The sequence below is a fragment of the Trachypithecus francoisi genome, unplaced genomic scaffold (assembly GCF_009764315.1).
Source record: "Trachypithecus francoisi isolate TF-2019V2 unplaced genomic scaffold, Tfra_2.0 Lachesis_group2, whole genome shotgun sequence".
Lineage (NCBI taxonomy): Eukaryota > Metazoa > Chordata > Mammalia > Primates > Cercopithecidae > Trachypithecus > Trachypithecus francoisi.
Genome location: NW_022681465.1, coordinates 65539605 through 66693037, shown reverse-complemented (window position 1 = coordinate 66693037; position 1153433 = coordinate 65539605). Strand labels below are relative to the sequence as shown.

At 43.6% G+C, this 1153433-nt stretch overlaps 8 protein-coding genes, 2 long non-coding RNA genes, 5 other non-coding genes and 5 pseudogenes across 30 annotated transcripts; 10 read left to right on the top strand and 10 right to left on the bottom strand.

Moving 5' to 3' along the window:
• The first annotated feature begins 30370 nt into the window (after nucleotides 1-30370).
• ZFR (zinc finger RNA binding protein) lies at nucleotides 30371-121690 on the top strand. 3 transcript variants are annotated; one of them, XM_033179287.1, is made up of 21 exons: nucleotides 30616-30767; nucleotides 31059-31158; nucleotides 54465-54488; nucleotides 55983-56265; nucleotides 58276-58420; nucleotides 60574-60792; nucleotides 68771-69018; nucleotides 71695-71886; nucleotides 72398-72689; nucleotides 75652-75848; nucleotides 78195-78314; nucleotides 80498-80643; nucleotides 85396-85558; nucleotides 87147-87352; nucleotides 88148-88298; nucleotides 90479-90620; nucleotides 95967-96064; nucleotides 96923-97018; nucleotides 111806-111917; nucleotides 112035-112132; nucleotides 120088-121690. In XM_033179287.1, the coding sequence occupies exons 1-21, from the start codon at nucleotides 30731-30733 to the stop codon at nucleotides 120265-120267; spliced, it is 3249 nt and encodes a 1082-aa protein (XP_033035178.1). In that variant the 5' UTR covers nucleotides 30616-30730; the 3' UTR covers nucleotides 120268-121690. The 3 variants fall into 3 exon arrangements, with proteins under 3 accessions (XP_033035181.1, XP_033035178.1, XP_033035180.1); XM_033179289.1 differs by lacking the exon at nucleotides 54465-54488 and having other exon boundaries at nucleotides 120088-120799; XM_033179290.1 differs by lacking the exons at nucleotides 31059-31158; nucleotides 54465-54488 and having other exon boundaries at nucleotides 30371-30767.
• Nucleotides 121691-169662: 47972 nt separating this feature from the next.
• On the top strand, nucleotides 169663-258205 carry MTMR12 (myotubularin related protein 12). 2 transcript variants are annotated; one of them, XM_033179285.1, is made up of 16 exons: nucleotides 169663-169850; nucleotides 208331-208391; nucleotides 210935-211077; nucleotides 212829-212901; nucleotides 213792-213922; nucleotides 216209-216302; nucleotides 222079-222208; nucleotides 231237-231312; nucleotides 238340-238446; nucleotides 239091-239215; nucleotides 243957-244035; nucleotides 245426-245496; nucleotides 248371-248543; nucleotides 252453-252620; nucleotides 253955-254116; nucleotides 257497-258205. In XM_033179285.1, exons 1-16 carry the CDS (start codon nucleotides 169770-169772, stop codon nucleotides 258064-258066), a joined length of 2244 nt encoding a protein of 747 aa, XP_033035176.1. In that variant the 5' UTR covers nucleotides 169663-169769; the 3' UTR covers nucleotides 258067-258205. The 2 variants fall into 2 exon arrangements, with proteins under 2 accessions (XP_033035176.1, XP_033035177.1); XM_033179286.1 differs by having other exon boundaries at nucleotides 169770-169850; nucleotides 253955-254180; nucleotides 257497-257634.
• On the bottom strand, nucleotides 172804-172910 carry LOC117066158. Its single transcript, XR_004430158.1, has one exon. It is a non-coding gene; the product is annotated as a U6 spliceosomal RNA (small nuclear RNA).
• LOC117066177 lies at nucleotides 252699-252811 on the top strand (annotated as a pseudogene).
• A 7924-nt stretch (nucleotides 258206-266129) lies between the features above and the next one.
• Nucleotides 266130-266572, bottom strand: LOC117064456 (60S ribosomal protein L27-like). The gene has a single exon (XM_033178591.1). It carries the CDS (start codon nucleotides 266570-266572, stop codon nucleotides 266162-266164), a length of 411 nt encoding a protein of 136 aa, XP_033034482.1. The 3' UTR covers nucleotides 266130-266161.
• Nucleotides 266573-315166: 48594 nt separating this feature from the next.
• GOLPH3 (golgi phosphoprotein 3) lies at nucleotides 315167-382739 on the top strand. Of its 2 annotated transcripts, XM_033179283.1 has the most exons (4): nucleotides 315167-315707; nucleotides 364443-364574; nucleotides 370898-371012; nucleotides 380812-382739. In XM_033179283.1, exons 1-4 carry the CDS (start codon nucleotides 315483-315485, stop codon nucleotides 381234-381236), a joined length of 897 nt encoding a protein of 298 aa, XP_033035174.1. In that variant the 5' UTR covers nucleotides 315167-315482; the 3' UTR covers nucleotides 381237-382739. The 2 variants fall into 2 exon arrangements, with proteins under 2 accessions (XP_033035174.1, XP_033035175.1); XM_033179284.1 differs by lacking the exon at nucleotides 364443-364574 and having other exon boundaries at nucleotides 315173-315707.
• LOC117066331 lies at nucleotides 326241-326348 on the top strand. The gene has a single exon (XR_004430291.1). It is a non-coding gene; the product is annotated as a U6 spliceosomal RNA (small nuclear RNA).
• A 14212-nt stretch (nucleotides 382740-396951) lies between the features above and the next one.
• On the bottom strand, nucleotides 396952-890782 carry PDZD2 (PDZ domain containing 2). Of its 5 annotated transcripts, XM_033179276.1 has the most exons (25): nucleotides 890464-890782; nucleotides 727009-727844; nucleotides 525063-525564; nucleotides 513053-513195; nucleotides 507912-508044; nucleotides 497558-497710; nucleotides 470087-470198; nucleotides 461931-462076; nucleotides 457574-457693; nucleotides 456118-456232; nucleotides 451994-452067; nucleotides 451621-451846; nucleotides 450386-450503; nucleotides 448604-448736; nucleotides 439408-439489; nucleotides 437313-437347; nucleotides 436412-436568; nucleotides 434080-434888; nucleotides 431168-431312; nucleotides 417012-421059; nucleotides 415163-415280; nucleotides 411142-411243; nucleotides 409873-410140; nucleotides 407505-407639; nucleotides 396952-399764 (listed from the first exon to the last, which is right to left on the bottom strand). In XM_033179276.1, the coding sequence occupies exons 2-25, from the start codon at nucleotides 727482-727484 to the stop codon at nucleotides 399598-399600; spliced, it is 8517 nt and encodes a 2838-aa protein (XP_033035167.1). In that variant the 5' UTR covers nucleotides 727485-727844; nucleotides 890464-890782; the 3' UTR covers nucleotides 396952-399597. The 5 variants fall into 5 exon arrangements, with proteins under 5 accessions (XP_033035167.1, XP_033035170.1, XP_033035171.1 ...); XM_033179279.1 differs by lacking the exons at nucleotides 727009-727844; nucleotides 890464-890782 and adding an exon at nucleotides 662108-663297; XM_033179280.1 differs by lacking the exons at nucleotides 727009-727844; nucleotides 890464-890782 and adding an exon at nucleotides 662108-663296 and having other exon boundaries at nucleotides 513133-513195.
• LOC117064985 lies at nucleotides 540145-542137 on the bottom strand. Its single transcript, XR_004429777.1, has 2 exons — nucleotides 541644-542137; nucleotides 540145-540366 (listed from the first exon to the last, which is right to left on the bottom strand). It is a non-coding gene; the product is annotated as an uncharacterized LOC117064985 (long non-coding RNA).
• Nucleotides 574422-577775, top strand: LOC117064986. 2 transcript variants are annotated; one of them, XR_004429778.1, is made up of 2 exons: nucleotides 574422-575960; nucleotides 577544-577775. It is a non-coding gene; the product is annotated as an uncharacterized LOC117064986 (long non-coding RNA). The 2 variants fall into 2 exon arrangements; XR_004429779.1 differs by lacking the exon at nucleotides 574422-575960 and adding an exon at nucleotides 577137-577170.
• LOC117064983 lies at nucleotides 606449-607493 on the bottom strand (annotated as a pseudogene).
• On the bottom strand, nucleotides 691130-691201 carry LOC117066213 (annotated as a pseudogene).
• LOC117066274 lies at nucleotides 696241-696404 on the bottom strand. The gene has a single exon (XR_004430252.1). It is a non-coding gene; the product is annotated as a U1 spliceosomal RNA (small nuclear RNA).
• LOC117066278 lies at nucleotides 699459-699562 on the bottom strand. The gene has a single exon (XR_004430256.1). It is a non-coding gene; the product is annotated as a small nucleolar RNA U13 (small nucleolar RNA).
• LOC117064982 lies at nucleotides 700985-701696 on the top strand (annotated as a pseudogene).
• LOC117066191 lies at nucleotides 704335-704433 on the top strand (annotated as a pseudogene).
• On the bottom strand, nucleotides 734069-734558 carry LOC117064984 (10 kDa heat shock protein, mitochondrial). Its single transcript, XM_033179282.1, has one exon. It carries the CDS (start codon nucleotides 734507-734509, stop codon nucleotides 734201-734203), a length of 309 nt encoding a protein of 102 aa, XP_033035173.1. The 5' UTR covers nucleotides 734510-734558; the 3' UTR covers nucleotides 734069-734200.
• A 48507-nt stretch (nucleotides 890783-939289) lies between the features above and the next one.
• LOC117066156 lies at nucleotides 939290-939396 on the top strand. Its single transcript, XR_004430157.1, has one exon. It is a non-coding gene; the product is annotated as a U6 spliceosomal RNA (small nuclear RNA).
• Nucleotides 939397-986074: 46678 nt separating this feature from the next.
• On the bottom strand, nucleotides 986075-1011734 carry CUNH5orf22 (chromosome unknown C5orf22 homolog). Of its 2 annotated transcripts, XM_033179274.1 has the most exons (9): nucleotides 1011536-1011734; nucleotides 1009594-1009739; nucleotides 1008117-1008266; nucleotides 1005318-1005747; nucleotides 1002999-1003061; nucleotides 1002610-1002731; nucleotides 999112-999178; nucleotides 992221-992360; nucleotides 986075-988164 (listed from the first exon to the last, which is right to left on the bottom strand). In XM_033179274.1, exons 1-9 carry the CDS (start codon nucleotides 1011614-1011616, stop codon nucleotides 988035-988037), a joined length of 1329 nt encoding a protein of 442 aa, XP_033035165.1. In that variant the 5' UTR covers nucleotides 1011617-1011734; the 3' UTR covers nucleotides 986075-988034. The 2 variants fall into 2 exon arrangements, with proteins under 2 accessions (XP_033035165.1, XP_033035166.1); XM_033179275.1 differs by lacking the exon at nucleotides 1009594-1009739 and having other exon boundaries at nucleotides 1011536-1011674.
• Nucleotides 1011735-1011861: 127 nt separating this feature from the next.
• On the top strand, nucleotides 1011862-1151854 carry DROSHA (drosha ribonuclease III). 6 transcript variants are annotated; one of them, XM_033179268.1, is made up of 35 exons: nucleotides 1011862-1012010; nucleotides 1013356-1013482; nucleotides 1015130-1015195; nucleotides 1017639-1018472; nucleotides 1023303-1023395; nucleotides 1029293-1029403; nucleotides 1029946-1030177; nucleotides 1034633-1034774; nucleotides 1037053-1037207; nucleotides 1041506-1041586; nucleotides 1050835-1050921; nucleotides 1052973-1053059; nucleotides 1059961-1060032; nucleotides 1061562-1061643; nucleotides 1062577-1062651; nucleotides 1075935-1076104; nucleotides 1080379-1080503; nucleotides 1082478-1082577; nucleotides 1084748-1084855; nucleotides 1098000-1098107; nucleotides 1100218-1100356; nucleotides 1101020-1101080; nucleotides 1112376-1112435; nucleotides 1113804-1113903; nucleotides 1118047-1118149; nucleotides 1120168-1120238; nucleotides 1127827-1127871; nucleotides 1129364-1129521; nucleotides 1130997-1131102; nucleotides 1142012-1142153; nucleotides 1143577-1143659; nucleotides 1143750-1143853; nucleotides 1145959-1146051; nucleotides 1147172-1147218; nucleotides 1151444-1151854. In XM_033179268.1, exons 3-35 carry the CDS (start codon nucleotides 1015176-1015178, stop codon nucleotides 1151572-1151574), a joined length of 4125 nt encoding a protein of 1374 aa, XP_033035159.1. In that variant the 5' UTR covers nucleotides 1011862-1012010; nucleotides 1013356-1013482; nucleotides 1015130-1015175; the 3' UTR covers nucleotides 1151575-1151854. The 6 variants fall into 6 exon arrangements, 5 of the variants coding, with proteins under 5 accessions (XP_033035159.1, XP_033035160.1, XP_033035162.1 ...); XM_033179269.1 differs by having other exon boundaries at nucleotides 1080379-1080479; nucleotides 1151444-1151849; XR_004429776.1 differs by lacking the exon at nucleotides 1143577-1143659 and having other exon boundaries at nucleotides 1151444-1151703.
• The last annotated feature ends 1579 nt before the right edge of the window (nucleotides 1151855-1153433 follow it).

Sequence of the window (1153433 nt, the reverse complement as noted above, 5' to 3'; positions counted from 1 at the left end):
AGAAAAGAATCCCAGGTGGCCCAAGTGGAAATTCACATGAGCTCCATGGCATAAGCCTACACTCTGGGACTCTGCCTAAGGTAAGTGGCTGGTAAATGACACGTTCACCTTTCCATTCTCTAGAGAAGATAGGTCTGTATCAGGTGAGTCCCAGAATAGTTATTATTCATTCATCCAACAAATATTCAAATACGGTGCTAAGCACCAGAGACACAAAAGTGAAAGAGGCAAAGTCCTTGCCCTCATGAAGTTTATGTTCCTTGGAGGAGGGCAAGGAAACAGAACATAAAGAGACAGACATATAAAGACATCATTTTTAGTAGTGATAAGAGTTATTTTACCTGTAATCCCAGCACTTTGGGAGGCCGAGACGGGCGGATCACGAGGTCAGGAGATCGAGACCAACCTGGCTAACACAGTGAAACCCCTTCTCTACTAAAAATACAAAAAAAAAAAACTAGCCGGCGAGGTGGCGGGCGCCTGTAGTCCCAGCTACTCGGAGGCTGAGGCAGGAGAATGGCGTAAACCCGGGAGGCGGAGCTTGCAGTGAGCTGAGATCCGGCCACTGCACTCCAGTCCGGGCGACAGAGCGAGACTCCACCTCAAAAAAAAAAAAAAAAAAAAAAGAGTTATTTTAAAATGTAAGGTAGCTGGGCACAGTGGCTCACACCGGTAATCCCAGCACTTTGGGAGGCCTAGGCGGGAGGATCACGAGGTCAGGAGGTCAAGACCATGCTGGCCAACATGGTGAAACCCTGTCTCTACTAAAAATACAAAAATTAGCCAGGTGTGATGGTGGGCACCTGTAATCCCAGCTACTCAGAAGGCTGAGGCAGAAGAATCACTTGAAACCAGAAGGCGGAGGTTGCAGTGACCCCGGATTGCACACTCCAGCCTGGACAAAAGAGCAAAACTCCATCTCAAAAACCAAAACAAACAAAACAAACAAACAAAACAAGGAAAACAGTGGGAAAAGGGCCTCTTTTACATACAGCAGGAGGAGAATGTCTCTGAGAACCTACGTAGAACCCTAAGTAGACACCTGAATCCGAGGACCCCCCCATCCCCCCGATTAAGGGACAGAGCACACCATAATAAGTGTGAAAGAAGAACAAACACAAGGATCCTGAGACTGGAGTAAAATTCACAGACCGTCATGAAGGCCAGTGACTAGAGGAGAAGGAGCCAAGAAGGAAGCAGTGGGTGGCCAGGGTTCACGTAGGGGCCTATCCACTATGTAAGGAATTTTAGTTTTGTTTTGTTTTTATTTTATTTTATGAGACAGAGTGTCACTCTGTTACCCAGGCTGGAGTGCAGTGGTGTGATCTCGGCTCACTGCAACCTCCGCCTCCCAGGTTTATTATTTTTTATTTTTTATTTTTCATTTATTTATTTATTTTTTGAGAAGGAGTCTCACTCTGTCTCTCAGGCTGGAGTGCCGTGGCGCGATCTCCGCTCACCGCAAGCTCCGTCGCCTCCCGGGTTCACGCCATTCTCCTGCCTCAGCCTCCCGAGAAGCTGGGACTACAGGCGCCTGCCACCACGGCCGGCTAATTTTTTTGTATTTTTAGTAGAGACGGGGTTTCACCATGTTAGCCAGGATGGTCTCAATCTCCTGACCTCGTGATCCGCCCGCCTCGGCCTCCCAAAGTGCTGGGATTACAGGCGTAAACCACCACGCCCGGCCTTGCCTCCCAGGTTTAAACGATCCTCCCACCTCAGTCTCCCAAGTAGCTGGAATTACAGATGTGCGCCACCAAGCCTGGCTAATTTTTGTATTTTTAGTAAAGACAGGGTTTCACCATGTTGGCCAGGCTGGTCTTGAACTCCTGGCCTCAAGCAATCCACCAGTCTCTACCTCCCAAAGTGCTGGGATTACAGATGTAAGCCACTGCTCCTGGCCTTGTTTTGTTTTTAATCTTTCTCTTTCTTTCTTTTTTTTTTTTTTGAGACGGAGTCTTGCTCTGTCGCCCAGGCTGGAGTGCAGTGGCTGGATCTCAGCTCACTGCAAGCTCCGCCTCCCGGGTTTACACCATTCTCCTGCCTCAGCCTCCCGAGTAGCTAGGACTACAGGCGCCTGCCACCTCGCCCGGCTAATTTTTTGTATTTTTTTTTAGTAGAGACGGGGTTTCACCGTGTTAGCCAGGATGGTCTCGATCTCCTGACCTCGTGATCCGCACGTCTCGGCCTCCCAAAGTGCTGGGATTACAGGCTTGAGCCACCGCGCCCGGCCTTCTTTCTTTCTTTCTTTCTTTCTTTCTTTCTTTCTTTCTTTCTTCTTTCTTTCTTGCTTTTTTTTTTTTAAATAGAGTCTCACTCTCACACACCCAGGCTAGAGTGCAGTGGTGCCATCACAGCTCACTGCAGCCTCCAAATCCTGAGCTCAAGTAATTCTCTCACCTTGGCCTCCCAAGTAGCTGGGATTACAGGTGCGTGCCACCACACCCAGATAATTTTTCTGTTGAGACAAGGTCTCTTTTTTCTGTTTGTTTCTGGAGACAAAGTCTCACTCTGTCACCCAGGCTGGAGTACAGTGGCATGATCAAGCATCAAGGCTCACTGCAGCCTCAACCTTCCAGGCTCAAGCAATCCTCCCATTTCAGCTTCTTGAGTAGCTGGGACTACAGTCACACACTGCCACACCTGGATAATTTTTGTTTTTGTTTTTTTTTGGTTTTTTGTTTTTAGAGACAGGGTTTCATTATGTTGTCTAGGCTGGTCTTGAACTCCTGGCCTCAAATAGTCCTCCTACCTCATCCTCTCAAGTAGCTAAGATTACAGGCAGGAGCCACTGTGCCTGGCAGGAAACTGAGTTTTCTTAGAAAAGGCTTCTGATCTGATGAATATATTTAAAATCTAATCTACACTGATACAGGGGATGAAGGAGGAAGCAGCAAGACCAGTTAGAAGGTTACTGCAATAGGTCTGATGGAAGATACCAGTGGTTTGGATGAAGTGGTGGTGGTAGAGGTGGTAAGACATAGTCAGATTTGGGGTATAGTTTGAAGGTAGAGTCAACAGGACTTGCTGAGCAATTGGAGGTGATGAGTGAAGAAAAGAATCAAGAATAACTTCCTGGGATGGGCAGACTAAGGTGGGAGTGGCTCTGGCAATGATCCCCGCCTCCAGCCTGTTTCACATGGTAACACAGATTCCCTACTGTCATTTATATAAGAATGTTGTGAGGACAGCTGGATATTCCAATTGGTGGCAGTCAAGGGACAGTCCAGGCTGGCAGTATAAACCTGGGAATCATCAGCTTTTAGATCAATTTGAAGCTGTGAGCCAGGATGAATTCTCAAGGAAGAAAGTGTAGCAAGAGAAGAGAAGGAGCTGAGAACAGAGTCTGAGGCATTCCAGTGTGTTTAGAATCCTCCATCTAGAAGATGCCTTCAGACATGTGGGTGTCTTCAGACACCCCTTTGAATGTAACAGGGGACTCATATTCTTGGGAGCAGAGGCCTCCAGGGTCTTGGTGACCCCCTCCAGTTTTTGCATGGGCCCTGGGGTCTGGCCCCTGTTTCTGCAGCAAGGAGTCTCAACTGAGGCTTCAGCTCTAAAGGAACACAGCCAAGTCAAGGCTGAGTTACAGCCGGAGACTCCAAGTAAACTGACAATTTGCTTTGTGTTGTACGCGGTTTCACACAAGTTCTGTGGCCAGGATGTCACTTATGTTGTGTGGGAAGAGCAAAATTGGGATGAAGATTTGTTAGCATTTAAAGTTTTCAACTTATCTTTTAAGCGAACTACTAAGTTTTTAAATTAAGTCTTTCACGGTTGCTAGGGTAGATATGGTCACTTGCAAATCAAATTGTGCTGCCATATCTTAATTTTAAAAATCTTTCCAATTATGGGGAATGTATAACTTACACAAAAGTAGACCAAATGGTACAATAAGTCCCCCACCCCATATTCATTATCTAACCTGCAAGACCATCAATCCATCAATCCATGGGACAATCCTGCCCCAACCAAACCCTCACCCACTTCTTCTCCCAAACTATTTCGAAGTAAATTTCAGACATGGCATCATTTCATCCACGAATATGTGAGTATATTTCTCTAAAAGGCTAGGTATTTTTGGTTTTATTTGTTTGTTTTTAGAAGACCTGGCTATATTGTCCTGGCAGGTCTTGAACTCCTGGGCTCAAACAATCTTCCTGCCTCAGCTCCCAAGTAGCTGGGACTACAGGCATGCACCACCATGCCTGGCTAAGATTAGTTTTTAAAACGTAACCACATACAGGCCTCCCCTGGCCTCAATTCCACCACTTTTAACCCTTGTTTTGAACAGTAAAGAGTACATGCAGACCAGGCATGGTGGCTCATGCCCGTAATCCCAGCATTTTGGGAGGCTGAGACGGGTGGATCACCTGAGGTCAGGAGTTTGAGACTAGCCTGGCCAATATGGTGAAACCGCATCTCTACTAAAAATACAAAAATTAGCTGAGCATGGTGGCCGGCGGCTATAATCCCAGCTACTTGGGAGGCTCAGGCAAGAGAATCAATTAAACCCAGAAGATGGAGGTTGCAGTGTGCTGAGATCATGCCATTGCACTCCAGCCTGGGCAACAAGAGCAAGACTCCGTCTCAAAAGAAAAAGAAGAAGGATTTACTGTGCAAGTTCCTTGCGGGATTCTGAAGGAATCTATGATTCTCATTATCAACCTGGTGTTAGAAGTCCTACATGACACCTCCAAAAGGAAAGCTGAAGATAAATGAAGGGTGTACAAAATCATGTCTCCAAGTAATCATGTGCTCATACCCTGACTCTTTGACATGCCCTCCTACTCTCCACCCATACAATGCACCTGTATCTGTCTCTTTGACTTCTGTTGCCTTTTTGATTGTGAGCCCTCGCTCAAAGAGTCTGCTTCAGGGTCTGTGTTTATCTGTCTGGCTTATACGAGAGGTAATGCCAATCTTTAAATTGCCAACATTTAAATATCAGCTCTGTCTCTTTGAATTGCTGTGTTACTTGGGGCAAGTGCCTTAAACTTTCTGTGCGTTAGCTTCCTCATCTGTAAAATGAGATAGTAACTCCCATAATGGAGTTATTAGGAGGATTAAATAAGATGGCACATGTAAAGTGATTAGAACAGGCTTGGCACAACAGTAGTTGTCGTTTTTTTATTAAAATATATACAAAGTAAAAGTCTTTGTTTCCACTGCTCTATACTCTGTGGAGCTGTTGCAGTCATCAGTGGCCCTGAATTGCAGCCTCTTGGTCTTGTGGCTGTGCATTGCACATTTTCAGGTAGCTTTCCTTGGAGGACTGGATTTCCACACTGCTAAGTCCCCGGGCTGGTTCCTTATCCATTACACCCAGTTAGTTGGGCACCTTCACTGGGAGAAGAGATGCATGAACCCTTGCCTGTTCCCTGCTCAGCTGTGGGCCCTGAGGTCCTTTCTTAGCAGGCTAAGCTGACCTTGACCAAGAAGGGAGGTGCAATAGGCACACCTGAGGCACCACAGTGGGGATCTGGAATCAGTCAGGTTGCTGGGGGCGTAATGTCTGCTATGCTTGAACTTCTGAAAACCCTGAGCCACAGGAACGTGCCACCCTCCAAACCTCTAGGTTCTACTTCTGTTTCCCATTGCTGGTCTGGACCAGGAGTCCTCTGGTCCACAGGTCCGGTTTGTGTTTGTTATCTTGCCCTGCTCTCTCTGGCCCAAAGGGTCTCTGCTCAGTCTTCCTCTAAAGGCTTTATTGATTTTCCTTTCACATTTAAATCTGTGATCTACCTGAAATTGATCATGTCTCTAGTTTGAATATTCTGCAGAGAATTGAAGTGACAATGGTTGGCATTCGTTCATTAGGCAATGGTGTCTGTCCAGACTGTTCCTCCAGGTCCTGCTTTCTTACCCTGAAGAGCTGACTTTGTTCCTGCCCAATTCCAAGCCTGAGCCCCCAGCATTCCCACTAAGTCTAGGCTCTCTATGTTCTCCCCTAAAATCTTCTGTTTATCACATCAGCCAGAATTGGTTTCCATTCCTTGCAACCAAAGATCCCTAATTTTTATACCCCCAGAAAAATGGATGGCTCAGCTCTAGCTGTCTTGGGTGAAGGTGTTGGAAAGAAAGACCTATCAAAGGACATATCAAAGGAGTAAGTACATAAATTACTATTGGTAAAACTTAATTTGTCATATTTACTTCCTTTATGCAGGAGACTAGAAACACCCATCCTCAGGCTTTGCTTAGAAATTGGACAACATGGGTAGCCATGAAGTCGTTCATGCTGGAGACACTGGGCATAGGCAGACAAAGGTTGCATGCATGGGGTATTCAGGAATCTACCAATAGGCTCTTATGTATCTTCACAGATTCTAGATTATTTGAAATAAACCAAGTCTTGTTATGACAGAAGCAATGCCATACCCATGCTCAGCCTGCCCCATAATGTCTGAGATGATCAAGGACACCATTTGTGGACAGAGTCCATTAATCAGGAATCTCAAGCTCTGGAAATCTCTGAGTGAGAATGTGGAGGGGACCTTCTGGCTCTCAGGTCTGGGTGACTGTGACATGTGATTTCACCATTACTAAGATTATCATAAGCATATCTTTTGTGTCCCTTGCAACCAACATAATTCCCAGGCTGCTACCCAAGCTGAGACTACCCAATCACCCCACAAAGAGATGGCAGATGTTGTTTTATTGGCTACTTGGCAGCTGTTATGGACTGAATGTTTGTGTCTACAATTCATATATTGAAGCCCTAATCCCAGATATGATAATAATTGCAGATGGAACCTTTTAGATGTAATTAAGGATCCAGAGCCTTAACCAAAAATTGAACCCTGCCAGACCTTGATCTTGAACTTTTCAACCTCTAGAACTGTGAGAAAATAGATGCCTGTTGTTTAAGCCACTCCGTCTATGGGGCTTTGTTATGGCCAGCCCAAGCTAAGGCGCAGCCATCCCCTTTCTTTCCTAACAGCACCCTAATTTGGTAATGGTTGAAACCCCTGGCAACAGAACCCCAGGGATAAATAGTGATTTGTCTAAGGCAATCGTCATATTACCTCCCATTCCCCTTTTCCAGCAACAGGTTTAGGAGGAGGCATGTCAACCAGTCATAGCCAATGGAACCCAAAAGAAAGTTGGCTAGGGATAAAAAGTCATTAAAAGTCCTTTTTCCTCTGCTCCTTGCTCCTTCCTTTCTCTTGTGCAACTGGAACTGCAGCAGCCATCTCATGGCAAGGAAGTAACACATGAGAAGAAGAAAAGCTAATATCCTGATGATGGTGAGGCCAAGAGTGCTTAACAACATCAGTGACCCATTCAACCAACCTTGGGGCTGCACATCGAATATGCAATAAATGTTCTTATTGTTCAGACTTGCTAGTCAGCTTTCTATTGCTACTTGAAGCCGAATGCAACCTCACTGATAAAGGAATGCACCAGACTTCTCCTAGGCAGGCTGAATGCCAAAAGGCCTTTATCCAGTGTAAGGCTATACCATTTCTCTAGGCCCAAGATACAGCTTCTTGGCAAGTGTGTCCTTCTACATTGAAGGCAGAATGCCCTAATGGTTAAAAACTACAGTTTTGGAATCAGATGCCTCGGTTCAAATCTTGGCACTTTAGCTTATTAACTATGTGACCCTGATAATATTAGTTAACCGCTCTGTGCCTCAGTTTCTTCATGAAAACCTTTCCCCCCCGCCCCCGCCCCCCGAGACAGAGTTTTGCTTTTGTCGCCCAGGCTGGAGTGCAGTGGCATGATCTCGGCTCACTGCAACCTCCACATCCCAGGTTCAAGCGATTCTCTTGCCTCAGTCTCCCCAGTAGCTGGGATTACAGGAGCCCACCACCACACCTGGCTAATTTTTTGTATTTTTAGCAGAGATGGGGTTTCGCCATGTTGGCCAGGCTGGTCTCAAACTCCTGACCTCAGGTGATCCATCTACCTCGGCCTCCCAAAGTGCTGGAATTACAGGCATAAGCCATCGCACCTGGCCAAAACCTTGTAAACATCAAACGTGTATTTATCATGGTCTGAGCCTAGAATCCAAGTCAGCATTGACATAGAAACACAAAGTCTATTTGTCAAGTTTTAGGAATAATAATAGTACCTACCTTGTAAGGTTGTTCTGAGAATTAAATAACTCCTATAAAATGCATAGCACTGGGTTGGTATATAGCCTAGCATATAATAATCACTCAAATGTTAGCTATATCCCATGACAGAAGATGAGGTACAAGGTCTCCAGTATTTAGTGGACAATAATGTCCAGCATGGATTCCAACCCTTGATTGTACAAATTGAGAAATCAATGGAGCCTTCCACTCTAGAATATCTTTTTTTTTTTTTTCTTTTTGAGTTGGAGTTTCGCTCTTGTTGCCCAGGCTGGAGCGCAACGGCGCGATCTCGGCTCACCGCAACCTCCGTCTCCCAGGTTCAAGCGATTCTCCTGCCTCAGCCTCCCAAGTACTGGGATTACAGTCATGAGCCATCACGCCAGGCCACTTTTTTTTTTTTTTTTTAAGATGGAATCTAACTCACCTAGGCTGGAGTGCAGTAGTGCAATCTCAGCTCACTGCAACCTCCGCCTCCTGGGCTTATGTGATTCTCCTGCCTCAGCCCCACTAGTAGCTGACATTACAGGCACGCACCACCACGCCCAGCTAGTTTTTGTATTTTTAATAGAGATGGGGTTTCTCCAGTCTGGTCTCGAACTCCTGAGATTCTTCCGCCTTGGCCTCCCAAAGTGCTAGGATTACAGGTGTGAGCCACTGTGCCTGGCCCTGCTCTCAAACATCTGAGGAGTCTTATTTACAAAGGAAGTGAAAGCTCAAGGTAGAGATAGGAATACAGTTTGAAACATTCAGGCATAATTTCCACCTGTTTGTCCAGGAACATTACCCACCTCTTCTGATAGGTCAGTCACCAACCACAAATGTTCATTAAGCTGAGACTCCGGGGAGCCTAATTTGGAACAGATCTACAGTACAGTGAGTAGAGAGGCCTTGAAGACCTGAGAGAGTTGGCTCAAATTATCATGCCCATCAAATTACCTTGATGGCCATGGATCATCTAGGGTTTCATGAATGCAAACATAAATGGCTTATAGCCTGGAAGTTATCCCCTATATTGATGGTTCTTGACCAAAGTGACAGCACCTCCTAGAGGAGCGCTGGAAATTTGTGGTGTTATTTTTGGTTGTCACAGTGACACTATTAGCATTTGATGGTCAGGGGCCATGAGTATTAGACATCCTACAGTGCACAGACAGTCTTGTAAGACAACAGATTGTCCTACATCCCCCACGACTTTATAATATCAAAATGGACATTCATGTATAAGTAAGATATGTTTTTAACAATCTGAGCCTAGAATCTAAGTCTGCTTTGACATATAAACACAAAGTATTTTTACCCAGTTTTAACATACTCTAGGTTTAAAAGGGATGTCATTATTGTATAAATGGAAGGGTGATTGTACTGTACTCTGTTATCACTTTTAGCACATATTGTTTTACCACTTCAAAAAAATCACATCATCACTAGGTAATTAAGAGCCTTCAGCTGGGTGCAGTGGCTCACACCTGTAATCCCAGCATTTCGGGAGGCCAAGGCGGGCAGATCACCTGAGGTCAAAAGTTCAAGACCAGCCTAACCAACATGGAGAAACCCCGTCTCTACTAAAAATACAAAATTAGCCGGCGTGGTGGCTCATGCTTGTAATTCCAGCTACCCGGGAGGCTGAGGCAGGAGAATCACTTGAACCTGGGAGGCAGAGGTTGCGGTGAGCTGAGATCACACCATTGCACTCCAGCCTGGGCAACAAGAGCGAAACTCTGTCTCTGTCGAAAAGAAAAGAAAAGAAAAGCCTTTTTTTTTTTTTTGAGATGGAGCACTCCCAGGCTGGAGTGCAGTGGCGCAATCTTGGCTCACCACAACCTCCACCTCTCAGGTTCAAGCAATTCTCCTGACTCAGCCTCCCAAGTAGCTGGGATTATAGGTGCCCGCCACCATGCCTGGCTAATTTTTATATTTTTAGTAGAGATGTGAGTTTCACCATGTTGGCCAGGCTGGTCTTGAACTCCTGACCTCAGGTGATCCACCCGCCTCAGGCTCCCAAAGTGCTGGGATTACAGGCATAAGCCACCATGGCCGACCAGGGCTGTTTCTTTTTAAGTAAGCTTTAGGATGAAGTAAACATACATACAGAGAAATACACAAATCATGAGTGACCATTTAATGAATTTCCATAAATTACCCATTTCTTACCCAATTTAGACATTTATAAATTAAATGTTATAAGTTACCCATCTCCTCAGTTGGACCCTAATACTATCATCCCCTTTCCAGCCACTTCCCACCCACTATTTTGACTTAAAACAACAGAGGTTAATTTTGCTTAACTTTAGAACTTCATGTAAATAACCATCCATAATCTTTACTTATGTCTGGCTTTTTTTTTTTTTTAGCTGAACATTATATTTGCAAGAATCATCCATGCTATTGCATGTAACAGTAATTCATTCATTTTCATTGCCGATAATATTCTATTTTATGAAGAGAATAGCTTATTCATTTGACTATTGATGAATGTATTAAGCTGTTTTCACACTGCTGTAAAGATACTACCTGAGGCCAGGCCCGGTGGCTCATGCCTGTAATCTCAGCACTTTAGGAGGCCAAGGCTGGTGGGTCACTTGAGGTCGGAAATTCGAGACCAGCCTGGCCAACGTGGTGAAACCCTGTCTCTAATAAAAATACAAAAATTAGCCGGGTGTGGTGGTGCGCACCTGTAATCCCAGCTGCTCAGAGGCTGAGGCACGAGAATTGCCTAAATCTGGGAGGTGGAGGTGGAGGTTGCAGTGAGCCGAGATCGCGCCACTGCACTCCAGCCTGGACAACAGAGAGAGACTCCGTCTCAAAAAAAAAAAAAAAAAAAAAAAGAGAGACTACCTGAGACTGGGTAATTTATAAACAAAAGAGGTTTAATTGACTTACAGTTCCACATGGCTGGGGAAGTCTCAGGAAACTTACAATTATGGCAGAAGGCAACAGAAAGTAAGCACCTTCTTTACAAGGTGGCAGGAGAGAGAGTGCGCTCAGGGGGAAACTGCCACATTTAAAACCATCAGATCTGGTGAGAACTCCCTCACTCTCACAAGAATGGCATGGGGGAAACCACCCCATCATCCAATCACCTCCCACCAGGCAGCTCCCTCGACACATGGGGATTACAATTTGAGATGAGATTTGGTTGGGGACACAGAGCCAAACCGTGTCAATGAATATTTTGGTAGTTTCCAATTTTGAACTGATAGGAATGGTTGCTCCCATGAACATTTGTGTACTTATCCTTTGGTAAACATACATACACATTACTGAGATAGACCCGAGAATAGAATTGCTGGATCATAAGTATGCACTGCTGAGCTTCAACCAAAGAGTTTTCCAGTGGTTGAAACAATTGGCACTCCCACCCCAGTAATGATACTTCCACTTGCTCCACACTTTTGTATTTAGACATTTAAATGTTTTTTTTTTCTAACACCATGTCATAAAGAATCTTGTCTACATGACTTTGAGATGTTGCTGTGTGAAATTACGAAGGTGGGAGTATGGCCACCCCAGCATAGAGTTTCCTGTTCCACATCATGTATGAATGTACTTAAGGTTGGGTGCCACTTAGTGGAATTGGTGGCAAGTCCTAGGAGAAAGGCCTTGGCTGAGTCACAGCCAAGCCCAGCAGTCAGTTCTGGGGCTCTGTCTCATACAGAGGATGATTCACTCCATGCCCCTCCTGGTAGAAGGAGAAGTTGTTCAAGTGCTCCTTGCCTTCAGCCCTGTCAGGGCAGCTGGAGTAAGGCAGGGCTGAGTGTGCACAAGTGGAGGAGTCTGGAGTAGGCAGAGGAAAGGGAAATGAGGGGGCTGTCTGACAGCTAGAAAGCAGATTCAAGGTAGGTGGGAGTGGGGGAAGCTAGGGTACAATGACTATATTTCTAAGATGTATGCAAACCACACGTACTCAGAACTAGGTTTTTATTGAAAAATTGTTCATTATACAGGGAAAACATTTCCCTAACCATCACAAAAGGGCATATAATGAAAAAATAAAGTCTTTTTTACCTCTTAGATTCACAGTTCTCCGGGCTGTTTCCCCTAAGACAGGCACAGTCCCTCCAGAAGCAGTCTGTATTTACATGAGTGTAAACACAGGTATCTTCAATAAGTTATTCAACTTCTTTAAGTGTCTTAGTCCCTTTTGTACTGTTATAACAGAATATCACAAACTGGCTAATTTATTATCATAAGCAGTAATTTATTGGCTCACAGTTCTGAAGGCTGGGAAGTCCAAGATCAAGGTGCTGGCATCTGGGCTTCTTGCTGCACCATCAAATGGTGGAAGGCAGTGTGCAAAGAGAAACTGTGTCCTCACATGGTAGAAATGTGGAAGAGAGAGAATCCACTCCCACAGGCTTTTTATTTATAGTGGCATTAATCTATTTATGAGGGTGGAGCCCTCAGGTGGGCTTAAATACCTCCAATTAGGCCCTACCTCCCTATGCTGTTGCCTTGGGGATTAAGTTTCCAACACATGAGTTTTAGAAGGGACAAAAACTGGGCTTCAGCATCCTTATCCTTAGAATGATGAGGCTAGGCAGGACATTTCCCAAACTTACTTCCTGGTAAGAATCACTTGGGAGGACTTGTTTAACATGTGATTTCTCCAACCAAAGGCCCTGGGATTCTGATTTAGCGAAAATGCAGTGGGATTTAGGAATTTGTATAATTGGAAGAATCTCTACGTGATTGTTATTATCAGGAATTTGGAGACACACTGAATTTAGAGAGTCTCTAACAGTTAAAAATGTTCAAAAGCCTATAATATTCTGCCCTTTAGAAATCCTAATGTGATATTATGTTGTAGAAATCAGAACTAATGAAGAAAGAAGAAAGGTGCCTTTATGGGAGCATAGTAAAATGACTGAAAGCCATCATGTGGGCCCTTTTCCAATAACAGTGGGGAATGTTGGCCCCTCTCCTTGGTCTTGTTGCTTTTGCATGCGTGGAAGTTTGTAATGGTGATTTTAGTTTGCTCTAATGACATGGACTCAAGGAAAGGAGCATCTTTTCTGGGCAATTCAGTGAAGATTAGAGAGCCTGGATCAGTCCGGAGAGGAATGTACGGGACTTCTTCCATAAAAGCGGGGAAGTAAATGGAGATGGCTACAGACAACACAAGGCAGTTAAAGCCTTCCCCAGATGGCTATGACTGGGTTTTAATCCAAATCTCAGCTTGAATGGATAACATGACCCAAACACTTGGAACTTAGGACTAGAAATGTAGCCCACTACAAAAGGACTTCTTACAGCTGAAAAATCTCTCAAGTAGTGCAAACAATCTCTCAAGTAGATGCATTCATTTCCCTACATGGACTGTACCTTTTGTAGGGCCTTCCCTGGCTTGAGCGTGTTTGTGGGCACAGGCACACATGTGTGCATGTGCACATCTGCATGCATGTGTACGCAGGCTGTATTAGGCCATTCTTATGTTGCTATAAATAAATACCTAAGCCTAGGTTATTTACAAAGAAAAGAGGTTTAATTGGCTGATGGTTCTGCAGGCTGTACAAGAAGTGTGGTGCTGGCACCTGCTTCTTGTAAGGGCCTCAGGAAGCTTTCAATCATGGTGGAAGGCAAAGGGGGAGCAGGCATGTAACATGGCGAGGGCAGGAGCAAGAGAGGGAGCAGGGAGGTGCCACACACTTTTAAACAACCAGATTTTGTGATAACTCCCCATCATCAGGATAGCACTAAGCCACTCATGAAGGATTTGTCCCCATAACCCAAACACCTCCCACCAGGCTCCACCTCTGATATGGTTTGACTTTATGTCCCCACCCAAACCTGATCTTGAATTGTAATCCCTATGTGTCAGGGGAACCTGGTGGGAGGTGATTAAATCATGGGGCAGTTTCCCCCATGATGTTCTCCTGATAGTGAGGGAGTTATCATGAGATCTGATGATTTAAAAGTAGTTTCCCCTGCTGAAGGCAAGGAGCACTTGAACAACCTCTCCTTCTACCAGGAGGGGCATGGAGTGAATCATCCTCTGTATGAGACAGGTAGCTCTCTGTCCTGCTACCATGTAAGACGTGCCTTGCTTCCCCGTCACCTTCCGCCATGATTTTAAGTTTTCTGAGGCCTCTCCAGCCATGTGGAACTGTGAGTCAATTAAACCTCTTTCCTTTATAAATTACCCACTCTCAGACAGTTCTTTATAGCAGTATGAAAATGAACTAATATAGAAAATTGGTACTGGGATAGTGGGGTACTGCTATAAAGATAACCTGAAAATGTCGAAGTGACTTTGGAACTGGGTAAGAAAGAGGCAGAGGTTGGAACAGTTTGGAGGGCTTGGAAGAAGACAGGAAGATGCAGGAAAGTTTGGAATGTCCTAGAGACTTGTTGAATGGTTTTGACCAAAATACTGATAGTGATATGGAAGTCCAGGCTGAGGTGGTCTCAGATGGAGATGAGAAGAAATTTATTGGGAACTGGAGCAAAGGTCACTCTTGCTATGCTTTAGCAAAAAGACTGGTGGCATTTTGCCACTTCCCTAGAGATCTGTGGAACATTGTTTTTTGTTTGTTTGTTTGTTTTGTTTTGTTTTGTTTTGAGACAGTCTTGCTCTGTCACCCAGGCTGGAGTACAGTGGCCCAATCTCGGCAAACTGCACCCTCTGCTTCCCAGGTTCAAGCTATTCTCCTGCCTCAGTCTCCTGCTAGGATTACAGTCATGTACCACCACACCTGGCTAATTTTTTGTATTTTTAGTAGAGACAGGATTTTGCCATATTGGTCAGGCTGGTCTCAAACTCCCAGCCTCAAGTGATCCACCTGCCTAACCCTCCCAAATTGCTGGGTTTACAGGCATGAGCCACCACACCCAGTCAAGATCTGTGAAACTTTGAACTTAAGAGAGATGATTTAGGGTATCTGGCAGAAGAAATGTCTTTTTTTCTTTTTCTTTTTTTTTTTTTTTTTTTGAGACGGAGTTTCGCTCTTGTTGCCTGGGCTGAAGTGCAATGGTGTGATCTCAGCTCACTGCAACCTCTGCCTCCCGGGTTCAATCAATTCTCCTGTCTCAGCCTCCTCAGTAGCTGGAATTACAGGTGCCCACCACTCCACCTGGCTAATTTTTTGTATTTTTAGTAGAGACAGGGTTTCACCATGTTGGCCAGGCTGGTCTTGAACTCCTGACCTCAGGTGATCCACCCACCTCAGCCTCCCAAAGTTCTGGGATTACAGGCATGAGCCACCACTCCTGGACAATTTAGGGTATCTGGCAGAAGAATTTCTAAGCAGCAAAGCATTCAAGAGATAACCTGGCTGATTCTGAAAGCATTCAGTCATATGTGTTCACAGAGAGTTTATCTGAAACTGAAACTTATGTTTAAAAGGGAAGCAGAGCATAAATGTTTGGAAAATTTGCAGCCTGACCATGTGGTAGAAAAGAAAAACCTATTTTTCTGGGAAGAAATTCAAGCTGGCTGCAGAAACTTGCATAAGCAAGGAGGAGTCGAATGTTAACAGCCAAGACAATAGGGAAAATGTCTCCAGGGCATGTCAGAGACTTTCACAACAGTCCCTCCCATCACATGCCTGGAAGCTTAGGAGGGAAAAATGGTTTCCTGGGCCAGGGCTTGGCCCTGCTGCTCTGGGCAGACTCAGGACTTGGTACCCTGGGTCCTAGCTGCTCCAGCTCCAGCAGTGGCTAAAAGGGATCAAGGTACAGCTTGGGCTGTTGCTTCAGAGGGTACAAGCCCCAAGCCTTGGCAGCTTCCACATGGTATTGGGCCTGCAGGTGTGCAGAAATCAAGAGCTAAGGCTTGGCAGCCTCTGCCTAGATTTCAGAGGATTATGGAAATGCCTGGATGTCCAGGCCGAAGTCTGCTGCAGGGGCAAAGCCTTCATGGAGGACCTCTACTAGTGCAATGCAGAGGGAAAATGTGGGATTGGAACCTCCACATAGAGTCCCCAGTGGGGCACTGCCTACTGGAGCTGTGAGAAGACAGCTGCCGTCCTGCAGACCCCAGAATGGTAGATCCACCAAAGCTTGCACTGTGGGCCTGGAAAAGCTGTGGGCACACAATGCCAGCCCATGAAAGCAGCCACAGCCCATGAAAGCAGCCACAGGGGCTATACCCTGCAGAGCCACAGGGGTGAAGCTGCCCAAGGCCTTGGGGACCCACCCCTTGCATCGGGTGCCCTGGATGTGAGACAGGAAGCCAAAGGAGATCATTTCAGAGCTTTAAGATTTTATGACTGCCCCATCGGGTTTCCGAATTGTATGGGGCCTGTGGCCCCTTTGTTTTGGCCAATTTCCCTCATTTGGAACAGGAACATTTACCCAATGCCTGTGCCCCCATTGTATCTAGGAAGTAACTAACTTGTTTTTTGTTTTACTGGCTCATAGGTGGAAAGGACTTGCCTTGTCTTAGATGAGACTTTGGACTTTGACTTTTGGGTTAATGCTGGGTTAAGACTTTGGGGGACTGTTGGGAAGGTATGACTGGTTTTGAAATGTGAAAAGGACATGAGATTTGAGAGGGATCACAGGTGGAAAGATATGGTTTGGCTCTGTGTCCCCACTCAAACCTCATCTGCAGTTGTAATCCCCACATGTTGAGGGTGTTGAGGGAGGGACCTGGTGGAAGGTGATTGGATCATGGGAGTGGTTTCCCTCATGCCATTCTCATGATAGTGAGGGAGTTCTCAGAAGATCTGATGGTTTAAAAGTGGCATTTTCTCCTGCTGTCTCTCTCCTGTCACCATGTAAGATGTGCCTTGCTTCCCCTTCGCCTTCCACCATGATTGTAAGTTTCCTGAAGCCTCCCCAGCCATGCAGAACTGTGATTCAATTAAACCTCTTTCCTGTATAAATTACCTAGTCTCAGGCAGTTCTTTATAACAGTGTGAAAACAGACTAATACAACCTCCAACATTGGGGATTACATTTCCACATGAGAAATTTTTTTTTTTTTTTTAAGATGGAGTCTCACTCTGTTGCCCAGGCTAGAGTGCAGTGGCACAATCTCGGCTCACTGCAAGCTCTGCCTCCTGGGTTCATGCCATTCTCCTGCCTCAGCCTCCCGAGTAACTGGGACTACAGGCGCCCACCACCACACCCGACTAATTTTTTTGTATTTTTAGTAGAGACAGGGTTTCACTGTGTTAGCCAGGATGGTCTTGATCTCCTGACCTCGTGATCCGCCTGCCTCAACCTCCCAAAGTGCTGGGATTACAGGCATTAGCCAACGCGCCCAGCCCCACGAGATTTTGAGGAGACAAACATCCAAACTATTTCACAAGCTAATTTCCACAATCATTACTGAAAGATTCTTGTATTTTTACTTAGTTTTGGTGGTGTTGGGGGAAGGCAGGGTGCAGTCTCTAAAGAACCAGCATCTTTTTTTTCTGTTATTCCTGACATAAAGAGGAATAAGGGCACTGAATTTAAGTTTATTTTGCCAAGTTGGGAGTTGTTATTACTCACACTGATCATCAATAATAAATATATATGATGAAATGAAATGGCTTTGGACTGGAAATCAGATATGTCTTGATGTGGCACTGCCACTAAGGAGCTATGTGACCTTAAGCAAGTAACTTACATCTCTAGACCTGATTCTTTATGTAAATAATGAAAGTGTAGATTAGGTGGTACCTGATTTTGCTTATTCTAAGGTGTACTTTTTTCACATTTTAATATTTCTAAACTTGGGATGCATCTTATAATCAATGGGTGTCTCACAACAATTATTGGCAGACTTTTCTTCTTGGCTGCCTTTACAATCTGCAGCATATTAGATTCAATTAAATACTGTACTTAGCTCTATGAGTAGCTACATAATAAAACCTTACGTTTGCACATTAATATAATACTCAGCCGTCTTCCAATTATGTTCTAAATACTCATTCATGCATTTCTAGAGGACCCCAGATTGGTGGTTTTCAACTTTGGCTTCCCAGAGAAGAGGTGAGCTGATTCTTAGAAAGGAGGTGTCACTTACCTGGCAGGCAGAAAGGAATGAACAGAAGAGGCAAAAGGAGGAAATATGTGGGAAGTCACAAAGATGTAGAAAAACAAGACACATTTGGAAAATGTCAAGTGTCTTGTATGGCTGGACAACTGAGTACACATTGCTAGCTAGCAGATGAGGCTTTAGGAGGACACAGGAACCAGATTGCAAGGGTGCTGGGTAACATCCTAAAAAGCTTGCATTTTTATCCTCAGGGTTAAGGGTGCTGAAAGTTTATAAACAACGAGGAAATCTATCTGGATTCACATTTGAAGTTCAGGAAAATCACTCTGGTGGTATGGTAGATTGTCATTTAAAAGGGTGAGGGAGGCCAGGCGCGGTGGCTCACGCTTGCAATCCCAGCACTTTGGGAGGCTGAGGCGGGTGGATCACAAGGTCCGGAGATTGAGACCATCCTGGCTAACATGGTGAAACCCCGTCTCTACTAAAAATACTAAAAAATTAGCCAGGCATGGTGGTGGGCGCCTGTAGTACCAGCTACTTAGGAGGCTGAGGCAGGAGAATGCTGTGAACCCAGCCGAGATCGCGCCACTGCACTCCAGCCTGGGCAACAGAGCGAGACTCCGTCTCAAAAAAAAAAATGGTGAGGGAAGTAAGATGAGTTAAGAGGTTATTGACATATTCAGACAAGAAATGATGACAGCTTTAACTTCCAACTGGTAGGAAAATGAGGGAGAAGAAATGAAGCTGAAAGATATTCACAGAATGTTGACCAAAGAGATGCAGAATATGAGGGAGGGATTAAGGATGATTTCCAAGGCCAAGCATGGGGGCTCACGCCTGTAATCCCGTCACTTTTGGAGATTGAGGTAGGAGGATCACTTGAGCCCAGGAGTTTGAGACCAGCCTGGACAACCTAGGGAGACCCTGTCTCTGCAAAAAAATTAAAAAATTAGCCGAGCATGGTGGCTGCACCTGTGGTCCCAGCTACTTGGGAGACTGAGATGGGAGGATGGCTTGACTCTGGGAAGTCAAGGCTGCAGAAAGTCATGTTCACACCATCGCACTGCACTCCACTCCAGCCTGACTGACAAAGACGGACCCTGTCTCCACAAAAAAAAAAAAAGGAAAAAAGAAGTATAATTCCCAGGTTTCTGGAGTAGCTGCCTAAATGAACAACAGTGCCATATAAAGTTGGGGCCTTAAGAAGAGAAAAGGATTTGAAAGACCAGAGGAGTTGTGTTTTGCTTATGTTGATTTCAGGGTGCCTGAGAGAAATATGCAATTGAAGATGTACACAAAATAAGTGAAAAATAAGTCTAGGTCTCAAACAAGTTTAACTCTTATGACGTCTTTAGGTAAAAATACTTCTATTTATTTGCTCCTCAAAATCCACTTTCCATCATTCTCCACCCTTCTCTGTGTCCTGGGAGGCTGAATTGTATGGATTACAGAGGCTTCTTAAGGTTGACCAATTTGGAGCCCTGGCAGATCAGAGAGAGAGAGAGAAAGAGAGAGGAGAGTCAGCTTGAGGTATTTATTGTCTCCTGTCTCCCTCCCTTCCAGGTCAACAGCTCCTGTCTGGTGGCCTTCTCCACACAGCTCTCTCTCAAGAGTTCCTCAACTTATCCCTTCCCTTGATCGTTTAGGCCAAATTGCCCAATTTGAATATACTTTCTGTTTCCTTTGGGGGTCCTGGTTACTACAGTATAATGTACCAGGAGTGGCTAAGGGAGAAGAAATGGAAAAATAAATTGGTTTGCACACATATTTAAGAAGTGCATGGCACTTCACCTTACCCAGGGGAACACCAACATGAATAGTGCCAGTCATTCAATGGTATCACAGTTTCTCATATATGACTGGTGGGTGATATAAGATGAAGTGAAGGGGTAGGACAAGGCATTGGGAAATCAATTGACTCCAACTGAGAAAATACGTTGTCATTCAGAAATCTTCAATGGCAGTTGTGACGAAGTCCCCCATCTCCTATGAGGTCACAGGGAAAGAATGGCTGAAGGTCAACTTTAGGCCTAACAGTTAATGGTAAGAGTTGCAGAGTTTCAGCACTAATTAAAAGCTGAATGTTGACAAGTGTTTAACTAAGTCTAGGACACCAATGGGGAAAGAGTGGAACCTTGAGACACGGGATGGGATGGGACCTATGGGAAGAGATAATCAAGGCTAAGAATTCTGAACCCCAAGGCCCCCACACCACCCTTGGTTTCAGAGCCAGCCTTCCCTGCACAAAAGCCCTTTAATGCTGTATTTCGCGACAGCTGCCTTATGAGCCAATGCCTCTTCTGAGGACCCACATCCACACACCTTATTGCTTCAAGGCACAGGGCTTGGTGGACATCTTTGGATTTTTAAAAAAATCCTTCTGCCAGGCACAGTGGCTCATGCCTGTAATCCTAGCACTTTGGGAGGCTGAGGCTGGTGGATCATCTGAGGTCAGGAATTTGAGACCAGCCTGTCAACATGGCAAAACTTCATCTCTACCAAAACTATAAAAATAAGCTAGGCATGGTGGCACATGCCTGTAATCCCAACTACTTGGGAGGCTGAGGCTGAGGCAGGAGAATAGCTTGAACCTGGGAGATGGGGGTTGCAGTGAGCTGAAATCGCACCATTACACTCCAGCCTGGGCAACAAGAGCAAAACTCCATCTCAAAAAAAAAAAAATTTCGTCTCTCCCCTCCCTCTGATCTTTGGATTTTTGAGGTAATATGGACCACATTTGGGCATGCTGCTCTAATCCACTTAGTGGGCAACTCACAAGGCTACAGATTTTGAGTGTAGTCGGTTAAACAAAGACTCTGACGCAAGTCCAGGCTGTTATCCCAGCTTCCCTGTCACTGGGCTTTATAACCCAAGGATACAGTGGTCCTGGAAATTTCTGTGTCAGCCAAAAATACTATATGTAGATCCTAGCATGCCCCAACAGGAAAATCAAACACAAATCCCTAAGGTTTTGGAATTGGAGGACCATGTCTGCCAATGAATATTCTTCTACTTGAAAATAGCATTTAAAAGGCTCCTGAGCCCTTGTAGAGAGTTAACACCTGAATTTGGGACCCCGTGTGCCTATGAAAACTGCCCATCATGAACTGAGTATTCATGATGGGTAGTTAACTCACAATCCATCAAATCATATAATTAAACATGCACAGTAACATTCCAAATAGAAGTGATCATGTATGAGACCAGGCTGGAACAGCCCAGAAGGCACCATAAACTATCACAAGCAGGTGGCCCAGAAGCCCATGGTACCTGTTCCTTGTACCTTCCTCCAGCCATCCTTACACTTTCATGGGGAGTTCCCTGTGGCCAGTTAATGAAAGAGGCAGACAAGGAAGAATCAAGGGCCTGCATCATTGATCAATCTGCATGGCATGTTGGTACGAGCTGAAATTAGACAACAGCTACCTTACTGCTCCACTCAAGGGGGCCCTGAAATATAGCAGTAAAGGACAGGGTTGAGGGGAGGACACTTTATTATCTACTTCATTTGTAAATAAAGGTAGGCTGAGTATGGATCTGTACTTACAAATGGGGACTGGCTGCTGGGTTGTTAACTGATCAGGACCTAGGAAAGAATTAGTTGAAAATTGTGACAATAAGATCTGGAGGGTGGAAAGTACATGAATGGACCTTTCAGAATGGTCACAGAATGTGGAGCTATGTCTTATATATCTTAGGCCCTCAAACCTAAGAATATGTCATCTTACATGGCAGAAGGAACTTCGCAGATGTGATTAAGGATTTCAGACGTGAAGGGTATCCTGGATTATCCAGGTACACCCAAAGCAATTACAAGGATCCTTTCATTTGTTTTGTTTTGTTTTTCAAGACACAGTCTCCCTCTGTCATCCAGGCAGGAGTGCAGTTGATGCAATCACAGCTCACTACAGTCTCAAACTCCTAGGCTCAAGCAATCCTTCCACCTCAGTCTCCCACGTAGCTGGGACCACAAGCGCATGCCACCATGCCAGGCTAGTTTTTTATTTTTTGTAGAGGCAAGATCTCACTATGTTGCTCTAGCTGGTCTTGAACTCCTGGGTTTAAGTGATCGTCCTTCCTCAGCCTCCCAAAGTGCTAGGATTACAGGCATGAGCCACTGTGCCTGGCCACAAGGATCCTTATAAGAAGAAGACAGGATTGTCAGAATCAGAGAGAGATTTGAAGATGCTATACTGCTAGCTTTAAAGAAGGGTTCATAGCTGGGCACAGTGGCTCACACCTGTAATCCCAGCACTTTGGGAGGCCAAGGCAGGTGGATCACCCGAGGTCAGGAGTTCAAGACCAGTCTGACCAACATGGTGAAACCCTGTCTCTACTAAAAATACAAAAAATTAGCCGGGCTTGGTGGCAGGCACCTGTAATCCCAGCTACTCAAGAGGCAGAGGTAGGAGAATTGCTTGAACTTGGGAGACGGAAGTTGCAGTGAGTGGAGATTGCGCCACTGCACTCTAGCCTGGGCAATAGAGCAATAGTCCATCTCAAAAAAAAAAATAAATAAATAAATAAATAAGAGTTCATGAGCCAAGGAACGTAGGCAATCTCTATAAGCTAGAAAAACAGACAAACATGCATCCCTGGGGGCAATTTGTTTGTTTGTTTGTTTGTTTGTTTTTTGAGATGGAGTCTCACTGTGTTGTCCAGGCTAGAGTGCAGTGGCACAATCTCGGCTCACTGCAGCCTCCACTTCTCTGGTTCAAGCAGTTCTCCTTGCCTCAGCCTCCTGAGTAGTTGGGATTACAGGCACCCACCACCACACCTGGCCAATTTTTGTATTTTTAGTAGAGAGGGGGTTTCTTCATGTTGGTCAGGGCTGGTCTTGAACTCCTGACCTCAAGTGATCCATGCCCCCCGCCCCTCAGCTTCCCAAAGTGCTGGGATTACAGTGAGTCACCATGCCCAGCCCCTGTTGCCAATTTGATTTTAGCCCAGTGAGGCTTCTAAACTACAGAATTGTAAGATAATAAACGTGTGCAGTTTTAAGCCAGGAATTCTGTGGTGATCTTTCACAGCAGCGATACGAAACTCATATACCATGTAAATGCCCAACAGAGAGTGTCCCCAGTGGAGGAGGCACTCCATCAATCAGGTGGGCAGACGACTTGTTTTACAGATGGCAGTCAGCCTTCATTTTTTTCTCAATTAGCAATAATCACTCCTCCAATAAACCCCATTGTCTATGACACTGCCACTGCATAAAGCTAGCCTTTTTTTATTTTTTATTTTTATTTTTTTGAGACAGAGTCTCATTCTGTTGCCCAGGCTGGAGTGCAGTGGTGTAATCTCTGCTCATTGCAATCTCTGCCTCCTGGGTTCAAGCAATTCTCATGCCTCAGCCTCCCAAGTAGCTGGGATTACAGGCATGCACCACCATGCCTGGCAGATTTTTAGTATTTTTTTTAGAGATGGGGTTTCACCATATTGGTCAGGTTGGTCTCAAACTCCTGGCCTCAAGTGATCTGCCCACCTTGGCCTCGCAAAGTGCTAGGATTACAGGTGTGAGCCACCACGCCTGGCCGCAGTCAGCCTTTTAAAAACAATTTTATTTTAAATAGAGACAGGGTCTCACTCTGTTGCCCAGGCTGGTCTTGAACTCCTCGGCTCAAATGATCCACCCTCCTTGGCCTCCCGAAGCATTGGGATTACAGCTGAGCCACCATGCCTAGCAACAATCAGCCTTTTTCCCCAGCCACCTTAGTGCTAGCCTGATGGGTTCATGGAAAAAATATTTAGTTTTTAATCCTCATGTCAAATTATGAGGTTAGTACTATTATTATTTTTCCTGTTTTGTAGATGAGACCAGGGCATGAGAAGGTTAAGTAAATTGGCCAAAGTCATATTGTCAGTAAGTAGTAAAACCAGGATTTGAACATAAGTAATCTGACTCTAGTACTATATTATCCAATATGGTAGCTGCTAGCCATGTATGGGTTTTTAAAATTAAATTAAAATTTAGTTGCTGTCACACTAGCCCCATTTCAAGTGTTCAATAGCCACATATGGCCAGTGGTTACCATATTGCACAGCGCAGAGAGAGAACATTTCTATCTTTGAAGAAAGTTCTATTGGACAGTGTTGATCTAGAGTGTGGGCTTAAAACCAATATGTTCTTCAGCATCTCCCATTGATAATCATATCAAACTCTAAATCAGGTCACAGTGTGGCTGAGACTCTTCTCCAAGCTACTAAACAGCTACTCCTACGGCTGCCTTGAGTCCTGTAGGTTCTTCAGGTTCCTATGAATATGTTACTGACACAAAGAAACCCTTAAAACATTGGTGTTGGGGGTTCAAGCTTGGCAGCAAATAGCATGTGCTAGAATGTCAAGGGAGCTGCAAGGACTAAAATAGGTTGGCATCTGCATTTGTGCCTGGTACCATGTCAGATGGTACTTGGGGAAGGCAGAAGAAAGATATTAAAGACTTATATCATAAAACCGTTGCCCTCAAAATGTGGACACAAGACTAACTTCATTCATCCCCAAAATATTTATTAAGTGCATATTGTGTTCTAGGAATGGTTCTCTCTTTTTAATATTTTATTTTTTGAGATAGCATCTCACCCTGTCACTCAGGCTGGAGTGCGGTGGCATAATCTTGGCTCACTCCAACCTCCACCTCCCAGGTTCAAGGGATCCTCTCACCTCAGCCTCCTGTAGCTGGGACTACAGGTACATGCCATCATAATCAGCTAGTTTTTGTATTTTCTGTAGAGACAGGGTTTTGCTATGTTGTCCAGGCTGGTCTCAAACTCCTGAGCTCAAGTGATCTGCCCATCTTGGCTTCCCAAAGTGCTGGGATTGCAGGCATGAGCCACCATGCCCAGCCAGAATGGTTCTAGGCATTGGAAATTCACTGGCAGATAGAACAGACATTGTTCCTGACCCTGTGGAGTTTATGTCCTTTCCTGGGAGAAGAGAGATATTGAGTAAGAAATGACCAGTCTGATGAGTGTTACAAAATGGGAACTATAGGATGCCTTGGAATGAAATAATTGAAGAGTCCATAATGTAAGTGCTCTAGGAGTTCATAAATGAAAAATAGCCACGTGCACTAAAACTGGAAACACAAAGGTGACTCCAGTGACCCACCAGTAATAGGACGTGTTCTTACTTTAGGCAAGTGTGAATCTTCACAAGATTTTTAGCAGGGTAATGACATGTTCAGAAGTGTTTCAGGGAAGCAGTATGTCGCAGAGGTCAGGCATTCTGGAAACAGGTAGGTATAGTTTAAATCCTGCATTTGCCACTTATTACCCTTGTGAACTCACTTTCACTGTCTCTAAATGGGATAATCATAATAGTACCTACCTTGCAGGTTTTTGTAAAGAATAAATGAGACAATGCATTATAATGTACACTGTTATTACTACTACTTTTTTTGTTGTTGTTGTTACGGAGTCTCACTCTGTCGCCCAGGCTGGAGTGCAGTGGCACAATCTTGGCTCACTGCAACCTCTGCCTCCTGGGTGGAGCAATTCTCCTGCCTCAGCTTCCTGAGTAGCTGGGATTACAGGTATGCACCACCATGCCAGGTTAATTTTTGTGTTTTTAGTAGAGATGGGGTTTCACCATGTTGACCAGGCTGGTCTTGAACTCCTGACCTCAGGTGATCCACCCTCTTCGGCCTCACAGAGCGCTGGGATTACGGGCATGAGCCACCGCGCCCGGCCCTATTTATTTATTTTTTTAATCTTAGATCCTTGATCATTGTGTACAGGATAGATTTGAGAGGATTAGATTCTTGGGAAGAGAGATCAATTAGTGGGCTGTTGAAGTAGGCTTCGGCAAGAGATGAACTAGAGTGGTGGTTGTAGAGAGGAAAAGAATGTCAGATATTCAGAGAGTTTGGGGAAAAAAGGTATACCAGCAATTCCACTCCTAGGGATATAGTCAGGAGGACTGAAAACATCTGTCCACACAAAAACTTGCGCATCAATGTTCATAGTGACGTTATTCATAATAGCCCAATAATGGAAGCATCCCAAACATCCATCAACTTATGAATGAATAAATAAACTGTGGTATATCCAAACAATGGACAATGAAATTTGAAAACATTGAAAGAAGCCAGACACAAAAGGCCACATTATTGTATGATTCCATTTATATGTCCAGGATAGACAAATCCATAGAGACACAAAGTAATTTTGCAGTTGTTAAGCATTGGGAGGAGGTAGACATTGGGGAGTGAGGGCTAACAGGTACAGGATTTATTATGAGATGATGAAAATGTGCTTACAATGAGCCGGGCTCTGATCTCAGAGCTTTACATCTAGGAAGTCTTTAACTCCTACAAATGATCCCCTGATGAAGATACTACTTTTACATCTCTATTTACAGAGGAGGAAGAAAAATGAAGCAGAGAGATTGTGGCTGAGGTCACAGAGCAGAAAGTCACAGAGCGTGGATTTGAAGCCAGGTGTGTCCAGCTTTAGAGTCCTTGCTCTTATTCACCTCACTATACTCCTCTTGGTATAGAGTAGCTAGTATCATATCCTTTCTGGCTAATTTATCTGTATTTTATCAAGGTCTTTCAGGATACCACACCTTGACTCAAAGGTGTGACAGAAGACAACTATTATAGATTTATTTTTGGTGAGTTTAGGGGCTGGCTTTCTCAGGCTAGCTCTACCTTATAGCTAATTGACTGCCAATGACATTTCCTCGTTTACCTTCAGATCCTAATTGAGGTTCATAATTATGACTCTGAGGCACTACAGGTTCTTGAACTACCTTCTGAATCATGAAAGAAAGATTAAACTATGCGCAGTGTGGTTCATTCATTCCGTAAGTACTTATTGGGTGCCTACCACCAGGCATCCAATATTGGCAACCTGGCCTCATGAAGCTTATAGTTTGATGAGAGAGAGAAATATATATTAATCATATAATCACACAGTAAGTATAAGATTGCAACTGTGACAAGGACAACTAAGAAGAGATGTCTGCTGCTCTGAGAGCATAACAAGGGTTTGACCCATCAAGGTCACGAGGGGTTGTAATCCCCAAGAATGAGGGTAAACCAGGTAAAGGGAAGAAGGGAGAACACTGTAGGCAGGGAGAACATGCAAAGCCCCCTGGTGGGATGGAGCATGGTGAACAGGAGGCCAAGGTAGCTGGGATAGAGTGAACAAGGAGGAAGATGCTGAAAACACAGGTGAGCCAGGCCACAGAGTCTTGTGGGCCACACGGAAGAATTTGTTTATCCTGGGAGATGAAAGCACAGAGGATTTGATTAGATTTGCATACTGAACCAGTTCTGGACATGAAGGATGACAATCCCTATTATAATCGGTTGCCTCTGGTCAAGTATTTCATCCTTAATTGTTGACCCAGAAGACTATATATAGCCATGCTGCCTAGACCAGGTACTCGAGAACATAAACTCTTCCAGGGCAGAGCCACCTACTTGTGACTTGTAGGTGTCACTTGCACAGGGCATTCACTTACTAGAAGGTTGATTTTAAAAGACTGACAATTGGCCTGGCATGGTGGCTCACACCTGTACTCCCAGCACTTTGGGAGGCCAAGGTGGGTGGATCACTTGAGGTCAGGAGTTTGAGAACAGCCTGGCCAACATGATGAAACCCTTCTCTACTAAAAATACAAAAATTAGCTGGGTGTGGTGGCGCATGCCTGTAGTCTCAGCTACTTGGGAGGCTGAGACAGGAGAATTGCTTGATCTTGAGAGGGGGAGTTTGTAGAAAGCTGAGATCGCACCATTGCACTCCAGCCTGGGTGACAAAGCAAGACTCTATCTCAAATAAATAAATAAATAAATATATATATAAAGGACTGACAATCATCTAGCCTAGTTCTTTTTACATCAAAAAGCTAGGTGTTAGGCCAGGCATGGTGGCTCACTCTTACCAGTAATCCCAGCACATTGGGAGGCCGAGGTAAGCAGATCGCCTGAGCTCAGGAGCTGGAGACCAGCCTGGGAAATGTGGCGAAACTCCATCTCTACAAAAAATACAAAAATTAGCTGGGCATGGTGGCGTGTGCCTGTAGTCCTAGCTACTTGGGAGGCTGAGGTGGGAGGATTGCTTGAGCCCAGGAGGTTGAAGCTGCATTGAGCTGAGATCGCAACACTGCACTCACCCTGGGCGACAGAGTAAAACCCTATCTCAAAACAAAAAAGCTAGATGTCTTACATAAATGCGGCCTCATTTAAACCCCACCAGAGTCCCGTCAGGAAGATGTTATCGTTATTCTTGCTGTATGGGTTTAGATAGGTTAAATAACATGTTCAGGTTATTCCACTACTAGCTGCCCAGGAAAAATATTCAAGACCCCTCCAAAACTCCTTCCTTAAAGAAGCCCAAGTCAGGGGCAAGTAGGCACTGTACTGAAAGGCTGTTTCTACCGGCTGCATCTTTGAGAGTGCTATTGTAAATAATTTTCACTACTGCCACACCTACTTTGACCCCTAAGAACCAGGGGAGAGGCCCCATCTTCCTCTTTCTAGTTATGTGCTTGCTTATTGGGGTGTGCCAGCAGCACGCCGGCCTCCAAAGGCCTGCCAAGCAACCAAGCATAAAACTGGCCTACACAGACTCTTTTTAGGCAAGTAATTATCACCTGTCTTTTCTCCTCCAGTTTTATTCAAATAGCCTAGTAATAGAGCCGGTTCATCAAAGCAGTTACAGTCAGTGTCTTGAAGCTTGACTGCTCAATGAAGTTCAAGGCAAAGTACCTTTAAAATACAGTTCTAATGTCCTATGTGTAGTAGATATTTCTTCCTAGCAACATCCTTGGAGCACAAATAACTTTTGCCTGGGAAAACATCAATATTCTCAAAAATAATGACACTGACTTTTCTCCAAGGTTCTACATTTTCTCTTTTTGAAATGAATAACAGGACAAATCAGACAGGTTCTGAGAGCCTGTACTTTTGTAGGAGGCATGGGGAGCTAGGTTGGCACAAGAAAGAATTGAGGCATTGTTTCTGCTCTGGCACAAGAAAGTAGGACAAAGCCCTGAATTTCATGGGTAGGTTCTGATTCACCCTTTGCATTTCTTTTTTTTTTTTTTCTTTTCCTTCTTTTTTGGTTTTGGTTTTGGTTTTTTCTTTTGTTTTGTTTGTTTGTTTGTTTGTTTTGAGACGGAATCTCGCCCTGTCGCCCAGGATGGAGTGCAGTGGCGCGATCTTGGCTTACTGTAATTTCCACCTCCTGAGTTCAAGCGATTCTCCTGCCTCAGCCTTCTGAGTAGCTGGGGACTACAGGCGCGACTTTTTATTTTTTCTGAAACCGGGTTTCACCATGTTGGCCACTGACCTCACCTCGTGGTCCACCCGCTTCGGCCTCCCAAAGTGCTGGGATTACAGGCGTGAGCCACAGAGCCTGGCCAGCATTTATTTTTAACGTTCATATCCAACAACAAGGAGAGATGAGGAGGAGGGAGTCTGGGGGATGGGCATGGAGAAGGTAAGGAAGAGGTGAAATGTAGGCAGTAGGTATGCATTGATGGAAGACACGAAACAGATAAGGCCAGAGAAACTAGACCATCAGAAGAGGAACTGGAAGAGGAAAGAAAATGGTTGAAAACGAACTGAGAAACTAAAGGGAAGACAGCGAGAAAACAGAGGGAAAGAAGAAATGCTTACATGGGAGCAAGTACTGTTCTGTCCTTACCACGAAAGCTCTGGCACGTGATCTGGTCTCGCTCTCACTTGACTCCAGCCAGACTGATCTCCCTCTTGAACATTCCTGCATCTGGACCCTTCCAGTTGCCGCTCTTCCTGCAGGCATCTCCCAGGCCTGTCCTTCCTTCCTTCAAGTTGTGTCCTTAACCACACTCTACATGAAATAGCACCTCCCTTATCCTTATTTTCCTTACTCTGCTTTATTTATGCTTGAAGCTCCAGTCACCATCAGACAGACTTTCTGTGTTTTGGCTACTGGCTGTTGTCTGACATATACCCGCTCTTAGAAGGTAAACTCCACGGGAACAGAGACTTTGTTTTATTCCCTGCGGTGTCTCCAGCACCTACAACAGTGAATGACACCCTGTTGGGTGACCGATATACGCCGGATGGCTCAGGGCGTGGGTGCAGGTCGGGGAAAGTGTATAGCAAGAGGTGTGTCCGGGAGGGATGTTTGGGGTGTGCTTTTAGTCCAACAAAAAAGCACTTTCCATCCTTTTTCTATTTCTGTCCTCTCCTTCTCCCTCCCTCCGCACTTCAGAGGTTGGAGAAAAGCTGCGGGAAAGCAGGAAATAAGGAAAAATCCTAAATTGTCCAGCTCGAATTCCAATGAAAAAATCATGAGCGAGGAAGACAGGGAGACAGAATAAATGCACACGCAAAAGTGAAGGAAACCAGTGGAAAGTAAGGAAAAAGGCGACAGACGTCACTCTCTCTGGTCACGCTCCCCGACTCCCCCGAGGCCGGGCGAGGCGCTCCTGACACGCGCCCCCGTCGCCTGGCGGCCGCGCGGCTTCAGCACCATTTCAGAGAAGGCCAGGCCCCTCTTCCCCCGCGGGCTTCCCCGCACCCGCACCGCGGAGGCCCCAGCAGCACGCGCCCAGAGCAGCCGCGAAGGCGGCGGGGACTACAGCTCCCAGGATGCCGAGCACGGGCGCGCCTGCGCAGAGCGGCCGGAGGCGGCGGTCTGTTCTCCGCTGAGGAGGAGCGGGGCAGAGGAGGGAGGCAGCGGGTGAGAGTTCAGAGTTCAGCAGCAGCAGCCCGAGCCCATGATTCCCATATGCCCTGTAGTTTCTTTTACCTATGGTGAGTCTAATGTGGCCCGCGAGGCCTCTGCCCGGCCCCCTCCCTGGCCCCGGGCAGCGGGGAGGCGCGGGGGTTGGGGCAGGCTCCGGGGAGGAGGCGGCGGCCGCCACCCGGGCGTGCGAGTGAGTGAGGGAGTGCGAGGCGGGAGGGGGAGGCGGCGCGGCCGCGGCCCAGGCCCCGCCAGGGCTGCTCTCACGGCGCCTCTCTCTCTCTCCCTGCCCTCCCTCGGCGTCTCGGCTTCTCTGCGTCTCTCTTCCCGCCATGGGACCCGACTTTCCGTGCCCGCCGCAGTGCCCAGCCGGCTGGGGGAAGATGCCAAAATGGCGACCGGCAACTACTTTGGATTCACCCACAGCGGGGCGGCGGCGGCGGCGGCTGCGGCCCAATATAGGTAACGGCACCCTGCCTTCTCCCTGCTCGCCCCTTGCTCGCCCCTCGGCCCGGATCCGGTCGACGCGACGCCCCCGCGTCCGCCCCCAGCCAGCCCAGAGCTCCGGCCCGCTGTAGGCCTGGCCCGGCCCAGCCCCGCGGCCTCTCCCGCCCAGCCCCGCCTTGCCCGGCCCGCGACGGAGAGCGGCCCCCAGTAGGGGGGAGGTAGAGACGGCGGAGGTGTAGGGACGTGGAGGCCGCAGGGCCCTTCGGCAGCCCCTTAGCTAAAATGGCCTCCTGCGGCCGCCGAGCGGAGCCGCCACCGCCGCCCGGCAGGCCCCCCGGTCCCCGCCTCCGCGCGTCCAGCCCCCACCTCCCATCTTCTTCCCACTTGGAGAGTGGAGAGGGTGGCCGAAGGGACCTCACGGGGAGTGCCGTGTCGCAGGTCCACTGGCTTCTCCTGCGACGCCTTTCTGCGTCGTCGCCTGGTGCTTCAACCCCCGGAGCCCAGATAACGTGTCGTTGTCTCGGGTACCTTCTCCTCCGTCTTGGAGCTTCTTCCCCAGACGCTCCATTGCCAGCGAGTCCTGCTGACAAACCGGGTGTCACTGCGTTCATCGGGTTCCTTTAGTTTTTCCTGCAAGGAGAGAGGTTCACATACCAACCACCTGTACATTGTGTAGTTCTTAGACTGGAAAAGATGTGCGAAGTTTCTAGTGCTGATAAATGAGTGCACAGCCTTGTTTGAGCTGTGGAGTTTAGGCCCCAGGTGGGCCTGTCATTCTCTTTGCGGGGGTCTTTCCCCTGCGGGGAATGATGGGGAGGGAAGAAGATGAAAGTGAGATTGCACTGAGTCATTGTAATGCACCGGATGAAATCCCTACCTTAAGGGAAGCTCTCATTTCTGAAGTCTGTAGTTCATTGTACATCTTATCAAAGACAAACACATACACAACGCTGGATTTTTAAATTGTTACTTTTGAGTCAGTCTGAGACCTTTGGTTCAGGCCATAAGCGCATACGGCTCTTGCGTGATGTGCTTTTTATGTATATTAGATGTTGGTTAAACCCAGGCAGTTTTTTTCATCTGATTTTCTTCAGGAGGCACATTGTTTAATGGAAAGGGCATCATTGGGAGCCAGAAGACCCGAGTTCAGTCTCTTTTGCTCTTGATTTTTTGTTGTTGTTGTTGAATAAATTATTTTTCTTACAGAGAAAGGGTGTATTTGGAACTCTTGGGCTCAAGTCCTGCCTCGGTCTCCCAAAGTGCTAGGATTATAGGCATGAGCCACCACACCTGGCCTCTTTTGTTGTTGATTTTATGACGTTGGAAACATCATATAGTTGGGTTTTCATTTTCATCATCTGTAAAATGAGATGCTGGGCAAACTATCTTTTTGGCCTGAAACTTGGGGTTTTGAGAAACCAAGTTACTGTATTCCATGGCATCCTAAGATGCCATTTGTGGTAAAAGGTACCATTATTGTATGTAGTACTAAAAAAAAAAAAATGCTGCCACTTAAGATATTGCGTGAGACTCCATTAAGAGATGTCAAAATGTATAAATGTGTATCATATTGGTGAAACTAGCTTTCACTAATTGTTTAATGCTGTGTGGCATTTTACAAGTGTTTTTTCATGAGGTCTGCATTCCAGAAAAAGCACCGAGATGACAAATTATAGCAAACTCTTGGAGCATTTCAAGTATTAGCAAATCTTTTGCTTATAATTTTTGATAAATAACTGAAAAAGTTTCAGCTACTTTGATAAAACTTTTTAGGGCTTTTTAAAAATTCAACAGCTTTTGGGGTACAAGTGGTTTTTGGTTACATGGATGAATTATATAGTGGTGAATTCTGAGATTTTAGTAGGGCTAATAATTTTCAAGGAGAGAAAAAAACTATCTTTTTCTGAGAAGAGATAGCTAATCAGCATCTGTGCCATAAATCTGCTGGCAAGTACTAGTGTTCCACCTAGAAAATACTGTATTTAACCATTAAAATTTTACTTGTTTTACTCAGGTTTTTTGTTTTCCTAATATGGGCTGAGTGATAAGATTTGTTGGATTACTATATTTACGGTAAAGTGGTGGGTTCTTTGTGGCACTTCTGAAATATTTTTTTCCTAAATACAGACCTACAGATAGAAACGAAGGAAGGAAATGCTGATTTAAAGATAATAATTTTTTGATAAAATATGTGATTGTTTTATCCCAATATAGGGAACGGTGACAGAATTTGTTTCTAATAATTTTTTTTTTGGCCTTGAAACTCAAAAGTTTAAACTAACAACAATCCAGGTTACTAAATAGATTAAGTGTACATCTAATGAGAAAAGACTAGTCTTTTGACATTACTTATATTGCTAAAACTTAGGCACTCTTGTACATAAGGCCTTCTGTATAAACATAGTACATGAAAATATCGTTTGCATTTAATGGCAAGAAATCAGGCCCAATAATACTGGGAATTTTGGCAAGGAAGATGAATAAATAATAACAAAAGCACATGCACAAAGTATGGTGGTGAAGCTAATATTTCTTCCTGGCTGGAAGTAATTATAATGGAACTTTTAGAGATGGAGGTCCGAGGTCTACTGTACTAATATTTTTTCAAATTTGAAAGATCTCAAACTCAGGAAAACCTTGAGCACAGTTCACGCCTGAAAACATATGAAGATTTTTTTTTTTTCCAGTCAAATTTGGATAGAAAATAGAGTATTCATGAAGGGCCAACTTTTTGTATTCGCAGGTTCCACAGGGCCTACTGTGGGACTTTATGTATGGAGTTTTGTATACATAGCGGTCCTGGAACCAATCCCCTGCTTATATTGAGGGATGACTGTATTTATGTGTGAATGATGTGATTGAATTGCTTCACCTATCATTGAATACAGATAAAGTAAACATCGTACACCTAAATGTAATTCCAGAGGCCGGGCGCGGTGGCTCACGCTCATAATCCCAGCACATTGGGAGGCTAAGGCGGGTGGATCACCAGAGGTCAGGAGTACAAGACCAGCCTGACCAACATGGCGAAACCTGGTCTCTACTACTAAAAATATGAAAGTTAGCTGGGTATGGTGGCAGACGCCTGTAATCCCAGCTACTCCAGAGGTCGAGGCAGGAGAAACGCTTGAACCGAGGAGGTGGAGGTTGCAGTGAGCCGAGATTGCAGCCATTACACTCTGGCTGGGTGACAGAGACAGACTCTATCTCAAAATAAAATAAAGTAAAAGTAATTCCAGCTCTTAGTTTTCTTGATTACAGCTCTGTAAGGTATTTGATTACATTTATTTTAGATTTAGACTTTTTAGCTTGTTAGTATTTGAAATTCATAATAGCACACTACAGATCAGGTTCTTGAAGATGTTATAAAGAACTGTAATAGTGAATTTGTCAAGTATGGCTACTAGTAACTTATAGATTAGTTACCACGTTTTTCATTTGTGTTAATGCACATTAGACAATTTTGTGGTAAGCATTTCTCAGTCTTCGTGTTCTAAGTCCCATAAACTATGGAATTTTTTTTTTCCTATTCTGTATTTTTTGGGTTTTTTGTTTTTTTTTGAGACAGAGCCTCGCTCTGTCACCCAGGCTGGAGTGCAAGCACGATCTTGGCTCACCGCAACCTCTGCCTCTCAGGTTCAAGTGATTCTCCTGCCTCAGCCTCCTGAGTAGCTGAGACAGAGTTTTAGTAGAGACAGAGTTTCACCATGTTGGCCAGGCTGGTCTCAAACTCCCAACCTCAGGTGCTCTGCCTGCCTCGGCCTCTCAAAGTGCTGGTATTACAGGCATGAGCCACCGCGCCTAGCCTTGTTTTGTATTTTTTTAAGTCAAGTAAATATACCAGTTAAGTATTTTTATGTGTTTACATGTGTACCTGATAGTGTATTAATTTGAGGGTGCACAGGAGAAAGCAGATTTCAGACGTGAAAATGTAAGGATGGCTTCATGGCCAGAAGGGAACTTGGTAAGGTAGATAACCTGTTAGAGTAGAGTACCTTTTTTGTTTGAGGAAATGTACTTACATAAATGTAGTTTTGTTTTTAAATAAATTTTGGGGAAAGAACTATTATGACAGTTCTAAGGACTTTAGGGTAGCAAAGAATATGAGGAAAGATAATTCTCAGCAGAAAAAACTTCCTAATAATTTCATAGGATCAAAAATCATTTTTTGCAACTTCTTCATTGACGATGATAGAGAAGTTCTGATAGGAATTCTTCAGTTTTTGAGGAGAGTTTGTGGCATATACATTTATAAAAGCATATGTAATAAACATTATAAAATAATCCCATTATATCCCACAATTCATGGGACATTAACCCATTTCTTTGAGGGTGTTTTTTTTTTTTGTTTTTTTGTTTTTTTGTTTTTTTTTTTGAGGCGGAGTCTCGCTCTGTCGCCCGGACTGGAGTGCAGTTGCCAGATCTCAGCTCACTGCAAACTCCGCCTCCCGGGTTTACGCCATTCTCCTGCCTCAGCCTTCCGAGTAGCTGGGACTACAGGCGCCCGCCACCTCGCCCGGCTAGTTTTTGTATTTTTAGTAGAGACGGGGTTTCACCGTGTTAGCCAGGATGGTCTCGATCTCCTGACCTCGTGATCCACCCGTCTCGGCCTCCCAAAGTGCTGGGATTACAGGCTTGAGCCACCGCGCCCGGCCTTTTTTTTTTTTTTTTTTTTTTTTTTTTTTAAAGACATGGTCTTGCTCTCTCACCTAGGCTGCAGTGTAGTGGTGATAATAGCTCACTGCAGCTTGGAACCCTTGAGCTCAAATGATCCTCCTGTGATGGGCTTCCAAGGTGCTGGGATTAACAGGTGTGAGCCACTGTGCCCAGCCTCGTTGAGAGTTGTAAACAGCCACTTTTTCTTTACTTATACTTTAGAAAAACCTTGGACATTGGCCAGGCGCGGTGGCTCACGCCTGTAATCCCAGCACTTTGGGAGGCCGAGGTGGGCGGATCACGAGGTCAGGAGATCGAGACCATCCTGGCTAACACGGTGAAACCCCGTCTCTACTAAAAATACAAAAACTGAGCCGGGCGCGATGGCCGCGCCTGTGGTCCCAGCTCCTCGGGAGGCTGAGGCAGGAGAATGGCGGGAACCCAGGGGGCGGAGCTTGCAGTGAGCCAAGGTGGCGCCGCTCACTCCAGCCTGGGCCACAGAGCCAGACTCCGTCTCAAAAACAAAAAGAAAAACCTTGGACATAGCAGTAAGTAGATTTTGACTATTGCTGGACCTTAACCATTTGCCAGTCAAAAGAAGGCATCTCATCTAATGATTTTGAGATGTCTTAGGGACTTCTATTCCTAAAGGATATGATAACTTGGGTATGCTAACACTAGCTTGGATAGGCTGATAAGCTAATGAGTTTTCCTTTTTTCCTTTTTCTTTTTTACTTTTTATTTGAATGTAGTGTTAAGAATATTGTGTCTTGAATTTAGGAAAGAGTAAAAGTGACATTAGTAAGGCAGAAAAGGATTAAACACTGAGAAAGTAAAAAAACCAGGTGAACAGGTTTTTGAAACCAACCTTGATGATGGAAATTTACTGGCTTTACAAAAAAGAGAAATACTGCAACGGCTAATAACATCAATCCTTCTATTGTTGAATCAGAGACCTTAGGATGGATACTGCATGGATAAGCTAGAAATAAGATAATTTTCTTTCCAAAAGAATTGTTACTATTACACTGATGATATAATGGCTGTTACTCTTAATAGAGTAGGGTGAGCCAGAATATCCATGTATAGAATAGGTATCTGCTTGAGTATGCTTTTGTAAACTGCCTTATAGTACACTATGAACAAAAGGACATAACTTTGGAACTAGATAGTTTGAATCCCCAGCTCCATCCCTTCAGGCACCCTCAACTTCTCTAAGACTTGGTTTCCTCACCTAACTTGACTTAAGTTTAAATATAAAATTTTCTAGCCTAGTGCCTGATTATCAGTAGGCATTGCTACCAATACTGTTTCTGGTAGAGATTTAAGTAATAATATTTTAAGGGTTTTAGAAGGATTCCTTGGTTAATATGTATCATACATTTATATAGAGAGTTTCATAATCTCACAGTAAAATGTTTTAAAAGTAAAACATTTGGGCCGGGCATGGTGGCTCATCCCTGTAATCCCAGCACTTTGGGAGGCGAGGCCGGTAGATCACAAGGTCAGGAGATTGAGACCATCCTGGCTAACACGGTGAAAACCCATCTCTACTAAAAATACAAAAAAATTAGCCGGGTGTCGTGGTGGGCGCCTGTAGTCCCAGCTACTGGGGAGACTGAGGCGGGAGAATGGCATGAACCCAGGAGGCGGAGCTTGCAGTGAGCTGAGATCACGCCACTGCACTCCAGCCTGGGCGATAGAGCAAGACTCCGTCTCAAAAAAAAAAAAAAAGTGAAACATTTGGAGTCCTCATTACTAATAGAAAAAGAAGGAAAGTTTCTATTTACAGGTAACATGATTATTACACTTGTCAGGCAAAAATGTGAGAACTGATAAGAGTACAGCAAATTTTCTGGATCTAAGATTAGGCAAAGGCCAGGCGCAGTGGATCACTCCTGTAATCCCAGCACTTTGGGAGGCCGAGGTGGGCGGATCACCGGAGGTCGGGAGTTCAAGACCAGCCTGACCAACATGGAGAAACCCTGTTTCTACTAAAACCACAAACTTAGGCAGGTGTGGTGGTGCATGCCTGTAATCCCAGCTACTCGGGAGGCTGAGGCAGGAGGAGGCTGAGGCAGGAGAATCGCTTGAGAGCCAAGATCGCACTATTGCACTCCAGCCTGGGCGACAAGAGCGAAACTCCATCTCAAAAAGAAAAAAGAAAGAAAGAATCAGGTAAAGTCAGTAGCATTCTTGTTTCGTCAATATTGAATTAGATTATTAAATTTCAAATAAGTCCTGTTTATGTATAGCCACCAAACCTATTCAGTAAGCAGGAATAAAACAAATGACATATTCAAAACACTTTGAGGAGAAAATGCAGTAGGATAAAAAAGTCATAAAAGATGACAAAGATGCAATGCCATCAAATTACTATCTCCTAATCTATGTATATTTAGTGTTACTCCAATAAAAATCTCATAGGATTTTTGTTATAACTTGATAAAGGGATTTTAATGTATATAGTGAGGAGAGTGATCAGCTAAAAATATCATGAAGGTCTTGCAAAAATAAGGAAGGACTTGTAATATCAGATACCAAAATATTATTAGTAGAAAAATGTGATATTGGTACAGGGATAGACAAATAGATCATTGAATTAAAATAGACATCCCAGAGATAGACATGCTTATATAGGTAGTTGGATTAGAATATATATCTAATATATATTTGTTTAAATAGATGTGTATGTTAAAAAAAAAATCAGCTGCATTATTACTCAGAGACATAGATCATCAGGTTAATCAAAAGACCATTCAGGCTTATAAATGTTGTAATTGATGAAGTATGTTAGAATTATTTGGATGGGATCTTTAGTCTGCTTATTAAAAGTACTCGTCTATTAATTGTCCATGACACCACTCTGTCAGAATACAGGATTAGAGTGATTGTTCTGAGTGTATCATTTCTTAGTATTTCATGAAAGCCATGTACAGTACAGCTTTTATTCATACAGAGGTAAAATGAATGAAATAAACTTTGGGCTTTTTTGTTTTATTTGAATATTAGTCTTGTATATTAAAGTGCATTTGTAGGGAGTAATTCACTTATTTAGTGTTTTATGAGCATCTACAATATGCGTAGTCCCTGCTCTCAGGGAGTTTACAGTTCTGGGGTATGAGGGTGGAGACAAATGCATCTACAAAGAACTATGCCATTATAATAAAGTTTTAATGAAATACTAAAATGGGAAATTGGAGGATTTTGACTATGGAGTTTGAGGTAGACTTCGTGTTCTTTCATTCTGAGAATCAAGGGAATGTTGTTTTAGACAAAGGAAAAGTATTGAGCCAAGACAAATATCTGGATTGCATGATATAATAGAGACTGGTTTGGCTCTGAAGTCAGACTACCTAAGCTGAGTCTGGCTCCTCTTATTGCCTGCCATGTGACCTTGGGCAAACAGTCTCTTGTTAGTTTTTTTTATCTATGAGTTGAAGATAATAAATTTTCTTTGCCTCATAGGAAAACTGCACATGTAAGAGTTCAATGAAATGTCATAAACCCAATGTACCTGTGTAACTTGCACTTAAAAACAAAAACAGAACATTATCAGTATCCCAGCAGGTTTTTACATTCTCCATTGTATTGTTTTGAGGATTCAGTATTATTTGTAAAGTGGACCTGGCAGTGACTCACACCTGTAACCCTAGCACTTTGTTTGGTCTAGGCGGGAGAATTTTAATCCCAGGAGTTTGAGACTAGTGTGAACAGCAAAGTGAGACTCGGTCTCTATTATTAATAAAAGAAAGAAGAGAAGAAAACATTATTTGTGAAGTGTTCAGAACAGTATCTGGCATATATTATATCCCCACCATTATTCAGTAGGTGGCTGGTGAATATGGATGAAACCAGAGAAAGTACAGTGCCTGGCGTATATCAAGCATTCAGTAGACATGTTTTGAATTATTTATAGAAAAATAATGCAACTGTGGGGACTGGCACGGTGGTTCACGCCTGTAATACCAGCACTTTGGGAGGCTGAGGCAGGCAGATCACAAGGTCAGAAGATCGAGACCATCCTGGCTAACACAGTGAAACCACATCTCTACTAAAAATACAAAAAAAAACTTAGCTGGGTGTGGTGGGGGCTCCTGTAGTCCCAGCTACTCGGGAGGCTGAGGCAGGAGAATGGTGTGAACCGGGGAGGTGGAGCTTGCAGTGAACCGAGATCACACCACTGCACTCCAGCCTGGGCGACAGAGCGAGACTCCATCTCAAAAAAAAAAAAATACAATTGTGGTTACCAGCTTTAAGGTAGGACCAGGGAAAGAAATAAATACTTGGTGAACAGAGAGCCAGGAAAATTTAGGGTCATGAAAACCAAAAGATGATAGCGTGGTCGTCAGCTTTAGAGATGCTGGAATAGGGATTTAGTACAGTTACCAAATTACTGGTGTAATTTTAGTGAGTAGCCTTTATAGGGAAACTAGAATCTGATCACTTGGAGCTACAGAAAAAATAGCATAAAATTTTGCTTAAAATAAGTTTGTAGTGTAGTGTTCACATAGATACTTAAGAATTCCAGAGGTCACATGGGCTTAAAATACTGGGAAGCACTGTGGTTGAAATCAATCAAATGAAAATAAATTTTTGGAATTCATATTTCTGGGAAAAGCTATAGTATAAAATACACTACTAGTATGGTAGTCAGCATTAAATGGGCAAGGCATGTCTTTGAAAATATATTTGAAGAATTATGACACTTTTTTATGGGAAAAACAATAACACTGTTTAAACAGTAACCATATAGGGAAAAACAATAAAACTGTTTAAACAATAACCATGTAGATGAAAGCAAAGAGTGCTGTGATTTATGAAAGTGGCTTTATAGCTTCTCTTACTTCCCTAATCCTGCCCATTCCCAAACCGTTTTATGCTATAAGCATAATGGTCTCTATGAAATGTAAATTTAATGATAACACTCTTGTGTTTAAGTTACTATCAGAATATCTGGTTATCCTAGTTTTATAATTAGAAGTCTGTAGTGCTTCACCCACATTTATGAAATTCACACATGTCTGAAAATATTCGTAGTAAGCTTTTAAAATCTTGACAGTAAAAACTAAATTGACAGGTTAACTTTTTTCCCATCTCACTCAGTGTGAATATTCATACCTTTCCTTGAAGAAATGTTAATACTTTTGAGAAATGATGAAGGATTTGTTTTTCGTGAGTATAAAAAGTTACAGAGGTTGGATGTGGTGGTTCATGCCTGTAATCCCAGCATTTTGAGAGGCTGATGTGGGTGGATTGCTTGAGTCCAGGAATTGAAGACCAGCCTGACCTCAAGCAATCCACCCGCCTCTACAAAAGTTAGCCCCTTATGGTATACGCTTGTGGTCCCTGCTACTCGAGAGGCTGAGGCGGAGGATCACTGGAGCCTGGGGAGGTCGAGGCTGCAGTGAGCCTTGATCAAGCCACTGCACTGCAGCCTGGGTGACAGAGTGAAATCCTATCTTTAAAAAAGAAAGAAGGAAAGTTATAGAGCACTTCATTTTAATTAATTTATGGTATCCGTCAGGGTTTATTGTACCCAATCAATAGTTTCTTTTTTGAGTAGTTCTAGTTACAAGGATTGACATTCCATGACCTTTATTCTTTCTTAGAGGCCTTCCAAAGAGCAAAGAAAACATTCCCCTTCTTTTTCAAAATGGAATAAAATTCATCCTATCTAGCAAGATTTACATCATGGGATCTTAAACATTTTGCTGTTTTATCATTCTATGAATTATTTCCTCTATCACGTATTCCCAGCTATGTTAAAGACAAATATAATTGGAAAATGAAAGAATGTTGGAATCACCTACAAGGGTGGTACAGTAGTGAAATAACTGGATGATACTGCATTGCTCAAGTATCATATCTTCTTTCAAGAAGCTAAGAAGAAAGTAGAGACACTAATTTCATAGTTGGCTTTTAGTTTTCCTTCAACACAGTTGAGAATGCAGAATTGTTCATTCTCTGCCCATACCAGCAAAGGAGAAGAAAGTTGACACAGGAAAATGTTTCCCAGTTATCAGATATATCATAAGATGAATACAAAAAGCACCACTCTAGTCTAATGATAATGTTGAAATTGTGTAAGCAAAAAATCTCAGTCTGCAAGTCTTTAGCTGATAATGTCCTACATGAATTTTTCAAACTCAATCAATACATAATATATTTCTAAGGAATAAAAAAGAAATATGCCATTCTCATTCAGTTCGTCATTCACTAGAAGGGACTTCGTTATGTAATATAATTGTGACGAGAACCAGAACATCGTATTTTGCTAAGCAGATACTTGGCAGAATTCTTTCATCTTTTTGTTGTTGTTTTGAGACAAGGGTCTCGAACTCTAGCCCATGCTGGAGTGCAGTGGCACAATCTTGGCTCACTGCAAACCTCTGCCTCCCAGGCGCAAGTGATCCTCCCTCCTCAGTCTCCAGGCATGTGCCACCATGCCCAGCTTATTTTTGTAGAGATGGGGTTTTTGCCGTGTTGCCCAGGTTGGTCTCAAGCTCTTGGATTTAAGCAGTCCGCCTGCCTTGGCCTCCTGAAGTGCTGGGATTACAGGCCTGAACCACCATGCCTCGTGAATTCTTTCATCTTTTGTGAAGTTTGTGGACTAAAATATACTTGATACGGTTCATTAGTGGACAAGTGGTGAAAACAGATGCTTTATACAAAAGTGATTGGAAAAAAGTAGTTGGTGTAGAAATGAGTTATTAGATTAAACATTCCAAATCTAAAATTGAAAATGTTTTGCAGTTATGGAGTAAAGAAGATGGCCATCTCTTTAACAAAATATGAGCCATCAGACATTTCAGAAAAAATTTTTATGGATTGTATTTTGACCCTGCAAGTGCAGGAAGAAGAACCATAGGTAATTATGAACTAGAATAGAACATGTTAGAGATACATTTCAAATCTGGAGTCAGCATTTGTGAGATGGGTGTGTTCCAAGTTTGTGCATCAAAATTGAACAGTTAGCTGTGTTTAGAGAACATGGTCCATATACCTTTGAAATCAGGGCAATATGGAATAAAAATTTGGGCTTACTATAATTTTTTAACTACTGTAATTCTTATTTATAAAAGTTTCTAATAGTTCTTTTTCATTATCCTTTTTTTTTTTTTTTTTTTTGAGACAGAGTCTCGCTCTGTCTCCCGGGCTGGAGTGCGGTGGCCAGATCTCAGCTCACTGCAAGCTCTGCCTCCCGGGTTTACGCCATTCTCCTGCCTCAGCCTCCCGAGTAGCTGGGACTATAGGCACCCGCCACCTCGCCCGGCTAGTTTTTTGTATTTTTTAGTAGAGACGGGGTTTCACAGTGTTAGCCAGGATGATCTGGATCTCCTGACCTCGTGATCCGCCCGTCTCGGCCTCCCAAAGTGCTGGGATTACAGGCTTCAGCCACCGCACCCGGCCTCATTATCCTTTATTTTAATGGAAATTATTTGTTAAATGACTGTAATTAAAATAACTTGAAAGATCCAGTAGACGCAGATGGGAAATGGTGATAGCTGTCTTTCCTGGTGAGTTAAAGATTACAAGAAAATTAAGAACTTTCATACGACATTTAACCACCTCACTCTCCTGTGGTCTGCCATTCTCGTGAGTTGGTAGGAATTGTAGGATAAGCTATCTTATTCTAGTTTTTAAGAAGAAAGGAAGTGACGGGGCACAGTGGTTCGAATGTCTGTGATCCCAGGACTTTGGGAGGCTGAGATGAGAAGATTACTTGAAGCTCAGGAGTTTGAGACCAGCCTGGGCAGCTTAGCGAGACCTCATCTCTACAAAAAAAACAAAAAAAAATTAGCCAGGCATGGTGGAGTGCGCCTGTGGTCCCAGCTACTTAGAAGGCTGAGTTAGGAGGACCATTTGAGCTGGGGATGTTGAGGGTGCAATGAGCTGCGATTGCACCACTGCACTCCTTCCTGGGCAACAGAGTGAAAAAATAAAAAATAAAAAGAAGAACTGGAGCCTAAATTTAAATTTCTTCTAAAATTCTGTGGTAATAAAATTATAATAACATTGTAAAGATAATGGGAGCATGACATTACAACATCAAGAATAAGGAATAGCCAGGTGCTGTGGCTCACACCTGTAATCCCAACACTTTGGGAGACTGAAGGGAGAGGATTACTTGAGCTCAGGAGTTTGAGACCAGCAATATATAAAGAACTCTTAAAACTCAACAAAAGTCAAATAACCCAATTTAAAAATTGGCAAAAGACTTAAATAGAAACTTTACCAAAAATGACATACAGATGACCAAAAGGCATATGAAAAGACACTCAACATCACTAATTATCAGAGAAATGCAAATCAAAACCACAATGAACCATCATCTCACATTTAGTGAGCTGTCACCTACATTATAGTAAACCCAAATTTTTATTCTGTATTGCCCTGAAAGATACATGAACCATGTTCTCTAAATACAACTAACTGCTCAGCTTTGATGCACAAACTTGCAGTGGCGTAATCACAGCTCACTGCACTCTCAACATCCCCAGCTCAACATAGCGAGACCCCCATCTCTACAAAAAATTACCCGGGTTTGATGGCAGGTGCCTGTGGTCCCAGCTACTCAGGAGGCTGAGGTGGGTGGATCGCTTGAACCTGGGAGGTTGAGGCTGCAGTGAGCCACTTTTATACCACTGCACTCCAGCCCGAGTGACAAAGTGAGACCCTGTGTCAAAAAAAAAAAAAAAAAATAGCTGGGCATGGTGGCACACATGTGTAGTCCCAGCTGCTACTCGGGAGGTTGAGGTGGGAAGATCACCTGAGTCCAGTCTGCAGTGAGCCATGATCTTGCCACTGCAGTTACTGGGTAACAGTAAACCCTGTTGCATTAAAAAACAAACAAAAAAAGGAATAATTAAAATTGCTTTGTCTTTGGGGTGATTCTGTGAGGAAGTTTGTCTTTTTTTTTTTTCAATGGTACACCAAATTTAAAGACATATAAATGTCAGTAATTTCATAGGTACATAAAATGCCACAGTTTGACCTAGAAAAGTCCAACACTGTTGAGCATTAAACTTGGACTGAAGGGAAGGTCAGATTGTGTTTTGTGTGCCATGAAAGAGAAAGAAATGTTTTATCTATCAGTTACTTTGCTGTTTTACCCAAAATTGAAACACGCACACACACACAGTATGTTTTCTAAGGTACGAAAAGCACATCTAATGTGAATAACAGAAGCTGTCTATGTTTTCTTCAGATTTTTCCCACTTCATTCTTTATAACTGCAGAAATACAATATTCTGTTTCTGCCTGGTAGTGGTTCTTCTAGAAATTTAACATGACTATGTCACTTAGTCTAAAGTTAGTCATTAGTTTTATTCCTGTAACCAATAGACTTAAAATGCTTTAAACTTGATCAGTCCTCCTGATTTTGTGCTCTTGTTATATGATAGCTCAGATGTTTTTTTAACCCCATGACCAATTACTGTTGGACACAATTATTTGTTTTAAATAGTCAGTGATTGTTTAAGTTTACCTTTATATTTACCACTCTTTTTGCTCAACATTCATTCATTCTGAAATCATTTTTATTCTTAATTACATCTTTGAGAATTTCCATTAGCGTGGGTCTAAAAAACAGGTTTTTCTCTTTTTATCTTTTTTTGAGACAAGTCTCACTGTGTTTCCCAGGCTGGAGTACAATGGTGCAATTTCAGCTCACTGCAACTTCAACCTCCTAGACTCAAGCAATTCTCCCACCTCAGCCCCCTGAGTAGCTAGGATGATAGGCAAGCCACCATGCCTGGTTAATTTTTGTATTTTTTAGAGAGAGTTTCACTGTGATGCCCAGGCTGGTCTCAGACTTCCTGGACTCAAGAGATCTGCCTGCAATAGCCTCCCAAAGTGCTGGGATTACAGGTGTGAGACACCACAACCAGCCTGAGATTTTTTTTCTTAATCTTAAAATATCTTTGATTCTCCCTCCTTGAGTAGTCATCACTTAATCTCTGTAGGCAGTTTTTTCCCTCTGGCTGCTTATAAGAGTTTGTCTTTATCTTTCATGTTTATGGTTTCATTTAGATATATCTTAGTGTGAATTCTCGTTTGCTAGGGTTTCTTGGGCCTCCTGAATCTGAACATCGTTATCTTTCATTAATTTTAGGGAATCTCTGACATTGTTTTTCTATATTCTCTCCTAGTCTTTCTCTCCATTTGTGATTCCAGTTAGATGTACCACTCTTTATTTTATCTTGCAAGTATTTTAACCTCTTCAGTATTTTTCATCTCTTCCTCTCTCTGTGTGCATTCTGGATAATTTTTACAGATAATTTTCTCATTCACCAGTTTATTGCCAGCCATGTCTAATTAGTTATGCAATAACCTTTCTGAGTTCCTGACTATAATTTGTCAGTTGATTTAGTTTTAGAAGTTCATTTGGTTGTTTTTGACCCATCCATCTTGTTCCTTAGTCTGAGTTTTGACAATCTCTTATACTTCAAGTGTGCTTACATTTTGTATCCAATAATTCTAATGCCTATGGTCTTAAAATTTTTTTTTAAAATTCTGTAAATTTTTGCTTATAGTAGTGTATTTCCCTTGGGTTTTATTGTGATTTTTTTTCTTTTTTTTGAAATAGGGTCTCATTCTATCACCCAGGCTACATCCCAGTCAGCATCACTCAGGCTACACCACCCATGATTGCAGTGGTGCAGTCGTGGCTCACAGCAGCCTCAACCTCCTGGGCTCAAGCAGTCCTCCTGCGTCAGCCTTCAGGACCCACCATACCTGGCTAATTAAGACAAAAAAAAAAAATTTTTTTTTTTAAAGGCAGGGCCTTCCTTTATTGACTAGCCTAATGTCAAACTCCTGGCCTCAAGCAATTCTCCCCCTTTGACCTCCCAAAATGCCAGGGTTACAAGCATGAGCTACTGCGCCCGGCCTCTTAGGATTTTTTTGATTGAGGTTTCCTGTTTGTTGGGATATTATTTGCAGCATTTACAGAAGAATATGTATTTTGTGCCACCTGGAAGCACTGTTAGCCTAGAGTTACACAGGTTGAGTATTTTCGGGTTAGACTTGCTCAGTGGGTAAGTGTAATGCAAATATTCCAAAATCGGAAACGTCTGGTCCCATGCATTTCAGATAATAGATAGTCAGTCTGAATTAAACTAACTTCTTGGTTGGGAATTTGCCTGGTCAGATAATGTAAATTCTAGAGCCCAAACCTAGGGGAAGACTGTCTTGTACCTAAGAACTGTCAGGAAAGTCTTTTCTCTTCTTTGCCCATGCCTGGCTAATTTTTGTATTTTTTAGTAGAGACAGGGTTTTACCGTGTCTTGTGCCTAAGAACTGTCAGGAAAGTCTTTTCTGTTCTTTACCCAGAGCCAAGACTGAGCTAGGAAAAAGTTTCCTTACACTTCTCCCTTAAAGACGGAAGAAGAGCGCAATGGCTCAAGCCTGTAATCCCAGCACTTTGGGAGGCCGAAGCGGGCGGATCACGAGGTCAGGAGATTGAGACAGTCCTGGCTAACATGGTGAAACCCCATGTCTACTAAAAATACAAAAAAAATTAGCTGGGCATGGTGGGGGGGGTCCCAGCTACTCAGGAGGCTGAGGCAGGAGAATGGCGTGAACCCGGGAGGTGGAGCTTGCAGTGAGCTGAGATCATGCCACTGGACTCCAGCCTGGGTGACAGAGCAAGACTTCGTCTAACAAAAAAAAGATGGAAGAAGACTTTTTTCTAATTCACTTACTGTGGTGGTTCGTTTGGGAGCCCCAAAGTTCTGAACTGTTGCTTCCCAATTCTTCCATGTCTCTACTGAGACGGAAAGTGATATATGTATGGTAGCTTGCTGTACAAGCTGAGAGATTGGAGCCTTGGATAAGGGATATTGCAGCTGCAGACAACAGAATCGGGGCCTCCCTCAGGTCACTTATGCACTGTGCATTCTCCCTGAGAACTAACACCAACATCTGCTGGGAATCTCTGCTTTTGTACTACTTAGAGTGTGGTAGGCAGACTGGTGCTGCTCTGTGACTTCTCTTGTTACTGCCTCATAAAAGATATTTGTAGGATTATGTAAGTCAACCAACTGCTAAACATACTGTAATTGTTTGTTTTGAGACAGAGTCTCCCTCTTCACTCAGGTTGAAGTGTAGTGGTACAGTCACAGCTCACTGAAGTCTCGAACTCCTCCTAGGCTCGAGTGATCCTCCTGTCTCAGCCTCTTGAGTAGCTGGGACTATAGGCATGTACCTACATGCTAGGCTAATTTCTTTTTTTTTGAGACAGAATCTCGCTCTGTCGCCCAGGCTGGAGTGCAGTGGCGTGATCTTGGCTCACTGCAACCTTTGCCTCCTGGGTTCAAGCGATTCTCCTGCCTCAGCACCCTGAGTAGCTGGGACTACAGGCATGTGCCACCATGCCTGGCTAATTTTTGTATTTTTAGTGGGGACAGGGTTTCACCATGTTGTCCAGACTGGTCTCGAACTCCTGACTTCAGGTGATCTGCCCACCTCGGCCTCCCACAGTGCTGGGATTATAGGTATGAGCCACTGCACTTGGCCACACAGAGGTTTTTAATTTTGATGTCTCATTTGTCTATTTTTAATTTTTTACCTGTGCTTTTGGTGTCACATCCAATAAATCATTGCCAAATTTAATGTCATGAAGCTTTTTCCCCTGTGTTTTCTACTAAGAGTTGTATAGTTTTAGCTGTTACATTTAGATCTTTCATCCATTTTGAGTTAATTTTTGTGTATTTTGTGAGGTGAAGCTCCAGCTTTTTTCCTTTTCATGTGGATATCCAGTTTTCCTAACACCATTTGTTGAGAAGACAACCCATTGAATGGTCTTGGCATCCTTGTCAAAAATTATTTGACTGTATATGCAAGGCTGTATATCTGGGTCTTCTGTTGTATTTCATTGGTCTATTCCTGAGACCAATTTGGCTATTCCTGAGATTCCACAGGAATTTTAGGATAGATTTCTTTTCTGGCAAAAAAAAAATCACTGGGATTTTTATAGGAATTGCATTGAATCTTTAGATCACTTTGGATAGTATTAACATCTTAACAGTAGTTTGCCTTCTAATCCATAAACATGGGATGTCTTTCCATTTATTTGTGTCTTTAAATCTTTCAGCAGTGTTTTGTAGTTTTTAATATACACATTTTTCAACTCCTTGGCTAGGTTTATTCATAGGATTTTTTTGTTTTGTTTTGTTTTTTCGTTTTTCTTTTCCTTGTTTTTTTGTTTTGTTTTGTTTTTTTGTTTTTTTTGAGACAGAGTCTTGCTGTGTTGCCCAGACTGGCATGATTATGGCCACCTGCAGCCCTGACCTCCTGGGCTCAAGTCCTCCCATCTCAGCCACCCAAGTAGCTGGGACTACACGCACATGTCACCATGCCCTACTAATTTTTTTTTGTATTTTTTGTACAGATGAGGTCTCACTATATTGTCCTCCCACCGTAGCCTCCGAAAGTGCTAGGGTTACAGGCGTGAGCCAGCCACAGTGCCTGGCCCAAGTTTTTTATTCTTTTTGATGCTATTGTAAGTGGAATTGTTTTCTTAATTGTCTGTTTATTGTTAACATATAGGAATGCAACTGATTTTTGTATCCTATAACTTTGCTTATTTCGTTTATTAGTTCTAACAGTTTTTTGTGGAGTGTTTAGTGTTGTCCATGTATAAAATGATGTCATCTGTGAACAAATGGCTTGATCTTTTCAATTAGGATGCCCCTTTTTTTTTTGAAAGAGTGTTTCTTTGTTGTCCAAGCTGGAGTGCAGTGGCACAATCTCAGCTCACTGCAACCTCCGCCCCCTCAGTTTTTAAGCAATTCTCCTGCTTCAACCTTCCAAGTAGCTGGGGCTACAGGCACATGCCAGCATATGTGGCTAATTTATTGTATTTTTATTAGAGACGGGGTTTCATTGAGTTGGCCAGGCTGGTCTCGAACTCCTGGACTGAAGTGATCCACCTGCCTTGGCCTCCCAAAGTGCTGTGATTACAGGTGTGAGCCACCAGCACCTGGCCTAATTGGATGCCTTTTATCTTTCCTGCCTTGTTGCTTTGGCTGGAACTTAAGTACTATGTTGAATAGAAGCAGTAAAAGCATGCAGCTTTGTCTTCTTCCTGATCTTAGAGGAAAAGCTTTCAGTGTGTCATCATTGAGTGTGAGGTTAGCTATGGGCTTTTCATAGTTTTTATTATATTGAGGTTGTTTCCTTCAATTCCTAGTTGGTTGAAGTTTTTTTTGTTTGTTTTTAATTGTGAAAGGATGTTGACTCTTGTCAAATGCTATTGAGATGATACTTGGGTTTTGTCCTTCATTTTATTAATGGGTACTACATTGATTTATATGTTGAACTTGTCACCATATTTTAAACTGTTTAAGAAAACAAGTGTTGTGGAGAGTGGATGTGATGGATAAAAGCACATACACACTGGGGCCACACTGCTTAGGTTCTGGCTTTTGCTCTGCCACTTACTAGTGATTTCATGATATCTTGGGTTTAGATTAAATAATTTTCTGCTAGGTTTCTATTAATTATAAACCTTACTTTGCTGTAATCAGTAGTTTTTATCAATCAATTAAGCAATTTCATTTTCCTGTTGCACGATAGAAACTTTTTGTGTAAAGGGATAATAAATAGAGACCGAGAAAATGAGTGGTGAATAACCATTATAGACTCCAAGTTAATGGTCTGCATCATGGAATGAAGATTCTCAAACTTGTGAGTTTCAGGATTCCTATAGCAGTTCTAATTATTCAGAACCCCAGAGTTTTTGTTTATTTGGGTTATATTGATATTTACTATATTAGAAGTAGGCTTGGTGCAGTGGCTCACACCTGTAATCCCAGCACTTTGGGAAGCCGAGGCGGGTGGATCACCTGAGGTCAGGAATTTGAGACCAGCCTGGCCAACGTGGTGAAACCTGTCTCTACTAAAAATACAAAAATTAGCCAGAAGGTGGCAGCTGCCTGTAATCCCAGTTACTCAGGTGGCTGAGGCAGGGAGCACTGCTCGAACACAGGAGAGGCGAAGGTTGCAGTGAGCTGAGATTGTGCCACTGCACTCTAGCCTGGGCAACAGAGTGAGACTCTGACTCAGAAAGACAGAATAAAACTATTACACATTAAACAAAAATATGTTTATGAAAAATTAGTTTCAAAAACAGATGAGAGGCGTTGTTTTACATTTTTACAAATCTTTTTAATGTGTTAAATTAAGAATATTGATTCTAAAAAATTTGCTTTTGCATTCAGACTGTTGCAGTAAATTATTTGGATTAAAATATACGAAGGCAGCGTCGCGCAGTGTCGCTTCACACCAGTGTATAATTAAAAAGAGAACAACCTTGTGTGGACCTCCTGAAAGAGTCTCTCAGGAACCCTTAGGGGAGTCCCTGGATCACATTGAAAACCACTGTTGTATACAAGTTAAAAACTCTGACCTTCAAAGCATTCTGGTTTTATTTCTTTTGGTACTAACCTCCACATCACTGAATAGTATTCCTCTTTTGCTATTTTGAAATTTATCAACTTTATGCATATATTTTTATTTCCTACAATCACAGTTTAGGACTACATTGCATGTGCTCTCTTCTCATTTCTCCTCTTCCCAAATTCAGACTATTTCTGTTAATTTAGACAGTATACTCCATTTCTAGTTCCATCAAAGCTAGACAGTATATCAGTACTCTGTACTTTTTAAGAATTCTTGAAACTCTTGTGCTTCACTTCTCTTTCCCTACTTCACTCCCCAACTTAATGTATACTCTTATTTGTGATAATGTTTACATTATGTTCTATAATCATAGTTTATCTTCTCTAATTTAGATTGATTCTAAAACTTTACAGCAAAAACTTATATCACTAGTATTTATTGTGGAGCCTAGTACCATTCTATGATTATGATTTCTACTGTGTTCCATTTTACAATCCTATACCGCTTATTAGAAAATCTTCCTAGGCTCAAGTTCAAATGGATTTTTTCCTTTTTTTCATACCATACTGATTACTCAACTATAAAGGCTTTTATTGGGATCATGCCTTTCTTGAGCAGTTTGCATTTCCTGAATTCATTCATTACCTTTTTTTTCTTAATCATGTTGTCATTTATTAAAATTTGTCTAGGCTGCCTGTCTACTGGCTCTGTGCCCAGTCCCCTGTTTTTCTGGATATCTTTGAGAGGCTTCTGTCGTTCCTCTAATTCCAATCTATACTCACTGCTCTCTGGGCCTGCTGCCACAGCTGCTGACCTAGGCTTTCATCTTTTTGCAGGATCCCGTGTTTTCTTGGTTTACTTTTTGTTTTAGCTGGAATACATCTTCAGGTAGCTTCCTAAGAAAAGATGTTATAGTAAGTAAACTCCTTCCATCCTTGAATGGTTAAAAAAATCTTTATTCTGCCTCCATAGTTTGGCTGGGTACAAAATTCTACGTTGGTAATCATTTTCCCTTGATTTTTGAAGATAATACCTTGTCTTCTAGCTCTAGGGTTACCAGTAAAAAGTCTAATTTTCATTTAGTTGCTGGTGCCCAGTTTTTCCCTCTCTGGAGACAGGATATTTTTGTCTTGAAAAGTAAAATGCTATGTCTCTAGGTTTAGTTTATTCACTCTGTTTTGCTGTCTGTGAGCTTTTTGAATTTGAAAACATGGTTCCCCTCAGGAGTGGGAAATTTTATTTCTTAATTTTTTTGATCTGTTTTTTTCTTTTCTATCATTCCTTCAGGCTGGACATTGGGCCTCCTAGACTTATCCTTTTATATTTTTCATGTATTTATCTTGTCAATTTCCCAACTTCTCTTCTAGGTAGTATAAAGTTCTTGTTTTATAGATACAAATTGAATTTTTGAAAATTCTTATCTGTTGTCTTCATGTGTTCATTTCCCACATGGTCATTCTTGCTTGTTTTGCAGTTTATAATAGGCTTTCTTCAGATATGTGGTGATTTGTGTTGTCTGTTGATTTTTAAAAACTTTTTTTAAATTAAAAAAAATTTTTTGAGACAGAGGTCTCACTCTGTTGTCCAGGCTGGAGTGCAGTGTTGTGATCTCAGCTCACTGCAACCTCTGCCTCCTGGGCTTAAGTGATCCTCCTGCCTCAGCCACCCAAATACCTGGGACTACAGATGCATGCCACCACACGTGACTGATTTTTGTATTTTTTGTAGAGATGGAGTCTCACTGTGTTGCCAAGTCTGGTCTCAAACTCAAGATCCAGCCTTTTTGGCCTCCCAGAGTGCTGGGATTACAGGTATTCGTGGCCAACTTGACTGTTATTTTTTTAAGCAATAAGATTGCCTGGAAGTCTTGAAAGTTTTATCTTTTGTACTGTGTCCCTGGCTCATTTTTTTTTTTTTTTTTGTAAATAGGAGCTGGCCATTTCTTGAGTAAGAATGTAGGTTGTGTGTACTCTGTAATAATTGCTTACATACTTTGTTTTCCTGTTTCTCCTCAGGGAAAGTACTCTTCCATTTATGTCTGACGCTTGAAGTGTTTCTTGGCTTCTTTTTCTTTTTTTTTTTTTTTTTTTTTTTTTTTTTTGAGACAACTTTTACTCTGTCATCCAGGCTGGAGTGCAGTGGCATAATCATGGTTTACTGCAGCCTCAACCTCCTCTGCTCAAGCGATCCTCCTACCTCGGCCTTCTGACTAGCTGGAACTACAGGCACACATTACCATGTGTGGCTAATTTTTTAAAAATTTTCTGTAGAGATGGGGTCTTTCTACATTGCCCAGGCTGGTCTCAAACTCTTGACTTCAAGCAGTCCTCCTGCCTTGGCCTCCCAAAGTGCTGGGATTACAGGTGTCAGCCACCGTGCTCAGCCTTTCTCATGCTTTTGGTAGAAGATATGGTTCCAGTCCAGATGATGGGTAGGGACCTGGCTATACAGAGCAGAGTTAGACAATGCCAGAGATGTGTAAATAGCAATTGCTAAATCCACTGGCATCTTTTTCATATGGTTCCTGGGACTGGTAACTGTATAATTTATTGTTCAAACTGAGACACATAGGAGAGTGAAAAGTGCTGAAAGTAATAATTCCACCGGTATTATTAATGCAGTAATACTGTAATGCAGTAGGCATTAACCAGAACATACAGTCATTCCTTCTTGAGTCTATGGACATTTAGGGTGAGGATCAGAGGCAGTATAAGAAATTGCCTGCCTGGTTGACTCAACATTCGCATCCTATTCCCACCTGCTTTTTGTCTAATAGGACATGTTTTGAGGACAGATACTAGATAAGGAGCAGTGGGATGAATAGAAAGTCTTTTATATAACCGAAATTACTCTTGAGTGGTATAGTCTGGATGTATTTAATCTTATCCTATTAGTAAATGTTAAATACACGTTTCACAGACCTGTTATATTTTAAATTTTTTTTTTTTTTCAGTTCTAGGAATTTGAAAAAGTATGACATGTTACTGTCATTTTTGTACAGATACGGAGTTGTTCCTAGAAAATGTTATTCCCAAACAAGTTTTTCACTGTTTTAATGTAAACTTTTCTTTTCCTGTCATATTGACATATATGTAGAAAGTGTTAGTTTTATATCAAAATATGGAAACCTCATCCAAATAGAAATTATACAAGTTTCTTTGGACTCTGTTCTAAGTTTTTTTGTTTTTTGTTTTTTGTTTTCTTTTTCATATTGGACTGAAATCTGCCACCCTGTAACTTCCAACTATTGGTTCTAGTTCTGTTCTCTGGAGCAGCATGGAGTAAGTGTCTTCTATTAGAAGGCATCTATCACCTTTTCTAGACTGAATTTCTCCAGGTGTCCTCCCCTTTTTATATGAAGTTAAAACCCATATTTCTGACCTTCACATTGATTCCCTTTGGAATCTTCTAATCTAATATAAACATCCTAGTTTATCAGTGTTTTCCGTAATACAGTTAAAATATAGCCCCAAATTTTAATTCTATACTGTATTTCTATGGCAGTGTGCACACCAGTGCAGAATACCTTGCACTGTAGCCCATTAATCAGAGACTGAGTTAATTAGTGTAGCTTCAACTTTTTTTTTTTTCTTTTTCTTAGCTATTCTCAGTTGTCGGCTCATACTAAAATGTGGTCAGCTAAAACCTACCAGCTAAATAACTGTTGGGGCTGTACTTTTTCTAGTAGGTGTTTCTGCCTTAGTAATAGCTTTATCAAGTGGAATTGAGTGTATTATTCAGAAAACCTAGAACAAGAAATACACTTTTATATGTTAACATCTGTAGGCCTTTGGTTTTAGTGATACAGTCTTTCAATTTAAAAGTTAAAATAAACATATTGCTCTAAGAATTTTAGCTAGAAATTCATTTGATTGTTGTTTTGGAAAATGTTTTTGTCTTTGAGGTTTAAATGGTTTTAATTGCAAAGCATCTGACTTATGTCTTTTACAAAGCATGCTATTATATTTTTAGAAGTAACTTTGTATAATGAAATGCTCCCTGTAAGCTGGAACATGTATCTAAAATAATAGATACTCCATTGTAGGTTTTGTACCCTAGAACAGGACTTCTCAACCCTCAACACTATTGACATACTTTAAATAACTCTTTGTTATGCACGGCTGTCCTGTGCATTGTAGGATGTGTAACAGTATCCCTGGCCTCTATCCACTAGATGCCAGTAGCTCATATATCACCACCTCCTCTGCAGTTTGATCATCCAAAATATATGCAGATATGGCCGTATGTCCCCTGGGGGAAAAATTCCCCCAATTGAATATCACTGTCCTAAAGCAACAGAAGTTTTTTTTTAATCAGCTAGTCAGTAGTTTCTACCTTAAATTTCTTTCTGTAATTGGGCTAGAATAGAATATTTTTCTTCTGATTTCTTTGTAGAGATTTGTAAAACTACAACATAATAAAGAACTTTACATGTAACGAACACTGAAGTTCCTAATTTGGTCAGTTTTTTCTTTTCTTCCTATTACTGTTTTTTATTCTAGTTTTTAATTCCTGTTAATGTGATACAATCTATGATCTGAAACGTGTGACTACATAATGTTATTGAGATTAAAGAATGAAAATTACAGAACACTAATAAATATGATATTGAATAGGAAGTTTATTGAGTTCAAATGCTTGACCTTTTGTGGTCCAAGATTAAATTACTTAAAAATGTGCTTTTTATTTCAGTTGATAAATAGCTTTTAATTGAAGTTGATTAACTCCTGGATATTAAAATTGTATTATATTTATTCTTGTACTCCACAATGTAGCCAGCAGCCAGCTTCGGGTGTAGCCTATTCTCATCCAACTACAGTTGCTAGCTACACTGTCCATCAGGCTCCAGTAGCTGCTCACACAGTTACTGCCGCCTATGCACCAGCAGCCGCCACAGTTGCAGTTGCCAGGCCTGCTCCAGTAGCTGTTGCAGCTGCTGCAACAGCTGCTGCTTATGGAGGCTACCCCACTGCACACACAGCAACTGACTATGGTTATACTCAGAGACAACAAGAAGCACCACCACCACCACCCCCAGCTACTACACAAAACTACCAGGTAAGAAAACTACTGGTTTTGGTAGACTTACCGTGCAGATTTCTTTGTCCTCAGTGTATAATGTAATGCCCTAGCCATTGCTTCTCAAACTTGGGGCTTCCAAAATACGCATGTACTGATAGAGAAAAGTAAACGAGTATTCCTTGGTAGTTTGGGGACATACCAACCATTAAGATTCCTTGCTGACCGGGCGCGGTGGCTCACACCTGTAATCCCAGTACTTCGGGAGACTGAGGTGGGCGGATCATCTGAGGTCAAGAGTTCAAGACCAGCGTGTCCAGCCCCGTCTCTACTAAAAATACAAAAATTAGCCAGGTGCAGTGGTGCGCACCTGTAGTCCCAGCTACTCGGGAGACCACAGCACGAGAATCACTTGAATCCAGGAGGCAGAGATGCAGTGAGCCAAGATCATGCCATTGTATTCCAGCCTGGGTGACAGAGCGAGACCCTGTCTCAAGAAAAAAAAAAAAATATTCCTGGCAATGAGCTTTGTATTAATAATCCTTCTTCCCACCCCCTCTGTCTATTTGACTCTATTATTTATAGCTGTCTGTTAAAAACTTTTACATTAATTGCTAATTAAATATTTCATTGTTTACCCCAAGTTTGTTTGTTTGTTACTGTTTTAACTGAAGACATAGAAAAGACTTCCCTTGTTTATATTAGGGCATTATTCATCTGGAACACAGGTATGTCTCTTATTTTGAGAATATTTTGAGAACAGGACAAGCATATTACATGTTTTCTTCTTGAAACTTAGCAAAGGTGGAAATTCTGTCCCCTTTACATTTATCCTGTAAATGTAAACATCCTGTAAAGATGTTCTTTTTTAATACATATTATAACAAAAATTGATCATGCTCTTATTCATCCAGTTGCCTCTTATTCAGTCTTACAGGAATTCTACATTCTCTTTATTATGTTTGAAAACAGTACTAGATTACTACTTGCTTTAATCTGTTTTTTTGCTTGTTTGCTTTCGGGATCTGTTTTTTAAACTTTGATCTTTCTGAACTTTCCCTGGTTTTGCTATATTCTTTCTAAAGCATGGGAATTTATGCAGTAAAAAATTGAAATGTGAATCAAAAATATTAGTATTTGCTATTAATGAAATGAAATTCCTTTTGAGGTGTGATTGTTTATGCCCAGAGACAGAATATAATAAATTTTGTTGTTTTTAATAGTGTCTGTGAAACCCAGTGTTTTCTGGGCCCTTCCTGCTTCTTCAGCCATTTCACCTACATACCTTTCTACCCCTCTTTACTTCATGAACTGCCAGAATTCGCTCAGCTCACCTTGATCTTTCTTGAAAAAGAAGTACTGAAAAGAAAGCTGGAGCAATTACAAAGCTTAGTAACACAAGTGTTCTTTTGTAATATTGTGGGATCCATCTTTAAGGCAAAACTGCCATACATTTTTTAATAAAATTAATTTTTTCTTAAGTATTATTTTGAAATGTTTTGGTGATTGTTCTGATTGTAAAAGTTCAACGTGCTGCTTGAAATGCTTTTGATATTATTATTTTTTTCTTCTCTTTTTTTTGAGACAGAATCTTGCTCTGTTGCCTAGGCTGGAGTGCAGTGGCGTGATCTCAGCTCACTGCAAGCTCCATCTCCCGGGTTCCTACCTTTCTCCTACCTCAGCCTCCCAAGCAGCTGGGTCTACAGGCACCCGCCACCATGCCCTGCTAATTTTTTGTATTTTTAGTAGAGACAGAGTTTCACCGTGTTAGCCTGGATGGTCTTGATCTGCTGACCTCGTGATCCGACTGCTTCGGCCTCCCAAAGTGCTGGGATTACAGGCATGACCCACCGCGCCCGGCCTTGATACTATTTTAATGAAGTACAAACTGAATCTTCTGTGTATTTAATTTGATTATTTTATGTTTAGGTCCGTCATGAGACTACGTATTTAGTGTTTTGTTTTCCTTTATTGCACTTTTATACAGTAAGTATATTTTTTCCTTCCTCTAGTCTCATAGCAAGATTTTCTTTCATTCCTTTTCTTTAGGATTCATACTCATATGTAAGGTCCACAGCTCCTGCTGTAGCTTATGATAGTAAGCAATACTACCAACAACCAACAGCAACTGCTGCTGCTGTAGCTGCCGCTGCCCAACCTCAGCCTTCTGTTGCTGAAACTTACTATCAGACAGGTGGGTTTTCTTAACCTACATAGTTTCTTTGTAAACTATTGAAGTATATGACTTACTCTATTTTTTAATGAAGATAAGCTTTTGAGTACATCTAAATTCGTATCACATCATCTTAGGAGGCAGGTTCTAGACATGTCCTACTAAATGCCTTAGAGTCACAATTCATAATCATGCCTTTCTCTCCTGGAAATGTACTCCATTTCTGGACTTTCAGCCCACAATTCCGTTCCTGCTGAAATAAGGTGTACAAAAGAAGCTGTGATGATAACTTTTGAACACATTTTTATCTTTGCCAGAAATGCCCAGAATATATGATATTGCCAACAAACAGCCTTTGTAACCAGTGGAGACTCTTTAATGGGCCCATATTTTTAATTAATCTTCCTCTGATCTCTAATGACAGTTGGTTCTGTTATCAGCCACCAATCATGTTAAATACAATATCTAGAATGGTTCAAATCTAGGAAGCGTTTTGTTTGCAAAGAAACCTGTGTATTTATAGACTTTAAAAGATGGATTTTTTTGAGAGAGAGAGATTTGATAATTTTTAAAACAAAGCTTTTGAAAAGTGGGCAATTCCTTTAATTTTTTTTTTCAAGGCTGTGAGGGTCTGGGTGGAGCCTTGGATTGGAAGAGAGTAGAATTGGCTTCCAGTACTGGCTTTACTGCTAATGTGGGCAGGTGATTTTTTTTACTTCTCATATCTCTGTTATCTTATCTGTAAATGAGGTAGTTGACCCAAATTTCAGTAGGACCCCTTCTAGTTCTAAAATTTTATGAGTCCCTTAAAAGTGGTTTTAACATGTTTTGAATTATAGTGACTATCTGACTATTCCTGAGGTCTCTTTTTCTTTTGAGGTGGAGTTTTACTCTTGTCGCCCAGGCTGGAGTGCAATAGTGCGATCTTGGCTCGCCACAACCTTGGCCTCCTGGGCTCAAGCAGTTCTCCTGCCTCAGCCTCCTGAGTAGCTGGGATTACAGGCCTGAGCCACCGTGCCCGGCCTTGTGGTCTCTTCTCTATTGATTTCTGTGTATAAAGATCTGTAGTAAACTTCCTGTTGAATTACCAAGCTTAGGTTGTGCTTGAGTGCTGAATTATCTAAGAGAAGATCTTGATTTAGTCTAACTCTGGTATTGACTGTGACTTTTGTAAGTTATTTAGCTCTTGGATATTAGTGTCATCTCTATAAAGTATTATCTTTTTGTGTTACGTGGATCAAATTTCATAAGCAGGTAAGTTCTGCTTGAGATAAAAGTTCTATTTGGGAGGCTGAGGTGGGAGGATCGCTTGAGTCCAGGAGTTTGAGGTTGCAGTGAGCCATGATCACACCATCATAGTTCAGCCTGGGCAACAGAGTGGGACCTTGTCTCAAAAAAAAAAAAAGTTCTAAGGTACCTTTACTTAACTGAACATAAAATGAGCTTGGCCCGTTGATTTTGGGCCTTTTTCAGAGATAACATTTATGTCCTTTAGTGATCATTTACAAGTGATTATTTATTTAGTGATAAGCCTTCTAAGACTCTTTCAAAATACACATTGTTTTGAGTATGTCAGGCAGCAAAGAAGTTCAACAGATATCAGTGGCAGCCATTTAGGAATAGCTGCATTCAAGTTACTGACATTTGAAAAATTACGTAGTTCCTTGTTAGATTGTAGTTCACTATGGAAAAAATCAGTTAAAATGCAGTGAATGGAATATGAACAAATTTCATATGATTAAACATTGAAGTTTTTACTGTGAATTGAAATATTACGTTGTAACTCATTCTATCCTGTTTCCAGTATTAAACCTAACTGAAGTCGACTGTCTAGCGCGCGTGCGCGCACACACACACACACACACACACACACCCCTTTTTTTTCAGAAAACCTTGTTTACTGGTAACACTGCTGTTTCAGTTAGTTGTACATTTTGCCAAAATAATCATTTTGGAAATACATAGAAAGCATTTGGCAGAAGATAGTATATTAATTTATATATTCTGTTCGTATTGGTAATAAGAGTTTTATACCTTTTGCTAAGGAGAAATTGCTGGCCTAAAATTTATAGTTAATGATGTTTGTACCTATTCTTTCCAGCTTTTAAGGATACTAGTACAGTAACTATAGTGGCTTACTCTTCTAATTGTCTGATGTCTCTTTCCCACTTCAGCCCCTAAAGCAGGTTATAGCCAAGGTGCAACTCAGTATACTCAAGCCCAGCAAACTCGACAAGTGACAGCCATAAAACCAGCCACACCAAGTCCAGCTACCACTACTTTCTCTATCTATCCTGTATCCTCCACCGTACAGCCAGTAGCAGCTGCGGCTACTGTGGTGCCATCCTATACTCAGAGTGCTACTTACAGTACCACAGCAGTTACTTATTCTGGTAAGACTGATAAACTGTGTTTAAATGAGTAAACAAATTAGGAAGAGACCTAGTAGAAACTCTCTTGATTGTCTATGAAATTACCTTATTCCCAATAATAGAAATTAAATTAATTGATAAATGTAGGTACATAATATGACTGTACTGTAAATTGTATGCTTTTTTGGGGGGTGATGGTAAGAGAAGATCTTAGAATAATATAAAATGTTCTTGGGGAGTTTAAAGCTCATTATGAGTATGAGTCTTGGGCTTAGCATTGCAATTAAAGGAAGAGTAACACCCAGTTTTCTACAGGATTGTTTCCTGCTTTTCCAAATGAAATTGAAAACTCAAGGTTAATACCCAGAGAATACCACAGACAAATTATTTCTGTTTATTTTGGCCCTCGAAGAGCTATTTCTTTATTATCAGAAATAATTCATCATGGAAATGTTGGGTAGCCCTTTCTAATCATCCATAAGATGGTGGTTATGTAACACACCTCTCTTGGAAGAACAGAGTAGCTTTATTTTTCTTCAATAATTATATATTTCTCCCAGAGAGGTACAATGGCTAAAACCTTATTGTGTCCACTGCTGTTGCCAATTTCTAGCTGAGGAAGTTTGCATTATCACAGTGATTAAGATCACACATTGCCTTTTTTGTAGATACTCAGCTTTTGTATTCCTCCCAGAAGATATGCTGTGAATAACACTTTTTTATTTCTCAGAGATTTTTTATCTCTTACTCTAGGGTGCTAGGGATACAATGATGAATTAGGCATGCATGGAGTGTTTGGGAACTGCAGTTCATTGTGGCTGGAATACAGGATATTCATGGGGTAAATGTCAGTAGATGAGGCTAGAAGTGTCACTATGTAAAGCCATGTGTGCTCTGTTATGGTGTGTGTCTTTATCTTGTGGGCAGAAAGGGAGCTGCAGAGGCTATATTAAGAAATGGAGCGGTATGAGCAGGTTTGTAAGTTAACCGGACAACCACGTGAAAATGAATTGAATGAGGAGACAATATTGTCTGAGAACTCTGGCTGGAGTGGTGAATGATGAGGACCTGCTCATCATTCACCAGTATGAATGATGGTAGAAAGACATTTTATAATCTGTTAAAGGCATAGTACAGGAGATTCCTTATTTAGGAGAGAAATCTTTTGTTAAGATCTCAAGAAAATACTGAATTTATTATTCCTAGATCTGTCATTTCAGATTTCTCAGCCGGGCATGGTGGCTCACGCCTGTAATCCCAGCACTTTGGGAGGCTGGGACGGGTGGATCACAAGGTCAGGAGATTGAGACCATCCTGGCTAACACAGTGAAACCCCATCTCTACTAAAAAAAAAAAATAGAAAAAATTAGCCGGACGTGGTGGCGAGCGCCTGTAATCCCAGCTACTTGGGAGGCTGAGGCAGGAGAATGGCGTGAACCCAGGAGGCAGAGCTTACAGTGAGCCAAGGCTGCGCCACTGCACTCCAGCCTAGGCAACAGAGCAAGACTCTGTCTCAAAAAAAAAAAGATTTCTCAGATACAACTTGTCTGTCTCTCCCTTTTTGGTTGACTAATTATAATTGTAACTAGGATTATATTACTACAATGAAATCTGATTGGACACTTTTTTTTTTAAATGTCCGCGTTATCTTCAACAAAATAGGAAGTTCCAGAGTAGCCTTTCCTATTCATTGTTTCTCTCTTACATGTGCTTCCTTTCCTTTCTCTTTTCTCTCTCTAGTTGCTTATACAGTACGAAGATAATTTTTATTTACATAAGTAGTATATTATTATTTAAAAATTAGAAACTTTTTTTTAGAAAGAGAAAAAATGTTAAACCACTAGATTTCTACTTCTAGACACTAATTGTCATTAACGTTTTAGTGCATGTCTCTGTCTACTTCCATGGAATATACATGTATAAATACGGTTTATAAAAATGCATTTGTCTTTTTTTTTTTTTTTTTTTTTTGAGACAGAGTCTCACTCTGTCACCCAGGCTGGAGTGCAGTGGCCGGATCTCAGCTCACTGCAAGCTCCGCCTCCCGGGTTTACGCCATTCTCCTGCCTCAGCCTCCCGAGTAGCTGGGACTACAGGCGCCCGCCACCTCGCCCGGCTAGTTTTTTTTTTTTTTGTATTTTTTAGTAGAGACGGGGTTTCACCGTGTTAGGATGGTCTCGATCTCCTGACCTCGTGATCCGCCCATCTCGGCCTCCCAAAGTGCTGGGATTACAGGCTTGAGCCACCGCGCCCGGCCAAAAATGCATTTGTCTTATATGTGCTATTCTGTAAACTGCTTTATTGTTACTGTGATTGCCTTTCATGTCACTAAGTATAGATATATACCTTTGATTAATGTTTTTCCCCAACTTTTTATATCAGGTTTTTATTTTTATTTTTTAATTTTATTTTATTATTATTTTTTTGAGGTAGAGTCTCACTCTGTCGCCTAGGCTGGAGTGCAGTGGCGCGAGCTCGGCTCACTGCAACCTCTGCCTTTCGGATTTAAGTGATTCTCCTGCCTCAGCCTCCCAAGTAGCTGGGACTATAGGCGTGCGCCACCATGCCTGGCTAATTTTTGTATTTTTACTAGAGACAGGGTTTCACCATGTTGGCCAGGCTGGTCTGGAACTCCTAACCTCAAGTGATCCACCCTTCTTGGCCTCGCAGAGTGCTGGGATTACAGTACAGTCATGAGCCACCATGCCCGCCCCAGAAAATTTTAATTCTGCAGAAAAGTGGGAAAAAAAAGTTCCAAGAACTACTTTTTGTGCCATTCACCTAGGTTCACCAATTAATAATTTTTCAAATTTCCTTTATCTCTTCTTTCTCTTAAAGGCTATTTTCAAATGGCTCAGCAATATGTTTTATAAGCAATATGCTTTATAAATTGTAGATGACATGGTACTTTGCCCTGAACTCTTCAGAAGGTATTTCTCAAGAATAAGGACATTCTTTTTATGTAGCCACAATGGCAACATTATGAAAAGGAATTGAACATGGATACTATACTGTCTAATACATAAATTTATCCAGTTGTCCAGAAATGTATTTTATGGCTGGGCTTTGTATGTATTTGATGTATGTATGTTTGTGCTTGTGCTTTGTTTTGAAATTTAGAATCCAGTCAAGGATCATGGATTGTATTTGGTTGCCATTCTTTGTTAGTTTGCTTTAATGTAGAACAGTTCATTATTTTTATCTTGTCTCTCATGGTAGTGACATTTTTGAAGTGTTCAGGCCAGTTGTCTTGTAGAATATCCCATATCTGGATTTATCTGATGATTTATGTTTAGATTCAGGTAACATTTTAGACAAGAAAATTACTTGACCAGCCTTCCATTTCATCACATCAGAAGCATGTAATAAGTAATGTTCATTTATTCCTTATTGATGCTGGCTTTACTGGTTAAAGCTGTGCCTATCAGATCTCTCCGTTACAAAGATACCTTTTTCCTTTGTAATGAACAAGTAATCTGTGGGCCTGTTGCTCAGCTGTCTTTCACCCTGTGGTGGTAGATCCTTTGAAAACTGAATGAGTTTCTACAGTGGTAGTTGCAAAACCCTCTCACATTGATTCTTAGGCATTCTTCTCTAGAGTCCCCTCGTTCCACTTCTTTTTTTGTTGTTGCTGTGAACTTGCTCATTTTTATTCAGTGTACAGTCGTCCCTTATATCCATGGGAGATTGGTTCCAGAGCCCCGATTAATACCAAAATTTGTGGATCCTCAAGTCCCATATATAAAATGACATAATATTTACCTCTAACATACAGCCTCTTAAATATGTCAAATTATCTCTAGATTACTTGCAATACCTAATACCATGTAAGTGCTATGTAAATGGTTGTTAAGCTGTGGTGAGTTTTTGTATTATATTAATTTTATATTCCTCCCACCCCTAATTTTTTTTTTTTTTTTTTTGAGATAGTGTCTCACTCTGTTGCCCAGGCTGGGATGCGGTGGCACAATCTCAACTAACTGCAACCTCTGCCTCCCAGGTTCAAGCGATTCTTATACTTCAGCCTCCCAAGTAGCTGGGATTACAGGCATGTACCACCATACCTGGCTCGTTTTTGTATTTTTAGTAGAGACAGGGTTTTACCGTGGTGGCCAGACTGGTCTCAAACTCCTGACTTCAGGTGATACACCTACCTCGGCCTCTCATAGTGCTGGGATTACAGGGATGAGCCACCGTACCTGCCTCCGAATATTTTCAGTTCATGGTTGATTGAATCCATGGTCGCTGAACCGATGGATACAGAGAGCGACTATATTATAATCTGTTACTCTCATTGCTGTCTTTGAGGCTCACACAGTTTTAAAATTGCCCAGTGGGATCCGCTCAACCAGCTCCTGAGTCTTTTTGACATATTCTCATTCTTCTTTGAGCACATCTTTTCTTTTTGCCACTGAGGGTTGTTACAGATACACTTTGAGCTTTCCCTGCCCTAAAGTCACAGTCAGCCATGTCACAAAGGAGCCATGACTTCTTGTAAATGCCAGGGGTATTTAGAAACGATTCTGATGGTCACAAAATATTTTATTGTATGGATGTAATATATTTTAAAGTGCGTATTTGAGGACATTTAGTTGTATATGAGACAGAAACTGGAAACAGCACTAGGCAGAACATCCTTACATGTAAAGATTTGTACATTTGCCCACTTGTTTCCCTAGGATAAATTTCTAGTTGTGAAACTGTTAAAAGAGTATCTGCTTTTTAAAGACTATGTGATACACAGTCCAGAGTTGCCAAATCAGAGAAACCATTGTTAAGGCTTCTGAATTCTATATCTGCAATTTTTGGCAGCTACAATTTTGGTTAGCTATTCTCTTTATCTTAATGAGTTCTAGAATATTGCTCCCTACTAAATGATGACTTGTAGTGTGATGAATTTACTGCTGAAATGTTTTGTTTGTTTATTTGTTTCTGGTATTATACATTTAAAAGCTATATGCCAGCTATTCTAATATCATAGCTTACTACCTAATTTTTTTTTTTTTTTTTTTTTTTTTTTTTTTGAGACTAGGTCTCATTCCATCACCCAGGCTAGAGTGCAGTGACACCATCCAGCTCACTGCAACCTCCACCTCAAGCGATCCTCCCACCTCAGCCTCCCAGATAGCTGGGACTGCAGATGTGAGCCACCATGCCTGGTTAGTTTTTTATTTTTGTATTTTTTGTAGAGATGGAGTTTCGCCATATTGTGCAGGCTGGTCTTGAACTCCTGAGCTCAAACAGTCTGCCCACCTCAGCCTCTCAAAGTGTTGGGATTACAGGTGTGAGCCACCACGCCTGGCCTTGATAAACATTTTTAATGAAAGTACTTTTTTTTTTTTTTTTGGAGACAGTGTCGTGCTCTGTCACCCAGGCTTGGAGTAGAGTGGCACAATCCCAGCTCACTGCAACCTCCACCTCCTGCACTCAAATGATCCGTCCCGCCTCAGTGCACGCCACCACACCAGGCTAATTTTTTGTATTTTTAGTTGAGATGGGGTTTCACCACACTGCCTAGACTGGTCTTGAACTCCTGGGCTCAAGTGATCCACAAGCCTGGCCTAGTAAAAGTACTTTTTAAATGATACTACTTTAGTTTTCAAAAATTGTGCTTTTACTTAATTTATAGACACAGATTTCTTTTTTTTTTCTCTTTGAGACAGGGTCTCATTCTCTCACCTAGGCTGGAGTGCAGTGGCACTATCATGGTTTACCACAGCCTCAACCTCCTACCTCAGCCACCTGAGTAGCTGAGACTACAGACGCACAACCACGCCTGGCTAATTTTTGTATGTTTTTGTGGAGATGGGGTTTTGCCATGTTGCCCAGGCCAGACACAGCCTTATATTTGTTTTCCTACAATGCTTTTTACAGGAAACGTACATTTGTTTGCCAGTAGTTATAGGAGAATTTAAGATGCCCTTTAACAGAGTTCCAGAATCTTTAGCCCACCTTTCAGTCCATGCTTTGATTTATTTTTATAACTAAGTAGTAAGTTAAAATTAAACTTTACTTTTATTAGTTTTAAACTACTTATGTGCAAGTAGAGATTATTTTATGAATATTAAGCTTAACTTGGTGATTTTTATGGTTAAGTTAGCTCAGTGTTTAAAGGATCCTCCAATTTCTAAACCCGACTTTTCTCATATTTAAGGATAGTGATACTTGCCTTATAGATCTGTTCTAAAAACTACATTGTGTCTGGCACACTGCTTCCTGTATTGTGAACTCTTGATTAAAAAAAAAAAAAAAAAAAAACCAGAAGACCTATTCTTTCAGCACTTTTGGCCTCTATTGTCCTTATTCTGCTTCATGTTTTCTTAATACATAATCCATAAAGTTAACATTTCTGTGGCATTTGTATAGTTTCTATATAGAAGAACTGAAGTCATTTGGAAAATGTCTGTTATAAAGATTTTATGTAAAAATCATGATCCTACTTGGTAATAAATCTAAAAACATCTTTATTATTTGTAATTGAACAATTTTATGGTATTTCTCTATAGTAAAATTTAAACTATACATGTTTTTGCCTGTAAGCTTGAAAACATTTGGCTGTGAGCTTATGTTCTTTTATCACATTCATAACAGAGGACATTTGTAGGACTGCCCAGTAGAGTTTATTGGTTTATAGAAATTTTCTTTTAAGCAATTATGTCAATTGTTTTCTGAGTTTTATCTGATCATGTATATGCTTTATTGCTGATATATAGCTACCTGTTTTTATTTTCATTTCAGATGTTTTCTTGTCTATTATCACACTTTCTATCTTAAAACTTTATATACTGCAATTCTGGTTTTCCATGCATTTTAGCTCTTACCATTCCAATTTATTTTTCCTTCCCTATGTGTATAGACATATTGGAGTTGGGGAGTCCTAAGTCTTTCAGTATTGCAGTCTGCATTTGAGAGACCAAAAAGTTTAGTTCTCTGTAAGCAGTTCTTCTGTGCTATTCTGTCAACTAGGGATCTCTCTCAAGCTTTGTATCACTCTTTGCCCATCCATTACCACTTAAAGGAATAAGGAAACTTAACTGAAATATGATGAATAGGCAGTCTACCAAATTTCCAGAGATCTTAGTTTAGAAATGGTCAGTTTACCAGTTTTCAGATAGGCTTATAATGTAAAATCCACAGCTTTCAAATTTAAAACATTCACAGATTTAAAAATCTGTAAATCACTGAACATAAACAACATGTATGTATTACATAAATAGCTTGCATAATGTGCTTATTCAGTGGAGTCTCTGAACAATGGAGATGGGTAGAATTCATACATTTAACCAGAAAACACAGTGCTTTTTCATCTTTTGGAAGATGAGAACCAATGTGTTGGTCCCTAATTCCTAAATCTTTTAACAGTTCTATATTTTCATCTGAACTTCAGTTCCACATCACAAACTTCTGCTAAACTTTATTTACCTTGCCTCCCCAGACTAGCGTCTGACAGCTTCTTGGTTCTAGCAGCTGCACAACCCATCAGTTGATCGCTGGGGCTCCAGATTTTAGTGTCATATTTGTATGTTTTCCTCTTCTTTTGTCTCTTTTGTCCTCTTAGCTACCAAGCATGTTGAATCTTACTTTGATGAGTTTTTGTTTTTCCTATCTAGTATCCTACTTCAGATTCTTCCTCAAATCCAACACTTCCTAAATTTTGTTCACAGGATTTTATTCAGGGACATACTACCAGATTCTGTAAACAGACAAGTTTGTCAAACACACTATCACATCTCTCCAGTTAAATCTATAAGCTTCTTCAAGGCAGGGACCAAATTTGACACTGTCTTTATACCTCTATAACACCTGGCATGTGTTGAGTAAATACTAGTTGATGACTTTCTTAGAAGGAAAATAAGCTTTTTTCTGGTTCTGTGAGATATACGTTTGTTAATATGCACATGTAAATCTATCTGTATTGGCAGGATTAATTTAAATTTGTACATTTAACTTGTCCTCCTGTAAGTATGTAACATAATTTTTGTTTGATTTCATTTGTAAGGTACATCTTATTCAGGTTATGAAGCAGCAGTGTATTCAGCTGCATCCTCCTACTATCAACAGCAGCAGCAGCAACAGAAGCAGGCAGCAGCAGCAGCTGCTGCTGCTGCTGCAACAGCTGCCTGGACAGGGACCACCTTTACTAAAAAAGCACCATTCCAAAATAAACAACTGAAACCAAAACAGCCTCCCAAACCACCACAGATTCACTATTGTGATGTTTGTAAGATCAGCTGTGCTGGACCACAGGTACTTATGTTGTATGTTTTACCTTGAGTCTTCAGTGGTTATTAAGTGTAGTTGGTATTTTAACTCCTGAGCCTACAAAGAGGTTTACATTTTTCCCTGTTAGCTTTTAGCCAATGCATCTTTTAAAAGTTACTTGTATTGTGGCATGAGAATTTTCAGGGGAAAAAAAATGTAAAGATGATTGTGAATGTAAATGATTAAATAGGCAAATTGAGCTTTTTTTCCGGAAGGAGACTTTGCTCTTTAAAATTTAAATTTAGTTTAAAAGTTTTGTAGTCAGATTAATTGTGACTTGGGTAAGGTTGAATTTTTATTTCATTTCATTTTTAGCATCTATAACTTACTTGCCAGAGCTTTTATTCAAAATTCTTCAACTTAATATAATGGGTTACTGATAATCTGTAATTTTCAGTATTGCATTTCTAATGAGGCTGACTTTGATACATACTTTATGGGATATTACTTTTTTCTGTAGTCTCTTTCATAAGGAGAGTAGGAACTTCAGGAACAAGGAAGGTGTAAGGAAGTGTGTTTTTAAAAAATACCAACTAATGAGGCATGTAAATGTAAAACCCTTATTCCTTTTTCGGTATTATATTGTTTCTGGTTGCTAAACGTTAAAATGGATGATTATGACATGATTCTATTTATTAAGATTAATGGGTTCAACTCCCAGCCTTATTATTATGCTTAAGAGTGTTATTTTTATATTAAAATTTGGTACACAGCTTGGCAGATAAAAGGCATGTTATTTGGAAACAACTAATTTTGACTCTCTACTAGTTTCTCCCAAGTTATAGCCATCTCTCATTTGCCCTACCTATGTCACATGTTTTTAACTTTACTGGATTAATTTTCCCTACTTCTGAATTTTGGGGAGTATTTTCAGTTACTAACATTCCCTGAGCTATACCAAATTACAGAACATTTTAATATATGTGGCTAGATATATAAAACCCTCTTTTCCCCTGTTTTGAGTATGGCAGGAAATAGTTTTGTTGTGAATTGCATGGTTGGCAGGAGGTGATGGGAGGCAGATGTGGCACAGGTGGGAAATGTTTGCAGGGACCTGTAACATGAAACGGAACAAGAGTGGTGGGCGGTCTTAGTATTTAAGGAGCATTTCCTACTCTGTGTTGACTGTTCAGAGGGGTTAGTGTCATGAGTGCCAGATTGGACATAAGAAATTTATTGATTACCTGGCTTACATGAAAGTATACAACGTGACACTTGGGTGATAGGTTAACAGCAGCAGGTGGAATGAGTATATATGAGGCTGGCTGTTTTTGCTGTGCTGGATGAGTACAAAAAGAACAGGCCACAGGTATTTCTGCAAGTCGTCAGTGCCTTAAGGGGGTGGTTAATGAACCTCAGCGAAAAATATCATTGAGATTGAATTAGAGTTCTAGATGTATACGTAAGAAGGAAAAGAGTAAGTTGATTCAGCTTTTAGGGGCCAAGATTGCAGTCCTGGCTCTGCCACTAAGGATATAACCTTGGGCAATTTAGAGACCTGTTCTTCTTTGGGCTTTTTTTTCCTCGCTTTTCTGTAACAAGGACTTGCCTAAATAATTGAGGCTTAGACTGCTTGGTGGAGCTATTTCAGGCCACTGCAGATAATGAAAGGAAAGTCCCATCTAGCTCTGAAATTGTATGATGAACATATAATTTTATGCTAATTATTTGTCAGTTTACAACTGTCTTTTAAGAGGCAGTTTTTAAAAAGAGAGTTTGGGACGAGCCTGGGCAACATGGCAAAATCCCGTCTTTACCAAAAATATGAAAAATGAGCTAGGCATGGTGGCAGGCACCTGTGGTCCCAGCTACTCGGGAGTCTAAGGTGAGAGGATCACATGAGCCTGGGAGGCAGAGATTGCAGTGACCCAACATTGTGCCACTGCACTCAAGCCTGTGTAACAGAATGAGACACAGCTCAAAAAATAAATAAATAAATAAATAAAAGTATGAGAGAGGAACCATTTGGTCCTACTCACGAACTGTCCAGTTGTTCTTACTAATTTCCTCTCGTTTTAATTAACTGCCTTCCTCAATCATCTGCATTCACAATGATTTTTAATATATAATTTCACTATTTTATTGGCTAATATTACTATAATACTATTTTTGCTTGCAAGTGTGTACAATATTGGCCCTTATGTATTTTAAATAAGCTTTCTTTTAGGGGTCATGGATTCTAATACAGATTCTATGTCAAAACGTATTCTGAATTAGAAAAGTCAGTTTTATGAACATAGCTGTTTGTAAAGAATCTTGTTACCATACAGTAACTTTTCCTTTCTTCTAATGATACAGGCACATCTCCCCCGCCTCATCTTAACCCTGTAACTAAATATAATTTCTTTATGGAATGATGACTGTCTATTACCATTCTCTGTCCAACATTTATATAAGCAACAAAAGATAAATTTTTAAAACTGAAAACCGTTGCCTTATATTATGGCTATGTATGAAGGTACTTTGTAACTCAGTGTTAGATAATATTCTTGATAAACAAGATACAGAGAACCATAAATATGTCACATATATAAGGAATGCCACATGCCCTTTTTCAACTTAAATTTGTTTTGGTCTCATTTTTAAACGAGTATTGAATAATCTTAAATTATGTATAAAGAAAATTAGTGAAGCAAAATGTTTGCTTTTTATTTGAAACAGACTTATAAAGAACATTTAGAAGGACAGAAACATAAAAAAAAAGAAGCTGCATTGAAAGCCTCACAAAATACCAGCAGCAGCAACAATTCTACTCGTGGGACTCAAAATCAGCTACGTTGTGAGCTCTGCGATGTGTCTTGTACAGGAGCAGATGCATATGCTGCCCACATTCGTGGCGCTAAGCATCAGAAAGTAGGTGTTTTTTTCCCACACACCCTTATGTCTTGATTCTGTTATCTTCTACTTTTTCAAAGGGAGTTAGGTAAAGGTAACTTCAAATTTTGAAAACTTTTAAGTGCATTATAAGCCTTGCTTATGTGCTAATAATACCTAAAGGTGACATCAAATAATCATTGCTGAAAGAGGGAAAGACTGGAGACCTTTCTTTAAATTGAACTAAACCATTTATTTCGCTAACTGGGAATTGTCATGTGATTATTTTTAATGTAGCCAAGTCTGTTCATCTTTCTCTGCCTCCATTTCCTCACCTAATAGTAGATGGAATATGTATCCATATTTACTTCACAGAGATTAGCTTGAAAGTAATGAGTTTTGTATTTGTGTGTATATACGAAAACATATAGCAGAAAAAATACAACAAAGAAAAGCATGGTTTAAATTTTCATTTTATAATGTTCCAGGCAGACTTTTCAAAATCTACTGTTTGAGTTTCCTGACAAATAAGTGTGCTTTTGTTTTATAGGTGGTTAAGTTACACACAAAACTTGGTAAACCCATTCCGTCAACAGAACCAAACGTTGTTAGCCAAGCTGCTGCTTCAACAGCTGTATCTGCTTCAAAGCCGACTGCCTCTCCTTCAAGCATTGCAGCAAACAATTGTACTGTGAATACATCATCAATTGCAACGTCTTCAATGAAGGGTCTTACGACTACAGGAAACTCATCTCTTAATAGCACATCTAACACTAAAGTATCAGCAGTGCCTACAAATATGGCTGCCAAGAAAACATCTACCCCCAAAATAAATTTTGTTGGCAAGTACTGATATTCTCTGTCCCTGCTGACTCTGTCAAAGTGGTGTTTCTCCATTGCAGCACTAACGCTTCTGCCTGTGTTCTTGGACCTATCTCCTCCCTTCTCTCTGGGACCTTGTTTCTTCACATATCTGCCTTGTGTGTGTGTATTTTTAATATTTAGTCTATCGTCTTCTGGTTTCTTCCCTTCAGTCATACAGATACATCTGTGTCTTAATCTAGTCATTTAAAAAAAAAAAGATCTGCACAACAAAGAGCCTTTCCCATTTCTGTAATCTTCAAATAACCTGATTGGTTTTTTTGTTTGTTTGTTTGTTTAATTTTTGAGACAGAGCCCCACTCTGTCACCAAGGCTGGAGTGCAGTAGCATGATCTTGGCTCACTGCAGCCTCAATCTCCAGGGCTCAAGCGATCTGCCCACCTCAGTCTCCTGAGTAGCTGGGACTATAGGCGTGCAGCACCACACACAGCCTTTTTTTTTTTTTTTTTTTTTTTTTTTTTTTTTGGTAGAGAGGAGGTTTCACTATGTAGCCCAGACTGATCTCGAATTCTCCTGAGCTCAAGTGAGCTGCCTGCCTCAACTTCCAAAGTGCTTGGGTTATAAACATGTACCACAACCTATGGCCCTGATTTTTTGTCTACTTCTGTACTTCCTGCCCAATCCTCAGTCTGCTGTAGTGTTTCTACTCTACTTTTTTCTGAAGGTGCTTTCAGTAGTCACCAAAAACCTAATTGCCAATCCAGTGGCCAGTTTTCAGTTTCATCCTGTTGTCTCTTGTAATACTTGACACAGTTGACTGCTGTACCTTTAGGCTTAAGATACATCTCTGTCTCTCAATTATATGTCCACCCACCCCTTTCTCAGTTTTTGTTATTGGTTCTCCTGCCTATGTGTTCATTAAATGGTAGTGTTACTAAGATTATAACCCTGGCCCTCGTCTCACTGTCCGCCAGTCTTAATGGGTGATCTCATTCATTCCTGTGTGGGCAGTGACTTTTAAATCTTTCTGGTGAATTCAAAACCCCCACCTGAGTTGGACAGCCACATTTTAAATATTCCCTGATCATCTTCTGTATGGCTATGTAGATGCCTCCCAGTGTGTCTCATTCTAACCCATTAATTCATGAGAAGAGTACCATGAAATAATGTCATAAAGTTGTCGATTTCTCAAGTGGAAAATTCACTAACATTATTTCTTTGTATTTATTGCCTCCTCCTTCTGTTTACCTAGTCGTCTTGTTTCTATCTCTATAGTATTTCTACAAAACCTGTCTTCTTCATTGCCATTACCTTGTTTTTTAGGCCTTAAAAGTCTCCTTGGAGCTTTATTTCTTACTGTACCCAGTCTCAACATATTCTCCACACTCTTGTTATTTTATTAAAATATATATCTATTGTGTTAGTCTTCAGCTCAGCAGCCTTCCCCTGTGATAGGATAAAATCTGTAGTCCTTATTTGTCATGTAAGGCCCATCATTACCTGACCCGTGCCTACCTTTCCAGCCTCAACTCATCCCTTCTACCTATGTAGTAATTCATATTGAATTACTGGCTCTTCCTTGAGTTTACCATAGCCTTTTTCACACCATGTTGCTGTGCTTTTATGTACATGCTATTTTTTTCTTTTTAAACATCGTTCTTTTCTTTCTGACCAGTTCATGTTCATTCTTCTTCCCAGTTCAAGTGTCACACCCTTTGTGAAACCTTTCCTTACTGGATCATGTTAAAGGGTGGTGGCTCCTTTCTTCTAAATTTCCACAGTATTCAGTCCATACTTATTGGAGTGCTTATCATATTGTATTATCATTATTTGTATCGTCCCGTAAATTGGCCACTTGAAAGGCAGCTACATTGTCTTCTCTTTGCTATATTACCAGAACTTAGTGCAGTATCCAGATTGTCGTAGATACTTAAGAATATTTTTGAAAGAAAAGTTTAAAAGTAGGAGATTCACAATTAACATGGTATTCTGTTAGACAGTTACTTGAAGTGTTAAATTTAATTGATGATAAAAATGAAAACTGTCATTTATAGTCACTTCTACATCAGTTTCTGAGGTTCTTCCTACTTTCAGTTTAGAACAATAATAGAAAATCTTTTGTAAATAACTCTTAGTGTAAATTCATGTCTCATTTCAGTAGACAATAAGTTAGAGGAAATAAACAATGATAAAACCTAAATTGGTTATATTTCCTTCCCTAGTGGGAAACTTTATTTGGACTAAGTTTGCAAAGAGACCTAATCATTGAACTTACCTTTTCTTAATTTTTCTCAATTGTAGGGCATGACCTAGACATTACCCCCGACTTTTTTTGGAGACAGAGTCTGTCCAGGTCTGGAGTGCAGTGATGCGATCTCAGCTCACTGCATCCTCTGCCTCTTAGGCTCAAGCAGTCCTCCCCACCTTAGCCCCACAAGTAGCTAGGACTACAGGCGTGCACCATCGCATCCAGCTAATTTTTGTAGTGACCAGGTTTTGCCACGTTGTCCAGGCTGGTCTCAAACTTCTGGGCTCAAACTCCGGGGCTCAAGTGATCCTCCCACCTCTGCCTCCCACAGTGCTGGGATCATAGGGCATAAGTCACCACACCCAGCTGGAAGTTAGCATTTTTTAAAGGAATAAATACTACTCATTTCAGTCACTTGCCAAGGAACTCGGGCTACAAACATGAATTAGGCTTAGTCCTTACCATTTCAGGTACTTGCTATTCATTTTGAGGGGGGATGAGGAAGGTGTTGGGTGTTCCAAGATGGAAATGAGAAAAATTCAGAAACATATTTCACTAATAGGGTAAAAAAAAGCCAAGTAGTTTATGTAGTTCTTCAAAATTCTCATCTGTTGTATGTCAGATAGGAGTTTTGACTATTAGCAGAAAAGAACTTTATCTGAAGTTTTCGTCTTATCAGGTATATATGTTTATACGAAATTAAAATTTGTTTTAACTTTTTGATGCTTTTCTAGGTGGTAATAAGCTGCAGTCAACAGGAAATAAAACAGAAGACATAAAAGGAACTGAATGTGTTAAAAGTACTCCTGTCACTTCTGCTGTGCAGATTCCTGAAGTAAAGCAAGACACAGTGTCAGAACCAGTCACACCTGCATCTCTTGCTGCCTTACAGAGTGATGTGCAGCCAGTGGGCCATGATTATGTGGAGGAGGTAATTGATTTGAGAATACTATTGCTGTGAAATTGGAAAAAGGGAAGAAGTGCGTTACAAGCATATGTTACGTGTAAAAGTGAATATGCTTAATTGTATTTTAGATTTAGCTTACTTAATGAAAGGATAGTAAAGGAATCTTTGTTATAAGAAAGCATGTCCTTTAAGCCTGTCTACATGACATCACAATGACTTTTTTCCGCTAACTTTTGTATTATTTTCCCTGTATATTGTCACTGTGGTGAGTTAAGTAACTTTCTATTTACTAGCAAGCATTGTTGTAATACATCCTTCAACTATCATAAAAGTTTAAAAGTTCTGAGAAGCAAAAATGTTGTTGAAGAGAACCAATACATTTATTTTTGAATAGTTAGTTTTGTGATAAAATTAAGTTTGCTGATTTAACAGAATATATTCATTTGGTTTCTCAAGTGGAGTAGAAGACTGTTGCTGTTTTACAGGTAAAGTAAACTCAGTAAAATAAAGGAGTGAAGGGATATCAGAGCAGACTGGATAAATACCTGCTGTCAGCAGAAAGACATACAGTGGCATATGACTGCTATTTACTTTGACTTTAGAGCATATATATTTTTTGAGCTTCAGTGTCGATATCTATAAAATTGGAACATTCCTTAACAAAGTTGTGAAGGGTAGATGAAATAAAGTACCTTGCATGGTGTCTGGCATCTAGGAGGGGTTTTGTTTTTGTTTGTTTGTTTTGAGACTTGTCGCTCAGGCTGGAGTGCAGTGACAGTCATGGCTCACTGCACCACTACCTCCTGGGTTCAAGCAACTCGCCTGCCTCAGCCTCCCAAGTAGCTGGGATTACAGGTGCATGCCACCACCCCCAGCTGATTTTTGTGTTTTTTTTTAGTAGGTGGGGTTTCACTATGTTGGCCAGGCTGGTCTTGAACTCCTGACCTCATGATCCGCCCTCCCCAGCCTCCCAAAGTGCTGTGATTACAGGCGTGAGTCGCTGCACCTGGCCTAGTAGGTTTTAAATAAATATTTGTTCTTGCATCCTTTTTCCTATCAAGAAAAATTATATATTGATGGCCAGGCACTGTGGCTCTCACCTGTAATTGTAGCACTTTGGGAGGCCGAGGTGGATGGATCACTTGAGGCCAGGAGTTCAAGGCCAGTGGTTGTGCATGTCTGTAATCCTAACTACTCAGGAGGCTGAGGCACAAGAATCACTTGAACCTGGGAGGTGGAGGTTGCACTGAGCCGAGATCACACAACTGTACTCCAACCTGGGCAACAGAGTGAGACTCTGTATCACAAAAAAGAAAAGAAAACAAGAAAAAGAAAAATTGTATATTGAATTCTTTGTTTACAAGGTGGACAGCTGGGTTATGGAATTTATAAGTAGTTCAGAAATAATTCTGATTTTTAAGTTTCATCTCTTACAGGAGTAAGATTTGGTTATCTCAAAAAAGCTCTCAACCAAAACACCCTAATTTTTGATGATACTGTTTAATCCTAAACTTCAGGGAATTACACTCAGAACATTTCTTAAAGCTTGCACAATTTGAACTTAATATTCGTAATAGACTTCATAGTAAGACTCAAGTTTACTTGTCCTCCTATAACTGTTCGGTTAGAAAAAAATTCATCTTAATTTTCCATAAAGTTACTTATAAAACTCTGGGCTTTGAGAAACTTTGTATACCAAAATAATGCTATTAATCATCTTTGTCTTCATTTTCAAGAACAATACTTGGCCAGCAGCAAATATTCAGTAACTATTAGAAAATTTAAGGCATCTAGCTACATTTAAATGTAAATGCTTACATATAGACAAAAATATTAAATTGAAAGATAGTTACAAGAGCCAACATATGCTATCACATCTTGCATACTAAAATTCCAACTTTTCATTCCCATTTCTACAGTTTCTATCCTTTTAAAAAGTAATAGGCCAGGCGCAGTGGCTCATGCCTGTAATCCCAGCACTTTGGGAGGCCAAGGTGAGCGGATCACGAGGTCAGGAGTTTGAGACCAGCCTGGCCAACATAGTGAAACCCTGTCTCTACTAAAAATAAAAAAAAAATTAGCTGGGCATGGTGGTGCATGCCTGTAATCCCAGCTAGTCTGGTGGCTGAGGCGGGAGAATCGCTTGAACCCAGGAGGCTGAGGTTGCAGTGAGCTGAGATCAAACCACTGCACTCCAGCATGAGTGACAGAGCAAGACTCCGTCTTGGGGAAAAAAAAAAAGTAATAGACATTGCCACTTCTTTCTAACTGTGTACAGTTTCATGAAATAATATGTGGGGGTTTATGAATGATACCATCTTCAACTATGATGTTCCTGTTTTGATCCTTGAATTTTTTTTCCATGCCAAGGTACGAAACGATGAAGGAAAAGTAATTCGCTTCCATTGTAAATTATGTGAGTGCAGCTTTAATGATCCCAATGCTAAGGAGATGCACTTAAAAGGGCGAAGACACAGACTTCAATATAAAGTGAGTAAAATTTTACCTTCTTTAAAAAAAGAAAAAAAAGAGCATTTTATATGCAAAATAAAGCATCTAAACACAACTTGCCAAGTCCATGATGTCCCATTCTAAGATTAGCATGTCATGTTGACAGACTCAGATGGATGTTTGGTTTTTATTTATCCATTTTTATACTTAAATAAGAATAACATTCTCATCAGTTTTAGTAATTGTGGCAAAACTGAAGCATTGCCTGGACCAAGCAATCATGTAAAGATAATTCACATAAAATGTTTGAAAAAAGTCTCAACTCTTTATCCACCTTCTTCATCTTGGTAGAATTCCCACCAAAATGAACTTCGAGACGAGTTGATATGTTGGAAAATCCCTTCACTTACCTTAGCGTAGGAATTCTTCATTGAATATACTTCAAATGTCAAGATAAATCAGATACTGTATTTGAAGTTTTTTTTTTTATTTTGAGACGGAGTCTCGCTCTGTAGCCAAGGCTGGAGTGCAGTGGCGTGATCTCGGCTCACTGCAGCCTCTGCCTCCTGGGTCCCTGTTCAGGCAATTCTCCTGCTTCAGCCTCCCAAGTAGCTGGGATTACAGGCATGTGCCCCCAGGCCCAGCTAATTTTTGTATTTTTAGTGGAGATGGGGTTTCACCATGTTGACCAGTTTAGCTTGAACTCCTGACCTCATGATCCACCCTCCTTGGCCTCCCAAAGTGCTGGGATTACATGCATGAGCCACCGTGCCCGGCCTGTATTTGAAGTTTTTAACTAGGCTGGATTAATGTACTAGATCCATGTTTTCTGTTTTAAGCACAGAGGAGGTGAAAATTAAAACATTGTAAAAGGGTAGTGCTTAAATATGAAAAGAAACTTTTTAACCCCAACATAGACATTTAGAGTTATCTGTTTATAAACAGTTACAGTTGACCCTTGAACAACATGGAGGGCAGGGACCCCTCATGCAGTCAAAAATTTGCCTATAACTTTTTTTTTTTTTTTTGAGATGGGGCCTTGCTCTGTTGCCCAAGCTGGAGTACAGTGACATGAACGTGGCTTACTGCAACCTCCCGGGCTCCAGGGATCCTCCCACCACAACCTCCCAAGTAGCTGGGACTACAGGCACATGCCACCATGCCTGGCTAACTTTTGTATTTTTCTAGAGAGGAGGTTTCACCATGTTGGCCAGGCTAGTGTCAAACTCCTGGCCTCAATGATCTGCCTGCCTTGGCCTCCCAAAGTGCTGGGATTCCAGGCTGCTTATAACTTTTGACTCCCTAAAAATTTCTAAAAGCCTACTATTGACCTGAAGCCTTACTGATAAAGTTATTTTTATATTAATACATATTTGGTATGTCATGTGTATCTCATATGTACTGTGTTCTTAAAGTAAGCTAGAGAAAAGAAGATGTTAAGAAAATCAGTGAGAAAATATATTTACTATTCATTAACTGGAAGTGGGTCATCATATAAAGGTCTTCATCCGGCCGGGCGTGGTGGCTCAAGCCTGTAATCCCAGCACTTTGGGAGGCCGAGACGGGCGGATCACAAGGTCAGGAGATCGAGACCACCCTGGCTAATACGGTGAAACCCCGTCTCTACTAAAGAATACAAAAAACTAGCCGGGCGACGAGGCGGGCACCTGTAGTCCCAGCTACTCGGGAGGCTGAGGCAGGAGAATGGCGTAAACCCGGGAGGCGGAGCTTGCAGTGAGCTGAGGTCCGGCCACTGCACTCCAGCTTGGGCGACAGAGCAAGACTCCGTCTCAAAAAAAAATAAATAAATAAAGGTCTTCATCCTCATCATCTTCAAGTTGAGTAGGCTGAGGAAGAGGAGGAGGGGTTGGTCTTATTCTCTCAGGGGAGGCAGAGGCAGAAGAAACTCAGCAGCATAGATGTAAGTGTACTCATACACTTCAAACCCTTGTTGTTCAAGTGTTAAATGTAAAGTAAAATTAAATATCCATTAGTCTTTCTAAGGATTTCATGACCTTTTGTTGGTCAGCACTAAGTTACGTAATTTTTATTAATGTATTTTGAATCTTTGATTCACCTTAATTATATTGATTTTACTCTCTAGTGGGAAACCTGAAACTAAAAGCCTCCATGATTAAAGAATATATGTAATTTTATGATTAAAATTACATGTAGATTGTTTCGGGGCTGCTGTTTTTTTAATGTCTTATTTGTATTAATAGAAAAAAGTAAATCCAGATTTGCAAGTAGAAGTAAAGCCTAGTATTCGAGCAAGAAAGATTCAAGAAGAGAAAATGAGGAAGCAAATGCAGAAGGAGGAGTACTGGCGAAGGCGAGAAGAAGAGGAGCGTTGGAGAATGGAAATGAGGTAATATGTTTAACTTTTGATAGCCTGGTAAGTGGTTCAACCTTTCTTAAAAACTTAGCCATTCTGGGGATATGACTCCCATTCAAAGCAATCCAGATTTATTTACTTTCAATTTTCACTCAAGGAAGATCCTAAGTCTGGGAAAGACATACATTAAAATTGTTACTGGCTATAGTAATATTTTACTGTGATCTTGGTGTTAGAGTTATATGTTTAATTGGCATCTTTTATAAATTAAACATATGAAGAAATATTTCATTTTATAAATAAGTGCCTCGGTTTCAAACAAGCAAAATAGACATACGTTACCTGATAGAAATAGAAGATTTGATAGATTCTACACATTAATAATGTCCATTGAGAAACTTTAGTGGCTATAGGGAAGGAGAATTGAGAAAACATATTTCAAATATTTGCTTTATATATATATATATAAAAAGATATAAAATGAATGTTGTTTTATTGAAATATATCTTCTAAACTTATACAGTGACAGAGTTGTACAACAATCACCACAATCAATTTAAGACAGTTCATCACCCTCAAAAGAAATCACAAACCCATTAACAATAATTATCCATGTGTCCTCCATACCTAGTATCTCCCCCAGCCCCAGCCCTAGACAGCCTCTAACCTTTCTGTCTCTGTCGATTTGCCTATTCTGGAGATTTCATATAAATGGAGTCATATTAGGTTAATGCAAAAGTAATCGCGGTTTGTGCCAAATGGTGATTTGAATTAATAAATTCATTTGGTATAAACCGCGATTACTTTTGCATCAGCTTAAGTCTTTTGTGTCTGGCATCGTTCACTTAGCATGTTTTCATGGTTCATCCAGATCATGGCATGTATCAGTATTCCATTTTCTTTTATGACCAAATGATAATAATACATCCTTATGTACCACATTTTGTGTTTTCGTTCATTAGTTGGTGGACATGCAACTTGTTTCCACATTTTGGCTATTACGAATATTGCCACTGTGAATATTTTTGTACAACTTTTAAAATACAGTTTTAGCAGAAACATACCGTATACGTATTTTCATAATCCACTTTTTTCATTTACATATCTTCAACTTTAAAACTAAATTTGGATTTTGTATTTTGTGCATATGTAAAATTTTCTTCATAACCAATCCTTGTTGTTATTGTTTAGATATTTAGGTAGTTTCCAGTGTTTCCTTATTATAATTATTAATATATTGACCCTCCTTGAGGCAGTTTTTTTGTTTCTTTCACCAAGTGTGTGAACCTATTGAGGCAATATCAGTGCATACATTATTGTTAGTTGCTGCTAATAATAGAATATTGGAAATGGAAATGTTTGAAGGATACTCACCTGTCTGCCTATACTGGATAGCATAACCCAGTGGTTCTCAAACGTTTTGGTCTCAGGATCCTTTATCCTCAGTTATCAAGGACTCCAAAGAGTCCTTATGTGGGTTGTATCTGTCAAGACTTACTGTATTAAAAATTAAAACTGGCTGGGCACAGTTGCTCATGCCTGTAATCCCAACATTTTGGGAGGGTGTAGCGGGTGGATCACCTGAGGTCGGGAGTTCAAGACCAGCCTGACTAACATGGAGAAATTCCCGTCTCTACTAAAAATACAGAATTAGCCAGCCGTGGTGGTGCATGCCTGTAATCCCAGCTACTCAGGAAGCTGAGGCAGGAGACTCGCTTGAACCCAGGAGGAGGAGGTTGTGGTGAGGCGAGATCACACCATTGTACTCCAGCCTGGGCAACAAGAGCAAAACTCCATCTCAAAAAAACAAAATTTAAAACTAAGAAATTCAAATATTTATTCATTTTAAAATGACATTTTAATTATTTTTTGAAATATGGTTACATGTGTATTTGTTAAAATATATGAAATATATTTAATCAAGAAAATACAGTAAAAAAATAAATAACTATTTCTTCCACAGAATAGTGGGAAGAGTTATGCTGTTTTCTATTTTTATACATCTCTTTAATGTCTGGTTTTAGAGAAAGCAGCAAGATTCTCATGTTTGCTTTTGTGTTCATATGTGGTGAATAACACATGTTGCCTCTGGATAATTTCACTGTACACTTAGAATGAAAAAGCAAATATGTGTCTTAGTATTTATAATGAAAATATGAAAATAATTTTTTTTTTAAGAAAACAGTCCTACTCTTGCCCAGGCTGGAGTGCAATGGCACAATCTCGGCTCACTGCACCCTCTACCTCCTGGGTTTAAGCGATTCTCTTGCCTCAGCCTCCCAAGTAGTTGGGATTACAGGCACCTGCCACCACACCTGGCTGATTTTTGCATTTTTAGTAAGGATGGGGTTTCACCAGGTTGACCAGGCTGGTCTCAAACTCCTGGCCTCAAGTGATCTGCCCGCCTCGGTCTCCCAAAGTGCTGGAATTACATGTATGAGCCACCACGACTGGCCTTATTGTAAAAATAATTTCGATCCCATGGATCTCCTGAAAGGGTCTCAGGGACCACTGGAGTCCCTGGATCACACCTAGAGAACCCCTGCTACAGCTTAATAAAATCTCTACCAATTAAATGTGATAGCCATTTTGTTTCACTTTGAATTGTTTTCATGCTTGGCTTTTTATACTTCTTTTGTGGTAAATTGCTTGTTTTTTCTTACCTGTTGATTTGTACAGACATTTCTTGCATTGTTATTAATCCTTTTTTATGGGTTACCTTTAAATACTTTTTACTATCATGTATGTGTCAGTTTTGATTTTTATACATTTATCAGTTTTGTCCTTTATGAAGTTTCTGACTTGGTAACATATTGGAAATTCTCCTCTATAGCTAGATTATACAGTGTTTTCCTCTTTCACCGATAATATCAACTATTTATTAAGCATTCACAGTGTGCCAGGAACTGTATTAGGTGGTAAGCACAAATTGGTAAACAATGGATAAAGGTCCCTGCCTTCATTTGACTTAAACGTTGTTAGCAACAACAGTACACTATTAGAAACTGGAATGAACAGGATTTTCCAGAACCTTTAAGCTATTTTTATTCATTTTTTCCTCAAAACCTAAATAGCATAGATAGAAGAATGGTTTCTGTCAGTCCATAGTTGGTTGATCCTAAAAAGCGCTGCTGGCTGGGCACGGTGGCTCACTGCCTGTAATCCTAGCACTTCGGGAGGCCAAGGCAGGTAATCACTTGAGCCCAGAAGTTTGAGACTAGCCTAGGCAACATGACAAGACCCCATCTCTACAAAAAATAGGAAAATTAGCCGGGCATGGTGGTGCACGCCTGTATTCCCATCTGCTTGGGAGGCTGAGGTGGGAGGATCAGCTAATCGTGGGAGGTCAAGGCTATAGAGACCGGTAATCATGCCACCCACTGCACTGGGCACCAGAGTGGGACTCTGCCAATTTAAGAAAGAAAAAAAAAAGGCACTGCTTATTCCCAACCTGAGGAAATTGGTAGTTTCTTTAATGGTAGTCAGGAAGCACACTTGTTTCTTTTGTTTTAACAGATTACTTTAGTCAAACCTTAACCTAATTGTTAACAGAATTTGCTGTAGACACATGGTTTCCCTTGGGAATTATTGGTATCCTAGTTTGAAGTTGAAAGTGAGGAAAGAACTGGAAGGGCAGAGGGGAGGAGATTGTTTAAAAAAAAAAAAAAAAAAGAATAGATTGTACAAATGTTGATTAGTAAAGCAGAGGCTATACACTAGCTCCTCACATTCTGAGTTCAGCTCAGGGGTGTTATATTTGGTGTGCATAGTATTTTGTAATCTGAACCAGCAACCATGAAGTTTCACAAAAATCCTGGTGACCTCAGCAATACAGCCTGTACAGCAGGCCCCCCTTGTCCAAGGGGGTTACGTTCCAAGACCTCCAGTGGATACCGAAAATCGCAGGTTGTACCAAACCCTGTATATACTATATGTTTTCCATCTGATAACAGTGATAGCTACTAAAGAACTCATAGGCTAGTAGGGTGTATACTGTGTGGATATGCTGGACAAAGGGATGATTCACAGGTGGGATGGAGCCGGACAACGCAAGATTTCATCACACTGCTCAAAATGGCACAAGATTTAAAACCTATGAATCGTTTCTTTCTGGAACGTTCTGTTCAATATTTGTATACCGTGGTTGACCATAGGTAACTGAAACCACAGCGATGAGGATGGTGGGGACTATTGTATTCCCTTATGGCAACAATTAATAGGAGCTGAGTTGCAGCGGCTGTTATCTCTAGCCGGAACATGCTCTTTCTATTTTACCATAATTCCGAACACCCTTAATGTGTCCCCAACAGTGAGACTGACTATGATTTTTCATTTATTACTGCCTTGCACTGTTTTTCTTCATAGTAGAGACATAAGAAAGAGCATGTTTCTTTGAGGACATGAAGAAAATTCCCAAATGTGATATGTGCACTTCCGGTCATTTACTCACAGTGTTGGCCTGCCTCATTTAGGTGGCATTGGGTTTCCAGTTCATACTTAAAGCAGGAGAGAGACTGTAAGAAACTGAGGTTTCTGATGCCTGTTCTTTTTACTTTAACCTCAGGCTGAAATTTTCTTCGGCTTTTCTCTTTGTTCTCTCGTGCTCTCTTTTCTCTTTCATTTACTTTGCAATGAAAGCAAACATGGAAAATTAGATACATTTGGGAAGAAATTTTAGCTAGGCTGATGTGGGTGGGGTTTTTTATTGCTTTTTATTGTCACTGTTGATGCAAGTTCTTGTGCTGTATTTTTCCTCATATGCTTATAATGTCATTTATGTTTCAGACGTTATGAAGAGGACATGTACTGGAGAAGAATGGAGGAAGAACAGCATCATTGGGATGATCGCCGCCGAATGCCTGATGGAGGTTATCCTCATGGTCCTCCAGGCCCATTAGGACTTCTGGGAGTCCGACCAGGCATGCCTCCTCAGCCTCAGGGACCTGCAGTGAGTATCCACATTGGTGATATAAGGGGTGAAAGTTTGGTTCAGCATTAGAAGAAAACAATTTTGGAGGGGCTAATTTTTAGACTTAATAATCTTGTAATCTTGACAGTTTTTTGGAGACAGAGTCTTGCTGTGTCGCCCAGGCTGGAGTGCAGTGGTGTGATCTTGGCTCACTGCATGCAACCTGCACTTCCCAGGTTCAAGCAATTCTCCTGCCTCAGCCTCCCAAGTAACTGGGATTACGGCGCTCACCACCACACCTGGCTAATTTTTGTATTTTTAGTGGAGACAGAGTTTCACCATGTTGGCCAGGCTGGTCTTGAACTCCTGACCTCAGGAGATCTGTCCGCCTGGGCCTCCCAAAATGCTGGGATTACAGGCATGAGCCACTGCACCCAGCTTGATACAAGTTTTTAATGTGATTTAGGATCTTTCCTCCATTTTTTACAGGAAGGAAATATATGTTTCCTGTGTCTTCTGTATAAGGACCTCATAGAGTTTCTGGGAATCTTTCTTATTTTCAGTATATGCTAAATGGGAACAGAGCTTTTTATGCCAACTGTTCTTTCACATGAGACTCTCGCCTTTGGTTTTCCTTACATTAGCAGGAACAACAAATTTTTTTTCTTGTTTCTTTTCTTATTTTTCCTCTGGAGTGCAGTGGCATGACCATAGCTCACCGCAGCCTCAGCTTCCCGAGTAGCTGGGACATAGGCATGAGTCGCTATACCTGTCAGGAACAACTGATGTCAAAGGCAACTGCTTTGTCTTTAGATTTATTCTTACTGGTCTGGGTGCAGTGGCTCATGCCTATAACCCCAGTCTACTTTGGGAAGACCAAGGTGAAAGGATGGCTTGATGCCAGAAGTTCAAGACTAGCCTGGGCAACATGGTGAGACCCAGTGTCTATTTTTAATAAAAAGAAATTTATTCTTCTTTTTCCATTACCAGTGGCTTAGAATCTTTTTTTCCTTATTCCAGTTTTGACCATCTAAAACCTACTACTTCTAAATTGAGTGAAAGATAAGGGGTAGATAAAATGGTTTAAGATAAGCCCCAGAGTTGATGTTATTAAGACTATAGGAAAAATCTGCATCTTGAGAGTTTATGTTGTACAGAAGCTGGGTAAAAGGGACATCTTGTGTAGGTTCAGTCTACTGAAAACAAGATCTGTTTCTCTATAGAGCAGTTACAAGAAAAAAAATAGACTTCTCTTCTTTAACCTATTCTCTCATTTATCTTTGCTCAGAGGGTTGACAGTTGTAAGACTTGAATTACTGAAAGCAAAGTTTCAGAATCACTGGTTTTTAAAGTTAAGAGCATTTTCATAGCTTTAGGTTTATATGTATTATAATGTTATTTGTTTTGAGGCAAAGGCAAAGTGGGTATACAGGCATGCATGCATACATACATATAGTCTTGATGGTATAACTTTCCATAGTTTGCATTTTCGTTTTTACCGAAATGGAAAAAGAAGATAAAGCTATTCTTATTGAGAAGATACAACAAATATATATAGTTGAAAAATATCATTTGCTTTTGCTCAGGAAACATTTTTTTAAATTGAGCAACTTTTGTTTCTCTGCAGCCCTTACGTCGTCCTGACTCATCTGATGACCGTTATGTAATGACAAAACATGCCACCATTTATCCAACTGAAGAGGAGTTACAGGCAGTTCAGAAAATTGTTTCTATTACTGAACGTGCTTTAAAACTAGTTTCAGACAGTTTGTCTGAACATGAGAAGAACAAGAACAAAGAGGGAGATGATAAGAAAGAGGGAGGTAAAGACAGGTGTGTTTTGAAAGTTATTTACCATGTCTATAATTTTGGTTTTTCTTACATGGACTTCTTACATTTGAAATATAGCTTATGACTGATAACTCTGGTGTGAGTTCTATGTATTTTAACCATGCCTGTGTTAGATACTTCATGTATTCAGCTGCTGCTTGCAAAAATAGAAATACACAGTTCCACGGACACATGTGGTCTCTAACCTTGTAATTGTACTCATTTTAAGTTTAATTAAATGTTAAATGTAATTAAATTTAACTCAAATAAACTATTTTGAGTATTTCAAAGCAGCCATTATAGTTCTACAGTTGTATTCAGCTGCAGTTTTTCTCTTTTGATTTATTTGTTGCTTCTGCCCCACACTCAGTCTTTGTTTTAATAACTATTCCCTTAAAGCACTGACTGTAAAGCATGATTAAGCCTAAGCTTTAGCAATGTCTGTATATCAAGTTTGCATTATTAGCTGCAACTTTTTATTTTCCTTTTACCATTTGAAAATATTTTTGTATTACATTAAACATGACTCTTATTATTCTGACTTGTGAAATAAGAAACAGAAGTGTTAATGTCCATTGCTTTGCAGTTGTCTTTCTGTAAAGAACTTAGCTCTTTTTTTTTTTTTAATCCACATTGCTTAAATGAAGTATAGTTCTAAAAATGCTGGATATCTTTCTACTGCAGTTGATGGAAATTTTAATGGTATAAAAGTTATTTCACTTACTATTGTATGTTTACAGAATATTATGCTTCTGGTTAAGCAGAGAAATATCATAATATAATTTTATTTTACTGCAGAGCTTTGAAAGGAGTTTTGCGAGTGGGAGTATTGGCAAAAGGATTACTTCTCCGAGGAGATAGAAATGTCAACCTTGTTTTGCTGTGCTCAGAGAAACCTTCAAAGACATTATTAAGCCGTATTGCAGAAAACCTACCCAAACAGCTTGCTGTAAGTATTATGAAAATGTTAATTTTTACCCCTTGTCTGGTTTAGAAGTTTTTGGCAGGACTGACTGTGCTTCGGTTTAAACCTAAGCCAGCCTTTAAAATTTTGGCTTGACTCTCTGTATTGAGTTTTTTTGTTTGATTGTGCAAACTGATGAAACTATTTTTTTTTTTTTTGAGATGGAGTCTCGCTCTGTCACCCAGGCTGGAGAGCTGTGGCCGGATCTCAGCTCACTGCAAGCTCCGCCTCCCGGGTTCACGCCATTCTCCTGCCTCAGCCTCCCGAGTAGCTGGGACTACAGGCGCCCGCCACCTCGCCCGGCTAGTTTTTTGTAGTTTTTAGTAGAGACGGGGTTTCACCATGTTAGCCAGATGGTCTTGATCTCCTGACCTCGTGATCTGCCCGTCTCAGCCTCCCAAAGTGCTGGGATTACAGGGTTGAGCCACCGCGCCCGGCCAAACTATTTTCTACTTCATCTTTTTTAGGTTTTATAGTGATTGTATTTGGCATGAAGCCATCTTGCTGATGTATTTAAAAATGTAAAATTGCAGCAAATGCCTTCCTTTTCTTGTTCTTTTTCCAAGACTTGAATCATAAGAAGGCAGTTGTTAGGACAAAGTGATTTTAAAAATAAAATCCCATGTGTAGCAAGGTTAAATTTTTTAAATTCATGAACCTCTTGCCTATTTAGTTGAATGCTTTTAATAAAATATAGTAACTGAAGTAGTCTTTCTGATTTGAATTTCCCCAGTTATATTGTGAATATTTTCAGTTTTCTACATGTTTATAATGGTAGGAAATACTTATCTCCATCCAGCAAAACATGGCAATGCAAAACTAATAGAATATTTTATTTGGGTCCTACAAAAGCAAACTTTTTGTTAAGCTTAAGTTTACAAAAATTTTATATATTAGCTTATCAGAATGAGATTTAAAGTAGTGATTCCTTTAATAATTGAGGGTATAAAACTTGCAGTTTAATGAAGCATTCTAAATTCAAGGAATCAGATTTCATTGGTAATGTGTGTTCTGCAGTAGTGAATTAGAATGGTACCTTACTGTAACAGAGCAGCCGATGACAAAAGGGACAGTGAAGCACACTATTAAACTTAAAACTCTGACAACTCTGGCACTTGCTGTTGCTTGTTTTATATTATTATTCCAGATGGGAAATTTTTTATTGTAGATGAGTCTTTTTTTTAATTATCAGGAGCCAGCAGAATTGGCTTTGTTGTGTGTTACTTCATACTCCTGTTGAGGCTGCTAGGGCAATGAAGGGGGAAAAGAAAAGGTTTGGAGGCCTTGGAAGAATCATAGAATTTGTGATAAACATCTTGATCCTAATTGTGGTGCTTAGTAAAATTGCAAACCAGGGAATATATCATAATTAAATAGCTAACAGCCAGTTAAGCTAAAAGTAGAATACTCTTCAAGTGGATAAGCAAGTGAACTAAAATTAATTTATAGTTAATACTTACATAATACTATATTAAGTGCTTTATATAGTTGATTCATTTAATCTTCCAGCCACCCTATAGGTTAGGTACAATTATTTTCTCCATCTTACAGAAATAGATGCAGGGTAGTTAAATAATTTGTCTGTCATCATATCACTGGTAAACTATTAGAGCTGGGATTTAAACCTAGATACTATACTGTAAATACTGTATGTAGTTTTCGTAGAGTCTTCATTTGTTCATATAAAATGGGGCTTATGTGTCTACCAAATTACAGCAAATCCTAGTTTTTCTGGATATTGACTGAGACTTTCTGCTCCCTGATAAAATGAGGATTTCACAGAAAATGTGCAATATGGGAATAGTTAAATTGTAGCTCCTTTTAAGGTCAGGTAGCTATTTTAGCTTCATTCAAGTTATGCAAATATGCTATGAATATGGCAGTGTTTCTTTTATCCAAGAATTTATCATCTAAGACATACATATGTACAAATAACTCACAGTACAAACAATGGTAAATATTCAACACAGAATTCTGAAAGTTGAAAGTAAGACTAATAATACTGGCATGTATGGCAGGGCTTCCTAGAAGGAGCAGTATATGATCTAGTCCTCATATAGAATGGTTAGGGTAGTGAGAGAGTGAAAGAGCCATAATGAAACTGCTTTTGTTTGTTAATACAACAGATCCAATCCAGTTTGTTTCTTATAATCTTCATTACACAGGTTATAAGCCCTGAGAAGTATGACATAAAATGTGCTGTATCTGAAGCGGCAATAATTTTGAATTCATGTGTGGAACCCAAAATGCAAGTCACTATCACCCTGACTTCTCCAATTATTCGAGAAGAGAACATGAGGGAAGGAGGTTGGAAAGCCATTAAACTTTTTACTTTCTATTAACTTTTTTTAAAATTTATCTACTCTTTAAAATGGTATTAAGCCCTAGAAGGCAACATGCTGGCATTACATGTGAATTTGATAGATCTTACTTATTTAGCAACCGGTTTTGCCTAAGTTAATTTCCCACAGAGTAAATGCTCTTTTTAGTGATGTATTTTTATATAAAACACTATGGTATGATTGATTTTCTTGATTTCTTTCTTTTCTTGCTAACCTCAGATTTCTGGAAAAAAACTTCAAAATTATTTTTACTGGTATAGTCAATGCATGAAAAAATGGTTTTAAAATGTTGCTAGTGACTAGGGGGACACAACTTTAACTTGGCATTAAGAAGTTTTTGCTCTTGCCTTGTCTTACAAAAAAGACAAGAGTTTTCACAAAATTGGCTAAGTATTCGTAACACTTATATTTTTAAGAGGCATTTTTAGATATGTGATAGTGGATTTGGCTTGTCCTGTGGTAAATATTTCTAGTTCTCTGAGGTTGCTCTTTGGCTTGGAGCGCTTTCATAAATGCAGAACATCCTAATGCAGGAGGATTTGGACATTTGACCCTAATATCACACTTCAGATACTGAAAAATAAACTGTGTAAATGTAGATAGTGAGTCATAGCACAATTCAGGGTTTTTAAACTTAATTTACAACTATAGAATATGAAATCCTGCTGGTGCCAGCAATGTTGCTTTAGGGACTATTCTGTAACGTTTTCAGAGCTTCAAAAGCTTTTAAGCTGAAAAGCATGATCAGTGTCTGCAGTATGTTGGTTCTGTTGTTTTATGGGTCAGATAAAATTTACTTTGTTTCCTTTCATGTTTTTATACATCTTGTTGAGTATGAAGTAACAGTCTACACTAATATTTCTTTGTGATACAGGTTGAGGAGGAAGAGGGTACTACATACTTAATATTAAAATTAATTTGTATAAAATAGCATTAGTAGTCTCTCAATTACTGTTTCTTTAAATTTGTTTTCTTGGAGCAATTTTTTTAAGACACTGGGCTTTTCACAACCCAGGAAAAGAACATTTTACCAAAAATGCCATTGGGAGATGTCTAATTTTACATACTTTGCATGTATACCATAATCAGATGATATTTATATCTTAAGCTTTGCATCTTAAGAGTTTTGTGTAAAGGATTTTCTTATGTGAACATGAGTTTCTACTCAAGGTCTGGCCATGGGTGTTGCTGGAGAAACAGTTCCTGAGTCAATCTGGTCAGGTCATATACAGCATATGGGATTTGATAAAACTGATATGATATATTATAAATGTTGCTATATTTAGTGTAAAATTATAACCATTTAACTTTATTTCAGAATACATTTTGTTCAGTTATATTTATACTTTATTAAATTTGTACAGTATCAAGCCATTTTATGTTGTAAAAGTCTAAAGTGAATAGTATCATATTTGCAGTAAATTATTTGATAACCTATCCCTCCTAAAGGAAACAAAATTATATTTTTGTCTGACCCAGACTTGAGTTAGAATTATTGTTCTGAATTTCATAAATATGACGAGGAAAATGGTCAGTCCAAAATGGAGAGATTTTGCTTCAAGACACTGAGCTGAAAAGTTGGATGTGTCAAAGTGTAGAAACATTGATAGTGTTCCTTGCTGCAGATAACTGCAGTAAACCATGTCTTTAGCTTCATTATGAAGATTGCTTCTTTCTTGCTGCAGAATAACGGTATGTATTCTCTCTCACTGCAGCTCCCAATGCTCTGTGTCTTAAAATCATTTAAAGGCTATAGCTTGCTTTGGGGAGTTAGTACAGGGGTTAAGGAAGGCTTTGCCGGAAGAACAATTGTGAATCATGAGAGTTACTACTTGCGCATTGTGTGGTAGCCTCTTTAATGCATAATGGTCCTTTTTAATACCAAAAATTATTTAATAAAGGAAATGATTACATTGTCCAAATAACTGTTAAACGCATGACAGATCTGTTTTATGATACTGTGTTTGACAGTTAAACATTAAGTAAACATTTAATTGACTTTAAGCTTGAAATGTTCAGAATGCTCTAACCCTTGCTACAGAATCTTTTCTGCAGCAAGTTAAGTATTGTGTGTGTTTTTTCCCACCTGTAGCTTATCAGGCCCGGCCCAAAGCCTTCTAACAGAGGGGATTGATCCTGTCAGGGGTTGCTGCCAAGACATCGGAAGGATTTTTGACCAAGGTTTTCAAAAGCTCAGTGTCACATCTGCCATTTGATAAAGGAGGGATTTTGGATGCAGAGCCTGGCATTTATTGTCCTTTGTGTGACTGTTTTGTTTGTTTTGTCTTCGTCTCTTCTAGAATTGAGCAGTGTTCACACTAGTTTTTAAATGGTTGAGTGGGTTATATATTTTACATGACCATGTTAATTTGAATTAATATATTCCCATTAACGTTTAATCATAAAATAGTGTGGACACAGCATGTCTTCTAATTGGTGATTAACCCCTTAAAATCTGTGAAATACATTCATGTAGAACAAGAATTAGCATTTTGTTTTTATAAATTAACTGGTTTTTGTTTTGCTTTGTTAACTGGGTGTTAGGCAACAAGTATGATTTTAGCAGAATATATCTAAGGGGTTAATCTACTTGAAATAGAAAATGGGTACAAAAATCCACACTAAATTTAACAAAAATTTTCTACTTATAGCTGTAATTTGTTTTTAAATTGCAGTAGGTATTAGCTGGGCGTGGTGGCGGGCGCCTGTAATCCCAGCTACTCGGGAGGCTGAGGCAGGAGAATTGTTTGAACCTGGGAGGTGTAGGTTGCAGTGAGCCGAGATCATGCCATTGCACTCTGGCCTGGGCGACAAGAGTGAAACTCCATCTCAAAGAAAAAAAAAATTGCAATAGGTGTCTTGGCATCTTTGAATTTATATCATGGATTAAAATTTCCAAAGTTATGAATGCTTATGTGCAAAACAAAATTTTCTTGCATATTGGAGGAAATAAAATTGTGAATTAACATTAGAAATTTAGAAACATTTTAGAAAGAGATTGCACATTGTCACCTATTTGCATTCTAGCTTTAGCAAATGTAAGTAAATAAGGGACATAGAAAGAGGTCCTTTAGCATGTTTTACTACTGCTTTGGGGAAGTCAGCTTTTTCTTTTTTGTGTGTGAGGGATTTTGTTTTGTTTTGTTTTGTTTTGTTTTTGAGACAGTCGCTCTGTCACCCAGGCTGGAGTGCAGCAGCACAATCTCGGCTCACTGCAACCTCCACCCACTTCCCAGGTTCAAGCAATTCTCATGCCTCAGCCTCCCAAGTAGCTGAGTACCTGGGACCACAGGCACATGCCACCATGCCCAGCTAATTTTTGTATTTTTGAGTAGAGATGGAGTTTCACCATGTTGGCCAGGCTGGTCTCAAATTCCTGACCTCAGATGATCCACTTGCCTCAGCCTCCCAAAGTGCTAGGATTACAGGTGTGAGCCACTGCGCCTGGCCTTTTTTTCTTTTTTAAAACTTCATAGTTAGCTGTGCTTTCTTGTGTCCCTTTTCCTTATCTATTCCTAACAGAATAGTTCATTTCTTATGTTCAGGTTATTTCTAGGTTCATAGTTGGTCTTACAAGTTTTGAGAGTACTAATATTTTTGTCTTGATAGCTTCTTTTTAGCACCAAATTCCTCTTAGTGTTTATTCTCAAAATGCCACACAGTTTTCCTTGATTATCTGTAAGTCTTTCCTCTAAATATATCTTCTGAAAAATCTGTGGACACAGATTTTCATCTGATTACTTGAGGAGTAAAAAACTAAGAAAAAGAAACCTTAGAGAATGGAATTCTGTCAGTTTCAAAATATGTTTTTTATATGTCATCTACTCAAAATAAGAACAAGTTATCTTTTAAGATACCTGAATGCTTGTAATGAGATATGAGTAACCTGACCAGAACTGCAACTAGTACTCTTAAGATAATTCACTTTTTCTTACTTTTATCATGTATTTTTTCTTTTGTCCATATTCGTTTTATATACTCAATTATTAAACTATTCTAAATGCCTCATAATTTCCAAAGGACTATTATATTTAATAGATAATATAATTTTTCTATATTGAGAAAATATACTATTTAAATCACTGAAAGCTGTGAATTAGATTGGAATAATTGCCATTTGCTTATTAATAGCTTAATTAGCAGATCTGTTAATATACACATTTTACAGATGTTTAGATGGATATAAAGATAGCCCTTTGTCTACTTTTATGAATGATTTACTAATGTAAAGTTAACTTCTTGTCCTGGTTTAGTTTCATATATTCTCAACTTTTGTGTAGCTCATTTATGTTTTAATTAGCTTAAAGACCCTACACATCTATCGTCACAGGATGCTGTTTGTTGCATCTTTTCCACTCTTAATTCTGTTTAACCATGCTAGTTCCTATTCCCTGTTCTGCCTTGCCTATTGTTTCTCTTCTATCATTTTTTGAAATACTTTATGGGAACTTTAAATTTTAAAGGGCATTTCATACTCTGATAACTAAAATTTTCCTGTGGAAGGGAGAGCTTTAAACTTTTAGAAATGCCTGTTTTGGGCCGGGTGCAGTGCCTCACGCCTGTAATCCTAGCACTTTGGGAGGCCGAGGCTTGAGGTCAGGAGTTAAAAAACAGCCTGGCCAATATGGTGAAACCTCATCTCTACTAAAAATACAAAAAATTAGCCGGGCGTAGTGGTGCACACCTGTAATCCCAGCTACTTGGGAGGCTGAGACAGGAGAATCGCTTGAACCCAGGAGGCAGAGGTTGCAGTGATCCGAGATCGTGCACTCCAGCCTGGGCAACAGAGTGACACTCCATTTCAAAAAAAAAAAAAAAAAAAAAGAATGCCTGTTTTGGGTTCTTCATTTTTTTCTGTAACTACAACTATTAAGCATTCTATATTTATCATCAGTTCTTTGTTATATTAGCTCCAGAATAACTTAGGACCATTTAGAGTACTGAACAAACTCAGTAGTTTATTGTACATTCTCATTTATTAAGGTGGATTTTTGTGTTCCCTCTTGTCTTGTTGTCTTTGTGCTAGTGCACTGTGTCCAGTAATCTTTCCTTCAGATTTCGTTTTGGTGGGTAGGGCTTATATTTCCAGAAATTGTTTATTATATTACTAAATTAAGAGTTTAAGTTAACCTTTCTTTTGTTCCTCATATTGGATTATGTAAATTTGTTGAAAATATCTCCGTGGGTATATTAAAGTGCTGACAAGCTCTCAAATGGCTCATGTGACACTGATGCTACCTTAAGGAAGTGTCTTGCTCACCTGGTCAAACACCCATTCCTCACTGCATTTTGCCAATTCAATCCATTTTAGATGTAACCTCGGGTATGGTGAAAGACCCACCGGACGTCTTGGACAGGCAAAAATGCCTTGACGCTCTGGCTGCTCTACGCCACGCTAAGTGGTTCCAGGTTCGGAACATCATTTTACTTTTTTCTTGTAGCCTTATGAGAGAGTAGTTCAGTACAACATGTTTAACTGTGCTTAAACATTTCAAAAGACTGCCCAAGCAATACTATTTTAAATATCAGAAAATATGTTAACATAGAAAGCTGGGTATGATGATCTGCATATTGCAGTTATTATTAATTTGACAATGAACCTAGGTTTGGGAAATGTTTTGTAGTTGGGGTTTTTTTATTTTTTATTTTTAGTGGCTATATTTAAAGTTGACTTGTTTAGGAACATCACATGTTTGTGTATATATATTATATTCCATAAGGCTGCAGATTAACTTTGCTTTAAATAATGGAATATGTGTTTAAAGCTTTGTGTATAGTTTTAAGATTTTTTTCCCCCTCTTTCTCTAAGTTAATAAGTGTAGGGAGTGAAAGGTGAGGAAGCAGCTGTTTGGTTTAGTGACTTTGCAGTCATGCAAAGGCACAGAAGGGAAACCAAACAGATTTCCTTAACCTTTCAGTCCCTAGACAAACTTTTTAGCTCTTTACTTTTTCTTTTATTTCTCATGTAGGCAGACTTTTTTTTTTTAAGTTTACTGTTTTAAATGAACACAGGTCAAGGTTCACAGGGGATCAAGAAATATTATTCTTGTATAATCTGTTTACTTTGACCTAAATACCAGCTTTTAAATACTAACCCTGGCATAAAATACTGCTGTAAATGGCAGCTCATTGAACCCAATTTTAAGTGTGATTGTTTTTGTTTTTATCTGAGCTTCCATTGAACGGTGGTATTTTAACTTTTTTTCATCAAGGGATATATTCAGTATTTCTAAGATTAATTCAATTGGTTTTTGTGTTGCTCTCAAGGCTAGAGCTAATGGTCTGCAGTCCTGTGTGATTATCATACGCATTCTTCGAGACCTCTGTCAGCGAGTTCCAACTTGGTCTGATTTTCCAAGCTGGGTAAGTAGTATGTAACTGTATAGTATAAAAACATATAGGAAATAATTCTGCAGTTTTTATCCTCTCAGTTTACATATGATTATCAGCTTTATTTGCATTTACTAAATATAGTTTTTCTCTTCGGATGAAAAGTCCTGGGGGGGGGAGTCTTAGAATGTTTAATTTTCTCAAATGTGACTAATTAAAGATTTTCATTGATGTTTCTCTTTGTGTTTTTTTTTCTTTTTGTTGTTTTCACAGTATTTTTTAAAAATACTACAGCATTTATTGATTTTTACATATACAAATGTATAAAGAAGACTGAAAAACTGTTAATCTCCTTATGCAGGGACATTTTTTAAAATAATGTATGTGGTTGGGAACTGTAAAAATTCAGAAATATATATAATTCAAAAATAATACAAAAAAATAGGAAATTCAGTAACACAGAAAGCTACAAAATAACCAAAAACCTTATTTAAAGGCAGATTATGTTAGTCTCCTGTGATTTCTTCTAGGAGAAAAAAATTATACCTATTATAGTATATGTTTCTATCTTTATGTACATTACTGTTAGAAACTGATTCCTGAAGAGCAAGAATTCAGATAGGGATTCATTTAATTAAAAAAAAAAAAAAAACCTATTGACTCCATACTTGAATTAATGAGAGTGAATAGGCAAGATTACCTTAGTTCTCTCTCTCTTTTTTTTTTTAATCTCTTTTAACACAAGCATGGCCTTGCTATCACGATTTAAAACTGTAGTTTAAAACTTTTAACAAAGCTCATCTTAGAGTTCTTTGAAAAGGCAGTCACATCTACTACATTCTTTATATGGACATGCCATATTTTATTTAACTTATATTCATTTGATAGACATTTGGGTTTAAATCTTTTGCTATTAAATCCTTATTATACCTCATTGTATATATTGTCAAGCTTTTGAGGGCAAAATAAGTTGCTAGGGCTGAAATTTCAAGGTCAAAGAACATGTACTAATTCTTCACCAGAAGGTTAGGTCATTGAAAATTTCAAAAAACTATTTAGACTGATTATATTCTTTACACTCTCATAGTTCTGGGATATTATCACACTTCTTAGTTAACAATATGATAGGCAAAATAAGGTGTTCACAAGCACAGTGGCACACGCCTGTAATCCCAACACTTTGGGAGGCCGAGTCGGGTGGATAACTGAGGTCAGGAGTTCGAGACCAGCCTGACCAACATAGTGAAACCCCATCTCTACTAATAATACAATTAGCTGGGCATGGTGGCGGGTGCCTGTAATCCCAGCTATTCGGGAGGCTGAGGCAGGAGAATTGCTTGAACTCAAAGGGCAGAGGTTGCAGTGAGCCGAGGTTGCACCACTGCACTCCAGCCTGGGCGACAGAATGAGACTCTGTCTCAAAAAAAACTAATTTAAAAACTATGGATAGCTAGATCAAAGATTAACCAGTCATGGTCTAGTGACTTATGCTTGTAATCCCATTATTTGAGAGGCCCGAGGCAGGAGGGTCACTTGAGTCCGGGAGTTGGAGACCAGCCTGGGCAACAGGGTGAAACCGTTTCTCTAGAAAAGATACAAAAATTAGCCAGGCATGGTGGCATGTGCTTGTGGTTTCAGCTACTGGAGAGACTGAAGTGGGAAGATCTGTTGAGCCTAGGTCAAGTCTACAGTGAGCTGTGACTGTGCCAGGGCACTCCAGCCTGGATTACAGAATGAGATCTTATCTCTTTTTTTTTTTCTTTGAGACATATCTACAAATGATATTTTGCCTTTCCAGTACTTTTTTTCTATTTTAATTAAAAGATAATTCTACAGTAACAAATACGGAATAAAAGAAATACTACTTATGGTATGTTCCTGATTGTACTGAAAATGTTCTGGTCTATAAAGTATATTAAGCATAGCGGTATATAGCCTTTTATTTGAGATATTTACTTGTCATGTTGAATTATCAATCTTTTTCCAGTTTAAGTTTTGAATCAGTAAAGGAAGTTGAACTTTTATCACACAATTTTTCAAGTCTTATTAACATGAATGTATAGTTTTTCTCCTTCAACCTGGTAATACTGTGTAAATAGATTTCTTCATATTGAGCTACCTTTGCATTCTGGGAATGAGTCTTCATACATATGAGAAAAGTGTTTTAGTTTGTTTAGGAATTTCTCAGTGACATGAAATAAATTTTTTAGGTTTTGCCTCTGTGCTCTGTCAAATTTAGAAGCAGTGATCATTAACTCTGTAAAAATAATTTAGAAGCTTTTCTTTAAACTCTGAAGCAGTTTTAGTAGCATCAAAACTTTGTTTCTTGAAAGTTTATAAAAATTGATGTGACATCATCACTTTCCAGTTCCTTTTAAGGGAATAGTGTTTTCTCAATTTTTTCTATTATAATTAGTCTCTCTCTTGTGGTTAATTTTGGCAATTTATATTTCCCTTAAAAAATCAACCCATTCAATAGAGTTACACTATTTTAGGATTTTTAAAAATGTTTTTGTATCTTTATTCTTTCTCTCTCTCTGGTTTGTTTTTGGTTTTTTTGTTTGTTTGTTTTTTGCTTGCTTGTTTGCTTTTAATTCTTCTTTGTGTCATTGATTAGACTAGCCAGTAAAGCATTTGCCAGATGGGAGCAAAATTACAATGTGAGTGTTTCAGTATTTAGGTGTTTGGAATTTATTTGATTCTTAATAGATTTTAAATACAATAATTTGTAGGCATTGTATAGCTTCAAATTTATTTATTTATTTATTTATTTATTTTATTTTATTTTTGAAATGGAGTCTCTTGCTCTGTACCCCAGCCTGGAGTACAGCGGTGCTTTCTTGGGTCAATGGCAACCTCCACCTCCCGGGTTCAGGCGATTCTCCTGCCTCAGCCTCCCACATAGCTGGGATTACAGGCATGCACCACGACGCCTGGCTGATGGCATTTTTAGTAGAGACGAGGTTTCACCATGTTGGCCAGGGTAGTCTGGAACTCCGGACCTCGAGTGATCCGCCTGCCTTGGCCTCCCAAGGTGCTGGGATTACAGGCATGAGCCACCGCACCCGTCCCAAATTTTAAAAATGTGTGGAAATACAAGCATTGTACGTCATCATCCTGCTTCCTGCTTTCTTAGACTTTGGTTCCCTCTACCCACCCAGGGTGTCCTTGAAGCTATCTCTGTTTTTGTAAGTCCATGTTTTGTTACTTGTATGAATAGACTCTCAACACCACTGCGTCTGGGCCACTCTTGCAATCTGGATTTCCAGCACTGCAGATTGGTCCTACCCAGGCCTTCTTTGAGTCACCCATGCACTTCACAGGGTGTTTTCTTCTTTGAGGGTGGAAAGCCTTAAGAACTGAGAAGAAAAGAGAATGCACAGGTCAAAGGAATTGAAGGAGCATTGACTATGGCAGGGGAAATGATTGAAGAAAGTCAAAAGTGAAAAAAGCTGCTGGCTGATCTTTGAAATCATTTACATATAACAACAAATATATTAGTATTTTGGTACTTTTTAAAAACACCAAAATGTCAGTATTTTGACATTTAAAATTCGCTCCTAGTATTGTATTCTTTAGGCAGTGCTTTATCTGTTTTACTGCTTTTTTGTCTCCTCAAAATCAGCTCTATTGTAATCCTCATTAATAATTTATTACTTTACAAGTTTATCATTCTATATTTATTTTCCTCAGGATTTTCTGTTATTATTTTACAAACTTCTTGAGTTGGATACTTGATTCATTGATTTATTCTGTAGTTATAGAGGTTTTAAAGCTGCAGTTTAAAGATGAACACGAAGTTTTGGCTGTATAGGTAATGCTTTGTAATTTGTTTTCATACTATCTTTAAGCCAACAGTAGTTTTGAGGGAATTTTATTTTCCCACCCTCTCCCTGAGACAGAGTGTTGCTCTGTCTCCCATGCTGGAGTGCAGTGGCTCGATCTCAGCTCACTGCAGCCTCCACCTGCCGGGTTCAAGCAATTCTCCTGTCTCAGCATCCTGAGTAGCTGGGATTACAGGCATGCGCCACCACACCCGGCTAATTTTTGTATTTTTTAAGTAGAGACGGGGTTTCACCGTGTTGGCCAGGCTGATCTTGAACTCCTCACCTCATGATCTGCCTGCCTCAGCCTCCCAAAGTGCTGAGATTACAGGCGTGAGCCACGGCGCCCAGCCCAGGGAATTTTTATATTCTGCTTGGTTGAAGGAGGTTTGCTTTTGTTTTTGTAAATAATATCTAGTTTTTATGGCATTGTGATTCAAGAAATGTAGTCTGCTATTTGCAATTTTTTTAATTTAACGTGTTTTTTTGTTGCCTAATATATGTTCAATTTTTATAAACTATGGTTATTTAAAAGAAGAGATCTGCTCTCAACAAAATTAAGAGGTATAATGTATACTTCTTAATTTTTGAACTTCATCAGTCATTTTGTTCCTTTTTTTTTTTTTTTTGAAACCAAGTCTCGGCCGGGCGCGGTGGCTCAAGCCTGTAATCCCAGCACTTTGGGAGGCCGAGATGGGCGGATCACGAGGTCAGGAGATCGAGATCATCCCGGCTAACACGGTGAAACCCCGTCTCTACTAAAAAATACAAAAATCTAGCCGGGCGAGGTGGCGGGCGCCTGTAGTCCCAGCTACTCGGGAGGCTGAGGCAGGAGAATGGCGTAAACCCGGGAGGCGGAGCTTGCAGTGAGCTGAGATCCGGCCACAGCACTCCAGCCTGGGCGACAGAGCGAGACTCTGTCTCAAAAAAAAAAAAAAAAAAAAAAAAAAGAAACCAAGTCTCACTGTGTCACCCAGACTAGAGTACAGTGGTGCGATCTCAACTCACTGCAACCTCCACCTCCTGGGTTCAAGCGATTTTCCTGCCTCAGCCTTTCAAGTAGCTGGGATTACAAGGGCGCACCACCATGTCTGGATAATTTTTGTATTTTTAGTAGAGACGGGGTTTCACCATGTTGGCCAGGTTGGTCTCAAACTCTTGACTTCAAGTGATCTGCTCCCCTCGGCCTCCCAAAGTGCTTGGATTATAGGTGTGAGCCACTATGCCCAGCCCTCAACTTCTTACTGAATAGGCTGAGGATGAGGAAAGAAGGTTGTTATTGCTGTCTCCAGTGGCAGAGATGGAAGGTAACACCCATATAAGTGGATCTGTGCAGTTCAAACTCAAGGGTCACCAAATAGAGTCCCACATACCTCCTGCCATCACACATACAACAGCCTCCCCGACACTAAAGTAGTATGTTTGTTACACTTAATGAACCTACATTGACCTGTGACTATCACCCAGAGTCCCCACAGAATAGATTTTTATCTCTAGTTTTCATGCCACGTTCCACACAAGTACAAAGATGTCATGCAAATCTGTTCTCACCTTTTTTGATAACTCTTCTTTTCCTTCCCCTGTGAGAGATGATTGGATGATTGCTTATGAAAAGGAGGAGGATTTGGCTACCCGCAGCCTTGTTAGCAAATGCACTCTCCTGCGTCTTCATCAGATAATACTGTGGCACTCCAAATGTGATGGATTTTATTGCCACCCCTTCAGTTTCAGGTTTCAACCCAAGAATGGACTCCTAGAGCTTTTGTCTTTGCAGGATTTGCTCCATTTGTTTCCTGAACCTATTTTACCATTTCCTTTCACAATTTATATTCCCCTGAACCAAGAGAGCATTTGGGTATGTGAAGCTAATTTGGGGTTCTATGAAATTTTTTTTTTTTTTTCCTACCTCTTACTCCTTTGGAAGATCTTACCTTTATTTTTTCTTTAATCTGCATTTTAGCCAAATGCATTTATTATTGGAAATAATTACATGTGAATAATTACCATTTTTCTGCTCTTTCCTGATTTCTTCTGTTCTTTCCTGGTTTTCAAATTCTTCAGGATAGCAAATTCTAGTGTTTTTCTTTTCTCTGGTGAGAGAGAAGATGGTCAGATGGAGTTTTTACTTTTAGGAAAATTTCTTCTGAAACTGCTTATAATGTGATTCATTTTACCTTTCTCCAAATTGAAAGTTATTGGTGAAATTTTTGGGAGTTGTTGAATCAGCTGTCATCCCCACCCTCATCTCTCTGGAGAGCCAAGTTAGAAAGTTACCTAAGCAGGGTAAACACTCTGTTCTTCGAGAATGTTCTCTGTCACTGGCCTTTTCCTCTGTTTGATTCAAGCTGTTACATTTTTTTCTTGAAAGGCAGTAGTGTGTATATTGTATCATTTGTTTTTGAGACAGGTTCCCACTCTGTCACCTAAACTGGAGTGCAGTGGAGCAGCCCTGGCTCACTGCAGCTTTGAACTCCTGGGCTTAAGCATTCCTTCTGCCTGAACATTCCTAGTGCCTGTGACGACAGGCACATGCCACCACACCTGACTAATGTCTTTATTTTTAGTAGAGATGAGATCTCACTATGTTGCCCCATCTGGTCTCAAACTCCTGGGCGCAAGCGATCCTCTCACCACGGTCTTCCAAAGTGCTGGGATTATAGGCATGAGCCACCATGCCTGGCCCTAATACATTTCTTAATCATGTTTTGGAGGCAAGAGATCTTCAGGTTGGGTCTGTGCTATTGCCATAAACAGGAGTAACTTTTTTTCTTTTATCAAATAAATTTGAAATTCTTATGAACTGTATTATGTTTGATTTTATTTAGCATTCAGATTACTTACTTTGAGCAAATCCTTAAGTAACAATGCCTGCTTTTGTGGCCTTTCCTTTACCACTGCAATGAGGGTTGAAAATGGTGTTCTGCCTTCAAATTAGTAGTTCTTTTGTCATGAATCCATGGTGATGAAATAAAGAAAATATAGGTGGAGTTCTGTTGTAATGTTGGTCTGATGTCAGAATTGCTGTGTGCTATCTAAACCTTTACAATAGTATAATTGCAGTAACTTACAAAAGGCATGTAATTTTTTAAATGTTTATTACAGGCCTAGCACAATGGCTCCTACCTGTAATCCCAGCACTTTAGGAAGCTGAGGTGGGAAGGTCACCTGAGGCCAGGAGTTCAAAACCAGCCTTATTCGTATAGCAAGACCCTATGTCTACAAAAGACAAACCTAAAAATTAGCCGAATGAGGTGGCGCATACCTGTAGTCCCAGCTACTCAGGAGACTGAGGTCAGAGAATCACTTGAGCCCAGGAGTTTGAGGCTGCAGTGAACTATGATTGCACCACTGCACTTCAGCCTGGGTGGCAGGGCAAAACCATGTCTGTCTGTCTGTCTCTCTCTCTCTCCCTCTCCCCCCACCCCCTTCTGCCCCCCACCTCCTCTCTCCCTCTCCCTCCCCCTCCCTCTCTCACTCACACACAACACGCATGCGCGCGCACACACGCACACACACACACACACACACAATGTTTATTATATATTTCTAAACAGTGTCTTACGATGAGTGTTTCAGCAAAAAAATCTGTTATTGAGCTGGGCACAATGGCCCATGCCTGTAGTCCCAGGTACTCAAGAGACAGAGGCAAGAGGATCTTTTGAGGCCAACCTGGGCACATAGCGAGACCCTATCTCAAAAAAAAAAAAAAAAAATCCGCCACAGTATTGATGAACGTTGAAAACAGCATGCTAAGTGCAAGAATCCAGGCATGCAAAAGGTCACATGTGTGATTCCATTTATATGAAATATCAAGAATATATAAATCCATAGAGACACATTGCTTAATGGGTAAGGGGGTTTACTTTGGGGTAATGGAAATGTTTTGGCACTTGATATGCACAACATAGTATAATAATGCTGCTGAATTATTCACTTTAAAATGTTTAATGTTATCTTTTTTGAGACAGAGTCACTCTTGTCGCTCGGGCTGGAGTGCAGTGGCATGATCACGACTAACTGCACTCTCGACTTCCCAGGCTTAAGTGATCCTCCTAACTCAGCCTCCCACGTGCATAGGACTATAGGTGCATGCTACTGTGCCTGGTTAGATTTTTTTTAAAATTTTTTGTAGAGGTAAGGTCTCACTATGTTGCCCAGCCTGGTCTGAAACCCCTGGATCCAAGGGATCCTCCCAACTTGGCCTCCAGAAGTGTTGGGTTTATAGGTGTGAGCCACCATGCCTGACCAGTTTTTTTGTTTTTTGTTTTTTGTTTTGAGAATGATATATCAAATGTAAAGGAATCATTCTCAAAGAAAGGTGGAGAAAACTGCTGTAATTATTCTTCCTGCCCAAATACCAGTTGAAATACGTTGAAATACATTAACATTTCTTTTCACATATTTTACTGGCTTTCAGAGGTATTTGTAAGTAATACAGATTTTAGTGGTGGTGGTTTGTACTAATAGTTCTCCTGGCTGTTGCTGATAGAACCAACAAAGAGTTCTAAAATGATAGGACACTGACATCGCAGGACAAAGAACAAACAGTCTCAGCTTACAAAAAAATCAGCAAACAGGCCGGGTGCGGTGGCTCAAGCCTGTAATCCCAGCACTTTGGGAGGCCGAGACAGGCGGATCATGAGGTCAGGAGATCGAGACCATCCTGGCTAACACTGTGAAACCCCATCTCTACTAAAAATACAAAAAACTAGCCGGGCGAGGTGGCGGCGCCTGTAATCCCAGCTACTTGGGAGGCTGAGGCAGGAGAATGGCGTAAACCCGGGAGGCGGAGCTTACAGTGAGCTGAGATCTGGCCCCTGCACTCCAGCCTGGGTGACAGAGCGAGACTCCGTCTCAAAAAAAAATAAAATAAAATCAGCAAACCGTACATGAACTAACTCAGCATTTAGATAGCCCCTAACAAAAATCATCTATTTAACTTTATGCACACCCCCAAATCACTAAAAGCTGTAAGTAAACCTTTTCCCTGCAAGACATGACCATTTTTATTAAGACTTTCATACATTTCACCATATAAAATAAAGTGCTGTGAGTAAATATATTACAAAAATGCAACAACCTGCAAATGGGCTTACAAATCAAAGTCTTGTGCATGTATCAATGTCATTTGGACTATGTCAACTGGACTATGTAAGTGGCTTTTGTATATACAATTGCCCATTGTTACGGTATTCATAAAATCCTATTTTAAGAGCATAAACATCTTAATTTGTAAAATGGGAATGATAGTCATATCTACCTTCAGAATGTGATTATAATGATTAGAATTGGTTAATATTTGTGAAGACTTACAGCATCACTTAGCAAGGATAAGCACTCAGTAAGTGGTAGCTATAATGAACAGGATAACTGCTACTACTATTACTCAGCCAGAACTCGTAGTGCTAGTGATTGTTTCCAGTCTGTTACAATTTAAGAGCTGGGCAGAATATTTTTTTGTGCTTTCGTTGTGTAGTATAGCCCTATTATAAATCTTAGTACTGCCATTGCTGGGCTAATTAATGTGTATCTTTTAAAATGTTGTGACCGGGTGCAGTGGCTCACACCTGTAATCTTAGCACTTGGGGAGACTGAGGTGGGCAGATGACCTGAGATCAAGAGTTTGAGACCAGCCTGACCAACATGGAGAAACTCCTATTTCTACTAAAAATACAAAATTAGCCGGGCATGTGGTGGCTTATTCCTGTAATCCCAGCTACTTGGGAGGCGGAGGCAGGAGAATCGCTTGAACCCGGAAGGTGGAGGTTGCGGTGAGCTGAGATTGCGCCATTGCAGCCTGGACAACAAGAGTGAAACTCCGTTTCTTGTTGGGGGAAAAAAAAAGTTTTGGTACAGTTTGTCACTTGTGCTTTAAAGGAAAATTTTACTGGTTTACACTCCCACCAATGAAAGTGCCTGTGTTACTGAAATCTCATCAAGTGGCTTTGTTTGTTTTACATAGGTCTTTATCTCTACCAGAGCTGGAAACTTAATACTCATGGAAGCTAGTTAATGTTGTCTCTCTGCATCACCCATTGATGAAAGATACTTACTGAAACATAGTAGGAAAGAAAGCATAAGGGAAAGAAGAGAAAAAAAAAAAGCATCATTTTGATTCAGAAAGACCTGGGTTCACATCTCAGCTTTATTACCTAGCTACATGACACAAAACTATTTAGCTTCTTAAATTTATGGGGTTTTCTTTTCCATCTTGAATTAAATTATGCATGTAAGTGATCATTTAGCATGGTGCCTGCCACTTACTAAGAGTTACTCTTATTGTAACTGCAGATGGGAAGGGAAAAAATACACTTCATGAGTGTTTTTAAAAAGCAAATAAGGCTGGATGAAGTGGCTCACGCCTGTAATGTTATCACATTGGGACACCAAAGTGGAAAGATCACTTGAGTCCAGGAGTTCAAGACCAGCTCAGGCAACATAGCAAGACCTCATCTCTACTTAAAATAAAAATTAGCCGGCCGGGCACGGTGGCTCAAGCCTATAATCCCAGCACTTTGGGAGGCTGAGACGGGCGGATCACAAGGTCAGGAGATCGAGACCATCCTGGCTAACCTGGTGAAACCCCGTCTCTACTAAAAAATACAAAAACTAGCCGGGCGAGGTGGCGGGCGCCTGTAGTCCCAGCTACTGGGGAGGCTGAGGCAGGAGAATGGTGTAAACCCGGGAGGCGGAGCTTGCAGTGAGCTGAGATCCGGCCACTGCACTCCGGCTTGGGCGACAGAGCGAGATTCCGTCTCAAAAACAAACAAAAAAAAATTAGCCGAGCATGGTAGTGGGTCCTGTAGTACCATCTACTCAAGAGACTGAGGTCACAGGAGGTCAAGGCTACAGTGAGTGATTTATTTATTTATTTATTTATTTATTTTTGAGATGGAGTTTCACTCTTGTCGCCCAGGCTGGAGTGCAGTGGTGTGATCTCGGCTCACTGCAACCTCCACCTCCCGGGTTCAAGCAATTCTCCTGCCTCAGCCTCCCGAGTAGTGGAGATTACAGGCACCTGCTACCATACCCAGCTAATTTTTTGTGTTTTTAGTAGGGACAGGGTTTTGCCATGTTGGGCAGACTGGTCTCAAACTCCTGACCCCAGGTGATCTGCCTGCCTTGACCTCCCAGAGTGCTGGGATTACAGGCGTGAGCCACCACACCCAGCCAGCTACAGTGAGTTATAATCACACCGCTGCATTCCAGTCTAGGAAACAGAGTAAGACCCTGTCTCTCAAAAAATAAGTAAAAAGCAAATATTACAGTGGAGTGCAGTGGCGTTCACTTGTAGTCTCAGCTACTGGGGAAACCGAGGTAGGATTACTTGAGCCCAGGAGTTCAAGCTCAGCTGCAGTGTGCTATGATCGTGCCTGCAAATAACTACTACACTCCATCCTGGGCAACATAGCGAGAACGTGTCTGTAAAAAAAAAAAAATTAAAAAAATTTTTAAAGCAAATATTATAATCCTTCGTTTTTTGAATCATTTAATATAGGGATCTTTGTCTATCTCCAGTTATAATAACTCTTAATAAGTTACTATCTTATATAATTATAGCTACCAAGACCCTTTACATTACAACCTGAAGTGTTGTAATCCTTAATTTGATTCTATTTATTTTTGATATTATCTTTTTACTTTTGAATTATATTCTTCCGTTTTCATTGCTCTTTTAACTATAGACATCTGCTTGGAGAACAGCTATGTTCTTTAGAAAATTAGTATGTTTTAATTGCTTACTTCACAACAAATGGTGTCAGAGACAGGTAGTTTAGTTTTATTGTGTGTGTTTAAGTATATTGACTTTTGTGTTCCATAAATAATTCATTTCTTGACTTTTAATTAATTTCTGCTTTTACCTGCTGATATAAATCAGAAATGCCTCATTCTTTTTTGTTGTTTGTTTGTTTTGTTTTTTTTGTTTGTTTTTGTTTTTTGAGACGGATTCTCGCTCTGTCGCCCGGGCTGGAGTGCAGTGGCCGGATCTCAGCTCACTGCAAGCTCCGCCTCCCGGGTTTACCGCCATTCTCCTGCCTCAGCCTCCCGAGTAGCTGGGACTACAGGCGCCCGCCACCTCGCCCGGCTAGTTTTTTGTATTTTTTAGTAGAGACGGGGTTTCACCGGGTTAGCCAGGATGGTCTCGATCTCCTGACTCGTGATCCACCCGTCTCGGCCTCCCAAAGTGCTGGGATTACAGGCTTGAGCCACCGCACCCTCAAGGCAAATCAGAAATGCCTCATTCTTAAAAATCAGTCAATAAACAGATTTTGAAAAAGCTTTAAGTCACTTGAAATGACATACCTGAACTGTAGCTGATTATTTAATCTTCACTTTTCGCATAACATTTGCTAAAAGTACTCAGTAAAAATTTGAAGCATTTATTGAAAGTTGCGTATTTTATGACTTCAATTTTGTGTTTTAATCACAACATCAGTATTTTGCTAATTATTACTCTTGGTTTATTTTATCACTGAATTGTCAGGATTATTCTCACATTCTTTTCAAAATCATCCCATGTCATAATCATTTACTAAGTATTTACAAAATTCTGGCTACTTGTATTAGGCAGGTGGATTCAAGATGAGTAACACTGACTTTATCCTCAAGGGTCACAGTCCTTTTGCATCTTAAAATATTCCATACATAGGCCAGGCGTGGTGGCTCATGCCGGTAATCCCAGCACTTTGGGAGGCCGAAGCGGGTGGATCACGAGGTCAGGAGATTGAGATGGTCCTGGCTAACACGGTGAAACCCTGTCTCTACTGAAAATACAAAAAATTAGCCGGGCATGGTGGCGGGCGCCTGTAGTCCCAGCTACTTGGGAGGCTGAGGCAAGAGAATGGTGTGAACCCGGGAGGTGGAGCTTACAGTGAGCCAAGATGGCGCCACTGCACTCCAGCCTGGGTGACGGAGCGAGACTCCGTCTCAAAAAAAATATTGCATACACATGCATATTCCATACATATACATAGAGTTTTCTAGATGACTGAAGCTTGTCCCTTGAAATATTAAAACTTCACTTTAAAATGAAAATCCATAAAAAATGAAAAATGTCTTGAGGGGCTGTGTGCTGTGATGCCTGTAATCCCAAGACTTTGGGAGGCCAAGGCAGTTGGTTTACATGAGTCCAGGAATCCAAAACCAGCCTCCTGGCCAGCATAGTGGGACCCCATCTCTGCATAAATTAGGCATGGTGGCTGCGCCTATTGTCCCAGTCGTACAGTGGCACGACCACAGCTTCCTGCAACCTCGAGCTCTTGGGCTTAAGAGATCCTGATTTGAGGTGGGAGGATCACTTGAGCCCAAGAGCTTGAGGCTACAGTAAGCCATGGTCCTGTCACTTCATTCTAGCCTGGGTGACAGAACAAGACCCTTTCTCAAAACAAAAAAGAATCTTGAACATCTTCCTGCTTTCTTCAATGGAATAAACTGAACTGTCTTAGCTTTTTAAATTGTGACTTATGTTTATCATTATTAATATCCATTATTTTCAGGTTTTTTCCAGTCGTGCTGGAAGCTATCATTTATTTTTCATAACTGTTAATGTGCACTCTTTCTTCATGTTCTCATCTCTTGAAATGTAAAGAGTCTAAGGAATGGCCATGGAGTGAATAGGTTGACGTAGTTTTTACCTCTGATAAATAAGTCAATGAGCTTTTTTTTTTTTTTTTTTTTTTTTTTTTTTTTTTTGAGGCAGAGTCTCGCTCTGTCACCCGGACTGGAGTGCAGTGGCCGGATCTCAGCTCACTGCAAGCTCCGCCTCCCGGGTTTACACCATTCTCCTGCCTCAGCCTCCCGAGTAGCTGGGACTACAGGCGCCTGCCACCTCGCCCGGCTAGTTTTTGTATTTTTAGTAGAGACGGGGTTTCACTGTGTTAGCCAGGATGGTCTCGATCTCCTGACCTCGTGATCCGCCCGTCTCGGCCTCCCAAAGTGCTGGGATTACAGGCTTGAGCCACCGCGCCCGGCTGTCAATGAGCTTTTTTAATGTATAGCCAAAAGTGTGGATTCTCATTCTCACTAATGTCTTTTCAGCTTTCATTATCATCTTAAGGATTTCATAGTGGTTCCAAACTAGTTTCTTTGAATTGCTGTTAGTAGTCTTATTTAAACTTTAAGTAAAAGCTACAACATAGATAAACCTTAAATATTATGCTAAGTGAGAGAAGTCAAACACAAAGCCACGTATTACATGGTTCCACTTGTATAAAACGTCCAGAGTAGGCAAATCTGTAGAAACTGGAAGCGATTTAGGGGTTGCCAAGGGCTAGAAGAAAGGGAGAATGGAGAATGACTACTAGTGGGTATGTGGTTTCTTTTGGAGATCATGAAAATGTTCTGGAATTAGGTAATGGTGATTATTGAACAACTTTGTGAATATGCTGAAAACTACTGAATTGTACAGTTTAAAAGGGTGAATCTTATATGTGAATTATATCTCAATTTTTAAAAATCTAAATACAAATTTTTCCCATGAAACCCTTCAAAACACCACTCCCTGCATTGGGTTTTTGTTTTGTTTTTGTGTGTGTGAAGAGAGGTGGTCTCACTCCATCACTCAGGCTGCTAGAGTGCAATGGCGCAGTCTCAGCTTACTGCAGCCTCAACCACCCAGGCTCAAGCGATCCTCCCGCTTCAGTCCCCCAAGTAGCTGGGGCCACCGGCACGTGCCACCACATCCAGCTAATTTTTGGGTTTTTGTTTTTGTTTTTGTAGAGATGGGGTTTTGCCATCTTGCCCAGGCTGGTCTTTAACTCCTGAGCTCAGGCAGTCTGCCTCCCAAAGTGTTGGGATTACAGATATGAGCCACTGTGCCCTGCCTATTCCTTAATTTTGAATGTTTTTACATTATATGTGATATTTATTTTCTGTTTTTGTGACTTGTTCTATGTAGCTTTTTCAATCTTTAAAATTTTAGTTTGTCGTTCTAGTATTTGAAAATGAGTAATTCCTTTGGTAAGCTGTTAAACACATTTTTATGTTGTATTTTTAGGCTATGGAGTTGTTAGTAGAGAAAGCAATCAGCAGTGCTTCCAGCCCTCAGAGCCCTGGGGATGCACTGAGAAGAGTTTTTGAGTGCATTTCTTCAGGGATTATCCTTAAAGGTAACTTTTGCTTTATTTCTAATGAAGTAAAATGAAGTTTACTCATTTGCTGGTTGAGTAATTTTTTTATAAGTGGACAATGCAAATGATTTCCTCTCCCTGTGATGATTGCTATAGGTAGTCCTGGACTTCTGGATCCTTGTGAAAAGGATCCCTTTGATACCTTGGCAACAATGACTGACCAGCAGCGTGAAGACATCACATCCAGTGCACAGGTACTAGTATTCCTAAATCCAGAGCCCTATTGGGTTACTCCATTAAGGTTTTATTTTTCTGTTTTTGTCTTAATGAATATTATAAGTCACTATATAATATTCATTCTTTTTCTGTAGTAAGCAAACCCTTAGAGAGGGTATTAAAATAGCTTGCCCAAAACTAGATTTCACTAATAGAATTTAAAATTTTATCATTTAATTATATGGGCATTTCTAAGTGTATTATATATTATACAAATACAGCAATATTTTCAGTGTCTCATTAAATCTGGGTAATAGATTATGTGTCAAAATCAACAGAAATTCTTATGTCCTCTGGTTGTACAAAAGTAATTTGCTGTGATGTTTATGGTCATTATTGTTATAATTTAACCTTTCCTGCCACTGTCAAAGTAAATAAAAATGTTGGCTCTGGAGACAGACTCCCTGGATTTGACTACCAGCTCTGCCATCTCATCTATAATAAGGATATAAAAGCACTGTATGTCTCAAACAGGATTGTTGAGATTAAATGAGTTAATATGTGTAACCGTCTTGGCACCTGGTATATGGAAGGATATTAAATGTTAGCTAGTATTATCATCATCTTATTAACCCTATTGAATAATTATGAAAAAGAAAAAAACATTGACCCCAATGAATGAATGGAAAAAAATTTTCCTTTGTTGATTACAGAAATGTGCCGACTAGGGGAAAAAAACATACTAGCTATGAACAGTAATCCACTCTAAGATGCTTGGGAGTTGTTGGATTTAAGATCTTCATTGGTTATCTTGAATAATTTGGAATTTGAAAGATATCAGGATCAAAATAAATTGTTATGCCAGAAATGGTATTGGGGGAGAGAGATTAGTAATAGAACATTATGAATATCTTACAGACTCACAACATGACCAAATTCTTATGCATTCGATGTTTTTATTTCTTTCATTTTATATTCTAGGGAAGAAGATAGTTGCCTTAAGTGTCTGTTCTTTCTCCCTTTAGTACTTAAAGGAATTAGTTATGAATTTAAGGGAAAAGAAATTCAGGAGGAAACACTCGAAAACTAACAAAATTCATCATTAAGAAGAATGCTTACTTCTCTAAAAATGTGACCTTAAAGAAAGTGGTCTGGTTTTAGGAGGACGTTTAGGAGAACATTTAGAAATGTTCTTACTAAAAGTGAAGGAGTTACATAACATGTAATGCATTTATGTAGCACTCATGACATAATAGTTGCATGAGAAGGAAAACAATGTTTCCTACGAGTTAAGGATAGGAAGAAGGAATGGCGTGGCTCTACAGGGGGTCTTGTGGCAACAGAACAGTTAACCATCTTGATTGTGATGGTAGTTACATAAGGCGGCATGTGTGATAAAATTGCATTGAGCTAGTGTGCATGCACACATAAATTAGTGCATATATAACTGGTGAAATCTGAAGTACCAGTGTCAATTTCAGTTTGTTTTTTGGGGGCCTGTAGTGCCCATGTTAATGTCCCTCTTCCTTCCTTTGTCTCTGGAATGACTCCATATTTCCTTCCACAATGTCTACCTTTATTCTTGTATGCCACTGTATGTCTTTTCTCCAGTGATCCTTTTCAAGTTGCTTCCGCCAGATACAGCCTTTGTCATTTATTAAAATTCCTTCCTATAGGTAGGTATACATAGTTTAACATACCTTTAAAAGGGCAAAATTTATAGGGTTAATCATCCTTTCCCAAGAAGGAAATGGATTATAAAATAAACCTTTAATCCTCGATGATGATTAAAATTCCAAAATGTCTTTGTATGGGAATAATTTGTATCAATCTTCAAATTTAGTTTGCTGCTAAATAATTGCCAGTAATATGGTAGAATTTTCTCTTTGTCAGACTTTAGAAATACCTACAAACTACACGCAGAACAAGAGATTGTAGGGTGCTCACTCAAACCTCAAATGCTATGTTGGTTTTACTTCCTGGAGTATTCCTTCATTTAGAAACTCATAATATATTAGCATAGGCTGGGCTGGGTGCAGTGGCTTATGCCTGTAATCCCAGCACTTAAAGAGGTTGCGGTGGGCGAGCCACCTGAGGTCAGGAGTTCAAGACCAACATGGCAAAACCCTGTCTCTACTAAAAATACAAGAATTAGCCAGGCGTGGCGGCATGAGTGCCTGTAGTCCTAGCTACTTGGGAGGCTAAGGCACAAGAATCGCTTGAACCCAGGAGAGACAGGTTGCAGTGAGCCGAAATCACACCATTGCACTCCAGGCTGGGCAACAGAGTGAGACTCCATCTCAAAACTAATAATAGTTTTATTATATATTATTGTATATAATATTATAATAATGTATATTATTATAAACAATAATAATAGGCTGATGCTTAGTAAGTATCTCTGGTAAAAATGTGTAAATATTCATTATTATAGATGAGTTATCTTTGGATAATTTCTATTAATGTAGAAGAAAACCCTATTCTGTTATCTTTAGGAAGGACCTTTCGTAAGTCTCTCAATAAAGAATTAGTATATTATGATAAATAATAGTAAAGTATGATGATAAATATTTGTAGTTCTCAAGTAGAGAAACACTCAGTACTGGCAAAAGTCCCTAATAATTGTAGACTAAGTAGAATGCTGTATCAAGTCCTGACTGCAGATGACTTTGAGACTTTAAGGATTTTCCAAGCAGGTGTATGAGCCAGAATTCTTAGGAACTAGAATTATCTAACTTGGGGGAAAAGTTTTGGAGCAATAAATTCCCATGTAGATGACTACAACCAGTAACTATCCTTTATCTCAAAATCAGAGCAGGGATTTAAAATAGTGTGAACAGCAGTCACTTTGAAAAACAGGTTAGGGCCAGGCACAGTGGCTCACACCTGTAATCTCAACACATTGGGAGGCTGAGGCAAGAGGATTGGTTGAGCCCATGAGTTCAAGAAAGACCTGGCAACATAGCATAACCTTATCTCTATAAAAAAAAAAAAAATGTTTAATTAGCTCTGGGCATGGTGGCATGCACCTGTGATCCCAGCTACTCAGGAGGCTTGAAGTGGGAGGATCACTTAAGCCCAGGAAGTTGAAGGTTCAGTGAGCAACGGCTCATGCCTGTAATCCAAAACACTTTGCAAGGCTGAGGTGGGAGGATCTCTTGAGCCCAGGAGTGCATTATCAGCCTGAGCAACATAGCAAGACGTCATCACTTAAAAAAAGGAAAAGAAAAACAGGTTAGCAGCTCCTCAGTAAGTTAAACATGGATTGCTATATGCCTCAGCAACTCTTCGATATCTGGATATATACTCAACTGAAAAAAATATGTCCCCGCAAAAACTTGTACACAAATGTTCAAAACAGCATTATGTGTAATAGTCAAAAAGTAGCAACAACCTAAATGTCCATCAATTGATGAATTGGTGAATAAACAAATAGTCATACATTAGAATATTACTCAGCCAACCATTGAAAGAAATAAAGTACTGACACATGTTACGATGTGAATGAACCTTAAAAACTTTATCCTCATTATCTCATTTATATGAAATATTCATAATAGGCAATGGTAGTTCTTAGGACCTGAGGATAGAGGGGTTGGGGAGTAACTGTTGTTGGGCTTGGGGTTTCCATTTAGGGTAATGAAAATGTTCTAGGATAAGATAATAGTGATAGTTGAGTAACTTTGTAAGTATTCTGAAAACTTCTGAATTTTACATTTTAAAGGCGTACATTTTAAAGGTATGTGAATTTTACCAGAAAAAAAGTCCAGTTACATTGAAGGCTATAACTATGTAGAGAAAGTTGCTGTTTAATCAAGTGACTGTAAAATTTCCTTGAATTAGGTTAAGTGGGTATATCACTTGAAATGGAGGGATAGATTAAATCATGTCTCTGAAGTCCTGCTAGTTTCAAGATTTTAAGAAATCTTTTGAAATCTGTGCCAAAGTTATTCTTACATAGACATGGTCATGTAGTGAAAAATTATTTTTATTCATGAAGTAACAAGGAATTTCTTTTCTTTCTTTTTTTTTTTTTTCTTGAGACGGAGTCTCGCTCTGTCACCCAGGCTGGAGTGCAATGGCGCAATCTCAGCTCACCTCTGCCTCCTGAGTTCAAGCGGTTTTCCTGCCTCAGCCTCCTGAGTAGCTGGGATTACAGGCACGCGCCACCACCCCCCGGCTAATTTTTGTATTTTTAGTAGAGACAGGATTTCACAATGTTGGCCGGGCTGCTGTCAAACTCCTGACCTCGTGATCCACCCACCTTGATCTCCCAAAGTGCTGGAATTACAGGCGTGAGCTACCACACCCGGTCAAGGATTTTCTTTACTGATCATAGTGATTTCAGTCATACACAGTGTTTCTGTACTGATGTACATATTTTTTTGTGTTCTAAGGAAGGAATCTTTTGGCATTGGCTACTATTAGGGAGCAACTTAGACTCATTGAAAACCAGCTACAGTATCAGTACATTTTTAAGATTGCATAGTGAATGGCACATTCTTCTGGCTGAAAGTAAACAACCCATTAAATAGATGTTAGCATGTCTTTAAACTTTAGGGCAGGGGTATCCAGTCTTTTGGCTTCCCTGGGCCACATTGAAAGAAGAATTGTCTTGGGCCATGCATAAAGTACACTAACAATAGTAATAGTTGATGGGCTAAAAAGAAAAAAATCTCATAATGTTTTTAAAAAGTTTATGAATTTGTGTTGGGCCACATTCGATGCTGAGGGCCACAGATTGAACAAATTTGCTTTAGGGGTTTTTTGGTTTTGTTTTTGCTGTTTGTTGAGACAGTCTCACTCTGTCACACAGGCTGTAGTGTAGTGGCACCATCTGGGCCCACTACAGCCTCAACCTCCCTGTCTCACACCATCCTGCCTCAGCCTTGCAAGTAGTTGGAATCACAGGTATGTGACACCATGCCCAGCTAATTATTTGTAGAGACAGGATCTCCCTGTGTTTCCCAGGCTGGTCTCAAGTGATCTTCCCACCTCTACCTCCCGAAGTGCTTAGCCACCATGCCTGGCTAAGCTTTAGAATTTTAATAAATTTATTTTAATAAATTTTAATAAAAGAAAAAAGTAAAAACACAAGATAAGATGATATGAATCGGTGCTAAAGTTTGCCTTCTCTTCCCTTATCTTGGAAAACAATAGGCTCTTTTTGGATCTCAGTTCTGCTAATAGTTCAATCTGCCCTTCAGCCAAGAGCATTAATTAACATTTGATCTGAACTTTCCCCTCTCCCTTTTTTTTAATTTAAAAAACATTAATTAAAATTTCAGAGGGAGAAGAGGATAGAACTTTAAAAATTAATTAAAATTTTCTTTTTTTTTGAGGTGGAGTCTCGCTCTGTCCACCCAGGTTGGAGTGCAGCCGCCTCCCAAGTAGCTGGGACTACAGGTGCCCGCCACCACGCCCGGCGAGTTTTTTTGTATTTTTAGTAGAGACGGGGTTTCACCGTGTTAGCCAGGATGGCCTAGATCTCCTGACCTCGTGATCCCCCTGCCTCGGCCTCCCAAAGTGCTGGGATTACAGGCGTGAGCCACCGCGCCCGGCCTTAAATTTTCCTTTTTTTATTTTTTGGGACAGAGGCTCTCTCTGTCACCCAGGCTGGATTGCAGTGGCACAATTTTGACTTACTGCAACCTCTGCCTCCCAGGTTCAAGCAATACTCCTGCCTCAGCCTCCCGAGTAGCTGGGACTACAGGCACATGCCACCATACCCGACTAATTTTTGTATTTTTAGTAGAGATGGGGTTATACCATGTTGGCCAGGCTGGTCTCAAACTCCTGACTTAAGTGATCCGTCCACTGTGGCCTCCCAAAGTGCTGAGATTACAGGCATGAGCCTCCACATTCAGCCGTTTTAAGTTTCATTTGGAATTGGAAATACAAGAGAATTGCTAAGAAAAGTTCAACTCTACCAGATATCAAAACATCCTATAAAGCAACAGAAATTTAAACAATGTAGTTATGGCACAGAAGTAGACAGATAAACCTTTGGAATGGAAGAGCCTTGAAGTAGACCATTAGATATAAGGGAATTAATGTATGACAGACCTGATGCTTCAAATCAGTGGAAAAAGATGAATCATCAGCAAAGTGGTATTGAGATAACTGGCTAATCATCTAAGGAAAACATTGAACTATACATATATACAAGTAAATACCAAATGACTTAAGGAGCCACACATAAATTATCAAAGTATTAAGAAAAATAATTTTTACATAGGCAAGATCTTTTTAAGAAGTCCGTAAATACAGGAAGCCATGAAGGATATTACTGGAAATTTCATGTGGTATCTTTAAGCTTAAGCAAATGAGCCAGTAAAAATATGCTGCACCTCACTGATTGATTAAAAAATACAAGTTGGCTGGCCCCGGTGGCTCACACCTGTAATCCCAGCACTTTGGGAGGCCGAGGCAGGCAGATTTCCTGAGGTCAGGAGTTCAAGACCAGCATGGTCAACATGGTGAAACCCCGTCTCTACTAAAAATACAAAAGGTAGGCCGGGCGCGGTGGCTCAAGCCTGTAATCCCAGCACTTTGGGAGGCCGAGACGGGCGGATCACGAGGTCAGGAGATTGAGACCATCCTGGCTAACCCGGTGAAACCCCGTCTCTACTAAAAAAATACAAAAAAACTAGCCGGGTGATGTGGCGGGCGCCTGTGGTCCCAGTTACTCGGGAGGCTGAGGCAGGAGAATGGCGTAAACCCGGGAGGCGGAGCTTGCAGTGAGCTGAGATCCGGCCACTGCACTCCAGCCCGGGCAACAGAGCGAGACTCCGTCTCAAAAAAAAAAAAAAAAATACAAAAGGTAGCTTGGAGTGATGGCACACGCCTGTAATCCCAGCTACTTTGGAGGATGAAGCAGGAGAATCGCTTGAACCGGAGAGGTGGAGGTTGCAGTGAGCCGAGATTGTGCCACTGCACTCCAACCTGGGCAACAGAGCAAGACTCCATCTCAAAAATAAATAAAAAAATAAATACAAGTTATAGCCAGGCATGAAGGCATATGCCTGTAATCCTAGCAGGTGCGCAGAGTTTGAGACCAGCCTGGGCAACATGGCAAAAATACCCCGTCTCTATGGAAAATACAAAAATGAGCCAGGTGTGTTGATGTGAGCCTGTGTTCCTGGCTACTTGGGAGGCTGAGTGAGATCTGAGCCCAGGGAGGTCGAGGTTGCAGTGATCTGTGATGGCACCACTGCACTCCAGCCTGGGCGACAGAGTGAGACCCTGTCTCAAAAATGTTGTAAATAACAATTAGATACTGTTTTGCCCGTCATACTTGTGAGAATATTTTTCCGTTTATAGTATCCAGAAGGGGGAAGCAGACTTGCATACATATTACTAGTGGATATATTAATCAGTATAATTTTGGGGGAGCTTCATTGGTTAGTATTCACCTCTTTTATATCGCGGTCCCACTGATTAATAAAAAGTTCTTTCTCCAGGACTTGTCACATAAGTGCACAGAAACATCTTAAAACAGACATTCATTGTAATACAGTAATAAAAATACTGAAACCAGCCTAGCCTAGGGTTTACCAGTAGAAAATTAGGTAAATAAGTTTGGTACATCCACATGAGCATAATTACAGTTCTTAAATTGTATGCTGTCTACCAAATGCCTAGGAAGGCCATCAGCAACCATTCTGTTAAAGCAGGTAGCTGCCATTTTTCTTTGTTTTCAACATCCTGCTTGTTTCTTTGATGTCACTTCTCATAATTTTTGTAATTTTGTGTGTGTTAAAGATTTTTTTTTCTTTTAATGTTTAAGAAAACAAAATGGCATGCACACAGAAAAGCTAGGAAATAAAAACATGAGAACATACAGATTATTTCAGTTGTGTAAGTAATTCCTTTAAATGTCTCTTTCATTACACATGCTTTTTTATGTTGCATTTGGAGGGAGGTAAATGTAGTAAGTATTGCTACTTGGGGTTGTTCAGTTAACTCAAAATTCTGACTCTTCTTGTTGCAGTTTGCATTGAGACTCCTTGCATTCCGCCAGATACACAAAGTTCTAGGCATGGATCCATTACCGCAAATGAGCCAACGTTTTAACATCCACAACAACAGGAAACGAAGAAGGGATAGTGATGGAGTTGATGGATTTGAAGCTGAGGGGAAAAAAGACAAAAAAGATTATGATAACTTTTAAAAAGTGTCTGTAAATCTTCAGTGTTAAAAAAACAGGTGCCCATTCGTTGGCTGTTTTTCATTCATAATAATGTCTACATTGAAAAATTCATCAAGAATTTAAAGGATTTCATGGAAGAACCAAGTTTTTCTATGACATTAAAAAATGTACAGTGTTAGGTATTATTTGAATGGAAAGACACCCAAAAAAAAAAAAAAAAAGTGCTCCGACTAGGGGGAAAACAGTAGTTCTGATTTTTTTCCCATTATTTTGATTTTGTTTTCTGGTTGTCCTAGCTCCCCCCCTATTTTTGTGTCTTTTATTAACTAGTGCGTTGTCTTATTAAATCTTCACTGTATTTAATGCAGGATTTGTGCTTCAGTTGCTCTGTGTATTTTGATATTTTTATTTAGAGGTTTTGTTTGCTTTTTGACACTAGTTGTAAGTTACTTTGTGTTATAGATGATATCCTTTACCCCATCTTAATATTTTACAGCAGTACTTTTTTTGTAACGTGAGACTGCAGAGTTTGTTTTTCTATATGTGAAGGATTACAACACAAAAAGTTATCCTGCCATTCGAGTGCTCAGAACTGAATGTTTCTGCAGATCTTGTGGCATTTGTCTCTAATGTGATATATAAAGGTGTAATTAAGACAGATTTCTGTTAATCTAATCAAGTTTGCTGTTAGTTGTGCATTAGCAGTATAAAAGCTAATATATACTATATGGTCTTGCGACAGTTTTAAAGCCTCTGCATAATTAATAATAAAAATGCATGACATTTTTGTTTTTAATAGACTTTTAAAATTTTAATTTTAGGTTTAACACGTAGATCTTTGTACAGTTGACTTTTTGACATAGCAAGGCCAAAAATAACTTTCTGAATATTTTTTTCTTGTGTATAAGTGGAAAGGGCATTTTTCACATATAAGTGGGCTAACCAATATTTTCAAAAGAACTTTATCATTGTGCAACTAACAACAGTAACTAGCCCTTAATTATGGTGACAGTTCCTTATTGGTGTGTGTGAGATTACTCTAGCAACTATTACAGTATAACACAGATGATCTTCTCCACACACCCCATCACCCAGGTAATTTACAGTTCTGTTAACAGTGAGCTTGATAAAGTATTACTGATAAAAAATTAAAATTAAGATTAAGAAAAAAACAGAAAATTATTTGGTGCGGCCATCTTACATGCTTATGTCTCCTACACAAAGCTAAATATTCTAGCAGTGATGTAATGAAAAATTACATCTTACCATTGATGTATGTATGCTCTGGTACACAGATGTCATTTTGTTGTCACAGCACTACAGTGAAATACACAAAAAATGAAATTCATATAATGACTTAAATGTATTATATGTTAGAATTGACAACATAAACTACTTTTGCTTTCAAATGATGTATGCTTCAGTAAAATCATATTCAAATTTATTGAGTACTACATCTTGTTATTCCTGACAAATGTTTGTTGCCTAAGCACATAATTTTCAGAAAATTTTGTAATTCAATACTATATTGGCTTAATTTCTTTCTAGGGTCAGAATCTTCCCCCAAAGTCTTAGAGGGCCAGGAAACCATAGGAGACCACAGGGGAAACAGAACAGGAGACTCAGCCTTTTCTCCCGGATTTGTAACATATAGATTATCTAATCTAAAAATCTGAAAAGATCAAAATCTGAAACTTTTTGAGGGCCTACATGACGTTCAAAGGAAATACTCATTGGACCATTTCCAATTTTCAGATTAGGGATGCTAAACTGATATAAATATTCCAAAATCCAAAACAGTTCTGGTCCCAAGCATTTCAGCTAAGATATACTCAACCTATACTGTCTGTTTAACTTGGACAAAGCTTTTTTTCCCTTTTTAAATTTTTCTGGGTCTCATTTTACTCTTCTTTAGAGTTTTGTTTCTCACAGTTCTCTTGGAAGAATGCTGACCTGGCACGATGGCTCAAGCCTGTAATCCTAAAACTTTTGGAAGCCGAGGCAGGCAGATCTGCTTGAGCTCGAGTTTGAGACCAGCCTGGGCAACATGACAAAACCCCATCTCTACTGAAAGTACAAAAATACTGGCTGAGTGTGGTGGCACGTGCCTGTAGTCTCAGCTGCTCGGGAGGCTGAGGCAGAAGGATTGCTTGAGCCTGGGAGGTCAAGGCTGCAGTGAGATCATGCCACTGCACTCCAGCCTGAGGGACAGAGTGAGATCCTGTCTTGAAAAAAAAAGGAATGAGAACTGACCTTTACTACATGTTGATTCTAGACCTTTACTACATGTTGATTCTAGGCACCATGCTAGGTCTTTTTATGTATTTTCGCATTTAAATCCCATTTAAAACTATCATAAATAAATTGTAGGCAGTATATGTCGTAATTTTTTAGATGAGGAAACGCCCAGAATGGCTAAGTGAAGATTATACACCTAATGTCACTGTTTAAGTGACAGTTTCTTTTTTTTTTTTTTTTTTTTGAGGCGGAGTCTCGCTCTGTCGCCCGGACTGGAGTGCAGTGGCCGGATCTCGGCTCACTGCAAGCTCCGCCTCCCGGGTTTCCGCCATTCTCCTGCCTCAGCCTCCCGAGTAGCTGGGACTACAGGCGCCCGCCACCTCGCCCGGCTAGTTTTTGTATTTTTTAGTAGAGACGGGGTTTCACCGTATTAGCCAGGATGGTCTCGATCTCCTGACCTCGTGATCCGCCCGTCTCGGCCTCCCAAAGTGCTGGGATTACAGGCTTGAGCCACCGCGCCCGGCCAAGTGACAGTTTCAAAGTTCATGGTCGGCACTTTGCCAGGCTGCTTCCTTCACCCTCCAATTATGTACTAAAGATGTTTTCAGCCCATCTGGGACCAAAATTTTGCATTTGGTTTGAGTGTCTTCATCCAAAAATACAATTGGTACCATTTAAATTTTTTACTAAAATAATTATTTCTGTGTTTTTTACATAGCTTGTTTTCATAGCTGTCTCTAGACCCACATTAGTTATATGAAAGAGTAACTTGGATTGAATATTCCTTAGTATCCTCTGCTTTGACAGTTCTTTTGTTTGGTTGTTTTGTTTTTTGAGACAGGTCACGCTGTGTCCCCCAGGCTGGAATGCAGTAGCACGATCGTAGTTCACAGCAGCCTCGAACTCCTGGGCTCAAGCAATTCTCCTGCTTAAGCCTCCCAAGTAGCTAGGACTACAGGTGTGTGCCACTACACCCAGCTCTTTTATTGTAGAAATGGAGGCCTTGCTTCATTGCCCAGGCTGGTCTCGAACTTGTAGTCTTAAGCAGTCCTTACCCACCTTGGCCTCCCAAAGCACTGGGATTACAGGCATGAGCCAGCACACCTGGTCTGATTTTTTTGTTGTTGTTTGAGACAGTTTCACTCTTGTCACCCAGGTTGGAGTTGAGTAGTGCTATCTTGGCTCACTGCAACCTCCGCCTTTCAAGTTCAAGTGATTCTCGTGCCTCAGCCTCCTGAGTAGCTGGTATTACAGACGTGCACCACCACACCTGGCTGATTTTTGTATTTTTGGTAGTGACAGGGTTTTGCGGTGTTGGCCAGGCTGGTCTTGTGAACTCCTGGCCTCAAGTGATCCACCTGCCTTGTTCTTCCAAAGTGCTGGGATTACAGGCTGGCATGATTTTTTTTAAGTCAACAGTATTGTAAATAATTTTTCTGCTTTCTGAAAAAAGTAGAAGTCTTGTTTTTGCATGGTCATTACATTATTATGTGTTATGAATTTATAAGCAGTTCCTTTAGAGGAGCCACCATTTTTTGAATTTGACAAAGCCATTTTATTAAAAAAATTTTCCCAATAAAGGACAAATACTGGCCGGTTGCGGTGGCTCATGCCTGTAATCTGAGCACTCTAGGAGGCCAAGGTGGTCGGATCACATGAGGTCAGGAGCAACGCCAGCCTGGCCATGGTGAAACCCTGTCTGTACTAAAAATACAAAAATTAGATGGGCGTGGTGGTGTACATCTGTAATCCCAGCTACTTGGGAGGCTGAGGCAGGAGAATTGCTTGAACCCGGGAGGCGGAGGTTGCAGTGAGCCGAGATCATGCCACTGCACTCCAGCCTGGGCAACAAGAGTAAAATTCCGTCTCAAAAAAAAAAAAAAGCACAAAGGACAAATATTAATAGGGTCATACAAAGATGATAATGTTCATAGCAGTGGTCTGAAACTTGACTGTTCATGAGTCATCTGAGCAACATTCTAAAAGTTAAGATTTCCAGCCAGGTGTGGTGGATTTAGGATTACATGCCTGTAATCCTAACAGTTTGGGAGGCCAAGGCAGGCAGATTGCTTGAGCCAAGGAGTTCAAGACTAGCCTGGAAAACGTGCAAAACCCTGTTCTAAAAAGTTAAGAGTTCTAAACCCCAACTGCAGAGATTCTTACCAAGACAGGCCAGAAAAGCCTGAGAACCTGCCATTTAAGATGACTTTATATTAGGTAATTTATTTGAATGGGTGGTTCATACACATGATATTTAAAAAGTTGACAGGTATAAAGTGGTACATAGCATAAAGCAAGTAGTTTCGTTTACCTTACCTTCCAATTAGGTTATTTCCCTTCCAAGAGGGAGTGGTGGCTCTTTGTGTGTCCTTCCACAGATGTTCACTGTATGTGTTAGCGTGAATGGATGCATCGTGTTTGTTGTTTACAAAAATGATAGCATACTGTGTATGATCTACACCTTGCTGCTTTTTATTTAATGTATCTTGGAGTCTTGGAGGTTATTATGTATCAGTACACATAGAGAAACTGCATTTTTAACAATTACTATAGGATTGTTCCAAATTAGATTTTTTTTTTCTTAAATTTTATGTGGGAGACCACGCCATTACACTCCAGCCTGGGCGACAAGAGCAAATAATCCATCACAAAAAGAAAACAGAAAAAAAGAAAAGCCGGGCGAGGTGGCTCACGTCTATAATCTCAGCACTTTGGGAGGCTGAGGCGGGTGGATCTCCTGAGGTCAGGAGTTTGAGACCAGTGTGGTCGACATGGTGAAACCCCCTCTCTACTAAAGATAGAAAAATTAGCCAGACGTGGTCACGGTAGGCGCCTGTAATCCCAACTACTGAGGAGGCTGAGGCAGGAGAATGGCGTGAACCCAGGAAGCAGAGCTTGCAGTGAGCCAAGATCGTGCCACTGCACTCCAGCCTGGGTGACAGAGCAAGACTCCATCTCAAAAAAAAAAAAAAAAGGCCAGGCCACGGTGGCTCACACCTGAAATCTCAACACTTTGGGAGGCTGAGGCGGGCAGATCACAAGGTCAGGAGTTGGAGACCAGCCTGACCAACATGGTGAAACCCCGTCTCTACTAAAGATACAAAAATTAGCCGGCTGTGGTGGCACACACCAGTAATCCCAACTACTCAGAAGGCTGAGACAGGAGAAAGCTTGAACCCAGGAGGCGGAGGTTGCAGTGAGCCAAGATCACACCACTGCACTCCAGCCTGGGCGACAGGATGAGACTCCGTCTAAAAAAAATTTTTTTAAATGTACGTGGTTCTGATACAAATTGTGGATCATGCTTTAATAAATGCTGTATAGCAATGACCATAATGTACTCTACAGTGCAAAACTAAACTATATTTTAAATTTAGCATTAAGGGTATTTTGTCATCAGCCAAATCGTGTATATGTAGTTATCAATATGTTAATTGGAACATTAAGCAAATCGTAATATCCCCATTCCCTAAGGCATTTTATTGATTACCTGTAGTCTAGGTAATTTTAGTCTTCCTTTATCTTGCTTAGTGTAATAATATTGGGTGTAAAATAAAATCTGGAAATATGAAACAGTTATATTACTAACTTAAAGCCTGAATTTTTTTTTTTTTTTTTTTTTTTTTTTTTTGAGACAGAGTTTGCTCTGTCCCCCAAGCTGGAGTGCAGTGGTGCAATCATGGCTCACTGCAACCTCCACCTCCCAGGTTCAAGCCATTCTCCTGCTTCAGCCTCCCGAGTAGCTGGAGTTACAGGCAGGTGCCACCACGCCTGGCTGATTTTTGTATTTTTAGTAGAGACAGGGTTTCACCATGTTGTCCAGGCTGGTCTCCAGCTCCTGACCTCAAGTGATCCGCCGGCCTTGGCCTCCCAAAGTGCTGGGATTACAGGTGTGAACCACCGTGCCTGGCCTGAAACATATTTTTTAACATTAATTAAGCTGATTCTATGTTAAACACAAAGCTAATATATTCACCTCATTCTAATATAATCCCAAGTGAGACATGCTACTTAATATTAAAGAATTTGGGTCTTTAGTTTGGAAAGGACTATCCAGTTTAGCAACAAACCTAATGTGAAAGTCTTTTTCTAAAAAAAGGAAGCAACCTATTGAATAAAAGTATGAAAAGGTGATTAAATTGATTGTAGGAACTGATTACTCTAAAAATACATCAAGATTAAGAGTTCAGGCTGAATACACTGGCTCATGCCTGTAATCTCAACACTTCGGGAGGCCCAGCTGGGCAGATCACCTGAGGTCAGGAGTTCGAGAACAGCCTGGCCACCATGACAAAACCCTATCTCTACTAAAAATACAAAAATTAGCCAGTGTGGTGGCGCATGCCTGTAGGCCCAGCTACTCGGGACGCTGAGGGAAGAGACTCTCTTTAACCTAGGGGGTGGAGGTTGCAGTGAGCCAAGATCATGCCACTGCGCTCCAGCCTGGGCAACAGAGCAAGACTCCATCTCAAAAAAAGAAAAAGAAAAATGAGAAAACTTGACACAGGGCTTGTGTTTCTACATGGTAACAATTAGCTAAAGCTGAGAGTAGGGGCCACTCCCTTTAGAAGATAAATTTTAGACAAAACCTGTTCTCAACAGTTTACCACAGCCTCCATCACTTCCTATTTGTCTACCAGGTTAACCCTGTTGGCATTTGATTTTATTATATCTCAGACCCCAGACATTTTACCTATGTATTCTTCCAATTTTAACATGGAACCATATCTTTTAAGCTTGGGAACAATCTCTAGTTATTTTCAGTTCTAAATTTTTAAATTCTGTAATCAGGTATTTCCTATACATTAGGATATTTAATGCTCCTCCACTTAATGTAACAGACAGCCACAGAGAAACACTTGATGCGCTTTCTTCACCGATTTTTTTCAAAAGAAATAGGAAGAAGGCCTGAAATTTAAGCAAGCTACAACCTTAAGGAAATCCATCCTTTCATTGGAGAGACCAAATCCATTTACCTTTTGAAAATCTCAGTCACATTGGAGTAGCCTGAGTTTCATCCTGTCTGCTCTCTGGACTAAGAGAAAGAGGTAGAAGAAAGGGCACTGAGAATTGAAGAAAAAGAAAACAGATGAGCTAAAAGGAAAATAAGATGTTTCTAGATGACAAAATTTTTATTGTTACTGAAAAGGGGTCCCAATTTCTTCAATCTCACGCAAGAAAGAATTCGGGGCAAGTCCATAGAGTAAGGTAAAAACAAGTTTATTAGGAAAGTAAAGGAATAAAGAATGGCTAACTCCATAGGCAGAGCAGCAGCCTGGGCTGTTCAACTGCTTATACTTATTGTTACTTCTTGATTATATGCTAAACAAAGGGTGGATTATTCATGAGTCTTCTGGGAAAGGGGTGGGCAATTCCTGGAACTGGGGGTTTCTTCCCTTTTTAGACCATGTAGTGTAACTTCCTGACATTGCCATGGCATTTGTAAACTGTCATGGTGCTGGTAGCAGTGCCTTTTAGCATGCTAATGCATTATAATTGACGTATAATGAGCAGTGAGGATGACCAAAGGTCACTTTCATCGCCATCTTGGTTTTGGTAGGATTTGGCCAGCTTCTTTACTGCATGCTGTTTTGTCAGCAAAAAATTAGCCAGGCGTGGTGGCAGATGCCTGTAGTCCCAGCTACTCGGGAGGCTGAAGCAGGAGAATGACATGAACCCAGGAGGCAGAGCTTGCAGTGAGCGGAGATCGCACCATTGCACTTCAGCCTGGGCCTGGGTGACAGAGCAAGACTCCATCTCAAAAAATATGTGTGTGTGTATATATATATATATATATATATATATATACACATACATATATACACACACATATATATTTATTTTTTGTTTACCAAAACCACATTTCACTATTCTTACACACCTTGCATGTAAAACTGTTTTTACTTCCCGAAAATTACTTAAGTCATGTGAACTAAAAGACATAACACTTTTTACTTTTCTGACAAAATATTTGAATTCAGCTCTCATTTTACAAGCCAATTAATCAGAGCTCTTTATATATAAACATCACACACAACACATATAAATAAGCAGACAGAAGAAGATCCAGTAGTTATAAGATTTTTCATTTGCAAGTTTCTTTTTTTTTTTTTTTTTTTTTGAGACAGAGTCTTGCTCTGTCACCAGGCTGGAATGCAATGGCACAATCTTGGCTCGCTGCAACCTCCACCTCCGGGGTTCAAGCGATTCTCCTGCCTCAGCCTCTCAAGTAGCTGGGATTACAGGCACATGCCAACACGCCCAACTAATTCTTGTATTTTTAGATGGGTGAAACCATCTCTAAAAATACATTATAGAGATGGGTTTCACCATGTTGGCCAGGATGGTCTTGATCTTTTGACCTCATGATCTGCCCACCTTGGTCACCCAAAGTGCTGGGATTACAGGCGTGAGCCACTGTGCTCGACCTTTTTTTTGAGACAGAGTCTCGCTCTGTTCCCAGGCTGGAGTACAGTGGCACCATCTCGGCTCACTGCAACCTCTACCTCCCAACTTCAAGCAATTCTCATGCCCCAGCCTCCTGAGTAGCTGGAATTACAGGTACGCGCCACCATGCCTGGCTAATTTTTTTTTTTTTTCTTTGAGACAGAGTTCTGCTCTGTTGCCAGGCTGGAGAGCAGTAGTGCAATCTCAGCTCACTGCAACCTCCACCTCCCGGGTTCAAGCAATTCTCCAGCCTTAGCCTCCCAAGCAGCTAGGACTACAGAAATGTGCCACTACTCCCAGCTAATTTTTGTATTTTTAGTAGAGACATGGTTTCACCACGTTGGCCAGGCTGGTCTCAATCTCCTGACCTCATGATCTGCCTGCCTCAGCCTGCCAAAGTGCTGAGATTACAGGCATGAGCCACCGCGCCCGGCCGATATTTTGTATTTTTAGTAGAGACAAGGTTTCACCATGTTGGCCAGGCTGGTCTCAAACTCCTGGCCTTAAATGATCCACCTGCCTTGGCCTCCCAAAGTGCTAGGATTACTGGAATAAGCCACCTCGCCCAGCCTCATTTGCCAGTTTCTTAATTGGATTATGGGCTTCAGGGTAGAGCCCTTGGAGGGGAAGTCCAGGAAAGCATACAGTTTCTATGACATGCACAGCTGGAAGACAAAAACATATCCCCAAAATGAAGGGTCCCATTTTTATACTGAATCCTGGATCCCCAAAAGAGAAACGCAACAGAACAAGACAGTGCAAAGATTTTAGCATGCATTTCTTTGAGTCTCACTCTGTCGCCCAGGCTGGATTGCAGTGGCATGACTTCAGCTCACTGCAACCTCCACCTCCCAAGTTCAAGCAATTCTCATGCCTTAGTAACTGAGATTACAGGCATGCACCACCATGCCTGGCTAATTTTTGTATTTTTAGTAGAGATGGCATTTTACCGTGTTGGCCAGGCTGGTCTCCAACTCTTGACCTCAAGCAATCTGCCTGCCTTGGCTTCCCAAAGTGCTAGAATTAACAGGTGTGAGCCACCACGCTTGGCAACTTACATTTCATTGCAAAACAATCCAAAGCCAATTAGCCCATTCCCCATGGGAGTCTTATCTCTCAGTGTTGGGGTTGGGATATTGCCCTACCTTCCAGGTGGCCAAGAGCATGCTTCTCTAATCCAAATGTACAAAGAGCTGAATATCCTCCCATAACCACCATTAGCCATTCCCAAAGTAAATGTCCTACCTAGCTATTACACAGCAAAGCACTCTCGTAAAATAATTTCTGATACCTCCAAAAATAAAAAACGACAGATAATGCAATGCAAAGCAGAACAGAGCCTTAGATTTTGAAAAGGATCTATTCACTTCTAATTCCTGCGATTTCATGAGGAAAACATATGTTTTTCCCAAAGCAGGGTCCGTAGTGCCTCCTTTGTTTTTCCCAAGGAGTCCCAGACTGTTACAGCTTGAATAAGCTGACTTTTATCCATAGACCTCTTAAAAAAAAAAGAGAGAGAGAGAAAAAAAAGTCCTTTTAAATATCTTATTGCCCGAATTTAGCCAGGCTAACCTGCCAATATTTCTGGCTTTTGAATTTTACCAAAAGTAACCTCCCAGGTTACAGCATTGGGCAGTTTCCATTACTCTTTCCAGAAGGGGCTTAGAGCAACCAGTTTTGAGCTTGCAATGGCTTTTAACTGCTCAAGGTAATTTTTAGGCTTACTATGACATGAATTCCAAATTTGTGGTCCACTGAATGGCAGAGACCAAAAGAAAGTACTGCCATGTGATTACAAACTCAAGCCACTCAGAGTGGGGTGGAATGATCCTCTGACCAGGAATTTCAACATGTGGTCTCTGGGTAAGATCAAAGAGTGGACAGTTGCCCTGAGTAATAGGAAAAATAGAGAAAGGGGAAAAAAGCATTTCCTGCAGCAGGGTGGGGAAGGCAAGGTCAGAGAAACACCCACCCACTGTAGCAACACTGAATCAAGTCAGGCAGCCACTTGTCACTAGCAAAGAGATCTTCTGTAGCATCCCATTAGCTCTCAAGTTTCCCCCTTTGGGAAGAAAAAGGTTCTCTATGTCCCATGATCCTGAACATGCCTAGTCCCATCACCCATAGGTGTCACTTCCCTTTTTTGTCTATAAATCTTCCACCACTTGGCTGTGCTGGAGTCTCTCTGAATCTGCTGTGATTCTGGGGGCTGCCCGATCTGTGAATCATTCATTGCTCAAACTCCCTAAAATTTAATTTGTCTGAACTTTTTCTTTTAACAGATGGTACCAGAAGTGGGTAATTACTTGGCTTGGATCCAGTGAGAGGCCTCTTACATCTGATTGAATCAGAAAGAAACTGGTGGTAAATGGTAATATTACAGGGGGTGTAAGATTTGACTTTTAAAAATTCACGAGGATGTTTGTGTTCTACCCCTTTGTTTCGTTTTTCTTATATGCTTAGGTAGGAAAAGAAAAAGTCATTGACTAAGTTAATCAAGGGCACCTAGGAGTAAAGCCAATCTGTTAGGTAAAAATGGGATCCTTAATTTCTGGAAAATTGAGTTCCTTCGGACTTATACATTAAACACAGAAAATAGCATAGTCTTACAGAAATGATGAAATCTTACTAAAGGTAACTTACAGTGGAATGTTCTGAATGAACCACAACAGACTGAAGTACATTTAAAAATGAAGGCTCCCAAAAATTAAAATCTGCTAACCTTTTAATTTAGTTACTATTCCCACCTAAAGGAAATAGAGTACAGCACCAACAGACTGACTTTGAATAAGTAATGGGGTACATTTTACCTGAGTAAAGGATGGCATTGGATTAGAGGCCCTCCCCTCAGTAAAGTCCCTCTTGGTTAAAAATGGGTTAAAGATGGCAGAGCCCCACTGGGGGCAAGTTTGAGCCTTGCCAGTTTAATATTTGGTGCCTTGATGCAGCCAGTTGGGTGGCAACTTGCAAAATTGAGAGGCTTTTGCCTGTGGTTCCATGGACAGAAAAATATTATTTTCCTTTGTGTTGCAACTTGGCCCCCAGGGCTGTGGTACAGCCAGCGGGTCACTAGGGCCACTTGGGGAAAGGGAACCCGGAAGCCTGACATGTCAGCAAAAGAGTAAACATTTCTTACCAATCAGACTTCTGCCTCTCTCTCCCCCTACAAACTGGTTGAATGAATGACAAAAATCATTGTTTATCTCCTGTGAAGTTTTGATTAATGAAAAAAGGATTTATGAGGCTACTCTTGAACTATAGCCAATCTGGTAAGCTTTATGTTTCTTCCTATATCGTTCTGTCATAAAGAGGAGTTCTTTAGGATAGAAGGTAGGCTTAAAACCCCATAAGCCCGCTCGCTGTTCAAGATGGCCCAACAAACTGGTTAATAACAAACTTTACTGAAACAAACAAACAAGAAAACTGGATGAGGTCTCCATCTTGTTTTATATCCTCAGGAACCTGACCTTGTGACCACATGGTGGCACTTTCTTTTGGTCTCCACCTTCCAAGTAACAAGAATTTTAAAGTTCATATCATAGTTAACTCTAAAAATTACCTTAAGTAGTTAAAAGCTGTTACAAGCTCAAAATTAACTACTCTAGACTCCTTCTGGAAAGGGCAATATAAACCACCCAGTGCTGTAACTCAGTAATTAAGATTTTGTCCTTTCACAGTGACAGCCCAGGTTCAATTCCTGACTTAGAAAATGAGTCCTTTCTTGTTTAATATCTGCATAACCGTTACCGTTTGTTGATTGTCTTCCTCTCTTGTAACCATCTTGAATTTTCCTTTCTCAGAACACTTGTAAGGTTACTTGGTAAAGTTTAAAAGTCAGAAATATTGGTCATTTGACCAGCTAAAGTAGGGTAATTTAAAAGGACTTTTTAAAAAGAGCACTATTGTTAAAAGTCAGCTTAATTAAAAGCAGATATTCAAGCCCTAACAGCCTGAGACCCCTTGGGAAAAACAGGAGATGCTAGAGATCCCATTTTTGGAAAAACCTGTTTTCTTCATGAAATCCCCAAAATTGAAAGTGGATAGACTCCTTTCAAAACCTAAGTAAGTCTCTGTTCTGTTTTGTGTTGCATTATTTGACATTTTTTACTTTTGGGGGTATCAGAAACTACTTTACATTTTAAGAGAACTTTGGTATGTAATAACTAGGTAGAAAAAATATTTTTAGGGGTGTCTAATGACAGTTATGGGGAAACACTCAGCTCTACACATTTGGATCAGAGAAAAATACCCTTGGCCACCTAAGAATTATGGAAATGTCTCCACCCCCAGTGAGAAATGAGACTTTCATGAGAGATGGACTAATTACCAAATGGATTGATTGGCTTTAGGTTGCCATATAATGAAATACATAGTAGCAACATTACACTGTCTTCTCCAATAGCATTTCCGTTTGTCGGGGGGTCCAGGGTACAATATGGAAATGAGACCCTTGGCTGGCCACAGTGGCTCAAGCCTGTAATACCAGCACATTGGGAGACTGAGGTGGGAGAATCATGAGATCGGGAGTTCGAGACCAACCTGACCAACATGGTGAAACCCCGTCTCTACTAAAAATACCAAAAAAATTACCTGGGTGTAGTGGCGGGCACCTGTAATCCCACCTACTTGGGAGGCTGAGGCAGGAGAATTGCTTGAACTCAGGAAGCAGAGGTTGCAGTGAGCCAAGATTGTGCCACTGCACTCCAGTCCAGGCAACAGAGTGAGACTCCATCTCAAAATTAAAAAAAAAAAAAAAAAGAGACCCTTAATTTTGGGGATTTGTTTTTGCCCTCCATCTGTGCCTACTTATTAGGCCCTAGAAACGACATGCTTTCATAGCCTTTTCTTACAAGGACTCTACCCAAAAGCCAATAATCCAATTAAGAAATTTAAAAATTTAAATGAAAAATATTACAGCTACTTAATATTTTTCTGTCTGTGTAGTTATATATGTGTTGTGTGTATAATGTTTATATAAAAGAGCTCTAATTAATTGACTTAAAGAAAAATCAGTGCTTAAATCAAATATTTTGAAAAAATAAAAACTATAATGTCTTTTAGTTCACATACCTTTAGTGCTCTTTGGGAAATAAAAACAGCTTTAAAGATTATTGACAAGATAAAAACATTTGGTCTAAATTATACAGGTTGGATATTAGGTTTACTAAATGCTCTAAGGTCATAAACCTGCTTCCTTGACTTTTAAAAACTGTTCAATTTATTTTGGCATATTAGATTCTACATAAGGCCTGCAAACATGTGGAATTAACAATGCTCCTAACTATACAAAGAAAGTTATAAAGAAAAGAGATTTTATATAAGAAAGACCTTGTATAATAAATTCTTGTCCTAAAATAAAATAACTGGTTATTTAAAAAGAAAGATGTCCAGGACAAGTGAAAGTCCAAACATGCCATAGATAGTCTGTGTGAGTCGTGAAAGGATTCATGAAAGAAAATTTATGCACCAAATTAAAAGTTGTTAAGAGTTACCAATAAGACATGTAATTGAGACTACTGGAGAAATAGGCTTATGTACAAGGTGTGAGAAGAAAGTAAAATATGTTTTTGGTAAAAGATTATAAAAAGGCATGAGAATGTAAATTTTTGCCTAATTTAAAGGATGAATGGAGTTTTACATTAGATAACATAAATCTAAAAGTTGAAGCAAATTGTGGAAAAATTAATCTTGTAAAAAAAATTCTGTGTGTGGCCAGGCACAGTGGCTCATGCCTGTAATCCCAGCACTTTGGGAAGCCGAGACGGGCGGATCACGAGGTCAGGAGATCGAGATCATCTTGGCTAACATGGTGAAACCCTGTCTCTACTAAAAATACAAAAAAATAGCTGGGCGTGGTGGCAGGTGCCTGTAGTCCCAGCTACTCAGGAGGCTGAGGTAGGAAAATGGCGTGAATCCAGGAGGCAGAGCTTGCAGTGAGCCGAGATCATGCCACTGTGCTCCAGCCTGGGTGACAGAGCAAGACTCTGTCTCAAAAAAAAAAAAAAATTGTGTGTGTGAACATACTGACTAAATTTAAAGGGTTATTATTTGGTTTTCCATAAATTGAACATCGAAAAAAAAAAAAAACCACAACAGGGTTTTCTTAAAAACCTGATTTACTCAGCTGGGCATGATGGCTCACACCTGTAATCCCAGCACTTTGGGAGGCCAAGGTGGCAAGATCATCTGAGGTTAGGAGTTTGAGACCAGCCTGACCAACGTGGAGAAACCCATCTCTACTAAAAATACAAAATTAGCCAGGCACAGTGGTGCATGCTGTGATCCCAGCTACTTGGGAGGCTGAGGCAGGAGAATCACTTGAACCTGGGAGGCAGAGGTTGCGGTGAGCCCAGATTGTACCATTGCACTCCAGCCTGGGCAACAAAAGCGACACTCCATCTCAAAAAAATCTTTCACAAAATTTGTAAAGGGTTATAAAATGTTTAAAAATTTTCACCACTTTGGGAGGCCGAGACGGGCGGATCACGAGGTCAGGAGATCGAGACCATCCTGGCTAACACGGTGAAACCCCGTCTCTACTAAAAAATACAAAAAACTAGCCGGGGGAGGTGGCGGGCGCCTGTAGTCCCAGCTACTCGGGAGGCTGAGGCAGGAGAATGGCTTAAACCCGGGAGGCGGAGCTTGCAGTGAGCTGAGATCCGGCCACTGTACTCCAGCCTGGGCGACAGAGCGAGACTCCGTCTCAAAAAAAAAAAAAAAAAAAAAAAAAAATTTCACCTCATGGTCAAACTGGTTAAGCGTAGTATCAAGTGTTTTAAACCTTTAACATCTTTAACAGACTCCCTCAAATCAAATTTCAGCTTCAAAATTGTCTTATCTAACCTCTAACTTTGGGATACTACAGAGGGCCCCTGAGACATCCAAAAGAAAGGTAAACAAGATTATTTAACATATTAAGTTACATGGGAGACATTGTCAAAATAAAAATAATGTTTAACCTTCTTCAGGTTATATTTTAGTGACTGATATTAATATATGTTCCCATCCTGGCTAACACTGTGAAACCCCGTCTCTACTAAAAAATACAAAAAAAAAAAAACTAGCCGGGCGAGGTGGCGGGCGCCTGTAGTCCCAGCTACTCGGGAGGCTGAGGCGGGAGAATGGCGTGAACCCGGGAGGCGGAGCTTGCAGTGAGCTGAGATCCCGCCACTGCACTCCAGCCTGGGCGACAGAGCGAGACTCCGTCTCAAAAAAAAAAAAAAAAAAAAAAATATATATATATATATATATGTTCCAAAATTTTATGGGATTTCTAAAATTCTAATGTGTCTGAGTATATGCTCTCAATCATAATTATAGTTATTATGTTATCATATACCACAGAGATAACCAAATTTCCTTGTCAATTGTATCTTTAACTATTTAAAGTCATTTCCACAATTAATTGCTTAATACTGATGCAGTTTCAGAAACCTTCACAAACATACCAAATCCTAGAATATGGTGTCTTTTAGAAGATTCATGAAAAGATAAAAAGGACCCTAAAAAACAGTCTTAAATACAGGTTTCTAATAACTTTAGAATCATATCATTTAAACTGGGTAAGAATTCCCAGAACTTTAGGCTGGGCGCGGTGGCTCAAGCCTGTAATCCCAGCACTTTGGGAGGCCGAGAGGGGCGGATCACGAGGTCAGGAGATCAAGACCATCCTGGCTAACCCGGTGAAACCCCGTCTCTACTAAAAATACAAAAAAAAAAAAACTAGCCGGGCGAGGTGGCGGGTGCCTGTAGTCCCAGCTACTCGGGAGGCTGAGGCAGGAGAATGGTGTAAACCCGGGAGGCGGAGCTTGCAGTGAGCTGAGATCCGGCCACTGCACTCCAGCTTGGGCGACAGAGCGAGACTCCGTCTCAAAAACAAGAAAAAAAAAAAAAGAATTCCCAGAACTTTAATGAAAAGACTGATTGGTTTATAAAACTACTAACCTAAATAGACAAAAATTAATTGAATACCAAGAAAATACTTTGCCAGATTTTCATGGCAAATCAACTGATACTGAAATCATTTAAATATGCAGTTCAATAAACTCCATGGTCTAAGTCAAATTACCTATGATAACCCATCAGTTATCAGTACTATGTACCTAATTTAGAAAAACAACTGGTATTCAAGAAGACCTAAGTCTAATATTAATTAAACATGGACTTGTGGAGAACCAGGAAGCTCATGTTGCCTTTCCAGAGTTCTTAAAACTTTCGTTACTAAAAGTTATACATTCCATGGCTCATCATGGAAAAGAAAAATAATCCAAATTAAATATATTAGTGTGGTAACTTATAAATTGTTAAAATAGTTTATAACCAATGTTTAGTTTGTCAAACCCACATTCCTGTGAAGACAATCAAAACTTCAGGTACATTAAACTACCTGATGGGTTATTTAAACATTTATAAAGAGATTTCCTTCAATCGTCATTTTCAATACATGTTTTCTGGTTATATAAAAGCTTTCCCATACAAGAGGACCGATGTTATAACACTAAATTATTATGCCACAGTGTATTTTCACCAGGTAAAGAAAACTTTTTATGGTTCACTGAGGACAATCAACTCCTTCACAATCTAGAACCCAAAGATTGGTTCTTCTGAGAATATCAAAGAAAGACCCTCCTTGCCATTGAGGACTAAGCTCTGATTTTTTTTATCTTGCCCAAATTCTTATCCAAGGGGTCTGAGGAGTCATGCCCTACAAACCATAAATTCTCATCAGATGGGTTTTATTTAACCCTATATATCGTGACTTACTTTCCAACCTGACTCTGGCATTACAAGACAAACAAGAAAATCAAAATATTGTACCCCAAAACATGTTTATTTGCCATATCTTGAAATGGCCCTGAAAATGTGTCCTTTGTGGGGGAAAATTTGCATCTGTAAAGAATCTCTATTGGCCGGGCGCGGTGGCTCAAGCCTGTAATCCCAGCACTTTGGGAGGCCGAGACGGGCGGATCACGAGGTCAGGAGATCGAAACCATCCTGGCTAATATGGTGAAACCCTGTCTCTACTTAAAAATACAAAAAACTAGCCGGGCGACGAGGCGGGCGCCTGTAGTCCCAGCTACTGGGGAGGCTGAGGCAGGAGAATGGCGTAAACCCAGGAGGCGGAGCTTGCAGTGAGCTGAGATCCGGCCACTGCACTCCAGCCTGGGTGGCAGAGCAAGACTCCGTCTCAAAAAAAAAAAAAAAAAAAGAATCTCTATTAATATAGCTCAACTTTTTTCTTCTAGGCCCTCCCAATCCTAAAGAGATTAACTGAAAGTCTGGCACCTTTTAAAGATCTGAATAGGAAACACTTGTCATCTATTGTCTCTAAGGGCAGCCACTATAAGACTTCAAAAGAACCTTGGTCTTCACAATCTTTTATCTTAACCTGAACATTTCTTTTCTATTGATCCTAGGTCTTTAGACAAACTCAACCAATTGTTAACCAGAAAATGTTTAAATTTACCTATAGCCTGGAAGCCCCCCGCTTTGAGTTGTCCCACCTTTCTGGATCAAACCAACGTATTTCTTAAATGTATTTAATTGATGTCTCATGCCTCCCTAAAATGTATGAAACCAAGCTGCTCCCCGACCACCTTGGGCACATGTTCTCAGGACCTCCTGAAGGCTGTGCACAGGCCATGGTCACTCATATTTGGCTCAGAATAAATCTTGTCAAATATTTTAGAGAGTTAGACTCTTTTCATTGACACCATCCACACTGCAACAAAACTTCAAGACCTTGAACTTTGAATTTATAATCTCACAACTGAGAAGAGTTCCTCCACACTCTCAGAACTGTACACTCATTAGAACCCTGAAGGTAAAACTAACCAGGGAAATTTCTCCCCAGAAAAAGATGAAATCCTTGATGTAAACAACTTTTCCCAAGATCACAGATCAAGACTTCTACTATCATGAGACTCTTATCTTTGAATATTTTTTCCTTGTTTATGCCTCTGTGAACAATAGAAATGAAAAGGGGGTCTGTTTTGCACACTTACGGGATATACATTTATTTGTAAATGATTTTACAGCCAGCCTTATACACAGATAACCTTATACCTTGGTAGATAAAAGAAGACCCAAGGTAAGTGAAAAACTTTAATGGTACATATGTTGCCTCATTATCAGTCAGAAACAGAACATTGATTCACTCCTCTTAATCCATATCATGGGTTAAAGATAACACTGCCAAGAGGCCTCCACTCTTCTAAAAATACAACATTTGTTACATTCTTTTTCCATGGTTTAGAATAAAGGAAACAATGATTAGAAATCTATCCCTTATGATAGGCTCTATAACAAGTTCTACTGTAAAGAGTATAGTTACCCAACAGAGTTTAAACTCTCTTGTAAAAGTTATACTAAATTGTAGAACTGACTAAACAGGAAAGTATCTGTATGGCTACTGGCACTTGTGGACTATACAGAAATACATTAAATGTAAATTATCAAAATTCAGTTGTAGGGAATTAATGAAAAGACCACTTAGGTGAGTAGACTCTTCATGTAACTCATTCTTTGATCTATTTGATTTTAGCTGATTTCATTTATAGAGACCCTGAATAAAGAACATACTCCAAACTCTTGGTATTATCCTCCCAGCAGTCATAATAATAGTCTCCCTGGTACACTGTATTCTCTCAGTGGTTTTAAATGTTTACATACAGCCATCTCTAAAATGTCAAATAGTCTCTCTTCAACTGGAATGACAAAAACTGAAAGAAGTGACCATGAGGACACTGTAACCTATCAATGACATACTGAGATCAGAAATGCAAAATGGTAGTAACTGAGAGTGACACTGAGGCCCTAAATTGTGGTCACACCCTCATCTAAGTGAGAACCTGACCAAAAAGGGGGAATTTTTAAACAAAATTATGGGAGGCCATTGTTTTGGACTGAACTCATATACTAGTCCCCAAACAGACCAAACTAAACAAAAATGGAGTCACTCATGCTAGATGTGACATAATCAAACTAAAATTTTAAGCAAACACATAAACACTAAACCAGAACACACTAGGTTTTGTTTTTCTTCTAAAAACAGGAATTTCCAACATAAGGAGGTACCCTCTACTCAGTCCTTGCTCCTACCTTTGCAAAATTCACTGTTCTCTTTCCCAGTGGGTTTCAAAATAAAATAAATACATTTACGATAGTGATAGTGATGTAGCAGGACAAGCTGCAGACAAAACTCCTCAGACACCAGATTAAAGAAGGAAGAGGTGTTTTTTTTTTTTTTTTGAGACGGAGTCTCGCTCTGTCGCCCAAGCTGGAGTGCAGTGGCCGGATCTCAGCTCACTGCAAGCTCCGCCTTCCGGGTTCACGCCATTCTCCTGCCTCAGCCTCCCGAGTAGCTGGGACTACAGGCGCCCGCCACCTCGCCCGGCTAGTTTTTTGTACTTTTTAGTAGAGACGGGGTTTCACCGTGTTAGTCAGGATGGTCTCGATCTCCTGACCTTGTGATCCGCCCACCTCGGCCTCCCAAAGTGCTGGGATTACAGGCTTGAGCCACCGCGCCCGGCCGGAAGAGGTGTTTTTATTCGGCCGGGAGCATCGGCAGACTCACGTCTTAAGAGCCGAGCTCCCTGAGAAAGAAATATTTGGCCTTTTTAAAGGCTTACAACTTTAAGGGGTCCACGTGAAAGGGTCGTGATAAATCGAGCAAGCGTGGGAAACGTGACTGGGGGCAACATGCATCAGCTAACAGAACAAAAAGTTTTACAATGCTTTTTTTTCATACAGTGTCTGGAATTTACAGATAACACAAGTAGTTTAGGCCAGGGGTTGATGTTATTATTATTACTTTGTTTAACTCCTAGGGCTGGGTGGTGGTGCCAAGGTTGTCTGGCTATTTATCTTACTTTTGTTTCTCTCTCTCTTTTCTCCTGTCTTTGAACTAGGCAAGGTGGGGGGAGGAGGGCAGCAGGAGTAGTAGTGGTCTCCTCCCTTAGTGATATCAATGACTAAAGTTTTAGTCAATCTCTTAAAATTGAGAAAATGACCAAAAGGAGGGAATTGTTAAAGCAAACTAAATAGGCCTGAGAAGGACTCCGTTCTTCTATATTTGAGTCCTTGCGGACGTATTGTTACCTAGCTTAACAGGCAGACAAGATTGAAAATCTAATTCAGGAGCATGAGTGCTTGTTAACAATAGCTGAGTCTTGGCCAATTCCAGTGGCCACACTTCAACCCCTCATAGACTGCTGCATGTTCAAACTGTGTTCAAATAAGACAAACGCCAACCTGTAACCATTCCAGCTGCTGCTTTTTTTTTTTTTTTTTTTTTTTAGATAGAGTCTTGCTCTGTCACCCAGGCTGGAGTGCAGTGGCGCAATCTCTGCTCACTGCAAGCTCTGCCTCCCAGGTTCACATCATTCTCCTGCCTCAGCCTCCCGAGTAGCTGGGGCTACAGGTGCCCGCCACCATGACCAGCTAATTTTTTGTATATTTAGTAGAGACGGGGTTTCACCATCTTAGCCAGGATGGTCTCAATCTCCTGACCTTGTGATCCACCTGCCTTGGCCTCCCAAAGTGCTGGGATTACAGGATTACAGGCCTCCCAAAGTGCTGAGCCCCCGGGCCTGGCCCAGTCCAGCTGTTTCTGTACTTGACTTTCCATTCCTGTATATCATTTCCCTTTTATTGTCTATAAATCTTTTTCCACCACTTGGCTGTGCTGGAGTCTCTCTGAATCTACTGTAATTCTGGGAGCTGCCCAATTTGCAAATTGTTTTTTGCTCAATTAAACTATTTTAAATTTAATTCCACTGAAGTTTTTCTTTTAACAGTGTACAGAATTATACATTCCTATATATTTACTGAAGCATTATTGGCAAGTGTGCAGCATTAACAACAATTGAAATTGTCCCATAAGGACTTTAATGAAACACAGCCCAACCATCTAAATTAATATATAGACCAGTAAGTCAAAAGGGGAGTGCTGGCTGGGTGTGGTGGCTCACACCTGTAATCCCAGCACTTTGGGAGACTAAGGGAGGATCACTTGAGCCCAGGAGTTCAAGACCAGCCTGGGGACACAGTGAGATGTCATCTCTGCAAAAAAATTTTAAAAGTTATCTGGGCATGGTGGTATGAACATGTAGTCCTAATTACTGGGGGACTGAGGTGTGAGGCTCCCTTGAGCCTGAGAGGTCGGGGCTGCAGTGAGTCATGATTGTACCACTGCACTCCAGCCTGGGTGACAAGAGTGAGGCCCTGTATATGTATTAATTAATTAATTAAAGGGGAGTGTCTCATTTTTAAATATCACTCCTTTTTCAACCCCTGTTACTCATGAGAGGTGTCAACTCCTCAGGAACGTGAGGTCAGGAAAAGACAAAATAACCATGTAGGAGAAAAACACATGAAGAAATCTACTTTATAATGTTTGATGAAAAAAAAATGAGGTCATAAAACCAGGTATAGGCTGGGTGTGGTGGCTCACGCCTGTAATCCCAATCCTTTGGGAGGTCAAAGTGGGTGGATTGCTTGAGATCAGGAGTTTAAGACCAGCCTGGCCAACATGGCAAAACCCTGTCTCTATTAAAAATAAAAAAATTAGCCGGGCGTGGTGGCGTATGCCTGTAATTCCAGCTACTCAGGAGGCTGAGGCAGGAGAATTGCTTGAACCTGGGAGGCAGAGGTTTCAGTGAGCCAAGCTCGCACCACTGCACGCCAGGCTGGGTGACAGAGCCAGACTCCATCTCAAAACAAACAAACAAGCAGGTATAAATCATTATTCTTTTTTGTTTGAATAGATATGAATATACATATAGACCATTTTTCCCCAAAATGTTCTCGTGGTTACCCTGCGTAGTATGATTATGGCTTGTTTTGTTTGGGGTTTTGATTTCTATTTGATTAAAATTGCTAATTTCTAGTTTCTAGTATTTCTGTAATTATTTTTCCTATTTAATAGTGAATTAATTACTTAATAATTCTTAAATAATGACAACTTAATAATTCTCTTTTTTTTTTAAGCTGTAAGCTTGGCATGGTAGTGCATGCCTATAAGTCCCATCTACTCGGAAGGCTTAGGCAGGAGGATGGCTTGAGGCCAGGAGTTCGAGATCAGCCTGGGCAACATAGTGAGACATTGTCTCAAAATAAAATATAAAATAAAATTTAAATTTAAAAGGCGTAAAAAGTATCCTAAGGATAAATTGCAAACTTTTTAGCGTGGTATTCAAAACCCCATCAACTGTGGCTCCAACCTGTCCTTCTCGTCTTGTCTTTGACTTCTTCCTGTGTTATAACCAATAGTAATCTCCAGAGCAAAGTCCTTGCTCTCACCTCCCCATATATATGCATGTCCTGCTTTCTCTCCGAGTTCAGCCTCACAGACCTTTGTGAGATGCTTCTTCTCTGACCGAGTGTGACAGAGTCTTTCCTTTGGGATGGGGAAAGGTGTTGTCCTGGTGACATGAAGAGACCAGTAAAAAAGTAGAACAGAGCTTTCTAAAAATGAATGGATTACTTCTCCACCTTTATGTGGTTCCAAACTGAGTTTCTCTCATTATTTTCTTTTCGGTTGATGTCATCTCATGTGAGGTGAGAAAATAAATGGACTCCCCACCGCCCTGCCCCCTTGCTGGGCTCCCAGTTCAGCTAAGCCATAAAACTTCTTTTCAGACAACTTAAATGTGTGTAAGACATTTGCAGCATCTGAGGTTGCCTTGTTTGGTGCTGTACTTGGCTGCTCTCAAAACCCATTCCAGAGGCCAGGTGAATGAATGGTGAATAGACTCCAGTGTTCTGGAGGGAGGTAGGGGACAAGGAAATGGCTGATCACGAACAATGCCCGAGCAGAAAAGTTACTCTGTAAAATACGGAGATGTTTCTTTGCAGCTTAACACTTTCTATTCCTTATGTTCTCTTTTTTACCTTTGGACAAAAAGGATTTTCTAAAAATTGGTTTGATTACATTTTAACCCTGAGACAGATGACCTTTTCAAATATTAAACAGTGGGCCTTTCACAGCCTCTGGGTTCTTTTACAGCCACCTGAACAATAAGCCTTTCAGCTCTTCAGTGAGTAGGAACGGTTAGCCAACCTCAAAACAGGTCTGACTGCACTTTGAGCAAAGATCAAATATCCCAGCAGGGAGGCACGCCTGGCCTGTTTTTATTTGAGAAGGTTCTCCCAGCCCCTAAGTCAGCAACAGCTTCCTTCTTTCTAAGATCATTAGGCTCCAAACCCCAGCAGCCCTCCTCTGTGGAAAAGAGGTGTCCTCTCATTGTTCTTCCAGATTTTCAAACCCTATTCAGCCCTGAACAAAACTTGGAAGGAAGAGAAGATTGTCTCAGTGTCATCTTCCTTCAACTTGAAGAACAGACAGCCTGGTTGTTCTCACCTTTCCCTGATCAGCTTAGCCCAGCCAGAAATTCTCAGATCTAAACTTAATGCTTTGATCTCAGGTAAAATCCAGAAGGAAGAACAGATTATTTTTATTTGTGATGCACAGCCTTTCTTTGATTGAATGACATGTAAAGCATTTAATTGTGTCAATCTTAGTAATTTGAGACATCAACGAGCTTCTTCATTCTCCCCTCCTGGATGGAGATCATCCCTAAGTCAGATGCCTGTACTTGAACTCTATTATCCTGGAATGAGTCAAGAGAAATTTAAATAGGGAACACAACAGGTTTTTCTGGCTGCTACTTCCCTCGCCCACACCCCAACTCTCCTTCCCTCCCAACATGACCACGCACACATACACATACACGCGCCATGAGGGCTCTGAGCCAGGAGAGAAACAGGTCTGGAAAGAGCAGAGGGAGAAGGAGGTGGTGACGTTGCACTTACCGCCTCCCCACAGTTTGCCTATCATTTGGGGGATATGAGAGAAGAATGGGCCTGAGTCCTGCACCTCTGTCTGCGAGTTTTGTAGCTGGTGGACCTGCTGACCAACTCCCTCGACCCTGCCACATACACACACACACACATACTTGCATGCACACACACACACACACACACATGCACAGAAGCACATGCATGGTATAGAGTGGTTGAAATGGAGCCATGGCCTTTCCAGGTGCTGCAGAGCTTGTCTCTGTGTCTTCTGAGTTTTCCATGGCCCTCAAGTGAGACACAGCAAGTAATTAGGAGAGAGAGCCAAGGTGTGACTGGGAGGCCGCCCTGCAAAGGAAATGAGCACACCAGTTCAAGGGCATGGCATAAGCCAGCCAAAGGGGGAGAAAGGACTTAGCTGCATCTCTGAGGAATCACCGAGCCAGCGAGCTGCACAGGAGCAGGAAGGAGTGATGGCAGGCCCGAGTTAGCACCCTCTGAGCCAAGCACCTTCCCTGCCAAGGAACAGACAAGCCCAGCTCTGGGACCCAAGTCAGGGAGATGGGCAACCCCACCCATCCCACCTCAGATAGAGGCTCTGTGCACTCCTAGAGCCTTCAGTTCAGCCCAGAGGGGAGAGGAACACAGAGAGAGGAGAGGAGCTGGAAATGAACTGGTTCATAAGGCCTGGATCGACAAAGAAAAAGCTCAGAAATAACCGCATTCAGTTGCCTGCATCAGACCACTTGGCTTAGAATCAGAGTTCAGAAGTCACATGGTCAGAGTAAGTGTCAGGGTGGCACTGACCAGCACTGTGATCTTGGGCGAGTTGTTTTACTTCTCCAGGACCTGTGACTCAGCCTTCAAAATGAGTTTTCTCCCAGCCCTGGGAGTGTACAGTTCTATAGCTCCCAGGGTGGCCCGCAGCTGGCTCAGGCCAAGCTTCGACTCCATGCCTCGTGGCTGTGGGCCCAGAGGAGGCCTGGTGACAGAGGGCAGGGAAGGACTGGGCCCAGCCTCCTTTGTCATTTTCCTTTATCCTGTGCAGCTACATGGGAGAATTTCCGAGTCTGTGCTGAGAATACCTTCCTTGTCCCCACTTTTGAAATCGTCCTGTAGAGGGCACAGTGTCCTCATCCCGGCGGCTTCCATGGTTAGTCAAGTCCTGAAGGCTTTTCTGTTCATCTGCTGATCTACACAAAGCACTGAGGACGGCACTTTGGGAACAGGCATATCAGGGAGCACAGGAGGGGCCTTTGACTGTGAGGAGCTCACAGTAGCTCTCAAGAAGAAAAGACACGGACCTATTCCAGTCAACCAGAGACATATTCAGGTGGACAGGCTAAGATAGCAAATAGATTCTAGATGCATAAGAATTCAGAAGGAGGCCAAGCGTGGTGGCTCAGGCCTGTAATCCCAGCACTTTGGGAGGCCGAGGCCGGCGGATCACCTGAGGTCAGGAGTTCAAGACCAGCCTGGCCAACATGGTAAAACCCCATCTCTACAAAAATACAAAAATTAGTTGGGCATGATGGCAGGTGCCTGTAATCCCGGCTATTCAGGAGGCTGAGGCAGGAGAATCGCTTGAACCCGGGAGGCAGAGGTTGCCGTGAGCTGCGATCATGCCACTGCACTCCAGCCTGAGCGACAAGACTCTGTCTCAATTTAAAAAAAAAAAAAATTCGGAAAGAGGGCTGGACACGTTGGCTCACACCTGTAATCCCAGCACTTTGGGAGGCCAAGGTGGGTGAGTTGCTTGAGGCCAGGAGATCGAGACCAGCCTGGCCAACATGGTAAAATCCTGTGTCTGCTAAAAATACAAAAATTAGCCAGGTGTGGTGGTGCACATCTGTAATCCCAGCTACTTGGGAGGCTGAGGTGGGAGGATCACTTAACCTGGGAGGCGGAGGTTGCAGTGAGCCGAGATCATGCCACTGCACTCCAGCCTGGGCAACAGAGCAAGACTCCATCCTAAAAAAAAAAAAAAAAGAATTCAGAAAGAGTCTAACTCTAGAGCATTTCCAGCAGTCTCTAACGAAGATATTAAAAGAGCTGGTAGCACTGGGAGTAGACCTTTTGGATGGGATGACTTGGTGACCCACACCAAGACAGGCAGAAACAGAAAATGGTAAAGTTCTTGGTAAAGGCTCTTGTTTTTATGTTAAAATTTAGATTATTTTAATTCCTACTATAAAATGGCTAATATTATCTTACACGATTTTCACCTCAGTTTAAAAAAGCCACATTGAGGCCGGGCGCGGTGGCTCAAGCCTGTAATCCCAGCACTTTGGGAGGCCGAGACGGGCGGATCACGAGGTCAGGAGATCGCGACCATCCTGGCTAACCCGGTGAAACCCCGTCTCTACTAAAAATACAAAAAACTAGCCGGGCGAGGTGGCGGGCGCCTGTAGTCCCAGCTACTCAGAAGGCTGAGGCAGGAGAATGGCGTGAACCCAGGAGGCGGAGCTTGCAGTGAGCTGAGATCCGGCCACTGCACTCCAGCCTGGGTGACAGAGCTAGACTCCGTCTCAAAAAAAAAAAAAAAAAAAAAAGCCACATTGAGACAGCAAAAAAAGTTAATTTATTTATTGTTGGGGCTAGCTAATAATCCTCATGGCTCAAAATCCAAAAGTTAAAAAAGGGCATACATTTTCTTTTCCAATAATTTCTCCAAATATCCAGTTTCCTTTGTATGTTTGTTTATTTGTTTGTTTGTTTGTTTGTTTTTAGAGAGAGGCTCACTCTATCACCCAGGCTAGAGTGCAGTAGTGTGATCTAAGCTCATTGCAACCTCCACCTCCTGGGCTCAAGCAGTCCTCCCACCCCAGCCTCCCAAGTAGCTAGGACTACAAGCATGTGCCACCATGCCAGGCTAATTTTTGTATTTTTTGTAGAGACAGGGTTTCACAATGTTGGCCAGACTGGTCTTGAACTTCTTTTTTGTTTGTTTTTTTAGACGGAGTCTCACTCTGTCTCTCAGGCTGGAGTACAGTGGTGCAATCTCGGCTCTCTGCAACCTCTACCTTCCGGGTTCACACCATTCTCCTGTTTCAGCCTTCCAAGTAGCTGGGACTACAGGCGCCCACTACCACACCCAGCTAATGTTTTCTATTTTTAGTAGAGACGGGGTTTCACCGTGTTAGCCAGGATGGTCTCGATCTCCTGACCCTGTGTTCCACCTGCCTCGGCCTCCCAAAGTGCTGGGATTACAGGCGTGAGCCACCACGCCTGGCCTCGTCTTGAACTTCTGAGCTCAAGCAATCCACCCACCTCAGCCTCCCAAAGTGCTGGGACTACAGGTGTGAGCCACCGCGGCTGGCCCAGTTTCCCTTTCTAAAAGCAGTGAATGTCATAGTTCCCTTTGTATCTATCCAAAGATGTTCTATGCAAATATGAAGAGATAGGTACCACTGTGGGAGGTCGAGGTGGGAGGATCACCTGAGGTCAGGAGTTCGAGACTAGCCTGGCCAACATGGTGAAACCCCATCTCTACTGAAAAATACAAAAATTAGCCAGGCGTGGTAGTGTGTGCCTGTAATCCAAGCTACTTGGAAGGCTAAGACAGGAGAATCATTTGAACCTGGGAGGTGAAGGTTGCAGTGAGCCAAGATTGTGCCATTGCACTCCAACCTGGGCAACAGAGTGAGACTCTGTCTCAAAAACAAACAAACAAACAAAAAAGAGATAGACATGTAGTCTATAATATACCTGTTTTTACAAACGCATACTGCTCTGCACCTTGCTTTAATCACTCACTATATCTTGGCTCTCATATAATATAGGTCAACACTCTAAATACTTTATACTTATTAACTCATTCAATCCTGTGAGGTAGTTGCCGTTATCATCCTCACAACCATCATTTTTATAGGTGAGAAAATTGAGGTCCAAGAAGATAAATGCATCATTAAGGGTCACATATTTAGTAATTGGTGGAGGCAGGACTTGAACCTGGGCAATCTGAATCCAGAATATCTGCCCTCAACCATGAAACTTTACAACCTTTACACAGGTATATCTGTAGGCTAAACTTTCAGAAGCTGAAGCCCTGAGACGATTTATTTATTTATTTATTTTTGAGACAGAGTCTTGCTCTATCGCCCAGGCTGGAGTGCAGTGGCCCAATCTCAGCTCACTACTACCTCAGCCTCCTGGGTTCAAGCGATTCTCCTGCCTCAGCCTCCCAAATACCTGGGATTACAGGCACACAGCACCACACCTGGCTAATTTTTATGTTGTCCAGGCTGGTCTCAAACTCCTCACCTCAAGTGTTCCCCCCAACCTTGGCTTCCCAAAGTGCTGGTATTACAGACATGAGCCACTGCTCTGGGCCGTGAGACAACTTTTGATGGACATTGCAAAACTACCTTTCCTCTTGCCCCGTCAGTTGACACTCACACCCTAATGGATGAGAGTCCTCATTTCTCCAGTCCTCACTGAGGGCTCACTTAATATTTTAGTGTCAGTGGTTGGTTAGGTGCTCGTGATAAAGGAGACCATCCCTGCTCTTGAAAACTTCCAGTCTTATTAGGAGAGGCTAAGAGGTGAGTCACAGTGACCACTGGTAACCCCTACTTAATGAATAAACCAACCAGGTCATTAACTGGTGCTTTGAAGAAGGCAGAATACAAATCACAAAGAGTAGGCTCCTCAAGTCACCGACCATGTGACCAGCTTAGGTTGTGTGTTTTGTGAAACAGCAAAAAATAAAAACAAACAAAAATCAATAAATCACCACAAAGTCTTCCCAGCAGGCCCTCATATTACGACACCACAAGATTAAGAACAATCCAAATGCTTTTTCATCCAGGTCTGCTCCTCTCCATTTTCAGAGGAAGGCTGAAAGACCCTTTGTTGCAGTAAAAGGCTAAGAAATTTTCTAGTTCCAGTGAAAGAAGAGAGAAGTCTGCAGACACCAGACCATTTGCTAAAGGTGAATTTTGGCAAGAGGCATTTTAGTCCTTGAATATATATACAACTTATATATACATAAAAACAGGTCCTAGTTTGTATCCATTTAAAAGTGCAGGCAGGAGGTCCCGTGCAGTGGCTCACGCCTGTGATCTCTACACTTTGGGAAGCCAAGGCCAACAGATTGCTTGAGCCTAGGAGTTTGAGACCAGCCTGGCCAACATGCTGAAACCCTGTCTCTATAAAAATTAACAGAAAAGAAAACTGCAGGTCTAACCAGGGTGCTAGAGTTTTGGTTTCTGGTTTTTTTTTTTTTTTTTCTTTTCTTTTCTTTTTTTTTTTTTTGAGATGGAGTCTTGCTCTTGTTGCCCAGGCTGGAGTGCAATGGCACAATCTCGGTTCACCACAACCTCCACCTCCCAAGTTCAAGAGATTCTCCTGCCTCAGCCTCCTGAGTAGCTGGGATTACAGGCATGAGCCACCACGCCCAGCTAATTTTTGTATTTTTAGTAGAGACAGGGTTTCTCCATGTTAGTCAGGCTGGTCTTGAACTCCCGACCTCAGGTGATCCACCTGCTTCAGTCTCCCAAAGTGCTGGGATTACAGGCGTGAGCCACCGCACCCACCTAGAGTTTTAATTCTTGCTTCTGTGCTGAGTCAGTCACTGACCTCTCTGCTTTTCATCTAGTGAATGCCATTTCACTCACTCAGGTGAAAATATTTATTAAATTCCTGCTATGTGCTAGGCACCTGTTAGATACATATGAGTAAGACACACAAATAGGCTGCTTCAAGTGACTCCCAATAGTAGGAAATGCAACTGGCTCCGCTTCAACCATGTGTCACAGTACAATGCTCTCCCCCACAGCTGGGAGTGTGCTGTTGCCTGTCAGTTTTAGTTGTCCATGGGAAGAAATGGGGCTGCCTTTGGTCTGGCATACATTTCTACGTGAGCTAAGATTTGTTCCTATTTATAATTCTCCAAGAAAGCTTAGGGAACCATTAGGAGAAAGAAATGTTCATAAAGTATTTTGTGTAAAATAAAATATTTCAAAGTCTAGGGGCGTCCATCTGTGTTTATGAATAGATGGAAAATTATTTGACCTCAGCATACGGGAATTTGTCAATCAGTTTGGAGACTCTCCCAAGGAGATTTGACCTCATACCCTAAAGACCAAGTAAAAATATGCTGATAGTTGGAGAACCTTAAAAGCAAGATGGAAAATAAATAAATAAAATTTAAAAAGCAAGATGGAAGCAGATTTTAGCTTTCCTCTGTACTCATTCCCTTTCTGCTCTTTAAAGAAAGTGTGGGAGCCAGGCGCGGTGGCTCATGCCTGTAATCCTAGCACCTTGGGAGGCTGAAGCGGGTGGAATACCTGACATCAGGAGTTCAAGACCAGCCTGGACAATGTGGTGAAACCCCGTCTCTACTAAAAATACAAAAATTAGGGGGGCGTAGCGGCGCATGCCTGTAATCTCGGCTACTCAGGAGGCTGAGGCAGGGGAATGGCTTAAACTCGGGAGGCAGAGGTAGTAGTGAGCCCAGATTGAGATCGCGCTGCTGCACTCCAGCCTGGGTGACAGAGCAACTCTCCGTCTCAAAAAACAAAAACAAACAAACAGCAACAACCAAAAAAAAAGCATGGGTTTTCATTACTGCATCAAAACTCATTCTGGAAGTGAAATGGGAAAAGTTCCCTTGTCGCCCTCGAAGTGCATGCCATGGGAGTGTGGCTGGTCTCTTTAGTGCCCCACTGCTCAAACCCCTAGGGGTAGCATGCAGATGAGCAGGCTCTGGGGCTCCTACCCCACGACAGTGCCTAGGGGTGAATGCTTACCGCTCCTGAAGCCCTAGTGGGCATGTGTTACAGGGTGCTCCTTTAGTTTAGCCGTCCATAAGTGGCTTGTGCTAGTCAGCTCAGTTAGATCCCCTACAAGGACAGAGGGCTTTCTGTATCCCAGGGTTTCTTGCCTTGGTGTACCAGAAGAATCAGATCACACGTAGGCTTTGAGAATGGGCGCAAGGTTTTATTGAGTGGCAATAGCTCTCAGAAGATGGGGGAGCCAGAAGAGGATGGAGTGGGAAGGTGGTTTTCCCTGGAGTCTGGCCACTCAGTGGCCTGGGCTGTCCTCTGACCGCCCCTGTCAAACCCCGCGTCATGCCGGTTGGGCTTGCTGGCTTGCCGGCGTCTGTCGGTGTGCTCTTAGGCCCATGCGTTCCTCTCAGCGTCCAGCCACTTGTGTTTTCTTCCACTGGTGTGTTTCTCTCGATGTCCAGCCACCTTTTTTTTTTTTTTTAGACAAGAGTCTCGCTCTGTGGCCCAGGCTGGAGTGCAGTGGCCTGATCTCGGCTCACTGAAACCTCCGCCTTCGGCGTTCACACCATTCTCCTGCCTCAGCCTCCCGAGTAGCTGGAACTACAGGCGCCTGCCACCACGCCTGGCTAATTTTTTTGTATTTTTAGTAGAGCTGGGGTTTCACCACATTGGCCAGGCTGGTCGGATCTCCTGACCTTGTGATCCACCTGCCTCGGCTTCCCAAAGTGCTGGGATTAGGAGTGTGAGCCGCCAAGCCCAGCCGATGTCCATCCACTTACGTGCAAGCTCGCTAGGGTCTTGGGGCTTTTACAGGCACAGGACGTGTGCATGGCGGGCCAGGGTGGTCTTGGGAAATGCAACATTTGGGCACAAAAACAGAAATGCCTGTCCTCACCTACGTCCATGGGCACAGGCCCGGGGTGGAGCCCTCACAAGCATGCCTTAGTCCATTCCTACTGCTCTACCAAAATGCCTTCGACCGGGAATTTATAAATATTAGAAATTTATTGGCTGGGCGCTGTGGCTCATGCCTGTAATACCAGCACTTTGGGAGGCCTAGGTGGGTGGATTACTTGAGGTCAGGAGTTTGAGACCATCCTGGCCAACATGGTGAAACCCTGTCTCTACTAAAAATACAAAAATTAGCCGGGCGAGGTGGCGGGCGCCTGTAGTCCCAGCTACTCCGAAGGCTGAGGCAGGAGAATAGCTTGAACCCTGGAGGCGGAGGTTGCAGTGAGCTGAGATGGTGTCACTGCCCTCCAGCGCCTGGGACAGTGAGAGATTCTGTCTCAAAAAAAACAAAAAAACAAAAAAACCCAGAAATTTACTTCACCTTGTTCTGGAAGCTGAAACTCCAAGATCAAGGCGCCAGCAGATTTGGTGTCTGGTAAGGGATGCTCTGCTTCTGAAACTGGCCCACATGTCTTATAAAACTGATGTTTATGATTTCTTTGAATAAACATAGAAATTGATCTTCTCAGTCTTTTTTTGTTTTTTGTTTTTTTTTTTTTTGAGACAGGGGATCTCTCTGTTGCCCAGGCTGAAGGCTGAAGTGCTGAAGTGCAGTGGCAGGATCATGGCTGACTGCAGCCTTGATCTCCCAGGCTCAAGTGATCCTCCCACCTCAGCCTCCGGAGTAGCCGGGACTATAGGTGTGTGCCACCATGCCTGGCTATTTTTTGTATTTTTCTAGAGAAGGGGTTGTACCATGTTGTTTGGACTGGTCTTAAACTCCTGGGCTCAAGGGATCTGCCTGCCTTGGCCTCCCCAAGTGCTAGGATTATAGGCCTGAGCCACAGCATGGCCACATCCTCCCAGTCTTAAAACTTGAGAAAGTTACATTTGTCTTATCTGAGTTCTTTTCTCAGGAAACCAATCATCAGTCCTCCCAGATAGTAACAAGGAACCGAAACTTACCAGATCACCACATCTGAACAATGAGATGCCAAACTCCTCACCTATCATGATTGCCTAACTGACTACTTGCTTCCTCTTGACCAACTTCCCTTTCTTACCCCTCCCTAATTCCTATTTTCCCACAGGTGGTCACATTTTTTCCCCACTATGTAAGCCCCTAATTTTCGTTGGTCAGGGACATAGATTTGAGACTGATCTCCCTCTCCTCAGCTGCAGCACCTGAAAAAGTCTTCTTTTTTTTTTTTTTTGAGACGGAGTCTCGCTCTGTCACCCAGACTGGAGTGCTGTGGCCGGATCTCAGCTCACTGCAAGCTCCGCCTCCCGGGTTCACGCCATTCTCCTGCCTCAGCCTCCCGAGTGGCTGGGACTACAGGCGCCGCCACCTCGCCCGGCTAGTTTTTTGTAGTTTTTAGTAGAGACGGGGTTTCACCGTGTTAGCCAGGATGGTCTCGATCTCCTGACCTCGTGATCCGCCCGTCTCGGCCTCCCAAAGTGCTGGGATTACAGGCTTGAGCCACCGCGCCCGGCCTTGAAAAAGTCTTCTTACCTGGCAATACTCATTGTCTCAGTGATTGACTTTCTGTTCTCCAAGCAACAGAACCTAGAGCAAACCCTTGGCGTTTTGGTAACGCTTCAAACTGGTGCCTTCTTGCTGTGTCCTCACATGACTGAAGGCAAGGCAACCCTCTGGGTCCTCTTCTATAATGGCATGAATCCCATCCCTGAGGGCTCTGCTATCATGATTTAATCACCTCCTAAAGGCCCACCTCTTTTTTTTTTTTTTTTAATTGAGACAGAGTTTCACTCTTGTCCCCCAGGCTGGAGTGCAGTGGCACGATCTCAGCTCACTGCAACCTCCGCCTCCTGGGTTTAAGTGATTATCCTTCCTCAGCCTCCCAAGTAGCCGGGATTACAGATGCCTGCCACCATGCCCAGCTAACTTTTGTATTTTTGGGTTGGCCAGGCTGGTCTCAAACTCCTGACCTCAGGTAATCCACCTGCCTCAACCTCCCAAAGTGCTGGGATTACAAAGTACCTTCTTAAGGGCGGGGGAGACTATATCGTATCAGTTAGGGTGGGGCTGGAACAAATCACAGTGATGGAATGTCATCAGTTAAGGCTATTTTCACTTCTTTTGTGGGTCTTCAGTTGCTTCAGGCCATCTGGATGTAAATGTGCAGGTCACAGGGGATATGATGGCTTAGCTTGGGCTCAGAGGCCTGACAGGCGAGTCCCAGGTTCTTGTCCTGCATCCAGGAAGAATGAAGTACACAGAGAAGTGGAGGGTGAGCAAGACAAAGAGAAGCTTTATTGAGCAATAAAATAGCTCAATAAATACCACACCTGGCCAGAACCACCTCTTAATGCTATCATATTGGCAATTAAATTCCAGCATATCAATTTTGGGAAGGACACATTCAGACCACAGCAAAGTAGCTGGTCTTTCAGTCTTTAAAAACTTTCCTCACTTGTTAGTTATAGTTTTCTGGAAGTGTATGGATCCAGTAATAGTGTTGATGGCAGCAGCGGGCCATCTGGAGCAGCCGCTGCCATCACACCAGCTGGGACTGGGGGCAGTACAGGCAGTGGCGGCAGGAGTGGCTGTGAGAGTGGCAGTGGTGGCAGCAGGACCCCTGTGTCCCTGAGACAGCTGACTGCGCTCCCCTACCCTCATACAGCCAGGCAGAACCCACTCCCAGGCCCGGAGCCTCCACTGCTCTGGCCCCTGGCCCTGTATTGCCACTCTCACCTGCCACTACCATGGGGAGGGTGTGGGGAGGAGGCAGACAGCCCAGAGCCTGCCCCTAGGAGCACCCCCACCACGCCGAAGCCTGCTGCCCACTGGCCAGGGAGCAGCATGGTCAGGTATAGAGGGGCAGGCAGAGAGGGGCCCTAAGGCAGAGCTGGGCCTGGGGCGGTGCTGCACTCTAGGGAGCCAGAAGCAGGCAGGAGCCCCACCCTCCCAGGAGTGGCTGCAGCCACCCAGGTTGCAGCTGTGGACCCAGGCATCTCTGCACTTTTGGCGGCCCAGGAAGGCCCACCTTTCGCCTGCAGGTTTGGGGGTGTCTGCTCCTGCTTCCTGGCCTCTCCTTGTTGTTGGCACGCCCTCTGATCATGGGTGGAGTTGAGTATGAGCGTGGGCACTGTCACAGCCCAGCCAGGTGTGCACACTCTTGAAGCAGCACTGACACACCAACCCTTTGCCGCTTCGGCCCCCTCCAGACTTTGGGTACTAACAAGCATGGGAGAGAGTCCAAGAGGTTGCTGAGGAGAGCCCAGGACTGGCCTGCAGGCGCCCCTTGGCATGAACAGCCTGGGCACCATGAACAGCAGCAGGAGGCAGGCAGGTTGATGGACAGAAGGGGGCTGGTCCCTGGTGAAGCCCCACTTTCAAACCAGGGAGGGCCTGAAGTCTGGGGACCAGGCCACCAGGCCCCTGGACCAGAGGGGGAACTTGTGGTGCTTTTTCCTGGGCCCACCCATGGCCTACTACGGACCAGTCAGCATGCACTTCCTCTCCTCTGAGGCCCATAAAAACCCCCGGACTCAGCCAGACTGCAGCAGAGGATGGAGAAATGATGGGAAATCACAGGACGACCAGCTGCAGAGAGAAGCTTTTCTCTCTGCTGAGAGCTAGACGTTCATTGGATGACCTGCACAGCAAAGAGGAGCTGCCCTGTCTGCTGAGAGCTAAACACTCATGGGGAAACCCTGGCTATGGAGAGGAGCTGCCCACTAAGGATCTACTCTGAGCTATTTTATTGCTCAATAAAGCTTCTCTTTGTCTTGCTCACCCTCCACTTCTCTGTGTACCTCATTCTTCCTGGATGCAGGACAAGAACTTGGGACCCGCCTGTCAGGCCTCTGAGCCCAAGCTAAGCCATCATATCCCCTGTGACCTGCACGTATACATCCAGATGGCCTGAAGCAACTGAAGACCCACAAAAGAAGTGAAAATAGCCTTAACTGGTGACATTCCATCACTGTGATTTGTTCCAGCCCCACCCTAACTGATACGATATAGTCTTCCCCGCCCTTAAGAAGGTACTTTGTAATATTCTCCCCCACCCTTAAGAATGTACTTTGTACGCCTATCCCAAACCTATAAGAACTAATGATAATCCCACCATCCTTTGCTGACTGCTTTTTCAGACTCAGCCCGCCTGCACCCAGGTGAAATAAACACCTTGTTGCTCACACAAAGTCTGTTGGTGGTCTCTTCACGCAGATGCACATGACATTTGGTGCCGAAGACCCGGGACAGGAGGACTCCTTCGGGAGACCGGTCCCCTGTCCTCACCATCACTCTGTGAGGAGATCCACCTACAACCTCGGGTCCTCAGACCAACCAGCCCAAGGAATATCTCACCAATTTCAAATCAGGTAAGTGGTCTTTTCACTCTCTTCTCCAGCCTTTCTTGCTACCCTTCAATCTCCTTCTCTCACTTCTCTCACTACCATTCAATCTCCCTGTCCTTCCAATTCCAGTTCTTTTTCCTCTCTAGTAGAGACAAAGGAGACACATTTTATCCGTGGACCCAAAACTCCGGTGCCAGTCACAGGCTCGGGAAGACAGGCTTCCCTTGGTGTTTGATCACTGCAGGGACGCCTGCCTGATTATTCACCCACATTTCTTTGGTGTCTGATCACCCTGGGGACGCCTGCCTTGGTTGTTCACCCACATTCCCTTGGTGGCAAGTCAACTGTGGGGACGCCTGCTTTGGCTGCTCACCCACATTGCAGCCCAGGACTACACACCCACCCCTTTGTCCATTTCTCTACCTTTCTCTTTAAACTTACCTCCTTCACTATGAGCAACCTTCCGTCCTCCATTCCCCCTTCTCCTCCCTTAGCCTGTGTTCTCAAGAACTTAAAACCTCTTCAACTCACACCTGACCTAAAACTTAAATGCCTTATTTTCTTCTACAATACCACTTGGCCCCAATACAAACTTGACAGTAGCTCCAAGTGGCCAGAGAATAGCACTTTCGATTTGTCTATCCTACAAGATCTAGATAATGTTTGACGAAAAATGGGCAAAAGGCCTGAGGTGCCTGACGTCCAGGCATTCTTTTACACATTGGTCCCTCCCTAGTCTCTGCTCCCAATGCGACTCATCCCAAATCTTTCTTCTTTCTCTCCTGTCTGTTCCTTCAGTCTCCACCCCAAGCTCTGAGTCCTTTGAATCCTTCTTTTCTGCGGACTCATCTGACCTCTCCCCTTCTCCCCAGGCTGCTCCTCACCAGGCCAAGCCAGGTCCCGATTCTTTCTCAGCCTCTGCTCCCCGACCCTATAATCCTTCTATCACCTCCCCTCCCCACACCTGGTCTGGCTTACAGTTTCATTCCGTGACTAGCCCTCCCCTACCTGCCCAACAATTTCCTCTTAAAGAGGTGGCTGGAGCTGAAGGCATAGTCAAGGTTAATGTTCCTTTTTCTTCATCTGACCTCTCCCAAATCAGTTAGCGTTTAGGCTCTTTTTCATCAAATATAAAAACCCAGCCTAGTCCATGGCCCATTTAGCAACAACCCTGAGACATTTTACCGCCCTAGACCCAGAGGGGCCAGAAGGCCCTCTTATTCTCAATATGCATTTTATTAACCAATCCCCTCCCAACATTAGAAAAAGCTCCAAAAATTAGATTCCGGCCCTCAAACCCCACAACAGGACTTAATTAACCTCGCCTTCAAGGTGTACAATAATAGAGTAGAGGCAGCATATCTCTGAGTTGCAATTACTTGTCTCCACTGTGCAAGAAACCCCAGCCACATCTCCAGCACACAAGAACTTCAAAATGCCTGAACCACAGCAGCCAGGTGTTCCTCCAGGACTGCCTGCCCCAGGATCTTGCTTCAAGTGCCAGAAATCTGGCCACTGGGCCAAGGAATGGCTGCAGCCTGGGATTCCTCCTAAGCTGTGTCCCATCTGTGCGAGATCCCACTGGAAATCGGACTGTTCAACTCTCTTGGCAGCCACTCCCAGAGCCCCTGGAACTCTGGCCCAAGGCTCTCTGACTGACTCCTTCCCAGATCTTCTCAGCTTAGTGGCTGAAGACTCACACTGCCTGATTGCCTCGAAAGCTACAGGACCATCACAGACGCTTTGGGTAACTCTTACAGTGGAGGGTAAGTCCGTCCCCTTCTTAATCAACATGGAGACTACCCACTCCACATTACCTTCTTTTCAAGGGTGTGTTTCCCTTGCCTCCATAACTATTGTGGGTATTGATGGCCAGGCTTCTAAAACTCTTAAAACTCCCCAACTCTGGTGCCAACTTGGACAACATTCTTTTATGCACTCCTTTTTAGTTATCCTCACCTGCCTAGCTCCCTTATTAGGCTGAGACATTTTAACTAAATTATCCACTTCCCTGACTATTCCTAGGCTAGAGCCACACCTCATTGCCACCCTTTTCCTCAGTTCAAAGCCTCCTTCACATCCTCCCCTTGTATCTTCTCATCTTAATCCACAAGTATAGGACACCTCTACTCCTTCCTTGGCAACCAATCATATACCCCTTACCATCCCATTAAAACCTAATCACCCTTACCCTGCTCAACGCCAATATCCCATCCCACAGCATGCTTCGAAAGGATTAAAGCCTGTTATCACTTGCCTGTTACAGCATGGCCTTTTAAAACCTATAAACTCTCCTTACAATTCCCCCATTTTACCTGTCCAAAAACAAGACAAGACTTACAGGTTAGTTCAGGATCTGTGCCTTATCAGCAAAATTGTCTTGCCTGTCCACCCCGTGGGCCAAACCCATATACTCTCCTATCCTCAATACCTCCCTCCACAACCCATTATTCTGTTCTAGATAAACCTAGCTAACCCCATAAATCCTAAATACTTTCCCTACTCCCCTTTCCATTCCTTAAAAAACAGTCCTAAAAGCTCTCCCACACTAGCTCTCCCTAACTCATCCCAACCTTTTTCATTACATACAACCAAAGTGCAGGGCTGTGTGGTCAGAATTCTTACACAAGAGCCGGGACCGCGCCCCGTAGCCTTTCTGTCCAAATAACTTGACCTTACTCTTTTAGTCTAGTCCTCGTGTCTGCGTGTGGCAGCTGCTGCTGCTTTAATACTTTTAGAGGCCTTCAAAATCACAAACTATGCTCAATTCACTCTCTACAGTTCTCATAACTTCCAAAATCTATTTTCTTCCTCACACCTGACGCATATACTTCCTGCCCTCCGGCTCCTTCAGGTATACTCACTCTTTGTTGAGTCTCCCACAATTACCACTGTTCCTGGCCCGAACTTCAATCCGGCCTCCCACATTTTTCCTGATACTACACCTGACCCCCATGACTGTATCTTTCTGATCCACCTGGTATTCACTCCATTTCCCCATATTACCTTCTTTCCTGTTCCTCACCCTGGTCACACTTGGTTTATTGACGACAGTTCCACCAGGTCTAATCACCACTCACCAGCAAAGGCAGGCTATGCTATAGTATCTTCCACATCTATCATTGAGGCTACCACTCTGCCCCTCTTCACTACCTCTCAACAAGCTGAACTCATTGCTGTAATTCGGGCCCTCACTCTTGCAAAGGGACTATGCGTCAATATTTATACTGACTCTAAATATGCCTTCCATATCCTGCACCACCATGCTGTTATATGGGCAGAAAGAAATTTCCTCACTACACAAGAGTCCTCCATCATTAATGCCTCTTTAATAAAAACTCCTGTTAAAGCTGCTTTACTTCCAAAGGAAGCTGCAGTCGTTCACTGCAAGGGCCATCAAAAGGCATCAGATCCCATCGCTCAGGGCAATGCTTATGCTGATAAGGTAGCTAAAGATGCAGCTAGTGTTCCAACTTCTGTCCCTCATGGCCAGTTTTTCTCCTTCTCATTGGTTACTCCTATTTACTCTCCTACTGAAGTTTCCACATATCAATCCCTCTCCACTCAAGGCAGATGGTTCTTAGACCAAACAAAAAATATCTCCATCCAGCCTCACAGGCCCATTCTATTCTGTCGTCATTTCATAACCTTTTCCATGTAAGTTACAAGCCGTTAGCCCACCTCTTAAAACCTCTCATTTCCTTTCCATCGTGAAAATCTATCCCCCGTCCGCCACTCTTGACTCCCTCTTAGAGTGAATAGATGATTTTTGCTGACAGGACACACTCCAACACTTTCACCCTGATGAAGCCCTATTCTTTACTTTAATACTCACTCTTATTCTTGTTCCCGTTCTTATGCCACCCTATACCTCTCCCCAGCTATCTCCACCACACTATCGATCTCACTCACTCTCTCCTAGCTGTTTCTAATCCTTCTTTAACAAACAATTGCTGGCTTTGCATTTCTCTTTCTTCCAAAATTGCCGAGGACCTGACTCACTCACTGCTAAAAAAAGGGGACTATATTTTTAAATGAAGAGTGTTGTTTTTATCTAAATCAATCTGGCCTGGTATATGACAACATAAAAAAACTCAAGGATAGAGCCCAAAAACTCACCAGCCAAGCAAATAATTATGCTGAACCCCCTTGGACATTCTTTAACTGGATGTCCTGGATACTCCCAATTCTTAGTACTTTAATACCTATTTTTCCCCTTCTTTTATTCAGACCTTGTGTCTACCATTTAGTTTCTTTTTTTTTTTTTTGAGACGGAGTCTTGCTCTGTCGCCTGGGCTGGAGTGCAGTGGCCGGATCTCAGCTCACTGCAAGCTCCGCCTCCCGGGTTTACGCCATTCTCCTGCCTCAGCCTCCCGAGTAGCTGGGACTACAGGCGCCCGCCACCTCGCCCGGCTAGTTTTTTGTATGTTTTAGTAGAGACGGGGTTTCACTGGGTTAGCCAGGATGGTCTCGATCTCCTGACCTCGTGATCCGCCCGTCTCGGCCTCCCAAAGTGCTGGGATTACAGGCTTGAGCCACCACGCCCGGCCCCATTTAGTTTCTTAATTCATACAAAACTGCATCCAGGCCATCACCAATAATTCTATACGACAAATGCTCCTTCTAACAACCCCCACAATATTACCCCTTACCCCAAAATCTTTTTTCAGTTTAATCTCTCCCACCGTAGGTCCCATGCTGCCCCTAATCCCACTTGAAGCAGCCCTGAGAAACATCACCCATTATCTCTCCATACCACCCCCAAAAATTTTTGCCACCCCAACACTTCACCACTTTTTTTTTTGTTTTTCTTAATGTAAGAAGACAGGAATGTCAGGCTTCTGAGCCCAAGCTAAGCTGTCATATCCCCTGTGACCTGCATGTATACATCCAGATGGCCTGAAGCAAGTGAAGACCCATAAAAGAAGTGAAAATAGTCTTTTTTTTTTTTTTTTTTTTGAGACGGAGTCTCGCTCTGCCGCCCAGGCTGGAGTGCAGTGGCCGGGTCTCAGCTCACTGCAAGCTCCGCCTCCTGGGTTTACGCCATTCTCCTGCCTCAGCCTCCCAAGCAGCTGGGACTACAGGCGCCCGCCATGTCGCCCGGCTAGTTTTTTGTATTTTTTAGTAGAGACGGGGTTTCACCATGTTAGCCAGGATGGTCTCGATCTCCTGACCTCGTGATCCGCCCGTCTCGGCCTCCCAAAGTGCTGGGATTACAGGCTTGAGCCACCGCGCCCGGCCGGCGAAAATAGTCTTAACTGATGACATTCCACCACTGTGATTTGTTCCTGCCCCACGCTAACTGATACTATATAGTCTCCCCCCACCTTAAGAAGTTACTTTGTAATATTCTCCCCCACCCTTAAGAAGGCACTTTGTAATATTCCTCCCCCTCCATCTTAAGAATGTACATACGCCAATCAGAAACCTAGAACTAATGATAATCCCACCACCCTTTGCTGACTCCTTTTTCGGACTCAGCCCGCTTGCACCCAGGTGAAATAAACAGCCTTGTTGCTCACACAAAGCCTGTTTGATGGACTGTCTTCACACAGAGGCGTGTGACACTGCCAAATGGTGGTGCTAAAATGGCTGTAACACAAACAGGGCTGAAACATGCCCCTTACCATATTGTGGGCCACAGGGAGGAGAGAAGAGAGAAGGAGAGAAGAGCTGTGGCCCTTTAGGGAGCCTAGACCTGGGAGCTACCCAGGCCAGGACTGTGCTGTGACTCCTGCTTTGGGGCCCAGTGGTTCCTGGAGCCTCCAAGCTTCTGGGCACCACCGCATTCCCTGGTGCTAGCTATGGAAGCTGTTTGCGGTGCACCTGGTTCAGCTGCAGCCTCACAGTGAGCTGGCACCTGGAGCTGCCTGCCCCACTACAGCAGCCAGCATGCCTGACTGTGCACAGTGGCCGAATCCCGTGTTCACTCACTCACACACCCCTGGCCACTCTGCTCCAGTCTTTTTGAAGGCATGGGATCCAGGCTAGTAGCGCGAGCCTCAAACAGTCTGCCAAGATGAGTGGGCCCAGGGGGCCTGAACCAAACTCAGGCAAAGGTGCCACCAGCCACAGAGGCTTCTGGCCAGAAAAGCAACACGCCCAAGGATCTCATAATAGTGTCAAGTTATCAGAATCATGGCATTGCAAACTAACCTGACCACAAATGCATGCTGAAAGTCAGGATATACCACAGGATGATCTGAAAGATGGGAAATTTGGTGTGGTGAATTAGAAGTTTGAAATCTAGGACTGGGCATGGAGGCTTACACCTGTAATCCCAGCACTTTGGAAGGCAGAGGCAAGAGGATCACTTGAGTCAAGGAGTTTGAGACCAGCCTGGGCAACATAGTGAGACCTCATTTCTACAAAAAACAAAAAAAAAATTAGCTAGGCGTGGTGGCATGTGCCTATAGTCCCAGCTACTTGAGAGACTGAGACAGGAGGATCTTTACCTGAGCCCAGGAGGCTGGTGCTTCAGTGAGCCGTGATTGCACCACTGCACTTCAGCTGGGGCAATAGAGTAAGACCTTGTCTCAAAAACAAAAACAGGCTGGGCATAGGGACTCATGCCTGTAATCCCAGCACTTTGGGAGGCCAAGGCAGGTGGATCACAAGGTCAGGAGATTGAGACCATCCTGGCTTACACGGTGAAACCCTGTCTCTACTAAAAATACAAAAAATTAGCTGGGCGTGGTGGTGGGCGCCTGTAGTCCCAGCTACTCGAGAGCCTGGGGCAGGAGAATGGCATGAACCCAAGAGGCAGAGCTTGCAGTGAGCCGAGATTGTGCCACTGCACTCCAGCCTGGGCGACAGAGTGAGACTCCATCTCAAAAAACAACAAAAAAACAAAAGCAAACAAAACCATGAAATTAGATATCTAGTCCAATGTTTGGGCCAGAAGTTAAAAACAAAGACAAACAAACATCTTTCTTTAACAAAGTCCCATAGTTAATTAGCAGGGAGGAGTCACTTTGCTTTTCCTTCTATAATCCCTGAAACTGAGTAAGTTATGTTCTACTTGGTAAGATTGTACAGAGGATAGCCATCACCTATTTAGTTCTTGCTGTATACCAGACATCACCTGAATCAACTTGTTTAATCTTCCAAACAGTCCCTGTGGTGGTTAATACTGAGTGTCAACTTGATTGGACTGAAGGATACAAAGTATTGATCCTGGGTGTGTTTGTGAGGGTGTTGCCAAAGGAGATAACATTTGAGTCAGTGGACTGGGAACGGCAGACCCACCCTTAATCTGGATGGGTGAAATCTAGTTAGCTGCCAGCGCAGCTAGAATATAAGCAGGCGGAAAAATGTGAAAAGAGAGACTGGCCTAGCTTCCCAGCGTACATCCTTCTCCCGTGCTGGATGCTTCCTGCCCTCGAACATCGGATTCCAGGTTCTTCAGTTTTGGAGCTTGGACTGGCTCTCCTTGTTCCTCAGCTTGCAGACGGCCTATTGTGGGACCTCGTGATCGAGTGAGTTAATACTTAATAAACTGCTCTTTATATATATGTATCTATTGCATTAGTTCTGTCCCTCTAGAGAACCTGACTAATACAGTCCCCTAACCACTGTAAAGTAGTTATTATTGTTGTTGTCACCCTCATTTTAAGGTGAGGAAATAGAGGCACAGAGAGAGGAAGTACTTTACCCAAGGACATAGAGATAAGACAGAGAACAGGCTGCGCTGGCTGCATCATTTTCAGGGCCAAGCACAAAATGAGAATGTGGGGCTCTGGCCAGGTGGTGGGGAAGTCAACTCTCCTTCTTGTACTGGATGGGTGACCCCTAAGGGATGGTTGCTTCTGCCACCCAGGCCATATTTGGTACCTGGATGGGGGTGGGTGGAAGGCCCTGCCAGTCGCTGAGGCACTGCCAACCTAGGGCAGGGATAGCTGCCACCTTAACCTGGAGACACCAGAGAGGGTCAGGGAGCTATGCCTCACCCTGATCCTCTGCAAGACAGTGCCCAGGCACCCACTGGAAGGATGGATGGCGACGGCGGGACAGGAGACTCCACCCGCCCACACTCCTGGGCAATGAGACCCGGTTGCTGCCCTGGGTAGAAGTGGGCAGCAGTTGTGGAGTTGGCTAGGGAGAGCCACAGTGCAATGGGGTAGCAGGCACCCAAGAGGAGGGAGGAGGGGTGGGGAGGTGGGGCTGTGCATGAGCTGAGGCGCCAAGACCCGTTGTGTGTGCTCCATTGCTCATCAACCATTAATCTTCACTTAAAACACACACTCAAAGATAAAATTACTAAGAAGCTCAAGGCTGGCCAGGCATGGTGGCTCACGCCTGAAATCTCAGCGCTTTGGGACGCCAAGGTGGGTGGATCACGAGGTCAGCGGTTCAAGACCAGCCTGGCCGAGATGGTGCAACCCCGTCTCTACTAAAAATACAAAAATTAGCTGGGCACGGTGGCAGGCGCCTGTAATCCCAGCTACTCAGGAAGCTGAGGCAGGAGAATCACTTGAACCAGGGCGGCAGAGGTTGCAGTGAGCTGACACCACGCCACTGCACTCCAGCCTGGGCAACAGAGTGAGACTCTGTCCCCCAACCCCTAGAAAAAAAAAAAAAGAAGAAGAAGCTCAAGGCCAAAACTATAAAGGATTAAACTCCAAGGCCCCCCCCTTTTTTTGAGACAGGGTCTTGCTCTGTCACCCAGGCTGGAGTGAGTGGCACAATCATGGCTCACTGCTACCTCCAGAGCTTAGTGATCCTCCCACCTCAGCCACCCAAGTAGCTGAGACTGGGACTACAGGTGCATACCACCATGCCAGGCTAATTCTTTGTATTTTTTGTAGAGACCGAGTCTCCCTATGGTGCCCAGTCTGGCTTCAAACTCCTAGACTCAAGTGATCTGCCTGCCTTGAATTCTCAAAGTGCAGAGATTACAGGTGTGATCCCACTGCACTCGGCCTCTGAGCCTTCTTAAGTGTGAGATTCTGTGTGACTGCACTAGTTTCATGTCCAAAGAAGCCAGCCTTGGATATAGTCACATTTACTAACAACTATGGTGAAAGGTCATGGAAATTCAAAATACTTTGAAAAATGAGAAAGGAAACATTTGCTCAGTGTCTAAAAATCTGCCCTGCCATTCTACTTCGAAAAGTGAAGACTGCTGCAAAATATAGTGATATTAGTCTTGACAATGAAATGTATTCTTTAACACTCCCATGAGGAATATCTTTTTTTATGAAGTCTTACTTTGTAACCATAATAGGTTTGTTGCCCAATACACTGGACAAGTCAATACACCAAGACACCAGGTTACAGCAGTGAAAGATGTTTAATTGTAGGGTTGCTGGATGAGGAGACAGGAAGAAACCTCAAATTCATCTCCCTGAGGAGTCAAGGAGTTTGGGGCTACTTTTTTTTTTTTTTTTTTGAGACAAGATTTTGCTTTGTCACCTAGGCTGGAGTGCAGTGACATATCAGCTCACTGTAACCTCTAACTCCTGGGCTCAAGCAATCTTTCCACCTCAACCTCCTGAGTACCTTGGGCTATAAGCTTGCACCACCATGCCCGACTAATTTTTTAATGTTTCGTAGAGACAGGGCCTCACTATGTTGTCTGGGCTGGTCTTGAACTCCTGAACGCAAATGAGCCTCCTACTTTGGCCTTTGAAAGTGCTGAGATGACAGGTGTGAGCTACTGCACCCTGCCTGGGCTAGGGTATTTAAGGGTTTTGAAGTAGACCAAAGTATAGAGATCATTGATTGGTTGAAAAGTGCAGGGCGAAGTCATGAGACAGAGAGATGAAGAAATTGTATTCTCGGGCCGGGCGCGGTGGCTCAAGCCTGTAATCCAGCACTTTGGGAGGCCGAGACGGGCGGATCACGAGGTCAGGAGATCGAGACCATCCTGGCTAACACGGTGAAACCCCGTCTCTACTAAAAAAATACAAAAAAATTAGCCGGGCGAGGTGGCGGGCGCCTGTCTCCCGCTACTCGGGAGGCTGAGGCAGGAGAATGGCGTGAACCCGGGAGGCGGAGCTTGCAGTGAGCTGAGATCCGGCCACTGCACTCCAGCCTGGGCGGCAGAGCCAGACTCCGTCTCAAAAAAAAAAATAAAAAAATAAAAAAAAAAAAAAAGAAATGTATTCTCGGGCCGGGCGCGGTGGCTCAAGCCTGTAATCCAGCACTTTGGGAGGCCGAGACGGGCGGATCACGAGGTCAGGAGATCGAGACCATCCTGGCTAACACGGTGAAACCCCGTCTCTACTAAAAAAATACAAAAAAATTAGCCGGGCGAGGTGGCGGGCGCCGTGTCAGCTACTCGGGAGGCTGAGGCAGGAGAATGGCGTGAACCCGGGAGGCGGAGCTTGCAGTGAGCTGAGATCCGGCCACTGCACTCAGCCTGGGCGGCAGAGCCAGACTCCGTCTCAAAAAAAAAATAAAAAAATAAAAAAAAAAAAAAAGAAATGTATTCTCACACTGCTTCGGTTCGTGTGTGTGTGTGTGTGTGTGTGTTGGGGTGGGGGTGGTCTTTAAACTGGTTGATGTCGGCTGTTCTGCTGGAACTTAGGATCTGCCTAAGCAATTCTTAAATAAAACTCTTATGATTCCAGAACCAGAAATCCTACCTATTGAAACAATAGGCATGCAAATGATCAGTACCTAGTGTTATCTGAAGTCGAGTTATCAATACGAAGAAGCAGGCCAAACTGCAGCCTGACTAATGCTTACTTACAATTCTATTTCTGTGCAGAATTCTCAACTTTGTAAGAATGGCTTCAACTTGGTCTTCCCAAATAGAATTGACCACACTTTCATTGTGCTCCTTTCTAATTTGTGTAATTATAATGTTAAGAACTTGGGATTTCGAATGAGACAAACCTGGGTTGAAATCCCAGCTCTCTCGGTGACTAGTTGTGAGACCTGATCAAATCACTTGCATCTCTGTTTTGTCACCTGGAAACAGGGATAAGGAAACTCAGTGGCGGCTGCAGCACAGCTATACCAAATAGGCTTACAGGTGGCAATCTAGCTGGAAAGGGAGCTGCAGGACTTGTGTTGAAACTATGTTTGCAAAAGAAGGCACATTTTTCACTAAGATTTTATATTTATTTGAAGTGTATTTGGGAAGGGGGAGCACATGGAGATTAAGAGGGTAAAAATCAAGGTCACCAATGAGAGTACTTAGCACAGTGCCTGACACCTAAAAAATTAACTGCAAATTTTTATCAGTTTTTTTCCACTAGATTGAATTTCTTAAGAGCTGGATTCTATCTTATTTATCTGTAACTAACAACACTTGGCACCAAATGTAGAATTGAAATGAATTTTCTTTACAATCTTGACTAAAAAATGAGGGTTTTGTCAATAACTTCGTAGAGCAAAATAAGTTTCTTAAGGGCTCTTGATATTCTTCCTGTTGGAAACACAAAGAAGCTAAAAAGTTTGGAAAAATTAAGTTGACAAGGTCTTTTATTATCAAACACTCAAACTTATTCCTTACTGCCTTGTTAACACTTGATTTGACACTTTTTTTTTTTTCTGTTTGAGGCAGAGTCTTGCTCTACCGCCCAGGCTGGAGTGCAGTGGCGCGATCCTGGCTCACTGCAACCTTGGTTCAAGCGATTCTCGTGCCTCAGCCTCCTGAGTAGCTAGGATTACAGGCGCCCGCCACCACACCCGGCTAATTTTTGTATTTTTAGTAGAGATAGGGTTTCTCCATGTTGGCCAGGCTGGTCTCAACTCCTGGCCTCAATAAATCCACCGGCCTCGGCCTCCCAAAGTGCTGGGATTAGAGGCTTGAGTCACCATTTGTCTCATTTTTGTTTACATTTAAAATAATAAACCTTGAGGTCGGGCGCGGTGGCTCACGCCTGTAATTTCAGCACTTCAGAAGGCCGAAGCAGGTGGATCATCTGAAGTCAGGAGTTTGAGACCAGCCTGGCCAACATGGTGAAATCCCCGTCTCTAATAAAAATACAAAAATTAGCGGCCAGGCCTGGCTCACGCCTGTAATATCAACACTTTGGGAGGCCGAGGCGGGCGGATCACGAGGTTAGGGGTTTGAGACCAGCCTGGCAAACATGGTGAAACCCCGTCTCTACTAAAAATACAAAAATTAGCCGGGTGTGATGGCAGGCGCCTATAATCCCAGCTACTCGGGAGGCTGAGGTAGGAGAATCGCTTGAACCCGGGAGGCGGAGGTTGCAGCGAGCCTATACTACGCCATTGCACTCCAGCCTGGGCGACAGAACGACCAAAGAAAGAAAAAAATTAGCTGGATGTAGTGGCGGGAGCCTGTAATCCCAGCTACCCGGGAGGCTGAGGCAAGAGAATCGCTTGAACCTGGGAGGCGGAGGTTGCAATGAGCCGAGATCGCGCCATTGCACTCCAGCCTAGGCGAAAAGAGCAAAACTCCGTCTCAAAAGTAAATAATAATAAAATAAAATAAAAAACCTTGAACGTCATCGATGTAAGTTGGGAACTCCTATAGCAAGATTCCATACATCCCATTTTTGGACGTTTTATTCCAAAGACACAAGCAAAAGGAAGAAAACGACTGCCCTGAACCACTGCTAACGACAACTTGGTGACTGCACGATCATTGGACGACGGTTATATCCTCGCCATCCAATCGTCGGAAAGTCCGGAGAGAAACCTCTCTGGATTGGTTAGAGGAAACATCTCTCCAAACTCACTCAAGAAGGGGTTGGGCGAGGGGGGTTCGGCCGGCAACTCCTCTGGCCAGTCAGAGACAGCATGAGGGCGGGCTTTGCCGCAGGAAGGTGGTGAATCTCGGCGGGTCAGACCCTCCTGCGGGAGGGTGGGCGTGGCCTCCAGTAGCGGTCTCCTGGCTCTCGGGGCCAGAGCGCGGGGTGGGCGGGGCCCACGGGCCTGGGCGGGGCGAGCGGTGTCAGCGGCGGAGCCGGATGCGGGCGGCACCGCGGCGGTCGCGGCCTTGGGGATGGGCGGAGCCCCAGCCGCTAGTGCTGGTGGCCGCCGCTGCTGCCCCAGCTGGATCCCGAGCTGCCACCTCTGTGTCCGCGCGTCGCTGCTTCCCAGGGCGGCGGTATGCTGGGGAAAGGAGTAGTCGGCGGTGGCGGCGGCACCAAGGCCCCCAAGCCCTCCTTCGTGTCGTACGTACGCCCTGAGGTGAGGGGGCGCCGCGCAGGCGGGGCGTGTGGCAGGGGCGGCCCGGGAGAGGGGAGCGCCGCGGAGCGCTTCCTGCCCTTGTGCCGGGCGATGGGGCAGCCAGGCGAGCTGAGGCCGCAGGGGCGCGCTGGGGCCTCCGCGCGGGCCGCAGTGGGGACCCTGGCTCAGGCAGGCAGGTGTCCGAGCGCAGGGCCCGGCCGCTGGAGGCTGGTGGAGGGGCCCGAGCCGAGAAGGGATTGCGGCCCGGAACGCCCCTGGGGATTCTGGAGAGGACCTGGGGTTGTGGGCACTGCTGGGAGGGGTAGGACCGGGGGTCGGAGCCCCTAACGGGGCCTGCTCGGAGCCCGCGTGGGTCCGTCCTGCCTCTGGACTTTCTCAGTGAGCCCGGGAGCCCGCCGGCCTCCGCTGCCGGCCTCTGAGTGCCTCGAGTGCCGCTGGCGGGATGCCTTGCACTTACGTCCGCCTCCCGTCAGCGCTGCGGGGAGAAACGGGGGTCGGCCTGGCCTCGGCCAGTCTCTGCCTCTCCCTTGGGAATTCTCCTCTGTCGCTTCTTTCTCCTCATCCCCTCACCATCATCCTTTCCACCCACTTCTTACTGTTCTGAATCTTCAGGTCAAGAAGTTTGTTCATTCATTCAGAAAATACTTCTTGAGCTCCTACTATGTGTCAGGCACTAAGTGCTTGTGATAGACATCAGTGAACAAGACAGAGATCTCTGCTCTCCAGTAACTTATTTGAGGGGAGAGGAGAAACAGGGTGAATTATAGATATTTAAGTAAATTATACTGTGTAGTAGGAGGCGATAAATATCGTGGTAAAGGAAAGAAATCTTTTTCCTCCGCGCAAAGGTGGCATTTGATCCGAGACTTGAAGATGTGAGGGGTCTGAGAGAAGAGTCGTCCAGGTAGAGAGAACAGCCTCCGGGAAGGTCGTGAGGTGGGAGTGTGTCTGAAGGGTTGGCGGAGCGTCAAGGAAGCCAGCATGGCAGAGGCCCATGGACATGGGGGACAGTCGTAGGAGAGGAGGTTAGAGAGATCAGAACTTGTAGGCCTTGCTCAGGGCATCTTGAGTAATAGTTCTTAATCCAAATGCCCAATGAGATGCGTTCTCATTTTGGATCTGTGAAGGTTTTTTTCTGCCCTTCTCTCCTGCAGAAGTGCAGAAGCACCGCCAAAGTTGTTGCAGATGTCTTCCCACCTCTGTAACGCAGAAGTACGTGGGCTGTGGATGAGAGATCTGATCAGGCACTGCTTCTGTAAGACCACCTGGAGCCTGAGGCATTTGCATGTGTATCTTTAAATTCAAGATATGTGTGTTTTCTCCAGGGTAGAGTGCTCTTAAAGTGGGTCTTATTTTTAGTCCTAGTTGTCAAATACAAACCATTTCCTCTATTAGCAGTTGACGTGGAGTCAGGGTCATCTTACAGTTTCAGCAGGCTTCCCTTGTAGTATCACATGTAGGTAACATGGTCAATTTCTCTCTGTGTCTTTTTAAAGCATTTAAAATTTAAAAAAATTTTTGTGGGTATAGTAGGTGTATATATTTAATGGGATACATGAAATATTTGGGCTGGGCGTGGTGGCTGACTCCTGTAATCCCAGCACTTTGGATGGCTGAAGTGTGTGGATCACCTGAGGTCAGAAGTTGGAGACCAGCCTGGCCAACATGGTGAAACCCCGAAATTAGCCAGGCGTGGTGGTGCACACCTGTAATCCCAGCTACTCGGGAGGCTGAGGCAGGAGAATCGCTTGAACGCAGGAGGCGGAGGTTGCAGTGAGCCGAGATCACGCCACTGCACTACAGCTTGGGCGACAGAGCAAGACTCCATCTCAAAAAAAAAAAAAAAAGAAATCTTTGGATACGGGCATACAGTGCATGAATGGAGTATCCATCACTGCAAGTATTTATCCTTCCTTTGTGTTACACACTATCCAATTATACTCTTTATTATAAAATACACAATAAATTATTGTTGACTGTAGTCACCCTGTTGTGCTGTCACTTACTAGATCTTATTCTGTTTTTTTGTACCCGTTAAACATCCCCACTTTCCTTTCCCCTTCCTAGCTTTTGGTAACCATCGTTCTACTATCTCCGTGAGTTCAGTTGTTTTAATTTTTAGCTCCCACAAATAAGTGAGGACATGCAAAGTTTGTCTTTCTCTGCCTGAGGTAGTTCACTTAACATAATGACCTCCATTTCTATTCATTATTGCAAATGACAGGATCTTGTTCTTTTTTATGGCTGAATAGTACTCCCTTGTGTATATGTACCACATTTTCTTCATCTATTCATTTGTGGATGATGGACTCTTTGGTTGCTTCCAAATCTTGGCTATGGTGAATAGTGTTGTAATAAACATGGGAGTGCAGATTTCTCTTCCATATACTGATTTCCTTTCTTTCTTTTTTCCTTCCTTTTTTAGAGACGGGATCTTGCTTTGTTGCTTAGGTTGAAGTACAGTGACATGCTCACAGCTCACTGTAGCCTCCACCTCCTGTACTCAAGCAATTTTCCCAGGTAGCTGGGACTACAGGTGCATGCCAGAGCACCTGGCTAATTTTAAAATTTTTAGTAGAGGTAATGTCTTGCTGTCTTGCCCAGGCTGCTCTCAAACTCCTGGGCTCAAGCAATCCTTCTCTCTCAGCCTCCCAAAGTGCTGAGATTGTAGGTGTAAGCCACCGCGCCTGGCCCTGATTTCCTGTCTTTTGGGTGTATACCTAGCAGTGGGCTTGCCAGATCATATGGTAGCTGTATTTTTAGTTTTTGAGGAACCTCTGTACTGTTCTCCATAGTGATTGTATTGATTTACGTTCCTACCAACAGTGTATGAGGGTTCCCTTCTCTCCACATCCTTACTAGCTTTCGTTATTGTTTATCTTTTGGATATAAGCCATTTTAACTGGAATAAAATGATCTCATAATTTTTTTTTTTAACATTTAAAGATTTGTTAAAAATATGAAGCGCTTCATGAATTTGCATGTCATCCTTGCACAGGGACCATGCTAATCTTCTCCGTGTCCTTCCAATTTTAGTATATGTGATGCCGAAGCGAGTACTCATTGTCATTTTGATTTGCTTTTCTGTGGTGATCAATGATGTTAAGCATATTTTCATATACCTTTTTTTGCCATTTGTATATCTTCTTTTGAGAAATGTGTATTCAGATCTTTTGTCCATTTTTAAGTGGATTATTAGATTTTTTCCTATTGAGTTGTTTGAGCTTCTTACATATTCTTGTTATTAATCCCCTGTCAGATAGAAAGTTTGTAAATATTTTCTGCCATTCAGTGAGTTATCTCTTCATTTTGTTGATAGTTTCCTTTGCCGTGCAGAAGCTTTTTAACTTGATGTGATCCCATTTGTTCATTTTTGCTTTGGTTGCCTATCTATCCTTGTCGGGTATTCTTTGTGTCTTTTTTTGATAGAGCCCTGGTTGAAGTGCAACTGATCCTTAAACTTTTCTCTTCAGTGAAATTAAATTACAAGTGGAAAGTCTTCTGAAATGTGGCCAGAGTTCAAGAATGTTCAAATTCTTCATCCACCAAGTGCACATGTTGTAATTAGACATGTTTCCCTCTTTGCCCACAGTGCCTGATATATTTCCTTTGAGGGATAATTAGGGAAGGGGAGTGGTTCAGCTCCAAAATAAGCCTGAAGTGGTCACATTTTTCAGATCCTTATACTTGGCAGTTTTGTTTTCTTGCATTAAAATAATGCTGTGCATACACTATGTCTCTTTGTTGTAGTCTGACTCTAAACATGTTTTGTAATGGAGGATAAGGCTCTCTCCTAAATTGTGGATGGTTTTTTAAAAGATAAGGGTTAAGGGTAAGGCTGGGCGTGGTGGCTCACACCTGTAATCCCAGCACTTTGGGAGGCCCAGGTGGGTGGATCATGAGGCCAAGAGATCGAGATTATCCTGGCCAACATGGTGAAACCCCATCTCTACTAAAAATACAAAAATTAGCTGGGCGTGGTGGTGCGTGCCTGTAGTTAGTCCCAGCTACTCGGGAGGCTGAGGCAGGAGAATCGCTTGAACCAGAGGTTGCAGTGAGCCAAGATTGCACCACTGCATTTCAGCCTGGCGACAGAGTGAGACTCCATTTCAAAAAAAAAAAAAGATAAGAGTAGGAAGGGGTGAAAAGGCAATGTATTTTTAAGTATATAGATTTTGCCAGGTAATCGTATTATGGGAAATACAGGTGAGCAGCATCAAGGCATGGCTTATGTGCTTCTGAGAGCTCTGGGTCTGGTAACTTTCTCTTGGCTTACCCAGTGGGAGGAGTTCCTCAGGACACTTTTCTGAACTGTCCTCTCCTATTTCTACCCTGCTTTCCCTCATGTTGCCTTCCTCTGAACTGCCTTGGTGTATGTCATGCTGTTGCTTATTTCTTTTTTCTTTTTTGAGACAGTGCCTCGTTCTGTCACCCAGGCTGGAGTGTAGTGGCATGCTCTTGACTCACTGCAACCGCCGCTTTCCAGGTTCAGGCAATTCTCCTGCCTCAGCCTCCCGAGTAGCTGGGACTACAGGCGCATACCACCACACGCGGCTAATTTTTATATTTTTAGTAGAGATAGGGTTTCACCATATTGGCCAGGCTGATCTCGAATTCCTGACCTTGTGATAGGCCCGCCTCGGCCTCCCAGAGTGCTGGGATTACAGGCGTGAGCCACCCCGCCCAGCCAACTGTTGCTTATTTCTTTGTCTGGGTTTTGGTAGCTGGGAAATCTCAGTTTCTTAGACACCTAAACATTGTTGGTGGATGACTGAGCTGCCAGAACAACCTTTACACCTTATGATGTAATGATACCTGTACCTGGTGATAAGCTTGTTCTTGGCTGATCAGATAGGTTCAGCAGTGGTGACCTTCAGTATGCCAGAGAATCTGTCAAGAGTCAGCACTTTGTGTTAGAAACAAAAGTGCTTAACTGGATAAAGTATTTTAAGATTATGCTTTTAAACATGGTGAGCTTATTTTTTTTTCCTTGTGATCAGAAAGGACTGGCATTGGACAGCATAAAATGAGGACTGGTAGTTAACTCTGACTTTTAAAATTGGATTGCTGCCAGAGTAAAGTGCGTTCTTCTATCCTTGATTATTCTAAATCAGTGAGTGTGACAGTTAAAACCTTAAACCATAATTTAGGACCTTTGATTATGTTTTGAAAACTCTGCTCAGAGGGTTACAAATCGGCACAGCTAGTTAAGTGGGTAGCTGATGGCTCTGAAAGTTGAGATGAACAAGAGGGAGCAATCTGGGGCCATCTTGATGGTACCTGATGACTGATACCTGAAAACATCACGGCACCCCCACTCCAGCCCAGCTCCAGACACAGGGTGCAAAGGATGTCGGTGCCTCTGGGGGACCTGCTGGGTGCTGAGCTCTGCTCTAGGGAAGGATATGGTTATCGTTTGGGTACCAAATCCATCTTTCTTGTTAAATAAAACACCTGTTTGAATTATTTCAGAAGCCATAAGCATTCTTTATAGAAAAATAAGGTACAGATAAGCAAAAACATTTTTTAAAGAAAGATTATAAACATAAACAACTCGGAGTGTATTCTGTACACTTTAAGCAGATATATATGTAGGTATATATATGTATTTTAATCAAATTGGGATTAATATTGTTGATCATATTTTGTAATCTGCCTTTTTCACCAAAAATGTGTATTGTAAACATCTTTGCATGTCAGTTGCTATCCCACAATGTCATTTAAAATTAGACCTTTGAAACTGGCTAGGCAAAATTTAGCTTTCAGAGGGTGGCTGTACTTGTACCCATTTTGTGGGTATTCCAAATAGGGCTAAAATGTACTTTCTAAGAGTTTAGGTCAGTGTTTGGCCTGAATGAACTAATAATAGTTAATGGGCACTTATTTGTGGATTTTTAGCTTTGGAAGAGAATTTAAAGATAATATACTCTGCCTCCATTATACTTACCCTCCATTGTACAGATGTGGAAACTGAGGCCCTGTAAAGTTTAATATCTTGCCCACAGATACAGTGTTATTGCAGAACAGAGATAAAACTCTCTCCTAATAGCCAGCAGTGCCAGTACTAAACAAGGGTCGCAGGAGCTCAGGAAAGGTTTTATATAGATGTGGGAAGAAAAGAGAGATGAAGCTTGAGAAGAGTTAAAAAATATGTATATGGTGTTAATAGCTATTTTTTTATTTTTTCACTTATCCCTCAGGAAAAAATGCATTCTGTTGCCTAGTTCTTATTTAAGGCCATTTCTTTTGGTCAGGAGAAGTGAATATATGATCCTGTAGCCTTCCCAGAGATAAGACTGTGGGTATATACAAAATAAAAATGAATAATTACTAGTATTTATTAGGTACTTCTGGGTTCCAGGAACTCGCATATCTCATTTTCCCCTTTCAAGAAGTTTCATGAAGGGAATATTATTATTACCCATCTTTTTTGTTTTTAGATATGGAAACTGAGACTCAGAGAAGTTGAGTACCTTGTTTAAGGTCATGGAGTATGTGCCAGGATTTAAACTAGAGCAGTCTGACCTCGGGCCCCATTCTCTTATCCTTACATTTATGAACGTAAGGAATATTACTAGTGAAACATGCTTATATCATGATTAGCCTTTGCACACTAGAGTCATATCTTAGTAGTGTTCTCTAGTAGCAATTTCTTTTTTGGCTTTTGCTAGATTGTCAACCAGGTAACTGCCGAGCAGACACAGGGATCTCTTGGTTGTTTTCGTCTCTAGAGCTGGTGTTTTCAAAAGATATAATTGATTTAGTTCAGCACATACTTACTCAGCACTTGCGGTATCCCAGATTTTTTATTTTATTATTTTTTTTTGAGACGGAGTTTTGCTCTTGTTGCCCAGGCTGGAGTGCAGTGGTGCAATCTCGGCTCACCACAACCTCTGCCTCCCAGGTTCCAACAATTCTCCTGCCTCAGCCTCCTGAGTAGCTGGGATTAGAGCCATGTGCCACCACGCCCTGCTGATTTTGTATTTTAGTAGAGACAGGGTTTCTCCATCTTGGTCAGGCTGGTCTCGAACTCCCGACCTCAGATGATCCACCTGCCTTGGCCTCCCAAAGTGCTGGGATTACAGGTGTGAGCCACTGCGCCCGGCCGTGATATCGCAGATATTGTTGTAGGTATTGAGTGAGGATACATCAATTTACCGAACAGATGAAATTATTGGGATGATTTTTGTTGGACCACTAATTTTGATGTCTGGCAGATAGATGATAACAAGAAGAGATTGACTTGTCTTAAACAGATCTCCTGCCTTAGTCCTAGCAGGAAAAATAACTTCAAAAACAAAGTCTAGATCCTTTGCCTTCTTTTTTTAAGAACTCATAACCTGGCCGGGAGTGGTGACTCATGCGTAATCCCATCACTTTGGGAGGCCGAGTCGGGTGGATCACAAGGTCAGCAGTTTGAGACGAGCCTGGCCAATATGGTGAAACCCCGTCTCTACTAAAAATACAGAAATTAGCCAGGCGTGGTGGTGGACACCTGTAATCCCAGCTACTCAGGAGGCTGAGGCAGGAGAATCGCTTGAACCCAGGAGGCGGAGGGTGCAGTGAGCTGAGATCATGCCATTACATTCCAGCCTGGGCGACAGAGCAAGACTCCATCTCAGGAAAAAAAAAAAAAAGAATTCATAACCTTTTCTCCATTCTCAACCAATTTTTTTAAATCTTCCAGAACTCACCCAGCTAATTTCTTAATTGCAGAATTTTCTCCTTGAGCTTGGATGTCATTGGTAGGCTATCAGAAGACATTAAAAGTCCCTCCTGAAATGGTCACTTTCTTAGGTGTGGCTTTAGCCTGATGATCTGTCCAAAGCTTCCGCTTTTTCTCTCCTGCCTGTGCTTCCTGCAGCATCTCCCTGAGTCTTATCCTACACCACACAACTTCTGCAGATGGAGCCTCAGAAAGCATCATGAGGCTCTGTCAAGCAGCGCTTCCTGCAGCCTGATCAAACAGCTGCCACATGGACAGCCACTGTCTAAGAGCAGATACTTCTGCACCCTACTTCCAGCTCGAATTTTAAAGTTCTGGATCTTTCTCTAAACATCCTCAACAGGATGTTGGATGTTCTTCCATATTAAACCACCCTATGTGATGGTGTGCTTTAGAGAAAATTCCAGTGTCATAGGGGCTAAAAAACTTTCTATTGCTACAAAAAAATGTATACTTTATTATGATAAAGACAATATAGTAAAGTGCAGAGTTTGAAAGTTAGAAAAATGAAAGTGCCAATAATGGTACCTTAACCAAAGCAATGATTCCATTTTTAAGTATGTCTGTTCGTGAGTATGCACCTCATATGGCTGCATTTCTTTTCTTTCCTTTTTTTTTTTTGGAGACGGAGTCTCACTCTGTCGCCCAGGCTGGAGTGTAATGGTGCAATCTTGGCTCACTGCAATGTCTACCTCCTGGGTTCAAGCGATTCTCCTGCCTCAGCCTCCTGAGTAGCTGGGACTACAGGCATGCACCACCACATCTGGCTAATTTTTGCATTTTTGGTAGAGATGGGGTTTCACCGTCTTAGTCAGGATGGTCTTGATCTCCTGACCTCGTGATCCGCCCACCTCAACTCCCAAAGTGCTAGGATTACAGGCATGAGCTACTGCGCCCGGCCTATGGTTGCATTTGTAATTGTGTAAAAATTTATAGCTTACATGTGGTTGTCATGTGTGAAGATGTTATGCTTGATCCATATTGGTAGATTATATAGGTTAAGTTGTTTTTCCAGTAAATACCCACTCTCAGTTTCTTATCAGGTTGTGCTTGTGACTTCTGATATGTTTTTTTTTTCTTTGAGATGACAAAGAGGGCAGTGGGTTTGCAGCCATTGATAAGAGAACATGCAGGTTCTGAAAAGGGCTCAAGCTGAGATCTTGGCTTTGTTAGGATGATACCCATAGTTGCCACCTGTGGGGGCCTACATGAGGTTTATAAAAAAGCAGCAGTAGACATCCATGGTAGATGGAGTTTTTTTTTTTTTTTTTTTTTTTGAGACGGAGTCTCGCTGTCACCCAGGCTGGAGTGCAGTGGCCGGACCTCAGCTCACTGCAAGCTCCGCCTCCCGGGTTCACGCCAGTCTCCTGCCTCAGCCTCCCGAGTAGCTGGGACTACAGGCGCCGGCCACCACACCCAGCTAGTTTTTGTATTTTTTAGTAGAGACGGGGTTTCACTGTGTTAGCCAGGATGGTCTGGATCTCCTGACCTCGTGATCCGCCCGTCTCGGCCTCCCACAGTGCTGGGATTACAGGCTTGAGCCACCGCGCCCGGCCAGTAGATGGAGTTTTGATCAACTACAAATTCAGCAACATTGATAAGCCAAAGTTGTCTCAGCCTAGCACCCTGAGTTTATTCTCACTGAATCAAGTTTATGATGGATGAGTACTATGTAAAAATGTCTTGTAAGCTTTCAAAATGAATCATTTGAAGTAAACCTCTTGAGATTGGGAGGCAGGATTGAACTGAAATAATTCTTTTAACCTCTAATCCCCTGTTGGCTTTAGGAGGAAGAATAGGGGAGGTGGATATAGAGAGGGAGTCTGGGAGGGAGTACAGTGCTGGGAGAGGTGGAAAGGCACCAGGGCCTCACCCTTCCTTTATTCTCCTTTGCTTAGCTTCTGTATCGCAACTCTAAGGAAAGCAAGAGCTTGTCAGTAGCTCTTCATACTAGCTGTAATGCCAGTTCCTTTAAGCTTCATTATGTTTCTACCTCGAAAATGGGAATAATGATATGTCCATGTTATATAATAGACATATATGAACATTTATTAATATCAAATGCCATTATGCATGTAAAGCCCTTAGCACAGGATACTTAGCATGTAGTTAACCTTTAAGAGATGTGGGCCATTATTGTTGTTACTCAGAAGTGTCATCAGAGCCACTTGGATGGTTCAGAAAGTTCTTAATCATTAATCTTAAGAGTGCATAAATCTTTTCCAGCTAAGGTATTAATAAAAGGGGAGTATTTTGTTGTGATTGTTGCCATGTTGTCATGCCAGGAATTTTCTTAGAAAATTTTTCACTATCTCTCAAAGTTTCTTTTCCTTGTTCCTTTATACATTTGCAAAAGATTTGGTTATATTTAAAATTCCAACCTAATAAGAAGACTTAGTTGTTGACTTTTTTCATTATTAACATTTGGCCTTTGACATTTTGCTAGTTTCATTGTGTGGAGTTATTTTTCTTCCCTCTTCCCTAATTTTTTTTTTTTTTAGACGGAGTCTTGCTCTGTCGCCTGGGCTGGAGTGTGATGGCGCGATCTTGGCTCACTGCGACCTCCACCTCCCGGGTTCAAGTGATTCTCCTGCCTTAGCCTCCCGAGTAGCTGGGGTTACAGGCTCGTGCCACCATGCCCAGCTAATTTTTGTATTTTTAGTAGAGACAGGGTTTCACCATGTTGGTCAGGCTGGTCTCGAGCTTCTGACCTTGTGATTCACCCGCCTTGGCCTCCCAAAGTGCAGGGATTACAGGCGTGAGCCGCTGTACCCAGCCTCTCTTTCCTAACTTCTAATGGTCTCTCTTCAAAGGTTCAATTTTGTCCATTTATCACATCTCTTTAGTGGTTCATTTAAGATATGAGTAAATCCGGCCGGGCGCGGTGGCTCACGCCTGTAATCCCAGCACTTTGGGAGGCCGAGGCGGGTGGATCTCGAGGTCAGGAGATCAAGACCATCCTGGCTAACACAGTGAAACCCCGTCTCTACTAAAGAATACATAAAATTAGCCGGGCGTAGGGGCAAGCGCCTATAGTCCCAGCTACTCAGGAGACTGAGGCAGGAGAATGGCGTGAACCCCGGAGGCGGAGGTTGCAGTGAGCCAAGATTGTGCCACTATACTGCAGCCTGGGCAACAGAGTAAGACTGCGTCTCAAAAAAAAAAAAAAAGATATGAGTAAATCAAATCAAGTAAAATCATAACTAGCATAAATAAAGTCAAATTGTCTCTGAAACTAATACTCTTATGTATTTCAAAGGCAGTTGTAAAACCATGCTGTTTTGGCCGGGCGCGGTGGCTCAAGCCTGTAATCCCAACACTTTGGGAGGCCGAGACGGGCGGATCACGAGGTCAGGAGATCGAGACCATCTTGGCTAACACAGTGAAACCCCGTCTCTACTAAAAATACAAAAACTAGCCAGGCGAGGTGGCGGGTGCCTGTAGTCCCAGCTACTCGGAAGGCTGAGGCAGGAGAATGGCGTAAACCGGGAGGCGGAGCTTGCAGTGAGCTGAGATCTGGCCACTGCACTCCAGTCCGGGCGACAGAACGAGACTCCGCCTCAAAAAAAAAAAAAAAAAAAAAACAAAAAAAACCGTGCTGTTTTGATTTCACATTTAAATGCTTTTCCTAAAATAATAGCCATTGCTTTTCCCTCTCATGCCTTGTCCTTCATTTCCTGTAGACTTGGCTGGTGCACAGGCTTTCAGAGGTGGCATGTGAAACCTCAGCTGTTTTGGGAAGGGAGGGATTTCAGCCGTAAGATAGGGCTCATGTATGAGTGGGGGCACGGGAAGCCCTGGCCACAATGATGAAATGTGTTGAAGATGACCTTCGTCTTGTGACAGATTGCCAGCTTCTGTTTCAGACGATGTTTTTTGTTTTTGTTTTTGTTTGCTTTTGCTGAGAGTTTTGTTTTTGGTTTTTGTTTATTTTTTTGAGATGGAGTCTGCTCTGTCATCCAGGCTGGAGTGCTGTGGCACAGTCTCCACCTCCCAGTTGCAAGCGATTTTTGTGGTGTCTCAGCCTCCTGAGTAGCTAGGGTTACAGGCGTGCACCACCATGCCCGGCTAATTTTTGTATTTTTAGTGGAGACAGGGTTTCGCCATGTTGGCCAGACTGGTCTCAAACTCCTGATCCACCTACCTTGGCCTCCCAAAGTGCTGGGATTACAGGCATGAGCCACTGCGCCTGGCCTTTGCTAAGAGTATTGAAGTACTTGAAAATACTTGAAGTGAATGAGCCCTGTTTTTCAAATAAAAAAATCTGTGTTCCTCCAAACATAAAATTGAATCTCTTGAGATTAACTTCCCAATGTGTCCCTGTACTTGGGAGCAGTAATGATTCTCTTTCACTCTTGGTCTCCCCATGAATATTTGCCTCCTGTCTATGCAAACCACTGGGAATAGCACTTTCCCTAGCGGGTCAGTCAGTCTGTAGTATTGGGTATCTTGTTAGTTAAAGAGAGGAATCTGGGACCCAGATCCCAGGGATGAGTTGTTTGGCATCAGCAGGTATGCTGTTTTATCTCTGAGGGACTCCTGGGCTGGCCTCAGTGTTTATACTTTGTGCCTTCTCCTTTGATGCCTCAGTGTATTCTCTTGGCCCCTCTTTTTCTCACTCTTTACCTACCTACTTACCTGTCATCTGTCTGCAGCCCCCAACTTGCCTAGTTTAGCTTCAAGTTCACTTACCCTACAAATCTCTCTCTCTCTTTTTTTTTTTTGAGATGGAGTCTTGCTCTGTTACCCAGGCTGCAGTGCAGTGGTGAGATCTCAGCTCACTCTATCCTCCACCTCCCAGGCTCAAGCGATTCTCCTGCCTCAGCCTCTTGAGTAGCTGGGACTACAGGCGCACGCCACCACACCTGGCTAATTTTTGTATTTTTAATAGAAACGGGGTTTCACCATGTTAGCCAAGCTAATCTTGAACTTCTGACCTCAGGTGATCTGCCCGTCTCGGCCTCCCAAAGTGCCGGGACTACAGGTGTGAGCCACTGTGCCTGGCCCCTACAAATCTCTTTATGCAGCTTTACGTTCCGGAGAAGAGAAGTGGCTGCTTTTTCCCTTTTTGTTTTAATGGTCACTTTCTCCTGCCTGCTGAATAAAGATGATCCATGCTAAAAGGGTGACAGGAAGAACCTGGTGTACCTGTAAGTAGTGCCCGAGGAGTGCAATAAGTATGGCAGATGCAATCTGGGTGGCAGACAGAGAAGGGATACGGGAGCTCTGGGGTACATGAGAGAGGCCCTCAGTGTGGTGTGGTGTGGCTGTCCTGTCTGGTCCTGTTACAGAGGAGCAGCTAAGGAATAAACCAACCGCAGCAGGAGTTTTAGGATGGGAACAAGGTGTATTGTGGAAGAGACTTTGATTTTGGAAAGTTCTGATCTAGGCTTAGCCACTTGATGGTGACCTTAGACATGTAACTTTGCCTATCTGAGACTTCCTTTTCTTATCTGTAACATGTATAGGTGTCTTCCCTGCAGGCTTATTTTGAGGATGAGAAGAAATAAACCATATAAACCCAGCTAAGGACCTGACACATGGCAGATACTCAACAATGGCTAGATGCTCTTATTATTAATAACTTGAACTGGAAGATTTGTTATTTAAGCAACATTTTTATGTAGCTGCCATTTGCTAAGCACTATTAAAATTAGGAATGCAGAGAAACAGTCTGTGCACTCAGGAGCTTCATGTTCTGTTGGAGAGATGGCTGGTCACCAGGGTTCTCTGCACAGAAGTTGGAGCTGCCTACTTACAAGGGAGGCATGCCCAGGTGCTCTGGGGGCACAGAGCAAGACCCACTGCAGAACCTGAGGCAGCATCCGCTCTTGTGGAAAAGCTGTGTAGGTCTTGGCAAGGTTGACATTAAAGCGAGATTTGGTGTGCGGAGGAGGGGGATAATGTAGCAGGCAGGCAAGAGGGGTGTAAAAAGCTCGTAGCTGTGTTGGGACTGGGTGGCATCTTTCCCCATCCCTTGTGTAAGGTATGTGCACACGTGTGTGACAGTGAGAGAGAAGTCTTGAGGAATAGAATCCAAGGGGTGCTGCTAGGACCTGCAGGAGTATCTCCAAGATTCTATGAGAATTCCTTCTTTCTGTGACATGCTGCTGTACCATAGATCAGTCTGGCCCTTAGTGAGCCTGTGGGCACCTCTCATCTGTCTCTGGTTCCTCTTGCCTTCTTCCTGCTCCAAGCCTTTTAACTCTCAGCTCTTCCCCTAACTTAATGTTTATAGAGCAGTTTTGGAGGTGGTGGTAGTAGGGGAGGCACAGATGGCAATGCCATGTGTCTTTGCAGCTGCTGTCAGTCACATCCGTTAGCTTAAATCATAAAGCAGTGACAGCTCCATAACTGCCACCTGACACCTTTTTTCTGGCACTTGTGCATATCCCAGCACAACAGTCTTTACTGTCAGTATAATGTGGTAGTTAAGAGCATGGCGGCGGGCACGCCTGTAATCCCAGCACTCTGGGAGGCCAAGGCAGGCGGATCACAAGGTCAGGAGATCGAGACCATCCTGGCTAACACAGTGAAACCCCGTATCTACTAAAAAATACAAGAAATTAGCCGGGCATAGTGGTGGGTGCCTGTAGTCCCAGCTACTCGGGAGGCTGAGGCAGGAGAATGGTGTGAACCCGGGAGGCGGAGCTTGCAGTGAGCAGAGATAGTGCCACTGCACTCCAGCACTCCAGCCTGGGTGACAGAGCAAGACTCCGTCTCAAAAAAAAAAAAAAAAAAAAGCATGGCTTTAGTGTCACACAGAGCTTTTCTACTTGCTAATGGTGAATTTGGGCCAGGTGTTTAACTTCTCTGAGCCTCAGTTTTCTGATCTGTGAAATGGGAATAAAATAAAAGTATCTGGCCCATAAGGTTGCTGTTAGTCTTAAGTGATGCAATCTATGGAAAGCTGTTTACACAGTACCTGGCATGTAGTGAATATTTATTAAATGTTATTTAGTTGCTATTATTCCTCACCACCCCAGAAGCTGCAGCTGTGGGTGGGTGTGTGTGTGTGTGTGTGTGTGTGTGTGTTTTCACTTTCATGTGTGTGTTCTTTGGGCCACCAGTGCAGGTCCTGATTGTGGCAAGACTTAGCCTCATTTCCTTCCAGCATTGTTCTTCCCCAGCACTCTTAAGTGTGTGTCTGGAGCCAGGCATGCTGTCCCTCTTATAGGACTGTGCCGTACCCACCATGGGTACCTTTACGGTCTACCTAGAGGGCCTCCCTTCCTGCACAGTTTTCTTTTTCAGTGAGTTGTTTCATGGATTTCCTTTCTGTCCTGTAACAGTATCTTCGTCTGTCTTAAGGGCTTCTAGGAGGACTTGGGGTTTGGGCAGTATGTGAAGTCCAGAGCTTAATGCCTGCGGTTCAGCTTGGCTTCCCTCTCCTTTCAAGTGAGCCTTCCCAGCTTCTGCCAACAGCACCCTTCTTTCCCTAGTCACTCATACGCCAAACCAGTCACAGCCCCCACTGTGCCCTTTGTGGGGCCCTCTGTGGTGATCTGTCTGTATTTCCATGGCCACCTTCTGTCTAGCATTTCCTGGTGCCTGCAACCACCTACCACAAGAGCTTGACTGGCCGCTCCACTTCCCACTGCTCCCCGTCTGCACCACCCCTAGATGCCCACACACCACAGCCAGCCTTCTGCTGAATGCGGCCTTCATGGTGTCATCCCATTTAAGAGCCCTCCACGCTCCTTGCCCCTTCCACTGATCCAAATCCTAACCAGCTTTCAAGGCGCAGCCAAGATCTTGCCTGCTTCTGGTTCTGTTGAAGGAGCGTTAGCTTGGATTTGGGAGGCCCCTGGCTCTAGCCATTTCTTTTCTGTGTGACCTTTTGCTTCCTGAGGCAGGTCCTTATCCCATCAAGCTTGCCGACCCTCTCTGGGAATGGTTCACAGATAATAAGAGAACCAAACCAGTTAGCTGTTTGGTGAGATCAGGTCTGTGGGGTCTGAGGCTTATATTGGTGTTTGGGTCTTAACATTTATTTTCTAACGTTAGATTTATTTATTTATTTATTAGGGAGAGTTTAATGAGGTGTTGGGATTGTTTAAAGGCCTAGCAAATGCCTGGTGAGAGTGATCCTTGCTAAGAATCATAAATGAGTAATGCTTTCACTGTGCTTCAAGAAATGATGAGCTGTCAAAGCAGAGTGAAGAATTTAGTTTGCATCTTAATGAGCAGATACTCTCTTCCTTAAAACAAAAACAAAAACAAAAAACCCTGAGGTCAGGAAAAAAATCTGTGTCTAAATGTGAAGAAAATGATTTAGAATGGCCAAATGAATAAGTATTGCTTAGCTGTTGGGGGTAATGAATTGTCCAAGGTCATTGCTTGTTCCCCTGCCCTGGAGACTTGTTACAACTGAAAGGACATTTGTAGGTATTACTTTGTTTTTTTTTTTTTTTAATTTTATTTTATTTTATTTTATTTTATTTTATTTTATTTTTTTTTTATTATACTTTAAGTTCTAGGGTACATGTGCATGACGTTTATATCATGTATAACTCCCCAATGCAATCCCTCCCTCCTCCCCCCTCCCCATGATAGGCCCCAGTGTGTGATGTTCCCCTTCCCGAGTCCAAGTGATCTCATTGTTCAGTTCCCACCTATGAGTGAGAACATGCGGTGTTTGGTTTTCTCTTCTTGTGATAGTTTGAGGTATTACTTTGTAATAGGAAAAAAGTTGAAGATTTGTGGTTGCCTAGGGTTAGGGGTACAATGTAAACAGAGGGATTAAGTGGGGAATAACAGGTCAGCTTTGGTATGAGGTGCTTTGCCTTAGAATATTCCTTTCGGGATGATGAAAATGAGCTAAAATTGATTGTGGTGATGATTGTACAACTCTGAATATACTGAATACCATTTCAATACTTTATATTGTTAAACATTATATTAAAAACTTTGGTGAATTATATGGTTGGTAAATTACATCTTTTTTTTTTTTAAAGAGACAATGTTTCCCTCTGTCACCCAGGCTGGAGTGCAGTAACATGATCATAGCTCACTGCAACCTTCAACTCCTGGGCTCAAGGGATCCTCCCACCTCAGCCTCCTGAGTAGCTGAGTCTACAGGCACATGTCATTGTCCCTAAGTGTTTTTTTTTGGTAGGGACAGGGTTTCACTATGTTGCCCAGGCTAGTCTCAAACTCATGGCCTCGAGCAATCCCCACTCCTCCACCACCTCACCCTCCCAAAGTACTGGGATTGCAGGCAAGGTGTAAATCGCCATGCCCAGCCAATTATACCTTTTTTTTCCTTTCTTTTTTTGGAGACAAGATCTTGCTCCGTTGCCCAGACTGTAATGCAGTGGTATGATCTCAGCTCACTCCAGCCTCAACCTCCTGGACTGAAGCAACCTTCCTACCTTAGCCCTCCAAGTAGCTGGAACTACAGCTACACACACCACACCCAGGTAGTTTTGTTCATTTTTTGTAGAAACAAGGTCTCACTATGTTACCCAGGCTGATCTCGAACTCCTGGGCTCAAGAGATCCTCCTGCCCTCAGCCTCCCAAAATGTTGGGATTACAGACGTTAGCCACTGTGTCTGACCTCAATTATATCTTTTTTTTTTTTTTTTTTTTTTTTGAGGCGGAGTCTCGCTCTGTCGCCCAGGCTGGAGTGCAGTGGCCGGATCTCAGCTCACTGCAAGCTCCACCTCCCGGGTTTACGCCATTCTCCTGCCTCAGCCTCCCGAGTAGCTGGGACTACAGGCGCCCGCCACCTCGCCCAGCTAGTTTTTGTATTTTTAGTAGAGACGGGGTTTCACCATGTTAGCCAGGATGGTCTCGATCTCCTGACCTCGCGATCCGCCCGTCTCGGCCTCCCAAAGTGCTGGGATTACAGGCTTGAGCCACCGCGCCCGGCCTTCAATTATATCTTAATAACTTTTTTTTTTGAGACAGTCTTACCTCGTCGCCAAGGCTGGAGTGCAATGGCGTGATCTCAGCTAACTGCAATCTCCGCCTCCTGGGTTCAAGCAATTCTCCTGCCTCAGCCTCCCCAGTAGCTGGGATTACAAGCGTGTGCCACCATGCCCGGCTATTTTTTTTTTTTTTGTATTTTTAGTAGAGACGGGGTTTCACCATATTGGCCAGGCTGGTCTCGAACTCCAGACCTCAGGTGATCTTCCTGCCTTGGCCTCCCAAAATGCTGGGATTACAGGAATGAGCCACCATGCCTGTCCTTAATAAAACTTTTACAAAGACAGAGTTTAAAGTTCAAAAGTACTAAGCCTGGTGTCAGAACTGATACTGAGTTCTGGCTTTACCATCTATTTAGTTCTGTGAACCTGGGTTTATTATTTAAACCCTTAGCACTTCATTGGCTGTATCTGTAAAGTGGGGATGAAAATACCATACAGATTGTTGTCAAGATAAGTGACACAGGACATTGAAAGTGAACATAGTAAGCTCCAATGACATATTTTTATGTATTTAATTTAGGCATATATCATTGTGGATAATAGATGCTTAGTCTGAAGTGCTTTGTGGAGTTTCCAAGTAGCCCTCTGAAATGAATACAGGTTGAATATTTCTCATCTGAAAATCCAAAATCCCTTCCTTTTGAGTGTCATGTTTGGATTAAGAATATTCAACCTGTATGTTTTAGGGCTGAGAACTGATTTGCATAACGCGTAAACAGCAGAATGCTGAAAGACCAGGTACCTATTTGGGTTTGTGTATGTGGTTTGTTACCTTGAGACCAGACGTTGTGAGTTAGCCTCTTACTGCATGTCTGCCTTCCTGGCTTCAGATGCTGTTCTCTTGGTTTGTTGTCAGAGTAATTGTTGCTTGTAACTGCCAAAAGTACATAGCTAGTGGAATAGAGCTGTGGTCAGCAGCAAAGCTACCTCCTGTCATGCTTTCAGAAGCATGGGGAATGAGCCTGCTAGTCAGGCCTGCTTGGAGGGAGCCAAGCCCTCTGGCCAGGAGTGGGGTACCAGCAGCCCTGGGAATCAGCTTCAGGAAACAAATCCTGTTTTGGTTTTTAGCTTCCTACAGCTGGATAGTGGATGGATCCATTCAGCCTTTAGTCTGTATTCTCAGTGAGAAGGCTCCAAATTAAAAGTCTGACCTTGACTATGCCCCTACTCTTATTAGTGAGACCAGAATGTATTTCCGGAAGCCAGCTAAGGGAAGAATGTGACAATAGTTCAGGGATACTTGGCACTAATACACTTAGGTAGGAATTTTTAATAGAGCAATTTCTTTAATTTCACAAGAGCTGTGCATAGGATTGACGAATATTATCAGGATCAAGAATTATTGTCTGTTTATATGTTTTTATGTGTCCGTTCTTTCAGGAAACTTACTGACAATTTACTGTCTGTCAGGAATTATATGCTAGGAGTTGAGGCTAAAAATCCGTAAAGGTACAGCCTCAGCCCTCAGTTTGTATCATTGGTTGGCAAGACAGACAAGGCCAGAGACTCTTGCAGTTCAGTGTGAAAAGTGCTATGCTTGCCTGGATGTGGTGGCTCACGCCTGTACTCCCAGCACTTTGGGAGGCCGAGGAGGGCAGATTACTGGAGGTGAGGAGTTTGAGACCAGTCTAGCCAACATGGTGAAACCCCGTCTCTACTAAAAAAAAAAAAAAAGAAAAAGAAAAAAAAATTAACCAGATGTGATGGTGGGCACCTGTAATCCCAGCTACTAAGGAGGCTCAGGAATGAGAATCTCTTGAACCTGGGAGGCTGAAGTTGCAGTGAGCCGAGATCATGCCACCGAACTCCTGCATGGGTGACAGAGGGAGACTCTGTCTTTAAAAAAAAAAAAAAAAAAATGGATAAGTGCTGTTCTGGAGGCATATACAGAGTGTGGTTTGGGTATCTAGCAAAGGGGCACCTCAGTGTTCTGATGGAGAGAGTTTTGACCACAGAAAGCCTCACAGGACCTGAACTGTGTGGACAGTGGATTGGACAGTGAGTTGGATGGACAGGAGTGGAGACAGTGGGTTGGGTGGTCCCAGTGGATGCAGTAGGTGCCAGTTGGAGGCAGTGTGACTGGCAGTCGGGAGCATGCGAGCTAGGAAATGATGGTGGCTCAAAGTCAGAGTGACCACAGGGATAGATAGACATGGGTGATTTGGAGCTATTAAGAAAGCAGAGCACAGGGTGTGAGAGGTAGGGAGTAGGTAAGAGTGACTCCCAGGTTTCTGGTGTGGCCAGCTGGGTGGCTAGTCCTGAACCAGAGCTCAGAGGAGCAGATTTGGCAAGGGGTGGTTATGAGCTGATTTTGAAATGTCAATTTGAAGGATCTGAGGGACATATTCTGGTGCAGGTAGCCAGGAGGCTGTTGAGGTGTCCAGGCCTGGAGCTCTGAAGGCAGATCTGGAGTGAAATACCACTTAGGGGTCATCAGCCTATACTGTTGAAACACCTTTGAGTGGGAAAGCTCATCCAGGGAACACAGGGTTTGTAAGGAAGTAAGAGGACCCTGCCCAGAAAGGAGACTTGACCAAGAGGAGTCCAAGAAAGTGAATGTTGGCCTGTATTAGGATTCCCTAGAGGGACAGAACGAATAGGAGATATATATATCTCTCTCCTATATATATCTGGAGTTTATTAAGTATTAACTTACATGATCACAGGGTCCCACAATAGGCTGTCTGCACGTTTGAGGAGCAAGAAGAGCCAGTCAGAGTCTCAAAATTGAAGAACTTGGAGTCCGATGTTTCAGGGCATGAAGCATCCAGCATGGGAGAAAGATGTAGGCTGGGAGGATAGGCCAGTCTTGCCTTTTCACCTTTTTTGTGCCTGCTTTATATTCACTGGTAGCTAATTAGATTGTGCTCACCAGATTAAAAGTGGGTCTGCCTTTCCCAGCCCACTGACTCAAATGTTAATTTCCTTTGGCAACACCTTCACAACCACACCCAGGATCAATATTTTGTATCCTTCAATTCAATCAAGTTGACACTCAGTATTAACCATCACAAGTCCACCCCTTGTCAACTTGAACCCATACACATCTCCTGAGATCATACATAATCTTCAAATAAAGACAATAATAAGGTCATAATTACGCCTAACATAATACAACTATCCTTCATACAACTGGAAACTCACCAATCTCCAACCCAAATACCATTACATAAAGTTAACAATACTTAAATGCTGATATGAAGTCAGTAAATCTTATGTCACATGATAAAGGAAAAGGAAATAAAACAAATATATATATGCACAAACATGTTTTTAACAAAAGAAGGAGGAAATACTTGTGACAATTACCGTTCTCATTTCTGCAGTTGGTCACGTGGTCGTAGCTGGTATTGATGACTACCTTCTTCTACTACTTATTCTGTATTCCCTTTGCCTTCAGCAAACACCTCAGCAGGTCGTGGTTTTTTCTCTAGTGGAGTTAACCAAACCTTTATTCCTGAGTGGTCTGGACCGTTTGTAGTCCTGCCTCGATTGGGCTGTTGTAGTTTCCCATTGACCTTAATCGCAGGGCATGGTAATACTGAGAGACACCCTAATGGATCTCCTGTATTCCATACATACTCTTCCTTACCTCCATTATGGAGAGTAGACTGATTTCATTTTGATAGTCCAGGTCAGTCAGCCTGGCCAACGCTGTAACTCTCTTCTTAGCCTATTGACTTAAAGGTAGGAGGAGCCCAAAGTGTCCAGGTAGCAATCTCAACTTTCAGTTTAATGGAGTTGTTGTGTCTCCTGGTGGCAGTGTTCCTCCCTCTGGAACTAAGACCTCTAGACCAGCAGAACATAATGTTGTGGGAACAGGAAGCAAAAATTTTGCTAGTGGATCACTAGGGGTGATGGTGAATGGTGCCACTTCCACCTCCAACCTTTCATTCCTGGACCCGTGAATCCTGGCTATGGGATAAAGAATACCATATATTGAAAGCTGATTCAGAGCATACACAGCCTTCTAGAGAACTTTGCCCCAGCCCTGCAAATTATTGTTACCTAGTTGGCATTGTAATTGTGACTTCGAAAGACCATTACACCATTCTGTCAATCCAGCTGCTTCAGGATGATGGGGAACACGGTAAGACCAGTGAATTCCATGAGTATGAACCCACTGCTGCACTTCTTTAGCCGCAAAGTGAGTGCCTTGGTCAGAGGCAATGCTGTGTGGAATACCATGATGGTGGATAAGGCATACTGTGAGTCCATGAATGGTAGTCTTGGCAGAAGCATTGTGTGCAGGATAGGCAAACCCATATCCAGAGTGTATATTTCAGTGAAGACAAGCCTCTGCCCTTTCAGTGATAGAAGAGGCCCAATATAATCAACTGGCCACCAGGTAGCTGGCTGATCACCCTGAGGAATAGTGCCATATTGAGGGCTCAGTGTTGGTCTCTGCTGCTGGCAAATTGGGCCAGTGGCCGTAGCCAGGTCAGCCTTGGTGAGTGGAAGTCCATGTTGCTGAGCCCAGGCGTGACCTCCATCCCTGCCACCCTGGCCACTTTGTTTATGGACCCATTGGGTGATGACAGGGGTGGCTGGGAAAAGAGGCTGAGTGGTGTCCACAGAACAGGTCATCCTATCCACTTGATTATTAACATGCTCCTCTCCTGAGGTCACCCATTGGTGAGTACTCACATGAAGATACAAATATCTTCACAGTTTTTGACCACTCAGAGAGGACCATCCACATACCTCTTCCCCAAATTTCTTTGTCACCAATTTTCCCATCATGCTTCTTCCAAGTTCCTGAATATCCAGCCAGACCATTGGCTACAGCCTATGAATCAGTATATCATCGGACTTCTGGCCATTTCTCTTTCCATGCAAAGTGGACAACCAGGTGCACTGCTCAAAGTTCTGTCCAATGGGAAGGTTTCCCTTCACTGTTGTCCTTCAGGGATGTCCTAGAAAGGGTCTGTGGTGCTGCAGCCGTCCACTTGCGGTGGTGCCTGCATATCGTGCAGAACCATCTGTGAACCAGGCCCTAGTCTTCTCTTCCTGTCAGCTGATCTTAGGGAACTCTCCATGAGGTCATCGGTGCAGGCTGGGGAAAAGGCAGGGTGGCAGGAGTGGAGACCATGGGTTTTTGAGCCACTTCCTCATGTAACTTGTGCCTTCAGGACCTGCTCAAGCCCAATCACGTATATACCACTTCCATTTGATGATGGAATGCTGCTGTGCACAACCCACTTTATGGCTAGATGGGTCAGAAGGTGCCCAATTCATGATGGGCAGTTCAGGTCGCATGGTGACTTGACCCATAGTCAAACATTCAGTTTCTACCAAAGCCCAGTAACGGGCCAAGAGCTGTCTTTCAAAAGGAGAGTCGTTATCTGCAGAAGGTGGCAAGGCCTTGCTCCAAAGTCCTGGAGGCCTCCACTGTGATTCACCTATGGGGGCCTGCCAAAGGCTCCAAACAGCATCCCTATCTGCCACTGACACCTCAAGCACTATTGGATCAGCTGGGTTTTATGGCCCAAGCGGCAGAGCAGCTTGCACAGCAGCCTGGACTTGTTGCAGAGCCATCTCCTTTTCTGGACCCCACTCAAAACTTCCAGCCTTTTGGGTCACTCAGTAAATAGGCTGGAGTAACACACTCAAATGAGGAATATGTTTCCTCCAGAATCCAAATAGGCCCACTAGGCATTGTGCCTCTTTCTTGGTTGTAGGAGGGGCCAAATATAGCAGCTTACCCTTCATCTTAGAAGGACTATCTCGACAGGCCCCACACCTAAAAATTTTACTGAGGTAGAAGTTCCCTAAATTTTAGTTGGATTTATTTCCCATCCTCTGGCATGAAAATGGCTCACCAATAAGTCCAGTATGTTTGCTGCTTCTTGGATAATGTCATCAATGTAATGGACCAGTGTGATACCTTGCGGAAGCAAAAAGCGATCAAGGTCTCTTCGAATAAGATTATGACACAAAGCCGGAGAGTTGATATGTGCCTGAGGTAGGACAGTGAAGGTATATTGTTGGTCTTGCCAGCTGAAGGCAAGTTGCTTCTGGTGGGCCTTACGGACAGGAGTGGAGAAAAAGGCATTTGCCAAGTCAATGGCTGCATACCAGGGACCAGGAGATGTGTTAATTTGCTCAAGCAATGAAACCACATCTGGTACAGCAGCTGCAACTGGAGTCACCTCTTGGTTAGGCTTATGAGAATCCACTGTCATTCTCCAAGATCCATCTGTCTTCTGCACAGCCTAAATAGGAGGGTTGAATGGGGATGGGGGAATCACCACCCCTGCATCTTTCATGTCCTTGTTGGTGGCGTTAATCTCTGCAGTCCCTCCCGGGATGCAATATTGTTTTCGATTTACTATTTTTCTAGATAGAGGTAGCTCTAACGGCTTCCGTTAAGGCTTTCCCACCATAATAGACCTCACCCTACCAGTCAGGGAGCCAGTGTGGGGGTTCTGCCAGCTGCTAAGTATGTCTGTGCCAATTATACATTCTGGCACTGGGAAAATAACAGGATGATTCTGGGGACCCACTGGACCCACTGTAAGTCAGACCTGAACTAAAACTCCATTAATTTCCTGACCTCCATAAGCCTCTGCTTTAACTGGAAGACCACAGTGACACTTTGGGTACCCTGGAATCATCAGCTCAGAACCAGTGTCCATTAGTCCCTGAAATGTCTGATCATTTCCCTGTCCCTAGTGCACACTTACTCTGGTAAAGAGATCTGCTTGGGGAAGGATGAGAAAGTCACTGAGTTGGTAATGTAGTGGGGTCCTTCCTCAAGGGGACCCAGCCTCCCCTTCCTTCAAGGGGTTCTGGGTCTGTAAACTGGCTCAAGTCTGGAAATTGATTGAGGGGTCATGATTCTCTGTTTTTATAATTCAAACTAGTCATTTGTCCATTTGACCTGGAAGTTTTCTGTTTATATTAATTAAGTAGGAATGCAATAGACTTCCTATCAGTTTCACTTCTAGGAGCAGCATGGTTAATTAGCCAGTGCTAGAGCTCTACACGAGTCAGACTATTCTGATTGCTGCTTTGTCTCTGCTGTCCATTACAGTAGCTGCAGACACCTTGTCTTTGACAGTTGAGTGCTACCACTTGGCCCCTGCCACCTTGGCATCCAGTTATTCCCATTGTATTTAAATTTTGTAGTTGAGTGATTGCAGTTCCCACTGTTAGATCTGACATACAGAGAAGAGCAATTACAGGGCTCTTCAAAGATGCAGGTGCTGCCCTCACAAATCTGTTTTGCAAAGCATTGGTCAAGGATATATCTTCTGGACCCTCCCAGCTGGGATGAGTAGGTCTAAAGTGACTAATCCACTCCACCATCCCAATCTCCCCAAGCCTTTGGATCCTTTCCTCTACATTAAACCAAGGGAGATCAGGCATTTCCAGCTCACTCATAGTGGGCCATCTTTTAATCCATATTTCAGCTAACCAAGCACATAAACTATTAGAATCTTTTTTAACCTCCCGAGCTGCAACATTAAAAGCAGAGTCCCTGCTTAGTGGGCTCAAATCAATAAATTTAGCCTGATCCAAATCTATGTTCCTTCTACCATTATCCTATACCCTTAATATCCATTCCCATGCCTATTCTCCAGATTTCTGTTTATATAAATTAGAGAACTCAAGCAGTTATTTTCAAGTGTGCACCTCATCACGGTCACAGTCTCAACCTCACCTCACCCGCTGGGACTTTAGTTATAGGTCTAGAAACAAGTAAGGGTGTTGGGGGTGGGTCCTGAGGATAATCAACATTATCTTGCCTGGCAGCTGCCTTAGGGGAGGCCATCACTGTTGATTCAGGCAGCGCAGAGTTTATCTCAGACAAAGGTGGAAAGGCTGATGGCAGTATGGGTCAGGGAGGGGATGTTGCCACTACTGGGGATGGGAAGCTGTTCCTTCTGGCAAAAAAAGTTCGTCAGAGTTTACAAGCTCAGTGTCCCCAGCTTCATCAGGGTCCTCCCACACATCCTCATTCCAAGTTGCAGGATCCCATTCTTTTCCCATGAATGCCTTCACTTTAGCAGTAGACACCTGGCGAGGCTGTGCATGCACCTTTCGTTGCAGGTCAGCCACTCGCATGATAGGAGCTTGTGTCTGTTTTTCCACAATTTCAGCTTTTTCTCTGCCAGAGATGAGACTCTCACTCAGGACAGTCTTAGCAGATTTGAGGCTCAGTATCTGCTTCTGAAGCTGGGAGATAGAATCACTGAGTTCGTCATTTTCTTTCATCACTTTGTCCACTGAACTTGGGAGCAACCAACCAGCTTCATTATGTTCCTTGGTTCTCCACGTATGGTCAAAGGTATCATATATAGAGTCACTGAACTCCTTGTCTCTCATGAGCGATGAATCAGAAGTGTCAAATGCTTTTGTTTTGCGTAACTTTCTAAACAGTTCATGCCAAGGACTATCAGTGTTCTCTACTTCCATTAGCAGTAGAGTCCTTAGCATTTTGGGGTCTAATCATATTAAGCAGCCAACTCCAGAAACCCTACTACGAATGAAAGAACGTCATCCTTAATATTCTGTCTTCTAGAACCACTCCTGGTACCAAAACCTGTATTAGGGTTCCTAGATGGACAGAACTAACAGGATATATGTATGTATGTGTATATATATAAAGGGGAGTTTATTACGTATTAAATTACATGATCACAAGGTCCCACAATAGGCTATCTGCAAGCTTGAGGAGCAAGGAGAGCCAATCGAAGTCTCAAAACTGAAGAACGTGGAGTCTGATGTTTGAGGCCAGGAAACATCCAGCACAGGAGAAAGATGTAGACTGGGAAGGAAGGCCAGTTTCACCTTTTCATGTTTTTCTGCCTGCTGTATATTCACTAGTAGCTGATTAGATTGTGCCCATCAGATTAAGGCTGGGTCTGCCTTTCCCAGTCCACTGACTCAAATGTTTTGCAGGATCAATATTTTGCATCCTTTAATCAAGTTGACACTCAGTATTAACCATCACATGGCTATTCTGCCTGGAACTAATTTCTGCTCATTTTCAGGTCTCTATAAATGACACTTCCTGAGTGCAGCAGTCTTCTTTGACCCTTTCTGAATGTAGTTCAGTGTTTCAAAGTGTTCCCATTGTACCCTATATTTCCTCTAACATAGCATGTTTCTACCAAGGCTGTCAGACTCCTGTGTTCTCTGGGGACTTAGGTGCTGTGTGTTGTGTTCATTCCTGTGTTTGCTGTGTGTGGAAGAGACCAGGTGCCTAAGAGATGATCATTCAGTAAACAAAAGAGCATGTGAACTCAAGGAGAGGAGCAGTGCCCAGGAGGAGGAGGCATGGTCGGCCGCGGGAGGCAGGTTGTATTGTGGTTGAGAGTACAACTCTCATCAGATAAACCCTTGTCAAGTAAAGCCTTTTGGGTAAAGGCTTGAGATCTATTTCTCTTAACCTGGCTTAGTCTCATTTTCCCCATCTCTAAAATGAAACAGTAATACTAGTTAACTAAGCTCTGAGGAATAAATGAGATGATGTGTAGCGATAGAATATTTTGTAGGTTTCTAGTACTTACAGCACCCATTACTCAGTATTTACTCAGTATTCTAGTTATTTTTTGTCATCTTGTTTCATGAGGGCAAAAGTCAATCCTTTTTTTTTTTTTTTTTTTTTTTTTGAGATAGGGTCTCACTTTGTCGCCCAGGCTGGAGTACAGTGGCACAATCACAGCTCCCTGCAGCCTCAACTTTCAACCAATCCTTCCATGTCAGCCTCCTGAGTAGCTGGGATAAGTGTGTGCCACCATGCCTGGCTAATAAAAGTCAATTCTTATTCATCATCTTATTACTTATTTTTTGGAGACAGAGTCTTACTCTGTCACCCACACTGGAGTGCAGTGGCATAATCACAGCTCACTGCAGCCTCCACCTCCTCAGGTTCAAGGTGATCCTCCTACTTCAGCCTCCTGAGTAGCTGGGACTATAGGTGCATGCCACCATGCCCTGCTAATTTTTATATTTTTTATAGAAAGAAGGCTTCTTCATGTTGCCCAAACTGGTCTTGAACTCCTGGGCTCAAGTGAGCCACTTGGCCTTGGGCCTCCCAGAGTGCTGGGATTATAGACATGAGCCACTGTGCCTGGCCTTATTCATCATTTTATCCTTAGTGTTTGGTACTTAACATGTTCAGGAGCTATTTGTTGAAATGAATTGGTATATATTAGAGATGGGTCATTTTGCAACTCTGAGTAACCAGATACACAACTTAAGTATTGACTCAGGCCCACTGGAGCCCTGTGATGTTGGGCCACTCCTCAGAAACATAGTTCTGAGAAGAGATCAGGTTGGCAAGTTTTTTGATGCTGGACCAGCTGTGTGATACGGGTTCCAGTAGGTGTGTCTCCTTTGGGCCATAAGCTTGTTAAAGAATGGGTGGCAGTTCTGAAATTCTCATCTCTTGTCTGGCCTAGACATTGCCAGAATGGGAGTGCTTGTGGCTCAGCATGGGCGAGGTTCTTAGATGATGTGAGGGTAGTCGCAGCTGTGGATTCTGGGAATTGCTGATACTGACAGTGGGATCCAGAACAGATGTAGCCAGTTTCTTTTGATCTGTAGAGGAAAACTTGCAGAAACTGGAATACTTATTTTTCATGTCTTCATCTTTTTCAAAAAATTAAAATAAACAAATAAAAAGTAGCCATAACATTGGAGTAAATGTTGAAATAAGGACTTAACAGTGGCCGGGCAGGGTGGCTCACACCTGTAATCCCAGCACTTTGGGAGGCCAGGGCAGAAGGATCACTTGAGGCTGTCATGCTTCTGTTCTGTTGTTTTTTTTTTTTTTTGAAATAGAATCTCGCTCTGTCACCCAGGCTGAAGTGCAGTGGCATGCTCTTGGCTCACTACAACCTCCGTCTCCCAGGTTCAAGCAATTCTCCTGCCTCAGCCTCCCGAGTAGCTGGGATTACAGGTGTATGCCACCACACCCGTCTAAGTTTTGTAGTTTTAGTAGAGATGGGGTTTCACCATATTGGCCAGGCTGGTCTCGAACTTCTGACCTCAAGTAATCCACCTGCCTTGGCCTCCCAAAGTGCTGGGATTACAGGCATGAGCCACTGTGCCCAGCCCATGCTTCTGTTCTAATTGAATTTAAGCCCCACTGAGATATTCTAGTTTAGAAAACCTGGACGTTCTGTGATCCTGGTGCCAGCAGTTTTTACCTTTCCTTTGTGCCACAATGGCAAGCTTTGTTCAGATTCAAATGGAGTAGCAAGGGTGCTATACAAAGCACGTAGACCATTTTTAACTAATGCATTTGTTGAAAATTTGCATAATTTTCAGAGTTAGTTTTTTAAGAAAAGTCTGTCAGCCTAACCAGTAGAACCAGTTCTGCTTGAGTATTAAAGAACTATACCTTTTCTGCCTTTTTGCTCCACATTGAACATGATAGTTTATGGAATCAGTGAGGAATGTTACCTCATGTTTCACAGCTGCAGAAGTAAGGTTGTCAACATCTGCTAACTAGGCAGTTAGTAGGGAGTGTCAGAGGTAAAGGCACAGAGGCTTAAGGGCAACTCTGGGCCCTTCTCTAAAACTGATTTATGGTTTAAGAAGCTCCCACCACCCCAAAGAACGGGGATAGGACACAGGCATCTCTCACTGGATGCTGGTTGAATTGACTGTTAGATCCTGTCATGTGCTGGGCCTTTCCACAGCTCTCTCTGAACAGGCTTCACGAGTTATAGTCTTTCCATTAAGCGTTAGAGGAATCCTCCCTTTTCCAGTATATTGCAATATGAGTAGAGCGTTTGGTGATGCCATCCATATTAGTGGCTAAGCCTAGCTATTGTTTCTTTTCTATTCTTTTTTTTTTTTTTTTTTTTGAGACAGGATCTTGCTCTGTCACCCAGGCTGGAGCGCAGTGGTGCAATCATGGCTCACTGCAGCCTTGACCTCCCAGGCTGAGGTGATTCTCCCACCCCAGCCTTCTGAGTAGCTGGGACTACAGGCACCTGCCACCATGCCTGGCTAATTAAAAATAATAATAATAAAAATTTGTGGAAATGGGGTTTGGCCATGTTGCCCAGGCTGGTCTCGAATTCTTAAGCTCAAGTAATCAGGTCAATCCACCTCAGCCTCCAACAGTGCTAGGATTACAGCCATAAGCTACTGCACCTGGCCAAGATTATATACTCTTGAAAGGAAGCAAGAATTGCTCAGGCATACATACCAGTGTTATTCATGGTTAGAGCCTTTTCTGGAGTCCCATTGAACTCCCGAGTCAGTGGGATGAAAATTAGAGACTCATGCCTCAGAGGACCCAGTGGAGTGGTAAGTCTTTCAGTAGGCGTTGAGAGCCTCAAGGTTCTTCTCCATGCAGCTGGCCAGTGTCACTTAGGTTGGGTGTAGGTGTCTTTTGTTGTTCTTTTCCTGGTAGCTCCCTTTGGCCTCTCTATAACTCTCTTTCGAGACTTTCCCTGGTCACTTTGTGTTGCTCACTTTGACCTGGTTTCAGGTGGATCTAGCAGGTACTTCACTGATCATTCTGCCTTGTTCTTCCTTTTTCCTTTCATTCCTTCCTTCCACATGACAGTGTGGCATCGAATAAGAACGCAGACTGGGCCAGGATACCTGGGTTTGACTTTCACCTGTGCCACATACTAGCAGGGTGTCTTCATCTATAAAATGGAGACAATCATGAGTATTATAACTCTATTGCAGATGTTTGCTGTGAGGATCAAATGAGTTAATAAATATAAAGCTTTTTAGGCAGTAGCTGGCACTTACAGCCCGAGAAATGTTTGTTATTATTCACTTCTCAACCTCAGTAAGGGCTGGCCCAGTACCCACTTTGGAAAAAGGAACGGTAGACTTAGACATTCACAGATTGGACATCCGTGATTTCTACAGTACGCAAGTGACTCTTGGTCACAGTGTAGTTATTTGTAATGCTACTAGGGAAGAGATTATATTTACTCATTCAGTTATAAAGGTTGGACAGCCTTTAATCACTCGTCCAACAAATTTGCCAATGAAGACAACAGTTTATACACATTCAGAATACAGCATGGTTAGGAGTAGGATGCACATAGGGGAATTCAAGGGGAACCCACTCCAAGATCCACATGTAGGACTCAGCACATCCAGACGCAGGTGCTCCTGTACCTTGTTGGTATCCACCTCTCCTCTCCTTCATTCAACTATGTTCGTTCTCCTGGGATCAACAAGCAAAGAGTGGTACATCTGTTTTCTCCTAAGAATATTGAAATATATTAGCTCCATATTTGTCAGTTCTTTCTTTATTTTTCTTGTGGAGTTCAAAAAGCGATTGTGAAATATAGGGATGAAGAGACTATAGACATTGCCAGTGAATACTCTCTATTGCGTCCTTCCTTCCCACCCGAACAGGTAATTTCTGAAAACCAAATTCAAAGAAAAACTCCAATTAAATATATTTTTGAGGAGAGGATTTTTTTATGATTCTTATTTGTATACCCTGATTTTTTTGGAGTCCTCTAGGTTATTTCTTTTCTTGGGACTGGTATGGATTTTTGTTTGCAAGGGGAAGCAGTTGATAGTGGTGATGATGGTATTTGTTTTTTTCCTGAGTTGATTTATCTGTAAGAATTGCATAGTGTATATTTATAATTTTTTTGAAGTATTAACCAGAGAAGGATTAGATACTCGTGATGGTTTTTTTTTGTTGTTGAGATGGAGTCTCGCTCTGTCGCCCAGGCTGGAGTGCAGTTTCGTGATCTCGGCTCACTGCAGGCTCCGCCTCCCAGGTTCACGCCATTCTCCTGCTTCAGCCTCCAGAGTAACTCGGACTACAAGTGCCCGCCACCACACCTGGCTAATTTTTTGTATTTTTAGTAGAGACAGGGTTTATATACATTCAGAATACAGCATGGTTAGGAGTAGGATGCACATAGGGGAATTCAAGGGGAACCCACTCCAAGATCCACATGTAGGACTCAGGACATCCAGACGCAGGTGCTCCTGTACCTTGTTGGTATCCACCTCTCCTCTCCTTCATTCAACTATGTTCATTCTCCTGGGATCAACAGGATGAACAGGATGGTCTCGATCTCCTGACTTCGTAATCTGCCCGCCTCGCCCTCCCACAGTGCTGGGATTACAGGCGTGAGCCACCGCGCCTGGCCTGGTACTCTTGATGACTGAGTACAGTGTGGCACTTTAAATTCCAGTGCTCCAGTGCTTATATAGGTTTCTATTCTCAATTTGTTACCACCTTTTTGCAGCTTGATCTGCTGTCAACAGAATTAATAGCTGAGAAAGCTTTTTTGTGTGTGCGTGCCCAAGCAAGTCCTTCCTCGGATGTGGTCTCTTTTTTTTTGAGACAGAGTCTCACTCTGTCTCCCAGGTTGGAGTGCAGTGGTATGATCTTGGCTCACTGCAACCTCCACCTCCTGGGTTCAAGTGATTCTCCTGCCTCAGCCTCCTGAGTAGCTGGGATTACAGGCGTGCACCACCATGCCTGGCTAATTTTTATATTTTCAGTAGAGATGGAGTTTCAGCATGTTGGTCAAGCGGTCTCGAACTCCTCACCTTGTGATCCACCTGCCTCAGCCTCCCAAAGTGCTGGGATTACAGCCACCACGGCCGGCCCAGATGTGATTTTTTTAAGAACCATTATTTTACACTTTTGGTCTTGTAGAGGGTTCAAAGTGCCTTCTATTGTGAAAGATAAGATGCATAATGACCAGACATAAATCATGGTGTGCTGCTAGAAGATAAATCCTATTAATAGAAAAATACTATTTCCTTTTCCATGGCTTTAGATATTCCTAATGTAGTTAAAGTCTTACAGGTTGAGGGCCAACTTCAGCGTTGCTAATTTCAGGAATTCCTGATCCACAGAAAAAAGAATTGCGAGACCTCCTGAGTAGAGTCAATTTAGTTTAATATGGGAAACAAGATTGGGAGAAAAGTAGAAGTTATTGGTCTCATGTAACAATTTTTTTTTTTTTTAAATGATAGAGTCTCCTTCTGTTGCCCAGGCTGGAGTGTAGTGGCGCGATCTCAGCTCACTGCAGCCTCCACCTCCCAAGTTCAAGCTATTTTCGTGCTTCAGCCTCCTGAGTAGCTGGGATTACAGACATACGCCACCACACCTGGCCAATTTTTGTATTTTCAGTAGAGATGTGGCTTTACCCTGTTGGCCAGGCTGTTCTTAAACTCCTGGCCTCAAGTGATCACCTCGGTCTCCCAAAGTGACCCTGCCGACAGATTCTTGAATAATTCCCCTGCTCTTTGTTTAGTCATGAAAGGAAATCAAGCAGAAGCACAGATCCTGCTACCCTAGACAACTATAACAAATTACATTACCCAGTACCTGTGTCACGAAGTTGAAGTGATGTGTGCATCTCTTAAAGCTCTCATACTAGGTAGTATTGTTTCCATTTTATTATACCGGAGGAAAGTGAAACTGACGCTCAGTTAGTTTAAATGACTTGACCAGAGTCATATCTGTGGATGCCAGAGCCATGTTTGGACTGTGGCCCCAGGTCGGTATTCTGTTTTTAGCACATGCACAGAGAAAATATTGGAGAAACATACAGAAAGACAAAAACTTAAATTATTAGTACTATGCTGTATAAAAAATACAACTTTCTACTTTAAAAAATTTTGTTTTAAGATATACATGGATACCTACCTAATGTGTAGATGCAAATTCATTTTCTCCCTCAGATTCTCTACTTAGCTGGAAAAAATGAGTATTAAGTGTTCATTCTAGAAAAGTAGGGTAATTTTTAGGAAATGAAATGTCTGTGTTATGTCCTTTTAGCACTTTGGTGTCAAATGCAATGGAAATAAATTGTTTTGGAATTTTTAGAGATGTTGCTTCTTAGAATTTGTCCCTCTGGCTGGATAAAATTAATCTGAGAACAACAATTTCAGTTTTTGATTTAAAGCTGATAGGAGCATTTCTAAGTGTTTTGACCTATGAGAGCTTCATTGTACCCCCACACACCACACCCCAGTTCTTTTCTACCTCTCCTAAGGTGCCCCAGGATCATCACACATTTGAGATGATGTGTACTCTGAACGTGAACTTGGTAAGAATCCAAAGAATTGGCTTTTCAAGAACCAGTGAGGTAAAAACCACCAGGCTGCCTCTCAGCAAGTCCTCAGGAGTGGCAGTTGACTTTAACATCCATGTGCTTTTGTGCTGTATGTCCGCAACCCCCAGACTGTGGACTCGTACTAGTCTGTGGCAGCACTGCAGGAGGTGAATGTAGGAGTAGGGGGCAGCAGCATTACCTCCTGAGCTCTACCTCCTGTGAGATCGGTGGCAGCATTAGATTCTTATAGGAGCGTGAACTCTATTGTGAACTGCACATGAAAGGGACCTAGGTTGCACACTCCTTATGAGAATATAAGTAATGTCTAATGACCTGAGGTAGAACAGTTTCATCCCAAAATCATCCCCTGACCCCCTGCCAGCAACCCCAGGTCCGTGGAAAAATTGTCTTCTGCAAAACCAATCCCTAGCTCCAAAAAGGTTGGGGACTGCCGCTGTGTGTGGCAGATCCTTGAACGTGAAGTACAGTTCTCCTAACGGAATTTTTCCTTACTTGTTCTGATCAGTTTTGTAGTAAGAGTTTCCTTTACAAGCAATGGATGCTACACTGATTTTCTCTTTTGCAATGGGGAACTGGAGACCATGTTTGTTAGAATGGTACATAGCAGTGAAGAGTGTAGGCTGTGAGTTTAATGGGGCTTGCAGATCCTTGGTTAGTAACTTTTTTTGAGATAGGGTCTTGCTCTGTTTCCCAGGCTGGAATGCAGTGGTACAGTCATGGCTCACTGCAGCGTTGACCTCCTGGCCTCAAGTGATCTTTTCACCTCAGCCTCCCAGGTACCTGGGACTTCAGGCTTGTACTGCCATGCCTGGATGATATTTTAATTTTTTTGTTTGTTTTATAGAGACGAGTCTCACTGTATTTCCTAAGCCCGTCTCAAACTCCTGGGCTCAAGCAGTCCTCCCACCTCGGCCTCCCGAAGTGTTGGGATTATAGGTGTGAGTTGCTGTGCCCAGCCATAACTTACTTTTTTTTTTTTTTGAGACGGAGTTTCACTCTTGTTGCCCAGGCCGGAGTGCAATGGTGCAATCTCGGCTCACTGCAACCTCCGCCTCCCGGGTTCAAGCAATTCTCTTGCCTCAGCCTCCCAAGTAGCTGGGATTACAGACATGTACCACCACCCCAGCTAATTTTGTATTTTTAGTAGAGATGGGGTTTCTCCATGTTGGTCAGGCTGGTCTGGAACTCCTGACCTCAGGTGATCTTCCTGCCTCAGCCTTCCAGAGTGCTGGGATTACAGTCATGAGCCACCACGCCCAGCAAGCCTGGTCTCTACTAAAGATACAAAAATTAGCTGGGCGTGGTGGCAGGTGCCTGTAATCCCAGCTACTTGGGAGACTGAAGCAGGAAAATCACTTGAACCCAGGAGGCAGAGGTTGCAGTGAGCTGAGATCACACCACGCCAGCCTGGACAACAGAGCAAGACTGCGTCTCAAAAAACTAAAAATAAATAAAAATAAAATTGTGCTTTGCTGGCGGCGGTGGCTCACATCTGTAATCCCAGCACTTTGGGAGGCCAAGGTGGGCGGATCACCTGAGGTCAGGAGTTCGAGACCAGCCTGGCCAACATGGAGAAACCCCCATCTCTACTAAAACTACAAAATTAGCCGGGCATGGTGGTGCATGCCTGTAATCCCAGCTACTTGGGAGGCTGAGGCAGGGGAATCCCTTGAACCCAGAAGGCGGAGGTTGCAGTGAGCTGAGATTGCACCATTGCACTCCAGCCTGGGCAACAAGAGCGAAACTCCGTCTCAAAAAAAAAAAAAAAAAATTGTGCTTTAATTTAGTTCTTTGTCAATAACACGAGGAAAACTCTCAATGATATATATATATATATATTTTTTTTTGAGACCAGGTCTCGCTTTTGTCGCTCAGGCTGGAGTGCAGTGGCACGATCTTGGCTCACTGCAACCTCTGCCTCTGGGTTCAAGCAATTCTCCTGCTTCAGCCTCCCAAGCAGCTGGGATTACAGGTGCCCGCCACCACGCCCGGCTAATTTTTTTGTATTTTTAGTAGAGACAGGGTTTGCCATGTTGGCCATGCTGGTCTCAAACTCCTGACCTCAGGTAATCTGCCCACCTAGGCCTCCTAAAGTGCCGGGATTACAGGCATGAGCCACCACACCTGGCCAAGAATTTTTAAATTACCAAAACACTCATCGCTTTTAACATGCAACAACAGTTCCTCTTGCTTAAGCCCCAGACCAATACTTCAGAATCATCTGGGGAGCTTTTTACAAAATCAGAGGGCCAGCCTGCATCCCTGCCCTGTAAGTCCGCAGGCTTATGGATGCCAGAGAGTATTTAGATACAAGCTCCCCACGTGATCTGACCACACTGCCTCAGACGCACTTGGTTTATTGGCATCTTACCACCTCCAGTTTACACGATGCTCAAAAATGGGTTCTCAGGAAAAGCTATAACATTCTTCAACCTCAAGATAGGCTGTACCCAAGTTTCTTCTAATGCCATATTTCAGTCTGAATTAACAAATTCAGAAAACTTCCCACCCGGGGCCTTCTACCAAAAAAAAAAAAAATCTGATTTTATTTGTTGACAAAACTGGTTGTGTCTTGTAGAATTTTTCACAATCAGAATTTGACTGATTATATTACCACTATTATTTAATATGTTTCTCTGCCCCAGTGTTTCTGATAAATTGGCTGATTGCCATGGAAGTTCAAAGAGATTGAGGTTAGATATTTTGGCAAGAACGCTTCATGGATGGTGTGGTACACTTTATTAGGAGGCCTATGGTGCCTCTTTGTTAACAGCCGTATATGATCACTGCTTTGGTCTATTCATTCATTCATGTTTGTAATTAATTATCTTTGAATATCCAATAAATACTGAGCCCCAAATAGAGGCACTTGAATATATTTTTACTGAGAAGCAGTGACACAGAACCTGGCCTTGATTCTCTATTAGAAATGATTATATCTCTTGGCACTGTCTTGTGGTTTTAGGTAACTTTGAAGGGACAAAGGATGTTCCAGCTCTCTTTACTGAGCCCTGGTGTGCTATAGATTAGCTGGATCAATACTGACTCAATACATTCATGTTTTCCTATTTTTACCTTTGGGCCTTATTCATATGTCCATATTCTCTCAAGAACACATCATCTTTTGCTTTCAACCCTTGATCCTCACTGGGAGGAGAGGAGATCATGCTGTGGCATGTCGTCTCCTTTCTTTTCTTTTTTTTGAGACAGAGTCTCACTGTTACCCAGGCAGAGTACAGTGACATAATCTCGACTCACTACAACCTCTGCCCCCGGGATTCAAGCGTTTCTCCTACCCCAGCCTCCCAAGTAGCTGGGAGGCTGGGGTAGGCGCGGTGCCCACCACCATGCCTGGCTAATTTTTGTATTTTTAGTAGAGTCGAGGTTTTGCCATGTTGGCCAGGCTGGTTTCAAACTCCTGACCTCAAGTGATCTGCCCATTTCGGCCACCCAAAGTGCTGGGATTACAGGTGTGAGCCACCACGCTGGGCCGTCTCTTTTCTTTTCTTTCTTTCTTTTTTTTTTTTTGATGCAGTCTCACTCTGCCGCCCAGGCTGGAGTGCAGTGGCGCGATCTCGGCTCACTGCAAGCTCCACCTCCCGGGTTCACGCCATTCTCCTGCCTCAGCCTCCTGAGTAGCTGGGACTACAGGCGCCCTCCACCACCCCCGGCTAATTTTTTGTATTTTTGGTAGAGACGGGGTTTCACCGTGTTAGCCAGGATGGTCTTCATCTCCTGACCTGGTGATCCACCCGCCTCGGCCTCCCAAAATGCTGGGATTACAGGCGTGAGCCACCGCGCCTGGCCGTTGCCATCTCTTTTCTTTCTGATTCTGCGTTTGAGGATCCTTGCTTTGCTGTGTGACGCTTCAAGTTGTTCCTTAGATAAGGAGAGATAAGAAGCGCCCACCTTTCCACCTCTACTTGGGACAGCTACTAGTTATTGGTCCTAAATAATTAGTTTAATACATTAAATATCCATAACTTGGAGTTTTCTGTCTTCCTTTAGTTAAAAACGTTTTTAAAAAGTATTTAGCAGGCCGGGCGCGGTGGCTCAAGCCTGTAATCCAGCACTTTGGGAGGCCGAGACGGGCGGATCACGAGGTCAGGAGATCAAGACCATCCTGGCTAACATGGTGAAACCCCGTCTCTACTAAAAAATACAAAAAACTAGCCGGGCGAGGTAGCGGGCGCCTGTAGTCCCAGCTACTCGGGAGGCTGAGGCAGGAGAATGGCGTAAACCCGGGAGGCGGAGCTTGCAGTGAGCTGCACTGCACTCCAGCCCGGGGGACAGAGCGAGACTCCGTCTCCAAAAAAAAAAAAAAAGTATTTAGCTTGTGCCCAGCATGGTGGCTCACACCTGTAATCCCAGCACTTTGGGAGGCCGAGGCTGGCAGATCACAATGTCAAGAGATCAAGACCATCCTCTCCAACTAGGTGAAACCCTGTCTCTATTAAAAATACAAAAAGTTAGCTGGGCGTGGTGGCACACACCCGTAGTCCCAGCTACTCGGGAGGCTGAGACAGGAGAATCACTTGAACCTGGGAGGCAGATGTTGCAGTGAGCTGAGATTGCGCCACTGCACTGTAGCCTGGCGATGGAGTGAGACTCTGTCTCAAAAAAAAAGAAAAGAAAAAAAAAGTAGCTTGTAACATAAAGGAAAAGTTCCTGAGGATATGTGATATTTTAGTGTGTATTCTGAAAGCATGGCTTAATGTTATTCATTTTAAACCCTTAAACAAAGAAAAATATCCTTTGCTCTTCTCTTTTAGGAAATTCACACAAACGAAAAGGAAGTAACAGAGAAGGAAGTAACTCTTCACTTGTTGCCAGGTAACTGTCATGTTAGCATAGTAACTCCTATGCAAGGCAAAGCCAATGATAAATTACATCATCCCTAGCCTTGCTATATTTAAACTCCTTTGTTTTCATCCTCCCACATATAACAGTAATGAATTGAACAAACATATCAAGGTTTTTAGTTCAATAACTACACACCTGGGTCTGAGTGTTACAACATCTGCAAAGAATTTTTCTTGTTTCCTTTTCCCCCAAGCTGATGAAAATAAACCTGGGATATTCTCACTGCTTTCACAATCTAATGAGGCCTTTTTCAGGCCATTTTAATATGGCCTCTTCCAGTATGCTGATCCCCAATCTGTAGGAAATTGAGGAAAACAATTCAACTGCCATGGCCTCCCAAGGCAACCATTGGTGGGTGACTTTACCTGTTGGTCCATACCCACTTGTGCATGTGAGCATGTGTACTGGGGATGCTGGGGTTTACCAGCCCTGGGGCTGCCAGCACTTCACCCTGCAGTCATTGTGAAGGAGCCTGGATTGGTTGAATATTTTTGAGATAGAGGACAGTGACTTTAGCTTAAGTTAAGTTTTAATCATTTCCATGTTCAGGAATAGAAACTACTTGGTGGTGTATCCTCTCCATATATGGGATATTCTGTGATCCATGTATTTAATTCTTTTTCTACTTTCTTTTTCCTAATTCAAAATAGCTTTTTCAAAATAAGCTTTTTTAGGTACATTTCCCCAAAACAATACAGGCTTTATTCTGCTGCTTTTTATTTTATTCCAGTTTATTGAGGGGATATAAATCTGTGCAAGTTTCTGACTGATCTACCTTATTTGCTAAAAGAATTCTGTAACTTTTTTTGATGTTTTTAAATGTCAAAGACTTTTTTTCTATAATGATGACTTAAACCGTATCTCCTCTTGTTTTGCCTCTTCTTGGGGTTATAGATTTGGAAATTTTATTTTTAGCTTAGCATTATGCATATTCTCCCCTCTCCTGAATTACTTCACAATCTCATCTAGGTGTAGGTGTGCAGTGATGAGTTCAGAGTTAACTTCTCTGAGTCTAGTTTCATAAACTAGACAAAGATCATTTCTAGCTCCCAACTCTTATGCTTCTAGACTCTGTGATCTGGTATAAACCAGCTGATTATGGCACAGCATGCTATGTTTGCAGAGGGCCTCACCAGGAATGTTGTATTAGCTAGTGCATGCTAATTTCTGGTCTCTAGTACATGAGCATGAGATGGGACTGGCCTGGTCTTGGGGAGAGCCTCACCATTAAAAGGTGTTTCACGTTGGGAGTTGAAAGCACAGGAAACCTTGCTCACATGTCTTCTCCCATGGACTTGGCAGAGACACTTTTTCTGGGACTATTTTAAACCCTAATGAGGCCCTGTCTTCATTATTTCCTTCAAACTGTGATCTCTCGAGAGGCTGACCTAGTGACTGAGCCATCTTCCGGTGTTTCCTTAGTGTTTCAGCCTGAGGTAATTAACCCCTTGAAAGATGAGGGAACAGCACCATAATATATGTCCCTTCTGAGTGTCTGAAACTGTTCGTTTTCATTTTGAAAGATAGACTAAATAAATTTTGAGCCAAAAAGGAAATTTAAAGACCTTGAAGGAGCTATCAAGAGGGAGATTCCGAGGAGAAGATGGTTGTCTGTTGCGTGAGAAGAAAAATCTTTAGGTTTTTTTTGTTGTTGTTGTTGCAAAATATTTATACTTAGTTTTTCATTTCCCCCATAGTCTTCTCTTTGGCTCCTCTGCTTCCAGGTGGCAGAGAATACTGACCTATTCCCTAATCCTCATCTTTTTAACTGCAAGGAGGGATACTTTCTGTCTCCAGGGACTGCAGTTTCTCATATCAGCTGGGTGCTGCAGATGGAGCAGGAGAGGTGACGCATTGAAAGGAAATACGCTTAACTAAGAAAGAGAGGAAACACGTTTTTTCCCCACAAACCTTTGACCTCTGTTTTCCTCTCAGCGTGGAGCCAGAACAAGGGTGGTCATGCTGTGGAAGGCTGCAGCACCTCTTGGATCTATGGAAGCTGCCTGGAAGCCCCATGGCCAGGAAGGCACTGCCACTCTCTCTCAGCACTTCCAGTATTAGAAGCTGCCCCCTTTCACAGGAAAATGGGCTTGGGATCTGCGTTTTTTAGGGCAGACTAGGGCAAGGCCGTCTGTGTTCACTTAGGGTATTGCTTCTATGGAACATCTGCTTGGGTCAAAGTAATGAAAACACTAAGATTTCTGCATGAAAGTGCAGCTCAGATCATTAGTACCTATTTGGACATTTCCATTATTCCCAGTGAGAAGACAGAAATGTCCTGCATGGAGGTGTATCTGAGCCATTTCAATTTCACTTCTTGGTGGTTTCCACTCTGCCTCATCTTCTCTCCTATGTTTTTGAAGCTCCTGCCATGCTGAAAAGTGTAAAGTTCTGAAGCCCCGTGTTGTATTGTATGTTTGTCCATATGTAAAAAGGGCTGGAAAGCCTTCAGTGTTTACATATTGTGTGTTCCCTGAGAACTCTTAAGGAGGACCTGTTTTGGATTCCATCAGGTGAACAGCTGCTTTGTGAAGCCAGCACAGTACTGAAGTATGTCCAGGAAGATTCCTGTCAGCATGGCGTCTATGGGAGGCTTGTCTGCACAGACTTCAAGATTGCCTTCTTGGGCGATGATGAATCTGCATTGGATAATGATGTATGTATGGGCTGCATTTGGCAGAGTTTGCAGGCAACAGTGCAGTTGTGGTTCTGTTGTCTTTTTCTCCCAGCTTCTCAATTACTCTACTCCCTAACACACGTAAACACAAAGGACAGAAATCCTGCATGTATGAACTGCATCTGGTGAAGTTTGCGGGGAATAGTACAGTTGTAGCTCTGTTGTCTTTTTTCCCCCTAGCTACTCAGTTACTCCACTTCCCACCATCCACACCCTCCCCACTGCCCCACATAAATAAACACAAAGGACAGAGTCCTCCTCATCACTGGCCTACTCTCTGTCTTTCAGGATCTCCTTTCAGTGGCAGGACCGTTTAGAAATTTCTCACCTGTGCCTCATATCATACTGGCTTGCTTTTGACCTCGTGTGTTGACACTGTCAATTTTTAATTTTCTTCTGTGTTTCAGTGCAATATATACCACTCACTGGAATAACATCTTCCAAATATACTAGTTCCCCACGTTTTCTCTATACTAAGCTCTTCCTTAAACCTAGGAACTGAGTCAGTAATGAAACCGATGGTGAATGCAGCCTTTGAATTTAGGTTCACTCTGTTTTTGTTGTGTTTTTTAATTTTTTTTTTGAGACAGGGTCTCACTCTGTCACTCAGGTTGGAGTGCAGTGGCGCAGTCGTGGCTCCAATAATCCTCCCACTTCAGTCTCCTGAGTAGCTAGGACCATAGGCGTGTGTCATCACGCCTGGCTAATTTTGTTATTTTTGGTAGAGGCAGGGTTATGCCATGTTGCCTGTGCTGGTCTCGAAGTTCTGAGCTCAAGAAATCCACCTGCTTTGGCCTCCCAAAGTGCTAGGATTACAGGCATGAGCCACCTTACCCGGCTCACCTTATGTTAAATCTGAACCTGTAGCAGTGGCCTTGTGAAATTTGTTCCTACTCATGAAGAATGAGCAATTAAGTAAGGAGAGAACTGCCCATACCACTAGGAGAACACCATATGTTAGTGGAAACCCAGCCAAGGCACGTCCTGGCCCCAGTGTGCCAACTGTCCCAGATCACCCTTGGTTTTTAAAAAGCAGCACCAGTGCTGCCTCTTCCATCTGACCTTGGGCTTGGTTCATAGTCCTGTACAAAGAGCATTCACCAGAAACTTGAATCTCTTGTTCTTCCTGAGGCTGATTTCAGGTAGCTCTGTCAATCCCCTATTCACATTTGTGTGGAGAAATGTTAACCTGTACATAACTTCCCCACACTTCTCAAAGTGATTGTGTGTGGCATGGTGGGTTTGCCTAGGAGGAGCCCAGAAATGGCATGTTTTGGTCCAGGCGTGGTGGCTCTTGCCTATAATCTCAGCACTTTGGGAAGCTGAGGCAGGTGGATTGCTTGAGCTCAGGAGTTCGAGACCAGCCTGGGCAATATGCCGAAATCATGTCTCTAAAAAAACACAAATTAGCTGAGAGAGGTGGAGTGTGCCTGTAGTCCCAGCTACTCAGGAGGCTGAGGTGCAAAGTTAACTTGAGCCCGAGAAGTGGAGATTACAGTGAGCCAAGATTGCCCCACTGCACTCTAGCCTAGCCTGAGTGACAGAGCTAAACCCTGTCTCAGAATGAATCTCAGGAGCTTTTCTCACACACTTCATTGTCCCTTTTTTAGGAATGTCGCTGCATTTCCCCATTTTTCTTAATATCCAGGTAGAGAATGGTGATTTACTCTGCCTATAAATGTCTAACAGTGTGCAGAGGAGTCACAGTTGTTTCCTTTTGAATCTTCTAGGAAACTCAATTTAAGAATAAGGTTGTAGGAGAAAATGACATTACACTCCACTGTGTTGATCAGATTTATGGAGGTAAGTATCTGTTTTCCCTTGGGGTGTTGGCAACCTTTGAGAGTATAGCTGATAATGATGACAATATTTTTATGACCATTTATAATTAAAAAAATTTTTTTCACATATATCATCTTGTTTAAATCTGTTTTATAGATGCTAAAATTGAGATGTATAGTGGTTTATATAGGGTCACTTAGCTAGAGGAGCTTGGATTTGAACTTGGAACCTGTTCTTTCTAATACTTCACATGATGCCATTATATGCTAGATGTTGATCAGACTTTTTGATATCAGAGTTAGCTGTGTAGGTTTTCCTTTATAGGCTGCTGTGATTAAAAGGTCTGTTGTATTGCATTAGGATGTCTTTTCTGCTGACTAAACAAGCCTCTCCTGCCAAGCCTCTCTCTGTTCCACTTCTCTGTTTTTGTATTCGGGGCACCTTCAGAAATCGTTCAGTGATCAATTTATGATGTTCTCAAGACTACTAGGTGCTGAGTGGGCCCAAATTTTAGGACAGTGAGGGGGTCTTAGGGAGGGGTCCTAGCTGTAAACCCAGGAGTTGACTGTCATGAAAGCATGTCTCTAGTCATTTCCCTTTCATCTTTTATAAGATCAGCTTTCAGAGTGGGTTTTCTTTGGGCCATTGGATTCAGTTCTGCCAACAGTGGCCAGTCTGTTTGTTCTTGTGCTTACTCCAGAGGGTTGAAGCACCCTGACTGCTCTCAGAGAGCCAGGGCCCCTGCTGGAAGAGATTGGGCTTCCTTTGGCAGTCACTTAAAAGGCAGGCAGCACATTTCCTCTCATTCTTGGGAAGTATCCCTGGAAATTGATCATCGACTTCGTTTCTTTAGCATTCACTTATTGCTGTGTAACATAATTTCCCTTCCTGATTTCATTGCTGATCTTTAGTATTTGATGAGAAAAAGAAAACTCTCTTTGGACAACTGAAGAAATACCCTGAGAAGCTCATTATCCACTGCAAAGACCTTCGAGTGTTCCAGTTTTGTCTGAGGTACACAAAGGAAGAGGAAGTCAAAAGGGTAACTAGTTGCATGTGTTTTTAGGTTTTATTTCCCATCAGGTTTTCCCCACTAGCTCTAGTTTTTGCTTATGTTGCATGAAGGTTAAGGGGAGGCTTTCACTCTGTGAACTTGAAATTGGTTGTAATCCCATATTCTTTGATTAGAATGTGAAAGATGATTTGATAAAGCATGCCTGTGTATCATCTTGGCACATGCTACCTTTAATACTTCAATTCATAATGTTTTTATTCCTGGAGCCACTAAATGGTGGGAGGTGGTAAACCAGGTCAAGAGGCGGTAGGGGAAAATGAAGGAAGGATGAGACAGCTAAAAGTTATCCCTATTCTCCCACTTATGACAAGACAGCAGTGATGGAGAATTCCAACTTCTATGAGTAAATGAGTTTACCTGTGGGAGGTAGTGGTTGTACATGGAAAGGAGGAAGTATACAGGTCAGATGAGCAAAGCCAAATAATCAGATACGCTTTTGGAGACTAAGTAAACTTAATCTCCTGGTTGCCACAGCAAGTTGAGATATGCAACTGGGTGAACTCAGAAAGTAGTTGTATCAATTTGATATTTGTTGTAATTTCTAAGGTTTTTTTTTTTTTTTTTTTTTTGAGACTGAGTCTCACTCTATCACCCAGGCTGAAGTGCAGTGGTATCCAAGATTTCTCTTATTAAGATATTGATCTCAAACTTTTCCCTCTGATGGTATAAATACATCAGGGGAAACCTAGCAGGAGGCCTGTTCATGTATATTGTCTTGGCTACAGTGAGTTTGCACACTTAGTGGTAACTCCTTAATTTTCTTTAAGAGAGTGTGGTAGTTCAGTTAGAATAATAAACATGACTGGTATCTATTCTGAGCAAGAAAAGAATAGTATAGATACAGAAAATTTCCTGAGAAGACAGAAACTTCAGTTTGAACAATGGTTTTAGTCACTTTTCCAAATATACTTTAGTTTCACATGGTAGACAAACAGAAAGTGTGATAGATTGATTTCTTTCCCTTATCTTCCATAAAAGGTCCTAAAGTCCTCAACAATGCATCAGAACAGCTGTGTCTTGGTTATCATCCGATATCAGTTGTAAGTCTTTGACATGTCAGAGTTTTGGAGTATCTGACTTAATGTGGCACTTACCTTTTTTAGCACTTTGTTTTTGAGAAATTAGACTATGTTTTAAAATTTTCCCTAGAAATTAAGAGTTCTTAGAAAACCTGACAAACTGGGCTGGGCACGGTGGCCAATGCTTGCAATCCCAGCACTTTGGGACGCCAAGGTGGGTGGATCACCTGAGGTCGGGTGTTCGAGACCAGCCTGACCAACATGGCGAAACCCTGTCTCTACTAAAAATACAAAAAACTAGCCGGCATGGTAGCACATGCCTGTATTTGCAGCTACTCAAGAGGCTGAGGTAGAAGAATCGCTTGAACCCAGGAGGCGGAGGTTGCAATAAGCAACAAGAGTGAAACTCTGTCTCAAAAATAATAACAACAGTAATAGGCCAGGCAGGGTGGTTCACGCCTGTAATTCCAGCACTTTGGTAGGCTGAGGCAGGTAGATCAGTTGAGGTCAGGAGTTCGAGACCAGCCTGGCCAACATGGTGAAACCCCCCTCTCTACTAAAAATACAAAGATTAGTTGGGCATGATGATGCAGACCTGTAATCCCAGCTACTCTGGAGGCTGAGGCAGGAGAATCACTTGAACCCAGGAGGCGGAGGTTGCAATGAGCAACAAGAGTGAAACTCTGTCTCAAAAATAATAATAATAATAATAATGGGCCAGGCATGGTGGTTCATGCCTGTAATTCCAGCACTTTGGGAGGCTGAGGCAGGTAGATCACTTGAGGTCAGGAGTTCGAGACCAGCCTGGCCAACATGGCGGAGCCCCCATCTCTAAAAATACAAAGATTAGTCGGGCATGATGATGCAGGCCTGTAATCCCAGCTACTCTAGGTGAGGCAGGAGAATCGCTTGAACCCAGGAGGCGTAGGTTGCAGTGAGCCAAGATCATGCCACTGCACTCCAGCCTGGGCAGCAGAGTGAGACTCTCTCAGAAAAATGAAAAAAATAAATAATAAAAATTTTTAAAAAAGAAAACCTGACAAAATGGTAGCGTCCTGTTGATTTGGCATTATTCCAAAAACTAACGTCATAGATACAGAGCTCAAATGAGAATTAATGTGTGGTCCATTGGAACCCCTTTGGCATGACTGAGAACCTAGACACCTTGACTCTTGTCTCTTAGTGTTTATCTGTCAAAAGCATAACTATATCCATTGTTCGATTTTTTTTTTAGATTGTCAGTGGCATAATTCATCATACCCAGGCTCCTAAACTGCTTAAACGATTGTTTCTGTTTTCCTATGCGACTGCTGCACAAAACAATACAGGTAAATATCTTCTGGGTTCTAATTTGAGGGTAAGCAGAAGCCTTCTAATTCCCACCTGAAGCCAGTGGGGGAAAACCCATCTATGGGTTGTTTTATTTTTTCCTGTCTCCTCTACCAGTTGGTCACCCCTTGCTTGAGTGATTTATTCAGATATCTATATTTTCTTTCCTGTGATTTTCTTTTCTTTTTTTTTTTTTTTAAAGATGGCGTCTTGCTTTGTAGCCTAGGCTGGAGTGCAATGGCGTGATTTCAGCCCACTGCAATCTCCATCTCCCGGGTTCAAGCAGTTCTTATGCCTCAGCCTCCTGAATAACTGGGATTACAGACGCCCACCACCATGACTGACTAATTTTTATATTTTTAGTAGAGATGGGGTGTCTCCATGTTGGCCGGGCTGGTTCCAAACTCCTGACCTCAAGTGATCCATCCACCTTGGCCTCCCAAAGTACTGGGATTACAGGTGTGAACCACTGGGCCAGGCCTCCTGTGATCTTTGTTTACCTTCTTTTAGGTTTGTCTGCTTGCTTTTTGCAAGGGATTGTTTGATTGGTTGCATCTTATGAAAGATTAGATCAAGGTCTGGGTACAGTGGCTCACGCCTGTAATCCCAGCCCTTTGGGAAACTGAGGTGGGTGGATCATGAGGTCAGGAGATGAAGACCATCCTGGCCAACATGATGAAACCCTGTCTGTACTAAAAATACAAAAATCAACTGGGCATGGTGGCGTGTACTTGTAATCCCAGCTACTTGAGAGACTGAGGCAGGAGAATCGCTTGAACCTGGGAGATGGAGGTTGCAGTGTGCCAAGATTATACCACTGCACTCCAGCCTGGCAATAGAACGAGACTCTGTCTCAAAAAAAAAAAAAGAAAAATAAGATCAATATATTATAACTAGGAATATGAGACTATAGGGAAACAAAATTGAGAAACGTTTAAAATAACCATGTTTGTCCCTGGGTTCTTTTTTCTATTTAAATATACTTGATTTTATTTCATGAGACTAGAGAATTTCTTGCATTCTAGGAATTTTTTTTTTTTTTTTTTTTTTTGAGACGGAGTCTCGCTCTGTAGCCCAGGCTGGAGTGCAGTGGCCGGACCTCGGCTCACTGCAAGCTCCGCCTCCTGGGTTTACGCCATTCTCCTGCCTCAGCCTCCGAGTAGCTGGGACTACAGGCGCCCGCCACCTCGCCGGGCTAGTTTTTTGTATTTTTTAATAGAGACGGGGTTTCACCGTGTTTGCCAGGATGGTCTCGATCTCCGGACCTTGTGATCCGCCCGTCTCGGCCTCCCAAAGTGCTGGGATTACAGGCTTGAGCCACCGCGCCCGGCCCGCATTCTAGGAAGTTTTTAAACAACCAGAGCATACTTTATAGCAAATATTTTAGGGAAAATGGGACAGTTATACATAAGAAAAGCACATCCAGCAACTAATTTAGTAAGACAAAACTTAAAGTTCCCAGTGTTTTTCATTCAGTTTGGTGAAAAACAGAGCAATCTTTTAAGAACAAAACTCTGGTCATCTGAATTAGCCATTAACAATGCCTGGCATTGGATGTGTTTTCACAGATGTCTGTTTTCTTGTTCTTTCGCCTCAGTCTGTTCACTTGTTCTGTCCATTATTCTTTTTTTTTTTTTTTCTGAGATGGAGTCTCCCACTGTCGCCCAGGCTGGAGTACAGTGGCATGATCTTGGCTCACTGCAACCTCTGCCTTATGGGTTCAAGCACTTCTCCCACATCAGCCTCCCAAGGAGCTGGGATTACAAGAGCACACCACCACGCCCGGCTAATTTTTGTATTTTTAGTAGAGACAGGGTTTCACCTTGTTGGCCAGGATGGTCTTGAACTCCTTACCTCAGGTGATCCACCCGCCTCGGCCTCCCAAAGTGATGGGATTACAGGTTCAAGGACCCGTTCGTTACTCCTTTTTTTTTTCCTTTGAGACAGGGTCTTGCTCTGTCGCCCAGGCTGGAGTGTGCTGGCATGATCTTGGCTCACTACAACCTCTGCCTCCCAGGTTCAAGCAATTCTCCTGCCTCAGCCTCCTGAGTAGCTGGGATTACAGGTGTGTGACACCACACCCAGCTAAATTTTTTGTATTTTTAGTAGAGATGGGGTTTCATCATGTTGGCCAGGCTGGTCTCGAACTCCTGACTTTGTAATCCTCCCGCCTTGGCCCCCCAAAGTGCTGGGATTACAGGTGTGAGCCACCTCGCCCGGCTCCTTCCATTACTCTTAACATGAAGTTGATGTTGAGTGATCCTGAGTCCTGTGTACTTTTTGTCAGCGAAGTGGCAGTGTGTTTTTTGTTGTTGGGTTTTTTTTTTTTTTTTGAGACAAGTCTCACACTGTCACCCAGGCTGGAGTGCAGTGACGGGATCTCATCTCACTACAACCTCCACCTCGCAGGTTCAAGTGATTCTCCTGCCTCAGCCTCCCGAGTAGCTAGGATTATAGGCACATGCCACTACGCCTGGCTAATTTTTGTGTTTTTGGTAGAGACAGGGTTTCACTATGTTGGCCAGGCTGGTTTCGAACTCCTGACCTCAAGTGATCTGCCTGCCTTGGCCTCCCAAAGTGCTGGGATTACAGGCATGAGCCACTGTGCCCAGCCTAGCAGTTTCTTTTAAAAGCACACAAGGCTTTGTCATAAGGCTTTCTAGAAGGCAGAGTTGCTTTGTCACTATCCGTTCTTTTAGTAAATATGTATTGACTGCTTGCAGTTAGCCAAGCTCTGTGGGTATATGGAGATAAACAGGACTAAATCCCTGCCCTCAAGAAGTGTAAAGTCAAAAAAAAAAAAAGAAGCGTAAAGTCATATAGGAGAGGAAGCTGAGTGATGTGTCCTCTGTGGAGGCACCCACCCTCTGGGGGTGGGTGGACTATCGGGGGAGAAGCCTGGGCCTTAGTAGATAGTGGAGCATCTGGTAGGCTTAAAGGAGTATTTTGGGCAGAGGGATTGGTGTGTACAGAGATGTAGCTATCTCAGAGAGCATGCTGCATTTTGGGAACTATGGTGATTTCATAGCAAAGGTATAGATAGGTTTTGGTGTCCATTTGACCTGTGTTCACACCTGGCCTTGCTGCTTTCTGGCTGTGTGATCCTGTTGATGACACTTAACTCTGTTAAAATAAGAAAACCTCTGCTTTATTTTAAAAATAGTAGCATTAAGTCTTGTGAGAACTATAAATTGTTAATGGATGGCACATAAGGTGCATTCATTAATTGGGAGTTAATTGAGAGTAAAACTGCATATTGAGGACGGATTATGCTCAGAGAATTACACTGACATAAAATACACTTCCCAGTAGTTTTAGGTTGAACATAAAATTTGTCCCTTAATTCATTAAGTTTATCTTTGTGAATGGCAGATTTTTACTGTAGCTGTGTTTACAAGTGCTGATTAACTGGGCACTGACTTAGAGTTTGTGGCAGTATGACATATACAAAGATGACTTGTTGATTACTATAATTTATATAAACATTTATTGAGTGCACATTTGCAAAATCGTATTCTACTTTCAGGAATTCTGATTTTCCTTGTATCCTGATTTTTGTTCTGTACCCAGCATAGGACACTTTCTCAGCCTGCCAACGTATGTGGATCAGCATGCCAAAACCCTTACCTTGATCAACCTTGGCAGTTTCATTACCTTCTGGTGGCTTTTTGCGCCAGAGGCCCAGGATATGTATTAATAGCGTCTTTCATTCTGATTTAATTCCACTCTTCTTCTACTTCCTTCCAGCCCTCATTTTTTTTGAGAAGTAAAGGTTATAACTCATAGATGCTAATTGACCAAATAGCTTTTTCATTGAATAGGGGTTTGTAGAGGTGGGTGCTTTGCAATTTGATGCCTTTAATTATTCCCTGGCTTCCTAATTCACAAATGTGTTTTGGTTGGAAGGTCCTAAATGCTTATGACATGGCATTTTAGGGAAGGACTTGCCTGTATTGCCTAGAAGATGGCCTACTGTGGTAAATGGGAATGTGGTTACTACTTTATATCCATGGGGAATTTTTTTTTTTTTTTTTTTTGGTGGGATTTGGAGGGGCAGGATTAGAACTTTACAGAAATTTCTTTTATAGTTTCCTGGGTTTGAATCCCGGTTCCATTACTACCTAGCTTTGTGACATAGGCAAGTTACTTGACCTTTCTGCGCCTTATCTGTAAAATAGAGGAAATGATCATACCTGTCGTATTATCTATTCTATAGGGTTGTGAGGATTGAGTTAATAAAATGTAATATAGGCTGGGCACAGTGGCGCACGCCTGTAATCCCAGCACTTTGGGAGGGCCAGGTGGATGGATCATGAGATCAGGAGTTCAAGACCAGCCCTACCAAAATGGTGAAACCCCGCCTCTATTAAAAATACAAAAATTAGCCAGGCCTGTTGGTCGGTGCCTGTAATCCCAGCTACTCAGGGGGCTGAGGCAGGAGAATCACTTGAACCGGGGAGGCAGAGGTTGCAGTGAGCCGAGATCACGCCACTGCACTCCAGCCTGGGCGAAAGAGCGAGACTCTGTCTCAAAAGAAAAAAAATGGTGTTATGTTCAGAACAGTACCTAGTACCTAGTAAGTGCTATATAAGCACTAACTATTATCATCATCATCATTATTCTTATTTTTACTATGATCTGGTTTTATTAAAAGGAGCTGGGGTAATTTTTGTAAACCCTTTGTTTTTCCCAGAAGGCTTGGTTTTTTAGATGTGCAAAGACTTGAACTGTTTGTGATAAAAGTTGTGTATATACTCAAGACTATTGTACATGCGTAAATACCCGGCAAGCAGTGCTGTGGCTTGGGAGAAGACCAAGGACAATCTGCAAGTCTGCAAGAGCAGTGCTCCAGGGCATTTTGTCCTAGTAGGTAGTGGCAGGGCTGGGTTGGGGATAGAAGTACGTGCCCATAACCATGATTCAGCCCTTGGCTAGCAGGCCGTGATTCTCACCATGGCTATCATCTGTTTATGACCTTCAGGAACCAGTTGTCACACTAGACAAATCCTCTTACAAGCAGTGCATCTTCAAACTGAAGGAGGATTTACATTGAAGAGCCTGAGATACTATTCAAATTAGTTGGCCGTCTTATGCACACATTGGCAGGGCTAAAAATATTTTGTCACTTTAGCATTTGTGCCAAGCCTATATTTTAGTGCTTCACATGATCTTCTTGTGTTATATAAATTAACTCATGATCAGATGACTAGAAATGGAGCTATAAATTACTTTTCCAAGGAGTGGAACTCAGTTCCTACAATGTAAAAAGACTGAGCTGGCCAGGTGTGATGGCTCACTCCTGTAATCCCAGCACTTGGGGAGGCTGAGGCAGGTGGATCACTTGAGGTCGGGAGTTTAAGACCAACCTGGCCAACATGGTGAAACCCATCTCTACTAAAAATACAAAAATTAGCCATATGTGGTGGTACGTTCCTGTAGTCCCAGCTGCTCAGGAGGCTGAGGCAGGAGAATCACTTTAACCCAGGAGGAGGAGGTTGCAGTGAGCCAAGATGGCACCACTGGCCACTGCACTCCGGCAGGGGCAATAGAGCAAGACTCCATCTCAAAAAAAAAAGAAAAAGACAGAGACTCAGTCATAATTTTGGATTAATGACAAAAAATGGAACAAGGTTGGGATTAAGCAATCAATTTATTCTGCTCAGATAAAAATGGGCTTAGTGGAGGAAACCAAAACCTAAGGAGGGACTGTCACATAATGAAAATACCAGTGCTTCATGGAAGGATTTTATTGTCTTTTACATTTTGTTCTCTTAGTCACTGATCCCAAGAACCATACCGTAATGTTTGACACACTTAAGGACTGGTGTTGGGAACTGGAACGGACCAAAGGCAACATGAAGTACAAAGCAGTGAGTGTCAATGAAGGCTATAAAGTCTGTGAGAGGTAAGCTTTCCATGCTGGGCACATGCTGTACAATTCACCCATTGAAAGTGTTCAGTGTTTTTTAGTATATTCACAGAGTTGTGCAGCCATTACCACAGTCAGTTTAGAACATTTTCATCATCCCAAAAAGGAACTCCATACCCACTGACTGTCACTCCCCATTTTCCCTGAATGCCTCTCTGTACCTCCCTAACCCTAGACAACCATTAATCTACTTTCTGTCACTATAGACTTGCCTATTGTGAACATTTCATATAAGTGGAATCATATCATATGTGATCTTTTATGACTTGCTTCTTTCACTTAGCATGTTTTCGAAGTTTGTTTATTTTGCAGCTTGTATCAGAATTTCATTCTTTTTTTATTCCTAATATTCCATACTGTGGATATATTTAATCTATCCGTCTATTAGTTGATGGACAATTGGGTTATTTTCACTTTTTGCCTCTTTGAATAACGTTTTTTGGTTTTTTGTTTTTGTTTTTGTTTAAGACAGGGTCTCGCTCTGACACCCATGCTGCATCATGCTGGAGTGCTGTGGTGCCATTTCAGCTCGCTGGAACCTCTGCCTCGGCTCAAGTGATTCTCCCACCTCAGCCTCCTGAGTAGCTGGGACCATAGGCGTGCACCACCATGCCTGTCTAATTTTTCTATTTATTGTAGAGATGGGGTTTCACCATGTTCCCCAGGCTGGTTTTGAACTCCTGGGCTCAAGCAATCCTCTTACCTTGGCCTCCCAAACTTCTAGACTTACAGGCATGAGCCATCGTGCCTGGCCATGAATGATATTAATATGAACATTCAATTACAAATTTTTGTGTAGATGTATGTTTTTATTTTTCTTGATCCTGTGGAAATTTGTGTTTACCCTTTTGAGGAACTTACAGACTTTTTCACAGAGATGGTGCCATTTTACATTCCTACCAACAGTGTATGAGAGTTTATTTCTCCACATCAATACTAGCTTTTTATTACGTACTTATTTATTTATTCATTTTAAGACAGGGTCTTTCTCTGTCCCCCAGGCTGGAGTACAGTGGCGTGATCACAGCTCACTGCAGCCTCTACCTCCTGGTATCAAATGATCCTTGCACTTTAGCCCCCTGAGTATCTGGGACTACAGGTGTGCACTACTAAACCCGGGCTAATTTTTGTATTTTTTGCAGAGACTGGGATTTCGATATGTTGTCCAGGCTGGTCTCAAACCATCCTCCCACTCAGGCTCCCAAAGTGCTGGGATTACAGGCATGAGCTACTATGCCCAGCCATTCTAGGTTTTTAAAGAAAATCTTAAAGTGTCTCTTAAATACTCAAAAATGAATTTGTATATTTGTATCTTTTTATTGTTGTTGCCATTATTGTATCTCTAAGTGTAAAACTTTAAAAAAGCATGTCTGAATTTATATTGTATATTTTCTTCCCTGTTTTTTTTTTTGAGATGGAGTCTCGTTCTGTTACCCAGGCTGGAATGCAGTGGTGCGATCTCGGCTCCCTGCAAGCTCTGCCACCCGGGTTCACACCATTCTCCTGCCTCAGCCTCCCGAGTAGCTGGGACTACAGGCGCCCGCCACCACACCCGGCTACTTTTTTGTATTTTTAGTAGAGACGGGGTTTCACCGTGGTCTCGATCTCCTGATCTTGTGATCCACCCACCTCGGCCTTCCAAAGTGTCGAGATGACAGGCGTGAGCCACCGTGCCCTGCCTTTTTTTTTGTTTGTTTGTTTTTCGGAGATGGAGTCTTGCTCTGTCGCCCAGGCTGGGGTGCAGTGGCACAATCTCAGCCCACTGCAAGCTCTGTTTCCCGGGTTCACGCCATTCTCCTGCCTCAGCCTTCTGAGTAGCTGGGACTACAGGCGCCTGCCACCACGCCTGGCTAATTTTTTGTATTTTTGGTAGAGACAGGTTTTCACCCTATTAGCCAGGATGGTCTCGATCTCCTGACCTCATGATCCACCCTCCTCGGCCTCCCAAAGTGCCAGGATTACAGGCGTGAGCCATTGCACCCGGCCTTTTTCTTCCCTTTTATTGAGCACTTCTTTTATTCATTCAACAAAAATTTTTGAGTGCCTACCATGTGCTTGGCAGTGTCCTAGCTATTAGAGATGGCAGCGATCAACAGGGCATCTGAAAACCTCTGCCCTCCTGGAGCTATCATTCTGGAGGGAGGAAGATGATGGTAGAATAAAGAAGTAATTATAACATGTTAAAAGATAAGTGCTGTGGAGAAAAACAGATCCAGCACTTGGTTAGGGAGTGCTGGAGGTGATGATGGGAGGGTCAGTCGGGAAGGTTTTGCATGGTGGGAGTAAGGTTTTGTGTGGTAGCTTGTGAGCATAGGAAAGTGAAAGAAGTGAAAGGTTGAGTCAGAGGACACCCGAGGGAGGAGCATTCCAAGTGAAGGGAAGAATAAGGGCAAAGGCCTGTGTGAGGAACAGCAAGGCGCCCAGGGGTGGAAGAGGAGCAAGCAAAGGAGAGGAGTGGGAGATGATGGGTCCAGAGACTTTGTTGTGAGGACAGTGAGAGGGAGGCTGAGCAGAGGCAGATATAATCTGACCTACTTTTTTTTTTTTTTTTTTTTTTAAGACTAGAATCTCGCTCTGTCACCCGGGCTGAAGTGCAGTGGCACAATCTCGGCTCACTGCAACCGCTGCCTCCTGGGTTCAGGTGATTCTGCTGCCTCAGCCTCTTGAGTAGCTGGGATTACAGGCACCTGCCACCATGCCCCGTTAATTTTTGTATTTTTAGTAGAGACGGGGTTTCACCATGCTGGCCAGGCTGGTCTTGATCTCCTGACCTCAACTGATCTGCCTGCCTCGGCCTCCCAAAGTGCTGGGATTACACATGTGAGCCACCGTGCCTGGCTGACCTACATTTTTTTTTTTTTTTTTGAGACAGAGTCTCGCTCTGTCGCCCAGGCTGGAGTGCAGTGGCCGGATCTCAGCTCACTGCAAGCTCCGCCTCCCGGGTTTACGCCATTCTCCTGCCTCAGCCTCCCGAGTAGCTGGGACTACAGGCGCCCGCCACCTCGCCCGGCTAGTTTTTTTGTATTTTTTAGTAGAGACGGGGTTTCACCGTGTTAGCCAGGATGGTCTCGATCTCCTGACCGCGTGATCCGCCCGTCTGGGCCTCCCAAAGTGCTGGGATTACAGGCTTGAGCCACCGCGCCCGGCCCTGACCTACGTTTTTAAAGCATAACTGTATAATCTGTTTTCAGAAGCTTGAGTATTATCATTTTGGAACATACTCCCTAACACCCTATTAACAGATTCATACAACTTTGTATTTTTGTGGAGCTCTTTGTATCGTGGTTCTGATAGGCCTCTTCAGTAATCAGTTTTGATTTTGATCATTCTCAATATTTACAAGGTTGCTGCCACTGGACCCCTCGCCGCAGCCCTGCAGTCCCTTCACAGTGTGAGCTGTGGTGACAGTGGGGAAGGGCCTGCCAGGGTCCTGACCCCTACCAAGGACCTCATTATCAGCCACACCCTGTTCTTTTCTCTTTCCCGGTTTTAAAGCTTGAAAGGATAAAGCTGGCTCTTGCTCAGAAAGAAGTTAGAAACCCCTGCTCCTAGGAGATAATAGTTTGTAATTAGATGTTGATACTAACATAAGTTCCCAGAATTGTTTTTTAAAAAAAATCCTGCCACATACTAATTAGTTGGCATTTGCATAGGTGTTAGCATGTTAGAAATATACAGGAAAAGCTCTGTGGTTTGTTTCCCCCTGGACCACTGTAGTCTCTGCTCCATGGTGTCCCCCATCCACTGGTGCCCCAGCATCCATTCTCCATGTCGCATGCCAAGCAGGCTACTCCACACGCCTCTCATGGCACTTGTCCCCAGCTTCAGTGGCTTCCTGCTGTTCTTGGTATAGAACAGAGCCCTCAACAAGCACTCTAAAGGCCCCTCATGGTTTGACTGCAGCTTTGTGTCCCACCCCCCTGGCCATACTGACCTCCCTGCCACAGGTCTTGCCCGCAGGCTCCTGTCTGGAAGTCCTTTTTTTGCTTCTAGCTGCACAAGTATAATTAACTCCACTTCAGTTGGATCTTACCCCAGCTACTGCTTTTTTTTTTTTTTTTTTCAGACTGAGTCTCACTCTGTCACTCAGGCTGGAGTACAGTGGTATGATCTCAGCTCACTGCAGCCTCTGCCTCCCAGGTTCAAGCGATTCTCCTGCCTCAGCCTCCCGAGTATCTGGGATTAGAGGCGTGTGCCACCATGCCCAGCTAATTTTTGTATTTTTAGTAGAGATGGGGTTTCACCATGTTGGCCAGGCTGGTCTTGAACTCCTGACCTCAAGTGATCTGCCCGCCTCAGCCTCCCAAAGTGCTGGGATTACAGGTTTGAGCCACTGTGCCCAGCCCCAGGTACCACTTTCTTTGCGAGCTTTCCCAAGACTAAGTCAGATGTCCTTCTGAGTTTTCATTGCTCTGTCTGCCCCTCTTCACAGCACTCCCTGCAATGGCAAGTTTGTTGTTATTTTGTATCATTTGGTTAATGTGAGTTTCTGCAGCCTACAGCTCTGTGAAGTTAAAGGATGCTGTTTTTGTGCATTGTTATATCCTCAGTACCCAGCACGGTGGTTGGCTTCTTTTTTGTTTGTTTGTTTGTTTTTTTTGAGACGGAGTCTTGCTCTTTCGCCCGGGCTGGAGTGCAGTGGCCGGATCTCAGCTCACTGCAAGCTCCGCCTCCCGGGTTTTACGCCATTCTCCTGCCTCAGCCTCCGGAGTAGCTGGGACTACAGGCGCCCGCCACCTCGCCCGGCTAGTTTTTTGCATTTTTAGTAGAGACGGGGTTTCACCGTGTTAGCCAGGATGGTCTCGATCTCCTGACCTCGTGATCCGCCCGTCTCGGCCTCCCAAAGTGCTGGGATTACAGGCTTGAGCCACCGCGCCCGGCCTGGTGGTTGGCTTCTAAGAGGAGCTCAATAAATAGGAGAAAGAAGGGAAAGCCCTCTTTGTGTTAAAGGGGGACCTGCAGTCAGTTTGGGTAAGAACAAGGAACTAATCTACTTCACTTTCCCACAAGGTCAGAGCTGGCTAGTTCGGTGCTACAGGTGTCTTCTCTTTCTCATTCTTCTCCTAACCTTTCTCTCATCCCACTTCCCTGTAAACGCATAGGATGGTATGTGGCCTTGTGGAGTGTGTACCACACAGAGGGACCTAGGAAGTGTTGCAGGCACAGGAAGACATTGCTGTTCTGGGAGGTTGTGCCTGAGTAGATATACAACTTTCCATGAGTAAAGTCATCTTGTATTTGCAGGGACTGTTTACTTTGTGTTCTAAACTCATCTTAGTGACTGAAATGACTGCTTTCCAAGGAGGGAGGATTAATTGCTTTATCCAATGGGAATCTCACAGTGGGGACTCCGTGGAATCCACCTGGAATTAAGTAGTCAGGAGAGGACACCTTCCACACCCCTCACTGACTACAGGATTCTTTGTTTCTGTACAGCCTTCTCTGCTAGGTGATGGATGGGATATTTGCCAATACATTTTTTTTTGTTTGTTTGTTTGTTTTGGTGAAAGACTATCTGTAAGAAAACCAACCAGTGAACTAATAGTTTAAAATATTCAACCTCACTAGTTGGGGAAGACATGGAAATTTTTTTAAAACCATGGGGCCCCAGTCCAGCTTTGTAGCATGAGCCACTGAGGAAGGAGCTCAGGATCTGGTTTGAACAACTGCACAGGTGACTGTCCTGAAAAGGTTGAGAAACAGTGGCCTGTTTGTAAGTTACCATCTAGAGCAGTGCGTCTCCGTTTAATGTGTATCTAATCACTGGAGGCTCCTGTCTAATATTCAAAATCTGACTCAGTAGGTTCAGGGAGGCTGGAGCGTCTGCAGTCCTCATCAGCTTCCAGGTCATGCTACTGAAACTATGAGTAGCAGGATCTTCTGGAACAACAGTGTTCATCCCAGCTGCTTACCTGGACAGCTCTTAAGCTTCTGATTTAATAGTTCTTGGATGGAGCTTGGGCATTGGTAATCTTTTAATCTTCCCACTTGGTTTGAATGAGCAGTCTGCGTTTTAAGAGCAGTTGATCTATGGAGAGGTTTTTACTTCAGTGACTACACCTGAAAAAGGGATGCCTTACCAGTCACCCATTCAGGCAGACTTACAATAAATATTTCAGGAGTACTTCAGAACTTCAGAAGGCAAACATTCTTCACAGTTTTGATGGTTTGAAGTGTCTTAGTGACCATTAGTTCCCAAACCTGGTTTTCCATCACAATCTTATTGGAACTTTTTTCTTCATTAAATTACTTTTAAGATTTCTTGGTTTTGGATTTTTTTTTTGAGACAAGGTCTCGCTGTGTCACCCAGGCTAGAGTGTAGTGGCATAATCTCTGCTCACTATAACCTCTGCCCCCTGGGCTCAAGTGATTCTCCCGCCTCAGTCTCCTTAGTAGCTGGGACCATAGGTGCCTGCCACTATGCCCGGCTCAATTTTTTATATTTTATATGACTATAACAAATTTATATCTATATTTTATTTATATTTGTATTTTTATATTTTTAGTAGTAAGGGGGTTTTGCCATGTTGCCTAGGCTGGTCTTGAACTCCTCAGCTCAGGTGATCCACATTCTGGGATTACAATGTGAGCTACCATGCATGCCCAGCCCAAGGTTTTTTTTTTTTTTTTTGAGACAGAGTTTTGCTCTGTTGCCCAGGCTAGAGTGCAGTGGCATAATCTTGGCTCACTGCAACCTCCATCTCCTGGGTTCAAGCGATTCTTCTGCCTCAGCCTCTCAAATAGCTGGGATTACAGGCGCCCACCACCATGCCCGGCTAATTTTTGTATTTTTAGTAGAAACGAGGTTTCACCATCTTGGCCAGTCTGGTCACAAACTCCTCACCTCGTGATCCACCCACCTCAGCCTCCCAAAGTGCTGTGATTACAGGCGTGAGCCACCACACCCAGCCCATGTTTTTTTAAATGCAAAATTTCAAGCAGTATAAAAGGAAAGAAGATATGATGAATTCCCATTTACTCTAAAGTACCCAGACTCAACCGTTATCAACTGATGGCCAATTTTGTTTTCTCTATACCCCCACCTCCTTCACCTTCTCTTGGATTATCTTGTTTTAATTTTTTAAAGACAGGGTCACCCAGGCTTAAGTGCAGTGGCACAGTGATGGCTCATTGCAGCCTTGAATTCCTGGAGGCTCAAGTGATCCTCCCAAGTAGCTGAGACTACAGGTATGTGCCACCATGTCCAGCTAATTTTTTTTTTTTTTTTTTTTGTGGAGATGGGGTCTCACTATGTTGCCAAGGCTCGTCTCAAGCTCCTGGCCTCAAGCAGCCCTCCCACCTTGGCCCCCAAACTGTTGGGATTATAGGCGTGAGCCACCATGCCCAGCCAGGATTATTTTGAAATAAATTCCAAAGTTTGTGGCATTGCATTCACAAATATTTCAGTATATATTTCTAAGAATTAAGGACTCTTTATAAATGTAACCATAAGACCATTATCACGCCTTTCAAATGTCCCATTAATTTTTTAATATCCAGTTACTGTTCAGATTTTCCCCAGTGTCTTACAATTTTTTTTTTTTTTGAGACAGAGTCTTGCTCTGTTGCCCAGACTGGAGTGCAGTGGCACGATCTCAGCTCACTGTAAGCCACACCTCCCAGGTTCACACCATTTTCCTGCCTCAGCCTCCAGAGTAGCTGGGTCTACAGGTGCCTGCGGCCACCCCCAGCTAATTTTTTGTATTTTTAGTAGAGAGAGAGTTTCACCATGTTAGCCAGGATGGTCTCAATCTCCTGACCTCGTGATCTACCCGCCTCGGCCTCCCAAAGTGCTAGATTACAGTTGTGAGCCACGGCATTTGGCCGTGTCTTACAGATTTTTAAACCGTTTCTCTGTCATCTTTTTAATCTTTTTTAAAATTAATCAAGATTCAGTGAGATTGGTAGGTTTGTTAAATTGCTTCATCTGTAGATTTTCAAGCCATCATATTTTTCTTGCAATGTGTTGAAGAAACTTGACTGATAGTTTTCCACAGCTTGGGTTTTGATGATCACAGCCCCATGGTGATATTTATTTGTTGCTCCATCTCCTATGAACTGATCTACATCACACATGCAGCATGCATACAAATGCCATTGATTATTTTCCATTGTAACTTAACACCATAAGCACCTTACTTCTTGTGAGTCTTTATTTCAAGCTCTTTGGGGGAAAGATGCTTACAGATTCTTATAGATTCACAGTGATAGAAACTTAGGCAGTTTTCTTATTAACAGAAACCTGCATCTGCTGCCTAAGAGATGATGTCCCCATGTAACTTTGATCTTTCATTCTGCCATATCCTACTACTTAACAAGTTGGTTCTTTTTAGAGACTAAATTTTCTCCTATAGAAATTGAAGTCCCTCTGCTTTGGTTCAGGTCCCTGCTGCACTGTATGCTAACTAGTTGTGTAACCAGGGGAGAGTCTTAGCAGCATTGTGTCTCAGTTTCTTTATCTGTAAGATGGAAATAATATTACATATCTCAGAATTGTTGGGAGGATTAAATGGATAATGTTAAGTAATTAGAACAGTGGTTGGTACACAGTAGCACTTAAATGTTCTTGTCAGAGCACTTGATAAAATGGGCAGCAAACATCATAATTACTGTTTTTCCTATTAGTTTAACTGAAAACAACACAGATGCTTATTCGGCTACTATATGATGAGAACAATACTCCCAATTTCATAATTCTATGCTTTTAGGTATCGTATTTTCCTATCCCTTCATTTCTGAACAAGGAAACAGACCCAGAGAGGTAGAATAAATTACCTGGGGTTGTACAGAGTCACAGGCAGAGCCACAGTTTGAACTTAGATTCCCCACTGATTTGTCCAGAGTGCTTTATGCCACACCGAGAGCAGCAGTTCCTCTGAGCTAGAACAGGGAAATATGGTCCCGTCTGCTTAACGCTTTGCTTGTATTCATCATATTCATTGAAATTGAGAAATTTTGTGAATTAAGTGTTGTACTAAAACTTGATGACATTTCTTTCTTCTAGATTGCCAGCATACTTTGTTGTCCCCACCCCTCTTCCTGAAGAGAATGTGCAGCGCTTTCAGGGTCACGGCATACCAGTAAGTGTATCTGGGAACCCTAAGAGACGTGGGTCATGCATTGGTCTATCCTGGCAAAAATGATCCTACTGAAAGCCCTTGGCTTTGGTTCTAGAATTTGTTTTCAGTCCAAGAGCAATCCAAAAATATCTTAGGGACTCCCTAGAGGAGTCTCTTAAATGTGATTGGGACAGAGTTCTAAAGTTTTCACAAATGCACTTGAGTTTTTAGAAGAGACATTAATGGAGCTTTAAAAGGATCATAGATCTGTCTGGTGTTGAAAGCAAGCCTGGTTTAACACCTAAGTCATTTTGAACCTGAGCCAAACCACACCAAGGGTAGTAGGATTTAAGCTTCTTTTTGGCCCCCGCCGTTAATCTTTGTTCAGGCATGGTGGTGTTTTCTCCCAGAGAAAACATGGAGTGCTTCTTAGTTTTCACAGAGTAGAGTGGGATTGGAACCATATTTAATGTGTCACTGATCAAAGAAAGCAAGACTCTGGCAGTTACTCCAGTTTCTAATTGGTGGTTGGGAATTGCCAGACCTGCAAGGTATTTAGTAAGGAATGAGAATTATAAATAAATGCTGTGCTGTGTGCACAGCTGGTTCACCAAAAGGGTCACTCCCATATGGGTGGAGGTATGGTTAAGCAGGGTCACATGCCCAGAAGCCCTTGGAGCCCACGCAGGTAATGAGTATGACCTTGCAGTGAACCAGAGGCCCTCTGCCTGGTCTAGGGGGACATCTCTTCAGTGCCAGCCAGTATGTGCCACATGGGAATATGAGCCAAGTGTTGCCAGATGTCCTGATTTTTCAGGAGAAGCCGTAGATAACAGATTCTTTTTTTTTTTTTTAAACGAAGTTTCACTCCTGTTGCCCAGGCTGGAGTGCAGTGGCCCAATCTCTGCTCACTGCAGCCTCCGCCTCCCAAGTTCAAGCAATTCTCCTGCCTCAATTCTCCTGCTTAACACTCTGCTTGTATTCATCGTATTCATTGAAATTGAGCTTTCATATATTATGAATTAAGTGTTGTACTAAAACTTGATGACATTTCTTTCTTCTAGATTGTCAGCATACTTTGTTGCTGTAATCCCCGAGTAGCTGGAATTACTGGCGCCCACCACTAGGCCTGGCTAATTTTTTGTGTTTTTAGTAGAGACAGGGTTTCGCCATGTTGACCAGGCTGGTCTCGAACTCCGGGCCTCAGGTGATCTGCCTGCCTCAGCCTCCCGAAGTGCTGGGATTATAGGCGTGAGCCACCACGCCTTGCCTAGATACAGATTTTAATGTGAGTTTTCCTGATTTCTAAATATATGCCACTGATTCAGATGTTTAAAAGCATGTTTTTGGGCCAGAGTTGGTCACAATGAATAAAATTCATAATTTTTAGTTCTTTATTAAGGACATTCTCAAGTGAAACTTGTTTTCTGCTGGTGTGGCAGTAAAGAATACAGTGAGCATCAGTACAGTTGAGTGGCCCTGCCTTAATTGGTACTCTCACCAGCAATTTTACCACCACTGCTTTTGTACCATCAGTGCGAAAGTCACCACGGTACATATGACAAAATTATATCTTAGTATTATTATGAAAATATCTGTGGCCTCTCAGACCACCTGATAGGATCTTGAGACCTCCCAGGGTAGTGTATACTACATTTTGAAAACAAATGCGTTAGAGGAATGAAAATAAGAGTCTCTATCTTTCAGTCTTTCATAGAGGGATCTAGAAAAGACAGTTTGCTTGCTGGGCAAGGTGGCTCATGCCTGTAATCCCAGCACTTTGGGAGGTCAAGGCAGGCAGATCACGAGGTCAGGAGATTGAGACCATCCTGGCTAATACAGCGAAACCCCGTCTCTACTGAAAATATAAAAAAGCCGAGCGTGGTGGCGGGCATCTGTAGTCCCAGCTGCTCGGGAGGCTGAGGCAGGAGAATGGTGTGAACCCAGGAGCCGGAGGTTGCAGTGAGCCAAGATCACGCCACTGCACTCCAGCCTGGGCAACGGAGCGAGACTCCATCTCAAAAAGAAAGAAAAGAGGGTATGCTCTGTGGGAAGAAACAGAGGTGAACTGTTCACATATGTAGGAATAGGCTGCTTCTCTATCCCTGCAGTGTGTGAAATGTAGATGCTCTGCATTCTAGTGAGGCCTTGGGCCTGAGAAGTAGCAAGTGTTCTGATAAGATTTGAGTGAGGAGCCTGAGGCATTACTTTGATAGAAACTGTGGCACATACAGGGCACAGTGACTCACGCCTATAATCACAGCACTTTGGGAGGCCAAAGCAGGCAGATTGCTTGAACCCAGGAGTTTGAGACCAGCCTGGGTGACAGAGCGAGACTCCGTCTCAAACAAACAAACAAAAAATTAGTCTGGTAAGGTGTCACATGCCCATAGTCCCAGCTACTCTGGAGACTGAGGTGGGAGGATCCCTTGAGCCAGGAGTTCGAAGCTGCAGTGAACTGTGATCGTTCCACTGCACTCTAGCCTGGGCAACAGAGTAAGACTCTGTCTCGAAAAGAAAAGAAACTGTGAGAAGGTGTTCTGATTTCATTAGTTATTCCTATATTTATACGTCCCAAAAGTTACAGTGGAGTTTGTGCGAATGGACAGCAAAAAAGTATTACACAAGATGGAATTTATACATCTACCCGGGAAGCATAGAGCCCCCCAATCTGTCTCTCTCTTTCTCCCTCTCTTTTCTTTTAACATAAAATTTTCATTTGACTGGAACATTAAGATCACCAGAAATGGTCTTAAGCAAATTAAAAGGTAATTTATTTTATATTTGGAATGGGTGAAGTTACATATCTTAACCTAGAATACCCAATCCTTTTAAATGTACACAGTACTTCTTTAGCCTCTTGTTTTTAGTTTTGTTTAAGACAGGGTTTCTCAACCTAGGCACTATTGATACTTGAGGCCAGATAATTCTTTGTTGTGGGGGCCATTAAATTCTTTGTTGTGGGGGCCATTATTGTAGAATATATAGCATCAGTACTGCCAGTAGCATTTTCTGAGGTGCCAGTAGCACCCCTGCCCTGTGAGTTGTGACAACCAACAAATATGTTCAGACATTGCCAAATGTGCCCCCTTGTGGGTGGGGTGGGGGGCAAAAAATGCAGGTTGAAAACCCCTACTTTAGGTGATCTGGGCTGTTTTCTGTTTAGCATATGTCTCCTCTGACTCTTAAGAGACTTACAGAAAATGTGACAACTAGGTAATGTGAGTGACTGTAAGCCCCTCTTGGCTTCGTCTTTACCTGTTCTTCTTTCTGTTGTTCGTATTGAACCTACTGGTATTTACACTTATTCTCCATGCTTATTTTTGTTGTTAAGCAGATAAGAGCATCCAACTATTTTCTCTTAAACCATGTATTTAAGATATTTGCAAAAACACAAAACAATGCCGTTTATCTTCCTGTATGATTTTGGTTGGAAAATGTTATTTACAGTAACAGGTAACTGGTAATTACTGTTTTAAAATGAATTAGTATTTTAAAAGTTTCTCAGTTTTAATTTCTAATGTGGTAAATATCAATAGCTATAGCTTATGTAGACACAAGCTCTTCAGGGTCCTCAATAATTTTTAAGAACATAAAGGGGTGTAAGACCAAAAAGTTTGAGAACCACTGATCTGCAAGATTGCATGTCCATATATTTTCTCTAGGACCTGGCACATAAGCACTCAAATCAATAGTAACAGGTAATTTGCAGTAGGTGCATAGGAAGCTAAGATTGAAGAGATAGTTTGGGGCTAGATTATGAATGATCAGTCTTTCATTCACAGAATCTTTAAAAATTATGGTAAAATACACATAACATAAAATTTCCCATAGTGACATTTAGTATATTCTCAATGTTTTGCAACCATTACCACAGTCTGTTCCAGAACATTTCCACGTCTCCATGCTGTCTACCCTGGCTTTTCACCCAGTCTGTTCTTTCCTGCCTTCACTTCTTTTCAGGGAAGACCTGTATAATTTGTCAGTTTTTTCATGTCCTTGCTGCTATTCTAAAGGCTTTGGCTGCTGTTCTTCAACCCTGAGTATCTTTTTTTTCCTCTGGGGCAAATGAACATTGCTATGGATTATTCAGACCAAACAGCAAACTGTGCTTAACGGGACCCGTGAAAACCACTGGTGATGCTTTGTCCTGCCCAGCAGTATGCTATTTAACTGCTTTTGGTTCCTGTATCATTGTTCTCTGCGTGAACAGGTTTTCATCCTCTTTAAGTTTTTTGTATCATTCTTAACTCCCAGTGATGACCTTTTCCGTAGTCCAGCGGGATCCAGGACAGCGACAAGAACTCCCTCAGCTTCCTTCTATTCAGCCTCCTGTTGTTACTCTCTGGGCTTCCGTTTCCTTCATACAGAGTCTGGATCTCTGTCTGGGCTCTTGATTGCCTCATTTGGAGCCCAGTTCCATTGGCCTTCCCTCTTCCATGGTTGCCTTTCCCAGTCTGTTCTGCTGTGTCTGTTCTTGAAGACATCCTTCTGTCTCCGTTAACCTGAGGCACTTCAGTAGTAATCAAGGGGCTGTCTTGTTCTGCCTGTACTGCCACGCATATTTAAAGAGTCTATACTTGTTTTCGCTACCATTTTGTCTTGCAGCATGACTTCTACTCCCCACACACGGTGGACTTTTCCCTCCCAGAAGTCCTTATGCAGTGTGCAGCCCCAGTTCCCCACATGACTGCAGTGTTTGACTCCGATGACATTGTCTTTTACTATCCTGCCCTGGCTTTGGAAACACTATACTCCCTTGGCCTGCCGACCTCCTTCATGGTCCTTTACTGCTTACTTCCACTGCCTTCTGCCTCAGATTGTAGATGTCCTCTTAAAGCTCTGTTTTTGACTCTATTAAGAGAGGGACCTTAAAATGTACCAAATAATGAGTATTCCTTTTTTTATAAAAACAAATAAGATTAACAAACTGTGATTCTTGCCTGTGAAGTTACTCATACTAAGAATTCTGGCCCTCACTGTTATCAGAGAGAAATTGCAGCAATAGAAGATTTTTTGCTAAATTTCTGTGAGAAGGCTCTCTGACCAGGAACTTTGCTTGTTTCTATTTACTGTTTCACGCAGATAATAGTAAGGGAGTTGGCCCTTCACGCCTCAGATGAGATGAGATAGTTATGATTGGAAGTTATTACATGTGCCCCAGATGGAAAATGAGTTATAGTTGGATATCACCAAGGGACTATGCTTTCTGCCCTTTCTGCTCCAGAAAAGGAGATAAAAAGGGTTAAGAACACTTAGTTTCTTAGGACTCACCATCCAGTCATGGCTAAGAGTATCTCCCCCTGTATCCAAGTGAGCTGAGCCAACTAAGGGGGGCACAATTGCCTGGGCACCAGAATTTCACCACCTTAGGCAGAGAGCTGAAAACTGTGTGGTGGTTTCTGCATATCACTTAGCATGGAATTGAGAAAGGGAATACAAGAGCAGCAAAGGGCCCTTTGATTATCTTAGTGTTCTAACACTTCCGCCTCATCATGAATCTTCAAGTATGGCTTGGCCCCAAGAGGGGAGTTGCTGCTGTTTTCAGTAGTTCCTAAAGCAGTTCTGTGTCGTTCTGTCCTTGCTCTCTGGGTGGACTCATCATCACCCCCACTGCAGCAGGCCATCAGCTCCGTCTAGAGCTCTAGGCCTGTTTTCCTCTCATTTTAGGGGCCTCCTGAATATCTACACATGGAGGTCCCGTTGGTACTAGACACCCAATATGTGCTGATTCCATCACCTTCCCCAGAAATCCCAAACCAGTTTCCCTTTGTGATTTTCTAAGTGTTGTGCACAATATCACCTGGATTGTTTTGCTGATCTCTAACTCTTGGTCTAGGCCACTGCTAGCATATCCAATGCATGGTTTATACCTGGCAGATGAATGGCAAAAAGGTGTCGCCTTTGGGCAGCTGAATTATAAAATGTCTTTCTTTCCTCCAGGTTTACCTTTGAGCCCAGGCCAGTGGCTTGGTCAGCAAAGCAAGGGCTGGACCTTAGCCACCCTCAAGCACTTAGCCAGGCCTTTATGCAGGACTCAAAGTCTACAACTGTACTCACCTGTCCAACCAGTCTGTCTGGCTTCTCCAAGCTAGGCTCCACTGGCAGATTACTTTGCCCCAAGATCTGTTCTAATCTCCTTTTGTTCCTGAAAAACAAACAAAACCCCCCCACCGTATCCTGAAAAAAGCCTGAACACCTTAACCTGTTGCCAAAGCAGAAGAAAGCCTAAACGGCCTCACCTGCCACTCTTGGTCACTCATGTGACTTCTTCCTCCTTGCCTTGTTTGTGTTGTTCCTTGAAATTTCTTTCTTCTGTTATATAATACATCCTACCTTCTTTTTTATTCCTAAGCTTATTTCCCTTTGGAAACTAAGCTCTGAAGGAAGACACAGTATCTTAGTATCTTTGTGCCCTCTCGCAACCTAATGTAGTGCCTTGCATGTCGCAAGTCTTGAATTCAGTTATGTCAAATAGCCAACATTCATTCCATTCTTCCTCGTGTGGATTTTCTCTAATGAGAGTTGCCCCCTTTTTGCCATCCGTATACAACACAGCCTTTAGAGTCACACTGTGGCTACTTTCTGTACAACTTGGGAAAGTCCTTCCATCTCTCCAAGCCTCAGTTTCTTGCTATTAAGGGGGATAAATAATTATACATATCATGGAGAGTTACCATAACAATTAAATGAGTTAATTCATGTAAAATACCTGCCATGTAATGAGCTGCACTTGAATGATAGCTACTATCCTAATAATAATAATAATGTTGTTGTTGTCATCATCTGGGTTACCAGCTGATGATAAGTCAAAAGGTATATGTTAGACCATAAGTCTGTGTCTGACTACCTAGACCTGTTTATTTTTTAAAACTAAATCATTCTTTTTCGTTGTGACTAAATACTCCCAGGCTTAATAAAGTTGAGTATGTCCAGCCATTTCATACTGAAGTTACAAATTTCCATGTATGCATTTAAATGCTAAGCTTAAGTGTCTCTTGTTGGGTTGTGTTTGTTATATCTGGTAAATCTTTATTTGTTTCTACAGATATGGTGTTGGTCCTGCCACAATGGAAGTGCCCTCTTGAAAATGTCAGCACTGCCCAAAGAACAGGATGATGGCATTTTACAAATCCAAAAGAGCTTCTTAGATGGGTCAGTACTAGTTCTACATTTTGTTCTTGTTCGGTTCTTGTTTTCCAAGAAGCAGGCAACAGCTCTTAGTAGTATGTCTATTTCTGCTTACCTACTGGTAGCTTCGTGCTAGGGGAATACAACTTAGAGTGATCGTTTTGAGTTAATTTGAAAGGAGTCAGTATAACATAATGGTTAAGAATGTCACCTGCGTTGTTTTTAGAGGTGCACGCTAAAGTCTTCAGCAGGGAGGTGACATGATGTCTGTAATGTTAACAATTGTCAAATTTAGGTCATGGTACATGTCACTATACTATTCTACTTTCTACATGTTTCAAATTAAAAACAAAAAAAGACAAAAAACCCAAAGTAGATGAATTTAAAAAAAAAAAAAGAAGGAATAGACTCAGAGTTACATTGCCTTGGTCCAGATCATGGCTCTATCAGTTTATAAATTGGATAATCTTGGTCTGGGCAGTTTTACTCTATGCACCTCCATTTCCACACCTATTGACTGGGAACAGGAGTCCTGCAGCAATTGCCTGTTAGGTGAAGATTAAATGGGAGAATGCCTACTGAGCCCTTAACACAGATTGTGGCACATAGTAAGTCCTGAGGCAAAATCTGCTTGCTCTTCTAATCTCATATTCCTTTTTGATTCCTAGAGTTTACAAGACCATCCACAGGCCACCCTATGAAATTGTTAAAACGGAAGACCTGTCAAGCAACTTCCTATCCCTGCAGGAAATCCAGACTGCATACTCTAAATTTAAACAGCTATTTCTGATAGGTGAGAAGAATACTGAGCAAAAACTTTTGTGTCATATGGGGAAAGACATGCCAGGCAGATCAGGTGAAAGTTGGTGCCTTTTCCCTGGGTTCCTTGAGGTAGTATGCAGAGCCCAGGGCTGCAATGTCATGGAGCCAGGGGTCTGGCTGCCATTACCACGCTCCCTCCTCATCTCTCTCCAGGCTTTCCCCCATTGCCTCCTTATTGTGGCAGTGATAACACGGCCACCCTCCTCTTCTCCCCTTCCTCAGTGTACCAGTTGCCCAGTGTTGAGCATTTTGGTTTCTTCCTTTAAAAAGTTTTTTTTATCTATGTAGCATTTGTATTTGTTGACTTGCAGTGATTTATAAAGTGAATAATGTTCATTTTCCTGGGTAGACTTTTTCCCAAAGTGGAAATGCTTTAATTTTTTCCCCCGATTGGGAATATACAATTTCTAACAATATTAAAAGTTTTATCAGAAATGTACAAAATAGAAAATGAAATATGCCCATCCCAGCTACCCCCATTTTCCTGCCCAGGCTGCCTACTGGTGCCTCATATTTAACACTGCTCAGTCACTCATTGATTCTCTTCATTCTAGAATGAGACTTTACGCTCTGAGATTTGTCATGCCTATAGGTAACTTTTCCTAACTTGGACATTTTTTTTTTTTTTTCGAGACAGGGTCTCACCTCTGTCATCCAGACTGGAGTGCAATGGCATGATCACAGCTCACTGCAACCTTAAAACTCCCAAGCTCAAGTGATCCTCCCACCTCTACCTCCCAAGTAGATGGGATTACAGGCACACGCCTCCTCACCTGGCTAATTTTTGTATTTTTTGTAGAGACAGAGTCCCATAATGTTGCCCAGACTGATGTTGAACTCCAGGGCTCAAGCGATCCTCCACTTTGGCCTCACAAAGTGCTGGGATTATAGGCATGAGCCACTGCCTGGACTAACTTGGACTTTTTAGCCTAGCAAATGCTTAACTATTTTGGGATTCATTCCGTGACATTTTTTGAGTTTCCATTGAACAAGGGGTGTTCAAAAAGTTCATGGAAAATGTATATTATGAAAAAACTATGCATGAATTCCCAAACTTTTTTACCCCAAAATAACTCTACTAACTTATTATAATATGCCTGAGCAGGATCTGGTCTGATGAGCTAAGAAGGGTAAGAAATTAGTTTGAAAACAGCCCCTATTAGAGCAACATGAATTCTGCTGAAATTGAAGCAAAAACAAATATTGAATTTATGGTGAAGCTTGGGTGGAAGAATGATAGAATTATTGATGCTTTACGGAAAGTTTACAGGGACAATGCCCCAAAGAAATCAGCAGTTTACAAATGGACGACTCATTTTTAAGAAGGGGCAGATAATGTTGAAGATGAAGCCTGCAGCGGCAAACTGTCCACATCAATTTGCAAGGAAAAAATTAATCTTGTTTCTGCCCTAATTGAAGAGGACCGACAGTAGAAGAAACAGTAGTCAATTCTATAGACATCTCAGTTGGTTCAGCCTACACAATTCTGACTGAAAAGTTAAAGTTGATCAAACCTACTCACTGGGCGCAGTGGATGATGCCTGTAATCCAGCACTTTGGGAGGCTGAGACGGGCAGATCACTTGAGTTCAGGAGTTTGAGACCAGCCTGGCCAACATGGCGAAACCCCATCTCTGCTAAAAATACAAAAAGTAGCCGGGTGTACTGGCAGGTGCCTGTAATCCCAGCTACTTGGAGGGGCTGAGGCAGGAAAATGAACCCAGGAGGCAGAGGTTGCAGTGAGCCAAGATCATGCTATTGCTCTCCAGCCTGGGTAATAGAGTAAGACTCCATCTCAAACAAACAACAAACCTTCTACTCAATAGGTACCAAAACCATTGTGCCCAGATTAGCTTCAGATGAGAGCAGAGCTTTCAACAGAAATTTTAAACAAGTGGGATCAAAATCCTGAAGCATTTCTTTGAAGAATTGTTAACAGGAGAAGAAATATGGCTTTACCAGTATGATCCTGAAGACAAAGTACAATCAAAGCAATGGCTACTGAGAGGTGGAAGTGGTCCAGCCAGGGCAAAAGCAGATGGGTCAAGAGCAAAGGTCATGGCAACAGTTTTTCGTGATGCTCCAGCCATTTTGCTTGTTGACTTTCTGACCAAACCTCTGCTTATTAGGAGAGGTTTTTGTTTTTTTTGAGACAGATTCTCACTCTGTCACCCAGGCTGGAGTGCAATGGTGTGATCTTGGCTCACTGCAACCTCTGCCTTCTCACTGCAATCTCCTGGGTTCAAGTGATTCTTATGCCTCAGCCTCCTGAGTAGCTGTAATTACAGGGGTGCACCACCACACCCAGATAATATTTGTATTTTTAGTAGAGGCAGGGTTTCACTATGTTGTCCAGACTGGTCTTCAACTCCTTACCTCAAGTGACCTGCCCTCCTCAGCCTCCCAAAGTGCTGGGATTATAGGCATGAGCCACCGTGCCCAGTTTTAAGAAAGTTGGCCAAAGCTTTAGTAGAAAAATGCCCAGGAGGCCGGGCGTGGTGGCTCAAGCCTGTAATCCCAGCACTTTGGGAGACTGAGACGGGTGGATCACGAGGTCAGGAGATCGAGACCATCCTGGCCAACACGGTGAAACCCTGTCTCTACTAAAAAATACAAAAATCTAGGGGCGAGGTGGCAGGCGCCTGTAGTCCCAGCTACTCCGGAGGCTGAGGCAGGAGAATGGTGTGAACCCAGGAGGCGGAGCTTGCAGTGAGCTGAGATCCGGCCACTGCACTCCAGGCCCGGCGACAGAGCGAGACTCTGTCTCAAAAAAAAAAAAAAAAAAAAAAAAGCCCAGGAAAACTTTGTCAGAGGGTCCTTGTGTACTGCTCATTCCTCCTATCAAACAAGGGCAATTTTGCAAGAGTTTTGATGGGAATTCATTAGGGATCTACCTTAAAAGTCTGATTTGGCTCCCTCTGACTTCATTTTCTAATCTTAAAAAATCCTTAAAGGGGGCTGGGTGTAGTAGCTCACGTGTATAATTGCAGCACTTTTGGGAGGCCAAGGTGTACGGACCACCAGAGGTCAGGAGTTCGAGACCAGCTTAACCAACATGGTGAAACCCCATCTCTACTAAAAATACAAGAATTAGCCAGGCATGGTGGCGGGCGCCTGTAATCCCAGCTACTCGGGAGGCTGAGGCAGAAGAATCGCTTGAACCCGGGAGACAGAGGTTGCAGCGAGCCGAGATTGTGTCATTGCAATCCAGCCTGGGTGACGAGCAAAACTCCATCTCAAAAAAAAAAAAAAAAATCCTTAAAGGGAACCAATTTTTTTTTTTTTAGTTAATAGTATAAAATAGACTACAATAACGTGGTTAAATTCCCAGGACCCTCAGTTCTTTAGGGGTGAACTAAATGGCTGGTATCATCTCTTATGAGAGTGTCTTAAACTTGATGGAGCTTATGTTGAGAAATACAGTTTATATTTTTTATTTTCATCTTTTAATTCCATGTTTTCACACACTTTTTGAAGTCCCCTTGTATATGCTAACTATGCTAGGTGTTGGTGATAAAGAGAAATATAACACCAGGAACATACACTCTTGCAAGGGAAACAGCAATGTATGACTCTAACTCAAACGAAAACATTGCAATACATGTTTACTATTTAATCAAGGACATTCATTCTAGTTTTATTTCAATCACTCAGGACTTTCAGAGATATCTGTCTTTTATTGATTTGAGTTTGCAACTTTTTTTTTCTTTTTTTTTTTGGAGATGGAGTTTTGCTCTTGTTGCCCCGTCTGGAGTGCAATGGTGTGATCTCAGCTCACCGCAACCTCCATCACCCCGGTTCAAGCGATTCTCCTGCCTCAGCTTGCCAAGTAGCTGGGATTACAGGCATGCGCCAGCACCCCCAGCTAATTTTTTTTGTATTTTAGTAGAGAGGAGGTTTCTCCATATTGGTCAGGCTGGTCTCGAACTTCTGACCTCAGATGATCCACCCGCCTCAGCCTCCCAAAGTGTAGGGATTACAGGCATGAGCAACTGTGCCCAGACTTTTTTTTTGTTTTTTGTTTTATTTTTTAGAAACAGGGTCTTACTCTGTTGCCAAGGCTGGGGTGCAGTTGGCGCCATCATAGCTCACTGCAGCCTCAAACTCCTGGCCTCAAGTGATCTTCCTGCTTCTGGGATTATACTGCTGGGATTATAGGCATGAGCCACAGCACCCAGCCTGAGTTTGCAACTTTTAAATATATTGGATTTCTGTAAGACTTAAGGTTCTCTGTTTTATAAGGCATGTAGGGGGAGTCATGTCATGCTATGCTGGGTGCACAAACTTGTGCATTGAGATTCTAATGAAAGTCAAGTCTGACCCTTAGGCTTCTGTAGCATCAGGATGGATCCAGTTGCATTTTCCACTTTTAGAATTAGCAGCCTAGATGTCAACAATTTCTGTCTAAAGCATGTTAGTCTCTGTCGACTTACAGGATGAACCATGGCTTTGTGTGTGCATTGTAGGAATTTCTTATTTCAGCAATAAAGATCTCTTTTTGACCACCAAAACCTTCTAGGGGCCTACAGCTCAGAAACCGTTTCAGCTGAAGTTTTGAAATGACCCTTACTCGTAATAGAGTCCTGTGCCTGGATTCTGCAGTTTGAGTCAGGACTGTTAATCTGAATGACACAGTTGAGGAGCACAGGATTTTTGTGGCAAGTATGTCAGTGAACAATGACCTGACGTCTTTACTCCTTTTTCTTTTTTCAGATAACAGTACTGAATTTTGGGACACAGATATAAAATGGTTTTCTCTGTTGGAAAGTAGCAGCTGGCTTGACATAATCAGGTATTTCAAACCATTGTTTTACTCTTGAATTTTATAATTGTCTAACTCAGGGTAGGAGATCAAACTGACAAATAATTTAACTGTTTGGTATTTCACAGTTAAATATTCTTAGATCACATGTTCTACAGCTAGATTTTATATTTGCTACTTATTTCTGGGCACATTTGATAGGAATTTATGAACATGCCACCTGCTTACAAGGAGGTGTACTCTACAGACAAGGCATTGAAAAACCACAGAAAGAGAGTGACAACCCAGAATTATTATTGAGGCAGCAGTGCTGGCCTGCAGGGAGGAAATTGAGAGTGAGAACAGGAGTGATACTGACTTTTCACTGAATACCTCTTTTAATCTTGTGTCTTTTGCGTATATTATCTGTGTTTTTAAAAACCATGATTAATGTCAGTTATTTTTGGTTTGGGAGTTAGGTTGAGAGTTCCAGAGAACAGTTATATTGCCTTTCCTACTTTCTATATCGAATAGCTCTTCTCTGTTGCCATTAAATAGAGGATATGGCAGAGAAAGGTGCAAAACAGAAGTGATGATCAGGGTGAGAGAGTAGGTCTAATGCTAGGCTACATTTCAGGAGGGAGAGCAATGCTTCCTGCTGCCTCACACACATTCGCCCTCCTGAAGTGAGTACTGTGGAAAGGAGCCTTGACCCTCCAGACACTGAACTGTGCTTCAGACATCCTGCTACACATCTCATAATTTAAATATATAATGGCAGACAGGGATAAATGTTATAAAAGCAAATAACCCTTCTTTGTGTGGGGTGGGCAGAGAAGGGTGAGCATCTCTAGCCAGATGAAGGGTCGGGGTGTGGGAAGGGAGGGTGGCTGGGGGATAGGAGAGGACACCTCTGCAAGCAGAAGACAACATATGTGAAGGCCCCCAGTTATACAAGTCCAAGCTGGGAATAATGGCAACAGTTGCAAAGGGAATAATGTGTAGAGAGAGACAAAAAGGATTTCTGAGCATATTGGAGCTTTTTAGCTACTCTGATACATTCAGCAGGTCACCTTAAGTAAAGTAATCTGGACATGTCTCGCATTCTCCAGGTATGTTTGATTTTTATGAATCTTGCTCAGCAGCAGACTCAAGCATGAGTTTTTAATAAGAATGTCTAGTTTAGAAATTACCTAGGAGCATTTTCACATCAATTTTAGGATTCCCTTCTGAAAATTTTCAGTTTCTAATGGGCAGGAATATATCCCAGTATCTAAATAATGTAAATGGAATTTAGTTTCTTTTCTGGAGGATTTTAACATGGAAAAAAAAAATAAGAGAGAATACTGAAGATCAAGTCAGACTATCTCTAAACTACTTAATGTTTTTGTTACCAAGCTCATGAACTAATGCCCCTTTTTCTTGTCTCTTTCCTATTTAGACGTTGCCTGAAAAAAGCAATAGAGATTACAGAATGTATGGAAGCACAAAACATGAATGTTCTTCTTTTAGGTAATATATAGGAAGCTCAAAGGATGATTTCCATTTTCCTTCACTTGAGATTCAATTTTTATATATATAGCTTAGTGTATTTGGAAACAAAGGGAGTGAGTTAGTGTAGAAATCCTTCCTATTCCTTCCTCCCTAACCTTGGAATCCTTTGCCTTGGATTTCAGTGTTAGAGTTTAAAACAAAATTATTTCACTTCGAACTTGGCAGATCTATTCACCATCCATGAAGGAATTTTTTGGTATCTTTACCAAAGCTCACATTTCTTAATGTTTTGGATTTTGTTTTATATTAACTGAGCTTGGTTAAAGTTAAAATCTTTTTAGAATCCTTATATAAAGAGATCCATGGATGACTTGGTTGTTATTTTTATATCTTTGTGGTTGACAACTTTATACAGTTACCATAGAAACTTGTGGCCTGTGAGTTCCTTTTCCTCAGTGGGCTTAACTTGCTGTACATGATGCAAACATTCAGAATGTGCGAAAGCAAGTGTAAACCACCATGCAGCAAAGACTGGTGCTGTAACTAGTTACATATGAACTCAAACATTACCTGCTGTTTAGAAATATTAAGTTTCGTATAGCCCCACACTACAAATTAAGTAGATTGTCTCATGCTTATACCCCCAAGCTTTTATCATTCTCTGAAACTCTCTGTAACTGTTGGCCCTAGGTTCTAAGGGCAGCCTGGAAAATGTGTCTTTCTGTGGCTCTGTCCATCTGACATTGGCTGACCGACTTAGATTTGAATACATTTATTGAGCCCCTGCCATGTGCAGTGCTCTGTTCTGCCTTCTAGAAGTTTGCAACCTAATGAGAGAGTTGCCTTAAGTGTGCTATTGAAAAAGACCCAACCAGCCATGACAGAACAGAGTATTATTTAAGTGCTGAGCAACTAGTGAAAAGGAGGAGGGATAAAGATTGGAGGTCTAAGAAATGGAAGGATTCAGGGCCAGAACACATTAATCACAGAGCTGCATAAAGTGAAATCTGAATCTTTGACTGATGGAACTGAGACGTCCTTCACTCCTGGATGGACTGCTGAATTGTCTCACCTCTGAAATCTCTTTTAGTCCCTCATTCCATTACCCACAGGAGTATCATTAACACCCTTCAGATCCAAGAAGAAAGAGTTCCTTAAAAATGAAACTTGTGGCTGGACACGGTGGCTCACACCTATAATCCCGAATTTTGGGAGGCCAAGGCAGGCAGATCACTCGGGGCCAGGAGTTGGAGACCAGCCTGGCCAACATGACGAAACCCTGTCTCTACTAATAATATAAAAATTAGCCGGTCATGATGCTGTGTGCGTGTAGTCCTGGCTACTCGGGAGGCTGAGGCACAAGAATTGCTTTAATCTGGGAGACAGAGGTTGCAGTGAGCTGAGATTGTGCCGCTGCACTCCAGCCTGAGTGACAGAGTGAGACTCTCTCCAAAAAAAGAAACTTGTTTTGAAAACCGATAGCACTAGAAGACAAAAACAAAAGTTTGTTTCTCTGTAACCCATGTCATCTCATAGTTGAGGCTTATTTCCTGGAGGGAGAAGTGTAAGCTTGGACCTATAGTGCTCTGTGATTATAGCGGTCAAGATGAAAGAGTTGTCACAGTACGAGCACCTCCCTAGTTACAATTCTTTTTTTTTTTCTTTTTTTTTAAGACGGAGTCTCCCTCTGTCTCCCAGGTTGGAGTGCAATGGCTCGATCTCAACTCACTGCAACCTCTGCCTCCCAGGTTCAAGCGATTCTCCTGCCTCAGCCTCCCGAGTAGCTGGGATTACAGGTGTGCGCCACCACACCTGGCTAATTTTTGTATTTTTAGCAGAGAAGGGGTTTCACCATGTTGATCAGACTGGTCTTGAACTCCTGACATCGTGATCCACCTGCCTTGGCCTACCAAAGTGCTGGGATTACAGGCGTGAGCCACCACGCCCAGCCTACAATTCAGTCTTAAGTTTCTCTAACGCCAGTGATACTAGCACCATCCTCCTCATGGACATTTTTTAAAAACAACTTGAGTTGCACCTGTTTTTGTGAAAGGGAAACTATGGGGCTGTAGACCCTGACTTTTAGGATCTTAAAACTCTAAGACAAATGCACAGATAAAGATGTGTGGTTTTTTGCTCTAAGTCATGAATGTTAAACAAGTATGTGAGTGAACTTTTCATCAAATGAGTTTTGGAAAGTGCAGCAGGTGGGCATGTGGAAGTAGACCAAAAAGGGTTTGTCTCCTAGGCTAGGCAGGAGAAGCAGGCACCTCCATGCTCCTCAAACAGAAAAGGACAGAGCCTCAGAGCTGAAAATAGAAATAATTTTGCTACAGTCAAGAAATATTAAACTTTCTCCAAAGTAGAGTTATTGGAGGACTTAGGAGTGGAGGAAGGGATGTCTGAGGTGAATTTGAGAAGCAGCTGAGCCGTGAAACAGTGAGTTTGGTGATGAAGGCTTCCACACCCCAGAAGGAGTTCAGTGACGGAGGCTTCCACACCCCAGGAGGGAAGAGCTTTAGTCTTGGCCTGCGGAGCCTGGCAGGTCATCATGATGTGGGCGATTCTGTTGTCTCTGTGTGGCACACCTAGACCCCCACATGCTGAAAGTAGCTTTGCAATGCTGCATTCATTTATTCAGTATGCAAATCCATATTTAGTACCAGCCTGTGCCAGAACCTGTACTAGACATGCTAGAGCAGTTCATCTCTCAGTCTGAAAGTATAACCCTTTGTTATTGGCCCTTGCCTTTAGGGAATAAGAGCATGACCGTTAATAGTAGACCTTGGTGTTGGAAAACCTACTTTTAACTGTTTAAGTGAGAGCATTCGGAAACTTTTTAACATTTTATGCCCTCCTTCCTCCTTGCACTGCTACTGGGGCCTCTCCTAGAGGAGAATGCATCCGACCTCTGCTGTCTCATTTCCTCTCTGGTGCAACTGATGATGGACCCCCACTGCCGAACCAGAATTGGTTTCCAGAGCCTCATCCAAAAGGAGTGGGTCATGGGTGGCCACTGTTTCTTGGATCGCTGCAACCATCTCCGCCAGAACGACAAAGAGGAGGTGAGTTCCCTCACTGCAGACTGTTTCCATCATGACTGAATCTCTTATTTAATACCTGTCATCAGATGTAGGGTGGCTGCTTGCAAAGTGTAAGCCAAACAGGTTTGTTAAGAAAACTAGGATCATTTCATTGTGTGATGACTTTGGATACTTTAAATAATAGTGAAACCTTTCCCAGAGGAAAGAGATTAACAGGTATGTTCAGAGTTTTCTAAATTATGTACACCAAGGATGTATACATATTTCATAGTGGGAATAATATTTATTAATGAGACTTAAATATAGAGTAACTCAGTGAGGGAGACTCCTACCCTTTCTATAAAATTAGTCTTTGCAATAAATAGATAATGCAGGGTGCAGGTTTCCTACAAAAAATATAGGTTGAACATCCCTTATCTGAAAGTCATGGTACCAGAAGTGTTTCAGATTTCAAATTGTTTTGGACTTTGGAATAATTGCACTCCACTCAATTACTGGTTGAACATCTTTAATCTGAAAATTGGAGGCCAGGCGTGATGGTTTGTGCCTGTAATCCCAGCACTTTGGGAGAACAGGAGTTTGAAACCAGCCTGGGCAACATAGAGAGACCTCATCTCTACCACAAATAAAAATAAAATAAAATAAACTGGGCATGGTGGTGCCTGACTATAGTCCCAGCTACGAGGGAGGGTGAGGTGAGAGGATTGCTTGAGCCCGGGAGGTCAAAGCTGCAGTGAGCCATGATTGTGCCACTGTACTCCAGCCTGAGTGACAGTGAGACCCTATCTCACAATAAATAAAGTTTTAGATTTTGGAACTGAATGATTTCAGATTTTCAGAGTCAATTTTTTTTTTTTTTGAGACAGTGTCTTGCTCTGTTGCACAGGCTAGAGTGCAGTGGTGCAGTCTCAGCTCACTGCAGCCTCCGCCTCCTGGGTTTAAGCTTATCTCCTGCCTCAGCCCCCTGAGTAATTGGCATTACAGGTGTGCGCCACCATGCCCAGCTAATTTTTTGTGTTTTTAGTAGAGATGGTATTTCACCATGTTGGCCAGGCTGGTTTTGAACTCCTGACCGCAAGTGACCCACCTGCCTCAGCCTCCCAAAGTGCTGGGATTACAGGCCTGAGCCACCGCACCCAGCCATTCAGAGTCAATTTTCCTTACACATAAACCTTTTTGAAATAAAGCACAGGGCCAGGCACGGTGGCTCATACCTGTAATCCCAGCACTTTAGGAGGCCAAGGCAGGCAGATCACAAGGTCACGAGGTAGAGACCATCCTGGCTAACATGGTGAAACCCCATGTCTACTAAAAATACAAAAAATTAGCTGGGCATGGTGGCACATGCTTGTAGTCCCAGCTACTTGGGAGGCTGAGGCAGGAGAATCACTTGAACCCAGGAGGCAGAGGTTGCAGTGAGCCGAGATCGTGCCACTGCATTCCAACCTGGGTGACAGAGTGAGACTCTGTCTCAAAAAAAAAAAAAAAAATGAAATAAAGCACAGGGTTATGTTAATGCCATCTATTACCAGGGCCTTAGTGGTAGCCTGGGTGGGACTGTGCCCACAGCCTCTTCTGCTTGTGTCTGGATTAATTGCTTCAGGCCTGGGCCTCCAAGTTCAGGCACAGGAGAGTTAGCATTTTAGGTCACTTGGTGAAAATGAGTCCCCCAAATTGTGGTGTACATGTCTAGGTGACAGCTGTACACACTCCATTGGCTGCCTTATTGATGATTGGTGAAAGGAAAAATGAAAACACACAAACTTTCTTTAATCAACTCATCTGTAGAGCTGACGTGTGCTAGCAGTGTGACTTGTGGTTTTTCATACTCCGGGTAGTCAGCATGTCTGTCTGTGGTGCGAAACAGCTTGACACAGAATGCTGTGGGTACACAGAGCCATGGCTCCTGATCGTAAGGGCTTGACAGGTTCCTGGGGTGATCCAGGTCTCTCTCACTGAGCAGGATGGTTTCTTTCAGGCCTGACCTGTACTCATCTGTATCCCATTGAGCTGAATAGAAATCACATCTTTCAGTCCTGGAAGGGACTTTAAGGAATTAATTTGAAAGGGTGACGGCATTTACATAACATGGTAGGCAGAAAGAGCTGATACTTTGTGGAGATAAGTATGGTTGTTTTTTTCTTTTTCTTTTTTTTTCTTGTTTTTTTTTTTGGAGGAGTTTCGCTCTTGTTGGCCAGGCTGGAGTGCAATGGCACGATCTTGGCTCACTGCAACCTCATCCTTCCGGGTTCAAGTGATTCTCCTACCTCGGCCTCTTTAAGTAGCTGGGATTACAGGCATGCCCCTCCATTCTCGGCTAATTTTGTATTTTCATTAGAGACAGGGTTTCACCATGTTGGTCACGCTAGTATCGAACTCCTGACCTCAGGTGATCCACCCACTTCAGCCTCCCAAAGTGTTGGGATTACAGGCGTGAACCACAGTGCCCGGCCTTGTTTTGTTTTTGAGACATGGTCTCTCTCTGTTGCCCAGTCTGGAATACAGTTGCACAGTCATGGCTTACTGAAGTTTCAACCCCCTGGGCTCAAGCAATCCTCCTGCCTCAGCCTCCTGAGTAGCTGGGACTATAGGCGTGCACTACCATGTCTAGCTAATTTTTGTATTTTTTGTAGAGATGGGTTTTGCCATGTTGCCCAGGTTGGTCTCAAACTCCCGGGCTCAGGCAATCCATCTGCCTCAGCCTCCCAAAGTGCTGGAAATACAAGCATGAGCCACAGCACCTAGCCATATGTTTTTGTATATCTTGAGAAAAGTGGGGACTGGCAGACACCATGTCTAATGGGGAAAGAGTCTAAGAAGAGACCTGATCTGCTGTTCACCCAGCCCTTGGAGAGGTCACCCGTATTTTCTGAGCCTATTGCCCTGCCTATACAGTGCAGTTCAAATATTTTCCACTCTATTTAATGATATTATGCATAAAATGAGGTGTGAAATAAAGTTGCTGTACAGATGTTTCTTAGCATCTCAATGTGGACACATTGGAATTTTGAAGGAAAATTGGGTGGTCAAATTTGTGATAAGATTGAGGCGGCACTGCGCTTTAAGAGCTGCATTGCCACGCATCTCTCTCTCTCATGAGCCCTGCGTGAGACCCTGGGGGCCGGCCTCCGGGCATCTCCAATCTTCCGTTTTCTCCTCTGTAAGGGAGAAACTAATATAGCTTGTCTTAGCCCCCTGGCAGGATCACTGGGGAATCAGGGAGGATAAGCGCTCTCTAAATGATAAAGCATACTAGAAACTACTCTCTCTGCTCATCAAGGGCTCACCTCTGGGAGCTAATAAATGATACTTGTGGATTTGTAAAGATACATTTTGAAAACATTTTGAAACTCACTTTCACTGCTTCTCCCTTGTCTCCCATCCCCGTTGTCTTGCGGGCCCTCACTGTGGGGTGGGCAGGAGGCTTCTCCTTACAGGTTGGTCTTCAGAATCAAACCCTGTCAGTGTGTGGGCAGGTGGGGAATGAAAGTTCCCTCCCATCCCCCGTAACTTTGTATTGACAAAATTCAAAGTAGCACTCATAATTAAGTACATTTTTTGGTAATATAGTATTACTAGTGGAAGAATGGAATTTTTTTGGAGGAGATAACATTTTGCCTAATTGAGGTTCTAAGTTAGTGTTTTCTATTATCAGAATCCATTGCAGATGCTCATCTGTAACACTGATCCATAATGAGGTTTTTACACATTTCATCTTTGAAATGTCTTTGACACAGGTACATAAATCGCAAGCATGTGATTTCAGTTGAGCATATTTCTCACTTGGGATGGAATGGAGTATTCTGTGTTTCCCAGAGAATGAAGTCCCCAGAAGTGCTTATTTCACAGCTGTTGAGGTGCTGTCCCCTGAACTCAGGATGGCTTGCACTGGGCTCTGCCCACCAAGTAACGTATCTTGTTTTCATGCAGGTTCCTGTGTTCCTGCTTTTCCTAGATTGTGTCTGGCAGCTGGTGCACCAGCATCCCCCGGCATTTGAATTCACAGAGACTTACCTGACTGTTTTGTCAGACAGCCTGTACATACCTATTTTTAGCACCTTCTTCTTCAATTCACCTCATCAAAAAGATACTAACATGGTAAGAGTCCCTCTTAGGAACCTGTGTATTAAAGAGGCTTCCTCTCACAAGTAGGATGCAGTAATACTGATGCTAAAAGTGGTCTTCACTTGACAGCACATACACTAAAGAAAGTTGGAATGATACAGAGAAGATTAGCATGGCCCCTGCGAGAGGATGACATGCAAACTCATGAGACATTTCGTATTTTAAAAAAGATACTGGGCCGGGTGCGGTGCCTCAAGCCTGTAATCCCAGCACTTTGGGAGGCCGAGACGGGCGGATCATGAGATCAGGAGATCGAGACCTTCCTGGCTAACACAGTGAAACCCCGTCTCTACTAAAAAAATAAACTAGCCGGGCAAGGTGGCAAGTGCCTATAGTCCCAGCTACTCAGGAGATGGAGGCAGGAGAATTGGCGTGAACCCGGCAGGCGGAGCTTGCAGTGAGCTGAGATCTGGCCACTGCACTCCAGCCTGGGCGGCAGAGCAAGACTCTGTCTCAAAAAAAAAAAAAAAAAAAAAAAAAAGGTGTGGAACACTATATACGAAACATTGTTCTAAGAGTTTCTTAGGTATTAATCCTTACAGCACCCTATGGCGTATGCATTTTTATTATCCTGGAGAAAGCTGAGGCTAAAAAAGGATCAGTAACTCACCTGTGGTCACGTGGTAAATATTGCAGCTGGAAGCAAGTGTTGAAGCTGGGGAATTAAGCAAAATTCAAAGCTGTCTGTTTTAAAGACAGTCAGACCAGATGTCCTGTCATCCGTTTGCCTGATGCCTGGAATTCCTCTGTAAAGAGAATGGGGGCCAGCAGAGCAGGGAAGCTAGGCGTTTCCTTCCATCTTAACCCTTTTGGCCCCTCCTGGGCTCTGCCCCCAATTAGATAATCTCGGTGCTTCTGAGCAGCCTCCTGAGGGGTACAGGGTTTCCTTGAGCTGGGAAGATTACCAAATCCCCCGGTGAAGTAGGAGCAACAGCCCTGCTTTCAGAGCCTAGCCTTGTGACTCACCAGCTTCATGACCTTGGGCAGTTCAGTTTTCTGAGCCTTGGTTTCCTCAAATGTAAAACTGGAAAAGCACCAGTTACCTCACGAGGCTGTGGAAGCACCCAGCACAGCGGCTGATGTGTAGACTGCTGGAAAGGAAGTGTCCTTGTTCTTGCACTCCTCCCCCAACAAAAGCTTGTAGCGAATAATCACAGGTAGCCTCAGCCTTTAAAAATGAAGTGCCCACGATTATTCATTCTCAGGGCAGGGCAGGAGCACACTTCCTGGTGCCTGTGTCCAGAAGTATGTGTTTGCCTTCCTCAGCCCTCCCTGGAAGACAGCGTGACCTGTGCTTGTTTTGGCAGGGTAGAGAAGGCCAGGATACACAAAGCAAGCCTTTGAATCTGCTCACCGTGTGGGATTGGTCGGTGCAGTTTGAACCCAAAGCCCAGACGTTGCTCAAAAACCCTCTTTATGTGGAAAAGCCAAAACTGGACAAAGGCCAACGGAAAGGAATGCGCTTCAAAGTAAGATGTCCACATGTCTAAACCCCGTTCAGCTGCCCAGACCCCATGCATGTCATGATAAAAGGTACTTACAGATTCTGTCTGCCAGCATGTTCTACCCCTCGAAGCAGTCTGCAGAGTCGAAACTTGTGATGGTCAAATTGTCAAGGACCATTAGAATCCTTTGCTTTCAGCAAATCACCTTTGCCCTGGTGCAACAGGGCCATTTGTCAAATGTCACAGTGGATGCTGCTGCCCTGGTCATACTCCATGGAATTGTGCCTCTTGTCCTGCCTCTGTGTGTGTGTTAGTAGAGTAAAAGGAACACTGAATGTGTGGGTTTTACTTGGCCAGTACTGGTTCATTTATTATAATAAATAGTAGACTTTTCTTAATGAGCTGTGCCTGTAAACCACGGGTTGCACAACTCTTTCTGTCAAGGGCTGCGAAGTCTCTATCACAAGTACCCCTCTACTGTTGTAGTACAAAAGAAGCCTTAGGCTGCTCTGCCCATGGACTAGCCATTCTTTATGCCTTTACTTAAAAAAAAAAAAAAAAGAAGGAGCCTTAGTAGGCGAACAAGTAGGCATAGCTGTGTTCCAGTGTTCACGAGAACAGGCACCCGTCCAGATTTGGCCTGAGGGGTGGCCAGTTTGCTGACCTATGCTATGAACCACAAATGTCAGAAACTCATTTTAGTTGATAGTCCCAAAGTTGCCTAACTGATGAATTATTTAACTGACATTCCCTAGCTCTGTCTTCAGACCCAGAATTTCTCCCTCACAGAGTCCACAAAAGAGAGAGCAGTGATGGTAAGTCCAAGTCGATGCATGTCACTGCCTTCTCCATGCCATCCTTATCCTACCTGATCTGGAGGGGCTTCAGAAAGCCTGGCCCTTTCTGGTGTCAGAGTTGGTTCCATTCTAAAGAGGACTGGGGACCTGGGTGAGCCACGGCCAGCAGAGACGATGTTGGCTGGTGAACGACTCAGAACGGCCACTCTGCCCTTTTAGGGGCCGCAGGCCCAGGGTGGAGCTTCCCCTTTCTGACTGAGCGTTTCCTGCTAGTTTGACCAGAATTGCCCTGAGCCCCAGAACAGCTTGGCCAGAAATCGGTTTTTCTTCAGTGTGTTGTGCCCCCTGGTGGCTGCATGCACATTCTCATGAGAGCCGGATTGACACCACAGAAACTGCCTTGTGCCAGAGTGGCAGGGGACCTCAGAGACAGCAAGGACAACCCCTTGTTTTACAGGGGAGAACCTAAGGCTCTCCCTTCCAATAATGGATTTCATGTCTCTCCTCAGACCCAGCTTTTCTAATCATCTCTTTTCCTTGGGAGATAGAGACAGACAGCCTAAGCTCCAGGAGTTGGCAGGTGGGAAAGGACTGAGCTGAAGGGGTGGAGAATTTCAGGTCGAAATAGCTAAATCACAGTTGGGACGGGGGCGAAAAGTAGCCTTGAAGCCTTTGGGTAAGAAGACCAGATATCAGGTGGGGCGACGTGTTAAGCAGCCTGGTGGCCTGGGGGAAGTTCTGCAGAGACTCCGAGGAAGCAGGGGCTGAGCAGCATGTGGTGCTGCCATGCGAATGCCACACGGGGAGGGACCCATTTCAGTGTGCAGCCTTGGTGTCAGCCGCAGGCCCAGGCCAGGCTTTGGCCTGCGGAGCTGCTGGCATGTCAGCTGGTCTTGAGTGCTCCTTTCGCTTAGGAGATAGAAGGGGGCCTTCCATAACCAAGGAGAGCTCAGTAGAGAGCCCACGCTCTGGAGCCAGACTATTTGAACTATCACCTTTGGCACTGAGCAGCAGTGCCTTCGGCAGATTGCTTACTCCTGTGCCTTAGTTTCCTCGCTTGTAAAATGGGGCAATAATGGTGACTTGGAGAATGAGGTGCTCAGTGAATGTGAGTACTGAGCACAGAACCAAGCAGGCAGGAAGCACTGGGTGACGGTTCAGTGTAGTCCCTGCCCTGCCTGGCACATCTTCACAATGGAGAAAAGAGAGGCCACTGAATCCTGGCCTTCATCTCTCCTGAGCCTGGATGGAAAGTCAAATCCTGGTCACCTCCAAGTTGTGGTCTTCTGGAAGGTTTTGCTTTCTTTTTAATATTTTTATTTTTATTCCATATTTCATAATAAGGAAATAATTTTCTTTACAATAAAGAATTTTTTTTACAAGGAAGAAACACTGATGGAAATATGTTAGAGTTAGAGCAAGCCTGAAAGTTAAGTTGTTATCTCTTCTTCAGATGAATAGGAGCAAAAGAGCTGGACAAACAGCTTCTCTCCACATTTTTTTACTTCTCCTTTGGGCACTGGGGAACCCTCATGACCTTCTGACCACATCCATCTTTCATAACCCTTTCTTTCTTTTTTTTTTTTTTGAGTCAGAGTTTCACTCATTGCCCAGGCTGGAGTGCAATGGCATGATCTCGGCTCACTGCAGCCTCTGCCTCCTGGATTCAAGCAGTTCTCCCTCAGCTTCACGTGCCCACCACCACACCCTGCTAATTTTCTTGTATTTTTAGTGGAGATGGGGTTTTGCCATTTTGGCCAGGTTGGTCTTGAACTCCTGGCCTCAGGTGATCTACCTGCCTCGGTCTCCCAAAGTGCTAGGATTACAGGCATGAGCTACTGCACCCAGCCCCACAACCCTTTCCAGTGCACCCCCAAATATAATACTCTGCTCTGGCCACAGAGATAATTACCAAGGGGGGAAATAGGAAAATGTGAAAATGTTCTCACATTTTCTACTTCTTGCAGGTTGCCAGACAAATCTGGTCAACTTAGCTGGCTCATCAAATTTCTTTGCTCTCACCTGCCTGTTTTCTTTATCTAAAAGAATCTTTATGACTTAGACTTAAACTCCCACTGGATGTCTGATAAGCTGCTATTTCACCCATGCGATACCATCTTCTGGTAGTCAGCAGTGCCTGCTTGCAGTTGTTGAGAAGATTGTAGTGGTTAACAGCCTTAAAGTTCTCAAAGAGGAAACATCTTTTTCCCTTTGGAACACAAATAGGCCTGAGCCACAAGTTCCTCTCAATCATTAAACTATCTCCAGTTCAACAGCTTTTTCAGAAGTACTTTGTGTCCTGTGGAGCTCCTGTGACAGAGGAGGAGGGCACCGAAAGCTCCTTTCTCTGTCCCAGCATGCCTTTCTGCATAGCTGCCACATACACCTGCTTTCCCATTGGTTTCTGGTACAGTGTGCACCATGAGAATACACAGGAACACTCCACCTCTGGATGTCACCATGTGTTAATGAGTGTGCATTCACATGGCAACGCTGATGTCTCTTGGAACTTGTTAAAGCAGGGTTACGCTCTGTTTTTTATGGTAACATCTGTTAACTGTGCCTGTGATGTTAACCAGTGATTTTTATTTGTGTTTCCTCTCAAAGCATCAGCGACAACTTTCTTTGCCACTTACGCAATCTAAGTCATCTCCCAAAAGAGGATTTTTCAGGGAAGAAACAGATCATTTGATTAAAAACCTTCTGGGCAAGAGAATTAGCAAACTTATTAATTCTTCTGATGAGCTCCAAGACAACTTTCGAGAGTTCTATGACAGCTGGCATAGCAAGCCCACTGACTACCATGGTTTGTTGTTACCGCATATTGAGGGGCCTGAAATCAAAGTCTGGGCCCAGCGCTACCTGCGCTGGATTCCAGAAGCCCAAATCCTAGGTGGTGGCCGAGTGGCCACTATGAGCAAACTCTTGGAAATGATGGAGGAAGTCCAGAGTTTACAAGAGAAGATCGACGAGAGACACCACAGCCAGCAGGCCCCCCAGGCTGAGGCCCCCTGCCTGCTGAGGAACTCTGCCCGCCTGTCCTCTTTGTTTCCTTTCGCTCTGCTCCAGCGACATTCCTCTAAGCCGGTCTTACCCACCAGTGGCTGGAAAGCTTTGGGAGATGAAGACGATTTGGCCAAACGAGAAGATGAGTTCGTGGACCTAGGGGACGTGTGACCTGTTTGTTGAGTGACTGTGGAAGAGGAATGTGGGAGATTGGGACAGCTGATCCCCGGATTCGTGTCACTCTACAGCTAATGCTGGCCGGGTCCTTAGCCTGGCACTCCATGGGAGTAAAGCTGGGCCTCCGGGAAAAGAGGTGGCTCTCATTATTGTTTCATGGTTCTAAAAGACTATGCAATTGAAACTGCATCTGTAGTATTATTAATTGGAAGGAATTATTACTTGACCAGTAATAGGGTTGTGACCGTTTTCTGATGCCTAAGTATTATACAGAGCCTGCAATGGCCAGTTTACTACCAGAAAGGGCTTCAGGAAGATATTCTTGGACTTGATACTTTCTTCAGACCCTCTTTGTGCCAAGATAATTTATCCAGTCATTGGAAATAGTAAGTTTCCGTGTAACCCATCTCAATTATAGAAGCAAGTTCAGCTTTACGTATTTGTATGGCGAGTTGAAGATTCAGATAGAGGTATTAAGATGTGTGGCATTTACTTAAACCATCACAGTTTTTCTTTCTATGCCCCCTTGCCTGTAAAACACCTGGGAAGTTCCACTGGTGTCGTCCATCCTGATGCTTTGCCTGTGGGTGGGGGCTAGTCAGCCACCACCCTCTTTTCTGTGCTGCCAGCCCCAGGTCTTCTTCCGCCTGCTCCACCCACTCACCGCTGTCCCTCTGCACTCCCTGCCTTGGTGCGCATAGTCCCTGTGTCTCATTGCCAAACCTCTTGGTTATGCTGTGGGGATCTGTTTCTTTGCCTGACATCTTTCCTGAGGAGCTTCCATTCCTCTGAAGAGTCTCTCGTTGTTTGGAACAAATCGCTTCGCCTTTTTCTACTTGCCTGCTGAGGCTTTGGAGCACTTGTGATTGTGGTTTTCTGCCGCAACCCCTGAGCCGAGTTCCTCACATTCTTTCACCTTTATGGACTGATGGGATTGAGTCACTTTTGAATGTGGCTTTCATAGGAAAGCAGTTTAAACATAAGTATCAGAAGTGATGATTATCATATGATACCTCAGTGATTTTAAAAGCCATAGAAGAAACTTGACTATGCCTGGTCACCTTCTTGGATCTGCTGTCTAAATTATATATATATATACATATATACACACATATATTTTTTTTTCTTTTTAATGCAGGAAAGTGTACTTTGTATGTAAGGAGCAGTGTTTTTTGTTTTGTTTTGTTTTGTTGATTTTTTTGTTCTCAGTGGAACCCTGTCAAATCCCATAAAAGAGGAAAAAACCAAAACTCATTAGAATGTTTTAAATTGAATGTTTGCCTTTTTACATATATTTGCTTTTCAGTATGGATCCCAATTTGAATGTTACATGTTTAGAAAAACTTTTTTTTTTTTTTTTTGAGACGGAGTCTCGCTCTGTCGCCCAGGCTGGAGTGCAGTGGCGTGATCTCGGTTCACCGCAAGCTCCGCCTCCCAGGTTCACGCCATTCTCCTGCCTCAGCCTCCTGAGTAGCTAGGACTACAGGCGCCTGCCACCACGCCCAGCTAATTTTCTGTATTTTTAGTAGAGATGGGGTTTCACTGTGTTAGCCAGGATGGTCTCAATCTCCTGACCTTGTGATCCATCCGCCTCAGCTTCCCAAAGTGCTGGGATTACAGGCGTGAGCCACCGCGCCCGTCCAGAAAAGCTTTCAGTTGCTCAAGGGTAATAAGAAAATTTGAGGCCAGGCGTGGTGGCTCATGCCTGTAATCCTAGCACTTTGGGAGGTTGAGGCGGGCAAACTGCTTGAGCCCAGGTGTTCGAGACCAGCCTGGGCAACATGGCAAAACCCCATCTCTACTAAAAATACAAAAAGTAGCCGGGTGTGGTGGCGCATGCCTGTAGTCCCAGCTACTTGAGAGGCTGAGGTGGGAGGATCCCGTGAGTCGGGGAGGCAGAGCTAAGATCATGCCACTGCACTCCAGCCTGGGTGATGGAGCAAGACCTCGTCCCAAACAAAGAAAATTGGGAACTGTTGACTAGGAGGAGTTTCTAGGTTTGCACTGAATTGTCTTTTGTGCATACGGTGACTTGTTTTGCTGTTCTCCCCACTCCGTATTAGTGCAGGAGCCAGGTTGGTCTGTTAAGATGAACAAAGGTTGAGGGGAGGGGAGGATTCGTGCATCTGGGGGCCAAACACATGTTCCGTCTTGATTGCCTTAAGAGTTACTAGCGAGGTCAGTGTTAGGCTTGCAATAGGGATTTTAAAATACACTAACTAGTTCCTTAGCTACCTTCACATACATTCTATAGGCCTTCTTAAATTAGCACTAACCTCCACTTCCTTCTCTGCCCCATTGCCTCCCAAATATGCTATGGAGCTATTTTTGTTACCACATTATAACATGAATATTTATACAGTAGCCTCTTCAGGCTTCGTAATTTTCATTCCAAAAATGCCCGGTGTGATGCTTTACACTCTACGAAGTATGGTTTAAAGGCACAAGGTCATGGCCTTTGTCATAGCAGTTGAATGTGCATTGAAATATTTTTCTATGATTTTTTAAAATTACAATAGAAAAATAAGCTGTTGTAACGTGTCAGGTCATGACAATTTTTGTATTTATATTTGAAATCAGATTTCTATAACTTGTATTTGTGTACAGAATTCTCAGTGGGTTTATATATTGTGAAATTTTTATCCGAGATTGGGACGTGGATTATGCTTAACAGTGAAAGCTGAAATGAGACCATTTACTTTGTTTAAAATGCTGTACTGTGCAAGTTTGGAAATGTAAAATAATTTACTGTATATAATATCTTGAGTTTGTTTATACCTCCAGGTTTTTACACTGAAGATAAACTAATTAAATTCAAAACTTTTTTCTTTATAAGGGAATAAGCTGCTGAGCTAAACCTGTATCCATGTGCTTTGTATTTTCTGGATGCACAATGAAAGTTTATACTTGTATCTCACTGCGTCATATCTGATTGCAGAAATTAAAGCACAATTTATAAGCAATGCTGTACTTGGTGTGGTTGGTATAACACATGGAGTAATCCCTTTCATTCTTTCAGGAAATATTGAGCATGTACTGGGTATTTGGCAGGGCCAGTGGTGACAGCAGTGAAGAGTGGAGTTTGTGTTCTTGTGGGGCACAGGGCGTTTTGGTGGTGGGAACCAATAGCCAAACAAATATTTAAAATCTCAGGTAATTTGCAGTTACATGTATATCACAGCACTATTCACAATAGCAAAGACATGGAATCAACCCAGGTGCCCATCAGCGATGGATTGGATCAGGAAAATGTGGTACATATACACCATGGGATACTATACAGCCATAAAAAAGAATGGAATCATGTCCTTTGCAGCAACATGGATGCAGCTGGAGTCCATTATCCTAAGTGAATTCATGCAGAAACAGAAAACCAAATACTGAATGTTCTCCTAAGTGGGAACTAAACATTGGATATTGGACATAAAAATGAGAAGAACAGACACGGGACTCAAAATGGGGATGGAGTCAGGGAAGGGTTGAAAAACTACCTATTGGGTACTGTGTTCACCATTTGAATGATGGGTTCAATTGAAGCCCAAACTTCAGCATCACACAATATACCCGTGTAATAAATCTGCACATGTACCCTCTGAATCTAAAGTAAAAATAAAACATATAGCCAGGCACGGTGGCTCACGCCTGTAATCCCAGCACTTTGGGAGGCCAAGGCGAGCGGATCACCTGAAGTGTCGGGAGTTCAAGACCAGCCTGGCCAACATGGTGAAACCCTGTCTCTACTAAAAAAATAAAATTAGCTGGATGTGGTGGCACATGCCTATGATCCCAACTACTCAGGAGGATGAGGCAGGAGAATCACTTGAACCTGAGAGGCGGAGGTTGCAGTGAGCCAAGATCATGCCATTGTACTCCAGCCTGGGCAACAGAGAAGGGCTCTGTCTGGGGGAAAAAAAAAAAAAAAAAAAAAAAAAAAATCCTGGGTGATGATACAGTGCTGAAGAAAAAATAGGGTGGGGACAGGGTGATTAAAAGAAAAGAGTTTTTAAAAATCCTGAAGTATTATTACCTCTTTGCTTTTTGTGGGGGTCTGTAAAATTGGAATTCTGTTACTCCGGAATAAGAATTTCTGGAAGAGATCTGAATACATTTAACCCATCTCTGGTTTCATTTAAACCATGAAAGATAGAAAAAGGCTTTGTTTTTGCTTCCAGAGAGGATAAGTGAACGAGCACAGGGTGAGATGGCTTATGAGAGTAGGATTTGTTTCTAATTCGTTTTGCTTAATGCTTAACTAGATTGAGACATAGCACTTTGTATGTTCTGAGAAACAAGGTTCATATTTCTTTGACCTTTCCTACCTACAGAGGAGGCTTCCCACTCTGCTGCTTGTCCCCATCCCCCTTTCCTATCTGGCCAGGCCCACACTACTATGTCCGGAAAGCTAGCTCTGAGACATCCCTGGAATTTAATAAGCTTTCATGAATGCCACGTGCTTTTCAGATGTTTTGCTTCTTTGGTGCTTGTATTAAATTCCCAAGTAGTAGTTGTGACTGTAGAGTTTAGCAGCTTCTTGTCTTATTTTCCACATGTGTTTAGCTCTTGCACTTTTGGTGGACTCAACTGTCTCTCACTCTTGATTTTACTTGTTCCTTGATGTCCAGGTGAGGGCATGGAGGGACTTGGGGAGTAAAGAGTGGAATATTCTCCGTCCAATGTGAAATAGGGTGGGGAGTTGGTTCCTGTCGGGAATTAGCCCCTGTGGCTTCATGCCCCCTATCATTAAGGGAGTTGGGGGCAGAAGGGGTCCTGTCTAAAGCCTGTTTTCTGGCCAGTCGCGGTGGCTCACACCTGTAATCCAGCACTTTGGGAGGCCGAGGTGGGCGGATCACGAGGTCAGGACATCGAGACCATCCTGGCTAACACAGTGAAACCCCGTCTCTACTAAAAATACAAAAAGTTAGCCAGGCGAGGTGGCGGACACCTGTTGTCCCAGCTACTCGGGAGGCTGAGGCAGGAGAATGGTGTGAACCCGGGAGGCAGAGCTTGCAGTGAGCCCAGATCACACCACTGCACTCCAGCCTGGGCAACAGAGCAAGACTCCATCTCAAAAACAATAAAAGAATAAAAAATAAAAAAGCCTGTTTTCTGAGCTGGGCTTGTGTCCCACTGTGACTCTAGATTATTTATAAAGGCGTCCCTGGGGCAGGACAATTTGGGGCTGAGCATGCAGGATGCCCCTGCCCTGCTGCAGAGACAAGATCTATAGAGACGCATGGCCTTATTGGGTCCACCTTACACACACACACACACAACACCCTGAAAAGTACTAGCATGAGGGTGGGAGAGGCAAAACCCTGTTTGTACCGTGAGTTCCAGTGTAACCAGGGACGTGTCCAAGTGCCTACACTTGAGTTTGTTGATAGCCAGGCTAGCTGTGGGTAGTGCAAAATCAGTGTTTTAAATATCATATATTGAAAAGTAATTTGAGTGGTTTTATATTTAAAAACAGGCATCTCAGCTTGTTTTGTGGTTCAGACCCAGGTTCTTTTCTTTTTAAATCCCCAATTACACTGTCTGCCCTTAGCAATTAAAGGATATGAAGTGTGTCATCATATGAAAATATGCACAGTAAGCTTTTTTCAATATATAATCTGTAGGTTAACACACAGTAAGCTTTTTGGACTTGTTTTTTAAAAACTTTCATTTTGCTAGCCAGTTTCATAAAGGGCTGTCTGGACCTGATAGTTTTTATGAAATCCTGAAGGGAGGACTTTTCAAATTGTCTTCGCAGAAGTCTGAGGTGCAATGAATGTCGTGCTTACTCATCCCCAGCACCGAAAGGGCACAAGTGCATGCCATTCCTGGGAAAGAAAAGAAGGCAGACAGATGGCATTTCATCCTTGGACTGACCCTGAGGACTCTGCTTGGAATGCTGCTGCAGTAGCCTCCAGGAGAGGATAGAAAAGACCTCTCCTCTCTCCCCAGCTGATGGGGGTGGGGTGGGGTTGGGGGGAAACAGTAGAGATTGGTAGGGGAGGGGCAGGGGTGGACTGGGAAGGGGCACAAGGGAATGTTCTGGAGTGATGGTAGATAGTAGCATTGTATATCATTTTTTTTTTTTTTTTTTGAGATGGAGTCTTGCTCTGTCGCCCAGGCTGGAGTACAGTGGCGCAATCTTGGCTCACTGCAACCTCCGCCTCCCAGGTTCAAGCAATTCTCCCACCTCAGCCTCTCGAGTAGCTGGGATTACAGGCACGCACCACCACACCTGGCTAATGTTTTGGTGTGTATTTTTAGTAGAGATGGGGCTGTGCCTTGTTGACCAGGCTGGTCGTGAACTTCTGACTTCAAGTGATCCACCTGCCTTGGCCTCCCAAAGAGCTGGGATTACAGGCATAGGCCATCGCACCTGGCCAAGTCTTTCTATTTTTTTTTTTTTTTTTTTTTTTCTGAGACGGAGTCTTGCTCTGCCGCCCAGGCTGGAGTGCAGTGGCCGGATCTCAGCTCACTGCAAGCTCCGCCTCCCGGGTTTACGCCATTCTCCTGCCTCAGCCTCCCAAGTAGCTGGGACTACAGGCGCCCGCCACCTCGCCCGGCTAGTTTTTTTTTTTGTACTTTTTAGTAGAGACGGGGTTTCACTGTGTTAGCCAGGATGGTCTCGATCTCCTGACCTTGTGATCCGCCCGCCTCGGCCTCCCAAAGTGCTGGGATTACAGGCTTGAGCCACCACGCCCGGCCGCCCGGCTAATTTTTTAAAAAATATTTTTAGTAGAGATGGGGCTTCACCATGTCGTGACCCGCCCGCCTCTGCCTCCCAAAGTGCTGGAATTACAGGCGTGAGCCACCACGCCCGGCCAAAAAAAAAACAAACATTTTTTTGAGACAGGATCTTGTTCTGTTTCCGAGGCTGGTGTGCATTGGTGTGACGACAGCTCACTACAGCCTTGACCTCCATCTTGTACAAATGGAGTCTCACTATGTTGCCCAGGCCGGTCTTGAACTTCTGAGCTTGAGTTATCCTCCTGCCTTGTCCTCCAAGAGTGGTGGGTTTGGAGGTATGAGCCACCGTGCCCAGTTCTGGCTCTCTGAAGCCAGACTGTCTGAGTCTGAACCCCTGCTTTGCAGCTTACAAACTGTAGGATAACATCCTTCCATCTCCTCAGTAAAATGGCACCATGCCCAGAACCCACTTCACTGGGGAGTTGGAGGGTTAAAGGTAAGTGTCTATTATAATGTAAATATTCAGTGCATGGAGCTATTATTGTGTGTTTGGTCATTTACATACATCATGTAAACAGAGGGTGTGTGTGTGTGTGTGTGTGTGTGTGTGTGTGTTTAAACTTAATCTCCACCCCAGGAACAATGAACATTTGAAGTATCCTAAACAGGAACCTAAGTTCCAAAGGTGGCTGCATAAGCACTTCAAATGTTTTCAAAATCTATCCCAGAAGGTTTGTTGAGCAGCACATGGAATGTTAAAAATCATCTTTCAAAGGTGCAGTGAGTGGGTACTTGAGGTATGTGGTTGGCTAGAAATATCAAAGAGGCATCACTCTCACACCTACAGCATATACAAATCCATCAGGCTCAGCAGTGTAAATGCACCAGAGCAGAGAATGAGGCCTAAAAACCCTCCACATCACCAGATGGACTGCAGGGTTAGCTGGTCCTGCTATCTCATTGCATCTTTTTGTTTTTGTTTTGAAACAGGGTCTTACTCTGTCACCCAGGCTGGAGTGCAGTGGCGCAATCATGGCCCATTGCAATCTCTGCCTCCCAGGCTCAAGTGATCCTCCCACCTCAACCTCCCTAGTAGCTGGGACTATAGGTTCGTGCTACTGTGCCTGGCTAATTTTTGTATTTTTAGTAGAGACAGGGTTTTGCCATATTGCCTAGGCTGGTCTCTAACTGCTGAGCTCAAGTGATCCACCTGCCTCAGCCTTCCAAAGTGCTAGAATTACAGGTATGAACCACCGCGCCCAGCCTGTATCTAACTTAAGAGTAAAACTTTCATGCAAGGTATTGTGTGGAGGCCTGAGGACAGAGAGTGGGAATCCTCCACAAAGTCTAAGACCAGGAAATATGACTATTTTTTTCTTTTGAATTTTTAATGACCAAAACAAAGCACCTAAAACCGCAGCTTCTGGAAGAACCACTTGTTCTTGCCTGTCTCATATCTCTCTTCAGACTTGACCTTGGCCTCTCGTCGGGCCTTGCGTTTAAGAGCAGGGTCTCTGAAGACATCCTTATTGACGACAGTTTTGTCTAAGAGGATATCCTCAGAGTACCTTGTGGACATTAGGTGATTGTAGTTATAAACTTTCACAAAAGACTTGATCTTTGACCTCTTGGCGATCTTCTTCTTGCCCATGGCAGCTGTCACTTTGTGGGGGTAGCAGTCAATTCCAGCCACCAGAGCATGGCTGTAGGGGCGATCTGAGGTGCCATCATCATTGCTCTTCACAGTGACGGCTTTGCGTCCAGAGTAGCGTCCAGCCAGGACAAGCACCACCTTCCCAGGTTTCATGAATTTGCCCATCTAAGCAGCAAGCACTCGGGCCTACAGCAAAAAGGCAGAAATTTGGGGCTGTTAACGAAAGTCCAAGGCACCCGCTGTCATTGTGAAACACCACTGCTGAGGAGGTGGTGGTGATGGAAGCAGGGAGCTATAACCCTGCCTGCCTCTAACTGCCAGAAGCTACTGACACCAGAGGATATCACCATTGCCGAATGGCCAAGTTGACTTAGGTCAATCTGTGACAGCCTACCAGATTTACTGGAAATTCTATCATAATTACATTATAGTTGATTTACTGGATATTCAATCATGGTTATATCTGGGGGCCTCCTTGCTCATTCCTTAGAGCTGTGTGGGAGCCCAGGGCATATGAATTCTGCCGGTGGCCTTCTGTCCACCATGGCTCCTGTCTAGGAGCTCTCTGCCTGAGGTCTATATGTCTTATTTTGGATTCCCCCAGAAGCAGGCTCTAGATCAAGGATTTGGGTGCAAGTGGTTTATCTGGGCAGTGTTCCAGGTACGACTGTGAAATGATGGGGAACAGAGAAAGGGAAAACAAAGAATAACAAATACAGTAATGAACGAGTGATTACTGTGGGCAACTGGGGCCAGCCCCCCGGGGACCCCCGAGAGACCCTGTGGAGCATGTTTGGAATAGTCCCACAGGAGAGTGAGGAAGCTGGGGTACTGACAGCTCCTCTTCCATTAGTTGAGGGCGGGTTGCTCCTGGGAATCTGTTGGTGTGTGCAGGGACTGCCAGAGATGTGGGCAAGGGACCACCTACTGCAGTCCATAGCATGGGCTGGGAGATGGACAGCCTTCCTGCCACAGCAAGTTTGGGGACAGCATCTCTGACAAAGCCCCCAAGCCAGGGCACTTGGCTGGCTTGGGCTTAGCCAAGCACACTGTGTAACAATCCCCCACCCAGGGGCCAGGCCTCTGCAACATGAGGTGATGCCCAAATATTTAGCTGCTCATCCAAGGGGGTGATACATCAAAATAAGAAAACAGCCAGGCGCGGTGGCTCACACCTGTAATCCCAGCACTTTGGGAGGCTGAGGCGGGCAGATCAACTGAGGACAGGAGTTCGAGACCAGCCTGGCCAACATGGTGAAACCCTGTATCCATGAAAAATAGAAAAATTAGCTGGGCATGGTGGGGGGTACCTGTAATCCTAGCTACTTGGGAGGCTGAGGCAGGAGAATCGCTTAAATCCGGGAGGTGGAGGTTGCAGTGAGCTAAGCTTGTGCCACTGCATTCCAGCCTGGGCAACTCCATCTCACACACACACACACACAAAATTATGGAAGGCCACTATTTCAGACTGAGCTCCTGCACTAGGCCCCAACAGAAATGGAGTCACTAACCAAAATGGAGTCACTTCTGCCAAGTGTCATGTAATTAAACTAAAACTTCAAGGAAGCAGGAAAATCCCCAAACAGACCTTTTCTTTTTTTAATCTAAACACAAGAGATTCACAGCAACCAATCTAACAGGGCCCAGTCAACCTGAGCTGCTATAATAAGGATGTCCCCTGTTTTTTACCCTTTACAAGGAAACTAGCCTGAAGTAACCTGACGTTAACCAATCTGACTTTTATAGTATTCTGTTCCTTTGTTCCTGCTCAAGCTACCTTATCAAACCTACTGTTCTGCCCTGCCCAGCAGAGCACCCTACTTTCTATAGATGGCGTGCTGCCTGATCATGGATCACTAAAAATTAGATATTTAAATGTGGTGAAATTTTGTCTTTTTTTTTTTTTTGAGACAGAGTCTTCCTCTGTCCCCCAGGCTGGAGTGCAGTGGTGTGATCTCTGCTCACTGCAAGCTCCGCTTCCCGGGTTCTCACCATTCTCCTGCCTTAGCCTCCAGAGTAGCTGGGACTACAGGCGCCCGTCACCACGCCCAGCTAATTTATTTATTTTATTTTTTGTATTTTTAGTAGAGATGGGGTTTCACCATGTTAGCCAGGATGGTCTCAATCTCCTGACCTCGTGATATGCCTGCCTCAGCCTCCCAAAGTGCTGGGATTACAGGCGTGAGCCACCGCGCCTAGCCTTGTCTCATTTGTTTGTTTGTTTGTTTGTTTGTTTTTAATATAGGGTCTCGCTCTGTCCCCCAGGATGGAGTGCAGTGGCATGATCACGGCTCACTGCAGCCTCTACCTCCCAGGCTCAAACAAACCTCCTACTTAAGCTTGCAGAGTAGCTGGGGGCTACTATCATGTCCAGCTAATTTTTAACAAGTTGTTGTAAAGATGAGATCTCATTCTGTTGCCCAGGCTGGTTCGATTTATTTATTTATTTATTTATTTATTTATTTATTTATTTATTTATTTTTTGAGATGGAGTCTTGCTCTGTCACCCAGGCTGGAGTGCAGTGGCCCGATCTCGGTTCACTGCAACTTCCGCCTCCTGGGTTCAAGTGATTCTCCTGCCTCACCCTCCTGAGTAACTGGAATTACAGGTGAGTGCCACCAAGCCCAGCCGATTTTTGTATTTTTAGTAGAGACAGCGTTTCACCATGTTGGTCAGGCTGGTCTTGAACTCCTGACCTCACGTACTGCCCGCCTTGGCCTCTCAAAGTGCTGGGATTACAGGCGTGAGCCACCGCACCCAGCCTTTTATTTTTTTGAGATAGGATCTCGCTCTGTCACCCAGGCTGGAGTGCAGTGGTGTAACCCATAGCTCACTATAGCCTCAAACTCCTGGGCTCAAGCCATCCTCCCACCTCAGCCTCTCGAGTATCTGAGACTACAGGTGCACATCACCAGGCTGGCTAATTTTTAAAATTTTTTTGTAGAGATGGGAGCCTTGCTACATTTTCCAGGCTGATCTCAAACTCCTGGACTCAAGCAGTCCTCAGAGTGCTGAGATGAGCCCCTGTGCCCGGCTGAAAATTTTTTTTTTCTTTTTTTCTTTTTTTTTTGAGACCAAGTTTTACTCTTGTTGCCCAGGCTGGAGTGCAATGGCATGGTCTTGGCCCACTGCAACCTCTGCCTCCTGGCATCAAGTGATTCTCTTGCTTCAGCCTCCCGAGTAGCTGGGATTACAGGTGCCTGCCACCACACCTGGCTAATTTCTGTATTTTTAGTAGAGACAGGTGTTTCACCATGTTGGTCAGGCTGGTCTGGAACTCCTGACCTCAGTTGATCTGCCCGCCTCGGCCTCCCCAAGTGCTGGGATTACAGGTGTGAGGCACCATGCCTGGGCAAAAGTTTGTCTTTCTTAGAGAGAAAAAGCTAAGACCATAGGTGTTGATGCTCTCTAAGAAGGTAACTTAGTTAAGTTACAAAAGAGTGAAATCATAGGTCGTAAGTTAATTATTTAAAAGTTGGCGGGTAAAATCAACCAGTATGACAAACATAATTTATAACTTTAAACTGTTTTCTACAACAAACATTTTAACAAATGACTTTCAACAAATCCAGTGGCTTCTCTGGGGTCGGGGAGAGGAGGGGTGTTGTTCTCCCTCCCTCCCTACTCCAGCGGATATGTGGCAACGTCCGGAGGCACTTTTGATTGTCACAACTTGTTGGGGGGGCGGGGTGCAACTGTCGTCCAAGGACCAGGGGCCTGGGAATGCTACTAAATAACCCATAATACCCAGGACAGCCCCCCATAGCAGAGAAATATCTGGTCCAAAATATCCACAGTGCTGTAGGTGAGAAACTACTGCTCTATTCATTCCGTTTTTGATCTCTAGGTTACAAGTCAGACCCTCCTTGGATCTTGTAAACTTTTCAGAATTACAGAAAGTAGTAATTCTGTAGTAAACAGACTTAGACCGGGACTTTTTTACAGTAAGTACAGATTTAGCCTAGATTTTACAACTGGTGTGCAAATCTAACGTTTTTTCCTTACCTGTTTATTTTAAAAGTATCATGGTGGGCCCAGCACGGTGGCTCACGCCTGTAATCCCAGCACTTTGGGAGGCCAAGGTGGGAGGATCACGAGGTCAGGAGTTCGAGACCAGTCTGGCCAACATGGTGAAACCCTGTCTCTACTAAAAATACAAAAAACAAAAATTAGCCGGGCGTGTTGGTGGGCACCTGTAATCCCAGCTACTCAGGAGGCTGAGGCAGGAGAATTGCTGGAAACCGGGAGATGGAGGTTGCAGTGAGCCGAGGTCACGCCACTGCACTCCAGCCTGGGCAAGAAGAGTTAGACTCCATCTCAAAAAAAAAAAAAAGTATCACGGCTAGTTCAGGGCCTTGTCTTTTTAAAGCAATTGTGTGAAAAGGCTATCATTTTTTTAGTCAAGGCAGAATTTTTAAATGTGGGGCTGATAATTTTCGGTTTCCACAAATTCTAAGTAATAATCTCCCTCTTCTTTTCTGAGGCAGCTACAGTTCCTTAACTGTTTATTTTTAAAGGGATTATAGTGGCTCATGCCTGGAATCCCAGCACTTTGGGAGGCCAAGGCAAGTGGATCACTTGAGGTTGGCAGTTTGAGACCAACCTGGCCAACATGGCAAAAACCCACCTCTACTAAAAAATACATGATGGGCGCGGTGGCTCACGCCTATAATGCCAGCACTTTGGGAGGCCTAGGCGGGCAGATCACGAGGTCAGGAGATCAAGACCATCCTGGTTAATACGGTGAAACCCCGTCTCTACTAAAAAATACAAAAAAATTAGCCAGGTGTGGTGGCAGGCGCCAGTTGTCCCAGTTACTCTGGAGGCTGAGGCAGGAGAATGGCATGAACCCGGGAGGTGGAGCTTGCAGTGAGCCGAGATCACACCACTGCACTCCAGCCTGGGCGACAGAGTGAGACTGTGTCTCAAAAAGAAAAAAAAATTAGCCAGGCGTGGTGGTGCATGCCTTCCTGTAGTCCCAGCTACACAGGAGGCTGCGGCAGGAGAATCCCTTGAGCCTGGGAGGCGGAGGTTGCAGTGAGCCGATAGAGTATCACTACACTCCAGCCTGAGTGACACAGTGAGACTCCGTTTCCAAAAAAAGTAGAATAAAATAAAATAAAAATATGTGTGTATATATATATTAGATTCCCAACATTTAACCATTTTGAACTAATACAACACTGCCAACATTTGACCACTCTTTACTACAAAAATGACATTTTCATGTGGTTCAAATTAAACATATGAATTTGAGGTGGGGCAGGGGTATTGTTTATACCACATGTCTTTATCTTGCTTTTCTCTGTCTGCATTGTCTCGTGGACATTGCTCTGAATTGAGGTGGAGTTCTAATACATTTATTTATTTATTTATTTATTTATTTATTTTATTTTTTGAGACAAGGTGTTGCTCTGTCACCTAGGCTGGATTGGAGTGGTAAAATCAGGGCTCACTGTAGCCTCAACTTCCCAGACTCCAGCGATCCTCCTACCTCGGCCTCCCAAGTAGCTGGGACTACAGGCACGCACCAGCACGCCTGGCTCATTTTAGTATTTTTGGTAGAGACGGGGTTTCACCATGTTGCCCAGGCTGGTCTTGAACTCCCGAGGTCAAGCAATACTCCCCTCCTCGGCCTCCCAGGGGCGTGAGACCCCCCGCCCAGCCTCTAGTGCATTTTCCATGCGGCTTCTCAAAGGGCATGTTCGGGGAATTGTGACAGGCTCATCTCAAGCGCATTCCTCACTGATGCTTTCAGCTCCGTCCTACCTCAACAGAAACTGCCTGATTTCTCCCCAGTCCTGCTTGTGGGCTGCCTGTGCCTCCCCTTTATGAAGGGGCATCATTTTTAGATTCCCAAAGCCTGGGGGCCATGTGTAAAATGCCCTTCCTATTTCCACCAGGGAATCGGGTTTCATCCCGTCTTGGCGGTTCCGGGTATGGGGCTGATTTCCCAGAACTCTTGAAGATTTGACCCACACTGCCCCTTGCTTCACAGGAAATGGCAAAACTAACTAGATGATTATGTGATTCAATCCTTAATGTGGAGCTGGAGTTTTTATAAAATTAAACAAAAACCCCGCACAATGCCTTGAATATACAAAGCACCTCTACATTCATCTCAGTTCAAGAAGTCCTGCCAAGCCTTTGCAGCACAGTAACATTCTCAAATGTGCACCACCACCCCCAAATCATTCCCACTACTGAACACTATTCAAGAAAGAAATGTTTTGTGAACTTTTTTTTAAAAAATGAGTGAAAAGCTAAGAAATTAAACAGCCTCTGTTTATAGTAGGTGGTAAGAAAAATGTAACGTAACATACCATTCCCTGCCTTTTGCATAACCAGTGTGATGTATAGTTCTACTGTGCGAGCAGATTCAAAACTTGCTGGTTTTCTTCGTAATAACATAGCACATGCCAGGGAATAAGGGCTCAGTGTGTTCTAGGCACAAGGAGAACTTATTCTGGACTGCCTCAAGCAGAAAGGAGCCAAATTGTCAAGACAAAGAGCAGCTTAGACGCATGAATTCCAGCGCGACAGCCATGGCTGCTCCGTTCAGAGACATAGTTCTGTGGTGAGGCCCCAACGGCTCACATTTTTGGGTACTCCTCTGCTTAAATCAGGTGGTTGAAGGTATTCGTGGCTCTCAGAAAGAACAGGCTGGGGAGAGGGAAGTTGCCCCGCAGCTGCAAGTTTCTTTAGGCCGCTCTTTCCATTTTGGCTGCTGGCCAAATATTCATTTTAACTGGAAACCTACTGTAGGACACAGAAGTGATTGCCCCGGCGTGGCAGCCCTGCGGTCTAATTTTCACTCAGTGAATACATGCCGAAGAAGCTAATTCAGGAGGGTGAATTTAAACCGTTAGGTTCGAGATTTGTTATATGATTATAAAAAATCATCTTTACTATTTGTGGATAGAGCCATCACCAGAGATAAAAAGGGCAGTTTGGGCCAGGCATGGTGGCTCATGCCTGTAATTCCAGCACTTTGAGAGGCTGAGGTGGGAGGATTGACTAAAGCCGGGAGTTCGAGACCAGCCTAGGCAACACAGCGAGACCCCATTGCTATAAAAACAAAAACAAAATAAGCTGGGCGTGGTGGTGCAGGCCTGTAGTCCCAGCTACTCGGGGAACTGTGAGGTGGGAGGACTGCTTGAGTGCAGGAGATCGAGGCTGCAGTGCACAGAGATCACACCGCTGCACTGCAGCCTGGGGGACAAAGCAAAACCCTGTCTCCCAAAATAAAAACAAATAAAAAATAGATAAAAGGGCAGTTTTATAAATAGAGAAGATAGGAAAGAAACTCCTCCTGAGCCCGGTGGATCTAACCGAGCACCATCAAAGGGCTATGGCTCCGGCTCCTCTCTCCGCACCAGTCCAGGCTCCATGGCCCATGGCCCACCATTCTCCCGCAGTCCTGCCTGTTCCAGGGGAAGTCTCAGCCTCCTTCTCCCCACACCCAGGCCCTGTTCCTGTGCCCGCCGCTCTCCCAGCTCCCCTCCATTATCCCTCAGGAACCTTTTGCTGTCTGTTATGTTCTGTCTCCCAGTTCTTTGGTCTCTACGGACCCTGCTGGTTCAATGTGCCCTGCTCTAGCCTATCTCAAAATAAAATGCATGCCTGGATTCTACCTTCCTCTTCAAGCTACACACCCCATCCCCATTCCCTGTCTTCACCAACCAGCCAAACTGATTATTTATTTATTTATTATAAGAATAATCTAGTCAGATGCAGTGTCTCATGCCTGTAATCCCAGCACTTTGGGAGGCGAAGGCTGGTGGATCACCTGAGGTCAGGAGTTTGAGACCAGCCTGGCCAACATGGTAAAACCCTGTCTCTACTAAAAATACAAAATTAGCTGAGTGTAGTGGTGCATGCCTATAATCTCGGCTACGTGGGGGGCTGAGGCAGGAGAACTGCTTGAACCTAGAGGGTGGAGGTTACAGTGAGCCAAGATTGTGTCACTGCACTCGAGCCTGGGCAACGAGAGTAAAACTCCATCTCAAAATAATAATAATAATAATATTTTTTATGTGTTTATTTTTAGAGATGGGGTCTTGCTATGTTGCCCAGGCTGTACTTGAACTCTTGGGCTCAAGGGATCTTCCCAGCCTCCTGAGTAGGTGGGACTACAGGCATGCACTATCGCGCCTGGCCAGCCAAACTCCTTAAAGCAGTGGTTCTCAACCTTTTAGGCACCACGGACTGATTTTGCAGAAGACAATATTTCCACAGGCCAAGGAGGAGCAGGAGTTGGGGGTGGATGGTCTCGGGATCAGACTGTTCCACCTCAGATCATGAGGCATTAGTTAAGATTCTCATAAGGAGCATGCAGCCTAGATCCCTCGTGTGCAGTTGACAACAGGGTTCCCGCTCCTGTGAGAATCGAATGCTGCTACTGATCTGACGGAAGGCGGAGCTCAAGCAGTAATGCTCCATCACCCGCTCCTCGCCTCCTGCTGCGCGGCCCGGTCCCTAATAGGCCACGGACTGGGGGTGCCTTGAAGAGTCACCTTCATTTGGGTTTTCACTGCCCCATGTCACACTCACTTGTCAGTCCACTCCAGGCCACCAAACCCAAAGGACAGTGTTCAGGACAAGTTCTCAGCTTGTCTATCAGTTAGAACTGAGTGTGGCAAACCAGGAAGGAGAGGATAGACACGGGAAGGCTCCTGTCGACGTCTGTCAGACCCAGCTTGGCTCCCTCCGTGGCCAGCTCTGTGGGCCACTGCCTTCTTGAACGGCTGTCTTCTCCTTGTCTCCATGATCTTTTACTTCCTGGTTTCCTTTCCGTCCCTCGGGCTGCTCCTTCTCCGCCTCCCTGGGAGAATGGTCTTTCTCCTGCCCTCCGTCCGTCTCTGTTCACTTTTTTTTGTTCTTTTTCTGAGACAGAGTTTCGCTCTTCTTGCCCAGGCTGGAGTGCAGTGGTGCCATCTCGGCTCACCACAACCTCTGCCTCCCAGATTCAAGTGATTCTCCTGCCTCAGCCTCCCAAGTAGCTGGGAATACAGGCATGTGCCACCATACCTGGCTAATTTTGTATTTTTAGTAGAGACAGGGTTTCTCCATGTTGGTCAGGTTGGTCTTGAACTCCCCCCAACCTCAGGCGATCCACCTCCCAAAACCTTGGCCTCCCAAAGTGCTGGGATTACAGATGTGAGCCACCGCGTCTGGCTGTGTTCACTCTTAACCCTCTTCCTGGGGGAGGTGGCCTTCATTACTTTGTGTGCACAAATGACCTCCAAATTCTTACCTCCTGCCTATACACAGATGACCAACAAATCTCATCTCCTGCTTCAACCCATATCACAAGATTCAAATGTCTAAAAGCACTGCAAACTCAACACATCCAAAATTAAACTCATTTTGTTCTCTCCACACTGGCTTCTCCTTCAGAACTCTGTGTCTTATAAAATATGTGTGCCATTCACTCAGTTGTCTAAGCTAGAGATCTGGAAACTGTTCTAGATGTCTTGTTTCCCCTCACTCCCTATCCCTAATTGACCCCCAAGGTCCACTGAGTCCACCTGCTGCCTGTCTTGAGTCCTTCCACTTCTCTCCATTCCACTGTCACCGCCCTGCACCCTGCCATCCTGTGCTGTCACCTGGACTCCTCTATCAACTTCTCTGATCACATCCTTCCTGTTTCTCTCCAATCTGAGCCCCACTTTGCAGCCAGACTCTTTCTAAAATGCCAACCAGATCATGCCACTTAAATACAATTCTTTAAGACCTCTAGTTGCCCTTAGGATAAATATGACTCCTCAGCGCCTCAGGTCCCAGCCTAATAGGACCCTTTATCACTTGGCCCCTGCCTGCTTCCACATAATAAAAGCAATGATTAGAAAAAGCTTGAGAAAGGAATCCAAGGATAGAAGCTACAGTGCATTGTTCAGCATCAGTTTTCAGGCAAGTAAAAGGGGTCTCATGGTAAAGCAATGTAATCAGACCTTGGCTTTGACCTTGTACTTTATCTCAACTTTTATATTAATATAATACTAGTTTTATTATAAATCTTATATCTAGTTTATTGCAGCACTATTTATAATAGCAAAGACTTAGAACTAACCCAAATGCCTATTAATGATAGACTGGATAGAGAAAATGTGGTACATATACACCATGGAATACTATGGAGCCATAAAAAAGAATGAGATCATTTCCTTTGGAGGGACTTGGAATGAAGCTCGAAACCATCATTCTCAGCAAACTAACACAGGAACAGAAAAACCAAACACTGCATGTTCTCACTCATAAGTGGGAGTTGAACAGTGAGAACACATGGACACAGGAAGGGGAACATCACACACTGGAGCCTGTTGGAGGTTGGGGGCAACAGCATTGGGGTTGGGAGGAAGAGCATTTGGACAAATACCTAATACATGCGGGGCTTAAAACCTAGGTGATGGATTGATGGGTGCAGCAAACTACCATGGCACATGTATAACTATGTAACAAACCTGCACATTCTGCACATGTATCCCAGAACTTAAAGTAAAATAATAATAATAATAATAATAAACAAATAAAAGATGTGGGAACCAAAGAACTAACTGTTAGGACCTTCAGGATGCAGACATGTAATTTTCTTTTTTTTTTTTTTTTTTTTTTTGAGACGGAGTCTCGCTCTGTCGCCCAGGCTGGAGTGCAGTGGCCGGATCTCAGCTTCACTGCAAGCTCCGCCTCCCGGGTTTACGCCATTCTCCTGCCTCAGCCTCCTGAGTAGCTGGGACTACAGGCGCCCGCCACTGCGCCCAGCTAGTTTTTTGTATTTTTTTTTAGTAGAGACGGGGTTTCGCCATGTTAGCCAGGATGGTCTCGATCTCCTGACCTCGTGATCCGCCCGTCTCGGCCTCCCAAAGTGCTGGGATTACAGGCTTGAGCCACCGCGCCCAGACTAGACATGTAATTTTCTATGTGTCAATGAAGCATGCCTAAAAAGACAAAGATGAGACAGTGCATAGTATTACAGAAAATTGTCAATATGACGCAGCAAAATTCACAAAAAGAAAAGAGAGAAACTGATTATTTGGTTTGTACTGAAGTGAACTAATTGTGGGTTATTTATATAAACTGCCAGTCATGTCTAGTTACCCTATGGCAAAACAATGGTTATCATTCAACATTAAACCATTAATAATAAATAAATATTTTATCTATTGAGAACCCCTATTTTATTTATTTGTTTATTTATTATTTGTAGAGATAGGGTCTTGTGATGTTGGCCAGGCTGGATTCGAAGTCCTGGGCTCAAGCAACCCTCCCACCTTGGCCTCCTGAGTAGCTAGGTCTAGCTATGCACCTGGCCAGCAAAACTTATGTTGATGTCGTTTCTCTTGCAGTAAGTATCAAGAGGGGAATTTGAAATACCCATTTGTTGGCTAGATATTACATACAAATACTTGAGTATTTTAAAAAGTAGCTCATGAAAGGTGCATAGTACAATGCTGGTCATAGGAAGCGCTTAGTAAATGTTGCTTAGTAAATGTAAAAAAAAGAAAATATTATGGGCATTTTCTTATGTCAGTTAATATACTTCACAATATAATTTTTATGATTATGATGATTTGTGTTTATGAGATTTTTGTAAATGTAGTATGAGGGCAAAGAAAAATTCAGTTTGATTTGATCTGAGAATAAGATCTGTGATGTAATTAATAGGAAAGAAAAAATGGCTAACATGGAGGGGTGACACTGATTTCTACTAAATGAGATAAAGTCTTTGCATAATGTAATTTCCTTGGAAAACTGATCATTGATAAAAGCCACTCTTTCTCCTTCACCATTTATCCAAACACAAAGAAGTAGTTCTAGAAATAAAAAGTTTTTAGAAAAAACAATTAGCCAGACGTGGTGGTGGGTGCCTGTAGTCCCAGCTACTCAGGCAGCTGAGGCAGGAGAATCACTTGAACTTGAGAGGCGGAGGTTGCAGTGAGCCGAGATCATGCCACTGCACTCCAGCACTCCAGCCTGGGCCACAGAGTGAGACTGTCTCCAAAAAAAAGAAAAAAGAAAAAAGAAAAAAGAAAAAAATCAAAATTATAGTTTAATTTACATAAATGCACAGAAAAGTAGCAGGAAATCATTCCAAAATGTTAAGATAAGTTATCTCAAAGTGATGGATGCATTGGTATTTTTTCTTCTTTTTATATATTATTTTATTTTTATTGACACATTAGATGTTCATATATTTAGGGTTCTGTGTGTGTGTGTGTATATATATATGTATATATATGTGTGTGTATATATATATGTATATATATGTGTGTGTATATATGTATATATGTGTGTGTGTATATATATATACTGTGTATATATATATGTGTATATATGTGTGTGTGTGTATATATATATTTATTTATTTATTTTGAGTTGGAGTCTCGCTCTGTCATCCAGGCTGGAGTGCAGTGGCTTAATCTCAGTCCACTGCAACCTCTGCCTCCCGGGTTCAAGCTATTCTCCTGCTGCAGCCTCCTGAGTAGCTGGGATTACAGACACTTGCCACCACACCCAGCTAATTTTTGTATTTTTAGTAGAGATGGGGTTTCACCATGTTGGCCAGGCTGGTCTCAAACTCCTGACCTCAAATGATCCACTCCCTTCAGCCTCCCAAAGTGCTGGGATTACTGGCATGTGCCACCACACTCGGCCTCTTTATATATTTTTTAATTGAACTTTTTCCCTACAATGAACTTGTGAGTTAGCTATTGGTTTTTTTCCCTTTGGTTGCAAAAGAGAGAAACCCAAATTGATTATGCTTTACCCAAAGGGAGAAGTTGTCATAAGGATCCTGTTCTATCTCAGAAACTCAATGACAGGAAATAGCAGGGCCCCCCCAGTTACTGGAACCAGAAATGCAAATGCTGCCTATGGTCTTTCTCCATCTCAGAGGCTTCTCTCAGTTTGTTTACTCTGTTTCCTCCCCACTTTCTCTCTGGATCAGTTTTCTTTGGTCCAAGTGAGGGAAAATGTGCATCCTAAAGCCCCTGACTTAAAAATTTATAACCCTGGGACTTTCAGATCTAAATCTCCAGAGTAAGGATTGAGAGCGTCTCAGCTGGGACAAGTGCACCGTCCTGAGCCAGTCACCTGCAGATGGGCAGAATCATGGTGCACTGATATGGCAGCTTCCATGGTAATCATGTGTGGTGTGCACACATGTGTGTGTACTCTTCTGTACACACACATACATGTACTGTTCACACACACACATGTACCCCCCACACTATTTACAAAGCAATAGTCTTCACACCAACATGGAACTTCATTAAAATTAGAAAAACATTTAAAAATCTTATAAATTGTTTATGGTAACATTGTAAATCAGAATTTATTTCTACCTCTCATTTTCAAACACCTAAACTCATATTTTTTTTTTTTTTTGAGATGGAGTCTCTCTCTGTCACCTGGGCTGGAGTGCAGTGGCTCGATCTTGGCTCACTGCAACCTCTACCTCCCAGGTTCAAACGATCCTCCTGCTTTAGCCTCCTGAGTAGCTAGGATTACATGTGTGCACCACCACGCCTGGCTAATTTTTGTATTTTTAGTAGAGATAGGGTTTCATCATGTTGGCCAGGCTGGATAATATACTCATTCTTAATTAGTGGTTTCACTGATTCTCTCTACTAGTCACAAAGCGTGGAGAGTATCTTCTTCAACTGTGTTATTTTAGAGAGGATAAACTCAAGCCCAGAGGGGTGAAATGACTTGCCAAGCTCCCCCACCAGGGGTTTCACAGAATGTCCTCTCAGCAGCTTTTGTGCCAATTGCATTTCTTCTCCCCTATCCAAACCACCCATCCTTCATTCACCCTCTCCACACCCAGCTTGGGCCGCAAGACTACTCAGAACGAAGTCTTGGAAGCACAGCAGACCTGGTGGTCCCACCGCACTGCTGCTCTATTCAGCTGCATTTCCTAGACCTGGACACCCACTGGGTCTCTTCAGTCTCTTTTCATGCATGATTAACTCTAACTCACAGATCACAGTAGGGCAAAGGTATACTGGAGGAGGGTAGGCATGTTCCAAACAAAGGGAGCCTCCTACCTCCAAATGTTACAGATTGTTCATCTGGGAGTCCAAATACCTGAACACATAACTCCATGTATGTATTTTTAGTAGAGATGGGGTTTCTTTTTATTACAACATTTTATTACAACAGGATGGAGACCAGGTGTGGTGGCTCACAACTGTAATCCCAGAAGTTTCAGAGGTCAAGGGAGAAGGATCGCTTGACCCAGGAGTTTGAGACCAGTCTGGGCAACATAAAGAGATCCCATCTCTACAAAAAATTAAAAAACTAGCTGGGCAGAGTGGTGCATGCCTACAGAACCAGATAATCAGGAGGCTGAGGTAGGAGGATTGCTTGAGCCTGGGAGATCAAGGCTGCAGTGAGCTGTGATCACGCCCCTGCACTCCAGCTGGGTGACACAGCAAGACCCTGCATCAAAGAAAAAACAAACCAGGATGGCAAAAATGCTAATAAACGGGAAGAAAAAAATTACTCGGCAGGGCAGACAGCCTCTAACATGGCTCCCAGGGTTCATGGCTGTGTAATCTTCTCTATCTTCCCTCCTTGGGTATGGGTGAACCTAGTCACTTGCTTCTAACAAATAGGACATGGCGAAAGTGATTAGATCACAGAAGACTGTGACACCTCTCTCCCTTTTGTGGAGCCCTTGGTTTGAAAAAGGGAAGCTGCCATTTTGTAGAGCTGCCTTATGGAGAAGTCAATGTGGCATGAAAGTGATGCCTCCGACTGACAGCCATTGAGGACCTCAGGCCTCCCGATGGCCGCATGAATGAGCTCAGAAATGGATCCTCCCCGATTTGAACAGTGCGCCAGAAACCTGGTCTACAGCCCCACACCAAACCTTGATTGCCATTTTGTAAGAGATCTGGGGCCAGAGGATCTGGCTAGGCCATCCTGACCCACAAAAGCTGCCCCACAGAAATTGTGAGATCATAAAAATTGCTTGGTTGTTTCAAACTACTAAATTTGGGGGTAATTTGTTATGTAGAACAGTTGGCTAAAACAGTCAGCAGCTGCCTCAGGTTGAGAACGTGTCGTAAATTTCATGCACTAAGGTTGCTTCTTGCTGAGCTGGAGACTAAGCTGAAAGCCAAATTTGAAGTGGAAAGATCTTGCAAGAGCTCACAGATCTAGCAGAGCTGTGCCTACACATCTGGTGGTGGGTAATTTTGCCACAGTCCTTAGGAGATCACCAAGGATTTCTTAATACAAAATGTAATGTATTTTTATTTTATTTTTCATGATTCTTTTGGAAACATGGTTCTTTTTAAGGAAACGGGTGTGCATTGAAAATTATTTTTGTTTTGTCAACAGAATTATTAAATAAAATACGAGTCACTAGGCATGGTGGCTCATGCCTATAATCCCAGCACTTTGGGAGACAGAGGCGGGAGGATCACTGGAGTCTAGGAGTTCAAGATCATTCCGGCCAACATAGTGAGACCCGTCTGTACAAAAAAATAAAATATTAGCTCGGCATGCCGCCTCATGCCTGTAGTTATTTCCAGCTACTTGGGAGGCTTCAGCCCAGGGAGGTTGGGTTTGCAGTGAGGCATGATCACACCACTGCACTCAGCATGGGTGACAGAGTGAGACTCTGCCTAAAAAAGAAAAATAAAAAGAAAAAAAATTGTGAGCCTATATCTGTAATTGTGTAGAAAAAATGGATTTCCTCCATTTTCAGCTAACACAGATGTTTTTGATCATAGTAGCATATTGTAGTTATCAATAGCATAAACTCAGACCCCAGACTACCTAGGTTCCAATCCTGACTGTGACTTTCTAACTGTAACTCTGGGAAATTAATTAATCTCTCTTTACCTCAGTTTCTCCATCTAGAGAATGGGGATAATAGTGGTATGTACCTCATAGGGATTTTATGAAGATGACATGAATTAATACATTTAAAGTTAGCCTGGGCAACGTGGCAAAACCTTGGCTCTACAACAAGTACAAAAAATTAGCTGGGTGTAGTGGCACACGCCTATAATTCCAGCTACCCGGGAGGCGGAGGCTGCAATGAGCTGTGATCGCACCACTGCACTCCAGCCTGTGCAACAGAGTGAGACCCTGGATCCAAAAAAAAGCTCTAAACAAAATAGTGTGCAGCATATAGTTAGTGCTATGTGGTTAGCTGCATGTTAGGAGAAGGTCAGAGAGGCACACTGGGTGAACCAGTTTGCAGAATCTACCGTAGGAACACTGCACCCCCCGTGAAAGTTCGTGTGGCAAACACCCTCCCTTCCAAATGCTGGACAGACTAAGACCTAAAAGTTTACACAGAAGAGAAACCGTGCTTCCTCTGAGTCCAACTATTGGAAAAACTCGATCGTGAGTATTTTAAATAGTTAATGTGGCCAGGCACAGTGGCTCATGCCTGTAATCCTAGCACTTTGGGAGACCAAGGTGGGTAGATCACCTGAGGTCTGTTCAAGACCAGCCTGGCCAACATGGTGAAACCCCATCTCTACTAAAAATACAAAAAAAAAATTAGCCGGGCATGGTGGCAGGCACCTGTAATCCTAGCTACTTGGGAGGCTGAGGCAGGAGAATTGCTTGAACCTGGGAGGTGGAGATTGTAGTGAGTGGAGATCGTGCCATTGCACTCCAGCCTGGGCAACAAAGCAAGACTCTGTCTCAAAAAAAAAAAAAAAAAAGGTATATGGATGTGATTTCTTTCCCGTGTAATGCTTTTAATTTGTACACCGTCATAAAACATACTACAAGTATTTTTTGTTTTGTTTTGCTTTGTTTTGTTTTTAAGATGGAGTCTCACTCTGTTGCCCAGGCTGGAGTACAGTAGCATGATCTCGGCTCCACTGCAACCTCCGCCTCCTGGGTTCAAACCATCCCCCCACCTCAGCCTCCCAAGTAACTGGGACTATAGGTGTCCACCACACCTGGCTAATTTTTGTATTTTTAGTAGAGACGGGTTTTCCCCATGTTGGCCAGGCTGGTCTCGAACTCCTGACCTCAGGTGATCCGCCCGCCTTGGCCTCCCAAAGTGCTGGGATTACAGGCATGAGCCACCGTGCTCGACATAAGACACTACAAGTATTAAGAGCAGAGCAGGGCCCCGAAGGACTCCTTGTTCTCTTTCCCCCACCTCTCTTTACTGAAGCTCCTCTGGGAAGAAGAGTCTGGGGAGAGCAGGGCAGAGGCAGAGCCCCCTGCTCCCTGGGACTACTCCTGACTCCCCCGAATATGTGCAAAGGAATGTCAGCATTCCTGCCCTGCAACCCATAATGTTGACTTGGGAATCTGAGAGTGGAGGAGACCTATGTCTCACTCCCCATTGGTAGCCCCCAAAAAAGCACATTTTGTAGAATTCCCCACACACCATGGAAAAGGCTGGTAGGGTAGATGATGGGGTGGCAGGGCCGGGGGGCATATCGTAAGAGAAGTCTGAGGTGGTCTAGAGTGGCAGCGGAGAAGAACAAGATGGTTTCCATATCCCCAAGAGTGATCTGGAGGAGCAGAGAGAGGGTCAAGGAATCCAAAGGGTCTTGTGCAGGATGGGGGCATGCAGCCGCAAAGGCCAGGGGAGAGCCACCTTCTGCTTTTCTCTCATCTGGTCCTGAGGTCTCCCTCCAGAGAGTGGGTGTAAACTCTGGCCGAGCCCTGACGGGTCTTCAGGAGATTTGATCACAATGTTTATGATGTGCTTTTTGGGGGACTCCTCTCAATCTTAGCAGATGACCTGATGCCTGTGTCCAACTCTCTACCAACTGTCCCTGTCACAGGATAGCCTTGTGTATCCTGGCAGACACCTTTGCGGCTCTTGTCTGACCTTTGTCCAGTTTATTCCTGCCAAGACCGCCACTCCCTAGGAGAGCCTTGGCCGGGGAAGAAGCTGGGTTCTGCGTGGCAGTCAGGTGAGACGTGAAAGCGACATCTCAACAAAACACACGAAATGACTTACAGATCCCAGAGGGAAGCGGGTGACCGCCTCACATACAGGGCTAATGGAAGGATGGTGCCATCTGGAACGTGTGTGCGCCATTAATAAGTGGGGAGCAATAGACAGACAGAGCAACCTGTGGGCTTGGGCTCCCAGATGTTCCTCAGGTGAGTTTCCTGCAGGGAGTTCTACCTGGCGCGTTAACAGCAAGCAGGTGGCGGATCCCCGGAGTCACAGTGGGACTGCAGCACACCTACAAAGTGCAGTGCGGGGATTGGTGGGGCCAATGAAGTGTCCCTGGAGGGAGTGGTCAGCAGGTAGTGGTTGCATAAGGCAGATATCTGGATTGATTGCATTGAGGAACTGGGCAGAGGCAGAAAATGGGAAACTGTGTTAAGGGTGACTAAACCTTGCCTCTGGTATGGGGAAGTTCACTTGTGTTCGAAATGAATGCAAAGTAAAATTATAGGAATTCACTACAAAGCTACTTTCTCATGCCACGTCTTAGTATGGTTTAAGATTATCTCCCCTTAAAGCCTAGATGGGACTCTAAAAAGAAGTGGGAAAACCCAGAAACGACTGAAAACATCCTGAATTGACAGTTTCACCCAAATTGACTAAGATTAAGTTTTCATACAGAAGCAGAATGAAGGCTTTAGATAGAAATTAAAGACTGGGCACAGTGGCTCATGCCTATAATCCCAGCACTTTGGGAGGCCGAGGCGGGTGGATCACTTGAGGTCGAGAGTTTGAGATCAGCCTGGCCAACATGGTGAAACCCCATCTCTACTAAAAATACGAAAAATTAGCTGAGCGTGGTGAAGTGTGCCTGTAGTCTCAACTGCTCTGGGGGCTGAGGTGGGAGAATTGCTTGAACCCAGGAGGCAGAGACTGCAGAGCCGAGATCTTGCCATTACACTCCAGCCTGGGTGACAGAGCCAGACTCCATCTCAAAAAAAGAAAAATAAATAAACAAATTAAGTCTAATTATAGACACATAAGATTATGTTTTTGCACACCTAACTTTGTATTCTGGGTAACAAACTGGCAGGCTCTACTAAGACATACAAGTTGAAATGTGGTTGGAAAAACCATAAATTATACCACAAAATGTTTATTATATAAGAGGTTAAAAAATTCAATTAGCACTTCTTTACTAGTTCTGTTTGGACCATGTGTGGACTTGGTGCAATGCTGGGTGGATATTTCCCTAAAGTATCATCAGCATTTCTAAACACGCTTTTCCACCCAACAACTGATCTCATCCGCTGGAATGATTTCTCTTGAACTAACATTGGTAATCATGAAATAAAACAAAAGGTCTTAGTCATAAGTGTAGCTGCTCCTTGGAGGGAAAAATCAAGTGGTTGTGTGCAAATAAAAATTAAATTTTAGGCCAGGCATGATTGTGAATAATTCCAAACGTTAAGAAAAGTTGCAAAATAACAGAGAACTCTCATATAGCCATGATTCAGATTAACCAATTATTTTTCTTTTCTTTTTTTTTTTTTTGAGGCGGAGTCTCACTCCATCGCCCAGGCTGGAGTGCAGTGGCACAATCTTGGCTCACTGCAAGCTCCGCCTCCCGGGTTCACGCCATTCTCTCGCCTCAGCATCCCGAGTAGCTGGGACTACAGGCACCCACCACCACGCCGGGCTAATTTTGTTTTTGTATTTTTAGTAGAGGTGGGGTTTCACTGTGTTAGCCAGGATGGCCTCAATCTCCTGACCTCGTGATCTGCCCGCCTCGGCCTCCCAAAGTGCTGGGATTACAGGCGTGAGCCACCACGCCCGGCCCAGATTAACCAACTTTTTAACATTTTGCCACATTTGTTTAATTATTCTCTCTTCTTCTCTCCCTCTGTATTTATTTTTTCCAAATCATTTGAGGTTGTAAAGATCATGCCTTTATTATACTCTTAAATACTTCAGTATGTAGTTCCTAAGAACAAATATAGTTTCTTACATAATCCAAATGCAATTATCCAATCAGAAAATTTAACCTTGACACATACTTTCACCTACTCGATAATCCATATTCCAATTCTGTCAATTATACCAGTAAAGTTCTTTACAGCATCCCCCCACTCCAAGTTTCAACCAAGGATCACATATGCGTGAAGGGATCATGTTTCTCTAATCTTCTTTAATCTGGAACGGTTCTTCAGAATTTCTTTCTCTTTCATGGCATTGATATATTTAAAGAACACAAATCAGTTGTTTTATAGAATGTTCTTCAGTTGGGCTTGCCTAGTGTTTCCTCGTGACTTAATTCAGGTTTTGGGTCCCCTGCCAAAATATGAAAAAAGTGGTATTATATTCTTTTCAGGGTACCTGGAGGCTCGCTGTGTCAATCTGTCCCTGGGTTAATTTTAGTCACCTGATCCCAGTATTGTCCACTTTCTTCACTGATGAGTTACTATTTTTCTTTTGCAACTAATAAGTAATCTGTGGAGAGCCACGCACGTTAGGACTGACTAAATATCCTGTCTTTCATCAAACTTTATCCCCCTAGATTTAGCAATCAATGCTATTCCTTGCCCATTTTTTTTGCTTTGATGGTAGCAAAACAGTGATTTTTCAACTCTATCCCTCCTTCCACATGTATCAATCTAATGTACATTTCACTGTAAGGAAAAGCCTTCCCTTACTACCTCCATCTATTTATTTACTTACTTATTAGCAGCCTGAATTGATGATTAATGTTTTATTCAATAAGTTGTAATCCTTTACTGTTCTGATTTATTTTTAGGTCAAAATTATCCCAGACTTGGCCAGGGGGCTCTCCTTCAAACTAGCTCTTGTCCTTTTGACATGACCCCATATATTTTCATCTTCCTTCCCTCCTTCCCTCCCTCTCTCCTATCTTTCCTTTTGCCTTGCCTTGCCTTGCCTTGCCTTGTCTTGCCCTGCCTTGCCCTGCCTTGCCTTGCCTTGCCCTGCCTTGCCCTGCCTTGCCCTGCCTTGCCCTGCCTTGCCCTGCCTTGCCTTGCTTTGCCCTGCCTTGCCCTGCCCTGCCCTGCCCTGCTTTGCCTTGCCTTCCTCCCCTCCCCTTCCTTCCTTCTCACTTTCTTACTTTCTGGCATATCAGGATGTTCCTGTGTTCCTGACTAACTTTTGCTTTTCCCGCCCCAGCCCCATATCCAGCCGTTCTTCCAAGGAGTCCCAATTTTTTTAAAGACAGAATAGGACTTAGAAAGACATGGGTGCACCTCTTACATTTTAAATGAGGAACTCATTGGCCCCCAAAAAACATTGCTCATGATTGAATTGTTGGTATTCTGTCAGGTTGAGATTGTATTTTTTGTTTGTTCCAAAATAAAATAGAAGTATCCCTTGCCATTTCTTCTGAATATAAAAGCAACATATATTCACTGCGAAAAATTCAGAAAATAAAAGCTAAGAACATATTAAAAATCACTTGTTGGTCTATTACTTAGAGTTAACCACCATGAGATATTAATGGTGGTGCTTATCGTTAGGTAACTGTAACACTTCCCAGTATGAACGCACCAAAAATAATACATTTCCCCAAAATACAATTGTAGGATATTCCCAATTTCTGTGTCTGCGTGTGTGTGTGTGTGTGTGTGTGTGTGTGTGTGTGTATTTCTTCTGGATAAAGTCCCAGAAATGTAATTGCTGTGTTAAAAATGTATGCATATTTATCAGCAAAGAAAGTGTGCCCAACATTATTAATCATCAAGGAAATGAAAATTAAAACCACAATGAGATAGTACCTTCATGTTTCCATGAAGCATGCTCATAACACTCCACATATTTTACATATTTACACAAATATGTAAAACATGTTAAGCCAGCAATACCAGTTGTTGGCAAGAATGGGGAGCAAAGGCTGGGCGCGGTGGCTCATGCCTGTAATCTCAGCACTTTGGGAGGCCGAGGCGGGCAGATCACCTGAGGTCAGGAGTTCCAGACCAGCTTGGCCAAAAAGGCGAAACCCCATCTCTACTAAATATACAAAAATTAGCCGGGCCTGGTGGTGCGTGCCTGTAATCCCAGCTACTTGGGAGGCTGAGGAAGGAGAATCGCTTGAACCCGGGAGGCGGAGGTTGCAGTGAGCCGAGATGGTGCTGCTGCACTCCAGCCTGGCGACAGAGCAAGATTCCGTCTCAAAAAAAAAAAAAAGAAAGAAAAAAAAAGAAAAAATGGGGGCAACTAGAACTCTCTATACCACTGGTAGAATTGTAAGTCGTAATAACCACCTGTAAATACACACACGCACACTCGTAACTGGGCTGCTTCCATGGAAATAATTTACCTGGGGTAGGAGAAAACCAAAAGTGATAATTGTGGAGTGTTGTGAGCGTGTTTCATGGAAGGGGACAGGGAGGGAAGTAAAGGATGGTAATAAGTTTCAGAAATGAAAGACAGAGGGCCCTCCTTGCTTCCAGCACACCACTTTGTTACTCTCCCTGCTTTACTCCTGATGAAATAGCACAGTGGAGAGACCACAGGGGCTGGACACTGGTACTTCATCTTGTCTATTTCAGTCATTTAAAACTCATCAGCCAAAGAACTGATCTCTTCAATCTCTTCTTTCTAGATCTTAATTTCATATCATTCCTGTCGCAATGTTCAACTCTTAGTTCAAATTCTAATGGCCTTTATAGGCTTATTTTTCTATTGCAAACCAAAAACATTCCTTTATTTTTGAAGTGAGGCAATCTGAAAGATGCCTGTCAATGAACAAACAAACCACCATTGAAAAGAAACTTTTTGGCTGGGCGTGGTGGCTCATGCCTATAATCCTAGCATTTTGGGAGGCCGAGATAGGAGAATTGCTTGAACCTGGGAGGCGGAGGTTGCAGTGAGCCGAGTTCACATCACTCTATCCTGGGTGACAGAATGAGACTCTATCTCCAAACAAAAAAAAAAAAAAGAAAGAAAGAAAGGAAAAGCAACTTTTCCCATGAGGAACAAGTGGGAGATGTCAGATCAGTGGTAACTGGAATAGAATTATCACCCCTGCCCCTTAAGAGCTTGGTTAAGGATGGGAGCACATCTCAGAATGATGGGTGTGTCTTTGATGTAGCTGGAAGAATTGCCATTGTTTTACTAACGTGTCAGGTGCAATACAGTTCAGTGTGTAAGGCCCACCTGACAAGGGTTTATTTATGTTTCTCTTTGCCCAGTGGTCTGGCCTTTGCAGAAAGCAACCCTACTCATTTCTCCCCTTTCCCCTTTTACTGAGACAAATCAATAAATAAAAATAAAACTGGGCCGGGCGCGGTGGCTCAAGCCTGTAATCCCAGCACTTTGGGAGGCCGAGATGGGCGGATCACGAGGTCAGGAGATCGAGACCATCCTGGCTAACACAGTGAAACCCCGTCTCTACTAAAAATACAAAAACTAGCCGGGCGAGGCGGCGGGCGCCTGTAGTCCCAGCTACTCGGGAGGCTGAGGCAGGAGAATGGCGTAAACCCGGGAGGCGGAGCTTGCAGTGAGCTGAGATCCGGCCACTGCACTCCAGTCCGGGCGACAGAGCGAGACTCCGCCTCAAAAAAAAAAAAAAAAAAAAAAAAAAAAAAACAAAAAAAAAAACTGGTAGGATAGACCAAAAGGCTGAATAAAGCTGTGATTTCAGACTTAGCGAAGGCTGTATTACCTCAAAGTGGGTAATGACCTTTGGAAGAGATATTAAAGTTTCCAGGTCATGAGGCACCCATTAGTACCATCAGGCAAATGTATTAGAAGAGGCTAACAGGATAAAAGAATCAATGATGGGCTGGGCGTGGTGGCTCACACCTGTAATCCCAGCACTTTTGGAGGCCAAGGCAGGTGATCACCTGAGGTCAGGAGTTCAAGACCATGGCTGGGCGCGGTGGCTCAAGCCTGTAATCCCAGCACTTTGGGAGGCCGAGACGGGCGGATCACGAGGTCAGGAGATCGAGACCATCCTGGCTAACACAGTGAAACCCCGTCTCTACTAAAAATACAAAAACTAGCCGGGCGAGGTGGCGGGCGCCTGTAGTCCCAGCTACTCGGGAGGCTGAGGCAGGAGAATGGCGTAAACCCGGGAGGCGGAGCTTGCAGTGAGCTGAGATCCGGCCACTGCACTCCAGTCCGGGCGACAGAGCGAGACTCCGCCTCAAAAAAAAAAAAAAAAAAAAAAAAAGGAGTTCAAGACCAGCCTGGCCAACATGGTGAAACCCCGTCTCTACTAAAAGTACAAAAATTAACCGGGCATGGTGGCATGCACCTGTAAACCCAGCTACTCAGGAGGCTGAGGCAGAGGAATTGCTTGAATCTGGGAGGTGGAGGTTGTAGTGAGCTGGGATCACATCACTGCACTCCAGCCTAGGCTACAACAGCAAAACTTCGTTTCAAAAAAAAAAAGAATGATGCTCCCAAAGGTAAGTGCTATTGTCTCCAGGGTGGCTGACTACAGTGAGAGATGACTAATTCTAACGAAAACTTTCTACATTTGTGTTATAAGCCTTCCTTTCTTTCATTTATTTTATTTATTTATTTATTTTTGAGACGGAGTCTTGCTCTGTCGCCCAGGCTGGAGTGCAGTGGCACCATCTCAGCTCACTGCAGCCTCTGTCTCCCTGGTTCAAGCAATTCTCCTGCCTCAGCCTCCCGAGCAGCTGGGATAACAGGAGCCTGCCACCACACGCATCTAATTTTTGTATTTTTAGTAGAGGCGGGGTTTCACCGTGTTGGCTAGGCTGGTCTCGGACTTGTGACCTCAGGTGATAAGCCCGCCTCAGGCTCCCAAAGTGCTGGGGTTACAGGCGTGAGCCACCGCGTCCGGCCTTCTTTTATTTTAAAAGCCTATAATATAACTGAGTATTAACTTTACCCAAGGAACTAAAAATAGTGGAGTTACCAAGAATGGTAAACCTATTTCAAGGCCACTTTCATTAAGAAACTCTTTGGGAGAGTGAAATTGCTTTCCAATTGCTCATCTCAAACGCTAGGTCTTACTTAATATCAGCTTCAGAATCTCAATTTTCCTGCCACTAGGGTATTCTGTTTCCTTAGTGAGTAGCCATTCTAAAGTTCCTTGGGAGAGGTCACTAAAGAAACAGTTAAGGGAGGCCGGGCACGGTGGCTCATGCCTGTAATCCCAGTACTTTGGGGGCCAAGGCGGGCGGATCACCTGAGGTCAGGAGTTTGAGACCAGCCTGACCAACATGGCGAAACCCTGTCTCTACTAAAAATACCAAAAAATCAGCTGGACGTGGTGGCAGGCGCCTGTAATCCCAACTACTCGGGAAGCTAAGGCAGGAGAATCGCTTGAACCCAGGAGGAGGAGGTTGCAGTGAGCCGAGACAGTGCCATTGCACTCCTGCCTGGGAGACAGAGCGAGACTCCATTTCCAAAAAAAAAAAAGGGGAAAGAAAGAAAGAAAAAGAAACTGTTAAAGGCAAAGAAAAAAAGGATGTCAGAGAGTATGTTTCATATCAGTTGGGGAAATCAAGACATAAACTGTGGCTGAGTGCAGTGGCTCACACCTGTAATCCCCACACTTTAAGTGGCCAAGGCAGGTGAATCGCTTGAGTCCAGAAGTTCGAGACCAGCCTGGGCAACATGGGGAAACTACATCTCTACAAAAAAATGCAAAGATGAGCCAGGGATGGTGGTGCATGCCTGTAGTCCCTGCTACTCGGGAGGATGAAGCAGGAGGATCGTTTGAACCCAGGAGGCGGAGGTTGCTGTGAGAGCCAAGATTACGCCATTGTACTCCAACCTGGGCAACAGAGCGAGACCCTGTCTCAAAACAAACAAACAAACAAAATACAACATAAGCTGCTTTGTTCATCAATTCATATTCAATTAATGGCATGGAATCTATCTTATAGAAACACTCAGCATGCAGTTGTTTGTAAAAGGAGTTTATGGCAGCTCCATTGGAACAGTGAATTTAGACATAAGTTAAATATCCATCGCAACAGAACTGATGAAATTGTTTATCTATAATGTGGTATACATTTCAGCCATTAAAAGTAGTGAGGTATATGCCTTATATCCAGAATTGTATTTGTACTCCTTACATTTATACCAAAAAAGGCTGATGTAGAGGTAAATGAACTGATAGGAGGAGATCCCCAATACATAGTTAAGTGGAAAAATCAACTTGCAGAACAATGTATATGGCATGATCATTTTACATTAAAAATCTCTATGATATATGTGCAGGTGTACGCATGTAAATGTGCAGTACGGAGGTGGGAAGACTAGGCACCAAACTCCAGTCCTGGTTACTGTGGGGGAAGGAGTGGACATGGCAGTGAGGATAAAAGGTGATATATATTTTGCTCTCTAGAATTCATTCTTTTTTTTTTTTTTTTTTTTTTTGAGATGAAGTCTCACTCTTTTACCCAGGCTGAAGTGCAGTGGCATGATCTCAGCTCACTGTGACCTCCACCTCCTGAGTTGAAGTGATTCTCCTGCCTCAGCCTCCCAAGTAGCTGGGATTACAGGCATGCACCACCATGTCTGGCTAATTTTTGCATTTTTAGTAGAGACACGGTTTCATCATGTTGGCCAGGCTGACCTCAGGTGATCCACCCACCTTGGCCTCCCAAAGTGCTGGAATTGCAGATGTGAGCCACGGCGCCCGGCCTAGAATTGATTCTTGATGCAACGTTTTATAAGACTGTGCTCACGTTTCTTGAGTAACTTTTTAAATGCACCTCAGTCTCTGAGCTTGTATACTTGAGTAGTTTTTGAGAGATCATTTGATGCATTCAATCCCTCTTGAAGACAAGAAGACTGAATTTATGATGATTTGCTGAACTCCTTGTGTGAATAGCTCCTTGGCATCTGACTCCATCCCATCCTCCTTCAAGAGCTGAGAAACCAAGAGATGATTTCCGTGACAAATCCTCAAATTCACACTTAGGTCACTTAACTAGTTTGACTTTTCTTTCCCCTAACCTGACAGTAGGAGGGCCCTCTCCCTGGCTCTTAAGAGGATATACTGTCTGCTCTTCATTACTGCTGTGTTAACCTGATTATTTTTCTTAGCCTGACTGCTCCTGGCCCTTGTATCCATTGGTGACTTAATTCTTCCTAAAGTCTGCAGCCTGTGGCCGCGTGTGGTGGCTCATGCCTGTAATCCCAGCACTTTGGCAGCCCGAATGGGCAGATCACTTCAGTCCAGAAGTTCAAGACCAGCCTGGCTAACATGGCAAAACCCCATCTGAGCCCAAACTATGAAAATTAGTAGGGCATGGTGGTGGGTGCCTGTAATTCCAGCTACTCGGGAGGCTGAGGCAGGAGAATCACTTGAAGCAGGAGGTGGAGTTTGCAGTGAGCCGAGATGGTGCCACTGCACTCCAGCCTGGGTGACAGAACGAGACTCCATCTCAAAAAATAAAGAAACGTTAAAAATTTAAAAATTATAAAGTCTGCAGCCTGTAAAATGAATATAGGGTCAGCTCTCACTAAATTACCCATTTGGGTAAAGGATCCTGATGAAAAGTTCAGAGTCCTGTTGGCAATTAATAACAATTCTTCTTCATTACTGACTTGGTTGATTTACTTCAAGAAGAGGGAAATCTTTTGAACCTAAATATTACCAGACCCTTCTAGAGAAGCTTGAGCCAAGTAAAGTCTTCTTACCCTGTGTTTTATTATCTAATTCTCATGACTATTTCAGTTTTCTACTTCTTACGAGTGACTGGCTCATATCTGCTTCACATGGCATCAGCTGGGTTAACACAATTGGAAGCTGAAAGATTCACTGTCAAGATCCCTCACTTACATGCTTGGCAAATTGGTGCTGACTGTCAACTGGGAGCTGAGCCAGGGCTATGGGCCAGGAGCCCCAGTTCCTTCTGTGTGGGCCTTTCCACAGGATGCTTGGGCCTCCTCACAACCTGGTGACTGGGTTCCAAAAGTAAGCATCCCAGAAGAACAAAGCAGACATGCATGATATTTTTATGACCTAGCCTCAGGAGTTACCTAGTGTTAATTCTACCATACCCAATTTGTTGAGACAGTCTCAAGGCCAACTATGGTTCAAAAGGAGGGGATATAGTCTCTACCTCTGGATTGGGCACAGGGTGGTGATGGTGGTGGGTGGTGGGTGGTGGGGTGGCAAGATTCTAAAAGAACAGGTAGCCACACCATGGTTTTGAGAGATAACATAGACAAAATTGGTTATTGGATCTGAAGTAGAGTACTTCAGCATTTAAGCAAACACTTCAGTAGTTGAGCAAATAGAAAGACTGAGAAACTTGGCCGGCACAGTGGCTCACACCTGTAATCCCCACATTTTGGGAGGCCAAGGCGGGTGGATCACCTGACGTTGGGAGTTCGAGACCAGCCTGACCAACATGGAGAAACCCTGTCTCTACTAAAAGTACAAAATTAGCCGGCGGTGGTGGTGCCTGCCTGTAATCCCAGGTACTCAGGAGGATAAGGTAGGAGAATCACTTGAACCCGGGAGGCGGAGGTTGCAGTGAGCTGAGATTACGCCATTGCACTCCAGCCTGGGCAACAAGAGTGAAATTCCGCCTCGAAAAAACAAAACAAAAAAAACAACAAAAAAGGAAAGACTGAGAAACTTAAATTTCCAGCTTTTCATCAATCAGATCTTCTATAGTTTGGTTGAAAATGAATTTTCCGAAACCCAGAAATACTTGCCTTCAAAAGTAAATGCAAAAAGCAGCAACAACAAGTTTTTAGCCTAACTAATCAAGAAGAAACTCTTCAAAAAACCAACCCAATTCAATGTCAAGTTAAGGTTACTTATTATTTATTTGACATTTTGACTTATTTAAACCTTCTCTTTCATAAGAGAGAGAAAGAGATAGTTAATTATATCCCACAATCCTATTTATTTATTAGGTGGTGCAAGGAAAAATTTTACTGGGATTTTGAGTAAAATAAGATATTGTAGTAATTATGATTATTATGTGCATAACTATGTCATCTATTAGTGTAACTTTGCTGCATCCTCATCTTATCCTATTGGTAGGAAGAAAAAGTCAGTTGAAATCACATTTTATATTTTTAGCAAATTGTATTTTGGTAAAACCCTGCTGCTTTTTCTTATGGTTTAAATATACTCTGTTCAGAAGAGCTCTCACTATTCAGTTAAAAATGTGTTTGGAATACTTTCTGAATTTTCTTAGCGAATTGATGGGGAAAGGTGTTGACACTGAGAAGGTGACAGTGGGAACAAGCATGGAAGGAGGACTGTCGTGGCAACCCTTAGGAGAGTGTTGTAAAAAGTGCCACTGGGGGCTGAAGAGCTTCCAGAAAGGGGGCTATATAAATGCAAAGTAATAAAACGATTCTATCTTTTAAAGGTGAGCAGGAGATGAGAGGAGACCAGAAAGTCTGCTGTCCCAGTGATATACCTTGAGAGGTGCTCCTCCGCCCTGTGGCAGGTAAAGCAGAGGCAGAGAGTGAGTCGTGCTGGCTTCTTTAAGAGCAGAAAAGTGCTTAGGAGATTGCATGGTGGTTAGGGACAGAGGCCACGGGCAGCTGGCAGACAGCCACTCATTACTGACGTAGAGCATTTATGGGAACAAAGCTAAATAAAGTATGGTGACAGCTGGAGTGGGAGATGTTTGGATTGGCACCGGGGCAAAGTGAGCAGAGGTGGTGGTAAATGAGGAAATAGATTAAATGTGTGCATGGGGAAGAAAAGAGGAACCCACACCCACAGAGCAGGCAAACAGGCAAATCTACAGAGACAGAAAGTAGATTAATGTTTGCCTGCTGCTGGAGGACTGAGGTGAGGGGCAATGGGAGATGAATGCCAGTGGGTAGGCATTTTTGGGGAGGAAATGATGAAAATGTTCTAAAATCGATTATGGTGATGGTTGCACAAGTTTGTGAGTATACTAAATACTATCTGTACAATTTAAATAGGTAAACTGTATGGTATGTGAATTAAATAGCAACAGCTGATACTTCGAAAAAGTAAATTTAAGGCTGGGCACGGTGGCTTATGCCTGTAATCCCAGCACTTTGGGAGGCCGAGGCGGGAGGATCATGAGCTCAAGAGATCCAGACCATCCTGGCCAAAATGGTGAAACCCTGTCTCTACCAAAAATACAAAAATTAGCTGGGCACAGTGGCAGGTACCTGAAGTCCCAGCTACTCAGGAGGCTGAGGCAGGAGAATCGCTTGAACTCGAGAGGTAGAGATTGCAGTGACCTGAGATCACGCCACTGCACTCCAGTCTGGCAACAGAGCGAGACTCCGTCTAAAAACCAAAAACAAAAATAAAACCCAAAAAACCAAACAACCAAAAAAGTAAATTTAAATTTGAATATAAATAAAAATACATAGATGTGTAGATTTTTAAAAATTCATGCTGCATGGAACAAAGTAATACACCTTCTACATGTCCATTACTGCGTCCCTATTCTTACACTCAAATCTTGTAGTTCCTTTTGCTAGTTTCTTTTGTCTTTCCAGGGTTTTAAAAAAATGTATATATAGGCCGGACGTGGTGGTTCACGCCTGTAATCCCAGCACTTTGGGAGGTCGAGGTGGGTGGATCACAAGGTCAGGAGTTAGAGACTAGCCTGGCCAATATGGTGAAAACTCGTCTCTACTGAAAATACAAAAAAATTAGCCGGGCATGGTGGCACATGCCTGTAATCCCAGCTACCTGGGAGGCTGAGGCAGGAGAATTGCTTGAATCCGGGAGGCAGAGGTTGCAGTGAGCCAAGTTTGCGCCACTGCACTCCAACCTGGGTGACAGAGCGAGTGAGACTCCGTCTCAAAAAAAAAAAGAAAACAGTATATATAAACAAATGTGAATATGTACTCTTTTGTTCCTCTCATTCTTTTTTTTTTTCTTTCAGACAGAGTCTCACTCTGTCCCCCAGGCTGGAGTGCAGTGGCGCGATCTCGGCTCACTGCAAGCTCCACCTCCCAGGATCATGCCATTCTCCTGCCTCAGCCTCCTGAGTAGCTGGGACTACAGGCACCCGCCACCGCGCCCGGCTAATTTTTTTTTTTTTTTTTTTTTTGTATTTTTAGTAGAGACGAGGTTTCACCGTGGTCTTGATCTCCTGACCTTGTGATCCGCACGCCTCGGCCTCCCAAAGTGCTGGGATTGCAGGCGTGAGCCACCGCACCCGGTGTTCTTCTCATTCTTACACAAAAGGCAGCACATTACAGAAAATGTTCTGCTTTTTGTCTTTTTCTATGCAATATATGCTAGAGATCGTTCCACATTAGCCCAGAGAAAGCTTTCTCATTCATTTTCAGAGTTCATGGTCTTCCATTGTGTGGATGCTCTACAGTGTATTTAACCAGTCTTCTATGGATGAACCTTTGGGTTATTTTCAATCTTTTATGTCTACAAACAATGCTACAATAACAACCACGTTCATATGTCATCTCATACGCTTCTGGATCAGTCTGGAAGATAAACTCAGAGAAGTGAGACTGTTAGTTCAAAAGGTAAAAGGATTCATAATTTTGGTAGATATTATCAAATTGCTCTCCATTTTGCACTTCTACCAGCAATATGTAACAGTTCTGATTTATCCATACTTTTGCCTACATGGTGTAGTCAAAACTTGCAAAACATGCTATGAGCCAAACTTGTCAATCTAATTGCAGAAATGGGCCAGGCACGGTGGCTCACGCCCGTAATCCCAGCACTTTGGGAGGCTGAGGCAGGTGGATCACCTGAGGTCAGGAGTTAGAGACCAGCCTGGCCAACATGGCCAAAACCCATCTCTACTAAAAATACAAAAATTAGCTGGGCATGGTGGCGCACGCCTGTAATCCCAGCTCCTCAGGAGGCTGAGGCACAAGAATCACTTGAACCCAGGAGGCGGAAGTTGCAGTGAGACAAGATCACACCACTCCTGCTGGGGTGACAGAGCAACACTCTGTCTCCAAAAAAAAAAAAAAAAAAAAGAATAAATCTAGCAATATTTAACACTAATAGGCAAAGACATCCATAGATAACGGGTGGTTGTACATAAGCAAAGATCCATGAACTACTTTTAACAATGATAAACATATTAAATGCCATTATATTTCTAAGCAGTTAATATGTCATTTTGTATATGAGGAATAATACTTTGTAATAGTTATCAGGTAAATCAAAATGTTCGCAGGTTTGAACTTTGCATAATTCTAGAAAGGAAAAGAGATGGAGTCTATTTGTCCACTCACTGAGTCTGGGGATACCTTGGGCTTACTTTGACCAATAGAATGTGGCACAAGTAATACTGTATCACTTCTGAACCCTGCATCTTCTCTTCCTCTTGGAAGCCAGATGCCATTTGAAAAAGACTGGGCCATCCTGCTGAAGACATGTGGCATAGATTATAGCCAACACCAATTCCTATGTCTGTGAGTGAGGCCACATTAAACCAACTAGCTCAAGTCAAGCTGCAGTTTGACTATAGTCATATGAGTGACCCCATGAGAGACCAGAGGAATAAGCGCAGCCAAATTGCTGAACCACAGCCTAAGAAGCAAATAAAATAGTTACTGTTTTATTTTGGGGGATTGTTTGTTATACGGCAATAAATAATTATAACACTGTTTTGGGGAGGAGCTATGAATAGAGGAAAAGATAATGTAAAATAATGAAGGCCCAGTATGGTGGCTCATGCTTATAATCCCAGTACTTTGAGAGGCCGAGGTGGGCAGGTCATTTGAGATCAGGAGTTTAAGACAGGCCTGGCCAACATGGTGAAACCTGGTCTCTACTAAAAATAAAAAAGTTAGGTCGGCTGCAGTGGCTCACGCCTGTAATCCCAGGACTTTGGGAGGCTGAAGCGAGCGGACCACGAGGTCAGGAGATCGAGACCATCCTTGCTAACATGGTGAAACTCCATCTCCACTAAAAATACAAAAACTTAGCCAGGCGTGGTGGCGGGCACCTGTAGTCCCAGCTACTCAGGAGGCTGAGGCAGGAGAATGGCGTGAACCCAGGAGGCGGCGCTTGCAGTGAGCTGAGATGGCGCCACTGCACTCCAGCCTGGGTGACAGAGGGAGACTCTGTCTCAAAAATAACAATAATAATAAAAATACAAAAGTTAGCCAGGCGTGGTGGCACATGCCTGTAATCCCAGCTACTCAGGAGGCTAAGGCAGGAGAATCGCTTGAACCTGGGAGGCAGAGGTTGCAGTGAGCCGAGATCGCACCACTCCACTCCAGCCTGAGTGACAGGGCAAGACTCTGTCTCAAAAAAAAAACAACATAAAATAAATAATGAAAGATAGGTCTGCTTTTGTTTGTTAATTTGTTTAATCACGTACTCTCCATCTCCATGCAGAAATGATTAAAGGCTGCTCTAGTGGGTAGACCCTAGAGTGACCCCTGTCAATGATACCTGCCTTCTGGTGTTCACTCTTCTTGAGTATGGGATGACAGATTTCTAATCGACAGAATATGGCAACAGTGATGAGCTGTCATTCCTGTGATTTTGTTGCATTATCTAAAACTCCATTGTGCCAGCAGATTCACACTAGGGATTCTTCTTGCTGGCTTGAGTGAGTCGGCGGTCAGGTTGAAGAAGCCCACATGGCAAAACACAATGGGCAGCCTCTAGAAGCTGAGTGAGGCCTCCAACCAACAGTCAGGAAGAAACAACCCCTCCACAAGGAAATGAATTCTGCCAATCCAAAGCAAACTTGGAAGCCAGCTCTCTCCCAGTGGAGCCTTCAAATGAGGTACAACTCAGCTGACACCTGATCTGTAGCCTCCTGACTTGCACAGCTGACGGTCCAGCTATGCTGTGCCTGGACTCCTGGCCCACAGGCACAGCGCGATCAGAAATATATGCTATTTGTTACACAACATAGAAAACTAATATAGCTGCTTGGGATGCTTCAGCATTCAATCCTTTTACAGGAAAGCAACCTTTATTCCTAGAAGAAAAATGTGTGCTTTGTGAAAAGACAAAAACATTCTTTTATTTTTTATTTTATTTTATTTTTGTTTTGAGACAGAGTGTTGCTCTGTTGCCCAGGCTGGAGTGCAGTGGCACAATCTCAGCTCACTGCAAGCTCCGCCTCTGGGTTCACCATTCTCCTGCCTCAGCCTCCCAAGTAGCTGGGACTATAGGCGCCCGCCACCACGCCTGGATAATTTTTTTTTTTTTTGTATTTTTAGTAGAGACAGAGTTTCACTGTGTTAGCCATTATGGTCTTGATCTCCTGACCTCGTGATCCACCTGCCTTGGCCTCCCAAAGTGCTGGGATTACAGGCGTGAGCCACTGCACCCAGCAAGACAAAGGCATTCTACAGCTTTAGAAGGTAATTCCTTTCTTATCACACCCTGATTTATTTAAAATTCAGGACAAGAGAGCATTTATTTTCATAGTTGACTCAAGGAACTGAGGATAATTTACTTAGAGAAGGTGAGGCAGAAAACAAATTAAATGTGTATACAGGGCGTGGTGGCTCACACCTGTAATCCCAGCACTTTGGGAGCCCGAGGTGGGTGGATCACCTGAGGTCAGGAGTTGGAAACCATCCTGGCCAACATGGCCAAAATAAAATATTTTATCCACTGAAAATACAAAAAATTAGCCAGGCGTGGTGGTGCGCACCTATAATCCTAGCTACTCGGGAGGCTGAGGTGGGAGGATTGCTTGAACCTGGGAGGCAGAGGTTGCAGTGAGCCAAGATACGCCACTGCACTCTAGTCTGGGCAACAGAATGAGACACTGTTTCAAATAAAATAAAATAAAATAAAATAAAATAAAATAAATAAATAAATAAATGTGTATAATAATATGGTAGGAGATTTTTCCAGATAACAATGAATAAGCGATTCCATTTCCATTTCAACTGAGCTGAGAAAAAGGGGTTGTCCAGTACAACAGAAGGTAGAGGATCATACATAAACCTGAATTAAACTTCTAGAAGATAGCTTTGGCTAAAACTTCTGGATCACAGGAGAGACCCTTACTAATAAGTTGGGAGATCCCTGATCTTTGGGTCAATTGCATTCCATATTCTGCATTATAGAGATTAATAATTAAGGATGTAGCTTAGAAGTTTAGAAGACTTTTCTTTTTTGATATGGAGTTTCACTCTGTCGCCCAGGCTGGAGTGCAATGGCATGGTCTCGGCTCACTGCAACCTCCGCCTCCCAGGTTCAAGTGATTCTCCTGCCTCAGCCTCCCAAGTAGCTGGGATTACAGGTGCCCACCACTATGCCTGGCTAATTTTTGTATTTGTAGTAGAGACGGGGTTTCACCATCTTGGCCAGGCTAGTCTCAAACTGCTGACCTCGTGATCCACCCACCACGGTCTCCCAAAGTGTTGGGATTACAGGCATGAGCCATTGTGCCCAGCCTAGAAGACTTCTTGATGATTGTGGTAGAAAGACTTAAAATTTACCTAGTAAAATCATGAAATCTTGTCTCTAGATTTCTAGGAATAATGAATAGGCAGTCAGAAAAGTTTCAGAGTTGTGAACTGTGTGATCTCTTGAGGGTTCCTTAAACTATATAATTCTGGAATTTGTGTGACAGACTGCTATGTAAACAAATAACTAAAATAATTTTTATAGTTTGTCTAGTCTGTGTATTCCTTTGATATTCATTTCCTCTCTATAATGCTGAGTGAAGGTAAATAAAAATGTCATGTTCTATATTTCTCTCAAATTTTAAATCATTGTACAAACTTATTGGTTAAAAAAAGTATAGTTTATTATTCTAAAATATGTCTGTATTTTTCCCCTCCCTATAAGCAAATCTTGTTCAAAACATTATAACCTAAAAATGAAAAGCACGTTACAGAAGGTATATTTTTAGTCCAAATCTTTTTTTCTCAATAATATATTATCTTGGGACATACTCCTAACCAAACCTAATCCAAAGATGCATAATTATGTTAATAGATTAAAATGTAATTTACATACCATGAGATTTACCTCTATAAAGTATAGGATTCAGTTCCTAAGTCTTTAATTCATTTTGAGTTGATTTTTGTATATGGTGTGAGATAAAGGTCTAATTTAATTTTTTTCCATGTGATTATCTAGTTTTTCCCAACAGCATTTATTGAAAATACCATCCTATCTCTATTGTGTGTTCTTGGCACCCTTGGTAAAGATCAGTTGACCATAAATGCACAGATTTATTTTTGGACTCTCTTACTTTGTTATTTGTTTATGTCTGTTTTTCTGTCAGTACCATACTGTAGCTTTGTAATATACTTGAAATCAGAAAGTGTGATACCTCCAGTTTTTTTCTTCATGTTCAAGATTGCTTTGGCTATTTGGGATTTTTTGAGAGGTACTTTTGGCTCCATATGGATTTTAGAATTTGTTTCTGGAAGTCAGGGAACCCAAATGGAGGGACCGGCTGAAGCCACAGCAGAAGAACATAAATTGTGAAGATTTCATGGACATTTGTTAGTTCCACAAATTAATACTTTTAAAATTTCTTGTGCCTGTCTTTACTGCACATAAACTGTGAAGATTTCATGGCCATTTATCACGTCCCCTATCAATACTCTTATAATTTCCTATGCCTGTCTTTACTTTAATCTCTTAATCCTGTCATCTTCGTAAGCTGAGGATGTATGATGCCTCAGGACCCTGTGATGATTGCATTATCTGCACAAATTGTTTGTAAAGCATATGTGTTTGAACAACATGAAATTTGGGCACCTTGAAAAGAACAGGATAACAGCAATTTTCAGGGAACAAGGGCGATAATCATAAAGTCTGACTGCCTGCAGGGCCAGGCAGAACAGAGTCATATCTCTTTTCTTGCAAAAGCGAATAGGAGAAATATCACTGAATTCTTTTTCTCAGCAAGGAATAGCCCTGGGAAAAGAATGCATTCCCCAGGGAGGCCTCTAAAATGGCTGCTCTGGGAGCGTCTGTCTTATGCAGTTGATGATAAGGGATAAAATACACCCTGGTCTCCTGCAGCAACCCCAGGCTTGCTAGGATTAGGAAATCCCAGCCTGGCAAATTCTAGTCAGACTGGTTCCCTGCTCTTGAGCCCTGTTTCCTGTTAAGATGTTTATCAGTGTCAATGTGTGCCCAGCAGGACATGGAACCTCATTATTAATTCTAATTTCATCCTGGCCTTGTGATCTTGCTCTGCCCCCATTTGTCTTGTGATATTTTATTGCCTTTGAAGCATGTGATCTCTGTGACCCACACTCTATTTGTACAGTCCCTCCACTCTGAAAATCACTAATAAAAACTTGCTGGTTTTGTGGCTCGGGGGCATCATGGAACCTGCGGACATGTGATGCTACCCCTGGAGACCCAGCTGTAAAATTTCTTTCTTTTGTACTCTTTCTCTTTATTTCTCAGACCGGCTGACACTTAGGGAAAATAGAAAAGAACCTATGTTGAAATATTGGGGGCTGGTTCCCCCGATAAGAGTTGTTTTTTCCGTTTCTGTAAACAATTATGTTGGGATTTGGATAAAGGTTGTATTGAATCTGTAGATCACTTTGGGTATTTTGGATACTTTAACAATATTAATTTTTCCAATCTATACACATCTAATGTCTTTCCATTAACTGTGTCTTTAATTTCATGCAACAGGGCCAGGCAGAGTGGCTCAGGTATGCAATCCCAGAACTTTGGGAGGCCCAGGCTGGCAGATTGCTTGAAGCCAGGAGTTTGAGACTAGCCTGGCCAACATGGCAAAAAACCTCTCTCTCCTAAAAATACACAAATTAGCCTGGTGTGGCAATGCATGCCTGTAATCCCATCTACTCAGGAGGCTGAGGCAGGAGAATTGCTTGAACCTGGGAGGTGAAAGTTGCAGTAAGCCAAGATCACGCCACTGCACTCCAGCCTGGGCAACAGAGCAAGACTACAACAACAACAACAACAAAAGGTGGCTGGGCATGGTGGCTCACACCTGTAATCCTAGCACTTTGGGAGGCTGAGGCAGGTGGATCACAAGGTCATGAGTTTGAGACCAGTCTGGCCAATATGGTGAAACCCTGTCTGTACTAAAAATACAAAAATTAGTGGGGGACATGGTGGTGCGCACCTGTAGTCCCAGCTACTCGGGAGGCTGAGGCAGAACTGCTTGAACTCTGGAAGTGGAGGTTGCAGTGAGCTGAGATCACGCCACTGCACTCCAGCCTGGGCAATAGAGTGAGACTCCATCTAAAAATAAATAAATAAATAATTAATTAATTCATTAATGTTTTATGACTTTCAGTGCCTACTTTTAAATTGAGTTGTGTTTGTATCATTGAATTGTGGGAGTTCTCTCTTTTTTTTTTGAGACAGGGACTTGGTCTCACTCTGTTGCCCAGGCTGGAATGCAGTGGCATTGGCTCACTGCAAACTCCACTTCCTGGGCTCTGGTGATCCTCCCACCTCAGCCTCCCAAGTAGCTGGGATTACAGGCACACACCACCATGTCCAGCTAATTTTTGTATTTTTTGTAGAGACAGGTTTCGCCATGTTGCCCAGATTGGTCTCGAACTCTTGGGCTCAAGTGATCCACCTGCCTCAGCCTCCCAAAGTGCTATGATTACAAGCGTGAGCCACTGCACCCCACTTCACCCCCCGCTTTTTTGATGGCTACCTGTTTTTAGGGGGAATGGATGCTGCCTGACTTCAAAGCCAGGGTGTTCACTGAAGGTGGTAGCTCTGGGTCTCCTGGAGAAGGCAGTAGCCCCCCAACCCTTCCTTTTTTTATTTTATTTAATTGACATTTGTTTCCTCTTTGTATTTTTTGCAGAGATGGGGTTTTGCTATGTTGCCCAGGCTGGTCTGGAACTCCCTGGGCTTAAGCAATCCTTCCCCCAGCCTCACAAAGTGTTGAGATTACAGGCACTTTACCCAGCCTGTGAGAGCTCTTTATATATTGCAGATACGAATCTGTATTAGGCCATATTTTGCATTGCTATAAAGAAATACCTAAAATACAGGCTGGGTGCAGTGGCTCATGCCTGTAATCCCAGCTACTCAGGAGGCTAAGGTGGGAGGATAGGTTTAGCCTAGGAGGTAGAGGCTGCAGTGGCCTGAGATTGTGCCTGCACACTCCAGCCTGGGCAAGAAAGCAAGACCCTATCTCAAACAAAACAAAACAAAACAAAAAGAAAAAGAAAAAAAGGAAATACCTGAGGTTGGGTAATTTATAAAGAAAAGAGGTTTTACTGGCTCACAGTTCTGCAGGCTGTACAAGCATGGCACCAGCATCTGCTGGACTTTTGGTGAGGACCTCAGGAAGCTTACAATCATGGTGGAAGGTGAAGTGGGTAGCCAGAGTATCACATGGTACAAGTGGGAGCAGGAGAGGGAGAAGGGGGAGGCCCCAGACTTTTTTAAACAACATATCTCTCATAAACTAACTGAGCAGGAACACACTTATCACCAAGGGAATGGTGCAAAACCATTTGTGAGGGATCGGTCCCCCGTGATCCAATGGCCTCCCACCTCCAACCCTCCAGCGCTGGGAATCAAATTTTAACATGGGATTTGGAGTGGACAAACATTCAAACCATAACAAAGTCCTTTATCAAACATCTGATTTATAAAGTTTCCTCCATTACATGGGCTGTCTTTTCATTTTCTTGAGGGTATCCTTTGACGTACATTTTCTTTCTTTTCTTTTCTTTTCTTTTTTTTTGTGAGACAGAGTCTTGCTCTGTCACCCAGGCTGGAGTTCAATGGCACAATCTCAGCTCACTGCAACCTCCACCTCCTGGGTTCAAGCGATTCTCCTGCCTTAGCCTCCTGAGTAGCTGGGATTACAGGCATGTACCACCACGCTCAGCTAGTTTTTGTATTTACAGTGGAGATGGGGTTTCACCATTTTGGCCAGGTTGGTCTCAAACCCCTGTCCTCGAGTGATCCGCTTGCCTTGGCCTCCCAAAGTGCTGGGATTATAAGCCACTGCACCTGGCCCTAAAGTACATTTTCTTGGAGTTCTTTTTTTTTTTTTTTTTTTCAAGACAGAGTCTCACTTTGTCGCCCAGACTGGAGTACAATGGCGTGATCTCAGCTCACTGCAACCTCTGCCTCCCTGGTTCAAGCAATTCTCTGCCTCAATCTCCCGAGTAGCTGGGATTACAGGCACCCACCACCATGCCTGGCTTATTTTTGTATTTTTGTAAAGACAGGGTTTCACCATCTTGGCCAAGCTGGTCTTGAACTCCTGACCTCATGATCCACCTGCCTCGGCCTCCCAAAGTGCTGGAATTACAGGCGTGAGCCACCACATCTGGCCTTGATGGAGTTCTTTTAATGATATCAGATTTATCTCTTTTTTTCTCCTATTGCTTGTGCTTTTAGTGTCATATCTAAGAAACCATAGCCAGGCCGGGAGCGGTGGCTCATATCTGTAATCCCAGCACTTTGGGAGGCCAAGGTGGGTGGATCACTTGAGGTCAGGAGTTTCAGACCAGCCTGGTCAACACAGTGAAACCCCCATCTCTACTAAAAATACAAAAATTAGCCAGGTATGGTGGCACGTGCCACCACACCTGGCTGGGAGAGGGAGGTTGCAGCAAGCCGAGATCGCATCACTGCACTCTAGCTTGGGTGGCAGAGCAAGGCTCTATCTCAACAACAACAAAAAAAAAAAAAAGAAAGAAAGAAAGAAAGAAAGAAAAGAAACCATAGCTAATGCAAGATCATGCAGATTTAAGCCTATATTTTCTTCTGTGTGTATATTTTTAACCCTTACATTTAGATCTTTGATCCATTTTGAGTCAATTTTTATATTTAGTGTGAGGTAGGTATTCAACTTCATTCTTTTGTATGTGGATAAATAGTTCTCCCTGACCTATCTGTTGCAAAGACTGTTCTTTCCCCCATTCAATTGTCTTGGTACCTTTGTTCAAAACCAATAAACCATAATGTGAGCATGTATTTCTCTTAACTAATTTTTGTTGTTTTAATGTCTATTTTGTTTGATATTAGTATAGTCACTCTTGGTATTTTGTGGCTGCTGTTTTTTTACCATCTTTTTATTTTCAACTTATTTGTATTTGTGGCATAACAAATTACTATAAGTTTAGTGACTTAAAACAACATATGTTTATGATCTCACTTCCACAGGACAGAGTTTGGCATGGCTTACTGTGTCCTCTGCTTAGGGTCTCACGAGGTTGTAATCAAGGTGTTGGCTGGGTTACATTCTCATCTTGACCTAAGGGTTTTCTTTCAAGCTTATCACGTGGTTGGCAGATTTTGGATGCTTGTGCTTGTAAGACGAGACTATCAGCTCTTAGAGGCCACCCTTCTCCGTAGGCAGTTCATACATGGCTGTTTTCTTCTTGAAAGCCATCAGCAGAATGTCTCAGCTGACTCAAGTCCCTTGTTAGGGAAGGGTTAGAGCCTCTTTTAAGGGTCCACCTGACTATGTCAGGCTCATTTAATATCTTCATTCATTTTGTGTTCCTAAAAGGGAACACCTGAGACTGGGTAATTTATAAAGAAAAAAGTTTATTTGGCTCATGACTGATTCTGTTGGCAGGAAGACTGCGCCTGATGAGAGCCTCAGGCTGCTTCCATTCATGGTGGAAGACAAAGAGGAGTTGGTGTCTGCAGAAATCACGTGGTGAGAGAGGAAGCAAGAGGGAGTGAGAGGGGTGGTGTCAGGATGTTTTTAACAACTAGCTCTCATGGGCACTAACAGAATGAGAACTCACTTGCTCTGCCCCCAACACAGAGGACCTTAGGCCCCACCTCTAACACTGAGGATCAAATTTCAAATTTCTTTTCTTTTTTCTTTTTTTTTTGAGATAGGGTCTCACTCTGTTGCCCAGGCTGGAGTGGGCTGCAGTGGAATGATTATGGCTCACTGTAACCTTGATGCCCTGAGCTTGGGTGATCCTCCCACCTCAGCCTCCCAAGTAGCTGGAACTACAGGCACACACCACCATGCTTCGCTAATTTTTCGATTTTTTGGTAGAGAGAGGGTTTCGCCATGTTGCCTAGGCTGGTCTTGAACTCCTGGGCTCAAGTGATCTGCCCACCTCAGCCTCCCAAATTGCTGGGATTATAGGCATGAGCCACCATGCCCAGTAAGAAATCAAATTTTTAGCATGAGACTTGGAGGGGACAAACATTCAAACTATAGCACCCAGGAGATTTTCTCTTTTGATGAACTCAATGTGAATTTATTTGGGGCCTTAATTACATCTGCAACATTCTTTCACCTTTTGTCACATTCTATTAGTTAAAAGCAAGACAGAAGTTCTGCCCACACTCAGGGAGAAGGGACTAGAGGAAAATGTGAATGCCGGGGATGAGAATCATGGGGCTATCTTAAAATTACGGCTACAATCAATGGACGTGGGCCAGCGTAGACCTTCTCTGTGTAGGCCTTTTATCTGTTTTGATTTTGAAGTATGTGAATTTATTACTTACTCAAAAATAAAATAAAATTTAGTCTTTGAAACTTTGTATTTGCCTCAGACTTTTATGTCTTTTATCACAAGGACCACACTGTGTAGTTGTTTTGGCCCGAAAATCATTGAGTTATTATCAAGTCCTGGTTAAGAACATGGACTCTGGAGCCAGACTGTATAACCCTGGGCAAAATCTTGAATCTTTCTGTGCCTGTTTCTTTTTGCATAAAATGGGCTAATTACAGTACTCCTAGCTTAGGTCCCTCTTCCCCTTACAAAGCCACCAATCCCAATCCCATGATAACCCATTAATCTGTAAATGAATTAATCCATTCATGAGGGCAGAACCATCATGCCCCAATCACCTCTTAGAAACTGTGCCTCTCGGTAACACTGCATTGGGGCTTACATTTCAACATGAGTTTTGGAGGCACAAATATTCAAACCATAGCAGCCTGTAAACATTCACAGCCTTCTCTGGACTATAGTACCTGCTTAATAAATCTTTGCTATCATTGCAGCAGATTTTTTTTAAAAAGAAGATTGTTGAAAGCCTCTGGAAGGTTTGTTAGTTAGTTCAATAATGCTGCTGTGTTTCAGAACAAAGCTAGTGTGGAAATGTAAAATGATGCAGCCACTCTGGAAAGCAATTTCCCAGTTTTCCTTTTTTTTCTCTCTCTGTTTTAGATCCAGAAACAGACTGGATCTCAGTTTCTTAAAACAAACAAACAAATTAAACACATACACTTACCATAGGATCCAATTGCACTCCTGGGTGTTTATCTCAGAGAAATGAAAACTACATCCAAATAAAAACATAAGCTGGCGTGGTGGCTCATGCCTGTAATCCCAGCACTTCGGGAGCCTGAGTTGGCAAGTCATTTGAGGTCAGGAGTTCGAGATCAGCCTGGTCAACATGGTGAAACCCTGTCTCTACTAAAAATACAAAAATTAGCCAGGCATGGTGGCGCACGCCTGTAATCCTAGCTACTCGGGAGGCTGAGGCAAGAGAATTGCTTGAACCCAGGAAGCGGATGTTGCAGTAAGCTGAGATCATGCCACTGCACTCCAGCCCGAGTGACAGAGCAAGACTCAGTCTCAAAACAACAACAACAACAACAAAAAACAAATAAAAACATGTACATGAACGTTCATAGCAGTTTTGTGATAGCCCCAAATTGGAAACAACCGGAAAGTCCTTCAATGGATCCATGGGTAAACAAATATGGTACCTGAGTACCATGAATTACCACTCAGCAATAAAAAGGAACAAACTATTGATATATGCAATTTGGATGGATCTCAAGGGAATTATGCAGAGTGAAGAAAGCAAATCTCAAAAGGCTTCATAATGTATGATTCCATTTATATAACATTCTCAAACGACAAAATTATAGATGGAGAACAAAGTAGTGGTTGCCAGGAGTCGGAGATAGAGTCGGGGGAGGGGCTGGAGCTGCCATGACTGTAAAGGGGCAACATGAGAGATCTCTGTGATGATGGAGCAATTTTATATCTGTTTTTATTTGTTTATTAATCTTTTTTCAGAGACAGAGTATCATTCTGTGGCCTAGGCTCGAGAGCAGTGGCACAATCAGAGCTCACTGTAGCCTCAAATTTCTGGGCTCAAGTGATCCTCCTGCCTCAGCCTTCCAAGTAGCTGGGACTACAGGAATCGCCACCATGCCTGGCTAATTTTTTTTAAAAAGTTTGTAGGGACGGGGTCTCCCTATGTTGACCAGGCTGGTCTCCAACTCCTGGGCTCAAGCAATCCTCCTGCTTCAGACTCCCAAAGTGCCAGAATTACAGTTGTGAGCTACCATGCCTGGCTTATTTTTATATCTTGATTGCAGTGGTATTTACACAAATCTACATGTGGTAAAATTGCATAGAATGACACACATATAAATGAATGCATATAAAACCCATGAAATCTGAATAATGTCTGTGGATTATACCAATATTAATTTCCTGGTTTTGATAGTGTGCTATAGTTACATGCTACTACTGAGGGAAATTAAGGGTACACAAGCTCTCTCTGCACTAATTTTCCATTTCCTGTTAATTTATTTCAAATTTTTAAAAATCAGATTTTGAGTCATGATAATAAAGGCTTCTTCTCTCCATTATTATAAAAGAATTTACCCATAGTTTTCTTCTGGTTCTTTTCATTTTCTAGGCATTTTGAAATTTTTATTGGGTTAAAACAGAAAGACTCTGGGCCAGGTGCGATGGCTCACACCTGTAATCCCAGCACTTTGGGAGGCCGAGGCAGGTGGATTACGAGGTCAAGTGATCGAGATCATCCTGGCCAACATGGTGAAACCCCATCTCTACTAAAAATACAAAAATTAGCTGGGCGTGGTGGCGCATGCCTGTAATCCCAGCTACTCAGGAGGCTGAGGCAGGAGAATCACTTGAACCTGGGAGGCAGAGGTTGCAGCAAGCCGAGATTGTGCCACTGCACTCCAGCCTGGCGGAAGAGCAAGACTCCATCTCAAAGCAAAACCAAAACCAAAAAACAACAACAAACCCAGAAAGCCTCTGTACATAGAACTACCTACACAACCAATTCTCTTGGAAGTGCTGTGTACTTCTTAAAAGCTCAACTGAGATAAACTCAGGCAAACCTGGTCATTGCCCAGCGATCCCTATATCATCCTCTCCTACACAAGTCAGAAGTGGGAGTAACCCTCAACAACTCCACTCCTTTATGTCCCAACACTCCATAGTCAGTCTTTCATTGGGTTGTGTCAATTTAACTTACTAAGTATCGCTTGAATATATTCACTCACCACCCTCTCTTCTTCCACTATAGTGGTCGAACTTACCATCAGGTTCTGCAGGACTACTGCAAAAATGAGCTGCTTCTGTATCCTATATCCATGCTTTGGGTATATCCTGCAAGCTTTTCAAAATGCGAATCTGATAACATCTCCCACCTGCCCATCCCCTTCTCCCCCACAGAGGGCATTTAAAAGTACCCTTGATAGCTTCCCATTGGGTTTCATTGGATAAAGACCAGATTTTGGCCGGGCACGATGGCTCACACCTGTAATCCCTGCACTTTGGGAGGCCAAGGGGGGGCGTATCGCTTGAGCCCAGGAGTTCAAGACCTGGGCAACATGGTGAAACCCTGTCTCTACAAAAAAAACAAAATACAAAAATCAGCAGGGTGTGGTGGCATGCACCTATAGTCTCAGCTACTTGGGAGGCTGAGGTGAGACAATCGCTTGAACCCAGGAGGCAGAGCCAAAATCGCGAGACTGCACTCCAGCCTGGGCAACAGAGTGAGACCCTGACTTTAAAAAAAAAAAGACCAAAATCTTAAAACAGCCTTAAAATGGACAGCACTGTATGATTTGGACCTTGTCTGTAACTATTGCTTTTGCCATCACTCCCTGCCTCAGCCCAGGTAAAAAACTCTTCTACTTGGTTCTCCTCCATCCCATGATCTGTCTTTTGCTACATGGCCTTTGCATATTTCTTCTCAGGAATGTCCTCTACCTCCAACTTGGTTAATTTCAGTTCATTCTTTGGCTTACGACTTCTTTAGAGCAGCTTTGAGTCCCAGATAAAAACTTAGGCTTCTTACATATATGACAGTACATGGTCTCATAGGACTGTATTCCTTCTTTCAAAGCATTTCTAAATTTATACATAATTAGCATCAGGATTTGGTTAATATCTGTGCCCTTCATTAAACTGTCAGTTTCATGAAAACTATGGCTATATCTCTTTTGACTTAGTATTGTATCTTTATTGCTTATTACAATGCCTGGCATGCAGCAAACATGTAGAAATACACTTGTTTGATGACTGAATTAAGGACCAGGGTTCTAATCCAGGTCTGCGATTTTCCAGATGTGTTAAGTTGGACAGATTACTTAACTGCTCTGAACTGGTTCTTCATAGATAAAATGGGCATCTCTGTTCCCTAGGAAGCAGGGCCTAAGACAAAAGGCTTTTGTGCTTTATTAGGGTGTGCAACAGCTGGGAGCAGGAGCAAGTGGAGGGGAGTGAGGAGTGAAGGGGTTGTTGAGCTTGCCAGAGCTAAATGCTACTGAGAATTTGTATAAATGATCTCAGAACAGTCTATGTGAGGAAAGAAAGGGGTCCTGTTATCCACCTGCTTGAAGTGCTTACTCCCCAACACTTGTAGGTGGCAATGGAGGTGCTGCCAGACTGCACTGCATGAGATGGTTGCAGTCCATGTGGAGTTGGTCAGCACAGCAGCAGCACCTAACGTGCAGGGTTCTGGTGGGGGTTACTGGAGACCGTGCCTGGCACATCTCAGCAGGCAATAAACAAACACTCATGGCTGGGCGCGGTGGCTCATGCCTGTAATCCCAGCACTTTGGGAGGCTGAGGCTGGTGGATTGCCTGAGGTCAGGAGTTCATGACCAGTCTGTCCAACATTGTGAAACTCCATCTCTACTAAAAGTACAAAAAAAAGTTAGCTGGGTGTGGTGGCGCGTGCCTGTAATTCCAGCTACTCGGGAGGCTGAGGCAGGGGAATTGCTTGAACCAAGAGGTGGAGGTTGCAGTGAGCCCAGATCACGCCACTGCACTCCAGCCTGGGCGACAGAGTGAGACTCTGTCTCAAAAATAAATAAATAAAAATAAAAAAAGAAACACTCACTGTTATAATTAGGAATATTCTCATTCCTAAAATTCCTTCTTTTTTCTTTCCTGTTCCTGAAATATCCGTTCTTCCTCTTCCTTCCTGTTTTTAAAATATCTTCTTCTTTCCTTCCTTCCTTCTTCTTCCCTCCTTCCCTCCCCAGCTGCCCTCCACCCCCACCCATCATTCACTCTAATTGAAAAAGAAGCTGCATAGACTTTTATGACCTAATCTGAGAAGTGACACACAGTCAGCCATGTTGGCCACGTTCTGTTCATTTCAAGACAGTCGCTAAGTCTGGCCCACACTCAAGGGGAGGAAAATTAGGCTTCATATTTTGAGGGGAGGAGTATCAGAGGATTTGCCAGCATTAAAACCTTGAGGAGAGAAAGGAGAACAACTGGGTGAACAGGGGCAGAGCTGGGAGGGAGATTTTCACTACACACGTCTTTGTACTCTTTGAACTACATACTTGACTATATTAGTCAAGTAGTTTTTTTTTTTTTTTTTTTGAGACAGGGTCTTGTTCTGTCTCCCAGGCTGGTATGCAGTGGCGCAATCACCCTCATGGCAGCCTCATATTCTGGGCTCAAGCGGTTCTCCTGCCTCAGCCTCCTGAGGACCTGGGATTGCAGATGTGGGCCACTATTCCTGGTTAACTTTTTTCAAATAATAAATTAATCACATTTATTTTACAAAGAAACATTTCAAGCTACAATATTTGGTAAAATCAGAAAAGAGATGTAGAAAAAAGTCAAAAGAGGGTGTGAATGGGAGAAACTGGTTGAGGTGAAATCGACCTTCGCCCAGACAGGTGGGAAAAAGGGAAGGTCTACTTGGTGCTCCCCTTGGACCCTCTCTTCCCCTCATTTAGCACTGTCACTTTACAGGGCATGGGATGGTAGGCAGCGGGAGTTCTGGATAATGGATTTGTGGAAACAGAAGAACCCATCTAAATCACTCTTTAGCCACAGCCCATGATCACTTTTTTTAAAAATTTTTATTTTTTGCTTTGCTGTTGTTCCACTCTGTCCATACATTGTTTAATACAGGATGGCACACAATGCCATTCCTGATTAATGTTTCACTTACAAGCGCCACCCTCTACTCCTCCAACTCCTGACTCAGGTTTGACAGCTATTTTTTAACGTAATTTGCGTACGCCAAGAGGATTTCACTTAGTAACCACACGGAGAGAGATCTGATGCGTACAAAGACGTGGCATGAAACCCTGCAGGTTTATTGTCTCTATAAAAAGATCGTTGAGGTCGAGCGTGCTAACGTGTGCGGCACTAACTGTACTCACTACGCCCTGGTCACTTTATAGCAGAAGTCCGAGGCAAGAAAATAAGTTTTACAAACCATACTGGTCAATTGTTCTATCATCTTACTCCTGGAAAACGCTACAGGTCCACTTTGAAAACCATTTGGACGCACTTGCTTCTTCTAAAAGGTTAGGGAGTCCCGGCAGAAAGCGCGCCCCTCCTCTCCCAGTAGCCGCGAGCAAAGTGCTTCCTGCCACTCCTGCGGACCTCTGAGTCCAAATGGGACCCCTTTCACATGGCCGCGGAGCCGCCTCCGAAGACGGCGGTGTCTGAGGCGCGGAGGGCAAGGCTGGAGGCTGAGTGGGGTCCACCTTCGAGTGGCCCAGACTCTTCCGATTCGTGGGGGGCCCCACCAGGTTCAGGCTCCAGCCCTGGGTAGTGAATGCAAAACAGGGAGCGGAAGGACGGAGGGCACGTCATGGGAGTGGGACTACAGGACCGCGGGTCAGGGGGCGCAGGAACTACAAGGAAAAGACAAGCACCAAGGGCCAGGAAGGGTGTAGGCGGCAGTGCCAGAGTATCCCCGCCCGCCGGGTCCGGCCGCCGGGTCCCCGCCCGCCGCTTCCGGCGTCTCCCGGCCCAGTTCTCTCGCGCCGACTCTGCCACATCCTCCGGTGACGTCAGCCGGGGCCGCCATATTGGAAAGGCGCCGCCGCCGCCTCCGTTTCGGAGCTCGGGCTGTCTCGGGGGCCGCGGCCACAGGCAGGAAGGCGCCCCTCTCCCGCTCCGCCGACGCCCGGCCAGCCCGCTTCGCCCTGACCTGTCTCCTCATGACTGCCCCCGACCCCGCTGCCGAGGGACGTCGCCCCGGCGTCCGGATTTAATACGGAAACCCGGGTCGGAGGCCGCGCGGGGAGGAGGAGGGCGAGCAGGTCGGTCCCGCGTCCCTCTCGGCCCGGCTCGGCGCCTCGGCGGGAGCCATGACTTCGCTGACCCAGCGCAGCTCGGGCCTGGTGCAGCGGCGCACCGAGGCCTCCCGCAACGCCGCCGACAAGGAGCGGGCGGCAGGCGGCGGCGCCGGCAGCAGCGAGGACGACGCGCAGAGCCGCCGCGACGAGCAGGACGACGACGACAAGGGCGACTCCAAGGAAACGCGGCTGACCCTGATGGAGGAGGTGCTCCTGCTGGGCCTCAAGGACCGCGAGGTGCGGACGCGGCGGGCAGGGCGGGGGGAGGCGGCGCGGGGCCCGGGCGCCAGGTGAGCCCCAGGTAGGTGCCAGGTGAGCGCCCGAGGCTTCCGGCCCGCGCACCTGCCCTCGCTCCGGAGCCCGCGCCCGGTGGCGCCCAGCTGACCCCGAGCAGTGTCGGAGTTTGTTGACCGCCTGCGCGGCCGGTGCTTTCCGGATCCTCCCAGTAGAGATGGCTTGGATTTTTCCTTACCCCTTTCACAGTCGCTCCTTTCATTTCGACACCCTGGCAGTTTGTGTTTCTTCGTCGCCTTTTTCCGCGTTTTTAACCTGTGTAGACCCCAGGGTGCAAATCCAACCCGGAGACTGCCCGGGAAACAAACAGCTGGAGCCACCAGCGCAACGAACTCTTGGGTTTTTGCAGGTTTTAGGACCTGGGAGGGGTGCCCGGATCTGCTTGCTGGGGATTTTCTTCTTCAGTTAAACCTTACTGTTGGGAATTAGGAAAAACGTAGGCGAAGTGGTAATAGAGGGAAAAGCTCTTTTACTTAGTAAAGTTAAGTCAAAATTCTCATGAAACCTCCTAGCAAATGACTTTCTAGGTGAATTTGACTTGGGTAAGAGATTATTTTTAGTATAGCTTTTATATTTTATCAGTTGATTAATCTCAAAGTCTTGCCGTCTTAAGAAAGGATTTTTTCATCGAATGCTTGAAATGTAGGTTTGTGAGTTGATGAAAGGCCTCGGATTTTCAGGTGGGTTGAAGTTGCAATAGATATTTCTTTGTATTCTGACTTTGAAAGCGTTTATTTTCACTTCAGTGTCCAAAATTTTCATACACAGAAAAGTTGAAGAAGTGATAGATACGTATGCGTATATACTCTTTCCTAGATTCTATAACGTTCTGCTGTATTTATTATATTTGCCTACAAAAATGATTATTTATTTATTTGGAGACGGAGTTTCGCTTTTATTGCCCAAGCTCCTGGAGTGCAATGCAGCGGTCCGAAACCTCCGCCTCCCCGGTTCAAGCGATTCTCCTGCCTCAGCCTCCTGAGTAACTGGGATTACAGGCATGCGCCACCATGCCAGGCTAATTTTGTATTTTTGTTTTGTTTTGTTTTAGAGACGGAGTCTCACTCTGTCGCCCAGGCTGGAGTGCAGTGGTGCAGTCTCCACTCACTGCAACCTCTGCCTACCGGATTCAAGCGATTCTCCTGCCTCAGCCTCCCAGCTGGGACTACAGGCATGCGACGCCACGCCCAGCTAATTTTCATACCTTTAGTAGAGATGGGGTTTCACCATGTCGGCCAGGATGGTCTTGATCTCTTGACCTAGTCATCCACCCGCCTCGGCCTCCCCCCGAAGTGCTGGGATTACAGGCTTGGGCCTCCACGCTCAGGCCTGATTTTAAGAAAGTTTTCCAAGTTTAGGAAGGCGGGCAAAAAAAAAAAAAAAAGTCTTACAAAACAACGTAATCTTTCTTGGTCACTGAAACTTATTAGATATAGGCAAGTTTTATATGGACTGTTTATGGACCCTTGTTATTTAGAAATCTAATGAACTAAAGGTTAGCTTGATAGGTACGTGTAGGGCATCTGTCGTATCTTGGTTTCCCATTTCTCAGGTTTTAATAACAGTAACCTTGAAAAAAGTTGATGTTCCTCTGGCTGTGAAAGGGTTGCTGTACCTGTTTATTGAGTTGCAATGATAAAGCAGGCTGTATGTGCAATTCCTTGTTCTTTGGATGAAAAAGTGAACTAGGTGTATAGTGTCCTGCTAATGTACTTTTTAGAAAATGAATTCAACTTTAGATTTCAAAATTTGGAATCTTGATTATAAACATTTCTCTTTTTTTTTTTCTTTCTTTTTTTAGACGGAATCTTGCTCTGTGGCCCAGACTGGAGTGCAGTGGCGCCGTCTGGGCTCACTGCAACCTCCCCCTCCCGGGTTCAAGCAATTCTCCTGCGCTCAGCCTCCCGAGTAGCTGGGATTACAGGCATGCACCACCATGCCCTGCTAATGTTTGTATTTTTAGTAGAGACGGGGTTTCACCATGTTTGTCAGGCTGCTGTTGAACTTCTGACCTCAAGTGATCCACTCGCCTCGGCCTCCCAAAGTGCTGAGATTACAGGTGTGAGCCACCACGCCCGGCCATAAAGATTTTTCTTTTTGGACAAAAATAACATAGACATTTTAGAAAATGCAAAAAAACAAAAACAAAAAACAAAATTAAAACATATTCCTGAGTGAACGCTTTGGTTTATAGTTTTTGAGACTTTTCTGTGTGGATAAAACTTGGTGGAAAACAAAAACCTAAAAAAAAAAAAAACTAAAAAATAAGCTTTTGGTGTTCTGAGTCACACTGAGAAATTATAGTGAGGAAGTACCTATTTGTTTTTTCAAGTACATGTTTCTCTAAATCAGGCTTGTCCAATCCGCGGGCCAAATGTGGCCCAGGATGGCTTTAAATATGGCCCAACATAAATTGGTAAACTTTCTTAAAACATGAGATTTTTTTGCAATTTTTTTTTTTTTTTTTAAAGCTCATCAGCTATTGCTAGTGTTAGTGTATTTTATGTGTGGCCCAGGGAAGCCAAAAGTTTGGACACCCTTGCTCTAAATGTTTAAGGTAAAGCATATTAACATGCTGTTTTTCGGTGATTGGTTCTGAAGAAGATAATCTAAATAATTTTTTGAAGTTTAACCGTACTCACATAATTTAAACAATTTAAAGTTCTTTGGCAGGTAATTGAAACCATGTGTTACGTTTATTTTGGTCAAGAGTCGCTCATTATACTTTGCTAGTCATGGCTAAGGTCCAGACGCTTGCTAGCTAATTGTGAGCATTTTTTCCTGATTTCAACAACTACATAGGGAAATTTTTTCTCTTTTTTTGTTGGCAAGTCCAGAGAGTTGAGGGGTGGGGTTGAGACAACTGGATTTTGTATTGCTTTAGGTTTTGGTTTTAGGGATTAGCCTATGTATTTTTTCCTTTCATCACATCTTAAAATTTTTTTTTTTTTAAGAGATGGAGGTCTCGAGATGTCGCCCAGGCTGCACTCAAACTCCTAGGCTCAAGCGATCCGCCCTGAGTAGCTGGGACTACAAGGTGCATGTCATCAAGCCAACTCCTCATGTGTTTACACTCTAATAACCAGCCCTGTCACTTTATTTATTCATATGTTTTTCCCTTAGGAGGCTCCCCACCATGTCTTTAACTTATAGTACTCTTTTTAGGGAGCAGGAATTGCTCTCTTACCCTGAGCCTAGGCGTTTATGCTAACTCATTGCCTTAACTGATTTTTACTTAGCATTCATCTTTTTAATGTCTGGATTCTCTTAAGACCTTTAAAAGCTAAACTTTACATTTAAGCAAGTCATTAATGTTGGAAATATTTTATATATGTGAGCTAATAACTTTATCCGAATATGCTTGTTAAACCAGTACCTAGAGCAAGAAACAGAAGCCCTAGCCCTCTACTTGAATTTCTTTCCAGTCACTACCCATTCCTCAGGTGTAACCACTGGCTTAATATTAGAATTCGGCATAGATTAATTTTGCCTAGTTTTTTGTACTTTGTGTCTGATTTTTGTTTTTTTGTTTTTTTGTTTTTTTTTTTTGAGACGGAGTCTTGCTCTGTCGCTGGGGCTGGAGTGCAGTGGCCGGATCTCAGCTCACTGCAAGCTCCGCCTCCCGGGTTCACGCCATTCTCCTACCTCAGCCTCCCGAGTAGCTGGGACTACAGACGCCCACCACCTCGCCCGGCTAGTTTTTTGTATTTTTTAGTAGAGACGGGGTTTCACAGTGTTCGCCAGGATGGTCTCGATCTCCTGACCTCGTGATCCGCCCGTCTCGGCCTCCCAAAGTGCTGGGATTACAGGCTTGAGCCACCGCGCCCGGCCTGTGTCTGATTTTTGTTCAACATGAGATTCATCCGTATCGTGTGAGGTTGTCCTTTGTTCTTATTGTCTTACCAATTTATTTTTTAACATATTTATAATCTATAATATTTAAAAAATTACTTTGACATATTCTGAGTCAAGTCTCCCTCTCCTTTTTACTGAACAGAAGGTTCAATTTTCGAATAAGCAGATGGTCTGGCTTCAGATTACCTATTGGGGTGAGTCTAGAGTCATTGTGGTTTATTTTTTTTTTCTTTAAGTACACATTTCAGATTTTTTTAACCAGTGATACTTCTTTTTTGCTTTTATAAAACAAGGATGCCTAGGCCCCTCAGAGGATTCTCATGCTCACTTGGGCAGAGACTCAGTGCATAGGTATTTAAGTGGCTCTTTAAAGGCCACAGTAAGGATGACAGATAGTTTACACCTAAATTCAACTGCCAAGTAATTAGCAGTATTTCTCTAATTGCCCCAGTGTTTGAGGGGAAGGGGCAGCAAAAGTGCCAGGTATTTTCCTTTCCCTGTGTGTGTTTATCCCATAGATGCTTTCCATAGAATATTTTCAGGATGCTTTGTTGAGAATTACCACAAATAACTGGTGTCATATACGTTTGAATGTCTTCATTGGTGGCAACTCTTAGTCTTTTAAGGTTAGATTTAATTATTTTTAGTGGCCAAGTATAATTTGGAGTATGCCTGTGAATAGCAGAAGCAGAGAGAGGCTCTATAGTCCTGTCCAAGGTGTATTATTTGGCTTTTACATATCATTTAAGCTTTCTGAGCTTCAGTGTTTTCGTGTATAATGGAAAAATAGTCATCCCACATGGTGGTTCTGATTGTACTGCTGTGGACATTTATTAACTCCTCCCCAGGTCTTTGCCCTGTTTTGTGTTACTTTAGGGTTTCCCCATAGTGTGTTGCTTTTTTTTCGAGACAAGGTCTTGCTCTGTTACCCAGGCTGGAGTGCAGTGGTGCGATCTCAGCTCACTGCAACCTCAACCTCGTGGGATAAAGTGCCTGCCTCAGCCTCCCGAGGAGCTAGGACCACAGGCACACACCACCATGCCCAGCTAATTAAAAAAAAAATCGTTTTTTATAAACAGGGATTTTGCCACATAGCTCAGGCTGGTCTTGAACTCCTGGGCTCAAGTGATCCTCCCCCTTCAGCCTCCCAAAGTGCTGGTATTAAAAGCGTGAGCCACCGAGCCTGTTTTTTAAGATGGATCGTGCTCTGCCCCTAGGCTGGAGTAAGATGGCGAAATCATAGCTCACAGCTCACTGCAGCCTCGAACTCCTGGCGTCAAGTGATCCTCCCCCGTCAGCCTCCCAAAGTGTTAGGATTACTGCGACCGGCTCTAGGATGCGCTCTTGAAGCATGTTATTCATCCCTGCTGTTTTGTCACGCGGCCAGACTTGTCCAATCAAATGTTTTCTTTCAGGGCTTTGGATTTTGAGAGAATAACGAGCTGTAGGGTTTTTTAGAGACCTTTCCAGAGTCATGTCAGCATGTGGATCAGACTGTTCTTTGGCATGATTCTTTGAGCTGCTTTCTCTGGTTTATTGGCACTGTTTTTTTCCAGCCTGATTTTCCAGTCATCTTTCAATGTTGTGAGTTTCAACAGCCTTCCAGTAAAGTTGCTTTTTAAAGATAGCCAGAGTCAGTTACTAATGTTTCTATGCTTGTAGACAAGAACTGTAATACAGTAACTTCTGTATCTTGAAAAATAAGTAGATACTTGAGGTAAATAATATATAATGGGGTAAAATACTTAAGATGAGCCAAAATGATGGAACTGACTTTTGTGTGACTTTTACACAGGCTCCAAAGATGTGTTCCATTTTTGGAATAAGGTTCCCAAGGTCACTACTTTGAAGTCTAATAGTGATGAAGATGTATAACTTAAGAAAAATTGTTTTCCTTTCTATACGTGTGGTGCTGCCCACTGTCTCTACATATCAAATCTGTAAATCAGAAATTCATTCAACAAGTATTCAGAATTTCCAGATGTGCTGAGTTTTAGTAATTTAAAATATAAAGGCTTCTGAGTTTTTAGTGAATTTTTGTTGTTTCTAATACAAATGATATTTCCTTCATATTTTTTAAAGGTTTGAAGTTTTATCTATTTTTTTCAGGCATTTAAACACAAGTATGAGATATACAGGATCTCAAAAATTACTTTTGAAGTTCATTAAACCATTTGATTGTACTTTTTTTCTTTTGAGACAGGGCCTAGCTTTGTTGTCCAGGCTGGAGTGTGGTGGTGTGATCATGGCTCATTGCAGCCTCAACCTCCTGATCTCAAGCAATCTTCCCTCCTCAGTCTCCTGAATAACTGGGACTGTAGGCGCATAGTATCATGCCCAGCTAATTACATTTTTTTTTTTTTTTTTTTTTTATAGAGACGTGGTCTCACTATGTCGCCCAGTCTCAAACTCCTGGCCTCAAGCAATCTTCCTGCCTTGGCCTCCCAAAGTGCTGGGATTATAGGTGTGAGCCACCACGCCTGGGCTGCTTATACCTTTTCAACAAGATTTTATACTGTTGAAATTACTTTTTATGCTTTGGGATTCTTTTACAATATGATCAAAATACTCACTAACTCATCTCATAAATTATACTAATATATGATATTTATTAATGTTGGACTCCCTGAGAGTTCTTCTATGGAGCATTTGAATTTACCTTTTATTTTGTTTTTTGAAGGCTGGGGCAGTGGCTCTTGCCTGTAATCCCAGTACTTTGGGAAGCCAAGCTTAATGGATCACCTGAGGTCAGGAGTTTGAGATAAACCTGGCCAACATGGTGAACCCCTAATCTCTACTAAAAATATAAAAATTAGCCAGTCATGGTGGTGAGCACCTGTAATCCCAGCTACTCGGGAGGCTGAGGCAGGAGAATCACTTGAACCTGAGAGGCAGAGGTTGCAGTGAGCCAAGGTTGCGCAACTGCACTCCAGCCTGGGTGACGAGAGTGAAACTCCGTCTCAAAAGACAAAACAAAACAAAAAAATTGTATTTTGAAGTTATTTTGATAGATTTTGAAATATTTGGGGGATTTTTCTGATATTTAAATAAATATACTTTTATAATATCATCTTACATGTAAATCTTAAAGCCCCTGGAAGCATCAGGCATTATGCTTGCTCTGTTATGTATGTCATGTTAAACTTGGCTGTACACTTTTTTATGTCTTTGCAAACTTCCCCCCCTTCTAACAGCATAACTTTTCTACTGCCATTAATCAGATTAAATAGTATAAAAATATGCTGTAGTTTTTGTTTAGAGGATTTATCTTCATGTTGTGAGTCTCCCTTTGAAGCAGCACAAAAAGACAGTGCTTGTCCTCCTCCTGCTTTTTTTATTTTTAGATGGAGTTTTGCTCGTCGCCCAGGCTGAAGTGCAGTGGCGCCATCTTGGCCCACTCCAACACCGTCTCCCTGGTTCAAGTGATTCTTCTGCCTCAGCCTCCCAAGTAACTGGCGTTACAGGCGCCTGCCACCACGCCCAGCTAATTTTTATATTTTTAGTAGAGATGGGGTTTCACCATGTTGGCCAGGCTGGTCTCGAACTTTTGACCTCAAGTGATCTGCCTGCCTTGCCTTCCCAAAGGGCTGGGTGTGAGCCGCCGTGCCGAGCCGTGCTGCTGCTTTTTAATAAGTGTCCTGACAAATGCCAAAAGTGGAAACCTGGCTTCATTTTGAAATTGATGTTTTTGACTTTAGGTTTCTCTTATCAAAGCCGGGAAGACTGCAACCTGTTTCAATAGCATTGTGCAGTATTACAATGTAATCTAGTACATTTTGAGGTTTTTGACTTAGGTATTACAAATATATTTAGAACATAGGCTATTTCTCTTCCTGTTTGGTAAACCGCTCATCTGCAAAAACACAACTAATATTAAAGTACAGTGTAATTGCCAAAAAGGATATTTCTGGTAACTTTTCAGAATAACATTTTAAAGAACAACAAAAAAATTAACTTATTTTTAAACTTAATGCATTGTATTTGGTTTACATATTCCTTTAATGGAGAAGTTCTTAAATTGGAGTCAACAGAGCTGAGAAACTCTGTGAATACTCTGCAGTTGTGTGTTTTCTTGGGGAAAGAGGACAGAGCTTTTATTAGATACTCAAAAGCATTTAGTGAATCAGGAAGGTTAAAAATTACCGAACAGTAACTGTCTGTTTTAGCTTAAGGTTTTCATCTTTTTTTTTTTTCCTTCCTGAAAATTAACTACAGAAAACTCCAGGTTTCCAGGGTTGTAGTGAATTGAATTTTAAGTGATTTGAGATATGAAGTCCACATTTCTGTGGCCTGTCTAGAGGTTCTCATCTTGCTAAATGACATTTAGAAGCAATTAGCTTCTAATCTAGGATTACCACACATCTAGGATTCTAACAGTTTCCATCCATTCATCAAATGTTTACTGAGCAAATGCTCTATGAGAGGCCCTTTACTAAGTACAGATTCACTGAAGGACGTGTCTGTCTTCAAGTTCATTCATTTTAGTTTTGTGTGTCAAAGCTCATATAAATTTAGTTCTGTGTATCAAAACTAAATTATGTTGCTGTTCTAGAATTTTTTTTTTTTCTCTTCTGAGACAGAGTCTCGCTCTGTTACCCAGGCTGGAGTGTAGTGGTGCGATCTATGCTCACTGCAACCTCCACCTCCTGGATTCACGCGATTCTTATGCCTCAACCTTCTGAGTAGCTGGGATTACAGGTGTTTGCCACCACACATGGGTACTTTTTGTATTTTTAGTAGAGACAGGGCTTCGCCATGTTGGCCAGGCTGGTCTCAAACTCGTGACCTCATTGATCCACCCACTTCGGCCTCCCAAAGTGCTGGGATTACAGGCATGAGCCACTCCGCCTGACCTGTTCTATAATGTTTTGATGTCATATATTTCAGCCTGGCATTTGGTAGTCAGTCAGTACAATGACATTACTCACATTAAGAATACATACGGCCGGGTGCAGTGGCTCAAGCCTGTAATCCCAGCACTTTGAGAGGCCGAGACAGGCGGATCACGAGGTCAGGAGATCGAGACCATCCTGGCTAACACGGTGAAACCCCGTCTCTACTAAAAAATACAAAAAACTAGCCAGGCAAGGTGGTGGGCGTCTGTAGTCCCAGCTACTCCGGAGGCTGAGGCAGGAGAATGGCGTGAACCCAGGAGGCGGAGCTTGCAGTGAGTTGAGATCCGGCCCACTGCACTCCAGTCTGGGTGACAGAGCGAGACTTTGTCTCAAAAAAAAAAAAAAAAAAAAGAATACATAATTTACCTAACCCTGGTGGGTGTGGTGGCTCACGTCTGTAATCCAAGCACTTTGGGAGGCTGAGATGAGGGGATTACCTGAAGCAAGGAGTTCGCCACCAACCTGGCCAACATGGTGAAACACCATCTCTACTAAAAATACCAAAATTAGTCAGGTGGGTGTGTATGCACCTGAAATCCCAGCTACTTAGGAGGCTGAGGCAGGAGAATCGCATGAACCCAGGAGGTGGTGGTTGCAGTAAGCCAGGATTGCGCCACTGCACTCCAGCCTGGGCAGCAGAGCAAGACTGACTCAAAAAAAAAAGAAAAAGTACATAATTTACTTTATTATAAAGTAAGTTAATATTATTGGTTAAAGTAAATTTACTTATTAAATAAATTTACTTAATATGTTTCCTTTATTATTAAGTAGATTACTATTAAGTAAATTATGTATTCCCAGTGTGGTAATGTCATTGCCAAGGGAGTGAAAACTGGTTCTGGGTGTGGTAGTGAAAGAATCTTACTCTTGGCCGGGCGCGGTGGCTCACGCCTGTAATCCCAGCACTTTGGGAGGCCAAAGCAGGCGGATCACGAGGTCAGGAGATCGAGACCATCCTGGCTAACATGGTGAAATCCAGTCTCTACTGAAAAAAATACAAAGAAATTAGCCCGGCGTGGTAGCGGGCTCCTGTAGTCCCAGCTACTCGGGAGGCTGAGGCAGGAGAATGACGTGAACCCGGGAGGTGGAGCTTGCAGTGAGCCGAGATTGCACCACTGCACTCCAGCCTAGGTGACAGAGCAAGACTCCTTCTCAAAAAAAAAAAAAAAAAATTTTTTTTTTTACTTCTTTTGTGTATAAAAAGGTACACTTAACAGTGTACAAACAAATATATAGTATATTCCATCATATTAAAATTTCATGGGGGAGAAGGTAATGAGGAAAAAATCTGAAAATACTTCTTAAGGGAACTGATGAAATATAAAGGGTGAGAAACATTGAAATAAGTCAGTATTGCAAATTCTAAGCTTGTGCTTAGTTGAGGTTTAGAAATCTTTTTCTCTGATAGGAATATTTATTGCATTAGAATTTGGCTTGTAGTTCAGTAGGAAGAGGAACAATTTTAGCATACTGAACTGCAGGTAGGAACTTATGAGTTAAAATTTTAAGGTAAAAGTTATTTTTATTGATAATACATAGGCAAACTTTGTATTCTTCCACCACTACCTTCTGGGACAGATTAGAAATTAAGAAAATGTATCTAAAAGTTGCTAATGGTTATTTTTACTTTGGTTTCATTTTCTAGTTCCAGTTTCTTAAATGGAAATGCTAAACAGTTTATACCATATTAACAAAATAACCTCAGAAATAACATTTAAGAACTTAAGTGCTCGCTTCGGCAGCACATATACTAAAATTGGAACGATACAGAGAAGATTAGCATGGCCCCTGCGCAATGGATGACACGCAAATTCGTGAAGCGTTCCATATTTTCGCCCCAGCTTTTTGGCCGGGCGCGGTGGCTCAAGCCTGTAATCCCAGCACTTTGGGAGGCCGAGACAGGCGGATCACGAGGTCAGGAGATCGAGACCATCCCGGCTAACACGGTGAAACCCCGTCTCTACTAAAAATACAAAAAAAACTACCCGGGCGAGGTGGCCGGCGCCTGTAGTCCCAGCTACTCGGGAGGCTGAGGCAGGAGAATGGCGTAAACCCGGGAGGCGGAGCTTGCAGTGAGCTGAGATCTGGCCACTGCACTCCAGTCCGGGCGACAGAGCGAGACTCTGCCTCAAAAAAAAAAAAAAGAACTTAAATTTCAGTTCAGTCACTGAATGGAGTTTATCACTTAATTTTTGTCTATACCATGTTAGCTAAAATGAAATCAGAGGTTATTTAGTATTTTTATGTTCCGTTTAATCCAAGTATTGAACACCTTCTCTGTGCCATTCCCTTTGCTAGATGCAGGGGTTACAAAGAAAAAAAAATTTTTTTTTTTTTTTTTTGAGACCATGTCTTGCTCTGTCACCCAGACTGGAGTGCAGTGGCATAATCTTGGCTCATGCAACCTCCTCCTTCTGGGTTCAAGCAATCCTTGTGTCTCAGCTTCCCAAGTAGCTGGGATTACAGGCACATGCCACCATGCCCAGCTAATTTTTGTATTTTTAGTAAAGACGGGGTTTCACCATGTTAGCCAAGCTGGTCTTGAACTCCTGGCCTCAAGTGATTTGCCCGCGTTGGCCTCCCAAAGTGCTGGGATCACAGGTGTAAGCCACTGTGCCCTGGGCCACAAAGAAAAATTTTTTGCTTTTAAGGAGCATTCATTCTGCATAGAAGACAGATTTGCAAATGATTTCAATAAAATGAATTACTAACTTTATCCTGTCCGCCTCTCCTGAATTACTAACTTTAGTGGGTGTATGTGTTAGGTGCAGTAAGGATGTACATAGGGAGGATGCTTTGGATCAGGACCTGCAGGACTGCTATGTTCTTGACTCCTAGCCTTGCCCTTGACTTGTTGAAAGAATTATAATAAATATTTCGAATTTTAGAACCTTAGTTTTCCCCTGGGCAAAATGGGCCTACTTTTGTGTTCTGTTCGAAAGCCTCTAAGTTGTAGGGATCCAATGTGTTGGTGTATGTGAGTGCTTTGAAAACAGCATGTTGCTGGACAAATGCAAATTGTTGATTACCTAGCTTAGAGAAGTAAATTCAGGTTTATAGTGGTCTTGACAAGTGTTTAATATTTCCATTATTTTTACTATTTCTTGATTCTCTTGCACTTTATATGTGGATTTACTGAATGTTTTACTCAAATTCAGATGCTCATCTATGCCTTTATTTAAAAAAAAATTTTAGCTTTTATGGGAACATAGTAGGTGTATTTATCTCTACCTTTGTTCTGAACCTCTGGTCAGTTATCTTTTTGTAATTCCTCCCGAACTGGTTTGGGAAATCTGGAAACCTGAAGTACCACTTGAATTCTGATTTTTAGGTCAAGCCCAGAGTCTTCCTTATAGAATCCTTGGGATTGATTCCATGATTCCTCTTTTCCAGATACTGCTTAGCCTCCAGAGATACCAGTAGCCTCCAAGCCAGTGACAATTAAATAAAATAGCACATGTAAAGTGCCTGATAGTTGGTCCACAATAAGTATTAAGTTTCATTAGGCCTTGACGCTCCAAATCAGAAAACTCAAAAGGCCTTGACCTCTTCCAGCCCTTGTGATCACCAGTTCTCTCCACCTTTCCATATTCTCACCTTTCTTTGTTTTGTTTTGTTTTTTCTGAGACAAGGTCTGTTCTGTCGCTCAGGCTGGAGTCCAGTGGTGTGATCTCTGCTCACTGCAGCCTCAAACTTGTGGAGCTCAGGTGATCCTCCCACCTCAGCCTTCCAAGTAGCAGGAACTACAGGCATGCGCCACCACACATGGCTAATTTTTGTATTTTTTGTAGAGATGGGGTTTTGCTTTGTTGCCCAAGTTGGTCTCAACCTCCTGGGCTCAAGTGATCCTCTTGCCTTGGCCTCCCAAAGTGCTGGGATTACAGATGTGAGCCACCGCGTCCAGCCTCACCTTTTGTCTTTTTGATGGCACCCTATTTTTAGCTGGAAGTGCCAGGACCTTCACTGAAGGTGGTAGGACTGGCTGGGTCTCTTGGAGAAGGCAGTAGCTCCTAACCCTTTCCTTTTTTATTTAATTGAAGTTTTTTTTCCTCTTGTCTGCCTTTTAATTTGATCATTTTTCATTTCCGTAGGGTTCTTTGATTGCTAAGGCCTCATCCCCAAGGGGCTTGAGAGTAGGGAAAGATGTGGGAACAATAATTAGCAAAATTGCACTGAACTGTAAGATTATACCTTGTGCAGAACTTTTTGTTAAATGGGTTTAGAAATAAAAAAGTAACATGAGAAGTCCTAGCCTCTTCAAGTTTACACAAAAATTGCGCTGAACTGTAGATTATACCTTGTGCAGAACTTTTTGTTAAATGGGTTTAGAAATAAAAAAGTAACATGAGAAGTCCTAGCCTCTTCAAGTTTACACAAAAATTGCGCTGAACTGTAAGATTATGCTTTATGCAGAACTTTTTGTTAAATGGGTTTAGAAATAAAAAAGTAACATGAGAAGTTACTTCAAGTTTACAGTCCAATAGTGGGGGGATGAGACGTGAGAATTAGAATTACAGTGTCCAGTAGTACTGTCTTAAGAGCTAGGTGGGGAGTAGAACTAAATGTTCAGTTCAGAGGAGATCGCAGTTTAGGCTGAGGCTGTTTCAGGGAGGGAAAGGAGCAGAGGGGAGTGGAGCTGGGCATTGCAAAATTTATTTAAGTGTGGGCATTCCATTCTAGGGGAGTAGGGGAGCCAGGGCTTGAAATAGAACCTGCCAGGGAATTCTAATCACAAAGCAGTTTTGAAGCTGACTGGAAATTAGTCTCAGGATTAACTTCTATTTGGTTATCACAAATACTCTTTTAAGGTGGCTTCTATGAAATTTTGAATTAGGAAAATTTTCACGTACATTTTAATGATTTTTCACAAGATACACTTAATATTTAGAAATTATTATTTGTAAAATGTGGACTTACAATGTTCTATTTATCCATTCACTCATCTATCCATTAATCTCTTCTTCATCTGCTTGTCCTCAGATAGTTGAGGGTCCTTTATGATCTGGGCATTTTCAGAGTGCTGGGCTAGAAACATTATACAAGTATGGTTCCCTTTTGCAGTTTCTGTAGTCTTAATCATGACTGGTACACATAAGAGAGTAGAAGGAAAGCTGTAAGTTTTTTAAAATTTTTTTTTTGAGACGGTCTCACTCGGTCACCCCAGGCTGGAGTGCAGCAGCGCGATCTCGACTCACTGCTTTCCGGGCTCAACTGGTCCTCCCACCTCAGCTTCTGAGTAGTGAGACTACAGGTGTGCACCACTATGCTTGGCCAATTTTTGTAGTTTTTCTGGAGATGGGGCCTTGTCATGTTGCCCAAGCTAGTCTGAAACTCCTGGGCTCAAACAGTCTGCCTGCCTTGGTCTCCCAAAGTGCTGGGATTACAGGCGTGAACCACTGCACCCTGGCTAGAAGACTATTTTGTGTATAGAAAGGATTGGTAGATGGAAAAACTGGAGACAGAAAGATTGTTAGTAGGCTTGAGGTTATTAGAACTTATGAAATTTGGTGCTCGGGTCTTAGAGCAAACAGGATTGATCAGAAGGATTTTTATAGAAGAATTCTTAGGATTTCACAATCATTAAAGCTTAGGAGAGAAGAATATCAGTTTGAGTTTGAGGAACCAGTAGGGTAGAAATACTGTCTTAATTATTAGCAAGCTATCAATGCTAATTGTAGAAAAAGATTGAGAAAATATAGATTGCAAAAAATTAAAATAAAACCCGTAGTTCTCCTTGTATTCGTTCAAAATTCTATTTTCATTCATTGTCTGCTATATGCTAGGGACTGTGCTGTGGAAGACAGATGCATATATAAACATAGATGTATGTATGTATTTGCATAATTACAAACTAATAGTTGTGAAGGAAAATTGGAAGATACTGTGTTAGAATGGGTGTGTGGGGAAGGGGACAGGGACAGTCTTTCTAAGGAAATGGTATTTAAGCAGAGACCCACAGGATGAGTAGGAACCAAGTCCAGTGAAGACAGACCTACTAGTACAGTAGGTCTCAAGTACAGTAGGTCTTGAATACTCAAGGTCCTGAAGTGAGAAAGAGCTTGTTTTTGTTTGAGGAACGGAAAGGTGGTCCATGTGGCAGGAGTGGGATGACCAGGCGAAAGGCATGAGATAGTAGGACTTACAAGTCAGGTGAAGGGTTTTATATTTTCTTTTTTTTTTTTTTTTTTCTGAGACGGAGTCTCGCTCTGTCGCCCAGGCTGGAGTGCAGTGGCCGGATCTCAGCTCACTGCAAGCTCCGCCTCCCGGGTTTACGCCATTCTCTCGCCTCAGCCTCCCGAGTAGCTGGGACTACAGGCGCCCGCCATCTTGCCCGGCTAGTTTTTTGTATTTTTTTAGTAGAGACGGGGTTTCACCGTGTTAGCCAGGATGGTCTCGATCTCCTGACCTCGTGATCCGCCTGTCTCGGCCTCCCAAAGTGCTGGGATTACAGGCTTGAGCCACCGCGCCCGGCCGGGTTTTATATTTTCATACTGAGTGCCATTGGGAAGCCATTGATGGATTTTTGGGGAGTGATATGCCCAGTCCTCATTTAAAAAAAAAAAAAAAGTAGCTAGATGTGGAGATGTGGTAGCTCATGCCTGTAATTCCAACACTTTGGGAGGCTGAGGTGGGAAGATGACTTCAAGACCAGCCTGGGTAACACACTGTCTTTACAAAAAAGTATGTAAAAGAAAAATGAGCTAAGTGTTGTGGTGCATCCCTTTAGTCCCAGGTACTTGGCAGGCTAAGGTGAGATGATCACTTGAGCGCAGGAGGTTGAGGCTGCAGTGAGCCATGATCACGCCACTCCACTCCAGCCTGGGTAACAGAGCGAGAATCTGTCTCAAACAACAACTCCTGGATGGATTGAAGAAAGGCAAGTGAAGGAAATTGAGAAGTAACGTCTTGGTGTATATTATTATTCCAGTCTTGGTTTTTTTCTTTTCTTTTTTTTTTTTTTTGAGACGGAGTCTCACTCTGTCGCCCAGGCTGGAGTGCAGTGGCACGATCTCAGCTCCCTGCAAACTCCGCCTCCTGGACTCATGCCGTTCTCCTGCCTCAGCCTCCTGAGTAGCTGGGACTACAGGCGCCTGCCACCACGCCCGGCTAATTTTTTTGTATTTTTAGTAGAAACAGGGTTTTACCATGTTAGCCAGGATGGTCTCGATCTCCTGACCTCATGATCCGCCTGCCTCAGCCTCCCAAAGTGCTGGGATTAAAGGCGTGAGCCACCGCACCTGGCCTCCAGTCTTGTTTTAAATGAGTTTGCCTTTCTTTTTACTTAAAAAAGAGGGAGGGGAAAGTATCTTAAGACTGCTTTGTAGGCCGGGAGCGGTGGCTCAAGCCTGTAATCCCAGCACTTTGGGAGGCCGAGACGGGCGGATCACGAGGTCAGGAGATCGAGACCATCCTGGCTAACACGGTGAAACCCCGTCTCTACTAAAAATACAAAAAACTAGCCGGGCGACGTGGCGGGCGCCTGTAGTCCCAGCTACTCCGGAGGCTGAGGCAGGAGAATGGCGTAAACCCGGGAGGCGGAGCTTGCAGTGAGCTGAGATCCGGCCACTGCACTCCAGCCCGGGTGACAGAGCAAGACTCCGTCTCAAAAAAAAAACAAAAACAAAAACAAAAACAAAACAAGACTGCTTTGTAACCCTTTTTCTCTTAATGACATATAGTGACCATAAATGTTGGGGAAACCTGCCCCACACCACCCAGCGGGTACCCCAACTCCGGCGGAGACAAAGGAGTTAGAGACAGAATAAGTGTTTAAAAAGGGTCCAGGGGACCGGAGGAGCATCAGAGGCTTGTTCACTGCCCAGAGCTCCACCTAATTTATTGGTTTACAAGCTCTTTGTTCTTAGGGCAGATGAGAGGGGGAGGAAGGGATGAGGAAAAGGATTAATCAGTGAAGGAGAACTCGAGAGTCATTCATTAAGATGTATAGCAGTGGCGGTTTCTGTGAATTTCCTTGAGCAAAGGCATGTGTCTAAACTACTTAAGGTCTTTAGCTTATTGGAACTGAAATGGGTGGGAGTGGGTTTCAGGAGGAGCCAAGATATTTGATTATACTCCATTGCTTCGAGGGAGTATCATCTCCCTGAGCAACCTGGGGAATACCACTGAGCGGTTACGGTTACGCTCTCAGGGCATAAAGACATGAAGGCGGGCCGGGCGCGGTGGCTCAAGCCTGTAATCCCAGCACTTTGGGAGGCCGAGACGGGCGGATCACGAGGTCAGGAGATCGAGACCATCCTGGCTAACACGGTGAAACCCCATCTCTACTAAAAATACAAAAACTAGCCGGGCGAAGTGGCGGGCGCCTGTAGTCCCAGCTACTCGGGAGGCTGAGGCAGGAGAATGGCGTGAACCCGGGAGGCGGAGCTTGCAGTGAGCTGAGATCCGGCCACTGCACTCCAGTCCGGGCGACAGAGCGAGACTCCGCCTCAAAAAAAAAAAAAAAAGACATGAAGGCAATAAGGAGACTTTTCTCCTCAGAGGCCGCCTATGGCTCCTCATGGGTGTCTCACACAGGGGAGACCAACTCAACTGGCACCCCAGAAACTCTTTCCCACATGTCCACCTTTTTTGTCTTTATTGATTTTTTTTTTTTTATTAACCACCATTGCTGTCATGGCTTGATCATGGTGTCTGGCTTCTCTCCCAAGGCGCCATCTGCATCTGTAGACTAAAAACAAACAGCGTAAACAGACACAAACTAAAATAAAATTTGCAATTGTTGATCCACCTATGGTTTTAATCCACTTTAAAGGATTGATATTAGAAAGGCCCTCATTGGCTCCAGCAAGAATATCAGCTCCAGGCAACAGAGTGAGATGAGCCTGAGATGCCTCAAAGACTTGTTTTTTCAGTTTAGCAATATCTAGTTTTAAATTATCTGCTTTTCCATGTAGGGGATGTCTAATCGTCTCCCAGTGGTGTTCAGTGGCATTATAAGAGCTAGGAGTAATACAAAAATCAGAAGTATTCCAGTCATGTTGCATTTGAATTCTATGCTCCAAACTCATAATCCAATTTTCCATCCACATTACTGTTTGATGGAGATCATTAATTTGATTTGCCAATTTTTGATCCATTTGGCTTTCTGAATTCCAAAGCTTAGAAGATTTTTTTCTGCCAACTTTCCACAAAGCCTGCAGTTTGAATAGAAGAGTGAAAGCAACACCAGCAGCAGCAGCAGTGGCTATGACAGCTATAAGGCCTATGATCACAGCTGTTAAAGTAAATATGAATCTCTTTGATCTATTAGTATGCCTTTTAGTACTTCAGTGATAATATGTATGGAGGGAGAGGCCTCCCAAGGTCTATTGAAGAAAATATAGGTATCCATACTCCTTCTCAGGCCCTAGCCAGTAAAATGGTATTATCTTTATTAAAGGTAGAATTAATGGAGGTAAAAAGACGACAGTTGAGGCATGATATGGTTTGAGAGTCAGGTAAGATATTAATTTTTCCCACTGCCAACATAAAAGGTTTAACGCAACTCTGCAATGGGACTGTCCAGTTAGAGGTCATGTATACAGCAAATCAAAGTTTTTTACTGTGGGTCTCTGTTTTATATTGTCCTTTCCAAATCTGAATTGGGGTTTGAGCCATCATTATTTTCCACCATTCTGGATGTTCTGGACTTACAATTGGATCAGTCATTTTTGGGCTTAGAGGAGCCATACCATTCTCCTCCTGCTTAATAGGGTATTTTGTTTCAATTCTTCTATATAATTTTGGTGCATTATCTGGGTAGTCGTTGGCAAAAGGAGTCTCTCTACAATCTTTGCGCTGTCCAGTACAATTTACTGCAAAGCGTCCCCTAGGGTCCCAGTCAATGACGATTCCATGGGAATTATTTTGCAGTACAGCAGCGCCGTTTGCAATACAATCTTACCAGGTTAGCACCTCTAGCTTTTCAGACCATTTAGTGGCCTGCCTAGGGCAGGGCTTCTTATTAGGTTTAAATTTATTAATCTGGCTATGTGTCATAACATAGCTGTGCTTCAAAGTATTTAATAGTGTCCAAAGATTGAAATGTTCTTCCACTGATTTTCTGAATAAAGGCTTTTGATCCATTATGTGCAGGGACATAAACCATCCAACTTTGTTTATCATAATTTAAACATCCTGTTGCTGGCCCCAGGCAGATGGGAGGAAAGCGATAACCATTGGAAACATTTATTAACATTCTTTCCTCCTCTGGATGGGTAAGATCTCGGTTATCTGTTGGTCCAGGCATCCAGACACTATCATTAACATAAACCTCCACCATGGTGGGGGTCTAACCATGTAACAGGCCTAATCAGTGGTGGGAATCGAATGTAGGCCCAATAAGTGTAATTTTGATCTGCCTCAGCTACAGGGAGACTCACCACCAGGGAGATTACCGCCATCATAGCTACCGTTAGATTACTGGTGGTCAGTGGCTTGTTCTGAGACCTCACTGTTCTCTTCTGCAATGTGAGCTAGACTCTTCATCTGCCCCCAGGTTGGTGGAGTTGCTTGGCGAGTTTTACTGGTTTCTATCTGCTCAACAGAGATGTTCATCTGAGCCATCTAACGAACGGGTTGCAGGGATATTCTGAGGTCTTTTCCTCTTCTTTGGATTCTGGCTAATGGCACAGCTTAAGATGTCTTGTGGGTACCCAGACAGGAAGCTGATTCTCTCCTGGTGAGATAACAAGCAAACCCTCGACCCCATGTAATAATTTTGCCCTTTTCCCAGGTTTTGATTCTAACGTCCTTCTACCACATGTTTTCCTTCATGAGGATTTATTTTTGTCCTGTCAAATGCTGCTCTGCTGCTGTTGTAACCTGATCTCTCTCTAGACAAATTTAAAAAATTTGAAGTGATAAGAGCCAAGTGTAGCTGCATTTGGGGAGTGGAGTATTCTGTTTCCCCCGTCTGTCTTTTGTTTTTGTAATTGAGATTTTAAGGTTCCATTAGCCCGTTCAACAATGGCTTGACCTTAATAATTATAGGGTATTCCAGTACTGTGCTCAGTGTGCCATTGTTGAAGGAACATTATAAAGAATTACTACGGTAGCCTGGGCCATTGCTGTTTTAATCTTTTGTGGGATGCCCATGGCAGCGAAACAGGAAAGTAAATGTCTTTTAATATGAGTAGCTGCTTCACCTATTTGGCAAGTTGCCCATACTAAAGTTATCTATAGTGACATGGACGTATGCAAATTTCCTGAATGAAGGTACATGGGTTACGTTCATTTGCCACAGCATATTGGGGGTTAACCCTTGGGTTAACACCATTCCCTTCATGTAGCAGTTGTAGTACCTGGCATTGGGGGCAATGTTGCACAATGTCCTTTGCCTGTCTCCAAGTAATTTGATATTTTTGTTTAAGTCGTGCTGCATTAACATGTGTTAGAGAGTGAAAATCTTGGGCATTAGTAAGCACAGTGGAAACTAGTAAATCAGCTTGATAGCCCTTACAAGGGACCCGGGGAGATTAGTGTGTGCTTGAATGTGTGTAATACAGAAAGGAAAACAGCGATCATGCGCTACCTTTTGTAAAGAAGAAAACAGCTGATGAGTTGTTCATTCACAAGATATTTAATGAGTGCAGTTTCTATGTATTGAGTAGCTTGAACAATATAAGCTGAATCAGAGACAATATTTGCAGGCTGCTTAAAGTCTTCTAACACAGCTTAGAAGATTGTGCCGATTGAAAGTCAGTTTGAATAATTCTGTTTTTAGGTCCCACATAAGCTGCTTTTCCATTGCTAGAGCCGTCTGTAAACACAGTCACTGCTTCTTCCAGTGGAGCACTGCGGGTAATTTTTGGAAGGACCCATGTTGTTAGCTTTATACACTGAAAAATTTTGTTTTTTGGATAATGACTGTCAAGAACTCCAGTGAAGCCAGCTAAATTTATTTGCCAATTGACTGAATTAACAAAGGCTTGCTGAATCTGATTTTTGTTCATTGGAACTATAATCTCATCTGGATCTGAGCCACAAGGTTTAACGACTCTAAGGCAAGCTTGCCCAATCAAGATTGCCATCTGATCCAAGTATACTGTGAGTGTTCTGACAGTATTGTGAGACAGAAAAGAACATTCAACTAAGTCCTCTCTCAGCTATAACCCCTGTAGGAGAATGGAGAGTAGGGAACACAATGAACTGTAGTGGTAAACTTGAGTTTATTCTTTTAACCTGGGCCTGTCACATTTTTTCTTCAATCATTTGTAATTCTTTGGCAGCCTCAGGAGTCAGTTCTCGTTTACTATTGAGAGCAGGGTCTCCTCTTAAAATAGAGAACAGATTAGATATAGCATAGGTAGGGATTCCCAAAGTAGGTCTAATCCAATTGATATTTCCTAATAATTTTTAAAAGTCTTTTGAAGTTTTCAGAGAGTCTTTTCAAATTTGAACCTTTTGGGGTTTAATTGTGCTTTCCTGAACCTGCATTCCCAAATATTGGGAAAGTGTGGCCGTTTGAATTTTATCTGGTCGTATGAGCAATCCAGCATTGGCTACCACCTCCTGTAAATATGAATAACACTGGATAAGTCGGTCTCAATTTTTGGCTACACACAATATGTCATCCATATAATGAATGATATATGAATCTGGAACTGATCTCTCACAGGTTGAATAGCCTTCCCCTCAAAAGTTTGGCAAATAGTAGGACTATGCAGCATACCCTGTGGCAGGACTTTCCAATGATATCTGGCTGCTGGTTCCTTGTTGTTCGTAGCAGGAATAGTAAAAGCAAATTTCTCAAAATCAGACTCTGCTAGACGAATATTAAAAAAGCAGTCCTTCAGATCTATAATTATTAATGGCCAGTCTCTAGGAATCATGGTGGGGGATGGAAGCCCCGGCTTCAGGGCGCCCGTTGGCTGGATGACTGCACTGTCCACTGGTAAGTCGGTTAGCATGCGCCATCTGCCAGATTTTTTCTTTATAACAAACACTGGCAAATTTCCATGGAGAAAATGTGGGCTCAATGTTTCCTTTGTTTAATTGTTCTTTGACTGATTCCTGTAAGGCCCCCAATTTTTCCTGAGAAAGCGGCCACTGCAAACAGGATTTTGGGTCTTCCATTTTAAAGGAATAGGACTTGGAGGCTCAACAGTGACCGCCCCTAAAAATGGTAACCTAATCCTTTTCGGTCATTTTTTACAGTAATCTGTATTGGTTCAATAGTGCCCATCTCCTGTTTTCCTAGGCCTTTCTTGGGAACATAGCCCATGTTTGACATTATTTTTTGACTAGCTTGACCGTACTGGGGAGAAGGGATTGAAATTTCTGTGCCCCGTTGCTGAAGCAGATCTCTCCCCCATAAGTTAACAGGAATGAGCGTAATTAGAGGTTGTATTGTGCCTTCCTGTTCTTCTGGACCAAGATATGGTAAGATAAAAGTACTTTGGAAAACTTCTGAAGCAGTTCTGACCCCAACAAGACCCACTGGGGCCTTTTGTTTGGGCCAGTTTTTTGGCCATTGATAAAGAGCTATGATCAACACTTCAGCTCCTGTGTCAACCAGACCCTCAAATTGTTTTCTTTAAATAGTGACCATACAAATAGGTCTATTGTCAGAGACTTGATTTACCCAATAGGCAGCCTTTCCTGCTGAATTTATGCTTCCAAATCCTCCTATTCTTTTTTCTGAGCTTTCTCCTAACTTAACATACGGTAAAAGCAACTGTTGAGCTGTTCTGTCACCTGGATTAGCACTCCAGGGAACAGTGGAGGAGATAACAATTTGAATTTCGCCCTGGCAATCAGAGTCCACTTGAATTCCCTTTAAGTCTAAGCTGGACCTTCCCAAGTCCCACCATGCCGTTTGGCAATGGACCGTAAACTCCTGTTCGGACCTTCCTAGGAGGCTTCCCAGGAAGGAGGGATATGACTTCGGTACAGCATAAATCTACTGCCCTGTTTTTAGCTGTGGAGGGGGACAATTGCTGTACATTTGTACAGGGATAGACTGGGCCGGGAATGTTGTGTTTGGAGTCAGGGATGTCCCGTCCTGAATTGGGAATGCCCTGTTTTGAATTGGGGCCCGGGGCAGGCCCCTCTGTCCATTTCCTGGCAAGGGCTGTCCACTGTTATCAAACTTTGAATAACATTAATTAGCCCAGTGTTTTCCTTTTTTACATGCAGGACAGGTACCTGGTTCTCTGCTTTTTCCTCCTGAGTTTTGCCTTTTTTGGCTCTTTGTACACTCTCTTTTTGTATGTCCTGCCTGTCCACAATTATAGCAAAATCCAGGGAACACTCGTGTTTTTTGTTACCCTTAGTCCAGCCGTTGCCTGAGCAAGGAGGCTGGCCTTATGTAAGTGCCCCCTAATGCCATTGCAGGCTTTAATGTATTTACTTAAAGTTTTTTCATCATTTAGATCTGCCTTTCCCTTAATAGGTCTAATTGCTGCCTGACATGCTGTATTAGCATTTTCATAAGCAAGCAGCTGAATGATCATTTTTTTGGCATGAGAATCTGAAATAGCATTTTGAGCTGCATCTTGCAAACGGGTGATAAAATCTGGATAAGGCTCTCTTGGACCCTGTCGAACTGAGTTTAAAAAAAGGATAAGTAGTACCAGGGTTGTGAATTTTTTCTCAGGCTCTTAGGCATATAGTTCTGAGCTGATCAACAGCCTCATCACCCATTACCATCTGTTGATTTAGAGTACCCCATGCCTGTCCGATTCCAAGCAGTTGATCAGATGTGATGTTAACGGGAGGTTGGGCTTGAGCATTTCTGCATGCCTGATTTGTTGCTTCATCATCCACCAGGTTTTAAATTGGAGAAATTCAGTGGGGGACAGGGTGGATCAGGCTAATGACTCCCAATCCATAGGTAGTAAGTGCCGGTTATAAGCCACAGATTGTAACAAGGAATGAACATAAGGAGAATTTGACCTATATTGTCCAATTGTTTGCTTTAAGTATTGTAATATTTTAAAAGGAAATGGCTCCCAGCATGCTTGAGCATGTTCTCTAGGCTCCTCAGCTGGTGAAATAATTTCCGGAAACTGCCAAGCATCCAAATTCCCCATTTCTCATGTCTGGTGAATGGATGCCTGGATTGTTCCTGCACCATAATTTGTATTTGGGCAGGCTCACAGCATTCCTCTACCATAATTAACAGGTGGACAAGCCTGGATCATTCCCTCACCATAACTGGCTGTTGGGCGAGCCTGAAGCTTCCCTTCACCATAGTTAATGGCGGGGCGTGCAACAGTGGGAGCGGCGAGCTGTGTCTCAGGCTCCCGTTCCAAAAATTCTTAAGGCTGAGGCGGGGTGGCTGTTCTGGACCTTCCCATAAAAGCACAGTAGGTGGCACTGTTTCTGCAGTAGGTAGAACTGTTTCATAAGTTTTTGGCAGTTAGAATATATAGTTTCCCGTTTCTCCCCCCTTTTTAAACTAGACTGTGATGGTTCACTTTGTGGACCATCAGACTCCTAATTACTAAACTTTTCTGTATCATCCTGAAACTCCTCCTCCTCCTCCTCAGTGGAAGGGCTCCAGTGCTGTTTTAATTGCCGACCACACAGACCAAGTGGAGAAGAGAATATCGTGGCCCTCTTGTTGAGCTCGTTTTAAGTCTGATCCCAACCTTGTGCCAGTCTTTTACATCCATGGTTCCATATTCTGGAAACCAAAGAGAATACTTTTCTATGAGATGGAACAAAGATGTGAGATTTTGGGTACTCACAATTACCCCCGCATGGCACAAGAACTGCTGCACCAGGCTTAAGTAATTAGTAAACTTACTTTCAGCCTGACCCATATTTTCCTGAGGTTACCCTGGAATTCTCCAAGCGCCCTACTTACCCGTAGAGCCTGAAGTGAAAATGTACTTGGGCATTCTTCATCAGTCATCCTCCATTTCCCATGCTCTGGCGTTTCTTTGCCGGATTATTTGTAGAGATTACCGGGGAGCCCCATGTTGGGCGCCATATGGGGAAACCAGCTCCACACCACCCAGCGGGTACCCCAAGTCCGGTGGAGACAAAGGGGTTAGAAAGAGACAGAATAAGTGTTTCAAAGGTGAGTCCAGGGAACCAGAGCATCAGAGGCTTGCTCACGGCCCAGAGCTCTTGGGCTCTGCCTAACTTATTGGTTTACAAGCTCTTTGTTCTTAGGGCAGTTGGGAGGGGGAGGAAGGGATGAGGAAAAGGATTAACCAGTGAAGGAGAACTCGTGAGTCATTCAATAAGATGTATAGCAGTGGCGGTTTCTGTGAATTTCCTTGAGCAAAGGCATGTGTCTAAACTACTTAAGGTCTTTAGCTTATTGGAACTGAAATGGGTGGGAGTGGGTTTCAGGAGGAGCCAAGATATTTGATTATACTCCATTGCTTCGAGGGAGTATCATCTCCCTGAGCAACCTGTGGAATACCACTGAGCGGTTACGCTCTCAGGGCATAAAGACATGAAGGCAATAAGGAGACTTTTCTCCTCAGAGGCCGCCCATGGCTCCCCATGGGTGTCTCACACAGGGGAGACCAACTCAACTGGCACCCCAGAATCTCTCTTTCCCACAGATAAATACAGATTTACATGGTATGTTCTCATGGAAAAAAATTCAAATGACACAGTCAGAAGAATGATGTCTCATTGTTTGTAGTGACTGCATTATAGAACATGTTATGTAATCTTATTAGACCTTTATTACAAAATATAGTCATATTGTGGGTCTTCATTACTTTCTTCTTTAATGGTCTGGAAATCACATGATTACTTTTTTTTTTTTTTTTTTTTTTGAGATGGAGTCTTGTTCTGTCACCCAGGCTGAAGTGCAGTAGTACGACCTTGGCTCACTGCAGCCTCCGCCTCCCGGGTTCACGCCATTCTCCTGCCTCAGCCTCCCGAGTAACTGGGACTACAGGCGTCTGCCACCACGCCTGGCTAATTTTTTGTATTTTTAGTGGAGACCAGGTTTCACTGTGTTAGCCAGGATGGTCTCAATCTCCTGACCTTGTGATCCGCCTGCCTTGGCCTCCCAAAGTGCTGGGATTACAGGCATGAGCCACCACGCCTGGCTCATGATTACTTTTTTGGTCTTTATGTTTGTGTTAGTGGATTCTTATATGTAAGGCTCTGCCTTTTTCTAGCTGGCAGCCAATACTCTTAGTTATTTCTTAATGCCTAGTCAGACTCTTCACCTTAATCTGACTTCTTAGTTGCTTTCACATCCTTTTTGCCTACCATTGTGTATCTAGTATCTAGCACAATGCCTAGTATTGCACAGGTGTTTGTCTTTAGAATGAATGAGGGAATGCCATTTTATTTATATCAGTATTATGATAATAACATTGGAATTGGAATTATTATTTCTTTTCATTCTGTGCCTTTATATCTTAGTCATCTTTATCACCTCTGTTTAGTAATGTCTTGGCACTCAATAGAGTTTATTGAGTTAAAATTATTCTTGAAATATATTACTTCCAGCCAGGTGTGGTGGCTCATGCCTGTAATCCCAGCACTTTGGGAGACCAAGGCAGGAGGATTGCCTGAGCCCAGGAGTTCGAGACCAGCCCTGGGCAACACAGCAATAACCTGTCTCTATTTTAATAATAAAAATGTATATTAAACAAATAGAAATTTATTACTTCCAATAATTTTTTTTCCCCCAGTCTCACTCTGTCACCCAGGCTAGAGTGCAGTTGTATAATCATAGCTTACTGCAGCCTTGAACTCCTAGGCTCAAGTGATCCTCCTACCTCAGTTTATTTTGAGAATTTAAAAAATTACGGTTTTTACTTTATGCAGCATTATGCCTCAGCCTCCCAAGTGGGAATGATTTTCTGCTTTTAGAAAATAATACAGAAGCCAGTATCTAATAAATGTTATAGTGACTTGATATAAAACTTACATAGGACTTGTCAAAATGTCCTCAACTTAAAATACTTAAAATACAGTGTGATGCAGTAGTAAAAGTGCTGTATCTAGAGGCACAGCTCTGGGGCTTGAGGTACCGCTGCTCTAGAGTGTGAATGTAGTCATATTTCTTAGTTTCTCTAAACCTCAGATTTTTCAAATGTAAAAAGGTGATAATACTGTACTAGGTAATTGTAGAACCTAGATGATAATTTATAAATGGCTTTGCAAACTAAAATGTTATTCTCTTGTATTAAATAAAACCTTCGTGTTTCTTATAGAAGAATAAAGGCTGTGGCTTATAGTTAGGTCTTACTAACAAGATGCTGTTAAATATACTTTAAAAAGCCACTAATGAAAGCCCTTAAAAATTCATTTGCTTGAGAGGGAGTGTCTGCTCACACTTTGTTTTGTGCTCTCTGCTATGAAGTGATCAGTGGCAAGTGTGGAAAGAAACAAGTGATAACCAGTCAAGCACCCCAGTCTGAAAATCTGAAATTTGAAATGGTTCTAAAATTTGAAACCTTTTCAGTGCTGACATGATACTACAAATGGAAGATTCCATACCTGGCACACTTTGTATCATGCTCAAAACTATTTAAAATATTGTATAAAATTACATTTGGCTATGTGTATAAGGTGTATGTGAAACACAAATGAATTTTGTATTTAGACTTAGGTCCCATCCCTAAGGTATCTCAATATCTATATGCAAATATTCCAAAATCTAGAATCTGAAACACTTCTCGTCCCAAGTACAGGGATACTCAACCTGTACCCTCTTCTGTTTTCAGAGGGCTGAAAGGAAGCACACTTAGATCATGCATTAAATAAACAGGTCTTGGAAGGCAGGACAGAAAAAGAGAGCCAGGGCTTTGGAGCTAGGTAGACCAATTTCATTTCCTGCTTTGCCTCAGTGCGTGGCAGGTCCTCTGAGCCGCAGTTCCATTATCTTGTGAAATTGGAAGAATAGTGCCTACTTTACAAGGTTTTCTAAGAATTAGAAAAAATGTACACTGAACGCTTAGCACGATTTTAACAGAGTAGATACTCAGTGTATGGTAGAGTGTGACTGTGTGCACTTTAAAAAAGGATTTGGAAGCATACATGCCAAATGTTAATGGAGATTATCTTGAAGAGGGAATGTGTGAGGGATGGAAGGGGAAGAGAAGGTAGAGACTTAATTTTCTGTCATGTATTTCTATTTGAATTTTTTTTTAAAACAAGTGAGAGTACCTGAGAAGTCCGTATAAGTGGCCAAGAGCACTCAGTTGAAGGAATAGGCGGCAGAAGAGTAACCTGACAGAGCCAGAGCAGAAGCTGCCAGAGCAAAGCCAGGAGAGGGGGGTTGTGGAGCCAACAGGAGGAGGAGGGAAGAGTAGTGGAGATGGACTTGCTGACGATGCCTTCAAAGAGTCTGCTGTGAATGGAAAGGAGATAGGGCAGGGTTGGTCCAGGTCTGTCTCTTGTGTGTGATGGTAAATGTGAGAATATTTGAAGGCCAATAGGCAGGTGCTAGTATACATGTTAGATTTTAAAGTATTTTAGGAGGGCAGGAGTTGTGAGCAAAGGTAAATGTGGAAGTAGGAGAGAATGGGTAGGATTAGCTTTAGGCAGACTGTGTACTGTAACCAGACAAAAGAGCGGGTATGTATGAAATTGAGTTTATTGAGTTGGTTTGATTTTGTGAAGTTATCTGCTGAAAATGAGCTGAGTTTAGAGGTTTGGGGAGAATCGGGTTTTGAAATACCTGATATGGAGAGTGGTAAGAGCTCTGAGTAGGGAAACTGATTTGCCTTGTGTGTGTGTGTGGGTGTGTGTTTTGAGTCGGTTTTTCTCTTGTTACCCAGGCTGGAGTGCAATGGCATGATCTCGGCTTACTACAACCTCCTCCTCCTGGGTTCAAGCGATTCTCCTGCTTCAGCTTCCCAAGTAGCTGGGATTACAGGCATGCACCACCATGCCTGGCTAATTTTGTATTTTTAGTAGCAATGGGGTTTCACCATATTGGTCAGGCTGGTCTTGATCTCCTGACCTCAAGTTATTCACCTGCCTTGGCCTCCCAAAGTGCTGGGATAACAGGCGTGAGCCACTGTGCCCAACCCCAGTATCATTAAAGGTTTAGTTTAAGTTGGAGATAGTACATGTACTGAGATTACAATTTTTTTTACATCAGTTCAGAAACACAGGTACAGATATGGAGAAAGTGACAGCTGAATTGATCCGAGGCTGGAATTTTGCTAGTTGAATGCAGTGGAAAACAATGGATGTGTTTAGAAAACTAGTAAGGGTGTAGTTGAAGGTAGTGTACTCTGGCCTTATTTGCCCATCTTTGAATTGAGATCAATACTAATAGCACTTAGTTCAGAAGGTTGTTGTGAAGGTTGAAATGAACTCCCACAGTACTTAGTACTCAGAAGAGTGCTTTGCACATGATATGTGTACAGTAACTTATTGTGCTGGGTGGGGATGAGGGAAAGAATGGAGGAGACTGGTGGGTAAAAAAGGAGGGAGGCTGAGGATTGGAATCCTCATAAGGATGATGAAAAGTTACTTGTGGATTGAATTTCCTAGTTGGATTTGGTTCTCATCGATAGGTAGTGGGTTCAGGGTTGCTGATGTCCAAGTTCCTAGGGAGTGACAGCTAAGATCCCTGGTTTTGAGTGAAGACCATGAGAATAGAGGCACTGGTGATCAGGGGCCTGGCTACTACTTCTGTGAAAAAACACATTGTGGGGGGCGGAGCAAGATGGCCGAATAGGAACAGCTCCAGTCTCCAACTCCCAGCGCGAGTAACACAGAAGACCGGTGATTTTTGCATTTTCAACTGAGGTACTGGGGTCATCTCTCTAGGGAGTGCCGGACAATCGGTGCTGGTCAGCTGCTGCAGCCTGACCAGCGTGAGCTGAAGCAGGGCGAGGCATCGCCTCCCCTGGAAGCGCAAGGGGGAAGGAAATCCGTTTTCCTAGCCAGGGGAACTGAGACACATAACACCTGGAAAATCGCGTAACTCCCACCCCAATACTGCGCTTTAAGGAAACAGGCACACCAGGAGAATATATCCCACACCTGGCCGGGAGGGTCCCACGCCCACGGAGCCTCCCTCACTGCTAACACAGCCGTCTGCGGCGATCTATCCGCAAGGTAGCAGCGAGGCTGGGGGAGGGGCGCCCGCCATTGCTGAGGCTTAAGTAGGTAAACAAAGCCGCTGGGAAGCTCGAACTGGGTGGAGCTCACAGCAGCTCAAGGAAACCTGCCTGTCTCTGTAGACTCCACCTCTGGGGACAGCCCACAGCTGAGGTCCAATAGGGAAAGCAGCGGGGGCGGTGCAGAGGCGAACGACTCTGTCTGACAGCTTTGGGGAGAGCCGTGGATCTCCCAACGCGGAGGTTGAGATCCGAGAACGGACAGACTGCCTGCTCAGGTGGGTCCCTGACCCCTGAGTAGCCTAGCTGGGAGACATCCCCCACTAGGGGCAGTCTGACACCCCACACCTCACAGGGTGGAGTCATCCCTGAGAGGAAACTTCCAAAGGAAGAATCAGACAGGTACACTCGCTGCTCAGCAATATTCTATCTTTGGCAACCTCTGCTGCTGATACCCAGGCAAACAGGGTCTGGAGTGGACCTCAAGCAATCTCCAACAGACCAACAGACAGTCCTTCTGACTGTCAGACGGAAAACTATCAAACAGGAAGGACACCTATACCAAAACCCCATCAGTACGTCACCATCATCAAAGACCAGAGACAGATAAAACCACAAAGATGGGGAAAAAGCAGGGCAGAAAAGCTGGAAATTCAAAAAATAAGAGCGCATCTCCCCCTGCAAAGGAGCGCAGCCCATCGCCAGCAACGGATCAAAGCTGGTCAGAGAATGACTTTGACGAGATGAGAGAAGAAGGCTTCAGTCCATCAAACTTCTCAGAGCTAAAGGAGGAATTACGTACCCAGCGCAAAGAAACTAAAAATCTTGAAAAAAAAGTGGAAGAATTGGCAGCTAGACTAATTAATGCAGAGAAGATCATAAACGAAATGACAGAGATGAAAACCATGACACGAGAAATACGTGACAAATGCACAAGCTTCAGTAACCGACTCGATCAACTGGAAGAAAGAGTATCAGCGATTGAGGATCAAATGAATGAAATGAAGCGAGAAGAGAAACCAAAAGAAAAAAGAAGAAAAAGAAATGAACAAAGCCTGCAAGAAGTATGGGATTATGTAAAAAGACCAAATCTACGTCTGATTGGGGTGCCTGAAAGTGAGGGGGAAAATGGAACCAAGTTGGAAAACACTCTTCAGGATATCATCCAGGAGAACTTCCCCAACCTAGTAGGGCAGGCCAACATTCAAATTCAGGAAATACAGAGAACGCCACAAAGATACTCCTCCAGAAGAGCAACTCCAAGACACATAATTGCCAGATTCACCAAAGTTGAAATGAAGGAAAAAATCTTAAGGGCAGCCAGAGAGAAAGGTCGGGTTACCCACAAAGGGAAGCCCATCAGACTAACAGCAGATCTCTCGGCAGAAACTCTACAAGCCAGAAGAGAGTGGGGGCCAATATTCAATGTTCTTAAAGAAAAGAATTTTCAACCAGAATTTCATATCCAGCCAAACTAAGTTTCATCAGTGAAGGAGAAATAAAATCCTTTACAGATAAGCAAATGCTTAGAGATTTTGTCACCACCAGGCCTGCCTTACAAGAGACCCTGAAGGAAGCCCTAAACATGGAAAGGAACAACCGGTACCAGCCATTGCAAAAACATGCCAAAATGTAAAGACCATCGAGGCTAGGAAGAAACTGCATCAACTAATGAGCAAAATAACCAGTTAATATCATAATGACAGGATCAAGTTCACACATAACAATATTAACCTTAAATGTAAATGGACTAAATGCTCCAATTAAAAGACACAGACTGGCAAACTGGATAAAGAGTCAAGACCCATCAGTCTGCTGTATTCAGGAGACCCATCTCACATGCAGAGACATACATAGGCTCAAAATAAAGGGATGGAGAAAGATCTACCAAGCAAATGGAGAACAAAAAAAAGCAGGGGTTGCAATCCTAGTCTCTGATAAAACAGACTTTAAACCATCAAAGATCAAAAGAGACAAAGAAGGCCATTACATAATGGTAAAGGGATCAATTCAACAGGAAGAGCTAACTCTCCTAAATATATATGCACCCAATACAGGAGCACCCAGATTCATAAAGCAAGTCCTTAGAGACCTACAAAGAGACTTAGACTCCCATACAATAATAATGGGAGACTTCAACACTCCACTGTCAACATTAGACAGATCAACGAGACAGAAAGTTAACAAGGATATCCAGGAATTGAACTCATCTCTGCACCAAGCGGACCTAATAGACATCTATAGAACTCTCCACCCCAAATCAACAGAATATACATTCTTCTCAGCACCACATCGCACTTATTCCAAAATTGACCACATAATTGGAAGTAAAGCACTCCTCAGCAAATGTACAAGAACAGAAATTATAACAAACTGTCTCTCAGACCACAGTGCAATCAAACTAGAACTCAGGACTAAGAAACTCAATCAAAACCGCTCAACTACATGGAAACTGAATAACCTGCTCCTGAATGACTACTGGGTACATAACGAAATGAAAGCAGAAATAAAGATGTTCTTTGAAACCAATGAGAACAAAGATACAACATACCAGAATCTCTGGGACACATTTAAAGCAGTGTGTAGAGGGAAATTTATAGCACTAAATGCCCACAAGAGAAAGCAGGAAAGATCTAAAATTGACACTTTAACATCACAATTAAAAGAACTAGAGAGGCAAGAGCAAACACATTCAAAAGCTAGCAGAAGGCAAGAAATAACTAAGATCAGAGCAGAACTGAAGGAGATAGAGTCACAAAAAACCCTCCAAAAAATCAATGAATCCAGGAGTTGGTTTTTTGAAAAGATCAACAAAATTGACAGACCGCTAGCAAGACTAATAAAGAAGAAAAGAGAGAGGAATCAAATAGACGCAATAAAAAATGATAAAGGGGATATCACCACCGACCCCACAGAAATACAAACAACCATTAGAGAATACTATAAATGCCTCTATGCAAATCGACTAGAAAATCTAGAAGAAATGGATAATTTCCTGGACACTTACACTCTCCCAAGACTGAACCAGGAAGAAGTTGAATCCCTGAATAGACCAATAACAGGCTCTGAAATTGAGGCAACAATTAATAGCCTACCCATGAAAAAAAGTCCAGGACCAGATGGATTCACAGCTGAATTCTACCAGAGGTACAAGGAGGAGCTGGTACCATTCCTTCTGAAACTATTCCAATCAATAGAAAAAGAGGGAATCCTCCCTAACTCATTTTATGAGGCCAACATCATCCTGATACCAAAGCCTGGCAGAGACACAACAAAAAAAGAGAATTTTAGACCAATATCCCTGATGAACATCGATGCAAAAATTCTCAATAAAATACTGGCAAACCGGATTCAGCAGCACATCAAAAAGCTTATCCACCATGATCAAGTGGGCTTCATCCCTGGAATGCAAGGCTGGTTCAACATTCGCAAATCAATAAACGTAATCCAGCATATAAACAGAACCAAAGACAAGAACCACATGATTATCTCAATAGATGCAGAAAAGGCTTTTGACAAAATTCAACAGCCCTTTATGCTAAAAACGCTCAATAAATTCGGTATTGATGGAACGTACCTCAAAATAATAAGAGCTATTTACGACAAACCCACAGCTAATATCATACTGAATGGGCAAAAACTGGAAAAATTCCCTTTGAAAACTGGCACAAGACAGGGATGCCCTCTCTCACCACTCCTATTCAACATAGTGTTGGAAGTTCTGGCTAGGGCAATCAGGCAAGAGAAAGAAATCAAGGGTATCCAGTTAGGAAAAGAAGAAGTCATATTGTCCCTGTTTGCAGATGACATGATTGTATATTTAGAAAACCCCATCGTCTCAGCCCAAAATCTCCTTAAGCTGATAAGCAACTTCAGCAAAGTCTCAGGATACAAAATTAATGTGCAAAAATCACAAGCATTCTTATACACCAGTAACAGACAAGCAGAGAGCCAAGTCAGGAATGAACTTCCATTCACAATTGCTTCAAAGAGAATAAAATACCTAGGAATCCAGCTTACAAGGGATGTAAAGGACCTCTTCAAGGAGAACTACAAACCACTGCTCAGTGAAATCAAAGAGGACACAAACAAATGGAAGAACATACCATGGTCATGGATAGGAAGAATCAATATCGTGAAAATGGCCATACTGCCCAAGGTTATTTATAGATTCAATGCCATCCCCATCAAGCTACCAATGAGTTTCTTCACAGAATTGGAAAAAACTGCTTTAAAGTTCATATGGAACCAAAAAAGAGCCCGCATTGCCAAGACAATCCTAGGTCAAAAGGACAAAGCTGGAGGCGTCACGCTACCTGACTTCAAACTATACTACAAGGCTACAGTAACCAAAACAGCATGGTACTGGTACCACAACAGAGAATAGACCAGTGGAACAGAACAGAGTCCTCAGAAATAATACCACACATCTACAGCCATCTGATCTTTGACAAACCTGACAAAAACAAGAAATGGGGAAAGGATTCCCTATTTAATAAATGGTGCTGGGAAAATTGGCTAGCCACAAGTAGAAAGCTGAAACTGGATCCTTTCCTTACCCCTTATACGAAAATTAATTCAAGATGGATTAGAGACTTAAATGTTAGACCTAATACCATAAAAACCCTAGAAGAAAATCTAGGTAGTACCATTCAGGACATAGGCATGGGCAAGGACTTCATGTCTAAAACACCAAAAGCAACGGCAGCAAAAGCCAAAATTGACAAATGGGATCTCATTAAACTAAAGAGCTTTTGCACAGCAAAAGAAACTACCATCAGAGTGAACAGGCAACCTACAGAATGGGAGAAAATTTTTGCAACCTACTCATCTGACAAAGGGCTAATATCCAGAATCTACCAAGAACTCAAACAAATATACAAGAAAAAAACAACCCCATCAAAAAGTGGGGAAAGGATATGAACAGACATTTCTCAAAAGAAGACATCCATACAGCCAACAGACACATGAAAAAATGCTCGTCATCACTCGCCATCAGAGAAATGCAAATCAAAACCACAATGAGATACCATCTCACACCAGTTAGAATGGCAATCATTAAGAAGTCAGGAAACAATAGATGTTGGAGAGGATGTGGAGAAATAGGAACACTTTTACACTGTTGGTGGGATTGTAAACTAGTTCAACCATTATGGAAAACAGTATGGCGATTCCTCAAGGATCTAGAACTAGATGTACCATATGACCCAGCCATCCCACTACTGGGTATATACCCAAAGGATTATAAATTACTCTACTACAAAGACACATGCACACGTATGTTTATTGCGGCACTATTCACAATAGCAAAGACTTGGAATCAACCCAAATGTCCATCTGTGACAGACTGGATTAAGAAAATGTGGCACATATACACCATGGAATACTATGCAGCCATAAAAAAGGATGAGTTTGCGTCCTTTGTAGGGACATGGATGCAGCTGGAAACCATCATTCTTAGCAAACTATCACAAGAAGAGAAACCAAACACCGCATGTTCTCACTCATAGGTGGGAACTGAACAATGAGATCACTTGGACTCGGGAAGGGGAACATCACACACTGGGGCCTATCATGGGGAGGGGGGAGGAGGGAGGGATTGCATTGGGGAGTTATACATAATATAAACGTTATGCACATGTACCCTAGAACTTAAAGTATAATAAAAAATAAAAAATAAAAAATAAAAAAAAAAAAAAAGCAAAGAAGCATCAGGCATAGCTGTTCCACTATTGACCTTCTTAAACTAAGATTCAGCCATGCTGAACAAGATTTAAGTTCCTAGACCATGATTCTTACATGAATAAGAAAGTTAATAAATATTTGTGAATTAAAAAAAAAAAAAAGAGAAAAAACACATTGTGTTACAAATTGCTGAAAAGGGAACTTTTCAAACATAATCATAACTTGGTTAACACCAGTAATTTACATATGTGGATGGGGCCCAAATCCAAGCATTATTTAGTTATTTACTGGTTTTGTTATCTGTCTCAGTTTATTTGGGCTGCATAACAGAATACCAGAGACCAGGGATCCCTAACATCTGGGCTGTGGGCGGGTACTGGTCTGTGTCCTGTTAGGAACTAGGTTGCACAGCAGAAGGTGAGGTGCTGGCGAGCTTTACTGCCTGAGCTCCGCCTCCTATCAAATCAGCAGTAGCATTAGATTCTCTTAGTGGGAACCCTGTTATGAACTGCGCATGTAAGGGATCTAAGGTAGGCGTTCCTTATGAGAATCTAACTAATGCCTGATGATCTGAGGTGGAACAATCTCATCCTGAAACCGTCCCCCTCCCTCCTCCAGTCCGTGGAAAAAATTGTCTTGCCTGAAACCAGTCCCGGGCACCAAAAAGGTTGGGGACTGCCACAGTAGACAGTATGGCTTATAAACAACAGAATTTTTTTTTTTTTTTTTTGAGACAGAATCTCACTTTGTCACCCCAGGCTGGAGTGCAGTGGTGCAATCTCCATTCACTTCTGCCTCCCTTCTCTTGATTCTCTTGCCTCAGCCTCCCAAGTAGCTGGGATTACAGGTACACACCACCACACCTGGCTTATTTTGTATTTTCACTAGAGACAGACTGAGACCACCAGGCTACTCTCAAACTCCTGACCTCAGGCGATCCGCCCACCTCAGCCTCCCAAAGTGCTGAGATTACAGGCATGAGCCACCGTGCCCAGCTAACAAAAGGAATTTGTTTCTTACAGTTCTGGAGTCTGGCAAGTTCAAGAACAAGAAATTGGTAAATGTGGTGTGTGGTGAGGGCCTACTTCCTGGTTGTCTTCTCATTGCATCCTCACATGGCAGAAGGGCATAGGGACTCTCTGGGGCCTCTTTTATAAGGGCACTAATTCCATTCATGAGGCTTCTGCCCTCATGACCTAATCACCTTCCAGAGACCCTGCCGGGGGGTTAGAATCTTTTGTTTTTTTTTTTTTTTTTTTTTGAGACGGTGTTTTGCTCTTGTTGCCCAGCTGGAGTGCAATGGTGCAATGTGATCTTGGTTCACTGCAACCTCTGCCACTCGGGTTCAAGCAATTCTCCTGCCTTAGCCTCCCAAGTAGCTGGGATTACAGGCACGTGCCACCACGTCCTGCTGATTTTGTATTTTTAGTAGAGACAGGGTTTCTCCATGTTGGTCAGGCTGGTCTCAAACTCCCAACCTCAGGTGATCTGCCTGCCTTGGCTCCCAAAGTTCTGAGGTTACAGGCGTGAGCCACTGTGCCTGGCTAGAATCTTTTTTTTTTTTTTTTTGGGACGGAGTCTCACTCTGTCGCCCAGGCTGGAGTGCAGTGGCTCAATCTTGTCTCACTGCAAGCTCTGCCTCCCGGGTTCATACCATTCTCCTGCCTCAGCCTCCTGAGTAGCTGGGACTACAGGCGCCCGCCACCAGGTCCGGCTAAATTTTTTGTTTGTATTTTTAGTAGAGACAGGGTTTCACCATATTAGCCAGGATGGTCTTGATCTCTTGACCTCGTGATCTGCCCGCCTCTGCCTCCCAAAGTGCTGGGATTACAGGTGTGAGCCACCGCACCTGGCCTAGAATCTTAACATAAGAGTTTAGGGGGGACACAAACATTCAGTCTGTAGCCTTATTCTTTTGCTAATTAAAAAAATCAGAAAGCTGAGGGCTTTCTTTAGTCATTTGAGATGCTTAAAGGGAGTTGTTGGCTTAGTTTTTTTGGTAACAGCTTTGTTGAGATTTAATTGACAATTCACTTATTTAAGTTGTACAACTCAGGAATACATGCCTGTAATCCTAGCACTTTGGAGGAAACCAAGGCAGGAGAATTACTTGAGGCCAGGAATTTGAGACTGGCCTGGGCAACTTAGTAAGATCCCATCGCTAAAAATAAAAATAAAAAGCCAGGTGTGCTGATGCTTCCTTGTCCCAGCTACTCAGGAGGCTGAGTTGGGTAGATCATTTCAGCCCAGGACTCAAGGTTGCAGTGAGCTATGATCAAGCCACTGCACTCTAGCCTGGGTGAAAGAATGAGACCTTGTCTTTAAAAAAAAAAAAAAAAAAAAAAAAAAAAGTCAAAGGTAACAATGAAGTGACTTCTAGTGTATTTAGAGTTGTGTATCCATCACCATAATACATTTTAGAGCTTTTTTTTTTTTTTTTTTGAGACAGAGTCTTGCTCTGTTGCCCAGGCTGGATTGCAGTGGCACAATCTTGGGTCACTGCAACCTCTGCCCACTGCAACCTTCGCCTCCTGGGTTCAAGTGATTCTCCTATCTCGGCCTCCCGAGTAGCTGGGATTACAGGTGCACGCCACCACGTCTGGCTAATTTTTGTATTTTTAGTAGTGACGGGGGGGTTTCACCCTGTTGGCCAGGCTGGTTTCCAACTCCTGACCTCGTGATCCGCCTGCCTTGGCCTCCCAAAGTGCTGGAATTACAGGCATGAGCCACTGCACCCAGCCAAGATGACTTCTTAGGTAATCCTGTGTGTTTTCATGCTAAGTTGCATCAGGAGTAATCCAATGTCTGGTTTTAGAATTTGAAGACCAGTGAGTTCGTTTGGTGACAGACCTATCTGCCCGTTGGAAATTTCCCCTACTTTTCATCTAATTTAGGGATTCTTAGCCTGGGGTCACTGGTAGAATTCAGGAAACACTTGAGAGGGGAAAAAATTAATTTATTTTTAGTGACCTATACCTGAAAGTTAACATCTGCATCAACTATAAGAAGTATTAACAGTATCTGTGAGTTTGTCACCACTAGAGAGACCAGAGATACTTTCATATTACATTACAGTTATTGCAGATTTCTCAAAATACTGCCTTTGCTCATTACTACATTGGAATTATAATAGTTATTAGATCTGCCACTAGAACTTGTTTAATAAAGCACATATATCACAAATTCATTTTTAACATTGTGATGACTGATTTGGTTTCCTTTATAATTGTGTGCATTTTGTGCACTTAAAAGACAGGATAAAATTAAAAGAATTAATTTTCTTTTAATTACTAAGTTTTGGGTTAGGAGTTTGTGCCTTAGCTACTTCCAGTGGTATCTAGTGAGGTATGGGCTCTTTTCTTTTTTAAAATTATGACTTGCGGTTTTATATATGTTCATTGTGTTTCATTCACTTATATTAATTACTCTTCTTGATGTTTAATTTGTCCCACTTTTAGCCTATGGGAGTTCTTTTCTCAGTTGGTTTCAGTGTTCTTTGTGATACAGCTTATTAACCTTTGATAACTTCTTTGCTTTTTGGCAAGGCCAACACAATGTCCTGGACTCATCTTCTTGTACATTTCCTGTTTCAGACTTAGAATCAGTCATTGCATCAAGGAATCCTGGTTTCCATCTGGTGGGGAATTGACCGTCACCACACTGGTATGAGTACACTGGGTGTACTCAGTGTTACTGAGTTGTTACTGCTTCTAGGACTCTTTCATATACAGAGATACGATATATTTTCCTCAAGGGACAGAGCTGGCAAACATATTTTAGAGGAAAAAAAATCTGTTTACATGGTTTTTTGGTTCAAGTTTAACATTACAGATTTTTATTTAAATTACAGGGTTTTATATTTATCTTTTTTCTTACTGAAAATTTTGGTTCCTCAAATACTTGCATTGGCTTACTGCTTGTATTAAAACAGTTTTCAAAATAAAAATGTCAGCATTACTACTAGTTGACTTGAGTTCGACTTAAAATTTCTTTGTAGTAGTTTTATTAAGAATGTGCAGTCAAAATACTGTATTCTGAAGTTAAAATAGCTTTTCTTTGTGGTTCTGTCACTAAGTGGTATACGGTTGTTTTCATTCTTCAGGAGTTTTTTTTTTTTTTTTTTCTCTTTTTAGTGCATATAATTATATTGCAAGTTGTATTCAGAAGTCTCATTTCCATCTTTTTCCTTCTACCTTATTCTTTTCTTCCCCCATTAGTAGTTCTTGAAAAGTTAGTTTGAAGTTTATCTTTCTGGTATTTTCTTAGCAAAACTATATATTCATATTCTTGCTCTTCTCCTTCATACACAAGGTAACGATCGACATACATTGTGCGTTTTTTACACACATCTTAAATTTTTTTGCTTGCTTTTTACATCTTATATTCTAAAGATTGTTCTCTATCACTCTTACGTAGAAATCTTTTGTGGTTCTATAGTATTCCATTATGTGGTAGGTATATCTTAGTATATTCATCCAGTCCCTTATTGATGGATTTATGAGTTGTTTCCAAACTTTTGCTCCTACAGATAATATCACAATAACCATATGCATATACTGTTTGATGTGTATGGGGCTGTTTCTTCAGAGTAGATTCCTTAGAAGTAGAATTGTCATGTTAAAGGGTAAATCTATGTGTGATTTTTCTAGGTCCCCAAATTTCCCTCAGTAAAAGTGGTGTCATTTTGACATTCCCATCATAGTGTATGAGAGTACCTATTTCCCTCATTTTTGCCAACTATGCTGTCAAGCTTTTGGATTTTTTTTTTTTTTTTTTTTTTGAGATTGAGTCTCACTCTTGCCCAGGCTGGAGTGCAGTGGTGTGATCTTGGTTCACTACAACCTTGGCATCCTGGGTTCAGGTGATTCTCCTACCTCAGCCTCCTTAATAGCTGGGATTACAGGCACGCGCAACCACGCCCAGCTAATTTTTATATTTTTAGTAGAGACAGGGTTTCACCATGTTGGCCAGGCTGGTCTTGAACTCCTGACTTCAAGTGATCTGCCCACCTTGCCTCCCAAAGTGCTGGGATTACAGGCATGAGCCACTGCACCTGGCCAAGCTTTTGGATTTTTGCCAGTCTGATATGTAAGCATGATATCATGTAGTTTAAAAAAAAAAAAAAGGGATGAGGGGCCAGACGTGGTGGCTCATGCCTGGGAGGCCAAGGCGGGCAGATCACGAGGTCAGGAGGTCGAGACCAGCTTGGCCAACATAGTGAAACCCCATCTGTACTAAAAATAGAAAAATCAGCCAGGCGTGGTGGCGCATGTCCATAGTCCCAGCTACTTGGGAGGCTGAGGCAGGAGAATCACTTGAACCCGGAAGGTTGAGGTTGCAATGAGCTGAGATAGTGCCACTGCACTCCAGCCTGGTAACAGAGCGAGACTCTGTCTCAATTGAAAAAAAAAAAAAAGTAAAATATGCGTAACATAAAATTTACCACTTAAAACATTTTTAAGTGTACAGTTTAGTGGCATTAAGTAGATTCACGCTGTGCCGTCATCACCACTGTCCCTCTCCAAAATTTCTGTATCATTTCTTTTTCTTTCCTTTTTTTTTTTGAGATGGAGTCTTGCTCTGTCACCAAGGCTGGAGTGCAGTGGCGCGAACTCAATTCACTGCAAGCTCTGCCTCTCAGGTTCATGCCACTCTCCTGTTTCAGCCTCCCGAGTAGCTGGAACTACAGGCGCCTGCCACCACACCCGGCTAGTTTTTGTACTTTTAGTAGAGACGGGGTTTCACCATGTTAGCCAGGATGGTCTCGATCTCCTGACCTTGTGATCTGCCCGCCTCGGCCTCCCAAAGTGCTAGGATTACAGGCAGGAGCCACTGCACCCGGCCACTTCTCTGTCATTTCATACCAAAACTCTACCCTTCTATCCACAGCCCCTGGGAACCACTGTCTCTGTGAATTTCACTATTCTAGGTACCTCATGTATGTGGAACCATAGAGTATTTTGTCTTTTCGTGACTGGCTAATTTCGCTTAGCATAATGTCTTCAGAGTTCATCCATGTTTTGTAGCTGTGTATCAGAATTTTACTTAGATCTGTGTATCAGAATTTAAATTTTTAAGGCTGAATAATGTTTTCTTGTATGCATATACTCTATTTTATTTATCCAAATTCATGGTTGATATATACATGTTTTGCCTTTTTTTTGAGTTAGATGAGAGTCTTCTTGCTATTAAGGTCTCATGTATTTTAAATGTGTATTTTTATTGTGAATGATAAAGCATCTTTTGGTATATTTTAGTAATTTCCATTCTTTTGTGAACTTCATCATCTGTTACCTTTTAAAAAATTGAATATTTCAAAATATATGTATTTTTTGAGACAGGATCTTGCTTTGTTACCCAGGTTAGAGTGCATTAGTGCAATTATAGCTCATTGCAGCCTCAACCTCCCAGGCTCAAGGCCTCCCGAGTAGCTGTCTACAGGCATGTCTACAGGCGTGTGCTATCACACCCAGCTAATTTTAAAACATTTTTTGTAGAGACGGCTCTCGCTATGTTACCAGGCTGGTCTGAAACTCCTGGCCCAGGTGATCCTCCTGCCTTAGCCTCCCAAAGTGCTAGGATTACAGGTGTAAGCCATTGTACCTGGCCTCAAAATATTTTTTTAAAAAAAGCTTTTCTTAGTTTTTAGTAACTAATAGTATACTAGACATTTATTTGTGATATAAGTGACTTTGCTATGATTTTTGCCCTGCAAACTTTACCAAAAAAATGTGTAGTCTCTTTTATTGCTCCTAGATTTTGAGAATAGCTGGGAAGTTTTTTCTTCCACTCCCAGATTATAAAGGTTTTCACTCCTATTTTGTCTTCTAGTGCTTACATTATTTCACTTTACATTTCAGCCTCTGATCCATGTGGAATTTATATTGATGTATAATGAGAAATTTGATCCAATTATGTTTTTCCTAATGGCTGTCCGGTTGTCCCAACAAATTTGATTAAAATGTTCATCTTTCCATGATACCTTGATTTGTGTGATTACATTTTTGTCATGTACAGATTGAGAATACTAAATTCAAAAATCTGAAATTGGAAATGCTCTGGTATCTAAAACTTTTTCAGCACCAGCGTGACAAAGAAAATCCTCACTGGAACCTTTCGGATTTCAGATTTTCGGATTTGGGTATAATGCAAATATTCCAAAATGTGAAAAAAAATCTTAACCCCATAACACTTCCAGTCACAAGCGTTTTGGATAAGGGATACTCAACCTGTATTTGATTTCAGTATGTTCTTGGGTCTATTTCTGGAATTTATTCTGTTGGTCTGTCTATTCATGTGCCAGTGTGATATCATTTTAATTTTAGAGACTTTTAAATCTGTTTTAGTATCAAGACAGCTTTCATTTCTGTTCCCTACATATTGATATCTCCCCAAGTTTTCCTGGCTATTTTTTTTTTTTCTTTAGAAACTTTCATTTTTAACTTGTGTAGCTCCAAGGAAAATCTGTTGCTATTTTTATTGGGATATTAAATTTATTAGTTAACTTAGGAAGAACTGATAATAATGCTGAGACTTTGTATATAAGAATGAAATATCTTTCTATTAATTCAAGTCTGTTTTTAAGTCTTTCAGGAGACTTTTAAACTTTTCTTCATATAGGTTTTGCTTTGATGTTTTTTGTTCTTTTTGTTTCTGTTGTAAAGGTCTTTTCAATTGTATTTTAACTTTTTAGTATTTTAACATGTGTATTTTGTTTGTATATGACCGCTGATGTTTAATTTTGTATAAGCTGGCTACTTTACAAAACTCGTATTTATAGTGGTTTTTCCATTTACTCTCATGAGTTTTCTAAATATCCAACAATATCACCAGCAAATGCAGTTTTACTACTACCTTTTTTTTTTTTTCTTGAGACAGAGTCTCACTTTGTTGCCTAGGCTTAAGGGCAGTGGCTCACTGCAGCCTCTGCCTCCTGGTTTCTAGCAATTCTCCTGCCTCAGCCTCTTGAGTAGCTGCTATTACAGGCATGTGCCACCACACCCAGCTAGTTTTTCTAGTTTTAGTAGAGATGGGGTTTTGCCGCCTTGGCCAGGCTGGTCTTGAACTCCAGACCTCAGGTGATCTGCTCGCCTCAGCCTCCCAAAGTGCTGAGATTACAGGCATGAGCCACAGTGCCCAGTCTTACTACTTCTTTAACAGTTCTTATATCTCTAGATACTTTTCCTTGTCTTTTTTTTTTTTTTGGAGATGTGGAGTCTTGCTCTGTTGCCCAGGCTGGAGCGCAGTGGCTGTCTCAGCCTCCAGAGTAGCTGGGACTACAGGCGCACGCCACTACATCTGGCTAATTTTTTTGTATTTTTAGTAGAGATGGTTTCACCGTGTTAGCCAGGATGGTCTTGATCTCCTGACCTTGTGATGTGCCCGCCTCGGGCGGCCTCCCAAAGTGCTGGGATTACAGGCGTGAGCCACCGTGCCCAGCCAATTGTCTGGTCTTTTTAATCTGCTTTTACCTGAAGTCACCTTCATTCTCTTGATTAGTTATTTTTATCAAGAACTTTTTGATTCTTATTGACATAATCCAAATTTCATGTAAGATTTCAGAAGTGACTTTATAAAATTTTTTTTGTTTTGTTTTGTTTTGTTTTGTTTTTTGAGGCGGAGTCTCGCTCTGTCGCCCGGACTGGAGTGCAGTGGCCAGATCTCAGCTCACTGCAAGCTCCGCCTCCCGGATTTACGCCATTCTCCTGCCTCAGCCTCCTGAGTAGCTGGGACTACAGGCGCCCGCCACCTCGCCCGGCTCGTTTTTGTATTTTTAGTAGAGATGGAGTTTCACCGTGTTAGCCAGGATGGTCTCGATCTCCTGACCTCGTGATCCGCCCATCTCGGCCTCCCAAAGTGCTGGGATTACAGGCTTGAGCCACCGCGCCCAGCCTATAAAATTTTTTTTGTGACAGCTCTGAGATATAATTCATATGCCATACAATTCAGTCATTTGAAGTGTACAATTCAAGGTTTTTAATATATTTACAGATTTGTACAACCGTCACCATAATCAGTTTTAGAATATTTTTATCACTTCCAAAAGAAAGCTCATACTCTTTAGCCATTACCTCCCCCTTTTCCCATTTTGCCAGCCCTGGGCACCCACTATGTTAATTATCTTACTGCATAACAAAACATAGCAGCTTAAAACAACAAACGTGCTATTCTGTGTGTGTGCCTGTCTGTCTGCCTCTTTGTATGTCTTGGTTTGCCTCACATTGCATCCTCTCTCATTTCTACTCTGCGTATGTCTTGTTTTCCTTTCTGTTACCTTCATTCTTTGCATTTGTACCCAATGGCCAGTAGCTTCTGAATCCACACAACCAGTACAGCTCCAGTGCATGCCCAAGTAACTGATTCAGTATGGCAAGTTCAGATACTCAGGAGGGAGACTTAATTTGTTCATCCTGGCCCAGTTAGATTTGGCAAGTACAATCACCTTTCTTTTTTTCATATTTTCATTTTTTTGAGATGCAGTTTCTCTCTTGTTGCCCAGGCTGGGGTGCAATGATGCGATCTCAGCTTACTGCAACCTCTGCCTCCTGGGTTCAGGCACTTCTCCTGCCTTAGCCTCCCTTGTAGCTGGGATTACAGGCATGCGCCACCACGCCGGGGTAATTTTGTATTTTGTTTTTTTGTTTTTGTTTTTTGAGACGGAGTCTTGCTCTGTCGCCCAGGCTGGAGTGCATTGGCACCATCTTGGCTCACTGCAAGCTCTGCCTCCGGCACCAGGATTTTTAAAACTGATTTTCATAGAATTGAAATATTCTGTAGGCTGTTAAAAGTATACTGTAAATTAAAATGCTTCAACGTCAGGAAAGTTTGGGAAACACTGAGTTTATTTCCTTTTTTTTTTTTTTTTTGCTTTTAGATTGTTTTTGTGTTTTTAGATTTTGTGTTTTGTTTTTAGATTGTGTTTGTGTTTTGTGATAATGATGTGATCAGTATATTTGTACATATATTTTTGTGCACAGTGTTTTCTAACTAAAGACCCATAAGAATTGTGTCAAAGGATATGAACATTTATAAGTTTTTGTAAATACAAACCTGTGATATACATATGTATTAGTTTTTATATAATTTCAAAATAAGATTACACTTTAGATCAAGCTTGTCGGCCACAGGTGGCCCACGACTTTGAATCTGGTCCAACACAAATTTGTAAACTTTCTTAAAACGTGAGTTTTTTTTTGTTGTTTTCTTTAGCTCATCAGCTGTCATTAGTGTTAGTATATTTTATGTGTGGGCCAAGATAATTCTTCTTCCAATATGGCCCAGGGAAGCCAAAAGTTTGGACATTTCTGCGTTAGATAATATAATTTTTTATCTGTTTCTTATGTAGAATATATATTGTGAGCATTTTCCCATGTTGTAAATGTTTTTAATAACATATAAGGAAGGTCTTATACTTCTGGTTATATCCCTCTTATGATCTTTTTACAAAATATTTTTATTACATTTCATTTTGGGTCGCCAAAATGAGTTCCTTCTTAACAAAAAGCTTCTGGATAAGTAGGTACTTAAGAGCAGAACAGTATCTTTTAACTTGAATGGTGAGAACTCTTCTCAGTATTTGCAGTTTTAGGGGACTTAATAAACAATACCCTTTTCTACCATTCAAATTGAGCCACTTAAAAGAATAAAGGGAGTCAGGAAGATGGAGATCTGGTAGTATATGGCCCAGTCCTACTTGGGATGTCTCTGTCCTCTCCCAACCTTATATTTTAGAACATAGGTACTAATTATGACTATAATCATAAGCTGTTTGATACTGCCAGTTACTAACCTTCCCCACATATTTTATCCTTTTTTTTTTTTGAGATAAGGTCTCACTCCTGTCACCCAGACTGGAGTGCAGTGTCATGATCGTGGCTCACTGCAGCCTCAACTTCCTGAGCTCTGAGCTCAGGTGATTCTCCCACCTCAGCCTTCCAAGTAGCTGGGACCACAGGCGGGTGCCACCATGCCCGACTAATTTTTGTATTTTTTGTAGAGACAGGGTTTCACCGTGTTGTCCAGGTTGGTCTGGAACTCCTGGGCTCAAGCAATCCACCTGCCTCTGCTTCCCAAAGTGCTGGGATTACAGGTGTATGTCACTGTGCCTGGCCACACTCTGGTTAATTTTTGATCCTGCTTTTACAGCGTGGATTTTAGCAGGAGGGTATCAACATACTGGACTTTTCTGTTGCTTGGTGTGTCTTTGTTGGCTTCATTTATCTTTGGAATATTGCTGACGAGTCCCAGAAGCTGTGGTACAGAACTGTCCATTCCCATTCTTCTACTTTCCCATGTGAATCCAATTCTGTTTAAGCCTGTGTCCTTCAGTGATGATGCCTAAAGCCATTCACTAAATTTAGATCTCTGAAGTCTGTTATTAAAGACCCCATTTTGCTAGTATCTCTGGGTATGCCATTAAAGGAGCATTTGAGATTGAGACATATTTTAGTTCTCTGCTATGAAATGTAAGTTTCCAGGTACTGTTCAGCTGGAGTTTGCAGGCTATAGGGCTGTTCACGTCCATTACTGCTTTATGAGGTGTTCTTTGTTGTTTACAGTTTGTAGAGGCTCACTTAGGAACTCTGTCTATATGTCCCGGCCAGTCAAAGCCAGATGTCTGTAACTTTAATTTCATGTGGAATTCATTCTCAGGCTTCGTAGGGCTTTAATTTCATGGACACAGAAGCCACGCATTTTACCTAACCTCTGTAAACTACTGGTATTATTAGCCACTTTGCTAAATCTCTGCTGATCTTCATTTGATCAGGCCCCAACACTAATTTTAAAATGATTCCCTAAAATCCAGCCAGTGTCTGCTTCTTCTACCTCACATTTAAATTGATCTCTTAACACTGATGTTTTTGTTTATCCCCTTGTGCCTCCTTTAATCTAAATTGTTATTTTCCCAAAGATCACATTCTCAGAAGTGGTGGCTTGGTGAGGCAAATTTAACTCCTTGTATCAAAAATGAAGTTTGATGGACCTCAGTGGTCAGTCATCTTCTGAAATACAAGCTCACTACTCTGGCCTGGCAAACTGCCAGGATTGACCTTGGGAAAGTGCCAGCGGTGAAGGGCCAGGCCTTCCTCATCCTGGGCCCTCCATTCTTCAGAGATTCAGTTGGCCTGTTCTACCAAAATTATGTTACCTGTTCTGAGCCTTAATGAGAATTATTTATAGCTTCTTCTGTCTCATGAGAACTGGGTATGTTAAATTGATAGCTGGCAACCCTGCTGCCAAGATTTGTGGCTTTATAATTTGAACAACTCCAGTTATTTGCTGTTACAGTGCCCTGACCTCATCTGGTGATGTCTGCTTGACCAGTATCCCAGATCTCTAGATGTCTATCAACCTCCTTATGTCTGGCTGTTCTTCCGCCATGGATGCTGCATACATTGTCTCTTGGGGCCAATCTGATTGTTATACTGTTTATTATTCAGAATTTTAGGCATATAGCCATCTGTTTGTTTGTGGGCGCATATGTGTTTTTCTAATATATTCTTACAAAATTAACAGTGGGTGTATTTAAGATACAATGTCTCACAGTTTTGCCCAGGCTGCAGTGTGTCGGTGTAATCATTGCTCACTGTAGCCTTGAACTCTTGGACACAGTGGTCCTCCTGCCTTAGCCTCCTTAGTAGCTGGGACTACAGGTGTGCACCACCATACCTAGCTAATTAATTTTTTTTTGATAGAAACAGGATCTCACTATGTTGTCCAGGCTGGTCTGAAACTCCTGGGCTCAAACCATTGTCTTGGCTCCGCCTCCTAAAGTGCTCCGATTAACCTTGTGGTTTTATCCTAAACAGCAATAAATGGATGGTATTCTAATTCTCTGTGAAGCTAAATTGCCTAGATTGCCTTTCCCTGAGCTTCTTAACTTGTCCACATATAATAAATCATTATAATCTGAGATTAACTGAGTATTCCTTGGAGTTTGCAGGGTTCTGAAAGAACCTAATAAACACACAGCTTAGTGAAATGTGAGTTATATTTCTAAACTTCTGACCTCTAAAGTTATTTGTTGTTTGTATATAAGAATAAGTGGTGGAAAGATAAGCCCCCCAAAATTATTGATTAATAATTTATGTTAATTGTATTTTTTCAGTATATTATTATAGAAATACAAGAAAGGTAAAAGGCACCAAATAGGACTTTGGCTGAGAATATTTGTTTTTGACTGTGAATTCAAGGTAAATTAGCTATTTTGTTTTATTTCTTCTTTTTTTTAATAGGGTTACACATCATTTTGGAATGACTGTATATCATCTGGATTACGTGGCTGTATGTTAATTGAATTAGCATTGAGAGGAAGGTTACAACTAGAGGCTTGTGGAATGAGACGTAAAAGTCTATTAACAAGAAAGGTAAGAGGAGTGCTGAGTAACTTCTTTTTAAAGAGGTTGTACTACTTAAAATGTATGCTTTTACTAATAGCTTTCAAAAATGAAAGTGGAAGTTGATATTAAAGTTGTCTTTATTCAATTGTATTTCCATATCTTTTTTGCATTCTTGGTTTTCTGGTTCTTTGTACCTACAATGAATAATGTAATTCATTGTTAAGGTAACTGGCCACTGGATCTTACATCTTCAGAAAGATTCTAGACTTCATTTGCTGCTTTTAAAAGCCATAATTTTGAAAGACTTGACATTAAAAACTCAAAAGTGTTACTTTGCAATTTATGCATAGGCTATTGATCTTTTCATCAGATTATGAGTACTTTTCAGATACCTGTCTGTGAAGGTCTGTGTAGGTGCTTCTCTGGTATAATAGAGGTAATTTAACTTAAACCTCAATCTCAAATATTCAAGACTGATTTTCTTCCGGTTTGTCATTGTGTTTCTTGAGCATGGTGTTTCAAAACTAGTTTTTTCTCAATCAGTGTCCTAATGAATCTAAAAGTTTTAGGTCAGAGCTGAACACTTCTTGATTGATAAGCTATAGAGAATAATAGTTCTGTAGGAAAGAACACCATTCATGCTTTTTTTTTTTTTTTTTTTTTTTTGAGACAGAGTCTCGCTCTGTCACCCAGGCTGGAGTGCAGTGGTGTAATCTCAGCTTACTGCAACCCCTGCTTCCCTGGTTCAAGTGATTTTCATGCCTCAGCCTCCCAAGTAGCTGGGACTACAGGCATCTGCTGCCACACCCAGCTAATTTTTGTAGGTTTTGGAGAGGGTTTCACCATGTTGCCTGGGCTGCTTTCAAATTCCTGGGCTCAAGTGATCCACTCGCCATGGGCCTCCCAAAGTACTAGGATTACAAGTGTGAGCTACCATACACAACCCATTGTTTTCTAGTATATAGAGTTGCTATTCGAATCTGGTGCCCTTCTGATTTTCTTTTCCCTTTTTTTTTTTGATACAGAGTCTCACACCATTTCCCGGGCTGGAGGGTGGTTGGTATGATCTTGGTTCACTGCAACCTCTACCTTCTAAGTAGCTGGGACTACATAGGTATGTGCCATCATGCCTGGCTAATTTTTTTTTTTTTTTGACACCAAGTGTCGCTCTGTCACCCAGGCCAGAGTGCAGTTGGTGCCATCTCAGCTCACTGCAATCTCCGCCTCCCAGATTCAAGCCATTCTCCTGCCCCAGCCTCCCTAGTAGCTGGGACTACAGGCATGCACCACCACACCCGGCTATTTTTTTTTTTTTTTTTTTGTATTTTTAGTAGAGATGGGGTTTCACCATATTGGTCAGGCTGGTCTCGAACTCTTGACCTCAAATGATCCACCTGCCTCCCAAAGTGCTTAGATTACAGGCATGAGCCACCGTGGCCAGCCTCCGGGCTAATTTTTTTAAAAACATTTTTGTTAGAGATAAGGTCTTACTTTATTGCCCAGGCTGGTCTTGAACGCTTGGGTTCAAGTGATCCTCATGCCTTGGCCTCCCAAAGAGCTGGAATTACGGGTGTGAGCCAGTGTGCCCGGTCTCCTTCTGATTTTTCAATCTTATTGTTATTTTTTTTCCTCTAGAAGCATTTGGGATCTTCTGTTATCCTTGTAGATGTTCTGAAATTGTACGGTATGCTTTAATGTGGGTGATTTTAAATTCATTATGCATTAATTTTTTCAGTCTGGAAATGTGTATATTTTGGTTTTGAAAACTTGTATTTCTCATGTCTTTTGCCCTCTATTTTTCTAGAACTCTAAATTGGATATGTACTTCTTGACTACTATTTTTTTTCTTTTTTGAGACGGAGTCTCACTCTGTAGCCCAGGCTGGAGTGCAATGGCACGATCTTGGCTCACTGCAAGCTCCTCCCAGGTTCACACCATTCTCCTGCCTCAGCCTCCCGAGTAGCTGGGACTACCTTGGCTACTCTTAAAGAGTTGTCTTCTAACCTTTCTGTTGAGATTTTATTGTGGCTCTTGTGTTTTTGATTTCCGTGAGCTTTCTTTTTAAAAATCGTAGTTTGTTTTATGGGTGTAATACCTTCTTTTAGACTTTATGGGGATATCACACCTTTTTTGAAAATTTCCTTCATCTGTATTATATCTGTTTCTTTAGAGTTCTTATTTTCTCTTTTTGGTCTCTTCTGTGTTGGAAGCTTTCTTTCACATGTTATCCTTGATTATCTATTTGTATTTAGGAATGTCTCCCGTCCCCCCAAAAAAAGAAGCTAAATAAAAATTACATGTTTGAATAGAACATGGTTGTTTGTGAACCACACATACTACTGAATTTTTAAAAGAAATTTAGAACTAACTCGAGTCGCTGACAAGTTGTAAGCAGAAGCAGTGGAATGCCATGGTAAGATTTCCCTGTTAGAAAGATCAGTGAGGAGAATGGATTGAAAAGGCTAAAACTAGTTTAGGGAAATTAGTTAAGAGGCTTATATTAATCTAAGTGAAAAACAACCTGATTAGGCAGACTAGAATATAGTTGTCCCTCAGTATCTGTGGGCGATTGGTTCTAGGACTCCCCTCAAATATCAAAATTGTGGATGCTCAAGTTTCTTATATAAAATGTTGTAGTGTGTGCATATAACCTATGCACATCCTCTCCTATACTTTATATCATCCCCAGATGACTTACAATACCTAATACAATGTAAATGCTGTGTAAACAATTGTTACACTGTGTTTTTAAATTTGTATTATTTTTCCTGAATATTTTGGATCCTCAGTTGGTAGTATCTATAGATACGGAAGGCTGACTATAATGGCAAGGTGATGGAGAAAAAGTGATACATTTGAGGAAGATTTAGGGGACAGAACTTCATAAGAAAAAGTGATTCACCTGTACCCAGGCTATGGTGTCCCTGACATAAGATCCGTTGCAAACGGATGTGCGTGGGCGAGCTCTGAGGCCAAATTGCAATAAATAAAAGGAATGAGTGGGATGTAAGAAGTGGTGGCGTGGCCACAATATTTAGATGTAACTTTTTCTCTTGAGGCTCTGCTTTATTTTCTTGTGCTTTCTCACCCTTTACTGAAAGCATGGTCTAGAATAGTACTCTTTGATGGAACTTTGATGATGAAAGTGGTCTGTATGTTCAATATGGTAGCTGCTAGCTACATACATCTATGAGCCAGACACTTAAGCACTTGAAATTTGACTACTGCACATTGACACATGGTGTTAATAAAAATATACACTGAATACACTGGATTTTTGGTCTTAGTATGGAAAAATATATTAAATACCTCAATTTAAAAATACTTATTATATGTTAATATTTTGGTTGTATTTGGTTAAATCAAAATATTGAAATTAATTTGCCTTTTTTTCTTCTAAAATATAACTACTAGAAAATTTAAGAATAGATTTGTGGCTTGTATTGTGTTTTTATATTTCGACTGGTCATGATGTCACAGAGGTAGATACTATATGTATATTTTTAATTTTTTATAAATTGACAAAGTAAAGGACACTTTGAGGACAAGTTTAAGAGAGGACTATCACATTTTAAAAGTAACGTTAAATTGGCTGCGCACGGTGCACTTTGGGAGGCCGAGGTGGGCAGATCACAAGGTCAGGAGTTCAAGACCAGCCTGGCCAACTTGATGAAACTCTCTACTAAATACAAAATATTACTAAAAATACAAAAATTGGCTGGGTGTGGTGGTGTGCACCTGTAATCCCAGCTATTTGGTAGTCTGAGGCAGGATAATTGCTTGAACCCAGGAGGTAGAGGTTGCAGTGAGCTGAGATCGCACCATTGCAGTCTAGACTGGGCAACTCCATCTCAAAAAAAAAAAAGTAATGTTAAATTTTATAACATTTAAAGATTTAACGTTATAAAATAATACAATGGATTTAATTTTAATATTGTAGAATTTCATCTAGAAATTTATAGCTTAGCCAACAACGTGAATGAAGGCTATAGGGATCTAATACTTGTCTAAAGCAGTGTAACATTTTTCCCTTCCATCCCTCCCTCTGGATTTTTCCACTTTTAAAATGGATTCTATATCTCAATGTAGCTTTTTTTTAGAAACAGAGTTTTGTTCTTGTCACCCAGGCTGGAGTGCAATGGTGCAATCTTGGCTCACTGCAACCTCCACCTCCCGGGTTCAAGCGATTCTCCTGCCTCAGCCTTGAGAGTAGCTGGGTTTATAGGTGTGCACCACCAAGCCTGGCTAATTTTTGTATTATTAGTAGAGACCAGGTTTCCCCATGTTGGCCAGGCTGGTCTCGAACTCCTGACCTCAGGTGATCCACCCACCTTGGCCTCCCAAAGTGCTGGGATTATAGAAGTGAACCCCGGCCTCAGTGTAGCCTTTTAAAAAAAAGTTGCAGTATTTAAAAAATTTATGTAATCAAAGCTATTGATAATTTCTTTAAGCTTTCTGCTAGTGGGGACAATTTTTAAAGAAACCTTTCAGGGCCAGGTGCAGTGGCTCACACCTGTAATCCCAACACTTTGGGCGGCTGAGGTAGGTGGATTACCTGAGGTTGGGAGTTCGAGACCAGCCTGACCAACTTGGAGAAATCCCGTCCCTACTAAAAATACAAAATTAGCCAGGTGTGGTGGTGCATGCCTATTATTCCAGCTACTCGGGAGGCTGAGGGAGGAGAATCGCCTGTATTGGGGAGGTGGAGGTTTGCAGTGAGCTGAGATTGCGCCACTGTACTCCAGCCTGTCACCCAGGCTGGAGTGCAGTTGCCAGATCTCAGCTCACTGCAAAGCTCCGCCTCCTGGGTTCACGCCATTCTCCTGCCTCAGCCTCCCGAGTAGCTGGGACTACAGGCGCCGCCACCTCGCCCGGCTAGTTTTTTGTATTTTTAGTAGAGACGGAGTTTCACCGTGTTAGCCAGGATGGTCTCGATCTCCTGACCTCGTGATCCGCCCGTCTCGGCCTCCCAAAGTGCTGGGATTACAGGCTTGAGCCACCGCGCCCGGCCACCTTTCTTACCTCTAAAATTATATTTCCTATTTAAATCTTTATCTTTTATTGCAATATAAGCTCAGAAGAGCCAAGTCTTAATTTTTGTTCCTAATTTGTGAGCCAGTTTTAATGACATTTATTTAAAAATTCGTTTCTTCTTACTGCCTTTATAATATAAGGTTGAATACCCTATATCTGAAATGCTTGAAAACAGAAATGTTTAAGATTTTGGAATTTTTTGGATTTTGGAATATTTATATTATACTTACGCATTCCTGACCTGAAAATTTAAAATCCAGAATGTTCCAATGGATGCATGTTGGTGCTCAAAAAGTTTCAGATTTTGAAGGAGTTTGGATTTTCAAATTAGGGATGTTCAGCCTGTACTGAATTCTTAATTATAATTTAGTCTTATTTTTGGAACTAATAATAATGCTTAAATGAATTTCTGGATCACATAGTCCAAGGTTCACTGATGAAAAGAGTCAGTGAGTATAAACTGTCCTAGCATGTTACTTTACTAATTATTGCACAGTAGTTTTTTTTTTTTTTTTTGGGGGGACGGAGTTTTGCTCTTGTTGCCCAGGCTAGAGTGCAGTGGCACGATCTCGGCCCACTGCAACCTCCACCTCATGGGTTCAAGCAATTCTCCTACCTCAACCTCCATAGTAGCTGGGATTAAGGCACCCGCCACCATGCCCAGCTAATTTTTTGTGTTTTTAGTAGAGATGGGGTTTCATCATTTTGGCCAGGCTGGTCTTGAACTCCTGACCTCAGGAGATCCACCCGCCTTGGCCTCCCAAAGTGCTTGGATTACAGGAGTGAGCCACCATGCCCAGCTAGTAGCTTTCTTTTCTTTTCCCTTTGAGACAGAGTCTCACTCTGTCATCCAGGCTGGAGTACAGTGGCGTGATCTTGGCTTACTGCAACCTCTGCCTCCTGGGTTCGAATGACTCTCCCACCTCAGCTACCCGAGTAGCTGGGATTACAGATGTGCACCACCACACCCGGCTAATTTTTGTGTTTTTAGTAGAGACAGGGTTTCACCATGTGGGGCCAGGCTGGTATTGAACTCCTGGCTTCAAGTGATCCACTTGCCTCAGCCTCCCCCTGGGATTCAGGCATGAGCTACTGAGTCCAGCCAATTTTCATTCATTATTATATCTAATCTGGTTAGGTTAAATATAGGATTTCCTTAACATAAAAGTACTTTAAAATCTGAACTTTGATATTACATGAACGCTTGAGGCTTTAAGCATAATGAATTATTTATATAATTGTTTGTTTTTCATTTAATGAGATCAAGTCAGAAAAGGCATCAGTGCATCTTTTCATTCTTTTTGCTTTCTTTTTAGGTAATCTGTAAGTCGGATGCTCCAACAGGGGATGTTCTTCTTGATGAAGCTCTGAAGCATGTTAAGGAAACTCAGCCTCCAGAAACGGTCCAGAACTGGATTGAATTACTTAGTGGTAAGCTTCTGTGAATAAACCAAAAACCAATTTCTGTTTAAAAGATTATGTAAAAGTTTAAATCCTTTAGAAAGGAACCTAAACAACATAGCCAGAAGCGTGTTTAGTTATTTAGGCACACTTGAAAGTTATCAGTCATAGAGTGAAGAAGTAATGGTTTTTATAAAATTTCATTCTCTTTAACAATACTGAATAGATACAGAATGTGAGAAGGTAATATTCTTAGAGCTCCTGTGTTCTGTATCAAAATTACCACATGCTACCTTAATCTGGATAGGCTAGGTTAAGCTGTGGTGGTAACAAACCCCAAAACCTCAGTTGCTTAAAACAACCGTTCGTTTCTCCTTCAGGCTGTAAGTCAGTCACAGGCTACCTCATCCTCACTCTGGCAGCCAGGCAGATGGAGCCACCACCACCTGGAGCAGCATCAGTCACTGTCATGAAAGGAGGAATAATATAGCACATCACTCTGGCTCTTAAGTTTCTGCTTAGAAATGACATGTGGTTCACATTTCATTGATCAGAGCAAATCACAGTCTCCCCTAACTTCAAGGAGACAGGGAAGTGCAAACTTAGGGAGGAGTATGTGAAAAGTTTAGTTGATAGCATGGAGGACTATGACATTTATATTAAAGTTATCTGTATATTAACATGATGTGAGTTTTCTTATAGATAAGCAGGATTTCTGAAAGTCCTATTATGGAGATACTCTTCTGTCAGTAAAAGAGTCTTTTTTAGGGATTGGGGGACTAGTCAAGTGAAGCAGTGTGATTGGGAAGGAACAAAGAAATCTAACTGTGATCAGTTAGCTGTAAATAACTGCTATACTTGGACCAGCTGATCTTGTTTATACATAAATATTTTTCTTTTTAAGAGACAGGGTCTCACTCTGTTGCCTAGGCTGGAGTGCAGTGGCATGATCCTAACAACTCACTGTAACCTTGAACTAACTCCTGGGCTCAAGTGATCTACAGCCTCTGCCTCAGCCTCTGGAGTAGCTAAGACTACAGGTGTGTGCCACCGTGCCTTGCTAGGTTTTTTCAAATTTTATTTTTTGGCTAGGCATGGTGGCTCGTGCCTGTAATCCCAGTACCTTGGGAGGCTGAGGTGGGTGAATCTCCTGAGCTCAGGAGTTCCAAGACCAGCCTGGGCAACGTGGTGAAACCCTGTTTTTAAAAAAATACAAAAAATTAGCCAGATGTAGTGGCACATGCCTGTGGTCCCAGCTACTTGGGAAGCTGAGGTGGGAGAATTGCTTGAGCCTAGGAGACAGAGGTTGCAGTGAGCCAAGGTAATGGCACTGCACTCCAGCCTGGGTGACAGAGTAAGACCCCATCTCAAGAAAAAAATTATTTTTTGTAGAGATAGGACCTTGCTGTGTTGCTCAGGGTTGTCTTGAGCTCCTGGCCTCAAGTGGTGCTCCGTCGAGGCTTCCCTGAGCACTGGGACTGTAAGCATGAGTCTCCATGCTCAGCCTATATTTGTTTATTTAAAAATTAAGTACATACACTCCATTTTTAGCTAACAGGGCAATAATGGGCACTTTACACTTAGGGTAAGTTTTTCTTATTGGTAGAGAACATAAACATATTCTTGATAAATTTGCATTTTTGTTGGATAACCCTCTTGTAGCTCTTATAATCTTCCTTTTTATCTCATTGAGTGAGAGTAACTCTGACTTACACTTCCCCCCCCATGCTTATTAGAGTTGTCTTCAGTTGTAATTTCTTTTGCAAGAATCTTTTAAAATTACTTTGCCCATTTGATGAGGGCTTGTTTGGTTAAAACTAGATTATATTACCAGCAGATTCACTTAATTATCACAAATACCCATCACATTGTCGGTGCTCTCTGAGTTAGCCTCTCATGTATGCCTGTTAGTGACATGCAGCCATCTAACAGTCTCAGGGCATTAATGTCAACTGTATATGTTAAATATTAGCAAACATAATGTTTTAAGATAGAAATAGAACTGTTATAATAATGTTTATACTGTGATGGATCATTTTGTACATTGTCTAGAGAGCATTGGCTTAACCAGTCTTTGGATCTTTCTCATGTTGTGCTGCCAGTATTGGCCCATGACTGCTTCTGGTGTTGCAAATTAGAATTTGTAATTTGGTCCCAACCGACCAAAAGAAGAGTTTCTCAAAGTTGTGGTGAATTTTTTTTGGCAGATGTGTTACAGTGCTAAAGATTCTTTTTGTGGAATGTAGAGTGGGTTTTGCCTTCACTTTCCTGTTCTGAAATCCGTCTTACTCTTACCTGTTTAGTAACATTTTGTAAATGAAGCTTATCAATATAAATCCTAATTGAACTTCGTTCTCACCTTTGGCTGCTATTGCACTGTCCCCACTTGATTAAGCAGTGAAAAGATGAGAAGTCTAAAAGCTTTTCTCACAAGTGTGTAAATACAGTTAGGATTTTACAAAACAGTGTCTATTTGGATTAGAAATTTGGGCAAAATGTGAGACTAATAGTTACCAAGCTTCTTTAAAAAACAATATCCTGTGAGTTTTAGCTTGGCTATTGATGCCAGAACATTGCCTGTAGCACTTGAGTTGCTTGCTCTTGGCATATATTGGGAATGCTGCCACTTCAGAATAAAGGAACAGAATCCAGAGTGGGAGAAGAAAAAAAAGGACTTTTTTTAAAGTCAAGAAAATAAGAAAATATCTCCTGGCAAATAACATGTAAAAAGAAGAAAAGAAAAAATATCTGCTACTCACCTAATTGAAAGTATCAAGATGCCAGCTTGCTGATTTTTTAATTGTAGTAAAATATATATAAGATAACTTTTACCGTTTTTACTATATTTAGGCATACAGTTCTTTGGCTAGCTTGCTGATTTTAGATTTTTAAAAATTTTCTGTTGCTTCAATATGCGGTGTGGTATCAAACACTAGTTACTGCACTAGTTATTGACATATGTGCTATGAAATTTAAAAGGTGCTCCCAGACTGAAAGAATCTTAAAATCCATTTGAGAAACAGTTTTATACATCTAATAATTTAACAGATGAGAGTTTGACAGTGTGGTTCTCTGAAAGTTCAGTAGTTCAGAGAAAAGAAAAATCCTTGGGAACTTTAGTAATTACAAGAGGAAGTGAAACTTAGATTAGGCCTTTGAAGGGTAAGAATGAAATGCAAAGAAAGAAAGTACTTGTTCAGAGGGATTCCTTGCCGAGAAGCCACGGAATGTTTTAATAAAGAACAGCTTATTTACCTGGCGTGGAGGATACCCAGGGGCTCATTTTATTATTATTTATACTGTACATGTATACATGTTAAAACTGTTGGCCAGGAGCGGTGGCTCACACCTGTGATCCCAGCACTTTGGGAGGCCGAGGTGGGTGGATCACGATGTCAGGAGATAGAGACCATCCTGGCTAACATGGTGAAGCCCCGTCTCTACTAAAAATACAAAAAATTAACCGAGCTTGGTGGTGGGCGCCTGTGGTCCCAGCTACTCGGGAAGCTGAGGCAGGAGAATGGCGTGAACCCAGGAGGTGGAGCTTGCAGTGAGCCGAGATCGCGCCACTGCACCCCAGCCTGGGTGACAGCGAGAGTCTGTCTCAAAACAAACAAAAAAAACTGTTGATAAATTTTAAACATTTTCTTTTTTTTGAGACAGAGTCTCCCTCAGTCGCCTAGGCTGGAGTGCAGTGGTGCGATCTCGGCTCACTGTAAGCTCTGCCTCCTGGGTTCACACTGTTCTCCTGCCTCAGCCTCCGGAGTAGCTGGGACTACAGGCGCCGCTACCTCGCCCTGCTAGTTTTTTGTATTTTTAGTAGAGACGGGGTTTCACCGTGTTAGCCAGGGTGGTCTCGATCTCCTGACCTCGTGATCCGCCTGCCTCGGCCTCCCAAAGTGCTGGGATTACAGGTGTGAATGAACCACCGTGCCCGGCCAACATTTAAAGTATACATATGTTTGACTTGACGCAAGTTGAGAGACTACTGTATTTTGTTTTGTTTTGTCTCTGAGATAAAGTCTCACCATCACCCAGGCTTTAGGGCAGTGGTGCAGTTACTGCAGTCTTGACCTCCCAGGCTCAGTTGATCCTCCTGCCTCAGCCTCCCAAGTAGCTGGGACTACAGGCATGTACCACCATGCCCAGCTAATTTTTGTATTTTTTTGGTAGAGATGGGGGTTTCATCATGTTGCCCAGGCTAAGCCTACTGCTTAAGAATATTTTTTAGCTTCTGAAATCTTAAGGCATGGTTGACCAGTTTGGTCACAAGGAATCACTACACTGCCAAATTTATGGCCAAAGCTGCTTTTAGTTTTGTGACACGATGTCAAGGAAGATAAGTGTTCTTTGCAGTGAAATGATTGAGGTACCTGTCAGCATGTCATTCTCCACTGAAGCGATTGTTGGGCAGTGGACATGAATAATCTTTGAATAACTTTTCCTCTCCATATTTACGTCTCACAATTTCCTTTACAAAAAAAGTAAATATGAATAGATTAATTACATTTTAAATTTGCTTGTATGACTTGTAAAGTCTTTTCACATATATGGTGAATAATTTAGGGGCTGAGGACTAACAGCTTGGATCACAGTAACATAAGTATTCACTATTTTAAAAATTGAAGCAGCGAAATCTGTAGAAGCTAGTCAGATTAAACTTTTATTGCATCTTCTCCTCAGAGATCCATCTATTTTCTTCCCATCCCACTTATACTGATGTCTTAATTATGCTCAACTCAGGTGTGACTTTGTTCTTTTGATTTAGCTTAATTTAATTCTTCGAAAAGGCAGAAATTCTGGAATACCGGGATACTTTGACCACTTGGTTATTACTTTGTGCCTTTTTTCTGTACCACAAATACTGTTAAACAACATTTGGGATCTTTCCTACACAGCTTTAGCCCTCTGGTCTTGAGATTTCTTCATTTTTTTCTAATACTTGAGGAGATCTAAATAATCCTCTTTGTTGGAGTGAGCACATGGGTTTACCCTCTTCCCAGGGAATTACTGCAAGATAAGATGGTGATTGGCTCCCTTTTTATTGCTTCCTTTGAGGCAGAAATGATTGCCAATAGGAAGGTCCAGTCATAAGTGGAATACTTTATTTGAAGGTAGGTCTGTGTTTAGGCTCTTCTCATTTTTACTGGAAACATTAAACTATAAGTTAGCATACTTTGGAATTGGGAAATTTCCACAGGAACTTCTGTAAAATTTACTAAGTGTAAATTTTCACTGGTTGCAATATGTAAGTTTTAACTAACGATAAGGTGAGGATAAACCTTAGCATAAGTTCAGTATAAGAGACAGTAGTCATAAACCATTAATCCCACTTACTTCCCATGAGAAAAAATATAGTATAGAGCAGCATTAGAGGGATGTGTGTGGGGGGGTAGGGGGTATTTTTTTTTAGGGGAGTGGAGAGCTGCAAAGAGAATTTTAACTGTAGATCTCTCAGAATAATTCATTTCTTGATTTCTTCCCCCCGTTGTTTGGCAGTAGATGTTGTTTGGCTAAGATGTCTCTGGAGCATAGAATTCCTTCCTATTTGACTTTGGAAGGTAAAATAAAAATGGATGGCTTGGGAGTCATTTATTATGCTATACTTTGGTTTTGTGACAACATAAACATATTAAGTCTGTGATACCAAATTAAAGTTGATAGGGGATAATACTTTGATAACTTAACAAATTATTCTTTACATAGTTAATCTTAGGATTGAACTGTAGTTTTTAAAGTAGGCTTTTATGTAAGTTTGGTTGTTTATTATTTTATGTTGCATTAGTTTAAATTTCCCTAAGTCATTTAACACAATAGTTACCCAATTCTAGCCTAGTGTCTTGGGCTGTCTAACACCTGCCATTGACGTTAGAAAACTAAAAGCAAAGCTCGTACTAGTGAAAGTACAGCAGTTATTTATTGTTGAGACATTGGGTTTACACAATTATAAAAAGATGGAAGTGGCCGGACGCAGTGGCTCACGCCTGTAACTCCAGCACTTTGGGAGGCTGAGGCGGGTGGATCACGATGTGTCAGGAGATCGAGACCATCCCGGCTAACACGACGAAACCCCATCTCTACTAAAAATACAAAAAACTAGCCGGGCGTGGTGGCGGGCACCTGTAGTCCCAGCTACTTGGGAGGCTGAGACAGGAGAATGACGTGAACCCAGGAGGCGGAGCTTGCAGTGAGCCGAGATCGCGCCACTGCACTCCAGCCTGGGCGACAGAGCGAGACTCTGTCTCAAAAAAAAAGAAGATGGAAGTTACACGCTGTTGAAGGATGTGTGCCTCTACTCCAGGGCTTATTCTATTCTGCTGCCTATGTACTTGGTTGTTTCTTTTGCCTGGAATTCAGGCTTCTCTCCCTTTCGTTAGGATATGGTGAATCCTGCTGGATTTCAAGATTTAGCTTGAAGATCCTTTATTTCTGTAACTTTCCTATGAAATACCCCATCACATTAAACCGTAGTCATTTCTTACCCTCTAGGCACTTTGTTCATATTGTTCTTATGGCCCTATTCCCATTTTCTTCTGGCCAGTATAGTTAGTTCTAATATGTAATATATTATGAATGTGACTTTCGCTTGATTTTAAATTCCTTCGAGGTTGGAGATACATCCTAATGTTTGTATTCTCAGTACCTAACAGGATTCTTAGAACATTATAAATACTTTAAATTCTGCCAGAATGTTGATTCTGCACAAATAGCTAACATTTACTGAGAGCTCACCATGTGTTAGACTTTGTTCTAAGAACTTGATATATCATTTTTTTTTTTTTTTTTTTTTGAGATGGAGTCTCGCTCTGTCACCCAGGCTGGAGTGCAGTGGCCAGATCTCAGCTCACTGCAAGCTCCGCCTCCCGGGTTCACGCCATTCTCCTGCCTCAGCCTCCCGAGTAGCTGGGACTACAGGTGCCGCCACCTCGCCCGGCTAGTTTTTTGTATTTTTAGTAGAGACGGGGTTTCACCGTGTTAGCCAGGATGGTTTCGATCTCCTGACCTCGTGATCTGCCCGTCTCGGCCTCCCAAAGTGCTGGGATTACAGGCTTGAGCCACCGCGCCCGACCAAGAACTTGATATATCATTTAATCCTCGTGATAGCCCTATGAGCTTGATAAATTTGTTACTTTCACCTTATAGATGAGTAAATGGAGAAGTAGATTAAGATAACTTGGACTAGTACACTAGCAGTTTTTGTTTTGTTTTGTTTTGTTGTGGGTTTTTGTTTTTGAGACAGAGTCATGTTCTTGTCACCCAGGCTTGAGTGCAGTAGCGCAATCTCGGCTCACTGCAACCTTTGCCTCACGAATTCAAGCGATTCTCCTGCCTTAGCCTCCCGAGTAGCTGGGATTACAGGCACCTGCTACCATGCCCAGCTAATTTTTGTATTTTTAGTAGAGATGGGGTTGCACCTTGTTGGCCAGGTTGGCCTTGAACTCCTAACCTCAAGTGATCTGCTCACCTTGGCCTCCCAAAGTGCTGGGATTACAAGCATACCCCCCTCAACGCCTGGCCCTGGCTAACTTTTGTATATTTTTGTAGAGACAGAGTTTCACCATGTTGCCTAGACTGGGACTGTTTCTGTTGACTTCCCCCTTACTCCTAGTTTTAGGTCACTGTTTTGCTGCTTTGCAAGTTTAGTGATTTTTTTTTTTTTGACTTGGATGCTGGACACTGTGAATGTTAAGTGATGAATTTTATGGTCTTTCTTTAAAGAGTGTTGAATTTTGTCTTGGTAAGCAGCTAAGTTACTTGTGGATCAGCTTGCTTTTATTCTTTTTGCTTTTGTTTTTAGATTTTGAGATGGAGTTTCACTCTTGTTGCCTAGGCTGGAGTGCAGTGGCACAATCTTGGCTCACTGCCACCTCTGCCTTCCAGGTTTAAGCGATTCTCGTGCCTCACCCATCCAAGTAGCTGAGATACAGGCACCTGCCACGATGCCTGGCTAATTTTTTGTAGTTTTAGAAGAGAGGGGGGTTTCACCATGTTGGCCAGGCTGGTCTCAAACTCCTGACCTCAGGTGGTCCACCTGTCTGGGCCACCCACAGTGCTGGGATTACAGGCTTGAGCTACCACGCCTGTTTACTTTTAATCTTTATTAGGGCAGGTCTAGGGTGGTCTATACTCTAGGACCGGTTTAGCCCTACAACTAAGGTGCGGATTTTCTAGTATTCCTTCTGAATGTCCTTGGTTTTTAGTGAGGCCTTTGTTCTCTGGCTAGTTGGCAATCACATTTTTCCCAGCTCTACTGAACTCTTGGAATCGTTCACTTTCTGATAGTTGTTCTTTGCCTAGCTTTGTGGAATTTCTCTCCCTAACACATGTAGCTTAGCTTTCAGCCAAAGACTCAAGGAACACCTTGCTGATTTCTAGACCTCTTTGTCTGCGTAGGTCCCCCTTCTCCAGTAGTCTGCTTTGCACATTGCAGCTGCCTTAGCTACCCTGAACTCTGATCTCTGCTACCTTAACGTGATATGACTGCTGTGCTCTGCTTGGGGTCTTCCTGCCTGCTCTGCTGCCTGGGACGTGCCTCTAGGTGGTAAGCTTAGGCGGTTTTCTGGCTCACATAGGCTGCACTCATGTGTCACAGTTCTGGGCTGCTTTTGACTAGTGTCTGAAAACAGTTTTTTCTTATGTTTTATCCAGATTTCTAATTACAGTGAGAGGGCAGTTTTAGGAATGATTACTTCGTCATAGGCCTGTGTTCTTTAGTGTTAAGTATAGGAAAATAATTGTGTCTGTGTCCAGTTGAATGGTAATATATTTTAAGATAGCAGCTTAAAATTTTAAGATAGTCTGCTAGAACTTTCTTTGATGATGAAAATGTTCTATTCCTGTGGTGTCTAGCCACTGGCCATGTGTCACTATTATATATGTGAAATGTGTCTAGTGCTGCTGAAGAGCTGAATTTTTAAATTAATTTAAATAGCTCTATGTGGGTAATGGCTCCTGTAATGGACAGTGTGGTTGAAGGTTTTCTCTCAGTATTACAAAATCTCGACCTTACAACATTTGCATTTAAAAAAGATGCCTGTGGTTGATCTTTAACATGTTCTAATTTAGAAAAATATTATAGTTTTTTAAAGTATAAAAATAGTTGCATGTTCATTGGAGATCATTTGGAAAATGCAGAAAGCACAAAAAAAGTTTAGCACACATAATCCCAAAGATAAGTAAGATTAATATTTTGATGTATTTCCTTCCAGTTTTCCATAAAGAAGAACCCACTTTAGTGAAAAATCGTTTGGTTTTATTTTAAATATTTCTCTCTCAAAAGGAAATGTGTATAGATGGCAAGGTTAAAATTGTGAAAATTTGTGTCCTTCCAGAATTAGCTTTATATTGTCATCAAATAATAGCATGGCCTAAACAGGCTTACCTCTATAGGCTGTATATATGTAGCATTTTCAGGAATAACAATCAGGAAGCTTTTTTGGGGGGGTCTGTTAGTTGCAGACTGGTGTTTAATAGAAAACTTCTTATTTGGCTGTTGGCTGCTTTTTGACAGCAGCTAGAAGGAAGCTCAGACATAATACTTGGCTGATTTCCACATAAGACTAAGGGTGACTGACTCTGGTCTGAAGACTGCTTGCAGTTTAGTCGTCTGAGTGACTCCTGTGGCTGAGGATGTGCTGGGTGCTTAGAATCCAAAGGTCTGGCTGGGCTTAAGGGATTCATGGTCTAGTTAGGGAGAAAAACATGGCAGATTTTCTTCTGTTTCTCTTGGGGCAAAATCAGATTTTACTGTTTATTTTAATAGTACAAAATTTTTGCAAAATTGGCAGATAATACTCATCATTTCTAACTTCTGAAATCTTTTGTTTAGGTGAGACATGGAATCCATTAAAATTGCATTATCAGTTAAGAAATGTACGGGAACGATTAGCTAAAAACCTGGTGGAAAAGGGTGTATTGACAACAGAGAAACAGAACTTCCTACTTTTTGACATGACAACACATCCCCTCACCAACAACAACATTAAGCAGCGCCTCATCAAGAAAGTACAGGAAGCTGTTCTCGACAAATGGGTGAATGACCCTCACCGCATGGACAGGCGCTTGCTGGCCCTCATTTACCTGGCTCATGCCTCGGACGTCCTGGAGAATGCTTTTGCTCCTCTTCTGGACGAGCAGTATGATTTGGCTACCAAGAGAGTGCGGCAGCTTCTTGACTTAGACCCCGAAGTGGAATGTCTGAAGGCCAACACCAATGAGGTTCTGTGGGCAGTGGTGGCAGCATTCACCAAGTAACTCTGCTCGGGTTGAACCATTCTCCTTTCTCTCAAGTAAACCAGTAGTTTTTCTTCTGTTGACTTCTGGTTTTCTGTAATTTGTACTTTCCCACACTATAATTGGCTTCTGTTTTACAAAATGGTGGGTGGCTTTTTCTTTTTTGTGTGTATACAGGATTCTGCTGGTACGAGAGGCCTTCCTCTTTCTGTTTTTAAAAAAAGTTTTACTGCCATATTGGCATTCCATTCCCTGTTGCCATCCTCACTGTTACCTGTTTTGGGTTTCTGGTCTACTTTGACTTTCAAAGTACCTCCAGCCTCCTCATATGCACAGCTTTTGGATGACCTCAGCTTGAGTTTCTCCATATGTGCATGTACATCTAGCATTCTGCCTACAGTTCAGACAGAAGTCACAAAAAGGCCTTCAACTCACCAAAGGTAAATATCTGTATCTATTAGGACGTTTTATACATAGACTTCAGTTGAGATGTATACTTAGCAAAATTATTTTTAAATTGAAACAGCACAGTAAATACTTAATATAAAATGCCCCTTGGATTTTGCTTCCCGTGTAAATCTATTGTATTATTACACTTGTTATAATTTTAACTATAAAGGTCCAGTTGTTTCACAGAGCCAGTTTGGGATGGGCTGCATTCCATTTATGCTGTACATAGTTTGAATTATATATAAATTGCCCCTTCTTCTGGCCACCCCTGCTCCCATCTTAGTATTTTGCAAGATTTAATCGGTTGTACACCTGGTGCCCCTCACTTGCTTCAGTCATGGTTATTTGATGGCGAAATTGACCTGTCATCACTGAAGGAGAGAGAAAAGATGTGTGTCTGATTGGTCCTGGGAATTTTTGAGCTGTGCCATTTATGGTACTCTTTGCCTATGCATCCCCTTTTTAGATTTTTTAAAAATTTTATCTTACTGTTTTTATAATTTCTACTGGGAAGAGGCTTGTGACCAGTACCAATCTTGAGTTTCTTTTTCTGTCTACAAGTAAATTAATGTCTGCTCTGAAATGTCATTTATCTACTCACACGTTCTTGGGGAAAAAAATGTCAGTCCTAGCAGATGTTGCATGTAAATTGGTAGCAAGTAATGATTACAGCCCAGAGGATTAAGAATTTTGTAACAGAAAGCTCTGCTATGTTTTAATTTTTTATATACAATTATGATAATTAGCATTGTCAGACTATAAACATTTGCTTTTTAAAATTTATTTTTACTATTTCTTTATCACTGTTTATTGTATCATCACCATTGATTTCATAATGTAAATACTATATATTGAACAAATTAAATGTCAGATTTTTTTATTACCATAGTCCATGTTAATAGTGGGGCTTTCAGGTGTTTAGAGATTTTTTTGTTGTTGTTGTTAACATTCATTGCAAAAGTACTAGATGGTGTATAACTCTAGAGTTGAATTTTAAGGGATTCCCTAATATGTATACTATCTTTTTATCTGAAGTAATAAATAAACTATGATCTTGAAAGTGCCTGAATCAGAGCAAGCATGTCATTTGTATTTTTGTGTTCTCATTTAGTTTTCTTAAAATTTTACTTACTATAGCATTGTAATATTTTAATGCAGGGGTTGGGTTTCTTAAAGGGCCAGATAGTAGATATTTTAGGCTTTGTGAGCCACCTGCTGTGTCAGTTGCAACTAGTGAACTTTACTGAATCAAAGCTGTTATAGATAATACAAATCAATTAGTTAGGCTGTGTTCCAATAAAACTGTATTTGCAAAAACAGGGGGCTGGTCAAGGCCCCAGTTTTAATGCATGGAAAAAAGACATTTTTCTATCCATTGAAATAACCTTCTTTACCTTCAGAAATGACACTGCTAGTGGTAACTACATGTAGGGATTATTAACTTAAAGTTTCTTCCCATAAAGTAGATATTGGGAAACTGATACCAGTTTACTGGAATTTCTTATCGAGTGAAAAGTTCCTGTTTTTCACTTGAGACGATGTTAGAGCTGAGGTAATAGATTTCTGAGGTATTCACTTCATCAGCAGCATCAGTATTCCCAAGCAAGGGGGAAAAGGGCCTCGCCTGAACTTCTGTCTGTGTTCTAGACCGGAGTGCACACTTAGCTCTACCTGTGTGTGGCCCCAACTTCAGTATGTTTCTGTATCCAGAGGGGAAGAAGTGTAGTAAAATCTGGGGGTGGTGGTAGTGGTGGTATCAAGAACTCTTTGTCCTGTGGAATATTGTTGCTTTCAGTCCTCTTGAAAGCAGGAATGATGTGACTCCCTGGAAGTAAATATTTTCTGTGTTAAGAGCAGTACTTCCATGGGTTTATGCCACTTTGATTAAAAGCCTTTACGTAGATACCTACTGTGCAGAGAATTAGTAGTTGCTCTTTCTTTTTTGGTGGCTTCATATGTTTTGTAATTGATTGAGTGTTCCTTAAAATAACCTGATTGGCACAGTGTGCTAACAGAAGCTTAATAAGTGCATGCTATTTTATATCTCATTTTGACCTCCCCAAATTCCAGTTACTATCTTCACTTTGTGAAGAACAAGCTCAGAGAGGAGAATTTGCTCATTGTCACATTATCTACTAACTGTTCGAGCTTTTAATCCTAAAGCGATTGAGGAACAGTGATGGCATTCAGCTACAATTGTTCCTTTCTTAACATGGGCACTGGGAGGGGGCTTCTTTTCCCTAACAGAGACAGAATAGGCATGCAAAATACTCTCATGGTGTTGCAAAATAAAAAGATTAAAGAACATCTCTATTCTAATATCGTGGTATAACTTACATAAATTATCTTTTGGGGATGAAAAAGTTGACTAATTGTGTATATTCTCAAAAGAAAGCAGAATTGTCTAATCACCAGGAAAGTCCCTGGCCTCCTGAAGCAAGGTCGATCGATGATCTCTGATTTGTTCCATCACTCAACCCTTCTTACTGTTCGTGAACAGATAAGTACAATACTCTTATCTGAATATAGTAAACCCTTGAATTTGGTCATCTCCCAAAAGAAAGAGAAAGGGGCTAGGGCCTGATTGGTTCAGTGGCACATGGGACCAGTAAGTAGTGACACCCGGTCTGATACTCTCAAGGGTCCATGGCTGCGAGGCCTGGCTACTCCCACCCAGCAGTCGCAAGTTTATGTGAGGTATTTATGAAGTTTAATTTCCAACTCTGTGGCTTCTCTATCTTTTATTAACTTATATATTGTGAGATAATACTGCTCCATTTCACTTTTGTCCAGATTAAGATGACCAACAAACTGACATAGTTCCAATTCATCTCATCCCGTTGGGTCCCAGGATGACATGCTTGACTGTTGTAAGTTCTGCACAAATGTCATACATTCTGTAACAGCATCAGTAAAGTGGTGGTATTAATGTTCATGACCTTGCAGGCTCTCCTTCAAAGGGGTATGGATGGTAACATGGTTTGGTTAAACTGGTGTTCATACTTTCTTAGCCCAATGTTAGAATTATACAGATATTTACTCCTGATAGAACAGTTGGTATAGTATGGTTCCCATTAGTATCATTATACACTGATGTGCATTTTACTTTTTGCGCTTACGTTGTGGAGAGATTTCAGGGTAAGTACACATCATTCTTTTGAATGGCTTTTTGTATAGCTTAGTTAAATCTTCCATTAATGGACATTTAGATGATTCTCATAAAGTATTGTAGCATACTTAGTTAAATCTCCCATTAATGGACATTTAGATGATTCTCCAAAAAAAAAGTATTGTAGCATACTTTTTTATGTCTTTATTTCTCATTTCTGTAGAAGGATTTAATAGAAATGGATTTGCTCAAATAATATACCTTGAAAATGTAAAAGATAAATAGCCAAATTGATTTCTAAGATTTATGGTAACTTAAGCTCTTGACAATAAGGTAAATGCTGGTTTTCCTATACCTTAGCCAGTACTGTAGAGCAGTGGTCCCCAACCTTTTTGGCACAAGGGACCAGTTTTGTGGCAATTTTTCCACAGACCGGGGGGTCGAGGTGATTTCAGGATGAAACTGCTCCACCTCAATCATCAAACATTAGTTAGATTTGGTGCACAATAGGGTTTGAGTTCCTATGAGAATCTAATGTGGCCGCTGATCTGACAGAAGGTGGAGCTCAGGTGGTAATGCTCGCTTGCCTGCTGCTCAGCTTCTGCTGTGTGACTTGGTTCTTACCAAGCCACCATTACTGGTCCATAGCCTGGGGATTGGGGACCTCTCTGTGGAGGGTATCATCACTCGTAGTCTGTTTTAATTATTGAGGGGTTATCATTTACTTCCTTTTGGTAATTTGTATTTTTTCTGTGAATTACCCGTTCGTGTTCTTTATTCATTTTTCTAAAGGACATTAATCATTTTATGTATTAATTCACGAGGACTTAAGCCTGTATCTATGATGCAGTTGGTTTTCCCAGTCTTTGGAGCTGGCAAATGGTAAGTTTTGCTTTTGCTTTCTTTAACATTCAGAAAAGTGTAAGGTGCAGTGCTTGAGCATGCAATTTGTGGAGATCCTTCTTCTAAAAAGAGATGTCTGGTGGTCAGATTTGATACATATTAACTTTGGGAGGGTATGATCAAATTTAAAAATGGAAAGTCAAATGTGTAGGTTAAGAATATATATGTATATAAGCATTTCATTAAAAGTTTTTATGATTAAAATATAAATGGAAAATCTCATAAACAAATGTTTACATTAATTAATTAAGGCACACATGTTTACAGCCATTACCCAGGTCAGGAGATAGAACCTTGCCAGCCATACCCAGAAGCTGTTCAGGTCTTTCTCCCAATTACAGTCTTTGTAAGAGTAAGTACTGTCCTGATCCAGTGTGCATCTTTAATTGTATTGTTTTGTTTCATTTGATATGTCTTTTAAGTTTTTTTTGAATCTGTAGGTTCTTCCCCCATCTTGCTCTTGTTTTCCCTTTGCAAAATATTTGTTGATGAAATTGCATCATTTGTCTACTGTAGATTTTTCAAAAGTTTGGATTTTGTTGATGGTTTCCACATGGTGTGATTTAAGGTGTTTCTTTGACTTATACACTGCATTTCCCAAGAATTGGTGGCTCCAGGGGCTTAGATTCAGCGTTGTTTGTGTAGGCAACACTATTTAATCAGTGGTGGTGTATGCTTCCACCAGGAGGCACGGCGTCTCATGTTCTCCTTTTGTGAGGTTAGCAGCCTTGCTGTTCAATTCTTAGATCCTGTGATTTATTGGGGTTGCAAAGCGATATTTTAATTATTATTATTTATTAGCTAGAATATTTCTATAAAGAGATGTCTGCATTACATTTTACTGTAATTCATAGAGGGAAGGTAGAATAATTCTTACAGTTTATTTACCTATTTTCAAAATACAGCCGGTTCCCTGGCATCCGCCAAAAATAACTTTAATTTTTAAAGTATTATTAACTTGTGGAAACACATTCTGTTTAAATTGACAAATAATAATTGTGTATATTTATATTATGACATAATTGTGTATATTGTATTGTGCATAATACAAATAATTATGACAAATAATTGTGTATAATGTAATGTTTTAGTCTTTGTACACATTTGAGATTCAGTCAAGCTTACTAAAATAACCATCACCTTATCAACTTACTTTTTTGTGGTAAGAATACTAAAAATAGTCCTTTTTAGCAATTTTGAAGCACACAATACATTATTATTAACTGTTGTCACCATGCAATGCAATAGATCACAAAACTTGATTCCTCCAGTCTGAGACTTTGTATCCTTTGAACAACATTTGTTTCCCTATCTCTCCCCTTTCCCTCAGTTTCTGGTAACCATTTTTCTACTCTTTTTCTATGAGATTGGCTTTTTTAGATTACATGTATAAGCGAGATCATACAATATTTGTCTTTTTTGTGCCTTATTTCACTTAGTGTAATAGAATAATCTTTTATGTGTTTTGATCTACTACAGTTATTAGCCCTAATAATACTCAAAATGTCCTATCTTTGACCAGCGGAACTCTCTTCAAGGATCTGGAGTCCTTTTGATAGTTTTAGTAGTCTTTGATAACCTCCTGGTATGGCAAGATGTTTCAGGTTCATTTTGTATATTTCCTACCCCGTATCTGGAATAATCTATTTTCCCAACAAGCCATGGTTTAAAAGAACGTGCTAAAAGAGCATGAAATGGTATTTCAAGACCATAATTTGGGCTTTCAGAATACCTGTTACTACTGCCTTGGTCATTGCTTCTGGGGGAAAGTTGTATGTGTGTTTGTGTGGTGTATGTATGTGTTTATAAAAAGTACCTCACAGAGTTTCAGTGCGGGAAGATAAAGTTGCAGGGATGGGGCTGGGTGCAGTGGCTCACGCCTACAATCCCAACACTTTGGGAGGTCGAGGTGGGTGGATCACCTGAGATCAGGAGTTTGAGATCAGTCTGACCAATGTGGTGAAACCCCATCTCTACTGAAAATACAAAAATTAGCTGGGTGTGGCGGCAGGTGCCTGTAATTCTAGCTACTCGGGAGGCTGAGGCAGGAGAATTGCTAGAACTCGGGAGGCAGAGGTTGCAGTGAACTGAGATCGCGCCATTGCACTCCAGCCTGGGCGATAGGGCGAGACTCCGTCTCAAACAAAAAGAAAAAAAAAAGTTGCAGGGATGGATGGTGATGATTACACAATGTCAGTAGACTTAATGTCACTCTACTGTGTGCTTAAAAAATGGTTAAGATGGGCCAGGCGCACTGGCTCACACCTGTAATCCCAGCACTTTGAGAGGCTGAGACAGGTAGATCACGAGATCAGGAGTTCAAGACCAGCCTGGCCAAGATGGTGAAACCCTGTGTCTACTAAAAATACAAAAATTGGTTGGGAATGGTGGTGGGTGCCTGTAATCTGTAATCCCAGCTACTCGGGAGACTGAGGCAGGAGAATCGCTTGAACCCAGGAGGTAGAGGTTGCAGTGAGCCGAGATTGCGCCACTGTACTCCAGCCTGGGTGACAGAGTGAGAGCCTGTCTTAAAAAAGTTACGATGGTAAACTTCATGTATATTTTGCCACAATAAAAAAATGAAAAAATAAGGTGCCTCATGATTCTACATTGATGATTCAGATGGAAATTTATTTATTTATTTTTTGAGAACAAGATCTCACTCTGTTGCCCAGGCTAGAGTGCAATGGCCTGATTTTTTGTAGAGATTGAGTTTCACTATATTGCCCAGGCTGGTCTTGAACTCTTGGCCTCAAGTGATCCTCCTGTCTTAGCTTCCCAAAGTGCTGGGATTTTAGGTGTGAGCCACCCTACTCAACCTTCAGATTCAAATTTAGAATTTGTAGGGTTTTTCTGTCTTCTGCTTTTCCATACCGAGAATGATGGAAATTACGATAAAATATCACATAGTTATTCATTTGCTTCCGCAGATGACATTCTCAAAGTAATAGTATCAGCACTATATCAGCAATATGATTACTTAAAAATGAGTTTTTAATAAGCCTTTTTTATATGCTTGCGTGGTTTGTCTCCGCCACCCCCCTTTTTGTAGTTGGGCTCCATCTACATTGTAAGAACATGTAGTCATTGAATACTTTAATCTTTTCCTTTTAACCCTTCCTTCAGTCTCAGCTCTTCATGTAAATACGTATTTAGTGCTCATCACCATTCCCAGTGTCATTACCTGTCCAGTCATTTTGATTGCCTTGCTCATTTGTTGTTAGATTCTTCAGAAAGGGCTTTTGAGCATAATAGTCCTGAATTTTTGTATGCTGATGGCAGTTTATCTGTAGCCTTTTACTTGAAAGTCAGTATGTCTGGATAAAATTCTTTTTTTTTTTTTTTTGAGATGGGAGACTCGCTCTGTCACCCAGGCTGGAGTGCAGTGGCGCGATCTCGGCTCACTGCGACCTCTGCCTCTCAGGTTCAAGCGATTCTCCTGCCTCAGCCTCTCAAGTAACTGGGATTACAGGTGCACGCTACCATGCCTGGCTAATTTTTGTATTTTTAGTAGAGACGGGGTTTCACCATGTTGACTAGGCTGGTCTTGAATGCCTAACTTTGTGATCTGCCAGCCTCGGCCTCCCAACATGCTGGGATTACAGGCGTGAGCCACTGTGCTCAGCCAATAAAATTCTTAAGTCACATTTTCTTTGGGTAAGTGTGTTCTTAGCATAAAGCATTGCTGTCAAACAATACTAGGATTATAATATGATAATGATTTTCTTTCTCTCATAATTGCCTTGTTGTTTTTGCCTGGATGCCCATGGGATATTTTCTCTCCGGTATTTTTCTAATGTTACTAGAGTGTGTTTTTGTCTTGGTTGTTCTCGGTCAGTATTCCCAAGTACGTGGTATGATCTTTCAACATGTAGTGTTGACCGTTTTTAAATTCTCAATTTCAGGAAAATTAAAATTTTTAGTCTTCTGGTCACTTGTTCAGGTTTTCCTTTTCGGGGACTCATCTTCCATCGTGCGTTTTGCTGGGGTTTTTTCCTCTGTGTCTTACTGATCTTTAGACAGTTGTCCCCTTTTTCCCTTTCTCTTAAGTCATTACTGTGGTTTATTCACTGGAAATGATGTTTCCACATGGCTCATCTTTTCTGAAATTATCTTAGATTTTCTTTCCTGAGTTTTAATACCTGATTTCTGAGTCTTTCTGGTTTCAGTTTATATTATTCATATTCCAGGTCATTTTCTTGATATATTTTATTTTAGCTCATTCTGAGGTATTGAGTTATAGTTCTCATTGGTTTTGTGGGCATAGCTTTCTGTTGTGCTTTTGTTGTCTGTAGGAATTATATTTGTTTCTTTTATATATATATATATATATATATTTTTTTTTTTTTTGAGATGGGGTCTCACTCTGTTGCCCAGGCTGGAGTGTAGTAGTGGCACGATCATGGCCCATTGCAGGCTTGACTTCCTGGGTTCCAGCGATCCTCCCACCTCAGCCTCTTGAGTAGTTGGGACCATAGGCATGCACCACCACGCCTGGCTAATTTTTTGGTATTTCTTGTAGAGAAAGGGTCTCGCCATGTTTCCCAGGCTGGTCTTGAACTCCTGGGCTTAAGCGATCCACCTGCCTCAGTCTCGCAAAGTGCTAGGATTACAGGTGTGAGCCATTGGACTCGGCCTCTTTTTTGTTATAACTACTTTGTATGGGATCTAACCCTCTGTTACTCCTTTTTACATGAAATTGCCTTTCGTGTTCTTTTAGAAGAGAGAGACTTGAGTTGGAGTAACTTTAGCTTCTCCCTCTTCTGTTTTGTGGAGTGAAAAGACCTGGATCTGCTCCCCTCATATTCTTTTAATTGAATCTTATTTTTCATCCCTGTTCTTATCCTGCTCAATTTGGATTCTATTTCCCATAGTTTCTCCTTAGCATGGAGTTTTCAGTTCATAGCCCGCCCTTTCCGCCTTCATCATGGAGTTCACACACTTGCCCACTAGGAGAAGATGAAAACTCTTCCATGCCCGGCTGCTGCTGTCCCGCTGGTCCTCTGAGTTTTCCTGGTGATTTTGCGAGGTCATGGGGCCATCACATGCTGTGTTGCTTCCTTCTACTTCTCTTGTACAGATGGTGATTTCAAATTGGTCTTGGTGGTGGTGGTGGTGGCATATCCCCACACACTTGTATATTTTGGAGTTTGTGGGGATACCTTTGTATCTAGTTTTGTTGTGGATGTCTACTGTGTTTTTCTGTATTAACTGTGTATGTGTGTGTGTGTGTGTGTGTGTGTGTGTGTGTGTGTGTGTTTCCTGGGTGTGTTAGCGGGGATATATGGAGAATAGAAAACTATGCCAGTGTTCCTTGCATCTTGCTCGAATCCACTGGGATAGCCCCCTGTAGTTTTTAGTTTGTATATAGTCTGGTTAAATCACAGTTTTGTGAGTCTGTGGCTTTATAGATTCTGAATTTAGCTTCATACTTAGAAGAGCTTATTCACTTCATGATTAAAGCAATATATTTAGGTTTTTTGGGATTATTTTTGTTTTTGTTTCCTTTCTTGCTTTTAAATCTTTGACCCCTCTGGAATTTTATTTTGATGTCAGGGATTTTGTTGCAAATGGACTAGCTTTTTCCTCTCTCCAAAATACCTAGCCAATTTTCTCAACACTTGAATAACTGGTGTGTGTATGCGTGGTGTTTTGTTTTTGTTTTGTTGCTGCTGATTTAAAATGCCCCTTTTTTTGTTGAATTTGGAATTACTGTGTATTTGGGTCTGTGTTCTAGTGGTTTGCCTGTTTAGTTCTATAGTAGAGGAGCCACCATTGTAATTATTACAGATTTCTGATAATATTTTAATACCAGTTCCCCTCTTACTCTGCCTTTTCAAATTTCTTCTGGCTCTTTTTACATGTTTATCCCACCAGATGGACTTCAGGATAAATTTGTCAGGTTAAAAAATTTGAGATGATGATTGGACTTATATTTATAAATTAGTTTGGGGAGAATTGAGATCTTTATAGTATTGAGTCATCCTGTCCAAGAAGCTATACATATATTTACCTCCCCTTTTTTAGTTATCTCTTATGTCCCTTAATAGAGTTTTATAATATTTTTAGGTCTTGCCAGTTCTTGCTAAGAATAAATTTATATTTTCAGTTGCTGGCATTCATAATGGAGTATTTCTACCATGGTATATTCTAACTGGTTATTATTTATAGAAAAGCTGTTATTGGCCAGGCGCGGTGGCTCATGCCTGTAATCCCAGCACTTTGGGAGGCCGAGGTGGGCAGATCACAAGGTCAGGAGATCGAGACCATCCTGGCCAACATGGTGAAACCCCATCTCTACTAAAAATACAAAAATTAGCTGGATGTGGTGGCATGTGCCTGTAGTCCCAGCTATTTGGGAGGCCGAGGCAGGAGAATGGTGTGAAACCGTAAGGTGGAGGTTGCAGTGAACTGAGATTGCGCCACTGCAATCCAGCCTGGCGACAGAGAGAGACTCCATCTTAAAAAAGAAAAGCTAGCCAGGTGCGTTGACTTACGCCTGTAATCCCAGCACTTTGGAAGGCCAAGGCGGGTGGATCATGAGGTCAGGAGATCAACACCATCCTGGCTAACACGGTGAAACCCCGTCTCTACTAAAAATACAAAAAATTAGCTGGGCATGGTGGCAGGCGCCTGTAGTCCCAGCTACTCGGGGGGCTGAGGCAGGAGAATGGTGTGAACCTGGGAGGTGGAGCTTGCAGTGAGCCAAGACCGGGCCACTGCACTCCAGCCTGGGCAACAGAGTGAGACTCCATCTCAAAAAAAAAAAAAAAAAAGCTGTTGTTTTGGTGAATGTTAATTTTTGTAGCCACCATACTGAATTCTACTATTTTAATAGATTTTCAATTAGAACTTTTGTGTTTACGTGTACCCAAGTTTTGTCATGTGCAAATCATAATACTTTTTGCTTTTGTTATTTATAGCTGTTTTTTAGAATTTTACATAATTGGGCCTGGTACAGTGGCTCACACCTGTAATCCCAGCACTTTGGGAGGCTGAGGTGGGAAGATCACTTGAGAGAAGTTCAAGACCAGCAACATAGAGAGGCCCTGTCTCTACAAAAAATAAATAAAATTTTACCTAATTGTATTGGCTTATACTTCCAGAACACTGCTTTTCTTTTTTTTTTCTTCTTCTTTTTTTTTTTTTGAGATGGAGTCTTGCTCTGTTGCCCAGACTGGAGTGCAGTGGTGTGATCTCGGCTCACTGCAAGCTCCACCTCCTGGGTTCACCTCCAGGCCATTCTCCTGCCTCAGCCGTCCGAGTTGCTGGGCCTACAGGTGCCTGTCACCATGCCTGGCTAATTTTTTGTATTTTTAGTAGAGACGGGGTTTCACCGTGTTAGCCAGGATAGTCTCGATCTCCTGACCTCGTGATCCACCCGCCTTGGCCTCCCCAAGTGCTGGGATTACAGGCGTGAGCCACTGCGACCAGCCCTTAGAATACTGCTTTTCAACGATCATACTTCTGAGCATCCTGCGCATGCGTATTCCTGATGAATGGGAATGTTTCTGAAGTTCCTCCATTAGAGCATGATGCAGGCTTTAATGTGCCTGTTGACATCATTCATTCATTCAGACGGAGTTTCGCTAGTCACCCAGGCTGCAATGCAGTTGGCACAATTTTGGCTCACTGCAACCTCCACCTCCCGGGTTCAAGCGATTCTCCTGCCTCAGCCTCCTGAGTAGCTGGGATTATAGGCGCCTGCCACCACGCCCTGCTGATTTTTGTATTTTTAGCAGAGACGGGGTTTCACCCTGTTGGCCAGGATGGTCTCAAACTCCTGATCTCAGGTGATCCACCCTCCTCAGCCTCTCAAAGTGCTGGGATTACAGGTGTGAGCCACTGCACCCAGCCTGTGGCCATCTTTCATGATGATTCTTTTTCTCTTTTGTCCTGTTAATGTAATGTACTACATCTATAGATTCTTAATTTCAAATTGTTCACATATGCCTGGAATTAACATCAGTTGTGCATGTTTTCTGTAATGTACTGTAGAATTCTATTAGCTAACCTTTAATCAGGATTTTTCAAGTTCATCTTCAGTGTCACTTAGATGTCTACAATTTAATTTGACTTGTTGCTTCTAATGTGGCTTTGGTTTGGTAAGGTGATTGCTTTAGTTTTAGTTCTACCAGATCTATATTAATCTCAAATTTTTTTTATTGTTCTTTTGATCTTGTGCTTCTTAGAAGCCACATTTACTTAAGTATATTGAGAATACAAGACAGTTTGTATTTAGAATTTTATTTTCCCGAGTCATATTCCAAATTATTCATTTACTTTTTTTTTTTTTTTTTGAGACGGAGGCTCGCTCTGTGACCAGGCTGGAGTGCAGTGGCTTGATCTCAGCTCACTGCAAGCTGTGCCTTCCGGGTTCAAGTGATTCTCCTGCCTCAGCCTCCTGAGTAGCTGGGACTACAGGTGCGTGCCACCATGCCCAGCTAATTTTTGTATTTTTAGTAGAGATGGGGTTTCACTATGTTGGCTAGGATGGTCTTGATCTCTTGACCTCATGATTTGCCCGCCTTGACCTCCCAAAGTGCTGGGATTACAGGCATCAGCCACTGCACCCGGCCTCCAAATTATGGTTTTTATCTGCCTTTTGCATAATTGTGTTTCACTCCCTGTCTTCTCCTCCCTTCTCTTCACCAGTTCTGAATTCATAAGTAGGACCCTTGCTGAATTTGATTGTTTAGTTGGGGGTAAGTGAATTTTACTAAGCTTGCCATTTGCCCAAGATTGGTCAGTAGTGGATCCCTTATAGCTCTCTGTATTTAAGCGTTGTTCAAATCGTCTCTTAGGACAAGAGAAGAAAGTTGGGGACTAGCTGATTTTAAGTCTTTGAGATACTTAGCTGTTTTGAAGGGGTCAGGAGGATGTGTGGAGTGATGGTGGCCATGGCATTTACAGGGCGAGGGTGAGCTGGGGCAGCTAATCTCTTTCTGAATCAGTTATTAATTGCAGGGTCCTATTTGGTGGGGTGGGGGCTCCCCTTAAATCTGGCCTGCCACTCCTGACCTCAAGTGATCCGCCTGCCTTGGCCTCCCAAAGTGTTGGGATTACAGGAGTGAACCACTGCACCCAGCCTGGTTTTAGATCTTCTACATGGTATGTAGTTTTCCATTTCATATAATGGGTTTGTGGCTACTTCCATTTTAAAACTACCAGAGTTTCTCTATTTGTTCATTTCATTGGGTTTTAAGGAAGGGAATTATGCAAATAAGCACTCTGTCTCCTGGGAATTAGGGAGGCTACTTCCTCGCCTGTTACTCCTCTGGCAGGTGTCTGGGAAAATGAAAATGATTCCTCTTCTTCAATCTCATCTTCCCAACATTCTGAGGCCTGAAGATGACTCCAGTTTCAGCCAGCTTTTTTTTTTTTTTTTTTTTTTGAGACAGAGTCTCACTCTGCCACCCAGGCTGGAGTGCAGTGGTGCAATCTCAGCTCACTGCAACCTCCACCTGCCGGGTTCAAGCAGTTCTCCTACTTCAGCCTCCCGAGTAGCTGGGATTACAGGTGTGTGCCACCCACGCCCAGCTAATTTTTGTATTTTTGGTAGAGATGGGGTTTTGCCATGTTGGCCAGGCTGGTCTTGAACTCCTGACCACAGGTGATCCACCCTCCTCGGCTTCCCGAAGTGCTGGTATTACAGGCGTGAGCCACCGCACCCGGCCTTTAGCCTGCTTCTTAAAGGGCTCAACTTCAGTAGTCCCCTTTCTCCAAGTTAAGGATTTTGGTGGTGGTCTTCAGAACTCTCTTTCATGCCACGTATGCTCTCTCAGTCGGGGAGAATTGTATTCCATTTCATTGTTCCCCTTCTGTTTGGTGTTAAGATTTTTCTTTTTTTTTTTTTTTTGGAAATGGAGTCTCGCTCTGTCACCCAGGCTGGAGTGCAGTGGCCCATTCTCCTGCCTCAGCCTCCTGAGTAGCTGGGATTGCAGGCACATGCCACCATGTCCGGCTAATTTTTTTTGTATTTTTAGTATAGATGAGGTTTCACCATGTTGGCCCGTCTGGTCTCAAAACTCCTGACCTCAAGTGATCTGCCTGCCTTGGCCTCCCAAAGTGCTGGGATTACAGGAGTGAGCCACCATGCCCGACCTGGTTTTAGATCTTATACATGGTATGTACTCTTCCATTTCATATAATGGGTTTGTGGCTATTTCCATTTTAAAACTACTAGAGTTTCCCTCTGTATTTGTTTATTTCATTGGGTTTTGAGGAGGGGAGTTATGCAAACAAGCCCTCTGTCTCCTAGGAAAAAGCTCTACCCAAGTAGGGGCAGGGAACCAATCAGAATTTCAGTTTTGGGATGTATATAGAAAATCAGGCAGGCAACAGCTTGTATGTCCAGAGAAACTCTGGTATTGAATGGGGCCAAAATGATGGCAAATGGCTTCCATAGATGTCTAGGTAAAGAACTGGTAAGGACTGGGGATTAGGATGCCGTGACCAGCAGAAACAGACCTGAAGTGGGGAGGGTGCTGGGTGAAGCAGAGTTCCTCCCGTCTGAGGCCAGGTCACATGCTGGGTCCTGTTCTGAAGATTTCTGCAAGATACCATCTTGCCTTTTTCCTTGGGCTACTGTAAGTTGGTATCTCCATCTAGGGCACCGAAATAGATGCTTTTTATTTAGCTCTGTGAGGTAGGATCCCAGTAGGAGGCAGAAGGTGATTGGGTAGGGTTTTTGAGAAAAAGAACATTATTGTGAAAAATGAGAGAAACAACTGACAAGGAAACAACTGCTGAGTGGCAGCAAGGGTCCAGTTAAGGCTGGAAACCGTGAATTTACAGCAGCAGCATTCTGTCTAGCTGTGGGATTTTTCTCTAGGAATAGGGTTACAGGAACCAAGATGCTGGCTATTTGGAAGGGTCCAGGATCACCTGGTAAGACAGAACAGTGGGGCAAGGGATCTAAGCCTGTGTGGGCTGGGCAGAGTTTGCTGTGCTATGTACGCTAGGGTTCTAGTGTGAGAAGAGAATGGAAGGGTGGAGTTCTGATAGGGAGAAAACTGTCAAGGGCTTGTTGGAAGTGAAGACACGGGAGGAAGTGACCAGGCCAGGAGCGTGTGGTAAAAGAATAGGATGTTCAATTTAAGATTTAGAGGTGGAAAAGTTTTGGATTGTGTCAAGATTGTGAGTGTGGCCTGGAAAAGGGTGGCTAATTTGAGTTCTGTTGCCTTTGTACTGCTGACTCATTGAGGTGACAATAAACATTTCTTATCTCAGTATTACTCTAAAACAGCCAAAATAGAAAAAAAAAAAAAAATCTAGTAGTAAGCAGAGTGTTTATTTTTTTAAAGTTACTTAAAAAAGGTTGTTTACAGAGATGTGGATTTATATAACTTGGTGACAACATTTTTAAAATGTACAGGCTATTTCATATTATTGCACTTACTCTTTAATATATAAGGCATTTTACTTTACATAAATAAAGGATAATGTATAATATCATACAAAGTTATGGTGCCAATTAAGTCAACCATCAAATTCAATGAGATATGTGTGGGAAGATGGAAGTGAAACCCAGCCTACTTTAATCTTCATGGTATATTCTTGCAACTACGATTTACTTGTTATAACACATATTTACCCTCATAGCTTATTGTGAATGACTGACCAGTTAAAAAAAAAAAGAAACAATGACAGTTTTAGTAGGACAATACCATTAGTGTTCACGTCAGGAAGTGTGGGAATTTATTAGGCTAATTAGAAATACTAGTCATGCCTTGAACACTGAAGACAAACAGTTTTCTATCTTAGGGTCAAAGACAGTTTAGCTTTTGCTTCTTCCCTTAAATTTCAACTGTCAGCGAGGGAAACCTTCTGGCAAGATGTAGTAGCAGTGGCTGATGGCTTTAGCATAGTGTATGTGGTAAGCCAGAGGTCTACCCTTGTACTCCAGATATGAGGCTTAAGGACTTGCGGAAGGAGACCATTGCATTTGCTCCACATTGCACAAGAAATTCCTGTCTGTTCACGTAGGGCTGTGCGTTTCTTATTATTAGGCACAGCTGTAACAGTGGAGGCAAAAAGCAGTTTTCAGTGTTGACTTTAAACAGTCTTTCATTTAGGCAAGAAAGCAGAAACCACAAAACTGACCCCAGAGACTGAAAAAACAATCAAGCATGCACCTCGCACTGACTTCCTACAGTATCCTACCTGTAACTGTAGTGAAAAGTAGAAGTAAAATCAATAAGACCTTTCAAACTAACTCGTGTACTATATTTTCCTTTGTATTGCCGGTTGATGAGAAATCTGGACTCAAACAAGCCAGCTATTTTTCTCTCACGTGTCCTCTAGGCCGACTTCGAAGATGTTTAAGTGGGATTGGTCATTCAGAAAAATGATGTACAAAGCTGATGGCTAAAGCCCCTGCATGAATCTGGGGGTCATAGCCATAGACCCAAGCTGTAGGTTATTTAAAGAAGTATCTCCAACATAAAATCTTAGTGTCATGCACACAGGTATGGCAAATGCACTCTCCACTCATATTCTCAGGACTCAACGGGTTGGTTTGTGCCACTGAAGACCTGGCTTGTAACTACATTTCTGCCCCTTTACCTTAACTCACCCTGTTTCTCCTCCTCTTTATGACCCGATGAGGATTTGGAATTTACCTAAGAAAATCAGGTACAGTATGAGGAGAGAACAGCCAACTATGTGACGACGAACGGAATATCCAGTGGGAACAGCTACTGGGAAGCAGCTCATGCCGCCAGAGGAGTGGCCAGAGTGAGTTTCCCGAGCAGCGTGAGTCACGACAGTCTTCTGTAGGAAAACATTTTTGGCAAAAGGAGGAAGTTGCAAAGCAGGAAAAGGAAAACAGCAAAAACTTAAGTCACTGCAGTTGTCATTATACTAGGTCAAGAAAAGAGATCCAATACTTAGAATGTTACATTTCTTAAACATGTTGGGAAAGAGGAAAGAAACCAACCAATCTCCTAAAAGGATTCCATTAAGCTCCTCTATTTGGATTGTAAATATATTGTCTATAAATCCAAGGACACTTAGAAAGATACTTGATTTCTAAAGATTAAATTCATGGTTGGAGTGCATAAAATACAGAAATGGAAACCCAGTGACTGTGATATTTTTGCCTGCTCTTGGTACTGACCAGTGTTGAATTCAAGCACTTATCAAGACAGGTTCAAAAACTAGTTGTAAGGTGCTTTTAGATGTTGACCTTTCTGCTCCCTCTAAGCAGTGAAGCTCATGGCTATTTAATACAGTTTATCAGAAGTGCTATTCTGTAAAACAGCCTTATGGCTTACACTTTTGAGATAGAAAATGATCAATACTTCATGGTGATCAACAACCTATTGAGTTGAACTCTGCATACGTACATTATACATTACACTCACTAAAAAATACTCTATTTTGCTTTTTCATTTTTGGACAATTCCTGAGCTCGGCCTAACAGGTCATAATTCATTTTTTAAGTCTCATTCTCTTTTCAGGGTAACATATACAGACCTACAGCTCCTCCTTCCACTGAATGTACCTAAAAGCATTCTGTCATTTACTTACAAAATCATATAAAATGATAGTCCTCTTAGGTGTGACATTTGTGTCCCCCTCAGACTTTTAGTTCCCTAATCACCAGGATTGGGTATGTTGGGAGAGCTGGCAAGAAGGAAGCAAAGGTCTAGCTAAGTGTTTCAAATAAAGAAGGGTGTGTCACATCTTGTATCCCCAGCAGTAAACATAAAGGTAGGGGACAGGCACTGGAACGAAGGAACCCTCCCAGCCTGGGTGATCCAGGTAGAAGGCTTCTGGAGTTAATTTCATTGCTGTTGCACATACAGTTAAGTCAGGCTTCATGTGTAAGCACAAGCTTGGAGATTTTTATAGTCCGTGTCTAAACCACAGTCTTGAAGACTGTGGTTTAAAGAAGTCACTCTGGTTTCTTAAAATTCATGATGAATTTCTATGCTTTCTAATTAATAACTGCACAGGTCCTTCTGGGACAGACTTCATAATATTCCAGGCATCAAAGTGCATGAGCCCAACCAGAGGTTTCCCATTAATAGCAAGAATTTCATCTCCAGCTTCTATTATTCCAGCTTGTTCAGCCGCACCACCTGCGAGAATAAACACAGAATAACAGAATAATAGCTTGGCAGTTTCACAGTATTCAAAAATCCCAAGTAAACTAAAAACTTTTAAATGATAAAAAATATCTAAATAATATATTATTGAATAGAGAAATATTTCTTAGAACACAAAAAACATTTATCCATAAAAATAAACAAGTCTACATAAAACAATTCAATTCTAGCCCTTCCCCCCGCCGCCCCCCAAACATAAGCAAGATAAAAATAATAAACTGACAAGGGGAAGATATTTTCTATGTATTTAATCAACAAATGGTTAATATCCAGACTAAAGAACTACAAGCCAACAAGAACAACACAAAATAAAGTTGGGCAAAGGAAATCAACAGCTGAAATCCATACAGCCAGTAAACACAGAAAAGCAGGCTCAACTTCTTTTTTTTTTTTTCTTTGAGACAGGGCCTTACTCTGTCACCCAGGCTGGAGTGCAGTGGTACAGTTTTGGCTCACTGCAGCCTCTGCCTCACTGGGCTCAAGCGATCCTCTCACCTCAGCCTTCAGAGCAACTGTGACCACAGGCATACACCACCATGCCCAGCTTTTTTTTTATATTTTTGGTAGAGATGGGGACTTGCCATGTTGCCCAGGCTATCAGCTTCTAATTGTTAACAGATACTGGCTGATACATGCAAGTTCTGAGAATCAGTGATTATGTGCTCATTAGTGACCATGGGGACTTACAGAGTTTAGCATGTTCACATTATAGCTCTGTCTAGCTTTGTATGAGCTCTGGAAAAAATGCAAGTGTAAACCCTCCATTTATGTTCTCACACAGACTTCTAAAGGTACACCAGCTATGGAGGCATCTTATGGGAAAAAATGGCATTGGAAGAAAAATTCCCAAGTGTGAAAATAAAAATTTTCTCAGAGATTTTGATTAGACTTCAAAAGGCTGAGCAGATGATATCGATTTCATCCTATATTACTGAAGGTCATTATTGAAATAAATGTCATAAAAATACAGCTTGGAAGAAATCCACCCAAGGACAAAAACATTTTCTGTGGTTAATGATAGAGGCAGTTACATTAGAAGAGAGACCTCACCAGGATCAGCCCTGTAGTGGGCCCCAGGAGAATGATTTGGTCCCCAGTCCTTGCTTTTCTTGAGATACATTTTTGGAAGGACCAAAGAACCAATTATGTTTGTGTTAACATAGTACCCAATGTTCTAGTCTAGCATATTAAATAAGGCCCTCTGGTTATGTGAAACAAAAGAATTTTGTGAGTGCTTGGGCCTCAGGACATGGGAGGTTCCAGGCAACCAGAACAGCACACTGATGGAGCAATCAGTCTGGGTTTGGTCTCAAATCTGTGACTTCAGCCAAGTTACAGATTTCTCTAAACTTCAGTTTTCTCATCTGCAAAATGGTGATGATATCTGTCTTGTTATCTTACTAGGTTGTCAGAAGGACTGAACGAGATGAAGTAGTCTTCTAGGACAGGGGTTCTCAACCCTCGGGCCGCAGAGTGGTGGCAGGAGGGCTGCACAGCAGGTGAGCAGTGGGTGAGTGAGTGAAGCTTCCCCTGTATTTACAGCCTCTCACCACCACTCACATTACCACCTGAGCTCTGCCTCCTGAGAGATCAGCAGCAGCATTAGATTATCACGTCAGCGTGAACCCTATTGTGAACTGCGTATGCAAGGGATCTAGGTTGCGTGTTCCTAGGTTGTGTGTTCCTTATGATAATCTAATGCCTGATGATCTGTCAGTGTCTCCCATCACCCCCAGATGGGATGCCTAGTTGCAAGAAAACAAGCTCAGGGCTCCCACAGATTCTACATGACGGTGAGTTGTATAATTATCTCATTATATATTAAAATGTGATAATAGAAATAAAGTACACAATAAATGTAATGCACCTGAATCATCCCGAAACCATCCCCCACCCAAACCTTCACCGTGGAAAAATTGTCTTCCACAAAACCAGTCCCTGGTGCCAAAAAGCTTGGAGACTGCTCCTTTAGGAAGCTTTCAGTGTTGTACAAAGAAGAGGTTTGCCAGCTTTTGGACTTTTTACACAAGAGAGAAATAAATTCTGTCGTTTAAAACACTGCTATTTTGGATTTCCTATTACATGAGGCCAAACTGAATCTTAACAGATTTGAGCAGGATATGTCTCTCTCTCCAGTTACACATAAATTTTTTTAAAATGTCTTTTTTCCCAAAAAGGTCTTGCATGGCTTTTAACACATTTTTAGGTTCCTTACGCTTATGATGAATTGGTGTCACACAGTGCACAATCTGCATTTGGCTTTTTTTTCATTCGACACTGTTTTTGAGCTGGTCCCAGTTAATATATAGAGATGTAATTTATTTTTTCAACTGCTATTTAGCTTTCCTTTATATGAATATATTTTATCATTCTGCCACAGACATTTAAATTGTTTCATAGCTTCCATTTTCGTAAGCACTGCTAAAATTTTCCTTAGAGATTAACCAGTAGATACTTGCGTGAGAAAAAAAATGAGTGTTTTCCTTTCTCCACATCCTTGCCAACACATTATCGTATGAGATTTTTTATTTTTGGCCAACTTGATAGATTAAAAGAATGATTTATAATATTTCTAATTTTCATCCAATACATTTAAGTTTGAGCATTTTCCTGTGTTTCTTGGCCACCTAGGTTTTAACTTCTGTCAATTTTCTATTGCTTTCTTTACCCAAATTTTCTCTCTTGTATTTTTCTTACTGAATTATATAGTTCTTCATATAGTCTGGAATTTCCTTTTTTTTTTTTTTTTTTTTTTTTTGGAGACAAGGTCTTCCTCTGTCCCCCAGGCTGGAATGCTGTGGCACAATCATGGCTCACTGCAGCCTTGACCTCCTGGGCTCAAATGATTCTCCCACCTGAGCCTCCTGAGTAGCTGGGACTATAGGTGCGTGCCACCACACCTGGGTAATTTCTGTATTTTTTGTACAGATGGAGTCTCGTCATGTGGCCCAGACTGGTCTTGAACTCCTGGGCTCAAGTGATCCACCCACCTTGGTCTCCAAAGTGCTGGGATTACAGGTGTGAGCCATGGTACCCTGCCTATTCTGGGTATCAACCCTTTGTTTATTAAATATATTGCAAATATCTTATAATAACTTATTTTTGAATATGCTTATAAATTTTGCCATATAACGAACATTTTATATGTTTCTTTTTATTTTAGATGGAGTCTTCTCTGACCCCAGGCTGGAGTGCAGTGGTGCGGTCCTAGGAGGCAGAGGTAGCTCACTGCAACCTCTGCCTCCTGGGTTCAAGTGATTCCCCTGCCTCAGCCTCCTGAGTAGCTGGGATTAAAGGCATGCCCCACAATGCCCAGCTAACTTTTATGTTTTTAGTAGAGACGGGGTTTCACCATGTTGGCCAGGCTGGTCTCTAACTCCTGACTTCAGGTGATGCACCCACTTCGGGCTCCCAGAGTGCTGGCATGAAATCCATGATCCATGAGCCACCGTCCTCGGCCCTGTATGTTTTTAAAATGTGTTTTTCTCTTATGTTTAAGAAATTCTTGTATGATATTTAAAAATAATGGTTATTACTGATACAAAGAAAATTCTATTGATCTCTGCATGTTTTATTTTTTATTTTTATTTTTTGAGTCAGAGTCTCACTCTGTCGCCCAGGCTGGAGTGCAGTGGCCGGATCTCAGCTCACTGCAAGCTCCGCCTCCCGGGTTCACGCCATTCTCCTGCCTCAGGCTCCCGAGTGGCTGGGACTACAGGCGCCCGCCACCTCGCCCGGCTAGTTTTTTGTATTTTTTAGTAGAGACGGGGTTTCACCAGGATGGTCTCGCCAGGATGGTCTCGATCTCCTGACCTCGTGATCTGCCCGTCTCAGCCTCCCAAAGTGCTGGGATTACAGGCTTGAGTCACCGCGCCCGGCCCGATCTCTGCATGTTAATTGTGAATTCATTCTTCTTTGCAAACTATTTATATTGGCTTGACATTTTCTTAGATTTTTTTCAATCAGAAAGAACATATAGGAAGACAATTTGTCATTATTGGCAAATAATATTTCTAATTTTTGTACTTCTTGGCTGATTTATTGCTGAGTTACTTGGTAAAATGATGAAAGAGGAACATTTTGGAGCAGCTTAAAATTGTACTAGTGACAGTGTACACTGCAGCTTCATATAGGAGCTTAAAAATAACTATTTTCTGATTTTTTTCATCCTGACCTTAAAGAAAGCTTTAGGGATATTGACATTTAGTTCCTTTATTATTCAGGCGGGGTAGCGGTGGCTCATGCCTGTAAATCACAGCACTTTGGGAGGCTGAGGTGGGTGGATTACTTGAGGCCGAGACTTTGAGACCAGCCTGGCCAACATGGTGAAACCCTGTCTCCATTAAAAATACAAAAAGTTAGCTGGGTGTGGTGGTGCAGGCCTGTAATCCCAGCTGCTTAGGAGGCTGAGGCACGAGACTCACTTGAATCTGGGAGGCAGAGATTGCAGTGAGCAGAGATTGTGGCACTGCATTCCAACCTGGGTGACAGAGCGAGACTCTGTTTAAAAAAAAACAAAAAAAACTTCTTTATGATTCAAATGCTTGTTCTGTAATAGCCTTACTCAAGAAATCAGTATTGCTATATTGTTTTCTAATGCTTGAGCTAAAAGACACAGGAAAACAAAATGAACAGAAAAACTGTACTCACGAAATTACTCTGTAAGTATGAAATACGAGGTAAGAAGATGAATCCTGGCCTGAAGTGATTCGCCTGCCGCAGCCTCACAAAGTGCTGGGATTACAGGCATGAGCCACCGTGCCCGGCCAGATAATGAAATCTTTAGACTCACTAGTGTCCAAAGGTGCAATCTGCTGTATAATATTCAGAAATACTTGAATGGCTTTCCCCAGGAACAAAACCATGGGCTTGCACATGAGAGCATCTAAAGCGCTAGTCTGTGGGACTGACACTTCTCTATCCATTTCCACAGCAGTTTTCACAGATTTGGGGCCAGATGCTAGAGACAAAGGCTGAGTTTGCCCAGGGCAAACTCAGGGGATGCCCAGGACATCATATTCTTGCTTTGCTGGAGACAGAGCAAAGCAAGAGACAAGAGATGTAGACAGACAGATACAGGATGTCATCTCTCCTGTGGCTTCTTCTAGTGTGGGGTCCACAAGCCTGGCCTCCCCAGCCGATGTGCTGCTTTAGTTGGCGTCTGCCCTGGTCCTTTGGTTCGCAGGCACACATGCTTTTTTGGGTTGTGTCCCCTTGGATTACAGAGGCTACATGTCCTGTGACCAAGCATGGAGGTGGCCACTCCTGCTCCCCTCAGGAGTGTCTTAAAATATCTCCACTTTAGCTACCCTATTGAATGACAGGTTAGCTGGGTGCTGTGTTTTCAGGTGATGGACATTTTCCCTCAGTCCTCTGAAGGTGTTGTTGGCTCCAGGCATTCATGCGGCCATTCTGATTGTTGTACACAGAAAGCAAACTAGAATTTTCTCTTGGCTTTTTAGATTTTCTTCTTTATATTCTGAAACTTTATTATATCAAGGTTTCCATTTTATTTTTTTTTGGAGACAGATTCCTACTCTGTCACTCAGGCTGGAATGCAATGGTGCAATCCTGTTCACTCAGCCTCCAAGTCGAGGGCTCAAGCGAGCCTTCTGCCTCAGCCTCCCAAGTAGCTGGGATCACAGGTGTGCACCACTCTGCCTGGCTAACAAGGCTTTTTTTTTTTTTTTTTTTTTTTAAATAAATTCAGACTGTTTTACCCTTGATGAGTTTTTCAGTCTGCATAGTCCTGTCATTTTTTCACTTCTGGAAAATTCTTAGTCATGATTTCTGCAAGTATTTCCTCTCATTCAATTTTTTCCTTTTGGAACTCTTTCTCTCATTGCCTTTTTGTAATCATCTCTTTATTTCCCTATACTGCATTTTTAATGGTTTCTTCTGTTCTATTTTTAACAAATTCTATCTTCACATGGATGATTTAGTCTACTTTTTACTTTTATTCATTAATTTAAAGATATATTTAACTCCATTTTCACTAATGAGGGTATATGTGCATGTAGTTTTTACTTTTAAAGAGGCAGGGTCTTGCTCTGCTGTTCAGGCTGGTATTGAACTCCTGGGGCTCAAGCAGTCCAAGGAGCTGAGGACTATAGGCATGCGCTAGCACGCCCAGCCTGAATTTTGTCTTTTTTTTTACATATTTGCTTGCTCCTTCTGAATACCCTCTTGGTCTTGTTTCATGGGTGACATTCCTGCCTCTGTCATGAATGGGGTGTCCTGTTTTTCGGGTCTGCTGGCAATGGGATGTTGCCCTGTACCCTTCGTCTGAGAGCTTTCTGTTGTGAGGGCTCTTACAGCCAAGTTGCCACATGCTTGCCTGAGCCTGGTTCTCCCTCCTTCTGCTGCTCTTTCAACTTGAACAATTAATGAGTCTAAGGTTTTCTCTTTACTCTGGTACCACAGGTTCACACGTAACAGAGACCCGACTCCTGATTTATGCGTGTCTTCTTTGCTTGCTCCAGGGGCTGCGAGCAGGCAGCCTGTCCTGGCTGCCACTCGAGTAAAGCAGACCTGTTGTGACCACAGTTCACTGGCAAAAGAGCAGGTCCCAGACCTCTGCATCACAAGATGCCTCGCTCCGGCTGCCCACAGGGGTGCTGAGCCCCTGCTCCTGGGTGGGCGCTGAGACCCCAGCCTCCAGTGCACATTTCTTTCTCATCCTCTGCTTCCTCTGGGCCCCAAGGATGCAGCCCTGCTTACCACAGAGGCTTCATTTCCACTTTTGATCCACAGAGGTTTTTCTAAGCGTAACTATAAATTTTTTTAAAGTTTTTTTTTCTATTAACACTACAGGTCAAGAGTTGGGAGAGGCTTTGGGATGACTATGCAATTGTAGAAATAGCTCAAGGTCATTAATTAGATGGTCATTTAAAGAAACAACAATCCTTAGCTAAGAAGAATTGATCTTGTTACTTGCTAACCTACTTACTGTGTTACATACTGTAACTTTAAATGGGTTTCTGATCTATTTGTAAGTATAATTACATATCGATATTGTTCATACAATCGTACTTAGTATTATTAGTACAATTATGAGTTGTTAATATAAGAGTTTGAAAAACTGCCCAAGACCAAAAAATGAATTATTCAAGTTGATGAAGAGATGTATATTTACCAAGCATTTCAATAATATCTACCCCCCATTTTTTTTTTCCCACAAAAGCTGTGCTTGGACTGTATTACTTTCTTGCAGTCTAGCATTTACAAGTCTAGTATTTTAAGTCAATGAGATCTTGGCCAGTATTAAGTACTCCTGACTGGCAAGTCTACTGGTGTTACTTAGTGTGGTGTGTTCACATCAGAGACAGGGGCCCAGAGTGAGGAATGGCTGCAGTATAAGGGTCAGGGACAGAGGCTCTGGGGCCAGACCGCCTGGGCTGGAGCCTGGTTCTGCCACTTACAGCTGTGTGAACCTAAGTGCCTCAGTTTCTCCTTTTGTAAAATGGGAATAATGATGACACCCACCCAGTAGGGTTGCCTTGTGGATGGCTTGAGATAATACGTGTCCATACAGAATAATAAACCTTTTATGTCACAAAGCATTAAAAACAAAAATTTTAGATTTTTAAACAAAAAAAAGTGTAGATTTTTAAAAACAAATCTCATTTCTAAATGGAAGGCATTTTTTTCATTGAGACATCCATGGAAAGATGACAGGTGAGAGAAGGCTGACTGAGTGCTCTAGGACATTACCTTTGTACACTCTTTTAATGACCAAGGGCCCATCTCCCATCACAGATGATTTTCCCCCATCCAGACTCAGTCCCAGCCCAGCCGAGGTCTTCAGCACTTCAACACACAGAGCATCGTGTACAGCCACACTTCTCCCTGCAGCAGCAGCGTGCATCAAGATAAAAATGACAGAGTTGTTCATCATGCCATCTGTCCAAGTCCCCGCGGATGCATTGCCTCCAGCCCCAGGTACTTCTGGCACCACTTCTGGCACCCTCAAGTCCCATCTACCCTGGGGTACTTATAACAGCACTTGAGCCCAGTAGCACTGTTGGCCTCCCGACTGTGGGGCTGCCCTCCTGGGCTGTGTTGCTGCTCTACTTGCATCCTTTGTTCTGTGTTTTCTGCAAGCATTGGCAAATGCTTTCATGCCCAAGCAGAAATCCCCAGAAGGCAAAGTGCTCTTGTTAAGCCCCCCACACCGGCTGTGCACTTCTCAGTGAGGACTGAAGTCACACTTTGGGACTCCAAATTTGATTTTCTGCCAACCCTGGCTGCTAATGGCAGCAGAACATCACCCTCTGGTACCAAGACTTGGCAGCACCAAAATGCCCAGCCTCATGTGAGACTGTTAGAATGGACTCCAAAGCCCCCAGGAACCCAGAGAGCTTCCTGCCTCCCCGCTCCTGCCACTCCTGCTCCTGCAAAGGGAAACCCTGTCCCTGGCTATGGCTGTCTTCACAGACACATTTGGGGTTGCCTCCACTGGCATCTGGCTCCACTGTGAGGAGATGCGTTTCCATGGTGATGCCGGCTCTGTGTGCTGGTTTTGGGAAGGTGGGCTGGGTTTGAATCAGGATTGTAAACTTGCCTCCTTGTACTTCCCTCCCTTGCCTATCAGCCAAGGACGTCAGAGTTGACTGCAAAGGCACACTTAGTTGATGGGGAGGCAGAGGAAGGACCACAACAGATGGACTAAACTGCCTGCTTCCTGTGGTCACTAGGTGTGAAGCCAAGCTAGCACTGTCTCCTTCGGACATAAAGGCCAGTCCACAGTCGTGGTTTAAAGAAGGCCACTCCACAGGGCCTGAAGGACGCTGTCAGTGTTATGGTAAGTAATAACCGCTTAGGACAAGGTAGACCTGGGTTAGGGAGACTAAAGAACAGGCAACTGAGCGAGGTTAAGCCCTCCAGGCGCTCAGCATTTGAGAGCTCTGCAGGCTCTGCTTCAAGGCCAGAGGCCCTGAAGTTGCTGCAGGAATACTGAGTGATTATAAATGACAGACGGACCATCCAGATCTGAGTTCACGAGGCTTAAAAACTGGCAGCTGTGAGGATGAAGTGGTTTCCTTTGACAGTTTACAAAGATCCCACTGAAAATCCGCCAAGCGGTCAAGACAGTTCTGGGGCAAAGGCAAGCATGACAAGATCTGATGACCAACGTGCTTCTCTGCATTGGGGAGGGCCTCAGCCCTCTGGAAGAGGGAAAGTGAAATGACACAGAAGGAAGACTGGGGACATGACCACGGAGGCGTCTGGACAAGAAGTGTTTCTCATTTGTTAAATGGAATCGGAGCCATTTTCAGCAAGGACTACAAACAGCTCTGGCCCACAAGAACGCCAAGTTGTAGAAAGGAATCCAGCTACCCTCATCAGGGAGAGATATGGACAAGGAACAAAAGGCCCCTCCCAGAAGGCAATGCCCAACCCATACCCTCTGCTTTGCCCTCTTGACTAAAAAAAGACGTTACCCCTGAATGCCAAGATGAACGGCACTCCAGACATCTGCAGTGCTTAACAGGGCATTAAACAGCCCGCACTGCAGAAACAGACGCTGTACGTGGTTCTGAGGCTCTGAATATGGATGGCACATAGAAAATCTGTTTCTAAACCTCTTCCAGTGAGTTATTCTTGGTTGACTAAGGCTGCAGTTTCTGTTTTCAGACACAAAACACTCTTGCCCCCTCATTTCCTTCTGTTCTTCTAAACCAGGAAAGAATACAACCTTGCTGTTTCCCAAGGATAAATCTTAGTTCTGGAATTTCTCCTTCAATGCTGATTGCCCCATCACAGTAGTTTCCTGTTTTCCTTACCAGTCCTAACAAGAGGGTGTGAATATAAAAGATTCCTTCTTAGGACACTTAGGGAAACTGTTACGCAGTTGTTTTAAATCTTCCACAGTATAGCCTGAACTACTGGGGGAATTTTTCTAATTTTTTCTAATTTATTTGTTACATTGCTTTTGTAAGAAGCATCCAAACACACTAGACTTCGCTACATTTAATTTTTCAGATCTAGAAGTTAGCTGTTACTTCCCTTCATGTTCAACCAGAATCTCATCCTTCTGCAGTAGCTCACACCCTGCTGGTTGTTGAAATGATCATCTTACCAATGGCAGCCTCCAGGGGGATGGTCTTTCTGGACAGCAAACCCTTCCCATTGGTGGGAGGCTCCTGCCGGGCAGAGGGCCTGGGCTGATCCATCCCTTTCTTGATGACCACGAGGGCATCTTTGTGCAGCTGTGCCTGGTGCAGAACCTTCAAGACATTCCCGTGGGCTAAGCCAGCCAATGAGGCGCCGTTGACTGACAGAAGGAAATCCCCTCGGTTCATAGTCCCTTCCTGAGAAGCCGCCCCCTGAGAAAACACCCTGTGGACCTGGGACGAGGAAAGGAAAAGGGAACAAAAACCAGATCCACTTACGATTTCTAGTAAAAGGGAGAAAGTAACTAACTGCATATCTGTAGTAAAGTAACCTTCTTTTTTTTATTTTTTGAGAGGGAGTCTCGCTCTGTCGCCCAGGCTGGAGTACAGTGGTGCAATCCCGGCCGCCCAGGTTCAAGTGATTCTCCTGCCTCAGCCTCCTGAGTAGCTGGGATTACAGGCATACACCACTATGCCTGGTTAATTTTTGTACTGTTAGTAGAGACGGGGTTTCACCATGTTGGCCGGGCTGGTCTCGAACTCCTGACCTCAGGTGATCCACCCGCCTCGACCTCCCCAAGTGCTGGGATTACAGGCATGAGCCACTGTGCTGGGTCTTGTAAGTAAAGGAACTTTCTAAGGACAATTTTTCTAAATCATATAGACACTTGCTTTATAAAAAAACATTCAGTGCGGGGGATGGATCACAAATGTCAATGCCAGTGTCTCCACACATTTTTTGTTTTTAACTCAACTTCTTGTTAGCGTCTGACATGGGCCTCGCATCCAGGAGGCAATGGGAATACGAAGATGAACGAGGCCTGGGCTCGTGCGGTGAAGGTGACCCTCTGGATGGTCCCGAAGGCTTTTGAATGATGTAAAATTTTCAGTGACTGTTTTTGAGAAAGAAGTAATTGTATAAACAAACACAAGTTTGGCCAGTTGATTCTAATGTTTTCTACTGCTTAAAATATTTAGGTAAATTATAAGGCAATAGCAAATTGTGTTTATAGGGACTGGAAATGGCCTACACATGTCAGCTCTTTGTTAAAAATGCTTGTCTTTGTCAACGAAAACCTTACATACTACTTCTCCCACTTCTCCCTTTTTATGTTGGTAGCTGGGAATGAAACCCAGCAATCTCTGAACCCGCTGATTGGAATTTGTGCCCTGATCACATTCTGAGGCTGCTTAAGGAGGGATTTTCCTGAGAGCCTAATGACTTTGTCACTTACCGTGATTGATTTTGGCTCCACATCTGTCCCTCCTGCCACGCTGAATCCCAGACCTGAGCCTTCTTTTCTATTCAAGACTACGAAGCAAACATCTTCTTTATTCTAGTGAAAACAAACAAAAATTATCCTTTGAGCTGGAGCTGCAAAAAATTAAGAAAGAAAGAAAAACATATCCCCTTGTACCAAGAGTAAGGAAGCTCTGATGTCAATCCTCTTGGAAGGGCTTTTCACTGCGGACCCGAAAGGTTCTTTGGCTCTCAGCCAGGCGTGGTAGCTCATGCCTGTAATCCCAACACTCTGGGAAGCCAAGGTGGGCAGATCTCAAGCCCAGGAGTTCGAGACCAGCCTGGGCAGTGTGGCAAAACCCTGTCTCTACAAAATTAGCCAGGTGTGATGATGCATGCTTGTAGTCCCAGCTACTCAGGAGGCTGAGGTGGGAGGATTACCTGAGCCTGGGAGGTCATGGCTGCAGTGAGCCATGATCACGCCACTGCACTTCAGCCTGGGCGACAGAATGAGACCTTGTCTCAAAAAAAAAAAAAAAATCATAGCACATAATTTGATCACGATCAGAATCCTTTATTCTATAATTCTTGAAGTCTACAATTTAGCAAAGCCAGTCCTGGCAACAGCAAAAAGATAAGGGTCAGTGGCAAGAGGCAGGATAACAGCATATCGAGGCCGTATGTTTTCTACATCTCCCTCCCCACGTTTAGGTCATTGGATTTCAGGTGCAATTAATTAATTGATGTCATAAAATAGAAAGGACAGCCAGGCGCAGTGGCTCAGGTCTGTAATTCCAGCACTCTGGGAGGCCAAAGCAGGCAGATCACCTGAGGTCAAGAGTTCGAGACCAGCCTAGTCAACATGACGAAATCCCATCTCTACTAAAAAATATAAAAATTAGCCGGGCATGGTGGCAGATACCTATAATCCCAGCTACTTGGGAGGCTGAGGCAGGAGAATTGCTTGAACCTGGCAGGCAGAGGTTGCAGTGAGTGGAGATCATGCCAGTGCACTCCAGCCTGGGTGATGGAGTGGGACTGTCTCAAAAATCCCCAAAGTTCACTCCAACCAAAACCTAGACTGTCCTGCAGAACTTTTGGGGCAGTTAGGAGGTTGACTGCTTGGGCACCTTCAACCCTATGTGTGCTCACACATGGATCGATGGGGAGAAAGGTTGACTAGGCTTTCCAAACCAAAATGGGAATATGGAGCCCAGTAAATGGTCTTTATCCAGCTTCTGGGAGGTAACATGATGCTGAAAATAGGAAAACTTCTCAGATATTTAAATGTTTTATTGGAGCTAAGAGACAATATTTGAAAATGAGGCCCTCCTGCATTCCAAGACAAGTCAAATCACCAACATTTCAATGTATTCACATTTTTTCCAGTGGTGTTTAAGGACACAGATATGCTAGAAGCTGATTGCTGAGCCAAATTTTGCCTCTGACAGCCTCAGCACAGTCTCAGGGCGGCAAGATCAGCCATCAAGAGCTCTCCAAGGTTTGGGTGTGTTGAAGTCAGGAGGCCAGAGTTTTCGGCCTCGAATCTCTCACAGCACTGCCAAGGACACAGAAAATAGTTTTGTGCAGTTCTATTTTTAGTACCTGCAAACCATACTCATTGGAAAAAGCAAGGCAGGAAGCTTCTAGACTGAGGATGGCAGAGTAAGGATAGCCCTGCTCACCGCTCCTCTCTGAAGACACTGAGAAAATAAGAAAGGGAAAAGAACGCTGTGTTCTGATGAATAGGAATGGTCTTCAAACCAAACCACAACCCTGCCTCGTGGTGAGCGTGAGTAGTAGCGGGTGAGGAAGGCCCTAGAAAAAGCCCCCCTTTGGCAGCACTCTGGCATGCTGGCCATACTGCTGTTTGAGGTCCCTGAAGATGTACACCTTGCTTGTGGTTGGCTGGATAGTCTGGTCTTCTCCTTTGACATTTCATCTAACACTAAAATGTATGGGGCAAAGGGGGCCTGGCAACGTGTGACCCCACCTATGCCCCCTTGACTGGTCTCAGAGTGCAACTTTCATACATGAAGTATTTCCTTATTGTAATAACAAGTGGGAGGAGGAAGAGAGATGAGGGGCTATTCCCTCCTCTTACTGAAAGTGAGAGTGCTTAGCATCTCAAGACATTTTGCTTTTCTTTTAGAGACTGGGTCTTGCTCTGTCACCCAGGCCAGAACACGGTGGCACGATCATAGCTCACTGAGCCTCAAACTCCTAGGTCCAACTGATTCTTCTGCTTGAGATTCCCACGTAGCTAGGGCTACAGGCATATGCCACCATGCCTGGCTAATTTTTTAAATTTAATCTTTTTTTTTTTTTTGAGAGATGGGGTGGTCTCACTATGTTGATGAGGCTGGTCTCGAACTGCTGGCCTCAAATGATCCTCCTGTCAAGGCATTTCTTAACTGCACAGACCCAAACCAGCAGCTGAGAATCAGAAGGGAGTGGAACCTGAAGGGACTGGTTCCTCTATCCCAACCTCTCGCCTCACATCCTGGCCAACTCCTCACTAGGCGCCAAGGCTGGTCCTTGGCTGAGAAACTGCACAGCTCCTCTCTGGGTAATATTTGAATTTCTGGAACCACACTCTTAGATGACTTCAGTGACCCAGGTATACTACCACTAAAGAAACATTCATATTTATTTCTCTAAATAGAAAATACTCATTCATTAGGGTTCAAATCTCTATGTCTAGCCCCAAGAAGTTGATCTTCAGATTAGTATCCTAGATGTGAACCTATGGTTTCTTCTGTCCATGTTTATTGTCCTAGCTGATTTACTGAAAGATTTTATCTGTAATTCCTTGTACTCCAGGGTTCAGATGCTCTTCTACAGGTGACCTTTGAACAACACGGGCTCAAACTGCACAGATCCACTCACACTCGGGGTTTCTTCTGCCTCCTTGAGACAGCAAGACCAGCCCCTCCCTCCTTCTCAGCCTGCTCAGTGTGAAGATGACAAGGATGAAGCCCTTTATGATGAGCCACTTCCACTTAATGAATAGTAAATACACTTCCTCTTATTATTATTAATTGAGATGAAGTCTTGCTCTGTCGCCCAGGCTGGAATGCAGTGGTGCAATCTTAGCTCATGGCAACCTCCGCCTCCCATGTTCATGTTCAAGCAATCCTCTCGCCTCAGCCTCCCGAGTAGCTGAGACTACAGGCACCCACCACCATGCCCAGCTAATTTTTGTATTTTTAGTAGAGACAGGGTTTCACCATAGTGGCCAGGCTGGTCTTGAACTCCTGACATCAAGTGATCTGCCCGCCTCGGCCTCCCAAAGTTCTGAGATTACAGGCATAAGCCACTGCACCTGGCCTCTTGGGATTTTCTTAATAACATTCTATTATCTCTAACTTACGTTGTTGTAAGAAGACAATATATAATACATATAACTGATGAAACTTGTATTAATTGACTGTTTATGTTATCAGTAAGGCTTCCAGTCAACAGTAGATTGTTAGTAGTTAAGTTTCTGGGGGAGTTAAGAGTTAAATGCGGATTTTCCACGGCATGAAGGTCAGCGCCCCAACCCTCGTGTTGTTCAAGGGTCCACCGTATTTCAGGGCAAGGGCGGGACTACACCGATGTAACTCTTCTCTCACCAGCAGGTGGCTCCCTTGACTAGTTTATGTCTACGGTTAGGTGGCCAAAGGTACTTGAGGTCATTCTGCATTATTTCCAAGATGCCTAGCTCTGCTTTGAGGACTCTCTGCAAACAAACTCCACACATAGAAGTCAGGAGGATGGTAACTAGTTGCTACTTGGGAGATGAAAACAGCAGTGACACCCATCTGGCACCTGAACATTCAAGACAAGGTCTAGCTTCTGAAGCTGGCTAGCAGCACATGAGGCCAAAGTCAGACTGAGCTGTGAAACTCTCAACCCAAGGCAGTCCTCCGTCTCCAGGACTCGGGACGGGCTCTCCTCGGCTGTCTGGGTGGGTGGCACATACCCGGGCACTCACACAGCCGCAGTTCATGTACCTGAACTGTTTCACTCACCTCTGATTGTGCTTTCGCTTCCTGAATGAGAGTTAAGATGGTAGATTTCGACCCCACTGACGATAAAACAGACTGTAATCTTTGCTGGTCCCCCGCTGAGACCAGAAGTTGATCCAAACTAAATAATATAAATATATTTGAAGAACATTAAAGAAAAAAGCAATTTCTTCATTTTATAAGAATGCATTTAAAATGATCTCCTTTCTACTATATTGTAAGTATTTTCTGTTCATCATGCTTTTTTGGTCACAACTTCCATCCCAAACTAATGGAAGAATAAATCCTGAGTGCTGAACAGAAATGTCATTCACTGCCAATGGCAAGGGGAATTGCTATGAATTCAGAGATCCCCTCAAGAAGTTATGGGACCAATGCTGGAGCTTAACAGGACATTTCTGACATATTTTAAAATATTCAATACATAGGTCCAAGTGAAATATTTTTATTTTTATTGTTTTTGAGATAGAGTCAGCTCTGTCACACAGGCTGGAGTGCAGTGGCACAATCTCAGTTCACTGCAACCTCTACCTCCTGGCTTCAAGCTGTTCTCGTGCCTCAGCTTCCCAAGTAGCTGGGACTACAGGCACCTGCCACCATGCCTGGCTAACTTTTTTAGTAGAGACAGAGTTTCACCATATTGGCCAGGCTGGTCTTGAACTCCTGACCTCAAATGATCTGCCTGCCTCAATCTCCCAAAGTGCTGGGATTATAGGCCTGAGCCACCGGGGTTTTTTTTTTTTTTTTTTTTTTTGACAGAGTTTCACCCTTGTTGCCCAGGCTGGAGTACAGTGACGTGATCTCAGCTCACTGCAACCTCCGCCTCCTGGGTTCAAGCGATTCTCCTGCCTCAGCCTCCTGAGTAGCTGGGATTACAGCCATACGCCACCACTCCCAGCTAATTTTTGTATTTTTAGTAGAGATGGGGTTTCACCATGTTGGCCAGGCTGGTCTCGAACTCCTCACCTCAAGTGATCCACCCGACTCGGCCTCCCAAAGTACTGGGATTACAGGCATGAGTCACCACACCTGGCCTCAAGTGAAATATTTTAAAATCTGTTAGAAATTCTCCGTTCAACTCCAGCCACCTCCAAAGGTCCAAACTCCCCACTGCGCTGCACTCTTTTCCCCTGCACACCCCTCTCAGGTTGCTTTTGTTTAAGTGCCATGTCCTCTAGAAGCCCCCCCTCAGAGCAACACGTTGGTAAACACGTTTCCCCGCAGGCACTTTTATTTTTCCAGCAGTGATATTAAAAACCACGGAGGCTAAAATGCAATGTGGATCCTGGATCCTGGAACAGAAAAACGGTATTAGCAGAATTTATTCAGCAAAATCTGAATGAAGTCTGTAGTTAATGGTATTGTTCCAACGTTCATTTCTTACTTTTGACAAATGGACTGTGGTTTTGAGAGATGTGAACATTAGGAAGAGTGGGTAAGAAGTAAGTGGGGGCTGGGCGCGGTGGCTCACGCCTGTAATCTCAGCACTTTGGGAGGCCAAGGCAGGCAGATCACAAGGTTAGGAGTTTGAGACCAGCCTGACCAACATGGTGAAACCTCGTCTCTATTAAAAACACAAAAATTAGCCAGGCGTGGTGGTGCACGCCTGTAATCTCAGCTACTCAGGAGGCTGACGCAGGAGAATCGCTTGAACCCGGGAGGCAGAGGTTGCAATGAGCGGAGATCGTGCCACTGCACTCCAGCCTGGGCGATGGAGCGAGACTCCATCTCAAAAAGAAAAAATAGAAAAAAAGTGGAAACTCTGCATTATCTTTTCAACTTTTCTATAAATCTAAAACTATTTCAAAATGAAATAAGTTTATCTGAAATAAAAGTGGGGACAGATACTTACGTAACTGACCAGCTTCTTCTAAAAGGCAGATCCTGGGCAGCTTCACCTACATCACTGGCTGAACTTGGTGTCTCAGCAGCACTGGTTTTAGGGCCACTTCCTCCTGGACAGGCCCTGTTCCCGGCCTTCTCAGGACACGAAACGCCTCCAGCAGGCCCGGGTGACCTCCTGGGGGTGATCTCCAGCTCAGTTTTGAAGAGCACGGCGCTCGGCCCTGCCGAGTAATCCTCGCTGCAGAGCTTGTCAAGGTCAGGCATGCTCAAGGCTCTCAGCTCCTGGAGCTTGGAGCGGGACACCAGCGAGGGCTGCGTGTGGCGCACTGAGGACTTGTTCCTCTTAACGGGAGAGGCCGGAGTCGTCGTTGGGGTGGGAATTCCCAAAGGACCAAGTGATTTCTTTAGTTCCGAATCAGAGCCCTTGCTACTGGTCTCCGGTGGGTTTTGCCGGGAGATGGTCAGTGTCATGCTTGAGGGAGACTTGGCCATCTGCGGGAGGAGGGCACCGGCTTCACTTTGGTTTTCGCTGCAGGAACTCAAGCTGCGTCTCAACGACCTTGCTGCTGCATCACCTGGATGGTCCAGGCTCCCTGAAACAATGCTGCCGGAAGACCGCCTCCCAATGGGAGGCTTGGAGCTCACCGACAAAAATGGGGAAACCCCGGACTTGGCTACAGGCCGGTCAGCATTGGCCAGGTTCTCAAAAGACTTGATCCGCTGCTTCACAGAGAAAAATGAGGTAGATTCATGGGGCCAGTTCTGTTCATAGCAGTAGTGTCGTCTGGTGACTTTGATTTTGTCTGTGACTAGGCCGCTCGTCTCCTGGACTGAAATGATATCCCCTTCATCTGTGGCTGGAAGATTCCTCGATGTTTCCAGCAGCGGCTTTACACTATATATGCCCTGTCCATTAGCCAGGCTGGGAAGACCACCTCTGGATGCCTTTGCCTCGGGGACAACACTGCTTGTCACAGGGACCTGGCTGTCACGAGGAGAGCGACCCAGACTGTGTGGGGGGTAACTCTCCCGTCCAAAATGGCTTGAGAACTGGGCTGGCATGGAGTAGGTCCTGGTTGCCGGCCTTGGGGTGAAGTAGAGATGGTCTTCCCCCAAGGGGCCCCCTGGAATGCCACTTCTGGGCACCCCTAGGGAGTTGGACATCAGGCTTGATTTTCTCTGGGAGGAATCTGCCTTTCTAATGGGCATTTGAGGGGAGGAGGAGGAGGACACCAGTTTCACTACGCCGAATGATCGTGACATTTCCTGCTCCGCCTGTGGGGCATGAGACGGGAGTGAGGACGGGTGACTTGTGGATGATTCTGTGACCTGGCGACAGAGCCTGATTTCACTCTTCTCCTGACAGTTGCCCTGGGCCAAGCACCCTCCCTGTCTGTCACTTTCAGCTGGTTTGTTACCACATACAGTCTTTGGCACTGTTTCAGCAGAAATCTCCACAATTTTCAGCTGGTTTGTTCTTTCAAGGCGATCGCTGGCCACTGTGCTGCCTCCTTTTTCGCCAGTTGGCCTGGGTTGGGCTGTGTCTGCTGCGGCGTCCACGTGGCTGGCCAGGTGCTTCTCATTCTGTCTGTTCCCTGCCATGGACACACCGTTCCTAGATGCTGTGGAACTCACCGGCCCAGAGTCAGCACGGGGCGCCCTGCCCTCTGCTCCACACTTAGGAGATTTAGGGGTGGCTGGGCAACCTCTGTCGGGTTCAGAGAGGACAGCCATGTGGAACCTGCTCCACACGCCTTGCTCAGGAGGAGGCTTGGGAGAGGTCAGGGGCGACACGAACATCCTGATGCTCGTGTCAGACACCGAGGGTTTCAGGGACGCAGAGGTGGCAAGAGGTGGCTTGCTCTCCAGCACACACTGCGGGGACCTGGGAGCGGCTGTGGTGTTTCTGTCAGGGTCCTCGCGGTCGGCTACATGGAGCCGCTGTGACACCACCTTAGAAAGTGTTTGGTGGGAGGTCTGGGGTGAGATCAAGGGTTTCCTGTGGTCCGTCCCCCCAGCCTTCCCGGCATCCGCAGCAGGGGCCTCGGAGCTGACTTTGGCCTTGCCCTTGAGGCTGAGCCTCTTCAGCTTCGGACCACACTTTGGCTTCTGACCGTTAGTCGGAAGCATTTCTGCCGGACTCTTCTTAGACAGGTCCTTATTTTCCAGATTTGTTTTCGGCTGAGGAGGGCTATGAGACACAGCAACGCCCTTTTTTTGGCTTGAACTCACCATCTGAATCTTGGAGTCAGGACTTCTGGCAGCCATCAGAGGTTGTTCCTTCTCGGTTTTGCTCTTCAAATGTGTGCCTTGGTTATGTTTATTTATTTCTTTAAACCAGGCCATGATGGGCCTCCTACCCATCATCTTGGGTTTCTGTAGCAAGTCATCCAGGTCTTGACTTTCAGAGATGTGGAGGTTTTCCAAAACAGATTCTCCATTCTTAGGGACATCCACACTGAAGGACAGACTGGCAGCTGCATTAATGCTTGTTTGGTACTGATTCAGGGTTTCATCATCTAGCATGTCACGTGCCAAGCCATTTACTATGTTGGGGGAGCTGAGAATGATGGGCGGACTGTGAAAATGCCTGGCTACTTTAGACAGCTGACTGTTTTCCACGGCTGAGCTAGCGCTGGTGACTTCCGTGGTTTCTTCTGCACACGAGGGCCTGTCGTTCTGTGAAGTGCTTATGTTCGCATGGGTTTCATGCTCCTGAGAGCTCACCTCCAAGAGTGAAGATGGCTGGGAAGAGTTTGGGCCTGAAGTGTATGAGCCTGGCAAGCAGGCAGCCTTCTCACGGGGACTGGCCACTGACTCTCTCGGAGTGCTGTATTTTAATGACAGAACTTTGGCTGAGGCAGGACAGATGGCAGCCTGGGTGGGAAGATGAGCAGGACTCGAGGGTGGATTGGGGCAGCCATTTGTGGAACAAATTTCAATCTGTTCCTCTTCTGACTCCGAAGGATCTTCCTTGTGCAAAGACACACGGGAACGAGGAGGGGACCAGCCATCCCTGGCGGAAGCTCGCGGGGCTTCGGTGAGTGACTCAGGGTCAGAAGAAGAATCCTCAGCATCGCCATACATGGATGACAGAGACGGCTCCGTGCTATCGCCCAGGCCTGATAGGGAGGTGCTGTCTTCATGAAAGCTGCTAAAATTTCTAGAGTAGTTGCTCAGAAAGTTTTTGTTCACAGTAAAATGTTTGTCGGGATTAACTGAATCTAAAACCGAAGGCTGGGAGGCCCACTGTGGGTGGGGGGGTGCACCAGCAGCCCAGGCCCTCCTTGGGGAGGAGGTCTGGCCCCCCGTGACTGGTTCGGCACGGCAGGAGCTCCCACCTCCAGCCCCGGGTGGTGGGCGGCCCTGAGCACTGCCCTCCTGACAGCCACTGTCCCCCATCTGGGAAGACGGAGACCTCGCTGCAGAAACATCCAACTCCTTGATGAAGCTGTCAATGTCCGTCACAGGGCTCTCTCTACTCCCCGCCGGGCAACAGTGCCCCGAGACACGGCCACATGCTTCTTTGGTGTTGTCAGTGGATGGCAGAAGGGAGAGGCTGGCCTGCGGTGCCTTTGAGGACACAGAATCTGCTCCCTCCAACAGGGAAGGCTCCTGGGAACTTTCAGGTGCATGGGTTCCTGTCATTTCCAGAGCCTTACTGTGGTTACCTGGAGCTCCCTGTCTCTGCTCCTGGGATGTGAGGGGGTCTCCTGGCAGGACAGCCCCAGCTGGTGTCACTCCCTCTGCCCCAGGTCCCGCTCCCCTGAGGGAAGCCGCCCTTCTGGTTTTGTGGGGTGTGCTGGTTTCCGAAGCTGATCGAGTCTTGCTGCAGTCGGGGGGAGCCACTGCTTTCTCCCCCAGGGAGGGGCTGCCCTCATGGGGGAGCCTGACTGGAGACCTGGCCTTGCACTCGGCGACCCTGGGCGATGCAGACTGACTGGGATTCTCCAGCCGACTGACTCGCCCTGTGTCTACAGAAGTCTTGCTGGGGTCAGGATAAGCGGCCCCCTTCTTTCCTGGGGAAGAGATGAGGTCTGAGGAGCTGTCCAGTCCTATGTGGAGAATGTAAACAGAAGGTATATACTCAAGAGAGGTTGTAGGGGAGATAAAAGGGAAAATATGAGAAAGCAGCCTCTCAATTATTAAAAACTGGAAAATTTTAAACAATCTCAAATATTTTTTTCTTTTTCAGAAAGTCGGGCATGGTGGCTCACGCCTGTAATCCCAGCACTTTGGGAGGCCGAGGCGGGTGGATCACCTGAAGTCAGGAGTTTGAGACCAGCCTGGCCAACATGGTGAAACCCCATCTCTACTTAAAACACACACACACACACACACACACACACACACACACACACACACACAAATTAGCCGGGCATGGTGGTGGGCACCTGTAATCCCAGCTACTTGGGAGGCTGAAGCAGGAGAATCGCCTGAACCCAGGAGGCGGAGGTTGCAGTGAGACAAGAACGTGCCATTGCCCTGCAGCCTGGGCAAAAAGAGCGAAACTCTGTCTCAAAAAAAAAAAAAAAAAAAAAAAAAAAAGGCATTCTGTGGCCTAAATGGAGGCCCTTTCTGTCTTTCTGCTTTTCTCTCTAAAATTATAGAGTACCCACATCTAACAAATACCACCCTGCTTTAGACACTCTAAGAGAATTCAGACTAGCCGGCAGAAGAAACATTTGCATCTGCCCGTTTTTCTCTCTTTTGGTATTTCTATGATGAAGGATGTTCCTACCACAAAGAAATGATACATTTGATGTGATGGATATGCTAATTACCCTGATTTAATCACTGCACACTTGGGTCTTTTTATGCCATTCACCCTCCGAGGGCAAAGCCGCAGGGGTCAGGCTGTTGTTCTATTTGGTTCCCTACTTCTGCGTGGATGCAGCAGGGCCCTCATGGCCCTCTCAGTCCCAGCATCTGGCCAGTCGTGTATGGGGTTGGCTCACACTGGGGGATGTGAATGATGTACTTCCGTGTAAAACAGTCTAAGTGCCAAACTCAGGAGGCTTCCTTTTTAGTGCAGGGGCTGGGCTAACTGGGAAAACATACAGAATACGAAAGCCGGGATACAGGTTTACACCGAGCTCTGGCTGTCTTGACGAATTCAGAGGAGTGGGAGAGTGAGAAGCCAGATTATCCCGGGAAGTCTGGACAGAGGAGGTGGGGACTTGAGTGGGGCTGACAAGGGGAGTTTGGCCAGAGAGTGAGGAGGAAGAAGGTGAGGAAGACAATGGAAGAGTACCGTTAAAATGTCCATGCTACCCAAAGTCATCTATAGATTCAGTAACATTCCTACCAAAATTCCAATGATATTCTTTACAGAAATAGGGAAAAAAAACCAGTTGTAAAATGTGCATGGAACCACAAAGAACTCTGAATAGCCAAGGCAGTTTGAGTTAAAAACAAAACACAACAAAAAACAAACAGACAAAACAGGGCTGCGCATGGTGGCTCACACCTATAATCCCAGCACTTTGGGAGGCCAAGGAGGGTGGATCACCTGAGGTCAAGCGTTCAAGACCAGTCTGGCCAACATGGTGAAATTCCCGACTCTACTAAAAATACAAAAATTAGCCAAGCATGGTGGCATATGCCTGTAATCCTAGCTACTTGGAAGGCTGAGGCAGGAGAATCGCTTGAACCTGTGAGACAGAGATTGCAGTGAGCCAAGATTGTGCCATTGTACTCCAGCCTGAGCAACAGAGCAAGACTCCATCTCAGAAAAAATAAAAATAAAAAAATAAGGTATTGCATTTATTGAAATAGCTAGAAGAGAGAATTTGGGATGTTCCTACCCCAAAGACATGATACATTTGATGTGATGGATATGCTAATTACCCTGATTTAATCATTGCACAATGTATACATGTATTGAAGTATCACTTTGTGCTCCATAAGCATGTACAATTATGTGCCAATTAAAAAAAAAAAAAAAAAAGGTGGTCAGGCATGGTGGGTCACGCCTGTAATCCCAGCACTTTGGGAGGCCAAGGCAGGCAGATCACTTGAGGTCAGGAGTTCGAGACCAGCTTGGCCAACATGGTGAAACCCTATCTCTACTAAAAATACAAAAATTAGCCAGGCATGGTGGCGCGTACTTGTAATCTCAGCTACTTGGGAGACTGAGGCACAAGAATCACTTGAACCTGGGAGGTAGAGGGCAGTGAGCTGAGACTGCACTACTGCATTCAAGCCTGGGCGACAGAGCGAGACTCCAAAAAAAAAAAAAAAGCAACAGAATGAAAACAGAGAAGCAAGAAAAAGCCTGAAATCTCGGAGGTGGCAGGGCAAGGGGATGTGTGCCAGTGGACAGTGGGAAGCCATCTAGGAGGGGGGTTCCAACAGCCACTCACTCCTGAAAGTGCCTCTTTGTAAGGCCCTGCATAGTAGTCTTGGGCTAATCTTCCAGCTCAGAAACACAGCATCTTGCAACAGGGAAAAAAAACCTAGCATCAAAAAGAACAAAGCTATTTTCTTAGGAACTATGGGTCTGAGGTTGGAGTGAAAAATGAAGTTCCATGAAAGCTCTTGGTTTGAGAAGTCAGTCAAACCAACTTTACCCCAAATATTATGTTCGTTCCACAGCTCTCACATAAAATCATCTTAATTGCATTTTTGTAACCTCCTGACACTGCTATGTGAATAATTAAGAACTAATTGGCCGGGGGCGGTGGCTCAAGCCTGTAATCCCAGCACTTTGGGAGGCCGAGACGGGCGGATCACGAGGTCAGGAGATCGAGACCATCCTGGCTAACACGGTGAAACCCTGTCTCTACTAAAAAAAATACAAAAAACTAGCCAGGCGAGGTGGCGGGCGCCTGTAGTCCCAGCTACTCGGGAGGCTGAGGCAGGAGAATGGCGTAAACCCGGGAGGCGGAGCTTGCAGTGAGCTGAGATCCAGCCACTGCACTCCAGTCCGGGCGACAGAGCGAGACTCCGTCTCAAAAAAAAAAGAACTAATTATCAGGACTCAGCACTGTGCTAAGAGGTTTTCCAATAATTAAGGAGTTAACACTGTCCTAAAAGTTTTGCATATGTTTAATTTTTCCTTCTAACACTGAGGTATGTCCTGTGACCATCTGCATTGGAAGGATGAGGACAGAGTGGTTAAGTGATGTTTCTGAGGTCACAGAGTTCACAGGTGGCAGAGCCAGCGGCTGCCCCAGGAAGCTGGCTCCATAGCCCATGCTACTGCCTAAACCCTGACCATGTGGCCTCTGCGTGGAGAGCCCTTGGCAATAATAAGGTTGGATCGTCGAGACCCCCATGGAGACTAGCTTTCCAGGCCCACTGTGGAAGGCCAGGAGCCTGCCAAGACTCAGAGCCACATGCTCTTTTCCTTCTCTGCTAAACCTTTTTTGAACTCCCCCTTAAATGTAACATTCCTGCTTCTGGTAACGGCAAATATGGGTGGTAGTGAGGGTGGTGGGGGGGAGTAGCAATGACACAAACGGAGGGGATTTAAAGTCTGTTTTTAAATTTCATATTCAGGCCATGGGTGGTGGCTCATGCCTGTAATCCCAGCACTTTGGGATGCTGAGGCAGGCAGATCACTTGAGGTCAGGAGTTCGAAACCAGCCTGGCCAACATAGTGAAATAGGTTGGAGTGCAGTGGCCGGATCTCAGCTCACTGCAAGCTCCGCCTCCCGGGTTTACGCCATTCTCCTGCCTCAGCCTCCCGAGTAGCTGGGACTACAGGTGCCTGCCACCTCGCCCGGCTAGTTTTTTGTATTTTTTAGTAGAGACGGGTTTCACCGGGTTAGCCAGGATGGTCTCGATCTCTTGACCTTGTGATCCGCCCGCCTCGGCCTCCAAAAGTGCTGAGATTACAGGCGTGAGCCACCGTGCCGGGCCTTAATTTTTCTATTTTTAGTAGAGACGGGGTTTCACCATATTGGCCAGGCTGGTCTCGAACTCCTGATCTCGTGATCTGCCCGCCTCAGCCTCAAAATACAAAAATTAGCTGGGTGTGGTGGCACACGTCTGTAATCCCAGCCACTCAGGAGGCTGAGGCAGGAGAACTGCCTGAACCTGGGAGGCGGAGGTTACAGTGAGCCGAGATTGAGCCACTGCACTCCATCCAGCCTGAGTGACAGAGCCAGACTCCGTCTCAAAAATAAATACATTTCATATTTGCTCACTGAATAAACCTGAACAGGTCATTCATGTTAGCAATTTGACTTTATTGCAAATTCTGTAACTTAAAAGGTCTTCATTTGAGGGAGATGAGATTACACTAAGGCAGCCTTTGGTTGTCACCTTTCAAGACAACCTTTCCTCTGGAAACCAATCATGGGAGGAAGGTTGACTCCATTACAGCACATCTGTGGGGTGGAAGGTCCAGCAGCCTCTCCAGATGACATCAGGTATGGAAGGGCCTGCAGGCTAGCAGTGCGGTTTCCTAGAGTAGGCTATGGGTGTGAGGACACCAGGGTTGTTAGTGCAAGGGACAGCCTGCTGGTCAGGCCCATGGGCTCAGGAGCAGTCTTACTGACGCCAGGAGGCTGCTCAAGTATTATTTTCTGTGGATATATGAGGTTTAAAAAGGTTGTTAGGTACTGGTGACTACCACAGTGTTTTTTTTTTTTTTTGCAAAAAGACAAAAAAAGCACAGGACTATACATTTATTCACACCCATATACACACAAGACTCAAACGATACACACCAAAATATTAACAGAGGTTTTTCTCTTGGGCTTAGGTGATTTCTATGCTATCTTTCAAAACTTCCCTCTCAATTGTAATTTCTTAAGTTTCTAGAATAAACATGTATCCCGTTCATAACAGAGTTAAACAGTTAGTGACAAACAAGGGGCCTGGATCCCCCACACTGCTTCAGCTTCTCACAACAGCTCTGACAGCTTTTCCAACAGCTACCTCCTCCTCTTGTTCTGGTTTCCAAGAGCCGCCCTTTAACAGACAGAGTCAATTGCTGCCAGAAAGCTAAATGGCTCTCAAAATCAGACCTCACCATCAACGCATCTTGGCCGGCCGTTTGCTCCTGTGTTTCTAAAGTTTCTAAAACTTTCTTAAGAAAATCATGTGTGTAGGTATACACACACGTATATACACACACACGTATCTTATTGAATGTGTATTATATACTAGGCAGATCAATACATGCATATGTTTCTCTTAGGAAAATCACACACACACACATAATATAACTTATTCAACATATTAGGTACTAGATTGTGTTTCAAATGCTATACATGAAAATGTCATTGATTCTTCCTCAACAACCCCATAAGGTGTGTAACTTAGGACAACAGTGACTAATCCAGGTCCCTTCCCTGGTCAAATGTTGCGGCTCAGACCTAAGCCCTGGCAGCCTGCGTATGCACCCATGTGCTTAACCACCGTGCAGTGTACGGGTCATTTTGGAATATTAAGGAGGATTTTTTTTTTTTTTTTTTTTTGAGACGGAGTCTTGCTCTGCCACCCAGGCTGGAGTGCAGTGGCCTGATCTCAGCTCACTGCAAGCTCCGCCTCCGGGTTTACGCCATTCTCCTGCCTCAGCCTCCCGAGTAGCTGGGACTACAGGCGCCCGCCTCGTCGCCCGGCTAGTTTTTTGTATTTTTAAGTAGAGACAGGGTTTCACCGTATTAGCCAGGATGGTCTCGATCTCCTGACCTGTGATCCGCCCGTCTCGGCCTCCAAAGTGCTGGGATTACAGGCTTGAGCCACCGCGCCCGGCAAGGAGGATTTTTTTTTTAATGATAAGGTATTTTTCTTTGATCACTTATGCATTTTTGGATATTTCAGTTTAAAAAAAGGTATGTTTTGGCTAGGCGCAGCGGCTTATGCCTGCAATCCCAGCACTTTGGGAGGCTGAGGCAGGCAGATCACTTGAGATCAGGAGTTCGAGACCAGCCTGGCCAACACAGTGAAACCCTGTCTCTACTGAAAACACAAAAATTGGCTGAGCGTGGTGGTGGGCGCCTGTAATCCAAGCTACTCAGGTGGCTGAGGCAGGAGAATCGCTTGAACCCTGGAGGCAGAGGTTGCAGTGAGCCGAGATTGCGCCATTGCACTCCAGCCTGGGTGACAGAGGGAGACTCTGTCTCAAAAAAACAAAAACAAAAAAAAAAACAAAGAGATGTTTTGAAGAACATCGTTCTTACATATTGGAAAGCAGCTAAGCTATTTGTAGTAACACTGGAAGAAGAACTGCTACCAGCACTCAAGTACTCAGCAGGACCAACTGGTCACAGATATCCTTTTCATTGGGAAAGAGAGAGAAATATCTAACAAAAGGAGACAGAACCTCTAAAATCTTTTAGAGATCAGGTAATCGAATATTTCAGATACACCCCAAAAGCCCTCGAGGGTGCCAGTGTGTCACTGCAACTCGATCAATCCTGACAAGCATCCTAAAATAATTAAATGGTAACTAATATATTATGTTTCGACATGTTAATTAAAAACAGCACATATATTATTGCCTATTAAATATAATCAATTCCTGGTCTAGCATTCCTAGCTGCTCAGTGGGTGTAAGGGACACACAGCTGCACCTTTCTCAAGGTTCATTATCTGTGGGAAATTCAGAGAGGGCGAGGCAGAAAAGCATCCAAACACCTGCACCTGCCAGGGTCAGTACGGTCACAGAGGTGCACAGAGCTCCAGGGAGCATGGGGCTGGGAGATGAAATTCTTCCTACACTAACTATAACAGAAGAGCACTTGACATGCAGACACCCACTTACTTAAGGTACAAACCTGCAGTTTGTTTTTTAAGTTTTCAGATACATGTGCAGGATGTGCAGGTTTGTTACATAGGTAAATGTGTGCCATGGTGGTTTGCTGCACCTGTCAGCCCGTGGCCTAGGTATCAAGCCCCGCCTGTGTTAGGTATTGATCCTGATGCTTTCCCGCCCCCCCCCACCCCATCCCCAAAGGGCTCCAGTGTGTGTTGTTCCCCGCCCTGTGTCCATGTGCTCTCATTGTTCAGCGCCCACTTATAAGTAAGAATATGCGGTGTTTGGTTTTCTGTTCCTGTGTTAGTTTGCTGAGGATAATGGCTTCCAGCTCTATCCATGTCCCTGCCAAGGACATGATCTCATTCCTTTTTATGGCCGCCTAGTATTCCGTGGTATATATGTACCACATTTTCTATCACTGATGAAACCCTCAGTATTGACAAAAACTGGCCTACCTAGAGTAAGAAATTCCTCAGTGGCAGGAAAGCAAATGTTCTGCATGAAGTTGCAAGTAGGAAATGTTGGTTTAGTGAAAAAAAACCAGCCCTTTGCTAACCCTCTTCTATTCCAAAGCAACTCTGGATTCCAAGAAAACTTCCAGAGGACCATTATGTAGAACATGCACTCTTAAAATGTATGAAGATGGTGGCCTCAAATGAAGCCTTACTTTCAAAGGTGACATTGAAGGCTGCCTCAGTGTAACTTCATCTCCCTCAAATAGAAACCCCCCGTTTTTTTTTTTTTTATGAGACAGAGTCTTGCCCTGTGGCCCAGGCTGGAGTGCAGTGGCACGATCTCGACTCACTGCAGCCACCTCCTGGGTTCACACCATTCTCCTGCCTCAGCCTCCCGAGTAGCTGGGACTACAGGCACCCACCACTATGCCCGGCTAATTTTTTTGTATCTTTAGTAGAGATGGGGTTTCACCGTGTTAGCCAGGATGGTCTCGATCTCCTGACCTCATGATCCGCCCACCTCGGCCTCTCAAAGTGGTGGGATTACAGGTGTGAGCCAACGCGCCCAGCCAAATAGACCCTTTTTAACACACTTTGCAGTAAAGTCAAATTGCTAACAAAAAAATGCCTGTGTTTGTTCAGCAAGTAAATGTGAACCCAAAAGACAAACCAGAAACCACAGTAACAGCCTCATCACTAACAAAGGAACAAAGCCTCGGATCGCAGAACAAAGACCTCAGGGGTCTGTATTTTTTTCTGTGTTAGCCATCAGGGTATGGGGTAGATATTCTGAGGTTTCACTTTTTTTTTCTTTTTTGAGATGGAGTCTCATTCTTTTTGCCCAGGCTGGAGTACAGTGGCGCAATCTCGGCTCACTGCAACCTCTGCCTCCCGGGTTCAAACGATTCTCCTGCCTCAGCCTCCTGAGTAGCTGGGATTACAGGCACCCGCCACCATGCCCAGCTAATTTTGTTTTGTATTTTTAGTAGAGACTGGGTTTCACCATGTTGGCCAGGCTGGTCTCGAACTCCTGACCTCAGGGGAGCCACCTGCCTCAGCCTCCCAAAGGGCTGGGATTACAGGTGTGAGCCACCGTGCCCGGCCCATATTTTTATTTTATAGGATAGCCCTAACAAGTAAGGCTATCTTTTTTCTGTCTACCACCGTAGTTTGCTAACCAATCAGAAGGCAGGTGCTGAGACAGTAACAACCAGCTGAAAGCTGCGGAGGACTGCCGGGACTTCCACAGAGCTCGACAAGTGGGATCAGAGTCATCACCAGCCCCTGAGAAGAGTGTCCCCTACCCACAGAGTGCAAGTTTAGAATCCAAATTTCCTTTCTCTCTTTTTTTTTTTTGAGACAGAGTCTCACTCTGTCCCCCAGGCTGGAGTGCAGTGGCACAATCTCAGCTCACTGCAGCCTCTGCCTTCCGGGTTCAAGCAATTCTCGTGTCTCAGCCTCCTGATTAGCTGGGATTACAGGCGTGTGCCACCACACCCACTAATTTTTTTATGTTTAGTAGAGGCGAGGTTTCACTATGTTGGCCAGGCTGGTCTTGAACTCCTGACCTCAAGTGATCCGCCCACCTTGGCATCCTAAAGTGCTGGGATTACAGGCATGAGCCACTGCGCCCGGCCAGAATCCCAATTTTCAATAAAGGTCTCCACTAACAAGGAAGCAAAGTCACTTAATTCAGCTTGATTTTTAAAAATCGTGTTTTACAATATTATTTTGTGCAATTACTAGATAATGGATAGCCAAATTTTACACACACACACACCCCACACATACTTTTTTTTCCCCCCAGAGACTGGGTCTAGATCTGTCACCCAGGCTGGAATGTAGTGGCATGATCATAGCTCACTGTAGTCTCAAACTCCTAGGTTCATGTAACCCTCCTGTCTTAGCCTCCAAGTACAGCCACAGGCCACCACATCTAACTAATTTCCTTCTTTTTTTTTTTTTTGAGACAAGAGTTTTGCTGTGTAGCCCAGGCTGGAGTGCAATGGCATGATCTTGGCTCACTGCAACCTCCACCTCCCAGGTTCAAGCAATTCTACTGCCTCAGTCTCCTGAGTAGCTGGGATTACAAGTGCCTGCCACCAAGCATGGCTAATTTTTTTGTCTTTTTAGTAGAGACAGGGTTTCCATGTTGGCCAGGCTGGTCTTGAACTCCTGACCTTGTGATCCACTTGCCTCAGCTTCCCGAAGTGCTGGGATTACAGGCGTGAGCCACTGCGCCTGGCCCCTACATAAATACTGAGATGATTTCTGCCTCCATGATGTTACTTAATCTCTCATCAACACTTATATGTGGTTTTTCAGTATCATTTCACTTGTCCTTCGTGGAGGTTTTTGTTGCCATTTCTCAGTGCATTTGATTTCACATAGGCAGAGTGCTGAGATTTTGACAGGTGGGAAGTCTTTTTGGTTCATCTTATGTCTTCTTGGTGTCAGAAAAGGGTAAAAAGGGTCAATTGACTGAAATTGGATATATTCGACATGGCATGAAAACGATGAGTTCAGGCACAATGATCTAGTAAAGGTGCTAAATGCAGGCAGTATTTAAATGTTAATTTGTGTAAAAGATTTTTCTCCTTAATATTATCTACGTATAATGCTGCTTTTTTTTTTTTTTTTTTTTTGACGGAGTCTTGCTCTTGTCGCCTAGGATGGAGTGCAATGGTGCCATCTTAGCTCACTGTAACCTCCACCTACCCAGTTCAAGTGATTCTCTTGCCTCAGCCTCCCAAGTAGCTGGGATTACAGGTACACGCCACCATGCCCAGCTAATTTTTGTATTTTTAGTAGAGATGGGGTTTCACCATGTTGGCCAGGCTGGTCTCAAACTCCTGACCTCAAGTGACCCACCGCCTCGGCCTCCCAGAGTGCTGGGATTACAGCTGTGAGCCACTGCACCCGGTCTGTATAATGTTTTCATTACGGTATCTCCCCACCTATCTTTAAGTTTAACAAATGGGAAAATAATCTTACCAGTCATAGGTTGTTGCCCCAGCTCTGGTGTGGCTTTGGGCAGGTTCTCTGTGAGGTGGCTGGTATCCGGATGGGACAGAGCACTGGCTAGTTCACAGTTGGTAGGGACACAAGCATCTCCAGTGGTCAGCTCTCCCAGAGATTCCTGGCAAACAATGACAACCACAAGCCACTTGAAACAGCTTTCAGGCTTTCTGCACTGTGAGACCAAATATAGAGAGCAGAGCTAGTTTAGGAAAAGGCCAAGGGGCCCTGGACTAGGAGCCAGCAGATCCAGACTGTGGGAGCTTAAGGTCTGCTAGGAATTAAATAGTCTTATCATTCTTCCCAAAGCCTCCATTTTTTCAACTCTAAAATGGGGATAAAACATTCCCAGTCTTACTCATAGAGGTTAAAAGATGGTTAATAATTATAAAAACAGCACATATAAGGCTAGAGAGATGTAAGGTATTGTTTGTTATTATATTGCATAGAGATATCCAAGACTATAAAACGAACTCCTTAGTTTGGTAGTGAGGGAATGAATGAATCTGGATAAACAAAATTGACATTTCATATTTCAAGACTTCACTTTGGCTAAGTGTCCATTACTTTCTCTTCCTTTCTTCTACCTAACATCTAATGCAATAAAATTCTAAACTAACAGTTAAATCAGATTCATGTGAAACTTATCCATTGTGAGTCATAAAGTGGCCCAAAGGTGGCAGCAGAGCACAGACGAGAAAGGCATAATGTGTCTTTCAGCAGCTTTGGTAAGAAATAATTTCATAAAATGTCAGTTACCAGTGGAGGGAAACCTACATAGGGTTTAACTCAGTTAATTTTCTATGTATTAGTAACACAAATGTAACGTAAAAACAGTAGAGGAGTTTCAGAACTACACAGAGGTGGTGGGTCATATTGCATTGTGAATGTACTAAGTGCCACTGAATTGTGCATTTCAAAATGGTTAATTTCATGTTATATGAATTTCACTTCAATTTAAATCAAGTAGTAAATAAAAACAGAATATAACTCATTTACCAAAAGAAGAAGGTTTTTTCTTCCAATATTTGAGGGTATATACTTGATCGCAATTCATTCTATTTTCTTTCTCAGATATAAATAAAATCAAATTTTCTAACTAAAATTTTTACGAAAGAAATTAGTCTTGTGTACAAGTTTCAAATGCTGCTCCAAAGTTCTGAGAGTATGAATTTAGAATTACAAAAGCTCTTATTTTAATATAAATTATTATGAATAAACATCCTAATTTGCCTTTATACAGTTATCCAAAACTTGTGATTATTATTTATTTATTTATTTTTGATATGGAGTCTTGCTCTGTCGCCCAGGCTGGAGTGCAGTGGCACGATCTCAGCTCACTGCCACCTCCACCTCCCAGCTTCAAGTGATTCTCCTGCCTCAGACTCCCGTGTAGCTGGGATTACAGGTGCACACCACCACAGCTGACTGATTCTTGTATTTTTAGTAGAGACGGTTTTGCCATGTTGGCCAGGCTGGTCTCAAATTCCTGACCTCGGGTGATCCACCCGCCTCAGCATCCCAAAGTGCTGGGATTACAGGCGTGAGCCACTGTGCCCGGCCGATACTTTTTAAAAGAAGAAATTTACCCAATGGCCAAACATTATATTTTAAAACACAGGTAGTGGTTGCAGGTAAAATATGATATTTGAGGAGAAGGAAAAAAGATGTGCATTTCTATTAAAACAAAAATAAGGTTAAAAAAAGACTTTTGCCTGATATAGTTTTTATGACTTATCATTTTCCAGGTCTATTTACATATATGTTTATATAAACCACTTGAACACACATCTTTAATACTATGGCTTTATAAGTCATCTCAGGTTCTTTGTTCAGAGAGAGACCGAGAGAGGTTATTTATGTTAAGGAGATTCTAAACAACATTGATTTCTTGTACACTCTCCTTGATAAAGTAGAGGTATATTGAAAATTTCAAAAAATGAACAATTTGATAATTCTAACATACTTGTAACCAAGTAGTAACGTAATCAATACTAACTTGCATTTAATGTGGTGCATTATAAATTCCACTCAGCAAGGTTATGAGTGGCTATAATTACATATAACCAATGCAGAAATTTGGAAAAACGTAAGGATCACTCATAACCTTATCAGCTGGAGGGAATCACTGTTAACATATATTTGATGGTTCCTCCAGCTCTGTGAGATGACCAAGGCAGAGAGCACCAGCCCAGAGAACTAAGCTCAGAAATGTTCAATAATTTGTCCAAGTTGTCACTCGACCAGTGCCAACTCGTCAGCGGTGGAGCCCATGACAGGCCCAGGGTTTTACTTTCCCTGCACCACACTGCCTTTCCATCGTTGGCCACAGGCGCTGTGTACAGGTAAGACAGGGATGCTATAGTATCTTCGGGCCAAATGATCTCATGACTAACAACTGCTGATACATTAATAAACTCCCTTGGCCGGGCACGGTGGCTCAGGCTTGTAACCCCAGCACTTCAGGAGGCCAAGGAAGGTGGATCACCTGAGGCCAGGAGTTCAAGACCAGCCTGACCAATATGGTGAAACTCTGTCTCTACTAAAAAATACAAAAATTAGCCGGGTGTGGTGGTGTGCACCTATAGGCCCAGCTCCTCGGGAGGCTGAGACAGGAGAATCGCTTGAACCTGGGAGGCGGAGGTTGCAGTGAGCTGAGATTGTGCCACCGCACTCCAGGCTGGGTGACAGAGCGAAACTCCATCTCCAAAAAAAAAAAAAAGCTCCCAAGCAGTCCAGGTATTTAAGTGATTGACTCTGTTGAAAGATAATTCTCCAGCCATCATCCGTTCCCACTGGCAGCTTCCCCATGCTTTACAACAGACTCCATCTTCACTCACACATATTCATGCACTTCCGTTCCAAGTAACTAAGAGAAAGTCAGTTACCTTCTCCACAGCTCCACCTGGCCGAAAGCCAGCGACAGTCACTTTGACAGAAGTGGCCTGGACTCTCGAGTCCAGATGGCATGGATCATTGGCTCTGCCAGTCAGGTTCACTGTCTCTGAGCCACTGGGCCTGGCCTCAGCCTCAGATCTCTTGCAGTGGGGGCTGACCCTGGCCACTGGTCTGTGCCTGGAGCCCAGGCCTTCATTCTTCTGCTGGGGGGAACCGGGACTCCCAGTGTTCATTGGACTCTGGGTGTCTGTATGGACTGTGTATTCCAATTTGGGTGCAGAACTTGATCCTGTCAGTTCCTTCTTCCACCAGCTTCCAGGGCTCCCCTTGGGGGCCCCTGCAGAGGCCATGAGGTTGGCTGCATGGGAAGGAGTGTCCACCATGCCCTCTGGGATACTCTCCTCTAAGTCCACTGAGCTGCCAAGAAGAGGTGCCGAAATGGCCTTGCTGACCAGTGTTTTCTGGGGTCGTCCCTCTTGGTTGTGGACATCCATGCCCTTGGAAGAGGGAATTAAGACACACCTCGAGTCATCCTCTGCCAGAGGCCTGCTGGGAGCCGGGAGGGCCCCTGGGAGTGAAATGCAGTCCCCTTCTCCATCAAACTCTTCCTCATCACTGGCATCGGCATCATAGCAGCCTACCTTCCTCTGGCGGAGGAGAGGGTTTCGGAGGGCCTGTGGGCTTCCGGGAAGACTGGTCTGTCTGGCAACTGTCACCTGTTTGTGGAAGAGCCCAGAGGCCCGCTGGCTCCCGAGAGTCACGAGGCTGTTGGCTCTGGCTTTTCCAGGCTCCTTGTGAGCTGGCGGAGATGGGGAAAGAAAAGTCAAGTGAACTTCCCACTTGGCCCTGTCTTATCATCTGACCCCATCATTACACATAAGCATGTCCACATTCACTAACACCAGACACACAACCTCAGCCACTGGACACAAGGCCTGGGCAACATGGCTTCCTGGAAGCTACACGGAGTGGATAGCCTGGCTGGCTTCCTCTTTTCACTAGTGACCTACCCCCAACCCCTTTTCTTAAATCCCAACCTCTGGATTAACTCAAACATGTGTGCTGTCGAAAGACAGAAACTTAATTCTTTCACCCCCATGATATCTAACACATTGTTAGGGTTTAACCTAAATGCTGCTGAGAATTCCTCCACAGAAGGATACCCGGGGAATGATGATATGTCCCACACACCTGGGCTGCCTTCTTGGCCCCTTGAGGTCCTTCCTTCATCTGCAGAAAGGGAGGCTTGATTGACAGGCACGTGAGCACTTGCAGTGCGGTACAGCGAAGCCTGACCTATCCTATGTCTCAAAGATACTCTAGAATAATGCCAATCTGAATCTGCAATGATTTTTATATCTTGTCAAATGTAGTGAAAAATTACACGTTTGCACCTTGAAAGGTTTCTGTAAAAACAGAGCAAGCTCATCGACAGCTCTGAATGAGCCAGAGTGGTTGTCGCCTGCCTCTCCTAAAACAAGGGGATTTTCTTCTTCAGATGTTAGAAATTCAGAGGAAACCTCACCAGCAGAAAGAAGTCTGAAAAATCGGTATGGATCGTATCAGATTATCATCTCATATTATCTTGAATAGATATACCAATGAGATTAAAAAAAAAAAAACCTTTTGCTAATATGTCTCTTTTGAGTTCTTAATCTTTAATTTACAGCCTTCTACCAAAAATGGAAGCTAGGGCCTGGTGAGGGAAGGGACCTGGAATTTGGCTGAATTCCCTAAAATGTAAGGGCATCAGGTTGCCCACTCTGATTTGATGCCATAAAATTCAAGACTACATTATGTAAATGGCATTGGATGGACGTTTGGTTTAGCCACCACCCATCTGGCTATAGAATGTGCATCCAGCCTGTTTAGTGAGTAACTGAGTGGCCAGTCACTAACAGGGGCTGCATTTCCCAAGAGTAAACTCTCAGGGTACAGCATTGTCTAATGGCACGATCTCAGCTAACTGCAACCTTGGCCTCCCAGGTTCAAGCAATTCTCCCTCCTCAGCCTCCCGAGTAGCTAGGATTACTGGCACGTGCCACCACGCCCAGGTAATTTTTGTGTTTTTACTAGAGATGCGGTTTCACTATGTTGGCCAGACTGGTTTCAAACTCCTGACTTCAGGTGATCCCCTTGTCTCGGCCTCCCCAAATGCTAGGATTACAGGTGTGAGCCACTGTGCCTGGCCTGGTCTCCAGCTCTTTTCTCATTTTACAGCACCAGGGTAGTTAAACCATTGTAGCCGCCAGCATAGAGGTGGAAACCAGTCACTGCAGACTGGAATGCAGAGCCCAGGCCCTCTGGGGCGTCCCTGCTTACTGGAGGTGCTAGGAGGCAGGCTGCCCTCCTCCGATGTGCTGCAGCCACTTCCTGGGTGATCCTCGTCCTCAGAACCGGCCACCATGAAGTCGGACAAGGGGCCAGGGACATCGTGGGCAAAGTACTGGGAGAGTTCAGATTCAGAAATAAGGGAGTCCTGTTGAAGAAGAAAACGTCCGATGACTAAGAAAATGCAGCAGAAGCAGATTTTCAAGGGTTATTACGTCCTATCTTTCCAAGAACACTTTGTTCTAATCCATGGTCACTTGAAATAGCTGTGATAGTAAACACTAACCTCCATTTACTTCAGGATGGCCAAATTGACAACTAATGAACAAAAAGGTGACTGGTGCCAGACAATGGTTCTACAGACTTTTTGTTTTTAGCTGAATTTTTGGCAATAATCGGAAAAGCTGCAGCAGCAGCACATCAGCCATCCCAGGAAAAACACTGTGGGGGGATGTGATGGGAAAGCCAAATGGGATTCAAGCCAACCAGTCTAGTCAAGTGGTGAACAAAAACCAGGGGAGTCTGAATCCTGCATCCCGATGCACTGAGACTCAGCAAAAGCCTAGCTGAGGAAGATCCCACCGCCTCCTTAAAGCCCCGAGTCCCGACTCACGCTGCTTTATTATGGAGCAGTTGGAAAAGTTATTTTGCAAACTGTAGTTCAGTTCCTCTATTTTGTTGCTCTATTCTTTTCCTGGATAAGTGTTTAACAAAAGAAACACACATTTCTGCATCTGTTCTCAAATGAGCATTGTTGTGTTTTCCTGTATAAAGTGGCAAAAATGACTCATGGGCAGAAACAGGGACTGGGCCCTGCAGCTTGACTTGTGGGCTCCAGGAATTGGTTCGTAGTCCAGCTGAGGGAGGCAGGCAGCAGTTCACCTGGACTCACCTTTTTTGCAAGAGAGGGACTCTTCAAGGGGGTACCTGTTGGAGGGAAAAGTCACCATATTGTCAAAACAATAAAGCTCAAGTCACAAATAGGCTTACATCCTTAACTAGAAAAGGAGGTGGCAAACACAGCAAACAAAAGTCCCTTTGCTTGATGATGGGCTGCATGCACAGGGGTAGACGTGCATGCAGTCTACCTGGGTACCTGATCCTCATCCCCATCCCATCTGCCATGATGCTTCAAGCCCTAACTCAGATGCTACTACCTGTATGATGATCCCAGTTAGAAACAATTTCTTCTGAATTTCCTGTTTTATCCTACCCACACATCAACTTTCATATACATCATATAATGTATGAGTGGATGTGTCTTGTATCCCTCCTTAAATCTACAGAGCAGAAATGTTGACTGATCTGACCCCACGGAGATGGACATTTATTTATTGTGAGATGGAGTTGCACTCTTGCTGCCCAGGCTGGACTGCAATGGCATGATCTCGGTTCACTGCAACCTCTGCCTCCCGGGTTCAAGCAATTCTCCTGTCTCAGCCTCCTGAGTAGCCGGGATTACAGGCATGCGCCACCACACCTGGCTACTTTTGCATTTTTAGCAGAGATGGGGTTTCTCCATGTTGGTCAGGCTGGTCTCAAACTCCAGACCTCAGGTGATCCGCCCACCTTGGCCTCCCAAAGTGCCGCGATTATAGGCATGAGCCATGGCACCCGGCCGGAGCTGGACATTGTACTTCATATCTACTAAGTGCTGGGTGATAATTGCTGAATGGATTGAAGGATGAATTAACAAATGAACACCCAAGAAACTCATGAAAGAATTGAGGAGATGACTGAGTATCTATTTTGGTTTTTTTTTTTTTTTTTTGAGACGGAGTCTTGCTCTGTCCCCCAGGCTGGAGTGCAGTGGCGTGATCTTGGTTCACTGCAAGCTCTGCCTCCTGGGTTCATGCCATTCTCCTGCCTCAGTCTCTCAAGCAGCTGGGACTACAGGCACCCACCACCATGCTGGCTAATTTTTTTGTATTTTTAGTAGAGACGGGGTTTCACCATGTTAGCCAGGATGGTCTCGATCTCCTGACCTCATGATCCGCCCGCCTCGGCCTCCCAAAGTGCTGGGATTACAGGCTTGAGCCACCATGCCCGGTTCTATTTTAGTTTTTAACTGCAGTGTGAACAGGCTCAGGATTTAAACTATATGCCATGAAGCAAAAAGGACTTCGGGCACAAGGATTACGGCTTAATAAACTTTTATAAATGATCAAGTGGAAATGCTGGGATTATGAGAGCACAGCTCTCAGGCAGGTCGGGATGTTAAACTGGTGGAATAAAGAGCCTAAGATGGCTGTGTCTACTTCAAATATATTAATTACGAATGTAAACAATCAGGGTATTTCATGATTGCCAAAAAACCTTATGCTTTCCTTTTCCTCCGACAACTAATAACTTATGGCTCAATTCCTTTTCCTCCCAGGTAGCAATCTGAACATCAGTATAATCTCAAGCTCAGAAATGTGTGAAGAGTCCCTTTAGGCTTCTATGCTAAAGGAAACTTTATTTTTAAGACTTGATACAATGTTTCATTTTTAAATTCATACGATATTCCTACTATCTCAAGCCTTCTCTGCCTGAATTTTTCCACTTAAGAGAGAAATCATGATTTTTGCTACTTCTATTACCCTCTTTGAATGGAAACTTTTTAATTCTTGTAAAGAAATCGCAGGCTTTTTGGTAGATAATACTCTGCATCCACCAAACTACTGACATTCTGGTTATCACTTCCCTTTCATCTTTAGCATTTCAAATGAATCAAGCATAAATACATGAAATGCTTCTAACTTACCTTTGCAAATTACGTGAAAGTACTATAAGAAGCATGCATGATTAGATCTTTAATGAAGCACATTAAACAACTGCAGAAATCAAAAGTAGCAGCCAAGAGAAAGCATAGACTGTCTTTGATAGCTACTTTTGCCAAACCTGATAATTACAAAAATCCAATAATCCTGCACTGGGAGTGCCCCATGGGTGAACTTAATGAGAAACTCTTCTGAATGTTGAATGAAAATGTGTGATTACAGTACCTAAGCCAGGAGAGGAATTGGCCTCTTTGCTCTCCTGATAAGTGCTGCGTGCTATCACTTCATCCATTTCCTGCTCGGAAACCTGATTTTCAGCAGAAAGCAAAGATTAGATGGTTTTATTTATTTCTCCCAATAAAAGTACCTAGGACCAGAGTCAGAGTCAAGTGCAGACAAAGAGGCAAACCACAGGACCAAGGGTTATGACCATCTTCTGAAGCAGTAACTCAGAGCTTGTAAGAAGTCCAGCAACACACACATAACAAGACTTTCAACTGGTGCCCAAGTTCATTAAGCAAAGCATTCAGTGCTATGATTACCAATAACACGGCTGATATCTGCTTCTCTAGAAAACTCACTTCTAATTCTTTTTTTTTTTTTTTTTTGAGACAGAGTCTCTTGGTCACCCAGGCTGAAATGCAGTGGCTTGATCTTGGCTTTGCTGCAACCTTCAACTCTCAGGTTCAAGTGATTCTCCTGCCTCAGCCTCCCGAGTAGCTGGGACCACAGGCGCGCACCACCACGCCCAGCTAATTTTTGTATTTTTAGTAGAGACGGGGTTTCACTATATTGGTCAGGCTGGTCTTGAACTCCTGACCTTGTGGTTCACCCACCTCGGCCCCTCAAAGTGCTGGGATTACAGGTGTGAGCCACTGTGCTTGGCCTAATTCTTTTTAATTTTTAAACAATTTTAAACCTACATAAAACACGTATGAGTAGTGCAAGAGTAGTATACTTTTCACCTAGAATCACTAATTTTTAACATTTTGCCACATTTACATGCACGTCCTCCCTACATAAACACACACACATACACGCACAGAATTACAGCTTTTTGCTAAACCATTTGCGAGTAAGTTGCAGACACCATGACCCTTTACCCGTAAATATTTCAGCATGGGTCAAAGACATTATTTTAAATAACCATAATATTATTATCAAATTCAGGAAATGCAATGATGACTGTGTAACATACATTTCATATTCCAGTTTGACTAAACAATGAATACTGACAGTACTTTTCTAATACTGTCCTTTACAAGTATTACTCAAAGTGTGTCTGTAGTCTGGGACTAGCTCACAGAAAGTTTAATGCCAGCCTGTGATGAGATAAGAACTTAACTCTAGAATGCAAATTAGCCTACAGCTTCATCAACATCATCATGCTAAGAAAAAAATGTCAGCTGAACTATGTAATAGTGTGCACAGTGACATAATGTTTACATTTTGGTGCAAAGTACATCTTGCTATGGACCTGTAGCAGGCTGTCATGGATCAATTTCTTTGCATAGTGATGTTTTATAAAAAAAATTGTTTTTGGCAATCCAGGATCTAGTTGTTGTATGCCTTTAGTCTCCTTTAATCTGAAACAGCCCCTGGATCTTCCTTGGTCTTTCATGGCACTGATATCTTGGAAGAAACCAGACCAATCCAAACCTTCAATTAGGATCTGTCTGATAGTTTCCTCATGCTTAGATTCAGATTATGCATTTTTTTTTTTTTTTTGGCAGAAAAAATACAAAAATGATTTCCTTCTCAGTGCATTCAGAGGCACTAAGGGTCAATGTGTCTTATAATCCGTGATAACTTTGATCTCTTGATTAGGGATGGAATTTGCCAGATTTCTCCACTGGAATTTTTTTTAGTCATTAACGAGTAATCTGTGAAGAAATAGTTTGAGACTATGTAAATATCCCACTCTCCAATATATTTTTACCCCATGGTTTTAGCATCGACTATTATTGCTTAAATCAATTATGACTCTGAAGCTTTCAAAACAGTGCTTCTAAAAGCTTTCCATTCCTTCTGTATTTATTAGTATCATGGCAGATTCACGGATGTTTTTCTCAGTTGTTATCCATAACTGTCATTATTCATGGGAGGATTTTTTTAAAAAGTCTGACATATAATGAAATACATTGATTAAAATAATAAGAAAATGTGGAGATTCTTTTTTAAAGGTAGGAGTATTTAAAACTTAGAATGGTAATGTTATGTACTACAATAATATTTGACATAAGCAATGTTTGGATAAGCATAACAGGCCGGGCGCGGTGGCTCAAGCCTGTAATCCCAGCACTTTGGGAGGCCGAGACGGGCGGATCACGAAGTCAGGAGATCGAGACCATCCTGGCGAACACGGTGAAACCCCGTCTCTACTAAAAAATACAAAAAAACTAGCCGGGCGAGGTGGCAGGCGCCTGTAGTCCCAGCTACTCGGGAGGCTGAGGCAGGAGAATGGCGTGAACCCGGGAGGCGGAGCTTGCAGTGAGCTGAGATCCGGCCACTGCACTCCAGCCTGGGCGACAGAGCGAGATTCTGTCTCAAAAAAAAAAAAAAAAAAAAAGCATAACAATTTGTCTTAATAAATACTTCTATATAGAATTCAGCATTATATTTTATCATAACAGTTAAATTATAATGACACTGTGGCCTTTATGTAATGTTTTATGGTAGGCTTCACAGGAAATAAAATATGTACACATACATGCACTCAGGCATATATACTTAAACACACATCCCCCTCCACATAGTAAAGAATAATTTTATATAAATGAGTCAGGGAAAATATCAGCTTAAAGAGTGGTTGCTGTTTTTCTTAATGCTAGACTTTCAATATCTGCAATGGATTTTTTTTGAATAGGAGAAAAATGGACTTCTATTACTTTCTTCCACTTAATGTAAGCTAGAAGCTGCTATCCCAGCTAGTCTAAATCTCAGCCTGACTAGACCTGGAAGGCTTAAATAACCCAACTGGGCAGCCACTGCTCCAGACATTATGAGAAACAGAAGAAAATAAATCCTTGTGGTATTTATCTTGGAATAACAAGAAAACTAAGCAAGCACATACATTCAGTATCAAAATGTCCTACTGGTACGAAATGCTGGGCTAAGTGGTACAAAAATACATTCAACATAAAATGGAATCTTAACCAAAAGATAAATACAGCATGAGGTTACAACTAAGAACACCACGTTTACCTAGGAAGAAACGTGAAATCCAGTCAAACACACACTGGCATTTGGTTTTGCTGGACATATCTCCAACACTATCACAGACGACCATATTACTGTGGCTAGAAACATGGATGAACCTTCATGGTCAATGGCATGGCGGCCACCAGTCCACCAGGATTATGATGCTTTGCACTGAAATGCCATTTGGATGTTTGATTGTATTGGCAAAATAGGCAGGGGTTTTGGGGCCGAGATGAACTGGACCTCTGAACAAATCGTGACCCATGTTATGCTGTTATTTTGAAGTCAGACATGCCTTGAAGCCAATGACTGCAAACCACTGAAAACTCAGTTTTCTGTAACATTGCTGACGGATGTATTAGGGCAGCCACAGGTTATTGGACTGCTTCCTGAGGTGAAAGGAGGTGATGTGGGTGGTAGAATCCAATTGGAGATTCTGGGGGAAGGAGCTGAGAACTGCTTTAGATGGAACCATCAGGCAAAGAGAGTCAGCAGTGAAACAAAAGAGAACAGCAGTGAAACAAAAGAGAACAGATTTTAAGTGAAGGTGTCAGAACCACAGAATAGAAAGGAGAAAAATGGGAAGTGACAAGAAGGAAAAAACAGAAAAAGGTGGAAGCAGGACTTGGTTGGTTTGATTGGATTGACTGACTGACTGACTTCAGACAGAGTCTTGCTCTGTTGCCCAGGCTGAAGTGCAGTGGCATGATCTTAGCTTACTGCAACTTCCACCTCCCAGATTCAAGCGATTCTCCCGCCTCAGCCTCCCAAGTAGCTGGGATTACAGGCACATGCCACCCGGCAATTTTTTGTATCTTTAGTAGAGATGGGGTTTCATCATGTTGGTCTGGGTAGTCTCAAACTCCTGACCTCAAATGATCCACCTGCCTTGTCCTCCCAAAGTGCTGGGATTACACATGTGAGCTACTGCGCTCAGCTGGGACAGACGGACGGGCGGACGGACGGATGGATTTATTTATTTATTTATTATTTATTTAGACGAAGTCTCGCTCTTGTCCCCCAGGCTGGAGTGCGATGGCGCGATCTCTGCTCACTGCAACCTCCGCCTCCCGGGTTCAAGCAATTCTCTTGCCTCGGCCTCCTGAGTAGCTGGGATTACAGGTGCCTGCCACTAAGCCCAGCTACTCTTTATATTTTTAGTAGAGATGGGCTTTTACCTATGTTGGCCAGACTGGTCTATAACTCCTGACTGTAGGTGATCCACCTGCCTCGGCCTCCCAAAGTGCTGGGATTACAGGTGTGAGCCACGGCGCCTGGCCTGGTTTTACATTATTTATTCAAAAAACTTTGTCTGCAAGACCTTTCTGAGGATGCATATAGGGAACACAATCTGAAGAAAAGCAGAGTTGCCTGTGCATTCATCTAATGGCAATTTTGTCCCAGCGCTGTTGTTGACATCACATCCCCAGATCAAGACATAGAGCCACAGCATGATAGCACTAATTTGTCCTGGGGAGGACCAGGACCACAAATGAACATCACTAAGTGTCTAAATGGATGCCACCAAGAAACCTCAGATATGGCACGTAGAGGGACCCAAAAGGGCTCTTGGCATATACTTCTTACTCTTAAAGTGGTGTACCAGTCCATCAAGCACAGTAGCCTGGGAACATTCGGATGTAATTAAGCAACACTACAAGGAATACCAAGGTTTGCCCATAAGACAGGCATGGGTAAGATTTTTTTTTTTTTTTTTTTGGAGACAAAGTCTTGCTCTGTTGCCCAGGCTGGAGTGCAGTGGCACAGTCTTGGCTCACTGTAACCTCCACCTCGCAGGAACAAGTGATTCTCCTTCCTCAGCAATGGAGTAGCCGGGATTACAGGAACACACCACTACACTGGCTAATTTTTGTATTATTGGTAAAGACAGAGTTTCACCATGTTGGCCAGATTGGTCTCGAACTCCTGACCTCAAGTGATCCACCCACCTCGGCCTCCTAAAGTGCTGGGATTACAGGCATGACCCACTGCACCTGGCCAAGAGGTAATGTTCTTAATGAACACTTTGATTTTATTTTTTTACTTTTTTGAGACAAAGTCTTGCTCTGTTACCCAGGCTGGTGTATAGTGGTGCGATCCTGGCTCACTGCAACCTGCACCTCCTGGGTTCAAGTGATTCTCGTGCCACAGCCTCCTGAGTACCTGGGATTATAGGCAGCCACCAGTACACCAGGCTAATTTTTGTATTTCCAGTAGAGACATGGTTTTGCCATGTTGGTCAGGCTGGTCTCAAATCCTCAACCTCAAGTGATTTGCCCACCTTGGCCTCCCAAAGTGCTGGGACTACAGATGTGAGCCACCACACCTGCCCTTAGTGAACATTTTGAGTTGCTGAAAGGAAAAGCTAAATTTTGTTAAATACAACTTAATCACAACATTAGAGATAAGCTAATTTAAAAAGACTTTTACAACAATTACTCAAAAGAATAAAAAATAGTGTTAAAAGTGGATTGAGGCTGGGCGTGGTGGCTCATGCCTATAATCCCAGCATTTTGGGAGGCCAAGGCGGGTGGATCACTTGAGGTCAGGAGTTCAAGACCAGCCTGGCCAACATGGTGAAACCCCATCTTTACTAAAAATACCAAAGATCAGTTGAGCGTGGCAGCGCCCCCCCTATAATCCCAGGTACTCGGGAGGCTGAGGCAGGAGAATCACTTGAACCCGGGAGGTGGAGGTTGCTGTGAGTCGAGATTGCACCACTGCACTCCAGCCTGGGCAACCGAGAGAGACTCTGTCTAGAAAAGAAAAAAGAAAGTGAATTGAGTTGATTCCTTCTTTTCCTGTGCGTGTCAAAAAACAAACAATAAAAATTGGGTTGAATTGAACTTGCTGAAGTGTCCTATGGTTAGCTTCAAAAAGTTAAAGGCAACTGTACAAGTATAGAAGAGATATAACAAAATAACAGCCAAGTCCCCCAACAATGTAGGGACTATGATTATCTGCAAGTTCCATATGGGTCAAGAGTGTGACACTGATGCTGAGAAAAAAATGAGTAGGCTCCTAGGCCTTAACTATAGAAGTATTCTGCCCAGGTCAAGGTTGGCTTAGACAGAAGAGGAGCCACTCTTTAAATTGAGTCTTGTCTTTCATCAGTCTAACAACAGTAACGTCCTCACACCCAACAAAACGCTTAACATTCTTGGGGTCATGAATGACTGAGAATTTGAGAGAAGCTATTGATTCCATCCACAATTGCAAATAATATTCCCAAATTTGTGTAGTTCGTAATGTCCTGGTAAAGTTCCCGTGAACTTCAGGTTCAGAGCAGGCTGCAAATTTCTTGAGATACATTCTAATTCATTGTGCAGCCCTGACATGTTGACAGTGCCTGGCACCCGGTAGAAGCCCAATACATGTTTAGGTAATGAATTTGATTTAGGATGAGAACAGATGATCTGAATTCCCCTGGCTGGAGGGAGACAGGGAAGGATAGTCCTTCTGTTGATGCCTGGCAGCCTGCCTGCCTGCTTCACAACCTCCACATCCATCCCAATTCACCCCCAGGGCCTCCTTGGCACCTCTGCCTCCTGTTCAGTACCAGGTTCACATGGGCTGGTGCTACCCAGGCTAAGCAGCTAACATTAGACTTAAAAGATCTTCCCTCTTTCCTTCCAAGTAAAACTTGTAAGAAAAAGTCATTTAATAATTCATTCTCAGGCCGGGGATGCTGGACCTGTAATCCCATCATCCAGCGGGAGGACCACTTGAGGTCAGGAGTTTGAGACCAGCCCGGCCAACATGGTGAAACCCCGTCCCTACTAGAAATGCAAAAATTGGCTGGGCATCATGGTGCACACCTGTAATCCCAGCTACTCGGAAGGCTGAGGCAGGAGAATCACTTGAACCCAGGAGGCAGAGGTTGCAATGAGCCGAGATCACGCCACTGCACTTCAGCCTGGGCTACAGAGTGAGACTCCATCTCAAATAATAATAATAATAATTAATAATAATATTATTATTTCATTCTCAACAGAAGACAATATGGGTATCTTTACAATGATAAAATGTAAGGAGCTGCAGTGATATGCTATGTCCTGTTGGCTCAAGGCCCCATGTGGTTCCTCTTATCTCCCAAGGAGCCATCTGTATTAGATAAACCAAAGAACTCCCACTTTCAGAATGTGTCTTTAGCGGAACAAGCAAAACCAGTACTAGAAAATGTGAATGTACGTTAAATGTCATGGTCAGGAGAATTTCAATACATATTTATGCTATTTAGGTAGATTCTAGAACAACTGTGTGAGCAGTTAATGAAAAGGAACCTGGCATGAATTTAAAAATTTAGTCTTGGCCGGGCACCGTGGCTTGCACCTATAATCCCAACACTTTGTGGGGCCAAGGTGTGTGGATGCCTTAAGCTCAGGAGTTCGAGACCAGCCTGGGCAACATGGTGAAACCCCGTCTCTACCAAAAATATAAAAATTAGCTAGGTGTGTTGGCACATACCCATGGTCCCAGCTACTCTGGAGGCTGAGGTGGGAGGATTGCTGGAACCCGGGAAGTCGAGGTGCAGCGAGCCATGATTGTGCCACTGCACTCCAGCCAGGGTGACAGAGTGAGACCCTGTCTCAAAAAAAAAAAAAAAAAAAAAAAAATTCAGTCCTGAGGACTTGGTCTATCAGAAAAATAGTATCCTTCATAATTTTGAATAAACTTAACAAATAACTTTTCCATTATAGTTTATTTGAAATGCTGGGCTTTATTTTTTCCCCAACTTTGACGGAAGCAAAAATCTACAAAGTAACATTTGCAAATAAGCAATTAGTCTGCAAAGCCAGATTTCATCTTATTTTCATTTATTTAAATTTCAAGATAATCATTTGATAAGATAAACAGGTATTTTTCTGACTCAACAGTTAAAAGAACATTAAGAAGGAAATATTCCTCCACAAATCTGAAGACATTTATTTGTCCTTTAAAAGTATCTAACATGGGGCATATTGGCTCACAACTTTAATCCCAGCATTTTGGGAGTCAGAAGTGGATGGATTGCTTGAGCCTAGGAGTTTGGGAACAGCCTGCGCAGCAGAGCGAGACCCCAGTTCTATTTAAAAAAATTTTTTTAAAGGTAAACTGAAAAACTTTGTACTCTAGAAATTCTATAGAAATGCAGAAACAGTTTAAATGAATTAAGTACATTATCCAAGTTTAAGTTAAATTCTAAATAGTTATCTTTCCAACTATTATGAGCAATTTATTTTTATACTAGTGTTGACACTTTCTCATTTCTTTGTATTTTTTATTTAAAAAAAATAGAGACAAAGTCTCACTACGTTGTCCAGGCTGGTCTCGAACTTCTGAGCTCAAGTGATCCTCCTGCTTTGGCCTCCCAAAATGGTAGGAATACCGGTGTGAGCCACCACACCTGGCCCTCATTTCTTAATTGAAGAGAGTTTAAAATTCACTGAAATTGTTTTAAAAATAAATTAATTGGCCGGGAACGGTGGCTCACGCCTGTCACGCCTGTAATCCCAGCACTTTGGGAGGCCAAGGTGGGTGGATCACGAGGTCATGAGATCGAGACCATCCTGGCTAACATGGTGAAACCCCATCTCTACTAAAAATACAAAAAATTAGCTGGGCGAGGTGGTGAGTGCCTGTAGTCCCAGCTACTCGGGAGGCTGAGGGAGGAGAATGGCGTAAACCCGGGAGGCAGAGCTTGCAGTGAGCCGAGATCGCGCCACTGCACTCCAGCCTGGGCAACACAGCGAGACTCCATCTCAAAAAAATAAAAAAATAAATAAAATAAGAAATAAAATAAAAATAAATTAATTATTCAATATTAAACTTAAAGATGAGAGAATTCCCAACATATGGCCAAACAAAAGATGTGGTAAGAAAAGCCTTCTTATCTTGAAACTGACAGGGTCTCAGAGATCGTCCAGTTCAAGGCTCGCAGATTCTCTTGTTGCAAAAACACAAAGAGGTTAAGTATCTCACCAGAGCTCAAAAAGCCAGTACTCTGAACTCAGCATTCTTACCTCCCACCAGACAAGTTTCAGATTTACCAGATAACATTGTCAAAATGTTCTAGCAAAAGACTGTGAAGACAGTGCGGATTAAAGATGCATTTCCCACAGGAACCAGCCGCAGGTTGCCTGCCTATCCTCAGCTGGGAAAACCATCTCCCCAAGGAGCATACGATATCCTACGAAGGTGTACCATCTTCCCACGTTCAGAACAGGGTGAACCACCTCACCTTTGGATTAGGGTGCCGGCCGATGACAAGGCGAACGGGTCCTGGAGGGCATTTGCTCAAGATGGCGTGGACTTTGCTTAAAGCAGCGTGGCGGACATTGACAGAGTTCACTTCCAGGATTTGATCCCCGCGGCTAGGGAGGGCAACAGAATGCACACTCTGTGTTAGCAGCCAGCTTCTTAAAAGCTAAAACAGCTTTACTTCTGGGAGAGGTTTATAATATGAAATACTTTCTGCATACTTTAAAGAATCACATGATGTCTTTTCCCGTTGGCATACTTGTAAAAATACAACACATTCATAAAAACACATTCGATTTTAAGTGGGCAAAGGTCATAATGCGTATTTACTGGCATTTTCAGAAATAGCAAAGTCAAATGAAATTGGTAATAAGGACAATGGTGAAACCTACCATTTTTTGAGCATATACTATACTCCAGGCACTATACGAAGCATGCTGTATTACAAAGCTTTGAGTAAGTAAAATTATTCCCATTATGCAGATAGGAATACAGGCTCAGAGGGGTCACCCAGATGTCACACACTATTGAACTAATTCGGGTCTGTCTGACTCTCAACCATCACATGACAGAGCCCCTCGACCACCAGCAGTTCTCTCTTCCTACCATCTTGAAATGATTATTATAATATAACTTAAGGAGGAAATAGCTGAAGCTCAAAGGTTACCCAAGAATTTGTAAAAACGTTTCAAATTTGAACACATGAGAAATTGGGGACAAGTTGCCCATTTTGACTGGAAATTACAGGGAGAGAAGTCAGTAAGAGAGAACAAAGACTCTTTATATGAGATTTGAAGAATGGTCATTTGGCAGGCTCCAGACATATGGAACCATTCAAGAAAGAAACATCATCTTGGGATGTCATTAAAGGATTTTTTTCCTTGGGTTCTAAAAGTATATTTTCTTTAATGTACTTTGGATGATTTGCTAAATTTTTTTTCGTATGGAAATTTACTCTAATGATTAAGTAAAAACATAATATAAGCTATTAACAGGGCCCCAAAATGGCAACCTCAATGAATGCCATTTGGACAATCCCTTAACCACTAAAGGACTTGGAAGTTTACATGGGAGAAAGACGATACTGTTAGCAGAGGGTGCTTTGTGCAATACACGTACATTCTTGTGACGTTTAGGTGGGCACTGACTCACTGCAATTACTATATAATAGAACACCTAGATATTTCTTGTGTAAACGGAACGCCCATGTTACAACTGAACTATCTGGATTAAGAAATCAGACATTCAGTGATTTCAGAAAGTAGGCACCTAGACATGGCCATTCAACAAGGAAGGAAAATGATAGGAAAAGTTTGAGAGAACACTTAATAAGAAATGCCTCCTGTTCAAGGGCACAATTTCAGGACTTTTTGGCATCAAGTGATTCTGAACCATTTGAGCAGTTTCAGTATTTCATATGAATTTTACATATGTGAATATAAAATGAAAGAAAATATTGAGCTAATCATAGATATCTGTATAGAGTTGTATCTTGTCAAGTTTCTGAAACTGGACTTCTGAGACCAAATAGAACAAATCAAGTAGGGAAGTCAAGATCTAGAGTTCTCAAATTCAACCAAATTTCATTTATGTTAACATTTACATTTTTGGAGATGCTATTAATTGTAGTCTTGGCTATATTCTTGGAAAGAATTCAAAGCTTCAACATTCCTCAAAGGAAAGTAATAGAGCAAATATCACACATATATATTTCATATTTATGAACACTCCAGAACCTTACACTATCAGGCAAACAACAAACCTCAGGTTGCTCTCCATCTTGGCCACTGATCCTGGAGCAAGGCTGTGAATGTAGATGCCAGGAGGACTGTTTTCCAGAGCCAAGCAGCAGGCCCCAATGCCTAATCCAACTCTGGGCTCTGTGAGAGGCACCATTCAAAGAAAATAAAAACAAAAATTACACAATCACTAGAAAAAAAGGGTAACCGATTTGAAACAGAACTAATATCTATTCAGACCAATAACCATTTATTTCTGGTCCAGACTCAGAATGTAAATCCTGCTTTTCCTTGTCATCACCGGCACTGCTGTTAATAGAATGAGCCCATGGCTAACCTGGGAGCTAGTTACGGACTGGGACTGAATTATCCAACAGTCAACTCTGTGCTCAGTCTAACGAACCTCCTCACATCTGTTTTTAGAAAGAGGCAGGCTATAAGTAACATTTTTATTCTGGGTACACAAACTCAGGCTTTCTTTTGCTTTTCTTTTTAACAACTAATCTCTTGGTTGTTTAATCTTCCATCATGTTTCTGGAGTAGGTGGGGAGGAAAAAGAAACAGGGATGAAAAGAAGTAAGATTTGGTGATCATGGAATTCTAGTTACTAGTGTTAACTGTACACTTAACTATAATCTTTTGTTCTTTAAAATTTTATATTAGCCCTAGACTTAAGCTCATCAGTGATTTTTTTTTTTGAGATGGAGTTTTGCTCTTGTGTTCAGGTTAGAGTGCAGTGGCACAATCTCAGCTCACTGCAACCTCTGCCTCCCGGGTTCAAGAGATTCTCCTGCCTCAGCCTCCCAAGTACTGGGACTACAGGTGCCTGCCACCATGCCCAGATAATTTTTTTATTTTTAGTAGAAATGGGGGTTTGCCATGTTGGGGAGGCTGGTCTCAAACTCCTAACCTCAGGTGATCTACCTGCCTCGGCTTCCCAAAGTGCTAGGATTACAGGCGTGAGCCACTGTGCCTGGCCAGTGAAATTTTTTTTTTTTTTAAACTCAAGCCTCTGACACACAGTGATTCACGGGGAGAGCTTAGAGAGCTCCATGCTACTGGTAACTTCCCTTCACTTTGACTAAAGTGACTAACATCCCTCTACCTGACCTCACTGTGCATGTAGAGACCACCTGTTGTTGACAGAAGATTGTCCCAAAGGAATAATTCATAGAACAATGAGGAAAAATTAAGCTAACAATAGATTCCAAAATGTTATTCAAGAAATGCGACAAAGGTAAGGAATAGCTGCTATCACCTTTGTTGAGTGTTACTTCCATGACGATCCTGTCCTTGGGCCCTGGGGTCTTCCGACCCAGGGATGAAGAACTGCCTTCATCGGAGCCTCCCGCCGAGGCTCCCCCACTGGTATTGAAGCTCGGGGAGGCGGATCTGCTCATGTGTGTGGGTGTCGAGCAGGGTGTGAGGCTGGGGCTCACCAACTTTGTGCGTACCGTTAAGACAAATAATCCACTCCGGATTTGCTGAGAAAACGAGGAAAGGTGGGATGAAACATGTGGACTGTGCTCATATCAAAGGGTTTAAAAAAAACAAAAATCTCACCAAACCCAAGCCAGAAGGAAATAAAGGAAGGAAAATAGGACAAAGCAGATCAGTAAGAATGTTGTTACCTTAAAGGTATGAATCGCTTCTTGAAAAGTCAAGCCCTTTATCGGTATTCCATTTACATCTAGGATTTCATCCCCTAGTGATCAAATGTGAGAATTACATTAACATTAACCTTTAATTTCCTGGAATTTAACTGCTCAGTCAGACCTATTATGGGATACCATATGGTCCCTGATTTACTACCATCTAAAATGACTTTTATTGTTTAGCTTAGCTCCCAGGAATGTCACAAAATGGGACAATTAATGACAATATTCTTTTGCAGTAATTCTGTATTTCAATTTTCAATTAAAATAACTATGGGAAGCATGAAAATTTTTTTTAGCCATTGCCAAGTTTGACAACAGATGTCCTATGTTTAGAAATCAAACTGCAGAAATCTAGTTCAAAGGTGTTCCTCATAGTCATTATTTAAAAACTTAAACCCACTGGCAATGAGGCATGAACACACAGAACATTTGAGAAGCCACTCCTGTATTTGTAGAAAGACAAGTTTCCCGAGCCCAGAGAATCAGCATGGTGTATGGAAAATGGCTTTAATGATAACAAAAAACTTGCTAAGATATTACTGAGGAATGGCAGCCCAGAAATAGTCTGTTTTTAATTAAAAAACAAAGTTTTTGAAACAGAGTATTGCTTTGGCTCAGTCACCCAGGCTGGAGTGTGGTGGCGTAATCTCAGCTCACTACAACCTCTGCCTCCCACGTTCAAATTATTCTCATGCCTCAGCCTCCTGAATAGCTGGGAATACAGGTGCACGCCACCATACATGGCTAATTTTTTTTTTTGTATTTTTAGTAGAGACAGGGTTTCACCATGTTGGCCAGGCTGGTCTTGAACTCCTGGATCTGCCCGCCTTGGCTTCCCAAAGTGTGGGAATTACAGGTGTGAGCTACCCTCCCGGCCCAGAAATGGTGTCATGATGCAGTTCCAGGTTCTCTGTCAGTAAGCTGGCATGTTACTATAAGCTTCTATCTCAGAGATGACTGCGGGGTCATGTTAATTTGCCAGGCATGTGCAGAAACATGCTCGCTCACAGCCCCCTGCCCCAGCTCTCCTATTATTTTCAACTCTAAGAAGGCATAGTCAGGTCATTTTTCAAGCTGTTGACAGTGTCTGCTAGGAATATAAAAGAACTTGGACATCCTGTTGACTTATCAGAGCTTGTTTCTGGTTTGCACTCTTGTGACATGGCCTGTTTTTTTGGAATAACAGCTCATCAAAAACACTACAAAGATGCCCCAGAGAGTACAGATGAACTTTGCACAGCATTGCTGTAGAGAAGAGGGACACTGTACGCTTATAAGAAAGCGCAAAGCAGCATAAGAACACACATTGTCACCTCTCACAGACAGCCAATCCCAGGAGCACACTGTGTGCACGATTCAAGGAATCCTGTAGATGATTACAAAAATGTAGCTGTGCCCCATGCATTTGTTATGTGGCTTCCCCTTAATGCAATTACAGAAGCTATAAAATAAGTGAAGTAATCTCTGTTTAAAAAATCACCTGGCATAACCAATTACTCAATTAGGCGAGGAGGTGGATGTTTTTAGGTTGTTTCCATAGGGGAAAAGGAGCAAATATTAAAACGGTTACTCGCACTCTTAAAATGTATGCAAGGTTTTTTAAAGACATATCACTCAACAGGTTAAAATCCATTCCGATGACTTACATTTCTTATAAATGAACACATATGAAAAAACAGTATTTAGGAGAATCAAGTGCTATTAACCTTTCTTAACTATTGATTTTTTCCCCCCATTTTGCTCCATTTTACCAGCCTTGCAGGATGAATTTCAATTAAGTGAACACATGGCACATCCATTATAAAAACGCTCTGCTAGAATTTTATATTGTTCTAAAACTCAACACAAACACCACCTGGGAGTTAAGCCTTTCTCTAAGAGAGAGAAATAAATATTCCGCCGTGGGAGAATTAAGCCTGGTCACGTCTTATTGTTAGGCATATAGGATTCGATGGTTGCTCTCCCTAAAAAATCGGAGATTCCAATTCACTCTTATCGGTTCCAAAAAAAAAGAACCAGTATAACACAAAAGCACCTAAAGTTTAGGTCAACTGAACTGAAGAGTCACAGCATTTTTGAAGATAACTAAAAATATTCTACTTTAATTATTTCATGAAGGAAGTATAATAATAAGTGAGAGGAAAAAATCAGGATTCATGCTCTGGTGAAAGGTACTTAAAATATGTGCAGGCTAGGTGCTATAGCTTAGGCCTGTAATCCTAGCACTTTGGGAGGCAGAGGTGGGACAATCACTTGAGGCCAGGAGTTCGAGATCAGCCTGGGTAACATAGTGAGACTCCATCTCTTAAAAAAAAAATTAGCTGGGCATGGTGGTGCACATCTGTGGTCCGGGCTACTTGGGAGACTTAGGCAGGAGCATCCCTGGTGCCCAGGAGTTTGAGGCTGCAGTGAGAACTGTGATCACACCACTGCACTCCAGCCTGGATGACAGAGCAAGACCCTGCCTCTTAAAGTACAATAAAATAAATATATATATACCTGTGGGTGTGTTCAGAACTTTTGTGCAATTCTATTTTATAAAAAGTATATGATCTTAATCCAGATATATATTTCATAGAAAATATAAAGATATGTATATCTATTCTAGATATTCTATCAAAAGCAGCTACTGTGTCTGTACAGAAAGGAACTTTGGCCTATTTACGTTTTATTTTCTCAAGTAAGGTGGGAAAGTGAGTTGAACTTGGGATCACAAAGCTGGGTTTAAATTTCACTTCTGGGCCGGGCATGGTGGCTCACGCCTATAATCCCAGCACTTTGGGAGGCCGAGGCGGGCGGATCACAAGGTCAGGAGATCAAGACCACGGTGAAACCCCGTCTCTACTAAAAAATACAAAAAATTAGCTGGGCGCGGTGGCGGGCGCCTGTAGTCCCAGCTACTAGGGAGGCTGAGGCAGGAGAATGGCGTGAACCCAGGAGGCGGAGCTTGCAGTGAGCCGAGATCGCGCCACTGCACTCCAGCCTGGTGGACAGAGTGAGACTCCGTCTCAAAAATAAATAAATAAATAAATAAATAAATTTCACTTCTGCTGTTGACTAAGGATGGGACAAGTTTCTAGTCATTTAACATTTCTGAGTGTCACTTCTCTGTTTCTAAGATGGTCACTCCAAAATGCCAATTTGACAGGTTTGTAAGGCAGTTAGCGAAATAATTAAATATGTGGAATTGCTTTGTGTTTATAGCATTATAAAATGACATAAACATTTAAAAAATTATTTGCAAGGTAGAACTTGGCACCTCAGTATTACTTTAATTTGCATTCAGAAGCACTTGTCTAGTATAGTCACGTGTGGCAAAATGGTAGGTGCTATTGAGAATTTAAAGATGTTCATTTAGGGCCAGACACAGTCGCTCATGCCTGTAATCCTAGCACTTTGTGAGGCTGAGGCGGGCAGATCTCTTGAGTCCAGGTGTTTGAGACCAGCCTGGGCAACATGGCGAAACCTCATCTCTACAAAAATTAGCCGGGTATGATGGTGTGCGCCTATAGTCCCAGCTACTGGTGAAGCTGAGGTGGGAAGATCACTAGAGCCCAGGAGGTCGTGGCTGCAGTAAGCCATGATCATGTTACCGCACTCCAGCCTGGGTGACAGATTGAGACCCTGTCTCATTTAAAAAAAAAGGTTTGGTTTGTTTTGTTTAAAAAGATGTTCATTTAGGAACCAGACTATGTGGTGGTTGATTTCTGTAGCAAGATATTAAATATCCACTAATGACCAGGCACTCTGCTTCCACACCACCCCTGAGGTAAGAACTGATTCCAAACTCTCAAAATGTTCAAGGAAAGGAACATGATTAGACCAAGTGGACAAGACAGACACTAAAGACCCCAACAAAAATAGTAAGCCACTTTCCACATATTATCTCATGTAATCCTGACAACTACTCTTCAAGCAGGCATTAATATTCCAAGTTTACAGCTAGGGAAAGTGAAGCTCAGGTTCCACTGAGTGTGCCAGGCAGATTCTGCCCAGGTCTACTGGGTACTGTGGCATTCACTCACATCTTGTGAAGAAGCAGATTCTCATGGGATCAAAGTCACTGTCACTGAGGATACAAGAGGCTTTTCTCCTACCTTCTTTAAGTCTTCCATCCTCTGCAGCTGATCCATTTGGGAAGATGGTCTTGACAAAAATCCCCATCTGTCCACGAATGCAGTCTCGACCTCCAGCAATACTAAAGCCAAGGCCCTAGATCCGAAGCAGGTGAGAGTCCAGGTTGACAGTGTAGTATTTAACTGAGGGCATCTTTCCCATTGTAGTATTTAACTGAAGGCATCTGTCCCATTGTAGTATTTAACTGAAGTGCCCTCCCCAACCAGGCCTGGAGTTAAACTAAGCAACTAGCTGCAAACTCAAGTTTGTGTTCTCTTCCTTATTCCCCTCCTCAGATCTATTTACGTTGCACTAGCCATGCATTACATTAAGGGAAAAAGTTTTAGGCAGAAACATACCAAATTGCCAATATTTGACAATCTCTGACCTCCACAAATGGCAATGTCATATGGATCTACTAAACAGCTCATAAGAGTCATTTCCCACTATATGCAGGTGCCACATTTGTTTTCTTTTGTCTTTCCATTTTTTATAATATCAAAATGAATATTTTGATTTTTGTGTAATGTCAAGTTATTCGTATCATTTTCTTTATGATAATGGCAATGTCATTAAATTCATTCAAAAGGATAACCAAGGGTATTCCCTGAAGCTGCAGGCTCTGCTTTTCTTTCACTGGAGATAAAAGTTGAGGGTCATTCATTGCACCCTTGGTTCTGGCCCTAGCAGCCAAGTGCTGGTGACTCCTCACATCGTAGGCGTGAAGAGGGCATGGTCATCTCACATTGAGACCTACAGCACAGAATGCCAGGGAATCCACTTGAATCCATACAGAGGCCACTTTATCTGTCCTTCTTTATACCTGTTACTTTTCATTTCATGTAAAGACAAATAAAATAAAAAGTAACCATTTAAAGAATATGTGTGACTGGGTGCAGTGGTTCATGCCTATAATCTCAGTGCTTTGGGAAGCCAAAGTGGGAGCACTGCTTGAGCCCAGGAGTTTAAGGCTGCAGTGAGCCGTGATTGCACCACTGCACTCCAGCCTGGGCAACAGAGCAAGAACTTGTCTCTAAAAACAAAAACACACGGCCGGGCGCGGTGGCTCAAGCCTGTAATCCCAGCACTTTGGGAGGCCGAGACGGGCGGATCACAAGGTCAGGAGATCGAGACCATCCTGGCGAACACAGTGAAACCCCGTCTCTACTAAAAATACAAAAAACTAGCCGGGCGAGGTGGCGGGCGCCTGTAGTCCCAGCTACTTGGGAGGCTGAGGCAGGAGAATGGCGGGAACCCGGGAGGCGGAGCTTGCAGTGAGCTGAGATCCGGCCACTGTACTCCAGCCTGGGCGACAGAGCAAGACTCTGCCTCAAAAACAAAAACAAAAACAAAAACACAAAAACAAATAAAATAAAACAAAAAAATGTGTGCTAACATTCACCCAGAAGGCAGAACAGTCTGCAGAAAAGAGCTCACCTTGCCTTTTTCTTTGTATAACCCAATGATCGAGATGACGGATGGCCGGATGAGCCTCCAAGGAGATTCCACCTGAGTCGTGCTTAAGGAGCGGGTAGACTTCTTCACAATGTGGTATTCCTAAAAGTCAGCACACGGCAAGGTCAGATATTACTCTCATTTGTTCTATTGTGGTATCTGGCAGAAAGATACACTCAGACTTTGAAAATCTTAGATGTCTTCAGTACTAGACATTTCTCTCTGGTTCAGTGACTTAAAAAAAGGTTCCTATAAATACTATCACAGGTGCTGGGCACCATTGCTCACGCCTGTAATCCCAGCACTTTGGGAGGCCAAGGCAGGCGGGTCACCTGAGGTCAGGAGTTTGAGACCAGCCTAGCCAACACGGTGAAAGCCCGTCTCTAATAAAAATACAAAAATTAGCTGGGTGTGGTGGTGGGTGCCTGTAGTGCCAGCTACTCGGGAGGCTGAGGCAGGAGAATCACTTGAACCTGGGAGGTGGAGGTTGCAGTGAATGAAGACTGTGCCACTACACTCCAGCCTGGGTGACAGAGTGAGATTCCATCTCAAAAAAACCATCGGAGAAATAGCTCCTACTACAATAGACTGCCACGGCTTCTTCCCCCATATAAAGAACTGCTTGGGGACCTCAAGCACCTTGCGTTGCTCTTTCCTCGACCACCTTCCAGATTCTACATCTGGAATGGAGTCAGGAACCAGAAACAAGAGGCCTCAGTGATACAGGATAACCACCTGTGGTCGGGCTTTCCCTTGGTAGTCACCCCTGCCTCCATCCCAAGTTCACAATCATGGTTAGAAAGTATCTTGCCATTTTAAGCTTAATTCACTCGATCAAAAACTCAGCACGCCGTTGTTTCTTATAAAATCCAAACCACAAACCCAGACAACTGTTATTCCACATAAAACATCCCGCTGAGAGACGGCAGCAGCTTCAGTTCTCATCTCTCACATTTGGAAAATAAAGTATTTTCCCATAATGAGCCACACTTTCCCTTCCTGACACACAGCAGCTCCAATCTCACCCTTTTTTGTGTCCATCACCCATAATATACACGCGTGTAAGCAGGCTGCGCTCCTTAGAATATAAACAAGAGATCAAGTGACTCTATCACCAAAGCACTTCTCTAATCTTGCTCCTTGCTATTCTTCTTAGAATAATAAACTTCTTCACTGATGCAGATATTCTACCTAAGCCAAAAAAATCACTTCATGTTTAATATGAGAAAGGAGACATCGTGAAACAGTTTTATCCTGGGTCTCTGTGTATACTACATTCAAACATAAAAATTAGATGTCCCCAACGATATGTTTGTATTTTTGGCAGCTTAGAACAATTATATTTTTTCCAGTTTTACAAAATATCTGCCAACAATGTTGGCCTCCCAGACTTTCAATCATTAAAAAAAATGATGTGGGCTTGGCAAGGTTACTACCCTTTTAATGAAACCATTGCAGAGATGGCCAAACATAGTCTGGGTTTTTCAGTCCTTGAATACAGAAGTTTATGTGTGAACTCCTAAGGGAACGATTTCTCTGGTCACCAATCTTCAGCAGTACTTCACTCCATCTTTCTTTTGGGAACCAGAAGGAACCAAAGGCCTGTAGACTTCACCAGTCTCTCAGAGAGTTTCCAGGATCTCCTTGAACTTTCTAGACCTGTGCTGTCTAATATGGTAGCCACTTGCCACTTGTAGATACCTATATTTAAATTAAAATTAATTAAAATTAAAAGTACACTCCCCACTAGCCACTTTTCATGTGCTTAGTAGACAAATACAGCTACCATATTGGACAGTACAAATAAAAAACCTCTCCATCACTGCTGAAAGTTTTACTGGAAATCCAGGTCTAATCTAGCTAATATTTATTTTATTTTATTTATTTATTTAAGACAGAGTCTCTCACTCTATCACCCAGGCTGGAATGCAGTGGCGTGATCACAGCTCACTGCAGCTTTGACCTCCTGGGCTCAAGTGATCTTCCCGCTTCAGCCTCCCAAGTAACTGGGAACACAGGTATGCACCACCATGCCCAGCTAATTAAAAAAAAAATCTTTTTTTGTAAAGATAAGGTCTTGCCATGTTACCCAGGCTGGTCTCGAACTTGGGCTCAGGCAATTCTCCCACCTTGGCCTCCCAAAGTGCTGGGATTACGGGCATGAGCCCGGTTCTAGATAATACTTTACAGTGTACGGAGACAGACCAAGAAATAAGAAAGATGAATCCTGGGAGAAAAATAAAAGGGCAGAAAATAAAAAGAGGAGACAAGAGAAAGGAGAGTTTTCTTGAAAAGAGAGGGAAAACCTCTCCTTTCAAACTTTCTACCCTGGCCTCGGCTTCCTGATCCCTGGAAGTGTGGTTAGAGATGGATGTTTCTGGGCTACAAATGCCGTCAGGTTTCCTCAGCAGGTCAGTTAAGAAATTACCTCAATGCTCGATCTGTGGTCATGATGGCAGTAAACCTTCTCTCATCTTTCACACAGCCTGACAAGGCCGGGCGCAGTGGCTCCCGCCTGTAATCCCAGGACCTTGGGAGGCTGAGGCAAATGGATCCCTTGAGGTCAGGAGTTTGAGACCAGCCTGGCCAACATGGTGAAACCCCGTCTCTACTAAAAATACAAAAATGAGCTGGGCGTGGTGCCAAGTGTCTGTAATCCCAGCTACTTGGGAGGCTGAGGCAGGAGAATCGCTTGATCCCGGGAGGCGGAGATTGCAGTGAGCCGAGATTGCATCACTGAACTCTAGCCTGGGCAACAGAGTGAGACTCAGTTTCAAAAAATAAAAATAAAATGACTGACGGTTGGGCGATCTTCCAATGTTCTGATCTCCCCTGACTCTGTGGGTCCAACAGGACGATTCTGAGCAGGTCGCAGTCCTGGGCCTGGACAAGTTTGACTGGTCTCATGCCAGTTTCTTCTCTGCTTTTACTCAGTGCCCCAATGCCCCTCAAGTTGCCTTTGGGTGAATTCAACCCAAAATGGGCTGATCAGCCACTGTCCCTGAAACATGGGCACTTGTTATTCTCCTGGTCAGATAAAGGGCATCGGAACCAACGGACACACTTTATCCTGACACATAATTGACCCGATTCAAGCACCTTTTTTTTTTGAGACGGAGTCTGGCTCTGTCGCCCAGGCTGGAGTGCAGTGGCCGGATCTCAGCTCACTGCAAGCTCCGCCTCCCAGGTTTACGCCATTCTCCTGCCTCAGCCTCTGGGTAGCTGGGACTACAGGCGCCTGCCACCGCGCCCGGCTAGTTTTTTGTATTTTTTTTTAGTAGAGACGGGGGTTTCACCGTGTTAGCCAGGATGGTCTCGATCTCCTGACCTCATGATGCGCCCGTCTTGGCCTCCCAAAGTGCTGGGATTACAGGCTTGAACCACCGCGCCCGGCCCGATTCAAGCACCTTTAAAGGTTTACAGAGGTTCTGGCATATCACCTTGGACAAAATACGTAATCCCTTTGAGATTCAGTTGCTCCATCTGTAAAAGGGTCTTAACACACCAAAAGCACGGGCCTGCCTCAGATGCCCTGACCCAGGTCCTGTAGAACTCTACCCTCTACAGCTTTCCAAGCACGAGTGGATGTCATTGCTCCCACACCCACCCTGTTATCTCTGCTTCATCACAGGGCTTAGGACAAGCTGCTAATGGTTCCTCTTGAGCCCCTTGGTTAGTGGTGCCAGGGCTCAAAGAATACCCCACAGGTTTCTCAGGTACTGAGCCTGCCTTAGCCTTGGTTAGGAGACCACCTGCCCAGTTTCTACCAGGTTGGAGGATGCCGAGATAAAGGAGTGGCCCTCATGCAGAGCTCCGATGGGAGCAGGTTCTGGAACATTAACTTGAGCAGCTAGTGCAGCCCCCTCTACAGCCCCCCATGACCTTGGCTGCTTGAGTCATTACTGTGTAACAGGTAGGACTCCAGGTGAGCCATGGATGCATGTGCAGGCACACATGCACACTCCCTCTCTCATACATGTGCCCACACCCACCCGCACAGTTGGTACACTGACACAGGCTGCTCCTATTAATCAAGCAATGCTGGTTCACCACAGACTGTGAGACGCCATCGTCTCCTGGCAATTGGAAGCACCTCTCGGTTCCAAAACACACAATAGGAAGGAGATGAAGATTTTGAGATCCAATAAGGGATTTTCCCCCACTTTTTCAAATATTAGGCCGACTTCTTCGTAACCTCTCTGGGTAGACCTCACTTTGTCTACTGTCTCTTTCTATCCCATTTATCTAGCCCCAGACAATCCTGGCCTGCGTGGATGGGCATTTCTTCTTAACTTGGAAGCCCTTATGGTCTTTGAAAGATCTGCAGCCCTGGTCAGACCTGCGAGGCACTAGAAGAGTCCAGCAGCTGTGGGAGGGAGTGTTTCCGGCCATCTCGGGAGACCTCCAACATCCGGATCCGGGGGTCCCCATTCCGCACCATCAGCTCGTTATATTCTTCAACTGACTCGAGGCGGTGTACACCCCCTGGAGAAAAAAGAGGAGAAAACATGGTTTGATATGGGTCAAAAAGAATCATAAGCACATCCAGAGGCATAGACTCGTATTTACACCCACCTTCATGGTTTTGAGAAGGCCTACCTTCTAATACACTCAAAGCACAGAGCTTGGCCCATCCTAACAGCAACCTTTGCATAAGCTAGTTACGTGCTGAAGCCACTAGTGTCAGGCTATGAAAAAACTGCCAGTTTTTGAAATGACCAGATTGGATGAGGGGCAATGTAAATGTTTGTTCCAAATAAGATGTAGCTCTGGTGGATAAGGGAATAGTGAGAAGGCTATTAGTAGATGATTTCCTGATGATGGAGGAATATCATTTTGTGACTGGTATAGTTTCATTGTTGGTGCAGATGCTTTTTTTTCCAAGTATAGGCATGACTTTTAAAATAAACTTTTAATTAAAGTATAACAACTTATAGAAATGTGTACAAATCGTAAGTGTACAGTTCAATGAAATTTCATATACCCATAACCAAAACCTAGATCAAGCAGCAGAATATTAACCAGGACCTCAAAAGCATCCTCTGCGTTACAAACCATCCTTCACCCAAGGGTAACCATTATCCCGGCTTTTAACATTACAGATTACTTTTATCTGTTTTTTAATTTTACGTCAATGAACACACACGATACATACTTTTTGTCTGGCTCCTGTTTGTAGCATTTGTTTATGAGAGTCAGCCACGCTGTTGCATGCCAATAGCTTGTTCATCCCCATTCTGTAGGCTATTCCGTTGTCTAAACACATTGTCTAAACACACCACAATTTACTTATCCATTCTATTGTTGGTGGACATTTGGCTTGTCTCCACTTTTAGACCCAGAACAAGGGTCAGCAAAGATTTTTGGCAAAATTTTTTTATGTTCACTTTTTTTGGTAAAGAGTTGGCAAGCTTTTTGCCATATATTAGGCTTTGTGGGCCACAAATGGTCTTTGTTGCATATTATTTTTCTTCTTCTTTTTCTTAACAACCTACTAAAAATGTAGAAAGCATTTCTAGCTTGTGAGCCCTACAAATAGAGCCGTGGACCATAGCTTGATCTAGAATATCTCGTTAATAAATATTCTCTCACACGGCATTAGATGTCACCTAGGAGTGGAGTCTCTGGGCTACACTCTGAGCGTCTGTCCAGCTTCACCCATGCTGTTTCAGCAGCATGGGGAAGTTCTAGAATCTCCACATTGTTGTCACACTGGACAGTGTCAGTCTTTAATTTTGGCCATTCTGGAATATATGATGGTACTCATTTGTGTTTTTTAAATTGCATTTCACTGATGACTAACGAGATCAAGATTCCTTTCATACATTCATTGGCTGTGTTCCTTTTGTAAAGTTGTAAAGTGCCTGAACAAGTCTTTTGCCCATTTTAAAATTGGATGTCTTTTTTATTGATCTATATATATTTTTATTTATTTATTGGTGTTTTCTTTTTATTTTTTTGAGATGGAGTCTCACTCTGTTGCCCAGGCTAGAATGCAGTGGTGCAATCTGCTCACTGCAACCTCCACCTCCCAGGTTCAAGTGATTCTCCTGCCTCAGTTTCCCGAGTAGCTGGGATTACAGGTGTGCACCACCACACCTGGCTAATTTTTGTATTTTTAGTAGAGATGGGATTTCATCATGTTGGCCAGGCTGGTCTTGAACTCCTAACTTCAGGTGATCTACCTGCCGTGGCCTCCCAAAATGCTGGTATTACAGGTGTGAGCCACTGGGCCTGGCCCATTTTAAAAAATTTTTAATGTAACTTGAATAAGGGTCTTTTGTGGGATCTATGGATTATAAATATCTTCTCCGTGTCTACGCTTTGCCTTTTCACTGTCTCAACGTATATTTTGAAAAAACAGCTCATCATTTTAATGTAGTACAGTATGTCTTTTTAAAAACTTTATGGTTTGTAATTTTGTGTTCTTTTAAAGATACTTCTATAGTAACAATTTAGGCTGAGCACGGTGGCTCATGCCTGTAATCCCAGCACTTTGAGAGGCTGAGGCGGGCGGATCGCCTGAGTTCAGGAGCTCGAGACTACCCCAGGCAACAAAGTGAAACCCTATCTCTACTAAAACAGAAAAAATTAGCCAGGTGTGGTGGCGCGCATCTGTAGTCCCAGCTACTCAGGAGGCTGAGGCTAGAGAATTGCTTGAACCCAGGAGGTCGAGGTTGCAGTGAGATGAGATTGCACCACTGCACTTCAGCTTGGGTTACACAGTGAGAGACTCTCAAAAAACAAAACCAAAAACTTCTATAGTAACAATTTTAAAGAGTTTATCAATACCTAGTCTACGTTATTTTAAAATACAATAATTTAAGGGACTTTAATCTTAAATGATGTATCAATTACATATGAATATAGCTATAATCATATTATAGTGTTTATATGATATACAATACATACCTGTATGCATGTGTACATATGTTTTTGTGTGTATATACAGATTCTTCGTATATCAAATTCATCACCTAGACTAGGTAATGTTTCATCTGATTACCTAAAATTTCAATTTACCTAAATACTTCTCTGAAAGTTTTGCACTGAATAAAACAAGATTATTGTTTAAAAAATATCGATGAGTTCTTAAAGGTGATAGAAAGTTGGAAGAAAGCTGATACAGGCATATGACAATGAATGCCATTAAAGGTTTGTTGTTTTTAAAAGTTAAATATTTATTTTATGATATATGTTTCCAAACATATGAAATTGCTTTGCAATCAAGACAAATTTTGTTTTTAAAAAGATCACAAGCCAGACGTGGTGACTCACACCTGTAATCCTAGCACTTTGGGAGGCCGAGGTGGGTGGATCACGAGGTCAAGAGATGGAGACCATTCTAGCCAACATGGTGAAACCCTGTCTCTATTAAAAATACAAAAAAAATAGCTGGGCATGGTGGCGTGTGCCTGTAGTCCCAGCTACTCAGGAGGCTGAGGCATGAGAATCGCTTGAATCCGGGAGGGGGAGGTTGCAGTGAGCTGAGATCACGCCATTGCACTCCAGCCTGGGCAACAGAGCAAGACTCCATCTTTTTTGAGATGGAAAGAAAGATCACAAATCTAAGATCTTACCATAGATAAACTGAAAGCACCAAAATTAAAAGGAAACTCTGCTGACAAGAAAGGGATATGACGTAAGGAAAACCCAGGTTAGAACATCAGAAAAATGTTCCATGAAACGAGAGACGATGTTGCTTTAGTTATTTTGCAGCCAGTCTGGGCAAAACCTTAGTGGAAAGAGTTGGAACCTCTACAGAAGCTCTTCAATAATTCATGACTTAATACTAACTCAGAACCAGATTAATCTCTCTTGGCATGCTTACTCATCTGAAAAAGATTTATTAGTAGAAAATGCCTTTTGAGCTGACAGGGAGGCACTTGTCATCAACAGAAGAAAAACCACATACAGTAGCATCTATAGATAATATGCTGATATGTGGATCCCAGAGTGATTCATTTTAAGAAAACATGAAATATCCAAGTTTACAGGACAAATTAAGAGCTAATCACATTAAAAATCTGCATGTAAATACCTTTAGAATGAACGTATTTCACAGCACTGAATCAAAGCCCAATTCCTTAAGCCTCTTTAATGTGTCTCTAAATTACTTTTATAGACTTATCTTCCACTAGCCACTCTCAGAGTTTGCTGATCTATCCTGACGGTTGTTGAAGGAGAGATCTGTCCTCTTCTTTCTAAAACTATGGAGCATATAAATATTACGTGAAGTTTTACCCACTTTCCCTGCACCATCATCATCTCCCACCCAAAAATTCTGCTATGTCCACTTCCCTCTCTTGGATTGAAGCATTGTGACTGTCAGGTTCTCTTGGCTTTTTCAAGCGGCTGTGGAGGAAAAACAGCTGCCAAAAACTTATTGAATTAATTTTTTTCTCCAGTATCCCTAAACAACTCTCATTCATTTTGTCCCAAGTCTAGACCGCTGTCCCCCGCTTCCAGTCTACCAAATTCCCCCAGCATACTGCCCCTCCTCTATCTTGCATCCTTGAGACCCAGACAAACTTACCCACTCCCTGTACCTCTCGTGTGTGCCTCATGGTGCTCATCACTGTGTGTACGTGTGTGCTGTCTTGCACTGGGACTGTAAGTTCTTTAGAAGGCCTTCTGTGTTTTTTTTTTTTGAGACAGAGTTTTGTTCTTGCTGCCCAGGCTGGTGTGCAGTGGCACGATATCAGCTCACTGAAACCTCTGCTTCCTGGTTTCAAGCGATTCTCCTGCCTCAGCCTCGAGTAGCTGGGATTACAGGTGTCCGCCGCCATGCCCAGCTAATATTTGTATTTTTAGTAGAGACGGGGTTTCACCATGTTGGCCAGGGTGGTCTCGAACTCCTGACCTTAGGTGATCCTCCCACCTCAGTCTCCCAAAGTGCTGGGATTACAGGAGTGAGCCACCATGCCCAGCCTAGAAGGCCTTCCTGTCTGAACCCATTCAAACCCATTCTTCCTCTCTTGAGACGGAAGGAGAACACTAAGAATGAAAATGAAAATGACAACGAACATCATAATAATGATGAGAGTGGTTAGGTCGTGCAGGTAGCTCACATCTGATATCCCAGCACTTTGGGAGGCCGAGGCAGGTGGATTACTTGAGGTAAGGAGTTCGAGACCAGCCTGGCCAGCACGGTAAAACCCCATCTCTACTAAAAATACAACATTAGCCGGGCCAGGCATGGTGGCATGTGCCTGTAGTCTCAGCTACTCAAGAGGCTGAGGCACGAGAATCACTTGTACCTGGGAGGCAGAGGTTGTGATGAGCTGAGATCACACCATCACACTCCAGTCTGGGTGACAAGAACAAAATTCCATCTCAAAAAAAAAAAAAAAGAAAAGAAAAAGAAAATGACAGTGATAATAATAGTGGCAGCTGCCTCGTGGCAAGGGCTTTTTGCTGCCACACCATGGAGTAGCAGTGCCATATGCATTCTTCCAAAGCAACCTTTCAACAAGGCACAGCACCTAGAACGCACTCATGTTTATTGGCAAAATAAATATATAACATAACCCTCATTTTATGGATAAAGAAACTGAGATTCAAGAAAGTCACCTGACCAAGGTCATGTAACCAGAGGTGGTGGATGTGGGAACTGACCTAGTTCTGCTGGATTCATGCATGTGCTTCCTCCTCCATGCTACGTTTCCTTATTGTGGCCTTGAATGTCTCGGAAGGATACAGGAAGAGAAGGTGGCATCCATTTGTGGCAAACAGTGGCCAGCCCTGGAATAACTACTCAGCCAAATAGGCCACTTGTTCTGAATTAAGTAGTACGAGCAGACTCAGAGCATCACACATCTGGGAGGCCCTCCAGCTCCCCCTCCCCATATCTGTATCGATAAAGTCCCAGATCGGGGAACAGAATTCTTTTCAAGATTCCCCGGAACAGAATTCTTTTCAAGATTTCCCAGAAGCCAAAGGGCAGGGAAGGAGAATTCTGTCTGGGAGGCAGATCTTTTTCCCGGCATTGACTGATTAACCTTTGGGATCCTCTGAACTTCTCCGGTCTCATCCATAAAATGAGGAATGTGACCTCGCTGGTTTCAGAGGCCCCTGTATTTCCTCAGAGCTCTGGGCACCTGCCTGGGAACCCATTTATAAGGTCCTGAACAACTCTGCCAAGACGGCCAACAGGAAGGCCTCCTCTGTGCCCTGGTGACTCCCTCGCCCCAAACACAAAGGCCTTAAACGACTTTCTCTTTATTCTTCCTCAGGGCTGGAAGGGGCTGGTCACCGGCTCCCTTCAGACTCTTCTCCTTATCAGCCTCTGGCCATCAACACTCCTTTCGGTCCCCAATCCATGTTGTAATACTCGTTCAAGTGTAACACCGTCTAATTATTCTGAGTCATGAGCACAAAATAACTCATTCTGTCAATCAGATTCTTTTTTTTTTTTTTTTTAAAAAGATGGATTCTGGCTCTGTTGCCCAGGTTGGAGAGCAGTGGCGCAATCTTGGTTCACTGCAACCTCTGCCTCCTGGGTTCAAGTGATTCTCCTGCCTCAGGCTCCCGAGTAGCTGGGATTACAGGCCCATGCCACCACCATGCCCAGCTAATATTTTTTATTTTTTAGTTTTTTATTTTTTTTTGTATTTTTACTAGGGATGGGGTTTTGCCATGTTGACCAGGCTGGTCTCGGGCTCCCGATCTCAGGTGATCCACCTGCCTCGGCCTCCCAAAGTGCTGGGATTACAGGCGTGAGCCGCTGTGCCCGGCCAGATGTTTTTTTAAAAAGATGTATTTCACTGTCTTATACCTGCCATCTTCTCTGAGAATAAACTTGGAGTAGTGCGGGCATGCCCTCTCCACCAATCTGGGTGGTCGGAAGGGGACGCAAATGTTTTTTGAACATTAACATACTACACATTGTGCTAAATGCTTTAATGTACATTTCTTAAAGATCTGCTCAGCCTTTCAAAGTCAGGGTGTTCTCCTCTTTTTTCAGGTGAGGGAGTGGAAGTTCAGGGAGGTTAAATCATTAGTCTACGGTCACAAGGTAACTCAGCAGCTCAGGGCTAAACCTAGTTCTGCCAGGCTTCAAAACTCTTGCTTTTCCTGCTGTCCCAGATGACCACTGTAGGGGGAGCCAAGGCCGACTTTCCCACTAAGCCAGCACAGTGCTGAGGGGCCCCATGCCACCTTCAGGGATCCACAGAAGTATTTCCTTTTAAATATCTTTTTAAATAAGCACAAAAAAGTAAACACAATAGTAATGAATAGACACTAATGAATCCAGCTGTATCTTTTGTTTGTTTTAGTTTTTTGTTTTTTTGAGGAGTCTTGCTCTGTCACCAGGCTGGAATACACTGGTGTGATCTGGCCTCACCGAACCTCCGCCTCCTAGGTTCAAGTGATTCCCCTGCCTCAGCTTCCCAAGTAGCTGGAAATAGAGGCGCATGCCACCATGCCTGGCTAATTTTTTTTTATTATTGTTTTTTATTTTAGTAGAGACAGGGTTTCACCATGTTGGCCAGGATGGTCTTGATCTCCTGACCTCGTGATCTGCCTGTTTCAGCCTCCCAAAATGGGATTATAGGTGTGAGCCACTGCGCCCAGCCTCCAGCTGTATCTTTATACCAACACAGCCATACAATAAAATTTTTACTTTTTTTTTTTTTAACGGAGGAAAAGACCCATCATGTGCCTAAAAAAATGCCTTTCGCTGGGCGTGGTGGCTCACGCCTGTAATCCCAGCATTGGGAAGCCAAGGCGGGCAGATCACGAGCTCAGGAGTTCAAGACCAGCCTGGTCAACATGGTGAAACCTTGTCTCCACTAAAAATACAAAAAAATTAGCCGGGCACAGTGGCGGGTGCTTGTAATCCCAGCTACTCAGGAGGCTGAGGCAGGAGAATTGCTTGAACCTGGGAAGCGAAGGTTGCAGTGAGCCGAGATCGTGCCACTGCACTCCAGCCTGGGTGACAGAGCAAGACTCTATCTCAGAAAAAACAAAACAAAAAACAAAAAAAAAAACCTTTCATAATGATACACAAAAGTTCTAAGGTGCCTCCTGCACAGAGCCACTGCTTTCAATGCTGACTTTCTCTCTCTGGGCCCAGGCCAGCCGCCATAAGGAAATGCCCAGGAGATATAGAGTCGATTTGCTCTAAAAGCTGCAACTCCATCCTATCTTTTTCCTGCTTAGTTGAAATGCAGATTTGATATTAACACCACATTGAAAAGGATCATCTGAAATCTGATCGAAGTAAATGAACCAAACATAAGATAGTTATGTTTCAGGACACAGAGACACACAGAAATGTTGCCATGCACTTTGTTATGACTTAAAAAAAAAAATGTTCACATAGGCAGGAGGCTGAATGCAGTTATGCCTGGGGTATGTACCGTCTAAGAAACAAATGATTTTGAGGTTTTAAAGAAGACAAGAGCTCATACCAGCAATGGCTTCATCTTCCCGCTCCTGAGGCTGAAAGCTCATCTTAGGCAGGCTGCATCAGATAGAGCCCCCACCTACCTGAAAGGCGACTCTTGAGCTTGATTTTATTGCTGCCCTGTTTGGGACTTTCCAGGTTCCCCTTGGATTCCTCAGCACCGCACACATCTTGGGGTTCATCTGTCCCAGGCATCTGAAATGCAAAAAGCACAGAGCTGATGGGAGAGCCCAGCCCTGCGATGACTTATGCTGTCCCCCTCCACAATGTTATCTCAAGGCTCAAGGAGCAGGAATACATGTGTTATGTGAGAAGGATCACAGGATCAAAGCACCACCCTTCAGATAAGCTGCATTCACAATGCCTTGCATTGGCCAATTCCTCCTCAGCACGCGTCTCACCGCCCAGCATGGAACCACAGCCCCCAGTCCTCCCCAGCACGCGTCTCACCGCCCAGCATGGAGCCAGGGCCCCCAGTCCTCCCCAGCACGCGTCTCACCGCCCAGCATGGAGCCAGGGCCCCCAGTCCTCCCCAGCACGCGTCTCACCGCCCAGCATGGAGCCAGGGCCCCCAGTCCTCCCCAGCACGCGTCTCACCGCCCAGCATGGAGCCAGGGCCCCCAGTCCTCCCCAGCAGGCGTCTCACCGCCCAGCATGGAGCCAGGGCCCCCAGGGCCACTTTGTCTTCCATCCTACAGCTGAGGACACTTGTCGGTCAGTTACCCAGGTGGTCTCCCAGTGGTCAACTACAAAGCTACAATGCGAGCCCAGGTCTCTTGACCCGTGGGCCAGTGCTTTTTCCAACAATGCAAGTTGCAACAAATATTAAACCAGAAATTCAAATCAAATTCTAAGGTTTCTAAAATACAGTAAAAATTTGATTTTGTGGCAGCTATACATCTTAGTCAACCAAATGTTCTGTGTGCTATGCCCCTGACTATTGATCGACGGCTCCTGGAATCAAGCCCAGTCCAGGCACCCTGGAGGTGTCAACATGAGGTCAGCCCACATGTCCGGAAGCTGTGTGACCCCAGGAGGTGATGCAGAAAGTCTGATCCCAAGGCTCACTGGGTCCTCCATCCTAGACAAACCAGACATGCTAAAAACAAAATCGAGCCTCTATTTACTAGAGAAGAAAATGAGACGCATGCACTTTGAGAGTATTTATAAAAAACTGGGGGGTAAATTTACCCGTACAAGACCTTTGAGATACATCAAACAATAAACCTTCCCATTTGAAATTTTATTTTCCTTTGAGGTTCTAGAGGAAAAAAGTCTTACATTAAAATAGGTAATATTCTCACTAAGGAAGATATACATACTTAAAAAGGCATATGAGATATCAAGTAAAGAAAGGTTGATGAGGCTGGGCGTGGTGGCTCATGCCCAGAGGCAGAGGCGGGCAGATCACGAGGTCAGGAGATTGAGACCATCCTGGCTAATACAGCAAAATCCCGTCTCTACTAAAAATACAAAAAATTAGCTGGGCGTGGTGGTGGGTGCCTGTAGTCCCAGCTACCCGGGAGGCTGAGGCAGGAGAACTGACTGAACTCCTAAGGTGGAGGTTGCAGTAAGCCAAGATCCTGCCACTGCACTACAGCCTGGGTGACAGAGCGAGACTCCGTCTCTAAAGAAAAAAAAAAAAAAAAAAAAAAAAAAAGGCCGGGCGCGGTGGCTCATGCCTGTAATCTCAGCACTTTGGGAGGCCCAGGCAGGCAGATCACGAGGTCAGGAGATCGAGACCATCCTGGCTAACACGGTGAAACCCTGTCTCTACTAAAAATACAAAAAATCAGCCGGGTGTGGTGGCGGTCACCTATAGTCCCAGCTACTCAGCAGGCTGAGGCAGGGGAATGGTGTGAACCCAGGAGGTGGAGCTTGCAGTGAGCCAACCTGGCACCACTGCGCTCCAGCCTGGGCGACAGAGCGAGATTGCATCTCAAAAACAACAACAATAACAACAAAAGTTGATGATGAAGATTCCTGACTTCTCTTAAAGATGCCATTCAGCCTGACAGTTGTCTGGAGTTCATGACTACTAAGTTAAGCTCAGTTGGCAGGAACCTTCCTCCCAACTAGGGTTGGGAGAAATCAACCTGGTCCTACTTAAAAGTGCTTTTTGTATGTATTCAAAAGCTTCTTGATTTGCATTTTGTCTTACCAGTTATCAAAAGGTGATGTAATTATAGCGCCAATTAGAGTGCCACTCCTCACCATCAAGTTAACAGGTAATGAAAATTATATATTGTATATTAAATTCAGTATATAGCTGGGTACAGTGGCAGGTGCCTGTAGTCCCAGCTATTCAGGAGGCTGAGGCAGGAGGATCACTTGAGCCCAGGAGGTTAAGATCAGCAGCCTGGGCAACATAGCAAGGCCCTTCCTCTTAAAAAAAAATTCACCTGAGGTCAGGAGTTCAAGACCAGCCTAGCCAACATGGTGAAACCCTGTCTTTACTAAAAATACAAAAACTAGCCGGGTGTGGTAGCACACACCTGTAATCCCAGCTACTTGGGAGGCTGAGGCCGGAGAATCACTTGAACCTGGGAGGCGGAGGTTGCAGTGAGCCGAGATCACGCCACTGCACTCTATCCTAGGTGACAGAGCCAGACTCTGTCTCAAAAAAGAAAAAAAAAATTCAATATATAAAAAGGTATCAAGTAAGCAGTTAGAGTAATTCCACAGGTAATCTCTTTTAAGAAGTAATTGCTTATATACAAATTATGTATACAGTATGTGAAGTTTGGAAGATTCCCTCTTCCTTCTCAAGTTCAACTATCTTTCTGGGTTAGAAAGAGGAATAAGAAGGTCTGAGAATGAGGCAATGTAGGCAAAACTGAGAAAGGGGCATTGAGAAAACAAATTAATTCTGACAAATAAAACAAAGGTAATACATTTGTTGCATTCATATGACCTTATCAGGACTGGCAGGTTTCCAGGTTTAAATTATGAAGAAAAAGCAGGAACAGAATCTTGAGGGTGATTTTAGAGATTCCCTGGAGGGATGTCTTTCCCAACCCCAAATCCTGACATCAATACATACACAGAGAAGAAAGAGCCATCTCTGAGACAGGCCTGAGTTCTGGGCCACATACAAATAGAAGAACCCAGAGAAAAGCCTTAGAGCCTCCCCTTTGCTTGACTTAAAAACTTTATGCAAGGAACCTGTCTCCAGGTTCTTTCCGTAAGATCTCCAGACTGTGAACCACAATTACCAGAGAGTGAGTTAAATTCCTGGTTCCAATCGGGCTCGATGGCTCACACCTGTAATCCCAGTACTTTGGGAAGCGGAGACGGGCGGATCACTTGATATCAGGAGTTCAAGACCATCCTGGCCAACATGGTGAAATCCCATTTCTACTAAGGATACAAAAATTAGCTGTGCATGGTGGCACGTGCCTGTAATCCTAGCTACTCTGAAGGTTGAGGCATAAGAATCACTTGAGCCTGGGAGGCAGAGGTTCCAGTGGGCTGAGATTGCGCCACTGCACTCCAACCTGGGTGACTGAGCGAGACTTTGTGTCCAAAAAAAAAAATTCCTGGTTCCTTCTGATAATACCACCTGACCCAGGCTATGGACCTTCAGAGAAAGGGATTCCCTGGCTTGCAAGACATTACCTCCTCTGGTGCCTACTAAATGGGTAGCTTATTACACAGTGGCCAAGGCCCCAGACGTTGGAAAGTCTGTCTGAGATGCTCATGCCAAGCGAGGAAAACCATGCCAGCCTATTGTTTCTGGACTTAGGAAGTTTTCTCCATCTGTCTTCTCCTTTATTTTCCCAACACAGCCCCAGGTTTTCATAGGATCAGATACATTTTGGAGATGATACAAGCACTTATGAGCACCCGAGAAGGAAAGGAGCCTGCCTGAAAGGTTTCTCGTCACGACAGAGAGATTCAGTTTCTATGATCTACAAAATGCCAGTAAGGTTTTTTATGCCAAAGAAATCCTGTGCTAAAGATGGTATATGTGGGCCAGATGTGGTTCACACCTGTAATCCCAGCACTCTGGAAGGCCGAGGAGGGCAGATCTCTTGAGGCTAGGAGTTCAAGACCTGCCTGGTCAACATGGCGAAACCCCGTCTCTACTAAAATACAAAAATTAGCCAGATGTGGTGGTGAGCGCCTGTAGTCCAAGCTACTTGGGAGGCTGAGGAAGGAGAATTGCTTGAACTCAGGAGGCTGAGGTTGCAGTGGGCCGAGATCCCGCCACTGCATTCCAGCCTAGGCAAAAGAGCGAGACTCTGTCTCAAAAAAAAAAAAAAAAAAAGAGATGGTGTATGTGGCTACCTAATGCCTGTAGCTTGAACCAGTAAGAATGGACCTAGAGATATCTCAAAGAGTTGCCAGCAGAGACTGTTGAGCTCAAGGAAGGAGTGACATTTTATTTCAGAGCACACTGAAAGGGTTAGCAGTGGGGAATGAATTTAAATGGAACTGTTTCTTGTAACAAAAAACTTATTTTTCATTGAGTTTGTTGTGATATTAGATGACTTGTAACTCACTGAACAGGAAGTGGGTTGCTTAGACACATTCATTCCAGATTATGTCAGGAAGTAGTAATATAAAATGCAATTTTGATTACACTTTCGTGACTATTGTCTGAAAATGTCCACACTCTTAAGAGAGTCCCTTTTCTGTGTGTGGTTTTGTTCCCGATGCACAGAGCAAACTGTTCTGGAAATGATGTCATTTTAGTTGTTCTGAAATGAAATTTGCAAAATGTTCTCCTGGAAGGCCTTCAGTTCAGCGAATCAGTTGATAAAATCTATTATTCATGCGCAGTTTCTAATTCATGTGTTACAAAACAATGCCATTATTGCTTCTCGGCCTTTTGGCTAACATCAAGTGTAGTACAAAACAATCCCATTATATTAATGGAGTCTCATAGAATTTGCCAATTTCCATGGTAGAGCCTTCCTGTTTGCATCATTTTCCACACCTGTAACATACACAGCAGCGAGAAGAAGCATCTTTAGCATCTGATTTTGCAGAGAGGTGGTGGGACACAGTGGTTGAGTATCTGGCCAGCTACCTGGGCACAAATCCTGAGTATACCATTTTACTGCAATTTAGGCACATCAGTCAACCTCTTTGAGCATCAATGTCCTCATCTGAAAAATGGGCCTGCATTTGGGAATTAAATAACATAGGTTTCTGACTAAAGGTGGAAGATTCCTCCTGATTTCCTTTTGAGACCACACTAACATGACAGGGAAAATATTTTTTTACAAAAAGACAGACATAATTCACAAGGATAAAGAAAACAGAAGAAAAAAGCAACAAATTCTGGAAACCAGCAAGCTGACGATGATGTGGCAATGGATCTGACTTGAGAAAGTTGAATCCTAAGTGTGGATTAGAGAAGGCTGAACATTCACACAGAGTGCTCCCCCAGAGCCTAGGAGGTGCCGAAAGAGGACCTCTGGAAGTGGGCATGAAGGCGGAAGCGGTAGCCCAAGAAACGACCGAGAGAGTAAAAGTGACTGACGTGGCCACTGATTTACACAGGTCTGATTCCTCGGCAGATTCTCAGGGGCTGAGAATGGCCCAGGGAAACTTTGAGGTGCATCAGAATCAACAGGAAAGCTAACGAAGAACACAAGAGACCAGGTTCATGGAAGGGGAACAGGGCCTGGGTCTCTGGAATTCACCACTGCCCTGGGCCAACGGAACCACCCTCCAGTGAAACTTGGCACACAACTAAGCTGCGACTTCCCAGTTCTTTCTGCTCTCCCCCACGTTTACTTCAGAAATGAAGAAGGGAAGAAATGAAAGCTTCTCAGCTGCACCTGAGTAGCCCACTAGCCAACAAATAAGGGAGACTGTCATGTTGCTCCCTATTCAGAGTATACATATTTTAATCAGTGATTTATGGAAACTTGTTCTGCTCAATGTATAAACTACAATAAGCACAGGAGGTGGATACAGAGTATAATGCAATTTACATGTGCCATAGGCAGCAGCATGGATTGTGCCTATAACATATTGATGATTGATATCCAAGGCAGTTTTTTCATTATGTGAAATAGGAACAATCTTATTTATGTTTAAAGGGTTAAAATTACCTTGCAGTTGTCTTATAGGGTTATCATGAGGATTCAAAAGGAATTCATTGTAGAGTACCTAATGTGTATCATAAGACTATAGGTAAGGTTTAGTTGAAATTAAAAAAATTGGCCGAGCGCGGTGGCTCAAGCCTGTAATCCCAGCACTTTGGGAGGCCGAGACGGGCGGATCACAAGGTCAGGAGATTGAGACCATCCTGGCTAATAACCTGGCTAATAACGGTGAAACCCCGTCTCTACTAAAGAATACAAAAAAAAACTAGCCAGGCGAGGAGGCGGGCGCCTGTAGTCCCACCTACTTGGGAGGCGGAGGCAGGAGAATGGCGTAAACCTGGGAGGCGGAGCTTGCAGTGAGCTGAGATCCGGCCACCGCACTCCAGCCTGGGCGACAGAGCCAGACTCCGTCTCAAAAAAAAAAAATAAATAAATAAATAAAATAAAAAGGCCCAAGCTTTCTCCCCCCAGGTCTCAGTGAGGTGCCTCCAGATTTGATGATTACATAGACTGTAGCTCTAGACTGTAGAGATATACATCTCAACTTCATACCCATGGAGAGGTGGCAGATTTCATTAAAGAATAAAGAAAACCCAATGGAAATCCAAAGACATGCCATCTTCTTTGGAGACGGGGAAAAAAAAGCCCTTTAATAAAATTACTGCAAAACTCACAGCTAAAAAGGCATTTTAAAGGCATGTGTCTGAAATGCTCAGTTTTTAGAAATCAGGTTTGCGCACAAGAACAAGGAGGATCTGAAAACATGCTCTGGTCCTCTGATCAGAATAGGAGCAGTGGAAAATAGAAAATAAAGGAATACGTGATGACTAACTAGAGAAAAAAGGGATACTTCCTTAAAAGAGATGATCTTAGACAACAGGTTCCACAGTCTGATGAGTAACCTGGGATTGTGAAGTCCCAGAGCACAGTGATGTATGGAAAAGACCCTTGATGGTTCCTATCTTAAAGAGGGAGTCACGAAAGTAGGGAGATGCTTTGTTATTCCTAAATTAGTGGGGGTGACTGGCACCTGAAGAAGTCTACCTAAGACAGTCAAAACCACAGGGAAGAGAGTAGAATCCCAGGCCCAGAAAACATGAGAGAAACGATTTTAAGACTGCAGAGGAAGAGCTTCAGAAGGATGATCTGGGACAGCTCTCCCAAGAGAGATCGGCATACGTGGACACATTAAAAGGCAAAACCTCAAGGAAGACTGAGAAGAATGAAAAAAATCCTCAGTAAACTCTGAAGGAACACAGTTATCGCTCATTGCTCTGATGAAAGTGGGCTGAGAAATGCATGAAATGAAGCACTCTAAAGGGAGTAAATATGAGAAAAACCAAGGGGACGGGGCCTGGTGGGAGGAGAATAGGCCAGAACTTGATGCTGGTCTGATAGGAGAACATTTCCTAGGTGGAGTTCGCTAACGCAGAGCCAGTGGTGGTCAGCATGCATTTGAACAATGGATACTTCACTAAATAGAAGAGTCATTGATTGATTTCATCTCTTTCACAGTGACAGGCCCTGTATGTTATTATCTACATTAGTATGTTAGGAAAAAAAGGTCTGAGTCAGAATGTAAAGAGTAGAAATATTTTTTTAAAAAGCACCCAAATCTAGCAAGCAAGCCTGTAAAGAAGAAATGGAACTAATTTAAGCAGCAGGTAAAAAGGAAACTCAAGTGAGTCTTCCCCAAAGGGGAAGGATATGAATCACTACAGACATATCCAATTACTGCCCCAAAATATGTAGGAGAAAGCAATGCCATGTGACCCATGGGGCACTCAAAACCTGAGAAAAAACTAATCTCAAGGAGCAGGCAGCAGAGGTATTAGTCCTTACTAGCTCATTAGGGGCACAAGCTCTAGAATCATCAACAGAAGGTCTGGATCATGAATCTGCAGAGGGTGTTTTTCCAGCTGAACAAATGTGGAAGGAGAGATGAAGCTTTCTTCAGTCTAAGCACTTCCATGCCAAGAGGCAGTGGAAATGGAAAACGTGGCTCAGGACTGACTGAACATTCCTGCTTTTAAGAAGGTAGAGCTCCATCAGAGGCACCATCCACACCCAATATAGCATGCCACGAAGCCCTCTACTTTTATGTCAGAGTGAAAATGCAAACCAAGAAGCTATTGAATACACACAGAAAGCACTTGAAGTAGAACTGGGTTGATTTCCCTCCATCTCCAGTTGGGAGGAAGATTCCTGCCAATTGGGTTTAAGTTCAGGGTCGTGAACTCCAGACAACTGTCAGACTGACTGGTATCTTTAAGAGAAGCCAAGAATCTTTTCCTCATCAACCTGCCTTTACTTGGTATTATTGAGTCTCTCTGGTCTGCCCTATTGGGAGATAATTCTCCCTGGGTCTCTTGCATTTCTGCTTGGCTTGCAAACACAGACAGAGGCTGTTGTTACACGGAATTATCTGTCTTTCCAGGGATGTTTGTAAAGGGAACAGTCTTGAATGTTAGATAAGTGTCTCAGGAGGAAGGGACAGGTCCTTCCTCTGGTGCAAAGGTTGGTCAGGTCTGCTTCTAGCCCATCATAAAAGACTGAGGTTGCCTATGGTCAGGGATCCTCAGCTGTGATGCAAATCCACTGCATGTGCACACCCCTAAGCTTGTGTCACTGCCACAGGACTTGCGGGTGGAAGGGGAAATAATGTGAACATGGGCCAGGCGCGGTGGCTCAAGCCTGTAATCCCAGCACTTTGGGAGGCCGAGGCGGGCGGATCATGAGGTCAGGAGATCAAGACCATCCACATGGTGAAACCCCGTCTCTACTAAAAAAAATACAAAAAACTAGCCGGGCGAGGTGGTGGGCGCCTGTAGTCCCAGCTACTCGGGAGGCTGAGGCAGGAGAATGGCGTGAACCCGGGAGGCGGAGCTTGCAGTGAGCTGAGATCCGGCCACTGCACTCCAGCCCGGGCGACAGAGCGAGACTCCGTCTCAAAAAAAAAAAAAAAAAAATGTGAACATGAAGCCCTCAACTGAGATTCAATCCTAAACTGGGATTAAAGAAGCCAAAATCTAGCTGCTGTGCCATGAGTAATAAAGTCATTTGTCTCTGACTCGGAATCTCAAGTCTCCTGCCAGCATCCACGAAACTATTGTGGAAAAGCGCAGGTATTTTTCTTTCTTTCTTTTTACAGTTCTTGATCCCACCTTTGGCAAATTTAAACAAGGTCCCAAGAACAAAATCTTGCCTAGGACAACTGTCTAGGGACTGGGGTTTGGCTCAGTTTTCTAAATGTCAAGGGCGTGGGGACAATGTTTTGATACTATTGAGAGTCCACTTACTTTTATTTATTTGCATATCACTAAAAAGTAAAGCACATGAGAGACCTGCTGTTGAATGAATTCAGTTTTCTTGGAGCTGGAAAAAACTTTATTTGTTCCTGTGGAAAACAGCCCAGACTGCAGATGCTGAAAAACATAATCTTTTTCCAGCATCAAGCACCAAGGATCTCCTTAACTAAGAATGAGCAAAATAATGGCTGGGCGTGGTGGCTCATGCCTGTAATCCCAGCACTTTGGGAGGCCAAGGCCGGTGGATCACTTGAGGTCAGGAGTTCCAGATCAGCCTGGCCAACCTGGTGAAACCCCATCTCTACTAAAAATACAAAAAATCAGCTGGGTGTGGTGGTACATGTCTATAATCCCAGCTACCCTGGAGGCTGAGGCAGTAGAATTCCTTGAATCCAGGAGGCAAAGAGTGCTGCAGTGAGCCAAGGTTGTGCCACTGCACTCCAGTCTGGGCGACAAGAGCGAGACTCTGTCTCAAAAAAAAAAAAAAAAAAAAAGAGCAAAATAAGAAATAGGAGAGATCAAAGGAGGCCATTAAGGGCTTTGGTTTTTTTAAAAACACAAAAGTCAAGGAAATTTAAGTCAAGATGTTAATTACTTTAGATTTTAACATCTTTGGATTATGACTTACAAGGGCATTTAATTTATTTGAACATTATTATGATGCTGACATTTTATATCATTGCAGAACCTCTGAAAAGTTGCACTAGACGATGTGGCTGGAAATAATTTTGGATGAGAAATACCACGGGGACTGAGTTTTAGTTTCTGGCAAATTTCGCCTTCTAGGGGTGGAGGGCAAACCATCATTGCCCATGAGACAGGCCTCTTGGGTCCAAGCTAAAAGTCTAGTCCTTAGAAATGTCCTATACCTTGTTTCAAAGCATTTGTGAGCTCTCCTGGAACACGCCGTGACTAATATCATGTCGCAATCCTGAGTGTCCTCTGTCTTTCTCAGCTAGCTCTTGCAGCCTTACAAACAAACCATGGCTTTTATCTCCAGCCGTTTCCTTTGTGCAAGCATGCCTAGTCCCAAAGAAAACTTCAGGACTGGTTGCACCCAGTTCTCACCATGTTTTTATGGTTCCCAAGACTTGAAAAACAAGAAAAAATCTGCAGATGTGACAGAAGACATCTAAGCTCCAAATCCCCAGGAAGCTCTGTTGGCTCATCCCCCTGATCAGTATCCACAGGACAGTGGAACGCGGTGATTTCCCTTTCAGGCTTCAGTCACACTAAGATTATTTTTAGGTTGCCAAAGGAAGCTCATTTTCCAAGTCTCTGGGGCAGATGTTTGAGTGACCGAAGGAGAACCAGATGGTCATCAGAGAGGCCTGGGATGGGAATGAATAACCATTCAGAAAATGGGACTCAGGACAACAATAAATCAGCACAAAGTAGCAAGAAGCCTGCAAGTTACATGTAGAAATTAAAACAGGAATCTACTGCTACACTCAACCCACTGCTTTCCAACCAAGAGAGTAATTCAGAACTAAAGAGGAAAAACAGTAACACCAAAAAGTCAAACTCGTCAACCCTGGGCGTGCTCTGGTACACGCAGGGCATGTGTGCATAGATCAGAGGTTGTCAGATGCAGCTGGGAGTGGGGGGAGCTGCAGCTGATGTCCACTGTGACGCTCAGGCTGTGGCTCTGCAAATGAATTAATACTGCCCTTGTTCTAGCTAAGCCCATTTCCAGTTTCCTCCCATTCATCATCCCCAAACAATTTGAATGGGCTTAACACACATTGAGAGTGATTATTTTTATGCGTTCAAATTTAAAGAGATCTCTTGATTCCTTAGAAAGTTGAGGCAATACCTTTAAGGGCACAGGAATGTAATCAGTCATTAGCTCACAACTGACCCTCTTGCAGTGGGTTTGTACGTGTCACGTTCCCAAGAGAGGATAGTGTCCTACAGTAACTCTCAGCTCTTTGAAAGTAACAGGGGGGCCAGGCATGGTGGCTCACACCTGTAATCCCAGCACTTTGGGAGGCCAAGGTAGGTGGAGCACCTGAGGTCAGGAGTTCAAGACCAGCCTGGCCAACATGGTGAAATCCCATCTCTACTAAAAATACAAAAAATCAGCCGGGCATGGTGGCACACACCTGTAATCCCAGCTACTCAGGAGGCTGAGGCAGGAGAATTGCTTGAGCCCAGGAGGCAGAGATTGCAGTGAGAAGAGATCTTGCCACTGTACTCCAGTCTGGCCGACAGAGCGAGACTCTGTCTCAAAAAAAAAAAACAGGGGATGTGGATGTCAAGGAAGAGAATGCATGTGTTCATCCTTAGTACAGATTTCAAATTGAGGTAAGGTAGTAACAGGCATTCTCTGGGAAGTAGAACTCTCTCACTCTTGCCGCGGTCCCATGACCTAGTGGGTGAGAAAACTATGGAGTCTGCAGCTATTCTTTGGATTTGGGGGCTGGCTACTCAAGGTAGACCCTTGGGTCATTTCTTAGCAGGGTTGGCTACCAGGTTCATTGCATTGGACGTGTTTCTGGAAGTGGGACTATGATATGCTTTACCTTGAACACCAGAATGACAAAATCAGGGGTGTGTGTGTGCGTGCACGCATACACATGCATACAGGAAAACCTCAAGACATGTAAAAAGTAGAGGTGGGAAGGCTTTTAAAAAAAGAAAGGCATATAAAAGAGCCCTAAGAAGTAAACAGGGCTGGGCACAGTTGCTCACACCTGTCATCTCCGCACTTTGGAAGGCTGAGGCGGGCGGATTGCTTTGAGCCCAGGAGTTCAAGACCAGCCTGGGCAACACGACAAGACCTTGTCTCTACAAAAAATACAAAATCTAGCTGGGTGTGGTGGCATATGCCTGCAGTCTCAGCTACTCAGGAGGCTGAGGCGGGAGAATAGCTTGAGCCTGGAAGCCGAGATCGTCCCACTGCACTCCAGGCTGGGTGACAGAGCCAGACATTGTCGCCAAAAAAAAAAAAAAGAAAAAAAAAAGTAGTAAACAGGACAATTGGCAGGAAAGAAAGCAAGAGGTGAACTGTCAGAGGGGGCCCTGATACAGCAATGGAGTCAAATCCAATTCAGCAGCAACAGTAAACACGCCAGGCTCTTTTCTAGATAAACCTTTTAGAAAATGTGTCGTACTCTTACATGGATTATTGTAACAGAAAAAGATTGTTTTAACTGGGCATGCCATTTAGGCAGGTTTTAGATGAAGAGTAAGACATCAGGGGCTGGGCATGGTCGCTTGCATCTGTAATCCCAGCACTCTAGGAGACTGAGGCGAGTGGATCACTTGAGGTCAGGGGTTCAAGACCAGCCTGGGCAACACAGTGAAATCTTGTGTCTACTAAGAACACAAAAATTAGCCGGGCGTTGTGGAGGACACCTGTAATCCTAGCTACTAGGGAGGCTGAGGCAAGAGAATCACTTGAAATGGGAGGTGGAGGTTGCAGTGAGTTGAGATCGCGCCACTGCACTCCAGCCCGGGTGACAGAGTGAGACCCTGTTTCCAAAAAAAAAAAGCATCGTGGTTTACATTTGGGGCTCACTAGTTGTTGTTGTTACTGTTGTCTGAGACGGAGTTTCGCTCTTGTTGCCCAGGTTGGAGTGCAATGGTATGGTCTTGGCTCACCACAACCCCCACCTCCCGGGTCCAAGCAATTCTCCTGCCTCAGCCTCCTGAGTAGCTGTGATTACAAGCATGCGCCAGCACGCCCAGCTAATTTTGTATTTTTAGTAGAGACAGGGTTTCTCCATGTTGGTCAGGATGGTCTTGAACTCCTGACCTCAGGTGATCCGCTCTCAGCCTCCCAAAGGGCTGGGATTACAGGTGTGAGCCACTGCACCCGTCCAGGGCTCACTGTTAAGTTCCAGGCAGCACTCTCTGGCCTGCTGCTGCCTTCCCCAGATCGACATGAGCTCCTTGCTGCTTCCTTCCTTCCTTCCTTTCTTTATAGGAATAGTGTTGAGTTCATGGGTTTTGCTGACATGTATTTCTAAGGGCAGGTGCTTCTTGAAGATAATCTGTTGGGAAAGCCGAGACGCTGGTGAGCCCACAGGAAGGAATAAAAAGGCTGTTCCAGGCTCACAAATGATCACCCGCAGCAGGCTCAGCAAACTCATGCCTGGGGGCCAAATCGGGCCCAGCACTTGTTTTTGTCAGGTTTTACTGGAACGCAGTCATGCCTATTTATTTACTTATTGTTTATGGCTGCTTTCAAAGCACAAAGGCAGAGGTGAGCAGTTGCAACAAAGACTGTTTGGCTAGCAAAGCCTGAAATACTTATTATCTGGCCCTTCAGTTGTAACTCCTCATCTACAACAGTGCCCCCATCCATGGGGGGTATGTACCAAACCCCACGTTTCTTTCTTTTCTTTTTTGAGATGAAGTCTCACTCTGTCACCTAGGCTGGAGTTCAATAACGCAATCTTAGCTCACTGCAACCTCCACCTCCTGGGTTCAAGCGATTCTCCTGCCTCAGCCTCCTGAGTAGCTGGGATAACAGGAGTGCACCACCACGCCCGGCTAATTTTTGTATTTTTAGTAGAGGCGAGGTTTTGCCATGTTGGCCATATTGGTCTCAAACTCCTGACCTCAGGTAATCTGCCCGCCTCGGCCTCCCAAAGTACTGGGCTTATAGGGATGAGCCACCGCACCTGGCCCCATTAATCGGAACATGTTTCTGTTCACGTCTTCCACCCACAAATCTAATGCCTTTTCCATCTTAGCTAAGCACTTATGCACTGTGGCTGTAACTTTTGCGGCTTGAGGGGTGATGACAAAATTAGCATGAATTTCTTCTTCCTTCTTCACAGTTTCAAGGATAGAAGATTTGTTCTTACCACAGATCTTGCAACCTCAGCATATGACTTTTCCTTCCTTCCTCAAGAATCTTTCCACCGAAAGGAAGCCCTGTATGGCTTCTCTTTGGCGTATCTGCATTGCCAGCATCACCGCTTGCACTATGGGGCAATCATGAAGTAGAATACAATTGCTTGATCACAAGAACCGTGATACCCCAACAGTTGATCTGATCACGGGGCTGGCTACGTAGTGACTAACGGGCAGGGAGTGTAGACGGCGTGGATAAACTGAATGAAGGGGTGATTCATGTCCCAGGCGGGACAGAGCAGGACAGCGTGAGATTTCACCACTCTCGTCAGAATGGCACACAATTTAAAACTTACGAATTGTTTGTTTCTGGAGTTATATTTTCTGATAGAGGTTTACTGTGGATAAATGAAATTGCAAGAAGCAAAACTCTGGAGAAGGGGGGCTACTGTCTAGGAATAGTTCATACTCTAGCCCTACCCATCTCCCCACTGCCATCTGTACCCAGAATCATTATGAAGACTTGAGAATTTTCAGAAATATGACTTAGTAAGTGGAAGGGAAGGAAGTGACAGGGAGAGACATCTTAGGGAAGGAGCTAGCACGGTATTTCCTCTAAAAGCAACCTTGTCATCCAGGGTTCTGTGTAATTTTATCTTTAAATTTCATTTTTAAATGATACAGATAAACTCTTTAAAGTAACAAGGATTCTTTTAAAAATGTACATACTTTGCTAAGTGTCCCAGGATCATCTGCCACTGTTTAAATAGGTTTTAGGTCAGATCGCTTTCCTAACAAACACACTGCTTAGAAAAATGGAAGAGGTTGGTTTGGTTTTTGGTCTTTTGGGTTGTTGTTGGTGGTGAAATGAGAGAATGTGGCTTGGAGGAGGAGGAAGGAGAGGCTGTCTGGGAGGGGAGACAGTGGCGACCTCAGTGGAGAGTTCAGACCTGGATGAGGGCTCTAGGCTCCAGGGGGCCTGTCAAGACAGCCAGCATCCAGTGAGCAGGAGGGGATGGCACAAGGGTTCAAAGGCAAATAGAACCCCATTCAAAATACTGCATAAGGCCAGCCCGGCCTTCAGGAAAAAAGGGAAGGAAACTCTTTTCATCCTCTCCCTCCACGCCAAGAGGCCCTTGCTCCCAGAAGTCAGCACCCCGACTGGCAGGTGCTGTCACTCACATAGCTTCCCACCTCTCCATCCTCATGACCATCACGCCTGCAGCACAGGCTCTGGTTACCTCGCAGTGGGGTTAGGTAGAGCAAAGGCCTCCAAATCCATCTCTCCACCTCCATCCTGCCTTTCTTCAATCCCACTCCTCCTCTGCCCCGTGGCTTGAGTCATCTCAAAAACTCTGACCCTGTCACTCAACTGAAAAGCCATCTGTGAGTCACTTTCCTTGTAAAAGAAGTCAAAATTCCACAGTCTGAAACTAGAAGCATGGGCTTAATAGACTTTGTGGCTCTCTGGATGGACTTTGAAATTTCCTATTTGAGGAAATATTTTTTCTGTACATTATTTTTCTGTTCCAGAATGTCATCAGTTTCTGCAGGCATTCCTGTGGAAGTCCTATGGAATAGTCAAACGCCACCCATCCATTGACCCGCTGCTGATCCCCGGAAAGAATCAGATCTCTTCTCAAGGTCAGTACTGCACATGACTCCCTGAGGATTCATTATGCTGAAAAGGGGAATATGAAAAGTACAGAAATGGCCAGGTGTGGGGGCTCATGCCTATAATCCCAGCACTTTGGGAGGCCGAGGCAGGAGGATTGCCTGAGCTCAGGAGTTCGAGATCAGGCTGGGCAACACAGTGAAACCCCGTCTCTACTAAAATACAAAAAAAAAAAAAAAAATTAGCTGGACGCGGTGGCGTGTGCCTGTAGTCCCAGCTACTCGGGAGACTGAGGCAGGAGAATTGCTTGCACCTGGGAGGTGGAGGTTGCAGTGAGCCCAGATCGCACCACTGCACTCCAGCCTGCTCAGGAGTGAGACTCTGTCCTCCCCCCTCAAAAAAAAGAGAAGAAAAAAGAAAAAAGTACAGAAATAATCATAATTCATTATGGAATATAAAAAATGGCATGAGAGAAGAAACAAAACTGGGTCTGCCACCTCTGTGTCCCCGAAGCATCCAGCACAGTGCTCGGAGTGTGGACGGAGATGTCAGGCTGGCCGTCATCCAGCATTGATTCGTACAATGGCTTGGTTGTGGACACCTGCAGGGTCATGTTATGAACTACTGCGGTTGTATCTGGTATCAGCAGGAACAGTGCTAGGAAGAATTCCAGATGTCTGCCCCGAGAGCTAAAGAGGAGGGGTAGGTGGGTGACACGAAGGCCACCTTTTTGCTACTCATAGCTCAAAAGATAATTCCACAGATATTTACTGAGTAGATATATTTGTTTCAAGGGGAAATAAATTTGAATATCCAAACAAAAGCTTTACCAACAAATTTTGGAAAACACCTGCCCATTTACAAACCAGGAGCTGGCGTTCTAAGTGCTAAAATGTGAGAAACAGGTAAAACTGGCAATCAGAGAAAGGGGAGATGACTGAAGGCTTGGAGGAGTTAGAAAGTCTCTGTGAGGAGACCAGATGCGGTACCTCATGCCTATAATCCCAGCACTTTGGGAGGTCGAGGCAGGTGAATCACTTGAGGTCAGGAGTTCAAGACCAGCCTGGCCAACATGGTGAAAGCCCATCTCTACCAAAAAATATAAAAATTACCCAGGCATGGTGGCAGGCGCCTGTAATCCCAGCTACTCGGGAGGCTGAGGCACGAGAAGTGCTTGAACTCAGGAGGCTGAGACATGAGAATCGCTTGAACCCAGGAGGCAGAGGTTGCAGTGAGCCGAGATCATGCCACAGCACTCCAACCTGGGTGACAGAGCGAGACTCTGTCTCAACAACAACAACAACAAACAAACAAAAAACAAAAAACATCGAGGCAAGCAAACAGTAACAGTAGGGGGTGGGGTGAGGAGTTTGTCCTAAATCGCTCCATCTCTTTGTGAAATTTCTGCCCTGGATTTCACAGGGGAACTTCTGACCTCTTCTATTTTGCTTTGTTTTTATTTCTCAGGCTTTGTGCTACCATGTTGCATAAGATGTGGCTAAAAAGAGGAAAATGTAATAATAATAATAATTCCAAATCTTCCAGTGCACATGAAGTCTTTAAGTAAGGTGGGTCCCCCCCGCTACCCCATCAAAGATCATTTTGTTGGCCAGGTGCAGTGGCTCACTCCTGTAATCCCAGTACTTTGGGAGGCCGAGGTGGGCAGATCACTTGAGGTTAGGAGTTCGAGACCAGCCTGGCCAACATGGTGAAACACCGTTTCTACTAAAAATACAGAAAACTAGCCAGGCGTGCTGGCGTGCACCTATAGTTCTAGTTACTTGGGAGGCTGAGGCAAGAGAATCACTTGAACCTGGGAGGCAGAGGTTGTAGTGAGCCAAGATCATGCCACCGTCACCGTACTCCATCCAGCCTGGATGACAGTGAAGACTCTGTCTCCAAAAAAAAAAAAAAAAAAAAAGATCATTTTGTCATTTGCCTATAATCCAGCACAATAACTGAAATTGAAACTAAGAGAGGATCTCCATTTCCTCTTAAGAGCAAGATTCTGACAATGCAGCAACATTACCTACATTACAGTCTCAGAAGATACATCTCAAGGATTTTTGTTACCTTAAAGGCTCAGCGAAGCTCATAAACAGAGTTATCCTGAGATATATGGTGCAAAAATGAGCCACATTACCCTGTTCTCACCTCCTGTAGTTATTGCTATCGTTTTGTCTATGGCAGAAGAAATGTTTATTTCAGTTTCATTTCTGAACAGCCATCTTCCTTTGAGTCTTAATATATTATATTTTGGCTGGGCACGGTGACTCACGCCTGTAATCCCAGCACTTTGGGAGGCCGACGCAGGCGGAGCATGAGGTCAGGAGTTTGAGACCAGCTTGGCCAACATGGTGAAACCTCGTCTTCACTAAAAATACAAAAATTGGCCAGGCATGGAGGCAGAGGTTGCAGTGAGCTGACATTGTGCCACTGTACTCCAGCCTGGATGACAGACAATGACTCTGTCTCAAAAAAAAAAAAAAAAATATATATATATATATATAATGTGTGTATATTCTACTTTACATTTCAACGTGTGGACCACAGACATAAGCCCCTTAAAGATATATAAACCAAAATTAACTAAATAGCAGTGTTACAAATAAGAGGAAAATTTGGAATGGGGGTGAGAAGGCATCTTGGAACACTGTAATGAAATGCGCAAAGACAGGAAGCAACTTACCTCCCGTTAGAAAGTCATTACATGACTTCTACCTATTATGTTCATGAAAATTAACTTGAGGGCAAAGAAACTTTATTATATGCTCCAATGATTCATATTTTATTTTCACTGAAATCTGAAAAGAATTTTTCAAATTCAAAGAACGATAATAAAATTGACTGCATACTAAGTAAATTTTTTTAACTGTATTTCCTAATGCTCTGTGCTATGATGTCACTCTTTCTAAGCTGGGAAGCCATCAAGCACTCCTAACATGGATTCATAAATTCTAAACCTATACTACTATACTAATGTCTGCATGTACCATAAAACAAAACAATCTAAAACATGATAAGACCTACATATGTTCTAATATTTTCCTCCCACACCCCGAGAAATCATCTGGTTTCTCCTCTGGGTGTGCCTGTTCTATTATGGAGACCACTGCTCTTTGAGGATCTATGTAAAATACAATATTTGCTTTCCTGGCTGGGCAACGTGGCTCACGCCTGTAATCCCAGTACTTTAGGAGGCCGAAACGGGAGGATTGCTTGAGCCCAGGAGGTTGAGACCAACCTAGAAAACACAGGGAGACCCCATCTCTACAAAATATACAAAGACGAAATTAGCCAGGCATGGTGGCATGCAACTATAATCCTAGCTACTCAGGAGGCTGAGGTGGGAGGATCTCTTGAGCCCAGGAGGTCAAGGCTGCAGTGAGCCATAATTGTGCCACTGCACTCCAGCCTGGGCAACAGAGTGAGACCCTGTTGCCAAAAAAAAAAAAAAAAAAAAAAAAAGACTTTTCTATGCAAATGACATGAGCTGTTACCTCCTTGAGAACTGCAAACTGCTTAGATAAAAATGCAGCAAGGCCAGGTAGCCAGTTGGAACAGGCCCCTGAAAGTTTGCCACGGGAGTAAGCCTAATTCAAACGTCAGCAGTTTTCCAGGCAATTCATCTTGGCCAAATAATTACTCTTATCTCCTTTCTTCCTCCACCCACTTAAATAATCACTTCATCTTCTTAAATATAAAACCAAACCAAACAAAACCACTCCCAAATGTAAATCTTATTTTCTTAGACCAGCAATCATTGCCGTCTTGTCTTTCCTATCTTGCTCTGGCAATCCGACATAAGGCATTGAGTTTCAAGCAACCTTTTCTATGTCCTGTGCCAGCTGAAGTGTTGCTTAAAGAACATCTAAGTGAACTGAGACCTACTTGGGGAAGTCCCAGGCTAAGGCGGGGGAGAGAGAGAAGTTCACAGTTTGGAGCAGTGGGGAGAAAATGCACAACTCGGGGAGCTGTGGATCGCCATGTGTGGCCGCCTGCTGCGGGTGCCGAGAATGAGGCAGTTTCTGCATCAGCAGCTCCGGTCTATATAATAGGAACCGGTGTCTGGGAAGGCAACGAGAACAATGATGTGCAAGCCAGTCTGTGCTCATGAGGATCCGGGGCAGGCTGGGGGATCTGTGCTGCTAAGTTTCCCACGAGCACCACAAACACCTTGGCCTCACTGCCTCTGTCCCTGAACTGTGGAAAATAGGGAGACAGTTGGGGGCCTAAAACCTCCCCTTGTCTCAACGCCCTGCACACAGAGGTCCCTGGGCATCGCCCAGCTCCTAGCCAGAAGACTCTTAGAAGCCTTGCCACTTTCACTTTTTATAATCTCGCTGAGCATCAGAATCACCAGAAACACAGGCTCCTGGGCCCTACTCCACTCAGACGTGCCAAGGAGGCCTCTCCAGAGCTCACCAGCCGGATGCCAGAGTGTGGAAGCTCCCTGCGCCATTCATGCTTTTGCATAAACAGTGATCCTTCTGCATTTCAGTGATGTCTGTGAACTCTTTGCACTGCATTCATCTCTTTTTCCTGGTTCTTTTTTTTCCCCTCACAGCTGCCTTGAGCTATAATGTGACTTTTCCAGGGGAACAAGTTTGCTATCAGTGGAGCCCTGCGGTCTTCCTTCTCATTGTAGATCTCCAGCTTGTAAAATGCGAGGTTGGGACCAGTTACTCCCCAAGGTTCCCTGCAGTTCTGACACTTTATGGTTGTTTACCACAACCCACATCTCTGACACTCACAGTTCTGGGCTCTTTGCCCTGGTGCCTTTTTGGTCTTTTCATTTATATCCCACTTATTTCTTCACCAACTCCCCCTGGGATGTTTAATCCTTTGTTTTTGCTGCTGATTCATTAAAAACCAAGTCCTAAATTCCCTCTAGCTGCTTGCAAGTTTCTAACCTTAACCAAACAAAAAGGAAGAAATCTACTTATCTGTTAATGAGATGCTACTACAAATATCCTATTTTAAGGGAGGGGACACTGTGTTCTCCCAATGTTACACTTCAAAAAATGATGTCTAAATCACTGATACTCTTATCCCAGACAGAAATTCCCAGAAGGGAGGAGCAGAGAGACTTTCTCTCACCTGGGGACAGAAACAAATGTCTACTATGTGCCAAGGCCATTTTAAACTATTTATTATTTATTTATTTATTTATTTTGAGACAAGAGTCTGGCTCTGTCACCCAGACTGGAGTGCAGTGGCACCATCTCAGCTCACTGCCAACTCCGCCTCTGGGGTTCAAGCGATTATTGTGCCTCAGTCTCCCTAGCAGATGGGATTACAGGTGTGAGTCGTCACCACATCACGCTTTTTTTTTTTTTTTTTTTTTGTATTTTTAGTAGAGATGGGATTTTGGCCATATTGGCCAGGCTGGTCTCAAACTTCTGACCTCAAGTGATCCATCTGCCTAGGCCTCCCAAAGTGCTGGGGTTACAGGTATGAGCCACTGTGCCCAGCCCAGGCCATTTTAAATTCATGGTATGCTGGGAAAGACAGTGGAAGGCGACCAAACCTTACGATGAGAGGTATGCAGGGGGCATTAAGGGATGGTGAGAGGGCACACAACCATCTGCCCATCTGCACATCTGTCCATCCATCTATCTCATACACACACAGTGACAGTGAGGACCTGGGAGACGCAAGTGAGCAAACCTGACAGGGACCCTGCCCCCACGGAGCCTCCACTCATGGAGGATGACATTAACAGGCTCAGAGAGACTGTTAGGCTCAGCCCACGCTGCCCACAGAAGCAGCCTAAGTGGTGACCCTCTAACCTTAAGGCCTCAGGGGAAGAACATGCGCTCCCTTCAGATGCAGAGAGCTCCGTGCTGGTGTCTCTCAGCATGAACAGTTCTAGTCTCAAGATCTGCCTTGCAGTCAGACTCTGTGTCTTTCTGTTTTAATGCTAATCACAGGTTTACATCCTTGGTGTTCGTTGTTCTTTGTATTAGACTCTAAGTTCAATTTGCCAGAAAAAACCAGGTCAACCCCGAAACAAGAGAGAGTTTCCCATCTAGGACACTATGAATCAACCAAAAATGATACATTCAGATGCTGTAACAAAAGTCCTTACTGCCTGGACACATTTGGAAACATTTAGAGCAGACACTTGATCAATTATTCAGTCCAAATAAAACACAAGAGGTCCTCTCCTTTCTTTCCACAGGCCTCATATCTACACTCGAGGGCACTGGCTTTCAGGTTCCCATACCCCTGGCAGTTTCACCAACAAAGAATCAAACACCCCTATCAGACTCACAGAATCGGAAGGTCCTGCTTTGCTCTTCTTTCCTTGTAAGAAACAGGTCCTTTATTCCTTCTAAAACCTGAATCACCCAAAAGTTCTCCCAAGATTTTTCCAAACTTGTGATTCCAAAATGTTAGAACTGATTCGCTTGATGGAAAAGGAAGCCGGATACGGGTCTCCTGATTGATGTGCTAAACAATGAGCTGAGCTTTACAATTGCAAATTTGGCAAAGACAACCATTACTTCCATTTTTCTTCTTTGTTAAAAATATAAAAAGGGAGACAGGCTCCAATCACTTAATAAGTATCACCCATTTCACATCCTATTATACTGAAACTCGTCCTCTTCATTAAAGAGAACTTAAAAAAAAAAAAAAACTTTAAAAAAAGTTTCTCTCTCAGAAGGCTAGAACATAAGATTTTTCTTATGAAAAATCTCTTTTCTTTTCCAAAGAAATTACACTTGAGAAAGAACACATACTTTTTTTGAATAGCCAATAATCACAATGCATGTGCCACTCATTTTATTGGAGACCTTAAACATTTAAGTGACATGCCAGATTCTCATTTAAAATATTGTCACTGCGCATGGACAGGTGAGGTGGCTCACTTCTGTAATCCCAGCTATTTGGGAGGCCGAGGTGGGAGGATCGCTTGAGGCCAGGAGTTTGAAACCAGGCTGGGCAACATAGCAACGTCCCATCCCTACAAAAAACGTACTTAAAAAATTAGCAGGACGTGGTGGCGTGCACCTGTACTCCCAGCTATTCAGGAGACTGAGGTGGGAGGATTGCTTGAGCCCGGGAGTTTGAGGTTACAGTGAGCTATGATCACACCACTGCACTTCAGCCTGTGTACCGCCAGAGCAAGATCCTTTCTCTAGAAAAAAAAAGAAATTGTCGGGTCAGGTGCAGTGGCTACCGACTGCAATCCCAGCACTTTGGGAGGCTGAGGTGGGCAGATCACCTGAGGTCAGGAGTTCGAGACCAGCCTGGCCAACATGGTGAAACCCCATCTCTATTAAAAATATAAAAATTAGCCGGGCATGGTGGTGGGTGCCTGTAGTCCAGCTACTTGGGAGGCTGAGGCAGAAGAATTGCTTGAACCCAGGAGGCGAAGGTTGCAGTGAGCCGAGATTGCACCACTGCACTCCCGCCTGGGCGACAGAGTAAGACTCCATCTTAAAAAAAAAAGAAAAAGAAAAAGAAAAGAAAGAGATCGAGACCACACTGGCCAACATGGTGAAACCCCATCTCTACTAAAAATACAAAAATTAGCTGGGCATGGTGGCGCATGCCTATAGTCCCAGCTACTCAGGAGACTGAGGCAGAAAAATCACTTAAACCCGGGAGGTGGAGGTTGCAGTAAGCCAAGATTGTGCCACTGCACTCCAGCCTGGCGACAGAGTGAGACTCCATCTCAAAAAAAAAAAGAAAGAAAAAAAAAAATAAATTGTCATTGCAGAGCAGAAAATGGAGAGACTCAGGAAGGAACGGCCAATCAGGTAGAACAGGGCCACGGGTGGCGTGGGGGAAGGGCTAGACTTTGATATTTCTGAGACCAAACTGGCAGTCTTTAATCTTGGATGTGGTGGTGGTGACAGTGGGGGTGAGTGGCAGATAGTGAGCCCTGTCACTGAAGCCAGACCCCACTGAGATGACTGACAATTACGCAAATGATTGTTGGGTTTCGCCATCCTGTTCCCATTCTCTCTTTCACTGGCTTCTACTTCTCAAACTTGATATTCACCATATGGTTTTATTCTAAGCATGGATGGAGCTTTCTGAGAGGAAAATCTCATTGCTCTTTATTGCAGCCATTAAAAATAAATCGTAAGGGGACGCATGGCAGATCCTCAGCATTTGTATTACATTTGCTCAGCTTAAGTGCTCTGAGCACATCACGACATACAGGTGCAAAAACAGTCCATGTCTGGCTAGAATTTGGCAGCAGGTTTAATCATCATCATCTGTGAAATAAAAGGCTTTCTGTAACTCAGTTGATTAACACAGAACCACATTTCTTTAAGTGGTCCTTTCATTTTTAAAAATGCTGAAACGAAGAATCATGGATTGTGAACATATAACTAAAAAAGAAAGAACATTTTTTCAGTAGTTCAGCACTTTTAAAAGGCACAGCAGGGCTAACCCTGGTAGACTGTGAAGCCTGGAAAATGTCCTCTCCCAGCTGCCCACACTTCCTGCCCCATGCAGGGCTCTGTCTCAGGCCTGGTTCCCCTGGGCTGAAGCGAGAGCTCAAGAGATGGCTGAGAAATGATGGGTGTTCGGGCTTCGGTGATGGCCAGGCATGACGGCTGTTCCACCTCCTCTGTGAGTGCTTTGTGACGGGGTGAGGGGAGCGGAAGGGGAGGGAGGTGGAGGTGGTGTCCTGTCTGGTGCACAAGGAAGAGAGAATTGTCAAAGTAAGATCAGTGCTGGCTTCTCCACCGAAGATAATGGGCTTAGGATCAGTGTATTAAGAGCTTCTGGTGACATGACAGAGAAACCCAGAAATAGAGCCAGGACAACAGGTACACTGGCAGCGAAACACTGCCGAAAGGCTTAGCTTCCCCTTAAAGGCAACACAGAGCTTCCCAAATCCAGTGTGTTATGACAAAATGCATTGAATTCCCTTGAAAAAACTACAGTAATAAACTCATAAAACAATGTGTGATTAATTGGTAAACTTTTCTAAAGATCATGTTTTTGTTGATGGTGGGAACTGGCCTATGCTACAAGTGTAAATTACTATAATCTCTCCAGAAAAAAACCTTTGACTAAACAATTTTACTGCTATAAGCCATGTAAGGAAATGTGGAAAAAAAACAAAAGAAAACAAAAACACAGAGAGATATAGAAGCAAAGATGTTCTTTTTTTTTTTTTTTTTTTTTTTTTGAGACGGAGTCTCGCTCTGTCACCCGGGCTGGAGTGCAGTGGCCGGATGTCAGCTCACTGCAAGCTCTGCCTCCCGGGTTTATGCCATTCTCCTGCCTCAGCCTCCCGAGTAGCTGGGACTACAGGTGCCCGTCACCTCGCCCGGCTAGTTTTTTGTATTTTTTAGTAGAGACGGGGGTTTCACCGTGTTAGCCAGGATGGTCTCGATCTCCTGACCTCGTGATCCGCCCGTCTCGGCCTCCCAAAGTGCTGGGATTACAGGCTTGAGCCACCGCGCCCGGCCAAAGCAAAGATGTTCTATACGAAATTACATTTTGAAAAAATTTGAATATAAAATGTGAAGTACATTGGTGAAACAGATTATGGCACTTTTATGTTAAGGAGTATTAGCCATTATAAATCATATTTCAGAAGACCCTTTAATAACATAGGGATATGTTCATGATTATGTCATTAAGACCATAGCAAGTTTCATAAGTATGTTAATATAAGGTCAATTAAAAATACAAATGTGTGGCCAGGTGCGGTGGCTCAAGCCTGTAATCCCAGCACTTTGAGAGGCCGAGACAGGCGGATCACGAGGTCAGGAGATCGAGACCATCCTGGCTAACATGGTGAAACCCCGTCTCTACTAAAAAATACAAAAAACTAGCTGGGCGATGTGGCGGGCGCCTGTAGTCCCAGCTACTCGGGAGGCTGAGGCGGGAGAATTGCTAGAACCTGGGAGGTGGAGCTTTCAGTGAGCCGAGATCGCGCCACTGCACTCCAGCCTGGGTGACAGAGTAAGACTCCGTCTCTAAAAAATAAAATAAAATAAAATAAAAAAATGTGTGTGCTTGTAAACTCTCTACAAAGAGCTGTTATGCTCCGTCAATGGCTTGGAGGCCCAGCAGAGGGGGTGCAGATGTGCTGCAGGGCTGTCCTTGCCGCAGACCCGGGACTTACTTAGCTTTCCACTGAAAGCTGGCTGAGATGTCTCCAGGCACAACTGCTGAGCAATGAGATCCTGCCCAGCAGGGACGAGCCCTCCAGACGCTGGGAACAGGAGGGGACGAGAGCAGTGAGGAACCCCCTGGGCTAGAGAACTGCTAGTGAAGGATATACAGTAAGAAAAGGTCGGAATGCTGGAGCCGTGCTGGAGCTGAAGTCTGCTGTTGCATCACCACATTATTTCCCTTCTTGTACCATGGAAAACAAGGAGCAGAGGGTAACTGCCGTGCCAGCACAGAGCACAGGGAGCCCCTACACTGCCATCCTTCAGAAAACGGTTATAATAAATCTAAAAGCTTGTTTATGATGTGAATGGTACACCCTTACAAGTGATACCTTTGTGCAGTCCACAACCTACACAACCATGCTTGGTAGCCCTAGGTTTCCAGGAACAAAAAAGAAGACAAAGAGCAACTTTTCCCCGTTTAAATGTAGCTTATTGTGGTAAATAAGATGCGTTTTTCATCTTCTAAGGCCCTACTGTAAGCAAAGCTGATTTTCTAGTGCTTACCTATGCTACCTAGGTTCAGGAGAGTGGGAAGGAGGAAGGGGCTCCAAGGGGCAGAGAGAGGCGCCTACCCCACAGCTGTTTAGATGGGGAACAAGGGCTAATAAGAGTTCACATGAAAAATGACACATCTTTCAGATTTGGGACACAAAGAAGATACCACAGAGTCTTATATTATTATTTTTTGAGACAGGGTCTTGTTCTGTAGCCCAGATTGGAGAGCAGTGGCATGATCACAGCTCACTGCAGGCTTGACCTCTCAGGCTCAAGTGATCCTCTTGCCTCAGCCTCCTGAGTAGCTGGGACTATAGGCACGCCCACCACACCTGGCTAATTTTTTTTTTTTTTTGGATTTTTTGTGAAGATGGGATCGTCATGTTGGCCAGGCTGGTCTCAGACTCCTGAGCTCAAGCAATCCACCCACCTTGGCCTCCCAAGGTTTTGGGATTACAGGCATGAGCCACAGCACCTGGCCTTTTTGGGTTATTTTAACATTCCACTTTGAACCAGATACCTCTCCATCCAAGTTTAAATTCACTAATAGTAGTTGTCAAACACACTAGCAAGGTATAACAGCAAAATCACTGTATATAGTATAAAGCATTCTGGAAATTAATATATGCACTGAACTCAATATCCAGTTGCTTTCTCTGCAACCTCTGCCTCCTGGGCTCAGATGATTCTCTTACCTCAGCCTCCTGAGTAGCTGGAATTATAGGCATGCACCACCATGCCCCTCTAATTTTTGTATTTTTAGTAAAGACTAGGTTTCATCATGTTGGCCAGGCTGATCTTGAACTCTTGACCTCAGGTGATCCACCTGCCTCAGCCTCCCAAAGTGCTGGCATTACAGGTGTGAGCCACTGTGCCCAGCCCCCTGGGTTGCTTATCTTGTTTACTATTTCATGTTTTTCCTTAAAGGAAAAATACCGCCCTTACAGATTTTTCTCAGAGATTCTGAGAAAAACACAGAAAGAATGCACTGGGGTCTTTTCCCATCATGGTCTCTATCATACTATCTCAAGCATTTATCCTCTAGTCCTGGCGCCCAGGACTTAAGAAAAACATAATTCCAACAGAAAGCCAGGAGCACAGAGCCACTTACTGCTCTCTGGACAGAAGAGCCGGTTCCTTCGTCCTCTTCCCCGTCTGCCTCCTGGTCTTCGTTATCAGTCCAGGAGGACACGTCTTCTACCGAGCTGGTCAGATCCGGCAAGCTCTTAGATGTTAACCTGAGGAGGTCCTCCGCAGAGTTTTCCTATGGGGACACAATTAAAGGCCCATCCATGAATTACTCCCCAGAACCAAGCAGTTCTTGAAGGCAACCTGGCAGAGTCAAGCTACGTGCTCCCAACACAAAGACTACATGGAGTAAATGTTCTGTGTCTGCAGGGTTACCTCAAAGGTCAGGGGTGTGGACCCAATTTAAACCCAAACCCATTTTTTCCCCCAGAGAATATGTGATTCTTAGCTGTTTTTCTTTTTCTTTTTTTTTTTTGAGACAGTCGTGCTCTGTTGCCCAGGCTGGAGTGCAATGGCGCGATCTCGGCTCACTGCAACTTCCGCCTCCCAGATTCAAGTGATTCTCCCACATCGGCCTCCCAAGTAGGTGGGAATACAGGCATGAGCTACCACACTTGGCATTGTATTTTTAGTAGTGACGGGGTTTCACCATGTTGGCCAGGCTGGTCTCAAACTCCTGACCTCAAGTGATCTACACCTGCCTCAGCCTCCCAAAGTGATGGGATTACAGGTGTGAGCCACCACACCCAGCCTTTAGCTCAGTGTTTCTATGGGCAATCCAAGCTCCCTGAATTTAAGATTCCTTTATAAAACAATTATTTTTTTTTAAATTGACAAGATCTCGTTCTGTCACCCAGGCTGAGTTCAGTGGTGCAATCACTGCAACCTCAAACCTCTGGGCTCAAGTGGTCCTCCTGTCTCAGCCTCCTGAGTAGCTGAACTAGAGGTATGCACCACCATGCCTGGCTAATTTAAAAAAATTTTTTGTAGAGACAAGGTCTCACTGTGTCACACAGGCTGGTCTCGAACTCCTGGGCTCAAGCCATTCTCCTGCCTTGGCTTACCAAAGTGCTGGGATTACAGGAGTGAGTCACCACACCTGGCCCAACATCCTCTGCTGGCATCCCCTGGGCTGCTTTCAGGATGCTGTCTAAAGAAGAGGTCAGCATCTTTCTTTTATTGATTTTTTTTTTTTTTTTTTTTGAGACAGAGTCTCGCTCTGTTGCCAAGGCTGGAGTGCAGTGGCACAGTCTCGGCTTACCACAACCTCCACCTCCCGGGTTCAAGCTATTCTCCTGCTTCAGCCTCCAAAGTAGCTCAGATTACAGGCGCACGCCACCATGCCTGGCTCATTTTTGTATTTTTAGTAGAGACGGGGGTTTCACTCTGTTGGCCAGGCTGGTCTCGAACTCCTGACCTCGTGATCTGTCCGCCTTGGCTTCCCGAAGTGCTGGGATTACAGGTGTGAGCCACCGAACCCGGCTAGATCAGCATCTTATAAAGCTGCTTCTGTCCAGCTCTCCAAACTCATCCCGCCTACCCCCCCCATCAACCCACTCTGATGCCACACTGCCTTCCAAACCCTTTGTACTCCTCCTTGCCCACTGCCTTTTCCGCCAGCAGCTCCCTCTGCTGGGACCACCCTTCCTTTCACGACTGAGGCCCACGCGGGCAAGGCTTGAACACCTCTCCTTCTGAAAGCCCACCTGGGTCATCTCAGGAGCCACTCCATTTGCCCCTCCTTTCTTCTCTCAAGTCTTTGACTACTGCTTTCATCCCCTTGCAGTGTGTCTACTAGTCTATCTCCCCTGTGTGTCTGAGAATTGCTCCCACCTAACACCATTTCCATTCACTGCTGTGTCCCCAGGCCTAGCCCAGAGCTCACATATCCATGATCTTCTCCTCTCTGCTCCTGTGCTCATTTCCCCAGCATATGGTCATTAGAAAGAGATTCGACTGGCCGGGTACAGTGGCTCATGCCTATAATCCTAGCACTTTGGGAGGCCGAGGTGGGTGGATCACCTGAGGTCAGGAGTTCAAGACCAGCCTGGGCAACATGGTGAAACCCCGTCTCTACTAAAAATACAAAACTTAGCCAGGCGTGGTGGGCAGGCACCTGTAATCTCAGCTACTTGGGGGACTGAGGCACAAGAATCCCTTGAAGCCAGAAGGTGGAGGCTGCAGTGAGCTGAGACTGCACCACTGCACTCCAGCCTGGGCAACAAGAGCGAAACTCCATCTCAAAAAAAAAAAAAAAAGAAATAAAAAGAGATTAGATTGTTGAATCAAAATGTCAGATAAGGTTTTTTCAATGAAGGCAGTCCTTGAACAACTTTTAAAGGTCAACAAAAATACATGGAATCAGACTCCATTTATTTATTTATTAATAATAATTATTATTTTATACAGATGTAGTTGCACTATGTTGACCAGGCTGGTCTTGAACTCCTGGCCTCAAGCAGTCCTCCCGTCTCAGCCTCCCAAAGTGCTGAGATTACAGGCATTAGGGACCGCACAGCGCACTCCATTTGGATAAGACTCTGAAGAGGGCATCGCCAACATACAGCCCTTTGATCTTATGTACAAGTAAGGCTAGAGTAGGCTGTAAGATGCAGGTGAAATCAATGAAGGCCTCGCTGCAAATGGGGACCACAGAGGAGCCAGAGCCTTCCTGGGAAATGCTGCAGCACAGGAGGGCCAGGGACCAGGGAGGGGGCTGGGGCTGTAGAGCGAATCCATGGCTCTAGAAAGAGAGCAAAAAGAGCTACCTGTTCTCTCCTCAGTCCTTCACGTCAGCCATTTCCACAAGGAAGAAAACACACAGAAAGTCTTAATCATATTTAACCACATTGCTTGAGGGTTGACAGAAAAGAGGACAAAAAAAAAAATGAATGAAACCCATCTTAAACAATGGATATTACTAAATATTAGCAAGCTGGCACCTAGTGACAGTGATGTTTGTTGCTAGTTTCATGTTGGTTCTACCTTCAAAGTACCTGAAGATAATTCATTTTGGATCAGTAATTGTGAATACTATATTGTTAGGCCTTATCTAAAGGAAGGGGAAAAAAAAGTGAGTTCAGTCCTCTTCTGTGATGTCAATTCTGCTTCTGCTAGATTAACCGAAAAGAGTTTTTGTTTTTTTTTTTAAATCCCAACTGACAAGTAAAGGCATAGCAGCTATAGGATAGACTACTCTGTGGCCATTAAAAATGGTGCTGAGGCTGGGTGTGGTGGCTCATACCTGTAATCCCAGCTCTTTGGGAGGCTGTGGCAGGTGGATCAGTTGAGGCCAAGAGTTCAAGACCAGCCTGGCACTAAAAATACAAAAATTAGTCAGATGCAGTGGTACGTGCCTATAGTCCCAGCTACTCAGGAGGCTGAGGCAGAAGAACAGCTTGCACCTAGGAGGTGGAGGTTGCAGTGAGCCAAGGTTGTACCACCGCACTCCAGCCTGGGTGACAGAACAAGACTCTGTCTCAGAAACAAACAAAACAAAAAAACGTGCTGGGCCCAGCAGTGGCTCATTCCTGTAATCCCAGTACCTTGGGAGGCCTAGGTAGGCAGATTGCTTGAGGGCGGAGTTCGAGATCAGCCTGAGCAACACAGAGACAGACAGCCTCTACAAAAAATTGTTTAAATCCGTCTCAAACAAACAGTAGCCATGTAGGGTGGCACATGTCTGCAGTCCCAGTTACTTGGAAGGCTAAGATGGAAGGATCACTTGAACCCCAGGGTTCCAGGCTGCAGTGAGCTATGACTGCACCACTCAATTCCATCCTGGGCAAAAAATGCAAGTCCCTGTCTCAAGAAAAAAAAAAAAAAAAAAATTGTACTTCCTAATGTGGATTCTTACTGTATGCTGTGAAAAAGCAAGGTTAAAGTAATATGTAATAACTATGATATTAATAATGTATATAATAAGCTAAAGGTAATAAAATGTGATAACCATAAGGCAAACATTTCTCCAGTTCTTGCTATAACCAGCTACACTGCTCAGGGCCCTTGATATCTCTTTTTTTTTTTTTTGAAACAGAGTCTCACTCTGTCACCCAGGCTGGAGTGCAGTGACATGATCTCAGCTCACTGCAACCTCTGCCTCTTGGGTTCAAGCGATTCTCCTGCCTCAGCCTCCCTAGTAGCTGGGACTACAGGTGCACACCACCATGCCTGGCTAATTTTTGTGTTTTTAGTACAGACAGGGTTTCACCATGTTGGCCAGGCTGGTCTCGAACTCCTAACCTCAAGAGATCCGCCCACCTTGGCCTCCCAAATTGGTAGGATTACAGGCATGAGCCACTGCGCCCGCCCCCTTGATATCTCATTTAATCCTGCTAACATCATCCTCATGAGGTAGTTACTGGTTCTCACTATACAGGGAAGAAAACGGAGAATTAGGTGAGGTAACAACTTGGACAGGACATGCAGCTTTTAAAGGGCTGTGCTGGATTTAAGTCCAGGCGGGACTGCCTCCAAGGTATATGATGTTTCCTTGTATTTGACTCCATTTTACAGAAAATGTGTATGTACATGTTACACACACATTCACATATTCCCAGCTGGAAGGACACTCCAGTTAATGGATAGTAAGTACTGTTGGTAGTATTACGAGAATTTCATCATCGTCTTCTTCTCTGTAATTTTTGGGGTTGTCTACATTTGATACAATACATATATATTACTTGTTAATAAAATCCAAGAGTGAAAAAAGCAAAAAAGCGAGCAAGAGATCTGTACTGTTATATGTTGCTTCCAGGAATATCAAAACTAACTTGTATATTCTGAGTTTATTCATTCAATAAAAACGTCCTAAGCTCCTACTACTATAAGCAAACAATCTATTTGTGTGAAACATGAGCCATCCTCTCCACAAGAAAGTAACTGCTGTATTTCCAAAACAATGCCTTAAAGCTTTGCAACAAGGTGACTATTATCCATAATAACAATAGTTTACATTTTAGTTATTCTTTATATTCAGCAAATCAAAAGCTTTCCCCTCCCTCTTCAAGTGTGAAGACAGCTAGGAAGCTTGTGGATTACTTGCTCTTGTTGGATAAAGGAGAGAAACATGTCAGAGGCACCTGAAGGCTGCCATCTTTTTTTTTTCCTATGTGGATGAGGAACTTGGATGGTGTAGATGAAGTTTAGGAGCAGCAGGCAGCTGCTGTAGCAGTTTATTGCCTAATTGTAAAATGGAGTGTATCGGAAGAAGAGAAACGCCTCACTCCTCTGAGGCCGGGTCAGTTTTAGGACCACAGCTTGGTGAAGATACCCAAGGGTCAATGGATTGACAACTTGGATAGACACCCATTCTTTGGCTCTGGACTGCTACTCAGCCCCATGAGGACGCAAGCAAGTGTCCCTAAAAGTCAAAGCCTCTAGCAGGAATGCATTATCTTTTTCTTATACCATTGGATCTAGTGTCCTTTATATTTTATTTGCATAAAAGCAGCTTGGTGCATGAGAAGCGGCACGAACTCTGAAGTCTGGTGGACTCAGGCTAAAACTCAATTCTGTGCTGTGTGACCTCAGGTCAAGGTAATTAACCACCGGGATTGGTTTGTTTTTGTTTTTTGAGACAGGGTCTTGCTCTGTCACCCAGGCTTGAGAGTAGTGGTGTGGCCATGGCTCACTGCAGTCTTGACCTCCTAAGCTCAAGCAATCTTCTTGCCTCAGCCTCCCACGTAGCATGGACTACAGGTGTGTGCTAACCATGCATGGCTAATTTTTAATTTTTATTTTTTGTAGAGAAGAGGTCTCACTATTTTGCCCAGGCTGGTTTTAAACTCCTAGGCTCAAGCAATCCTTCTCGGCCTCCCAAAGTGCTGGGATTACAGGCATGAGCCACCATGCCCAGTCCAACCACTCGGAACTTAACACCATTCACTGAATAAAAAGAACTAAAAGCACCTGGCACCCTGTGTACATGGTAGCGTGCTTTCTTCCCTTAAGTCACGTACATGGCACCTGGTACATGTAGCGTGCTTTTTTCCTTTAAGTCACGTACATGGCACCTGGTACATGTAGTGTGCTTTCTTCCTTTAAGTCATGTACATGGCACCTGGCACTACACGTAGCGTGCTTTCTTCCTTTCAGTCGGTGTGTCTCACAGGGAGCAGGCATCATTGAGGAACCAGTTTTTAAAGCCCCTTCATTATTTGCTTTACCCATGAGTGGCCCGCCACCTTTTTTTTAATCTTATGTTTTGTGTTTGTGGATAATGGCTTGACAAAGAAAAGCCATCCCCTTCTCCATTTTCCAAACTAGCAGGAGAGGCTGGATGTGGTTGCTCATGCCTGCAATTCCAGCACTTTGGGAGGCCAAAGCAGGTGGATCACCTGAGGTCAGGAGTTCCAGACCAGCCTGGCCAACATGGCGAAACCCTGTCTCTACTAAAAATACGAAAATTAGCCAGGCATGGTGGTGGGCACCTGTAATCCCAGCTACTTGGGAGGCTGAGGCAGGAGAATTGCTTGAACTCGGGAGGCAGAGGTTGCAGTGAGCCGAGATCATATCATTGCACTCCAGTCTGGGCAACAGGAGTGAGACCCCATCTCAAAAACAAAAACAAAACAAAAACGAAAACAAAAAAACTAACACGAGAAGGAAGTCAGCACAAGAAATGCAGGTTTAGTAGTACATGGTAGAATGCTCGTGCAGAAACCCATGCTCTTCAGCACACGATTTTGAGGAGGTGGGCTGCGCAAATGAAACACGCTTTCTCTGCAGACATATGCCTGTGTGTGTGTCTGTGGTGTGTGTGTGTGTGGTGTGTGTGTGTGTGTGTGTCTGTGGTGTGTGTGTGTGTGTCTGTGGTGTGTGTGTGTGTGTGTGTGTCTGTGTGTCTGTGGTGTGTGTGTGTGTGTGTGTGTGTCTGTGGTGTGTGTCTGTGGTGTGTGTGTGTGGTGTGTGTGTGTGTGTGTGGTGTGTGTGTGTGTGTGTGTGTGTGTGTGTGGTGTGTGTGTGTGTGGTGTGTGTGTGTGGTGGTGTGTGTGTCTGTGGTGTGTGTGTGTGTGTCTGTGGTGTGTGGTGTGTGTGTGTGTGTGTGTGTGTGTCTGTGTGTGTGTGTGGTGTGTGTGTGTGTGTGTGGTGTGTGTGGTGTGTGTGGTGTGTCTGTGGTGTGTGTGTGGTGTGTGTGTGTGTCTGTGGTGTGTTGTGTGTGTGTGGTGTCTGTGGTGTGTGTGGTTGTGTGTGTGTGTGTCTGTGGTGTGTGTGTGTGTGTGTGTCTGTGGTGTGTGGTGTGTGTGTGTGTCTGTGGTGTGTGTGTGTGTGTGTGTGTGTCTGTGGTGTGTGTGTGTGTGTGTGTGTCTGTGGTGGTGTGTGTGGTGTGTGTGTGTGTGTCTGTGGTGTGTGTGTGTGTGTGTGTGTGTCTGTGGTGTGTGTGTGTGTGTGTGTGTCTGTGGTGTGTGTGTGTGTGTGGTGTGTGTCTGTGGTGTTGTGTGTGTGTGTGTGTGTCTGTGGTGTGTGGTGTGTGTGTGTGTGTCTGTGGTTGTGTGTGGTGTGTGTGTGTGGTCTGTGGTGTGTGTGTGTGTGTGTGTCTGTGGTGTGTGTGTGTGTGTGTGTGTCTGTGGTGTGTGTGTGTGTGTGTGTGTGTGTGTCTGTGGTGGTGTGTTGTGTGTGGTGTGTGGTCTGTGGTGTGGTGTGTGTGTGTCTGTGGTGTGTGTGTGTGGTGTGTGGTGTCTGTGGTGTGTGTGTGTGTGTGTGTGTCTGTGGTGTGTGTGGTGTGTGTGTGTGTGTCTGTGGTGTGTGTGTGTGTGTGTGTGTCTGTGGTGTGTGTGTGTGTGTGTGTGTCTGTGGTGTGTGTGTGTGTGTGTGTGTGTGTGTGTGTCTGTGTGTGGTGTGTGTGTGTGTGTGTGTCTGTGGTGTGTGTGTGGTGTGTGTGGTGTGTGTGTGTGTGTGTGTGTGTCTGTGGTGTGTGTGTGTGTGTGTGTCTGGTGTGTGTGTGTGTGTGTGTGGTGTGTGTGTGTGTGGTGTGTGTCTGTGGTGTGTGTGTGTGTGTCTGTGGTGTGTGTGTGTGTGTGTGTGTCTGTGGTGTGTGTGTGTGTGTCTGTGGTGTGTGTGGTGTGTGTGTGTGTGTCTGTGGTGTGTGTGTGTGTGTGTGTGTGGTGTGTGTGTGTGGTGTGTGTGTCTGTGGTGTGTGTGTGTGTGTGTGTGTGTTTATAAGACCCAAAGATGCTTTCAGGCTCCCACTTCATCTGGCAAAATGAGGAACTTGTTTCTCCTTCTCTTGCAGCATTTCCCTCCTTGTGGAATTCACCAGCTGACAGAGAGAATCCCAGGGTTTTTTCTGCTGCCCCATTTCCAGTGAGGAGCTACAGACAGCCCACAGGCAGACGCTCTGGGTGAAGACATGCAGGGAGCGCGATGGACTCAAGAGAAGGCCCCAAGGTGTCCCTTGGTATCTCTGGAAGGGGAGAAAAGGACCTATGAATAAACAGTGGTCTCAACGCCTACCTCCAGGGTCTCAGATGCCCCCTCTTCCTGCCAAGTCTTCACCAGAGCTCTGTAGATAGATTGTCTTTGGAAGCCTGAGAGTCTAGGTCAAGGGTTTGGGGTAAAAGGTATAAAGAAAGGAAAACAGATTTTTTGGATAGCCCAAAATGTTCTTCTAATCTATTTGTTCAATCCTCTGAAAATCAGCAATCGATCTTGCAATTTAAAGGGGAAAATATAAAGAGACCTATGATGCCAGGTTTGAAAGAACAACAGAGACAATGGAAAAAGGATTCCCCATATTAGCGAGAGCGTCATGCTGCACGGGACTAAGAGGGTGTGGCGTCATCCCGTCCTTCCTGGCTGGAATTGGAATAAAGCATCATGGCTCCACTTTACCACCTCCTCGGCCACATAGACTCTGCTCTAGTCTCATCAACAGCACATCAGCCCACAGCTCAGACACACAAGAGGTCAATGCCTCCTCTTTCTCACCAGGCCACATAGACTCTGCCCTAGTCTCATCAACAGCACAATCGGCCCACAGCTCAGACACACCAGAGGTCAACGCCTCCTCTTTCTCACCACAGTTGTGAAGTCCCGCAGACTTTAGCCAGTGCTTTAAGAAGGAGATGCTGGGGCCCAGAACTGGACACTGTATTAATGCACTCTAGGGTGGGGGTAAAAGAAACTCTGGCCCGCCTGGGGCCTCAGGACCTGTGGAGGACCCATGGAGAAGAGGTGGCAGGGAGACAGGGGGCAGACACTGGGCTGGGCATTAGGGCCTGGGTCCTGGCGCTGCTGATGGCATTGTGGCCTCTGCAAGACGGTAGCGGCCACGGAAGCTCTGCCTCACTGTCTTCATTTGTAAATTGGCTGGGCAAACAGGATTCACAATGCTTCCTCCAGCTCCAACACTCAGAGGCCACAAGTGATGGCAGAAGCCACGGGCTGCCCTTGGCGGCCCCTGAGCCTCTCTTCCCTTTCCAGCTGCCAGGCTTCCAAATCTCCTCTCCAGCTCCTCCTGGAAGAGCTGCCAGTCTCTCCACATTGTCCTTCCTTCCATCTACCATTTTTTTCTCTCCTTTCCATCTGTTCTTTCCTTTCCATCCCCTAACACTGCAGTCTCCAACCTTTTTTAGCACCAGGGACCAGTTACATGGAAGACAATTTTTCCAAGGATGGTAGGGGCGAGGGGGATGGTTTTGGGATTAAACTGTCCCACCTCACACGATCATGCATTAGATTCTCATAAGGAGTGTGCAACCTAGATCCGCTCCATGAGCAGTTCACAATAGGGCTTGCGCTCCTATGAGGATCCAGTGCCGCCGCTGATCTGACAGGAGGCGGAGCTCTCAGGAGGTAATGCTCGCTCACAGGCCGCTCATCTACTGCTGCATAGCCCAACTCCTAAAAGGCCATGGACCAGTGCCCATCCACAGCCCAGGGGTTGGGAACACCTGCCCTAACATATACATACAAAAACTCTTAAAGGGCCAGTCATGGTGGCGCACGCCTATAATCACAGCACTTTGGGAGGCTGAGGTGGGTGGATCACCCGACGTCAGGAGTTTGAGTCCAGCCTGACCAACATGGAGAAACACCGTCTCTACTAAAATTATAAAACTTGCCGGGTGTGATGGCATGCGGCTATAATCCCAGCCACTTGGGAGGCTGAGGGAGGAGAATTGCTTGAACCTGGGAGGTGGAGGTTGCGGTGAGCCGAGATCACGCCATTGCACTCCAGACTAGGCAACAAGAGTGAAACTCCGTCTCAAACAAAAACAAAAACAAAAACTTCTTAAGGAAAGCCAAGTAACTGCACTTCAGCTAAGGGAATCCACATAGCGTTGCCCTGTGGATGCAAGGCTTTTTCAATGGCCCAAGGTAAATGTACAAGTGCACACGTGTGTGTTTGTGTATGTGTGTGGCATGGGAGGTGTGGCTCAACCCCAACTCACCACTGCCACCATTACAAGGACCAAAAAACAAACAGGACCTACCTTGCTGGCCACCACCAGCTGCACCATTCCTGTGGCGGAGCGAAGAATGGCCACTGCTTCCTCGTGGGAGAGCCCGACCAGTAAATGACCATTGATTACCAGCAGCTCGTCTCCTAAGGACAGCCTGCCATCCCTGAGGAAAGGGAGACGGGAAAAAAATCCCTTGTCAAGACATTCTGGGCCTGAGAAGGGCCACTTTCTGGAGCTAGGGAGGGTGGTGAGGAGGGACAGTCAAGATTGGGCTAAAGAGGACACCGTGATGGCCAGAGGCAGTTGGAGATGCGACTGCTTTATTCGTGGTGCCCAGATTCCCATCAGAGGATTCCCTCCATGATTTCAGGCAGTGGCTCAGTAATACGCACATTAAGGTCACCAGCCTACCCGGCATCAATGTCAGTGAAACTCCCATCCAGGTGGAGATGGTGATAGAGGAACCAAGACCCCAAGGTTTGAGGATAGTCGAGTCATTCTTTTCTTAATCCTCCCCGCCATCCTGCCCTGATGACTGAGTCACTGAGCTAAGCTCAGAAAAAGCAGAGGTATCCTAAGCCCACCTGCATTCCTTTCCTAACGCACTGCCCTCCTCCCTTCCCAGGTGACATGAACCTGACCAGATGTCCTCTGGGGCACCTGAGATTCACACACTACACTACATGGGTCTGTACCTCCCAACAGAGTTACAGGTCCCTGAGGGAAAAGTCTCTCACTCTCAGCACCTTGTTCTTTTTCTTCTTTTTTGTTTTTTTATGTATGTTTTTGTTTGTGTGTGTGTTTGTTTTTGAGACAGAGTCTTGCTCTGTCATGCAGGCTGGAGTGGAGTGGCACAATCCTGGCTCACTGCAGCCTGGAATTCCTGGGTTTAAGTGACCCTCCTGCCTCAGCCTCCTGAGTAGCTGGGACTACAAGTGTGTGCCACCAGGCCTGGCTTCAGCTCCTTTTTCATCCTTGCGTCTCTCCAGCCAAGCCTCATATGCAGAAGGATGAATAAAAAGAAAAGAAAGAAAGAAAGGAAAAGAACAAATAAACTGCCTAAACTGCTGTCGCTGCAGGTATCAGACCTGGGCTACAAACAGGGTGTATAAACACGGTGTTTCTTTCCTTTAAATTAAATTATGGCTGGCTCTGAGCTTTCTTCCCACTGGGCTGGCAGGAGACTCAGCTGTCACGGGGACTGCCTCCGCTCAGGTGGGTCAGGGCTTGGCGTGGCGCAGTGCCAGAGCACTGGGCAGACCCCTTGAATCATGGTGAATCAACAGTCCTGTGGATTCTACCAGAGCCTCCAGTGGTCTGATCTCCCAGGATCCCAAAGGAGCCAGAGGTGGCTGAATGTGGGATAGGAAAGCTGGTGAGGCAGAGAGACCTCGAGCCTCGGATCCCACTGCACCCTCTAGAGCAAGCTTGGCCAACCTGTGGCCTGCATGTGGCCCAGAATGACTTTGAACATGGTCCAACACAAATTTGTAAACTTTCTTAAAACATGATGATTTTTTTTGAGTGACTTTTTTTAAGCTCATCAGCTATTGTTTGTGTTAGTGTATTTTATGTGTAGCCCAAGACAATTCTTCTTCTTCCAATGTGGCCCAGGGAAGCCAAAAGATTAGACTTCCCTGTTCTAAAGGCTCACATCGGCACCCAGGGTGCTGCCATGAAACACAGGCACGTCTCCGACACGCCCAGAAGCCCCGTTTCTCTCCAGTTCCCTGGCTTTCTTTCAATGAATCAACTGACTTCTCTTCTTCCATCCTTCCCTCCCCTTTCCTTCCTTCAACAGCTTTTCTCTCACTTTCTGTCTCCTTCCTCTAGGGCATGCGCCATTGTCTTTTCTACGAATTTGGGCTTTAACAGAAGACAGGAGGCACCAGAGACTTCTGATACTCTCTGTTTCTGTCCTTCAAAAATTCCTGACGCAGAGAAATGCTACGGGCCCCACTAGTTGTTTGGAATGATGGGAGAAGAGGAATGGGAAAACCAAGAAGAAACAAGCTGGAATCTCAGGAGTTGTGTGGGTGGGCCACTCAGGAGCTGTTTCCTATGGGAGGAGAGGAATTTAGGAATCAAGAACGCAATGGTTCAGACCAGTGTCCTGGGCTTACTTATTTAGAATACCATCAAGACCATCCCTGTTCCTTGGGAGGCTGAGGTGGGTGGATCACGAGGTCAGGAGTTCAAGACCAGCCTGGCCAACATAGTGAAACTCCGTCTCTACTAAAAATACAAAAATTAGCTGGGTATGGTGGCAAGTGCCTGTAGTCCCAGCTACTTGGGAGGTGGAGACAGGAGAATCGCTTGAACCTGGGAGGCGGAGGTTGTGGTGAGCCAAGATCACGCCACTGCACTCCAGGGTAGGCAACAGAGTGAGACTCCATCTCAAAAAAAAAAAAAAAAAAAAAAAAAAAAAAGACCATCCCCATCCCTTTTCCTTTTCTTATTTCCGTCTTTCATTTCTTTCATCTCTTGTTATTAATTAAAATGCCCCGCTTGTGAATCATATACCCCAGAGGCTCAAAGAGACACACACACAACTCCAGGCTAAGAATGAAAGGAAAATGATGAGACCCAATAGAAATGGCTCAGATGGAAAATAGACAAGAACAGTTCTAAGTGTATCTCTGGGCACAGGAATTCCCTACTTGCCAACTTGCTAAAGGAAGACTAGAACTTAAGACCTATGATTAATAGGAAACTGTCTATCTGACAGGAGCTCCTCAAAGCATATGTCACTTTGGAAGTTTAATAATGCTCTTTGGAGTAAAAACCACCTAGGGTCTTAATCCTTCAATAATTACTACCACCCAGACAACTAACAATTGCAGTTAATCTTATCTCTACTTTAGTGATTAGCATCCTATTCTGTAATAAGAGAACTGATGAGCATAAAAGACTTCGCTGGGTTTTGCCCTGGTCCTCTTCTTAGCTTTCCATTCTTCAGACTAACTATCTCCAGCTCCTTCGACTGTACCTCATGTGATCCCCTTCTGCGTCCCCTCCCAAGCTTGGGTAGGCCAGCACCGGTCTGGTTTGCCACACCCCTCTTAGAATCAGGGTACCTGAGCTGAACACCAAGTTCCAGACTAGTTTATAAAAGATGATCAGCTCGTTCATCAGTGAAACTCTCCTTTTATATGCCTACTATATACTGTGGGCATACAATATATGTACACGCCCCACCAGGCCTTGCAAATAGTAAGACACCCTATGTGCGTGGAAGCAATTGGTTAGCAGTTAAGAGTCGGCCTGACATTTTGGGATAGCTACATCCTTCTTACTCAAAATAAACTGTTTTGCACATGCTCTAGCTAAACACCATTTCTCTTCCTACTTCAAATCATTGTTCAGATTAAGAAATAAGTGTGCCAGGCGCAGTGGCTCACGCCTGTAATCCCAGCACTTTGGAAGGCCGAGGTGGGCGGATCACAAGGCCAGGAGATCGGGGACCATCTGGCTAACACTGTGAAACCCCGTCTCTACTAAAAATACAAAAAATTAGCTAGCTGGGCGTGGTGGCGGGCGCCTGTAGTCCCAGCTGCTCAGGAGGCTGAGACAGGTGAATGGCCTGAACCCAGGAGGCGGAGCTTGCAGTGAGCCGAGATCGCGCCACCGCACTCCAGCCTGGGCGACAGAGCGAGACTACGTCTCAAACAAAAAAGTGTTTTTTTTTTTTTTTGAGACAGAATCTCTTGCTCTGTCGCCCAGGCTGGAGTACACTGGCACAGTGATGGCTCAATGCAGCTTCGATCTCCCGGGCTCAAGTGATCCTCCCACCTCAGCCTCCTGAGTAGCTAGGACTACAGGAGTGTGCCAACAAGAGTAGCTAGTTTATTATTTTATTTTATTTTATTTATTTATTTTTGAGATGGTCTCGCTCTGTCGCCCAGGCTGGAGTGCAATGGCGAGATCTCAGCTCACTGCAAGCTCCGCCTCCCGGGTTCACGCCATTCTCCTGCCTCAGCCTCCCGAGTAGCTGGGACTACAGGCGCCCGCCACCGGCTAACTTTTTGTAATTTTTTTTTAGTAGAGATGGGGTTTCACCGTGTTAGCCAGGATGGTCTCAATCTCCTGACCTCGTGATCCGCCTGCCTCGGCCTCCCAAAGTGCTGGGATTACAGGCGTGAGCCACCGCGCCCGGCCCATTTTATTTTATAATTGAGACAAAGGCTCACTCTGTTGCCCAGGCTGGAGTGCAGTGGTGCGATCTCGGTTCACTGCAACCTCCGCCACCCGGGTTCGACTGATTCTTGTGCCTCAGCCTCCCAAGTACCTGGGACTACAAGGACACAACACCACACCTGGCTCATTTCTTTGTAATTTTAGTAGAGACGGGGTTTCACCTGTTGGCCAGGCTGGTCTCGAACTCCTGATCTCAGGTGATCCGCCTCGGTCTCCCAGAGTGCTGGCATTATACGCGCGCCCGGCCACTATTTTTTAATTTTTACTTTTTGTAAACACCAGGTTTCACACCATGTTGCCCAGGCTAGTCTTACACTCCTGGGTTCAAGCAATCCTCCTGCTTTGGCCTCCCAAAGTGTTGGGATTACAGGTGTGAGCTACCCGCACCTGACCTACAAAAGAAGTTTTGAGGTATGAATTGTTTTCAAATCACAAGGAGAAAAATTCACATTTACTTAATTTTCCTTCCACATCTGTATGGCAGAGATACATATATCTAAGTATGCCTGAAATCCTGATAGACCTGACAAGTGAAGCCCCAGTGCTGTGGGCTTCTGTGGTCAAACTGAAAACCAATCACTTTCCCAGGTCATTAGTCAAGTATTACAGGAGTTAAGATCTTAGGAATGCGGTGTTCTACTCAGGAGCATATTCTCAGTAAGTAGCCTCATATCGTCTCAGCAAGTTAGGATACATAACATTCACTTGAAACTAAAACTGGACTACAAAGAAATCCAATCTCTTCTTGTTCTAGAAGATCCTGCAGTATCTTCTGCAATTAGCCATTTCCTGTGCTCAGAGGTGTGTTCAATTCGAACCACTCTTGCCTGGTTTCCTTCTGTGCTCCAGCATAATCTTTATGAACTGTAATCACCAGGGCTTTGAACAAGTGGAAGAGGGCCTGCACCAGCAGGGAGGGACAGGGAAGGACAGGAAGCGGAGGGACAGGGGAGGGGAGAGGGTTATCTAGTCACCTGTGAGCGGCACCTCCTTCCTTCACTTGAGTGACAACGATAGCGTGAGGTGAGCGCTTTGATCCTCGGCCTCCACTAACCTGAATTCCCAGCCCATCCGATTCTTTGAGCAGCTCCATCTTCCATATTCGGCCAACTTCCTCCTTGGAAGAAAAAGTGAGCACACCATGAAGGAGGTTGACAGACACACGGCATTGACACGGGAGAACGGAGCTGTCACGTCTGGCCGGATATCCATCACTTGTCAACAGATATCACAGATTATCACAGGAGAAAAGAATTCTGCCGATTGGACCCAAGTCTTTGGCTGGCAGTGCTGTCCAATAGAACTTTCTGTGATCATAGAAATGTTCTATATTTGAGCCATCCGATATGGAGCCACCAGCCACAGGTGACTATTGCATGCTTGCAATGTGCTAGTGGCAACTGGGGAACTGAATTTGTAACTGAATTGAATTCTAGTTAAATTTCAAGAGCCACCTGTGGCTAATGACCATCCTATGGGCAGCACAGCACAGTGATTATTACATTTCCTGAACAGGGTCCTGGTTAAGTGAAACTGCTTCTGCCTGAAACCTGGATGCCACTGTGCATATAAACACTGGCTGTTTCTGGGTTCCTCGGACTTCTGCACAGCTACTAATGAATACAGATGAAAGGAAGGCAAAGCTCAGGGCTTGGTGCCAGGAGACTTCAACTAGTTGGAACCCAGCTCTGCCATTTATAACTTATGAAAGCCACCTAACGCTTAAAAGTCTCAGTTTCCTTGCCTCTAAATTGGGAATTTAATATTTCCAAGTTTGTTCTTAGAATTAAATGAGATATTTGTGCAAATAGGTGGCAGTACAACACGCAGTAAATAAATGTTGATAGGTAACTATATTACTTATATATACACATATAAGCGTATTTATGTTAAAAACACCATATTGAGGGCCAGGCACTATGCCTCACGTCTGTAATCCCAGCACTTTGGGAGGCCGAGGCAGGCGGATAACCTGAGGTCAGGAGTTTAAGACCAGCCTGGCCAACATGGTGAAACCCCGTCTCTATCAAAAATACAACAAATTAGCTGGGCATCATGGCAAGCTCCTGTAATCCCAGCTACTCGGGAGGCTGAGGGAGGAGAATCACTTGAACCTAGGAGGTGGAGGTTGCAGTGGGCCGAGATGGCGCTACTGCACTTCAGCCTGGGTGACAAAGCAAGACTCCGTCACCAAACAAACAAGCAAACAGAAAAACAAAACACCATATTGAATTGAATCTCAAACTTCCTTAAAACATATAAATGAGATATTTGATACAGAAACCAAAACAAAAAATTAATTGATGAATTTGATACCCACTGCCACAGATGCTGTGCTACAGGTTCCCTAAATACATTTAAGAAATGCTTCAACCCCTATACAAATCTTCTTTAAAAAAAAACTAGGCCGGGTGTGGTGGCTCATGCCTATAATCCCAGCACTTTGGGGAGGCTGAGGCGGGCAGATCACCAGAGGTCAGGAGTTCAAGACCAGACTGTCCAACATGGTGAAACCCCATCTCTAAAAAAGATACAAAAAAAATTAGCCGGGCGTGGTGCTGGGCACCTGTAATCCCAGCTACTCAGGAGGCTGAGACAGGAGAATCGCTTGAACCCGGAAGGTGGAGGTGAAACCCCCCCCCCCGCCCCCCACACACACAAAAACAAAAATAATAAATAAATAAATAAACTAATCAATGTCTCTAAGCCATCTGATTGCTGATAGCCTTTCTACCTTGGTTTATCCTCCGCTTGTCTGCTTGCTTCACTCAAGGACATACACATATGCTCACTGCAAAACCGTTGACTCCCCCAAGTCCTTAGCTATTTAGAGAAACGAAAGCAAAACCTTCCAAAGTGATTTACTTTGGAGTCTCACTTCAGACTCACCCCTGTAGTTCCTTTTAGCCCTAGCTATATGGGCCTGGCTCACAAGACATATGAAACAAAAGCCATCTTCATATGAAACAAATGACATATGACATATGAAACAACATATGAAACAAAAGCCATCTGCTTTTAACATCCATCATGAAAAGTCCAATGGAACCATTAAGGTCCAACATGGACAAAGCCATCATCCCCCTAGAAATAGGCAACCTGCCTGTTCAAGCTGCTTGCAAAGGAGAAAGAATGTGTGGCATTTAGAAAATCTGAAATACACAGTCAGAAACTGAAATGAAACTTCACGCAACAGTAAAAAAACCAGATGTCGAGCAGTCATTGATGTGCAGCAATAGGAATGTCTGAGGAAATTATTAGCAGACAGAGACCTGTTGGATCCCACACTCCTTCGGGTACCGCACTGTTCGGTGGGGTTCCGCTATCCCAGGAACGGACACTGGTGCCAACTGTCTCCTCCATCCCCTGACCACAGTCAAATGAAGCCTGTCTGGCCAAATGTAACTTCAGAAGTCACTGGCTTACCACAGTAGTTCATGAACTTGTCAACGATCTCTATTTCATCCAATCACCTTACTTTGGACTCTACGGTTTTTGGTTTGCTGCCTCTGACCTCTGGAACACCTTTCCCTTCCCCATTCAGAAACATCTTCCCTGGCCTTCTAAGTCTCTTATTGCTCTACTACTTCCAAAAAGCCACTCTTGAGGATCAGTACAGCCGCCAAGATGGCAACTTTCAACACTTCCAATGGGGCCCTATGGCCTAGCAGATACCACTGAAAAGAACAGAATCAGGATGTGCTGACTGGATGTTGTCCTGGCTTTCTGGGCCTCCCATGCCAGCATAGGGAACAGCCCTGTGGCTGCCTCACAGCACACATGAGAGTAGGATGGTGGCTTTTTTTTTTTTTTTTCCCATGGAAGATATGTTCTGACTGCTGGGGTCTAGAAGATGAGTGTTTCTTCCCAGACAGAAAAGCTGTGGACTTGTTTCCCAAGAGCAACAGGGACCATTCTTAGAGTCCAGAAATAAGAAAATCTATTTGGGTTTTAGCACAAATTAATAAAAACCTATCCATTCCCCTTACTAGTTTACACCACCATTCTTTTCCCCTTTTCCCCTCCTCCTTGTCAAACAAAACATGTAAGTATGGTTAACAAAGGATGTGACAATACTAGGTACATTCTTTTCTAATTTTTAAAAGCTTTTAGAAGTAGGACTTGGGACAAGAAACATGCAAAACGATGTTCATGGGAATAGAATATCAGCCTGAATGTATATATACACTGACCTAAGAGTTCAAGACACTTTCTATCAAGAGCACCCACATATCCACTCCACTTGCCTGCCCCCAGCCGCCCCAAATCACAAAACTCGTTAAAAACAAAGTCATGCAAAACACGTAACAAATAAAATTGGCTTCAGAGGGCAGAAATCACCAGTCTGTAGTATAGCCCCCAACTACACTAGTCAAGAAACAGACCTCCTTTTTCACTTTTATCCAATAACGTAGTTTTTTTTTTTTTCCAAAATTGAAAGTACGAAATAGGAGGGGAGTGTCCCAAGAAATTAATGCAAGTTTCCTCACCTTGGAATTTCTGATCATTTAATGAAGGGAGTTCAGAGGACTAACAAAGGAAGACACAAGCAGCAAGAAGTAAATGTTAGCAGTTTTTTTTGTTTGTTTGTTTTTGTTTTTCTTTTGAGACAGGGTCTCATTCTGGAGTGAGTGCTGGAGTACAATGGTGCAATCTTGGCTCACTGCAACCTCCGCCTCTTGGGTTCAAGCGATTCTCCTGCCTCAGCCTCCCAAGTAGCTGGGATTACAGGTGCGCACCACCACATCCATTCAGCGAATGTTTGTATTATTAGCAGAGACAGGGTTTCACCATGTTAGCCAAGCTGGTCTCGAACTCCTGACCACTGGTGATCTGCCCACCTCGGCCTCCCAAAGTGCTGAGATGACAGGCGTGAGCCACCATACCTGGCCCACAATGGTCAGTTTTACATGTATTTGCCTACAGCAATGTTCAGTAAAAAATAAAACCAGTGTCTGACACTTACTAGGCTAAAACTTGTACTGGCCAAAAACTAACAGGCCAACTTAAATATAACGATATTAAGGATATTTCCAATTACCTCCTTTAACAATTCCACTTGGGTATCTGATATACACCTTAGTACAATCAAAACTGGACTTTTTCCTCTCTTGCTCCTGGCTTTCCCATCTCAATGGGAACAGCATTATCCTCTACTCATGCTAAAGATGATCCACAAGCCGAAAGTCCATGAACTATCTTTGATTCCTTCTGTTTTGCCTCCCACATCTGAACCACAAGTACCATTTGTAGAGTCTAGTTCCAACACAGATCCCACACCCACCGACTTCGGCTCATCTCCCCCGCCACCTCCCCCTTGTCAAAGTGACCAGCTCCAGTTTGGTCTCTCTTTTAACTTTTCACCTCCTACAATCCATGATCCTCCATCAAACATCCGAGGGGAATGTTTAAAAAACACAGGCTGTGATGCACTCAGCATAAGCCCTCCAACAACTTCCCACCGGACCAAGAATCAGGTTCAAACTACAAGGTGGCATATGCGAACCTTTGTAACCAGCCCTGACCACACCTCCTGAATCGTCTCCTAGTGCCCAGTGTCTTTTCTCCTGGAACACTCTATCGTTCCTGCCTGAGGGCAGATGCTTTTGCTGGTTCTTTCCTGGGAACATTCTGCCCCAGATTGTGCAGGGCTGCCCTTTTCTGACAATCCTCAGCTCAGACATTGCCTCTTTACTGAGATCTTCCTGATTTGATACTCAACATCAACCAGCCCCCTGCCCATGACACTGCCCAGCCAGCTTTCACTTCACCCTGTTTTATTTCATTGACTCGTCAGTTTCTGACACTGTGATTCCTGGATTTGCTTATTTATTGTTTGTGGTATGCTGTAAACGCTGTGAGGTAAGAACCTTGTCTGTCTTGCTTACCAACCAGTTCTCTAGCAATTAGAACAGTGTCTACCACATAATAATGATATCCCATAAATAGCACTGAAGGAACAAATATAGAATGTTTATCCACTGATCTAACAGTTCCATGACAGTCCTTGCGACTGAGGTTAAGAAGCTCACACAGATGGGAGATCTGTCTGTTTGCCAGTGTGTTCAATGTGTGAACCCTGGTCCAGTTGGAGAGACCGAGTTCTGCAACAGACCCTGTCTAGACAGATGGTTTGGGCATTTGTTTTCTTTTATATTAGCTAAAAGGGCAACAAGACTTTGTCAGTCTATTGAGAAAAAGCCAAACCCTGAAAAACTGGATGCTATGGACTCTTCTGCACTAATGTTGTTGGAGTGTTACCCTTTCCTGTAAACTGCCAATTACCGTGTGAGTTCACACATGCATCCCTTCACTGAAGCCCACGAAGGGATTTATTTACCAAAACAGGAGCATACGTTAAAGGAAGCTGTGTCACAGCATGTAAATGACCTCATTACTGCTGGAACCAAAAAGAAAACTTGACAACAGTAACTTTGCCCCATATGTGAGAAGACACAATCCAACCAGAATCTTGCTGCAGTAAGTGCTCCGGCTCTAGTTGCAAACCTTTTCTGAAACCGTTTGCTTACACCTTCTTCTTCAGAATGATCAGTAAGACATGGGTGAGCATAATGTCAGAGCTGGAAGTCCCTTAGTCATCAGACCAAAATGCTTAAGTTTATAGGTGAGAAAACAGAAGGCTAGAGAAAGGCCGCAGCAACCCGAAGGCCACAGTGCTGGGGATGGCAGAACTGAGGCAGGAACTCAGGGTCCCATCTCCCAGGACCAGTACTCTTGGGGCCTTCATAAATATCTACAAGGCACTGAGCTAAGATGGGAAACAAAGACAAAGAAGGCCCCGCCCTGCACTATTCACAATAGCAAAGATATAGAATCAACCTAAGTATCTATCAATGGCTGACTAGATAAAGAAAACGTGGTATACACCAGGCCAGGCGTGGTGGCTCATGCCTGTAATCCCGGCACTTTGGGAGGCTGAGGTGGGCGGATCACTAGAGGTCAGGAGTTCGAGGCCAGCCTGGCCAACATGGTGAAACCGCCCCCCCCCCCCGCACTAAAAATACAAAAAATTAGCTGGGCATGGTAGCAGGTACCTATAGTCCCAGGTATCTGGGAGGCTGAGGCAGGATAATCGCTTGAACCCGGGAGGCAGAGGTTGCAGTGAGCTGAGGTTGTACCACTGAACTCCAGCCTAGGGGACAGAGTGAGACTTCATCTCAAAAAAAAAAAAAGAAAAGAAAAGAAAAGGTGATATATACCATAGAATACTCCTCAGTCATAAAACAGAATGAAATCATGTCTTTTGCAGCAACACGGATGGAACCAAAGGCCATTACCTTCAGTGAAATAACTCAGGACACAAAGTCAAATACTCCATGTTCTCACTCCCAAGTGGGAGGTGAACAATGGGTGCCCATGCAGAGTGGAATAATAGACACTGGAGACTGGAAAGGGGGGAAGCGGGGTGAGAGCTGAAAAATTATCTACTGAGTACAATGTTCACTATTCAGGTGATGGGTAAGTTAAAGCCTGAACTTCATCACTATGTAATATATGCGTTGAAGAAATCTGCACCTCCATCCCCCAAATATATAAAACATTTTTAAAAAATCAAAGGCTCTGCTCTTAGTCTATTGGGGACACAACAAGCCAAATGGTAATTGGAATACGTGGGGCTCAGGCACGAATGAAGACCAGCAGAGGGTACCGCAGGAGACAGAGGAGGAGATGGCTAACCACAGAGCAGGTGGCAGGAATGTCACGGAGGCCTTCTAGAGGAGGGTGTCTTGAGGCTTGGTCTCCCAGGAAAGGTAGAAGCTAAGCGACACAGGAGAGGGGAGAAGAAACCGGGTAGTGAGTGCAGCACTCGCAAAGGCTCAGAGGTGACAGTAAGTATGGCTTTTGAAAAAGCTTGCAGTGAATTCACTCCAAATCAGGGAGGAAGAAAGCAGTAAGAAACTGGACATCAGCGATAGCTTCCAGATGGGGGTTAGTTACCAGAAAGGACAGGCCATGAGAAGCTTGCAACTTTCAGCCCTACCCCCATCTTCTGGAGTCAAGGGAGAAATGCTGGATTTTGAGTTAACAAATCATCATGCCTTCGGGATGAAGCCTTCACACAAACCCCTAGAGTATGGGGCTCAGAGAGCTTCCAGGTTGGTGAATACATCCACCTGCCAGGAGGGTGATGCACCCCCTCACCCCACCCTCCTTTACAGGGACAGAAGCTCCTGTGCTGGGAACCCTCTGGACCTCGCCTTATGCAGTTCTTCATCTGTATTCTTTATTATATAATAAACTGGTAAAAGAAAGCAGTGAGAGATGGACGCAGACAGTTCAGCAGGAATCAGATAATAAAGGGCCTCGAATGACTGACAATGTGTTCGGTAACAACCATGAAGGCAAAGTGGACCCACCAAACAGGTTTCAGCCAGTGTGTGTGTGTGCACACACATGTATGTTGTGCACCTATGTGTATGTGTGAGTAATGAAATGTGCTGTTTAGAAAGGTCCCTCTGGTGGCAGTTGGGACAGTGGATGAATGGGATAGGAATGGGGGCGATGTCCCAGGTAGTGGAGTACTATGATAGCCCAGAGGCGAAATGAAAGCAGCCTAGCCGAAAGCAGCCTGACCCGAAGTTATGGGAGTAAAGAGAGAGGGAGGCTGAGCTGCAGGATTTCAAAAGGAGCTACAGTTGATGGAACTTGGTGATTGACCGAACATGGCAGAAGGGAGCAGGAAGTGCTTCAGGTGACTCCAAGATGACCAGCTGTCCCGGTCTACCTAGGACGGAGGGTTTCCCAGGATTTTCAGTGAGAAACCAGGGGAAGTTCTAGACAAACCAGGATGGTTGGTCACTCCCATTGAATCTCATCAAACTTCCAGCTTGGGCAAACTTTGGGGACGGGGAGATCTGGAGCACTGGAGTGGGTTCAGTGCTATGGAAAGGGATGCGCTAAGTTTTAGGCATGATGTGAAATATCCAACATGGAGACATCCTGCAGGCAGTGGGCACAAAATTCAGGGGGCTCAGGAGAGAGCTGAGGGCTCAGACACAGACTTGGGAGATGTCACCAGGTAGGACAATGTAAGTTTGCCCAGTGGCCATCAGGGCTCACGAGAGAGCTGAGGGCTCACACACAGACTTGGGAGATATTACCATGTAGGACAATGTGAGTTCACACAGTGACCAAGGGGGCTTCCTGGAAAAGGACCATCCTCAGGCTGCCTCTGATGCAGACATGAGGGCTCATCAGGGAGATGTTCTGAGTGTGACGCTCCTTCTGAGTTTTCTACCTGTTTCTGCAGATGCAGATCCGGGCAGCCTGCATGAGGTCTCTGCTGAACCACTTACAGAGGAGGCATAGGAAAAGGGTCTGGTACTGTACAGGGTAGATTACGATTCCTAGGGAAATACTACAAATGTACCCATAGACATTCCCGTGCCAGTCATGAATAAACTGTCCTGCTTGGCAAGTGGTAGGATTCTTTTTTTGTTATGTGACTACATTTGGTTGTATTCATTTTCAACATGTAGCATTACAAAAATACATTACGTTCTATATAAGCAGATTCGCAAAACCTCTCATCTTAGAGGAGTAAAGATCTTTGCTAAGAAGATAATGAGGAACTCTGAATTCATGTGTAAAATAGTTTGTCTACGTCCTAGGAGAGTCTGTTTCAGAGGATAAATCCAACTTTGTCTTTTTAAATAGTAATCTGCTTATATATGTATTATTGTGAGTTAATGTTTTATAGAAAATACCATTTTTAAAAAAGAAAAATTTGTTTAAAGGAGATATATCTCCTGTTGCTCTATTAAGAGGGAACCGGATGGAAAAGGCAAGACTGAGGGTTTATTTTAATGGAACATTTTCTTAGAACAAGTAACAGTCTATGAAAAAGAAGTGCCTGACAAACAAAAATGGTCTGAATGCTTCTGAGCTTTTCTGTCATTTATTAAGTTTTTGCAGCTATATTAAATCATTATAAAGGCAGAAATGGAAAAATACATGTTTAATGTCCCATTATTCAAATGGAACAAAATATTCCCCCCTAAAGGCTTAAGAGGTAAATAGGCATTTTCTGTTTTTCTGGAAATTCCATTTTAGCATGACCTTGGTCTCTGTCCTGGAGTAAAAATAAAAATCCCAAGAACCTAAACAGTCTTGTGTGAAGGTCTATTGGTTCCAATTCGGGTGCCACCAGAATGTGGGGGAAAGCTGTGAAAATCTACTTTTTGCCAACCCTACTAATCCTGGGCAAGTGCACCTAATAAAGATAATTTTATGGTTGAACAGGGTGCTAAAATATTTGAGCCTGAGAAAACGTGTGGTCCATTCTGATTTACCAAGGCAAAAGGTATGACCTGGTGCCAAAACTCAGAATATGAATTATAAACAGTTACAAACAATGCAAATTCCAGATGGCAAGTCTCCCCTTTCTATAGGCATATGACTTTTTTTTTTTTTTTTTTTTTTGAGGCGGAGTCTCGCTCTGTCGCCCAGGCTGGAGTGCAGTGGCCGGATCTCAGCTCACTGCAAGCTCCGCCTCCTGGGTTTACGCCATTCTCCTGCCTCAGCCTCCCGAGTAGCTGGGACTACAGGCGCCCGCCACGTCGCCCGGCTAGTTTTTGTATTTTTAGTAGAGACCGGGTTTCACCGTGTTCGCCAGGATGGTCTCCATCTCCTGACCTCGTGATCCGCCCGTCTCGGCCTCCCAAAGTGCTGGGATTACAGGCTTGAGCCACCGCGCCCGGCCAGGCATATGACTTTTTAAAAAAATACCCTAAAGGCAATGGATCACAGTTTGGTTATTTTCACTCTTTCATGTATACCTCATAGGATGTTTGACCTTGAGCATAAAAACTAGGCAAAGGAACTCTGATATGTGTAGTCTTCAAATAGCGAATCCAGAAGTTCAATCATAATTAAATTTATTAATAGAATTATTATGCTTAATTAAGGTGAGCAGAGGATGAGTAATCTCTTAAAAGTTTAGGTTTTGTTTGTTTTTGAGACAGTCTCACTCTGTTGTCCAGGATGAAGGGTAGTGGTGCGATTCTTGGCTCACAGCAACCTCCGCCTCCCAGGTTCAAGTGAGTCTCATGCCTCAGCCTCAGCCTCCCGAGTAGCTAGGATTACAGGCATGTGCAACCATGCCCAGGTAAGTTTTGTATTTTTAGTATTTTTGGTTTTGCCACGTTGGCCAGACTGGTATGAACTGGCATCAAGGGATCCACTTGCCTCGGTCTCTCAAAGTTCTGGGATTATAGGACTGAGCCACTGTACCTGGCCCTTTGTTCGTTTTAAAATCATTCCAAATTATTTCCACTGTGTCCTAGGTCAAATGAAGGCCTATTCTTTGGACTGTATGTGAGATTCAACCTTCTTTGGTACTTTAAACCTTCAAATGATTAAGGGAACCAATACCCACTACCTTATTTTGCTCACATTAGGCCTTCTGTGTATGCACAATCTAATCATTAGGGAAGAAATCCTATCAAGATAGAGTACGCACTGATAAGTAACACATTATAATACTTTCACAGCCCTTAATTTGGAAGAGGTATATATTATAATCTTTTTTTTTTGCCCTTAATCCTTTTTGGGGAACTCATAAAATTGGTAGCAAATCATTGATGGAGACATCAATTTTTTTCTTATTCACACATTCTATTTACAAATAATGCCTTCTCTGTGTCCAACTTTATGAAGATCACCCCACTCCTCAAATGAAGGAACATAACCTCTTGAGACAGGGGTTACTGTAATGCTTTTCAACCCACTGTACATTTGGCTACAATGGCAGAAATCACACTTACTCCCAGGGCACCACTTCTCAGCAGACAAAACTCAACTTGATACTTTTTGGTTTGTTTTTTTGAGACAGGGTCTTGCTCTGTCACCCAGGATGAAATGCAGTGGTGCAATCTTGGCTGTAACCTCTGCCTCCCAGACTCAAGCGATCCTCCCACTCAGGTCCCCAGCCAATTTTTTCTATTTTTGGTACAGACAGGGTTTCACCATGTTGCCCAGGTTGGTCTCACACTCTTGAGCTCAAGCTATCCACCATCCTTAGCTTCCCAAGGTGCTGGGACTACAGTCACCAGCCGCCACGCCTGGCCTCAACGTGATACTCCTACACCCATTTTGATCTTTATAACTTTCTCTTTCATCTCTAAAGCTTGTCTTCTGAGTGAGAGAAGAAACCACTCAGCATACACATCAGCAATTTATCGTTTCAACTGCAGCCTGCAGGAATATCTAGGAGGATTCTTGGAATGAACATGTCTACCCTAAAGAAATGTAATTCTCATAAGACAGAATGTTGCTGCTAATGAGGGAGACCATTTGAGGCTAGAAGCTTACCCCTTATCATTCAGAATACACCTAAAGGCAAAGCGGGTGTGGTAACCAACCTTGACCCTCAGAGCTGGATTTCAGAGTATCAGAGATTTTTGTCAAGCTTCCAAACTTCCCTAGAATTCAGCAATGTAGTAACATGATCCCATGAAAATATCACTAATTTTGAACTGCTAAAAATAAAAGCAGATGCTTCCCAGTGTACTGAATACCCTTCCTGTGTAATACTGAGGCTTAGATGTTTGTGATGTCAACTGCCATCAGGAATTCTTGGCCTTGCAGCAGCAATTCCACCGGTGACAGCAGTGATAAATAATGATGCAGCTAAGTACTTTATCTGGACCTCACATGACTCAAATTTTAACACAGAAGGCTTGAGTTTTCCACTTAGGATCGCTTGACTAGCTCTTTATTTATGTAGGATAAAATGACTGGAGCTTTTTTGTCATTCTCCACCGATCACTTTTGTTAATGCATTTGTTGGCTTCTCAATGCGAGGTCACCTTAGATCTATTTTTTAAACCTTAAAAGCAACTTCAAACAATATTTCTTTTAAAATTCTGGTTCTGAGCCCAGCTTGTATTTCCCACATGGGGTGGGCTGCAAAAACAAACACAATACATAAAATTCTGGTTCCGTAATCAAACCAAACCTTACCCGTGCCAGGCAGTCACTCGACTGGAAGTCCGTCTTCCCACCTTTTGAGAGGCGGCGTCTGTCATTGCTTGTGGTCAGAGGAGCATCTGTCTTTGGAATTCTATGCTCTGTCCCTCTGTCCACTTCCGACCTCTCTAGATGGGGTCCAGCCACCTCCTTGAGAGAATCTGGGCCATTTTCTAGCTGAAAGACACGGCCATTTCCAAGTTCAGGGTCAGGGCCGTTCTCCAGCTCAGTGCTGGGGTCACTGGACACCTCACGGCCAATGCTGCCCTTGGATTCTTCAGGGGCCTTGTTGGCAGGAGGCCTGGAGATGACCCCAAACTTTCTGGCTCGTTTTCCCTTTTTCGCAGTTCGGTCACCCAGCTCCAAGGTAGGTGTTTCTCCTGGTTCAGAGCTGTTGCTACTGTTGCCATTATAAGTGGAGTGGGCTTTGTGCTTAAAGCGACGCAGCATGATCAGGTAGATAAAGCCGCCATTCCAGCACTGCTCAGCCAGGTAACTGCAACAGACAGAGAGGTGCCAGTTAGAACCCCACGCACCCTTCCTGGACAGCACAGCAGACAGAGACATTCAAGGGTCCACCCAAGTGACAACAAGTCGGCCGATGGACCGAGGTATTGAGCTTCCTAAAGAGATTCACCACCCGATTCACTCTTTTCATCTGTCATAATTGATGCAAACCATTACTCCCAAACTCCCAAAACAAACACAAAACCCCATGAACTAGAAATGACTAATTTAAGTACCACAGGATCAGGAGTTGGAGAAGGATTTTTCTAGGACCAGAGCCAATGCTAACATATCACTAAAAAATAATACACTTCTTCACTCCCACCATTTCTTGCATTGGAATTATGCTAGGCTCCCATCCATATAGTTCCAATGGAATGAAACTCTGAGTCCCCAGGGTAAAACATGGATAGAGTGGATTAGGGGAAGTACAAAGTTCTGCTCTTAGGAGCAAATAATCAACAGCACAACAACAGGAGCCTATGCCTCACTGAGTAGGGGTAACAGGCAGTGACTGGTATTAAAAGCCAACTGATGGATGGGTACAGTGGCTCACACCTGTAATCCCAGCACTTTGGGAGGCCCACTGGGCAGACTGCTTGAGCCCAGGGGTTTGAGACTAGCTTGGGTGACATAGCGAAACCCCGTCTCTACTAACAATGCAAAAATTAGTCCAGTGTGGTGGTCCGTGCCTCTGTAATCCCAGCTGCTCGGGAGGCTGAGGTGGGAGGATCACTTGGGCCTGGGAGACAGAGGCTGCAGTGAACCGAGATCACGCCACTGCATTCCAGCCTGGGTGACAGAGTGAGACCCTGTCTCCAAAAACACAAAACAAATAGGCAACTGGCTAAGTAGGCGCTGGTGGCAACCGTACACTGTGTTGAATGAGGATCGGGCTCATGTCGTAGTAACAGTCCTAGTTTGGGATGATCATAGCACACATGGAGTGTCATTTCCAGTCTGGACATCACATTAGGAGGAGCACTGACAATGTGGAAAACACATAGACAAAGGGGGACCAGGACAAAAGGCTGTTGGAGACCATGTCAACCAGGAACGGCTGGAGGAATAAGGGACACTCAGCATGGAGAAGACAAGGGTCAGGGTCAGTCGCTTTTTCATATTTGAGGGCTGGCAGATATTTAGAAGCAGGAAATAATATAAAAGGAGATACGGTATGTGAAGCGTGACACATGATAACTGCTCCAGATCTTAAAGAACGACAAGAAAATACAACATCAAATGAAATGAGTAATTAGGGGTATTCAGGACCAGATCATCAAAGCTTTGGCAAAGAAAACCCTTGCGCAAAGTCAGGAAACCAGGCTGGGCTGGACCCTCCACTTGTGCTACCTAAGATAAAGCAGCACAAATCCCTGATGAACCCAGGAAAACACCTTCCCCACTGGAATCTTGCCACATTCTACACGTCACTCATTCCTAAGCAAAAGTGTCAACAACCAAATCCTTCAGAAATCAGATCTGCTTCTGGATCTTATACACCCACGCAGTAAAAGCCTGGGACTACATGCAATGCTGCCTCTGAAGAAATGATGACTGCAGGTAAATAGACATTAACATGCCTTCTGTGATCTTGTCATCAGGAAAATCAGACCTGAGAGCTGGGGCAGCCATTACATTACATGGGAAGGAGGCCAGGTCATAAAGGCCTCCTCTCATCTCATAGTGAGCTTTCACTTAGGTAGCAGGCAAGGGAGTGGGAAGGAGAGGTGACCACATGTGCTTGAAATGCACTAAATTCTGGCTCAAAGGCATATATTCCCCATACCTAATGGTCACGTTAATTGAATGACAGTGACTGTCTAACTAAAGGAGAGAATAATTCTGAATTTTTGCCATGGAATAAAGTGAACAACAACAACAAAAAAGGGACTCATGACTCAAACACGAACCAAACTCAATAAAATCCTTCTTTGATCCCAGGCTAGAAACCATACATGTATAAAACCAGACAGATAAAAGATGCCAGGTCATCCTGTGAAATACGGAGGGACAAAGAGGCATTGAGACCATCCATAAGGCCAGGTGCCGTAGATCATGCCTGTAATCCTTGCACTTCGGGAGGCTGCGGCAGGAGGATAACCTGAGGTCAGGAGTTCCAGACCAGCCTGGCCAACATGGTGAAACCGTCTCTACTAAAAATACAAAAGTTAACCAGTCGCTGTGGTGCGTGGCTGTAGTCTCAGCTGCTCAGAAGACTGAGGCACGAGAATCACTTGAACCCGAAAGGCAGAGGTTGCAGTCAGTTGAGACTGTGCCACTGCACTCCAGCCTGGGTGTCAGAGCAAGACTCCATCTCAAAAAAAACAAACAAACAAAACACCATCCACTAGTCTCGAAAATAAAAATTAAACCTGTCTCTCAGCACAATTTTTCTTTTTCCTTTTTTTTTTTTTTTTTTGAGATGGAGTCTCACTCTGTCACCAGGCTGGAGTACAGTGGCACGATGTTGGCTCACTGCAACCTCTGCCTCCCGAGTTCAAGTGATTCTCCTGCCTCAGCCTCCCAAATAGCTGGGACTACAGGCATGTGCCAACACACCCAGCTAATTTTTGTATTTTTAGTAGAGACGGGTTTCACCATGTTGGCCATGATGGTCTCGATCTCTTGACCTTGTGATCCTCCTGCCTCAGCCTCCCAAAGTGCTGGGATTACAGGTGTGAGCCACCGTGCCCAGCACAATTTTTCCATAATGTATAGATTTCATTTCTTTGCATTGTAAACATTTTTTCCATAGTGGAAAAATCCATGGAAAGGTATAAAATCCTAAAAGTAGATAGCTAGGCTGTATTTAAAATTTAAAATACACGTGCGCTACTATTTAAAACACACATGCTCAGATGTCATGAAAAACAGTGCAGGGCATAAACACAAGACCAGATTGAAAGTGGGACACCCAAATCCTCATTCTGGCTTTGACCTAACCATTAAAACAATGGCAACTGTTTTCCATCACACCTGATAACTGGGTCTTCCATTTCCATCACTGATGAACAGATCAACAAATGTTGATATATCCATATAATAGAATATTATGTCAGTAAAAAGGAATAAATTATATGCCACAACATGGGTGAAGCCTGGAAACATTATGTAAAGTGAAAGAAATCAGACCACAAAAAGCTCTGTGTTGTATGATTCCATTATATGACATGTCCAGAACAGGCAAATCCATAGAGACAGAAAGATTAGTGCTTGCCAGGAGCTGGGGGAGAGGGGAATCGGGACTCACTGCTAATAGATCCAGGGTTTTGGAGGGTGAAGGAAATGTTCTGGAATTAGTGATGATTGCACAACCCAGCACTAAAACTCACTGAAATGTACACTTTAAAATGGTGAATTTTCTGTTATGGGAATTGTGTCTCAATTTTTTTTTTTTTTTTTTTTTTTTTTTTTTGAGACGGAGTCTTGCGCTGTCACCCAGGCTGGAGTGCTGTGGCCGGATCTCAGCTCACTGCAAGCTCCGCCTCCCGGGTTCACGCCATTCTCCTGCCTCAGCCTCCCGAGTAGCTGGGACTACAGGCGCCGCCACCTCGCCCGGCTAGTTTTTTGTAGTTTTAGTAGAGACGGGTTTCACCGTGTTAGTCAGGATGGTCTCGATCTCCTGACCTCGTGATCCGCCCGTCTCGGCCTCCCAAAGTGCTAGGATTACAGGCTTGAGCCACCGCGCCCGGCCGTGTGTCTCAATTTTCAAAAAACAGTGACTACAGTATTATTGGGCAAATTTTGAGTTCATAGTGAATAGTATTATTATGGGTAAATTTTGACTTCATCGTTTGAGTAGGTGCCTTATAGACACGATTTACCCAAGAACTATCTTAACAGAAGATGAAAGTGCAACTTGGAAATATTAATCAGCTTGCCCAAATTCACATCACTGCTGAGCAGCAGATCCAAACCTGCCTGATCCCAAAGCCCACACTCTTCCAACTCCCACTGTGCAATTCTCTTTACGTCACTGTCAACCCTGCACTTTAGTTTCCTGCACTTTAGACACCTCACACTGAGAAGTGTCTGAGGGTGTTAAAATGGATCATCTTGTTTGTTTTCACATTCTAATAATTGTGAATGCTAGTTTCCCAGGAAGAATTCTGGGAATAAGAGGAGCGAGCCATCCCAACAGTATTGATCTGGTACACAGCACAAAACATAAACCTGGAAAAAATAGATTTTTTTTTTTTTTTGAGACAGAGTCCCACTCTATTGCCCAGGCTGGAGTGCAGTGGCGTGATCTCAGCTCACTGCAACCTCCAACTCCTGGGTTCAAGGGGTTCTCCGACCTCACCCTGCCACGTATCTAGGATTACAGGTGACCACCACCACGCTCGGCTAATTTATTTGTATCTTAGTAGAGATGGGGTTTCACCATGCTGGCCAGGCCGGTCTGGAACTCCTGACCTCAGGTGATCCACCCACCTCAGGCTCCCAAAGTGCTGGAATTACAGGCGTGAGCTACCGCTCTTGGCCAGAAATACTCATTTTAGCTCCAAGCTGTCCTAGGCCTCCAAAACATTTACGATCATCCTGAAAAAGATTTAGCTTGGAGACAAAGTTCATTTAAAATTGCTTTTTGGGAATCGATTTTTTATTAAATATGTTAAATCTCTAAACAACATGAGGAGTGGTATGCAGAGACCTTTTCAGTATCAAAAAAGCTGGCCTATTGATTCAGAGTATAGGAACTTAAACATCTTTCTCCCCTGTGCTCTCATGGAAGTTCCAAGAACCTTGGAAGGTGTCTGAGACAGTATTTTACTTCTTCTGCAGGGTCCATTCTTGGCAAAATGACAAAGCCAAGAGGAGTTTATCTTGAGTTCAGCACCATCTCCCTGTCCTCTCCAGCTTCCTGGCAATAAATAAGACCCTGTCACCTTAAAGGAACTGTATGACAGGTTATTTTATTCCTTCCTGGACACTGAATTTTCTAAGGTCTTCCTGCAGACAAAGGACAATGAATGAATTATGGATGCTGCAGCAAGCTGGTGAGAAAGAGACTTTAAGTAGGGGGTACTTTTCTCAGAATTTTTTTTTTTTTTTTTTTGAGATGGAGTCTCGCTCTGTCGCCCAGGCTGGAGTGCAGTGGCGCGATCTCGGCTCACTGCAAGCTCTGCCTCCTGGGTTCACGCCATCCTCCTACCTCAGCCTCCCGAGTAGCTGGGACTATAGGCGCCCAACCACCATGCCCAATTAATTTTTTGTATTTTCAGTAGAGACAGGGTTTCACCATGTTAGCCAGGATGGTCTTGATCTTCTGACCTTATGATCCACCTGCCTCGGCCTCCCAAAGTGCTAGGATTACAGGCGTGAGCCATTGCGCCCGGCCCAGAATTCTTTAAACCACCTTCAACATAAGGCCTCCACATTCTCTGTCCATGTGTATTTAAATGATTTACCTAACTTTTCCAGCCCCTTCTGACTAATTAATACACTCAAGTCCCTTTTTCTGTTCAGTAGGATTCTTACCCAACATTAGAATCATTACACTAAACTCTGAAGTCAGTATTTGAGAAAGAAATGGAATATAATCACGTCCTCTAGAAAAATAGAAGGCTTCCCTCTCCATAAACAGGTATGATTAGTCTTTCAGACACTTCTCCTTCACATATTTTTTTAATTTGCAATTTTCCTTTGGTGTACAAAATTATTAATTAAGATTTATTTGACTTTGACCTTTGCAGGATGACTTTAAGACAAATGGAAAGACCAGGGTATCCAGAAATGACGTTCTGAGTTCTAGCCTAGAACCTTCCCTTTGAAATCTATTGTAGTTCTAAGAGACACAGTATTGCTCCGTTGCCCAGGATGGAGTGCAATGGTGTGATCTCAGCTCACTGCAGCCTCCGCCTCCCAGTTTCAAGTGATTCTCCTGCCTCAGCCTCCCAAGTAGCTTACAGATGCACACCACCATGCCTAATTTTTTGTATTTTTAGTAGAGATGGAGTTTTGCCATGTTGGCCAGGCTGGTCTCGAACTCCTGGCCTCAAGTGATCTGCCCACCTCAGTCTCCCAAAGTCCTGGGATTACAGGAGTGAGCCACTGCGTCTGGCCAGTTGTAGCTCTACCTCACCAGACCTCTTCTGGACACACCACTTCCTCCTCCTTTTCCTACAAAAGGTGCCTTATCTGAAAGAAAGTTTTGAGCGACTCCTCTGTTCCTTGACGCTCTATCATAATTCTGGAGTCTGGGCTTTCCAAGGGAGGGAGTCCTGGGAAGAGGTTGGCAGGTGAGGGTGGGGGCTTAGAAAAGACAGAGGAATAAAGCTGCCTGGAGTTTAAAGACCAATAAAGACAAGAAAATAGATGAGAGAGGGGCAAATACAGGGAGACGTCAGAAGGCTGAAGACATACATAATTTATCTGTGCCTGGACTCTATTAAAAGAGGGCTTGAGGCAGTTGTATAGTTTTGATATTTGACTGGTTTGCCAAAACCTTTGGAAAAAAACAATTTCCAGGTACCTCTGAAAATCATCTTGGGTGTTCAGCCATCGATTATTGATGCCTGGCACACCGTGTGAACCCATGGCAGGTGCTGCCAAGCTGAACCGTGGGTGCCTATATGTGCAATTCAAAGTAACTTGGGGCCAGATGCCGTGGCTCATACCTTCATACCTGTAATCTCAGAGCTTTTGGAGGCCATGGTAGAAGGGTCGCTTGAGCCCAGGGGTTCAAAACCAGCCTGGGCAACATGGCAGGAAGCAGTCTCTACTTTAAAAATATATATATATTGGCCAAGCGCATTGGCTCATGCCTGTAATTCCAGCACTTTGGGAGGCCAAGGCAGGTGGATCATGAGGTCAGGAGTTCGAGACCAGCCTGACCAACACGCTGAAACCCCGTCTCTACTAAAAATACAAAAATTAGCCTGGCGTAGTGGTGTGTGCCTGTAATCCCAGCTACTCAGGAGGCTGAGGCAGGATAATTGCTTGAACCCGGGAGTCAGAGGTTACAGTGAGCCGAGATGGCACCAGGGCACTCCGGCCTGGGCAACCGAGTGAGACTCTGTCAAAAAAAAAAAAAAGGAAGGAAGGGAAGGAAGGAAACTTGTATCACCACCACTGGGCACTGGCTTGTACTACAATGCCATAAACACAAGAGAATTCTGAAGACTTTTCACTGAAGCAGGCACTCTTATTTCACTGGAGTATGTCAGGTCCCTACACAGACAACAGGAGAATAAACATCCACAAGGGGATGTTTACAGATGAGTTATTACTACAGGATCTGAGTTTATAGGATGGTACTAGCCGCTAATAGTCACCTTGCTGGACACACAGGACAGACAGAGAGCCATTAATTGTTCGTGCCCAGGATTTTCCCTCCGTTAAGAAGTAATGGGAGGCTACAAAGCTGTTTGCGGTCTTTTGAAAACCTGCTAAGCCTAATTAGAGAACTGTCTGATGCTGTAAATCTACAGGTTCCCAGAGAACAACTGATTGAGAGGAAGTGTTAAATCTATATAGATTAATTTCCCAGGGAAGTCTTGGCTGAGAAATGGGGGCAAGTTTGGACAGTCCCATAAGAGGGATGGGACCCAGGTTGCCAAGGGCACTCTCTCGGGTGTTGCCTCCCCACTACATTCCACAAGCCTCCCTTGACAGAATCAAATTGTCCTTAGGGGACTCAAGCTGGAATTTTTTTGGCTGAATATGGTCTAGTAAGAGTGACTGACATCCTAGCCTGAGCAGCACAGTGAGACTCCATCTCTACAAAAAATGAACAGGTGTAGTGGTGCACACCTGTAGTCCCAGCTACTTGAGAGCCTGAGGCAGGAAGATCACTTGAGCCTAGGAGATCAAGGCTGCAGTTAGCCATGATTGTGCCACCGCACTCCGCCCTAGGTGACAGAGTAAGACCTTGTCTCAAAAAAAAAATGAGTGACTGATACCTTCGGTGTGCTCATAATACCTTCCCTGAAGATAATCGACTTCTTTGCTAGTACAGAAAGGGAGAGAGAGAGAGAGCCTTGTTCAGATGGAGGCAGACAGACAGGGCTTAGATACACGAGGCTTTGAAAATAGGTCAGAGTCTAGGCCTAGGAGTAGATGTGACTAGAACAGTGCATTCCAACTGCTCACTGAAGGAACAGACTGAGGAAACCACTTTCTACTACTTCTCACCTCCTCTACTCAGCATAAATGGCTGGGGCGGAGCACCACTTCCCTCCTCTCCCTTATCTGGAATCTAGAGCAGGGAATATGATATGGTTTGGCTGGGTGCCCACCCAAATCTCATCTTGAATTGTAGCTCCCATAATTGCACATGTCATGGGAGGGACCTGGTGGGAGATAATTGGATCACAGCAGTAGGTGTTTCCCGTGCTGTTCTCATGATAGTGAACAAGTCTCAAGAGATCCGATGGTTTTATAAAGGGGAATTCCCCTGCACATGCTCTCTTGCCTGCTGCCATGTAAGATGTGACTTTGCTCCTCATTCACCTTCTACCATGATTGTGAGGCCTCCCCAGCCACACGGAACTGTGAGTCCATTAAATCTCTTTCCTCTATAAATCACCCAGTCTTGGGTGTGTCTTTATTAGCAGCGTGAAAAACTAATACAGAATACAAATAAACAAAAATGTCTTCTTCATTACAAAATGTGTACATTTAATTATTTTTATCACAAAATTTAGATTGGAAGACACATGCTGAGTGAAGAAATAATTCGGGTAAATATTTGAGATTTTTTTTTTTTTTCTGACCAATGATACATTATCAGTCATTCACACCCCATTCAGATTATCAACTACCAAAACTTGTTACCATTACATAGTTTATTTTTTGTTTCTGAGACAGGGTCTCACTGTGTCTCTGGAATGCAGTAGCACCATCATGGCTCACTGCAGCCTCGACCTCCCAGGCTCAAGCAGTCCTCCTGCCTTGGTCTCCCAAAGTGCTGGCATTACGGGTGTGAGCCACCACACCCAGGCACCGCATAGTTTAGCAGTGGAATTTAAGTCACACTCATCTATCCACCAGGACAGAGATCCATATTGCCCTGAAGGAACTGGGGCTTGGGGAGCCAGTGCAAATATGCTGATACTCTGGATACTGCTATTTCAGTCAGTAATGAATGCTTTTCATCTTTGAGCCAGGAGTCTGTCTTCTGCCAACATCCATAAAACCCTGGTGCATTAGCTTGGTGGCTTACTAGTAAAATCATAGTTCTTGACGTATAATGGGAAAATACACAAAATAAGTCAGTTTATAATTGGTCTTTTCCCCAACATTAAGCCTGTAAAAGGAGCTCAATGACATTTTATTCTTGATACCAATGATTAATATAAACCAATATGCATCTTAAAAATCAAACCAATACTGAAAATAAATTTTTTTTTTTCTTTTTTGTGAGACAAAATCTCACTCTGTAACCCAGCCTGAAATGCAGTGCTGCAAGCATAACTGACTGCAGCCAGCCGGGTGCAGTGGCTCACGCCTGTAATCCCAGCACTTTTGGAGGCCGAGGTGGGCACATCACCTGAGGTCAGGAGTTAGAGACCAGCCTGGCCAACATAGTGAAACCTCATCTCTACTAAAAATACAAAAATTAGCTGGGCGTGGTGGTAGGTACCTGTAATCCCAGCTACTCAGGAGGCTGAAGCAGGAGAATTGCTTGAACCCAGGAGTGGAGGTTGCAGTGAGCCAAGATGGCACCACTACATTCTAGCCTGGGTGACCGAGTGAGATTCCGTCTCAAAACAAAATGACACAAAACAAACCTAACTGCAGCCTTGAACTCTTGGGTTCAAGTGATCCTCTTGCCTCAGCCTCCCAAGTGGCGCAGGCCACCACTCCCAGCTATTTTAATTTTTATGTAATAGAAATGGGGTCTTGCTATGTTGCCCAGGCTGGTCTCAAACTCCTAGCCTCAAGTGATTCTCCTGTCTCAGCCTCCCGAAGTTCTGGGATTACAGGCATGAGCCACTGAGTCCAGCTGAAAATAAATTTCTCTTTAAGACAGAACAGAGGTAGGATTATATTAAGAGGAGTAAGAAAGAGATATTTTACTCTATGGTTGCATAACACTAATTAAATTCAGGATACCAGCTTCTAAGGCAGCAGTTACATTTGTGTCAATCAGCATTACGTGTCCATCCTCCACCTTTCCCTGGTTAAATTCCACCTCTTGCACTCATTGGACCATTAGCTGCAATATCCCTCTGTGCTGAAGCAGAGCTAGTTCTTTTTCTGTTTACTGCTATGAGCTCCTAGATTTAAGGAGTACAAAGAGGGAGAACAACAGAAAACACCAGATAAAAAGCAGCTAAATGATATGATCAATGAAAAAAAATATTTTGACCTCTATGCAACAAAGTATCACCGACTTTCATATTGATCTTGAAAGTTCACATCTCAAACGATCACAAATGAGTTAAATTCACAACTCTTATAACGAAGTAACTCCACCATAGGATGTACTGCACATTTCAACTCTAATAAAGCATCACAGGAAGGGAATAACAGAGTGGCCTTCCTATCACGTCAGCTTACACGAAGATTTGGTTTCCTCAAAGGTTTTCATGTACCTCCTTTCTGCATGAATCAATAAAAGCTTTTTATAGCACCCATACACCTGTTGGAAATAGGAACTCAGAAGCTAAATGAAGCAGAAAATGCTTGATCAACGATCTGAACTGATTTTATAAAATGTACTGCAGAGATACTGGCCCTAAAGAGAGAATCTCTAGGCTTGTATTTGCCAGTGATTGCATTTCTTTATTAAATTATTGTGAGTGGATCAAGGTTTCTTATAATTCTCTAAGATTTACCTGCAGTCTATACACCATCAAATTAGAACTCTAGCCACACAGCTCTACCACACAACTTATCTTGATGAGGTTGGCCACATTTTCCCGGAGGGGTGGTACGACAGGGAGTGCTGGGAAAGTCAGTCTTTGCTGTACGTGATCGAGTCAGTCTCACCTCATCAGGGAACTGAGGAGCATCAGAACACGTACGTAGGAACTCATTTTTTCCTCTTGACATAATGCTATCTTTTCTGGTCAGAAAATTACTAGTTGTTCATTACAAATTCACTCACTCATTATTCATTCAAATAGATATTGAATACCTGCTACAAGCTAGGCACTGTTCTAGGCATTCGAGGACACAGAAGTGAACCAAGATTCCTGTCTTTGTGGAGCTTACAATCTAGTGGGGGCAAACAGACAAACAATACACCTATGAAAGTAAGCATCCAACTATAAGGTGTGTTAGAAAGTGAGATGGGCTATAAGAAATAGAAAACACAGAAAAGGCCGGGTGCTGTGGCTCACATCTGTAATCCCAGCACTTTGGGAGACTGAGGCGGGTGGATCATTTGAGCTCAGGAGTTCAAGATCAGCTTGGGCAACATGGTGAGACCCCCATCTCCATAAAATTAGGCAGGCGCAGTGGTGTGCACCTCTGCTCCTAGCTACTTGGGAGGCTGAGGCTGAAGAATCGCTTGATCCTGGGAGGCAGAGGCTGCAGTGAAGCAAGATCGCGCCATTGCACTCCAGCCTGGGCAATGGGAGTGAAACCCTAAACAAAACACTCAACAGGCTACAAAGGTTCCAGCATGCGAAGGGTTGGAAGTCAGGTTGAAATTTTAAATTCTGCAGTTAGAGTAGCCCCACTGGGAAGAATACATTGAAAAAAGACTTGAAGAAGTCAAAGAGTTGGCTGTGCAGCTACCTGGGAGAAGAGTGTTCCAGACAGAGGGAACGGCTGGCGCAGAAGTGGTCAACTGGAATCATACCTGCTGTGTTGGTGAAACACCAAGGAGGCCTTTGTAGCTGCGAAGTAGTGAGTGAGGAGTAATAGGAGGTAAGTTAGGAGAAGTAACAGAGACCCATTTATGCAAGGACTTGTAGTAGGCTGTTGTTAAAGACTTTTGTGCAAACTGGGGAGCTACTGAGTTTTGAGCAGAGGAATAATGTGAAATGCATTACATTTTAACACGACCTCTTTATTTCTGTGTTGAGAACAGACTATGATTGGGCAAGATTAGAAGCAGAGAGACCAGAGAGAATAACATCTACAGGAATTCCAGCGAGAGAAAAGGTGGCTCACTGTAGAATAGCGGTGAAAGTGGTATGAAATGGCCAGAATCATCATCAATGATGAAAGTGGTGACAACAGCTTTTGCTATTTGATTGGATACGGGATGTGGAGTCAAGACGGTACTATGGTTTTAGTGTATGTGTCCCTCCAAAATCCCAGTGTTGGAACTTAAATCCCAATGTGATAGCATTAAGAGGTGAGGTATTTAGGATGTAATTATACCATGGGGTCAGATGCCTTGTGAATGGGATTAGCTACCTAATAAAAGGACTGGAGGAACTAGCAAGGCCTCTTCTGTTCTTCCATTCTTCCTACTATAAGAGGACACAGCGTTTATCCCCTCTGGAGGATGCAGCAACAAGGTGCCATCTTGGAAGCAGAGACCACACCCTTACTAGACACCAAGCTTGCTAGTGCCTTGATCTTGGGCTTCCCAGACTCCAGAACTGTGAGAAACAAGTTTCTGTTTTTATGAATCACCCAATCTGTGGTATTTTTATTATAGCAGCATGAATGGACTGAGACAGGTGGTATCTAGGTGTCGGAGCACCTGAAAGGATGGAGTGAGCAGTCATCACCTGAAGCTGTAGAGCAGCTTTCTGGGGAAGGGTCTATCTGACCTATTCTGAATGCATAAATCTGTTCAGAAGTTCTGGACACCTTGAGTTTGAGATGCTCATGTGGTAGTTGTGAGGCAGCTGGATATCTGAATCCGGATTTGGGGGCAGCAGACTGGTCTGGAGATAAAAGTGTGGGAAGTGTCAGCATGTTGATGGTGAAGTCTCCTGAAGATAAATACCTTTAGGGGGATTTCCTAGGTCAAAGGTCTTACTGGGTCATAAGCACCTTCAAATTCTTTCATATGTACTGTCTTTCATATGTACTTTAGCAAGAGGGTGACAATTCAGAATCCCATCAGTGGTGTCTTAGAGAACCCATGTGTTCCTGAATATTGTCACTCTTTTTTTTAAATTAATTTTGAGGTGGAGTCTCACTCTGTCACCCAGGCTGGAGGGCCGTGGCGCGATGTTGGCTCACTGCATCCTCCACTTCCCAGGTTCAAGCGATTCTCCTGCCTCAGCCTCCCGAGGCTGGGATTACAGGTGCCCGCCATCATGCCCGGTTAATTTTTATGTTTTTAGTAGACAAGATTTCTTCATGTTGGTCAGGCTGGTCTCAAATTCCTGACCTCAAGTGACCCGCTCACCTCAGCCTCCCAAAGTGCTGGGATTACCAGCGTGAGCCACTGTGCTCTTATGACTCTTTATTATCTTGTCACTCTTGATGATCCTTGCCAGTCTAATCATCAAAAGTTACCTCACTTTACTTCAAATCCACAAGTCAGTGATGACTACTGAGGTCAAAATTCTTAGTAGTCATTTGTCTTGAGAATTGCCTATTTTTGCCCTTTGTAAAACTTTTTAGTCTGTGTACCTTCGTGCACCAGCATAGTGCACCACATAGTGGCATAGTGGCACCACAACAAATGCTGGTCCATGAAAAGATCCATTTAAAAAGAAAAAAAAAAAAGGCTATTTAAAAGATGACTTTACTCAAGCATATCTAATATCTAACATATATACTTCATCTGTTTCGAATGTATAATTCAATGATTTTTAGGAAATTTACCCAGTTGTGTGACCATGACCATAAATCAGTTTAGGACATTTTCATTACTCTAATAAAGATCCCTCATGCTCACTTCACAGTTAATGCCCATTCCAGTCCCAGCCACCACTTTCTATCTCTAGAGGTCTACCTTTTCTTGAGCCATTTAACCCCTACAAAAATCTCCATTTGTGAGAGTATGTCCTTTTTTGTTGTTGTTGTTGAGAGGGGGCCTTGCTCTGTCATCCAGCCTGGAGTGCAGTGGTGTAATCTCAGCTCACTGCAAGCTCCGCCTCCCAGGCGCAAGCCATTCTCCCACCTCAGCCTCCTAACTGGGACTACACTACAGGTGTGCACCACTATGCCGGGCTAATTTTTTGTATTTTTGGTAGAGACAGGGTTTCACCATGTTTCCCAGGCTGGTCTCGAATTCCTGAGCTCAAGCGATCTGCCCACCTCGGCCTCCCAAAGCACTGAGATTACAGGCATGAGCCATCGTGCCTGGGTGAACATGTCCTTTTGGTGGTATCTTTCTCACTTTCCTAACATGCCCCATTACCCTGAAGAGACAGACCTCATAGTCCTGCTAGCATCTCACACATCCTTTCCCCTCACATCAGTCCAGTGAGTATCTAATATTCCATCTAGTTTAGGCCATAAATCCCCTGGTGGCCCCTTCCACCTCCGAAGCTTGCTCATGTGACCCCACTTCAGTGGAGAAAGCATCCTCTCCACATTATTCCCACCGTGCCAACGTCACAAACCAACTCTACTTTGTCATCTTGCAACCAAGTCTTTCCTCGTTAACAGAAGTTCTAAACACTGCTAAAGTAATAGCATATAATATGTTTCGTTTTTATCTATCCGGGCTGCTATAACAAATTACCATAGACTGGGTGGCTGATAAACAAAGGAAATTTATTTCTCACAGTTCCGGAGGCTGAAAGTCCAAGATCAAGGTGCAGCAGACTTGATGTCTGGCGAGGGCCACTTCCCAGTTCACTGATGGTGCCTTCATGTTTTGTCTTCATGTGGTGCATGAAGTAAAGGTGCTCTCTGGAGTCTCGTTTTTTTGTTTTGTTTTGTTTTTGTTTTTGAGACGGAGTTTCCCTCTTGTTGCCTGGGTTAGAGTGCAACGGCACAATCTCAGCTCGCCCCAACCTCCGCCTCCTGGGTTCAAGCAATTTTCCTGCCTCAGCCTCCCTAGTAGCTGGGATTACAGGCATGTGCCACCATGTCTGGCTAATTTTGTATTTTTAGTAGAGACGGGGCTTCTCCATGTTGGTCAGGCTGCTCTCGAACTCCCAACCTCAGGTGATCTGCCCACCTTGGCCTCCCAAAGTGCTGGGATTATAGGCGTGAGCCACTGCACCTGGCTTGTTTTTTATTTTTGAGGCAGAGTCTCACCCTGTCGCTTAGGCTGGAGCGCAGTGGTGCGATCTCAGCTCACTGCAACCTCTGCCTCCCAGGTTCAAACCATTCTTCCACCTCAACCACCAGAGTAGATGGGATTACAGACATGCGCCACCACGCCTGGCTAATTTTCGTATTTTTAGTAGAGATGGTGTTTCACCATGTTGGCCAGGCTGGTCACAAACTGGAGTCTCTTTTGTAAGTGTACTAATCCCATTCACGAAGGCACCACCCTCATGATCTAATCACCTCCCCGAGGCCTCACCTCCAAATACTTTCACATGGGGGATTAGATTTCAACATGTGGATTCTGGGTAGAGAGAACATTCAGCAGTTGTATATGCTAATATATTCATGTTACCATGCAATCATATCAACTGCATTTTATTTACTTTCTCTATGTATTCGTGTCCAAATCTCTTCTCTACTTTCTTTGCCTGGCTCATGTGCTAATAAACTTCCAAACCTCCCCTGTACCCTGCTCCCTGGACCAGCCAAAAACATGTCTTTCATATCACAGTGGGCTTTGCTATGACTTGTCCTTCAGAGCTGAAGATTGGCCAGGGCTGAACAACAGAAAATCCAGGGCATCCTCCTCACTAAGTCTTCAGCCCTGCCAGGTGCATTGCCCGTAGCAATTTCTGCGCTTTCCTACACATAGCAGTGCCCTTAGCCTTGCCTTGGAAGAGGCTACTATCAACGCCCAGGGATAACTGAAGGCAGACCGTGTCTCAGAGATTATGTCTGATGTATCTTCTAACCTCAAGGCCACCACACCCTGAAAAGTGTGTCAAAGATGATCTAAGGGCTGAGTTGCACACTGCCCCTGCCACATCTCCCGTGTTCCTCCACTGTGAGAGCTGCTGGCACATTTGCTGTTTCTGCCTTTCTCCAAACCAGCCAAATCCAACAGGTCACCACCAGCCAGTAAGTAATCCTCAAACCCGCATAGTACAGCATCCAAAAGGCGGCCACTCTCCTTACCTTCCTCAGAGGTGACTCTAAAAGAAGGGAGATTCCCGTGGGTCCATGTATCTCGGAAGGCATTTGATCCTCCTCACACACAAATTCAAACATTGATGGCATGTCTGTACCCTCCAGTTCCCTCCGCTTTCAAGTGGATCCAGCTCCATCTTGAAACAATTTCCCCAGCTCGCCTCAATTCTTCCCAGCGTCCGCTCCATTGCCTGGGCCAGAGACTGCCTCCACCTTGTGCCAAGCCTGGTTTCATTTATGTCAAAACAGCTTCCATCAAAATAGTGGGCTTCTTTTCTGAATTTATTTCACAGTTTTGAAACCAGCAAAGATATTCAAGAAATTACAAAAATGACTATCCCCATCAACATGTTCTGGCTAAGGTCACACACTGTTCTCCTGAATCTCTTCTCTGCAGTGTATGGAGCATTTTTGAAGATCTGATTTTCTCTTTCTTTTCAGAGGCTCTGTGGCAGGCAGGCAGGCTGACTGGGCTGGCAAGTCCCCTAATCTATGATGGCTCATGCAGACTGGCTTGCTAAGTTCTGTGACCTTCCACCCCAAGCAAAGGACACACTCCTTAGAAGCCAAGCTTGTTGGATATTTTCCCTGTTGTTCATCTGTCTTCACGATCCTTTCAAATTTTTCCTCTTGGTTTATAGGACTTTGATTACAAGAAAACTAAACCAACAGAACGCTGGCCTAGAAAAACGGATAAGCCATGTCTTTACAGATGTTGACAGAGCAACTTTTAAGTCTTGGATTCTCATCAGTGCACTCTTCATGGGTCTGTTGACAGCTGGAACTGTGATGGGTTCAATCTCTCTGCAACCCCTGGTTCTCAGTTATATTCAGAAAGGAAAATGCAGAGGCATTTGAATTTATCTACTGGGATTTAATTTAAAAATAATAGTAAGTGAAGCATTAAGGAAACCCTAAATTGTTGGATGCACAAACACAAATGATGAAAATGCAAAGCTTGCTTTTAATGATATGTTTATTTTAGAACTTCCAAAAACGAATGTGGGTTTTATAAAAGACATGGGGGGAAGGTCCAATATTAACTATAGTAACTATACTCTGTGTACTGTGTTAACTGCACACACACATCAGCTCATTTCAATCTAAAACAACCCTACCAAGGTAGAATTTATAATCTGTCTTTTAAAGGTAAGAAAACTGAGGTTTAAAGAGATTAACTTGCCCAAGGTCAGAAAGCTGAAAACGGTAGAGCTGGGATTCAATTCTGCCTCTGTCTGATTCCCCAAAAAACCCTTACCATGACCTTAGGATTCCTTGTGGCAAAGTCCCATCCTAATGCTGCTCATCATGACCAGGTTTGGATAAGGAAAAGGGCTGCAGCTTCAAACAACCCAAGGAGGACTTGTCCCACTTTAACTTTTAACTTGCTAAAGGATTGCATTTTAAGTGTTTTGGTTTTTTTTTTTTGGAGATGGAGTTTCACTGTTGCCCAGGCTGGAGTGCAATGGCGGGATCCAGGCTCACTGCAACCTCTGCCTGCTTCCTGGGTTCAAGTGATTCTCCTGCCTCAGTCTCCCATGTAGCTGGGATTATAGGTGTGTGTGCCACCATGCCTGGCTCATTTTTTGTATTTTTAAATAGAGATGGGGTTTCGACATGTTGGTCAGACTGGTCTTGAACTCCTGACCTCAGGGGATCCACCTGCCCTGGCCTCCCAAAGTGCTAGGATTATAGGGGTGAGTCACTGTGCCTGGCCGAAGTTTCCATTTTTAAAGCAGCTCCAGAAAAGCCCCAGCTCTTACAGCTGGCAACCTTTGGTATGCAAATACAGGCCATTAGAAACTGGGTCCACCCAAACATGGCCATTCTCACTGTTGTCTTCTTGCCCTTGCTCCACATGTGCCTGGCAACATGGCCACCCCCACATATCCCCACGTGTGTAGAATATCACGGTGCCCTATATTTGCATATTAAAAGGATAGGGATAGGGTGGGAGGGCCAGTGTTTTTGCAGGTTAGGTAAATGACACGTCTGGTCAAACCAATCCCCTGTGTCCTATGCAAACCAGACACTGCCTCCTCCAGCCTCTACATATACCTGGCTGGTTTCCACCCCACTTGGGGGTCTCCTCTTTTGGCTTTGGAGCCCCACTCCCTCTCTGTATGTGGGGGAGCCTCTTCCTTCTGCCTTTTATTAAACTCTCCACCACGCCTTAAAACCACTCCACGTGTGTCCGTGTCTTTTTATCTAATTTGACTGGAGAGAAAGAACCTGGTGTTCCTCCACTCATCGGAGCCCTATCAGTATTGGGTTGGTGCCATTAAAATGGCAAAAACCGGCCGGGTGCGGTGGCTCACGCCTGTAATCCCAGCACTTTGGGAGGCTGAGGTGGGCGGATCACCAGGTCAGGAGATCCAGACCATCCTGGCTAACATGGTGAAACCCCGTCTCTACTACAAATACAAAAAGCTAGCAGGGCATGGTGGTGGGCGCCTGTAGTCCCAGCTACTCTGGAGGCTGAGGCAGGAGAATGGCGTGAACCTGGGAGGCGGAGCTTGCAGTGAGCGGAGATCTTGCCACTGCACTCCAGCCTGGGCGACAGAGCCAGACTCCGTCTCAAAAAAAAAGAGCAAAAACGGCAATTAGTGTTGTACCAACCAAATATTTCCCAAAACGGAGATGGTGGGAAATAACAGTCGTCAAAACAGGCTGATCAGGAATGGACAGGACTCAGCTAATCTGGATGTAAAAGAAGATGCTGGAGGCATATTTGGGAAGCCAGGTTGGATGAAAGGCATCCACGAAGATTTCTGTTCAATCTGTGGGCTGGTAGTGGGAAAAACAATAACAACAAAAAGGGCCCCTTCCAGTTAGGATTCTCTGTCCCGAATACCTAAAGAGCTTTGTCCAAATTCATCTGAATATTAACTATCTGGTGCAATATTATCCTTTGTTCAGGTCTCAGCGCTGCCATTTGGGCCCTTGGGCAAGCCACGCAATTTCAGAGATGAGTCCCTCAGGCTCATCACCTACAGGAGGCTTCAATGGGATAATGGACTCAGATGGCGGGTTTCCCACCTGCCACACATAAATACCAATTACCGTAAGTTCCTTTCTCCATCTGAAACGTTTTGAGTAATCATAGGTCAACTAGTGAAGCTTGTCTGCTGTGACCGTCCAGGCTGGAAGCCCTGAAAGGTGAACTCACACAGGGGGGTGGGTCCAAACAGATTCTGCGTTAGGAATGGGACAAAAGGAACCATAGGCATGTCTGGAAAAAAAAGGATCTCTGGAAAAATCAAGTTCACATGAACAGGCAGAGAGTCAGAAATGGACTCTAAAACTCAAGGGCTGGAAAGCTGGGGCAAATGTACCTTAGAGGCAGAGCCCCTGGTGGCCCCTTGAGGCAAAGAGTTATTGTGAGGGTTGGGTGGGCCTAAGTCATGGCACTGAGAAGGATGGGGGTGTGTGCGGGCATGCCTGGGTGCTGGACATTGGAGGATTGAGCTAGTGTAGACCCTAAGCATAGAGTGGGGCTAATTGCAAGCCACGCTCTTCTGCCAGAGAGAGATGAGACAGATGTTTTTCAAAATACAGACCAATGTTGGACTCTTGTTTTGCTTCCCGGTCCATCAGCCAGAGTCTGACTCTCAACTCCCAGGGCAAGTGAACGCCTTCTGGCCTGACCTGAACTCTGAGGATGATCCCAGAGGTCCTGGAACTGCCCCAAGACTCAAGGTGGAGTCTGGGAGGCTGCCCATCCCAGCGAGGCTGCGGGATCAGCTGGTCCCGAATATTCTGTAAAACATGCAGGCTAGGCTGCTCCCACAGACACAAGCAACTGCCACGAATAAATCAGATACATGTGTATGCGTGCACAGCCCCTGCCTCTCCCAGCACCTACCCTGTTCTGGCCTACAGGTCAGAACAGCTGCTTTCTTATCTTCCCTCCATTTGTCACAAATATTTGGGCAAAAGCCCTTCCTTTTGGCTCATCTGCCTCCTTTAAAAGGAAAAAATCAAGGTTTTCCCTTTCCTGAGGCAGGAGTTTCAAAAGCTCGGTTGTGGTAATATTAAATGTTTAAACGTACTATAATGCCATTAGTCAATATTGTGATGGTTTTTAAATGTTGAGAAGGTCTCTGTAGACATAAAACTCTGGCTCTGGGAGAAAATGCACACAGCATGAATAGCTGGGGCCTCTGCTCTTGTCTGGCCTAACTTCAGAGGTACGAGCAGGTATAGGCTTTTGAGCCACAAACGTGTTTTAGAGTACTAGGAACTCACTTCATTACCAAGTGTTCTCAGCAGGAAATAGGAGTCAGATGGCACACAGTAGACTTGGAACCTCCTATTTAGAGAAAACGGAAAGCATCCAAAAGCAAAATCAAAGCCAGAGGCTGCGTGGAAAAACAAACACCGAGAAAAATTATTTCTTGAACTTCACACCAGGAAGAGTGTGATCTGGAAGAATCTGGAAGGGGACAGAAACAAAAGCATTTGAACAGAGGAGTTCCTCAAATCTCTGGGTGAGGTAGGGAGGAAACTTTGGTAAGAGTTTTCCCTTGTGGCACTGTTCCCTTGAGACTCTCAGATACTTTTCACAGATACAGGGGCATCCCAACTTGTTCTAGCTCCCCAGGCTGGGGTGCAAACCACACTCCTTTTCCATGCAGATTGGAGCTTTAATGCGGGTGGCAGCAGTCCCGGTTCAGGACTTGAGATACACAATTCACCAGATGCTTAACGGGCTTAAAATAAGTTCCAGGGGAGGTCCAGGGCACTGCACTGCCAAGGACAGAGCACCACTCAACCATAGGGTTCTTGCTGTTGTTAACACTTCACACCCTGACTCTGCAGACATTTCCTCCTGAGACACTCGTTGCAGCTCTCTGAGACAAGCTCTTCTGGCCTGCTGAGAGTGTCAGGTGAGATTTATTTATTTTCCCTCCCTGTCCAACTTCTCCAAGGATTTACATGTTGGCACCACCTGTTCTCAAAAGGGATGGCCTCCAGGTACTCTGGCTTTGAGCAAAAAGAGAGGAGTTAAAAAAGACTGCTGAAAGTCAGAAATGACTTAAAGAGAAGATACACACGCAGATCTGTGGAAAATGTCAACACTGTTTCTTAGAGAAGAGCTGAAAAAGGGGGTTCTTTAAATCATCAGGCACAAAGTTGACAAAGTCCAATTTCATTGGGGACATCTTCAAAAAACAAATGTGTGACTAAGTCCAAAGGCCCCTTACAAGGCCCTTTCATATGGCTGAAGTTCCAAATCAAAGACTATTGATACCATGTCTAAAGAAAATTTGTTTTTAAAATTTAGATGACCCAATTCTCTCTCTACCTGGAGCCAGGGTGGTGGATAGACGGTGGGAGGGAAAGGGGAAAAAAGCAACTGAGACTAGGCTGGTGGTTCATGCCTGTAATCCCAGAGTCTGGGAGGCCAAGGTGGGCGCAGCCTGGCCAACACAGTGAAACCTCGCCTCTACTAAAAATACAAAAATTAGCTGGGCGTGGTGGTGTGTGCCTATAATCCCAGCTAGTCAGGAGGCTGAGGCAGGAGAATCCCTTGGACCCGGAGGCAGAGACAGGAGTGAGCCGAGATGGCGCCACCACACTCCAGCCTGGGCAACAGAGCAAGACACTGTCTCAAAAACAAACAAACAAAACAACCGAGAGGAAGAACAAATAAGAAAAGTGAGCTTCCTTAGGCCATTCTTTTCTTAAATCTCAATAGGATCAATGAATGAAGCTGTACTGTATTTTATTTTTTGAGACAGGACTTCACTCTGTTGCCCAGGTTGGAGTATATGGTGTGATCACAGCTCACTGCAGCCTCGACCTCCTGAGCTCAAGGGATCCTCTCACTTCAGCCTCCCTAGTAGCTGGGACTATAAGTGCACACCATCATACCTGGCTAATTTTTTGGGTTTTTTTTTTTTGTTTTTTTTTTTTGTAGAGATGGAGTTTCGCCATGTTTCCCCAGTTGACCTCCAACTCCTGGTCTCAAAGTGAACTGCCTGCCTCGGCCTCCCAAAGTGCTGGGATTACAGTTTGCGCAAAGGAGCTGTATTTTAAATGCCCTGCCTCAGATTCCAAGGCAATGTAGATATCCCTCAGACAACACAAAATCTAACCATAGATCTTTTCCCTGCTTTGTGCGACATGAAGGCTGAATAAAGAAAACACACAACTCCCCGAGCCTGCATCCCCAAAAGGGGAATTCCTGATGAGGCAGTCAATAGCAGACCCAGAAGGGGGTCAGTCTTGTGCTGAGGAACAGATTTCCTCTGAAAAATTAAAGTGATGTTATAAAGAGAATATGGTTCAAAACTTGAGTGATGTCATTGGGCTCAGTGCTGATACAAAGCAATGAATGAATCAGTTGGTCCCTATACCCTCACAGAGTTCACAGTCAATGTGTAATTTATTAAAAGAATTATACAAATCGTTAACTAAAGTATACTTTATATAAAGTATTACATAGCATAAAATATTACAGAAAATAGAATGTACAAAATATATAATATAAATTTACATTATGTAAATTTAAAAAACAACACTATATGAAGAATGCTTCAACAAAAGCACGGGTTACTTCAGAAACTTATAAAAGGGGGACTGGCTTGCTTTGGGGGTAGATGTGTATAGCGAGATTTTCCTTAGGAAGTGGCAGTGGTTCATGGTCCAATAGGAGTTAGCTAAGCTGGGAGGAGGTGGAGGCACAGGATCTGGGTGGAGGAGAGAGGAGAGAGGATGAGTGGGCTAGGACTATGAATTGTAACTCTGCCTCCAACTGGAAATGGAGGAGTAGAAAGCATCTAGGTTGACCGGGTGCAGTGGCTCATGCCTGTAATCCCAGCATTTTGGAAGGCCGAGGCAGCGGATCACCTGAGGTCAGGAGTTCGAGACCAGCCTGACCAACATGAAGAAATCCTATGTCTACTAAAAATACAAAATTAGCCGGGCGTGGTGGCGTATGCCTGAAATTCCAGCTACTCAAGAGGCTGAGCCAGAAGAATCTCTTGAACCTGGGGGGCGGAGGTTGGGGTGAGCCAAGATTGCACCATTGCACTCCAGCCTGGGCAACAAGAGCGAAACTTCATCAAAAAGAAAGAAAGAAGGAAAGAAAGGAAGGAAAGAAAAGAAAGTAAGCAACCATCTAAGTTGAATAGTATCCCTTCCCAAATTCCTGTCCACCTGGAACCTCAGAATGTAACCTTACGTGGAAACAGAATCTTTGCAAATATAATTAGTTAAGGATCAAGATAAGATCATCCTGGATTAGGGCAGCCCCTAAATCCACTGAGTGTGTGTTGGTAAGAGATAGAAAAAGACATGCAGAGATAGAAAAAGGTGATGTGAAGATGGAGGTAGAGACTGAGGGATGTGTCTACAAGCCGAGAAACGCCAGGAATGCCTCCAACCACTAGAAACTGAGAGGTATGGCCAAGTGGGTTTCTCCCTCAAAGCCTCCAGAAGGAACCAACCTTGCTGACCACTTGACTTCAAGTCTCTAGAACTGTCAGAGAAAACGTTGTTGGTTTAAGCCATCCAATTTGTGGTGGTTTGCTATGGCCATCCTAGAAAAGTAACACAGACTTCTTCCTCGCTTTAGATTTTTCCAAGCTTTGCTGACCTTTGAACTTTCACAACAGGCCAGGCACAGTGGCTCATGCCTGTAATCCCAGCACTTTGAGAGGCTGAGGTGGGAAGATCTCCTGAGGTCAGGAGTTCGTAGCCAACATGGTGAAACCCTGTCTCTACTAAAAATACAAAAATTAGTTGAGAGTGGTGGTGCATGCCTGTAATCCCAGGTACTTGGGAGGCTGAGGCAGGAGAATCACTTGAACCCGGGAGGAGGTTGCAGTGAGCGGAGATCATGCCACTGCCCTCCAGCCTGGGCAACAGAGTGAGACTCTGTCTCAAAAACAAACAAACTTTCATAATAAGTGGTCTTGTACAACCCTAAGACCTGTTAAAAATAACATATTACATGATTATATAACAAAGTCATTTTAAGTAAATATATTATTTTAGATACTCTATTAAAGTGCTTTGCTGGGAGCATTGGCTCATGCCTGTAATCCCAGCAATTTGGGAGGCTGAGGTGGGCAGATCACAAGGTCAGGAGTTCAAGATCAGCCTGGCCAATATGGTGAAACCCCCTATTGCTACTAAAAATACAAAAATTAGCCGGGCGTGGTGCCATACACTTGTAGTCCCAGTTACTGAGGAGACTAAGGCAGAAGAATCTCTTTAACCTGGGAGGCGGAAGTTGCAGAGCCAAGATCACGCCACTGCACTCCAGCCTGGGTGACAGTGAGACTCCGTCTCAATCAATCAATCAATCAATAAAGTGCTTTAAAGGCCAAGTGGCTCACCCCTGTAATCCCAGCATTTTGGGAGGCCAAGGCAGGAGGATTGCTTGAGGTCAGGAGTTTGAGAAGAGTCTGGGCTACAAAATGAGACCACCATCTATACCAAATATATTATTTTAAAAATTAGCTGGGTGCTGTGGCATCCACCTGCAGCACCAGCCACTCGGAAGGCTGAGGTGGCGAGGATTGCTTGAGTCTAGGAGGTCGAGGCTGCAGTGAACTGTGACTGCACCACTGCTCTCCAGCCTGGGTGAGAGAGCAAAATCCTGTAAGTGGGGGCGACAGAATACTCTAAAACTTGTCTTTAAAACCAATAATAAATAAAATGCAATACCGTCCTTAAAAATATCAAGATAAGCCAGGGTGGTGGCTCACACCTGTAATCCCGGCACTTTGGGGAGGCTGAGGCAGGTGGATCACTTGAGGTCAGGAGTTCGAGACCAGCCTGGCCAACATGATGAAACCCCATCTCTACTAAACATATAACAATTAGCTGGACGTGGTGGTGGGCACCTGTAATCCCAGCTACTCAGGAGGCTGAGACAGGAGAATCGCTTGAACCCAGGAGGCAGAGGTTGCAGTGAGCTGAGATGGCACCACCACTGTACTCCAGCCTGGGCAAAAGAGTGAGACTCCGTCTCAAAAAAAAAAAAAAAAAAAGCAAACAAAAATATCAAGATAATTTCCTCTATTTCACAAATGATATCTGCCACTTCATTTACTTCAGATTAATACACAAGACGAAAGATGAGTTGAGTTACTAAGATGTAAATGTACATCACTTAAACATATTAAATGTGTAAATTTTTAAAATTCAGAGAAAACTTACCTATGTGTTATGACATGAATAATACAGAAGCCCTACTGCTTTAATTCTTGGACATTTGTAAATTTTACATTTAAATGGTATAGAATTTCCAGGTTTGTTTTTAAAATTATGATGTTTAGTGTCTAGGTGGCAAGATGAAAGAGATTTCCAGCTGTGACTTATAATCACACCACCTCAATGTATATATTGCAAGGATGAATAGCGTTTACCTCAATAAACAGCAGTTAAATTGGACAGAACAACAAGACATCACTCCTGTATAAACATTTTGATTGGATGACTCTAACTTTAAGGTCTGGTGGAGGTCATCTTGATGAGAACACAGAGAATCATCACTGTTATGCTCATTAATCTGAACCATCAGTGTCCATGAAGCCTTTTGTCCTAACCAATGGTTCTCTTATGGGAATAATAAACCAAGAAGTTATGATACCAAGTTGGAGAAACCACTTAAGGCCATATAATGGGCAACCGCCTGGTCTCCAGAGGCTAGAGCTGATCACCTGAGGGATGAACTGGGTATCCAGGTCATAACATCCACTGTTCTCCCACTTAGTACCGGCTTCGGATTCTCAAACCTTTCTGTTTCAGAGGGAAAATGTTTAAGCAATTATTTTCTGATTTTCAGTAACGTGTGAAGTTGACTCGTTCATGTATGAATGTCACCCCGGTCAGCCCAGTAACACCCCAGGCACAGGTCTGTGGTGTGCAACCTCCTGCCCAAGGTGGGATCTTGTGCTAGATTAAATTCCTAGAGCTTGAACCACGGCATGATTGGCGATGTCCTCCTGGGGCAAGGAGCCAATAGGCATTAAGTGTGCTGTCATTTCAGTCAGTCTCCTCACTAAACACATTGCAGAGACTATTTTTCAAAAAGGTAAACAGAGCCAGGCATGGTGGCTCATGCCCATAGTTCCAACTACTCAGGAGGCTGAGGTGGAAGGAACCCTTGAGCTCAGGAGTTCCAGGCTGGTGAAGATCATCCTGAGAACATGGAGAATCAGAACTGTTACGCTCCTCATTAATTTGACTCATCAGTGTCCCTTATACCTTTTGTCTTAACCAGTGATCTCCTATAGGTACTGTAAATCAAGATGTTACAGGAGTTTGAGGCTACAGTGAGATATGATTGTGTCACTGCACTTTCGCCTGCATGACAGAGAAAGACTCCATCTCTAAAAAAAGAAATAAAAATAAAAGGCAAACCAACCCCATGGAGATGTCAAAGTCATCTATCCATGCTTCACGCAGGCTGCTAAAGGAACCTAAGCTTTGGGAGGAAATCAGTTTCCTCTTTGTCCTTTTTCTTTTGTGAGACGTAGAGTTGCTCTGTCACCCAGGCTGGAGTGCAGTGGCGCAATCTTGGCTCACTGCCACCTCCACCTCCCAGGTTCAAGCGATTCTTGTGCCTCAGCCTCCCGAATAGCTGGGACTACAGGTGTGCGCCACCACACCCGGCTAATTTTTGTATTTTTATATTTATTTATTTATTTATTTTTGTTTGTTTGTTTGTTTTATTTTTGAGACAAGAATCTCACTCTGTCGCCCAGGCTGGAGTGCAGTGGCGAGATCTCAGCTCACTACAAGCTCCACCTCCCGAGTTCACGCCATTCTCCTGCCTCAGCCTCCCGAGGAGCTAAGACTACAGGCACCCGCCACCACACCTGGCTAATTATTTGTATTTTTAGTAGAGATGGGGTTTCACCATGTTAGCCAGGATGGTCTTGATCTCCCAACTTCGTGATCTGCCCGCCTTGACCTCCCAAAGTGCTGGGATTACAGGCGTGAACCACTGCGCCAGGCCCTTTTGTATTTTTAGTAGACATGGGGTTTCACCATATTGGCCATGCTGGTCTTGAACTCCTGACCTCGTGATCCACCCGCCCCGGCCTCCCAAAGTGCTGGGATTACAGGCGTGAGCCAACATGCCCGGGCATGTCTTTGTACCTTATGAAAGTCACTATTGGGAATAGTGTCACCATCATAATCTGACCACTGTAAGATCGTGCAGTATGTAAGGCAGATGTGATCATTACCAGTGTTTAAGTGATAAAACTCAGGAGTGGAGATGAAGAAGTTTCACTGAGCCTATCCAGACTTCTAGCACAGGGCTCCTTCCTCCCCTTGTGGAGAGGGACAAGAGACAGCAAAGCTGCTGTTTTAGGAACTAGCTGGCCTCTGGCCAGAGGATCTTCCAGATTTCTCCCTGTGCCACAAGAAGAGCATGGTGTTCACTGGGGAGTGGGCTGGGCTAGGCCCAGCAGCATATCAGACAGAAGGCAGGTTTCGAAGCTTGGCAAACCTGGGTCTGAATCCATGTCCTGTCCCTTACCAGGGGAGTGATCTTAAGCAAATTATGTATTTTCTTCTTTTATGGTGTATGATTCATCGCATGTTATTTATTTCCCCAGCTTTATTAAGGGATAATTAATTTATAAAATGTATTTTTAAAAATTAAACATTTTCTTTTGTTTTAGAGATGGAGTCTTGCTGTGTCACCCAGGCTGGGGTGCACTGGCATGACCTCGGCTCACTGTAACCTCCGCCCCCCAGGTTCAAGCGATTCTCCTGCCTCAGCCTCCTGAGTAGCTGGGATTACAGGCACGCACCACCACACCCAGCTAATTTTTGTATTTTTAGTAGAGACAGGGTCTCACCATGTTGGTCAGGCTGGTCTCGAACTCCTGACCTCGTAATCCACCCATCTCAGGTGTTGGGATTACAGCCATGAGCCACCGCATCCGGCCTCGTTTTTTAAGTAGAGATGAGGTCTCAATATATTGGCCAGGTTGGTCTTGAATCTTTGGCCTCAAGCAATCCTCCTGCCTCTGCCTACCGAAGTGCTAGGATTACAAGCATGAGCCCCTGAGCCTGGCACAGGGATAACTGATGAAGACTGTATACATTACAGTGTACAATGTGATGTTTTGATGCACGTAAACACTGTGAAACGATTAAATCAAGCTAATTAACACATTCATCACTTCACATACTTCTAATTTTTTGAGAGAGAACATTTCAGACCTATTTTAATTGTCACGAATACAATACATTCTTAGCTGCAGTCATCATGCTATACTATCAATCTACAGAACTTAATCAACCTAACTGAAACTTTGTACTTTCTGACCAACATCTCCCCATGCCCCTCCACTCCCCATCCAGGCCCTGGCAACCTCCACTCTCCTCTCTGCTTCTATGAGTTCAGCTTTTTTAGATTCCACATATAAGTGTGCTTGTGTGGTATTTGCCCTTCTGTGTCTGGCTTATTTCACTTAGCATAATGTCATCTAGGTTCATCTATGTTACAAATGGCAGGATTTCGTTTTTTTTCTAAAGGCTGAATAGATTTTATTCCATTGTGCATATATATCACATTTTATTTATCCAGTCATCCACTGATGGACCATGTAGGTCAATATTGGCTATTGTGAATGCTGCTGCAATGAACATGGGAATGCAAGTATCTCTTCTACACATTGATTTTACTTTCAATTTGTTGGATTACAATTGTTTTAGTAGTCTATTATTCTTTGTATTTCTGTGATATCCGGTGTAATATCTACTCTTTCATTATAATTTTGAGTCTCCTCTCAATGTTTAGGTAGTCTGAACTTTATCTTTTCAAAAAAACTCAAATCTTAGTTTCACTGATCTTTTCTGTTGTTTTTCTATTGTTTTACTTCTATTGTTTTTCACCCAACATTGGTGCACCGAAACATATAAAGCAAATATTAACAGAAGAAAGAAATAAGCAGCAATATAGTAGGAGACTTCAATACCCCACTTTCAACAATGGACAGATCATTCTGACAAAATAGTAAGGAAACAGTGGACTTTAACAGTACTACAGAGCAATGGACCTAACAGACAAATATCCAGAACATTCCATCCAACAGCGGCAGAATACACAGTTTTTTCTTTTTCTTTTTCTTTCTTTTGAGACAGAGTCTCGCTCTATCGCCCGGGCTGGAGTGCAGTGGCCGGATCTCAGCTCACTGCAAGTTCCGCCTCCCGAGTTTACGCCATTCTCCTGCCTCAGCCTCCCGAGTAGCTGGGACTACAGGCACCCACCACTTCGCCCGGCTAGTTTTTTGTATTTTTTAGTAGAGACGGAGTTTCGCCATGTTAGCCAGGATGGTCGCGATCTTCTGACCTCGTGATTCGCCCGTCTCGGCCTCCCAAAGTGCTAGGATTACAGGCTTGAGCCACCGCGCCCGGCCAATACACAGTTTTTTCATGTGCACATCGGACATTTCCAGAATAGGTATGTTGGACTACAAAGGAAGTCTTAACCATTTATGAAGACTGAAGTCACATCAAGTATCTTTTCCAACCACAATGGCTTAAAACCACAAATAATAGGAAGAAAATGGGAAAACTCACAAATACGTGGAAATGAATACATTCCTGAACAATCGATGGGTCAAAGGAAGAATTAAAACGGAAATTGTTAAAATATCTTGAGAAAAATAAAAATGGAAACCCAACATACCCAAACTTAGACACAGCAAAAGCAGTTCTAAGAGGGAAGTTTATAGCAATATATGCCTACATTAAGAAAAAATAAAGATTGCAAATAAACAAAGGCCGGGCGCGGTGGCTCAAGCCTGTAATCCCAGCACTTTGGGAGGCCAAGACGGGCGGATCACGGGAGATCGAGACCATCCTGGCTAACATGGTGAAACCCCGTCTCTACTAAAAAATACAAAAGAAAAAACCAATCGGGCGAGGTGGCGGCGCCTGTAGTCCCAGCTACTCGGGAGGCTGAGGCAGGAGAATGGCATGAACCCGGGAGGCGGAGCTTGCAGTGAGCCGAGATCCGGCCACTGCACTCCAGCCTGGGCGACAGAGCGAGACTCCGTCTCAAAAAAAAAAAAAAAAAGATTGCAAATAAACCACCTAACTTTTGATCTGAAAGAACTGGGGGTGGGGAAAGAAAGAAATAAAAGAACAGAGCCCAAAATTAGCAGAAGAAAGAAAATCATAAAGATCAGGGAAAGATAAATGAGAGACTAGAAAACAACACAAAGTGCCGGGCACAGTGGCTGACACCTGTAATGGCAGCAATTTGGGAGGCCGAGGCGGGGCAGATCACCTGAGGTCGGGAGTTCAAGGCCAGCCTGGCCAGCATGGTAAAACCCCATCTCTACTAAAAATATAAAAATTAGCTGGGCATGGTGGTGCATGCCTGTAATCCCTGCTACCCAGGAGGCTGAGGCAGAAGAGTCGCTGAAATCTGGGAGGTGGAGGATGCAGTGAGCCGAGATCACGCCACTGCACTCCAGCCTGGGAGACAGCGCAAAACCAACTGCCATCCTCCTTTTCTTGCCAACCTTCTAATCTAGCATTCTAGAGGGTCACATGTGAATCATCCCAATGTCAGTGCGTAGGCTCGACTAGAAAGAAGCCTGTTTCAAAAAAGAAAGACGGGAAGTTTTCAAAAACATCTGTATCCCATTCTGGGCTCCTTGGTCCATTTCTTCCCAGCTCCTAGAGACACGTCCTCTCTAGAAGTTCCACAGGGCACGGGGCTTGGGGATCCTCCAGTGCCCAACCCCCCAGGCATATAATTACACTCAATTTGGCACTTGAGAGAAAACTTTCTCAAATTGTTCCCTAGTGGGTTTTTGTTTTTTTTGAGACGGAGCCTTTCCCTGTCGCTCAGGCTGGAGTGCAATGGCGCGATCGTGGCTCACTGCAACTTTTGCCTCCTGGATTCAAACGATTCTCCTGCCCCAGCTTCCCGAGTAGCTGGGATTACAGGTAAGGCACACACCACCATGCCCGGTTTTTTTTTTTGTTTGTTTTGTTTTGGTATTTTTAGTAGAGACAGGGTTTCACCATGTTAGCCAGGATGGTCTCGATCTCCTGACCTTGTGATCCGCCTGCCTCGGCCTCCCAAAGTGCTGGGATTACAGGTGTGAGCCACTGGGCCCGGTCCCCCTAGTGGCTTTTATGGGAACATAATGTCAAACAAGACTGGACACCTTGAAGAGGGTTCATAGTCCTTTTGTAACTTTGTGTCCCTGACTCTTCCAAAGCCAATGCATTTAATAATATAATTAAACCTTTTACTCTCTGCACTGAGCAGTAGTAATGAGGAATGGCAGAAAAATGCAGGGCATCAACCACAACAACAAATTGGCAATGCTATTCAAACCATAAGAAAATTTTACAAAAACACATTTAGACATGGAGACACGTTTTCTAAATATGAATCACTGTGAAAAAAGCAGTTTAAAAATAGTAATAGCTTCTATAATTTATCAGTGTTTACCATCGTTAATGTACTATGGCAAGAACATTGAAGAAATCATGCAATTTGTAAATACATTCTTGTAAAAAAAAAAAAATCATGGTGGAGAAGGAGACTGAGTAAAATGTCCAAGTTACTCCTTCACACCACTCGCAAAACCATTCCTGTCACTTTTTTTTTTTTTAAGAGACAGGGACAGTGTCTCACTCTGTCACCCAGGCTGGAAGGCAGTAGCACGATCAAATCGCACTATAATCTTGAACTCCTGAACTCAAGTGATCCTTCTGCCTTAGCCTCCAGAACAGCTAGGACTATAACATAGAGACACCATGCCTGGCTAATTTAAAAAAAATTTTTTTAGCCAAGGGCGGTGGCTCACACCTGTAATCCCAGCACTTTGGGAGGCCGACGTGGGTGGATCATGAGGTCAAGAGATTGAGACCACCCCCGCCAACATGGTGAAACCCGTCTCTACTAAAAATACAAAAATTAGCTGTATGTGGTGGCAGATGCCTGTAGTCCCAGTTACTCAGGAGGCTGAGGCAGGAGAATCACTTGAACCCAGGCAGCAGAGGTTGCGGTGAGCCGAGATTGTGCCACTGCACTCCAACCTGGCAACAGACTGAGACTCTCTCTCAAAAAAAAAATAAAATAAAACAAAAAAATTAATTTTTTTTTTTTTTTTAAAGAGACAGTGTGTTGCTATGTTGCCCAGGCTGATCTTGAACTCCTGGGTTCAAGCAATCCTCCCATCTTGGCCTCCTAAAGTGTTGGGATTACAAGTGAGAGCCACCATGCCAAGTCTCAACTTTTATTTTTTGTGATGTATTAGCATACATCGGTTTAGTTTATCTTTTCCTTTGTGACTTCCTGCACTGATAGTCTTACTTCAGGAGGTTTAACCACTCTAGATAATAAAAATATTGTTTTCTTCTAGTATTTTCACAGATTTTATGTTTAGCTATTTTTATCTGGAATTTTGTGTATAGGAGTTAACTTTATACTTTTTTCCTAAAGTTTTAGGCAATTATTTCAATAAAGTTTACTAAACAGATGTTTATCTTCTGCTTTTGAAATACTTCCTTTCCATATATAAAATTTCCTGTCCTATATGGGCCATTTTGGGATTCCCTATTCTGTTGCACTGGTCTATGTGTCAGTTCCTATGCCACACTATTTTAATTACTAGAACTTTAAAGTACAGTTTGCTGTCTGGTGAGAACCCCTCTTTATTCTTATTTTTATTTTTTATTTTTTTTGAGATGGAGTCTTACTCCATCTTGCTCATGCTGGAGTGCAATGGCATGATCTTGACTCACTGCAGCCTCTGCCTCCCAGGTTCAAGCGATTGTCCTGTCTCAGCCTCCCGAGGAGCTGAGACTACAGGCACCTGCCACCACGCCAGGCTAATTATTTGTATTTTCAGTAGAGATGGAGTTTCACCATGTTGGCCAGGCTGGTCTCGAACTCCTGACCTCAGGTGATCCACCTGCCTCGGCCTCCCAAAGTGCTGGGATTACAGGCATGAGCCACCGCAGCTGGGCTATTCTTCTTATTTTTCAAGTATTTCTTATTCACTCACTTTCCCCTCTTTTATATGAATTTTAGTTATCTCTTCAAGTTCCAAATAAATTCTTTTCAGATTTGATGGAAACTGTATTTATTTATAGATAGGAAAGGAAGACAGTAGAATCTGGTGTCCTTAAAAGAATGTCTGCAGCGTCCACTTATTAGTTACAGGAACTATGGTTGTAGACACATAATCTGAACTACTGTTCTTTACTGAAGGATGCCGTAAGTTCAGGTTGGCCCCATTAAAAAGCAAACAAATAATTCACTTAGCCAGCCCTAGTGGTCAGTTTTGAATCTTGAAAGTACATCTTTACGCTGTAATCAGCGTCCCACAAGTTTTCAATTGAGGTTCTGAAATCCAAGATTTTCTTTTAATGTTACTTTTACCAGATCATAAATCAAAGATATACAGAGATTACAAATTCAGACATCCCATCACATAATTATTTCAAATCACTCTCTGCTATGGTATCCCTTTCTCCACTCTAACCTGCATTTCAGAACACAGTGTTTATGATATATCTCTTGGCATGGATATCTCAAAATTATTACCACAGACAGTGGAACAAGTCCAATTTTAAACTGAAAACAGTACTTAAAAAGAGTTTAATTCTGGCATCCCTATTTATGTAATAATTACAATTTAATAAAGACATAAAATAGTGACAGATTTTCTTTAGAGATACTGACCGGCTCTTTCTTTAGACAGAACAAAACCCAAAAAGGTTTAAAACTTGCTTCAAAATGTAATGAGAGAGAGAAATAAGATCTGTCTTCAAAATAGACAAAAATCTACGACAAAAACAAAAAATAGACAAAAATCTAGTGCTGATGCTTGTGGGCAAAGAAAAAGAAAACATACATACTCCTTTTCAAATACCTGACTTTTCATACTTTTCCCAAAGCTTTAGGGGATGACAGTCTAGCATGATTGGAATGCAGTGACCACATACAAGAGCAAAAGTTTCTTTGTCCAATTCACTGTATTTTTCTGAGAGAAGGGGCACAAAACCTCTCTTTCATGAGATGCTACACCAACTTCTACCTGATGTAACAGCACCTTCTAAGAGCAAACAGATAAACCAACTGTGGCACATGTATACAAAGGAATACTATTTAGCAATGAAAAGGAATGGATTACTGAAACATCAAACAACATGGATGACTCAGTCCATTATGCTAAGTGAAAGAAGATTCAAACGGCTACAAACTGTATGATTCTGCTGTGACTCAATGTTTCTGTCTCCCCAAATTCTTATGTTGAAACGTAATCCCCAATGTGATAGTATTAAGAGGTCAAGCCTTTGAGAGTTCATTTGGCCATGAGGTTAGAAAACTTTGTGAATCAGAGTAGAACGCTTACATAGGAAGCCTGAAGGCCAGGTGCCCTGGCTCAACCCTGTAGATCCAGTATTTTGAGAGGCTGAGGCAGGAGGATCACTTGAGCCCAGGAGTTTGAGTTCATTCTGGGCAACAAAGTAAGACCTTGTTTCTTAAAAAAATTTAAAAACGGCCGGGCGCAGTGGCTCACGCCTGTAATCCCAGCACTTTGGGAGGCCAAGGTGGGCGGATCATGAGGTCAGGAGACGAAGACCAGCCTGTGAAACCCAGTCGCTACTAAAAATACAAAAAATTAGCCGGGCGTGGTGGCAGGCGCCTGTAGTGGGAGGCTGAGGCAGGAGAATGCTGTGAACCCGGGAGGCGGAGCTTGCAGTGAGCCGAGATCGCGCCACTGCACTCCAGCCTGGGCAACAGAGTCAGACTCTGTTTAAAAAAAAAAAAAAAAAAAACACCTCAGAATTAGTTGGGTGTGGTGCTGTACACGTGTAATCCCAGCTACCGGGGAGGCTGTGGGTGGGAGGATTGCTTGAGTACAGAAGGTTGAGACTGCAGTGAGCTGTGATTGCACCACTGCTCTCCAGCCTGGGAGACACCGTGAGATTGTGTCTCAAAAAAGAAAAGAGGGAGAGGGAGAGAGGGAGACAGAGAACAAGCTTGAGGGAGCTTATCTGCCCCTTCCACCATGTGCAGGTACAGCAAGAAGGTGCCATCTATGAGGAACAGGGCCCACACTAGACACTGAATCTGACCGTGCCTTGATCTTGACTTCCCAGCCTCCAGAACTGTGAGCAATAAATTTCTGTTGTTTATAAACAACCCAGTCTAAGGTATTTTTTAATAGACATCCAAGCGGACTACGATTCCATTTATATGACATCCTGAAAAAGGCAAAATAGGAAGACAGTGTGTATCAATGGTTGCCAGAGACTGGGGATTACGAAAAAGATGACTATGGGGGATATTTTCAAGGGTGAGGAAATGGTTCTCTGTCTTGAGTGTGGTGGTAATTCAGAAGACTTGTGTTTGCCAGAATTTACAGACTGGTACAACTAGAGAGGTCTTCCTTTAGCTTCTTATGTTAGTATAGTATCTCAATTTTGTACTGTGAGTGTACTCCATTTAATTTCTCCTAGAATTGGGGAAAATTTATGATGCTGAAGAGTAAACAAATTATATCTCAATAAACCTGACTTAATAATAATAAAAAGCTGGGTGAGGTGGCTCACACCTGTAATCCCAGCACTTTGGGAGGCCGAGGCGGGTGGATCACCTGAGGTCAGGAGTTCAAGACCAGCCTGACCAACATGGAGCAACCCCATCTCTACTAAAAATACAAAATTAGCCGAGGTGGTGGCACATGCTTGTAATCCCAGCTACTTGGGAGGCTGAGGCAGGAGAATCGCTTGAACCTGGGAGGTGGAGGTTGCAGTGAGCCGAGATCACGCCATTGCACTCCAGCCTGGGCAACTAGAGGGAAACTCCATCTCAAAATAATAATAATAACAACAATAAATACTCAATTCAAAATGCAAACCAATCCTCACCCTGTCTTCCCATACCATCTTCTGTCCATCAAGAGCATGTCACTTATTTGCTTAGGAATGAGGATCCGCTTAATGAAAATGAAGTATATAAAACCCAGTCTTCCTCATTGGTTAGAGCTTTTCACTTTTCTAGCAACCTACAACTCACCTTCTCAGTCCTTCCACAGGGCCATGGGGAGATTCTCTCAAGCAAACCAAGTTAACAGCATAGAATGCTAGTGGCAGGACCACGGTCCCAGGCTCGTGGATCAGAATCTGATCCCACAGGATATTTTGAACAAGTCCACATAATTTCAGGCACAACCTATGGGGTCTCATAGATGGTCAACTTAATTTCATGACAGAGCCAACTACAAAAGCACTGCAATCTTTGACTGCATTAAGGGAAGTCAACTGTCCACATCACTGGAGGAAGTAATTAGCCTCTTCTGGCTAAGACTGCATGTAGAGAATCTGATGCAGTTCTGGCATTAAAATTTAAAAATGGCAGCCAGGCGTGGTGGCTCATGCCTGTAATCCCAGCACTTTGGGAGGCCAAGGTGGGCAGATAACAAGGTCAGGAGTTTGAGACCAGCCTGGCCAACATGGTGAAAACCCATCTCTACTAAAAATACAAAAAAAAAGAAAAAGAAAAGAAAAAATTAGCCAGTGTGGTGGCACATACCTATAATCCCAGCTACTTGGGAAGCTGAGGCAGGAGAATTGCTTAAACCCAGGAGGCAGAGGTTGCAGTGAGCTGAGATCACACCACCACACTCCAGCCTGGGCGACAGAGCAAGACTCCGTCTCGGGGGGGGGGGGGAGTTAAAAATGGCAATGCTATCTTATGATGAACAGCTGAAGAGACTAAGGTGCTTACCCCGAAGAAAACAATCTGGGTATGGAATAGGATATGATGGTTTCATACAAAAAATACATGAACAAGAAGAATGGGGTAGACCACTTCAGGGTGCCACAGGTAACAGAACTAGTACCAACAAGAAAAAGATTAAAGGGCAGGAGATATTTGGCTTCATGAAACAAAATCTTTTAAACACCTAGGGCTGTCCCTTGATAGAATGGCTGCCTCCTGAGGCGGGGAGGCCACCAGGGATGGTGCAGTCAGGGTTTCTGACTTGGCTGGTGGAGGGGGCGCTGAGTGAAAGGACTAACAGGAAGAGAAATGACCAGACGGGCGCGGTGGCTCACGCCTATATTCCCAGCACTTTGGAAGGCTGAGGCAGGCGGATCACAAGGTCAAGAGATCAAGATCATCCTGGCCAACATGGTAAAACCCCATCTCCACTAAAAATACAAAAATTAGCTGGGAGTGGTGGTGCACGCCTATAGTCCCACCTACTAACTAGGGAGGCTGAGGCAGAAGAACTGCTTGAACACAGGAGGCGGAGGTTGCAGTGAGCTGAGATCGGCCACTGTACTCCAGCCTGGCAACAGAGCAAGACTGTCTCAAAAAAAAAAAAAAAAAAAAAAAAAAGAGAGAGAGAAATGACCAACAGTGAGCCAATTACACTGAGCTTGGTGGTCTATCAGCTGTGCCAGGCCTGAGAGGGTGGGCATCTGGGACAGGCACAGAAGGAAAGCGAGGCCAGGAAAGAGAAAGATGTGGACCGAAGAAAAGATGGCAGATAAAGGCGAGACAGATCTCTCCAAATCATTTTGCCCATGTAGTAGGGAAGATGAACAGTTTTGTGGCTATCCAGTACCTATCTAATCACCCTTTGGAGTTGGGTGAAACGCCCGTTATGAGACAGCTGATAGAGATGTCTATTCTCTCTTCCCACTCGCAGGCATGAGTAACAGGCATATGACATAGATTTGGCCCACTGGGAGACCTTGCCTGGCATTCTGGATCATACGGGAGGGATGTGAAGACACGGGGACAGATGAAGACTGGTACAGGAGTCTAGTAATGGTGGTAGTGTCCTAAGCAGATAGCTCCCGTGCTATGACCTTGGACCCGCCCCTGGTCACCTAGTCCCCCTTGGTTTTTGCCCATTCTCTTAAGCCCAGACCTTCACACTTCTGTTGGTATCTGTGAGTTTCCCAAAATTCTGTCACTAAATTTCTTTTCTGCTTAAATGAGCCAGAATTGTTTTCTGTTGCGTATCTCGATCTCCAGTTGTTAGAATTGCATGAATTTGGGGAACTGGGGTTTGAAGTGCTATTTTACATTGTCCTTGGGTCATACACGAGGATGAAGTTCTTAGAAAGTTGCATACTTCCTAACATTGTTTGCACCTGAAGAACTTAAAAAAAGTTTAAGAAGGAAGATTGTCTATCTTCCTTCTATTGCTTCCAAGAGTCTATAATAATAAATCTGGGAGTGGGGGTGAGAAGAAGCCAGTCAGGACTCTGTCTCAAAAAAAAAAAAGAAAAAAAAAAGAGTCTCAATCTGTCACCCAGGCTGGAGGGCAGTGGCGCCATCTCAGCTCAGTGCAACCTCCGCCTCCCAGGTTCAAGCAATTCTCCTGCCTCAGCCTCCGAGTAGCTGGGATTACAGGCACTTGCCACCACTCCCAGCTAATTTTTGTATTTTTAGTAAAGACGGGGTTTCACCATGTTGGCCAGGCTGGTCTTGAACTCCTGACCTCAGGTGATTCGCCTCCCAAAGTGCTGGGATTACAGGCATTAGCCACTGCGAACCTAAAACAATTTATATATATACATGGTTCTCTCACCTACTCCACCCAGCCATTCAAAGCTGAGGCTGTTACAGAATCACATGACCTCAGACCCAAAAGTACCCTCCAGGAAGCACACGCCATTTACATTGTATCGTTAAATCACATACTCCTTTTATTAGAATTTCTCGTATTTTATTTAAGTTTTCTCTTTTTATAACTTATGTCTGCAAGTCTGTATGTTTTCTTTGAGAAACTCTAGGGAGACTTCGTTGGTACTTAAGATCATTAAGGTTAATTATTATACCACAGACTGAGTTATGTTGTTCTCAAGCTCTATCATTTCCAGGGGAGGAAAATAAAGCTTTATCTGTTCTAGGGATATCTCTTTGCTGGAACAGTTGGAGAAACTCTTTACAGATATTAAAATCTGTCTGGTTCTTAATCTAGTCTGGAACACAAGGTCGAAAAGCCTGCCATTCTCAAAATGACAAATCTTGGAGCATTTGCACCATCTAGGGCAGCAGCAGAGGTATCAGAGACAGCCCTCGCCCCAAGCAGACAGAAAAACATCCTCTGACTTACATGTCCCAGCTTGCTCGCCCAACAACTCCAAACTCTGGAACATAGCTGGAAAGCCGCCACAAAAAAGGGCAGAAGGTGCGAAATGATTCACTAATGGGCCATTAGAGCTACTTCAGGAAATTCAGAAGTGATGTATTTCTATGGAAATCCTGATTCCTCCCAAGTAGCCTTTCATTGGGTTATAACAGAATAAAGTATTTCTTCCACCTGTACTGATTCTATTTGGAACCACACAGCAGACATATAAAGTCTCTGGAGGTGATATAATAATAGTGATGATGATAATGACACCACCTTTAAAGTTTATATAATGGCTTGGCACTTTCTTGCCCAAAGCCCTTCACATGCATTGTTCATTTGGCCTTCCTTCCCTCTCTCTCCCTCCCCCACTTCTTTCTTTCTCTCTCTCTCATTCTCCCCATCCACCCTCCCCACCCCCACCCCCCGCCAACAGATGCATAGACCAAGTCTCACTGTATCATCCAGGCTGGAATGCAGTGGTGCCATCTTGGCTCACTGCAACCTCCGCCTTCCAGGTTTAAGCAATTCTCCAGCCTCCACCTCCTGAGTAGCTGGGACCACAGGCTTGTGCCACCAGGTCCAGCTAATTTTTGTGTATTGTTTTCAATTTTTAAGCTAGTTTCAAATTCCTGGGTTCAAGCAATCTAACTGCCTTGGCCTCCCAAACTGCTGGGATTACAGGAATGAGCCACCACACCTGGCCTATGTTTCATTTGATTTTCATATCAACTTTGTAAGGGAGGTAGCACAGATAGATTTATCTTTATTTTATAGACAGGGAAGTTGAGGCACTGAAGGATGAAATGGTCTACTGAAGAGGTGGGGCATTCCAGGGGCCTGTCAGCTGTGGAAGCGTCAGGATGGTTGACGTCACTCAAGTTTTAGTCTAGAACTGAGAAAGGATGCTCGGGTTATATTTGTTTCTGTACCCTGCATATATGAGCATTTCATCATCGCCATTCTAATGCGACAGCCCAGAAACAAGGCCCCTGGGGCTCAGAATAGTGGATCTCCTCAAGAACCAGAGAGTACACATAGAACCTGGTCTCTGCAGACCCAGTAGTTTCCAATGTACCTTTGTATATTGTCCCTATAAACCGAGGGTCAGTCCTGGCACCCTTGATGCCAGTTAGCCCGTTCTTTCTCCAGGCCTTAGTTTCCTCATCCGTAAAATCAGGGCTCTGGGTCTGGGATGACAGAGTCTACAGTGGTGGTTTCCAAATGTGACTCATCAAAAGAACCATCCTGGCCGGACACGGTGGCCCATGCTTGTAATCCCAACACTTTGGGAGGGAGAAGCGGGAGGATCTCTTAAGCCAAGAGTTCAAAACCAGCCCAGGCAATGTAGTAAGACCCATGTCTCTACAAAAAATATTTTTAAGAATTAGCCGGTGGTGGTGTGTATCTGTACTCGCAGCTACTTGGGAAATCGAGGTGGGAGGATTGCTTGAGCCCAGAAGTTCAAGGTTACAGTGAGCTATGATTGCACCAGTGCACTCCAACCTGGGCAACAGAGCAATACCGTTTCTTAACAAAAAACAAAATAAAACAAAAATAATAATCTAGGGAGCCTTTTATTTGAAGAAAAAAAGTACTGCTTTGTAAAACGACAGTTGTTCAGTAAAGATTTAAGCAAAAACGTATAAATAAGGGACCTCCTAATCATCTATCACTCATTGGTGGTAGGACAGCCGTGCCATAAAAACATTCTGACATGGTGGGGGCACGATCCAAGGAATTCCTTTACTCCCAAGGAATATTTTACAAATATGACTCTAGACCCCACCCAGACCCGCCGGAGGGTCCAACAATCTGTATTTCCTGAAATGCCTCTTGGGATGCAGTCAGGTTCACACAATAGATTTTGGGAACTAAGAACATAGATAATTAATTGGGACTCTTCCTGCAGAGACTGGTATAAAACAGCATGCTTGGCGCGGTGGCTCAAGCCTGTAATCCCAGCACTTTGGGAGGCCGAGACGGGCGGATCACGAGGTCAGGAGATCGAGACCATCCTGACTAACACAGTGAAACCCCGTCTCTACTAAAAAATACAAAAAAACTAGACGGGCGAGGTGGCGGGCGCCTGTAGTCCCAGCTACTCGGGAGGCTGAGGCAGGAGAATGGCGTGAACCCGGGAGGCGGAGCTTGCAGTGAGCTGAGATCCGGCCACTGCACTCCAGCCTGGGCGACAGAGCGAGACTCCGTCTCAAAAAAAAAAAAAAAAAAAAAAACAGCATGCTTGGCTGGGCGCAGTGGCTCATGTCTGTAATCCCAGCACTTTGGAAGGCCGAGGCAGGCAGATCACTTGAGGTCAGGAGTTCGAGGCCAGCCTGGCCAACATGGTGAAACCCCATCTCTACTAAAAATGCAAGAATTAGCCATGCGTGGTGGTGCACGCCTGTAGTCCCAGCTACTCAAGAGGTTGAGACAGGAGAAATCACTTGACCCTGAGAGGCGGAGGTTGCAGTGAGCCGGGATCGTGCCACTGCACTCCAGCCTGGGTGACAGAGGGAGACTCCATCTCAAAAAGATAAATAAAAATAAAACAGCATGTTTGCCAGGGAGAATTCTTCCAGTCATGAGGTGCCACCTGTGCTTCCTCAAGGCTAAGATGAACACTCTTGGGGCTACAGAAAGTTTACCTCAAGAGTAGAAATAGAAAGAGGAAAAAAGAGAGTAGGAATAGCAGAAATAGTAAGGATCACCCTATAATGGCTATGCACCTGTCCCCATCCTCATGCCCATCTCCTTCAAGACTCTTCCTAGGGGAGGAGACCCAGGAAGCACCTGGATCCAATCCAGGGGAGAGGATGTGGTCTCAGGCAGGCAGAGTCTGAAACTAGGAAACCTGTGGCAGAACACCCTGGGGGGTTCCCGTAAGGAAGAGAACAAGGGGGAAAAACAGGGTTGGGGCGAGTTTCTCAAGGCAATCTAGTAAAGGCAAACCCAAAGACAGAATTTTGGTGTGGTTCTTCAGCCCTCTACATGAACGGGGACGCTATATCTAGAATCCTAGAACATTCCTTAAGACATATTCCACATGATGTTCTCATAGTCAACCACCTCTCTCCCCAGAAGATAGGACTGAGATAACAGAAACCAACAAGAGATGGCAGTAACATCTTTGCCCACTCGAAGAATCCCTTCTTCACTAGGAATCAATAACCTGGCTTTGGACTGCACAATGCCAGTCTCCTGGGAATTGGATTAGCATGAGTCAGTTTCCAGGCCGCTGATAACCTTTGATAAACACACAAAATTAGATTTCTGTTTATAAGCGCCACTCTATGAAGTCACCAGTTGGCCTGTGACATAAGTGGTTTGACCAAGGCCAAAGCACACCATTAGGGGACAGTCGGTCAGATCTCGGGGTTCTGGAGCTATTAAAGGAGCTGCTTGGGCTGCAGAGGTACAGGGACATTTTTACTCCCTGATACTCTGCCAAAGGACCTTTCTCTAACTTGCAAACGTCTATGAAAATCTTACGAAGATATACAACTTGCATCATCCAATGACACACTTAATAAATCTCCCTTCTGGAAAGAAGAAAGCCATATACACAATGCTCTGAGCGCAGAGCATCTGGTCCGCACACATGTATGGGATCAGATGGTAATCTGCCCTCTTCTGCACCCAGCAGGGCTGAGGTAATTGGCTACAGGCAAGCAGCTGCTGCGCACGGCTCAGCTCACAGCTCACCTGGTGCACACGGGCCATGAGCCCAGGAAGTGGCCCCTCCAAGGCGCAGCTGCAGCTGCTTCCCAGGGAACACACACCATGAGAGGGTCACCTGGGAACACACGTGCACATGCTGCCACGCCACCCTCCACCTTGGCAGCCTCTCCCAAAGCCTGAGCTTCCACCTAATTAACATCCCAACAGGGCAGTTACTCTGGGATCTAAAGGAGGCAACATATACACTTTGAAGCAGGTGAAGTCTGTCTTCTGGGATTTTCCCACATTTTCTCTCCTGGAACATCTCTTCCCACAACCACGTGTTGCAATACTACAACTAAGCTACCTACAACTGAGATTTATCAAAATTATAGGAAGTGAGTTTGGAATACAGAGGTTCTTATCTGAATTGCTGTAGGCTACAGCCTGGCTATTCTGAATTTGTTACAAAAGCAGAGATCTCAGGCCCCACCCCAGGCCTACAGCATTTTATCAAGATCCCCCAGTCACCTGGGAATAGGCTAGAAGATACCACGCTGTCCTGGGCTCTTCTTTTTTCCCTGGCAAATGAAGATCTAAGTAAATATCAAATGGTAGCTCTGAAGACAGGGTTCCTTTTCTTCCTTCTCACATTATTTTGTGCTGTAGATTCTCTGGCTACCTGGTAAAGTTTCAAAAATTGTATTTTAAATGCATGAAATGCATAGGATTACAAAGAAAATCAATTATCTGGAAAAACAATACCCTAAATATTTAAAGATTTGTAATGCAGTAACCTGTATGTGCTTCTTTGTTACACTGAATTTGAAGATCTAGCAACACAGTTGCTAAACAGATTAGCTGACATATTCTCAAAGTAGTAATGAGTATAGATGATATTGGGATTTATCTGCTACAAATAATGAGTATCATTTGTGCTGGTGACAAAGACATAAGGATTGCTAATACTACTGTCCTTTGTTGCCTAAATCTATTATTGAAGGAAATACTAAATTTGAGCTACAGTTTTCTTCTCTTCCAGGTTCATAGTCCCTCTGAAATCTATTAATAAAATCCAGGTTAAGATGGAGAGATGCTTCAAGATCCTGTGCAAAAGGAAAAAAGAGAGTGTTGTGCCCTATATCTGTCTGTCTCTCTGTCTGATTTAGCTTGAGCACAAGCTGGTCAAACCACTTCCTTCTCTGACAGTGACTGCATTTGCCTCGTCGGCTTCTTTTTGTCTTGTGGCTTCTACATAGCTAAGCACGCAAGTGTTTAATACATCCTTTGGATCAAACCCTCTAGGTTGGGTTCTAAATATTTCTGAAGCAGAAATATTACATTCCGAATATACATTCCATGTTACATTCTGAATACCATTACACAGGGTAACTAAAATAATCCCGCTTTTTAGGATGCGCCTTCTTCATCTGGGTGGGTCCTACCATACAAATGTGGATTTAATACAAACTACTGATGCTGAGTTCGAACAGTTCCCCCAGCTCTGCCAGAGTGCCTAGGGCAGGCTTCTGTCTCCTGGATTAACTAAAATAATCCCGCTTTTTAGGATGCGCCTTCTTCATCTGGGTGGGTCCTACCATACAAATGTGGATTTAATACAAACTACTGATGCTGAGTTCGAACAGTTCCCCCAGCTCTGCCAGAGTGCCTAGGGCAGGCTTCTGTCTCCTGGATCACAAGCACCTTTTCAGGGTAATTTTCTTGCCAAGAATAAGCAACACTTCCCACAGTCATGTCAACTGTGGTTCTCAAAATAAGATCCATTTTCAGGAAAAGCCAAAATCTATTTGTCTTTGATTTTTCTTTCTTTCTTTTTTTTTTTTTTTTTTGGGACACAGTCTCGCTCTGTCGCCCAGGCTGGAATGCAGTGGCACAGTCTCGACTCACTGCAACCTCCGCCTCCCGTGTCCAAGAGATTCTCCTGCCTCAGCCTCTGGAGTAGCTGGGATTACAGGCGCGTGCCACCATGCCCAGATGTTTGTATTTTTGGTAGAGACAGGATTTCACCATGTCGGCCAGGCTGGGCTCGAACTCCTGACCTCAGATCCACCCACCTGTGGCTCCCAAAGTGCTGGGATTACAGGCGTGAGTCACTATGCCCGGACTTGTCTCTCAATTTCAAAACTATACATCCAAAGCATCTTAGACTGTTCTGTAGGCTATTTCCCCCTCACGCCAACCCAAGTGCCATGAAGCAAAATGGAACCGAGCATATCAACCTTGGGGAGTTAACTGACACTGGTCTGAACTCTCACAGAAAAGTTGTTACGACACCACGAGGCATTTCTCTAACAAAAACAAACCATGTGAGTGTGTTTGGACCATGTTTACAAAAGAGAAGGCAGACCTACAAACTGAGACACAGTCTTACATAAAGAGTTTTGTTTGGCCGGGTGCAGTGGCTCACACCTGTAATCTCAGTACTTGGGGAAGCTGAGGTGGGAGGATTACTTGAGCCGAGGTGTTCAAGGTTACAGCAACCTAGGATCTAGGATCGAACCACTGCATGCCAGCTTGGGCAACAGAGTGAAACTCTGTCTCTTTAAAAAAAGTTTTGCTCAAAAAGAGCCATGTCTCCAGGTCCATGTGAGTGCCATGAAATAATTACATTTCTCCCTCCCTGACACACACACACATGCCCATACACACACATAGGATAGCACTCACACTTAGCTTCTCTTTATCTAGGTTTGGTCACCTAAAAATACATCTCTAAACCTTGCAGTCTGAACATCCTATGACTAGTCAGTTGCATTATCATCTTGACCTAGTTCTCCACCTATCCTGGTTCCAGGGCTAATCATGTAATATAGAGCAATAAAAAAGAAAATAGGTTGAAAGCAGAGGAAACCTCACAGATTTCCGAGTCAATCTGTGGATAACAAGAGTCTATCACAGTAAATCACATCAGACTAAAAACGATCTTAACAATCAGTGCTATATTATTCACTGTGATTTGGCCTAGAATAGTGACTAACTTACAAGGTTTGAGATCCTGGCTTCAAGACTGCTTAGGTTTTAGAGTGACCCAGAGGTTGTTTCTGGAGTAGATGAAGAACCCATATAATTAAAAAACAAAACACATACTAAAACTGAAAGCAGATTCTATCCCCATTTTGAAATCCCAGTGGCAACAAATGTAATGAATGAAGCCACCAGAAGACTATAGCGAAGACTGATGTTTCTTCCACTGAAATGGCTGAATCCGTTCACTTTTAAGATGAGAAGTTAAATTTCTATTACCCTAACAAACTTGTTATAAATGTCTAATTAGACACAGGTATAAGAACATCTAATGTCTCAGCAGTATGAAAACAGCAGGATTTTCATCACATAAAGTCGGGATGGGCCAGTGGGACCCCAATAATATCCTCAAACACCAAGTTGTCCCCAAGTACATACATTTCACAGCTTCAGCATTTCATTCTCTTTTAACATTCCTTGACTCACTTGAGGGATAAACTGAAGTCAAGCAAGTTCTAGCCTGTAAAACAGATTGTGCAAAGGACTTAGCTCTACAAATTCAAACTGCATCCTTTATTTTTTGCCACCTTCTTTCCTATAGCACTTAGATGTAATTTTCTGTTTCCCCTCCAGGTCTTTATTGCTCCCCTGCCAAAACTGTCTTGCATCTGTTACAATAAAACACCCGTGATGTTTTCCCAAGCCAGCAGCTTACTGCCAAAAGTCAAGCCTCTACCCCATGGGCAGTCGTCTGGGAACTGAAGTCAAAGTGTTGCAAACTCATGGCGAAGCAGATCCTCCCCTTGCTGGTGGAAGTGACCAGCAAGAGAAAATACGAACACTTTTGCCAAAAGGGCAGAAATGTTGGTGCAAAAGGCAAGAGTGAAAGGTTGCTATTCCATTAAGAGCACCATGATGAATTTTGGGATTCATGCTATTCAAATGAAGACCAGCTCTGCTACCCTTAAATCTCCTGCCATTCACCTCATGGCTTGTGGTCCTTCCATTTTTGTTATGATTTGTGTGGAAATCTAAATTGTTCACTGCAGAACCACTTTTTTGGGGGGGGGAGGGGGCGGAGCACGGGGATGAGGAGGAGAGTTTGTAAGAATTTTAAGTTTTTATTAAAAAGGGCAAGCCTTGGAAAAACACAATACATAAACAGAAGAACGTTTATCTGCCCTTCACTGGGAGTCACCTGCACTGATTCTGCCCCTGTGGTCTCAGGTGTCTCACTGAAATAGAGACTTTTTACCAAACGGATTCTCAAGGGCCACTTCACGCCTTCCTCAGATTCACCTTACTCTGCCAATTTCCAACTTGGTTTCCATCTTCTAATTTGGGAAGTGTTGAAATGAGAAAGGCAAAGAGATGGTCTGGGTGTTATTTGGCTTTGGGCTACCTGACAGCCTCCAAACCTCAAAATTACAAAAAATACAGACTATCAGGTGATCCATCTCTTCTACCAAATGAGTCACTTTTGGTCCCTTTAAGGACCGAGTTCCTCTGCTGCATGTCAAATATAGTTGGGTTGATTCTGCAGGAAGAGATCCTGAAAGAAAGGGAAGGCAGATCTAGAGTCCCAAGTCAACCACTGTCATGGCCTGACTCGTGGTGTAGGGACCTCGCGGTGCAGGGCTGATGACGTGCCCTGCTGAGGTCATCTGGGGAGTTACAGTGTGGCTATCCAGTGAGGTACACCTGCGCTTAATAAAGGCAATCTGGGCAGATGGGCCCACAAGGGACAGCAAAGACAACAGAAGAAGTCACAATGGGGCATGCTGTGCTACAAGGAAGAGTTGCCATGTCCATGGAGGGAGAATGTTGCTATCTTGTTCTCCGGTCACCAAGGAAAGGCAGGGCTCCAGTCGAGATCTCCATGGCATGAGGGACCTTGTGCTCCACCCCCAGTGCCCACTGCAGTTAACTTATAGAACTCGCATTTGGAAGTGAGAGACTGTATCACCTACAAAAGCTCTTCAGAGGGGCACAGCTTGTATGTAAACACAAAGCCACAGAAAGGGATCCCCTGCTGGCCACTGAGCCACGAAATTATTGATTCCCTTTTATAGACACAGTCACAAGTTTTCTTGAATTCAGAATCGTAACTTCTATTTTGCCTGGCTGTTCCTCTCCTCTAAGTTTACACGCTTTATGCATATATGTAGACGTCTGGCTTGGTCTTTGATCCTATTCACCATCAGGAAAAAAAGGATAAATAGATGTCAGATTCCAGCCCTGTTTCCATAGCCAAAGGGAGATGACAGATGCTCCAGCTTTGGGCTGGACACTCAGCCCTCACAACACTGTACAGATGAGTTGGCTTGTTAAGGGTTGCTCATGGCTTGCACACTAAAGTGATTCGACTTCAGTGGTTTCTGCCTCTTTAGGAGCCAGCTTGGTTGCATGGCTCAGAAGCAAAAAGGTGCCACGTGCTACCGTGTGGTACCAGGTAAGTTTCAGAATTCTGATACACGCTGCCTACCCATGCAGAGGAAGAGGTTACTCACCCTCCAGCCCGAGCCTTCTGGGAACCCAAAGCTGACCCTTCAACCCACAGCCCGCCTCACTGCATCTGGCCACACAGCACCACTCCCTCTTGGGCAAGCCTAATATATTCTCTCACGTGCTGATTCCTAACTGCCCCTTGGCCTGGGGAGTCCAGACTTTAGCCTGGTTGGTTTCCAGTTGAGTTTCAGCAGTTACGCAAATCGGGTTTCTGACTCTGTCTGAAATTCCAGTGCATACAGGAACAGCAGGTTGCTTAATCTCTAAATTCAGAGCCAACCCCTTTTCTAAATATAGAAGTGCTGCCCAGCTCCCATGGCAGACTAAAGGACCCACCCCTCCCAGCTGACAGCCTGGCTCATCAAGCGTACAGGCGCCATCTTGTTTTCCAGGCCTTCCTTCCTGCGGGGCGCCATACTTCTCATATTTTCATCCTTCCTCACTTGTTTTGTCAAACTGGGCCCCACCCCCATTCTTCTCTACTGACAACATCCAATTTCCAAATACAGGAGGAGAGATGGTTGAAATGTCCTGGTAGTAAACGACAATCTCCTGTGAGATGCTTTCCTGTGTTTCTGCAATGGACAAAAAGCTACTTACACAAGACGGCTCCATATCGAGGCCTGAAGTTTCGACACAAGTTAAACATGAACAAGGTCACCAGATTTTCCTCTTCCTTTATTAGAAATGACATTAACAATGAAATACTATGCTGGGTAGAGGAGAACTGCCTGTTCAGGGGTAAGGTTGGAGGGCCTACAGTAAGCTTTCTTAGCAATAAAGAAACATTGTTCTAAATATGAGAAAACATGGTATTCAGCTGTCTTTTTTTTTTTTTTTAATTACAAAAAACATCTTTTTTTTCAAAGTGGCAACACCAAACACTCTCAGATTGTGGAAGTCTAGCCAGCATTCAGTACGCAAAAGAGAAAGAAGTGAATGACTTGTATGTATTAGCTGAGTTTTGGTTCCCACTGGGTTCTTCCAGTAGGGCGCACAGTCAATACATGGCTGGCCTCATAGTTGTCTTCTCCAGCGGGTTCATAAACCAGGAAAGAGGGTGAAAATCCAACCACGGGCATACAGTTCATTTAGTATTTCTTTACTATTGTTGGGACCCTGCAGAAAAGCTTCAACTTCCTAAATCCTGAATTTACCCATTTGGAGGCGATAGCATTTAATACAGACTAAGAAACTAAAATCAGTTTCCCAAACAAAAGCCCGTTCAAATTGCTGAGGACTTAATTTGCTGCATCAACCCACTAATCACAGTATTCACCAATGATATTAAAAAATCAACAGGTCAAGGTGGGGTGCTGGGAGCAGTGGCTCATGCCTGTAATCCTAGTGCTTTGGGAGGCTGAGATGGGTGGATCACTTGAGGTCTTAAGTTTGACACCAACCTGGCCAACATGGTGAAACTCTGTCTCTAAGTGGGGCAGGGGAATCAACAGTCTGACCAGCAAACCAGCAAATTTACTGGTTTTCTAAACATCAGATAGGCTTTGTGGGTCACTATCTCTGTCCTATATTCTTTGTTTCTTCAACTCTTTAAAACATAAAACACATTCTTAGCTCCCAGGCCATATGAAAACAGGCTAGGGCAGGCTGGAGTTGCCTAAGGGCCATAACTTGCTGAACACCGCTTCCAGCAGGAACCCTGGGAAGGAGCCTGTCCCCAACTCAGCTTAAGTCACTGCAGATAGCACCTGGGACAGATCAGTCTGAAGGGTGGGAGACAAAGGGGTCACACACAACAGGGGGAAAGTAAGCAAGAAAGGGCAAGAATTGGGGTGGGGATGGCAGGAATATGGGGTGAAAAAGTTTCCTAAAAGACTACAGGAGGTGCTGTTCCTCCTCCCATAGAAGGCTAGCTGTGTAATGCTGAGAAATCACACCGAGAAAGAGACTAGCAATGGTGTGGGCTTGCTTGACTAAACACAGCCACCCCCCAGCCCTCCAGGACTAAAATGCAAAGCCACAAAACGTGGCCACCACGGCATGAGGATGACCACAGCATGAGGATGCCAGCCAGGCAGTAAGTAGCAACCCAAGCAGTCCCACTTTTGCCTTTTCAGACACACCCCTGTGGCTACGGGGCTGAAGCCCTCATTGAGGTTCTCCAAACCTCAATGCAAAAGAGTTCCAGGATTCAGGCTGGGCTATTCTGCCGAAACAAAGTTCTCTACCTACCTCTGACGTTCTTCTCAGGCTGATCACACGTGCCATTTCTATCCAGCCTACTCCATGTTAGCCCAATCCCCCAACACTCTGGCCACTTCATTCGTGGGGGAAAACACGTCAGATCATCCCATTGCCCAGGAGAAGCAAAGTCTAGAAATGATTCAGAACCTGGGGCTGGAGATGATCTTTATTCTGTTCTAATTCTCTTATCACAAGCCCCAAACCTTGACAACGGAAAGAACACCCTGAGACTCGGCTACAATCACGGGAATCAAAAATCCGTTTTAAAATTATCCTTGCATGTGGCTGCCACCCATGGTCCTCCCCATTTATTTTCTACTTCTGAGTATGAAACGTCACTGTGACAGTTTCCAACCCTCTGCACTCCCCCCACTCCATGACAAATATTCAGGATTCACACTTCACTTTCACACTGCTTTCCAATGCCTTGACTTAGAAGCCAAGCAGAGGCAGCCTGCCTTAATGGAGAAAACATTAGTGCATTCGGGCTTCACTCTGGATCCCAGTCAATTTCTGGATATTTCACAGCTGTTATACATCCACCTCCTTTCTTACAAAAGCCAGCAAAAATTAGTGAGCACCTCATTGGCTCTGAAATATGAAAATATAGCCACAGTCAAGCCTGAAAATCAATTTCTGGTTGACTCCCTTCAAAGTATTTGTTCTAAAACAGAGTGTCTGCAGTTCATTTATCATCTGCCAATTTTTAAGCGAGTTTTAGCTTCAATGCTGCATGCTTTTGTTTTTTTCTTAAAGCAACTCAGAATAAAACTGTCATTTGGTCATCAAACTAGTAACTGAGAAAACTCTTGCTTGGGCAGGTATCAACACAATTCAAGCTGAGTCTTTTATGTTACTATTACCTGCTCATCTCTCATGTAATTAAAAAATAATAAACCCTTGGAAGACCTGTAAGTTGTGTTCAGAGAGAAAATGTGATTCTCTTCACCGCTCAGGTCTCCCCTCCTACCTGCTTTATGAGCTGGTCAGGTGAGCGTGGTCTGCTATGCTTCAGCAGCCTCTGGAATGGGACAGACTCCAAAGTTGGTTGTGCTTCATTTCCCTTCTCCATTCAGGTCTCTAAAGTCCTGGGTTATTAACTATCAACAAAAATACAAGCTGCGCCATGCGTGCTCCAACTTCCTGCCAGCTCCCCATGCTCTGTGAAGCTGAGGAGCAGATTCTCTCTCTCTCCTCCCGGCTTCACCTCCTGAGCTCCAGAGCCCCACCCACCCACAGCACTCAGATCATTTTTCATTTATGAGTGCATCCAGCCACACTGTGTGTGTAAGAGAACGAGCCAGTCCTTGCCCTGCCAGTGTATTGGAACCAGGCTGCTATAAACGGTTCTAATTTTCCAGGAGTATGGGGGGAAATCATATCCCAGCAGACGTCATGCATGGCTTCCTCCTGCAGGTATCTGCAGATCAGCTCTTCCATCAGCAAAGGACGCACACCTGGCCACGGACCACAGCTGCTTCATTCTACAGACTGCCATGGAGGTGGACTGAAGATTTCAGGCAGGAGAAAACCAAAATATTATCAACATGTGTACTTCACATAACTAAAAATGTGAAGCTAGGATGATCAGGGAAGAAACTTTCCACCCAGTGACCTAATATTTCACAATAAATTTAATGTCTTGCACTTATTAAAGAGCCAGATTTTTTTTTAATTGCATTCAAATGCAAACAAAAATCAAGTTTAAATTATTTTATAAAGAAATCTATTGGGAAATAAAAGCCATTTGTCACAAAGACACCAAATTTACAACTTTTCTACTCCGACTAAGCTTCCAACTTCCATTGTAGACAAGTACCAGCAAAACCAGAAATTGTCAGTCAGCCCTTGAGTTGCTGAGAACATCCGCAATTTTTAAACACAATATGATTTTTCTAAGGTTTTATCAGGAAACAGAATGTTAAAAAAATAGGCTTCCCTAAACCAATACACATATATAATGGTTTCTATTATGTGTAAAATTTGCCTTGTTTTACAGCTGAAGCAAAAGGGGTCTTTCATGATCCAACAGCCAGAGACAAAGATTCTAAAAACCTGTGGTGCAGGTCTAAAAACTTACATGCGCAACTTAAATGGGAACAACATTTTATTATTCCAATACTCACAAGGTTCTTTGTTAGCTATGCTTGTAAGGAACAAAATAGGAGTAAACATCCTCTGTTTACTTCTTGCAGCCATTCTTTTTTTTTTTTTGAGACAGGGTCTGGCTCTGTTGCACAGGCAGGAGTGCAGTGGAGTAATCTCAGCTCAATGCAACCTCCATCTTCCGGGTTCAAGTGATTCTCCTGCCTCAGCCTCCCGAGTAGCTGGAATTATAGGTGCCTCCCACCACGCCTGGCTACTTTTTCTATTTTTTGTAGAGATGGGGTTTCACCATGTTGTTTGGGCTGGTCTCAAACTCCTGGTCCTAAGTGATCTGCCCACCTTGGCCTCCCGAAGTGCTGGGATTACAGGTGTGAGTCACCACCCCTGGCCAGATTTTTGGTGTTTTTTAGTATACTCATTTATTTTAGAGTTTTATCCAGTATAAATTTTTCCCCTAGGAGCCTTGTATTGTCATAACCTAGTTCCAGTCACAGTGAGAAATTTTTGAAAATTGCTTCTAAATTTTCCATATATTAAAAAACTGATGGTCTAGTATCTGGACTTGTCTTTTTTTTTTTTTAATTAGATGGTTAAAGTGTCTCCTAAAAAGAAAATGCTATACATTTTCACATGTGCTCCAAATGGGTTCTAGTCATCCCAATACCCTAACACATTCTTGAAAACAAAAACAGGATCCGCCTTTTACAGATGAGATAAAGAAGACACAAAGTCATTGGTAGATGTGATGGTTCCCTGGTGGTGCAGAGAAAGAACTAATGGGAGGATTAGTTCCTACTCTCCAAACAACAGCAGGGAGCCCCAGGCAAGTCCACAATTTTTATGTGCACTGGAGAGGCCTGAAAGTTGATCATGTGGTAACTTCCTGGAACTCACCTTCCTAGTTAAGGAAAGCGTGGACTCCTGCTCACAGTTCAAGCTAAGGAGAAGGAAGTCTGCGCTTTAGTTTTTTTTTCTTTTAAAAGAAGTGAGGAAAAAAGATTAAAATTTCCTTGGCCTGTGACCAAACTGCAGTCCTAACAACAGGTAAAATTTGCCTATAAAATATTCTTGACAGTATTAGTTGGTGACATCTGCCAAAAATCTATGGTAAAACCAGTTATCCCGCCTCTCTCTGTCCCATTCTCTCAACAGAGGGTGGATAATATATAACATACAGTTTTGCTTTAAGGGGAATTACTGCTACATTTACTCGCAAAACGAGCCAGGTAGCATGTGCCAGAATTCAGCAAGTACGCAAGCCATCTAACCGTCCCAGGTTTCCGGGAAGCTGAATCGCATTATCCATGGCAGGCATCTGGGGCTCTGCCTTCTTCGTGCCCACCTTGGTTCCTTGGTCACCGGGCTTAGGAGACTACTGTGCATTCACTGTCCATCACCTGGGAGGGACCCCGAAGATCACTGAGTTCTACTTTCCCATTGCGTTTGTGTGGAAACAGAGGCCCACAGGAAGACGAGCAAGCTTTGTAACATCACAAGGCACATTAGTGGAAGTACTGAGGTTAGAACGTCAATCTTCCTGATTCAAACCCTAGGATGGTGCCAGTGGACAAGGTGTGGATCTTTGTAGGCAGGGACTCAGTAATGGCTCTCCGACTGTTCACAAAACCCAGCCTAGGGACACACCTAAGATTCTCCCAGAAGCTAGAACAAAAAGGTAACAAAGAGAGCAGTCCCAGAAGTACCCAGCAGGAGTCAATCATACAGCAAAAGCCAAGGGACACCCCAGGTATAAACCCAAGAACTGAAAGCAGACACACAAATGGATATTCCCACCCCCGATATTTCACACAATAACCAAAAGGTGGAAGCAATCTAACCGTCCACTGATGGATGGATACAGAAAATGTGAAACATATGTACAATGGAATACTATTCAGCCATAAAAAGGAAGGAAATTCTGACACATGCTACTACTTGGATGAGTTTTGAAAAGACACTATGCTGGCCAGGCGCGATGGCTCATGCCTGTAGTCCCAGCACTTTGGGAGACCAAGGCAGGTGGATCACTTGAGGTCAGAGTTAGAGACCAGCCTGGCCAACATGGTGAAACCCCATCTCTACTAAAAATACAAACACTTGCCAGGCGTGGTGGCACACACCTGTAATCCCAGCTACTCGGGAGGATGAGGCATGAGAATCGCTTGAACCCGGGAGGCAGAGGCTGCAGTGAGCCGAGATTGCGCCATAGCACTCCAGCCTAGGCAACAAGAGTGAAAACTCTGTCTTTAAAAAAAAAAAGACACCATGCTAAGTGAAATAAGCCAGTTATAAAAGGACAAACCCTGTATGATTTTAATCATATGAGACACTCAGAATAGTAAAATTCACAGAGACAGAAAGTAGAATGGTGGTTGCCAGGGGCTAGGGAGAGGAAGAATGGGAAGTTACTGCTTAATGGATCCAGAGTTTCAGTTTTGCAAGATTAAAAGCCTTCTGGAGATGGATAGTGGTGATGGTTACACAACAGTGTGAATGTACTTAATGCCACAAAACTATATATTTAAAATTATTAAAATGGGAACTTTTATATTAAGTGTGTGAAGTCAATGGAGCCGGGATTTTCTCTTTCTTTCTTTTCTTTTTTTTTGAGACAGTCTCGCTCTGTCGCCCAGGCAGGCTGGAGTGCAGTGGCGCAATCTTGGCTCACTGCAGCCTCCACCTCCTGGGTTCCAGCGATTCTCTCGCCTCAGCCTCCCGGGTAGCTGGGATTACAGGCACACACCACCACGCCCAACTAATTTTTGTATTTTTAGTAGAGATGGAGTTTCACCATGTTGGCCAGGCTGGTCTCAAACTCCTGACCTCAGGTGATCTGCCTGCCTCGGCCTCCTAAAGTACAAGGATTACAAACATGAGCCACTGCACCCAGTTGGGTTTTCTTTACATTTTTCCATTGCCCAGTTCTATGGCTATCATGCTTCATATGCTTGATGTCACAAAATGAAAAGACCATAAAATGCAATTCATAAACAGTCTTGAAAACAACAGGAAGCACTAATATTTCCTTCTCCCCTTTTCCCATCCCCCAGTCAAAAATCACACACAGAAAGTTATGAAAGCAAACAAGGTTGGTTTTCCTGCCCCTTGATGGGAGATGATAATGTCTCCTGATGGGGAACACCCTGCCGATTGTGCAAGTGGGGAGGACCTGGGCCTGCAAATTTGGAGAAGCAGCTCCCTTCTAACTTCTGCCATCAATGGAAAGGGTTCAGAATCACACCCAAAAAAGCTCCATGTGGCTGTGGCCCACCCCTCCCCTCCCATCCAGCCCTCCTGGAGTTCACACACCCTCAACTCACACAATGCTGGCAGCAGCATACACTGACACCGTCATGCTCTGGGGCCTTCATCGTATATAGATCTGTTTCTTAACTGTCAAATCTGTCCCATTAGCCATAAGCCTCTGGTGGACAGAGCTGCCTCCAGCTCTCTGGCCCCCCCTTTTCAGTCTCCTTCCTCCCGCCAGGCCAGGATGGACCTTGGAGGGGCACCAGCTTCTTCCTTTGTTCCTCCCTCCTGTCACCTGGATCATCCCCTCTACTTCCATAGCTACAGCAACCAAGTAAGAGCCACCAGCTCCTCAATCTCCATCTCTCTTCTGAGCTCAGACCCTGACCTCCTGCCCAGCTGCAGCTGGGTGTCCTGCAGGGACCTCAAACTCAGCCTGCCCTAAAAAACCCACGATGCGGCCAGGCTCAGCGGCTCACGCCTATAATCCCAGTACTTTGGGAGGCCAAGGCAGGTGGATCACTTGATGTCAGGAGTTCAAAACCAGTCTGGCCAACACGGTGAAATGTGATTTCTACTAAAAATACAAAAATTAGCCAGGCACAGTGGTGTACGTCTGTCATCCCAGCTACTCAAGAGGCTGAGGCAGGTGGATCACTTGATGTCAGGAGTTCGAAACCACCCTGGCCAACACAGTGAAACACGATTTCTACTAAAAATACAAAAATTAGGCCAGGCACAGTGGCTCAAGCCTGTAATCCCAGCACTTTGGGAGGCCGAGACAGGCGGATCACGAGGTCAGGAGATCGAGACCATCCTGGCGAACACGGTGAAACCCCGTCTCTACTAAAAATACAAAAACTAGCCGGGCGAGGTGGCGGGCGCCTGTGGTCCCAGCTACTCAGGAGGCTGAGGCAGGAGAATGGCGTGAACCCGGGAGGTGGAGCTTGCAGTGAGCTGAGATCCGGCCACTGCACTCCAGTCCGGGCGACAGAGCGAGACTCCGCCTCAAAAAAAAAAAAAATACAAAAATTAGCCAGGCATAGCGGTGTACACCTGTCATCCCAGCTACTCAAGAGGCTGAGGCAGGTGGATCACTTGATGTCAGGAGTTCGAAACCAGTCTGGCCAACATGGCGAAACCGGATTTCTACTAAAAATACAATAATTAGCCAGGCATAGTGGTGTACGCCTGTCATCCCAGCTACTCAAGAGGCTGAGGCAGGTGGATCACAATGTCAGGAGTTTGAAACCATTCTGGCCAATATGGTGAAACCTCATCTCTACTAAAAATACAAAAATTAGCCAGGCATAGTGGTACATACCTGTAATCCCAGCTACTCAGGAGGCTGAGAGACAGGAGAATTGCTTGAACCCAGGAGGCAGAGGCTGCGGTGAGCTGAGATTGCGCCACTATACCCCAGTATGGGCAAAAGAGTGAGACCCTGTCTCAAACAAACAATGCCACTATGCTCTCCCTCAGACAGGTTCTTCCTCCTATATCTCCTCTTCCAACTTACGCCAATTCCCCGTCACTGTAGCATAACTGAGTCGCCCTTGGCTCCTCTCTCCCCTCCACCCTTTGCTGGTAGGTCCTGTCAACTCTACTCCTGACCTCAAGTGATCCACTAGCCTTGGCCTCCCAAAGTACTGGGATTACAAGCCTGAGCCACCGCGCCTGGCTGCATAGTGGGTTTTTTTAGGGCATACCAAGTTTGAGGTCCCCCTCTGCTGTACTGAGTCACACTTTAGGGCCTTGACTCTAGACTACTCTCACCTCCTCAGTTGTCTACCCCTCCAGTATATCCTGCACAGAGGTATCCAGTGGCAAATACCTAACATCTGCTTGAAATACTCAATTTCTCATTGTCCAAAGGATAAAACCTAAACACCCTGATGTGGTGTTTGAGACCATTCTTGATCTATGCCTATGTTATTCAGGCTTTTGTGTCGCTATAAAATACCTGAGACTGGGTAAAAAAAGAGGTTCTGCAGGCTATACAGGAAGTGAAGTGCTCACACCTGCCTGGCTTCTGGAGAGGCCTCAGCATGCTTTGACTCATGGCAGAAGGCAAAATGGGAGCCAAAGCAGGCACTTCACATGGCACGAGAAGAACTAGAGGGGAGAGGTCACAGACCTTTGAACAACCTCATCTCGCATTAACTGAGCAAGAACTCACTTATCACCAAGGTGAGGGTGCTCAGCCATTCATAGGGGATCCTCCCCCATGATCCAGTCACCTCCTATCAGGTATCAGGCCCCAGCCCCCAACGTTGGAAATCACATTTCCACAGGAGACTTGGAGGGGGCAAACACGCAAACAGTACCAATGCCCGCATCATGAAATCCATGGATAGTTATGCTAGTCGCTGCTCTTTTTTTCTTTTTCTTTGAGATGGAGTTTTGCTCTTGTTGCCCAGGCTGGAGTGCAGTGGCAAGATCTCAGCTCACTGCAACCTCCCAGAAATTCTCCTGCCTCAGCCTCCCGAGTAGCTGGGATTACAGATGTCCGGCACCATGCCTGGCTAATTTTTCTGTATTTTCTGTAGAGATGGGGTTTCAGCATGTTGGCCAGGCTGGTCTCAAACTTCTGACCCTCAGGTGATCCACCCGCCTCGGCCTCCCAAAGTGCTAGGATTACGGGCGTGAGTCATCGCGCCCAGCCTTCCACTGCTCTTTTTCTTGTATCTGTGCTTTCACATATGCCAGTGGTTCTCAACTGGGGAAGGTGTTGCCCCACAGGAGACATTTAGCACTGTCTGCAGATATTTTAAGCTGTCATAACCAGGATGGGTGGGGCATTGCTGCTGGCATCTAGTGGCAGAGGCCAGAGATGCAGCTAAACACGCGATGGTGGGCAAGACAGTCCTCCCACAAAGAATGATCTGCAGCACGCATAGTGACATGGGTTCTTAGAAGGTTATACTGCATTTATTATTACCGTGATTGCTTTCACTCTATGGGCTGCAAGCATAAATGCTGACAGGGTGCAGAAAATTAAATGAATCAGAGAAGCAGGTTAGACTAAATCAACAGGAGACGCTGAGTCTGGAGCCAACATGTCCTTCCTAAAGCATTCAGATTCAAAACCACAACACCGAGCTGAGCCATGCAGCAGGTGGATGGATGGGTCATAGCTTCTACGAGGCTCCCAAGCAAGGGTGGGGGACAGTTTGTCTCTGGTACTTATTTCATTGCAAGTATGGATCAATATTTATTGAAAGGTTCCCTCCTACATCTCCTTTCAGAGCCCAGCATACTCCTAAGTTCTAGTAAGTAAATGGAAAAATAAGGCAAAACTCTCAACTCAGATCCTTAATACAGTTTCCCTATCCTTCTGAATTTTCTTTTCAAGGGTTCTTTTCTTGGCTGGGCATGGTGGCTCAGGCCTGTAATCCCAACACTTTGGGAAGTTGAGGTGGGTGGATAATCTGGGCTCAGGAGTTCAAGACCAGCTTGGCTAACATGGCGAAATCCTACCTCTACTAAAAATACAAAAATTGGCTGGGCGTGGTGGCTCAAGCCTGTAATCCCAGCACTTTGGGAGGCCGAGACGGGCGGATCACAAGGTCAGGAGATTGAGATCATCCTGGCTAACACGGTGAAACCCGGTCTCTACTAAAAAATACAAAAAACTAGCCGGGCAAGGTGGCGGGCGCCTGTAGTCCCAGCTACTCGGGAGGCTGAGGCAGGAGAATGGCGGGAACCCAGGAGGCAGAGCTTGCAGTGAGCTGAGATCCAGCCACTTCACTCCAGCCTGGGCGACAGAGCGAGACTCCGTCTCAGAAAAAAAAATAATAATACAAAAATTAGCCAGGTATAGTGGCACATGCCTGTAATCCCGGCTACTTGGGAGGCTGAGGCAGGAGAATCCCTTGAACCTGGGAGGCAGAGGTTGCAGTGAGCCGAGATCAAGCCATTGCACTCCAGCCTGGGTGACAGAGCAAGACTCTGACTCAAAAAAAAAAAAAAAGTTTTCATTCTTTGTAATTTTTTTAATGTCATTAATCTAGTTTTTCCAAAAATACATTCCATGTTTTGGGAAGATGCTCTATGAAAGAATGCTTCTTAACTCTGTGGTCAAATGGTTTTGAGAAGTGTTTACCAGCACCTTGAGAGGCCAAGGCAAGTGGATCATCTGAGGTCAGGAGAAGCGTTTACTAGCTGTTCCTTTAACTGGTGTGACCAAATCTTACTTTATCAAATGGTTCCCAGCCCCATCTTTTTATAGCGAAATATTTTAATATTTAGGGAAGCAGCGCTTTGAAGACTTTGTGAAATACTCAAGCTCTCCTTAGCTGTTTGATTTGCACTCCCCTTCAGCATAGTCTCAATTTAAACTTCCATTTGTGTGCAGAAAAGTCCCAGCTCACCCTAACTCAGACCCCATCCCTCAGGCAGAGACCTGTTCTCTCCTTCTCACATATTCTCAGCCTCGTGTCTTGTCCCCTCATCTCAGTGAGGGTAGGCATACTGAAATGGCCTGGTTTTCTTCAGGAAGGAGCCATCTTGGGTGGAGACAGAGGAAGGAAATGAACCTGGGAGGCGGAGGTTGCAGTGAGCTGAGATCGAGCCATTGCCCTCCAGCCTGGGTAACAGAGCAAGACTCTGACCCCTGTGAAACGGGGGTACAGCTGGAGAGCAAGTGCAGGTCGGTGTGGCCCAGTGACTTCGGTCCTAGACAAGGGCACACGTCTCTTAGGTCCACGGGTCACCTCTGGCTAGTTTTTAAAATCAAGGTCCATTAATGAGTATTAGGTCCATGGAGAAAGATAAGCATAGAACTTCTGGAGCTAGATGGAAGGGCCAGTCACTTCAGGCAAGGAGAGTCTAACTTCAAAGTAGCAGGAGGCCAGGTGTGGTGGATCACACTTGTAATTCCAGCACTTTGGGAGGTGGAGGCAGGTGGACCACCTGAGGTCAGGAGTTCAAGACCAGCCTGGCCAACATGGTGAAACCCCCGTCTCTACTAAAAAATACAAAAATTAGCTGGGTGTGGTAGCAGGCACCTGTAATCCCAGCTACTTGGGAGGCTGAAGCAGGAGAATCACTTGAGCCTGGGAGGCAACGGTTGCAGTGAGCCAAAACAGTGCCATTGCACTCCAGCCCGAAAGTGAGACCCTGTCTCGAACAAACAAACAACACCCAAAAGACAAAGTAGCAGAAGGTTTTTATAAGTACCAAACAATCTGACACATTCTACCAGAAAGAGCTGGACCAGCCCATGCCCTCACTTTTTTTCTCCCCCATGATGCAACATGGTACTATGTTTTATTATTTTAGATTTAACTTTTTTAGAATTTCTACTTTTATTTTAGATCCAGGGGTATATATGCAGGTTGGTTACCTGGATATATCGTGTGATGCTGAGGTATAGAGTACAACTGATCCTATCACCCAGGTACTAAGCATGGTACATTTTTCAACCCTAGGCCCTGACCCCTCTAGTAGTCTCCAGCATCTACTGTTGCCATATTTATGTCCATGAATACCCAATGTTTAGCTCCCACCTGTAAGAATAATATGCAGTATTTAGTTTTCTGTTCCTGTATTAATTTGTTTAGGATAATGGCCTCCAGTTGCATCTACGTTGTTGCAGAAGACATGATTTCATTCTTTTTTATGGCTGTGTAGTATTTCATGGCATATATATACCACATTGTGTTTATCCAATCTAACATTAATGGGCACATAGGTTGATTCCATGTCTTTGCCATTGTGAATAGATAGTGCTGCGATGAACATAAAAGTGCCTATGTCTTTTTGACAGAATGATTTGTTTTCTTTCAGGTATATACCTAGTACAGAATTGCTGGGTTGAATGGTAGTTCTAAGTTCTTTGAGAAATCTCCAAACAGCTTTCCACAGTGGCCTAACTTACATTCACACCAACAGTGTATAAGCATTCACTTTTCTCCAAAGCCTCTCTAGCATCTGTTATTTTTTCAGAATTTACTGTTTTTTTTTTTTTTTTTTTTTTTGAGATGGAGTTTCTACCTTGTTGCCCAGGCTGGAGAGCAGTGGCACAATCTCAGCTCACTGCAACCTCTGCCTCCCGGGTTCAAGCAATTCTCCTGCCTTAGTCTCCGGAGTAGGTGGGAGTACAGGCACGCACCACTACACCCAGCTAATTTTGTATTTTTAGTAGAGACGGGGTTTCGCCACGTTGGCCAGGCTGGTCTCGAACTCCTGACCTCAGGTGATCCGCCCGCCTTGGTCTCCCAAAGTGCTGAGATTACAGGCGTAAGCCATCATGCCCAGCTTGGCTTTTCAATTTTTTTTTTTTTTTTTAAAGAGACAGGGTCTTACTCCGTTGCCCAGGCTGGGGCACAGTGGCACAATCATATAGCTCTCTTCAGCCTCAAACTCCTGGGCTCAAGGGATCCCCTGCCACAGCCTCCTAAGTAGCTGGATTATAGAAACATGCCACCATGCCTGGCTAATTTTTTTTTTACTTTCTGTTGAGACAGGGTCTTGCTATGCATTTCCTAGGCCGGTCTTGAACTCTTAGCCTCAAAAGATCCTCCCAGCTCAGTCTCCAAAAAATGCTAGGATTATAGGTGTGAGGCACTTAACTTCATAAATAACTGCCACTGGTGTAAGATGGCATCTCATGGTAGTTTTAATTTGCACTTTTCTGGTGATAAGCAATGTTGAGCTTTTTTTCATGTTTGCTGGCCACTTGTATGTCTTCCTTGAGAAATGTCTCTTCCCGTCTCTGTTCCACTTTGTAACTGGGTTATCTATTTTTTGCTTGTTGACTAGTTTAAGTTCCTTATAGATTCTAGATACTAGACCTTTGTTGGAAACAGAGTTTGCAAATATTTTATCCCATTCCATGGGTTGTCTGTTTACTCTGTGGATAATTTCTTTAGCTGTGCAGAAGCTCTTTTTTGTTTTTGAGACGGAGTCTGGCTCTGTTGCCCAGGCTGGAGTGCAGTGGCGCAATCTCGGCTCACTGCAAGCTGTGCCTCCCGGGTTCACGCCATTCTCCTGAGTAGAATGGGACTACAGGCACACCACCATGCCTCAGCCTCCTGAGTAGCTGGGACTACAGGCACCCACCACCACGCCCAGCTAATTTTTTGTATTTTTAGTAGAGACGGGGTTTCACTATGTTAGCCAGGATGGTCTCAATCTCCTGACCTTGTGATTCGCCTGCCTCAGCCTCCCAAAGTGTTGATTACAGGCGTGAGCCACCGCACCTGACTAGAAGCTCTTTAATTAGGTCTCACTTGTCAATTTTTGTTTTTGTTGTGACTGCTTTTGAGGACTTAGCCATAAATTCTTTTCCAAGGCCAATGTCCAGAATGATGTTTCCTAGATTTTCTTCTAGGATTGTTTGAGGTCTTACATTTAAATATTTAGTCCACGATGAGTTAATTTTTGAAGAGGGTAAAAGGTAGGGGTCCAGTTTCATTCTTCTGCATATGGCTAACCAGCTATCCCAGCACCATTTATTAAACAGACAGTACTTTCCTCATTGTTTCTGTTAACTTTGTGGAACATCAGATGGCTACAGATGTGTGGCATTATTTCTGGGTTCTCTATTCTGTTCCATTGGTTTGTGTGCCTGTTTTTGTACCAGTACCATGCTGTTTTAGTTATTACAGACTTACGTATAGTATGAAATCGGGTAATGTGATGCTTCTGGCTTTGTTCTTTTTGCTTAGGATGACTTTCCATGCCCTCACTTAAAGGCATTTGTGCCTCCTTGGCCCCTTACACCCTCCTGCCAGTCACTGAAGGACATACGTAACTGCTCAAGTCCTCTTTTTCCAGCCTGGCTTGTCAGCCCAATCAATCCTTTGAGTTTTCTTTCTTCACAGAAATGGAGACAATTTTGGTTCTGGAAACTCAATCCAGCTCCACCAGGACTTGAATTCATTCCCAGGAATCCTGCCACAGACATGAAGACCCCAGGGACAGGCTCCAAAAGTTGGTGACAACACACACTCTACTGGGCAGAGGGAATAAGGAATTTTCTGAGCCAATTATCACCAGCTAATTTCAGCTCAAGAATTCTGTCTAATGCCTCTCAAGGCTCCGGGAGCTCTAAGAAATCAATTTTTCTAAGAATCCCTAAAGACATTTCTTTAAAGCTTTGAGGTGTGATCCTGCTAGTGTCCAAGAGATCAGCTACCTCTCAAGACCAGAATCAGACAAATAATTAACAAGGGTCTCCTCTAAGCACATGCGCTACATCAACTTGCTGGGAAGATGAAGAGTATCCAGATGAAAAGATTCCCACCACTACAAGGCAACACACACCAAACATGAAGCAATGGATAAAGGCAGTGAGGACTCCAGAGTTTCCACAGGGACCTATCACCATGGGCTGGGGGAATCAAGAGCGATTTTTCAGAGGAAGTGGGTCTTCAGGAAAGCCTCAGAGCTGGTTTCTTGCTCTTGACATTGGCCCAAGTTCCAAGCTTCTCCCCATTGTGGACAAAAGAAAAGTGGGCTACTCCTCACAGTAGCCGTATCTGGAGACAACTGCATTCTAGCTCAGCCCAACTAACTGGCACCGCGCAGTGGGGAGAACAAGCCGAATGACAAGACTTGTGGAACAGGCATTCTGGGAAGGACTGCAAGCCAGGTGGCCTTGGGTTCAGACTGCTGCCCATGCTACTTGGAGCACATGAACTGGACTAGCCCATCAAAGGCCCATCGCAATTCCACTAAGACTGTGGGGAGAGCTTGGAACTGTGGGGAGAGTTTGGAAGCTCCAACTCTTTGTACTTTACTGCACTGAAATGTCATTGTCAGTGAAAGCATTGCCATTCATTTGATTTTCAGAAACTCAAGGTGATGTGGCTGTTTCCTCCCTAATGACTCCTCTGAGTGTGGTGCATCTTAACGCCAGGAGTGTGGAGGTGCACCCCAGGTGGGTCAGAAGGAGACAGGAATCTGGTGTTCTCCTCATTCAACAGGGGAATAAGCTTGAAGCTTGACTCTAGCCAGTGTGCTGAAGCAGTCAAGGGCAGTCACTGATGTTGTGCTTCTCCAGGCACCTGTCAGAGTGTACATTCAAACCACTACCCCCATGCAACTGTGACTCATCTGCAAGTGCATTTTATTTTTATTTTTATTTATTTATTTTTGAGACAGAGTTTCACTCTTGTTGCCCAGGCTGGAGTACAATGGTGTAATCTCAGCTCACTGCAACCTCTGCCTCCTGGGTTCAAGCAACTCTCCTGCCTCAGCCTCCTGAGTAGCTGGGATTACAGGTACCCACCACCAAGCCCGGCTAATTTCTTGTATTTTTTTTTTTTTTTTTTTTTGAGACGGAGTCTCGCTCTGTGGCCCAGGCTGGAGTGCAGTGGCCGGATCTCAGCTCACTGCAAGCTCCGCCTCCCAGGTTCACGCCATTCTCCTGCCTCAGCCTCCCGAGTAGCTGGGACTACAGGCGCCCGCCACCTCGCCCGGCTAGTTTTTTTTGTATTTTTTAGTAGAGACGGGGTTTCACGCTGTTAGCCAGGATGGTCTCGATCTCCTGACCTCGTGATCCGCCCGTCTCGGCCTCCCAAAGTGCTGGGATTACAGGCTTGAGCCACCGCGCCCGGCCTTCTTGTATTTTTAGTAGAGACGGGGTTTCACCATGTTGGCCAGGCTGGTCTTGAACTCCTGACCTCAGGTGATTCACCCACCTCGGCCTCCCGAAGTGCTGGGATTACAGGCATGAGCCACCACGCCTGGCCTGCAAGCACATTTTAGAAGGGCTAGTGAAGAGCTGGGAATGGTGGCTCACACCTGTAATCCCAACACTTTGGGAGGCCAAGGTGGGTGGATCACTAGAGGTTAGGAGTTCAAGACCAGCATGGCCAACATGGTGAAATCGCACCTCTACTAAAAATACAAAAATCAGCTGGGCCTGGAGGTGCATGCCTGTGGTCCCAGCTACTCAGGAGGCTGAGGCAGGAGAGTCGCTTGAGCCCAGGAGGCATAGGTTGCAGCAAGCCCAGATCAAGCCACTGCCCTCCAGCCTGGTAGACAGAGCAAGACTCCATCTCAACCAAAAAAATAAAAAATAAAAAGAGGCTGGGTGCGGTGGGGCTCAAGCCTGTAATCCCAGCACTTTGGGAGGCCGAGATGGGCGGATCACGAGGTCAGGAGATCGAGACCATCCCGGCTAACACGGTGAAACCCTGTCTCTACTAAAAAATACAAAAAACTAGCTGGGCGAGGTGGCGGGCGCCTGTAGTCCCAGCTACTCAGGAGGCTGAGGCAGGAGAATGGCGTGAACCCGGGAGGCGGAGCTTGCAGTGAGCTGAGATCCGGCCACTGTACTCCAGCCTGGGTGACAGAGCGAGACTCCGTCTCAGAAAAAAAAAAAAAAAAGAAAGAAAGAAAGAAAGAAAAAAAAAAAAAAAAAGCTAGTAAAGCTTCTTTGAACTGGAAAGGTGTGTCTTTCAAGAGTAGTTTCTGTGGCTAGTCAACCCCTTCCTTCCTCGTCTCCCTCTGCTCTTCTGTAAGCTTAAGAGTAGCAATGTTTAGTTCCCAGTGACGCTCAGTTTTAAAAATGTACTGCATTCAGGGTGTAATTTCCAGATCTCAAAATAATTCCCCTTAAAAACAAACAAAAACAAAAACCAGGCCCTTAAGCTTACTAAGTCTCCATTATGATTAAAATATACATATATATATATAATACACACATATATATATGTAAGTATTTCATTCAAGTGGGGAGGAGTGAGAGCAAAGCCTGTGGAGGAAGAAATCTATCAAAAACCACGTTATGCTCAATGACATGTCTGGGCTCAGAGCTGTACTTTCAAGGTATTTCTCATCTTTACCATGAAGAACCCTCTCTTGGAACCACGTCCGTTCTGTGGTAGTAGGAACTTGACTCACAAAACCACAGCTTTCCCAAACACTGGCAAGGAAGTTGGGTCATATATGGAAATTTCTTTCTATGACCCTCTAAACAATCAGTTATTTGTTTCCCCCTTTTTTCCCACAAGAAGAATTTTCTCTAAATAATTGGAGAAGATTTCCCATGGGAATCAGGCAATGGTGACTTCCAGGTCTTAAACTCTATCTAAAACAGCTCAAAAACAAAAGACACAAGAATGTGCCTGGCTGGCCTGTAACAATGCAAATTCTGGCAGTAAGAACAGAAGCCAAAGTGTGGAACTTCTAGTACTTCTAGTACCTCAGAGGAGGGCGGGCAGTAGGGCAAAGTCTCTCTGGTTTGTATTTAACTAAGAAAGTGTAATCCTCCCAGCACTGACCAACTAAAGCTTAAATTTTTTACGACCTATGAGAAAAAGTTTGCAAAAAGCCTACATAATCTAAGTAAGTAGCAAGAATATCAGACTCTGTAAGAAAAGATATTGGGCTCGCCGGGCGCGGTGGCTCAAGCCTGTAATCCCAGCACTTTGGGAGGCCGAGGCGGGCGGATCACAAGGTCAGGAGATCGAGACCATCCTGGCTAACACGGTGAAACCCCGTCTCTACTAAAAACTACAAAAAAAAACTAGCCGGGTGAGGTAGCGGCGCCTGTAGTCCCAGCTACCCGGGAGGCTGAGGCAGGAGAATGGCGTGAACCCGGGAGGTGGAGCTTGCAGTGAGCTGAGATCCGGCCACAGCACTCCAGCCCGGGTGACAGAGTGAGACTCCGTCTCAACAAAAAAAAAAAAAAAAAAAAAAAGAAAGAAAGAAAAGATACTGGGCTCAAGAGCTTCAAAAAAAAATTTTTTTTTTGAGATGGGGGTCTCACTCTGTCACCCAGATGGGAGTGCAGTGGCACAATCTCGGTTCACTGCAACTTCTGCCCCATGAGCTCAAGCGATCCTGCCTCAGCCTCCTGAGTACCCGGGACCGCAGGGGTGGGCCAGCACACCCAGCTAACTTTTTTTTTTTTTTTTTTTTGTACTTTTGGAAGAGACAAGGGTTTCACTATGCTGCCCAGGCTGCTCTCAAACTCCTGAGCTCAAGTGATCCACCTGCCTTGGCCTCCCAAAGTGCTGGGATTACAGGTGTGAGCCACTGCACCCAGGCCTCAAGAGCTTCAAAATTTTCTTTAGCTGTACAACCATTTGACCATAGTTCACACGTGAATTTCATCATGCCCACAGAAGGCTAAATGCTTCGTAGAGCACTGTACGTTAATGGCAGAGAATACTGAGGATTTTAATCACAGATGGAGGAGAGTTGGGATTCAAACTCCCAACCAAGTCAGGGCTGCCTGATAACAAATCCTATGTTCTTTCTTCTCTGGCACCAGGCTTTCACTGTGTCCCATTTGTCACAGAGGATCTAAGCGAGTCCTCCAAGAAACCTCTTGAGGGGGACAGAATGTTTTGTGAAAAGACAGTGAGCACATGGATGTTTACAGCAGCTTCATTCAGAACTGCCAAAACTTGGGCCGGGCGCGGTGGCTCAAGCCTGTAATCCCAGCACTTTGGGAGGCCAAGACGGGCGGATCACGAGGTCAGGAGATCGAGACCATCCTGGCTAACACGGTGAAACCCCGTCTCTACTAAAAAATACAAAAAACTAGCCGGGCGAGGTGGCAGGCGCCTATAGTCCCAGCCACTTGGGAGGCTGAGGCAGGAGAATGGCCTAAACCCGGGAGGCGGAGCTTGCAGTGAGCTGAGGTCCGGCCACTGCATTCCAGCCTGGGCGACAGAGCGAGACTCCGTCTCAAAAAAAAAAAAAGAACTGCCAAAACTTGGAAATGACCGAGATGTCCTTGAGGAGATGACTAGACAAATACACTGCGGCACATGCAGACATGGTGCTGAAAAGAAATGAGCTACCAAGGAATAAAGACATGAAGGAAACTTAAAGACTTGTTACTAAGTGAAAGCAGCCAAATCTGAAGGGGCTATCTGTGGTATGATTCCGACTATATGACATTCTGGAAAAGGCAAAATTACGGAGACAGTAAAAAGCACCATGGGTGCCAAGTGCTGGAGGAAAAACCAGAAAAATGGGCACAGAGAACTTTTAGGGCAGTGAAACTACACTGTATGATAATGATGGATACGTGTCATTATACATTTGGTGTGTCATTACACACACCAGCACACCTGGTTTGTTTTAAAAAAAAAAATTGTTTTTTAGAGACAGGTTTTACTATATTTCCCAGGCTGGTCTCAACCGCCCACAAGTGTAAACCGCCCAGATTACAGGTGTGAGCCACTGTGCCTGGCCTTTTTTTTTTTTTTTTTTTTTTAATGTGTAACACCAAGAGTGAACCCTAATGTACACTGTGGACACTGGGTGATTATAAGATGTCAACGGAGGTGCATCAGTTCTAACAACCACTCCAGTTGGGGATGCTGATCATGGGGGAGGCTGTACATGTGTGGGGAAAGGAGATATATAGGAAATCTCTATTTTTTGCTCAGAAAAAAATTTTTATTTATTTATATTTATTTATTTTTGAAACCGGGTCTCGCTCTGTCACCAAGGCTGGAATGCAGTGGTGCATCATAGCTCACTGTAGCCTCAACTTCCTGGGATCCAGCAATTCTCCCACCTCAGCCTCCCGAGTAGCAGGGATTGTAGGTGTGTGCCACTATGCCTGGCTAACTTTTGTATTTCTGGTAGAGACATGGTTTCGCCATGTTGCCCAGGCTGGTCTCGAACTCCTGAGCACAAGCAAGCTAACCACTTTAGCCTCCCAAAGCCCCTGACCTGAAAAAAACTTTTTTTAAGAGGCTTGGTCTTGTTCTGTCACCCAGTACAGAGTGCAGTGACACAATCATAGCAACTGCAGCCTCCAAGACCTTGGCTCAAGCAGTCCTCCTGCCTCATCCTCCCAGGCAGCCGAGACTATAGGCACACACCACAAGGCCTGGTTCATTAAAAAAAAGAAAAAAAAAAAAATGTTTTGTGAGCCACCGTGCCTCGCCTTTTTTTTTTTTTTTAAATCAATTTTGCTGTGAACTTAAAACTGCCCTAAAAAATATTAAGTCTTAAAAAAGAGAGAAAGATGGTCGGGCGCCGTGGCTCATGCCTGAATCCCAGCACTTTGAGAGGCCAAGGCGGGCAGATCACCTGTGGTCAGGAGTTTGAGACCAGCCTGGCCAACATGGTAAAACCCTATCTCTAGTAAAAATACAAAAATTAGCTGGGCATGGTGGTGTGTGCCTGTAATCCCAGCTACTAGGGAGGCTGAGGCAGGAGAATCGCTCGAACCTGGGAGGCAGAGGTTGCAGCGAGCCAAGATCACACCACTGCAGTCCAGCCTGGACGATACTCCGTCTCAAAAAGAGAAAAAATAAAACCAAAGACAAGACAATCAGCTTCAGTTAAACAACTATGGGGCTAAACTTAGCATTCCTGCTCACTAGCCATATGAATAATAACTAAATGTTTCTATGCCTCAGTTTCCTCACATGAAAATGTGCAATATAGCTGCAGAGGTTTTGCGAAAATCGAGAGACAGTGCTTTAGATCATCTCAGTGCCAGCCACACAGTGGGCATCTGTCAAGCTGTGGTTACAGTGATTTTCCAGTAAAACCTACTCACTCCTCCACCAGTTTCTTCACATTTCAATCTTTCTGCTGTTTTGGCTTATTTACATCACTAACCAAATTATACATAGTTTGTCCTGGTTTAATTGAAAGTGACAAAGGGGAAAGTGGGAAATGAAAACAGAGAGCTCAGTGCACAGCCGTGTTAAAAGACTCAGAAGTCAGCATTCAGCGGTTCCCAAAGGGGCTGCCAGCTCCAATCAGGCCACTAGTTACTTGACAAGAGGAGGAAGCCAGGAACCACATGCCACCCAGGATTCCCCTGGAAAAGCTACACAAAACACCCACTCTTGGAGTAGCACAGAAAGCCTCCTGGTCATCTTGCTGGCTAAGTTCCGATGCCACCAACGAGATATTGGGCTTCCACTCAGAAGGGAACTGAACTTTCCTCCTCTGGAGTGCTACAAGCTTCATCGCTTTTATTTTCCAAATTACTTCCTGGCTAGCGATGGGCCAAGTCTAATGCAAGAAAAAAGAATTGTAATGATTAAGGCTACCCTAAAAATCAGAAGAGAAGCTTAAACTAGCATGATTAGCCATACTCTTTAAAAAGAAAGGTTATCCCTGAGACAGTCAGAACCCCAGGCGTCTTTTTCTGTCCTTTCCATTTGCTGACTATAATAAACCTCAAGGGAGAATTCTGAAATGCCCAAAATGATGCCCATGAATGATTTCCAGATGGTTCTTTCTCTGTCTTCACTTTTCAATCCCAGGAACTCTGGTTCACCCTAGTTGGTTCTGTGTCATATGTAAGGAACTGACATCTCCAATGGAACATGCCAGTGACCTTTCACCCAGCTCAATGCCTTTCCTTCCCCAAGGGACTCCTCTTCAGTCTTGATATGGTTTGGATTTGTGTCCCCACCCAAATCTTATGTAAATTTTAATCCCCAGTGTTGGAGGAAGGACCTGGTGGGAGGTGACAGGATCATGGGGGTGGATGTCCCCCTTGCTGTTCTCATGATAGTGAGTTCTCATGAAATCTGGTTGTTATAAAAGAGTCAGGCACCTCTCCCTTTGCTCTCTGGCTCCTGTTCCGGCCATTTAAGATATGCCTGCTTCCCCTTCACCTTCTGCCATGACTGTAAGTTTCCTGAGGCCTCCCCAGAAGCAGAAGCCTGGCCAGGCACGGTGGCTCACCTGAGGTCACGAGTTTGAGGCCAGCCTGGCCAACATGGTGAAACTCCATCTCTACTAAAAATACAAAATTAGCTGGGTGTGGGGCACATGCCTGTAGTCCCATCTACTCGGGAGGCTGAGACAGAACTGCTTGAACCCGGGAGGTGGAGCTTGCAGTGAGCCGAGATCCCGCCATTGCACTCCAGCCTGGGCAACAGAGCAAGACTCCATCTCAAAAAAATTTTTAAAACAGTAAAAATAAATTAAAAAAAAAAAAAAAAAAAGCAGAAGTCTGTACAGCCTGCGGAACTGTGGGCCTATTAAACCTCTTTTCTTTAAAAATTACCCAGTTTCAGGTATGTCTTTAGAGCAGTGTGAGAACAGACTAATACAAGTCTCACAGGCACTTCTACTCTGAGCTCTTGGGAAATACTTCCAGAATTTCTTTATTTCTATACATCCTTCAGTGGAAAGGGATATTTAATGTTTATTTTTGAGAAAGGGTCTCACTCTTTCACACAAGCTGGAGTGCAGTGGTATGAACATGGCTCACTGCAGCCTCAACTTCCTGGGCTCAAGTGATGCTCCTGCCTCAGCCTCCTCAGTAGCTGGGACTGCAGGCACCCATGCCAGGATAGGTTTGGTATCTTTTGTAGCAACAGGGTTTTGCCCTGTTGCCCAGGCTGGCCTCAAGCAATCCTCCCACCTTGGCCTCCCAAAGTGCTGGGATTATAGACGTGAGCTTCTGCGCCCATCGAGATCTCACTTTTTATTTCCTTCTTAACTCTCCTTGGTCACAAATTTACAATATTCTCTACCTGACAAGTGTCAGATGCAATAATCGTCCCAATCCTGTGGCTCCCAAGGGTTTTCTGGATCCAGTGCAAACTCCTGATCGTGGCCACTAAACCCTTCAACCGGCTGACCCCGTTTTCCTTGCCAGCTCCATCTGGTTTCCTCCATTTTGTGTGGCAAGATACTGTGTCCTCGCCCTTGTTTAAGAGGTAGTGCCTGTCCCTCACTGGCCTCCTTCCACTCATGCCAGCCTAAGTTCCCCACATTTGCACATGGTTTTATGGAGTTTATAAACAGTTTCACACAAACTGGGCTTGTCATGATGACAGCACAGGGCTCTCACTAAAACCAGATGGATGCTGGTAAGAGGCTCACACTCACTCAAGTGAACTGTCCCATCAAGCCTGTAAGCCCCCTCCCTTCCCCAGGCATCTGGACACTAATTTTTATCTCTAGCGAGACAAGATGCCCTTGCTCAGGAACAGCTAAGCAATGGGTTTTTGCACTGGCTCTATGCAGAGCACAAGGCCTCCAAAGAGTTAGAATCAAGGAACACCCAGGGATCCATGAAGAAAACAGCTGAACACGTGCAAGGTCAGTCTTGCAAAAGTGACACTCGAGCCAGGGCAAGACCAATGTAAAAATAGATGCAGCTGAATTGGGACATCAGAAGGTACCAGAAGGCGCAAGAACACCACACCTAGCTCACCTGGCCTCACTTGCTGGGCTGGGACAGCCAGCGCTCCAGGTATGAAGCAACCAAAAGATCAACAGGCATTGTCATTCAACCCTTGCTCAAGGGCAATCGGGGACTCAGTGGGAGTAGAACCAGGCCTCTATACCTGACTTTGGGCACGCAAGTGTACCCTCCCCCGGAGTAGCTGAGCCTGCCCTATGCAAATGCAACTGAAGTAGGGAAGCTAACCCTTGGATACAGCCAACTGTCTCTGAATGACGCCGAGGGAAACGAACCTGCTCCGGGCAGGACAACCAAAGCCACCAACACAGACACCAATGCCTTACTCCAGGATGGACTAATGATGAAGGCTTTTTGTTTTGTAAACACAGTGTTCTGCAGCTAGAAAATGTCTGGGAGAAAAAACAAGATGGAAAAATAAATTCCAGCATTAAAAACAAAACAAAACAAAAAACAGTTGTTTACCTCCCACAGATTCAGTCTTTAGACTTCATGAGCACCTACAATCATCAGGAACACATATGGGCCCCTACCCAACATTCTCTCTCCCACCGTTCCCCCAACACACATACAAGCTGACACTTGGAGTCCCTGCCAAGCCAATCTCCAATAAATTCTTAAAAACAAAAGGCTCCAAATAAAGGATTTCAAAACAAAGCTCTGCTCTGAAGGTGCACTGTAAAAAGGAAGTTTTCCCCATGGACAGAATGAAATCAGGACTGGGCTCAGATAGAAAGGCCAAGTGGATATTAACCTATTTGCATACTACTGGTCCTTTCATCTGTTTTACAAAAACAGACCTGAAAAGAGGAGTATTTGTGTCTACGAAGAATGAGTGTTTGAAAAAAAATTAACACACACAAATCAGAATTCCCTTCTCTCACATCCTGGGCCCTGAGTCTTTGAAATTCTCTGGCCTGTATATAGAGCAAATGGTAAGCTTGCCAGCCTTTAGGGTGTTTTCTGCCAAACCCAGAAATGCCCTTCTCCTGGGGACACAGCAGGGCTTTTCTGGAGAGTTTACCTGCTTCTGGACAAAGATGGTTCTTTCAGTCAAGAGCCCAGAGGACAAGTAGCAAGGAATAGAGGAGACTCCTGGCCTCAGGGTTTGCCATCTCTGGAGAACACCCCCTAGCACAGAAGGTCTGTAACTGGTTAACTGGGGAATCAGCAGAATCTAGGGGCCACGAGGCTGAATCTGATAGGAAGGGCCAAGTGTAGATGCCACAGGTTCATCCTTTTTTTTCCTGGATGTCACAGTGGCAATCTAATAACATGTGGGGATTTCAAGTGACGGATGCTTCTCCAATTGGAATGTAGGCATCGGGAGGGTAGTGGTATCTGGTCTCAGTATTCCTTTGCAGCACTGCAGAGTTCTGGCAACACCCAACATACCCTGTTGTTTGGAAAGTAACGGTATCCAATGAAGACCCCTCACAGCTTCTAAAAATAGGAATTCAACTCTAAAACTTTGCCTCTTTCACAGGGACAACTAGGTACATTTTCACCACTTCAGGCTTTCCCTACCCCCTACATTTTGCTGAACTTAACCTCTGTACACACTAATCCCTGCCAGACTCACTGTAAATATTTCATGCTACCTCCACTCCTGTACGAGCACATGTCAGAATTACTGAGGTTGCTAAGCCTGAATTTAGGTTTGCTTCACCAGCTTTCTATGTCAATTCTGTGTTAAGGAGCGGTCCTGTACACAGCATAGCCTCAATTTCAATAGAACGCCACCTGGAACAAAAACAACCTTTGTCATTGAATTATTGTCTCCATTTCATCATCTAAGAAAATGGCATTAGCACTGGCACCAGATTTCACTGGGGTACCCTTTCCCACATTGACATTTGTCCTCCGAAAAGTTTCAAAGTTGTCCTCTGAGACATGTTCCATCTACTCCTAAACTTCTCCTTTTCAAAATGAGATCCCTGTGTTAGGATCAGAATCTTCTTTTTTTTTTCTTTGTGAGATGGAGTCTCACTCTGTCACCCAGGCTAGAGTGCAGCAGCGCAATCTCGGCAATCTTGGCTCACTGCAAACCTCCGCCTCTTGGGTTCAAACAATTCTCTGCCTCAGCCTCCCGAGTAGCTGGGATTAAGGTGTCCACCACCATGCCCGGCTGATTTTTGCATTTTTAGTAGAGACAGGGTTTCACCGTCTTGGCCAGGCTGGTCTTGAACTCCTGACGTTGTGATCTACCCGTCTAAGCCCCCCAAAGTACTGGGATGACGGGCGTGAGCCACCACGCCTGGCCAGGATCAGAAACTTGAGTATGACTTACTGGAATGACAATGCAATAAACTTTATTTTACTTAGTCATTTTAATTTTGGAAAAACCTCCAAGTTTTAATGTTTTGGAGTCATGTAGGCATGTGCCACTTGAGTGGAGAATTTCATGAGCTCTTTAATTCTGGGATCACGTGGCACTGGAGAAGTTCATTGGGACACACTGAGGTTGGGTTGGTAGCCACTGAAGAGTTACAGACACTGACATTCCTGTCACCCAGAGGCAGGGAGTGACATCTGGCTCTAGCTTTTAGCAGTAGAGAGAGTATGCTGGGGGTAGGGGAGAGGTTGGAGAATGACCCAATGAAAATGCAAATGTTCCCCCGCTGGCTGCTAAATGAACCTTGAAGGAAAATTAATACATAAATTGCAAGCCTCTGGCAAAATCAAGACTTCTAGATTACCAGAAAAATGCAAACTAAAATCCTTCATGACTCTATTTCTAATATTGTGTAAGCTCTAAACCCTAGCCATAGTGAACAATGGTGTTAAACAGATTTGGTTTTTCCCCCTTCAACTTTGACCTGCTTATCCACCTGATGACGTAAACTACCCATGTGATTACCAAACTAAGAAAGACAGAAACCCACGCTGGCAGCAAGAGCCATGGGAAATGGCCCCACCCAGTAGGATCACAGTTTCCAGAAATGCTCAAGAGGTTAACATTATAATAGTATGAATCAGACACTGCATCCAGAGTCTGTACGTTTCTTATAAGTAACTCTTAGGGTCTTAACCTTTGTATTTTTCAATTGTACGAACTAGATAACTAATCAGAAATATGGATTCAATTTGCCTTAAGTCCTCAGTCAGTAATGGAGACCGTGGGGGCTAAATCTTAGTTTCCTGTTTCTTTCCTTTTGATATTACTTTTTTTTCTTCGAAGGTTTCACTCTGTTGTCCAGGCTGGAGCGCAGTGGTGTGATCTCAGCTCACTACAACCTCTACCTCCCAGGTTCAAGCAATTGTTGTGCCTCAGCCTCCTGAGTGGCTAGGACTACAGGCATGTGCCACCATGCCCAAGGTTTTGCCATATTGGCTAGGCTGGTCTTGAACTCCTGACCTCAAGCAACCACCCGCCTCAGCCTTCCAAAGTGCTGGGATTATAAGCATGAGCCACTACATCTGGCCTGATACTATTCTTCTAATCAACATATTTTCTTCAAGTCTCCTTTATTTTCAGATCTTGGGCCTACATGTGATGCTTTTCTCAAAAGCAACTGAAAACCTGTACCCTAAAAGAAGGATGCAATGTTTTTCATATTAAAAAAAAAGACGCTAAACTTTTGTTCACTGGGTACATTTGTTATCCTTGCACTCAGCATGTGGGATCCAGCAGATGAAAGCCTGAACTTGAGAGAGAAACGTGGGAATGGAAGGTTACGTTCCTCACCCTATGAACTCCAAATAGTTTACCAGACTTCAGAATAAAGCCTTCCTCCACTAAAACAAAACGTAATTTCAGAAAGTACCATCATGCTAGAGAGCGACTTCCATGGAGTGGGTTTCCTTTGAGTGGCTGAGCAGTTTTTTCACTTTGGACCCTCATGTTAGTCCCACTGTTAGCCATGTCAGCTACAGGAGAAGAAATAGACCAAGTCGAACCTTCCCTAGCGTGTGAACTGGGGGGTTTGGTTACACTTAGACAAGCACAGAAACGTCAATCAATCAATTCAGTTTGTATCCACCAAAGCACTAGAGAATGAGGCACAAATGGGATACCCATCTGTTATGGTCTGAATCTTTGTGTTCCTCCAAAATTGGAGGAACCCCCTTGAGGGTTAGGATTTTAGCATACAAATTTTGGGAGGCCCACCTCGGCCTCCAAAGTATGATATTAGGAGGTGGGGCCCTTGGGAAGCGATAAGGTCATGAAGGAGGAGCGCTCCTGAGTGGGATTCGTCTCCTTATGAAAGAGACCCTAGAGAACTGCCTGGCCTCTTCCACCGTATGAAGACCCAGCAAGGCACCATCTACAAACCAGAAAGCAGACCTTCACCAGACACTGAATCAGCTAATGCCTGGATCTTGGACTTCCCAGGCTCTAGACTATGGGAAATAAATTTCTGTTACTTATAAGCCATCTCCTTTATGGTATTTGTTATAGTAGCACAAATGGACTAAGACACTGTCTGGTCATTGTGTAGTAGAGCCGAGGCTGGGGCTGGGGCCGGGACCAGGGTGGATTAAGTATGGCAGACGCTGTAGACTGATTCGCTCAGTCTCCATTTAGCAGAAAATGTGAAACCACCATATTCCATTGCAGCCAGAGCGCAGGCATGTGAGCTTATTTCCACCAATCAGAAGCATCCCAGTATAACCTGGATGTAGCATGAGTGACAGAGGCAGTAAGGTCACCCATTGTGATCCAGGCCTTCTGAGGAGCACAGCAGAAGAGAAGCGCAGTCCTGACGTTCATTCCCTCAGCTCCTGGGGACTCAGCAGCCAGCAGAGACAGCATGATTTTTCTGCTAGAACAGACCCATGGTGTGGTTTGGCTCTTTTCCTGGCTCCATCACATCCAAGCCTGATTCTTGGTTCTTCCCAGAACATCTGTGAACCACCTAACCAAGAGCCTTTAATACATCCCTTTCTGCTTAAACTGGCTACAGGAATTTCTGTTGTTTGCAGCCAAAAGTCCTGCCAGACTCCGCAAGAAAGCAGAGAAATGAAAGGAAGCGGGAAGGACTGCAGGAGCCAGCGGACAGGGGCTATCCAGTGGCCACGTGCTCCAAGTCAGGGGCTTCTGAACCCAGTTCTGTATGCCCAGTGAGGCCACATGGTGGCATCCACAGAGCAGAAGCTTTAGCGATGGCTACACAAAGGTTCAATCTCAACTCCACTGCCCCAGGCTCTATATTGTGCTAGACAAGTTTCTCACACTCTCTGAGCCTGAATTGATTCATCTACAAAACTAGAACAATGCTACTTTCCTTATAGAGTTTCAGAGAAAACAAAACTAGGTAATATGTCAACAGCCCAGTACAGTGCCTAGTGACCAGCAGTTGTTTCAGAAATAGTGCAACTATCCCATCAAATCGGCACAAATTGATTTGGCTTATATACCATATATGTCAAAATGTAAGGTTATATTTTCTCTAACATTCTTTTTTTTTCGTTTTTTTTGACACAGAGTCTCGCTTTGTCGTCCAGAATGGAGTGCAGTGGCGCGATCTCGGCTCACTGCAAGCTCCGCTTCCTGGGTTCACGCCATTCTCCTGCCTCTGCCTCCCGAGTAGCAGGGACTACAGGCGCCCGCCACCGCGCCTGGTTTTTTTTTTTTTTTTTTTTTTTGTATTTTTAGTAGAGACGGGGTTTCACTGTGTTACCCAGGATGGTCTCGATCTCCTCACCTCGTGATCCGCCCGCCTCCGCCTCCCAAAGTGCTGGGATTACAGGCATGAGCTACCGCGCCCGGCCATATTTTCTCTAACATTCTGATAAAAGAGGCAGTTATATATGAGTCTGTACAAATTATATTATGAACCTCTTTCAATTATGTTAATTTGGATGACAAATTACTATTTGGAGAAGACACAATTACCTCACACTTAATCAATGGGAATTTTAGATGCTTAAACAGAACTGGTTTAAAATAAAGGGGGGAAATCAACTTAATGTTAAATTTAACAATTATTCCTAGGGGAAATAATCTCACCATCTTAAGTGCTGCATTTTCTCATAGCAGAGTAGCACAGTGGTTAAAAGCAGGAACTGGCTGGACGCAGTGGCTCATGCCTGTAATCCTAGCACTTTGGGAGCCTGAGGCGGGTGGATAGCTTGAGGTCAGGAGATCCAGACCAGCCTGGCTAACACAGTAAAATCCTGTCTCTACTAAAAAAAAAAAAAAAAATTGGCCAGGTGTGGTAGCTTATCCCTGTAATCCCAGCACTTGCGGAGGCCGAGGTAGGTGAATCACGAGGTCAGGAGTTCGAGACTAGGTTGGCAAACATGGTGAAACCCCACATCTACTAAAAATACAAAAAAATTAGCTCGGCATAGTGGCGGGCACCTGTAATCCCAGCTACTCAGGAGGCTGAGGCAAGAGAATCACTTGAACCCAGGACGCGGAGGTACAAGTGAACGGAGATCGTGCAACTTGCACTCCAGCCTGGGTGACAGAGTGAGACTCTGTCTCAAAAAAAAAAAATTAGCCAGGCATAGTGGTGGGGCACCTGTAATCCCAGCTGCTTGGGAGGCTGAGTCATGAGAACCACCTGAATCTAGGAGGCAGAGGTTGCAGTAAGGTGAGGTCGCACCACTGCACTCCAGCCTGGGTGACAGAGCGACAGTAAGTCTCCAGAAAAAAAAAAAAAAAAAGGCAGGAACTCTGGAGCTCCACAGCTGGGTTTGAATCTTGGCTCTGCCTTTCATGAGTTATGTAACTTTGAGCAAGTTATTTGACCTTTCTGAACCTTAGTTCCCTGAATAAAGTGAAATAATGTTATCAATCTCTCAGATTTCTCTGCATAAATGAGTTAATACATGTAAGACACCTGTGGCAGTATTTGGCCCGTAGTAAACGCATCCATAAACGTAAGTTATTTTCTTTCTTTTTTTTTTTTTTTTTTTTTTTGAGGCAGAGTCTCGCTCTGTCGCCCAGGCTGGAGTGCAGTGGCCGGATCTCTGCTCACTGCAAGCTCCGCCTCCCGGGTTGATGCCATTCTCCTGCCTCAGCCTCCTGAGTAGCTGGGACTACAGGCGCCCGCCACCTCGCCCGGCTAGTTTTTTGTATTTTTTAGTAGAGACGGGGTTTCGCCGGGTTAGCCAGGATGGTCTCAATCTCCTGACGTCGTGATCCGCCCGTCTCGGCCTCCCAAAGTGCTGGGATTACAGGCTTGAGCCACCGCGCCCGGCCAGTTATTTTCAATTATAGGATGAAGGGATGGGGAAACTGTGGCAGGGTTATACGAATACTTGTGGCCTTGGATAAAATGTCCAGGGACAGCACCATACATGAATATTACAGTCTTTCAAATAATAAAGACGAAAAGCAATACATCCTGAAAACTGACTCAGCTGACTCAAAATGTGGCTCTGATTATTTGAATAAATTTGCTTCATAAACTATATAAGTGGGAAAAGGAACATTCAAAATTAATGTCATGTAAATTTTAAATGTGATTTTAATTATATATGTGAATATTAGAGCTATACATGACTTTCTCATGTATATCACTGTATTATTAGTAGTAAACTGAATTGTATCCTATTAGTATACTATAGTATTTCATGTATATTTATGTTGGCCAAAAACCTTTTTGTAGCTCTTGCTTATTATGTATGGAGCTTATATTCTACTATATAGGGTAAAAGAAAATGTTCTCTTTTTTTAATCAGCGTAGAAAATTCAAACTGTTATCAAAAAGCATCTTAACCACATGTCCCTGCTCCCCAAATTAATGCCCTTATGATCTCTTTTGCTTAGATTTTTTGAGTTTAAATGCATTTTATTTTTAGACAAGCTACATGACATGTTTTTCTTAAAACAATGCCTCCATTCCAAAGCATGGTCAAAATAAATAAAGAGCTCAAGATGACATCAGTCCCATTTTCTTAAGTCCTGTTGTGTGGATGACAAGCTACGATGACAGGTGATACATCCAAAGTAATTGCCAAATTTGTTAACATTTTCCGATTTCTAAACCATTCTTAAAGAAAATCACATATGGAGTCATGCCATCCTCACAGTAGTCCAGTTGAGCACCACCTGGATTCATGCTTTCCCCAGTACAGAACTGGTAGCTTTTTGTTTGCTTGTTTTGAGATGGAGTCTTGCTCTGTTACCCAGGCTGGAGTGCAGTGATCTCCGCTCACTGCAGCCTTCGCCTCCCGGGTTCAGCAGTTCTCCCACCTCAGCCTCCCGAGTAGCTGGGATTACAGGTGTGCACCAACCACAGCCAGCTAATTTTCTGCATTTTTGGTAGGGGCAGGGTCTCACTATGTTGCCAAGGCTGGTCTCAAACTCCTGAGCTCAAGTGATCCTCCCGCCTCGGCCTCCCAAAGTGCTGGGATTATAAGCATGAGCCACCACGCCCGGCCAGAACTGGTCATTTTTGAAATTACTAAGGATGTGCTTGATTTGTTCTGCAGCCCCTGTCATAAAAAGTTTTACTCTTTCTGGTCTCTGTTCTTCAAGTTTGCCTTTGATTGATTTTACTTAACCTTTGATGTATTTCTTGTAGTCTTTTCCTGCAAGTGATGGTTCCTGACAGTATCAACACGAGCCATTACTGTGCTTTCCACACCCTCACCCTCGGGGCCATCAACAGAGGCATTTCCACCAATGAGCGAGTCATCGGTGTTACCCTCTTTCCTACTGACCAGCTTCTCCCTCCACTTACAGGCACAGCCAGTCTGGGATTTCCCGGATCTGGTGAACACACCTCATGATGGCTGAGGAGGTCCCGGTAGATAATCATGATGGCGGCTGACAGAGGAGCCCAGAGCTCGCAGCTGCGCTCGTGGGGAGCCGGGGCGGGGAAACCTTGCTTAGATTTCAAACAAAGGAAGCATCAAACCAAAATAAAATAGAAGGGGCTGGGCGCGGTGGCTCACGCCTGTAATTCCAGCACTTTGGGAGGCGGAGGCAGGTGGATCATGAGGTCAGGAGATGGAGACCATCCTGGCTAACACAGTGAAACCCCGTCTCTACTAAAAATACAAAAAATTAGCCAGGCGCCTGCAGTCCCCGCTACTCGGGAGGCTGAGGCAGGAGAATGGTGTGAACCCAGGAGGCGGAGCTTGCAGTGAGCCTAGATCATGCCACTGCACTCCAGCCTGGGCGTCACAGCAAGACTCCGTCTGGGAAAAAAAAAAAAAAAATTAAATAGAAGGAAAGGTAGACTATCTTTGTGCATTTTAAATATACATAAAATCTTCAACATGGGCCGGGCGCGGTGGCTCAAGCCTGTAATCCCAGCACTTTTGGAGGCCGAGACGGGTGGATCACGAGGTCAGGAGATCCAGACCATCCTGGCTAACACGGTGAAACCCCGTCTCTACTAAAAAATACAAAAAAACTAGCCGGGCGAGGTGGCGGGCGCCTGTAGTCCCAGCTACTCGGGAAGCTGAGGCAGGAGAATGGCGTGAACCCGGGAGGCGGAGTCTGCAGTGAGCAGAGATCCGGCCACTGCACTCCAGCCTGGGCGACAGAGCGAAACTCCATCTCAAAAAAAAAAAAAAAAGATGTTATTCAATTCTACTTACCTGATCCTTTTACTTTTTTTTTTTTTTTTTTTTTTTTTGAGACGGAGTCTGGCTGTCACCCGGGCTAGAGTGCAGTGGCACGATCTCGGCTCACTGAAGCCTCGGCCTCCCAGGTTCAAGCAATTCTCCTGCCTGAGCCTCCTGAGTGCCTGGGATTACAGGCGTCCACCACCACGCCTGGCTAATTTTTATATTTTTAGTAGAGATGGGGTTTCACCACCATATTGGCCAGGCTGGTCTCGAACTCCTGACCTCATGATCTGCCTGCCTCGGCCTCCCAAAGTGCTGGGATTACAGGCATGAGCCATCGTGCCCGGGCACCTGATCCTTTTCTTATGCCTTCATTTAATTGGGAGAGCCTTTTTTAATGCCTTCCTTTAATTGGGAGATCCTTTTCTTATGCCTTCATGTAATTGGGAGTGGGGGTGGGGATTAACAAATAAAATCCAACTAAAACAGCAAGACTTTCTTCATAAGGCATGAAACATTAAACATACAAAATACTGTGTTTCACAGTGTCCTCTCTCATCTGTACTTCATGGGAAAGGGACAGATGAATTCGGCCTGATAATCCACTACATGTAGCTATTAGTGGGTTTCTTGAAGGAAAGGCACAATAACCCAGATGGGTGTATTAACCAGAGCCTTTCTGTCATTTACAACTAATACTATGAACTGTGTTCCCTCTCAAAATTCACAGGTTAGAGCCATAATCCCCCATGTGATAGTATTTGGAGATATGATCTTTGGGAGGTAATTAGGTTTTGGTGAGGTCAGGGAAGGGACCCCATGAAGGAATTAATGCCCTTATAAGAAGAGATGCCAGACAGCCTCTGCTTGCTTGCTTGCTTTCCCTGTCATGTGAAGACACAGCGAGAAGGCAGCCGTCTACAACCCAGAAGAGAGCCCTCACCAGAAGCCAACCATGCTGGTACTTTCGTCTTAGACTTTCCAACCTCCAGAACTGCGAGAAAATAAATGTCTATCATTTCAGCCATGCAGTACTTTGTTATGGCATCCTGTGCAAAGACAGGTAAGGAGCATGGCCACTTAAAACATTAAGAAGTCATCATAACCAAACTGTCAACAAAACAATCATCCACTGTAACAAGACAAATCTCTTTGTGTTGATCTTTTTCTTAGTTCTTGATTATAAACTTGGGCTAACCAAGCATTCCACCCAGAATTAGATGGATAGTACAACTTTCAATGTTTAGACATAACATTTAATCTAATTCTTACTGGATCTGAGCACATCCAAAGGTGGAAAATATGTTCAAATATTCTATTCTAGATATTGTATTTGTTTTTGTTTTTTGTTTTTTTGAGACAGATTCTTGCTGTGTTGCCCAGGCTGCAATGCAGTGGCACAATTTCGGCCCACTGTAACTTCTGCCTGCTGGGTTCCAGAGATTCTCCTGCCTCAAGCCTCCCAACCAGCTGGGACTACAGGCACGTGCCACCATGCCCAGCTAATTTTTGTATTTTTAGTAGAGACGGGGGTTTCACCACGTTGGCCAGCCTGGTCTCAAACTCCTGACCTCAGGTGATCCACCCGCCTCATCTTCCCAAAATGCAAGAATTACAGGCGTGAGTCACTGCACTCAGCTGTAAATAGTCTCTTAATAGATTTCCTAAATCATTGATAAAAACCAAACTAAGGCCATGAGTGGTGGCACACACCTGTAATCCTAGCACTTTGGGAGACTGAGATGGGCTGACTGCTTGAGCCCAGGAGTTCAAGACTAGCCTGGGTAACATGGCAAAAACCCATCTCTACCAAAAATACAAAAACTGAGGTGGGAGGAGCACCTGAGCCTGGGGAGGTCAAGGTTACCACTGCACGCCAGCCTCTGCAACAGGGTGAGACCCCATCGCAAAACAAAAAACAACAACAACAAAAAAAACCAACAACCATTTGGACATCAGTAACATGAAGTATATTTTACTTGTGTGGTATCTCAGTTAAAATTACTTCAATTTCAGGCCAGGTACAGTGGCTCACGCCTGTAATCCCAGCACTTTGGGAGGCCAAGGCGGGCGGTCACTTGAGTTCAGGAGTTTGAGACCAGCCTGGCCAACATAGTAAAACCCCGTTCTCTACTAAAAATACAAAAATTAGCTGGATGTGGTGGCACGCACCTGTAATCCCAGCTACTCGGGAGGCTGAGGCTGGAGAATCACTTGAACCTGGGAGGCAGAAGTTGCAGTGAGCCAAGAACACGCCACTCCACTCCAGCCTGGGTGACAGAGAGAGATTCCATCTCAAAAAAATAAAATAAGGCCAGGCGCAGTGGCTCACGCCTGTAATCCTAGCACTTTGGGAGGCTGAGGTGGGCGGATCACAAGGTCAGGAGATCGAGACCATCCTGACAAACACGATGAAACACTGTCTCTACTAAAAATACAAAAAAAATTAGCCGGGCATGGTGGCGGGCACCTGTAGTCCCAGCTACTCGGGAGGCTGAGGCAGGAGAATGGCATGAACCCGGGAGGCGGAGCTTGCAGTGAGCCAAGACTGTGCCACTGCACTCCAGTCTGGGCGACAGAGCGAGACTCTGTCTCAAAAAAAATAAAAATAAATAAAATAAATAAAATAAAATTACCTCAGTTTCACTCTTAGCAACACATACACACACTTAAAAACCAAGAACCACGATTGAAGTTAGGCAAGAATGGGGGAGGGGAGCTGATATAAAACAATGATGTGTAAGTGCGCTCTACCAAGGAAAGACGGTAACAATAAGCAAACTCCCTACCCGCCCAAAGTCCAATAACAAAAGTTATCAGCTTCTAGCACAGAGCCATGGCCTCCAGGCTCCGAATGGGCTGTTTCAAGCCTTTCAAAATGAAAAGTTATAAATCAGTGCTGCCAGAAATCCACATCCTCAGAAGGTACCCAATACCTGAATAAATCCACTCTTACTCTGGGAAGTTCTCAGCAGAAAGGTTAACTCTGTAGTGAGAATATACTTTCCTGACCAAGAAGATACACAGAGCTAGCATGAAGCTGTATTTAATGTTTGACCAGGGGTCTGCTAGGTGGGAAAATGCAAACATCTTCCAGTGGCAGACTGAACTCTACCCCAGAGGGGAAAAACACAGGCCAAGAACATGGAGGAAAATTCCACTAACTGGCTTAGAAGAGGAAGAAAAGCAACCCCAGCATCCTCAGGTTGCAGGTAGAGAAGGGGAAAAAGAGACTATCAAACCACTTCAGCTTAAACTAGAACACCTGCAAGGTAGTAGAAAGGTTTGCTATGCATTGCTTCAACCACTAAAAAAGAAGAAAGGGACACCGATCAAATTTGGCCAGGTGCAGTGGCTCATGCCTGTAATCCCAGCACTTTGGGAGGCTGAGGAGGGTGGGTGCATCACCTGAGGCCAGGAGTTTGAGACCAGCCTGCCCAACACAGCAAAACCCCGTCTCTACTAAGAAAGGTAAAAAAAAAAAGAAAAAAAAAAAAATTAGCCGGGCCTGGTGGTGGGTGCCTGTAATCCCAGCTACTCCGGAGGCTGAGGTAGGAGAATTGCTTGAACTTGGGAGACGAGGTTGCAGTGGGCTGAGACTGGGTCACTGCACTCCAGCCTGGGCAGCAGATCAAAACTCTGTCTAGAAAGAAATAAACAAACAAACAACAAAACAAAACAAACTCCCCCCCCCCGCACACACACACAAATTCACTCCCTCGGGTAAAAGCAGACTCACTTTCATAATTTTATAGGCAAATTTGAAATACAAGCAGCAACATTTAGACGTGCTGCTTCTTTACTCATGCTTAATTATAACGTCAGCCTTATTCGATGTAATTGTGCCTGGAATTCTGTATCTGTACCTTTCCAGTAATATTCACCATCTACTACTAATTTTTAAAAGACATATTGGCCAGGAGCGGTGGCTCACACCTGTAATCCCAACACTTTGGGAGGTCAACGCAGGCAGATCATGAGGTCAGGAGATAGAGACCATACTGGCTAACACGGTGAAACCCCGTTTCTGCGAAAAATAAAAAAAAAAAATTAGCCAGGCGTGGTAGCAGGCGCCTGTAGTCCCAGCTACTTGGGAGGCTGAGGCAAGAGAACGGAGTGAACCAGGGGGGTGGAGCTTGCAGTGCAGTGAGCCGAGATCGCCCCACTGCACTCCAACCTGGGCGACAGAGCAAGACTCCGTCTCAAAAAAATAAAGAAATAAGACATATTAACAAGTGTTGGTTTCCAGTGACTCACGTTTTCACATTTCAACCTCTAAGTTATGATGATAGCAATGTTAATTGTTTTCTCAGGCAATGTATTGGAACATTTATAAATACTGGTTCATTTAAAAGGCCCTGGGAAGATAAGAGATTTATTTTCTTGGCTTCAACCATGACCAGCCTTGCCCACAGCAAGTGCTCATTAAATGTTTGTTTATTGAATGACTGTTGACTAAATAAAACTTTTCCTTGATTTTTAACATTTGTGGCTGATTTCACTATGTTAACCTTCAGCAACTTGTAAGTTGTAGATGTAGTAAGTTCTTATTAATAATTGAGCTTATAAGAAGTGGCATAACTTAATATTGAATAAATCTTATGATAAAGACTTACTGGTTATTATTTTGCTGGTTTGGTTTTGTTTGTATTTTGGCTAATTGAAACACATACAGTTGAAAGAAATACACTGCTTTAAAATACTAAAAAAAAAAAAAAATGTGGCTGGGTGCAATGGCGTGTAATCCCAGCACTTTGGGAGGCTGACATGGGCAGATCACCTGAGGTCAGGAGTTAGAGACCAGCTTGGCCTACATGGTGAAACCCCGTCTCTACTAAAAATACAAAAATGTGCTGGGCATGGTGACAGGCACCTGTAATCCCAGCTACTCAGGAGCCTGAGGAAGAAGAATTGCATGAACCCAGGAGGCGGAGGTTGCAGTGAGCAGAGATCGGGCCATTACACTCCAGCCTGGGCAACAAAAAAACTCCCGTCTCAAAAAGAAAAAAACAAAAACAACAACAAAAAAATGTTTTTCACTAATTTACAATGACTTTTCCTTTCTTTTTTTTTTTTTTGAAACAGGGTCTCACTCTCGTTGCCCAGGCTAGAGTACAGTGACGTGATCTTGGCTCACTGCATCATCTCTCAGGCTCAGGTGATTCTCCCATCTGAGCTTCCTGGGTAGCTGGGGCTACAGACATGTGCCACCCTGCCCAGCTAATTTTTTGTATTTTTAGTAGAGACAGGGTCTCACTATGTTTCCCAGGCTGGTCTCAAACTCCTGGGCTCAAGCAATCTTCCCACCTTGGCCTCCCTAAGTGTTTGGATGATAGGCGTCAGCCACCATGCCCGGTCTTTCCTATTTTTTCTACCCCTAAATTACATAATAATATTTAATTTTTTAAATTTTTTTTTTGAGATAGAGTCTCACTTTGTTGCCTAGGCTGGAGTGCAGTGGTGCGATTTCGGCTCACTGGAACCTCTGCCTCCCAGGTTCAAGCGATTTTCCCGCCTCAGCCTCCTGAGTAGCCAGGATTACAGGCATGCGCCACCACGCCCAGCTAATTTTTTGTCTTTAGTAGAGACGGGGTTTCATCATGTTGGTCAGGCTGGTCTCAAACTCCTGACCTCAGGTGATCCACCCGCTTCAACCTCCCAAAGTGTAATTTTTACTTTCAAGTTGTTAAGAGTTGTCTTTTTTCCCTTCTGCATGCAAATCCCTTATCATATATATTATTTGCAGAAAACTGCTTCCCATCTTTTTCATAAATGGTGCTGGAATAATGAGAAATTGACATGCAAAGAAACAAAGCCCTTAATAAAATTTCAAGTTTTGGTTTTGTTTGTTTTTTTGAGACAGAGTCCCACTGTGTCATCCAGGCTGGAGTGCAGTGGCATGATCTGGCTCGCTGCAACCTCCGCCTCCTGGGTTAAAGCGATTCTCCTGTGTCAGCCTCCCGAGTAGCTGGGATTACAGGCACGTGCCACTGCTCCTGGCTAATTTTTCTATTTCTTTTTTTTTTTTTTTTTTTTTGAGGCGGAGTCTTGCTCTGTCGCCCGGACTGGAGTGCAGTGGCCAGATCTCAGCTCACTGCAAGCTCCGCCTCCCGGGTTCACGCCATTCTCCTGCCTCAGCCTCCCGAGTAGCTGGGACTACAGGCGCCCGCCACCTCGCCCAGCTAGTTTTTGTATTTTTAGTAGAGACGGGGTTTCACCGTGTTAGCCAGGATGGTCTCGATCTCCTGACCTCGTGATCTGCCCGTCTCGGCCTCCCAAAGTGCTGGGATTACAGGCTTGAGCCACCGTGCCCGGCCTAATTTTTCTATTTCTTAAAAATAGAATTAGTCAGGCAAGGTGATGCACGCCTGTAATCCCACCTACTTGGGAGGCTGAGGCTGGAGAATTGCTTGAACCTAGGAGGAGGAGGTTGCAGTGAGCTGAAATGGCACCCCTGCATTCCAGCCTGGGTGACAGAATGAGACTCTGGAAAAAAAAAAAAAGTATCCAAATCAAACCCTTTAACAATTCAATAATAAGCAGACAATCCAACTGAGTAACAGGCTAAAGATCTGAATAGATGTTTCTCCAAAGAAGATATACAAAAATTGACAACAAACCCAGGAAAAGATGTGCAACAGCATTAGTCATCAGGGAAATGCAAACCAAAACCACAGTGAGATACCACTTCATATACACTAGATTGGCTATACTTTTTTTAAAGGACATAATAACAAGTGTTGGTGAAGATGTGCAGAAACTGAAACCTTCATGCACTGTTGGTAGGAATGTAAAATTGTGCCATTACGTTGGAAAAGTTTAGCAGTTCTTCAAAATGTTAAACATGGAATTACCATATGACCCAGCAATTCCACTCTTAGGTATATACCCAAAAGAAATGAAAACATTATGTCCACACAAATCTTATACATGAATGTTTGTAGCAGCATTATTTACAATAGCCAAAATGTGGAAATAACCCCAATATCGATCATCTGGTGAATATGTAACACTGGACTACCATTTGGTAATAAAAAGAAATGAATTTCCAGTGACAGATGTCACGTGTGTATGAACACTGAAAATATGCTAAGTGAAAGAAGCCAGTCACAAAAGACCACACAGATTTCATTTACATGAAGTGTCCAGAAAAGGAAATTTATAGAGATAGCAAATCGATGAGTGGTTGCCAGGGGCTGGGGAGTTTGTGGGGAAAAGTGGGGAGTGACTGTTAACGGATTCAGGATTTCTTTTAGGGGTGATTAAAATGTTCTAAAAGTAGATAGCGTGATGTCTGCAGATCTGCTTCAATTTACTTAAAAACCACTTATTGTAAACTTTAAATGCATGAAATGTGTAATAATGTAATCTCAATAAGGGGAAGTATTCACTCTCCAATTTGAAACAGACAAAAATCAAGATTCACAAAAGCTAACTTCAAGTCACTTTTTTTTTTTTTTTTTTTTGGCGACAGAGTCTCGCTCTGTCCCCCAGGCTGGAGTGCAGTGGCATGATCTCGGCTCACTGCAACCTCCACCTCCCGGGTTTAAGCGATTCTTGTGCCTCAGCCTCCTGGGTAGGTGGGATTATAGGCACGTGCCACCACGCCTGGCTAATTTTTCTATTTTTAGTATAGACGGGGTTTTACCATGTTGTTCAGGCTGGTCTCAAACTCCTGACCTTAAGTGACCTGCCCTCCTCAGCCTCCCAAAGTGCTGGGATTATAGGCGTGAGTCACCGTCACCCAGCCAAAGTCACCTGTTTTTATAGTCGTTAGCCTAAATGTGTATTTAAAATGCTTGACAATAGAAAGTTCTTCGAAAGGTCAGCTCTTGCCTCCAACTCCCCTTCCCCTTTTCTAAACTGGCAACACACTAGTGTTCAAGGAAAACCAGAAAAATTAAGTCATTTTTAAATGAGTAGTAAGTATTTGTCTGGGAAGATTTAGGAAACTCACTTTTAGTAGAAAATTAATCAGCAAAATCCTTTAAGCATTGTTGATGGGGTTTTCCTCATCACACACGCCCACACAAACCTTGGGGCCTGGCAACAACTAACAAGCAAGCCTATTACACAGATAAACAAAAATTCAAGGAAGGAAAACTAGCTGTTCCTCGGGGTGATAATCTAGAGATGGCTTCAGGACTTCTGAAGGCTCACATATTTTTTTTTATCGTCAGCCTCCCAAGAAATAACTGAAGAGCATTTTACAAGAAATCACCTAATTATGGTCTCCAGGCTCATTGCCTCTCGCAGGGCCTTCCTTCCTCAGACAGATGCTCAACAACAGGACCCAAGTAGAGTGTGGGAAGGACTGGCCAGATCCTGCAGAAGCCTTTGAGATAACCCCTTCCCCTTAAGAAAACCTAGCCTCGGGCAGCCTGGAGCTGGTCCTCGTTCCAGGCCCGAAGTCCTTCACCTATCCCCTTCAGGTAGGAAGGCTGGCTGACTTTCATCAGCCATCAACAGTGAGCTCTTTACAATGTGGTCTACATGTAAATGGCTTTCTATATACTAAGGGTGAAAGTCAGCAAATCCGTAAACAGATTCAGCCAAGATCATACATATTTACAAGTGCAAATTACAAGTACAAATTCCTGACCGCCTGACACAACCCCAGGACTGTGGAAAGCTGGTACACAGGGCTATCTACACCTCCCTGGAATCTCCAACTGAGAGAAGGAACCAGAGGGGACACACGTGAGGATACACCCCCATCCACCCCAATGCTCGCCCTCTGCCATTCTCAAAATCCTGGTGACACTGTTCACTCCGTCATTTGCTGTGTGCTACCTGCCAGGCATTATGTCAGTGGCTCTATATGCATTCTTCCATTCTAGTCTGGCAACAAATCTGTTACTCTTCTCAATCGACAGAAAACCACCACCTTAGTCTGTTCAAGCTGCCGTAACACTATAATTTGGTGGCTTATAAATAACAGAAATTGGCCGGGCGCAGTGGCTCAAGCCTGTAATCCCAGCACTTTGGGAGGCCGAGACGGGCGGATCACGAGGTCAGGAGATCGAGACCATCCTGGCTAACACGGTGAAACCCCGTCTCTACTAAAAAATACAAAAAAATTAGCCGGGCGAGGTGGTGGGCGCCTGTAGTCCCAGCTACTCGGGAGGCTGAGGCAGGAGAATGGTGTGAACCCGGGAGGCGGAGCTTGCAGTGAGCTGAGATCCGGCCACAGCACTCCAGCCTGGGCGGCAGAGCAAGACTCCGTCTCAAATAAATAAATAAATAAATAACAGAAATTTATCTCTCACAGTTCTGGAGGCTGGCAAGTCCAAGATCAAGGCCCCAGCAGGTTCAGTGTCGACAGTCACTTTCCAGTTGACAGATGGTGGCTTCTAACTGTGTTCTTACATAGAAGGGGCAAATGAGCTCTCTTGGGCCTCTTATGAGGGCACTAATCCCATTCATGAGGGCTCTACTTTGATGACCTAATCGCCTCCCAAAAGGACCCACTTCCCAATACCACCACCTTGAAGTGGTGGTATTTCAACACATGAATTGGGGGTACATAAACATTTGACCATAGTAAACACGTTCAGTGAAAATAAATAACTTATCCAAGGCTACACAGCCAGCACACATGGCAGAACTATGATGGGACACCACATCCTTGAAGCCAAATCACAGAAGACAGGAGGTGCCAATCCTGAGACTGTACCGTCAGCAGGAAGCTCACCTTCCAGGACAATGCTAGAAGTCCAGAGCTTTCCCTTGTGAAAAGAGAGACTCCAGCCGCGTGTGGTGGCTCATGCCTGTAATCCCAGCACTCCGGGAGGCCGAGGTGGGCCGATCACTTGAGGTCAGGAGTTTGAGACCAGCCTGGTCAACATGGTGAAACCCCATCTCTACTAAAAATACAAAAAAAACTAGCTGGGCATGGTAACACATGCCTGTGATCCCAGCTACTCGGGAGGCTGAGGCAGGAGAATCACTTGAACCCGGGAGGCGGATGTTGCCATGAGCCAGGATCGTGCCACTGCACTGCAGCCTGGGTGGCAGAGCAAAACTCCATCTCAAAACAAAGAGGCCAGGCGCAGTGGTTCACGCCTGTAATCCCAGCACTTCGGGAGGCTGAGGCGAGCAGATCACAATGTCAGGAGATCGAGACCATCCTGGCTAACACAGTGAAACCCCATCTCTATGAAAAATACAAAAAAATTAGCCGGGTGTCATGGCAGGCGCCTGTAGTCCCAGCTACTCGGGAGCCTGAGGCAAGAGAATGGCGTGAACCCGCAGGTGGAGCATGCAGCGAGCTGAGATCTCGCCACTACACTCCAGCCTGGGCAACAGAGAGAGACTCTGTCTCAAAAAAAAAAAAAAAAAAAAGAAGAAGAGAGGCTCCATCTATCCTTAAGACGGATCCCCCCAAAGCCATTCTGGATGACCTGTCTAGTGAGTTCCCACACATTTGAAGGAAACTTCCCCCAGAGCTAGGAAAGGTTTGGCTGGAAAAGGGTTGGCTCAGGAAGCTCTCAGCATCCACACACTGTGTGTGCAAGCATCACTTTGCCATGTGACAGGGGAGCACAGTTCATACCAAATAATGCACACCAGTGGTACTGCGCCTCTAAGGACAGCCAAGTTCGGAGCTTACAGACAATCAAGGGTGGAAGCTGGGAAGCTGCCTTCAAAGGAAAAGGCAGTAGAGCAGCTCTCAGAAAAGCTCTCTGCACCAAACCCCTGAAGCACTCACCTTCACTCAACAGCTTCAACAGGAGTGCCCTGGGCATGTCAGCATTTTATTTAAGCCATCTCTTGTCCTTTGTCCCTCCCTGGCAACTGGCTGGAGGAGCCTAATTTCCCAGTGCTCCTTACTACTGTCCTGAAGCCTAGCTTTACAGCCGTATATCCACTTTTATCATTGGCCATTTATTATGTGCAGTTACCTGATAAACTGATAGAAGCAGATAATCCTACAGAGGCAAGAATGGTCTAACGGATTTGAAGCCAGCCAGCTCTGGATCCTACCATACTCTGTACTTTTGGTATAATTCATATGAGTTCATCACTAAACAAAATACCTGTAATATAGTTGGCTCCAGGGAGGATACAAATGATGACGAGTGTCCACCCTCTAGAGGTGGAGAGAAAAGATACACAAAATTGGTCCGGTATGGTGGTTCAGGCCTGTAACCCCAGCACTTTGGGAGGCCGAGGTGGGCAGATCACCTGAAGTCAGGAGTTTTGAGACCAGCCTGGCCAACATGGTGAAACCCTGCCGAAAAATAAAAATACAAAAAAATTAGCCGGATGTGGTGGCAGGCACCTGTAATCCCAGCTACTCAGGAGCCTGAGGCAGGAGAATCACTTGAACCTTGGAGGTAGAGGTTGCAGTGAGCTGAGATTTCGTCACTGCACCCCAGGCTGGGCAACAGAACAAGACTCCACCTCAAAAAAAAAAAAAAAAAAAGCCAACAGTCAAGCAAAATGAGACCTTGTATCATCTGCATGTTTCATGTTTCATATGCGTCTCTTCTGTACTTAACTAGACCGATTTGTTGGTTGTTGGAAACTTTCTGCATGCTGCTTCCTTTTCTGCCCCATCCCCAGAAAAAGAGAACATTTTCACATCAATAGGAGGCACTCAGTGATGCCGGGGGAACACAGAGATTCAACGCCAGTGACAGTTGGGATCTCAAGTGCAACTCCAGCCAGTGATTCTTCAGAACACATCACTTGCAACTTATATTTGAACATCCGACAACACGGGGAATAACAGAGGTGTGTGTATAACACTCTGAGGGCTGAGAGGACAAAGGGATCATACTGGCTGGCTAGGAAAGTTCCACAGAGAAGATGAAAACCAGTTCAGGCTGTCCACAAACTCTAGGAGCAGGAACACAATTTTCACACTGTAGTAAGAGATACTCGAGGTTTACTTTCCCAGGAATATCTTCTGCGTCAGCCTGACACAGTCCTGCTGCCCTAAATTTCAAGGTTTGAGTTAGTTCATTGATTTAGGTGCTAATTCAAAAAGTATTTTTAAATATAAATATGTTTCTGCAGCAGGAAAAAAAAATAGTTTAACCTTGTATTTTTCACGTAAGTGATGTATAGACCCATTTTAAAGAAAAAAACAAAAAGAAAAAACTCACCAGATCCCCACCCTGCATCCAGAGATCTCATTTGAGTAACATTTAAGAAAATAAAATGATTTTATTGTTCTTTCAGCTGTAAAGTATTGCTATAAAAGAAGTCTTCTTTGTAACTGGTTTTTAAGACAGGGTCTCTGTCACCTAGGCTGGAGTGCAATGGCACAATCATGGCTCACTGCAGCCTTCACCTCCCAGGCTCAAGCAATCCTCCCACCTCAGCCTCCCAAGTAGCTGGAACCACAGGTGCATGCCACCATGCCTGGCTAATTTTTAAATTTTTTGTAGAGACCGGGTCTCGTTATGCTGCCAGAGCTGGTCTCAAACTCCTGAGCTCAAGCGATATGCCCACCTTGGCCTCTGGAAGTGCTGTGATTACAGCCATGAGCCACTGCACTCAGCCAGTAAAGTAAGATTACTGTAACAAACACAATTTAAAAAATCTTATGCATCTCTAAAGACTCAGAAACCCTTGTTTGAGAAACAGAACTTTAACCTGTTTAACAGTCCCTCTGGATTTAATATCCGGCCCTTGGCGCAGGGCTTGGCACGTAGCAGCATTTCACTAAACTTTTTCTGAGCGGATGAATTCTATCTGCGGAAAGGAGCTGGGTAAAGTCCAAGGTTTAAAACACTGCTGAGGTAGGTGAGCCCAAGACCTAGGCACTGAACTGTGACCCTAGGTAGGTGGATATTTCACACACACACACACACACACACACACACACACACACACACGGGAGTTTCAAACAGGAATCTGATGAGACAATAAAGTCACTTAAGATGAACTAACTCTGCCAGCAGTTACCTCCAAGAAACCAGCTGACGTGGACTCTCAAGTCTCTACCCCACCTCATGGGTACATGCCTAGAGTAGTGTATTTATTTTTTACCTTTCCGTCACAGTACCTGGGAGGTGTCAGAGGGGGTCATGTGTAAGCATGGTCCAATGGAGAATACCAGGATCTGAAGTCTGCCAGCTCTGGATCCTGGTGTGCCTGAGTCTGTGTCCTTATGCACAATTCTTAAATTCCAACCTGCAGCCTCCACATGAGCAAAGCAGAACAAATCGCTATTGCAGTGTGGCTGCGCGGGGGGGGGTTACGGTGAGAATAGATGAAAAAGCCCTGGCACATCGCTGGAGCTTATTAAAGCCAGTTACCCAACAGAGGCTGGAACATGGCACCTATTACCCACAGCCATGAAGAAAGGACAGAGGCAGGGTGGGGACAAGGCTTCGCTGTTCAGGGATCAACGTAACAACACCGTCTTTTGAAAGAGGTGGGAGCAGACAGAGTGAGGAAGGAAAAGGTAGAGGCGCCTTCATGAGGGAAGTATGTGTATTTTGTGGCTCAGTGAAAAAACGAGGAAGGGGATTTACAATATGTTCATGTAAGGCTCTGGGCAGAATTTAAAGTCACTCTATCGGCTCAGCCAAATGAGAAGATCCTCTTTCTGACAAATCCCAACAGAAGACATGTCAGTGAGCTAAAAGTATCTTGGTATCTTCTTCCATCTGGGCTGCTATCACAAAATATCATAGTCTGGGTAGCTTATGAATAGTAGAAATGTATATCTCACAGTTCTGGGGCCAGGAAGGCCAAGACCAAGGTCCTGGCAGTACCTGGTGAGAGGCCATTCATAGACGGTGGTCTTCCGGCTGTGTCCTCACATGGCAGAGGGGATAAGGAGTCTTTCTCAGGCCTCGTTCATAATGGCACTCATCCCATTCATGAGAGCTCTACCCTCCAAGCTAAGTGCTTCCCAAAAGCCCCACTTCCTGATACCCTCTCAACCCTTCAGGGTTAGGATTTCAACAAATGGATTTTAGGGAGACAGAAACATTCAGTCCATTGCACTTGGCAAAAGAAAGAAAGGGCGGCTGGGCGTAGTGGTGCACACCTGTAATCCTAGCACTTTGGGAGGCCGAGGAGGGCAGATTACGAGGTCAGGAGTTTGAGACCAGCCTGGCCAACATGGTGAAATCCCGTCTCTACTAAAAATACAAAAATTAGGTGGGCATGGTGGCAGGTGCCTGTAATCCCAGCTACTCAGGAGACTGAGTCAGGAGAATCAGTTGAACCCAGGAGGCGGAGGTTGCAGCGAGCTGAAATCATGCTATTGCACTCCAGCCTGGGCGACAGGGTGAGACCCCATCAAAGAAAAAAGGAAAGAAGGAAGGAAAGAAAGAAAGAGAGAAAGAGAGGGAGGGAGGGAGGGAGGAGGGAAGGAGGAAGGAAGGAAGGAAGGAAGAAGGAAGGAAGGAAGGAGGGAGGGAGGGAAAGAAGGGAAGAAAAGGGAAGAAAGGAGGGAAGAAAGGAGGGAAGGAAGGAGGGAGGGAGGGAGGGAAGGAGGGAGGGAGGGAGGAGGGAGGGAGGAGGGAGGGAGGGAAGGAAGGAAGGAAGGAAGGAAGGAGGAAGGAAGGAAGGAAGGAAGGAAGGAAGGAAGGGCGGGCGGGCAAGACTGGGACAAGAGTGAGAAAATGAGGTAATGAACTCCATAATAACTGTCTAGCACTTGAGCAACCCTTTAGTTCCCCTTCTGGGGCATTTCCTTCATGCAGTATTGGGCTGAGGGTACAGCCATACTTATGACATTATCTTTCAACCCTTCAGGTCACACCAGCTCACCCCAAACTTAATTTTAGACTATAGAAAAACCAGAATAAAATGAAGTCAGGACACACCCTAATTATAACCGTGTTATTATAAGTGTCCATGCAGACAGGGGTCTGGAAGCTTGGAAAAGCAAAATATACTTGGTATGTACTGAGTGGTGGGACTGAGGAGAATTTTCCGTTTAAACATTTTTTTAAATAATTTTGATCTTATTAGTGCAATACATAAAAGCTGGGAAGGGAAAAAACATCAACAGCAGCCCTATCTCCTTGATGTCACTCATCCCACAGCAGGAAAATCTGGACTGAGACCACTGTTGAAATCCTACACCCCACCGTGCCAAGCTTCCAGTCCATTCAAGAGTAGGCCAGATGCAGCTGCAGCTGTGGCCAGAGCTTAGGGGAATGAAAAGCTGAATGAAGACTAAATTTATTTTAGTCAAAACTGCAGTGCAAATTCCACTCACACAGAGCACCCTTAAAATGCAACGTGCTGGCTGAGCGTGGTGGCTCACGCCTGTAACCCCACCGCTTTGGGAGGCTAAGGTGAGTGGATCACCTGTGGTCAGGAGTTCAAGACTAGCCTGGCCAACATGGCGAAAGCCTGTCTCTACTAAAAATACCGAAAATAAATAAATAAATAAGCCAGGCATGGTGGCGCATGCCTGTAATCCCAGCTACTCGGGAGGGTGAAGCAGGAGAATCGCTTGAACCCAGGAGGCGGAGGTTACAGTGAGCCAAGATTATACCATTGCACTCCAGCCTGGCGACAAGAGCAAAACTCCATCTCAAAATTAATTAATTAATTAAGTGCTGATTATCAGACTAAACCCAGGAATTTCTGTACAACTTCATGCTAACAAATGCCTAAGCCAATTTTTTTCTACCTAGTCTGAAATTTTTAGTAACTAGCACACGGACACATACACACACAATTCCTGCTGAGAAATTAAACAGTCCCCAGTATAAGAAAAATAGAATAAGAGCCTACACAAGGTGATTTATACTTTAAGACAGACTTAGACATAGCTGATCACTACATTTATTCCACTGGAAAATCTCGTTATACTCATGGAAATTTATTAGCCACCTATTAAGTTTTCTGTCTGTTTTGAGACAAAGTCTCGCCGTGTCACCCAGGCTGGAGTGCAATGGTGATCTCAGCTCACTGTAACCTCCGCCTCCTCAGGTTCATGTGATTCTCGTGCCTCAGCCCTCCTGAGTAGCTGGGACTACAAGTGTGCACCTCCATGTGTAGCTAATTTTTGTTTTTTGTAGAGACGGGGTTTCACCATGTTGCCCAGGCTGGTCTTGAACTCCTGGGGTCAAGCAATCCACCCACTTTGGCCTCCCAAAGTGCTGAGATTACAGGCATGAGCCTCTGCACCCAGCCAGGTTTTTGTGTTTTAATGCAAACCACGATCGATGGCGGGCTAAGCAGTAACGTGGGGACAGCATGGTCTCAAGGATTGCTGTTATCTATGGTCTTCACCAAGACATGACTCTGCCAAAGCCTACACAAACAACCCTCACAAGGGTAAAGGCGAAAGGTCCTGGTCAGGGGATACAAGTTTAATAGTTTCAAGACTATCTAAAAAAAAATTCTTTCTTGGAGAAATAAACCAAGACAGGAAAAAGAAAAGCTTAATTTTTATCTGCTTCCCTCTAGAAAAACCCTCCCTTGCCCTCTCCGTTGCTTCTCCCACACCACACTTTGTTCACACCAGTTTCAGCACCCACGCCGTAGCACTGCCTGGGTCTACACACCTGTCTCCACCGTCAGGCTGTGAGCTCCTTAAGATACTAGGTCCAGCTGGGCACCATGGCACACACCTGTAATCCCAGCACTGGGAGGCTGAGGCAGGAGGACTGCTGGAGCCCAGAAGTTCAAAACTAGCCTTAGCAACATAGTGAGACCCCCTTCTCTCTACAAAAAATTACAAAAAAATTAGCCAGGTGTGGTGGTGCACACCTGTGGACCTAGCTACTCGGGAGGATGAGGTGGGAGGATCACTTGAGTCCAGGATGTCGAGGCTGCAGTGAGCTGTGGTCTAGGTCCACTACACCTATGTACCCCAAACTCAGGCATAGCCTGGCACACAGTAGATGCCCTACCTGTCCTATTGTTCTTGGATCATCCTGGTTTAAACTGGTTATCCCAGTCTAATTATCAGTGCTCTCTTTCACTCTCAGAAGTGCCCTGTGTATACAATAAATCTTATGATCACCCTATCAGTAAACAGTAAATAAATCTTGCTCTTGGTTTATGAGTCTTGTTTTTAAGATCATGTCCCTCCCATGACCTGCTGTGGTTATTTGCTGGTCAGCAGAGCAATAGGTACATTAGGGAGATGGGTAGATAGACCCTGAGGAGAAGGTAATCCAGAAATTAGTTTTGTTAAGAGTTTGGGGCCAGGCACAGTGTCTCATACCTGTAATCCCAGCACTCTGGGACGCCGAGTGGGAGAAATGCTTGAGCCCCAGGAGTTCAAGGCCAGCCTGGGCAACATAACGAGACATCTCTACAAAAAATTAAAAAAAATTAGCCAGGCATGGTGGTGCACACCTGTGGTCACAGCTATTCAGGAGGCTGAGGCGGAAGGACTGTCAGAGCCTGGGAGGTTGAAGCTGCAGTGAGCTGTGATCGTACTACTACAGTCCAGTCTGGGCAACAAAGTGAGACCTTGTCAATAAAAAAAAAAAAAAAAAAAGAGGCCTGATCAGTAGGTAGGTAGCTTGGATTTGTCACAGCAGATTAGCAGATTTCCTAATTATCTCATTAACCCTTTGATAACAGTATCAGTCTTGCCTCTCCATGGCTCCACTGAGTACACTGGCATGGTCTGGGCACAGGGAGAGGCTGGCAATGGCTAGAATGTATGGGGAGCAGTGGGAAAAGCTCTGCTGGGATTGACAGTGTTGGTGAGTGTTCACCGTTCCAACCTGGACCTCCCTGCCTCAGTGGCTCAGTACTCTGCCCACAATGCCACCACCTCTCCAGTGCCCTTAGAAATGGAAAAACCGGCCAGGCGCGGTGGCTCACGCCTGTAATCCCAGCACTCTCGGAGGCAGAGGTGGGCGGATCACCTGAGATCAGGAGTTCAAGACCAGCTTGATCAACATGGAAAAACCCCGTCTCGACTAAAAATACAAAAGTAGCCGGGCATGTTGGCGCATGCCTGTAATACCAGCAATAAGGGAGGCTGAGGCAGGAGAACCACTTGAATCCAGGAGGCTGAGATGGCAGTAAGCCGAGATCGCACCATTGCACTCCAGCCTGGGCCACAGAGCGAGACCCCATCTCCAAAGAAAAAATAACTGGAAAAACCCCTGAGCTTTGCTTACAGTCCTCCAGGATGAGAGGAAGCAGCAAGAATGAGAGAAGGTGAGGATGGAGCTGGAGCCAATTAAGGCACTCAGCTCAGGGTTCTGGTTGATATGGTGCAGCAAGGGGCGTGTTAATACAGTTGCCAGATGCACTGACAGCATCGGAATTATCCAAGTGGATGCCATTTGTCCTGGGGTCTGGCCGTTTTACAGCATATTAAGGATAGGAGACTAGGACCACAAGTCTCCACAGGTCCTTCTGGCTTCTAATTGCCACAGACAGGGCTATGCAAAGGCGGCCAAGAGGGAGGGGAGTTACTGTTACTCCACCTGTCTGGCCTGTTTCCTCTGCTTCCAGAGAAACTCCTCCTTGGTTTTAGGGGCCCACAGGGACTTCCCAACTCTCGCCGCTCATTAAGCCCATTTGATTTAAAAGGATAAGATTAAATACACAGTCCACAGCCAAGATTCCAGATGTGAAGCCAGCCTTCCCTTTGTGGTTGGGGTCCCCTGCTAAGTAGTACTAGTAATTAACATCTAAAGCCGGGTTCTGAGGGGCTGGAAGGGGTGGGAATCAGGGAAGAAGGGGCCCTGGCTCTTGGCCCAGCTCGGCTGTTTTTATTAGTCCATGATCTGAGCCATTCATTTGGTTTTTTCATTTTTCCCTACCGGGAACTGACCCTCTACTAAACCTCTGTCCCTTGTGAGCAAGCTGTAAAAATCAAAGGGGGTTAATAGAGTTATTTTGCAAAAGCATTAAAAAGCCCCCACAGAACGGCGCTGTCCCATACCGTACACACTCGCCACATGCTGCTATTTAAACCTAATTAAAATGAAACATTCAATTATTGGGTCATGCGCGTCACATTTCGCACGTGGCTAGCGGCTGCCGTATTGGCCACCTCACAACAAGAACACTGCCATCACCCACTAAGTTCTATTGGACAGCGCTGCTCCACAGCTTCTCTTGGATTTCTCTCCACAAAAAAAACCACCCCAGCCTTGTCAATGCTCAGGAGGGCAATGTTTCTTATGTGTTTTTTGTTTGGTGGGGGGGGGGTTGCTTTTGTTTTTGGAGGGGGACAGTGTCTCACTCAGTCGCTCAGGCTGGACTACAGTGACATGATCTGGGTTCACTGCAACTTCTGCCTCCCGGGTTCAAGCGATTCTCCTGCCTCAATCTCCCGAGTAACTGAGATTACAAGGTGTGCACTACCACACCCGGCTAATTTTTGTATATTTAGTAGAGACGGGGTTTCACCATGTTGGCCAAGTTGGTCTCGAACTCCTGACCTCAAAAGATCTGCCCACCTCGGCCTCCCAAAGTGTTGGGATTACAAGCATGAGCCACTGCACCCGGCCCCCGTGCATCTTAATGCCTCCAAGAAGAGCAGTCCCTTACCCGGATACAGTAAGGCCACCACCAGGCCCTCTTCCAAATTCTAGAAGCAAAGTGGCACCATTTTTCTTCCCAACACTTAAACCAAGTGTTGGCGAATAAAGGGCTTTTCCCCCATGGCTCCCACTGCCTTTATACTCAGATGGCCCTTTCAGACCGAATCTATTATTTACACAGTCCTACTTTTAAGAGAATGCATTTCAAACATTTTCTCAACAGGAGTGTGGGGTCTGTGCAAAGCCAGGGTCTAGGACAACCAATCACTTCCCCCCGTTGGCCTGACAGGCCTTTCTGAACAGCACCAGAAAATGGCCAACTTGAACTATTTAACAAAACAAAAGGACACAGTCCTCCCCCGGCCAAGTGTTAAAAGCATTCCAAAAGAAAAGGCCGAAACAGAAGCTCCTCCCCTCCAATCTGTTCCTCATCTGTCCAAGGAGTTACTGGCTCTCGCACTAAATTAATCAATTGCCAAAAGAGAGCTAAAACCACGGCTCCAATGTAAATACTTCTTGGTAACAATCCCTCAGCGTGACACTTCAGATTTCAAGTGGCTGGGTGGCCTTCCAAACGCCTCATTAAATGGCAACTTTATAGCATTAAGAGGAAAAGGCTCTGGGATTTTCTGTACAAATGTATAAATCAATCTTTTCAAAGACAAACAATAGAACAACCCAAAAAATGTACGTGATAGGGGAGGGGGCTCAAGGAGGAGTGTCGAGAAACTGAGGAAGGAGAAACTGACGCCGACAGAGGTTGGTCTGAAGTTTTTCCTGGCTCTGGGCATGAGGGTATCTTGACTGGGAACATTTCAATTCCATCTAACATGCGTTTTACCATTATCGAACGGGACCATTCTCCCGATGGTGAGATCCCACGCCCTGTATCATCCCAGACTGACTTCCTATCCCTCACAGCATTTATCATGAAGATTTCCAACTCACAGGTAGTTAAAATCAGTCAAGCTTACGAACTTCTCTCAGGGAATGATTTAGTGTTAAGAAAAACTACATCCTCAATAGTTGGTTATTGATTACCCTCTGTGTTTAAGACATAGTAAGGGTTAGAAAAGCACATTCTCCTCTCTCCCTCAAATAATTTCACATGCCTTGTCGAGTATAAACCACCTAATTAACAGCTAAGCCTACAAAGACACCACTGCCTCACAAATCGAGTATATAGCCCCAACCAATCCAATCCCCTTTTCTTTTTAGAAAAGCTTCCATGGGGCCAGGTGCAGTGCCTCACACCTGTAATCCCAGCACTTTGGGAGGCCGAGGCAGGCAGATGACCTGAGGTCAAGGGTTTGAGACCAGCCTGGCCAATATGGTGAAACCCCATCTCTACTACAAATACAAAAATTAAGCCAAGCATGGTGGCGTGCCTGTAATCCCAGCTACTCAGGAGGCTGAGGCAAGAGAATTACTTGAACTCAGTAGGCGGAAGTTGCAATGAGCTGAGATCATAGCACTACACTCCGGTCTGGGCAACAGAAGGAGAGAAGGAGGGAGAGAAGGGAAGGAAAGGAAGGAGAAGAGAGAAGTGAATAGTGAAAGAAGAGAAAAGGAAAAAGAAAACAAGGAAGGAAGGAAGGAAGGGAGGGAGGGAGGGAGGAGGGAGGGAGGGAGGGAGGGAGGGAGGGAAGAAGGGAGGGCAGACGGCAGGTAGGCAGGCAGGCAAAGCTTCTATGGGTAATATCTGTGCCATTCAAATTCCACTGCTGTAAATGGCCCAAAACAGCTGCACCCCTGGAACCCAGGCTCGAAAAATAGGGTTGTATCCCTTTGATAACGCCCAAATGCCCACTGTGTGTTGGAAGTTAACAATGCTGAACAACTCCCACTCCCTCCCTGACTCTTGCCACTCTTCAACTAAGCAGCCTTTCAAAGCTATGTGTGACTGTCCCTCCCATAAACCAATCCATTTTATTTTTCCTTTAGAAAAAGTGTGGTTTTTTCCCCCCCACATAAAACCGATGACCGAAAGCAAAGCATAGGACAGTTTTGAGACACAGTGCATGCACAGGCAACCCTCAGCATTTGGGCATGTGTCATTCTTGACACTGTCCCCCCAACTGGCAGTTCTCAGTACAGCTATGCAAAATTTTGTCAGATTCCTATGGAAAAATCACCCCCATTGTTCCAACAGAACAACGGACAATTGATAATCAGGACAGTGAGAGGAGGGAAGCAGACTGCACATCTCAGGAATGGCACTTCTCTGCTGTAAAAATGGTTCCTATTGGAAAAGCTGCCACCCTCCTAGCCCTTCTCCATCCTCAATACTGCTCTCTCCATCTCAAAAAGCAAAATGAAACAAAATCAAGCCTGTGGATGAAAGTGCACACCGCTCTCAGGCTCCGAATGTGGTCTCTCCACTGACACCCGAAGCCCTTCCAGAGAGGGCGTCCCAGGATGCCGAAAGTGCTCCAGGCATTTCTGAAGCAAGAGTCACTTTCCTAACAAAATTCTCACTCTGTCACTGCCTTTCCATTCACACTACATATCGATTTTGTGTGTGTGTGTAAAATCTGCTTTTCCCCTAGAGCCTACCAAGTGTGTACTTAAAAATATCCACTACATTGTAGAATTTTCAGAACTCATCTAAGTGGTCAATACACAGAAATCGATGGTAAGAATGAGCCCAGCCCACAGCAAACACCAAGGAAGCAAGCACAGAAGGAATAGGCCAGTCCAAGTATGCACATGGCACAGCCTGGCACTGGTTCTTGCACCCAGGCGGCATTCAAGAGATAAGTACAGAGGCCGGGCATGGTGGATCATGCCTGCAATTCCAGCACTTCGTGAGGCTGAGGCGGGCTAATCACCTGAGGTCAGGACCAGCCTGGCCAAAGTGGTGAAACCCCATCTCTACTAAAAATACAAAAAATTAGCTGGGTGTGGTAGCGAGTGCCTGTAATCCCACCTACTCAGGAGGCTGAGGCACAAGAATTGCTTGAACCCGGGAGGCAGAGGTTGCAGTGAGTCGAGATCATGCCACTGCATTCCACCCTGGGCGACAGAGTAATAAGACTCAGTCTCAAAAAAAAAAAAAAAAAGAGAGAGAGAGACAAATGCAGAATCTACCTGATGCAGAAGTGCCTCTGGGCTCTACCTGTAACAGTCATTGGGTCCTCCCATAAGACCTCATTTCCACCCTGGGCCATGGCTGAGGGCCCACGCATCTCAGCAACCTCCACAAAAGCAGTTTCTGTCAGGGAGTTTCCTGGTCCTTGCCAACCCACAGTTCTCAGAAGGGTGGAAGGGCAAAGAGAGGAATTTCTCCAGTGGGCAGAACCTCATCAGAGAGGAGAGAGGAAGGGAGTCTGGGCAGCAAGCTCAGCAAGCTGGGAGGAAGGAGGAGTGGCAGGGAAGGAAGGGGTCCAGGGGAGGCACATAAACAACTTGGCACTAGAAAACTCAGCCAAAGCTTGGAGTCACTACCAGCCTGAGAGTTCACCAATGCAGCAACATGCTTTAAACAAATGCATTGTTAATTGCAGATGATATGCACTGATCTGTTTTTTCAGTGTGTTAATGAAACTATATGGATAATGGCTAAGCACGGTGGCTCATGCCTGTAACCCCAGCACTTTGGGAGGCCAACATGGGCGGATGACCTGAGGTCAGGAGTTACAGACCAGCCTGGCCAACATGGTAAAACCCCGTCTCTAGTAAAATTACAAAATTAGCCGGGTGTGGTGGTGGGTGCCTGTAATCCCAGCTACTTGGGAGGCCGAGGCAGGAGAATCACCTGAACCTAGGAGGCAGAGGCTGCAGTGAGTCACTGCACTCCAGCCTAGGAAAAAAGAGAAATTAAAAAAAAAAAAAAAAAAAAAAACTCAAAAACAACATACAAAGAAAAACAAAAACAAAAGCAAACTATACAGATAATGCTTAATCTCCTCCCTAATTCTACTCTCTTTTCCCAAGATAATTGCTGTTTTCTGGTTTTCATGTCAATCTTTTGGACACAGCATTTATCTACTGTTATATTCATATAGAAAAAAAAATCATCACTTGACTTAATGGCCACGTAGTGTACTTATGCTATACTGTGCTGCTCTTTCCTTAGTGATATGTTTTATTACTTTTCTTTTTTTACATTTGTGGCTGATTAGGGAGAGATATTTTAGAGATCATTACATCCATATAAAAAAATGCACTTCCTTCTTCAAAATTGCCATATAGTTATTCTGTAATGTGGACTTACATATTTTATTCATTCATTCTTTTGATAAATGTTTAGTTTTCATTTGTCCCCATTTCAAACACTTCTGGAGTGAATATGTGTTCAGATGCAAGTATTTCTTTAGAACACAATTCTAGAAGTGCAATTTCTGAGTCAAAGAATATGTACAATTTTAACAGATGACAAAACACCTGTGACATGTCTCACTCTCACTGACAGTATGCAAAGACCCAAACTCTACCCTGCTTGATTCCATCATTCTTAAGTTTTTACCTAAGCCTAACCTTAATCCTAACATTGTCTAAACTGGATGATAAAGATTTAAAAAAAAAAAATTCCCACTGCTTTGATTGGCATTTCTCTGATTACCTAACAGCTCAAGCATTTTTTTTTTCTTTTTTCTTTTTTTTGCCATTTACACTTTTTCTTCTGGGAGTTGCCATTTCATACACTCTATTTTTCTTCTGGGTATTTTACTCATTAATTTACACATTTTTACGTATTCACTTTTTTTTTTTTTTTTTTTACGTACACACTTTTACGTATTTCTCTTTATCAGTTTTTAAAAACTTTACTTACGGCATCGTCCCACAAACAATATGGTAGCTTCCTATTAACAATATAGTGGCGGGCCAGGCACAGTGGCTCACACCTATAATCCCAGCAGTTTGGGAGGCTGAGGCGGGTGGATCATTTGAGGCCAAGAGTTTGAGAACAGCCTGTTCAACATAGCAAAACCCTATCTCTACTAAAAATAAAAAATTAGCCGGGAGTGGTGGTGGATGGCAAAACCCCATCTATACTAAAAACACAAAAATTAGCCAGGAATGGTGGTGGGCACTTGTAGTCCCAGCTACTGGAGAGCCTGCGGCAGGACAATCACTTGAACCTGGGAGGTGGAGGTTGCAGTGAGCCGAGATTGCACCATTGCGCTCCAGCCTGGGTGACAGAGCGAGACTCCGCTTCAAAACAACAACAAAAAAAACACAATACAGTGGCATCCAAATTGTCAACAGTAGAATCCTTTCTGGAGTGCAGTGGAATCCCAAACAGCAGACAACAGCAGACCTGCCCTGGCTGAGGCTGAATGGGCATCCTAGGGTCTCACCAATTCTTCTATCTTGATTCCAAAGTGTTTCTCGGAGCTTCTAAGAACAGAATTTGAAACCACAGATTCAGTCCAACTCCCTCATGTAACAAATGAAGAAATCTAGGATAAAAGCCACCAGAGGGATAAGCCTAAAGCCTAACAGAAACAAGATCGGCCAGACCTAAGTTCTCTGTTCTGTATCTGAGAACCCAACCCAGGATGTATGTATGTATGTATGTATGCATGCATGCATGCAGTTATTTTTGAAACGGAATGCTGCTCTGTCACCCAGACTGGAGTGCAATGGAGCAATCTCAGCTCACTGCTACCTCAGCCTCCTGGGTTCAAGCGATTCTCTGGCCTCAGTCTCCTGAGCAGTTGGGATTACAGGCACCTGCTACCACACCCAGCTAATTTTTGTATTTTTAGTAGAGATGGGGTTTCACCATGTTGGCCAGGCTGGACTCAAGCTCCTGACCTCAGGTGATCCGCCCTCCTTGGCCTCCCAAAGTGCTGTGATTACAGGCGTGAGCCACCGTGCCCAGCCTTAACACAGGATTTAAATTATAGAGAACAGGGCCAGGTACTGCGGCTCACGCCTGTAATCTCAGCACTTTGGGAGGTGAGGCAGGCAGATCGGTTGAAGCCAGGAGTTCCAGACCATCCTGGCCAACACAATGAAACCTCACCTCTGCTAAAAATACAAAAATTAGCCCCACGTGGTGGCAGGCGCCTATAATCCCAGCTACTCAGGAGGCTGAGGAATGAGAGGAGGAAGTTGCAATAAGCCGAGATTGCGCCACTGCACTCCAGCCTGGGCAACAGAGTGAGAATCTGTCTCAAAATAAATAAATAAATAAATAAAAATAAATAAATAAAAATTTATAGAGGGTAGATTAATTCCAATTTGATCTGAAAACTTAATTCAGCAACTTAGCATCTGATTCATGTACTTTTCTTTCAAAGAAAAAGTAGCATGCTGGCCAGGCACGGTGGCTCATGCCTGTAGTCCCAGCACCCTGGGAGGCCGAGGCAGGCAGATCACCTGAGGTCAGGAGTATGAGAACAGCCTGTCCAACATGGTGAAACCCCATCTCTACTAAAAATACAAAAATTAAACCGGCCTGGTGGTACGCACCTGTAATCCCAGCTACTCAGGAGACTGAGGCAGGAGAATCGCTTGAACCCAAGAGGCAGAGGCTAAAGTGAGCTGAGATTGTGCCACTGCACTCCAGCCTGGGCAACAGAGCAAGACTCTGTCTCAAAAAAATAAAAAAAAAAAGAGAAAAGAAAAGCAAAGAAAAAAAAGTAGCATGCTGATAAACTCATAATTTCACTCAAAACTCATTTTAATGAATATTTATCATCACTAGTTATTAATGCATTAACTTCCTGTCTCTCCCCATCACAATATAAGCTCCCTGAGAGCAGGGAATTCTTATCTGTCCTTCTTTCTTATGCCCCCTGGGTCTTTTTTTTTTTTTTTTTTTGAGATGGAGTCTGACTCTGTCACCCACCTGTAATCCCAGCACTTTGGGAGGCCAAGGTGGGTAGATCACTTGAGGTCAGGAGTTCGAGACCAGCCTGGTCAACATGGAGAAACCCCGTCTCTACTAAAAAGTACCAAAGGAATTAGGCATGGTGGCTCATGCCTGAAGTCCCAGCTACTCGGGAGGCTGAGGCAGGAGAATCACTTAAACCCCGGAGGCGGAGGTTGCAGTGAGCTGAGATCGTGCCACTGCACTCCAGCCTGGGTGACAGAGTGAGACACCATCTCAAAAACAAAAACACAGATAGATAGATAGATAGATTTAGATAGATTATCGATAGATACATACATACATACATACACATATACATACACACATACATGCCCGGGCATGTTGGCTCGCGCCTGTAATTCCAGCACTCTGGGAGGCCGAGGTAGATGGATCGCCTAAGGTCAGGAGTTTGAGACCAGCCTGGCCAACATGGTGAAACCCCGTCTCTACTAAACACAATAAAATTAGCCAGGCATGGTAGCATGGGTCTGTAGTGCCAGCTACTTGGGAGGCTGAGGCAGGAGAATAGCTTGAATCCAAGAGGCAGAGGCTGCAGTGAGCTGAGATCGCACCATTGCACTCCAGCCTAGACAACAAGAGCGAAACTCCATCTCAAAAAAAATATATATATAGATATAGATACACACACACACACACACACACACACACACACACACATATGGAAATGGGATGAGACAAGTCAGTGTTATTAAAAATACATTCCTGGGAGACTAACTCTAATTTACAAAAAAGCAAGTCAAATCCAATCATAATGGCAACTATTAGATGTAGGTCTGAGAACTCCTAGACCACAGAGAAAAAGATTTATGAAGAGCTTTCAGTTAAATGCCAACCTGCTGATCAGAGATCCCAGTTCTAAACCATAGCCAGAAAGCTTCCTTTCGGCTGGGCGTGGTGGCACATGCCCGTAATCCCAGCACTTTGGAGGCCTAGGTGGGTGGATCATGAGGTCAGGAGTTCGAGACCAGCCTGGCCAACATGGTGAAACCCCATCTCTACTAAAAATATAAAAATTAGCCAGGCATGGTGGCAGGTGCCTGTAATCCCAGCTACTTGGGAGGCTGAGGCTGGGGAATCGCTTGAACCTGGGAGGTGGAGGTTGCAGTACACCAAGATTGTACCATTGTACTCCAGCCTGGGTGACGAGAGTGAGACTTTGTCTCAAAAAAAAAAAAAAAAAAAAAAAAAAAAAAAGCAAGCTACGTTTCTAATCTTGTGTCTGAGGTTATAAGAGCTCATATTTACCCGACTTGGCTGCCAGGATATTTACAGCTTCCATTTGGCCCCCTCGAAATCAAAAAGAATGTGTTCCGGCCCAGGCCCACCACTCCAGGGAACAATAACTATTTCATACATTGGTATTTAGTTACAGAGCTATGAATGCCCAATAGCCAATCAAAATAGAGTTCCTGCAGATCAGATTTTGATCTCTGAAAATGAGGATAAAAGTTAAAGCCAACTCTGGAAAAGCAAGAGAGAGAAAACATTCTGTTCACAGAATTTTGAACATGCCTACTTTTCTCCATTCATAGAGAGGGCTATTGAAGCAGTGATGGAATGTCGTATACACAGCAGAATGTTGAGACAGGGGCAGTCCACGTGGCATGGAATCTTGCTATGTTCTCAAAGATTTGAATAATAATTTAATCATCTGTGTCTTCAAATTAGCCAAATTTGAAAAATCTTAATGGATTTCCATATACAGCATAAACCAAAATGTCCATCATTGCTCTGGTCTTTTAAAGGCAAGTGTTGCTGAGAAAATTGTAAGTAGCTTAGCAGAGCCAAAATCAGATCTAAGTGATTACATCACAGATCAGTTCGGTCACTAAAGGCATTTTTTTTTTCAATTATAGAAATAAAACATTTTTTCCTTTATCTAACAAAGATCCTGAAGATAATGAGAGAAAACATTTCAAAATCTGCCTTGAAAGGGAAAAAATTTCTTCTAAGAAGAAAACATCTTAAAATCTGCCTTGGAAGGGAGAAAATTCTCCAATCCTTACACATCTCTGAAGGCTGCTTCACAGGAAAGAAAAAGGAAGGACAAGGCAATTGAAATGTAAGCATGAATCACCAACCAGTGGGCAAACTGAGTTTACCTCTTGCTGAAACCGATTTGACCCTTCATAAGAATGCTAGATGCTCTGCAAATCCTGCTAAGAGGAGACTCAGGAAACAGCTCTCAGAGTAACTTACAGTTATTCTCAATCTTAGCCTTTATTCTCTAAAAAAAAACAGAGTGTGTGACAACTTGCTGGGGTTATACTGAGAGAAATGTCCATTCTGAACATCCATTTAAGCATCCCACCACTGACAGTAATTAGAATATAAATGGGTGGCCGCCCCCAGTGAATGACCATATCCATGCCTGGTCCGACTGCTGATCCACCTACATTGTTGGACAGTGCCGTGTCCATACAGCTAGTCAGCTAATGGAGGAGGGAGCGTAGATAACAACAGATGTTTAAACACTGGGTTAGCCATTTTCTAACAAATTGCAAAATAAGTCGAGGTCATCTGACCACCAAGAAAAGAGAATGTGAGCATGTACGTGTCCGTGCTCTTCAAGTATCCTTCATTCGTGGTCCCTCTAAGCAACAGGCCCAGACACTTCACAGCAAGCTATGCCATTCATGGTCTTGGGACTGTCTATGTTCTTCTGAAGCTCAGAAAAAGAGAATAGTGCTTTTAAAGACACATTCTAGTAAAAATAGGCTGGTTGATGGGAGTACTGGGAAGGGATGGATCCAGTTGTTTGGGACCAAGAAAAAAGCCCCTGGGGAAGGCATGGAGCAGAGGGCATCTCCACTGGATGAAGTGGCCCAGGACAGTGCTCCCAGACTTGTTCTGCCATCTGTCACACATTTCAGTTACCACTAACCATAAGCAGTCTGAGCATGTGAGGTGCTAGGGTGCTTGTTGAGCTTATCAATTACAGTCATGGTATTTTTCTCCTTGTCTCAAAAAATAAAATGCAAACCACTTCAGATCTCTGCACTCTGATTTATCCCTCTATTAAAATACTAGTACTAGAGCTAATTAATATAGAGTTGTAAGATATCTTCACAAACAAAAATAGTCCAGGTGTGGTGGCTCATGCCTGTAATCCCAGCCCTTTGGGAGGCCGAGGTGGCTGGGTCACCTCAAGGCAGGAGTTTGAGACCAGCCTGGCCAATATGGTGAAACCCCATCTCTACTAAACATACAAAATTAGCTGGGTGTGATGGTGTGCACCTGTAATCCCAGCTACTTGGGAGGGTGAGGCAGAATCACTTGAACCCGGGAGGCAGAGGTTGCAGTGAGCCGAGATTGTGCCACTGCATTCCAGCCTGGGCAACAAGAGCAAAACTCCGTCTCAAAATACATACATACATACATACATACATGAATCTTTCAGCAAAGTTTCTCAAGCAAATTTCTGTGAGGCAATTTTCTTTTTGACCTGCATTAGGGATACCAGGCGCGACCTTACCAGACGTGATATGAGGACAATGAACAAAGCACAGATTTTAAAACAAATTATGGAAGAGGAAAGATTGACCTTCTGGGCCAGGCATGGTGGCTCATGCCTATAATCCTAGAACTCTGAGAGGCCGAGGGAGGCAGATAACTTAAGCTCAGGAGTTCAAGTCCAGCCTGGGCCATGTAGCGAGATCCCATCTCTACCAAAAATCAAAAAAAATAAAATATTAGCTCGGCATGGTGGTATGCGCCTGTGGTCTCAGCTGCTTGGGAGGATGAAGTGGGAGAATTGCTTGAGCCCGGTAGATCAACGTTGCAGTAAGCCGAGATTGCGTCGCTGCACTCTAGCCTGAGTGACAGAATGAGAACTCATCTCAAAAAAAAAAAAAAAATAGACTTTCTGATAAAGCACTAATGAATCTAAACTGTAAACTGTTAATAATCCTATGCTACTCAGAAGTTTTAACACAGCTGAAATTTAAAAATGCAGTAATGCTATCCTAGAGTAACAATCATCATTTATCAGAAGTTTAAACTAGGCCGGACACATGGAGTAAATCATTGAATCTTCACGACTTCCCATGAGTAGATATTACTAATATCACCATTTTATAGATAAATCTGAGGCACAGATAGTTTCCAAGGTCATGCAAATGTGAAAATGCTGGAACCTGGGCAGTCTCAGAACCCAGTGGTCGGACAAGCTGCACAGACACTGAAACTTTTTAAGAAGTGAATTTGAGGCCATACCTGGTCACCACCCAGAACTGGGGCTCCATTGCTTTCATCTTTATGTCCCTTGGCACATAGCTCCACTCCAGAGTCAATACCCTGTGTTACGTTATGCTCAGGGAAATTTGGGTAACTGTGGATGACAGTGTAGTTACAGAGTTTATAATTCAAAATAGTATTGAAGACCTGCAGACGGTGGATTACATTTAATTATTAAGACCAACCTCCAAACAATTAGAATAGGAGGATGCTGCAAGATCGCTGGAAACAAAAATCCAAATTCAGGCTCACGCCTGTAATCCCAGCACTTTGGGAGGCCGAGGCAGGTGGATCACTTGAGGTCAGGAGTTCGAGATCAGCCTGACCAACAAAGACACAGAAATTAGCCAGGCATGATGGCAAACGCCTGTAATACCAGGTACTCGAGAGGCTGAGGCAGGAGAGTCACTTGAACCCAGGAGGCAGAGGTTGCAATGAGCTGAAATCATGCCACTGCACTCCAACCTGGGCAACAGAGTGAGACTGTTGCCCAAAAAAAAAAAAAAAAAAAATTCAAATTCAAAGATCAATAGCATTCCTTTACACTAGCAATAACCAAATAGAGAATGCAATACTAAGAAAAAACACTGGCTGGTATAGTAACCAAAACTAGAAAGTACATAGGCACAAGTCTTAAGAGAAACTTTAGTAAGAAATCATAAAACTTTATTGAAGGATACAAAAGAAGATTTGGATTAATGAGGTGATAAACCTTATTTATGGAGAGGAGACGACAGTGTTTTAAGGATGTCAATATTTCCCAATTAATAACTTCAGTGAAATTCCAGTAAGTTTCTCAACAAGAATTTTTAGGAAACTTGAAAAATATTTTAATGTTTACATGGGAGGAACTGAGAATAAGACAACTGTGAAAAAGGAGTATGAAAAGGATGGACTCATTCTATCAAATATTAAAACACATCAGGTAACTATAGCAATTAACGTAACATTGATGCAGGAATAGACAGATTATCAGAAGGGAATAACCGTAACACTGACCTATATATTTTTAGGGACTATGTATGTGAGGCAAGACCATGTTCATCACTGCATTGGATTTTTAATCCATTTGGGTTGTGTGTGTGTGTGTGTGTATAATCCCAAATGGATTATATTATATTTAAATATATGTTAAATTTATATATTTATAAATATTTAAATATATATTAAATGTATACATAAACATATATATTTAAAATAGATGTGTGTATGCGTGTGTATATATATATTTTTTGAACAGGGTCTCACTCTGTCACCTAGGCTGGAGTGCAGTGGCGTGATCTCGGCTCACTGCAACCTCCGCCTCCCAGGTTCAAGTGATTCTCCCACCTCAGCCTCCTGACTAGCCAGGATTATAGGCATGAGCAACTATACCCACCTAATTTTTCTGTATTTTTTTAGTAAAGACAGGGTTTCAGCCGGGCGCGGTGGCTCAAGCCTGTAATCCCAGCACTTTGGGAGGCCGAGACGGGCGGATCACGTGGTCAGGAGATCGAGACCATCCTGGCTAACACAGTGAAACCCCGTCTCTACTAAAAAATACAAAAAACTAGCCGGGCGTGGTGGCGGGCGCCTATAGTCCCAGCTACTCGGGAGGCTGAGGCAGGAGAATGGCGTAAACCCGGGAGGCGGAGCTTGCAGTGAGCTGAGATCCGGCCACTGCACTCCAGCCTGGCGACAGAGCGAGACTCCGTCTCAAAAAAAAAAAAAAAAAAAAAAAAAAAGACAGGGTTTCACCATGTTGGCCCGGCTGGTCTCGAAATCCTGGCCTCAAGTAATCAGTCTGCCTTGGCCTCCCAAAGTGCTGGGATTACAGGCATGAGCCACCATGACCGGCCTTGAAATATATTTTTAATTCATCTTAAGTTTGTTTTTCCCTTCAGAGGGTAGATCTAATTATATATTTTCCACATGAAAGCCAAAAAAGCCTTAAATATGAAAAATTACTGGAAGAAAGATATAGAGGATACAGAGAATTTTCTTAAAACAAAACAGAAAAGGCAGTTAAAATCAATGACTCCATGGACATGGCCAGATCTCAAAAGGAAAAAACGAGGAGTATAAAAACAAGATATATTAATACTATTTATGTCAACTAAAATACACATAAAAATGCATATGCTTATCTATAAACAGTACATAGTATTTAAACATCAAAACCTAGACTGGAACGACATGCACTAAACTGGAATGGAATGGAGTTGGGGTTTCTCAGGATCAAAGGGGACTTTCATTATAATTTTTTTTGTGGTTGTTTAAACAAAGACTAAAAGCAAATATAGCAAAACATGAATGGCCATTAAATCTGAGTGGCAGACATATAGATGTTTGCTACATTATGTTTTGCTTTTTTTTTTTTTTTTAAGATAGAGTCTTACTCTGCTGCCCAGGCTGGATAGAGTGTAGTGGCATGATCTCAGCTCACTACAACCTCTGCCTCCTGGGTTCAAGCAATTCTGCTGCCTCAGCCTTCCAAGTAGCTGGGACTACAGGCATGCGCCACCACACCCAGCTAATTTTTGCATTTTTTTTTTTTTTTGAGACGGAGTCTCACTCTGTCGCCCAGGCTGGAGTACAGTGGCCAGATCTCAGCTCACTGCAAGCTCCGCCTCCCGGGTTTACGCCATTCTCCTGCCTCAGCCTCCCGAGTAGCTGGGACTACAGGAGCCCGCCACCTCGCCCGGCTAATTTTTTGTATTTTTTAGTAGAGACGGGGTTTCACTGTGTTAGCCAGGATGGTCTCGATCTCCTGACCTCGTGATCCGCCCGTCTCGGCCTCCCAAAGTGCTGGGATTACAGGCTTGAGCCACCGCGCCCGGCCTAATTTTTGCATTTTTAGTAGAGATGGGGTTTCACTACGTTAGCCAGGCTGGTCTTGAACTCCCAACCTCAGGTGATCCACCCGCCTCAGCCTCCCAAAGTGCTGGGATTACAGGTGTGAGCCACAGCACCCAGCCACATTTTCTCTATCTTTTAAGTTTTGAAAAGAATTCTAAAAATGCAAATGTTAAATCTAGTGTTTCTTCATCAACTTCCTTATCAATTCAGTATTTTCTTGATTATTTATAATCCCATCGTTGCTTCAAAACATGTAATTTTAACAGGGCAGACTAGTAAGTGGTTACTGATCTCACCTGTGATGATTGATTTTTATGTGCCAATGTGGCTAGGCTACAGTGCCCAGTTGTTTGGTCAAGCAGCAATCTAGATGTCGCTGTGAAAGTATTTTTTTAGGCCGGGCGCGGTGGCTCAAGCCTGTAATCCCAGCACTTTGGGAGGCCGAGACGGGTGGATCACGAGGTCAGGAGATCGAGACCATCCTGGCTAACACGGTGAAACCCCATCTCTACTAAAAATACAAAAAACTAGCCGGGCGAGGTGGCGGGCGCCTGTAGTCCCAGCTACTCCGGAGGCTGAGGCAGGAGAATGGCGTGAACCCGGGAGGCGGAGCTTGCAGTGAGCTGAGATCTGGCCACTGCACTCCAGCCCAGGCGACAGAGCAAGACTCCGTCTCAAAAAAAAAAAGTATTTTTTTAGCAGTGATTAATACTTAAACCAGTAAACTCTGAGTTCATAATGTGAATGGGCTTCATCCAGTTAGTTGAAGACCTTAAAAGATTGAGGTTTCCTGAAGGAGACAGAATTGCCCCCTCAAGACTAGCATGTAGAAATCCCGCCTGAGTATCCAGCCTGCCTGGCTTGCACCCAATTAAGACTTAAGACTGTGCCCAGGCACAGTGGTTCACGCCTGTAAATCACAGCATTCTGGGAAGCCGAGGTGGGCGGATCACCTGAGGTTGGGAGTTCAACCAGTCTGACCAACACGGAGAAACCCATGTCTACTAAAAATACAAAGTTAGCTGGGCGTGGTAGTGCACGCCTGTAATCCCAGCTACTCAGGAGGCTGAGGTAGGAGAATCGCTTGAACCTGGCAGGTGGAGGTTGCGGTGAGCCGAGGTCACACCATCGCATTCATGACTCACTGCAGCCTTCACCTCCTGGGTAATCCTCCTACCACAGCCTCCTGAGTAGCTGGGAGTACAGGCACATGCTACCATGCCCAGCGAATTTTTAAATTTTTTTGTAGAGATGAGGTCTCATTATGCTGCCCAGGCAGGTCTCAAACTCCTGGCTCAAGCAATTCTCCTGCCTCAGACTCCCAAAGTGCTAGGATATGTGAGCAAATTTCTTAAATCTCAATTGCTCTCAAGATCTCTCTCTATACATACATATATATAGGTATACATATATATGTATGTATACACATATATACATACAGTCAAGCATTGCTTAATGATAGGGATATGTTCTGAGAAATGTGTCGTTAGGTAATTGTCATTGTGTAAAAATCATGCAGTGTACTTACACAAAACTAGATGGGAAGATATATATTATTTATATTTTTTTCACATGGAAAACCAAATGTTTCAGCACCATTACTATCAATCATTTCCCCTACTAGTCCTGCAACCCCAGTATCAAGTGCCATTAGCAGGGTTTTTTTATATATGCTCCATTATAATCATATGGGCCCATTATCATATATGCAATCTGTCAGCGACTGAAACGTCATTCTTCAGTGCAAGACTGTACACACACACTCATACACACACGTATGCAGATATATGTGTGTGTGTGTGCATATATATCCTCTCAGTTCTGTTTCTCTGTAGAACCCTAATATGCCAATGTTTCAAGTTTGGGGGTTTCTCAACAACTAAATGGCTACAATAAACACAATGTTTGTAACACTGAAAAGGGCAGACAAGCCTGCCTTAGGGGAGGAAGGAGCAATGACAGGACAGTTAACATAGACACAGTGGGTCTAAACATTAGCCAGGTAGCCTCTTGTTGGATGTGTGTTTCCTAGTGGCAATCTCTCCGTCTGCCTGGGACTACTTATTGGCAAGATGCTTTCTAGGGGACACATGTCCACACTCCCATGGAGGGGGATAAAGAAGAGCTAGACAAGTGACCTGTGTCCTTCCTGTACCCATGATTTTTCCCCAGGGAAATTCTCCGTGTTTGCTTTACCAAAACCTCAAGTTGACCGGCCCTGAGATGGAGCACTCTCTAGACTGCGCTACTACCTTCTATGGCTAGGTTCTCTGCTTTGCCCACAAGTTGTCAGCGGCCCCAGGTGGGCACGTTTTACACACACACACACACCACTCACCTTAATCTGCTCAACACAACTCCAAATACCACACATGCCCTGATACGAAGTGACTCCCAAAGATAAGTTGGTACCCCTTTTCCTAGTGTAGAGCCCTTGATTTCAAAGAAAATATATTGGAGTCATTTTAATATTCTGCTTTTTTAGCGGGGCATGGTGGCTCACACCTGTAATCCCAACACTTTGGGAGGCCGAGGAGGGCTGATGACTTGAACCCAGGAGGTTGAGGCTGCCATGAGCTGTGTTCGCACCACTGCACTCCAGCCTGGGTGATAGAGCAAGACTCTTGTCTCCCAAAAAAAACCAAAAAAACAAAACTGTATTTATGTTCATTTTATTTTGGTTTGACTGTTGCAAATCAAGAAAGCTCAAGTATGGGCCAAGCACACTGGCTCACACCTGTACTTTGGGAGGCTGAGGCAGGTGGATCACTTGAGATCAGGAGTTCGAGACCAGCCTGGCCAAAATGGCGAAACCCAGTCTCTACTAAAAAATACAAAAATTAGCCAGGCGTGGTGGCACATGCCTGTAATCCCACTTACTCAGGAGGCTGAGGCAGGAGAATCGCTTAACGCAGGAGGCGGAGGTTGCAGTGAGCCGAGATCATGTCACCGCACTCCAGCCTGGGTGACAGAGCGAGACTGTCTCAAGAACAAAAAAAGAAAGCTCAAGCAAGACACAAGAATGAAGGTGTGGAAGCAATGATTCAAGATGACAATACATATTATTAAAATACTTCTTGACATGCACTTTCTATATAATTGCGACGAATTCAAGATTTCTCCATTAGATCATACGACTATTCCAAATACAGGTGATCCTCTACTATCCCAATTAGATGACAGCTGAAAATGTTTTGGGGGCAATTTGATTAGATAAATGTAAACGAATCTATATTATTAGATGCAAAATCCCATTTACAATATTAAAATATGATACACTTAAGACATCTTATGGTGTTAACAGAGTAACGCATATACACATGTATATATCATATACATGAATATGTAAACATTATATAAATTAATGCTAACTTAGAAAGATTTCTGCTTTCTTCCCAACTCTCTCTCACACTTTAGGAAAACATTTATTTAAAGTCTACAGTGGCACTGGCATTTTTACACCACTTCCTGTGATTACAGCTACATTTTGAGTTTTCCAGAACATATCTTCTTCACTTTGATCTAAGTTATTTGAGTAAGGTTCTTAACTTGTTCCTTTTTTTTTTTTTTCGAGACAGTCTCACTCTGTTGCACAGGCTAGAGCGCAGTGGTACGATTTCTACTCACTGCAACCTCCACCTCCTGGGTTCAAGCAACTCTCCTGCCTCAGCCTCCTGAGTAGCTGGGATTACAGGCGCCCACCACCATGCCCGGCTAATTTTTGTATTTTTAGTAGAAACGGGGTTTCACCATGTTGACCAGTCTGGTCTTGAACTCCTGACCTCAGGTGATCCACCCACCTCGCCCTCCCAAAGTGCTGGGATTATAGGCATGAGCAACTGCGCCTGGCCAACTTGTTCCATTTTTAAATGATCTTTAAAAAAGCCTTGTTTACAAAGAAACCTGACACTTGTTATGAGGTCAGATGCTCTGGAATATTACTAGATGTTTTAAACCACCCTCCCCCTTTTTAAAAACATGATTTCCTTAGCTGACCTCTAAAGCATCCAAAAACAGCACTGAGTAAGGTCATTTCAAGGTAATGTGTGTTCTCTAAATACTACTTTGTTCAAAATAAAATAATTGCAAGACCCTCCCACGGTGTGAGAGAATTTAGAGAGACTTAAATATATAAGGCCACTCTCTCATTTCTGGTAACTTTTTGTGGGGGCTGGGTGGACTCTCCACCTTACATTTGGGCATATTTGGGCATATGTGGTGAGCTGTATAACTTATTTTCCATATTTTCTCTCAAATGCCCTTTTCCATCAGCAGGTGGCTAGGACAATATGGTACTAAGTCTTAAGTAGAATTCCCCAAGCTAGAGTTGGGGGACTCCAGAGGAATCCAAAATGTTGAGTCCCAAGGACACAGAAACAGGTGCCTCTCCCACAGGACAGTATGGCTAACGTGAGGGCAGCTGGCAGGGTCAGTGGCTTTCTGTCTTCCCTTTCTCTTCTTTTTTAAAAAAATAATTAAGGCCGGGCGCGGTGGCTCAAGCCTGTAATCCCAGCACTTTGGGAGGCCGAGACGGGCGGATCACGAGGTCAGGAGATCGAGACCATCCTGGCGAACACTGTGAAACCCCGTCTCTACTAAAAAATACAAAAAACTAGCCGGGCGAGGTGGCGGGCGTCTGTAGTCCCAGCTACTCGGGAGGCTGAGGCAGGAGAATGGCGTGAACCCGGGAGGCGGAGCTTGCAGTGAGCTGAGATCCGGCCACTGCACTCCAGCCCCGGCGACAGAGCAAGACTCCGTCTCAAAAAAAAAAAAATAGTAATAATAATAATAATAATAATTTGCACACTTGTGGTATGATGCCTTTAAGGGTGGTGGGAGAGCATCATCGGGGAGGCTTCTGGGCAGCTGTGAGGGCACGAATCCTCCCAGACGCCATCACCACCTTCTGCAGGGGGTCAGACCCACCCTCTCCCTGCCCTCAGATGCCCGAGCCAACAGCAGGAATTAAGACTCTGAGCTCAGCTGCAGCACTGCTAGAAGGCACTGCCGATAGCAACAAGAGCCAGAGAGGGCTGTAAGAGACGGAGAATTTTCTGGAACATCCTGAAGAAAGGCGTAATACCTCGGGATCTTCAAGGGAGTCCCCGTCATTACCTATTTCAGTGACTGAAGTGCAAAGGACAATGGACAATATTCCAAGTTATAAAAGATGCTCATCGCAGCCAATACATTTCTTTTTTCTCTTTTGAGACAGAGTCTCACTCCGTCACCCAGGTTGGAGTGCAGCGGTGTGATCTCAGCTCACTGCAACCTCCGCCTCCCAGGTTCACGCCATTCTCCTGCCTCAGCCTCCTGAGTAGCTGGGACTACAGGCGCCCACCACCACACCCGGCTAATTTTTGTATGCAGTCAATACATTTCTGTTCCAAGGGGTGGGGGAGGCAGAAAAAAAGAGATGGACAGTGCTGATGAATATACGTCACAGGGACAATGAGTCAGGAAGGAGAGGAAGCCCAAGGGGTGAGGACTGAGAAGGGTGGCTGGAATTAACTACAGAGAGCACAGGTTCCTCCTGCACAACAGACCAAATCCAGCCTCTCACCAGTATACGTGAATGGATCTGTCCTGAAGGAAGATACAGATAGAGCATGTCTGGAACTTTGATAGTTACAACATGAAAGATGGGGATTTGCCTCTTTCTCTTTGGGATTTTCTCCATTAAGAAAACTGACCTTTGACTAGGCACAGTGGCTCATGTCTGTAATCCCAGAACTTTGGGAGGCTGAAGCAGGCAGATCATTTGAGGCCAGGAGTTCAAGACCAGCCGTCCAACATGGCAAAATCCCATCTCTGCTAAAAATAAAAAAATTAGCCAGGAGTGGTGGTACACACCTTAATTCCAGCTACTCTGGAGCCTGAGGCAGGAGAATCTGCTTGAACCCAGGAGGCGGTGGTTCCAGTGAGCTGACATCGTGCCACTGCACTCCAGCCTGGGTGACAGAGCAAGACTCTGTCTCAAAAACAAACAAAAAAAAACTCACCTTTAACACAAGCCTCATTTTATAAATGATCAAAGTAATTCAAGGATGTTAACAATTGGCTCCAAAGTGACAAAACCCATTAGAAAAAGCAGCAGCAGCAGACCCAGCACAAGGGGCTCAGGAGTTAAGTTTTATTAAGGGCATCCATGGTCGGCATAGTAATGAACACTATGCACAGTCCCTCACTCACTCCATCCTCACCATGAACCTATGAGGGAGTGACAAACTTTATCCCCACTTTACAGTTGAGAAAAGCAAGGCAGGGATGCTAACTAGCTTTTCCCAAACTGACACGGGACAGCTGCATTTATTTATTATTTGTTTATTTATTTATTTAGAGACAGTCTCACTCTGTCACCCAGGCTGGAGTGCAGGTGGTGCAATCTTGGCTCACTGCAACCTCTACCTCCCAGGCCCAAGCGATTCTCCTGCCTCAGCCTCCTGAGTAGCTGAGAATACAGGCACATGCCACCAGACCCAGCTAATTTTTGTAGTTTTAATAGAGACAGGGTTTCACCATGTTGGCCAGGCTGGTCTTGAACTGCTGACCTCGTGATCCACCCACCTCAGCCTCTCAAAGTGCTGGGATTACAGGCGTGAGCCACCACACCTGGCCAAGAGCTGCATTTAGAACAATATTCCTTCACTGAGATGGTTTGTGTGTGGGGGTCAGACAGAGGTGACTTTGTGACACACCACCTTACATTACCTGTGCAACACAGGGTATGTCAAGGCCCTTCTGAGCCTCAGGTCCAGATCTACAAAATAACCCTCTGCTATCTAGGTGTGAGATCCCCCAGTTAAAACTCCCAGCACAAATCCTGACAAATAGCGGGCACTCAGTAAAGGTTACCAGCTCCCCTTGCCCTGCCCTGCCCCACCCCTGCTGCCTTTCTTTCCCTAATCTTCCCAAACCTATGTCTCATAGGTATGGGTACGGATTTATCAGGACTCTGGCTGACACACATATGTAGAAGAACGTAACATGTGGAGGGCGGAACACTCCACAACTGGAAATCACCTCATCACATGCAGACCTAGGCTTGCTCAGGCAGTCTAATTGGCTTTGTGTCTCTTCATTAAGGAAAGGCTTTTTCTTGTCCATCTGAATCCAACTTGAAGCTGTAAATTTAGTGGAGTCAAAAGTTTTTGATTTTGTAGGGGACACCTGATACCCTGGTCATTGAAATAAATACAGACCCATGAAGGGCCAAACCAGAAGCAGCACCGATCCCCATGCGGCAGCAAAGGCCTCCCAGAAAAAGGCTTTGCCAGCAGCCCTCACCTGGCCTGAAGGAAACCACTTCTTCTGCAGATGAGGGCTGAGGCTCTGGCTCTAAAAACCACATAACTTATAACTAACTCACCCAACCCAATCCTAGCACCTCATACACCCACATAAAATGCTGCTCTGAAGTTTAGAGGAGGAGAGATGCTCCGAAGCAGTGGTGGGCTGGTCTGGATAGCCCCCAGCTGTATACATTGGGGCTGTGTTGAAGTCTAGGTTGGAATCTGCTGTCTGCATCCCATTAGGTTTTTTTATGAGCTCAGAGCATGACTATCTGGTTTGCATTTGCAGCCAGAGGGAAGCAATAAAGAACAGCAGAGAAGCTTTTTAAAGGATACCTGGTGGAGGTTAGCTGCACCAGAAAGCACCCAGGAAATGACCAGGTGGTGTAATCAGAGCAAAACGAGGAAAGAACTCCAGGCAGAGTCAAGGCATGGAGGTCTGGTACCATCCATGGCATTTACTGTGCTCCAGACAAAGCCCTGAACCTCTTGAGCTGAACTTCACCTTCAAAGGATGAAGCTGGATTAGACATGATCCGAGATCCCTTCTAGCAAGAAAATTCTATTATTTCAGTCCCTTAAGGAACCCCTGACTCTGAAAAACATGATAGCTAATTGCAGTGTGTTGCCTGTAACTGGCACTCAGTAATTGCTTACTGCATGAATGAACCGACACTGATAAGGACACAAATGAAAGTTATGAAAATTCGCTAATAGTCACAGATTATGATACCTGCATATGGACTAGAATCCAAAATGCTGGGTCCCAAGAACACAGAAACAGGTGCCTCTCCCACAGGACAGCATGGCCAACATCAGGTCAGCTGGCAGGGTCAGTGGCTTTCTGTCTTCCCTTTCTCTTCTTTTTTAAAAAATAATTTGCGGCCGGGCGCAGTGGCTCAAGCCTGTAATCCCAGCACTTTGGGAGGCCGAGACAGGCGGATCACGAGGTCAGGAGATCGAGACCATCCTGGCTAACACGGTGAAACCCCGTCTCTACTAAAAATACAAAAAAAAAAACTAGCCGGGCCAGGTGGCGGGCGCCTGTAGTCCCAGCTACTCGGGAGGCTGAGGCAGGAGAATGGCGTAAACCCGGGAGGCGGAGCTTGCAGTGAGCTGAGATCTGGCCACTGCACTCCAGTCCGGGCAATAGAGCGAGACTCCGCCTCAAAAAAAAAAAAAAATAATAATAATAATTTGCACACTTGTGGTATGATGCCTTTAAGGGTGGTGGGAGGGTATCGTTGGGGAGGCTCCTGAGCAGCTGTGAGGGCACGAATCCTCCCAGACGCCATCACCACCTTCTGCAGGGGGTCAGACCCACCCTCTCTCTGCCCTCAGATGCCCGAGCCGACAGCAGGAATTAAGACTCTGAGCTCAGCTGCAGCACTGCCAGAAGGCACTGCCAATAGCACTAACACTAAACACACACATGCACTTTAATATGTATGTTATTATTCTACTTCAAGAGCTGCCATCCTGAGGCTGGGTGCGGTGGCTCACGCCTGTAATCCCAACAATTTCAGAGGCTGAGGCAGCCCAATTGCTTGAGTTCAGGAGTTGGAGACCAGCCTGGACAACACGGCAAAACTCCATCTTCACAAAAAAGACAAAAATTAGCCAGGTGTGATGGCGCCCACCTGCAGTCCCAGCTCGTGAGGCTGAGGTGGGAGAATTGCTTGAGCCAGAGAGGCAGAGGTCGCAGTGAGCTGTGATTGCATCACTGTGCTCCAGCCTTGGCAACAGTGAGACCCTATCTCAAAAAAACCAAAACAAAAACAAGCGTTGCCATCCTGGTAAACCCAGGGGACCTTAAAAAAAAAAAAAAAAAAAAAGCTGAGGCAGGAGAATGGCGAACCTGGGAGGCGGAGCTTGCAGTGAGCCAAGATCGTGCCACTGCACTCCAGCCTGGGCGACAGAGCAAGACTTGGTCTCAAAAAAAAAAAAAAAAAAGTTGCCACTAGACACAGGTGGCTGACACCTGTAATCCCAGCACTTTGAAAACCTGAGGCAGGAGGATTGTTTGAGCCCAGGAGTTCACAACCAGCCTGGGCAACACAGGGAGACCCCATCTCTACAAAAAAATAAAAATGAGCTGAGGTGGTACACACCTGTGGTCCCAACTACTTGGGAGGTTCAGGTGGCAAGATCACTTGGGCCTAAGAGGTCAAGGCTGCAGTGAGCCGTGATAGCGCCACTGCACACCAGCCGGGGAGAAAGAGCAAGAACTTATCTCAAGAAAAGCCAAAAACAAAACAAAAACAACAAAAAAGAGTTGCCAATTCTTGTAACCTCTTATGTCAAACAGTGTAACACACTGTAGGGAGAAGGCTGAATCATCTTCCTCCTCCCGCAGGACTCATAATCTATTGGAAAGGACAGAATAGACACAAGATGACAAATCTCAGCCGGGCACAGTGGCTCACACCTGTAATCCCAACACTTTGGGAGGCTGAGGCGGGCAGATCACGAGGTCAGGAGATCCAGACCATCCTGGCTAACACAGTGAAACCCCGTCTCTACTAAAAATACAAAAATTAGCCAGATGTGGCGGGCGACTGTAGTCCCAGCTACTCGCAAGGCTGAGGCAAGGGAATGGCGTGAACCCAGGAGGCGGAGCTTGCAGTGAGCCGAGACTGCGCCACTGCACTCCAGCCTGGGCGACAGAGCAAGACTCTGTCTCAAAAAAAAAAAAAAGACAAATCTCACATAAGATACAATTCGGATGGGCACGGTGGCTCACGCCTGTAATCCCAGCACTCTGGGAGTCTGAGGTGAGATCACCTGAGGTCAGGAGTTGGAGACCAGCTTGGCCAATATGGTGAAACCCCGTCTCTACTAATACAAAAATTAGCCAGGTGTGGTGGTGCATGCCTGTAATCCCAGCTACTCAGTAGGCTGATGCAGGAGAATCACTTGAACCTGGGAGGCAGAGGTTGCAGTGAGCTGAGGCCCAGTGGGCCTGGGCGACAAGAGCGAAACTCCGTCTCCAAAAAGAAAAAAAAAAAAGGATACAATTCAAATTCAAATTCAGATGTAGTAAATGTAACTGGCACTTTAGAGCCAAGCATGACAATTAAGATTATATATGAGAAAAAAATGGACAAAGACTATCAGTCAGAGTCCAGCAGGAAACAGAAGGCACACTGAAAAGGTTTCAGTGGAGACTGTTTTAGGCAGGGACTGTTTACAGAGGTGCAGACAGGAGACAGGCAGAGTGCAGCACCCTGGGACTAGCAACAACAGCAGGGAAACTGCTAGGGCCTCTAGGTCTGCAGAGCATGGGGAGGAAGCAGTATTATCAGACTATGCAGGAACTGGAGCAAGGAAAGTGAGTTGCCTCAAGCGCTTCGAGGAAATCTGCCATCGTCAGAACCCCAGCAAGGTTAGGGGGACTGTGAGGGAGATAAATACCCAGATGCTCTTTCCTCCTCCTCTGATCCTCTGCCAGTGCCTTCCATTGGCTGAACCCAACCAGAAACAGAAAAAGCAAGGACCAGATGCTGCAGCTCACAGACACAACCCTCTTAGTACAGAGGAAGTCAGAGAATGAATTGGGGGCAGGGGAAGAAATGACAACACATACAGAACTGTACTTTACACTCACACATACATATATCTCTGATATGGATTTGGGACAAATGTCTTTTGACTTTTTTAAAAAAATTGTGTGTTCTACAAAAGGGCTTCATCATAGGATTAATCTAAATGGAAATATCAAGGTCTTATAGCATATCTCAAATGTAAGTTACAAAAACAGAAATTTAGGCCGGGCGCGGTGGCTCAAGCCTGTAATCCCAGCACTTTGGGAGGCCGAGACGGGCGGATCACGAGGTCAGGAGATCGAGACCATCCTGGCTAACATGGTGAAACCCTGTCTCTACTAAAAATACAAAAACTAGCCGGGCGAGGTAGCGGGCGCCTGTAGTCCCAGCTACTCGGGAGGCTGAGGCAGGAGAATGGCGTAAACCCGGGAGGCGGAGCTTGCAGTGAGCTGAGATCTGGCCACTGCACTCCAGTCCGGGCGACAGAGCAAGACTCCACCTCAAAAAAAAAAAAAAAAAAAAGAAATTTATGTGATTTCTTTATGTGTAAACTTCCACAGAATGCTTATATTGTTTAAGGAATGGTATATTTATTTACAGAGAGGCTGACAAGTGAAACTGCTAAGACAACAGCCCACTAACCAGACAAAATTGTCTTTTAACAGTTTTCCTTCATCGCCTATCCCTACAAGCTCACCCATTTCCAACTCCAAACTTTGCATCCTAATGCATTTTTCCACTTACATTTTCTATCAGTTGGCAATTAAAACAAGCATCTCAGAGGTCAGCCAAAAGTCCTAACAAATGAAAGAGCCAGATATATAATCTCTAGATTCAAAAGTGTAGTAAGACATGTGAGAAGAAACCACCTGGAAAACCACGCTAGGCAGGCACCACTTTAGGGATGCACATTTCAAGCGGCAATTCCCTGCCAACTAATGATTAACAGGAACCCCCAGGAAAAGTTATAAAAATCTCAGTGCTTCCAAAATGCCGTCTACTTTTGTGCTGAGTTCTGTTGCTGGCAATGGGAATCTGGAACTGGGATGATTGGGGCCTCTCTGAAAGTCAGAGGGGTCAGGAAGATGGAGAAGTAACAGAACAGTCAAAAAAAGGTCTCATGGCTGGGCAGTGGCTCATGGCACTGTGGGAGGTCAAGGCAGGCAGAATCACTTGCGGTCAGGAGTTTGAGACCAGCCTGACCAACATGGTGAAGCTCCATCTCTACTAAAAAATAAAAATAAAAATTGGCTAGGCACCATGGTTCATGCCTGTACTCCCAGCAGGCGCGGGATTGCCATGCCTTGGGAGGCTGAGGCAGGCAGATCACAAGGTCAGGAGTTTGAGACCAGCCTGGCCAACATGGTGAAACCGTCTCTACCAAAAATACAAAAAAATTAGCTGGGCATAGTGGCGCGCGCCTGTAATCCCAGCTACTTGGGAGGCAGGAGAACCACTGAACCCAGGAGGCAGAGGTTGCAATGAGCCGAGATCAGGCCACTGCACTCCAGCCTGGGGGAAAGAGCAACGCTTCATCTCGGAAAAAATAATAATAAAAATTAGCTGGGTCTGGGGGCATGTGCCTGTAATCCCAGTTACTAGGGAGGCTGAGGTAGGAGAATTGCTTGAACCTGGGAGGCAGAGGTTGCAGTGAGCCAAGATTGCACTACTGCACTCCAGCCTGGGGAACGAAACTCATTCTCAAAACAAAACAGTCTCATGGTTATCTCCCAATTAATGACCCCATGTCTCAGATATTCTAGCCCATACTACTTAAATGTCCAGTCCTGGGGATATAGATGTGCAAATTATGGTCCTTCAACTCAATGGGAAAATACGCTGCCATTAAAATTAGTGAGTCAGCCTGGCATGGTGGCTCACGCCTGTAATCCCAGCACTTTGGGAGGCCGAGACAGGTGGATCATCTGAGATCAGGAGTTTGAGACCAGCCTGGCCAACATGGCAAAACCTCTGTCTCTACTAAAAATACAAAAATTAGCCGGGTGTGGTGGAGCGCACCTGTAGTCCCAGCTACTTGGGAGGCTGAGGCAGGAGAATCGCTGGAACCCTGGGATGGATGTTGGGGTGAGCTGAGGTTGTGCCACTGCACTCCAGCCTGGGCAACAAAGTGAGACTCCTTCTCAAAAAATAAAATAAAATAAGAGTCTATTAACATGAGCAATCCTTGTGTTGTTCATTCACAATAATGTTTGAATACCAATTGTTTATCACAGATGGTGTAGGCTGTTCAGGATGTAATAATGAACTGTATAGTATAAGGCATACATATTATATAGTATAGAACAGGCTCTGAAGGCCTTCCATTCATAAAAATGACTCAAATCATTGCCACTTGAGTCAGACCGGAAAACACAGGAACGAACAGGGTACTTTCTCCGGCATTCTGGTCTTCCTGACAGCACCGAGCACTTCCAGAGCTTGTTTTATCTTCAAAACTTCCCAAAGTCTGGGAGGCACAAAGGGTGGAAGATGGGGGAAACCATACCAAGTCTGCAGGCAGACTTTTCAGCCTCCACAGTCCTAGGAGGGAGGGAGTGAAAACTAGTGCTTGGCTTTTCACAAGCAGGAGCACGAAGTGTCTTCAGTGCTGTGTCATTTAAAAGCAGTCCTCACTTCAGTGACAGCCCAGGATATTTGCTCCCTGGGTTCAGCCGGTAATCTCCAAAGCAAGGAACTCCCCCACTTTTCCCCAAATGTCTCAATAGTTATTCCTTCGTTTGAAGTTGGAAGAAAGAATAAAATTACTTTCATCTGCCTAGAAAATAGGCAGCGTAGAGAGGAATTCTACTTGGAATCAGAATGAGAATCAGAAGAGGAATCGGGGAGCTCAAATCTGAGTGAGCCCACGGTCTGCCTCAACTCTTTTTGGAGATGAGCGATGCATAAATAAATCTCCACCTGTATTACTTTAGCAGCAAATGATAGCAAACCCTGACTCAAAGTGGCTTAAACAGGGAGGAAATTCATCATTTCACATGCGAGGAAGTGCAGAAGAAGGGTGGGGCTCTGAGCTGTGCTTCTCTGGGACTCTTTGGGACCTGCTACTTACTCTCTCCTGCACGGTGGCTGCATCCTCAGGTTAGGGGCACCATGCCTATGCCAGTTTACACAGCAACACAGGGGGAAAGCAAAAGGGCCATGTATTTTGCGTCTTTTTCTTGGTAGTGGACACACCTTCCCTAGAAACTCCACCACAGACTTTCCTTTACTCTTTATTGCTTAGCCTTTGAGAGCGAGCTCTTTCCTATGCTTGTCTCTGGGGCATGGAATGGAGATATGTGACCTAAATGGACTAATCATCTCAGAGAATAACGCTTCCAAGTCCACCTGACCACACCACCACCCAATGGGCTGCTGGTGAGGGCCAAAAAAGGAAATGGACATGAATATATTTCAAAGTTAACGTGCTGCACAGTTATCCTCACAGACAGAGCCCTGATAAGCCATAGCATCAAATATGTTCAAAAATGCCTTCTGCCCAATACTCTGTACAGAAGCAGCAGCATAATGAATGATCTGAAGAAGACGACACTACCATGCCAACAGGAATGACCAACAGCCACCACTCTCTTCAGGGGCTGGGACATTTTAAATGACTACTGCTGAGACGAAAGTTCAATGTAGCCTATCTGAAATGTGGCCCCAAGTGGGCACCTGCAACAGAAAGAAGAACTGAGAAGAGGCTTCTGGGGCAAAGTTGGGGGCATCAGGCAGGGAGACTCATTTGCCAGTAAACACAATGGTCTGACATGAGTGAGGGTGAAGGGAGGGTTGCTAGCCTCTCGAAGATAGAGAGAACAGGAGAAACAATGATTGCAACACAATTTTGGAAGCTGGAATGTAGAAAAACTAGTGGTAACTGACTTAGCAGGTGGTAGAAAGCAAAAACCTAGCACAGCAGTGAGGAAAGCCATGTTGGAATTTATGCCCTGCAACGCCTGTGGAATTGGAGGCAACGTGCACTGAGGTGGAAGAGACCCTAAATCACCTTAGCCCTAGGTACCAAGTGAAGGCTGAAATTCTGCAACCTGTGTGCTCTGCTGTGTCTCGGCAACTCTGGACTCAGAGACACCAGGTGTAGCTGAGGGCAGGAGCTGAAAAAACAGGCAAACAAGACAAAGTCATCACACCAAATGGTTAGACTTCAAGTCTCCTCCTCATCTGGCTCCCAGAACACTGCAGCCAACCAATTCTCCTCAGTGTAGGGGATTTCTCTTCTACCCAATCCGTTTCCCCAGAGAACAAAGACAGGTTCCAAAGAACAAATTATCAGGTGTGAGTCCTCCAATGAAACCACCAGCGAGCTACTCCTACAGCAGAGGTCCTCTGTGCTAGCTGCATATTTCAATCACCTGAGAGCTTTTAATACTTGCAACTACCTGGGCCCCAGCAACAGTGTACGTCACTCAGTTACTCAGCAAACACTGTATGTATGGAAAGGTTCATGTGTGCCAGGCATTGTTCTAGATTCTGAGACATGTTCTACATCTCCTTCTTAGTAAGAAAGAACTATTCCTGGGTATATGTCATCTATGTAGATCTTCCAGTTATCTTTTTAGTGAGCGATCAGTCAAGGATCATCAGACATCTGAAGAAAGCCTTTAATGTGGAAGTGATTAAAAACCAAAAAGCAAACAAAAAAACTAAGAGGAAATCTGAGGAAACAAAGAGTGCAGGGAGTAAAGAAATGCTTCAAATAAGCTGTAATTGAGATCCACAGAGAATTGAGAAGCTTTTCATCCAAGAAACAGTAACAGGTTATAAAAAGAAAATTTCAGATATTTTTAAGGCTTTCTTGGGAATTAGAAATATGATGACAGACATAAAAACTGAACATATGGGTTGGAAGACAAAAATGAGGAAATTTCCCAGGAAGTAGAAATGTTTTTTAAAAGGAGATAGAAAGTATAAGAAAAAGGGTAATGTAACCACCCAACAGGTTCATTTTGCCTGCTGCCCAGATAGAGCCAATTTATCAAGACAGGGGAATTGCAATAGAGAAGTTTAATTGACACACAGCCAGCTGAACAAGAGAATGGGGTTTTATGACTCACATCAGTCTCTCTGAAAATTCGAAGGCTGTTTTTTTAAGACTAGATTGGGGGAGGGAGTGGCTAGGGAATGGGTGCTGCTGATTGGTTGGGGATTCAATCACAGGGGTGTGGAAAATGATCCTCATGCTGAGTCCACTTCTGGGTGGGGCCACGGGACCACTTGGCAGGTCTGGGTGAAGCCACTAGTTGTCAGAAATGCAAAAACCTTGGCTGGGCTCGGGGGCTCACACTGTAATCCCAGCACTTTGGGAGGCTGAGGCGGGTGGATCACTTCAGGTCAGGAGTTCAAGACCAGCCTGGGCAACATGGTGAGACCCTATCTCTACTAAAGATACAAAAATCAGCTGGGCAAGATGATGCATGCCTGTGGTCCCAGTTACTTGGGAGGCTGAGGCACGAGAATCACTTGAACCCAAGGAGGCAGAGGTTGCAGTGAGCTAAAATCATGCTACTGCACTCCAGCCTGGGCAACAGAGGGAGACTCCATCTCAAAAAAGAAAAAAAAAAAAAAAAAAGAAAAAAGAAATGCAGAAACCTGAAAAGACATCTCAAAATGCCAACCTCAGATTCTACAATAGTGATGCTTATCAAGCCGCAAATCTTGTGGCTACTTTGTCAGTCTTACCAAGGCAGTCTGGTCCCTAGGCAATAAGGAGATTTGTTTTGGGAAAGGGCTGCCATCATCTTTGTTTCAAAGTTAAACCATAAACTAAGTTCCTCCCTAAAGTTAGTTTGGCCTACATCCAGGAGGGAACCAGGACAACCTGGAGGTTAGAAGCAAGATGGAGTCAGATCACATCGATTTCACTATCATAGCTATTCTTTTTGCAAAGGAGATTTCAGTAAGAAAATTCGAGAGTCAATTCATGATGAGGGCCTCCTTCCAATTAGGAGAAGGATGGAATTTTTTTTTTCTTTTTTCCTCTAGGGAACTGGCTGGGTGCAGTGGCCCATACCTGTAATCCCAGCACTTTGGGAGGCCAAGACGGGCAGATCACCTGAAGTCAGGAGTTCGAGACCAGCCTGGTCAACATGGTGAAACCCAATCTCTACTGAAAACACAGACAAAAAAGGCCAGGTGCGGTGGCTCACATCTGTAATCCTAGCACCCTGGGAGGCCAAGGCGAGCAGATCACCTGAGGTGAGGAGTTTGAGACCAGCCTGGCCAACACATTGAAACCCCCTCTCTACTAAAAATACAAAAATTAGCTGGGTGTGGTGGTGCATGCCTGTAGTCCCAGTTACTCAGGGGCTGAGGCAGGAGAATCACTTGAATCCGGAGGCAGGGGTTGCAGTGAGCTGAGATCGCACTACTGCACTCCAGCCTGGGTGACAGTGAGACTCCATCTCCAAAATAAATAAATAAAAATTAAGGCCGGGCGCGGTGGCTCAAGCCTGTAATCCCAGCACTTTGGGAGGCCGAGACGGGCGGATCACGAGGTCAGGAGATCGAGACCATCCTGGCTAACACTGTGGAACCCCGTCTCTACTAAAAAATAGAAAAAACTAGCCAGGCGAGGTGGCGGGCGCCTGTAGTCCCAGCTACTCGGGAGGCTGAGGCAGGAGAATGGCGTAAACCCAGGAGGTGGAGCTTGCAGTGAGCTGAGATCCGGCCACTGCACTCCAGCCCGGGCGACAGAGCGAGACTCCGTCTCAAAAAAAAAAAAAAATTAAAAGACACACACACACACACACACACACACACACAACCAACAAAACTCCACGAAACTGTTCAGAATAGATCAGAGTTTCTAGATTGAGAAAGCCCACTGGAAGCCTGGTAAAATGGATGGGAAAAGACTCACACCAAGTCTTTTTTTTTTTTTTCCTTTGAGTTGGAGTCTCCCTCTGTCGCCCAGGCTGGAGTGCAGAGGCGCAATCCCGGCCCACTGCAAGCTCCGCCTCCTGGGTTCATGCCATTCTCCTGCCTCAGCCTCCTGAGTAGCTGGGACTACAGGCGCCCGCCACCACGCCCAGCTAATTTTTGGTATTTTTAGTAGAGACAGGAAATCAGTGTTAGGATGATTTGGATCTCCTGACCTCGTGATCCACCTGCCTTGGCCTCCCAAAGTGCTGGGATTACAGGCGTGAGCCACTGCGCCCGGCCCACACCAAGTCTTACAATGAAACTTCATGAGAACAGAGAGAATATTAGGGGACAAAGAGGAAATCCTAAGAACTTTCAGGAGGGGATATCCATTCAAAGCATCAGCCTTTAGAATGACACCAGACATCTCAATGGCAATTCTGAAATCTAGAAAAGCAATGCTTTCTAACTTCTGAGAGAAAGGGATTTCCAACCTATGTCAACCTTGAAGGATCTCAAAAAACTTGCCTCCCATGTCCTCTTTCTCAGGAACTTCTGGAAGGTGTGTTTTACCAGCAAAAGAACATAAAGAAAAAGGAAGACATGGGGTCTAAAACACAGGGGATGCTACAATGAAAAAGCAGCAAAATGAATTATAATGGTGAGAGGAGGCACCACAATGATGGATGTGCAACTGGCCTCAAGAGCGGCAGGTGGAGGACGACAGAGTTCTCATCAGGGAGGGACCCAGCAGGCAGTGTGTGCTTCCTAACTAGAAGTGCAAAGAGTTGAAAATGGTTGTCTTTTGGGCACAGAGGTGGAAGTTGAGGCTAAGCATGGTGACTCACACCTATAATCCCAGCACTTTGGGAGGCTGAGGCGGGAGGTTTGCTGAGGCAGCCCAAGAGTTTGAGACCAGCCAGGGCAACATAACAAGACCACGTCTCTAGAAAAGAGAAAGAAGTGAAAGTTGGTAAGAGGTAAGGTGAGTGAGTACTGTCCCTAGTTATAAGCCTTGTAGGCATATTTGACTTTTTAAATTTTTATATATAATATATATACACATATGTACACATACACATATATACATATACATATATACACATATATACATATATATACACATACATACATAATGGTTTTGATAAGGAGGGAAGCTCACGCTGTAAGTCTGATTCCAGAATGAGAACCCAGTAAAATCAGGAAGAACCCGCTCTCTGGAGGGCAGAGCAACAAGCACTTGGCCAAACCTCTGGGAAACAAGACTTGATGAAGAAGGCAAAAGGGAAGAGCAGGTAGCCACCTTGATGTCCCAGGAAACACGGTGCAATGGACTTGCCATTCTCTTCAATGACACCATCCCTAAGTGTGACCCACATGGAGCATACAGAGATTAGCAGGAACAGCGGCTCAAGGGAAGCTCCATTACGTGCCAGGTGTGCCGCTGGTAAATTTAAGGACGTGAGAAGGCAGAAAGGCAGTTTGGTGACTTTGCTGCTCTTAGACCATCTTCCTTTCACTCTAGATTAGAGGGAGGCCGACAATTACACCTAGCAATGCAGGCTCAGAGAGGCTGAGGGCCCAGATAAGCCTTAAATTCACTTCGGTTCCCGACCCCCATCACTTTTCCTTTCTTGTTTCTTTTGCTTGTGGCCCGCTCTGAGAACTAACTTTTTCTTCCTTAAGACCTGACACAGGCCACTTTCCCCAAAGGCCATCCTCCTGTCTGTGAGTCCCGCAGCTGCCCCCAGGGGCCTTGGGTTTGACTGAAGATCCTGAAGGATTAACTGTGGGCGGGTCCCGTATCCTCTCAACTCCATTAACATCTCAGCAAAAGGAGCCACCCAGGCCTACAGGTTAGTATTCAATGGCCAGATTAGCAGCTGGGAGGCAGATGAAGCCCTTGCAACTCGCCTGCAAAGCTGAATCGAGAGTTGCAAAACAGTAGGAGTGCAAAGTCTGAAAGTATTCTATTTTATTTGTATTAAATATATTTTAAAGATTTAAATTTTTGAAGATATTTAAATATATTTCTATATTAGAAATGTATGTAAAGATATTTCTATATTAGAGTTTATTATATCCCCTTACGATATCAAACTCAGCCTAGCCTATTTCTATGAAAAGCATTTGTTTACTGTTTACATTCAGTCTTTTTCTCCCAGATATGGTTCACAGGATGACAGCTGTAGTTACCTCCTTCTTTCCCTCCATCTCATGAGACAAGACTGACTTCATTTCACTTGTAGTGTTTATAAACTACCTAGTAGAGAGGAGCTACAGGACAGAAAATGTCACTCTCTTTTCAAACATCCTGTACCTTTAAATATCTTTGATTTGTGGATCCCATAATCAAAACACTTTGTGAATCAGTGGTGGGGCTGCTGTCCAAGCAGGCTGTTTAATAATTTGGGGGCAAAGATCTGTCCCCAAAGGCGATCACGACCTCGTGTGAGATCATCCACAATTGCCGCGGGTAAAGAAGGCAGCTTTGCTCCGCCTCATTCTCCTGCTAGCGAGGGATGGGGACAGTATGACAGATTCCCCGGGCTGCTGCCATGCCCCCCCGCTCCTACCGGGGCTTCAACGGCACAGCCCCCAAGGTTCTGAAACCGCCGTGGCTCTGGAGCCCCCTACTACCTGCCCCTCGGCGCAGCCCTTCCCTGTCCGTCACACACATCCCGGGGCGCCGCCTTCCGTCCAACCATTGACAAACCAGCGCCAAGTCACTTAGTCCTCCCGAGGAACACAAACCGTCTCGCAACACGCAAATCCCCCACTTTAAAAACAACACACCCCAGTGATACGGGAGACGAGAAGGACAGACGCTTAGGTGGCGGCTCCGTGCCTCCGAGGCTGTGGCTAAATCTCCCCATTTGTGGATTCAGCCCCAATCTGCACCCCAACCTGGATCAGACCGGGAAACATGAGGCTTTCGCCTGAGAAGCCGATTTCCTACCTCCACTTCTGAAGTCACCTTCGGAGGGTTCCTCTCCGACCCCCTCTCCGGAGCTCCTGGGAGTCTCCGCCGGCAGCAGCTGGGCGCCGGGTAATCCTCTCGCCGGGCCGGGCTCCGCGCCCCCGGGGCAGCTCATTAGCCTAATCACCTGCAGGCGGCCCGGGGGCCTGGGGCGGCTGCCAGCTGCCCTCCTGGAACGCAGCTCCTGCAGGACTTCCCGAGGGCTGCTCTCCGCCGGCTCCACGTCTGTGGGAGGACCCCCCTCCTCCCTCCGCGCCGCGGTGGAGGAGGTTAGGAAAAGCCTGTAATGCAATCCTCAACTCGGCTCGCCACTCCCTGGCTCACTTGTCAAAACCCCACAGCATTCCAGGATCCCCTCCCCGGTCACTCCCCTCGCCGGGAAAAGGAAACCGCCCTGGGAAGGATTTCAGGGAGTTTGGGGCTTCTCATCCAGACACCTTTGTTTACACCGAGGGCTCGGGAGCTTCCTGGGGCAAACCCGGAGCAGCTTAGAGGAAAAAGCGCCCTACCCTAGACCCTCGCTTGCACCAAAAGTTCCCCCTCCGAGCCACTGCAAGAAGCTCCACCTCCCCACATCAATTCACTTCATGACCACTCCATTTCATAATCGGCGGCAGCCTGGGTTCTTACGGGGGTGGAGCCCCCAGCGAAAATCACAACCATGGCACGGGGCAGGATGTCAGGGAACTTTCCAGAAATCCCTGGTCAGAGCTTTCCTACTTCAGTAACCAAAGTTACCACCACTGAATTACAATCGCCGGTGACTGCACGACTGAAGCATTTCCTTTATACCTTCTCCTGCTCCCCTACCCCTCCCACCTTCTGTGGGGTTCAGTCAACAAGCCCTCCCCCAGGAGGCCTGAGTGGGCCAGGGCCCTGCAGCCATCGCTCCAGCTGCAAACTGATGAGGAAGCCCGAACCACGAGGCCGAATTGTTTACATCACACCCACTGAGGCTTCCTGTCTTAAATTAATGGGAACACAAATAAGACAGGAAAAGAGTGTTTGCTTTTCTTAAAGCAGGGGACGGGGGCTGGCAGCGGGAGGGGGAGTCACCCCACATTTCATTGCTTTTTCAAAACTTCAGCTGTATTCTCTTCCATTTTTCCACTCCTGACACTTGTTGAAAAGTAAAAGCGTCGCTGGTGCCAAACCCCAAGCCCTTATGGAACGTCTGCTCAAAACATATTTCACCTGGCTTCAAAAGGCATCCAGGGTGGAGCTCCCAGGGACCTGAGCTAGAGGTATGGAGAGCTCCTGAGGTTGATGGCACCAATCTCAGTGCACACTAACTCAAGCCCTGGGCCTCCCTCCCAGGACTTGCACAGGCAGGCACACACTCCACTCCTTGGGGTTCATATTAGAGCCACACCCCAGTCCCACTCCACCCCTCTGTCTCTAAGCCCTCGTTGTGGGCATCCAGCAGCCCCTAAAAGTAAATGAGCTTTGCAACAGACAGATCTGGTGGAATTCGAAGCAATTAATTATAATGGAGGAGGCAAAAGAAAGCTTCAATTCCAGTACCATTACTGCCACTGGAATGGGTGATTAAAGCCTAGGAGGGGCCAACCCATGTCAAGCCTGGGCTGGAAATCTGCCCACTCTCAGAAGCAGCCCCAGAGCACACAGTAAATAATTATCATTACCAGTCCTGGAATTACCCCTAGTTGCTTCATTCAGGTCGGCACAACAGCCAACCCAGAAACAGGCAAGGAGTGTCAGGTCATGGTATTCCTCTTTTGGAAGAACCAAAAGGAAACAGAACCCCAGGATAAGGTTTATTTCAAGCAGGTTTGGGTACTGCAACCAACAATACCTCATGGAGTTTCGGAGAATACTACATGTGCCCAGTGAGAACAAGCTTTGTAGGCCAGTCCTCCAAACATCACAATTCCTGGGTCAAAGCAAATTAGGCTGATGATTTTAGAAAAGGCCAAAGGTATGAACGCTCTAACACAAAGTGTCTGGCTTACACATATTATAAGGGTCTCAATGAATGTTGGCTCCTCCCCCTTCCCTTTTCCCACTCTGCTGCCAAGAGGTGGTAGTCTTTTATTAGCATCCTATATGTTTTATGGGAATTAAGTTCAAACTGAATAATTTTCTAATAATAATTTGAGCAGTGCTCCTTTGCTTCCTTTCTGAGTGTTTTTTCCACAACAGTTTCCCAATGTTTTAACTTCTTTCTCCACTCCTTCGATCCAGATACATAATTAATGATGTGCACATCAATGCTGTTTAAGTAAATGTATGGGCCAGGCACAGTGGCTCACGCCTGTAATCCCAACACTTTGGGAGGTCAAGGTGGGTGGATCACTTGAGGTCAGGCATTCGAGACCAGCCTGACCAACATAGTGAAACCCCATCTTTGCTAAAAATACAAAAATCAGCTGAGTGCGGTGGCGGGCGCCTGTAATCCCAGCTACTAGGGAGGCTGAGGCAGGAGAATTGCTTGAACCTGGAACGCGGAGTTTGCAGTGAGCCAAGATCCCACCACTGCACTCCAGCCTGGGCTACAGAGTAAGACTCCAACTCAAAAAAATAAAATAAATACATAATACAGTCCAGGCGTGCGGTGGCTCATGCCTGTAATCCCAGCACTTTAGGAGGCCAAGGTGGGTGGATCACTTGAGGTCAGGAGTTTGAGAGCAGCCTGGCCAACATGGCAAAACCCCATCTCTATTAAAAATACAAAAATTAGGCCGGGCGCGGTGGCTCAAGCCTGTAATCCCAGCACTTTGGGAGGCCGAGGTGGGCGGATCACAAGGTCAGGAGATCGAGACCATCCTGGCTAACACGGTGAAACCCCGTCTCTACTAAAAAATACAAAAAACTAGCCAGGCGAGGTGGCGGGCACCTGTAGTCCCAGCTACTCGGGAGGCTGAGGCAGGAGAATGGCGTGAACCCGGGAGGCGGAGCTTGCAGTGAGCTGAGATCTGGCCAGTGCACTCCAGCTTGGGTGACAGAGCGAGACTCCGTCTCAAAAAAAAAAAAAAAACGAAAATTAGCCAGGCGTGGTGGCGGGCGCCTGTGGTCCCAGCTATTCTACTCGGGAAGCTGAGGAAGGAGAATCGCTTGAACCCGGGAGGTGGAGGTTGCAGTGAGCCGACATTGCACCACTGCACTCCAGTCTGGGGACAGAGCAATGCTCAGTCTCAAAAATAAAGAAAATAAATAAAAATAATAATAAAAATAAATGTATGGTTTTAAGTATAATACAAAGAAATATTCTGCCCCTGTCCTCATCTTTGTTGCCTAAGCTCAGTTTAGGGCGTGTAAGTGCTGGAAATTGAAAATGGGACCACACGCTGGACGCGGTGGCTCACGCCTATCATCCCAGCACTTTGGGAGGCCAAGGCGGGCAGATCACGAGGTCAGGAGCTCAAGACCAGCCTGCCCAACATGGTGAAACCCCTCTACTAAAAATATAAAAATTAGCCAGGTGTGGTGGTGGGTACCTATAATCTCAGCTACTCAGGAGGCTGAGGCACGAGAATCACTTCAACCTGGGAGGCGGAGGTTGCAGTGAGCCAAGAATATGCCACTACACTTCAGCCTGGGCAACAGAGCAAGACTCCATCTCAGGGGGAAAAAAAAATGTGACCACATCTGCATAATACCTTAATTTCAGGAAAGCTTTTGCATGCATATGCCATTCTCATCAGCAGGCCAGAAAGATATGATCTGGTACGTCTTTTCCCTAACCGGGGTTTCACGGCTGTCTGGAAAAGAGATCAATGGCCCAGTAAACAAAGGGATGCTTAGAATGTGGTCTACGATTTTGTCTTGGATCTGGTTTAAATAATACTTGAAATTGCTATATGCACACCCAGAGTCTACAAATAACGTTAATTTGAGTGGGAACTGCTGATACATTAAGAGAATCCAAAGTAGCTTCCACACATTAAGGAAATGGTTCATTAAAAACAGTTTCGAGTTCAGCATGATGGCTGATTTCAAAGTGGTGTCCTCAGGGGTGATGATCAAAATGACAGGCACAAATGGGGCTTAATGTCTAGATTCAAGCAAAACTGACAAAGTGGTGAGGATCACACCACATCATGCATTTAATAGGAATCTGCATGTTGCACTGATAAGAAATAGGCAATGCAGTGCTGGGGTGAATTTTTGTTGGTGGGAGTTTGACAGGAAAGGAAAGTGCCCCCCTTCTCTCTACCCCATAATAAAGAATTTGACAGCAGACAGACTCTTACTGGTGGGTGGGGGGGAATGTCCAATCTGATGCCTCTTATTGTAAGGAAGATGTGGAGACACTGGAAAGGTTCCAAAGGAGAACCTAAATGATTAAAGAGACAGAAAATAGAACCTACGAGGGGAGGTTAAAGGATGTGGAGTTGTTTAGTCTAGAGTGAAAAAAAGTACCTAAAGCAAACTTAACAGCCTTTTCCTACTTGAAGGGTTATTATAAAGAGGATACTGACCAGCTGTTCATCATCTCTACAGAGGACAAAAGAGGTAAGACACTCAAAATACAATGTTAGAATTTGGGAGGCCAGGCACAGTGGCTCACGCCTATAATCCCAGCACTTTGGGAGGCTGAGGCGGGCGGGTCACGAGGTCAGGAGATCGAGACCATCCTGGCTAACATGGTGAAACCCTGTCTCTACTAAAAATACAAAAAATTAGCCAGGCATGGTGGCAGGCGCCTGTAGTCCCAGCTACTCAGGAGGCTGAGGCAGAAGAATCACTTGAACCCAAGAGGCGGAGCTTGCAGTGAGCCGAGATGGCGCCACTGCACTCCAGCCTGAGCTACAGAGTGAGACTCCATCTCAAAAAAAAAATAGAATTTGGATACAATGTAAAGATGACTTGCTTAATCCTAATGGTAACTGACTTCACCTTAGGATAGTCTCATCTGGTGTCACTGTGCAATCTCCATGTATTGGACTCCATCCTAAGTGATAGTTTTGCATGTTTAAGCAGAAGTGAGGCTAGAAAACTCCTTCTATTCCCTTCTAGAACTACAGCGTTCCACTGTTATTCCATCATATGTGGGATTAAAGATCCTGAACCTCTATGTTCCCTAATTCACAAACAAGGTGCCATGAGAATGTAATATTCCCGCAAAACATCAGACCTTTGTTTTCTTTATTAGGATGGGCATCGCTAAGAATATGCCCAACTGTGGACACTGACTAGATGATAAGTGTGTATGTATGTGTATATATATATATATAGAGAGAGAGAGAGAGAGAGAGATGGAGTCTCGCTGTGTCACCCAGGTTGGAGTGCAATGGCACAATCTTGGCTCACTGCAACCTCCGCCTCCTGGGTTCAAGCAATTCTTCTGCCTCAGCCTCCAGAGTAGCTGGGACCACAAGCGCATACCACCACACCTGGCTAATTTTTGCATTTTTAGTAGAGACAGAGTTTCACCATGTTGGTCAGGCAGATCTCGAACTCCTGACCTCAAGTGATCCACCCACCTCGGCCTCCCAAACTGCTAGGATTACAGGCGTGAGCCACCGCGTCCAGCCTGATAAGTATATTTCATAGCTTCGCTCCTGTTCTGTGTACAAGACGTATTGCTTTTTAATGGGTCTAAATAATTAGTTCATGATGATGATAATGATAATAATAGTTATGACTTATTAAGCTCTTACTGTAATTATATTGGGCACTGTGCTAAGTACTTTATGTAGATTATCTCAGTTTTTTGGCAGTAGCCCTGTGAAGTGGGTATAATTATTAGTCTTATTCTAACACAAGGAAACTGAGTCACAAGGAGGTTAAGTAACAGGGCTAATAAATGTTGGAGTCCTGATTCAAACCCATTTGGTCTGACTCAAAAGGGTGTGCTTAATCATTACACCACTGCCTCTTATCATTAGGTATTTGTAGCTATTCAGAGGGAGGAAACATTGCAAAAAGAATTCATGGCGCAATCTCGGCTCACTGCAAGCTCCACCTCCCGGGTTCATGCCCTTCTCCTGCCTCAGCCTCCCAAATAGCTGGGACTATAGGCACCCACCACAATGCCCATTTAATTTTTTGTGTTTTTAGTAGAGACGGGGTTTCACCGAGTTAGCCAGGATGGTCTTGATCTCCTGAACTCGTGATCCGCCCACCTTGGCCTCCCAAAGTGCTGGGATTACAGGCGTGAGCCACGGCGCCCGGCCTTTTTTTGTTTTATGTTGATAGAGTCTTGCTCTGTTGCCCAGGCTGGAGTGCAAAGGCACTATCTTGGCTCTCTATGACCTCCACCTCCAGGGTTCAAGCGATTCTCCTGCCTCAGCCTCCCGAGTAGCTGGGATTACAGGTAGCTGCCACCACACCCAGCTGGTTTTTGTATTTTTAGTAGAGACGGGGTTTCACCATGTTGGCCAGACTGGTCTCAAACTCCTGATCTCAGGTGATCTGCCCATCTCAGTCTCCCAAAGTGCAGGGATTATAGCCTTGAGCCACTGCGCCTGGCCCTTTCTGATAGGAGGGGTGCATTGCTATCTCCTACAAAGCTGAAGAATTCAAATCAAGGTTCACCTTTATACATTTAGCTATTCAGTTATAATCTAACTTTGCATACAGTAGGTCTTCTGTGACTGTGGAATGAATGAATACAAATGCTTTATGATTGTGATGCCCTAAAACACATGAACTGAAATGAGGTTTCCAGCATGGTGGTCAAGGCTCTGGTCGGTCATTTCCTTTTTCTTTTTCTTCAGCTGCTTAGTCAATAAGTTGATTGCCTTTATCTGAAAAATCTTCATAGAAAATTGTTTGGTTTGGGTCTCAGCAGCCTGCTTCTGAGCTCTGAGGAAGCTTGCCTGCTTTTGAGCTACCTGATCTTTCTTCTGGGCAAGGGATATTCTGGGATAGTTCCACCTCTGCTTTTCAACTTCTTTCTTGGGCTTCTTCTCTTAGACTGGATTCTCTTGCATAGCAGCATGAGCCTTCTTATACATCCCCATCATGTCTGGAGTTACGCTGTTCTTTATGTATTGAGAGAACGGTTTCTGGTAAGCATCTTCATCTTCCATTAGGTAACGCATGTAATCGGCAACATTCTGACACATGATGCGCTTCCAATGCACTTCCGCATTAAATTCCTTGCTTTCAAACTCGTAACCAGGAAATCGTCTGATACTGCAAGGAATAGACAAGCCTCCATTCCCAGCTTCCTTCAGGGCCTCCAAAACTGTATTGTCAGCGGTAGTTCTGGCAAGGCCTGCATCCAAATAGCAGGTAAAGGCACCTGGCTGGCCATCAATGCTTTCCACATTGTATTCATCTCCAGTCACCTCCACTTGGCCTTCCTAGATCTTGCTCATGCCAAACCTACTGAGAAGCCTGCGGGCCAGAGGCAGGCCAGTACAATATGCTGCAGCAGAATTTGTCAGCCAACCTTCACACCAAATTTTGGCAGTTTGTGTGCATAAGCTGTGCAGACTATCATATCCCCTTCTACATGGGCAGAAGCAATCTGACAAATGATATCTCTGTTACGCGAACTCTCATCCTGTATTTGGGTGTGTTGTACTTATTTTTATCCTCTATCACCAAGCGTTTCTTAGCATAGTAATCAGTTTTACCCTCTTGTCATCTTCTAAATTTCACTTGGTATCTTTTAAAGTAGGCTTTATTCCTGACAGCTTTAACAAACCCCACCCTACAGAACAGAGACTCATGTCACAGCTCAACACAGACCTCTGGCTGGTCATTTCTGTGGGCTTCTTATCAGATGTCCCCAAAGAGCCTTACAATCCCATGTTTCCTTCAATTCAGTATCTATGAGACAGCATATGGATGGGTCACATATTTCCCCAATGTCAACTACTTTTAGATCAAGACAAGATTTTTAACGAGGTTTATTGAGTGCTGTTGTATATCAACAGTAGATGATTCATGAGTGAAACAGACAGCAAAATGATTTTTAGAAAGGCAAGAGAAGCAGACACAAACAAAAAATAAAAAGCCTTGATCCAAATTACTCTAAAGGACAGATATTTTCCCATTAGGACAATTTATCCTGAATCTGTAAACAGAGAGGGGCATAATTATACAAGTGTTTGCTAACAGATCTAAACCTTATACAGCTATAAACAGCTGTAGAGAGGAAGAAAGTGGAAATTCCCAGGAGAAGATCCCTGACCACATCCAGGGCCACAAGCTCTCCACAAACACAAAGCCCAGCAGTGGCACCAAGCAAAGCATGAGAAAAAACCTCAGGATTCTGACACAATCCACAAATATAACTTTGAATCGCTCTGAAACTAAACAATGACAATTCTATCCAATCAACTTTCGGCTGACACACAGGCGGGGTGGTGCCTTATTGGTGTTCCAGATGTAGTTAACGGAAACATGATGCCCAGAATTTAAAAGGTATTCAGTAAATGTTGAATGAATGGATGGATGAGTGAATGAAGTCTGAACAGATGCCCGTGTCTCTTTCCCTCTTTGCAGCTCTGTTGGGAAGATGTCCTCAATGCTTCAGACCCGGCCAGGCATGGTGGCTCACGCCTCTAATCCCAGCACTTTGGGAGGCCAAGGTGGGTGGATCACCAGAGGTCAGGAGTTTGAGACCAGCCTGGCCAACATGGTGAAACCTTGTCTCTACTAAAAATACAAAAAATTAGCCAGGTGCAGTGGTGCACGCCTGTAATCCCAGCTGCTTGGGAGGCTGAGGCAGGAGAATCACTTGAACCTGGGAGGCAGTGGTTGCAGTGAGGCGAGATTGCGCCACTGTACTCCAGCCTGGGCGACAGAGCAAGACTCCATCTAAAAAACAACAACAACAACAACAACAACAAAAAACCAACCAAACAAACAAAATGCTTCAAACCCAAAGCCACCACAGAGGGGCTGAATCATTTGACATAGATCTGTAGGAACAGAACAGTTCATGGAATCAGATGGAACCAGAGACTGGTTTCTGACCCAAAGATATACTAATTTGTGATCTTCCAGTGCACACAGGAAGGGAGATTGTGGTGCCTATGGAACATCTTTGCAGGCCTTGATTCAAAAGCTGCTATTATTTACAATATAGATTCTAAACTCTATTTGAAGTCCAACAGAACCAGGTACTAAGTAGCTAGCATCTATCGAACATAAACAGGATGCCAAGACCTGTTCTAAGTCTTTTATATATTAGGTCATTAAATCCTTATTACAATCTTAGAATATGTACTATTATTACAGCAACCCATTTTATAGGCAATGAAACTGATTACCTAAGTAGCTCATGGTCACACAACTAATAAGTAGAGGAGCTGGAACTCAGAGTCTATTTGGAACCAGTGTTTGCTCTTAACTGCTACCCAATGCTATCTGTCCGGATCTTACTTCCTGCCACTTCTCGGCACAAACTCACTGTTTGCCCACAAATATGCAAAGAACATTCTAATCTCTGCAGGACATGTTCCCTGACCTCCCTCCCACTGTTACCTCCCTCTTCTGAGTGCTCACATCACTCATTCTCCAGGGAACATACTGAAACTTACTTGGTTCACACCACACCTCTCCAAATAGCTCTGAAGTTCCTTCGGTGTTAGAACCGTGTGTTATATGGCAGTGTGGAGATGTAGTGGAATAAGACCTGGGTTTAAAGTCCAAATCCCATAATGATTATCCATGAGATTCTGGGTAGGTCATTTGACATTTCCTGTCCTTATATTTAAACCATCTGCCTTAAAGACTTGTTGAGGAGGAGAGGCTGAGTGTCTAGGATGATGCCTGATATTGTAAGCCAGTGATTCGCAATCAGGTGTTATTTTACACACCCTTACCCTACCCCCACAGGGACATTTGACAATATCTGGAGATATTTGATAATCTGATTGCTTACTGGCATCTGATGGAGAGAGAGAAAGAGAGAGAGAATTCTTCTTATCTCCCATTCTACTTACGTGGTAACAATATCTTCTTCCATTTCTACCTTTCACAGTCTTGAAAAGATGAATAATTTGTGTGCAGTTGTATATGAGAAAATGTAAAACTGAACTGTAGTGTCCAGTCATCTTGAAGCATCTCTGGGAGATGTCCTGAACTAAACCACCTGCCCAAGCTGTGCATAACAAGACAGGTTCTTTCTTACCTTGGGCCTCTGAACATACTGAAACTGAGGTTGTCCTTCCCACTGTAACCACTATCACTTGCCAATGCCTACTCACCTCTCAGGACTCAGTTTAGATAGCACTTTCTCCAGGGAGAAGGTGACCCCTTCCCTAGAACATATTCAGAGCCCTCCTTGGTGCCCAAGTAGCATCCCCACTGCCCATCCATCTGTCTGCTTACCCTTGTAGACATTAACAGGGAAAGGTGACATGGACCGACACTGTTTTATTCCCAGGCCCTAGAACTATGCCTAGCATATACAAGTGCCCAATAAATAATTGTCGAACAAATGAGTACAAATCAAGAGACTCAAATGCATTCGTTCCTGCAACTACATATTGAATGCCTACTATAAATTGGGTACAGAACTAGGCAATGGGAAAACAACTATTTGCACTCTAATATTAACAATAACAACAGTAAAAATAACCACAGTTAATGTTGATTGGACATTAACTACGTCTCAGGCATCATGCTTTTTTTTTTTTTTTTTTTTTGAGATGGAGTCTGGCTCTGTCACCCAGGCTAGAGTGCAATGGCGCCATCTCGGCTCACTGCAAGCTCCGCCTCCCGGGTTCACGCCATTCTCCTGCCTCAGCCTCCCTAGCAGCTGGGACTACAGGTGCCCACCACCACACCTGACTAATTCTTTGTATTTTTAGTAGAGACGGGGCTTCATCATGTTAGCCAGGATGGTCTCGATCTCCTGACCTCGTGATCCGCTAAATTTGCTTTTAATCCTCCCCCAAAAGCCCATGTGGCAGACACTATTATCCCCATTGTACAGATGAAGAAAGACATCAGTTCACTCACGCAGCCCTTAGTGAAAAAGAATCTCTGACTCTTAAGTTCCCAGACATCAATTTACATGGACTCAGCTCACACCAAGAAAAGACGACCTGTGAATTCACTCATGAACTTTTCTGATGGTCATCACCTTGCCTGGAATGTCCCTACTGATTCTTTGTTTTTTGAAACTTACTTTAAAATATTTTGGGCTGGGCACAGTGGCTGACGCCTGTGATCCAAGCACTTTGGGAAGCCAATGCGGGCAGATAGCTTGAGGTCAGGAGTACGAGACCAGCCTATCCAACACAGTGAAACCCTGTCTTTATCAAAAATACAAAAATTAGCTGGGCATGGTGGCAGGTGCCTGTAATCCCAGGTACTCAGGAGGCTGAGACAGGAGAATTGCTTGAACCCAGGAGGCGGAGATCACAGGGAGCTGAGATCACACCATTGCACTCCAGCCTGGGCAACAAGAGTGAAACTCCATCTCAAAAAAGAAGAGAGAGAGAGAGAGAAACTCCATCTCAAAATGGAGAGAGAGAGAGAGAAGAAAGAGAGAGAGGGGGGAGAGAGAGAGAGAGAGAGATTGAGATTACACTGAATTCAAGGAGGAGCGCATCCCAGAAGACCAGCTGGGCAGAGGTGGAAAGAGGGGTGAGGAAGCTGTCACGTGAATCCAGGCAGGAAAAGATAGTGCCTGGCCAAAGTGACTCGCTGTGGGCCAGCACTTCCCTTTTGTCAAATAAAACTCCAGAGTTGCTCTGTTTACAGGCTCTCTCCTTCTGCTAGATTGTCTATCCCTTGAGGGCAGATACTGGAATTCACTCATCTCTGGATCCTCAGAGGCAACAGGTGATAAAGCTCTCAGTAAAGGGTTGGCTGGTGCATGTTGAACAATAGAATTTCTTATGTACAAAAATAATTTCCTTTTGCTAGATTCCTCACCACTAGGCCCCCGTCCTCACCCCTTCCGCATCCTCTCTGCTGTTGCTGCCTGCAGCAATTTCTTTTCACCAATTACCGTACTCCTTTTACACTTGAGTTGCTCCAAGGTATAGAGTGCTGCTCGCTTCCTTTCATACAAAGCATAGACTTTGAATCTAGTCTTCACAGCCCCCTAAATATCTTACATTGCCCTTTCCTCCCACTGTCGCCCAGCTTATTCCACTATTTCAGCCAGTCAAGACCTGGGCTTGGCTTATAAGGGCCTCCTTCCCAAACATCTTGAAAGTTTTCCAGTGGTGATCTGACTTGTGTGGAGTGGTTACTCCCTCCCATCTGATATCCTGTTTACTTTATAGAAAACACAGTATTTTATTGTTTTACTTGAAAATAAAACAAAACAGGCCGGGTGCAGTGGCTCACGCCTGTAATCCCAGCACTTAGGCAGGCCAAGGTGGGCCAATCACCTGACATCGGGAGTTTGAGACCAGTCTGGCCAACATGGTCAAACCCCATCTCTACCAAAAATACAAAAATTAGCTGGGCGTGGTGGCACACACCTGTAATCCCAGCTACTCAGGAGGCTGAAGCAGGCGAATCGCTTGAAACTGGGAGGAAGAGGTTGCAGCGAGCTGAGATCATGCCACTGTACTTCAGCCTGGGTAACAGAGTAAGCCTATGTCTCAAAATAAAAAATAAAATAAAATAAAATAAAATAAAATAAAAAAGAGTCCTCCCATCTGCAAGAAGCATTCATGAACTCCTACTAACTGGATACAGAATCTTACCCAACCTTAATCCCATTAATACATATTCCTGTCAATTGCATAGGATAACGATTTTTCCATGGTTTCTCTTCCAAGGCATAAGACAAAAGCACCCTTGCCTGTACCTGCTCCATCTTCCCTGACATGGTTTGGCTGTGTCCCCATCCAAATCTCATCTCAAAATGTACTCCCCATGTGTCAGGGGAGGGAACCTGGTGGGAGGTGATTGGATCATGGGGGTGGTTTCCCCCATGCTCTTCTCATGATAGTGAGTGAGTTCTCATGAAATCTGATGGTTTTACAAGGGGCTCTTCCCCCTTCGCTCTTTTTCCTGGCTCCTTGTGAAGTGGGTACTTGCTTCTCCTTTGCCTTCCACCATGATTGTACATTTCCTGCACTCCCCCCACCAGCTATGCAGAACTGTGAATCAATTAAACCTCTCTCCTGTATAAATTACCCAGCCTCGGGTATTTATAGCAGTGTGAAAACGGACTAATACGTTCCCCTTGCCCTGTTTCTTGCACCAAAGAAACTTGTTCTCGCTCACAGAGGTCTTCTGCTTTGACCTATCCCTGAGAACTGGGCATTGGGCAACGTAAACTCAGAAGCATAAAATCAATTACACCCATTGCTCACCTCTAGGCCGGGCCCACACCCGGCCCTGTCAGATGGCTTTATAATAGTGAGTGCTGTGTTACCATGAAGGGCCTTCTATAAAGGAGAGTTAAAGCTGGATAGTATCCCAGAGGCTGTTCCTTTCCCCTGCAAACCTTCATTTAGCAGGGGCTGGTGCCTTTCCTTACACAGTTTATACTAACATTGCCAGATAAAATACAGGAGACCCAGTTAAATTTGAATCACAGATGAAAAATGAGTAATTATTTTACTCCAAGTAGATCCCAAAAATCACATGGAATTTTTCATTTACTAAAGCTGACAATCTTATTTTATAACAACCAAGTCCTTACTACTGGTCTTGACAAAAATCATTTCTATACTCAGTAAGAGGTAAATATATGGTAAACAAAATATATGCACATTGTTAAAAGTTGAGAAGCTTGAAGATATTCCTTTGTGGTCTCTGTTTCTCACTCTGATGGACATCTGCTTCCAAGAATAGGTTTCTAATCATTTTCTTTATAGCTAACTTGAAGTCCCTCACCTTTGCCTAACCTCTCTCTGTTTATAATTCTCTTTCTCATGATCGTTCTTTTTGCATCATTAAGTTCAACCACTTTGACCCTTCTTCCCTTCCCAAGCAATTACCATTCAATTGAGTGCTTCACCTTGACTTGCTCTCTTATAATGATATATCAAAATGTCTCCTCTTTACAAGTCAATGAACCACATTGAGGAAACACTGAATTGAGGGTAGGTAGCTCCCTCAATTCTTCCAAATTGACCTCAAGGATCAGATGCCCCTTTCTAATTATTCCATGTTCTCCAACTCTAGGAAATCCTCCAGAAAAGCAACTTTAGGACTCCAGCCTCAGTTCTGATCTTACCTGGTCCACCACTGCTCTCCATAAGCTGAAAAAGCTCCTAGTTGGGAAAAGCAAAGGACCAGATAGGACCTTGAATAATTTTCTCACAAATGAAAAACGTGGCTTCCTCTCCAGGCTTTAGGGGCCAGCTCAAAAGCCACACTGTTTATACATGGCACTGTACAAAGGGCCCACCTCACTTTAACCCCAAGGAGGGTGGAGTTTAGCCTATTTATAAATGCATGTCTGCGAGGGAAGGGTATGAAGGGGAGCTGTAACCCTGTTATGACTACTTTCCAGTTTACACATGGAGCACTGTGGGGGAGACTCAGAGAGGGAACCAGGGTAGCAAGGAAGATCTGGTGGAAACTCGGGCAGGCTGGTTAACATGGAATGAAGGACATGATAAGATCAAGAGAAAGTTGTTAACGGCTGGGCGCGGTGGCTCATGCCTGTAATCCCAGCACTTTGGGAGGCTAAGGCAGGCGGACACTTGAAGTCAGGAGTTTGAGACCAGCCTGGCCAACATGGTGAAACCCCATCTCTACTAAAAAATACAAAAATTAGCCGGGCATTGTGGTGGGCACCTATAATCCCAGCTACTTGAGAGGCTGAGGCAGGAGAGCTGCTTGAACCCAGGAGGTGGAGGTTGCAGTAAGCTGAGACTGTGCCACTGTACTCCAGCTTGGGTGACACAGCAAGACTCCATCTAAAAAAAAAAAAATGGTTGTTGTTAATATACCCAAGGTGAGAAAACACTTTGAATTACCAGAGTCATGAAGAATATCATTAAAAACAAGGGTGGTAGGCCGGGCACAGTGGCTCACACCTGTAATCCTAGCATTTTGGGAGGCCGAGGCGGGAGGATCACCTGAGTCAGGGTTCGAGACCAGCCTGACCAACATGGTGAAACCCTGTTTCTACTAAAAATACAAAATTAGCCGGGTGTGGTGGTGCATGCCTATAATCCCAGCTACTCTGGAGGCTGAGACAGGAGAATCACTTGAACCCAGGAGGCAGAGGTGGCAGTGAGCCAAGATCGCACCATTGCACTCCAGCCTGGGCAACAGAAGCAAAATTCTGTCTCAAAAAGAAAAAAGGAAAAAAAAAGGGGGGGGGTAGTAAAAAAACAAAAACTTTCATTATTATTGGTTCATAGTAACTAGTAATGAAAGTATTAGTAATTAGTCATAAAAGTATCAGTATATAGTCACGAAAGACTTCTATACCTTCTTAAACTCCTGTCATATTGTTAGTATTATCACTTTTATCTGGCTATCACTTCATCCCACAAGGAAGGAATGATCAATATTATTATTATTTTTATTTATTTATTTATTTTTTTGAGGCGGAGTCTCGCTCTGTCGCCCGGGCCGGAGTGCAGTGGCCGGATCTCGGCTCACTGCAAGCTCCGCCTCCCGGGTTTACGCCATTCTCCTGCCTCAGCCTCCCGAGTAGCTGGGACTACAGGCGCCCGCCACCTCGCCCGGCTAGTTTTTTGTATTTTTCAGTAGAGACGGGGTTTCACCGTGTTAACCAGGATGGTCTCGATCTCCTGACCTCGTGATCCGCCCGTCTCGGCCTCCCAAAGTGCTGGGATTACAGGCTTGAGCCATCGCGCCCGGCCAGATCGATATTATTATACCTACCCCGCAAGTGGTGAAACTGTGAGAAGGATGTGGGAACTTCCAGGAACCCAGGTTTCTTGATTTCTGGTCCAGGGGGCCTTCCCTGCCTAGCAGATAGCAGTTGCTCTATTAGGAGCCAGTCAGATTCGGGCCAGGAAACTGCTTTCAGACTTATCCCAGTGCCTTTGGAAGGCTGTGCTGTTGACTGGGGATGGGCTGTGTCAGAATGAGTGGCCAGGTAAGAAGAACAGAGGCTGTGGAGCCAGATGCCAGGATTTAGATCTCAGCCCTCCTTTACCAGCCTGGATTCTCTCCTTTAACTGGGGATAATGACAATTACGTCGCAGAGGTGTTGTGAGCTAGAATGAGCTGGCAAATAACTGTAAGTGTGCATAAACATTATATTAACAATGACTGTAATTGTAGGTTCAGGATTCTAACTTGTGTAGAAGAGTTCAAATATATATGCAAATCCCTGCTAAGACAGGGATGAAATGGAGGAGAACTGGTAGTTTTTCAAAGCTACCAAAAGGCTTATCAAGCTATGTTTTTTTAAAGTGACAAGAGAAAGTTACAAATTAACGGCTCACCTTCATTAAGTGTTCATGGCATGTCAGTCCCCGTGATAAGCCTTCACATGTAGATCCTCATTTCATCTCTCATCGCCTTAGGAGTTAGGTATTGTTCTTTTTTTTTTTTTTTTTTGAGATGGAGACTTTCTCTGTTACTCAGGCTGGAGTGCAATGGCACGATCTCGGCTCACTGCAACCTCTGCCTCCCGGGTTCAAGCAATTCTCCTGCCTCAGCCTCCTGAGTTGCTGGGACTACAGGCACGCACCACCACGCCTGTCTAATTTTTGTATTTTTAGTAGAGATGGGGGTTCACCATATTGGCCAGGCTGGTCTCGAACTCCTGACCTCATGATCTTCTTGCCTCAGCCTCCTAAAGTGCTGGGATTACAGGTGTGAGCCACTGCGCCTGGCCAGGTATTGTTCTTCTTTTTTTTTTTTTTTTTGAGACAAGTCTCACTCTGTTGCCAGGCTGGAGTGCAGTGGTGCAATCTTGGCTCACTGCAACCTCTGCCTCCTGAGTTCAAGTGATTCTCCTGCCTCCACCTCCCGAGCAGCTGGGATTACAGGTGCCCACCACCACGTCTGGCTAATTTTTATATTTTTAGTAGAGACGGAGTTTCACCATGTTAGCCAGGATGGTTTCGATCTCTTGACCTCGTGATCCGCCCACCTCGGCCTCCCAAAGTGCTGGGATTACAGGTGTGAGCCACTGCACCTGGCTGGGTATTGTTCTTAATTCCATTTTACAGTTAGGGAAAGCCTGGCTTAGTGGGGTTAAGAAATAACCCAAGGTCACACATTAGTTAAGTAGTAGAATCAGGACTCATTAACTTCATACCCACAGATGTGTGTAGCCCAAGCAAACCATTCTTGTAGATGTGTGTGTTTGTGTGTGTGTGCATGTGTACACGTGCGCATGGAGAAAGTTCAGGACAAAATAGACGAGATATTAGCGACATCCCACCACTGGATGCCTTACTGAATTGAGTAGATAGTGCTTTTATAATTTAAATGTTTTTCCTTTTGATAACATACTTTAAAACATAAATCAAAATGAGGCTTCAAAAACGTAATGAGTGGAACCGCCATCCTCCAGTCGCCAAAATGACTAACACAAAGGGAAAGAGGAGAGGTACCCGGTATGTTCTCCAGGCCTTTAAGAAAACATAGAGTTATTCCTTTGGCCATGTATATGCGAATCTATAAGAAAGGTGATATTGTAGGCATCAAGGCAGTGAGTAATGTTCAAAAAGGAACGCCCCACAGGTGTTACCATGGCAAAACTGGAAGAGTCTACAATGTTCCCCAGCATGCTGTTGGCACTGTCGTAAACAAACAAGTTAAGGGCGAGATTCTTGCCAAGAGAATTAATGTGCATATTGAGGACATTAAGCACTCTAAGAGTTGAGATAGCTTCCTGAAACGTGTGAGGAAAATGATCAGAAAAAGAAAGAAGCTAAAGAGAAAGGTAACTGGGTTCAACTGAAGCACCAGCCTGCTCCACTCAGAGAAGCACATTTTGTGAGAACCAGTGGGAAGTAGCCTGAGCTGCTGGAACTCGTTCCCTATGAATTCATGGCATAATAACTGTTAAAAAAAAAATAAAAGACCTCTGGACTATCTATCTATCTATCTACTATCTATCTATCTATCTATCTATATAATGAAAATGACTAATAAATAGCATTTGCAAGGCCCCTTGTAATTAAACTTTCAGGGTTTTTTTCCCCCAACCAAAGAAACCTTCGGAATAAAATGAGGTTTTTTTGTTTTGTTTTAAACATGGTCTCACCCAGGCTGGAGTGCATTGGCATGATTACGGCTCACTGCAGTCTCAACCTCCCTGCTTCCCTAGGCGCAGGTGATCCTCACACCTCAGCATTCTGAGTAGCTGGGAGTACAGGTGCATGCCACCATGCCTGGCTAATTTCTGTATTTTTTGGTACATACAGGGTGTACTAGTCCATTCTCATGCTGCTCTGAAGAACTGCCTGGGAATGGGTTATTTATAAAGGAAAGAGGTTTAATTGGCTCACAGTTCCACATGGCTGGGGGGGCCTCAGGAAACTTACAATCATTGCAGAAGGGGAAGCAAACATATCCTTCTTCACATGGTGGCAAGAAGTGCTGAGCAAAGAGGGAAAAACCCTTTGTAAAACCATCAGATCTTGGCTGGGCGCAGTGGCTCACGCCTGTAATCCCAGCACTTTGGGAGGCCAAGGCGGGAGGATCACAAAGTCAGGAGATCAAGACCATCCTGGCTAACACAGTGAAACCCCATCTCTACTAAAAATACAAAAATTAGCTGGGCATGGTGGTGGGCCCCTGTAGTCCCAGCTGCTCAGGAAGCTGAGGCAGGAGAATGGTGTGAACCCGGAGGGTGGAGCTTGCAGCGAGCCAAGATCATGCCACCGCACTCCAGCCTGGGCGACAGAGCAAGACTCTATCTCTAAATAAATAAATAAATAAATAAACATCAGATCTCGTGAGAGCTCACTGTCAGGAGAACAGCAGCAGGGGGTTAACTGCTCCCATTATTCAATTACCTCCCACCAGGTCTCTCCCACTCCACATGGGGATTATAGTAGGAACTGCAATTCAAGAGGAGATATGGGTGGGAACACAGCCAAACCATATCATAGGGTTTTGCCATGTTGCTCAGGCTGGTCTTGAACTTGTGATGCTCAAGCGATCAGCCCACCTCAGCCTCCCAAAGTGCTGGGATTACAGGCATGGGCCACCATGTCTGGCCTAAGTTTCTTGAAAATAACGATTATATTCCATCTCCCTTCTACCTAAAAGCTCAGGTTCCTGTCTCTTAGGCAGTAGATCTCAGTTCTAAACCTTAAATGCGCTCATGAACCAAATATTTGCCAGTTATTTACTCTATAGTAACACCAATGAGTTCTTAAAATCTGTTTTTTTTTTTTTTTTCTTTTACCACATTGTCCCTTGACATGATTATTTATAACTTATGTGCAAACTCCTTTCTCTTCTGTGGTCATTACAAAGGATAAAACGATAAAAGATCACTAAAGCAAACATTCGTCTTACTGTTTGCTTTGAACTCAGAAGTCCTCTTCAAAGAGTACTACAAAGATAAATTAAGATTTTGCACCCCCTGTCAACAGAACTCGTCTTCAAAGATGACCTCTTGAGGGGAGTAAAAGAATTGAAAGCAAACTGAAGGAACTCAAAAGTGACGACCTTTTCTTTTTTTTTTTTTTTTTGAGACGGAGTCTTGCTCTGTCACCCAGGCTGGAGTGCAGTGGCCAGATCTCAGCTCACTGCATGCTCTGCCTCCCGGGTTTACGCCATTCTCCTGCCTCAGCCTCCCGAGTAGCTGGGACTACAGGCGCCCGCCACCTCGCCCGGCTAGTTTTTTGTATTTTTTAGTAGAGACAGGGTTTCACCGTGTTAGCCAGGATGGTCTCGATCTCCTGACCTCGTGATCCACCCGTCTCGGCCTCCCAAAGTGCTGGGATTACAGGCGTGAGCCACCGCGCCGGGCCAAGACCTTTTCCTGTCTTTCTGCAGTTAACAACAATGCAGGGATGGCAGGAGAGGGCAACCTGTATGCAGAACAGGCACCCAAATCTCTTTCTGGTGAGAGCTTCTGGGGTCCCTGCAGGTCAGATGATCTGCAAGGCAGGAAGGACGCATGCTGAGAAGCCACATTGGAGGATGGGGGATGCAGAGGCTGAGCCCTCTCTCCCAACCCATTAGAGACTCTTAAGGATGATGAAGATGAAGAAACTCTCACAACAGAATTGATGTGGAGGTCAGCTAAGCCAGGTGTCCAGAATGTGTTCACAGACCTGGCCTCCTGGGAATGCCCCAGACCAGGAATTCTCTGTGGCTTGCCTAGATGCCCTGGCTGTGCTGTAACGTGAGAGTGGCAGGGAGGTGTTAATTAGAGTTACATTTATATCGACATTGGCCTACTCTGGTCAATGAAAAACTACCACTGAAAACCATGGCCTTCTGAATAAAATGATGACTTGTTTGCCCAGCCTTTGTTCTATTTAATTTATTTTCAGAGAACAATGCCTCCAGATCAGCTTTTGAAAACTCACCTGCAAATTGACCTGACTGTTTACTTGTTTGAATTTGGGCTTCTTTTTCAAAGTAGAAAAGGAGAGTTAATTATCAAAATCTTTAAACTGTGATTCCAGAGTTGAGAGGCTGTTTATGCTGCTGAGCCACGTGATTATACGGATCTCTTAGAGGAGCATTTCCAGCTCCATGGGTTTCTGAGGATTAAAATATACCTCAGCCCAGCACGGTGGTTCACGCCTGTAATACCAGCACTTTGGGAGGCTGAGGCAGGTGGATCACTTGAGGTCAGGAGTTCAAGACCAGCCTGGCCAACATGACGAAAACCCATCTCTAATAAAAATACAAAAATTAGCTGGTTGTGATGGTGGGTGCCTGTAATCCCAGCTACTTGGGAGGCTGAGGCAGGAGAATTGCTTGAACCCGGGAGGCGGAGGTTGCAGTGAGCCGGGATCATGCCACTGCACTCTAGCCTGGGCGACAGTGCCAGACTCCATCTCAAAAAAAATTAAAAAAAAAATATATATATATATATACCTGGGGTCCATAAAATATTAAAACACAGAATACAATTTTTTTTTTTTTTTTGCAATACTTTACATTTGTTAAGTGCCTACAGGGTGCTGGGTCTACATTTGAGTACATTCCATATCTTGTCTTTACCAATCTCTGAAAAATGATAGTAATTATTCCTAGTTTACAGAGGATTAAACTGAGCCTCAGGTATTTAAGTGACTTATCCAAAGCAAGTGTGTATGAGACCTGGAATTTAAGTCCGGATCTTACTGACTGATTTCTTGGGTCCCCCCAGATCTCTGAGTGTAAAATTCTATGAATAATATAACTGAAAAAAAAAAGTGTTATAGAAATCAAGAGCAGGAGACAGCACCCTATAGATTATCTACACTAACCAAAATTTTCTCTGTATAGTTAAGGAACTTTCCAGAGATCACACAGCTTACTCTGTGGTCAAGCGAGGACACAAGTGCCTATCATTTGCTGTTCACCTTTTCAAAACATTTTATTATAAAAAATTTTAACCGTACATAACAATAAAGCTAATACCATAATGAATGCCCTGTCACTCAATTTTATAATTACCTATACTCTTGTTGATGCCTTTTTTTTTTTTTTTGCTTGTTCTCTTGTAGCTCTTTTTTTTTTTTAATACTTTTAAGTTCTAGGGTATGTGTGCACAATGTGCAGGTTTGTTACATATGTACACATGTGCCATGTTGGTGTGCTGCACCCATTAACTCATCATTTACCTTAGGTGTATCTCCTAATGCTATCCCTCCCCCCTCCCCACACCCCATGACAGGCCCCGGTGTGTGATGTTCCCCATCCTGTAAAACACAGAATATAATTTTTAATATAATTTCATTTTTTACGGATTGAAGACCTCACAGAATTTTGTGTATTTTATCTGTTTCCAAACTTTACAAATACCATATGTATATATATTTTTTCTTGCTTTCTTTTTTAGCTGTTCATCTTAGTTTCTTTAGTCTTACTTCATTTACCTTTTGCTTTTTATTTTTGAGACAGGGTTTTACTGTGTTACTCACCCAGGCTAGAGTACAGTGGTGCAATCTCAGCTCACTGCAGCCTCTACCTACTGGGCTCAGGTGATCTCCCATCTCAGCCTCACAAGCAGCTGGGACTACAGGCACACACCATCATGCCTGGCCAATTTTTTTTTTTTTTTTTTTTTGAGACAGAGTCTCACTCTGTCACCCAGGCTGGAGTACAGTGGCCCGATCTCGGCTCATTGCAACCTCTGCCTCCCAAGTTTAAGCAGTTCTCCTGCCTCAGCCTCCCGAGTAGCTGGGACTACAGGTGTGGACCACCACGCCTGGCTAATTTTTTGTATTTTTAGTAGAAACATGGCTTCACCATGTTGGCCAGGCTGGTCTTAAACTCCTGACCTTAAGTGATCCGCCCACCTGGCCTCCCAAAGTGTTGGGATTACAGGTGCGAGCCACTGTGCTTGGCCTCATGTTCTTTATGATCTTTTTATCATTTTTTTTTTATTTTTATTTTTTACTTTTTTTGAGATGGAATTTCTATCTTTTTGCCCAGGCTGAAGTGCAATGGCACGATCTCAGCTCACTGCAACCTCTGCCTCCGGGGTTCAAGCAATTCTGCTTCAGCCTCCCAAGTAGCTGGGATTACAGGCGCCTGCCACCACTCCTGGCTAATTTTTTGTATTTTTAGTAGAGATAGGGTTTCATCATGTTGGCTAGGATGGTCTCAATCTCCTGACCTCATGATCCACCTGCCTCGGACTCCCAAAGTGCTGGGATTACAGGCGTGAGCCACCGCACCCCGCCCGTTTATTTATTTATTTTATTTATTTATTTATTTGAGACAAAGTCTCGCTCTTGTCCCCCAAGGCTGGAGTGCAATGGTGCGATCTCGGCTCACTGGAACCTCTGCTCCCGGGTTCAAGGGATTTTCCTGCCTCAGCCTCCCAAGTAGCTGGGATTACAGGCGCCTTCCACCACACCCAGCTCATTTTTGTACTTTTATTTATTTTATTTATTTATTTATTTTATTATACTTTAAGTTCTAGGGTGCATGTGCACAACATGCAGGTTTGTTACTATGTATACATGTGCCATGTTGGTTTGCTGCACCCATCAACTCGTCATTTACATTAGGTATATCTCTTAATGCTATCCCTCCCCCATCCCCCCAATTTTTGTATTTTCAATAGAGACGGGGTTTCACCATATTGGCCAGGCTAGTCTAGAAATCCTGGCCTCAGGTGATCTGCCCACCTCGGCCTCCCAAAGTGCTGGGATTACAGGCATGAGCCACCGTAACCAGCCCATGATTTTTTTTTTTTTTTTTTTTTTGAGACGGAATCTCCTTCCATCGAGTGCAGAGGGAGACTGCACTCCAGGCTGGAGTGCAGTGGCGCGATCTCGGCTTACTGCAAGCTCCGCCTCCCGGGATCACGCCATTCTCCTGCCTCAGCCTCCTGAGTAGCTGGGACTACAGGCGCCCGCCACCACGCCTGGCTAATTTTTTGTATTTTTAGTAGAGATGGGGTTTCACCGTGTTAGCCAGGATGGTCTCGATCTCCTGACCTCATGATCCACCCACCTCGACCTCCCAAAGTGCTGGGATTACAGGCATGAACCACCACGCCTGACCCATGATCTTTTAAAAATATAAAACCTTCATAGCTGGCAGGTGGGAGTTTGCTGTTCCCTGGCAAGAACGCTCCAGTCACTCCAGAGGCCTAGCTGCTTGTCCTGACTCTGCTCCTGATACCCAAAGGGAGTCTCTTCACCTACTGGGCTTGGAGCTTCTCGTCAGCAACGTGTGTGTATGAGACCATCAAGCATGCACTGCACAGGTGTGGACGGTCTGCATTTCGTGGGGAGGGATCCAGGCTTATATTCTCTTTGAGATTTCAATATAGAATCTTATTACACAACAGGAACTAACTGAAGTACACCTTTCCTCTTCTTCCAGAAGTGGATTAATCCACATGATTTATTAATTTTAATTTTAATTTTTAGACGGTTTCACTTAGTTGCCCAGGCTGGAGTGCAATGGCACAATCTTGGCTCACTGCAACCTCCGCCTCCTGGATTCAAACGATTCTCTCATCTCAGCCTCCAGAGTAGCTGGGATTACAGGCACCTGCCATCATGCCTGGCTAATTTTTGTATTTTTGTAGAGACCAGGTTTCACCATGTTGGCCAGGTTGCTCTTGAACTCCTGACCTCAAGTGATCCATCCGCCTGGGCCTTCCAAAGTGCTGGGACTACAGGCATGAGCCACCTTGCCCAGCCTACATGATTTATTTTACTAATCCTGAACAGATGAGGTACACTTTTCTAAACAAAATTTCTAGAGGGGATGATAAAAAATGTTTGCCTACCTCTCTGCTTTTGTCATTAGAGCACCATGTCTAGGAGAGGTTGTAAAAGAAAGGAGGATTTAGATCAAGTTGGGGACATTTGCAAAAATCATGGATTTTTCCCTTATATACAATGAAATTGGCCAGGCTCAGTGGCTCACACCTATAATCCTAGCACTTTGGGAGGCCGAGGCAGGTGGATCACTTGAGGTCATGAGTTCTAAACCAGCCTGGCCAACATGGCAAAACTCTGCCTTTACAATATAAAAATTAGCCAGGCGTGGTGGTGCACATCTATAATCCCAGCTACTTGGGAGGCTGAGGCAAGAGAATTGCCTGGACCCTGGAGATGGAGGGAGCCAAAATCATGCCATTGTGCTCCAGCCTGGGCCACAGATCAAGACTGTCTAAAAAAAAAAAAAGCCACTAAAATTACTATTGGTTTATAGAGAAAACATTGAAACAAGCTTACAAAAATACCACTACTGTGCTGTTTTTTAGTTAAGATACATTTTACTCTATTTCAAAACATCTAAGTCAGACTGGTAAATTAGGAGCACCAACGCAGAATTCTTTTTGCAAACATAGCAGATTTAAAAAACACTTAACACATAATACTTCTATTTATTTTTAGGTGGACAATCATGGACATTCCAAATTGAGACCCACAAGGGTTTATGACTACATTCTCAATGAATGATGCGCCTGCCGGAAATAATAGGACTGATTCAGGACCAGTGAAAGAAGATACACAAACCCAAGACTTGCATTTTCAGAAGGAAGGCTTATGTCACTCAACAAACATTTATTGAGTTTTCACTAGGTGTTAGGTGCTGTGCTAGTTAGAGATGCTGACCCAACCCCAGACACTGAAGCTCTCGTTTTCTCAGTGCAATTGACGAAAAGTTAAACATCAGCTCTAGAAATGGAGACTGAGAAGATGAGTTCATGTAACTGTCCCTAGATGAATCCTTATCTTCTGGTCAGTAAGGCAGGGTCCTTGAAGCTAAAAGATACCTTTTTTTTTTTTTTTGAGACGCAGTGTCACTCTTGTTGCCCAGGTTGGAGTGCAGTAGCACGATCTCGGCTCACTGCAATCTCTGCTTCCCAGGTTCAAGCGATTCTCCTGCCTCAGCCTCCTAAGTAGCTGGAATTACAGGTGCCCGCCACCAAACCTGGCTAATTTTGTATTTTTAGTAAAGACAGGTTTCACCATGTTGGCCAGGCTGGTCTCGAACTCCTGACCTCGAGTGATTCACCTGCGTCAGTCTCCCAAAGTGCTGGGATTACAGGTGAGTCACCGCTCACAGCCCTAAAAGATACACTTTTGGAAACAATAAATAGCACAGCACATAGAAGAAAGGTATGGAAGATATTCAAGAGATAATAACTTGCAGTGATCTCATCTCAATGATGCCCACACATCGGTGACCACCTTTCGGCTCCACTATCTTTGGATTATGTACACTGGAAGAAGTCAGTGCAGCAGTGATCTGAATCGTCTTCCTCTAACACATAGAATGTTCTTTCTTTGTCTCAGAAACATCTAAGAGTTGAATCCACTTCATGAGGCTATCCAAGTTTTGAAACACCAGCAGATATTTCTCAAAAGCAAATATTCCTGAAGAGTTCATGTTTCTTGCTTTTTGATCACTCCTTATTTAGACCAACTAATGATCAAATGAGATAAATCTTTAAAATATATATATATATATTTGTATTATACTTTACGTTCTAGGGTACATGTGTACAACGTGCAGGTTTGTTATATATGTATACATGTGCTACGTTGGTGTGCTGCACCTATCAACTCGTCATTTACATTAGGTATATCTCCCAATGCCATCCCTCCCCCATCACCCCACCCCACAACAGGCACCGGCGTGTGATGCTCCCCACCCTGTGTCCAAGTGTTCCAAATGAGATAAATCTCTTAAAGGTATGTTCCCTCATCACTGCTATTTTTTTCCTCCACAAGCTGAGGTCATCTACCACCTGTGGGGCTTGAAATATCAAAATGAAAAAACTTCCCCAGGAATGAGCACCACACACAATTTGCTGGGTAGCAGAAAGGTATGTGCAAAGGCTTTCACTATTAAGCAACAGTTTAGACCCTTTTCTCTGTCTTCTATTTCTGTTGCCTAGTTCAAATTTTGGGGGGAAGAGTGTTCATAAATTCAAGAAAATTTTTACCACTTCATCTTTAAGCTGATGTCTAGTTGTCATGAAATCAACCATATTAATTTCCAGGAACCCTCTTCAGGCAGAAGCTCTCATTAAAAAGGTTATTAGTCAAAAATGGAGAATATGGGCATATCCTGTTCCATATCTTCAAACCTGGAATTGGTGGTCAGCTAGCAGTGGAGGAGAGCAGGGCAGGTGAGCAGGTGCTCCAACTGGACACAGGCTTGTTGAGCCATGGGGTCCCTTGAAGAAGGAGTCAGAGGGTAGGGGAACCCTTTTCAGTTGTTTCCTCCTCTTGACAACAAAACCTGGCTTAGCTTCCAGTGCTTCTTGTTCTTGAAGTTCCTTTGTATTAAACAGAATTCATCATCCAAGAAAATGGCCCATAAATGTCCAGCCATTGCATCAAATTCTCCATCAGAGGAGGAAGAGTGGACATTCCATAGAACCTTCCTCCTCTGAGGCATCCCTCATCTCTGGCATGGTGGCATCCTGGTGGCTAACCTGGCCTCTCTCCACCCCACAGTGCCCAGCAGGCACAGAGTACAGGTTGATGGGCCAAGGAAGCCTCATGATGTCACCACGGCCACAGTCCCCACCAGGTGAGTCTGAGCTTAGGTCACTGCTGCTCTCAAGGTCCCTGTTGAGGTGGTCACCAGCTTATCTCAGCCTTCAGGAGAAATGGCAGAAAGCTCTGCCCTAAAGGTTTCACAGAGGTCTCTAGAGGGCCCAGGTAATTGAAATGGATTCACATTTCCATCTTTACCTTTGTTTTTTTTTTTTTTTTTTTTTTTTTTTTTTTTTTTTTTTTTTTTTTTGAGAGGGAGTCTCGCTCTGCCGCCCAGGCTGAAGTGCAGTGGCCGGATCTCAGCTCACTGCAAGCTCCGCCTCCTGGGTTTACGCCATTCTCCTGCCTCAGCCTCCAAGTAGCTGGGACTACAGGCGCCCGCCACCTCGCCCGGCTAGTTTTTTTGTATTTTTTAGTAGAGACGGGGTTTCACCGTGTTAGCAGGATGGTCTCGATCTCCTGACCTCGTGATCCACCCGTCTCGGCCTCCCAAAGTGCTGGGATTACAGGCTTGAGCCACCGCGCCCGGCCTCATCTTTACCTTTGTTTGTTTGCTTGTTTCCTTTTTTTTTTCTTTTTTTCTTGTTTTTGTTTTTGAGACAGGGTCTCATCTATTACCCAGGCTGGAGTGCAATGGCACAATCTCGGCTCACTACAACTGGCTCATGCCTGTAATCCCAGTACTTTGGGAGACCAACGTGAGTGGATCACGAGGTCAGGAGATCAAGACCATTTGTTTTTTTTTTGTTTGTTTGTTTGTTTTTTGAGACAGGGTCTCACTCTGTTGCCCAGGCTACAGTGCAGTGACATCATCTCAGTTCACTGCAACCTCTGCCTCCCAGACTCAAGTGATCCTCCTGCCTTAGCTTCCTCAGTAACTGGGACTACAGGCATGTGCCACTACATCTGGCTAATTTTTGTATTTTTTGTAGAGACGTGGTTTTGCCATGTCTCCTAGGCTTTCTCAAACTCCTGGACTCAAGCAATCTCCGACCTCAGCCTCTCAAAGCGCTGGGATTACAGGTGTGAGTCACCATACCCAGCCTCCACCTTTGTTTCTAGTGGTCACTTTTAAGATATTAGCAACAACTGTCTTAACCTTTTAATAATATTTGTCTCATTTTTCCAGAGTTTTGGAAGGAAGCTAAGTACTTCCTTATTAATCAACCAGGCACAGACAGTGGCTACTGACTGTACTAACTAACAGTGTTAATGACACTGTGGCAGTGGGTTGGTTAGGCCTGCTCATGGAACTTGTGGAACAAGGGAAAACCTCCTTAAAGACACCAATGGGTTCCCCAAGGCCTTGGTCACCTGTGACCCCAACCTTTTCCTCACACTAGATTTGTACTTAACTGCACATCTTTTTACTGTGGTAAAATATACATAAAATAAAATTGATCATTTTAATTTTTTTTTTTTTTGAGACAGAGTCTCGCTCTGTTTTCCAGGCTGGAGTGCAGCGGTGCAATTTTGGCTCACTTCAAGCTCCGCCTCCTGGGCTCAAGTGATTATCCTGCCTCAGCCTCCCGAGTAGCTGGGATTACAGGCACCCGCCACCGTGCCCAGCTTATTTTTGTATTTTCAGTAGAGATGGGGTATCACCATGTTGGCCAGCCTGGTCTCAAATTCCTCACCTCAAGTGATCTGCCTGCCTCAGCCCCCCAAAGTGCTGAGATTACAGACGTGAGCCACCACGCCCGACCCATTTTATTTTATTTTATTTTATTTATTTATTTATTTATTTATTTATTTTTGCAACAGAGTCTTGCTCTGTTGCCCAGGCTTGTAGTGGCGTGATCTCGGCTTACTGCAAGCTCAGCCTCCCCAGTTCACGCCATTCTCCTGCCTCAGCCTCCCGAGTAGCTGGGACTACAGGTGCCTGCCACCATGCCCGGCTAATTTTTTTGTATTTTTAGTAGAGACAGGGTTTCACCATGTTAGCCAGGATGGTCTGGATCTCCCGACCTCGTGACCCACCTGCCTAGGCCTCCCAAAGTGCTGGGATCACAGGCGTGAGCCACCGCGCCCGGCCATTTTAATTATTTTTAAAAAACCTTGAGCAGGAGCCATGTTCATCTTCTCTGTATTGTTCCAATTTTACTATATGTGACGCCGAAGCAAGCACCCTTTTTAATTATTTCAAGCAAGCACCCTTTTGAATGATTTTCAAGTGTACAGTTGAGTGTCAATAAATACATTCATGTTGTTGTGCAACCAGCACCACTAGCCATCTCCAGGGCTTTTTCATCACACCAGACTGAAACTTTGCATCTGCTAATAACTCTCCATTCGTCCCTTCTCTCAGCCTCTGGTAACTTCCATTTCATTTTCTGTTTCTATGAATTTGACTATTCTAGGACCCTTGTATAAATAGAATCATGCCAGGCTCATGCCTGTAATCCCAGAAGTTTGGGAGGCCAAGGTGGGAGGATCACTTGAGTCCAGAAGTTGGAAACTAGCATGGGCAACATAGTGAGATCCCATCTCTAAAACAAACAAAAAACAAAACAAAAACCCACTAAAAGTCAGAATTGATTTTGAATCATTTTAATTAGTTACTTTGAGTTCCTTATCTTTGCCCAAAATTTTCACTCCATTTATAGTTTTTCCCACCCCATGGTTATACTTTTTTTTTTTTTTTGAGGCAGTCTTGCTCTCTCACCCAAGCTGGAGTGCAGTGGCGCTGTCTTGGCTCACTGCAACCTCCACCTCCTGGGTTCAAGCGATTCTCCTGCCTCAGCCTCCCAACTAGCTGGGACTACAGGCACACACCACCACGCCCAGCTAATTTTTGTATTTTTTAGTAGAGATGGGTTTCACCATGTTAGCCAGGATGGTCTCGATATCTTGACCTCATGATCCACCCACCTCAGCCTCCCAGAGTGCTGGGATTACAGGCGTGAGCCACTGTGCCCGGCCAATTTTTGTATTTTTAGTAGAGATGGGTTTCACCATGTTGGCCAGGATGGTCTCAATCTCTTGACTTAGTGATCCACCGCCTCGGCCTCCCGAAGTGCTGGGATTACAGGCGTGAGCCACTGTGCCCGGCCAATTTTTGTATTTTTAGTAGAGATGGGTTTCACCATGTTGGCCAGGATGGTCTCGATCTCTTGACTTAGTGATCCACCGCCTCGGCCTCCCGAAGTGCTGGGATTACAGGCGTGAGCCACCACGCCTGGCCCCATGGCTATTCTTTGTATCATTAAGTTCAACCACTTTGACCTCTTTTCACTTTCCAAGCAATTACTTTCAAATGTCCGTATCACTGTGACTTACTATATCTAGCTTAATCCTCCATCAGAACATCTCCTTTTCTACCAGGTAATGATCTCTGATAAGGAAAAGCACTAACAGGGAGCTGGGTCTCCACACTTCGTAAATTGCCCAAGGAAGTGTTCCACCCCCGCTTGCTTTCCCACTGGGAGAATTCCTCAGAAGAAGCAACTTCAGAATGTCACTGCTTGCTGTCTGAGCTGTGCCTCAATGGCTCTGAATTAGCCTGAGAAGCCTTGGTCAGGAAAAGCAAAGAAATCAGAATTGCAGGATAAGGTGTCTCCCAAAAGACTCTCAAGAAGCATCCTTTCTATCTGTACAGATCAGAATGTTTGGACACTGTACAGAAGTCTCATGAAAAAACATGTAACTTTATCCTGAAGACATCTCAGCTTTTTATGTGGATGATCAAGGGTGTCTGCAAGTCTGGGAAAAAGGGATAGAGGAGAATTAACAGCCAGTACTCCAGGGCCTGGCTTACTGATAAGGGAAATGGTTGTGATGATATAGAAATCTGGGGAGGCAGGAAGAGCTTGACAGAAACAAATGGATGTCCCAAATAGGCTAGTTCACAATTTTTTTAAAGGTGAATATTAAAAAAATAAAATTCACAAGTTAAAAATGCCATCGGATTAAATGTATTAAGGCAGTGGTTTGGAAGGAAAATTTGAACAAGTAGAATGAAACAGTTGGAAAAAATCAGAATGGTATTAGACAAGGAAGTTTTTTGTTTTTTGGTTTTTTGAGATGGAGTCTCACTCTGTCACCCAGGCTAGAGGGCAGTGGCATGATCTTGGCTCACTGCAACCTCTGACTCCCAGGTTCAAGCGACCCTCTAGCCTCAGCCTCCCGAGCAGCTGGGATTACAGGCACCTACCACCACACTCGGCTAATTTTTTGTATTTTTAGTACAGACAGGGTTTCACCATGTTGGCCAGGTTGAACTCCTGACCTCAAGTGATCCACCCACCTTGGCCTCCCAAAGTGCTGGATTACAGGCATGAGCCACCATACCCAGCCATAGGCAGGAAAGTTCTTACAGCTATTAGATACCACTTTACTTTGGTAAAGGGGGGTTAGTAACTGCTAAGAGGTAAGAAGGAGAGCTCTGACGTACTAGTTAAGTTCTGTTTCTCAGTTTGGGTGATGGTTAATATAAAAATTCACTAAGCTGGGCTGGGTGTGGTGCCTCATGCCTATAATCCCAGCACTTTGGGAGGCCGAGGCGGGTGGATGACCTGAGGTCAGGAGTTTGAGACCAGCTATGCCAACATGGTGAAACCCCCTCTCTACTAAAAACACAAAAATTAGCCAGGTGTGATGGTGCATACCTGCAATCCCATCTACTCTGGAGGCTGAGACAGGAGAATAGCTTGAACCTGGGAGGTAGAGGTTGCAGTGAGCCAAGATTGTGCCACTGCACTCCAGCCTTGGCAACAGAGCAAGACTGTCTCAAAAGTAAAATAGAATAAAATAAAATAAAATAAAATAAAATAAAAATAATAAAATAAAATTCTGGGCGTGGTGGCTCATGCCTGTAATTCCAGCACTTTGGGGGCCAAGGTAGGCAGATCATGAGGTCAGGAGATTGAGACCATCCTGGCTGACACGGTGAAACTCCGTCTCTACTAAAAAATACAAAATAAATTAGCCGGGGGGTGATGGCGGGCACCTGTAGTCCCAGCTACTCGGGAGGCTGAGGCAGGAGAATGGTGTGAACATAGGAGACGGAGCTTGCAGTGAGCTGAGTTTGCGCCACTGCACTCCAGGCTGGGTGACAAAGCAAAACTCTATCTCAAAAAAAAAAAAAAAAAAAATTTACTAAGCTGAATACTTTTGATATGTGCCTTTATGTATACCATATTTCAAAGATAAGTTTATTGGAAAAAGCACTTCTGGAATGATAAAAATAAAGACCTCCAAAAATCCACCCCTTTATAAGAGTAACAAAAACACTGGAAAAAATGACCAAAATCAACTTTTTCAGAACTCTGGAAGTTAGCCAAAAGCTTGAAGCATCACTAGCAGCCACTGAGGCAGAACAAGTTTGGAGACCCCCAAAAATTCTATCTTCACAGAACTGTTATTACTTGACCTGTCTGACAGCTCTCTGAAAGGCTCCATTTTCAAGGTTTCTCTTTACTTGACTTGATTCAGAGCCAATGCTGCAAGAACAGCCTTATCCCTAGGTCATTTGTTGAAAACAATCCGTGGCAATTGTTTAATATGTGCAGCTGCCTGGGAAAATACCTGCAAATCATATATCTGTTAAGGAACTTGTATCTAGGCTATATAAAGAATTCTTACAACTCAATGTAAAAGTGGGTAAAGGATTTAAAAAGACATTTCTAGCTGGGCATGGTGGCTCATGCTTATAATCCTAGTTCTTTGGAAGGCTGAGGCATGAAGATCGCTTGAGGCCAGGAGTTTGAGACCAGTCTGGGAAACACAGCAAGACCCTGTCTCTACAAAAAAATTTTTACAAAATTAGCCAGGTGTAGTGGCATGTGCCTGTAGTCCTGGCTATTCAGGAGAATAAGGTGGGAGGATTGCTGGAGCCCAGGAGGTTGAGTCTACAGTGAGCCTCTGCACTGCACTCATGCCACTGTACTCCAGGCTGGGTGACAGAGCAAGACCCTGTCTTAAAAAATAAATAGACATCTCTCCAAAGATGTACAAAAGTTCAAAAATACATGAAAAGGTGTTCAACATGATTAATCATTAGAGAATACAAATCAAAGTCACAGTGAGATACAGTTTCACACCCACTAGGATGGCCAGTCTAATAAAGACAGGTCACAAGTGGTGGCAGGAATGTGGAGAAATTAAAGCCCTTATACACTGCTGGTGGGGATGTAAAAAGTCCTGAAAAACAATTTGGCAATTCCTCAAAAAGTTACACATAGAGTTACTATATCACCATCAATTCCATTCTTACGTATATATCCAGGAGAACTGAAAACATACTCACACAAAAGCTGGTACACCAATGTTCACAGCACGATTCATAATAGTCAAAAAGTGGAAATGACCCAAATGTCCACAAATGGATGGATGGTTAAACAAATGTGGTTAAAATATGGAATACTATTTGGCAATATAACGAAGTAAAGTTCTGAATCATACTGAAACATAGATGAGTACTGAAGTCATTACACATTCAGTAGAGAAGACCATGTACTGAAATATCTGGAATAGGTAAATCTATAGGAACAGAAAGTAGGTTGCCAGGGGCTTTGAGAAGTAGAGTATGGAGAATGCCTGTAATGGGTATTTGTCTTCTTTTTGGAAGGATAAAAATGTCCTAAAATTAGATATTGGTGATATTCAATGCTGTGAATATATAAAACCACACAATTGTACATTTTAAAGAATAAATTTTATAGTATGTGAACATCTCAGTAAAGCCATTTTTAAATTATTTTTATTTTTTACTTATTTTTTTTTGAGATGGAGTTTTGCTCTATCACCCAGGCTGGAGTGCAGTGGCATGATCTCAGCTCACTGCAACCTCTGCCTCCCAGTTGAAGCAATTCTCCTGCCTCAGCCTCCTGAGTAGCTGAGATTACAGGAGCATGCCACCATACCCAGCTAATTTTTGTATTTTTAGTAGAGACAGGGTTTTACCATGTTGGCCAGGCTGGTCTCGAACTCCCGATCTGAAGTGATCTACCCACCACAGTCTCCCAAGGTGCTGGGATTACAGGCGTGAGCCACCATGCCCAGCCTCAGGAAAGCTATTATAAAACAAGAAAGCTTACTTAAAAATTCCTTCATATCATTATTAATCACAATTACGCCTACAAGGATAAGTCAGTTTTCTTTTTCTTTTCTTTTTTTTTTTTTTTTTTAGCTTTTAGCATTTAGTTTATTCTTTAAACCACAAAAAGCCAGGGGAAAGCGCGAACGCAGTCCCCCACTACCACAAATTATGCAGTCGAGTTTCCCACATTTGGGGAAATCGCAGGGGTCAGCACATCCGGAGTGCAATGGATAAGCCTCGCCCTGGGAAAACCACCTTCGTGATCATGGTATCTCCCCTGCCAGGTAAGTATAGATAAGTCAGTTTTCTAAGGCATGGGTAAAAGCCCCAGAAAACCAGGGACTTTATATGGTTTATAGAAGAGTATTTCCCCAATATGCAGTTCCAGAGCTGAAACAGTAGGTGGTCAATAAATATCCTTAAATGAATAAATACAGATTGAGAAAGTGTTTGGAACCCAGATTTTCACCCCTCCACAATGGAGACGTGGTGAGGCAGTGACCTCATGAATAAGGAGCAAGGTGCCCTGGCCAGGATGTCACTTACAGAATTGTTGTTGCTTACTGGACGGCTACGTTCCTTCCTGGGGAATGGACGTGCTGTGCTCTCTAGAGGGACAGACACACTATTTAGCAGATGGGTAGCAACTGACAGAGTGTCCTAGCGAAAAAAGACTCAGGTCTTGGAGGCAGGTCACCCCGGCTCGATTCCAGGCTCTGTCTCTCAGAAATGGGTTTATCGGCCGGGCGCGGTGGCTCAAGCCTGTAATCTCAGCACTTTGGGAGGCCGAGACGGGCGGATCACGAGGTCAGGAGATCAAAAAAAAAAAAAAAAAAAAAATTTGTTTGAGACAGAGTCTCGCTCTGTCACCCAGGCTGGAGTGCAGTGGCACGATCCCGGCTCACTGCAAGCTCCGCCTCCCGGGTTCACGCCATTCTCCTACCTCAGCCTCCCGAGTAGCTGGGACTACAGGCGCCCGCCACCTCGCCTTGCTAGTTTTTTGTATTTTTTAGTAGAGATGGGACTTCACCGTGTTAGCCAGGATGGTCTCGATCTCCTGACCTCATGATCCGCCCGTCTCGGCCTCCCAAAGTGCTGGGATTACAGGCGTGAGCCACCGCGCCCCGCCCGTTTATCTAATCTTTCTAAGCCTATATTTCCTCATCTGTGAATGCAGGTAATAATACTTGCCTCTTACCTCATAGGAATGTTGTAAAAAGTAAATGAGCAGCATATACATAATGCATGTGGCTCATTTGAATAATATCTGATAACATTTTAATTTACATTGATAATATCGAATGAACAAATAGGTTTCAAATATCTTTTTTTTTTTTCTTTTTTGAGATGGATCCTTGTTCTGTCACCCAGGCTGGAGTGCAGTGGTGTGATCTTGGCTCACTGCAACCTCTGCCTTCCGAGTTCAAGTGATTCTCCTGCCTCAGCCTCCCAAGTAGCTGGCAATACAGGTGTGTGCTACCACACCTGGCTACTTTTTTTTTGTATTTTTAGTAGAGACAGGGTTTCACCATGTTGGTCAGGTTAGTCTCGAACTCCTGACCTCAAATGATCCGCCCACCTTGGCTTCCCAAAGTGCTGGGATTACAGACATGAGTCACCGCAGCTGGCCTCAAGTATCTTGTAAAAAATAAAAGGGAGACAGGTCAGTGGTTATTTTCAGACTTTGCAGGGAACTGTTACCTAAAAAGGTTGGGAGCCTCACTCCTACCCTCCCCACCACGGTGGCATTGAGCAAGTCAGAGAACAAAAACTCCTCCCTGCAGAGCAGCTCCCACTCCCTAGCAGCCCACAGCCTGGCATGAAACCAACACCATTATCTTGGGGGTGTGGATTACAGGCAGGAAACAGGAAACACTTTGCCTCACCTTGAGAGAGAAGAGGGACCCAGGTATTTATATCCCCGGAAACCAAATATCTTTTCCCCTCTGGGTCGCAATGGTGCTACATTTGTTGTTTTTCTAATTAAAAAGGAGTACATGGAGGGGCAACTGAACTTGAATTGGTTCTCATCAGGAGCTACTGTAAACTCAGTCTTCCTGTTCATTAAAAGAAAAAAAAAAGCTTTCCTTTTGCTTGACACCTGTTAATAGCATGCCTGTGGAAATAAGTAACCATGCTCGAAAATAATCTCCAATTGCAGGATGGAAACAGTTGTTGTGATTGTTTAAGATATAATATACCTAAAGCAAGCAGCACCGTGGTTAGCATGTTGTTGGTACTCAGGAAATGGTAACTATTATTTAAAACACCTTTTATGCTCTGTTGGTGTAGTGCTCACTACCGTGGAATAAACTTAACTGAATAGTGCCCTCCAGAGGCCACTGGGAATTCAACTGTGCTGACAGTTGAAAGAAAGTCTGGAAAAAGACCACAACTACCATTTAATTGTCTTTTACATTGATGCGGAGTCAGTACCACAGCCTGGTGTCCCAAGATGTATTAGAACATGACCGACTGTCTGATTTGTCAACCACAGTAGCCTTTCTTTGGCCAGGGCTTATTTGTTTGCAAGGGACACTTATGAAGACATGGAGATCTTGGGGAAACAAGTCCAGCTAGGCACCGTGGGAACTGGTGCTGGGAACTGCCAGCCCCAGGAAGGTACTGTCCCATACCTTTTTCTGGGGACACTGTCTCTCATCCCTGTCCTTTCCTGTATGTCCACTCTGTGTTCCTCTAAAGAAACCAGCTTCCTCTTGACGTCTGCCATTCTGTAACTATAGCACGGGCATGTGGTTCTGGCTCTTTCTAGACATGAATCCAGATGTGGTTCTGTTTGGTCTTCCAGCTCATCTCACACAGCAAAGCAGCTGGTCTCTCACTGGCTTGACTCCAGATTTTCAGGAGATTAAACTGGTTGTCAGTCAAGTCTAATGGCTGGATTTAGTCTGTCTATCCCTGGTGGCTGGCCAGGAGGTGGAGGTGGGGATGCGTGTGCGTGTGTAGGGAGACAGGCCAGTGTCATGTGATACTAAATAAATTTAGCACATATGGAACTGCAGGAAGGGCAAGTATGTCAAAGGGTCTGTTTTTCTACAAACATGGAGCTAGTATTTATATTTATAGTATTTATAGAGCTTTACCATGCGCCATGCACTGTCTTAAGAACTTTCTAAACATCATTTCATTTAATCCTAAAAGCCTCCTATGACATTTGATCCTGCAATCATTCCCTATGAAGTAACTGCTGATAACAATGTTTGTGTATCTTTCCATAATTTCCTAATGCATTTTATTCCCATTTTAAAGATGAGGGAACCAAACCTTAGAAAGTTTAAGCCAAGATTTAAGCCAAGGCAGTCTGATTTTTTTTCTTTTTTTTTCAGGTTAGACAGGTAATGTACTGACATTGTAACAAGGTTTGAGGGTGGCACATCTCACACACGTGTGTGAACACCCAGTCATCATACTCACAAACTACAAAAGGATCAAGGCAGGCTGATTCTAAAGCCAGGATGTTCAACACTCACCCCACCTTCCTCCTAGTGTAGCCCCAATGGCATGGTAGATAATTTTGCTATGCAGAAAAAACATCGAATTTGGTCTGGTTCTCAGGGAGGTTATAGTCTGGTTAAGGAAGGCAAGATTTATACAGGCAAAACCATGAGTAAATGACAGGAGAGGGATCAAGTACCAAATTGCATGTTGCCATTATATTTGTTTTCTATTGCTATGTAACAAATTACCACAAATGTAGATAGAAGCTTTAGAGCAATACCCATTTATTAGCTCACGGTTCTATAGGTAAGAATACAGCTATGGCATGGCTGGGCTTGCACTGACTGGAGCTGCCAACAATCTCATCTGGGGCTCAGGGACCTTTTTGAAGGGGTTAAAATATGCTATCCTGGAATACTGATTATTAAGTTAAAGGCACTTGAAAAACAGCAGGTGCAAAAAGATCGCTTTGACCTTCATGCTGTTTCTTAAAAGCAGAAGATTAAATTCCCATGTGAAAGACGCCCTCCCTATACTAGTAAGATGCAACATCCTTGCCATCAAGGACGAGAAAGTTGAGGTCAAGGAAATTCTGTACAAAGAAGCCTTTCTCTTCCTATTTTCCTACCCTATTAACTATCCTAGCGCAAGCCCCTTCGCCTTACACATGTTCACAGTTTTACTATTGTGTCCAATCCAGAATGGAAGACACTGACAATAATTGTTTCTTTGGGTCTTCAATATTTTAGGAGGGCTCCTGTAAAACATCTGTGAAGAAACATGTATGCTTTTTTCCTGTTAATCTATCCTATCTCAATTCTCAGGACCGTTAAGAGGATGGAGGTGGTTTTCCTGCTTCTATATCTTCCAAGATCACCGCTTGGTGGCAGAGTTCAATTCTTTGTGGTTGTAGGCCTGAGGTACCTTTTTCCTGTAAGTTGCCAATCAGGGACTGCTTTCGGCTCCTAGAAAGTTGCACTTCTCCATCTGCAGTTCACAGTGGGGGTTATTTGCTTTCCTCTAGGCCAGCTGGAGCATTTCTCTCTTACTTCTGTTACCAGCCAAACTCTCTGCTTTGTTTGTTTTGCTTGTTTGTTTTTTGAGACAGAGTCTCTGTCTACCAGGCTGGAGTGCAGTGGCGCGATCTTGGCTCACTGCAGCCTCTGCCTCCTGGGTTCAGGTGATTCTTGCCTCCCAAGTAATTGGGATTACAGGCGCATGCCACCATACCAAGCTAATTTTTTTCTATTTTTAGTAAAGACAGGTTTCACCATGCTGGCCCTGCTGGTCTCGATCTCCTTACCTTGTGATCCACCCACCTTGGCCTCCCAAAGTGCTGGAATTACAGGCGTGAACCACAAAAGATGCTTTTTTGTTTTTTTTGTTTTTTTTTGTGCCACATCTACTGCGAGAATGAAAACCATTCTCAGCAATCAGACTGTCAACATTCCAGAAAATGTCGATTATTACTCTAAAGGGATGCGCAATTATTGTGAACGGCCCCAGAAGAACCCTGCGGAGGGACTTCAATCACATCAATGTTGAACTCAGTCTTCTTAGAAAGAAAAAAAAGAGGCCCCAGGTTGACAAATGGTGGGGTAACAGAAAGGAGCTGGCTACCGTTTGGACCATCTGTAGTCATGTACAGAACATGATCAAGGGTGTTACACTGGACTTCTGTTACAAGATGAGGTCTGTGTATGTGCACTTCCCCATCAATGGCATTATCCAGGAGAATGGGTCTCTTGTTGAAATCCAAAATTTCTTGAGTGAAAAATACATCTGCAGGGTTTGAATGAAGCCAGGTATTCCTTGTTCAGTATCTCAAGCTCAGAAAGATGAATTAATCCTTGAAGGAAATGACATTGAGCTTGTTTCAAATTCAGCGGCTTTGATTCAGCAAGCCACAACGTTAAAAACAAGGATATCAGGAAATTTTTGGATGGTATCTATGTCTCTGAAAAAGGAACCATTCAGGAGGTTGATTAATAAGACCTCAGAGTTGTCCAGCTACAGAAACAAGATGGCAGATGCTTCCTAAGACCTATATGTGATATTTAAATGATGCAATAAAAGATCTATTGATTTGGGGGAAAGAAAAACAAACTACAAAAAAATTAGCTGGGTGTGGTGGTGTGTACCTGCAGTCCTAGCTACTTGGGGGGCCGAGGTGGGAGGATCATTTGAGCCCAAGAAGTTGCAGTGAGCTGAGATCATGCCACTGCACTCCAGCCTGGGTGACAAAGTGAGACCCTGTCTCAAAAAAAAAAGAGTGTGTGAAAAAAAGTGGGTATATGTACACATATAAATCATAATAAATCATCTCATTACTGGGTATATACCCAAAGGATTATAAATCATTCTATTATAAAGACACATGCACACGTATGTTTATTGCAGCACTATTTACAATAGCAATGACTTGGAACCAGCCCAAATGCCTATCAATGATAGATTGGATAAAGAAAATGTGGCATGTATACACCATGGAATAATATGCAGCCATAAAAAAGAATGAGTTCACGTCCTTTGCAGGGACATGGATGAAGCTGGAAACCATCATTCTCAGCAAACTAACACAGGAACAGAAAACCAAACACCACATGTTCTCATTCATTAGTAGGAGTTGAACAATGAGAACACATGGACACAGGGAACATCACACACTGGGGCCTATCAGGGGATAGGGGCCAAGGAGAGGGAGAGCATTAGGACAAACACCTAATGCATGTGGGGCTTAAAACCTAGATGATGGGTTGATGGGCGCGGCAAACCACCATGACACATGTATACCTATGTAACAAATCTGCACATTCTGCACCTGTATCCCAGAACTTAAAGTATAAAAAAAAAAAAAAAAAATCATGGCCGGGCATGGTGGCTCGCGCCTGTAATTCCAGCACTTTGGGAGGCCAAGGTGGGTGGATCACGAGGTCAAGAGATCAAGACCATCCTGGCCAATATGGTGAAACCCCGTCTCTACTAAAAATGAAAGAATTAGCTGAGTGTGGCCTGTAGTCCCAGCTACTTGGGAGGCTGAGGCAGGAGAATCACTTGAACCCAGGAGGCAGAGGTTGCAGTGAGCTGAGCTCTCGCCACTACACTCCAGCCTGGGTGATAGAGTGAGAGTCCGTCTCAAAAAAAAAAAACATAATAACTCAAACCTCACAAATTGAAGAAAATTAATGATTAATAAATGGTATTTAGATAATTAGACAGTAATTTAAAAAAATTATATTTATAATTTTCATCAAAATAAATGCCCATTAAATTAAAATTTAAATTTTAAAGATAAATTTAAAAATGTAATCACTAAAATTGGTAGAAGGGAGTTGTGGGTCTTTGGGAAAACGACATCATCCTAACTTCTGAAGAAGTGAAAAGATGATTATAAAAGAAAAAAACTGGCTGGGCGCGGTGGCTCAAGCCTGTAATCCCAGCACTTTGGGGGGCCGAGACGGGTGGATCACGAGGTCAGGAGATCGAGACCATCCTGGCTAACACGGTGAAACCCCGTCTCTACTAAAAATACAAAAAACAATTAGCCGGGCAAGGTGGCGGCGCCTGTAGTCCCAGCTACTCGGGAGGCTGAGGGAGGAGAATGGCGTGAACCCGGGAGGCAGAGCTTGCAGTGAGCCGAGATCGCGCCACTGCACTCCAGCCTGGGCGACAGAGCAAGACTCCGTCTCAAAAAAAAAAAACATAATAACTCAAACCTCACAAATTGAAGAAAATTAATGATTAATAAATGGTATTTAGATAATTAGACAGTAATTTAAAAAAATTATATTTATAATTTTCATCAAAATAAATGCCCATTAAATTAAAATTTAAATTTTAAAGATAAATTTAAAAATGTAATCACTAAAATTGGTAGAAGGGAGTTGTGGGTCTTTGGGAAAACGACATCATCCTAACTTCTGAAGAAGTGAAAAGATGATTATAAAAGAAAAAAAACTGGCTGGGCGCGGTGGCTCAAGCCTGTAATCCCAGCACTTTGGGGGGCCGAGACGGGTGGATCACGAGGTCAGGAGATCGAGACCATCCTGGCTAACACGGTGAAACCCCGTCTCTACTAAAAATACAAAAAACAATTAGCCGGGCAAGGTGGCGGCGCCTGTAGTCCCAGCTACTCGGGAGGCTGAGGGAGGAGAATGGCGTGAACCCGGGAGGCAGAGCTTGCAGTGAGCCGAGATCGCGCCACTGCACTCCAGCCTGGGCGACAGAGCAAGACTCCGTCTCAAAAAAAAAAAACAAAAGAAAAGAAAAAACCCAGACTTGCCTACAGAGACAGTTAAAACTTCCATATAGTAATAACAACATTTAAAAGATTAAGGAGAATTTTAACTATATGGGGTAAAAAGATTAAGATCTATAATATCTAAATGCATATCCAGTGCTGCAGATGAGGGCCCCAAGAGATAATGGACAAAGGACATGAATAGATTGTTTAGATGACAAGTAAAATAAAATAGAAAAAAAAAATTAGGGCAAAATGGCCAAACTTCCTGATCAAATAAGTGCAAATTAAAACTACAAAATGAGCCATATTTCACTTAAGAAAACATAAATTTAAATTATAATACCCAACCTGGAAATGCTTCTGGAACTCTGGCATTCATACATTATTGGTAGGGGTGTAATTTGGTAAAATCATTTGTATAAAACAATGTGGCAAAAATGTCCTTTGACGTAATACCTTCATTCCATGAAATTTGTCCTAAAAGGATGGTTCAAAAGGAAAAAAATAGTCATGGTCACAAGCATTTTAAGCAGCACATATACTAAAATTGGAACGATACAGAGAAGATTAGCATGGCCCTTACCCAAGGATGAAAAAATAAAAATTAAAAAAAAGTTGCCAGGCGCGGTGGCTCACACCTATAATCCCTATAATCCCAGCACTTTGGGAGGTCGAGGCGGGAGGATCACAAGGTCAGGAGATTAAGACCATCCTGGCTAACACGATGAAACCGTGTTTTTTTTTTGTATTAAAAATACAAAAAAAAAAAATTAGCCAGGTATGGTGGCGGGTGCCTGTAGTCCCAGCTACTCGGGAGGCTGAGGCAGGAGAATGGCGTGAACCCAGAAGGCCGAGCTTGCAGTGAGCCGAGATCTGGCCACTGCACTCCAGCCTGGGCGACAGAGCAAGACTTGGTCTCAAAAAAAAAAAAAAAGTTAAAAAAAATGAATGCCATGTTAAGTATAACACTGACAAACCGGCAAGGGCAGAAAGAACATGCTTACATAAGTTATCCGTGATGATTATACCTATCAAGACCACTTAATAAGGAGGAACGAGTTCGAGTTCAAATGTGTTAAGTGAAAAAGCGTAGCCACACCAGACCAACCTGGTTCCACTTTTATGTAAAAAGATCAAGAGCTGTTTTTCGTTTGCCATGGACCCTCAAGTCACATGAACTCAGCATGCCTAGATGAACCAAGCCTGCAACCACAGGAGGAACCTAAGTGCCTGGGCTGAGGAGTGGGACAGAATTAAGAAGTGGACACTGTACGGCAAGATCCAGAATCCAATCAGATTGAGCTCCGGCAACACCCCATGGTCAGATCCAGTCATATCATGTATCCCAGCATCACCTCATTGCAAGATCCAATCAGGTTACACCTCATTACCGGACCCAGCCCCCAGCTTGGGGAGGCAGTGCTTTGGGAGCTATCCCTGGTATTCTCCTTACTTGACTTGTTGCAAGGAATAAAATCCCTTGCCAAATCCTCCTTCATTGTCATCATTGGGCTGTCACCTGTCAAGTGACTGAACCTACCCATTGTGTGGGTAAGAAAAGGTTAACAGAGAATTCTGCATGTAGTATGATTCAAAGTAATTCTTATGGTGTTTGTGAAGCTGTGAGAAAAACAGCACTTTTGTATATTGTCAGTGGGGATACAAATTAGCATAATCTCTTAGGGAAAGCAATTTGCAACAGGAATAACAAATTTAAAATGTGATTTATTTGAGGATCCCACTTCTAGGAATTTATCCATTACATACACTCATACATATACACAAAGATATACGAACATAAAATTTATTGCAGTTTTTTGGTTTTTTTTGAGACGGAGTCTCACTCTTTTGCCCAGGCTGGAGTGCAGTGGCATGATCCTGGCTCACTGCAACCTCAGCCTCCCAGTTTCGAGCGATTCTCCTGTCTCAACTTCCCGAGTAACTGGGATTACAGGTGCATGTCACCACTTGCAGCTAATTTTTGTATTTTTAGTAGAGACAGGGTTTTACCATATTGGTCAGGCTGGTCTTGAACTCCTGACCTCAGGTGATCCACCCACCTTGGCCTCACAAAGTGCTGGGATTATAGGTGTGGGCTACCGCACCCAGCCCAGAATTCCGGACACAGCAAAAAAGACTATACAATAAAAACACCCACTAGTTGGTGACCGATCAAATAAATCACATGAGAAACCTCCAGTGGGATGCTATACAGCTGTTAAAAAGAACGAGAGACAAAGTGACATGTTCTGATTTGAAACAAGTGCTAAGATGGGTTTTTAAGATTTAAAGAAAAAAGGTTAAGATTCAGAATAGTGTGGATCGTGTGCCCCATTGTGTAAAAAGACGTTAGCACAGAATACTTGTAGATGCTTAGAGAATTCTTGGAAAGATACTGGTAATAGAGTGAGGCTTGGGGTATAGCTGGTGGTAGCGACAAGAGAATGGAGGTCTGAACTGAGAAAACTTTTCACTCACTGTCCTTCCATTCTATTGCATGCACATGGTAAAACTTTCTTTTCCAATGAAAATAATCAACAAAGGTAGTCTGAAAATAAATATATTGTAGATGAACATAGATTAGAAGGAAACAGAAAAATTGTATCTGTTGAGTTAGCATGATAGAGCTGTAGGCACATGGTCACAGATTAGATCTTAACATAGAAAAATTAAATTAATGGAGAATTAGTGTAGGCGAATCACAAGTTGTTCTTTTCTTTAAAGTGCTGTTTTAATGTTGCCATTGAAATAAATAAAAATTAGTGTGGGAGGAGAGATGGGGTACCCGAGGAATTAATATAATTATAAACATGTTGTTCTAAAATGAATAAACAGGAGAAGAATGAGCACAGAGAGCTTGCAAATGGTCCAGGGAGCAAGCACTTAGCAAGAGGTGCCAGTGCATCTGTGCCTGGTAGGGTAGTTGGCCAGGACACACTGACTCCTCTCCTTGGGAACTCAAGGGTCAGACCTAGAGAACAAGAGAAGAGAAACTGGGGTGGCGGAGTTAGAAGAAGGTCTGGTTTGCAGATCTCAAGGAAAATCAGTTCTCTGGAGAGGATGGATGGCAGGCACAGGGTAGATGAGAGACATCTAGATCCTGTAGATCTCAAAAGAGACACCTTCCTTAGGAGGGCAGGGCTAAACTCTCTACTTGTGAGATAGTCATCTTCTCAAATTTTGGTTTTTCATGACTGTCAGTAAAAAACGAAATTGACAGGCTGAGAGGCTGGGTGTGGTGGCTCACGCCTATAATCCCAACACTTTGGGCTGCTGAGGAAGGTGGATTGCTTGAGCCCAGGAGTTCAAGACCAACCTTGGCAACATAGCGAAATCCTGTCTCTAAAAAAAATACAAAAAATTAGCCAGGCCTGGTGACATACACCTGTAGACCCAGCTACTCGCGAGGCTGAGGTGGGAGGATCACCTGAGTACGAGAAGTTGAGGCTGCAGTGAGTCATGATCGTGCCATTGCACTCCAGCTTAGGTGACAGACAGAGACCTTGTCTCAAAAAAAAAAAAAAAAAAAAAAGCCGGGTGCGGTGGCTCACACTTATAATCCCAATACTTTGGAGGCCAAGGCAGGCAGATCACCTGAGATCATGAATTCAAGACCAGCCTTACGAACATGGTAAAATCCTGTTTCTACTAAAAATACAAAAATTAGCCAGACGTGGTGGCATGCGCCTGTAGTCCCAGCTACCTGAGAGGCTGAGGCAGGAGAACTGCTTGAACCTGGGAGGCCGAGGATGCAGTGAGTTGAGATCGTGCCAACGCACTCCAGCCCTAGCAACAGAGCTAGACTCCATCGCAAAAAAAAAAAAAAAAAAAAAAGGAAGAAAAGAAAATTGAGGCCGGGCGCGGTGGCTCAAGCCTGTAATCTCAGCACTTTGGGAGGCCGAGACGGGTGGATCACGAGGTCAGGAGCTCGAGACCATCGTGGCCTACACGGTGAAACCCCGTCTCTACTAAAAAATACAAAAAAAACTAGCTGGGCGAGATGGCGGGCGCCTGTAGTCCCAGCTACTCGGGAGGCTGAGACAGGAGAATGGCGTAAACCCGGGAGGAGGAGCTTGCAGTGAGCCGAGATCGCGCCACTGCGCTCCAGCCTGGGCGACAGACTCCGTCTCAAAAAAAAAAAAAAAAAGAAAAGAAAAGAAAATTGAACATGCATCCCCAATATATGTGTACTTATTTATTTATGCATACATATATTATTGTGTGAATATATTATACACATTATAAAACATGAAAAAGTTATTTTAAAAAGATAGTTTGGCTGAGTGCAGTGGCTCACGCTTATAATCCCAGCGCTTTGGAAGGCAGAGGCGAGTGGATCACTTGAGGTCAGGATGACTGGGTGACACAGTGAAACTCTGTCTCAAAAAAAAAAAAAAAATATATATATATATATAACCTAAAGTGCTTAATATTTTAAAAGCTATGTAGTTAAGTATACTTCAAGATTTTCAAAAACTTGGTTTAACATTTTGGGATGTGATAATCCAGAAGTATAGCTTCAAGTAATTTCATAACAAACAGGTGCTACTTTTTTTTTTTTTTGAGATGGAGTCTCCCTCTGTTGCCCAGGCTGGAATGCAGTGGTGCAGTCGCAGCTCACTGCAGCCTCTGCCTCTAGGTTCAAGGGATCCTCCCACCTCATTCTCTCTAGTAGCTGAAATTACAGGGATCCACCACCACAGCCGGCTAATTTTTGTATTTTTAGTAGAGACGGGGTTTCACCATGTTGGCCAGGCTGCTCTTGAACTCCTGACCTCAAGTAATCTGACCACCTCAGCCTCCCAAAGTGCTGGGATTACAGGTGTGAGCCACCACACCAGGCTGGATGTGGCTTTTTTTTTTTTTTTTTTTGTGAGATGGAGTCTGGTTCTGTCGCCCAGACTGGAGTGCAGTGGTGCTATCTTGGCTCACTGCAAGCTCCGCTTCTCGGGTCACACCATTCTCCTGCCTCAGCCTCCCGAGTGACTGGGACTACAGGTGTCTGCCAGCACGCCCGGCTAATTCTTTTTTTTTTTTTTTTGTATTTTTGGTAGAGACAGGGTTTCACTATCCTTGCTAGGATGGTCTTGATTTCCTAACCTCATGATCCCCCTGCCTCCGCCTCCCAAAGTGCTGGAGTTACAGGCATGAGCCACCGCTCCTGGCCTGGATGCTGTTTTTAACAGCTGCCATAGCTGAAGATACCTCACAAGGATACATAGATTCAAATGGAAGAAAATGTTAGTGGCATTAATTATGATTTAATCAATCATAATATCATTTTCCAACCCTATCCACCACCTGTGCTTTGGTTTTGGTTGAAATTGTGCATTGACTTTGTCAAGTTTTTCTTGCAAACTCTGAAGTTACTGTACTTTTAATAGTTTTTAACATATAGCTCCTCTAAAATTCTTTGGAAGGTTTAAAAATATAAAATTTTGCTCTCAAGATTTTAAAGATGCATCTGAAACTTTTTGTTGGCAAATGTTAACATTTTTGTAAAAAAAAAAAAAAGTCTTACCACTATGGAAACATTTCCTAATATCCATATGGAAATTGCCCTTTGCATAGCATGGCTTTCTTTCAAAAAGTAGCTATTTTCTTATTTATTGTTACAACATCATCTTTACTTTGGAGAGACATGTGTTTGTCCTTGCAAAAATAGCCTCCAGGAAGGAGGCCACTGGGAACTACTGTACTTGGCTTCAGAGATAAGGTCCTCAAATTTGAACCACTTGTCTTTTTCGTAGAAGAAAAATCCCAGTCATTTTTTTTTTTTTTTTTTGAGGTGGAGTCTCACTCTATCGCCCAGGCTGGAGTGCAGTGGCGCCATGTCGGCTCACTGCACGCTCTGCCTCCCGGGTTCATGCCGTTCTCCTGCCTCAGCCTCCCGAGTAGCTGGGACTACAGGTGCCCACCACCATGGTCAGCTAATTTTTTGTATTTTTCGTAGAGATGAGATTTCACCGTGTTAGCCAGGATGGTCCTGATATCCTGACCTTGTGATCCGCCCGCCTCAGCCTCCCAAAGTGCTGGGATTACAGGCGTGAGCCACCGTGCCCAGCCCAATCCCAGTCATCTTTAAGTTCTATTACTCTAATAAATGCTTTGTTTAGAAATAAACATCGAACCTCTTTAAATGCTTTGTTTAGAAATAAACATCAAACCTCTATGTAGTAAGATATTTTCATCATCATTCCCTGAAATAGGCCAAGAGGATGAAATGGCTGAATCAATTTCATGCTGTTGGCCTATTTTTGTAACCTCGCCTAAAATAAAAAAAAAAATTTATTTACACATTTAAGTTTTTAAAAAATTTTCAGGGTTCATATGATTGTTTAATACATTCGTATATAAACCAAAAATAAAATTCTAAGTCCTCCAACTGGCTAAATGGACCCTGCTTCTTGGCCAAGGGGATCCAAAGTAAACCTGAGAAACTGGTTCAGGCCATGATGGGCAAAAAGGCGTAGGACATGCCTCATTATATTTTCTTCCCTTTGGAATTCAGGCACAACAGACCAGCATTAACATTAAGATAAAGAGACTTCAAGACAGACAAAACAGACTCTTTGTAGCAGTAAGACACCAGATGCTGACCTGACTCTAGTATAGCATCACATGACAGACGGCAGGCGCTGAAAGAAATTGAAGCATTTTATTCCAAAATATATCTCTCTGACATATTTTGTAACAGACCCGCAAAGCTGTCTCTTGTGGGGAAAATCTACATTCTATAAAGGATCCCCTTCCTTTCCTAGGTCTTCTGCTGATCCCGGAGAGATTTAACTAAGAGTCTAGCGCCTTTTACAATCTGATAAGAGACATTTGCCACCTTTTTTTGTTGTTGTTGTTGAGACAGAGTTTTGCTCTTGTTGCGTAGGCTGGAGTGCAGTGGCACGATCTTAGCTCACTGAAACCTCTGCCTCCTGGGTTCAAGTGATTCTCTTGCCTCAGCCTCCTGAGTAGCTGGGATTACAGGTGTCTGCCACCATGTCCAGTTAATTTTTTTGTATTTTCAGTGAGACAGGGTTTCATCATGTTGGCCAGGCCTGTCTCAAACTCCTCATCTCGGGTGATGCACCCACTTTAGCCTCCCAAAGTGTAGGGATTACAGGGATGAGCCACCACCCCCGGCCTTGCTGTCTATTCTCTCTGAAGCCTGCTACCTGCAGGCTTCATCTACATAGGAAGAACTGTGGCCTCCATCACCCCCTATCTTGACCCATACACTCCTTTCTACTGATTCCAGGTCTTTTTTTGTTTCTTTTTCTGTTTTTTAGATGGAGTCTTGCTTTGTTACCCAGGCAGGAGTGCAGTAGCACAATCTTGGCTCACTGCGATCTCTGACTCCCAGGTTCAAGCGATTCTTGTGCCTCAGCCTCCCAAATTGCTGGGATTACAGGCACCCACCACCTTGCTTGACTGATTTTTTTTAGTGGAAACGAGGTTTCACCATGTTGGCCTGGCTGCTCTCGAACTCCTGACCTCAGGTGATCCACCTGCCTTGGCCTTCCAGAGTGCTGGGATTACACGTAAGCCACCACACCAGGCCTACTTCCAGGTCTTTTTTTTTTTTTTTTTTTTTTTTTTGAGGCGGAGTCTCGCTCTGTCGCCCAGGCTGGAGTGCAGTGGCTGGATCTCAGCTCACTGCAAGCTCCGCCTCCTGGGTTTACGCCATTCTCCTGCCTCAGCCTCCCGAGTAGCTGGGACTACAGGCGCCCGCCACCTTGCCCGGCCAGTTTTTTGTATTTTTTTTAGTAGAGACGGGGTTTCACCGTGTTAGCCAGGATGGTCTCGATCTCCTGACCTCGTGATCCGCCTGTCTCGGCCTCCCAAAGTGCTGGGATTACAGGCTTGAGCCACCGCGCCCGGCCCCAGGTCTTTAGATAATAACTCTTTCAACCAATTGTCAATCAGAAAATCTTTGAATCCACCTTTGACCTGGAAGGCTGTCCCCATATTGATTGATGTCTGCCTGTAACTTCTATCCCCTTAAAAGGTGTAAAATCAGGCTGTAACCTACCCACCTTGGACACACGTTTTCAGGACCTTTTGAGATTATGTCCCAGGCCTTGGTCGCTCATATTTGGCTCAGAATAAAACTCTAAATATTTTACAAAGTTTGACTCTTTTCATCAACATATAATTCGTAAAACTCAAATCAGTGTAACTGGGATATCCTAACTTCCTTTTTATTCAAGTTAAAGGTACTGTTATCTGATATAATTTTCCCATAAAGCATTGTTTTAACTAACAAAGTCATTGAATTTTGAAAACTACATCTTTTCTAGTGACCTCACAAATAAATAGGTCTATTTTATTATTGAAACAGAAACAAGCAAATATTCTTTTTTAAAAATCTTTTTTATTTAAAAAAGTTTCTACAAAAACAGGGATGCAGTTTCACCATGTTGCCTTGGCTGGTATCGAACTCTTGGGCTCAAGTGATCCACCCACCTCGGCCTCCCAAAGTGCTTGGATTATAGGTGTGAGCCACCGTGCCTGGCCAGAATCAAGCGAATATTCTTAATTGGAACATGTGCGAAACAGCAGTACTGAAGTCCAACTGCATAGCAGATCTCCTCCACTACACTCTTTCTTCAAAACTTCAGCAATATTTCTGTGCATCTTCCACATCTGTGGATCTGTGCATCAGAATTCGCTGACAAAACCGTGTGTTCTATTTTGTAGCTATATTGTTTTCCATGCATTATTTTAGCTATTTTTACCACATCAGGAAGACTGTTTTTCTACTGGTATGTAGTTTTTGCCTTAAGCAGTTATGTTTTTAAAAACCCTCAAAACAGGCTCTTAAATATTCAGTTTACTAAAATCCTGGACTAGATTTAGTAATGTGTAATTTTAAACACTGCTAAAACATTTTAAACTATTTGTATTCATGTTGTGAATATTTAGATTTTAAATATCTTGCTAATTATGATGGTCTCATATCATCAAGTATTACCATAAGGCACAATCTATGCTTAGGATCAGGTTTTTCTTTAATGCTAATGGTTGTAAGTTTGTATTTCACATAGTCTCCTGACGAATTTTATGTTTTTGTCTGACTTCTCAGTCTACATAGATTGTCACTGTTTTACTTCATAATTAGCACATGGTAGCAGGAAAAGAAGTGTTAACCCTGTCATATCTTATTATCTGCTTACACCTGCATTAATTGAATTATTTTTAGGCTGGGAGCAGTGGCTCACTCCAGTAACACCAGCACTTTGGGAGGCTGGGGTGGGAGGATCCCCTGAGGCCAAGAATTTGAGACCAGCCTGGACAACATAGTGGGACCCTCATCTCTGTATATTAAAAATAAGAAATTTCTTTAGTTTTTCTGCCCATTTGGTAAAGGTTAACTCAGTTAAAACAAAATAATTTAATCCATAAACCCACTTCATCAAGTGAGCGTATATAAACTCCAGTCCCTTGACATAAGCCTATAGTGGATTAAACGGGCCAAGCACCATGGTTCACACCTGTAGTCCCAGCTACTTGAGAGGCTGAGATAGGTGGATTGCTTGAGCACAGGAGTTCAAGGCTGCAGTGAGCTTTGATTTTTTCACTGCACTCCAGCCTGGGTGACAGAAAAAAAAAAAAGGAGTGGTGAATTACCGGTGAGGGGGCCTTTGTGGACCCTCCCCCCTTCCCTCAGGATATGTCATAGACTACACAGAAAATGGGGCTCTCTGACATTCAGATTGAATAAGGAAGCCAGTGTCAATCTATATCTAAATTATTGATCAAACTCAATTTTTTTTAAAGATAAAAAATATCTTGGGATGCTGATAATTTTTCCTCTTACCCATGGATCTTCTCAGGCTTCTCACCTTAGCAGCCACCATTCTAGAGCATGAACCATTTTCTGGTGACTTCTGTGTAAGTTCTTTCTGCCCATTCCACTGGTTCAGATGAGGACTTCACAGGAATGGATATCTGGACTAAATAAAACCCTTGAGTCAGGGAAAAACCCAGATTTGCCATGGCATTTAACAGAGACTGGTACTTAACAGAGCTTGAATATTTATTTATTTATTTATTTATTTAATTTTTTTTTTTTTTTTTGGAGATGGAGTATCACGCCCTGTCACCCAGGCTGGAGTGCAGCGGCCGGATCTCAGCTCACTGCAAGCTCCGCCTCCTGGGTTTACGCCATTCTCCTGCCTCAGCCTCCCGAGTAGCTGGGACTATGGGCACCTGCCACTTTGCCCGGCTAGTTTTTTGTATCTTTTTAGTAGAGACGGGGTTTCACCGTGTTTGCCAGGATGGTCTCGATCTCCTGACCTCGTGATCCGCCCGTCTCGGCCTCCCAAAGTGCTGGGATTACAGGCTTGAGCCACCGCGCCTGGCCTTAATTTTTTTTTTTTGGAGAGAGTCTCACTCTCTTGCCCAGACTGGAGTGCAGTGGCACAATCTCAGCTCACTGCAACTTCCACCTCCTGGGTTCAAGCAATTTTCCTGTCTCAGCCTCCCAAGTAGCTGGGACTACAGGCATGCACCACCATGTCCGGCTAAATTTTGTATTTTTAGTAGAGACGGGGTTTCACTGTGTTGGCCATGTTGGTCTCCAACTCCTGACCTCAAGTGATCCACCTACCTTGGCCTCCAAAAGTGCTGAGGTTACAGGCATGAGCCACCATGCCTGGCTGGAGCTTGAATTTTTAAGGCTATCCACTCCCTTCGCCCCCACAATAGTTCAGGCCTCCTTTCAGGGATATTTGTGAAGATACATCTGTGATTCCCAAAGTCAAAAGTTTCTTAATAAATTCCAGCCCCATTTAAACTGACCAACCTTACAGTCCAGCCTAAGGGCTGAGAAGACATGCACTTCAGCTACGGAACTAGCCCAGCCTTCCTCCCAAAAAGGAAATGGCTAAATTTTTTTTTTTTTTTTTTTGAGACGGAGTCTCGCTCTGTCGCTCAGGCTGGAGTGCAGTGGCCGGTTCTCAGCTCACTGCAAGCTCCGCCTCCCGGGTTTACGCCATTCTCCTGCCTCAGCCTCCCGAGTAGCTGGGACTACAGGCGCCCGTCACCTTGCCCGGCTAGTTTTTTTTTTTTGTATTTTTTAGTAGAGACGGGGTTTCACCGTGTTAGCCAGGATGGTCTTGATCTCCTGACCTTGTGATCCGCCCGTCTCGGCCTCCCAAAGTGCTGGGATTACAGGCTTGAGCCACCGCGCCCGGCCACGGAAATGGCTAAATTTAAGTCAAAGAGACATCGCAAATGATAGAATCATCTTTTCTTTGGTGAACAAAGAGCCCTGAATTAGGGACCTGAAGGATGAGTCAGCTATTATACCATCCCTGCAGCCCTGGCATAAGAGATCCATACAATTCAACATTGTTGCTCCATACAATTCAACATTGTTATTCCAAGTTATCAAAAAAGCCACTAGTAAGGCCAGGCCTGTAACACCAGCACTTTGGGAGGCCGAGGTGGGTGGATCACTTGAGGTCAGGGGCTCGAGACCAGCCTGGCCAACATGATGAAGCCGTGTCCCACTAAAAATACAAAACATTAGCCGGGCATGGTGTGCACCTGTAGTCCCAGCTACTTGGGAGCTAGAGGCAGAAGAATCGCTTGAACCCAGGAGGCAGAGGTTGCAGTGAGCCAACCAAGATTGTGCCATTGTGTTCTGTCCAGCCTAGGCGACAGAGCGAGACTTTGTCTCAAAAAAAAATAAATAAATAAAAAGGCCACTAGTATCAGAGCTTCAGAACATTTTAAACACAATATAACAAACTCTCATCCTCAAAATCTTTGGAGAAAGATCACATATCAAAGAATCCCATGAAGAAATCTATATAACTGTTTAAAAGCTTTGCTTCATTTTACATTGTACAAAAGAGTTATATATTTGGGTCCTTAAATAGCAGATATTGTTGTCCTCCAGCAAGAGGTCCCCTTTTGTTATTGGTGCCCTCCAACACCAAAAGATGCGGGCGCAAAAGTCTGTTCATTTCTGGCCGGGCGCGGTGGCTCAAGCCTGTAATCCCAGCACTTTGGGAGGCTGAGACGGGCGGATCACGAGGTCAGGAGATCGAGACCACCCTGGCTAACACGGTGAAACCCCGTCTCTACTAAAAATACAAAAAACTAGCCGGGTGAGGCGGCGGGCGCCTGTAGTCCCAGCTACTCGGGAGGCTGAGGCAGGAGAATGGCGTAAACCCGGGAGGCGGAGCTTGCAGTGAGCTGAGATCAGGCCACTGCACTCCCGCCCGGGCGACAGAGCAGGACTCTGTCTCAAAAAAAAAAAAAAAAGTCTGTTCATTTCTGTACTTTGCAAACCCAGGTGGAATGGGAGTGAAGTTCATTAGGAATGGCTCACCTACGCATTGCAGTTGGTTACCTGCCTCTGCTTCCACAGTAACTAAGAGAGGGCCAAGGGCCAAACAGGTGCCAAAGCTTGAAGTTCAAAAACCTTTGGAGGCAGAAGAAGAAGAAGAAAAAAAAAGCCCGAGAGTCATTTGAGGGCATTTGGTGCTCAAAACGAGAGAATAAAAATGTTCATAACTTACTTAGCACCTGGACACAAAAGATAAAGTAGAAGTCAGGATTGCTGAAAATGGCCCAGGGGGTGCCTATAAATAGAAGGGTATGAAGTTGGACCAGCGACACTATAACTACACTAAAATGCTTTTATCTTTCTTCTCTGTATGGTTTACAATTATCATTACAATTTCCAAAAGTAGTGCTAAGAGTTTAAGAGCGAGTGTCTTCGTGGGTATTTGGGTTTTCCATCTTCCATGGCTGCAGTTAATCACCCAGGGGCTGCGCTGCTCCCATTCATAAAGGTTGTGACCAGGGTACCAGAGGAGGAGCAGGTCACTGGGATAAAATTAAAGAGCATCTCTGGATCTGGCTCTGAAACCTCAACCCCCTTTAAATGATGGCAAGTCGCTCCTTTTATGGAATCTCTTCCCTCATAAAAACAAGTGGACCCTGAAAAGCAGCTGTGCATGTGGCTTTCAACAATGAGCTGTGGGCTGCGATGGAGGGTGTGGCCAAGCTTGCCAGTTTTCTGAAATAACTCACCCCACTGGCCATTGTAGTGTTGGAAATTGTCTTGCTGCTCACTCACTCTTTCCTTAAAAGGCTTCTGATTCCAGGCTAGAGTTAAAGAAACCGGGGACGAATAACTCCCCTCTGTTATCCATCAGGAAGAGCTTAGCACAGGCGGATTTCTCAGATGAGCTCCTCATTCATTAACGCGGTGCCTGAGGGCTGAGGCTGTTTGTGTGAAGGGACCACAGGAAAAAACACCAGTCACAGAGAGGAGAGGATAGCTCAGATGTTGCCATTCAAGAGAGAGTTCTGAAGGCCGAAAACATCAGCAGAACAGCACAGCGGTGAAACACACACAGCCGTGAAACACACACAGCCTGTGAATAATAAACTGAACTGGAGCTCCCAGCACTTTTCTCTTACTTTGCTCGATTTCAACCACAAGATGGCAGGCGACGGCCCTCAGATCCTCACAGCTTGTCAGATGTCACTCCCAAGAGGTGAGGAAAGCAAGCTCCCACCTTCCTCTCCAATGGCCATCACCACACTCTTAGGAGGCAGCTATAAGCTACACTCATAGATATTCTATGTTTTTATGTAAATAATAAACTGTTAAAAAACCATCCTAATTTCATTAGTTATTATTATTATTATTATTATTATTTGAGATGGAGTCTTGGTTTGTTGCCCAGCCTGGAGTGCAGTGGTGCAATCTCGGCTCACTGCAACCTCCACCTCCCGGTTCAAGCGATTCTCCTGCCTCAGCCTCCTGAGTAGCAGGGACTACAGGTGTGTGTGCCACCACGCCCAGCTAATTTTTTGTATTTTTAGTAGAGATGGGGTTTCACTGTGTTGGCCAGGCTGGTTTCGAACTCCTGACCTCAAGTGATCCACCCACCTCGACCTCCCAAACTGCTGGCATTACAGGCATTGAGCCACTGTGCCCGGCCTCATTAATTGTTATTTGTGATGTTAAAGAAAAAGTTCTAGAATTTGAGTCAGAGGGTATGAATTCTAGGCCTCGGACTTCTCTAAGATGATACTTGACCCCAGGAAACCACCTGCTGAAGCCTCAGTTTCCACTTTGGTACAATAAGAAAACAGGACTTGAATGAACCCTGGGATACCTTCCAGAAACCAAGTCTTGGAGTGAAACAGCACGTGCAGCAGCAGTCTGAAAGGAATGAAGCGGGTCAGGAATGAAGCGGGTCACAAACAAACAGTCCGTAATGCTTCATTTACACTTCATCCTTGGGGAATGGGCTGTTCCACATGGCAAGTTTCCCACATAATTGAATTTTAAATGCTGAAACTTGTTTTCCTGTTAACATGTAAGGGAAGTCTTTCTCAAGTGTATTACATGCTTCTCTGGCTTTTTAAACAGCAAGCTGAGTATAATTTCACCTTTCCTTAATGTCTCTAAGTTATCGTGATGATGACCTCTTACTGTATATCCAGTCCTGCATAGAGCATCAGGCACCTTTGGGCATATTCAGGTACGCAGGACCCTTATGCTAAATGTCCCCAGAGACTATAGTATCAAGCTATAATTGGCAATTCTTTCTCTCTACCATCTCCTACCTACATCACTACCTGCAGTCATTTCTCCAAGTAACATCTTCTAGCAGCCTCTTGACACTGTTTAAAATCTGCTATAATCCAGACAGAACTCAAGGTTGCCATGGGTAACCAGAGTCTAAGCTTGCAACAACCCTAAATTTAATTTTACATACAAGTTCAAGGAAGCGGGTACTGTGCTGAAGGTGACTTCTGACTAGGGCTGACATTCCACTGGTCCTCACAGCATGTCATACTTCTGTACCAATTGGTCTGTTGCCCTGAGCCCCCCAGCCCCCTCCTGCCAGCCCAGCATCCTGGCCCCTCTTCTGGGACCACACAGACTTCTCACACTCCAGGAACTCAAAGGTGCCGTCAGTCCCTGCAGGCTCCGGGACCCGGTTCTTGCATGTGCCAGCATCCCTTCCAAATGGTGGCTCCGCGTGCCACGCCACTCACTCAGTATTGGAATGAACCCCAGTGTCTGGACCAAAGATTATTCTTTGTCTTCCCTGTGGAGTGAAAGGGCAGAGTTTGAGGCTCTTCTCTCTCCCTCAAACTCAAAGGGATTTTCTCAGGTGTACGCTGTGCTCTGGGTCCAGGTTGCCTGAGGCTGACGGGGTGGGTGTTAAAAGTTATCTCTGGCTGAACATCTACCATATGCCAGATGCTGTATTCAGTACATTAGGTAAATCATCTGTCATCCACTCAACAATCCTTCTACAGAAATAGTAGCAACAGCCTGTGGCTGAGGTCAACTGCCCCCGTCACACAGTCAGTAAGTGGGTCCAGAAGCCAGACTCACCTCTCCGAGGCCCGCGTTCTTTGCGCTGTGCTGTGCTCACATTTATTAATGTACAAAGATGGCCAGGTGCGGTGGCTCATGCCTGTAATCCTAGCACTTCGGGAGGCTGAGGCACGTGGATCACCTGAGGTCAGAGGTTCAAGACCAGCCTGGCCAACATAGTGAAACTCTGTCTCTACTACAACTACAAAAAATTAGCAGGGCATGGTGGCAGACGCTTGTAATTCCAGCTACTCAGGAGGCTTAGGCAGCAGAATCACTTAAACCCAGGAGGCAGAGGTTGCAGTGAGTCGAGATCGTGCCATTGCACTCCAGCCTGGGCAACAAGAGTGAAACTCTGTCTTAAAAAAAAAAAAAATACAAAGACGCCCAAAGTTTACATTCTGCAAAAATGCATTTTAAGTGAAAAGACTTACTTTTCAGAAAAGACATTTGTTTCTGTTTTGGTGTGTGGGTTTTGTTTTAATTAATTCCATATTTTGCGACCAATTTGGAACAATCTGTCCTTAGGGAACAGATCTGGTTTACTTATAGAAAGCTAGGGAGTGACTGGAGTTACAAAGTATTCCTTTGTAGGAACGAATCTAGAAAACCTTCCCAGTTCTCCCAGCACCAAACAAGTAAGTAGAACATTCCAGAAAGTCCCCAGAGCAGATGTGATGGAGCTCACAAACAAAAACTTTCCTCCATGAGTTATCAGCTATGCCTTCAAGATGGGGCACGTGACATCAAACACCACGAATACCTCCCCTTCCCAGAAAGTTCTCTAGAAGTTCCCACCAGGAGGAAGCTGCTACCACTCAAAAGCATGAAGTCTTCCCAGGGTTACTAGGGATCAGGAGTGTCAGCCAGTGAGAAGGTAGGAATCAGGAATGGGGTCTGTAATTGGGAGGCAGTCACAGGTTTAGGCTCTAAACCGGGTCTGGGGTACAGAAGGTCTGTCAACCCATGGCCTTGAATTTTTTGTTCTTTCTCCAAGGATGGACATTCCAAATCGACCCTAAACTAACTTTTGAAATAAGCAAATCATGACCTCATCTTCCACATATTGTAGCTGCTCCTTTCGCACTTAACACACACATGGTTCTCAGAGTGTCCTCATCAAAAAAACATCCACAGTGCTCTAAAGTGTGCAGTGTCAGGGAGGAAATAATCCGAAAAATGGACTCCTATAAGATGACAGGGACAAAATGGCACCTCTACTAGTAGTTTTCTAGGGTGATCACAGGAGACTTAAGCAACAGGGATTTACTGTGTCACAGTTCTAAAGGTGAGACGCTGGAGCTCAAGGTGTCAGCAGGGCCAAGCTCCCCTAGTTTGGAGAGGCTAGGAGAGGGTCTGTACCAAGCCTCTCTCCTACCTTCTGGTCGTTCCTTGGCTTTCAGCAGCATAACTCCAATCACACATGGTGTTACTCCTGTGTGAGTCTGTGTCCGAATTTGCCCTTTTTATAAAGACAACAGTTATCCTGGAACACGAGCCAACCTACTCCGGTAGGACCTCATCTTAACTAATTATTCCTGCAATGACCCTATTTCTAAATAAGGTCATATTCTGGGGGCTAGGACTTCAACATATGAATTTTGGGGGGACATAATTCAACCCGTAACATCATCTAAGGTCATTTTGAATTCAAAATCAAACTCCAGACAGGGAGCAGAACAGACTGCAAGCGAGTGCCTCATATGACAAGCCGTACATGCTAGTATGGACCATTTATCGTGCTGGCAGGTAAGTTTGTGTGTTGACCCCTGAAAGCCACTGCTTACAAGTAAGAGTGAACAGGCACCCATCAACTGAGGAACCATTTGCTTGGGGGCAGAGAGGTACACTGGGGTCTCCACAGAACTCTTAATTTCTACTTACCACTTTTTAAGACAAAATTCACATAGGTAGGTGGGAGAATTTAGCATTGAAGGAAACAAAGAGTGACAAAGAACATTTTGAGAACATTTAAAATACTTTCAACTCCCTACCACCTACATTGCAAAGTGCTTCTAGTCCTGAAGCTCTGGCTAGAGCTAAGTTTGCCAAAAGGAGCCTATATTACAATTGGGCTTCCTTTTGTTTTATTTTATTTATTCTGAGATAGAGTCTTGCTCTGTTGCCCAGGCTGGAGTGCAATGGTGGTACAATCTTGGCTCACTGCAACATCCACCTCCTGGGTTCAAGTGATTCTCCTGCCTAAGCCTCCCGAGTAGCTGGGATTACAGATATGTGCCACCTGGCTAATTTTTTGTATTTTTAGTAGAGGCAGGGTTTTGCCATGTTGGCCAGGCTGGTCTCAAACTCCTGACTTCAGGTGACCAACCCGCCTCAGCCTCCCAAAGTGCTGGGATTATAGGCATGAGCCACCACATCTGGCCGGACTTGCTTGCATAAGATGAGGCAGGGGGCTTGTTTTCCTTGTCAGTTTGGGCAGGTAGAAAAGAAGCCTTATAGTTTGTTCTTCTTAAGTCATTTTCTTCCCTGGTGTCTTCGATTATACTGAGGAGGTATTTTATGAAGATCTAAACCATCCATGAAATTATGCACCAGATCGCACAAGGATCAAAGTACAGATCTGGTGCAGAAGTTGAGGTAGTACAACGCAGTGGTTAGGAATACAGACAATGGAGCCAGAAGGACTTGAGTTCAAATCTGCTTTTGCCTCTTACTTAGGTGACCGTGGGCAAGTCATATACAGCCAGGGTTTCTCATCAAAGGCTGTCCTTTATGGAATTGTGGTCGCTATTAAATGAGATAGTGCCTGGCAGACATCCTCTACCGTAGAAACTACTCAATAAATGGTAATTCTTGCAATTATTCAAGAGAACTAGGGAGTGAAAAATCAAGCTAGTCTGTCTTGTTAACTCCTTGATTGTTATGAGGCAAACGGAGCCCAGGATTTGAGGATTCCGTGCCTCATTACTTGATTCAATTTCAAGCTCTCTTTCATGAAGACCAAGCAATAGGTCTTGGCCTTCCCCCTTCTCCTACCACTACATCTCAGTGGCTTCAGGATACACCCTCTTTCACCTGGCTTTTCATCGTCTAGCACACACACGGCTGCATCAACACAGAAAGGAACTTCAAAGTCATGACTGTTGACCACTAAACGAGATTTTACTTCCTCAGCTGTGGAAGGTTTCCAGAAGCCCAGTGTTTTCATTATATGTTATTTTCTGTATCCTCTTTTTTTTTTTTTGGAGGCAGAGTCTTGCCGTGTTACCCAGGCTGGAGTACAGTGGTGCAAACATGGCTCACTGCAGCCTCGACCTCCTGGGATTAAGCAATCCTCCCACCTCAGCCTCTCGAGTAGCTGGGACTACAGGTGCGCACCACCATGCCCAGCTAATTAAATTTTTTTTTTTTTTTTTTAGAAATGGGGCCTTGCCATGTCGCCCAGGCTGATCTCGAACCCCTGGGCGCAAGCAATCTTCCCGGCTCGGGCTCCCGAAGTGCTGAAATTACAGGTGTGAGCTACCTTGCCCCTATTTTCTGTATTCTTGATGCTCTGACATTTGGAGTCTTGAAAGTGGACAGGCGGCCGGGCGCGGTGGCTCAAGCCTGTAATCCCAGCACTTTGGGAGGCCGAGACGGGCGGATCACGAGGTCAGGAGATCGAGACCATCCTGGCTAACACGGTGAAACCCCGTCTCTACTAAAAATACAAAAACTAGGCCGGGCGCGGTGGCTCAAGCCTGTAATCCCAGCACTTTGGGAGGCCGAGACGGGTGGATCACGAGGTCAGGAGATCGAGACCATCCTGGCTAACACGGTGAAACCCCGTCTCTACAAAAAATACAAAAACTAGCCGGGCGAGGTGGCGGGCGCCTGTAGTCCCAGCTACTCCGGAGGCTGAGGCGGGAGAATGGCGTGAACCCGGGAGGCGGAGCTTGCAGTGAGCTGAGATCCGGCCACTGCACTCCAGCCTGGGTGACAGAGCAAGACTCCGTCTCAAAAAAAAAAAAAAAAAAAAACTAGCCGGGCGAGGTGGCGGGCGCCTGTAGTCCCAGCTACTCGGGAGGCTGAGGCAGGAGAATGGCGTAAACCCGGGAGGCGGAGCTTGCAGTGAGCTAAGATCTGGCCACTGCACTCCAGTCCGGGCGACAGAGCGAGACTCCGCCTCAAAAAAAAAAAAAAAAAAAAAAAAGAAAGTGGACAGGCTGCTCCTCCCAAGGGTAGCTGATTCCTAGAGATAGCAAAGGACTCCCTTGTGAGTAGAGCTTTAACATACAAACCAACCAACCCAGAGCCATACCCAATTATCTCCTTTATCAAACTCACACACCAAGCCAATATTCTCCCTGCCTCAGATCACTCCAGGGCCAGACATCTGGACAACTAAGGACCACCCATATAGTCCGGAGCCTACTGAAATTATTCAAACTATCCAATCCTAAGCACACTCAGCCACCTACCCTGCCTCCTCTGTTCCTTCCCATGAAAACCTCCATAAAGCCTATGGAGGTGGGTGCAGTGGTTCACACCTGTAATCCTAACACTTTTGGAGGATGACGTGGGGGGATCACTTGAGGTCAGGAGTTTGAGACCAGCCTGGGCAACATAGTAAGGTACCATCTCTACAAAAAAAGAAAAAAAAGAAAAGCCAGATGCAGTGGTGCACACCTGTAGACATAGTTACTAGAGAGGCTAAGGTGGGAGGATCCTCTGAGCCCAGGAGTTCAAGGCTGCAGTGAGCTACGATTGTGGCTCTGCACTCCAGCCTGGGTGATAAGAGTTAAGATGCTGTCTGTAACAAAAAAATAAAAAATAAAATAAAGGCTCTGGGCCATGCTGTCCTCTCTCTTCTCTGCCTCCTCACTGACCCCTGCACTTCCCTGTGTAGCCCTGTGTGGTGTGGTATGCCTCCTGTTTCTACAGATCTCAGACTTCGTGACGGCCATTTCATGTCTGTGTCTCTTACCATACGTGATTAAAATGAATCTCAAGTATGTTATGGAACAGCCAGTTGCAACAATTATGAATCCCACTGATCTATTCCCTGACATTTTCTCCTATTCCTATTTCCTAAGCTCCTCAGCCTCAGCTATTTGAGTCCAGATACCAACAGGCCACACCCATCCAAGCATCTCTTTCGGAGTGCCCAGAAGTGGAGTGGCGCATCAAATCGGACATTCAGCTGGGAGTCAGAGACAGAGCCTGAGCCTCGGCTCTGACAGTTATCACTGTGGCATCACAGGAACACTGCTAAACCTCTATGGGCTTCTGGAACAACAATACTAGCCCAGATAGATAAAAAAGTGTTTCACAGATTCACCCCTAGTATTTCAGCATAGGCAGCCACAGTGAACCTCCCTCCCACCCCAATACCACCATCCCAACAAACTTACCCAGGGTCTCAAAGCTAGCTGCTAGAAGACCCTGGAGAGAACCTGGAATCCCAAAGCTAGTCCACTGCTCCCTCCGTCACAACACATGTGATCCTTCTTCAGAGCTTCAATAAAGATTCTAGTTCTACGTTCCACCTTCTGTCATGACCCTGGCCCGTCACCCTTCTATTCTTCTTAATCTTCTTTCTTTGCAAAACTGGGCATCATCCTATCACTCCCCTAACAAGTGAATGAAAACATCAAGGAATCTTCCATTGGTAGCTGGAAAGTCATCTCATCCCAGGGGTAGATAGGTTTTCAGAGGCTGGGAAAGAAAACTTTGCCTCCCAAAGGTTCCAGCAACTCCCAAACACTCTCCATTATGGTAGTAATGATGATATTAATACATAAAGAGTACTTAATAGACATAGTGCTAACCCCTTTATATGTTCTATTTCATCATTTAGTCATTGGCATCAATAGTCTTAAGAGTCCCACTTCACAGATGGGGAATCTGAGGCTAAGAGGTATAATTTTCCCAAGATCAACCAGCTAGTAAAGGGAACCCAAGGAGGCAGCCCCAGTTACCTCTTCTGGAGCTGGAGCTCCTGACTACTTCGTCCTCCTGCTGGATGGCCCCTCCTGATCTTCCTTCTACCTCTCTATCCAAATCAGCTTCTTTCCAACCAGATAGCTGCAAACGGTAGGGGTTCTTAGGGACCACTTTCAAAGGACTTTCTCCAGCTCCATGGCAATCCCCACTTCTAAGCCTGGACCCAGCCTCCAGGAACCTGAGTCACTCTGTCAACTCCTTGTAGCATCTTGAGCCTGGTGGTGGTCAGCCTTGCTTCTTTTCTGAGAACAATCTCTAATCCCAAATAAAATCATTTCATCCCTCCTTGAAAATGAGTAGCTCTTCCCAGTAACAGCCAGTCAGGCACCTAGCCATTGGCTAAAAGCATCTCTGCAGTTGAAGGGGCAAACCAAAGGAAATACTGGTGAGAATGTCTACTGCAAAATTCCTCACACCTGCCAGCCAGCTCTGTGCTATGTCCTTTCCATGTACTGGATCATTTGAATTTGGACCATGTTTTATGTGCCCAGTGACTTCTTGTTGACCCTCCACATCCAATCTCCATTCTTCTCTACCCTGCACTTTGCACCAGGGCACTGACACATATAGACAAATCAATGGACTCCCCTGTCCCTGGCTTCTGGCTGGTTTCCACTGATGGAAGGCTCTGACACTGGAGGGAGGATGAAGATTAAGGTCAAGGTATTTCTGCTCTGGTTCTCTCCTTGCAGAGTCGCCTTGGATGAGATGTCTCCATCATCCAAAGGTCACTATGTTTCTCAAGGTGGCCACTCTCTCCTTCTAGGACATAGGAGCCTTACTCCCAGGAGGCCCTGAAAGCTTGACAAAATTCATGGATCTCACTCAGAATATCCTCAAATTCTCTTTCCCATGTCTTTCCTATATACCTATCATGAAAACCCTGATGTGTAGTGAAGGGTTAACTCACCAGGGGTTGGGTATTGAGACCACGTGCATTCCAAAGAAAGGACTGGCTCCTGGGAGATAAGATCTAACCCCTTAGAATATCCTGCTTGACAAGAGTGTCTTTGTATACCTGGGGGTATTTGGCCTTGCCAGAGAATTTATGCTAAGAAAGTGACTTATGGTGGAAGACTTGGGTCATGTGGCATTAGTTTGACCTCTGGAGAGACTGGAGAGGAGTAGCTAAGGTCAACCACACAGGTACTCCATGCTTATATGACCCACTCCCAAGAAAAAACCTTGGACACCAAGATTTGAGTGAGCATCCCTGGTTGGCGTCAAACATCATTGCTGGGAGAACCAAGCACTGTCTGTACAACTCCACTGGGAGAGACAACTGGAAGCTTCTGCCTGGGCTCTTGGACTCTACTCTCTGTGTCTTTTACATTTGCTGATGTTTATCTGTGTCCTTTCAGTGTAATGAATTGGAACTAGAAACATGACTGCTTTTCTGAGTATGTGAGTCCTAGTTAATCACTGAACCTGAGAATGGTCTTGGGGCCCTTGGGGTCTTGTTCCCCGATTCACCTGGGAAACACCAAGACAGTCCAATAACCTAATATAGTGATGGGTGGCCAGAAATATGAAACAGAAAACAGAAATATGCTCAAGAGTATTCAACAAACATTCAGATAAGATCAAAGTGGATCTTCCAGGGTGGGGCTTCACGATTGTGAGTCTGGAAGCCTCATGGTTGCTGGGACTAAGGTGACATGGGACAGGCAGATGAAAACACATCCAAGACCCAGCCTTTGGTGCTCCGATTGAAGACGTGATGCTGTGTTGAATGGATGAGGAGGTTTAAATGAGACATTTTTTATGCCATCAGTTTCTTACTGGCAGGATTCATAAACCTCTGTAGCTGCAGATCTGCACATCAGGCATCCGGGAACCACCGGGTTCCTGTGTCCAGCCCCCGTGCCAGCAGGCATTCCCCCTACTTACCTGGCCCCACTGACATCAACTCCAACCATCAGCTGCCCATTCAGTGAGAGGATCTCATCCCGCAGTCGGACCTTCCCACTCTTCCCTGCTGGGCTGTTCTTCTTCAGCTCTGTCACCCAGATGCAGCCCACATCCAGCACAGGACTCTGGTGGGTTTTCCTCTTCTTGCCCCCTCTGCGCTTGTCACCATAGTCCCCGAAAACAGGGATGTTCCCAAAACTGAGGCCCACAGTCTCTGTGTCCCCCAGCTCCTTGGTGAGGTACACAGTACAGATCTCCATTTCGGGGGGGCTGTGATCAGGTGGGACCGTACTCTCATCCACAGCAAAGTTCAGTTGGATGTACTCCTGCAGCTTCTGGATGGCCGCCTGGCACAGCCGCTGCTCCGGCCCGTCCCCACCCTCCTGCAGGCTGTTCTGCAGCCACTGGTAGAGGAGGGGCAGGTGCAGCACGGCATTGTCCTGGGTGATGGGCATGGTGCTCACTCCCAGACACCAGCATCATGAGAGGTCCTGCTCCTGCGGGCCGGACCCCACAGGGCCCCATGTCCCCTGGGATCTCTGGCCATCATCAGCTTTGCCTGTGTTCATGTTCAGGCTGGCAGATGAGCCTAGGGACACCTACTCGAGACTATGCTGTTTGCCTTGGCAGGAGGAAGACAGGACCCAATTAGAACAACTGTGGAACAATGGCGCTGGAGTGCTCAATGAGGGAAGGAAGGAAGTGTCTAGCAAGTCCCTGCTGGGTTCATTTCACAGCAGGACCCATGCAAGTGACACGGGAATGGAGGATCCCTCCAGCAGTGGCCGTGTGTCCTTCCCTCGGCTCATTCACACCTGGGATAGGAAAAGGAAAAAACAAAAAGCTCCAGTTACAACAGTGAGCCTTCTCACCTAGAAAACATAGCCTCCTGTGTTACAGAAGGACCATGTGTACTTTTCAGGCACCAAGCACAAACCCTAACACCTAACAAAGAACCTAACGCCTCCTCATTCCCCCATGTGGCTCTCTCCCAGACAGACGTCTCTGGAACACTGGCCTTCTCCAGGAAGTTTCCCGGCTCAGCAGAGAAACCAGATGACTTGTGCCAAGACAACCCCCACCAGCATACCATCAAACTCACATCCAACCAGGAGGCTGTGTGACAAGACCCCATGGAAGGCTGTGGAAGGATCTGCATACATTTAAAATCTTACACTCCTAGAAAATGAAAATCTATACTGATTTGCCTTGGTCAGCCCAGCAGCATATACAGGAGGGCTCTCCATTCCAGAAATATGTTCTGACAACACTACCCAGAGAAGAAAGATCCGATCAACACCAGGGAGAGATCCCGCCTCCGTCCCAGGGCAACACCATTCCTAAACTTCACCATCACGTAGATTCAGAGGGAAGTTCGGCTATTTGCAGCCCAGGTTTTAGTCTCCTCTCTCCATTTCCTTTGGTAAATGGTTAAAACTGACTTATTTTCAGGCCAACCTAAAAGCCATCCCCTCCAGAGAAATGTTTCTCCAAACGCCTGGATGGGAAGACAGGTGCCTTCTTTGCCTTGCTCTTAAACACATTGAATAGAGTGGTGACACCAGTCAGCAGATAGCAGGGCCAGTGGCTCCCACCAGAGCTAGAGCCTCACACTCCCTCTGAATTCTGCACGGTGCCTGGCACACATTAGGTCCCCAGTGAAAGGTTAATTGAATTCTACTGCCAACTCGCCTTCTCCACCAAAGAAAAATTTCACCTCCATTGTCCATAAACATAGAAAAATGATCCCTTTCACGCTCTTCTCTGAACTTCACTTTCTCCCAGAGAAAGTCAATATAAACTGTGCCATCTAAGGTGGAAAACATTCTCCAGCCTTCTCAGGAAGTGACTTAACAAGGAATAATAATGTATGGGAGAGGTGTCAGAAGCCATGTCAATAATAAATGACCTTATTACTCAGTAACCAAAAAGAAATTTCCAATATAGCGTGTTTTGAGTTTCCAAAGAACTTGAGTGCCAGCTATTAATTAGTTCCAAATAAATCAAAAGCTTAGCAAATATCATCTATATAATCACATGGTTGTTAAAAAGAAATGCAAGGCTGGGTGCAGTGGCTCACTTCTGTAATCCTAGCACTTTGGGAGGGGGAGGCGGGAGGATCACAACGTCAGGAGTTGGAGACCAGTCTGGCCAACATGGTGAAACCCCATCTCTACTAAAAATACAAAACTAGCTGGATGTGGTGGCAGGCGCCTGTAATCCCAGGCACCTGTAATCCCAGACAGGGTTTCACCATGTTGACCAGGCTGGTCACCATCTTATCCATCAATATATTCACTATGCCAACATAGCACCTACCACATCACAGATTCCCAATAATTTATAAGACATTTTAAAAGATCCTTTACATTAAAATCTTAACAGCCTGTGATTCAAGATGTTAGTCACAGTTTAGATGGCTCCATACATATAAAAACAGTAAATATCAGGCCAGGTGCAGTGGCTCACGCCTGTAATCCCAGCACTTTGGGAGGCCGAGGCGGGAGGATCACAAGGTCAGGGGATCGAGACCATCCTGGCTAACACGGTGAAACCCCATCTCTACTAAAAATACCAAAAAAAAAAAAAAAAAAAAAAATTAGCTGGGCGTGGTGGCAGGTGCCTGTAGTCCCAGCTACTCGGGAGGCTGAGGCAGGAGAATGGAGTGAACCCGGGAGGCGGAGCTTGCAGTGAGCTGAGATCGGCCACTGCACTCCAGCCCGGGCGACAGAGCGAGACTCCGTCTCAAAAAAAAAAAGAAAAAAAAAAAAAAAAACAGTAAATATCTTGGGCAAAATGCTATTTAAATAAGTCTGATTAAGGAAAACCAAACTGAAGAGTAGTAGGAAATGTTTTCCTGGTGTCAATTTGCATTCATTTGATTTATTCAGCAAGTATTTATCGAACATATATCAAGTCCTTGAACTTGACACTGGTTATATACCAGCGATAAGGCAAATTCCTTGCCCTGAAGGAATTCATAGTCTAGTGGGGAGATACATATATGGAAATTAGTGTGTATTAGGTCTACGATAACACCACCCCCGCCTCCCCCTGCCTCCAGTTTCGTGGGGGACAGAGCCTGACATCTCACCCAAGCTGGAACAATCAGGGTTCTTCCCTGAGACCTCAGTACTGCGACTCTGAAAGAGTCCTAGTTTCTACCGTGTGGCAGGAGTCATAGTTTTTGAACTAACTAACTTTTTTTTTTTTTTTTTTTTTTTTTTTGAGACGGAGTCTTGCTCTGCCACCCAGGCTGGAGTGCAGTGGCCGGATCTCAGCTCACTGCAAGCTCCGCCTCCCGGGTTTACGCCATTCTCCTGCCTCAGCCTCCCGAGTAGCTGGGACTACAGGCGCCCGCCTCGTCGCCCGGCTAGTTTTTTGTATTTTTAAGTAGAGACGGGGTTTCACCGTATTAGCCAGGATGGTCTCGATCTCCTGACCTCGTGATCCGCCCGTCTCGGCCTCCCAAAGTGCTGGGATTACAGGCTTGAGCCACCGTGCCCGGCCTGAACTAACGAACTTTTGAATGATTCTATCTCCTGTGTGGATTGAGTTGCAAAGAAAGTCATCCTGCTAAGAAATAAAAGTTGACCGGTGGCGGGCAGAGGCGCAGGACCGGGAGAGAACGCCCCCCCGGGTTCCCCACAGCTTTCCCGTCCTCACTTTCCGCCATCCTGGACGGGGCTGCATTGCTGCCCTCGCCCTAACCTGAAAGAGAGCATCGATCCTTACAATAAATTACATTGTAAAATTTTGACGAATTTAAAATGAAAGAAAAAAGGTAAAGCGAAATCAAACTAAACAAAACTTTAAACAAAAATAAAATTTACCTTGACTTGTTTTCCACTCTCTGCAACTCCAGTTGTTAATTACTACATTGGAAGTGAGTGAAGCTGATTGGCTCAGCTCGAATCTGATGTCCAATCACTGTTGGCCAAGGGGATGGGGCCGCAAGATAGCAATAGGGCCACTGAAACCCACCCTCAGGCCCTAGAAGGTGGTAGGGGCAGGGGGACAGTTTTCAGAAGAGGAAAAGTTGTTGGAAATACACGGACACCCTCAAAGACACTTAGTCTTATTCTTTTTTTTTTTTTTTTTTTGAGATGGAGTTTCGCTGTATCGCCCAGGCTGGAGTGCAGTGGCGCGATCTCGGCTAACTGCAAGCTCCGCCTCCCGGGTTTACGCCATTCTCCCGCCTCAGCCTCCTAGTAGCTGGGACTACAGGCGCCCGCCACCTCGCCCGGCTAGTTTTCTGTATTTTTAGTAGAGACGGGGTTTCACCGTGTTAGCCAGGAGGGTCTCGATCTCCTGACCTCGTGATCCACCCGCCTCGGCCTCCCAAAGTGCTGGGATTACAGGCTTGAGCCACCGCGCCCGGCCTACTTAGTCTTATTCTTAGGTGTCCATGGGCTGGCTACACAGCCTTTCAATCCCATACCTATACTTGAGGGCTTTCCAGTAATCCTTCTAGTCCTTTATTCTATCAACCCATTCTCCTGGGATTTTTCTATAAACAAGGGAAATAGAAGCATCAATATCCACTTGCAATGCTTTGAGATGATTCAGGGCATAAGAAAAGACAGACGATGTTGCAATACTATGAAAAGTGTGGTTCTTCCACAACATCCAATAAAACACTTCAGTGAGCAAAACATTGGCTCTGAGAAGATACAGAACAGCAATCTGCAGTTACAAATACTGACCTCCCTGAATGGCTGGTCTGTGCAGAGGCCTACAAACTTCCCATCTTGAAGATCAATCCATCTCAACAGTGAGCACAATTTTTGGACATAGTGGTTCACTGCAGCAGCCCCGTCCACTTTTGTGTATCATAAATAATTCTCCAATTAGATTCCCATCTCAAGCAAATAGCTGTGATAATTTAAATTAATTTTGAGTCACTTGAAGCTGACAGCCTTAGCATTCAAAATAAATGCTTCTGTTACTGAGATAATTTACTGATATGGTGTTAAAATCTACCAATTTTCTTGTATACTGTCTCAGCTAAGCCACGCATTTTCAGTAGGTGACATTACTCACAAGGGGGTGAAAAGTAGATGAGGGAGGCAAAAAATCTAAGATTAAAAAAGTCTTAGATTCTGTAATGGTTAGCAGACCTCTCCTCCTCCTACCAAAGCTCAATCCTACCCGACAAAATCTTATTCCTTAGTATTTTCTCATGTTACAGAGAAGTTAAATTTAATTTTTCTCCAGGCAGGGATGTGAAGATGATAAAAGGGTTGAGAACCAATGAACTAACTGAAGCTAATCATCTCCTATAGGCCGAGGGTCACCCAAAATTCAGAGCCTAGATCCTTAATGTGGCTGGGGGTATAAAAGGATCCTCTGGTTTATCTAGACCTTGCCTTAAAATCAGATTCACACCGGGCTGTCATGTACTAGCTCTCCCTTCCACATGTCCTGGATTCTAGACGTTCTCCTATTCTGACCTCTGCTAAATTCCAAGTTCCTCGACCTTCACCTAATGTTCCTATGCTCTGGGCTGGGTTCCCCTTCTCACTTTTAGAAAATGCTATAATTTTAAAAGGAAACCAACTTTGTGTACACCTGCTATGTACACACAAAAATTAAAAATTAAAAAAAATTAAAAATAAACCAACCACGGGTCAGGCGTGATGGCTCACGCCTGTAATCCCAGCACTTTGGGAGGTCGAGGTGGGCAGATCACCTGAGGTTAGGAGATCGAGAGCAGCCTGGCCAACATGGTGAAACCCCGTCTCTACTAAACAAAATACAAAAAAGTGGCCAGGCATGGTTGCGGGCGCCTGTAGTCCCAGCTACTCGGGAGGTTGAGGCAGGAGAATGGCGTGAACCTGGGAGGCAGAGCTTGCAGTAAGCCAAGACTGCACCACTGCACTCCAGCCTGGGCGACAGAGAGAGACTCCTCAAAAAAAAAAAAAAAAGAAACCAACTATGATTAAATATCTACTATTAATTCATTCAACAAATATTCACTGAGTGTCTATCATGTGCTGGGTCCTGAACAAAACAATGTTCCTACAAAGTTTCAGGAAGCCCGTGTTCTGAAGATGGTGAGTTTTTTTTTTTTTTTTTTTTTTGAGACGGAGTCTCGCTCTGTCGCCCAGGCTGGAGTGCAGTGGCCGGATGTCAGCTCACTGCAAGCTCCCCCTCCCAGGTTTACGCCATTCTCCTGCCTCAGTCTCCCGAGTAGCTGGGACTACAGGCGCCCGCCACCTCGCCTGGCTAGTTTTTTGTATTTTTTAGTAGAGACGGGGTTTCACCGTGTTAGCCAGGATGGTCTCGATCTCCTGACCTCGTGATCCGCCCGTCTCGACCTCCCAAAGTGCTGGGATTACAGGCTTGAGCCACCGCGCCCGGCCAGATGGTGAATTATTAAACAAATGCAAAATACTATGATGTCAGATGGTGACAGAACTGTGATGGTAACTATGGTAATGTCACAGGATAGTGAGAAGGTGACATTTGAGAGACTGAAATTGTGCCCCAAAGAGTTAAAGAAACCAATAACAGATATTTTTGTGTTGGTAGGATGATAGATTTTTTTTAAAAAAGTAACTTGCTGAAACACTAAAAATCCCTGAACATGAGCTTTAAGAACTGGCTGAAATTGCTTCAAACTAATATGGCCACCTGGAGTTTGCATAGAATGAGCACGCTGAAATCACGGCCTGAATTTCCACCACATTTCATATTAACTCCACTCAAATTTGCACACGTAACCCATGAGTTAGCACGAAGAGACAACTGTACATGCCCAAGGGACTTTCCAGACCTCCTGTTTCCTTCAACTTCCAATATAAAGCTTTTTACATTTTTTTGAGACAGTCTTACTCTGTTGCCCAGGCTGGAGTGCAATGGCGCGATCTCGGCTCACTGCAACCTCCGCCTCCCAGGTTCGAGCGATTCTCATGCCTCAGTCTCCCGAGTAGCTGCACTTACAGGCGCAGGCCACCATATCCAGCCAAGTTTTTGTATTTTTAGTAGAGATGGGGTTTTGTCATGTTGGCCAGGCGGGTCTCGAACTCCTAATTTCTTTTTTTTTTTCATTAGTTATCATTAGTTTATTATAAAAGAGAAATATGGAAATTATTTACATGATGAAAGATTTCAGAACTTCAGTGGAATGGGCAGCTTCATGTTGACGCCATTTCAATAGTGACTTATTTCAGTCTACGTACTTTCCAAGTATGTCACCATCTCTAAATAGGAAATAATCCTTGTCATCTAGAACTACTTTGGTGCCTCCATACTCTGGCAGAAGAACTTTATCTCCAACTTTCACGCTAACCGGTTGAATCTCTCCACCCTTTCCTTTAGAACCCGATCCAACAGCGACTACTGTTGCTTGCAATACTTTTCCTTGAGATTTTTCTGGAAGCATAATGCCTCCTTTGGTTACAGTTTCAGCAGCACTCCTTTCAACCAATACTCGGTCAAAGAGTGGAAGAAACTTTCTAAACGCTTGTCCTGCCATGACTCCCTCCGCCTCAGACTCGTACTCTGCTCTTGTGTAGCGCCGATCGAACTCCTAATTTCAAGTGATCCACCTGCCTCAGCCTCCCAAAGTGCTGGGATTACAGGCATGAGCCACTGCACCTGGCCAATATAAAGCTTTTCTCGTGCATGGGGCAGTCAGCCTCTCTTGCTCGATAACAAGTCCGGAATGAAGTGAGACACTGAGCCACAAGAATATCTGTGGGAAGGTTGTTCTAGGCAGAGGGAACTGCAAGTGCAAAGGCCCTGAGGTGCAGACTTGCCTGGCTGCCCAAGGATGAAAGAGGACAGATGTAGCTACAGAAGAAATGAGGGGGAAGTGCTCCCACTGTGCTAGGAGCTTCCTTGTTTTCGTCTTCTCTCCCCTCAACCCCCACCCCACAATCCTCACAACCACCTTATAAAACAAGGGTATCTGGCTGTATTTTACCAACATTGGCTAATGCTTTCTGAGCATAACTGTGGGTGAGACACTGTTTTTTTTTTGTTTTTTGTTTTTTGTTTTGAGACGGAGTCTTGCTCTGTCGCCCAGGCTGGAGTGCAGTGGCCGGATCTCAGCTCACTGCAAGCTCCGCCTCCCGGGTTTACGCCATTCTCCTGCCTCAGCCTCCCAAGTGGCTGGGACTACAAGCGCCCGCCACCTCGCCCGGCTAGTTTTTTGTATTTTTTAGTAGAGACGGGGTTTCACCGTGTTAGCCAGGATGGTCTCGATCTCCTGACCTCGTGATCCGCCCGTCTCGGCCTCCCAAAGTGCTGGGATTACAGGCTTGAGCCACTGCGCCCGGCAAGACACTGTTCTAAATAAGCACCTTTGGCCAGCCCCGGTGGCTCACGCCTGTAATCCCAGAATTTTGTGAGGCCAAGGTGGGCGGATCACCTGAGGTCAGGAGTTCAAGAGCAGCCTGGCCAACATGGTGAAACCCCATCTCTACTAAAAATACAAAAGTAGCTGGCTGTGGTGGCGCACATCTGTAATCCCAGCTACTAGGGAGGCTGAGGCAGGAGAACTGCTTGAACCGGGGAGGCGGAGGCTGCAGTGAGCTGAGATCACACCACTGCACTCTCACCTGGGCGAGACAGAGTAAGACTGTCTCAAAATAATAATAATAAAATAAAATAAATAAGCACCTTCCACGGATTACCTTATTTAACTGCCACAGCGGTGCTGCAGGAGACACTGTTCTCCCTTTTATAGGCCAAGATAAATAACGGAATCAAAGGCTGGGCACAGTGGTTCACGCCTGTAATCCCAGCACTTTGGGAGGCTAAGGTGGGCAGATCACCTGAGGTCAGAAATTCGAGATCAGCCTGGGCAACACAGTGAAACCCTGTCTCTACTAAAAATATAAAATTAGCTGGGCATGGTGGTGTGCACCTGTAATCCCAGCTACTTGGGAGGCTGGGGCATGAGAATTGCTTGAACTCAGGAGGCGGAAGTTGCAGTGAACTGAGATTGTGCCACTGCACTCCAGCCTGGGCCACAGAGCGAGATTCTGTCTAAACAAAACAAAACAAAACAAAACAAAACAAAACAAAGAAGCCCATAATAATAGAATCAAAATGGCGAACTAAGGTCTCACAGTTCATAAGTAACAGAGCCAGGACTAGCACCCAGACCCACTGGACTTGGCTTTGCTCCTTGTACATCAGCCTGCTGCTTACCTGCTTCTGATGATCTTGCCCCCTGAACTATACCTGACTTACCCAGGCCAGCAACACAGCCTGGTGGTCCCTGCTCCTCAGCCATGCATGGGCCTCATATGATAAACATGTAGTTTGTGTCAGAAGCGTGTGGCTCTCTAGCTGATACTCATTCTCTCTTCCTTTATTTTGTTGGGAGTGGCAATGAATTAAACTAAAATGCAGTCTCTCTTGGAGGTATGGATAGCTATACAACATAATTCTGGCCAATGGGATGAAAGAGGAAATTGTGTTGGTAGGGTTACACCAACATTCCTTCAGGAAAGAGCAGAAATGAGAGGAAAAATAAACCCCTGTGTTGTTAAGTCACCATTATCTGGATTTTACCAATCCAACCAATTGTCTGAATTACACCCCAAACACAGAATTCAGAGAACCTATAATATGGAATTAGATGAGCAAGAGGGGTCAGGAAGCAGATGTTAAGGACTTGAAAGTTGCAGAATGGAAAGTGTTGACCTTAGCTGTTAAACGTGAAGTATCTGGTCAAATTGCCTACTGCTGGATGTTGCAAAGTCATTTACATGTTGACTGAGGTTGTGCAGTTAGGAAAAATGGTAAGAAAAATTTAGAATATTGGTAGGTGCTTTTTCTTTTTTAACCTTTTCTTTTTTTTTTTTTGAGACGGAGTTTCTCTTTTGTTGCCCAGGCTGGAGTGCAATGGGGCGATCTAGGTTCACCACAGCCTCCGCCTCTCGGGTTCAAGCAATTCTCTTGCCTTCGCCTCCCGAGTAGCTGGGATTACAGGCATGCGCCACCATGCTCGGCTAATTTTGTATTTTTAGTAGAGACGGGGTTTCTCCATATTGGTCAGGCTGGTCTCGAACTACTGACCTCAGGTGATCTGCCCACCTCGGCCTCCCAAAGTGCTGGGATTACAGGTGTGAGCCACCGTACCTGGCCAGTAGGTGCTTTTTCACTCTCAGCAAAGGCTACAGCTCCTCAACTCAGTAAGCAATCAGAGATAAAGAGAAATATCACTTTGCTTAGAAAGGCACTCTTGACATTGAGTCTGCAATCTAAATTGCCTAGGAAGCTCACATTATGAACCCTTGCAGGGTTACAAAAATCAGCTGTATCACAAGCGGACAAGTGGTATCCTACTAGCCGGAGCTTGTAAGTCTGTTGGCAAAAATGTGATTACCCACCAGAAACCATTGTTTCAACTGTCCTCAGCAGCATACATTAAGTAGTATATGTTAAGTTAAAATTTAGAGAGATGGGGGCGGATTCTAAGTTAAAAAGTAAAGGAGTCAAATCATAAGGAATTGACCAGAAACACACAGACTAGATACCTTTAAAAAAACTCCAACCCTGGTCACAACAGCCTGGGATGGTTAAATCTCTACAGCAACCTTGCAACTCTTCCTCTCCCTCTTTCTCACCAGCAATTAACATCAACGAGTAGACTTCAAAAAGTGTTCAGCCCCCAGAAAAGGTGTCCTTCCTGTGCCCATCACAAAAGTGGCCATGGTGGACAGTGAATGAGGAATGACCTCCCGGGGCTGGGCACAGTGGCTCACGCCTGTAATCTCAGCACTTTGGGAGGCCAAGGTGGGAGGATCACCTGAGGTCAAGAGATTGAGACCAGCCTGGCCAACATGGTGAAACCCCGTCTCTACTAAAAATACAAAATTAGCCAGGCGTGGTAGCGGGTGCCTGTAGTCCCAGCTACTTGGGAGGCTACTTGGGAGGCTGAGGCAGGAGAATCACTTGAACCCAGGAGGCGGAGGTTACAGTGAGCCGAGATTGCACTACTGCACTCCAGCCTGGCGACAGAGTGAGACCTCCCAGTAAGAGGCAAGGGCCATGGAAGGCCATAAACAAGGAGTTCCTTCCACCAGAGCAAGGGGTGGCCAGAGTGAGGACCCTTGCTATTCTTGGCCAGCAGGATTTGGTCATAGCTATGGACAGTGACCATGGTATTTTCCATCTCTCCTTTTATAAATGGATTTTTGTTGTTGTTGTTTGGAGGAGTTTTGTTCTTGTTGCCCAGGCTGGAATGCAGTGGTGCAATCTCAGCTCACTGCAACCTCCACTTCCCAGATTCAAGTGACTCTTTGCCTCAGCCTCCCAAGTAGCTGGCATTACAGGCGCCCACCACCACACCTGGCTAGTTTTGTATTTTTAGTAGAGACAGGGTTTCACCTTGTTGGCCAGGCTGGTCTCAAACTCCTGACCTCAGGTGATCCACTCGCCTCGGCCTCCCAAAGTGCTGGTACTACAGGCGTTGAGCCACTGCGCCCAGCCCGGAAGTTTTTATTGTAGTTATTTTATACCTTTTCCAGTATTGTATCTTGGGGATACCAAAGACTGCTCACAGGGAGCCCTATCTAGCGCTGATGGAGAAGACCACATAACACCCAGAGGTCTGGGGCTCTAGTCTGGAAATGCCACCTGGATGAGGCTTGGGTGCCACCTCCCTTGGCTTATGCCTTGAATGGAAAGAAGGGTATGTCTCAGTAACCAAAGAAGGGGACTGTGGCAGAGAATGCTAGCTCCCTACAGAGTGTCCTGCTGGCTTTTTCCTTATTAACAGAAACCTACCTGTGTTTGAGGAGCAAGTGCCCAGCCAGAAAGCAGTTTCAGAAAGGAGTGGACATAAGATACAGTCCTGGCCCATGAAGTTGTTGGGAGAGGCATCCAGGCAGGCTCCTTTTATATGGGGTCTCTTTTCCCTTTTTCTTGCTTAGAATGCATATGCGATGGCTGGAGCTTTAGCAATCATCTTGTGACCTTGAGCAGCCATACCAGCCCCAGATATTTCACCTCCAGACTTCTTATTACATGAGAGAAAAACAGGCACCTATCTTGTCTAAGCCCTGTTAATTAGATATTCTGTTATAGCTGGATAAAATCCTTAGTGAATATATTGCTTTCATTCACCTTTCACCCTCAGATTCAAGGCCCTGAACATAATCCTGAGTCCTTCAACTTCAGCCCTGCTACTTTCCCAATGTGCAGTTATGACTGAGTTCCTACCTCGATTTGAGGGTTGCCAAAAAATACAGAGCATGTGTCTGCCCCTTAAAAAAGTGAAAGCGGCCGGGTGCAGTGGCTCAAGCCTGTAATCCCAGCACTTTGGGAGGCCGAGACGGGCGGATCACGAGGTCAGGAGATCGAGACCATCCTGGCTAACATGGTGAAACCCCGTCTCTACTAAAAAATACAAAAAAAACTAGCCAGGCGAGGTGGCGGGCGCCTCTAGTCCCAGCTACTCGGGAGGCTGAGGCGGGAGAATGGCGTGAACCCAGGAGGTGGAGCTTGCAGTGAGCCGAGATCCAGTCACTCCACTCCAGCCTGGGCGACAGAGCGAGACTCTGTCTAAAAAAAAAAAAAAGAAAAAAGTGAAAGCATAGGCCAGGTGTGGTGGCTCACGCCTGTAATCCCAGCACTTCGGGAGGTTGAGGCGGGCAGATCATGAGGTCAGGAGATCAAGACCATCCTGGCTAACATGGTGAAACCCCGTCTCTACTAAAAATACAGAAAATTAGCCGGGCGTGGTGGTGGGCGCCTGTAGTCCTAGCTACTCAGGAGGCTGAGGCAGAAGAATGGCATGAACCCAGGAGACGGAGCTTGCAGTGAGCCGAGATCAGGCCACTGCATTCCAGCCTGGGCGACAGAGTGAGACTCTGTCTCAAAAAAAAAAAAAAAGATGAAAGCACACATAAACTCAACCAGTGATACATTAGCATTATTGTGCAGTCCCAGGTGTTTCACACAAACATACAACTGATTGAGAAACACTGCAAATACAAACAACTGGGACTCCCTTAAGTCAGCTTATGCTTCGGGAGAGCTAATTTTTTAATTTAATTTAATTAATTAATTAATTTATTTATTTATTTTAATCAGCTCATTGCAACCTCTGCCTCCTGGGTTCAATAAATTCTCCTGCCTCAGCCTCCTGAGTAGCTGGGATTACAGGCACCCACCACCATGCCCAGCTAATTTCTGTATTTTTAGTAGAGACAGGGTTTCACCATGTTGGCCAGGCTGGTCTCAAACTCCTGACCTCAGGTGATCCACCGGCCTCGGCCTCCCAAAGTGCTGGGATTATACGCGTGAGCCATGGCACCCAGCCTGGGAGAGCTAATTTTTATCTGCCTACATGGCTGACTCCATACTAGATGAAGGGCTATGCATATGAGGCAGAGAATTTGATCTAGCCTTTTATGGAACAAGGGTTGATTCTGCCAGGCACTGTGCTAGGTTAGAAAAGAAAAGATGAACAGCTTGTAGAGGCTGCGATCCACTGAAGAAAGAGACCGTAAAATAAACAGCAACAATAAAATGTGCAGAGACCCAAGGAAGGTGCACTTGGAGGCATAGGATGGATTCTGAGAAATGAGGCTTTCCAAGGTCAATGCTGAGGTTTTAGGGGATGAGAGAGGTGTTCCCATATATTAATAAATTATAGAAGGTAAGAACCTAGAAGGAACCTCAGGGATTACCTCCTCCAGCCTTCAATTTTATAGATGAGAGAAATGAATCTCAAGGCAGGCCCAAGATCCTTCAATTTCTGGGTTTGATGACCCTTGAAGAATATGAAAAAGAAAAAAAAATGAATGAAATGAAAAAGAACAACCTGGCAGCTATTTTGAGACTCTATTACCTGAAGATATTATATGTCCTATGGACTATCTGTCCAAATAAAAATGGGAATGAGTAGAAATTGCAGGTAGACTCATGAATATTGAAGGCCAAAAAACCCTAATGAATACTAGAAGTTATTTCTGTTCCCTACCTACTTCTAAAATATATTTGCTGTGGCTTCAAATGTGAGCTCTGCAGTTTAAGATTGTTTACTCAGGATGTCAGGATTTGGCCAGTTCTGGGTTAATAATATTTCTAGAGTTCAGATATCTCAATTCTAAAAGAGCATACTAATTGAGGAAAGAGGGCATTTATGAGGCAATGTGTATATTTGTACAATGGCAGTTCAATGCTTTGAAACAGTTGCTATCTACTGAATAGGTAGTTGAGAACAGTCAGGGCTTCTGTGTTAGCAGCAAGACAGCCATGAGGTACTGTGACTGCCCATTATCTTCTGACCATGCTGCCCATGTGGTATGGATCGGGCAGCCATGATACTACCAACCTGCTCGTCCACAACCCAGTAGATCACATCATCCACAACCCAGTAGATCACACCATCCACAACCCAGTAGATCACATCATCCACAACCCAGTAGATCACATCATCCACAACGCAGTAGATCACATCATCCACAACCCAGTAGATCACATCATCCACATATAGCATTATCACACGTTCTTTAATTACACCAGAGTGAGTTTTTTTTAAACAGGATAGTTATTTTACAAATCCTTTCATACCAAGTGTGCTGTTAGATGCTTCTGGTGTTTAGACTTTTGGGTACATAATCTATTTACTGTATTTAAATTCTTAGCATGTAACTACTCAGGATCTGACCTCATCATTAATTAACAATGATTCAAATATTTATAAGAGCCAGTAATACACTCTGCCACTAGCTAGCTGTAAGGCCCCAGGCAAGTCATGTAAAATCTTTCAGCCTCAGTTTTCTTACCTGCCAAATGAGGTGGTTTTACTAAGTTGCTTTCCAGCTCTGGCATTCCCGCTACACCTCCCCCAACCTTGCAGCTAAGTTAGCAAGGCAGGGATGAAGTAGCTGGTCACATTAGGAAGCATATACACAACCACGAAAGTTTTGAACTGCAGAGGAGATAGGCCAAATTGCTTTATCAGACTTTGAGTATCTGCCAAGACAAAGGAGGAGGGAAGCCCCAGGGGTGGTTTTACATTTATGTGCTTATAACCCTATCCCAGCTTTTCCAGAAGACAAGAAGAAATATATCCTACTGAATAAAAGCTCTTTGGAACAGCAATAGAACCAAGGTTTCAAGAAGTGGGGAAGAACTTGCCTGGGGCGTGGGGTACAATAGGAAATCTGGGGTTTCCACTGAGGCCCCACAGCCTCTTCAATTTGGCAAGAGCCTAAACTGTGTGGAGACTGACCTCCACCTTCTCCCTTCCCTGGACTGCTCGCCTGCTTGCTTGCAGGAGCTAGGGCTGGAGTGCCTGATGCAGTGAGTGAATTCTCAGAGGAAACCAAAAGATCACAGAGCACAAAGGTTCAACCTTGTGTCCTCTGAGAAGCTCCCCCATTTCCCAGGCCTTGCTGTGGGAAAGGTCTCAGACAATGAGAAGGAAAGTTAAAGTCCATGGGAGTGAGAGAAACAAGAATCCTCAGCTGACCTCTTTCAGTCAGGAACTCAGAATTCAGAAGGAAAGATTTCAGAGGAGGTAGGAGAATATACTAACCCTGAGTCCCTCCATGACCCCTTTGCTACTCATGTGCCATCATGGCCCTTAATAGGGTGGGAGAGGGCCGGGCGCGGTGGCTCAAGCCTGTAATCCCAGCACTTTGGGAGGCCGAGACGGGCGGATCACGAGGTCAGGAGATCGAGACCATCCTGGCTAACACAGTGAAACCCCGTCTCTACTAAAAATACAAAAACTAGCCGGGCGAGGTGGCGGGCGCCTGTAGTCCCAGCTACTCGGGAGGCTGAGGCAGGAGAATGGCGTAAACCCGGGAGGCGGAGCTTGCAGTGAGCTGAGATCCAGCCACTGCACTCCAGTCCGGGCGACAGAGCGAGACTCCGCTTCAAAAAAAATAGGGTGGGAGAGAAGTGATGTGGAGACACTATAAGAAGACTTGAGATAGCATAAATGGAGAGGAACTAGGCTGAAAACCATCGAACCTTGGGGTGAGGACTGGGGAAATGATGAGTTTGGATCCACTGTCGCTCTAGATCCTGCTGTGGTAGGGGCATGGGCACAGTTAAAAGACAGGGCTGGGCTGGGCGCAGTAGCTCATGCCTGTAATCCTAGCACTTTGGGAGGCTGAGGCAGGAGGACTGCTTGAGCCCAGGAATTCAAGAGCAGCCGGGGCTACATGGCAAGACCCTGTGTCTACAAAAGATTGAAAAATTAGCTGGGTCTGGTGGTGCACACTTGTGGTTCCAGCTACACGGGAGGCTGACATGGGAGGTCTCTTGAGCCCAGTAGTTCAACGCTGCAGTGAGCTATGCTCATACCACCACACTCCAGCCTGACTGACAGAGTGAGACCCTGTCTCAATACATTATTTATATATATATTATATATGGCTGGGAAAGGTCACTGCCAGGGAGGTGCCACAAGGTGACCCTGATCTTGGTGAACTTCCCACTATCCATGTCTTCAGGTTCTAAGGCTTGGAAATATGAATTCTGTCAGTACATTGCAAGGGCATCTATTTCTCATGTGTAAACATACAGTTATCAGCAAGAAAGCTCATTCATTCATTTTCAGTTGGAAAGACAATTACTAAAGTGGGCAGGATGTTTGCATCCACATAATCAATGCATGCTTACCCTGAAGGCAGTATGCAGCAAAGGCAAACTTGGAATAAGGAGACCCAGGTGAGCACAGGAAGGGCTCTAGCTCAGGTAGCTTCAGGCACTCCCTCTCCTACACTGTAGTTGAGGCTTTGCAAAGGAAATTGTCTACTTAGCCAAGACTCCCCACTACTAGAAAACATTAGAAAAGTCATCACTAACTTTTTCTTTTTTTGAGGCGGCATCTCACTCTGTCTCCCAGGCTGGAGTGCAGTGGTGCGATCTCGGCTCACTGCAACCTCCACCTCCCGGGTTCAAGCGATTCTTCTGCCTCAGCCTCCCGAGTAGCTGGGATTACAGGTGTGTGCCACCACGCCCGGCTAATTTTTGTATTTTTAATAGAGACAGGTTTTCACCATATTGGCCAGGCTGGTCTTGAACTCCTGACCTTGCGATCCACATGCCTTGGTCTCCCAAAGTGTTGGGATTACAGGCGTGAGCCACTGTGCCCAGCCTCAGGCATCACTAACTTCTTACTCTTAGAGTTTTTGTCCCTATTTTGCACTGACCACCCTGCTTCTATTCACACCCACTTTCTCCAAATTGCACGTTATGATATCAATAAGTAACGATTTCTCTTCTCTGAATTACAAGCACAATCCCATTTCAGTCCGTCCTCCGCAAGATCACTGTGATTTGACGTTTGTTTTCTACATGCTTTCAAAGACAATGTCTTACCTTGGAAACTTGGAGACTGGCTATCCAACCCTGTATGTTGTATTTACTAGTTGAATTCTCAAAATAAAAACTTGACTTCCTTATGTCTAAGTTCGGGGCTGTGCAGAAGGGATCTCACTACTGCCCCAGGTCCTGAGGACACCTCCGGATTTAGTGTAACTACAGGAGCTAGCAAAATGGCCACCTGGGGCACTTGCAGGCAGCTTTGATGTGCTCAGAATGCTGTCTGTGAATGCCTGCAGGAGGTGAGGATGGGAGGGACAGAACTAAAGTCACAAGCAAAGCAGGGAATTCATGTTCTTTTTTCCACTCTTGACCCAGAGCCCTACTAATAAGGAGCCTTATGCTCTGAATTTCCAGACAGCTCCTGCATTTCCCAGAGCCCTGTGGCCCTGTGGCAGCGTCCCAGTGCCACAGATGGGGGAACAGATTGAGACAGGACCGGAGACTCAGTGACAGTCAGAGCACTATGTGTCCATGATGTCACTCGGCAAAAACTCCCTGCAGATTGGAAGGCAGGTTCTCATCCATTAAGCAAAGCATTTCTCCAGGAAATTAGAAGGAAAAAAAAAAAAAACCTTCTCTGTTTTAGAGACAACATAGGCACAAGGGCACATCTCTACAGGGAAATGTAGGTGGTTGGGTACATTTAGGAAAGGAGTCTAATGTTTCCATTGCTGAGGCCTCAGAGGGAGGTGCTATGGGAAACAGACACTCTCAGGCACACTGCCGATCTGGGGAATTACCAAGATTAGCAAAATGGCCATTACCTGCCACCCACCAGGTTCCACTGAAGCATTTCCAACATACTTTAAGCACCCTGGTTGGACGACTCCAAGTTCAGTATCAATCCCTTTGTGATGCAGAGCACGTAGACTGTGCCAAGTCAGACGCTGAAGAAACTATGTGAAAATAACTGAAGACTTGTTCTCAACTTGAAATCTCAAGTCTTCTTGCCTGAGGTGATTAAAAACTTGGCCTCCTTCCCCGACGCGGATGCTCTAGCCCCCTGCCTGGCAGGCCCAGGTGCTCTCCTGCCCAGTCCTGTCCTCATCCTTCCTTCCCGTGTTCTCCAAGGCTCTCTCCATGACACCTTCCACCCAAGTCCTTTCCCACGAGTCTCAAGACCAGAAGAAAAAAAAAGGAAAGAAAGATGTGTGCCTGCTTCTGGTGTTCCTAAGTTCCACAAGATAAACACTGGTTAAACCAGTGAGGAAGCACTCCTCAGGCAAGAATCATTCATTCTTCCAGCAAGTATTTATTGAGTGCAATAAATCAAGCAACCTTTCTAAATAAAGTTTCAAGCAACTTTAAATAAAAGTCCTCACCTTTGGGAACTTAAAATCTAAAGTGGTGGCCAGGTATGGTGGCTCACACCTGTAATCCCAGCACTTTGGGGTGCTGAGGCGGGCAGATCACTTGAGGTCAGTAGTTCGAGAGCAGCCTGGCCTTGAAAATTACCCGGGTGTGGTGGCGGGCGCCTGTAATCCTAGCTACTCAGGAGGCTGAGGCAGGAGGGTCACTTGAACCTGGGAGGCAGAGATAGTGGTGAGCCGAGATCGTGCCACTTCACTCCAGCCTGGGTGATAGAGCAAGATTCTATCTCAAAAAAAAAAAAAAAAAAAAATCTAAAGTGGTCTTTCCAAGCCAGGTTGAACCTCAGAATCATCTGGGCTCCCTAAAGATAGGCCAGATCCAATCCTTAGGGATTCTGATTCCCAAAACCTGAGGGTGGTGGTGGCGAGCAGATACCTGCACTTGTAATGAGTGTTTTGGGTAACTGGTATAACAGGGCCCTGGAAACTATTGATCAATTAGAACAAGAGGTGCCGACTCCTGCATGACTGAGATTGGGACCACAGGAAGAAAGTCAATTTTAACATCCTAATGTCTCCGGAGACTCCTCATTTCCCACCCGTGTAGGGTTGTAAGATTCAGCAAATAAGAATGTTTAGCTTCCAGTTAAAAATGAATTTCTGAAAACAACAAATAATGTTTTAATATAAGTATGCTCCAAATATTGTGGTATATCTTAATGTAGGCATGTCCCATGTAATAGTGGGACATATTTATACTAAAATATTATTCATTGTTTGTCTGAAATTCAAATTTAACTGAGTGTCTGGTATTTTATGTGGCAACCCTACTCCCACCCCCTCCCAAAATGAAGCTCTCAGAGTCTGTGACCTGCGTGCCTGTCTGCCTTTGTGACATATGGAATCCCGGCCAGCACCTCCGCCCTGCCTCGACAGGCCTTTCACTTCTTCCTGGATGCAGATATCACCCATGGGCCAGGGTCCCCCCACTGTGCAGGCGGAGAGTGAATGAGTCAGCCCCAGGATCACAGGTCAGCCCCTGACTCTGAGGAACTTCTCTCTCTTCCTGGCTTCCTGTTATGTCAGGCTCTGGTCTCAAATGCCCAAATCTGTTCCTCACAGCCCAGCTGCCTTCCCTAAATGCCTCTATTTGCCCAAACCCTGTAAATACTAGTCCCCTCTGGCCAACTGACCTCCTGAAATAGGCACTGACAAAATGAGACGTCTATCTCACATTATACAACTGTGTCATAGGGATGAAAGATCAGGAACAGACAAAGAAGATCAGAAATAGAAAAATGTTTGAAGTAATCACAAGAAGTAATCCACTAGTGATTTTCAAACCATGATCCTAGGACTACGTAGAGCATTTCATAGGTTTTCAAACACAGCTGCGCTGATTCTATTAGTTTCATTTGCTTATGCTTCTGGGTAAGATTTTATTTGAATGAATTTAAGCAGCTAACACACTGAAGTATAGAGTTGGCCACTAATTCTAAGAGATGCTCACATTGGGCTGTGGAGAACACTGTGCACTGTCTACCCAGGACCTCCTCCCTTTTAACCCCCAACAGAAGCCTGGGTTTTTGTTTGTTGTTGTTGTTGTTGTTGTTGTTGTTTGAGACGAAGTCTGGCTCTGTCACCCAGGCTGGAGTGCAGTGGCACAATCTCAGCTCACTGCAACCTCCACCTCCTGGGTCCAAGCGATTCTCCTGCCTCAGCCTCATGAGTAACTGGGATTACAGAAGTGCGCCACCACACCTGGCTAATTTTTTTGTATTTTTAGTAGAGATGGGGTTTTACCACATTGGTCAGGCTGGCCTTGAACTCCTGACCTTAAGTGATCTGCCTGCCTCAGTCTCCCAAAGTGCTGGGATTAGAGGCGTGAGCCACCTCGCCCAGCCTGAATCCTGGTTTTTGTGCAAGGATTCAACCATCATCCTCCACACATCAGAGGCCTCAGCTTTAAAGAAGGGCCTAATTGATCAGTGGTATAAGGACATCCTTCCTTTGCAGCAGTGGTTTCAGGAACGAGCAGGTGACCCAACACTGGGCAATGAGACATGAGGTGACGGCTTCTGGGATCTTCTGGAGAACGTTGCCTTGCTCCTAAGACAAAGTGCTGAGATATGATAGTCTGTCTTCTTCCTCTGGATGTCATCAGCTCTCAGTGACACGCCTGGAACTGCTGCTGCTACCCTGCTCCAGCCTAAATGAAGCTCAATCCTGGGGATCACAGAGTGAGAGATAAAATGAGATCGGGACCCTGAGGACGCTACGGAAACACTGAATATCCTTCCTACTGAAGCCGGTTTGGGGTGGATTTTTATAACTAGCCTCTCGAAAACATCCTGTTATATGTGTGCTTCTGTGCTTGGAGCTGCATATTAAAAGGAAATGTCTAAGACAGAAATGCAAATTTAAACTTCTGAGATTCGCAGCAATAAAAGTGGATCTACCTGTCTTTATTTCTATCCCAGAGGGCAGAAATGTGCTCATCTTTATTTCTCTATAGACACTGGTTTTTGCTTTACTTTGACTTTGAATAAAAATAGCTCTACTACAATGTTTGTTGATGAAACATCAAAAATAAACTTACTCCTTCTGGCAAAACTTCCATATTTAAACAGCCTCAGAACCACAAGAAAAAGCACAAGGTGTTTGAACTGCCTTGTGAACTTTTCTTTGGAACACAGGCAAAGGCAGAGGCTGAAGCCCCCCCCCACCAGTATCCTTAAGGCGCAGAATCCCACAGCCCATGGAGAGACTCCTGTGCCGACTTCCCCCCACCCCAACCTCACTCTCACATGCTTGACTTTTCCTGCCACATTTCCCTCCAGTGACTATTGAGCTGGTCCCCAGGCTCCAAGGGCAGAACTCCCACTCTGCAAACTTTCTACCAATGCTGCTTCTCCCATTTCATGTAGTTCCATAGACCTATAAATCAACTCTTCAGAAGATGGCTGGAGGCTTAACTCTGGACTATTGACTCTGGAAAAGTGTGCTTGCTTCTCAGGGCTTCTAAGAGGTTCAGTAAAGCCACGGGAAACTGGCGACATCTTCCATCCTCTAGCAAAGACATAACTAAAGTAGTGAATGGCTCCAGTCCAGGAGTGCTTATTCCAGAACAGCAAGACAGAAACACAGCCAAAGTGGTCAAGAAAATATAATACAGATTAATCATGGACACTAATAAAAATCAACATGTGACACTGTCAAGGAGATGAGAACAGACATACCAAATTGAGGCCAATGCATTCCCTAAATATTTACTGAGTGCCCACTACCCCGTGCCAGGCATTACCACAAATTGCTAAAAATACAAACTGAACAAGTTCTGTTTTTGGCTTCAAGAGATTCCCAGTTTTCCTAGGGACAGCTACATAAATAACATTAAAGGATGGCAGAATTCACAGGGTGTAACTGGAGGTGATAGGAGTCGTTTACACAAGCCCAGTCCTATGGAATCCTGAGGGTAAACATGTGGGTGGTATGTTGACGCAACAGGCAAGAAGAGCTGGCGTGGAGGGTGTGCGCAGTGGTGGGGCCAGGAGTTAGTGTAAGGTGTAGTTTGGGGCAGAGTGCACGTGGATTTTGACCTTTGTCACATAGGTAATTGGTTTTGGTTGTTGGTGGTTTAATTTTTTTTAAGCAAGAGAGAGATATAACCAGATTTGTGACTTCATTTTAGAAAAGTATGTATATGAGAAAATGTTTGCCATAATATGTGAGGAGAAAGTGGGTTACAAAGTAGTTTTGATTGTTTTCATTTTTAAAAACGAAATTGATATGCAATGTCTTTGAAAGATATTCACTAAAATGACTGTTTCCATCTCAGGAAAGGAGGTCTATGAGTGGTTTTTCACCTTTAAATATCTAGATCTTCTAAATGCTTATGAACATATATTACTTTACTGATTTAAAAGTACAATGTAGCTAGGTGCGGTGGCTCACATCTATAATCCTAGCACTTTGGGAGGCCAAGGCAGGCAGATCTCCTGAGGCCAGGGGTTCAAGACCAGCCTGGCCAACATGGTGAAACCCTGTCTCTACCAAAAATACAAACAAACAAACAAAAAATTAACCAGGCAGGGTGGCATGCACCTGCAGTCCCAGCTACTGGGGAGGCTGAGGCAAGATAATAGCTTGAACCTAGAAGGTGGAGGTTGCAGTGGGCTGAGACTACACTACTGCACTCCAGCCTGGGCGAGACTCCGTCTCAAAAATAAATAAAATAAAATAAAATATAAATAATAAGGCCAGGCATGGTGGTTCACGCCTGTAATCTCAGCATTTTGGCAGGACGAAGCAGGCAGATCACGAGATCAGGAGTTCGAGACCAGCCTGGCCAACATAGTGAAACCCCGTCTCTACTAAAAATAAATAAATAAATAAAATAAAAACACAATGTGTGGGGAGTGGGGTAGGGATGCACTGGGATGTCTGTGCACTGAGTGAGACCACACAGCAGGGAGGCAGTTGGAGGACTGTTCCTCATAGCTCAGATGGGAACCAGTGACTGCCTGGATAGGGGAGTGGCAATGGGATGCTGGGGGAAGGGGCTGGCATCTTGGACAATTTCAGAGGCACAGTTGACTAGTCTTGGTGACCATTTGGAATGAGGTTAGTGGGGAAGGGGATAGAGAAGAGGAGGAGTCCACGATGACCTAGAGGACTGGAGAGACCTAGGGGCTCCGCCAATAAAGGCCCTTCATTCACACGGGCCTTGTCCTTTGCCTCTTACACGCCAGGAATCTGAGTTTGGCCCTCTTGTCAGGGCTCCAAACCAGACTTCTTGCCTTTCTCTGTTCCATTGGCTAGCTCCAGATCCAGTAGGAATGGCCAAGGCTTTCCTTCTTACTGTGACAGTGGACTGTCCCTCTCCCATGTCCACCTAACGCATGCTGGCCACACTCATGAAGCCTTAGTCCAAAACTCCCCATCTAAATCCACAGGGCCTGGGAGAGCCAGGTTTGTTACCAGAAGCTCACAAAGCTCAGCCTCTTTTAAAGTAATTAAAAGCCCAGTGTGGGAGACCTTTGGCACCAAGTTTTTCCACCTAGTAGGCTCTTGGCAGAGATCTAACAGTCCACCAGTGTTGGAAGGCCAATGCGTTACCCTGGAGCCAAGTGGGAGATGACTACACACACACACACACACACACACACACACACACACCCGCTCTGTGAGTGCAGCTCTCCACTCCCTCTTCCCCTTTCAATTTCCCAGAGCTCCCATTCAACAAGGAAAACATGGATCTGATTATGAGGTTTGACTTGGGCCAAACAGTTGCAGCCCTACTCTCATCAGACAGAATGGAGCAGGGGCCAATTTCCATCAGAAAAGCCAAGTGTAATGAGTGACAAGTATAGAACTGAGCTGACTGGGCCAAGGAGAAGGAGATGCAAAGGAGAAAATTGTCTCTATTACGTCAAATCCGTCCTCAGATAATGAACTGCCAAGCCGCCACATGCTTTCACAGCATCACATTAATCTTTTTTTTTAAAATTACGTCTGTATTACAGCCACCTAATAAAAAAGTGTGGGTCTACTTCCCACTCAGATAAGGATCTATGGAACATGAGAAACAGGCAAATTCTAACTATAGGACACTATTTACAATCAGCTCCAGATTCCCAAAGGAAAACAATTTTGACTCAAAAAAGTAATTTGAGAAAGACAACTTTCGAAAAGTTTAGGCATAAAGACGTTTGTACTATAGCATGAGGAAGAAAGGCAAATTAGAAAACAAAATGTAGTTGGCAGCATGCTGGAGTTGGCTCTAGCTGTTTCCCAAGAGCTGATTGTTAAAATTTCAGGAAGTTTGCAAGCTGGTTGACATCATGTTGATACTTTGAAACCAGCCATGGTGGGAGTGTTTACACCATGGAAATTGGCAAATGCTACAAATCAGGATGGCCCCTCCCTGTCAGCCATTTGTTAAACATTTAACAGCACACTAAGGAGTATGATCCCTTTCCATTTTTAAAGTTCTATTTATATACACATTGGTGTATGTGTAAAAAGTCAGGAAGTAAAATAGCTAAAACATTAAAACACTAACTGTTTTCATTCTGGGTGGTGAGACTAACAAGTAGTTTTTTGTTTTTTGCTTTTTTTTTTTTTTTTTTTTTTAGACAGTTTTGCTCTTGTTGCACAGGCTGGAGTGCAATGGTGATGTGATCTCAGCTCACTGCAACCTCCGTCTCCCAGGTTCAAGCAATTCTCCTACCTCAGCCTCCCAAGTAGCTGGAGTTACAGGCGTGTGCCACCACGCCCAGCTAAATTTTTTGTATTTTTAGTCAAGATGGGGTTTCACCGTGTTGGTCAGGCTGGTCTCGAACTCCTGACCTCACATGATCCGCCTGCCTCAGTCTTCCAAAGTGCTGTGATTACAGGTGTGAGCAACTGCACCCGGCCACTAACAAGTAGTTTTCATCTTCTTTGACTTGTTTTCTTTTTTCTACAGTGAACCTGTATTCTCTGCACAATAATCAACTTTTTGGCAAAGGGGGCAGTTTCTTTCCCTTCTGAGCTCTGATTCACACTTTTCCTCTTCTTCCTCTTCTTTAATATACTCCTGCCCTGGCCTCCCAGGTTTTCACCCTCTGTGTAGGGTGGTGGTCAAATCTGAACTACCCACCTATCCCCAGGTGAAGTGGAACTCCAGGAAATAAGAACAGGTGAGCAGATGCCAGGCTCCAGGAAGACGCAGCCCCAGCTCAGCCCACACCAGGCTTAGGGCTGGGGTGAGCTGGCTTCTGGACCTCTGTTCTGGGAATAAAGCTGTTATTGGTGATTTAACAAAGGAGGGGTGAACAGCTGGGGAGAACAGGAGTCTCTGCCAGGTCACCCTGGGACTCTGTGGCTGAAACACCATCCCTCTAAGATGCTGACATCAGCTTTCCCCAGCTGCATGCTAGCTATTCCTGATGTCTGTAGATCACTCTCAACACTCTTACATCTATGATCTCACTGTATCCTTGCCATAGTTGGGTGCTTTCCCAGTTTAACAAATATGTAAACACAGGCCCAGAGAGCCCAAGTGAGTTGTCCGAAGTCACACAGCCAGGAGCTGAGCTGGGACAATAATCCAGGTATGAATACTGAATTTCAGGGTTTTTTTTTTCCCACTAGACTTATCTCCCTCTCTCTCTCTCTCTTTCTAGGTAGATAAATCGATATATCTATATAAATATTTTTTGAGACAGTCTTGCTCCGTCACCTAGACTGCAGTGCTGTGGTGTGGCCTTGGTTCACTGCAACCTCTGCCTTCTGGGTTCAAGCGATTCTCCTGCCTCAGCCTCCCAAGTAGCTGGGACTACAGACGTGTACCACCATACTTGACTAATTTTTTTTGTATTTTTAGTAGAGACAGGGTTTTGCCATGTTGGCCAGGCTGCTCTCGGGCTCCTGACCTCAAGTGATCCGCTGGCCTTCGCCTCCCAAAGGGCTGGGATTACAGGCATGAGCCACCATGTCTGCCTTTCACGAGACTATACTGAATATATCATAAGACCCCAAATTTCCTGCTGAATAGTTAGAATGAAACTTGAGCTCCCATTGTCTCATGATTAAATAAGTCTAGGAGCTTTTCTGAGTAAAGGGAAGGGGCTACTAGCCCCAGTTTGACTTGGTTTTGGAACCAGTTTATGGTCTCTGCAGGAAAGTAAGTAAAATTTCATCGTGTTTTTTCCTACTTCTTACATGCTCCCTGTACCAGCAACTTTTTACTGTCGGGTGAATGTTGGTGTTACAGACACGTTGCTTCTCAATGGCTTTCACTTCCTAATCCCATAGAACTTCATGCTGCCTCCAAAGTCCCCTGTCTCACATGAACATGAGAAAGCCGGGACAAGAGGGGCTTCCTGACACTCCATGGAACCTTCTGAAGCACACAGTGAACAACACTTGTGTCCATACAATAGTCCAGCTTCAATCAATGGTCTCCTTGCTCCAGTTACTCAGTTGGCCTGCAGAAACTTCTGGTTGGTCTGTGATTGATGGAGAGGCCTGATTGTGTGCAGGTGTAATTCTTCTAAAAACAGGAGGTGCCCTCCAGGCAAAAATGTGTAGGAAACCATGAAAAAAAAGAGGCAGCACTGATTCCAAAGTCTTGTTGACCAAACTTTTAAGACAGAAATTTAAAGTTTATCCAATCTTGCATATTCTAATGTGCCTGGAAGGTCAAGGAATCACCTAGATCCGTAAGACAGGGGCCAAGTGGCTGGGGCTGAGGAACCAGTTAGAAATAAATGCTTGTTCCTTGGTGCCAAAAAGAACTAGCGCTCAGTCAAATAATTTTCTCAGCGAGGCAATTTTACTTCTATAGAAGGGTGCAACTCGCGGACGGGGCAATGGCGAGAGCACACCTGAACAAGGGAGGTGAAGGAATTCTTTTTTTTTTTTTTTTTTTTTTTGAGACGGAGTCTCGCTCTGCCACCCAGGCTGGAGTGCAGTGGCCGGATCTCAGCTCACTGCAAGCTCCACCTCCCGGGTTTACGCCATTCTCCTGCCTCAGCCTCCCGAGTAGCTGGGACCACAGGCGCCCGCCTCGTCGCCCGGCTAGTTTTTTTTTTTTTTGTATTTTTAAGTAGAGACAGGGTTTCACCGTATTAGACAGGATGGTCTCGATCTCCTGACCTCGTGATACGCCCGTCTCAGCCTCCCAAAGTGCTGGGATTACAGGCTTGAGCCACCGCGCCCGGCCGAGGTGAAGGAATTCTTATTTCTGATGCAGGTAGCCCCTACTGCTGTGTCATTCTCCTACTGGCTAGGGTTGGACCACACAGTCTAAGGTCATTCCAACTGGCTGTTTTAAAGAGAGCAAGGGTATGAGCTAGAGTGGTGGGGTGAGCAGTGTGGCAGGAAAGACGGTTATAGAACAGGTAACTAAAGGTGACTTAGGTCAGAGCAAGTGACCAGGATGAGTTAGGACAGAGCAGGTGACCTGGGGAACAGATGTGAACTACTGATTAAAACTGGTGGCAAAGGTTGTTTACTGAAGCTACGAGGAGTTAAACTTTAAAATGGAGGACAAAGAACTGAACATTCTGACATACCGGTTCTTTGAAGAGAAATTTAGAAGTCACTATATCCATCATGCCCAATCCCGTTCCTCCCCCCAGCCTTACGCCAACCAGATGGGGCATCACCACCTCCATTGATTTACACATTGGGATTCCGTATCAAAATCTTAGTTTAAGAAAGGGTTCCAGTGCCTAAAAAGTAGTATATTTGAAAATCGCTCATCTAATTATCTCATTTAATAGGTTAAAGAAATTGAGGCCTAAGAAGGGAAAAGTCACCCAGGCAGTGAGTGAAGGAGCCAGACCTGCCCACTACACCCAGTCACTCCTGCATCACCTGTCCTTTAACTTGCCAGGCAGTTGACCTTGGCCTCATGCAATCTTCCTGTCTTTCTGGTCTACCACACTGTTCTTGTTCTTGCTGATGAGGAGGTGATTGTTTTCAGTTTGGGTCTGGGCTCCGGTACCTACACTGGCCTCCTTTTTGACTTAGACCTCCTGTTCCTGGACCCTGGCCAATCCAACGGCAGACCTGCCAGACCTCATTTTAACTCCATCTCCTCTGTCTCCCCCAACCACACAAATCTACACAATACACACACAATGCAAATCTACATAGATTTTGGTGGCCTTGAGAACTTCCAAAACACCCCCATCAGCCCAGGATGTAATAGACTTTAATAAACCCAGTGCCCCATGCATAGCAGGCACTGACTCAGTGTTATTAATGGTGCTGATGATAAGCTTAGGGATGACAGGTAGCTATGCACAAGATAAATACCAAAATATACTGCAACATCCACACAGACTGAGATCTCCCCTAGCTCTGAATAGTTACATGAATATTAAAAGAGTCACAGACAGTCCCTGTATCACTCTCGATTTAGTGTTTTGTAAAACACAAAGTAGCAGAACTGTATCTGTTGTCATAGAGGTTCCCAATTTATAAACAGCAAATACATTAGACTCCCAGGGCAGTTTCATTAAATCCTGCTTATTTGCACATCCAAAGGATTTTCCCTTCGTAAATTGATCACGGCAGTGTTTCCATAAACAGCAAGCTTCCCTAATGATTCGACCATACATGCTTCTTTAGCAAAAAAAAAAACACACATTTTCAAGACCACAACTCCTGCAAAACCTGAGGGGCACTTAAATGAAAAATAGAAGGGGAAAAAAAGAGTGAAAAGACAGAAGATAAGACCTAGAGTTGAGGCCATTCATGGCATCCTGATTTTTTTTTCTAAATTTGAGGCTCTAAGTGAGCTGGAGGCACAACAGAGAAAGTGCCCTGGTTTGGTGCTTTGCACATAAAGCATCCCTCTGAACCTAAGTGTGTAGAGTTCTCCCAGCCACTGGGTTCCATTTATATCAGGCCATTCTGGGGTGGCCACAGCTTGCTAGTAGCATCTCCTTCCAGGAATCTAGCCTGGACCAAGAAATCTCACAACCCTAAAGGCCAATGGAATTAGAACATATTCTGGGTCCCCAGAGTATTATAGTTCTGTTAATAATTCCTGACCCTACTGACAGCCAATGGCAGCCAGTGAACTGGAAACTGGGGGTGACTCAGGGTCACCTCAGATGGCAGCTACTCAGGATGAATTCTGCAAACCCAGACAAGCCCTCCAGATACTCTCTTCCAATCCAAAAGCCTGCCATTCAGCTGCAAATGAAATTCTCTCTGAAGCACATACGGGGAATCCTATTCAATTGGTTCCATCAGTTCCCGTTGTCTGGCAGTATCTCCAGGCCCAGCTCTGGGAGATTTTCTTTAAACCTGTGGGAGACCTGAGCGTGCGAGGGTGGTGTCAGACCTCAAGCCTCTGACACCATCGGTTTGGCTTAAGAAGCTGTGATAGAACTAAATTATCTGACATTTTCTTTTTCATCCTCTTTTATTTTTCCTCCACAAACAGAACAAGCTCCAAATGTGACCTACTTTCCCTTTCTTTGTGATTATGCAGAACTCATAAAGCTTTTTCTTCAGCCTGACTAATATTTCCAGTGACATGCTTTTCATCTTTCGGAAAAGAAGAGTCTGCCTCAGGCTGCCCGAGAATCTAACTCTTGGTGAGACGATCTACGAGGACAGATGAGTTACAAAGACTTCACTTGAGGACTCATAAGACACTTGACCTCGTACAAGAAAAACAAAACAAAACAAAACAATAACAAAATCCAGATTCTGCCTCTTGAAAGTAATTAGCATTTAGTCTGAAAGTTTTCATCAACAAGAACACCATTAAGATGGTGCTGATGAGCTAAATGACTCCGAAGTTCCTCACCACAACCCAAGTCCTGTAACTCCAGACTCTGTGGCCTCGGCCTGGAATCCTGCCACCCTCCAAAAGCCACTCAGGCACTTCCAAATTCTGCATTTTGCATTAAAAATTAATTGACTTCTTCCAACTCTTCAGTGACTCAGAACACAACAGCGTTTCAAAGTATCAGGAGAAATGATTTAAAAATAAAAGCCAAGCACCTAGCTTAGGAGGAAACCTGGCTCTATTAGTCAAAATTAAGCTGGTATTGACTTTCCTCCACTGTTTTTACCTTGGAGGCTGTGCATTTTTTAAACGTCTGATCTGCTGTCCTTTTCCTGACATTGAAATTCCAAATTACAATTCGTAATCGGGAAACATTTGGTGGGTGACTTTGGAAATGTCCCTGCTGGCCAGAAATTCTGGCACTAGGATTTTTGAGCCAAAGCTTCTCTTTTATCCTCAGTGAGGTGAAACAGGTCCTGCTAAATGTTTTTTTGTTTTGTTTTGTTTTTTAAGACGGAGTCTCGCTCTGTCGCCCAGGCTGGAGTGCAGTGGCCGGATCTCAGTTCACTGCAAGCTCCGCCTCCCAGGTTTACGCCATTCTCCTGCCTCAGCCTCCCGAGTAGCTGGGACTACAGGCGCCCGCCACCTCGCCCGGCTAGTTTTTTGTATCTTTTTAGTAGAGACGGGGTTTCACCGTGTTAGCCAGGATGGTCTGGATCTCCTGACCTCGTGATCCACCCGTCTCGGCCTCCCAAAGTGCTAGGTTTACAGGCTTGAGCTACCGCGCCCGGCCCTGCTAAATGTTTACCAGACAAATTGTTCAAAACAAAAACAGACTTGCAGCCTTGGGATCCAACTGCATTTGCGTCGATCCAGGTTTGTTCAGCTTCAGGCCACCTTCGGGCTGTCTGGTCAGTACGGACCTACACACAAGCTGCACGGTTGGAGGGGTCTGGAAAAATCACTGTATCCCAATGGGGCTCTCTGGCTGCATCTGCCCTCAGCACTGCAGGGATGTGGATCTCCAGCGTCCGGAGCATCCTCTCCCCTGCTAACTGAATTCCATCCCCACTGCTGTTAAGTAGTTCAGTTCATTCACTCATTCATTCTGGAAGAATTTACTGACACCTGGGGGCAGCATAGGCAACATGATGGTGTTGGAAGCAGACATTGTCCCCACCTTCAGTGAATTTGTGAGGCTGGTGAGAAAGACAAGGACCCCCAGTATTACCATAGAGAAGTTGGAGCACTATTGGTTCTCAGCCTCTGCCTCTCCCTCTTCCTACCTATGATCCCCTTAGCCCTCCACTGCTGTCCCTGCTCCAGTGCCACCAGAAATCTCTGGTGCATCATGACATGAGGCAGGGATGACTGAAGAGCTGCTCAGTGTCATACCCTTCGACTAGGCATCAGTTCCCCTCATCACTGCTTAAGTCCTGATCTTGTGTCTCAGATTTTTTTTTTTTTTTTGAGACAGAGTCTTGCTCTGTTGCCCAGGCTGGAGTGCAGTGGCACAATCGTGGCTCACTGCAACCTCCGCCTTCTGGGTTCAAGCGATTCTCTTGCCTCAGCCTCCCAAGTAGCTGGGACTACAGGCACGTGCCACCATGCCCAGCTAATTTTTTGTGTTTTTAGTAGAGATGGGGTTTCACTATGTTGGCGAGGCTGGTCTCAAACTCCTGACCTTGTGATCTGCCCACCTCAGGCTCCCAAAGTGCTGGAATTACAGACATGAGCCACTGAGCCTGGCCTTGTGTCTCAGTTCTAATTCCCGAAGCCTCATCTATCTCTAGTTCCCATCGCAGCATCCAGAGTATCGCCCTGTCCTTTGGGCTGATGGCTGGAGTGTGTTGTCAGCTGCCTGCTCGCCTGCCTTTCATGGAGTTCCCAGCCTTTAGAGACTTTGGTGCCAACTGTTTGCCTGAACCACAGTGTGCTGTTGCTACACCCCTTTGACATGAGACTTTGCCTACCCCACCCTCACTGGAGAGACCTAACTCCAGGTCCCAGTTCTGTGCAGTTGGAGCCTCTCATCCTCTTGCCATTGGCTGGGCCAAGCCTCTAGATGTGGTGACAATCCTGGAAGGAAGAGCTGACCTCACAGGTGAAAAGCCTGGCTGGTAAAAAAGACACTGTTCCAAAGGAATGATCTGGTTGTTCCCAATTTATCACTTTGCTTTCAAGTATGTTACCAAAAAATATTTGGCAAGGAATAGGCCAATTCAAAATTGGACAAAGTGAACATGACTAAATAGCTTTTGGCAGAAGAGGCCTGAATAAATCCTTTCAAGAAGTATGGATCAAGGAGAGACTAGGGACAGGCCAGGAATCTTGTTCTCAGGCTCAAAGGAGGCTATGCATGGAAACTGAGGGGCCTGGGCAATTGCTTCAAGTCTCCAGGCCCCAGTGTCCTCATCAGTATTGCAGAGATCGCCATCTGAAAACTTTAAATAGTCTCCATCTTACTTTAAGCGGACAGACTAATCTTTTATAAAATGTGGTCAAAAATGGTCAATTACCTCAAAAAATTATCATGTAAAGGAGAAATGACTACAAGGCATGAGTCACCTGGTTTGAAACATCAACAGAAAAATGAAAGTCTTGGAAATGAGGAACAGGTATACAGCCGCAAAATATGTGATACCGAAAAACAGTTCCAAGAGCTGCCTTCCTGAAAAGGGTGACCATTGGCAGACACATCTGAGAACTGCCGTCAACTGCCATCTATCACATGGTCTTCTTCAAGTCATCGTTCCTGCTGAAGTCTCTGAGAAGTCCCTTACAGTCAAAAGCTGTTTAAGGGGCTGGGTGTGGTGGCTCACACCTGTAATCCCAGCACTTTGGGAGGCCAAGGTGGGCGCATCACCTGAGGTCAGGAGTTGGAGACCAGCCTGCCTAACATGATGAAACCCATTCTCTACTAAAAATACAAAAATTAGCTGGGTGTGGTCGTGGGCGCCTTTAATTGCAGCTACTCAGGAGGCTGAGGCAGGAGAATCACTTGAACCCAGGAGGCAGAGGTTGCAGTGAGCTGAGATGCACCATTGCACTCCAACCTGGAAGACAAGAGCGAAACTGTCTCAAAAAAAAAAAAAAAAAATGCTGTTTAATGTTTAAAAAAGAACTTATGAATCTTATGTAGGTTGGGTGCTATGGCTGACACCTGTAATCCCAGCACTTTGGGAGGCCGAGGTAGGCGGATCTCTTAAGCCCAAGAGTTGGAGGCCAGCCTAGGCAACATGATGAAACCCCGTCTCTACTAAAAATTCAAAAACATTATCCAGGGATGGTGGCATACACCTGTAGTCCCACCTACTTGGGGATGATGGGGCTGAGGTGGGAGGATCACCTGAGGCTGTAGAGGTTTAGGTTATAGCGAGTCATGATCGAACCACTGCACTCTAGCCTGGGCGACAGAGTGAGACCCCATCTCAAAAAATAAAATAAAATAAAATAAAATGAATACAATAATAAAAAAGAAACTTATTTGACCATGGACTTCTTTTTTCATATTAGCACCTCTCAAATATGGACATCTGAGTTTCACATTGTGGAAAACAATACTATAAAGGGAATATTTTTGTTTGTTTTTTCCAGACATAAAGCAGTGCCCAGCAAAAACCAAGCAGGCAGATCTTTTGTTTTGTTTTGTTTTGTTTTTTTGAGACAGTGTCTCACTCTGTTGCCTAGGCTGGAGTGCAATGCCCTGATCACTGCTCACTGCAGCCTCAGCCTCCTGGGCTCAGGTAATTCTTCCACCCCACCCCCCTGAGTAACTAGGATTACAGGCATGCACCACCATGTCCAGCTAATTTTTGTATTTCTTTTGTAGAGATAGGGTTTTGCCACATTGCCCAGGCTGGTCTTGAACTCTTGGGTTCAAGCAATCCACCTGCCTCAGTCTCCCAAAGTGCTAGGATTACAGGCATGAGCCACCACACCTGGTCTCGGAATCTTAATTTACCATTTTTAAATCTAAGCAACAGCTCACGACTAGCTACGTATTCAAAGATACATCTACCTTGGTCTTCTTTCTTACCTATTGACTCTTGGGGCCCTGGAGAGGTCCTGTCTAGCTAGACAAGTGCTGAACACTTTTCATCAGGCCCCAGGACACACAGCATGTTGTCAGCAAACCGACCAACACAGAACTAAATCACAGTGATGTCTTCTGGCCTCAGGGATGTGTCTCTGCTAGTTTGGAGATGGCTTGGGGACAACTAATTGCTTTTCAGCTCAGGCTACACAGCTTTCTCACTTCCATTATTCCCCGGAGCCATATTTTCCCAAGCTGCATTTTTCAGAGAATAGAGCTGGAGGAAGACGGGGAGAGAGAGAGAGAGAGAGAAGAGGGGTAGGCAGGAAATTGATTTTTATCTTCATTAAAAATTAGATTACCATCTTCAAAATCCTTCACTTAAAACAATAAGCAGTCCTTTCCCAATTGTAGCTTTTGGGCTTCAAGTTGAAGGCTGAGGCTGCAAACTAGAGGGAAGTGTGGCCACTGATGTTCTGGGAGGGAGGAAGAGCTTCCCCGATCGAGGAGTACGTGTAATTTCCTCTCCAGAGCTCTGATAATCTGGTTACAATCAGCAGAGGTGTTGAAGGAATGCCAGTGGTCCTCTGATGTGGCAGTGGATGAGGTCTGGGTTATAACTAGAGAGGGGGCTCCAGGAGAGAGTGCCATCAGCACTGGGCTGAGAACCCCAGTATAGTCTCTGTACTTTTCCTTTGGGTAATTCTTTTTTTTCTAGAGATGGAGTCTTGCTCTGTTGTCCAGACTGGAGTGCAATAGCGCGATCTTGGCTCACTGCCAACTCTGCCTCCCAGGTTCGAGCGATTCTTGTGCCTTAGCCTCTGGAGTAGCTGGGATTACAAGCATGCACCACCATGCCCAGCTAGTTTTTGTAGTTTTAGTAGAGACAGGATTTCTCTGTGTTGGCCAGTCTGGTCTCGAACTCCTGACCTCAAATGATCTGCCTGCCTCGGCCTCCCAAAGTGCTGGGATTACAGGCATGAGCCACTGTGCCCGGCCTCTTTGGGCAATTCTGAAGCAATGTTAACAACCTTGCCAAGGCGATTCAGGAAAAGTGGGCATTGCGGCATTTGCCAAAGGAACATATGATGAAAAACGGGAAGAGGAGGAAGACCCAGAACATGAGTCTGAGACAGCATGAAGTGGACATGGGAAAATACTGACATGGGAAAACTTTTTTTCAGGGAGGAGAGAATTTCTAGAAGAGAAAACAAAAGTCCTTTCTGCCATCAGATTTCCTGAATGCTCCTAAAGAAGATGAAGAAAGTTTTGTTAGTTGTTCAAATCTCTAATGTGTACAGGAGGGCAGGAGGGGCTTTGACTTGAGGTTGCCCTCCTTCTTAGAGGTAAATATTCCAGAAGTTCCAGGAGAGTTTCTGGACATCTGATCTACAGGCAAATCCTCTAAGGGTTTATTTTCTATTCCTGAGACCTGAAGGTTTGAGAGGAAAAGTAAAAATGAAGTGGGGTGAGGGACGAAAACAGGAAATTAGCACTCTGAATCCTTCTAGAAAAACTATCATCTGGAGCTTCCAAATTGTTTTCACATCTGAAGGAAGGAAAATTCCATCTCCTTTACTTTGAGGGGTCAGAATCATGCTTCACTTTATCATGAGAAATGATGGACGGATGCCCTGAAGGCAATGAGTGTGGATGGAAGCGTGTAAAAGCTGCAGGCTCCCTGAGTCCACGAGTTCCTCCTAAGTAGGAGTGGGTGAACATCCGTGATGGGCAGCAGGTGCCCTCTCCTGCAGTTCTGCAGCTTGCCTTCCAGAGTAATTCCATGGCCAGACCATCCCACTCGTATATAATAAATAACCTTCTGGGCTTAGCTATTTTGGTGCCTTTAGTCAAGTCAGAGCCTGAGCTCACTACTCTCAGAGATTAAAGGTCTACACTATGACTGTTTTTTTTTTTTTTTTTTTGAGACGGAGTCTCGTTCTGATGCCCAGGCTGGAATGCAGTGGCTGGATCTCAGCTCACTGCAAGCTCCGCCTCCTGGGTTCACGCCATTCTCCTGCCTCAGCCTCCCGAGTAGCTGGGACTACAGGCGCCCGCCACCTCGCCCGGCTAGTTTTTTGTAATTTTTTAGTAGAGACGGGGTTTCACCGTGTTAGCCAGGATGGTCTCGATCTCCTGACCTCGTGATCCGCCCGCCTCGGCCTCCCAAAGTGCTGGGATTACAGGCTTGAGCCACCGCGCCCAGCCCACTATGACTGTTTTTTTTTTTTTTTTTAAATCAGAGGGCTGCCTCCTCTCCTTTACTTTCAAATTCTTTGTATTTTCAGATCCTTGGAAGACTGCTTGCAGCTTTGATGAGGCTGGTGAAGCACTCACCAGAGGTAAAGGAGCCTCTGGTTTCTGGATTTTTCACAGAGAACTGGTCTGCATGGTGCTGAATCACTGTCTCCATGTCAGGAAGGAGGGTCTGGGGCTACCTCTTCTGCTTTCTTGATGACGTCACAACCTCTCAGTCTCTTCTTCTCAAATGTTCCATATTCTCAACTTCAAATTACATGTAAGAACACATACACATCATTCAAATTCCGGTGAAGAATTTGCTAAAGTGGTTCCTTCCGTCCAGTGTGGCTCGTCAACATTATTCTGTCCTTGCAGTAGGTTGTTATTTTGTTGAGGTTTGTGAGTTTCTTTCTTTCTTTTTGGTCTGCTCTAAACAAGAAACTGCACAGACAGAAGGACAGAGGCTCATCGCTGAGGTAGAGAGTGCGCCGCATGCTGGGGACTGGCTGGGGGAAAGGGTTTTCTTAGGATACTGTCATCCTGACCGCCTGATACCAGAGGCCCCAGGGACTGTGGCCCCTGGCAGGGAGGTGCTCCGTGGGCAGGAGCTGGGGGCCTGCTGATGCTGGGAAGGTTCACTGATGCTAAGAGCTCCTGAGGGCTAGACTCAGAGCCCTGCAGCTTCCAAAGACACAGATAATGACATCTCAGTCACTGCCCTCACAAACCGGTAAGTAACTCTTACTCAAATGAAAAAGGCATTTCTGATTTCCAATAACTCCCTAAAGTGCTTTAAAAAATCACATTCTTAATTACCCGCTCTACTGAGCACCACCTTGATTTCAAGTCCAGTGATTCCCAGTTTGCTCATTGCTGAGGGGAGGTGTGTGATGGAGGGTTGGGAGCAGAAGAGGGGGCCGAAAATGCCTATAAATGTCAGGCCAAGTTGAAAGACCGGAAGGCAGCACCCCGCAGGGGAAGGACACTAGAGACAGCAAACTGGATTACCTCTCAAATCCAACTCCCCGTTTACAATATCCTCCCTCCCTAGTCCTGAGATTACTTAATGGTTCCATCTAATGAGCTTTGATTTACGGCCAATTATTGCACTCAGCCCACTGTACTCAACAGCCACCATGACACATGGCTTCCATTGAAGTTGACGCACAGCTGTGAACTGCTTCAAGTGTCAAACAGTCACACTGAAGGGAAGGCAAGGCCTGTGCTGGCATAAGAAGCACCCACAGGGGCCGGGCATGGTAACTCACGCCTGTAATCCCAGCACTTTGGGAGGCTGAGGCAGGCGGATCACCTGAGGTCAGGAGTCCGAGACTAGCCTGGCCAACATGATGAAACCCCATCTCTACTAAAACTACAAAACTTAGCTGGGTGTGGTGGCTCATGCCTGTAATCCTAGCTACTTGGGAGGCTGAGGCAGGAGAATTGCTTGAACCCAGGAGGCGGAGGTTGCAGTGAGCTGAAATTGTGCCATTGCACTCCAGCCTGGGCTACAAGAGCAAAACTCGGTCTCAAAAAAAAAAAAAAAGAAGTGCCCATAGCCCTTCCTCAGCTGTGGTTTCTGAACTTTTGGAAGGTAAACTGATGATATGGTTTGGATCCGTATCCCCACCCAAATCTCATGTTGAATTATAATCCCCAGTGTTGGAGGTGGAGCCTGGTAGGAGGGGATTAGGCCCAAGAGGATGGAGTTCTCATGAATGGTTTAGCACCATTTCCTCCTTGGTAATGTAGAGTGAGTTCTCACCAGATCTGGTTGTTTAACAGTGTGTGGCACCTTCTCCACCCTTCCTCCTGCTTCAGCCATGTGACATGTGAAGTGCTGGCTTCTCCTTCACCCTCCACCATGATTGTAAGTTTTCTGCGGTCCCTCCCAGATGCCAGCATCATTCTTCCTGTACAGCCTGCAGAACCGTGAGCCAATTAGCCTTCTTTTTTTTTTTTTTTTTGAGACAGAGTTTTGCTCTGTCACCCAGGCTGGAGTGCAGCGGTGCGATCTTGGCTCACTGCAGCCTCCACCTCCTGGGTTCAAGCGATTCTCCTGTCTCAGCCTCTCGAGCAGCTGGGATTACAGGCGCCCACTACCATGCCCAGCTAATTTTTGTATTTTTAGTAGAGATGGGGTTTCACCATGTTGGCCAGGCTGGTCTTGAACTTCCAATCTCAGGAGATCTACCCACCCTGGCCTCCCGAAGTGCTGGGGTTATAGGTGTGAGCCACTGAGCCCGGCCTGACCCTCTTTTCTTTATAAATTACCCAGTCTCAGGTCTTTCTTCATAGCAATGTGAGACTGGACTATAACACATTCTCATTTTTTTTCTCCCAAGAATACAAACATTCTCCTTATTATTCAAATTCTTAGTGTTGTCTTTACTTTTAACTTTCTCCTTTTCCTTATCCCCAAGCCCTATGTCTTTGCTGTGGAACATTTCTCACGTATCTTTTTATTTCCCTACTCCCACTGCCACCAACCCATTTGGAAGAGTCTGGCTCTTCCCTTTCTCTCATCCTGCAATCAGTCACCAAACTAATATTCCAGACTAAAACGCTGCTGCCATTGTTATTTTTCCATTTGGGTGACTTTTCATTGTGGTTGCTTTTCCATGTTATCTCCCTAAATTAAGAACCTACAACATCACATTTGAATTTTCCATCCTGATATTCAAGACTCTTTACAGTTCAACCCTCACCTTTCCAACCTACAGCTCCTACACAGCACCACTCCCATCACCACCAATCCTACTGTGTCCCCCGCCCCACACGGAGTGAACACATTCCCACCCTACAGCGTCTGCCCGACTGTTGACTTCTAGAATGCTCTTCTTCCCTCCTCTGCTCTTTCACTCAACAAATATTTATTTATTTATTTTTTGAGACAGGGTCTCGCTCTCGTCACCTAGGCTGGAGTGCAATGGTGCGATCTCAGCTCACTGCAACCTCTGCCCCGCGGGTTCAAGTGATTCTCCCACCTCAGCCTCCCAAGTAACTGGGACTACAGGCATACGCCACCATACCTGGCTAATTTTGTATTTGTAGTAGAGATGGGGTTTCACTATGTTGGCTAGACTGCTCTTAACTCCTGGTTTCAAGTGATCTGCCTGACTTGGCCTCTCAAAGTGCTGGGATTACAGGTGTGAACCACCACGCCTGGCCTCTCACTCAACAAATATTTATTGCAGTGACTCTGTGCTGGGGACTAAGTGCTTAGGATACATGAGTCACAAAACAAAGTTCTCTCCCTGAGGGTGCTGCCTTTCTACTGCTCTACAATCCACATCCATCCCATTCTTTGAAATCTACCTCGAATCCTGCTTTCTCCCAAAGATCTTCATGATAACCGAGGCATGTCTAATTTCTTTCTGATTATTCCTCTAGGCTTGTTTCATGCAATTCCTGAAATTATTTCATGCCAGAAACTGTGTTTGGTTCATTGTTGTTCAAGCACCTAGCATGCTGTCAGCACATTTCCTGAGAATCATGCTGAATGCCCTGTAGATGCTCACTAAATATATGTTGTAATGCAGTTCTGCCTGAGTTCAACGTAAGAGCCACCAACGCAACAGCCACTTTATTAATCAACTCTCCTCCCGCTCTGGGTCTGCTTCCTTAAAGAGGTACCAGCAAACACTCCCCACTCCTCCCATCTGCTTAGCCGGGAGCAGGACCTGAAGCTGCACCCTTGAGCTGCTCTGCAAATGCAGAGTCCTGAGGGTGGAAGATGCTATGTAAACCATATCCCCTTTTGGAAATTCATAATACATGTATTCATTTTTGGTGGTCTTTTATTTGAAGGCATCAGAATGAATGACAAAGGAACAGTCTTTGCTCTCACCAAACACATCCTATTAAGCGTTTTGAGGCCGGGCGCAGTGGCTTCTGCCTGTAATCCCAGCACTTTGGGAGGCCGAGGCGGGAGGATTGCCTGAGGTCAGGAGTTAAAAACTAGCCTGACCAACATGGTGAAACCCTGTCTCTACCAAAAATACAAAAATTGGCCATGTCTGGTGGCATGTGCCTACAATCCCAGCTACTCGGGAGACTGAGGCAGAAGAATCGCTTGAACCTGGGAGGCGAAGGTTACGGTGAGCTGAGATCACGCCACTGCACTCCAGCCTGGGCAACAGTGTGAGACTCCGTCTCAAAAAAAAAAAAAAAAAAAAAGAGTTCTGAGAAGTCCCTTGGCAAAGAGGTTTTAGGTGTGTGTATCTGTGTTTTCCCAAACCATTCCCACCTCCCACTTTTGGAGAATCACCTAACAACGTTCCATGGGCCACAGAGTCCATTGGACCTGAGTCAATGTTGGACTCTGACGAGAAGGTCGGCAAATCAGGCTGAAGCAAAATCTAGAATGAAAGAATGGAAGAATAAAGAACTTATCTTTTAATTTCGTACTAGGAAACTTCACTCCCCCTGAAGCCTCGAAGAGCCTGGTGTGTGTGCACTACCAGCTGTTCAAATGCATCCTTTTAAAAACACTCTGTGGTTCTGAGCAGGTCACAATACACTTAAATCCTGCAGTAGCTAGTTCACGCTGTTCCTCCCCGGCTCCCAGAAATAACAACAATGGGAGGAGGCGGAGGAGGGGGTGGGCACAGCAAGGGGAGGTGGGGGCTGATGAGGAGAAGTGCTGGCGTGGGGGAGCTCACCACTCCTGGGTTCTAAGAGTCTTGTTCACGGGGTTTAAAGTGGGGCAGAGCTAATGGCTCATCCCGTGTGAGGACCTGTTGGAAATGGAGGTGGGAGAGGAGGAGGGAGTGGGAAACACAGCCAAGCAGGACCAGAACACAGTGTAGCGAGGGAACGCGTGCGGAGGCGGGTGCGGAACAGCAGGATGCTTTCTCTAACACTTCTTCTGCTCTACCATTTTGCTTTCAAAGCAGAGGCCATACACTTTCCATACTTTGGGAGGAAATGGGTAGATTCTGAAATGGACATATCTACCCACCTGGGGTGCTTTCTCCACCCTTCAGACTCTGGAGAATGAAGACGGAAGGGGCCAGGTTAAGATGAGGATGGAGAAAAGGGAGGGAGGAGGACTATTCCAAGGAACAATCTTGGAAAACTCAAAATCAGAGGCATTTCTAAGTCCCTTCCTGTTTGAAGGTAATGCGTGAGTAAGGGCTTGTACCAGGCAGGCCTGTGTAGGTCCTGAGCATGAGAGTAGAATCTTCTTGGGCCCATCGGCCGTTCACGTCTTTCCTCCCCTCTTTGTGCTTTCAGCCTAGAACCTGCACCTACACCACATGTGCTGTCTGTCCCCCAGGGTAGGGACTGGACATGCTCCTTCGTGGTCCATTTCCAGGCCCCACATGCATCGGCTGAGCTCTGGGGCGCCCTTCATGGAGGCACCTCCCTGGGCTGTAAGGCTGCCCAACCCTAACTCCATCTTCAGTGCCGTGCGAGGTCTTTCCAGCAGTCACTGGGCACGCCTTCCAAGGTGCTCTGAAGCATTAATGGACTGAACAAGATTTGTGGAGCCCCTGCTAAGTATCAGGCTCAGAGAAGACATAAAATACAAATGAGTCATGGTCCAGGCTCTTGAAAAGTTTAGAATCCAGTGAGGTCCAGAGCAGGAGGCATCCCCTGAGAGAGGCACCTGAAAAACCCCAGGAGCTCTTGGATGGAGCTGCCAGCGCCTGTCAGGCGAGATGTACAAAACAGATGAGCCCCGGCCTGGGCAGGGACTGCTGTGGGCAGAAGGCACCAGACATGTGGAATGAATTAGGGAGACAGACAAGAGCTGGAATTAACAGTGCAATAAAAACAAGAGTTCATTCACCCTCAGAAGCCAGAGCACTTTATAGGGCATGAGGCTGGGCTGGGCCCACAGAAAAACAACAGCCCAGCACAGCTGGTGGGCGGCTTCGCAGGGAGGGAAGGGGATAGAGTTGGTGTTGACCTCACAGGTGGCAAATCATAGCCTGGACAGGGAAAGTATCTCCAGTGTTTTGGCTTGGCCTGAGCCCATAAGAAAACCACCTGTGACCATTCTCTTTCACTTAAGACTGTCTTTAAAAATGTGCTGAGCTATTCGGGAGCGTCACTTCAGCCAATTAGCTGCACTAGTCATTGGGCACTTCCGTTCACATACTCTTTTGTTTTGTTTTTTGAGACGGAGTCTCGCTCTGTTGCCCAGGCTGGAGTTCAGTGGTGCGATCTCGGCTCACTGCAAGCTCTGCCTCCCGGGTTCACGCCATTCTCCTGCCTCAGCCTCCCGAGTAGCTGGGACTACAGGCACCCACCACCACACCCGGCTTTTTTTTTTCTTTTGTATTTTTAGTAGAGACGGGGTTTCACCATGTTAGCCAGGATAGTCTTGATCTCCTGACCTCGTGATCCACCCGCCTCGGCCTCCCAAAGTGCTGGGATTACAGGCATGAGCCACCGTGCCCGGCCTTTTATTTGTTTTAAATGAGAAGGGGACTCGTCTGTCATCCAGTTTGGAGTGCAGTAGTCCGGTCATAGCTCACTGCAGCCTTGAACTCCTGGGCTCAAGCAATCTTCCTGTCTCGGCCTCCTGAGTATAGGCATGCACCACCATGCCCAGCTAATTTTTAAAAATGTTTTGTAGAGACAGGGTCTTGCTACGTTGCTTAGACTGGTCTCAAACTCCTAGCCTCACATGATCCTCCCACTGCATCCTCCCAAAGTGCTGGGATTACAGGCATGAACCACCCCACCCAGCCACATACTCTTAATATGCTGTAACTACAGGCCCTGGCCAACTGTGGACACAAAATTAAATTCCAAAATATATACAGTGGCATTTTTACTTTGTTTCTTTATTCATATTTGTTCAATTAACTGGATTCCTCATAGCACTGTCTCTTCCAATGCCTGCTCTAGGGCACGTGTGTCTTGTGTGTGGACCCCAGCAGGGTCAGCTTAGAAGAAATGGGGCCTTCCCCACATGTAAGGCAGTGCAGGCGTCCAGAGGTGCCTGGCAGGGCCGTGGATACCGAGCCAGCACAGTGTCGCCCAGACCATCTCTGCCAGGGCCCCAGCTGTCACCCCCTGCCGCCACCTTTCCCCAGCTCCCATGTTCATCCCCCTGTTCACTCTGTGGGGTGCCCAGGATCCCTCCAATCCATTCTCTTTCTGCTCCGAGTATCCAGAGGAGGTCTAGTATCCACCAAGCACTAGAGTGTCCCCACAGCTCCCTCAGCCACAGGCCCGCAGTGGCCACAGGACTTCTTGTGGGCCCAAGGACAAGGCTGAGGGGCGCTGCTGGGAGGTCTTCCCAAGCTCCTCTATCCCTTCCTTTTATTTAATTACTCACCAAATATGAATGAATAGTAATATGCATTGGTAGTGCTGGGAATGTGGTGCTGAACAAACGGGAAGTGGTCCTTATCCTCAGAGAGAAGACAGCTTCTGGATCTTTCTCAGAGTGCACACTGGCGTTTAGAAAAAGTCTGACATTTTCTAAGCCACCTTCACTCCAGGCCACATCTGAAGGGTCTCTTAAGTTGGAGGTGAGTGCACGACCTGGAGCCAGGCACAGGTGCACGACCTGGAGCCAGGCACGGGTTCTGGAGGGGCCAGGGCTTCTGAGCTTCCCCATTCCATCCTCTCTGAGTGTTGTCTTTGCCTTCCTCATCATGACTGACTTTTGGATGTCCCATTTCTCTACAGGCCAGGCACTTCTGGAGGTCTAAATTGCAGCCCTTTACACATCAGTGATCAGCACATTTTCAAGCCTTTTAAAGACATCTGAAGGCATAGTTTTCTGTAGCAAATACCTAGACCCAATAACACTAGGAGTTGGAGTCAATGAGGGCAGTTGTCTATTGCCAAGGCCTTGTCTAACTCAAGAACAGTAAATACATAGCCTTTTACTCCGCTGCTTGGCCCCTGCTCCTCCTCTCTCCTGCCCGCTCATGACATAGCCGAGCCAGGCCACGTTCATCAGCTGTTAATAGCTGCCATTTAGAAGCTTTTATTCCATTTCACAGAGAGATGAGCAAACTTTGTTTCTGGAAAAGAGGGGCATGTTTTCCCTTATCAATGAATCTGTTACTTATGTTAGATTCAGTCCTTTTTAAGGATGTTTGCTTTGAGAAAACAAAAGCTGCAAAAAAAAAAAAAAAGACACACCACTTAAAGATTAAAAAAAAAAATTAAGTGATCTAGATAGCTAACGTTTACTGATGCGTGGACTTGGAGCCTCCAGGAACAAAGTGTGCTCATTCGAGACAGAGAAGCAGAATGCAGCCATCCGATTAGCTTCGTTGTAGGTGACATTTGTACAAAATGGGATATCCTACACCGACTACCTTCAAACTGTGCAAGCACCACCCCTCTGCAAAATGTCGGTTAAAATGGCCATTGCTGACTTCTAAGCCCAAAGAAACCTCTTCAGGCTTAATGTTTCCGTTTTTACCCCTACCGGTTCTTCCTATGTTATAATTTGCTCCCATCCATAACAAAAACAAAAAAACATCCAGGAACAGTGGTCAAAGCAAAGGCAGCTCAGAAACCAGCAGAAATAAGGAGCTGTTTGTCATCAGTGGGGAACCAGACCACGAGTTCTGAACATCTGCGGTTTGTCCAGAGGGTGGACCCTGGGAAACCTACACAAGGCGGCCATCAGTCGGCCACGGGTTGCTGCTGCCCTGTCATTGCCTCTGCTGTCTGTAATTTTCAAGCAGGATGCCCCACATCATCCTTCTCTGAGCTTTTTATAACATCAATGCTGAGTTTTCGCTGAACAAGCCCTCACTTGTCCAAGCCTCAGTTAGTCTGTTGTATAACATATGTAGATTGGTATTTTTATTGACTTTTGAAACACACCAAATGTTGTTCTAGGAGGAGTTTCATGTCCTTTCACAGAAACACTTAGGTTATCCATTGCAAGCACCGGAAGGGACTTTCGTGGTCCTGTAACTTACCCTACTCATCTACCCAGTGTGGAAATGAGGCCAGGAGAACTGAGTGAGTATCTGATCTAACTATACACAGATCTTTCCAGAAAGAGTTGCCATCAAAACTCAGGCTCTCTGACTTCTGAACCAGAGCTCTTTTTACTCAAGGAGACCAAAGAAAAGACTTCGTCTTTTAAAGGCATGCTCTACTGACTATAAGAAGAAAGGAGAGAAAATTACTTAAAATACAGAAAGAAGCTGGAAGCCTGATGATAGCCAATTAAGTTAATACACCCTCCTAATTAAACCTTCTCCACAGAAACCAAATTGTGGAATTTGAGTTCCTCGTGTCTCTTCCAATAGAATCCCTAATGAGCCGTGGGGAGACCCAAAGGTGAAGGAGAGGAAAAAGACAACCGAGAGCCTTGAAAATTCAGCCTCAGACCCTTCATGCCTGGGGCACAACGGGATGCCCATCGTCCGCCCTCTCCTCCAATGGCTATGGCCACAGAGGGCATCTGATCTCTCATCCCTGTGGTTCCATATCAGGATGGGTGGGGGGTGCACAGGTCCCTAGCAGCTGTCCCCTCCTGAAACGGGTGCGAGGATCGATGAGTGACTGGTTGCCAAAGGCTGCAGGCAGAGGCTGCAAGGCACCACGTTGAGCCCAACGTCATTATTATTAAACCTACAATTTAAACCCAATTATACTTTGCAGAAGGCTGCAGCCTCCATTTAAACCACTCCTGGAGGGAAAGAAAACGCCTGTGATACAGAGTTCAAGGCAAGCTAGAGAAGCACTTATGCCACATGAAACTGGGATTCGGGCTCACAATAATGATAGTAACCCTGGGGTTCTCACTCAGAGGGAAGCAGAACAATGGGATGCTAATGCTAGAGAATAAAAACAAGATGCAGACATCCTCCTTGTAGGAGAAGCATCTAGATGTCCTGGAGATTTCGAAATAAGTTTATTTATTTTCTTCAGCGGGAGAAGGCCTAACACCTCTGTGAGGTCTCAAACTGGTAACAGGGCCCTCCCAATGATGCTGCCTGAAAAAAAAATGGAATCACTTGCTAACTTCTAGAAATCAGGATTGTCCATGCAAAAAGTCTAAATTTGCAGCCTCTCTTGAAAAATCTATTATCCAGCGATACTATGGGTTATCTGGAGCCAAACTTGGCTGTCAACTTTATTTATTTATTTGAGACCAAGTCTCACTCTGTTGCCCAGGCTGGAGTGTAGGAGCGCAATCTCAGCTCACTGCAACCTCTACCTCCTGGGATTCAAGCTATTCTCGTGCCTCAGCCTCCTGAGTAGCTGAGACTACAGATGCGTGCCACCATGCCCAGCTAATTTTTGTATTTGTAGAGACAGAGGTTCGACATGTTGGCTAGGCTGGTCTTGAACTCCTGACCTAAAGTGATGCACCCTGCTGTCAACTTTAGATGAATGAACGGGGCACAGGCTCTCTTATTTACCCCAGTTTCCACCACTCCCTATTGCCTCCTGGCATAGAAAACCTGCATCCGTGCCCCTTATCATGCACGTATGCTTTTGTCTTGTCTTGTGCTTCTGCTTAAAGAGGGTTATGAAGAGAGTGAAATCTGTCTTATAATGGTACCTCTGTGAACATTTTTCTTATATTTATCTCACTTCATTTATTTATGTTATCCACCTCATACCTCATAGACATTTAATTGTTTGATTTCTAATCCAAATTTCCTTCAGGAGACAAGTGTCCTAGGCAGCTGCTGAAAATACCAATCATAAGGAAAGTCCATTTTAATTCAAATGATCATCATCAAGTGCCTACTGGGGTCAAGAGGCTGTGCTGGCCTTGGAGGAGGGGTTCAAGGACAACTAAGGCCCATGGCTTTCGCTGTGAGCATTTCAGCTCAGAAGACTGGGTATGACCGTTGAGAAGGTGCTGGCATTGAAAGGCACCAGCCACTATGGGGTTCATAGGAGACAGCAACCACATCTGGCTGAGACATCAGGAAAAACCATATCTAAGAAATAGTATTTGAAACAGGCTTCAAAGAAGGGGTGATATCTTGACAAGTAAATAAGAAAATCAAGAGAAACCTGCTCAAGGACAAGCATGGTGGCTTATGCCTGTAATCCCAGCACTTTGGAAGGCTGAGGTATGAGCATCGGTTGAACTCAGGAGTTTGAGACCAGCCTGAGCAACATAAGGAGACTCCATCTCTGGGAGAAAAAAAAAAAAAAAAACACCTTATTTTATTTTATTTACTTATTTATTTTTGAGGCAGTGTATCCCTGTGTTGCCCAGGCTGGAGTGCAGTGGCACGATCTCAGCTCACTGAAGCCTCTGCCTCCCAGGTTCAAGAGATTCTCCTGCCTCAGCCTCCCGAGTAGCTGCAACTACAGGCATCCACCACCACGCCTGGCTAATTTTTGTATTTTTAGTAGAGATGGGGTTTCACCATGCTGGCCAGGCTGGTCTTGAACTCTTGACCTCAGGCGATTCGCCTGCCCCGGCCTCCCAAAGTGCTGGGATTACAGGCATGAGCCATAGCGTCCAGCCTCGACAAAAAAAAATTTAAAAACTAGCCAGGCATGGTGGCACACACCTGTACTCCTGGCTACTTGGGAGGCTGAGGTAGGAGGATCACTTGAGTCCAGGAGGTCAAGGTTGAAGTGAGCTATGACTATACCACTGCACTCCAGCCTTAGATAAAGCAAGACCTTGTCTCAGAAAAAAAGACAAAAACAAAAACAAACAAAAAAACCCAATAAAACAAAAAATACAAAGAGAGAGAGAGAAATATGCTTGAGAGAAAATGAGGAGAGTATGTACAAAGGCAGAGAAGCATTGGGGTGCAGGGAACAGTGAAAAATCCTCCCTCAAAGATGGATAAACTTGGAAAGGGAGGAGTTAGGCAGTTGAACTTCTGGATTCTGTTCCCACCTCCTCCCCCAGCCCAGCTTCAAAGAGGCAGAGGCGGCATTTTAACTACCTGATGACAGCTGAGTGATGCAGAAGCACCACCCTCACAAAAATCTCATGCCTCAAGAGCACCCAAACCACCTCTCCCAGGATGCTGATGCCAAGGAACTGGGGGCAGGCTCAGTGTTACCGATCCACAGTCCTGGCTGCTCATGTCTCCGATATTTAATGCAGCACCAGCTGGGACCCAGGTTCCTGCTAGGGGTATGCCTCATTATGAGGTATGGATCCTGCTTTCATCCAAAGGGAACTTACAAGCAGGAAATTAGCAAACACATGGGCTTACCATCATCTTTCCACGCAATTGCTGATATAAAAGCCTTGGAGTTCAGACTTGGTTCCCCACCTTATCCAGCCTCAAAATCCAGTCTCTCTCCTTCAAAATGCATCATGGGCCCAGAGTCTTTTCATTGGCTTCATTGCTGTCATCATAGCACAATAGCACAAGCCCCCATCATTTCCCACCTAGACCTCTTAACTGCAAGGCCCCCTGCAAGGGCCTTTTAACTGGTCTCCTTGCTCCTGCTTTAACCTCCATCGCCTATTCTCCACACTGGAGAAACGGTCGATTTAATCGTGCCACTCTCTTTTTTTTTTTTTTTTTTTTTTTCTGGAGATGTAGTTTCCCTCTTGTTGCCCAGGCTGGGAGTGCAATGGTGTGATCTTGGCTCACTGCAACCTCCGCTGCCTGGGTTCAAACAGTTCTCCTGCTTCAGCCTCCGAGTAGCTGAGATTGCAGGTGTGCGCACCACAGTCAGCTAATTTTGTATTTTTAGTAAGAGACGGGTTTCACCATGTTGGCCAGGTTGGTCTCGAACTCCTGACTTCAGGTGATCCACCTGCCTTGGCCTCCCAAAGTGCTGTGATTACAGGCATGAGCCACTGTGCCTGGCCCATGCCACTCTTACTCAAAACCACCAAATGGCATCCCTTCATACCTAGCATGGAATCTGAAGTCTTCACTGTGGCTTTCAAAGTGCTGCATAACATTACCCCTGACTACCTCTTCCCTACAACTCACCCACTTACTCCACTCCAGCCACAGACAATCAGGTATTTACTGAGCGCCTGCCAAGTGCCCAGCAGCCCCTCTCACTGGTGGGAATGCACCAGCAACAGTGGCCCCTTGCTCTGTCTTGAATACAGGAAAAGTGCCCCTGCCTCAGGCCGGCCCTTTGCAGTTGCTGTTCCCTCTGTCTGAAACCATCCGTGGATCTCCCCGTCACAGCACCCACTTGGACCTTCCCAAATATCTTCCTTGGAGCAGCGCCCCTCAGGACCCCACTCTTCACCCTCCCGGCACCCATCCTTGGCGGACCCTCATGTTACACGTGCACTTTGGCGTTGTGTTCACGCTTTGTCTCCTTCACTAGAATGCAACAGGGACAGGGTTCCTGTTTGTTTTGTTCGCTGTCGCATTCCTGCATCTGGTGAGTGTTCGGTACATCACAACAGCTTGCTGTTTACTGCATGACTGAAATAAGAGCTAATCTGTAGGGCCCTGCCCAAAGGAGCTAGCAGAACTCAGAAAGGAGGATGTACAGGGGAGCTGAAGCAGGCAAGAGGGAGCTGGGGGACACGCTGGGCTCCAAAGGCCACTGGTGGTGGAGATCAAGGCAGACAAGAGTGAGGACTTTCTCAAGTGGAGAAAAGCCATGACTGAAGTGTAGGATTTGGCATGGCAGGCACTAGAGATGGCAAACTGGCCCTAAAGTCAGTTCCTGGGGATTCCTGGCAGATGATGACGAAGTTGGACAGGAAGGACAGGATAAGTTGCTGTGGGTTTCCAAGGGCTGATTGTTTCAAAAATCATCTGCATCTCCAGAGATCCTGATTCCACAGTCCTGGATGGCCCTAGGTGTCAGAGCCACTGTACCGAGGACCCTGCAAGTCCTAAGATAAACAACATCATAGTGGGATGCCAGTTTTCTAAGGAACACTGTCTTTCTCCTTATTCCCACTGTGAGCCTCACCGGGAAGGGGAAGCCGGGCGCAGCTCGCCCAGGGGAAGGAGTGGTCCTATGGGATGGGAAAAGCCTGCGGAGCAACCCAGGGACACCTGGGGAGAGCATAAGGGAGTGTAGCCAAGCACCAGGAAGGTGAAGACATTAGAATCACACCGTCACAGCCAGGTGCGGTGGCTCATGCCTGTAATCCCAGCATTTTGGGAGGCCCAGGCAGGTGGATCACAAGGTCAGGAGTTCGAGACCAGCCTGGCCAACATGGTGAAACCCTGTCTCTACTAAAAATACAAAAATTAGCTGGGCATGGTGGCAGGTGCCTGTAATCCCACCTACTCGGGAGGCTGAGGCAGGAGAATCACTTGAACCCGGAAGGCGGAGGTTGCAGTGAGCTGAGATCATGTCACTGCACTCTAGCCTGGGTGAAAAAGCAAAACTCCATCTCAAAAAAAAAAAAAAGAATCTACACAGTGACCCTCTGCACTCTTGAATCAGCTGGGCACAATGGAGAGATGTCTACCCCAGATTTACTGCCATGCTAATCACTTAACCCCTCTGAGCTTCATTTTCTCATTCACTCACCTGTACAAGTCATGGAAAACAAACAAGTATCTGTGGGGCTATGCTGTGTCACTGATCTAGGGCAAAAGATGCACGGGTGAAATATCCTTCCTGCCTCTCAAGGCATGTTCAGTGCTACCAGGAGACAGATAAGGAGGGAAACAACTTTAAAACATTAAGCCCTACCTCACAGTATTGGAAAATGTAGGAAGTGAATATAAATTAAGGCCCCCCTATGAAATAGAGAGTTAATGAAGTTCTTTCCTCTTGCTAGCTTAGGGCTGCTCCTAATTTTAGTGAGTGCTGACAAGGGACTGGAGAACTCCAAGGTCAGAGTTATTCCAGTGCTACTCCAGGCCTGGGAACCAGTGCTCCGGAGGACCAGTGCTAGGCAGAGACACAGAACTGGTCAATCCACCCACATCACACACTCCCAGGTGCAGCAAGCCCAGCCCCACTGGAATTGCAATGCCCAGATAACCTAAAATCTGTCATTGCAATGCAAAGATAACCTCACACCTGGAATTGCAATGCAAAGATAACCTAAAACCTTTTCTGAGTCTTTGGTTTCAACCTCCACCCCAACCAAGCGTGTGATCAGAGGTGCTGACAAGCAGAAAACTGGAGAGATTTAAATTTCATCTCCTTTTAATTTCCCACCCACCCCTTGCCAGGAATGCCTACGTGCAGGGAACAGCCTTCCCCAGAAGGACGGCCAGAAGGCAGGCAGCAGGAGAGAAACCCCACAGCTTCTGCTGCTGGGGGCGTCAGAAAGACCCATCCTGCCTTCTCTGAAGAGGAGCCTGAAGGTTCAATGAGAGCAGCTTGGGTTTGGGCTGTTGGAATTATGTGCTATGTTTCTGAAAAAGCTTGATGACCACCGATTTGGTTCCCCCAGCCGCTTTACAGATCAAGAATGGGGAGTGGCTAGGGAAATGACATGTCCATAGTCATACAAATAATTTGTGAGCAAGTCAGGTCTAGAATCCAAGTCTTCTGACTCCAGTACTCTCATCTCCTATTGGCAAATAGACACAACAACAACAGCAAAACAAAGAAATGAATATGTCATGGTAGGTCAAGGACATTATTTGTCTGATCAAATATCTTGTTGCTCAGTCTGGGAAATGGGGCTAGCGCTCTCGGGTGGCTTGTCTGAGCAAGGCCAACACATTTACCAGGAAGACAGCCAACTAGATGTTTCCAGAATATACCTCTGCTGGCAAGGGCCAACCACCCATGGCATCATTTTAAATTTGTGACTTCAGTTCCACATAGCCTGAGCTTTTTCATGGTAATCTAAGGAATGAGGATCTTCTCGGGAATACAAGTAGATCCAGAGTTTTAACAGAAAAGACAACCACATACCTGGGGATCCCAACTCTCACGCTGGGTCAGCAGGCCTATGGGCCATGCTTGAGCGCTCTGCCGTGTAGTAGAGAATGCTGGCTGGCAGGTTTCTGGGGCAGGATTATGGGGCTGCGGTACTGGGGCGCTAGCTCTCTGAGGTCCAGTGGCACAGCCATTCACACCACAGGGAGCGGGAAGGTGACCTGGGCATTTGGAAAACAACTCCATGAGCACGGTACAAGGATTGGATGGTTCTGCCACCAGGGGGAGCGGAAGTCAGTGTTGGACATGCCCCGGAAGCTGGCCAGAGCCCCCAAGCCATGGAACTCTTACTGTGAACTCCTTCACACAAACATGGAGGACAAAAGGAGATGTATGCTTGGGTCACTCATTGTCAGGTTAGCGAGTTGAGACTGATGGTATTCAGGACACGCTACCCCAAAACACAGCACCTTGGCACCTGAAAAAACAGCAGAAGCAGGGAGGCCACTCTTACCTTCTCCTTGCTGTCCCTACATTCAGATGAAAGGAGCATCCTATCACTGAAGACACAGGGACACAGAGAAGAATCTGAACAAACACGCCTTGCTAGGTTCCCTCCTCTCCATTTCCTATCATTAGATCATACTCCCTTTGTCCAATTCTATTTCTCCATGACTATCCATGCTTCACGAAAGCCAAGCACAAAAAACTCACACGTTTACTATTTCTTTGGGTCTTCATTTCCAAAGGCTCTCATGACCTGTAAAACTGTTTTAAAAATATTTATTTTGAGATGGAGTCTTACTCTGTCGCCCAGGCTGGAGTGCAATGGTGCAATCTTGGCTCACTGCAACCTCTGCCTCCTAGGTTCAAACGATTCTCCTGCCTCAGCCTCCCAAGTAGCTGGGATTACAGGCATCCACCACCACACCTGGCTAATTTTTGTATTTTCGGTAGAGACAGGATTTTACTATGTTGGTCAGGCTGGTCTCAAACTCCTGACCTCATGATCCCCAACGCCTCAGCTTCCCAAAATGTTGAGATTACAGGTGTGAGCCCCCATGCCCAGCGCACGACCTATAAAACTTATACGAAAAACAACTGTATGCTTTTCTCTTGTTAATCTGTCTTTCGTTACAGGGACTCCTGCCACGAACCTAGTGATGGGTAAGGAAATAAATCTTTCCTCCTCTTTGGGAAGAAATCAAAGGGTTCCCTGGAAAAAGTGCAGAGCACAGTGGAAAGGCCTTGCCCAAGTGGCCTCTGAAACTCGGGGTGAGGACACACAGAACACCTTTCCATCTGAGGATTATTTGCAATGAATCAAGTATCATAGATACTTGTTTGCTCCTGTTGTTCTTGGATAATAGCACCCCCTTTTTACTCTCAAGTATCCTAATTTTATGAAAAATCACTGGTCACAGTGCCCTTTGTAACATATTTTTCCCAGGGTGATGATTTAAAATACTATTTTTGAGCACAACCCCTTGTGTATACCAAGAATGACAAACAGTTGGCACACCAATCCACTCCCCCTTCTGCACCCACGACGGACATTGTTAATGGATCACAGCTCTGTTTCCTGCTGATCCTAGACAAAGCCATAGAATCCTCTCAAAACAAGTCAGACAGCCAAGAAAATGAGTCAATGCAAAAATTGATACTGATTTGCCCTCGCTGGTCTATACCTCATCTGTTCAGGAAGCTACTCAAAAAGACTTCAACTTCCTGAGGCCATGAAGGCAGAGCCAAAAAAATGCTGCCCTAGTTGAACCTGGGCATTTGTCTTGGCCAAAGCCAAGATTATTCTCTCATTTCTTTGGGGATTGGCAGTGACTTCTGCCCAGGATGCCCGGAATCCAACCAACAGTCTCTGACTTCCAATCAGACCAAACCAGCTAGAGTCCCACAGTTCTATTTAGAGCCCTATACTTGGTTGCTTATGTTGCTCTAAGAAACAATCTATGCAGTGGCTTGCTATAATGCTAGGCCCTCCACTTGGCTCTATGGATCAAGTTTCGCCAGGTTATTTTGTGCCCCTCTCAGATTCTGGCTATAGCAGGAGGCACAACTCAGAGCAATTCTGCTGAAATTAAACATTCTGCTTCCTAGACCTGACCAGACCAATTATTTCTTAACATTAGGGAAAAAAAATCATTTACATGAGTTAGGAAACACCTTACCACAAAATTATAAGATGATCACTGAACATGCACTAATATAGGACACGGTGACCTAATACAACTGGAAATAGAAGAAATTGACCTTAAAAAGAAGTCTTCATCTCCAAAGAGCGGGAGATGCTAAAACAGGAAGGCTAAAAGGCTAATGGAGTGCTTTTTGCAAAAATGGACGACTCTAATGAGCATGTTGGTATTGAAAGGTGAGAGGTAGTGTGAAAGCATGAGGGAAGGTGATTTGGGCTGCACGGTTAGTGAGACCTGGGCAAGGATGTGTCTCCAGGGCATGTGTGAGAGCTTCTTGGAGGACAAAGACTTCCCACATCCACTTGAATCCATTTATTTTTTTCAAAAAATACTTATCGAGCACCTACTGTATATCAGACCCTATTTTAGATGCTGAGGATAAAACAACGAACAAAATTAACAGAACTAAAACTCTCTACACACACGTACCCACACATACGAAGAGGTGTGACCAGTGTTTTTATCTGTATGGTGGTGTTATTAGTCTTTATCCCCCTTTGGGTCCATCCACGTAGTCTAATTTTTCTACAATAAACACAAATTTCTTTATTAATATGAAAAATATTGCTTAAAAACTAAACATTAAAAAGAAGGCACTGAGACACATGAGAGAAGACAGTGGGTATCTCAGGGACACTTGGTGTTTATTTTTTATTTTATTTATTTATTTATTTATTTGAGATGGAGTCTTGCTCTGTCACCCAGGCTGGAGTGCAGTGGCGCGATCTTGGCTCACTGCAAGCTCTGCCTCCCGGGTTCATGCCATTCTCCTGCCTCAGCCTCCCAAATAGCTGGGACTACAGGTGCCTGCCACCATGCCCAGCTAATTTTTTTTGTATTTTTAGTGGAGACAGGGTTTCACTGTGTTAGCCAGGATGGTCTTGATCTCCTGACCTCATGATCCGCCTGCCTCATCCTCCCAAAGTGCTGGGATTACAGGCATGAGCCACTGCGCCTGGCCACACAGGATAGAGCTTCCTATCCTAGCAGAGGAAGAATGTTTTTTTGGCATGATTAAGCTATTCAGTTCACTGAAACCCTCTGAAATAATCTGACTATATCTTTAGCCTCAATAATTATACATGCAAAAAAGGAGAAAGAGAATACAGTGTTTTTACAATGAGATTCTTTCCTGTTCAACCATGAAGGGGAAAAATCTTTCTTCTTTTTTTTCAGAATTCAAATCAAGATAATATTGGAGAATACATGTCAAAAAAAGATTATATAATTATTTCAAATGATATCAATATCAAAAGGCACTCTTTAAACAACTCGTTTTCTTTTTTCTTTCTTTTCCTTCTTTTTTTTTTTTTTTTTTTTTTTTTTTTGAGACGGAGTCTTGCTCTGTTGCCCAGGCTGGAGTGCAGTGGTGTGATCTCGGCTCATTGCAAGCTCCACCTTCCGGGTTCACGCCATTCTCCTGCCTCAGCCTCCTGAGTAGCTGGGACTACAGGTGCCCGCCACCACGCCTGGCTAATTTTTTCTATTTTTAATAGAGACGGGGTTTCACCATGTTAGCCAGGATGGTCTCGATCTCCTGACCTCATGATATGCCCGCCTCGGCCTCCCAAAGTGCTGGGATTACAGGCGTGAGCCACCGCACCCGGCCTCCTTCTTTTTTTTAAGTGAATTAAGACCCTCTCTTGGACACCAGCTGTGACAGAAGGGACTTTTTACCTAGTAAAGATAGGACAGACCTGCTCCAGACCCTCCTTTGTTAGTGGCCAGTAAACATGGGCAAGGCAAAGTCCTACCCTAGTTCTGAAAAAAGCCAAACTAACAACTGCCCAGTTTCCAGGAACCGATATAATTTTCAGTACATGAGTGTGATTTAGAAATGGAAACAACATCAGAGCAGGGTTAAGTCAACAACCAAGCCATAGACCTCAAAAGGACCAGACTTCATGGTTTGATGATGCCAAGGAAAAGATTCCACCTATAAACTCTTGAGAAAGTAACCACCTCAGAAAGTTCCAGACAAGCCAGTTCCACTTTGTAGACCAGCCCTGTATAAAACTCTTACCACATGAGTAAGAAGTGACTTGTGCTTCGGTTATCAAACAGGCACAATTAAAGGGAAGAAAAGGAAAGACTAGGACAGAAAAACTCTATATTTGATGTCGCCTGAGCCAATTAGCTGAGTCTAGAATTCTTTATTTTATTGTCTTACCTCCTAGCCTCTCAAAATGCAGAGTCATTGTCTGGATTAGCAAACTACACATCATGCATACCTGGTCTTTCAGTTTTTTCCATGGGGCATATTTCTTCCATTTCTTTCATATCTGAGGCTCCAATATCCTAGCTGAGAATCTGGCAGAGAGTGGGCACCCTCTCAATGGTTGCTGGGGATAGACAGATGAATGAATGGATGAACTGATGGATGAAGGAACAGGTGAAAGATTTGTCCTATAAGAACCTGGATGGCCTAGGCCTGCCTTCAGAAGAGCCATTCTCCTTTTTCTAGCAATGATTTTAACTATTCATTCCATGAGCAATTTATTTATTATTTTCAATATGCTAGGCATCATGCAAGATACAATAGCATAAAAATATGACAGACTTCCACTGTAGCTGAAAAGAAAATACAGGCAATGACCAGTAGTAGAATATAGGCCAGGCACAGTGGCTCATGCCTGTAGTCCCAGCACTTTGGGAGGCCAACACGGGTGGATCGCTTGAGCCCTGGGCAACATGGCAAAAACCTGTCTCTACAAAAAAATACAAAGATTAGCTAGGCATGGTGGTGCATGCCTGTAATCCCAGCTATTGGGGAGGCTGAGGCAGGAGGATCACCCGAGCCTGGGAAGGTTGAGGCTTCAGTGAGCTGTGATTGTGCCACTGCACTCCAGCCTGGGTGGCAGAGTAAGACCCTGTATCAAAAAAATAAAATAAAAAAATAAGAATATAACCAAATATGAACATACATGACATACTCAACACTAAAGAGATTCAGAATAGGTCAAAATCAATTTATGTATGGCAGAATTAAGCAGGGAAAAAGAGTACTAATGCCATTCCTATAACATCCTTCAAAGATGAAGATGGACTGGTTAATCGGAAAGACTATTTGGAAGAGTTTCTGAACTCACTTAGAAGCTGTTTTCTATCTAGGACTACCAAATAACAGAGAGCACAGAAAGTACTAGGTAGGCAAACAGAAGAAACAATAGTCTTCATTTAATTCACATCTTCCAGCAGTAGCTGGTAAGCCAAATGCTTTTAGAGACCAAGCAGGTAACTGATCAAAGCCCTTTGTGTACCAGGGCTTGTTCTAAGTGTATCACAAGCATTTTCCCTAGTCCATGCTACAGTCCTCTGGGAAGACGCGAATATTATTCCACCTTACAGAACAAGAAACAGAGGCCCTAGCAAGTTACGGCTCTGTAAGTTTACTAGGTTGGCCAAAGTCAAACAACCAATGCTAGAGCAGAGACTCAGGGCAGGAAGCTCTGAATCCACAGACCCAGCTGTTTGAGACCACCATCCCCTGGGGTAGAAACAGTTGCAGGGGGAATGGGGTTGGGGGAGGAGGTGGGGGGAGGGGGTTGCTGAGGGTTGGGTTCCCCTAATAGTGATGGGCTACAACTGGGCTCCAGCAGGTTAGAGCCATGCCAGAATGTCAGGACCAGGGGAAATGGAAAAAAATAAAATCCTCACTTTTTAAACATAGTATCTCTTAATTTTCAAATATTTACAACTATTTCAGTCTTTAATAAAAAATAAAAAGTAACCACTGTACAAACTCAACAAAACCATCTGTATCGAGCTCAGCCCACGTTGCTTCCAACAGGGAACTTTTACCTTATACTTTGCCAATATTTATTTCACCTGTGTTGTTTCACTTTTCACAATAACCCCGTGAAGAAAGTAGAGTGACTTCTTATGTGTGGCTACAGAATCCATGAAAGGATTAGAAGACTAGCGTAGTAGAAGACAGTAATGACATGGTTAAGTCCCATTTAGAAAGGATAATTGACTTTCCTATACCTATTCATAAGAAGAAGGCCTCAGTTCAAAGTCCTGGCCCAAAGCGGGGAAGCCATCAAAGCCGGACTTGAGTTCCACCACATTGGTCAGAGACCTCCACTATGCAATTTGCTGGAGGGAGAACTGCCCTTTGATTTACAGGTTGTTTCCTTTTCCCTAGAAAATGTAGCCATCTCTAGTCAGGGTCCTGGGTTAAGATTTCACTAGTCAATGCACCTTGTACTTAATGAGTATGTGTTTGAAGGAATGAACCAGATTCTTTCCAAAGAGCAGTTTTCAGTAGGAGAGAGTTGCAGGCAGCATGAGAGTGTGCACTAGGGGATTCGGGAGCCCTGTGTAGGGAGAACAAACACCAAGACAGAAGCAGAGGCACAAGTGTTTGTCTGCTTCACAGTTTTGCCTAGAACTGGCGCTGGTGGGTCCATTCCTCTTCCAAGAGACTTGGCAATGAGACGAACTCAGAGTACATAATGGTTTCCCCAAGGCTCTCAGCTAGTAAAGACAGGCAAGTTTGGATGAGAACTCTGGTATTCTGATTCCAAGTTCAGCTTTTTCTTGTATTTTACTAGAGTCCAGTCCCTTGTTTCTTGCACAGACTAGAACTCAGACCTGCTGTGATCTTGCAGGCTTCAGGTTCTAATTCACCATGGAGCTATGGATGCACATGTAACAAACTCCTAAAAAAAATTCTGGGAGGAGACTTTTTTCTTTAAAAAAAATCTTGGCTTTAAACTGAATCAATTTTCATTGCCAAAAATTGGGGGAAATAGAGACATGCATAAAGAGAATAGTCACCCACAATCTCACCAACCAGAGACCACCACAATTTTGAGTTATTTCTTCAATCTTTTTCTGAAGTGTGTGTGTGTGTAGACTATTGTACAAGATCTGACTATACGTGCAGTTACAAAGTTTGCACGAGGGGTCTTCAAAAAGCGCATGGGAAATGTATGTTATTAAAAATTATGATGGATTCCAAACAATTTTTTGCCCCCAAATAGACTTGTACTAGCGTGTTATAACATGTCTGAACAGGATGTAGTTTGAGGCACTAAGAAGGATAAGACATCACTTTGAAAAACCCTATTAGAAACACGAGTTCTGCTAAAGTTGAAACAAGAACAAACATCTAATTCATGGTAAAGCTTGAGTGGAAGAATGGTGAAATCGTTGATACTTTACAAAACGTTTATGGGGACAATGCCCCAAAGAAATGAGCAGTTTACAAATGGGTAACTCATTTTTAAGAAGGGATGAGACAATGCTGAAGATGAAGCCTGCAGTGGCAGACCATCCACACCAATTTGCAAGGGAAAAAATTCATCTTGTTCTTGCCCTAATTGAAGAGGACCAAGAGTTAATGCCACAAACAATAGCCAACATCATAGACATCTCAATTGGTTCAGCTTATACAACTCTGACTGAAAAATTAAAGTAAGCAAACTTTCCAGTCAGTGGGTACCCTTACGCCCAGGTCAGCTGCAGACAACAGCAGAACTTTCAATGGAAATTTTACACATGTAGGATCAAGATCCTGAAGCATTTCTTTGAAGGATTGCAACAGGAGAAGAAACATGGCTTTACCAGTACGATCCTGAAGACAAAGCACAATCAAAGCAATGGCTACCGAGAGGTGGAAGTGGTCCAGCCAAGAGAAAAGATCACGGGAACAGATTTTGGGGATGTTCCAGGCATTGGCTTGTTAACTTTCTGGAAAGCCAAAGAACAGTAACATCTGCTTACTATGAGAGTGTTTTGAGAAAGTTAGCCAAAGCTTTAGCACAAAACCACCCTGGAAAGCTTCACCAGAGTCCTTCATCACCACAATAATGTTCCTGTTCTTTCCTCTCATCAAAGAAGGACAATTTTGTGAGAGTTTCAATGGGAAATCATTAGGCATCCACCCTACAGTTCTAATTTGGCTCCTTCTGATTTCTTGTTTCCTAATCTTAAAAATACCTTTAGAGGGCATCCATGTTTCTTCATCTGATAATACACTGAGGGGCTCTGACATGGTTAAATATCCAAGACCCTCAGCTCTTTAGGGAGGAATTAAATGGCTGGTATCATGGCTTACAATAGTGTCTTGAACTTGATGAAGTTTCTGTTGGGAAATAAAGTTTATCTTTTTTTATTTTTATCTTTCAATTCCATTTTCAACTAACTTTTTGAAGTCTCCTCATATCTTCCCTTCTTTTATCTTAAACATTTTATCATATAATTATAATTCTTCAAAAACTGACATTTTAATAACTGTATAATACTACAACAAATGGATCACCATAATTTATTCTGCTAATTCTATCGTTGAGAATTTAGGTTACGGCCCTCTTTTTTTTTTTTTTTTTTGCTATCATAAATGATGCTCTGATGAATAAAAAAGTCTTTATTTCCTATTAGTTCTGCAGGATGTATTTAAAGACAAGGAATCATGCGTTGACAGGGCATGCATTTTGAGACTGCACATATTGCACGCATGCCTTCCAAAAAAGTAATAGCTACTTACATTAAAATTGTGCATATTTGGTCAGGTGTGGTGGCTCACGCCTGTAATCCCAGCATGTTAGGAGGCCAGGGTGGGCAGATCACTTGAGGTCAGGAGTTCAAGACCAGCCTGACCAACATGGTGAAACCCCATCACTACTAAAAATACAAAAATTAGCCAGGCATGGTGGCACACGCCTGTAGTCCCAGCTACTCAAGAGGCTGAGGCAGGAGAATTGCTTGAACCCAGGAGGTGGAGGTTGCAGTGAGCTCAGATGGTGCCAATGCACTCCAGCCTGAGCAACAGGGCAAGACTCTGTCTCAAAAAAAAAAAAAAAAGTGTATATATTTTAAAATCCTGTATTTTCCCCTTAGTCTTCCTTAACTTCAGAAACAACCACTTTTCTAAGAGATGGGGCTCCCTCTCCTTGTGTATCACTAAATGATACTTAGGCAATAACTGCAGCTGTGTTCTTCCCAATGAAGCTTTTATTTCATTTCATTTCATTTCATTTATTTTTGACTAGAAATAAACATGCAACCTTTTCTAAAAGAGGCAAAAACGCACTTGATTGTTTTCAAAGAGCCTCTGGTGAGTGGGCTGTTGTGAAGTCCCATGAAACGGCTGAATCTGTCCCCATCATATAAATCAAGATGAACAGGTTTGAAGGAGAAGCATTCCATTTGAAATGGCAGCAATAGTTTGGAACTGTGTGGCCAATGCCCATTAGTTGTTTGTCAGGAATATTTTTAGAAAGTGCAGAACAAGACTGTAAGGAGAACTGGCGCTATAGTGTCACCCTCTCCCCAGGAATCTGCCTGCAGCCTTCGGAAGCCGGCCTGGAACCAGCTGTGCTCTCTGCACTGACATACCCAGCACCCATACAACCCAGACAACCCTAAAAGCACAGCCAGGCAACGACACACAGCTGGCCGCCCAGAGGCCCCTCCGAGGATCATCAAGATTTCCACTCACTGCAGGTGAAGAATTTCCGTTATCAGACTGGGCAGTTGTGAGAAAGTCTGAGGTTAAAGCTGAGGATTCTATGTGTGGTGAGGTGCGCTATCATTTGCTTGGCGCTCTGGAACGTGACGATTCTGGGAAAATTTCCCGTGATCTGAATACATCATAGATTTCATATCTTGCGATCTCTCAAACATTCCAAAAATGTAATTTTCACTGCTGCCCTTCAGGTCTGCTGTCTTCCATGGTGGTTGAAGCTTGCACTTAGGCAGATCTGGAGGGCCCTGAGCACATTACTTCACGTCTCTGAGCCTCAGTTTCCTCATCAGAAAAGTAGGGCTAGTAACAATGTCTGTTTCATATGGTTCTTATGATAATTAATGAACTAATCCATATAAGCACTTTGCAGGATACCTGCTCTACAAAGAGCCCTGAGCAACTGCTTATTTCATTCTAAGTGGTCATGATATAGTTTAAAAGCAGATTTATCCAGCTAGAAATCATTGGCACATTTTCCTTCTGGACACCACTGCTCTCCAGCCTCCCCACCAGAGGAAGGAGAAGAAAGGAGATGAAACCTCAAGAGGACATCTGCATTATTTTAGCCACTCTGATAAGTCACATACAGAAGGAGGAATTTCTAACAAGAGCTAAAAATGAAGTTATTGAATGACCTATGGCTATTCTGGTCCCCATTTAGCATCTCTTGAGGATATGTACATTAATATGAACGCTGTACAGTAGCAGGACTGGCCTCAGATCCTATCCTCTACTTTTCCTGTAAGAAGAAGACTGCTCTAGGCCGGGCGCAGTGGCTCAAGCCTGTAATCCCAGCACTTTGGGAGGCCGAGACGGGCGGATCACAAGGTCAGGAGATCGAGACCATCCTGGCTAACACGGTGAAACCCCGTCTCTACTAAAAATACAAAAACTAGCCGGGCGAGGTGGCGGGCGCCTGTAGTCCCAGCTACTCGGGAGGCTGAGGCAGGAGAATGGCATAAACCCGGGAGGCGGAGCTTGCAGTGAGCTGAGATCTGGCCACTGCACTCCAGTCCCGGCGACAGAGCGAGACTCCGCCTCAAAAAAAAAAAAAAAAAAAAAAGAAGAAGACTGCTCTGACATTCCATAAAACAGCTGCGTCCATCCCAGTGCTAAGGTGTAAGTGGACATATTAGGCCATTCTTGCATTGCTATAAAGAAATACTGGAGTCTGGGTAATTTATAAAGAAAAGAAGTTTAATTGGCTCATGATTCTGCAGGCTGTATAGGAAGCACAGTGCTGGCATCTGCTTGTGGGGAGACCTCTGCTTCCTCAGGAAGCTTTTCCTCATGGTGAGAGGCCAAGCGGGAGCAGGCATGTCCCATGACGAAAAAGGGAGTAAGGGAGAGAGAGCTGGGGGGAGGGTGCTCCACACATTTCAACCATCAGATGTCAGATCCTGTGTGAACTCCGAGTGAGAGCTCACTTATCACCAAGAAGATGGCCCAAGTCATTCGTGAGGGATCTGCCCCCATGGTCCAAACACTTCCCACCTCCAACATTGGGGATTTGGGCAGGGACAAATATCCACATTATCAGTGGCCATACCGTCAGGTTAGGCAGCACCATAGAACTGAGGTCTAACCTTATTCTGCCACCGATTTGGCAAGTCACTTCCCCTTGCCAATCAAATAAGGCAATTAACCAGCGCTCATCTCTAAACTTTTCAGTATTATAAGAATATGTAGTTCTTTTTTTTTTTTTTTTTTTTTTTTTTGGTTGAGGCGGAGTCTCGCTCTATATCGCCCAGGCTGGAGTGCAGTGGCCAGATGTCGGCTCACTGCAAGCTCCGCCTCCTGGGTTTTATGCCATTCTCCTGCCTCAGCCTCCCGAGTAGCTGGGACTACAGGCGCCTGCCACCTCGCCTGGCTAGTTTTTTTTTGTATTTTTTAGTAGAGACGGGGTTTCACTGTGTTAGCCAGGATGGTCTCGATCTCCTGACCTCGTGATCCGCCCGTCGAATATGTAGTTCTATCTGCAAAAACAGTTTTAAGATCTAAAATATTTATTCCTGTGGATTTAGTAAAGTGTTTTCTTTGTTCACATTAGGGTGGGCAAATGGGTCAAAGAAGGTAGAATGATAAATTGAAACAAGATTATGGGCTGTTGGTAGACTTGTGGATTCCATGCAAAAAACCTGCATCAAAGTAGGTCAAGCCAACAGGTCCTTACCGAGTGGCTTTCACAGCCAAGCCTGTAACAGATCCTCATACACTGCTGTGGCACCCACCAGCCCTGTGCAGACTTCTAGGCAGAACATGAGCAGTGACAGGAAGATAAGCCAAAAATAAGAAAGTCTATTGATTATTTTACTTTTTATTTTTATTTATTTATTTTTTGAGACGGGGTCTTGCTGTGTCGCCCAGGCTGGAGTGCAGTGGCACGATCTCAGCTCATTGCAAGCTCCACCTCCTGGGTTCATGCCATTCTCCTGCCTCAGCCTCCCAAGTAGCTGGGACTACAGGTGTCCGCCACCACGCCTGGCTAATTTTTTCTATTTTTAGTAGAGACGGGGTTTCACCACATTGGCCAGAATGGTCTCGATCTCTTGACCTTGTGATCTGCCTGCCGTGGCCTCCCAATGTGCTGGGATTACAGGCATGAGCCACTGCGCCCGGGTGCATACCGGGCTAATTTTTGTATTTTTAGTAGAGATGGGGTTTCGCTACGTTTTCCAAGCTGGTCTCGAACTCCTGACCTGAGGTGATCCACCCACCCACCTCGGCCTCCCAAAGTGCTGGGATTACAGGTATGAGCCACTGCACCCAGCCTGGAATATTTTAAAAAACAGAGTTTACAAATGGGCCATGGAAGGTCAATATTGGGCTCTTCTTGGTTAGCTTCACCAGATGGTAAGCTCCCATCAAGCTATATACTCTCGTCTCTTACACTTCTATCTTACAGATTTTAAAAAAGCATCAAGATCCAACTACCAGGAGAATAGGAGGCAGCAGTGACCCAGTGACAGCATGAAGTGCCCACACCACCCCAAATAAACACACTAGGCAAAAATAGTGCATGAGCTATGCCAACACAATTTCAGAACTAGCCCCTTCAGTTCATCTTTCCAACCCACCAGGCTACTTCTGAAGCTCTCCCCTTCTCCTGCACTCTCCCACCAATCTGAGCTGCCATCACATCCACGCTCCACAGCTCATGGAGACACTGAGAGGTGCAGTGGAGGGTTCAGCGCTGGACAAGTATATTAGCAGTTCCAACTGACCTGACCAAGAAAAGAATCTCTTTATGTAGTCAGGACCTTGGAGCCAAGGGATAGCAACTATTCTGAAGAGCAGAAACAGACAAAGGAATTTATTGATGCATGTAAATGAAAAGTCCTTGAGGAATTGCGATATTGTCATTTATAATGAGAAATACATATTTGCTCTTCGTTTCTGGCATAGCTCCTAAAACGCTTTAAGTCTCTGAAATGATAAATGTTTTTTCCTATGCTAATGAGATGACTGGTGGCTAAGGGCTCCTGGATAGCTGCAGGATGGGGGCTGGTTTTCAGGGAAACCAACCTCGTGATTAGAGGGTGGGTACTTTCACAGCCCCATTTCCCAAACTCTGGGGAGGGGGAAGGGTTGAAGCTGGAGTTGGTCACCAATGGTCAATGAAGCCAAAGGTCAATCAACCTCGTAATGACGCCTCTATAAAAACCCAAAATGGGCTGGGCATGGTGGCTCACGTCTGTAATCCCAGCACTTTGGGAGGCTGAGGCAGGTGGATCACCTGAGGTCACGAGTTCGAGACCAGCCTGGTCAACATGGTGAAACCCTGTCCCTACTAAAAATACAAAAATTAGCCGGGTGTGGTGGTGGGTGCCTGAAATCCCAGCTACTTGGGAGGCTGAGGCAGGAGAATCGCTTGAACCCTGGAGGCAAAGGCTGCAGTAAGCTGAGATCACATCACTGCCCTCCAGCCTGGGAGACAGAGCGAGACTCCATCTCAAAAAACAAAACAAAACAACAACAACAAAAACAAATGACAGGGTTTGGAGTGCTTCCACATTGCTGAACATTCAGAGGTTTTCTTAGGAGGGTGGAACACCCCAAGAGGGTATGGAAGTCTTGTACCCTTTCCCCCATACCTCACCCTATGCATCTCTTCATCTGGCTATTCATCTGTATCCTTTATCCTGTCTTTTACTGGACAATCAACTGGTAAACATAAGTATTTCCCTGAGTTCTGTGAGCCATCGCAGCAAATTATGGAACCCAAGAAGGGGGTTTTGGAAACCCCGATTTTACAGCTGGCCAGTCACAAGCACTGGTGAAAACCTGGGACTTCATATGGGTGTCTGAAATGAGAGTAGTCTTGGGAGACTGTGCGCTTAACCCATGAGGTCTGATGCTAACTCCAGGTAGAGAGTGGCAGAATTGAATTAAATTGCAAGACACCCAGTTGGTGCCCACTGGAGAATTCATGTGTATGAAGAAATCCCCATATCTGGTTACAGAAGTGTTCTGTGTTGTGCTGAGTGACAGGATAGTATGAAAAAACAGTTTGGGTCTTCCTGCATTATAGGAACAGCGATAGCTCTCAACACAGCTGGACCTGCATATACTATCACCAGGAATCGCGACTTTTCTGAATGTACTGGCTTTGTTCCCAGTTGGCACTCTGCACATGGGAGTAAAGACGGCCACCAGAAGGCAAAGCTTCTATCGTACCAGCTTGGAAAACCCAGCTGAGAGCACGTGCCTCTTTCACACTGGTTGCAGAAAAAGTCCCAGAATAGACTCATTGTCTGACTTGGATCATGTGCCCGTCACTTAGCCAGTCCCTGAGTTTTGTGCCTGCTCCTGGGACCAGAGTGTAAGTCAGACCACACGCAGCACGTGGATTAAGAGTGAGAAAGAATGAGCTCCAAAGCAAGCGAACGGGGGAAAGATGCCAGAAAGACAGAAACCAAAGATATCCCCAAAGCACAAGCCTTAGCTGTCAACCATTTGAACCCCCAGGATTTTTTCATCCTCGGTTTGATGCATGCTAAATACTGTTTGAAATTCTGTTAAATCACAAAGTGTTGTTCCCATCAAGAATTGGAACATCACCAGCACCCCAGGGCAGCCCTTGTACTCCCTTTCAGGCACGATCCACTAGAAGGTAACCTATCCTGAATTCTAATAGCACAGGTAAGTTTGGCCTGTTCTGATACTTCACATAAATGGTATCATGGCTTATACTACATTGTAACTGTGCCCTTTTCTGTGTGCATATTATTATTCAATAAACAGTTTATTTAAAAAACTGTCCTGGCCAGATGCGGTGGCTCGTGCCTATAATCCTAGCACTGTGGGAGGCCAAGGCGGGAAGATCACCTGAGGTCAGAAGTTCAAGACCAGTCTGGCCAACATGGCGAAACCCTGTCTCTACTAAAAATACAAAAATTAGCCGAGCGTGGTGGCTCATGCCTGTAATTCCAGCTACTCAGGAGGTTAAGGCAGAAGAATTGCTTGAACCCAGGAGGCAGAGATTGCAGTGAGCTGAGATCACACCACTCCACTCCAGCCTGGGTGACAGAGTGAGGCTCTGTCTCAAAAAATAAAATAAAAATTAAAAGCTGCTCCTGATATTTTCCCTACTCTATCAACATCATAAATTATAGAACTTTCAAGGATCTTCTCAGCTCTCTTAGAAATGGCCTTCTCCAAGGAAACAATCTCTTAGATAGCAAATTCTTTCAAGCATCTGCAGTAAACCACAGGTGGTCAAGGTCACAGGCAGTGGGGCCCGTGTGACGGACTTGCCATGTTTTTTGGCCTCCCACCTCCTTCTGCTCAGCCTTCTGGCTTGGGCTCCATCCTCTTAGAGGTAGGCATTTGAGAAAACGTCTCACTGTGCTGGTCTTTGCATCTGAGGTCAAAGGTGAGCAGAGGACAACCATCAATCAAGCAACAGTTTGCTAGCAAACCTGCAAAAGTTCATGCTTAGGACAGAGAGATGACATCACTGAGTCACCTCACAATGTGGTTCAGGGACCCGTTAATAATGAAAGTTACAAACTCTTACCCCACCTCTCCATACTGAAGCTCATCTGCGGATAAGCCCTAAGAGTCCACAGATTCCAGGTTTAAAAAAACTTCTCTGTAGGGCAGAACTAGGGCAAGCCATCAGGTCAGGCTAGCTATAGACAGAATAGCCAGGCTTGGGAGGTAGGGCGCCCCTCCTCTGCTCCAGAATTATGCATGTAGAGGATGAGGGGCCTCTACAAGGTTTGCTCCAGACAGACTTCCTGTGATGGGTGAGAAGACAGATTAAATGATCTTTAAGGTTCTTTCTAATGCTCAGATTTCATGATCCTACCAAAGCTCCTCTAATGGCCCGAATGGCAGCCCAGGAGCTAAACCACTGAAACCAATGCTGAGCCCTTAAAAAGGTAAACACAGAATAACCGTATGACTGAGCAATTCCACTCTTAAATATATGCCCCAATGAACTGATAAGTTATTCAAACAAACACTCAACATGGATGTTCATAGTAACAAGACAGTGTTCACAGTACTCAAAAGGTAGAAACAGCCCAAATGTTCATCAACAGATAAATGGATACACAAAATGTGGTGCATCCACATGATAGAATACTATTTGGCCACATAAATAAATGAAGGTTGGATATGTGCTACAACACAGATGACAACATTATGCTAAGCGAAAGAAGCCACACACAGAAGGTCACAGAATACATATAAGTGGAATAATACACAGAAGGTTGTATTATGTCACTTATATAAACCATCCATAGAAAGAGTTAAATCCATAGAAACAGGGTTCAGCTTAGTGGTTGCCAGGAGCTGCAGAGAGAGGCCAATAGGGAGTGACTGCTTAATGGAGACAGGTTCTCTTTTGAAGGATGATGAAAATGTTTTGGAATTACACAGACAGTTGCACAACATTGCGGACATACTAAATGCCACTGAATCGTACACTTTAAAATGGTTAATTTTACCTCAACTTAAAAATATATAAATAAAACCAATCCTGAGTAAGCAGGCTCCGTGCTGCGCTGGGTACCATGGTTGCCTGGTAAATATGGAAGCCCTATCATTCTGGGGCCTCTTAACCAAGCATCCCCAACCCACAGCCGTTTCCTGGATTTGGACATTTAAAACAAAGCAAAAAAACATCAACAGAAACACCAGTCACCCTGAAAAGGCTCTTTAGCCTCTGAATACCCAAAGTGCAGGCTGGAAACAGGGGAGGCAGATATAAATTAACCACTTGCAAGTCAAAAGGCCAAGCAATTTAGGCTTGAAAATACCTTGGGAGCTCAAACAGAGGCACGAGAAGTATTTTTGCTTGAACTAGAAATTAAGCAAAGGAATTCATTTTAGACCAATTAAGACACACACAACCTTGAGAAGACACAATATTTAAAGGCCTCCAAATCAATCATTTCATTTAGGCAGATTCGGCAACTGGCTGGTGATATACTGTCACCCAAATATCCAACCTTTGGTTCCTTGAATCAAAGCTGCTTTTTCCTCTTAAACCAAGAATGTATCAAATGTTTTAACATGTAAATAATTTCACCATCCATCTCATGATAAAGCTGGTGACTTTCTCATTTTGAGACTCATTCCAAGACCCTCCTGAAAATACTGATCCCCTAGGTCTGTTGTGTGGGAGGATCCCATAGCTATTCACCTGGTAGAGATTTCTCCTCCACCCAAACTCCCTTACACATACAGACACACACACACGCGCGCACACACACACACACACACCCCTGGTGGCTTGGTTTCCTGGAGTAGTTATTTATTCCTTGGCTGACTTGACCTTATGGCGGAGTGGAGGGTGGAGGGCTGACTCTCTTCTGTGGCCCATCTTAAGAGAGATGCAATTCCTGGCAAAATCACGTGTACCCTGCTTCTCACAGGTAATACAGTTAGGTCCTGTGGAAACAGGAATTGATGTGTGCATGATGTGGCAATACTGACTCAAGTACTCTTTTAACAGCTGTTCCTCATGGGCTCTAAAATTAGAGGGCAACAAGAAATTATTCACCCCGGAGCTAACCTACCTATAAGACAGAATTTCCACCCCTTAAGAGGTGTGAAGAGTGTTTACTCCTCAAACACTAAATCTTGCTAGAAGTATATAGGAGCCAGAAAATTAAACAGCAAATAGTTATTAATAACTAACTCTGGGCTGGGCACGGTGGCTCACGCCTGTAATCCTAGCACTTTGGGAGGCCGAGTCAGGCAGATCACCTGAGGTCAGGAGTTAAAGACCAGCCTGGCCAACATGGCGAAACCCTATCTCTACTAAAAATACAAAAATTAGCTGGGCATGGTGGCGTGTGCCTGTAATCCCGGCTACTCGGAAGGCTGAGATAGGAGAATTGCTTGAACCCAGGAGACAGAGATTGCAGTTAGCCGAGATCGTACCACTGCACACCAGCCTGGCTGACAGAGCAAGATCCAGTCTCAAAAAACAAAAAAACAAAACACAAAACAAAGCAAAAAAACAACAGAATTGACTCTAGGTATGACTCCTGAGATACAAAGAATCACAAGATACACTCTCTGTCCTCTTGGAGTCTGTCAGTTCTTTGGGTAGAAAAGCCATGTTTCATAAACAGATATACTCATTTTGTAAAAACAACTCTCAGGTAAAGAGATTCCTCTGAAGTTGGTGGATGGACGAAAAAAGCTAAGGACGGTCCTCTGACTCCTAACCTCACATTCCTTCCAGGGTAGTAGAAAAAAGGCAGGTCTAGAAAGTAGAACACTCTTGAGTTCAAACACCATTCCCATCCTGTATAGGCAGTGTGACCCAAGCAAGATACTAAACCTTTCCAAATCTCACTTTTCCATCTGTAAAGTGGGCATAGTGCCACCTATTTTGCAGGGTGATTGTGAGGATCATGTAAGATTTCTATGTCTTGGCCGGGCGTGATGGCTCATGCCTGTAATCCCAGCACTTTGGGAGGCCAAGGTGGGTGGATCACCTGAGGTCAGGAGTTTGAGACTAGCCTAACCAACTTGGTGAAACCCCGTCGCTACTAAAAACACAAAAATTAGCTGGGTGTAGTGGCAGGTGCCTGTAATTCCAGCTACTCGGGAGGCTGAGGCAGGAGAATCGCTTGAACCCAGGAGGTGGAGGTTGCAGTTAGCTAAGATCACGCCACTGCACTCCAGCCTGGGCAACAAGAGTGAAACTCTGTCTCATAAAAAAAAAAGAAAAAAAAAAAGATCCCAGCACTTTGGGAGGCCGAGACGGGCGGATCACGAGGTCAGGAGATCGAGACCATCCTGGCTAATACGGTGAAACCCCGTCTCTACTAAAAATACAAAAACTAGCCGGGCGAGGTGGCGGGCGCCTGTAGTCCCAGCTACTTGGGAGGCTGAGGCAGGAGAATGGCGGAAACCCAGGAGGCGGAGCTTGCAGTGAGCTGAGATCTGGCCACTGCACTCCAGTCCGGGCGACAGAGCGAGACTCCGCCTCAAAAAAAAAAAAAAAAAGATTTCTATCTCTTTCATGTGAGGCTATGTATCTCATTTGATTAATATATATACTAATAGACCACAGAAGATGCACATTGCGGCCAGGTGCAGTGGCTCAGCCTATAATCCCAGCTACTCGAGTGGCTGAGGCACAAGAATCACTTGAACCTGGGAGGCACAGGTTGCAGAGAGTCCAGATTGTACCACCACACTCCGGCCTAGGCAACAGAGAGAGAGATTCTGTCTCAAAAATATAAAATAAAATGAAATAAACAAGATGCACATTGCTAATGGGTATAATAAAAATACCACAGAGAATAGAAAGTAATCATTAATAATGCATAAAATAGCTATGAATTGGAAGTCGAATATACTGCATACATCATTTCAATCCTCCCAACAACTCTATTAGTCATTTTATAAATGAAATATCATTTCATGGCCATTGCAACAAATGTCCATGGGCAAACAAATCTTTGCAACCAAGAAGCATATAACTCTCTGAATTTTTCTAGGTTAGATCAAAGCTATAAAGTAGCATCAGCTCACATGTGGTCACTATCATCTTTGCCCCACCACCATTAGAACTCGCAAGGAGCATCCAAAATTAACTGCCCTTCAACATCCAGACAACCAGATGACTTGCATAAGAGCATTTGTGTTTTGCATTCAGCTTAAAATACGCCACTCCTTCTCCTTTTTTCCTCTTCCAAATTCTTTATGTCCATCATCTTTATCGGGTCATTACTTTCCTTAGGGCAGCATTTCTCAAGGGGGGTGTGTGTGTGTGTGTGTGTGTGTGTGTGATTTTGCTCCCAGGGGACACTTGGCAATATCTGGAGACATATTTAGTGGCCGTGTGTGTCTGTTTACGGGGGATTGGGGGTTGCTGTGCTATTGGCATCTAGTGCATAGAGGCCAGAAGATGCTGCCAAGTCCCCCACCCCAGCCAAACAAAGAATCATCCCACCCAAAATGTCAATAATGCTGAGAAATCATGTTTAGAGTCAGAGAATAAATTTTCGACTTCTTTGCAACTATAGCACGTGCCCATAGGTGGTCAGCGACAGTCTTCTGCCTGATCTTTTTTTTTTTTTTTTGAGACAGAGTCTTGCTCTGTTGCCCAGGCTGGAGTGTGGTGGCGCAATCTTTGCTCATTGCAAGCTCCGCCTCGCGGGTTCACACCATTCTCCTGCCTCAGCCTCCCGAGTAGCTGGAACTACAGGAGCCTGCCACCGCTCCCGGCAAATTTTTTGAATTTTTAGTAGAGACGGGGTTCCATCGTGTTAGCCAGGATGGTCTCCATCTCCTGACCTCGTGATCCACCTGCCTCGGCCTCCCAAAGTGTTGGGTTTACAGACGTGAGCCACGGCGCCCGGCCTTATTTATTTATTTATTTATTTGAGACGGAGCTTTGCTCTTGTTGCCCAGGCTGGAGTGCAATGGCACAATCTCGGCTCACTGCAACCTCTGCCTCCCGGGCTGAAGCATTCTCCTGCCTCAGCCTCCCGCATAGCTGGGATTACAGGTGCCCGCCACCATGTCCAGCTAATTTTTTGTATTTTTAGTAGAGATGGGGTTTCACCATGTTGACCATGGCTGGTCTCAAACTCCTGACCTCAGGTGATCCACCTGCTCGGCCTCCCAAAGTGCTGGGATTACAGGTGTGAGCCACTGCGCCCGACTGCTGGACCTTAAAACAAGAGCCCCGCTTCATTGAATGCAGGCTGGTATATTTGCAGTGGGAGGTAGTATTGGAGGAAAGAAGAATTTCAACCAACCCCTCTCTCAACAAGTGGCCCCAAAGGCATCTCACCAAGATGAAGAAATACAGCCCAAGTCAAGCAGACATCAAGCTCATGCCTATTCTTGGCAAAGAATTTCTCACTTGGCTCTTCAGATAGCTTGGATATTTGTTCCTGCCCAAACCTCATACTAAAATGTAATCCCCAGCGCTGGAGGTGGGGCCTGGTGGGAGGTGTTTGGACCGTGGGGGTGGATGGCTCATGGCTTGGTGCTGTGTTCGTGATAGTGAGTGAGTTCTTCTTGCAAGATCTGGTCGTTTAAAATTGTGTGGCACCCCCACCCTTTCTCTTTCTCGCATGCGCCTGCCATGTTAAGTGCCTCCTTCCGCTTCACCGTCTGCCATGAGTAAAGGCCTCCCTGAGGCCCCCCAGAAGCTGAGCAGATGTCGGCACCATGCTTCCTGTAAAACCAGCAGAACTACAAGGCAATTAAACCTCTTTTCTTTATAATTTACCCAGTCTTAGGTATTTCTTTACAGCAATGGGACAAAGGCCTAATACAGCTCTTTATTATCCGAACGGTAGATATCTTTCTGGGCCAAACTTGTGCTCTAGACCAAGTGGAGTGTACAGGTCAAAGCCTCAAATAGGATGGTCATCCCCCAGGTCCAAGCCCCGGCCAGCCCTGCCCACCCTCTGTCCTCCCACAATCCTCCCAGATCTGCTGAGGGGTACAGAAACTTTGTCCAGGCAACTCTGTTTGATCTGGGTTTCTCATCTTCCAGTTGACCCTCCTCTTCCCAAATGAAACCTAGGCATGCTGGGTAATACACTGTTTTTTTTGGAGATGGAGTTTGGCTCTTTTCTCCCAGGCTGGAGTGCAATGGCACAATCTTGGCTCACTGCAACGTCCACTTCCTGGATTCAACTGATTCTCCTGCCTCAGCCTCCTGAGTAGCTGGGATTGCAGGCATGCATCACCATGCCCAGCTAATTTTTGTATTTTTAGGAGAGACGGGATTTCACCATGATGGCCAGGCTGGTCTCGAACTCCTGACCTCAGGTGATCCGCCTGCCTTGGCCTCCCAAAGTGCTGGGATTATAGGAGTGAGCCACAGCGCCTGGCCCATGCTAGGTAATATACTACTACTGTACACTTAAAGAGGTGGCAACAGCATGTGCAAGCATCACTCCATGGCCCTGGAAGATAACCCAGAGCAGGTACCTCTGCTCACAATCTACGGATGAGGAAAGGCAGGCTCAGGATGGAGTGAGTTTCCCCAAGTTACACAGCCAAGGGGAGGTAGTAGGGCTCCAGAGCTGTGCTCCTGCCTCCACGGTTCAGCACGCTTTCCACTCCATTACGCATCTGCAGGGAAGACCCAGGAGTACCCAAGAGTGCCTATTTCATCATCTGTTACTCATGCGGCAGAGTGGAGACCCAGGCAGCTGGAGGAACCATCCTGTGAGAAGAGATTGTATAGTCCTAGAAAAAGACCAACCGGAAGACCACAGTGTAGCAGAAACCATTCCGGCAATGACAGATTCACACACCAAAATGGGTATTTTTCAAGATCTAAATCCAATTCAAGATCATGGTCCAAGTCCCAGCCCAAGAAAGAAACGAAGGCTAAATCATGTTGTAGGCCTGCATCTCACACCAAAACTAGAAGCATCTCTAAAAACAGATTCCAAAGCACATTGTAAGTCTGGCTCAAGATATGAAAAGGAATCAAAGAAAAAAGGACCACCCAGATCCAAATCTCAGTGAAGATCACAGTCTAGATCTAGGTCAAAATCTAGATCAAGGTCTTGGACTAGTCCTAAGTCCAGTGCCCCTGGTAGTATAAACCACTGTTATTTTTAGACATGGATCATTCATTTACTCATAGTTCCGTTTACTTATCAGAAATACAATGTTGCAATGATGCTTAAAAAACACTTGTTAGTTTTACCTGTACCAGGCAATGGTTATAATTAAAAGAATATGCTGTTGAGAAGTCACTCTTTTTTTTGGTTTTGAGATGGAGTTTCGCTCTTGTCACCCAGGCTGCAGTGCAGTGGCATGCTCGGCTCACCACAACCTCTGCCTCTCGGGTTCAAGTGATTCTCTTGCCTCAGCCTCCCAAGTAGCTGGGATTACAGGCGTGTGCCACCATACCCGGCTAATTTCTTTTGTATTTTTAGTACAGATGGGGTTTCTCCATGTTGGTCAGGCTGGTGTCGAACTCTTGACCTCAGGTGATCCGTCTGCCTCGGCCTCCCGAAGTGCGGGGATTACAGGCGTGAGCCACCGGGCCTGACTGGGAAGCCACTCTTAGGAGTTCAGTTTGTTTAATGTTATGGACAGCTACCAATTTGTGGTGTCTCTATATACTTCTGTAAAAAGTCTAATTTTTTATGCTTGAGGTATTTGGTGAAAAGATGTTAGTTGACCATAATTTGCAACAGTCTTATTAAAAATAAACTTTCATATTCATATTTGGTAGAACTGTTAACCTAGAAATGTAGCTTGCTAATAAGATAGAATGATAAAAAAGTGAGGTGGTAGCCACAGTACAACACTGACTGGCCAGATGCATTTAGGTTCAGGGTGGACCTTTATTTCTTATCAAGATGTCTAGGCCCATGATCATTATTTATGATGCAGTGTGGATTTGTTCTTTTGTTAACCCCACTGTCTTGGGGAATGATGCCAATTAGGTTACCCAGTATTTTCAGGGAGATTTTTTTTCTTTTTTGAGATGGAGTTTCACTCTTGTTGCCCAGGCTGGAGTGCAATGGCGCGATCTCCGCTCACTGCAAACTCCGCCTCCCAGGTTTAAGCGACTCTTCTGTCTCAGCCTCCTGAGCAGCTGGGATTACAGGCATGCGCCACCATGTCCAGCCAATTTTTGTATTTTTGGTAGATATGGGGTTTCTCCATGTTGTTCAGGCTGGTCTCGAATCCCCAACCTCAGGTGATCCGCCCATCTCGGCTTCCCCAAGTGCTGGGATTACAGGCGTGGGCCACCGCGCCCGGCCTTTCAGGGAGACTGAGTCTTTTTCCGGTTCCCATGAAGATTTGGAGCATAGAAAACATCACAAAAGTTCACCTTAAAATCTGAGCAGGTGATGGTGGCCAAAATAATTTTAAGGCAAAAAGAATGTTCTTATGCAGTTATGCTAAAGTTTAAGGAGCATTGTTGACCATAATATTGCTTAGTTTTCTTATAGCTGTTAGAAACAAGTAAATTGTTTCAAAGTAGGTTCTGTGTGTGTGTGCACAGTGTAAAAGAACTGAAATTTGGATGTTTATACCACTTGGCCTATGCATTTATATCAAAATTTGCCTGCCTCTTTATGAGAGAGGCTTGCCTTTCACACCTCAATTTATCCAATAAGAGGCAAGCTGAGGGCCAGCCATGGTAGCTTGTACCTGTTAATCCCAGCACTTTGAGAGGTCGAGGTGGGTGGATCGCCTGAGGTCAGGAGTTCAAGACCAGCTTGGCCAACATGGTGAAACCCTGTCTCTACTAAAAATACAAAAATTAGCCAGGCATGGTGGTAGACGCGTGTAATCCCAGTTACTTGGAAGGCTGAAGCAGGAGAATCACTTGAACCGGGGAGGCGGAGGTTGCAGTGAGCCGAGATCGCACCATTGCACTCCAGCCTGGGTGACAAGAGTGAGACTTTGTCTCAAAAAATAATAATAATAAGAAGAATAATAATGATAAAATAAGAGGCAAGTTGAAAGCTAACACTCTCACTCTAGGTGATCCTATGGTGCCATGAAATTTAAAGTAATTTTGGAAAAAGTATCAGTCAGTTTTAAGCAAGAGTCACATCTTTTGACTTTTTGATTATCAGTGTAATACCTGACTAAAAATAAAGAAGTAATACCCTTAACCATTGATAATTTCTAGTATTTCTCTGAAAGATCATTTTGGGGACAAAAGTGACTTGACACGTCCAATCTCATTCCAGGAATAAAAAAAAAAAAGAACAAAAACTAGCATCTTTAAAAATCTCAGATTGCTTGCTTACGGAAATAAGTAAGAATTATCATAGAGAAATGATTCTTTTTAAAGGATGACTTTTTTCAATTTTGGTTTTAGTAATCTAGGCTTTGCCTGTAAAGAACAAAACAATGGTTTTTAAATATTGTTTGCAGAATGTGTTTAAAGCATTGATTCTAGAACCTTTGTATATTTGGGAGTATTTCTAACTTTCATTTCTTTACTGTTTGCAGTTAATGTTCATATTCTGCTATGCAATCATTTATATGCACGTTTCTTTAGATTTTCCTGGGTGTATAGTTTAAACAACAAAAAGTCTATTTAAAACTGTGGCAGCGGGCCAGGCACAGTGGCTCACGCCTGTAATCGCAGCCCTTTGGGAGGTCAAGGAGGGTGGATCACCTGAGGTCAGGAGTTCACGACCCGCCTGGACAACATGGTGAAATCCATCCCTACTAAAAATACAAAAATTAGCCGGGTGTGGTGGTGGGCACCTGTAATCTCAGCTACTTGGGCAGCTGAGCAGAAGAATCGCTTGAGTTCGGGAGGCAGAGGTTGCACTGAACTGAGATTGCGCCACTGCACTCCAGCCTGGGTAACAGAGTGAGATTCCGTCTCAAAACAAACAAACAAACAAACACAAACAAAAAACTGTAGCAGTAGTTTGCAGTTCTAGCAAACAGGAAAGTTGTGGGGTTAAACTTTGTATTTTCTTTCTTACAGAAGCTTCTAAAAAGGCATTTTTATACGTTCTTTTTAACAAATCTTGTGTACAACTTTTAAAACATCAAAGTTTGGATCAAAACAAGACCCAGCTTATTTTCTACTTGCTGTAAATTAAGCAAACATGCTATAATAAAAACAAAATGAAGGGGGAAAACATAAAAGATAAGCAGAAATCATCTGTACAGAGTGGAGAGGGTGGGAGGCCATAGAGGAGGGGGCAGGCTTTCCGTCCAGGCAGTGGGAGAGCTCCTGAGTCAGGAACCCAAGGGCATGCTTGAGGAATGGCTTGAAGGTTAGTGTGGCTGGCCAGCCAAGGTGAGAGGCAGGAGGAGAGTGTGTGGTGTGGTCAGGGGCTACCTCACACAAGGCCTTGAATTTTGTCTAAGAGCAATGGGAAATCAGCACTGGAAAGTTTTATGCAAAAGAGACATTTCTATTGTGAAATATTCAGCTACAGTGAGAACGGTCTAGAGAAGAGCAATGTGAGGTTGTCTAGGCTGGAGGAAGCAGCCTTGCTTGGGGATGGAAGCAGCGTACCTGGGGAGAAGAAGACATTCAAGATGATGTTGGGCTCGAGCAGACAGGGCTTGCTGATGGATGGCTCGTGGGGTGAGAGAGGGAGGAATGAAGGCTGGGCTATGTGTCTGAGTTAAGCCAATTACTAAGGGATGCAATTTATGGAGATGAGGAAATCCAGAGGAGAAACAGATTTAAGGGGAAGTAGATTCCCATAAACCAGCTCTGTAAACCAATCTCCGCCTTTAAAATATCCTCATTCTTAGCCTCCTCGTTATTAATAAATATTTATTGACCAAACACAACCGCAAGGCACTGCTAAGACTCATTTTTTTTTTTTTTTTGAGACAGCTAAGACTAATTTTTTAAGAAATCTAAGATAGGGAAGGCAGAAAAAAATTGCAAAGCATTAGGCATAATTTAATTGCCTTTGAGGTTGGTTTTCTTTTTTAAAGATAGCCCATAAATATATACATGCTAGTTACGGAGCGGCTTGTACATTTCACTTTATCCTTTGCTTTCCTTACTAGTTTCCTAATACTTTTTCTAAAAAAAAGAAAAAAAGAAAAAAGAAAAAAGAGCCAGTTATTTGGAATTAGGCTTTGTATTTCCAAAAAGCCCCTCTGAAAAGGCACTGTATATTTCCTACTGGAAGCCCTAACCTGTTAGGACATCTGAAGAAAACAGAGTTGGGAGGGAGAAGGATACAAGGAAAGGCAACTATGTGGACAGCCCTATGTGGGGAGGGCTGAGCACCTTCCAGGGAGTTCTCACATGGGTGTTCTCCAATCTATCTTTTCTTCTCTCTTCATCAGTTTCCATTTTTCTAATCTGGCATACTCACTATGGAGGCACCTTAGGTGAGGCAGACAGTGAGGGTCCTTGTTCTTATTTAACTCTAAGCTGCTCCTCTCTTGCTTCATCCATCAGAATGTACTCAGTCATCCATTACTTCCTCCAGGAAGCCTTCCCTGACCACGCCAGTCTGTTAACAGCTCCCTTTCTGGTCTTCACTGTTGGGGCTCAGAAAATAACCCAAAATGAAGGCATTAGAAGCAGCTCTCCCCAACCTCCTCCTGCCCTCTTGTCTCTGACTCCCTCATTCTCCCCACCAGCCCAAGGCCACCCACAGAAACTCGAATGCCTTTTCCCCAAGGCAGTTCAGAGAAACCAGAACCCCTATTCTCCAAAGCCAGCCATAAAACCTAAAAATATTACCCTAACTCCCACCTTCTCCCCAACCTTTGTGTAAAAACCGTCCATAAAGAAACGATCTGACCTATCTTGTTTGACTGTAGATCACAAGACTCCCATTCCAGAGAGGGTCCTGCCCCATCCCCAGGAGGAAAGGACACTGCACAGACAGGCCAAGCAGAAGCTACACAGATAGGACTTGCTAGGTTTCCCCACTCAGCCAATTCATGCTAGATCATACGCTTTTTGTCCAGTCATATTTCTACATGGCAGTCCAAACTTTGTTAAACCTAAGCATGAAAATGGACACTTTCCCCTGTATCTTTGGGTCTTCATTCTGAAGGCTCCCGTGTCACATAAAACTATGGTGAAATAAATTTGTATTCTTTTTCTCCTATTAATCTGTCCTTTGTCAGCTGATTTGCTGTGAACCTTCAGAGGCAAAGGGCAAATTTCCCTATATCATCATGCCATAAGCATACCTCGAGTATAGCTTCATTTTTCACTACGTTGTGAAGTTTCTGAACATATGTCTGTTTATTCCATTAGACTGGGAGCTTAGAATGGATACCTGCTATGCTTTTTGGCTACCCATTGCCTTTCCACATTCTATTTGCAGAAGCTCCCGTCTTCTGATTCTGCACATCTTTAAGGTAGACGGCAGAAACTTGCTTTCCCAGCTGCCCTTGTAGCTAAGATGTAGACATGTGATCTGGGCTCTGCCAATCAGAAGGGAGAGAGGTGAAGCAGCGACTGTCTTCTGGAAGCCATTTTGGCAAAGGCAGTTGCAGACACCCAACTTCAGGAGACAACAGCAGAGGAGGTTAAAGTAGTGTCTTGTACTCAGCATCCAGCATTGGTGCCAGGGCACTGATACGAGTGAAAGACCTCCACTGGGGCAGCGCATTGCCTGGACTGGCTGCTTTGCTTCCAGGCCAATTCTGCCTCTGCTGGAGCTGCTTTAATAAATAACCTCTTTGCTTAAACCAGCTAGAGCTGATTCTGTATTTTGCAACTAAAATTCTTAACTGGTAACTGAGATCCTCAAGGCAGAGATTGAGTTTCATTTACTTCTCTATCACTAGTCTCTAGCAAAATGTTATGCATATTCAAGGCACTCAATCAATTATTGTTGATTAAATGACTAAATGAAAAAAATGGATGGAGAAGCTAGACTGTAAATCATTAGCTTCTCAAGTCATCTTTCTTTCAGTAATCATTGAAAAGTACTATTTGTTCCCTAAATCTTCTAATTAGAGAAAACACAGGGATTTTGCTTCCCTTAATGATTCTCCAACTATGTTCCTTTGGAATACTAGTGATGTTTCTATTGCTAAAACTGAATAATAGTGAGTTTTTCCAAATATAAAGAGAAAATTTATTTAGTACAAGGAGTTTTGTCAGTTTCAAGTTGTCACCCAGAAACTTTAAAACTCTGGCACCTGCTACTGTTTTGTTGGCAAGTGCAGTGGATGAAAAAATAATTGTGAAAGTAAGCAAGTATTATAGCAAAAACTCAAAACCTCTAGTCTGCTTAGTTCAACAGTTTTCCGCTTTTCTGTGCCCATTCTGTTTGCTGGAATTTTACTTAGTAGATTGCACACTTCACACAGCATCCTATTTTCCGCTAGTAAATTTGCTCTTAGATCATATAGTGGAATCCAGTGACTCAAAATTTTATTGAATGGACACCATTGACTCACAAATTATTGGCCACCTGAATATTTGTGAGAACAGCAATTCAAAGGCCTTCCTAACACTGTGCTACCCGTTTGTTACAAGCTGAATTGTGACCTCTGCCACAAATTCATATGTTGAAACTAACTTCTAGTACCTCAGAATGTGATTGTATTTAGAGATAGGGTCTTTAAAGAGGTCACTGAGTTAAAATGAGGCTGTCGTGCAGGGCACTGCGGCTCACATCTGTCATCCCAGCACTTTGGGAGACTGAGGTGGGTGGATCATGAGGTCAGGAGATCGAGACCATCCTGGCCAACATGGTGAAACCCCGTCTCTACTAAAATACAAAAAAAGTAGCTGGGTGTGGTGGCATGCGCCTGTAATCCCAGCTACTGGGGAGGCTGAGGCAGGAGAATCACTTGAACCCGGGAGGCAGAGGTTGCAGTGAGCCAAGATCGCGCCACTGCACTCCAGCCTGGCGACAGAACAAGACTCCGTCTCAAAAAAAAAAAAAAAAAAAAAAAAAGGCTGTTAGAGTGGGCCCTAATCCAACCTGACTAGTGGCTTAATAAGAAGAGATTAGGACACAGACACCAGGGATGCGTAAGCACAGAAGAGGACACAGCAAGAAGGTGGCCGTCTGCAAGACAAGGAGAGAGGCCTCAGAAGAAACCAAACCTGCCAACACCTTGATCTTGGACTTTCAACCTCCAGAACTGTGGGATAATAAATGTCTGTTGTTTAGCCACACGGCCTGTGGTACTTTGTTATGGCAGCCCAGGCAGACTAAGATGCCTTTCTTTCAGGCCTCCCAGCCTCAAATTGGAGCCTGCAGACTCAGACCATGGAACCTGGACTGGAGCTTCTGGCTACCAAACCTTCTTCCGCCAGGCCCATCTGGCTCTTTCCTCAGTTTATTCTTCACATCCTAGGCTGGGAAGGTGGAAGATCAAATTACAGCCCTGCGCTGGGAAACACACAGGGTTGTCCTCCATAAATCAGCAGATTCCCAACTCGCCAGCCCCACTGGGAAGTCACTCCTTGACACATGCATCCTGCCCTCCTTAGCATCTCACCTTCCTTCCTCTGCTCTTTTATAGCACCAAAACCAGCGGAAAGAGTGACCTTTAAATTCCATTAATGCAAGAATGAGTTATAGGGAGGAGCTGACAGCACTGTCAAGCCAGACCCCTTCAGAAAGCCCCAAGGGAAATTAGGAGAAGAAGAGAGGCGAGGAAGAGAGGCAAAGAGGAGGTGGGAGGGGTCGAGTCAAACTGTCTACCACAAATTTGTCCCTGGGATTTGTGCTGGCTCCAGGCTCCTTCCAGAGACAGTGGTTTCCAGAGGTGACAGAGCATCTGAAGCAGGACTCCCTGGGTGGCAAAGCCCCCAGAAGGTCTCCCGCCTTCCCTCCTGCACTGTCCCCTCCCAGATGCAGCTGGTGACAGCTGCTCTGAGTTAGTGCTCAGGCTCTGCGTGGCACAGAGGACAATGGGAATGGGGACTCCCACTCTAACCAGGCCTCTAGGAGGGGCTGGTAGAGCGCAGCCACGTGGCATCTCTCATTACTGTCAGTGGAGATGGAGAAGGGACAAATTCAGGGACAGCTTCAGAAGGTAGAATGCACCAAACTTGAAGGCTGGGGAGGTTAAGGGGGAGGGAAGCAGGGACAAGCGAGGAGCTCAGATCACTCAAGTTCTGACTTAATGGCCAGGTAAGCTACTGGCACCATTCTCTGGTAGCAAGGACCCTAGGAGAAGTAGGTTTGGACATGACTGTGGGTTTTAATATGGCAGTGATCACGTTATAATAAACATATGTAGGCATCTCTTTCCCAGGCTAGACTGCATTCTCCCTGAGGGCAGACGGCGATTTAGGCACATCTATATATTCCAGTGACAAATTTGAAGCATTCATTCAGCACTTACGGAACAAACATTAACTGAGGGCCTCCCACACACCCAGGACTAGCTCCAATACCACACTGGGTCTGGACTCGCAAAGGCCAGACAGAACAGGAACCCAATACACACTGTCTCTTGGGTAGATATTTTAAAGAATGATCTATTGACTCTTTTTTCTTATTTTCTGTATTCTTAATGTTTTGGCATCTGGGGCCTTGTTGCATGGGGAGAGCCTTCCTCTCCTAGAGCTAGCCAGTTCTTAGAGATAACAAACCACTTGCCTTCAGTACACCTTTCGTATGGTTTTTTGTTTGTTTGTTTTTTGAGATGGAGTCTCACCTCTGTCACCCAGGCTGGAGTGCAATGGCACGATCTCAGCCCCCTGCAACCTCCCCCGGAGTTCAAGCGATTCTCCTGCCTCAGCCTCCCAAGTAAATTGGGATTACAGGCGCCCGCCACTGCACCCGGCTAATTTTTTTGTATTTTTAGTAGAGACAGGGTTTCACCATCTTGGCCAGGCTGGTCTTGAACTCCTGACCTCGTGATCCACCCGCCTCGGCCTGCCAAAGTGCTGGGATTACAGGCGTGAGCACCGCCCCGGCCACCTTTCGTATGTTAACCAATCAATCAAGAGGCCTTCCTATCTCCTCTCACCGCCACCCACCTCCCCACCAACTACCTCTTTGATTGAACTCTTCTCACACAGAGCCAGCCCCCTGCCCTAATCATTCCAGGGCCAGGTATCAAACCACTAGGGACAGCCCCTGTGCCCCAAAGGCCACTAAAATTATTCAAACTTGCCAATTCTATTTTTTATATTTTTCCGAGACTGAGTCTCGCTCTGTCACCCACGATGGAGTGCAGTGGCATAATCTCAGCTCACTGCAACCTCTACCTCCTGGATTCAAGCAACTGTCCTGCCTCAGCCTCCCCAGTAGCTGGGGCTACAGGTGCGCGCTGCCATGCCCGGCTAATTTTTGTATTTTTAGCAGAGACAGGGTTTCACCATGTTGGCTAGGCTGGTCTCGAACTCCGTCAACCTCAAGTGATCCGCCTGCCTCGGCCTCCCAAAGTGCTGGGATTACAGGTGTGAGCCACCATGCCTGGCCTACAACAAACTTGCCAATCCTAAACCTGCTTACCCTGCCTTGCCCATTCCTTGCCTCAAAAACCACAATAAAGACATTTCCCCACACTTTCCCCTCAATTTCTTTCTGCCTCCTGATCCAGTGTGTCCAGGTGTGGCCCCGTGTGGTGTTCTAGGCCTCTGTTTCTAAGGATCTGTGAGTATAAGCTTCTTTCTTCATGACAGCCATTTCCATGTCTGTGTCTCTTACCATACCTGATTAAAACAAATCCCGGGTACATTTTAAAACAGATGGCTGAATGTGAATAAGCATTCAGTAACTGTAAATTAACAACTCATTCCTTCCAAGCAGTGCAAAGTACATCCTCTTCAAAAGAGGGAAAGAGGTGTTGGTTCTATCTGTCATTATGTTGAAATTGAATGGAAGTGAGAGAGAAAGCTAGTTTGGGGAGAAGATGGGCCAAATTCATATACAGGCAGTCCTTAATCTACTGTGAGATCATGGATTTGGGGCAAGAATGAAGAGCAAAGAAATAGCAGAAGAGGGGCCTTCTCCATATGCCCTGTAGAGCTTTGCACGGGCTGAGAGAATGCAGGAAGATTCAGTCAATGTTTGCTACATCAAAGTCAAGAATCAACCTTTTCAGGAATGACTTCACAAAAGCCATGTAAACCAACAAAGAGATAAAGGAATCAGCTCTTTTATGGTATCTATTTCTTAATGGTGGCATCAAAAGCTCCCATTAGTCCAGAATGATGAAATGAGGTCGTGGGTACACAAAGCATGTGGCACAGTGGCCACAGAGGATCAACAAATTATACTTGTTACTGCTGTTGTTCTTAGCAGTTGGTAAAATGGAGTCTGTAACTAAGTGGCTTTTCTAGTGAACAACTTTTAGGTGACCAGCTACCAAAAAGTCAATAAAATTAATTCATTTGACATTGTGGCTCAGCTACAGATAATTTTATCTTCCTTTGATGAGTCTGAATTTACTTTAAGATGTCATCCGGCTTCTAGTATGTCATAAATAACATTAATTGCCTCTGTATCTTAATGATCACAAAATAGATCCTGATTTATTTGGTTCCTGGATGTGCACAAGGAAACTCAGTGGGGATGCTGGGTGACCCATAGAATCACTAGACCAAGAAGAAGCATGACTTTCCCATGGGGCATCCAAAAACCTATGAACCTTCCCAGGTATGTTTGTCACGGGTGTTTGTCTCCAGGGAAGAACCAATCTGATCTTGAAGAATTAGTTTCTTCAAGAAATTTCTTCTATAAAGCCCTCTCTACTACAAAGCCCTCTCTACCTGAGACCGGAGAGGAACAGACAGAAGTCAGATGTCTAAGAGTCCTGCCCAAAATTAAGATGTTGACTTTTCCCACCTTGCCCTATCAACCCATGGACCAACCCAGTTTCCACAGAACCAGGCATTTTATTTCTTTTTCTTTTCTTTTTTTTTCTTTCTTTCTTTCTTTCTTTTTTTTTTGAGATAGAGTCTCGCTCTGTCACCCAGGCTGGAGTGCAGTGGCGTTATCTCGGCTCACTGCAAGCTCCGCTTCCGGGTTCACTCCATTCTCCTGCCTCAGCCTCCTGAGTAGCTGGGACTGCAGGCGCCCACTACCATGCCTGGCTAATTTTTTTGTATTTTTAGTAAAGACGGGGTTTCACGGTGTTAGCCAGGATGGCCTCAATCTCCTGACCTCGTGATCTGCCCGTCTCTGCCTCCCAAAGTACTGGGATTACAGGCCTAAGCCACCGCACCCGGCCCAAGGCATTTTATTTCTTAGAAATAAAGTAACATAAATTGTGTGTCTGTTTCTTAACATTGTCTCTAGGGACTTTATATGCCCAAATAGATGAATTCAAATAGAGCAGTACATGACTCAAAGGAATTCTGCCAAATCCACTTTCTCAATTTTGAGTTGCAGATATGGGATCATAAGCACCAGATAAACATTAGCTCTCCAGCAGCAAAAAGAAACAAAAGCTTTCCTTGGACGGTATGAGGTTGCATAATAGGGATGCTTGATGACCTGTTCCCATTCTCATTACACCTCCAAAAGTTTCTCCTGCCAGGACAATGACACTATTTCCCTCTCTGGAGTCTTTAAATATCCCCCATCCATCTACCACAATATTGATGGAAGTATCTACATGATCATTCAAACAACAAGGACTGTGGAAGCCTAGACACAAGTGCAACCCACAGATACAGCATTAGGAATCACTCATGCATCAGCCCTGGTTGCCTGACAACCTCAATTGGAACCAGCCTCTGGCAGTAGCTGACCCACAGTTCTGCTTCAGCCTTAGCTGGCCACCCTTATTTCCAATCCAGTAAACTTTCCTGGTAAAACTTACTGAGCCAACCTAGTGGCTACAAACCTATTTCCATCATTGATGCCTGTTTGCAGGGAAAGACAGATTCAATATATTCAAATCTTCTGATACCTGTCTTTAGTCACTGCCGCTCAGGAGAAATGCCAGTGTACTTACTGGGTATCAGAAGGATGGATACCATCTCAGTCCATTTGTGTTACTATAAAGGAATATCTGAGGCTGGGTGATTTATAAAGACAAGAGGTTTATTTGGCCCATGGTTCTGCAGGCTATACAAGAAGCATGGTGCTGGCATCAGCATCTGGTGATCAAGATGCTTCTGCTCATGGTAGAATGAAAAGTGGAGTAGCCAGGCACAGCGACTCATGCCTGTAATCCCAGCGCTTTGGGAGGCCAAGGCAGGTGGACAATCTGAGGTCAGGAGACCAGCCTAGCCAACATGGTGAAACTCCTTCTCTATTAAAAATATAAAATGAGCTCTGTGTGGTGGCACACACCTGTAGTCCCAGCTACTCAGGAGGCTGAGGCAGAAGAATCACTTGAACCTAAGATTGCACCACTGTACTTCAGCCTGGAGGACAGAGTGAGAGTCTGCCTTTAAAAAAAAGGGGGGAGCTGTCATGTAGAGATCACATGGTGACAGAGGAAGCAAAAGAGAGGGGAGAGAGGTGCCAGGCTCTTTTTAACAATCAGCTCCCACAGGAGCTAACAGAGGAAGAACTTACTATTACCACAAGGACAGCACCAAGCCATTCATGACGGATGCACCTCCATGACCCCAACACCTCCAATTAGGCCCACCATTAGGGATCAAATTTCAAAATGAGATTTGCAGGGTGCAAATATGCAAACCACAGCAGATACCAAGATGTATTCTTGATTTCAATTATCAAGCAGCCTAATTGGGAATAATTAGTATGCAGATAAAAAGATAATTAACCACGCACGGTAGTATCTCACAGGGGAAAATCACTTAGCCCAAGGTTATAGAAATCCAGAAGCTAGGGTCCACCAGCAGAGCCTGGAGAAGGAGGCAGACATCGAAGGCCAGGCAGGCTGCAGGCAGTCGCTGAGAAGGAAGCCAGCCCTGCAAATGGGGCATTTGGGAAAACACATGGCAAAGGTTAAGGCCAATGAATATACCCGTCTCCCTTCTGGTGAGACTACAGCATGGTCAGACCCAGGTATGGAATAAATCTAAACGGCACAAGGCCACTCCTCAATTCTATACCCAAGAGAAACATGACCAGTCCATCATGGCACTAAAGCTTGACATGGTCTCAGAATCCTTCTCAACACTGTGGTCCAGGCAGCCATAGTCAAAGTTAGCAGATCACTGGGTCAGAATTATTTACTATAGAATGCAAGGAACAAAGAAGGCTCATGTTGGGTACATCTCACTCCTGCAGTCAGTTTTGATCTTCTGGCACAGTTAGGCTGACACCCTTGCACACGCAAAGACCCTCTGGCGTCATTACCCTCCATTGCCCTTAACGCGACCCCAGACTCCAAATCCTTTTCCAGCTTTATCCTCAAAGACAGCTGCCTTCAATTCCTGCACTCTTCTGTGCACACATCACTTCCCTATCGAGAGGCAAAGTGTATTCCTCCACTCCTTTCGATCCGAGCTGCTTGCTCTGTGACTGCTCGGCCAATGGAATATAGCAAAAATGCACCATGCCATGTGGGTCCTAACCTTTAGAAGAATTAGCAAGTTTGCTTACTCTCTCTTGGGAGCCATGAGCTGCCATGTAAGAAATCTAGCGACCCCATTCCAGAGACCACCTGGAGAGACTGGATGGAAAAGGAGAGGCCCTGCGACTATAGGGAGAAAGGGGGGGGGGGGGGAGAGAGAGAGAGAGAGAGAGAGAGAGAGAGAGAGAGAGAGAGAGACAGACAGGCCCAGCCATCCCAGTGCCCCAGCTGAACCCAGTCATCCAGCTCCTCATTGCCAAGGTCTCTGACCTGAGAGCGAAACATTCCTAGAACTTCTGGACCAGCCCAGACATGAGCTGAATTCCACGAAGAAACCCAAGTCAATGCCATGTGAGGCAGGGAACTGACCCACCAAATTCTCCCCAAATTCCTGGCCCAAATAATCATAAGCAATAAAATAACTATTCTCTTCAGCCGCTGAGTTTGGAGTGGGTTGTACTGCAGCAACAGATAACCAGGATGATCTGCTCATGGGACCCATTCCACGGCAACTGTAAGTGCTCCTCAGGGCTCTGGGTTCTCACACTGATCTCTGCAAGTGCCCTGGTCTTACCATGTCCAACCTGAGTCAGGGACCTGCATCCTAGACCGAGATGCCACACTTCTGATCACCCACAGCCTAGGCCTCAGCTCACCACCAACTTCCCTCTTTTAAGCTGACATGTACAATTTCTCAAGAACTCAAGTTAATTACCGACTTCCAGACTCAAACGTTCCAAGTGTTGTCTATTTGTTATTCTATTTTTAAGGAATACAAAGGGCAAACTCCCCCTCCTTCTGAGGCTGGTGCCTTTGAGAGCTGCAGCCAGTGACTGGCTCAGATTCACAAAGGCAAGCCTGCAGGCCTGCTGCAGATAACTCTCACCCTGCTCCAGCCACGGGCAATCATGGATGGGGAGGGGCTTGTCGTGCTGAAGTTCTCTGTGGTCCTACAGTTCACAGGTTCCATCTGGCTCATGTTATAGATGAGAACACTGAGGCTTGTCAAGGAGGCATGGCTAGTTCAGGGTCACAGAGAAAGTAGGTGGAGACTGCAGCAGACACCCACCCTAAGTCACAGTTCAGGAGTGACCGCTACCTCCCTCCACCTCTCTGCACCGACAGCTCCAGGGAAATGCTTCTTTTGCACATGCTCCAGCTTGTGCGTGTCCTTTAAAGTCCCCCTTGGCTTAAGCCACATGTGCAGTCAAGCATAGACTTGCTTCTGCTTTGGGGTCTTTATGCAGGAGCTCACTGAAAAGCTCACCCTAGGCAAGAGCAAAGAGACCCTCTCCTCTGTTTTTAACTTTCCTTCCCATCCCGACACACATATACACAGTAGCTCGGGGTACAGTACATGTTCTGGTTTAGTAGTCTGCACATGGACCCTCTGCCCTTTAACTAGGTTGGACGGCAAATTCTGGTGCAAAGCCACAAGGAATGAGCCTTGCTGGTTTTGTTTTAGGAAAAAGGGCAGTCCAGATCCCTTTACCAATATCAATCCATGATGAACATCTGGCACGGACCCTGGTGTCTAGAAATGCCTTTAGCTGCTCTGACCCCAGCTTGAATGCTAAGGCTTGGAGGCATCCCAGAGAGACTCGGCAGCTGGGAAGAGCTTCTCAAACAACAGTTACTGTCACAAGGCATGGCTGGAAATTGTTGCAACATGTATTTTTTCATGTGTCTTTTTCCTTTTTACAACATGCACTTTTTATTTTAAATGAAGATTTCCTCCAGGACAGACACTGTACTAGGTGCTTTGCAAACAGGTTATCTCCTTTAATTTCCACAACCTAATGAGGTAGCCTCTCATATCTCTATTCTTTTTTTTCTGTTTTTGAGATGGAGTTTTGCTCTTGCTGCCCAGGCTGACGTGCAATGGCGCAATCCTGGCTCACTGCAACCTCCACCTCCCAGGTTCAAATGATTCTTCTGCCTCAGCCTCCGAGTAGCTAGGATTACAGGCATGCACCACCACGCCCAGCTAATTTTGTATTTTTAGTAGAGACGGAGTTTCACCATGTTGGCCAGGCTGGTCTCAAACTCCTGACCTCAGGTGATCCACCCGCCTCGGCCTCCCAAAGTGCTGAGATCACACGCATGAGCCACCATGCCTGGCCATATCTCTATTCTTTATAGATGAGGAAACTAGGGGTCAAAGAAGCCAGAAACAAGCTCAAGGTGACCAGCAAGCTGCAGAGCCAGAATTTGGATAGAAGTTCAGCCAACTCCAAAATCCAAGTTCTGCATGGATTTTGCACTAATGACACTGATTTATCGAAACTTTATTTAATACCACAAACCTGCACTAATTTACTTACACTTATCTCCACATCATTCACTAGTGTAATTCATGTCAAATATGCAAAACTGTTACCCATGTGACAGCCTCAGAGTGCTACTGGGATCACAGAAATACAGTCCAGCAACCAAAGAGGAAGTTCGAGTAGTTCATGCTCTTTACATGCATTTTTCAAACTAAATTTTGTGGATCAGTTATTTTTCTTCGAATTCCCTTTTACCTCTAAGCCACTTCCTTCACGGGTTCTTCGCTTTTCAACAATTTTTTTTTTTTTTTTTCGAGACAGAGTCTCGCTCTGTCACCCAGGCTGGAGTGCAGTGGCGCAATCTCAGCTCACTGCAAGCTCCACCTTCCAGGTTCCTGCCATTCTCCTGCCTCAGCCTCCCGAGTAGCTGGGACTACAGGCACCCGCCACCTCACCTGGCTAGTTTTTTTTTTTTTTTGAGACGGAGTCTCGCTCTGTCACCCGGGCTGGAGTGCTGTGGCTGGATCTCAACTCACTGCAAGCTCCGCCTCCCGGGTTCACGCCATTCTCCTGCTTCAGCCTCCCGGGTAGCTGGGACTACAGGCGCCGCTACCTCGCCCGGCTAGTTTTTTGTATTTTTTAGTAGAGATGGGGTTTCACCGTGTTAGCCAGGATGGTCTCGATCTCCTGACCTTGTGATCCGCCCGTCTCGGCCTCCCAAAGTGCTGGGATTACAGGCTTGAGCCACCGCGCCCGGCCGCCTGGCTAGTTTTTTGCATTTTTTCTGTAGAGACAGGGTTTCATTGTGTTAGCCAGGATGGTCTCGATCTCCTGACCTCGTAATCTGCCCGTCTCAGCCTCCCAAAGTGCTGGGATTACAGGCTTGAGCCACCGCGCCCGGCCCACTTTTCGACATTTAGCCCCAAATCTCCTCCTCAACATAGGAACAGAGTTAGGGGCGAGCAGCGGCTCCCCTGTGCACACTCTCCAAAAGTGGTTCCTTTTCAACCAGTTTTTAGAGAAATGTGTTGATACGACTTTTTCTTTCTTTTTTGAGACAGAGTCTCACTCTGTCTCTCAGGCTGGAGTGCAGTGGCGCAATCTTGGCTCACTGCAACCTCTGCCTCCCAGGTTCAAGTGATTTTCCTGCCCCAGCCTCCCCAAGTAGCTGGGATTACAGGCATGCTCCATCATGCCAGGCTAATGTTTGTATTTTTAGTACAGACGGGGTTCCACCATGTTGGCCGGGCTGGTCTCGAACTCCTGGCCTCAGGTGATACACCTGCCTTGGCCTCCCAAAGTGTTGGGATAACAGGCGTGAGCCACTGCACCCAGCCGACATGACTTTATGGCCTTGGAGAAGATACTGAAGGAAGCTTGGTGAAGTCAAAGCCCTAGAGTTATGGGAGGAGGTGCTTCTTCTGAACCCACATTTCCCTATGATTCAAGTTGTGCTGAAGACAAACATGGCCCAAGACACACCTTAGCTCTCACCTTCTCTCTCGCTTTTTTTTTTTTCCTGAGACAGGGTCTTAGTCTGTCACCCAGGGCGGAGTGCACTGCCGTAAGGCTCACTGCAGCCTTGACCTCCTGGGCTCAAATTGTCCTCCTGCCTCAGCCTCCATGTAGCTAGGATCACAGGTGTGCACCACCATGCCCGGCTGATTTTTTGCTTTTCTGTACAAATGAGGGTCTCATTTTGTTGCCCAGGCTGGTCTTGAACTCCTGAGCTCAAGCAATCCTCCCGCCTCAGCCTCCCAAAGTGCCTAAGCCACAGCAACTGGCCTTATCATCATAATCATTTAAAAATAATTGTTGAAGGCCGGGCATGGTGGCTCACACCTGTAATCCTAGCACTTTGGGAGGCTGAGGCGGGAGGATCACAAGGTCAGCAGTTTGAAACCAGCCTGGCCAACATGGTGACACCCCGTCTCTACTAAAAATACAAAAATTAGCCAAGTGTTGTGGTGTGTGCCTATAATCCCAGCTACTCAGGAGGCTGAGGCAGGAGAATTGCTTGAACCCGGGAGACGGAAGTTGCAATGAGCCAAGACTGCACCACTGCACTCCAGCCTGGGTGACAGATTGAGACTCCACCTCAAAAAAAAACCACAAAAAACAAAAAAACAAAACAAACAAAAACAATTGCTGAAAACTACCCAGGCCATCAAGATACAAGTTGCAAAGAAAAGACAACATACTGGGCTTCCCTTGAGGCTTATCAAAGCAGCACACAGTTAGTCCTGAGCTGAAGGTGACCCCAAGTTGACTTTGGCCCAATCCCACGTGAAATTCTTAGTCTCAGACCATCGTGTTGCACAATTCTAGGGAGCTCCATTCATTATGTAGAGGAGGCGAATTTTACTTCCCTCAATTGGTCAGTGCATAATGTACATGGTGACCCAACTTCACAAAGAACTGATTTTCAGAAATAGCATTTCCTCTTAGGACAAAACAGAAGCATCAGTTTCTCTTTAAAACTTTGAGACCTTTGGATAATCTTCAGTGGATGCAAAGTGAAAAAAGAAAGAGCGAGCTTTGGGGGCTATAGAAGTCAGTTGAGAAATAAGCATAATCTAAACCCAGAAGACAGCCAAAGAAAAACAAATGGCCAGGCTCCTGCCACGTGGCCCCTCTTCTAGGACACTGGTTTCCCAGGGGCTATTTATGGTTAGGACCAGATGCTGTCAATGAGGGGTATGCAGTGACCACTGCTGTCCCCCCACCATCTATTCCCGTGGTGTACAATTTTAATTTATAATTGTGGGTGAGTCATATATGTGCTTGGAAGGGGACAGGGAAGGGCCACAAAGGGCCAGGGACTTAGATAAATAGGCTGCAAAAGATACAATGAAAAACGCCAGACCAAAATTGAAGAGACTGGACTTGATTGGTTCAACTACACGGATGTGCCCTTCCTGCCTCCCCCAACCTAGTATTGTTACATCTCTCCAGAGAATGAGGCCTGGGAGCCACTGTTACTATCAAGGTGGATGTGAGACAGCTCTCACATGTTTCGAAATAGAAAAGGAGCATCTCAGAATTAGTAATGCTTCAAGTCTCTTCTAAAACTGAACATCCTGGCTTGGCATGGTGGCTCATGCCTGTAATCCCAGCATTTTGGGAGGCTGAGGTGGAAGGATCACTTGAGGCCAGGAGTTCAAAACCAGCCTGGACAATATAAGGAAACTCTTGTCTCTAAAAATAACACAAAAATTACCTGGGCATGGTAGTCTCAGCTACTCAGGAGGCTGAGACAGGAGGATCGTTTGAACACAGGAGTTGAAGCTACAGTGAAGTATGATTGCATCACTGTGCTGCAGCCTGGGCAACAGAGTGAGGCCCCAAACAAAAAGAAAAAAAAAGGCAAGTTCACATTTGCAGTAATCTCCATGTGAGTGTGGCTCTATCTTTCTATACAGACTGTATTACTCACATTAGCCATAATGAAATATCACAGACTGGGTGACTTGTTGCAGAAATTTACTTCCTCCACAGTCCTGAAGGCTAAAAGTCCAAGATGAAGACGCTGCCAGGGCTCGCTTCTGGTGAGGCCGCTCCTCCTGGCTCGTCACTTTTTGCTGTGCCTTTCTTCTGCTCATGAGCAGAAAGAGAGCAAGCTCTGGTTTCTCTACCTCTTCTTATAAGGACAGCAGTCTTACTAGATGAGGGCCCCACCCTTAAGATCTAACTTTACCCCCTTAAAAGCCCTATCTCCAAACACGGTCACACTGGGGGTTAATGCTTCAACAAACGAATTTGTAAACAGGCAGGTATACTTCAGTTCAAAACAGTTATAGGTCTACGAAGGAAATGACAGGATTGCTTTTTTTTTTTTTTTTTTTTAAGATGGAATCTTGCTCTGTCACCAGCCTGGAATGCAGTGGCACAATCTCAGCTCACTGCAACCTCCGCCTCCCAGGTTCAAGCAATTCTACCTCAGCCTCCCTAGCAGCTGGGGTTACAGGTACCTGTCACCACGCCCAACTAATTTATATATATATATATATATATTTATTTATTTATTTATTTTTTTTTTTGAGACGGAGTCTCGCTGTGTCGCCCAGGCTGCAGTACAGTGGCGCCATCTCGGCTCACTGCAAGCTCCGCCTCCCGGGTTCCCGCCATTCTCCCGCCTCAGCCTCCGAGTAGCTGGGACTACAGGCGCCCGCCACCACGCCTGGCTAGTTTTTTTTTGTATTTTTAGTAGAGACGGGGTTTCACCATGTTAGGCCAGGAGGGTCTCGCTCTCCTGACCTCGTGATCCGCCCGCCTCGGCCTCCCAAAGTGCTGGGATTACAGGCTTGAGCCACCGCACCCGGCCTAATTTTTATATTTTTAATAGAGATGGGGTTTCACCACGTTGGCCTGAATGGTCTGCATCTCCTGACCTTGTACTCCACCCTCCTCGGCCTCCCAAAGTGCTGGGATCACAGGTGTGAACCCCCCCACCCCCACCCCCACCCCACACACACACGGTCTGCTTTTGCTTTTAAATAACTCTGCCCAGACTCTGGTTCGTAGCTCACCACGCTCCTGGCCCCAGTCAGGAAGCTCCTCCTCACTCACCACATGCCTACCGGCCAAACCCTGCTTCTCTGCCTCCTCTGTGCACCAGCCCCTGCTGCCCATACCAGTCCTGCCCTTTACAATAGATGCCCATCTCTCCTAGACGTAACCTGGCCCAAACCTGTCCCTACTGCCTGCTAAACCTGAACCTTACTCATAAACTGAGGCCTTTGCTGAACCTATTACTCCATGTGGTTTGTTTACAAGGAACTCAAAAGTCAAAACTACATCTGGCCACTTAGCAATGTACACTGTGTGCCCGGAATTAGGGGGTTCTTGGTCTCATTGACTTAAAAAAGCCGCGGACCCTCACGGTTGAGCGTTACAGGTCTTAAATATGGTAGTCCGCAGTTTCTTCCTTCTGGTCGGTTCATGGTCTAGCTGGCTTCAGGAGTGAAGTTGCAGACCTTCATGGCAGGTATTACACAGTTCTTAAGGCACCACTCCTGGAGTTGTTCATTCCTCTCAACGGGTTTGTGGTCTCACTCGTCTCAGGAGTGAAGCTACAGACTTTGGCAGTAAGTATTACAAGCTCACAAACGCTGCGCAGACCCAAAGAATCAGCAGCAAGATCCATTGCAAAAAGAAACAGAACACGCCGTCCACACTTCAGAAAGACGCCCGACCAGTTTACTAGTGATTAGTTAGCGCAGCCTGCTTTTATTCCCTTATCCGACTCCACCCACATCCTGCTGATTGGTCTATTTTACAGAGAGCTGATGGGTCCATTTTACAGAGAGCTGATTGGTCTATTTTACAGAGAGCTGATTGGTCCATTTGACAGCATGCTGATTGGTCCATTTTTGACAGCGTGATGATTGGTGCGTTTACAATCCTTTAGCTAGACACAAAGTGCTAGAAGAGTTCTCGGACTCCCCACTAGGTTAGCTAAATACAGAGTACTGATTGGCGTATTCACAAACCTTGAGCCAGACACAGGGTGCTGATTGGTGTATTTACAATCCCTTAGCTAGACATAAAAGTTCTCCAAGTCCCCACTAGGCAGGGGAGCCCAGCTGGCTTCACCTAGTGGATCCACACAGGGGCTGCAGGCCGAGCTGCCAGCCAGTCTGGATCGGTGCCTGCACTCCTCAGCCCTTAGGTGGTGGATGGGGAGCGGGCACCACAGAGCCGGGGGCAGCACCTGTCCGGGAGGCTGGGGGGAGGGTGCCGAAGCCCACCGGGGCGGCTCCGACTTGGCGAGCTGCAGGTCCCGAACCCTGCTCTGTGTGGAGGCAGCTGAGGCCCCGCGAGAAGTGGTGCAGGCAGGCCAGCAGTGCTGGGGGACCCGGCATAACCTCTGCAGCTGCTGGCCCGGGTGCCAAGCCCTTCACTGCTCTGGGCCCGCGGTGCCAGTGGCCAGGGCTCCAAGTGCGCCCCCAGAACTTGCGCTGGCTTGTGAGCTGCCGGCAGTCGCGGTTGCCGCCGGCGTCTCTTCTTGCACACCTCCCAGCAAGCAAAGGGAGCCGACTCCTGCCTCAGCCAGCCCAGAGAGGGGCTCCCACAGTGCAGCGGTGGGCTGAAGGGCTCCTCAAGCCCCGCCAGAGTGCATGCGGAGGCTGAGGAGGCGCTGAGAGTGAGGGCTCTACCACATTGTCACCCCTCAACAGGACCATACAGCAAACATCTTGGCCACCTCATTCATTCATTCAACAAATATTTATTTAACACCTACTATGTTCAGCCATTAATCCAGTTGTGTGAGATCCATCAGTGAATAAAACCAGCAAAGAATCCTTCCCCTCATAGAGGTTTTTTTGGTGGTGGTACTGTTTTGAGATGGAGTCTTGCTCTGTTGCCCAGGCTAAAGTACAGTGGTGCGATCTTGGCTCACCACAACCTCCATCCTAGGTTCAAGCAATTCTCCCTGCCTCAGCCTCCTGAGTACCTGGGATTACAGGCACCTGCCACCACGCCCAGGTGATTTTTGTATTTTTTCAGTAGAGACAGGGTTTTGCCATGTTGGCCAGGTTGGTCTTGGGACTCATCACCTCAGGTGATCCACCCGACTCAGCCTCCCAAAATGCTGGGATTATAGGCGTGAGCCACCATGCTTGGCTCCCCTCCCCCCCCCCGCCCCATAGAGTTTACATTCTTCCCATCCTATTCTTCCTGTTCATACTTTCCCTTTGCCCTGATTTCTTCCATTTCTAAAATATTTATTGTCCTGTGTCCATTTTAGTCATATTGTATTTGACAGTATTTCCAATCTTATTATACTAATCTATAACTTAAGGTACTGTATATTTTTCGTAAGGGTCTAATTGCCTTTAACAATAATTAGATGGAGTTACTGTAAGAAATAAATCACATATGTATAAAATACCAAGCACATTGTAGGAGCTCAACACAAGGCAGTTTTCTGTTTTTTTAAATCTTAGATATTTAAGACCAACCTCAAATTTTATCTCTGTCTAGGAGTCTTTAATGGCACCAGAAAATAAAAGGAATTTCTCTTGGTTTTCTATCTTCTCTTAGTACCAATTCATCAACCATGTTGACACCCTGTTACAGTCTTTCATAAATTATTCTCTATTTCTCTCCTGTGTGTGTATCAGGCTTCCTTGGGAGTAGATGGTAAACTTCTGGAGGGAACAGAGTCAGGTGTGTGTGTGTGTGTGTGTGGTGTGTGTGTGTGTGTGTATACATGTATTTTTTGAGATGGAGTCTCACTCTGTCGCCCAGGCTGGAGTGCAATGGCACAATATCAGCTTACTGCAACCTTTGCCTCCTAAGTTCCAGTGATTCTCCTGTCTCAGCCTCCCAACTAGCTGGGACTACAGGCATGTGCCACCATACCTGGCTAATGTTTGTATTTTTAGTAGAGACGGGGTTTCACCATGTTGGCCAGGTTAGTCTCGAACTTCCAGCCTCAAATGACCCACCCACCTCGGCCTCCCAAAGTGTTGGGATTACAGGCGTGAGCCACTGTGCCCAGCCAATATTCGTAATTTGCACAGTACAATCCAGGTTTCTGTAAGAGCTGAAGTAATATGCATTCTTTCATTCTCACTCTCTATTTTATTTTTAAGACCCGGCCCTCTTTGCCAAACAATACCAGTTTTCTTAACTTAGGTGAGGGGAGTTCTGCATTTAAAAGGTAATTTGATTTACACTGCTAGAACACATTCATCATCTAGCATGGGGAAAAAGGCAATGATAGTTCCAACAAAAGAAACATTTCATGTAATTCAGAGCAAAGAGCAAGAATATTACAGTATTTTCTATAATAGGAAAAATCTGCAGTCACAGTATTGGAGGAAAAAAGCACTATTTAAGTCAACTGTGGCGCATCCACTGGATGGATGCACTTATGATTTTAAAGAAACACATTTTGAAGGGTCCTTACTGAAAAAAGAATGTGCTGTTCGTCGTGGGAAAGGCAGTATGTGAAATGTAGACTATGATTCCAGTGTTATAGACATTCTATTTACATGTATACATACACACAGGAAAAAAAGATTTGGAAGAAATGTCTTAGAAATGAACAGTATTGGCCTGGCACAGTGGCTCATGCCTATAATCTTAGCACTTTGGGAGGCTGAGATGGGCAGATTGCTTGAGCCCAAGAGTTTGAGACCAGCCTGGGCAACATGGTGAAACCCTGTCTGTATCAGAAATACAAAAATTAGCCGGGCATGATGGTGGATGCCTGTAGTCCCAGCTACCAAGGAGGCTAAGGAGGGAGGACTGCTTGAGTCTGGAAGGTTGAGGTTCCAATGAGTTATGATCGTGCTACTGCACTCCAGCCTGGGTGATAGAGTGAGATCCTGTCTCAAAAAAAAAAGAAATGAACAGTATCTATGGGTGGCAAAATTATTTATAAAAATTTACTTCATGTTTATACAGTGATTTCTTTTACAATCAGGAAAAAAGAACACACCTGTGTTGAAAACTGAAGTCAAAGAAGGACCTCTGGGCACCACTTTGGGACAGGCGCTGCATTGGGCAATGTGAGAATAACCAATTATCCTCCTTGGGGTCTGGCTTTTACCCCAGGCACTAGCATGCAGAAAGTATTCCCTTAAGCCAGAGGGACGCATTTCTTTCTTTTTTTGTTGTTGTTAAAGTTCTGGGATACATGTGCAGAACATACAGGCTTATTACATTGGAATACATGTGCCATGGGTTTGCTGTGCCCATCAACCCGTCATCTAGGTTTTAAGCCCCGCATGCATTAGGTATTTGTCCTAATGCTGTCCCTCCCCTTGCCCCCAACCCCTGACAGGCCCCACTGTGTGATGTTCCCCTTCCTGTGTCCATGTGTTCTCATTGTTCAACTCCCACTTATGAGTGAGAACATGCAGTGTTCAGTTTTCTGTTTCTGTGTTAGTTTGCTGAGAATGATGGTTTCCAGCTTCATCCATGTCCCTGCAAAGGGTATGAACTCATTGTTTTTTATGGCTGCATAGTATTCCATGGTGTATATGTGCCACATTTTCTTTATCCAGTCTATTATTGATGGGCATTTGGGTTGGTTCCCTAAAGCACTCTATAATTTAGGCTTTCCACAAAGTCCAATGGCCGCTCTTTACAATTAAGGCAAAAGCTTCTCTGAAAATAAAAAGTGCTTTGTTCTTCCCATTCAGAGAGCATGAAGCCCAGTGCACTTCTATGTATGAGTGGAGCTGAGAAGACCAGCTGGTGACCAGTGGTCATTCCCAAGAGCAAACAGGGAGGGCCACAGGAAGGAAAGCAAATGTGAGGGCAGAGGCCATCCTCAGCCAGGCCCTCTCCCCTGCCCCGGCAGACTGAGGATGGAATTGATAGCTCCCTGATTCCCCCCAGCCAGCAGCCACGGCAGTATTTTTAACAAGGCATAAAACTTGCAATTCTATTAAAAACACATGTCTCTTGTTTCAAAGTACTGTTAGCAACAGCCACTGATAGTCAGTAAACACACCACGAACCAGGGAACATACTCATTCGACTGAGTCTCAAATGCTGAGTATTAAATGTTTTACAAACAAACACTGGGTCTTCTAGCTGGAAGAAATTTCGAGATAATCTTCGGGCTATCTCTCTGTCTTCTAGAGACTGTTCAACCTGCTTGAAAACACTAACCATTCCTATTTTCACCATTTCTCAAAGAACAGACAGAAGATCAGTAGGGCAGACTTTTTAAAGGCAGGGTAGGGGGAAGGAACCACAGAGTGGGCAAAGTGGAACCCGAGGCCTGGAAGGCCCGACTTCTGCCCTTAGATCCATCATCGTCAATGCATGTTCTTGGGAACTCTATGGGCACCTTTAAAATAAAGGGAGAACCGGACTGGTTGAACTCTCAGGTCCAAGGCCTAAGGTGGGGAACTTGAGCCCTGCTATGTCAAAGCCAGCTTTAAATCTCTTTCCCCACTTAACAGCTATAGTAGTTTAACTTGTCTAAGACTTAGTTTTGCCATGTGTACAGCAAAGGAAAACAATGACGCCTCCCTCATGGGATGCCTTAAAGATTATATGAGACAAAGAAAAAAAAAATGCCTCTAACAAAGGGGTTGGCACATAAAGCTCCGTAACTCTCATCCCCCCTCTACTTCCAAGAATGCTGCCAGGAAGCCCATGAGAAAGCAAATAACAAATGAGCCAGAGTTGGGGGTGTTGGGGATGGAGAGACAGCCAGCAAATCACTGAGAACTGACTGTGTATCTACAAGTGGCAGTTGCTGCAGGAACACAGGCCATGTGGCTGCTTAGAAGCCAGTTCCGTGCACACAGATTATCAGGCATTTAAATGTTTCCCCTCAAATCCCGAGGTCTGAGGTGGAGGGAAAAGTAGGGAGGGAACCTCCAGATCAGATATTTTAGACTCCAGGAAAGGAAACAGAAAGCTCTATTTATCTGGGCTCCCCAGCTTGCTAATGAACTTACGGACTGGAAACTATTCTCATGTGTCGGCGTCTGCACATCTTCTCGTTATTAGAGAAACATCTGCTCATTATCCCCATGGTTTCCGAATGTGAGAGAGAACCAGAGTTGCGTTCCCAGATGCAAATGTGTGGCATCAAAGCTGCCTCGGGGACTGGTGGCCCCATGCAGTGTGTGGGGCTTCGGGAGATTAGAGGTAGTGGATTAGAACAGGCAGTGGGTTTTCTAAATAAGACAGGAAGAAGGCTTTCATGTCTGAGGATGCCGAAGGGATTGTGACAAAAAAGACACCTGTGTGTATAGCTAGAGGTCTCCCATTGAATAGGTCAGGAAAAAGGACTTCTCAGCCAGGCGGTGGCTCACGCCTGTAATCCCAGCACTTTGGGAGGCTGAGGTGGGTAGATCAATTGAGTTCAGGAGTTCAAGACCATCCTGGGCAACATGGCATGTCTCTACAAAAAAATCCAAAAAATTAGCTGGGCATGGTGGCACACTCCTGTAATCCTGGCTACTTAGGGGGCTGAGGTGGGAGCATCACTTGAATCTGGAAGGTGGAGGGTGCAGTGAGCCGAGATTGTGCTACTGTACCCCAGCCTGGGGTGTGGGACTCTCTCAAAAAAAAAAAAAAAAAATTTTCCAGGCCGGCACCCGTTCCACATAAAATTCAGGTTTTAGCTATGGGACAAATATTCATGGAGGATCCACTGTGTGCTCAGCACTGGGTCTGCACAACAGCTCAACCCTGGGGACTGGAGACTCAGATGTCAGATGGCAAGTGGCTCCAGCACAAGAAGCACACCTGTCCCCACTCGGGCACAGGCAGAGGCAGCCTGTGCTTCAGGGGATGACTATGTCCTGTGGACAGAGGGACTGGGAAGAAGACAGCCCCCTGGGAGATGGGAGCCCAGGCTCAGAGATGCCTAGCTCCTAACACTGGCAAGAACTCCCTTCTTTCCGCCCCGCCCCCCCCCCCCCCCCCACAATCTAAGGTCACCAAGTCTCCTGGTCTACCCAGGTCTGAAAGGTTTCCTGGGATGTGGGACCCTCCTATGCTAATTCCATGGCAGTCCTGACAAACTAGGATGAGCTGGTCACCTTAAAATGTCCCATCCTTCTTCCCTTTTCCTCCTCAGCCAGGTAATGATTTCACTCTTCCCTCACTGGGAAACTATTATCGAACAGCTTAACATTTCTTCATGCCTCCGTTTCTGTATCTATAAAAGGGAAAGGCTATAAGGCTTTCTTTCACAGGGACGCTGGGGATCTTAGCAGGCAGGGCCTTGCAGGGAATGCGGCAACCCTGGCCTGAACAAACTGCACACAAGGATGAGACAGGGGCCACCTAAATAAAAGGACTGAGAGCAGGACGTGGGTGAAGGAGAAAGGAAGCAGGGACACAGGACGGGAAACAAGGGAGAGGGGTTTTGAAAGCAAAGACTTCCAAGTCCCCATCTACCACTGGAAACCATCTGTTTAACGCAAGCATCCCAAGCTCATCCTCCACCAACTGCTGACCAGCCCTTTCCTCACCAAATCTCCTCCTCAGCCTCCACCTGTCTCTCCTCCCTCCTGCCCCCTGAAAGGCCCCACCATACACTCCTGACCCCAAAATCAGGCATTATCTTGGCTTTCTTCCTCTTCTACTCCCTCTAGGCCTAACTTGCCTTCTCATCCTCCCAGTCTCTCTCATATCTTGTGTCCCCCAGTCCATTCCCACAGCCTCTGCCTGGCTCTCATTTGAGCCAAATCACCTGTGCACTGCAACAGACTCCTGTCTCCATCTGTCCCACTCCAGGCCGGCCTCCACTCTGAAGCCAAAGTGTTATCTGTCTAATGCACAGAGTTGATCCTTAAGATCCTTCAAGGGTTCCTCAAGCTTTCAGGATGGCATTCAGACTCCCTAATTAAATCTCCGAACCTCCTTCTTCTCTTTTTAAATAAAACAGAGGGCCAAGTGCGGTGGTTCATGCTGTAATCCCAGGAGTTTGAAACCAGACTGGCCAACATGGTGAAACCCTATCTCTACTAAAACAAACACACACACAAAAAAAACCCAGCCAGGTGTGCTAGTATGCCTGGAATCCCAGCTACTCCAGAGGCTGAGGCATGAGAATCGCTTGAACCTGGGAGGTGGAGATTGTAGTGAGCCAAGATCACGCCACTACCCTCCAGCCTGGGTGACAGAACGACACTCTGTCTCAAAAAAAAAAAAAAATATATATATATATAAATAAGCTAGAGATGGGGTTTTGCCATGTTGCCCAGGCTAATCTCGAACTCCTGGGCTCAAGTGATCCGCCTGCTTTGGCCTCCCAAAGTGCTGGGATTAGAGGCATGAGCCACAGTGCCTGGCCTCAACCTCCTTTCTAATCTGGCACTTCTGAGCTCCCCAGACTATTATGTCTCTGCCCCTCACTCCTAACCTCGATTTTAGCCATAATGAACCACAGGTGCTTTCCTGGACAGTCTGTGCTGCTTCATGCCTCTGCCTTCAACATTCAGCTCAAAAATTCCTTCCTTCCTCTCCCCTCGCCCACCACCTTCTTGAGATTGTTCTGATTTAGATGCTTCTCTTTTTTCCTGCCCCAGTACTCTCCACCATTGCACTTACCACAGTGAACAGGATGGGTTGGGTACGTGTCTTTCTTCCCTACCAGAATATAAAATCAGTGAAGACAGGGTCTTCACAAATACTCGACTTCCTATCCCTAACGGCAGCTCAGGGCTTGGAGCATATTACAAATATTGACTGAATGAATGAATGAAAACCAGCAGCCTTGTCCACACACAATACCAAACCCCAAAGCAGGTTCATGGTCAGGGTCAGATCTCTTCCACTGCTGAAGAACAGGAAATAATCCAGGCAAAGACACATCCTCTGCCTGCCATTCCAACCCTGCCACAAACCACAGCAGGGAAGACGGATGGGGTCACAAACCAGGTGGTTTTGAAGGCAGATGACCTCAGGCTGCCGCCTGAATCTGCAGGTACTTCCTTGTGTAACCTTGGGGCCACCTACTTAATTCCTGGGCCTTGGCGTCCTCATTTATAATATAAGGAAAATAATAACACACATTACAATATTGTCATGAGGAGTAAATGGAATGATGTATATAAAACATTTAGCACTTTGCAGACACTCAGTGCTGGTTCCACCCAGCCTTCTTTTTTCCAATATTGCCAGAACAGAGGCAGAGCCTAATAAAATTTGTATTCACAATGCACTTAGGCAGCTCCTGCTGGGTGAGATTCAGTCTGAGAAATAAGGAAGGGGCTGGGCACGGTGGTTCACGCCTGTAATCCCAGCACTTTGGGAGGCTGAGGCAGGCGGATCATGACGTCAAGATATCAAGACCATCCTGGCCAACATGGTGAAACCCTGTCGCCACTAAAAAATACAAAAAAAAAATTAGTTGGGCACAGTGGCACGCACTGGTAGTCCCAGCTATTTGGGAGGCTGAGGCAGGAGAATCGCTTGAACCCGGGAGGGCAGAGGTTGCAGTGAGCCAAGATCGCGCCACTGCACTCCAGCCTGGCAACAGAGCGAGACTCCATCTCAAAAAAAAATAAAAATAAAATTAAAAAGTAATAATAATAAAGAAATAAGGAAGGAGGCAGAGGCTTGCTTTCTGGACTGTAGCCCAGAGGTACTCAGTCACTGCCAGGCATCCCAACCAGACCCAAAGGTCTCATGACTTCTTGGCTTCGAGGGAGGTTGTATTATTGCGCACGGTAATCTCAGAGGCCTCCTGGTACCCATGGAGCAGCTGAAGGGGATTCGTGCCAATGTCCTCTGCCCCTGCCCTGCTGGTTCAGAGCCAGAGGAACAGATTGGGCAGTGGGCTCCTCCTCACTTTGGAGATCACCATTTTCTGCAAAGAGACACAGAAGAAAGTCTAAAAGAGAACATGAGGACATGTCAACAGTAAGTGGTTATCTCCAGGGGCAAGATTCCAGGTGATTTTTAAATTTTCTTTATGTTATTTCCGTTTTTCTTTTTCTTTTTCTTTTTTATTTGGAGACGGAGTCTCACTCTGTTGCCCAGCCTGGAGTGCAATGGTGCGATCTCAGCTTACTGCAACCTCTGCCTCCTGGGTTCAAGTTATTCTCCTGCCTCAGCCTTCTGAGTAGCTGGGATTACAGGTGCCCGCCACCACACCTGACTAATTTTTGTGCTTTTAGTAGAAACGGGGTTTCACCATGTTGGCCAGGCTGGTCTCAAACTCCTGACCTCAGGTGATCCACCCGTCTCGGCCTCCCAAAGTCCTGGGATTACAAGTGTGAGCCACCACGCCCAGCCATGTTCTTTCCTATTTTCTAAACTTTCTACGGTGAATGCTTGTACGGTCTGAAAACAGGTACAAGGCCCATGTTATACTTAATAAAGGACCAGTTTCTCTGGCCTTTCTCAGGCTAAGAGCAGGCTGGCACCCAGGTGAGTTATGCCCCTATGAGCAAAACTAAATTGTAACATTCCATCCTGTTCTGAAATATCTGGCAGTGGAAACTCAGAACTCTGTGGCCTGGGATTTGAGGAGGCTGCAATGACCCTGGAACCTTCAGCTGAACAAGCAGAACCACTAAAGCCTTTGAGAGGTGAACTGAATGATGGCTGTCTCCCCGACATAGGACGGAGGCTCATTCAGGGTACCTAAAGATGTCCCTGTTGGTCAGTGCTTGCAGGGAAGAAGAGCCTAGAGTTGGAAATTGTAAAGAGGAGAAAGGGGTTGAGGCTAAGAGACTTCGCTGTGTGGCCAAAGGACAGGTTTCTAGGGAAATGTATCCTTTTTGAAAGACAGCAAGGGAGAGAACCATTGCAACTTGCCAAAGCTCCTCAAGTCTCTTGTGTAGGGTATTTTCAGCTCAATTAAGGAGAGGTGGCCAGGCACGATGGCTCACACCTTAATCCCAACACTTTGGGAGGCCAAGGCTTGTGGATCACTTGAGGCCTTGAGTTTGAGATCAGCCTGGCAATAGAGTGAGACCACTACCCCCATCTCTTTAAAACCAACCAACCAACCAACCATTAGCTGAGTGTGGTGGTGTGTGCCTGTAGTCCCAGCTGAAGAGGCTGAAGCAGGAGAACTGCTTGAGCCAGGAGGCTGAGGTTGCAGTAAGCTATGATTGTGCCACTTCACTACAGCCTGGGGAACAGAGTGAGACTCTGTCTCTCAAAACAAAAAAAGGTGTGGAAGAACTCCTCCCACAGTAAAACCCCCTTTCCTGCACCCAGACTTTGTTGTTTCATTCATTCGCTCACTCATTCCTTCATCAGTCACTGATTGAACCCCTCTAGGTGCAGATGTTACATCCCATCCACGTGCTGTATGATTAACTGGGACCTTTCTCCCACTATTCCCATCACCACCAATGCTCAAGAGGAAATCTTAAGGAGTAATAGTGGTGGGGCATTTGTTTTGCTCAGTGGGTGTACAAGCTGAGGGAGGCACTGTAATGCTGGAAGTCTTAAAGAGGCTATGGAAATAGAGAAGGGTAAAAAAATGATAAGACAGCCGTCAAGAAAGGAGAATTCTGGGGAAGAGAATCAAAAGATGCCTAAGGTAGAATTTTGAAGGCGTTATGCACCTCTGTCTCCCTCACGATGTCTTCAGAAAAACAGACACCCTTCCCCAAAGGTTTCTGAAGTTGAACTGGGTAGGAACCATGGAAGTGCTACATTCTGTTCTCAAGATAGAAGGCAGGTGAGAGCAAAGGCTGACCAAGGAAGCCCAATCAGATCTTTATTACACCAAATAAAAAGAAGCTGCCCTGCCTAGAGGTTCATGGTGCAGCAGAAGGACGTCCTGCAAATAAACCAGTCCCTAAGGTGGTGTGCACCAAGAAGAGAGCTGAAAGGGCCTTGGCCACAAAATTTCAGGAGCATCAGAAAACTCAGTCTTCAGGACAACTCATATTTTAATGCAGCTTTTGACAAAATCCTAGTACAAAAATGCCTGATGAACAAACTGTCAGTATTTTCAATAAAAACTGGATTTGAGAACAGGACTGGGATTACACTGAAGTAAGTGAAACTGAGTTGCACAAGTGTGAGGTCAGATTCTGTCCTGATTTCAAACGTAAATATTCAGTTCAACGTAGATTTTCTGGCATTAATTTTTAATTTTTGAAATGTGGCATCAAAATATCATTGACTTAGAAGACTGAGGTTTTGGGAGCCCCCGAAATCTAGATCTCCTCAGCAGCCCTGAGCCGGGGGCACCCAGGAATGAGCGGACCAAAATGTTTCTCTAAAGACAGCATGATGGGCTGATCTGCCTATGGAGTAGCTGTTCTTTATTCCTTTACTTTCTTTTTTATTTGGAGATGGAGTCTTGCTCTGTCACCCAGGCTGGAGTGCAGTGGTGCGATCTCGGCTCACTCCAACCTCTGCCTCCCAGGTTCAAGCAATTCTCCTGCCTCAGCCTCCCAAGTAGCTGAGAGTATAGGCACACGCCACCACGCCTGGCTAGTTTTTGTATTTTTAGAAGAGACAGGGTGTCACCATATTGGTCAGGCTGGTCTCGAAGTCCTAACCTCAGGTGATCCACCCGCCTTGGCCTCACAAAGTGCTGGGATTACAGGCGTGAGCCACTGCGCCCAGCCTATATTCCTTTGCTTAATAAACTTACTTTCACTTAAAAAACAAAAACAAACAAACAAACAAAAAACAGTATGTAACATATGCCAAAAAAAAAAAAAAAAGTATTTATTGTAAAGGCAATCTAGGCCAAGGCCCAGCCTATATAGAGGCTGGAAGGACAGAGTGTGTTTGGGGAAGGAGGCAGTCGCGGTGCATACCTGGAGTGCCCCAGTCCCATTTCCTCTCCAAGGCCTCCTTCCTCACAGGTGCCGAGGCTTCAGCATCTCGTGAAGCATCTCCTATGCACCAGGTAGTGTGGATTCAAAACCACGAGAAAACTCAGAGATACAATCACTACCCACAAAGAGCTCATGTCAAGCCAAGATACCCCATGGCTGAACACGGCCAACCCTGTGGTTGTTTCCAGCTTTTAACATTCTACAAGCATTGTTTTTTTGTTTTGTTGTTTTGTTTTTTATTGAGATGGAGTCTCACTCTGTTGCCCAGGCTAGAGTGCAGTGATGCAATCTTGGCTCACTGCAACCTCCGCCTCCCGGGTTCAAATGGTTCTCCCAACTCAGCCTCCCAAGTAGCTAGGATTACAGGCGCTGGCCCACACCCGGCTAATTTTTGTATTTTTAGTAGAGAGACAGGGTTTCACCATGTTGGCCAGGCTGGTCTTGGAACTCCTGGCCTCAAGTGATCCACCCCCACGGCCTCCCAAAATGCTGGGATTACAGGCGTAAACCACCGCGCCCAGCCTACAAGCACTGTTTTGTTCTTGATATTCTAAATGCTAACAGCATGACAGAAGCATTTTATTTAGGAGTGGCCTACGTTCTATCATTTTCTTTAAAAACAATATTCAATTCCGGGCAGTTATGACACAGTTAATGATGATCCATTTCAAAAAGGGCTTTGACAGAAGAAATCCCTTTTGCTCCTCCTCAGCCTGGGAAGCAGGAAGGAGTTAGTTCTCTCATGTCTCATTTTCCAGGTGAGGAACCTGAAATTCAGCATTGAAGCAACTTCCTCAAAGTTTTCTGACCACAAGGGCAGAACTGGGACTAAAATCCAAGTCTCCCAGCTCCTGAATAGAGACTGATGGTCCCTTCATTGACTACATATGGGGAATATGCGGGCAAACTGGAGAGCAATTTCCCCCCAGTTCCATCTAAACTTTGCTAACAAAGCAACTCCTGCCTTCAAGCTGATCTCTGGAAGCCACGAGTACACGCTTTGGGCTTGACTCTGAGCTCCCTGCTGGGGATGACAGGAGACTGTACAGCCGCAAAGCTTAATCACTGAAGGAGACAGAAAAAAAGTGCTTTTCGGCCGGGCATGGTAGCTCATGCCTATAATCCCAGCACTTTGGGAGGCCAAGGAGGGCGTATCATGAGGTCAGGAGTAAAGAGACCAGCCTGGCCAATATGGTGACACCCCATCTTTACTAAAAATACAGAAGTTATCCAGGTGTGGTGGTGTGCACCTGTAGTCCCAGCTACTCAGAAGGCTGAGACAGAAGAATCGCTTAAACCCGGGAGGTGGAGGTTGCAGTGAGCCGAGATGGCACTACTGCACTCCAGCCTGGGCGACAGAGTGAGACTCCGTCTCCAAAAACAACAAAAAAGCAATTTCCCACTGTCCTCCCGCCCCCACCCCCAGACTGTCCTCTTTTCCCTGTCTTCCCACCCCCACACCCAGACTCTTCACCACTCTGAGCTCCCAGCTTGCAGAGGCCCCAGAAACCTCACATCCAATCATGAGAAGTGCAGCAGGCCCCTGCCAGGCTGCCAGGCCATACTTCCAATCAGGGACTTCACTTTGCCCACCAAGGTCCTTGCCAGATCCAAACGCTGCCTCTTTCCAGCCTGAAGTTAGAAAAGAAGCCGCTTAACCTAAGCCAAGCAGCAGCCATAACAACAGCATCATTCACGGCTCAGCAGGAATGCTGGCCCTCATGGTGGTCTGGGAAAGATGCCGATTCCCTTGACCTGGACAGAGGCGGCGGGTCCTCCCGGAGGCCTGGACAGCAGCCGGCAGCCAGTTGGATGCGATCACCGGATCATGAGCTGCATCACAGCTCCTCTCAGGTGCTGGCAACGGGCCCTGGCCGGTCCTGCATGTTTAAGGCCTGTTGGAAATATCATCATGCTTGAGCCCTCACACATTGTCCATGTCCCTCAGCTGGTCTAGGAATGGCACAATGCCTCTGTGTCCTGGCTGCCGTGAGCTAGCCCAAGGGCCTGACAATCCTGGAGATGGAAGGTCGTGAGGATCTCACAGCTAGGGAAGCAGGGGACTGTCCAGAAGGCAAGGGAAGGGTTGGAAACTGAGTCAGGACAGAGCCTAGGCTCCCCTGTGGTGCCATTGCTGCTCACGCCCCACATCCCCGCTAGACTCGCCCGTACTTTTTACTGCTTTGTGTTGGGATTGGCACTGGTCATCCTCATCATCATTGTGGGTAGCATTCACTGAGTGTAGTGGGCTGGACAGTGGCCCCCCAAAAAGATATGTTCACATCCTAATTCCCAGAACCTGTCAATGTTACATTATTTGGAAAAAGTTTTTGTAAATGTGCTTCAGAATCTTGAAAGGAGGTGCTTATCCTGGATTATCCAGGCGGGCCCTAAATGCAATGAATGACACGGATTCTTAGGAGACAGGCAGAGGGAGGATACATGGAGATACAAAGAAGAGAAGACACAGAGAAGAGGAGGGGCAACGTGGTCGCAGAGGCAGACACTAGAGTGACCTGGCCACAGCTAAAAAACAGGTACAGCCACCAGAGCTGGAAGATGCAAAGACAGAGTCTCAGAGACAGCATGTCTCTGCCAAAGCTTTTATTTTGGATGTTGGGCCTCCAGAACTGGGAAACGGAGGTCTGTTGGTTGAAGTCGCCCAGTTTATGGAAATTTGTTATTGCAGCTCTGGGATGCAAACGCCCAGGACACCATCCTGACCATCATCCTCGTCATCCGCCATGGCCCTTCCTAAGCACATCCTGAGAATGTACAGCACGTTCCAGGCACCAGACACTCGGCAAGGCTGTCCAACAACTCCACAAGTTGTTTTCATTTAACAGAGGAGCAAACCGAAGTTTAGTGAGGAACTGGCCATGGTGGTTTGGACCCAGAAGAAATGCAATCCTCTATGGACTGCTGTCTCCAAGTAGAAGACCAAAAAGCACTTTGACAGTATCTCCCTTATTTGCAGCCACCTTAGGGATCTGCACATAGGAGGTGATCTTGCTTTTGATCCCAAATGATCTTTTTACCAGACTTGGCTCTGAGGCTTGGCTCTTTCTAAAAGTCAGGGAATGAGTAACTGTGGGGACAAGACACGCCGTTTCAAATGACCCAAGTAGTGGTTCTGATGAGTTTGCCAGTACCTAAATAGCTTACATGGGCCTGTGGGAATTTCTCTTTCTCCTTGCTAAGGAAGGACTTTGAAGCCAAGACCCCACCCAGAGACCCTTCGGCATTGACTATCAGAGCAGAAAAATATCAGAGTACTTTCGCCTTCTTTTTGAACAGAAATTATGGGAAACTGGATTCACAAGGAGAACATCATAACCTTCCAGAAGTATCCCTGGCCCAGAGAGCAGTGCACCAAAGAAGAGTCTTGAACCCTCTCTGGGAACAGAGAGGAGAATCTCGAAGATCAGGGTTAGCTCTACCCAGGACTCTAAGGATACAAGCAGCCATGACAAGCCTCAGTAGAATCCAGACCAAATGGCTGGAACTTTAGGGACTAAATCTAACACCCATATTATTAACTTATTAGACATACCACATACATATGAAGGGCTAGCTGACTTAACACATAGTTTTGCTCATACAGCAATACATTGTGGACAGGCTGGGCATGGTGGCTCACACCTGTAATCCCAGCACTTTGGAGGCCAAGGTGGGCAGATCACCTGAGGTCAGGAGTTTGAGACCAGCCTGGCCAACGTGGTGAAACCCCATCTCTAAAAAAGAAAAGAAAAAAAAATACATATCTATATATATATACACACACACACACAAATTAGCCAGGCGTGCTGGCAAGTGCCTGTAATCCCAGCTACTCAGGAGACTGAGGCAGGAGAATTGCCTGAACTCGGGAGATGGAGGCTGCAGTGAGCCGAGATCACTCCACTGCACTCCAGCCTGAGTAACAAGAGTGAAACTCTATCTAAAAAAAACAAAACAAAACAAAACAAAACCTTGTGGACAGATGTGGCTTCATCTGGAAACAGGGTCTGGACAAGTCCATCCTGAATCCCACAGATGCTAGGCCACTGAGCTCCCAGTTCTTGGCCAGCCTCCATATGCAGGGCAACATCCTTGATGCTGCTGCTTGGGAAATGCTAATTACCCCAGGGGAGCCTGGGAAGGAAACAAAACCCAAAAGAGTCATTTTGGCCTGTTGTGACCTGGCTGACCACCCCCTGCTAGGGGAAACCCAGTGCTCTCAAGCAGAGCACATATCAAGTCAACTCTGCAGTATATTCATTCACTCTTCACTGAGGAGAAAAGGAAGGGGAGGGGACGCAGGAGGTAATCAGCACCTCCAAGGTGGTTCTCCTTAGCTTTCTGGAGTGAGAAGACAGCCTGGTGAGCAATCCCCTCAGCACCCCAGGGCCCGGGTGTGTGTGTGTGTGTGTGTGTGTGTGTGTGTCTGTCTGTGTGCGCGCCGTGCGTGTGTGTGTGTGTGTGCAGCCTGCACTATATCCGTCACCTACCATGAGTCATCTGGTAGGACAATGGGTTGGAGCCTCAGCACCTGACCCTATGGGTTTTGCCACAGAGGGGAAAAGAATGATAAGGAGCAATAAGAAGCCTAAGGTGCTGGTTTGCTCTACCTGCTTACAGCTGGAGACTGTAAAACCTGGGTCAACTAATTCACTGGGAGCCAATCCGAAAAGAAGTGGACCAGCCCTATTTATCTCTTTATGGCCTCCTCAGGGGACTTGGTTAGTCTCACCAGGGCCTTTACTTTCACAGGTCCACAGTTTCTATCTGCAACTCCCAGATCCAAAAAGCTTTGACAACTGAGTTGTTTTTTTTTTTTTCTTTTGTAAGGCATCTGCCAGCAAAACTTTGCCTGATCTCAACTACCCCGTAGTCATTTACTGTCTTTATTTATCCTACTCTTATAACAGTTCCACATTTGGCTGCTGAGATATTAATTTATTTGCGAGGTGCTACTCCAGACCCCACTGGATATATTACGTAACACAGTATATGTACTGCTTGACCTTTCTAAAGATTCAAAAAAAGCTGAGTTCTAAAACAGCTCAGGCCCTGAGGATTTCCAATAAGAAACTGTGTTCCAAGGTTAAATGTTGCTATAGCCTGAACTGTGTCCCCTGGAATTCATATGCTTGAGCCCTAACCCACCATGTGATTGCATTGGAGGCAGGGAGAAGAAGAAGGTGATTAAGGTTAAATGAGGTCATGAGAGTGGGACCCTGAGCCAATAGAACTAATGCCCTCATAGGAAGAGGAAGAGACATCAGTGTACTCTCTCTGCCATGTGAGGACACAGTGAAAAGAGAAGGTGGCAAGCCGAGGAGGGGGCCCTTACTAGAACCCGGCCGTGCTGGCACACTGATCTCAGATGTCCAGCCTCCAGAACTATGAGAAAATACTTTTCTGTTATTTAAGACACCCAGTCTATGGTATTTTGTTATGGCAGCCCAAGCTGACCAACACAGATTTTGGTACTAAGAAGTGGGGTGCTGCTGTAACAGATACCAAAAGGTATGGAAGCAGTTTTGGAACTGGGTAGTAATGGGCAGAGGCTGGAAGAGTTTGGAGGTGCATGCTAGAAAAAGCCTAGATTGACGTAAACTGAATATCGGTATCAATACGGATGTTAAAGATCATTCTGGTGAGGTCTCAGAAATGAGAACTGTGTTACTGGAAAGCAGAGGAAAGGCCATGTTTCTCGTAACATGGCAAAGTGCATCTGTAACTTTTTAGGTACTATGGATTTATTTTTAAAAAATAAATAATAAAGTGGCAAAGAACTTGGTGGAAATGTGTTTTGTTATGAAAGGCTGAGTGGACTCATACACACTCTTGCGCTTCTCTGCCAGACTTGGTCCATCAGCTCCTGGGAGCCTTTAACGATTAACCTGACTTTGGTATGAACACTCCCATACTCAATTCTTTCTGGAAACCTGTTTATGTAGTTTGGACTTACTGATGAACTTTTTTACATCTATGAGTGTATCATTTAGCCACTTTTTATGTCTCACTCCAGATGAATAAAATTCCCTCTGGTGTCTATAACAGCCTCGTTGGGGTCCTCTTTAGGCTCACAGCACCAACTCCATAGCCCTGAATGCATGGCAGGTGAGCAGACATTCTGAGTGGTTAGGCGCTTGCTAAACTTATTCCAGAACCCTCCAAAGAGGTATGAAAAGACTAGGAAAGTCTAGAAACAAAGACAATTCAATAAGGTAGCAGATTATTAAATTAACATATGAAAACAGTTAATTGTAATATATGCAAAAATAACAATTTGAAAAATATAATGGAAAACCATATCCCTATTTTCAATAGAAACTAAAAAGAATGTACAAGATTTGATACACAGATACATCAAAACTTTGATATACAGATATTCAGTAAGAAATGTATATCTTGGCCAGGCATGGTGGCTCACACCTGTAATTTCAGCACTTTGGGAGGCTGAGGCGGGTGGATGACCAGAGGTCAGGAGTTCAAGACTAGCCTGGCCAACATGGTGAAACCTCGTCTCTACTAAAATTACAAAATAATTAGCCAGGTGTGGTGGTGGATGCCTGTAATCCCAGCTACCTGGAAGGCTGTGGCAGGAGAATCGCTTGAACCTGGGAGGGAGAGGTTGCAGTGAGCCAAGATCACGCCATTGCACTCTAGCCTGGACAATAGAGTGAGACTCTGTCTCAGAAAGAAAAAAAAAAAGAAAATTTTATATATATATTAAAATATGTATATAGACATTCAATAAGAAACATGCCTAACCCATTAGAAAATAACTTTAAAACTATCAATGAAGAAATATGAAATTTTTGTATAATAATGGTATTATGGCTATTTTTTTCTTTCTTTTTTTTGAGATGGAGACTCGCTCTGTTACCCAGGCTAGAGTGCAGTGGCACGATCTCAGCTCACTGCAACCTCTGCCTCCCAGGTTCAAGTGATTCTCCTGCCTCAGCCTCCCAAGTAGATGGAACTACAGGTGCATCACCATGCCGGCTGATTTTTGTATTTTTATTAAAGATGGGGTTTCACCATGTTGGCCAATCTGATCTCGAACTCCTGACCTGTGATCTGCCCACCTCGGCCTCCCAAAGTGCTGGGATTACAGATGTGAGCCACTGCGCCCGGCCTTATGGCTATTTTTTTAAAAGTCTTCATCTTTCATAAATACATAGTAAAAACAATGACAGATAAATGATAATGTCTGGGATTTGTTTGAAAATAATATGGGCTGGGTCCAGTGACTCACACCTGTAATCCCACTGTGGAAGGCCAAGGCAGGTGGATTGCTTGATCCCAGGAGTTTGAGACCAGCCTTGGCAACATGGTGAAACCCCACCTCTACAAAAAATACAAAAATTAGCCAGGCATGGTGGTGCATGTCTGATGTCCCAGCTACTCGGAAGGCTAAGGTGGGAGGAATGCTTCAGCCCAGGAGGCAGAGGTTGCAGTGAGCTGAGATCACACCATGGCACTCCAGCCTGGGCGACAGAGTAAGACCCTGTCTCAAAAAGTAATAATAAAATAAGTAATACGAAGGGTAGTGGGTATGCATGTGGACGAGGCAGCATGGGCTGATGGTGGAGAGGCTGTGTGATGGATACAAGAAGGTTCATTTTACTGTTTTCACAACTTTTGTGTATGTTCTCAGTTTTCCATATTAAAAAGTTCTTTTTAAAAAACCTGTTGAGGAACTGGAAGAAAATGTTAAAAGTCTAGCTTGCTTTTAAATAAAAAGGTTCGATGATTTTTTTTTCACTTCAAATTAATCTATAAACTCAATGTAAACCCAATTAAAATACCAACAAGGAGTATTTTTAGAAAACTCCTCTGGAAAAATAACCATAATAGCCAGCAAAATTAGGAAAGAGAAGGGGGTGGAAGCAGGTAGGGCAGAGAAAGCCTGCTCTTATGAGCATTGAAACTAATAAAGCTACAATAATAAAAGGAATTTAGTAATGGAGAACAAACAGGGCAATGGTGCAAAATGAAATTCCAGAAATCGGCTCCAGTACCTGCTAGGTGCTAGGCACTATTCAACATGTTGAATAATTGGCACCAAGCAAAATAGACAAAGATTCTCCCTTAAATAAGTAAATAAATAAGAACATCTACATAGTGGTAAGTGTTTTAGAGAAAATAAAGCAAGACAATGAGATAAAGGGCAACGGGGGTGACATAAGTTGAGACCTAAGAAACTAGCATAACACACATGATCTAGGACAAGGAAAAAGCATTCTAGGAAAGGGAGAGCCAAGACCCTAAGGTTGAAAGGAGTCCACACATCATGAAACAAAAAGCAGGTTGTGGTTCACAGAGAAGAGGCCAGGAAGATGGGCAGGGGCTAGATTATATAAAGCTTGCAGCGACTGGTGAGGACTCTGAATTCTATTCTAATTGAGATGGAAAACGCTTTAAAGAGTTTTAGTTTGCAGAGCTACACATCTGTTTAGCATTTAAAAGAAAAAAACTGCTCTAGCTACTTACTATGTAGACAGAGGGTTCTATACCAACAAAAATATTCTGGAAATGTACTTACAGTTTGCAATGGTCTACCCAAGAGGTGATGATGGGATAAAAGAGGTAGAAGTGCCAGGAATGGTGGCAAGTGGTCTGATTTGAAATATGACTTTAACACAGTGCCAGTGTACTGATGGGTTGGAAGTGGAGAAAAAGAAAGGAATTCAGGATGACTCCCATTGCTTTGGTCAAAGTAACTGGGCAGATGATGGCACCATCAATCAAGAAAGAGAAGATGAGCAGGGGCCATGGGGCAGTAAATCAAGGACTCTAGTCCAGGCGCAGTGGCTCACGCCTGTAATCCCAGCACTTTGGGAGGCCGAGGTGGGTGGATCATGAGGTCAGGAGATTGAGACCATCCTGGCTAACACAGTGAAACCCCGTCTCTATTAAAAATATAAAAAATTAGCCAGGCGTGGTGGCGGGTGCTTGTAGTTTCAGCTACTCAGGAGACTGAGGCAGGAGAATGGCGTGAATCTGGGAGGCAGAGGTTGCAGTGAGCCAAGATCGCATCACTGCGCTCCAGCCTGGGCGACAGAGCGAGACTCCGTCTCAAAAAAAAAAAAAAAAAATCAAGGACTCTACTGTCATATCCATCCATCACTTGAGACACCTACCAGACACCCAAGAAGGAGTGTCAGTAGGCAGGTGGCTGCTGCAGGAGGATGGAGCTCACCTGGAAATTTGTAGGGGGGCATCAGCATAAAGATACAATGAGGGCAGCATTTCAGATCTACAGGGAAAGTAGATCTGCAGGGATCGTTTGATAACTGGTTTTGAGGCAATTGACTTTGCTTTTGGAGAAAAAAACCCAAGTTCCAAAATAACTTCCAAATGCATCAAAAATTAAAAAAAAAAAAAAATACTGGTGAGTGTATGTTGTAGCAAATGGCTCTCCCGCACTCTTGGTGGGAGTGTAAATTTGTGCAACCTTTCTTAGGGACAATATGGCACTACGTATCAAATTTAAAATACACATTGACTTTGTTCTAGTAATTCTACTACTTAGATTAATTTATTCAACAAATATACATACAAGAATTTCCTGGGATGTAGGTACAAGGATGTCCACTGCAGACTCATTGCAGTAAAAAATTAGAAACAAGCAAAGCCTGCCTCAACAGCAGACTGGTTAAATAAATTATCAAACGTCCATAAGACAGACTACTTTGCAGAGGATACAAAAAATGCAGGAAACCTGTATGAGCTGATACCAAACTATCTCCCAGGCACGTTACGTGAAAAATTAGCAAACAGAATTTCTTGTGCTTTATTATCCTTCTATGTAAATGTATGTGTGTCCATATACAAAGTCTTTTGATTTTCATCTTTTATCATTCCCAAAGTACTGTTTGAACTTTGTAGCCATGTACATATTTTCCATTTAAAAAAACCAATAGGGATTATTTGAACGGTGAAATTATGGGTCACCTTTTTGTTTTCTTTATACTTTTTGGAATTTTTTTTTAAAGCACCCCTAACAAATATTACCAGAAAATAAAACTTCAAAGAATATGATCCCACATCCTCCCCACTAAGACTGTGGACAAATCACTTTAAATCTACAGGACAATCTTATGACCTTTTTTCTAATTTGTTTTCCTTTTTTTTTTTTTTTTTTTAACATTCTGATCTCACTGAGATTTTGTACCTTCAGGCTCTGTTGGAAGCAGCCTGTACCCAAAGCCAAGCTGTAAAAGTTGCAGGGGAGCCACAGAGCTGCCAAGGAGGGTGTTTAATGAGCAAAACTTAAGGGCCAAATGCAAATTGCTAGCAAACACCAGATGGCAGGGGTCAGGGGGAGATGGCCTCAAAGAGATAAAGTCAGAGCACTGGTCAGGTCCAGAGAAAAATGACTCCCATCTGACTTGGGGGCGGTGAGAGTGTCACGTGGTTCACACAGCTGGTGTGCACTCCCCATGATGGGCAGAAGGGGTCTTTCTGTGTAAGCTTATGGCTGGAAAGTCAGGGGAAAGGGAGGCATGGAGGATACAAAAGGAACGAGGTAGCTTGTGGTGGAAATGGAGTGTCTTGGCCTATGTGCAAATTCACCTGCAGGGCTTTTGAGGGTTAGCTGTCCTGAAATCCCAAAATGTGTAAACCATGTACACACACACACACACACACACACAGCCTAAAGACCGAGAATGCGCTAGTTCTAGTTAATCTTGGAGGAGAAAATTAACAGAATTCAACTAAACCGTTATTAAGAACTTTAAATGGAGATTAGCGCTTATTTTCACATTTCTTTAAACTTTAAAATTACACTCTTTATTTAAACACAAAGTTAATAGTATTGGATAGTGCTGGCCTTATTTGTTGTAATGAAGCCTTGTTCTTAATTGGAAAGCAAGAATGTACCATTCCACCTCTCCCAATTAACCACCTTTATTGGAAGCCGGGCTTCCGGAAACACAAAGCTATCAACTAAGGCACCGACATTCTCCCGGGGGGCAGTTTGCCCTAACCACGGACTTGAAAGAAAGAAAACTGTTCACAGTGGCCTCGCACACCCAAACTTAAAACAGACCACAGACACGAGAGCGTCCAATTCAAACGCTGACCCCTGCCTAAGCCCCTCTGCGAAGCTTGTGTAGCAGCTCTCTCCCTCCCCGTGGGTCCTCCAGGAAACGCACAGCAGCTGCTTCAGACCATCATTGCTATCTCACTCTCGCCTCTGGTTTAACCAGTCCCAGTTCCTTTAAACTCCCCCAGTTGGGTCCAATTTTCCAATCATATAATTATATCTATCTATGTGTCTTAGGGAGAAGAAAGAATGTGATGTTCCAAAAAAAATTATACCCCTCTTTTGGTCCTATACTATGCATTTTCTGCTTCTGGTAAGGAATCTAAGCTATGCCACTACAATATATTTAGTTGGAGTAAACTCCTCTCCAGCATTCCTTCTTTTAAATGTATTATTCCTTTCTCAGGAGAAAGTAGCTCAAGGGAACTGGGGGTATTTAAATGGAGTCTCTATGGTCACCAAAAGCATCACATGCCCTGAGAGCAACAACAGTTGCTAAAATCAGCTTGTCAGTTATCTTCAAACTCTAATTTAACTTGTCTTAAGGTAAACTTTTTATTATAAGAACTTTTGAGAAGTTGTATAGTTTCGAAAACTCTTCCACATAGCATTTTGTGATCCTATATGGTAGGAGACGTAGTGTTGACAGGAAGATAGACACAGACACATACGCACGTTATATATATTATACATATATAATGTGCATATGTATATGAGGAACCTATACATATGTATAGGCTCATGCCTGTAATCCCAGCACTTTGACAGGCTGAGGTGTGTGGATCACTTGAGGTCAGGAGTTCAAGACCAGCCAGACCAACATGGTGAAACCTCGTCTTTACTAAAAATACAAAGAATTAGCTGGGTATGGTGACACATGCCTGTAATCCCAGCTCCTTGGGAGGCTGAGGCAGGAGAATTGCTTGAACCTGGGAGGCGGGGGTTGCAGTGAGCCGAGATTGTGCCACTGGACTCCAGCCAGGGCAACAGCGTGAGACTCTGTCTCAACAAAACAAAGTAAAAACAAAAACAAAACATGTTTTAAGTATTGATGAATCAACAGTCATAAGCCTTTAATGTTCATCACATGTTGAAAGAAAAAAACAGTAATTTTCCATCCAAGTTGCAGCCCCATATTCAGAAACATTTAGTGATATTTGGCAATGGTCTCCATTCATGGAAAAAGCAAAATTATTTGCATATATGGTGGGAATTATTTTTCAGGTGTTGACCTTGAGGACAAGAAAGTTGGCAGGGGGTAGGTGGGGGGATCTTGGGAAGGAATTCAGATCTGGCCAATCCCCAGAATGGGTGTCCACAGTCAGCAATTGTCCGAGGGGCCAAGGCCGGCTAGGGAAGCACAAGCTAGATCTGCGGAAGCACAAGCTAGATCTGCGGCCGTCGCTGTGGGGCAGGCATCTCTCAGAGCTGCAGGAGACAAGCTGCTGGGCTGGGCAGAGGCTCCGTGCACCCACAACAGGAGGTATCTACAAACCCAGCAGGGCCTGGCCCCTGGTCAGGGATTTCAAGGACAAGCCAGCATCATTTCCAGAGAGCAGTGGAGTAATTAAGCTCGCACGTCCTGACGAGAAGGCTGGCAGGTCTGGCTGCAGAGCCACAACAAGCCTGTTCCTGGCTCCCTGAAATGTGTTCGCCACCAGGGTCTGGCCACAGAAACGGGAGCCACATGCAGGTCGATTCCAGCCCCTCAGGGCAGCAGAGGAAGACTTAGCTTCCTGAGGCTGGCATAAATGAGGAGTCTTTTTTTTTTCAATTGGCTTCCCAAGTGCAAAGTTCCTCCTCAAATCTTAGGAGTTGGAATCCCATAGCCAGCTGTCCTCACCTCTCATTAGCAGTTGGTCTCAGAAATTTTATTTGCGCCCAGAACCCTTCTAATTTCTTCTCTGATCAGATAGATGGATGGAAGTCTTTCTTTTGCAATGTCTACCAAGCAAAAGTTTGCCATTTCCCCACCGGCTCCATCCTTCCATCTGATAAGAGCCTTTCTGTGAAGAGAAGCTTAGAGTCACCATCAGACTTGTCCCCTAGCACCCAGGCAGATCCTTGTGACAGTCGGCCGGGGCCTTGTCCTCCCCAAGCCCACCGTCCATTCAGTTTTCTGGTAACACCTACTGCACCCATGAATGAATTAAAGAGCAAATGAATGAGGACTTGACAAGACTTCTCAATCATTTCATGAATGTGAGGCATTATAAATATAAAATAATTCCATATCAGATACCCAAGAAAAATATTCTAGAAGATGCATTTAAACCCTCTGGAGCTAAACATTTTGAGGATTGTGGTGTTTGAAGATTTGATAAAATTCTACAAACTGTGTGCTTTTATGTAAGTTTAGGCATTCCACAGACACTTGAAAGGTGAGTTTAATAACTCTGGGTTTACATAGTCTCAATACTACAGGATCTAAGAAACTTAACCTCCAGGGGAAACCTTCAAAAATTTGATATTGAGGCCAGGCATGGTGGCTCATGCCTGTAATCCCAGCACTTTTGGGAGGCCGAGGCTGAGAGATTACTTGAGGTCAGGAGTTTGAGACCAGCCTGGCCAGCATAGCAAAACCCTGTCTCTACTAAAAAAATACAAAAATTAGCTGGGCATGGTGGTACACATCTGTAATCCCAGCTACTAGGGAGGCTGAGGCACGAGAATCGCTTGAACTTGGTAGGTTGAGGTTGCAGTAAGCCAGGATGGCACCACTGCACTCCAGCCTGAGTGACAAGACCTTGTCTCAAAAATAAATAAAAATAAAACAAAAATAAAAAATGCAATTCAACACAACACAGTACACCACAACACAGTACAACGAGAAGCATCTTTTCAGATCACAATGCCCCACAAGATACCTGCAGGGAAACTCAGTGTCCTCCTCAGAGACCACGCCTTTCACCTAAAAGAACATCTGCCTCAACCCACTTTTTAAAATCCTCAGCTTTGGAGAGGGAACCTTTTGAAAACAGAAGCTACTGGAAATATTTTTATGCAGAAGCTGCTTTGCAAAAGCAAAAGAATGTTTTGCTTTCCATAAGAAAGCTTGGAATCTGTGCCAATCCAGCATGGATCTTTCCGTCAAGGGCAGGGCAAAGAAGAGGCACCTGTCAAGTCATCTTACTAGGAAGGTAACACTCTGAGAAGTGTCTCCCACAAAATGGAGAGCCTTTCTCCTTGGTCAGTTCAGTGGAGGGTGGGGGGCTCTGTAGTCAGAGGCCACTATCCTGCCCACACCACCCTTCCCCATATAGTCTGGCAGGGCAAATGTTTTTGACATCACTAACTGTCTAAAAGAAAAAAAAGTAGGCCGGGCGCGGCGGCTCAAGCCTGTAATCCCAGCACTTTGGGAGGCCGAGACGGGTGGATCACGAGGTCAGGAGATCGAGACCATCCCGGCTAACACGGTGAAACCCCGTCTCTACTAAAAATACAAAAACTAGCCGGGCGAGGTGGCCGGCGCCTGTAGTCCCAGCTACTCGGGAGGCTGAGGCAGGAGAATGGCGTAAACCCGGGAGGCGGAGCTTGCAGTGAGCTGAGATCTGGCCACTGCACTCCAGTCCGGGCGACAGAGAGAGACTCTGCCTCAAAAAAAAAAAAAAAAAAGAAAAGAAAAAAAAGTAGTTCAGTAGGGAGAATTACCTAATGAGGTGGGACCTAGCTATTTCTCCCTTTGACATAATTAAAAAGGAAAAGAAAAAAAAAAAAAGAAATATAGGCTGGGCATGGTGGCTCTCATCTGTAATCCCAGCACTTTGGGAGGCCAAGGTGAGCAGATTGCTTGAGGCTAGGAGTTCCAGACCAGCCTGGCCAACATAGTGATATCCTGTCTCTACAAAAAATGTAAACGTTAGCCAGGTGTGGTGGCGAGCACCTGTAGTCCCAGACACTCGAGAGGCTGAGGTGGGAAGATGGCTTAGGCCCGGGAGGCAGAGGCTGCAGTGAGCCGAGATGGTGCCATTGTACTCCAACCTGGGCGACAGAGCGAAACTCTGTCAAATAAATAAATAAATAAGAAATTCCACTGAAAACACACAGGGCTGTAGGGGTGCTGTGATGAATCACCCTACAGAGACTGACGTCCCCAGGCTCCAGACGTCCCCCACCAGAGCTGACTGTCCCCAGGCTCCAGACGTCCCCCACCAGAGCTGACTGTCCCCAGGCTCCAGACGTCCCCCACCAGAGCTGACTGTCCCCAGGCTCCAGACGTCCCCCACCAGAGCTGACTGTCCCCAGGCTCCAGACGTCCCCCACCAGAGCTGACTGTCCCCAGGCTCCAGAAGTATCACCACAAGGCTCTCAGGTGCCAGCTCTCTCAGGAATTCCCCTCAGCAGCTGCTGCTTCCAATGTGGGGACATAGAACCTTGGATCCCAGATCACAACTCTTAAGGGCTGTGCTATCCCAGAGCTCTGGGGTGAGTGGGAGTAGGCTGAGTCCTTGGCAGATGCACTGCAGCTGGTCTCATCATGCGAGTACTGGCCAGGAGCTTTCTCCAGGGTCTTCTCACTAGGAGCTGGCTTCCCAGGGAATCCAACCTGCAACACACACAGCCTAGGGAAATGCTCACTGACCATCTGTCCCCATGTCTGGAGTCCTTATAAAGACCTTTATTGATGTATAATTGACATGCAATAAACCACACATATTTAAAGCATACAGGTTTGATAACTTTTTTTTTTTTGAGACGGAGTCTCACTCTGTCACCCAGGCTGGAGTGCAGTGGCGCAATCTTGGCTCACTGCAAGCTACCCCTCCCGGGTTCACGCCATTCTCCTGCCTCAGCCTCCCGAGTAGCTGGGACTACAGGCACCCACCACCGCACCCCTCTAATATTTTGCATTTTTAGTAGAGACAGGATTTCACCATGGTCTCGATCTCCTGACCTCACAATCTGCCCGCCTCAGCCTCCCAAAGTGCGGGGATTACAGGTGTGAGCCACCACGCCTGGCCCAGGTTTGATAAATTTGAACCTATGAAACCATCTTTACATATGGTTATATATAAAACCACCATTACCCATGAAACCATCTTTACAACTAAGATAATGGACATACCCACTAGCCCCAAAAGTTCCCTCCCTTCCCTTGGTCCTCTCCCCTCCTCCTCTGCTGCTGTCCTACCATCCCCATTCAAGCCCCTAAATGTTGGTCTGCTTTCTAGCCCTAGATCAGCGTGCCTTTTCTAGAATTGTACTATATATAAATGCAATTTTGCTGTATGTACTCTTTTTTGGCCTTGCTTCTTTCACTCAGCATAATGATTCTGAGATTCATCCACATTGTTGCATGTGTCAATAGTTCATTTCTTTTTATCACTAAATAGTATTCCATCATATGGATATACCTCCTTTTTAAACAAATAAAAAAATTCTTTAGAGACAGGGTCTCACTCCTGAATGGTTTTGTCCCAGAAGCTCCCCTGAAACCCAGTGAAAGGCTAGGAAGGGCAGGACACAATAATCTGCTGTCATTCCCCACCGCCTTGGCTTGACAATAATGCAACCCTTCCTGGCAACTGAAGCTTTCAAAGCTTTCAGCTCTTATCAGCTATGAACCACTTTTCATTTTGGTTGTTTTTCCCCAAGCAGGGCATTGCTCCTAGGTAGATTCATCCTTTTTTCATAGGGCTGACCCTATCGAAGGGACACAAAGGCCTAGAACAAGGGAGTGAGTTAAATCACCCGGCAGGGGAAGGAATAGGATCCGCCATGTCTCTGGCCTTGGGGAAAGCAGTCCTCAAAGCCAAACCCCCTTTTTAAAAATTCCCTCTGGGGAAGCCATATGCCTTAGATGAGTCACTTGAAATTGTTCTACAAGGCTGGGCGTGGTGGCTCACGCCTGTAATCCCAGCACTTTGGGAGGCCAAGGCGGGCGGATCACCTGAAGTCAGGAGCTGGAGCCTGGCCAACATGGCAAAACCCTGTCTCTACTAAAAATACAAAAATTAGCCAGGTGTGGTGGTGGATGCCTGTACCTCCAGTTACTTAGGAGGCTGAGGGAGGGAGAATTGCTTGAACCCAGGAGGCAGAGGTTGCGTGAGTCAAGATCATACCATGGGCAACAGACTGAAGCTCTGTCTCAAAAAAAAAAAAAAAAAATGAGAAAGCAAAGAAATTGTTCTACAAGGCCCTTTCTTTTGCTGTTATATTTCTGCTCATCTTCCTACAATGTCCCTCCCTGCCCTCCCCACAATCTCCATCATACCCCAATCTCTTTGGCCTTCAAGTCTATTTCAAGTGCATGCTGCCTCTCTCAGTCCCTCTTGTCCACAGGTCACTCCTTCCGACCTCTGAGGCCCTCGGTGTATATGTCAGAACAAGAGTGCTGTCCTATGAATCCTGTGCATTCTGTCTTTTCAAGTAGGTTAAGACCTATGAGTGCTTGAAATACAGGGATCATACTGTACATTTTTTTGTTTATTTCACCCTCTGCACTGTGGATTTACACTGAGTGATTAATGAGCTCTTGTTAAATGAATAAATGAATGAACGAATGAATGAATGAATGAAAAAACCTTAAGGCTAACTCATGGCCAGTCCAATGTTTGTTCAAAGGATAAACTTAAAAGTATAAAATAGGCGTTTTCCTTTCCTGTGATGAGTTGGGAACACATAGAGTGCTCACCTAAGTTTTTATGGGTAAGGAATTCAAAGTTCTTCAAGGAGGCTAGGCGCGGTGGCTCACACCTGTAATACCAACACTTTGGGAGGCCAAAGAGGGCAGATTGCTTGAGTCCAGGAGTTTGAGACCAGCTGGGGCCACGTGGCAAAATGGTGTCTCTACCAAAAATAGAAAAATTAGCTGGGCATGTTGGTATGTGCCCGTAGTCCCATCCCAGCTACTCGAGAGGCTGAGGTTGGAGGATCACTTGAGCCCAGGAGGCAGAGATTGCAGTGAGCCAAGATCACACCACTGCACTCCAGTCTGAGTGACAGAGTGGGAGCCTGTCTAAAAATAAAAAAAAAAAAATAAGTCCTTTAAGGGATAAGAACGCTGATAAGGACTGATAGAATGTAAGACATTGACTGGGTCACGTGATTCTGGAGTGCAAGGCCTTAGTGGAAAGGGCACCTATTCTGGAACAACTGCTTTTCTGGCTTGTTTCTTTCTTGGAGTATTTTTATATTCCATGCAAAGTGCTTAGTACAATGCCTAGATCAAACTCATTGCTATTATTGTTGTTGTTATTATTATTATTATTATTATCCCTTTGACAGGATTGGGAGCCAACACAGACAGGGCCTGAGCAGGCCTGAGCTGGGCAGCCGAGGCCACCTTACTAAAGGCCTTTCCACAAGCTTTGCTTCCTGTGGGTGGGCATGGCCAGCACAGCCTTTCCTTCCTATTGTAAGATCCAAAACTCAGGGCAGACTTGGAAAACGGGTGGGAGCGGGGAGAAGGAGCCCACGAGCCCACCAGATTTGGGGCTTCAGCCCACCTCCAGCAGGGATGCAAAGAGCTGCACAATGAGAGCAAAAGTGCCCGGAAATAAATGATCCCACTTGCCAGCCAATGCCCTCTGTGCACCCTGTTCTCATCTTTTAGGAGAATTGGCTGATAGGACACAGGATCTGAGGGTTTCTGGGTTCCCCAACCAAATATTTTCTTCCTCTAAGCTCTGTTCTCATCCTTTCCATCCTCTCTCCTCAGATTCCATCCACTCCTCAGCACCTGGTTCCCACATACAGGGTGGCTGACACAGAATGGGGATCTGGTGCCTTCTGGGGTTTCATGATCCCACAGTCCCACACTTGAGTCGTCCACCCCCCTGGGTCAGAGGACAATGTGCCTCTCCTTCTCTCTGCCCACATTTGTAACACTGAGGCAACAACAGCCCCCACCTGGAAGGGTGGTCACATTGATTACATGAAATAATGGAAAATGGAGCTCACAGTACCATACCCGCCACAAAGAGCAGCCATTCATGTTTTACGACTCCCAAATGTTTCATTTGTCCCCAGACTTGTTCCCTCTCCAACTTACACATTTCCATAAAAGGTCTCATCATCACTCTCAGTCGCCCAGATTCAGAGGCATCCAGTCAGCCACAAAATTCTATCTTGTCCTCCTTCCCCAGTTCCCCCTCCTCCTACAGCCACCACCCGAGACCAGGCTGCTCTCATCCTGTGCCTTCACTGTTTTAATTGCCCAATTCAGTGGTTTCTAGACATCTGGCTTTCACAGGCCAATAAACATTTTACAAATTATTTTTGGAACCAAACTATTTCTAAGTGTTTTTGGTTTTGGCCAATAAAGATACTAAATAAATACCACTGAGAAATACCATACTCTCATTAATGACAAGACATTCAAGTTCCTCCAAAGGAGAAAGGCCGTAAGTGTAGCATAAAGCTCTGTTCTTTAAAATGAGTAATTAGCTTACTCATTAATCACTGTCTTGACTCGATTTTCCTCATTTCTCAGTAGACTGAAACTTCAGTGCTGACTGGTACCTACCTTTTCACAGACTGTATTTGAAGCCTATTGGTCTAAGTCATCTTTCTGACTGGCTTTGTCCTCTTGGGCTGCTGTCACAAAGTACCATAGACCGGGTGGCTTATCAACAACCGAAATGTATTTCTCATGGTTCTGGAGGTTGGGAAGTCCAAGATGAAGGCTTAGGCAGATTCAGTTCTTGTTGAGGGCTCTCTTCCTGCTTATGACCTCAGTGGTGGAGAGAGGGAGGAACCAAATTATCTGGTATCTCTCTCTCTCTCTTTTTTTTCTTTTTTTTGAGATGGAGTCTCGCTCTGTTGCCCAGGCTGGAGTACAGTGGCGTGAGCTCAGCTCACTGCAAACTCTGCCTCCTGGGTTCACGTGATTCTACTGCCTCAGCCTCCCGAGTAGCTGGGATTACAGGTGTGCACCACCACACCCGGCTAATTTTTGTATTTTTAGTAGAGATGGGGTTTCACATGTTGACCAGGCTGGTCTTGAACTGCTGACCTCAGATGATCTACCTGCCTCTGCCTCCCAGAGTGCTGGGATTATGGGTGTAAGCCACCGTGTCCAGCCTAGTATCTCTTCTTATAAGGGGAGTAATCCCATTGTGAGGGCTCTATCTTCAAGTCCTAATTACCTCCCAGAGTCCCCAGCTCGTAATACCATCCCATTGATGACTGAGGTTCCAACATATAAATCTGGGGGACAAAAGCAGTCTGTAGCACTAACCCCCATCTGCTCTATCCCACACCAATCTTTCCCCAACTCGCCTCATGCACACACACCCTTCCTATGGGAAAACCAAGGAGTCACATCCTCTTGTTCTAGGTAGTACTTATCAAACATAGCATCCCAGGTCCAGCCAGATGACTTGTCCCAAAGTAACAGCTGGCATTTTGGAGCTCGCAGTGCATTCCTCCACACAAACACGGAATGGGGAAGACTCCCTCACATCAACACATACATACTCACTCTGTATCGTGCAGAGTACAGAACTGTCCTGTGCAGGGCAGGCCTGTCCTCACAGTCCCACAGAATCCGTGGTCAGAGGGAAGAGCGTTGCTCTGGAAAAGAGCCCACGTTGCTACCTGAGATGTCCCAGGGGAGCCCTGCCACCGACCCTTAGAGGTCAGCTGCCCCTTCTCTTTTCCCCACACCTGAGTACCTTCCTTACAGGAGCTCTACAGGGCAGTAGCCACTTTTCTTTCCCTGTAGTATCTCAAACCTTCTCACTAAACCATGGAAATAAGGTCTCCTAAGAATTTTTCCTATTCCCAATAAGGAAACAATGGCTAAAAATAACAATGGGCAAAGTGACAGCATTTCTAGAAGTCTACAAAGTGTTTCATTATCAGAATAATTCCTGGGGTTCAGTGTTATGTAAAGGGAGCCCCCGCTCTGTCCAGCCCCATCTGCCTTAGGCCCTTCATGTTCCATAATTGCTTCTTCTTTGTCTCTGAGAACCACCTGCTCACCCTACCGCACAGAGACAATTTCCTCTAAACCTCCTAGAATTTCAGGTTGGCAGACCTGTGCCTCTCACTGTCCATATGGAAGGTGCCCTTCCTCGTATTTTCCTCTTCAGAAATTCTGAGTAAAGAAAAAATACTAGACTCTAAAGTGCAAAGCGGGCTCTTTGGGTACTGAGAGGGCCTTAGTGAGATCCTTATGCACCCTGAAGGAACACTGATTTACTGTTACTTCCAAAGGAAGGCTAGCTCCTCCCTGGACAAGCAGGGCAGGAGGCCCCGGGCTGGAGGTGAGCTTGGCAGGGGAAGAGAAGCAGCGCCATGGATTCCGTTAGCATGGGGGAATCAGAGGGAACCAGAGGGCCTGGCCGAATCCCACACTGGCAGGGACACCTTTGAGCCTTTGGGTCCAGCCAAAGCACGCCACTCACTGGAGTGTAGACTGCTGCTCCTCAGAGGGTGGCCCACCAACTGGCTGTAGCAGCTTTGGCCAGGAGGGCAACAGAAATGCAGACTCTCAGGTCTCTCCCCAGAGCTACCGATTGGAATCTGCATTTTAACAAGACCCCCAGATGATTCCTACATACATTCAAGTTTGAGAAGCAGTATTCCACAACACCTAGGACAGTCGTTCTCGAGGTGGAGTGATTTTGCCTCCTAGGGGACTCCTGGCAATGTCTGGAGAAATTTGGTCATCACTGTTGGGAGGTGCTAGTGGCACCTCGTGGGTAGAGGCCAAGGATGCTGCTAAACCTCCTACTGTTCCCGGACAGCTCCCACAACAATTATCCATCCTCAGGCATCAGAAGTGCTAATGCTGAGAATCCCCTGATCAAGGTGAAAACATCCAGGAGAGAACTGAGGAGAGGTCCTAGAGCCCCACCCCTCCGGGTGCGGACTACAGACCAGCAGCTTCAGCTTCAGAGAGGAGCTCTTTAAATGCAAAGCTTCCGACCTGACCGCATAACTACTGACTCAGAGCCTTTGCGTGGGTGGACCCCAGGAATCGGTGTTGAATGAGCTCTCCATGTGATCTGCATGCAGGCTTTCTGGTTTCTTGAATTTTGCATTGAGAAGCATTAGTGGAGGCTGCGGATGCCTGGCCTTGGATAGCCATCAGGAAACTCAGGCTCAGCCAGGCTGGCCACTTGCCCAAGATTTCACAGCAGGAGGAACCATGATCTGCATGTGAAGGAGGGCCGCACTAGTGGATATGCACGGGCCGTGGGACTGGCACCAGGCTCTTCGAGACACAACCTCAAGGACAATGGCTTAGAGGTTGCGCTCCTGCTATGAGCACAACACGCCAGCTCCTGGTCCTGATGCTGACTACAGAAGTGTCCTGACATGACACTGCACAGGAAAAGGAGCCTTCAAAGCTCTCAGACAACAAATGCCAGCGACCATGGACACAGAGTTACACACACTATGCCCTAGCAGTGAGAATAAGGAAGACGTTGGTGACAAGGAACTATTTTCAATCTGCTCTTACCCCTTCTACGTCACCTCCTCTGGAAAGCCCTCCTTAATGCCCCTGATGAAATCCTCATCTCTTTTCGGTCGTACTCCATTCCTTGCGCTCATCTTCCCATTGTCTGACTGTACTGTGACTGACTTCTGTGAATCCTCCTGGCCCACAGGACTGAGAGTTCCTCGAGGGTAGGAATGGATTGTAGCAGACGTCGTGGTCCTAGCTCCCAGCCCACCCTTCCTGGATCACCTAAGGACAGTTCTGCCTCTCTCCTTGAGGGTGCTCTCAGGCCTGGGAGGTACCAAGGAATTGTGCCCCCAAAAGCAACCTGCACCCAATGAAGGAATAAGGGTGGGAGTTGATAGGTAACCCTGAGTCCAGGGGTCTTGGTGGGGCAATTCTGAGATGTGTTCCACATAGATTCTTAGTGATCCACAGAGGGCTGGAGCCCTGGTTGTCACCGCAATTGCCTCATTAGCACACCCTTTGTCACCTCCCTCCCTTCTGTCACCTCCCTCTTCCTCAGTTCTGTACCCAAGTAAACTTCCTACCCCAAATCCTTGTCTCAAGGTCTGCTTTAAAAGAAACGCAAACTGGCTGGGCGCGGTGCCTCACACCTGTAATCCCAGCACTTTGGGAGGCAGAGGCGGGCAGATCACGAGGTCAGGAATTCGAGACCAGCCTGACCAACATGGTGAAACCCCGTCTCTATTAAAAAAATACAAAAAAAAAAAAAAAAAAATATATATATATATATATATATATATATATATATATTAGCTGGGCATGATGGCGGGTGCCTGTAATCCCAGCTACTCAGGAGGCTGAGGCAGGAGAATCATTTGAATGCGGGAGGCGGAGGTTGCAGTGAGCTGAGATCGCGCCAGCTGGGTGACAGGGCAAGACTCCATCTCAGAAAAAAAAAAAGAAACAAACTAAGACAAGCATTTTGCTCAATGCTGAACTCCCAGTGTTTAGCCACCTCCTAGGCACAGTAAATCTTCACCAAAAGTAAGTATTTGTGGAAGTCAAACTAAAGTCCTGATATGACTGAAAAATCCAAAACCAGCAGCAACCAAAACACTGGCAAAAACCCCACTGATGGCTGAGCAGTGCGAGCCAGAAGAATGTATGTACATTTCTTGAGTTTAGGTCCAAACACCCTAAAAACAATGCCTCCTAACTATAGCAACAACTGATTGCTAATCATCAGGGAGGAAAAGGGGCGAGCTCCGCAGCGAGGAGTGCCCGCTCTGTAATCCAGAAGAGCAAGGCTCAGATTCCTCCCCCACTGCCTCCTAAACTCCTTGCATTTCAGTTTTATCAACTGTAAAATGGGAACAATAATAGTGCTTGTTTACAGGGTCGTGGAGAGGATTTAATGAGATCCAGGATTCATTAAAAGGTTTAGTATAGTCCTGGCTCAGAGTAAACACTCAGCAAATGTTCTCAACATTGTTATTACTGTTATTATTATTTAACGGCCTATTTTAGGCAGCCTTCATGTTTCTTCAGGTGATAGATGGTAGCAGAGTGCCAGCGACATAACAGACACTCAACAAACAGTTCTTGTATGCATAAGCAAAGTATCCAAGAGTAGAATGTAAAAAGCCTATAAAGCCTCTTCTTTCACAAATGCTCCTAACCTGTTCATTAATCCCACCTCTGTTACTGTGAACTTTGGAAAGCCACTCAATCTATGTGAAGTCCTGCAAGTCCTATTGGTAAAACAGTATTAGATAATGTTAAGGCCCCTTGCAGGCTTCACTTTGAGATGAAATAACTCCCAGGAAAGTGTGGCAAGAGCCAATCCAAACCGAAGATGAGGCCATGACAGGGGCCAGCCGGGAGGCAGAGTTTCTCCCTACTACTGACATTAGGCGCTGGATAATTTTTTTTTTTTTTGAGACAGGGTGTCACTGTGTCACCCAGGCTATAGAGGCACAATCATAGCTCACTGCAGTTTCAAACTCCTAGGCTCCAGTGATCCTCCTGCCTCAGCCTCCCAAGCGGCTGGGACTACAAATGCACGCTACTACCACTGCCTAATTTTTTACATTTTTTGTAGAGACATTCTTGCTATGCTGCCGAGGCTAGTCTTGGCCTCAAGTGATCCTCCCTCCTGGGCCTCCCAAAGAGTTGGGATTACAGGCATAAACCACCACGCACGGCCTGGATAATTATTTGTTAGAGAGGATGTCCAGTGCACTGTTAGATGTTTAGCACCCCCAGTGACACCAAAAATGTCTCCAGACACTGCCAGTGTCCCCAGACACCCATCACAGAGAACCCCAGTGGTAGAGGTTTGCTTTACCACTGACCCACAGATAGGCTCTGGCCCTGCGGGCCAGCCCCAGCCCCACTTGGGAGTGGAGGTCAATGCTGCTCCCTTGCCTTGGTTTGTCTATTTTAATTTTGATTAAAATAACAAAAACAACACCACCAAGAAACTCCTGGGATGCTGTTTCTACCTTTTTTCCCCTCTTATTCTTCATTATTTACAGCGCTTCATTAAAAAGCAGGCCCTTTGGAAACAACCAAGCATTCATTGCAGATTTGGAATCATTTTGTTTTCCCTAGTCTATCATTAGCCATATTTCCCCACAAATAAGATTAATGTTTTTAAAGCTCATCTACTTGCAACCCCAAAACATAATCCCCTCCTGGGTTATTACTATCCGTTTATGATGTTAGGAACAGTAGGAGACCTCATTCCAAAACCCAAATGATCTTGACATGCAAATATGTCATGAAAAACACAAGGCAGAAGATTTCAAAGGATTTATTAGCAACAGAGCTGCTGTTAACCAGCCAGATCTGAGGATTTATTTGGGCAATGGTCAAAGTTGCTCTATGGGACAATGAGACCTGAAGTTCTCTGCTGAAAGTCAGAACGCTCTCATGAGTCAGACACTTGCTCAGTGGTGGGCAGCCCCATGGTTCTAAGGAACAGAAAGAAGTGGTTTGGTCTTCCACCAACTTCCAATGGCTTTCTCTGAACAGGGGCCACAAGGCTGTTTGTGTTCATCACTTCCTTCCTTTTCACCGAAAAGCAAATTCCTGTAAGACTGGAAAGCAGACCTCCATCTCGGCACACACTGACCAGCACAATGAAAAAAGGCAGTTTGGGTCAAGCGTGGTGGCTCACACCTGTAATCCCAGTACTTCGGGAGGCCAAAGTGGGCGGATCATGAAGTCAGGAGTTCGAGACCAGCCTGGCCAATATGGTGAAATTCGTCTCTACTAAAAATACAAAAATTAGCTGGGTGTGGTGGCACATGCCTGTAGTCCCAGCTACTTGGGAGGCTGAGGCAGGAGAATCGCTTGAACCCAGGAGACGGAGGTTGCAGTGAGCCGAAATCACACCACTGCACTCCAGCCTGGGTGACAGAGCAAGATTCCATCTCAAAAAAAAAAAAAAAAGAAAAAGGCAGTTTGTTCTCTGCAGACTTCCCCTCTACCTTCCTGAGCAGGGCCCAGCAATATTGCCCCACTGCCTCCTGCCTTCTGGTGAGCAGGGGTCAGGAAGCCCATGACTACACTTTCAGGAGTGACCCGTTGAGGGGCAGGATAGCTGCAGTGAAGGGGAGTCCAGGTAAAGGCATGTCCCCATTCCATCACCGTGGGCACTGCTGGTTTCCCCGCCCAGGGCCCTTGCACTGGCTATTCCTTCTTGGTGCTCCTGCCCTGGAATCTGTGCCTGCCTGATTCATTCTTACTGCTCAGGCCTCTCCTCACTGTCACTTTCTCAGACAGCCTTCCCAGCCCCCACTATCCAGTAAGGTCCCCTCCATCCCTCCGTAGTCGCTTAACCTGCCTCATTTTCTTCCAGAAGCACCTAGTTCCACCTGAAATTTTATTGCATATTCTCTGGTTTCTGTTTCATGTCTGTCCTCCCACCTCCTAGAATGTGAGTGCTAAGCGAGCTAGGAGTTTTGAGTGTCTTGATCACCCCTGTATCCCCAGTGCCTAGAAGAAGGGTACCAGGCACACAGCAGGTACTCTATCAGTATTTGCTGAATGAGCGAATGTTTGGGCTTGGGCTAAGAAGTCACAAGAAACCCAGAGGACCACCCTCCTGAATGGCTGCTAATCAAGAACTGCTCTATCTGATCTTAAAGTTGGGCCCCATATCTTGGATATTTTGCCTTCAGTTTCTGCATCTATCATTAAGCTCACAGTGAAATGACTCTCTTATGGTATACGGGCCCAGCCTATGGCTTCAGAAAACCATGCCTTCAGATTGGAGTGTAGAATAAGAGAGACCGACTGTATTCTGTCCCAATGGGGTTAGCTCAGTCCCCTTCCTAAACTATCCTGCCAAATTTGTTTCTGAGCACCCAGCTCATGGGTCTATTTTTATGGAACTCTAATGGTAACCTTAACAGTAAAAGCAGCCTTGTAAATGCGGGATCAGTAGGTCCCTTGCATGTATGAACTTGTCAAAATAATCGCAAAAGGCACTTTTCCTTGAGATCATCAGAAATAATTAGTAAGAAAATATTTTTTTAAAAATAAGGAGAAAAGCTCAGCTGCAGGAAAAATATGCTCATTTCTCATATTTAAAAATTAAAACCCCATGCTCCTTTACAAGATCCTGGGCGTGTTAGAACTATAAGATGCATTCCATGATTTTTCTGACCCTAGAGGAGTCTACTTGCCCTCTACCTTCTGCTCCAAGACTGAGGCTGGCTGGATTACTATCTCCTTCTCTTCCCTGGTCAAAGAGGACGCTTTCCCTAGGAAGGACTCTGCCTTGATCTCAGTGTCCCACTCCTCAACTGGCATTTGAAAATTTGTATCATTTATTCCCTAGAAATAAACCCTCAGAAACCACTCATGAAACGCACTTGTAGAAGTGTAGGTTCCTGAACTGACATGACCTGGGAGCCCACGCTGCCTCTCCACCTCCAGAGGGCAGGAGCTCTTCCCTCTAAGCTGTTGGAAAATTGAATGTCAGAATGAATGACGTCCTGTCCTCACTTCCCTATCACCTTATGGCTCCCCTGTCTCTCTTTTCTCTAGAGGCTGAAGTTTATGTGTGTAAAACTTCCATTTGATCAGAAGACATGCCTTTTCGTGGACTCTTGGATTAGTCTTTTTTTCACACTGATACAAAGAACTACTGGAGACTGGGCAATTTATAAAGAAAGCAGCTTTAATTAATTCACAGCTCCACATGGCTGGGGAGGCCTCAGGAAACTTACAGTCATGGTGGAAGGTGAAGAGGAAGCAGGAACCTTCTTCACAAGGCAGCAGGAAAGGGAAAGAGAGTGAGGAGGGAACTTCCAAACACTTTTAAACCATCAGATCTCATGAGAACTACCTCATTATCACAAGAACAGCATGGGGGAAACCGCCCCCATGATCCAATCACCTCCCCCCAGGTCCCTCCCTTGACACATACAGATTATGATTTGAGGTGAGGTTTAGGTGGAGACACAGAGCCAAACCGTATCAGCTTTCAAACCCCAATAACTAAAAATCGCCTTTCTTTGCCTCCGTAATAGGCAAGAACACAAGCTGAATTTGTGAGTCCAGGAACAGCTTCTTGGGGGAATGTGTTCCACACTTGTCCCTGATGGAATACTGCACTAGCCACAGGAAGGGCAAGGTGAAGTGGGAGAAAAATTCCAGGGACAGGAAAGAGCAGGTGCAATGGTGTGAGAGACACTCACGGGGGAAGAGGCAGGCTGGAGAAGTGAAATCAAGCTCAGGAGGAGAAGAGGGGAAATAAGGAATAATGTGTGATGACTCCCCCCCACCAAATCCAGGTTAGGTGCCTCTCTTATCTGCCCAGGTGGCATCCCAAGTGCACCCCCTGCAGTAAAGTACTTATCAGACAGTAGCAAAAATAGCAGGCAAACACCACAATTCCATATATTCCCCCTTCACAGTGTAGACTCCTTGTGGGCTACCTTTTCCAGCTCCCTTTGCATCTGAGCAGGGCTATTTGGTTAGTTCTTGCTAATGAGACGTGACAGGATGTGAGGTGTTTCACTTCCAATCCAAGCCATTTCAGAAGTAGATGCACCTTCTCCCCACTATCTCCTCCCTTCCACCAGTTGGGGACAGAGTACTTGCAGCCCTAGGACATTGATGGGGACACAAGATGGAGAGAATTTGAGTCCTTGAGTCACCATGTGGAGGAGAGCCACCTGCTGACCAAGGATGACTGAGATCATGAGAAATCTGGGCTATTTTTCTTGAGGACTTTTTCTTTCCTCTTCCAATTTTCTTTTGTGGTTTTTGGCTCTGTATGACACCCATGCTGGGGAACAGAACCTTGAAACGGTTGTTCCTAGGATGGTCTCTGCTGTCTTATGAATCACAAGACAGCCAGGGCAGGTTTGGCTGTGAACTGTTTGTGGCTTTGGTGTAGAAATGTAGTGTGTGGATGTGCATGTTTCTTTCTCTGTGTGTGTGTGTGTCTGTGTGTGTGTGTGTGTGTATACGCACGCATGCACATGTGTCTGTGTATGAGTGTGATGGCCCTGGCCGTATGTAAGATTTCTGCTTCCTGGGATTTGAGCCCTGCACTAGGCTGTTGGTGAGAGCGAAATGACTTTTTTGTTATGTTAAGCCATTAAAACTTGGAGGTTTGAGCTGGGTGCAGTGGTGCGTGTTGGTAATCCTGACTAACTCAGGAGGCTGAGGTGGGAGGATTGCTGCAGACCAGGAGTTCAAGACCAGCCTATGCAACACAGCAAGACCCCCATCTCAAAAAAAATAAATAAATAAATTGGAGGTTTAACTGTTACAGCAACAGCAACTATCATTACCCTAATACACAGGCTAGGTAACATTTACTTATTTAATTGTAGGTAATGTTCTCTAGACAGTAAGAGACCCCTCTATATCATCACCGCCTAGTAAAAGCTGGATATTAAGTGAACATTTGTTGAATAAAAATAGTCCATTGGTTAGAAAAAGGGCTCAAATCCTAGTAAGCAGTAATCTTCTTACTTTGCCATATGCCATCCCACACACAGATACATGTGCAAGCACACACATGTGCATGCATACAAACACACACACCCCAAACTTCCACACCAAAGCCACAAACGGTTCAGGGCCAAGCCTGCCCCAGCTGTCTTGTGATTCATACGACAGCAGTGACCATCCTAGGAACAACCCTTTCAAGGTTCTGTTCCCCAGCATGGGTATCATATAGAGCCAAATACCGCAAAAGAAAATTGGAAGAGGAAAGAAAAAGTCATCAAGAAAAATAGCCCAGATTTCTCATGATCTCACCCGTGAGTCAGATTTGCATTTGGGATAACAACTAACCGAGTAGACCAGAACAGTCTGTCTGCAGGATGTAGGCCTGCCAATTTCAACAGCACAGAGAAGGCACTCTTCTTAAACTGGCTTAAAAGGACAACTCTAGGACACTTGTTTATTTCTTTCTTCTTAAAAAAAACCCCAAGGTAAAAGAGGCTCCGGTTTAAAAATAGCTCTATAATTATCTTTTAAACACTGAATGCCAGGTACCTGTATCTTGCCATTTGGGGCAGTGGGGAAAAGTTCTACCAAATGATCTTTGCTGTGTGACCCTTAGCCACCACAGCTCTCTGGGTTGAGATTTGTTCATTTATAACATATGAGATTAGAATAGACAATCTCTAAAGTTGGGGGAAGAAACCATCATCAGTGGAAGGGAAACTGAATTTTTCATGCCTTGCAAGTCTTTTACTATTAATGGAACTTATTCCTAACAGAAACAGGATATTTTTTATGGGTAGCTTAATTTAGATCAATGTGTTCATCTAGGACAGAAAGTGGGGTCCAAGGCATTGTAGATGTGAATGGATCTTTAGTAGTGAGAGGCAGGAAAGGGATGACTGTTTTCATGTGAGAGGTGGTGCCGTAGTCTGAATGTCTGTGTCCCACCCAGCAACCCCAAATTCATATGCTGAAATCCTAACCTCCACAGTGATGGCATTAGAAGGAGGGGCCTTCTGGGAGGTGGTCAGGGCATGAAGGCAAAGTCCAAATGATTACAATGAGTGCCCTTATAAAAGAGATCCCAGAGGCCAGGAGCAGTGGCTCACGCCTGTAATCCCAGCACTTTGGGAGGCCAAGGCAGGCAGAGCACCTGAGGTTAGGATTTCGAGACCAGCCTGGCCAACATGGTGAAACCCCATCTCTACTAAAAATACAAAAATTAGCTGGACGTTGTGGTGCATGCCTGTAGCACCAGCTACTCCGGAGGTTGAGGTAGGATCGGGCCACTGCACTCCAGCCTGGGCAACAGAGCAAGACTCCATCTCAAAAAAAAAGAAAGGGGATCCAAGAGAGCTGCCTTGTCCCTTGTCCCATGTGAGGATGCAGCTAGAAGGCGCCATCTACTCACCAGAGAGCAAACCCATCCCAGACACCAAACCTGCTGATGCCTTGATCTTGGGCTTCCCAGCCTCTGGAGTTGCAAGAAATAAATTTTATTTTGTATTTTATTTATAAGCCACCAGGTTTATGGAATTTGTTATAGTGGCCCAAAAGGACTAAGATAGGCAACATGTGGATTACGGAGCTCCAGCTGTGTGTCAGGACATTTTCTTCTTTTACAGATAAAAGAGACTTTAGAAATTATTTATTTATTTGAGATGGAGTTTCACTCTTGTTGCCCAGGCTGGAGTGCAATGGCGGGATCTCAGCCCACTGCAACCTCTGCCTCCCAGGTTCAAGCGATTCTCCTGCCTCAGACTCCCAAGTAGCTGGGATTATAGGCATGCACCACCATGCCCGGCTAATTTTTGTATTTTTAGTAGAGACAGGGCTTCACCATGTTGGCCAGGCTGGTCACAAACTCCTAACCTCAGGTGATCCACCCACCTCAGACTCCTGAAGTGCTGGGATTATAGGAATGAGCCACCATGCCTGGCCGACTTTAGGAATTACTAACTGCAACTGCTTCCTTCTAAGGATGACCTTGAGAGGCCAGCTACCTGACCCAGGATGACATGTCTGGACTAGAGCTGAGAGTGTTGGTGTCTGGGCCACCCAGGAGTCTTTTCACTCTCCCATCATCTTCCCCTACCTGCACTTTGTACAGTCACAACATTTACCTTTTTGCCCCTGAATATCTCTGATTTAAAAAAAAGAAAAAAAAAACTGATGGAGGAACTAGTTATTTCTTTTTTTTTTTTTTTGAGGCGGAGTCTCGCTCTGTGGCCCGGACTGGAGTGCAGTGGCCAGATCTCAGCTCACTGCAAGCTCCGCCTCCCGGGTTTACGCCATTCTCCTGCCTCAGCCTCCCGAGTAGCTGGGACTACAGGCGCCCGCCACCTCGCCCGGCTAGTTTTTGTATTTTTAGTAGAGACGGGGTTTCACCGTGTTAGCCAGGATGGTCTCGATCTCCTGACCTCGTGATCCGCCCGTCTCGGCCTCCCAAAGTGCTGGGATTACAGGCTTGAGCCACCGCGCCCGGCCGGAACTAGTTATTTCTATCTATCTTTAGCCTTGGGGATTATTGCTGGATTTTCATTACTCAAGCTGCACCTAATCCTCAAACTCAAAGGGGAAGAAAGCTCTCTGAATATTCATATAACAAAGTTAGGATCAGGTGAAAGACGGAAAAGTGATCACATACTTTAGAGCGTGTAAGAGGAGAAGAGAGGATAAGTTCTCCTTAGTGTTCCAAGAGTGGTAGCTAATGGGTGCTATAAAAATAACTACTCACAGGTTATCTGAAAGTTGAGTCTCTACAGCTTGGGTTTCAGATTCTTGGCTCGGCTGTCCCCTTGGACTCCTTTCTCCCATCCGGTGATTGTCCTAAGCTGATTCCTCCCCATTTTGATGCTTATCTGCTGTTTTAATCAGTCCTCTGCTTCCTACCAGGACAATGTGTTGGAGGCAAAAGTTAAAATAAGGTAAATATTTGCTTATATATTCTTCCTATACCTTAAGCCAATTCCCCTGCAATATATGGCATCTTTCCTTTTGAGTTTGTAAAAGAAAAACCAGATTGACCTCCTCAGCATGGGCCACACAACAGGCTGCTATTTTAGCAGCAGCCCAGAACCTCCAAAGCCAGGACCTGCATTTAATTAAAAGCCATACTAAGCAAATGGAAGAGCTAACCCTTTGTCATTTGTTTCTTTCCAAGCCTCTGCAAACTGCAGGTGGTGGTTTATGAAGAAAACTGCACTTGGATACAAGAATTACTTCTTATAGACCGGGCACAGTGGTTCATGCCTGTTATCCCAGCACTTTGGGAGGTCAAGGTGGGAGGACTGTTTGAGGCCAGGAGTTCAAGACTAGGCTGGGCAATATAGCAAGACCCCATCCCTACAAAACAAAACAAAAAAATTCACTGGGCATAGTGACACATGCCTGTAGTCTAAGCTACTCAGGAGGCTGAGGTGGGAGGACTGCTCGAGCTCAAGAGTTTAAAGCTGTAGTGAACTATGATCATACCATTGCACTCCAGCCTGGGCAGCAGAGACTCTGATATGGTTTAGGTTTGTCCCCACCCAAATCTCATCTTGAATTGTAGTCCCCATAATCCCCATGTGTCATGGGATGACTTGGTGGGAGGTAATTTAATCATGGTGGCAGTTACCCCCATGTCGCTGTTCTCATGATAGTGAGTGAGTTCTCTCAAGATCTGACTGTTTTATAAGGGACTTTCCCCTCTTTGCTCAGCACTTCTCTCTCCTGCCACCTTGTGAAGAAGGACATGTTTGCCTCCCCTTCTGCCTTGATTGTAAGTTTCCTGAGGCCTTCCCAGCCATGTGGAACTGAGAGTCAATTAAACCTCTTTCCTTTATAAATTACCCAATCTCAGGTATTTCTTCATAGCAGTGTGAGAATGGGCTAATACAGATCCCATCTCTTAAAAAACTTTTTATAAAAAAATTTTTAAAAGAATTACTGGTTATAACAATAAAGTATCCATAGAAATGGAGGGGAAAAATAACATGCCAATAGATATGGGGACATATTTAAGGAGAACTTGGGTTCCAAATTTACTTAATCTATCAATCAAAGAATTGCTCCTATTATCCCTAAAGGTTTAATTGTGCCAATGAGGATATACAGATGATTGCAATCTATTGAATTGAAATGTGTCTCTAACGCCAAGTGGAAAGCAGTGGCTTACCAAAAACAGCGGACTGTGGGGATACCAGGTCTCCTTTAAAAGTCTGACTACCCAGCTGGGTCACCTTAGGAAAATTACTTGATCCTCTGAGCTTTTGGTTCTTCTCCATTCAATGGGGCTAATAATCTATCAGGGAGCTTAAACGAAATGATGTAGACAAAGTATATAGGATGGGCTTATTAGCCGCTGAATTAAACCTCAAAGTTGGTATCAGCATTTGAAGTCACCCAGCTCAATCTGGTAAAATCAGTCCTCCAACCTCTGCTTGAAGCCTGCAGGAAAAGGAAACTTACAACCTCCCAAGGTGCTCCATGCCACCTGGAGACAGGTACAGCTGATGGAAAAATTTTCCCAGCATGGGGCTGTATATCTTTCCCTTCACTTCAATGCTTTGGCCCTTATTCTGGCTTCCAGATCAGAAATGAGAATAAGTCCTAGCAGTCCTGTACAAGAAAAGCCATTGAAATAGTTTATCCAATGGATAAACTCCCCATGTACAAGTATATAGAGCCATAGAGAGGTGAGGGATGAGTCTGAGTGTCTTATTTCGGGGGCTAGTTGAGTGGGGGTGCCACTGACCAAGCGGGGGAACAAAGGAAGAGGTTTATATGTGGAAAGTGGTGAGCTTGGCTTAGGACATGTTACTCTGGAGTAGCTGAGGGTCAACCAGATGGAGATGGCAGGTAGACACTGGATGTGTGAGTCAGTGCTCAGGAGAAGGGTTGGGTCTAAAGGTACAGATCTGGGAGTGATCAGTACATAGGTGGTGACTGAAGTCGAAGATGTGGCTCAAATTGCCAGAGGGTGAGATGAGAACCTTTGTTTAAGAGGCAAAGTATGAAACCAATCAAAAAAGTAGAGGGGGAATAAAGGTTGTTGCAAAAGTAAATTAAAAGGCTCCATGGAGAGGAGCTCAGAGAGATTAAGACTAAGTATTATTTAAAGAGGTAGGAGGAAAGCAGTGTCTGAGAAGTGGTGTCAGAGAAGCCAGGAGAATAGGGTTTCATAGGAGAGCAGTGCTAACCGAAGTCAGTATGGAAAAGATTCACTGGGAGGCAGGGGAAGAGGACCACTGGTGAACATGGCAAGGGCATTTCAAGGAAGAACTGGGAGCAAAATCAAACTGCACCATCCATTGTGGAATTAATGAGAGATTTAAGAAGTGAAAGCAGGCTGGGCATGGTGGCTTATGCCTGTAATCCCAGCACTTTCGGAGGATGAGGCAGGCAGATCACAAGGTCAGGAGTTTAAGACCGGCCTGGCCAACGTGGTGAAACCCCGTGTCTGCTAAAGATACAAAAAATTAGCTGGGCAGGGTGGTGCGTGCCTGTAATCCCAGCTACTTGGGAGGCTGGGGCAGGAGAATCACTTGAACCCAGGAGGCAGAAGTTGCAGTGAGCCAAGGTTGCGCCATTGCACTCCAGCCTGGGGGACAGAATGAGACACTGTCTCAAAAAAAAAAAAAAAAAAGTGAAAACATCCCATATAGACCAAATTTTCAAATCATAGGGTTTTTTTTTTTTTTTTGAGGCGGAGTCTCGCTCTGTCGCCCGGACTGGAGTGCAGTGGCCGGATCTCAGCTCACTGCAAGCTCCGCCTCCCGGGTTTACGCCATTCTCCTGCCTCAGCCTCCCGAGTAGCTGGGACTACAGGCGCCCGCCACCTCACCCGGCTAGTTTTTGTATTTTTTAGTAGAGACGGGGTTTCACCGTGTTAGCCAGGATGGTCTCGATCTCCTGACCTCGTGATCCGCCCGTCTCGGCCTCCCAAAGTGCTGGGATTACAGGCTTGAGCCACCGCGCCCGGCCAGGGTTGTTAAGGATATAAAGACAAAGAGGTGTTAGTTAAAGAAGGGGGAAGTTTAAACATGGCGGCGAGGAAACAGACACAGAGAGGTTAACGGCAGAAAAGAAAGTATACTGATCAAATACGATCATTACAGGAGAGAGAGGAGACCCGCTCCTGAGCTCCTGGGGAAATCTTTGATAAAAGGAGGGAAATTTTCTCAGAAGCAGGAAGGAAAGAGCGCAGGCTGGAGGTGGAAATAGATCCTTTGTAAGTGAGGGAACAGGATGAACGGAGTTTCCACTGATCATCCCTCTGTGAAGAAAATATGAAGATCCCTTGCTGAGAGGGAGGGAGAAGACAGGGAGGTCGAAGTTTCAAGGGCGAGGAGAAGAGTTAGGATAGACCCTGGGGTGACGGGGGGCCTGAAGACTGTCCTTCCACCTGTCTGCCAGCCTGTGGATCTGATGAGCTTAGAGACCATTATTCTGCAATTGCACCAATCCAAATAGCTGGGTGATTATTTTTTCTTTCATAGAAACGCTTAGCCGCTACGACATAGGGCAGAAAATGCAGGTGATTGAACTTATTTTGTGTAGAGATTTTGTTGGGTGGGGGCAACTAAAGGAAAAAAGATAGGACGGTTAGAGTGTTGGCAAAGAAGTAGATAAAGCGATGGTTCCTAGGGGTATGGGCTGGAAAGGGTAGGACTCGGAAGGCAGCCATTATCTTTCCCGTACATCTCTTGTACTAACGCCTCCTTTGCGGGTGCTGCCGGGAGCAGCACACAACAGTCAAGATGTGCGGGACTAGCGCCGAGGTCGCCGAGGTCAACACTCTGCCCCTGGCCCCTCAAACCTGGGATTTGCTCTTATCTCAGAGTCACATCCCAGTGCTGATGCACATGGATCACACGGTCTCATGACCTGCCTCCATGTTTTAGGCAAAGGCTGCTGTTAAAACAGGCTCTTGACCATCCCATAATAAACGCAGTTGGTTTTTTCAGATTCAAGTGCAGGACCTTCACTTGAGCCCCTTGGCTGACTTTTGCAAGACTTGGCCTATCCTGTAAGTCTATTTAGATTCTGATTCTGGTGTGAAATGAGGTCACTGTGTTTCCCAGATCTGGGTCATAAGCAAATGGGATAAACATATCATCCACCTCTGTATTGAAATCGTTGATAAAAATGTTGAAGGGGGCAGGATAAAGCCAACGGTAGATCTGTGCAGGGCTCTCTCTGGAACTTTCTCTTTGCATGAACACTAGTCCACATCCACTGTCCAGGCATTCAAGGATCAGCAGCAAATCACCACACGCTGCTACTGTCCAGTCCACATAGCACCATCTTGCCCTCAAAGACATTGCACAGGACCATCCAAACATCTTGCTGAAAAGGCCAGATAGGCTACGTCAACAGCTTTCCCATAATATACAGGTCTAGTAACCTTATCCCCTTTGGATAAAAACACAATGTGCTTTTCTTTGCTGTTTCTTGTACATCTACGACCAGATGGAGATCGGTTTATGACATTTTCCAGCTTTATGACATTTCCTGTCTCAGTATGACATCACTCCCTCCACCCTGCAGCTGAGGGCTTCAAAGGGCCACAAAGGTGTTAAGAACTTCATTTCTAAACCCTCCTCCTCCTCCAGTATATCAGCTGACCTGATCTCCCAGGCTGTTGAGGTGACAAATGTTAACTTGATAATGAGACTACAATAGTGGCCGGGCGCGGTGGCTCAAGCCTGTAATCCCAGCACTTTGGGAGGCCGAGACGGGTGGATCACGAGGTCAGGAGATCGAGACCATCCTGGCTAACATGGTGAAACCCTGTCTCTACTAAAAAGATACAAAAAACTAGCCGGGCGAGGTGGCGGGCGCCTGTAGTCCCAGCTACTCGGGAGGCTGAGGCAGGAGAATGGCGTAAACCCAGAAGGCGGAGCTTGCAGTGAGCTGAGATCCGGCCACTGCACTCCAGCCTGGGCGACAGAGCGAGACTCCGTCTCAAAAAAAAAAAAAAAAAGTCACTACTTCTTTTTTTTTGAGACGGAGTCTCGCTCTGCCGCCCAGGCTGGAGTGCAGTGGCCGGGTCTCAGCTCACTGCAAGCTCCGCCTCCTGGGTTTACGCCATTCTCCTGCCTCAGCCTCCCAAGCAGCTGGGACTACAGGCACCCGCCATGTCGCCCGGCTAGTTTTTTTTGTATTTTTTAGTAGAGACGGGGTTTCACCATGTTAGCCAGGATGGTCTCGATCTCCTGACCTCGTGATCCGCGTGATCCGCCCGTCTCGGCCTCCCAAAGTGCTGGGATTACAGGCTTGAGCCACCGCGCCCGGCCAAGTCACTACTTCTTTTTTTTTTTTTTTTTTTTTTTTTTTTTTTTTTTTGAGGCGGAGTCTCGCTCTGTCGCCCGGACTGGAGTGCAGTGGCCAGATCTCAGCTCACTGCAAGCTCCGCCTCCCGGGTTTACGCCATTCTCCTGCCTCAGCCTCCCGTAGCTGGGACTACAGGCGCCCGCCACCTCGCCCGGCTAGTTTTTGTATTTTTAGTAGAGACGGGGTTTCACCGTGTTAGCCAGGATGGTCTCGATCTCCTGACCTCGTGATCCGCCCGTCTCGGCCTCCCAAAGTGCTGGGATTACAGGCTTGAGCCACCGCGCCCGGCAGTCACTACTTCTTATGGAGAGAGAGAGGCCCTATAAAGCAGCCCCTTTGCCCTGTCTTGGAGCTTCCTCTTAGAGCCCCTCAAAGGCAGGTAAAATTTTATTAGTTTGAATCTGATTTAGAAAATAAAGGCAAACGAGATTGTATCCCAGCTTTCTCGAATATATCATTTTCAAACATGGTACTGAAATCTTGGGATTTTAAATCTTAAAAGCTAAGTATTCAGTTGCTTTAAAAAATCATAAAATGAGAATGCTACACATCAGCGATAAAACAGAGTGAACAATGCCAAGGTGTTTACGCTGAGTGACATCCCTTCCCCTCGGCAATGGTGCTTAGACGCTGCCAATACATTAAACAAGAGTAGTTGAACCAATCCATCAACATCCCTTTACTGACTGCTGCTGGGGACACTGGGTGAAAGAGATGGCTGAGTGCCCTTGGAGAGGTTACAATTGAGTCCAGGAGGGAAGGGAAAAAAGAAGACACCTCCATCAAAAGGTTCACCAACAAAGCAACATGTGCCTGGTAAAAATGCCAGGTGTTCCGGGGAAGGCTGCCAGCCAGGGAAGGAGGGGAAGGCTTTTCAAAGGAAATGACTTTCCCTGGGCATTCAGAGATGGACAGAATTTAAACAGTGGGCAGGTGGGCAGGTGAACATTCTGGGTGGGAATACATGTGCATAGCCCATTTAAGCAAATGAAGTTTATAATTAGCCAGATTCAAACCTCCTCTCTTCAAACATAAAGACAAAAGTCAGATGCTCAACTGGGAAATTAACAAAGAACACACTTGACTCTGCAGCATGGGGTCTGTGCCTCCCCATCGAAGTTCAGTCTAGGTCATAAATGGAAGAATGTCCACTACATCTACTCTAATGAGATGATCCAATTTAAACCCTAATATGCTATCACACACAACACAAACTTCCTTTCTACCATCCACTGCAATTTAAGTTTTGAGACTAATGGATTTTGTAAGAATGCAACAACATATGCCACAGAGGCAAAGTCCTTAAAAGGAGAAAAACAACAGAGTTCAGATCTGGAAAGCAGTGGTTTGCAATGCTGGCTTCACTTTAGAATTACCTAGGGAGCCTTCAAAAAATACCAGTGCTTGGGCTATACCTCATACCAATTAAATCACCTTCCCTGGGGCATCAGTATTTAAATTAAAAATACCAATGATTCTGATTCATTTTCTCAACAAGTATTTTCTGAGTGCTAGGTATAAGCCAAGTATTGTTCTATGTGTTGATGATACATCAATGAACCAAAGAGACACCACCTTCTAGAAAAAAAAAAAAATCCCTCATAGGTTTTACATGCTAATGGGGAGAAGCAGGCAGAAAAGCAAATTAGGTCAGTAAAATATATGATACATTAAAAAAAAAAAAAAACTAGGCTGGGCGCGGTAGCTCACGCCTGTAATCCCAGCACTTTGGGAGGCCGGCGGGCAGATCACAAGGTCAGGAGTTCGAGACCAGCCTGACTAACATGGTGAAACCCCGTCTCTACTAAAAATACAGAAAATCAGCTGAGCATGGTGATGTGCACCTGTAATCTCAGCTACTCAGGAGGCCGAGGCAAGAGAATCACTTGAACCCAGGAGGCAGGGGTTGCAGTGAGCTGAGATGGCACCCTGCACTCCAGCCTGGGTGACAGAGTGAGACTCTGTCTCAGAAAACAAACAAACAAACAAAACAAAACAAAAAAACTGATAATGTGCAATGGAGAAAATAAAGCTGAAAAGAGCGGTATGAAGCCACGGGCTAGTGTAGGGTAGCACGGAAGACTTCGCTGATGGTGACATTTGAATCAGACCTGAAGGAAGTGAGGGAAAGTCTGCTATATGAAGGAAGAGCATTCCAGGCAGAGGGAATAGCAGGTGCAATGGCCCTGGGGCAGATGCAAGAGATGAAATCTGAATGGGAAGGGCAAGGGGAGGGGAGAAACCACCAAGGGGCTGATGGGCTATGTAATGAGTTTTGCTTTTCCTCTGAGTGAGATGGGAAGCTCCTGGGAAGGCCTGGGCAAAGAAGTGACAGGAAATGATTTCCATGTTACTAGAATCTTTCTGCCTGCTCTGTTGAGAATAGACTATGAGGAGGAAAGGGAACAATAGCAACTGGGAGATTCCTAAAATAGCCCAATTGAGAGATGAGTGTAGCTTCTATGAGAGGAGAAGTGATGAGCAATGCTTGTACTCTACAGAATGATTTTTAAAGAACGAACAAGAGATGAAGCATCTGGAAGGGGCAGGGTGGGAATGAGAATTTGGTTTCAGATGTCAAAGTTTGAGATGACCACTAGACCTTCAGCAGGAAGGTCAAGTAGATAATTATATATGCAACGAGTACAGGATGGAGATAGATCGGTGGGAGTTCTCGGCTTACGGATAACATTTAAAGCCATCAGGATGACCAACATCGCAGACAGGAATCACAGAGAGAAAAGACAGGAAGTGCAACCACTGAGTCCAAGGCCCTCCAGCATTATTAAGAGGTCAGGAGGAAGAGGAGGCAGCCTAGAAACCTAGGAAGGAATGCTCCTGTGGCACCAGGAGGAACCCCTGAAGAGTGTGGTATCCAGAGAGCCAAGGTAAGGAGCTTTTCAAGGTAAGGGAGGGATGACCTGTGTGTGTGTCAAATGCTTTGAGGGATCAAGTAAAAGGCTCAGAATTGATCCTTGGCATGGATGTCATTCGCAAGGAGCAGTTTCTAATGTGCACTGGGGTGGAGAACCACTTCTCTATGGGGTCATGTTCTGGACTCAGCTTAAAACACATATTGGGGCCAGGTGCAATGGCTCATGCCTGTAATCCCAGCACTTTGGGAGGCCGAGGTGTGTGGATCACAAGGTCAGGAGATCCAGACCAGCCTGGCTAACACAGTGAAACACCATCTCTACTAAAAATACAAAAAATTAGCTGGGTGTGGTGGCACGCGCCTGTAGTCCCAGTTACTCGGGAGGCTGAGGCAGGAGAACTGCTTGAACCCGGGAGGTGGAGGCTGCAGTGAGCCGAGATTGCACCACTGCACTCCAGCCTGAGTGACAGAGTGAGACTCCATCACAAACAAACAAACAAAAAACATATACTGAATGTCTGTCTTCCCTACTAGAATCTAAGGGTCTAGCACATAGTAGGTGTCAAATAAAGATCTGATTGAATGAATGAATGAATGAATGAATGAATTGGGCTGCACAAGTGTGATATTCTTTAGTTTATGAAATCATCTAAAATGATCAGTGTGTAAAGTGAAATCTTTCCATTTGAAAGGAAAATTGGTGATGTTAGGATAACTCTTAAGATGCTTTTATCAGAAAATTCATCTTCCCATACATCCTAAGTCATAACTAGCGCTGCCTCAGAGGTCCTCTCTCTTACAATAGATTATATGTTTTTGAAGGACAGGACTATTTCAGACTATGGGGATCTCCATGGATTCCTTATAAATACGACCTGATGTATAGTCCAGGTTCTTCTCTCCCACCCAGACATGCTGATCTGATGCTAATTTCACTCATTAAAAAACCTTCATGAAGGGCCTACTATATTACAGGCACTGCACTAGGTTCTTGAGTCACAGTATCAAACAGGATATAGTCTATGCCTGGAAGAACCTTCTAGTTTAGTGTTCCTTCCCCACAGCTGATATCAATGGATAAAAGAACTGCGGCTTCATTTTGGACTAGTTTGCATCCTTAACTAAACTCACAGGTGATGGAATACAGTGTTACATGGCTCCAGATTCACTCAGTCCTAGATATACATCTCTATCAGCAAATATGCCAAGGGAAATCTTAGCCAGTTCCAAGTCCCCAGCAAAAGCGAGGTTCAGGAGGCTCACTATGTTTTGTTTTGTTTTGGTCTTTTTTTGAGACGAAGTCTCACTCTGTCACCCAGGGTGGCGTTCAATGGCATGATCTCAGCTCACTGAAACCTCTGCCTCCCAGGTTCAAGTGATTCTCCCACCTCAGCCTCCTAAGTAGCTGAGACTACAGGTGCACACCACCATGCCCAGCTAATTTTTTGTATTTTTAGCAGAGGTGTGGTTTTGCCATATTGGCCAGGCTGGTCTCGAACTCCTGACCTCAAGTGATCTGCCTGCCCTGGCCTCCCAAAGTGCTGGGATTACAGGCATGAGCCACTGCGCCTGGCCACTATGTTCTTGAAGCAATGTTTTCACCATTTTTCCTCCCTCTGATCTGGAAGACAGCCAAACAATTTGATGCAATTGATAATTCAAGGCAAACTGAATTTTATTTTTATTCCCTATACTGAGAATATGAAGTATATATATCTTTTCTCTATGTGGCATGTGCTAAATAAACACTAGTTGGATGAAAAAAGGAAAAAAGTTGATTTGGGGGCAGTGAAGACAAAGCATAAGCACTCAGAAAGAAATGAGCGTCATGTTGAGAAGTTACCTCCTTCAAATGTTTGCTGAGCTTTCACAGTTTTCAGTGGCTTTATGAGAAGCACCCACCTCCTATCTGCAGGACTGCCATTGTCGTCAAACCTTACATGCTGTGTCAAGACGAAGATGGGGAAGAGCAGTTGAAAAAGAGTTATTTAAAATATCAAGTCCAGGCCCAGGGTGGTGGCTCACACCTGTCATCTTGGCACTTTGGGAAGCCAAGGCAGAAGGATCACTTGAGCTCAGGAGTTCAGGACCAGCCTGGGTAACATGGCAAGACATTGTCTCTAAAACAAAAACAAAAACAAAAACAAAAAGCAAAACAAAAAAACAGGCTGGACACACGGTGGCTCATCCTGTAGGATTACTCCCTGTAATCCTAACACTTTGGGAGGCCAAAGTGAGCAGATCACAAGGTCAGGAGTTCGAGACCAGCCTGGCCAACATGGTGACACCTTATCTCTACAGAAAAAAAAAAAAAATACAAAAATTAGCCGGCCATGGTGGCGTGCGCCTGAAATAAGCTATTTGGGAGGCTGAGACAGGAAAATTGCTTGAACCCAGGAGGTGGAAGTTCCAGTGAGCCGAGATCACATCACTACACTCCAGCCTGGGTGACAGAGCAAGACACCAGCTCAAAACAAACAAACAAACAACAAAATTAGCCAGGCATGGTGATGCATATTATAGTCCCAGCTACTTAGGAGGCTGAGGTGGGAGAATCGCTTGAGCCTGGGAGGTTGAGGCTGCAGTGAGCCAAGATCGTGCCACTGCACTCCAGCCTGGGCAACAGAGGGAGACCTTGTCTCAAAAAAAAAGCAAGTCCAACTATCCTAGTGCACAATTTTCGGCACAGATTTTAACCAATGGAAATCCAGAAGCACATCTTGCTCTAACAAATGAGAACTGTGGTGGGTGGTGACATTCCCCATGAGAACAGCACATACAATTCTTCCCAGGCTCCACTGTGACCACCCACCTGCATGTTAGCAGGAACAATGAGCAGCTCCTCTTTGGTTTCTGCTAAAAATAAAGGGTAAAATAAAAATAAAAATGAGTGACACCTTACATGCACAACCCTCGGGCAAAGTTCTAGTTACCATAGCAAACCCCACTCACGACAGCAGAGGTGAAGTGCATGATATATCAAATGGCCAGAGTTCTACCTTTCTGCAGGAGAGCAGTTATATTTGCCAGATACACTAAAAATCAGCCACTATAGACCTTTCTATGAATAAAAGCCCAACCTACAGTTGTGGGTCTTGGACATTCTCACAATTACTATTTGCCTGAAATAGAGTTTTTTGTCCGATGTTTACTTACTGGGACGCTGATGTAATTCTCAGGATGGAACTTATTTTTTTTTTTTTTTTTTTGAGGCGGAGTCTCGCTCTGTCGCCCGGACTGGAGTGCAGTGGCCAGATCTCAGCTCACTGCAAGCTCCACCTCCCGGGTTTACGCCATTCTCCTGCCTCAGCCTCCCGAGTAGCTGAGACTACAGGCGCCCACCACCTCGCCCGGCTAGTTTTTGTATTTTTAGTAGAGACGGGGTTTCACCGTGTTAGCCAGGATGGTCTCGATCTCCTGACCTCGTGATCCACCCGTCTCGGCCTCCCAAAGTGCTGGGATTACAAGCTTGAGCCACCGCGCCCGGCCTTTTTTTTTTTTTTTTTTTTTTTTTTGAGGATTTGGATGGAACTTATTTTTAAAAGGAGGTCCAACAACAGGGAAAGAAATGAATAGGTGATTTCTCATTCTCCCTGGGCTGCAAACTTTGAGCACGACACCTGGCAGAACCTGTCCTTTGTCTTCTTTCACGACTGGCTCAAAGCTAGTGACCAAGAAATGGACCAGTCTTTTAGTAAGACCCAATGGAGAGGCTCTTGCTAACAGCCGATCTGAAAATGCAGTCCACGCTCTCACCCTAGGGCTCTTATCAGCTAGGAAGAAACGTAGAAGCCGAAAAGACCAAACTACATAAAAGTGTTCATGTGTAAGGAAAACCAGGAGGAAGACGACCTCAGAGCATCTTCTGATTACAGAAAAATTCTACCTTTGCATATAAGGACTCAACCTGGTCATCTCTGCCTTCCTTTTAAGGGTTCGAAGAAGAGGGTTTAAACCATCAAGTTGCAAGAAAGATCAGAAAAAGTCTTGAGACTGAAACTCCTAACGTGGAGAAAAAGAGAAATGAACTTCTTAGCTTCTCAAGATTAAGTCCCAGGCCAACTTTGCAGAGAAGTAGTACACTGGGAATCTGGGTGAGTATATTTCTTCCTTGTGTGTTAACAATCTGTGTCCTGGGTTTATGAGCAGGAAAATGAATTAGTAAACTCAGGGCTCTGTAGAGACTTTAGGGATCCCAGGCAGTTCCTGCTTCTCAGAGATTCTTTATGGAATCGTGGTTGGGAATAGCGGCTTAGCAGACAGAAAGATCTGGATTCACCCCCCTTGCTCCAACCCCTTTTTTTTTTTTTTTTGTTTGAGACGGAGTCTCACTTTGTCGCCCAGGCTGGAGTGCAGTGGTGCGGTCTCGGCTCACTGCAAGCTGCGCCTCCCGGGTTTCACGCCATTCTCCTGCCTCAGCCTCCTGAGTAGCTGGGACTACAGGCGCCTGTCACCATGCCCGGCAAATTGTTTTGTATTTTTAGTAGAGACAGGGTTTCACCATGTTAGCCAGGCTGGTCTCAATCTCCTGACCTCATGATCCGCCCGCCTCAGTCTCCCAAAGTGCTGGGATTACAGGTGTGAGCCACGGCGCTCAGCCTGCTCCAACTCTTAATAGATATGTAATCTCAGGCAAGTCACTTAGCCTCTCCAAGCCTATGTTTCCTCATCTGAAAAGTAAGGATAACTGGGAACAGTGCCTGAAATGCTTTAAGTGCTTGACTTGTTCAACAGACATTTATTGAGTGTCTATTGGATAATTCATTTTCCTGCTCATAAACCCAGGACACAGATTGTTAACACAGGGAAGAAATACACTCACTCAGATTCCCAATGTACTACTTCTCTAGTTGCCCTGGGACTTAATCTTGAGATGCTAAGAAGATCATTTCTCTTTCTCTTCTTTGAGGCTCAAGATTTTTTTCTAATTTGCCCTAAGACTTGATTTTTATTTATTTATTTTTTTTTTTTCCGAGATGGAGTCTTACTCTGTCGCCCAGGCTGCAGTACAGGGATGTGATCTCGGCTCAGTGCAACCTCCGCCTCCTGGGTTCACACCATTCTCCTGCCTCAGCCTCCCGAGTAGCTGGGACTATAGGCGCGCGCCACCACGCCTGGCTAATTTTTGTTTTTAGCAGTGATGGGATTTCACCATATTGGCCAGGCTGGTCTGGTCTCGAACTCCTGACCTTGTGATCCGCCTGCCTCAGCCTCCCAGAGTGCTGGGATTACAGGCGTGAGCCACCACGCACAGCCGAGACTTGATATTTTAAACCGTCTTCCTTGAACCCTTAAAGGAAAGGCAGAAATAGGAACTATTTTCAGCATGTGAGATACACAAACTAGTTATTTGCTTTAATGGAGCTTATGATCCAATAGCCGAGACAGACAATAAATGAATAAACCAAAGATTTTATTTCAAACAGGAGTCATGTGATAGAGCACCTGGGGGTGGTCCTGTTAGATCATAAGTTCCTGTGAAGATCTGGGGGAAGATGTTTCCAAGCAGAAGAAGAGCCCTGATATGGGACAGAACTTGATGTGTTCCAAAACTGAAAGAAGTACAGCGTGTCAGGCATGGAGTGAGGGCAATGAGTGGTAAGACAAGGAGTCACAGGAGAGGTGGATTGGGGCAAGGAGCCTGAATCACACTGAAATAGCAATAAGAAATGTCCAGTTTTAAGCCGGGGAGTGATATGACTCGTGTTTTTAAAAGACCCCTCTGGCTAGGCACAGTGGCTCATGTCTGTAATCACAGAGTTTGGGAGGCCAAAGCGGGTGGACCGCTTGGGCCCAGGAGTTTGACACCAGTCTGGGCGACACAGTGAGACCCCATCTCTTAAACAAACAAACAAACAAAAAAAACCCTCTGGGTTAGGGGGGCAGGAGGGATGAATAGGAGGCAGAGCACAGAAGATTTCTAGGCCAGTGAAACTACTCTGTATTATAATATAATGGTGGATACATGACATTATACATTTATCCAAACCCATAGAATGTTTAAGAGTGAACCCTAAGGTAAACTAGGGGCTCGAGGGATAAAGATGTTCCAACACAGGTTCATCGACTGTAACAAATGAACCAGTGTGGTGAAGGATGTTGACGAGAGTGGAGGCTGTGCATGTGTAGGGGCAAGAGGTATATAGGAAATCTCTGTACTTTCCTCTCAATTTGGCTGTGAACATAAAATTGCTATGTTAAAAAATAAGAACGTCTTAAAACAATAAAAGACCCCTCTGGCTGCTCGGAGGAAAAGGACTGGGGTCAAGAGTGTCCTCAGGTGGCCCAGTTAGAAGATGACTGCAGCATGGGTCCAGGGGTGAGACGGCAGTGACTTTTAAAAGGGTGGCTGCCGTGGAGGCAGGAGAACAGGGTGGAGGCTGGAGGTGGGGCCAACAGGACTTACTCCTGGATTTGGATACAGAATGTCAGGAAAAGAGAAGGGTGGTTTCTTGTTTGGGGGATGAGCCCTTGGGTGGATGGTGGTGCCATTTGCTGAGATGGCAGGAGGAGAAGGAAAGAACTAACTTGAAAGAGACATATCAAGGATTGCATTTTGTCATGCTAGGTTAGCGATCCCTATAATGCCCCCACTGGAATGGTAGGGGGCAGTGGGGCACATGAGTCTGGAACACAGCAGAGAGATCAGGCTGCGGACATCACTTTGGAAGGCAGTAGCACACCGATGGCAGGCAATGCCTTGAGATAAGTGAGCTCTCCCTAGAATAGCCAAAAAAGAGGATCCAAGGATAAGTCCCGGGTCAAGAGCATAAAACAATGAATATCAGTTATTGTTATTATTTCCAACACATTGGGAAGGAAGGAGAATGTAGGCCAACTATTGTTATCAGCATCTTTTTGTCCATCTATTTCCCCACCTATCCTGCCATCCATTCATACCGTGAACAATCACGGAGCACATTTACTAAAAGGCAAGAGAGAGTAGTGGTCCATATGGAAGTTCCAGAGCCAGGCTGCTGTATGTAAATTCCAATTCTAGCAACTCCTGGCTGTGTAACCTCAGAGAATTCGCTTAACTACATTGTATCACCATTTTTCCATCGCAAAAGGGGTTGTAGTGGGTTGAAGAGTAGCTCCCCAAAAGATATACCCACATCCCAAAACCTGCAAATGTGTCCTTATTTGGCAAAAGTGTCTTTGCAGATGTAATTAAATTAAAAATCTCAAGTTGGAATCATCCTGAATTATTTGGGTAGCCCTAACTCCAATGACAAATGTCCTTATAAGAGACACACAAAGTAGAGACATGCAGACAAGAGAGGAGAAGACATAGACACACAGACAAAGCAATGTGAAGACACACACATAGACTGGGCTGAAGCAGCACAAGGAATGTCCACAGCTCCCAGAAGCTGCAAGAGGCAAGGCAGGTTTCTCCCCTAGAGCTTCCAGGGGGAGCACAGCCCTGTCAACACCTTGATTTCAGACTTTGGACCTGTGAAGAGGATACTGGGAGAGGATGAATTTCAGCTGTTTGAATTTCTGACGGCAGCCCCAGGAAACGAACATGAGGTAATAACAGTATGTACCTCATCAGATTATGAGAACTGAATGAGCTGTATGTGGCAAGTGTCTAGAATAGTGCCTGCCAAATAGTGAACATTCAACTAATTTTAATTTTTACTCACATACTAGGCATTGTACTGGATCCTGAAGAGTATGGGGGAAGAGGCAGTCTTCAGAGATCCTCAAGATAAAGATGGAGCCCTGGAAGCTGAGCAGGTGAGGGATCAGAAGGTGGGAAGTGTGTTCAGGGGCTGTGTGCATCTCCCAGGTGCCAAAAATAGTGGCCTGCAGCTCCACAGCTGCCACCAATAAAGAAATCAATAAGCCTGGCATCTGCTTAGGTTTTTAAAGACGAGCAGTAAGTCCAGAGAGGGGTTAATGCAATTCTTTCCAGTACCTTCCTCTCCTCGTGCCATCTCACTGCCTGCTCTCTCTTGGGAATCCACGCTGATGAGGACCCTCGGAGCACATTTTCTGGAGACAGCTGTCCCTCTTTCAGCCTAATGATACTGGGAATTAAGGTGACCAGGGCGGGGTAGGAGTGGAGAGTGGGCAGTGGCAAACTGTGGAGGAAAGCTATGCCAATTTTGTCTGCTGAGTGGTTTTGTAATAATATTTGCATGGCTGCTTTAGCCTTGGAAGTGAATTCTCCTCATCAGGGGACCCACAGAGCACAATCTAGTTTTACACAAATCTCTATAAAACACACTGGGCCAGAAAGAGTGTGTTTGGCGGGTGGTGGGGGGTGTTCAACTGAAACACAGCTGAAATCAGACATTTTATAAGTGTCCATTGGCCAACACACAAAAATGTAGAGTTGATTGACATCTTGCTTTATTAAACAGAAAAAGAAAAAGAAACCTTCGTGCTCTTGGAGAAAGCGTATGATTCCATTTGATTACCTGCATGCAAACATAAGCAGTGTCAGGAGCTACCCTTAATGTTCATGACATGGAGGGGTCAGGTTCTTGAAGACATTTCTGGTGGCTCAGTCCCTGGAATTCCTCAGGGGTAAGGGGCATTACTGGGTGTTCAAACTTGTACCCACCAACCCAAGTTATTACGGCTACCCCAAAATACACTTGCCTCTCCACTCTCCAGAAATAGTCTTCTGGAATACTGGAATTACAGTAATATCCCAGGACGTGTAAACAGGACAAGCCAGGTTCACCTTAGACAGGCATTGGAAACGTGCTGGCCTTTGGTGAAAGGGACAAAAGAGCTGGTGTTTATTCTGTTCCCCTCCCCAGGTATCCTGAGATCTCCCTAGGAGTGACAGTAGTGAGAAGGCCCCCTGTAGCGCAAAGCTCCCTGGCACCCTCTCTCCTCCCACCAGCTGCCTGGGGATGCCCGGAGGCCTCCCATGTAAGGCAGCCCAGTTCCCTGCCCCCTTCCCCCTACTGAGTACACTGAGATCCAAAATTACCATCTCTCCCACCCTCCTCCCAGTACAACTCCCACTGCCTGAGCTGGCAGGTCCCAGCCAGGGAATTGACTTTGGGGTAGCCACAGCACAAAGCGTGCCCCCGCTCACGGAAGGAATCCTAATTCTACACTGTATGAGTGCCGTCTTTATTTTTAGGCAAGCAGGATGATGGCTGTCCTGAGGCCAGGACAACAGGGTCTGTTGTGTTAACTTGGATGATAAAGTCTAGGATTTGCAAAGTCAAGTACTAGAGGTGTCCAAGTGTTGATAAAAATGAGACCAGCTGGGCACAGTAGCTCATGCCTGTAATCCCAGCACTTTGGGAGGCCAAGGCAGGCGGATCACAAGGTCAAGAAATCAAGACCATCCTGGCCAACATGGTGAATCCACATCTCTACTAAAAATACAAAAATTAGCTGGGCGTGATGGCACGCGCCTATAATCCCAGCTACTCGGGAGGCTGAGGCAGAAGAATCGCTTGAACCCAGGAGGCGGAGGTTGCAGTGAGCCGAGATCGCACCACTGCACTCCAGCCTGGGCAACAGAGCGACACTCCATCTCAAAAAAAAAAAAAAAAAAAAAAAATGGGACCAAGAATAACTCCTCTGAAATCCATTTTGACTCCTGCTAAAATACCTCAAAGAACCAGTCTGGGGCATCACTGTGTTAAGGGCCAAATATGCCATGGATGCCCCTTCCTCAGGAAGCTGTTAAAACCATAGATCCTTAACTGGAATGAGCTAAGTTTATTTCTCCCTGAAGGCAAGAGATTGGATAATGCCCTTTCAAGGACCTGCAGATCCTTAAGAATTTGTGATTTTTTAAATCCTCCTGTGGATATCTAGGCATTTCAGGCTGCTTCTTAGACTTAAAAGACAACAAAACTTCCCCCATCTCCTTGCTATTATTTCATTCAGAGCTCGCAACAATTGTGTGCGCAAAATTAATCCTCTTTGCTGTGAAGTCGGTTCCCCCAATGCTGCTTCTCCAAAACCTCTTCATGTGTCCTAGAGGGCTTGATGAGCCCCAGAAACACTGTATAACCTAAAAACAAATAATCCAAGAATAACTTTGTCAGCCAGGTATTCAATGCTATCTGGTTTCATTCAATGGCTTCATAAAGAGAGTTGAGAATCTTAGGTTTCTGATTTTCTGGAAGTTAATAGACCACTCATTATTCACTCAGAACGCATTCCAGTAGGGAATGCATGCACGGAGCAGCCAGGACTCTCAGAATGGAGACTGTTTTCTGGCTTCATCGAGAGTGTGGGGTGAATACACTACTGGCATTGGAGAGAGGCCACGACCAGGGGTAGGCCTCTTCCTGGAGCTGGAGAGGCTTAAAAGACAAATGTGTCTTCTACACATGCTTAGTGTCTTAACAAACCGTCTCTCGGCTCAGCCGCCTTATCAGACCACAAAAGGCCTCTTCAACTATTAAGTTTTCAAACTGTAAATGCTCCCAGTGTCTTCTTGAACACATTTGTAAATAGAACGCAGAACTCTAGCTCTCAGACAATCGGACGGAATCAGATGACCTACCTGGCTTCAAACCCTCCCCGCCAGAACCCACGGGAAATGTATTCTTTTCCAATTCCATCTTTTCTCTATTTCTAAAGTACGTATAATAGGAGATCAAGATTGTCAAATTTCTAGATACCATAAAAAGATCCATCATTTTATATATGCAACCTATGCATAGGTCCAAATCTAGACATAGACCACCCGGTTGGAAAATAAGGAATAATTTGAGAAAATTTTCCAGATAATTCTATACTTCCATTTCCTTAAAAAAACAGTCCTCAATGCCTATAATCCCAGCACTTTGGGCGGCTGAGATGGGTGGATCGCTTGAGCCCAGGAGTTTGATACCAGCCTGGGCAACATGGTAAAACCCCGCCTCTACAAAAAATTTTTAAAAAATAATAATTAGCCAGGTGTGGTGGTGAGTGTCTGTTGTCTCAGCTTCCCAGCTACTTGGGAGGCTGAGGTGGGAGGATCACTTGAGCCTGGGAGGTCAAGGCTGCTGTAAGCCGTGGTCATGCCACTGCAGCCTGGGTGACAGAGTGAGACCCTGTCTCAAAAAAAAAAAAAAAAAAAAAATTCATATTTCCCCCAATTTCATTTAATTTGGCACATATCTACTTAGTGTTTACTAAGTCAAGTACTCCTTTTCTTTCCCTCTTCACTAAGTGAGACTATTTTTTCATCTTTTCAACTATAATCAAAGACCCATTAATAAAACCAAGGGGGAGTGCAGATTTTTAATTCTTCCTCAGCCACCTGCACTTTGGACAACACCACTGTTATTGAAAGACAAGGGTTCCCCAGATCAAGCAACTGTGTTTTGTGACTCTAGTTCTGGTTGTCTAATGGGGCAAGTTCTCTGTTTTTCTGGGCCTCAGCTTCCTCAAATGCAGGCCTTACCAAGTGTGAGTGCATGATCCCCTTCCGAAGCATGGAGGACAGAGGAGACTATCCAGCCTCTCCCTGCTTTGCACCTGGTAACTGGATCTTTGCATAACAGAGGGACATTAAATTCAGATGCAGTACTGCAACAAGCCAACAGATTAAAAGACAGAAATCTTGAAGGATTCATCAAGGTGCGAACAGGGAGACCCAACTGCTCAGAGGAGTCCAAAGCTTTTCATCCACAGCTGAAAGAAAGCTTCAGGCAAGTCTGCTAAAAACTCCTGCCTTCTACACTCAAATGGGCTCTCATTGACTTTGGGGAGCGGTTTATGCATTTCTGGACACGCTATTCAAAAGAACCCACCATACAGCAGATGCTACCATGGAGGGCCTTCCAAACACACCTTAGGACCTCTTTTGATTCCTCCTAAGAACAATCCTGTGAAGTAACGACTGCACCAATTTTACACATGAGCAAATGGAGGCTTCAAAATTTCTAATCATCTGGCCCAGCAGGAAGTTCTCTGCACTGCTAGGATTCCAGCCAAAGCCTATGACCCCAACTCAGGAGGCCTTCCTTTCCCTCCTGGCTGCCTCCACTGGTGCCAGGTGCCGGATCTGCTTCCCCTAGCAGGCAGCAGTACAGCCGCCCTTTCTCCCAGCCCTAGCTTCACGAAATGACCCCAGGTCTCAGCAATGCCTCCTCTGTTTTCCTCATTCTCTCCAGGGCCTCACCAACCTCTGCTTCCCTCTGGCCTTCCAGGGAAGGCAGATGCCAGAATTGTTCTTTTCCCGGCACTTGCTCGCCTCTTCCAGCCCAAACACCCCTGATCTGGTCTCGCACATCTCTTGTGTTTACCAAACATGCCTGCGAGGGAGGACAGAGGGACTCTCATGAATAAACCTTCCTTAAATGCTACAACCTCCTCAAAATACTCTGTGCATTATTTTCAACCAGCACACTTCTGGATCCAGCGTCTATACTCGCAGTGTCACTGTCTTGGCAATCATTGTCTCCTTCTTCCCTTGCAGCCTGGCTTCATGAACACCCCTCGCAAACACTGTTCTATCAGTGGCCTTTTCCTATCATCCTTCTGGGTGTGGGCGCCTCTGACACATCCCTGCCTCTCCACTTGTCTGCTAACCTCACTCATGGGCTTGCCTGCCTAGCTCTTCCTGTCCTTGAAACTCAACTCTGACCTCAGCATCCTCCCTGGTGCTGCGGGGATGTGTCTGAGGGCAGAAGAAAGAGACTCAAACTGTTGAGTCTCTAAGTCTGTCTTCTTAAAGAGATTCAGCTTCTCTTTGGATTTGCTCCTGATCTTTTGAGGGTTCATCTTTGGAATTTGTCCCCTTGCGGTTGGTGCAGTAGGAGAGACCTGGAGCCACCTTCCAACAGAGATGCCCCCATCACCATGGTCTGAGTCACTTAGGCCCACATGATCAAAAGCAAGGGAGTATCCACAGCTCTGTGTTATCTCGTTCAGCTCACCAGGCCTGGAGCCTCTGGGAGAGGGTTTCCACAACACTCTATGTATGATCAGCCCGGGGCGGTGGGGTCTGGGGTGTTCCCTCTGCCTCTTTTCCTGTCTAACCTGAGGAAGTTGATTAGCAACTGTTCCAGGCCTTATCTGGGTATGAATAAAATAAGGCCCTAGAGAAACACACCCAGGGAAGCATGGTGAGTGTGCTCAAGGGTTGTGTAGGAGCAGAACGAGGGTCCAGGTTGGGCACAGTGGCTCATGCCTGTAATTCCAGCACGTTGGGAGACCAAGACACCAGGATCACTTGAGCCCAGGAGTTCGAGACCAGCATAAGCAACATGGTGAAACCCCATCTCTAAAAAAAAACACAAAAATCATCTGGGTGTGGTGACACACACCTGTGATCCCAGCTACTTGGGAGGCTTAGGTGGGAGGATTGCCTGGGTCTGGGCAACAATGAGACCCCATCTCAAAAAAAAAAAAAAAAAAAGAAAGAAATCCCACACATCTCCCTACTATCTGGAGAACTAAGTTCCTCTGAGTCCTTAGCACTGAGTCCTAACTCAGGATCAACCTCTCAATTCCACCTAAGAGCTCCTCCACAAAGCCTTTCAAATCCTCTCTGGCAAAAGTGACTTCTTTTTCCTCCATACTCCCAAAATGTTTTATTTGGACCACTCTTCAGGTACTTTACTCACTTAATCATCCCTTCTCCCTCATCCAAGAAACACAGGGTATCTACTACATGCAGCCTATGCACTGGTCTGCACCATAGTGCTCAGCAGGTTTCTCGCCCTTCTCCTGCTGGAGGGAAACTGACAAACTGACAGCAAGGGAATGTCTTTCATCTAAGCATATCCTGGAACCTCGAAGCCTCCTCAGCCTCCAGCACAGCAAACCACAGGTATTCCAAAAATAAAATGATTGAAATGAATAGAGCAATTATCATGTTTCCTTAAATAGTAAACTGCCATAAAGTGCATGCAAAATCAATTTCAGATAGATTTAAAGTATAATTCAATATTTTTCTAGAAGCATATTAACTAGGTCAAGGTAGGTGCATTTATATACTTTACATGGTTCTGATTCTTCCTCTCATAGCACCTGACAGCCCCCTACTCCTACACCTAACCCCCGCAACACACACACACTCACTCACTCACACCACTAGATGGTTATTATAGGAGCAGCAGCTCTGGACCCATCCTAATGGAAGAAGGAATTGATGAAGCCAGAACCACCACCTACAGCCAGGGGTGTGTTCTGAAACATTCTCTTCTGCCCCCACAAGCAGCACTCCCACTCCACACCTGCCAACCTGTACCTATCTGGTGGCCACCCAGAAGTCACAACCCACAAAAGCTGGCCCAGTAGAGATGCCAGGCCCCTAAAGCCCTCCAGTGTGGGAGACCCACTGGAGAAGAGGCCCTGAAGGTCCAGGGGGTCTCTCTGCAAGGACAGATCAGGGCATCACTTACTGCAGCCACTCAGCAACCACTTCCAGTAGTTTCGTTGCGATTTGTCAAGGCAAACATATCCACCTACCCTACCTTTGGTGGAGACAAGAGGTTGGGCCAGCCAGCTGCAGGGGACAGACTCAGACTCAGCTCCACCCCCCAACACTGCCCAACCGCCAGTCCCAGGGCAGGTCTGGAGCTCTGGAATGCCCTCGTGCCTGCCATTCCAGTCTCTGCGACCAGCCCATGCCAGACCGTGTCCTCCTCCCACTCCAGTGTCCCTTATCAAGGTCTCTGCAGATTTGGGCTGCCGAGGACAGTTACTGGCAAATTCCTGCCAGGGGTCCTGGACCCTCCTGCTGCTCAATTCAGCCTTGCGCTTTCATGGATTTTCCAAATAGCGGGGACCACAGGCAGCTCAAAGACTTAAAACACAAACGCAAACCCGAGGGAGGGAGAGAGGAAGACAGGGAGGGGGAAACCAGGTTTTAGAAGAAACTCGACTTCAGAGGGAGGGCAGGATTTCCCTATCATTATGTTCCCCACCTCCCCAGCAGACGCCAATAACCGGCCCTAAGATGCCTTTGCTCTTTGCGCGCCCTCTGCGCTCCCTCGCCCCGCGTCTAACGTCTCATCTGGGCAGAGAGGGGGCGAGAGATGAAACACGCCCGAGGTAGGATGGTCCCCAAGACATTACCTGAGGCCGGAGTACCTGAGTACCTCCGCTCCTGCTGGAGGAGGGGACCAGAAGACGGCCCAGGAATGGGGACCCGGGATGCGCGCCCGTGCAGGAGCTCCCGGCCCTGTCCTGGATACCCCCGGCAGTGAGTCTCCGGGTGTCCCGCTGTCTCGGTCCCGCTCTATCCAGCCCCCTCCCCGTCCCCGGCCGGATGCTAGAGGAGTTTGCGCCCCCCCAACGTGGGACCCCGGTTCGGCGTCCTCACTCCCCGCCCTGCCAGGGCTAGGATTCCCGCACCCAGATTTGTCGCTAAACTTTCCTGGGCACACACGGTCTCGGGGGTGCCGAGCCTCCCCCATCCCATGCCCACCCGGAGCCGCGCGTCCCGGCTGCAGCGGGACGGTCGCTTCACCTGCTCGCGGCTCGGCCGAGGCTCCCGCGGCTTCCTCGCACGTCCAGCCAGACCCAGGCGCCGCCCGGCGGGTCCCCGCGCAGCTGCCGCCACCGCGGCCACCACCGGTGCCGCCGCCGCGCCTGCCCCGAGCTGTAAAGCCGCGGTTCGCCGGCAGCCGCGGGAGGCGCAATCCCGGTACCTTGGGCTCGGCCTGCGGCTCCTCCGCTGCCTGCAGCCGCCGCCCCGCCGCGTACCGCTGCCCGGGGCCGGCACGCACCGGCGCTGGAGTCCACTCCTCGCCGCGCGGCGCAAGGGATCCGCCGAGCCTCCGGGATGGGCGGGGATTCCCTCCCTCTGGTTGATTCGAGGGGCGGGAACTCCCTTCCCGGAGTGACAGGGACGGGGGGCGGGGATTCCCCTGCAGGAATAACAAGGTGGGCGGGGATTTCCCCGAGCGAGCCCCGCCGCGGGCAAGGAGTCTCTCTGGGTGAGCCAGGAGTCCTGGTGCGCCGGTTTCAGAAACCTGGGGATCTTGGGAGGAAGGCATCCAGAGAGATGGCTGCTCCGAATCTCCATACAGGCGGGGCTTAGGGCGCCATCTAGGTGGAACAGAGCGAGCTAGGGGATGTGAGGTTGCCTCTGCATAGCACTTTACATAGCAAAGAGAAAAATGTCAATTGCCTTATCAAAGAATGGGGCGGAGTGGGCCGGAGGAGATGGGAGAAGAGCTAATCACTCACCCCAAGCTACCCTTAGCCTCTGGTCCTTGGGATACCAAAGGTAATTTAGCACTGGTATGAAGATTTCGGGGAGAGGGGACCTCTTGGCACCTCAGAGCTGCTTAATCCCCCAGTTAAGCCCCTGGGGGAAATCCCATGGCTCTGGGGTGGTGGTTTTGGTCCCATGAGTACTAGCCACGAGCTCCTGCTGAGTAGACCATGAGAGCTAATGCCAGCCGCCCTTGGCTCCCGTCCAGGTCACTCGAGGAACGGAGCCTCAGGCTTTTGGGATCCTTCGTTCCGGTGGATTTTCAGGAAGGCCTTCAAATATTTTTGGTTCTTTTTTTGTCATCCTTGTCATTCTGCCTACCACAGGGAGAGGATGATAAGAACATAATAGGAAGACTGCACAGCTCTGCAAGTTAAGCTCTCTTAAAAGGAAAAAGCTGGTCTTTTTCAAGTGCTGGCAGATAAGAGTAAAAACATACGAAAAATTACAAAACCGGGATAATGAATAGTTGAATAATGCTTTTGACATTTTCTGCAGAACAGTAATTGGAAATCTTTGCTTTCGGGGGATGGGGATGGGACAGGGCAGGCCCCAGCTGCAGTTCTGCCCAGCAAGGCAATAAGCTCTGGCCTCTCCGAAAAGCAGGTAGACATAAATCACCTGCACAGACCGGACAGCGCTGTCCCGCAACACCAGAGACCCGAGTGGTCCCAAGGCATTTGAAGATGGTAATGTCCTCAGGGGTTGGGGTGGAGAAGTTCTTGATTTCAGCTGTTTTTCAGCTTTTATAATTACCAGGCCACTGAGATCAATGCTTGCACAAATCCAAGCATCGTATATGACAAGCTGGGCACTCTCAGGCACTCAGAGCTTCTCTTCCTATGTGTAAATAGAGAAAACACCTATCATGCAGGATTGCCGGAACTTGCAGTAACACAGTTGTTCAGCACAGTACTTAGGAGGTGCTCAATGAAATGGTAACCATTATCAATGAAAGGTATCATTGGGACACCACAAAAAATCCTTCTAGAAGGATCAAAGAGGGCTGGTGCTTTCTGTTTGTTTCACAATCCCAGGCCCATCTTCCACCACTCTGTCCCTTGTTTTCTCAGCCTCGGTACCCAGCACATAGCTTGGGCCTACCTCCCTCAGCACCCATTAAAAGTTTGCTGAATCGATGAATATGCAAATACATTTATCACTCCAACTGCAGTCACTGCTATTTCTTATCCACTGCCATCCCAATTCTTTCATTCCAGCCATGTACTCCTAATCTGTAAATTCTGTTTCCTCTGCCAGAGTGACATTCTCATTCTCCTGTGTCTGCTGAAATCCCAAGGAGGTAAATGTCATCTCTACTGGAAAGGCTTCTCTGATCATCAGAACAAACATCAGGTTTCCTCTGCCTTGTTAATTGCTGCAATGGTAGCACTTTATGCAAATTGCTAATCTAACCCTTGTCAGGTGTATTAAGTTGTAGGAATTACAGTGTTTTGTCTCGCATATTTCTAGCTTGTGAGTTCCTGGAGGTAAGAGAACTTAAAGCTTATTGTTTGTGTTCCCAAAGCCTAGGGTGGCATGGTATCTGATCCAATAACCACTCAATAAATATTTGCTGAATTAAAATGAATTGTATATATGTATATGTATATGTTATATGTGGCATATATTATGTGTAAATACAATATATGCAGATGTATTTTATAATCTGTCTCCTTCAGACATGGCCCTGCTGACCTGCTTTAAATACTTCGTTTCAATCACTTTTCAGCTGATATTTTCCAGATATTTTTGGCAAGTGCTCGTCTGCTAATAATAGTTCAACTCACAAGAGGTCAATCAAATGCATGGAAATTTTGTTTTGCCCTTGCAATCTTGTCAATTTGGAAAGCTGACAACTGAGGGCATTTATTTTCCAATGTTTGAAGATCAAAATGTAAATTCTTTCTGCCCCCTTGTTAAATATTTAGTCACAGATTAGTACTTCTATCAAAGTTGCCATTTTAATTTAGTGCTCATAATATATGTGATGTGGAGGAGGAGGCTGTATATAGAAAATCTAAGACTTCAGAGCAAAGGAAGATTAAAATGATGAACAAAGAAAAAACATGTGATCCCAAGCTGTATCAGTGACAGAATGTAGTGTGGTTTAGGGTGAGTCCAAGTGGATTCTCATGGCTTGCAGTGCCATGTAGTTTACCTCTGAGCTTTCTCCCTCTATGAAGAAAAATCTACAGACCAGGCAGCTGAAACTAAAACTGGAGGTTTCCTTACCAACTCTTGAGAAGACTGCTTTCCATCTTTCCGCCTCAGCTGCTCTTCCAAGTAAGTTTCAAGGGAGGAGAAGTAAACTTAGTTAACAACTGGCTCAATTCCCTTTCTCCTCCCAGCCTCTGTGGGTTCATTTTATCTCCAAAACAGATTCTAGCTTCCTGTTTACCTAGCTAATTACCCTTTTTTCTTTCTTCTGCAAATTCCTGGCCACTAACTCTTCCATTCATGACCTCACACTGTAATGAGCCATCTCCTGGCCAAGAAAGGGGCTTAAAAAGAAGAAATGCAGCCAAGTGCAGTGGCTCAGACCTGTAATCCCAGCACTTTCGGAGGCCAAGAGGGGCAGATCACCTGAGGTCAGGAGTTTGAGACCAGCCTGGCCAACACGGTGAAACCCAGCTTCCACTAAAAATGAAAAAATTAGCCAGGCATGACAGCGGGCGCCTGTAATCCCAGCTACTGGGGAGGCTGAGGTAGGAGAATCGCTTGAGCCTGGGAGGCAAAGTTTGCAGTGAGCCAAGATCACGCCATTGTACTCCTGTCTGGGAGTCAGACTCCATCTCAAAAAAAAAAAAAAGAAAGAACAAATGAGTAATGATGATAGTAAAACATTAATTCAGTGGATCCCAGTCTGGACTATGCTTAAGGATTCCTAAAAGATTTGAAAATTTAAAAAACTCCAGGCTCACTCCCTGAGATTGCTATATACTTGGTGTTTGGAGCACCCCTAGATGCCCCTTAACCAGAACCTCCAGTGATTGCAATTTGGGTGGCCCACAGAGGATACTTGGAGAAACAGTGAAGTGACATTACAGCTAAGAGGGTGCCCAAGGTCACATTCCAGTATTTGGTCATAGTACTGTACAGATAGACTTTATTTTACATTGATAAAAATGTTGTAATATTCATCCCATCTCAGATGGAATTTTTTTTTTTTTTTTTTTTCCTGAGACAGGGAGTCTCGCTCTATTGCCCAGGCTGGAGTGCAGTGGCCGGATCTCAGCTCACTGCAAGCTCCGCCTCCCGGGTTTTCGCCATTCTCCTGCCCCAGCCTCCGGAGTAGCTGGGACTACAGGCGCCCGCCACCTCACCCGGCTAGTTTTTTTGTATTTTTTTAGTAGAGACGGGGTTTCACCGTGTTAGCCAGGATGGTCTCGATCTCCTGACCTCGTGATCCTCCTGTCTCGGCCTCCCAAAGTGCTGGGATTACAGGCTTGAGCCACCGCACCCAGCCTCAGATGAAATATTTTATTTAGCCAAAACACAAAGAGGACCTGTATTTCGTGCATACTGGGTTTTTTTCTTTTTCTTTCTTTGAGATGGAGTTTTGCTCTTGTTGCCCAGGCTGGAGTTCAATGGCGCGATCTCCGCTCACTGTAACCTCTGCCTCCCAGGTTCAAGTGATTCTCCCGCCTCAGCCTCCTGAGTACCTGGGATTACAGGTGCCTGCCACCACACCTGGCTAATTTTTGTATTTTTGGTAGAGACAGAGTTTCACCATGTTGGCCAGGCTGTATCAAACTCCTGACCTCAGGTGATCTGCCTGCCTCGGCCTCCCAAAGTGCTGGAATTACAGGCATGAGCCACTGCACCCAGCCCATACTGTTTTAAAATATATATTTAGGGGAAAGGTTTAAGCACTTTTCATCCATGTACGTTGAAAATGAGTTTCACTGTATCCATGAGCATGACGGTGGATTTTATGCAAATATGTTTTATTGTTTCCAGTGTGGTCTAATAATACTGCACATGAAGAATTTGTAATCTTCTCCTGGGCTCCTCCTTACAAGCCAACCCATTATTTTATATCTTTTTCTCTCAGCTTTACATTTATACTATGGAAGCATTGGTTGCCAGGGTAATTTTTTTAATACAATTTTTGGCAGAAAAAACTGAATTACAAACTAGTAACTACAGACCAGGTATGACTTTCACAATTTATATAGATGATTCAATCATTGTGCAATAGGGTAGAGTGTAGTGTTTATCCAAGTAGATTCTCTTGGACTGTGGTGGGATTTGATTTGCCTCTGAGTTTCCTTCTGAACACACATTAAGACACCAGTGAAACAGGCCTGGTGTGGTGGCTCACACCAGTAATCCCAGCACTTTGAGAGGCTGAGGTGAGTGGATCACCTTAGGTCAGGAGTTCAAGACCAGCCTGGCCAACATGGCGAAACCTCATCTCTACTAAAAATATAAAAACTAGCTGGGTGTGATGGCAGGTGCCTGTAATCCCAGCTACTCGGGAGACTGAAGTAGGAGAATCACTTGAACTTGGGAGGCGGAAGTTGCAGTGAGCCAAGATTGCAACACTGCCCTCCAGCCTGCGAGACAGAGCAAGACTCCATCTGAAAAAAAAAGACACTAGCAAAACAAGCCTATTAAAAAAAAAGAGAGAGAGGTTCAGTTTCGATTAGCATAACCAGTACTCTGCTATCAGTACATCTAAAGAGAAGCTGTTTTAGTTACACATACACATAGGTTTTGTTTTATACTTGGCCTTTGTCTTTATTTTGGTTTACACAAGAGACAGGACATGGCACGGAGTCTTCTTGGGGTTTACAGCTTCTGTCACTCAGGCACAGTAGTGTCCTCCCAAAGTTGAGAAGCTTGGGTTCTTCCCCATTCCCTGTTCCCACATTGTTAGAATTCAGTCAAATCACCATGTATCTAAATTTGTAGACCACAGGATTTAGGTAAGCTATTTGCCCAACACATTCTCATCCCTAATTCCTATCTCCCCTGCTGATCATTCTTGTTCTATTCTGATTACTTACTTATGCAAAGGGATTATTTTAAGTCAATCATATGCTATTTTTACTCCTTCATCAGATACTTCTACTTCCAGATATTTTCACTGAATAATTTCAAAAACTGTAATTATAAAAATAAATTATATTTCTTATCTATCTATTGCATTTTCTTTGGGTTTTTTTTGTTGATTTGTTTGTTTTTTGAGACAGGTTCTTACTCTGTCACCCAGGTTGGAGTGCAGTGGCATGATCATGGCTCACTGCAGCCTCAACCTCCCAGGCTCAAGCGATCCTCCCACCTCAACCTCCCAAGTAGTTGAGACTACAGGTGCATTCCACCACTCTTGGCTAATTTTTTATTATTTGTAGAGAAGGGATCTCACTATGTTGCCAAGGCTGGTCTTGAACTCTTGGACTCAAGCACTCCTCCTGCCTTGGCTTCTCAAAGTGCTGGGACTACAGATGTGAGCCACCACACCCTGCCCTTTTTAAATTATACTTCTTCATTCCTCTTTGTATCTTTTTGCCTATCTTAGCACCTGCCTTTATTGGTAGAGCTAACATGAACATGGAACTAAAAGTCAGCTAAATGATATCCAGCCCAAAAACAACAGAGCCCAAGTACTGTGTTCCGTGAGCAATCACAATAACACAGTAAAATTCGAGTAACATTGGGCACCTTTCTGTAAAATGGGATAATAATACCTACCTCTAAAAGTCTGTTAGGATCTTGGGTCCACAGCAAGATCATAGATGGGAAAGTACTTTGGAAAAATTTAAAGGTCTCTTCGAATGAGAGAATGTGAAAGCAACAGCTCTTGGAATAACAATTTGTTTGTCATAAAATGTACATGAATAAGATGGTTAACATTTCATCTCAATGTGCAGCAAGAATTACCAAGTGTGATTGATGAGGCCATTGATAAATCATCATTCACAAGTTATTTGCATGATGTATGAATTAGTGAGCCAAACAAGAAATGCATTTTGCCTCTCTGAAATCCACAGAAAGTACAACCTTGGGGAAAATGCTAGAGCAGACTTGAAAAAGCCAGATTTGGTAAAAACAGTCTTTGTCCATTTGAAGATATATAAGAATGTTTATTATTATTTTGATTTTAGCAAATGCTGACAACTACCTCCTCTCTTATTGCCCATTGGAATGGCTTCCCAACTGAGTTATTTCTTGAAAAAAAGCCCAGACAATAGTGCTCTTGGCTGGCCTTTATTTAAGTCACAGGGTCACTCTCATTTCTAGTTAATAGAATACCACAAAAAATGTTTCAGTGCCCATTTTCTGTATTTGTTGATTTTTTGTGTGAATCTAGGGAGAAGTGAATCATCTTTTCTGCTTTACTGTGTACTTATCAACCAGAAAAATAGCCCAAACTGCTTTTAAATAATTTGCTATTGTAATTTACCTAATCAGACCACCTGGAAATAAAGAAAGAAGAAACCAAAGAATGAAGGCCACTCCGAAGATGACAAGATCCCAGAATTCTCGAGCCCAAAGGAGACATCTAGGAATCACTTTGCCCAGATTGGTTCTGTGGCTTGCCTAGGAAGCACTCTTTTTTTTTTTTTTTTTTTTTTTGAGGAGGAGTCTCGCTCTGTCGACCAGACTGGAGTGCAGTGGCCGGATCTCAGCTCACTGCAAGCTCCGCCTCCCGGGTTTACGCCATTCTCCTGCCTCAGCCTCCCGAGTAACTGGGACTACATACAGGCGCCCGCCACCTCGCCCGGCTAGTTTTTTGTATTTTTAGTAGAGACGGGGTTTCACCGTGTTAGCCAGGATGGTCTCGATCTCCTGACCTCGTGATCCGCCCGTCTCAGCCTCCCAAAGTGCTGGGATTACAGGCTTGAGCCACCGCGCCCGGCCTAGGAAGCACTCTTAATGGGGACACAGCACGCATTTTAGAAAGGTGGCGAAGAAAGACCCTGTGGGATCAGGTGGCCTTTCTTTCTGCCCATTATTTTCTGCCCATCATTTTGGCCATGCTACTTCTATCTCTTGCATAATATCCAATGCCTGGTTTTCACAGTCGAGATGCCATGTCTTAGGACAGTGGGTTCTGAAGATGGAGACTGACTTCAAGGACTAACATCATTCCTGTTCCCTCTCATTGAAGGGTGCACACATATTCTGCCCTGAACGAGGAAATATTCTCCAATAAAGGTAGCAGACTTATAAATTAATTCCTTATGATAAATTCCAAATGTTCCTCAAAGAATGATGTTTTTCTTATTAAAGTCTTTTGAGACATGTACTATCAGTCAGGATGTCGTGGAGCTTATCAATATTGTATCTTTGCATGAATCTGCAAGATAGTGCTTTTAGAGATCAAAAGAGTCCACAGAAAATGCAGTAATGTGGAATGGCATATAGCAAAGTTTGAGAATTATTGTAGACACGTAAATTTTTTTTTTCCCTAACAAGGGCTCACAATCTACTAAAAAAAAAAAAAGATACTTTTTTTTGGAATTGTTAATTGACAAACCTTTATGTAAAATCAAAGTGAATAGTTGCATAGACACCACTTCATATTACAGTTCTTTGCTGGGTCAGAATTAGGGCAAGGCAAGAGAGATATTAGGGCACAAAATTTAAGGAGGCACCCACTTTCAGGATCAGCCCTGAGAGTGGGTGCATAACACTGAGAATGAGTGCCTTCTTACATTTTTTATTTTATTTATTTATTTATTTAGAGACAGAGTCTTGCTCTTTCGCCCAGGCTGGAGTGTAGTGGCGCGATCTCGGCTCACTGCAAGCTCCGCCTGCCAGATTCATGTCATTCTCCTGCCTCAGCCTCCCAAGTAGCTGGGACTACAGGCGCCCACCACCACACCCAGCTAATTTTCTGTATTTTTAGTAGAGACGGGGTTTCACCATGTTAGCCAGGATGGTTTCGATCTCCTGACCTTGCGATCTGCCTGCCTCACCCTCCCAAAATGCTGGGATTACAGGCGTGAGCCACTGCACCCGGTCCTTCTTACATTTTTTAAAAATTGATATATCATAGTTGTACATACTTGGGGGGTACACGTCATATTTTTATGCCTGTATGCAATGTGTAATGATCAAATCAGGGTAAATGGGATATTGATCACTGCAAGCATTTCTCTTTTCTTTGTGTTGAGAACAATAGAATTATTGTAGCTATTTTGAAATACACAATAAATTATTGTTAACTATAATTTCTCTACCCTGCTGTCAAATACTAGAACTTATTCCTTCCATCTCACTGTCCTTCAAATTTTCCCTAGCTTCCTCTCTTGCATCACCCTATCCCTGGCCCTGGTTCTCTGACAGAGCACTTAGAATGCAGAAGACATCCTCAAAGGTCTGGGTGCTGATCAGCAGAGGGATGTGTAGCAATAGTGACTAACAGCACAGAGATCAGCCTGGGCTTTGCCAATGACTGTGGGCTTGACCTTGGGCAGGCTGAATCCAGACACAGAAACCCATGATGCCATGCTGCGGCTGCCCTGCCCACCTCCCTCCTTCCCTCGCGAATGACCACACACAGGCCACCGAGCGACACGCAGCTGTCAACACTGCACAGATGATTTGCAGAGGCAGGTCTGGCAGCACTGTACACATGCTTTCTAATTTCTACACCTCAATGCAGTGCTGGTAGGCGGAGTGCTCAGCAGCCTCCGAGAGACATTGAAAATGTTTTCATTGGTCCATGCCTGCTATACACCTTGCTTCTGCACCATCTGCCTTGTTTCATCCCCATAATGCTCTGTCTCGACCTTGATGCAGTTTCCTCTCCCTCACTGCCTCCCAAACCCCTGCACCAACGAGCACTCCCTCTCTGTAATTAACACGTATCCCATTTCCTCTTCCTTCTCATGTCTAGATCTTCATCCTCCAATGAAGACATGGCCTCGCCTGCAGCTCTCTCTAGTTAATTTCATCACAATACGCGTTACCTTATGACTCAAGGTCAGGAGTGGTGTGAGGGATTCCCATGCCCATATATTCCATGGCCTGTCATTTCCATCACTTTCTTATCTAAATTCTCTTGTGCCTTGATTGCATCTACTTGAAGAACTGCAATCCAGGATGAAACCTGCCCTCCCTGGGCTCGTACCTCGAAGTTAAAGCACCGGTGGAAGAAAATATGTACCTGGGTAAATGACAAATTCCTGGTTGCCCATCTCAACTGGCTCTCAACAATGTCCAGGAACCATTTCTCTAATCAACCCATTCCCCCATGTATGAAATAAGTATTTCAAACCTTCTGCATAGTGTAAAATTTCTGACTTCTCTTGTATTACCTTTTTCTTACCCTCTTCTTAACTGAAGATGACCTTATTTTAAAATGCCCACATAAAAGTTATCAGATAGGAGCCCTTTAACTTCCTACCTCCAGGTTAGTAGGTCTTCCCTGAATAAGCACCCACCTCCCTTGTTGTTTGTTTGTTTGTTTGGTTTTGGTTTTTTGTTTGTTTGTTTTTGAGATGGAGTCTCATTCTGTCACCTAGGCTGGTGTGCAACGACCTGATCTTGGCTCACTGCAACCTCCGCCTCCCGGGCTCAAGTGACCACCTCCCTATTCCTTCCTGGAGGTGGCATCTCTCCACTTAGATATTCCACAGATGCTTCAAACTACTGAAGTACAAACTGAGTTCATGATCTTTCCTCCCCAAAACCTATCCCTTATTGTTAGCCATTCCAGTAAAGAGGGCCCTAATACTCCGAGCTGTCCAAACCAAAAAAGCCTCAGTGTCCTTCACGTCTCATATCCAAAAAAGTGCATCCTATCAGTTCTTTCTCAAGCACTTGCTGGTTAAACCTCTCCGGTCCAAGCTACCTTTATCTTTTATTTACAGCAGAGGTTCCTCTGCTGTAAATTAAAGTTTTTTCTTTAATTTTTGTTTCAAAACAAAACTTTTTTTTTCCAGCAAACAAGTTTTTTTTTTTTTTTTTTTTTTTTGAGATGGAGTCTCGGTTTGTCACCCAGGCTGGAGTACAGTGGTGCTATCTTGACTCACTGAAGCCTCCGCCTCCCAGGTTCCAGCAATTCTTCTGCCTCAGTCTCCCAGATAGCTAGGATTACAGGCGTGCACCTCCATGCCCAGCTAATTTTTGTATTTTTAGTAGAGACGAGGTTTCACCATGTTGACCAGGCTGGTCTCGGACTCTTGACCTCAGGTGACCTGCCTGCCTTGGCCTCCCAAAGTGCTGGGATTACAAGAGTGAGCCACCGCGCCGGGCCAGGAAACAAGTTTTATTGGAACACAGCTGTGCTCATTCATTTACGTACTGTCTATGGCTGCATGCACTCTAAGAGCAGAGTTGAGTAGTTGCAAGAGTCCATGAGGCCCATAAAGCTGAAAATATTTACTAGCTTTTCTTTACAGGAAAAATTGCAAGAACTTCCTGAATGCATCCTGCACCAAACCTTGTACTCTGTTCTCACATATCTTTTTAAAATGTCTTATCACCATCCTTGGAAACTCATCAGAGCACAAACATCACGCTTGCGATAAAATGCAGTGTCCCTAGCCCAGCCTGCATGACTCTCCATGATTAGCCCTGTCTACCTCTCCACTCTCACCTTATATGTATGCTCCTTGCTTGCCAAGTCCAACAATGCTGGAGTGCTGTCTGCCTTTCCCTTCCTCCAATGCACTCTGCTCTTCCACACCACAGAACTGGGAATACTTTGTTTCTTTTGCCTTGGAGGCTCTTTTTTCTTTCTTAACTTGTCCCTCATCCAATTCCTACTTAGTCTTTAGGACTCTGCTTAAACCTTATTTCCTCCAGGAAGTCTTCTCCCAAATTAGGTTAGGTGCCCTGTTTCAAAGCATTACGTACTTTTATTTAATATTTATTTATTTGTTTATTTATTTATTTAGAGATGGAGTTTCACTCTTGTTGCCCAGGCTGGAGTGCAATGGCACAATGTCGGCTCACTGCAACCTCTGCCTCCTGGGTTCAAGCAATTCTCCTGCCTCAGCCTCCCGAGTAGCTGGGATTACAGGTGCACACCACCACGCCTGGTTAATTTTGTATTTTTAGTAGAGATGGGGTTTCTCCATGTTGGTCAGGCTGGTCTCGAACTCCTGACCTCAGGTGATCTGCCTGCCTCGGCCTCCCAAAGTGCTGGGATTACAGGTGTGAGCCATCGTGCCCGGCCCATTTGTTTATTTTATTGGCAGGGTCTTATGCTGGAGTGCAGTGGCACAGTCGTAGCTCACTGCAGCCCTGAACTCCTAGGCTCAAGGGATTCCCCTGACTCATTATCCCAGGTAGCTAGAACTACAGGCATACACCACCACACCCAGTTAATTTCTTTTAAAATTTTTTTTGTAGAGACTGGGTCTCACTATGTCACCCAGGCTGGTCTTGAGCTCTTGGGCTCAAGCAATCCTCACCTTGGCCTCCCAAAGTACTGGGATTACAGGTGTGAGCCACTGCCTCGGGTGTGTACTTTTATTACTTATTTATTTAGAGATGGGGTCTTGCTCTGTTGTCTAGGCTGGAGTGCAGTGGCATGATCATGGCTCACTGTAACCTTGACCAGCTGGGCTCAAGCGATCCTCCCACCTCAGCCTCCCAAGTTGCTGGGACTACAGGCACATGCGACCACGCCCGGCTAATTTTTGTATTTTTTGTAGAGACAGGGTTTTCACCATGTTGCCCAGGCTGGTCATGAACTCCTGGGCTCAAGTGATCCACCCACCTTGGCCTCCCAAAGCGCTGGGATTACAGGCGAGAGTCACCATCCCTGGCTTGCACTTTTATTTTAAAGCTCTTGTCTCAAATGCTCTTAATTTTTTGAAATGATTTAATACTTGCTTCTGTGGTTATACTGAAGACTTCATGATAGAAAAATCTTTGTTTATCTGATTCAGAAAAGTAATCTTCAGTACCTGACACACAGCCTGGCACATGACAGATATTCAGAAAATATTTATTGAATAAATGGATGATTGGCAATAACATAGGGTTGTGGTGAGGATAACAGGAGGAAATATACACATTCAATTTAGTTAATTGCTTGGTCCTGGCAAAAGCAGAGGACATTTATATTTTTAATGATGATTTTGATCATGAGGCCCTGACTTTGAATTACTTCTGAATTTCTTGATTTGGCAAAAAACTGAGGACCAATAATGCATTTTATTCTTGTAACACGGAGTGTGAGTTGTTCTTCAATTGATTTCTTCTCTTTGGCCATCTATAACAGTCATAACTGGCTTTTCAAAGTGTGAGACCTTTAAAAAAAAAAGTATCCAAGCCCAGGAGCCTGAAATCATAATAACGCGTGGCTCTTCTGGGGATGGTTTCTGCTGGCCCTCTATTCTCTACCCTGCTCTATGCCCTAGGAAGCTGACCTCCTGTTATGTTCCTTTGACTTCTGCCTTCTGGTTGGGTTTGACCAATGTGTACCACTGGCCAGAGGTTGGAGGAAGAAGGAGAGCAAGGAAAAAATATTAATCTTCCCCCACTCCTCCCCTCCCCTGGGCTGCAGGTTGACAGTGACTGCCCCACTACCTAAGGTCATAACTCCTACCAGGAAGCTCCTTAACCCGCCACCCTCACGGGCCCTCTCTCTGCAGGTACTCCTTCCTCTTGCTTGTGCTAGCCTGTGGTAGTTACAGCTCCCTGCCCTCGCTAGATGTGGCAAGCTTCATTATCGCTTTGGTTTCTCTTAACTTGTCCACACCTTTGCCAATTAAACTCTCCTCCATTATCCCTGCTTGAGTGTGCATTCTGTTCTCAGATAGAACCCTGACTCATACAATTCCATCACCTAAGTAAATATAATGAAAATATGTCAAGAGGTTCTTGCTGCTTCTGTAGATCTCTCTGGTAGTCTGAGTATGTCTGCAAGCTTGGTTAATGTCACATGAGGTTAGGTGCCATTATTCCCATTTCTCAGTAGACCAAAGGAGTGTGCAAGCAATCTGAGGCATGTACCCACACTTCCAGAGGCTGGCAGTGGCAAAGTCAGAGCTGCTTCTCCTCTCTGAACCCTACCCACTGAGCTCAGAGCTACATCATGGCTACTTCCCTCTAAGGGGACCACCCACCAAAAGCTGGAGAGCTGGGACCCCAGATAAATCATCCTTGATGATAAACCCCTCTGCAGTGAGTCTAATCCAGGTGAACTCCGAAGCTCGGGAGTGTGCCGCTGGCTCTGTGCCCCAATTTAGAGCAGGTCTGGGAAGCATTCCCAGATGGCTCCTGGATGTCATTGCTTTTTCTGGCTGCGTTTCTCGGGGAAGTGGGAAAACACACATAGGTCTCCTAGCTGCAAACCCAAGCAAAGAGCACATTGTCATATCTTTAGCAAATGATAACACACAAAACACAGACAGCCAAAGAACTAGAGAGAGACATATCCACCCAGCTGAACTGATTCACTCTTTAGAGCCAAGAGACAGTATGGAAGGTCCTCTATCCTCCTAACAAATCAATTCTCTGTCTTAAAAGCAACTGTCCAAGGCTTCAAGCAAATCACAGACAACCCATCTCTCTATTGTGTATCTCAATTTCCCTCTCTGAAAAAATGGAGTTCTACCCATTGGCAGAAAGGTGAGCACTAAGGTGAGCAAAAATCTCCACAAGCCTCAATTTAAGAACCTTAAATGCAAAACTAATGTTGTTTTATCTCCTTTATTAGGCAGGAGGTAGGTCCCATACAGAGGCAGTATGAGTTGTAATTAAGGGCATGGACTCTAAAGCCAGACTGCCTGTGTTTGAATTCTAAGTCTGCTAGCAACTAGCTGTGTGATCTTGGAAAAGTAATGTAACCTCTCTGTGCCTCTGTTTTCTTACCTGTAAAGTAGGAGTAATGATCATGTCTACCTCATAGGGTTGACATGAAGATTAAATGACTTATTATAAGAAAAGCACTTTGAACATGCCTAGTATGTGGTAAAGACTGTGTAAGTCATTCAGTAACATAGTGATTTTAGTAATTATTCATGTATCTTTAGATAGACTTATCTGGAATGTTGATCCGGTTTTTAACATTTTTTGGCTGTAGCCCAAATAACTTCTGGGATGAAATAACAGATCCGCTGCGCTAGCACTGCCAATTGTTAGATCAAGGGAATTTGGCTTGTGTCTTAGCTGTCATCAGGAAAAGAATATAAGTGGATGCTGATAATTGGAAAAGCTCATTCTGGTCCATGGCCTCAGCCTGGCAGCTAATCAGTTATGCCCAAAGAATAAGGTGAAGCACCAGGTGGCCTTACCTGCAGGCCTGATGCAGAATGAAGAGAGGCCTTTTAAGTGGACATCTATCACTGCTGACTGAAGGCCTAGTGTGATTCCCCATCCATTGTACACAAAGGTCTTTTCACTGAGGCATCTGTCCCACAAGCAGATGCATCTTTCCACTCCTAACAGGCTGAATTACTGTGTGCTCTTCCCTCTGTCCTCTTCTTCAATTTCCCATTTCAGATCAATGACCTGCCCAGCTGTCTATAAGCAAGTTTTGGTTTTTCTCCACTGGCTTTCTTTCTTTCTACCATTCTGTTTCTCTTCTTTTCTTTTCTTTTTTTTGAGATAGAGTCTCACTCTGTTGTCCAGGCTGGAGTGCAGTGGTGCCATCTTGGCTCACTGCAACCTCTGCCTCCCGGGTTCAAGTGATTCTCCTGTCTCAGCCTCAGCTGGGATTACAGGTGTGGGCCACTATGCCCAGCTAATTTTTGTATTTTCAGTAGAGATGGGGTTTCGCCATGATGGCCAGACTGGTCTCGAACTCCTGGCCTCAAGTGATCTGCAAACCTCAGCCTCCCAAAGTGCTGGGATTACAGGCATGAACCACTATGCCCAGCCACTCACTGGCTTTCAAGTACAACACAAGGCCTCCAGGTCTGAGGAGGAGCTCAGTGTCTTCAGCAATCCTCCTCTTAGGGTAGTCCTGATCATCTGGTATTCTTAATGAAAACCCTTTGGTTCCCCAGAGAACAGTCAAGAGTCCTTAAGAGTGGCTGTCCTTTCATATCTTAGTACTAATTGCTGATTTTTATTGAGCATTTATTATGAGGCACTATGTCAAATACTTTATATAAAATTCACATTTAATTCTCACAATAGTCCTATGAAATAGGCACAAGAGTTCACTATCTAAGTCCTTAAAACAGTGCTGTCCTATAGAAACATAATGTGAGCCACAAATTTGGGCTACAGATGTCATTCTGAGTGTTCTAGTAGCCACATTATAAACAGTAAAAAGAAACAAGGAAAGCTAATTTAAATTTTTTAGAGACAGGGTCTGGCTCCATTGCCCAGGCTAGAGTGCAGTGGCATGATCATTAATTTTAGTAATATATTTTGCTTAACCAAATACATCTTAAAAACTGGCACTTCAATATGCAATCAATTTAAAATTATTAATAAGCTATTTTATATTCATTTTTTGTACTAAGTCTTCAAAATCCAAATTTCAATGAACATATTTAGAAGGCTCGGCACAGTGACTCAGTCCTTTAATCCCAGCAGGCCTCTTGCCTTGGGAGGCCAAGACAGGAGGGTTGTTTGAGCCCAGTTCAATACTAGCATGAACAACATAGCCTGTCTCTACAAAAAAAAAATCAAAAATTAGCCAGGGAGGTGACACGCACCTATAGTCTTAGCTACTTGGGAGGCTAAGGTGGGATTGCTTGAGCCCAGGAGTTTGAGACTGCAGTAAGCTATGATTATGCCACTGCACTCCAGCCCAAGTGACAGAGTAACACCCTGTCTCTAAGCAAAACACACAACAACAACAAAACAAATGTAGAAGGAATGAGGGAAATGGATAGAAAACCACCATTTGTCAAAGAGCATGGTAATAATTGGTGCATCCAAGGTCCACTCGTGCATCACATGGCATGTTCTGGCATGTTCTATTTCCCTCATTACCTTTACATTTATTAATTAGAGAATGAAAATTTAAGGAAAAATAGGATACTTGCCTACTTTATACTCTCAAAGTATCTTTCTCAAGATATTCATTAATTACAAGGAGAAAAACAGTAACTTTACAGTGGAGAAACCCAGCAGACAGTTAACCTCATCAGTGGTAAAAATGTAGCAGCACCACATGCCTCCAGACAGGATGCACAGAGAAGGACACAACATCACTTCTGTGGTCTTACAAAAAATCTGTCACCTCAATCTAGTCATGAGAACATTTCAGAAATACCCACATGGAGAGACCTTGTACAAAATAACTGGCCCGTAGTCTTCCAAAATGCCAAAGTCAAGAAGGATAGATAAGGAAAGCCTGGGGAGCTGTCACAGATTGAGAGAGACAAGGAGACACAACAACTCAACACAACGTGGGATCCTGGATTGGATCTTGAAACAGAAAAAGCACGTTAGTGTCACAATGGGTGTGATTCGAATAAGGCCTGTAGTTCAGATACAAATTATGTACCACCGGCCAGGCACGGTGTCTCATGCCTACAGCCTAGCACGTTTGGAGGCTAAGGCAGGAGGATTGCTTGAGTCCAGGAGTTCGAGACCAGCCTGTGCAATACAGTGAGAATTCATCTCTACAAAAAATGAGCCAGGCATGGTGATGTGCGGCAGACATGGGAGGATTGCTTGTGCCTGGGAGGTGGTAAGCCGAGATTGTGCCACTGCGCTTCAGCCTGGGCAATGGAGGGTGACCCTGTTTCAAAAAAAAAAAAAAAATTGTGTGCCAGTGTTGATGTCCTGGGCTTGATCATTATTCTCTGGTTATGAAAATTGTTACCATTTGGGGCATCTGGGAAAAGAGTATACAGGAAGTCTACTGTTTTTGCAGGTTTCTGTAAGTCTAAAACTATTTCAAAATAAAAAGCAGAAAAACAAAACAATGCAATGCAAATAAAACGCAAATTGATTACAAAGTATCTTTGCAATTACTTCAAAAGATGTGGAAGTCTAGGAAGTTGATAAAAACATTGAAGTATTGCTAGAAATGCATGAAAGAAACCATTAACAAACTAGGTAAAACAATTCACTTTTAGAGAGGAGAAGTCAACAAGGATGGTAACAGGGTGTGGGTTTCCAAAAAACAATGATTTAAATGTCGAAAAATTATGAGAGATCCTTGGAAAAATGAATGATGCTCTCTAATGTTTGCCAAGAACTTTCTGCTAGAAAATCATAGACAAAGCAAAGGCTGTTGTATCATGCCATCGTATAATTTTAGTTTAAAAATTATGCCAAAAAATCCACATGAGATTTATTTTTATTCACTCTAAGAATGAGCACATAGTTGCAATTATAATCTATGTTCTACTGGATGAGATGAAATGTTATTTTTATAATTTATAGCTTCATTTTTCATTAAAAGAAAAAAGCCTCACTTGAAATTTTAATCCATCTTAAATGGCTTGACTTTAATTGCTCTATTCCAGCCTCAGAAACCTGACCCTCAAGTCCACACTCTTAACCACTGCACTATTTCTGTCCCAAAGAAGAGGACTTCCCTTTGTTTCCATTACCTCTAAGTCACCCGAAACAAGTTACATGCGCTTTGTGAAGCCAAGGCACCCTGGAATGTCATTGTCGTTGTTGTTGTTGTTGTTGTTGTTGTTGTTGAGACAGAGTTTCACTCTTGTTGCCCAGGCTGGAGTGCAGTGGTGCATCTCGGTTCACTGCAACCTCCACCTCCTGGGTTCAAGTGATTCTCCTGCCTCAGCCTCCCGAGTAGCTGGGATTACAGGTGCGTGCCACCACACCTGGCTACGTTTTGTATTTTTAGTAGGGACGGGGTTTCACCATGTTGGTCAGGCTGCTCTCGAACTCCTAACTTCAGGTGATCCACCTGCCTCGGCCTCCCAAAGTACTGAGATTACAGGCGTGAGCCACGGTGCCCGGCCGACTATCTTCTTTTCTATCACACTCTATAAATAAATGGGCAACTCTATACATAAATGGAAGACAAGGCAGAGGACAGAAGTGAATGTGCACGTGAGTGTCATCGGCCGTGTGTGTGTGGCCCCTGTGAAATGGCCACCCTTTGTCTGGCTCTCCAAGACCCATCAAGCTTACAGATGACATACCGTTCCATATAAACTGACTGAATCCTAGCTCAGAAACCAATACAATCATTAAAAAATGCTTAAAATGTTCAAAATGATGATTTGTGATGTTTTAAAGTGAGACATGAAGAGGCTAGAAAGACTGAAGAAAGGGAACATCCATCACCAGAAAGGAGCTCCTTATATTTGAAACCATCAGTAGCAAATGATATGGACAGAGACTAGTACCTTACAGTGAGGAGTGGGAGGACACAGGTGCAGAATGGTGGAAGAAACCTGGAGGAACCAGATGGGAGAACATTCTCAAATGTGTCCCTGTCGAGGAGTTCGAGACCAGCCTGGACAACACAGGGAGACTTTGTCTCTAGAAAAAATAAAATGAATCAGGCATAGTGGTGCACACCTGCGGTCCCACCTACTCAGGAGACTGAGGTGGGAGGACTGCTTGAGCCCAGAAGGTGGAGGCAGGCTGCAGTGAGCTGTGATGATGCCACTATCCTCAAGCCTGGGTGACAAAGCAAGACCTTATCTCAAAAAACACGAATGTGTTTGGGAAGTATCTGGTAAGTAGATAAAAGTTTTAAAGTATTGTTGGAAATGCAGAGAAAAAACATTGACAAACTAGGTAAAATAGTTCACTTTCAGAGAAGAAAAATCAACAAGGATGGTTATGGAATGTGGGTTTCAAAAAACAATGATTTGAATGTCAAAAAATTATAAGAGATCCTTGGAAAAATGAATGATGCTGTCTAATGTTTGCCAAGAACTTTCTGTTAGAAAATCATACACAAAGTGAAGTCTGTGGCATTTCTTGTGAAGGACAAGCATTGCTTTAGACACACACACAATTGAAACATAGGTAATATCAATTATTATTATTATTATTTTGAGACAGAATTTCGCTCTGTTGCCCAGGCTGGAGTGCAGTGGCACGATCTCAGCTCATTGCAACCTCTGCCTGCCAGGTTCAAGCAGTTCTCTGCCTCAGCCTCCCGAGTAGTTGGGATTGCAGGCACCCACCGCCATACCCAGCTAATTTTTGTATTTTTAGTAGAGACAGGTCTCACCATCTTGGCCAGGCTGGTCTTGAACTCCTGACCTCATGATCCACCCGCCTAAGCCTCCCATAGTGCTGGGATTACAGGCGTGAGCCACCATGCCCGGCCCTGTGATATCAATTATTAAAGTGCACTGTGAAAAGTTACCAGTCTAGCCCTGATCCTGATCACAGGTGAGGGTGGAAGGTTACTTTAGAGACAGACAGAGAGATGAAACAGGGCGTGACCATTTTCTTCACATGCACATCCTGGCGCATGGAAGCTGGGTGGTAAAAGAATTCATTCAGATTCATCTTTATCCCAAAATGGCTCTCTAAACAATAGAAAACTGGCAATCTTCTAGTAACCTGTGGTATTGACAGTTTGAGAGATGTCATACAAGGGCCAACCCAATGTCAGGAACCTGGGCAGCAGGGAGTGACTCCCTGCATATTATAAAGTCAAAAACTGCCTGTGGATCCCAGGCAGGCTGAAATCCTGGCAGGCCACTGTCCTCCTAACCACATTGCCACTGCCACCATTACCAAGGAAAACGAGACACAGAGAGACAGGGTCGGGGACCTTACTGGCCCCCATGGTTCTCTAAACTCTTTGTTATTTGTTTGTTTGTTTGTTTGTTTTTGAGATGGAGTCTTGCTTTATTGCCCAGGTCACAGCACAGTGGCATGGTCTCAGCTCACTCTCACTGCAACTGCTGCCTCTTGGGTTCAAGCAATTCTCACGCCTTAGCCTCCTGAGTAGCTGGGATTACAGGTGTGTGCACCATCACGCCCAGCTAATTTTTGTTTTTATTTTATTTTTAAGTTTTCGAGATGGAGTTTCGCTCTTGTCGCCCAGGCTGGAGTGCAATGGCACCATCTCTGCTCACTGCAACCTCTGCCTCCCCGGTTCAAGCCTTCTGAGTAGCTGGGATTACAGGCGCCCACTATCACGCCTGGCTAATTTTTGTATTTTATTAGAGACAGGGTTTTGCCATGTTGGCCAGGCTGGTCTTGAACTCCTGACTTCAGGTGATCCGCCCACCTCGGCCTCCCAAAGTGCTGGGATTACAAGTGTGAGCCACTGCACCCAGGCTAATGTTTGTATTGTTAGTGGAGCTGGGGTTTCACCACGTTGGCCCGGCTGGTCTCAAACTCCTGACCTTAGGTAATCCGCCTGCCTCAGCCTCCCAAAGTGTTGGGATTACAGGCGTGAGACACCGCACCCAGCCTCTTTGTTAATTCTTTACAGTGCTTCTAGAGAGTTCCTTTTTCTGAGTGTCCTGGCCGCAAGTCCTCAGGTTCCACAGTGCAGTGAATACTGCCATGCACTGCTTTCTGTGATTGCCTGTCAGGGATAACGCTCAGGTGTCAGTCCTCTTTGGGAATTACCTTAGCTAAAAAGAACTGCCTTGCCCAAGGACACACCCCCCTTCCTAAGGCACAATAAAGATCCAGGCCCCACACCTGCCCCAGCTCAGGAAGAGTTGTCCCAGAGTTATCCCAGCTTCTGAGTTCCCCGGAAGGTTAGCTGAGGCCTCTGCTGAGACTGTATCACAGACCAACTCCTCCCTCTGCCCAGTTCTGCTTCCTTCCCCACCTTCCACGGGTGTTGATCCCAGCAGCATTCCCTGATCAACTTACCACATGCAGATCTCCACATCAGAGTCCACCTCTTAGAGGGCTCAGCTCAGAACACACTCCCTTCTCCATTTACCATCTCCACCACCTGCCATGAAGGCCCACTTTTTCCCAACCACTCTTGGTTTTTTCCTCTCTACATGGACTTCCTGGCCTCACCGACACTGGGTCCTTGGTCATTTTGATCTCCAGTTCCCAGTGATAAGTTCCCCTCCCTCTATGCGTGATTAGCCACTTCATTCTGCCAAAGGGAAGAAAGATCCAGCCTGGCATCACCATGTCCCACCTCTACCTGAAGCCTCCCAGTGACCAGGTGGAGTTGGGCTGTGGGCTGGGAAGGAATAACGCCAATGTGAACGTCTGTCTCTCTAGTAGCTGAACCCATCCCAGAACTCCCAGCTTACTAGGAGGTGGGATTTCCCATCTTTAATCATTCCTGAGCCAAAGGTTATACATAGGCCTGGTGTGGTGGCTCACACCTGTAATCCCAGCACTTTGGGAAGCCGAGGTGGGTGGATCATTTGAGATCAGGAGTTCGAGACCAGCCTGACCAACATGGTAAAACTCTGTCTCTACTAAAAATACAAACATTAGCCTGGCATGGTTGTGGGCACCTGTAATCCCAGCTACTTGGGAGACTGAGGCGGGAGAATCGCATGAACCCGGGAGGCAGAGGTTGCAGTGAGCCAAGATGGCACCACTGCACTCCAGCCTGAGCAACAGAGCAAGACTGACTCAAAACAAAGCAAAACAAAACAAAAAAACAAAGGTTATACACAGCCTTAGGCAGCTTCCGTTGTATATCTTTGGCCAAGACCTGTTGCTACCTACCTGGGCGGCCATGTTAAGTTGGCACAGCAAGCCAAGTGGCACAAATCCTCTATACTTGCCCATATGTGAAAAGAGCAGTTTCTAGCACCTAGAGAGGCATTCGAGTAGAATCAAGTGACAACTGTGCTGCCTTTGTAAGAATCAACTCTTTTGTGTGTGTGTGTGTGTGTGTGAGAGAGAGAGATGGAGTCTCGCACCCTTGCCCAGGCTGGAGTGCAGCTGTGCGATCTCGGCTCACTGCAACCTCCACCTCCTGGGTTCAAGAGATTCTCCTGCCTCAGCCTCCCGAGTAGCTGGGATTACAGGCGCCCACCACCATGCCTGGCTAATTTTTTGTATTTTTAGTAAAGACAGGGTTTCACTATGTTGGCTAGGCTGGTCTCAAACTCCTGACCTCAAGTGATCCGCCTGCCTCAGCCTCCCAAAGTGCTGGGATTACAGTCATGAGCCACCATGCCCGGCAGAGAATCAACTTTTAACAAGAATAGAAGAGCACAACAGGGGCCAGAGACAGGCAGGACCCAGAGACTCTTCCCAGGGTGTGAAAACTCTGAGAAAAGAAATGACTGCCTGAAAGCGGGGCGGGGGCGGGGTAGTGTTGAGGTCAAACAACAGGAGGAGATAGGCTGCCATGAGCAGAGAAGGGAGGGGAGGGCAGCCTCTGAGCAAGGAGGTGGGGAAGCAAATGCTGTAGCTGGATGGCCCGGGGGATAGGGGATAGAAGTTTGGAGGAAGATCAAGTGTGAGCTAGGTCAGGTGGTTCAGTAAACCAAAGCCACAGATCCTGGGCACAGAACAGAGTTCCTTTTTCTCTCCTGAGCCTCTGAGGAATTCTGCTAGGTGTGGGCAACTCCTCAGAGGCACCCAAAAAACAAAGAGCTCCACAGCCCTTCCAAACTCAGAACAAGGTGCTGCTGTGAGCAGCCTCAGCCCTGCGCCAGCTCCCTGTGGCTCCCAACTGGAGGAGGCATCAAGAGTTGACAACACAAGGTGCCCTGCCTGTCACTCTGGTTTCCCATGGCTGGAAACGAGGGCATCTCACACTCATCGCTGGGGTGAGAGGACCCCTGTGTATTTTCTCTGTGAGATATTCAAAGATGAGTCCAGCCCCTTTGCCAGCCCCATGCCTGGGAACAGCTTGTTATCCTATGGGAATCTTCCCTACAACTCCCCACCAAGACCAGTATGTAAAGCCCAGCCTGTCACAATAATCCCAGTTTTTCATTGTTTTGTTTTGTCTTCAAGAAATAACCTTGGGTTTTCCTTGCTTCTACTCTCTGGTATAGCTGCCTAGAGAGAAAAATATTGGAAGCAGCCTAGGCTAATGGCCTTTTAGTGCAATTACAGATGTAGACAGCCAGCCAGTTTCGCTAACGTTGTAGGGGCTGCACGACCCAGGGGCACACGATAAAGCCACATCTCACTCTGCCCACATCAGAAGGCAGGGCTTTCTGGCTTTCACAATGCACTGGGGTTTGTTGTTGTGTTTTTGTGGCTAGGTGCCTTACAATGTTCAAATGACACTGATTTTCACGGGATCTTCCCACAGTGGTTTATATGTGCACCCGGGCTCTTGACCAAGGCTTATGCTTTTTCTATTAATTAAAAATCAAAGCTCCCTGAAGGAAATCTACTGACCCAGAAATTAAGATGAGCACAGTGAGATTTTTTTTAAGCATAATTTCTCCTTCCACTTATCTATTTTCTATCAGTCCTTCAAAAGACTTTCCATGCCCGTAGAATCCACTGAAGAGTTCCAGTGGGGATTTGAGAGGAAAAACGAAGAATAAAAAATGACTCATGCTAGAAGGCTCAAGCCAATCATTGTGAGCTGCTAGTAGTTGCTGAGAAGTGTTGTAGTTTGAAGATACAAATGGTAATGCTGTAATAACAAAAACAATTTTTTATTATTAAAAAATTAGGAAGTCAAATTGTCTCCGTTTGCAGATGACATGATTGTACATTTAGAATACCCCATTGTCTCAGTCCAAAATCTCCTTAAGCTGATAAGCAACTTCAGCAAAGTCTCAGGATACAAAATCTATGTGCAAAAATCACAAGCATTCCTATACAACATTAACAGAGAAAGCCAAATCATGAGTGAATTCCCATTCATAATTGCTACAAAGAGAATAAAATACCTAGGAATCCAACTTACAAGGGATGTGAAGGACCTCTTCAAGGAGAACTACAAAAAACTGCTCAAGGAAGTAAAAGAGGACACGAACAAGTGGAAGAACATTCCATGCTCATGGACAGGAAGAATCAATATTGTGAAAATGGTCATACTGCCCAAAATAATTTATAGATTCAATGCCATCCCCATCAAGCTACCACTGACTTTCTTCACAGAACTGGAAAAAACTACTTTAAACTTCATATGGAACCAAAAAAGAGCCTGCATAGCCAAGATAATCCTAAGGAAAAAGAACAAAGCTGGAGGCATCATGCTACCTGACTTCAAACTATACTACAAGGCTACAGTAACCAAAACAGCATGGTACTTGTACCAAAAGAGATATATAGACTAATGGAACAGAACAGAGGCCTCAGAAATAACACCACATATCTACAACCACCTGATCTTTAACAAACCTGACAAAAACGGGCAATGGGGAAAGGATCCCCCACTTCATAAATAGTGTTGGGAAAACTGACTAGCCATATTTAGAAAGCTGAAACTGGATCCCTTCCTTACACCTTATACAAAAATTAACTCAAGATGGATTAAAGACTTAAATGTTAGACCTAAAACCATAAAAACCCTAGAAGAAAACCTAGGTAATACCATTCAGGACATAGGGATGGGCAAAGATTTCATGACTAAAACACCAAAAGCAATGGCAACAAAAGCCAAAATAGACAAATGGGATCTAATTAAACTCAAGAGCTGCACAGTGAAAGAAACCATCATCAGAGTTAACAGGCAACCTACAGAATGGGAGAAAATTTTTGCAATCTATCCATCTGACAAAGGGCTAATATCCAGAATCTACAAAGAACTTAAACAGATTTACAAGAAAAAAAAAAAAAACCCATTAAAAAATGGGTGAAGGATATGAACAGACACTTCTCAAAAGAAGACATTTATGCAGCTAACAAACTTATGAAAAAATGCTCATCATCACTGGTCATTAGAGCAATGCAAATCAAAACCACAATGAGATACCATCTCACGCCAGTTAGAATGGTGATCATTAAAAAGTCAGGGAACAACAGATGCTGGAGAGGATGTGGAGAAATAGTAACACTTTTACACTGCTGGTGGGAGTGTAAACTAGTTCAACCATTGTGGAAGACAGTGATTCTTCAAGGATCTAGAACTAGAAATACCATTTGACCCAGCAATCCCATTACTGGGTATATACCAAAAGGATTATAAATCATTCTACTATAAAGACACATGCACACACACGTATGTTTATTGCAGCACTGTTCACAATAGCAAAGTCTTGGAACCAACCCAAATGCCCATCAATGATAGACTGGATAAAGAAAATGTGGCACATATACACCATGGAATACTATGCAGCCATAAAAAGGATGAGTTCCTGTCCTTTGCAGAGACATTGATGAAGCTGGAAACCATCATTCTCAGCAAAGTAACACAAGAAGAAAAAACCAAACACCGCATGCTCTCACTCATAAGTGGGAGTTGAACAATGAGAACACATGGACACAGGATGGGGAACATCACACACCGGGCATGTCACGGGTGGGGGGTTGGGAGAAGGATAGCATTAGGAGAAATACCTAATGTAAATGACAAGTTGATAGGTGTAGCAAACCAGCATGGCACATGTATACCTATGTAACAAGCCTGCACATTGTGCACATGTACCCCAGAACTTAAAGTATGATTTTAAAAAATCAAAAATCAAAAATCAAATAAAATAAACATTTAGCCCTAAAAAAAAAAAAAAAAAAAAAAAAAACTGGATGGTTGCAATGGCTCACGCTTATAATCCCAGCACTTTGGGAGACCATTTGGAAAGGATTGCTTGAGGCCAGGAGTTTGAGACTGGCCTGCGCAACATGGAGAGACCGTGTCTCAAAAAAAAAAAAAAAAAAAATGCTGGTGTGGTGGTGCACTCTTAGTTCCAGCTACTTGGGAGGCTGAGGCAGGAGCGCTTGAGCCCAAAAGTTCAAGGCTGCAGTGAGTTCTGATTGCCTATAAGCGCACACTAACACAGCGACTTAAAACAGTTTTTAAAAAGAATTATCGATGTCACGTAAAAGGTGTCTGTGTTGGGGGTACCATCTTGAAGCTAGAGACTGTCAAAGCACTCTTAGCAAAATGGAATTTGGCCAGTGTTTCAACTTTTCTCCCAGAGTAACTTTCGGCTTATACAGGGCAAAACTGGGTTAATGGTACAGGCATATTTTATTGTGACAGCGTGGCAGTTAGTGGTCTAGGACTAGGTAGCAATGTAGAGCAGCAAGTTAAAAAGTGAAGTTTGATGTGACGTAGAATAGAGAATTGTCCCTGCTTCTGCGAGCTCTTTCCGTGAATGAGGTATCCCCTCACTGAGTTCATTTGGCAGAGCTGGTGTTGCAGACACTCCCACAGCCTCCGGGGTGGGCTCTCCCAAAAGACAGAGGGCGACATCTGATTCCCAGGCCCATCCATAAATGCACGCACAAGTAGCCTACTGTAAATCAGGGAACTTCTGGAGGCCTTGCTCTTTCATCTTACATTTACAGGTCTTACTGAGTAAACAAAGCCAATTTCCAAATGAATGAAAACTTACTCAGTGGACTTCCTTCATTTCCCAAGTGGCTGCCAGTACTTGGGCAGTGATGAGACCAGTCACAATTACTCTCCTCTGGTTAAAAAGGAAAGCAACTCTCCTTCCTGCCCCAATGTCCAAGGAAGGAGACGTCTTGAGTTGGCAAAATGTGGGTCCACCCATACAGTGCTAACAGCTGAGGCCTGGATTGTGTGAGCTCAGTAGCAAGGCCAGCTTTCTCTTTCATGCCCTGGCAACATTTCAAGCTCTTTAGTCAAACACCTGCTAGGTGCCTTGTATGTGCCAGGCACTGTGCTAGGAACTAGGGGGCACATACTAAGACAGTGTAAGTCCTGACTCTGCAAGAGGGCAGGGAATAGCCTGAGATGCAAGCGTGGAACTCTTCCATACCAAAGGGTAGCCCAGTTGGCTGCCACGGCAGTAGCCACAGATCCAGTACAGAACCAGCCATGTTAACTAATGGACCTTGGGGTTGGACTTCCTTATTGCTCACTTCCATAGAACACTGTAGAACTGTGGAGAGCTGTGGTCCGGGGTCTGTCCTCAGCTGCACATGGAATGCATGGCCATGAATAAAATCCCTCAACCTCCATGAGTCATAGGTTCCTTATCTATAAAAAGAGGGTAAAGGGCCGGGTGTGGTGGCTCACGCCTGTAATCCCAGCACTTTGGGAGGCCGAGGTGGGCAGATCATCTGAGGTCAGGAGTTCGAGACCAGCCTGACCAACATGGAGAAATCCCGTCTCTACTAAAAATACAAAATTAGCTGGTGTGGCAGTGCACACCTGTCATCCCAACTACTCGGGAGGCTGAGATAGGAGAATCGCTTGAACTCGGAAGGCGGCAGTTGTGGTGAGCCAAGATCGCACCATCGCACTCCAACCTGGGCAATGAGAGCAAAACTCCGTCTCAAAAAAAAAAAAACAAAAAAAAAAGAGGGTACTCCATACCAAGATAGTGAGTGGAAAAATTTTTGGAAAATCATAAGCACTGTACACCTATGCAGATCTAGATTCATCACTTGAATGGAGCCTGTCACCTAATACATGTCTGGTCCTGGGACAAGTGCATTTTATACCATTTTCCACAAAGACAAATACAGAGGATGGTCAGGTTTGCAAGCCTCATTACTAGGGCCTTAAATATCTCTCTTCTTTGTTTTTTATTTTTATTTTATTTTATGTGAGTATATGTGTGGTTTTTGTTTGTTTGTTTGTTTGTTTGAGACAGTGTCTCATTCTGTTCCCCAGGCTGGAGTGCTGGTATGATCATGGCTCACTGCAACCTCCACCTCCTGGGCTTAAGTAATCCTCCCACCTCACCCTCCCAGATAGCTGTGATTACAGACGTGCACCACCACACTCAGCTAATTTTTTAATTTCTTGTAGAGATGAGGTCTCACTATATTACCCAGGGTGGTCGCAAATGCCTAAGCTCAAGTACTCCTCCTGCTTCAGCCTCAAAAATTGCTGGGATTTTTGAGCCACCACACCCGTGCCAACGTATCTCTCTTCTTGCTCCTCTCCTAACGGGAATCCATGCTTACTTCCTCAGATAGCAAGCATGAGGAGTACAGAGCCTTATGATAGCACCTGAGTTAACAGAGAGCTAAACTTACAGACAATAAAGGTAGCTTCTTACGTTTTTTCTCAGCCACAAATATGTCTGCCCCAGCATAAAGATGAAAAATTACACATTTTTAGCTCTTCCAGCGTTTTGTTTTGTTTTAGTGTTTATATTTAGGTGCGACTTAACGTTGTCACAATTGTGATCTATTTTCCATCTCTGGGGCATAAGGTGCAGCTCAAAAGAAAGGTGTTTGCAGTTTCTAACAAGAGGATCTGACCATGGTCTAACAACATGAGATTTAATACAAGTTCAACTTTATTTACTTACTTATTTTTGAGACGGAGTTTCACTCTTGTCACCCAGGCTGGAGTGCGATGGCGCAATCTCGGCTCACCGCAACCTCTACCCACCGGGTTCAAGTGATTCTGCTGTCTCAGCCTACTCGGGAGAGTAGCTGGGATTACAGATATACACCACCATGCCCGGCTAATTTTGTATTTTTTAGTAGAGACGGGGTTTCTCCATGTTGGTCAAGCTGGTCTCGAACTCCCAAGTTCGATGGATCAGGTGATGGGTGGACCTGGTCTCAAACTCCTTACCTCAAGTGATCCACCTGCCTCAACCTCCCAAAGTGCTGGGATTACAGGCATGAGCCACAGTGCCTGGCCTTACAACTTTAAATACTATAAATCATTTTTTCTTAACCATCAGGCCACAACTTATCCAAATGAATCTTTTCCTTCCAGAAATATCTGAAGGAAAAAAATTTAAAGTTGTTTTTAACATATTCTGAAGAGGACTCATCCAAGAAAATTATTTTAAAGTTTATCAAGTTGAAAGTACAAATTTAAGTGTGTCTGTTAAAAGCAGTTGCTGGCCGGGCACGGCGGTTCATGCCTGTAATCCCAGCACTCTGGGAGGCCAAGACAGGCAGATCACTTGAGGTAAGGAGTTTGAGACCAATCTGGCCAACACGGTGAAACCCCATCTGTACAAAAAATACAAAAAATTACCCAGGCATGGTGGTGCACGGCTGTAATTCCAGCTACTCAGGAGTCTGAGGCAGGAGAATCGCTGGAACCCAGGAAGCAGAGGTTGCAGTGAGCTGAGATCATGCCACTATACCCCAGCCTGGGTGACAGAGTGAGACTGTCTCAAAACAACAAACAAACAAAACAAAAAAACCCAGCAGTTGCCTTATTTTATTCTTCCATATCATATACATCCCTACCTGTTGTTAATACAGTGAGGTGAATACAGCAGGTCCTCAAATCATGTTATTTCATTCAACGTTGTTTCATTATAATGTCCATAAGAAGAAAAATGGATTCCTGGTTGGGGCCACTGTCTGTCTGGAATTTGCACGTTCTTCCCATGTATATGTGGCTTTTCTCCGGGTACTCCAGTTTCCCCCACATCTGAAAGTTGTGAAGGTAAGTGAGCTGGCATGTCTAGAAGGTCCCAGTCAGGGTGGAGGTGTGAGTGCGCCCTGTAATGGGATGGCATCCTGTCCAGGCTGCTTGTCCTCTTGGACGCTGAGCTGCCAGGAGATGCTCCAGCCACCTGTGACTCTGAACTGGCATAAGCGATGATCTTACTTGTTTTTATCATCTTTCTTAAATGTATGTATAGCTCACATTTATTTCAGTGTTTAAAATTAGAAATGTTTTGGTCTTTTTTTAGACGTTTGCACCTGGTGCAGTGGCTCACTCTTGTAATCCCAGTACTTTGGGAGGCAGCGGAGAGAGGATCGCTTGAGGACAGGAGTTTGAGACCAACCTGGGCAGCATAGTGAGACCCTATCTCTACAAAAAATTAAAAAAATAGCCAGATGTGGTTGTGTGAGCCTGTAGTCCTAGCTACTCTGGAGGCTAAAGTGGGAGAATCACCTGAGCCCAGAAGGTTGTGGCTGCAGGGAGCCATGATCATGCCACTGCACTCCAGCCTGGGCAACGGAATGAGACCCCGCCTTAAAAATAGAAATCTGGGGCCGGGCGCGGTGGCTCACGCCTGTAATCCCAGCACTTTGGGAGGCCAAGGCGGGCAGATCAGGAGGTCAGGAGATTGAAACCATCCTGGCTAACAGGGTGAAACCGCGTCTCTACTAAAAATACAAAAAATTAGCCGGGCGTGGTGGCGGGCGTGTGTCGTCCCAGCTACCCGGGAGGCTGAGGCAGAAGAGTGTGAACCCAAGAGGCAGAGCTGGCAGTGAACCGAGACCACACCACTGCACTCCAGCCTGGGAGACGGAGTGAGACTCTGCCTCCACAAAAAAGAAATTTGGTAATGTTTTTGTTACCAGAAATATGCCGTAGCATCTTACTTCTTGTTTATATCAATTAGCCTAGGGTAAAATCAGTTTCATTATTCGTCATTTCACTTAAAGTTGCAGTTTCTAAGAACCTAGCAACTGCATTATGTAAGCACTTACCATATTCAAAATATTCAACATCGGCACAGTGAGTACACCCAGCCATCAGAACACACCTAGCCTAAATGTGGTGCCAGGGCATGCTGGTTGAATACTGGGCAGAAAAACAGATAACAGGATTCACATGCCTTGTCTGGGGATATTTAAAGCTTAGTGCTACATGTGAAGGACAAGTTCTACCTTTGAGAACACCCAATCTTAGACAATGTGATAACACTAGATGAACTGTGGCAGGGACAAGACCACTCAGGGAACAAACAGTTCCTAGCAAGATTTCTTGCTGTCCAGCTGAGAAAAAGTCAAGGACTTAGGATATTCACAGTTAGTAAATATTTGTTTAAGGCCGGGCGCTGTGGCCCACACCTGTAATCCCAGCTCTTTGGGAGGCTGAGGTAGGCGGATCACCTGAGGTCGGGAATTGGAGACCAGTCTCACTAACATGGCGAAACTCCGTCTCTATTAAAAATAATAAAATTAGCCGGGGGTGGTGGTGGGTACGTGTAATCCCAGTTCCTTGGAGTCTGAGGCAGAAGAATCGCTTGAAACCAGGAGGCAAAGGTTGCAGTGAGCCGAGATCGCACCACTCCACTCCAGCCTGGGCGATAGAGAAAGATTCCCTCTCAAAAACAAAAAAAAAAAAAAAAAGAAAACATTTATTTAAGCTTCTTACCTCACCCATATTTTATAATTACAGCTGATAGCACTGGTTTTCTGTTTTGTTTATTGTTTATTTGTTTGTTTTTGAGACGGAGTCTCGCCTTGTCACCCAGGCTGGAGTGCAGTGGTGTGTGATCTTGGCTCACTGCAACCTCTGCCTCCCAGGTTCAAGCAATTCTCTGCCTCAGCCTCCCGAACAGCTGGGATTACAGGTGCCAGCCACCACCCCAGCTAATTTTTTTGTATTTTTAGTAGAGATGGGGTTTCACCATCTTGACCAGCCTGGTCATGAACTCCTGACCTTGTGATCCACCTGCCTTGGCCTCCTAAAGTGCTGGGAAGGCCGGGCGCGGTGGCTCAAGCCTGTAATCCCAGCACTTTGGGAGGCCGAGACGGGCGGATCACGAGGTCAGGAGATGGAGACCATCCTGGCTAACACGGTGAAACCCCGTCTCTACTAAAAAATACAAAAAACTAGCCGGGCGAGGTGGCGGGCGTCTGTAGTCCCAGCAACTCGGGAGGCTGAGGCAGGAGAATGGCTTAAACCCAGGAGGCGGAGCTTGCAGTGAGCTGAGATCCGGCCACAGCACTCCAGCCTGGGTGGCAGAGCGAGACTCTGTCTCAAAAAAAATAAAAAATAAAAAAAAATAAAGTGCTGGGATTACAGGCGTGAGCCACTGCGCCTGGCCGATAGCACTGGTTTTCATACTATCAATACAAACATGACTGTTCACCCATGGCCAAGTTTACCTAACATGAATAATGTCACTTAGCAATTTAACCAAAACCCAGGGTTTTGCTTCTGTTTCTTGAATTATATTTGTGTAAACTTGCTCAATGGATGTAGCTGCATTTTGTGCCATTTCATGTCACTGCTCCTCACAACAAACCAGTCAGCTCCCCACTTGCTATTTCGAAAGACAAGTCCACGGAACTACTCCTGACAGTCCTCCTTTGCCATGTGCCACTCCACATTGCCACTATCACCCTCTCTTGCCCGGCCAAAATCATAGGCTCACCTATTTGGTGTTTTATATCTCTGACATTTCTGGGTTTTAAGACTTTAGTTCCCATTCACTACTTAGTTCTCTCCTGGCCTCATTTCAGGTTCTTCCTTCAGCTGGTTTCAGTCTATGGGCAGGAGGTTTAAGGGCCATTTCAATCCAGGATGAGGACCAAGATTTCAACCAGGATCGTGCAGCTTTAGACTGGACATACACCAAAATACTCCCTATCCTTGTTGTTCTTTATCTCTGTTGCACACTCAACACCAAGTCAAAGAGGACTTACTTTCCACAATCTCCAGTCTCCACCTATATGTATTTATGTCATTCCCTCAATGTTGTACCTCCTCATATTGTAATTATTTGTTCACACATAGGATTCCCCTTTAAGAATATGAAATCCTCAAGAGAGGGTCTGTACTTTGTGAATATTTTCCCCCATCACCTAACAGAAAGCCTGGTGTGTCATATAAATTATAAATACAGATAGATGTAAGCATGCATGTGTTTATGAGAGAGATGCAGGTGACAATGGTACTTATTTTGTGTAAGTCATTCATTGATGATGGTGAACCCATAGATTACCAAGAGAAAAGAAAAAAAAAGCCAGGCACAGTGGCTCACGCCTGTAATCCTAGCATTTTGGGAGGCCGAGGCGGGTGGATTGCCTGAGCTCAGGAGTTTGAGACCAGTCTGGGCAACACGGTGAAATCCCGTCTCTACTAAAATACAAAAAATTAGCTGGGCATGGTTGCACATGCGTGTAATTCCAGCTACTCAGGAGGCTGAAGCAGGAGAATCACTTGAACCTGGGAGGCAGAAGTTGCAGTGAGCCGAGATCACGCTATTGCACTCCAGCCTGGGCGATAGAGTGAGACTCTGTCACACACACACAAAAAAAGTAGCTCATACTTCAAGTAAAATTAGATAACCAAAGTTTCTAATATAAAAGGAGACTAGCAGCAAAACTCCAGAATTAAGTTCCTTAGTAATGACACCTTGACACTATCAGAGACATATAACCATGACAAACATAAGGACTCCAGTATTAACTGCATCCCAGAAGCAGCCTCAGCCTTTACCATTATCCGAAGAGCCACATGGAGACTATAAAATACCCAATGAAATGTATACTACCGACAAAAAATACATTAACTTGTTAGGCCATTTTAAAATTTAGTCCATGTGTCCCTGAGGAATTTATTAACGGTTCGTGACTAGAGAAGACTCCCAGGCACCAAGCCATTCCATTTTCTTTTTCGTTTTCTTTTTCTTTTTTTCTTTTCTTTTTTTTTTTTTTTTTTGAGACAGAGTCTCACTCTGTCGCCCAGGCTGGAGTGCAGTGGCCGGATCTCAGCTCACTGCAAGCTCCGCCTCCGGGGTTCACGCCATTCTCCTGCCTCAGCCTCCTGAGTAGCTGGGACTACAGGCGCCCGCCACCGCGCCCAGCTAGTTTTTTGTATTTTTAGTAGAGACGGGGTTTCATTGTGGTCTCGATCTCCTGACCTCGTGATCCGCCCGCCTCGGTCTCCCAAAGTGCTGGGATTACAGGCATGAGCCACCGCGCCCGGCCCGTTTTCTTTTTCTTTTTCTTTTTCTTTTTTGAGCAGAGTCTCTCTCTGTCCCCCAGGCTGGAGTACAGTGGTGCGATCTCAGCTCACTGCAATCTCCACCTCCCAGGTTCAGCCCCCTGAGTAGCTGGGATTACAGGCGCACGCCACCATGCCCGGTTAATTTTTGTATTTTTTTTTTTTTTTTTTTGAGGCGGAGTCTCGCTCTGTCGCCCGGACTGGAGTGCAGTGGCCAGATCTCAGCTCACTGCAAGCTCCGCCTCCCGGGTTTACGCCATTCTCCTGCCTCAGGCTCCAGAGTAGCTGGGACTACAGGTGCCCGCCACCTCGCCTGGCTAGTTTTTTTTTTTTGTATTTTTAGTAGAGACGGGGTTTCACCATGTTAGCCAGGATGGTCTCGATCTCCTGACCTCGTGATCCGCCTGTCTCGGCCTCCCAAAGTGCTGGGATTACAGGCTTGAGCCACCGCGCCCGGCCAATTTTTGTATTTTTAATGGAGACAAGGTTTTGCCATGTTGCCTAGGCTGCTCTTGAACTCCTGGCCTCATGTGATCCGCCTGCCTTGGCCTCCCAAAGTGCTGGGATTACAGGCATGAGCCACCGCGCAGCATCACCTTTGCGCCTATCCTGTAACCTGCAGCTATTTCTCACTCACCTTGGTCTTACCTTAACCAGGATCTCCATAAAGATGTATTATATTAAGCAATTCTTTTTATCCAGTAGTGTTTTCTCCTGTATCATTTTATGATTTCTTTTTGTACCTTAAAGTCTGCTTTTAAATTTAAGATGCTCTGCTTCCCAAGAATCCAGATTTTTGTACAAATTTAAAAGTGTACACTTAACCCCAAGGCCTGAAGCCCTTAACTTTAGGGCTCTACCTGTCTTGTCTGTCTTTATAGATTGTTATCCTCCAGAATATAGTTTGAATAGGAGTCAGAGATATGTATTGACTGTGGCTAATGACTACGTGGAATGCTACTCTAGTTAGATGGTGTTAGAAGGTCACTGCTGGGTAGAGGAGAGTCATGTCTACATCTAGTCATAGTCCGATCAAAACTCATCACCAGGAAAGGTGCACTTTTTGGCAAAGAGAACACTTCTTTGCTGTTAGCCATTGCTGCTTTTCTCGTCTTCCTTTTAACCATTAGTTTACTTTAAAAACACCAACCAACATGTTTTAACCTAATAATAGCTATTGTATTAAGGGAAATTCCATGTAATTAAAGGGGAAATGTAGATCAAAAACTAGGGTAATATGCATACCTGAAAATATCCCTTGGAAGCTGCCCAAGCCGATTTTGTAACCTTGATTTCATGAATGAAAATACAAAGAGCAGAGTGATTGGCATTTAGGAGGCACTCGGTAGATATTTATCCAGCTATTGGCACAAATCCTTCTTTTACTTTAAAAATATCTCCATATCTGCTAATTAATTTGCATTAAATGAGGCCTTCTTCTTCTTTTGTTTTTTTTTAAACACAGGGTCTCCTTCTGTCGCTGACCCTGGAGTGCAGTGGCACAATCATAGCTCACTGCAGCCTAGAACTCCTGGGCCCAAGCGATCCTTCTGCCTCAGCCTCTGGAATTACTAGGATTATAGATATGAGCCACTGTGCCCAGTCAGCGTTACTGTTTCTAAGGGGAAAAATCCTTGCGGGCTTTAGAAATGTTGTATTCTCTATTAATAATTACCAGTTCTTGGCCAAGTGCAGTTGTTCATGCCTGTAATCTCAGCACTTTGGGAGGCCGAGGCAGGTAGATTGCTTGAGGCCAGGAGTTCGAGACCAGCCTGGCCAACATAGTGAAACCCTATCTCTACTGAAAAAAAAAATACAAAAATTAGCCAGGTGTAGTGGTGCACACCTCTACTCCCAGCTACTAGACACTAGAGTGGCTGAGGCACGAGTATCGCTTGAACCCAGAAGGCAGAGGTTGCAGTGAGCTGAGATGGCACCATTGCACTGCAGCTTGGACAACAGAACAAGACCCTGTCTCAAACAACAACAACAACAAAAAACCAAAAAACAGAAAACAAAAAAATTAGCAGACCTTGAAATATCAGCGTCCCACAAGAACAGCTTAAAAGGTCTATAAAGTTCTCTTGATTTTCATATATAATCTCTATATCTGTGTCCAATACAGGAGTCACTAGGCACATGTGGCTACTTAGCACTTGAAATGTGGCTAGTGCAACTAAGGACTGAACTTTAAATTGTATTTAAATTAGGTAGCCACATGTGGCTAGTGGCTTCCAATATTGGAAAGCATAGCTCTATAAAAGGATGAGAAAAACAAAATTTGAAACAGGAAAATGTTTGAAGGAATTCCTATAGGTCTTCACCGTTTTTTTCTCTTCCATGGGACAGTTGGTTCACTTGTCTTCTGACTTCCTTTACTGAGATCTTTTTTTTTTTTTTTTTTGAGACGGAGTTTTGCTCTTGTTGCCCAGGCTGGAGTGGAATGGCATGATCTCAGCTTACCAAAACCTCCGCCTCCTGGGTTCAAGCGATTCTCCTGCCTCACCCTCCCAAGTAGCTGGGATTACAGGCATGCACCACCATGCCCGGCTAATTTTGTATCTTTAGTAGAGATGGGGTTTCTCCATGTTGGTCAGGCTGGTCTTGAACTCCCAAACTCAGGTGATCCGCCCGCCTCGGCCTCCCAAAGTGCTGGGATTACAGGCATGAGCCAGCACGCCTGGCCTTACTGAGATCATTTTTAAGTTTTATAGTTTTAATGATGGTAAATGCTGTTTCATCCACCGGTTCTTTGCTCTTGTGAGTCTTAATCTTGGCTGTGCCTCAGCCTCACCCCCAGAGATTCAATTCAGCAAGTTCGGGGAGGGGACTGGGCATCTGTGTTTTTTAAGCTCCACAGATGATTCTGATCCGCAGCCAGGCTTGGGAACAACTACTTTACACCAGAGACCCAAACCAGCAGCCCTTGGGCCAAACACACCCTCAAAACATATGTTCATCCCACACAGTGTTGTAAAATGTTTTGAATTAGTTGCCAACTTCTGCACATTGTAATTTTTTATCCCAAAAAGATGGTGTTGAGTAAAGGCTGCCCCCTTCAGATACAGCATAAATTCTCTAATTCAATACTACTTGCCTACCTCATAAGGACCCCACTTCCCAGTAGGCATTTGAGTTTGAGATCCCTTTCTTATTACAGGTCTATATAATACCTGCCAAAGCAGGAAGCAATTACTTTATATCAATGTACTATTCCTAGGTATACAAACTGTTTTATCAGTGAGACTGCCTAGAGTTATCTCTTCAGGGTGAGGAATATCACCCAACCATCATGTAAAACCCTTGAATAAATTTATGATGGAAGTCTCAACAGGAGAACGGGTCATAATCCAGAATCATGAGACCACTCCTGTTCAGGGACAAATCATTATTTTCAGCAAAAATGTTATCTCACTTTTCATTTGATTTACTTATTTATTTATTTAGAGATGGAATTTTGCTCTTGTTGCCAAGGAGTACAGTGGCATGATTTCTGCTCACTGCAACCTCCACCTCCCAGGTTCAGGAGAGTCCCCTGCCTCAGCCTCCGAGTAGCTGGGATTACAGGCACGCACCACCACCACATCTGGCTAATTTTTTATATTCTTAGCAGAGACGGGGTTTCACCATGTTGGCCAGGCTGGTCTCAAACTCCTGACCTCAGGTGATCCACCCACCTCAGCCTCCCAAAGTGCTGGGAACCACTGCACCAGGTGTGAGCCACTGCACCAGGCCACTTTTTATTTTCTTTATTTTTTTGAGACGGAGTCTTGCCCTGTCGCCCAGGCTGGAGTGCAATGGCTTGATCTCGGCTCACTGCAACCTCCAGCTCCCAGGTTCAAGTGATTCTCCTGCCTCAGCCTCCCAAGTAGCTGAGATTACAGGTACACGCTACCATGCCTGGCTAATTTTTGTATTTTTAGTAGAGGCGGGGTTTCACCATATTGGCCAGGCTGCCCGAACTCTTGACCTCAAGTGATCCGCCCACCTCAGCCTCCCAAAGTCCTGGGATTACAAGCGTGAGCCACCACACCTGGCTATTTTCTTATACTCCAAACTCTCTTACATAAAGTACTATAAGGCCAGCTGATAAGACCATCAGGAAGGGTATCTTTGTTACAAATTTTATTCCCATTTTGGGGGGGAAAAAAAAAGCTTTTTCTAGCTTTCTCGTCCTTCACCCATGTTTTCCTTTCAATATATTTATATTCAGCCGTCGTTCTTAACATTAAAAAGAGTTGATCACATTTGTGTATCTTTCCTCTCTTGAGACTCCTCTGTAATGATAGCTAATGAATGAAAATTATATAAGCCAAATGATGAAATAAAAGGTACATAGGTCATAGGTTGATGAAAACTTGATAGAGGAGTGCTAATTGATTTAGAGGCAGAGGAAGGCATAGCGTTTGAGTATTTATGGGAACAATAGCTTTTTTCCCAGAAAAACTGCATGCATGCCAAACATTTTGCAATCAATTTTTGGAGTTTCCCAGCCTCTGTGTCCCATCTATTGATTCCTAGTTAAAAAACAAAAACAGGCCGGGCGTGGTGGCTCAAGCCTGTAATCCCAGCACTTTGGGAGGCCGAGACGGGCGGATCATTAGGTCAGGAGATCGAAACCATCCTGGCTAACACGGTGAAACCCCGTCTCTACTAAAAAAATACAAAAAACTAGCTGGGCAAGGTGGCGGGTGCCTGTAGTTCCAGCTACTCGGGAGGCTGAGGTAAGAGAATGGCAGGAACCTGGGAGGCGAAGCTTGCAGTGAGCTGAGACCCGGCCACTGCACTCCAGCCTGGGCGACAGAGCCAGACTCTGTCTCAAAAAAAAAAACCAAAAACAAAACACCACCAGCTTGAAAGAAGACACACTGCTTGACAGATAGTTATGCTGGATACAACGCACCAAAATGTCAGCCACAGATTTTTAAAGCAGGGTATACTTTTTAGATAAAATACTATGATAAAGTTTTTGTGTCAATAAAGGTGAAAGTAGCCTGGCATACCATTAGGCTTTAAGTAAAATGTAAGGAATAAATTGTCTCACTTCCAGGAGCATGTTAAACTAAGCATCATCTAGAATTTATGACTGGAGGCACAGTGGATTTCTCAGCATACAATAGATAAATCAATGGTATTTGAATCTTTAAACAAATCCTTAGAGACATCCATGACAGGGCTGAGACATTTCCTAAAATTGCACTCATAGAAACAGTTGCTTGACACCTCAGCCTGGTCAGTTCCACTAATTCAGAGCTGACTCTTTTGCTCTTGAGTTTTTTTTCCCTGAGTGGCAGTTGGTTCCCTCAGTGAGGTGATAAATTAGGAGTCACCTTAAGGCATGAAGCATGCAATATGAAACAATCTTATTTGCTAAATAGAAATTCCTGCATTTCTGTTCTAATCTATTTCTACATATGACAGGCATCAAAGGTAAAGTGAAGAATTTTTTTTTTTTTTCACAAGATGGGTTTTCTATTTCAACCACTTTATATTATTGAGAATGTTTAGGCTTTTCACACATCTTGCTTCCCCCCCAAGTAATGTAACAGATATTTTTAGAATCTTCATGTACTGACATTCTCCTTTTGTCCCCTGCAGAGGCTCTCTCAGCTCTGCTCAGGGCCCTGGGAGGATATCTCGCAAGTTTTCTTTTCTCTTTTCTTTTCTTTTCTTTCTTTTCTCTTTTTTTCTTTTGAGACAGGGTCTCACTCCTGTCACCCAGGCTGGAGTGCAGTGGTATGATCTCAGCTCACTGCAACCTCCTCCTGCCGCGTTCAAGCGATTCTCCTGCCTCAGCCTCCCGAGTAGCTGGGATTACAGAAGCCCGCCACCACGCCTGGCTAATTTTTGTATTTTTAGTAGAGACGGGGTTTCACTATATTAGTCAGGCTGGTCTCAGACTCCTGACCTCAAATGATCCACCCGCCTCGGCCTCCTAAAGTGCTGGGATTACAGGCGTGAGCCACCGCACCCATGGTGTCTTAAGTGTCTTAAGCCCATAGTGTCTTAAGATTGCAGTCAAAGAGAAATATTTTAAAGAAAGCAATATTCTATATGAAAGCGTATATGCTAAGTTACTCATTCTGGCTTTACTACCTGCTAGTTATATGATTTGGAGCAAATTATTGGATTTCTCAAGAGCCTCAGTTTCCTCCTCTTTAAAATGCAATTCATAATACCTCAAGTATTGTCAAGAGTTATGAGCACATAGAATGTGTTCAGCCAATATAAGTTCCCTTTTTGCTTTGAAATGAACAAACAAAAGATGACAAGGAGTGATAAAGCTCATCAAGACTGGACTTCTTTGGTAAAAGCAAAGCTCAAGAGTAGGTTGATGACCACTTTACTTAGTGACATCTTACTAGGGGGTCCATTGCAAAGAAAAGAGCATTTTCTTTTTGATGGGTTTTACTCTAGTTGTTTTCTTGTTAAGTATTGCCTTTTAAAACCACACTGTTCCTTTCTCTTCCTCAAGCATTTTCTCCCTTCTTCTTTCTACTTCACTAGTCTTACTTGTTTGAAATAAAGAGAGATGAAGTGTGTCAGCCATGATCCCAGCAGGAAGCAGGCTTCACTTCAACTAGTTCCAAAGAAGGAACTTTAGTAAGGGAATTTTTTTCAGACACATGGAAAAAGGAACCAACAAAGGCTATGGAGACACCCAGAGGCTAGCAAGCAAGGGTAGCCATGACCACACCAAGGGCAAAGGAGACAAGGGGGAGGAAACAGAATTCCTGGAGTCCGGTGAGAGCTGGAGATGGGAAGGTGCCATCCAGCAGAATCTATAGTTGCGGAGGGGTGTCACTACTATCAGAGGCCTAACACCAAAACAGAGAGGAAGAGGGGAACAAATAACCCATATGTTTCTGTTCTCCTACCTTCTGATCTCCTGCTAGGGTATCGCATTGGCTACTGAAAGTCAGTTGTCAAGAAAGCCTGGGATGCTGGGCACAGTGGCACATGCCTGTAGTCCCAGCTACTCGGGAGGATGAGGCAGGAGAATTGCTTGAACCTGGGAGACGGAGGTTGCAGTGAGCCAAGATAGTGCCACTGCACTCCAGCCTGGGAGACAGAGTGAGACTCCATCTCAAAAAACAAAAACAAAAAACACACTATGACCCTCTGCAAAAAAATCTTATTGTTTCTAAATATTTTTGATGAAAAATAGTTGACCTACTTGTTTATGTTTCGTCTCTTTTGAGACTCCTCTGTAATGACAGCTAATGAAAGGAAAATATGTAAGCCCAAATGATGATATAAAGGGTAGAAGGGGCATCAGTTGATGAACACCAGACAAACGAGTGGTTGTTGATGGAGAGTGAAAGGTAGGAATATCTTAAAGGGTTTCCAGAGGAAATTATGGGAAAAAAGGAAGGTTATTTGACTTTTTAAAAAATTTTTGATCTATAATTTTTGATTATAGAATCCTTAAGAACTCTGGGAGCAAAGAGTGGACATGCAGTGGTGGACAAGAGTAAGAAGTGGGGCTCAAAAGAGAACTGATGTAAAAACAGATGTCTAGTGTCCCTGATTATTTATACAAATGTACATATTTTTTAAAATGAGGTATTGAACAGATAATTGGGAAGTCTAGGTCTGTTATTGGGGTTTGTCACTTTTTCTTCTTTGCTGTAGGATGATCAAGAAGAAACGTGACTATTATTCTTCCCATCTCTACTCTCTCTCCCTCTTTCTCTCTCAGAAGGCCAGCAGCACGGTTATCTACCAGGTAGGCAAGAAATTACAGGCTCCTCCTCTAGAGAAATTAAATAGTCATAGGGAAAAGACCTCCACATTTTGGCCTTTGGGAGTTCCCTGAGATAATGGGCATTGCCCACACCTGATCACTCTCGACACACTTGTTCACAAACACAGCTCTCAGCTTTTCTGTGTCCCATTCTCAAACATAAATGGACTTAGAGTATTCAGATAACAACAACAAAAACATCAGGAAAATAAAAATTAGATGGCAGAAATGAAAATCTCAATAGTAAAGTAGAGGGTATAGTTAGGGAATCCAAAACCAGAGCAAAGTGGCAAATAATTGGACAATAAGAGAGAAAACATAAGAAATTAGATGCTCAATTCAGGAAGCCTGACAGCTAATTAATAGGAGTGCCAGAAAGAGAACAGAAAAGACTGGTGGAGAAAAGTATTAATAATGTAAGATAATTTTTCAGAGCTGAAGAATGTGAGCCTCTTCTCAAAAAGGTCTTTTTGGTATCTAGCCCAATGAGTAAAAGACAAATGAACAAACAAAAAAAATCCCACAAGGCCAGGCACGGTGGCTCACACCTGTAGTCCCAGCACTTTGGGAAGCCAAGGCAGGAGGATTACTTGATCCAGGAGTTCGAGACCAGCCTGGGCAATATAGTGAAACCCTGTCTCTACAAAAAATACAGAAAATTAGTTGGGTGTGGTGGCACATACCTGTAGTCACTGAGGCTGAGGTGGTAGAATTACCTGAGCCCAAGAGATCGAAGCTGCAATGGGCCATCCTCATGCCACTGCACTCCAGCCTTGGCAACACAGTGAGACCCTGTCTCAAAAAAAAAAAAAAAAAAAAAAAATTCCCACCAAATAATACAAACCAGTGACAACAAAGGACTCGTTATCGGCTGGGCGCAGTGGCTCACGCCTGTAATCCCAGCACTTTGGGAGGCCGAGGTGGACGGATCACGAGGTCAGGAGATCCAGACCATCCTGGTGAATACGGTGAAATCCCTTCTCTACTAAAAATACAAAAAAAATTAGCTGGGCATGGTAGCGGGCGCCTGTAGTCCCAGATACTAGGGAGGCTGAGGCAGGAGAATGGTGTGAACCCGGGAGGCAGCGGAGCTTGCAGTGAGCCGAGATCACGCCACTGCACTCCAGCCTGGGCGACAGAGCGAGACTCCCTCTCAAAAACAAACAAACAACAAACAAACAAAAAACCAACAAAGGACTCATTTTCACGAAATTTCAAACCCTAGGGATAAATAGAAGTCTCTGAAAGCTCTGCTAGGGGTGGAGAAATAGGGTGGACAGAAAATTAATGAATAGACGATTGTGAATAAGAATGGCGGGCCGGGCTCGGTGGCTCAAGCCTGTAATCCCAGCACTTTGGGAGGCCGAGATGGGCGGATCACGAGGTCAGGAGATCGAGACCATCCTGGCTAACACGGTGAAACCCCGTCTCTACTAAAAAATACAAAAAACTAGCCGGGCGAGGTGGCGGGCGTCTATAGTCCCAGCTACTTGGGAGGCTGAGGCAGGAGAATGGCGTAAACCCAGGAGGCGGAGCTTGCAGTGAGCTGAGATCCGGCCACTGCACTCCAGCCTGGGCGACAGAGCGAGACTCTGTCTCAAAAAAAAAAAAAAAAAGAATGGCATCAAACTTCTCAAATGGAAGGTAGAAGGTAATGGAGCTACACCTTCAAATTTCCAAGAGAAAGTTTTTTTTTGTTTAACCAAGAATTATATATTTAGCCGAATTTTCTATCAAGTAAAAGGGTAGAAAAGAGACATTTTTACACATACAAGTCTTCAAAGAATGTACCTCCTGTGAAATTCAATAATTCAAACTTAAAGCAGTTGGAAATTTGAATTATTCTGACCTTCAAGGGGAGGGCAGCTATGTAGTCTGAGTAATGCAGCATGCAGCTGCAACTTCTGCCTTTTTTTTCTTGTAAGTAATTAAGAAGACCAAATGGCCTCAGACATGAGACCCCCTCAGATCACTACCGCCCTCACGGACCAATAAAGTAATCTTCCTTGGGATGTAGCAATCTGTAACCAATGAAATTGCTGTCACATAGGGACAGGTCTTGTAGGGAACATACTGTAATCTGCTAAAATTTCTCTGTTTCTGCCTATATAAGTGAAACTTTAACTTTTTTTTTTTTTTTTTTGAGACAGAGTCTTGCTCTCTCACCAGGCTGGAGTTCAGTGGGCGATCTCAGCTCACTGCAACCTCCACCTCCCAGGTTCAAGTGACTCTCCTGCCTCAGCCTCCCGAGTAGCTGGGACTACCAGTGCGTGCCACCACGCCAGGCTAATTTTTTTGTATTTTTAGTAGAGATGGGGTTTCCCCATGTTGGCCAGGATGGTCTTGATGTCTTGACCTCGTGATCCACCCGCCTCAGCCTCCCAAAGTGCTGGGATTACAGGCGTGAGCCACCGCGCCTGGCCTGAAACCTTAACTTTTCCACTTTGGAATACTGACCTTGTTTGTAGTCACTGGTTCCTGAGCAGCCATCCTCAAGGCTCGTGTTTGAATAAACTCTGTACAAATTTATATTTTCTGAATCTCATTACTTAAGGTTGACATTTTGGCGACCGCGATGGGACCTGAAGCAGAACTTCAGCAATCCTCATCGCTTTGTCAACAACTTGAGCCTTGGTACCAGCACATATGATTTTCATTTTCCTGACTTCACAGGCCATGCAAATCTCTGGTAAGGCCCCTTTCAAGTTTGAGTTCTCCTGGATTGGTTGAGGATTCAGACTTTATTTGCGTTACACACATTCCTAACTCAGTGGGGTTGGAACTGAAGTTCTACAACAAGGTGGGAGTTTGGTTTGTTATTCTCTAGAGATTCCGCTAATTGCAGATTTGTGATTTTCACTTTTCTCTGAGCTTAAGGTTTTGTTTGGAACTACTGCGTGGAGTTTTTCAAACTTTCTCTTGTACTAAATTTTAGTTTGGAAGAAAACAGTTTCTCTTTGAAAAGAGGAAGTGAATCTCTGTGGCTTAGGTGAACATTTTGTAAACTTTAGAGCCGGTTAGATTCTGAAGCTTGGTTCAATTAACAAATCTAAACTTTTTTTTTTTTTGAGTGACAATATTATAAAAGGCTCTCTATGAGGACAAGTTAAGTCCTGAAGATAAGAGACATTGTCTTTCCCAGCCAAAAGGCACCTTTAGTGAGTAAGGTCTTGAGGGAGTGTTGGAGCTTATCGCTCATGACATAAACTGTTCTAGAGGGAATCCCTTCAGAAGAATATACAGGGAATTTTGCTTAATCCTGTGAGCATACATACAAGTTGATCACCTAGTGCTTTAAGCACTCAAGTCTCTTGGGACCACCAAGACACGTAAACGAGAAGAACTGACTCAAGGGTGATACTTTGAAGAGCTGTTCCCACAATCAGCACAGTGAATCCAAAACATCTCCCACTAGGTCTTTTTGGTCATTCAAAAGTAAAGTCTAAATTATGAGCAATCATATTTCTAAAACTGAGTCTTCTTCCTTATGGAAAGAGCCACGCTTAGAAACACCAGCTAGATTCATGTTTAATACTTATGGTACCTTTATATGCAAATATTTAGAAAAATGGTCTCACATAACTCACAACGACCAAATTGTAATGGCCAAATGGCGCGGCACCTTTTAAGTACCTAAACTAGTTTGCACACTCAATTAGAAAAGGCTGGCACAAAAATAAAATAAAACAACGGGCAGATTGATTTTCAGTGGTACTTGGAAGCATCTAAAAGAGGTTCTGATTAAATCATTTCTTTGCAAGAAGAAAACAAAAGTGCCTAAAACAACTTTTAAGTTGAAAGACTGCTGAAATTTCTCCTTCTTCAGCTCTTCTTTCTCTTTTGTCAAAACTTCTTTGTTTGGACTTACCTTCCCTCCCTCCTTCCCTCTTTCCCTCCCTCCCTCCCTTCCTTCCTTCCTTCTTTCCTTCCTTCTTTCCTTCCTTCCTTCCTTCCTCCCTTCCTTCCTTCCTCCTTCTTTCCTTCCTCCCTCCCTTCCTTCCTTCCTTCACCTCTGCCTCCTCCTCCTCTCCCTCCTCCTTCTGCTGTTCTGACTCCATTTTGGGAATACCCTATGTCCAGTAGAGGAGAATCTGCCTTGGTTTAAGGAATTCCTGGATCCTCTTCAGGACCCTACTGGATTTGCTAGAGAATTTGTTTTGTTTTGGAGACAGGGTGTTGCTGTTACTCAGGCTGGAGTGCAGTGGTGTAATCTCGCTTCACTGCAATCTCCACTTCCTGGGCTCAAATGATCCTCCCACCTCAACCTACCAAGTAGCTGGGATTACAGGCATGCACCACGATACCTGGTTAATTTGCTAGAGAATTTGTATATGTGCTGCCAAAGTGAGCACAATTTGCTAGAGAATTTGAATTAAACATTCACACTTATGATCCTAGATTTTCTGATTTATATCAATTGGTTCACATTTAGTGTTACAAAGTAAAGCCAGGCCAGGCACGTGGCTCACGCCTGTAATCCTAGCACTTTGGGAGGCCAAGTAGGGTGGATCATGAGGTCAGGAGATCGAGACCTTCCTGGCTAACATGGTGAAACCTCGTCTCCACTAAAAATATAAAAAATTAGCCAGGCATGGTGGCGGGCACCTGTAGTCCCAGCTAATCAGGAGGCTGAGGCAGGAGAATGGTGTGAACCCAGGAGGCAGAGCTTACAGTGAGCTGAGATCGCGCCACTGCACTCCAGCCTGGGCGACAGAGTGAGACTCCACCTTAAAAAAAAAAGAAAAGAAAAGAAGGCCGGGCGCGGTGGCTCAAGCCTGTAATCCCAGCACTTTGGGAGGCCGAGACGGGTGGATCACGAGGTCAGGAGATCGAGACCATCCTGGCTAACACGGTGAAACCCCGTTTTACTAAGAAAATACAAAAAACTAGCCGGACGAGGTGGCGGGAGCCTGTAGTCCCAGCTACTCGGGAGGCTGAGGCAGGAGAATGGCGTGAACCCAGGAGGCGGAGCTTGCAGTGAGCTGAGATCCGGCCACTGCACTCCAGCCCGGACGACAGAGCGAGACTACGTCTCAAAAAAAAAAAAAAAAAGGAAAAGAAAAGAAAAGAAAAAGATAGTAAAGCCAAAGATTAGATAGCAAAGGCAAATTGGAGAAATCCTTTAGAGAATCATGAATGGGCCTGCAATACTGCCAAAGTTTTACTAGGCACTATTCCCTTAGGTTTCTGAAGTTTCTGAAGATTGAAACAAAATACAACAATGGAAATAAAATCTGGATAAGGCTATAATGTCATACTATGAAAAATTTGAAACATATTTAAATAATATTCAGGCTTATCAGAAGAAAGTTATACTAATCGCCAAAATGATACTGTCCTTAACTCAAGCTTTGTAAATGGGTTAGATGAAGAATTGGCAGTTATAACAAAAAGACAACGCCCTATTTGGGGTACCTCTCAAACTCATGATCCAGTCAATCCTGCTGATCAAATGTCCTGTACCCTAACTCAGAAATAAAAGGAAAGGGAAGTTAAGCAGGGAGGAAAAGTAAATAAGATCATGAGTTTACAATTAAAACAATTGTCCAACCAATTTGTAACCCCTAAATCGCCTAAAAAGTTCCCAAACTGACCTGATCCCCTGCTTTGCAATTACTGCAAAAAGCCTGAATATTTCAAAAGGGACTGTAGAAAACTAAAATGGAACGGATGGCCCGGGTGCGGTGGCTCACGCCTGTAATCCCAGCACTTTCGGAGGCTGAGGCGGGTGGATCATGAGGTCAGGAGATCGAGACCGTCCTAGCTAACACAGCAAAACCCCATCTCTACTAAAAATACAAAAAATTAGCCTGGTGTGGTGGCGGGTGCCTGTAGTCCCAGCTACTCGGGAGGCTGAGGCAGGAGAATGGCGTGAACCTGGGAGGTGGAGCTTGCAGTGAGCTGAGATTGCACCACTGCACTCCAGCCTGGGCGACAGAGCAAGACTCCTTCTCAAAAAAAAAAAAAAAAAAGGAAAGGACAGCAGCAGGTCAAAGAAAAAGAATAAGGATGCTCTGAGGAAACCAAATGGACCTTTTCTTACCTCCTTATAAATACCTTAGGGAAGGTTAGAATTAATTTAAATGGAGACAAAACACAAACTCTTAATGACACTGGAGGTACATTATCAGTGATAAATCTCACCTTATTATGAGGTTCCATTCCTCAGAGTAAAAAACCAATACAAATCATGGGTGAAACAAATACTCCTATATCACTATATCAATCTCAACCTATAGTTTTTCAGTTAGGTCCCCTAGAGGGAACCCAACATGTCTTCCTCTTTGCCCCCTCGGCCTCCAACCATTTGATAAGGAAAGACTTCCTAGAGTTATATAATACGTATCTTTCTTTCAAAAGGGGGAAGGTCGGGCGCGGTGACTCATGCCTGTAATCCCAGCACTTTGGGAGGCTGAGGTGGGTGGATCATGAGGTCAGAAGATCGAGACAATCCTGGCCAACATGGTGAAACCCTGTCTCCACTAAACATAAAAAAATTTAGCCATGCGTGGTGGCATGTGCCTGTAATCCCAGCTACTCGGGAGGCTGAGGCAGAAGAACCACTTGAACCTGGGAAGCGGAGGTTTCAGTGAGCTGAGATTGTGCCACCATACTCCCGCACGGTGACAGAGCAAGATTCCGTCTCAAAAAAAAAAAAAAAAAAAAAGCGGGGATGGGAGATGTATTTAGAATTAGAAGATAAAATAGAATAATTAGGTCCAAAATTTTCTCAAATTCTGATGCTTTTAAATCACAAATAGCAATTAATATTGTTATGAAGGAAACTAGATTGTTAAATAATGAAGAATTATTTAACAAGAGCTGTTAAAAATAGAACTTGAGTGCTTCCTTCAGCAGCACATATAATAAAATTGGGATGATACAGAGAAGATTAGCATGGCTCCTGTATGAAGATGATACACAAACTCATGAAATGTTCCATATTTTATATTAATAAATTTGTTTTTAAAGATTAAAAATAGCACTTGATCAATTGTGGTCAAAATTCTCCACCAATATTGGAAAAATTATCTTAGCTGCCACAATTAAAATTCAAATAAATCCATCAAAACCTTTTCCAAACCTTAAACAATATTCTCTAAGATCAGAGGCATAGGAAGGGATAAGGTCTATAATTTTGGATTAAAAGAAAAGGGGCTTGACTTTTTATATACAAGCCCATACTCCAAACAGTAGAGGGTGGAGATTTGCACAGAATCTGAGAGCAATTAATAACATAGTCATTCCTCAGCATCCAATGGTTACCAAACCTGCATATGTGTTGACTGCCATCTCAACTGAAGGTGTGTTCCCTACTGTAAGAGACCTATGTAGCTCATTCTTCAGCATTCCTGTGGATAAAGATAATCAATTTCTCTTTACCTTCACTTGGGAAGATAGGCAATACACATGGACAGTTATGCCTCAGGGATATACTGACAGTCCAACTTATTTTTCACAAATATTAATAGCAGACCTTTCAGATGTTGACTTCCTTAAGAAATATACCTTGATACAGTATGGACACAATTTACTTCTCTGCTCAGGAGATAAACAAGCCTCCATGGCGGATGGAATTTATTTATTACAATGATTAGTTTCAAAGGAACACAAAGCCTCAAAGAAAAAACTTCAATTCTGTCAAAAACAAGTAAGATATTTAGGTTATCTAGTATCAAAGAAAAGCCTCTTTATCAATTCAGATAGGAATAAAAGGAATATTGGGCCGGGTGCGGTGGCTCACACCTGTAATCCCAGCACTTTGGGAGGTCGAGGTGGGCAGATCACAAGGTCAGCAGTTCAAGATTCAGCCTGGCCAAGATGGTGAAACCCCATCTCTACTAAAACTACAAAACTTTTCCAGGCGCGGTGGCATGCCCCTGTAATCCCAGCTACTCAGGAGGCTGAGGCTTGAACCCCGGGGGCGGAAGTTGCAGTAAGCCAAGATTGTGCCGCTGCACTCCAGCCTGGGCGACAGAGTGAGACTCGGTCTCAAAAAAAAGAATGAAAGGAATATTGGCCTTCCCTACCCCAAAACCAAGAAACAACTGAGAGAATTTTGGGGGTTCACAGGATACTGAGGAAACTGAATTCCAAACTTCTCCTTAAAAAACTCAACCTTGGCCGGGCGCGGTGGCTCAAGCCTGTAATCCCAGCACTTTGGGAGGCCGAGATGGGCGGATCACGAGGTCAGGAGATCGAGACCATCCTGGCTAACACGGTGAAACCCCGTCTCTACTAAAAAATACAAAAAACTAGCCGGGCGAGGTGGCGGGCGCCTGTAGTCCCAGCTACTCGGGAGGCTGAGGCGAGAGAATGGCGTAAACCCGGGAGGCGGAGCTTGCAGTGAGCTGAGATCCGGCCACTGCACTCCAGCCTGGGCGACAGAGCGAGACTCCGTCTCAAAAAAAAAAAAAAAAAAACTCAACCTTTATATACTCTTTTTAAATAAGGTAAACTAGACCACCTGGAATGAACAGAGGAAAATCAGTTAACATTAGAAATTTTTGTGTTTTTTTTTTGAGACAGAGTCTTGCTGTTGCCCAGGCTGGAGGGCAGTGGTGCGATCTCAGCTCACTGCAGCCTCCACCTCCTGGATTCAAGTGATTCTCCTGCTTCAGCCCCCTGAGTAGTTGGGATTATAAGTGCACGCCACCACACCTGGCTAACTTTGTATTTTTAGTAGAGATGGTGTTTTGTCATGTTGGCCAGGCTTGTCTCAAATTCCTGAGCTTGGTGATCTGCCCTTCTCAGCCTCCCAAAGTGCTGGGATTACAGGGGTGAGCCACAACCCCTGGCTAACACTGGAAGAAATTTAAGAGTCTTATAGATGCCCCAGTGTTAGGGTATCTGAATTATAACATTTCATTTTCATTGTTTGTTCATGAACTGCCTTAGGCATTCTGACTCAAAAACATGGAGATCAAAATAGACTTGCAGGATACTATAGTCAACAACTGGACCCCACAGCTAAAGAACTGCAACCATGCATGACAGCAGTAACTGCTACTGTCCCTACAGCGACCAAACAAAGAGTGATAGGATCCCCCTTCACTGTCTTCATTTCACATTCTGTGGAAGCACTTCTCAACTTGCACCACGTTTAACACTATTCAGTTAGTAGACTAGCTTCTTATAAAAAGTTCTTCTTTCTGCTCCCCAATCAATCTCCAGATGTAAAAGTCTAAATTTTTCTAAATTCAACTGCCCCTGCCTTCAGATGAAACACCACATGATTGCATAATCTTAACCAACCAGCTCCTCTCCTAGGATGGACCTGCAAGAAACCCTCCTTACTAATGCTGATGTTATTTGGTTTGCAGATGGGTCTTACTTAAAGGGTAGAGCTGAAATTTACCATGCAGGTGATGCTATAGTATGCTTGACTGAGGAAATAGAAAATGCTTATCTTCCAGGAGAGACCTCGGCTCAAAAAGCAAAGCTAATAGCATTAATTAGAGCCTGTCAACTGGCAAAAGGAACAACTGCTAATATATATACAGAGAGCTGACAGGCTTTTAGAGTAGCTCATTACTTTGGAATGCTATGGAAATAAAGATGATTTTTAACCTCTTCTGGTCAGTCCGCAAAAAATAGACCCTTTATTTCAGAATTATTGGAAGCTATATTATTGCCCAAATCATTGCCCTTTATCAAGATTCCAAGCCATTCAAAGTCAAATACTTCAGAAAGCAAAGGAAATCAATTAGCAGACAGTACAGCAAAAAGGGCTGTACTAAGCGCATCTGAACAAGAAAACCCATTTTAGCTTTTAAGAAAGCACTTGATTTTGATATAAAATTAGCTCAATGCAAAGCTCCAAAAACAGAACAAGAAAATTGGGAAAGTAAAGGGGGAATGTACTTCTCTGAGACTGGGCTATGATATGGACCAAATGGTCTACTCACGCTTTCAACCAAATTACAGTTATCTTTCCCAACTCGTGTGCATGATTTAACTCATTGGAGCCCTGATAAGATGATTGCTTGGGAAAAACAAGATTATTAGAAATCTCCAACTGTTGCTTATAAGATACATAATTGCTGCCACATCTGTCCAAAACATAATCCAGGGACATCTTTACATAGTTCTCCGGGTCATTTTCCTTTACCAGAAAGCCTAATTGAGGTGTGGCAACTAGATTTTATTCAGGTACCACCATTGCAAGAATATAAGTAGGTTCTAGTAACAGTTTGTATGTTTTGTCATAGGGTGGAAGTATTTCTATGCAGAAGAGCAACAGCCTTAGTGATAAGTAAAATTCTTTTAGAAAAAAATTATTGCAGGCCGGGCGCGGTGGCTCAAGCCTGTAATCCCAGCACTTTGGGAGGCCGAGACGGGCGGATCACGAGGTCAGGAGATCGAGACCATCCTGGCTAACATGGTGAAACCCCGTCTCTACTAAAAAATACAAAAAACTAGCCGGGCGAGGTGGCGGGCGCCTGTAGTCCCAGCTACTCGGGAGGCTGAGGCAGGAGAATGGCGGAAACCCGGGAGGCGGAGCTTGCAGTGAGCTGAGATCCGGCCACTGCACTCCAGCCTGGGCGACAGAGCGAGACTCCGTCTCAAAAAAAAAAAAAAAAAAAAAAATAGAAAAAAATTATTGCAACATGGGTAGTCCCTCTAGAACTTCACAGTGACAGAGGACAGATGTGCTCATTTTACTGGACAAATAATCCAGTCAGTATGTAAAATCTTACTCATTCTCCAATGTTTCCGTTGTGGCTATCACCCCCAGTCACCTGGGACAGGGAAATGCACAAACGGAATCACCAAAACTCAACTGGCAAAATTAACCGAGGTTTTAAAAATTCCTTTGGCCAAGGCCAGTCGCAGTGGCTCATGCTTGTAATCCCAGTCCTTTGGGAGGCTGAGGCGGGTGGATCATCTGAGGTTGGGAGTTTGAGACCAGCCTGACCAACATGGAGAAACCCCATCTCTACTAAAAATACAAAATTAGCTGGGCATGATGGCACATGCCTGTAATCCCAGTTACTCGGGAGGCTGAGGCAGAATTGCTTGAACCTGGGAGGCAGGGATTTGGGGTGAACTGAGTTCGTGCCATTGCACTCCAGCCTGGGCAACAAGAGTGAACTCCATCTAAAAAAAAAAAAAAAGAAAGAAAAGAAATTCCTTTGGCCAAAAGCTCTTCCATCGGCTTTGCTTAACCTAAGATTGACCCCTTTTGGTAAATGTCAGTTGTCTCCATTTGAAATTATTACAGGCATACCTATTACATTGTCTGTAGGAAATTGTGAATCTATGATATTAAAAGGGGTTGTGTTCTATTATTGCAGTAGCCTTATAAAGCAGCTAACTAAAAACTGTAAGTTAGTGAAAGACTCTTTCCACACTGAGCTCCCAGGAGGCAAAAAACTCAAGGACCATGGACTTCAACCGGGAGATTTTGTTGATTGGAAACGCTATCTTTTTTTTTTTTTTTTTTGAGGCAGTGTCTCGCTCTGTCGCCCGGACTGGAGTGCAGTGGCCGGATCTCAGCTCACTGCAAGCTCCGCCTCCCGGGTTCACGCCATTCTCCTGCCTCAGCCTCCCGAGCAGCTGGGACTACAGGCGCCCGCCACCTCGCCCAGCTAGTTTTTTGTATTTTTAGTAGAGACGGGGTTTCACCGTGTTAGCCAGGATGGTCTCGATCTCCTGACCTCGTGATCCGCCCGTCTCGGCCTCCCAAAGTGCTGGGATTACAGGCTTGAGCCACCGCGCCCGGCCGGAAACGCTATCTTTTAAAGGACTCTCACCAATCAAGGTGGAAGGAATCTTATCAGGTGCCCCAAAAACTCTTGTGCCAACCAATGATTCCTGGATATACATCACCATGTAAAGAAAGCCATTTTGCAAATTTGGACTTCATCTCAAACCAGTGAGCTAAAATAGAAATTCTCCAGAACCAACAAGAACAAGAAAAAGATGACATCTGAGGTAGTGAGCGTTCCCAAGACACTGGACCAGGCCTGCATCTCTAAGTGAATATTTAATTTTATTTTATTAAACTCATTTACTGCCGGAAAATGTTTAATGTTAATAATAACTAATAGATGGAGAAGGTGTTCACTTGCAAGTTCTCACCAAATTTCTTTCTTTTTTTTTTTTGAGATGGAGTCTTACTCTGTCGTCCAGGCTGGAGTACAGTGGCACGATCTTGGCTCACTGTAACCTCCGCCTCCCGGGTTCAAGCAATTCTCCCGCCTCAGTCTCCTGAGTACCTGGGACTACAGGAGCTCACCACCACGCCTGGCTAATTTTTGTATTATTATTAGAGACAGGGTTTCACCATGTTGGCCAGGCTGGCCTTGAACTCCTGACCTCGTAATCTGCCTGCCTTGGCCTCCCAAAGTGCTGGGATTACAGGTGTAAGCCACCATGACCCACCTGTCAAGTTTCTTTCTTTTCATTCCTAGTTCTTATGTTTTGCTGCCACTGTCACCAGCTATTGTCCATGAAGCAAACCTCTTTTGGAATAGGCTCAGGACAATGCAAATGGATTACAGAAAACACTTATTGGGTGTGTGGTCTTATGCCCTTTTCTGGTGGTTCTGGCTTAACATGGGGGGCATCTCCTTTCCTAGAATAAGATTGGATAGAATGTCAGAAATATATCCACAAAAATTAGTTGGGCGTGGTGGCTGGTGTCTGTAATCCCCACCACCCAGGTGGCTGAGACAGGAGAATCGCTAGAATCCGGGAACTAGAGGTTGCAGCTAGCCAAGATCATGCCACTGCACTCCAGCCTGGGCAACAGAGCAAGAAAAAGAAAGAAAGAAATATATCTGTATTTCTCAAGAATACTCATTGGTGCTTAACACTAGCATGACTAGAAATAATAAGTATCACTGGCCTTTTAATAATTTTTTTTTTGAGACAGAATTTCATTCTTGTCACTTAGGCTGGAGTGCAATGGCACGATCTTGGCTCACTGAAACCTCTGCCTCCCGGGTTCAAGTGATTCTTGTGCCTCAGCCTCCTGAGTAGTAGCTGGGATTACAGGCGTACTCCACCACAGCCAGCTAATTTTTGTATTTTTAGTAGAGACAGGATTTTACCAGGTTGGCCAGGCTGGTCTTAAACTCCTGACCTCAGGTGATCCACCCACCTCGGCCTCCCAAAGTGCTAGGATTACAGGTGTGAGCCACCGTGCCCAGCCAATAATTTTTTTTTTTTTTTTTTTTTTGAGACGTAGTCTCACTCTGTCACCCAGGCTGGAGTGTAGTGGCATGATCTTGGCTCACTGAAACCTCCATCTCCTGGGCTCAGGCAATTCTCCTGCCTCAGCCTCCTGAGTACCTGGGATTACAGGTGGCCACCAGCACACTCGGCTAATTTTTGTATTTTTAGTAGAGACAGGGTTTCACCATGTTGGCCAGGCTGGTCTCAAACTCCTGACCTCAAGTGATCCGCCCGCCTTGGCTTCCCAAAGTGCTGGGATTACAGGTGTGAGCCACTGTGTCTGGGCCTTTTTAATAATATTTTATAGGAGGCCAAGGCAGACATATCACTTAAGGTCAACATGGTGAAACCCCATCTCCACTAAAAATATAAAAAGAAAAAAAAATTAGCCAGGTAGGGTGGGGCATGCCCATAATCCCAGCTACTCCAGGGGCTGAGGTGGGAGAATTGCTTGAACCCAGGAGGTGGAGACTGCAATGAGAGGAGATTGCACCACTGCACTCCAGCCTGGGTGACAGCCAGACTCTATCTCAAAACAAAACAAAACAAAACAAAACTTTAAAAGCAAAGGAGCAAAGAACATAGGGACATAGGAAGGCTTTTCAGAAAAAGAGACCAGTTCATTAGCTTTATTGCTGGTACTGCCCCAAATGAGAGATAGGACAACTCTATTTCAAGATAGTATAACACAAATTTGGGATGGTTTTATCTGGCTTACTCCCTATTTGGTCAGGTCAGTCAGCTTGCCCCTAAATGTTGAGAATGAAAGAATTACACCACGGATACACAGCCCAGTAGCACAACAGATATGGGATGGATACCCAAGGAACAGTGCATCCACATCATTATATTACACAGTATTGATTGATGCGCCACTGAAGGGGCACAGGTATTCACTGGTGTGAATACCTGTGCTCCTCTTCAAAGAGTCAGCTCGTTCAGCTTCCTCGTTCCTTGTTCTCTATTTCCAAGCCAAATTTCCTCATTCTTTGTACCTCTCCTTACCCCTAGTTATGGTAAATAACCTTCCTGCCAGCCCTAATCTGTAATTCACATCTATCCCCTCAGTTACCCACTCTGCAATTGTCATTCCCGCCAAAACTATCCTTCTGCCTTTACTGTAATGAACAGCCTCTCCCTTCCCGCCTAATTAGCCCTATTCAATTTTAAACAGTAGCCAATTGGGTCAGCTTAGATTGTGCGGTACAACTCCAGCCAATGGGGAAAGGACACACCTATAGGAGCCGCTGTCTTAGAGATAAAAACCCTTGCCCTGTCCCACTCGGTGTGCTCTTGTGACCACGCCAGGTACAAGTGACACCCTTCTGCAAAGGTAAATTGCCTTGCTGAGAAAACTTTTTGCCGGAGGGCTGATTCTTCTTTGCGGCACTGAGCAATTATTTCTCACACTGGCTAGCTCCAAATTGGACATCTTGGCTATGTGGCATCAAGCTATGGCCATGGTTACGCCCAGGATGGTTAGAGCAGTGTTCTTTGCATTATGCCTGGGCACAAGATTGAATAATTTACAATCTTGTAAATTACAAAGCCTGCAAATCTTCTTCATTTATAATCTTATTGGGTTTGTTCTGTATTTCATTGGTATGATCAATTATCTTCCATCTTTCTGCCACAATGGGATATAGAAGAGGTCCTTTGGCATATAAAGGCCCTAACCAATTACACAAAGAAGACATTAAATGATAGTTGCATGATTATCTTGTTACTAAACAAGAAAGTTTCTTATGAGAAAGCCTGCATTGTTCAGGTGCAGTGGCTCATTCCTGTAACCCTGAAACAGGAGGTAGAGAGAAATTAGATAGTAAGGGCAACAGTCCTTGGTGGAATTTCCCTTTTAACAAAAAGCAGCCACAGAATTATTTCTTTTCTAACAAAGAGCAACCTGAAAAAATCAAGCTGCAGACACAGATAAGCAAGCTGGAAACTTGCACAGGTGAATGCCGGCCAGCTGTGCCAATAGAAAAGGGCTACCTGGAAGCCAGGTATGTTTAACATGGAGGCCTCATCTTTCCTTGTCTTTGTCACTACACGTATAGTAAAAAGGTAGGCAACATGGCACCAGCTGAGTAGAGAACTCATCTGCATAGTAAAAGATTAGGGTGGGGCGGCCAGCTTCCTCAGGGTACTACGCAAACAGTATACCTAGTCCTAACCAGTTATTTGTGTGCTATGCAAATGACACGACCGTCAGGCCTATCTTTCATGCCCTATGTAAATCAGACACCGCCTCCTCAAGCCCATCTATAAAACCTTCTGCATTTCATGGTGGTAGCAGAAACCCATTTGGGACCCCTCTCTCTGCAGAAGAGAGAGCTATTCTCTTTGGCCTATTGAATCTCCACTCTTAACTTCACTCTTTGCGTGTGTGTATCCTAGTTTTCCATGGTCATAGGACAACAAACCTCCGGTATTACCCCAGGAAAATGACACCACTTCAAATCCCAACACTTTGGGAGACTGAGGTGGGTGAGTCACTTGAGGCCAGGAGTTCCAGACCAGCCTGGCCAACATGGTGAAACCCCGTCTCTACCAAAAATACCAAAATTAGCTTGGTGTAGTGGCGCATGCCTGTAGTCCCAGCTACTTAGAAGGCTGAGGCAGGAGAATCGCTTGAGCCTGGGAGGTGGAGGTTGCAGCCTGGGATGTGGAGGTTGCAGTGAGCCGAGATTGTGCCACTGTACTCCAGCCTGGGCAAGAAAATGAGACTTTGTTTCAAAAAAAAAAGAGAGAGAGAGAAAGGCTGCATTACAGAACCATATGGCTTTAGACATACTCACTGTATCCCCTGTGGTAATACATGGGGAACCCATGTTATCACAAAGACGAAGTGTTGTGTTTCTGTCCTGGAAGAGTCAGATAACATCACTAAATTAATGTCTGATATGAAAACCTAAATAACCAAACTTTAAGATCCTACACCCACTCTAAATGATTGGCCAAGAAGCAGGTTTGGATCTTGGGGAACTTTGCCCACAGAAGCTGTTATGCGTTCTTGAAATTATAAGCATTTGTTGTATTTTGTCCTGTTTTTGTCTTGATTGCTTCTGTGGCATTTGTCTGCAATGGAGTCAACATACAACTGAAAAAACGAAAATAATGGTTGCTCAAAGAATTGCATTAATTGAAGGTACAACTGTGAAGTTGCATCTTCTGTAACTACTGTGTGACTCAGGTTACAAAATCACTTCTTTCATGTTGCTTTAAATTCAGCCTACACCCGGAGCTTGCAGTGAGCTGAGATCGCACCACTGTACCCCAGCCTGGGCGACAGAGCAAGATTCTGTCTCAAAAAAATATAAAAATGAAAATAAAAATAAATAAATAAATTCAGCCTACACCCCAACAGTTTTTTGTTGTTGTTTTTGAGACAGAGCCTCACTCCGTCTCCCAAACTGGAGTGCAGTGGTGCAATCTCGGCTCACTGCAACCTCTGCCTCCACAGTTCAAGCGATTCTCCTGCCTCAACCTCCTGAGTACCTGGGATTATAGGTGCACACCATCACACCCAGCTGATTTTTATATTTTTAGTAGAGACGAGATTTCGCCATGTTGGCCAGGCCGGTCTCGAACTCCTGACCTCAGGTGATCTGCCCACCTCAGCCTCCCACAGTGCTGGGATTACAGGCATGAGCCACCGCCCCGCCAACCCAACAGTTTTATTGCCTGACAAATTCCCCCTGCCATGGGATATGACACTCTAGGAATGAGCCTACCTAGCAACGCAGGACTAAGCTCCTGAACTTAAAAGGAACCAAAAGTATTTGAGTTCATCTATGATGGTTTCTCCAAAAGATCGATGAAAAGAGGGAAATGTGAAATTAAATAATTCAAACTTAAAGCTGTTGGAACTTTAAATTATTCTGAGCCTTGAGAGAAATGTGGCTATGTGGCCTGAGTCATGCCACATGCAGCTGCAACTTCTGCCTTTTTTCTTCTGTAAATAATTAGGAAGATTAAATATCACTAGAGAAAAGACCCTCTCAGATCACTACTCCTTCTCACAGAGTATAAAGTAATCTGCCTTGGAATGTAACAATCCATAACCAATCAAATCACTGTAATGCATGCACTGGTCTTTTAAGGAAAATGTAATTTGCTAAAATTTCTCTGTCTCTGCATGTATTAGTGAAACCTTAACTTCTTCACTCTGGAATGCTGATCCTGTTAGTTTGGAGTTGGTGTTTCTGGGTGGTCATCCTCAAGTTTTGCATTCAAATAAACTCTGTTCTTAATCATATTTTCTCAATCTCATTATTAAGGTTGACACTCCCAATCACCTTTCTTAGAAAGCTGTTTAAGGATGTGTCCGAGCATTCACATATATGCACGTGCACTCACACACACACACACACACACACTCGCTCTCATACATTAAAAAAAAAAAAAAAAAACAAAATTAAGAGGAGGATATTGGGATTTTGGAATACATGAGATTGAAGAAACAGAGGATCCAAGAGAGGCAAAAAGAATTTCCAGGGTAATGGGAAATGGAAGTTCCAATACACCAACTAAGCAACAGGCCCACAGTGGAACCATCCAGATTGGAGTAGGAACATGGGGGCACTAGGAAGAGTCTGGAACTGAAGCAGGGCAGACAGTGATGTAATTCTTCAATTATCTGGCATGTATAAAATTTAATTGAAAGTCATTTTACAGAGCTGTTGAGGGTGTGGAAATAGTCAGCTGTCCAAAGAAAATTAAGAAACTGTCTTAAAATGAAGCAATCATTAACTCTAGAAAAAACCAAGTTGCATAAGGAAGGATATATAATCATGCTACTAGGCTCAAAAGTAAACTGCATACCACATATACATAGACAAAATTATAAAAACACTGAATATAAATTTTACAGATATTTGAGATTTTGGCCAGGCGCAATGGCTCATGCCTGTAATCCCAGCACTTTGGGAGGCTGAGGCAGGTGGATCACTTAAGGTCAGAAGTTCAAGACCAGCCTGACCATTATGGCAAAACCCCATCTCTACTAAAAATACAAAAACTAGCTGGGTGTGGTGGCGCATGTCTGTAATCCCAGCTGCTTAGGAGGCTGAAGCATAAGAATCACTTGAACCTGGGAGGCAGAGGTTGCAGTGAGCCGAGATCATGCCACTGCACTCCAGCCTGGGTGACAGAGCGAGACTCTGCCTCAAAAAATAAGTAAATAAAATACAAATAAGTAAATAGGTATTTAAGGTTTTATTTTTTGGGGAAGGTGGTGAAAGGAAAAGAAAAGACATAAGTAAGCTAAAATCCTTATTACTCCTAACTGGAAATCAATGGATATGTCTACTGAGATGAACCAAGAGACAGCAGTATGTACACATTGCTTAGAAATAAAAAAGTAAAATCAGTGAAAACAACTTACGAAAATTGAAATTAGTTACTTGGTGAATGGTAGTAGTAGGACCGTGAAGAGAAGGGGCTATTTTGTAAAAATCAAGATTCGTAATCTTTGATCTTTCTTTTTTCCTTTTTCTTTTTTTTTTTTTTTTTTGAGATGGAGTCTCGCTATGTCGCCCAGGCTGGAATGCAGTGGCACAATCTCAGCTCACTGCAAGCTCTGCCTCCTGGGTTCACACCATTCTCCTGCCTCAGCCTCCCGAGTAGCTGGGACTACAGGTGCCCGCCACCACACCCAGCTAATTTTTTTTGTATTTTTAGTAGAGACGGGGTTTCACTGTGTTAGTCAGGATGGTCTCGATCTCCTGACCTCGTGTTTTTTTGAGACAGAGTCTCACTCTGTCACCCAGGCTGGAGTGCAGTGGCATGATTTCGGCTCACTGCAACCTCCACCTCCTGGGTTCAAGCAATTCTTCTGCCTCAGCCTCTGGAGTAACTGGGATTACAGGTGCACACCACCACGCCCGGCTAATTTTTGTATTTTTAGTAGAGATAGGGTCTTGCCATGTTGGCCAGGCTGGTCTCGAACTCCTGACTTCAGGTGATCTGCCCACCTCGCCTCTCAAAGTGCTGGGATTACAGTCTTGAGCCATTGCATTGGTCAATCTTTGATCTTTCATACTATTCAAGTATAGTACTGTAATAAAAAATAAAAGTTGATTAAAAATAATATGAATTATTATTATATATGAATTTCATATAATGCAAAACTTTATAGGTGAAATTATATAATATCACAAAATCAGAAGTTTGAATTATAGTATTAATGTTCAGTTTAACACATGTAAAATTTTATTTAATCATATGCGTTATTACCACAAAGAAGACATGATTTGGAAAATCCATTTTGCACTTTGTGATATGCTTTGTAAAACTGGAGTTTTTAAATTGTGATAATTAATTCATGAAGGGTTAAGGATTTTATTTCTGCTTTCTGAGGTTTATTAATATTTAAAGCCTGGATATGTATTTGAAGCATAAAGAACTTTATCAAATTAAAGAGTGGCAAATCATTCCCCTTTGAAGAAAAATATTACAATTTGCATTCAAATTCCTTATCTTTTTTAAAGAGGAAAGACAGCATTAATTTTAAGTCTCATTATATTTACCATCCAAGAGTTTGCAAATGGAAATTATATCGAAATGATAAATGTAATTCTGTTTATGCTTTTCCTGGATTAAACATATATGCACATACCCATATATATATATATGTATTTTATTTTTTTGAGATGGAGTCTTGCTCTGGTGCCCAGGCTGGAGTGCAGTGGCGCAATCTTGGTTCACTGCAACCTCCACCTCCCGGGTTCAAGCGATTCTTGTGCCTCAGCCTCCCAAGAAGGTGGAATTACAGGTGTCATGCCCGGCTAATTTTTGTATTTTTAGTAGAGACGGGGTTTCTCCACCTTGGCCAGGCTGGTCTCAAACTCCTGACCTCAGGTGGTCTGCCTGCCTCGGACTCCCAAAGTGCTGGGATTACAGGTGTGAGGTATCGCCCTGGCCACACACCCATATTTAAATTTTAAGAAATCAGCAACAGTTATTTCACCCATCTGCAATCTGAGCCTGATGATGGGACAGCCTTCTCTTCTTTCCTTCCCTTTCCTTTTTCCTTTTCATTTTCCTTTCCTTTTTCCTTTCCTTTCCTTCCTCCTTTCCCTCCCCCTTTCCTTCCCCCTTTCCTTCCTCCTTTCCTTCCTCCTTTCCTTTCCTTTCCTTTCCTTTCCTTTTTCCTCTCCTCTCTTTTCTTCCTATTTACTTTATTCCCAGTATTGACTGGGTATTGGGAATATAAAAAAGAATAAAGTATTACCTTTTATCTCCAGAAATTACAATCTGGTGCCACTACATAACTAAACGTAAACCAATGTGAACACAGCGAGAACAAAGTACTATGAAGGAATCAGAATTTACAAGATGTCTGGGGACAGAGTACACTGTGTTGGGGATCAGAACATACCACACCAAATATGACTGTGAGAGATCAGAATATGCCACCCCAAAATATGCCTCCTTGGCATGTTGCTTATTTTGAGCTGGTTATTTTGAGAAACTGCAGACACAGGAATATTTCTGAAAAGTTACCCTTTAAAAGAGAAATTTACATCTTTAAAGGCAGTCTCCATTTGTAAGGGTGTCTCTCTCTGCACCAGGGAAAAAGAGTAAATCAGCAGAGACTCGTAACCAAGGGAGAAGGCTTGAATTCAAATCTGCACAAAAAAACCTTACCTTTGTTTTGTGGTGTTTTCCAGACCTTTCCCTATACCCTTCTTTCTTTTTTTCCTGGAATGATGATATTTAAGCTTGAAGTTTAAATGCTTCTTTTGAGATCCACTCTAAATGTTGACAGGTTTCTCAGAGTTTTCTCCCAAATATACATGAGGTATATATAGTAATAAACTGTCTGTTTTTCTCATGTTAATCTCTCTTTTATTATAGGTAGTCCCAGTTAAGACCTATTAAGGGTAGAGAGAAAATTATTTTTCCATCCCTACAACTGGGAAGAAGTCTCTGAAGCGGACACTTTTTCACTTTGAGTTGGAGGGCATGACAGGCAACAGGCAATAGGAGAGGGCTTAATGCCCTGTGGCAGAGGGGCACAAAGTGTCCAAGGACACAGGTAGGTACCGTGCAAGCCCCTGCATCCAGAGAGGTGTGTGACTTCTGGTCCACTGTTGACCTGACCACACTCTCCCCTGAGATCACTCACAGACACTGGGAGGAGAGTAGGAAGCCTAGGGCTGTTGGGTTAGAACTGGAAACACCTGGGCTGGGGGCCAGGGCAGACTCCATGTAATGAGGAACGGCTGTTCATTTCTAGCACAAAGGAGAATGCATCGCAAGCACATTTAAAGAAACGAGTGCTGTATGAATAGTGCTAAATTAAAAATTCTTGGACAAAAGGATTTTCTTCAAGTTCCAGATTATTCAGAAACAAATTTATCTGTGCAAATTGGACATGAGATGTTCTTTCATTCAACAGTTATTTATCGGGCGCCAGCTATGAGATACTGTCAGTATTCAAGGCACTGGGAACCAAAAAAGTTCTTACCCTTGTGTCATATTCTAGTGACACCACCTATTCTTTTTTTTTTTTTTTTTTTTTTTTGAGACCGAGTCTCGCTCTAGCCCGGGCTGGAGTGCAGTGGCCGGATCTCAGCTCACTGCAAGCTCCGCCTCCCGGGTTTACGCCATTCTCCTGCCTCAGCCTCTGGAGTAGCTGGGACTACAGGCGCCCGCCACCTCGCCCGGCTAGTTTTTTGTATTTTTTAGTAGAGACGGGGTTTCACCGTGTTAGCCAGGATGGTCTCGATCTCCTGACCTCGTGATCCGCCCGTCTCGGCCTCCCAAAGTGCTGGGATTACAGGCTTGAGCCACCGCGCCCGGCCCACCTATTCATTTTTAGTTCATCTTTCTAGATTTAAAAAAAAATTGTCAGAAACCAACTTAAAGATTTCTCAAGACTAATTTAAGTGACTGACCAACAATAGTCAAAAAACTTAGATGCAAATGTAATGGGATGTTTTTTAACATTCTTCTTATTAAAAGAAAATTGCATCATTGCCTTTATAGTAATATGTTAATGTCACAAAACTGAAAAGCGCTCCTTTGATAAATTTGGTAGTCTAGTGCCACCTGGTGTCCAAACTATTTAATTATGTTATTTAACAGATAAAAAGGATACTTTTTTTTTTTCCTCTGCTATGATTCCATTTATGGGATGTCCAGACAGGCAAATCCATAGAAACAGAAAGCAGGGCAGTGCTTTACTCTTTTAAACTTGAAATTCCCTAATTAAAAAAAGATATTCCTTACAATTAAAAATTAAAACAAAATATATTAGCTAGGTGTGGTGGCACGCACCTGTTAATGAAGAAAGATTCTGTATTAGTTTCCTTTTGCTGCTGTAAAAAAATATCACGAACTTGGTGGTTTCATGCAACACAAGTTTTTTATTTTATAATTCTGGGATTATATTTTCATAATGAGTCTCTAAAATCAAGGTGTCAGCAGGGCTCTGTTCCTTCTAAAGGCCCTGGAGGAGGATCCGTTTCTTTCCCCTTTCTACCATCTAGAGGCTGCATGAATTCTTTGGCTGGCAGTCCCCTACTGTCTTCAGAGCCAGTGATGACTGTTGAGTCTTTTCCATGATGCACCCCTCTGACACTACTTCTGGGCCCACCTAGATGATCCAGGCTACTCTCCCCATCTCAAAGTCAGTGGATTTTTTTCTTTTAACAGATATGGGGGGGGGGGCGGGTCTTGCTGTGTTGCCAGGTTGGTCTCGAACTCCTGAGCTCAAGCAATCCTCCCGCCTTGGCCTCCCAAAGTGCTGGGATTACCGGCATGAGCCACTGCACCTGGTCGTCAGTTGATTTCTTAGTTGCACCTGCACATTTAATTCTCCCTTGCCCTGTAACATAACCTATTCACAGGTTTTGGAGATTTGGATGAGGATCTCTTTGGGGAAAAGACATTATTTTGCCTATCATAGAGTCCGTTAGTTTTTGCTGGAGGCAAATATGCTACTTTTTGAGTTTCAGTTGAATGGGAAAGACATTAAACTGTCCCTATTTGTAACTTGGAATTCTCTGTCCCTATATATAACTTGGAATCAATGAACAGGAAGAGAAACATTGCTTCTGCCAATGCCTGTAAAAGTAACCAACGGTTTCAAAATCCCCACAGTGAAGTTTTATTTATGCTTTCTTTACTAATCTTAGCTAGAAAAACCCGAACTAAATATTTAAAAATGCTAATCTTCAAATTAATTCAAGTTGACAAAGACAGGTGTAAGCCCAAATACTGCTTGATAGTACACAAAACATACAAGTAGAAGGTTTTGTTTGTTTGTTTGTTTACTGGGCAAAATGGTTTTATCTGCAAACTAGTTAGAATTAAGCTCACAAAAGTGGAAGAATAGGGACCTCTGAAAGGGATAAAGGAGGAGAAAAGAGGAAGATAACGGGGGTCTGTTTTTACCTGTACCTCTTCACTACAGTAGCAGGTGAACACCCTGCATATGTTGGTCATCGGCCAGCAAGGGCAGGAGTGACCCTCCATACCCAGGAGATTTGAATCGGTTGCTCCTCAAGTGGCCTTCAGAGTGAGGAAAATAAACACGGTCCTTCTCTTTTCTGTGAATGTAGACAGTTTATGCTCATCTAACTTCAATGGAAAATCAGCCAGAAAAAATGCTTGGGTTTTCAATAGTGCTGCCCTGCCTTTTCTGGAATGTCATATATAAGGGGCTACGGTAAGAGGACATCAGTATTGTCTAGGTAAATGAGAAAAAAGAGAATTGAATTATTCAAAATAATTGAATCACTTTAGAATATTCAACTATTAATAATAATTGAGTATTCAATTATTTCTGTTGTAAAAATGCTTTAACAACTGTTAATAGTACTGATAGTAGTAAAGAGAGTCTTTCCAGGACCTATGTAAGGCTTTTGTCTAGTTTGAGGAAGGCTTCATGAAAGCATTAAAATACCTCCAAGAACCTCCTTAATTGAAGTTATGTATTAATTAAAATTCAATACTTTTAATTATTAATTTAGTAATTAACAATAAGTATAACAATAAATATTTTAAGTAATTTAATAATTTAATTAAATATTTAATAATTAAAATTATTAAAGTATTTTAATAAATAGTAGTCATTAAATTGCCAGCATAAGTCTTGGCAGTATGTGTTATATAGTTTTCATTGTAGAGGTTTTACATGTGTTTTGTTAAAGTTGTTCCTAAGTATTTTGTAAATTTTAATGCTTTTAAAAATAGTAATGCCGGCCGGGCGTGGTGGCTCACGCCGGTAATCCCAGCACTTTGGGCGGCCGCAGTGGGTGGATCACAAGGTCAGGAGATGGAGACCATCCTGGCTAACACGGTGAAAACTCCGTCTCTACTAAAAAATACAAAAATATTAGCTGGGCGAGGTGGCGGGCGCCTGTAGTCCCAGCTACTCAGGAGGCTGAGGCAGGAGAATGGCGTGAACCCTGGAGGCAGAGCTTGCAGTGAGCCGAGATCGCGCCACTGCACTCCAGCCTGGGCGACAGAGCGAGACTCCATCTCAAAAAAAAAAAAAAAAAAGGTAAAAGATAATGCCTACCTGGCCCTTTGGAAAATTAAAAAAAGAAAAGAAAAAATTGGTAATGGTTTTATTTCTTCCTTTCCCATATGTATGACTTTATTTTTCTTACCTTGTAACACTGGTAAGACCTCCAGTATAATATTGAATAACAGTGGTGAAAGTGAACATTCTTGCTTTATTCACAGCCATAAGGGAAAGGTAGCCAATATTTCACCATTAAGTATGCTATTATCTTCAGGCTTTTTCCTAGGTGACTTTTATCAAGAAGTTCCCTTCTGGTCTTAGTTTACTAAGAGATTTTCATTTTTAAATCGTGATGGCTATTATTGAATTTTGTCACAGGCATTTTGTTGCATTTATTGAGATGATCATATGGTTTTTCTCCTTTATTCTGTTAGTGTGACGAATAGCAACAATTGATTTTCAAGTGTTAAAGCAATTTTGCATCCCTAAAATAAACCCCACTTAGTCATAATGTATTATCCTTCCTTTTTATGTATTGCTCCTTTCAACACTTTATTTTCCCTTCCCTTCCCCTCCCTTCCTCCCTCCCTCCCTGCCTTCCTTCCTGCCTTCCTTCCTTCCTTCCTTCCTTCCTTCCTTCCTTCTGCCTTCCTTCCTTACTTCTCTCTCTCTCTCTCTCTCTCTCTCCCTCTTTCTTTCTCTCTCTCTTTCTTCTCTCTCTCTGTTTTCAGACAGGATCTCCCTCTGTTGCCCAGGCTGCAGTGATCATGGCTCACTGCAGCCTTGACCTCCTGGGCTCAAGCAATCCTTCCACTTCAGCCTCCCAAAGTGCAGGTGTGAGCCACTCTGCCTGGCCAGGAAACTATTTTCTAAAGGAGTTTGTGGCCGGGAGCGGTGGCTTATGCCTATAAGGAGACTGAGGCAGGAGAATTCCTTGAACCTGGGAGGCAGAGGTTGCAGTGAGCAAAGATCGTGACACTGCATTCAAGCCTGGGTGACAGAGGGAGACTCTTTCTCAAAAAAAAAAAAAAAGGGAGTTTGTGGAAGATTAGTATTATTTCTTCCTTAAATGGTTGGGAGAATTCCCAGGGGAAACCATCTGGGTCTGCAGTTTTCTTTGAGGGATGGCTTTCAATTCTCGACTTAACTTTTAAAATTAATATAGTTATTCAGATTTGCAATTTTTTTTTCTTTGCATCAGTTTGGTAAGCTGTGTTTTTCAAGAATCCCCTTTCACCTGACTTGTCACGTTTATCAGCATAAAGTTACTGTCTGCAGGCTTTGTGGTGATCTCCCCTCCTTCTGTTTGAGGTTGGGAATGTGTGCTTTCCCTCTTTTCTGGAGCGTCCTCAAAGTCTCCCACAGCAGTGTCCTTTTTCCCAGGCAGTGCAAAAAGGATAATCTTCTTTCATTTACGGAGAGGCCAGCACCCTCTTCCCCTTTCTTCTATTTCTTATCATCTATAAACCCCTGCACGCTTACAGATAAAACAGACACTATCTGGGACATCCCTCATTTTCTCCATAATAAGTTCCCCAAAATGTTTTTTGGGCATAAGAATGTATAGACTTTGGGGGATGTGGACAAAACAGACAAATACCAACTTACAATTACTATTACTATGATTATACATATGCACTTTAAATCAAATTATATATTGAGTTTTTTAGTTGTGTTACTATATAAAAACACACACACAAAAACACTCATTATTTTCTGCTTTTTTGATAATAGCCATCCTAATGTGTTTGAAGTTATACCTCATTGTAGTTTTGATTTGCATTTCCTACCTAATGATTTATGATGCTGAGCATATTTTCATGTATTTATACTATACATAAACATACACACATTTGCCATTTTAGCCGTTTTTAAGTGTATAATTCAGTGGCATTAAGTACATTCACAATGCCATGCAACCATCCCCACTCCCCATTTCTGGAACTTTTTTTTTTTTTAGACAGAGTCTTGCTTTGTCACCCAGGCTGGAGTACAGTGGCGTGATCTCTGCTCACTGCAACCTCTGCCTTCCTGATTCAAGTGATTCTCTTGTCTCAGTCTCTGGAGTAACTGGGATTACAGGTGTGCACCATCATACCCAGCTAATTTTTGTGTTTTTAGTAGAAACGGGGTTTCACCATGTTGGCCTGGCTAATCTCGAACTCTTGACCTCAGGTGATCTGCCCATCTCGGCCTTCCAAAGTGCCAGGTTTACAAGTGTGGGCCACTGTGCCTGGGCCATTTGTGGAACTTTTAAATCATTCCAAACAGAAATTCTATACTCATTAAGCAATAATTTCCCATGCTCCCTCCCTACAGCCCCTGCTAGCCTTTATCTACTTTCGGTCTCTATCAATTTTCCCACTATAGGTACCTCATTAGTGTTTTCATGCTGCTAATAAAGACATACCCAAGACTGGGTAATTTATAAAGGAAAGAGGTTTAATCGGCTTGTAGTTCCACATGGCCAGGGAAGCCTCACAATCATGGTGGAAGGCAAAGAAGGAGAAATACACATCTTACATGGCAGCAGGTGAGGGAGAGTGTGCAGGGGACTCCCATTTATAAAGCCATCAGATTTCATAAGACTTACTATCATGAGAACAGCGCAGTAAAAACCCACCCCCATGATTCCATTACCTCCCATTGGGTCCTTCCCATGACACGTGGGAATTATGAGTGCTACGATTCAAGATGAGATTTGGGTGGGGACACAGCCAAACCATATCATATACCCATCATAGATACCTCATATTATAGGTACTTCACACAATATTTGTCCTTTTGTGTTTGGCTTATTTCACTTAGCATATGCTTTTAAAGTTCATCCATGTTGTAGCCTATCAGCATTTCATTCCTTTTTGTGGCTGAATAATATCCCATTATATATATATATACACACACACCACATTTTATTTATTCATTCATCTGTGATGGACACTTGGTTTGTTTCCACCTGTTGAATATTGTGAATACTGCTGCTAAAAGCACTGGTGTACAAGTATATGTTTGAGTGCCTGCCTTCAATTCTTTTGGGTATGTATGTAAGAGTAGAATTGCTGGACCATATGGTAATTCCATGTTTTGACTTTTTGAGAAGCTGCCAGACGTTTTGCACAGCAGCTGTACCATTTTACATTCCCATCAGTAATTCATGAAAGTTCCAGTTTCTTCATATTCTTGCCAACACTCGTTATTTTCTGCTTTTTTGATAATAACCATCCTAATGTGTTTGAAGTTATACCTCATTGTAGTTTTGATTTACATTTCCCTAATGATTTATGATGCTGAGCATATTTTTGTGTATTTATTGGCCAGTTGTATATCCTTTGGAGAGACATCTATTTAAGACATTTGCCCATTTTTGAATTGTTTCTTTTTTGCTGTTGAGTTGTAGGAGTTTTTTATATATTCTTTTTCTTTTTTTTGAAGAGTCTCACTGTGTCGCCCAGGCTGGAGTGCAGTGGCGTGATCTCGGCTCACTGCAAGCTCGGCCTCCCAGGTTCATTCCATTCTCGCGCCTCAGCCTCCCGAGTAGCTGGGACTACAGGCACCTGCCACTAATTTTTTTGTATTTTTAGTAGAGACGGGTTTTCACCATGTTAGGCAGGATGGTCTCAATCTCCTGACTTCATGATCTGCCCGCCTCAGCCTCCCAAAGTGCTGGGATTACAGGCGTGAACCACCGTACCTGGCCCTATTTATATGTTCTTGATATTAATCCTTTCTCAGATATATCATTTGCAAATATTTTCTTCCATTCCATGGATTCTCTTTCCACTCTCTTGATTGCATATGTGTCAACCTGACTGGGTCACAGGGTGTCCATATAGTTCTTAGTGTGTCTGAAAGGGTGTTTCTGGAGGAGATTAGCACTTGAATGGATAGACTGAGTAAAACAGAATGCTCTGCCCAATGTGGGTGGGCATAATCTAATCCGCTGAAGGAATGAATAGAACAAAAATGTGGAGAAATGGAGAATTTGCTCTCTTTGTCTGAGTGCTTGAGTTAGAATATTGCTCTTTTCCTGTCCTTGGAATGGGACTTACACCATCGGTTCTTCTGATTCTCAGGCCTTCAGACTTGGACTAGAACTTACCACTGGGTCTCTAGTTTGCAGATGGTGCATTGTGGGACTTCTCAGCCTCCACAAACATATGAGCCAATTCCTTATTGTCTCTTGCCCTCTCTCTGCGCATGAGTGTGTGTGCTTGTGTATCTCCCTCCTGTTGGTTCTGCTTCTCTGGAGAACCCTAATGCGGATGTCCTTTGATGCATGGAAGTTTTTGATGAAGTCCAATTTTTTCTCTGTTGGTCATGCTTTTGGTGTCATATTCAAGAAATTACTAGCAAATGCTAATATCATGAAGATTTTCCTGTATATTTTCTTCTAAGAGTTTTATAGTTTTAACTCTTAAGATTAAGTCTTTGATCTATTTTGAGTTAATTTTTGCATATGGTATAAGATAAGGATTCCATGTCATTTTTTTTCCATATGTATATACAGTTTTCTCAGCACCTTTTGTTTAAAAAAAACTGTTCCTTCCTCATCGGATGATCTTAGCACCCACCTACATATGGCCGATTTTCATCAATTGACCAATATGTGAGAGTTTATTTCTGAACTTTCTAGTCTTTGGTCTGTATGGTCTATTCCTTTGGTCTGTATGTCTGCCCTCATGCCAGTACCGCACTGTTAGGATTACTTTAGCTTTGTAGCAAGTTTTGAAATTAGGAAATGTGATAGCAGGCTCTGAAATTGAGGCAACAATTAATAGCCTACCAACCAAAAAAAGTCCAGGACCAGATGGATTCACAGCTGAATTCTATCAGAGGTACAAGGAGGAGCTGGTACCATTCCTTCTGAAAGTATTCCAATCAATAGAAAAAGAGGGAATCCTCCCTAACTCATTTTATGAGGCCAACATCATCCTGATACCAAAGCCTGGCAGAGACACAACAAAAAAAGAGAATTTTAGACCAATATCCCTGATGAACATCGATGCAAAAATCCTTAATAAAATACTGGCAAACTGGATCCAGCAGCACATCAAAAAGCTTATCCACCATGATCAAGTGGGCTTCATCCCTGGGATGCAAGGCTGGTTCAACATACGCAAATCAATAAACGTAATCCAGCATATAAACAGAACCAAAGACAAAAACCACATGATTATCTCAATAGATGCAGAAAAGGCCTTTGACAAAATTCAACAGCCCTTCATGCTAAAAACGCTCAATAAATTCGGTATTGATGGAACATATCTCAAAATAATAAGAGCTATTTATGACAAACCCACAGCCAATATCATACTGAATGGGCAAAAACCGGAAAAATTCCCTTTGAAAACTGGCACAAGACAGGGATGCCCTCTCTCACCACTCCTATTCAACATAGTGTTGGAAGTTCTGGCCAGGGCAATCAGGCAAGAGAAAGAAATAAAGGGTATTCAGTTAGGAAAAGAAGAAGTCAAATTGTCCCTGTTTGCAGATGACATGATTGTATATTTAGAAAACCCCATCATCTCAGCCCAAAATCTCCTTAAGCTGATAAACAACTTCAGCAAAGTCTCAGGATACAAAATTAATGTGCAAAAATCACAAGCATTCTTATACACCAGTAACAGACAAACAGAAAGCCAAATCATGAATGAACTTCCATTCACAATTACTTCAAAGAGAATAAAATACCTAGGAATCCAACTTACAAGGGATGTAAAGGACCTCTTCAAGGAGAACTACAAACCACTACTCAGTGAAATAAAAGAGGACACAAACAAATGGAAGAGCATACCATGCTCATGGATAGGAAGAATCAATATCGTGAAAATGGCCATACTGCCCAAGGTAATTTATAGATTCAATGCCATTCCCATCAAGCTACCAATGAGTTTCTTCACAGAATTGGAAAAAACTGCTTTAAAGTTCATATGGAACCAAAAAAGAGCCCGCATTGCCAAGACAATCCTAAGTCAAAAGAACAAAGCTGGAGGCATCACACTACCTGACTTCAAACTATACTACAAGGCTACAGTAACCAAAACAGCATGGTACTGGTACCAAAACAGAGATATAGACCAATGGAACAGAACAGAGCCCTCAGAAATAATACCACACATCTACAGCCATCTGATCTTTGACAAACCTGACAAAAACAAGAAATGGGGAAAGGATTCCCTATTTAATAAATGGTGCTGGGAAAACTGGCTAGCCGTAAGTAGAAAGCTGAAACGGGATCCTTTCCTTACTCCTTATACGAAAATTAATTCAAGATGGATTAGAGACTTAAATGTTAGACCTAATACCATAAAAACCCTAGAAGAAAACTAGGTAGTACCATTCAGGACATAGGCATGGGCAAGGACTTCATGTCTAAAACACCAAAAGCAATGGCAACAAAAGCCAAAATGACAAATGGGATCTAATTAAACTAAAGAGCTTCTGCACAGCAAAAGAAACTACCATCAGAGTGAACAGGCAACTTACAGAATGGGAGAAAATTTTTGCAATCTACTCATCTGACAAAGGACTAATAACCAGAACCTACAAAGAACTCAAACAAATTTACAAGAAAAAAACAAACAACCCCATCAAAAAGTGGGCAAAGGATATGAACAGACATTTCTCAAAAGAAGACATTCATACAGCCAACAGACACATGAAAAAATGCTCATCATCACTCGCCATCAGAGAAATGCAAATCAAAACCACAATGAGATACCATCTCACACCAGTTAGAATAGCAATCATTAAAAAATCAGGAAACAACAGGTGCTGGAGAGGATGTGGAGAAATAGGGACACTTTTACACTGTTGGTGGGATTGTAAACTAGTTCAACCATTATGGAAAACAGTATGGCGATTCCTCAAGGATCTAGAACTAGATGTACCATATGACCCAGCCATCCCATTACTGGGTATATACCCAAAGGATTATAAATCATGCTGCTATAAAGACACATGCACATATATGTTTATTGCGGCACCATTCACAATAGCAAAGGCTTGGAATCAACCCAAATGTCCATCAGTGACAGACTGGATTAAGAAAATGTGGCACATATACACCATGGAATACTATGCAGCCATAAAAAAGGATGAGTTTGTGTCCTTTGCAGGGACATGGATGCAGCTGGAAACCATCATTCTCAGCAAACTATCACAAGAACAGAAAACCAAACACCGCATATTCTCACTCATAGGTGGGAACTGAACAATGAAATCACTTGGACTCGGGAAGGGGAACATCACACACTGGGGCCTATCATGGGGAGGGGGGAGGGGGGAGGGATTGCATTGGGAGTTATACCTGATGTAAATGACGAGTTGATGGGTGCTGACGAGTTGATGGGTGCAGCACACCAACATGACACAAGTATACATATGTAACAAACCTGCACGTTATGCACATGTACCCTAGAACTTAAAGTATAATAACAATAAAAAAAAAAACCTTTCTCTCCAAAAAAACATTTTCAGGCCCCCCCCCCAAAAAAAGAAATTAGGAAGTGTAAGTCCTCCAAATTTGTTCTTCTTTTCAAGATTGTTTTGGCTATTTGTGCTCATATATTAACTTTTAAATACTAATTTCCCTCCACTTATTCTTCATGATGTCATTTTATTTTTATTTATTTATTTGAGACACAGTCTCACTCTGTCACCCAGGCTGGAGTGCAGTGGGGCGATCTCAGCTCACTGCAACCTCCACCTGCCGGGTTCAAGTGATTCTCATGCCTCAGCCTCCTGAGTAGCTGGGATCACAGGCAGATGCCACCATGCTTGGCTTATTTTTGTATTTTTTAAGTAGAGATGGGGTTTCACCATGTTGTCCAGTCTGGTCTCTAACTCCTGGCCTCAAGTGATCCACCTGCCTCAGCCTCCCAAAGTGCTAGGGTGTGCCCAGCCAATGACGCCATTTTAAACATATCACATGAAATTTTAATATGGTTTATTCTGCTACAATTATTTAAGGTGGATTAGCTCCTACGAGATTGAAAGTAGAGAAATTAGGTCAGTATGCTTTGGAAACTGTATTGGTTCATCTGCAAAATTACCCAGCATGTAGTATTTTGTGCCACCAAGAAAGAGCAGCAGGATGCAAGCACATGAGCACAGCTGAATACCCCAAATATAAAGGAGTACAGTATTGAAACCAATGCATTTTCTCTCCATGCCTTCCTTTTTCCTTTTGAAATAATTTTCCAAATTATTGCAAAAATAGCACAAAGAGTTCACATATGCCTTTCTCCCAGCTTCTTCCAATTTTAACCTACACAATTATCAAAATCAGAAAATATCATTGGTACCATACTATTAACCAAACTACAGATTTTACATTATCACCAGTTTCCTCCCTTAAAGTGCCGTGTCTGTTTCAGGATCCAATCCAGGATCCCATGTTGCTAAATCGTGTGTCTCCTTAGTCTCCTCCAATCAGTGAGAGTTCCTCAGTCTTTTCTTGTCTTTCATGACCTAATGATTACTTTGCAGAATGTCTCAGTTTGGATTCCTCTGATGATTTCTCATGATTAGATTGAGATTATGCATTTTTGGTAAGATTACCCCAGAAGTAATGTTGTATGCATGTCAGTACATAACGGTATGAATGAGACTTGTTACTGGTGATGTTAACCTTGATAATTTGTTTACTGTGGTTTCTCAATAAAGTTCTGCACAAAATGTCTTCTGTAATTGATAAATATCTTAGAGAGATAATTTGATACTGTGAAATACCCTGTTTCTCCTCCAATATTCATGACCAGTGTTAGCATCCATCAGATGAATCATGCCTGTAGCAATTATGGTGCTGTTTGCCTAGTAATTTTGTATTTCTGTTATTCCTTCTATGTTTTTAAATTAGAATTATTTGTAAGGAATGGATAGCCTGTTTCTACCATTTATTTATTTATTCAATTACTTATTTGTATCAGTGTGGACTCATGGAAATTTATATTATTCTGAGCTAAAATCCAATACTATTTTAATTTGGTTGCTCCAGTTGTTCCAGCTTTGTCCATTGAGAGCTCTCCTTCACATTAATTCCAGTGTCTTCTCAACATGCTTCCATCCTTTCAAGCACCTCCTTATTTTCTAGTGCAACAACCTATTCCAGGCTCATTTTGCATTTTGCAAAGGAGACTTGGTTCCTGTCACAGGAGAATGGTATTTGGAACTCATGACCTAGGATTGAGATATGCTCATAGCCATTGGAGTATCATTGCCTTTAGGCACTCTTAGCAGACAGAGCTAAGGACATTTATGTATGTATACTAACTCATGCATATACACACATCTAAATGTAAAGGCGTGTGTGTATATGTGTATATTCGATATATTAAAAACAATTATTTTGGACTGGGCACAATGATTCATGCCTATAATCCCAGCACTTTAGGAGGCCGAGGTGGTGTTGATAGCTGATGTGATACCTCGGTTCTTGTCTTCTTGGTTTAAAAGAATTTAAACAAGAGACATATAGCAAAAGAAGTGCAGCATAGAGTAATTTATTGCAAAAGAAAAAGAATATTTTGAAAGTTAAGTGCAGAATAGACAGTACACTGAGAGAGAGGATTCAGGGTGGGTTGCTCATAAGGATGAGACAGCAGAGATTGGCACTAGGGAGACTCCTTTATGGGAGTCTCCCATGATTATTCATAAGGAGGTGGAAAGAGGTGTTGCTAGTAAACATGTACTGGGGGGTCCTCTGGGTGCACGTGCACAGTAACTGTACATGCTTGTTCATATGTTGTACGTCTCATTAGCATCTTAAATCTTCACCCAGGGGTGTGTTTTTTACTATTATAATGAGCAAAGGGTCAGTTTGAGGATGGGTAAAATCCAAATGTGCATGTGCTCTAGAAGGGAAAGTCCCTGCTGAAGATACTTTGCTTGAGTAACCCCAGTGCAAACGCTGAGGCTTATTGTGTTGACTGTATGCTCACCATGGTTGTTTGTCCCGAGAACATGGTCAATTCCTTGACTACCAGTCCTGCCTCAGGCCAGGAGTTCGAGACCAGCTTGGGCCACATGGCAAGACCCCATCTCTATAAAAATAATAAATACAAAATGTAAAAAAAAATCATAATACTGATATATCTGATTCCAATTTAACACAAGGCTCATTCTAGCCATCTCCCTTTCCCTCCTTGTAACTTATTTCTTTGAGAGACACATGGTTCTTATATATAATGTTCATTTATTTATTCAATACTAGTATATACACAAAGTATTTATTGAATTGCTAATCCATAGCCCTATGAGAAACTGATTTACTAACTAGAGTACAGTATTTTTTTTTTTTTTTTTGATATGGAGTCTTGCTGTTGCCCAGGCTAGAGTGCAGTGGCGCAATCTAAGCTCACTGCAAACTTCACCTCCCGTGTTCAAGCAATTCTACCTCAGCTTCCCAAATAACTAGGACTATAGCCGCGTGCCCCCACACCCAGCTAATTTTTGTGTTTTTAGTAGAGACAGGGTTTCACTATGTTGGCCAGGCTGCTCTCGAACTCATGACCTCAGGTGATCCGCCCGCTTCAGCCTCCCAAAGTGCTGGGATTACAGGTGTGAGCCACCATGGCCAGCTGAGTATAGTATTTGTAAATGGTTCATTTTGCCATTAGCTTTTCAGTATCCAGGCAAAATGCTGTTGTTCAAAGTTACTTAATTATTTTTTTTCCTCATCCCCTTCTGTATGGTCATTAGTCATTTGTAGTATATTTAATTTGTTCAGTCATTACTATATCCTTCCCTTCTCTATAACTCCTTTCAAATTTCCCCTTTGCTACCTATACCCTGTAAGTAACCAATATCTTTAGTTTCTTGTTTATCTTTCTGTATACTTTTTGCACAAATAAGAAATCTGTTCTCTTATACTCCCTTCTTAATTTTTTTTCCTTTTTTCTTTAAATTTTTTTTTTTTTTTTAGAAATCAGGTCTTACCACATTGCCCAGATTGGCCTTGAACTCCTGGGCTCAAGCAATCCTTCTGCCTGGGCTCCCAAATCTCTAGAATTACAGGCGTGAGCCACCATGCCTGGCTCCCTCCATCCCCACCCTCACTTCTTTTTTACATGAAGGGTAGCATGCTATAGTGACTCTTTTTTTCTTTTCTTTTTTTTTCTTTTTGAGACTGAGTTTGCTTTTGTTGCCCAGGCTGGAGTGCAATGGTGCGATCTTGGCTCACCACAGCCTCCACCTCCTGGGTTCAAGTGATTCTCCTGCCTCAGCCTCCCGAGTAGCCGGTATTGCAGGAACCCGCTACCACACCCATCTAATGTTTTTGTATTTTAGTAGAGACGGGGATTTCACCGTGTTGCCCAGGCTGGTCGCGAACTCCTGAGCTCAGGCAATCCCCTCAGCCTCGGCTTCCCAAAGTGCCTGGAATTACAGGCGTGAGCCACTGCACCCGGCATAGTTAACTCTTTTGTACTTTGCATTTTTTCACACCCTCTTCTTCCTGTTTGCTCATGTCGGTCACATGCTCTGTCTTGGCTGTGCAAAATACTGTTTCCACCATCTTTGTGCATTTTGTTTTTGTTATTACATCCCAGAAGCCCCAATTCCTTACTACACCTTCTTCCATCAAGCTGCTTTCAGCTTTTTTTTTTTTAAAGGTAAGATTCTATACTTACTGTACTATTTTTCTATTAAGAGTTTAATGTGTCTCTTATTATTATGCTAGTATTTCTTACTGGGTTCTGCTTTAAAAAAATTCTCATTATAAAATTGCATGGGCTATGAGTGGCCTGCTTCAACACTTTTCCCTATAAGCCCTGTTATTTTTAGTGTGCAAGCTTGCAGAAGATAAGCCTTTTACAGAATGCCGTTTAGTAGCAGAAATGCCTGTTATTAGTAGCTTCATCATCACTTTTTGAGGCTTTTAACACATTTCAAGAGGCCATCATCTTCAATTCCATCTAAATTTTCAAGAGAGTACAAATTTGTATGTGATGATATTGCTGGAAATTTTGTTCTGAGCCAAGTACTCATATATTGTTCATTATCTACAAAACAACCACTTACTGTATCTCTTTTCAACGATCTCTGTGAATGGCTTATTTATAATATCTTGTAACTGTGAAGCCATACTCTAGGAATAATTAGTAAATCTGTGTAAATTTCTTTACCTCCTTTTTATCAATTCCATTCTACAAAGCATGCAACGTTGTTCAAACTCATATAATTGAGGAAATTCAAACCAGGATGCTACTGCTTGATAAGCAGTGGGTGATGGCTAGACTCTGTCTCTGGAAAGTCTTCGCTGGGTGCAAAAGAGGATCGACCGCTAAAGGAGCTTCTCAAAGCTCCTGAGGATGATGCTAGTGCAGTGCTTCTAAACCTTAATGTGCATACAGATTACCCAAGGGTCTTGTTGAAATGTAGACTTTGGTTTCAGTAAATTTGGGAGGGGCTTGCAATTCTGTCTTTCTAACCAGTGCTCAGGTGATGCTGATGCTGATGCTCCAGGTTTGTGGAGCCCTCTTTGACAAGAAAGATTATAGATTTTTGCTAAGAATTGAGATCAGCATTCAATAGAATATTCTGAAATACTGGAAGTGCTTTATGTCTGTACTGCTCAATACAGTGGCCACAGGCCATGTGTGGATACTGAGCACTTGAATTATGGCTGGTGAGACCAGGAGCTGAATTTTAAATTAAATTTAAATTAATTTGAGTTTAAATGAAAATAGCCACATACAGTTAGTGGCTATCACCCTAAACAGTGAATATCCTTTAAAATAAAAAAATATATATAGGACGGGTGCCGTGGCTCATGCCTGTAAGCCCAGCACTTTCAGAGACTGAGGTGTGCAGATGCTTGAGCCCGAGATTTCAAGACCAGCTTGGAAACATGGTAAAACCCCATCTCTACAAAATACAGAAATAAAAAATTAGGCAGGGATGGGGGCTTGCCCCTACAGTCCCAGCAATCTGGGAGACTGAGGTAGGAGGATTACTTGAGCCTAGAGAGGTTGAGGCTGTAGGTTGTGCCACTGCACTCTCTCCTGGGTGACAGAGTGAGACCCTATCTCAAAAAATAAAATAAAATAAAATAATATGTATATATATGTGTGTGTGTGTGTGTGTGTATCATGTTCAGGGGCAAAGGGAATTTTACTTCCACCCTCTGAAGGCTTGCTAATTTTAGTCTCTGGAATAAATTGGACAGTAGACAGATCAACAGGAGAAAAGGCATACAGATTGATTATGTGCATATGCCTGGGGGTCCCACAAACTATGAGATTCAAAGAAGGACCAGATGGCTGAAGCTTAAATAGCATTTTGGGCTACAGAAAGAAATAGTAGCCGGGCGCGGTGGCTCACGCCTGTAATCCCAGCACTTTGGGAGGCCGAGGCGGGCGGATCACAAGGTCAGGAGATCGAGACCATGGTGAAACCCCGTCTCTACTAAAAATACAAAAAAATTAGCCGGGCGCGGTTGCGGGCGCCTGTAGTCCCAGCTACTCAGGAGGCTGAGGCAGGAGAATGGCGTGAACCCGGGAGGCGGAGCTTGCAGTGAGCCGAGATCGCCCCACTGCACTCCAGCCTGGGCGGCAGAGCGAGACTCCGCCTCAAAAAAAAAAAAAAAAAAAAAAAAATAGTAGCTTGGGGTTTCCAGGGGCAGGGAGGTGGCCTCAAATTATGGAAGGATAAGGTTGAAAATGTTTGGCAAACAGAGGTTGTCTCGTTATGCAGATAGTCTTCCAGGTAGCAGTCTTCAAAAGAATACATTAGGCCTGTGTTTAGGCTCCTTTCCTGTGAGTTAAGCTTCCCTGTTCAATGAGATTATAGGGAGGGGCTCACAATTGCATTCCTTCTAGAGCAACTTCAGAGAAAGTGGTACTCTGGCGCTTCGGGAGGGAAGGAGGGGAGCCAGACCTTGATTTTCCTTTAGTGAAAAGCACTCAGCATGCCAAAGCACCATACTTTGGGGCATCAATTTCTGAGCCCCAACACTTGTGTATGTAAGTACCTGTACAAACATATAATATCATTTTTGAGGTCTTTATATTTTCATAAATGCAATGCTATTGAACACATTATTCTAAACTTTGCTGTATTACGTATTGATAAATGTTCAGGTTGTTGTCCATTTTTTTTAAACTACAAACGATACAGAAAAAAATCTTTGTACATGCTACCTCAAATGCATGTTTGTGTATTTTCATAGGATAGATACCGAGAAATGAAATCACTGGGTCACTGACAATAGTTACTATTTTGAGTTACTGCCAAGTTGCTTTTCAGAGAAGCTGAAGTAATTTATTCCAATTTTAGTAGGAGAGTACCATTTCTCCACATTCTTTTTTTTTTTTTTTTTTTTTTTTTTTTTTGAGATGGAGTCTCGCTCTGTCGCCCAGGCTGGAGTGCAGTGGCGCGATCTCAGCTTACTGCAAGTTCCGCCTCCCAGGTTTACGCCATTCTCCTGCCTCAGCCTCCCGAGTAACTGGGACTACAAGCGTCCGTCACCTCGCCCGGCTAGTTTTTTGTATTTTTTAGTAGAGACAGGGTTTCGCTGTGTTAGCCAGGATGGTCTCGATCTCCTGACCTCGTGATCTGCCCGTCTCGGCCTCCCAAAGTGGTGGGATTACAGGCTTGAGCCACCGCGCCCGGCTGTCTCCACATTCTTGATTAGTATTACCAACATTTTTTATTGTTTTGCTAGTTATGTGGTGAAAGTTACATCTTACTTTAATTTACATGTCTGTACATGACTAGGGAGAATAAAATTTATTTCTTTGTTTACTGATCATTTGTATTTTCTCTTCTGTGATTTGACAGTTCACATTCTCTGTTCATTTTTCTGCTGAGTTGTCTTATCCTTATATATATCCAAATTAAAATTTTTTGTTATATGTTATATTTATTTCTAGTTTGTACTTTTTTTTGTACTTATATTTTAAGTTTGCTTATGTCTTTAGGTTTTTACAGAAGGTTTAAATTTAGACATGGTTATGCAAATCTCTTCCCTTGCAACTTTGCTTAATTCAGGCTTTTCTGCCCCAGAGTCATAAACACAGTTTCCTATGTTTTTATATAATACTTTTATAATCTTACTGAGATATATAATCCATATGCAATTGATTTTTATTAAGTGTGAGTGAGAGACCAACCTTTTTTTCTCTAAATGCATGGCCTGTTCTCTCAATACTATTTCTTGAGTAGTCCAGCCTTTCACCACTGATGAATTTCAACCTTTATTAGATATTAAATTCCTATGTACGTGGAAACCTTTTTCTGAAGTCTTCATTGTGTTTCATTAATTTTGTCTGTTTATTCATGTATCAATATGACATTTTAAACAATATTAAACACGTGCTTTGATATCTGCCCGGGCCAAGTTTCTCCCATTTTTTCCTCCTAAAATTGTCTAAGCTATGCACACATGCATACACTTCTAGCCTTACTTATGAATTCTTGAATTAACTTGCCAAACTGCATGCTAAAGTCTGTTGGAAGACTGTTGGGTTATTTTGGGGATTACATTTTACATATTAACTTGCAGAGAGCTGGCTTTTTTTTTTTTTTTTTTGAGACAGCCTCTCTCTTTTGCTTAGACTGGAGTACAGTGGCGTGATTTCTGCTCACTGCAACTTCCACCTTCCAGACTCAAGTGATCCTCCCACCTCAATCTCTCCAGTAGCTGGGACTACAAGTATGCACCACCACACGCAGCTAATTTTTTTTTTTTTTTTTAAGTGGAATTTCACTCTTATTGCCCAGGCTGGAGTGAAAAGGCATGATCTCGGCTCACTGCAAACTCTGCCTCCCAGTTTCAAACAATTCTCTTGCCTCAGCCTCCTGAGTAGCTGGGATTACAGGTATGCACCACCATGCCCAGTTAATTTTGTATTTTTATTAAAGATAGGGTTTCACCATGTTGGCCAGGCTGGTCTTGAACTCCTGACCTCAAAGTGATCCACCTGCCTCGGCCTCCCAAAGTGCTGGGATCACAGGTGTGAGCCACCATACCTGGCCTACATTTTGTATTTTTGTAGAGAAAGGGTCTCACCAAACTGGTCTCAAACTCCTGGGCTCAAGTGATCCTTCTGCCTTGGCCTCCCAAAGTTCTGGGATTATAGGTATGAGCCCCTGCACCCAGCTTGGCATGTTAAAGTACTGAGATTTACCATCTATAACCAATAATGTTCTCCATTGTGGATTTCTTCTATGTCTCATAAAGTTTACTTTTTTTCCTTGTAAAGATCTTCTATATTTATTATTTAGGTTCTGTTGTGAATTCCTTTCCATTATATTTTCCATCTATTGCTGGTTGTATTAGTCCGTTTTCACACTGCCATGGAGAAATACCCGAGACTGGGTATTTTATAAAGGAAAGAGGTTTAATTGACTTACGGTCTCACATTGTTGGGGAGGCCTCAGGGAACTTACAATCATGGCAGAAAGCAAAGGAGAAGCAGGGACCTTCTTTACAGGGTTACAGGACAGAGTGAGTGCTGAGCAAAGAGGGAAAAGCCCCTTACCATCAGACCTCATGAGAACTCACTCACTATCATGAGAACAGCATGAGGGTAACCACCCCCATGATTCAATTACCTCCCACTGGGTCCCAACTATGACACATGGGGATTATGGGAACTATAATTCAAGATGAGATTTGGGTGGGGACACAGCCAAACCACATCACTGGTGTATTAGAGAACTACTAATTTATGAACGTCCATCTGCTATCTAAGCCACCTTGTTGAACTTCATTATTGTTTGTCAGTTTTCACCATATTAGTTTTCATAATCTATTATGTGGTAGATTAATCATACCCTGGAGTGTCCCCCTTTTATCTTAAATCCCTAGGAATGACAGAGAAATTATAAGAAAAATAAAATACATCCCTGTCTCCTAGAACACATGAAAAAGAAAAAAAAAAAAAAGAAAAAGAAAATACATAGTGGCATCGTGTATATACTGTTAATCTTTTTATATTTTCTGCTTCCTCCTAGTGGAATTTTCTTTTTTTCTTTTTTTTTCTTTTTCTTTTTTTTTTTTTTTTGAGACAGAGTCTCTTTCTGTCACCAGGCTGGAGTGTAGTGGCCTGATCCTGGCTCACTGCAAGCTCCGCCTCCCGGGTTCAAGCGATTCTCCTGCCTCAGCCTCCTGAGTAGCCAGGATTACGTGCATGTGCCACCACGCTCAGCTAATTTTTGTGTTTTAGTAGAGATGGGGTTTCACCATCTTGGCCAGGCTGGTCTCGAACTCCTGACCTCGTGATCCACCCGCCTCGGCCTCCCAAAGTGCTGGGATTACAGGCGTGAGCCACCGCGGAATTTTCAATATCAGTACACAGACAGGAGCCCCCTTTTATGTAAGGGTACCACTGTATGGATGTCTGATAACTTAACCAGTTCCTGTTGAAAGACCTTCCCCTCAATCTTTTACTGTCACAATGAAAATCCTTGTATAAAAGTCTTGCAGTTGCCTGATGGGTTCTTCCTGCCTGCTGCACAGACAAATGCAATTCACTGAGACTGTGGTACTACAATAAAGAAAGTTTAACACAAGGCCAATGATATGGTTTGCCTGTGTCTCCCAAATCTCATCTTGAATTGTAGTTCCCATAATCCCCACATACCATGGGAGGGACCCAGTGGGAGGTAATTGAAACATGGAGGTGGTTACCCCCATGCTGTTTTCGTGATAGTGAGTGAGTTCTCATGAAATCTGATGGTTTTATAAGGGACTTTCCCCCTTTTGCTCAGCACTTGTCCTTCCTGTTGCCCTGTAAAGAAGGTGCCTTCTCCTCTATCGCCTTCCACCATGATTGTAAGTTTCCTGAGGCCTCCCCCGCCATGCAGAACTGTGAGCCAATTAAACTTTTTTTCTTTATAAATTACCCAGTCTCAGGTATTTCTTCACAGCAGTATGATAATGGACTAATACAGTAAATTGGTACTGCAGAGAGTGGGGTGCTGCTATAAAGATACTTAAAAATGGGGAAGTGACTTTGGAACTGGGTAACAGGCAGAGGTTGGAGCAGTTTGGAGGTCTCAGAAGAAGACAGGAAAATGTGGGTAAGTTTGGAACTTCCTAGACTTGTTGAATGGTTTTGACCAAAATGTTGATAGTGATATGGACAATGAAGCCCAGGCTGAGCTGGTCTCAGATGGAGAAGAGGAACTTATTGGGAACTGGAGCAAAGGTGACTCTTGTTATGCTTTGGCAAAGAGACTGGTGGCATTTTGCCCCTGTCCTAGAGATCTGTGGAACTTTGAACTTGAGAGAGATAATTTAGGGTATCTGATAGGAGAAATTTCTAAGCAGCAAAACATTCAAGAGGAAGCAGAGCATAAAAGTTTGGAAAATTTGCAGCCTGAAGATGTGATAGAAAAGAAAAACCCATTTTCTGGGGCAAAATTCAAGCAGGCTGCAGAAATTTGCATAAGTAATGAGGATCTGAATGTTAATAGCAAAGACAATGGGGGAAATGTCTCCAGGGCATGTCAGAGATCTTTGTGGCAGCCCCTCTCATCACAGACCCAGAGACCTAGGAGGGAAAAATGGTTTTGTAGGCCTGGACCAGGGCCCCCCTGCTCTATGCAGCCTCAGGACATGGTACCCTGTGTCACAGCTGCATCAGCTCCAGCTGTGGCTAAAAGGGGCCAACATACAGCTCATGCCGTTCCTTCAGAGGGTGCAGACCCCAAGCCTTGGTGGCTTACATGTGGTGTTGGGCCTGCGGGTGCACAGAAGTCAAAAATGGAGGTTTGGGAACCTCTGCCTAGATTTCAGAGGATGTATGGAAATGCCTGGATGTATGGGCAGAAGTTTGCTGCAGGGATGGAGCCTTCATGGAGAACCTCTGCTAGGGCAGTGCAGAAGGGAAATGTGGGGTTGGATCCCCCACACAGAGTCCCCACTGGAACACTGCCAAGTGGAGCTGAGAAAAGAGGGCCACTGTCCTCCAGACCCCAAAATGGTAGATCCACCAACAGCTTGCACTGAGCACCTGGAAAACCCACATAATCAATGCCAGCTGATGAAAGGAGCCAGGAGGGGGGCTGTACCCTGCAAAGCCACAGGGGCAGAGCTGCCCAAGGCCATGGGAGCCCACCTCTTGCATCAGCATGACCTGGATAGGAGACATGGAGTCAAAGGAGATTATTTCAGAGTTTTAATTACTGCCTTGTTGGATTTCAGACTTGCATGGGGCCTCTAGCTCCTTTGTTTTGGACAATTTATCCCATTTGGAATGGATATATTTACCCAATGCCTGTACCTCCATTGTATCTAGGAAGTAATTAACTTGTTTTCAATTTTACAGGCTCAAAGACAGAAAGGACTTGCCTTGTCTCAGGTGAGACTTTGAACTTGGACTTTTGGGTTAATGCTAGAATGAGCTAAGACTTTGGGGGACTGTTGGAAAGACATAATTGTGTGTATGTGTGTGTGTGTGTGCGCGTGTGCGTGTGTTTTGAGACAGAGTTTCGCTCTGTCACCCAGGCTGGAGTGCAGTGATGCGATCTTGGCTCACTGCAAACTCCACCTCCTGGGTTCAAGCAATTCTCCTGCCTCAGCCTCCTGAGTAGCTGGGATTACAGGCATGTGCCACCCCCAGCTGATTTTTGTATTTTTAGTAGAAATGGGGTTTCACCATGTTAGCCAGGCTGGTCTTGAACTCCTGATCTCAGGTGATCCACCCGCCTTGGCCTCCCAAAGTGCTGGGATTACAAATATGAGCCACCGTGCCCAGTTGCATAACTGTGTTTTGAAATGTGAGGAGATGAGATTTAGGAGGGGCCAGGGGCAGAATGACATGGTTTGACTGTGTCCCCACCCAAATCTCACACTTGAATTGTAGTTCTCATCATCCCTATGTGTTGTGGGAGGGACCTAGTAGGAGATAATTGAATCATGGGGCTGTTATCCCATGCTGTTCTTGCGATAGTGAGTTCTCACAAGAGCCAATGGTTTTATAAGGGGCTTCTGCCCCTTTTCTTGGTACGTCTTCCTGCTGCCCTTTGAAAAAGGTGCCTTTCTTCCCTTTTGTCTTCCACCATGATTGTAAGTTTACTGAGGCCTTCCCAGTCATGCAGAACTGTGAGTCAATTAAACCTCTTTTCTTTATAAACTACCCAGTCTTGGGTATTTCTTCATAGCAGACCAGACTAATATAGCCAAGCAGAAGAACTGGAGTTATCACTCAAATTAGTCTCCTCAAAGGTTTTAAGATAAGAATTTTTCAGGGATAGTTTGATGGGCAGGGAACTAGGGAATGGATGCTGCTGATTGGTTGGGGATGCAATCATAGTGGTGTGGAAAATGGTCCTTTTGTGCTGAGTCTTCCTCTGGGTGTGGGGCCACAGGACTGGTTGAGTTATGGGTCATGAGTCTGGGTGGGGTCAGTCAGTTGCCAGAATGCAAAAGTCTGAAATGCATCTCAAAAGACCAGTCTTGGGGCCGGGCACGGTGGCTCATGCCTGTAATCCTAGCAATTTGGGAGGCTGAGGCAGGTGGATCACCTGCGGTCAGGAGTTGGAGACCAGCCTGGCCAACATGATGAAACTCCATTTCTACTAAAGATATAAAAATTCGTAGGGTGTGGTGGCAGGCACCTGTAATCACAGCTACTTGGGAGGCTGAGGCAGGAGAATCGCTTGAACCTGGGAGGTGGAGATTGCAGTGAGCGGAGATTGTGCCATTGCACTTCAGCCTAGGTGACAGAGCTTGCGCCATCTAAAAAAAAAAAAAAAAAAAAAGGCCAGTCTTGGGTTCTACAATAGTGATGTTATCCATAGGAACAATTGAGGAAGTCACAAACCTTGTGACCTCTGGCCACAACTGAGCAGTAGGGGATTATAGAAATTGTGCCCACATTTTAGCAGAATTCTGGCCCCTCCCATAATGCTAATTTCATAGCCTTTCATTAGTTTTTAGTCCCTGAGCAAGGAGGAGTTTAGTTTTAGGGAGGGACTATTATCGTCCTTGCTTCCAAGTTAAACTGTAAACTAAATTCCTTTCATGATTAGCTTGGCCTACACCCAGGAATGAGCAGAAACAGCTGGACTGTGAGGCTAGAAGCAAGATGGAGCCAGCCATGTCAGGTTTCTCTCATTGTCAGAATCTTTGCAAAGGTGGTGTCAGTCTTTGCACAAGTATCTGCAGGATAAATTCCTAGAAGTGAAATTCCTAAAACTTGAATTTAAAAGTGTATGCAATATGCTTCAGTGTTAATAGCTACCACTGAAGTGCCCTCCAGAGGCTGTACCAACATGTCTTTTTAACAATAATATATCGGCATGCTTGTTTTCCCACACCTTCAGGAACACACTTGGTTTAAAACTGCCTGAAAGGAATACAGAAATGGCCTCTCAATTCTTGCTATAGGGGATGCTGTGGATGTCCCATCCAGTATTTCCATCTTCCCTCCAAGTTTACCTGCAGAGGATGGTTCCCGCCCATCCTGACAGCATCTGACATAGTGTCTTTATCTTTCTGCTTCTTTTCCTGAGTCATTTTGAGGTGTCACAGGAACTTGCTCAGCCCATCCAAGGGTGGGCTTCCCAGGGTGGTTGGGAATTAACAGCCTATCTGCTTCTCAGAGGCAACCCTCAACCAAAGAGGAAAGAGAACCAACGGATAAATGTACAAACTTCCCCATCTCTCAGCAGGTAATTCTGAAGCATGTTCCTGCCCGTTCTTCCGGGGACCCTAGTGAAATTGAGCTCTCGTTGGTTAGAGCAGTAATCTTGTTAGTACATCCTTTAATCACTTCGCTACCTTTTTTATTTCCCCACTCCCTCACTTCTTGCTATCACTTCTCAGATAAACTACATTCACCCAGATCCTTGCCTCAATGTCTGCTTTTGGGGAGACCTAAACTAAGATGGATGGTACTAGAGCTGGTCCTAGAAAGGAGACCCTCAGAATGGGGTATGAGAATTTGCTTATGTCCCGGTTAGAAGCAACAAAAAGCTCACTACTGGTCTAAGTGGGGGAAGTGATGGCCCATGGCTTAGGATGTTTACTAAGAATTTCACCAACGATTGTTTAGGATGAGGTACAGGCAGAAGGGGAAGCCTTGGCTAGGGAAGGATTGTGGAGGTGGCTGACTTTTGTGAACTTTTCTGGAGTTCTTGAAGAGAATAACACAGAGAACAGCAGGTAAGCCAACTATCAACTCAAGGCATGCTATGAAAGGCAAAAAGCTTTCATGGCCAACTTTAATTAGATCCTCATCTTTTGCTGCAGGAGTGCACAGTATGCTGCATATTAGACTCAGAATATAATCATAAAAATGTCAGCACTACAATGGATACCAAATTCACAGCTAGGGCAGATGTCCTATGTTAACATCAGGGCCCAGAAAGGGAAGCAGTAGGACTGTGAAACCTGGAATGGTCATGCTACACAATCTTGAATCCCATATTCCTTTGAATCTTAAAAAGAAAAAAAAGAAAAGAAAAGAAAAAAAAAGTATGCTGGCTCTGGTGGTTCATGCCTGGAATTCCAGCATTTTAGGAGGTTAAGGTGGGAGGTTCAGTTGAGCCCAGGAGTTAGAGACCAGCTTGGGGAACATAGTAAGACTCCATCTCTAAAAAAAAAAAAAAAAAAAAAAAATTAGCTAGGTCTGGTGGCATGCACCTGTGATCCCAGCTATTGGGAGGCCAAGGTGCAAGGATTGCTTGAGTCTGGGAGGTGGAGGCTGCAGTGAGCTGTGACCATGACACCACTCCAGTCTGAGTGACAGAGTGAAATCTTGTCTCAAACAAACAAAAAACCAAGCATGCTTATTTATTAAGAATCTTTCCTTTTCTCTGTGATCTAGAAATAGTTTCCTTCCTTTTCTTTTTCACTTTATTAAAATTCGATTCAATTGTAATTAATTTGCTGTAAGGAGTAAATTGGGAGTGCAACTTCCTAACTCATCTTTCCCCACTGATATAAAATGCCACCTGGATTGTATACCAAATTCCATATGTACTTGGGTCTTGTGGGAGAGAAAGTTAGGTGTTCTCCAAACCTGCTCTTCTTCTATCCAGGCATACAACAGAGTAGGTTTCCCAGGTTTCCTGCAGTTAGAAACTGATAGACCTGGTACATAAAAGCCTCCCAAAAGATGCCCCATCCTCTTTGCCTTCTTGCTAGGTGGATTAGAGATATATATATATATATATTTTTTTAATTCTCTAAGAAAACCTTGAAAGCCACATGTTAAGGATGGCAAAGCCAAAGATGCAAAGAGCCTGAGTCCAGAATCCTTGTGAAGAGGAAAGTCTGCTGAGTGGAAATACTCTTATTCTGGACTTTATGAAAATGAGAAATAAACTTGCACTTTGTATGAGACATTAGTCACTTTTTATTAAATTAGATGTCCTTACTTTAATATAGGTCTATTTCTGGACCTCATTCTGTTTCATTCCTCAGTTTCTCTGCTCATATGCCCATACTATACTGTTTTAATTTATATAGTTTCAAAATGTGTTTTAGTACTTAGTAGGATTTAATAACTTCATTAATTTTTCACAATTTTTTGGGGTTCTCCTTGCATGATCATTTTTCCATATGAATGTTAGAATCAGCTTCACTAGTTAAAATAAAACCTCCTTTGGTATATTTATAGAAATTATAAACATTAGAATTTGATATAAGAAGCAGTGACACCTTTATAATATTGAATCATCTTACATAAGCACTATTATTCTCTTCATAGATGGTCATGTCTTCATTTATATTCTTTAGTAGCAGTATAAAGTTTTATTTGCATAGGTGGTAATAATTTTTTATTTCGTTTACTCATAGTTTTTTTTGAAGTTATGGTATTATAAACAGGATTTTTTTTCTATAATATTTTATAACTGGCTGTTGCTTATACAGGAAGCCTACAAGGATGCTGTGTTACCTGTTTTTTGCATGATGTCAAATAAAAGCGAAATGACCAGTCAGACATCCAAGAAAAACGTCTAAAAGCAAAATAAATCTTAAGTTTAAAAACGTTTACACTGTATAGCAGAAAAACAGACTGCATTCAGAGAAGGCATGTTGTTCTGGGTTAATTCACAATGGTCAGAGTTGCCCTCATTTTTGATCAGTATTCCAAGGAGCTGCTATTTTATAAACTGTCCATACTATTTAACGAGCAAGCACTGCTGTGCTGGGGTTTGAGGAAGCACAAGAAACATCACCATTCTCCCCTGTTTCTAATAACTCAGAAATAGGTGCAGGCCTTCAGGCAGATGGTTATATCACTATTACTGATAAAACTGATATTAGAGAACATGGTTTATGTCTGTGGCAACAACTAGCTTCCTAATACTGCACTAAGACAGACTTTGTCATGCACTGGCAACATGGGACAACTGTAAGCCTCTCCCATGGAGTCCATCCTTACAAACTTAAGGCATGGACAGGCAAAACAGAACACATTTTTCTATAAGAAGGCATCTTGTAATTCTCTTCTTTCATTTTTCCTCACTCAGGAAAGAGTAAAAGGGCAGAACAAAGCAGGACTGTAACAGAAGGTACCTCAAAATAGAAGTAAGTATCAGAAGTGAGAACAATTGTCACTCCTTTAATGGCAAAACAATGTATTTTTAGGGATCAAAAGTTCATGCAGTTTTTGGATATATCAAATGTTAGATTTTGAATGTTAGGCAGGAATTTAAACTATATGTATTTTTAGGTCATGCTTACACATGCATTGTGGAACATGGTTCTTATCAGGCCTTACCGTAAGAACACAAAACAGATCACAAAACTGTTGGGAAAATGGCACAATTTGCCTTGGCCTTCTTTTGTTTATAACACAGTTGTTCTATGGACATGATCATTATATTACAAGTATCTTTCTTTTAGCTGTTCTGGATTCTTGTATTCAATACACTTAATCCTTGGTAAAGTTCATCCTTGCATTAATGCATTTGTTGAATGTGCTCTCAAAGATGGTACGTTCATTATAGCATGTATAATATAGGGCAGATACTAAGGTTTATTGCCACCGAGCCTCCAGTGACCATCACAATTTTCAGTATTTATTAATTCATTATATATGTTTAGAGGCCTTATGTGACAGGGACTATGCTAGAGACTGGAGCAACAAAGATGTGTAAGGATACACTCTAGGAGCTCATGGACACATGGGGAGGGCAGAAATAGCTCACTGAAGTGCATTGACAGAGCATAGTTGTCCTGTAGGAACACAAACTGGGCCTTGAGTCATGCCTAAATCAAGGAACTCTGACACTTGAAGTTGTCTAACTTTATATAACTTGTAACTGGCAGAGGAAGTACTTGGACTTAGACTGATTCCAAAGCCACTGATACCTTTGGTGCCACTTTGTGATGCTGCTGCCCCTCATTGTACCTGTTCCAGATGGGGCAGTGCTGCAGAGGGCAGATGGTGTGGCTGTGCAGTTCACAGAGTAATTTGCTCAAAAAGTTGGCCTTTGAGCCTAGCGCTAACCCTGACTTCGGCCTCCCTCCTTAAGTCAGCTGATTGGTTGTGACCTTATTAAGCCCAGCTGACAAAGGCATTCCCCCTTTCTCTAACGATCCCATTTTCCTTACCCCTCAACAAGCTGAGGTTGATCTTTGATCAGGCTGAGGCCCAGGTGAAGGAAATGCTTGGGATTGGTTTGGGAAATACTGGTGAACTGGGTGGAGGATCCCACTTTACCCCACCTCCCTGTCATGCTTCGGCTGATTCATGAGGGATTTGTTGTTGTTATTTCAAGTCGTCTATAAATCAGCTGTACCAAAAATGGTAAGGATAACCCTAGATTCTATGAAGGTAATTCGTAAGTCCAAGGGTAGCAACTTCTAAACACTGTCTACATCAAAAATTTGGCATCACAAATCTGAGTTTTATCTGCAAGCATGCAGAAGGAAAGTATAAAGAAGCAGCTGGGGCAAGTTTTGACTTCTCTGACCCTCTGTAATTGCACGAGAGTATAAGATTCAAAATTGTGACTAAATGAATGCTTGCACCAACTGAAAAAAGTTTTAAATTATCAGTAACTCTGCCTAAAGTGATCTCTTACTTCTTTCCTTATGGGCAAGAACCTACCTTTTTTGAATAGACCTCTAACCTTGAAATTCTGTTATTCACAGATGTATGGTGGGGGCTCATAGGGGGTTGAAAATAATCAGTATTTGGAGAATCATGAGAAGAGCAGCTGAGACTGGAGCAGTCACCACAGGATATTCTCATTTGGGCTGAGTTTGGAAACAACAGCCAATGTTTACTGAATGATTCCAGTGCTGAGGGCTTTATATATACTTTTCTTCATAATGTCCTGATAAGTTCTCTTCGTTTTTTTTTTTTGAGACGGAAGCTCGCTCTGTCATCCAGGCTGGAGCACAGTGGTGGGATCTCGGCTCACTGGAACCTCTGCCTCCTGGGTTCAAGTGATTCTCTTGCCTCAGCCTCCTGAGTAGCTAGGATTACAGGTGCCCGCCACCATGGCCAGCTAATTTTTTTTTGTTTTTAGTAGAGATGGAGTTTCACTATGTTGGCTAGGCTGTTCTTGAACTCCTGACATCGTGATCTGCCTGCCTTGGCCTCCCAAAGTGCTGGGATTACAGGCATGAACCACTGCACCCTGCTAAGTTAAGTTCTCTTCTTGTAAAAGGGGAGCTGAGGCTTGGAGAGGTCACAGAGCTCGAACATGGGGAAGGAGACACTGGAGTCAGGCAGTTGGTCCCTGGAGCCCACATTCTTACTACCATGTTCTCCTGCATGCAGTCATGGAACTTCTCACTCAGCTCAATCTTGGCATGAGTCACCTGAAATGGGGTGCAGGGGCTTCTTAATAGTGCTGATGGCTGACTGACAGGCTTCAGAGCTCTGCTTGCTGTCAAGGAGCGTTGTGAAGTTAGCAAAATAGTAAAGATGCTGTAGTTGGAGGTTGGCTGACTATTCAGTGAAGGCCCTCCAAGGAAGTAAAAATGTGCCATCTCAGCCTTGTCTTAGCCTCCATAACAGAACTCCTGTTTCTGAACTACAGGAATCAAACTGACAAGATATTAATGTATAGAATGCCAATTTACTAATTTGCAATGTTAAGATAAACCCTCCTAGTGAGTGACCAGAATGTTCACTGTTCAGAGAACTCTTTTTCTAAGAACCACGGTTTGTGGGAACCTCCTTAGTTATTATAACTTCATTTGTGAATGCAAATGAGAATAAAGGGAAAGGATGGTGCTGATGTCTGGAATCCCAGAGAGCAGCTAGAACTGCAAAAGCAAGAGGCAGTTCAAGACCAATTAGTGCAGAAACAAGCACTGCAACTGCAACAAAAGTGCTACCACTGAAGTTGACAGAGCAGAGTAGGACAATGAATATTTATAAAACTGACCCTCACTTTCATGTGACGCTTAAAAAAAGAGTCAAACACACAGAGCTAGAGAATAAAACAGTGGTTCCAATGGGCAGTGGGGAGGAGGAAATGCGGAATGTAGGTCAAAGGATTCAAAGTGGCTGGCACACAGGATGAGCGAGCCTAGAGATCTGATGTGCACACGAGGACTACAGTTAATAATACTGCATTTAATTCAGGATTTTACTAAAAGAGATTTTAGGTGCTCTTGTCACACACACACACACACACACACACACAAAGGGCAACTATGTGAGAAGTGGATATGTTGATTTACTTGACTATAGTAACCATTTTACTATGTATATACTGTATACATAGTATACATATGTATATATTGATATATGTATATCAAAACATCATGTTGTACACCTTAAATGTTTACAACAGGCCGGGCGCAGTGGCTCGTGCCTGTAATCCCAGCACTTTGGGAGGCTGAGGCAGGTGGATCACGAAGTCAAGAGATCGAGACCATCCTGGCCAACATGGTGAAACCCTGTCTCTACTAAAAATACAAAAATTAGTTGGGCGTGGTGGTGGGCGCCTATAGTCCCAGCTACTTGGGGGGCTGAGGCAGGAGAATTGCATGAACCCGGGGGGCGGAGCTTGCAGTGAGCCGAGATGGTACCACTTCACTCCAGCCTGGCGACAGAGCGAGACTCCGCCACAAAAAAAAAAAAAAAAAAAATTACAACAAAAAATGCTGATCCTTATCAAAGTATCAATATACTTTGAGAAGGCAAGACTGTATGTCAAGCATTTCTGAAAGATATCAAACAAAAACTCCTGAAGTTTCACTAAAGTGCTCTCTCTTGAGATGTGCGGTGAATGAAAGAATCTTGTACTGAGAAACACACCACTGACTATAAACCACTGGCAGTATGATGAATTTACTGCCAGCAATCCAGGGCCGCTGCTGCAAAAACAAAGTCAGGACTAGGAGAGATTATCATAAAAAGAGTGAAGAAGGCCGGGCATGGTGGCTCACACCTGTTATCCCAGCACCTTGGGAGGCTGAGGCAAGAGGATCGCTTGAGCCCAGGAGTTTGAGACCAGCCTGGGCAACATAATGAGACTTCATGTCTACAAAATAGTAATAAAAAAAAACCTAGCATGGTGGCACACACCTGAAGTCCCAGCTACTCAGGAGGCTGAGGTGGGAGGATTGCTTGAGCCCGGAAGGTTGAGGCTGCAGTGAGCCAAGATCATACTACTGCATTCCAGCCTGGGCAACAAAGTGAGACCCTACCTCAAAAAAAAAAAAAAAAGAAAAAAGTGTGAAGGACATTGACTAAGAGCTCCTTGAGAGGCTAGAACACATAGAGACCCATGCCTATAGGAAATATTTCTAAAGAGATCTAAAATTGACAGTCAAAAGGTTATTGTGAAGGGCTGGACTTAAATCTTTTCCCCTTAGATACTAGAAAATACACAACTTATTAAGTTAAAGTATTTGCTTACACTTAAGTCACATTTTTTAAAAAGCCACTAAAATCCCATGCTTTAATGGTATGAGTACACAGTTCAAAACACTGTACCATGGTATCCCCTCACTGGTACTTGGAACACAAATGAAACACATCTTGATAAAGTATCTTCCTATTTGGAATGTGCAAGACATAATTTACTAAGTTGATTCTTTTCAACTATTAGGGACTGAATTTTATTCTCAAAGAGATGATCACAGAACATGAGAATTAAACAAACATTCCTATAAAAGAAACGGATGCTTTTATTCAACCTGAGTTAAAACCACAATGAATCATATCAGAGTTTATGGGAATCATAATAAATGAATAGTTAACCACTCACAAAATCAAAGCCATCAACATACTGAGATAACACACATTAATTAGTGCTATAGTTCAAAACATACCCTTTATTTAGCACACAAAATAACCATAAAAGTAATGTCTATACGCTCTAACCAAAAATTTTAAAAATTAAAAATAGCACAATTCTACGATTCTGATTTTACCAAGAAAATAAACCCTTTTTTTGGCACATGTTGTTTTATCAAAATGGAAAGCTGAGTCAGGCTGCTCTGCTTTTCACAACATAAATAAGCATTCATGCTATCACGCTTGGGAAATTAACTCGGTGACAAAAAATTCACTGGAAAATAGAATCCTTGGAAAAATGGGGTCAGGTGCCATCCACTGGGAGGCAATGATAATGTGTGTCCTTGGTTATTAGCACAAAGTCAGGCAGCACACTATAATTTTAGTTACATGCAACTCTGTAGGAACACATGTGGCCTGAAAGTTACATGCAAGAGTGAAAAGAACTGCTGTGTAGGGACTGAGGAATGATGGGTGTTTTTCTTTAAATGTCATTTCACGTTTTAAAGGAAAATAAATCAAGTAGGTAGGTAAAAATTACTGAACTAAAGAGATACTAAAGAACAGAAGACTGGCAAATTGAGAAAATCCAGTTTCATGATTAAGAGTGACTCAAGAAGGATGTCTTAGTCATGAAGAGGGTGCTGGAAGACAGTTTATATCTTTGGGTATTTACGGCAGGTCAGAATTAAAGATTTACCTTTTTCCTTACTATTTACATAAAAAGCTGGTTTATCTGAAAAAAGTATCAATCCAGACTTGCCAATAAAGTGGCTCTTAGGGACTGTATTATTGATCTACAATGACTGCCTGGAGACACAAAAGACCCTGAAGGACTTTTTTGATTAGCAAAACAAAAACAGAAACAAAATCAGAAAAGCAAAAAACAGTTAATTTTTGTTTGGTCAAGTTTACTCAACCAGACCACCTTGATACCAACAATGCTGGAGAGCATTTGGCAAGAGCAGGACCACAATGCCAAATTCCTTGGAAAGGTAGACTTCCTGTGATAATTTCACAGATTGGCAAATTTGTGGGTTTTTTTCCATAGTAGCTTTTGAGAATGTTAGTTTCTGGCTGGGGCGGTGGCTCACACCTGTAATCCCAGCACTTCGGGAGGCAAAGGCAGGTGGATTGCTTGCGCCCAGGAGTTCGAGACCAGCCTGGGTAACATGGTGAGACCCCATCTCTAATTTTATAAAATTAAAAAAAAAAAAAAAAAAGAGAATGTTATTTTCCTATAAGGCCTGGGTGTCCTAAGTACTAAGACATGTCTGTTGTTGTCCATTCCTTCATAACATTTCTCATAACCCATAATTTATTTCTCATCTGTCTCCCCTGAAAGGGCAGGGGCCTTGTCTATTCTGTTCGTTACCATATACCCCAGCACTTAATAATGTCTGGTATATGTAAGTGCTTAATAAATATTAGTTCAATGAATAAATGAAGTATGAATGAATCTCATACAGTCCAACAGACCTGGGGGGAAAGTGGAAAAAACAAAAACCCTAAAAAAAAACTTAAGGAAGACAGATAAGCAACAGTTCTATCAGTTGGGGTTATTAGACTTAATGCCAAAAAATTTACCATCATTTCACAACTGACAATAGTTGTTTAGAGATTCAAAATATCTGAAAGATTTCAGTTGAAAGTTAATATAAAAACAGTGTTCTCTGGAAGACTCATTTACAAATAAATTAATTAAAGGCCTGTTACCAAACCAAGATACAATAGGAGCCTAATGTTTTGTTTGTTTTAAGATGGAGAAGACTCTGCTGCATGCACTTGGAGGTCTAGATTTCCATAGAGGGCACGTAGCATATTGAGGACCTTTTCTTGAATGGTGTCAACTTGGTCAGAAGGACAGTAATCATCCAGACTTGACCTAGAACCAAGAAGAGAAAGAGAAAGAAGAAAAATACACATAGGATAAAATCATACTGTGAGGAAAAGCTGCATGTGTTGATTTCAATGTAAAACAGAAATTAAGGTGTGCTGAATTTTGGATCAATATCAGTTGAAAGCTAGTAAAGGTTTACCTTGTGTTAGGCACCTCACATAAATTATGTTCTTTAATTTTCACAGCAACTTTATGAAAGAGGCACAATTAGTATCCCTTTAAAGATATCTGAAACAAACAGATTAACCTGTGCAAGGTGAAATGTGGCATGAGCCTTAGTGCTTGATTGCTAGATCACTGTTTGCCTGAAAGTGAGATGTTGCTTGGGAATACAGGGGCTTAGTATCTTAGTGATGGGACATCTTTTATTATGTGTGTGCTACGGCTAGAAATGATGAGAGTCGAGGTTTTCCAACTGATAAAAGGATTCTATTTCTAAAAATGATTTGTTAACCACAAAATTATAAAGGATCCATGGCTTGGTCCAAAATGAAATGTGGCGATGTGCTGGTGTTGGATTTACTTTCCTAGGCAGTAGGAAGCAGAAAAAAGCAAAGTAGGTTGGGGCAGATATCTGTATTTTGGGAGTCTTCAGAACTTACCAACTACAATCTGAGTTGCGCTGGGCAGTTACAATGCTGCTGCCAATTACAACTGGATTAACCAGTGTCTCCTAGTTCTGGATAAGGGTGAATAAAGCCTTCTAGAGGATAGAGTGAGAAGAGCAGCACAGAAATCTTTATAGAAGGAACTAGAATTAGTTATCTGGCCTACTCCTTAGTACAAGTATTTCAAACCTAAAGAGATAATCTGTAAGACCACTGATAAACTCCACACTCTGCTAACCAGGTTATTGTTGTGGCTTGATGTGAAAATTTAAGACACAATAAATAATATAGAGAACTTTAATTTTTAAAAAAAATTTTTCTTGAGACCGTCTTGCTCTGTTGCCCAGGCTGGAGTGCAGTGGCACAATCTTGGCTCACTGCAATCTCCACCTTCTGGGTTCAAGCGATTCTTCTGCCTCAGCCTCCTGAGTAGCTGGGATTACAGGTGCCTGCCACCATGCCTGGCTAATTTATATATTTTTAGTAGAGACAGGGTTTCATCATGTTGGCTAGGCTGGTCTTGAACTCCTGAACTCAGGTGATCTGCCCACCTTGGCCTCCCAAAGTGCTGGGATTATAGGGGTGAGCTACCAGGTCTGGCTTGAGAAACTTTATTAAATACTAACATATACATATGGACAAAGGCCTACTTTATTTTTCAAGACAACAGCTTCCTTTGTTGTTTAGTGGCATGATCATGGCTGATTGCAGCCTCAACCTCCTGGGCTCAAGCAATCCACCCACCTTGGCCTCCCAAAGTGCTGGCGTTACAGGTGTAAGCCACTATGCTCAGCAAGACCTATTTTAAAGTGTCATATGTAAAAACTCAATTTATAAGTCTTAACAAATAAAGAGTACTGCAATACTTTTGGAAAGATTTTTGACTTTTTTTTTGAGACAGGGTCTCATTTTGTCACTCAGGCTGGAGTGCAGTGGCATGATCTTGGCTCACTGCAGCCTCAGCTCCACAAATAGCTGGGACTACAGGCACATGCCATCATGCCCAGCTAATTTTTTTTTTGTTTTTGTTTTTTTTTTGTAGAGACAGGGTTTTGCCATGTTGCCCAGGCTGGTCTCAAACTCCTGAGCTCAGGCGATCCACCCACCTCCAACTCCCAAAATGCCAGGATTACAGGTGTGAGGCCACTGCACCTGGCAAATTTTTGACTTCTTTAAACACTATTAGAGTGGTTCTTGATGGGAGCTACTCCCATGAAGGTGTTTTGAAAATCTTAGTACATTTTTGATTGACACAATGAATAGAGGACACTACTGACATTTAGGGGACTGGGACAAGAGGGCTGGGCTGCTAGAGAAGCTTGCAACAGGCAGGATCATCCTGCAATATGAATAGCTGTCCTGTGTCTTGAATGTTTTCAAAGTCTACTGAGTACTCATGTAAGTGAAAAAGTGATTTTTAATTTTTTGAGCCTATGACATAGTTTGACTGTGTCCCCATGCAAATCTCATCTTGAATTGTATCTTCCATAATTCCCATTGCAGTGGGAGGGACCTGGTGGGAGATAATTGACTCATGGCAGTGGTTTCACCCATACTGTTCTTGTGGTAGTGAATAAATCTCATGAGATCTGAGGCTTTTATAAGGAGAAACCTCTTTTGCTTGGTTCTCATTCTCTCTTTGCCTGCTGCCATCCATGTAAGACATGACTTGCTCCTCCTTGCTTTCTGCCACGATTGTGAGGCTTCCCCAGCCACGTGGAACTATAAGTTAAATTAAACCTCTTTCTTTTGTATATTGCCCAGTCTCAGGTATGTCTCTATCAGTAGCACGAAAACAGATGAATACAGCCTAGAACTGAACACTTTTTTATATAGAAAAGTATTTTTAAAAAATGCATTAAATATGAACTAAATTTTCCAGGAACGTAACTACACTGTAAATTGGGGAAAGACTGGACTTTAATTGCAGATCCTTATGAAGAGGCTGTTCAATGACTGAAAAAATGTCATTATGGCAATGCTGTTCATGGCATCTGGTCAACACATGGTATCTGCATTTGTAACTGCCACATTTACATCATGTAGTGTAACTGCTACAGTACATTTTTAACTGCATGTCTTAAATATGTGAGTCTAGTTTGGCATTTTAATATATTTTATTATCAATTACTTTAATTCCTCCTATGTGTATAGGTATTATGTGTATAGTAGGTTATATTACATATATAATGTATATTATCTACATATATTATGAATATTATCTATATATATTTAAATTACATATAGGTAGGTTACATTATATGAGGTTTCAGAATGAAAAGGATGTTACAAAATGTTTGTCATGAATTACATATTATTAGCCTGGTACTTAAAGTACTTATTTTAGAACCTCATACTTCCATACAAAACCAGCCCAAAAATTAACATAGGAAAGCATTATTAAATTGTTATAACTATTCAGCAATTATATTCAAATTTAAAACATGGCAACAGCTAAATATTAATTGGTAGGACACAGAAATGAGAATTCTTGTGTTCATCTGAATCTTACCAATTGCAAAGACAAGATAACAATAACTACATTGTTTGCATATCATCACTAATAGGGAAGAGAAAAAGGCCAGGTGCGGTTGCTCATGCCTGTAATCTCAGCATTTTGGGAGGCCGAGGTGAGCGGATCACCTGAGGTCAGGAGTTTGAGACCAGCCTGATCAACATGGAGAAACCCCGTCTCTATGAAAAATACAAAATTAGCCAGGCGTGGTGGTGCATGCCTGTAATCCCAGCTACTTGGGAGGCTGAGGCAGGAGAACTGCTTGAACCCGGGAGGCAGAGGTTGCAGTGAGCCAAGATTGTGCCACTGCACTCCAGCCTGGGCAACAAGAGCGTAATTCCTCTCAAACAAACAGACAAAAAAACCAGGGAAGAGAAAATACAACATCTAAATTTTGAGCTGAGTAGGTAAAAAAAATTCGTATTATTTTATTAGTAATCATTATATTTACCTATAGAAATTGTATTAGCTTCCTACTGCCGCTATAAAAAATTGCCACAAACTTAGTAGCTTAAAGCAACACTAAATTATTATCATATACTTTTGGAGGTCAGAAGTCCTAAAATAAAGGTGTCGACAGGGCTGCATTCTTTTTGTAAGATCCCAGGGATAATCTGTCCCCTGGCCTTTTCTAACTTCTAAAGGCTGCCTGTGTTCATGGCCTCCATCTTCAAAGCCGGCAGGGCAGAATTTTCTAATCACTCTCTCTGATTCTGACCCTCCTGCCTTTCTCTTCTAAGGACCCTTGTGATTACATTGGGCCCACTTGGTGAATCCAGGAGAACCACCACATCTCAAAATCCTTGAGTTAATCACACTGAGAATTCCCTTCTTCCATATAATGCAACACATTCACAGGTTCCAGAGATTAGGATGTGCACATCTCTGGTTTGCTATTATTCTGCTGAACACACTTACCTTGCAATTGTCACAAGAGTAGGATTTGGCAAATTTTTCAGTAAATAATGCACAGATTGAATAAGATACTCTATTTCTTGTTCTGTGCTGATATGGTGAGGAAGTTCTGAATAATCGCAGGTTAAACCAGCCTGGTGAACCTGAAAATAAGACAATTAAAAATTACACTGTATGACAGTTGTTTTTATAAGCTTCTTTAATCATCAATGGCCTTATTGACAAATCTTTACTTTTATTGATACATAAAAGATGTGCATATTTTCAGGGTACATGTGATAATTTAATACATTCATAATAGCATATACAGATCAAATCAGGGTAACTGGAATATCCAACACCTTAAATATGACAAACTTTTAATTTTTAATATCTTTATGCTTTGGGATTATTTTTTCCCTAACAGTTTCTATGTCATAAAAGTTATCTGCTCTCTGAAGTGTTGGTAGAACTCACCTATATACTGTCTGGGCCAGATGCCTCTTCTTAGAATAATTCTTTCCTTCTTTATTTTATGATTATTGGTCTTTACTTGAGTTAATTTTGGTAATTTGCATTTTCTATCAAATTATCCATTTCATCTAGATTCTAAAAAGTTGAGGCTGGGCATGGTGGCTCATGCCTGTAATCCCAGCACTTTGGGAGGCTGAGGCAGGTGGATCACCTGAGGTCGGGAGTTTGAGACCAGCCTGCCCAACATGGAGAAACCCCGTCTCTACTAAAAATACAAAATTAGCCGGGTGTGGTGGCACATGCCTATAATCCCAGCTTCTGCTAAGGCAGGAGAATCACCTGAACCCGGGAGGCAGAGGTTACGGTGAGCTGAGATCGTGCCATTGCACTCTAGCCTGGATAACAAGAGTGAAACTCCGTATCAAAAAAAAAAAAAAAAAGTTGATACAAAACTGTACATAATATTCTCATCTCATTTTTAACACATTATTTTACTTTTAAAATATTAATACATGCAACTAGTACTATATTCCAAGCTTTGAGAGGATACAAGATAAATTTGTCCTACCTTATTTAACTGTTTTCTTGTGTATCCTTTATGTGTAACCATAAACTACTGCTATCTACATGTGTGTTTTAAATTTAAATGAATGATATCCAGTCTCAGCACTAAACTAAACTTGCCTGAAAGTTAGAAGTGGCTCACACGCTACCATTCTGCAACCTTAACTTTAATGTTTTGAAAAATGGAACTTAACTATGTCATAGTTTTGCCTGGAGTATACAAGTCAAAGCATGAAAAAACACACTAATCAACTATTTTACTAGAGGCTCTGGATACACATCCACAGTTTAACTGGCAATAATCAGTCAGTGTGATAAAAGGATGAATTCTGAATGTTCATTTTGCCAAAATAGTAAATTTAGCGTTCTCTCTCTGCAGCTGTAGGCACATCATAATTGATTACATAATCTGTGACTGAACCCTAGCCATTCCGTCCCCCAAAAAACATCAAACCCACCCAGCGAAAAAAATCCAGATGCAATGTAATGATTAAAGCAGACCTGCCTGCAGACATATTTGATAATATTGTATGCACTCAAAGCATTTTCTTTCTCTTTTTAAATATGACACAAAGTCTCACTCTGTTGCCCAAGCTGGAGTGCAATGGCACGATCTCAGCTCACTGTAACCACCTAGGCTCAAGCAATCCTCCTGCCTCAGCATCTCAAGTAGCTCGGACTACAGGCGTGTGCCACCACATCTGGCTAATTTTTGTACTTTTTGTAGAGACAGGGTTTTGCCATGTTGCCCAGGCTGGTCTCAAACTCCTGGGCTCAAGTGATCTACCTGCCCTGGCCTCCCAAAGTGCAGGGATTACAGGTGTGAGCCACCGCTCCTGGCCTCAAAATATTTTCAAACCTTAAGTATCTTGCAATGATCTTAAATACCATTCTTAAAAAATGTAAGTCTTGGCTGGGCACGGTGGCTCACGCCTGTAATCCCAGCACTTTGGGAGGCCGAGGTGGGTGGATCATGAGGTCAGGAGATCGAGACCATGGTGCAACCCTGTCTCTACTAAAAATACAAAAAATTAGCTGGGTGTGGTGGTGGGCGCCTGTAGTCCCAGCTACTCGGGAGGCTGAGGCAGGAGAATGGCGTGAACCCAGGAGTCGGAGCTTGCAGTGAGCCAAGATCACGCCACTGCACTCCAGCCTGGGCGACAGAGAGTGAGTCCGTCTCAAAAAAAAAAAAAAAAAGTAAGTCTTGGAAGCGTTTATTCAGGGTAACTTGAATGTATGCTCCCGGAAAAAAAAAAATTAAACAGAACAGTGTAAGTCTTGGATTTGCTCAGGTTTCACCAAAATATTCTTTTGCTCATTATATGGTTTTGCTGTATCTCCACTCAAATCTCATCTTGAATCGTAACTCCCACAATTCCCATGTGTCATGGGAGAAACCTAGTGGGAGGTGATTATGGCAGCAGGTCTTTCCTGCACTGTTCTCATGACAGTGAATGAGTATCAGGAGAACTGATGGTTTTTTTTGTTGTTGTTTTGTTTTTTTTGAGACGGAATCTCACTTTGTCACCCAGGCTGGAGTGCAGTGGCATGACCTCGGCTCACTGCAAGCTCCGCCTCCCAGGTTCATGACATTCTCCTGCCTCAGCCTCCGGAGTAGCTGGGACTACAGGTGCCCACCACCACGCCTGGCTAATTTTTCAGTAGAGATGGGGTTTCACCATGTTAGCCAGGATGGTCTCGATCTTCTGACCTCATGATCTGCCCGCCTCAGCCTCCCAAAGTGCTGGGATTACAGGTGTGAGCCACCGCGCCCGGACGAGATCTGATGGTTTTATTTTTTTTGAGACGGAATTTCACTCTTGTTGCCCAGGCTGGAGTGCAATGGCACAATCTTGGCTGACCGCAACCTCCACCTCCTGGGTTCAAGCGATCATCTTGCCTCAGCCTCCCGAGCAGCTGGGATTATAGGGATACGCCACCATGCCCGGCTAATTTTGTATTTTTCATAGAGATGGGGTTTCTCCATGTTAGTCAGGCTGGTCTCAAACTCCTGACCTCAGGTGATCCACTCGCCTCGGCCTCCCAAAATGCTAGGATTACAGGTGTGAGCCACTGTGCCCGGTTGGAGATCTGATGGTTTTAAAAACAGACGTCTCCCTGCAGAGAAGCTGTCTCTTCTTGTCTGCTGTCATGTGAGATGTGTCTTTCACCTTCTGCCATGATTGTGAGGCTGCTCCAGCCATGTGGAACACTAAGTCCATTAAACCTTTCTTTTGTAAATTGCCCAGTCTTGGGTATGTCTTTATCAGCAGTGTGAAAACAGACTAATACAGTAAATTGGTACCAGTAGAGTGGGACGCTGTTGAAAAGGTCCCTGAAAATGTGGAAGCAACTTTGGAACTGGCAGAGGTTGGAACAGTTTGGAGGGTTCAGAAGAAGGCAGGGAAATGTGGAACAGTTTGGAATTTCCTAGAGACTTGTTGAATGGCTTGGACCAAAATGCTGATGACACGGACAATGAAATCCAGAATGAGGTGGTCTCAGATGGAGATGAAGAATTTGCTGGGAACTGGAACAAAGGTGACTCTTGTTATATTTTAGCAAAGAGACTGGTGGCATTTTGCCCTTGCTCTAGAGATGTGTGGAACTTTGAATTTGAGAGATGATTTAGCATATCTGGTGGAAGAAATTTCTAAGCAGCAAAACATTCAAGAGGAGACTTGGGTGCTGTTAAAGGCAACCAGTTTTTTTTTTGAAATGGAGTCTTGCTCTGTCACCCAAGCTGGAGTGCAGTGGTACCATCTCGGCTCACTGCAGCCTTCGCCTCTCAGGTTCAAGCGATTCTTTGCCTTAGCCTCCTGAGTAGCTAGGATTACAGGTGTGTCCTGCCACACCCAGGTAAGTTTTGTATTTTCAGTAGAGAAGGGGTTTCGACATGTTGGTCAGGTTGGTCTTGAACTCCCGGCCTCAAATGATCCACCTGCCTTGGCCTCTCAAAGTGCTGGGATTATAGGTGTGAACCACCGCACCTGGCCAAGGCATTCAGTTTTAAGAGGGAAACAGAGCATAAAAGTTTGGAAAATTTGCAGCCTGACAATGTGAAAGAAAAGAAAATTCCATTTTTTGAGAAGAAATTCAAGCTGGCTGCAGAAATTTGCATAAGTAACGAGGAGCCAAATGTTAATCCCCAAGACAATAGAGAAAATGTATCCAGCGCATGTCAGAGACCTTTGCGGTAGCCCCTCCCGTCACAGGCCTGAAGGTTTAGGAGGAAAAAACTGTTTCATGGGCAGGGCTCAGGGTCCCAGTGCTGTGTACAGCCTAGGGACTTGGTGTCCTGTGTCTCAGCTGCTCCAGCCATGGTTAAAATGGACCAATATAGAGCTCGGGCTGTGGCTTCAGAGGATGGCCTTGGCAGCTTCCAGTTAGTGGTGAGCCTGCGAGTGCACAGAAGTCAAGAATTGAAGTTTGAGAACTTCTGCCGAGATTTCAGAAGATGTATGGAAATACCTGGATGCCCAGGCAGAAGTTTGCTGCAGGGGCAGGGCCCTCGTGGAGAACCTCTGCTAGGGCAGTGTGGAAGGGAAATGTGAGGTTGGATCCCCACCCAGAGTCCCTAGGGGCACCACCTAGTAGAGCTGTGAGAAGAGGGCCACTGTCTGTCCTCCAGACTCCAGAATGGTAGATCGACTGACAGTTTGTACCGTGTACCTGGAAAAGCTGCAGACACTCAACACCAGCCCATGAAAGCTGCCAGGAGGGAGGTTGTACCCCGCAAAGCCATAGGGGCAGAGCTGCCCAAGACAATGCGAACCCACCTCTTGCATCAGAGTGACCTGGATGTGAGACACGGAGTCAAATACGATCTTTTTGGAGCTTTAAGATTTGACTGAAGATGGACTTCAGACTTGCATTGCCCGTTTGTTTGGGCCAATTCTTCCCATTTGGAACGGCTGTATTTACCCAATGCTTGTACATCCATTGTATCTCGGATGTAACTAACTTGCTTTTGATTTTACAGGCTCATAGGTGGAAGGGACCTGCCTTGTCTCAGATGAGATGTTGGACTGTGGACTTCTGAGTTAATGCTGAAATGAGTTGAGACTTTGAGGGACTGTTGGGAAGGCATGAATGGTTTTGAAACGTGAGGACATGAGATTTGGGAGGGGCGAAGGGTAGAATGATAAGGTTTGGCTGTATCCCCACCCAAATCTCATCTTGAATTGTAATGCCCACAATTCCCACATGTTGTGGGAGGAACCCGACGGGAGGTGATTGAATTGTGGGGGTGGGTCTTTCCTGTGCTGTTCTCATGACAGTCAATGAGTCTCAAGAGATCTCATGGTTTTAAAAACGGGAGTCTCCCTGTACAAGCTTTCTCTTCTCTTGTCTGTCACCATGTAAGACATGCCTTTCACCTTCCACCATGACTGTGAGGCCTCCCCAGTCATATGGAACTGTAAGTCCATTAAATCTCTTTTGTAAATTGCCTAGTCTCGGGTATGTCTTTATCAGCAGTGTGAAAACAGACACCTCTTATTTTAAAGAATACCAGCAAATTCTTATAAATGTAATCAATACTTAAATCAATACTTCAGTTTTAGTCAAAGTGGTCTGATTGTATTCCATAAGTAAATAAAATATGCAAACTCAGCTTACTGAAGTAAGAGAAAGACCACACTAAGAGGCAGGACTTGGAAGTCTTAGCCCTGGCATCAAATCTGAGAAAAGTCACTTGAACAATTTTTTTTGAGATGGAATCTCGCTCTGTCACCCAGGCTGGAGTGCAGTGGCGCGATCTGGGCTCACTGCAAGCTCTGCCTCCCAGGTTCACACCATTCTCCTGCCTCAACTTCCCGAGTAGCTTGGACTACAGGCGCCCGCCACCATGCCCGGCTAATTTTTTGTTATTTTTAGTAGAGACAGGGTTTCACCATGTTAGCCAGGATGGTCTCGATCTCCTGACCTCGTGATCTGCTGGCCTCAGCCTCCCAAAGTGCTGGGATTATGGGTGTGAGCCACCGCGCCCGGACGCTTGAATATTTTAAGCTGTAGCTTTCTCATCTCAAGTACTGGGTCAAATGGGAAAATATATGCTTCAAAGACTGCAAAATGATATACAAATAAATTATGACTAAAAGTATCTTTGGCTATAGCATTCAGATCCCTGTTGACAAACAGCTAACACATTTAAAATATGCTAGTCACAGCTCTCTCTTTTTTCTTTTCTTACGGTTTTTACAAACAGAAAAGTTTTTTTTTTTTTTTTTTGAGGCGGAGTCTCGCTCTGTCGCCCGGACTGGAGTGCAGTGGCCGGATCTCAGCTCACTGCAAGCTCCGCCTCCTGGGTTTACGCCATTCTCCTGCCTCAGCCTCCCGAGTAGCTGGGACTACAGGCGCCCGCCACCTCGCCCGGCTAGTTTTTGTATTTTTAGTAGAGACGGGGTTTCACCATGTTAGCCAGGATGGTCTCGATCTCCTGACCTCGTGATCCGCCCGTCTCGGCCTCCCAAAGTGCTGGGATTACAAACAGAAAAGTTTTTAAATAGGGAAGAAAAGAAGGAGGAAGGGAGTATAAATACTCATCAATAAAAAATGGACCATTTTAGAAATTGTGTACTTTTCTTTTGTCTGGTGAAGAGAGATCTGACCACAGACAAAACTAAAAAAATACACAGGACTTTTGCTTCATATGTAAAATTGAGGAAAAAATGTTTTTCCTGGAAAACTTTTCCAGGAAAACAGTATTCTGTTTCAATGTATGTATTTTTTCCCCTCATTTCTTTTCTTAATAATTATTTCACACTTCACAGGAACACAAACAAAAACGAACCACTTTAACAAAAAGCAAATTCTTCTACCCAGAAAATTGTCTTTACAAAGGGTCAATTTTACACGTTAATATAAAATATTTACCATTTCATAGTCTGGTACTTCCATCCGTTTTTTCAAACTCTGTACAAGGGGAACTAGTGATTCCATTCTGGAAAAAAGTCATCCCACTCAATTAAACATCACAACCACTGCAACTAAAATGACAATAGTAAATGATACATTATACTAACATTTACCATAACAACATGCTTCATATCGTACTTGGGAAATAAAAGATAAAGCTGTTCAAATATCTTAAAATATTAAGAAATAAAAGTTTCCTGTTTTCTTACCCAAAACATTGATATAACACTGATATAACATTGATGCTTTTAAGGTATTAAGTTTAGGTGGACCTTCTGGAAGCTCTGATTGGCTAATGCTTCTAGCGTTTTAATTCCTCCTCCACAAATATTCACTAATTTGCTGGAAGTAAAGAAAGAAAGAAAAAAGGAGGCATGGAGGCTTGCCTGCTTGCCCACTTGTCCTGTTACTTTTTCCTTTTTATTAATGACATTTTCTAGGCCTCTGGACCCTAACCAACCACCTCACTTCCCTAGACATAGTGAAGCCTCCATGCTGAGGGTCTGGCTCTTTAGGGTCATGATTAGTTTGGGGAGACTTTTCTTTCAGTGTCATCTACTTTTCCTTTATGCTATTTTTTCTCCCTTCAATACCAAGCACTGCCTAAACTCACTACTGTTGCAAGTCTCATCATATCTTCAAGTCTGCGATAGAACTCTCTGCTGGTGACGAGAAGCTCAATGGGCATGCTCAGTAGGCAGAGTGGGTTTCAGTGGAAGTCTGTGGGCTGGACTTAGGATTCCAAGGTTTCCAGGCCTATTTTGTTGTTGTTGTTAAAGTTTTAAACTTAGCTTGAGACTTCATTAAATAACAAAATAATAGGTTTTTTTCAGTATTTCTAGGAAGACTCCTGTCCTGTGACTTACTTCTCTATCTCCCTCTTCTATCATTTCAAAAAAGAGGGAATCATTTTAGAACCCTATACTAAAGAGGAAAAAGCATTAACTGATGTTTTTTTCCTTCTTTTTTTGAGACAGGGCCTCCCTCTGTCACCCAGGCTGGAGTGCAGTGGTGCGATCTCAGCTCACTGCAGCCTTGACCTCAAGTGATCCTCCCACCTCAGCCTCCCAAGTAGTTGGGGCCACAGGTGCATGACACCATGCCTGGCTAATTTTTTGTATTTTTTTGTAAAGACAGGATTTCACCATGTCATCCAGGCTGGTCTCGAACTCCTGAGCTCAGGTGATCTGCTCACCTTGGCCTCCCAAAGTGCTCAGATTATAGGCATGAGCCACCACGCCTGGCCATTAACTGATGTTAAAGTGCCTAATCAATACTTACTGATGTGATTAATATTACTTTGAATTATTCTTCCACATCACTGCTTTGTTAGTGTCAATAATTAAAGCTTTATGATGTTTACATTTTAGGGATGCTTCTGAATATTTTAAGTAAAAATTACAATGAGTATTTTGAATAGATAATACATGCACATAGCAAAAGAAATAATTTATCACTCATATACTTCATCATTTAGCCATAGAATTCCTTTTCCCAGAGGCAACCACTGTTCCAGGTTCTTCCATATTCTTCTAGAGATCTGCTGAATTATTTTTAATAACCATAACATGACAAATCTTACTGGTTGTTCATGTTCTGGCCTAAAGTATTATTGATTCTAATTTCCCATTTTATCTTGCTATCTTACAACTGATTTTCTTTTGTTTACACTAGAGAGAATAATATGACAGTTTGTGGGAGATTACTTTTAAAATAAGCTAGTTCTGGTTTTCCTATGCTCATGGGGACAAAAAGTTTGTCTGAATGGTTTTATTTTAGTTTTCTAGCCGTTTGAGATTACATGATTTAAGAATTATTTTAGAGAAAAATCACTGTAATATTTATGTCAATATTCTTTCACGCCAGCTTCAATACCAAAGACTTTTACTGAAAAAGAACTCTCTTCACACTTTCAAGGTAATATGAACAGTCAGTCAAATAAATGACCTGATGGAGAATCTAGCCTTCAAATACTGTTCCTTCATGTTAAGAGATTGAAAATACCCTTCCACTTATATTTGGGTTTTCCTTAAAAGAAGGTAAGTTTTTGCACTGGGGTTTTTTTGTGTGTGTGTTGTTTGTTTGTTTTTTTGAGATGGAGTCTCACTCTGTCGCCCAGGCTGAGTGCAGTGGCGTGATCCCGGCTTATTGCAAGCTCCGCCTCCCGGGTTCATTCCATTCTCCTGCCTCCTGTATTCTCCTGTAGCTGGGACTGCAGGCGCCCGACACCACGCTCAGTTACTTTTTTCTTTTTTTTGTATTTTTAGTAGAGACTGGGTTTCACCGTGTTGGCCAGGATGGTCTCGATCTCCTGACCTCGTGATCTGCCCGCCTCAGCCTCCCAAAGTGCTGGGATTACAGGTGTGAGCCACTGCACCCAGCCAAGTTTTTGCACTGTAATTTACTTGTCAAGTAATTTACTTTTCTGTTGTTAGGTTAGTATTTTTTTCTTATTCTACGTAGAACAGGGAATGTCTATGTACTACTCATCTTTAATTCTCTTTAAGACCTCGTACAGTATTTCATATTTAGGGGCAGCTACCGCACAAAGACTAAAAACATGCCCACTTACTATGTGACTTTGGGCAATTTCCTTAACCTTGGTTTTTTCATCTATAAAATTGACATAATAAGAATAAAACTATAAGGCTGTTGTAACGAGTATATGGGATAAGGCAAGGAAAAATATTAGATAAAGGGTACACAGGCCGGGTGTGGTGGCTCAAGCCTGTAATCCCAGCACTTTGGGAGGCCGAGACGGGTGGATCACGAGGTCAGGAGATCGAGACCATCCTGGCTAACATGGTGAAACCCCGTCTCTACTAAAAAAATACAAAAAAAACTAGCTGGGCGAGGTGGTGGGCGCCTGTAGTCCCAGCTACTTGGGAGGCTGTGGCAGGAGAATGGCGTAAACCCGGGAGGCAGAGCTTGCAGTGAACTGAGATCTGGCCACTGCACTCCAGCCCAGGCGACAGAGCGAGACTCTGTCTCAAAAAAAAAAAAGTACACAGAAAATACTCAATAATGTCTACTGTTGTTAGTAAATGTGTTGAAATTTAATACTAATTCTTTTTTCTCTCTCTTTCTTTTTTCAGACAAGTCTCTGTCACCCAGGGTAGAGTGCAGTGGCATGATCACAGCTCACTGCAGACTCAAACTCCTAGGCTCAAGCAATCCTCCCACTTCAGCCTCCCAAGTAACTGCGAGCAGTGGCTGTAGTGGCTACAGGTAGGTGCCACCATATCTGGCTAATTAAAAAACTTTTTTTTAGAGACAGGGTCTTATTACATTACCCAGACTGGTCTGGAACTCCTGGCCTCAAGTGATCCTCTCCTGCCTCAGCATCCCAAGAAGCTGAATACTAAGTTTTTAAAAGCAATGTATCTTGCAAATTTAGGAACATATCTAGGACCGAAAGTTAGTAGAGTTGGGGGAAAAAATATTTGAGAGTCTTACCCAGGGTTTGAAGCCCATCTCTGTACAGTTTCTTCATCATCACCATCACACAAATCAGCAAAAGTGGCTTCTAAATCCTCTAACTGATGAATTCGAGTATCAACAATATCTACCAAATCTTCCTTTAAATACATTGAAAAGCTGAGATTATATAGTTATTCTTTCAAAAAACGAGCAACATTCCATTACAAAAAAAACTTGGCTCTATTAGTTAAAACACAATTTTCAAGGACTAACCATAGGCTTTGCCAATACACACACACACACACACACACACACACACACACACACTCACGTTCATCAGTCTTTGAGATCACTGTAGTAATTTGCAAGATATTATTAGTTATATGATAAATGAATAAAACCCCAAAGAAACAAATGGAGGATACCTCTGTTAGGTTGGTGCCAGGTTTCTTAAATTTGTACAGCTCTTGTAAGATTTTGTACTCTTCCTGGAAAACAAAACAAAAAATCCACATACCAGAAGAAAAAAAGTTAAAAATTTTTAATGATATGCTTTAAGGAAGAGACAGCCTTGCTTGTGATACAAGAACATCTTAGATAATTATTTAAAGGTTTGTATGGGAGAATGAGGCAAAATGTATACTTTAGATTTTTATTGTAATAATTTTATTGTAAATATTGTAAAATTTATTTTACTGTAAATATTACTTCTTCAAGGCAACTCTATCCAGCTGGGCATGACAATACTATGTAAAAATTACCTAAGGAAGCATACTTGGTGGCTAATGGGTCACGACATGAAAATATTTTAAATAATATTCCACTATATAAATGGCATGTCCTAGGATATAAACAGACTTTAGCTGTTTACAGGAAATATACGTATCTTTAATAACAACAACAAAGAACTCCCCATGTCCACTTTGCAGCCATTTCTCTAACAACAGAAGAGAACTCTGAAGTACAAAGGCAATACTGGAGGCAGAATATCAAAGACATAGAACCTCGGTCAGGAGGCTCCACTAAGGGGAGAAAGAGGTTTGCTATACAAACTTTGTAGGATAATGTTTCCCCTTGTTTAGCACAGCTACATGGATCCATTACATAGGTGGGTACACCTGGCCCCAGTAATCCTATTTAGGAGTATTCTCGGAAAGAGGTTATACCCAAGAGCTAAAATTCATTAAGCACAATGTTGTAGCACATCTTCAGTGCTTTATTCATTATAACAATCCTGAGTTGGGTATGACTATTATTCTGATTTGGTACTTGAAGAAACTATGGGTCAGAAAGATTAAGTAATTTTCCGAAAATCATATAGCTAATAAACAGTAGAGGTGACAATAGAACTTAACTCCCCTAACTTTTGAACATGCTTCTTTTTTTTTTTCTTTTTTGAGATGGAGTCTCACTCTGTCACCCAGGCTGGATGGAGTGCAGGGGTGTGATCATGACTCACTGCAGCCTTGACCTCCCAGGCTTAAGTGATCCTCCTATCTTGGCCTCCCAAGTAGTGGGACCATAGGCACGTGCCACTATGCCTGGTTAGATTAAATTTTTTTTTTTTTTTTTTTTATAGAGATGGGGTCTTGCTACATTGCCTACACTGTTCTCAAACTCCTTGGCTCAAGTGGTCCTCCTGCTTTGGCCTCCCAAAGTACTGGGATTATACGCGTGAGCCACCGTACCCAGCCTGAACATGCTCTTAAAAAAACAAAAGATGAACATCTGTCTTTCCTAATGATATTGAAAAAATTGCTACTAAATAATAGAGTGTAATATATGTTTTTAAAAAAGTCTATTGTACCAAAGGGTCTAAAAGCTATAAAAATCCCTGTGTTTCCAGGTTTCCTGATAGCACTCTAAAATGAATAACTGCCACTGAATTTCTTATGTAACCTTCTAGAAACTTTCATTACAAATATTTACTACAAATATTTAGGTGAGTAATCAGGCACGTCACTGTTTAAGGAATAATCTGTTATACAGGATTCATGTATAGAATATCTCTGGAAAGATACACAAGAAACTGATCACAGTATTTGTTTCTGAAACAAAGAACTGAGGGAATAGGGATAAGAGAGTGTGCTGTTTTTCAATGTACATTTGTCCCTTGGTATCTGTGGGGGATTGGTTCGGGGACCTCCTGTGGATACCAAAATATGTGGATGCTCAAGTCCCTGATATATAATAGTGTAGTATTTGCATATAACCTATGCATACCCTCTTATATGCTTTAAGTCATCTCTAAATTACTTATGGTATCTAATACAGTGTAAATCCTATGTAAATAGTTGTTATATTGTATTGTTTTTTATTTGTATTATTTTTTACTCTTGTTATTTCTAGTTGTTTTTTATTTTTTCTGAATATTTCCTATCTGTGGCTGGTTAAATCCATGGATACAGAGGGCTGACTGTATATACCTGTACTGTATGATTTAATTTTTATCCATCACCCATGTATATATTACCCAAATTAATAAATGAAAAATAATGAATACTATCTATAGCAGGAGTTGGCAATCCACAGCCTATAGCCTGTTTTTGTATGGCCCTCAAGTTAAGAATGGTATATACAACTTTAACAGGTTTAGAAAACAACAGAAAAGGGTATTAGTAGAGAATGTGAACCCCAAAGCCTAAAATAATTGCTAGCTGTCGGTTGAAACTGTTTGCTGACTCCTCATCTAGAGAAAAGCCATACAATTCTCAAGATCTATGTGTTAAAAATACAATATTTACCTGAGTGAACATTTCTTTGAAGGGATTCTTCACAGAAAAAAAATCCAAGTCAATATCTAAAACAAATGCCTTCCCTTTCTTTAAAATTTCCAGAATCTCCCCAGTGCTGGCGGCAGTCTGGCATTCCTGATTTTCAGAAGAACATGAACATGATGGTTCTAGGCAAGTCTGGTCACTTCTCTGTGTTGCTGCGTCCTTTTCCAGTCCTTCTGAAGAAGAGTCACAGTTAGTAGAGGCAGTGTTTTCCGAATCTTCCAGGGCTAGCTTTGGTTTCTTAGCAGAAGACACTGCATCGTTTTCTTCTTGATTGTTACAGAGTTTATAAGGTTTTACCATAATTACATCCAATTGTAAAGGTTTTTGGTTCTCTAGCTGGTCTTCAGGTACATACAGACCATCACTTAGGAAGTAATGATCTGTACTTGTAACCCTGAATCAGAGGAAAAAACAATTTTTAAGAAGAATGGGCAAATTAGTTGACATTTCACTATGGCATGGCAGAAATATAAGAACGGATCTATTTGACAAAAACTGAGAGCAGTCTCTAGTATTTGTACTTCCTGTTCTTCTGTAGAAATAGCATTCCTCAAATTCTTAGCTGGACACACAGCTGCCCCACATAAAGACTACATTTCAGTCTGCCTTGTAGCCTGGTGTGGCCATGTGATTAAATTCAGGCCAGTGGTTGTGAATGGAAGAAAAGCATACAGAGCTTTGCTCTCCTGTTTCCTGCTGACTGGCATATGAACACAGAGGTGGCAAGCCACCTTGGACTATAAAGACAAGGGCAGTATTCTAGAGATGGTGGTGCAAAAAGATAGAAGGAACTAGGGTTCCCCAAACTCTAGAGCTGCCACATAGGCCTGGACTGTGTACACTGAATTCTAATACAAGAATAAACTCTCTTGTTTAAGCCAGTGTTCCTTTGTTCTCTCTCATACCAGCTGCATCTTTATCCAAAAAATCACTGAAGAGAAAAATTTCATCTGGAAATAATTTCTCTTGATAGAAACTCCCCGACATATTTTAGAGCTTTGTTAATTTCTATATAACCATAGTATTTTCAATATGAAAGGTGACTCGGTAAATACTTTGAACAGTGAAGCCAAATACTTCTTCTAGAGGCATGCCTTACCCACCTAAAATAATGGTTAATATTTATTTCCCACTTGCCCTCTCCCACTTGCCCTGTCCCAGCATACACAGCTGTAAACTTTAAAAGCTATTTTCCAAAAACAGATTAATGACATAGTAAACTAATGTCCAAGCTTATTAAAACTGTACAACCCTAAGATGAGGCTGTATCCCCCAACCTAAATTAATATTCTTTTTAATAACAGCAGTTTTCCCATGTTCCTATCATACAAACATAAAAATATTTGTCAAACTGAACACCTACATGTATATGTGTCTATTCCATAAATTTTTACTTGCAGGATTAACCAAAATCATGCATCAAAATCTTCCAAAATTGTTAATCACACACAGAGTTTCAAATGTCTGTGTCAGATTGCTGAAAATTATTTGATTTTGTAGGTTAAATCAGGCCTACCCACTGAAGTACTCAATAAAAACCCTACTACTATTTCACACATACCTGTAGTATGTACAATATTTATATGCTGAGTCTTAATTATTTCTTTTGAATTATATCGGAAATAAATACAATTTTCATATATCACAACCAAGCCATTTGTGTGGATAAGAATATATACCACAAAAGTTAATTGTGTCATTAAGAATAAATTAGAAATAAAGTATCATTTTCAGAGAGGAAGACTATCTGATTTTCAATTACCATTTCATTCCATTATCCCTAAGGTTCTAGAACGTTATGGCTATACTGCTTAAAATATTTATCCCATTACAAGAGAATTTTAAAGTCAAGAACATATTGATATTTCTAAAAGTATTATACTATCGCAAGATACAGAAAACATTGGTTAAATAGCTTATACAATAAAAACAGTTGCACATGTATCTCAAGTCAGAGGATACTGTAATTTACTTTAGATTAAGTACTTATCTGAAACTAATTATATTATAATCAAGAAAATTAAAGCCCTAAATCTACTCATTCAGCAGTTGGATTTATAAAAAAATCAAAGTGAGATAATTTTGCCCTTTCACTGCTAATTATTGTTTTTTTTGTTTTTGTTTTTGTTTTTTTTTTGAGATGGAGTCTCACTCTGTTGCCCAGGCTGGAGTGCAGTGGCACGATCTTAGCTCACTGCAAGCTCCGCCACCCAGGTTCACGTCATTCTGCCTCCTCAGCCTCCCGAGTAGCTGGGACTACAGGTGCCCGCCATCATGACTGGCTAATTTTGTTTTTGTATTTTTAGTAGAGACGGAGTTTCATCATTTTAGCCAGGATGGTCTCGATCTCCTGACCTCGTGATCTGCCTACCTCGGCTTCCCCAAAGTGCTGGGATTACAGGGTGAGCCACCGCAGCAAATTCAGCAGACAACAGTTACATTGAAAGGAAACAGTAAAATGTACTACTGAATATATAAATCTATAAAATACTTCAATGGCTTAAGGAGTTAATCAGCAATGAAGCCCAAATTGCAGGCGCTAAAGATCACATTCAAAATCTAATTTGACCAGCAACTAAATATAAATGGTACATGAAGAACATCAAGAGACTTAAAAGTTTGTTCTTCATGTTTTGAGAACTCTTTGGAGAAGCTGAGGCTTAATCTGATCCTATTTGTGTGCAGAGACTTATGAAGTTATTATAGGAATCCAAAATAAGAAATGTTCAATCACATCCATATTCACAAATCTGAGGAAATTACCTGATTGTTGTGGTAGAAGTGTCTTTACCTACTAAAAAGTGGTGTTTTCCCTCTCTGATTTGCTGAGCCCATGTGGGATGAAACCATACTACATGTGAAAAATGGCCAGCATAAACCGCAGGCATAATCCAATTTTCAATACTTAATTCTCTGGAAAAGAAATAGAGAGACAACATTAGAACTTTTAAGGTGTTTTTTTTCCCCAAGTGTAATTTCATCCACAACATTTTAAGACCACAGGTCTCAAAGTATGGTCCCTTGAGTGGTTCCTGAGACTTTTTCAGGGACATCACTATTACAAAACTATTTTCATGAAAATACTAAGGTATTATTTCCTGTTTTCACTTATTGACATTTGCAAAGATGGTACAAAGGCACTGGTGGGTTAATGTTCCAACATTAATTAAGGCAGCAGCACCAAACTGTTAGTAGTTACTATATTTCTCGTTACCAACCACTGCCAAAATAAATAAATAAATAAATATAAAAGTTTCATTTGAGAACATCTTGATTTTATTACATTTCCATCTTGAGTATACATTTTACAATATTCTGTGTGGCAAAATGAGAGATGCACAGAAAGCTCTCCTGCTACATAGTTTGAAGCACAACAGTTGTCTCAAGGAAAAGCACTTGTTGTGACTGAAATTTGAGGTGAACACCATTTATCTTGAAAGGAGTGATCAATAAACTATGGTTATTCACACTTGATACTGAATTGCTGAATTCTACATTTCAAATAAGCTTAAATAAACTACTACTTTTCAAGTTTTGATGCACTATCAAAGAATATTCACAATTATCTGAAGAGGCTATGAAAATACTCTTTCCTTTTCCAATTACATGTCTGTGAAAGCCTGAATTTTCATCATATTTTTCAACCAAAACAACATATGGCAATGGACTAAATGCAGAAATAGACATGAGAATCCAATGGTCTCTATAAAGGCAAATATTAAAAGGATTAAACATTGGCCAGGCTGTTTTTGTAAACAAAGTTTTTTTGGTTTGTTTCTTTCAAGAGATGGGGTCTGGTTGTGTTGCCCAGTCTGGAGTGCAGAGGCTATCCACAGGCTTGACCACAGCCTGGAACTGCTGGCCTCATGTGATCTTCCCACCTCAGCCTCCTGAGTAGCTGGGACTACAGGTTCATCCACCATGCCCAGCTTGTAAATAAAGTTTTATTGGAATACAGCTACTGTCATTTGTTTACACAGTGCCTGTGATTGTTTTCACACTACAAAGGCAAAGATAAATAGCTGCAACAAAGACCATACGGCCAGCAAACCTAAAATATTTACTAACCTGGCTCTTTAAGAAAGTTGTCAACACTTGTTCTAAATAAAATGAAAAGGCAAAAAGACAAACAAAAACCCCCCAAACCCTTGAGTTTAGCAGTCTATTTCCTATAATTACTTATTATCTACCACAAATTTTACTTCAAACACAAAAGACCATGAATAAAATCACATATTACCCGAAGAGTGTTTCCTTATCAAACACAGTGTCTGCTGGCATATTCACAGGAATAAGGAGGTCTGGATGTGAGTCAAAATGTAAAAAACTTATATTACTGGCAGGAAGATGCTTTGAGCCTATGGCCCGGTATATAAAGGGTAGAACCTGTAAAACACACAGGCACACAATCAGAATTAACACTGAAACCATGAGCACACACTCAACTGCAGACTGAAAAATGCTAAGTAATGCACATAATTGAAAGCATACTATGTTGCTGAAAAGTGGAAAAAGATAAAATTTATTGTAGATGGTGCAGATGATGATAATCTCGAGCATTACTTCATCCTCAGAACTTCCAACCTGCACCTCTAGCTGCCTTCCTGCTGCCACCTAGAACTCAACAGGTCATGTGGGGAAACAGACCAGGACTGGGGCTCAGGAACAAACTACCGCTTAATGCCTGCCCTAACATTAACTAGGTGTTCAAGGTATCCTAGGTCTCAAAGCATTTTTTTTTCCTTTAAAAAGGGATAGGGTCTTGCTCAGTCACCCAGCCTGGAGAGCAGTGGTGTGATCATGGCTCACTGCAGCCTTGGGCTCCTGGGCTCACGCGATCCTCCCACCTCAGTCTCCTGAGTAGCTGGGATTACAGGCATGCACCACTACGCCCAGCTAATTTTTTCACTTCTATTTTTGTAGTGATGGGATTTCGCTCTGCTGTCCAGACTGGTTAGGGTCTTTTTGGTACCCTTAGAATGGTGGGGTTGGGCTAGGTGGTCCACAAAGGCCATTTCTCCTCTTACATCTTCTCTAATTCTAGGTTTAATACCTAATTTGAAAGCACCGTCTAACCTAGGCTTTCTCATTATCTCAAGGTCATAGACACTATATCCAGGTCCTGAGAAACCTATCTTCCTCTCCTATTAACTGTCAGTATCAGTAAATCCCTTTTATGTTTTAACATCCATAGAACCGCCTCCCATCCCAAGCCTACTGATGCCACTTTAAAACAAATTTATTAGATCCATGGGCCTCCTTTGTTGACTTGGATAAGTCTAGATTAAGACACCAATTTAGCTACTGTAAATCAGCACGGCCATAAACACGGAAACCCCTTTTAGTGTTTATCTATGCGGGGCACCGTGTTAAAATATATATTTTTTACACAATATGGGCCGTGTGTAGCAGCTCACGCCTGTAATCCCAGCACTTTGGGAGGCCGACGGGGGCCAATCACGTGAGGTCAGACGTTCAGACCATCCTGGCTAATATGGCGAAGCCCCGTCTCTACTCAAAATACAAAAATTAGCTGGGCACGGTGATGTGTGCCTGTGATCCCAGCTACTCAGGAGGCTGAGGCAGGAGAATCGCTCGACCCCAGGAGGCGGAGGTTGCAGTGAGCCGAAATCGCGCCACTGCACTCCAGTCTGGGCAACAGAGAGAGACTCTGTCTCAAAAAAGGAAAAAAAAAAAAAAAGAGTTTTAAACACAATATGCATACAATAATACTCCTAACAGCCCTGTGAGTCCTACGATTACTGTCCCCATTTCACATCAGAGTCCACATAAGGCCTCCCATCTAAACAGCAGGGTTGTCGTGGCGATTCCAGGAGACACTTGGAAGCCAGAGTTAATTGCAGGTTACGGTCACAGGGCTCTGCAGCCAGCCTGTCCAGGTTTGAATCCCGACGCCACCAGTTGTTTGGTCCTGGGATTTGGGGGCAAACCGAGGTGAATAAGTTGCCTCGACTCGTAGGAAGCTCCCATAAATGTTAGTTCTTATTCTTCCTAGTTAGCTGTTTTGGGGTCCTCCCCACAGCAACGGAATCGGGCAGTTTAACCGAATCGGGAGGCCAGACTCTCTGGCCTCCGATGCTAAGGTTGCGCCGTCTGCTTGGTCCTCTGAGCGTCACGGTTTCCGCTGATTCTGCCCCAGAGCCCGGCCGCCGTCCACTCACCTCTTGATGATCCTCCACCACCCACACTGGGAGCTTGGGGTAACGCCGAAGACCAGCGCGCCCTCCCGCGGAGTCACTCATGTTTTTGCGCGGGTCAGCTTTGCAGCAAAGCGGCGGCAGCTGGACAAGACCCGGGAAAGCCGGCTCAACCCGGCCTGCCCTCTCCGGGCGGAAGCGCTCCCTCACCCGGTTGTGTTTTTGGATTGGAGGACGTAGAAGGAGGGGGCGGGCTCCAAAGGGTTCTTTGCTGACGATTGGTCTAGATGTCCATCGCTTTCGTTGACTCGCCAATCACCGCGTCCAAGGCCCTGTGGTGGGCTGAAGCGTTTTCCCTCCCTTGGCCCAGCTGTCTCAGGTTTGCTTTTTAATTCCCTTGGTTTCCTGTTCCGGAGGCGCGGCGCCACAGTCTTGGTACCTGCAGTAGTAGCCTGGCTTTTCTCTGACGGCGACCTCGCGGCCCGAGAGTCTTTTATAGGTAAAACGGGTACCTTGCAAGTGTTAGAAGAGAGTTTCCGAGTGTCAGGATTTAAACGGGGCTGGAGTCTCCGGGGCTGGGGTGAAAGGCGTCCGGGAATTGGGGTCGGGCAGCCCCACTTCAGATCTGCAGCTGCGACCCTAGGCCTGGATCCCGCAAGTAGGTGGAAGTGAAAAAGGAGATCTTTCCTTCATTTGTGGAGCACACACTATGGTCCAGGCCTTGGGCCGTCCGGCTCTCGGAGGGGAGCGAGATCCTGAGCTCAGCGCCTGCCTCGTGGGGCGCAGCGTCTGGCGGGAGATGCAAATAGTAAATATGCAGTTACGGATCAGGATGAAGGTGACCGCCCTGCAGATATACCTGGGGAAAGAGGGAGTTCTCAGTAAAAATGTAGTCACACTTTACAATTCTTTTTACATGCACTGACGTTCCTGGCTGTGTTAACTATTCAAGGCAGCTCCCTCAGTGTCTCTGCTTCCAAACCACAACCGAGAAGAGACAGACGGAGAAAAGAGTTACTTTTCCAGTTGCAGTGAATTCCTTGACTTTTTTTTTTTTTTGAGACGGAGTCTCGCTCTGTCGCCCAGGCTGGAGTGCAGTGGCCGGATCTCAGCTCACTGCAAGCTCCGCCTCCCGGGTTTACGCCATTCTCCTGCCTCAGCCTCCCGAGTAGCTGGGACTACAGGCGCCCGCCACCTCGCCCGGCTAGTTTTTTGTATTTTTTAGTAGAGACGGGGTTTCACCATGTTAGCCAGGATGGTCGCGATCTCCTGACCTCGTGATCCGTCCGTCTCGGCGTCCCAAAGTGCTGGGATTACAGGCTTGAGCCACCGCGCCTGGCCGAATTCCTTGACTTTTGAATTAAAGTCTGCATCCACAACACAGCCGGACTATGCCTTCAATAGGTCAATTTCATGATTAGTATTTTTAGATTTTTTAACTACAGAAACATCCATGAGGATCTGGCAGTTTGACACTGTGCAAGAGTGTTCATGACCCTGACTTTTGTCCACCTCTAGGTGCAGCACACACCTTTGTGTTCCCCTAAGCCCTAAACATACCTCTTTTTTGTGTGTTTATTGCATTATTTTTCAAGTATTTTTAAAATACTTGTATGTGGGTTCTGAGTTCCTTGAATCCTACAGGCTGTGTGTCTTACTTATCTCTGAGTCTACAAGGCCGGGGACAGTACTTCCCATATATGGCTCATTAAATATTGCACGAATCAGTGAAAAGGTCTGCTTTCTGTTGCAGAGATACATGGAAGGGAAATGTACAGTAGCAACATGGAAACATATACTATTGGTGAGACAGTAAACATGTATTGACCACCAACTGTGTGTAGGTTCCTTTTCCCGGGGATGTGAAGGATACAGAGATGACTGTGAATCAACCCATATCATCAAGGAGCTGATAATCTAGTGGAGGAGTTAGACATGCGCATACTTCACTATTATGTGAGGCAGCCTCTGGTAAGTGCTGTAGAAGAATTAAGTATAGACTAAGTCTAGAGGGAATGGGATTACCTAAAGGAATCAGGAAGGGCTTCATAGAGGAGGTGGCATTTAAGATTGGTGGATGGATAGAAAAATCACTGGGCAGATTCATATGTTGGGAGATTCTTTTTTTGAGATGGAGTTTCGCTCTTGTTGCCCAGGCTGGAGTGCAATGGTGCGATCTGAACTCTCTGCAACCTCTGCCTAGGGCGAGAGATTTTAAAAGTAGAACGTGAGGAAAGAACTAGCTGGTTCTTTGTACTCGAATGGTAATCCGTTGGGAAAACACGGGGTAGTAGGGTCTTTCTAGGGAAGGTACTGGAGAACAAGCCTGGGTGCAGAGTCTGTAGGGCCTTAAATGCCAAGCACAGAGTTTGAACTTGATTCTGTTGGCAGTAAGTAGCCTCAGGAGCACCTGTCTGGGCCCCAGGTTTATCATGAGGGTACTGGACTGGATAATAATAGTCAGGAGTCAGGCACAGTGGCTCATGCCTGTAGTTACAGCTGTTTCAGAGGCTGAGATGGGAGGATTGCTTCAGCCCAGGAGTAAGAGACAGCAGTGAACTATGATTGCACCACTGCACTGCAGCCTAGGGACAGAGTGAGACTCTGTCTCTAAAAAAAAAAAAAAAAAAAAGATGTTATTTGGTGCCTATTATTTATTAAGCACACTGATTGCTAAGATAATCCGAAATTATTTTCATGAGCCATTTGAAAGTCTACATAGTTAAGTTCTGTTGGTGAGACTTCTAGTTAGAAAGACTTTAGGAAAATGTTTCTATGTTAAAGCTTTTTGTACTCAATATTTATTGAGTTTTTTTTAATGTTTTGCTGAAGTTCAAGTATTTGGAAAATCATTCACGTTTACAATATCTTTCTGTGGGAGGAACTGAGAAGGAAAATCAAGAATCGTAACTGTTGTGTTAACAAGATTATGGTTATGTTTGAATTTGAATGCTGGTCGCACTGTGATTTTTGTGTTTGGTCTATGCCTACATTTTTTTTTTTTTTTTTTAGACGGAACCTCTCTCTGTCGCCCAGGCTGGAGTGTGAAGCTCTGCCTCCCAGGTTCTTGCCATTCTCCTGCCTCAGCCTCCCGAGTAGCTGGGACTACAGGTGCCCACCACCACACCTGGCTAATTTTTTGTATTTTTAGTAGAGACGGGATTTCACCGTCTTAGCCAGGATGGTCTTGATCTCCTGCCCTTGTGATCTGCCCGCCTCGGCCTCCCATAGTGCTGGGATTACAAGAGTGAGCCACCGCGCCCGGCCTGTGCCTACATGTTTTTACCATGAAGGAAGTGAGAATATGAAGGGGGAGAGGAGAAATGATTTTTTTCCCAAGTCTTTTAACAAATTAGAGATGATCTATGCCTATGATATAAGTCTTTTTAGCTGCTGATAGTTTTGAGTTGGCAAAACTGGTAATAATGACATTTTAAAATTTAAGGACATTAAAAATTTAGTTGGAAACTTTAATACAGTTCAACATACTTTTAATTTTGTTAGTAGGCTAAGTGTATTGGAAACTGCAAAATCTGTTATGGTAATTGCAGAAATATTTTGTATCATTGGCAATTTGGGAAATATATTTATGTCTGTTTTATTCTTTCTGTTTTTTAGAGCTTATATTCTCTGCGGAAGATGTGACATACCCAGGCAGTACATCATGATGCAGGGCAACACATGGTGAGTGCTGTGATGGGAATGTCAGTAGTTTGGGAGAACCGAGAGAGGAGCAAACATTGGTGCTGAGCTATAGAGGGTGAAAAGGATTTAGATACATGGGGAGAGGGGATAATGTGCTCGTTCTTTCAGCAATGGGCACAATACAACAGAAGGCCATGCACAGGGCTAGGAAGCCAGACCAGAACAGTTAATAGACATCCCAGAGCACTACCCTGATAGCGCTTGCAGTTCCGAGATGCAGGCAGACATTAAAGGTGGAATTAGGGCCGGGTGCGGTGGCTCACGCCTGTAATCCCAGCACTTTGGGAGGCCGAGGTGGGTGGATCGTGGGGTTAGGAGATGGAGACCGTCCTGGCGAACCCTGTGAAATCCCGTCTCTACTAAAAATACAAAAAAATTAGCTGGGCATTGTGGCAGGGGCCTGTAGTCCCAGCTATTTGGGAGGCTGAGGCAGGAGTGAACCTGGGGGACGGAGCTTGCAGTGAGTGGAGATCGTGCCACTGCACTCCAGCCTGGGCCACAGAGCAAGACTCCATCTCAAAAAAAAAAAAAAAAAAAAAGGTGGAATTAGGTCCTTAGTAGGTGGATTGTAGTTACTGTAGGACCTGCCAAGAAGCAGCACAGAGGGTTGTGAGAGCAAGGAACCTAACGAAGCCCTGGGGTCAGTGACAGTGGTTATAGAAAGGCCAGCAAGGATATTATTGTAATAGCCATGCAAGAGGTGATGGTGTGAAGTAGTTGAATTCAGGAAATATTTATGAAGCAGAAACAATAGGATTTTGTTGTTTATTTTTTTATTAAGGGATAGTTGCCATATAAGTGACAGCAATTTTAAAGTAAATTTTTAGCTAAGGATGGGGGGTGAGGGAGGACAAGTCAGATGATTCCCTGGTATGTGTCTTAAGGACCATTAATGGTGTCGTTTATTGAGATAGGAAATACTAGGAAAAGAGCAAATATTTGTCTTGGAGAGGAAAGTCATCAATTCCTTTTAGCATATGGTATGTTGAATTTGCAGAGTCAGTGAGACACTCAAGGAGAGAGATGGGGTTGGCAATTGGCAGGGTGGGTCTGGAACTCAGAAGTTGTGGGCTAAAGGTGTAACTTGGGAGTTACTGACAGATTAGTGTTAATTGAAGCAGTGCAGGTGGGTAGCGTCACTTTGGAAGAGAGAGTGAGCAGAGTGCCTGGGCTAGACCCCTGAGGAATACCAGACGGTTAAAGTCCCGCTAGCAGAGAAGAAGCTGGTATGGGAGACTGCCAGGAGAAACAGCCTGAGGAGTAGGAAGGCCACAGTGAAGGCGTCATGTCAGGAAGCCAAGAAACGCATCCATGGGGGTGGGGGCTAGGGAGGCAAGCGGGGAGGTATCTGGGCTAATTGCTACACAGAGATCAAGCAAGGTGATTGAAAATGACCTTTGGTTTTCAAGACAAGGTGGGCACTGATCATGTCACTTATTGGAGTGCTGGTGGAAGCTGAAGTTGGATTAGAGTGAGTTGGAAGTATATACAGTTTTGTCTTAGCTTGGGCTGCCATGACTAAATGTTATAGACTGGGTAACTTAAACTGTAAACATTTATTTCTCACAGTTCTGGAGGCTGGCAGTCTGAGATCAGGGTACCAGCACAGCCAGGTTTCTGATGCATGCCCTCCTCCGGCCTTGTAGGTGGCTGCCTTCTTGTTGTAGTCTCACCTGGCAAGGGGTGGGTGGCGGGGGTTTCTTTTTTCTTCCTCTCTTTATAAGGGTACTAATCCCATCATAATTACCTCTCAGAGTCGCCACTTCCATATAGCATCACATCAGCATTAGGGTTTCATCAGCATTAATTTCGGGGTGGACACAAACATTCAGTCTGTAGCAACTTTTTCAGGTCATTTGACTGTGAATGGGAGGGCAAAGAACGGGCAAAGGCAAGAGAGACCTGGAGGCCAACGAAAGTACTTTATGCTGGAATAGACCCGAGCACTTTCAAATGCTGATGTGAAGGGTCTGGTAGCAGGGAGAGGTGGAGGATTGCAGAGGGAGGGTGGTAATCCCAAATATGCATTTGGAGATGGGAGTGGGGTCTGGGGAGGCAAGCCCCCTTGTTCTTGTGAGGTCAAGATCAGAGGGGAACTTGAGCAAAGGCATAATAGCAAATGGTGAACAATGGGATGTTGAATTGGTCATTTTGGAAGTGGAGCAGCTTTAAGGAATGGTCGGTCCAGGGACTAAACATGGCAGTGGGCTGGGTGGCCAAGAAAGGGGAAGGGGAGTTTATTGAGCATGAGGGTTTCAGATATTAGCAGGAACCCAGTATTAAATGGGTGGTATATTCCAGTGGCTTGACTAGGGGGTCTTTGAGTTGCTCATCAAGATGGTCAGGCATTTATGAAACTCTGTTTACATAGTGAGGATTATTTTTAAAAAAAACTTTTCCCTTTTTCTTTTATGCCATGAAGTCACAGAATGTCATTCCACCCGGGACGAGGGTGTCCCCGAGGACGAGGAGGACATGGAGCCAGACCCTCAGCACCATCCTTTAGGCCCCAAAATCTAAGACTGCTTCACCCTCAGCAGCCTCCTGTGCAATATCAATATGAACCTCCAAGTGTCCCTTCCACCACTTTCTCAAACTCTCCAGCCCCTAATTTTCTCCCTCCACGACCAGACTTTGTACCCTTCCCCCCACCCATGCCTCCGTCAGCGCAAGGCCCTCTTCCCCCCTGCCCAGTCAGGCCTCCTTTCCCCAACCACCAGATGAGGCACCCCTTCCCAGTTCCTCCTTGTTTTCCTCCCATGCCACCACCAATGCCTTGTCCTAATAACCCCCCAGTCCCTGGGGCACCTCCTGGACAAGGCACTTTCCCCTTCATGATGCCCCCTCCCTCCATGCCTCATCCCCCGCCCCCTCCAGTCATGCCGCAGCAGGTTAATTATCAGTACCCTCCGGGCTATTCTCACCACAACTTCCCACCTCCCAGTTTTAATAGTTTCCAGAACAACCCTAGTTCTTTCTTGCCCAGTGCTAATAACAGCAGTAGTCCTCATTTCAGACATCTCCCTCCATACCCACTCCCAAAGGCTCCCAGTGAGAGAAGGTCCCCGGAAAGGCTGAAACACTATGATGATCACAGGCACCGAGACCACAGTCATGGGCGAGGTGAGAGGCATCGGTCCCTGGATCGGCGGGAGCGAGGCCGCAGTCCCGACAGGAGAAGACAAGACAGCCGGTACAGAATTGATTATGACCGAGGGAGAACACCATCTCGCCACCGCAGCTACGAGCGGAGCAGGTAAACCACTTGTGCGTAGTTCTTTAATGAACTGCCGAGGCCCAGGCACAGTCATTCTCCATTTATGTCAACCAAACCAAAAGGGTCCAGTAGTGCATTTTGATTTGTATAAGGAAAGGAAGCATATTTTAGACTCTGTTTTCAAGAGGAAGAGACAACTGACAAGTAAATAAGTTGATGTCAGAAAAAATTGCTTTTGAAAAGCATTCCAAATATATCAGTGTAGATTCAGTTAATATAAGACTTTCACTCTGCATAATACAGTTGACATTTTAATGATGATCCCATGAGTTGAAAGACCTTGTATTTTTTGTGTTAGCATAGATTAAATTATGTTCAGTGTGATCATCGTATCATGTTATAGCATTTGAGTGTTTTTGGAACTGGCGATTTGCATGTTAATAAAGAATCAAATTAGTTAACAGGAAGGACTTTCTGATTTTTAGGATAAATGGAAATTTATTGTACATTGTTGCCTTCTTGGTTGGTTTCTTTGTAAAACGAAGTAAGATTATTTACACATTATGAAAGTTAGTGTTTTTCTTTTTTTTTTTTTTATGATGGAGTCTCACTATGTTGCCCAGGCAGGAGTGCAATGGCGAGTCTCAGCTCACTGCAACCTCCGTTTCCTTGGTTCAAGTGATTCTCTCACCTCAGCCTCCCAAGTAGATAGGATTACAGGTACACATGACCACACCCTGCTAATTTTTTTTTTTTTTTTTGGGACGGAGTCTCACTCTGTCACCTAGGCTAGAGTGCAGTGGCGTGATCTCCGCTCACTGCAACCTCTGCCTCTGGGTTCGGGTCATTCTCCTGCCTCAGCCTCCTGAGTAGCTGGGATTACAGACATGTACCACCATGCCCAGCTAATTTTTCTATTTTTAGTAGAGCCGGGGTTTTGCCATGTTGGCCAGGCTGGTCTTGAACTCCTCACCTCAGGTGATCAGCCCCCCTCAGCCTCCCAAAGTGCTGGGATTACAGGTGTGAGCCACCGTGCCTGGCCTAATTTTTATATTAGCAGAGACAGGGTTTTACGATGTTGGCCAGGCTGGTGTTGAGCTCCTGAACTCAAGTGATCCACTCACCTTGGCCTCCTAAAGTGTTGGGATTATAGGTGTGAGCTGCCATACCTGGCCCAAAATTGCTTTTAATCTTTTTGTTGCATTGAAATGGATTCTTACTGAAGAAAGTTGTAGTTAAAAAATACTGTTTCATTCTATATTACATTTCTTTTTTCAAAAGACCAAATATGTATAAATATGAGAGAAATAAGGTTTCAAGGAGGCATTTCTAAAACTGGGATTCTAGCTGGGCTTACAGAAATACTCTGAAGTTATACGCAACTTTTGTGTGTGTTTTTCTATAAGGAAGCTTACATCAGATTCTCAAAGAGGAGGGTGTGAGTCTGTTACCCCAAAAGCCTAAGAACCATTGGTTTATATGGAAAAATAAAAGACACATATCAATTGTGCTAATGTTTATTTATGCCTCAGTGAACTCTTAAGTTGATGAAGATTTGAGGTCTTCTGTTGTCAAGCTAATAATGGTGCTTCTCTTTCTTTCCCCAGTAGTGTACTTACCTTCATTGTCTTGTGGAACTTTTGTGCTGAAAGTGTTTGAGCTCCCCAGAGCAAGTGACTTCACTATGGGTTTGCAGAGAGCTGGTCTTGGCTCTTGTTGCTCTGCCAAACAAGAGCAACAATTCACATCTGTTTCCACACTTTTCTCATGGCTCTATCAATTTGGCTCTGACTAAACATTTTGCCAGTCAATTAAATGATAGTGGTCATTCTCTGCCTTGAAGAGAGGGATTAGGGCTCAGAAGGTTCAGAAGGAAAATGCTTTGTTGCCTCTCCCTGGTGGCCTGGTAGAAGGTAGAAGGGAATGTGTTTCTTGTAGGGATGACTGATTTCTGGTGGGCCAAAGCTGAGTGAGAGTTGGTAGACTTTAAAAATATTTTCAGCATGAACTACTGTTTCTGGTCAATATTCTGTGATGTACTAGTTGGCAGAGGCATAGGCATGTGATAGTTTTTTTTTTTTTTTTTTTGGAGACAAAGTCTTGCTCTTGTCTCCTAGGCTGGAGTGCGATGGCGCAATCTCAGCTCACTGCAACCTCTGCCTCCCAGGTTCAAGCGGTTCTCCTGCCTCAGCCTCCCGAGTAGCTGGGATTATAGGCACTGCCACCATGCCTGGCTATAATTTTTGTATTTTTAGTAGAGGCTGGGTTTCACCATGTTGGTCAGGCTGGTCTCGAACTTCTGACCTCAAGTGATCCGCCTGCCTTTTCCTCTTAAAGTGCTGGGATTATAGTCGTGAGCCACCACTCCTAGCTGGCATGTGATAGTTAATGTTACTATCATTTCTATGATAGTTTTGTAGTACAAATGTAAACTGGAAAGAGTAATAGGTAAATAATTTGTAAATAGTTTTCTTCAGACTCCAAAGTAATTGTTAATAATTCCGTTTCTGGGAAAACATTTTGCAGCAAGCATTCTAGATAGTGTTGTATTTCCCCCTCCGTTTTGAGATGCTGTAATTAGAGGAGTTGTCAGGGCTCTGCTGTAAATCCTAAATTTTTCCATCAAGGCTTCAACTTTGAGTTATGTATTTGTTTGAAGAAACTCGGATGTCCTGTGAATTGAGGATCTCAGTAAAATCAAGTGTCGTAAGAATTACTTCTAACCTGATTTATTCTAAACCACACTCCTTTACTATGAGGATCTATATCTTTCTAAAATGGTCTTTATTTATATTCGAGTTGTTTTATAATGTGCTTGGGGCATTTGTTTTGGAGCTGCCTAGTGGCATAGCTACATTAGAATTGGCTCCCTTTGGGATATTAATTAGGTGGAATATCAGTCATTTGTCTTATATGACATGCTTCTGTGAAACAAACATGGAGCACATGAAGTCCTAGTATAACTTCTAGAAGTATATTGGGAAAACGGAATCTTCATAAATTTGGATTGTGTTAAGTTTATGCAAATTCTATAGTCTGTTCTCTGGCTGCTTCTCCCCTGCTTCTTGGGGTAAGTGAATCTGTCCTTTTACAAATTCTGTCTTCCCTATTTTTCTCTGCCTCCAAAATGTGATTGAATAACAATTGCAAGATTGTCTTAGGGTGGACTGTGTTTAGTAAAGGTCTGTGAAGAAGTAGATATATATATTTGTTGTCATGAAAAATTAAAGTTACTCCAGGGGATAAGGAAAGACATCGCTGCAGGCAAATGTAGTGCACCAAGTACACTGTTGAGCAGAGTGATAAGGAAGTGTGCCCTGGGCTTCACCTAGCTAGGGAGCACTACCACGCAGGAATTCTCACCGCTGTCCTTGGAACAGTAAATGTGTAGCTATTGGAGAACTAGCCTAATGTACCTAAGGGATATCTTAATGTTTGCAAACAAGGAAGAATCTTGGGAAAAGTAACACAAACATAGCTTTCCTTGCTTTAAATGAATTTGTCTTGATAGTGTTACTAATGTTATTTATATCCAAATTGGTCTTTTCAAGTCCTACCTACTCAGAGGTACCAATCATCATTAGAAGTGTTATTCTTAAATGCAAAATTCTATAGGCTATATGTTAAAAAACAAAAATTAGAAATATTCTCTAATTAGAATTTTTATTTAGAAATGTAGGCAATTATTCTTTTCAACAGCCGTGCCATTACAAATTACATTATCTTTGACATGTGGCATGGTTCACTAATTTCTATACAATAACTAAAATTTACTGCCCAAATGTAAACTGTGATTTTAGAAATGTATGAGATGAAGAATGTAGAATCCGAATCTCTGACTGCTTTATTTGGGTTAGCTGATGTATATCTGAGGATTGTGTATATATCAGAAACATTGTTCAGAGGAGTCTTCCTTTAGAACAGGGGAATCTTTAAGTTGAAAACAATTTCTATTTTAATGCTTAAGCACTCACCGATCTCTGTCAGTTTTGTAAGTTCTATTTTCAATGTATCGACATTTCTGTTTGGCGATAGGTTGGGGAATATTTTTGAGTTCAAACATTTTTATGGTCTTCTTTCTAGAATCAGGTTAATCTAGCATTTTATTTTTCCTATTCTAAGATTGAAAGGTTACTTCCTTTAGACTTGTAGTTCTGATTCAGTCACACTAGAGTTCAGATTTCTCTTCTAGATCCTCATTGTTACATAGGCTCAAAAGCTATTAATATTATTAAACCCCAGTTTTACATTGGAAGGTTTTAAAAATTCCTCATCTTTTTTTTTACATTAAGTAAGCCCAAAATCTCCATTTAGTTTTTTTCCAGATGAAAAATAGCATTCAAGTGACTTAGTCATGGCCTCATGGCAGGTTAGTGATAGCTGGAACTACAACTCAAGCCTATAAGCCATAAGCATTAAGAGCTCGTTCATTATAGAATCTTGTCCTAATTTTCACTATAAAAGTTTTATAATTTATATTTATTTGATGGGTGAGATAGGGCATTTTCTAGAAATCAATAGGATATGGAGTTCTTTAGAGTTTTCCCTCTAGGTTAAAGAACCAAGGATTGACTGATTGCAAGGTCTTAAGGGAAGATTAGGATAAGATTCCCATTATTGCATAGCATCACGTATGACTGCTTTCTTTAAAGAAAACTGCAAAAATTGTCCAAGTTAGTTAACTTCTGTAAAGTGAATTTAGAGATTTATCCTCTAATAAATTAAGAAGGCATAAAAATGACCCCTAGTGAATAGTGCCTGAAAAATTCATAGATGTGGTCCATTTATCTAGAAGATGAATTCAGTGAAAAGAGATGGTGTTTTTGAGTCTTTCTGTTGAAAACAGCTCTGTGTATTAATTCCTTTAAGAGAGCGAGAACGGGAGAGACACAGGCATCGAGACAACCGAAGATCACCATCTCTGGAAAGGTCCTACAAAAAAGAGTATAAGAGATCTGGAAGGTAAGCAAGGAGTTGACACTGAAAGAAGTCGTAGGATTATCTCCTTGAACTCAAATTTTGTGCTTGTACAGAGCAGCAGCCAAGTCTTCATAATGGCCTCAGAGTCTGTCCAAGGTGACCTGTGAAAAGCTAAACAGCTTTTAATTTAAAAGACTTTACTTTCAAGATGCATTGATTATGCCCAGGGAAAATCTTGATAAATTTCCAAAAATTAGAAATTATACAGACCACTTTTTCTGACCACAGTGCTATAAAACTAGACATTCATAATTTTAGAAAACCTTGGAAATTCATAATTACGCTCTTTAATTTACATGTTTCAGAAAAATAGAGCAAAACTGCAGTCATATTTTCATTAGAAAATGACATTGAGATTGCTATCACCCACATCTTAAAGGGTGTAATCAATTCTATATCCCGAAGTAAAATTTTTGGTCTTACATTAATATAATGGTAATGAACAACAGCACTCTAGAATCTGACAGATTCGGGGTCAGTTATTAGCTTTCCCAACTTTATTACTGGGCACAGTTATCAGTTTCTTCGTTTGTAAAATAAGGACCATTATATGTACCTTCTTGAGTGATAAGGGGTCATTGAGATAATGCATGTCAAACACTTAGAACTGGGCCTGAAGTAAGTGCCAAATAAATCGTAACTGTGTATGTAATTATTATCTGAGCACTTGGCTATAGAAATTGGTGGAACTTAAGAAAAGCAGAAAAAGGGATTTAAAGATAAATTAATGAAATGGAAACAGAACTATAGTGATATAACTATATTGTAAGTAAATGCAAATACAATTTTTAAAGTGGGAAATCAAGAAAAGAAAAATCTACATAATATTAGGTTTGAGAAAGTATATTATTACAGGAATGAAAAGAAGTTTAAAAATTTAAAACAGTATAAAAATTAACTTAAATGTGATGGGTCGATTTCTAAGAAAACAAAAATAATTTCACACAAGAAGCAGAAAACTTCAATAGTTCGATAACTGGAAAAAAATGAAAAAAGCTTACTTTGCACCACCTCTAAAAAAAGTTTTAAAGTGGTCTTGAACACTTAAAAAAAGATGGAAGAAGAGCTCAGATCATTCTGTGGTAGCAGGAAAAACCAGACGGTGAGACCTAACCAAGGGAAAAAAATGACACAAACATGACACAGCAATCTCTCTTACAAATACGGATATAAAATCACTAATTAGGATATTAGCAAATGTTTTCAGTGGTTAAAATAACTGATAGAGTTTATTCCAAGACTGCATGGATAGAAAAGTTAATATTAGAAAATCTGTATTCTTTGTGTCAAAATCTGTAGGGTTATCTCAGTACTTACCTTTTAGGTATTTAAAGTAAAACCAACATCCATTTGTGCGTAAAAACTAGTAAACTAGAAATATTAGCAGATGTCTTTAACATGATGAAGAATGCTAGCTCGTGATGAACCTGATGGATACCACCCCAGAGAGTCAAGTGTGGTGTTGAAACCCGCAGGCCTTTCCCATACAAATTTGAAAAAAGGCAAGGTGGCCCCATTGCTTATCATTGTTACTGAATATCCTTATACAATCAACGTGCTAATTAAAAACATGGTGTCTTTGTGTGTCCCGGGTATTGTACTGGTATGGGTGATACAGTCATTAACAAAGGCCTCCACTTAATAGGAAAAGGAAAGTTAAGTGCTGTAAGTGCGTTTGATAGGACACTTACATATTGCTATGGATTAGATGAGATTAATTAGGAAGGATGAAATGCCATGGGTTAGATGGGATTAATTAGGAAGGATGAAAAGAGGGCCTGAGGAGGAGGAGAGGAGACAGGAGAAAAGTGAGGGTATTGTGTCAGTGGACATCATTGAGGTCCTATTTGAGGTGGATGATTTTTGAGGTATAAGTGCTGGAAATAGCCTCGGTTTAATGGTTTCTTCTCTAATGGCTGGTAGCTTGCAGAGAAGGTAGACTTGAATTCTATAAGTTCTGACTAATGCAGTAGAAAACAAAAATAAGAGATGGAAATACTATGAAGGGGAAAAGTTACCAGTTTGCTCTATAGCATATTGGCAAGAAGAAACATTGGGAGTTTGGATTTCGAATTTTAGAGTGCCTGAGACACTTCCCTAAAAAAGATCTTTTGTTCTGTGTTGAAGTGCCCTTCTCAAAGTGTTAAAAAGAAATATTAATTGATGTTCACAACAGATGACCCTGATCATTCATTACATCATTCACAACACCTGCTTAAAAGGATGGGTGAGGATGTCTTTTGCCTGTGTTTCTTGGCAATAATAATAAACAGTTGGTGGGATTTCTTTTCAGAACATGCTGAAATGTCTGTATCAACCATATTAGCATTTAACTACTACTTCCTAGGTTTATCATATTAGATACACTGATTTTCAAGGCTGTTTCCTCCTTTGTAGGGGATGTTAATATCTGCCTTCTAGGGTTGCTGTCAGGATTAAATGTGAAATGTCAGTAAAGTGCTCAGCAGAGTGCCAGCCTCAGAGTAAGCACCAAAACAAACAAAAAAGAGCCACTAGAGTTGCCATTATTACCTGACAGTATTTAATAGCCTTTTTAATAAAAGAGACTACCTGGTTAGAAAGTGTAGTGCAAAGAAAAATTAAATTTACAATTCACTATGGAAAGTTATTAATAAATTAATTAAGCATCTTATAATGCATAGGACCAATGGGAAGAAAACTAATAAAATGTAGCTGATGACAAAGAAGGTGATGTAATGAAAGGAAGGTATGTCCTGTTCCTGTAGTGGATAACCATATTGTAAAAATACCAGTTTTCTTCACAAGATAATCATGCACCACATGGCATTTCAGTCAGTGACAGACTCTATACAACACTGGTCCCATAGATTATAATACCTTATTTTTTTTACTGGACCTTTTCTATGTTCAAATATGTCTGGGTACACAAATACTTACCATTGTATTATAATTGCCTGCAGTATTCCGTACAGTCACATGCTGTACAGGTTTGTAGCCTAGTAGCAACAGGCTATGCCACCTGTCCTAGGCATGTAGTAGGCTATACCATCTAAGTTTGTGTAGGCACACTGTGATGTTTGAACAGTGATGAAATCACCTAAGGACTCATTTCTTAGAATGTATTTCTGTTGTTAAGTGACACATGACTGTAATCTATAATTTTATTGTAACTTCAGTTAAAGTACTGTGGTTTTTTTTTTTTTGTAGTTTTTAAAAATGTAAAAAGAGATGGGGATCTCACTTTGTTGGCCAGGTCGGTCCTGAACTGCTGGCCTCAAGTGATCTTCCTACCTCGGCCTCCCGAAGTGCTGGGATTACGGGCATGAGCCACCGTGCCTGACTCAGAGTACTGACTTTAGAACTTCGTAATGACTCTTTAACTTTTCCTTGGGATAGAAGTTAGGATAATGAAGATAAACAGTAATGCAAGGATACTTACTCTGGAAATATTAAATGTTCTGGAAATATATAATAATTTAAAAAATTTGATACAGGTTAAATAGATCAATGAAACAACTATAGAGCAACATTCAAGAATATATATTACATCTAATAAATAATATATAAAGTTACATGTGATAAAGAATATTTTTTTTCAAATCAGAGGAGAAACTGGCAATTGGTGAGCCATTTGGGGGAAAAATTGAGATTAGATTTCTGCCTTATACCTTGGAGAGAGAGAATTTAAAAACTGTATTAAAAGTAACTGATGAAAATATAAAATCTTTTTTTAACCTTGGGATAGGAAATGACTTCCAAGCATACTAAGGTAGGAAGCATAAAAAGATCTCTAGATTTGACTTTATAAAAGTTGTATGTAACCACAAACAAATAAACAGATTTCAAAGCAAGAAACTGGAAATGGTTACAATGCATATGACAGAGGGAGGACAGATATCTTAATGAAAACTGTTTCAACAAAGAAAGACTAATAATAATTTTACAAATATTTGCATAGCCTATGACCAGAATGTTCACAAAAGAAGTAAGCATGAAATGTATTCATTTCAGTATTGAAGTATTGATAAAATATTTCAAATTAAATTATATGAAAATACTTTTTCATCAGAATGGCAAAGATGAAAAATAACCATGGTGACGGGATGTGTGGAAATGGGAACTCTTATGTGGTTTTGATGGTAGTCTAAACGAGTACTACCAAACTAGAGAGAAGCCTTAAAAAGTATACATCTGGGAAAGAATCTGACAAGTGTGTAAAGAACACAAATGTGTTCATGATAGCATTGTTTATGGTGGAAGAAAAGTAAATGTTAACCTAAATGACTATTGTTAGATTTGTTAAATTATGGTATATACTTAGAATAATAATACACCTATTAAAAATGCTCCAAATATAGAATTACTGAAATAGCTGTTCCTGATTTACTACTGAATGAGAAGGTCAGGTTATAACATTAAAACATTTGTGAAATATAGTGATTACCTCTGAGTGGTGTTATGTGTGGTTTTTATTTTATTTTTGTTTATGTTTGTGCTTTATTTTTTCTACAGTGAACATACATTGACAGTAATTTTTCTGGTAACAAAACTAATGATGCATATTGTAATGTTTAGAAGTTGTATAAATAATGTATATACTCTTTCTAATCCTCCCCAAGTATACATACCTACACACACATATATACATACAGACTTTGCCTGTTATAAAATTACAAGTTAGTGGTAGAGTTAATGAGAATACTTGTTACTTTGATCTGGATGTAAACTTTCATGGACAGTAGTAACTTTGTTAGTGGAGCTGTGAAGGCTACCAGCTGGGCTTACAAAGCAGTTTTTCTACTTAGCTGGATTCTCAAGGTCTCTGTGTTCTACCTAAATTTCTTGGGCTTAAATTAAAATCCACCCTATAGGTTTTGTTGTTATCATTGTTGTTTTGAGATGAGGTTTTGCTCTGTTGCCCAGGCTGGAGTGCGTGGTACGATCATATCTCACTGCAGCCTCAGCCTTTCAGGCTCATGTGATCCTCCCACCTCAGCCTCCTGAGTAGCTGGGACTACAGGTGTGCACCAACATGCCTGGCTAATTTTTGTATTTCTTATAGAGACAGGGTTTCACCATGTTACCCAGGCTGGTCTGGAACCCCTGGGCGTAAGTGATCCTCCCGCCTCGGCCTTCCAAAGTGCTGGGATTACAGACGTGAGCCACCACGCCCAGCTGATCCGATAGGTTTTTCCCTCCAAGTACATCCATCTGATGGGTCTTTGCAGATTTCAAGCCCCAGGAAGTCAAGGAGATGGAGTTGTTTTTTCATCCTTCTTTATTGACTGAGTTAATATTAATATTTGTGAGGACCAAAATTAGGCAAAATGTTGGTTTGCCAAGTAGTAATGCCCAACACTGGGGTTCCAGAGACATAGTTAGGGATGACATAACTGGTTCATTCTTGGATTATAATTATAGTTCTCAGGCTAAATTTATGGCCATATTGAGACCCTGTTTTGTGAAATTTTAAAGTCTTTTTTTCCTGGCAAAGACAGATGTGGAGGATTCAAAACTAGTATTCTCATTGCTAAAATTGTCCATACGAGGCCGGGCGCGGTGGCTCAAGCCTGTAATCCCAGCACTTTGGGAGGCCGAGACGGGTGGATCATGAGGTCAGGAGATCGAGACCAACCTGGCTAACACGGTGAAACCCCGTCTCTACTAAAAGTACAAAAAGCTAGCCGGGCGAGGTGGCGGGCGCCTGTAGTCCCAGCTACTTGGGAGGCTGAGGCAGGAGAATGGCGTAAACCCGGGAGGCGGAGCTTGCAGTGAGCTGAGATCCGGCCACTGCACTCCAGCCCGGGCGACAGAGCAAGACTCCGTCTCAAAAAAAAAAAAGAAATTGTCCATATGTGGACATTTCCAAACATTTCGCAAATATGTTTTTCTTTTAGGAGTTACGATTTATCGGTTGTTCCTGAACCTGCTGGATGCACACCAGAATTACCTGGGGAGATTATTAAAAATACAGATTCTTGGGCCCCACCCCTGGAGATTGTGAATCAGTAAGTAGATCTGGGGTGGGGCCTGGGAATTTGTATTTTTAAACAAGTAAACTTCAGGTGATTCTGATGCCACCAGACTGGTATTTGGGAATCACTGGTTTAACAAAAGTACACATGGTGATTTGGCATGGTATTTGTATTTTAGGTGAAAAATGCACCAAAGAGGTGAAATAGAATAGTTTTTTTTTTTTTTTTTTTTTGAGGCGGAGTCTCGCTCTGTCGCCGGGCTGGAGTGCAGTGGCCGGATCTCAGCTCATTGCAAGCTCCGCCTCCCGGGTTTACACCATTCTCCTGCCTCAGCCTCCCGAGTAGCTGGGACTACAGGCGCCTGCCACCTCGCCCGGCTAGTTTTTGTATTTTTAGTAGAGACTGGGTTTCACCGTGTTAGCCAGGATGGTCTCGATCTCCTGACCTCGTGATCCACCCGTCTCGGCCTCCCAAAGTGCTGGGATTACAGGCTTGAGCCACCGCGCCCGGCCTAGAACAGTTTTTATAATGGAAGAGTATGTTTAATAATTAACCTCCTTTGCCCTCTTTTGAAGTCGCTCCCCAAGTAGGGAGAAGAAGAGAGCTCGTTGGGAGGAAGAAAAAGACCGATGGAGTGACAACCAGAGCTCTGGCAAAGATAAGAACTATACCTCAATCAAGGAAAAAGAGCCTGAGGAGACCACGCCTGACAAGAATGAGGAGGAGGAAGAAGAACTTCTTAAGCCTGTGTGGATTCGATGCACTCATTCAGAAAACTACTACTCCAGTGACCCCATGGATCAGGTGGTAGGTCCGAAGCAGCATACAAGCTATAGACCAGGGTTTCTGTGCGTTGTCACTGTTGGCATTTGGGGCTGGATAATTCTTGATTGTGGGGACTGCCCTATGTGTTGTAGGATGTTTAGCAGCATCTCTGGGCTCTGCCTATTAGATGCCAGTAGTACCCCTCCCCAGTTGTGATTACCAAAAATGTCTTCAAATATTGCTAAATGTCCCTTGGGGGAGAAGATCACCCCCAGTTGAGAATCACTGTTACAGACAAAAGCTGTTTTAAAAAGCTAAAGGCCAAGAGTGCAGTAGGTTAATTAAAGTATTTTTTACAATGAATTTTTATTTATTTGAGACGGGCTCGCTCTGTCACCCAGGCTGGAGTGCAGTGGCACGATCGTGGTTCACTGCAGCCTTGATCTTCCAGGCTCGAGTGATTCTCCTACTTCAGCCTCTTGAGTAGCTGGAACTACAGGGACACGAGCCACCGTGACTGGCTAATTTTTTTATTTATTTTTTAGTAGAGATGAGGTCATACTATTGCCCACTCTGGTCTTGAACTCCTGAGCTCAATCCTCCAGACTTGGCCTCCCAAAGTGTTGGGATTACAGGTGTGAGTCACTGTGTCCAGCCTATTCTACATTTTTAATGATACTGGTAGCCTCGATACTGGTGGTTTCATAAGCTTTCATGTGTAACTAGTTTATGCAGTTTGTGGTGTGTATGTGTATATGTGTGTGTATTTTTTCTCCAAAATGAGAAATAAGGAAGAATTTGAGTTTGTCTCTTCGAAGTGTATCCTTGACTAAAAGAGCACCAACCCTCTGAAGCTGCCCATGCATATCAGCTAGTTTTGCAGAAAGGGAGAGCCATTGTCACCCTTAATGGGCTGGAGGGAGGACTCCTAGAGCACATGCTGCCAGGGCTGGGGTGCCTGTGGCGGTACATTGCCATCGCAGACTCCACCACTATCTCTACATGCTCACTTCTCTTTTCTTTCTTCCATCTCCATTTTATTTTCTGTCACTGTCTCCTTTTTGCTGTCTCTTCCCTTCTTCCTCTCTTCCCCTTAGGCATTATGCCTCCATCCTGTTAGGCATATTTGCCACAGAGTAGGCATGCAGTAATGTTCATTGATTAAATGAATGAGTGTACATCTCATTCATTTAATCAATGAACTCATGTACAGATTTAGGGCATGAAAAGTTGCAGATGTTAGATTTAGTGCATGGGATTAGGTAAGAGATAAGAGAGGGTTTTGTTTGGAATTTTGTGAAAATAGCTTCTAGTTGGACTCGATCTGTGGGGAACTTGAGATTTCTGTGTTTTTGGAAACAAAGGATTTGAGAAGTCTCTCATAGTGGTGTGATATTTTATTTGATAAATTAGAGCAGGCTTTTAAGTCATAGTTGATGTGGTACAGGGAAGGGAAAGCTCACATACTGTGCACTTTCACGGTGCCAGAATGTTACTCCATGCTTCTCATGTTGTCTTAGTTAACCCTGAAAATACCCCTGGCAAGAGGGTCGTTCTGTCAGTTAGAAATGCTGCTGGGAAGGCCGGGCGCAGTGGCTCAAGCTTGTAATCCCAGCACTTTGGGAGGCCGAGACGGGTGGATCACGAGGTCAGGAGATCGAAACCATCCTGGCTAACACGGTGAAACCCCGTCTCTACTAAAAAAATACAAAAAACTAGCCGGGCAAGGTGGCGGGCGCCTGTAGTCCCAGCTACTCGGGAGGCTGAGGCAAGAGAATGGCGGGAACCCGGGAGGCGGAGCTTGCAGTGAGCTGAGACCTGGCCACTGCACTCCAGCCTGGGCAACAGAGCCAGACTCCGTCTCAAAAAAAAAAAAAAAAAAAAAAGAGAAATGCTGCTGGGAGCAATAACACCTGACTAAGTGGGACTTAAACAAGCTGAGTTTGTTCTTCTCATGATAAGGTACCTGGAGGGAGGCCATGGCTGGTGTTCACTGAGTGGCTCAGTGATGGCAGGCCCTGCTGTCTTCCTGAGCATCTTCCACAGTTGCAGGATGATGCAGGACTAGCAGGCCTCAGGTCCTTATACACCTGTGTCCCCACATGCAGGATGCAGAGGGCATGTTGGGTGAGCATTCTTCCAGTGTCTTGCCCGAGCTCTCCTTTCATCCCTTGACTCCCCTTCCATCCCTTGACTCCCCTTCCATCCCTTTACCAGAGCCATGTGACATGCCTACCCCAGGGATTTGTTTTTCCTTACTGCCATGACAGAGTTCCACAAACAGCATGGCTTGAAACCACACACATTTGACATCTCACAGCTCGGGAGGCCAGAAGTCCAGCTTGGGTCTCACTAGCTCCATCAGGATGTCAGCAGGTCTGTGTTCCTTTATGGAGGCTCTGGAGAAAATCTGTTTTCTTACTTATTCAGGTTGCTGGCAGAGTTCAGTTCCTTGTGTCTGGAGGACAGAGGACCTTGTATCCTTGCTGGCTGTAAGGTCAGGGCACTTCTTGGTTCCTCCAGGCCGTGTGCATTCCTTGACTTGTGGATCTCTTCCTCTGTCTTCAAAGTCAGTAATGGTGGTTGAGTCCTTCTCATGCTTTAAATATCTCTTGCCTCTTTTTCTGTTACATCTCTGACCCCTGTTGGCAAAGGTTTCCTGCTTTTAAGGGCTCCTGTGCTAAGATTGGGTCCACCCAGCTGCAAGTCCGTTTTGCCGTGTAAGTTAACATATATATTTAATTTCTGGGGATTAGGACATGGACATCTTTGGGAGGGGTGGGTGGCTCAGTCTACCTTCCCAGAGATCAGAAGTTCTCTGCCCCAAATCTGATAGAATCCTGCTTCTATTAGGAAGAAGGAAAGAATGGCTGCCACAGTGTTATTATTCTTAAAACAATAAAGATGAAGACACTGAAGTTCAAGGAGTTTAAACAGGCAGAGCTGGTTTTTTTTTTTATTACTTATTTGTATGAGTATATTAAAACTCCAGTGTAGGAGGAAGACTGATAAACTCAAAAGGCTGACATTCGCCTTTGAGTTTTGTCGTCTGTGGTGCAGAGAAGGTGATGAGGATGTCAAAGCTATACCGGCATTGCCACTCTCAACAATGAGATGGGGCCTGAATTATCCCCTCTTCTGGGTACCAGATTTTATGATTTGCCTTAATTTTACATTTGGCAGGTCTGGTTTTTACATTTTAAGGCTACTAAGTCAGAGTGTGGACATGTGAAATGATTTTCAGCCTGGAAAATGAATGAGGAAAAGTGGAAAATTTCCTCTAGGAATGCTTCGCAGAGTCCCATGTTTGTTCTGTGTGTTTGTGTGTGTGTGTGAAAGAGAATGTGTGCATGTTTATATCCTCGTGTTTAAGGCATGAGTGTGTGTGTGTGTGTGTGTGTGTGAGAGAGAGAGAGAGAGAGAGAGAGAGAGACAGACAAAGAGGATATATATGATATTCCTTGTTCCTTGTTGGATTGGTATAGGAGAAGATAGATTATCAGTGATTTTTCAGTAGGAAGTGTACATTCCCTAGGAAGAGATTTGGTGTCAGTTGTTATGATTCTTTGAGGTCATGATTTTTAAAAAAATGTCATATTAAGAGGGTGTAGATGAACTGTTGTAATGTTTCTTTTCTTTTTTTTTTTGAGATGAGGTCTCACTGTGTCACCCAGGCTAGAGTATAGTGGCACAGTCATAGCTCACTGCTTCCTCCAACTCTTGGGCTCAAACAGTTCTCCTGCCTTAGCCTCCCAAGTAGCACAGGCACAGACCACCTGGCTAATTTTTTTCTTTTTCATAGAGTTAGGGTCTCTCTATGTTGCTCAGGCTGGTCTTGAGCTCCTCGCCTTGAGCAATCCTCCTTCCTGCCTCCGCCTCTCAAAGTGTGCTAGGATTACAGGCATGAGCAACCACGCCTGGCCTGCTGTAATGTTTCTGAATGTTGGCAAGGCACATTTACCTGAGGACTGTGTCAGCGATAAGTGTGTGTTTGATTCACAGTATGATTGCCAGTACTTGAGCATTTTTTTTTTATTTTTTTATTTTATTTTATTTTATTTTTTTTGAGACGGAGTCTGGCTCTGTCGCCCGGGCTGGAGTACAGTGGCCGGATCTCAGCTCACTGCAAGCTCTGCCTCCCCGGTTCACGCCATTCTCCTGCCTCAGCCTCCTGAGTAGCTGGGACTACAGGCGCCCGCCACCTCGCCTGGCTAGTTTTTTGTATTTTTAGTAGAGACGAGGTTTCACTGTGTTAGCCAGGATGGTCTCGATCTCCTGACCTCGTGATCCGCCCGTCTCGGCCTCCCAAAGTGCTGGAATTACAGGCTTGAGCCACCGCGCCCGGCCGAGCATTTTGTTTTTAAATGTTTGTTAAATTGAGGGTTGAAAAATAGCATCTTGCTGTTAAAAATGCTTTGATTACCTGTGAGATCTTACATATCTTTGATATGATCGTTATTGTTATAGTTCCTAATAGTGATCCTTTATTTTTAAAAGGGAGATTCTACAGTAGTTGGAACAAGTAGGCTTCGTGACTTATATGACAAATTTGAGGAGGAGTTGGGGAGCAGGCAAGAAAAGGCCAAAGCTGCTCGGCCTCCGTGGGAACCTCCGAGGACGAAGCTCGATGAAGATTTAGGTGAGTCAGAGTCATTAACTAGCCTGAGACCATTGCCATTATAGCTTCATTCCTGAATTTTGGGGAAATACCCTTGAGATTTCTTCCTTTTCATTTTATTTTTCTTAATTACAGTCAGTAAGATACATAGAAGTGGAACTTCCTTCTTTTTGATCATATTTTTCCTTAGTTACATTTGGCAGAATACAGCCGCGATCTCATTTGCAAGGCATGCTAACAAGTGTGCCCCTTGGAGAGTTGTCCAGTCAGAAGAGTTCAGCATCTTTCCAAAAGAAGGAGCCTGTGCCCCCTGCCTCTCATGAGGACAGGCGTCCTTCCTTGGCCCTCTCCTTTGCCAGGTGTGCCTGGTTTGAGGAGGGAAATAACGACTATAACCCAGCTCTGTTTGAAGGTTTCTCTCCACTCGTGTAGACAGTTTGCATAGCTTTTTCATAAAGTGGTCTATTTTTTCATTTGTATGTTCTGAGGTTCCAAGTAGGTGGTGAGATCTTTGAGGATAGAAATTACTTTTTACCGCTTTGTATCCTTAGCCCCTAACAGAATGCCATGCACAGATGAGACATTCAGTGTGCATTTACCTGCATGTTCTCTCTGGCTCTCATCTGCCCACCTCCATGACATCCCACATGCTGAGAGGCAGTTATCCATACTGGGCAAAGGCACCTGAGTCGGGAGCTGGATGGCCTGGGTTTGAATCCCTGCTCTAACACCTACTTGATATGTGACCTTGGGCCAGAAGTTCATCTCCGTCTCAGATTTTTCCCATTTGTAAAATAGGGATGACAGTAGCATCTATCTCATGCAGTATACGTAAATACAATTCCATGTTGGATTTTATTATGCTACTACTATGTTAATCTCTTATAGGATTAATTTATTTTAAAAACTAATTATTTTTCTTTTTGTAGTGATGGAATCTCACTATGTAGGATTAATCTAACTTCTAGGTCTTTTTTTTAAAAAAAAAATGGTGGTAAAATACACATGATACAAAATTTACCATCTTAACCATTTTTAAGCATATAGTTCAATAGGGTTCAATATGACATTGTTTGCAACCAGTCGCCAGAACTATTTTCCTTGCATAAAACTGAAACTCTGTACCTGTTGAGGAATAACTCCCCAGACCCCAATTCTCCTGTTCCCTTATTACTACTATGCTACTTTCTTTCTCTGTGAATTTGACTCTCAGGTATCTCATATATGTGGAATCATGCATGTTTGTCTTTTTGTGACTGGCTTGTTTCAGTTAGCATAAGTCTGTGTCTGTTTTTATTCAGTCACTTTAAGGACTAACATCTCTTGCTGTTATTGAGGGAAAAAAATGTCAAGTCTTTGGTCTTGCATTCCCAGCCTTCACTGTGGCATTCTCAGCACTCCCAGCCCTAACCTCCCAGTGTTTTTCTGTGTGGCCCACGTTCTAGCTAGTCCACTGTATTCTTAGCTCTATGCTTTTGCCTCTGGTGCTCCCTCTTCATTCCTTTCTTCTTCTCTCCTCCTTATCATGCTTCTCCCATCCCGTCGCAGTGCCTGGGTCACATGTGCTCCTTCTTTGAAATTATCACCAGCCTTTCTGGATCCCAGTGAAACTGCCCTTTTGTGGATTATTACATAGCTCAAGTGTTAAACTACATACTACTACTATGGTTTTTCATTTTATCTGACATTGCTCATTGAGTCTTACTTTTTCTCTAAAGATGTTTATTTTCTTTGCTTCCCTAACTGGATTGTGACTTAGCATTGTGGTCTATTTTTTTTTATGGTGTTGCTTAGTAGAGTATTTGGTGTAGAGTAGGCCCTTAAGTATTTTCTAGAAGAATAAAGAACTCTTCTTACCTTTAGAGGTTTAGGTCATTTGGAAGTCTCCACAAAAACCAGTTTGTCAGCTGGATGTGGTGGCTCATGCCTATACTCCCAGCACTTTGGGAGGCCGAGACGGGTGTTTCACCTGAGGTCAGGAGTTCGAGACCAGCCTGGCCAGCATGACAAAATCCTATCTCTACTAAAAATACAAAAGTTAGCTAGGTGTGGTGGTGGGCGCCTGTAATCCCAGCTACTCAGGAGGCTAAGGCAGGAGAATCACTTGAACTTGGGAGGCGGAGGTTGCAGTGAGCTGAGATTATGCACTGCACTCCAGTCTGGGTGACAGAGTGAGACTCCCTGCACTCCAGCCTGGGTGACAGAGCAAGACTCCGTCTCAAAAAAAAAAAAAAGGAAAAGAAAAAACCCAGTTTGTTAGTTCCATCAATTTCTGTGTTTTTCTCCCAACCCCTGTTAGAGAGTTCCAGTGAATCCGAGTGTGAGTCTGATGAGGACAGCACCTGTTCTAGCAGCTCAGACTCTGAAGTTTTTGACGTTATTGCAGAAATCAAACGCAAAAAGGCCCACCCTGACCGGCTTCATGATGAACTTTGGTACAACGATCCAGGCCAGGTGCGTGTTTTTATGCCCTTGCTGTGAAGGTTGCAAACCCAGACGTAACGGTTACTGCTTTGGGCTCAGAAGATGCATGTTGCCTTGTATTGAAACTGAATTTTACTCTCAGGCTTGTGTCCTTCAGAGCTATTTTTTTTCAGCTTCAGGTTCAGTTCCAAAGCATAAGCACCAGAGCAGCTGTCCCTTGAATCATTTTTGATGATGTTTGTAAATTCCGTGTTGGGGAGAGGAGTAATGGCCCTGCCTCATTAAACTTGGAGTAGATGGAAGAAGACACATGGTAGGATGAGGAGAGAGAACTCGGAGGTCTTTTTAGAAGTAGTTCACCTGGAAGGTATCTTGCTGCGTAATAGTAAATAAGTCCTATAAAATTTCATTTTTTTAAGTTGGTAACAGTCACAAGTTCTCTTCCTTGTTAAGCATGTTTGAGCTAATGACATAATAGGTGGACATAATTATTTTTATTTTTAATTACTGTCTTAATATGAAGTAATACATAATAAAATTAGCATTGTTAAAAAAGATTTGTGTCACACAGATATATAATACGTACAAAAATTGTATCTTTAATCCCTGTAAAGTTAGGAAGCATAATAAAGCATATCTATAAAAAGATAATTTAAAATTTATATTTCGTGAGTAAATTTATAATGTTCTATATTAATTAAAATGCTTTTCTCCTGGTTCTTGTTAGACAACAGCTATCCATCTTTTATTTATAGAATGTCTGGGAGAAATGTATTTTGTGTGTTCCTTTTACTGTCTTGGAATTGAGCAGAAATGTTTGCAAAACTGTCAGTGCATTTTAAAACTTGGTTTTCTTTTTAAACAGCTTTGTTGAGTTATAATTTACATACGATATAATTGTACTTCAAATTTATAATCCAGCATTTTTTAGTATATTCATGGGGCTGCACAACTATCACTACAATTGAATTTTAGGACATTTTTGTCCCCCCTAAAATAAACTTCCTCCATATATGGGTTATTTTGTTTTTTTTGAGACCTGGTCTCACACTGTTGCTCTGGCTGGAGTGCACTGGCGCAATAACGGCTCACTGGAGCCTTGACTTCCCAGGCCAAAGCGATTCACCTGCTTCAGCCTCCCAAGTATCTAGGACTATAGGGGCGCCCCACTATGCCTGGCTAGTATTTTTTTTTTTTTTTTTGAGATAGAGTTTTATTCTTATTGCCTAGGGTGGAGTGCAATGGTGCGATCTTGGCTCACCGCAACCCCTGCCTCCCAGGTTCAAGTGATTCTCCTGCCTCAGCCTCCCGAGTAGCTGGGATTACAGGCATACGCCACCACGCCTGGCCAATTTTGTACTTTTAGTAGAGATGGGGTTTCTCCATGTTGGTCAGGCTGGTCTCGAACTCCTGACCTCAGGTGATCTACCTGGCTCAGCCTTCCAAAGTCCTGGGATTACAGGTGTGAGCCACTGCGCCCGGTCTGCCTGGCTAGTTTAAAAAAATTATTTGTAGAGATGAGGTCTCGCTATGTTGCCCAGGCTGGTCTCAAACTCCTAGGCTCAAGCAGTCTTCCTGCCTCAGCCTCCCGAAGTGCTGGAGTTACAGGTGTTAGCTACTGCGCCTGGCCCTCTAGTCTTTTTACTTGACTGTTGTTTTCCTGTTTCACAAGAAGCCTCTACACTGATTTCCGTGGATACCTGTTTCTATCAGAAATTCAACAGTGCTTTGTATATAGTCTCTATAATGCTGTTTAGTGTTATTGGTTTTGTGTCCTCTGTATAGTTGAGCCTTGTGAAGGGCTGAATATGTAGGATCCCAGACCTTGATAAAAGGCAAGCATGTAGGATGTCTCTACTTCCCTGGAGATCAGTGAGCACTACGTTAATTTTTTATATTTTTCATCACAGAAGTCATGAGTGGCATTAAGAGTATGTTATAACTTTTTTTTTTTTTTTGAGACGGAGTCTCCAAAAAACTCCTGCTCTGTTGTCCAGGCTGGAGTTGGAGTGCAGTGGTGCGATCTCAGCTCACTGCAAGCTCCACCTCCCAGGTTCAAGTGATTCTCTTGCCTTAATCTCCCCAGTGGCTGTGACTACAGGCTTGTGCCACCACACCCAGCTGATTTTTGTATTTTTAGTAGAGACGAGGGTTCACCATGTTGGCTAGGCTGGTCTTGAACTCCTGACCTCAAGTGATCTGCCTGCCTTGGCCTCCCCAAGTGCTAAGATTACAGGCATGAGCTATTGCACCCGGCCTTAGGAGTGTGTTACAACTTTTTTTTTTTTTGAGATAGAGTTTCATTCTTATTGCCTAGGCTGGAGCGCAGTGGTACAATCTCAGCTCGTTGCAACCTCTGCATATCTAGTGCAAGCAATTCTCCCTGCCTCAGCCTCATGAGTAGCTGGGATTACAGGCGCCCGCCACCACGCCCAGTTAATTTTTGTGTTTTTTAAGTAGAGATGGGGTTTTGCCATGTTGGCCGGGCTGGTCTTGAACTCTTGACCTCAGGTGATCCGTCTGCCTCAGCCTCCCAAAGTGCTGGGATTATAGGCGTGTGCCACTGCGCACAGCCATGTTATGACTTTTGATGAAATCCTGTTGGGAGCCAGCTGTTACTTTAGATAATATCTTAACATAATCTTTCTTTTCGGCAGTAAAATTATTCCTTTGCTGTACCACCTGGATCTTTAGATTTCCCAAGAGGCTAAAGCAAAGTTACAGCTTTTTACTTTAACACTTTTTTTTCAAAAAGTCTTATTGACTTTTATATTTTAATTGGACATAATGAGTTATAAATCTCAATAACTTTAAAGAAATATGGGTGTGTATATATGTATATATGTATTTTTTCTTTTAAGGCTAGTCAAGTGAAGAAGCAGTGGGAGTGGAGAAGGAACGAAGAAGTCGAACTGGCTGTGATCAATTATTTGTAAAAACCATTACACTCTGACCAGCCTATATTTTTAAATTATTACAAAGAAAGAGAAATGGAACTCCACTTCTTCATTTTCCCTATCTGAGCTCTGGTCTTGTTTTTGATTCAGTATTACCATCTATACCAGAGGAACTCATGAACCTGGCTTGTGAGGCCCTTCAGATTTTGATCTTAGTTCTGCTTCTTTTGTTCTTCTCCCCCACATAAATGGTCCATTTTATTTATATGGGTCTCGTGGCCCAGAGCATGACGTGGACTTCCTGCCTTCTCTCCTTTTCTGATGCGTGCTGGTGCCTCTTGTGGAGCAGCCCTCTTGTTTTCTTGTCCATCCCATCTGTTTGACGCCCCAGCATTACCTACTTTCGAGTGATTTTTTTTTCTTTTAAATTATGAAGCATATCATATATATGTTGTTCTCCTGTCTAGAACAGATATTCCTTGAGCACATGGACCCGCTGTTCTTTATCATCCCCATGCTTAGCACTCATCCGTTCCAGAAGTTTTGAAGAATTGCTTGCCCATGGAGCCTTGTGGGCGGAGTTTGTGGCACTAAAACAAATTCAGGGAAAGAGATATAATCTAACCTGACCAGTGTGGGAAGTTTTTCTGGCTTTAGTAGCATTTTCTTCTCTCCGCTAGTGAGGTACCTTACAGTTTCTCTTTTCAAAACATTGAATCCGCAGGTCACCTTCAAAACGCTGTATGTGTTCCTCCAGGATATAAAATTTGCTTTTGTGAAAGAGTCATTTTTCTTGAGATAAGAAATAGGGAAACAAAAATGTCCTGGGAATTGGTAGAAGAAGATGGGGGCAAACAGTGTGCTGACATTGATATTTTCTGCTTGGCTGCACAAATAACTCGGGAATGCAGGGTTGTCATACAGTTTCCCTTTATCAGACAATATAGAGAGTTTGCAGCTTTATTGGTTTTGGAACATCCGTTTAATCTTCTTTTTTTTTTTTTTTTTTTTTTTGAGGCGGAGTCTCACTCTGTCGCCCGGACTGGAGTGCAGTGGCCAGATCTCAGCTCACTGCAAGCTCCGCCTCCCGGGTTTACGCCATTCTCCTGCCTCAGCCTCCTGAGTAGCTGGGACTACAGGCGCCCGCCACCTCGCCCGGCTAGTTTTTTGTATTTTTAGTAGAGACGGGGTTTCACCGTGTTAGCCAGGATGGTCTCGATCTCCTGACCTCGTGATCCACCCGTCTCGGCCTCCCAAAGTGCTGGGATTACAGGCTTGAGCCACCGCGCCCGGCCCCGTTTAATCTTCTAACCGTGACAGCCTCTCAGAGCTTCAGTGCTCATGACATTAAAACCCACACATTTTCGGAGGCATCATTGTGCATGGTGTGGATTTTTCCCTCCAATAAAAATTATATTGTGTTTCTGACAGATGAATGATGGACCACTCTGCAAATGCAGCGCAAAGGCAAGACGCACAGGAATTAGGCACAGCATTTATCCTGGAGAAGAGGTAACTGGTTTGGGTTATTATGTTTGTAAATGCCGAGAAGCCAGAAGTAGACAGATGTTGCTGTTCTTTCCCCCATAAATGAAATAATACCATCAAAATTCTCTTCATATTCCCTGATAGTCTCTGTTACTGATAATTGCGGAGGAAAGCACTTGGGTTTTGGGGGTGGAGTGGGGAATGTTCTCGAGGAAACATTAACAAAAGTTTTAGTAGTTTTATATTTAAAATAGGCATGGTGTATTTGATAGGTGTTTCCCATTTTAAGTATTCTTCAACTGTACATGTTATAGTTTTATGTTTCATCGTAAGTGGCTATGAATGGCCCTGGAGAGACGCTCTTACTAAAGTGCTCTGAGGCGCATGTCTTCTCTCTCTGTTAGTCTGTCCCTTTCAATTATTGTCCCTCATTTGTTCCCTTTATCTTTTATTTTTATAAGCTATTTTTGTTAATCCCAGGCTCCTCACTTTATAATTCAGCTCATTATATTTAAACACAGTATACGTAAAACCTTAATTTCTATTTAAAGCTTGTTTGAGGGCTCAATAATAATGGGAATAAAGACTAGGAGATGGTGCCTGATAATTTGAAATACTTGCATCACTTCTGCTCATTTGTCTTTGAAAGTCGGCAAGTGTAGCGAGGAATTGTGGGACAGGGTGGCATCTTGTGAGTGTTTGTGCACATGCTTCAGGTTGGGAGCTCTGAGATGTTGATGAAGGATCAACACCTGTGACAGGAAAAGAGCAGAGGTGGGAACTATTCCCCTGTGATGTGGGCCTGATCAGGCCTGGCTTATCAGAATTTTTGTGTGTTGTGCTGGAATGGCCGTCATACCCCCATCTGTCTCAGTCCCCACAGCAAGGTGCCCCAGGAAGGGCACGACCCTGGGAGAGGGGGCTCTGCAGCTGAGGCTGACCCTGAAGGAGCCAATAGCTACAGGCTGTGTGCTGACTACACAGTGCACATTTGGACAGCAGGCTCTTCCTTGAAGGCAGACTAGATGGGCAGTGGTGCCAGCTAGGGACCTGTAGGCAGGAAAGGCAGGTGACAGTTTGGTCTCCTGGAAGAATGGTCTCATTTTGGGGACTCAGCATGGGTCATTGTATCTGGCTAGTTGGATGTTTGGCAGTGGAAGTTAGCTTAATTATATAGCTTAGCCTTGATAAGTGGGGTCCACGCTGTTGGGCTCATGTGAAGCCTCCTCTCTGCTGCTGTGGTCATTTCATTCATGTGCCCCTCCTGTTGCTCTGGGGTGGCCGAGGTCAGAGGGTGGCTGGCACCAACTGCCCCAGTCATTTTGTCTGCTTGGTACCTTGGTACCTCTTCCATGGTGGTGCTGTCTGACGGACCTCCATGTGTGAGATAGAGCTCGTCATGCTCCCTTCCATTTGTCCACCTGCAAGTCTCTGCCCCAAGACCTTCTCATCCGTCCTCTTTTCTTCTAGGCCCCTGACCAGCTGGCATGGCCACCACTTGCTTCTGCCCATGAGTCCATCTCTATAACTTCAGGCCACTTCTCTTTCCACACAAAGTGGATGACCAGGTACACTGCCTGAAACTCCGCCCACTGGGAGAGATTTCCCCACAGCGTTGTCTTTCAGAACCATCCCAGAGTGAGGCTGTAGTGCCATCTGTTTTTGGCTCACCCACTCTTGCCAACTGAGCCATTTGTAAACCAAGTTTGGGCTTTTTCCTCTGCTTTCATCCATACACCCTTAGTCATCAGCTGAGGGAGGGGAGCTGGTGCAACAGTGGTGGAGCCGTGGGGATCCGGGCCACCTGCCCAGGCAGCTTGTTTGTGCTCTTGGCTCCTGGGTATGCTTGACTCTGGCAGTACCACGCCTGCCTTTTGATGGATTGTTGCTGATGCCGTATTGCCTGGTGGGACTGACAGAATTTAGCCTATGATGGGTGATTCTGGCCACATGTGTATCTGGTATCTCTTGGCCAGGTCTTACATCTCTTATCAGGGCCAAGTAGCACATCTGGAATATTCTTTCAAAGGCACGTATGTCTTCACTGTAGATAGCAGGTCTTGCTCCAGAACATCAGGGACCAGCATTGTGATTCTCCCAATGTGGACTGCCACAGATTCCTTTTGGCATCTTTTCCCACCAACACTGTAGGATCTGCTGAAACATATGGCCCCAGTAGCAGGGCTGCTTATACTCTAGCCTGGAACAGCTGAGGCCCTTTCTCACATGGGCTGTCCTCAGCGGGGGCAGCTGTTTGTGCCGTTTGTGCCACTCTGTAAGTGGATTGAAGCAGTGTTTCTGCATGTGCATTCTCTTGCCTCCTGAGCCTGAAAAGGCCCACTAGGTGTTGTGCTTTCTTCATTGTAGGAGGTGGAAGATAAAATAATTGTCTTTTACTTTGGAGGGGATGTCTTGGCATTCCCCAGACCACTGGACTCCTAAAAATTGTGTGGCTGCGGCAGGCCCCTAAATCTTTGTAGGGTTGATCTCACATCCACTGTGGTGCATGCGTGCATGCCTGATCATCATAATGTCAGAGGTGTAATGGAGCAGTGTGAGCTTCTGCAGTATGCCTGGACGGTTGGGAACTCCTTGGTATTATGAGTGGGTGGGAGCATTAACATAGCCCTGGGGCAAAACTATAAATGTCTGTGAATCATTCTGATCCTCATTTCTGATTGGGATAGAAAATAACCCATTCACCTAATCAGTTGCCATATACTTTATATCTGCTCCAGCTAAACTACAACACCTGGCCTGGCAGCTACACTCAGAGCTCCTGCTTGGTTGAGTTTGTGGTAGTTTGCAGTCATCCTTCAGGACCTTCAGGGGCCAGACAGGTGAATTAATCAGAGATAGGACCGGTACCATCTCCCTTATATCCTTCAGATCCTTAAGGGTGGCACTAATCTCCTCTATCCTTCCAGTGCAATATTGGTTTTGATGTGGGTTGACGGGTGTTGTGTTAATTTAATTTCTGCTTGACTTTCCCATTAGGATAGCTCTTATTCCACATGTCGAGGACCCAGTGTTGAGTAGCACGTTGGGTCTGCCAGGAATGTCAATTCTAGTGGTACATTCAAGGACTAGGGAAAGGACCACTGGGTAGATCTGTGATTCAGTAGGCCCACTGTAAGTCAGACCTTGACCAAGATCCATTTGTTACCTTGGCCTCTTATTCTCTACTCTAACTGGGGTACCATAGTGATGTATCCAGTCTCCAAGTATCAATGATGATTCAGATACTGCATCTAACATGGCTTGAACTGTCTGCTATTCTTCTTTTCCCAGTGTACAGCTCCCCAGGTAAATGGCCATAAGCCCCTTTGGGGAATGACAGGGTTGTCAAGGCTGTTTTTGCTTGTTATTTTGTTACAGGGTCCTTCCTCCTGGGATCTGACCACCTCTTTAGTCGGTGGATTTCAGTCCAAAAAACGTGATCAGGTCTGGAACTGGGCAAGGAATAGTGTGACTGTTTATTGGAATGACCTGCCTTCAGTCTCTTGGTTATCCATTCTTGATTTCTCATGTTTGTACAAACTAAGTAGTACTCGTATTGGTTACCCACTTGTTTTGTACCCAAGGACACCATGTTCTATTAACTATTTCCGTGACCTTTGTGGGTCAGACCCCCGTGGCTGCCACTGTGGCCTGGCTTCCAGCACTTAGCCCTATCACCTGGCATCTCTTACTTCAGGATTCTGTCATCCCTGTTACTGCTGGCGAGCTCTGCTCTCTGACCACTTTTGTGGTCAGCCCTGGCCTGCAGAGGAGGTTGGCACTGATCTTCCTCATGATGTTTGTGCTCCTATCACCTGCACATTCGTTTTGGTGTGTCCTCTGGGGCTTCCCATGCAACACAATTATTTGGCATATTTTCCAGCCATAGATACTGTATCCATTCTAACTTCCTTGAGTCCTTGAATTCCTTCCTCCAGTGTCTACCCCGGCAATTCTGGTATTTCAGCTTTGCTCAGTGTGAGTCGTTGCTTCTTCATGCTTTTAGGAGCCATGCTAGTAGGGAGTTCTCAACATACCCTGGTGTTGTTGTATCCTGAGTGCTCCCAAGTCAATATACTCTTCTCTAAACGATTTTATGTTCTGGCCCTGTTGATCAAGCGCTCTCATCATCATGTCCTCTGCAGACTTCTCTGGCTGTTGCTACATGCTAGTTAGTTCCTGGAATTCTTTTGAAATATAATCTGTTGCCTTCCAGCACCTCCCCGTTTGGGGCCCTGAAATGACCCCAATTATAGGTATTGGCCTGGAGTGTGTGAGGGGGCATAGTGTTGTCTTGTAGGTTCTTCCATTGTCTTCTGGCACAATTGAGCAGTTGCTCTTAATTGGGAGGGATGTGCCATCTTTGCAGTCAGACGGTTTAGAGGAATCTGGGGAGTCAAAACCTAAATGTCCCCATTTCAGGTTTCCTGGGCCCTGACCGTGGCTAATTGCCTTTGAGGTTCGGCCACTCTCACAGGTAAGCCTTAGGCTTGGTCCTTGCTGTGACCTCTCACCGTAGGTAGTGAGAGTTTCTTCTGGCTTTCACATCTGGTTTCCAATAGTCTTTTCTCCTCCTCTGCTGTTATACTTCTATAATGCAGTGGTTCTCTAAGTGAAGGCTTCCAGCTGAGACTCATACAGCTTCACCTGGGAACTTGTTAGAAAGGCAGATTCTCAGCTCATCCCAGCCACTGAATCAGAAACTGGGAGTGGGAAACAAGCACCCGGAGATTTAACCAGCCCTCCAGGTGATTTCTGGGCAGACTAAGGTTTGGGGACTATGGTAGAGCATCAGTGGTGCTTAGTGACAGCCATCCGTCCCTGAAGGATCATAACCATTGTTCTTATAGCTACCATTTTCTCCACAGTCTTAAACACCTGGGTGTTTGGCCTGCTTCCAGTGTACAGCTTCTAATTCACCATCTTTAAAGTTTAGTTGCCTTGCCATCTGGTGCCAGGGGTTGTCTGTGTTCCACTTACCACCAGTGATGGCATCTTCATTGCTTGTTGGGAGGTGATTGAGCTCCAAAACACCATCTTATTTGCTGTTTTCTTGGGTCACTCCTAGTACCAACAGCTGCATCTTGGGTTCTCTAGAAGCAGATGCTAAGATGGAGTTTTGGGTGCATGAGATTTATTAGGCATCAACGAAAGGTGGAAGCAGGATTGGACAGAAGGATTGGCTGAACTGAAAGCTGCATTTAGCCTGGGAGTGATCTGTGGAATGCATATTTTCCGTTTGAGTTGGGCTGAAATGGCTGGGCCTTTATACCTCTGCCTTGCTCAGTATCTGATGTTGGGCCATACCTGAGGTCACAGGAGGGAGATCTGCAGTGGAGGGAGATCTGCAGTGGAGAGAGATCCTGAAGAAGCTTATAGCTGTAAGCTCCCTGCTATCTGTGCCCTCCACAGCCAGGCAGCAAGTCTTTCCTTGAACATGGGTCTGTGCAGCACATCCCCATGTCTATCACAGGTACACCCAATCATGCCATCATAGCTGATGCTGTCACAGCACACTTCTTTTGCTGGCTTTGTTTGCCTTTTCCCGTTTTTTTTTTTGATACGGAGTTTTGTTCTTGTTGCCTAGGCAGGAGTGAAATGGCTTGATCTCAGCTCACGGCAACCTCCACCTCCCGGGTTCAAGTGATTCTCCTGCCTCAGCCTCCCAAGTAACTGGGATTGCAGGCATGCGTCACCACGCCTGGCTAATTTTGTATTTTCAGTAGAGACAGGGTTTCTCCATGTTAGTCAGGCTGGTCTTGAACTCCCGACCTCAGGCAATCTGCCCACCTTGGCCTCCCAAAGTGCTGGCATGAGCCACTGTGCCTGGCCAGCTTTTTCCTGTCTTAAGATCCATACATATTCTCTTCCACCACCTCTCATGCTTTCTTCATTTCTGACCTTTTTGATTTTTACCCAGCATATTTATTCCTTCCAGCTTTTAAAATTTCCTATTAACTCTCGCTGCTGTTAGTTCTCAGATTAATTTCCCCACTTTTTTTTTTTCAGTTTATTCATAAGTATAACCAAAGGTCAGTTATTATGTTATTTTATAAGTAAAAGGAAGATGGTCATAGGATTCTAGATCTAGAAAGATCCTTAAATCTTATGGTCTGAACCCCCTCTGGAGTATGTTGTAAGTGGCATATTGTGGCTATAAGATTAAGAGTAGCCATAACTTCATTCAGGTGTCTCACAGGGCCGATACTCCATGTCAGCAGTGTTGTCCGTGTCAGCCTGTGCCAGCAGTCTACAACCTAGCCTGGAGATTTCCAGGAGACAAGGCCACCTCGGCACAGATAGAGCTTTCATAAGTCTTAAAGTTTCCCCTTACAAGAATAGTTTAAACTCCTTTTAGAAAAGAGACATCTGGTAACTGATCTGGACTGAATACAGGTGTAAGTAAAGGAGAAGGATCCTCCAAACTTGAGGATGGTCTCTGGATGAAGACCCTCCTGTTGACTTGGTCATCTGACTCCCTGGCTATATCTGGCCTGCATCTGCTGTCCATCTTGTAAGAGAATAAGCAGAACAAACTGCTTGAGCATCGGTTGGTAACTAAGACTTATCTTTGAGGAGAATCAGATGGAAAGGGAGAAGTCCCTCCTGAAAGAGCTGGTTAATTAGGTCCATTGGAAACACCCCACCCACCAACACGACAGTTGGGGATGGTGATGGCATTTGCCTAAGCAGGTGAGTAGTGGCACTCATTTCTCTGAGAGAATCATGAGAGTTAGCTCTGATCCAGCTATCGGGTGAGCCCTATGGACTATTCCACATCAGGTCTGGCAGTTTTTGTTCTGCTTTCTGGCCAATTGCTACCTACTGTGTGTACTTTTTACCTCTGTTATGGAAATTGCCACCAGGCAAAACCTGCCAAAATTATTCTTTTTTTTTTTTTTTTTTTTTTTTGAGACGGAGTCTTGCTCTGCCACCCAGGCTGGAGTGCAGTGGCCGGATCTCAGCTCACTGCAAGCTCCGCCTCCCGGGTTTATGCCATTCCCCTGCCTCAGCCTCCCGAGTAGCTGGGACTACAGGCGCCCGCCTCGTCGCCCGGCTAGTTTTTTGTATTTTTAAGTAGAGACAGGGTTTCACCGTATTAGCCAGGATGGTCTCGATCTCCTGACCTCGTGATCCGCCCGTCTCGGCCTCCCAAAGTGCTGGGATTACAGGCTTGAGCCACCGCGCCCGGCCCAAAATTATTCTTAAGATTCTTCCAGGCCCCTAGTAAGCGGGGACAGGCTCCCAAGTGGAGGAGGACAGTCTGGATGCCGGGGACACCCTTGGCTTCATGAGCTGACTGCCAGTTGTGACACCCTAGGCCAGGAAGTCGTAGGTCGGGTTTATCTGCAGAAAGCCTCTCTGTTGTTGTCTGCCAGTGGGGGATTTAGAAGATGATCCCCTGCAAATCTGTACAATCACTGAAGGACACGTTATACCCTCTGCACTCCTGATGGGACTGCGCAGCTTCTCCAGGGATGTGCTCCATCCTCAGATGCCTGCTGGGTGCTGTGTACTCCAGTCAGACAGCCTCAGCTCAGAGTCGCATCACTTGGCCTGTCTGATCCATAGGCCTTCAAGCTGTGGAATGATGATCCTGAGTTTGCGGGGTAACCATTGGTTGCATTACAGGCATTACCAGTCACCACCTGGGTCATGATTAGGACAGTGGCTGTTACCTCCACAGCCTGCTCAGATGAGGAGGCATGCCCCAGACACCGTAAAAGTCTGCAAAGAGGTTTACCCTTTGTCAAGGACAGAAATTCAGAGCCTCCTTGAAGACCTGATGCAGGGACTCAGTGAGAAAGTTGTCACTGGCTGTACTGTGTGTATCACACGGGAAGTGGTCTGTAACTCACAGACTGAAAAATATAACGGTAGCTATCTCCAAAGATGGTAAGGTCTCTCATGACTTCAACACCCAGTCAAGGTTATCCAGGAAGCACAACTTGATGGGGCTGTGGGCATAGAGCGGGCGGCCATAAGCTGTCCCTGTCCTGTGCTGCAGTGACTGTTCATGACTTGGAGAATAGCACACCTCAGCATGAATCTCTCCACCAAGGGCTGAAAATGGCTGGTGTAAAGTTCAGGAAGGAACATTTAAGCATGTTTCAGTGGGTTTATGCAGCTGCCACCTCCATGGGACTGGGGCACCGCTGGGAGAGCCCTGTATAGGCCACCTTGCAGCCAAATGTTTATGATTTTCTTTTTGTTTTTGTTTTGAGACAAGGTCTCCCTCTGTCACCCAGGCTGGAATGCAGTTGTGCAATCTTGGCTCACTGCAACTTCCGCTTCCTGAGCTCAAGTGATCTCCTGCCTCAACTTCCTAAGTAGCTGGGACCACAGGCATGCACCACCACACCAGGCTAATTTTTGTGAAGACAGGGTTTTGCCATGTTGCCCAGGCTGGTCTTGAACTCCTGAGCTTAAGCAGACCTCCTACCTTGGCCTCCCAAAGTGCTGTGATTACAGGCATGAACCACTGTGCCTGGCCCTACTTTACAGTTGTTTTTAAGGGGAGCCCCATCACAGGCCAAACGAGCTCTCTTGGCCTCTGAAGTTAATCAAGCTCTATGGGCCTTTGCCATGCTGGAAAATGCCAAGACATAACCACCCAACCAAGTGTTCCCAGCTGCAGCTCACACCTCTCCCAGCCCCAGCTTGGCATCCTCTAGCCAGAGGTCTGACAGCTGGCATCGCTCTCCTTGGGCTTCCCAGGCCCATCACCCACAGGACGAGATGCAGTCCAGCAGTCTGCAGCAAGGTCAGAGCTACTTCTACTGGCAGCTGCAATAAAGGGGAGTCCCAAATGGGCCCATCTCAGGCAAGCCTCATGAGTTCCTTCAGACTCTCCTTACAACTGACGTGGCCTACTCGCCTCGTCAGGTGGAAGAATACCAGGTCTTCATCAAGGACAGGCCACCTATGTGTACTCGTGGTCCAGTGGGTGTCCCCCGGCACCCTCATGGATGGTAACTGCTCATTTGCCAAGTTCACGGTATTTTGGAGGCCCCAAAACCCTCAGACATTTATGGCCTTATTGGACATCCCTGCTTCACCAGCACCTGAGGAAGTGGCTGAGAGCTGGAGACTGGCCAGCCCTTTTTTATTGGTCTAGGTATGACAAAGCCAGTACTGTTCTTTCCTACCAGTCTGTGAAGGAACAGACATAAAATCTCTTTTGTTAGATGTGAATCTAGGAAATACAATATATTTTTAAGTAAAAATACTCTGTTTTACTTGTAAACTGATTTTCGTTTTTTTCCCCTCAGGCTATCAAGCCCTGTCGTCCTATGACCAACAATGCTGGCAGACTTTTCCACTACCGGATCACAGTCTCCCCGCCTACGAACTTTTTAGTAAGTTTCTAAAGAATCACATGCATATCATTTAAAATGTAAATAGAGTAAAATGTGAATAGGCTAAAGTTATTCCGTTCTTAAATGTTCTTACTTTGAAATATATTTTATTTTTATGTTGAGAAATTGATCTTTATCACGATGATGTTTCTGTCAGCTTCCTCTTCACTATACTACTATATCTTTTTTTCATTAAATATTGTTGGCATCACTTAATAGCCAAATTCATAGTAGCCAACAATGTTGGAGCTATGGAGTGGGAAGAAAATATAGAATGCTTCGACATCTCTTAAAAATTAGTGAACAGCGGCCAGGCCTAGCGGCTCATGCCTGTAATCCCAGCACTTTGGGAGGCTGAGGTGGGTGGATCACAAGGTCAGGAGATCGAGACCATCCTGGCTAACACGGTGAAATCTCGTCTCTGCTAAAAATATAAAAAATTAGCCAGGCGTGCTGGCGGGCACCATGGTGAAACCCCGTCTCCACTAAAAATACAAAAAATTAGCTGGGCATGGTGGTGGGCACCTGTAGTCCCAGTTACTTGGGAGGCTGAGGTAGGAGAATGGTGTGAACCCAGGAAGCAGAGCTTGCAGTGAGCCGAGATCGCGCCCCTGCACTCCAGCCTGTGCAACAACAACAACAACAACAAAGTTTTTGAAGAAACGTCAAACTGTTTCCAAAGTGGCTATACCATTTTTGCTCATTATTTTTTTCTTTTTTCAGAGGTGAGATCTCACTTTATTGCCCAGGCTGAATTTGAACTCCGGCCTTAAGTGATCCTCTTGCCTCAGCCTCCCAAATAGCTGGGATTACAGGCATGTGCCACTGTGCCTGGCTCTCTTTTATTTAATTTAGACCATCTTTGTTAAGGTTTTCAAATATAAATTAACAATAATATTGGCAAAACAAATAATATATATTTCGATATTCTTTTGTTTCCCCTTATTCCAAGTTGTTCTTAGTAGATAATGTTTAAAAGGATGAAATCTAGTATCTGTGTTAGAAATACGTCTTATAGGCCACCAGTCTTAATAATTACAGCCATATTTAGCATTTAAGGTTAAAAATGGCTGGGCCTGGTGGCTGATGCTTGTAATCCCAGCACTTTGGGAGGCTGAGGCAGGCAGATCACTTGAAATCAGGAGTTCGAGACCAGCCTAGTAGAGATGGTGAAAACCCCATTACTAAATACAAAAACTAGCCTGGCATAGTGGCGCATGCCTGTAATCCCAGCTGCTCAGGAGGCTGAGACATGATAATTGCTGGAACCTGGGAGGTGGAGTTTGTAGTGAGCCAAGATCATGCCCCTGCACTTCAGCCTGGGCAACAGAGTGAGACTTCATCTCAAAAACACACACACACACAGACACATACACGCACACACACACACACGCGCACACACACAATGTTGGGTTATAAGAATGGCATAAGAAATAGAGTCCCTCATGCTTAGATTGATATATGTATTATTTAGTTACAAATCTAATTTTCTGGGAATTAAGGCCTTTGAACTTGTATGGGAATTGATTTTTTGCAGTGTTTTGTTGGTTGACTTCTTGGAGAGGCTGGGAGTAGAGCTATGAGGGGTTGACCTTCTGGCACCCAGAGGCCTTTCAGAGACTTCTAGGCTGTTGCTAGTCTCCACTCTATGATGCTGAGTCTTTTTCCACTTTGCATTTGAGTTAGCTGTATTATTTACCTTGCTCCTGTTAGGACTTCTGTTAGTTCAGAAATATAGTTCATTAAGAACAAAACTGGTAGTATTGTGAGATTAAATAAAATAAGTTCCTAGAAAATGAAGCTTAGTGTAGCCTTTTATTTATTTATGGCACCCATAATATTACTTCATTAATTGTCTAAGTACATAAATATTATACTTACTATCTGAAGCCAGAGAATTTCATGTAAAATTAAACTTTGTATAAAGTTCTCCCTGGTGTCTGAAAGGAAGTCCTTATGTTCTATTGGTTACTTTGAGTCCTGATGGATTTCTGCACATGCAAACTGTGTCATTTATTTAATTTGGGGTTCATGTTTCTGTTTGCTTTTAGACTGACAGGCCAACTGTCATAGAATACGATGATCACGAGTATATCTTTGAAGGATTTTCTATGTTTGCACATGCCCCCCTGACCAATGTAAGTATGTGCTAGTTGGCTGCTTTTCTCTTTCCTTGTACCTCCTTCATCCCTTCTTTCCAAAAGTCAAAACATTTCCTGTCATCTGCCTCCTAAGAAACGTTTCCTCTGCGTCCCTCTGTAACGTGAATGAGCTGCAGGAAGTCTGCAGTAGTGCGTCAGGTGGCAGTGTGACGTCTGTGTTAAAGAGTCACAGGTTCGGTCTGCATTAAATGCTGTAAGTAAACATGTGTCAGTAACATTTTGAGAGTGTGAAAGCTTGGAAAAGGAGGATAAACTGTGTAGTAATGTGTTAAAGCTATTTTGGGTTGGTTGTCCTTCAAAAGAAAGTTGGAAAGTTTTAAGGAGAAGCCATTGTTTAGTCTCTGAGCAAAAGAAACAGAGCTTATTCAGGACGTTTGGAGCCTGAATTCATGAAGTACATTTTCTGCTTTTGAATCCCAGGAATGTGTCTTCAAGAGACTTTGACATATGGATTCATGATATTTTTATACAGGTATTAAGTCTGCTTTGTTGGTAATTGGTTCAAATGGAAGTTCCTGATCCGTGAGTCAGAATCTTTCCATCTCCATGCTGGCAGTCCCAGGAATTGTCTGTCTTACTCCAGTTGGATGTAGAGTGAATTGGCTGGCAGTGGCACAGGAAGTGATGTGTGGCAGTGTACTTGACCCAGTACAGATGCTGTTGTAGAAGTTATTGAATTGTAGCTATTATATATCCACATCAAATGGAATGTTGTTTAACCTTTTCTGGTTTGGTTACATGAAATTACATCTGCAATTTGAAAAATTATTTTAGTACTGTTTACTTCACAGATGAAATTCAGTTCCATTGGAGAGTACAGTTAAGACTCAGATTTTTGCCTTACCTTAGCCCTTTTTTGTCATTTTTTTCATATAAGTAGATATGATTACATAGCAGTGATGCTAATTTAAGACAAATTGTTTTCCTAATGAGATTTTCTTTATTTCACAGTATTTTTTATCCTAGAGAATTTTCTTTGAGAAGATGATTACATTGTAAATGTAAAAATAAAATCATTTGATAATATATATTATGTTTTTCTTCAAGGGGGACCATCTGTTGTTCACTAATGTAGAAAAGCAATAATATGGGCCAGGCGCGGTGGCTCACGCCTGTAATCCCAGCACTTTGGGAGGTCGAGGTAGGTGGATCACTTGAGGTCAGGAGTTCGAGACCAGCTTGGCCAACATGGTGAAACCCCATGTGTTTACTAAAAATCCAAAATTACCTAGGGGTGGTGGTGTGCGTCTGTAAACCCAGCTACTCGAGAGGTTGAAGCATGAGAATCACTTGAACCTGGGAGACAAAAGTTTCAGTGAGCCAAGATCGTGCTGCTGCACTCCAGCCTGCGCAGAAGAGTGAAACTGTGTCTCAAATAAATAAAGAAATATAGAAAAGCAATAATATTAGGCCATTCTTAAGTAATCTTTATGGAAAGGTACTAAGAGGTTTCTGAATTTTCATGATTTCTTTGCTTTTTTTTTTTTTTAAGTGTCACAAACTTTCAAACCCTTTGTTACACCAAATCTCATAGCCTTAGAGTTGATTACCCTCCACCCCCCACCATCTACTGCCTGTCTCTTTTTCCCCCACAAAGGGCTTATAAATACACAGAATTTAGTTAGCATGAAAATACTTAAAACTATTCTTCATCTTATTTCTTGATTCCCTAGAATTAATAGAGATCTTATTTTGACTTTTAGGATCACCTTAAACAACGAAGGATAGCAGTGTGGCTTTAGAGAGACCAGGGTTTAAAATTAGTGATAGCTCTGTGATTTGACATTTCAATCTGTATAAGCTTTGGCTTTCTCATCTGTAAGATGAGGGTATTAGTTGGAGCAATCTCATTGGCTTTTGTGAAAAATAAATAAGATGGCACATAAAAAGTGTTTATCATGGTGTTTGGCACATAATAAATACTGGCACCTCTCTCTTTGGAAAGGATTTCAGACAGAGCTGGGTTTGAATCTTCTAATCCTTTTTTTTTTTTTTTTTTTTTTTTTTTACCTTGGACAAGTGAATTCTTTGAACTTCATTAATGATAGCAATGCTTGGGGTTTTAGTGAGAATCAGACATAATTTTCTAAAAATATGGACTTAAAAAAACAAAACAATAATTTTAGGTTTATAGCAAAAGTGAATAGAAAACATCATTTTTAAAAACGTCCCCCAGCACAAGGTTTGACCTGAGAGGCCACTGATGCTAAATTAGTCACAGTCATTACTGTTATTATAAAACAAAAGGACAGAAAAAATTTCTGGCTTCAGCATATATATATATATATTATATATATATATATTTATTTATTTATTTTTTGAGACGGAATCTCGCTCTGTCGCCCAGGCTGGAGTGCAGTGGCCGGATCTCAGCTCACTGCAAGCTCCGCCTTCCAGGTTCGCACCATTCTCCTGCCTCAGCCTCCCGAGTAGCTGGGACTACAGGCACCCGCCACCACCCCCGGCTAATTTTTTGTATTTTTTTTTAGTAGAGACGGGGTTTCACCATGTTAGCCAGGATGGTCTCGATCTCCTGACCTCGTGATCTGCCTGTCTCGGCCTCCCAAAGTGCTAGGATTACAGGCTTGAGCCACCGCACCTGGCTGTTCAGCATATATTTTATGTAAATGTTCAAGTTCTCGATGAGAACTTTATTCTGTGACAAACCCCATCATTTATGTCAGAGATGTTGATAAAAATAAATTGAGTTTTAAGCTGAGTGTTGTACAGTTCATAGGAATTAGATCCATCAAAGGCTTCTTGAATTTGAAATAGCCTCCTAAGGAAAAAAATTGTTAAACTGCTTTACCAGTCTGATTCCTTTTCTTGCTAGAGAGAGAATGTCAGCAAGAATGTCATGCAAATGATGGTAATGATAGAATCTCCACCACATCTAGTTCTACAAGTTCTCTTAAGGTCTTGAAGTGGATTGAAAGCCTTGTTGGCTGAGTATAAAGCGTTCTGGGAGAATTTTACCTTTTTATGGAGCACATTTGTTATAATACCTGATGTTAAGAGCTTTGACAACTTATCTGAAGTTTTAAAGATATGTGTATTTGCCAGGTACAGTGGCTCACACCTGTAATCCTGGCACTTTGGGAGGCTAAGGCAAGCGAATCGCTTGAGGCCAGGAGTTCAAAATGGCCTGAGTCCCAGCTATTGTGGAAGCTGATGTGGGAGGATCACTTGAGCCCAGCAGTTTGAAGCTGCAGTGAGCTGATTGCCTCACTGAACTCCAGCTTGGGTGACAGAGCTAGACCCCATCTCTTAAAAAAAAAAAAAAAAAAAAAAGGAAAAAGGGCCAGGTGCAGTGGCTCATGCCTGTAATCCCAGCACTTTGGGAGGCCGAGGTGGGCAGATCACCTGAAGTCAGGAGTTTGAGACCAACCTGGCCAACATGGTGAAACCCCGTCTCTAGCAAAAATACACAAATTAGCTGGGCGTTGTCGCGGGCATCTGTAATCCCAACTACTCGGGAGGCTGAGGCAGGAGAATCTCTTGAACCCAGGAGGCGGAATTTGCAGTGAGCCGAGATCCCGCCACTGCACTCCAGCCTAGGTGACAAGAACGAAACTCCGTCTCAAAAAAAGAAAAAGAAAAAAAATGTAAGATATATGTATGAGTTATATAGTATTTTGTCATATTCCCAAAAGCACAGGAAAACCCCTGGATCATTTCCTTCCCACTGTAGTTGGCTTCCCATTTGGAGTGGACTTGCTGACCCCTGGATTTGGTCAATCAGTATGTGGAAATAGTAGAGTTAGAAGATGGAGGTTTGGAGAGTTTTTTAGTTTTTTGGGTTTTTTGCTAGGGTAAGTAGGAGTATAAGTCAGTATAGGATAGTCTTTACTTTTAAATATTCAAACATGATAGTAGTCATTTATATTATTTGATGGCATTTGCTGGGAGGTTTTTTGGTGATCTTTGAAGTTACAGTTTTTTGGTTGACCATTGTGTAGCAAAATAACAAGCTCTCCTTGACACTTAGAGAGATCATAGTTTGAATAGATGAGGAGATCCTGCCTTTCCAAATTTGTGTGTCTGAGAATGGCTCTGGTGGTATAGATGGAAGCCCAAAAGAAAATAAAGTATATACAAAGAAAAGAGGTCAGAGAAGGAATTCCAAGAAGTGATTTAACTTAAAATGAAATAGGAAAAGGACTGTACATGCATAAATCATCAAGCAGAGTGCTTTTTCCTATGATAGCAAGGAGGAAAGTTTGCACATTTGCTTCTGCCTACCTCTTGAGAATTCCCAAGAGCTCCCGTTGTTTTCTCTCCTGTATACTCTCTGAGTAATTCAGTTCCACCCATGCATATTCTGATCCCCACCAGATCAGTATTTATAGCTGTGACATGTACCTCTGTATTAATACTCCACTTTCACATTTTAGATTGCCTTTTGAAATGAACCTCCTTGATGTTTCCTCAGATACTTTACCCTCAACCTGTGTGAATCTAGACTCGTCATCTTCCCTGCATATTGAATTTGAGGTACTCAGGGGACACCCTCCTGAATTAAGTGACCTAGTTGTTCACTTAAGCCAGAAACCCAGAAATGATCCTCAGTTCTTTCTTCACTCTTCCTTCCACATCAGAATGATCACTGTATATTTCAGTAATATCTCCTGTGTTTAAAATTTTTCTCTTCCTTTCCTGTCTTCCCTTCATTTGGCTCCTGGACTATTGCATTAGACTTCAGTCTGGTCTTCTTTGTTCCCTTACAAGCCATTCCAACACTGTTTCCACAGTGTCTCTTCTGAAATGTAGATGATGATAATCTCTAACTTCAAGTACTTGAATGATTTCTTCTTGCCATATATCCATAAGCCCTGACCTTAACATGGTTTGTAAAGGCTGCGTAATAGAGTTCGTATTTTCCTCTCTAGATCACCTGGCATCTCTCTCTCCATGTACTTCTGTCTGAACCATGAAATTACTACTTCTTTCCTCAGCTCCCTTTCCTCCATTTTGCTAGAAACTAAACAGCTGCTCTGCCTCAACTTTTTCTGGATGGCCTGGAAAATTCCTCCCCTCCTCATCTTTTTTTTTTTTTTTTTTTGTGATGGAGTTTCGCTCTTTTGCCCAGTCTGGAGTGAAGTGGCACGATCTTGGTTCACTGCAACCTCCGCCTCCTGGGTTCAAGCGATTCTTCTGCCTCAGCCTCCCGAGTAGCTGAGATTATAGATGCCCGCCACCATGCCCAGCTAAATTTTGTATTTTTAGTAGAGACGGGGTTTCACCATGTTGGCCGGGCTGTTCTTGAACTCCTGAACTCATTTGATCAACCCTGCTCAGCCTCCCAAAGTGCTAGGATTATAGGCATAAGCCACCATACCCGGCCCCTCCCCATCTTTGAAGACAACTCATATGTTACCTCCTCTTTGGTTCTTTTGCGCTTTATACTTTTTTTGGTTGCTTGTTTGTTTTTTAATTGAACTTAGAAGTTACATTGCATTGTATTCTGTTTGTATTTGCTTACATGCCTTTCTTCTTACACATCTTTACCTCTTAAGATAGGACCCGTAGCTTATTTTAGAGTACCTGTGAATCTAATGTAGTTGTTAGCAAAGAATAGGTATTTTAAAAATATGTTGAATCATGCAAAATTTTGTAACTCTTAAATATTTTTAAATGATTTTAAGAACAAAGTAGAACTTAAAAATGATAATGGCTATCATGAGTTTCACTCGAATTAACCACTGTTCTTTAGAATAAAAAGGAAAAGCCCCCAATAACTAAACTTTGTATCTCAGAAAAAGATTGCCAGTAGATGGCATTATAAGACTATTTTTCTGTTTTTCTTACCATCCCTTTCACTGACAGAATTAAAGTTTGTTTCTTTCTGATTGCTATGGTTTATGAAAATGATTACATCTATATAAAATCATCTTATGGTCAGATTAAGCAGCCGGGAAAACTCAGTTAATGCATCTCTGGGACTTCTGAGTCTGTTATTTTCCCCAGCTAGCCAGCCAATTGTCTGCAGTAATCTTTCTCCCTCCCTTTCTTATTCTTTAATTCATTCAAAAATATATTTACGGAAAACCTATTATTGGTAAAGTAAGATAGGTGTGGATTTTTTTTATGCTTAGCCTTCCTTCGTTTTCACATGTATCCTGAGTGTTAGAACAGGTAATGAGAAGGGTATACCCTAGTGGCTAAGAGCTGGGGTCTAGAGGAAGACTTTCCAGTCACCGAGCTAGCTGTTAGGGATGGTACTTGATGACTCTTCTGCCTTAGCTTCCTGCATTGTTTAGTGGACATGGTAGCCAAACCTATGTCATAGGGATGTTGTGATGGTTACATGAATGAATATTGTGAAGCATTTGGGACAGTGCCTGGCTCAAAAAATGTTAGCTATTATTATTTTTATTATCACTTGTTATTATTTATTACCACAATTGCCTTTGCTCACGAGCCAGCTGGGGAGCATGAATTGGGTGTTTTCAGTGACCTGTGAATCCATAATTGATGAGTTATCACTCTACTATCCCTGATCTGCCTAAGGAGCCAGAGATTCTAAAATATTTTAAAAACTTGAGAAACAGAAATGTTTATGGTTATGGTTTTATTAATTCTTTAGATGTGATATGTGTGGTTTTAATGGGTTCTTGTTATGTTTGTATTGCTGCTGCTAATCCTGTTAATTAAGCACCACATTATGCAGGTTTCTTGGAGAGGCCAGGACAGCTGGGTTCTTGTCATTAAAATCCAGCAGTTGTGGTCAAGCTGCATGTGCAGTGTTGTTAGCCACTGAGATGAAGGTGAAGCCTTCTCATTTGGTTCGTGGCCTTATGGGTCAGGTAACAAACGTGTGTAATATGAGCCTGCAGGGAGATGTTGGGGAACTGAACCTCACTTCTTTTTATTGCAGATTCCACTGTGTAAAGTAATTAGATTCAACATAGACTACACGATTCATTTCATTGAAGAGATGATGCCGGAGGTAAGGGAAAAGATTGTGTAATGGTTTGATGTTGTTTGCTCTTTTGCTTATTCCACACTACTATTTGAAAGCATTGAACTTGGCCAGATCTGGCTTTTGCCAGGAATATCTGTAAAGTATCATAATCACTGTTGAAAGAGTCAGTTAAATTGAGCTCTAGTATCAAGGTTAAAATTCAGGCCAATTTTCAACTTGTTGACCTGTCTTTTGAACCCATTTCTCCTTGTGTTACATCTGCTGATATTAACTTTACATCTGTTTCTAGTTTTGTTTACGTAGGGGACAGATTTTGGTTACTGGTCGTTATCAGAGGGGAAATTGGAATAGTGAAACAATCTGATAGCTGTTGTAATCATCTTATTCATTATCTCCAATGACAAGATCAATGCTTGGTTTGTTTTTCTTCTCATATATTTACATATTTTTCCTAATTGTTTTTCATTGCGGGTGCACAGCAGCAGATTTATCTAAATATATGCAAGAGATTTAAAATTCCAAAGGAAGATTAATGTGAATCTCAGAATGATTCATAGTCTGATCTTGAATTTAGTGGTGTCGACAAATCATACTAAGAAATAACAACTAGACAGCAAACAAGCTTGTGCACTTAACATTGTGTTGGAGTCAGGGTCAGTTTCCGGAGCCCCTGGCTCTGCTTGCAAACCTTGTTTAATGGGACAGCTCTGTCATGGGCAGGGAGCATGGAAGGGAAAATTGATGGGCATGACATGTGTGCCTAGTTGGCATCTGTTTCATTCTGAGCAAGTCTTGCTCATTGTACCTTCCTTTCAAAAAGAATTAAATAAAAAGAACCACCCCTTCATTCTTCTGCTCTAGAAGGGATTTTTTTTTTTAAACTTCCTTTTGGTTTTTAAGGTCATATACCTTCATTTGCTACTGTAAAAGTTTATGACTTCTGGCGTGATCTCACGCAGGGTAACTTATGAACCCCGAGCAAAACAAGTAGGAGGAAGAATTATGAGATAAGTCTCACTTGCAAATATATCATCTGTTTAGCTTGTTTTACAGGAGAAATTTTGGTGCAGAGTTGTATAGTTTTTCTTAGCCCTTTATTTGCATTCATTACGAATTTGAACTTTTTGGGTACACATGACCTCTGTTTTTTTGTAACTCCATGACCGTTATTCTGGATGTGTGAGGCGGGGGTGAAGGACAAGCCTATCAGGTGCATATGTGTAATCTGAATTAACAAAACATCCTCAGAAGATTCTCACACAGTTTATAATTGAATTAGAAAAATAATATAAGTGAGGCCTTACTTTTTAAATTTCTCATTTTATTTGTATATTGAGAAGGGCTAAGTTGACATTAAGGAATCCTAATGGCGTTATTGTCTATTTCATTTCCGTCTGAAACTAGTGATCAGTGGCTAAACTTTTCAGGAAACTATATGGTCTTAGTATAGTTTTAACAGACATTTTTAAAGACACTTGACAAGAACAAGTTGAACCTTCAGTTAATATATATTTTGCCAATCTACAGTACTTTAATTTTGGTTTGTTTTTCAGAATTTTTGTGTGAAAGGGCTTGAACTCTTTTCCCTGTTCCTATTCAGAGATATTTTGGAATTGTATGACTGGAATCTTAAAGGTGAGTAATAGGATTTAAAGAAGAGAGTAATGCTTATTGAAGAATGCTATGGTATATGTGAAAACTCTTATAAAAATTGTAAGGAGATAGTTGAAATTTCTCTTACTTTTTAAATACCCAGAGAAAAGTGTTATTCACAGGAATGCTTGTTATCATTTGACATAAATAAGTTTCTATGGATTTTACTTTATACAGGTTGACAGTGCTTGTTATTAGCTGGTAGCAGCTTAAAGATGGTACCAGTTGTTATGTGTAACTACCTTGATAATATGTGTACCTGGGAAATTACCATTAGTTAATATTTTAAATCTAGTAAACTTTGCTGTAATAAATCTTCTAAGATGGAAGTTTATTTAAATGCAAAACTTTGGTTAGTCTTTAAGACACACACACACACATACACACATGCAGACACTTAGAGTGAACTAGATGAATTCAAAGACTTGATGCTTGGTTCTTGGATAGTAGCTTACTCTTTTGAAGTATATTCTAACAAACAGTTACTTATTTATTGATGAATGGCTTTTCAAACTGATAGCATTTCTCAATATTTTTAGTGTAGTGATTAAAATGGGAAAGAATGAACACATAGTCACATTATATCATGTAATAATTCAATTATAATAAGTCTTGATAACTTTGAATTTTAAAAATAATTTTACTATATATATTTGTGCTTGGGGCTTTCATCCTCTTCTTGCCTTTGCGTAGTCTCCTCATTGCAGTTGTCCTTGGATGCTTGTGGCAGTTACCAATGATTGATTTAGCTACTGAGGAGGAGTGGCAGGAGGTGGTGGTATTTTTTATGCCTTTACTTCTGGTGGTAGTTTTTGTGGTTATCATAAATCTTAGAAATTAAGTTGCAGTGCTTGTTTTTTAAGACTGTTTGAGTTTTCTTTTCTTTTTTTTTTTTCTCTCATTTGTTTGCTTCAGGTCCTTTGTTTGAAGACAGTCCTCCCTGCTGCCCAAGATTTCATTTCATGCCGCGTTTTGTAAGATTTCTTCCAGGTAAATCTTCTGGCTTGTCAGTGACCTGGTGAGATAGTGCATCTGAAAATAAGCTTGCCGTTTTCCTTTCAATCTTCAGGGACAACTTTCCCACCTTAGGTACTGTTAATTATCTACTTCTCAGGTTAGGCATGGAAATGTAAAATTATACATGTGGATTTATGTCCCTGCATAAATTATGGTAGCCCAAATTAGATGAACAATGGAAGAACGGATTTATAAATTTTAGAAATCTACTTGACAAAACATCATGCAGGTGTGTTAATGTGGAAAAATGATTGTGGCTTAAAAAATGCATGTGGCTAATTAGAAAACAATAACATTTTAAATGTAATATGATTATAACTGTGCTGAAAAAATACTGTAATAATAGTTGCATTAAGGTAGTAGGATTATAGTGATTTTTTTCCTGTCTTTTGACATGTGTTTGAATTCATTTTGCAGTGAAAAAAAGGTATAAAATAATTTTTTCTCCCAATAAAATATATAAGGAAATATATGACAGTTTTTAAAAGCAATATTTTAACTTCTCTAATTTTTTAAAAAGAATCCAACTGTAATATTTGGCATTATATTTGGTATTTTAAAAAATGCTTAGAGTCAGTTTAGTGACATGTACCTATAGTCTCAGCTATTTGGGAGGCTGAGAAGGAAGGATCACTTTAGCCCAGTGGGGGTTTCAGACCAGCATGAGCAACATGGCAAGGCCCTGTCTCTAAAAATAAAAAAAAATATGTATATGTATATTTTTAATGAAATCTTTTGGTTGCCTTTTTGATTGCAAAATCTTTCTCCTTGAGGCTTCTGCCACCCTATTCCCACTCCTTCTTTATTTATTTCCTAGTCAATTACCTGCTTTATCAAGTGCTGTGAAACCTGGCTTACACTTTCCTCTCTCTACAAGGTTCTGTTACCAGCCTGGTGAACTTCACTTACCATTCTACCCTGAGCTATATAATTATTTGACTTTTTCTACTGTAATGATTGTCACCACTCAGTCACTTAATCTTAAGATAAAAACCATGGACCATGCCACCACCCTACGTTAATTTCTCCCTAGAATTTGACTCCAGTGTCTCACTTTCTGGTGACATCCTTCAGTCTAGCCTCTCATGTCCCTATTGCCTTTTGCTTCTACTTGGATCTTCCATCTTCTCCTTATGTACGGCTACTTTCCTTTGCCTTCCCCACCAGGTCCTGTGCTCTGACATTTATCCTGTCAGTCCTAGCTGTCTCAGCTGCTTGTATGGCCACCATCTCCAAGTGAATGTCATCAATCCAACTGCTTGCCTTTTCTTCTATATGTGGGCCGCTCAGTAATACTGGAGAATAAAACATAGCTGCTGCTATAAATCTGCGGTCTATAATCTTGGTTGGGGAGCTTTTCTTTGTGTAACCTTTCCACCCAGTATCAGCAGTTAAAGAATTTCAATCCTGTGTTCATGCTGTCCTCCTTATGCCTCTTGTCCTCCCATGGGCAGGAGTCCCTGTCTCCCTCAGTCAGGAGCCCTTGTCTCCCTCGGTTAGGAGCCCTTGTCTCCTTCATGCCTGAGAGCCCTGCAGTGAGCCTGTCGGAGTCTGGCTTTTTCCAGTGCCCTTGTCCATTCACAACCAAGTTTTGCTTCAGTGCCAGACCCCCTCTAACTGTCCCTAGCCCACTGCAGCTGCCGATGCCAAAGGCAGCCTCCTACAGACCAAGTGCAGAGGACGTGCCTCAGTGTTAGTCTCTTCCCTGCTCTGGTGCCTGGGTGCTTCTTACTTTCCTCCTGTCTCTTTGACTCCTTTTGTGTGGCCTTAGATTCTTCTTGTCTACTCTGTCTGGTTTAGATTTTTGTCAAGATTTTTTCCTGATACTGTTTCCTCAGTCCAGACAGTCAAAATGGCTTAGTTTATTTTAGGTTAGCATTACTCAGATTTTTAGTATTACTGTTCATGTTTATTTTGTTTAGAAATGCATTCAAAAGCTTTTCTCCTCTTTATATCTGGTTTTGTTTTATTGAGATGCCCTTTCTTCTCTTCCGGTGAATGAATCTTTTGATTTTAGACTGGAGCTTCAGCAGTAAACTTATTAGAAAATGGTGTTAGAGTGAATTTGCCGAAAAGCCTTTTCCTTTCTGTATCTACTTTCCTCTAGGCATTTTATGACCAAACAAATGTCTGAGAGAAAGTGGGCAGTTTTAAAATCTCCTTAAAGAAAAATCTGATGTTAGATATTTACTTTGTGGGATTTCAACTCTCACATAACTATGTAGGGATAACATTTAGATCGTCGTAAAGAAAAAGGTCTATTGATTTGTTTTTAAACAGCGTTTACCTTTTCATTAGACTCCCCTTTGAAAATATACCTATTAAGAAGACCCTGAAGGATACTGAAAAATATCTAATAAATAAAATGCATTTTGGTATTAGATAGGAAATTATGGTTGATTTGTTTTGCATAATGTGACTTTGTTAAAGATCTTTTGGAAAACGGTGAATTAAAAAAAAATTTTGATATATAATTTCATTTTTTTCTGTGCATAAGGATATTTTTTACGTAGTTGTCATCTACTAGATACGATTTGCATCTTTTTTTAATAATTCCTTGAGCAGATGGATATTTTTAAATATCGTGATATGTAGTGCCAAATTTCTTGTCAAAAGAATAACATCAGTTTGTGCTGCCATGAAAAATGCATTATTATTCATTTTTAGCATTTTAGGCTTGCTCAACCTTCTTCTCTTCTTTCTTTCTTTTAAAAAATTTCAGTGGTGAGTTACATGAGGCTGAAGAGTAAACATTTGTCTGTCTTGTTGTATCACTAGTCCTAACATACTTTATGGCGCGTAGCAGGGACTCAGTAAATACTTGCTTACTGATTTTATTTAATTGGTCATAATAATGCCTTAGCTAAATATTCATGTTTTTGGTTACTAGTGAGTCTGCTTTTCAAATAGTCTTTGGTATTATCTCTCATTTTTATAAAGTAAACTTTTGATTGAACTGTAACATAAATCCTGAAAAGTGCATGTATCATGAATATAGGACCTTAATGAATTTTTACGAAGTGAATATGACCATCCACCCAGCACCCAGATCAAGATTAGTAGCTTCCAAGAACCCCCTTAGGACCCCTTTCCAGTCACTGCTGAGACCCTCAAGGGTAACTGCTATTCTGACTTGAAACACCATGTATTAGTTTTACCTGTTTTCGAACTATGAAAACTAGAATTTTATATTCTCTTTTGCTTCCATCTTTTGTTTAATGTTTTTCAGAATCATATCCTGTTGCACTTAACTGTTAATGGACAGTTAATGCAGTCCATTAACTGTAGTTGGCTCGTTCTCACTACTATGTAGTATTACATGGGATGACTAAATTAAAATAAACCTATCTATGATTAATGGACATTTGGGTATTTTCAGTATATATATATGTGTGTGTATATATATATTCATGACATTTATATTCATGTTCTATATTCCTATATATGTACATATATTCACTATATATCTGAATCTGTATATTTGAATAGCATATGTACGTTCACCAAAGACCTGTACATATCATTTAGTGAGCACATAAATGTATTTTTCTGTTACATATATACCATACCAAGTGGAATTCTGGGTGTGTGTATATTACGCTTTGTAGACACTTTCAGTTCTCCAAAGTGACTGGGCTGTTTTACCTTCTCATTAACAGTGTATGAAAATTCAAGTTATGGCCGGGCGCGGTGGCTCAAGCCTGTAATCCCAGCACTTTGGGAGGCCGAGATGGGCGGATCACAAGGTCAGGAGATCGAGACCATCCTGGCTAATACGGTGAAACCCCGTCTCTACTAAAGAATACAAAAAAACTAGCCGGGCGACGAAGCGGGCGCCTGTAGTCCCAGCTACTTGGGAGGCGGAGGCAGGAGAATGGCATGAACCTGGGAGGCGGAGCTTGCAGTGAGCTGAGATCGGGCCACCGCACTCTAGCCTGGGCGACAGAGCCAGACTCCGTCTCAAAAAAAAAAAAAAAAAAAAAAAAAGAAAATTCAAGTTATTTCACATTCTCACCACTTGGCATTTAGTTTTTTCTTTGTCAATTTAGCCATTCTGATGTGTGTTCAGAAGTATCACATGATTTTAATTTGCATTCTCCTAATGACTAATACAATGGAGCACCATTTCATATATTTATTGGGTACCTAGAGAGTGTTTTTTTTTAAAGTGCCCATTCAAGTCTTTTGCCCGTTTTTCTACTGGCCAATATCAGCCTTTTTCTCATTGATTTTTGTTTTTTTTAATTTCAGGGATTTTTTTTTTTTCATTTTTCTTATACTTTAAGTTCTAGGGTACATGTTTGTTACATATGTATACATGTGCCATGTTGGTGTGCTGCATCCATTAACTCGTCATTTACATTAGGTATATCTCCTATGCTATCCCTCCCCCCTCCCCCCACCCCACAACAGGCCCCAGTGTGTGATGTTCCCATTCCTGTGACCAAGTGATCTCATTGTTCAGTTCCAACCTATGAGTGAGAACATGCGGTGTTTCGTTTTCCGTTCTTGTGATAGTTTGTGCAGAATGATGGTTTCCAGCTGCATCCATGTCCCTACAAAGGACACGAGCTCATCCTTTTTTATGGCTGCATAGTATTCCATGGTGTCTATGTGCCACATTTTCTTAATCCAGTCTGTCACTGATGGACATTTGGGTTGGTTCCAAGTCTTTCCTATTGTGAATAGTGCCGCAATAAACATACGTGTGCATGTGTCTTTATAGCAGCATGATTTATCATCCTTTGGGTATATACCCAGTAATGGGATGGCTGGGTCAAATGGTATTTCTAGTTCTAGATCCTTGAGGAATTGCCACACTGTCTTCCAAAATGGTTGAACTAGTTTACAATCCCACCAACAGTGTAAAAGTGTTCTATTTCTCCACACACTCTCCAGCACCTGTTGTTTCCTGACTTTTTAATGATCGCCATTCTAAGTGGTGTGAGATGGTATCTCATTGTGGTTTTGATTTGCATTTCTCTGATGGCTAGTGATGATAGGCATTTTTTCATGTGTCTGTTGGCTGCATAAATGTCTTCTTTTGAGAAGTGTCTGTTCATATCCTTTGCCTACTTTTTGATGGGATTGTTTTTTTCTTGTAAATTTGTTTGAGTTCTTTGTAGGTTCTGGATATTAGCCCTTTGTCAGATGAGTAGATTGCAAAAATTTTTTCCCATTCTGTAGGTTGTCTGTTCACTCTGATGGTAGTTTCTTTTGCTGTGCAGAAGCTCCTTAGTTTAATTAGATCCCATTTGTCAATTTTGGCTTTTGTTGCCCTGCTTTTGGTGTTTTAGAAATGGAGTCCTTGCCCATGCCTATATCCTGAATGGTATTGCCTAGGTTTTCTTCTAGGGTTTTTATGGTTTTAGGTCTAACATTTAAGTCTCTAATCCATCTTGAATTAATTTTTGTATAAGGAGTAAGGAAAGGATCCCGTTTCAGCTTTCTACTATGGCTAGCCAATTTTCCCAGCACCATTTATTAAATAGGGAATCCTTTCCCCTTTTCTTGTTTTTGTCAGGTTTATCAAAGATCAGATGGTAGTAGATGTGTGGTATTATTTCTAAGGGCTCTGTTCTGTTCCATTGGTCTATATCTCTGTTTTGGTACCAGTACCATGCTGTTTTGGTTACTGTAGCCTTGTAGTATAGTTTGAAGTCAGGTAGCGTGATGCCTCCAGCTTTGTTCTTTTAGCTTAGGACTGTCTTCGCAGTGTGGGCTCTTTTTTGGTTCCATATGAACTTTAAAGTAGAATTTTTTTTTTTAGGTTGTTAGAAATATATACTGTATGTGAGTTCTTTGACAGATACATACATATATATATATAAATAGCCAATACCTTCTCTGCAGATTGCTTTTTGATCTTCTTAATGATTATTTTTGATGAATAGACATTCTTAATTTTTATGTGGTCCAATTTATAGATACATATTCCTTTATGATTCGAGCGTTTTGTATCATATTTATGAAATTTTTGCTTATGCTAAAGTCAAGATACTCACTTATATTTCTTCACTTTTAGAGCTGTAATCAGTCTTGAATTTGTTTTCACAGTTGATATGAGATATGGGTCAAAACTCAGTATTTTCAATGTGGGTATCCAATTGACCCAGCACCATTTATTGAAAAGAACAATTTCTTTCTTTAGAAAACGGAAATGTTGCTTTTGCTTTTGATTGAGTTGACTCTGTGTGTATGCGTGTGTATACAAACAGTACAAAAGTATGTAAAGTAAAAACAGTGAACACTTCTTTCTGAACATGTGAAAATGAGTAAATGCTGTAAATGGCTTGATTTGTATTGTTTTAACTGCTGTAAGGAGAATTATGCTTTTTTTCTTCAAGTAGAATAATACTAAATGTTACATAACTTTTTTTTTTTTTAACTCAGATACTTCAGGCATTCTCTGTACTGTAAATGCTTTGCTTCATTCTTTGATACATACTTAGCATTTTATAGTATGGATAGACATTAATTTGTTTATAATTCCTATGGTGACGAATATTTTGGAGTTCTCCATTTTTTCCCCATTTCATATAAATGCTTCAGAAATAGTCTGTGTCTATCCTGTTGCATTTGTTTGTTTCTGTAAGGTAGAGTTCTAGAAGTGAAATTACATGTTAAGGTAGTATGCACATTTTAAATTAAGAATGATGTTGGCCAAGTTTTCTCTAGAAAGGACATACCAATTTGTAGTTCTGACCAACAGTTTTCTTTCTGACCAACAGAAAGTACTCTTTTTCTATACACTTGCCAATACTGGATGTTACGAGTCTTTTTTTTTTTGAGACAGAGTCTGACTCTTGTTGCCCAGGGTGGAGTGCAGTGGTGCCATCTCGGTTCACTGCAACCTCTGCCTGCCAGGTTCAAGTGATTCTCTTGCCTCAGCCTCCTGAGTTGCTGAGATTACAGGGACCTGCCACCATGCCTGGCTAATTTTTGTATTTTTGGTAGAGACAGGGTTTTGCCATGTTGGTCAGGCTGGTCTCGAACTCCTGACCTCAGGTCTGCCTGCCTCGGCCTCCTGAAGTGCTGGGATTAAAGGCATGAGCCATTACACCTGGCCAGGATGTTACTAGTCGTTTACAGTTTAGTCCAAGCTTGTCCAACCTGCAACTCAGGGGCCACATTGGCCCAGGACGGCTTTGAATATGGCCCATCACAAATTCATGAACTTTCTTAAGACATTATGAGTTTTTTTTGCGATTTTTCTTTTTAATCTCATCAGCTGTCGTTAGTGTATTTTATGTGTGACCCAAGACAATTCTTCCATTGTGGCCCAGGGAAGCTGAAAGATTGGACATTCCTGGTTTAGTCCATCTGATAAGCAAAAAGTCTGATGTTACTATTTGCATGTTTCTTGAACTTCTTTGAGAATGAGTAGCTTTCCACATTTTTCAGGTATTTTGTGGTCTTCTTATTCTTACTTGCTTTTTATTTATGTCGGTTTGTTATAATATCTAACTGAAAATTCAAGTTTTATAAGTCATCATCATATTTCTCTATTTCTTCAGTTTATCCATTTTGAAGAAAGCTGTCCCAGTTGCTTTAAGCAATTTTAACCCAAAAGTAAGCTTGATAGTTTAAACCAAGGATTATTCAGTGCTGACCAGTTTACCAGAAACCAAATCATAGAGCAATCAGTTTATTGAGATTTAAAAATTTTTCTCAAAGTTTTGTTTCTTTCCTATCCAACTCTCTACCTTTGGTCGCAAAATAGTTGATATGAACTAGACTGAGTACAAGGTTTTATTCTGAGTGTAACTGGGGCAAAAGTAGTTTCAAGATAGTGAGATCACACTTAGGGGAAAGCCTACTCATTGCTTATATTACTGCCCTAGTAAAGCATTGCAAATCCTGAATCAGTTTTGCAAATTGACTGTCTAGAAAATTGATTCTTTGAAATTGCCCCATCTGGAGCAGTAGTTCTCAGGTGTGGCTGGCAGGGGGCCGGGAGGTGGGAGAGTATTGCAAAATTTCCAGGAGGCAAGTATAGTTTGCAAAAGCATCTATTAGTACCACAACTTAATATACATTTGGAAAATTTAGAAAAGACCTGTTAATACATGTTTTAGAAAATAAGATTATTAGGATGTCTCAGCAAGAATATCCAGAAGACACAGAAATGCAGTCATACAGTTACTGTCAGTGTAGAGAAAGGGGATAATGTTTTTGTATTTCTTAAAGTTGAGCACTATACAGTTGAGAAATACTCTTATAAGCAGCCATATACTTAATACAGATTCCCTAACAAATTATCCCCCTCCCCAAATAACCATATAAATAATCAAGCAATATAAACTGAGAGCATTGGGTCTCTAAGAAACAGTTTATAAAGTCTGTCAGTTCATTAATGACTGTCCAGATTCATTCCCTGAAACACAAACTCCAGTTCTTCCCGAATAATGAGCTGTTGTCACGGTTCCAGTCCCAGAGTTGGCGGAATTCCTGCTAACCTTAGCTTACCCGCTCTCATTTCTCATTTATATCATGTCCTATTTATTTCAGCCAACAAGATAAAAATTACTTCCTAGCCCTCAGTGACATGGCTCCATAAATCCCCAACATAAACAAGTGGCAAAGCAGACAAACCAAAAGAGCCAATTCATTAACATTAGTGAATTCATGGCAGCCTGAGTGCAAGTGGCCAAGTTATTAGTCTGCTTTAGAAAGTCATTCCACAAATGTTTATGGAGTGTCTTTTTGCCAGGCTGAGTGTGAGAGATACAGCTCATGCCCTGTGGGCTCTGGCAGGAGTCTCTAATTTATGGATCTCCTCTTACCTTTCCATGGAAATTGAACCCCAAAACCGGACAGGGAGCAGAGTCTCAGTCTTCCTTCCTTGAGATACCTTTCACCTCAGGTTATCTGCCCTGAGTTTCTACTTTTTTACAGTGGTAAATAAAATCTCTTTTAAGGCTTAGTTGCCATTTAAAATATTTAGCAGATTTCAACATGGATTTGTGGTTTCTCCTTCAGTGTTGTTAGCTTTGCACCTGATGTGTGTATATGTGTATTTTTAATTATGTCTAGTTTCTATGCTGCTATGTGACTCACTCCTGCCTCATCATTAGCATTGCACCTAAATAAGAAGATGGATAACTGGCATTCATATAAGCACCTTGTGATCTTCTTTCTTTCTTTCTTTTTTTGATAGGGAGTCTCACTCTGTCACCCAGGCTGGAGTGCAGTGGCACAGTCTCGGCTTACAGCAACCTCTGCCTCCCAGGTTCAAGTGATTCTCCTGCCTCAGCCTCCTGGGTAGCTGGGATTACAGGAGTCAGCCACTATGACTGGCTGATTTTTGTATTTTTAGTAGAGACAGGGTTTTGCCATATTGGCCAGGCTGCTCTCGAACTCCTGACCTCAGGTGATCCACCCACCTTGGCCTCCCAAAGTGCTGGGATTACAAGCGTGAGCCACCCCACCCAGCCAATGGCCTTATTTCTTAATCTAGTTATGCCTTTCCTAAATTGGACAGTATCTATGCTAATCATTTTCTACAGAATTGAAGCCTTTAAGGGAGTCTTGATTTGTAGTCTTAAGTATTCCTCTCTCCCACTAGCTCTTTTAAAAGTCTTTTCACATTAAATTTGCTGTCCCCAGTCCATTTCCCTTTTATCTGAAGTGCCATGGAGTCAGGCAACTGTAAATGCATGCGTGGAGATTCTAGTGCTGTTTTGTATACCTAGACCTGTGTATATTTACTCCCTCCATCATGCTCCTCTCCCCCCGTGAAAATATGAATCTTTTTTCTAATCCTTACACAAAGCAACATTCTGCTCCTTCTTACGGTATTTTAGACCCCTATTGTGTCCTTAAAGTCCCTGGTACTCTTAGGTAATCTCACCAAGTATAGGCATTATAAGCGAAAAACTATTTTCCTCTTTCCTTAGTTCCTTGTGAACCTAGTTAGTGTGGCGGTTCTTTCCAAGATTCTCTAGGTTTCTTTTATTCCTGCCGTTCGGTGTGTATGCACGTGAAGTGTATAGGCAACGCATTCTGGCATTAGAATTTTCTTATCCACCTGTTCACCTCAGTCCCCTTAGAAGATTAGCGATTATCATGGACTCAGGCTGAGAGATGGGTATTAGGGGTTTCCTGGGCTCCTTAGCAAAGAGAGGAACATTACTGATTGAGGAACACATGTCACATGCAGGTGGATTGGAATATGTTTGTATTATTTTATTTTATTTTTTGAGACAGGATCTTACTTTGTTCTCCAGGTTGGAGTGAAGTGGCACAGTCACGGCTCACTGCAGCCTCAACCTTCAGGGCTCAGGTGATCTTCCTACCTCAGCCTCCCGAACAGATGGGACCACCGGCCTGTGCCACCATGCCTGGCTAATTTTTGTATTTTTTGTAGAGAGAGGTTTTGCCATGTTGCCCAGGCTGGCCTTGAACTCCTGAGCTTAGGGCAGTTCGCTTGCCTCAGCCTCCCAAAGTGCTGGGATTATAGGCATGAGCCACCATGCCCAGCTGGAAATGTGTTTTGAGACTGACTTGGAGAAATATGTCCCTATCCATGTTTCTTCATTTGAACTATACTAACAAAAACACTATAGACTGGTGGCTTAGACAACAAACACTTATTTCTCACAGCCCTGGAGGCTGGTAGTCTGAGATTAGGGTGTCATTGTGGTTGGGTTATTGGTGAAGGTCCTCTTACTGCTTCGCAGCCAGCCATCTTCTCATATCCTCACCTGGTGAATAAAAGAGAGAGGAAGCAAGCTCTTTCATGTTCCTTCTTATAAGGTCTCTAATCCCATTTATGAGGGCTTTACCTTCATGACCTAATTACCTCCACAGGCCCCACCTCCTAATGTCATCATACCGGGGGTTAAGATTTTAATATATGGCTGGGTGCTGTGGCTCACACCGTAATCCCAGCACCTTGGGAGGCTGAGGTGGGAGGGTCATTTGATCCCAGAAGTTGGAGAACAGCCTGGGCAACATAATTAGACCCTGTCTCTACAAAAAAATTTTAAAAGTAGCCAGGTATGGTGGGGTTCCAGCTACGCGGGATGCTGAGATTGGAGGATTGCCTGAGCCCAGGAGGTTGAGGCTGTGATGAGCCGTGATTGCACCACTGAACTCCAGCCTGCATGACAGAGACCCTGAATCAAAAAGAAAGAAAAAAAAGGATTTTAATATATGAAATTTGGGGGAACACAAACATTGAGTCCATAACACTATGGAAGTTTGCTTATTAATGATGACTTTTGTGTTTAAGGCGGTTGCTTTGTAGTGAGGCATAAAAAAATGTCACTGCTGTGAATTAGTAGATAGAACATATCGTAATGTGAGTTGATGTATTTTGTGACTTTGTCACTTCTTGGACAATTATTTATTTTTAGAAGCACAGTGTCTTTAGAACTTTGATTGAGAGAACTTTATTTTCCGAGTGTTATCTACAAAGATTCCTTTAGGAACCATTGTGATCTGTCATTATTAGCCTATGTGCTTCTTGAGCGCCTAGAGCTTGTGGCATTTTTTTCCTTAGTGATGTTGACATGGGACCACTCACAGTGCCTGGCACATATGGTGAAAAACACGCTCCCCTCTCAGAGTCAACTCCAGAGCTCTCAGTGAGCTGTAAAGCTTTGTAAGATCTGACTTCCCTGCTGCGTCTCCCACATTCTTCTCACTTCACATCATCCACGGTGGCTTCTTAGCAGTTTCTGGGCACAACAGTTCCACTCCACCTTAGGGCATTTGCTCTTTCTTCTCCTCTTCCAGACTGCTGCGTGGTAGCCTCCCTTGCTCCTTTCAAGTTTTGCCTACATGAAACCTCTTAGAAGATTCCTTTCCTAACCATCCTTTTAGATACAACTCTAGTTCCTTGCCCTGTTTGATTCTTCTTTGTAGCACTCATCTCAACCCGATCTTTTATGTAGCTCTTTTTTATTGTCTCTTTCTACTGCAGTGTAAGCTTCAGGAAGGCAAGGCTTTGACTGTTTTCATCATTGCTGTGTTCTCAGGGCCTAGAACAGTGGCTGTTACGTAAAAGTCACTCAACAAATATTTGTTGAATAAATGAGTATTTGGATGAATGAGTGAATGCATGCCTACATATATAGTGGCCGTAGAACAGCAATGTGGTCTAGTTCCAGGGTAACATCTCAGTTGGAGGAACACAGCTCACATAGAGATGTTGATACCTACTCTCTTTTCTCTCAGACGTGCAGTCTTGTTTAAGTTCTTAGCCCACAGCAATTCGCATTAAAATTGTTTAGTGCCTCAGACTCGAACTGGGTGCCACTAATTCCTCTGACCAAGGAGGACACTGTCTTTTGTGCCATCCCTTTGCTGCCATCTTGTGTTCTTGGTCCCTTTCTTTTTCCCTGAAGTGTTTGGTCCTGTACTACTGTTAATAGCATATCTCATGACCTAGGAGAGGGTAACGATTGTCCTCTTCAGGGCTCTTGTCCTTTGTTTGGGTGGGAGTAGGCAAAGAAAAGAGGTATCAAATGGTTGCCCATGTTGGTCCGGAAGTTAAGTCCAAAGAGAAGGCAGAAGCCTCTGACCCCACCTTAATGCCCAAATGAAGTGGATGTCTTTGGTTCATTAAGTACTAGATTAATTGGCTTTTTCCAAGGTACTTGAATGATGACCTTTGTTATTTTTATCCCCTGTACTTGGTGCTATATGCTTCTGTAGGCCTAAGAACACTTGGTATTTTTTCCATATACTAACCCCATAATGATCTTCCATGATACTAGCACAGGCTCTGTTCATCATGGCAGGTGCAGCACATTAGCACCAAAAAATTAGACCATAATGCAACAATAGCTTATTGAAGACATTCATAAATATCTCACAAAAGCTTAGAATTTCCTTAAGATGGTAACATTACTTCTAAAGAGCTTTCATCTGTTACCTCAGAAAGAATGATAAAATATTTAAGACATAACATGGTTCTGTATATTATAAACTATGGTTCTTTATGCTAGGTGGCTTTAAATTTATTTAGATAGGCACCTTTTTTATATTCATACCTCACAAATGGAGCCTTTTATCATTTATAATGTTGTTGTTGCCAATTTAGTAAATGAGATGCTTTATGAGCACAGTTCATCAATGAAATAAATGGCTTTCATATTATTTGGCACCTGGTTAAACAGTGTAAATTTTACATTACCTTTTTGTACGTGCTCTTTTTCCTCCATTGTCTTGTTTTTTCCTTATTCAGTTGTTGATTTGCTGTAAGTTGAGTAGCTTTATTTTTCCCCTTCTCTCCACTCCCATCCAAGATGGAGGAAAGGAAGTGCTGTCCATGCACCAGATTCTCCTGTACTTGTTAAGGTGCAGCAAAGCTCTGGTGCCCGAGGAGGAAATTGCCAATATGCTTCAGTGGGAGGAGCTGGAGTGGCAGAAATATGCAGAAGAATGCAAAGGCATGATTGTTACCAACCCTGGGACGGTATGTTCTTGTGTCTGTATATTCAGAGGCTGGAGCACCTTCTTTTCCAGATCTGAATGTTTCATGAAAACAGTAACAGCACATTTTAAAAGTTTTAGGTACTCACTGCTTCTTGTCCTTGGATAATTTTTTCTATAAATATAAATAAGAAAATATTACTAAATTAGGTGAATTAGTAAATTTTTTATAATTCTACTGCAGTATAAGCTTCAGGAAGGCAAGGCTTTGGCTGTTTCCGTCATTACTGTGTTCTTAGGGCCTAGAACAGTGGCTGTTACATAAAAGGCACTCAATAAATATTTGTTGCATGAATGAATATTTGGATGAATGAGTGAATGCATGCCTACGTATATAGTGGCCATAGAACAGTAATGTGGTTATTATAAATTATAATACAAATTTATAAAAATTTTATTATAAATTAATAAAAAATTATAAAATTTCTTATAATTACTAAATTCACCTAATTTAGTAAATTTATTCTACCTGAAGATAGGTACATTTTTAAGGCCTTTGATGCCTGTTGCAGATTGCTTTCCAGAAGGGCTCTAAAATTTGTACTCTGGGAGCGTATGAGAGCAACCATATCTTCGTGCTGGTTATACTAAGGGAATTTGATGGGGGTGGGGGGGGCAGGAAACTACTTAGTTCAGTTTTGTATTTATTTTGATTTCTAAATGTTTATTGCTCATTCATGTTTTCTTTTGATACTTGCCTATTGATATCCTTTGTCTGAACCTTTTTGTAGTATTCTTTTTTATTGATCCTTCACTATAATTATTATAAATATTTTCCATTTCTTTGGGTGCTAATTAAGTTTTTTGTTATAAAATTAGCTTTTAATGTTCAATTTTAGAAGTAAAAAATGTAAATATTAAAAGATAATTAAAAGAAAACTAGTTCTTACATAAAGACATAACATTTTCTTTATATAAGAGAATTTTTTTTCTTCTAAAATAGTGTTACTGTTTCATAAAATAGTTACATATTGGCATAAGGATAAAATTTTATAGAAATGGAGAATTAAAATTTTCCATGAAAATAAATGGAATAATCTATTTAACAAGGCTGTTGTTTTCTAAAAAGCTGCCAATTGCTTAATAGCTTTGATTCATAAACTAAAAACTCTGGATCAACTTTTTGTAGCATGACAGTAACATCTGCACAAACAAAATGTTGCTATTTGCAAATAAAACATTCTGGCTAGTATGAATTATTTAAACAAATCCAGAAAGTAAAATTGTTTAATCAAAATATGTTTAAACGTAAAACTTGTTTAAAACCAAAAAAACATATAATTTTTGCTATTATACTGTTCAGCCACATAATTATTAACTTTAAAAGAAATATGGAACTAATAACACTCTCAGAGTAAGACTGTGAATTCTGTTTTTATTCTTAAAACAGTTGTATATATTGATATTCCTTCTGTCATTTTTCATGCTGAGTCAGAGGATGGGGTAATGGTGGTGGGAGATGTCCAGTTTCAGCTGGGTGGTTCCACTTAGAGAGTTCCATGTTCTGTGGTAGACACTGGGGGAGCAGGTTCACCCTGGGCTTCCTTCCGTGGTGTAGTTACGTTTTCCTGAAATCTAGAATCAGCTGGAGAGTTTAAAAAAAAACTTAAGGATACCCTGGCTTAAGGATATACCTACCCTATATGCTCCAGGCAGTGAGGCCCAGTTTTCTGTAGTTAAAAAAAATCCTCAGTTTGATTTTCTCGTTGCTTGTTTTTGAGCCAGTGACCTAGATGAAGTTTATGATCACCATGATCATCATTCAGCTAATTTGTTAAGGGACTATCATATGAGCCAGGTGCTAGTGACGTTATATATTAGGTTGTTATATACCTAAGGTATATATATGCCTGAAGGTATATTACAAGTAATGGGAGAAACCGCAACTACTTTTGCACCAAACTAATGTATGATGCTTGCCCAGGTGAAAACCCAAAGACCACTAACATATGAAGGGAGTCTTTGATGAGTAGTTGAGCCTATGGACCCATCAGGAAAGACTCTCATTTTAGGAGAGATCAGTGGGATAGGCTTGCTGGGGGTGCTTCCTAAACAGTAAGATCTCTGAGGAATTGAGAAATTGTAGAAATTATTGGCATGATTAACCGTTAATACTTGAGATGCTGTAAAGCTAGAATTAAAAACATGAAGTCAGACCTAGTCAGCATGAAAGATTTATATTGGAAGTTTCAGTGTCAGGCTTAGGAATGTGTTGAAGTTAATTATTTTATAGTATTTATCTAAAGATATGCTTAAAGGAGGAAAAAAAAATCTGAGAACTCAGTATTATGAAAAAATCCTACTGAGAAGTGTGCAAGTTACTCATACGACAAGGTAGACACCACACTACGTTTCATCCTCTGTAGGACTTGCTTTGAAAGATTGCTCAATGGCAAGAATATTGGGAAATTTATTAAATTTTTCAAGCCATTATGGTCACATTAAATACTTTATTGCTGCAGAACTTAAAAGAATTAATCTTCCAAGGAATACTTTTGTCATTAGTGAGAATGTTTTTTATTCTTACACAAAGATAGTATAATAAATGTTATAGGGTATGGCCAAAGTCTAGAATATATTTCATTTCCTGCTCCCCCAATCCCTGCCATAAATTTAGAGATACTATAGATATTTTAAATCACTGTTTCCTCTGTTGGTACCATGGCATGGTGTTTAAAATCACAGAAACATGAATAATTCAATAGCGTTCTATTCCACAGTTCCCCTTCTAAAAATGTATCCTGCTGTTTTGTTGTGCAAAATAAAGAAAGCAATTCTTTGACCTAGCACATTGCTACTGTTGATGGGCATTTAATTAATTTTATATTAGGTTACATGTGAACAAAGTATTTTCGATTTTCAAATTTTGAGCGCAGAGACCAACTTTCAAGAAGCTAGTGAAATTTTGACTATTAAATGACACTTAAAAAGTTTGAGGTTTTTTTTTTTTTTTTTTTTTGAGACAGAGTCTCACTCTGTTGCCCAGGCTGGAGTGCAGTGGCGCAATCGCAGCTCACCACAACCTCAACCTCTGCCTCCTGGGTTCAAGTGATTCTCCTGCCTCAGCCTCCTGAGTAGCTGGGACTACAGGTGTGCGCCACTATGCCCGACTAATTTTTGTATTTTTAACAGAGACAGGGTTTCACTGTGTTGGCCAGGCTGGTCTCGAACTCCTGACCTCATGATCCACTTGCCTTGGCCTCCCAAAGGTTTGAGTGTTTTAAGTAATGTGGATGAATTCACCCAAGTTTATCCCCTTTGTCACCTCGTTGAATATTTGTCAGATAGCTGGCTGGTGTCACAGTTGCAGGTAGAGTGACCAGCTTGTCCCAGTTGCTGAGAGACTTCCTGATTTTAGCATTGAAATTCGTCTGTCCCAGAGAAACCAGGCAGCCACCCAGACTCTAGTTGTTGGGCATTGTTGTGGGACAGAATGAAGATTATTGGCCTCTGTGTGAATCAGTTTTACAGCCTTAGCCTCCAAAGCAGCTGAGCCACAGACTCTACGGTGTGCTAGTAAAAATTGAGTCTCTAATTGAGACTGTCCTGAGAGATGATTATAAGGAGGTTGCTGAAACCTGTTCTCTGTGATTTTACCATCTTTTCATACATTTAAGCTTTCAAGATGAAAGCCATTTCACAAATGATCCAGAAGGAATGAGCCATTCACTTCTTCCTTTATTAGACATGAAGAAAAAAGTATGAGGCTCTCTGTTAAAATACACAAATGTCCTACATGGACATAATAAGAGAAGCTTAACTATTTGGCCTTTGCACCACTGTACTATCTAACTTAAAGATGTAGAATTAAAGGAATACATAAGATCCACTGAGAAAAAGTGGGGGGAAAAACTTAAATAGAGGCATCTGTCTGTGCATCCTGAAATGTGAAATTAAAGCAGAACAGGCTCTGCCTGTGGTGTGGAATCCTTCCCCTGTGCCTTCGGAGAGGTTAAGGAAAAGTTATATCTGATTAGGTGTCCTTTTAAAAGTTTAATTTTTAAAGGTTTCTATGTGGACTGCAAAAAAGGACAAAATCATTGTTCATTATGCCAAATGGCATAGGCTCATTTACAGGGATGACATTATAGTTTTTAGATAGTAGAGCTGCTGTAATTAAAGGGTTTTAAATGACCTTTTCCCTTTGGGGACAAGGCTTTCCTAGAAAAAAGTCCGATTTATTCCTTCCCTACTTAGGTTACAGTCAATACGTAAAGACTTCTTATGGGAATAAATGGCTTTGATTTTTCTCTCTAGAAACCAAGCTCTGTCCGTATCGATCAACTGGATCGTGAACAGTTCAACCCTGATGTGATTACTTTTCCGATTATCGTCCACTTTGGGATACGCCCTGCACAGTTGAGTTATGCAGGAGACCCACAGTAAGATATTTCTCAGTGTTTGTCTTAGCCAATTTCACCTTCTACTAACAGCTGAATTAGCAGAGAAATACCCTTTAGTGGATATTTCCTTTTCAAAAATTAAGACCTGAAATGAGCCATGCTTCCAGTTTAGATTACCCAAATGAAACAATTTTGGTAGCTCCTGAAGAATTATTTTCTCTACATATTTGAGTGCAAGAAACTATTATTCAACAGAATATTTTTGGCAAACTTGATCAACATAAGTCCTTGTATGTTTTTAAACTTTAAGGAACTTTTTCTTTATTCATCCTTATAATAATAATAATTATTGTTTATTTTTTCAGTGCCCTCTAGAGGAAAGTAGCACATATTGGTTCCTAGCACTGCCGAATTTATGCAGAGTTCTCTTTTTGGGGGCATCTTAAGAGTTCAAGATCACATGCAAAGTCAAGGTTGTGTTGGAAGTAGGAGCCGTGACTTCTGACTCTTAGAATTGATGTAATTTTCCACATTTTGATTTTTCCAACTGGCATGTTAGTGTTTTCTGGGAGAAGATTTAGGATGTGTGGGAATGGAGATATTACCATTAGATTCTTTGGGACCGTTTGGATTTCCTACCTTACTAAATACACAAACAGCTTCCTGACTTAATTTTTTTTTAAAAAAAGGATTCATAGTGGGAGAAAAGGGCATGGGAGATTTTCAATTCATAAATACAGTTCTGGCTGACATATATTAGAAGAGGCTAAAGGGTTTTGTTCTTTTTTTTCCCCCTTTGGATAAAAGTATGAAGCAGTGAACCAGGCACTGTGTAAGTACTTCTTTCTTTCCTCCATTCTTTAAAAAAAAAAAAAAAGTTTTCAAAAAAGGAGAGGCCCAGCTAAGGCCAAGAAAGGAGCAGTTTTAATACGACAGAAAATCTTTGGAAAATCCCTTCTTGTCAGAAAAATGTTAGTAGAATGTGATGAGGCTCTCGTGGACTCTCATATGGCAGGACTGTGAATTGATAAAGGACTGCATATTCGCTTCATTTCCAGGACGCTTTGACAGTATCCTTTATACTGGTCTAGGTTATAACTTAATTTGGCTACAACAAATATGCTTATATTGTCGTGGTAAATACAAATTGGTATACACCATTAGTCTTTTACCCTCTCCAGTAGAAAAATGGATATAGCTATGTAGCTTGGGTTTTGGCACAAATGGAGTTCTCTATTCTAATACTCTTCAACTCTTATATTTGGTATAAGTAGTTCATCAACTGACAGTCTCCCTATTAAAGAAGGGGTCTTTCTTCTTTTTTTTTTTTTTTTGAGACGGAGTCTTGCTCTGTCGCCGGGGCTGGAGTGCAGTGGCCGGATCTCAGCTCACTGCAAGCTCCGCCTCCCGGGTTCACGCCATTCTCCTGCCTCAGCCTCCCGAGTAGCTGGGACTACAGACGCCCGCCACCTCGCCTGGCTAGTTTTTTGTATTTTTTAGTAGAGACGGGGTTTCACAGTGTTCGCCAGGATGGTCTCGATCTCCTGACCTTGTGATCCGCCCGTCTCGGCCTCCCAAAGTGCTGGGATTACAGGCTTGAGCCACCGTGCCCGGCCAAGAAGGAGTCTTTCTTTCAACAAATATCAGAAAGTATATATTTAAATAAAATCTGTTATTTTCAAGAGGTAACAGTGAGAAACAGGATGATTCTATTGGTTGAGGTGTTTTTGTGTTCTTTGGAATTCTTTCCAGAGATTCATTCATATAGTCACACCTCATTTCCAACTGAAATAAGCAATAATCAACTTAATCACCAGGTTCCAGTTGACTTTTGTTCATCCCAACTCTCAACCCCAAAGTCATAACCTTCCTTAGAATGATGGCTTTCTGCCATTAAGAATAATCAGAAGAATGTAATGTATGATTTGAAGAGGCCTCTTAAAATAACTGATTTTGTTGCACTTTAGATTTACCTTCTGTTTACCTGAGATGTTTGCCTGTCCTTTTCCTTAGGTACCAAAAACTGTGGAAGAGTTATGTGAAACTTCGCCACCTCCTAGCAAATAGTCCCAAAGTCAAACAAACTGATAAACAGAAGCTGGCACAGAGGGAGGTCTGTATCAAACTCCATTCCTAGGTGATTAATGATGATGTGGCTCAGGTTTATTTCGCGATTGTTGTATCACACTATACTTCTGGTACAAGATGGAAAAATATATTTTTAAAAAAATCGTACTTTACCCTCCTCCCCACATTATTATACCAATTGATTTAAATAAATCTTTTAGTATTTAAGGGAGCCTTTTTATCCCTGTATTAGTCTGTTTTGCATTCCTCTAAAGGAATACCTGAGACTCGGTAATTTATAAAGAAAAGAGGTTTGTTTGGTGCACGTTTCTGCAGGCTGTACAAGAAGTATGGCACCAGCATCTGCTTGGCTTCTGGGGAGGCCTCAGGATGCTTTTAGTCATGGTAGAAGGTGGATGGGGAGCACATAGAAGGCACATCATATGACAGAAGAGGGAGCAAGAGAGGGAGGAGGGAGGTCCCAGACTCTCTTTAACAAGCAGATCTCACATAACTCATTACCATGGGGAAGGCACCAAGCTATTCATGAGGGATCCACCCATGACGCAAAAACCTCCCACCAGGTCCCATCTCTCACGTTGGGTGTCATATTTCAATGTGAAATGTGGAGGTGCCAGAACATCCTATCTATATCAGCTCCTAAAATGCCAGTTTCTTAATGGATTATTACCACTGGGAATCAAACATATCTTTTATAGATATTAAAGCTTAAATTTGATGAATCAGCCTTTTATCTTTAATTTGGTTGCACATTATACAACATTGGGCCTTACTCAGATTTCTTGGTCTTAAAGTTGGAAAAGATTGTCTTCCATTGGTCTGCCAGTTTAACATGGTAAACTTATTTTGTAAGGTTTCATATCCCAAATTCCATATTTCCTTACTAATGGGTAGTAGTATCCCTGTAATCCAGGATAACTTATGTTTTAGTTTTAATTACAAGAAAAAATGGTTTCAGCATCAACATAGATTTTTGTCTCAGAAGTTTTATTCTGCTGGGGTTGTGTAAGAGCAAAGCTTTGAAGCTGGAAAAAATGTTTGAATTCTGGCTTTGTCGCTTACTGTGATTTAAGCCAGTCAGCCTGTTTATAAAGGAGGGAAGTAAGGTTGAGAGGCTGACTGAAATGTTCCTCCTTTCGTGCATTCAACGAAAAAGGTAGTTCCATGAACTTCTGAAATACGCCGTTTAATGGGCCTCTTGTGGTATTTGGCCTGTAAAAGGAACTTCATCAATAGTGGGGGTAGGGGGTGGTTCCTGTTATTACGAATTCCTATGAGATTTTGATTCAATTGCATGCATACAAATATACAATTATTTTACAATTATTCGAAGGACCGTGAAAGGGAAGAGTTAGTTCCTGATCATGTCTCACAGGTGACATTTTGGATCGTAGTCTTTTTTTTATATAAAATATGCCCTTGCAGCAAGGGTTTTTATAAGGGGTTTGCAAGTTAGAAGGCAACTATTAGAATTATGTGGGTTTCAGGTTAATTTGCTGATTGTGTGGCTGGGCGCGGTGGCTCATGCCTGTAATCCCAGCACTTTGGGAGGATGAGGTGGGCAGATCACGAGGTCAGGCGATCGAGACCATCCTGGCGAACACGGTGAAACCCCGTCTCTACTAAAAATACAAAAAATTAGCTGGGCATGGTGGCGGGCGCCTGTAGTCCCAGCTACTCAGGAGGCTAAGGCAGGAGAATGGCATGAACCTGGGAGGCGGAGGTTGCAGTGAGCCGAGATCGCGCCACTGCACTCCAGCCTGGGCGAGAGAGCCAGACTTTGTCTCAAAAAAAAAAAAAAAAAAAAAAAAAAAGAATTTACTGATTGTCTTTCTTAGATGTAAATACTTAATATGAGGCATGATAAAAATTTTACATGCTGATTTCAAATCCCAAACCACATTTTGCTTCCTTTATCAATGAAAGGGCATATTTTGTTCAAAAATACCAGAATGGTAGATTTGGTTTAGATTTTTTCTTATCTAGTTGCCAAGAAAGGCTGGGCTGCATTATACCCCAAGCTCTGAGCATTCTAGCCTCCATTTTAAAGAAAATACTGTAATTTTATATGAAGAGGTTTGAGTATCTGAATGTAAGGGTAATACTAAATGAATCCAACTTATTTTCTAATGCTTGATGTTTGGCTTACTATTGCTTTATAGCAGTTGTGTTACTCATAATGAATTGTTTTCTAGGAAGCACTCCAAAAAATACGGCAGAAGAATACAATGAGACGAGAAGTAACAGTGGAGCTAAGTAGCCAAGGATTCTGGAAAACTGGCATCCGTTCTGATGTCTGTCAGGTGGGGACACTTCTGAGGACATAGTTATGCCCATACTTTTCTTCCTTTAACACAAATCTGGTACTGAGGGTTTCTTAATTGAGAATGTTCTGTAGAAAATACTACCTTGAGGCTAAATGGAATACCAACTATAAATTGTTTTCTATTATTTGGATTTTGTTTTCATTGTCTGTTTTGATGCTGGTATGTGTGTGTATGTTGTGCTTGTGGGTATTGGGGCGGGGACAAGCTTACTTAGTAGTGTTCAGTTCAGTCTCTTCTCTTTGGATGAAGGTAAGTCTGTCCTTCTCATGCATCTGCTTATGCATCTGCCTGTTTGCAGCACATGTATAGGTGCTTGTACAAAAGAGATAATCCAGCAGCCATACAAGCAGACTCCTGAAGTGTATGTTTTATAGACTGATGACTCAAATTTATATTGCAATTTATATTGCAGAGAACTGAAGGCATTAATGAACAGAATCAGTGTATACTTCATATTTGAATCAAATGATAATATATTTTCTTTGGGTGAACTCAGTAGAGTAACATTTCTGCTATATGTAACTGACTGACTAATAAGCATTTTTGTTTTTCCTATGGGTGGAATTATATGTGATTAAAGATCCCCCAAACCAGCATATTCTGTTTTTTCACCTGATTCTTTTGTCACAATTGATATTGGATGAAGTCCATGAGAATTACAGTAAAGGAAATGAGTACATAGGCTACGATCAGGTAATGCAGTTTGCTGTGTTCATCCTTTTGGAAGAATACTTCCAGGCTTCCATTTATTTGTTTCAATGGTAGCATGTGTTACAGTAAGTTCAAGCAGCTTCCTCCTAGCTTCCTCTTAGTGTTCATTTCATCATAATGGATTTTTTAAAAAATCAGTTTGGCATTTAATTATTATATTGACTAGCAGAGTTTAAAAGTATTGCTACACAATTTACTAAGTGATATCCAAAGCTAACTATTTTTGCATTAAGATGAACTGCTATTGGTGTAATATTGCCAGATATTTTCAGGGTAATCATCTACAGTGGTAAACAGCTGTTTTCACCAGGTCCACAGTTATTTTACCAATTGACAAATATCTTATGACTGTCAGTACTTTTAGATGAATATTTTACTTCCATTGATTCTCTCTCAGGGCCGTTTGAAGCCGTATCACCGGTTTTTCTATTTGTCAGTGTTTCCCCAAAACCAATGTAATGTCATCCTAAGGTAGACATCCTCAGAACAGTGAGCAGAATCCTAGACAGTTTGCTCCACATTTGATGATCTCAGTGATAAATCAGAGTTGATTATCTAAGAGATCATAAAATTGTTGAGCATTAAGAACTAGAAGGTACCTTCCAGACCTTCGAGTTAGTAGTTTTGAACTTGTATTTTTGGTTAACTTCAAAGTATTTTTTTCATACAAAACCCTTTTAGAGCCATTATTTGTAAAAAGATAAAGAATAACTGCCTGATTGACTAGTAGGAGATGGGAGTGGAGAGAGTATCCTGTTTAACTTGATTTCTCCCCCACCTCCTGTAGCAGTCCCTAAGGCCACTGAATACAGTATCTTTTTCTTTTTCTGAAGCTTTGAGCCTTTTTTTCCTTTCTGTAAAGCAAACAAGAGTGCTGAATTATCTGTTGCAGTACAGTTTTGTATTCTTCAGCTATATCACAAATGTCTTCCTCTACCCTCAGCTAGATGAGAAGCAGCTGGATGAGTAAGTGATCTTGTCTCTTGCTGTGTGATATGCTATATTCTGTTTCGAGATTGGTAGGTAAAAGGACTCAGTCAGTTTCCTTGCCTACCTGGTGGAAGAAAAGGGATCCTGATTAAACCCCTGCGAAGGTGAATGCTTTATGATCTAATAATCATTCCTCCCTCTGTAGAACTCTCACTCTTCCAGAGAGAACTGCCATCTGTTTAGAAGCCATGCTTCCATTCTCGGGTCCTCCGAATGGAAGTCTTTTTCAGATTTTGATAAAATTACCCTTGTATGTAAATTACTTGATTAAAAAAATGTAAATTGTTGCCTATAAGTTCATATACTGAATACAGAAGGAATTGCTTTATGGTTTGAAAAGAAGTATGTCTGCATATAAATAAATGAAAATGAGCCAGCAGGCTACCTGAGAAGTCCATAGAAGTGGAAGAGAAAGAAATCTTACACAGTGGCAACATGGGGGCTGAGAGTGAACTATTAAAACCAAAAAACCTTGTGCTTTGGTGAAATAGTTCCTTACACACCAAAATCAAATTATCCTGGAGGCATTCGGTAGCTCTCAAGGTGAGATGAACAGATGAAGTATTGTTTATTTTGACATATTAAATATTATTTCACCATCAGTGAATATTCTTGGGGTTGTGAAAGTAAATTGTTACCTGCATTGAGCTTAAAACATCAACATATGGAAATTTGGAGGTGTTCATCAACTCATTCATGACACGGGAGCAACCTAGTTCAAACTTTAAATACCAAAAAAAAAAAAACAAAAACAAAAACCCTACAGTAAGGTTTAGGGAAAGATAGCAAAAGTAAACTAGTATAGTTGACTTTTGGCTCCAAATAAGTATTTTTGCAACGAATATTTTCATTATATTTATTTACACCTTTCCTTGTTCCATAATTGTTTTGAAGTGGTAACTCTTTTTATGAATACGGGAATTAATAAAGCACTGACTCTGCAAGCCATGGGCTCTATGGTGAAGCCTTCAGTGCTAGTCATTTGAAACTCCCTTGACTCTTCTCACTGAGCTTTCTCTTAGTCGGTCCTATTGCATATTAACGATCAGAAAGTCTTCCTTTCTACTGATACATCTTACAGAAAACCTTTGACAAGTAGAGAACCTCTGAGTACATTTTAACTAAGAGTTTTTGCCACAGATGATACGTTAGCTCTTCCTGGAATTTTTATGTTTTAAAATTATCAGGTATTTTACATGCATCACACAAAGGTTCTGAACAGTTGCCCTTAAATTATTGATGTTTGCCATACATTTTGTTTGAAATTTTTTAACCTTGAAATTCCTTCAGTGAACAATGAAGGCAGCAAAGCCATTCCCCCTAGTTTTCTTGTAACGAAATCAGACAAAATGTTTTATCATGTAGCATTAATGACCAAACATCTGAATATATTTTAGAAGCTATTTTAGTCATATTTTTAGGATAGGGTCTTTTTGCATCCTTAATAAATGTTTAGTCCAGTGCAGGTTTGTCTAGTCACAAGTCATATATGTTAACATTTTTTATTGTTTATTTGGCCTTTGTTCTTAATGTAAAAATTTTGATGATGTTTAATAAAACCTGTGATTTTTTTGAGAAAGGGACCAAGAGTGTGTTTGTTGTTTTTTTACAAGTGGAATTGGCTGTGGCTTACAATGATATTTAATTTCTTGTATTAGAATAAATTTTTTTTTTTTTTTTTTGAGACAGAGTCTCGCTCTGTCACCCAGGCTGGAGTGCAGTGGCGCGATCTCCGCTCACTGGAAGCTCCGCTGCCTCCTGGGTTCACACCATTCTCCTGCCTCAGCCTTCCTAGAAGCTGGGACTACAGGCGCCCGCCACCACGCCCGGCTAATTTTTCTGTATTTTTAATAGAGATGGGGTTTCGCTGTGTTTGCCAGGATGGTCTCGATCTCCTGACCTCGTGATCCGCCCGCCTCGGCCTCCCAAAATGCTGGGATTACAGGCGTGAGCCACCGCGCCTGGCCAAATGTTTTCTTTTGGTGTGTTTTCCTCACATAAGCTGTTGGCATATCATAATGCAGTTTAACACCTCCAAAATAAAAGCATTTAGTATTTTTGGTAATAAAGAATAAAAATCGAATTGACTGGGAAATAGCAGTTAAGTGAATTTATACATTGAATACTTTGAATAATTTTATGATTATTCAACGTCTTTGAACAGATAGGCTCATACTTAATTTTTAGAAGAAAGGGCTTATCTAAAATCCTTGGTAGTTTTTCTCTGTATTCGGTAGTTCATTGATATAGAACCTACTGTTTTTTAGTGATAATTGCTAGTAGGTTGCTAGTAAAAGCCTTGAGATGCTATCTGGTGGCTGCAGGAGATGGAAACCATTGTGATAAATCTGAGATGGAGTGACTTCAGTACCAGCATCTCCCTCTGGAAGTACATTTCCCCAACCAGAGAAGTTACCGAGGGTTGTTAGGAGATTAGAAAATTCTGTCTGGTGCCCCAGCCAATGTTAAGAGGATTGAAAACCTAGGAGTGGGTGCTATAACTTGTAATTATATGTGAACCGAATATGGACCTGTCACTATGTTTGTAGATAAATCGTTGAATAATTTTTTCTGTGTTGCTGCTTGTTAGAGTGAATTCTGGGTAATGTGGAAGAAAAAGGAATCAAAACCTGAATCTGAGTCTAAAAAATTCAGCATAATGGCTCAGAAGAGGAAGAAAAGCAACATGCTGCAATAGGACCTGTATTTTTTAAGAAAAGGGTTTCACACACTGAGGTTAAATTGGTATCTTCTGTAGAGAGAGGCGCCTGGACCATGTGCTATACTGAGAAGGTGGTCCATGGAAATCAGTAAACTAACTCAGAAGACATGAAAAAAGGAGCAAAGAATTTACACCATCACAGTCACATCATCAGTAGGAGACTCATGCCAAATGCGGGGACACTGTAACTTCTTAAGGAAAAGAAAGGAAGCACAGGTGCCTGGAGAACTGTTGGCCTTTGAGGAAAGCTGAGTCGTGGTGGTTGGTATTTGTATTGAGTGGACAGAGAGCTGTATTTGGACTAATTAATGAATGTGCTGTTTTCCTAGAGTGGCCATCTGGAATGGGATGGAAGGCTGCCATGCATTATCAAACTATCTGATTCTCTTGCTCAATGATTTGTCAAGGAATGACTCAACAGTGAAAAGTAACATCTCTAGGGATTCACAGACTTTGGACAGCAAGTTGAAGGATGTATTTTCTAAATTAGATCTTGTAGCAGAGGGAAGGAGGAATGTCTGAGGGCAATGGCTTCATAGTTATTAACAAAGGAATTTTGATTTTTAGTCTGTATGAGATACTTGATTTTTTAATTGGAGCGTAGTGCTGCTTGTGAAGAAAGGAAAGATTTGTTTAAAGGCTAACTGATCTGATAGAGAATTTTTTTTTTTTAAGAGATGGGAGTCTTGCTGTGTTACCCCAGCTGGAATGCAGTGGCTATTCACAAGTGCAATAATACTGCACTCTGGCCTTGTTGCCTTGGACTCCTGGGCTCAAGCAGTCCTCCTGCTTCAGCCTCCTATAGCTGGAACTACAGGTGCATGTCACCTCGTCTGGCTAGTATTATATTTTATTAGGAGTAATTTAAAACGCACAAGATGAAAGAGAAAAGTATAATGAACTCTGTAAACTGTCACTTAGCTTTGACTGTTATCAAAAGCATTTCTGTAATATCATCAAATACCTAGTCAATGTTTACATTTTTCTCATCTATTAAATTTATTTTAGTCCGTTTAAATTTGGGTCCACGTGAGATCTATACATTGTGATTAGTTGATGTTGTTTAAGTCTCTTTAATCTGTAGGTTCTCATTCCATTTCTCCTTTTTTTCCCTTGCAAACATTTGTTGCTGAAGAAATTGGATTATGTGTCCTGTAGAGTTCCTACAGTGTAGTCTGAGTTTTGCTGATTGCAACTTTCTGGTGTCATTTACCAGGTACTTCTGCCCCTTGTGTTTCCTATAAATTGGTAGTTGGATCTAAAACTGCACTGTCCAGTACCATTGGTTGCATGTGGCTATTTAAATTTAAATAAATTAAATGAAATTAAAAATTCTGCCTCTCAGTTACCCTCACCACACTTTGAGTGCTCAGTAGACACATGTGGCTACTGCCCATTACAACAGCACAGATAATAGGATATTTCCATCATCATAGAGTGTTCTTTTGAACAGCACTGACCAGATTTAAGTTCAGTTTTTTTGCAAGATATTTTCACAGCTGGTGGTGAGGACTCTCTTTATTTGTATGTGACATTATCAGTCATCGATGGATCGTTACTTAGACCCAGTAATTAATTAAGGTCTGCCAAAATGATATTCTAATTCTGTCTTTCTTCATTTATTACTTAAAATACTTTTGGAAAAGATCTAAAATACTTTTAAAAAAGGATCTTTTCCTCATCAAACTATTTGATTACCCTGAGATCCTGTGGGACAGCACCAAAAATTACTCATTTGATTTATTCCATAATGCACAACTAGTAGTCCCAGATTAACAATTTAACAGCACCACCACCAATATGGTGATGGAAAATAGTTGCTTGTTTGTTTGAGAGGACAGATGGTCTTTGACTTACAATGGAGTTACATCCCAATAAACATGGAGTAAGTTGAAAATATCATAAGTTGAATTTTCAGTTTATGATTGGTTTATTGGGACATAGCCTATCATAAGTCGAGGAGCATACTGAATTAATATTGCTTACATGTCATTGTAAAGTCAAAAATTTTTGAGTCTTACCATTGTAAGTTGGGGACTGACTGTTCTTTTTTGTCTTTGATTATCTATAGCTGTATCTCACTGGAGATTTACACTCAATTTTCTGTATCTCGTGGTTATGCCACAAGCTGGATACACAGAATTAATTTGTTTCATTTTACTTTTGATTTTAAGGGTTCCATTGACTGACTGACCACTTGATTGAGTCAGGGTCTTGCTGTGTCACCTATGCTGGAATGTAGTGGCACTGCGATCATGGCTCACTACAGCCTTGAACTTCTAGGCTCAACACATCCTCCCACCTCAGCCTCCCAAGTAGCTGGGACTAAAGGTGTATGCCAACATGCCTGGCTAATTTTTCTATTTTTTGTAGAGATGGGGTCTTGCTTTGTTGCCCAGGCTGGTCTCAAACTCCTAGGTTCAAGTGATCCTCTTGCCTCAGCCTCCCAAAGTGCTGGAATTACAGTCATGAGCCACGGTGCCTTGCCTAGATGCCTTTTAAAAATTAAAGATTGTTTTATAATTATGTAAAATGTTTACATGACTCTGCAGTCAGATTTACAGAGTCAAGTGTATTTTTTTTTTTAAAGTCTAACTTCTATCTCTGTTCCTTGTATCGTTTTCTTGCCACCCACCCCCGATAGGTAACTGTCTTTTAAAAATGGCTTGTGGCCGGGCGCGGTGGCTCACGCCTGTAATCCCAATGCTTTGGGAGGCCGAAGCGGGTGGATCACGAGGTCAGGAGATTGAGACTATCCTGGCTAACACGGTGAAACCCCATCTCTACTAAAAATACAAAAAAAAAAAAAAAAAATTAGCCGGACGTGGTGGCGGGAGCCTGTAGTCCCAGCTACTCGGGAGGCTGAGGCAGGAGAATGGTGTGAACCTGGGAGGTGGAGGTTGCAGTGAGCCGAGATTGTGCCACTGCACTCCAGCCTGGATGACAGACCAAGACTCTGTCTCAAAAAAAAAAAAAAAAGATCTGGCTGCGCACGCGGTGGCTCACTCCTGTAATCCCAGCATTTTGGGAGGCGGAGGCAGGCAGATCACCTGAGGTCAGGAGTTTGAGACCAGCTTGGCCAACATGGTGAAACCCTATCTCTACTGAAAATACAAAAAATTAGCCAGGAGTGGTGGTGTGTGCCTATGGTCCCAGCTACCTGGGAGGCTGAGGCAGGAGAATAGCTTGAACCCAGGAGACAGAGGTTGCAATGGGGTGAGATCACGCCACTGCACTCCAGCCTGGGAAACAGAGTGAGACTCCATCAAAAAAAAAAAAAGGCTTAATTTTTTATTTTTATATAAGCAAATATATATTTTTGTTTGTTTTCCTCTTTCTTGTATGAATGGTGGTATCTTAAACACACTTTACTGAGATTTTGTTCACTTAACAATGTGTCTGGACCAGGTGTGATGGCTCAGACCGTAAATTCCAGTGCTTTGGAAGGTCAAGGCAGGAGGATTGCAAACTTAGCCAGGTGTGGTGGTGCACACCTGTTGTCCTAGCCACTCAGGAGGCTGATGTGGAAGGATCACTTGAGCCCAGGAGTTCGGGGCTGCAGTGAGCTATGATTGTACCACCGTACTCCAGCATGGGTGACAGAGTGAAACCCCATCTCTAAAAAACAAAACAAAACAACAGTAACAACAACAACAACAACAACAACAAACCATGTGTCTGGGAGGTCACTCCATAGCAATGTATAGAGCTTATTGATGTTTGGCTTTCTTTCTGTAAAACTGTTTTATGTTAGTGGGTACTATGAAATCCATTATATTGGCTTTGTTTTTTTCCTTTTTATATCCTTCGTATTCAGGAAGGCTTGTATTTTTATTCTAATAGTTACCTTTATACTGACAGCTTTATGGTATAATTACATTGCTCCGTTACCTCTCTTTCTTTCTGTGTGTGTGTGTATCTTGTTGTCTTTTAGTAAAAGTAGCTTCTCTCTGCTTCTTCCCATAATCCTCTCTCTCACCTGGCATCTAATTTGAAGTGATATCCATTTGTTGCAAGTTAATAAGGCAGGCAGCAACCTCATCCTACTCTTTATATATTTCTTATTCTCCCTTGTTTTCTGATGGTTGTACTAATCAATGTTAGAATATGTAATTATTTCTTACGTTGACTCATTTGTGATTATCTACCAAAAATATATTTGCAAGTGATCATCAGATCATATGTCATTATCAATCTCCCACCTCCCCTTTCTCGTTTGTCTGAAGCTCATTTTCTAAACCATTCCTCAAGAAGGCCTTATAGAAACAGTGGTCCTTGAGTTTCTGCATGTTCCTCACAGTTTGCCTGTGGTCTTTATTTTAACGGTCAGTTTGGCTGGATATAAAATCTGTGGATCACATTTTCTTTCTTTAATATTTTAAATACATTCTCATTGTTTTCTGGCATAAAACATAGCTGTCAAAAGTGTGGTAACAATATGGTCAGGTATAGCTACTCACGACTATAATCCCAGCACTTTGGGAGGCCAAGGCAAGTGCATCACCTGAGCTCAGGAGTTTGAGACCAGCCTGGGCAACATGGCGAAACCCCGGCTGTACAAAAAATTAGCTGGGTGTGGTGGTGCACACCTGTGGTCTCAGCTACTTGGGAGGCTGAGGTGGGAGGATCATTTGAGCCTGGAAGATGGAGGTTGCAGTGAGCCGAGATCATGCCACTGTACTCCAAACTGGGTAACAGAGTGAGAACCCATCTCAAAAAAAAAAAAAAAAAAAAGTGTGATAACAATATGAGTTTAAGTGACTTGGTCCTTTTGTCTGAGTGCTCAAGGATTTTTTCTTTTTCTTTAGAAACCAATAGTTTACTAGAATATGTCTCAGCTCTTTTCAGTTAATTTTTTCAGATATGCTGTATATACTTTCAGTATATACTTTCAAGTTGTCTTTTATCTCAGGAAAAGTTTTCTTTTTCTTGTATTACACATTTCATTATTTTCTATTATTTTGATTTTTAAAGTACTCCACTTATATGCATCTTATATTTTCTTTGCTTCTCTTCTGGATCTATCATGTTCTCTTGAATTCTTCATTCAAGAAGTAGTAATTACTTCTTGCATCTTACATCTTTTTATAAGATATATGTGTCATATCTTTTTTGCTTCTCTTCTGGATCCATCATTTTCTCTTGAATTCTTCGTTTCTATTTTTCAAAAGCATTATTCATTGGGTTAATCTGATTTTGTGTTCCTTCTTGTTTAGTCTTGAAGTGGTTATCTTCTTTTATGTTTCTTTTTCCTGAATTTTTTCACTTCTTTTCAAATCTTCCTTTCCTCTAATCTCATTTCCGAATTTATGTAATATTTATTTGTAATTTGTGTTAATCCTCCTATGGTTTTGTTAATTTATTTGCTTAGAAGGTTATTGGTATGTTTCTCTGGAATTTTTTTTTTTTTTAAGACAGAGTCTTGCGATCTCGGCTCACTGCAAGCTCCGCCTCCCTGGTTTATGCCATTCTCCTGTCTCAACCTCCCGAGTCGCTGGGACTACGGGCACCCGCCACCAAGCTAATTTTTTGTATTTTTAATAGAGATGGGGTCTCACCGTGTTAGCCAGGATGATCTCGATCTCCTGACTTCGTGATCCACCCGCCTCGGCCTCCCAAAGTGCTGGGATTACAGGCGTGAGCCACTGCATCCAGCCTCTGGAATGTTTTTATTATCAGCAAGGATGTTATTCTACTCCTCTTCTTAGAAACATCTTTGAATGGGATTTGATCATGATTCTTTTCTGTTGCTCTTTAAGAAACTTAAAAATTAAGTAAACTAAATGAAATATTTTCCTGTACTTTTAGAAAGGGGGTATAAGCCAGGATAGTTTTTCATGGATCTGGAGCTCCTCCTCCTGTTGTTTTTGCAGTGATAAAAGAAGTAATATGGCTTCACACTAAGACCTGCCCCCTCCACTTCTCTTCTCTGCTTTTGTCTGGACCTTCTCTCTTTTGCCTTTCATTATCCTTCTCTAGCGAAATGTGGCTTGCACTCGCAGCACTTTCTCCTCGTTGTGGGGCTTTTACCTTGTAGGGAGCTTCACCTTTTGTTTTTTTGTTTTGAGTGTTTGTAGGTCCCAGGTGTCTTCAGCACAGTTAGACTGTCCTCCTGTATTCACTCAATGAATTAGATTCGGCAGAGCCCTCTCCAGTTTGGGTTATTTCCGGTGAACATGTGTTGTTAATTTTGAGTTTCTTCCATTATCAGGACCTGTGTCTCTCTTCTGTCACACAGATGCTGAGACATAGCTCTTTCTCCTCATCTACTCTTAGTTAGGGACTCAAGGGGGTACCTTGTCATTTAGTTTTTATGTAGATAATGTTCATTGGTCTTTCATTTTGCTAGTCTAGTTGCTCTATTTTTATGGGAGAATTTGAGTTTCTTTTTTTTTTTTTGTTTTAATTAAAGCGGTTGGCAGACATAAAGATGCCAGACATAAAGATGATTGTATTTTAATATTGCAGAGACTGATACTTTTAAAAACTGAGCTAGAAATTTAAAGTCTTGTAGGTAACATTGAGACTTGATGTCTGGGATTCAAGATGGACACGGGTCATCTATACCCTTCCATGGTACTCACAAAAGGTTTATTTGGAAGGAGAAACAGGCTTTGTTTGGGGCAGATTTAGAGAAAGTGGTTAAGGAATTCAAAGCTGTTTTACATGAGAAAAGGTTAAAGGAAGTAAAGTAGTAAGGTGTAGGTTAGCTAAAACAAGATGTGGAAAGCCTGCCATTAAATGCATTTTGTTTCTGGGTAGAACTCGGGTTAAAGGGGTAAAACTTACAAAGATACAGATTTGGGCTTAAAGTTAACAGTAATTTTTGGGCCCGGTGCACTGGTTCATGCCTGTGTAATCTTAGCCTTTTGGGAGGCTGAGGCAGGCCGATCCCTTGAGCCCAGCAGTTTAAGACCAACCTGGGCAACATGGCGAAACCTCATTTCTACGAAAAACACAGAAATCAGCGGAGTGTGGTGTTGCACACCTGTAGTCCCAGCTGCTGGGGCTTGGTGGCTGAGGTGGGAGGATCTCTTGAGCCTGGAAGGTCGAGGCTGCAGTGAGTTGTGATTGTGTCACTGCACTCTAGCCTGGGCGACAGTGAGACCCTGTCTCAAAAAAAAAAAAGGTAATTTTTAAATAATCAGCAAACTCTAAAGAGGGTTTTATTTTCCTGACAGGCAGCGATTCATGTCTCATAGGAAATATTAAGAAAGTAAACAATTCACCAGGTTGAGTTCATGCTTTAGAAAAGGCAGTTGCACTGAGTAGTCTTCATGTCCTAACCCATGTCCTATCCACCTTGAGTTTTTAGCATCAACTCTTGAGCTTCCTGCAGTTTAAATGGCTGGAAAGCTATTATACTTTGATTGTGCATGTTGTTTCCATATTGTTGTGTTTATCAATACAGCACTTATAAAAACAAAGTGGTTAAAGTGCTGATAATTACAATTCTAATGGCATATTTCTAGCTTTAATGGCAAAAACAATGTCTTCACCTTTTCTGTCTCCCACACATATTGTAAGGCCTTACACGTGGAGGTGCTCAATTATATACTTACTGAATTGAACTGGCAAGAAAGATTTTTTTGTTGATTAGAGATCCTATTTGGTAGAATGAATCTTTCTTTATAAGTTAATAACATAACTAATTTCTATCGTTTGAAGCAAATCCATTTTCATGTACTTTTAAACAATGCCAGCTTAAAATACTTCAAAGACTGAAATAATATAAAGCATATGTCAGTCATTCTGTGGGCTGGGTCCATCCTCCAGGTTCTGATGAGTAAGAATGACTCCCTACATTCTTTTGTGTTCTTGGGAAACAGTATTAAGGAAAAGAAAAAGATATGCCTTCCATGAAATTATCTCCCAATAAGGAATTTATAGCCAAATGAAAAGGGATTGAAGGAAAAATTTAAATTCCGTGTCCTTGGGTACCTTAACTGTACTGGTGTCTTTCTAAAAATTGTCTTCAGAATGTTAGACCATTAAATGTTAAACCTAGGGTGGTATATCTGGTTGAGAAGCTCTCAAAGGATAATCATGGGCTTCAGGGGTTTTTGAACCCATTAAAATTTTATACAACTTTTGCATGTTTGTGCACAGGGACATTTTTCTGGGGGAAAGAGTCATTTTCCTTGGATTCTCAAAAATATCTTGAGCCTAAAAAAGTTTCAGAATGAATGAATCCTAATCCATTCCCCTTTAATTAAAGGTAGACAAGGAGGCACAGAAATGCATGTGACTTACTCAAAGCTATCCTGCTGAATACTGATAGAACCAGGGCTATTCCTAACGGAATGAGGGCTAACAGGCCTTGTTCTAAGAAGATTTTTGTATTTCCTCTTTTAATCCTTTTAGCTATCCTTGAAAGTAGGTATATTTATTATTCTCATTGTGCAGATGAGGAAACTGAAGCAGAGAGGTAAGATAACTTGCCCCAGGTCACACAGTGAATAAGTGGCAGAGCAGGATTTGGACCCAGGCATTCTGATTCTAGAGACTATATACTCTTAACAGCTACAGTCTCTCACAGAGGATTCTCCAGAATGCCATGCAGCCAATAAGCTGTTTGAGGACTTAGTGAGATGGAACTTGGGATGTGAAAATGGTTCTGACTTGTTGTAAAACAAATGAAGTGACTTTATAAGTTTTTATAAAGTTAAACATATTGAATACTTTTTTTTTTCCTAGCATGCAATGATGTTACCTGTTCTGACCCATCATATCCGCTACCACCAATGCCTAATGCATTTGGACAAGTTGATAGGATATACTTTCCAAGATCGTTGTCTGTTACAGGTAAGAATTATTCTCCTGTAAACTCACGTCATAACAAGATAGGAGTAATTCATCTTGCAGGTCACAAATGGTACACTGGGTTTTCTATCCTGGGAAGTGACAAGGATTGATAGAAACATAGTTCTCTCCATTGCTCTACCCTGGTTGCCTCTGCTACTTTCCAGCCCATTCTCTCACATTTATTTGAGATCGTCCCTAAAAAAATTGACTAAAACTGAAATTTGTCAAATCTGAGTACCTTCTTCCAGCTTTTCCTCCTTTTCCAGGTGCTGAGTGTTCTAACTTCTCTGAAAGATGTAGATTTTTTTTTTTCTTTTCTGGTATAGAGTCTCGCTCTTGTTGCCCAGGGTGGAGTGCAATGGCGCAGTCTCAGCTCATTGCAACCTCCGCCTCCCAGGTTCAAGCGATTCTCTTGCCTCAGGCTCCTGAGTGGCTGGGATTACAGGTGCCCGCCACCATGCCTGGCTGATTTTTGTATTTTTAGTAGAGACGGGCTTTTGCCCTGTTGGCCAGGCTGGTCTTGAACTCCTGACATCAGGTGATCCGCCCGGCCCGCCTCGACCTCCCAAAGTGCTGGGATTACAGGTGTGAGCCGCCGTGCTCAACCTAAAGATGTGGGTTTTTACGTTTGTTTGCAGAAGAGGGCTTGCGTCAGAGATCTGGAAATTTGTTTTGGCCACTTAAAATTTTTTTTTCAGTAGATTTAGGGGTACAAGTGGTTTTTGGTTACATGGATGAATTGTATAGTGGTGAAGTCTGAGCTTTTAGTGTACCTGTCACCTGAATAGTGTACATACACCCAATACCCAATAGGTAGTTTTTCATCCCTCATCCCCCTCCCAACACTCTTCATCTGAGTCTCCAGTGTCCATTATAACCACTCTGTATGACCCTGAGTACCCATAGCTTAGCTCCCACTTGTGAGTTAGAATATGCAGTATTTGGTTTTCTGTTTCTGAGTTCATTAACTTAGGATAAAGGTCTGTAGTTCCAACTGAGTTGCTACAAAAGACATTATTTCATTATTTTTATTGTGGAGTAGTATTCCATGGTATATGTATACCACGTTTTCTTTATCCACTCATCAGTTGATAGGCACTTAGGTTAATTCCCTAACTTTGCAACTGTAATTGTGCTGCAGTAAACATAGAAGTGCAGGTGTCTTTTTGATAGAATGACTTCTTTTCCTTTGGGTAGATACACAGTAGTGGGAGGACTGAATCAAGTGTTAGATCCACTTTTAGTTTCTTGAGAAATCTCCATACTGTTTTTCGTAGAGGTTATACCAATTCATATAGCTTATATAAAGTTCAGTGTATTATAAGCCTTCCCTTTTCACTGCATCACACCAACACCTGCTATTTTTTGGTTTTTAAATAATGGCCACTCTGACTGGGGTAAAGTGGTAGGTGGTATCTCCTTGTGGTTTTAATTTGCATTTCCCTCATGATTAGTGATGTTGAACATTCTTTCATGTTGGTTGGCCATTTTTATATCTTCTTTTGAAAAATGTTTGTTCATGTCATTTGCCCACGTTTTAATGGGATTATTATTATTATTATTATTTCTGGTTGATTTGTTTTAGTTCCTTGTGGATTCTGGATATTAGTCCTTTGTTGGATATATAGTATGCAAATATTTTCTGTCATTCTGTAGGTCGTCTGTTTGCAGATACTTGGGGAGATAAGATGGAAAGATCAGGGCTTAAAATTCAAATGGACAGACAGCTCCCTTTCCTGCTTAATTTAGGATGATACAAAGATGGTGCTCCCATGCTGAGTTTTTGTTTTGTTTTTGTTTTTTGAGACAGGGTCTCCCTCTGTCACCCAGGATAGAGTGCAGTGGCGTGATCATAGCTCACTGCCGCCTTGACCTCCTGGGCTCAAGTGATCCTCCCACCTCAGCCTCTTGTGTAGCTGGGACTCCAGTCATGTGCCACCACACCAGGCTAATTTTTTATTTTTTGTAGAGATGGCGTCTCACTGTGTTGCCCAGGCTGGTCTTGATCTTTTGGGCTAAAGTGGTCCTTCCACCTTAGGATTACAGGCGTGAACCATTGCACCTAGTTTATGCTGTTTTAAAGACTGAACTTATTTCATTGAAATTTTAGCTGGCCATGACTCATCCAAGTCATCATTTAAATTTTGGAATGAATCCTGATCATGCCAGGAATTCTTTGTCTAACTGTGGAATTCGGCAGCCCAAATATGGAGACAGAAAAGTTCATCACATGCACATGCGGAAGAAAGGTATGTCTGCATGATTTTAAGATGTGAATATCCTATTTTGGCCTGTGTTTTCTGTTGTAAATTGTTTCGCTCCTCGGAATGGTTCCCTGGGTGACTCTTTCACCATTTCATATTCTAGTGATTACTGACTCTTTTTTTTTTTTTTTGAGACAGGGTCTCACGCTGTCACCTAGGCTGGAGTGCAGTGGCACAATCTCAGCTCACTACAACCTTTGCCTGCTGGATTCAAGTGATTCTCCTGCCTTAGCCTCCTGAATAGCTGGGATTACAGGCATATGCCACCATACTTGGCTAGTTTTTTTGTATTTTTATTAGAGACAGGGTTTTGCCATATTGGCCAGGCTGGTCTTGAACTCCTGACCTTAAATGATCTACCCGCCTCTGCCTCCCAAAGTGCTGAGGTTACAGACAGGAGCCACTGCATGGACACTTTTATAATATTTACTTTGAGCAAGAACTATAATAAGGGTTGATGAGTTTTTTAGAAAAATTTCTTTTTCCTATCCAGTGTTTTAAATAATTATTTATTGCACTTTTAGACAGGTAGATTCCAAATCTTTTAAAATCACATTGAGATGAGGTACTTTTTTTCTACTGTAATATGATGGTCCTGTAAGTCTTCTGTCCGTATTTACTTGTGTATTTGTTTTTTATTTTAAATAGGAATTAACACCTTGATAAATATTATGTCACGCCTTGGCCAAGATGACCCAACTCCCTCAAGGTAAAGTTGATTTTTAAAAAACAACTTGATTGATATGTAATTCACATACTATACAATTTACTCATTTAAAGCATACAATTTGGGGTTTTTGGTGTGTTCACAAAATTGTGTATCCATGGCCATCATCTAATTTTGCGACACTGACATTACCCCAAAGAGAAACCCTGTACCCATTAGTAATCTCTCCCCATGTTCCTTAGCCTGCCCAATCCTAGGCAACCACCAATTTATTTTCAACCTCTTTGGATTTGTCTCTTCTGAACATTTTATATGAAAGGTATCATGTAAGTCAGTTCTCTGCAATTGTCTTCTTTTACTTAGCATGTTTTCAGGATTTGTCCATAGTATGGTATGTGTCAATACTTCATTGTTTTTATTGCTAAATAATATTCCATGATGGGAGCATACCATATTTTATGTATCTGTCCATCAGTTAATGGGCATTTAGATGGTTTCCACTTTTTGGCTGGTGAATAATGCTGCTATGAATATTTATGTACAGATTTTGTTTGGACATATATTTTGATTTCCCTTGGGTATACACTTAGGAGTAGAATTGCTGGGTCATATGGTAACTCTGTTTAACCTTTTAAGGAACTGCCAGACTGTTTTCCCAAGTGGCTGCACCATCTTATATTCCCAGCAGCAATATAGCAGGGATCCAATGTCTTTACATTTTGGTCAACACTTATTATTGTCTGTCTTTTTTATTCTAGCCCTTCTAGTCTAGTGAATATGAAGTATTATGTCATTGTGGTTTTGATTTGCATTTCCCTCAGAACTCATGAAATTGAGCATCTTTTCAGGTGCTTATTGACTGTTTGTTTATCTTCTTCGGAGAAATATCTGTTCAGATCCTTTTCCCATTTTTAATTGGGTTATTCTAAATTATTGAGTTATAATAGTTTTTAAATATATTCTCAGATACAAATTCCTTATCAGATTTGCAAACATTTTTTTCATTCTGTGAATTGTCATTTCTCTCTCGATGATGTCCTCTGAAGTACAAAACTTTTGATGAAGTTTTAACTATCCTGAGTTTATTGCATTTCCTCACAAATTTTTGGATTAGCTTGTCAATTTCTGCAAAGAAGTCAGTGGGGATTTTGATAGGCATTATGTTGATTCTGTAGATCAATTTGGAAATCATTACCATCTTTTTAAAAAATGTTTATTTAAAGTGTGGTTTGTTACATAGGTAAACTTGTGTCATGGCGGTTTGTTGTACAGATTATTTTATCACCCAGGTATTAAGCCTAATAGCTATTAGTTATTTTTCCTTATCCTCTGCCTCCTTTCGTTCTCCACCCTCCGAAAGGCCCCAGTGTGTGTTGTCCTCCTCTGTGTGTCCATGTAATCTGTGGCATTTGGTTTTCTGTTCCTGTGTTCGTTTGTTAGGGATAATGGCCTCCAGCTCTATCCATGTCCCTGCAAAGGACATGATCTCATTTGTTTTTATGGCTGCATAGTATTCCATGGTATAGAAGTACCACATTTTTTTTTCTTTTTTTTTTTGAGACAGTGTCTCATTCTGTTGCCCAGGCTGCAGTGCAGTGGCATGATCTTGGCTCACTGCAACCTCCGCCTCCTGGGTTCAAGCAATTCTCACACCTCAGTCACCTGAGTAGCTGGGATTACAGGTGTGCACCAGCGTGCCTAAGTTTTATATTTTTGGTAGAGCCAAGGTTTCGCCATGTTGGCCAGGCTGGTCTCCAGCTCCTGGCCTCAAGTTATCCATCTGCCTTGAGCTCCCAAAGTACTGGGATTACAGACCTGAGTCACCGTGCCTGGCCCCACATTTTCTTTATGCAGTCTATCATTGAAGGGCATTTAGGTTGATGATGACCATCTTAACCTTTTTTTTTTCTTTTTCTTTTTCTTTTTACATAGAGACAGGGCTCTTGCTATGTTGCCCAGGCTTACCATCTTAATCTTAAAGTTTTCTGATTCATGAACTTGGATATCTTTCCATTTATCTGTCTTTTAAAATTTTTTCAAAATGTTTTATAGTTTTCAGAGTATACATTTTGCATATCTTTTGCAAAATTTATTCTGAAGTATGTTATTCTTTTTTGTGCTGTTATAAATGGAATCTTTTTTTTTTTTTTTTTTTTTTTGAGATGGAGTCTTGCTCTGTCACCCAGCCTGGAGTGCAGTGGTACAATCTTGGCTCACTGCAAGCTACACCTCCCAGACTCACGCCATTCTCCTGCCTCAGCCTCCCGAGTAGCTGGGACTACAGGTGCCTGCCACCATGCCCGGCTAATTTTTTTGTATTTTTAGTAGAGATGGGGTTTCATTGTGTTAGCCAGGATGGTCTCCATCTCCTGACCTTGTGATCCGCCCGCCTCAGCCTCCCAAAGTGCTGGGATTACAGGCGTGAGCCACCGCGCCCGGCCTGGAATTGTTTTCTTAATTTCATTTTCAGGTTGTTCATTGAAAGTGTATGGAAATACAGTTAATTTTGGTGTATTGGTCTTATGACCTCCAACCTTGTTGCTCCTGTTTATTAGGTCTGATAGTTTTTTAGTGGATTCCTTAGGATTTTTTTATACATGAAATAATATTATCTACAAATAGCAATAGTTTTACTTCTTCCTGTGTAATCCTTTTAATTTCATTTTCTTAACTTAGTTGCCCTGTCTAGAGCCTCCAGTACAATACTGAATAGAAGTATTGAGAGCAGATCTTTGTCTTCCTAATCTCAGTAGGAAGCATTCAGTCTTTCACTATTGAGGATGATGTTAGCTGTTGGGTTTTTATAGATGCTTTTTATCAGAGGAAAGAAGATCTCTTCTATTCTTAGTTTGCTAAGTGTTTTTATCATGAAATGGTGTTGAATTTTGTCACATGCTTTTTCGGGAGCTGTTAACATAATCATGTCATTTTATTCTTTTATTCTAATTGATTTGGGGTGTTAAACCAACCTGGCTTTCCTGGAATGCCTCCCACTTGATTGTGGTATCTCATTCTTCTCATGTGCTGCCATATTCAGTTTGGTAGTATTTTGCTTAGGATTTGTGTGTCTATATTCACAAGATACTGGTTTGTAGTTTTCTTTTCCTGTGATGTTTTGTCTAGTTTCATTATAATGGTAATACTAGCCTCATATAACGAGTCAGAAAGTTTTGTACGTTAGCTTTTCTTATTTAATTTCCTGGTTTTATAAGATACCTTCCCATATTGATTCTCATTTATGTGTGGTCTTGAGGCCTTCGAAGAATCTGGGAATGGAATGGCCTAGGTCTATATAAACTTATTAACACAGTTTGACAACTGAATGGAAGCAAATGCTTAATGGCTGATGAGGTTCTGGGGTTGCTTGCAAGGAGGATTATCTTTGTGTGTGAGGTACAGCAGGTTCTATTTGGAAAGCCAGTAGAGGAAATTGCTTGAGGGTGGCTTTCTTTTTAAGATGGGGAGTTGGAAAGTGGAATAGCTATGCTTATCATTCTGGGGATCCAGACTGAGATGGATTAAAGGTGGACAGAGTAGGGTTGGAAGTGACAGGAAATTGAGGCAATTACTTCAGCTGCCCACTGGCCTCCACAAAAATTGCCAGCAATGGCTGACTTGGCTTCCTTTTCCAATATCTCCTTCATATATCAGGTTTTTAAAAAATTGACTTGCCTTGAGTTGTTGCCTTTGAGGTTATCATAAACCAAACCTCTTCAGTCAAGAGGTAAAAGGAAAAGCAGGATAGAGCTTTAAAATTCTTGTTTGAAAATGATCATCTGCCCATATACCTCACGTGATGTTCTGTGAGAGTCTAAGATCAGAAAAGAATGAATTAAAACAGCTCTTAATCACATCCTTGGGGATGGTGTGACCATGGTTTTATTTTACCCTGCTATGTTGTAAAGTCTGTATTTTGATAAGTAGAATCCTAAATACCCATAGCCCTGTAACATGGCTACACGAACACCATAGACATGTACTTTTCAATGATGAAAATCTGGCTTTAAATCATCTTTGTCTCATCTTCCCCTCCCGCAGTTGTTGGTATGTAAATTATGTCTTTTGGTAACATCATTCGAACCCCATGATTTATGTTTTCTTTTGCTCTGTTACAAAGAGGTGGCTTTCTTACCATGGCAGAAGGGATGACACCTGAGAAACTGTGTGATGTTTGAATTTACCATTTTGAAAATGATATTGACAGAGAATAAACAAATAATCTCTCTTGTCCTTTGACATTTGGCCTTTGCTGCTTGTGTTGAGAGGCTCTTGCCCTGAATATGATTTTTTTGCTGATGCAGAGTTGACCCCAAGTGTCTGTTCAGAAAGAGCCTCTTGGCCTTGGCTGCCAGGATCTTCTGCTAGTTGACTGCTTTCAGCTAGCAGTCCACAGCTGGGCACAGCTTCTCACAGACTGACCCAAGTAAGACAGAGCTGCTTACCTGGGTTGTCAAGCATACCCTGTTCCTTCCCTGTGTGCTGATCGTCATTGTAAAACTTCCTCTGTAATGCCCATGTAACCTTGTAATATCTGGCTCAAATCCTGCTGGTATTTGTTTTATGGTACATATTCTTGTTCTTCTGTGCACCCATAATTGTGTTATGGGGCTATTTTTCTTTACTGGACTGTAAGGATTTTGAAGTTCTATGGTCCTACTCATGTTTTTTCTCTCTCTTCTTTGTAACTAGGACCTTTCACAGAACAGGTACTCAGTAAATAAGTATTAAAGGAAGGAATGCCATTCATCATACTACTTTTATCCCAGGCTATTTACTTATTGACTAGAAATAGGGCAGCGGGGGGGATCAAGAAGGGTTACGGTCAGCAGTTTAAATGGCTGGGTAGTATCTTTCTTAATCTCATTTGGGTTGGGCTAGGGTTTACAAAAAAGGCATGAAGCCTTAAAATTAATAGATAATTCTTCATAGCCTGGCTGCCCATGAAAACTACAGAATAATTGACTTTTATGATGCTGTTATCTCAAGCGAATATGCCACCCATAATTTTAAAAACGTCAGTGTTTAACCAACTAAATGTGAGCTGAATAGTTATATTTAATTCATTCATGCAAATTGTGATGAACTATTACCACAAAAAGGGTGTCTGAAGGATTAGGCATTTGGTGGCATTCAAGTAATCCATGTATTATCAGTAAGACCCTTGGGAAGGAGGAGCCAGAAGAGTAGCAATGGAAAAAGGGAAAATCAAGCTGCCTTGTTTGATTTGATTTTTTTTTTCTTTTGGAGAGTCATTGCTACATATAATGCGTAAAAATCTCGGCTAGGCACGGTGGCTCATGCCTGTAATTCCAGCACTTTGGGAGGCCGAGGTGGGTGGATCACCTGAGGTCAGGAGTTCAAGTCCAGCCTGGCCAACATGATGAAACCCTGTCTCTACTAAAAACACAAAAATCAGCCAGGCATGGTGGCGGCCTCCTGTAATCCCAGCTACTCGGGTGGTTGAGGCAGGAGAATCACTTGAACCCAGGAGGTGGAGGTTGCAGTGAGCCAAGATCATGCGACAGAGTGAGACTGTCTCAAAAAAAAAAAAAAAAAAAAAATCTATTGGACCAACAGAGAGACACATATGGACTATTTGTTAATGTCTCTGTATTTAAGGAAATGGTAGTTGCAAGTATATTTTGCATTAAAAGCACAATAATATATATTAAACATATGTAAATTGTGCTGAATGAATTTACCACCCTAAATGCTTCAGGTTAATTCCCAAGTCCAGTAGTTTCAGATCTACTGGGTCTGTGGCCTGTCCTCCCTACAAGTGTCCAGGCAGATGCAGTGAGGTGAAGGAATCCTGAATTGGGTAGAAGTTCCCACTGACCTCCAAGGCCCCCTCTAGCTCTACTCTGTGAGTCACTGCTTGAGGCTTGGGATGCCAGAGTGCGAAAGATTCTGCCTACCCTCACTGGATTTGGCCTATCCCGAGATGGCTTTCCTTGGAGTGAATGGCACCTTACAGTACTTACTGTTACAGGGAAATTATTGTTTTGTAAAGTGCATTCCTCAGACAGAATGTCCTGTATAAATGTTAAAGTTAATTGACATTTCATAATGCCTCTGTTGATTCACTTCTTAAAAACAAATGGAGTGTTTACTGCTCAGTAAACATCTCATCTTGGAACCTGCTAGTATTTATAAGGAGGGTGATTAAAGAAAGTCTAAACAATGAAAGAAGGAACAAAAGATTTGCTACTGCTGTGAGGACTAGCAGCCCACTCTTCCCATTTTTCCAGATAAACCATTGGCTTAGGAATTGTACAGTATAATAATAAACTAAAGTGGTATTTAATCCCCATTCTTATTTATGGCTTATTGCCAGAGTTTAGTCATAATGTAGATACAGAAAAACATATGTTGGATATGGGCAAATTATTTAATAAATGGCAGACTCTCTATTGAATAAACCTGTTTAGAACCATGACCTTGTATTTCAACAAAATGAATAATAATCTAACTCTGTGGTTATTAAAACCCTAGACATAGTTTTTGTCTCCATGAAAGTTTATAAAAGAAATTAAGGTAAAACTTAAAGCCAGTATGACTTCATTTAAAATAATATTTGACTTCAGGCATATACCAAATATGACTTATTGTCATATTTGACCAAATGTCTTATTATTCTTTAAAAATGCATTGGACATCCGAATATGGTTTGTCTCCAGCTCCTTTGCCCCCAGTTTCTTGCTTTCCATGTGAAGATTTTTCTATGTAGTACTTTGCACTATTAGGAAGAAGATAAAGCCTGTGCCATAGAAAATGCATTTTTATTTTACTGGCTCATGAAAAAGAATTTATTTTTTAAAACTCACTATTTCTTTCTTATTTCTATCCTTACCCAGGACAGTAGCTTAATAGGTTTCTTGAAATTGCAGGAAGACTTAGGAGTTAACATCGTTTTACCATTAAATCATGCCTCTATTCCTTGATGCTTTCTCCAAGAATGATGGCAGATGCTTTTGAAGTTCTGGTACATTTGACAGAAAGCAAAATCTCAGTATTGAAAAGTTTTGAATTTTTTTTTTTTGTTAATGTATTGTGTTATACTCCACTGTGGAACTTTTGAGTCACTCTTGGCTAGTGGAGTAGCAACAAAAAAAAGTGCTTTAAAGTCTAGTATATATTTGGTAAAAGTAAGAAAAGTTTGTTTTAGGACCTACTGCTTTTTTTTTTTTTTTTGAGACATGGTCTCCCACTGTCACCCAGGCTGGAGTGCAGTGGTATAATCATAACTCACCGCAGCTTCGACCTCTCAGGCTCAAGTGATCCTCCCGCCTCAGCCTCCAGAGTAGCTGAGACTACAGGAATGTGCCACTGCACCTGGCTAATTTTTTAATTTTTTGTACAGACAAGGTCTTTCTTTGTTGCCTAGGCTGGTCTTGAACATCTGGCCTCAAGCAGTCTCCCATCTCAGCCTCCCAAAGTGCTAGGATTACAGGCATGAGCCACACCTGGCCTGTCCCCCCCCCCTTTTTTAACTGAATTATGAGATTATGAATTTGTCAGCTAGATAGGAATGTATTTTCTCCTTCTCTGTCTCTCTTTTTCATTTCCCATTATTGGCTATTACAGTTGAGTATCCCTTATCCAAAATGCTTGGGACCAGCAGTGTTTCAGATTTTTTTGGATTTTGGAATATTTGCATATATATAGTGAGATATCTTGGGGATAGGACCCAATTATAACTGAAATTCACTTATATTTCATACATATTTTATATATATGAAATATATATAAGATGGCCTTGAAATGGCCTTGAAAACCAGATGGGTTTAGACTAACATAGCCTGAAGGTAATTTTATACAATATTATTAATACTTTTGTATAGACAAAGTTTTTATTGCAGCCTGTCACATAAGGTCAGGTGTGGAGCTTTCCACTTGCGGCATCATATTGACACTCAAGAGTTTCAAATTTTGGAACACTTTGGATTTTGGATTATGGATGCTTGACCTGTAATTGCTTTCCAGAATGATGTTTTCACATAAATTAAAGGCCGTAAATTGAAAGGAGGTTTCAGAATCACTTATTCATTGTTCACAACTTACCAGATTTTTCCTATTATCTTTTATGTCCTGTAAAATTCCAAAATGTGGAGGAATAGTAGGGTAGAAGAATAAACTTACTAATGTGGTAAGTGAAATGATAGCAGTTGTGCTTAAATTTCTAAGTAGATGATTTGGTAGCTAAGAATAATTTACAAATATTTTAAATTTTCTACTATATATGGAAACTATATATGGAAACATCTATTATATATGGAAATTAAACTGGCACACATGAAACGGAATAATACAGATATGATCTAATTTTGTTGTAAATGGAGTGTTAAGTGTTAACGTTTTGTGGGAATGGGGGTGGGATGGTGGGAGTTAGCCCGCACCCCTGGAAGCTCCAGTACTTAGGGTCGGCCTCCCAGTTGGCTGTAGGAATGAGTGTGATTTGGGAGAGGTAGCAGGGAAAGGAGAGGGGATGGTATGTGCATGGTATAGTTGTGCAGGTTGATCAACATGGAGTTGAAAGTTGCTGTAAAAGTAGATAAAAGGGGTGGGTATGATGAAACTAGATAAAGAATGGCCTTGAAAGCCAGATGGGTTGAGAGTCGACAGGCGGCTATGGAGTTTTTTGGGGAGATGTGGTTTGGTGTCAGAGAGATTTAAGAAAGCCCCTATAGTTAGTGAGGGCAGCTTCTGCTCATGCCCAAGCCTGTCCTTTGCTGTCTTTGCTCAGACCCCAGGGACTCTATGTGTCCTCCTTCCCTCCTCAGTGCATCCCTTTGGTTTTTCTCCCCGTGTACATCCCCAGACTCATATTTTCTCGTTCAGCAACCAGCCTTGAATTAGACATTCAGGTTCTTCCTCATATTTAGTCATCCCCCCCTTATCCTTCCAAGGCCTCTAGTGAATGCATGAAACCAAAGATAGTACATAACCCTATACGTACTATGTTTTTTCCTACACATACATACCTATAATGAAGTTTAAATTATAAATTAGGCACAGTAAGAGATTAACAGCAACAATAATAAAATAGAAGAGTTATAACAACATGCCTTCTGTACGCCAAACCCCATGACATGCAGCTTACCTATGTAACAAACCTGCACATGTACCCCTGAACCTAAAATAAAAGTAAAAAGTAAATAAATAACAGTATGCCAGCATCATGACTCTTGTGCTTTGGGACCATTATTAAGTAAAATAAGGGTGACTTGAATAGGCACTGAGATACTATGACAGTCGATCTGGTAGCCCACATGGCTATTAAGTGACAGCATAGAGATACTAGAAAAAGGGATTATCCCAGGTGGGATAGGGTGGGACAGCACAAGGTTTTACCATGTGGTGAAGAACAGCATGCAATTTAAAACTTATGAATTGTTTATTTCTGAAATTTTCCACTTAATGTTTTCAGACTGTGGTTGGCCAGGGGTAACTGAAACTGTGGAATGGAAACCATGGGTATGGGAGGGCTACTATACAATTCCATACAACTTATTATTTCTCCAGCTTACTGTAGTCACAAGCAGGTTTGTCTCCACCACTTCACATATAGCCTATCAAGGGCCTCAGTGACTTCACAGGACTGAATCAGTGGTCTGTTCTCATGTGACTTGAGTCTAAGCAACATTGGGCATGGCTCACCACTTCCCTCTTGAAATACATTCTTCCCTATGGCTGGAGGATAACATGCTGTCCTTGAGGAGAGCATACTGACTTCCTTTTCCTCCTACCTCCCTGGCCAGGTCTCCTTTTCTGGCTTCCCTCCTGCTTGACTTCTCAACTTCAGCACTCCCTGGGTTCATTCCTGGCACCTTTTTTTCCCTCTGGCTGCATCCTCTCAAGTGGTGTCATATGATTCATCACCTGAAATTCTGTCTAACATTGACCAACCCTAAAGATTCATTAGCAACTTTGTCCTAGCCCATGAGCAGAAGGTTAGCATCTAGCACTCTACTGGATCTCTCCATTTGGATATTTGATGGGCACTTCAAAGTTAACATGTCCAAAATGCACCTCTTGCTTTTACCCCAAACCTGCCTTCCTTTTGGTCCTCCCCTCCACAGTAAATGGCACCACTTCTCACAGGCTACTTAAGCTAAAGCCTAGCCATTGACCTTCATTCTTTTCTTTCACTTAGCTTCCAAATCCCAACTCCAGCTATCAACAATTCTTTTCAGCTGTTTCTCCAAAATAGATCCCAAATGTGACTGTTTCCCTTGTCTCCACTGTGACCTCCCCATCCTAAGCCTCCCATGTGGGAAAGTCTCCTTGCATCTACTGCAACCTCCCCTCAGTGCTTCTGTGTCCTGCACTCTGTGTCTACACAGCAGCAGCCAGTGTGGCCTGTTGAAAACCTAAATCACTTCATGGCATGTCTGTGTTCCCACAAAGGGGCAGTGAGAGAAGCACGTTAGTACTGAGAGGAGGTGCTCCATTGGCTTCACTGAGACGCAGGAGGAGGTTTTCCATGGGCCACCTTCTTGGTCCTGTCAGCCTTGTATGCGAACATGAGAAAATAACAGCCTGTGAGATACGAGTTCATCATATAATTAAAGTGTAAATAAAGTGTAATCTGTGCACTGAGGGGGAAGTATTAATTTTGATGAGGGGCATCGGGCAGGGCTTCATAAAGAAGATAACATTTTTGCTGCACCTTGAGGGGTGAATAGGTTTTCAGCGTGGCTCATTGTATGGGAGAGAGTAGAAGGCTCTGGGGTGGCAGGGAGCTTGGCCTGAAGAGGCACACTGAGTGTCTTAGGTGATGCCTCTTTCAGAGAATGGCAGGGGTTTTGGAGCAGGGCCCAATGAGTAGATAGGATAGGATAGGAGTGGGTAATGAGGCTGAAAACGTAGATTACACTTATTTTGAAGGACTTCAGATGCTGGGTTGAGTTTAGAGTTGGAGTGATGCAGAACTGGCTTTAGGACATTGTATCAAAACGAATTTTTCAGTGGTCAGAAAATCCACTGAAAGTATTCTTCTTTCTGTCTTCTACCTGATAGTAGTAAGGAAATACTCACGATTGTTAGCGAGATACCACTTTGAAGGCTCTGGATGCTTTAAGTCTAGTTCCCAGGGGAAGGAAGCCGCCTGGTAGAAAGCCTGACCCACATGGTGTGAAGGAATGCACCCCTCCTTCCCATTAGGCAGGTGCCAGGTGCCTCTGGGCTAAGATGGTGGTCTGTGCTCTTAATTATGAGGAATAGGGAAGGTGGTTTGATTACTGAAGGAGCTAACCCTCACGTGCTCTTTTCTTGCGGGCGTAGGGGGGAGTGTTAGTATGCTATATTAAGTAATCTTCTTAATTCCCATTGTAGGATTAACCACAATGAGCGGTTGGAATTCCTGGGTGATGCTGTTGTTGAATTTCTGACCAGGTAATTAGGCGTTTTTGTTTTTTACAGTTCCTCAACAATTACATTTTATAGGTAACATACTTATTACATTGCTTTCTTTGTAATTAGCCAAATAAGGCATTGATACACCATGTATTTTATCTGTTTTGTAGAGCTCAAAAGCCACATGTCTGTGGCTCTTGCCCTGACAACTCGCACTCATTGATGCTGTAATGAGTGAGATTACAAGATGAAAGGCTGGTGTCTCTGTCCTGTCAAGTATATGTTAAAGTTGCTTACAGCCACAAGAGATCAGCTTGTCTTGGTCTAGATGCTTCAGAGCTTATATTCAATTTGTAAAGAAAGGGATGATATTTTAAAATGTCATTTCAACTTCTAGAATTTGTCTTTGATCCCTTTCTTACTCTTTCTGATCTCAAGGGAAGTAAAGCTTACACGTAATTTTAATGACCAGATTTGTGTGTGTGTGTGTGTGTGTGTGTGGTGTGTGTGTGTGTGTGTGTGTGTGTTTCTCTCCAGAAGTGTTTTAGGATCCTTAATTTGAAAGTAGGGGTAGGACGCCAGGCACGCTGACTCACGCCTGTAATCCCAGCACTTTGGGAGGCCAAGGCGGGTGGATCACTTGAGGCCAGGAGTTCAAGACCAGCCTGGCCAACATGGTGAAACCCCATCTCTACTAAAAATACAAAAATTAGCCAGGTGTGGTGGTGCGTGCCTGCAGTCCCAGCTACCTGGGAGGCTGAGGCAGGAGAATCTCTTGAACCTGAGAGGTGGAGGTTGCATTGAGATGAGATTGTGTCACAATACTTTAGCCTGGGTTACAGAGTGAGACTCTGTCTCAAAAAAAAAGAAACGGAATAGGGGCAGGAAAGTGTGTGTTGCTTTTCTATACTGACACAATTTCTCTTTTAAAGGGAGACAATACATGCTTCTTTTGGAGTTCTCTTGAGCTGTTTTTATTCTCTTTAGGTTATTTCTTTTCACAAGATGGACATAATCAGGAGAAGGGACTCCTCTCTCCAGGGGCCACACATAGCCCAAGGAAAAGCATTTGTTTCACTCCCAAGTTTTAGTATTAAATGTGTTTGCTCTTAGAGTGTGTAATTGTTTATTCTGCTCTTTGTTGTCATCAGAGAACAGATTTCAGAGAAACCTTTTAACAGAAATAAATGTGAAAATATGAGAGAATGGTGCCTTCTAGGTTTAAGCACATTCAGATACATTGTTCTTACCATTTAACTTTCAAAGACTTTAATCAGATCCTTTAGTTTGAGTCAGCTGATATCCATTGCACAGATACTGTGTGCCAGCCCTGTTTCTGTGACTCAGAGCCACAGACAGAATGTTGTGATGCGTATTTATTCATGTACTTCTTTTTTTTTTTTGTAGTGTCCATTTGTACTATTTGTTTCCTAGTCTGGAAGAAGGAGGATTAGCAACCTATCGAACTGCCATTGTTCAAAATCAGCACCTTGCCATGCTAGCAAAGGTACAGAAAACATCTGCAGCATTTGTAGTTATGTCTGACATGCTCTTCTGTGGCCTATGCATAATTTTGCATTTGAATAAGTAACTCTTTAGGATATATTAGCGGTGTTAATATTTTACAGACCAGGAAGTATTTTTTGTTGAGTTTTAAGGATCCAGTCTTACTAGTTTTGTTACCTTTGTGAGTTTCACCAGCAGCTAATGAACTCCACAGTGAGGTAACTTGAGAACAGATGAAGAAAAATTTGACAGATGTGCATGAACAGAGTTAAACATTTGAGGAAAAGGAACATGGGAACAAAGCAAAAGAAATGAAATATGCTGTATTTTCCCTTTGTGTAATATTTCTGTAGTACATTTGTTTTTAATGTACGTTAACAAGCCAAATGATAGTTTTGAACAGAAGATTACAGACCATTTTTTATCCACTAGGGGTACTTTATACACCTTTGAGAATCCCCCAAATCACAAATCCTATTAAGATTTAGGGCTTAGGCTGTTCCCTAGCCTCATTGACTTAGCTCAGTAACTAACAGAACCTTTTTATAATTCAGGTAAACGTGATCTGATTTGATGTTTCCATCTCCATATGATGTCTTATTATAATAAATCATAGCTGATAAGCACATGGACACTTGCACTGACTCATCAGGGTTCCAGTCCACACTCCTTCTCTTACAAACAGGTGGCCATGGACAAATTGACAAATTGTTGTTCTCTTCTCCAAGCCTCTGCTTTCTCATCTGTAAAATGGAAATGACATTAGCCCTTGGCACACAGCCTGGTTGTGAGAATTAAATGAGATTATGAGCTTAAATGACATCGTTTATAAAGTGCTAGGCATAATACTTGTTTATAGTAATTACACAAAGATGTTAATAATTTTGTAGGGGCTGTTTTTATTGATGCTACCCATGTTCTTGTGATAAATCCTTACATTTTTATAGACCTTTGGGTTTATTTAATAGTAGGTAGAGTGGTGGCTCTTAAATCCCCAAACACTGAGGAGCCACTGGAAAAACTTTTGTGGGTCTAAAAACTTTTGTGGGTCTAACTAATTTGTGTCTTTTCTTCATTTTGATATAAAAGTTTGATTTTGATAGAAAGAGTAGATAAAGCCCATCCTAGGTTTATGACTGGTTTCTTAATTTGATCTTGCCAAGGCATTAATTATATTCAAAATGTGGTTAATTTTAGCTTATGTGTTAGCAATAACACATAGTTTTATTTTATGTGATCACATCATCATTGTAGCTACAGTGGTAGGCTTTGAACTGGTTTTGGTGGCATTTGAGAAAGTAAATACTGATGTCTTCATGAAAACCTATAAGCAACCAGGTAAGCTAACTTGGTTTTGGCAGGCTCACAATGAATGAAATTTCACAGCTCTATGTAAAACTGCTTAAGTGATTGGTTGATTTAATTGTCACAATGCTTCCTGATCATTCACATAAATGCCACTGGAAATACATATTAATAAGTAGGTTGTCACTCCTTTCCTTATTGTTTTTAGTTTAGGATGTAATGGAATGGCATAATTATTTTTCAAACACTTGTAGGGAGAATATTTACGAAGTGTAGGGAATTGCCGTAGCACGAAACAGAAGCTATTATATAACCCATTGGGTGCTGTACAAAGCCATGACTAATGACAGAGGTGGCTAGTTTCTCCCTTCAGCGATTTCTATGTGGTCTTCTTCCACCAAGCCCAAGACTTGCCATTCCCATAGTACTCAACACCCATTGGCTGCAGCAGAAGCCTGTGGCAGTCCCACCTTTCTTCTGTCTAGACCAGTAGTCCTTAACCATTTAGGAGGGGAGGGAATTGATGGAGAATTGTTGACCCCCTTTGAGAATCTAATGAAAGCTCTAGGTCACCTTCCAGACTAATGAACATTTTAACACATAAACAGTAGTATACCACTCTATTCTTTTTAAAAGTTGTACTGATGCCAGGCGCGGTGGCTCATGCCTGTAATCCCAGCACTTTGGGAGGCCGAGGCTGACGGATCACGAGGTCGGGAGATCGAGTCCATCCTGGCCAACATGGTGAAACCTTGTCTCTGCTGAAAAATACAAAAAAATTAGCCGGGCGTGGTGGCGGGCGCCTGTAGTCCCAGCTACTCCCAGCTACTCCGGAGGCTGAGGTAGGAGAATGGCGTGAACCTTGGAGGTGGAGCTTGCATTGAACCTAGATCACGCCATTGCACTCCAGCCTGGGCGACAGAGCAAGACTCTGCCTCAAAAAAAAAAAAAAAAGTTGTACTAATGCCTACATGGAAAAATAAGGATATAGAGTAGAGACTAGAAGAAGTCAGGAAATTCACATCGCAGCACTCCAGAATACAGTAGATGTTTATAAGATAAAATATGGCTTGCAGTCTGCTCTCAAGCAGGGCTCCAGAGATAGCAAACAATTAGATTTTCCCAGTGAAGTTGTGAAACAGATGAAATTTACATATTCTAGTATAAACTCTTGCACTTTGGGATCAATTTTTAAAAAGAGATATTTTCTGCTCTTGGATTTGTGGTAGTCAAAACTCATTTGAGTATATTTTATAATCACAGATTTCAAACAGTACAAAATACTACACCATATATGTCTTATTTTTATTGTCTTTGTCTTTTTCCATTATGAATAAATATGGATATTTAAGATACATACTGAGACACACAAAATCTATGTCTGTTGTCTGAGGACTGGTGGAACTCATATTGTCCTAGGCTGTTCGTTGACTTGTGAGTTGTTCCATGTTATGTGGCATGTTATTGCTTAGTATTTATTGAATTGAATTACATGGTAATGGAAATGGATTTATTGCATATTTATGCAATGTTTGTCTCTTTTTTATGGAAAGAATTATGATTTCCATTTATTCAATCTCAGGAGTTGTATAAAAAATATTCTTTCACATTGTGTCTAGTTCTAAAAGGCTGGAATTGATTTGTATGTTGTAATGCCAGGGGATAAGAAATAAGCAGCCACAGAGATCAAAGTAAAGGAAAATTATGAGTAAGATAGTGAAATGAATCCAGAGGTAAAGTTAGTACACACTGACATATTCATCAGTCCTACACCTAGAACTGGGCTACAAATTTGGCTCTAAACTCTTTTGAGGCCAAATCAGAAAAGGAAACACAAAGCACTACGAGTGCTATTTTCAAAGCCCTTAAGATCAATCCAGTTCATTGCTCAGAAGGTCTCACTGAACCCACAGAGAGATGAGTATGGAAACCTCATAAGGGGGACACAAGTGCAGAGATATCGGGGTCCCCAAATCCTCACAAAAAATAAAAATAAAAAGAAAGATTTAGAAGTGTAAGGCATTTTGAAGTCTTCTGAGGATCCTCACTGTACCACATAAAAATCTATTTTGGGCCAGGTGTGGTGGCTCACGCCTGTAATCCCAGCCCTTTGTGAGGCTGAGGTGACTGGATCACCTGAGGTCAGGAGTTTGAGACCAGCCTGGCAAACATGGTGAAACCCCGTCTCTACTAAAAATACAAAAATTAGCTGGGCGTGGTGGCGGGTGCCTGTAGTCCCATCTACTTGAGAGGGTGAGGCAGGATAATCTCTTGAACCCGGGAAGTGGAGGTTACAGTGAGCCAAGATCATACCACTGCACTCCAGCCAGGGTGATAGAGCCAGATTCCGTCTCAAAAAAAAAAAAAAAAAAAAATCTGTTTTGTATGGTGCTGACATTGTCAGTACCACATCACTTGAGTCAAAGACGTAAAACTGACTTTCAGAAGTTTGTGTTAGGTTTGTAACTCTCTCCATAGGCATATTGGATGAACCCAGGGGATTATGGTCTCGTAGCAGAGTCTTATTCCAGCCTGGGCTAGTGCTTGGTCTGAATTTGGAATTGGAAAGTTCAGATCTGATCAATTCGGAACCCGGCTTGAACTATTGGAGGTTGTAGAAGCCTGTTTGGGAAAGAATTGAGTTGGTGAAAACTGAGCTGTATTTATAGGACTTCTAATGCATGTTAAACTAAACTGTCTCTTAATATATTTATATGGATTTGTAACCATTCCCCTGCCCCCATCTTGTTTCCACACCAACCCTCTGCAAGAGATGGGGAGTAACTATAGTTAAGATTTTGGCAAACTTTCTTACGTTTTGTCATTGTGAATTTTGTAGAAACTTGAACTGGATCGATTTATGCTGTATGCTCACGGGCCTGACCTTTGTAGAGAATCGGACCTTCGACATGCAATGGCCAATTGTTTTGAAGCATTAATAGGTAATTTCTCTCTTCATAGTCTACTTTCTTGCATGTCTAAACAGTTTGGAGAGCACATAAAATTTTGTGTGGAAACTTGGGACAGAATTACTTGTTCCCAAAGCACAGGACGTTCCTAGTATGACACCTACCACCTTATATATTATAGTTAATTCAGTTCCTTCAGAGCAGTGAACATGCATCTTTTTTTTTTTTTTTTTTTGCATTCTTACTGCCTGAATTGGTGTCTTGATGTCATGTAGATGCTTAGTATTTCATGAATTGAAATGAGGTGAATTAATATGGAGATGGATTACTTTCCAGATTTGAGTCAGGATCACATACATAAACGAACAGATTAGGTTGCTGAGAGACTCCATTTTTGCTTTTGATTAAACTATTTGTAATATTTCTGTTTTAAACATCTTGAAAACACCACATTTTTAAAATCCTACCCAGGGTTTGAGTCTGTATAACTGTTATTGATTCACTTGAAGCAAGACTGATGTTGACATTTCAGTCCTCACTCAGGCACTTTACTTCCTTGGCTTCTTTTTGACTGTAACCAGAATTAGCCATTGGTATAGGAAAGTTATGAAGAGTTAATTAGCTGGTGATTGCAAGTATGTTTGCTTTACAGTGAAATGTTACAGTAGATTGACAATCTGATTTTTTTTTTTTAAGGTAAATGATCAAGTACATTTTAGCTTTCAAAGGGCTTTGTTCTTATCATTTTTGCCCTCTTCCTTTGAAAATGAATATAAAAGCTTCTCATTGTAGTTTCATGCTTATGATAGTGGCAAGAGAATGTTTAATAATTATCCACAGTCTTTTCACAGCTATGTCTGTTTTTCACAAATATGTCTATTTTCAAAGAATTTCTCGCATGGAATTACTTTGCTCTATACACATAATATATTTTTGACAGTTGGTGTTACCATTGCCTCCAGAACCAGTCAGACATGATTCAATTTCCTGTTCCATCATTTATCAGATCTGTGTCTTTGGCAAGCTACCTAATCTCTTTGATCCTCAGTTTCCCCATCTGTGAGATTGTGAGATGGAGATAGTATCACTTACCTTGCAGAGTTGTTGTAATGATCTTAATACCTGATTCTGGCAGCATCCAGTCCAGAGCAAAGTTCTACTTCCTTAAGCTGTCCCCCCAAATCAACTAATATAAGCCTAAATCCTCTAAGTCTTTTCTAACATCCTCCTACTGAGGTACCCCATGCTAGTGAAGATAAGAATGTGGAAATGCTTTGCATGGTACCCAGGACATTAAGTGGTTCCCCAACCACAACAGCTACTACCACTGTACTCTGACTGTCATATTTACAACTATCAATAAATAATAAATGTGTTTAGTTGTCAAAAGCCCTGGTAACTAAGTGCCTTAACATTTTACATGGAAAAGCAGCCTTTCTGAAGACAAGTGTAAGCATTTGATTTCAAGAAAATATGACTACTCCATTGTAATTGATACCAGTTAAAATGTTACTATAGTACTTCCTGGTTATGATTCATGAGTGTGTGTGCCCAATGCTTAATTATTCCAAATTAAAGGTAAAGCTTCCTCTGATATTTTATTTGCAGATGTCTTCATTGATCTAGACTCAGGTTTTGTCTATCGGGTTTTTTTTTTCCCTTAGGTATCTATATATATTTGATCGGAAATGTAAACTATAAATACATGAAATAAAACTGAACATTTTCTTTACTAAAGTCCAGTATTTGTGCATTGTTCCTTTAGTAAGGTTTATACCTTTACTCTTCATGATAGTTGATATTTGGCCTCTTTTACTTACAATATTAGATTTAGATTTTAGTAAATTGAATTTCGTATTATTTCAGTCTAATTTGTAACAAAAAGCATAGCAAAAAGAGGAAAAATGTCACCTTTAAGACAATTGCTTCTGAACATGTTGATATGTTTTCTGTGAGTGGTTTTTGGCTTGCGTTTTTGCTTTTTATAGAGATAGGTCTTTTTCTTTGACTGTTGATGGAGACTCTCTTTTGGCGTTCTGTTTTTCATCTAGGAGCTGTTTACTTGGAGGGAAGCCTGGAGGAAGCCAAGCAGCTATTTGGACGCTTGCTCTTTAATGATCCGGTATTTCTTTTTTTTTTTTTATTTTATTATTATTATACTTTAAGTTCTAGGGTACATGTGCATAACGTGCAGGTTTGTTACATATGTATACTTTTGCTATGTTGGTGTGCTGCACCCATCAACTCTTCAGCACCCGTCAACTCGTCGTTTATATCATGTATAACTCCCAATGCAATCCCTCCCCACCTCCCTCCCCATAATAGGCCCCGGTGTGTGATGCTCCCCTTCCCGAGTCCACGTGATCTCATTGTTCAGTTCCCACCTATGAGTGAGAACATGCGGTATTTGGTTTTCTGTTCTTGCGATAGTTTGCTGAGAATGATGGTTTCCAGCTGCATCCATGTTCCTACAAAGGACACGAACTCATCCTTTTTTATGGCTGCATAGTATTCCATGGTGTCTATGTGCCACATTTTCTTAATCCAGTCTGTCACTGATGGACATTTGGGTTGGTTCCAAGTCTTTCCTATTGTGAATAGTGCCGCAATAAACATACGTGTGCATGTGTCTTTGTAGCAGCATGATTTATAATCCTTTGGGTATATACCCAGTAATGGGATGGCTGGGTCAAATGGTATTTCTAGTTCTAGATCCTTGAGGAATTGCCACACTGTCTTCCAAAATGGTTGAACTAGTTTACAATCCCAGCAACAGTGTAAAAGTGTTCCTATTTCTCCACACACTCTCCAGCACCTGTTGTTTCCTGACTTTTTAATGATCGCCATTCTAAGTGGTGTGAGATGGTATCTCATTGTGGTTTTGATTTGCATTTCTCTGATGGCGAGTGATGATGAGCATTTTTTCATGTGTCTGTTGGCTGCATAAATGTCTTCTTTTGAGAAGTGTCTGTTCATATCCTTTGCCCAGTTTTTGATGGAATTGTTTTTTTCTTGTAAATTTGTTTGAGTTCTTTGTAGGTTCTGGATATTAGCCCTTTGTCAGATGAGTAGATTGCAAAAATTTTCTCCCATTCTGTAGGCTGCCTGTTCACTCTAATGGTAGTTTCTTTTGCTGTGCAGAGCTCTTTAGTTTAATTAGATCCCATTTGTCAATTTTGGCTTTTGTTGCCATTGCTTTTGGAGGTCCTTGCCCATGCCTGTGTCCTGAATGGTATTACCTAGGTTTTCTTCTAGGGTTTTTATGGTTTTAGGTCTAACATTTAAGTCTCTAATCCATCTTGAATTAATTTTCGTATAAGGAGTAAGGAAAGGATCCCGTTTCAGCTTTGTACTTATGGCTAGCCCATTTTCCCAGCACCATTTATTAAATAGGGAATCCTTTCCCCATTTCTTGTTTTTGTCAGGTTTGTCAAAGATCAGATGGCTGTAGATGTGTGGTATTATTTCTGAGGGCTCTGTTCTGTTCCATTGGTCTATATCTCTGTTTTGGTACCAGTACCATGCTGTTTTGGTTACTGTAGCCTTGTAGTATAGTTTGAAGTCAGGTAGCGTGATCCCTCCAGCTTTGTTCTTTTTGACTTAGGATTGTCTTGGCAATGCGGGCTCTTTTTTGGTTCCATATGAACTTTAAAGCAGTTTTTTCCAATTCTGTGAAGAAACTCATTGGTAGTTTGATGGGGATGGCATTGAATCTATAAATTACCTTGGGCAGTATGGCCATTTTCACAATATTGATTCTTCCTATCCATGAGCATGGTATGTTCTTCCATTTGTTTGTGTCCTCTTTTATTTCACTGAGCAGTGGTTTGTAGTATCCTTGAAGAGGTCCTTTACATCCCTTGTAAGTTGGATTCCAGGTATTTTATTCTCTTTGAAGCAATTGTGAATGGAAGTTCATTCATGATTTGGCTCTCTGTTTGTCTGTTACTGGTGTATAAGATGCTTGTGATTTTTGCACATTAATTTTGTATCCTGAGACTTTGCTGAAGTTGCTTATAAGCTTAAGGAGATTTTGGGTTGAGATGATGGGGTTTTCTAAATACACAATCATGTCATCTGCAAACGGACAATTTGACTTCTTCTTTTCCTAACTGAATACCCATGATTTCTTTCTCTTGCCTGATTGCCCTAGCTAGAACTTCCAACACTATGTTGAATTGGAGTGGTGAGAGAGGGCATCCCTATCTTGTGCCAGTTTTCAAAGGGAATGCTTCCAGTTTTTGCCCATTCAGTATGATATTGGCTGTGGGTTTGTTATAAATAGCTCTTATTATTTTGAGATACATTCCATCAATACCGAATTTATTGAGAGTTTTTAGCATGAAGGGCTGTTGAATTTTGTCAAAGGCCTTTTTTGCATCTATTGAGATAATCATGTGGTTTTTGTCTTTGGTTCTGTTTATATGCTGGATTACATTTATTGATTTGCGTATGTTGAACTAGCCTTGCATCCCAGGGATGAAGCCCACTTGATCATGGTGGATAAGCTTTTTGATGTGCTGCTGGATTTGGTTTGCCAGTATTTTATTGAGGATTTTTGCATCGATGTTCATCAGGGATATTGGTCTAAAATTATCTTTTTTTGTTGTGTCTCTTCCAGGCTTTGGTATCAGAATGGTGTTGGCCTCATGAAATGAGTTAGGGAGGATTCCCTCTTTTTGTATTGATTAATGATCCGGTATTTCTATGGAATCATTCAATTTTTTTATGTGTCATTACAGAAAATTTTATTCAGCTGGTCTTTGTAATTTGAAGAGAATATAGGAAAACAAAATAGTCAGATCTACCATAGACGGGACATTTCAAGTACACCAAAATGGCTTATTCAACTCTTGCAGATGGAAAGTTCCGTGGACCTTTACACAAGGAGTTTTTCTTTCACCTGAAACCTGTCTTTCCTCATGGTCACTTATAAATTAAATATGGATACAAATGTAATAGGACTTCACTTCATTTTGAAGTGTCTTGAAGTTAATTATGATTTTATATTTTAGAATCATTGGGTATCTACCCCATGCAGGCTTAGTTGAAGTGATAGCCTTTTGACTTTTCTGTGTATGGTTTGTTTTTACGTAACTTATGTAGACTAGATAAATGTTTATTTTTAAAAGTCAGTTCATAGGGAGTTTCTGATAGGGCTATGGATAAAGAGTATGAAAGTACTTTTTTAAAAAGCAAATTGTAGTTTAAGAAAAAATGATAGATTCTAAAATAGTTTCTGTTGTTAACTTAAATATTAAGCTATTAATATTGCCAGAGATACCTTTTTAATCCTGCATATAATAGAGCACACTGGATGCTTTCTGCACCAAAACAAGTCAATTTAACATTTAAAGGGAGAAGCAACTCTGTATTCCAAATTGAAATGTCATTATAATTGAATGAAATAGCCCTCATGGAGCAATAAAGAACACGGGAAGCCAGTTTTAAGCCTCTGTGAAACCTTCAGCTTAAATGGCTGTCAGACGTTATTACTGTATTACTTTGGGTAGTTTTTTTAAAAAAGGATCAATAATTTTGGAAAATATGACCTGGACAATGTTCATATCTGAGAATTTGATTTTTGTATTTGTTTTTCTAGAGATATGTGATGATTTTTATGTGTGAATTTCCTCCTTATGGGAAGATTATCTACAGATGTTCTGTGTCCCCCATTTTTGTCCTGCACATCTAAACACATGTGCATCTTGATTTGCATCTGTACCAGATGGTTTGTGTTTTAAGACCTTTTCTCAAATCTTAAATTTTCTTTGTTCTGGCCTTCACCTTTTGTGGGTCATTTCAGCAACCTCTTTGCTCTCTTTCCTTCCTGTCGTCTTGCCTCTGTGTCCCCCAGCACCCTTTAGACTCCCTCCCCCACTCTGACCTCTTCCCTGTCCCCTTCTCCCATCTTACCTGCATCCCCAGTCCACTATGTTCTGTTGTTCTGTTTTGCAGCAGTTTTCTACTTGTCGTCTTTAATTGCCTCAGTCGGTGTTTAGATTCTTTTCTCTTTAAACTGCCTCTCTCCCAGTTGTCTACTTAGTGAGCTTATCTTGTGTTTCCAGTACCTAGTGCAATGCTGGCATGTGCAGCATTTAATACATATTTGTTAGAAGAGTGAAGTGAGTAAATGACTGGATTAAAAGCAGAGTCTGAATATTATCTTACAAATGGGGTGGTTGAGATTCAGAATTTGTTTTAGTGTGTCTTTTGTGAAACTGTACAAGGCTCACAATGTATGGGTTTTCCTCTTTAGCATTTTGAAGTACACAGACTTGGACACTAACTCATTTGACATCTTCATTTTGGTTTCCACCTATTAGTTGTAGCATGTGAGAGATGTTAGTGAACCAATGTACTTCTTTTTTGAGTAAGGCGTCATGAAAGCCTAATCAGCCAAAGACAGCCAGGGACAAACTTGTAGGCAACAAAGTCAGGTGGATTGGCTGTGTTGTAAGGGTGAAGAGAGACATCCTTTGTGAGGCCTGGGCTGGTGCTGAATAATTCTCAGGAGGTTCTTGGCTGTGGCCAGTTTAGGAGCAGCAAGAGATTACTTTGGGATTGGGTGCTGTCACAAGGCAAGGGCTGCTTGGAGATTGAGTGTCTGCAGTGATCCTTAGTTAGAGGGTCATAATGGCATTTTTCAGCAGCTGCAAGACCTTGAGGGAAACTGTTTCCTGTTCACTTTGCTGCTGGCTTTATCTATGTCTGTCTGCTCAGCCCTCTGTAAACAGCAGGGCTGTTTTTTTCTTTTTCACCCTGAACTGAGTTTTACTCTTTCAGCCCCAGTGTTGCTGGTTTTGTATTTTGGTCTTTGTGTAACCCTTCATGTTTGACCCAGTACATTCAGATCCATTGTTTCATTTTGATTATGTTAATGGCCCGCTTAGAAAGATAGAGTGGTGTTAATGTGATTTTTCCTATGCCCTGCTTTCCACACCTTTTTTCTTTACATATCTGTACCAGTACCTTTTCTCTGGAGCTCCAGAAATAGGAAAAAGTGTCTTTTCAAGTTGCCCCTGGGCACCTTCTCATTGGTGTTCCACAGATACCTCATTTCAACATGTGTAATATTGAACCCATCACTTTTAACCCCCAAACATGTTCCTCCTTCCTTATTTTTATCTTCTAAACCAGAAACCTTAGGATTTATTTTTGTCCCTAAGCTTTCTTCTCCTCTTATCTGATCAATTGCAAGATTCTATCAATTGTGATCCTAATATTTCTTGAATTGCTACCCTACTGCTTTCATTTTTGTCCTCCTCATTTCTCACTTGAACTCTTTAACTGGCTGCTATCTCCCACTGCTGCAGTCCATCATTCACACCACATTTAGTGTTGTCTTCTTTTCAATATGCAGATTTGGTTATGGCCTTTCTTGCTTAAAATCTTTGGTTACAGCTTCCCAAGCTCTATATACTACATAACGTAGCATTTAGTAATTTTCATAATCTGACTCTCAGCTGTTTTTTAAATCCCTCTTTGCGCCATTCACTAGGAATCACCTTTTCGTGCCTATGTACTTTAAGACTTCTTATTTGTATGTTTCTGGTGCCCCGTTTTTGATTCTCACTCTCTACTGATTGGCCAAAATCTTCATATTCTCAGGACACATCTGAAGAGTCATCTCCTCTTTGAAGCTTTATCTGACACCTCCAGGCAGTTTTCCTAGCACTTACATGTTTTTATCTCATTATTATGAGACTTACCACAATATATTAAATTGCACTTACTTACCTTCATTCTTTCTCACTAGGCCCCTTTAGGACAGGGCTAGGTATTCAGTAAAAACAATGTTGCATGAACAAATGACCTTATCGGAATATTTTCCAGAAGAGCCAGCTAAAGGCAGAGACCTTGCCTAAGGTCCTTGAGCTAATAAATGGTAGCACTGGGGTTCCAGTCTAGATCTTTTCAGTATATTTCCCCTGACACCAAGGTGCAGCAGAACCCTATCTCAGTGTCTACGGGGTAGATGAGAGGAAATGGACAGGTGCATTAGTCTGGCCATGGGGTGTTACGCTATTACACCAAGATGGGTGGCAGCAGACATGAAAGGAGAAATCACAGTCTTGTTTGGGTATAAGACATGAAGGCGATAGAAGAAAGGTGAATCAAGATCCCTGGGAATTTTGAGCCTTGGAGAATGGGGTTGGTTGGAAGAGATAGCTGTTTATCATTGTTGTTATTGTCATCATTATTAACAGTAGTATTTTCTATGGGCCAGCTCTGGGTTTAATACTTCGAGTGCATTGCTCAGGGTGTTCGTCAGAGAACAGCTTGAGTAGGTCCTACAATTATCTTTGTCTTAAGCTTGAGGACATGGAAGCTTAGGTTAAGTGATTTGCCAAGATGGAATCAGGATTGGAGCCAGGCAGCCTGACTCCTGAGCCTGCCATCTTCTGTAACAGCTGCTCTAGTTTAAGGAGAAAGGTGAAAAGTTATCATTTGGTCATGTTCCATATGGGGTAATAGGTACACATGTGATATTTAAAGTTATGGACTGGGAGCTTAGGTAAGACGTCAGTGCTGCAGCAGAAACGAATGAGTAATCCAAACTGAAGTAATAAAGCATTGAAAATAGTGGAATTCTCCAGTGCAGATGGTAATGAATAGGTCAGGCAAGGGGCTGAAGTTTGATAAATGTCCACTTAGGGTAAAAGGAGGAAGAAAAAAAGTATTGAGAGAAAGTTGTAAGAAGGTAAGAACAATCAATATAATTTGCACTACAGAGATTTCAAAGGAAAGATTTCTGAATTGGTTAAAAGAAGTCCTTTAAAGTGCCCCAAAGAAAGTTTGATATTTAAGTGCTTTTTAAAAATATTGTTAAAAACACCCTGAGTGTGTTTTATTAAGATATCAGTTGTACAAGAAATACTAGGTATTTTACTTTATCACCCTGTGTGTTACAAGTGGTACTAAATTTTCCTATACTTCTTCCCCTCTAAAAAAAAAAAAAAAAACAAAAAAACAAGTTTCCTCTTAAAGAACTTTTTTGTTATTTATTTCAGAAATCTAACATCAAGGTCGGCAAGTAAATTCAGTCAGAGGCTCCCTAGAGTCTGAAACTAAAGGAAAAGCACTTTAATCCTGAGGAAGTTCTCCTTATAACTGCCTCTAGATTTAACTCAGTGGATAAAGTAATGTACTAGGCGTTTCCATAAAATTCACTCATTCCAGTAGTTCAAGTGAGGATTTGTAGTGACCCACTGTAAAAGCATGATCTCATAAATGTAAGTTCTTATGAAGATGACATGGGGCCTTTTCCACTCCATCTTAAAATAGCTCAGATGATGATGAATTAGTGCCTAAAATAAAGGACATTTGAAATTATTTTTAATTACAAAAGGCACAGCTGATGCACATTTCTGGATAATGGTAAGAAAAAAATATGATTAAAAGAGCAGCTTAGTGCAGTGTATTAGGTTAAGCAAATGTGTAACTTAGTTTTAAAAGGTGTCTGACTTCTGGGACTAGAGGTGGCTCTTTTTCCCCCTAGCTTAATAGGCTAATTAGAGTCACTACAGGCGGTTTGAGTGGTGAATACACTTAAAAAAAAAAAATTAGTTTGCCAGCACTATTGAATTTGCCATAAGTGGAGTCAGCTTCTGAAATAGTTAGTATTTCAAATAAAGACATTTTATTTAGCACTCTAGAGTGCGTTAAATGGCTCCCTTGAGCATTAAAGGCATCACTCCATTTTCCAGGACCTGCGCGAAGTCTGGCTCAATTATCCTCTCCACCCACTCCAAGTAAGTATGACCTCCCTGTCTGCAGTGAGCTTTATGACTCCAACTATTCATGTTACTTTCCTTTGCCTTTTTTTCCTCTCCCACTTTTATCTTTTGATTCTCTTCAGTGGCATTATGCCTTTAAGCTGAGGTGTCAGACCTGGGAAACTTTGGAACAATAGTAGAATGAACCCATGCATTGTGTTTATGTGGTCTGGAAAGGGGTAGGGGGAGCACTGGGAGTCATCCTCCCTCAACGAGGAAGGAAGAGCTACTGTGTAGTTATGGATGCCCCACCACCACCAAAAGGTGATATTCAAAGTGTAAAATGTTGACTCCAGTGTATCTACACACTTGCTATTGCAGGGAAAGTGTTAATAGTATGGAAGCAAGTCTGAGCATACTAAAAAAGTAGAACAAATACTAAATTAACATTGTTAAAGTATAATCTGATCTGGATCTTAGAAATTTAAAGCTTCAATTCAGAGTGTATAAAACCTACTGTAAATTTAAAAATGAGTACAATGTGATAGCTTTTCAATCAAGATTTTGGAATTTAAAAGCCCTATATATGGTGGTGACACCTATTTCCCCAGATAATTTGAGAATTCTTACTATTCTTTGCTTTTATTTCGTTTTCTTTGGGATATATGCATATATATAAACATGCATATGTATCCTCATATACATATTTTTATATATGTATATAAAATAAATGTAAGAATAATCAGTAGTGGTTGAACCCTCATAAGAGGCTTTACAGTAAGAAATGACATTAATTCAGCTTACTTTAAAAATGTTTTACTAATACATGAGTGCCCAAAGTTGTTGCAAATATTCATTTTAATCACACTTTTCATATTTGCTCTCTGCCAGTTGTTAAAGGCTCATTGTTGGAGCACCACCTGTCTAGTGGTATAATAATCTCCAATGTACACTGAATTCTGTTTTAATGATTCTCATTGCCAAAATAGGTTGGTCCCTAGAAAACACAGTAGTCAAATTACTTTAATGCAGTAGTTTTTGAAGGACAGACCCAGACCAGCAGCATCTGCATCACCTGGGAACATGTCAGGAAGGTGGATTCCCAGTCTTGATTCCAGACATAGGAAATCAGTAACCTTGGGGACAGGGCCCAGCTGACTGCATTTAACATGCATGCTAGAGTTTGAGAACCATTGTTTTACTAGATATATATATTCTCTACCAGCTGTTTTTCAGCTTGCATCTCCTTGGAGAGTTAGTATAATACTTGGGATTCTGAACTATCTGTGTACAGTACTTGGCCTTGAAATTTGATAGAAGATTGGAAAATATTATTTGAACCTTCTTTAAATATTAGATTTGTTTGCCATTCAAAAAGATGAGAAAGGAACTTCCGTGCTTTATTGGCATTTCAGAAATTTTTGCTTATGGGAGAAGGAATTTTACAAAACACCATCCTAGAATTGATCATTACACTTATAACCAAAAATGAAAAAAATGATTTTTATTTATTTCTATTTTCCTGTAGCTACAAGAGCCAAATACTGATCGACAACTTATTGAAACTTCTCCGGTTCTACAAAAACTTACTGAGTTTGAAGAAGCAATTGGAGTAATTTTTACTCATGTTCGACTTCTGGCAAGGGCATTCACATTGAGAACTGTGGGATTTAACCATCTGACCCTGTGAGTGAAAAGTTCTCATGTTGTCCCAATGTGACCATTCAGACGAGGCAGTCCCAGACCTTTGGAGCATGCTCTTCGAAGGAATTGGGATTTAAAATATATTTCCAGGAAAGTCACATTGCGAGATGGGTGAGCAGACAGACCCCAGTGTGGACCCGGGGTTATGCTCCAATCCAATGTTGTTGGTTCCATTGTCATGCATCTTGGTTTCCCTGTGAAGTTTCAAGAGAAGTGTGAAGAAAGTATAAACTTTTTCCCAGCAGGGACAGATACTATGTATTTTAGGTTTTGTGGGCCATGTGGCCTGTGTGCAGTGATTCGACTCTGCCGTAGTAGCATCAAAGCAGCCACTGATGAAATGGAAATGAGTGAACACGGCTGTGTTCCAGTAAAACTTTATCCTTAGAAACAGTCTGTGGGCTGGATTTGGCTCTCTGACCCCTGCTCTAGGTGAATGATTTGAAGGTGAGCTAGTGAAACAATTAAGAAAATAAGCAAAATTTTACTTCTTTGGGGTTGTTTTTTCTTCATTTTTTTACTCCCCTCTTCCAAACCAAATATTCCCAACTCTCTTTAAACTGTAAAGATGAAAGATTACCATAGTTTTTTTGTTTTTAAATTTGGATTCCAGCTTTGAATAATGGAGTATGTTATTTCTTTTTCTTTTTTTTTTTTTTTCCAACAGATCTCATTCTGTTGCCAAGGCTGGAATGCAGTGGCATGATTACGGCTCACTGCAGCCCTTGACCTTCTGGGCTCAAGCATTCTTCCTGCCTCAGCCACCTGAGTAGCTGGGGACTATAGCTGTGTCCCCTATGACTGTAGCTGTGTGCTACCATGCCTGGCTAATTCATATATACACACACACACACACACACACACACACACACACATATATGGCTAATTTATATATATATGGCTTATATATATATATGGTTAATTTATATATATATATGTATGTATGTATTTTTTTTTTTTTTGTAGAGATGGGGTTTCTTCATGTTGCCAGGCTGATCTCAAACTCCTGGGCTCAAGTGACCCACCTGCCTCAGCCTCACAAAGCACTGGGATTAGAGCCATGAGCTACTGCACCCGGCCAGAGTATATATTTCAATAAGTTTAGCAAAGAAAATTCTTGGACCTGTTTGCTTTCTTTCAAGATTGTTGTTTGTATTATGCTTGATTTTTCAATTTATGCTCTTCAGCTTCTGACCAGGCAGTGTTTACCAGTCTTGATTTTGGCAATCATTTAATGCTTAGATAATATTCACTTTATTCTTCTTTAAAACTCAACCTATATTAACTCAGATCTCTTCTCAATCGAGGGGCCTTAGGGAATTGTATTTGGTTTTGTGCTTTAAAACAAAATGAACACATTGTCTTTTTAAGTCATGCCTTTTTAAAAATTCTAGGTGTGTTTTTTTGAAAACCATAAATGGTTATTGATTTCTTTACTTTGATATTTCTTTTTCCAGAGGCCACAATCAGAGAATGGAATTCCTAGGTGACTCCATAATGCAACTGGTAGCCACAGAGTACTTATTCATTCATTTCCCAGATCATCATGAAGGACACTTAACTGTGAGTTTGTTAAATCACTTCCTCCAATAAGATTGCTGTAAAAGAGAGTGAAGATTAGAGGGGTCAAATATATATCTATGTGATTGATTTCTTACTCTTAGTGACTTTAGCTTATCATATGGCTTTGTTCATTTCATTGTGCAAATTGTATACAAAGGACATATGCAATGAGAGCTCATTTTATACTCCTTTATTTACTGACTGCCTACTCTGCAAAATATTGAGCTAGGCCTCATGGAAGGAGCAAAGATAAATTGACACCAAGTCTGTTTACAAGGAGCTTAAAAATTATTAGAGATTAAAGCTTAAATAAATAACCACAAAATAAAGACTATACTCTCTATATAGCATGTGTTTATACATGTAGATACACATGTATAAACCTGGAACCATAGAAAGCATAAGTTACTATAACTAAATGCAAGGTAGAACATGTTAAATATTATAAAGAAGCCTAGGTAAATTGCTGCACTTGAGCAGTTTAGGAAAATACGAGGTTTCTTCTCTCTGTGGAGTTCAGAGAAGGCTTCATGGGTATAATGATGTTTGAGGCTTTAAAGACGGTTGGGATTTGGCCATTGGGATTTGGTGGGAAGAAATGTCTATGCAAGGGCAGTACACACACTGGGACTGCAGAACAAAAAGGCATGGCATAAAAAAATGAGAAGACTGAGATGCAGTAGGGACTTAGTTTGGTTAGACCATGGCAGAGTTGAAAGGGAGTTACAGAGACAAGTTTGATTTGTAAACAAAGTGAAATGGTCCCCATGCCTCTTTTTTTTTTTTTTTTGAGGCGGAGTCTCGCTCTGTCGCCCAGACTGGAGTGCAGTGGCCAGATCTCAGCTCACTGCAAGCTCCGCCTCCCGGGTTTCCGCCATTCTCCTGCCTCAGCCTCCCGAGTAGCTGGGACTACAGGCGCCCGCCACCTCGCCCGGCTAGTTTTTGTATTTTTAGTAGAGACGGGGTTTCACCGTATTAGCCAGGATGGTCTCGATCTCCTGACCTCGTGATCCGCCCGTCTCGGCCTCCCAAAGTGCTGGGATTACAGGCTTGAGCCACTGCGCCCGGCCCCCATGCCTCTTAATTTTGGTTTCATTTTATAAAACTTTCGTGAGCTTTATTTGCTGCGTACTTTTTTTACTTTGTAAAACCAGTCAATAATATCCTGAAATGGCGAACAAAACGTCCAGAAGGAGGTCATGATAATCTCTTAAGGCACAAGGAGTAACCTTTGAGAAGTCTCTTGAGGACTGGACATTGAGAAAGCAAATACTTTATTGGGCAAAGAAAAATATTGGTACACTACAAGATACTTAGTTGCAGTCTGTCTTTATTATGTTGAAGCAGATAACAAGTCTTTCAAACTTTGCATCTCTACGGTTTTTACGTGTATTCTGCTTTGAATAGAATTGGATTTTATCTTTGTAACTGTGAGCCCTGGAAATAGTTTATGCGAGACATAAATATTGGAACTAGAGAGAATATGGTGACTTGGCTGTTTAGATGTCATTTTTCAGTGGAATTTCTAAGCCTAGCATTCATTCACTCAATGAGTATCTCTTGAGTTCCATCATAAGTGCTGAGGAATCAGCAGTACTCTTTTTTATATTAACAGTTTGATTACCATTTAAAGTTAACTGTTTTTAGGTGGACAAGAAAGAGTTTTTCATGACAATATTCATAAGAAAATGTGAACATTTTTTAGAAATGAACTATTGTCTAGTATCTCACTGTTCATTAGAAAAACAATAAATTGCATGTTCAATATCCTCTGACACTTCATACGTGTCAGAGTATCTGGTTGGCCTGAGAAATGGCCAAACCAACTAAATAGTTTGAAGTAGTAATTTGTCTTAGGGTCCTATAAAGGCCACTTTTGAAAATGTTTGCTTTAAATACACACATTTCCTCTGGTATTCCTACAAAATTAACTGTGAACTCTAGGATCTTACAGAGATGGGAAGTTTATTGTTTCCCACCTGCTCACTGCATACATTTCCCCTCCCACCCCACTCCCCTACCCCCAGCATTGAACAATAAGGAAACCAAAACTCAGAAAGGCATGAGTCCTGCCCATGATCTAGAGAAAGGTAAAACTAGGACTAGATGAGAGACTCTAGTTCTGTGTTCTTTTCAAAATCACGGCAATGCCAGAAGTGTAGTTTTATCCAAAATGAATTTAACAGCCCTGCTGTCTTAATATTAGAAAGTTTTTGACTAGCTTATTAGAATGGTGTGGACAAATGATAAAATTATGTGAAGGCTTTTTGAATTATATTCACAGAATGCTTTGGTAGAAATCAGCAGGACCAGCAGATCTGCGGGCAGGACAAAGAAGAAGCTAAACGCAGATTCTAACAGATACCAACTCCCATCAGCATTAACATGGCTGCTCCCTCCTCCTTGAAATACAAGCTTTGTTGGCTTCTGTCATGATGCACTTTCCTAGGTTTCCTCTTACCTCTTTAGCTATTCTTTCTCAGCTTGCTTTGCAGACACATCTTAGTCTCATGGCTAATAAACAGTCCATATCTAAAACACTCACTCTTAGGTCATGTTCTCTTTTTAATCTCTGCTACCAGTCTTTTCAATGTATGTCATCAGTTTCATCTTACTGGCAGATGACTTCTAAACTGATCTCTTCAATTCTGTCTGCCTTCTGAGTTCCAGCCCTAGCTGCCTTCTCAATGTCTCAACACATGTAAGACCGAATTTATAGTCTCCTGCCTGGGTCCTCGTCCAGTATTCCCTAATTGAATGGTGGCTCCACCCATTCAGTGTTGCATGTCAGAAACCTAGGAGGCATCTTGGATGCCTCTCTCTATCTCCCTTTTCTATATCCCAGTCCATTCACAAGCCCTGACAGTTTTACTCCTCAAGTATTTCTTTAATTTATCCTCTTTCTTATGACCTTTTTTCTGTCACCCACATCCTCCCTACCATCCTTACTCACCTGGACCACTGCAATTTAATTTCTGCATAACTATCAAAACATCACAAGGGCCAGGTATGGTGGCTTATGCCTGTAATCCCAGCACTTTGGGAGGCCAACCTGGGAGGATTGCTTGAGCCCAGGAGTTCAAGACCAGCCTGTACAACATAATGAGACTCTATCTCTACAATAAAATAAAAAAACCAGCTTGGTAGAGTGGCATGCATTTGTAGCCCCATTTACTCAGGAGGCTGAAATGGGAGAATCGCTTGAGCCCAGGAGCTGTGGTTGCACCACTACACTCCGGCTGGGCAACAGAGCAAGACTCTGCTCTGTCTGTCTGTCTCTCTCTGTGTGTGACACACACACACACACACACACACACACACACACAGTGTGATTGATAGAGACCCAGTTGAAAGAAGTGACGTTTATTAAATTGCAAAGGATAGGAATATGAAGGTTGTGTTCATGCAAAACATCAGGCAGTGCAGCATCTTCCCGTGAGTGGAGGGTGCTCCTGGAGTCCCCAGGTTTCTCCTGGATGTATCCTAATATTTGAAAAGCCTGCCTTTGCTGTTCTTACGGGCATTTTTGAATTCTATCTGAGAGATGGACAGCCTCTTAGGCAGAAATCCTTCAAGAGGCCCAGATCTCAGGCCTTTGTGAAGTCAGTTCTGCAGCTTCCTACCCTGGTCTTCCTATGTCACCTCATGCCCCTGCTCAATCCATTTTACATGCTGCAGTCAAAGGAGTCTCTTCACAACAAATCTACACTGGCCATTCATCTACAGTGACTACACTGTGACGACACCAGCCATTCATCTTCAGTCCCCTTTGGTGGTTTCTCTTCCTCTCCCCACCTATTAACACTGGAGCGGCCCAGTTCTCAGTTGTCAGACCTCCTCTCTGTCAACTTCTGCTGATCTCATTCTGTCTGTCTCATGGCTTTGAATACATCTTTACACTACTTCCTAATTTGTATCTTTGGCCTTTTCTCTTTCCTTTTTCTTGTAAATTTGTTTTAAGTTCTGTGTAGATTCTGACCGCTTTTACTGTTATCACCTGGTCTGAGCCACTGTAGTTCAGATTATTAGCCACAACCTCCCAACTGGTTCATCCCCCGGGCCCTAGTCAATTTTCAGCACATCTAGAGGGATCATTTTTAAAGAGAAGGCAGATTACATTCCTCTTCTGCACAAAACCTCCCAAACCTTCCCATTCTCAAGGGTAAAAGAGAATGTTGTTACAGTCACCTTATATGAACTGGCTCCCTGTTTCTGACTGTTTCGTAGACTGTTAACATTGGCCTCTATGCCAGCTCCTGCAGAACACTAAGCAAGCCCTTGCCCCAGGGCCTTTGCACGTGTATTTTATCTGGCTGCAGTATTGTTCTCCTGGTAGCCTATACAGTCAAATTGCTCACCTCCTTTAGGTCTCTGTTCAGATGTCATCTTATCAATAAAGGCTTCCTTAACCTACTCTGAATAAATAGACAGCTGCTTCCCCTTGTCCCTAGCAGGTCTCCTCAGCCTGGAACCTCTCGTCTTTTTCCTCCTTAGCATATAGTATGTAATGTACTTGTTTACTGTCTGTCTTCTCTCATCAGAGTGTAAACTCTGTGAAGGCCAGGATTTTTGTTTTCTCCATTCCTGATTCCTGGGTTCCTGGGAAGTACCTGGCATATCAGTGCTCAGCAAGAATGCTTTGACTGAATGATCATCCTATCCCAGCTTAACTCTCTACAGTTGCTCTTTAGTTTTTTTTTTTTTTTTTGAGACGGAGTCTCACTCTGTCACCTAGGCTGGAGTGCAGTGGCGCCACCTCAACTCACTGCAAGCTCCGCCTCCCAGGTTTACGCCATTCTCCTGCCTCAGCCTCCCGAGTAGCTGGGACTACAGGTGCCCGCCACCTTACCCGGCTAGTTTTTTGTATTTTTTAGTAGAGACAGGGTTTCACCGGGGTAGCCAGGATGGTCTCGATCTCCTGACCTCGTGATCTGTCTGTTTCGGCCTCCCAAAGTGCTGGGATTACAGGCTTGAGCCACCGCGCCCGGTCACTCTTCAGATAGTTTCTAAAGAACAGGCAAAGCCCTGGGTGGTCTGGCTTTGCCCGCCTCCCCAGCCTCATACCACAGGCTCTTCTTCTCGCTCTGCACCTCTGTACTGGGTTGCTGTTTGCATTTCTCCAGGCCTTCTCCTGCCAGCAGGCCTTCGTGTATGTTCTTCCTCCCCCTGGAAGCTGTTCTGTTCTAGCCCTTACTCTCATGTGCCTGGTGTCTTCTACTGTTTCTTTAGATGTCCTTTCTGGTGTGACTTCTGGATGTGGGGGAAACTTTCCCTGACCATCCCTCCGCCCCCTCCCCATCAAAATTCTGTGTTGTTTTCCTTCCTGGCCTTTAACTTCACTTTGCATACCCCAGTAGACTAGAAGTTCTTTGAGAGCATGTTTTTGTTCATCGTGGCATATGATAGGCCCTCAGTACATCTTTGCTAAATAAATAAAAGAGTGACAGTTGTGCAGTCAGCTAAGTCAAGAGGGAAGAGGCAGTGGCACTGGAGGGAAGTGGACTGTTGCTTTATGTATAGGGGAAGAAGCAGAGGACTGACTTATGAGTGTCTAAGGATTAAAATTAATTTAAAATTTGGAGAGGATTACTTATTGCAGTTGGATTGGTGGGGGGATGGCAAATGATTCATTATTGTGATTAAAGAGCACAGCTACAGTAATTCACATTGGGAGGCATTAATTAGCTTTGAGCCAGTCCCTTGCACACTTAAAGGGAATAAGGACAATTGAGCAAATGTAATATGGTTTTCAAGGTTTGAATGCTGATGGGGAAAAACATTCTGTTCTGTAAGTTGGCTATTCAAAAAGGCCTACTCGGGAAGGAGTGTTAGGCTTATCCAGTTGTTCTAGGATAATTGAGTCTGCATTGGACTATAGAGGGAAGAAGTTCTGTTTCATATGCTGAAGTTTTTAGTTTTTAGGATGGTGTATGCAGTAGGGTCAAAGTATAAATTGTGAGAATGCTTCAAAGAAAGTATTTACACAGGCCAGGATGCCTGTCATGTAACACTTGGAAATCTTTAGCTATAGGAGTTTTCTCCTCTGTATCATTCTTCTTTTCTTAGCCTTTACTGTGTGCTAAAAATAGTTGCTAATCTCCATGCTTACTGTGTGCAAGGCACTGTACCCAATGGTGGCATGCACGATAGTGGTGATGAACCTACAATTTTTGTTTGTTTTTAATGATTTGGGATAATGGGAAAGAGAGCAAGGATTACAGATACAAAGCTCAAGAACCAGTGATCTAATCCTGCCCTGCTGCTTCCACACAGCACTGAGCATAAATCATTCAGACAAACAGGTATTTTATCTAAAAGATCTCGTTGAGAAGATAGATTCCACAGCCTCCTGTTTGAGGATTTCTGTCACTGACATAATTTGGCTCTTTGTATCTGACCTGTATTTGCCTGCTAGCATTTATGTACCTTTTCTTTAGTTATCACGGGAAATGGAGACCATCTGGTGACCACTCTCGGTATAATAGACCTGTGTGGCATATCACTGTCACTTTCAATAGTATATTCTGCTTTCACCCTGTGTTCTTATATTAAAGCCCTCAAAATAATAAATCACAGTCTGCTTATTTTACACTAGGTGGCCCTCTTTGGTAGCTCATCCGCCAACTGTGGTTTTTCTCTTTAGATTCAAGAGTGAAATAGGGAACTTGAAGGAAGATTGTCAATATGTATGTTTTATTTAAACGAATAAATCTCTTTCTTATGAAAGTTTAAAGTAATGATGAAAGACTGCTATGCTGGGATAATAGAAAACATCCTGGATTCTCAATACCGGAGTTTGAGATCTGGGATATTTACATTGGTCTGTGACATTGCACCAGGAAATCAGCAGTCCTTTTCTCAGGTTTACAGAGAGCTTTAATTATAGCATTCTTAGTCGTTTCTGGTGATTTCAAATTAAACTTTGTCTTTTGGGAAGTATTTTTTAAAAAGTTGTTAAGGACAGGTTAGCACCTGGTAAAATGGGGGAATTTTGAGGACAGTGAGTGGACAGGACAGGTATTGAAAACATTTTACATTGAAAACAAATTAAGAGGAACTCTTGGAATTTTCTAGAAACTTTTCCCCATAACTGAAGAGCAAACGTGTTTTGTCTAATTGTGATGATGCTGTTGTGGTAACACAGCAACAGCTAACATTTCTGTTGTGTTTATCATGTGCCAGTCATTGTAGTTAGATTATATGTCATTCACTCTTAATTCTCAAAACAACCCTGAGAGCTAGGCACTACATTCTCCATTTTATAGATGAGGAAACTGAGGCTCAGAGAGATTTAATAACTTAGACAGGGTCACTTAGCTAGGAAGTGCTAGAGCCACAGTTTGAACCCGGGTAACTTGGTGCGAAATCTTTTGCTTTTTGCTATCTCTAATGCAAGACATTGTTTGCAAAATATTCTGATAACTGTTTTCTGCTCAATTGGGTGCTTAAGGTTTGTTTTCTAGATTTCCACTAAAATATATAGATATTTCCTCTTTGTAAAATAGTAATTTATAATGTTACCATCTACAGGCTTTCCAACTTCATGTCTTGCCCCCATTTAAATCCTTCTGCCAAAATAATCTTTGTAAAAGAACAAAAAGTTACCTCACAACTGCCCCCATTTGATACCTTTTGGGATTCCTCTTCCCCTACAGGAAAGCTCAGGCTTCTTTACATCACCTGCCAGCCTCACTGCATCAGCTCTCCTCACCTGGCTCTGATTTCCCCTGCAGGTCCACCCAGCAGTCACCTTGCTGTGTAATGACCCCTTGCATTTGCCATAGGTGCTCTCTCTTCCTTGGAAACCCTTTCCCACCCTTCTCTCAACTGGCTGACTCAGTCTTTTTCAGTTCTGTGTTCATTGGAATCCACCTACATGAATCTTTTCAAAAGTTAGATCTCCAGAAATGTTGATTTGTTGGTTCTTGAAAGAAGCCTGGGCACCAGCTTCTCAGAAGCACCTTATGATTCTGGTGTTACAGCCAGGGAAATGAGGGCCTGAAATGCTTTTACTCAAATGTCAGCCCTCCTCCAGGAGGCCTCCCTGGAAGGCTGAGGTCTAGAGGAGCACCTGTGTATACCTGCAGTCTGTGTGCTGGCACTGCGGCCACCACAGTGCATTGTAACAGCCAGTCTGCATGTGACTTCTGAGGAGGGTGTCAGTTCCTGAGGGCAGCAGCAGCACATTGCTCCTCTCAGGATCTTCAGCTGTCAGCACAGGGCCTGGCATGTAATTGGCCTGCACCACTGGTGCACTGAACTGCTGTAACCTCAGGTTTTCTTTCTTGCTGATCCCCCTGGGTCGTGTTCTTTGGCAAATAACATGATTCATTATGAAGTAGAGTTCAGCAAAGGACAAGGATGAAAGCTGTCATTTAGAGAACTGCCATTCAGACTTTCTTGTCTAGGTAAAGAGCAAGGTCTTCTCTCTTTTCAACTCATTTTCTAAATTTAAACTGACGATGAGAATATGGATGATGTATAGCTTCCTTCTCCCCCACTGACTTTTGGTTCAGCCTCTGGGTTTTTGGCAAAAACTTACAGATCTCACTTATTATTGGCCACCCTTCTGCTTTAAGACCTGTCAGGGCTTGTCTGAAATAAAACTGGAAGCATTTCTGATTCCATCCTCACTGCTTTCCTCCTTCCCCATCAGTACAGCACTGAGTGAGGGGCCCTGACATTGGAAGGTGGCAGCTGGGGCCTGGCAGCCAGTGATGTGTCATAATTTGTGTGTGCTCATGTGTGCGTCGGGCTTGTTGTATCTGAGGCATGAACATTCCATGTACATGGCTTAAAGAGTTTTCCTCCCATACCGACAGCATGTATTCGGAGAGGACCCAACTTATTCAGCATAGCCTTGTTCCCATAGTAGCCATCCTATTCCCCCACAGCCTCTACTTTAGGAAAGCTCCCCATCCCCATTTGAAATCCAAACCAAAAAAGATATATCACTTTCAGCTCAATTATTCCATAATTACAAGATATTAGGCTAGTGGGCTCCTTACTGGCTGGGTCTTCTATTAATGTTATATGCTAGCCTTTTCACTTTCAGCTCCTCTGTGGATGTTAATTTCAGTGAAACTCTATATTGAAGAAAAGATGGGGCTAAGGGGGAGATAGGAGGAGGAAAGAAAGCAGAGACAGGCAAAGAATAATAGTCTGAAATTCAACAGCAAGCATGGCTTATGAAGATCAAGTTATATTTCTGCTTCATGAATCATTGTCAGACAAATTAAGAACATATTGTTTCTTATTTATCTATTGTCAAGGATTCACTATCAGACACTGAGAATAAATCTTGATTTTCATAAGCTCTGTTGACACCATGGAGCCACAGAGCATAAAACTTGCATCTAATAAAGAAAGTGCGACATGGAACAGCAGGGAGTGGAATACCAGCACAACTCACAGCTGCTTCCTGCTCCTGGTCCCTGTTTTCAGGAATGTTTCTTAGCAGGAAGTTTTTTAATAGACCAAGAATTTGTTATATGTATTCTAAGAAAAGTTGTAGTTGTAGATGCATTATTCTCCCAAATCTTAGAGATCAGGGATGATTATGTTCCATTTTTGTTTGGTGAGTTCCCATCTTTGTATGTACTTACTTGCTCCCAGCTGTCCTCCTCTCCTCTTCCCTCATGAGTGGTTAATGAGTGTTAAATGCCTAAACCATACTTGTTTTGTGGACACTTCTATAATGGATTCGTTGCATAATTTTCATGCAGCGTATAGTGTTACTAGTTGGATAATTCTTAGAGGACTCTTAGCTGTCAGATGAAATTCCTAGTAGAAATTTTTGTTTTGAATTCCTAAAGTTGAAATATGAAAATTATATTTTAATTTGATTAGAAACAAAGGATACCAGTATGGGCCGGGTGCAGTGGCTCACGCCTGTAAATTCCAACAATTTAGAAGGTCAAGGTGGGTGGATCCTTGAGCTCTGGAGTTGGAGACCAGCCTAGGCAACATGGTGAAACCCTGTCTCTACAAAAAAATACAAAAATTAGCTGGGCATGATGGCAGGCGCCTATAGTCACAGCTACTCAGGAGGCTGAGGTGGGAGGATAACTTGAGTCCAGAAGGTGGAGGTTGCCATGGGCCAAGATGGAGCGCCACTGCACTCCAGCCTAGGCAACAGAGCAAGAGCCTGTCTCAAATAAAAAAGGATATCAGTATGAAAAACTGAGACTCAAACTAGATACCATAAATCTTTAAAATTAATAATAAAAGTAAAAATGTAAATAATTTAAATCTTTTCATAATATTTACTTAAACCTCACTTACGTCCTATAATATCAAAATTAGCATCAGTGCCATGAAACTTGAAGCTTATTTTAGACTTTAAAAAAAGAATCCTTTAAAACTACAGTGACAGAAAGCAGGCCGAGTTTGCCTGATCAGGGGTTGGGAAGGATTCACTCTGCATGGAGATGCTGGGAATTTGTTTGGAGTGATAAAAATGTACATGTTTTTCAAAACTCATCTAACTGTACACTGAAAATGGGTGCATTTTATTGAATGTAAGTTATATTTTAATAAAATTGATTTTTAGAACTCTTAATGCTTCCTCATTTAGTAGCATTAAACTTATTAGAAGCTATGACCTTAAGTCATACTACACATCCCTGCCCCCCGCACAACCCTGCCCCACTGCTCCTAAAGAAGTAAATGAGCCATTTATGTTAGTAAGGTAAAAATCCAGGATAGCAGAGTGGAACACGTTACTAAGGAGAAGGTAGACGGGCATGGAGCATATCACTGTCATCTGGGTGATGGTTGAGGACCTAGACCTCACTTATTTTGGTGTTCCCATCAGCGAGATCCTCTCAGGCTGGTTGGGTCCAACCCAGGAATCAGAGAGGTCAGAAATGAAATGTGTTCTCAATGTACCCCCATTCCTTTTGGGCAGTTGTTGCGAAGCTCTTTGGTGAATAATAGAACTCAGGCTAAGGTAGCGGAGGAGCTGGGCATGCAGGAGTACGCCATAACCAACGACAAGACCAAGAGGCCCGTGGCCCTTCGCACCAAGACCTTGGCGGACCTTTTGGAATGTAAGTGCCACACACTTTTCTCTCAACCTTCAGGTTCAGAGTTTAAGTCCAAGTTACCGTATTTGTCCTCCTCCTCATAATTATTATGTTCTGGCTAAAGAAACCTTTTTTGCTATTTTAATTTTTATTTATGCTTTTTACCAAAGCTTTTCTGAAGGAAAATAATTTGAAACTAAGACATGTGAATAATGAATTTTATGTTCAATCTATGCTCAGTGGTACCCCCAACACATACCCCTCCATCCTAACACTCAGCTACCGTGTGAAACAGTAATAGGATATGAAGATCAGTTGTTGTGAATCAGAGCCTTTTTGCCACCCAGCAGCCTTCATATAGGGGCACAGAAGAAAGAAGGGTAATTTATTCACTAAATACTAAAACTATTATCCGTTGTTTTGAATGAGTGCAAAGCTCTGTGGACAAATGTCATCTTTTGCAGTTTCTGATATGGACTGGTAGCATTGTAAATAATCCTATTATAGTTAATGAAAGGATTATACACATAGTTGTATTGTTTGTATTACTTCAAAATAAGTGGGCCATTCACTGAGCCGTAGAACTTTTTTTCTTTTTTAATGTTATAGTATTTTTGACAATTGGAATTATATTCAAGTATCAAAGTCTACCATGCAAAACCAGCTTATTTACAAAGTGCAAAGGCATTCCGACCAAGGAACTTAAAAGAATTTCTTTTTCAATGAAAGAAAAGTAACTTAAAGATGAAAATCACATAAAAATTAAATTGAGAGATCATTCTCACTTTTTTTTCTTTTTTAGCTCAATGAAAGCTATTTTTATTCCTTCTTTTGAAAATGCACCATTTGTTTGCTTTGTTGAGGTACCTTTAAATGAAGTCATCCTAGGGGGTCACCATTTATTCATGCAAAATTTGACATATTGTTGTCATTAAGATCAGTATTAAGTTTTTCTCTTTTTGGGCAGATTGAATCTATAAATTATCCCATTTCTGCTCATGAAATTTAACAGAATCCTTATAAAACAGGGGATCTCAGGATTGGTGTTGACAGTGACCAGACCCAAGAATGTGCATATTCTGGCATCATATCTAATCTTCAAGTAGTATTTTGACTTATTTGATGTGAACAGGGTTGGGTGCTCAGATAGCATGTTTTCCCTGATATACAGCGGCATTCTGTGTACCTTTTAGACTAACTATTCATTTAGCCCTTAGCTAAATGCAGTTTGGTCTTTGTACTCTATGATTTGCATCTTACATATCTCTTGCTGCTTCTGATATTAATGATAAAAAGTGGGGAAAGATGAAATGGTAACGCTAAAAAACAAAGAGGGCCTGTAAGTTGAAACTGTTACTAAAATTTTGCTTAAAAGTCTAGGTCTCTTAACTCTTTCTGATAAATGGCAGTGATTGTGGTTTATTTTAAAGTATCCTTTTTTCCCTAGCATTTATTGCAGCGCTGTACATTGATAAGGATTTGGAATATGTTCATACTTTCATGAATGTCTGCTTCTTTCCACGATTGAAAGTAAGCTCATATAAAGTTTGAATTAGTGGTCTGCTTTATGTTTGGTGATTCCAGAACCCGTTACTAATGAGTTTTTGGGGACTTCCACAGGAGTTCATTTTGAATCAGGATTGGAATGACCCCAAATCCCAGCTTCAGCAGTGTTGCTTGACACTTAGAACAGAAGGAAAAGAGCCAGACATTCCTCTGTACAAGTAAGTACTTGCTGCCTGCAGGCCATTGGTTGGATCCAGCATGCCTAGAATTGACTTTCTATGTTCCTTGAAGAACCAGTCATTGAGGGGTGATCATGACAGGACCCCAGGATTGAGACTTCTTGACTGTCAATGTGACTTTGGGCCCCACAGGGAAACTCGCTGGGGCTCTCAGTCTTAGCTGTAATAAGTGGGTCCCACTCCATTATCTCTGTGCTCTCTCCCATTCCTAAAAATCTCTGTAACTACTGCCTGGGAGGGAGACAAACTAAGATTATGAGATCGAAAAGAAAATTTGGATTCAGTGATTTCTATATACATTTGTATATTTGTCTTCTTGCTTGTAACTTCTGCCAGGCTGTGCCTCCAGATGAGAAGATCATGTATGATTATTTGTGTCAATATTTGGGTGCCTCTCTGCACTTTCCCTGAACCCCTATTAGCTTCAACTTGGAACTTTTCTTCTCAGAATGTGTATCAAAAGCCATCATGTACTTTGAATATCTTTATCCTTTGAGTGGTAGCCAAAAGTCATTAAAAAGGAATGTAAGTAAGTAGTGGGTCACTACACCACTTAATACCCGTTTTGATGAAAACAGGAGGTTCAGCTCTGAAGTAGAGTATCTTGAGACACACATAGGTTGATTAAGAAGATGCTTTCAAAGTGGAATTACAAAATGAAAGGATTATTGAAATAGGTGGGTTGCATCTCAAGGTATTGTCTGGGTATGTGATTTTAAGGATGTTTGAAGATTATTTCAAAACTGTTTCACCCCAGGTGGCTGCATGCACAGTTGCAAGCACACACATCTATGTGTGTGTTCTGTATGGAGTAAAAGCTCCCCTTTGGACTTTCTCAAATTTCAGAATACACAAGGAAAAACATTAGACTGGCAGCTGGGATTTTTCAATCTTTTCACATGTTTTTATTTAACAGTCACAACACTTTATAGGCCTTTTTGCTAAAGAAAAACGAAGGCCAGGAGAAGAGGTTGAGTCACCCCACAGCAAGCTACTATAAATTACGCCAAGAAGCTGTCACTGCTAAACAATGTTTCCTTTATTTATTGGGGGAAAAAAGCCCCAAATGTTTAGAAATAGCACTTTATTATGTGCCTAATAAGCATAATGAATATCCAAACTGTATTCTATGAAAGGCTCATAGCATTTCCTCATCCGAGTGATAATTAAGCTTCAATAAATAAAATGAGGATGCTAAACTTTCCATAGCACAGGCATGATCACTGTAATAAGTACTACCTTCAAGAAGCGACTCGTGCATTCATCCCATGGAGCGTATGAACACAAAGGAAATTGCTATGCTCCCTTCTCATAAATCCCCCAAATGAAAGTGCAAGATGAGTTTGCTCTTTTTATCAAGATCATGGGGTTGTTTTACATGTTTTTTTTTTTTTTTTTTTTTTAAGATTACTATGTTCATTCCATTATCTTTGTTGGCTACTTTTAATTTCCCTTTTCCATGAAGTTATCAGTTTTACTGCATTTGAAATCTGCACCATGTCATTAAAATCCAGAGTACCTGGAGCTTTGTTTTTTTGGCGATTGTGTTGTGTACTTGGCATTAAAGCATACCTTTGAAGTGATCTCAGATGTTTCAGAAATTAAATACATTTTCTGATCTTTTAGATAAGATACCAGACATTAGAAAGAATCCATAAAGGATGTGAAAGCAATTAGATGTGGCTTGAAGTGTATTACCCCAATATTTATTGTTTTAGGCTGTGATTAGCACTGAAAAACAATAGACTGGAGCTCTTTTCGTGATAAAAGTTTGTGAATATGCACACTTAGAAACTCTTTAAAAATATTTTATACTTCACTGTTAGCCTTTGGATGTTATTACTTTGGGAATAAATATTAAAATGCAATGCAGAATTTTTAAGAATTTCTATTTCAAATGCTCTCGATATTTGTCAGGTTAGCAAATCAAAAACTTAGGCTTTTTACCTTTTTGCCATTTTCACATTTCCTATTATTTTACTTTCCTCTGTCTAGGCAGTAAGTACATGGTTTTCCTCATAGTTCATAGTAACCATGACAAATAACACTTTACCATAATAAATGTTCTTTCTTTTCCCTTTCAGGACTCTGCAGACAGTGGGCCCATCCCATGCCCGAACCTACACTGTGGCTGTTTATTTCAAGGGAGAAAGAATAGGCTGTGGGAAAGGACCAAGGTATGAGAAGAAAATACCTGGAATTGCTTTTAATGAACATCCTGTGTGTCTCATTCCCTAGCTGGTATCTCCAAACGGAATCATCTGTCTTTTTCAACTCAGAGAAGAAAATGTTCAAGAGTAGTAGCAAAGTGAATTCCAGGGATTAATGTCCCCAAATTAGTTGTCTCAAAGCCAAGCCCTGAATCAGCCCTGGACAATGGGAATACCATTGTGTAAGGGGCTTTAGCTACCTTGAGAAAACCACATTACCTGGTAAGAAGGCCTGCCTAGTTTTAGTTACCCAGCAGAGTGCACTTTGATGCAAGCTGTGCATGTAAGATGTGTCATGTTGCACATGACACAGCCATTAGACTTTTTTTTGGAGATAAGAGTCTCACTTTGTTGTCCAGTCTGGGGTGCAGTGGCATGATCTCCATTCGCTGCAACCTTTGCTTGTGCCTCGGACACCTGAGAAGCTAGGATTACAGGCACACGCCACCACGCCCGCTCATGTTTGTCTTTTCAGTAGAGACGGTTTCGCCATATTGGCCAAACTGGTCTCGAATTCCTGACCTCAAGTGGTCCCCCCTCCCAGCCTCAGCCTCCTAAAGTGTTGGGATTTTAGGTATGAGCCACCGTGCCCAGCTCTGTTAGACATTTGATTTACTACTACTCACCTGAGCTGTGTAGAAATGCTAGCATCTTTAGGTGAAAAGAATTATGTATATTATCACCTTTCTTTGAACCCTCCAGTCTATATCTTAAACTGAGAAATGATCTGAAACCTGTCTATATTTTTTTTTAATTCTTTTCCTCTTTAAACTTTACAGTGAGGGTATTCAAACTTAAGTATGAAATACTTCAGACCTAATATAAATGGAAGGCATTTTATTACAGTATTAAAGTGTGGAGTGAATAACTTAAAGGAGGCTTTGTGCAAATCAACGACATTTCTTCATGCTCTTGTGTATATTCCTATCTGTGCAATTCAGTGTGTGACAGTGGAAGTAATCAGAGGAGATTTTATGCACCAAACGTGAAAATCAGCCTGAAAAATTTGTAACCATACGTTGCATTTTTGAAGAAAAAAAAAAAATCTTGAAATTAAAGTTTATCTTACTTTTATTTTATGTAATAGTATTCAGCAAGCAGAAATGGGAGCAGCAATGGATGCCCTTGAAAAATGTGAGCCTATTTCTTTTTCTATAATTATGTTCATCATGTAATGAGTGTTTTATGGAAAGAAAATGAGGAGGGAGAAAAATGGTAAGTACTGATAAAATGTGATCTTGTTTTCTTCATAATTATTCTTCACACAGAGAATATAGTAGAATGTGAGACATTCTAAAATGGGCTTATATTTAAAAATGAAAGTATTCCTGAGTGCTTTTTGATTTGCATTTTCCTTTTTTGCTTAGAGTCCTAATCTCAGCATGGGTGACCTGTGTGAATAACCTGCTGTGTTTTCTTTCTCTTTTTTTATTTTTTGAGATGGACTTTTGCTCTTGTTGCCCAGGCTGGAGTGCAGTGGCACAATCTCGGCTCACTGCAACCTCTGCCTCCCGGGTTCAGGTAATCCTCCCGCCTCAGCCTCTCCAGTAGCTAGGATTACAGGTGCCTCCCACCACGCCCAGCTAATTTTTTTGTTTTTTTAGTAGAGACGGGGTTTCACCATATTGGCCAGGCTGGTCTCGATCTCCTAACCTCAGATGATCCGCCCACCTCTGCCTCCCAAGGTGCTGGGATTACAGGCGTGTGCCACCGCGCCTGGTCTGTGTTTTCTTTCATACATTTCTCTGTTCTCTAAAATCTTGTAACAGAAAAGTATATATGTGAAGGTTGTTTTCTTTTTTGTTTTTGGCCATTGTCTTATTAAATGGGCTGTTATTACATACTTCTCTATACCTTTCTTTTTTTGCTCAATAATGTATCGTGAGCAGTCCTGCAGATTATAGAAAACAGCTCCAATTCATTCTTAGTGGCTGCATAATATTTCCTGCTAGAGGTGTGCTATATTTTATTCAGCCTTTTTATTATTGGTGGACACTTTTTTAAATCATCATTACCAATAAATGTTATATACTGGTGCTTTTTAGTTCTGTGGAATAGGTTCCCAGGAGTGGGATGCGTGGGTTGAAGAAACTTCAATTACATGATTGACCTTGTAGGAAATTGCATAGTCTTTTGTAAACTGAAGGCTTAAGTGCAAGGGATTTTTCTTCTGAGGTCTATTGTGCTGCACAGCAGAACCTGTGGGCACAACATGACAGTGCAATTCTATTATGCTTCAAGTACCCCCGCCAAATGAGGTAGCAGACAGCATAGTGCGGGAAGCTAAAAGTGAAGAGGCCCAGACTCCTCAGGCATGGGAGAGATTCCAGGAAAGGCAAGCAGGCTAAGAGCCAAGTGGAAATCAGCAAAGGTTCCTGTTCGGGGGCAGGGAGATTAGTGGGAACAGAAGCTGGTACTGCCAGGGTCCAGCATCCATGGATTCTTCACAGGGAGTTTTAAGTTGGCTATTAGGAACTTCATCCATTGTACATATAAATTTGCAGTCAGAGTGAAATAAAAGTGAGATTCCATTTTTTGTTTGTTTTCGACTATAAAACAGTACTGGAGAGATCACCTGTTCTGAGACAGGCCTGCATATCCATACTGATAGGAGTGAGTTGTTTAAACTACTGGAAAGCAATTTGGCAGTATGTAGCAGGTCCTTAAAGAAGTTCATACCCTTGGTAGGCCAAGGAAAGGATCACTTGAGGCCAAGAGTTAGAGACCAGCCTGGAATATAGTGAGTCTCTGTCCTTACAAAAAATTTAAAAAAATAAAATAACCCAAAAAACATTAGCCAGGCTTGGTGGCATGCACCTGTAATGCCAGCTACTTGGAAGGCTGAGGCCAGAGGATCACTTGAGCCCAGGAGTTCGTGGCTGCAGTGAGCTATGATCATGCCATTGCACTCCAGCCTGGGCAACTGAGTGAGACCCTGTCTCTTCCCCTCCTCTCCAAAAAAGTTTGTACCATGAGAATCATGACAACTTGATTTATAATAGCAGGAAAAAAAATCAAACTACGTGTTTAAGAGTAGGAAAATATTTAATAAATTGTGATATATCCCGGGATTAGGAAACATTTTCTGTAAAGGGCTGGACAGTAAGCATTTTAGACTTCCCAGACCATACAGTCTCTGTCGCAGTTCTTCAACTCTGCCATTGTAGCCCACTGGCCTGGACAGTATGCAAACTAATGAGTGTGTCTATTTAATGGATGTGTCTGTCTACCAATAAAACTTTATTTATAAAAACAGATGGATAGCTGTATTTGGCCTGTGGGTAGGAGTTTACCAACCCTTGCTATATCCAAATGTTGTATCCATTAGTGGTTTTAAAAACTAATGATATGAGAAAATGCTTCTACTAGAATAAGTGAACAAAGCATATTACATACCTATACTGTACTTTCCAAAAGAGTAGATAGGGAAATGATTTTAAATGTTCAAGTGTCTAGGTATATGTGTGTGTGTGTATGTATACACACACACAATTTACATTGCACATATATGTAGTATAGCTTCATAGGAAAAAGGCCATAAGGATATATTTTAAAAGTTTTATCAATAGTTAAATCTGAGTTGTGTTTTTCAAATGCAAATTTGATTTTACAGTAGAATTTACTGGGGATTATTACATACTTCTGTACTACTGAGGAAATAGAGTTCATTTTGTAGAGACTTGCTTTACAGCTAACTCAGTGGGATTTATTTTTTAAAAAGTAGTTATATTTGAAACCTACATAAGGAACAAATTTGATCAGTTCAGGAATAGGATTTTATTACTGTTTTATTTCCAAAATACAGATGTCATGTTCCTCTTTTGTTTAAAATCAATCTCTGGGCCGGGTGTGGTGGCTCATGCCTGTAATCCCAGCACTTTGGGATGCTGAGGCAGGAGGATCACTTGAGGCCAGGAGTTTGAGACCAGCCTGGCCAACAATGGTGAAACCCCATCTCTACTAAAAATACAAAAATTAGCTGGGTGTGGTGGCACACACCTGTAATCCCAGCTACTTGGGAGGCTGAGGCAGAGAATCACTTGAACCTGGGAGGCGGAGGCTGCAGTGAGCCGAGATTGCACCACTGCACTCCAGCCAGGGCGTCAGAGTGAGTTTCCCTCTCTAAATAAATACATTAATTAATTAATTCAATCAGTCTCTGACTCTCAGACATATCAGGTCTTTGCTGATTCCCCACCTGTCTTTCAGATGCTTTTCCTACTACCCTGTCCTTTCTTCAACCTACTGTGAGGATGGTACACTATACAATTTAGGGATAGTGTAATATAATAGGGAAAAAAGAATTTAGGATATATTATACAGTCATCTGTCCTTATCCTTGGGGGATGCTTGACCCCAGTGGATGCCTAAAACTGCAGATAAAACTGAACATTATGTACGCTGTATTTTTTCCCTACACGTGCAAAATTTAATTGAAAGATGAAATGTAATTTATAAATATCTAACAATAAATAAAATTGAACAGTAACAACATACTGTAATAAAGGTTGTGTGAATGTACTCTTGATTGTATGCTGTGTCTGCTGTCTGTTTCTCAGAATATCTTATTTTACGTTACTCACCTGTTTTCAGCCCATGGTCGACCACGGGTAAATGAAACCATGGAGAGCGAGGTCACTGATGAGGGGCCTGCTGTATGTGTAGATCCACTTCATTACGCATCATCCTTAAAGGAAATAAATGAACTTGCCCCCAAGCATGCCATGCTTTCCTACATCTTGGATTCTTCATGTGTTTGAAACATGAAGTTATATGTCCGCTTTGACCCAATAAGTTTTCTACTTGAGTTACTTTTGCAGATACGGTTTTGGGCCTGTCATTATAAGCTTAAAAATTAATTATCAGACATAATGACTTAGAATGTGGCCTCTTTTTGTCCACCTGATCTTTCTTTGTTCTTTTCTGAAACTTTAATTCTTGGTAAATAATGGTGTCATAATGTCATTTGCTTGAAGTTTTTAGTTTGAGCTTTTCAAAAACTGACTCCATTTTACTGTATCCTTTCATCTCTCCCTGAAAGTCACCTGTTGCTAGGAGAGTGATGCTAAAGCACCTGCTTAATAACATTCCCAAGCCACATTTCTGTATGTTCGGTGCCTGTTATACCCAAGTTCACATCAGATATTGAAATTTACAATCGGGGTGCTCATCCAGACTTCTGATGTGTTTTTGAGTGATGAAAGAATAAGGGAAGAAAACAATTTTGTATCTTGTACCTTACAAAATATAATTATACACATTTCATATTCATATATATTTGTATGTGTATATGTTTAGTTGCATCACTCTGCACTAGTGGCTATCCTTTATTAAATATAAAATATTTTCCTTGTGTCAGATAATTTTCCCCAGATGGCCCATCAGAAGCGGTTCATTGAACGGAAGTACAGACAAGAGTTAAGAGAAATGAGGTGGGAAAGAGAGCATCAAGAGAGAGAGCCAGATGAGACTGAAGACATCAAGAAATAAAGGAGGGCATGCAAGTGTGGAGTATTTACTTGCTCAGTACTGTGACTGTTGTCTGTTGAGACCTAGCCTAGTTTTCCTACGGACAATGAATGAAGTGTGCTCATTGAAATAAAATACAAGTCAAATTGCTATTGTTTTAATGATCTGTTTTTAGCTGGATGGTCTTTATTACAAAGGATTAGATTTTTCTTCTATTTAATGGAAAACTTGACTTTGGTGAATGTGCATTACTTCCTTTTGTTTTGCTCTTTAAATAATAAAATTCAAGAAGCATATTCTATGTGGAATAGATCCTGTTTTTCCATCTCTGTCCCAGATTGTGACCCTAGACTTTCAATTGACCAGTAAAAAATTGACTTTACTAGACATTTTGACTATGCTCTAGTAACATCTATACTTTTTCAAATCTCTGGATTTTTAAGTAGATTGTTCAGCTTTCATCTGGTGGCTGTTGTATCAAGTTCTCAGCTGCAAATATTGGACTTACCTCTCTCTAAGCAGTGAGTGTTTTGTAGAAGGAATCCGTTTAACAATTAATTGGCTAATGGGAGAAGAGGAAAGACTGATATTCAAGTCACATAGATTCTCTGAATCATTAGAATAGGAGAGAAATCATGATTCTAAGCCAGGCCACACTTTAAACCAAGTGCTCTCACTCTGAGGTTAGTGGAACCTTTAAGAAGGTAATGAAGAGACTTCAGGGAAGTCAAAACCTCCCAATACCAAACTCCATTTTCTGTGTGGGTTTGAGATTTGAGAGGGCATGGGGAGCAGGAAGGAGGAGGGTTTATAGCTTTTATCAGCCTCTCTAAGTGGGCCCTGCAGTAAAAGGCTAACATGACATTAAAAGACATGATATTTTTTAAAAAGTTATTTAAAACTAAATATCACTGGTTTCTTATTAATAAAGGCAAAACTTCTTTGTAAAACAAATCTGTTTCATTCATCATTTCAGCAAATATATAGTGAATGCTTCCTATGTATCAGACACTGCTGTAGTCTCTGGGGCTATAGCAGTGAAGAGAACAAACAAAACCCCCAGTCCTTGAGGAGCTTGGGTGCTAGTACAGGAACATCTACAACAGACCAAGAGCCCAATGGCAAGAAATAAAGCAGGGACTTGTGGGTGCAGTTTTCAATGAGGTGTTTGAGGAGTTCTCCCTAAAAAGGTATCATTTAAGATGGGAAAGAGGAGACAAAGTGAACACTTCAGGTATCTGGAAGTATTTCTTGTATAAATATTAAATGTTACATATGTATTGTCAAAATTTTGACAAATGGGCTGGGCACGGTGGCTCACGCCTGTAATCCCAGCCCTTTGGGAGCAGCCCTTTGGGAGGTCGAGGCAGGCAGATCACTGTAGGTCAGGAGTTCGAGAACAGCCTGGTCAACATGGTGAAACCCCATCTCTACTAAAAGTACAAAAATTAGCCGGGCATGGTGGTGGGTGCCTGTAATCGTAGCCACTCTGGAGGCTGAGGCACAAGAATTGCTTGAACCTGGGAGGCGGAGGTTGCAGTGAGCCAAAATTGCGCCACTGCATTCCAGCCTTGGTGATAGAGCAAGACTCAGTCTCAAAAAAATTGAAAAATGTATTACTTTTATTAGCAGAAGAAACAAATAAATGTTGCTTAGAAACTTACGGAAAAAGTAGAAAGCACAAGCAGAAAGATAAATCACTCATGATTCTATCACCCAGAGAATTATGTCCTGTTGGACTGTCTTTGTACTTAAATACACACATGCACTCGTGTGTTAACAACAGGATACCATACATATGGTTTCCATAGCCTTTCTAACTTTTAAAAATAATATGAATATCTTTGTGCGTCAATTTCACATTTACATAATATAGTTGT

What these genes read in the sequence shown, in the direction of transcription:
- MTMR12 (XM_033179285.1), top strand. Translation starts at nt 169,770, where the DNA reads ATGCTGGGGAAAGGAGTAGTCGGCGGTGGCGGCGGCACCAAGGCCCCC. An exon ending in TAAACAGCTATTTCTGATAG is followed by an intron (nt 239,216 to 243,956) that starts GTGAGAAGAATA and finishes TTCTTTTTTCAG; the next exon opens with ATAACAGTACTGAATTTTGG. An exon ending in ATCAAAAAGATACTAACATG is followed by an intron (nt 252,621 to 253,954) that starts GTAAGAGTCCCT and finishes TTGTTTTGGCAG; the next exon opens with GGTAGAGAAGGCCAGGATAC.
- ZFR (XM_033179287.1), top strand. Translation starts at nt 30,731, where the DNA reads ATGATTCCCATATGCCCTGTAGTTTCTTTTACCTATG. An exon ending in GACACAGACTTCAATATAAA is followed by an intron (nt 78,315 to 80,497) that starts GTGAGTAAAATT and finishes TTGTATTAATAG; the next exon opens with AAAAAAGTAAATCCAGATTT. An exon ending in CGTTGGAGAATGGAAATGAG is followed by an intron (nt 80,644 to 85,395) that starts GTAATATGTTTA and finishes TTTATGTTTCAG; the next exon opens with ACGTTATGAAGAGGACATGT.
- GOLPH3 (XM_033179283.1), top strand. Translation starts at nt 315,483, where the DNA reads ATGACTTCGCTGACCCAGCGCAGCTCGGGCCTGGTGCAGCGGCGCACC. An exon ending in AAAGTCTATTAACAAGAAAG is followed by an intron (nt 364,575 to 370,897) that starts GTAAGAGGAGTG and finishes CTTTCTTTTTAG; the next exon opens with GTAATCTGTAAGTCGGATGC. An exon ending in CTGGATTGAATTACTTAGTG is followed by an intron (nt 371,013 to 380,811) that starts GTAAGCTTCTGT and finishes TCTTTTGTTTAG; the next exon opens with GTGAGACATGGAATCCATTA.
- PDZD2 (XM_033179276.1), bottom strand. Translation starts at nt 727,484, where the DNA reads ATGCCCATCACCCAGGACAATGCCGTGCTGCACCTGCCCCTCCTCTAC. An exon ending in ACTCTTCTAGTGCCTCGCAG is followed by an intron (nt 457,694 to 461,930) that starts GTCTGACCAGGG and finishes GCTGACTTTTAG; the next exon opens with GAATACCACATTGTGAAGAA. An exon ending in AAGATGGAGAGCAACCTGAG is followed by an intron (nt 448,737 to 450,385) that starts GTTTGTTGTTTG and finishes TGCCCTCCCTAG; the next exon opens with CCGCGGGGATCAAATCCTGG.
- LOC117064984 (XM_033179282.1), bottom strand. Translation starts at nt 734,509, where the DNA reads ATGGCAGGACAAGCGTTTAGAAAGTTTCTTCCACTCTTTGACCGAGTA.
- LOC117064456 (XM_033178591.1), bottom strand. Translation starts at nt 266,572, where the DNA reads ATGGGCAAATTCATGAAACCTGGGAAGGTGGTGCTTGTCCTGGCTGGA.
- CUNH5orf22 (XM_033179274.1), bottom strand. Translation starts at nt 1,011,616, where the DNA reads ATGAGTGACTCCGCGGGAGGGCGCGCTGGTCTTCGGCGTTACCCCAAG. An exon ending in TCAAAGAAATGTTCACTCAG is followed by an intron (nt 1,003,062 to 1,005,317) that starts GTAAATATTGTA and finishes TTTGTTTTCCAG; the next exon opens with GAAGAGTACAAAATCTTACA. An exon ending in CTGGCACCAACCTAACAGAG is followed by an intron (nt 1,002,732 to 1,002,998) that starts GTATCCTCCATT and finishes ATGTATTTAAAG; the next exon opens with GAAGATTTGGTAGATATTGT.
- DROSHA (XM_033179268.1), top strand. Translation starts at nt 1,015,176, where the DNA reads ATGATGCAGGGCAACACATG. An exon ending in GAGTATAAGAGATCTGGAAG is followed by an intron (nt 1,023,396 to 1,029,292) that starts GTAAGCAAGGAG and finishes TTTTTCTTTTAG; the next exon opens with GAGTTACGATTTATCGGTTG. An exon ending in ATCCTCTCCACCCACTCCAA is followed by an intron (nt 1,127,872 to 1,129,363) that starts GTAAGTATGACC and finishes ATTTTCCTGTAG; the next exon opens with CTACAAGAGCCAAATACTGA.